This window comes from Balearica regulorum, chromosome 1, assembly GCF_011004875.1.
Source record: "Balearica regulorum gibbericeps isolate bBalReg1 chromosome 1, bBalReg1.pri, whole genome shotgun sequence".
Lineage (NCBI taxonomy): Eukaryota > Metazoa > Chordata > Aves > Gruiformes > Gruidae > Balearica > Balearica regulorum.
Window position 1 is genome coordinate 12,580,231 of NC_046184.1, and position 1,091,318 is coordinate 13,671,548.

Genomic DNA, 1,091,318 nt, shown 5'->3' on the forward strand with positions numbered 1-1,091,318 from the left:
TTATAAATTGGATTAATGTTTCATCACCTCTTAAGTTAAATACACAGATTTCCCTTTCTAAATCCTTCTTCAAATCCCCCCCAGCCCCTTGATTTGTTTTTGTGGTTCACCTTTGGCGATCTAGTATTTCATGCAAAGGTACCCTTTTTCCTACAGACAGCACAAACAAAATATCACCGAGGTAATTGATGGCCCTAAAAAATTGCTTCACAAAGAACTGAAATAGCAAAGCATTCTTATTTATCCCGAACATACCGTACTACAGAAAAGTAACATTGTTCCCCAGTGACAGACCATAAACCATTCTTCTACTAGTTTTAATACCTTTCTCAGAAGAACAGCTTCCGTGTTTAAAGTTTAAAATAAATGTTTGATATTTAAAGCCAAAGGATTCCATTTGCCCTTCAGATGCTTAGCCAGTCGTAAAGCACAACGGGAACTCCTTTGCCAGCACCGACATCCGGCTCTCGTGCTGCTGGTGCCACAACTGATTACACTTTACAGAAATATGAGACCTGCTAGCAGCAGGTCCAGGAAGGCTCAGCCTTCCCCCACCTTTTAAAGACTTTGATTCAAAATGTGATTCACAGCTCCTAAGTGTTTCTTCCCATGTGGATATGCATTTCAAACACTATGCCAAGCAAAAAAATGTTTGCTTTTCTTTTGGGGGGTATGAATACAGCACATATTTTTCAAATAAAATACCCCAGAACACTGCATTAAGTGATGGACTTTTTTTCACACAGAGATATTTTCTCAAGGTCAAATCCTGTTCCCAATGAAATCCAGAGGATAGTCACCACTGATTGCAGTGGGATCAGGATATTGCATTTAAGGCCAAGTTCTCTCCTCAGAGCTTAGCTTTTGTGTGTGCAACAAAATAAGTGGTCCACAGCAAGCATCGTATATGTGACCGTTTGCAAACTTTCTTATGGCTCCTAGTATTATTTTTATAACTCCAAGTTAGAGCTGGAAGAACAGGAACAAACTTTAGCAGAATCCATCTACCTAAAATATTTAGTGAACAACAATCATAACCTATTTGAAAAGCAAAATGAGAGGAAAAGCAGCTTCATTTTCCTGTAGAGTCATTTGAGTCATTTTTAGTCACTTTTGCTTCCATTCTGTTTTCCTTTTTTTCCTTCTTTCTCACTCCACCTCCTCCATTCTCTCTCTCTCTCTCCCCCTCCTCCCATTTCTTCCATCTTAATCCTTACATAAGAATATAAATATCCTTCTGCCCTTAAGAAGATACAAGGGTATCTCTTGTTTTCCAAAGCACATTTCTGGAATAATATGTCATATTCTGATATCATTCAATAATGGAATAATGGCTTTTCATAGATATTATCTCTGAGGTTTCTAGAGACTCCAGCTCTGAACAGTTTGACCTGGACAATTTCTATGCTCATGATAGTACTAGTTACCAGGAAGGTTATAAAAGCAGACCAACCACTGTCAGTGGTATTCAGCTGCCTAAAAAAAAGTGTCTAATGATGAGATACCCTGGGGTGTCTGAGACATCCACACAGTGGTGGCAGACATGATAGAGGAACCCAACACCCTTCTGCCTGTATTATTTGGACAACAGAAGCAAGCCGTAGGTACCACTGTCCATGTAAGGTGAACTGCTGTATGAGCTCTGTTCCCAGAATGGAGTAGGTCTCTAATGGTTATAACCATTATATAAGGGAGCTTAGATGCCGTAGCTGTCATACAGACACCTACATATATATGCTTAGATTTAAAAGTCTTGGTTTAGAGCTGAATTTCATTCGTATGATTTTGATTTGCACAAGTGGCAATGTAATCATTGTCATATGATACTGTTCCCTAAGGATTTCTTATTACTTGGTGACAATTTTGATGCCAAAGCAAAGCAGGCTTTTTAGAAGATTAAAAAAAAAAAGACAGAAAAATGGCCAAAACCCAACAATCTGCTACTTAACAACCACTTCTAAAGGAAAGGAGTGTCTAAGGTCAGTTTACAGACACACAACCAAAATCATGCCATTACCAGGCAAGGTATGGGAATCAGCTAATATCTTCAGTCCGCCATGCTGAAATCTATGAAGATGATGATCCTTACCCAGAACTACAATGAAGCCTCTCTGTTGTGGCATTGCAGGAACTGTCATTCAGAAGACTTCTGAGTATTAGCAGAGATAATCTGGTGCTAGAATCAAGTCATTACTATTAATCTTGTGCTCAATATGTGGAGACTGCAATGTATATGGGATTATTGCCCTACTGAGTTTGAGACAGGAGTGTAAATAGTCATTTAAAAAATAAACTTTCATTATTGCAGTTCAGAAAAAATTGACTGGCTTTAATGAACTCTAATTCAAAGATTTTGGTTCCATACACCAATTAGAGCATAGCAGAGCTTGTTTGGAAACATTCTGTTTTATCAATACTACAGTGCTAGATGAAAATCAATACTGTAACTGACGTATTTTTCAAGAAAAGAGGGATGGATTTCATTACACACCAGAGATCAGCTAAAAGTACAGACAATGACTAGACCAGAAGTCCTTGACATGCGACAAAACCAACTCATGATTCAATCTTACACTGCTATAAAGATTCAAATAACTGTAGATTCCAGAAGTGTCTTGAGGCAGAAAAACCTTCCACGGTGTCTTACGTTATGGCCATTTCTGACTCTTCATGCTAGAATCGGCTTTGATGCTCTGTGTTCTTGATCCTACAAAGTGCTGAGAAATATGAAATAATATTTAATCGAAGGCAGCTACAAGTGTTTAGAATTTAATCTGCTTTTGATTTACCTACAAGAAGTGTTGGAAGAAAGTCCATAATACAAAATGTTGGCCATGTTGATGTATGAGCAATGTCTTCTTCGGGGAAGTAGAAACACGTGACATTTATACGCAACACAAAAAGGACTCTTCTGTTGATATAAAACACTGCCTCTAATGTTTTACAAAAGCAGCTACTCTGCTTCAACCCACTAAATTCCTCAAGACTGAAATGATAAAAAAATACTCAATCTAGGGCACAGCAAGACAACTGAAACATTTAGAATTTAGACTTTGTAGAATAGCAATGGATTTCTACCTTCCTTCATGTCAGCAGTTTTCAGCGTCATTTATAACTTTACTTACACAGCTTAGGACCACATCAATAAATAAAACTAATACGCTTATTATTTGGGGCACAATCGGGGACTGTACATTTAGGAGGAAAACACTTCTGAGATTATGTGATCTTGATTGTCTTTTCAGTGTCTGAAGTGCAGCATTTCAAGGAGGCACCAAAAGGAAATGTATAATGAATGATGTCCTGAAAATTTCATGAAATGTGTTTTCTGATGGAGAAAACTGGTTTATTTGTGACTCAGTCTGATCTGACACTACATGTCTAAAGCCATTTTAATGCAATCAGTGAAACTTTCAGCTGTGTAAAGCTAACAGAGTCTTAAAATTGGACCCATCTTGAATAAATCATCTTTAAAATCAGCTTTAATTTATTGTATCTATCTCTACAATGCTTTCTGAGTTTTAATTTCATCAATAAATTAGCACTGATCACAAGTCTATTTTGATTAAAAACAAAACCACATTCAGACACCAAGACTATGGGAGTGGGAGCTGACACCAGGTACAGATTCTGTTAATGGAAGCCAGTGTTGATGAATCCTCAGCTAAGACAACAATTAAAGTATAATGTGTTCTTTTAGCCTTTCACACAATGGAGGCTGTTACCAGCACTCCTTCAGTTTTATCAGACAATTTACAGGAAAAAAAAAAGAGGAAACTGAGAAATAGTTAATAATATGGAAACAGAGATAATGAATACAAAAGCACTAAAGCTTTTTGAAACCACAGTTTCTATAAAAATTCTTAATTACAGCATCACTCTTGTTCTCAACAGGCTTGCAAATACACTGAGGTTTCATACAGTCATCTGACCAACCAAGGAGAAGTGAAGATAGCGCAACTCAGCTGCTCCTTTACTCATCATGGTTGTGGGACCATGCAGCAGGTCTAGGGTGCAGCATCTGCTATAATGTCTACGTTCAGTAAAATTGTATGTTCCATCCCATTTCATTGATGTGGTTCTGGCCTCAGCCAATGTCTGTGAAGAAATGGGCAAGAATTAGAGAACTGGCCAAAATTCACCTAAGTATATTGGGAGAAGAAGAGAAAGTGGTAATGCAATCTCAACCTCTCTGACTTAAAGCTTGTGGCCCTTCATAAATATAGGAGGACGCATACCAAGGAAGGTGTGGTGGGTTGACACTGTCCCTTGGAACATGCTGTTCATTGACCTGGATACAGAGTCCATTTTGCTATTTTGACACAGGTAACAAACAAATACTCATTTCTTTTAAATGTGACCTTGCTATCTTTATCTCAGCCATGGACACCTTCAAATTAGACTACCAAAACATGAAGCTCCACCATAATTCCACGGTGCTGGGAAAACTGTGTTGGAGCTTTCAAAGAGTCCAGTGTGCCTTTGCCTACAAAGCCCATGCTTGCTTCCTCATAGTCTTCCAACTGTTTTCAAGGTGTGGAGCTCTGAGCCAGGCATTTCTTGATAGTACAGAACACACCTGTTTGAGGAACACTTTATTTCCTTTGGATGTACTTCAAGGGGTGAGATTAGCTGAATGACTGATCAAAATGATCGCCTTTTATTTTAAGGGAAAGGGCATCATCGGAAGGGCATTTTCCATGAAGCGTGGAACCGATCTCACAGAGCTGCTACGAGATCTTCACATGCATGCAGAAGTTATTGATCTGACAGCTCTGGGGGAAAGCTTGCAGGCTTGGTCAGAATGAGAGGCAAAGTAGAGTTTCTTCTGTTGCTTTTCTTTACTGGCTGGATGACTGAAGCCCTTACTTATACCTGGGTTTTTTTGTTTGAGTCTGTGTAAACAATAACTGTAATTTCAGGTCTATTAAATTAAAATCCATAGAGGTTTTGTATTGATATTTTTATTGTAATTTAAATTTTAAAAAATGCAGATCTATGTAATTCTCTCAACTACACAGTTAGGTGTGAAATCCAGATAAGTTCCAATAATAACTTTTTTTCACTTTTCTAATGAAGTAGGATTACTGAGGTGAGAGTCAGAGGAAGAACAATGCAGATAACAACACTGAAGGTGTGAGGTTTTTTCTTTCAGAAAAATTTAGAGATTAATTAAAAGCCTTAAATATGGAATTCTTGATTAGTCTTAGATTTCAATACATACATAATAAACAGGAACATGAAAACCTATTTCTTCAAGGTCAAAGATGCACACCATAGTTGATGCCCTTGATAGAAAAGTACATCAGGTTGTTTATTAAATATAGTCTCAATCTTCCTGTCTCCTCTACTAGCCACCTAATTATCACAGATTTCAGGAAAAAATATTGATTTACTTGTCCTGATGTATATTCAGAAAGTTATCGTTAATTCTACAAGAGATTGCTGTGCTCTGATTTTTTAGCATCCAAAATATTTTTAGTGGAGGAGAAGGGGTGTTACATGTTAATTGAATATGAGTATCTATCTAGTCTTTCATCATAACATTGATCAGATAATGGTTTCTATAGCTCAAGTTTTCCTGTCTCTGTGTTTCACAGTTTCCTCTGTTGTGACAGGTGAGCTTTGACTTTCAAATGGAAGGTGATAATGTGCTAGTCACATCATCCTATTTGGTTAGTTAGTTCATAAAACTATTTTGATGACTAATCACTTTTACTATGTCAAAATGAATCCTACTCAGTTTGAAAGGTACCGTACAGGCATAGTAGTAATGGATAAAAATTACATGTGGATAATGACTTTAAAATTTTTAAAATGCAGAAAGAAACATTAGTGCTCTACGCAGTTTGTAAACCACACGTATGCCTACGCATAACAATAAGGGAACACAAGACTAGCTCCTGAAGTCTAGTCATTAATAACACATATTGTATTATTCTTTTCATAAACCAATATGGCTCTATCTTAAAGTCAATTAGGTTTTATACTCTTACTCTTCTAATTGGAAGTCTGTTCCAGAATTCTGTTTCACTTGTGGTTAAAAATCTCCTCGTATCCAGCCTAATTACGTTCATAGCTAGTTTATATGCATTTATTCTTGTGTCAGCACTGTCCTTTACCATAAATAGTTTTTCCCTTCCTGATGCTTACCCGTCAAGGATCTTTATAGAGAGTCATATCCTCTCTGAGACTTCATCTGACAGACTAAACAAGCAAAGCTTTTTAGTAACTTTTTATAAAAAGGCTCTCCATCCTATTGATCATCCAAGTAGCTGTTATGTTTCTGATCTGGATTTTGATTCAACTTTTTTAAAAATAACCAGAAAAATCTGTAATATTTTAGATGGGTTTTCTCCAGCATTTTGAACAATCACTAATACTTCTATGACCCATCTGTTACATCTCACCATTGCATTGGACTTTTTTTTATTGGTAGTTATGATGTTTTATGTATTGATTGGCACATGCCAGTCTCTAATGTTCTCAAGACTCTCTCCACCTATTAGTTTGTATGTGCACATCTGTGTATTTCCTAAAATCACTAGCACTTTTGCTGTGATTAAACACAAATATAAATGCAGAGTATCTGTTACTCTGCAGAGTATCTCTCTCTGTACCTGATTTATAGATAATTCAACTTTATGCTAACCTGAATAACAGCCCAAAGCCATATTATTTCATGTTTTTGTTCCAGAGATTCAAAGTTCAAAGTTCCTGAACTTCACCAAGACGACTTCACAGTCTGTTAGCAGTAATTAAACCCCCATCCAAGTTTTTGAAACAAGTCTTAAAGATCTTATCATTATCAGTACTGCAGTTAAAGATACGACTACTGACCCTGTAGATGAACTCTAGCAAACTCAGGTAGGTCACATATCATGGGAACACGGAGTTCAAACTGCAAAATCCACCTGGTACCTTGGGTAGAGCAGGCAGACATTGCTGAGTGACATAATGAGGCAACAACATTCCTCTCTGTCTTGGAGAAAGCAAATGAAAAATTTATTGTGTAGAGGGAAAGCAATGTAGGAAGTATTCTTGGTCATCAAACTTCCATTAAAATTCCCTGACATGCGCATGTGGCCACCATAGATACAGGTAAAAATTCCAGTATCAAAGCTTAGGCTGATGGACTGAGTATAAAGGATAGGTCAGAAAGATAAAATAATTTACAATTTGTATATATATTTTTTGTTTTCATTTTGGAATAATATTGCAACTGGAGAAAAAAATTTGCAAGAAAATGTTTTGGCTGAAAAACTGGGTTAGACCTGAAATACCTTTGCAGCCTAAACTGTAATGTGCCCTTGATTTAAGAAAATCTGACTCGGTGCAAAATGAAAACATGAGCCGCTAAAATTCTTACAATTAAAAGTGATTGCTTTTGCAGTGAATCTCTTTACCACTGTGTACTCAGGCAGTTACTTCAAGAGCTTTGTCAGTTTGAATGAGTTCGCAAGCAGCTGTCACACATCTTTAGCCAATTTTTCCTTGTCACATACAAAGAGCTCTGTCACCAGAACTGGAATGACTGTCATTAGCAGTTATACAAACTACATGGATTCCTTGTAATGTTTTTAAGTGAAATTTCTGTAATATTTCTTGAACTTATGCAGGATGGCAGCCTGGCACTATGGGATAGTCTGCTAATGCACAGGACAGGTACAGGGTTGATACGTTTTCCCACACAGCCTTGCAAAGCAGCACAGCTGTATTTTATCGCAGAGTGGGAACCTGCGGGAGGAAGGACGGGCTTGGGGCATACTGCTGCTGTATACTCCCTGTGTGATCATGATCAAAACCAGTCTGTCAAGCAGAGGTGAAGAGGTGATCATAGTTCAGCACTGGGTGTGGATACACTTTAATGAATGATGGTGGGATGTTTGCATGGGGCTCACACAGGGAAAGCTTTGCTCATGGCTAGATACAAATCAGCTCTGATATAGAAGGCATTTAGCCATGGTAAAAGGGGACGGTACCTTGGGATACTGACACAGTAATGTAGCTCTTTGGCTTCAAGAATGGAGGCCGCTCTTGTCCACACAACTTAGAACACAAGCAATGAAGTGGTCTGACTGTGCAAACCAGGCAGAAAGTCACACACCTAAGAAGACGTGTTCAGAGGTATTTCTGTCTTCACTTCAATTGTAAGTCTGATTAATAATATTTGGGGTTTTCGAACTCTTCTGATATGTTTAAAATGGTAAAACTGGCTTCTAGGATATATAAAACTATACCAAAACAAAGGTGTAGACTTTTCTCATTTGATGAAATGCTACTGCTAAAAGACACCTCATGGTGGCGTAAGAGTGTCTACACTAACTCGCTGGAATACTGATGCTTTGAAAATCATACCTTCTACTCTGTGGTCATAGCAGTAAGGCTTTATACACAGGTACATCAGACTATTCCCTTTCACGCTGATTTCCCATGGAAGTGTTCTGATGGGCAAAAGAAACGAACCACTAGAAAGTCAATTAGAACTGTTCTCCTACAGTTTACTGAAGTTCCATCAGACAGAAGTAACTTTCAGTGATAACTTTTCTCTAATACTGGCATTTTCAAAAACATACTAAGACACCCAACTACCATTGGCTGTAGAGAGGAAATGGGTCAGGAAAATCATAGTTTAACCCTCTGCCACATCACCACCTCTCTTGTTTCTCTGTTTCATAAAAGAGGATTCCCTGAAGGGGATACTATTCTCCACTTGCCTTTATTCCTAGTTAGGGGTACAACAACTGAAGAGGTAAATAGATATCAGCATTTCTAGTGGTCTTCTGTAATGGAGGGACTGCATCAGTTGACAAGGGAAGACCTATGGATGTCTTCTGCTTGGACTTCTCTAAGACCTTTGATATGGTCCCCCACAACATTCTTGCCACTGAATTAGAGAGGTATGAGTTTCAGGGATGGACGGTTAGATGGATAAGGAATTGGTTGGATGGCCACGTCCAAAGAGTTACAGTCAATGGCTCAATGTCCAAGTAGAAACAAATAACAAGTAGTGTCCCTCAGGGGTCCGTATTGGGACCAGTATTGTTTAATATCTTCATCAATGACATAGACAGTGGGGTTGAGTGCACCCTCAGCAAGTTTGCAGATGACACCAAGCTGAGTGGTGCAGTTGATTCGCATCAGGGAAGGGATGCCATCCAGAGGGACTTCGGAGGAGTGGGCCCATGAGAACCTCATGAGGTTCAGTAAGGCCAAATGCAAGGTCCTGCACCTGAGTTAGGGCAACCTCCAATGTCAGTACAGACTGGAGGGTGAATGGATTGAGAGCAGCCCTGCAGAGAAGGACTTGGGAATACTGGTGGATGAAAAATTTCATAGAAGCCAGCAATGCACACTTGCAGTCCAGAAAACCAATTGTATCCTGGGCTGCATCAAAAGAAGCGTGGCCAGCAGGTCAAGCAAGGTGATTCTGCCCCTCTGCTCTTGTGAGACCCCACCTGGAGTACTGCATCCAGTTCTGGAGTCCCCGGTACAAGAAAGGCATGTAGCTGTTAGAGCGGGTCCGGAGGAGGGCCACAAAAATGATCAGAGGGCTGGAGCACCTCTCTGAGAGAACTGGGGTTGTTCATCCTGGAGAAGGGAAGGCGCCAGGGAGACCTTATTGCAGTCTTTAAATATATAAAGGAGTCTTATAAGAAAGGTGAGGAGAGACTTTCACCAAGGCCTGTAGTGACAGGACAAGGGGCAATGGTTTTAAACTGAAAGAGGGCAGATTTTAACTGGACGTAAGGAAGACATTTCTATGATGAGGCTGGTGAGGCACTGGAACTGGATGCCCAGCCCCTGGAAATGTTCAAGGCCAGGTTGCATGGGGCTTTGAGCAACCTGGTCCAGTGAAAGATAAAATTATTTGTACTTTGAATCCTGATCACAGCAACACACCATTTACTGACGTTTTCATCTTTTCTTTCCCTATTATAAGCAACACTAACTACAATAGGCAGGAGATAAAATCTCCCCATCATACAAATGAAAAACTCAATGGGAGATCCCCACATGGATTATTGGAGGAGAGCAGTACAGTGATTGTAAAAAAAGGGAGAAAACAGGTTCTGCTTCTGGATTTCTCTCCAAGCTGTCTACACAGCCCCACTATAAAGAGCAGAAGGGAAATGCTGAAGCACTTGCTCCCCATTCATTCATGTGGCAGAAGCAAATCTGTGGCACAAGTTTTTAGTCCAGAAAAAGTACCTATTTCTTGCTTGTGCATAGCAACTTTGGTCTAGTCCCCAACATTTGCACAAAAGAATAAGAAAGAAGCTATGCTGATAAACTGGTGAGGTGGAGATAGCATCTTTACAGCTGTGGAGTAGCAGATGCAGACGACTGATCAAGCTAAGCTGCCTGGTTAATTCGGCCTGTTGCTATTATCAGACCATTATGGTAGAACAGTCGCTTCACCACTTGGTATCACTTAATCTTAAAGGTTATTAAGTCCCATGCTGTAATAATTCTAACCTTATAATGTGCTATCACTCAAGTACAGGAGATGCATCTGAACTGTATACTTCACTAAACTTTTATTTTTTAGAAATTGAAATGCACTTAGCCTCACCCTACCTTTTTTTTCAGATGCTTGGCTGAGGTGACTGAACAGGTTAAGCATGTGGATTCTTTTGATGTTCAGATGGGTTCTAACACCTATGAGCTGGTGAGACCTGTGAAAATATCAGCCATAATCATAGCTGTTGAACCATTACACTTTTTTGGGTTATATGTCAGACAGTCCACATGACTATATTGTAGTCAAGGAGTTATGAGCCAACAGAAGTTTGAGCTGAAGATCATGCTAAAACCCACCTTTTTTTCTGTGTGCTTTCTCCAGTGAGCTCCCACCATGTCAGCTTCTATGGACTGTAGAGCAACTGCAAGTTACAGTCCTGAGCTCAGTCCACAATGTGTCTATGCTCAGTTAATCATGAATCTGAGCCCAACCCAAGCATCATCATGACTATGCACCCCAAGGTTGACTGAGGCAGAGGACTCTGAGTCCTGTGCTCCAAATCTGCTCTGTGGACAGATAAGGCACAGGCAGTCCCATTCATGAGAAGCCACCTGAAACTGGTTATCAATAAGTACGTTATAGATCTTTTGTTCATAAGCTACAGAGATCATAAAACTTTTTTTTTTTTTTTTTTTTTTTTTTTTTTTTTGAGAAAGCCAGCTAGAATACAGAGAGAGGAGGTGGTTTGCAAGAGCTGCTTCCATAAAACTCTTTGCTCTTACTGATGTCCTAAGTGGAACTGAAATATGTGCCACTCATACCAAACCAAGAAATGACCAAAATAAAACCAGGGGAAGTGCCCCTCTCATTAAAGTATCAGGTCACATAGTGCAATTCAAGTGGTCGTATGTCTGTCTGTCTGTCTGTCTCCAGGGCCTAGAGGGGTAGATGGCTGAAGGGGTCTGCAACTGAACACCCTTTTGCTCAGACCCACAAAATCTTTCTCTCTACCTCATTGCTCACCTAATCATAAATTCATGACTGCTGTAAAAAACTCGGGCTGTGAGCTTTATTGACCCAAGCATGACACCCAGCAATTCAGGATGAAACAATCTAAACATCTTGTTTCATTTTCTTTCATGAAGCCAAGAGCCCATATCACTTTCAAGTTCATTTCAGCTTTCTTGTCTGCTTCAGCAGAAAATAACCCCCCCATGTACACTTTTGGTCCACTAAAATTATATGAAATTTATCTATGCTGAATTTCACAGAGTTTCTAAGGGCAGCATTATATAGTTTGACATACAGAGAAATGCATTGTGCTGAGGAAAAAGAGTGAAATTTATATATATAAATGTGTAATGCCTGAGTTATTGTACCCTTAAATAGGAATAGCTCTTGAAAAGAGTAAAGAACTGCACAGAGCTTCTCAGAGGCTACTGCATTTTAAATAGCAGGGATTCAGCGAGTGCCCTTTCTTCCTGTCTGCTTGTGTGACACTATAGGGAGTGAAACAAAATAAAAAGCTTAAGATATTCAAAATCAGGCTAAAAGAGAAGGAATGGAAGGACAGGGGTTGGAAGAGGAGTTTCTAAATATGTATATATATGATTTGAAATTTCCTTTTTTTTTTCTTTTTAACTACTTTTCAGTTTGTAAATCAATCTTACTGGAAATATATTCAGTTTCCAAGAAGAGCTAACTAGACATTTCTTTTGCGACTGAAGCATCAAAAATTCGACTAAGAACAATTTTTTCCATTGTGTATAGTAAATTCATCTTGTATCTATGAAAAATATTACCTGTAAGCCACAGTTTGTTGACTCACAGACACTCTAAAAGTTAACGTGAACTTAGGTTGAACATTTGTTCATTAAATGGCATTAAACCATGTGAGTAGTTTAGTTCACTTTCAAACCAAAATAAGTGAAGGCAAATTGTAGTCACTTGAATTCTAAATAAGGATGCCCAATCAAGGATTCAATAACGTTAATTTCTTTAAACTTGTATTTCTAATTTGGATTAATGGCCCGGATAGTCTTCACACAAAGAAATCCTGAGTTTGTTTGGCTCACTGAAAATTCAAGTTTTTCCGAAGTGGGGAAGCTGTGGTGAGTGGACAGAAATGTTTTTAAAAAGTGATATTCAAAACCTCTGAGTATTTGTCATATGCATATATTGAACATGCAGCTAGAGTAACAGATGAGGCTTATCTTAGTAGATAATAATAAAGTAGCAGTAGCTGAATTTAGCAGGAGCTTTGTCTGCCGAAGAATCATAAGATCAAGTCAATAAATTTTAATGCTTATGTTAGGAGAGTCACCTTCAGGTGAGCAATAGGGAAAACTGAGGGATGGCTTGATCGGGTAACAGAGGACCAATAGATTTTGGGAGTATGATTTTTTTTTCAATCAGATATAGAGGAGAAATAGCAATGTATTTATTTCCCACTGGTTTTGCTCCTACTCCAGAGATGTTCTTTCTCAGAACAAGCTTCTTATTTCAGGTCATGTAAGAACCTGAGAAACTTCTTTTGTGTTGTCATGTGGCTCTAGGATTTCCACAGAGAACGGGCAGCAGATACTGCCCCAAAATGGCTGCTATGTTTTCTGTCAGCACCAGAGTGCAGGCATTGCCCCTAACATCCCTGTCCACCCCAGGGCTCCCCCACCTGCCCACAGCCCAGAGCCCCATTCCAGCCCCCGAGGCCGTCAGTCCTCCCCAGCGAGGCCACAGGACACATCTCCATCCCCGCCACAGCCCTGCCTGGCCACGGGCCATGCTGGTCGGGCCCACCCGTGGGCGCATGTCCCATCCCAGGGAAGTGCCCAGTGCCTGGGGGCTGCCCTGGTGCCCCCCAGCCTGCTCTGCTCCTGTCTGGGAGCTTCTGCCCCTCAGACCCTGAACAAGGGTGTGCAGAGAGGATAGGTGGGGTCCAGGCAGCCATGAGTAATGAGCTAGCAACCACAGAAGAGTAAATCACACTCTTTCAGGAGATTCAATAACTTACCGAGCAAAGGGGTAACAGGGATTCTCCCAGACTGCTAATAGGGCAGACCAGTTACACGCTCTCCTTTATTCAGAGAACAGCAGCTGAAGTTGACTCATACAAAATGTTAAATCTTATACTGACCTACTATACTCTCTTACAATTATTGTGCCTCTACTAGGAGAGTCATGTTCTCCATACAACGTATTCAGCTTATCACAGCGATGCATGCGTACAAGCCTACATACTCATGCTGACTTTCAGGAAATTGATATATATAAAAATGGATTCTTGAAAGTATATAAATGTATATACATTTAGATAGGACAAAAATCTCCATGAAATATTTGCATATGAAGTCAGATTGTCTTTAAGCATACAGTTCAAGCTCAGTAATTGCTCACAAAAATGCTGCCTGGAATGTGGTAGGAGTTTTAGCAGACATGTGGCTGTCCAGAAAATTCAGACCTATGCATGCACAGTATATTTGTAACATGTAGAGGGAAATATTTCTTTGTGAAGATTAAAGTAATCCGTTGGAAAGGTCATCAATCAATTCAACCAATCTTTAGGCAAGGAAGCCAAAAGTGAAAACTCATTTTTATTTAATTCCAATCTATCTCTCTCTGAAAAAGAATAGTCAAAATAATGACGTTAAAAATAACATCAAATTATTGATAACATTTTTCAGATGTGAATTTTCAATTTTTTTTTTTAGGTAAAATTTTTGATGTTTTTAGATCCATAAACACTTCTAGGAAAAAAACATTGGCCACAAGTATATTTATTTGCAATTAATGAGTGAAGTACTTCTAAGTCTAAAACCAAACACCATGATTGTATATCAGGGATTTTAATCACCGTTACCCAGCCAGCTCTGGAGCAAAGCACTACCATTGTGTTTCACAGATCTCTCTGTGCTCCCCAGCCGAACATACTGCGAATATGCCCTTGATGACCTTTCATATGCAAGGGATCTGTATGTTTTTCTTTGTCTGGCCACTGTAAATATCTTGCTTTACCAATCAAAATCTGAACTAAAAGAACTCACCAACAAGTTGACAGATTGTCACATTTCTAACTTGTTTCTGCATGTTCACATTAAATTTCATCTGTCTCAGCAAAAGGATTGGGACCATTGTTTTATAGACAAACGTGTCTAACTGATCAATAATCTAGTCTCATCAGGCCATGAAAAGTATTTACTTGCTCTCAGTGAATGCCAAAATTCCCTGTCTAATTCAATACACTAGCAAATGAGGACACATTAAATTGCTTTCCTGGATGTATATGTCTATTGACAAGAGATTTCAAGCTAATCTGCTTTATTCTACAGAACTATTTTAATGGGTGAATGCTTCAGCCTTTGTCTCTGCTGGGTAGCAGACGTAATCATGCTTTCTCTTCCATAATTTTTCCCCTGCCTGCATGTGTATACAGAGCATTTCTCTGGAAATTTAGTAGAATAACTTTACATTTTTAAAGAAAATATATTTATTAATAATAAACACAAAGGGTCTATAAAGTTGATGTTCAGGTCTGGAATTCTGCATTTCATCCAGCACGATCACATACATTCTGTGGTGTCAGGAGATACTTGCAATACCTTGCCCATCTGCCAGGCCTAACCTAAGGTGGTGTTGAGTCAACGGTTGGACTTCATGATCTCAGAGGTCTTTTCCAACCTTAAAGATTCCATGATTCTATGATTCTACTTGATACAAGGTCTTGTTAGAGGTTCCCCAACATGAGGGTTAGAGGCACTATTCAGGCAACTATCTGATCTGGTCATGGTAGAGTCAGGTCATGCAGTAGTTCCTTACCACCCCAGCCCAAACAGATTATATATGAAGCAAATTATCCAAGACACACTTGATTTCACTAGCACAAACGCAGGTGGCAGTAAGTCTCATTCACTGTGCTAGTTCAGAGAGAACACCTTCATTACAGATTTGGTCAACATTTTGACAGGTTGATGCATAAGTTAAATTGGGCAGGACTATCTGTGAAGGATATACCTATAATATTATGAGCTATAATTATGGCATGGATTTCACAAACATATCATATATTTGATCTTTTGAATTCAGGGATGCATAACTAAATAAATAATAATAATAATTTTAAAAAAACCCAAACCCAAAAAACCAAACAAAACCAAAACACAAACTCATTGAATAAGTCATAAGGCAGAGTTAGCCATAGGTCCATTGTCATCAAAATACCACTCCAGTATCTAATTCATTATTATATTCTACCAGAAAATAGAACTTTTTTTTTTCTTTTTGCTACCCACAGATAATATATACTGCAGTATCACTGCAGGGTCAGATGAAGCATTTTCAGTGCCTTTAACTGTTAAGAATTTGGTTTATGTTTACTTTTTCATGTTAAGAGTGATAATGTACCCTTATGATCAGAAAGTATTACTAACTTCATGTTAACAGGCCTCGACAAGGTGGATATTCTTTTTTAAGAAAAGCAATACCTCATGGCATTTGAAAGACAGCCCTGCAATTCTTCAAGTAATATAATTCAGTATCTCTCTGTGCTACCATGGCTGTGTACAGGTTCCTATCCACATCATGTGTGCTGATAAGATAGTCAAATACTACAGGTCTGTGATTTGTAAACATCTGAATCAAGGGCACTGCTACATTCCTGACCATTCATGCAGTAGAGTGCAGCAAAACGGAACAAAAAAGCACTTTGGAGCTCTGACTGCAATGCCCAGAGTTTATTAAATTAGCTGAATCTGTGGGAAGGTTAAAAGAAGCAAGCTGGTTTGATTCAATTTATAATTATTTTGCTTGTATAATTTCTGGCATTCTCAAAGCTTGTTTATGCCCTGGAAAGGCATGTACTTCTTCCAGCTTGATGCAAATTATTACTCTGTGCATGACCTTGTCAGGCAGCCACATTGAGTATTTCATTGTCTTTGGGAAAGCTCTGTTTTAATTCATCCAAATAATTGTCACAAAAGTGGTGCAGTGAAAACATAAAGTAAAATCCCTGTGTCTGATGCTGCATTACCCCAAATTTTTTGGTGGTTTGCAAGACATACAAAGTGGATGCAAGATAATCTTAAATCAAAATAGTAGTGATTTCCACTCAAGCAATTGATAAAACTAAAGCTCAAGGCAACAGAGCCATACACATTTGTAATTTAATCATGAGACTATGTGCTGCATCTCAAAAGGGACATCTGAACTGCCACCAAAGATGTGACTGCAGTTCTTGTTACCATGTTATGCTGACATGGACTTTGCCACTGTCTTCCCACTTCTGAACATTTGCCTGAAACATAGAGAATCCTGTGTATCAAGAAGAGCTTTACCCTCTGTCTTCATTTGTCTGTTGACTTCCATTGCGATAGGAAGTGATACACAAGGATCCCCCAAAATCTCTCAGATTTTGGCACAAACTTTGGCAGTGATGTTCTGTTTGGATTCATTGCCCTCAGAGATGTAAAATCACTTCAGATTCAGTCTCTTTCCATGAGTTTACTTTAGACTATTAGGCAAACTTTAATGACAAAAAAAAAGTTTTTCTTAATAAAACCAAAAAGTTCAGCTCTTCATTATAAAATTAAAATTTAAAAGGAAGCATTGCTTTTTGGGGAGCAATTCAGTTGCCTGAACATTGGTACCTGACAATGAGGGAGTTCGTATGTGTTTTTCTTTTTCTTTTTCTTTTTCTTTTTTTTTTTTCCTTTTAAGAAAAGAAACCATAAATGATGCATTAATCTAACATGTATGAGATATGGAACAAATCCTTTCTTTTTCTGTACACATAAACACCCTTAATTTTCAGACCCAAGCTGTGTTTTGCTTAGTAAGTTGAGATGAATAATGCAGCTATGGAATAGGGTTCAGGACACCTGCCAGGTCGTGGACTCTGCGTCATTACTGACCAGACTTAGCTCTGTGCTGTTGGAGATATACTACTCCACCGAAGCTGACTGATTAAAGATAATTCCTGTAGGTCTACGTGACCTGCTGTGATACCTTTGAACTGCAGAGCAAACGTACTATTAGAACATGAAGCCACCATGAGAAGAGACAACAGTGGGACCTAATTCATTATACATTCCCTATACTAGTGCATCCCTGCTTTAAGGTGTGCAAAATGGTCTTTGGGGTCCTGTTTACCGTGCACAGGTCTTAGCACTTACCCTGCCTCCACTTTGCCCTCCAGAACCATGGCTTTCATACAACTTAAAAGTAGAACAGAAGAGGTAACTTTGCCCCTGAAATAACAGTCCTGGCTTAAGAACCCTAGGTTTAAAAGAGTAAACTAGGTGGGGTAGAAACAGTATTGTAATCAATGTTCATTTTTAGGTGAATTTCATTTTAATTTTTATTTCTGGCTTTCAAAATTGGATGAATAATCTTCTTTATGAACTTTTGTATTGCATTGTAAATCTGATAGCATGTATCTTTACAGAAGTGCTAAATGTATAATATCTAATTTTATTCTGCTGATTTAGGACAAAATTTATATTTTTACACACAGCTTGTCTAGCTTAGGTTTTGATATATATTTCACTCATTTACCATCTCTGGTTTTAGGAAAAAAAAAAAAAAAAAAAACCCTGTAATTTTCAATTGATCCTTAATCATTAGTGTTAAGCAGCAAAATTTTCTTTGATAATAAAGTAAAACCCGAAGTTACATTTCTCCCCTTCAGGTTTTAAGCCCTGATAAGAAAGATTAATCACATATGAGGAAGAACCTGTTAATTAAATATTTCTCACTACTGATTGCCTTTTTAGGTCCTGGGACACTTACTGATTGAAGTCTTCCAAAGCCAGACATTTCAAGGAAGCAAAAAAGTCAAATGGTACATTTTAAATTTTGCAGCCGTGTATCCCCGGTGTTTTCATGTGCTCACTCTGTTTTTCCTGTAAAACAACAAGGTCCATACTTTGGTTAAGTAAAAGTAAATAAATTAACAACTGTGTAATACCTGACTGTACTCACATGAGAGAACTTTGTGGGTTTTTAAACCATAAAATTAAGCCTCAAACAATGTTGTTACTGGCTGGAATTTCAAGACAGAAAATCTTTTGCATTACCATGTGCCTGAGGTTTTTCTCTCATTTAATACCCTCAATTTGAATGAGCCTCTTTCAAGGGCTGCATGCTGGTATTGCTGGTGGCATTACATGAGAAACTCCAGGAAAGCTCAATGTCTTCGGTCATGAAAAACCAAAGCAAAACATAGGCTTTATGCCCTCCCCCAAAGAGTATCCCATCTGAAAGAAAACATGCATATAAGAAATTATAAGTCCCTGTCTAAAACAAAAATATGCCATAAAAGGACCTGAGGGTTTTACTGGTAACACAATAAAATACAAGTTAACAGTTAGATCTGCTTGCAAAAGCACATCTCACACTTGCTAATAATTTATCAGGAATTATTATCAAGTTGTATTTTGCACTGATGAGTGTAGCTTGCATCCTGCATCTAGCTTGTCATCTACTTTTTTAAGGAAAATATTAATAACTTGGAGAAAGACTAGATAAAATGTTTATAGAATGTAAAAAAATATTGTATGCATATAACATGGTAGGGAAAATGCTCTGCATAAAGAGGTTGTTGATTTAGGTTCCAAGAAAGTTTGCTTCACAGTTTGTGGTCCTCAGATGTGCAAAGGTTTGTGGACACATTCTCAGAAGTCAAAAGGTAGCTAAGAAAAAATAGACCCTTGCAAAAGCAGTGTTCAAGGTATCATGCAAGGGTTAGTACATTCTCTGGAAAGTCTTTAAGAACCACAAACTGAAAAAGACTGAGACATGGTAACAGCTTTACAGTACACAGCAGTGTGTTAGAAGATGGAAGGTGGTCCATAATGTGTTCTCTTTGGCCACTGGGAAGATGCCAAGAACATGTCAGCTTAACTGGCAGCAAGTGATCTTTTTGATCACTTGACCAACAAATGGTCCCCCAAATGGGATATAAAAAAAATAAATAATCAAGCCACAAGAATAGTGAAGCAGATTCCTCAGCTCCTCCAGATAGGCACTGAAATCAGTTGCAGTGCATGGAGGTGGTACCTTTGTAGCATATCCCGTAGAAAACAAAAGTATTGAGGTACTTGTACATCACAGCACCCAGACTGCTATTCAGAGGCTCGATGCGGTTTGTTCCCTTCACTAAGAACTGGGATGAAGGCTGATCCTGTGGAAAATTTTCATTATGTTCTTTAGAGACAGAGTTTCAACTCTGAAATGAAATCACAACTTTTCCAGTTGTATTCTGCCTCCAAGACAACTTCAAGGTAAAATGATCTCAGAATGTCCTTCACAATTGACAGATGATAATGTTATAACCTGCTGAACTTCTTTTAGCTTCTCCCATTATTTTCTGCTTTCTTTTTTCCTTTTCTTCACTAAGTTAAAATACAGCTCCACATAGGAACAATGGGAACCACAAGAACAGATGCAGCAAGGCACCATTATAGGAGAATAATGATATGTTCTCCAGCACCTACCAGAAAATAAAAAAAGTAGTCATAGTGCCATTTTGAAGGACATCCAGTAGACCATTAAGACTTGTGTACTGTCTCGCTGCTTACTAAGCAGCATGGAAAACACCTGATATTGAAGCTCACTCTCAGGCTCAAAAGAAAACCCACATTTATTATTAGGGACACAGAAACACATAATATCTGAAAAAGATACTCAAAATGTTTGTGGACAGAGAACCAAGAATCAGGTTTGTGAGCTTGATATATTCTTGTAAACTAAGCCACAGACAGAGCGAGATGAAAATGGAAGTGCAGATCTCAGCAGTCCTGTGCTCTTTACAATCTCCAAGAATGCCAAATCTAATCTACTCCTTTATGAACAGCCCAACCTCTTTCAGAAGACAGGTTTCTCCTCATGGGTTTACAATGCAACTGTTCTCCAAGAAGCTCCTTTCTCCCAGTGAATCCCTGAGCTTCTATTTTCCACATGAATTACATCCCTTTCTCAACACACATTATTTATAAAATCATAACATAATCATCAATTTAACACCCAGGGAAAACCCGTCAGAAAAACGCAGTCTGAGCAGATTTCCAGACTGAAAGAATTAAAGAATTTATGTTTTTCCACATTAATTTATGCCTTTGAGAGCTTGGGTTGAAACTACTAAGTCATCTCTTGCCAATGTAGATTGTACTTTTAAAGTAAAAACAAGATGAAAAGTTCATTTACTATGATTGTAAGACCAGGTATTGAATTTTAAAAATGTATTTCTGCAAAGGAAAGGTCAGAGTTTTGAAGCACTGAGGAAAAGTAGAAATTGCAGGGAATGAGCAACGTGGTTGGAAGCATGAAATCAGAGGAAAGAATGCAGAATTGCTGCTTTCTGTAGTTAGACTTCTTCAACAAAGTCTTGACGGTGAACACTGGGCTAGGTGTGACTCCCAGCTGCATGAGGTTGGATCATGCTATCATTATGCTATTTGCTGCTCTGCTGTGGTTATTTCCTATACTACTGCAGTTATGGTCTTCCTGACTTCTTGACACTGTGCTAAATAACAATTTGTGCTGCAGTTTTCAGGCGAAATTTCTTGGTCCTCTAATTGTGCCATGGTTTTGAAGAAATCTTGGTAGGCACCAGAATTTGACATAGCACCTGTGCTGTAGGGGAAATCCTAGGGCTGTTGCCCGGTAGGTTGCCACATTAGATATTCTGGATGACCTAGCAGGAGGTCCTACACCATTGTGCATGTTCTCATACATGGTGGACGTGAGGTCCACCATTGTGCATGTTCTTATACCATGCTCAGTGTTGCTGTACCCCGTCAGGGCAAGGACCCATGAGAGTGCAAGTGCAGGATGACCACAGAGATCCTTGAGAACATGGGCACAGGGTGATACCAGAGACATCCAGGATATAAACACAAATGACAGGTGGTTGGCCTCTGGTCCCTAAAGACGTGTTTCCTGGGGAGTTGGATAGGATCAGTTTTAGAGCATAGCAAAGGGAATGGAGCACGTATTTCCAACAGGAAATACATCCCGTATTGGGTGAAGAAACAAAGGCGGTAATGAGATGATGCAAACCAGTCATGCCTCCTGCCAGAATGAGAGCAAGGTAAGAGCAGAAACAGAGGAAGTGCTCCAGCCCTGTCTTGCTTGGTTAAAGGTGCTGCACCTTATCAATGTTACTGCAAATCTGCAGCGGTTCATCTATTGCCTCCAGCAGAGGAAGAGCACTGTTGTTGGATTTGGAATTTGCCACATTCTCCTACTGCAACTCATCAGTCACATGTGAAGTGTTATCTATCTTGGACTGCATCATTGCGTTAAGGAAATAGGTATGTTAAAGAGCAATGACTGTGTGTTTTCTGGTCCGGCCTTCCCGCGTGACAAGATAATTGATACTAAAGCATGGAGGAAGGGTGAAGATGCCACAGTGTATCTTAAAACTCTCCACAAAACCAGTAGAGCTTTTAGCTTTCTCATTGACTAAGCTGTACGTAGTCTAGTCTGCATAAAGCAACTGATAGAAAGAACTGAAGACTAAGGAAAGACTACAGACACAGGCTTTTCCAAAAATAGAGTCCACCTCACCTTCTCAGTTATGAAGGCAGAGTTATAGAGGAAGCCTGGCACACAGCAGCCCCTATGCATCCCTTGTCTCTTTGCTTTCCAGCAGCAAAATGACACACCGTATTATCTAATAACACTAATGTTCTAGCTTTTGCTGAGCAGTGCTTACAAAATGTCAACATCTTTTCTGCTTCTCTTTTCTGCCAGGGGTGCACAATGGGTTGGGAGGGGACACAGCCAGGACAGCTGACTCTGACTGACCAAAGGGATATTCCATGCCATATGATGTTGTACTTAGCAATAAGAGCTGGGGAAAGAAGGAGAAAGCAGGGAGGCATTCAGAGTTATGGTGTTTGTCTTCCCAAGTCACCGTTACACGTGATGGAGCACTGCTGTCCTGGAGATGGCTGAACACCTGCCTGCCCATGGGAAGTGGGGCATGAATTCCTTGCTTCGCTTTGCTTGTGTGCGTGGCTTTTGCTTTACCTATTAACCTGTCTTTATCTCAGTTCATGAGTTTTCTCATTTTTGCGCTTTGATTCTCTCCCTCATCCCACTGTGGGGGGAGTGAGCAAGTGGCTGTGTGCGGCTGAGCTGCCTGCTGGGGTTAAACCATGACAAAGGATTAATCCTGTAATAATCCTATATTTAATCCCATTGCTTGGCCTGAATGTATAAAGCATTGTAACACTGAAAGGGAACACTGTTTCTTACAGGTCACATCCTTTAACACTTACTGGATTTCTGGACACATTTGCACCTCCTATAAGTGCTTGTGAATTGGACTCAAAGGTCAGAACCCTTCGAATTCTGTGACATTTGTGGAGCTCTCTGTATCAAGAGAATATCAACCAACTTTCACTCAAAAGTTTTTCATTTTATATGAATGAAAAGATGCACAGTTTTTCTTAGTGGATGTTAGAATAGAAACTCAGAACATTTGGTTATTCAGTTTCTGCCTAGGCATGCTTCATCACAGCCAACCATTTCTGAAACTCCACAGGGATTATAGAATGTAAGAGATAAGAGCCTGTTAAAATATCACGGTTCTTTATAATTCTTATCTTGTCAATTTGTCAATTTTTCAGCTGAAAGGGATGATACAAGCATGAAAAACATCCTAACTGAGGGTACAGAGACCATTCAGTGCCCTTAAAAGAGACATGAGCGTTGCAGTCACTCAGTATAGTTGTCTTTGAAGGATGGATAAGAAAGAGCTAGAGGTTGCAATGTGCAATGAAGATTAAAAGCACTTTTTCTTGTAGAGAGGAGCACATCTGACATCCATTTAAAGATAATGATAGCACTCTATTAAAGGCAGGTGAAACAAAGGAGCAAGGAAAAAATGTGTCTAAATAAAAGTAATGGTCATGAAGTTTAAAGGACTTAAAAATAAACCACACATCAGGTCACTAAGTGGTAAACAATAAAATCTTAAGTGCCATTTATCACAGAACTGAACAGATATACATAAAACAAACAAACAATGCTCTTCACCTCAAAATGGTAAATCAAAAGTATGCTTTTAACCAGGAACAGCCCAACAGAGGAAAACAGAGAAACTCTTTGATTCACTCTTGACATTGCAGAGATAATGGCATCACCTCTCAAGACAGTGAAGTATGAAGTCCCTTCTTAGGGCCTTTTGATTTAATTAAAAATAGAAGTAATTGAAGGAAGATAGGGAGTTTGAGAAGTAACTTGTGCTTTATGCTGGGGGCTGAGTGACAACTCCATCCAGCTGAACTGTATGTCTTAAATGATCTATAAAACTATAAAACCTATAAAACTCAAACAGTGTTCCCAACCAATCTGGTCACCACAAAGTGTAAGACTCGTTTCATGAATTTTTTTAATTTTCCCTCATTCAGGCTGTGCTAAGAAGATAAGAAGATACAAATACAGCTTTCTGCCAGACTGCAGTTCACAGAACAGATTCTCAGCTTTTATACATGGTTGCATCTTGTTAAACTCCACAGAGACGTGCAGATTCAGAGAATCTGAGTATCTTGTCCGTCAAGCAAGTAATGCTATTGTATTTGTGGAAAGGAGCAGTTTATTTTAGGACTAGAAGAGGAAACTATTTTATGCAAGATTGCGCTAGCCTTGCAGAGTTTGGTTTGCAACAAAATTTGCAACACAGAAACTGGATTTGGTTCACCTACTTCAAACTCGTAAATAAGATCTTGCTCAATAGATCTGACCATATTTCCTCAACAAATTGTAGGAGATGGCTCAAATATCTTCCAGAGTCTTTAAACCTGCTGGCACAGAAGTCACTTATACATGTTGAATAGATGCTTCATGCCAGGAGAATTTAGAACTTCAGCCTCTTTCTTTTTATGTTAAAGGAAAGTGATTATTTGATTGGTCTTTGATATAAATGCGGGCAGTTTGATGCCACCCAGCAGACAGCAATGGTATGCACACACAGCCACATGTACAAGCATGCACCCATGCATGACAGCCAATATATTACAGTGCTTTTGAATAACATCTTGCATGTGAACTTTCTAAAATCCCACATGTCTACTTTGGATATAACCCACTTGTCAAATTCAAACAAAAAGCAGAAAGATGAATGTTTGAGTTGGTACTCTAACATGCTTGGATTACCGAAACACACACTGCCAGTAAAACTGTTCAAGATCTCTCATGAGAACTTAATATACAATTCCAGTATCTTTACTTGTCGGTAATGTCTCTGGAAAGGTAGTCATAATCATCATCTTAATTAAAAGATGTCCAAAATTAGACTGACAGAACCATGAGCCTAAGTCTGTCTTCTGTCAGACTCACCATAATATGTTCTGAAGCTATCCTATATCCCACATACTATTGTGCTAGTTACTATGTAGCTGTATTAGAGGAAAATGTTTTTCTTTGCATTAGGAAGCACCAGAGAAGAATTTTTGCACATAAAAAAATGCTGCTTGCAAAGGGATATTTTTCAACCATCGGTGTTTAAAAAAACCCATCAATTCTATACAGGTAATATATGTAAACCACTTAATGGAACTAGTCACAGTAATGCTTGCTTTGTGTCAATTCCATTACTGTTATCAATGCCCCTTCAAGGTGGAAAATAGCTTGTGGAGAACAGTTTAAAATGCTTTATCCAGAGAAACAAATACTTAGTGAATTTGTGACTTTTGCTCCACAAAAATCACAGATGTATTTGACTGAAATGCTGACATGAATTAAGAATTAAGACTGGAGAATAAATGGCCAATGCCCACTTTTTCAAATTTTTATTCTGTAAATCAGAACAAAATCCACTGAAGCTGAAAATAATTCACTGTTAAAAAAATTGGTGCAAATAAGTTTTTGACTTAGTCCTCCCTATTACCTGTTTGCCTGACTTGAGATTCTGATGATTTAATGTTGTTGCTATTTCCATTGCATTCAAGCATTTCACATTAATGAGCACATAGGACAAATCATTATGTCAGTTCTTAGACACCTCTTGCAATTCTTCCTCCATCTGCCCAGGACAGACCAGTGCAATTCTAGGCGATGCTGCTGTTATGAGCATCTCTTCTGAAAAAAAGGTTTTACTGAAAGCTTTTACACTTGTCTGGAACACATATTGAACTCTAGAAATTTATTGCACAGGTGGTCCTGAGCAGAAAATATTCTATATTTCCCCTGTCAGTCTAGAAATAGCAAAGTGGAATGCACATGTCTTGGTGACTCATGGATTTGTGCTCAGAGATAAAAACTCTCCAGTTCACCAGGTTCTCAAAAGTGCAGGGTCCCCATCCTCCCTCCTTCTCTTTCCTCAGGGGAAGATGAAAAATATCATGAGGGAAAGGTTTGGGTGGGAACAGAGCAGAGGATTTGGCAGAAGGAGCAACCTTTTTTTGCATGCTTCCAGCAAATCTGCCACCACTATCCCTCCTTCTCTTCTCCTTCCCCACTGAAGGAGGTGTAGACTTTGAAGCTGCCTGTGGAAAAGCATGGAAGCAGAAGGGAGAGCACAGGAAAAAACTTTGTAAATCAGTGTACCTTGGGCCACGCTGCTCAAGGACTAAACCTGGTACCCTCGACCTCTTGAATTCTAGGTCAGATGTATTTCCTACTTGCAGACCACTGAATTGTGTCACAGCCTCAGTTTTGTTGAGGCTTACATGGTATTCCTTATAAGAATAAATTACTGTAGTCCAGCACAAATCAATTCTGTGTCTATATCTAAACTACTGTTCACAGAAGTAAGTGGTGGGTAGAACAAATATTAATACTCTGTAAAATAATAACAAACGTTTATTCCCAAGTTCATAATGCACCCATCCATGCTCTATAAAGATGACTCATGTGTCCTTTCAGCCAGTTCTTCCTCTGGGTATACAGAGGACCAAAGTCAGTCAGGCTCTAAAACCACTTTGGTAATTTTGAAAAGGTTTCCCATTATGAACTGAGTCAGACTTTTCCTGAACTTTGTGAGGTCCTCTGAAATGGATGAACATTGAAATGCCTTTGATATTATCATTGTCTCTCAGAGTAATAATTATAATTAGCTCTTTTCTAATATCCTCTTTTGGCTTTAGTACAGCTAAGGCTATAAAACAGACTTGAAATTTATCCCAGGCAGTGTTGGGAACTCTTTTGTATTTTAAGTCAATACCTAAATATAATCAGCTTTCTTAATGTGAATGAAAAGTCTGTACGAAGTCAAAGGACTTTTATGATGTTCTACAAAGATATTAGACTATAACTCCTGTGAAATAACCTTGACTAGATGCCTAGACACTATGGTGAGGGGCATAGTAAAATGTTTCCTGTTTTGCTTCCCTCCTCCCCCCATTTCATCCCTTTATCCCTCTCTTGCTCCTTTCCCTCTCTTACTCCTTTCCATCTACACAGTCTTCCTTTCCAAGTGACCTGAGGCTCTCCCACATGCTTACCTCTCTGAAAACTTATTCCCTTTTCTCCTTTTCATTTCTAAATATTTCATATGCATCATTTACAGCCACTGTGTTTCCTTCTGCAGTGAGAAACAATTTTCAAAGACTTTTGCCCATAGCTCCCTAATAAAACAAGCGCACAACAAATTGTCTGATAACTGCTTCCTAAAATCAAGTATTCCATCTCCACCACTCCTTGCTGAGGACTGTCCTGTCTTCTCATATTTTTGAACTATTAGTCTCTTTCAGCTTCTAGGATTTGGCCTTTTGTTGGTCATCCAGATGTCTATAGGTCTCCCACAGGGTTAAGTCATTGTCCACTGCTCTTTCCCTTCTGCATACTGTCACTGAGCAACAGCATTCAGAGCACCTTTATTCTGAGGAGTCTCCAGTTTACTTCTGTGTGGAGCTTTCACCTCTGATACACATGTAAACCTCATCTTGTGTTTCTGTCATATTCTTATCACAGGACCATATGAAAATCCAGATGGGAAGACATCAGGAGGTCTCTAGTACAACCTCTTGCTCAAAGTAGGGTCAGCCCTGAAGTCAGACCAGGCTGTTCAGGGCTTTATCCAGCTGCATCTTAAAAACCTTCATGGAAGAAGACTGTGCAACCTCTCTGGACAGCCTGATCTAGTGCTGGATTGTTCTTGTGAATCTCAGTTTCAACATCCAGAAGAGTACTCAGAGTGCTGCTTTTCTTTACTAGTCACTTACTGTGAAAAATCTATATTCTTTCTTGCCATCAAGTTCCATCACCTGGGTGCTGGTGTTGCACAGACACTAAGAGACAGAATTCTTTGTGTAGAAATTAATTTATTTGGATTGTGGCATAGGGTCATGCACAGGGCATAGGGGATTGTGGCTGTCTGGTGGCAAGAGGTGTCTCTGTTGCAAGGGTTCTCACAGCAGCATTTTCAGGCTCCTTGATTTGCTGTTCTGCTCATTTCGTATCATCTAGCTGGCCTGTGGTTGTACAGGACCACTTCAGCACATGTTTAATAAATTGTTATTGATTGTCTTAACTATATACAAAACATCTCCAAAATATCTTACCAAAGAGCTGTCCTACGTGACCATTTCTGCATCTGTAGGAACATTTTGTATTGACTATTTACACGTTTTATCCACGTACAATCTGATCGATCCTGCAGCAAGAATCTCTGTGACACTCCACCCATGACATTAATCAATAGATTTAAGCAAATAAATTGGACTTGACACAGTAGGAGCTGCCCAGTTGAATCTCTAGGGCTGTCTGAAATTCCCACCTGGAGACCCCTTGCAAGAATCAATAAAATACTTAATTTTCAAGGTGGCTGGGGGCTCAGACAATCATCTTTTTTTTTTTTTTTTTTTAATTCTCTGTTGGAAAGTAACGATGACAGTGAGCTTAATTCCTAACTTTCATGAGATGTGGGAGTAATAAAGTCCTAGGAGTCTTTTGCTGTCACTGGTATGTATCTCAGTCATTTCAATAAACCATGTATGCCTCCAGGCGCTAAGTGGAAGTCTCCAGCTGGGATTCAAATTAGCAAATTAGTTTACTATAGCACCATCATATTGACACAAGCATCGAAATGGATTTTTTGTTTGGCATTTTTTGGTTACTGTATTTAACTATGTATAAAGAAGAAGGATATTGTATTCATTCAGACAGGATGGACAGGTCTGGATTGTTGTCAGCTTGTACACATTTGTCACTAATGTATTTTTGTTTCTTGTTCCAGGTGTATTTGTTCTATTTTATTCAACTCTGCTAAGCCAGGGTCGGTGTCTGATACTGTTGTTATTTGGAATAAAAACAAAAAACAAAAACAAAACAAATAAAACCCTTTCTCCTTTTGTCTCTTACACTCTATCAACACTGTATTCTTGGAATGAAAGACTGAATGAAAATATTCTGATATTACCTTAATGTGGATTCAGGGCTGACACTTGATTGTCCAAGTCCTGCTTTGAGTTACCCTGGTACAACACAGCAAGGCTATTCATTTGATCATGTTCAGAATGCACTTAAAACTCAGAATTTATGAACTCAAGATTGTGAAGAGAGGGAGGGTATATGGCCCAAAGAATCTATTAGAAAACTTTCACAGAAAATAAAACTTTAAGTCCTCTGGAGCTTGGATATCTGAGGTGAAATGACAATGAGTGAAAGACGTTACAATGAACATAATTTGCTTTTACATGTTACTTTAATCTTTTACATGAAAACCACTGAAAAGTCTTGGTCATGGTACTTGCTTGAAAGCTGCATAGGAAATTAAATTTCCAAGTCATTCAATCACTGTTTGGTCAAACAGTTCAGAAAACTGTTCATAGTACTATAAATTATACTTTTTCAATTTTGTATGTATGTGTGATTTTTAATGAAGATGGCCCTTACATATTGGAAAACTGAAATATTGGTAAGTTCATTTGACCTGGCTGACTGGAAGCTTTACTTTAACTTCACTCTGAAGACCACAATCACGTTTGAGAACGAGTATACAATGCACACAGAAAAGCAGATGCTCCAACCCATAAAATATTTGCATTAATTATATTTTGACAACAAAAAGCAACTTCGAAATGCCTGTTGTTAGCTTTGCTGTATGCTTTAGGTAATGAAAATGTCCACCAGCAGAAAGCTTATAGAAGCACCTCAGCAAAAATATAATGGCAAGCGGATATGTCCTATATAAGGACATAAATATGTGGGATAAGATAAGAACAAAAGTACACCCAGCCTGGTATCCTGTGGCTGACAATAGCCAAAACAAATGCCCTGGGTGTATAGGAGAGGGCTAAGTCCACAATTATTTTCCCAGAATATTTTTCCACCTTCCAGCTATTTGCAATTCAGAAAGATCTTGGAGGAAACATGATATTTTTATATTTAAGAGACCTGAGGTAGATAGATCATCACCTGTACCAGCAATACCCCATTCCCAATAAAGAAAAAGGACAAGCAGGTAAGAAACAATCAGCTGATGGACAGTGCTGGTGGGTGGGGATATTTCTATTGCCTGAACAAGACTTAAGGAGATTTTCTTCCTCCTTCCCATTACTTTTGTTTAACTAATACAGTTAAGAAAATCTTATCTCTTTAACCAGTTGAATTAAATAAGTGTGATCTTTTTATGTAAGCATTATTGGTTTGGATTAATTGAATCTAGTTTAAATATTCTGAATCAATTTATCCCAAAAAGAAATAAAACCAGTATTGGACTGGAATACTTAGACACAGATTTCAGTGTTCCTCATTTAACTCTACAGCTTAGGTTAAGCTAGTGTGATTTTGGATCTTGGACAGTATATGATGCCATTCCACAAAACATCTAATTTTTGAGACAATGTTTTCTGGGATTGCATTTACTTCATCATCTATTTCTCCTTAAAAATTCATCACTGAACAGAAGCATTTGTAAAAAAAAAAAAAAAAAAAAAAAAAAAGGCTAGAAATCTATTTTCATTATTAGCAACAGCAACAACCATACTTGGAGATACTTGGAGTCTACAAATGTTCAGATCCAGAAGCTGGTGAAATCAGTGGGGAAATGCTTATTGACATTAAAATTTTGGATCACAGCAGACCAAATCTTCAGAACTGATAACAATTTTTTTGGTGACTAACACTTTCTGACATTAAGTTTTTCTCTTATTTGAAATAGTAAAAAGAGCAGTTCCTTTAGGCTATTTTACAGAGCTAAGCATCAAAAGGGTCTATAATAGCAAGATTTAAGATATTAAAAGGAAAATTTTTAAAGGCAATTAATGGGGTTTTTTGCAAGCCAGTGTCTTGTAATCTCCGATTTGGGATAGTTTCATGACACTCTATTCAAGAAGATTTTTATACACAGTCTGTCAAAGTAAACCTCTCTTCTTACAAATGTTGTGTGCTAAAGCTCAGTGAAATTCTTGTTAGATGGAAATTATTGGCATAATCTTTTTTTCTCCCCTTTGGGAAACTGCTTATCTTTAAATTAAGATATGTGTCAAAATATTGTCCACCCATACACTACTTTATGAAGGACTCTTAGAACCTTTATTGAGACAAAACACAGAGCTGGTAACAGCAAAGGATATTTGTAGCTAAATGTCAGGGGCACTCAGGTCCTTTGTATGTGCAGAACTGTATGAAGTGTCTTTGAGAGCAAATGAGATGTGTCTCTTCTGTCATTGGCTTTACAAGGAGCAGGGCTGGGTCCTCACAAAGTGAGAGCGAGATGGCAGCAGGCTCCTATTCCTTGGGTATTAACAGTGATGGAAACAAACAAAAGAGCTGTTTGGGCAGCCTGGTCCACACCAGAAAGGCCAGTGCCAAGAAAGTGATACACATCATAGCTCTCTACAGCTTCCTGAGAAGTGGAGAGGGAGGTGCTGAGCGCTTCTCCTTGGTATCCAGTGATAGGACGTGTGGGAATGGTTCAAAGCTGCACCAGGGGAGGTTTAGACTGGACATTAGGAAGCATTTATTTACTGAGAGGGTGGTCAAACACTGGAAGAGGCTTCCTAGAGAGGTGGTCGATGCCCCAAGCCCATCAGTGTTCAAGAGGCATTTGGATAATGCCCTTAATAACACGCTTTAACTTTCGGCCAGCCCTGAATTGGTCAGGCAGTTGGACCAGATGATGGCTGCAGGTCCCTTCCAACTGAAATAGTTCTATCCTACCCTACCCTACTCTACCCTACCCTACCCTATCTTATTCTCCTCATAGACCTTGTTCAGTTCCAATGTTTTTTTCTTTCCTCACAGCATGGAGAGTGATCCAGAAGATTCTAGGGAAAAAGCAAGGCAGGATATTCTTCTTCACCAAACTGATTACTTATCACCAAATTGTCAAATTCCATCTATTCCTCGGTGTGTAATAGATTTCTATTTACAGCGTGATTCCTTAGCATTTAATGAAAGAGATTATATTGTTAGAAACAAGCCAAATCTCCACCCTTAAAATCTGGGAAAGAGGGTAAAAAGTGTCATCTTGTATTCAGTCAGGAATTCAGCACGTTCACTTTTAAAAGTAAAATAAAAACTTCATTCTCATACTAAATTTTTCAGAATATGACTCTTTTTTGAGCTCTATCAGGAATAGGGATAACAGTAGTTCTGCAGATGAAAATAAATTATTCTCTGATTCTATGATTAGTCTTTAGCCGGGTAAGTCACTTGACTTTCCTGGTAGTCATGTTCTGAAGCCTCTTTACAAAGTTTTGCTAGCTCTCACCTTGTGTACATTAGACCCAGCTCCAAGTGGAACAGCAGAATGGGGAGAATATTGTGTGTATTCAGATCCCTCATGTTCTTGTTCCAAAAATTAGTTTCTCACAAGGCAAACCCATGAGAGCTCATTAATGCAAAGCCTGATTCTTGACTCTGTCTGTCAGCTTGATGCCACTGAGTCCGCGGAGTCACTACAGAGCAAAATTGATGTAACAGAGTGAAGAGAAAACCCCTTCTCATCATCCACATCTTGTCTCTTTTAATAAAAAAGTATACATTTCTTCTGCATTCCTGTAAGAAATTTATATTTGCTGGGAATGAGACTTGGGGTTTATAATATGACTGCATTATTATTCTTTCTCCTGCTTGGTTTTTTTTCCTAACAAAAGTTAAGCTGAAATTGAATACTGAACTGTTATGTTTCGATAGTAGAAGTCAGCTCTACTTTTCATCTTTGACGCTGGGCTGGGAAGGGGTCCCAGAATCACGACCCTCTCCCAGTGTTAGTGGAGACAATCCAGTCATTTTTGCAAACTCTGGCACTAGTATCCTTTTTTTGACATTTAGACCACTTTCTGTCAGCACCTGTAACAGTTCTGCTCCCACTAGGCAGTTGTCAAGGAGTGTAAACTGAGTTTAAGCAGAATCAAATTTTGTTCCTGGCACGGGCAAGTTCTGGAAGCAGGATGCGTTTCTTCTCAAGGGGATCTCAGAAATTTCCTTACCTCTTGTTCCACACTAGAGTCAGTTTGGTTGCATTTGTGTGCAGATACCAATGCAAACTTGGAGGAAGAGGTAGGCTATGGTCTCAGTGCTTGCCTTTTCTCAGTTCTCTGGAGTATCTACTGGCAAGAAATGGTAAAACATGGAGATCTCTTGGTTTTATTTATTGACAGTGTTTATGTTAACTCAGTTTTAGCAGATTGCAACAGCTGTGAAACCCCACCATAGAGATGTTCCTGGAATAATTATCTCCTGCTGCAGTTTAATCAGAGGGGAGAATGTGACTGGGTCAAAGTTTTGGGGTTTGTTAAGATGAGATCCATGCAATGATAAATAATGTATGTGTCTAATGTGTTGCAACAAGATGTAAAAGAAAATTAATTCCAGAGGCAGTTTTTATTATTCTCGAGTCTGTAACCTGTCATCTTTACTGTGAGTCAAATGCCAAATTACAGCTAAAATCCTGTTCTGCAAATGAAATCCTTTAGTCATGCTAATTTTAATTTTAAATTTAATTGTTTGCATTTTACAACTCTTACTATTAGCCTGGAAGCCAGTTCTATCTCCTAAATTTTAAAACACACAAAAAGCTATTCTCCTATTCTAGTACTGCAGATGCAAATGATGATGCCATAGCCTTATCTCAGCTGCTTCTCAGGAAGGCATCGGTAATGAACTGAGGAGGAAATTTGGACTATTGGGAAAGCCTGTAGGAAGTGGAGGACTTGGGGCAGGAAGGATCTAGAGACCTTTGTAGATATAGTATGTAGACTATACCATACAAAGCCATAGAAAATTGGGTTTCCTCAGTACTGCTAGAACAGTTTGTTTCTACAGGAGAATATATCCATGTAAATAAGCAATAAAGTCCAACTATTGCTCAGGTTCAACAAGCAATCAGTGGAGACTTATGCCACTTTGAACTGGGAGCATGCACAGTTACTGTCTCTGAGACCTGGGGACAGTAACTTCCTACCAGCTTTAAAACTGCCTCATTCAAGTGCCCCTCTTATACCTCAACTTTTGGATCGGGTCCTGAGCATCCTAATGCTTAAGCTTCAAAATGACTTCAAGGCACTTCATCAGCCAAAAACATTAAAAGATTCACTTTCCCCTTAATGAAATGACTTTGGAGTGAAATATGACTTTTTTCACAGCATGAATCAATTCTAAACAATATTTTATTAGAGGAAATGAAATATACCAGGTGGAGCTGCAACAGGAATTGGCAAAATTAATCAAACTCCAAATTTGACAGGTTAGTGGAGTTAATATAACTAGACTTTCAGAAAGTGCCCACTAGTGAATATTGTGCAAGTCTGTTACTTTCCAAATGGGAGAAAAAACCCACACCATTTGGATGTCATCTGCTATGTGCTATATCCCCTTGCACCCAAAGAGGTTACAGTAGTGAATCCATAACAAGCGACTGGACATGTACAAATGGCATAGGTTAATCTTTTGCTCTAAAAATTCACTAGCTCCAGGCAGACCTCTGTCTGGAGCAACTGCAAAAGTGGGTTTAGATGACCTTGATGTATATACCACCAAGTACAGAGATAATCATCTGAGAATATATATCTAATGCTAAACTACTAAAGCTAAGTGCTAGAACTCTATGTTCAGCTGAAATTTGTTGAACATATTTGCAAACCAGCTTGGCTAATATCTAATTTTAACAGCAGAAGTTCTGCTAATTAGTTCAGTATTCAGCAACTCAGCTTTCAGACACACTTTTCCCATTGACATAGACATAAGATGCATAGACCAACTTATGAGAAGGCAAGTTATCTGGAGAGGGAAAAATAACTGCTATCATAGCACATAGCACAACTGTTGATCTGACAGCTGATAGTTTTGAATCTCTAACAGGACATTTCTAATAACTTAAATAAGCAACAGCTGAAAATACTTATCAGAGAAATGAAAACAGAGGAAGAGAAGACAAGGACAATATTCACTGAATCATTCAGAACATGGAATGAATGAAAAGCTGAGAGCGCACATAAAGTTAAATGGGAGAGATGAGAGGAATCTTTTATTGAGGTGAATGTAAGTTTTTTTATGTATATCTACTGTACAGTACTTTTGGAGATAATCCTCAGCTTTCTATCTGACATTAGATTGTCCTGGGATTCAGTAGTTACTAAACTGATAAAATGAGCAGTAAAAAGTACTGCTTTAAAAAGCTCACTGCCTCAGTGAGGGACGTTCCTGTCACGGAACCAGCGAAAGAGATTATACCATCTGTTCATGCATGCCATTCTGAAAATACAGTATATTAATTTTCACTCAGGGCCAACTACAAATGTAAAAAAAAACAATGCAAGATCTTGAGTTCCTGGACTGGACAAATTGATCAAAACTGGGCAGGATGGAAATGTCTACATCAAAAATTCTTATTGAAGGAAATCTTTCATGTTGACCACCCACTATAGGAGCGCTTAAGTCAACATGTACATGTCCATGTTACTCTGAAGGTTCCCAGGCACCAGAATGTCTGTTTTTATGCATGTCCAGGGTCACATCAGTGCCAGAATCTGCATGTCAACCTCCCACCCAGCTGGGAGCAGGACTGGAGGCTCAATGGAGCATTACCCATGTTCCCCAAGGGACTCTGCAAAGATTTTGTTTCTCTAAAGTTGTAGCTCCAGCTTCTTCCCTTTAAATTAGACCTGGAGGAGGCATTTGCCTCTAGATCCTTGCTTTTGAAGCAGGGCACCAGGGTCTGCAGTCAGGGGTCAGAGTGTTCCACACTCTTCCTGATGATGCTGTTCAGCAAATATTTCAAAACATTTGGCTATAGTGGAGGTACAGGGAACATAACTCTATAGCACAGCAATTAGTACAGTCCCGTGGGATAACAGAAATCACAGGACTGATATAGTTACCTAGCAGGCTTTCCCTAGGTCCAAGTGGATTTAGAGGATCTGACATTTCCAGACACAGTCCTCCCTTATTCTTGGTAAACGGCCTAACGTTACTGAAGAAATGGCACCAGGGGCTGGCGGGCTCAGGGGCCAGGTATTTCATCAAGGACTACCACGTATCTGGAAGTCCACACATGTCCAGGGCTCATGTGTAGTGTTACTAGCAAAATGTGGGGGTTTTGGAAAACATCTGGCTCACTAATCCTCTGCCAGAAGTCGCAATGTACAACAGGTCTGGCACTTACTGTGCAGGGACTCTGCATTCACTGCATAGTAGCCCCAAGGGCTTATTGTTTAACGGGTTTGTGTATTTGCTTAGATGGGTGTCTTCATTTTGACAGTGTGAGTACTCCTCTGTCTCTCCAACTTTGCAGATGGAAAAGCTTTACAAAGCAAGAGCTATTTTTGGTATAACATGGACATCTCAAAAGAATTGAGATGCTAGTTGCTCTAATCACAAAATAATAATAAATTAATATAGCCTAAGAATGAAAACTTATTTGAAGGCAATATGCAGGTGTACATTTCTCTTATAGATTGGAATTACCTATATTTGTACTGCATGCATTTCCAGAATTGAGTGTAAGATCTCAAAAAAAAAAAAAACCCAATGTAGCCTACAGCCAGGGAGAAAAAACAAACAAACAAAAAAAACCCAACAAAACAAAACAAAACAAACCCCAACCAAAAACCCAACAACACCTGGTTTGCTGCTGTTTTCCATATCATGTAATATTATATCAATGAATTCCTTAAAAAAGAAATTGCAACAAAGCTCCCTTCTATTCTCATTGCAGCTTGCATATACAGTAAACTGTATACGAGTCATAAAATAGCTCTTGATTCAATGGTCTAATGTTTTGGTATTTAGAAGGAGACATTTTCTGGGATTAATGTTGCAGTACATTGCTACACTAAAATATGAACCACTTTTATGAGGTTACACTACAGATCATTGGATCTTTTTGTAAAACCTCTCCTGGCAAATGCTTCCTATCATATTGATTTTTGAAGAATACTTGAGATTCTCATGCTCTCATCATGGCTTATTAACATACAGTAATTCAAAAAATACATCTATTTTTGGACATTTTTTCTATCAATATTAATTAACTCCTGAGTATGCTAGAATGACTGAGAGAGAAGATAGATTTATTTGCCTTTTGCTGGGAATCTTGCTCACAAACTTTGAACTACATATGTGCATTTTCATGAAGAGAAAAAATAAAATGAAAATTCTCCTGAGTTTCTACGCTCAAAACTTCAGAAGAAAAAGAAATGTGTGGAATTCATATTTTTAAAAGCAGAGGTGGGAGAGGAAGGATGGCAGAAAAAGCATTTATATATGTAAATACTGTCAGTCATTCTTACGTGCATCAAAAAGAGTACAAATAGGAACGGTGAAAGGAAGAGTGAGAAATAGATTTTACTGATCACTTGTGAACCGGGAGCTCATTCCTCTCTGTGCCCTTAAATACTGTTCCTTGCAAGACACTGTAGTACTCGGTCCTCATTAGAAATCTGCTGTCAGCAACAGCCTGAAGGCTTTTGCCCTTCAAGTTGTTGAAATGGAAAGTACAGCCGACATAATATAGCTAGCCCCCTCATTTTTAGACCGTTTGGAGCATACTGGATGCATACAACTTTTAATAGCCAACACAGAAAACCAGTAAATTTCTTAAAGAATTCAGTTGTGTATGGTGTATCCACCAATCACAACTGATACATTCACAATGAAGGAAAGACTCTTCTAAGGAATAATCTTGAAATGAAGGTTTAGACAGAAAATATAAAAGGAGCCACTAGAGATGATCTAATCTAGTACCTTGTGGTGCTCATGAATGAGTCCTTGTTTGATATGTTTTTAAGAGCCTGAAAAGAGATTTTGAAGCCGCCTTCTATGACCTTAAATAGATCACTTTCACAATGATTAGAAAGTTTTTCCTAATATTTAATTTAAATTATTTTGTGGCAAAAGTTAATTCACTTTCCTACTTACTTTAGACATGTAGAAAAATAGCTTATTCTCCTCTATTATAACCTTTGACAAATCACAATACCGTTATTATGATTTCCCCTTTATATCTCTCTTTCTTAGACCAAACAAAACTAATCCCTTTATGAGTTTGGTTCTGATAGTTCTAATATTACTTTAATTACTGCTCTGGGTAATAATGAGTCTCCTTATCAAATGCTATCATTAGTAATGGTGAAACTATTATTTTTGTCTCACATTCCCTTTAATAATGCTTGGAAGATAAAAGTTTATTTTATGTCTAAATATTGAAAAAAAGTAGAGTGTTTCCAGATGGCAAGAATAAAACTATTCAACTACCAAAAAATCTTTCTAGTACAATTTTAGTAAGATTGCTGGTTGTTGTCATGGATTGGTAGGAAGTCTCTTGGCATCTCCATCACTGGTCTTACCATCTGAAAATGTTTTGGTTTACAGATGACCTGCAGCACAGGTGACATGTTGGAGTGCCACGCTGAGAAAAAGACTCTGTTTGTCTTATGGCATGGAAAGTAAAGCATCTGCCTATCAGTATCCTCAGAAATAATGTAGATTTCTCATCGCTTTTGTAACATCAATACAAACTAAATATTTAATAAAGGTCTTTAAAATGAGACATATCCAACATCAAGAAATTGTTCATTCTAGTGCAAAGCTCCCTTCCAGGAGACACATAGCTTGAACTATCTCATCCTTCATTAACACGTGGCATCACTCAAAAAAATACCTGGAAAAGCCTCTTGCACAATACTTCCTGCAACATAGTAATAAAAAAAAGAAAGAGGAAAAAAACCAAACCAAAACAGAACCAAAACAACAAAACAACCCCTTTGCCTATAACTGCTTATTTTGTCTTAACAAGCATGTCCACCTACCCTCTGTAGTGGGGACCAGACTTGACCATAGAGGACCAGATCACCTTGTTACCCATTGCTTACAAATATTGCACCTTACACCCTGCCAGCATGAATTTGTGCTAGTGCAAAGTTGTTTATTGCTATTGCTTCTGGTCTCATTAATGTCTTAAAAGTGATAAGATGGATTGAATTTCAGAGTGGGTTAGAAAAATCTGCTTGTTGGTCACCATTATAAACTGCTCATGTCTACTGAGCTTTAAAAATAAATACAGAAATTTGATGGAGGAAAGAAGCAGATCAAGTTGCAAAATTTCTTTGGACAATGTCACTCATGAGTTGAGAGTTTTGACAACAGTTGATTTGCAGATCACTGTTCCCTTGGATTTTTCACAGAGAATGAAAAGTTCTCAAATCACTCTGAGGATAGTGGCCCTTTGGACTTGAACGTACAGTACCTGATCCTAAAAGGAATATGATTTACTAACTGGAAAATTAAGGGTAAGAGGATGAGAACATTTGCATTCTTAGACTGAATTATCTCTGTCTAGAATAACCTCCAGAGAGAAATGATCTCCTGATAAGGGAAAGGACAGCTTATTGATTCAGTATTATTGTCATCCTTTGTGTTGAAGGAAGGCTTTCTCTCACTTTCCAATGGTTAGAGACGCCCAAGGAGAAATCATGTGTCATTATTTACTGCTTCTATTCATGAGATTCTCATCTTCTTAAACAAAATATGAGAGATTCAAGTTCAAAGTGGAGGAGAAACACCCTCATGTCCCCAGTGGATTAAATTGTTATAGTCAGTTCAGCATTAAAGAGATTCTCAGAGGTCGACTTAAATTGAACACAAAGCACTTTCCAGAGACATTTTCTTCCACAAAAGCAACATTCACAAGGCAGCCAGTTAGGGCAGAGAAAAGATGTCGTGGCTAGTATATTAAGCAATGGTGGGACTTGTGTTCAAGTATGCAAATGGTGAAACCTACCAACCCACCCACCCACCTCAGACAAATAAAGCCAATTCCATGGCCCAGAGAGGTTAGTTTCATCCTGCCAATACAGAATAGTTAGCAATAAAATTGCATATGCATGAAAAATGACATGATTCTATTGACTAATTTTAGGTTATTTTTTATTGTATTCTAAATTTAAAATGGGAGAAAAAAGTATTTTATATTAACTCAAACATATCAGTCAACAGTAGAAGAAACCTTATGATGGTGTGAAAAAGATATTTACAAATGTTTCCATTTTGCCATTTTAAATTAGGTTTGCAAACATCTGATGGATTTTTGTATTTAATAGATATCATAGAAGTTGCTTCTATTATAGTATAAAGAAAAAAAGACTTTTCCCTTCAGGTTTTATATCACCATTTGCTGTATATTCACTATTTTGAGCTAGCATTTTCTATCACTTTAATCAGACAATATAATTCAGTCTTTTCAATCTATATAATGGCATTAAAAATTCTAACAAACTTTAAGAACAAAACAATATACAACCTCCAGGGTAAACATGTTTACTTTATATGCCTTTAGTATATGCTTTTATATGCCAGCTTCTTTACTATGACTTAGTCTGAAGAATTTTTACTTGTCACTTCGTACACTGGGAGGGTGGAAGGATAATCTTTTCAAAGGCTTAGATGTGTATTAGGGACAAATTGCCTTTAAACATTTTCTCCAGAGTCCCAAAGAAAAACTAGTGTACTGATCAAATCAATTGGTTAACAGTGTATGTATAGCGCCTTTCAAGCACAAGTTACTGGGCTTCTGGTAAGAATTCCTACAAGAAATCTTATGCCTTGTGTGTTATGGAAGAAATCAGACTACATGATCATTATGGTGTAATCTGTACATAAAATTTATGAATCTGTGAGTGTACCCCAAAAGTATGTTTCAGACAAAATAAACATGTGAACTAAAGCAAGGCAATAATTCATAAAGTGAATATGGTTTCGTTTTGGTTTGTTTGGGGTTTTTTTCTTTTTCTTTTTCTTTCTTTTTTTTTTTCTTTTTTTTTTTTTTTTTCTGGAAAACACTACTTACTTTCTCCAGAAACAATTATTTGTGGTTTCCTTAAAATAAATAATGCCCCTATCCTTTGTTAGTTAAACATCAGGATTTGCAGCATTTGCTGGAAAGAAAGTGGAAAAATTGAAAATATATAATGGAGCAAAAGGAAAATGGTCCCTTGAAATTAATTGGCATTGTGAAGACTGTTAAAAATTTTTAAAAAATAATAATATTACAGTGTTTTAAAAGATAAGTGGGACAAGAAGCACTGATGTGGATTTTCACTTTAGCTTGAAAACTAACAATAAAATTATTCAAAAATTGACTTGAGAGAAATTTGAAAAAATAACGTGGAAAATGTATTAAATAGTAGAATTCAACAGACAAATCTGGTAAGTTTGAAACCATGAAGTGTTCAAATATCTGCCTGTGAATACATCTGAGCTGGAAAAGACTGAATTAATAATGGAGCAAAGATGAACCATTAAATCTAAAGGTCATAATTTTTGGTCATAAAAGAGATGTTGTAGAATCTATTCTAAATTTGAGTGCAAAAATATTTAATAGTAGGTGACATGTAAAAATACAATACAGAATTATTACAAATTAATTATTAATTGATTCAGAGCTAGTCATATGGCAAACCTTGACTGAACTGTACAAATCCAGCTGGTGTGATGCAGAAGAAGGGTTAGTTAAACCAAATCTTTACATTATCTGAATTAGCTGAAAATATGCTGCACTGTAGAAACAAAGGGACAAATTGGAAAAAGAAGTGAGTTGGACTTAAGAATCAAAATCACCTTCTATGGAGTGCAGTTGTTTACTGAAGCATAGCTATAAAGCTTATTCCATTTGGTTGGACCGCTGCAAACAGAAATTTCCTGTAATATATGAAAGGACTTGATTCAGGACGGTGCTTTAGAAACAAATGATCCTGAAAAGGCTAGATAAAACCCAGAATGCAGACCCTCAAAAGGGGTGCAAAGGTCCAGGGACGTAAGGACAATGCTTGTTGACTTCAGCATCAACAGACCCCTTGAGACCTTGACAGTTCTGTCACCATGCTGGGCTTTAAAGCCACACTGAATTTCCCTGTAAGAAAACTGCTATACAAATGAACCTATAGGTGAAAGGCAATCACTTCAAAAACATCAGGCAAAGCAAAAGGAAGGAGACTAGAAATAAATGCAGACAACCAAGATCTTTAAAAAAAATTGATAGTAAAAGAGATTATATTTTCCATTCATCACTACATTTTCTAGAAATCATCAGTGCTGTTAGTTAACATCAAATAAAATGCAAGAAATAATCTTCACACGATGCAGATGACAGCAAGTAATTTTTGCAAATATAGATTTGCAAAATCTGTAAGTAAAATAGAATAAGAATAATCAACTTAATTTAAGAAGTGTGTAAGGCATAGAATGGCCTATATGCTTTGCTTCTACTGCTGTGTGCTCTCACCTTTAAGCTGGTGTTTACCCTTTTTCTGGGATTCTCCCAGGTATGACTCTTCTCTTTGTTTTATTTGAATTAATGGATCCTGTAATGTTGTGAAAAAAGAGTCTTGGCTAATTCTGTAGTGGAACACAGAGAAGTGTACGCAATTGTATTTACATAAACACAGGGTTTGATGTCAATGTTAAATAAATGGGGGTGGGGGGAAACCAGCCCCAATACAACGCAACTAGTTAGAAAGAAGGAATTCAGATGATTCAGCCTGGAACTGCTCAAAGTCAAAAGTGCTAAGACTATCCAACAGAATAATTCAATAGGAAAGGATTCCGCATCTAACAGAGCCTACAAAAATAGAAAAATGCTTTATTGAAACAAATGATTGACAGAATAGTTATCAAAGGTTCATTGTGAAAATGAGAGGGTTTATTGCATGAGGTTTTGAAAAAGCCTATTGTGGATTGAAATTAATTGATATTTTCAAGAATTATTTTAATAATGGAATTAAGCATATTTCTTACATTCGCTAATGACACCAACTGCAAGTACATTTTCCTAAAATTCAAACAACCTTGAAAATTCAGGAGATTACCTGAAGAAGATAGTGTAAAGACAGCAAAAGGCTGTCCTACAAAACAGGAACAAGAGTAAGATACTGAATATAGGGCAGGAGTAATCAGCTACAAAAATATAGGAAGGGGACAGCTGATTAGGGAGTAGTTCTGCAGGGGTACATGGCTTAGAGAGAATTACAAACTGAAACTGCATTAATCAAGCATTGTTGTTGCTAAAAAGACAAATACCGTCTAGGACCTACAAGCAGGAATACAGTTTCCAAGGCACTTGAAGCAATACCCCAGAAGCCTCAGCTGATGGATATTCTTGGGCTCAAGCATGCTAAGAATCAGTTGGGCAGAGTCGAGAGAAAGGTAATGAGATGAACCTGTAGTTATGCACACAGATTTATCCTGGGAGGAAAAAAAAAAAAAAAATGGTACTGGCTGGCCAGAGGAAGAGACAGCTGAGCAGCACCTCAATAATTACTTGAAATTGCAAAAAGTTGCCACAAAGATGATGGAAACAATCTATTATTCATGTTATTGGTGAAAAATGCAATCAGTAATCAGCTGAAATTCAAACAGGAAACATTGAAATTAAACAGCAGAAAGTGTTTTGATAGAAATGATAGTGAAATACTGGATGTGAGGAAGTAGGATAACCTCTGTAACTGGAGATCTTTAAGAACAGGTTAGACAACGATGTCTCAGCGGTCTTGGTTTGGGACAGGAAGATGAACTCTCGAGGTCCCTTTCAGCACTGTGATTCTATATTTAATGTGTCAGAAATAAAGTGATACTCACTAAAGTGAAACTTGTCAAAGTTTCAGAGAAATCTTGAAAAGGATTATGGGAAATAAGAATTAATAAAAAAAAACAGAATGGGTTTTATCCATATAAATATAAAGACACAGAGGAAAAAAGAAATCAGGTGTAATATAAGAAAAAGAAATAACTTTTTTAAATAATATTGGATTAGAACAGATATGTCAAATAAATGCTGAAAAACTCATTGAAAATCAGAGTAAGAGCAGGATGGCAAATTTTTCCTCCAAGGTGGAAGTAAAAAGGTTTAGCATTTTAGGAGAACTGGGCAATCTCCACTGCACAATAAATAAATAAATAAAAAATCTGGACAAAATTCATGACAAAGTATAAAATATTTTTGAGAAAATGTAAATGCCAGAAGTGCATTTTTATGAATAATGAAAATAGAAACCATATGAGACAGGAAAAAGAGATATCAATAGCTACAAAATCACTTTTTCTGACCTTAATATTATGCAAGACTTTAGAACAAATTTTTGGAAGAAAAAATAATTGAAAACATGCAGATAATTAAAAAATGGGATAAAACATAGTCTGCATTAACCAAACAACAGATTGTCCGAGGCTTGCCTGATAACTTGGTAAGAAACTATTTTTATAGGAAAATTTATATATAGTAGGGTTTTTTTCTCAGTTCTTCAAATATAGTGCTTTATGGAAAACAGTTGGTAAAGCCTGACTGCGTGGGAATTAGTAAATGAATTCTGATGGGAAAAGGAAATGACTTATGGAAAATGACACCTGGTCATGCTTGAGGGGGAAATACCAATCTGGAAAGAGGTTACCATTCTCTACCATTGATCTTTTAAAATGTTTTTCAACAACATAAGCACTACAGACGGTGATGTGCTGCTGAAATGGGACACGGTCAGCACAGAGAAGGGCTGGGATATCATAGGGAAAGATCAAGACAGCCATGGCTCATGAATGAAATTGGAATGAAATTCATGGATGAAATGGATGAAATTCAACATACAACATACAGCACAATACATTTAGGGACAATAAACATAAATTTGCTATGTAAATTAGTAGAGAATGAGATATAAAATATTAGCCTTGTAGATGCTAAAAACTGGTTCTCTCACTCATCTTCCCTCTTTTTTTTCCCCATCAGACAAGGATTCTGTCCTCTAGTTCATAGGTTATGCTCAGAACCGCCACTTGGTTTTCCATTTTCAGGAAGTGTAGCAAAAAGCCACACATTGGCACATCGCTGGCCAAACATCTGGAGAAACTCAACTCAGAAGCTGCAGAAAGCCCTAGGACACAGAGTACTGGCTCCCATTGAATGCAAGACACCTGATATAGCACAGTGTTACACACCAGCTATGTATGTTGTGTTACAACTTGGCTACGCAGCTCTCCCATGCCCTTGCTGTGCCCTAAGATTTCTGACGTATCTGTTCTGATGACTACACACGTAGTTTAGAAAACCACAAGCCAAAGCTCCCCAGTTTAATTACTGGTAACCTGTTGCTCCTAATTCCCCTCGGCACCTACTCAGGTATGCTAATTTTATCACTGTTTGTAGAGCTTCCTTTTGTAGATCGACATAATCATCTGCACAGCCTCACCTCTCCATCTTTAAGTCAACATTTGACATGGGTACTGAGTTGTGCCTAATTAGGCCCATCTCTACAGTGAAGAGAAGGGTCTGGCCTGTCCAACCAATCTTGGGAACACTGTGCTATGTGACCACAAGAGTAGTCCCAGTCCTGGGACATACATGCTAGCTCTTGGGGAAAATAATAAATCCCTGATGCCATTGCAAGGGTAGACAGACATCAAGTGAAATTCTATATGTAGTTTCCATTGCCTGTATTGAAGAAAGACCAGGTGCAGATATAGGTCATTAAACTTATTTGTTGTTATGATGCTACAGTATCTGCATAGTTCAGATTGGGAGTGCACTTCTGTAGCTAATCTCATCACCCTCATTTACCATGCTTGGGTTTGCTTCCCAGAGGCTCTCAGAGCACACAAAGAAGAATATTTTCAAACAAAAGTGAGCAATACCTAACGAGTGGGGGTTCAGTCCATGGGAGCAGAGCAGAGGTTGCATGAAGTGAAGCCAGAGGAGCGGTCTGGCATGCGCTGGTACCCTAACAGGAGCGTTACGGCGTGGAAGTGCCCCACTGCACACGTGCTATTTTGCCTCTGAAGGGTCGTGTAGGTGCTGGCAATGGTAAGAAGTCACACTGCAGCCCAGCACACCCTGCACAGCTTAAACCCCTTGGACTCAGGCACCTGCCCCGATGTGTGCAGCCTGTGCTGAGGGTGCTGTGGGAGGCCTGCTTGGGCTCGGTGGCACAGAGATGGAGGGGGGCATCTCCTTGGGGCATGACCGGTGAGCAGGGGAGTGTTAGGGTCACAGGTGGATGACTGGGATGCTGACTAGGTGCTAGCCTGAGGTTAAGCTAACTGAACAGGATGTGAGAAACTGCTGGACAAGACACGAGAAAAACATTGGGTTTAACAAATAACAATGTGAGAAGCTGACAAAAGTAACAGCACCGTGAGGAACAGCTAGATTTTAGAAAAGGATAAGGAGAAGGTATGTGAGAAACAGACAGACTCCACAGATAATTGTTGGGGGAATAAGGGGAGCCTTTAGGAAGCAGAGACTCGCAAGACCACCAGTGCCCAAAAAAGATAGTAATATGATGTAAGGTTGTGACCTAGTTACCTGGGTAACTATCAGAAGTACTAAATATGGGTACAGATGCAGTAAAAGTGGGAGCAATGGAGAAAAAGTAACTAGGGGTAGGTTGTTTATGTTGGATGGGATATGGGTGGTAAATGGGAAGAACAGTGAGGCAAAAAAGGGACAAGGACAAGAATAGATAGAAAATGCTAGCAGAAAATAAAAAGAAAATTTCATTTTTCTTCTGAAGAAACAGAAGAAGGAGATTTATTGACTACTTTCTGACAGAAGAGGAGGCAAAATTTTGAATTTGCAAAACTTTGATGCTATTCTTTCAAGAGCCCAAATGAAATAATCTATCTGTGTAGTTCTGGTGCTACATCCTGACATAAACATTAGAAAAGGAAAAGGCTGACCCAGTGAGAATAAGTGGCAGAAGGAACTGTAGAACTGAGAGTAAATAAAAGAAAATTGCTTTCACTTCCCTAAGGATTCCCACAGCCCTGAAGCTATGCAAATCAGTGTCTTCCTAACCTCAAGTAATCTAAAGCAATCCTGCACCTGCCCTTGCTTAAACTGTAAAACCAATACAACCTTGCAAGAAACCACGGCATCCTATAATAAGCAAGATCATTCAACTGCAACCCAGCAACTGAAGTAATTAAAGACTTATATATTCAGAAAAGAACTGTGTGCCAACTTAATCAAATTTGGGAGAAGAGTATGATCTGGATGAGCCCCACCTTTATGCACATTATAGACAACTTGTCTCTCAGACTTAGGAACATGATGAGCTAGCTATCTCTGCAGTAATGGTGATTTGCAGTGGCTAATCAGAAGGAGGAAAAAGTGTTACTGATGCATCTCCTTGCTGTTTCAAAGAACTTGATAAGGAGAAAACTTGTATCAGGGCAGGATCCTAATACAAATTCATCCATTCCTTACCAAACTGATTCAATCAACTCAATCATTAAATTAAGAAATTAAATTGAATTCTGATATTCTTATATCAATAAAATTGATTAATACATGTTTTCCAGCATAGGAGAACCCCAAATTCCCAAGTGATCTGCAATAACATTTACATTTTAAATGACTAAATTGTGGCCTCTGAACAATTTCCAGTTATACTGGAGCCATCTGTTCAAGGCAAAACCATGCTCAACAGTTTAGCAGAGGAAATGGGGGGAAAAAATTTTTTGTTTCTTATTTTAGCATTTAATCATTTCCAGATTAAGGCATTCATGAATGACGATAGTGAGGATAGAGTATAGTAGAGTAGGGCAGGGTAGAGTAGAATAGAATAGAGCAGAACAGAATGGAAAGACCACATGCCCTTGTCAAAATATTCAGGTTGCACAAATAAAGCCAATTAGGAACTCAACTGAAAGGATCTCCTTTCCCAGGCGGGGGAATTCTTTTTACATATATAGTTTTACGTTTTCAACAGCTAGAGAAAACGAATACACATTTCTAAAGAAAGCAATAGCAATGATTGTAGCTAAGTATGAAAGGTCTCTTGTTTTGTGAATCATCTGTATTTTTAAGTGATCACAATTATATGTTGAAAAATCCCATTTTCTGAAATTGTGCCCTAACTTGCTCTCAACCCAAAGAGAAGTGTTTTTAGGCCCTTAAGCAAAATTGGTTGAGCTTACTATAAACATTTTGAATACGTAGGCACAGCTTGCTGATGTAATTTAGTGGAATGGTCTCCACAGCAAGAAAAAACTTAAACATAAAGTTTAAGTCTTGGCTTTTCTGTAGCTTTTACTGAGAGATATGAAAAAAAGGATAGCAACAACTTGAAAAGTTATGAATTTTTAAACATGCAATTTCATACAGGCTTCCTAGAATACTGAAAAGAACATACGGATGACGGACTTATTTTGCCCTTGTATATCTAAAAGTAGATACATACACATTAGGGGTTTGCAATCAGTTGTGAAGGCATCAACATTAGTAGTAACTCCCAGTTACCATATATGAAGCATACAGATTTTTGGAGCAACATTTATATACTATTTGTTTAAAACTAATTGTGCCATTTGAAGCACCACTGATACAGCTGCAATGCATAAAAGGAGAGAGATGAGTCAGTTCTGTTAAAAGATGCAAAAAAGAATCTCTGAGTGAATTTCTGTATCTACAGAAATCAATGGTAAACCCTGTATTCACTTTAGTGGCGCAGGCCTATGCACTTATTTTTGTTTACAGATCTCTTCTCAATCCGCCTCACCTGAAGTCATGCAGGTTGGGAAGAGAATTGTGATTCACTGATATTCTGCAAAAAGAAAGAAGTCTTACACCTTCTGCAGTAACACCTCTAGGTGGATTTGTTTTTAAGTAAGTGAGTACAACAGGAAGAAGAATGACAGTAAATCGATCTTCCATTGCTCATCTGAAAGGTGGGAATTGTTGTGAATGTGAGAACTCCGGTCAAATATTGAGAATAGCCATGTAACCGATGTTATGCAGCAAGCAACACTGAATAATGATGTTGCAGCTACCTTTATATAAAACCCTCTGTGTTTAGCAATGAGGAGAATAAATGCAGCCTCACTTACAGACAGCACTCTATTCTTTAGCAGCAGAGAGGATGACAGGCCACTTAACATGACATGGCATAGGAATGAGCTGTGTAAGTGCACCAATGTATGCCTGTAGCCTGTGCAACATGCAAATGTCTTGTGACAGTTTTTATAAGTAAATCTTTTTTCTTGCATAGTAGGCCCCTTATTTAACATAATTTTCAGAGGAGTATTTTCATTGACACAAAGAGGATCTCCAAAATGTTCTAGAGTGTGCACAATCAAGTTATAAATTCAAATAGAAAAGTCACACTGAAGTAGAATATTTGCAACAAAACGCTGAAATTAAAGAACAAGCAGATCTCTCTCATGTGGTAGTCATGCCACAGAGAAAGGGTCCTGCTCAAGAATTAGGGAAATGGGATCAGCCAGAAAAGATGGCTAACGATAGGAAAAAGGGTGAAGATAGTGAAGAAATAGAACTAGGAAGTGAGTCTGCCTTTAAAATCAAGAGCTGTGATTTTTGGTAGCTGCTGGACACTTTCGCTCCCTTTGAATTTGGTAAGAGTTTCAGATGGTTTGCTTTACTGATAACTAGAAGATAATGGCTAGAAGGTCTTTCAGTAATTTGCAGCAGATTCCTGAATTGCTTGTGAAGACACTGGTAACGACTAATGAGGTGGATGAGATAGCCTGTATTCCTAGTATAGCATGAGAGCAGCACGAACTGGTTTAAATCTGCTTGGGTCAGCAAAGTGAATCTCAACTAGACGGGTGCTGTGATGGATGAGCTCAGATGAAGGTTTCAGCAGAGGAGGTATCAGGAAACAGCACTCATGGACAACACCATGGTGTTCGTGATAGGATGATCAGCAGACTCAGGGAGGCAATAGGCTTCAACATATAGCTGACAACACTAGAATAAAATTTCCAGCAATCCTCCCCCATCGGAGAGATACGCCTGGCTCAGGTAAGGACATCAGAGTGCAGCTGCTTTCTCAGTGGCTGTTAATGCTGCTCAGTTGCTCAGTGACTCCAGACTAATACAATGGCCTCCAGCCACGCATTTGTCACCAAAGTTGTTCCATGAGTCTAAATGCCAAAACAGTCTCAACCAGAGTCCCTAAACACAGGCAGTATCATTTATCAGACAGAACAGAACCTCACCAGTTGCTCATGCAGGAAATTGAGGGTCTCTCTTTAGTCTCTGCAGCATAACAAATAGAGATGATGAGTTTCTGGTAGCTGTACATGGAGAACTCCTCTCGAGCTTTTGTGTCTCAGTGTGCATCCTAATTTGATAATTTAAATGGTCGAATTACAGGCTCTTTTAAACACAGAGGGCCTAATGTTATTACCACTGGGATTATTTTATCTCATAGGTATCTCAGTGGATTTCAACTCTGTTTTCATTTAATTGCAGGAAGAATTGGACTTCAGTACGTAGAAAGCAGGATAAAATCTCACTGCAGTGCTGCTTTCCCCTGCAGAATTACAGACTCAGAGTGAAAGACGTATCCCTGGCAGGGAAAAAAGCAGCCCACAATGAACATAGATTCATAAATTTGAAGGCCAGAAGAAGATTATTATGATCATTTATGCCTTCCTGCATAGTTCAGGTTACAGAATTTCCCACAAGTGATTCCAGTGTCAAATCCAATAATTTACAGCTGAACTAGAGTACATACCCTGAGAATGACGGGAGTTTTTCCATGATGATGCAGTGTAGCCCAGTGTGAACAGAAAAGCAGCAGCTCTCTTGCTAGAAAAGCACAGAGAAAATACAAATAACCTCACACTTTTAAAAACTTTGTTTTAAAACATTTTTGGCATTCTTCCATATCTTATTTTTAATACAGTTAGGCCGAACTTGGTTTTCAAAAGCAAATACATTGTTACAGTATTCACTGAGCTCTACTACATGAGCTATTGATTGACAATTTGTGCAAGTATCACCTCTGGCAAATAGGAGCCCTAACACATAGCCGGCACACCACAAATGTGCTTCTGAAGGGGTATATTTGTAATGAACAGTGTACGTGACCTGATCTCTTCTTTGGCTTCTGCTCCGTATTACCCTTCTGTCAGACGTAGTTTCTCTGTACTGGTGGTCGCTGTGCATCTAGGTACCGCAATGCCTGAACTCGTGAGGTGGATCTCAGGCAGTTTTCTGTGGGTGTTCAGAATAGCTGTCTTTAGCTGTGTCGGGGTTAGCACGGCATCCAAGAAACTATTTGTTTGGTGCAAGGAGCTTGCAGTTATTCAGCTAACACTCTTATTAACAGTTCTGCCAAAATGGAGGCTGTGAACGAGAATTTCATCTTAATGATATTTCAAGGCAATGGCTCAGTTCTCAGCTGATGCAGAATTGCTTTAATTTACTGAAGTCAAGGAAGCTGCAAGAAAATCCATTGTAACCAGATGGGGACAAAGTCATCATCATCAACTCCTGAAATTGCAATGCTACCTGGAAAGGGCTTATTGCCCAGCTTTTGTGGCAAGAGCATTTCTCATTGGAGCTCCAGCAAGCTGCTTCCCATCAGTGCACCCATCAGCATGCACCCACCATGGAAAACATGCAGAAGGCAGCAACCGGTGGACTCCACAGTGTCTCTTCTGCCCTAGAATATCCATGCAGCTATTAGAAGTCCACTCCTAGTTCAGTGCATAATTATTGTTATATTTCTCTTGGAAATGACTGACTTTTATCAGCCTTGATAGCTCCTCCCCTGGAAAAGGTCAGTGTCTCCCTAGGGAGGTACTCTCACAGCCTGTGAGAGATTGCCTGGGAGTCATACCCTTTTGTCAGCTGACCTTTAAATATAATAATGTCAGTTTGTTAACAAGAAAGTTTCATTTGTTGAAGTCCTTGGTGTTAGTCTGGCATGACTTGCCATTTAAAACATTTATCTGATTTTTTCCTACCCTGTGATCTCATGATAATGCTATAGTGTTAATCTTTGAGGTCACATACTGGGCAGATTCTCTCTCTAGCCCATATTTGCAAGCTTCATATAAATACTTTCCTCTGTCATTAAATTACTTTTAAGGAAGTTCAGACATAAGTTCAAAGAAATATCATACAATTTCCAAAAGCTTTTACACCAGGGGCTAGGAATGCTCCTTCTGTTTATCTCTATCCCAGATTGGCAATCTTGGGAAGTGTGGGGAAAGTTTTTGATTGATTTCATGGGTCTCGTTAAATCAGTGCTCTGTTCTGCAAAACAAATACCATACTCATCCTTTCTGTACTAAAGAAGCAAATACTGAACATTTAATTAAAGACAACGAGAGTTTTCCATTTGAGAGTTTAGCTAGAGTATAGCTGGGTGAATGTGAATCATCCAATATTGCAGCATAAAATCAGACACAGTTTCCTGAATTCCTAGGCTGCTTCTGGGGCTGCCTGTATTCAGAATTACAGGGATGATACTAGAGCTTTTGGTGAGCACGTATATTAGTGGCAGGAAGTAAAGAATTTTCTGTTGTTACTGCTGAGCAGTGCTGACACAGAGCCAAGGCCTTTTCTGCCTCTCACACCACCCCACCAGCGAGGAGGCTGGGGGTGCACAAAGAGTTGGGAGGGGACACAGCCGGGACAGCTGACCCCAACTGACCCAAGGGATATCCCATACCATATGATGTCATGCTCAGCATGTAAAGCTGGGGGAAGAAGAAGGAAGCAGGGAACGTTCAGAGCGATGGTGTTTGTCTTCCCAAGTCACCGTTAAGCGTGACCGAGCCCTGCTTTCCTGGAGATGGCTGAACACCTGCCTGCCCATGGGAAGGGGGAATGAATTCCTTGTTTTGCTTTGCTTGAGTGTGCAGCTTTTGCTTTACCTGTTAAACTGTCTTTATCTCAACCCAGGAGTTTTCTCACTTTTACTCTTCTGATTCTCTCCCCCATCCCACCGCAGGGGGAGCGGGTGACCGGCTGTGGGGCTTAGTTGCCAGCTGGGGTTAAACCATGACCGAAAGTCAGGCTCTGACAGATCCTCTCCTAGGAGTTACTCAAGTAGTTTATAGGCTACAGGTACCAGGCTAAATGTAAATTTTCCCTAGAAACTAGCTGAGTCCCTGCTGCACAGCCGTTCTTCCCAGGTTGCTTCTATAGACAATCTATCAAAATGCACAGTATGTCTTTCTGCCTACCCAGCGGGTTTGCTTCCAGAGAAAATGTGTAAGGTGGTAACCACCACGTGGGGACTAAGGCTATGGAACACGATGCAGAGCACACCTGCCTCCAGCATGGACACATCCTTGAAGAAGAGAAGATACGATGAGGCCATCTAGGCTGACTCCTTGATACCACTCGAAACTCAGCTTTATCCAGATACCTCATATGGATTGTAAGATCCCATCCCCTCAGTCCTGTGAGTGGGAAAAAGGGGAGAGGAAAAGAGCAATGGGAGAAGAAAAGAGTGAAGTACCATCAGACTCTGAGTGCCATTTAGAGTCAGGACATCTAGTAGACAAAATATGACTGAATATCCCTTACCTCACACTGCAAAAGCCAAATTTAAAATAAATAAATAAATAAAATAAATAAAATAAAAAATTCAAAGCCACAGTCCAAACTAATCTGTCCAATCCAAGGGAAGATGTTCTTCCAAACTCTGATAATCCCCTTGGTCATGAATGTATGATTGCTTTACACTCGCAGCACATCTAAGGACATTCCTTGCAACTCTCCAGAGCACTGACGGAGCTGTGCTGATAATCTGCCTCCCGTCGTGCCCCATAAGCAATGCTTCAGGCGAAGATGCAAACACACAAACCTCAGCTTATTTTCCTACCTCTGCTTGATATATCTTGCCCTTAATGGAATTCTGAAGTTCACATTATCCCTTTTAGTCACAGCACTGCAGACAGCTCATGTTAAGGTAATTATCTGTGATGACCCTGAAGTCCTTCTTGGAGTCTAATGTACCTATCATGCTCATTACCATAATATCTGAGTCTCCATAGTATCAAGGCATCTGAGTCAGTCATGTCAATCTGCAGAGCACAGCCTGGAGAACAGCAGAGAAGGAAAGCAGATGAAGATAAAGTCTCAAGAGCAAAAGCATAGGATTTTTAAATTTTAGAATATATTTAGGAGATGAAAAGGGGATTTCAAATTTCAGTAATAAAACAAAGAAATATTAGTGATAATGTTTCATTGGAAAAAATAATGCAGAAATCACTTTGCAAAATACAGCACAAAACTGCATTGCAGGAACTGACAGGAAATCTTTTTCACTAAGAACTGACAGATTGAACAGAAGCAAATTGCATTAGAAGACTAATGTCAGTCATGTACACTGCCTAAACCAGGAGAAATTTCATTGAAAACCATGGAGTTACATGTGTGTGAGAGTGCCATAAGAGCAGGATAAAGCTCAAAGTAAGGGAAATTCAGCTGTATTTGTATTGCTATCTTGCAGTAGACCGTCATGTAAAAATAATGCACATTACCCAGCATGGTTTCCATCAAATTATATATTCACTGTACTCTTACAGATCTTTCCTTAGTTATTTGTTTCTTGCTGGTTAGTCATTAACTGACCTCCTTTAACAAATGACACATGCTTCCTTATGTCTATACTTTGCAGGACTAACAGAGGAAGTATCAATCACACATTTTCTCTGTTGAATTACGCATCTCCTATTTGTGACTGTATTGTGGGAACAGTCATGCTGCAACAACAGTGCCTTAGGGTGGGAATCTTCCCATCTCACTTTACATGTCTACATCTAAGGCAGTCAAACTCAACTCTTCTTATAGCCAATTATAGGCATTTCTGTATTAGCGCATAAATGGCATCTACTTGAAGTGTAGATGAGTCATGATTTAAAAGTGCCTATTTCTCTTTATTGGCTGCAAAGGGAGCCAGGAGCGACTAGATCAAATATAGCCTGCTACAATAGACAGCTACACAGAGTCAGCTGAGTATCACCCCCGCAGTTTATAATTTTGACAAATCACACACACACGCATTTTAAACCCAATTTTTTCGGTGAAGCATTCTTTTAACAGAGCTTTTGGCAACTAACATGCACTCTAGAAAATAGGTCTTTCTATATAAACCTTCCCTGCCAACACACATGCAGGGAAGTCTGTGCCATTGTGTTGGACTATCTCTCACTTAGACAAGCACTCTGCCACTTACCAAAGGACAGAAGTCCAAAATTGTATAGCTGCCTCCTAATTGCATCTTAGTCCTCTGTGGCCTGCCCTATTATAAAGCATTTTAATGAAGAGATGTAAAGTAAAAAACTTTTCATGAATACTGTTTGGAAATCAGGCAATTCTTGCTACAGATGTCAGGTTATTCCAGAAAGCCCATGTGCTCTGTGGGACATGTTGTCATATATTGCCTAATACTCATGAAGTTAAGTGGTGTCCTCATTCACCTTGTGCTCTTTTCTTTCAAGTGCCACTGCAGGTACCAAACCATACGTGATGAGCTAAAGGCACAGCAGTGCAGATGCCCACAGTTGCATACCTGCTTCAAGTCAATCTAGTACAAGGTAGTTCTGCAAGCCATCTAATCAGTGTAGGACATGAAGGGCACTGGCTAGGACACCTTCTGTCTTTCACTTTCATTCCCATCCTAACAGTAACATGCTGACATCTCAAGGGATATGCTGTGCTTAAACACACAAAGAAAATAAATTTACATCCCAGATGATCAAGAAACAACTCTAGGTAGAAAACTCCAGGTAGAAACTCCATGTCACCTAGAGAAGTTGTGGAGTCTCCCTCCTTGGAGATATTCAAAAGCTGTCTGGCCAAGGTCCTGCGCAGCTGGCCCTACATGGTCCTGCTCAGCAGGGTTTTCAAGAAGATGACTCCCAGAGGCCCCTTCCAAACTCAGCCATTCTGTGATTCTGTAAAAACTCCCACAAACCAGCTGTTAGGAAGGTTGGTCAATGGGAAACGAAGTTGATGCATTTGTACTTGTGCCTGCAAAAGCAACTTGTGGCATGACCTTTAAATACGCGGTGAGGAAGGGTATCACTGCTGCTGCTATTAGAGATTCTTGTTCAGGTATCCAGGTAAAACCAGAGTTGTAGATTTAATCTCTACCACATGAAGTAATTGGAATGTCATATGTCCCTGTCTATTCATTCATTCAGTAGCTACTTCACAGCAAGGCACCAATTTCTACTGTACAGTTTCAAATACAACAGATCTATCCATGTTACCACATAATGGCAGCTTTCATTTTTATTGATTTTAAGATGATTCTTACATAGCAGATGTTGGAGTTACTCTTACTTCAGTCTGCTCATAAACAGTTGTAGGAAATCACATAGCTGTTTGCAAATTAACTGGTCTAGAGACAGATCATATGCAATAACAAAATTCATATGATGCCAGCACACGGCAGGGCAATATTTTCAAGGTGCTGAAACTGCATAAAAAACAGAGGACCTTATTTTTTCTTCACAAACACTATACATATAACCTAAATTGACTCTCTTCACATGAAACATTTGAAAAATACATGCCTCATCATGTTTTGGATATTTGTCCATATTTCAGATCAGCTTAGACTTCAAAAGCAAGATCTGCCAAATGAAAACCAAGATTTGAATGCCAAGCAAAGCATCTTGACAAACAACTATGTTTTTAAAATTTCAATTTTTTGCAAATAGAAGCACTGAGTCTCGCTCATGATTCACCAGCTCACATGAAACACTGAGTTTCCACAGAGAAAAGAACAGTTCTGGGGTTTAGTCTTCATCTCACATCTTTAGTCTACAGGCCTAGAATCCCATAGTTGGGCTGTTTATACCACCTTACACTGATTATGTTTTGTACCTTCTAGAGGAGTTGTAGTTTCAGTACTGAACAACTGTCCTGTACCTTTGGTAGTATTTTTTTAAATATTCCCATGCACTGCCTTAGGAAGGACAGTCTGCAGATGCAGAGTTATCAAGATAGTCTTATCTTCCTTTGGTATTTTTTAGTTGCTACAAGTTGAGAGAAACACTGAAGGAATTTGTCTTTAATGTCAATTCCAGAGAATGATGTACAAAACAGCCTCATTCTATTTTCCTCATACAGATTGCCTAGAATATTTTTTAAATCTTTCTTTTTGGGGGAACACACATGAAAAATTCTTATGTGACACTGAATTTTCTTGGAACTTTAAGGATTTAGAGATGAGAATTTGCCCTCTTAAAGCATTTTGCTTTTCCAGAAATTGACTTTAAGGACATCATTTAAAATTCAGATGATGGAAGATTGTAATTTTTTTCCCATCCCCAAAAGGGCTTAAATGTCATTCTGATCATTAAAGAAAAGCATATAAAGCCAAGGAAATTGTTTTCCCAATTGTTACTTTATAAACATAAACCTCATGTATTTACTACAGCAGTTACTGTTACAATACTTGTTCATGCTTTGTAGCTTTTGTATTAAGAAGCATGACCAGCAGGTTGAGAGGGGTAATCCTCCCCCTCTGCTCCTGAGACCCCACCTGGAGTACTGCGTCCAGCTCTGGGGTTCCTGGTACAAGAAGGACATGGAGCTGTTGGAGCAAGTCCGGAGGAGGGCCACAAAGCTGATCAGAGGGCTGGAGCAGCTCTCCTATGAGGACAGGCTGGGAGAGTTGGGGTTGTTCAGCCTGGAGAAGAGAAGGCTCCGGGGAGATCTAATTGCAGCCTTCCAGTACCTGAAGGGGCCTACAGGAAAGCTGGAGAGGGACTGTTTACAAGGGCATGGAGTGACAGGACAAGGGGCAATGGGTTCAAGCTGAAGGAGGGTCGATTTAGATTAGCTATTAGGAAGAAATTCTTGACTGTGAGGGTGGTGAGGCACTGGAACAGGTTGCCCAGAGAAGCTGTGGATGCCCCATCCCTGGAAGTGTTCAAGGCCAGGCTGGATGGGGCTTTGGGCAATATGTGGTCTAGTGGAGGGTGTCCCTGCCCATGGCAGGGGGGTTGGAACTAGATGATCTTTGAGGTCCCTTCCACCCCAAACCATTCTATGATTCTATGATTCTATGATTCTATGAATCTATGAAATACAATAGGAAGTGAGGTGAGTTAGATCACGTGGACATACAGAACAGCTTTAGAGGTCACCTTTGCATTCATGCGGAGAAGAAATGAAGGGGAAGCTCAGTCAAAAGGCAAACAATTTCCTGGTTTACTCTATGACATTTGAAATGGTGAGTATCTATATCTTCCCTGTGGGAAAGTAGCACAGAGCAATAGTTTCAGCAATGTGAAAGCTTCAGAGAGAGAATTTGAGCCCATGAGACCTGGAAGGTTGAATTAGTGGAACTGAGAGAGACAGGAAAATTAATCAAGAGAGCTTTCAGAGACATGTTGGAGTCATCTAATCCTCAAACAGGCATTATGTCCTACCTAAAAAGCAAAATGAGTGTTGGAGTTGTTCATTAAGAAGAGGTTTAGAAATACCATAGAAGCTGGAAAAGGTAAAAAAAAAAATATCCCAATGACAGCTTTTTCTTCATTACATAATATCAATGCAGCATCCAGCACTAAGTATGCTCCTCTGAAATCAGGAACCCAAACTGGAAGGAGGAGAAAGGATGGTAGGAGTAGAAGATGTAATCATCAGGAAAAAAGATAGATGTGTTTGCTACCTCAAAGATGATTATATAATGACTTTTTGCTCATCACAAATCTGCTAGATGTCATAAGGAACCTGAATCACCTACAACCCCAACAGGACAAGGCAAAGGGGAGGAAAATGTTTGGTGAGAAGATGGTGGAAAGAGGAAATGACCCCAGGTTCATTGTGAATAGAGGCAGTGTAAGCAGGAGAGATGAACCATAAGGGAACAAACTACCTGGCATTTTTAAAATCAAGAGAGTTGTGAAGGAGCTTTTAAAATATAATGGTGGGCGAGTTCCGTGTTTGGGATGATACTTCAAAGAAGAAACCTGTTTGAGCCCATATAAAGGAGAGCTCAGGAAAGATAAGTCCATTGAAGAAGGCAAATTAATTCTTTGCATCGGTATTCACTTTAGAAGAAACCGGGAGCATTCCTACATGACAGCCTTTACTTGGGGACAAGGACAAAAGGGGCAAAGATTTCCACAGAGAATCTGTTTGAAACCAGAATAACCGTAGAAAAGACTGTGGTATAACTACACATAAAAGATGTATTAGTGGCCCTGTGGATAAATACTGTCTGATTAAAAAGTCAACATTGCTTCTTTAAGGGGGAAACCTGCTTTACAAGTGTCAGAGGATTCTGATGGGGTCAACAACTATATGAATAATAATAATTTGATTGATTTAATCTATTATGATTTCAAAAGAGTTTTTAAGGGAAACTGAGAAGCAATGGGTTAAGAGAGAAATGTCCCAGCATGTATAAAATATTCGAGAAAATACAGAAAAATGAGAAAAGGAGTAAATAAGTAGTTCTTACAGATCAGGGATGTCAGCAATGGATTCTGTAAGGATCTGTTCTGGGACTTTTGCTGATTAATATATTCATAAATGACCTAGAAAAGAGAGTAATCGATGATAAGGTTTGCTGATGGTACAAAGTTATTAAAGGTAGTAAGATGAGAGCCAACTGTGAAGTGTTGCAGAAGAACTGACAAGACTGATTGGGCAATAAAATGTCAGATGAAATTTGGTGTAGAGAAATGTAGTGATACCCATGTGGAAAACCAGTTGTAGCTTCAGAGAAAGTAGTTTATTCTGAGCCAGCTTTTACTTCTTGGGAGTGAGAACTTAGTGTCTGATAGCTAGTTCTACAAGAATACCAGTTCTGGGCTCAGGAGGAGTTTAAAAAAAATAATAAAGAAAATTAAGCACATGTTAGGAAAATTTTGGACAAGCAATACAGAACAAAGAAGAAAGCATCTCTTTACTGCTGTATAAATTCATAACTCACCCATCAGTCTGAAAAAATATGTAAAAGGTGTGGTAGAGATCTACAAAATCATGATAATCACGGAGAAGCAGGAGAGGGATGGACTGCTCGACAATAATACAGTCAATAAAAAATAATCAGTCTTCATCAACGCTCAACATCAACAACAAAACTAGAGGCCATAAAGTGAAGCTAGTGGGAGCATTTCGAAAACAAGAGGATGTGGCTCTTTACACAATGGACAGCAGAGCTGTATTACTACTTGCCAAAGGCTGTTCTGCATGCAGATCATTGAGATGTCCAAGGGGAGACTGGATGAAATTCCATATACAGGCTTAGCAAACAGACCAACTTTAACAGACCCAGGAAGTCCACTGAGAGGAAAGCATTAGGAAGCACCTTGTCCTCATACAGCTGATTCTTTCCTTACTCTTCCCTAGAGGTCTGTTTATGGCCACTGTTACAATCAATGGTCTAGAAGGACCATTTGCCAGGACAGAAATTATGGGACCCATGTCCTTATCTGTTTATGGTTTGCAAAAGACAGTGCCTACTTTGTCATCAATGAGATCCCAACATTATTCATGACAGAATAAAGCTATTTGGTCCAATTGCAAGTATTTATCTAGAATATCTCATAAACTATACAAGAAATACATACATTTCCGCAAAAACCTGGTTGCATGTTGACATAGTTTGCACTCCTAGATTGCAAAACATTACACAAAGCTCTCTGCAATGTCTGGAGACAAGATTGCTTCATTTTTCAGTGAGTAAACTATTATTCCAACTAAACAAAGAAGTCAAGTTAAAGTGGAAAGATGGTTCTGTGCAAAGAATGTAATGGGATTCTACAATTGGAGAGCAACACACGGGGACCTGTGTTGTAGCAAGGGGGCAACAGTGAGACAGTGTTTTCAAACTTGAAAATTTGAAATTTCCTGAAATTAAGCACCTGAGAATTCAGCAGACATTGAAGATATCATTCAGTACAACAGTACTTCATATGTGCCACAGAGGTTTAAACAATGATATGAGGGATTGAACATTTTGGTCAAATGATTTTGGAATCAATCCCTATCCAGCTGGAAGTCTTATCAACAGGATATGAGATCCATTTTGTTTAACTTTAGATGTCTACAGTGTATTTATACTGGACTTAGTTCTCTGGACTTCTTTTGCAGCCAACAGAAAAATATTTTCAAAATGCTACATAGATGATCCTTTTAGACATGTACAAGATGGGTTGTAACCAAAATGTCTGGTTGCTTCTGGTCATCATAAAAGGAGTCTAGATAATTACTTCAGATACAGAAAGCTGCATTGTAGTCATCTCTAAATTTAGGTGAGATGTTTCCTACTTCAGATGCCCATGTTTTTCTTACCTGAACATGCCTATAAGTTTGCAAGACTGTCCCATACCTGACTGATTCTACAGGTGAAGCCCACTGCCTACTGCAGGATCTCCTTTCATTCTTTTAACCCCCCAACATACACATTCCCTTTCTACCCCTTCCCATTGCTGTTGCTTTTGGTCCTCTGTGCATTTAAATTTCTTTTCCTAACTACAGTTCTAACCCTTGTGACTGTCCACTCTTCCACAAATAAGTAGCTGTCTTGCCCTCCCCTTTACTACGACATGTCTCCTCCTTTGCTTTCTGTGCCTAGATTAGGTGCTACTCCTGTACCTTCAATGTCCTGTCAGTCACCTTAGATCTTCTCTACAGCAAGGTCCCACATTCCCTTTTCAATGGCTTCTGTGAGATAAGGTAGGCTATATAACATAAAATGAACATCACAGGTTTTCTTTGATCATAGCACAATTGAATCATAGAATATCAGGTTGGAAAGGACCTCAAGGATCATCTGGTCCAAACTTCCTTGGCAAAACCTCTGTCTATACAAAAATACCATCTGGACAAGATGGCCCAGCACCCTGTCCAGCTGAATCTTGAAAGTGTCCAAAGTTGGGGAATCCACCACTTCCCTGGGGAGATTATTCCAATGGCTGACTGGTCTCATTGTGACAAATTTTCCTCTTGTGTTCAATCAGAATCTCCCCAGGAGTAATTTGCACCTATTATCCCTCATCTTTTCCATGTGACTACTAGTAAAAAGGGAGTCTCCGTCTTCTTTGTAGCCACCCTTTAAGTACTGGAACATGGTGATGAGGTTTCCCCTAAGCCTTCTTTTCTCAGGGCTGAACAAACCCAATTCTCGCAGCCTTTCCTCATAGGGCAGGCTTCCCAGTCCTTTGATCATCCTGGTAGCCCTCCTCTGGACCCACTCCAGCCTGTCCACATCTTTTTTGCATAATGGGGACCAAAATGGAACACAGTATTCCAGGTGTGGCCTGACAAGCATTGAGTAGAGTGGGATAATGACTTCTTTATCTTGGCTGGTTGATGCAACCCAGCATCATGTTGGCTTTCTTTGCTGCTGCAGCACACTGTATACTCATGCTGAGCTGGTTGTCCCCCAGGACCCCCAGGTCCCTTTCCACAGAGCTGCACTCCAGCCAGGTGGATCCCAGTCTGTGCTGCACTCCTAGATTATGTTTTCCGACGTGCAAGACCTTACACTTGTCCTTGTTGAATTTCATAAGATTCTTGTTAGCCCACTTTTCCAGCCTATCCAGATCTTGCTGCAGGGTGCCTCTCTCTTCCAAAGTATCTACTTCTCCCCTCAGTTTGGCATCATTCGCAAACTTCATCAGGGTGCACTTGATCCCATCATTCATATCCCCTATGAAGATATTAAACAGCTTTGGGCCCAATATCGATCCCTGGGGGACTCCACTTGTCACAGGTTGCCAGTTCGAAAAAGACTTATTTACCACCACCCTCTGGGTGCAATCTGTCAGCCAGTTCCCCCCACCACCACCACCACACAGACCACTTGTCTAGACCATAACGCATCAATTTCTCTAGGAGGAGGCTGTGGGGAACTGTATCAAAAGCCTTGTAGAGGCTTACATCAACTGAGCACGTTACTTTGTCACAGAGGACATCAGGTTTGTCAAGCACAATTTGACCTTGGTGAACCTGTGCTGGCTTTTCCCAATCACGTGCTTCATTTGACTTGTGATAGCTCCCAGGAGGATTCATTCCATAACTGTCCCAGGGACTGAAGTAAGACTGATGGGCCTGTAATTTCCTGGATCCCCCTTTAAGCCCTTCTTGTAGATGGGGGTGAGATTAGCCTTCTTCCAGTCTTTTGAGATGTCCCCCAATCTCCACAACTTCTCAAAGATTATGGAGAGCAGCTTCACAATAACGTCAGACAGCTCTCTTAACACCCTTGGGTGGATATTGTCAGGGCCCATCGATTTGTAAGGGTCAAGTTCCTGCAATAGTTTGCATACCAACTCTTCTTTCAGTGACAGTGGGTCCGTGTTTGCATCAACCTGGATTTTGGCCTGGGGGCCAACAGTGCTGGTAAAGACAGAGGTGAAGAAAGTATTGAGAACATCTGCCTTTTCAGCATTGTTGGTGACCAATTCACCTCTCCTGTTTTACAGTGGGCCAGTATTATCCTTCTGCTTCTGCTTGTTGTTTATGTACCTGAAGAACCCTTTCTTGTAGTTCTTGACATCTCTGGCCAATTGCAATTCAAGCTGAGCTTTTGCTTTTCTAACTGCATCTCTGCATGCCCCAGCAGTGCCCTTATAGTTCTCAATGGGTATTCATCTGCTTTTCCATCTCTGGTATGCTTCCTTTTTGGTTTTGAGCAGACTTAGAAGCTCGCAGTTAAGCCAAGGGGGTCTCTTGCTCTGTCTGCTTCCCTTACCTTGAAAGAGGATGACCTGGTTTTGTGCTTCCAGGAGAGCATTCTTGAAAAACTCCCATCACTCGCTAAGTCCTTTATCCTTCATGGAAGCTTCTCACGGAATCCCTCCCAACTGAGCTCTGGGCATGCTGAATTTTGCTGTTCTAAAATCTAAAAACTTTGTCTTAGTACTAACCTTCAGCATGCTCAGCAGGATCCCAAACTCCACAATATTGTGATCACTGCACACTATCCGAGATATTACAAAGCAGGTTTCCTTGGTTTGTGAGCAGCAAGTCCAGCAGTGCCTCATTCCTGGCTGGCACATCTAAAATTTGTACAAGGAAGCAATCTTCTACATATTCCAGAAACTTGATGGATGACATGTGAGCTGCTGTATTGTTCTTCCAACAAATGTCTGGGTAGTTGAAGTCACCCACAAGAACGAAATTCTGTTAATCCAAAGCTTGTATAAGTGACCCAAATATTGCTTCATCAACCCTATCGTCTTGCTTTGGAGGTCGGTAGCAGATGCCTACTGTAAGATCCCTCTTGGAGACAACCTCTCTGATCTTGACCCAGAGGCATTCAACAGGGCTTCTGCAATCACTGTAGTTTACTTCTATACATTCAAGGTTCTCCTTAACATAGAGTGCAACTCTTCCACCTCTTCTTCCCTGCCTGTCTTTACAAAACAACCTATAGCCATCCATCATGATCCTCCAGTCATATGAGTTGTCCCACCATGTTTCAGTTATTCCTATGATATCATAATTTGCTGACTGATATTCTGGCAAAATTCCTAAAATATTGTCAGCTGATTATGCAAATCCAGTGAAAAGGCTGCTTTTCAAGGCATGTAGTTGAATAGAATAACTTTTAAATTGTACCATAAAAGCATAAATAGCCAGTGATTAGTTACATAAGGACACACATGCATAGTACTTACCCATGTTTGTATATTAGATGACTACAACTAAAGAGCCATTTTATAAGGTGCATATTCTCAAATGTAAATGAAATATTTTTTCCTTTAAAAGAAAATGTAATTTCCATTCTCACTCTTTAATGGCCCCTTAACATTATTTACATTCAGTTAAGCAGTGCAAGTTTTTCATCACAGTTTAAACAAAATCAGAGCATGAAGAGCTAGCATTTATTGGTTAAAAAACTAAAACCATAGTCTACTGAAGTTGCTAAACTAATTCTTGACAACAGTTGTGCTTCATGAAGATGCACAAGAATATTTTTCATCTCAGTTTATTTGACTGATTTAGTTTAATGCTGAGCTGAAGCCAAGCTGTGAGATCCAGAGCATGTTGGAAAAGGAGGAAAGCTCATTTTCCAGTTTCAGTTTGTAAGTAATGATGAGGTGTGAAATGATGAAGTTTATCCATTTTAAAAACTTGAAGAACATGGTAAGCAAAAATAATCAATTGACTAGTGATGGTTAACACCTTCTTCATTTAATACATTAGTAAATTCATTTTGCATTAAAGCTTGTTTTGAGGAATCTTTCTTTGAAATTTCTATAGTTTCATTTCCCCAATAAACAATATCAAAATACTGCTTTGGTTCATTTTTAAGTGAGTGTCAATTCAAATGAATTTCCATTTAAATGTAACTTCACACAAATAATAATTAAAAAGATAAATTATCCACTAAATAATGAATTCACTATTCATTTATTTCCAGTATAATAAAACTGTAAGTACTAAGAAGTACAATAAATGCTTGTAGTTTTATAACAGCTTAGCCAAATATGTAGCAGACATGCATCTTTCACTGAGCAAACAGCTTCATTAAGTTTATCAAATTATATCAGCTAATTAGAACATACTTTATTTTGCGGAGTATCTTAGGAAAAAGCCTAAACATTATTTAAATTAATGCTTTTAGATTTAAATGATACTTTAAATCACTATGATTTAAATCACCCATCTTGGTGCATGTATTGCATATACACTCTGTTTTTATATGCAGGAAATGACATCTCGTCTGGAAAAGGTTGAAATCTACTCCTGTTTCATTGTTAGCTGTTGAAGATTTACATTTGCAAGTCTCATATTATTCTATCATCTGTGTTTTGGAGATTTTTTTTCTAAATTAACATAAATTACAAGCATTACCTGCTTAATCTGGTGGGGAAAGATCTTTGTTGAGAAATCTGAGTACAAATAGTATTTCCACAGTTGTCATAGGCATCTACATAGGAGAGACACACAGGAGTGAGCACACCTGCGTTTTTGAACATTTGCAAGTGACAGTGTGATTTGCAAATAATGTGAAAATAAAAGTTTCATAGTACAGCTGCAGGATGTAAAATGGTGGAAAATGATGAACTACTGAACTACAACACTCAACTGCAGAAACTTAACACTTTACATGATTGTGCAGTGCCTCCAAACTCTTCATGATTGCCACCTAGGATAAATCAAGATCTATGATGCTGAATTTTAACACATGGGAGAAAGCCAAGGTTAATTTCTAAAAGGCATTATGCACAGAAATAGCGCACTTGAAAATTCACAAAACAAAGCAGGAAAGCTTACAATCCGGATCCCAGAAAAAATAGAATTGGCTTTGATTTATTAAAAGAATTGTATTTAGAAAACCTCTTTTGATCTAATTTACCTAAGCCTCAGTAATCAGTACTTGTGGAGCTGGCTACAACAGTGAAATGCAAATTTGTAGGGAGTAAGCAGCCAGTTCACACTGCATCAGAGGATGCTAGAGTGAGGGAGACTAATGTAGCAATCAAAAACGTTGCACTACCTGCCAAGCAAATCCAAATAAGATATGCCACTGACAAAGCAACAAACACAAGCCAAATAATTTCCCCCTGCCTGTTCATATTTGTCACAGGGAAAATATTTTTTTCTGAAATACTTCTTAAATTCAAATGCAAATACCTACATAATACTTGGAAGGTAGCAAAACCATAGAACAAACTGACTTATTCAAGGATATAAAAAATAATAGTTGCATACGAAGTTAGATTTTCAGAGGACGTGATTTATTTTAACAATTGAAACCTTTTGAGACCCACAGAAGAGCATAGCAGTTGCATTTAAGCTAGATCATGAATGATACGTATGGCAAATTGTATATGAAATTGCACATTACATTGGAATTATACATTAAATTGGAAGAATGCAGATGATTCAAAGAAGAGTAAAACTTCCATGCCTTCTCTCTGGCCCTTACAAAAAAACCCCTTAATTTTTAACGGACATAACTAAACTGTTTTTTCAAGGAAATCAGAATACAAGTCAGACTAAGAAAAACATCTTACACAATACTTAGCTGACATAGATGTATTCAAGTAGGCATGGCCGGATGTAATTCATTCTTGGATGATTAAGAAAATAGACAAAATAAGTCCTGATTACTATCTTTAAGAAGTCGTGACAGACAGCTAATAGCTTGAGGACTGGAAAAGGACTACCAAACTCTCTATCCCCAAACTAATGGGGAGAAAAGAGGACTCAGTGAAATACATATCTAATCAGCCTAAGTTCAAATCTTGAAATATACTGGAAAACTTATTAAAGGTTCAATTTGTGAGTGTCCAAAAGATAATTAGATGATAAACAACAACCAACATGATTTTGTCAAGAAAATTAATATGAAGCCACTCTAGTTTCATTAAATAGTTTATTAGATAAGAACAAAAGAAAAATATGTGATATAGCTTGATTTTAATAAGGTTTCTGACATTAGCATGATGTTCCTTAATGTAATGAAATAAGAGTAAGAAGTAGTAACACCAAGATGAGTGAATAATTGGTTAAAAATTGGATTTCAAATTAATTTTGGTCAACTCTTAAAACATTATGCACAGTCCTAAACAAGTCTGATGTGAGTTTCATTCTACTCAGAAATACATATTTAAATAGGAGACTGGGCATGTAATGTGCTGCTGAGCTGGCCTAGAAATTTCAAACAATCTACTGAAATCCCAGCAGATGAGATTCACTATATTTTCTCTTTCTAGAAAATTAGGCACTTTTTAGATGAAATATGGCAAATTAGTTTGGACTGATCAGATTTCATAAAACAATATTGCATTTAATCCCATTTTCCATTTATCTCCATGTCTTAATTATTCTTCTCTTCCAAATTTGTTCAAAAGTTTTTCATGATACTTAGGTCAAACTGGCAGATCTCTAGTTTTCAAGGCTACATTTTTCCTTCTCTCAGATATCATTACTGTAATGCTGTTCTCGCTGCTGTACCATCCCAGGTTTGACAGATTCAATAAAATTTCTTCCTGCCAACTTTGAAACATTATGTACTAGTTCTTTCCAGTATTATGCAACACACATCATTTTTTCCCTCCAGAGTGAGCATGGGAACTTTGCTTCCACCTAAAATGGACAGGAACATTCATCACTCATTTTTTAAAAACTGCAGAGGAGATGACGGATGCTGGTGCCAACCTTCCCTTCAAGGCCACGCTTCTCCTACCAGCCTGTTCTCTAAGTTCTCCAGACATGAACTCAGCCCCTACTGAGCAGTAACCAGGTTTCTTTTTATTCAAGGAATTAATCAAGAACCATGTCAATGGCTTCTTGCAGCCTGAACAACCACTGACATACAGCTCTTCAGAAAGTGGAAGTTCAGCCTCCAGCTCCACTTACAACTAAGCATCTATGAGTATGCTCAGATTGTTAACCCTCATTACTACCTGTTTCAGCCCAGTTTCCCATATCTGGTCTCTTTATCAGAAACGATCCTTCTCTGTCTTATAGGTTACGATAAGTTACTGCAGTGACAGTCACAGTTAGTTGGAGCCAAACCTCCACCTGGTATTTCTCTTCTACAGAAATTTTATCTTAATGGATCCTATCCTGGAGGTCTATTGCAGACTCTTAGTATTGCCATCCCCAAAGCAATCTGAACCACAGAAATTCTGGTTTACCAATGTTATCACTTATCCCTCCAGTTTGTTGCATGATTAAAACGCAAAACTACGTATCATGTTTGTCTTTAGTCTTACCTTTCCCAAATAGTTCTGTGGTGGGTTGACCCTGGCTGAGGGCCAGGTGCCCACCAGAGCCGCTTTATCACTCCCCTCTTTCATTAGACAGGGGAGAAAAGGTACAATGAAAGAAAACTTACGGGTCGAGATAAGGACAGGGAGAGGTCATTCTCTAATTATCATCATGAGCAAAACAGACGGAACTTAGAGAGGGAATTCATCTTATTTATTACTAAGCAAAACAGAATAGAGGAATGAGAAATAAAACCAAATCTTAAAAACACCTCCCCCCACCCCTCCCATCCTCCCGGGCACAACTTCACTCCCGGCTTCAACCTCCTCCCCCCTCAGCGGCACAGGGGGACGGGGAATGGGGGTTACGGTCAGTTCATCACGCGGTGTTTCTGCCGCTTCTTCATCCTCAGGGGGAGGACTCCTCTCATCGTTCCCCAGCTCCAGCGTGGGGTCCCTCTCACGGGAGACAGTCCTTCACGACCTTCTCCAACGTGAGTCTCCTCCACGGAGTGCAGACCTTCAGGAGCAAACTGTTCCACTGTGGGTCCCCCACGGGGTCACAAGTCCTGTCAGCAAACCTGCTCTGGCGTGGGCTCCTCTCTCCACGGATCCACAGCTCCTGCCAGGAGCTTGCTCCAGCGCGGGCTTCCCACGGGGTCACAGCCTCCTTCAGGTGTCTCCACCTGCTCCGGCGTGGGGTCCTCCACGGGCTGCAGGTGGAATCTCTACACCCCCTCATCCTCCCTCCATGGGCTGCAGGGGGACAGCCTGCTTCACCATGGTCTTCACCACAGGCTGCAGGGGAATCTCTGCTCCAGCGCCTGGAGCACCTCCTCCCCCTCCTTCTTCACTGACCTTGGTGTCGGCAGAGTTTCTTACATCTTCTCACTCCTCTCTCTGGCTGCAAAAAGCGCTCTCTAACTGTTGTTCTCTTTCTTAAATATGTTATCACAGAGGCGCTGATTGGCTTGGCCTTGGCCAGCGGCGGGTCCGTCTTGTAGCCGGCTGGCATTGGCTCTATCAGACACAGGGGAAGCTTCTAGCAGCTTCTCACAGAAGCCACCCCTGTAGCTCCCCCCGCTACCAAAACCTTGCCACGCAAAACCAACACAAGTTCTTACCCTGTGTCTTTGTCAAGCTTCTTTTCTGCCCTATTTCTGACTCCCCTGTAATAGCCCATTTCATGTCATTCACCCGTAATGCTTTGTTGCACTGCATTACTATGTGTCAGTGTCTTCTCTGTATATGTCCAGTCTGGTAGCTAGATAAATGATCTTTCACTGTTTATATTCCTCACAGCACTCAAGAACAGTGCTTTCATTTTTGCTTTCTCTTGTCCTGCTTTCCTTTCTTGTGGGACTACTCCCTTTCTTCCCTTCTTCAGCTCTGTCTGATCCCGATCTCTCCCTCATTTGTGAAAATTCTTCCCTTCTATTTTTTTCTTTCTTCATCTGTTCCATGATTCTGGGGTTTATTTGCACCCATCTTCCTCCTTGGGTTAGTCCTCACCCCAACATGTACCCAATTAGCACCTGTTCTAGGTGGTGCTCATCTGATCGGCACTCATGGATAATACAACCCGTGGGTTTTTTCATTCGCTCATCTTTGTTCTTTATTCTCTCTGCATCATCTTCATCTATAATATACATTAATGCACTCATCTCTTTTAACACTTACAAAATATTTTGACTTCACTCACTTAAAATATAACTTATTTAAGATTTCCTGCCAAAACACAGTTCACATATAATATTGAGAGTATTCTCCTTTCTAAAACCTCTGTTAACACCTTGGAACAAGTTCTCTTCAAGAAAAATCATGCTGATTATGCAGCACTTACTGTCCTCTGCTGCTTGAGCCCTGCAATCCTAGAATTCACTTTTTCTGTAATTCCCAGCTTCTTGATTAATCAAGCACAAATTGTATTCTACTGAATAAAGCAAGTTGAAATTTTCCCAGTTTCTGAGGTGCCTGATTTACTATTACTTCCCTCTCCCTGCATACTAGATCATGCATTGTATTAATTCTAATGCTTAACTGTAATACAGCATATCACTAGTAATTTTTGCATGTAATTCTACAGTACTGATAGCATGTTCTTTTCATTGTTGTCAGAGATAGACAGATTTTTATCCCCTTGCATATTTTAACAGGAATTTATTGAAAAATTGAAATAATATAGCTTTGTACATTCAGGTATAATAATTACTTTATTGTGTGTTTTCAAACCAGCAGTGACAGAAAAGAATAGATTCTGTTTTCAGAGATGATCTATGCTTTTAGGGCTGGGGACCAAAATCCCATCTGACTTATACAAAAGACCCAGTAATTTTCTGTGAGGCTTTAACAGCCAAGTTCTTGGCCCCACAATGGATGTAGATGCTGAACATGGATTTAGACTGGATTTAAGAGAACAGCTTCAAATCCATGATTTTGAGAATTCTGCACTTAAATGCTGCCTAACTCCCTGATTGCCAAAGCTCCATAATCCCTCACGTTTTAATTTTAAAGTTCCCAAGCACATGAAGCTCCGCCACTGCTAAATTTTCAGGATGACGTCTTTCTTGACTAATTTGACCTCTTTGCTGCCTAATATATGCCAATACACCAGATGGAGCACTAGATTGGCAATACTTACTGGTCTCTGCTTGTGACCTCCATACTAAAAAGGAGAAGATGACTTTCTCTAAGAACATACAGATAAAAAGGCCAGGTTATCACAGCACACTCCATTTCAGTTGACGGGTGCACACTCTTGGAATCTCTGTTACAGATGGCCATTTCCTATTTCAGAGCTTGTTACACCCCTGTCTAGAAGAATCCTATGCTGTACTTTATTTTGGAAGAGCAAAATAACTGAACGTCAAGTTAAAAACCTGCTGAAATAGGGCATGGTTCTGTCATAGTTTGTGCAAACCACCAAAATTTAACCATGCCACCTGGGCTAACATAAGCATTAAAAAATTATTCTAGTAGGTGAAATAAAATTTTACCAAATTTTAAGGCTCTATTTGCCTTACCAAGCTGCTTACACTGAGTTGGGATAAACTCTGTTCTGTCAAAATTAAGACATCATACAGTCTAGAGAAGGCAGGTTGATAGCTAGAGTTTTCACCTAGAGAGTCGGAAACCTATGAATCCACTCCACAGACTTTCTCTAATTTTTAATCCAGTGAATGTCTGATGTCAAGTATATGAACAGTACAAGGAACAGAGCCTAGATCAGGCCTGGAATAACTCGTATTGGGAAACCCAGAATGATTGCACTAAATAATATGTAACACAACACCACTAGACAAATGAAGAAAAACTGTCTTCAAATTGAAGCCTTCCATAGCCTCTTCAGTCATATCTATCTGTCACTTTTATTTCAAACCCAAGGCCAAGCTCATTAGCAATGGAAGGCACCAGAATGAGACAGCTGGTAGTTGATTGCAGGGGCTGAAGCAAGCTACTCCCAGGAGCTGGATAGTCATATGTCATGGCATTAAAAACTGACTTGTCCCCAAAGCAGAAGGGCGTATGTCCTGGTTTCAGCTGGGATAGAGTTAATTTTCTTACTAGTAGCTGGTATAGTGCTGTGTTTTGGATTTAGTATGAGAATAATGTCGATAACACACTGATGTTTTGGTTGTTGCTAAGTAATGTTTATACTAGGTCAAGGACTTTTCAGCTTCTTATGCACTGCCAGAGAGAAGGCTGGAGGTGCACAAGAAGCTGGGAGGAGGCACAGCAAGGACAGCTGACCCAGACTGGCCAGAGGGATATTCCACACCATATGACATCATGCTCAGTATATAACTGGGGAGAGTTGGCTGGGGACTGTGATTGCAGCTCAAGGACTGGCTGGGCATCGGTCAGCGGGTGGTGAGCAATTGTTTTGCATTTGCATCACTTATTTTTCTTAGGTTTTCTTTATTTCTCTTTTTGTTATTTTCCTTTTAATTTTATTATTTTTATTTTATTTTATTTTATTTCAATTATTAAACTGTTCTTGTCCATGAGTTTTCTTACTTTCACCTTACCGTTTCTCTTCCCTGTCCCACCAGGGCTGTGAGTGAGCAAGCAGCTGTGTGGTGCTCAGTTGCCAGCTGGGGTTAAACCCTAACAGCATACCAAAACAATCATCTGCCAGGATTTCAACACAGCAGTTTTAGGGCTAGAAAATGGAAATGTTAATGGATTTCACATAATTACAAAATATGTTACTCCTACTCTGTATTTGAGTGTTGAGGTCTATTTATTCCACGTTGGACTGGAAGAGTGGAAGGGCACATAAGCAAGTAATAACTCCTGTTCCTACTCTGTGCACGACATTTGAGAAGAGTTTGAGAAGATAAAGATTTATGTTCATCTCTGGTTTTTCAAATAGTCAAAAGAAGTGTATAAATGAAGTCCAGAGGTAGTCATGCTTACTGTTGCCTGGAATATATTAGGCAACCTGCAGTCTGCAGTGTGAAAAGAAATCAAAGGGAAGGTACAGGGAACGTATGTAATCTCTCTGTGTGGGTTTATGAAGTGGCACATATATAACTCTTGTTCAACTGCCTTGATTTCTTTCTTCCTTCTCTCCTCTTTTTTTTTCTTCAAGATATTATACTTTGAAACAAAGTTTAGGAGATAATAGCACATATATAGCTCAGGATGTCTTCAGGAGTTCTCCAGTTTGGACCTGGTTCATGCTGTTTTGCTCAAAGAGAAGGCAGAGAGCAAGTTACAGGGGCAGAAAATGTTGCATGTTCCTGGTCCTACAAATAACAGCAAATTAGGAGCAATCATTGTTAACCAACTATCTGATCACCTTCAAGGGTGCATTGGGTGAAAGGACTGATGTGATTCTCTGATATATAAGGAGAAAATACTGGAACTGTGTAGAGAGATTATATCAGTGGTTTAGCAGCGGTATCACTGTGTGTTGGTTTTGCGTGGCAAGGTTTTGGTAGCGGGGGGGCTACAGGGGTGGCTTCTGTGAGAAGCTGCTAGAAGCTTCCCCTGTGTCTGACAGAGCCAATGCCAGCCGGCTCCAAGACGGACCCGCCGCTGGCCAAGGCCAAGCCAATCAGCGCCTCTGTGATAACATATTTAAGAAAGAGAAAAACAGTTAGAGAGCGCTTTTGCAGCCAGAGAGAGGAGTGAGAAGATGTAAGAACATCTGCAGACACCAAGGTCAGTGAAGAAGGAGGGGCAGGAGGTGCTCCAGGCGCCGGAGCAAGATTCCCCTGCAGCCCGTGGTGAAGACCATGGTGAAGCAGGCTGTCCCCCTGCAGCCCATGGAGGGAGGATGAGGGGGTGTAGAGATTCCACCTGCAGCCCGTGGAGGACCCCACGCCGGAGCAGGTGGAGACACCTGAAGGAGGCTGTGGCCCCGTGGGAAGCCCGCGCTGGAGCAAGCTCCTGGCAGGACCTGTGGATCCGTGGAGAGAGGAGCCCACGCCAGAGCAGGTTTGCTGACAGGACTTGTGACCCCGTGGGGGACCCACGCTGGAGCAGTTTGCTCCTGAAGGTCTGCACTCCGTGGAGGAGACTCATGTTGGAGAAGGCCGTGAAGAACTGTCTCCCGTGAGAGGGACCCCACGCTGGAGCGGGGGAACAATGAGTCCTCCCCCTGAGGATGAAGAAGCGGCAGAAACACCGCGTGATGAACTGACCGTAACCCCCACTCCCCGTCCCCCTGTGCCGCTGAGGGGGGCGGAGGTTGAAGCCGGGAGTGAAGTTGAGCCCGGGAAGATGGGAGGGGTGGGGGGAGGTGTTTTTAAGATTTGGTTTTATTTCTCATTCCTCTACTCTGTTTTGCTTAGTAATAAATAAGATGAATTCCCTCTCTAAGTTCGGTCTGTTTAGCTCGTGATGATAATTAGAGAATGATCTCTCCCTGTCCTTATCTCGACCCGTAAGTTTTCTTTCATTGTACCTTTTCTCCCCTGTCTAATGAAAGAGGGGAGTGATAGAGCGGCTCTGGTGGGCACCTGGCCCTCAGCCAGGGTCAACCCACCACACACTGTTACTAGAATATTATGTCTATTCCTGCCATATATGTTTAAAGAAGAACTAAAGAATGGAGGGTTCAGGATGATTGAAGGATTGGAAAACATTGCCTGTGATGAAATCTTCAAAGGTCTGAATCCATTTAGTTTAAAAAAAAATGGTGATTTGATTATGGGCTGTAAATTCTAATTTGGGTAACAATCTGATTGTAGCTGGCTCATCAACCTTTTAGATAAAGATAAAAGAAGATCCAGAGACTGCAAATTGAAGCAAAGAAAGTTCAGAATCAGAAATAAAAGAAGGTGAGAATTTTAAGAAGAGGGATAATTAACTACTGAGATAACCTAACAAGATTATTGTCAGGTATATGGCTAGGTTGATGGGTTTTGTTTGCTCTTTCTTTCTTTCTTTCTTTCTTTCTTTCTTTCTTTCTTTCTTTCTTTTATAAAAGGAATATTTAATTCAAGAAAATTTATTCAGGAAAGCCTTATGACATGTATTATTCAAGAGTTCAGAATAGATGATGGTGATGAAGATAATAATAATATAGAGCTAACGTCTACTCTGAGTGGAAGCCCGAGCTTATTTAATCCACAAGTATTTTGCCACTGGCTTGATTTCATTGTTGCTTTTGATTATATTAAAAATTCTTTCACCACACCAAATTTACTGGTAAAATAAGCATACAGAAACCCTAGCTGAAGCGAACTATGTTGTTTCTGAAATAATTACACGGAAAGGAGGAAGCATTTGCTGAATATGATTGAAATCCTGCCACTGGTTACTCCATTGTCAGAGCAGTGTAGCACAACTGAGCCAGGGCAACCGCCCACGGCCCAAACTCATGAAAGGGATGCGGTCAAAGACAACACTCCAAGACTAAAAGTTTTGTTGGGTTTTTTTTAAGCTCAATTTCCATACACCTGTCTACAGTATACCACCACAAATAGTTAAACTGGCACAACTGAAATTACAGCTGATTGTGCCAGGACAGCATGATAAATAGTCAAATCTGGCTTTGACAGAGGGGAACGGGAACTTTCAAAGCCAGCTTCACCACCAAAAACTGCATGTCGTGTAACTGTCTCCCAAAGCAGGACACTGGACACCACAGGATAATACATTGACCCTTCATTGTCAGCTTTGTTAAGACAGTAGATATTTTAATATAGTATATTTGAAACGTGTTTCTTGTGTTTATGAAAGAGTGAGAACTGAAGTGCTTTCACCACAGAATGGTTTTGATGCAAACCACAACCCTGCATTACATTTGTTAATAGCTATATTTTATGTTTCCAGTCTCTAAAGGAAATTATATACAGTCTTAATGGCATTCTTCTGTTTGAAGTTCAGCTTCTCCCATAGACTGTACATTACACCCAGCAGTCATCACGGAGGGAGAGCAGGACTCTGTTTTTCTTAGTGTTTAAGACTCAGCGAGCTGCTGACTCAGAATCACCTTGCTTGGAGATGTGCCGTCCTCACACATTAGTCCTTTGCTTAGACCACTACAGCCATTTAAAGAATATATGATTCTCTACATGGCAGCACGAGTTTTGAGCAATATTCCCGTAACACTTACACTGTGGTTCAAAATAGCATCCATATACAGTTATATCTTAAAAAGACAATTTGTTTTTAGCATACAGCCCAGAGCTTTTTTTAATGCCCACATTTCATATTGCATTTGTCTTTGATTTGTGCTATGGAGACGCACTAGTTCATCCAACATTTTTTTTTTTTGAGCATTTTTAAACTGACATGCTATTTTTAGACCAGATTAGTTATTCCCTCATCTAGCTACTATATTTTGATCCGCTGCTAACAAGGCTCAAGCCAACTTTAATATGTCATGTCCTGGAAAAAAAAAAAAAAAAAAAAAAAAAAAAAGGAGAGAAGCAGTGGAAAGGAGACATAGCTGGGTATTCTTTATATCTGCACAACACATACAGGGTAAAGAAATGCAGCTAAAAATGCCTATAAGCTTCCAGGCAGATAGTGTGATAGCTAAAAAGCCATCCCCAATAGCTTCTTGATAAGCTTTAGGTGGAGTGCCACAGCAGTGTAAGAGCCTGCCAGAACAAGCAGTCCCATCATTGCCCCTGACCCTGGTGAATGACTCCAACTACCTCGTCTGTGATGACTCAAACTTTTGTAACGAAGCTGGAAGCAAGATCAGGGAATCAATTCCGTTGAGTCCCTCACCTTGGTGGGATCTGCTGAATTAAGTCCCTGCCTTTGTTGGCTGGGTCACTGCTGGTGCTGTCACAAGAGAAAGTGGGAATGTGCATCTCAGAGAGAGCTTTGAAAGAAGTGGCTCAAGCTGCCTGACCAATGAATTCACACAGCTTCCATGTGTATTTAATCCTTTTTTTGATAAGAAATTAGGACATATTCAGTCTGCATGAGCTGACGCAGAATCACTAGCACCTACATTATTAGAGAGCATCTACTAGGTTTTTAACAGAACAAGATTTAAGAACAAGCTCTTTTATAACAGATAGTCTTAGATTTCAAAACAAACTGCCACAGAAATTTTCTCTTGCACAGTGCTGGCTTCTGAAGCCCCTAACCCAGCAGCTTCTGCATTCACTCCCTCCTCAGCAGCGCAGCCCCGTAGCCCTGCAATTCAGTATTGCCATTGCTACGTTAGCGGCAGTAAGGACTGCGGCTTGCCAGGTCTGCTCTGCCTGAACTTTTCTTGACCTGCCTGCAGCTTTGTTTTACTTAGTTTAGCTGTGACAGCGATTTCTCCAATTGACTCTCTAAGGTGTCTATGGCTAATTTGTTCTACTTTTGCTTATCTTTGTGTGGTACAACTACAGTTTTATACAGATAGCTTTAACGAGCAGTTATTCTATGTAGAATGAGAAATTTACAACTCTAACACAAGGATGTCCTGTAGAGAAATACAAGCCTGCTACAACAGCAGAGACCTTGAGAAGTGGAGAGGCAGGATGCAGCATAGAAGAGTGCAAGTCTGGGATGATAAAAGATGGGGCACAAGATGGTACTGGGGTGCCCATGGCTATAAACCACTCACCAGCAGACAGTTAAAGCAATGCAGACCTGGACAAAGCTGGTTTTAGTGGTAACAAAGAGAAGAAAACAGTATCTAACATAAAGAGCACCATGGATAGTAAGCTTGGATGTAACATGGAGCTGCAGAACCATGAACAAAGGGAAAGGTGCAAATGTGTGTTAGTAAATGTCTAAAAATGGGTAAAGAGGAAGAAACCCTGGTGATGGAGTGGAGCCACAGTGAAAATAGCTCTGAAAGAAAACCCAGCAATCATCCAACCAACACCACTTATTCGTTCCTGGTTACCAGCTCCTGATCTGGTCTGCCACATGCTCCACAAAAGTTATGCTGCCATGACGAAGGGTGGTACAGGAACAGAGCAAGCAGAGATGGGCACTGCTGAAATTAACTCTGTTGCCAGTGGAACCGCAGCAGAAGGTGCTGCTCTGGCTTCATAAATGAGCTGAGAAGACTTTACTCCAGCTTTGCTCCAGCAAAAGGTCGAAGATAAGCTGTATGCAATTTAGTTATGTTATTTGTGAAATAATATCTTTGGATCTCTTTTTAAATGAGAAACTAACCATCATGTAAATCAAAATCATGCAGTTAGATTTTGCATGCATAAAACAACCACAAGTGACAAAGATCACACCTGGAGGCATAAATATTTGGGACACCTATAAACCTACATAATCAGCTTTTAAATCAACATAAAGCAATTAAACAGCTAACAATGACTAATTTGAAATTTCTATCCAGATTTGTTTGGTATCAAAGACAGCTCTCAGTTTGACAGTTTGACAGTGACCAAAGGGGCCATGGATAATTGTGGTCTCTCAGAACGAGGGGAGATCACTGCGCGATGAGAGAAATCGTTGCATACCTGAGATAGGGACATGATGTAGAGATATAAGGGTCATTAATGGTTTTACATATCTGGGAGGGGGAAGATGCTTAAATTGCTTTGATATTGAGTAATCTCTTGTTATAGGAGAAGCATTTTCAACAGGAAAACATCATCAGAAAAGAATTGTGGGTTTTAATGAACTTCAGATTTCCATCTTTTTACAAAATAAAGACTAATAAAATTAGAATATTTTTCCCTATCTCTTGTTGAATCAGAATTTTTCAATTATTTAGAGACATTGTTTTTGTAATTTTTAAGATAAAAAAATTGTGAAATTGTGTATCATATATTTTTATTATATGCCTACATGAAATATTTTTGACATTTTTTAATACCTTCTTTTTGACAAACATCCCAGAACCAGCTTTTTAAGAGAGAAAGTACAGAGCTTTATGAACTGCATGAGCTTGCTGAACAGCTTGATTGTCTATTATGACTGAGATGAGTAAATCATTATTTTACAAATTGATGTTTATTGGTTCTGAAATATCAATAAATTTGTCTCAATTAAGCATAAATAAATTTCTTTGTCAAGTTCATATAATTCCTTCCAGGCTGTAATTTTCACCATCTTTGTATTTCAGGACTTTACATTGGCTTCTGCATCTCTTGTTCAAGATCCTCCTTGACTAGTAGAAAATATTTCTTATGCTTCTCTTAAACTCTTCATTATGCTATTGATTGCAAAGTATTCTTGACTCCAGCTACACTAGGTAATTAAAAAATCTCAGTTAAAGCATGTGAAATGTCTCACTGAACACGATTTTTCAGTGTTGATCAGTACTTAAAAGCTTGGGTGAATTTGACCTTAGAGAATGTTTCTTCTCTCAGAGCAGCTCAAACAATACTTCTCTCTTAGTAAATTATGTCCTCGTCACTCATTAATCTACTTCTAGTCCCCTTCGAAGAGGTGTTACCTTTGATTCAGAGCAAGATCTCAGTACTAGGACTTCAAAACCTGCTCGTTTGAAGAAGTAATTAATGCCTATGTCACGAAAGGGGATATTTATTATCAGGTTTAAGATGTTTCATTAGGGGTACAACTTGTTCCAAGGAAAAATAAAATAAGATAGTCACTGTAGCACTGAGCACTGTAATGTCCTAATGTTTATGTTCTTTGGCTCCTTATCCTTGGAGAAATTCAAAGTAGTGCCAATAATAAGAATTGTGTCAGCAAAGAGCCACCTAAACCTAATAGGACCCACAGGAGATAGGGGTATCTCATTGTGGTGGGTTGACCCTGGCTAGAAACCAGGTGCACCCAAAGCCCCTCTGTCACTCCCCTCCTCAGCTGGGCAGGTGAGAGAAAATAGAACGAAAAGCTCATGGGTCGAGATAAGGACAGGGAGAGATCACTCACCAATTACCGTCATGGGCAAAACAGACTCAACTTAAAAATATTAATCCAATTTATTACCAAGCAAAACAGAGTAGAGTAATGACAAATAAAACCAAATCTTAAAAACACCTCCCCCCACCCCTCCCTTCTTCCCGGGCTCAACTTCACTCCCCATTTCTCTCCCTCCTCCCCCCTCAGCGGCACAGGGGGACGGGGAATGGGGGTTACGGTCAGTTCATCACACGGTGTTTCTGCCGCTTCTTCATCCTCAGGGGGAGGACTCCTCTCATCGTTCCCCTGCTCCAGCCTGGGGTCCCTCCCAGGGGAGACAGTCCTCCACCAACTTCTCCAACATGAGTCCTTCCCAAGCAGAGCTACTGTATACTTGGTACTAACAACAGGCACGTGCCAGCAATCCCCCTTCACTGTGGAGTCGATGAAGTAGTGAATCAAAAACTGCTAAATTAATAAAGCATATGCTGTCCTAGCTCTGATGCATGTCCAAGAAATTAAGAATTGTCCGCCGCTGCAAATACTGCACTGGGCCATGTGGCACTTAGATCTGAGCTGGTACAGCCTTTTCTACCTTCTCTTAAAGCACAAAGTGCTTCTCATGCTTTGCCCTCCTGAACGGGCCAGTCTCACTCTTCCCCCCCCCGCCTCCAGCCACATGTTCCTTCTGCAACCTTGTCCCTTGGAAAGCATTTATGTGTGTGCACTGAGCCCTGCAACTAGGTGATAACCCAGGAAAAATAAAGGTTATTCGGTAATGTTTTATAACTGGATAAGAGTCAGGTCCAATTCCACCCACACCATGAGAGGACTCACATCTGCAAGCTCTGTCTCTTACGAGAACAACCAGAATTCCAGACTGCAAATAGTCTGAGGTGGGGAATAAATTCTGCTCTACCTGTTAAAACTGTAACGGATCATATCTTTTCATTTGTGAGATTTACCAACTCTAACTTGATTTTCAGATACAAGGAAACAGAAGATTTCTACCAGGATCAAATCTATCACATCAATGAATTCCATTCAGGAGGAGCACATTAGTAAGGCTTAACAGGGGACCCACATGCCAGCTCAGGTGTCTCCTCTGCAGTACCCTTCTCTGCAGCTCTCACACGCCTGTTTGTCTTCAGCTCCACCTTCACTTTTTATGGTAATTCTTCTTTCAGGGTTTCAGACTGGAATAAATCTTAAATCTCCACATAATCTAGCTATGCATCTGCTCCAGGCATAACTTCTGTCTTTTCTTCTAGAAGGAATGGACATCATTAGTGGTTGGACTCAAAAGCAATTACTTTCCTGCATGAATCAATTTATCTATCTGAAACTGCAGCCTAGAGATGCTCTTATTCCTTTCCTTAACTCTTGACCCATCCTATCTTCAGCAGATGTTGTGACATTTGGTAGCATCCTTGTCATATAATATGGCACATAACCACTTCTTCATTTTAGATGAACATTTTCAGTGATCACACATGAACACTTATCTGTAGTTTGTCTTTCAGTTAAAGGATAACCTTACTTTTAAAAGTTTTAAGACAAGATTATGAGTAATGAGTAGCTATCTATGAATTAGCAGTTGAAGATCTACCTCCTTTAATAAGCTCAACATAATGAAAACATTTCCATTTCTACGGGAAACACTTTCAGCAACTTTTAAACCAGGCTCTGATAATGGTCATTTTATATCGACACTAAAATATGGGTTTAATATGGTACATTCTTCACAAGCCAAAACCTGCATTCAAGTATTTGCATCACTCCTGTAATTGCTATGGATGGTCATTCATACTTCAGACTATCATTAAAACCACTAATTTTAATGATACAGCTTACAGGCTATAAATTAGGCTCTTCCTCAATGTCTAATCAAATATAGAATCCTAAAAGAGTAGCTGGATCTGCATTTCCTGAATTCCTTTAATGTTATAATAAAGTAATTTGAAACAATTATGATATCAAATACTATTTTGCACTTCTATAACTCCTTGTGTACAAACACTGCAGTGCACTGCAGAACAAAAGTTGTTACACTTGAAAATGACCCATTACTGCCCATCATTAGTCATCATTATTGGAGAAACTCCAGTCATGTAGGTAGTAAGATCAAATGTATCTGTCTAAAATAAGATGCATGAAGTATAATTTTCAAATATGATTTCTAATTCCATGTAAAGGAGAGGTTTGATTCTCAAGGTTGCTTAACAAGTCTAGCTTAAGTTACACTTTTTTCAATACCTCAGAAAAATCAAGGTGAAAAGTGTGAACATTTTTACCTACGTGACATCCTGAAGATCACCATGGAATGCAATGGCATTGATAGTACAAACCAGATCTTCCCAATTCCATTTTGCCATCAAATATCATGAACTTTGACAGGTACTGCATTCATTTTTTCAATGTCACTTTTTCAGAATGTATTTTCTTGCTTTTTAAGGCCTCTCATCCAAGCATATTTCTGATCTGGAATCATAAGGTTGCTAACTTGTTTGTATGAATTTGGTTTTATCCCATATTTTAAAATAGATTTTTAGATCTTGAGAATACATCTCTCCTCAACCTCAGTGTATGCACAAAGCCAATTTATTTCCTTTGTATCTGCACTTTTTACATAGAAAAGATATTAGATATTAACATTGAATCACTCACCCTGTAGCACTAATTTTAAAAGCCCTGAGAGGCATATGGGTAACTTCATGTTCTGATCATTAACATCAATTACTGTTCAGTTGACCACAGAAAATAAGGATCTTGACACACCCTCATGCAGAAGATGAATAAAGCCTCTCTCAACCTATTATTCATAGGTATAGTGTCTATTTTTATTAGGATTCCTGGAACGTGATACAATTGCAGACAAAGAATGGACTATGGACTGCAATAGTAATATTTCCTGTATCATGATCCTCTTCACAAATTTGCCACCAAAGGTAAATACTCTAGACTGGGATAGGTTCATTTACAACAGTAGCAGATGCATTGTGCTCTGGCTTTTGAGCTGTTCACAAGCAATGTCATAAGAGCCACATTTTGCTGTTTTTAAGTAGCTCCTAGCTTGTATGGATGAATTGTTGCTATTTTTTCACCTGATGTTTCTTCTGTACACAGTGCAGAACAAAATAATAATTAAAAAAAAAAGCCCATGGGAATTATTTTTTTCTATAACTTCCCATTATCAGTAGTGAACATTAACAAATCTCTTGTCTGAGTTATTAAAAGAAGTTGGGAGCTACATAACCATGGAAACACAACTTCCAACCCCCTCAAGCACATGACTGCTCCAAGCCATGACAAGCAAAACCCTGGCAGCAGGAGGGCCTGATCCAATGGATCTGCTGACAATCCAGGCATTTAATTCTGTTCAAACTTACACTGAGTGGAGTTTTCATCACGGAGTTTGGCTTTTCAAAGGTAAAAACAAACACCTAAAAGGACAAAGCAGTTTTTCCATTAAGTTGAATGAGCTTTATATGGTTTTATCACTACTGTTAATTTGTGTGTTATAATAGCACCCTGGGACCTGACCATGGACTTATTTTGTTTTAGGCATTTGCACAAACACACAGTTAGAGGCAGTTCTGGTCCTGAGGAGCTTACAAAGCTTACAAATAAAATAGACAAAGTACATGGACGGAAAAAAGGTCCTCATTTGACCACATCTTTAAACACATACTATCAATCACACCATCAGAAAATCAAGTTGCTTTACTGAGTCAATGCCTAACTGATCCTAAGGATACACAGAAAATCTGTGCTGGAGTCAAAAGTTGAATCTACGTTGAATGACAGTTTCCCATGTACCACTGTTGCCTCAGCAACAAAACCCTACTGTCTTCCTAAAGGAGATGTGCATCTCCTGTTCTGCTGATCAGGTGCTTTTCACAAGAACAGATTTCACGATAAATTTAAGAACTGCCACTATCACACTCTTTTCACTCCTCCATAAGGGAAGACTACAACCAAAGATCTTCACAAATGTCTCGGAAACAGCTGTTATCTTCGCATGCCAGGTACTCAGGATGGTGACAGAAAAGGTGTTGAAACACTGTGTTATTTCAACACTTCCTCTGTTGTTAAACCTGCCATTTCAACATTTTGCTCCTTGGGAAGTTCAGCTTTCACCAGGCATTATTATTCCTAACAGACCACCCTGTGAAAGGCTGTTTCCAGAATGCAGGCATCTTCCATACATAAAACTAGAGAGAGAATCTTGCTTAGGAATAGCTTCAAAGTTTTTTGCTCCTGTTGAAGCTATTCCTAGTGTACTCAACACAGCAAAATTAGCCTTGCATTCAAAGAGCTCCCTAGTCCTAGCATGTCCCAGGCTTTGGGAGGGACTGCACCATCCAGCCCTGCTGCTGGGGACACCGACTGCAGCTCCCAGTGCACGCTCACCGCTGGGCAAGGCAGGACTTCCAGAGGCAAGCTCCGACCACAGCACAACCATTCAATGGCACTGTCAGAAACCCCACTCTTTTTTTTTTTCCTTCTAAACACACCTTCAGCACTGTTTCCAAGCACAGATTGTGCAGTATGCATATTATTTATTAACCTTCAAAGACACGTGCAAAGTTTCTCCTTGGGGAAAGAAAAGAACTGCACATGATGGTAGATAAACATGATGCTTACAGCACTTTCAAAAGGCTGTAGTAGTACAGTGGTGAGAGCTATATTCAAACCAGAGTTTTAAACACAGTTGTGTTTAAACAGAAACATCCCAGCAGTACCCAACCACTCCTGCATGAGTGCTCCCAGCAGGCTTCAGCAGAGAAGGTGATTTTGAGGATTGGGAGATACAATTCCCCGAGCCCTATCTGCTTTCTGTGCTGTCAGGAGAGAAATGCAGAGATCCAAGTTGGTGGCTGCATGACTGTCTCATCACCAGCGTCCTGTAAGGGGATGTCCTCCTTAAAATCTGGTTAAGGCTTTAGTTCATGGGATCTACACGTATGTATGAGCTTGCTGTTTACATCCCTTCCAAGCAGAATCCCACTCGCCCACAGAAGTTCCTATCATAAGTATTATCTCACCAAAATGGTAAACACTTGGCTCTGGGGGCAGCCCATGATGCCTAAAATATCTGCCTGAGATTTCTGTGATCTCACTAGTGCTGCTCAAAACCTGCAGAGGGAAAGTCAGTTGGCTTAAAGTGAAGTGCTCACGCAGAGTACCAGCAATTGGTGAGAAATAGCAAGATTATTCATCCACTTGTCATCCAGACTACTCAGCCCACTTCTAAGGACAAGAACCTAATGGATCAGGGCTGCTGCTCTGTGTCTTTTGCATTTTAGTCCAGTAATTCAAGCAGTGACCCAAGAAGTGAAAATCCTGAATCCACAGCACTGAATATTATCCCAGGAGCACAGGTAGCCTCTTGCATCAGCTTGCTTTGTCCCCCTCCTGTTAAAACCAAACCGCTGCCAGTCAAAAAAGCAGGACCTAAAAGTCTAGAAGGTGGCCAGCTCTACCTGTTTGAATAGATTTGCTGAAAACAGGAATTCTGTTTATATAACAAAATCTGAATTCAGCCCCATGAAAGTCTTGTATCATAGATGACAACTCTGTGGCAGACTTAACGCAGCGTGAGCTGCTCAGCCCCCAAGTAACCGTGAGGTTCCCCAGCGCTGCAGACAGGCTCCGGTGTCAGGGCTGGCAGAACATGCCCTTCACATCAGCCAGCTAAAGAAATGCCCTGGACACACCACGCTGCTAGCTGGAATGCAAGAACACTTTCCTCTCATAAAATTAAAACGCCAGATTTAAACAAATATAGTTGTAGCATTGTTAGGAATCCTGTCCAAAATGAGCAGATGTAATTACTTCCACCTGCAAGAATATTGTGCCAGACAGGTAGGGAAAGGTTTCTGCTCACCACCATTACTGAGCAGGTGAGTGTAATGAGAGGGAGGAGAGCAGGGGCATTGTGACCCCAGGTGTTATGCATCAGACACTGGAAACATGTCTCAGATGTGCAAAGGCAATTTCACTAAGTGCCATAACATCTGGTAACTATAACACATTCAGTGCCATTCTTTTTTTTTTAACCACATCAGCTGACTGATGACATTTTAGCCATCACTTATTGTTCCAGATCATCTTAAAATGTCTGCTGAATCCTCACATACTGCATTTGTTGAACTATTTAGAGATTGATGAAAGAAATTTGTCCTCCTCTTCTTCAAAGCAGCCACCTTTCTTTTTATCATGCTGCATAAGCCTTTTACTTCTGTTGACTGTTAATGATAAGCCAGGTAAATACCCATTCTTTAATTAAGTTCATCCCAGCAAACAGCCACAGAAAGCTGTCAGACTTATTATAATACCGTATTTTTTGCACAACAGAAATGAAACATGAAATATCCTGTACTGTAAGTTCAAGGCTCCATGAAGCATGGGCACAGAACCCAAGTTCTTGGTGGACAACTCTAATTATTAAACTGTTTTGCCAAAAAATTCAGAGGCTGGGGGAGGAGGGCACATTATTACTAGTTGCGGTACTGCCCATTTTAACTTTGGCATTTTCTCTGGGAATTTTGCCGGAGATGGGTGCCCATCTGGCTACAAAGCACCCTCAGGCAGGACATGGGAGCTCATCTCACTCCTACTACTGCTGCAACTGAACAACTACACCTAGGCATCCAGGGAATGCTTAGGCTAAACAGAAGGGCATGCTATGATTATAAGCAGCTACGGGGGCAATATTTTTGAAGAATAGACAGACTAGGTTGCTGTTGACTCTTTGAGGGATTTTACATGTCCTTAATCTAAATTCAGGCAAGATTTAAGTAGAGTAAATTTCATTAAAACTAAGGCTTAAAGGAGAAAAACCTCATTCTAAAGATTATTTCCTTTTTACTCAAAGCCCTATTGTCTGGATAGGAACAATAGATATCGGAGAATTTATCTTTGAAAATTTATCTTTGAAAAAAAAAAGAACTGCAGGAAAACCTGTTTCTCAGTCATTCTCCTTTATCTCCACAGCCATGTTATGTACATTTTCACTTCTGAACTGTAACTACCTGTGTATTTTAGCATGATACTTGAAATACCCTATTTTACTCGTTAGACCTTACATTTACATCACTTCAGCATCAACCACGTCATTAGGGTCACAGTGGTGTCAGAACTTGACTTGGCCAGTATCATTATACGTTTGGCATTGACACAGTCTGAATTCAGAAATGTCTTATCTCAAAAGTAAATTATTTATATGCATGCATACTCATATGTCCATCACACTAATTAATAAAGCCAAGCATCTCAGAAGACTAATTGATTTCTATTTATAAAAGCAATGTTTATGTGTCTCAATATATATATTAGCTTATCTATATATAACAAAATCTTTGTTTCTTCTCAAATCAGCCTGTTGCCACCTGTTTAACTGTTTGCATCTTCATCCTGAGTGCTGCTAACTTATGAAGTTGGTGCAAAATCCATACAAGGACTGATGTTTTTTCTTCTGTGTAGGAGTTACTAATATATATGGTAATATATCAGGTATCTGACCATAACATGGGCAGTTATTCTAGCTATTCATTTTTATTTCTCGTCCATCACAGGACTACACAAGACGTTAAAAGAAAGTATCAAACAGCAGGACACATATGAGTGCCCAAATGAAGACAGATGCAATTGTTGCCATCCCTCTGTTTCTGTGCAGGGCAAATGTCACTCCCAGTGGGAGTGCTGGGTTCTGTTGTTCATTAGAGATGAGTCTGTCACCACTGCACAGAGCGACCCTCCGGAAGAACCAAGCAGACCTTTCTGGGGTCTTGCTGGCCACATTGATGTACCCAAACCTCCACCAATCTCACAGTGGGCATGGCTAAAAGCAGCCTAACTGAAAGACATTTCCAAGAAGCAGATCTTCAATTTCTGTTGATGAGCAGAAATTGGAAAGTATATAATACATCCCTTTTATTCAAATCATTACTCATACAGGTGTCTATGCCATTCCCATGGAGAGCCTCAGCGTCAAAGAGGAGGAAGAAAATGCAATACGGGGTCTGAAGGAGAAAATGAAATGCTGGGTGTGAAGAATTATCTCTCTATCACAGCCCAGTGCTCCTCCACTTCCAAAGGTAGCAGGGCAGGTGACGTGCTATATCTATCTCCTATAAATTCAGCACAGCTGAAGTGCGCTTCATCAGCCAGGAGATCGTAGTTCCTGGTTACGAGTATGGGAATAGCAAGAGCTGGCAGCTCAGATCCCACTTCTTTCCCTGTGGCTAGGACCATGGCATCATGGTATGCCAGAAGGAGAAGAGGACATTGTTATTAGCAGATGCCTTACTGTGTTATCTACAGATGTGGATCAATGCCCTTAGTGTGCTTTGTATGTGATGAATACATAAAGATTAAAAACCAAACCAAAACACTTTCAGAACATGCTTATGCTTAAGAGATTTCCAGGCAGACAGACAAAAGAAGTACTTGTCCTCCTTTGAAATACTGGTTATGTGCTCATTTAATTACTATGTGATAATTTTTAATGGGAATTAGAAATCTAGTTTTGTTCCTATTTTACTGAAATTTTTTCTGCTACTACTGATTTAAACCAACAGAAGAAAAGAACCAACCCCCAAACACATACTGCCAATTGGTGATCCATTTTTAGCATTTTTTCTACTCAAGCACACCCCCTGGCTCCATATACAAAAATTTTATGACCGTGAGATAATTTTTGTCATCACTGCATCAGGTCTTTACTATGGTATTCTTCATAGTATTTAGTAACAAATACTCAATTATCAGCGTCCAAAGGTTTTTATGGTATGTTCTGCCAATAACAATTAAGTTGATAGTGACTTTTGAATAAGTGAATATCCAGATCTATTGACCCAAGAGTTAAAAATTAACTGAGGAGATGGCAAGGTCAATATTCGCCTAGAGCAACAATAAATCTTGATGTTCTTCACAATAAAAAAGATGCACCTAATAACATATGTATTGAAATCTGTTGCCCAGATCCCCAATCTCTCTGCTAGACAAATAAAGGATGTTCATGACAGAGGGAAATCTTTGTTATAGGTGAGAATAAAGCGGGAAAGGTACAGTCAGCCAGCCCAGAGCCCATTTTCCATTATGTTCTTTAAAGTAAACTCTCTGTTGTTCTAAAATATGCCAGGAAAGGTTTCAATCTGTAGCCAGCACAACCTGGAGAGAACAGCTGGGTGTTCGCCTCAGCTGTGCAGGTTACTCTCTCAGGTTCATGTGCTCTGACTATGACTCTTCATCCAAATTTCAGTGAAGCCATGGAGAGAATTAGATTTCTATCTCACACCAATGAGCTGGGTAACCCATCCCAGCCTCACTTGGGGATCATCTGAAATATTGGAAATTTCCTACTATGAACATTTATAAGAATATATGTATATGAGAATAGTTGAAAATGGAATTAGATAAGGGAGAAATTTCTGATGCAAAGATCTCCCACTTTTTTTCAATTACAAAAAACCCGAAGTAACCGTTTCAAGGAATTCGCTAACCAATAAAAATTCAATGTTCATACATGATCCATTATTGTATTTGCTTTGCAGATAGTCAGAAAATGTTGAAGTTGAGCTAAGTTAGCTACTAGCATTTATATTTCAATGATGTGAATTATCTGCGTGTGTAGTCTCAGTAGGGGTTTATTATTCCCTGGCTGCAGCTCTTTTGGACTCAATAGGATTTACTGTGTGGCAAAACAACATTCAAATCAGCAAAAAGAGATGCAATTTAGGGCCTGAGTGGCTCAGATAGATAGTCACTCAGCAGATCATAAGGCAGGGCAGGAACCAAATCAGCATGATTTCCAGTCACATAGATGGAATATTTGCACACCAAATTGTTTAAGGTAAAAGTTAAAAAAATAATTTCTGAAATTATAAGGTGTACAGTAAAAGACTTTACTATACATTGAGTTTAACTCAGGTCAGAATTAGAAGGTAACCCAAAATTTCATTTTAAGTCAAAACAGCACTAAAGTAGCTGCTTGCTTAGTTACTGTTGTGAGATCAAAGTGATCAACAAAATTTCCACCATGAGAAGCAAAGTCATTAACATATCTATATTCAATTGATTAAACATGGTAAATAGATACTTCCACAGATAAACTGATTGTACCATGTTAAGCATTAGGCTCTAAGAGAGTGACAAAATGATCCTATACATAACTTGTGTTTGAGAAGGAAACGACCTGTGGAGAATCCTGACCCAATTAACTTTCGTGCATAGACCGAAAGCTCTGTGTTCTGTATGGATGCAAGGATGAATAACATCAGGATGGAAGGATAAACAGTGCAAGTTAGAATGTCAAGGTGGGAAATCCTATTCCAAGAATTGGTAATGTACATTCAAAAAGCTGTGTGTACATACCTTGTCTAGTAATTTTATGAGATTTATATAGGCCCAATAAGACACAATGCAAATTCTTTTAAATTTTTACACACATACAGCTTGTACAATACATGGTAGGATCGCTGCCTTTTTTTTTGTGTGTATGTGTGTGTATGTGTTCATTAATCCATTATTTCTCCATACAATTTCTTTGGAATAAGGGCTATGGAATAAATTCATATAAATACAGTTTTTGACCGGAAGGGAGTTTACAATCTATATGTCAAAGTGTATGATCCAATATCAGTTAAAGGAATTTTCAAATACGTATTTGTACTGCTGCATTTTCTCCTGTGTATGTATGATGTTACGAATCCATCTCATCATTTATTTTCACACTGTTTGACACTAACCACGGGGAGAAAAAGTGAGGAAATTTCTTCTTATTTGCTCACTCTAGCTTCTGATATTTAAATGCAAATCACCTGCGGTTAGCAGGATTGTTATTCTTATCTCCCTGAACCTTGTCTGTCTTGTCTCTCTCATTTGTTCGGCTTTAATATATGTGAACTGTCTTTTTTAATTCCTACAGGGAAGTTCCCACAGGTCTGTTCTAAGAGGCACAGTGGTAAATGTTCTCTTCTTTCAGCTGGGAGAGCCACTCATTTACATTTCGATTCTCATGCTGCTGGAAATTGTGAAAAATAATCAGACAATTTGTTTATATATCACTGTTTCTCTAAAGTTCAAACCATTATAATAAGAAAATCCTATCCAGTATTCATAGAGAAAAGTGTCAAACAGAAAATACGGACACATCAGGTATTCACGTGACTGCATCTCAAACAGTATTGTACTAGGGGAAAGGGACAAAAGCAATTTTGTAGTTAAATATTTCAGATAATTTAGAAGATGAACAGCAGGCAAAGGTCTCTTATTCACAGCTCTTTTTTGTGTGTGTGTTAAAATCCAAAATTGTAAGACTGTGACTGAGCAGATAGTGCAGTGAAAATTGTTTGGTTCACTTTTTGACTTAGGAGTGTATTGCCATAACTGAATTCCAATTTCCAGCTAAGAAAATTTTATTGAAAACTGACATTTCTGAGCATTTGCAAGATGAAAAATAAACTAGCAATAACATGCACAAGGGAATGAGCCTGATGATAGATTCTTATGAGTTTGCCCAGATTGCTTTATAAAAAGTTTAAGAAAACTGTAGAGAAAACTGAAAGGATGATTCTTGTTATTTTAGACAACACAAATCTAGGGAATAAATACTGGCCTTTAATTATTTGTTGCTATTTTTATTCTTTTAATTGAATTTAGTGTTTGGGGAAAATGCTAAATCAGCAAACTTTTTCTATACCCAGAAAAATGAAAACAGCCATAAAGCAGCTTTTTGTGCACAGCCACGTAAATGCCTTTCTGCCGTGACCTAAGGGAACTTCCCCACCAGACCTTTCTGCTCAGGTTTTGGATAGCGTCATGTGGCTTTCCACAAGGTAGCCCTGCTTGAGCAGGGTGGTTAGACCAGGTGACCTCCAGAGGTTCCTTCCAACCTCAACCATTCTGATTCTCTCAAGGTGGCTAAATGTGTTGGTAACTTTCTGAGAAGGGTACATGTCCACTGTGAACTTCTCTGAGCCTATTAGGCTTTGTTCTTGCAGATCACAAAACTTTCAAGACACAAATTTCAAGTAACAGATTTCCCTCCCTCATGACCTGCCAGGTTCAGACCTCAGCACAGGGAAGTCATTTCAGCACATGAGTACCTTCAATATATAAGCAATGCCATTGAATCAAGCCTACAAGGGTTTTACTTATTTCTTTAATAGAGCTATTTATATGCTTAAAATGATGCACATGCATTTGTGTTTTGCCCCAGGCTTCAGCCTTGTCCTGAGTTTCCTTCAAGCTGACCGCCAACCCAGCAGAAGCTGCTGCAGCTCTGCACAGGCACTGGCTGTTTGGGGGGTAGTCAAGTACCAGGGCCGAGTGCCCCTCACTTCGTCCAATTATATTTTTAGGCTGTTTCCTTTCTTTTTATATTTATCATTGCTTAAACTGCAATGCCTTTCTAAGCAGGTATTCCTTTCATTGTGATGCTGCAAGTACCCTCCAGAGAGCTTCATTCTTGCATGTAAAGCCACTGAAATCCTTGCAACTAAGCACAGTGGTGACCTCTGGACTCTGAACTGGTTTTTTTATATCATCAGCTTGTACGAGGTTAGTCTTTGTAAGTCCAATATTTCTGCCTTTGGCCGGGATAAATCCTCAAATGCTATTTAAAATCCTTCCATCAGCTTCTTTCTCCTATAGGTTCAGGGATAAACATATCAGCCTAGTTCTTCTAACAAATATGACATTTTATTTAAATGTGAAAAAGGAAATTTGAGAGTGTATTACCACTTCATCTTTACGTAGGGATTAATAACTCAGTACTAGGATTAACTAGAGAGTGAAGGGAGATGTCACCTTCTCCCCAACGGGAGCAGCCTGTCCTCATTGAGCATTTCCCTGGGATACAGGGATGCCCCATCCGCTCACAGCTTGGCTTAGTTCAGCCTGGGAAAAACAGTCCAGGAACAGGCTGTGGTTCTTAGACCTTAATTCTGCCTCCTAGGTCATTAGTATGACCTGGAAGTTCCTTTGTAGTCTGGATATGTTGATATAAACCTGGTCCCCTGGGGCCAGATTTTTCTCCAGTTTTTTTCTGTTTTAAAACTAGAGTATCTTCACTGACTCCTCTAACATTGTATCTGTTTTGCAAATGAAATAACTTAGAAAAAACAGTCCTTACTTTCAGTCACACTGGAAGAATTGCCAGTTAATTCCTTTTTCACAGAATAAAGTTATACTTTAGACCTTAGTTTTGCTCTTGGTTAAACAAGTATGCTTTGAAAAAATAAATATGGAACAACCCAAAACCTAATACTTTCCCGTCATTGCCCAATTGCTAATTTAGTCTTTACATAATGAAGAGCCGGGTAGCAGACATACAACTATTTCACTATTTCTCTGAGGAAAAATGGCTTATGAAGCATGCTGGAGCATTCTTTAGCTAGGAAAGAAGTCCTCATCCAGGCTTGGATAAAACCAGAATCTGACAATCAAAAGACAATGCTTCGTAAAATTTCTACAATAATTTTTTTCCCCAGAAAAGTACTTAAAAGGAAGTTAAAACCTTCCCTTTCCTAAATTGCCCCAAATCCTACTGCATGAAAAAAAAATTTAACAATGTGGAGCAGGCAAAAATCCAGAAATGTAACACCTCCACCACAGGTTTTGTTTTAGTGCCAATCTTTTTTCCCAGGAATTTGTTCAGATGTTGTAGCAACTGGCAACAGTACAAAACACATAAATGGACGGGTCAGAGTGCTTATCGGCCATGTTCAGGTTCTAGATGACCTTTTCTCAGTGCCAATGATGTTGACTTTAATCCTATTAGATATTTCTGTTGTGCTGCAGTGGTAATAGGTCACTGCTGAACTGTACGGACAGATTGTGTGGGAGAAAGGTTTCCTGTCTGTTTTCATTATATTTATTACAGATAGATGGGCAGTGATTGTCTTTAGATCAGATTTAAGTTTCAGATGAGGCTTCAAAATTTAGACCTAAGTTATATAGGTTTGGGTTTGCTGATGGCAAATTCTGCAGGCTTACCTTGTAAGATCTCTGCCATCCCAAATCGGTAAAATTTTGCTCTTGTGTTCTTCCAATGTCTAAAGTAGAAACAGAAGAATCAGGATTTTAGTTTGGACTTGCCCTAAGTGTGACTTCCTAGGAACAGATGGAAATTTGAATATATATATATTTCATGCTTCTGGGAATTAAAATATCACTTTTTGGTTTTCAACCATCTTTAAATTCTAAACATTTGCTGTCCATTTCTAGTTTCTTCTTGGGCACTGTTAATGTATTTTTTGGAGCTCATTATCGTTCAAGCACTTCACATTTACTTGTTTTCTTCAGTGATTTAAAATATGGATTAGATTTCCATTCATATGTTAATATTGTGCCAGTTTCTTTGAAGATCAGCTCTAATTTTTCATCCATTTCTGTCCTTATGTGAGCTTTCCATGAGAAAATAAATGCCTGGCTAGTCAAGTACATATTAAAATACAAAGCTAATAAAAGTGAACTATTGAACCGAAATATGCAACTTTCAGATGTCGTCTTCTTTTAGTTTTTTTCTCTGCAGCACCCTTTCCTGGTCACACACCATCAATTTAGCTGGTAGTCTCAAGAATATTAGGGTTCACTGACTGTCTATTAGAAAAGAGCCATTTCTAAGAACACAGATGTATGAGGCAATTTGTTCAAAAAGCAAGGAAGATTAGTGCCTCCCTTCTAAAAACTGGCTTAAAAGCATAACATCATTTAAATAGGAAAAAATACAGTATATTGCTCTAAAGACAAATGTTTTTACACTATTTTAATACATGACAAGCATAAAGGTATTAACCTATCATGTCCTTTTTTATGGAAATTATGTTTTTTGAGATCTTCAAAGAGGAAGATGACTTAATATTTTGCAACCTCTACTCTTTCTGTGAATGAAAAGAGGAACTGTAGTGATAGTCTAAAGAAACACTGCTGGAGAGTTTATTGGGATAAAATCTCTTTATTGGGATCAAATCTCTTTATTGGGATCAATACTAGGTAAAGTTACCACTGCTCTTACCATTATGTCAGAATGATGCTGTATTCCCGTAGCAGCAGAGCACACATTTTATGGCCACTGGACTTTACAAGAACCTGTCAACAGTTTAAGAATAGAGGGCATAACAGCAGCTCATTTCTAAGAGCAAATTTTGTTGGGGAAGCGATGCCTACATAGGAAATACAGGTTTTAATGAACACAAGAAAGAGTGATCAAATTCCTACTTTGTTACGCTTTCAACTTTAACTAGAAGCCCAGACACCCAGAGACATTTTTACTGTATCTTAACTAATTCTTGTCAAGAATATTCACAAACTAGCTATTTCAAAATGAAGGTTTCATTGTTGCAGTGCCTCTCTCACTTTACTTCGGGTTAACTGCTTCACAGAATCTTGGCTATTATTTCGTGATATTCAGAAAATATTAAATGTAACCTTGAAATGAAATGCTCAGGTGAAAGGTGCCCACATCGGGCGCCAAAAAAGACTATGGAGGGTTGACCCTGGCTGGGGGCCAGGTGCCCACCAGAGCCGCTCTATCACTCCCCTCCTTCTCTAGACAGGGGAGAAAAGCTACAACGAAAAGCTTGTGGGTCGAGATAAGGACAGGGAGAGATCATTCACTAATTATCGTCACGAGCAAAACAGACTGAACTGAGAGAGGAAACTCATCTAATTTATTACTAGGCAAAACAGAGTAGAGGAATGAGAAATAAAACCAAATCTTAAAACACCTCCCCCCACCCCTCCCTTCTTCCCGGGCTCAACTTCACTCCCGGCTTCAACCTCCTCCCCCCTCAGCGGCACAGGGGGACGGGGAGTGGGGGTTACGGTCAGTTCATCACACGGTGTTTCTGCCGCTTCTTCATCCTCAGGGGGAGGACTCCTCTCATCGTTCCCCTGCTCCAGCGTGGGGTCCCTCTCACGGGAGACAGCCCTTCATGACCTTCTCCAACGTGAGTCTCCTCCACGGAGTGCAGTTCTTCATGAACTGCTCCAGCGTGGGTCTCTCCCACTGGGTGCAGACCTTCAGGAGCAAACTGCTCCAGCATGGGTCCCCCACGGGGTCACAAGTCCTGTCAGCAAACCTGCTCTGGCGTGGGCTCCTCTCTCCACGGATCCACAGCTCCTGCCAGGAGCTTGCTCCAGCGCGGGCTTCCCACGGGGTCACAGCCTCCTTCAGGTGCCTCCACCTGCTCCGGCGTGGGGTCCTCCACGGGCTGCAGGTGGAATCGCTACACCCCCTCATCCTTCCTCCATGGGCTGCAGGGGGACAGCCTGCTTCACCATGGTCTTCACCACAGGCTGCAGGTGGAATCTCTTAAGCCCCATTCCCCGTCCCGCTGTGCCGCTGAGGGGGGAGGAGGTTGAAGCCGGGAGTGAAGTTGAGCCCGGGAAGATGGGAGGGGTGGGGGGAGGTGTTTTAAGATTTGGTTTTATTTCTCATTCCTCTACTCTGTTTTGCTTAGTAATAAATAAGATGAATTCCCTCTCTCAGTTCAGTCTGTTTTGCTCGTGATGATAATTAGTGAGTGATCTCTCCCTGTCCTTATCTCGACCCATAAGTTTTTTTTTCGTTGTACTTTTTTTTTCTCCCCTGTCTAATGAAGGAGGGGAGTGATAGAGCGGCTCTGGTGGGCACCTGGCCCCCAGCCAGGGTCAACCCACCACAACTATAATTTTAAAAATCTAAAATAAAAGCAAAATAATCCATTGTGACAAATCTGGGTTTACTTGCGTTTGATATTTTTCATATTTTCTTCTAGTCTTCTTCCAAAAGGAAATAGAAATCAAAAAGAAATGAAGAATACTAGTATGTTGAAGTAGTAATCTTATTAAGTTTCGTCAGTCAGAGCTCATTTTTTCTTAACTTTCCATAATGCCATTCATCTGAATTAATCAATTCACATACAGAATGTGGTTTGTGTTTTAAAAAGGGCTTTTTCCCTCCCATGAGATACAGCTAAGAAATTGGCAACTGAAAACAGATACAGAATGTCTTAGTGGGATGAAGTCGGCTGCCTCAGCAAACAAGTCAGATTGACACAACAATTAGGCAAGACTCTCAAAGCAGTTGCTGTATCAGATACTTCCCTTATCAACCAAATTGCAACATTTGATTTACATAATTGAATGTAATTCTTCTTGCCACCTGCACAACATGACAAACAACTGACAATAATTTTTAAAAAGCTTTAAAAATATATTACCCTGAAGTGGTGGCTCTCCAGACTAACACAGGTCAAGATCCACTGAGCTGAGGTAAAATACTGAAGGATGTTCCAGGTAAGCAGAAATTGGCAGGTGATTCTGGTTGGCTTTATATGCATTCCACTATTCTTGAATAAAACATCACATGGATCATCCACAGTCCATAAAAGGGTTTGCCAGTAGTTTTCTATATTTTTTTTACAACTGTAGAGAAATACATTATTTTTTTTTGCCTGCCACAATACACATCTCTGCTGAGGAATTTAGCTGCAGAACCAAATTGCTATATTATGTTCTCCATCACTCCTATGATACTCCAGGGAAGCAAGAATGAGAAATTTATAACGAAAGGAATCTTTTCACCCCTTTGTGCAGCTATGTCTTGAAATACTTTTAAATGGAACTTCAAGCGTTATTACTTTAACAGAGAGTCATCTGTATTCTAACCACATCTGGTACTCACCCGTTGCTTGCCAGTCCACCCAAGAACAGTTGATCTTCTGCACTTTAAAACAATCCAAAATGAAACAGTTAACAGTGGTATCATTAGGTCTTTATTACATCTCAGAGTTAATGATTCAATATGATACTGAGCTAACTGGAAACATTTTAATTCTGTCAGACCCATGAGACCTGGGTTTGATCTCATACCAAAACGCATCAGAATTAATTTGGGAGAACTCAGCAAGTCCGTTGGCTCCAGTTGTGTTAGCAACTCAGGAACTCGGTGTTGTATTTCTGAAGACAGCTCCAAACTGAGTCTCATTTTCTGCGAACTTCCACCATGGCACAGCTCTTCCTGAACTGGCAGTACTTCGTGCAAATGATAGAGTCACTCTGGTTCTCAAGCTTTGCAGGTAGAGCAGTTAGAACAAACCGAAAAATCTTTCCTGTTCAGCACTTGTGAGACCATTAACATAGTGACTCAAAAAGAGAATGGGATAAATGCTAATGCGGAGAAGAATTCATGATTTCATGCTATTGTTATTCTGTTGTGTTCATTTGGTTCAAATCTTTGCCACAGGAAAATCACTTCCTAAATACAGAATATGCATTCTGTCCTTGAACTCACGATGACTTGCCTCCTATTCATTGGACTCCACAGACTCCCTGAGCACATCCACTCTCCAAGATATTGTCCAGCACTCTTCACCAAACCTCCCAAAAAGCCTACAGATCATCTCAGGCTGCAAAGAGACACTGACACTTATTTCTGCTAGTTCTGATCATTTTGCTACCTCATACTCCAGATTATTTGTCTGAGTTGCCCACTTGACTCTTCAGCTCAGATTCATCTCACCTATTTTTAGACACCTAATATAAGTGAGAGTACTTGTCCTCGGTTCCTGTAAAATCGATGGAGAAAGACAAGCAACTCTGTGAAGACAAGCCGTTCATTGCTTGGGTGGGTTGAATCTCCCCAGAGATGCCCACCCTTCTCCTCTGGCTGAAGAAAGATGCTACAACAACTGCACTTCTCATAGAGGCTTCCGAGCGAGGTGTGTAAAGTCAGCTGCAACTGCTCCAAACATAGCTGACTTCAGTTTGCATGGGGACAATAAAATAGGACCCTGGTCCTTGAGAGGGTTTCCATATCACTATAACACTACTTGTGCTTGCTTCTTTTGGCACACTTTTCCGCATGCCATTTTTCCATTACTTCCAGGTTGTGGATTAAAAGACAAGCGAGCCCGCTGTGTAATATTATATAATCAAAGCAGTGAGTAGTCCCAGGAAAGCAGATGGGATTCTTTATTTTGTTTTCCTTCACAAGCCTTTTGCTTCAATCAGTATTGTCACAAAGTTTTAAGATCTGTTTTCTAATGGCTTCTTAGCAGAACAAGAATTATATTCCAATAGAGCTCTTTCCTATTCAACCTACAAAGCAACCAAAATGGCCATAGTAAAATTTCTAACTTGAACTCTCTGTGAGGTGAGGAATAGCTTGAAGTAAAGGAGCCATGCATTATGCTGTGCCAGCAAAAATCTTTTTCTCTCATCCATTCCAGATGCACTAGAATTGACAAGGACTGACTGTATGTTGGTGGTAGCCAACCAAATTACACATAGAGAATTGTGCTAATACCTAACTGAGTCTGGGAAACAAGGATGAGAGAGTATAGGAGGAAACGCCTGCACTGTAGAGCAGTACTGGTGCAGTTTTGAAGCCTGAAGGAAAAGAATAACTTGCTCCATATTCCCCAGAACCACCCGCTCCTCCATCCCCCAGCTGAGCTCACGTGGGGATTGTAGGGCATGAATTCATACCAGAAATGGATGTTGCTGCAATCAGATAAAATGGAGACCAAGCTCCTGGAGCTGATGACAAACTCATGCATTCAAACCCTGGAAGTCCATCTATGAGAGTGACAGCACTGACCCCAGGTGAAACTTGATTCCTCTTTAATCCACACATTTTTAGTTTTCTGGAGTCTCTTTCTCCCCCTTCCCGTTCCTGTAGTGTCTGAGTGTACTTAGCTAAATTTATCTGTTCTTTCTGCCATTATCATTAAGAAAGATTCTTTTTTATTATCTTTCACTTGACATCATTGTATCCGCAATCAAGAATCCCACCTACATACATTCTGTGAAGCCTTGCGATGCCTTCAGACACCAACATTTACATGCACTGCATCTTTTCTCTCCTACTGATAAAGTGTTGTCACCCAACAGGTTTTTATATCCCATCTGGTATGAACGTAACACACAAAACTACTTAACCTGATGTCGATAACAGCTATTCTTCTGAATTATTTAGAACATAATTTAACATTGTGCTTTATACTAAAATTCAGTGGTAACACACTGCTGGCAATACCTCATGGGGTAATGTATACCTCGGGGGTTAGGACTGAGGGGCAAAACAAGAGGCCAAAGGACTGTGAATATTCTCAGAGTGCTCCTGGCACACTGGAAACACTGAGCATAGCATGTCGTACTGTGAGCAGGAAATGAAAGGCAAGTAACAAGATGAAAAGCCTCTGCGTTAAAAATGCCAGGGGTATAACCTTTCTGACAACAAAGCAAACAGATTCTTGCTTAACACTACACTCCCATAATAATAATTATTGTTAATATTAGCAAGTTAATTAACTCTCCACTGTACATATTAGGTTGCAGTCAGAATATGATTTAGAACTTGTAACCTGTCTGTGGAGGTTTCTCACAGTGGGAACCGCTTACCTGGTTTTGAATCAGTGGCATTTTGATGCTGTAAGGTAGTCTTGTGCCCTGCTAATGTTTATCATTTCCACAGGCCATCTTCAGGTAGTGCCCACAAGCTATTTTTTTTACAGTACCCTGAGGGAAGAGCTGCACAAAGGAATAGCTTTACAGAGCACCTTACAATGCTGAGAAGAACCTACTCATTGGGATTTACAGAAGCGTCTGAGCACAGTAGAGTTTATCTATACAGTAGTTTTTGCCAGCCAAACCCAATCACATTCCCAACATTTCTTTGCCATGTGACTGAAACTAGTTGAGTCCATACTGCTTGCAAGGGCAAAGTGGTAATTTGCACATGCCCCCCTCTGTTGCAGGAGGGTCCTCACTGAGCGTGCAGGTCCCACCCAGAGAAAGGTTGGGTGACAGCCTCGAATGACCACTCAGCGTTGTCCTAGATAGACAGTGTGGCTGTCACCTGGGGCACTTGACACCCAGTGATTTTACTCTGGCCTAAAGAGAGAAATTACACAAATGAGCATCATAGGTAAAAGTGGGATTACAATTCAGAAGTTTGGCACTCTGGAAGTGTCCTAGGAAGACCACTTTTCACTATGCAAAGATCTCAGATAAATACATACAAAGCTTCCATGGTTTGTGTTAAAAAGAATGAGGAGCAGTGATTTCAGAAGTAGTTTTGAAAATTAGAGACAGAGTTTCCATTGTTCACTTCTCTTTCATATACATGAACGTATATGTGAATATTAATCTATTCATTTTATGCTCCCATCCCAAATTTGTCTTTGACTCAGTATGTGCCTATAAGGAAATAATTTTCTCCCCTGGGCCTCAGCTTCCCTTTTCTATCTGTGGAAACCTCCAAACTAATAATTTTAAAATTCCCACACAGAAAAATGTTTTCAGGCTTAATATATTAAGATAAATAAATTATACAAAGATGTTTGAAAAAACAGTGCATAAATGCTGAAAGATTTATCATAAAGAACAATTACAGCAAACGCATTTTGAGTATTAAGTCTAAAATGTTTATAAGTCTATAAATCTTCAGAGGAAATCCTTTGAGCAAAGTTGTTCCTTTCATACGAAAGTGCTATGCAAGAAAAATAATAAGATTAAATATTGTTTATGTGTATACCACACCATAATAATGTAGCTGCATTGGCTAAAAGCACTAATAACATCACATTAATTACTTTAAAGAGCTAAATTATCTCCCACTACAAGTACCAAAGGTCTCTTAGCTCTAGCTGAGCTAAGGCGGTTCCTCCTCAGTTTAAAATTTGTTCTTCTATGATACCTTTTTTGCACTTTATATACATTGCATTCAACCAAGAAGAGGAGACATGATAACTATCTCTAAACAGTTGAGGTGCATAAATATCAAGGAGGGAGACATGTCACAAGGTAATAACAAAAAGATGCAAACAGAATAGTTCAGGCTGAATATGAGGGAAAAAAAGTCATATTAATAATGATAAGACCTATTGGACTGTGGAAAAGTCTTTAAAGGGAAATAATAGAAACTCCATCTCCAGGGATGAGTACAAGCACACCAGAAAAATTATGAAATAAAACATTGCAAGAAATAATCCTGATGTGACTTGAGACGAAGCAGATTATTGTAATTGGTTTTGTTCATCTTTAATACCTATGATTCATAGTGGACAAAGACAAAAAGAAAACACACTGCACAAGCGTTCCAGACTTGCAGTGACAGAATCAGTTTGACAGACTGACATTTGGAAGACAGTTTTGCAGACCTATCGGTCATTCCATGAAAGCATTTACTATTCAGAATATGTATTGATAATGATTGATTATTTGTATTTAAGTTTTCAAGCCTCTATTTCTTCCTTTCATTCCCTCTGGGCTTCATTTAACAAAAAACACAGTAAATGAAACAATGGAGTCTCTGATATTTATTTTTATAGATCTTGTCAGGGCATGATCACTATGGAAATTATGTTGTCAATGAAGTCTTATTTCTCTTGCACTTTTATCTTTATTGCCATGGATACTTTCATCCTTATAAGCACTAATAAATAGAATTAATAGAAGAATGTGTTTTGTGATATTATGACTTGTGGAAAAAAATACCGAAATTGTAGTCTTCCTCTAAGTTGAGGCCCTTGAGGTGAAGGAATACAGCAGTATTTTCCATTGGTAGAAGAGGACATTCAACTCTAGGACAATGAAAAAATTAGTGATTGGCCAGACTGAGGCCAGCAGCCATAAATTTAATCTCTAGAAATGTTAAGGTCACAGATGCTAGAAGGATTTTAGTTCAGGCTCTTCTAGTTTCTTTCCCAAATCTGTATTCTAGTTATAAGACAAACTCTTCAGAGAGGAACCTCTGAAGATTGCTCCACCTTCCAACTCTGCAGCCACTTCAGCAGACAGGGACTTAAAAGACCAAGTGACTGACCTTGAGAAATTTGAAAGCTTTTGTTCTAAGAAGAAGATGGCAGAGCACAACATAGTGTAGAGGTATCTTCAGGATGTCATCCATGCCAGAGATCCTCTGATACCCGGAACACCATAGTAACTCCTGAGAGTTTCCCATCAATGCCTGTGGCTCCAGCGTAGGACCAGATGAAATATTTTAGCTAATCGGACTACTGTCCAGCATAGGAACTGCACATATGATTGTGCATATCATTTTTGTCATATTGTTAAATAGCTATGTATGGTCTTATCCTCTCCAGGAATACAAAATCTGGTCCATATCTGAAGCTGGGGCAAATAAAAGGTGATGAGGTTATTTTGATACAAAAGGGATAACTAGTCAAACAAGAGATTTAAGATCTCCTAACCTGTCTTGCTATAAAACTAAAATACATGGCAGAGGCAAGTCGGTCTTGTCTGCTTTCTGCAGCTGAACTCTTGATCGTGCCTGTAGTGTAACGTTATCTGCTTTTATTTATACTCTGCTGCCATAGCAATTTAGTTCTACATTCTGATTCCCTTCAAAATGGTAAAGATAAACAGAATAGAGACTTCTTACATGAAAATTCTCACCTCACTTCTCTACTTAATATGATACATTGCCTTTTAGTATGTAATACATATTTTCACCTCTGATTCCTGGTTCTCAGGTGTATAACATTATGTGCTCACATACATTCTACATCACAACTTCAAGTACATAAGAACCAACAGTTCTGTTATTTCTGGCTGCTCTATTTCTCATCCCTCATTTTCACTAGCAAGCGAGCAACAATGTGAGCAGTAGAGGGCTAGTACTTGTAGGCAAGTATCTCACATGCTCCTTTTTCTCTGAACCAGTACATTATATTCCAAGCTGCCACTTTGCACTCCTAGCGACTTCTCAGGGTTGGTGGTAGCACATGTGTTGCCTGCTTCTGAGTTTGGGACACAGAGGTTGACAGCCATGCATGCTGATCAACAAACTGGAAGGTGTATTTGCCTTTCCCATAGCAGAGGACAGTAATTTAGTCCTTCTCTACTTGGCTGCAAATTTTAATGACCAGCTGGTTCATTATGGGGGTAGAGGGAGACAGGCAGATGGGAGAAGAAAGAGGCAGAAAATCCACTATCACTGTTGCAATTGTTACCAATTGTCTGTGGAGAACATAACTTCAGTCACTTAGTAAATTGAAAATGGGTCACAATGGTATCTAAAGATTTCTGAAACTACAAAATGACAAATTATTTCACTTTCTATAGTCAGCTACATTTTCTAAATATCAAATGCTATAAATACCCAGGATAATGGAGAAAGAAGTTTTTCATTTGCTGATACTTCCAATTATAATGTAGGATTTAGGGTTCTTACAACTTGCTCATACCTGGATGATAAAAGAATCGGTCAAGATTCTTTTTTTTTGGTAAGATCTTTTTTTTTTTTTCAGAGGAATGCTGGAAACCAGAATAACAAGCTGTTTAAATCCACTGCTTTGGCTAAAGCTTTAAAGAATCCAAATAATATTATAATTTGCAGACTTTAATCTTTATGTCAGCATGTAGCTAAAACCCTAAGCCAGAGCTACCTTTAGAGAAAAGTAAAAACATCTAGGAAAAATGGATAATCCTCAAGAAGTATCATTTTCTCTTGAGTTTGAAGAGAAGACACTCCTGAGCCATTAGAAATATTATCTTTAAGGGATACAATTCCCAAATACAGGTGATATTTATGTTACATTTAGCCATCTAAAGTTAGGTAGATGATAGCCTAAGTTGGTCATCTAAGATTCACTTTGCAGGTGGAGAGAGGTCAGAATTCACATCATCCTCCATTGTTCGTCTGAGAGGAATGAATTAGCCCTTCAAGGCACCTAACTGCTTTCTGCAGATAGTTTAGAACAAACAGCTAATTTTAAGCTTCTGAAGTTGGGCAGATGACTCCTAACCAGGTTGAGTGCATTGCTGTGCATAATGAAATATTTGCAGCCAGCTAGAATGAGACACATAATAGGTGAACTAGAGGCACTTTTGTTATTGAGGGGTCACCACGTGCTATTAGGAGGGAAGAGGAAACAAGGTGAAGAGACAGTGAATAGTGTGGTGGGTTGACCCTGGCTGGGGGCCAGGTGCCCACCAGAGCCGCTCTATCACTCCCCTCCTTCATTAGACAGGGGAGAAAAGGTACAACGAAAAGCTTGTGGGTCGAGATAAGGACAGGGAGAGATCACTCACTATTTATCGTCACGAGCAAAACAGACTGAACTTAGAGAGGAAACTCATCTAATTTATTACTAGGCAAAACAGAGTAAAGGAATGAGAAATAAAACCAATTCTTAAAACACCTCCCCCCACCCCTCCCATCTTCCCGGGCTCAACTTCACTCCCGGCTTCAACCTCCTCCTCCCTCAGCAGCACAGGGGGACGGGGAATGGGGGTTACGGTCAGTTCATCACACGGTGTTTCTGCTGCTTCTTCATCCTCAGGGGGAGGACTCCTCTCATCGTTCCCCTGCTCCAGCGTGGGGTCCCTCTCACGGGAGACAGTCCTTCATGACCTTCTCCAACGTCAGTCCTTCCCACGGGGTGCAGTTCTTCATGAACTGCTCCAGCGTGGGTCTCTCCCACTGGGTGCAGACCTTCAGGAGCAAACTGCTCCAGCGTGGGTCCCCCACGGGGTCACAAGTCCTGTCAGCAAACCTGCTCTGGCGTGGGCTCCTCTCTCCACGGGGCCACAGGTCCTGCCAGGAGCTTGCTCCAGCGCGGGCTTCCCATGGGGCCACAGCCTCCTTCAGGTGCCTCCACCTGCTCCAGCGTGGGGTCCTCCACGGGCTGCAGGTGGAATCTCTACACCCCCTCATCCTCCCTCCATGGGCTGCAGGGGACAGCCTGCTTCACCATGGTCTTCACCACGGGCTGCAGGGGGATCTCTGCTCCGGTGCCTGGAGCACCTCCTGCCCCTCCTTCTGCACTGACCTTGGTGTCTGCAGATGTTCTTACATCTTCTCACTGCTCTCTCTGGCTGCAAAAGCTCTCTCTAACTGGTTTTCTCCTTCTTAAATATGTTATCACAGAGGCGCTGATTGGCTTGGCCTTGGCCAGCGGCAGGTCCATCTTGGAGCCGGCTGGCATTGGCTCTGTCAGACACAGGGGAAGCTTCTAGCAGCTTCTCGCAGAAGCCACCCCTGTAGTTCCCCGCCGCTATCAAAACCTTGTCACGCAAGCCCAAAAGAAATAGCCAACTCAGCATGGCAAGGGCAAAACATAGGTATTGTAAATTTGAAAGCAACAGAAGAGCTGAATGCAGTCCAGGAAACATCTACACTTCAGGCTTGCCTCATTATTCTACCTTACATTTCTGCAGATGCTGGCTTACTTTGGGCCTATCTTAGACTACCACAAGTCTGCTGAGCACCTCAGCACCTGGGTTCCAGTGTGTCACACTGTGGTTGACAGATAGGAGCATCTTCGGTTTATTCCCTAGGAAATTTGAACACAACAATCTTCTCAGACCACACCAACACACAACAGCAGGTTGTCCTCTTCCAAAGAAAAAGAAAAATGCAGCAAAGTTGCCAATACCTTTTTACCTTTCTCCTCATCTCCATTTATTTATTAGTCTAATAGACAAACCACTCACCTATGAAAGCAGCAAATGAAAGTTAATTTTCTCCTTCTAGTTGAGAAAAGTCTTGAATGGCAAAACCTATGCTTTGCCAGTCATCTGTGCAGATACAGATTTTTATCAACAGATTTTAAACCGTCTATTATTTTAAAGTAGCTGTTAAACTTTTTCCATTTTAATAATCTTAATTGCATCCATACAGTCCTAATGAACTGTATATTCTCACTGGGTGTGTAACTTGTCCTTTGGTTCTATAACAGAAATTTCAAGGTTCTGATTCCCACGTTGCACTTGGATTTACCATGAAAGTTTCTAAAAATTCAGAATATTTGTGAAATGTTGCTGAATCTCAACATTAATGTTACACACCCACCGTATAAGATGACATTGATGCATACAAGGACAATGCAGAAGCTTAGGTCCTCAGACCTCAATGTTCCTTTTTAGTCTGTACATTAACATTTCCCCCATAATTTTTAAGTTTTCAGAAGCCAGTAGTATTTTAGATCTGCAGGAGGCTGTGAATAATAATGTGCATTAATAAGGTAGCAGAAGATACAAGTTCCTGCTGATTGCATATACAAGATTGTTGTTAATGACTACATTACTTGCTAAAAAAGTAAACAAATTCCTACTTGGAGAGATTCAAGATATGCCAGTTGCTTAGTTGCTAAAGAATATTAACATTTCAGCAAAGAAATGTTCAACTGTGCTGTCATTTTCAAGGGATGAATTTCACAAGTAATGTTTTTTTGGAAAGCATATCAAAAGCACTTGAAAGTAGGATATATTTTCAAAAGAAGTGTAAGGATTTTATTCCCTTCATTGTCCACACTATTATGGTCTCTAGCATCAAGTCCAACACTAAAATGGCCAAGTAATGAAAAAATCTTCAAATATAAAATACAAATTGTATTTATTAAACTAAATTTCACCTTTTAGTGCTACAATTGAAAACACTGACATTTCTTTAACCAACAGCTTAGTTTGATAATCTTATGTATCTGGTTAGAATTTTAATTCATCTCATATCCCTGAGATGAATCCTCATACCTCCAACTGATGCCAACAGGCTGAGCCTTTCCCATTGACTTCAGCTGAGCTTTTCCCCTGAGGCTGGATTGTAAAAGGATTAGGCTGCTTCCATGAAGATTCTTATTTAGGTATATGAGCCAAGTTCAACCCTGAAGGAGTTTATTTTTGGAATATGGGAAATGCAAGTGGACCGTTGCATTAATAGGTTTATAGAAAGTTCTGCAACATACAATACATTTCATGTTTAACTTTCTAGATAAATAAAAAGCTATAGAATTCTGTGAGCCACCTAACAGAGCCTGACTTATAATTTTGTCTAGGAAATGACTTATTGCTAGTTATACAATATACGTCTTCCTGAGCTGCATTGAAGAGAAAGTGGCAGGCTCCAACTGTACACACATAAATACAATACAACATTGTTCAGGGACTTCCACCACAGAAAGCCAAATAAGGGCATCCAAATGAAACTTAGGTTTCTCTTCCCAAAAGCTTTCATAAAAATAAGAAGCCACAAGTTGTAGGGTATTCCAATAAACAATTTCATAAGGGATGGGCAGAGGACTGTCTGGCTGGCTGCTATATGACTCACTACGAAATTTCAGGTAATAGTTGCTCACAGGGTGAGTCTTTTCTGACTGCTAACTGCCATAGCTACTACCATGAAATAAGCTGCCCTGTGAAAACTATTCCAGAGTAGCTTTTCTATGTGAACATCCATTTTCAGACCTTACTCTTCCAGATAATGTTTGCAATGCTAAATTGCATCAAAACAAATGAAACCATAGTTGTTCTTCCAGAATAATTGTACCTGTCAGTTTACTCTTTAGTGACAAGGCTGGAGAAGACAATGGAAAAGCCTTGAAGAACTGCACCATGTCCTGGGCATGGGTACAGGACCTTTTTCTGAAGGGTATTTTCTTTCTGGCTAATATATGTTGCTCTAGGACAAGGACCTACCTAGATGCGGACACCACATCGAAAGGAGATAGCTCATCCACACACAGGCACCAGATTTGTACTGATTAAAGTTCCAGCAGGGCTGGAACCAAGTACATGCTACTGGATTATGTGTCATATTTCCTCATGCATCAAACATTAGTAATGCCCATTTTAAGCATTAGTATTGTAAAATATAGATGGTAAAGCCTAGTTCGGGTGTAAGAAATCTTCAGCAGTGGTTCAGTTTCTCCGTCTGATTACTGGTACCTGAGAAACACACAGTACACAGTCATTATTTGCTTATTATATTTTGTCATGCCTGACAGTTTATAAAGTTCTAATGCGATTTCTACTTACATGTATAAGCATTTGTTTATACCATATATACCATACTTCGGACGTGGATAATTTTGCTTTGCACAATTGAAAGCAATGAGGTACAAAGCAAGCAGTGTGTAAAAACAGTGGGCACAATGCAAATTAGGAAATTTTAGAAATGTCAGTGCAGCATGTGAGCATAGTAAAGGGGGCCATTCCCAAAGATATATCACGTTGCTTTTGTCAGAACAGCAGTGTTTGCAATGCTTGCAGAAAGTTATTCTTGCTCCTGATGTTGCTAACACCCATGCCTTTATCACAACCTGAACAACAGTTGGCATTTTTCCTAAATCCTCAGGAAATGTTACTTTTTTTTTTCTTTCTTTTTTTAAATGGAAATTTCCTACTCCTTACAATGTTACTGTAAAGTCTGGAAATGTACAGGCCCAGAAATCCTCAAAACTATCATTAATACTCATATTTTTGATGTGTACCTTATTTGTAGATTTGTTGTACTGGCTTTTCTTGTAAACTATAGTGATTTATTATTTAGTTAGTATGTTTTCATATTTGGCTACCTTTATTTTGCACAATTTTAGTCCTACTTAAGGACCTTAAAAGCCTAAATTTTCAAAAAATACAGAACAAATCTGGATACAAAACAAGTTTCCAGTTTGCAGGCTTGTTTTTCCAGAAATGTGATTTTGGTTTGAATCAAATGAAGCAGCAAATCAGTACAAACTTTACACCAAATCAGCAGCTCCCTAGACATGGCAGCTGGTCAGTGAAACCGATTCCCTCATTAATTTTCCTGTGAAGAGAAAGAACAGCAATTTTGCTGCTGAGAAGCTGCTGGGGGGTCCCCACCTCCCTGGCACAAAGGCAGTTCACTGGACTCCCCTGGGGACAGCTTCCATAGTCCCCTAGACCTCTGGAAATTTTTTTGTAATTTGACAAAACACTCAGTAGCAAATAACATACAGGTTTTGACAATGGCTGGTCCAGATTGGACACAAAGCTCTGGGAAGCTGTAAGAATAACGACTTTTATTTTTTTTTATTAACAATATTGTTGTATTTATCTTCATGGGAATAATGGTAAAGTCAATGTATTTCCAGCATGGTGACAACCTGTAATCTCAAAGCGATCCTCTGGACAAAAACAGACAAAGCAAAGTTTTGGGGACATCATCTGCACACAGGTCTGAAAATAGAGGTTTATCTTCTCAACATTCTCTCTCAGCAGAGCAAATAAATATTACAGTTGGGTGAGCAGACTGAAAATCTGAGCCTTTCAAAAACCAGCACTTGTTTAATCTTCAATACCAGTATCAGACTCTCCATAAAGAGAAGGCACAACAACAGGACAACATCTTTAATTGGAAAGATGAGCCATGAGAGAGAAAGATCTACTCATTTTTCCCAATGATCATCTTACGCATTTCTTTCCTCATCTGACATTTCACACTGCTTTTCCTCTAAAATATTCTCCTTTCGAGAATCTCATCAGGAGTTGTTCTGGGTATAGTTTCCCAGAGCTGATTAATACATTGCTGGGTGTTGTGCTGCTCTACTGGGATATCGCCTTTGGTAGACTTCTCTGGAAACCTGCAGAGAGAAGGATGGAAGCAGGACCAGCTGAGAGGTCTGCCTCAGGCTCATAGAGCTGGATTTGTTTTATTGGGTGGGTAAAACCTGTATGTGACTGGCAGTTAGTAAATGGCATTGGAACAGATATAGTGGGCATGCAGAGCTAGATGGGGCTGTTTGGGAAGGGAAATAAAGCATGTAGGAACTGGAACATAGAAACAGTAATAAAAACTTGTCTGTGCTAAATGTTCAATGAACAGTGACATCATTAACAAAATAATAGTTTTAGATGCTTACAAAAAGCAGCTTCAAGCACTACAGCTTCCAGAGTGAGGGATCCCACTCTGCTCCTACTCCTTGAGCAGTCATTGAGTCTGACTAGCAGGACAGGACGGGTAATGGCAGAGAAACCCCTGCCCAATGCACAAAGCAAGCAAACTGAGAGCCTTTTCAATCCATCACACCTTTATTCATCTGTTCTGACTGTTCCTTATATCATAGGCATGGAAGAAACAACCCTGAAATTAAGGTTGGACTTGTTTTTTCTTGGTGGGCGCTGCAAAGAACTAGCACATGGCTCATGGAAGGCATAAACATTAAAATGAACAAATATCTGTGATGGGCTTGGCTGAAAAGTGAGATGCAGTGGTCCATTGGTTCCACAAGTATGGGGGAAGGCCACTGTTGAGAAACCAGGCAAACCCTGTGTTAAGACACCAGACTGCGAAATAGTAGATGTGGTTTCCATTCCCACCTCTGTCTTACTCCTGCCTGAAGTTAAACAAGTCTCTGTCTTTGCTTCAGTTCGAAATGGAGTAACAATATTTTCCTGACTCACTACGGGGCACTGTTATCCAGATATTGTGCTGATGGGTGCAATTGAACAGTCTACCATGTATTAAAAATAAAATATATTCAGATGGATGGTGACTTTATGACTGGAAAATGTCAAGTGAATGAGGTGCACTCATTTTTTTATAGGTTCCTTGTGTGCCCTTTGTTATAATAAGAAATAAACCACCACTGTGGAGATCTGAATTATCTTTGCCCTTACTCTAATTTTTTTGCCAGTGTTTTTCCTTGAATGCAATACAGATAAATCAGTATAAAAATGGAGTAACACCATGGTGAATCAGAGCTTTTGTTTTTCTCCCTGGAAGTTGCATTAGCCCTGCAGTCCAAAACAATTATTACCATGTAATTTATTTTCACTTTATTATGTTTCTCTGAAATCAGAATTGGAGTTTGCTGGTTATGCAACAGCTCCCCATATTCATTTCCCTACACAATGAAACTTCAGCTGGGAATACATACAAGTTAAGGATTCAAATCTTTCTAAGAAGTTTTGCGAAACTTCCTTTATAACCAGCTTCTATCAAATCCCATTTGGTTTTATAAGCTGCTGAAAACCCTAATCAGAAACGTCTGTACTTATGGGCTCAAAACAGAGTATCATCTATATCTTACCTTACTTCCCTGCAAGAATCCCTGAATAACGTCAAAATGGCATGCCTTTCCTAATTCAAACATTTGGCAAAACAGTGCTATAATAAATGATGTAACAAGGGAGATCCTAATAAGAAACATGTGTACAGATTGCTGAAGGCAAGCTCAAAATATGTCAGAGTCTAAGAATTTACCACAATGAAAAATTACTGACAAAAATATGTAAAAAATGTTTATGTTCAATGTTGCTTGAAATGCAACATGGACAAAATGCATAACAATGCCACACAAGTAGACCACAACCGTCTTTTCATATTTACAAAGCTATTGAAGGGTTGGCACAGGGAAGAAAAAATGCAGCCCTTGACTAGCAGCTGCTTAGAAATGCATTTACTGTCTGTACACACAGGTCTTTCCGTGGTGCTTCAAACTGAGTACAGCTGAGCCTCATTTCACACAAATGAGCACATTCAGCCTTAGACCACTTGTGCAGGATAGAGAAAGATGATTATCTCCCTCTTTTTGATTGGAAAACTCAGGTACAGAGAGGTCAAGTCAAAATCATTCCTCTCATCTGAACGTAATAAAACTTGGGCAATCAATTTCATTTACCTGTTACTTCATCGAAAAATGCTATGTGTCTGAATCTTCCATCACTTTCAGCTAAAGAAAACAACATTTGGCTTCCTTGGACACCATGTCCAAGATTTCTCAAGTCAGAGACCCCCAAAATGAGTATGTGAACTTGAAGGTCATTCATAGCATAAGGAATTTGCCTAAGGACCCTCCTACATTGACCATCCTAATAATCCGATTCCCTATGCTTCAGCACAATACTTTTTTTCCTTTCTTACAGGACTTTTTCTTCTGTACCAGTCTGAAATAAGTAAGAAAAACAAAGAAAAACATGCTGCTGAAACATGCTATGTTCTGAAAAGCCGTACCGGGTCCTCACCAGCTGGCAGGGAAGGTGGCCACCGAGACTGTAAGCAGGGATATAAAAAAAAAAAAAAAAAAAAAAAGTAAAAAAAAAAAGTGCTTTCTGAATGTCATGCCTTTAGGGTCCAGGAGGAACAAGCAATGAAAGAAAAATAACAAGGAGACTGGACGCATTCTGGAGAATGAATAATAAAGTTGGACAAGTGAGCAGCACCCTGTCAGCCTCCTGCTAACGAACGGCTGACTCTTCTAGGAATAGATGCCCTACACCTACAGCCCAAGAGGCAAAGGTGCTGAGAGTCTTCAAGACCTTGTAGTTTCTTAAGGGCTTGAAGGAAAATAAATACTTGAAGTATTACGTAGTATTGAGTGGGAATATCTCTGCTATTCCAGATACCTGATTATGAGAGCTCAGGGACTACTGACACAGTATGTCACTGATGTTCAAACTAAAATTTTTGCTCTATGCTTTGTTAGTAACTGGATTTTTTTTTTTCTTTCCTCAGAGCTTTTCAAAGAGCATTTTAAAACCTGGAAAGAAAGTGTTTCAAGGTTTTAGCTGATGTTAATTGTTTCTCCACGCATGAGGCTACATAGTTTGGAGGAGAGCTGAGGATGGCTTTTTAATAACAAACTCAGTTACTCATAAGGATGTAAAATATTTTTGTGTTCTATAAAAATAATGCTGATTCTGTTCAAATAAACTCACTGCCGAGATGCTGCAGTGAGCTTCAATATTTTTAGACCATTTTGGCCCCAGGCAATCTCAAGTAAATATATTTATTTTAGCTTACCCCTGGTGTAAACAGAGAAAACCTGAACATCAGGGTAACGGTCATAATCCCATGGGCAACAACTGCTCTCTTGAATTTGGAGGAATAGTTCTGACTGCATGTGCAATAAAACTTGACAACTCTGCTCTAGATCTCCATCTTCTCACACCCCCCCAAGTCACTCAGTCCCAAAATGTTGGAACCTTTAAATTTCACCTGGTGCATCAGATGAGGAGCAGGTCACCTACAAGTGCTGGACAAGCTTCAAACTGTGACTGAGTCTCAGAGTGAGATTTCCCAGCTTAAATGGAAATCTCCAACAAGCTTTCATTACCTCTTACGATCACTCTTTAAATCAGGAAGCAAGATACTCTACAGATGAAGCCATCTATTTTCATCTTATTTTTGTGCAATCTGTACTTACTTTTCTAAAGAAAAGTTGATACTCCTCATTTAGTTAAAACACTGCAGACAGAACAGATATGATCTTTATGCTACATTTTGCCAGATGGATATATGCATTTAAAAGCTTATACGGTCTTAATTTGTTTTCCTTTTATTGTGCTAGAAAGTGAGGAATGGCATTTATTAATTGTTTTACTCATCATTTCCTGTTATGGCAGGAATCGGGATCCACTTCAAAATGTCAGACACCTCAGTTATGCCTGGTTATTATTTATGTAAAATTATTTCATATGTTCTGGACAAAGAAAAAAAAAAACATGTATCAAACCCATTTATTATTGAAAGGTGGCTAAAAAGTGAAAAGTAGTTATTGTTTCATATCACACAGTCCTTGGAGATTTTAGATCTAAGCAGATCACAGTCTCTCAGATCTCTGGGATATTCAGATGTAACACATTGCTGCAGGTCCATCTCTCTTTTTCTCAGTGTTTGCACTGCTTATATCCAACGGAGTGCCTATCATCTTCCATGTGCCTGAAGTTGTATTTTATAAATAACAGTTCATAACAAACTGTCCCTGCATTCTTCTGCTCACAAGAACTGAAATATACATAAAATATAAGCTCTTCAGGGATATTATGCACTGGGCATATCTAGTGAGGCAATTCCAAATCTAACCTAATGGAACAGCTAGGTTAAAATCCCAGTATATTTAACTTTATTTATAGCAAAACAGCTGTACTAGTTCAAGGCATTTTATTTTTCCAAGTAAGCTTTTGCATGATGGTTTGTCTGTCTTGTTCAAATTATGAAGAGAAGGGGAAAAAAAAAAAATTGGCAATGTATGAAAGGAAGAACGCAGACATAAGAAACACATTCCTAACATGGATCCGCAGTGACACAATGAAGACCCTAGTCTGGGAATTCACCAAAATCTGGACATATTTGGAAGAAAAGGAGAAAGTCACTTGGAGAGATCTCTCTCTAAGTCAGATATTTTCAGATGAGCTCTAGATCTCCTTGAAATGTCATGCATCAAACCAACTGCTGACTGCAGATCCAGGCTCTGGTGCTTAGAGGGTGCAGGCTCCCCTGAGCTGTGGTGTTTTACCATTGTAACTGAGCTACATCCCCTTTTCTTATCTAAATGAGCTGAAGTCATGTCTTTGCTCCTACAAACCAGTGAAATCACAGAGGCACACTGAATGTTGTTCTATGCCAGCATGCATAAGAAGTTCTATTTTGCATTAAACTAGATATTAACTGATAGTAAGCAATTATTTATAATGCTATGCAGAAAAGCTCTATAGGAAGAACACATGCAATTGTATTTTCAAGCTTCACCCTGTCTCCTGACTGCTGATTGTTTGATTTCTGAAGCTGTGTGATGCATGATCACTAGGCAATTATTAGGTTATTTAAGATGTAGGCAGATTTAGACAAAAAATGGATGTATCTTCCATATATTTACACATTATTTATACAAATGACAAAAGGTCACATCCCAAGGATGTTGGCAATTTGTGAGATTTCAGGATCTGACCTAAAGAATCACATGCAGCTTTTGTATTTATCAGAGGGTTTCTGTCAATCAGCTGTGGAAGCTCAGACCACCTGAAGCAAAGGACCACCTCTACAGCCACAACCCTCCATATCACCCAGCATTTTCTTTGCCTTGTAGCAGTGGTTCACACACCATAGCGTGGTAATCACCGTATGTCCTGGTTTCAGCTGGGATAGAGTTAATTTTCTTACTAATAGCTGGTATAGTGCTGTGTTTTGGATTTAGTATGAGAATAATGTTGATAACACACTGATGTTTTGGTTGTTGCTAATGTTTATAATATTAGGTCAAGGACTTTTCAGCTTCCCATGCTTTGCCAGTGAGGAGATACACAAGAAGCTGTGAGGAAGCACAGCCAGGACAGCTGCCCTAAACTGGCCAAAGGGATATTCCATACCATGTGACGTCATGCTTAGTATAGAAGCGGGAGAGTTGGGAGAGGTGGCACCACAGCTCAGGAACTAGCTCAGCATTGGTCAGCAAGTGGTCAGCAATTGTGCTGTGCATCACTTGTTTTGTGTATTCTTTTAACACTATTATTATTATTATTATCATTATTATCTTCCTTTTCTTCCTATTAAACTGTCTTTATCTTAACCCACGAGTTTCACTTTTTTTCCAATTCTCCCCATCCCACGGGGGTGGGGGAAGTGAGCGAGTGGCTGCATGGTGCATAATTGCTGGCTGGGGTTAAACCATGACACCGTACTAAATTACCTTTCAGTTTCTGAAGTTATATGACAGCTTAACTAACACTGGAAGAGACAACGTAGGTCACTGAGTCCAGTCCTGCATCATCTCAGGCAAGCATGTAATTGTCACTGAGGCCAGAAGGGTGCACAAGGATGTCCCCTCTATCCTACGTACCACGACGCACAAAATATCCCACTGTGTTTGACTTAAGACCTTTCACTATAAAACCCCAAAACCTACAAAAATGATCGTGTGCAATGCCAGGAGAAATTGAGACTCATCTATGGGGTGGGCCCTTGCAATGGCCAGGTAACAGCTGGCACTAAACCTCATATGACCTATATTTATCCCACACTAAAAAGAAAGAGTTCTTCCTCATTTCTGCAAAGTAAAAATGAAGGACAGACATTTAAATAATACAGGCAGTCTTATACAGCTTAAAAACAGTAAGCGGCCAGTACAGTGAGATTTTACTGGTCCCTCCACATGCTGTTAACATCTTGGCACTAAGCCTGAACTGCAATTAAGAAACTGAGATAAAAGGGAAAAGATAGGCAGAAAGACTTGCAGACCTTAGAAATGGATTTCTAAATCTCTAAACACTTACAATTTTTCTGAATTGCAGTGATAACCTTTTATTGGAAGCTGTCTTGTGCCGCTGTTATATTTTATCATAATATGGTCATGGATTCAAGCTTGATGCGTGTTTGACCCAGCCTTTGCAAGAGGCACTCAGTGTCACTCAGCAGGTTGAGGGAGGTTACCCTCTCCCCCTACTGTGCCCCGGTGAGGCCACATCTGGAGTTCTGTGTCCAGTTCTGGGCTCCCCAGTTCAAGAAAGACAGGGAACTACTGGAGAGAGTCCAGCGGAGGGCTATGAAGATTAAGGGACTGGAACATCTGTCTTAGGAGGAAAGGCTGAGAGACCTGGGTGTGTTTAGCCTGGAGAAGACAAGACCGAGAGGGGATCTTAATAATGCTTGCAAAATATCTAAAGGGTGGGTGTCAAGAGGAAGGGGCCAGACTCTTCTCAGTGGTGCCCAGTGACAGGACAAGGAGCAGTGGGCACAAACTGGAACACAGGAAGTTCCATCTGAACATGAGAAAAAACTTCTTCACTCTGAGGGTGACCGAGCACTGGGACAGGCCGCCCAGAGAGGTTGTGGAGTCTCCTTCTCTGGAGATATTCAAAACCCGCCTGGATGCAATCCTGTGCAACCTGCTCTAGGTGATGCTGCTCTAGCAGGGGTGTTGGACTAGATGATCTCCAGAGGTCCCTTCCAACCCCCACCATGCTGTGACTCTGTGATTCTGTCACACAAGTGCCTGGATTTTCTTTTTTCCTACCAACAAGGAAAAGGTTGCCCACTTTCCAGAGCCCAAAGCTGCAGTGGCACTAGGGCACGTCCCTCTGACCTTGAAACAGTGATGAGATTAACTTAAAGAATAACCTAATTTACACCCGATCATTTCCATACTGTCCCTCACAGGACATCACCATGACGTATGCCTGACACTGGCACCACAACCTCCTGGCCAAGCCAGCATCTGACATTTGTGCCATATCGATAAGCACGGAGAGGTACAGCAGGACAGTCTGAAGCCCTGTGCGGTAGCGGGGACCGAGACACCCAGACCAGGGCCCCGCACTCAAAGAAGTCCTGCTGAATGTGATTTTCTACTAGGGTACATGCACAAGAACTCTTCCTCATCCTGTGACCTCAGAGGAGATGTATACATCGCAATATGTAAACTGTGCCCTTGCTACCTGGTCCATGGCATGAATCTCCCATGATGGTTTAAGCAGAAAAGCAGATGGTCTGAAAGCTCCTCTGCATATTTTCCCAGGCAAATCCCTGCTTAGAGAGTATCCCCCAGTTAGGAAGATGAGCTCATTCAGACCCAAAACCTCCATGTGAGTAACAACAGAGAGCATACCACCAGGTACATTTGTTTCATTAATAAGTGGTTTTATGCTGAGAGTTTCAAAGCTACCCAATGCAAATATCAACCTTGTCAGATCTCTCCACAAATATATTCACAAAGAGGAAGTGAATATGACAGTACTCTGGGGACAATATAAGAAATAAATAAATAAAAATTAAATAATAATAAATAAATAATCATAGAATCGTAAAATCACAGAATGGTTTGGGTGGGAAGGGACCTCAAAGATCATCTAGTTCCAAACCCCCTGCCATGGGCAGGGACACCCTCCACTAGACCAGGTTGCCCAAAGCCCCATCCAACCTGGCCTTGAACACTTCCAGGGATGGGGCATCCACAGCTTCTCTGGGCAACCTGTTCCAGTGCCTCGCCACTCTAACAGTAAAGAATGTCTTCCTTATATCTAATCTAAATCTACTCTCCTTCAGCTAAAATAAATAAATAAACAAACCAACCCCCCAAACAACAACAAAAATTAAACACCCCCCCTTCTCCAAGCTGGATAAGGCATTGATTGTCACCCACATTTTCCCCTTTGGTCATATTACCACAACCCCAACTTTTACTGTCTAGCAATGGATTTGTCATTATCTCTACAGTATAATTTAGCTGAAAATGTGAAATGATATACATTTCATATGCTTCAGTAGATGTTTAAATATTTCGTTCTTATTTTTCCCTTTGGTTTAGTTAGCATATAAACAGTCTTTTTAGTGTTATGTGTATTTTAGCTCTTCAGACAAAATATTATAAGCTACAGGTCAAGAACAGATTTTCCATAATAATGCTCTGTTTTTAAGCTACTGTGACTGGTAAATTAGCAAATATATTTACTACCATAAAATTGAAGTAGCACAGAGAAAAACTGGCCCACAGGTTGACTCAGTTCAGCAGAGCAAGAATCAACAAGAACCAAAGCATCTACTTAACCCATCAGGGAACCGTGCAAATATGGTTCAAAAATAATTTGCCCCATGTTGCCAGTCACAGTGAAGTACAAAGCCTGCCTCGTGCACACATTTTATCTCTTTCCACAGCCACAGCAAGACGAAGGGGAGTGTTCCCAAGAGCTAAATGCGTGCAGCCTTGCTAGCTGCTGTTGCCAGCACAGGAGAAGTGAGGACAAGTCCCTTGAACTGGGGAGAGCAGGAGATGATGAGCATGAGCTGCAAGAAGCTTATGGAAGTAGTGGTCACTCCCTTTCTGATTATTACACAGAGGTGTGGGATATCATTTTACTCAGTCTCTGAACGACCAAGTAATACAGAAAATCCATTTTAGAGAAGTACTCACCTTTTGCCTAACTTTTCATGTGGTTTCACTTGTTAGAAATATGACAAGTGTTATCATAATATGACCAGCCACCTCTCCGTGCATCATTCATGATTTCTCTGGGGGCCACAACCACCTGCTATGAGGATCAAACCCATTTGACATCAGCCTCACTGCAGCATCAAATGTAATAAAAAGATGGTAAGCCCCAAGAGAAAGTACTGCGGTTTTCTGAGGAAGGCACATAGTATTAAACCAAAGAACAACCTCTCCCACAGTCAGGTGTTCATACCAACGACCTCTCCTTCTGTTCCAGGCCAGCGCATAAGAGGATGAACAATCCTGAACATCTTATAATTTTGAAACACATAACATTGTGTTTTAATGCAAATGGGAAAAAAAAAAAACAGCCAAACAAGTGCAATTCTGATCCTGTATTCTGAAGCTTTTGGAGGAAAACCAAATCTAATTCCATATTCCTAATGAATACAAAAAAGCTGATTCTTCACAGTTGGCAGGTCGGTGTGAGCCATATAATGGAAATTTGTGGCTGTTCTAGCTCTGGAGATAGAACTAAGGCTAACAAAATAAAATGATGGATGGGAAGAGATGTTTTACAATATCTGCTCCAAACCTGCTTACATTTTGCATGTGAGTCCCTTTCATTGCAATGTGCTGGGAGAGCAGCAGATCTCAATTATAATTGTCAGCTTCAAGTAACTCAGGTGGGATCGACAGCGCGATACTGGCTTAAAAACAACCCACATGAGAAGGGAATCAGGCCCAGAAGTTACAAAACAGCTATATTAGAAGAGGGTTAGCTGTTTCCATAGAAATGGAAAGGAAATACAGATTCGATCCCTTCAAAGCCGGAGAAACCAAACTGTTTGTAAACGTGTCATGTCAAACAGAAATGTCTGGTAAAAGTACAGGCTTGCAATGCTTATAATGTTAATATAACTAATGTTTATAATATAAAGCTAGGCAAAATGCAGGCCCCAGTGTCTCCAGTCTGCATTGCTCACTCTTGCTGCAGTGGGAAGGAGGACTGGAAGGCAATTATGGATCACTGATTATCGGGATGGCTCAGTCCCTGCCCTTGGGTAGAGCAGTTTACAGTGTCCCAATAGTTCACACGTACTGGTACTTACCCCCTGTACATCTCTGGTCACAGGGGTATCACCCCTCATGTGGACAGCAAGAGGACACAGTGCCAGCAGATGGCACTCCAGAATACTCAGCATCATCCCAGCTCTTGCTGCTGGCAGGGAAGGAACCTCACTCCCAGGGAACCAGAGGTCAGGGCTCATAACTAAATTACTAGAAATACTCCCAAGCAGAAATGTGTGTAGGACACGGGCAATGACATCCCCTCTGCAAGCATGGAGCACTTCCAGTTACGCCTGCAGCCTAGAAAGTCCTCGCTGCGTGCACTGCAGCATTCGGCGTGCCAGCAGCAGCACTAGCGAGCGCAGCCAGGCTTCCCTCCGCTGGGTTTTAAATACCAAAGTAACCACGACTGGGCGTGCAAAGCTACAGCAAGCTGCCTGAGCAGAAACTGCAACAAAATCAAGGACTGAGTGGGGAGAAAAAGCAGCAAATTGTGAGCGCAGGAGATGCCAGAACAGCAATTATTGCAAGGAAGACTGAAGATGGTTCCCCGTAGCTGGGAAATGATAACAGTGCACCAAGAGCCTGAGCACCAGCAGCGTCCGGCCCGTGAAGAGGGATCCACAGCTCTAACTCTTCCTATCCCATACGTAACAAAAGTCAGTTAGTGGACACTTGTCTTTTAAATTAAATCCTGATCTCAGGTTTTTCATTAGCTTGGGAGAGTGTTGGCGACTCCCACATCAGCAAGAATTTCCCGTTTGCTTTCAGAAACGCTGCTTGCCGCATTCCTCTGAGAAATGCCTTACCATTTGCACAGTGTAAACAAGCACACGCATGGGCGACATTTCCTGAAAACCCTTTGCAGCAGTGAAAGGCAGACACTCCTCCACATGCCTTTATTTCTAAGCACGAACTTTGACTTCTCTGCTTCTATCGGTACTGTTTAAAGATTTTTTTTTTGTGACAAAAGGAAAAGAGGAAAGAGGATAAAAGCAGAAAGACAAAACATAGCTAAATCCTGGGAAAGACTGAAAAGAAAAAATTAATTTAATTAAATATTCTGCACTAGGCTTTATTCTTAATTTTCAGTATATTTTTTTTGTCTGCCGTGGTTTCATACGGTCTTTTAATTATCTTTGTTCTTAATGGCAGGTTCTGGACCCTAATTCCCTATTTCCAGCATCTTGTTCTCCTTGTCAGCCTACTGCACTTGCTACCGAGTAGCAGAAATTTGTGCTCTTGGTCAGGAATTTACCTTTGCTTTTGCTCTTTTGCTCTTTCTTAGGGATGGATGATTTTGCGAGGTTGAAACTATTGATGGCAATAACAAATAAATGGGAAAAATTCTGAAGTATTCCAAATATTAATTTCATTACTTTAAGAATGAAAATCTGCTCTTCCACAGTATTTCGTTTCAGATTAGGATTTTTGTACAAGTTCTAGTTTGGCGTTCAGACCCCTCGGAACAGCCCTGTATTTTCCTTTCAGCTCCGTCAGTCACTATATATAACAATGGCCTAAACCATCGTTAGACTTGGAGACATCAGTAATTTTAATAACTTTTGCTTAAATATTTCTATATCGAGGCAAATAGAGATAGAGAGCTAAAGCTCTCAAAATACTACTCAGATGAGTTCTGTGCAGAGTGCTCTAGGAAGTCATGAACAGCTGAACATTTTACACCCACATTTTCAACACTGTGTTTCGCAGTGCAGTAAGTTGGTTACTATGTCATAAACACCTTACGATTTCTACTGGCTTTGACAGATAAAAAACAAGGAAGAAAATCCTATTTCTGAACCATGAACGGAAAAATATGCAGCTACATCAATGCTTTAAAAAAAAGAATTACTTGAAAAGCCCAAAGCACTTTGGAAACTAAATGATTAATTCTTGAAAATTCTCACACATGTAGATACAGACATAAAAAGCTGAAAAAGTACAGAAAACCCTAATCTGCCTGATTATGTTTCCTTTAAGCAACTGCTCATTAAAGTGATTCCATGCATGTCCTCCTATCATGAGTGAAAATTAGACTGACTGTTCAGAAAAAAAATAAAATAAGATGGAGTGTTGTGTCTCGTTGCAAAACAAGGTTGAAAAATGAACATAATTTCCCCTCCTCTCTCACACCCACCCACCCAGTTTTTGTTCAGTGCGGATTTCCTTTTTCATTCCTGTGCCCTTAGCCCTCCTCCAGGTCTTCCTTCGAAGAGCGCCCTGATCTGTCTGTCCGTGTACGTGCCATACGAAACTAGCTGGAAAGGATTTGGAACTACTTCTAAACGTGATTAGATCTCAACTCCTAGTCTAACTACGACCAAGTTTAGGCAGGGTATACTCATTCCTTCTTGTGGTTCCCTTTCCAGCTCCATGTCTAGCCCTTGTCAAAAGTCCTACACTAGGTTTTCCACCACCTCTTTCCCACAATCAGCTCTAATAGCAAAGCACACCCACCATGTGGACCGCAGAATTAAGAAGCTGAGACAAACACCTGCCTCTTAGCTAGCAGCTAGCACAGTGTTTGTGTGGCGGACAAGAAAAAAGTCTTTTTTCTGTCCACACAACTTTGAACCTGCCACATGTTTTCCATGCCAATGCTTTTAAACACAAGGCTGTTGGAAGTTCAGTCCTTCAAACTGTTCCACTGCCCATGACATACAGAAATAGCTGCTTGATGAAACCAAAGAGAGATTATGTGTGATATGATATATACATTACAAACATAAAGGTTTGTAATTCCTGCTGGGAAGTTACATAAATTTCAGCCCTTGCACCAAGTACTATTTAATACAGGCAGTACAACACTGAATGTGTGCTCCTTACATGTCGTGCCTTCTCTCCCTTGAATATAAATAGTTCATTACTCTTTGTAAAATAAAAACGCTGCATCATGAGAAGTTGAGAAATGCACGTACAGTGTCATCAGGCTGCAAGGGGAGTTTTTTCACTTATTTAATGAAGACTAAACATTAAGCGTTGGAAAAATCTGATATAAAACACAGCTTGTGCAGATAAATGTTCTTTCTTACAATTTTAACAGGACACGGGGCCTAAGAATGTCATAACAATGCTTGTGCTTACATTGAAGACATCGGTGGATCTCTTTCTCGGGCATCTAATTCTTCCTATACACCACACAGACATCTAATTATCGCTGTATAATTTATACATATCCAGGCATATAGCTCCGTGGACGCCCTGACTGCTCAAAGTTGACTCTTGCAACACTGTAGTGCTGCAAGACCCAAGTCCTTATGGAGTCCTACATCTGAAATAAGTGTAAAGTATCTTGAGAGATGCTTAGCCAGCTCTAGGGCCAATCAGTCAATTATTCCTGTCTGCAGGAGTTTTTAGAAATCGAGGTGATTATTTATAATCCTGGGGGGAGACTTTGGACCCCACCTGTTTAGTCCTGTTTGAAAAGTTTCACCAAAGCCATTTTTTCCACTATCTGCAGGATCTGGATTTGTTACAATATTTTACAAAGTATAGGCATTTAAATATTTTTTTTTCCCAATTAAGTTTTCATATGTCCATGAAAACCTGGTTTCCAAATGATACTTTAAATGAAAAATAGCTGATTTTGGTAGCTGCTCTACAAAAATATAGCATTTGGAGTCTTGCCCATGGTACAGCAGAGTTTTATGGGTGTTAAGAAAAGCAGAATTCATATTTATAAAGAATTACATATATGCTTCTTGCAGCCACTAATGTCAATTTCTCTGAACATAACCTGTTATACACATTAATTTTAAGATTCAGAGTTCCCATACAAACAAGGAGAAAAATATATATCCATACTTCACCCACATATATCTATCTATGTAGGTTTGCAGCACAATAATACAGGAATAATATCTAGTAAGTTTAATTTTCAAAGCATTTTACAACTTTTAATGAAGCTTGCCTGGACTACTAGTAGGCAGGTTACCATGCTTGCTTTTGCAAAGGCAGAGGCTGTGTATGATTTTGGAGCTCTGTTTTCCCACCAGTTACCCCCAGGTGGGAACAGGGACTCGGAAACACTTGAAAAAAAGAGGTGAAAGCAATGCTTGACCTGCAAAACCCCAACATATTTTTATGAGTCTGTGAGTGTGAAGAAAGACGTTGTAGACCCAACATATACCTGTGAGTCCTACGTACGTGCTCTGACTGAGCCTCACGCCATCACTGCTCTTCCTGTATTGCTCCTGGGAGCTCTTGCAGTGCTGTGGTTGTTACCCAAGTGGACATCCTTTTCCCACTGCAGGTCTCCATCCAGCTCCTGGAGACCAGAGAGTTTCTGCTTCTCCCCTAGTGCTCCTGAGACAGCTTTGGCTAAGCTGTGAGATTGAGGGTGCTGGTAGGACCTCCGTATCTGAGATCTACTGAGCAGAGGAAGCTCTCACCTCTCTGAAGTAACATCAGATGTTGAGAAGGGATTAAAACCTCAGAGCCAGGTGGTTCCACCCACCTCTGGTGTTGGCAGCTCAACTATTTCTCTGAGCCTTGCCAAAGGTGCTTGAGAGCAGTCTGGATAAGGTGACCTTTGCTGGGCGGACCCAGATTTTTACCTGGTTATCAAAGAAAGCCTCAGACATCAAAACTAAATTTGACACCACCTATTCATTTGAGCAGGAAGAATGAACATCAGCACCTTACAGAAATGGTCCTGTGCCTTCTATCCAACACTTCAGAGAAGACAGAAGGCACACAGTAAGGAAAGCAAATCTGCTTCCTAATAATATTATCAAGTATCAATCTGCATCTCTTTCAGTCATCTAATTATCGTGTTCCATTGAAAACATTGCACCATATGTCATAGTACAGATTTGACCATGTTTGCAAGTACACATTTGTTAACGGATCTTGGAAATAATCATAAATTACTTGAGTATTATACTAACTTGCATTTGGACACAATACTAATATTTTTTTCTAAATAATAATTATGTTATTGCTTTCTTGCTTTTGTGTATATAGGTAATTAAAGTGCCCCCCTTAAGAGACAGGATGATTTCTAATTAACTATCAAAAGCTTTTTAGTATGACAGGTATATTAATATTTCTAAGAAGTCATGAAAAAGTCAAACATAACTGTCACTCAAAGCCAGTTTTAAGATAATTCCCTGCTCAAATCAGGGCTCAGCTACATTTACATTAATTTCTTCCAGCAAGGGATATCTAAAGATGCAAGAATCTTCAGGCTGATGGATCTGATTAAATACACCATGTAGAGAGAAGAAACAGAAAAGATTAGGATTAGGAGAAAAAGAGGGAAAATTATATTTTCCATGATTTTTCTCTTAGGTTTTTAACTAAATATTGTCTAACAGAAAGCAACGTGTTTTAATTTCCATCTCCTACTCCACAAATTATTTTTCTGTCCTGCTATATAAGTACATTTGTTTCAGTGCAATAATGCATTAAAAGGATAATAACAACATCATCATAGAGAATAATATTCTGCAAAGAGCATTGCATGGGGACAGCATTCTGTCCAGCTGATTCTTTCCCAGTGTGTGGCTCATAGATTCAGAAATATTTCATTTGTTTAAGTTTAAACATTTGAGCATCAGACTTTCATTACTGTGCTCATAAAATCGAATAATGGATGCATAATTCGTTGTACTAGCTGAAACTTCATCTGTACTTAAAATTTGTGAGGTAAGGCGAACTTAAGAATAATGTTAGGAAATGTAAATGTAGAATTATTTTAGAGCTCATCTGAAGAAAATGAGGGAAAGCCTGAAAAAAAGTTTGAGAGCTCTGTAGATAAAATATCTTTTAATACATTTTGTACACCTCAAACATAATTTCAAATTCTTTCCCCTTTTTCTTCCTAAAGGCCATATCAATGCCTTTTTCTATGTCAACGTAAGCATTTAGGTCATTGATCTGAGAAACAACTGTAGGAATTGTGTACTCCACTAATGAGTTATCCCCCTAAAGTAAAGAAACCGCTTATCTGTTTAAAGTTCAATACTTATTAAAAAATGTGTGCATTCAGAATCTAAATGCATTTGTATTGTTTTATGTTGCCATAAATCACAGTCTTACAACAGGCTACAGAAATTGTTAATACTTCTGGGAAAAATCGTCCAAAACCCAAACGTGAAACCATGAAACAAAGCTGAAAAAAATGCAGGTTATTTTAAAAAGTATTAAGTATACTTTCATTTTACCCAAAGATTAGTTCATTGATTAATTTAGAAGTGAAGTTTAAGGTAACAGTTAATAGTTGCAAAACTCTTATTTTCACTAAAAAAAGTTGATTAAATTCAGTTCACCAACACCAAGATATTGCAATGATAAATGGCTAAATTTCTTTGTTAATTTATCTGATGTATTAGATACAACAATTCTTTTTTTTATTATTATTTTTTTATTTATGTTAACCCAAATAAGGACACCTAAGGAGATTTATTACTATTAAAAGAAAAATGAGCTGCACCCTCAAGGATGCAGCCACAATGTGGTTCTAGAGTTCATTAAGTTTTGATGGTCAGGAGGCAAGACTGCAGAGTACAGTATTTGCCCTTCAGTCTTACAAGCACACATAATTATTGTGCTCTCTGTGTTAAATCATACAGAAGCACGGAATATATATATATAAAAAAAAAAAAAATAAATCCAAGCCCCCAAAAGAGTTTACAAATCTGGATTATAGCCAGACACAACAGTGAGTGAAGTAAGCAGATGGAAGAAGAAGGGCTAGGATAAGGAGCAAGTTTTTCCTGGTAAGTAGTAGTCACAGCGTAACACCTGCCTACTACCGTCCTCTGATCACTGCAGAAAGCCAAGTGTTAGTAGTAACAAATACTGTCAAGTGCCATGGTTTTGCAAAAAGGAGTGAGCTCACAAAGAGTAAGCACTCATAACAGTTAAAATCGCTGCTTGAATCATAATTTCTAGAATCTTTAAAAAAAAAAATCTGTGATTCAGAATAAAAAAATGTAAGCAGTTACATTCTTTGTCAGATGAAAGTAAAAAATTTATGTTGCCATCTACATCTCCAGCAATTATCCTAGAAAATGACCCACTTTTCAAATGACAAACTAATCTTGTAACTACTCAAACTTAACACATAAATGTCAAAGTAAAGGTAAACTGAGGGATGTATGCACATGTAGTAGCAAACTGAAGTTCAAAATAAATCATTAAGAACAGAAATTCAAGTTTATTTTTTAACTCTTTTTCCCACTAGGATTAAAGTGAGTCTGTTAATATTAACACAGACTTTGTTTTGATAATTAATTATAACATAAATGCTACACAAATCAATTCAATGGACTTAAATACTACCATATTTACACCAAGAAGATGGAGTGTAAATTACTTTACTTGCTCTTTTTGGCTGGAATAAACTTGCTATTTCTAAATCACAAAATTTACTTATTTTCCTTAAATGTATAAAACCCAAACCAACCTTGAAAAGGTTCAACTTTGACCTACTTCTTATCAGTTTAGTTACTGCTGTCTAAGAAACAAGGTGACTTCTTACTCTCGCAATGACTGAAAACGTGTCCTTCAGATAGACTTTCTATAATAAAACCACCATGAAAAATCTAGTCTAATTCTCTGTTTGCTGTGGATTTATTTTTTAAAAAAATAACCTGGCTAACTTCAGAAGACAGTTCAAAAATGAATGTCTCTTAGATTTTGCAACAGTACAATCCAAAAGCCGTAACTTTCAGTATTTTTTCATATACAAAAAGGATTTAAAAACCCCAGTCTGACTAACTTTCTTTCTTTTGAAGACAGCGCTAAGACTGATGGACTTTAGCAGGAGCCAAGGTAAAACAATGTTCAGATCTGCTTCAGAAAGATCAGTGCATACACAAAATCTGCAGGAGGAAACCTGTGCATTTTTTGAGAGAAGAGCATCCTGAGGTTACTAAATACCAAAACTGAAGGAAAACTTGACCAAACAATATTGTTAATTGAGAAGGTCACACGTTTTCTCATATCAGTAGCGCAGGGAAACAGCTGCCAGCACAGCACTCATTTTTTCAAGTGCAAGCAGTGAGGGCAGATTTTTTCCATTGGTATGTAAAAATGCATACACGACGTTTAAGTCAGACATTAAATGCAGCACTATGTAGGGCTCACTGAAATTTTGGTTTTACCTACTGAGACCTTTTGTAAAGAAGTAAAAACATAAGTCATTATTAGTTTATCTGCATAGGATGATGCAACATTTTAGTCTGTTTCCAGCACTCCTTTCTAAAGTGTATCACATAAGAGACAAAATCCTCTCAAATGAGTAATTTGCCATTTTTTCTCATCACTGGGAGAGATCAGTTCCAATCTGAGACCAGCTGAACGAATACCAGTTGCATCCATTTACTACTCTAGGAATGCCGATATGTTAACCTAGTTAATACATTATTAATTCATTCAGGGCACCTAGGTCTGGAAATTAAAAGGGATATTAATCTGGGTTTGGAAGAAGTGTCTTAATAGTGCCAATTAATTTTTTAAATTGAATTGCATATTAGCAGCTTAACCTTTAGGGCAAGAAGTGCTCAGAAGTCAATTTAATATATAAGTCAATAGGACAATTGGTATGAAGAAGTACCACTCAATCTAAAAATTGCAGAACTGGTCTCCATCCATAACAATATTGGTTTTGTACAATTTGTGCAAAGATGATGTCTTTCAATGAACAGTTACGTCGTCAGACTCCAGAGACTTATGTCCGGTTGACTCTGCTCCTAACACAGTCACACAGAATCACTGAATTGCTGAGGTTGGACAGGACCTCTGGAGGTCACCTACTCCAACCCCATTCTCAGAGCAAAGTAGAGCAGGTTGCTCAGGGCTGAGTCCCTTTGGGTTTTAAGTGCCTGCAAAGCCGGAGGCTCCACAGCCTCTGCACAACTTGTTCTAGTGTTCAAACACCCTCAACTTCTGTTACATGCTCAGAAAGTGATCTTGGAGCTATGGATCCTGCCTGCTTTTGCCCATATTACCTATGACATCTGGATTATAAACTGTCCAGAGCATGAACCATCTCTTCTGATGTAATTGCATAGCACAAAGCTCATGGTGACAGTAGGAGTCCTATAAGAAATGCAAGTAATACGATCTGCCTGGAAGATCATTTAATTTGAAGGCCAAAGTGAAAACAAGGCACATCCCAAATCAATACATATCACAGTGTCTTGGGGAAGTCATTTGATTCTTTTTAAAGTTCCTTCTCGTGACAGCAGTTCTTTCCTCCTTCTCCACCTTATTAAAAAACTTGGTTTAAAATTTAAACACATGCTGTTATACAATGCATGATTGTATGATCATGCTTATTCCTCATTATTAACTTTGGGGTGAAAAACAATGGAGTGAAGGACATCATGTGGCGGCAGCAGAACCGTGGATTGGAGGCACCAACTCATACCTCATTAGCTGAAAGGGACAGAAAAATATGTGTTACTGTCTTCAGATACAGCAACCCAGACCCTGGCTATGTAAAGAAAGAACAAGACTTGCAAATAAAGGAACCTTATGTGAACAAAATACCATCATGGCATGCAGGTTTTGAGAGCTCCAACATTATTTAGGTACAAGAAAACCAATATGCTTGTCCTTGAACGAAGTCTCTCAGACTAATTAATCTGCAGGAAATTTCCAAAATAATCTAATTGTTCATGCAGTGTTTCTTTTTCAGGTGTGTTTCTAACTACACAGTCAGTTAGTAAGAATCTTTTCCCCTTTGAATAGTGATAAAAAATTCAGCACCTATGCCAGTCTAGCAATCCCAGTATTTCTTTCATTCCCAGCTATCGTATAACAAGGCAATGATAAAGCACAGTATCTTTTCCTCCCAGCACAAGCAAATACATTTCCAAAGACAAAATCAGAATAATCTGACTTTTGAAACTTTTAAAATCTATTTTTATATTGTATGTGTTCAACACAAATCTCTCAGGTGAGCTCAGTAAGAAGTGAATTGTGCCTGTCTTGCTTCACGAGGTGGGGCACGCTTCCTCCTTCACATGCAGCGCGAGTGCCGCTCTGAGAGTTTTCCCTGGGATAAGCTGGGGTTCTGTGGTCGAGAGTCTCCAAATATTCCTGTAGATTGTTGACTCGACGTACAATTTACAGGAGCAAAAATCTCAAATTGGAACGCTGATTGAGTCTTCTGTCTTCAAATCACTCGATTTAGGTCATTATATCAGCTGAAGACTTCGCCTTTTTTCTGAAAAGTCACCCGAGAACAGACCTTCAGCACTAGTGACCTGGCAATACAGCGCAGACCTATTTTGTGAGCTACTATTGACGGAAGCACCTATGCAGAAATATTCTTCTTGAGTCTAATGTACAACCAGTAGCATGACTGAGCATGAAGCCATATTCTGAGAATAATGCCAAAACTGCGCAAGAATGTAATTCAGCCTCCTTGAATGCACTTTTGTTTATTGTCTCAATTCCAAAGCAAAGCCCATCATGTGCTTTTAAGCATGCGTGCACCGATTCCAGGACTATATAAACAAAACTGAATAAAACCTCAGCAGTGAGTTTTTATGAGAACGCTGTGCATATGTATGGTGGCACAAATGCCCTTATGCCACGTCATTCGGAGCACGCTCTGGGTGTGGGGCAGAGAGAAGGGCTTCTCAGCCTCTAAGTTTACCTTAGTATTCAAGTTTTTGGAGTATTTATATATCGCTCTGGAATGAAGTCCTGGTAATTCAAAAACATTTTCACCACTAACCTCAGTGTGATGGTACTTTTACCTAAACATGCATCCATCACTAGATAATCTTTCAACATAACCAGCTTTTGGAAGCAACCTGAATGTTTTTGCAATTGTGAAAAGCATCCCCAACAGGGAGTTGAGACTGGCTGGATCCTGGTCCTCAGCAGCCTCTGACCCGGCAAGGGATGCCCTGTCCCTCCAGCTGCCAAGGAGCAGCACAAGTTAGCAACTCTGTTGGATTTAAGCTCGGCAGAGCAATGAAAATAAGACATCATCCTCACCCAGCTAAATTCTCAAAAAGCTTCGGGCTTACCAAGGTAAAAAACTCGAGAGTTCGGCCAGTTCAGTGCTTCGGCACCACTTGCACAGAAGCACTAAATCGATCCAGGTGTAAATCTTTCCTACGCAGCTTCGCTCATGCTTGGCCTCTGAGCAGTGACCTCTGAGCATTGGGTGAGATTGTGCAGGTATCATTTTAGAGCTATTTTCTCTAAACTCCTCCCTGTACCATGCTTTAATATTTATGGAAACATATCTACAAAACATATAACCTTTTATAAATTTCCATGGTGATGCCTGTGTGAAAACATGCTACTTCTAACTTCAGAAGTATTTGTTAATTTTCATGACAAAAAGTCTTTGTAATCACATTAAGCGCAAGAATTTTGGCAAGGAAAGGTGCTTCCTCTCAAAGAGATGAGAGAGACGTGCAAATAAGATTCTGAATGGACATGCTGTCACAATTTCACATGGAATATGAACAATACATCCCTAGAATAATATGCTTTCATTTTATCTTTTATAAGTTCATAAAATATTCATCTTCTTTCCCAGCTACACTGTGAGATCAATCTCAGCAGCACTGTTAGTTCATACGAAACGTAAAATGAAACTGATTATAGATGTGAAAGACGAAAGCCTCATTTCAGTCTAATCCAAGGGAAATGAAAATGCAACAAGGAAAAAAGAATTCAGAGAATAGGTCTTTTGTAGTTTGTTAACCTAAGATATCATCATGTAAGAGTGATAACTAAATTTTTAGAGATATTTTAATTGTGAAATAAATCACTGAATACTAAATATTATAATGGGAAATGAAGATACTAGAAATTCAAATTCAGTGAAAGATACAGGCTAATCCACATCATTCAGTCGTAATACCCTAGTGCTAGCCAATGAGCCTTACCAGTGGGTACAGGGGAATTTTAGCTAGCGAGTGCACAAACTGGTGCCATGGTGGTGGAGAAGTCGTCATTCCAAACCCAGGCAGCTACCCGGCCACTTCATTCGATATTCTTCAGACACCCAGCCACCACAGCCCTGCGTGCTGCGAGGATCTCGGCAGCAGTAATTCACTGCGCGAGCCTCACACTTCTCTTTCCATTCGCAGTAACAGATATTTGTAGGTTTGCTATCTTTCCAGTGGCAGGCCAAATTTAAAGGATTATTTTCTGATAGGGTATTCTGTGCAGTTTTGTTTCTGTCTTCCTCTGTGTCCTATTGTGGGTATTTAACGGGATGCAATTTAAACTTGCCTTTCTGTGGAAACAGGCCATCATTTGTTTATTTTAACGGCTCTTACCGAATTTATTTTCACAGCCTGTCTCCCAGAACTTTGTCCCTGGGGAAGTTTTTGACCTCTAACAAGTTTTCTGTATCTCACCTTAATCACCTCATGAGCAGCTAGCAAGAGCAGCACAGGAAGTATATCATACTGAGGTCTGACAAGAAAAGAGAGAAAGGAAACTGGAAAAGACCACATTTAAAACAAACACCAATACAGAGATGATCAGGAGCAAACAAAATGTCTCCTACTATTTTATAAACTCATTGTAAGCTATACTATTTAGATGAACTCCTGTCTTTAATTTGCTCTTCATTCCCAAAAACTGCATTTATTTTTTCAGTACAGGCATGGAGACTATTTTCTTCACATCCAGAAGCAATCAGATTTGCCTTCTGCAAGAGCTATTGCCGTATCAGAAATTCTCTAATCGGTTGAGAAAGCTGAGTATTTCCCATTACTTTCCATTCTAACCAGACATATGTTTTACAAAGCTTTGGAGTCTGCAATTAAGAGTTTATTTTGAAGCACTGATGGCCAAAACTATGGAAGGTTTTGGTCTAAGGCTTAAAAAAAACCCCTCAAAAAATCCTTCTTTGGCTTTGTAGTAAAATAAAACATGTATTTTTTATCAAACCTTTCAGAATGTGGAGGACTTGGGAAAAGAGGTTTTAGATAAATGGCCTGAGGTTTCAGCTTTTCTGAAACAACAGTTCTCAAAATCTGAAGCCAGGAAATGGAAAAAGATTGTATTAGTAATAATACAAGGCTCATGCTAGTAAAACTAGGCTCATAAAAGATGTGAGTGAAAGTAGTAAATATCATAACAAACATTTAGTGACTTTTGGGTGAAATTTGCAACTGCAAAGGCTAGGAATTTACAAGTTTTATCCAAAGAAAGACAGGGCTTAGAATATTCTCAGAATCCCAAGAAGAACATTTAAAACTCCCAGCAGAAGACAGTGAAAGTGGCTGAGACATTCTGGAGCTCCACTGGTGGGAAGATTAGCTACTACAATCTTCTCAGGCAACTAAGGGCATAGGCAAAATTTTTGTGAATTCAGATTTAAACATCTGAATTCTGCCCAAGTCATAGATGAACATATGTCCTGTGGTGGAGTTAGTTTGTAGTATCAAGAAGCCTCACGTAAGAATAAGGCTATCGGTTAGCTGACATGCTAAATAGAAAACTGCAAGAGAAAAGAGAGATTATGGCCATACTAAAATGGAAAACATAAGAGATGGCAATGTCATGTAGTTAGCATCCAGTCACACGGAAAGCATATGCCAAAGATGGAAATTTAACGTCTTCTGAGTTCGAGTCCAATGTTATAAACACAATTACAAGGCAGAGAACTCCATTCCTGCATAAATAATAGTAGATAATGGATGTATTTTCCTTTTTTTTCCACTTTGGCACATGCAAGACATCATTTTCTAGTTGAGGAATTCACTTATCCAAAAACGTTGCATACTGAAAATACAGACAGAATTCAGTTACTTTTTTACTGATTCTGTAGTGTTACAGTAGGAAGGATTACTTTCCAGCTATAAAATACATTTATTTACTGGTGTCTCACACTCCAGCTTACTCATGTGCTCAGCTTCACTCCCAAAAGTACAGTGACTTACTGGTTCCTGTGTACCAGATTTAAAGGGATAATAAAAGGCATTTGTGTTGTATTTGTTGAACGTGTTTCATTATGTGCTGTTGTTACTTTTACCCATACAAAATTCCCAGTGTTAGATACCCTTACATCCACACTCAAGACCGGTTCATGCCCTCCTAGGATGAAACCCAACAGAAGGGACTAACAGCAAAATCTCGGCAAGTCACAAAGTCTTTTTCAGGCTCTTCAGGGGCCGGGCAGAAAATCTGCAAACTTGCCCCCTCAGCCACGCACTGGCACACTTGCTCTGTCAGTGACAAGGATAATCTTGTTTTACAGCAACCTATCACCATAAAAATGAAACAAAGTTATCCAAAAGAGTGTAGCTGCCGCAAAAGGCCTTTATATGAGGTTTAATTTCCTCACAATATATTTTCAATTAGAAGACCAAGGGAAACTATTCATTTCCATCAGTGTCCTTACAGCCCTAAAGCCCGAGAACATAAACCAGCGATGATATGATGGCAAGACTTTATCCATACACAGTCAACCCCCAATTCTAAAAACTTATCCCCGTGACAAGATAATGCTGCAGTGAAATATATCCCTCTGTCATCCTTCAATTGCAATATCCTTCACTCCATCCTCATCTTAACAGGTCTGACCTGCCATTCCGCTCACCAACATTGGTTTGTCTCTAAACCTGCAAATTGCCGTCCTTTCCTGGTATGGTCCACTCCGTTTTGGGAGAACTGCTAAGGCTTCTTCCATATGCCCCCCACCTCTCTGCCAAACTGCAGATGCCTGCACTGGGGTCTGGCTCACATTGCTGCCCACCTTCAGAAGGCAAAGTTCTTCCAGCTGTAATTGATCTCCCTCTGGACCACTACCTCCATCAGCTCTATGTGGTATTATTTTAGATGAGTACAACTATCTAAAGCAGTTAGAAATGAAGAGTTCATTCAGCTTGATTCATTCACAACACGTTTTAAATCAGAAATGCTTTGACTCGTAGGCCCTTTAAAACGGGAGTTTGTGCCACCTATTATTTAGCAAGGCATCCACCTACTACCTAGTGTTAGTGTCATCTGACTCAAAATGGTAACAGGCACTTAAAAAATTCTCATCAATAAATTATGGGAGACCTCTAAGAAATAGGAAAATAACACCCAGAGGATTCCCTTCCCCCATCTCCTAGGAATATTTCAAATATTAATGACATCTATTTCCTGATATATTTCTTAAAAGCTGTATTTTTGGCAGATGCCCTAGTGTTGTACATATATTGTGGTAAACAGGAAGTTATTTAGAAATTTACTTTTAATTATCAGAGAAATCAACAACTGCAGTGCTGTACTAGCAGAATGACTGAAAACTCTAAATTAAGAAATGGTGACCTCTTTACTAGAGTACGTTTCAGTAAAGCAGAGGACTCATCAAAGAAGTGACAGTAGAAACGTTTAGGAAACGGAAGGATAACAAGATGTCTTGCAATTCCTCTTTTTAGCCGTTCGCTTCCTACCCCACTTCTGAACTAAAAAGCATGACAAAATGCAAGGGCAGAGCTACAGAGAGAAACAAACCTACTGACTGTCTTGCTCTCTTTCCAAGTGTCTTAGCCCACCTCTGTCTGGACCAGAGACCCTGCTCCTGCTGGCAGAAGGCCACTCCTGATGGTCTTTGGAAAAGGAGACCATTACTGTAATCCCTGTCCCACCAGCGAAAAGCTCTTTGTACCTTCCAGTCAAAGTACCTTCCAGTTCCCCTCCCATCTTCAGCTGTCCGTGCTTACGGAACTCTTTTATTTCCAGTTTTGTGGGGTCTTGGTTTTGTTTTTTTAATTTATCCCACTTTTGTGAAGCCCCTCACATATAGAGCTTTGCACCACTGGCCAGGCCCACACAGCAAACCAGGTGAAATGACTTGCAGGATACAGACTTTAGTAATTTCTCATTGCTTTCTTCCCCCTGCACGTGCCTGTTCCACCTCTGAGTGCACAAGGACGTTGAACAAGTAATTCTGGGAGAACATGAACTGAAGAACCCTGGTTTCCCACAGACTTATAGTGAGGCTGATAATGAGCTGTAATTGAAACTTTTCTCATTACCAAGACATTTATATGGTCTCTCAACCATGTGAATCACTGTTTAATAAGAGGCAAGTTCATGTTACAGCCTTTGGGACATTTACAGGATCTCTCAGCCCTACCCAGCTGCCTATTTTCATGAAATAATTTAATTATATTTGAGATAGACTTGGGTGAAACTACCCAACAGCTTCAAAAGTTATTGGAGAAGGAGACACAGCCAAGCATGATCGCATAAAGGCCTGTTTCCATAGGAACCTAGAGGGAAAACAGCAATACAATTTGTGAAAAATTTCATTGCGGACTCACTTTAATTGAAATTTTAAAAATATCTGACCAGCTTTAAATCACGTGCAGTAACACACGCTACATTTCTCCCACCCTTCTGCATTCACTGCCCCGTCTGCAGACCCCTGCCTTCACGTATCCTGCTCTGCTATATGTTGCAGGCACAAAAACTACACTTCTTAAAGTCAGGAGGTTGCTCTGCCTGTATTTTGTCAATCTCCCCTTCAAATGGAAACTACTTTTTAGGCAAGGCAAGCTTCTCAGAAAGACATGCCAACTGTTATACTCTGCTGCTTGCACACGTGTTAGGCATATGACAGAACTAATTAAAGGAGAGCTGAAACCAGGACAGCGGGTTACAGTATCACCTGCTGAACAAAATGCATGGAGAACTTGGGCAGAGCCGAGCTCTGGAGGTTGGAAATACTGTCAGTCTTTGGCCGCCAAGGTCACTTGGGGTTTAAAGCCAAGGAGCATACGGCAACCTCAGTGAGGGTGGTGAACATCTGGCAAGTGATGGTAAGCAGATTTTATAGAAAAAACCTGCCCCTTCTCTCTTCATTACACCCTCTTCAGGACGCATCGCCCACCTAAGCTGTTAGCTCCTGTCTCTTGTGGCCACAGTAACCAGCATTAAAAAATACACGCACATACAACTCAGTAACTGAAGTGCGAGACCTCCAAATGGAGGTAAACAGCTCTGCGTACATTTGTAACGTCGCGATCTTCGAAGTACGCGGCAGTCTTTTGCTTTTCCGGCCACAACCCGAAGCCTGCCAGTCGCTGGACCCCTCCTGCCATGAGCAGCACAACTACTGGACCACAGCATCCCTCTTGCTCGCCACCTCGGCAGGCTTCCCCAGCTCCAGCAGAGTACACGCTCAGGACGCTGCCGGGTCACCCCGCCGCTGCGGTCCGGCGGGGACTCAGCCCGCCCCGGAGGGGGGAGGCCGGCCGGGGGGAAGGCAGCCCGGGAGGCGGCGAGGGGCGCCCGGGGCTCCCCGCACCATCTTGCCCCCGGCCGCCCCCTCTGGGCCGGCGAGGGGGCGGCGGGAGCGGGGCACGGACCCTGGGTCGCCGCTCTCCCCGCCGGCTACCTCCCCTTCCCCCGCCCGGGCCGCTCTCCGCCTTCTGCCGGCCGTGCCAGGCAGCCTCTCTCTCGGCCTTCACTACCGGGTCAGGCGAGGCGGGAGCGGCGAGGCAGCGCCCGCCTCGCTCCGGCACCGACACCGACACCCCTCCTCCTCCTCCTCCTCCTCCCCCCCCCCGCCGCGGCCGTCCCCTCCCTCCTCCCTCCCTCCCTCCCTCCCTCCCTCCTCCCCGCTGCCAGTTTCTCTACAACTAGTACATCCACGCACAGGCAGGGTCCCGGCCGCCGCGGCTGCCATGGATATCAGCTAAAGCCGGACGGAGAGGGCAGAGAGGCGCTCCCCGACCCAGCTCCCCAGCCCCGCGGGGCCGCCGCGCCCTCCCTCCCGCCGGCCGGCAACAGCGGCGGCAGCTCCCCGCCCGCCCCGAGCCTGCCCCGGAGGAGCCCGGCTGCCCCGGGGAGGGGGGGGGGAAGAGAGGGAGGGAGGGAAGGAAGCACGGAATACAGGGAGGGAGTCGGGCAGAGCATCCCCACGGCAATGTCCAAGGGCTTGAAGAAGAAAAGCCACTGGACGAGTCGAGTCCACGAGATCGTGATCGTGAGGAACCCGGAGGGGCAGCTGGGCTTCGAGCTGAAGGGGGGCGCCGAGAACGGGCAGTTCCCCTACCTGGGGGAGGTGAAGCCCGGCAAGGTGGCCTATGAGGGCGGCAGCAAGTTAGTGCCGGAGGAGCTCCTGCTGGAGGTGAACGAGACCCCCGTGGCCGGGCTCACCATCAGGGATGTGCTGGCCGTGATCAAGCACTGCAAGGACCCCATCCGGCTCAAGTGCGTCAAGCAAGGTAAGGCGGGGACGGGCCCCCCCTCCGCCGCCCCCTCGGGGGGAGGCCAGGGGCAGGTCTGGGGGGAGCAGGGGGGGAGCAACTTTGTTACTGCAGTTTGACTTTCCCCCTCCCCGCCGGAGCCGCCCCCTCCCCGCCGGCGGGGGGAGGATGCGAGCAGCGCTGCGCGGTGCCTGCAGCCGGGCGAATTAAATGTGCGTCAGTGACAGCGCTTCGCCATGCCGCGGGAGGGGACGGCGGGGGGGGGGGGGGCGGCAGCGCCGCCGGGCAGCAACCCCCTTCCATGCCCCATCCGCCGCCCGCCGCGCCCCGCCGGCACCGGCCGCCCCTCCGGCTGCTGCTGTGGGCGCTGCCGGTGGGGCCGGAGGAGCGGCCGGGTACGGCTGCGGAGCGGGGCTTGCCCTTGGCTTCGCTTCGCTCCGGGCGCCTTGGCTTGGAGGCAGGGGCTTGCCGCTGCGCGCCCGGTCCCGGGTGGCATTACGGGCGGCTTTAGCATCTCTTAAGTGTCATTAGCGGAAAAGTCATTCATTTGATCCCAGGCGAAAGCGATCGCCTAATCCTCGGGAACGGGGAGCTCACAAAAAGTGGGAGAGGCAAGAAGAAACTTTTGGGAGAGAACGGTCTACTTTTGCATCTCTTCTGTTTCTCTTATTTATTTTTGAAGCACTGTAATAGGTTAATGCGTTTCCAGGAAAGTCAATAGAGAAGAGACGCCACAGATGCTGTTTACTTGTTTGTTTCTGTCCTCGTTAAACTATGCTGAGTTGAGCTGTCTGCAGCTGAACGCTTGTAAGGAGGTTTCTGCTACCCCAGCAGCATTGCTGAAGCACAGGAGCTGCGAGCGGCTCTGGGAACCAAGTCTGTAGGTGCTCCTTGGACGTGGATGGTGCGGCGGCTGTACGTGTATTGCTCAAGTACGCATTTCAACCGGGCAGTACGCTCAGCCATTGAAAACTTGGGGATTTCTGAGGTGGGAAGATTTTGATGCCGTGCATCAGAGACGCTTGTGCTCTGTAACTATAGCCGGCAGCCTTTGCTCAGAGGACATACAGGAGAGTTCCTCTGACATTTGGTATAAATTTGTAATTTAACTTCTCCATTGTAATTGGTGGTTTATTGTTTAAAGTGTCATTTGTGATACTTCTGAATGCTTGAAGGATATGCCAATTATTAGTTTATCCAAGCACAACAGAATCAGTAGGAAGAATTTGACTTTCTTTCAGGCCTTCAGAATGTACTTTATGATATATTCAGTTATCTACATGAGGTCAAACCTCTAAATATAGATATGATCTGAGATTTTTCTATTTGTCCTTTTGGGTAAGTTGTGCAATATGTTGTAGATCATATTTTGAATAGTCAGGCAATGCAGGCAGACACAATAGTTTATGTGATAAGCGAAGATTAGGAAGGAGTATAATGGATGCTGTCTTGCAGTATAGTGTCATCTCTGGGCACCTAAACTCCAGGAAACCTGCTCTGTAGTTTCCTCTTTTTATTAATATTTTTAGTGTGAGTGGTCGTACTGTGATGGGATTCAAAAAGAAGCAGCAGTGGAAATGTCAAGATAAGGGTACATTGTTAAGTTATTTAAATTCTTACTTTTTTTTTCAGAAATCCTATAGATGCTTTACAGTAATGCCAATTTAAGGTTACGTTAATTTATTATGTGAAACAGTCTCTGTCCCACCTCTTCACTGTTTTTCTAATATTTCTCTTTAAGTCAAAGCAATCACCAGTGATTCATTAATGTGTGCACCCTTAATAAAGATATCTGTCATACATGAATTAGGGACATTAGTCAGGCTTTTAGTCTGTGGATTACTGCAAGTTTCTTGAATGAGACATGAATGAGGATGAATTCTAAATTCCGCCTGGTTTATATATATACACGTGTATCTCTGAGGAGTTTTGTTTCAGTGTGTTAACACACTACACTTCTGATGCGAGTACTCAAAGCACTGGCCAGATGACTGCGAGTTTGGAAGTAACAGTTCTGCATAGATTCTTGGAGTGAGAGAGACTTCCTGGCTGGAATAATCTTTCTTGTGGTCCAGCATCCTTTACTTCGCCAAAGGGAGAGGCCTTCAGGATCCAACTTCCTATTTTTTTTTTAAAAAAAGGTGAATGGTTTGTGTATTTTCCCACCTGACTCCTCCTTTGGTGCAACCCAGTCTAACCCCTGCACCCCCTTGGTTACAAAGCCGCATCTACGTTGCACTAACAATTTACTATTCCCTAACACTACTTTGCAGCAGTGTGTAAGAGAGAAAAGGCTGGGCAATAAAATCTTTATACATTTTTGTAACTTTTGTTCTCCTTTTAATTATAAAACACCTTTAGTGTGCTGGAACAAGGTTAATCACTCCATTATCATTGTTTCCGCATAATTTATCAATGATATCTCTGTAAATTAGAATAGCATGACCTTGAATGCACCATGTGACTCTAGCTGCTTCTTCAGTGCTGCCTAGGAATGCAGTCAGAGAGAGAAATGTGGAGGTAGGACATGACTATATATAATGTGATGCTTAAGAGACTGTGAGTATTTCTCTTGTTTGAAAGTTTTGATCATTCAGCAGTGAAAATTCACTTGTAGATCAAATCAGGGAATGGCTAATTCAGTTTACTGGAATTAGCTTAGCTGTTTTGAAGTACAGAAAATAAAGGTGTTTTCATGATTTTTCATTATGTTGTATTTGATTAAACACCCCCCTCTTCAAAATAAAGAAATACTTCATCTTTTATCACGTTATGAGGTGAAATACTTCTTTAAAACAAGTCAGATCGAATATTGCTGTTTTACGTGAGCTGAACATCTTGAGCTAAAAATATTAACTTAGAAATAACAATCATATAATGTAGGAGTTGCTGTATATCATCAGGAGGAGTAAACATCATGAGAAACTAATTAGCACTTTCACGATATGATCTGACATAGAAGTCTCCTAAGTATGACACCAAATAAATAAGGTTCGATGCAGGAAATTATTGTCTGTTTTTGCATGGGGAGAAAAGATTGTAAGAACCATTATTGTTATTATTTTTTAATCCTAATTGTAAGAGTTCACAGAGAAGTATTCCTTGGAGACTATTTCCTGTTTGGTTTTTTTTTGCAAGCCACTTATTGAGCTACAGTTGGCAGAGTCACAGAGATTCTCTTAAAACACATGGGGTCAAATCGGCCCAGATGAAGTCAATGGCAAAGCTGTCCTTGACATCAAAGAAAGAAGGCGGGATTTCCTCTGTAAAGTCCTGTGCTTTTTTGAATATATACCATTTCAAGGGGAGAATTTTGTACGGCAGTCAAATTAGTCAGGCATATTTGCAAATGTTATGCATTCTGACCTTCTGTCTCTTTGGTGAAGAGAAGAGCCTTACTGTTTCTGAAAGAAATACTTCTGAATTTCAAATGTGATTGTTTCTACATGCAGAACAGTTTAGATTAAGTACTATCTTCTTCCCACAGAGGCACAGATGCGTAGTTGTAAAAGTAGCAATGTGTGAAGGAAAGGCATCCTTAGTTGGATAAGTAATCGCACTGAGGAGAGTCATGTGAGGAGCAGTGTTGTCTCCAGTTCATCACTGCAGTCTCAGATCTCCAATAATTCCCATCAGTAGGCGACGCAGGTCCATGATGTGCATAGACTCCAATACAGCTTTGGTTTTACTTTGAAGAGTTGTAGGAACAGCCCACTCAGTTGTATTGCATAAACCATGATCTTTATTCTTTGCATGGAGTTATAAACTTCCACAGATGCGCTCAGCAGAATCCCAGTGTACGGTCTGAAAACATGGATTTCAGAACCCAGAAGCATTGCAGCAGACTTTGGCCCGGAGCCGCTGCCTGACGCATCTCTTCCTCAGGGAGGATGGTTTGGACATACTAAGTAACCAGGTGATCTGACTAACTGAGCAATTTAATTTAGTTTTAGAAATATTTAGTTGTATGACCATGTGAAACTAGTAGTTGAACTGAAGAACATTGATACTTTGTATTGACACTTTCTAATGTCTGATTTGACTCTAAATTGTCAGACTTTAAGCTTCAACTCATAATGCTTTAGCTCCTTATGCAAAAAGGCATTTAGTACACATAATGTAAGCAGGGACTTAAAACCAATTTTACTTTCTCAGTCTAATCATTGACTTAGGAGTAGTTATATGCTAAACTGTTTTGCTGACTATAGATGGACTTGGGCATATTTGCACATGCTTTCCCCATCAGGAGAAGATTTGGACCCTCTTTAGGATGGACACACGAGGGCCGTGTTTGGGCGGACTGCAGGACCGCATTCTCCACGTCCTATTCCTGGTAGTGGCGACAGCGGTTTCCCAGTGAAGAGTAAAAGGACAGGACAGTACTGTCCCAGCACCCAGTGAATTGTGGCTCAGGGATTTAGTAGCCTTATAGTGTTTTTTGTTTTGTTTTGTTTTTCCTTAATGAGTTCATCCATGAGTTTTGCAATTAAAACCTGGCTTGCAGTTAACTTTTTTTTTCTTTAAAAGTCTGTGACAAGCCTGTTGACAGAGAAGTACAGGAATGTTTTGGTTTTCTAAAGTTTATCCCTGCACATGTAAATACCATGTCAGCTGGTTAAAAAGGCACTATTTTTCTACGGACATTTTCAGACACATATTCCTATGTATAGTTATGTTTTTAAGAAATTTATTTGGTTATTTAAGTTCATCAATAATTATCTTCTACGTTCATTAAAATACTCTGTGCATATAGATTGTCTTTTTGTGTTTTTTCTTCCTGGGAATCAATATATACTATCTTCCAAGACGTGAATGTTGGATACAATTTTCTTCACTAATATAAAGAACAATATTTTACAATAGAAAGTTGCATGATTTTCCCAAATAAAAAAAAATTACAAGGGTTTTAGAAAAATCAAACCTGCATGGTTGCACTTCTCGTATATAATGCAAAGATAGTCTTTGAAAATAAACTGTACTTCAGACCTACTCTTTTTTCCTAACTTGCGCTCCTTAGGATTTTACTAACTCTAGAAATTAAATTCAGAGTTCTCTTTTTACCATTACTTTATGTCGTTCTTATGCTTGTCCATCTTAATTTAAAGACCATCGCAGCTACATGACTTCTGACTCATGTAGCCAGTGATTTATTCTTCAGCTCCTCCAGAGAGATTGTGATGTTTCATGTCAGGAACTCTGTGTGTTCACTGGCAGTAGAATTATATTCATCAGTCTTATTCCGTCTCTGAGAGTTACAAAATGTGCCATTAAAGGATGGGGCCGGGACTTTGTTAGTGCATCATTTCCTTGAAAAAATGAAATAATTGAGAGTGCTCTGCTTAGTTCTGTTGAGTCGCATATGGTAAAGTTCATCTCACACTAACACCTGCCCATCTGTTGAAACTGTTGACATCAAAGGAAGGTACTGGTATGAGGGGGTAAAATTACCTCTGACTTGTTTTATGCATCCTATAACCTTACCTGCATTAATTCAGTGCTGCATGAAAGGTATGGATTCTGAGCTTTTGCTTTCAGTGTTTGTGATCCTCTCCTTGCTCCTTATAGATGAGGAGCTCCTTTCATGACATGAAAGAGTTGATAAATTATTCATCTACATTTTTTGTATACAAGGAAGGGTATATACATGGAAAAAGTGCTCCTTCGGAAGGGATTTATGTGAGGAGGTGGTCATAACTGTGATTTAGAAAGGGTGATGGTGAGGAAAGTGCTGCAGTAGTTGTAGAAGCAGATGTTTCTTGTTCTTCTCTCCCTCTTAGTGGTACAAACAAATAAAAAAAAAGGGAAACTTTTTCTTTTTGCTGGAGAGCATCAAGACAAGGGTCGAAGAATATAATGCTGTTGCTTGACTCCTAACATTCTGGCATTAGTTTTTTTATCTTCCATACATATAATATATGTTTATAAATAGATGAGTTTACATATACATCTCTTTTTTTTTTTTTTTTTTTTGAGAGCTATGGGTAGGACTTTTTATCTGTAGGTTGAGAGTGTGTAAGACTGTGTAGTATTGTACACAATAATATAATACATGATGATATTTATGGGCTACAGTACTAATGTAGAATCTTTTTCATATGAGTTTTGATACATATATATAGATGATAGTTACAATGAACCCATTCACTCTGATGGCCATGCAATGTGCAATAAGGCACAGTATTCTGCAGTAGGAAATAAAATGATCATAAACTTTAGGATAAGAGTAACTAGATGCCTACCTAAGCAGGTGCAGTCTATAGCTCAGAGTTTGAAGGTATTGATTTCAGTAGCAAAATGCCTATCTTTGGTTTTTGTTGCTGAATGTCATTGAAATGTTGGCCTGAACTGAATTTTCTAAAATCACAGGGGCTCTGATCCCAGCAGTATCTCTTCAGCACATCTAATTTGTTAGAAATCAGCTTTCTTTCAACCTCATGGAAATCTACCCAGTAAGAAGGCGTAATAGTCTTGCTGGCCATTTGTCTAGCTTTCTCACTGTAGGCTGAAGCTACCACAGTGGAAAGTGGGATAGCAGACAGAAACAAGAGAAAAGGAAGAGAGCAAAGGGCTTTAACAAAAAGGAACTTTAGCATTCCTAAACGGGACAAAAATTCTCATTGGTAATTGATAAGCTCTAAACGAGTACTTATTTTTTTTATGGTTTAAGTGTTCTTTTAACATTAGCCTAAAAAATCTCATTTATTTAAACCTCCTATCCATTATTTGTACTTTTCACTAGAAGCTTAGTTGACAGAAGGCTGTTGTTTGTGTCTATCTGCCATGTATTTACCCTTTTACAGTGTGTAAATGAACCGCAAATGCATTATTTCTGAACTCTCAGTCAGCACATGCAGATTGCTAGGATCCAGACAGCTTAATCAAAAGGTATGTTGCTGTCAACATAGCACTTCCAGGTGTCTTCTCATTCATATATAGGTTATGATTAGGAATGTATGAATAATGCTGTTTCACTCTGCTTATCAGCTTCAGACGTTTCTCTTTTGATTATTTCCACAATGCAGGAACTCACAGCGAAGGAAAGTAAGAACAAGGAACAAAATGGAGAAAGTCCCAGGAAAAAAAAAATCAGAAACTGTTAAACTAAAATATTACAGCTTTTAGAAATCACGTGTTCTGTCATACTCAAGAGATCCCTGGGGAGATTCTCCAGCACAGGGAACATCAGCACAGGGAACGTGCATTTCATAGGTCTGTTTTAGTTTCTCAAAATATGTTGAAAACTTGTGCTGGGCTAATGCTGACCCTCTAAGATACCCATGACTGAATCATTCCAAAGGAAAAAATGTATTCTTTCTTCTTTAGCGGAAATCATGAGGTTTTCTTAATGCATCTGTGTTTCTGTCTCAAGTTTTCACCAAAGTGGGGTGAAACAAGGGTGGCCCCTGAGAAATGGGGGAGAAACACATACTTGAGTAGGATGACTTTTGTGTATGTGTGACAGTCATACAAAAATGGAGATTTACCAAGTGGTGTTTAGCTACCATCATGCCAGAACTGAGTCCCTTGCTGCTGAGGCGGCGCCTTGACCTTGGCTCACTTTCTGTATCCTCCTTCTTTGCTACTGAAATGGTCGTGGTGTCATTGACCTTCAGAAGAAGTGCTGGCCCACAAACACTAGGTAACTTCTACACCTTTCTTTTCAGACCTCCAAGCTTGGGAAGCAAGGGTTAGAGTTCAGGTGTTCAAGACCATGTGAAAATAGAAGAAAAAACCAAGCGTGCTTATGTTTCATGGTTTGCAGACAAGACAGAGTGGCTATGTCCACTAGCAGAAAAAATCCATAGATGAAATAATGCCTGCTTACATTTCTATATTGCATTTTTCTGACTCTTGAATCATCCTTGGCACAGATCAGTGTACTTCAAGGAGCTTCCTCCAATACTTTCTTACAAACCATGGAGCCCCACCTGCCACCAGTGTCCTTTCTTGCCTACTCTCCAGCTTTTCTGCTGCTGAAGCATCCTTGTTCAGGGCTTCTTGTGTACCTGGAATTAACCGACACTTTCAAGTAATGCATCTTTCAGGTCTGGCATTAGCACCAACTAGTTTATTCTGACCAGTAAGATATTTCTACCCTCTATGCTCAAATTTACTTCAGAAAGCATGCAGGAACTTGTTTTGACCCAGAGTTTTGGCATTCCATGATTCCAGATCATTCGTGTTCTGATGGGAGCAGGCCTGGTATAACAATTTCCTATTGTCCCTGGTCTGGGAGATACGTGACACAGCCTTGACAACATATGGTAGTCTCTATAGCCAGTCATGGCAGTCATTTCATTGAATTATCCAGAAATATTAAATTGTTCACAGAGTCCCCGGATTATCACACTGGGAGCCAGGGTTTTCCTTTGGAAGTCTGTTGCGTCAGACACTGAGAACAAAATTGAGATCACTCACTGTCTGCAGAGTCATAGTGAGTTTGTTTGTTTTTAAAAACTCAGAAGAAATACTGTGTCCTCACTATGCAGAAAAAAAATCCAACCAAAAAACTCCCCAAAACCATAAATAAATTTTATAGTTATGAGTAGTGCTGATAGATTTGCTATGAATAGCAGAACAACTAGCAAATTATAGTAGGAATATAATGAGCAAAATTTTCTACAGTGTATACTAGCAAGTAAATTGTATAGCTGTGTTAATGTAACATTAGTATTCCAGAGTGGAAGCCCTTCCTGGAAACAGATAAAACTCATCTTTTATTACTTATCTATTTAATCCTGGTATCTTCATATCTCACATTGTCCTTGCATTTGTCAAAATGAAATGTGGAATATGATTTGTTAGATTGCACATTTTCTGGTTTTTGGTTTTTTGTTTTTGGGGTTTTTTTAATTAAAAAAATTATTCCAGCTTTGTTTCCTTCATGGCAATCACAAATTAATCTGCATATTTCTGATAAAATATATCTATTTCATAAAGTCACACCTAACTCATGCTACAGAAGCTGAAAGGAAACAGAATTAGGGCATCAGTCTCATTCCAGGACATCTGTTTAACATGTAAGTTCTTACAAAACAGACATTTTTTGTTTGCTTGATTTTAAACTCATATTGAGAACCGAGGAACGGTCCTATTTGTACCCCATATGAGTGATACTGAATAGTTTCTAACGTGTTGCATTCACATGGCTGGTTCTTTAACTAATATGAAATGAAATGAAATGTCTGTGTTAGTTTCTGTTATTTCCTAAGTCCTTTGTGCTAAATCTGCATTAATAAATGTCACATAAGCCTCTCTCATGCTTCCAAACTGGTACGTTAGTATAAACAAGGATTAATCCCATTATATTTTAATTCTCTGTCCTTGTATTTTTATAGGAACAGCATTTTATTTTTCAAACTTTTGTTGCAAACTTAATAAGCTACTAGAGGACCTAGGTGCTCCCATCATGGAAGTGCGGTCCTCGTGGAGCAGGAAGGGCAGCAGCTGCTCAGCTCTTGTAGCAGATGGAGGCAGGAGGTGACACCTTCTCAGTTCAAACTATCAGGGGCTTTGGTTAGGTAAAGTGTAATTACCTAATTTCCTGCACAGCCACTACACTATTCTTTTGCAAAACTCTCCTTGAAGTTCAGTTCCGCTGAGATTCCTACTCTGCAGTTGGCAGTATTAGCTGGTGTGCTGTGACTCCTGCTCATTATATTGACAGTGATTGTTTTTGCTGGTATTTCTGATTTCTCTTTCTGTGTGGGTTTGTTATATCTGCCTGTTGTCTCATGCATAAAGTCTGAAACCTTTTGGTGAGAGGAACTGCCTTTTTGTTATAGCAACTAGTATGACAATTTCAAGTTGGGAGCCTCTAGTTTCTATGGCAATATAAGGAAGTATTCACATTAAATTCAGAGTTAGCCATAATGACGTTCTTGGTAATAGTTATTGGAAATATTCTGTATCATTTTAACATAGGATCTGTAAATCAAATTGACAATATTTTGGTCTTGGTGATAGAAGCTGTAAAGTGGATCAAAGTTGAGCGATACAATTTAAGAGCGGATACCTAGTTACGACTAATACAGAGCTTCTATTATTGGTAGCACTGGTCTGTTGTCTCATGGTCCTTCCATTACAGCTACTGCTAGTGAAACCTGTTCAAAAAAATCTTAGTTGTACTGTATATAGAGAATAAATTTCCTGAAGAATTTAGTTTTTCCTTTTATCTGCTCCATTTACTTGTGGAAGAACATCTTCCCGCTGTAAACTTCTAGAAGAATTACTGGAATTTCTGATAAGCCAGTAAAAAGAGCTTTTTCAACACTCTATTTGGTCATTTTCCAGTAAAAAGAGCATAAAAGATTTCAGGAAAAGAATGCATCACAGCACTGGAGGTTTTGTTGGAAAATAAAGTAAAATCAAGATGTTGGATTTTCTTAATTAAAATGAAAAGTCAGTAATTGAAATATTAATTAAAAGGTCTTTTGGATTCATATTTATGTTGAGTTTTTATATTATGCCTGTGGTACTTACGTACTGAAATACTCTTCAGAACAGATGAACCCATAAAATTCAAAAATGTCTCCTTTAAATATGTGTGAAATATTGTAGGGGGGTGTGTACAGTTAATCTGACTTGCAGAAGTATAACAGCTGCTTTGCCTTGGTAGGGATTCATGTCCATGTGCATGTTTTAAGGGCAATAAAATTAATGTTTCTGAATGTAAAAGTTGGAGAAACTGAAGTTTTTTGGGTTTGTTTTTTTTTTTTTTTTTGCATACCTGACAAAGCACCTCCTGCATGTGAACAGAGCAGTATCAGTTTCTCTTAGGAAATGTAGCAGATCTAATTGGGATCCAGTAGTGTTCTTTTGGGTCAATAGTAAATAGATTTCTAGTAAGTAGTAAGCAACTTTCTCACCAATTGCAGCAGGAACTGGTTGCAGTGAGCTGCAGAATTCCTCCCTCTGTATCTGCACGTTGTTGGCCAGCGAATGAGGAGGATGCTGCTGGGAAGGAGATTTGCAGCTGAGACATTAAAACAGAAGTCTTCACATGTGTCCCTCTAGACACTAATATTACTCTTGTTATTAAACTATCTGAATAGCTTCCAGATTCTAAAAATACTTTACAAAAAGAGCTTGTTCAGACAGCCCCGACAGAGAGCTACCCTTGGTGTCCTCACCAACCTCAGTGAATTGCAATGTGGGCAGGGAAGCTGGGACGGCATAAAACTTACTCGCATCTTTGGCCTCCTGATCTAGGCTATGAGATACTATTCTTAAAAACTCTTGGGAAATTGCTGCATTTCACAATTGTAGTGATTATATTTTAATCATGTGTGCTGTCTTTTTATGCTTTTTTTTAACGTTATTTAAAGCCTGTCTAGCTTTTTAGAAAGAAAGGATCTATGTAAATATGTATGGTTTACCCATAGAACTGGCACTGGGTTTTTCCAGTGCAATTACTTAGTTTTTGCTTTTTAATATATATTATTTCAAAAATTAATCTCTTAAAACATGAATTTTATTATTAGTGTATCAAGACAACTGAAATCAGATCCCGTGGAGACAGGTACTACAAGCTGGCAGTGAGAAACAGTCGCTGCCCCAAAGAGTTTCTAAAGGCTAATTAGACACAGCGGAGAGGTAGGAAGAGACAGAACCGCACGGTGGTGAAATGACTTGCCAAAAAATCTCAGATCAATCAATAACAGAGTGAAGAACCCTGCAATGTAATTTAAAAGTCTGTGCAAGCAGTATTGCATCCAAGTAAAGGCACACAAACTGCAAAAAACCCGTCTCCTGTTCAAGTGAGGATTTCTATTGATTGCTTGAGTAAAATATTTTTGTGGGTATTTATTTTAAATTCCATGACAAATCCCGTGTAAAGCAGAACGTTTGTCAATAACAAAGAAGCACAAGCGTGCAAAGGTCTGTACAGAGGAGAGAGTGTGATGGAATGTTGTCTCCTAAAATAAAATGCGTTTCAGAAATCATTGGAAGTGGTAAAGTGTAGGAAACCAAAGTAATATACATTTATATATTTTAATGAGATATTTATGTTTTTTTGCAGTGCTAATTGGACATGTAGGTACATCAACCACACTGTATAAGACATTTATTAAAATTTTTCTGGCCTGTTAAAGCCTCTGCCTGACAAGTGGCAAATTATGAATAATATGTGTGGGGGTTATTTTGGGGTGTTTATTTTTTTCCCACTTTATTTTAAAAAAACTCCTCATTTGTTTTGGAAACATGAGAAGTCCTAAAAAATGCTACCACAGGCAAAGTCTGGTTTGCCAAGTGATACGTACAAAATACTAATTAAAACCACCGTGGGATTGCCTCACTTTCCACAATGCTGGGGAGTTCAGATCGGCTTCGCTGGATGGTGGCTTCTTTCAGAGCCCTGATGTTGCCATCTTTAGACCCAAACTGACTGGCATTATTGGCAGAATCCTAGATTTAGCCCAACTTGCAAAAAGTTAGGGCTAGGGTTTAGAGTTGTCTGATGACATCCCTCCAAATTACTGAGAAGTGAGACGGTCCTGATGTTATGAGGGAGGGCTCCATTGAGGCATTTCTGTTGCAGTTACACCAAAGGTTATATGTCATGGCTCTCTACTCTTGTCCCTCTGTGGAGAGTTGTTGGTCCTCTTTGTGCTTTTACCTCCTTCTCTTTGGCATCCTTTTCTCATTTCTCCCAGGAAACTCTTCCCTCCCACTCCCCTTGGAGAGGCTGGCACGAAGGAAAGGTTGGGGTACTCCCTAGCACTGATGTGGTGTGAGGAATGTCTGCCTGAGCTGCTGGAGTATGTTTCACTGTGAGGATCCTCTAGAAGGTCTCCATGTCCTCCTCTTTCACTGCCTGGGGCCTGTGTAGAGTTCAAGAGACAATCAGTGAGATATCAGAGCAGGATTTTGCCTTGTACAAGCAACAAGACTTAGGTCTTACTGAATCCACCCTCCTTTTCAGGAGAACGGAGTTGCGTAACATGAAGGATGACATCCAGCTGAGGTTCTGCAATCTTTTTTTTAAGCCCCTTTTATGTACTGTCATACTTCTAGGTCCTTTAAATACAACTGGCACAAGCCAGTGCAGCACGTTATGGACACCTGAACTCATGAAAAAACTTCATGTCTCCTTTTAACAACCACGTAATACTGTTCAGCACCTGTAGTCAGTCTGATAGGACTTTGGTCCTGAAGTTGATCATGAGCATTTACATTATTAATCCATCAAGGCTTTTCACAGGTGCAGTCATTTGTAGGGCTAAGGACAAAGGAAGCCTTGAAAAGCTGATGTCTCTGGCCTGAAAAAGGGCAGCTCGTTCACGGTGCATGGCGATACTACGCAATAATTTGGTGCAGAAAATGTCTAATGTTCTGTGCAGCCAATATCACCAGGGGATAGGTGAGATGAAATGGACTTTGGCTCAGGCACCAGAGTTAACAGTCCATACTCATGTAGAGAAAAGGTCCAAGCTGTACTTGATGGAATAGCACTGGGATGGTTCCCCTCCCAAGACCAGGACCATCACCTTTGCTGTCCTGAATTCAGCCAGCCTTTGGGCTGTTCAGGCATGCCGGGTGTCCTTGTGGCAGGAGATGAAACTACCCATGTTTGAAGGGTGCTGGGGTCATCCTGCACTGGAGAATACTGTTTTTTCTTGTGCGTGTGTGTCTCCCACTGTCATCAGGATGGCATAGCTGAAGCTGCACAGAGTGCTGGGCCCAACCACATCCCAAAACGGACGAGTGAGTAGTGGATAGCTCTCTAGGTGGTGGGGAACCTGAGCTCTCCTTCAGGAAATGTCAGATGGGGCACCATAAAGCTGTCCACAAAGACACACCTGCAAGCAGGTAACCTGAACGGGCTCCTAATCTGACTGGGAGACCATACCGTGGAGGAAGTCTATTGAGTAATCTCCAGTGACCCTTCGTGCAGGACTACACTTGGGTAGGAATTCCTCAACTAGTATTTGAAAGATTTCCTTCTTTCTCTTCCTTTTTATTTTTTAAAAGCACAAAATGAAACCAAATGCCAAGCCTTCAACCTTTTTTTTAAGCAGAATCTTTGTTTTCTGACCAGTCTTTCTCAGTTTAGTTGTATCTCTGACTCAAGAGCAAGTGCTCCCTGCCACATTGCTTGGACACGGGTCACGCACAGCGAGAAGAGTGCCAACTACTCCATCACCCAACTAGTTGCAGCTTTCAAGTTTCTGTTCAGAAGCCTTCCTAGCAAGAGCCAACCATATCTCATCATGTTTATCTTCTAAGATCTGGTAGATCACAGAACTAGTGTGGCATTGCTCCAAGTCAAAAGTTTATGCGCATGTTTATTCATGTTTTGCCTGAAAACAGTGTTGTGTGTCAGTGCTGAGAGGCAATTTCTGATCAAATCCAGGAGCAGTCGAGCCTCTGGGTCTCTATAGCCTTTTTTATTTATTTTTTTTCCCCTTGTGCTGGCAGCTACGGATCCTGCTGTCTCCTGAAAACAGCCTGCAGTTCACGAAGGTGGACCTGCAATGCATGATTTACACAGGAGTTTTTCAGAGGGGCAGCAGAAAAGAGAGGGGAAAAAAACTCCAAGCAAGATGATTCACCCAGGTCTGCAAGTCAAGGATCTCTCTTTATATTTCAGGTTGATTTTTTAGTATTTTTCTGTTATGAAGAGCATATCTGTTGAATTTGCCGTAATTGTTTTCTAAATCAAAAGGTGAAATTTTATTTATAAAGTACAGATGACTTTACAAATACCAGATTTTTTTCTGACCCTTTTTCCCCCTCGTTGCTCTAACCTGCATGCTCCAAGGGCTGTTTGACTGCTCTGAATGCTTTGGATTTTATGTAATACATATTTTCAAAAGTGAAAGAGACTTGTAGCAGAGAGGCTCCATCTTTAAGTCCTAAAGGTATTTTACACATTAGGGGCTTTGTATAAGAAATGAAGAAACCCCTATATTTGGAAAATGAAATAATCCACTTGATCGACAATATTATAGGGCATATAACTTTAGAATTTGGCTTTGAGGGGCTAGAAACTGCAGATTTCTCAGAATAAATGGCAGGTGTTCTGTAGCTTTCAGGGTGAGATGCGAATTTCTTACAATGTCTGAGCCAAAAGGAGCTACCCATGCCAAGCAGCCCAGCAACGGGTGCAGCTGGAAGTGGCTGTCCTCCCCAGAAATTGCTGGAGCCTGCTCCTCGTTCCCCTCGGAGCAGCCTGTTTCCAGTGCCATGCTAACATAACACGCTAGCTGCTGAGTGCTCCAGCCCAGGGATGGTCCTAACTACTTCCACCTGGGGTTTTTTATTAGTCAGCTTGGAGATCTTCCTTCAGCTCATTTTCCTTTGAAAAAAAAGTTCATCTGTTAACAATCAGCTGGGCGTCACGTTTGCTTGCAAAGCACCTGCAACAACACGTAATTTCTGCTTTGCTTGTGTCAAACAAGACAGCCAAGAATTACATGCCCATGCTGATTTATGCCATACTGGTTGGAATTACATTGGAAATGCATGAATTTCATGTGTCTTGCTGAGCTTTGCTTTATTTTCGTGTGCCAATATCAACTACTCAGGGCAATTTCATACCAGTATTATCAAGTTCACAGTACAGTGTGGAATATTTTGTGTTTCTTTTGTAGGAGAATTGCCAGTCAAGTGTTTGTAGATCTTGCATTTCTGTGTCTAAGAGCTGTGTTTTAAAGGTTTATAATTGAGTTTTGCTTACTATAGCTGTCCGCAAGCAATGCCTGTAATTTGTTTCTGTCTTAGAACTGTTTATGAAACAAGGAAATTTTGGATTGTCTTGTTTTACAGAAAGGTTTTTGAATTATTTCTGTAATTGCTTATTATAAATACAAAGAATAATCTGGCCAGCAAAGAAAAGTGAGGAAAGAGGAGAAAAAAGAGGTAGGAGTGGAAGACAGTGCTGAGTAATTCCATCCAGTTGCCTAACAGGCTACAAAGATTTGTCAGTCTGCAGTGCTGGTGCTACTGCATGAGAATTTTCATCTTTTCAGATGACATACCCTAGCATAGGACTCTTCAGTTGTTTTTTGCAAAGGACAGCATCACACGTAAGAGCTGGGAAGTTTCACGGGGAACTGGAGATGTCCTGCGTTCAGAGCCCTGGTTCTGATGCACGGGAAAGGCTGCACTACAGCCCACCCTAGGAAATGGAAGGGGCCTGGAGCTGGTGCCCTAACCCTGACTACAGGAGGGGAGAAGGGAGGGAGGTTGCTCTCCCAAGGAGATAATTCCAGCCCCTTGTGCTTGTGGAAGCCATGGGGGATGGAGGGAAGTTGCGTGCTTAGCCCTGGGACCGCTGCCTCCCCGCCATTCTTGCTGCCCATCTCCAGAGAGGAACTTTGCTTCCCTCCCCTCTCCTCCCTCCTCCAACATCCTTTCCAGTCAGAATGGCACCTAAAGAGGGAGGATCCGCCAAGGACTTCACGCTGAGTGTTGCCAAGAAGTGCTGCCCTGACCTGGCTTTGTCGCATATGCCCACCTGGTGCTGAGCCCAGTGCTGAGGCTTTGGCTTAGCATGGAGCCCTCCGCCTTGGTGACCCAACGGGCCTACCCACTGGTGGGCTCTTCGCTGTGCCTCTTCCCCCCGCTGCCTGGCTGCGTGTCCCACGGGCCTTGCGAGTGGGGCGGGGGCCAGTGCTCTTGGCAGGCTCCTTCCCGGTGCCTTGCGAGCCAGAATCGACAGGCGGCTAGTAGTTGAAGAGTCTCAGCAACTCATTAATGCTGTTAGTTCTTCATCATACAATATAGTTCAGCTCAGCAGAGGAAATAAATGCTTTTTTGATTTTATTAGTGGAAGAGGTTCAGTTTTTTCTGTACTACATTGAAACAGATCCAGAGCAACTCCCTGATCCCGTGGGTTGGGCCCTTACGGGTACGTTGGATTATGTTCAGCATCGAACAGATAAACGCTCTCCTGTTATCCCACTCTTCAGTCTTGTGATTCGAAAGGGGTTATGTGCATAATCACCGTGTTTTAAAAATGTTGGAGCTCTTAGCTCTTTTCACACTTCTATCCTGTGTTTTAAGTATGTGTTTTATTCAATAGCTCAAATGCCAGAACAGTCAATATATGAAGTATTATGTTGTTGCTATCCATGGCATTTAATGGACAAAGAACAAAAAACCCTCCAGTTCTGAGGAGCTCAATATTGATAGAGGGAGTAAAGATACAACCCCAGAATAAAACAAACCTGAGAAAAAAGAACAAACAGAAGGGAATTAAAAATAAAATTTTAAAGCATTGCAAGGAGGGTGGAGAGATGCCCTAATTTAAACCCAGTATTAATCTATTACAGGCGATGTGATGCTTTAAAAACCTGACAGCAGCGTGTAGCTTGCAGCTGGTGGGGGCTGGAGATGTTTCTGCTGCAGCAGCAGCGGCTCATCACCAGGTGAAGGGAACCAGGGTGCTTCTGCGTGGGGGTCAGCGTGGGCTTGGCAGGGGTGGCCGCGGCCGGGCGGAGAGCAGCGCCGTGCCATCTGGGGCTTTGGTGGTGATGCCTGGTGGGTGGAGGAAAGGCTGGAGGTAGGCTGCATAGCCACTCCTTGCTGCACTCCGACAGACCAGTATATCACTTTTTGAAAGCTCCCTTTTACAGTTATTTATATGCAGCTGTATGTGTAAAGGCGTCTGTATATTACAGCTGTGACAAAAGAACAGCGGTTTATGATAAACCTCATTTGATACAGTGCTGAGATATGATAATGTCAGTAGTGGTTTTGCTACCTGTTTTAAAGTGACAAATCTACAGGTACGTTCAGTATTTTCAAGGAGGCGTTTGAAATGTGCGGTGATGTAGATTTTAAGATTTTAAGTAGATAAGGCAATGGGCAAGCAGTTGGGAGATCTGGGCTCTATATGGCTCTCTAGAAACCTTAAATAAATTTCTTAGTCTCTCTGCGTTAGTTCCCCAATGACAATAAAATCATATAGATTATTAAACCAATAATAGGTCTGTTCCTCAGAAAGATGTTCAGAGGGTAACTAACTCAATTAATAATTGTGGGGCATTTGTCTACAACAGTAGTAAGGGTCACATACTAATATGACTTAGAGACACGTAATTGCTAATGACTCGATATTGACCTGATCCTTGAAAACTAAACTCTGAAAGCTGAATCAGATCTTGTGTAAATAAGAGATAAGTTATAATATGATTTTTTTTTTTTTTTAGTTCAAAGGTGTATTCATCTGTTTGTTTGTTTTCTGTCTATATCATGAACTGGCGCAAGATGTTTCCCATACCAGTTTTTGAGACAATAATCAAGTCGGTGATCTTTTTTACCAAGTCTTTTTTTTTTTTTTTCTTCCTTTCTTTTTAAGCTGCATGGCAAATCTGGGCTTCTCTGTTAGCTGAGAAGTGTCTTTTCTGCGATTATTACTTTTCCAGAGGGGTAGTTTCTCTTTGCTAGGTGGGAGAGGTAAGGAGGGTGCTCACCGAGTGCATTACCCTCCTCCTCCCCTCCTTTCACCAGTGGGTGGGTAGAACATGTGCTGAAGGTTTTACTTAAGCATTTATTTAATACCTATGGGCAAGTGTTTGGACTCTGGGGTAGTTCCAGACAATTTAATTCCTTACTTTCAAACAGAACTGTAGTAGTAGAAGTTAATGTTGTTTGTGATTATTATCTTAGCACTAGATGTTTCTCCTGAGGGTATGTGAGCACTTTAGAAGATATCTGGCTGAAAAAACATCCCTGTGTTATTCTTCTACACTTCTCTCATTCTGCGATTTGTCTGCTTTATTTCTTTAAAAATCAGACAATATATTCTTTATATATTTCTTTTCCTTTCTGAGCACTTCATTTTCATCCAAATTCATACTTGTGGGCATTCTTCTGTTTGTTGTAGGGGCAGCAGCACTGAAAGTGAGGACAGTTATAAAAATCCTGGTCTCAGAGTCAATACTGAAGGTAACTAGATTTAACTCTGGATCTATGTTTGCTGGATTTTAATTGCCAAAATCCTACAGGCTGGTTGCAATATTTCAGTAAAATTTGGGAGCACTAAATTCATACAGGATACGGCAAGAAAAATATAAGGCCTCGCTTCACAACCAAGTTTTAAACTTGATTCTGAAGGAAGGCGGTTTTGAAAAGAAGAAAAGTGTAAAAGTTACTCCTTTGATCTTTCTGTTTAATATTAAAGATACTGAATTTCAGCATTTTTGTTTCTGAAAACATTGATTCTTTTATGCACTTTCAAACTGTTTGGGGTTTGTTAGGTAGCTTGTTAGGTATTCTAGATTCCAGGACGGGAGTTGTTTATTGTTCTCAGATGTCAGGTAAGGTAGGGTGTTGTCTTCTTTTCTTTTGCCTCAAACTGATTTTACAAAACTCTAGTTAGTTTATTTGGATTGTCTTGAAAGAACAATTATTTTAAAGGAAAAGAATTCACCTTCCTGAACAAATATAAAATGTGAACGGGCTGAAATAGATTATTTCTATTTGGAGATTGTTACCTACAGTTTGGGGACAGAAATCTGCTGTCAGTTAAGACATTGTAAACCCTTATTAAATCTGCTGTGGAATCGCTCTGGATTCATGGACAAAACTGAAAACACAATATGCTCCACTTTGTTCTTTGTATTTTAAGGTACCAGAGGCTCTCATTACTCCATTTACAGGAGCAATAGCTGAGTTTACTGAAAATAGGTATTTTCTGATTTATTTTTTTTTTAAAGTTACTTTCAACTCTCTATATTGAGTAAAAAGGACCAAAATGTTTGGTTTTGATGCAAAGCAAAATATTATCCACCAGAACGTTAATTTTCAAGCACTCCATATTTCTGTTTTATATTTCTCTTTTATTATTTATCATAATGTCCAGTATGAGGAGTTGTGGGGGAGAGATTTGTTGTTCAGTCTTCTGGAGCATCAAAGCTGAACTCTGACTCAAGGTGATCTTTGATTCCTTCTTTCTACACAACCCCAAATATCTTAACCCATGAAATATTCATGTCATTCAAACATAAACCAAGAACCAGTATTGTAAGTTTTTGTCACCTTTATTTTTGTGCAATCTGCTGCCCATAAAGCGATTGAGATGGATGATGCAATGAAGTCCAGTTGCACTTCCTCAGCTCAAGGTCTTAGGCAATACATAAATTATAGAATGTATTTTTATTTATTTAAACACTATATGGTAAATTACTGTTGCAAACCTGTATTCAGAAGGGATCAACACTGCACCACAGCTGATGTAAGAACTGGAAAAGAAACTCAAAGTTAGGTGGCTGCATCACAGTGGCTGAAAAAGCAGTTTGTAGGTGAAGCACTTGCTCAAGGTTGATACCATGATCACATCATCTGTGAACAGAGCTATAATGAGCAATTTTTTTCATTCTGAGCAAAATTTAAACTCTCTTGTCAGATTTGGGTTTTTAAAATCCCGTCAGTTTTGATGCAGCTAAATAGATTTTGCCAAGCAGCTGTATAAGCCTTGAGAACATTTTTATAATTTAAATATAAATTTCTCAGATGAGAGCTTTCTAATATGTTCTAATATAAACCCTTAAGTTTAGTTGTAATAGGCAGCCCTACTACATGTTAATTCATAGGATAGTTAAAATTAGTGTCAGGTTTACCTAGAATGAAAGACAATTAATTTTTCTATATATATAATAAATGAAAGAGTAAAGTATGTGATAATTAAGACTTTTATCTAATCAAATTTATCGAAGGCCATTTGAAACTGAAAATATATTTTAACAATCCTACCAGAGATTCAACTGAGAAATCAGGAATATTTTGGATTTTTTAAAATTGTTTTAATAATTTGTTTTTATTAAATGTTGAGCAATGTTCTAGCTTTTTTTGATGTTAGAATGCTTGATGTTTTTGGATAGTAAGCCTCAAATATCTAAATCCATTTCTAAAGCGGAGTGCTGAATTTGAGGTGAAATGGAGATGGTTTCATAGCTTCTCCGGATCATCATTAATCACACTAGGAAATATGGACATCTAATGTTTTTTTGAAAATCATAGTACAATTTTGGGCAGCCCAGACCATAGAATATTGAAAAAACATAAGGTTTGAGGTAGAATATTCAGTATTGGGATATTACAGTGTGTAGACCTACAGAAAATCATGTCAAGACTGGGATTTCAGAAGGACATAAGGGAGCAGGAAATCACTGAAATGCAATAGTCCTTTTGAAACTTCCTCTAAGAGAATAAGGTTTCAATAATTGGTTAGCACAGTGTTGGTCTCCTCAAGTGAGTTTATGATCTAGGGGACCCCGAGAGACCTGTGATGCTGTGAAGCGCCAATGATCACTTGGGATTGAGGCCAAAGCTTGTCATGCGTTGACAATAAATGCAACTTGACCTCAGTCAACATCACAACTGTCTTCTGTTCTCTGGGGTTCCAGTATATGAGCTAAAACTGGTAGGCTTATTAGTAATTCTGTTTTCTACTGTCCTGTAGTGCACAATTTAGCTCAGTAATTTATTTATTTAAAAGAGCCATTTGACTGTCTTACCAGTTCATTACATTTGATGCTGCCTAATTCCACTCAGGAGTACATGGTTCTTCATTTCTGCAATGTACCTTATTCAAGGAGAGGAAACATTGCACCTTATTTCTTTGTTGTATGGACATATAAAATAAGAATCGGTATTTACAGAAAGGGAAAAGGAAGTAGCCATACATCTCAAAGATGCTAATGGATTATTTTTTTATCTTTGTGGAGAGACAAATAACTGCATAATGTGAAGACGAAGTGAGGATTTGTTGTTTGGTTTGGTTTTGTTGGTTTTTTTTGAGTATAAGTGTCATACATCCCCCATATATAATTGAGTGACCGTGGTGTGTTCAAGTCTTTTTCCTTTTGGTAAAACACATTGATTTTCCCAGAGTAAATACACTTGAGAAGTGGTAAGTTGGAACGTACCTGTAATATTGCACTTAGAGAGCAGCAGTGTGAATTTCTTCATACCACAGACAGAGCAGTTCATCTCTGGCTGGGAAGGTCCACTGGTGGCTTTTGTGGTGTGGATGCTGTTCTGTGTGCATTTGGAATGAAACAGAAAAACATTTTTCACCGTGGTCACTACTTAGAGGTAGGCATGTCGGGTATGGACAGTGGCCAGGATGGCAGGTCTGGGGAGCCCTGGGCTGCATGTGCTGAGAATGCTGGGGAGAATGGTGTCACTGAGGTGTATCTGGTGTACCTTACAGGAGCTCTTAATAGGCTGTGTAACATATGTACAGTAGGGTGGTTCTGTCTGTGTCCTGTGGCCATTCATGAAAAATTTCTGCATGTCTTAGTTACCATAAGAATTCAAAAACTGTGTGGATCCCTTGTAAAAGAGCAGATTACTGATAAATATGATAGGGTTGGGAGGCATCAATGGCAGTGGTTACGTGAATTTACTACGGTTTCCAGTAACTTTTACTCACTACCACTCTAGGCTGCATTTGACCACCAGCACTGGTGAGGCTGCACCTTGAATAGTGTGTCCAGTTTTGGGCCCCTCACTGCAAGACATTGAGGTGCTGGCAAGTGTCCAGAGAAGCTGGTGAAGGGTCTGGAGCACAAGTCTTATGAGGAGCAGCTGAGGGAACTGGGGTTGTTTAGCCTGGAGAAAAGGAGGCTGAGAGGAGACCTGATCGCTCTCTACGACTACCTGAAAGGAGGCTGTAGCCAGGTGGGTGTTGGTCTCTCCTCCCGAATAACAAGTGATAGGACAAGAGGAAATGGCCTCAGGTTGCACCAGGGGAGGTTTAGATTGGGTATCAGGAAAAATTTCTTCACTGAAAGGGTTGTCAATCACTGGAACAGGCTGCCCAGGGAAGTGGTGGAGTCACCATCCCTGGAGGTATTTAAAAGACGTGTAGATGTGGTGCTTAGGGACATGGTTTAGTGGTGGACTTGGCAGTGCTAGGTTAATGGTTAGATGTGATGATCTTAAAGGTCTTTTACAACCTAAATGATTCTATGATTCTATATACAAGGATCAGTATTTTTTTAAAGAAATGAAAAGATATATATTGTATTTCAGGAATGACCAGGAATAGTCTGTGAAAATGAAATATGTAAAAGTTGTCATCACAGCCCAAGGAGCAGGTTTGTGTTTCAGTGCCTCCATCCTCTTCTGGTGGGGGGGGATGAGATGAAATTTAAATCAGCTGTTTTTAATAGGATATATTTGTGGGAGGAAGACTGAAATTTAGATCATTCAGTAGCACGTTAACATGACCCAATGAATTTTTGTCTCCCTGTAGTTAAGTATTAATTTCATTTTATTTTATTGGTCTGATCCAGGCTGTAAGATTATTTCTTTTGTTTGTTCATAGATGATTCCTCATAAGCTTTATATGCATTAGTATTCAAACAACATAAAAGCAACAGAAAAGTAAAATTACCTTGTTAACTGCAATAAATAAATAGCTAGATATTAATGCATAAGAATAAAATAGGGAAGTATTGCCACAGGCCTGTCAGAGTGTAAATTATTATCTGCATTTTAAACTCCATGATGGAATTTTGCAAAAGTTCAAACTTCATCTGCAGAACTGTTGCCCAGAAGAATGCTCTTTAACTTTGACAATCTTAAAATTACTTGAGTTAAAAAAAAAATCTAAATTGGTTTTAAAGGGCACTTTTTAGAGACTATATTTCAAGTCGGTTTTAATAATGAGAACACAGAACCAGAGACTGAATTTATGTCTTGGTTTTGCTGTTTTTTCACTGTACGGTAAGAGAATAAATTATTTTCCCTTTCTCTATCCTTCTTTTGACCACTGAGGGTAAAATTTACCTCATTTACGTGTCACATTGATTCACATGTTGTAAAGACGTTTTGTACAGAAGAAAAGCAGATTTGGTCTCTTATTTGTGTTGTACTCAGAATCATGTGATTTAATCACTTTGGGTAGTAACTGCAACAGATAATCCCTTTGGAGCTTAAGGAAGTGCTCCAAAATCAGGGTATGATCTTGCAGTCTTTGATTACTTGACTGAGGACCATCATCCCTATTTTTAAAGATTGGTGCTGAAAGGTATAGAGGCGGCTAGTGAGACTTTCAGGTGGTTTAGGCACTCTGGAAAACTTTACTTGCCAGCTGCATCTTTATACACTCGCACACTGTTCCGGATATTCCCCAGTATGTGTTAATATGGGATTACGAATGTGAAGCCTTTATTTTGTTCTAACCTAAATATGTTCATGATTAAATGTAAGAATGTGGAACAACTAGTTTTAATTCCTAACTGGACTAAAGGAAAGTGAAAAGCAGAGGGGATTTCTTCTTCAGTGGTTTGACTGGGTGTCCTCTGCTTTCTTCAACTTGTTCACTGAGGATGTATGGATGCAGGAGAGAGGAAAAAGTTAACCAGCTGGCTTCCACCTTTTTGATGAGTTGGTTGGAACAGCACCACCACCTAGTGATGATTAATGAGGGGGTTTTTTGTTTCTTTGTTTTTGTTTCTCTATCTGGAAATCCCTTGGTGAAGGAAGAATGCCTGTTTTCTGTTCTGCAAAGTTGTTGTAGTAGAGTTTGTAGAAGTTGTGATGTTCAGTAGTTCACCAACCCCAGAACTGTAGTGGCCCTCCACGGTGCCTTCCTCCCTCCAAACCCCTTTGAACAACAGGGCGGGTGCACAGGGGGTTGGTTTGGGCTAGGTGCTTTCTCTGCCTCCAGACACGTCCGGCAGACCATGAATCCGCCTCTGTTCTTTAGCTAGCTACGTGTTTCCTGTCCTGTTCTTCCCCATGCTATGTCCCACCCCCTTAGGAAGGGACTTCTCTTTAGTGCTGCATATAAGACTTTTATTTGCATTGTAAAACTTTTGATACATTTATGGAAATGAGGAAACTGGTGGAAATATATTCTTAAATGTGGGAACAGGTTATGGAAGATAGTTCTTGTGCTGAGATCAAAAGCACAGGCTACTGAAGAGAGTGGAGTTTTATGGATGTTGAGCCTTTGTGAGGAAGAAAAGTTTATGGTGGCAAATAGTTGGGGTTTTTTATAGCAACTGCAGGTAAACTGCATTTTAATTTTGTTTTCTTATCATTGCAGTAGGAGTATCTAGAACTGTTTGGAGATCTAATTATTGCAGAATCTAAATACCAGAACACAAAAAAGCTGTACAGGGTTTTTCTTTGCTTAGACTGCTTAACAGCTTATGTTTGAAGAATGACTTCAGCATCTTGGGTCTAGAATGGAATACCAATAACCAGTTCAGACTGAAGAATGATGCTTTCACTCTCTTTCAGTGGATCACAGCAGCCCGAAAAATCAAAGCATCTGTGCCATCTTCCCCATAGGAGCATGTGCAACTACTGTGCACTATTTTGCATGCTAAAATACACACTGCCCAAACTGGGTGAACAATTTTTTAAGTTGCCTTCATACATATTTATGTGAGTGAGTGAATTATTAGTGTCTCACTTGTCTTCTACACTTCGTAGTTGAAATTTATGCCTATATGATCAGGTATACATTACACTCTGACATTTCACTGCTCAGCCACTTTGCCGGAGGACAATTTATTTATTCTTTTTATCCGGTTGTTTATAAAATTAGTATAGAAAGAAGTTTTACATAAGGGAAGATGAGGTTTTGGCTGCAGGGAGGAAATATGGAGCGTAAGAGAATAGCTAGAAATGCTGCAGGCTAAGAGGATGCTCTGTTTCATGGTGTTACATCCTTCAGTGGTACATCAGTACTATATTATGTCGGAAGCAACCCCTGCAGTTTCCCAGCCAGAGTGTCTTGTGAAGTCTCTGAGTCAGCAGATAATAGAGACAAATTTGGGATTTGAGAGTGTCTTTAAAAGAGACTTTATTCTTTTTTTAAATTGACATAAAAAATCAACAGAGCTTCCTAAAAACACTTTCTTGGTCTTTCTATATTTAATTCCTTTTGTTCTTATTCAAGTGTTATTTTCGTAACACTTTGTTTCAGTCTGGTCTGTTTAGGTTTTTATACCATTCTCATCACTATTGTTTCTGAGCACATTTGAATACTGTATAAAATGACATGACAAACATCTGTCACATGTTGCTCTTTCATCCTCTCCCCAGGAAGAATCATGCCTGCAGTGCTGTATTTTTGCAAGACTTTTGTTGTTGGGTTTGTGTGGGGTTTTTTTTGTTTGGGTTTTTTTTTAAGCTTTATACATGTTGCTGTAAGTTTATGTTAGAGCAGAATGGCTCAAAAGAGAATCCTTTGTACCTGGAGGAGAAGGAGGTCAAGGTTTTGAGTTGTCATCTGAACGCCTCCCCCATACATCTGGGAAAGGGTGGCAGTACTCAGCCACTTGCTCTGTACTTTCTAGACCTGCTGATGTTTTTGTGGGGTTTTCCAAGGTGTAGTAAGAGGTTATTATGGGAAAGTTAAAACTAAGGACTTGGTTTTGCCTTTGATTCAGAAAGTGGTAAAGTCAGCGGATGTCCTGGTTTGCGTTTGTCATCTGCTTCCAGCTAATGCACGACTTCGTCTTTTCAACAAACCATCTCCCCTTCAAGTGACGGGGAGGGGAGGTCTGCAGGTACGGTCAGACATCCTGAGGATGGTGTGGAAGTACCAGCCTTTGCTGTGGTGGCAGTTTGTTTTATGGGAACATCTAGTCAAGGAAAGGGAGATAATCATGACCTTCTGCGTAATGTACAGAACAGAGTATGGCGTTATGTCAGGCAGTAGATTGAGACAAATGTTCTCACGATCAGAGTTGCTTGGACGTCTCTGCTACAGTGACCAATTTGGTAGGAGCCTAAGGCTGCAAAGTGACATGAGCTGGCAGAGAGAGATCATTGCAAGTGACTCCCCCTGCTTTTAAGGAAGCTGGCTGCAAAACCTGCTTGTTCTGTTCTAGCCAACTGCTCTTGATTGTCTTGGAAGAGATGAAAATGATTGCTTGAGTCTGGGATGAAGAAGCTACTGGAGTGGGCAATTCTCTCCTTCCTCCTCCCTCCCTTTGAAAAATGTCCGCTTTAACAGAAACAGCTTTTTTTTTTTTTTTTCCCCTAATCAATTACATGATTTTAGAGCTACATTTGAATTACTTTCTCACTTGTTTGCATGTTTTTTCCAGGACTGTATAGGATCTACTGTAACAATATTAATTTTTGTGTGAAGGTCACTTTTACTTAATAATGTGTTAGGTGATTGTGCAGTATCATGCCCAGAGTTGCAGAGGCACTGATTCTAGACTTGTAGATATATCAGTGAAAGTTCAGCTGAGTCTGGCCTTTCTTGGATTACATCTTGTGGTATGTCTCATCTTAGGATTCATAGCTTTTTAGACTAAGCAGAATACTCACGATGTAATTTTAATAGATGGGTTTTTTTTCATGAAGGCTGCAACTGTTGGTTTTTGGGGCTGGGTGGGGTTTTTTTGGTGGTGTTTTGTTTGTTTGGTTGGTTTTTTTCTAGCTTGAGCTTGTCTTTTAGAAATATGCACCTATCATGGTTTAGCCCAGCTGGCAGCTAAGCACCACACAGCCCCTTGCTCACTCCCCCCTGGGGGAATGGGGGAGAGAATCAGAAGAATAAAAGTCAGAAAACTCCTGGGTTGAGATAAAGGCAGTTTAACAGGTAAAGCAAAAGCTGCACACATAAGCAAAGCACAACAAGGAATTCATTCCCCACTTCCCATGGGCAGGCAGGTGTTCAGCCATCTCCAGGAAAGCAGGGTTCCATCACGTGTAACGGTGACTTGGGAAGACAAACGCCATCGCTCTGAACATTCTCTTCTTCCTTCTTCTTCCCCCAGCTTAACATGCTGAGCATGACATCATATGGTATGGGATATCCCTTGGGTCAGTTGGGGTCAGCTGTCCCGGCTGTGTCCCCTCCCAACTCCTTGTGCCCCCCCAGCCTCCTCGCTGGTGGGGTGGTGTGAGAGGCAGAAAAGGCCTTGGCTCTGTGTCAGCACTGCTCAGCAATAGCTAAAACATCCCCGTGTTACCAGCACTGTTTCCAGCACAAACCCAAACCACAGCCCCACACTAGCTACTGTGAAGAAAATGAACTCTATCCCAGCCAAAACCAGCACAGTACCATCTTGATTTAAGTTCCTTAAAGGATGAGAAATTCATGATGGGTAGAGTCTTCCACAGTTAAAGAAGTTTTTTTAAGATTTTGAATAATTATTTCTAGTATATGTTTCTACCTTCAGTTTCCAGTTGTTGAACTTTGTTAGGCATTTGAATGAAAATTAAAGTATGTTCTAGTATCAAAAATATCCTCATACATATATCTGGGGATGGTGACTAACTTGCTGCTTTACCTTCTATGTGCAAACTACACACCTGAACTTTATTCAATAATATCTGTTTTCCAGTTTTCCAGTTGTTTCTGTAGCTCCTTTTGAAGTCTTCAAAATTTTTCAACATCTGCTTAAAATACAGACACCAAAGTCGAGCCCAGTATTCTACTAATGATCTTATGAAGGCAGAATGTGATGCTAATAACACTTCTGAGCACTGTTTGAATATTCACCTTGTTATCCATGCAGTCATCCTCTTCACACCAGATCACTGTTCCTTATCCACCACTTAGTATAACTGTATAGCTTCTTATTTTAAGACACAGAGAAAATAGGATTTATGCCCAACTAGGTAATAAATCTGCATGAAAAGACCTGAGAATTGTGAAACTGGACCTTGTCTCCTTACTTACATGCTCCAGATTGTATATCATACTGAGTTACTTCTAAAGTTAAGTATGACGTGTAAAAGTAACCATTCTGACAATTGCAGTGGGAAAAAAGGCAGAGGTCAAATACCAAACATTTCTTTGCAGTGAAAAAAATAATCCCATATTAACAGGCATCTATCCCCATCCAGATTTAGAAAACAGAATTATGTAATTTCTAAGTGGTGCCCTTTATTAGTAACCTGGTCATTAGCAGTCATCTATACCGCTTTTGGGCAAAGGCAATTTTGTGAGGTGTGGTAGGAAGGGAAGACAAAATGATTTTAGGAGTTCAATCAATCAGTGTGTCAACAGGCTTAGGTGGGGCTCCTAGCCACAGTTTCCCTGTGACAATTTTGAGAGGGTAGCAAATCAGTTTGCCATATTCCACCCAAATTCCACAATTGGTAGAGAGAAAAAAACCTGGCAAGGTCTATCTTCTTCCCAAAAGGGCAACGTTGGTCTGGCCATAACCGCAAATCCAAGTGAAGGGAATACAGCTGTCTTACCACTCAGGAAATCCATTCTGTAGTTCCTGCAGTAGACTGGTGGGGTCTGAGACTTCAGCCTCAGCAGGTCAAGCTTGGTCTTAGCTGGATAATTCAGGATGCTTTGATCTGTCCTCTTCCCTAAAAGAAGTCAATAGCTTCTGTCTGATCATGTAGGGCAGCTTTACCCAACATACAAGCGTAAGGCAGGTTTTTTAGCCACCAGCACCTGGGAGACAGTGTGTGATTTGATCTGATAGCTCTCATAGATACTCCTCCTGGTTGGCCAGCTGGGTGGTCAACTGTGCAGAGAGTAGGTCTGGGTTACCCGTGGCCAAGCACATCAAGGTCACATAATACAGAAGGGGACACAAGGGAGGATAGAAGTTCAGGGAACAAGTAGGTCTGCCACTCACAAGGAGTAAGAATGCATGGGTAAGAGGCATTAAGGTGGGACTAATGGGACAAAGAAGGGAAAATGGGGTCAAATGATAGGAATACTGGGAAGAATAAATGTGGAAAACAGGTGGTAGTGGGGAGGGAGATGTGACAAATAGTGGGGATTTGCAGAGGGCAAAGAGGGTATGTGGCCAGAGAGGTATCTGGGGGGGCAGGTGGGAAGGGGTTGGTCAGACATGGGGTGTAGTGGCAGGAGATGGGACTGTGAACCTTGGTGTTGCGAAACTGGAATCTCTAATGAGCTGCTCCTTCATCTGATTTACACACCACTCCCCTTTGGCTTCCTTTGCACGGCTTACATATGGAAAGGATGTGATTTGCTGGAAAAAGTTATTTAATCTATAAAAAGCAATTTAAGAAGCAGACTGTCAAGAAGGTGCTTAGGGCATGAAGAATGATACGGCAGATAGGAGCACAGTGGCTTAGAAACATAAATAAGAGAAGTTTAGCAGCATTATTTCTATTTGTAAAGTTTTTACTAGAGTGCATGTCAGTATAACAAGTAACATTTTTGTCTTATCACAGTAGTACTCTGCACATTTATTCTACTGAGCAAAGAGTAAACATAAACTATAAATAACTAGAACTTTGGGTAGTGTGGGGTTTTTTCCCCTGGCTTTTCAGATAAAATGCAAAATTGCCTCAGCAGAGCCCTGCTAGAAAGTGGCTGATTGTTCTTATTTCCCTGCTTTCTCCTTTGGAAAGGAGTTCGGCAGTACTCTGTTTTATTGTCTTGGATCTATTGATCCTTGAGAATGAAGATACAGCCCTAAATTTACCGTCTGCATTGTGAAGGGAGAGTTAGGAACCTCGGAGGAGAATCCACAACACCCTGTGTGGTGCAGGGTGGGAGATGCCTCTGCTATCCCCAGCACATACTCCTGCTGCTGAAACCTTTCCCTCTCCTAAACGTGTGATGCGCGTAGACAGTCGAGAGGCAAGACCCCCTCTTTACATAGCTGTTTGGGATACAGGTGGTATGCTCTGCCTTTTAAAAAATACCTAAAGAAGGGTGGCATTTACATATATGTGTCTGTTTGTGTGTATTTTATATATATACACTAGCCTATGTTATTTATATGTAATAGCCTAGTGTATTCCTTGGCCAGGAAGTGGAAGGTCCAAGTTGCAAATTCTCTTCTCCCTGATGAAATCCAAAAACTCATTTGCTACCTTCAGGGTAGACACCCTCACCCGTGATGCCAGGCTCGCTTATACGGTGAGAAAAGACTCTACACAGTACTTTTGAAATTATATGACTGTGAAGAGCTGAATCCAGGCTGGTCCGCTTTCACTTTGTGTGCTTTTCTTTAATTTTGCCTTTAAAGGGTGAAGGCTTTGGAGTTAAAATTGTCTTCTACGGCTGTTTATCACGTAAAATGGAGGCGTCATCCCAGTTGAGACCTTTTAATTTTGAATCCTTTTTTTCAGGCAGTTAAATAATTTGGTATATGAACTTAACAAAAGCCTAAACTTAAATGTTTAAGACCATCCAGCCCACTGTTCTATATATAAATCAACATAAGAAGAGTGTTTTGCTAAATTGTGCATGGTAGGTGGTTGCTCTTTTGAGATTTGGGGATAGGTCAGAATTTGCTGAAACTAATTTGTCATAGATTAAAGTATCTGGCTGTGTTTAAAATGAAGGCTTTTTTAGTGTTAGCGAGGATTGCAAAATTTCATTCTGTTTAGTGAATGTTTTTTGCCTTATGCAATTGAAGTTAAAACATTCAACAATCTTTTTTCCTTTGAGGAATGTCATAATTACGGTCGGCTCCATTCCTCTCGTTCTGTGCCTTCCATGTGAACTGAGGTCACGCCACCGTTCGCTGTGGTGACTTGCTCTCTGATTTTTAAGGTCAGATGAAGAGTTACGCAGAACCTGGGCCATCGGTGGCCAAACGTATTAGTAATCTTTCACATTCCTCTGGTCTTACTCTTAATGGAGAGTCATTACTGAATGAAACTGTGATGAATCATAATCTGTTGACATTTGATGTGGTCTGGTGGGAACGCTGGGTGACTGGCCGGAGTGGTGAATTAGTCTTGATCTATGGCTGATATCTCCTGAATTTGGTAAATAATCAGCCTGGGGCCAGCACCTGACTCCTATTAACATTCCGTACCTGGATTAAGGCTTACAGTAAGTGTGTTGAGTGTGTTGTGCATTTGCCATAGTTGGTTCTTTATGTAAACAAAGCTCTAGAAATGGCACAAAAACACTCTCCATAGTGGGGCAGGCACTGGCACGGCTACTTGGTGAGCTTTTGGGGTGAAGAAATCACTGCCATGTTTCAACACACAGTTGCAGTTTACCAGGCGTGCCATGCTTATGTAAATTATAAGGTTATAGCAAGTAATTAAGTTCTTACTCCAAGTTGTAATTACTGTTTAAGCACCAAATTATTCCCATGTGGCACAAAGAATTATAGATATGAGCAGTTCTGAATTTTCTTCATTTTCAGCAACGGTGAGTTCTTTTGTAAGTCTGCACTGTACTGCTTAATGCACCGGCTTATATTAGGTCAGCTTTTTGGAATATAGTGCCTTTCACTGTGGGAAATAAGCAGCATAGGGGGAACTTACTATTTCAGGAAAATTGAGGCTTACAGGACAAAGTAATGTTTTATACTGCGTACCGCAAACTGAAAGACAGCACATGAATAATTGACCGGACGCTGAGATTCGGGTCCAGTTTCACACCCATGTCTTTTTTGTGGGTAACATCGCTTTAAAAAAAAAAAAAAAAAGAAATAGCTTAAATGCTGTGCAGACGGAGTTCACACCATACTGATAATAGTCTGTCTACTTAGACGATAAGCTCCTTAAGATACAGGCTTTTTCTTCACACAGCAACTACCATTGCGGGGCCTTGATCTCAGGGGGGTTTGTGCAAGCAGTGTGGTACAGTCCATATGATATCTGAATAGCAGGACTGCTTAGTAAAACTCCTTCCCTCCATGACACCATAAAATACTTTTCGCTGGAAGTCTTCTATATATAGAACTGTGAAGTGATAAAAATGAGCTCTGCAACTGGCCTGTGTGTGTGTGGAGTGTCCCCATTTATTTTCTTTTCAACTGGAATGCACCTGGTTGGTTTAGCCCTGGTTGATTTAGGCTTTTTTTCCTGTGACTGAATCTTTATTTTGTAACATATATTCATTTTGGAAATTTAATATAACTGTTTAATTACAGTTTGTAATTCAGTAGTTTATTCTTGACTATATATCAGGAGTTACATAGATGACAACAGTGGTAGGACGCTAAAAGGGATGGCTAATTATCTACGCTATTTCTAAAATGCGGTTTTCTAATGGCTGATTTATTAGCAGCACTTCAAAGCATTCTTTTTGAAAGAAAAAATAAATCTGCTCATGAAAGCTGTCTCCAGCCAAAAATGCCTATCAAATGTAAATTGAGTATGTCAGTGAATCAAAAGAATATTCTCCTAATCTGAACATCCAGCATTTTAGGAAATTAATGGGAGCTAAAGGTAAATATAATGTTTGAGAACTGGTCCTTAATTAGAAGTTTTTATACCTAAAGTTTCATTCTTAGATAGACTATTTCTGTGAAAGTTAGCTGATGTGGTCTGGTTTTTAACACATGGCAATTTATTCATATATTTCACATATTATTCATTTATCTCACTCTAATGATTTCAAAATCATTTAAAAATAAGAAGGGCTGTGTAGTGTGTTTTAAATCTATTAATGTTGGTTTAGATATAAAAATAATAAGGCAGATGAAATTAATTTATTTCTACTTAGACACCCTCTGTGGTTTCTCCTTCGATGGTTAAGTCTTACATTGTGCAATCCGTCTTTAAGCAATCACAGCCGCTTGGTTCAGCACCCATACAGAGTAAAAAGTTCTGTTAATGTGCTGCTGTACAGCAGGTATCTCTCCCCTGGGTGACTGGCAAGTGGTATCTAGTTTTGGGGCAACACATGGGAAATTTGATAGAGTTAAAACCTTGTTCTCACTTTTCTTGTCTGTAGGGACCTTTCCTGCTCCCATCAGAGGGAAGGAGAATCACTCACGTAACTTCAGGCAGAGTGTATTTGGCTGTTCCTAGCTTTTTGTTCCTCACCGTATTATTTTTTTTTTTTTTTTAGTTTATTTTGGAGAGTAGCAAACAAACTTTGGAAACAGTAATCACAAAAACTCCCACATTTTTTAATTCTTCTGAGAATTAGTTAGGTATTTCCATCTGTCAGGTTAAAAAAATTGAAAGACTCCATTAGATCCAATGGATAAATTTGATACGTCAAGAAAGAGTTCAAATTACCAAAAAATTAATGAGCAGCATCTGTGCCATTGTACTGGTGCCTCTGAGGGCACAGAGGCATGAATGGTGTGAGAATTGGCATACACTTTTTCTGTGAAAAAAAAAAAAAAAGCCTTTTGTAGTAGTAGAATTGTTGTAGTTTGTGATTATCTAAAGTTATACAAGAGGCAGGATTTTTAGGAAATGATTGTCAGACAATTATTATACCTACTAAAAAAAAAAAAGTGTTAGCCATGCTCTGGGCACACAGATTCTTCCTCAGGTCTGGTTTCTTTTTTAATTTTTCTTTTTTTTTTTTTTTTTAGTATGGAAAGAAAAATTTTCCTGTGTATATTGAACTTTTTGGTTTCTTCTTTTTTCTTCTTTTGAAATGAGAACAACCTCATACTCAGTAAAAGGAAAGCAACCCAGAGCGTGTAGAAAAATGCCACCCCTTCCGCTCTAAGATGCACATCCCAGAGGGTCCTGAGAATTCTCAGTTTCTTAGCGCTGTATGGGTTTGGCAGCTTTTAGTCCCATATAGTAAAATTCATTGCAGTATGAAGTCATCCAAAGAGACATTGTGTTTGCGCTTCAAGAGACAGGGGTTTATATTCTGTAAAATATGAAGAAAATATTTAGCAATTCAAAGTAATGAAAGAGTGACCAATTAGTTGCTGTGTAAGCTGACTACGTGGATGGTGTCTGGAGAGAATTCCCACTGCTCTCTCTGCACCTGCATTGCAGTAGTACCTACACATTTTTTTTTTTTTTAATTGCTTTCCTCTAAAAATCCTCTTTGGTCACTACCAAAAGCAGGATTCCAGGTGATGCAGGCATTTGATGTAATTTGGTGTTTTACTCTTAAGTAAATACAAATAGTGGAACAATATGACAAAATGAATTATACAAATAAATAAACAAAAAAAATTCCAAAAAATACACTAACTTAACGTAGCATGTGACCAGTCAAATCTAGGCAAGAAAGATTCCAGCTGTACAAAACAGAAGTGTCCCTTGTGATGACATTAGCAAAGCGTATTGGGTGTGCTACTGATTTTGAGAACAATAATTCTATTTTTGGACTGTTAGGACCAACTATGGCACAATACCTCTTAGGGAAGGCTATTACAGTACTACCCATTATTTCGGCTATACTTAACATTCTACCAGCATTTGCATGATAAATCTATTTCTAAAGGCTACAACGAGGCGTTAAATGTTCATTCAGCAACAAAGACAGCTGCAATTAGCCATTTAAAAAATTTAGAAATACGAGCAGAAGTTCACGAAAACAGTCTCGGATTCTGCCACTTGTATACAGGAACTCAAAAGGAATAGAAGCACTGCAGAGATGGGACATGCCTCTGGTGTGGGTTTGTACGGAACACACGGCAATGGCTCTGTCTACCGTGTTCCGCAAGAAAGCTGCGGAGTTGCCTTTAGGATCCAAACTCTCTGAGCTATTAGAAGTCCCAGCTGGAGGGGTATGAGTGACCTCGGACGACCAAGTAGGTGGTTTGAATGTCCAAAATTGCCTGGAAGAGCCTGGTTTCTATGAGACTGTGCAGAAAGACTGGTGCCATCACCCTCCCCACATTCTCTTGCTCATCGTCTTTTGGCACAGGCTACCCAATGTCAACTGGTCCCAGAGGACACCTGTGTCTCTTCTTCACATGGGAAGAGTACACCTGGCACCACAACTTTGCCAAAGCCTCACTTGTGTAGTGAACTCAGTGCCCGGGAATATTCCAGCGGGTTGGTCACCAGTGCTGCATTAAGGCAGAAAAGCTGGAAGAGGTTAGAGTGTCGTTAAGTACAGCTGCCCTTGCTCATGGATGGTAACTGCTTCTACTTTCTGTGTAAGGTTTTATAGCACTGACTGGTTTTGCCGTTCAGTTCATGCTTTTATGTCAGGCTGTCTGTGAGGTGAAGAGACACGCTCAGCTCTCTGGAGGATCTCTCTGGTGAGGACAGAAGTGAAATATCTGGTCTGTCTGCATAGGTTCATGCCTTCTCTCACCTCTAGTAAGTTTGCAGTGCACTGAGGCATGTGCTAGTCAAGATCATGCCACCAGTGTGAGGGACCAGCCCCTCTCCAGAAACAGTTAGCTCTTTCTTGGCATGATCCTCATCCTGAAACAGGCACCACTTATGCCTGAAACACTCCAGCTTGTAGTCTTTGCCCAGGGACAGCCAGTCCTCTTCCTCCTTCTGCCAGCAGGCCCCAGCTCACAGACAGGACTCAACTATTCATCCTGAGGCCATCACCACTTGACAGTTGGCCATGAGCACTCTGACTGAATTGTAGACATCTGCCAGCTGATGTGGAGGAGGGCTTGTTCCAGGCACCCAGCCCAGATCCTGCGGAAGAAAGTTCTTCCTTCCTCCTACTGGACAGCAAGCAGGATTTAGACATTGGTGAGTCTGTTTTGGGGTCTCGTGTTTGGGAGAAGGAGGGTAAGTTGAGGTACCTCTAGGTCATTTTTAAGGGAAAGCTCTGAGGCTTTAGTCAGATAAAGCAAGGCAGGGACAAAGACAAGCTGAGCTTGAAGAAGAACTGGGAAGAATTTCAAAAGAACTGGGTCTTTTGCATGATCTGGACCTACCACCTTACAAGTTTTTTGCTCAGAGGAAGAGCAGGTTGTTCAGACTGTCTAGAAGAAAGTGTCTGCTCAGCTACTGCCTGTGTGAGAATCTGACCCATCTCTGGTCAGAACAGTCAGTTAGGAGTGACAGCCTTGTCCCTTGCTTTCTTCACAGAGTCATCAGGCAAAGTGGCTCAGTGCGATGTTTTTTCCTGTGTCCCACTACCTCTCCAGCAGAAGTCCAGGCTGCAGAGGGCACACCAGCCACGTAACATCCCAGATCTTCTAGCTCCAGTAGGCCTTTATGATTGCCACCAGGCCATAAGAAAGGTCACCAAGAATGTGGATGAGCAGGAAGCAGAGCTGCAGCAGGACTGTGTAGAGCGGAGGTTTGATGCAGGTGGGAGCCCCTGAGGTATAACAACCTGGTGAGGCATGAGGAATTCCTGGCACTTCTCACTCCAGGCATGACAGCCAGACTGCCAGTTTCTGGGGAACTCTGTAACCGCCTATCATGTGTGCCAGCCAGGCATCACACACCACTTCCAAGCAGAGAAGGTGTTTACAGTGCTTGGTCTGCTGGCTGACTTTGTGAACTTTTGTATTCTCAAGTCTAGGAAGTGCACACACGTGGTTGCATTGATGGGTGATGCAGATTGGGAGGGGGCACCTACAAACTCATTGATACCTTTGACTTTGGTATTTGGAGGAGATACCAGTCTGTGACAGGGCAATTCTAATTAAGGTTGGACACGTTCTAGTGTAATGAGGAAGTGGACAGATACACAGACCATTGTAGGACAGAGAAAACTAGAAAGCTTGATATTTTGTCTAGCGCATTCCGACAGACATATGCTGGTACTATAGGTTCACTTTTTTATCAGGTTATCCTTGAGAACATGGGATATTTTTGTTCTCTTTCTCTCTGTCATCAGCCAGAGGGGCAGAGCCCAAAGCAAGCCCCTTGGTCAATGCAATTTGTCTGAACTTAAGGCCTCGCCCAGTAAGGATGTCCAGTTTCCCAGTCTAGTGTGGCAGGACTGTGCCTGATCTCATCTGGTCCTAGTGAACAAGGGTAGCCTGTATGAAAATATATGTATGGTGCAATTCTGCTTGTGGGCTCTGAGTGTGCTGGCTGCAACAAGAACAGCTGTCCCATGTTGAAATGTCGTCTCTTTTTGCTTATCAGTGTCCCATTGTGGTAGGTAATCCACAGAGTTAAATATTGGTTGGCTTTCGGGTCTACTCCTTGCCAGCGGCTTTTCTATATAAGGTTAATACAGTTGCCTTGCACTTGTCAAACAGGAAAACAAATGTGATAACAAATAAAGTTTTTTTTGTACTGTACAGTGTGTGACTGTTCTCTGTACTCTGTGTCCTTTGGGAAGACTCTTAGCTTAATGATTGCCTCAGCCATCCTATGGAATTTAAATGCCACTTGTCCCAGAGTTAGGGGACAGTTTTGGGATGAACTGTTAGTTTCTTACAGAGACAAATGGAGAATTTGGCATGGACTGGGGGGACCTGACTGCAGCAAAGCTGCTGTACCGAGGAAAGAGGCAAATGTTGGCAAAAGCATGACTGGTATTTTCTGGGCAAACCTGTGGACTTGGCAGGCTTCTGGGACATATGCTGCTGCTCCTTATGTTGAGTGCTGAGCAATTCTGTAGTTCCCCACAACCCTCGGGATGGATCAGGGTTGCCTAAGTTGTAGCTAAAGAGTTCATACAAGAGTAAGTTATTTTCCTACATTAAAAAAAATCCTTTGGATGAGCAGGCATAGGGAACTTTGATATTGGTTAAGTCTTAACAAAGCTGCTGTCCATTTTCATGGCAGTTAGAGGAAGAACAGTCTGTCTCCAAGTCTTCTCCAGACAGTCTGTATCTGGCTGTATCAGAAAGACAAATGTGAAAAAACGGGAAGAACTGTTCATAAGACCAAAACAGGAGTTTGAAAGGATTGGGAAAGAGGTGAGTCTTTGCATCTACTGGTGCAAAGTAAAGCTGATGCACCATGCTGGTGGCATAGGGGGAATCTTGGTGGTGGACAGGAGGCTTTGCAGGTCACCCTTGTTTTCAGGTGCTGTATTACTAGGGCTGTGTCCAGGGCTGCTGCTTGGCAAGGACTGGAGTACCTCATCCTCAGACAGCCCCAACGTGATTTCTAAGGGCTTTCCATTGTCTTTACATGTATTTGCATCAAGCCCATCTCACAGGCACTGTCATTCAGCAGAAACTGATGACTGTTTGAAACTCCTGGGCACTGTGGTCACTGGAGAGGAACATACATATGGCATGTGACATCAGAGAATAGATAGCTTTGCAAATGACAAAGACAAGTACTTCCACTCTCACGTAGTGGGAGTTTCTGTTCTGTGGCAGGAACAAGGTACCAGTGTGTCCCAGGAAGTACATGCTGGAGCTCTGAAAGTGTGTGAGAAATACATGTATTTACCTCTGGAGTTTGTACATCACCATGGAGATTTCTGAAGCCTGAGCACATGGTGGGATTATATTCCTTATCATCCTAATGATCATATATTTCCTCCAGTCGTGTTGAAGGGGAAAATATATCACGTTTGGACCCTTGCTTGTTACTGCATCTCTTGGCTTTGCTCATCTTCAGTGGGGAATTACAATCAGTACAGCAATGGCCTTGCAAGCCGGACAGACCTGCTGACAACGTAGGAGTTTGGAGCCCTTAAAATAAACCCAGTGCCTGTCACTGCAATGCTGATGATTGCACTTTTCCATTTGCTTGGCCCTCCTTGGAGCCTTTAGCTCCCTCCTGGTTTTACAGAACCTTGCAAGTATTCACCTGTCATTGCATGGTAATGCTGCAACATCAGTGTGAAGGCAGGAGGACAACAACAAACTGAGCCCTTCTTGGTGGATAATGTGAAACAGGCAGATGCGGAGAGAGCTGGATGGAACACAGTGAATTGTGGAGTTTCTGGGGATCCTTAAAGCCTTCCCCTCTTTGATGTACTACTGAGACGCAGAACACAAGGCCAGTAGTGTGGACGCAGGTGGGCAATTGTAACCTGCAGCTCTCCCCTAAGGTCCTTTGGAGGTTGTACCTACCAGCACAGTGCAGGTCCAGGCAATTCACTCCTGGTGTTTTACTGGACTCTTAATAATTCAGGTTTAGTAAGAGCAGTAGAAATGTTACAGAATTAGGTAGATAGTTGGTTTCATTACCTTTTCTGTGGCAGATTTCTTAAGGCGATGTGACTGAGACAACATCACACAAAGCATGGTATCGCCTCTGCTTTGAACGCTGAGCAAAACATTCACCCGTCCTGTTGCAGTTATGCATAGTTCGTATGTCTGGAGGGAATAAATGAACCTCTGGGCTGTCTCAGGAGGCAGATGGGAGTTGTGGATTCTCTCTGGGGATTCGGTGTGCAGTTTACAGTCATGAGTCTTTAAGTTTTGAGAATAATCATGAGATGCGTAGGGCCAAAATGGAGCCTAAAGAGCTTCAGCTGGGACGGGGGCGGAATGTTGACTTAATATTCTCAAGGGGTTCAGTTAGACTCAACTCTTCCAGTTTCTGGTTGAATGCCTTAAACATTACTTTATGTTAAATATTTTAATACTTGCCTATATATTAAAGATGGGTAGTTTCCTTTGAAAGGAAGTGGCTCTGTCTTTTCAACGGGACTGAACATGGTCCTTTTGGGCATAGCAGGTAACCTTACAGCAAGCTAACAAATTTAGACACCTATAGGGATGTAAGCATATGAGTCTGAATTATTGCCAGCATAGGCACTAACTAATTCTGCTGAGGCAGCATGGTGGCTACTTTAGATGTGTGCAGTCAACAGAGCTCTAGATGCTGTTTTGGTTTCCTGTGGTAAAGATGCCTGTGAGATCTCGGGAGGCTGTGCAGTTAAACAGGGTTTCCATGGCTTCTTCACTTGGATTTATTAAATTGCCTGTCTGTAGTGAGTGGGTAGTAGGACTCCTGTACTTGACAAAGGGAGTTTTGAGGACAGACTATTAATAACTGTTGAGCATTTATGTAGAGCCTCCCTTATTAATGTCTTCTTAAATGTAAGGGTGTCCAAATACTTACTTGTTTTTTATAGATGATTATACAAATGTGCTTACAGAAAACGTTGGTAGGGGGCCAACTCTGAGACCTTTGTGTAGTGTGGCTGTAGTATCAGATCAATAGTGGGTTTTTTTCAGAAGAGAAGGAAAAAATTATACCCAAATTTGTACAAGATAATTACTGTGAAAAATAGAAAAAATCTTGGGCCTAAGTATAGGGATAGTGATATTTTACAGAGCTAATGAGTGTTCTTTACAGCTAATTTTTCTAATCAAAATCCAGACTCAGAAGGGGAAAAAGGGACAAAACCCAGTCCTGGACACTGGTACATGCAAACCAAAAGCTAACTTGTAAGTTAAAATTCCTACAATCTTATTGTAGTCAGTAATAGAGTAGTCTGGATCTACTGTTTTTTTCCTGGGTTTGTAAGTGTCCTTTGGAAAGCACCTAAATATTGTTCAGATAATTTACTGCAACAGTTCTGATAATTTGCTGGGGAAATATTCTGTGTCTGGAAATAGTTTAGCTGCAACTGTGAGGAATTAGGGAGCAAGGAGTTTATATCTCTAGTTTGTAAGAAGTTGAACTATAATAGAACTTCTATTATGAACTATAATAGAATCTTAATCACACTCTATAAATCAGAATGCTTAAAAGCAAGAAAGATTTTCCCTTCTTTTAGATGCCCCAGCTAAACCCACCTTAGGCAACCTCAAGGCACAGCATGAAATGGGAGCTGCCTCAGGTACTGAGTTATATTTACTTTTAAAAACACATCCATAAAGAGCACTACAGAAGATCCTTCATTTGTGCTAAAAAGGAAAAGCTGTCCAAAGTTAAGGAGAAAATCTGTCCAAAGGCTCTGTGGGAGATCTTACCTAGGGTACGTTCAGAGACAAAACTTCCATCTCACTTCTCAGTGACCCTGATGCTATCGGGTGCTGAGTGCCTTCAAGGTGTTTTGCTGTCAGTGGGAGAAGACTTACACCTTTCAAGATCAGGTCTGTGGTCTTTGATATTTGCACGCTCATGCTGTCACTACGTGTGCAATGGGATGGATGCTTATGTTGGTGCCAAAAGACTGACGCTGCAGGTGTCCTGGAAATACTCATGATAGAGGCTGGAGGAGCTTTTGCTTTGCTTACAGGGTAGGAAAAGCTTTAGTGCTTCTCTGGTATTTCCTTTCGAGATATCATACTAATAATTATGGCTTTCTGTTTCTTTCTGTGCTTAGCATTTTCTAGCTTGCTGACGAGTCACTGGCGCTAGTTATCTCCTGGAGAATGGAGACACCTCCTCTCATGTCTTCCTCTCTTAAAGAAGAGAATTCGTAGCCTCCAGTCATCCCAAGTGTTGTGATCCACTAGCTCTTCCCGGTGCCCCCATTCCCCCAGAGCCTCGCGTGCTGCTGTGCAGGCCCCGTGGGTCTCAGCCTGCCCACGCCAGCCGCCCTGGCCAGCAGAGCCCCGAGGGCCTCTCCGTGGTGGCCCTGGCTCTCCGGCTTGCCCAGGGTACTGATGCCCAGAAAAGGGACTGGAGGAGTTGGTCACTGCATTGGGTCAATGTTCTCCACGCTAATCTGCTCAAAATTTCTGTTCTAATGTATTTTCCTCTTCGAAAGGCTGGTTAGTAAGTATGGCAATTCCTATTACTAATTCAGTGACTTTAAACAAATACTAGGCAACTACTGAGACTTTTCTCAAGGGAGAGTGTACCTCAACACTGAAAAAGATAAATGACATATTTTTTTCCCCTCTGGTATTTCTTTGTTGAGTATATTTGTGCCTTTATATAATCATAGAGCCAGCACAAAATATATTTTTTGTTAAATTTTGAGCTTTTTTTTTTTTTAACCCATTACAAATTCTGTTACTGGAAATAAGAAGTACATCTGGGCTGTAACTAGCATGATCATAGATTTATTGGTTGAGTGTGGATGTCAATATGCAGTGTTTCCATGTGCCTTGAACAAGAATGTTACTTGCATTGGTGCATGTATTTCATGGCCTTTCAGAATTAAGTGGAGAAGACAGCCTTTCAGGAAGCCTTAATGCCTTTTATACGGAGGCAGTGCCTTGTTGCGCACATGATGTTTGATTTCTTTTTAGTTATGAAATTTCTTACCTTCTGGTGTATGTTGCTTTATTCTTTTTCTGTTTTATAAAGAAGCAGATATAAGCTTATTATAGAAAGGGCACAGTTCTTTAACTCATAGTTGTGTAAACATCCCTGCACAGAGATTTTTTTTTTTTTTTTAATCTGAGCAATGGAACTTGATGTATTTATAATGCTGGAACTTTTCTTGTTCAGTGAGATAAGTTGTAAATACAATTATTTTGTAACAGGAGAACAGATTGCTATATGAAATTGGAAAGATTTGCTGGAAGGCCTATTTCTGGCCTTAGAATAATAACACAGAACTATAGACTGCAGAATATGAAACAGAATGATACTATCAGAAATACTTTTTTTGTGTGCTGGGTGTGATTAGCTAGACCTTTTCTGATCTAGAAATTAAATTAGAATTAATAGACATAAATGGTGTTGTCTGCACTATAAGGTTAAATAGAAAAATCTCATCTCAGGTTTCCTGAATCTTAATTTGATTGAGATCACCCCTTCTCTCTGTCAGGGAATTTGATTTCCTCAGTCTTAAAGAACTGGCTGGGGTTCAGATGCTTGGACGCAAAGAAAATCCAGTGCACTAAAATTCTTGGAGGCTAAAAACCCACCAACCCAGACAACGATCCAGCAGGTTTCCTTTCCAGGACTGCACAACCTGGTAAGCATCTCCTTTCCTAGCCTGAAAGCTTCCTGGATTCCTGTTATGAGGAGATAAGCATTACCTCCTACCTAGACTGTATTTGCAATTGGATTTAAGGAGGGAATCATTTATACCTCAGCTGAGTCCCTTTTGAGAAGCCCCAGACAGTCAGGAATTTAAATGACTATTTCAGGCTGAATGCCTGTCCATCTTTCTGTGCTCTCTAAGCAGCACCCAAAACACTCAGGTCCTATGACTTGTAAGGGTGAGGGCTATATCAGGGCTGATTGATACCCGACAGATAGATCAGCATTTCTTCTGGTACATCCTTAACTAGCTCTTGATGTAGTGACAGTAGCCATGAAATGAATCCCTCTCCATGCTGCTGTTCGTGGAGGAGGTTTCACCAGATGTGGAATCAGGACAGACAAGTGTTGCCAGAATCAGGATGAACATTCAGGTGAGGGTGTTGATCCTTTGGGTTTGAATTGTCCTCTTGGGAGAGGGGACAATGTGGACCAGAGCCATTTTTGCCATTCTCCTGTCATTCAGTAGTATCCTTTAGAATCTGTGCAAAATCAGAGTGTGAACCAACAGGTGGACTCACTATTGTATTTCATGTAGCTCTCAACCCATGATGCACCACACCCTTTGCCCATAGGAGTGGTTGTGTGATAAAGCTTCAAAAAGAGCTCTATGCCAAGCATCTTTTCCTCTTTGTTGTTGCTAATATTGTTATTGACGATTGATCCCTGTGTACGACATACCACAATCCCCTTGTAATTCAGCTGAATTCTGTGTTTTCCTAGTACTTCATCTCCTGCAGTATGAGTATTCAATTGTTGGCATGACTATAAGCATTGAACCAGTTCCTGAAGTTATGGAAATAGGCTACGGTGCCTTAGCAATTCAATACCAGTTGTGCTTCATCTGTAGTACCTATATTAATTCAAAATATCCCATCTATACATTAGCAACATAAAACCTTTTAATTTATATTTAACGTAAGTGTTGTCAGATACATCTCTCCTACAAGAGATGGAGAACAAGAGCTTGCTTTCGTCAGTCTGCTTCCAAATGTTCTTAATGAAACTCATTGACTCTGGCTTTGAGTCTGGTGGCACATGTATGCAACGTTAACAAAAGCAGCAGGGAACCAGACCGTTATTGTTACGTTAGTGGAAAATTAGAAAGGTTTGATCCAGCTGAGCAATGTTCTCAAGGTGCTGAGCACCCTTAGCTTCCAGGAACTTTAATGAAATTGAAAGCACTGAATTAACTAGATTGACCTGGCATGAATTAATCAAGACAAGCCATAAGCCATTTAGCAGAGTAAAACTGAGCAGTATTTGAATGGTCAGATATCACTGTCTAAGACAGTGCTCTAACTCTGAAAAGGAAAGTTATGTATCTGGGATAGGACATGATGGTTTCTTGCTTGATGGATGAGTAACCTGCAGGATGATGAAATAAGTGGTGAAAAAGGCTTTAATTTGAGTCGCTTTTAGAAAACTTATATTTTTTTGATGAGCATCATGCATTATTTAGTTAATTGCTACTTTAGTCCTTTTTAAGGATACTAATTATGGTAGTTTGAAAAGTGTGTTGGAAAGAAATATCTATCCTGTTCATCATTGCCATGTGCACTCTAGCATAGGAAGATGGGGACAAATACACCTTTCTAGGTCAGAAGCTACCGTGAGAATTCTGCAGCTGTTGAAAGAAGATGATTTCTTTCTGAGAAAACGATGATCTGTACTCAAGGAGTCAATGAGAGCTGACTCATGATTATGTAGCAAATAGCTGCTACACTTTAAGGTATGATCAGCCCTATAATAGAAATGTCAGATGAATTACATATGCCCACACCTTCAGTCATGCCAGTAAAACACTGCCATTGAAGCTCAAACCCACTTTTATCAATGTGCTGCGGGCACTTGGAAAGAAACTGTTATAGTGGGCTTGAATCAGTCCAGGTGGGGTAGGAGGAGGGCTACAACATCTTCTGAAATGGGTCTTGGGCTTTGGAACTCCATCCCAGAAGAGGTTACCAGGCCCATCTGAATTTAGGATTTTAACATTTTTAACAGAATTACACACCTGCATGTGTTTGACAGTACGTATGCATGCTAATGTACAGCCCAAAGGAATAGCAAAATGGTTTGGGTTTTTTGGTTTTTTGTTTTTTCTTTTGTGGAAGTCATATTGCTTTGTAATGTTGTTTGTCCTTTATATACCTGCTTCACCACTGAAAATGTGGGTTAGCATTTGGATGATGCAAGTTTTTCACTTGGCTGTAACACAGACATACGCAGGAACCTATGCAGGCTGTGTGTCAGAGCATCTCAGACTCCCGCCTGCTCCCCCCAGATTCCTGCAACTCTCGTGTGTTGTTGGGTTTAGGCAGCAGCTCTTGAAGAGGTATCCGTGGCTCTGGGTCTACTCAGGACTTCCTTCCAGCTGACCAACCTGCCAGGTAGATACAGAGCATGTGGCCAGATATGCTTGGAGCATAAAATCGCTAATGGTCCAAATACATCTGGGAGTTAACAGGCAGGAGCCACTCTTCGTGACTGCTCATTGGCGGCTGTATGGGCATAGTCAGGGACTTTGAGAGGAAGCACCTGGGTTTTGGATTGGTTCCCTTAATTTTCCATCAGTTCTTAAAGAGGTTAGAACTGTACCTGCAATGGACAAAGCAATTTCTTTCTTTGCTGAGCCACACAGTGGAATAATGTCTGACATATTTTTGTTGAGCTGTGGTTTTTATGGGTGAAGAGATTGTAGATTCTTATTACAAGAAGAATCATGTGAAAATGAAGATTACGTTGTAGATAGTATGTCCAAAATTCCACGTGCTTGACAATGATGAATTATACCATTTAACATATCAGAAACTCGGTGAATGTTTTAAGAGGATGCCTATGACTAGTAAGTTCTATAAATTAATGTAAGCATGTAGAAACTGGAGTGTAAAACTCAATTAAAAAAAATGTATTTTTAAAGAAAAGAGAATATAGGGTGGTTTATGTATTTCATAGAATCATGGAATGGTTTGGGTTGGAAGGAACCTCAAAGATCATCTAGTTCCAACCCCCCTGCCATGGGCAGGGACATCCTCCACTAGACCAGGTTGCCCAAAGCCCCATCCAACCTGGCCTTGAACACTTCCAGGGATGGGGCATTGTGTTGGTTTTGCGTGGCAAGGTTTTGGTAGCGGGGAGGCTACAGGGGTGGCTTCTGTGAGAAACTGCTAGAAGCTTCCCCTGTGTCTGATAGAGCCAATGCCAGCCGGCTCCAAGACGGACACGCCGCTGGCCAAGGCCAAGCCAATCAGCGCCTCTGTGATAATGTATTTAAGAAAGAGAAAAACAGTTAGAGAGCGCTTTTGCAGCCGGAGAGAGGAGTGAGAAGATGTAAGAACATCTGCAGACACCAAGGTCAGTGCAGAAGGAGGGGCAGGAAGTGCTCCAGGCGCCGGAGCAAGATTCCCCTGCAGCCTGTGGTGAAGACCATGGTGAAGCAGGCTGTCCCCCTGCAGCCCATGGAGGGAGGATGAGGGGGTGTAGAGATTCCACCTGCAGCCCGTGGAGGACCCCACGCCGGAGCAGGTGGAGGCACCTGAAGGAGGCTGTGGCCCCATGGGAAGCCCGCGCTGGAGCAAGCTCCTGGCAGGAGCTGTGGATCCGTGGAGAGAGGAGCCCACGCCAGAGCAGGTTTGCTGACAGGACTTGTGACCCTGTGGGGGACCCACGCTGGAGCAGTTTGCTCCTGAAGGTCTGCACCCCGTGGAGGAGACTCACGTTGGAGAAGGCCGTGAAGGACTGTCTCCCGTGAGAGGGACCCCACGCTGGAGCGGGGGAACAATGAGTCCTCCCCCTGAGGATGAAGAAGCGGCAGAAACACCGTGTGATGAACTGACTGTAACCCCCACTCCCCGTCCCCCTGTGCCGCTGGGGGGGGCGGAGGTTGAAGCCGGGAGTGAAGTTGAGCCCGGGAAGATGGGAGGGGTGGGGGGAGGTGTTTTTAAGATTTGGTTTTATTTCTCATTCCTCTATTCTGTTTTGCTTAGTAATAAATAAGATGAATTCCCTCTCTAAGTTCGGTCTGTTTTGCTCGTGATGATAATTAGAGAATGACCTCTCCCTGTCCTTATCTCGACCCGTAAGTTTTCTTTCATTGTACCTTTTCTCCCCTGTCTAATGAAGGAGGGGAGTGATAGAGCGGCTCTGGTGGGCACCTGGCCCCCAGCCAGGGTCAACCCACCACAGGCATCCACAGCTTCTCTGGGCAACCTGTGCCAGTACCTCACCACCCTCACAGGGAAGAATTTCTTTCTAACATCTAATCTAAATTGACCCTCCTTCAGCTTAAACCCATTACCCCTTGTCCTGTCACTACACTCCCTGATAAACAGTCCCTCTCCAGCTTTCCTGTAGGCCCCTTCAGGTACTGGTAAGCCGCAAGTAGATCACCCCGGAGCCTTCTCTTCTCCAGGCTGAACAATCCCAACTCTGTCAGCCTGTCCTCATAGAAGAGGTGCTCCAGCCCTCTGATCATCTTCGTGGCCTCCTCTGGACTCGCTCCAACAGCTCCATGTCTCTCCTGTACTGGGGCCCCCAGAGCTGGATGCAGTACTGCAGGTGGGGTCTCAGGAGAGCGGAGTAGAGAGGCTGGATCACCTCCCTCGACCTGCTGGTCATTTAGTCCATGCATTCCCCCGTGAGACAAGTATTTCTGTGAGTGAACAGGAAAATTACCTGATTATGGTCACTTCCATAATTCATTTGATTTTATTCATTATAAAATGTGTCAAGAGGAGATGCGTTGCACCCATTGCTTCTAATGTTGGCAGAACTAGAAAGGAGACTGTATTTCATATACTGAGGAATGCCACTTCTGAGACTAATAGAGTCTAATGCCTTTTCACACACTGGAAAAAAGAGCAGAAACTACTGGTAGTGTTTCCTCGCATACTTTCTGTTGTTAGAGAGCCTCTGGCAGAAATCATGCTAGCTATAAAAAATTGGTGACTTGGACTTGGCTCTTTGCATCACAAGCAGCAGAAGTTTTTGACATTTCTTGTCATCTGCACCAGACATGCCTTCACCAGATGATATTAAAAATTAACCTAATCCTTCAGCTGAGCGTCCTGGGAGTTTGTATGCCTTTGGGAGTTCTGTAGTGGCAAAGGAAAAAAAAATCAAGGAAAACCAACAAAACCAAAAAGCAATGAGCATTGACAAAGCAATCAGTTTCTCTTCCTCTAAGGCTATGGGAAACTTTTCAGTTTGCTTTATTACCAGGATTGGAAGTAAAGTCCTTGCAGTCACAACGCACAGTTCAGGCTGCTGCTCTGAAGACTGTGCTTTATCTTCATCAAAATTCTCTTGGGGAACATGAAGTCTGTTGTGTCCTCAAGACTCTGTAGGTAGGGGCTCCTTGCCTTTTACACCGTTCCTCAGAACTCTTCAGACTAGCAGGGACTCTTTATTCCTTTTCTAGTGTCTGGTCTGTATGATGTTCATGAATCTGGCTTCTTGCTTCTGAAGCCTTGTCTACAAGACAGAATTTCCCTGTCACCACTATGCCATTGTCAGTTCACAATGTGCCTTATAATACAAACCCATTATTACAAACCCAGCAGCTACAAAAATTCCAGAAATAGTTTCATGACTTTTCTTCTGACCAGGGGTAGCCATTCTGTCATCCACTGTTGCCGCAGCAGTTCCTGCAGTAGTCACGGTGTCACTGCAGCAGCAGAGCTGAACAAAAGTACCACACAGACACAAAGATGCTGTGGATCTTCTCAGTGCAGTCATCTGTCATTGATGGCTTATCTCCAAAGCAGCACGTGTGGTGCCTGAACAGTGTCTTAGCCCATTCTCACCATCATTTGCAGAACTCAGCTGTGGTGGTACGTGTCTAGTCTCAGCTACAATTCTTCATTCATCAGTCCTTCTTCCTAGGCTCAACAGAGGGGACACAGTCATAGTGGAAAATAGTACCAAAAAAGGCAGGGCTTAGTTGCATTTTTCTTTCCTCTTGGGAAAATTGTCTGGAAAATTCAAAAGGAGACAGCAGAACCCACAGTGAACACACATATGCAAAGTACAGTCTGTGTCCTGACTGTCTTTATGTCCAGCTGTTGCCAGTGAACATCTACACCACTTGTAAGATATGAAAACATATCTGAGATGCAATAAGATAGATGAGATAAAACTCAATATTAGTTTTTGGATACAAATAAAGGAAGCTTCTCAGAACTCCTCTGCTCTTTTCCCTATTTTCACCTTTTTTTCGGGCATAGTACGTACTCAAGGGAGTAATGGGTGAAGACAACCAGCCTGGATCAGGATAAGAAGGCATATAGAGTGATATTCTCCTTGGGATCTGGGCCTCAGCAGCCCCTTTCTGTAAATGCCAGGAGAAATTGAAGACATAAAGAAAATAGTTAAGATAGAAAACATGGTTAAATTCCTCAAGAAAATCAGATTATAAGACTACCAGTGGAAATGATAGGAATTAGGACAAAAAAGAAAGGAATTAACTTTTTTTCACTTTTTCCCTACATTTGTGATTTATTAAGCTCTGAGAAAAGCCCTCCAGGTAGCAGAGCAGTCAGTTCTTCACAAGTAGCCTGCAGGAATTGTTCCCTGTGTTGTACCATCAAACAGTTCAACAATAACAGCACTTGAGTTAGTTTGGCAGTGCACACAGAGCTCCTCCTGTCTTGGGATTAGGAACTGACTGTCTGGAATTGGCTTTACAGCCTTCACACGTCAGGTTTTTCAAGGATTTTTCTTGGCTTGTCTTTTTAATTTTATTGTTATTTTTTTTAAGACTGAGAGGCTTTTTTAAAAATCTTTTAAAATTTTTTTAATGGAAAGCTACCAGCAATATCTAATCATGTTTCAACCTTGAGTTTTCAGAGTATGAGGTGTACATAGCCAAGTATGAATTGTCACACATCCCTATGGAAGTTTTCTGCTTGTATGTAATGAAAGTACCTCAGTTTTATACAATTAGTCTAAAATCTATTAATTTCAAGTTAATAGTATTATTTTCATATAAGCTTATATATGTATTTCTGTCTTCCCCACCTGTAGCATAGTTTCTCTCCTATTTCTGTCCAATTTTCTTATTGGTTATTGATTCAATCTTGTCTACAGATTATAAGAACAGAACAGTTCAACAGATGGGTTGTAAGCCAGATCTGGACCCAGGCTGGTATCATAAATCCGATCGTCATTTCTTTTGTAGCCTCAGTACACTCCCAGATCCAAAGATCCTTGTCCTTCTTGCTTACCTTTATCTAACAGTAACTGCGTGAGGGAGACCTACTGGCCATAGGTAAATATTTACAGAGGTTGAACCCACTCAATATCTGGAAATTTTTCTTCTCTTTTCATCATTTTCCTTGTTCTTCTAAATACTCTTTCGATAGGAGAATTCAGGTTTATCTGAATGACGGCAGAAAAAACCACAAGAACAGTCTTTAAAAGAGTGAGAGAACTCTACCTGGTGTACCATGCAGTTTTCTCTTGTATTTCAATGATTGCATGTTTAATAATGTGGAAGTTTTAATCAAATTTTTTTTTTTTTGTTTAGGTGTTCATAGTGGCTTTCTCCCATTTATTTTTGTTGTTATCAGAGAAGGTAGTTGAGCAGCCTTTCAAACTTGGCATTAATATGGATTATGTTTTCTATCGTGTGTGACCGAGCCTTTCAGAAATACAGTATCTCAAAGACCTTCTCCCTCATTTGAATTTGATTAAAATTAACTGGTAGGCTGAAAGGTATTTGAAAAGGCTTGATGGATAGTTGGACAAGCAACATGGTTGCTTAGGCTTCATTTCATTAGTCAGGTATATGGCAGAGAAAAGAGTTCATTCCTGCAGTGCTCAGTAGAATCTACTCTAAATTTGGAGAAGATGCATTTTCAATTTTTTAATGGAAGTGAAGTATGAAGTTTCTTGGTCATCCTTGCTCCTTGGATACAAGCGCAGCAGGAAATGGAAGCTGATGGAGCCAGTTTTACAATGGATGGAGATAAACCAGTTCCACTACTTCACCTTACCACTCTGTGGAACTTGATAATAGTGAAAGGCTCAGGTCCATGGGCTTGTGGTTCTCCTGCTTTTGAGACTTTATGGAAAGGAAAGGGACCGTCCATTTATCTTTACTGTTTTGTGAAAAACCCCAGAGCAGGAAAGAGCAGGAAGAAGTTGTCTTACTATAACGCAGTCGGTGTGTTGAAAGCCTGCAATTTCCTATGCTCTGCATCCCCCAAATCCAGGGGCTTGTACAGGGTTTCCAAGGGAAGTGTTGGAGGAGTCCTCCAAGGTGTACAGGGACTCTAGTGCAAGAGGAAGAGTGCAAGTTTTGTCAATGACCCCTTTAGTTCAATATTGCAAATTGGCATCAGGTGACATCTAACAAATGAAAAAAAAAAAAATCTATCTTAACTGAACTCAATTTGGCTGTCATACTGTATTCATCTAGATAAAAGGAAGTACTCTAAGAACGTCCATCATTATAAGAATGATGAGTGTGTTAATATAATACGTGTCAGCTCAAAACACTTCACAAGCCACAGAGCTTTACATGCATAGAAATGTAGGCCTCACTAGGATAAAGAAAAATTAATGTTTATATTACAACACAGTGCACAGCAGTGGGCAGAATATACAATGCTCATAAATTTCTTACAATAGAAAAAACCATACAGATAGAATGTGTTCTTTATGGTTTTTTTGCCATTTAATATCATGCTTTCAATTTGCACCCATGTAAAAAAATCAAATTCCAAAAATGCCTCTTCCAGATTTGCCCTTATTTATGGCAAAATGTATCCCCTCATTGACTTCTTGTTTAATTTAGCTTCAACAGTGGTTTTCTTCAGCAATCTAGAAGATACTTTTCTTTTTTTTTTAAGTTATATGAGATTCTCAGTTGCTACACTGGTGGTATGAGTTTACCTTAAGGGAAATCTGGTCCTGTGTACTTAAGGTATATAAAATCCTTCTAGTAGTTATTTTTGACACTTTGATCTCTTAGATTCAAAGCTCCATGAAAAGTCTGACTGCAGTTCTGACACTTTCTACTGTAACACTGAAAAACCACGAGTGTGTTCTGAACTTGAGCTGTTTTCACTGTTCATACTTTGCTAGTCATGCTTGATGTACTTAAGAAATGAAGTGGTAAACTCCTGCTTTGATTTTGGGGGATTTGTGCAGAGAAATACAAATTTACTCTTAAATTTTGCTGGGAAAGACTGTTTTGAACACTTAGAAAATAGAGCACCTGGTACAGAATATAATTGCAAGCAGCCATAGGTGACATCATTCTTTTTGTGGTTTTGATGCTTATCTTACATTATTGGATTTAACCTGACCTGGTGTAGTATCTTGTTACAAGCATAATGTAACATATAAAATTAAAACCTGATCCATTTTGCATTTTGAACAACTGATAATAATTTATTTGGAAAATGAAATTTGAAAGCAAAGTAGCATGGCCTGTTTGTGAAAAAGATAGAAATTGTTTATGATTAAAACCCTTTAAATTCTGTTTGTTTTCATGTTACGAAACTCAAGAGTGAAAACAATTTGTGGTACTAAAAAGGATTTTTAAAGGCTGCTTCAATATGTACATTATTTTCTAATTTGATAATAGATATTTTGAATTGTAATCTAAAATACCTTCATTGGACACCTTATGAAATTGTTGCCATTAGAATTTTTGCACATCATTTAAGTCTATGTGAAGAAATACAGCATCATCAGTATGTAGCAATGGAATCAGGCCACCTAGATTGTGTCTGTCTCATCTTGTACTCTGTGTCTCAAACTTTTCAGCTTGGTGACCTCTATTCAAAGTAAAAAATTTTCACACTCTTCTTGTTTTGATAGTAAAGAAAGAACAAAAAGGCACAAATACTAACATTGATAAACCTGTGTAATTTGTGCGTCTGTGTTTTGAAAAGCTAATGTGTAATATTCAGCCTCATAGGGTAGAAGCTTTTTGGAATAAGCTTTCCTATTCTTTATATTGGATTTAAATATCTAGCACCTTGCAGTCTCTCTTAATTAGCTTTGTGAATCCATAGGGACCCCAGAAAACCTCCAAACTTCATGAATTGCAACTGTCCAGTATTTGTAAAAATAATACAACACATAGACGGAAAGAAATAAATGTTCAGGTGAGTTACATCTTTGCAGCAAAGTCTGTGTAAAGGGATGCAGAAACTGCCAGAGACCTAGGCCGGTATCCAAAAAGAAGTCAATAAATTGTTCCCAAGAACTGCATATTAATAAGGATAACTTGGTGGAAAGCAGAACTTTCTGTTTTAGGAGCACACTGTGAAAAAATCATCCTTTTAAATCAACACTCAAAAAATTGTAACCCAAGAGTTTACCCAATGGCTGGGAGAAATTATGAAACACTAGATGTTACACAAATTACAGCCCAAGACTTAAGATTGAGTGGATTCTGAAAGCAGAACATGGACTTCAGCTTTGATTTGATCCTCCCGGAGTGATCACCACCTTGTGTGACTGAGCAGTGCAATGTAATGGCAATAAACTGTTGAAGAATAATGACGTATAAAAGATGAATAATTAGTTGGAACAATGCAGTGCACCAGAAAGCATACTGTGGAGAATTTAAATAAAATAATGTAGTCTTAGTACAATGTAGCTTCAGTTGGCTTTCTGTGATTATCAGTGGAGAGACAAGAAAGATGAGAAAGAGTGGAAATGGTGATGGAACAAGGGAGAGGAAGGAGATGTTCTTGTCAGTAGGTTTTCTTCAAATTGTTCCTAAGAGGCTGGATTGCTTTTGCCTTTGCAGATGTGAAAGCTATTCAATATCCAGAGGTGTTTCACCACATATCATGTACCACACCTGCTTGTGCCACATGGTCACCATGGGGCTTTAGTTTATTTCCATACTCATGCTATTTAAAATATAGGAGCTGTTGCTCAAGACTGCAAAAGGTTTTGCACATATAACTGTTTGCAAATTTTTGATAGGGTTTTTAGGTTTGTTTTAGATAAGAAAAAAATTATCTTCAAGTCCATGTTTCCATCTTCTTTCACTTTTCTGTGACCTTGGTGTGGTCTCTCTGGGTGGTGTGGGAAAGGAGCACAGAACCACAGAGACAACTGCCTTTTCTCTGTGCAGTGACACTGTACATGAAGAATCCTTTAAATACAGATAGAAATTGTGTCTTCTCCCTTCTAAGCATGCTTACATCACCTGTATAGATTGTAAAATATGCAGATCATTGATAAGCACCCTAGTAAATTTACAGCACCAGATTTGAACTTTTGTTCAACAAAGGATAATCAGAATAGATAAATATTTCCTTACCTCACTGCAGCACAAGACAAAGATAGCTAGCATTACACAAAATGAGGACAAAGAGAAGGAACTTTGCCATTTTATGTGGCTGCTCAAATTACTAAGAGGAAAAACTCTTTAAAAGAAAGTTATTTTTTCTAGTTTAGGGTCAATAAATATGACCAAAAGAGCCACTTTTCAAGTGATAAATCTCTAGAGCTTAGCATAAAACCTCAGAAAAGGCAATTTATACTGTTGGCTTCAATGATAATTTTCTTTCTTTATGTGCAAATCAGTCTAAGAAGTTTAATACATAATTCATGTAGGTGAGTAAATTTATTTATTTTGATGGCACAGAAAATATTGTCTAAATAGAAAAGGATGTGAAAGCACAGCTACTCCGTAGGATCGTAAGACAGGATTCATTATCTTCAAATGCATTTTGTATGTTATCAATGGATGATTTAATACAAGGGAGCTCCATTGCCAGTGTTCTTTATGCCACACAACCTTTAAAAGGCATTATCTGGCTAAAAGACAGAGATGGCCTTATTTAGATCTCTAGAATCATGGAATGGCCTGGGTTGGAAGGGACTTCAAAGATCATCTAGTTCCAACCCCCCTGCCATGGGCAGGCACACCCTCCACTAGACCAGGTTGCTCAAAGCCCCATCCAACCTGGCCTTGAACACTTCCAGGGATGGGGCATCCACAGCTTCTCTGGGCAACCTGTTTCAGTGCCTCACCACCCTCACAGTCAAGAATTTCTTCCTAATATCTAGATCTACCCTCTGTCAGTTTAAAGCCATTACCTCTTGTCCTATCAATCCATACCCTTGTAAACGGTCCCTCTCTGGCTTTCTTGTAGTCTCCCTTTAGGTACTACTTTAAGGTCTCCCTGAAGCCTTCTTTTCTCCAGGCTGAACAACCCCAACTCTCTCAGTCTGTCTTCATAGGAGAGGTGCTCCAGCCCTCTGATCAGCTTTGTGGCCCTCCTCTGGACTCGCTTCAACAGCTCCATGTCTTTCTTATGTTGGGGATCCCAGAGCTGGACGCAGTACTCCAGGTGGGGTCTCAGAAGAGCAGAGTAGAGGGGCAGGATCACCTCCCTCGACCTGCTGGTCACACTACTGCTTGATGCAGCCCAGGACACAGTTGGCTTTCTGGGCTGCAGGTGCACATTGCTGGCTCGTGTTGCGTTTCTCATCAATCAATACCCCCAAGTCCTTCTCCTCAGGGCTGCTCTCAATCCATTCTCTGCCCAGCCTGTAGTTGTGCTTGGGATTGCGCTGACCCATGTAGAAGGACTTTGCACTGGGCCTTCTTAACTTCATGCAGTTCACACGGGCCCACCTCTCCAGCCTGTCAAGGTCCCTCTGGATGGCATCACTTCCCTCCAGCATGTCGACCACACCACACAGCTTGGTGTCATTGGCAAACTTGCCAAGGGTGCACTCGATCCCACTGTCTGTGTTGCCAACAAGGATGTTAGTGCCGGTCCCAGTACCGACCCCTGAAGAACGTCACTTGTCATTGTTCTCCACTTGGATACTGAGCTGTTGACTGCAACTCTTTCAGTGCGACCATTCAGCCAATTCCTTATGCACCGAGTGGTCCATTCATCAAATGCGTATCTCTCCAATTTAGAGACAAGGATGTCATGCTTGTGTCAAATGCTTTGCACAAGTCCGGGTAGATGGCATCAGTTGCTCTTGCCTTATCCACCAACACTGTAACCCCATCATAGAAGGCCACCAAATTTGTCAGGCACGATTTGCCCTTAGTGAAGCCATCTTGGCTGTCACCAATCACCTCCTTATTTTCCATGTGCCTGAGCATAGTTTACAGGATGATCTTCTGCTTGATCTTGCCAGGCACAGAGGTTAGGCTGACCAGCCTGTAGTTCCCCAGGCCTTTCTTTTTTCCCTTTTTAAAAATGGGGTTATATTTCCCCTTTTCCAGTCAGTGGAAACTTCACCAGACTGCCACAACTGGAGAGTGGCTTAGTAACTTCATCTGCTAGTTCCCTCAGGACCCACAGATGTATCTCAGCAGGTCCAATGGACCTGTACACCTTCAGGTTCTTTAGATGACCTCGAACCTGATCTTCTTGGATGAGGCTTTGGGCAACATGATCTAGTGGAGGGTGTCCCTGCCCGCAGCAGGGGGGTTGGAACTAGATGATCTTTAAGGTCCCTTCCAACCCAAACCATTCTATGATTCTATGATTCTATGATTCTCCTACAGTGGGCATTTCTTCATTCTCCCCCCATTCTCTCTCTCTCGCTTTGCCTTCTGCGACTTGGTCAGTGTGGCTCCAGCACTTGACTGTGAAGACTGAGGCAAAAACCTTGTTGAGTACCTCAGCCTTCCTGGGTAACTAGGTCTCTGGTTTCCTTCCAGAGAGGGCCCACGTTTTCCCTCATCCTCCTGTTATCACTAACATATGTATAGAAGCTTTTCTTGTTGCCCTTGATGTCCCTGCCGAGTTTGAATTCTGTCAGGGCTTTGGCTTTCCTAACCTGATCCCTGGCTGCTCAGACAGTTTCTCTGAATTCCTCCCAGGCTACCTGCCCTTGCTTCCACCCTCTGTAGGTTTCCTTTTTGTGTCTGAGTTTGACCAGGAGCTCCTTGTTCATCCATTCAGGCCTCCTGGCGTTTTTGCCTGTCTTCCTCTTTGTTGGGATGCATTGCTCCTGAGCTTGGAGGAGGTGACATTTGAATACTAACCAGCTTTCTTGGGCCCCTCTTCTCCTCTACTTATTATCTAACCTCTTAAAGTGAAGGGAGAAAAAGCCCACAGAGTTTAAAGGTTTTTATGTCAAAGGAAGATATTTAAGACCATTTTTTTAAAGCTGACAAAACTTCCATTGGTCATGGGATGTTATGATGATATATAAAGGGAACAACTTTGTAATTTAATTTCCTACCAACTGTTATTATTTTGCCAGCAACATTTTCAGTCTACTTCATATAAATTTCTGTCTTCCTTAGTTCACAGTAGACTAATACATGTGTCAGAAATACCAGCAAGTCAAAGACAGATATCTACCTAGAAAAAGGTGGTATTACATATCCTGAACAAAACCACTTTTTAAAAATAGCAGTCCAAGTAACTGTTTAGTGGATGTCACAGTAAGACCAATCAATCAGTCATTCAATCTTTATCCATTCCTATGGCTGCAACCCCAGCAGTCATCCTCCAGACTTTGAGAGCTCAGACCTTCCAGAACAGACTGGGCAATGTGCTGAAGAGGGTCTGAAAGGATCTTGTACAAAACACCTTGGTTTTGATAGACAGGGAATCCTGTTTCACAGGGCATTCCCAACTTCTCAAAGTGATGTACTGTTACTGATACTATCCACATTAGCTAGAACTCAACTGCTTATGTTTTTTCATAAAAAGGTATACTGATGGTTCAAGCCAGTTGACACGGGGCCAGAAACTCTTTGGATTCAGGTAAGGAAAAAGAGGATGGTAGGGAGATTTTGTTTACTGAAGCTTAGAAAAGGGGCAATTTTTTCAAGGATTCCCATGGAAGAATTATACAAGCAAGCAGATGGTCATGTCATGTTTTAAGACTTGGCATGATTGCATAAATTTTAATGCTCCCCTAAAATTGTCGCTAACCTCTCAGCTTTGCTTGTCCTGTATGAAACATCTTGTATGAGGTACATTCATTGCTACAACACAGACGATAAGAATAAGAGCTGTTTATTTGTAGGGTTATGATTTTTGTTATGATTTCATAGTTTTGAGATATATCATGCAGAATTTTTCTAAAGTGGTGTTACTTGAGGTTTTTTATTGAAGAATTTGTTTGCCCACAAAAGATCCGATATCCTGAAACAGGTCTGTTTCTTGCTCAGTGACAATTCATTGTATCCAGAAGCTGATGTCTGAGCTGAAAATACAGAAGTCAACATTATTTAAGGCTGTTTTGATCTCCATGACATTGTTGGCTGTAACTTCTTATCCCAGTAGTATTGTCATTGAGGGTACGGGAATGACCTGCTGGAGAATTGCCAAATAGACTTGTACCTGTGATTCATTATTCATTAAAGGAGACAATCTATACAGCATTTTTAGGGTAGTCTAGTATGATGTGCTGCTTTACTCCTCATCCCTTGTTCTCTTTTCTGCTGATTAAACACAGACTGAGTTTTCAGGGATAGAAGGGCAGCTCGTCTAAAGCAAAATGAAAGAATATGACTTAAAAAAATGAAAGGCCTTGGTTTAGAATGAGAAGTTAGCGTTACGTAGAATGAGCTTAAGTCACAGAACACAAGCCAAGAGTCATGTCCCCAGCAGGCAGATGCCTACTTGCTGGTACTCACTCCACCTCAGCACCGAGGCAATAGCCAGAGGTAGTCCTGGAATGGCATTTCTCATTGCCCTTGGGTGAAGGGCAGAGCCCCGGAAGGTCATGCTGGCTTCCCCAGGGGGAGAAAACCAGGTGACTCTGAGTTGGCAAGGACATAGGACATGCCTTTTGGACAAACCTCCTGATGAAATAAGCTGGATTATTTATGATGATAATTGTGATGTGAAAAGAATGAGTAGTGAAAAAATATTAATAAATTATTAAAGGCAGCTGAAATGATAAAGTGAGAGAGATAAAGATATATTTTCTGCAATTATTGATGTTATTCTGATGTCTCTGTTTTGTACTTGAATATCCCTATAATACACATTTTAGAAAATAGCTAAAGGACATTCCTTTTCTCATACTAAGCATCTCTCAGACAAACAAATGCACTGCGTGATGGGAGTCAGCACTTTATTCACTGTCGAAAATTTAAGAAAGCAAGATACTCAGTTTATTTTTGATTAATCATATACCCCAGTTGAGAGTGACAAAGATATCATTTTCCTAGAAATATTTAAGGCTTGTGCTCTATAAGTAATGAATGATGCTGCTGAATGTTGGATTTTGAATAATACAGATCTCCTTTTCTCAAGTACAGGGCATCTGTGACTTTTAGCAAAGGTCCTTATTTCTCCCTTGCAAAGACCGTAGTTCAGCAAGTCGCTTATGCATGTGCATAGTTTTATGTGTGTGGATTTTTATGTGTGTGATTTTAGCTTAAACTTTTAAGCTTTAAAGCTTTAATTTGTTTAATTACATTACTGAATTAAGGCCAGAGTTGTTAAAAAAAAAATGCCTTGAATTGAGTTCTCAGGGATGCTATAATGTTCAATTAAAATCTGTAAATCACTTATTATGGCATCAGTCAGTACCCATTGTTAATTTGTACTTAATTTACTGACAAGCACAGGATAAAAGCCTCTGTACCAGAAGTGGAACATGCTTTGCTTTGCAATGATTCCCCTACATACCAGCCGAGAAGGAAATTAAGATTTGGGGCATTTTTCTGTGGCAGTGTTCTCCACCATCACTAGGACACAGGGCTATCCTACAACCACAGTATTGAGGGAAGGAGATATAGGCTATAAAATGAGGGAGAAAGTATTCACAAACATATAGGGGAGGAAAAGACAGTTGTAGAAGTGGAACGTGACGAGATTTTCTTGAGTTTCTTGTAGGCAAAAAGCACTCTTTACATAGCTTTACTTGTAAGTAAACCATGTACGGGAGGGAAGTAAGTCTCTAGGGTCAGGTCTATAACTAGTCAGAGCTTATTTAAAGCAGAGGAATTACAACAGAGCTTTGGCACATCATAGAGTTTTAGTTATTCAGAAATGTCTCCTCTAATGGAAAGCAAAAATAAAATACTTGAAAGATATTGCGCCCTTTGAGGGTCAGTATAATCCTGTCAGTATTTAAAATGGATTTCAGTATTGGTAATGTGAGTGCAGTTGGTTCCGCACCAGATTCCTGGTTCAGTGAACAGAACTTAAGAGTCTGTGTCACTTTGAAGATAAAATAGTCTCTCTGAGGACATACTGTCAAAAGTCTGATGAGATGAAGTGCTGAAGCTTTGACTGGTTCTTTAGTTGTGCTTTGACTTCAGAGTCCTTTGGGTTATTCTTTATTAATCTAAAGAAATCACACCTTCTGGCTATTTCACACTGTTTGAATTGCTAAACAAGCCTGGCTGCTAGATTTCTAATTCCAGAGGAGTCCTCTAGATCATATGAATGACCTCAGGCAGTGTTGCTAATACCTGAAAACGTTCTCTGGATTTAGTTACTAGAGGTGTAGTCTATATTACACAGGCTTATTATGGGAATTTCTTTGGATGCAGAAAAATCACAAAAGCAGTACTTGACTTTTTTGCGCTCAATCCGCAGTTCCGGGCTTGATCCTAAATTCTGGGCTTAATCTTCAGTTCTCCATGCTCTTGATCCTATACTAGCAAGGTACTGAAATTAATGGATTAATTAATTAGCTATAGTTGTTAGGTTTCTTGGTGTTGAAGTATCATTGCGTAGCCTCTACATGGAGACTATGAAGGCTCCTCCTTCACACATGGAAACTCTAAAACCCTACCTACAGGTATGCTGGGTTGAAAAATCCTTCTTACAGAGAACGAGAGTGCAGGTGACTTTTTTATTAGTTTCTTACTCTGCATAGCACAAAGAGGCCTTGTTGTCAGCTGCTATCCCAAAATACCAAGCAAATAACAATAATAATAATTGCTAATGATTTCTGGGGTCTGGAGAATCATCATGGGATTATTAGGGAAGATTTGTGTTTACTGTATATCACTCTGTCGACTAAAAGCTGCAAGAGCCAAGCATGAAGACTTAGTCCTCTTCCTACTGAGTAATTGGTTGAGCTCTTTCATTTGTATTATTTTATTGAATGTTGAAGTTACTCAATGCTTTAGGAGGCAATGTATTTTGTCCAGATCTGTTCATCCCAGAAGGCAGAGGTTTCAATTTACTTCTTTTTAAGCTACTCAGTGCAGAGTAAAAGCAGACTGGGGAAGAATTTAAGAGATTGACAGTACGTATTGTCTTGAGATTAACTGTTGTCTCAGGTTGGAGACATTTGGCTCAGATTCCCTTATTTTAACGTCCTTTTCTGTTTTTTTGTTTTAACATTTAAATCATACTGAGTAATTCTACCCTGATAATAGCTTCTCTGAAAATAGACGTTATTTCTTCTCACTTTATTAGCGGTGATTCCTGATGTAAAACATTGTGGAGGATGAGAGATTTGCAACACGGTAGGTTATTCATTAGCTGTTCCAGTAGAGGAACTTGGCAGAAAACTGTTCCAATCTACTGATTATTTTATGTTTTGAGTAAAATGAGTTTAATACTTTTGATAAATCCCTTGTTAATCTGAATATTTCTTTATCCTTTTGTAAAGGATTTCTTAGGAATATCTTTAAAGGCAACATTTTCAAGATCTGGAAAGAGCCTTCCATTCCCTCCAGCCCTGCTCTGTAGGTTTGTTTCCCTAAAGCCACTGTCCCAGCCGTAGGTCCTCCTGGTCCTTGACTTCGCTCCAGTGGACACTTATCCACTGGCTTGTCCTTTTGCTTTCTTTGTATCTGCAAAATCTCATAGCTCAAACTTTTCTTTTTTCAGTAGCACCTCTTACTCAGTTGTCCTGCTGGTCCTAACAGCTCAAGTCCTCCTGATGAAGCCTGCTGAGAAGGACTTTAGATCAGTCAGCAGGATGCAAAGAAATGCTGCACCTTTTCAAGCTCTTAGAAATCTGGAGCAAATCACTCAAGTCAAACTGCAAACCAAAATGTAGTCATAGTGTAGAACCTGACCTGTCCTACACAAGTAAATCCTAAATTAGTATGGATATTTCTGGCAATGCAGACCTTTATGCGTGGAGCCGTGATGACACACAGTATTTCAGATGATTGGTTTGATAGTCTGCACTGAATCACACAGTCCCACAGCTGTTACTGTTGCCTAAGCTGACTTAAAGTTTATATGCGTACATCTTTGTGGGCAAGATAGTAGAATAGGTGTAACGTGAGGCCGGCAACAGTTTTCCATGAAGACCGTAAGAAAATTGTGAGGAAATGCTGTTTAAGAAAAGCTCTGTTTTCTGTGACAAAAAGTCAATGTTTTTAATTGAAAAAGCTAATGAAAATGAAACCTTGTATTCTGGGAAAAGATTTGCAGGGCAAAAAATTTCTAATAACTTTCTGAGTTTTATTAAAATATTTATTTGCTTCTCTTGCTTCTATTTCCACTCATTGCTTTCCCTTCTCTCCTCATGCCAGCTGTGCCACTTATGACCCTCACCATTCCTTTATCATATTCTTTCAGTTTGTTAGCTTCTCTGACTGTACCAAATGCTTCTTATCTCCCTCTGTTTTTACATGTTATGTCCTGCCACAAAATAAACTCCTCCATTCACAAAAGGATAACACCATCTCCTGTTATCTCAGTCGTTTCTCAATAATCACTTTTTACTTAAGATCTTCAGGCTTGTACCTTTGGTAATAAACATTATTTATTCCTTCATTTATTAGATTCTTATTGTCCCCCGGGTAATCCTGCTCTTTACCTTTCCTTTGCATTGTAAATTCCTTTTGTATTGGTTCTCCAAGAATTTATAGTGCATCTGTTGCTCTGACTCTGTGCCTGGCTTTCTGGTAATGATATTTGAGCTGATTTGTTTAAATCTATGGCAGTGAACAACTACATGACCTTCAGACATGTGTTGAAATTGTGGAGTAAACATTCTGGTTGATCAACAGTTTTCACTGGAATCATCAGAAAATTATATTATTTGTTGTGTAAGGGAGGAATATGTTTGTGGTATTGAACTACAAGTTTTGGACATGGAAAAAAAAAAGTTAATTCCACTTTAATGTCACATTTGTGACCATTTCCCTGCTAAATCAAAGGCTGTTGGTATTGTTCTCAAGAGGAAATATTGCTTATGTTGATTCATTTTTTTAAGGGCATGAAAGGCCACAAATATTTCCAGAATGCTAATGACATTTAACACTGTCTGGTTATTATGTTGCATCATACACTGTGCTGTAATTTTTCATCTTCTTCCATTCTCCACTTTTTTTTTCTTCAAAGCAATACAAAATAAAATTAATAAATTTTAATGCTTGCATGTTTGTCTTGTCAGAGTTGAACCAGAGCCTAGATGGAAGAGAACAATCCCCTGACTGAATGATATTCTGTAAAAGTGAGGTGTTGGGAGTAATTTTTTAAAATCATGCTAATACAAACACACAACCCCCCCGCTAAATTTCTTTTATGGTAATAACATTTCATGGAGCATGGAGCATAAGCTGCAGAGGCAAAAAAGGAATCATCTCTGAGGAAGATAGGTCTGTGGCTTATTTCATTTGTTTGATGGCACTTTGGTACCTTACATGCACAGTTTTGAGAGCTCCATTTCTTTTCCACTGTGGAAGATGTACTGTAAGTCCACAAAGATGGCTTGTATATTAAAATCACATATTGTCATTTACTAGTATCAGAATTTTCTACCTTCTATTACACACTCCTGATTTTTCAGAAGGTGATATGAAGTGAAAAAATTATTTCACCAGATTTCAGAAATGGTTATGATAAATCCTAAAATAATATTTTGGGCCAAATACTCTATTGCCCTTATTTTAAGGGAATTACACCACAAGCAGAGAACTGCTCCTGTTATTACTTGTGCTGTTTTGGATATCGCAGGAATTACAACTAAGCAAAATAATGCTATTTAGCTTAAACCGGTGGCAGCCTTATTAATACAGGCTGGTTCTGTGGAACTCACTGGCATGATCAATGACTCTCCAAATTCTGGGGCTTGCAGACTGTTGCCAACCCTCTTAACTTCTCCATCTGTACTCTTAGCATTACACAGAAAATATAGTTGCATGTCTCAGCCGCAACCTGATTATCACAAAACTGGGGGCTGTTGGGAGTTGGGAGACCACAGTTTAGAAATTGGAGGGCAGCATATACACTCTGAGGAGCCTGCTGCCATCATTGCGCTAATCAAAGCATTCTCTACCTCAGGCAACAGTTTAGATCCAGAAATCCTGCATTCAGTTTATGGAAAACAACTCATGGAACAAGACCTTAATCATAGCATAGAGCCTATTTACCAACCCTCCAGTGCAACATATGATTTCTTATAGACAAATAAGTTATTTCATAGCAAATTGGTGCATTACCAAAGCTGGAAAAATATGCTTCTGATGCTAACTTGTCTGATACCATCATTGTAGATATTTTTTTTCCCCACTCACATATTAGAAGTGGAACTTGAAAATTGGAGTCTTGAATACTTGAAACTTGAAAATGAAACTTATATCTTAATTTCTCTAGTAGTAAAAACACAGTGAATGATCCATATGCCTAGCTATAAGGGCCTAATGTTATTAGAGATGCTCTGGGATATCCACAACAGTTTCTCAGGGCTGGCAGATATCACCCAAGACCTTCATGAGTCTTTTTAGGCTGAAAGCTGAAGGTAGGAAGACTATCCAGGAAGATGACATGAAATACCTCTGTTTACCTTGCGGTGGGGTTCTGTCTGGCGGCTAAACCAGCTGACTCTAGGTGTCGTATGCACGTATGAACTACATGCGTAGCCTCCTGTTGTAGCAATTGGAGGTCTGGTCAGTAAGTCTTGATTCAGCTGCCTACATGCAAGTGCACAAGGCAGTTGGAAATGACATAGAATATAGTGTATGGCTTCCAGTTGCTATCCAGAAGCATGCAAGTACCCCATAGTCCCTCAGTCATATCTGCCAGACAGGATTTCTTTAAGAGCATTCAGAGCTAAAGCTTAAGCAACCAAGTCCCATCCAGCGAAGCCTATGGACTATTCAGCTCATTAAGAAGAGTCCATCTAATTCTCCATTGACTATTTTGATTAGATCACTTGACTGTAACAGGACTGTAAACACATAGAATTTGATTCAGTTGACCATATGTAGGTAGCTCAAGCCATTGAGTTGCCTTGGGATATCTGAGACATCTGAGATGATACCTGTGTGGGCTCACAGATATGACCCATGGCTTCCAGAGTGGTAGCTAAAGGCCAGGTGGGCTTACTGTAGCACATGTAAGTGACACCAGACACCTACCTGTAAACCGTGGCCTTAGTTCACATATAGATGTCTAAATTTAGATGTATTAATTTGTGAGCTGAATTCAGTATTTACTGTGCATCTCTCTGAAACAGAGAACTACTTTAAAAATACCATTTATTTTATGTTGCATTTTTCTTTAAAAGGCAATTGAATAACTGTGACTGATGTTAGTTGTGCTGCTAGAAATATTTTCTCTAACAGTAACTATTACTAAGAATATATATACATGCTCTTCTTCATCCAGGACAAGTGTCTTCTGTTCAGTGAATGAAAGGACATCTCTGTCTCAGGTGAGAAAGTCAGGATAAACTGCCTTGGTTGCAAACAGCAACAGATGGAGAAGCTGAATGCCCCACCTCCATAGTAAAACTCCAACTTACTTTTCCTCATATGGCATACAAAACTTTATCAAACATTTCCTCTGAACTCTATGCTGAAGTTTTTTTTTTCCCCAGAAGTGTTCAGACTATCCCCATATATTTTGGTAATAAACACCAAGGTTTTCATTTGACCTTTCGAATTTCTCTAGTTTGAATAGTATTTGTGATCACGAGAATACTATAAACCTTAACGATTTCACTGAGAACGTTTCAATGTTCTGTCAAGTGTTTGCATGAAGCTGTAGATGCAAATAAGAGAATGGAGTCCCTGTCTGAGGTGTGCAAACTCTCTTCACATGCAGTTTAACAACCACCAGTGAGGTTCTTCAGAGGACAATAACACATTTCAGTGACACTTTGATTTTGTATTTGTACATCTGAGCTATGGTTGGAAACTTATATCCAAAAGGAATTTTTTTGCAGACCTTGTTACTGTCTCTAATGTACAGAAAATAAAGAATGGTTTGTAATTCTAGTCTTCTAGACCTGCCTGTCCACAAAATCTTCTTTGAATCATTCTTCACCATTACTAGCTGCCACTTAGATTATATTTCTGTTTTTCAGTGCTGAAGCGAATGGAGTTAACGATCTCCCTCACAAAGGCATTGGGAGTATTAATTAGTTCATGCAGCTCTGGAGCCGCTATTGCAGGTCTTAATAGTTCCTTTGTAAATAGTAAACAGGATTGTTCTCAGTGACTTATTTAAGGATAAATGATACACTTCATCCACATGATTTTCTTAACTATAAGAACTTTATACATTGGGAGCCATTTAGACACCTTAGTTAAAATCATGCCTTCTGCTGAGTCAGTTGGAGTTCTTCACTAAATGCATTGATGCCAGGATCTCATCGATTCCCCTGCGAGCCAGGTGCAAAGCTAGTATCTGTCTGTACCAAAATATTGACGAGAACTGCAGCGTGACTGCAGCGGTGTTGATAACTCTGTGTTGGGTAACGGAAAGGTACTGGGAAATGAGAAAGTATCTGAAAAATACTCAAAAGACTCAAGGAGCACAGAAAGGTATGAGTGAGGAAATCCTCCTCCTTTGATGTGTAGAGGAGATGTACCCAGCATGAATAAAGATTTGCATTCATTTTGGCAGACGCAGTATGCCACGTGACGGTGCTCTTTTGACTCACGCGCAGCTGAAATAGAAATACGTGGCAATTTTAATTGCTCAACACTGCAAGTGATAATTTAAATATTGAGGTCTGTTGTAACAGTTTTTAAGGATGTGCTACTCTCTGAGTGCTTTGGATTTTAGCTGTGTGCAGTAGTAGACTAATTCTCTCTCAAGGAGAAAAAAGAGAACATCAGACTTCTGATACTTTTAAATATTCACAACTTCCCCGTAACTCTAATTGTGATCTTCATTTAAGCAACACCACCACCCTGATTTGAGGTTTTAATCATTTTAACGAAAGATATTATTTCAACCTAAACTCACAAATAAGGGTATATTTGGGAAGTACAATGTTTTCTTTGACACCAATGTTACTATTGAGTTTGCCTTCCTATACACCATTTATCACATGGGAAAAAAAAATTGCTGTTGATGGAGTTTTGTTTGTCTATGTTGTTTTTAAACCCGAGGAAGCTGTATTTTGGCTGGGTAAGATGTTCCCTGTGAGTGTGCTGGGTGGCAACATGAGCACTTTCTGTGTCTGCAAGGGCAAGCTGGGTTTGGTTAAGTGACGTTACTTACAGAGAGGCTGCAGTTTCCACTGACATAGTTTTCATTTGCTGAGAGACCGGGCCTTCGTAGTGCCTTTTCATAGCTCTTCCAATTTCTGAGCCTGAGTTTCCTCTGTCAGCTTTCACACAGGTTACTCCTTCTTCCCTGTTATCATTTCGGTTATTGTGCTGTTTGTGAAAACAGGCTGATTCTGTGTGACCATAGTAAACAGCCTGCTCCAGGAGTGAGGTCTTCATCTCCCATTCCAGGCTGGTGGCCTAATAGTCCATTGTGGTTTCTTCTACTTTTAGTGCATGCTACTTTTTGCTTCTGCCCAGCCTGTGTTTTGTTTGGTTGAGTGGACACCCACTGATCCATCTGTGCTGTTCTTACACGTACTCCTGACTCTCCTGGGTCAGACCTGCTGATTGATTCAGCTTATCTTACTTATTCCTGATCCTTTGACCCTATCCGACTGCACAGTCTGGTTGCCTGCCAATTCTTCTTGGTTATTTTCCATTCCTGCCCCAGGACCATTCAACACCTGGAACACTTTTTCTGACCGTGTTCCATCAAAGTTCAGACTGTTGACTTTGCTGTTTACTCTCTACTTACTTGGTGGTTGAATATGGATGGATACCTCTTGCTGTAAACAGTTTCCTGCTTCGCTTGTCATTCTCTCTGTCGTCTCATCTCTGTGTGGATCTACAGCAGTGTCCATTGTAAGAGGCAGTCTTGGTTCTTTAGCTTGTCCACCTTTCTGGTTACAGGAGGAAAGGTGTGGACAGGAGCAGATTTTGCTTAAAAAGGTATAGACACATTCACTAGGAGATTTAAGAGAAGACACGTTGCCCAAATGGATGCTTTACATCTTAGGAGAAATGCTTGAGACAAGTCAGGAATGATATTTATACTAACAGTGATAAGAAGTTTAGAGCTCATGCGGACCATGTGATTATGTTGTATGACCTGCGGTGGATCACAAGCCAAATGTATTTTTTCTAGCTTTTCTTGTCTTAATCCTAGTTTAAAAAGTAGACTTCCAAATATTATATGATTTCATATCTCTTTTTACTGCAATCTCCAGCTAGACTGATTTCCAGTAATAGAAACTGGAAAGGATATTAAAAAAAGTATTTTTCATAGTTCACCTTTGTACATTTATATGTTTTCTGGAGAACTGAGGTAAATCTTTTCAGTGTTGCCTACACACGCTTTCAAAAAAGATGCTTCGTGTTGAGCACTGAGCTGAAGAAGAATCTGTGCGACTGTTTCATAGCCTGCTGTAGCTGTCTTTCTGTAAATAGATATTGGTAATAACAGGAAGACTTTTAACGTAAACAAATTTAAACAGCCCAGCTCTAGGGTGCTCATAATTATTTTGAATTATCTGCCTTGATAGTGGTGCTGGGTGTCGGGTTGAGTTTGAAATCCAAATTCAAACAACTTTCTGTTGTTTATACATGCATCATTTGGTATCCTGAGATTTGGCAGGGTCTTTTTTACAGAAATTCTTACTGCGTGCTGCATCAATTCCCAAACCATATAAAAAATTCTGTTATGTTATATCTGATTTCTTTTTATTTTCAAGCTTAAAATTTTAATACTTTTATTTTCCTGCCCTGTCAGAACACTTTTATCATGAAATCTCATTATATCCTCAGTACCTGGTGACTACAGCATATTGCAAATATATTTGCTGTATGCCTGTTGCTTATTTATGAAACATATGGCCAGTGTTTGTCCAATACTCTGGCACACTTTACAGAAGGTAACACGCGGCACCTGTTCTTAGTTAAGGAAAATGTTGCTGATTCAATCAGAGACCTATTAGGGATCCCTTTGCTTCACACCCAAAACTCCACTGCCTGAGGGAAGAAAAGAAATAACCTGAGTAACTTTTACTGAAAGCTCCGTTTCATTGACAAATGTCTGCCTAGCTGCTGTGTCGTCCCCATTCAAATGCTCCCTCAGGATTTCCCAGCATGCTGCCGCGCGTTCGCAGAGTTAAGCAGCTGCTAGCATCTATTAGCTGCTTCTGAAGCTAATCATAACTTTCTCCTGCTGTACTCTTTTCACAAGTATTTGTGGTTTCCATTAATTATTTCCTATCATGTAGTTAAAGTGACTGTAAAATCACTGGTTTTAATCTTTTTTCCTATATGAGTCCACAGTACTTAATACATGTAGGTGCATCCATAATTGAAGGAAATAACTTTTAATAAATTTCCAGCTTGCTGCAAGAGGATTTAATCGGTTCTATCGGAGAGCTGCTGATTTCATTCACAGGAAATATTTACCTATCCATCCCGTCGGGCTGTGCAGGAGATATACTTTAGATAAGGGAGCAGCCTCTGTGCAAGTAAATGCAGGATTTTTCTCTGCCTCAAGATGAAACACAGATCATCATCTGCCTGAAGAATTCCCATGGACTTGTGGAATTGGGACTCGCTGTCTCTCTAGTTTTATTTAGGACCTTCTGCTAGTTTTATGTCCTCATTATCCCTTCTGTACCAGTCAGATATATAACAATCTGGCCTTTGATTTTCAGTTAGCAGTTGTTCGGAAGTATTTTTTTAAATGTGTATTTAAAAGATTCTTCAAAGAAATGTAAACTATTTGTAATATTGGTGTTTTCACCATTAATTGGTAGAGAAATGGAGCTTTATTTAGAAAGAAGAATGCTTGCATGTAAAAAAGTATTTACTAGTTAATTGTGGGACCAGCATGGTGTATGAGGAGCATAGAGCACAGTGGAAGTTAATGTGAGAACTGTTTAGTTCAAACTGATTGAAACTTGTGTTCCTTTCTCTACTGGGTTAACAATCATTGTTGAGAATGTGGTTAGGGATTTTTAGAGGGTCTTTTGTTGTTATCGTGCATTCTTTTTTTACAGTTTGAGTTAAATATTTTTCAGCTTGCAGTTTCTTTATCTAAAACCTTTCCTAGCAATATTTTCCATACCACAAGGTTAAATAGCCTGCTGTCAGTCTGATCCCACAATACTCACTGACTCCATCTGAATTTTCCATATAGAGCAATTTCATGATAACGTGTTAAATATTAAATCCACAATAATATTTTTCATTATTGCCTCAAAGTGTTGTTGAATTAGATACAATGAGCAAAGCTGAAGAGGCAGCAGAGAAAAAAAACTGTTCAAAAGTCAAAGAATATAATGTACAGATATGAAGGACAGCGAGTGTGCTTTAACCGAGCCTGCCAGGAAGAGATCCTAAGACTAAATGAGTAGCCAATTAGAGCAGTTTGTTCCTACATAAAGACTAAATGCCATATTATACCATTGATCCACACCTTAAACACTCATTGATTTTTACAAGGTGTTTCATCTGTAAAAGGCTGGTAAAAGATAAAGCTTTTAATGAAAACTCATTTGAAGAGGATGAATGAAGGTATAACCATACTATTTCAAGCCACTTAAGCTCATCTGCTTTTTGGGAACAAGTACATTAATTGGCATATGCTGTGTCCAGAGGTGGGCTGCCCAGTACTAGGAGCACACGGACTGACTACAGCAAGTCCAGAGAAGGGCCATGGAAACACAGAAGGGTTTGGAGAATCTCTTACATGAGGAGAGGCTGAGGGAGCTGTTCAGCCTGGAGAAGAGAAGGGTCAGGTGGATCTTAGCAATGCATGAAGGGAGGCTGCAGAGAAGACAGAACCAGACTCTTCCCAGTGGTGCCCAGTGACAGGACAGGAGGTAATGGGCACAGACGGAAACACAGGAAATTCCATTTAAACATCAGAAGAAACACTTTTACTATTAGATTGGACAAACGCCAGGACAGGTTGTGGAGTATCCATCCATGGAGATGATATGCAAAACCCACCTGGACACAGTGCTGAGCAACCTGCTCTGGCTAACTTTTCTCTGAGCAGGGGGCTTGACAAGATGGTCTCCAGAGGTGTGTGCCAACCTCATCCATGCTCTGATCATGCAATTCTATCATATTGGACAGTTTTCTTATTGTCATAACGTTTTCTGGGAGCTCAGATTTTCTCCAACTTCTGCAAGGCAAGATTAATTTTATAGATTTTTCAGATTTGCATATACTGCTAGAAGAAACACCTTTTTCATGGTCAGATCCATAGATTTTGTGCAAAGAAAAATGTTCTTGTTTTTCCCTAGGCTAAGTGGTTTTGAAGGACCATAAAATATTTGCAACAAAAAAAATACTTTTCAAAGGGAGGAAAACACCAAGAATTCATTTTGAAAAAGAGAGGTTTTCTTGAAAGAATGATAACGTGCATTATTCTGTCTGGGTGCTCAAAATTTTGTGCAAATATATCCAAAAACTTTGAAGAAAGTATTTTTTATAATTACATTTTTTATATTTATTTTACAATTGAGTAAGTTGAGCCTCAGAGAATATAAGGAAGCTGCAGCAAAGCAGTGGCATACACAGAAATAGAAATCTATCTAGGAGGTCTAATTTCTAGACTCTGACACAAGATTTCTTTGCATTAATTGCAAATTACATTGTGTTATACTGTAAGCTTTTTAATAAGGAAATTCTGATGATTATATTAAGTCCATTAGAAGTTAAAATTAAAAACTTGCAGATTAAGTGGCATTGTAGAGAATAACAAGTTTGCTCCTGTTCTGTAGAACAACTGGTTTTGAACGGACCTAAGAAGACAGGCTGAGAGAGTTGGGGTTGTTCTGCCTGGAGAAGACAAGGCGCTGGGGAGATCTAATTGCGGCCTTCCAGTACCTGAAGGGGCCTACAGGAAAGATGGTGAGGGACTGTTTGTGAGGGAGTGTAGTGACAGGACAAGGGGCAGTGGGTTTAAGCTGAAGGAGGGTCGATTTAGATTAGATGTTAGAAAGAAATTCTTGACTGTGAGGGTGGTGAGGCACTGGCACAGGTTGCCCAGAGAAGCTGTGGATGCCCCCTCCCTGGAAGTGTTTAAGACCAGGTTGGATGGGGCTTTGGACAACGTGGTCTAGTGGAGGGTGTCCCTGCCCATGGCAGGGGGGTTGGAACTGGATGATCTTTAAGGTCCCTTCCAACCCAAACCATTCTATGATTCTGAAGGTGAAATCACATCTGCAATTGAAATTCAGTGAAAACCAAGATCCTTACTCTCTCCAGTGCTTTTGAAAAGTGCACTTTCTAAATCTAACCACACAATTTCTGTAAACTAACGGAAGAGTAGCTGGAAAATAGTGTCAAGAAAATACTTGCTTAAATATGAAGTTGGGCACAGCTGTTCTGAGAAAGCGAAAATAGTATAGGAAATGGAAGCAAGGAATTCTTTTATGTTTAAAATATGAGCCTACATGAGAAGAGATTAATGAGAATAGTTGTGAAAATGAATTCATTTAAATATGAGCTATTTCCTTGTTTGGACCCGGTAAGTTATGGTTTCATGAATATTTGTCAAAGTTAATGTTGTGAAGCTGAGCTGTTGCTTTTTCTTGGAGAATAAAACTTGTTGTCTTCCTTTGTATTACATATTCTCTTTTAAAAAAATGAAGAGAATGCAATGATTAATACATATGCTGCTAAATTCTCAAAAGCCTGATTCAGCTTTGGAACAAGAACATTTTGCTTCTTGTGAAAAAGTAATGAGCTGTATAAATATAGGAATCAAAGCTTAAAGTTGGCTGAAAATGATGAATGGCTTTTCTCTTTGGAAACTTAATCTTTGTTCAGTTTCTTGACTCTCAGATAAGAAGAGCCATCAGGCTTTTCCACACTTGCTCATGCAGTATCACATCCATTATGGTGCTTATGGTCTTATGGGAAGAAGAATGCCTTGTCCAGTTATGAGTTGACACACTTGAAATAATACAGCTGCTACTGCAGATTTAAAACAAGGAAACAAACAAACAAACAAAACCTTCATGGTTTTCCACAGCGAAACAATAAAGCAAAACCTTTGCGAAAGACAGTTTACATATGTATAAAAAAATTATGATGCACAAAAAGCTTCAGATATATGCTTAATCTTAATTTTTAAGAAGCCAGTATAATCATGCATTAATTAAACTTGCAAATCTATTTTTTCTGAGATGTGTTTTCTTCTTGGCAGGTTATTATGTTAAATTAACATTTTGCTTTAGGACAAACTAATAGCAGATTTCCAGGAAAGGATAATTTGCCTTTCCCTAAAGAGTTTTCAAACATGGAAGAAAGTCTGTGTTCATTTTTAGAGTGTCCTCAACTTTCTTTGTTGTTTGTTACAGTAGAACACAAGGCACTGAAAGCACAATTCGTTAAAAAATGGTACAAGACTGAGGACTTGAGAGATGGATAAGTGTCTTTCCATAAGTTGCTTACAACTTATAACCACTTTGGCTATATTTGATTTGTACATTGTAGAGAATTTTGACCAGAAATTATATTGCAGTGGTATTATTTATTATGCAGTATTAATTTATTTGATTAAAGGACTTACTTACAAAAACATAGATGAATTAACCAGTGTTTTAATGAAGTAAGGAGGTTCCATGTAAAGCAGTATGAAACTTAAGTGAGTACGTACTCGTATTCTAGTAGAAATACATAGGTATTTGGGTGCATGATAAAGATACCTCTGAATACTTGAGATACACCCATGCCGTAGTTCGGTGAAATCACACGAGTTATAGGAATCGTGGCATCTTGAAACTGTATGTAGAAAGGCAAGAAATTGTTAATACGTGTTAGTCCAGTATTTTAAACAGTGCATAGCTCTGTTTACTTCTGTTGATGTATTAGCTCTTATAAACACGAGAAAGAAAATGTTTTAGATGATAACCACATATGCCAAAAAATGCCTATAATTGTTTCAGCATAACTTCTGTGGGGTCAGTGGAGTTATTTTGCCTGTAGTAATCAAAGGTAACGCTGGTCTAAAGCACAGCTGCTTTCCTGAGCATACTGCTGAATGGTCAGTCAAAGTTAGAATTGTATGCGCTAATGCCCTTCAACATTCAAAGACAAAGAACTGTGATATTTTCAGAGTGTTAGGACTTCAAAATGATGTCTTCTGGATGCTTATAATGTGGGACTTTAAACACTTTGACCAAAAAAACCTCTAGTATTGTTTAACTCAAAGGAAATTTTGCCATTGGTTTTAATGGATTTACTTTTTTTTTGCTGTACATTGGTTTCACCTTGAAAACTTGTTTTTAGTGTTATCACTAATATTTTTTTCTGAGACAGGAATGTTCCAGCCTATGGCGATGTTATTGAAACTTAAAATTAGTGCTTCTGCAGGTTCTAATCTTATTAAAGAGAAATTCTTCACATACTGAAATTCTATCTTCAGTACTCAAAAATTTGCCTACACATATACCCCTAGCGCTATGCGAGATGCAGTGTAGTCTGTGGCACAGCACATCCAGGAGAGGAGGATGGTAGAACACAGGGTGATGGAACTCAGGTGCTCCCGAGAGCACAGGAAGAATATCCAAAAACATCCCAAGTGTTGCTGGAAACCTTTTAGGCAGTGAGACTCAGGTCCAGGTTATATGTAGATACCTAAATCTAGATTCTTACTCTGTATCTGAATCTCTGCCTCATACCTTTATTCAGTTAGCATAAAGGAGCTGAGCAAAAGGACACAGTACTGTCGTCTAACCATATACCCCACTTAAAATGTGTGTGTGTGTATATATATTTAACTGTAAATGAATGATCCCACATGGTGCATTGGTCTTGGTATACACATGATCTTTTGAGACATTCTTTCAAAATATCTTTTGAGATATCTCTCTCATCCTTGGAAATATTAAAAAGCCATCTGGTCATTGTCCTGGGCAATCTGCTTTAAGGGACCCTGCTTGAGCAGAGGAGTTGCACAAGATACCTCCAGAGGTCCCTTCCAACCTCAACCCTTCTGTGATTCTATGTGATGTTTGCTTATAAGCAAATTATGAGCTAATAGGGAATATGCCAGTAGATGGTGCTCATGAATGTATAGCTTGATTCTCACAGCATTAACAATTTTTTGGTATTGAATATTACCAGGCTTCCAGTGTATTGTTTATGTGGCTTTTTTAACAGTTGAATAATTAAAGTTCAGCACATACATGATTATTTGCAAAGTAAGAGCCTAAATGATGTCTTAAGGTTGGAGATGAAACTGATCCTGCACTAAGCCCCTCAGTTGCCTTCATGTTATCATGAGTCCTCCAAAACCAAATTATTTCCACCCTATTTGAATTCCCGTCTACAGAATGACATTGCTCCTTGGCTCTGGAATTATCCAAAATCAAAGAATTTTGAGCACGTCAGGGAATTCTGAATGCAAACTGCTGGCCTCAGCGCTTTATCACTGCTAAATTAGGATAATAACATTTTCTGTTTTCTCAGGCTGCAGGAACTGACCTCAGAACTGTATTGGACTTGACTCTGTTGAACAGATGTTGTAATGAGATGATAAAAAATCTAATTTGTTCCATAGAGGAAAGGAACAGAAAAGTATTTTATTTACATGAAGGGCATAACCACATTAACACAGTTCGATGAAAACATTATATATTTCAGAAAGTTGTTATTGAATATAGTTAGGGCTAGGCCTTAAAAAAGACACATCTACAAGCTGACCCACTAAAAATGCTGCAGTGAGAACTGGGTGCCTAAGCTCCAGGAAACTGAATGGGGAAAACTGGAAGCTCAAAGAGGCAACTTGAAAACCTGAGGCTGAGTGAGAAGTCACCACAAATTAGCTATTAAGGAGTGCACAAGAAGGATAACTGAACTCCTACCCCATGGCAAGAGCTAATCTCTGTCATTTGACCCGGCAGTGGGACGCCTCCATCCATAGAGTGAGCAGAGTTTGGGGACTAACTTATTCCAGATTTTTTTGTAGAACAACTGAGCAGAGCCTGCTGCTGTCATTGTGAGGAAACAGGAGTAGCATGACAGTACCTGCCTTTTATAGGCTACCATAAGTGGGTGAACACCTCCCGGAAAGTAGGAGATGCCTTCTGCAGCCTCCACTCACATGTCTCCCAGGTGAGAACTTCAACCACCACATGCCAGGCTGCCGCGGGTAGACGCCCGCTCCTGTGCAGGAGCATTACCTGCATTACCACAGGAACAGGACTGAACTGAGGGAGCAAAAGAGAGCCGGACCCTGCCCTGGCATCCATGGGTGAGCTGTGCAGACATAGGCATTTCACATGAAATAGTCACTGGTTAAAATATAGAAACTATCTGGAGACCAGGAACCGTGAATCAAGACCACCTCTTATAGGTGGTTTCCCTAATTACTCAAGTAGAGCCTGTTCCTCCATGCCTTAGCTTCCTGTGTCCCCACAACGCTTGTATTCCTGCTCACACAATACCTCTGTTTCAAAAGCACAAGGATATTCCTCCACCTCGTCTGGCCTGCAGCCTGCCAGTTCACACACTTTCTTGGCAAACGTGGCTTTTGTTCGCCTCAGGCTAAGGAAAGAGTTCAGTCCAAAGTCATCTTTATCCCAGGAGAGGGTTGTCTTGTGTAGATCAGAGTCTAACAGTCTGCTTTTCTCAGCTGGTGAAATAATTTCCATGCGCATTTCCAGACTTGTGACCCCTAATGGAGATTGTGATGCTCTGTGATTTGGGAATTTTCTCATATTGCCTGAATCCAACACTGAAGACCATTCTTGCACAGGTCCTATAGAGAACTTCAGCATGCCTGTTCAGCTCAAGACCTAGTGCAGCCCAGGGAGAAGAGCCTCTGCCTGGCCAACTAGGCAGCTCTCGGCACGGGCAGGGTGCAGACCAGCAGGGACTTGCAGAAGGAGCACCTGCTAGGGATTGAGGAGACCAGCCTGCATTGCAGCTCTTGTCTTCAGCCCTCTCTGCATCTGGCCCATACTCAAATAAAATGCTATCTGGGAGCAAATTCGTACTACCAAACGATAGGGAAATGTTGCTTTTTTAGATTTTAGGCAGAACAACATACAGTACCCTTATTTTAGTGTAGCATATGGCAAAAGCTGACTGTTGTATGTTAATGGATTCATGTACTGTTTACATTTTATTCATATTATTTTGTTGGTCCTTAAATATAAAAAATATCATTATAAATATTTTAGATGTTTTCTACTTGTAAGTTCTTTTCCCACAGCTGGTGGTCTATTTTGCCAATTTGGGTTAAAGGAACGTCATCAGTTGGAAATCTAATCCACTTTAAAAACAGAGTTAGAGAATAAATTACCACACCTGCTAATAACCCCCCCGCCAGTTTTTCTATTTCTTAAGATTTTTTTGCCCTCTTCTGTCTCGCTGTGCCACGGTTTGATCATTCCCCCATTGTGAAAGGCAGCATTGCCATCGACTTTGCTAGGTGCAGCCTCTACAGCTGGCTGCAAGGCTCGGCGTGGTGTTGGGAGCTGCAGAGCTGCAACCGCATCGCATGATGGACTACCTGGAGCTGCTGTGGGGCCACCCCCCGTACATCTGCATTCACGTGTCAGCACTACAGAGACAGCTCGTGGTGGAGATTATCTTTAAATCAGCTAGCTCAGTCTCTCCGTGGCAGAGCAAAACTTAGGGCAGGCTGGTTTGACGTGCCTGTGCCCTCGAGAGCCTGGCGAACCACTGAAGGAACTGACTACGCTGGGAAACTGAGCGACTGTGCCCAAAGGACCAAAATATGCACAAAGCCTTAAATTAAGGGGAGACGAGGAACAGAAATACTCATAAATAAACTGATAGCATTTTCTGTGTTCTTATAAAATTCATTTTTTTAGTACACAGACTCCTGAGTCCATCATCTTCCACGAGGTACCTAGAAAATTTGTGAATGCAGAAGCACTACCAGCAGATGGGAATCTGCTACGTTCAGTTTACACAAAGCTCCCCATCAGTCTGACTCATCCACCCACCTGGTCCACGCTGCCAGCACAGTCAGATTTGACAGGCATTTTGCTTTCTCTACCTTGTACCTATTCCCATTTTCATACCGGCACATGGCATACCCTCCCCTGCAGACCTGCAGGACCACTGCACTGTTCTTCCTTGTTCAGATCCCTTCCCAACTGGATCTGTCCTAGGATGCCTGAAGTAACTGAGGCCATCAGTAATGGCAAACTATCTGGACAACTGGGCAGAATCCAGGTAGCTGATAAAAATCACCTTATTTCTTTATAGAACCATAGCATCATAGAATGGTTTGGGTTGGAAGATCATCTAGTTCCAACCCCCCTGCCATGGGCAGGGACACCCTCCACTAGACCACATTTCCCAAAGCCCCATCCAACCTAGCCTTGAACAATTCTAGGGAGGGGGCATCCACAGCTTCTCTGGGCAACCTGTTCCAGTGCCTCACCACCCTCACAGTCAAGAATTTCTTCCTAATAGCTAATCTAAATCGACCCTCCTTCAGCTTAAACCCATTACCCCTTGTCCTGTCACTCCATGGCCTTGTAAGCAGTCCCTCTCCATCTTTCCTGTAGGCCCCTTCAGGTACTGGAAGGCTGCAATTAGATCTCCCTGGAGCCTTCTCTTCTCCAGGCTGAACAATCCCAACTCTGTCAGCCTGTCCTCATAGGAGAGGTGCTCCAGCCCCTCTGATCATCTTCGTGGTCCTCCTCTGGACCGTCTCCAGCAGCTCAATGTCTCTCCTGTACTGAGGCCCCCAGAGCTGAACGCAGTACTCCAGGTGGGGTCTCACAAGAGCGGAGTAGAGGGGCAGGATCACCTCCCTTGACCTGCTGGTCATGACTTTTTTGATGCAGCCCAGGATATGGTTGGCTTTCTGGGCTGCAAGTGCACACTGCTGGCTCATGTTGAGCTTTTCATCAGCCAACACTCTCAAGTCCTTCTCCTCAGGGCTGCTCTCAATCCATTCCCTGCCCAGCCTGTAGTTGTGCTTGGGATTGCGCTGACCCATGTGCAGGACCTTGCACTTGGCCTTGTTGAACTTCATGTGGTTTGCACAGGCCCACCTCTCCAGCCTGTCCAGGTCCCTCTGGATGGCATCCCTTCCCTCCAGCATGTCAACCACACCACACAGCTTGGTGTCATTGGCAAACTTGCTGAGGGTGCACTGGATCCTGCTGTCCATGTTACCGACAACATTATCATTGGTAGAATGTTTTTCCACTGATTACCTATCAGAATACCTCCTCTTCATCTTCCCCTCTCTCTTCACACATACATACACATAACCTTTCAGTAGCCAGATCTCCCTCCTTTTTAGCATTTTGGAGGTGGGACAGTGGCTGAAACTGCCTGATGCTCATTCACAACTCCAAGATCGACAACCACTGCCACAGTGCATCAGCTCAACCATCCATCTCGGTCAACACCTTGCAACAACCACATCCAAATGCTTCACGAAAATGTGCTGTTCTCCCTCAGTATAGAAGATATACAACTACAGGTCTTAGAGGAGAAATTTGTCTTTAACCTCAGGCATCATAGCATCTAACTTTTCCTTTGAACATTTTTCCCCCTAGGCCAGAAGGATATTTTCATTTGTCACATGGATGCTTTTTCCTGTTTTAATAATATAAAGGTCTTGATAAAATGACTTTCAGATTTTTACAGATCGTCTCAGACGGGAAATGTTTTGTGTCTTCTCTGACAATTAATCGGTAAAACCCTGTTCCTGTGATGCATGAAAAAGAAAGCTGCCTTCAGCACTAAAGTAATGATTAATTTATGCAATGTTTGAATGATTTTCATCAGTTACCAGATACAATGATTTGATTTTCCTGTATAATGATTTCATCTTAGATATCTCACTTGCCAAAAGAGCCTGACAGATCTGATGTGAATACAATTTTTCATTACAGGAAATCACTTTGTATTCAGATTTTTTACATTTTGATACTTGCTTACCTGAAGAGATAATTCAAAATAATTATACTTTATTTTAATTTTAAAGTTTCATTCTTTGAAATGAGTCATCGATGAACCTGTTAATTCCCTAATGCAATTCAGAATCCAGTCTGCTATTTTAAATACCCAGCTGCTTCACAAGGAGCGTGGATGCCTGGTTGCACAGCGAGGAGTTCAGTCTGCCTACCATAATTTTGTTTTTTCCCCTGTGCATTCAACAGAGGCACTTCTGAGGATGTCCAGGATCCAGCCTGCCTCATTTAAATACTCATTGCTGTCCTTTGACTGCATGGGGTTTTTCAGCACCTTGAGAGGTTTACTCAGTCAGATTAGGTGCCAGCCACCTTCACTGAAAATAAAGGGAAGCAGCAGCAAATGTTAGAGAAATGCATTTGGCATCCAACCTGCCCAACCCTTTTTAGCAGTAGGTAGTAGTATGCTGCAACCACTTTATGCATTTTAATAAGGATGCTTTTCAAACCATAGGCATCTATGGGCTTTTAAGGAACCCATGAAAAGGAACAAGGAAAAGACAGTTAATTATCAGTAATCTCAAAATCACTATGGAGAGCCCTGCACATCTATATGAATTAAGGTTATAGTCATTGCTCCCTGGAACTTTTGTCTGTTTTACATTACATTATTGTTGTATAAAAACCTCGAGCTGGTCGAAGAAGCAAAGCCTAGCTCTCCCCCTTTTCACCGATGCTCTGTGCCCAAAGCAAGACGCTAAAGCCGTACGTCCTCCTGTGTGCTTTCCCTTACGGCTGCATCGCTCACCTCGGGCTGCTTGGGGCAGCTGCCCTGCTTCACGGCGTGCTCAGGAGAGCCCAGGAGCTGCTGTTCAGGGGATAGCTGGCAGCATAAAATGCACATATAGGAATGCCAATATCATCAAATCATCACATACTTGAGTGATTAAGCACACAAGGAATTTACAAACTAACTTCCCCTGGTTTTCTCTAATAGGAATAGATTTTTGCAAATGGCAGTGTAAGTTTTAAGCTGGTCTTCTGAACTGGACATATAGGAAGGTCAGAAGATGGTTGAAAGCAAACTTGGGATAATACATTGATAGAGTTTTCAGCCTACCTACCTTAATTAACACCTTAATCAGGTTGTAAAGCAAACACTCTGGCTGATGGTTGGCCTTTCTATTATCATACTTCCTGGGCGAGAGGCTGATCAGGATGTCAGCTGCTGTTCAGAAGTGGTTTCCTCTCTCAGTCCATATGCACAAAGGTGTAGGTAGCTAATTAATTACTCAGCCCTGTGTAGTGGAGTTGGCTGAACAGCTAATTCCTTTGTTGGCTTTATCACTGTCTAGTCCTTCTGACCCTCTATTTCTCCTGCCCTGTGTTGAGGTTGGGGGAGGTGAAGCAGTCTTGAAATCTGCTAGGTAAAGAGGGAGCATCCTGAGGTGGGTGGGGGAAGAGATGCGTGTGATGTCTGTGAAAGAGCAGGGGCTGCGGAGTGGGTTCTTGTGGGGTTGGTAGCGGTGGAGTTAATGTGTGAGCAGGGGAGCTCTAAGAAAAACTTAGGGCTGGAGGGTGTGGAGTCGATTAACTTGTATTTTGGGGAGAGGGGGGAGAGAGGAGATGCAAAACTTGTGCCAGGAGGCACAATGTTTTGGAAAGGTATGTAATTTCATGCAAATTGAAAGATCTTATATTTTGTTGCAGTCTACTGGCAGATGAGATTTCTGGCTCTCACTACAGTGCAATTATGTTCGTGTTGCTCCTGGGGTAGAATCAAATGCTCTGCAGTTACATCCATATATATTTGATGAAATGCGTGTAAAAGTTTGCCAAGAGTGTTTGAGCATTGTTCTGTTTAGGGAAGTATTAATTGGCATGGGTAGGGTAATAAAAGTTGTCTTTGCTGCTGAGTTAAAAATAGTATAAATATTGAAACAAACAAATCAGAAACATCTCGAAGCTTAGCCAAAAAGGGAATATCCTCTTCTATGTTACTGTTTTTCATGAAGAGAAAGTTTTGTTCTTTTTTCCATGGTAGTCAGAAAACGTGCTGTTTTGGAGATGTATGCGATCTACATCAAGAAGACACTGTCTTGAATAGTTCATAAATCAGTTATTCCTAGCTGAATTATGAATACATCCACGTTGTTAGATTATTTTAAGGACATGCTTGCAAGTAGATTCAACTTCTGTTTTTAACAAAGTGTACAAAATCAATATTGAAGCATAAGTGCAGTAATCATTACCTTTCTTTCTATTTTTTTATTTTTTTTTTTTAAATAGAGGCAGAAGATTTCTCCCCTAATGCTAAAAGTTTTGAGCTGTAGATGTGTGCTTTAATATTGCTGTCTCAACTGAAGTTGAGCCCTGTGTAGAGAGGCAGTACATCAAATTTTCCACTCAGTACCTCATTCTGGAAACTATGTTTATAAAGACTAGTCACAGAAATAAGTAAAGGTCTGATTGTAGTTGAAGGATCATAACTTTGATTTATAGGTTACACGGATATTAATTAGATCCAATTCAGGAATGGTACACTTACTTTATTCTGAGGGTTTTCTATTTCTCTTATCCCTACCTGCTACGAGCTGCTTTTTAATAATTTACCTGAGATCATAATGCACATCCTAGTGTATTGTAACTGTTTGGACTCTTCTTCACCAGATAACTCTGCAAGAGTGGTCACAATCCCCCTCATGATTCCCTTGATGCATCGCAGCCAGGGAAACACCTCTCTCTGCTGAGTTGCAGTAGCTGTTGTGGGACATGAAAGAGAAGCAGACAGGTCTCTGCCACTCTTCCAAAAAGTAAATGGGATTCTTAATCTTATAGAGTCTGCATATTTTGGAGGTGCTTTTGGTGTCAGAAGAAAATTCAAAGAGGACTTTGGTGTCTGATCTGGTCTGTGGTGGGGAAGCAGCAGAAGGTACCTTTCGGTACCTCACTTGGAACTGCTACCATCAACTTGGAGACAAATGTGATTATGAACCTGTAATATTCAAACATTGTGCATAACTCAGTTTCCAAGGAAAGGATTAGATAGTTGTCATTAGCTTAAGATTTTTTTTTTCCTGTGTTCAGCCTGTGCTTCAAGAACTGGAATATAATTAAAAGCATTTCAAAGAACTTAGTTTGATATGTTACACTTTTTTTTTTTTTTTTGAGATTACTTTTTCTCATTTTTTGTAATAGACTTTTTAATGTAAAGATTTGGTTGGTGAAAGTACTTTAAATTGTTACTTTTGTATGTTGAAGGATAGACTAGAAAACTGTCCAGCTAGTTAAAACTCAAGTTTTAACTTGAGGAGCTGAAATGTAGCGTGTGTTACATAATTCCGATCATGAAAAGCCCATGAATATGTACTTTGATACTGCCTGACAGATTGATTTACTCTACACAGACTCCTTCGCATGCATGCACCCATCTCTCCGTACTAGAGCTCTGAATGGAAAGGGATTCGTCTCGCTGAAGTCAACGCCAGAGGAATCAGGCTCCTGGCATGATTCTAGGCTGTAGTAATTCCCTTTTGCTGAGATCTGGTGTTAGTATCTGATTTTTCTTTTCTTTTCTTTTTCTTTCTCCTTTTTTTCTCCTGGGTTTGGTATGCAATCCTTGATAAGGTCTTTAAATTGCGAGTAGAGTTGAGAATCAATGATACAAACTACTTGAATAGATATTTAAAAATAGTGAAAGTTACCAAAATATTTTATAAGCAGTTTATTTTTAATTTTGATTCTTTATTGATGATGATTTTTCAATGTAAAGCAATACATACATTCAGTAACTTGAGAGTGTAATCAAGATAAAAGTCAACTACATTTGGACAAGCCCACTGAAAAAATGAAATTGTTTCATTAATTAAGTCTTTGTTGAATAAATGCTTATGGAAAGATAGAACTTGTTAAATATTAATAAAGCAAAAGTATTTCTGGCTGTCTGCATCATACCCAACTGTCCTTTAAATGTGTGCTAAATAGAGGATTTTTTGAAGCCTAAAGATGAACTGTTAACAATAGTTTGGAGTGCTTGTGTTGACTGCAGTTTTTCTTTCATAGCCCTTTTATCATCTTGCAGAAATGAATTGGTTTTACTTGCATCCATTGAAGATGATTGCCCAGTGCAGGTGGTTCTGTTTGTTTTGAAGACATAGATAGAGCTCCTTGAAAGCTGTCCAGTAGTATAATCTTGAAATTTTAAAGAGAAGAATGTTTTTTTTCAGCACTAGTCAAAGTGAAGAAAGTGGCTAGGGGCTGAAATTAAATGGAATGGCAGGATTCCTCAGTAGTCTTACTAGTTTTCTCACCAACACCAGGCTGCTGCTGTGGAAGCAGTGTATGGTATGTCTGGCTTTGAGAATTTAAGTATCTATATAACACACACATTCATACAGTTATCTGCAAATAGTTATTTTACCTTCCAATTGCAATGAGGTAAATCTATATGTTCTGCTTACCCAGTGTTTATCTACTAGAATTGGACTAAGAATTGGCAGTCAGACTTCTGCATATGAGTCATAGAATCATAGAATCTTAAGGTTGGAAAAGACCTCTAAGATCATCAAGTCCAACTGTCGACCCAACATCACCATGTCTACTAAACCATATCCCAAAGTGCCACATCTACATGTTTTTTGAACACCTCCAGGGATGGTGACTCCACCACCTCTCTGGGCAGCCTGTTCCAATGCCTGACCACTCTTTTGGTGAAGAAATTTTTCCTAATATCTAATCTAAATTTCCCCTGACGCAACTTGTGTTATTGCTTGTTACTTGGGAGAAGAGACCAACCCCCACTTGGCTACAACCTCCTTTCAGGGAGTTGTAGGGAGCAATAAGGTCTCTCCTGAGCTTCCTTTTCTCCAGGCTAAACAACCCCAGTTCGCTCAGCCGCTCCTCATAAGACTTGTGCTCCAGACCCTTCACCAGCCCTTCTCTGGACACGCTCCAGCACCTCAATGTCTTTCTTGTAGTGAGGGTCTCAAAACTGAACACAGCACTCAAGGTGCAGCCTCACCAGAGCCAAGTACAGGGGGACAATTGCTTCCCTAGTCCTGCTGGCCACGCTGTTTCTGATACAAGCCAGGATGATGGTGGCCTTCTTGGCCACCTGGGCACACTGCTGGCTCATATTCAGCCAGCTGTTGACCAACACCCCCAGGTCCTTTTCTGCCGGGCAGCTTTCCAGCCACTCTTCCCCAAGCCTGTAGTGTTGCCTGGGGTTGTTGTGACCCAAGTGCAGGACCTGGCACTTGGCCTTGTCGAACCTCATACAGTTGGCCTTGGCCCATCGATCCAGCCTGTCCAGATCCTCTGTAGACCCTTCCTACCCTCAAGCAGGTTGACACTCCCACCCAATTTGGTGTCATCATTTGGAGTTCTGGTGCTGCTACCAGTATCATGGAATCAGTGTCCCCATTACAAGAAATTATTTCAGTCATTTAGTTATTCAATCACCTTCTGATAGGTAGTATATATTTATCATACACAAAGCTAAGTTTTGGTAGGTGGCAGGAATGTTTTGGGGTTGAGTCGTTCCATACTGTGCATCCCATAATGCAGGATCTGAGGAGACTCCCTTTGAAACAGAATAATGAAAGAAGGAAGCAAAGATTAACTACTTCCCAATCTCCTTCCTTGAACCCATCTCCTTCCTGTGCTGTCTCTGCAGTCCTTGAATCAAATAAAACTCCAAGTCCTCTTTCTAAGCCAAAACTATCCCCTCCCAGGAATTAAATCACTTGTGGGAATTGCTGCTGTATGTAACATGAAGTAGCATATCCAGCTGACATACAGGAATTGAATGTTTGATCACTGAGCATTCAACTGGGTCATTTCTGTTGCGAATAGTTTATAAGCCAGAAAGTACCAATTTAAAATTTTCAAGGAAGTGTAAAACTTCTGTATGTCTCAGTGTTTATGTATGAGTGTGTAACATAGTCTAGTTGACTCTGAAATATTGATTTAAAATTAAGCTGTTCTATTCTAGAAACATATTTCCCCCAGAGACACAAGTAATGTTCATTCTATGAACTGGAATGATCTCATGAACTTTGTTTCCTTGGGTGTTTTAGGGATAACTGCAGAACTTTCCTGTGAATCTGAGAACTTTGGTAACCAGGTCAAACTAGCTATTTTAATTTATTTTTACTTTCATATAGAACATGCTGGTAAAGAGTTACAAATTTTAATTAAATTTCTCTTATCTCACTGTAATTCATCTTGTCAGTTGGTTTGGTAGGGTTTTTTATTCACTGAATATGTGTATCATATTTTATTATAATTATGAAAAGGTAAATAATGGTGTTCCTTAGCAGCAATACAACATCTTATTCTGTTTTAAGTTGTGCCAGATGACAGACACCACTATTGTGTAGTGCTCATAACGCTACAGCAAATAAAAGTTTAGGGATAAATAAAAGGCTTCTGTGGAATATGTCAAACTGAATTTACTACAGTCCTTTAGGAATAACAAACTTGCTCTTGATCCTTTAAATAAAGAACTGGAAAAGAGACATGCAAACAATAAGTGAAATAGGAATGGAATTTATGCCATGGAAGTAATTAGGTTATTCTGCTCACAAATCAGTTCAAATGAATTCTTTAAACTATTTTTCCCCACAACAGAAAGTTTATAAAAATGTGAAGAAAATAGACTGCATGTATGCGACAGAAAATGGCTGCTCGCTTTGTACGTTTTTGTACTGAAGCAGTGATCTAATAATGAGGGAAGACTGACTGAATCTTCTGCACAAACTTTACCACATATCTAACATAATTCAACTTTTTAAAAAGTCTTCTAAATGTATTTATCTCTTTCAGTACCATTAGAGTGGAACACATCACATGTTGTTTATAAAGTTCCATGTACATTTGCAGCACTAAGAGACTTTTATTAGTAATTAGGTCAATAAAATTCCCATTTAAAATCCCTTCATTACCTATATAAGTGACAGATTAACCCTCTGAAGAAACAAGAGAGACTCATCAGACCAGTAATGCACACTGAAAGAAAATCTCTAAAGCTGATCAGTAATAGACCCTAATAGATAGCATAGAAAGCGTGCACAGATTGTATTGTCAAATGACTCTCAATAGTATATCTTTACTCAAAATAATCTAGACATTCAGATTTATACTTGCCATACACTGCCTCTAGTCTGTCTTTAGTTGCTTTCCTTGGTTGGACTCGCTTTCACATATGGAGCTGCCCTATCCCATGTAAAATGGTTCCATTTAGATATACTTTAATAATACAAATGATACTTATCTCTCTATAATACTTTTTATCCATTATTGTCTAAAGAACTTACACTTTTTGAGTGGGTTAATGAAAAGCTTCTTTCTGTAGTGTGTTCTTTTAAAAGCCCAATGTGAAGCCTGTTGGTTCTCTTACATCTCCCAGAACTTTTCTTTATATCTAAAGAAAAGTTCTGTGTGTAGTGTGGCTAAGCATTGCCTTCCTCAGCGCTGTCATTGCCGCTCACAGGGTGTTAATTCAGTGCTGTACCCCATGTCAGTCTCGTTCCTTAATATTTCTCTTGCAAAGCTGTCCTTTCAAGTGTTCTTCCAATTTTAATGAAGTCTTCGCCATTATTGAAAGCATTTACCTTGCCAGACAGGATGAGAAAAGAGAACCAGCTTTTTTGCTTCTCTTTAAGCTAGCCACAGGCTTTCTGGTGAGGTCATGAGAGTCACAAGCAGATTGCACGTTCACAATGTTCAAGTAGACACTTTCTACAATAAAAATTTGGGCTGCATTCCCTTGTCAGCACTTCCGTGATCTCAGCTGTGATACTGCTATTAGTACGCTGTGTCCATTGAGAGGCAATTTGATTGTTGCTGGGTACGCTTTTTGTCTTCTGAGCTCATTTTGCTTGCCTTTTTTTTTTTCTTTTTACCCCTGAAATATGCATGTATAATCATGATTTTCCTCCTGAGGCATTACTGTTCCTTTTGAGGGTCTTAGTATTGGTGTCTAGAAAAGGATTCTCACCTAACTTCTGCTTTATCATCTTTGGCAATTGGTAGATAGCATTATCTATTTTTGCTTTTATTATATATCTCTCTGTAGTGGTATCATGTCTTAATTTGCTTTCCATGTTGCCTTTGTGTATTTGATAGAAGATGTTCTTTTATTTGAGAGGCCTCAAGAATGTATTCACTGAGCTTTAATTATTTGATTTCCCTGGGGGAGGAATATTGTAAAATGGTATTTGATTCTTCTGTGAAAACACTGTGGTCCTGCAACTTTAACTTGGAGGTAAATATGTCACAGATTAAGGTGAAGAGGAATGCATATATTTATGTGCATAAACTAGTATAATAAAATATATTCTTGCCACACACTTTGTGTATGAATTTAAGGGCTTGTGGGAATTTTCATTAATGTCAGTTTGTTTATGTGTTTGTCACTTTCTATCCACTGGATTTGTTTACTCCCTCTCTAAATTTGGCTTTACTCTCCATGTAGAAAATCAAAATATTCTAGGATAGTAACAAATTTGTCTTTCATTTCATCCTGGAAACAATCCCAAGTTGGCTGTAGAAATACATAAACGCTACAACGAGGTGACTCACACCAACTTTTACTTAATGTTTTTGGCATAAATGGAATAAATGCTGCTTAAAAAGGTTAATTTGTATCTGAATATGTGAATCTTCCAGACTGAAATGGGATGGAGGGAAACCTCTTCCAGGTGAAGAAGACACGTCACTTGGGCTGTGGGACTGGGCAGTTCTGCTGCCATTAGTTGTCTGAGCAGGGCGAAGACCAACACTTGAGGCTTGAAGAGCAAGCTGGGAGCAGACTTAGGAGCACAGACTATGGTTTTAGAGTCACTGAGATAAGACAGCCTATGGATCCTGAAGGCATCGTAGTTTGCACTGTCATAAAGCTTCATTTGGACCTATGGATTGCCTCAGTCTTCTTCCCATTCTATGTACTTACCATGGACGTACTTTAACGAATGAACGTGCTTTGAAACCATCGCGCTTACCTGATTCAAACTGCAATAACGTGACAGCCTGTGCACTCTGTCACAGCTGCTTTACATACGTGGGGTGATGAAGTGGACACAATGAATTTTTTACTTTTGTTGATTAACATGGCATTTAAATGAGGTCCTAACAAGTTAAGAGCATGTTATTAAGATGATATGTGCATGCTGCAACAGCTTAATTCTAGCTACTTTATTTTGTTGTCATGATTGGCTAAAATGTCAGGTGATCTTTCTAATTTTAAACACGCACTTTCGGTAATTAGAGGGAAAGAGAAAACACTGCTTATGAAATGGAATAGAGAGGGTGAAGTTCTTCACGACTGAAGAACTTTCAAATAAATTACTACTCTGCGAGACTGACACGTGGACAACCATGTTCTCATAGAGAAGTCCACCTTTCTGTGAGTATCTGGCGGAAGCTTTCTTTATGCTTGTAGAGGTAAAATAAATTATTTTTAGAGGATTGAGACTTCAAAATATATTGAACATATCCCTACCTTGCTACTTGACTCAACTACACCTTGAAACTTGTTAAAGTCTCTTTTAAAGTCACTTATCCTTGCTTTCAATATTTGCTGAGAGACTGTTGTATCATAATTGTCATTCCTGTCCTCTGTCAAGTCAAAACACAGTGCCGGCAATCTGCTTCGCAACCTGTCGGCTCTCCAAGGTTGTCGCTGCTCATGCTGGTTGAACAGATTTTTTGAGCCACTGTTTTTGAGTGGTTTGGTTTGGGTTTTTTTCTTTTTATTTTGGATTAGTATTCCCCTTGATTTCTGCTGTTGCTTTCACTTCTTGCTGTTTTAGCTACCCAATGGTAATGCACAAAACTGGAATCTGTGAGTCACAAATCATGTTATTCTGAAGTTCTGGAAAGTCAGGGAGGATTTGTAGTCAGTCTGAATATCATGCAGCATTGAGATGGATTTTTTTTGTCTTAAAAGTATCGTGGTACTTTTGTTATGAAGAGAATTTTCATGATCAAAAATGTGATTCTTTGAGAGATTGGGGGGAAGAAAATGTGTCACACTCAGACAAACACTTCCAATGCACTTGGAATGGATTCTCCTCAAAGCTGCCTTTCAACCAAGTCCTAAACTGACATGGTAGTAAAGCTGGGGCTGTCTCTGAGCCTTCCAAAAGCTTAGAATTTAATTGTTATGACTGAAGTAAACAGGAAAAGATGGAAACAAATTAGTTGATATTATTTACCTCTTTTTAGATAAGTCTTTGGTTTGCTTTGTTCTTTTAAAATTTATTTTCATAATATTCCAGAGACCTGATGTTTAGTTTCATGTCCTTTGGCATTAGTCTGTCATGGTACAGCCTTCTCAAAGGCTTGTGCCTCCCTGTTTAATCTGTTTTCTGAGGTGTCTTTTCTCCACCTCAGCCCCTGAACATGCTAATGTAAGAAGTTAAGGCAGATCTGAATAGATAACCATTTAGAAGGGCTTGATTCTCTCCACCAATGAGTAGGTGAACTTGGAGTGACCAGCTCTTATTTAGATACTTGAATTTTAGCTTTCTAGAGTTGAAAAAAGATGAATCTCATCTTTTGATGCTAAAGGAAGCCAAGTTGCTTAAATGTTCCACAGGAAGTGAATGGCCTTTTCTTCTTCACTTACCAATACAATTTATAGTATTTTTACCCTTGTGTGAACCTTACATTATGCTAGTTTAAAGAAAATTAGTTGTACTATTAACTTTTGCTTTTCCAGGGCACAGTTGGTCAGAATTATCAACTGCTGTGTAATGGTACTGTTAAATACCATAATTCGGAATGCACTTTAGGTCACATAACGTTTTTGTTTATGCTTTTTTTTTTTTCTTGCTGTTTATTATTACCTCATATGAGTAGCTATTGTACATCTTACTCTAAGTAGTTGAACTAGAGAATAGGGACAAGGAATTGGCCAGTCTCTTTCTGATGGAAGACCCTTTATTAGATAGCTAATAGTGACAAGTGGTTTTCTTGGAAAGGTTTGATCAATAAAATTCCCCTGGATTTATGATCCAATTGTCTTTGTCTCCTTACAAAGTAACAGTTGCTGTTTTTGTAGGCTTGACAGGCATTTGATATATCAGATGAAACTTTCTGCTTTACCCTGTTGAGACAGTCATTGGAATGCTCTGAGACTTTTAGGACACCAAACTGTGACATAAGAATCTGTTCATTGTTGATAATTGGTGTAATGAAGATTTTATTTTCACTTTTTTTTTCATCATGTTGTACTTCATGATCAGTTATCAAGGATTCATAGAAACTGAGTTGCAGAAAGGAGCAGGTTCTGCTTTGTAGCATTGGGGTAGACTAATTGTAGTGAAAAGGATGGGTTGCATGAGGCAAAATGCGTCAGGAAGTAGAAGTTTAGTGTAGTATTTCCAACCTCTTTAGAGTTAAACACGGCTGCTGTTGTAGTCTCCTCCACTACTTTCCCAGAATTTTGTTACAGAGGATGAAGATACAAGCTCTGATAAGAAGCAAGCTTACAGCAATGAGGCTTTTCTATAAAAGAAGGAATTTGCCTGGAGCAGCTGCTTTGAGTGTCCCAGTAGCCATCTCTGATGACCAAGGCAGGGTAGATGTGCACTCAAGGCAAGCCTCAAGAGAAAACAATTCTTGATGGAGGCCTTACAGTGCCTTGTAAGCTCCCAGAGACTGCGAAGTAGCTAAGGAAGAACCTCGCCATCAAATGCTTGCTAGTAGCGACTTTATTCATCTCACGCTCTTCTGTTCTGCCTCTGTTTCCACCATTGGAACAGAACGTTTAGTTATAAATTAATCATGTTATTTTATCATTGCTTTCACCATTAGCCCTGGGAATGATCAATCAATACACAGAATCACAAACTTGGACTGCCTTTTGCCCCATGTGAGCTCTGTCCAGCCTCTGCAAGATCCCACATGCTTTATCCCCTGGCTGGAAGTTATTGCTTGAGTATCAGCTGTCCTAAAAGCTACCGTTTTATAGAGTAGGTTTATTTTGAAGCTATTACCTTTGTTCCTTTGCCAAGCAAGCAGCAAGTGACTAAGATACGTTCCCTCTTCACAGTGACCTAGTCACTTGTGCCTATCTCCTAAGCAAATGGCACTTCATTCCTACTAAGATACTCTGATTTCAACTTCAACACTAGCTGGTGATTATTTTTTATTATTATTTTAAACTTTTTTTCTTATTTCAGGTCAGGCAAAGGATTTACTTCAAATCACAACTTGTGTAGAAGTGCTCTGAAGGAAATCTAACCTACCAAAAAAACCCAACCTGTTAGAGGGAGGAGAGGTCTTATTGTAGACAGATGAAGGTTAAGGTTTGCCTATTCTGTTATCTAACAGCATAGTTCTGTACCTAGAGATAATAAAATATATGTCAAAACAGTTAATGCCAGAAAACATACCAGCTCATCACAGTAAACTTGTAGCTCTTGACCAAAAAAAAATATGCCAAGAGTTCACTTTAAATTAAATTAACTGGTTGCTCTAACTGCCAGAGTGCTGCTTCATCATATTTTTTCTAGTCTGATATTAGGACTTTATAGAATAAAGCCTAATTTGTCATAAACACTAGTCATAAACACATTAACATATAAACAATTCATGTAGAGTTATTCTGTGGGAGTTAGAAGAGTTAATATTTATTGGTACAATGTACTAGGAATGCAGCCAGATATCCTCTGTTGCAGGCTGTGCTCAGTAGCGGTGCATATAAGATCAGCAGCACATGGAGTGAAAGACTGGCAAAGACAGGACTCCAATTCATAAACAGAGAAGTTGGATCTGTGCGTTGTACACCACTGCACAAAAGACAGCACTAGAGAGAGTATTTGCCCTGGGTTTACCTCTACTGAACTAATTGTTCCCTAGCTAGTTGCTAGTGTTATGGTTATAAACCTTGGCGTAAATGCCTCCAGTTTTCACTACAATTGCTAATAATAAAGCTCACCTGAACCTTTTCAGTGGTTTACTAACAATTATTCTCCTTGGTCTCTCTCCTAAGTTTGGTGTTAGTCTGCAGAGACCTGAGCTCGTCCAGATTATTTCCATAAATCTTGCACGTCTTTTTTCCAGAAATACTTTTACGATCTGTTGCTTTTACCTAGGCACTATTGAAGATCAGATAAATATATTCCATAAGCTTGAAATAAACTCTACTTTTTTAAGAAAAAAGAGAATTCAACTCAGAGGGGCTCTTGGAAGTACGATAATGATCAAGATAGAATTTATGCTATCAATAGCTAGAAAAAAATTGCAAGAAATGGCCTATGGGTTTGGCTAGCAGTAGTAGGAACTGCATATATGAGAAGTGGAGTGATTTGGATTTTGGTTGTTCCTTTCTATAGGAAGGAGCAGCTTCAGTAAGGAGCGATGCTCAGGAAGGATGCCTGTTGCTCGCAAAGTTACAGGCTTGCTTTACATCTGTGCAAGCAGTTTGTTCAGTAAAAATATATTTAAGTTAATAGGAAAGTATAAATCATTGGGATTATCTAATTAGAAAACATAAAACCAATAAGATAATCAATCAATCTGATTCACACATTGGTCCTGTTTGACATTTAACGTGGTCGGTGTGTCTGTAATATTGTTCAAATGGCAATTTGTTCTGTTAGCGTGCCTGGACTTGTTCTTTTGATCCAGGAATTGTGCTGCACAGCACTGCTTGTGCTAGAGAGATGGACTTCATATAAGGAGTCCTTTATGGTAGATGTTTCTTTTATTAATGGGACCACTAAGTAACGAAGACTTTGATCTGTCACTTGTACATCAACAAGTCTTGATGCTTTAAGAATTCCACTCCTCTTCTACAGAAATAGCAATAGTAGCAATAGCTTTTACAACAAGGATGACTTAGAGAAATACTAGCATGGTAGTCGTGTATGGAGTTACCCAGCCAAGGAGGGCACACAGCCTTTGTGACTGCTGTTGTCCAAAGGGGAGCTCAGAGGTCTTGTAGAAAACCTGGTTTTGCTCTCACTGTAGGACTTGTGGCTGCTTTTGAGTATGAAATGCTAAAATTATACCTCAGTGTGGCTGTATTGCCGGTCTCATCAAATGTCCATGACTCTTATTTCATTTCTCCTTTAGTTTTCAATTAGGTGCTGTATACTTTTGTGAAGTTATTTGATACCACAGTATCCATGCCACACTGTGGCTGCACAAACAAATTTCCTTTGTTCCTCTGAACTAACGTTCCCTACACGATCCATGGCACAGATAACTTTAAACACAAATCAATGTCTTCATGTCTAGCAAGGCATTCTAAAATGTCAAACTATTGTAGTCTGTCCTGAAGGTCTTATTATGATGTGTTCACTTTCCCTCTTGAACTTTATTTACTCTACAATTTTCATCCAGTCCACAAATTTTAGCATTCACTATATGATTGTAAATAAGTGCTTTCAAGTTATATACTTTTTGGTCCACCAGAGCATCCTGATAAGATAGTATGAACCCAACCACCTTTAAGTTTTGTTTCAGTTGTTATGAATGTTTGTTGCTTAATTAAAACCCCAGCTTTATGAAGCTATTATTTATGGGGAGAATTCCATGTGTAATGTGAAAGTGGTAAGATGCTAGTCCACATGATGGTGGGGAAAAAAAACTCGATAATGTGACAATAATGTGCAATAAGTGAAAAAGAGAAGATAAAATCCCAAGCCTTTCTTAAAGCCAGACATGTAATTTTCAGGGTACCAGATGGTGTGGTGGAGCTGGTGAGGTTTGTGTTTGGCATTAAAATATATTGTAATTTTGCTTCTTCAAGTAAAAAAATTGCAAAGCCTTTTTCAGTACCTTGAATAGAGAACACAACGTGGTATGAAACTAATTACCCTTGTTACACATGAAACATATCATTGTCTTGAAAACATACCCTGGGAAGCATCATACTCCCCCAATTTTTCGTCACACTTGCACAGTAACAATCAGTTGCTTTTGACTGGATTAGTGCTATACCACTCTGAGGGAAAATATTTTAACTGATGGAGAACCAGCATTTGCCAAGCATATAATATGATTAAAAAGCTTGATAAAAATTCTGGTAGTAGTATTTAGGAGCATATAATCTAAAATTTAGTTCTTATCTGTATAAACAATGAAACTTTTCAAATAATACTATCAAAATACTTTGATCTGCTGTATTTATAAGAACTGATACAAATTTTTTTTAATAAAGAATATCTGTGATGTGTCAAACTGATACAACACCCATATTAATTTAATTTGACTCTCAAAATGGGGTTTTTGTTTTAATTTTAACAACTTTTTTCAAGCACATAACTCTCCCCTGGAGCATTTAGAAATCTGTACTATTCATTGGATTAGTATCTAAAGTCTAGAAAAGTGCTTTGTGGCAATGTTGAAAGAAACCCTGTTCGAATACGTTTTGATTTTTTAACATAAACACAACTTTCAAGAAAACACTTAAAGGCTTCAGGTCATACTTAATACTAAGGTTATTTGCAAGTTTTTCTGTTTTCAAGTTTATGGCAAAGGATTGCAAAAGTTTCTTATTCTGTGATGTTGGGGGTTTTGGTATCAATACTTGAAATTCTTAGGTTGTCAATTTACTGTTTGGATGGAACTGGCAAACTTTCAGTGAATGTCTTTGCAATATTAGTTTGATTTGCTGACATTAAAAGTCTGGGTACATTTTCTTTCTGAACAGCTAGGTTTTCTCTGTGTAGTGGAGAGATTTGAAGTTTATAGCATGGATATGCGTTTTTTACTACGCCTGTAAAAATCCACCCACATTTGGCAAAGTTATAAACATTTGAAAAATTGCATTTCACACATTCTTGGTCAAGTCTTATTAGATTTTTTAGCAGCTACATTTCCAAAAGATTACGTATGTATTGGATGTTTGCCTCCCTCAAGCAAGATACAACTTTCCTTGAAATTGCTGCTCCGAGTTGGACGGGTCAAACCAGTACAACCAGGGGAACAGAGATCAAGGAATTTGCCTGTCATGTTTTCTAGTGAGCATCCTGTTAAGATCAGTTAGCACATCAATATGAATTAAACAGTGAGGATTAAACTTCAGAAGAGATAAGAACTGGGCAGGCGGGTGAGAGTGGTTGTTAAGTGGTAAGTTGTGGTTGTCTGCATGGCAAACCAAGACTGGGAGCAGGACTGAGATAAGATGAGGATCATAGAAGGCAGTTCTGGCTGAGCAAAGGACAGGGACTGAACTGGTGGCCTTGAAGGAAGGGCATGACAAAGAGGTGAGATCCAGTGAGTAGCTGGATTGCATGAAGAGAGTATACTGGTGCTGGAGAAAAACATGAGAGGGTAGAGAGACTGGATGGGATGGTGTTGATAATGGTAAAGGAGAGAGACTTCCCGCATGTTCTAGAGGCAGTCTCTTATGTGACTTCAGCCTGAGTTCTACCAGGAGATAAGGTACTTCAAGTGTGCTGGAGGTGTGCTTGAGTACAAACCGTGTGACACTGAGTATAGATGCAAGGCAAACTTTTTGCTGTAAAATGAATGCCTGCAGTGCATTACATTGCTAATACAGATGCATCCAGTGTCCCCCAGCAGTACTTGCACATGCTCATACAGAGCTTCTCAACCATTCAGTTATGTTGGCTACCCCTTAAAGCCAAGATTCTTGTGATAACTTTATCCCTGAAGTTTTTTGGCTAGACCACCTTCCCTTTTGTTTTACATTGTGGAAAATCCTTGCATTGATTAGACAAAGACCTATTAAAACTCTTTCCTGAAACTGTTTTTCTATAACTTCTAACTAAACTTACCAGCTGCAATTAGAGAGGAGCCAGCAGGTTGTTCTTGGTGTCTGTGGAGAATTTTGGAGCTTTTTTCAGGAGAATTTAGGAGTTTTTTAAAAGAAAAAAAAAAAAAAGTTGTGTATCTACTGATTTAGTTTTCTTAGGAGATCCTACATTATAAGTGGACACTACGTGTCTGCCTTCATTCTTTTGCCTGAAGCCCAAGGTATGGGAACCTCCACTATCTCCGGTTTTATTTGGAACTCTGCTGCAGTTGCTCAGTGCTTTCTTGGCCTGCTGGTGTCCTCTAGAAGACATGAATTACTTTCACATAAATTTAGCATTCTTTCTGTAGTCACTCAGCAAAGACAAACTGTCATCTCCTTTTTTTTTTTTTCTTTTCTTATTTTTTCTCTCTCTGTAAATACATTGGTTGTTCCTGTGATTCCTCCCTTCCACCAAGTGCTTTGTCCTTACTACCCTACATCTTCAAATTCATGCTTTACATCTTTTCCTGTATGTAAATATTTTGGTTTTCTGTAATGTAGAAGCACCTTCATAGACCTTGATAAGTTTATGACATTTTCTCTCTTTCTGTATAACCCAGAAAGGAGATAATGTGGCCTTTTATTTTTTCCCTTCTTGAAAATATTCTTTGCATAATGAAAAAACAATTGTCTGTCAAATGTGAAAATCAAATGCTGTGTCAGCAGAACCTGCTGAACCTGCTGAAATAACTTCTGCGCCCTGACCCACTTGGTTGAAGCTGATTGACATAGCTCAGCATGATTGTTTGAAGGGAAAACATAGGGAATCAAAGTGAGTGTATAACAAATAGCTCCTTTGTGACTGGCCTGTTAGCTTAGGAAAGAAAGCCATTTTGTGACTTTAGGAAGTATGCTTTTCCCTTTACACATCAACATCTTTGTACTTTTCACCCGTGCACAGCTGAGCAGGTCACCAGTCATAGGTAGCTTCTTTAACTCAAGGCAGAAGTTATCTTCCTTTCCCTGCCATTCAGTGCAGGTTTATCTACACATTGCGTAGGAGTTCAAGGTCTGAAGCAAGAATGTCTGTGTTTTGACTCATTATCTTCCTTCTGAGTGTCAGTTGAACAATACCATTCGGGAAGGCAGACTAGCAAAAGTATAGCAATGCCCAATTTTGCACTAAGCAATGACTTTTTAGCTTTTGACAAAAAAAATTCTGAAGAAAAATAGGATGACATTGCAGCCCTTTAGCAAAAATTTCGATATTGAATTGTGTATTTTTTTTCCTTTTCTAACAGCATTCTTTTGTTTGCTTCAAAGCAAAGGGGAAAGAAAGAGCCATAAATTGCTGAACTTGTGTACAGGTTTTGATTTACTTTATCCTGGCCAAGACAAGTAAATTGAGTAAAAATTCAAAACTATACAGCTTTCTATAGTTGCTTTTTTTTTTCTGATTATAATGTGTTATTTATTTTTCTTAAGAAAAGTGGTTTCTTATAACCATACAGCTGAATTCTTTGGAGATAAATAGAATGTAAAATCAGTTAATGCCCAACACAAAGGAGACCCAGGGTAGAATTACTAGGCTTCTCCCAGAGCACATGATGAAAGTTTGACCTCATGTTCAGGAGTAGCTTAGGCCCAATCAAAATTGCATTGAATTGTGTCGAAAGAGTTACTGTATTTTTAATGGAAAAAGAGTTGGGCCCTTTATTAGTAACTTTAATATAGTACTGTCTCAAGAGGTTGCATTCTACTGCATTTTGTGTTTGAATATGACTGCCTTGCTGCAAATGATCTGGTTATTGTGATTTCAGCAGCAGCGGGCTATTTCTTGAACAGATTACCACTGTGAGTAATGGCATGGAGGGAGAAAAGTTTATTGTCCGCTTGAATTTTTTTGTGGATGAAGAGCTAGAAATGCAAAAGGTCAAAGAGGAGCTGCATTCCTTAGTTTTAATGCACACTGCTGTGTTCCAGAAAAAGGAGGGGTAAGGGGAAAATATATGTGGGTATGGAAAACATGTCATGAAATAGTTGTTTTGCTTGGAGTTAGAGCTGAGGTGCTACAAAAGATCCCAAGAAGGTAGCTTTGAAAGTTTGATATCAAGCATTGTCTGGAGGAAGTGGAAGAAAACTTTCCTTTTCATCCTAGTAGGAGAAATGTGGAGCTGTGTCCTTGCTTTTCCCATGAGTGGTGTGTTTAAATGCTGCAGAACAGTGCAGCCCGGAGACAGTAGATCCAAAAATGCAGACAAGGTGATGGTTTCCACACTGGGCTGTGGCAGGACTAATTTACACTGGTGGCCCCATCGAAGCTCTGGACTAGGTTTGCTTTGCAGGACTTGTAATGCCACAGCTAATACGCTGCCTACAAACTCTTGGGTTTGTTGTTTGTGGGTTTTTTTAGATTTTTGTTCCAAAAACAAAGGGTACTTGTGAAACCTTTGTTTTGCCACTGATGTTTAAATCTCCTTCTGCATGTTCAAAGGAGAATATTGGAATATTAACTCTAAAAAGCTTCAGAATAAGAACTGGTATGTCAGAATTGGTTTTGGTTGCTTGGGATCAGAAAAGGTTTTTATCTGTTGGAGGAAGCAATTGTGGATAGATGCCCTAGGAAAATGGCCGTGTGTTGGGCATCCTGTGTACCCAGAAAGGAGCGCTGTAAGGACTTCACATCTCTGGTGCCTGCTCAGATGTGGTTTCAGGAAACAACTGTGGGTTCTTAGATGACAAAGGGCCGCTCTTCTGTGGGCTGCTACGAATAACATCATAGGTACCCTAATTTTGGTGTGAAAAGTCTTGATGTTTTGCAGCACGTATCTGGAACACCAAGACTGAGCAGTTACTGACCTGGTCCCTAAGAGCTGCTGGGTGAAGTGTACAAAGGGGGATGAAAGTCTAGTAATGCCCTCTTACCTTCTTGTTTGCACAGAGCTGGTAGGTGGCCTGTCATGGCTGCTGCTAGTGACAGGTCATCTTCTGCTTGTGAGGAAAATGAGCCCTTAGTGTTAAGTTAATTTAGGATAATTTTACCTGTGGCTCAAATATGGTCTTCCTCTGACATTTGGTGATCCCTGGTTGAGCTTGTTTTAGAATTTATGGAATTGTTTCTGGTTTGATTTTTTGAAGTGGAGATTGACTTTGGTCCTAATTATGTGACTTCTGGTTCATTGCGGTACTGTGATCTGGCATGGATTGGTGGTTGTTGGGTTTTTTGTTTGTGGGTTTTTTTGGGGGGTTGGGTTTTTAACCTTTAGCATATAAATGGATTTATCATCAAATCGAAAGTGTTGGGAAGGAATCTCTTAACAGGAAACCATCCTTTCTTCTCTGCAGCCTTTGCTGGGTCACACAGCAGCTTGCTTACTTGAACGCTCTTTTATATAGTCAAATATAAATGTGTATATAAAACCAAGAGAAAACCTTTAGCACAAAAGGGTTTAAATGTCTAAATTTATGTACTTTAATCTAGACCAATAAATTAATGAGCTAGTGATTTAAAAATATTATTAAAAAATATAAAATACTACAAAAATCTACTCATATTACCCAATGCTTGTATACTGTCTTAGGGCAAAGGAAATGTTTTCTCTGTTGGCACCTGTGATAATATCACTACATGACATTACGGACAGGTTTCTTGAAGAATGTGGTTTGTGTACACTGACTTCAAAGGAATTGACCTGTTTCCATTTACACAAAGCAAATTCCAGTTTCTGAAAGGAGGATAGTTTATAAATAAGGAGATGGAGGAGGAGGGCTGTGTTATAGCGTGGTAACTGCTTTCCTCTTACAATGTTTCTGGAATGCTTGTAGCTGGTTTTTTATTGTGACCATTTCCAGCTCTGTTGCTACTCTTCCGCCTGTATCAAGGTCTTACGCTGTTGGAGCTCAATCAATTCTGTCCAGATCCCAGTTGGTACCACATGAGGGTCTTGTTTGATACCTCAAGAAGAACTTGGACGTTGGGCACAGAAGGATAAGAGATGCAGATTGCAAAATGGCTAGTTTAACATCAGTCCAAACCAGCAGAGGATCTGCCAGGACATTGGTCATGAGAGGAGACAGCTGCTGCCTTTTTCGTGTTGAGCATTTACTGGTGCATTCACTGGCAGGGTGAAAGAGAGTATTTCTTGGCGCAGTCACCAAATGTTTTCTGTCCCTAATTTTCTTAGTTGTTTGCATGGACTTAAATACTTACATGTATATATATTTATAAATTAATCACTTGAGGGTTGTTTAACTCCAAATTTTCCTTCAGAGATGTGTAATCTCCAATTTCATTTGCTCAGTCTAACAATGTCTATTAGCTAAAACCACCCTTAAAGCTTATGCAGAACATGAGTTTCTTTACAGAGCAATGTCAATGGATCTCCTTATCAGCTATTCTAATGTTCTGTTTCTGATCAGTTTATAATTTCAAGCCAACATGTACATTACTCTAACTTCCAGATAATCGTAGACCAGAGTATATACTGAATTTCTGCCTTTGTTTCCTTTGCAAGGCTTTGTATCTGTGTTTCCAGGGTGGAGAATTGATGTTCAGCAGAAGTGACTTTCCTGCAGTATATGTAACAAAAGGTCTAAAATAGTTTAGTGTTGATGTTTCCATTAAATACAATATATGAAAACTCTCAGGAGAAAGCAACATTAAATTAGTACAATTACATATCACTCTAATCACAGCAAACATTGTTAGTAGTAGCATTTCTACTAACTGCTATGGGCATGAAGTAATTTAAAAAAAAAAAAAAAAAGTGGGGACACATACGTGGACACCTTTCTTTTTCCTGAAGTAAGCTAGGGGGTGGGGTGTCAGTAAGAGCTGAAGACTTCTAAGAAAGATATTTTTCTTAGGGCTTTTTTCCCTTCACATTTCTGGAGACCTGTTTTCTTCCAGGCCCTGGTGGTGTAGAAGGCACACTGGGAATTTTGGTTTTGTTCATTGGTTGGTTTTTGTTTTGTTATTAAATATAGTAACTGAACCAATAATCATTCTAACAGCCCTGCCACTTCGGTGACAAAACAAGCACAGAGGAGACCAGGGGGAGATAATCAGCCTTTTCTTTCATCATGTTATTAGCTTCATCTGTCCAGGTTGGCAGTTTTCGTGGTAATGTATGCCAAATTTTCAGGATTATTTGTTTGGTCACACAGCAACACCTCATGGTTTTGTAATGCCTTGGTCAGCCACCTTTAATGCACCTCCTTTGATTGTGTTTTCAATTAAAAATAACTCTTTTCCACTGCTGAAATATTTCACTTGCTACTCTGTTCCATGTAGCATTAAAAATTAGTCGCTCTTTTTAATATTTTTTCCTTTGGGATTGGATTTCAAAGCAACACATGAAAAGTTTTTTTTTCTTTCATACTGTTTCATTTGCAGTAGCCTGAATTCAAAAAGGAGGCATAAACAGAATAAATTACCCAGCATATTTAAAGTTGAGAATATGTGCTGTAGTAAAGGTATACATCTCTTGGGAGGTGGTACGCAAAAGCTTGTGTGAACGAGCAATTGGAATTCTTGCTTGGAAAGAAATTTACTTAAATTGTCTTTTTGTTAGGAAAATGGTCAGAGAGCGCACTGTTCTTAAGGAAAAATGTGATTTAAATAGTTTTATACTTACCAAAATTATTTTCATCCCTAGTTGCTCAAAAATAGTAATTATTCTTTTACAGCTCATTTTAAATTTGGATGATGGTTTTCATTTTTAAAAAAAAAAATTCTTTACAAATAGATCGGTAGTATAGCAAGTTCATGAATGACAGTTTTGTAGTTCATACTGCCCACAGTCATCTGTTCAGGTGCTGATTGTGGGGAGAAAGAAACACTGATTAGGCTAAGAGGAAAATACAGGAGAAAATCTGCGCTTGGATATATCACGCTTGGATATATTGAAGTTACATTAATTGTGCTTTCTGCATATTCTTCCATCAAAAGAGAAACTGTGATGTGCTAAAACACCTTGCTGAACTGGAATTTTTTTTCTTCTCTGCCTATTTCTTCTTGAAACAATGTGATGGAGGCAGTATTTATAGGATTTTTGAAGAATCTAATAATATTGATCTTTAGCAAATTCAGATGTTTTGAAATTTTAGGTTTAATTTTGACCTTTCTCAGGTCTCTACATACACATAGATTTATGTTATGTACACTACTGGGTAGATGCTTTCTTACGTTCCCTTAGAAATAGATTAAATCGAGGAAAGGAACTTTAGTAATGCATGGCTCAATCACTTGACTCTTCATTATTTTGAACTATGAATCTTAAATAGGCATCTTTTCATCATTGGACCAGATGGGGGTAGCTTTCTCACTTAACAAAATTCAATGTGGCTACAGCATATCTTTCTCTTATTTATTTTAATGTGTTTCATTTCATGTCTCCTAAACGTTTTCATTTCTACCCAGCTCTGTGGGTCAGTTCCAAAATTCACATGCTGTAACCCTTCCTCTCCCCACCTCTACCAGAATGAGCAATCATATTTTATTCCTTATTCTCCCAAGTGGGCTACTTCTGCCAGACTTGTGTTTGTTTTGTTCGTCTGCCAAACTCCAGCAAATGTCTTGTGTTTTAAGGACTATGGGCCAGTCTCCACATGAATTCAGATGGTTCTGCAGATTTTTTGAGGGGTTTTTTGTTGTTTTTTTTCCCCTTCTTTGGTTTTGGGCTTTTTTTTTTAATTTTTACTTGCAGATTTTTAACTCTTTAAGGCATAGCAGCTAAAATTATCTTCAGCTAAAGAGTGAATTTTGTTCTGTTCCTCTAGAATGCTAAATGTTAAAATTCACTTTAAAGCAATCAGGAATTCGGAGCACTGCATGGCAAGGTCTTTCACTCATTTGGAAAGAAAGATCAGCTGTCCAGGGATTTGTTATTTTAAATACGGTATTTACAGCTAGTACACTTTAACAGCTCTTCACTGTGTTTACGTGACCTGTTAAGGGCAAAACATATATTCACTCATATTCTTCTACAATCAGTGTAATCCTGAAACCTGCCATGAAAGTTCGATTTCAGTAGTTCACTGCTGACATTTTATGAAACTCCTCTGGGATGTGGATTTTTATTTTACCACTGTGGGTAGTTCCTATGTAAATCTGTCTGGGAAAATAAACTGAATTACATGCAAGGCTGACATGACTCTTCCCCCCCCCCCCCCCCCCCAAACTATTTATCAATTCTATTCCGTTCCACAAAATGGTAATGATGTGGCTGTCCAGGCTGTCATCGGAATATTACAATGCGAGTGGGATATTTTTCTTACTGTTGAGACCTCAGCCAAAATAAACAGTTATGAAAACTAGTTTGAAACATTTTTAGTTTTCTTTTTAAATTTTCTTTTTATTTTTTAATATGAATTCAGACCCTTATGTTCCATGGTGCTGGCTACTAACTGCCAGTATAGGAGGAATGGAGGGATTTTACTCATCATATTCCAATTGTCAACAGATAGGTTGCACTTTCTTCTAAAACTCTACTGTTGCACTTTGTAAGATTCTGTGGTAAATGCAAATGGTTGTGGGGATGGAAGCAAGGGGCGGGATGAAGGATAGCCTCTTAAACAAGTGTAGTGCAGATGGTCAGAAGCTATCATGGAGAACTCCCACATTTAGACATGATGCAAGTTTGAAGTGATGTAGAGACAAGGGTAAGAGGAAGATGAGGAGCAATTATAAAATAAGAAGAGTGCCTATTTTCAACTTTGTGAAAGACCTTAGTTTCAGAAGGGATTTCACTGTGAGAGAGTGGGAAGAAAGACAGGAGAAAGTAGAGTACATGAGAAAAAGGGCAATTCCAGATATAGAAAGATGCAAAAGGTATAGGCAGAAATAGTAATTGAGAGAAAATTATGCAAAAGAAACAATAAATGTGCATTTCTCTCTTGAAACCCTTAGTAAAACAAAGGGCATGACCAGAGGAAAGGAGCTGGATGTGACTGACTGTGGCTTGTGTGGTTACAGATTTGACAAGATGGCCAAAACAGGATGAGGGCAGCCAACAGGTCTTTACTAATGAATTGTCTCTTCCATATTACTGAACCCCATTTTGTGGGGAACCTTTACAGACATCAGGATGGTCTCTCCAGACCCAGTTCAAGTCAGCAACATTATCATCAAAAGAACAGTTCAGTTTATAGGTCTTCAAATTCGTCGTGTCCTGTATCCGTGCCAGGATTGAGCTCAGTGAAGATAACGCTGTTCATCTGATAGTGGAATGGATGAATGTGTCATAGTCCTGCGAAGGCTGTACGCTCACAAGTTCCTGGGGGTTCCATATGTGCCTGGACCAGTTACAAGTTTTGGGAAATGGTGAAGGTTGCGTGGCAGCCCCTCTCCTAAGACGCCGCCGTCACTTGTTCTGTTTTAGGCAATGGCTCTGAGTAGGTTCTGAAGAATAAGAGGGAATCCTGAGAATGTGTGCTGCTGTCAGTAGTGGTTTTCCTCGTTAAAAGCCTTGCTCAGTGTCTGGTGAGGCCAGCCGACTAGGTGAGAGGGAACTCTATGCACAGAATATGTTATAAACTGTGGCTTCTGTTCCTCTGGTAGAGGTGTCTGGGAAGGACTATGAAAGGTGTCATATCCAGTGTTGAGCCCAATTAATAACCCATATACTCTATTTTTCGATAATTAAGACATTCCAGGTGAGTCCCTTCTCCTGCCCCTGCCTTTCATCTTACATTTTACCTGCTTTCTCAATAGTAAATTCAAGGAGAAAGCCATTGCTGTTAATCCCAGGCAATAAACACACAGACAAATAGAAAAATGAGTAATTTCCACCAGTGTTCCTATTCCTGTCCTGTGAAGTCTTATGTCACAATCCAGTTATCAAAAATGGCAAAGGAGGGAGAAAGCAGGAAGACACATAAAATAATTTCTTTATTATCCAATTTGCGGCCTCAAAATAGTGAAATGAAAAGAGAGATTTGATGTTTGCGAATTACCTGTGGATTAAGCGCTTTCAGATCACCTTTATTTTGGAGTCATTTATGCTGATCGAGTCTGCTGTCATTCAAGTAAAATCATCCAGGAGAGGAAAAATTTTGTGAATGACCTTATAACATCTTGATTTCTGAATCTTTTGATCCCCAAATAAAAGTAACTGGCACTTTGCTATCTTGAACCTTGTGCAGTCATTTATAGCCATGAAATGAGACTAGATCATTGTGGTATCACTTTAGTCTCACTTCAAAAATGTATAAATCATCCCTAAGACAGTAAGTAGTGGAACACCTCACCCACTCTTCTTCTCTAGGGAGTAATGTTAATGTGCTAATTTAAGGTAAGCAGTATTAGAAATGGCTATTTAGCATACATTAGGAAGAAAATTCTTGATTGTGAGGGTGGTGAGGCACTGGAACAGGTTGCCCAGAGAAGCTGTGGCTGCCCCTGGCTCCCTGGAAGTGTTGAAGGCCAGGTTGGATGGGGCTTTGGGCAACCTGGTCTAGTGGAGGGTGTCCCTGCCCATGGCAGGGGGTTGGAACTAGATGAACTTTGAGGTCCTTTCCAACCCAAACCATACTATGATTCTATGATTAAGACATGATTTGAAGTTTACATGTGGTGCACTTCAAAGAATGGATTAAGACCCCTCTGCTCTTTCCTGGGTTGTTCATCCCCCCCCCCCCCCCCCCCCCCCCATTTTTTTATTTTTATTTTTTTGTTTCCTATAAAAGCAGGAACAACATAATGATATAAAAAGGATGTGCAACAAGTATGAACAAAGGAGGGATCAGTAAGATTTTTAGTTTCTTCTTGGCAAACACTAGGTAGCTTGACTTTTAGAATATTTTGGCCAAGTATCCAATTTTAGTGCTTTGGTAAGTATTTAATTTTTAAATAAGACTCCCTTTTGGGAGACCTTTTGTGACCACTTTTTTTTTTTTTTTTTTTTTTAACAGTCCTTATGAATCATTGCCTCTGAGGTGTCCTTTCCAGAGATTTAAATTTTGGACTATGAGAGTCAGTTTTGTTTATATACAAGTAGCAGTGTGTAGAGGCTGCTTTGTGGAAATTTTACTCTATGGTGAGTATTCCTTGAGTATTTGCACCATGGAAAAAGCCGAAAAGCTACAAATCTCCAGCTTTTCTGACACAAGAAATTGAGAGGCCAGCATTTTAAGGCCATTTAAGTAAGACTGCAATAGAGGGAGTAGTGATGTCTTGTGTTACCACTAGTAGACCTTTCAAGTTGAAGAGAGGAAAATGCAAGAGATAAAAAAGGAGGGGTGGGGAAGAAATCCTATGTCTGCATACAGTACCTTGACTAGGAGACATGTAAGGTCAGTGAGGAGAGGACAAGTCACCAAGTTTGAAGATGCAAAATACTGTCTTCACTGCCATTTTCTTTATGATGTAGGTAATTGGAGACTTGGAGGTGTTTTACCCTCCCCTGTTACCAAAGAGTGGATTAAAAAAGAAGTGCATCAGATAGAGCCCTGATCCTTCAGGGCTTTTTTGGGCTTTGCTGCATGCCGATTGCCCATGGCAATTTCCAATTAGTTGTTTGAAGATATTTTAAACTAAGGGTAACATTAGACCAAGAGCATCGAATAGTGTCTTTCCCTTACTAAGGCACACTGGCATGTGATGAAACTCTATGGATTTGGAGCACTCTTATAATAGCAGATGATGAGCAAAATTAGTTTAAAGACATCCCTTGAGCAGGACTAGGATTTTAGTGAACTATTCCAGAAACAGAAATAAGTCATCTGCAATTTCACTTGGCTGCATGATGTACAACAGAGATGCTGAAAATGGTGTTATTTAGGAAATATAGTAGTTAGGTACAAAGATAATAATCAAGGCTATTTTTAAGAGCATCTACTGAGCCTGCTACCCAAAATTTATAATGGATAGTACTCCTTAGTGACTGAAGTTTGTACGTACCCTACAGGAGGCTGTAAAATATGGCAGATTTTTAATCTAGAAGAAAAATTATTTTAGCAATGAAGAAAGAGAATGCGTGCCTCACATGTCCTCTCTTGCTACTTTTATTTTTACAAAGATGGGCTTTGCCAGGATGAAGAGATTAAGACTCGTCCACAGAATCAGTTTTGAACCCACCAGCAAATAAATCATTACCTGGGAACAGAGAGAGAGAGAGAGAGAGAGAGAGAGAGAGTGAGTGTGTGTGTGTGTGTGTTTGTTTGTTTGTTTGTTTGTTTTAATAAAAAGCCATCTTGCTTCCAAACTTGTAAACAGATGACACCATATTCACACAGACAGGTGTCAGGATGCAGAAAGGAAAATCTGAAGTCACTGAATTACGTGTTTGAGGCAGACTTTTGCAGATGTGCACGGCGTTTGGGTCTGCATGCCAACTCTCTCATCCTCACAGCAGAAGGCTGCTGCAGAACTTGGGCTGTAGCTCTCAAGATACGTTGTCCTGCTGCAGTGTCTGGAACAGGGCCTTTTCTAGGGCATTTGATGACGTATAGAAAATGCCTTATTTTGGCACACACATGTGTCCACACACATATAGGCACATATAGGCCGTATGGATACAATTGTAGTATACTTAGTTTAAAGATGTCCCATTTGACAATGCAAATGCAGGGAACATTAAGATATTAAATACAGAGCAGGAGAGAAGAGATTAAAAAAAACCCAACACAAAAACCAACAAAATACCCATCAAAAAACCAAAACAAAACGAAACCACCACCCCCCACAAACCCAACTCTATAGTAATGAATACTTTCTGGAGTGGTCCTGAAGGTAATGGATTTGATTTTTAAACTCTCTAATTCTTGCAAGTGCAGCTTTGTTGGTTAATATCTGACTTGCTTTTATGTTTTTCTAAAAGGAAAAGCAAATTTTTTATTTTTTTACTTGCTTACTAATACATCATAGTAGAGGACGTCAGAATCACCATAACTTCTATCTATTGATGGTGAGTGTAAGCCGACTACCCCAATAACAACAGGAAAATGTCAGATTTATGAGAAATTGTCCTTTCAGTGCATCCTTATCTGTAAAGGCTGGATTTATTGGGAGGCCTATTTCTGTACCATTCTATAGCTGGGTTGGAATAGTTGTCACTGCAGCTTTAATAGACTTGCATGTCAGACAAGCAGAAAGGGGAGTGGCAAAAACTTTTTAATACTTCATCAAAATTTTATTTCTTTGCTTTTAATAAAATCTAGTTAGGGAAATATATTTATAGGACTTCCGGTGTATTTCTGAATCTGTAATATAAGAGGAGAAATCCCCCACACCTGCATAGCTCTAAACCAAACTGTTGCTCTTCAGACATTATTTTTCCTTTCTCTGTTTTGGATAACATCTTACTGAATGAATAACAAATAGCACCAAACTTCTACGGGCTATCACTCTGTATCGCAGTCTCTTCCATGCCACGCTGGATCAAGCCTGTGCTTTTGGCTTTTCCGAAATGTACTTTGCAGCTGCGAGCGGGACGTTGGCTTTGCAGGGTGATTTCCCCTGACTCGTGCTGACTGAGCGCATCGGGGCGTGCGTATCAGGATACCTGCTGCTCTGTTTTGTCAGGTCTGTCTGAATTGTACTGCTTTGCCCTTGTCTCATCCTCTCTCTTGGCTGGCGACAGCGCAGGAGTACGGTGTGTTGACAGAAGGTCTCCATCTGACATTTCCAGGTGCCCTAGTCAGGCAAAGAGAGCTGCTGTTCCTTCTGCTTCCCACGCCTGTCTGCCTGCTGATCGCTAGCGCTGGCCCTGATGCGGTGGATGTGTGCTCAGCCGTTTCCAGCAAAACACACGTACGAGATGTTATGGGCACACGGGAAGCGCTGAGCATCTTTGATAGTGTTGTTCCAGTCCTTAATTTTCCGCAGCTCCTGGACTCCGCCCAGGGAGCGAGCTTGGCCCCACGCAGCAGATCCTTCTGGAGAAGGGCTGCACGTTTCTCCGGAGCCGAGGCATTAACATTCAGCAGGCTCGTTCCTCTTCTCAGCGGTGTTCCTGATTAACTGAAAGCTGCAACGGTGCTGCTGAGCTCTTCTCTTCCGATGAGTTAAGGTCTACCAATATATAACCTTAAGTTGTTTTGAAAAAGTCGGCACGTACATGTAGAATAAATTTCTTTTAAAAATACTTCTTCATGGAAAATTTGAAAGCACTCTATTCTGAATGAGGGATTGTTTTATACTTGCCACGTCTAACAAGAAATGATGAAGAGTGAAGCAATTCTATGGGGATGACTGTAAACAGTCATGATGTTAGTTAATAGTTTGTATTGTGCTCACTGGGAAAAGCATAAATAAGCAAGTTTATGGGCTTTTTTTCCTACTTTATCCTAACACTTTAAGTTAGTAAAACAGTTGATTGTTTGACTGCCCAGTACTTCAGAAAATGGTTTTCATTCAAAGTGTTTACTTTCTTCGAAATTTTGATTGTGAATAATGTATATTTGTTTATAATAAGTTTTAAAAGGCCCAAACTGCTTTCCAAAACTAAAACCTGCATGTGAGCTTTGTAATGAAATGAAGGTGTCAGTCTGACAGCGTTACCGTGATCTCTACAATTCTGATCTTGCCCTTTTTCAAGGAAGTTGGGTTGGGAGGCATGAAATATGAAACAAGGCAGGCTGGAGGAGCACAACTGCTTTCAGCACGAGTATGTGTGGTTTTGGGGTTTTTTTAATTATTTTTTAAGTGCTTCATAATGAAATATTCATGCTTTATTTTATTAGAATTGTAATTAGGTCACATGCTTCTGAGGGGTGAGACTGCCAGGCATGACTGAGCTATTGGATATTCCTCAGCGTTGATCCATTTTTGTTTTACAGATTTAATTGACTCCAGATTCCCTTTGCACACTGAATACAAATGTATTGTGAGGTTAAAATTCTGGAGTCCAAATCAGACATGGCTCCCACTGACTCAATGGGAAATCATTCCTGAGTAAGAGTTGTAGGACCTAACCAATTGAATCTGCTGTGGTTCAGGGAAGCAAAAGCAGTATTATCTGCTTTCATATCAGAAGGACTTAGAAAACCATTAACATTATCAATCTCTCAGGTAAGTAGCATCAGCTCTTCCAAGTTTTGGCTCCAGTTTTACTTCCTTTGTAGTTGCATAAAAATCCCCATGGGTAGGGTGGAGTAAAGCTCCATGAAAACTGAGCTTTTTTAGGTGTTTCTCTCTATTTCCCAAATCCTTCATATAGACATCCCGTATTTTCCTTTATCATTTTCCTTTGGGTTGCCTCATCCCAAGGAAGCCAGGCTGGAGCCAGGGAGGTATATCTGGCATGAAGGGCATTTCCGTGGCTGACAGGAAGCCACAGGAGTAGGCTGCAGGGAGCACCCATCCTCGCTGCGCGAGCGGCAGGGTGCTCTCAACCTGGTACGCGGTGGGAGGTTTGTCTGGCCGAGGTGGCAGGCATGGGTTAGTCAAAATGTGTAATACTCTGGAACGCAAAGTCACAACTGAGATGTCTCATGTCTTGATCTGGAAATTAAAAAGTGACTTATATGCAAGCAGAAAGTTCATATCCTGGCTTATTCCTTTTCACAAGCCTGCAGAAATGCAATAATTAAAAGAAAGGCTGTTGAATTCAATGGGAATTGCTGAGAACAATCAAATGAATGTCTTCACTGATGTCAAATACAGATACAACTTCTCACTGGGTAGACTTTCGCAAAATTTGGCAAAAATATGATTATATTTAGAATATACCAGGGTTTCATTAACTATATTGCGATAACAAAAACACTAAAGCCTAGTTGAAGTTCTTATGTACATCTGTTTAAGTGTTCGTAATTACTTGCTTAAATAAGAGCATAAGCTTGTCATTTAGATGATCACTCAAAGAAATTTCTTTTAAATGTAGTAAATAGCAAGGGCCTGACATGGATTCCTAAATCAGAGTAGCTTTGACTAAGGTATACTCTTGTGAGCAAAGGTGTTGCAGTGCATAAAGTAATTTGAGAATCTCAATTTTGGAGCTATGGTTATCAATAAGATGCATAATGGTTTTTATTATTTTAATTTTTATGGGCATTAAGATTTAGTAATTTCCCTGAAGAATTAATCCAGTGTCAGGACTAATGCTGCATATAATGTGTGTTACAAGAGCATGAGAAGAACCGCTGCTGCTGTTGTTGCCCTTGTAGTTTCAGATGGTTTCTCTAGGTTGTTTGTGTAAGACAGAAAAAGCTTCAGCCTGGCTGTAGGAATTCAATTGTGGCTCAGAGCAGGAAGGAGTTAGTTGGTGTCAGGTAGTCACAGTAAAACCTTTGCAGAAAGGGCTAGGTCTAGAAGGACAGTCCTTAGAAGGTCTTGGAGAGGATGAGGCTGGATGCAAAAGTGCCTTCTCTAGCTCTAGGCTAACTTGCTGCGACAAACCTTAAAAACTGAAGTTGGTGTGAGAGAACATATTTCACAAACTTATCAGCTTATGTCATATTAAAATGAAACAAGTAACTAATAATTCCTCCAAAATTTGGCACAGTTGTTGTGGCTTGCCTTCCCCTTTTTGGAGGAGGGGAAGGGAAATAAAGATTTTAATATTATCAAGAAAGGGTGTAAATATTTGCTTAAAAAAAAAAAAAAAAAAGGCTGCTTGAAATCCGTGAAATAAGAGGAGGGGAAAAAAAGAAAAAAAAAGGAACATTGGGAAGAGTCCAAATCCACAAACCCCACAGACGTTCCACATCAGCAAATGTTTTTTGTTCTTGGGTGACATTTTTGATGATGGTCTAAATTATATACTGGGAGCAGATATGGTGGATTTCCCCTATAAATGCAGACGGCAGCTGTGTGATAAAAACTGTAAATAAAGTGATGCTGTTCAGTCCTGCAGAGAGAGGGTGATAAAGGTCTACGATAGTGCCAGGTGATCAAAAAGAAATAGTCTAAATGTGTAAATAATTGAAGGAAGCCTTATATTTTTGCTACAGGCAGAAGTAAGGTACTGATACGCTCTCAAACCTACTTCATAGAGGTTGCAATCTACCAGGACTCGTGTGTATGCCTAACTTACGTAAATACAAGTAGCGTTTACTTCATGGGACTTTTCACATGCTTAAACTTATTAACAGGCTGTCATGTTAGAAAGCAGACGCTGTATTTCTACTCACGGTGGTGATAAGCTAATGTGTTGGTTTTGCATGGCCAGGTTTTGGTAGCGGGGGGGCTACAGGGGTGGCTTCTGTGAGAAGCTGCTAGAAGCTTCCCCTGTGTCTGATAGAGCCAATGCCAGCCGGCTCCAAGACGGACCCGCCACTGGCCAAGGCCAAGCCAATCAGCGCCTCTGGGACAACATATTTAAGAAAGAGAAAAACAGTTAGAGAGCGCTTTTGCGGCCGGAGAGAGGAGTGAGAAGATGTAAGAACATCTGCAGACACCAAGGTCAGTGCAGAAGGAGGGGCAGGAGGTGCTCCAGGCGCCGGAGCAGAGATCCCCCTGCAGCCCGTGGTGAAGACCATGGTGAAGCAGGCTGTCCCCCTGCAGCCCATGGAGGGAGGATGAGGGGGTGTAGCGATTCCACCTGCAGCCCGTGGAGGACCCCACGCCGGAGCAGGTGGAGGCACCTGAAGGAGGCTGTGGCCCATGGGAAGCCCGCGCTGGAGCAAGCTCCTGGCAGGACCTGTGGATCCGTGGAGAGAAGAGCCCACGCCAGAGCAGGTTTGCTGGCAGGACTTGTGACCCCATGGGGGACCCACGCTGGAGCAGTTTGCTCCTGAAGGTCTGCACCCCATGGGAGAGACCCACGCTGGAGCAGTTCCTGAAGGACTGTAGCCCGTGGGAAGGACTCACGTTGGAGAAGGTTGTGACGGACTGTCTCCCATGAGAGGGATCCCACGCTGGAGCAGGGGAACAATGAGAGGAGTCCTTCCCCGAGGATGAAGAAGCGGCAGAAACACCGCGTGATGAACTGACCGTAACCCCCACTCCCCGTCCCCCTGTGCCGCTGAGGGGGGAGGAGGTTGAAGCCGGGAGTGAAGTTGAGCCCAGGAAGATGGGAGGGGTGGGGGGAGGTGTTTTAAGAGTTGGTTTTATTTCTCATTCCTCTACTCTGTTTTGCCTAGTAATAAATTAGATGAGTTTCCTCTCTAAGTTCAGTCTGTTTTGCTCGTGACGATAATTAGTGAGTGATCTCTCCCTGTCCTTATCTCGACCCACAAGCTTTTCGTTGTACTTTTTCTCCCCTGTCTAGTGAAGGAGGGGAGTGATAGAGCAGCTCTGGTGGGCACCTGGCCCCCAACCAGGGTCAACCCACCACAGGTAAAGAGCACCTGGGAGAAACCAGCAATGTGTGTCCCCCCACAAAACTCAGGGCAGGGACTAACATCTACTAAATAGCAGCATCTCAGTTAGGAGACATAGTCTAACTCATGTAGTTGTATGCGTGCAAGTGCACATATATATGTTTAGCAAAGAAACAGGACAAACAGTTCTTTATTTTGATGAATATTAGATCATTCAAGTTACAAAGCTCTGGTCTGTTAGGTAAAATTAACTGTAAAATGAGATCTCTTGCTAGCTTTTTCCCATTGAAGACAACTGTTACGTTAACATCAAGGATGAAATCAATCACATTTTATCTTATCTACTTAATTTTGGCTTGTAGCATAGTAGTTATCTTCTAAAAATAGTATTTATGACTTAAAATGTTAACTGGCAAAAATTCTTGTAGAAAAATAATTATAAGAGTTTGTTGGGGTTTTGATATTTTTCGTTTGGAAGTGAGCAAAGGCAAACTTGGTGACTTTTGAATTCTTCAGTGAGAGCATACCAGCACTTTCTGCCAAAATAATTTAGAAATGAGAAATAGAGTTACATTATCATTGCAGTATTTAATAAAAACATAAAAATGGTATCTCTGTTACTTAGAAATAAAATAAGGAGAGTAATGGAGTACCAGCCTGGGAACTTGAGAGTTCATCTAGCTCCTTTCTTATCTGGAGACAGGATCGACTATAGACTATACCTGCGTACTTCCTGACAGATGTTTATCTGGCTCTTTCTTAAAGATTTTCAGTAATGGAAATTCCATAGTCTTTGTAGGCAGGCAGTCTGTTCTGGTGCCTCTCTTAGAGCAGAAGTGGTTTTTTCCAGCTCTCTGACTTGAGTCTGCCTTACTGCAGTTCAAGGTCATTTTGCAGAAGAGGAGAAGAGATTCTTTTATTTGTAACACAACTTCATTGTATTTATTTAAAGAGTTACTATGATCCACCCAAGTCTTCTGTTGGTTCAACGCTATTTGTTCTTCACTTAATATTTAACCCAGGATTATACTGAAATCTAGAAATTGTGATGTAGGGTATATATCTACACTTACGGTGAGATTGCTTTGGAGTACTTTAATTATAGCCCTTAATTACAGCTGCTTATTCTAGCAGATACTTGTGATGTCACCAGTGATTGTCATGCCAGAATGAGAAGAATAAAAAAGTGTAGAATATTAAGAGCATTTAACCGTGTGAAGGTAGTGAGTGTACTGTTGGAATAATGCAGCATTTCTGTACCGCTCCCAAGTATATACAATATTTTTGTTGCAAGTTTCATGTATGATAATAGTGAAACAAAGTAGAGATTGTAATGTTTAAATTTGTATTAATTTGGGCAATTTTGTTATAGAAACAGTGTGAGATATGGGAGATTTTATTTTTTTGTTTACATGTAGAATTATAAGGAACCTGTTAAGAGGTTGAAGGAGATTCGATTATAATATTGCAGCGAACATTACAATTCATTTGCAATGAATTGCAAGTATTAGGCAGAACTTCCTAGCTTTTACTGATCTTGATTTCATTTCTTTTTCTAATGTTGCAATTCCAAAAGCCAGAGAATTTCCTGTTCCCTTTTTTAAATTCAGAGGAAATTGCAGCTTTAAGTTAGATGTACTGAATTATATTGAATGCATCAAATTTGCATTTGTGCTTGGCTTCTTGATTAGTTTTGTTTTCTTTTTGTTTTCGTCTGGGAATAAAAGCAGAATGATCCTAAAACTTTATATTATTATAAATGAGGGACTACAAATAGAGTATAAGATGGAAGCAGAAAGATCTCCAACAATAGTTTTGTGGAGCATCCCGTCAGGGGTTGTAACAATGGAGACTTGATTAGCTTGAAAGTCCAATTATATTAAAACCAAAATCAAAACAACGTAAAAAGCCCAGCCTGTTCCAAATGGGAAATGTACAAATGCCAACACATTTGTGATCTGCCAAATGCAGAGCTAGGGGTAGCCGTGATCTGAACAGAAAAGAGGGGGTGAGGGGGAAGGGGGCTGCCCATGCCACCCGCCAGTGTGCCATGAAGTACGTGCTCAGCCTCTTCCTACAGCCCGGCTGCAGCAGGTCGCTGATGCCCAAAGCCATCCCTCCTGCCCAGTCAACACCTGAAACACCAATTGGATATAGACTATACATTAATACCTCTGATTATTTTTTAGATTCACTGGAAATCACTCAGTGTTTAAAGCAGTCTTTTTCTGGATGTAAGATGGATTTCTGTTAATGTAGTTCCAAGAGCAGTACAGCTACGAGTGACTTCAATGCGTTCAACTGACTTTAAGGTCAGCATGTTGAAGTGGGCTGAAATACAAGTTCAGAGATACTCATCAGTAAGATCTAATAACTTGTTGCACACTGTCCCTCTGCTCTCCTCATTCTTAATGTTTTAAAATAAAACATCAATTACTATTTTTTCTGCTTCCCTTCCCCAGAAGGCATAGGCCAATAACAAACAGAAAACGACTACTGTAACTTCTGGTCTGTGCAAGCTTTGAAAACCTCATGAGCTTCACAGCTGTAGCATTCCACTTCCTTTTATCTATTCCTCTGTCATACTTATTTTTGTGGTATCTCAGTGGCCATGACTGTTCGCAAACATATTTTTCTCTTCTCTGTGGGGGTGGCAGATTCTTCACATGAAGACCTCGACTTGGGTCATTCTCACACCAACAGGAACTTGGGGATCATTAGTTTAGGGTGGGAGGGGGGATGAACATTAACTTGGTATGCATATCGGATGTCGTGGCTCATAGAAAAAGGAAACCCATTGATCTGAGCGCTGGAAGTGCCTGCTGTACGTGTTCTCAAGACGCAGGAAGCCAATTGATCTCTGAACTCAATAGGTCAGCAATCCATGTGGAGTGTAGGTCATGAGTGACGGTCTTTCCTTTTAGATTAGTGATGCTTTTACCCAATGCACTGGAATGTTTTATCATGGTGAATTTTGAAATGGCAATTCCAAAGAATCATGTCCTTTCAGCCTTTTCTGTTTGTGGCCAGTATCTTGGGGTCATTTGTAATTTATGTTGGAATATATATATATGTATGTTTGTAGTAACCCAAATTATGATTTTGTTTCCAGTAAAATGAAAGTATTTGCAAAATTAATCATACATTTGATAAATTAATCATAAATTTATTTTAACAGTATGGAGTTAAAGGTGGAATTCATCTGACCAAATGAAGTCAACTAAAATACATCCTAAAAATGTTTGCATATTCCCCCAGAACATGAAAGGAACTTGTAGTGATCAGCTAAATGCATGTATCCACAATGGACATTTTAAGGTCGGTTTGGTTTGAAGTATTTTTGGGGGAGAACAAGTGGTGGGGGTTGAGTTTGAGAAATAAAAGAATGTATCCTACATCTGGCAATCAGAGCTGAATTCTTGGTGTAATTGTTTTCTTGTGTAGAATTGAGTCTGTATATATATGTATTTGCATGTGTGTGTACATATATATTTTAAAAAAATTTGATTCAGCTGGGTTTGTATAATTAAGCATAGACCCAAATAGCACAAAAAAGTATGGATCTGTAGATAAGTATAATGGTAAAATAAAGCATTGGCCTAAACACCAGCAGAGCTGCTGCCATAGACAAATGGGTCCCGCATTTTAGATGTATAGCCTGAGCTAACATGGTTGTGAAACATTTTAAATTGAGTTATGTGGTAAGCATAATTTCTTTGAAAACAAAAATATTGTTAGCAGAAATCCAAGTTGCAGTTATTGAATTAATGCAATTTCAGTGAAGTAATTAAAGTTAAAGCAGAAAATTACTGTTTTGGCATTGTATCAAGCTATAGTTTTAGAAGGTATTATCCCAAACAGTTGAATAATTAGCAGATACTTAAATGAAGCATATGCCAATAAATTAAATGACTTTCACAAGCAGAATTTTGCAATGGTGACTTATTAAAGAAAGCCATAGAATATGGTCAGGAAAATACAACCATGGATATTAAAAACAACAGCAAAATCCCTTGGTATTATAATGAATATAGAACTTACTGGTGCCATCTACTGTTGGGAAAATAGAGATGACAGAAAGATGCGAGCCAAGTGGTGGAAACAAGCATTAGAAAAGTTGAATAATTCCCTTCCTTAATATCAAACTGAAGAAAAATGTGATGGGAGGATCAGATTATTTTATTATGTTTCTGAGTTCTTACCAATTAAAAAAATTGGAAATAATTGAGACAGTATTTGGAAACTGTTTAGGCTCTTTTTAATCCCTCAAATTCTGTGATTGTTCAGAGAGGAAAGCCAGGACCGGATACGTGTAATTCAGCTATTTTGGGATTGGACTTTGTCTTGATAACTTTATCCTGTTTTTCTTTAGCTTTTAAATCTAATGGGATCGGTTCTTCAGCTTGTACAAACAGGTGTTGTTCAACGAATGTAAGTGTTGAAATCCCATACTAAAACACGACTGTGAGAAATGCTTTTTTGTATACTTGGCAGGAACAAATTTCTTTCTTTGGCTTCTAAGAAAGCAGATAAATGTTGGAGTAGTTTGGACAGTGTCAGCAACAATAACACAGAGATCAAAAGGATGACTGCAATAGAAATAATTCAAGTTTTTAAGGAAAAAACAACAATAAAACCCAAAATCTCTCAACATAAGAAAACATGTTAGGAATTTAAGACATTCAACTGCTTGCGTTGTTCAAGTGAGCTTGAAGCAGAGGGAGGCAAGCACAAAATGTTTCTGTCTGCATGCATGCAGAGAACTTTGAGGGCTCTCCCGCTGGAGATTTAATCTGTCATTATGGTTTGAGCTGGGTGGGTTTTTTCCTTTTAAGGTTACACCCTGGTTTCATTGAAATCAATGGCAAAGATCTTGATTACTTCAGCCGAGGTAAGGTTTCACCCACAGGTTACTCTGAAATATGAAACTTGCTTCCAGGTCCATCTCCTGGGCAGAACCGTGCTCCGGAGCATAAACTGTCATTCCCTTCTAGTATACTTCTCTGGCATTTTAGATGACTTTGTTAATGTGACTAGGATTTAATTTAAAGTTCAGGGTCAAGGAGGTGACCACTCTGGCAGCAGCCAGATTGAAATATAAATTCAAAGGTGCAGTTTTGTTTCTTCATGCCGCTGGGAGCTTGCCTATAAAACTCATCGGGAATTTAAACATCACTGGTGAAATTAATGTACCATACAGAAATACACAGGTAATGCATCGGGTTTATTTTAGGAGGACCTTAAAGACTTTACTAGATTTCAGGGGGAAAAAAAAAAAAAAACAAACAAAACTTGGGCTCCCACAGGTCATACATGGCTTAAATTCGGGACAGCTCTCCAACACGGCAGAATCCCAAACACGGGCTGTTCCCTGGGCTCCTTTGGCGATGCTGGAGGAGAATGAAGCAGCTCCAGTTGCTATTCTGGAAAGGTGCATCCAAAGCTAAGGAACTGCTTGGTGTTTTCACTATCTCGCAGGCCTGAGGGAGTGTTTGAAATCCCTGCCTGTCTCCAAAACGGACAGCAGGAGATCACTGTGGGCTGCAGAGCTCCAGACTGACTCCTCAAGGCAGACATGATGAATGTGGTTAGAAATGGTACAGGTGAGCATGAGGCGCCAGGGTCCTTCAGTGTTTACAGCAGTTGAGTGATCAGAACTTCCCACATGAAGGGATTCAAACCAGTGTTTCCAACTCCAAAGCTGTGGGTTACCTTGTCAGGGTGAGGAACATCGTTCTCCTGTTCCTCCAGCTGTCTCTTGAAGCTGGCTGCTATGCTCAGGGTGCGAGGTCAGGGCATTCGGGTGAGGAAGGGGACGCCTGTCCTGAACTCCTCAGACTTCTTAGGCATTTCATGTTATATAGCCAGTTGATTACCACCCCACCACCACCACTGCTTCAGAGCAGGAGTAAAGCCCCCCGCGGTGCTGCTGGCCATCAGGGGCTCTCATGTTGTCTCATGGGGGAGTGAATCTGGAGTTTCTGGCCCAGTGTCAAGGCGGTGGTGACATGGCAAGCTGTGCTTGTCTGCTGGCAGAAGCCTGGGTACATGTAGATGTTGGTACACTTGCAATAAAACCTTCATGATCGTGTTCCTACTTCTAACGTATGCAGTACAGAGTTAATCCTCTCCTTCTGCCTGAAATGCCAAGCAGATGGGTTTGACCACTTGCTTATTTGCTGTGATGCCACTAGATGCATCAGCGAACAGGATGGAGGGGATTTAGGCAGAAGGGATCCTGCATATTGGGAGAGAAGGAAATTGGGGAACTGATAACAGTTACAGCCAGAGAAGTCCTGAATTGCTAGAAAACCTTTTTCTGTGTAGAAAACAATGAAATTCAGGGCTGCTGTGATTCACCATGGATGATTTTTATAACCCTGCTTCATTTGAAGCAGAAACTGGAAGACATTGAGTGAATCAGGCAGGAAAGTAGGAAGAGGAGGACTGTCGTGTGTTTGAAGCTGTTCAGCACTGTTCTGAAGGACTGGATTATAGCAATGCCTGCACCACAGAACTCCTATATTATGTTAATCAACTTGTTTAAATCTGATTTTTCACAGAAAGGCAAAGCTGGGAGCTCAGTTTCAGGCATGCTGAGCACTCAGCACTGAAAGAGAAGTTGAATACTTTGGATATGTAAAGCCCAAGTAATGTGAAGAGTTCAAGAAAATACCAGATTGTTTTCCTTGCTAACTGGGCACCAAATGCTAAATAGGTGCTATTTTAGGCTCTTTCTGTCTTACATTTCTTCATCTTAAAAGTGCAGATAATATGATTCCTTTCCTAGAAGGAGTCTTGTGAAAATAAACTAGTATTTATGATGTTGTTAGATATACTATATCAAGGAACACTAGAAAAATTCCACAAGAAAATTAATCATTCTTTTTTGCAGAGCATGTTTGAATGGAGTGCGCTGAACTAAAGGACACGTTCACACACTGAACACTGAGGAGAAAGCCAGATTTAAAGTATCTACTCATTGAATGAGCATTGTCATCCACCTTTTGCATTAAAACGGGCAAAGGTCTTGCAAAAGAGTTTGTGTATGGTTGTACAGTTAAGAACAAGGTCATGGTGTATACACATGCAAGGCTATCACTTAATTATGGCATTCCATAGATTTTTGACTATGTGTATTAAGATACAGCCTAAGTTGCTGTAAACTACTGTGTTTTTCAATATATTATTCCCTCTTGCTTTTACAGCCCCATATCCCTTTGCTTTGTATATGTTCTATGGTGCAGCTAGCTCCATTCCAAGCACTGTTCTATGTTAAACTGGTGATTCAAGAGTGAATCAGTACATATCAATGTATATAGACTGTGAAATTGTGCCTTAAAATGACACAAGGCAAACCTAGGGAAAAAAGAAATAAATGCCTTACCTAGGTAATTGATGATCAGAAATAGTTTGAGCCTGTGCCAGGAGTACAAATCACTGCATAGATGGCTCTCAACTGTGAAATTGGTCAGCCCATCCAAGGTCTACACTGCTTAAAATACTGAATATTAAATATATTTTCATCTGTGTGCAAAATCTGAATAACAGCATTGTGCTATCTTCCTGCTGCTTTTCAAGGTTTTTCACAGACTGATTAATTCCCGCTTAGGTCTTTGGCAATGCAGATAAAACTACTGGCTTTCTCTTTCTGTTGTTTATGCTTTATTTTTAGTATACATTGCAACAAAAAAGCTTTTCTGTGCTGTACACATATGGGTTTTGTTTGAATGTTATTAGCACTAGCTGTCGTTCAATTTTTGTTAGTAATGCAGCAGCACTGTTGTAAAGCTGTGGTGGTGTAAAGTATAAGAAAACTGATCTGTGTGTGTGTGTAGGGAAGGACTTCTGCTTTGGTTGCTTTTTGGGTGGGGGGTTTGGGAGTTGGTTTTGGTTGTGATTTGCTTTTTTCTTTGTGTGTGTGTGTGTGTGTGTGTGTATACTTTAGGATTAGTCAATCTATTGTCTGCTGCAGAAGTATTTGTTTGTCCCTGGGGAGATGAGAGGAATTTTGGGAAGGGCATTGTACAGGCTCTGAACACTAGTGATTTGTGCCAGTATCTTCCCTTCAAAGTAGGTGGCTCCCAGCCTCGACTGAAGTGAGAAGTGATTTCTACTCTATGACTGGTTGATTTGATAGCATCTCTAAACCTGGATGGGTCAGGGGGGAGGAGAAGTCTCTGTGAAGGTTAAAACTTTGGCACAAATCCAGGTTAAAGTCTTCAATGAAGTATTGTTAACCCAGGGGTACGTCCGAAGGAGCAGCTCATCAGCTGTCCATCCAACAGCACGGCTTTGCCTCTCAGCAAAGTTCAGGTTTACCCTTTTTCTTTTTTTTTCCTTTTAAAAACATTTTGAATTGTTTAGTGGTTTAGGACTTAACCGCTCCTTGTTGGTAATGAAAAGCCTCATACATGCCATATTATCAGGCCTTCTTTTTGGTGTGTTTCCCTACAAACTTCTGCACTTCGATTTCATAATGACATATGAGCCAGATGGGTAGAATTGGAAACTTAAGTCATTTTAACCCTAATTATGTTGAAGGTACTTTGGCAACAGGTACATTAACCAAGTATATTGCAGCAATGTATGAGTTTGTATCAATTTGTGCATCTAAATTATGTCTTTATTACATTATAACACTGGTAGAAATATCTTCTAGATTTGGCTCGTCTAAATATCGATACTGTAAATTTACCTCCCGTCTCTCCCTGTCCTGAGAAGGTTTCTTAGCAGTCCTGGTGACTGCGTCTGGCTATGCGTTTAAATAGCAGGCATTTGTCTGAAGCGTGAGAAATTCCTGGAAACTGAATTTTAAGTTATTATAGTAGATAGGCATATTTAAAACTTTAGAATTGAGTTAGCAGCAGCTGAAGTCAATGCATGTGCTTTTTCAATGTAGCTTTCTCAGATGATTGCTATTCTGGTCTAACTTGGGTGAAATAATTTAAAATCAGAATGCCGAGGTTTGGTGATTCATTTTAGTATATTCAATATGTATTTTTAAGGCTCTGCATTTGAGTTTCAGATCCCACCAGGGGATAAAACTTGATAACATTTCTGGACTTCTGGTTTGGGGAGTCTTTTGTTGTAGAATGCTTCCTTGCTTTTTGTTAAGCAATTTTTCTTTCTCAGTCAATAGAAATCATTTGTGCTGGTGGGGAGGGAGAGGAAAAGATCAATCTGAGCTTTAAAATAATTTGTTGTTGTTTTTAGTTCAGAGCAAAGTGATTTTAGACTATATTGTGCCCAGAGCCCTGGTGAATGAGGTGTTCATTGCAGTGACCACTTTCCTGTGACTTGACTCTTAGTGTATTTTCTAACAGCAAGGTGACACTGCCGTGAGAAGATTTGTCATGTTTGGCGATAATTAGCATCACTGGAGAGGCTTAGCAGAAAGCTCAAGGTCAAACTGCTTCCTCGAGCTGATTTCTTTTTTCCTTTCCTAGAGGGGTGATCCCTACAAAGAGGGGTTGAGGCGTTCCTGAATGGGGGAGGATTGATTTTTGTGCTTTTCTAGATAATTAGAGGCCTTTAGTCTCCAAAGTTCCCGTCGTGTAGCTTTCATGAGCATTGATTTTCACTGGAAAAAAATCTGGGTGGAGAGAGAAATCAGAAGAGACTGCGTTACACTTCATTTACAAGAACTTGAGCTAAAATCCCAAACATATCAAAAGAGAAAATGTGCTCAGTGGACCTGCTATTTTTTAAGTGTTTGTTTTTCTCAGAAGACCAGCCTGCTACCGGGTAGTTTTAGCAATGTCCAGTCAGCAACGTCCTGGCCATGAAACAGCAGTGACCTTGCCGGTGCAGGAAAATTTCTTGAACAGGAGTTCTCAAATACTGCTCAGACCCTCCCCTCTCTGTGATCATGCTCAGGTTAGTGTGGGGTTTTTTTTTTTTCTTTGGAAACTTAATGCTGCCTTTTTAAAAGGGAAAATGTAAATGAAGAAAGTAGATAAAAGACATATCCTTTGGACATCTCATTTTAAAAATATTACTTCAAATGCGAAGGCTGAAATTAAGCCTGTAAATCTTTTCTTATACTCGGGATTTCCTCACTCTTCTCTGCCAGAATAATAGTGGAGCTATTCCCACCATAACTGTCTGCCTGGTTTGTAAAAGAAGGAGGTGACATTGCAGGTAATTGTTTTGATCTGGAAAATGTTTTATTCAAATTTAATTAAAATACTTTTAGGATTAAAGAGCTGAGTAAGACTTTCTATTCTATGATATTAGCTACCCTCTTCACTTAAAAACTTTCTTTTATGAGTAGCTGTTTCTGGAGTCAATTTGATGGTTTGGGCAGTTTTCTGCCTTGCTGGTGAGCTCTCATAAATACTCTTTTTTGTACATGTTGCAAGATTTATTTTTTAAAAGTATTGATGAAAAATAATCAGCTACTGAATTTATTTATTTATTTTACAAAGTAGAATACTATACTAGACCAGTAAAATAATAGACAGCATAGGGGTTGCTTATTGGTGAGGTCACCAGAGGAAAGGTCAAATAATCACTCACAGCATCCTACAACATATAACTCTTAAATTTAGCAGTTGGTTTGGAGCATTCTTGCTTGTTGGCAAACAAAAGTGTGTGAAAGGTGTCAGAAGGTGTCGTGGTTTAACCCGGCAGGCAGCTAAAACAGCCACAGAGCCATTTGCTCACTCCACGCAGTGCTTACTGCCAGGGGGTTCCCTGGGGTCAGGGGTCCTGGAGCTGGGGGGGGGTCAGGATCGGGACGCTGAGGGGAGCTGGGGTCAGACCCAGCCCCCAGGGTGGATGGGCAAGGTTGTGGGGACGGGGGTGCCTGGCTTGGCGGGGCTGGTGGTTGAGCAGGACAGGAGACGCGTCCTACGGCCTCGCTGGGACAGGGACTGATGGCCCTGGGGTTGGGGTGGGGTGCTGGGCAGGGCGGGGGGAGCCCCGGGGGCGGGCAGGGACATCAGGACCCATGTCTGCACTCAGGCGCTACATTTGCAAACTCACATGTTAATTTCTGCTAGTGCGAACAGAAACGTCACATAACGGGTGGTATTAACGCTGGAAAAACCAGAGCCATTAGCTGTCCCGACCCTTGCAAACCCTGCACCACAAAAGCTCAAGATGAGTTTTAGGAACTGAGGCCAACTCTGCACAACATCGTTTTACCCGTTATGGAAATTATTGACAGTAAATGTGCCCGCTGGCTTACAAATAAGCAGAGTCTTGTAACTGTCTCTTTTCTCTGGAGCGATTATAGACTCTCATAACGTTGTACGGTAAGGTTTCAGAGAAGAGCAGGCTTTAGAAGGCATCTAAACGAGCCGTCTCGTGTAGATATATGGCTTAGTCCCTTTGGTAGCTCTGGCAATGACTGTGCTGTAGGTGGGCTGGACATTTTCTTTTTGCTGCTCAAGTAACAGAGCGCACAGCTGGATTCCAGATGTGCTGAGTTTGGATAGAAATGGTTTATTTGCTCTTGCTCTCTCAGAAGAGCTGAGTGCTATGCCTACTCTCTTCAACTTATATTGCAAGTTGAAGCATGCGCTACGGTGCCTTTCCAGGTATGAATGTTTATGTGCAAAAGGTTTAATTGCAACCTTTAGATGATTTCTGCTATCTCTTTAAACTGTGTATTGTCTGAATAGCATCATTCTAGTCTGTATACATCACTAATTTCTAAATATAGAAACACCGACTAAAACAACAGAGGGAAAAAACCCTTAATCTATCCATTTCAAATTAGTACCTGTTCCTATTATGAGCTCCATAGTGTCTCCTAAAACCTAAGATATGGAATTATTGGAAGCGTTCTGTCTCACTTTATTGAGCTCTGTGATGCATCTCATAGCCTCAGAGAGCTAGTAATATGGCAAAGCCCTGCTTAGTCTCTTCCTTAGTATTGCTGTGCTTAAGTAGCATGGCATCTTGTTCAGCATGTATTGCACAGAACAGGCACAATATGCTTCTTCCTGAGCAGCAGGGAAACAAACCAACAGTGTCTGAAATCCTGGTTTAGGAAAGAGTTGACTGGCCTTGCTGGACTACAAGGCAGAAACTGGCTGGGGGAATTTGATCTGACAGATGAAAATCCGTGCTCTGAAGAGCAGGAGCATCCCGGGGCACTTAATGGAAGCCTACTTTATATGTTGTCAAAATAAAATCAAAAATCCATAAATTACATGATTGTGCAAAATCTAAAACAAGAGTAGTGCAAATAAATCAACTAGATTAAAAAATAATAAATTATGTAGTCTAATAGTTGTAATATAATAATGTCAACAGCTGGTTTAAAAAGATGTCAAAACTGACCTTTCCAGTTCTAAGTGTACTCCAAATATACTTTGTCACTAGTTTGAGTTGCAAAGATAATAACTTTGTTATTGTTATTCTCTTACTGAAATCTTTCTCATCACTGGAGAGACCTACATCTTCATTCTCCAAATTATTCTAGGTGTCACTGTATCATGTGTCCTTTTTCATCTATTTATTCCTTTATCCCATTTTACTCCACTGTACTGTGGCCCTAAACTGTGTGATAGTAAAGTTTGGCTGCTGCTTTATTCCTTGTTGCCTTCTTGCTGGCACACTGAACTGATGGGCATGATTTCCTTTTGAATCCCACGGGGAACAGAGGTTAAGAACTGAATCGTTTGGCCAAAATATTCTAGTTACGGAATGGCCATGGATCTGAGCCTTGGCTGCGTGCGGTCCTGCGTTGGTAGCTCTGACAGGGGGCTGTCCTGCTAGCTGTGAATTCCTCGGGTCTCGGGCTTGTTCAGAGATCGTTCAGTTGATTTCCCTGTCCTCAGAAGAAACCATGTCAGATTATGAAAGCTCGTGAAGAGATTAGATGGCGGGCTGAGGGGAAGGTAACATTTCATCTGCTTCCTCTGCCTCGTCTGCTTCTTGTTGAAGGGGTTTTTGTGCCTGCAGAATCCCTGTCAGCCCTCAGGACAGGGTTGGTTGTTGCACGAGACCGTGGTCGGCTTTATTGCCTAGAGGAGACCTATGCCAAAGCTGCCTGATGTGGCCAGCGTGGGAGCTACGGGCAGTGTTTCTTCCAGAGGAGTGCGTATCATGGGCAGGATGATCGACTCTTACACCGCCAGTCTTTGGTGCTGATATTAGGATGAGTATTTCCAGCATGGCAGTGGATGGATCTTAATTTCTGCACGCAACTCTCTTCTTGTTTTTCATCACTGTAGTTTGTCAGCCTACATTGTTGTAACAAATGGCAGTTCTTGGGAAAGAGAGAAGGTATTTTTTCCAAGCTTGGGTAATATAATTTGTTATTCTAATTTTCTTTTTACAAATTGGTAGATAAAGTGCATCACTCCTCTTACCTGTTTTTATTTTTGCTCTGGAAATGTGATACATACAAGATGTCTCTAAAAAAGTAACATGTTGAAATAATTGTGCTAGCTAGTAATGTGCTGTTCCTGTCTTTCACCTTACAGAGGAGGACCACTGAAGAACACAGTGACAAAGCATTTATGGTGCTCCAGAAAGCCTGATCTAAGTGTTCTCTGCATTGACTCCACATGTTAGCTGGTGGCAGGCTTAGTTTTTTGCGTTTTGCATTTTGTTTTGATATTTTTAAGTTGCAGTTCATAGTGCATATTTGCTGAGAGATAGCACTCATCACAGGTTATTGTGGGTATTAATTTACAAGGGTTAAAAGGGATATGAGCTGTGGGTCAGAAATTCCCTCAGCTGCAAACTGTTTTGAAATACAGAGTGTGCTAGACAAATACAGTGTTGCACTATTTTCACACCATTATTTTGATATCCAGATTTAGCGCCTGTTGGAGACAGGATCTTGGGCTAGACAGGTCTTTGTAAGAATGTCTGTACTGAGCCAGAGCATTTTTTATGTTATGTCCTTATGATACATAGGGTAGAGGTATATGATAGGCTAAATAATATTCCCACTTCTGAATAAGTTAACAAAGTTTTCTATAAAATCATTTAACAGTGAAGTGGGCATTCTTTCCTATGATATTTGAATCCATTAAAGGTGAATAGTATAGCTTTTGTGGAAGCTTAGAGAGTGTTCAAGTAGCGTAAAAGTAGGGGACTTTTTGGCCCCAGAGCCATTGGAGAGGTAATTCCTGTAATTGAAGTGCACTGGTTCCTTCCAGAATAGCTTGGTGCATATAGTGTATATTTTGCTTAATATTAATATAAAACCTCTAATTTTAAGTAACACATGCTGTTCTTTGGTGCACGATGGTTTACAGTCTGTTTAAAAGGAAGAATTTGACATACTTCTTGGTTGGAGTGGTACGGTGTGAGCAGTGACAGCAAAGAGAAAGATGGATCGGAACCATCAGTCACTGCAGTTAGGAAAGTGTTGATGAATGTCTTTCTGTGTTTTATAAACACCCAATGCATCAGCTCCAAAAGCTTCTCATTTAACACTTTTGACTAATAATTTAGATTAGTCATCCAAGCCTAGCTCTTGCTTTTTGCCGAGTCTTTCTCACTTGACGTTGGCAGCACAGGTTTCAAATGGAGGAGAAAGTCAGAATAAAAAGCAGAGAGATCTCCTTCAGTCATTCATACTTGTGTTGCTGAGTAGCTTTTCATACCACGCAAACTTGCTTTGCCCAGGAGAGGAAGCACACGGTATTGCAGCTGCTGGCCCAGGTGGGAAAGGTTCCCTGCTTCCTTTCCCTAAACAGGTTACTGCTGGGGGGAGTGGAGACACCTGTGTCCTTACAGCTCTCTTGGCAGTCACTTCTCTGGTTAAAAACCTCAACTTTCTGTACTCTAGCTTCAGCATGCAGACATAGAGTTTAGAGCTGCCTTCCTTCTTCACATCAGGCTTCTCAGGAGATCTGTCCTGGTATCTCAGTCCTTCAGGAGCAACACTGATCAGAGGGTTTGGGTCTTGATTTTGAACCGTTTCCTGACCTTCAGGTGCATCAAAGGCAGTTCAGAGGAAAATGAAGTCCTGTTTGTTGGAAAGCTCAGTCATCTGTAGGCACCTGGAAATGTCTGAGTTCAGTTTTGCTCATCTTTCCACAAAAGAATCATAAGTATAGATTCCCCAAAGTATATAAAGAGGGCATGTGGTCTAAAAGATAGTATCTTGGCACTGTTTTTTCTTACTTTTGCAATTCAGTAGGGAGGGATAATATTTTGGTCTTCAGTTCCCCTTCTGCCCTCCCAATGAATGATGGAGACTGAAGAAGAAAGAACAAGGCACGAATCTAAGCTGATTTCCCAAGAGGTATGTACTCAAACATGGGGTTTGGGTGGTTTTTGTGCATTGTTGGGGTTTTTTTGGTTGGTGGGGTTTTTTTGGTTTTTTTCTTCAGGGAGAAAAGCCACCTAGCTGAATTGGGAGATTAAATGACAACATTTATGTGAGTAGCTATTCCTCTGGGCAGAATTTAAAGTACTGTGACTACTTAAGAGGACTGTGAGTATAGGTGCCCCAGAAAAGCTGGAGCCGCTTCTATTTTTCATGTTGCTTGGGAAGCTGGAGCTAAAGGAAAAAGGCTTTCTTGCTACTCATGAAAAACTACAATAATATCTGGCTATTTCCACGAAGCAGCAGTACCACTGTGAGTTCCTGTGCCCTTATGTCACTATCAGCGGCACAGCTGCTGCTGCTGCAGATTACAGTTGTTTTAATTCCTGCTCCTCTCTCTCCATGACTAAAAGGAGAAGCCCCGATACAGAAAAAGTGGCCCCTTGCTTACAACACATTTACTAGCCTGCCCTCCTGTCTGCTCCATCTCCCGGACACACAGACTCTTCCCTATATTTTGCGAGTCTACGAAATTTGTCAGTCCTAGTATCTGTACTCCTGATACACATGATCATCTCAAAAGGGTTTCTTCTTTGTTTTTAACTTGGAAGTGTTTGTTCTTCTGTTTTGGTTTTTTTTTTTTTTTTTTAACCCCAAAGTGTCATATTAGCCCTTCCCAGACTGCAAGTCAAAGAAGTAACTTCATCTTCCATGTCTGTGGATTAGAAAAACCCCTCAACCCCAAACTTTTGGCATCAGCCTAGTATCAATAAAGATAAAAGCCTGAAGTGTCATGTAACATTCTGCCCTTGCTTTCACAAGTGATACAATTTATGATTTCTGGTGCTCAATTTATGATTTCTACTCTTAAAAAAAAAAAACCAACAAAAAAACCCAAAACAAAACCCAAAGAAACAACAAAGCAAACCCCAAACCAAAACATTTCTGGGGGAGTGAGATACGGCTGTGTTGGCATGGTGTGCATAGTCTTCCACGTCTCCTCTTCCATTGCAGAGATTTATCTTTGAAAGCGACATGTAGGCACTGAAATGAGATGCTCTGGCAAATCCCAGCTCTTTGTGCCAGCATAGAAACTTTTGCAGAAAGCTTGAGGCTAACCAGAATCAATCATAGTTGTTTGTGAGCCTTTTTTTTTTTTTTTTTTCCTGTCAGAATCCACAGAAGGGAATATGTGTTGAGTGGCAATTCTGAAGCAGTCCCCAAAGCAAACCAAGAGGGAGTATCACTTTGCAGGCGGTTTCTGGACTAACTCCAGACCTTAGAGCAAGCTGTATGGCTCCTAACCCGCCCTTCCTGGAGCTGGTCCTTGCAGTTAGCCAGGAGCTTTCAGTCTGGGAGCAGACAGCTGACTGTAGCTCCGGACAAAAGGAGGCGATCGGCATCGTCCAGAAGGGCAAACTTGTAGAGCTGTACAAGAATCTTGCTAGCAAAGATGCCAGTGGAGTAGAAGCCATGCAATGTGAATGTTGGATCATAACAATTTAGGATCTTTTGAGTGTTTTTGAATAAAGCCGTGAAAAGCAAACCAGGATTCCATCTATAAATACTTCCAAAGGAGATGCTGTTCTTAAATCCCCTTTCACCATCCACATTTTCTGCAATACGCAGGTGATTTTCCTAATTTAGGGTATTAGCTTTTCCTTGCCCAATATAAATAATTATTTGATCTGAAAAAATATTTCTAAACCAGCAAAAGTCTCTTCAGATTATTGAAATATTAAAATTGATGTTTTAAAAAATAGGAGATGGAAATGTGTTTTGCTGATCATCATTTCCTCCACCCAGAGATAGAAAAATAACTATATGGTCTTTTATGCAATATCATGATTTGTGATAAAAACCAGACCTGGCGTAGTAAGTGCTATACTGGGAAGCCTGGATGGGATATGCAGCCTGTTTTAGTACACGCTATCGTGGAGGGATGTTAACTGAAGATAGTAATTAAAGACATGTCTGTGTCAGAAACAAAACTATAGCTCTTGGGGAAACCATCTGGGAATCGTAATTTCATTTACAAGTATGCTTCAGTGAATTGGTGTTCACATTAATCCTCTCCAGTAATTCCTCCAGTCTGCATCGTATTGCCCTACTGGCAGAAGTCAGGATCCTAAATTTCATCCATTTTTAAGGGATTCACCTATTTAGCTGACAAATGATCCTTAGCCACGTGTTGTCAGGAATAGTGAAATGAAATAATTTGGAAACTGGATATCTAATAGAGAAGGTGTAATATCCCTTGAATCTCAAAAGACCGTTGTCATCTCTCATGAATAACTGCTTTGTTCCTGCTATGGTAGCCAGTGTGCCTGGCAGGCTTTCCATGAAGAAATTGGAAGATATATAATAGCCCATTGCAGCTGAAGAAAGTCAGCATCTTTCTTGGACTGGGTAGCAGTACCGAGGAGAAAACTCGCACCAAGGCTTACAGGGCCAATAGTGTAGAGAAAAACCTGCCCCAGGATATCCTCATGCATTGTAAGTCAACTTGATGTCCTTTTTGTTTTTCATACCTGGTACCAGTTATAAAACACCTTGTGGTCTCTTCAAGTGTCGGAACTCATCTGAACGGGTGATAAATGGTGTCTTGCAGATTGGAAAGGTTGCTGCTATATATCTTCACGTAGCTCTCTAGAGCCAGATAAAATACAGGAAGGAAGCAGCAGCAGTAATATTCATGGCTTTTTGCTGAGAAGGCTCTGGCTTGCAGTGCTGATTAGAGGAGAGCAGGATTTTCATCATACTTCTTTCTTTATTAGGGAGTTTTAAGTTATCAAATTCAGCTTTCAATTCTTAGCAACTCAAAATAGATACCTGTAAGAAACAGTGATTGCTTTCATGAACTTTATAGCAAAGCTAACAAACCTGGTTGGAGTCAAAGCAATAATGTGAATATATTGTGTCTGGTATCTTTGTACTTGGATATCTTGGTCCTATTGCTGCATTAAGTGCATTTTTTTCTTAAGTTCATTAAACTGGTCACTTTAATAGGCTAAACATAGGCCTATTTAAGGGTAGAGAATCTGCTTAAAAGGTTAGTGCGTCCCGTTGGAAACCCTTCTAGCAGTGTTACCTATGTGGATCTATAGCTGATGCATACATTCTGGTTGGTCCTAAAGTAAAGCATTGATTATGATGATCATTTATTGAGTTGGAAGCCTTCTTAGATGAGACTCAGAATGATACTTGTACTCTGGAAAAGTCCTCCAAATAGCCATAACCACAAATTTCCTCAGTAAATGTGATAAATATTTATTTTTCCTTTCAAGCATAAACATTAAGATCATCAGTATTCCTACAAAAAGAAAGTGGGGAAAACATATGTTCTGTAATGAGATCTGCTTGTTAAATTCCATAGAGTACTGAAAACATTAATATGTGCATTTCCTAAATTATTTATAATGGTCACTTGGTGACAAATTTCAGTAGGTGTTTTTTTCAATGGCCAGAGGTAAATAAAAATACATAATTCTTAATTCTGAGCTGTCCATTTTTAAAGAGTAATTATGTTTTGCATACTGGAGTTGATGATGCCACGAAAATCCTGTTTTGATAATTCTCCTTATATCATTGCAGCAAAGAATAGGCAAACTCTGTTTACTTGAAATTATCTTTTTATTTTATTTTTTTTTCTTTGATATGGCAAGATATATTTACTTGGTCAACATAGAGAATACTTCCAGGTTTATAAATGTAATCTTCTATCAGAAGTTGTCATTGTATTAAATTGGAGACCTGCCATGCCTGTAATCTGTGATGAGACACTAAGGAAAAGCACCAAGTAGGCATAACTCCTCCATAATTTAGGCAAACGGAGTGGGCTTACAGTTATAAAATTTTTATCAGTGGATTAATTTCCAGGTGTGCTTGATGTTAGCAGAAGAATGTGACAATTATTGTCATGATGGAAAGCTGTCATCCATTTTGATGGATCTGCACACATTATTAAAGGACATAGAAAGAAAAAAACCCAGAAAAATATATGTAGTTTACAGTTGTGGTAAGGTAGGATTCTTAGTCTGTGATTTTGTGAAGCTACAACTGCTCAGAAAAACTTCCAAGCAGAAAGTGTGTAGTACTGTGGATTTGGCAGTGCTATTTGCATGAGAAGAAACATGTTTTTCCCTCAGGGCGTCAGAGGTTTTCACAAAACTCAGCATTTTTTTGTGCTAAGATGTTAATGAGCATTAGTAGCTCATTTCCATTTGTCTCCCCTGGGGAAAGGAGACTTGTGCAGTCCCACCATCTCTGAAGGCAGGTAGTGGGTGCAGGTAATAACTTCAAAATCAGTTGTCCAAGGCCAGGCTTAACAGAAAGATGAGTTGCCAGTGACTGCGATACTGCAGGCTTTGGGAAGAGGGGGAGTCAAATACAAAGCTTCGTTTTGAAGGCAGTAATATTAGACATTGGAGAATTCACATGGGAAAGAGCTGGTGTAAATGCCCCATGCTGGAGTGGTCCATTTACCAGGGCTGTTCTTGTTCTGACTTTTGTAAATAGAAGGGTGGCAAATGTAGAGGAAAACAAAACAACCCCATCAACAACTTATGTTTTGTTTCTGTGTCTGATCTAAGAAAATTCACACTCGCACCGGGAACCAGTAATAGAACTGCAAGCAGCATAGTGAAAGGTCTTCTGCGTTGTTTCTTTTGGAACATATCTTTGTTTCTAACATTGCTACTGATGTTTGTAAACATCGCTCCTATTGTTTGTAGATTTTTCTAGGAAAAAGATAAAAGCATATTTTTAAAAATGCTTGTTTGACTTGCAGCTCAGTTAATACATGCAAGCCAAAAAGCACCTTTTACCTTTATATTGTCTTTAAAAGTTCTTTAAGAAGTGTGCCCACAGCATCGTGGCAGTCTTGTTCCACTTTGTGGGTGGGTTTGTTCCACAGTATGCACTGGTCCCTGCAGACCGCACCGCCCCAGGGAAGAAATTCACAGGCAAATGCCACCCCAGGAACGTTTCTGGATTTCACAACTCTGACATAGTCTATGAATGCTCTCCCTTGAGTTGACCTTCTTCATCATAAAAAGAAAGATGATCTCTCTACCAGTATTTGTCTCAATTCAAATGTCTTTTGCAGTGGCTTACAAATGTATGAAGCCATTTCTTCTTCTTCTTGCAGCTACTACCATATTCACATCTGTACCTCCCTTAATTGCATTGGATGCAGAAATATCTCTTAATAGAATGAGCACCACATTTTTCAGTGTCACTGCAGTCCCATCCATCAAGAACTTTATCCATCATCTAATTGTATTAACCTTGAGTGATTTCACTAGTTCAGCAGAACACAAAAGAAAAAAAACCTTTACCAGTTCTCTCTTGATTCTTTCGATGTGGAAACAGCTCAAATATATAGGCAAGTAATTACAGAGCCAGTCAGTCATATATTTCTACCTAGAGTAATTTTATTGGATTTCAATATTGATTTCTGTTTCATTAGGCTGAGACTTACAGTGGACAACAAAAACCCCATGCTCTTCTGGACTGCTCAACCTGGAACATATTTTCAGAATCCATCACAATGCTCTTGCTAATCTTATTAAAGATATTCAACAAGGGAACTTTTGCAGCATGTATTTCCTTGATAACATACAAGACTGGGAAGTCCATGCAGAAAGCAGTACGGTCTCCACTGGCTTCTCTTGCACTTTGAGTGCATTTCTCAAGATAGAATCAATGATACTTCCAGCTCCAGCATCATCTGGCCATTTAAAATTTATGAGAAATTTAGAAGAAAAGGTCACAAAACCTTCTGGATGTAAGATGAATCAGTAACTCTTCCTTGCATAAAAGACAGAAATGCATTATTTGGGGCACAGATTTGGAGGCGGCAATCAAAATATCATAAAGATTTTTTTATGGTGGTGTCTGTCTTATGATCCCAGAAGTATGTTGCCTTGTGATGTAGGTCATCTTAGCCTGGTTTTGAAACTTAATATTCATTTGAAAGAATTCTATTCTTTTGTAAAACACATCCTATCTTCAGATTTTCCTGAACACTTTGTATGTATCTTTTAAAGAGCTTGTTTAAAAAACCTAAGCAAACCATTAAAAGGACTTTTAGAGCCTTAGAAGGTCTATTTAAAGGCTTTGGTTATTATTATTACCCAGCTTTGATGTAATTATGTCTGCAAAAATGTTACATACTAAGTTCTTAGCTTCACTGAACATGAGTGACATCTTTTCTTCCACTGTTCCAATTAAAACAAGCAAACAGATCTAATTCAGCTGTGGCCTCCAAATCCATCAAGAATAGTGCAAGATGTGAGTATCACACAATATTGTAGCATAGCGAAAGCAGCAAAAGAAAAATTCCCTTCTCATATACATGGGCATACTGACACTTGTTTCACAGCTCAGGACCATTTAGCTCCTGGGGTTATAGCAGGAAAATGTTTTGCTATCTCTGACAATGCTATAATTGCTGTTGCTCTTTAGATACAATGAGCAAGGACAACAGTAAAAATTCAGGTCTGTTATAAGTGCTTGGATCTCGTACAAAGATGCTTTTAAGTAATCTGTAATAGTAGTTGTCTATTTTTATTGCAGACACTGTAAACAGAATGTTTTTCTTTGCAAGATACCCCTTCTGTATCTTCTGCCTTTGGCTTTGCTGGAGAAGATGGGTCTTAATCAAAACATTTTTTGTTTATTATTTGCAGCTAGTGTTAAGAGAGTAGAACCTGGTATTTGCCATTTAAATAAAGGCACTGAACTGAATAAATAATTGAATTTAAAATGGAGAGTTATCTAGGCATCAAATTTGTTTAGCAATTTGTCTTTGCAGTGCCACTGTGTATGTATTTCTTTTCCGTATGACAGTTGGTTAATCTGTTTCGACAGCTACTTAATTTTACCCGCTAAGATATAGGGCTGAGCATCTATTAGAAAGTATTTCTTGAGGCACTTGTCTGAGGCTAGTTTCTTATTTAAATGAAGAGCCCTCTGAAGCACAGCATCTAAGTAAATGTACTTGAAATACTAAACCTGGCTCTGTTACTAATCTGAGAATGGCATAGAAATGAGACTGTTAATGTGTTAATACGGGATTCGTGTTTTCCTTTGTTTTCTGTGGAAGAGGAACTAACTAGTTTTTGTTCTTTCCTCCTTTTTATTATATCTCTTCTCCTTTTAGGATGCTATTATTTTCTCTATCCCCATAGGCATTAGAAATATCAAGTATTTGTAATGTGCTGTAATTTTGTAAGTTGCACTGTTCAAGATGCCGTTCTGGTTGAACAGAGATGGGCAGCCCCTCCCCTCATCCTCAGTATCCTGAGCAGGGACACTAAATGAAAAGGTTAAAGTAGTGCTCAAGTGAGCAAAAGGTGCAGCAGCTGTAGGACACCATCGTGGCACTCAGTCCAACTCCCGGCTGCCTCTTGTGTCCAGCCAGGACCACCCGACCTTCTCTTGGCATCTCTCTGTGCAGCTACAACAAAAGCCATCGAAATAGGAAGAGTTGCTCCACGTACCAGGGAGAGATTAAATTATTTTGTATTCTGTCGATATTCTAATCTCCCTCTGTTGCAAGCATTTTTAGTATCATTTTAGTGCTCAAAAAGAGCCAGAAATATGTTGATCCCATTTTGAGAAAAAAAAACAAACAACAAAACCCTCCAAAAAAGTAGACTGGTTTTTTTGCTTGTATTAAATTCTCAGGCACCTACTTTACTGCAAGGCAACAAAAGATCTGGTGGGTTAAGAGACAATGTTGAACAACTGAGTAGGGGAGAAAAATGTGTTATACCTCTGAATTCTCTGTTTATGAAGGATTAATGACCAAAATGTTTAGAGAAAGAAACTGTTTTTTGAAGAAGCATAGATTTTTCTATCAATAAATCTCCAGTGAAGATAGAAATAAAAAATATATGTGGTGGAAAGATGGAATGGATGAGGGGAAATGTCTTCTGTTCATAACTTATCTGCTACAAGTAAAAAGGTAACTGTTTCTTAAAAAAAAAATCATTGGTAGCTGACCTCTAAGCCTATTTTTAGACTATTTTTATTCATTTTTATTTTCTGACAGGTGACAGTTAAAAAGCCATCTTATTTCCTACTGCAACGTTTTATTCCCTTTCAATTTGCTTTCTGGAGTCTCAAAATGACAAAGCTATTCCTAATCCCGTCCTTGTGGCATTTAAACAAAATTGAACAAAACTTGTATGACTATCTGAGCAGAAGCTACAGGAAAGGAACAGCCATAAGGAGAAGTTTGTGTAAAATTGAGCTATGATATTGCTTTGCATTGTATAACCAAATGCAAATATTGCACTTAAAGAAAAGTGCTAAAGGGAGCCACAAAGACTGGAGAATAACTAAAAAAAAGAAAGGGCAGATGCGGGGAAAAAAACAGCAGAGAATCTAAAACATGGATTCTGGTGGGGCCTGTGTGACAACTAAAGATAAAAAAAATACAAAATGGAGCAGCACGTGCAGGAGAGGACAAGAAAAGAGAAGGTTGTAGTCAGAGATTAAGGGAACAAGAGAAAATCTGGAGTAAAGGAGCAACAGAAAGATGAAGGAAAAGATGTAAGATTTGACATAAGATGAAATTGAACTTTAAGAGGCTAAATGAGGAATTAAAGCAATAAGAAAATAAAATCCAGAGTTGGTGTAAACCGGTGTCTTTGGCAGTTGATGCTTAAGAAATGTTGAACATTGCATGTAAGTTTTCTCAGATATAGTGTTAAGCTGGTGGCGTTAATATCACTTAACTTTGCAAAAGTTGTTGCTTTTAGGGAAGGCACCACAAAGAGTAACTTCCTGGACAACCCCAGCAAGTTTGAGTTTTAATAAATACAAGGCTAAAAGCTATTAATGGAAATGCTCTGTTCAGTACTTGGTGGTAAAAATTCCTCTTAAAATGATGTTTCTAGGATTACGTCCCCTGCAGTTTTTTAAATATCCCAGAAGTGGTAGAGTTCCCACAACTTCCCTCGAGCAATTATTTCACAATTTAAGCAAGCTGTGAAGATAGCTGCTTAGCTCAGCTTCAGTCTTTGTCTTTTACTCTGTTAATTGCACATCCATGGGCTAATATAGGGCAACTCTCTCAGTATTAGCTTTTGTCCCTTACAAAACTGTTCCCAAGTCCCTTCATGAGCTGTTGTTTAGCTGAATTGCGTATTTAAAATTATCATTTTAGCAATTTTTCACTTCCCAGGTCATCCTGTGGTTCATTTTCTGGCCTCTCTGCAGTTTTTCTTTCCTTCCTCTACACGATGCAAAACTGAGATGCTTGAGTTTATGTGGATGCCATGGTGTGTTACTGCAACAGAAACAATTACGGTTTTATCTTTAGCTGTGTTGTCTCTTACTTGTGGTATTTAAGGTCAGAATTAAGCACAGGTAATCAAGGTGTAATCTGATCTGGGGTTATTCTTGGTTTGTGAGGGGCTTTTTTGGGGGGAGGGGTGGGGTTTGTTTTGGTGTGGGGGTATTTTTTTCAGTCTCTGGCACAATGGAAGTGCTTCTTCCCCCCAAAAAATATGTGCTTGGACACTCCTTTATGGCAGCACTGCTGCAATGGAGGACACAGCCCCCAGATTTGTTCACGTAGGCCTCCAGTGCTTGCAGCCAGATGGACAAGCTGGCAGGCTTTCGTAGCAATCCCTGTGCTGCTCCAGTGCCTCCGCTAGCTTGGTCGTGAGCGATGGTTGTGTTGCAGCCTGCCAGTGGATGCTTTAAACATCTGCACGTGGAAGATGCTCAGGCAGCGGTGTCGGCAAGCCCTGGGGCTGGCTGTGCGCTGGGACCCCGGCAGGCTGCGGGGGCAGAGGGGACGTGTGGGTCCCAGAGCCCTGATCCCCAGGATCTGGCAGCTCCTCAGCTCTACTTCCACGCTAGAGCATATGGACAGGGAGAAACCAAAGAGGCAGGAATGAGGCAGAAAGCAAGGACAGATCAAGAGCTTAATTAGGTAAATGAGTATTTTTCTTTTTTTTTCTTTTTTTTAGAAACTGCAGCCTATATAGCTAAAGGTCTGAGATCTTCTCCATGCCCCAAGCTAGATGCAGCTTGTGATGCTGAACTGTTATGATTTAATTACAGGCATGTCCAGCATGTGTATCCAAGTAAGATGCTGTAATCCTCATCCATGGAAAAGAAGTTGGCAGGTAGTGGAAGCAATTCACTATAAATAAACAGGGATTGTGGGACAGCAAACCTCATTTGTGGAAAGCTATCCAATATTCTAGTGAGAGAACAGTGCAGTAATTAAACCTTTAGTTACTGCAGATTTACAATTAATTTTGTTCAGTGGGATTTTTGTATCTTGTCAGGAGTCCTGCACTGGACAGTGTTGCATGGCTTCCCGTGATGATTTCAGGTTTGGTTTATATGTCCGTGCAAGTCTCCCCAAATGCCACTTTCAGTTCTTTGGTATTCCAGTTGCAGAAACACTCCTTATTCTTTTCAGTGCACGTTCAGCTCCAGTCTTTCTGTGGTCTAAAAAGAGACTGAATTACCACATCTATTGACCAAAGAATACAAGTAGGTCATTCCTACCCGAGTAACCTGATTTTGGCTGTACTAAGCCCAGACGTACCATCCGTCCCTGTCCTCGGTGGTGGCTGCTGCAGGTGTTTAAGAAGGCGTCTGAAGATAGGATAGACAGGTTGCGATACTGCTCCAGAATACTTTGATGGCTTCTGGCACATCACAACTCACAGATTACTTACATCACAGGAGATGACTTGATATTCACTAGCTGTCAATGGGTGTTTCTTCCAAAAACTTGTCCCGTCATTTTGTGAACCGAGGTAAGCATTGCACATCCTGTGGGAAGGAGTAACACAGATTAACAGCAAGATGTGTAGAGAAATATCTTCTGTTCAAATCTGTTATGTGATACCATCTTTTGACGCCCCTTATTCCTTGTATAGGAAGGCAGTGAACAAGCATTATCTACACACCTGTTCCATATCATTCCAGATTTTTCTTATCCCACTCCAGTTTTATCTTTTCCAGGTTCAAGAATCCCAGTGTATACAATGTTTGTCCTTTTCTGCAATATTGCCTATTTTTCTTTATTTCAGTGAGTTACTGTACCTAATGGGCTCTGTATTCATTCCCCCAGTACTTCTTAAGAGTTGATGTGTGTGTTGGGTTTCTTTCTCTGAAATCCTAGCCTCAAGATCTCATTCCTCAGGGCTGATGACTATTTCAGAGCCAACCACAGTATACAGTTTTTTTCCTTGCATGTATCACTTCACTTTCATTTATATTTGATTATGTCTTTGTTAACATGCAGTGTCTTGAAGTTCTTCTGCAACATTTCAAATTTACTGCATGGAATAGCTTATATATCCCACTGTCATTGTGACTTCACTGTTCATTCCCGCATCCAGATAGAATTTGCCCCCTTCCTGATTGATTCCTTCTTCTTCTTTGCTGGTCCAGCTGTGAATATGCAAGACAAAGTAAAATCAAGATCTCCCTTCAATCTTGAGCAGGCTTCTTAAAGCCTCATGCAAATTTTACTTGAGCCTGTGGCTAAACCTTGACAGCTATAGAGGTATCAGTTCTACCTTCTGTCACTGACAGGCTGTTCCATCTGCCCGCCCAAGAGAAATTACCTGCCTAAACGAGGCACAGCAAAGACAAGAGGAGTAGCAGTTTTTAATATGTCTTTGCAAGGTTTTAAGAGCTCAGAGGCTGCAGGTGCCATGGCTTTTCCTGCTAATCTATGATGGTGATAGCTACGTTACAAGGAATAGCAAGTGTTTCTAACAAGTTACTTCAGATTAACTGATAGTTTACAGTTTACTGTCTGTAAATTTGATGCTCAGTCACTGGTGTTTTTAGAGGAAATTATTATGGGTGTATTAAATATCTTAAATTTGATCTTTTAAAAACACTTGAAAGAGATGTCTAACATTCAGTTAACATTTTATGTCATGATCTTTGCTCTAACTTTTTTCTCACTTTCAGACTCTAGGTACAGCTCATTAAACTCACCTGTGGCAATGCAACTCCTAAATATTTTGTCACTGAAGATTCATCTCCATGGTATTAAATTGGTGCTCATGCCCTACAGGGTTTGTTTTCTCTACTAATGAAATAGCCACAAATGTGCTTTTCAAAGAAATATTACAAGTTGCTGTGCTGGTTGCAGCTTGCTCACCAAATGGACGTTGTGTACTGGGAGGAATACTTTCAAAAAAAAAAACAAACCATAAAATGATCCATTTCACTGGAATCAGAAATTTTCATGTACCTGTTTCCCATTTGCAAAGAACAACAGAATACTTCTAGCCCAGATATTATTTATGTAGTTTACTTTTCTAAAGGACCATCAGGAAGATTATTTCTACTAAAGTAAAATGAGCGTTTAAAGCAATGCTCGGTTTAACAGTAAGCATACTGATTAATCACTGAACATTTGAGTGTTCACTTTCAGGGTCAAATGAAGTCCTGTTGCTTCCAAAAGTAGCCATTACTATGTAATCTGCTTTAGTAACTGTTATTAATTGTGTAGCCTGTGCTTATCTATCCAGTTTTGAATAACTTAGGTTGTGTTTGGCCAAATAAAAGAAAATATTTAGAAATCAGTACAGACCTCTATCACTATCCCAAAGGAAGCAAAACACTGTGCTAACTTGGAATATGCAAAGTGTACTGGATTGACTTAGCTGACAATTTAAGAAGGGTCTGTCATCAAGCATAGCAGCTGTACTTTACATCTAATTGAAGGTATTGTTATCATGGGAAAACAACATAGAATACATTACATCTCCACTCAAGGTCTATTTTTTCTGTAAGCTGAAATGTTTTGTGGGTTGGATTTTTTTTGTTTCTTGATTTTGTTTTTCCCTAAGCTACTCAAAACCAAATTAATTGGAAAAAGAATGCTTAATAAGTTTAAGTAAAAGAAAATTACCAGGGTTTCATTTCAGTGAAGACATCCCATACTTGTGTGTCACAAAGCCTTAGGGTCTAGCAGGGCAGGATCCCCTGTTGCTCAAACTGTTCTGATAATCTTTTTCTGTCAAACCCAGGTGGTACTGTTTAATGTTATTGCTTTCTTCTGTTAGCATCTGGGCATTCCTAATTCCCAAACTCTGCCAGTTACTTCTTACCATTAGCAATAATCCTAGAAATATGAAAAAACAGAATAACATGACAAGATTGATTGCACAGGTTAATAACCTAAGAAAACTTCAGTAAAGCTTTTAAAATTAAACTTGGTAATTAATCCTATGTGCCTGAATAGATGTAAGAGTATTTGAGCTCCTTAACCAGGGCAGTAGTTTAGCATCCACAGTGGAGTATTTAATAGCATTTGCTTGATGTTCTTGTAGATTTTCTGGTATTTAGTCATTCTCCAAAATGGATTGTACCTTATTCAACGATGCCTTTAAAATTAGTAAGTTCAACTGTACTAATTATATCTTCAGTTTTTAAGGGCCAAATTCCTGCCCTGGTTGCAGCTGTCTCTTCTAAAACCAGAAGAGAACAAATAGCCAGTTTTCCTAACAAAGACTCAACTTGTCTCTGCAAGTGTGTTACCAGAATATGCTGTTAAAACTTTGCACGAGGTGACGTACAGCAAAGGCACCAAATCCTACAGGTGGCATTTAGCTCCCACCAGCCAGTTCTCAGCTGTGCTGCTTCGTGTGTCAGCCATAAAATGTGTGTTGTCTTTCTGAAGCCTGATATTACAAAGGCTCCACTGAGTCTTTTAATTTGCATAGATTAGTCTTTCTCCTTTTTATTACACTGACTAATCAGGAGGAATTCTTAGCCCAGACATGTTTATAACCTTGTATGATCATATTTGGCTACACAGATAAAATATCCTCTCATTTGCCTGATTATTGCATGAAAACAGTACTCTTAGAAAGCTAAACCACTAATTTAACTATCCTTCCCTGCCTCTGTACTTTGTCTTCACCTGTTTTTTCCCAGAACCCACTTGTCCAAATCCTCACATCCTTTCTCCACTTTTTCATTTTGGTGAAATCTTTTGATTGGACTGACAGCAATACTTGGCTCAATTCTCAGGCTCAAAACCAAGTGGAAAAACTGAATGTGCATTTGGCAGGGACGATGTTTACTGTGGCTGGAGATGGGAGTGTTCAGCAATTGCCTCTTCCCCATGCCCTGCCTGGGGAATAGGGCAATCCTGGTGAGGAGAAGCAGATGAAGCCACTGGGGGAACAGAGAAAGGGAAAGACAGACCAGTAGTTTACAGTAGAGAGTGTCTTGGGAAGACTGAGGACAGTTTTTTGGCCATTCTAGAGTGGCTTTTATGGCTGACTGGTATCTGCAGATTCTTCCCAGGCCACATGCTAGCAGGCAGGAGGAAACACCCTGATGCTGAACTGCTTCTCCATGATTAACACATAGAATGATAGAATGGTTTGGGTTGGAAGGGACCTCAAAGATCATCTAGTTTCAACCCCTCCTGCCATGGGCAGGGACACCCTCCACTAGACCACGTTGCCCAAAGCCCCATCCAACCTGGTCTTGAACACTTCCAGGGATGGGGCATCCACAACTTCTCTGGGCAACCTGTTCCAGTGCCTCACCACCCTCATAGTCAAAAATGTCTTCCTAACATCTAATCTAAATCGACCCTCCTTCAGCTTAAACCCATTACCCCTTGTCCTGTCACTCCATGCCCTTGTAAACAGTCCCTCTCCAGATTTCCTGTAGGCCCCTTCAGGTACTGGAAGGCTGCAATTAGGTCTCCTTGGAGCCTTCTCTCCAGGCTGAACAATCCCAACTCTCTCAGCCTGTCTTCATAGGAGAGGTGCTCCAGCCCTCTGATCAGCTTCTTGGCCCTCCTCTGGACTCTCTCCAACAGCTCCATGTCTTTCTGGTACTGGGGTCCCCAGAGCTGGACGCAGTACTCCAGGTGGGGTCTCACAAGAACAGAGTAGAGGGGCAGGATCACCTCCCTTGACCTTCTTGTGATGCAGCCCAGGACATGGTTGGCTTTCTGGGCTGCAAGCACACATTGCCAGCTCGTGAGCTTCTCATCAACGAACACCCTCAACTCCTTCTCCTCAGAGCTACTCTCAATCCATTTTCCGCCCAGCCTGTAGTTGTGCTTGGGATTGCGCTGACCCACGTGCACCTTGCACTTGGCCTTGTTGAACTTCATGCATTTTGCATGAGCCCACCTCTCCAGCCTGTCCAGGTCCCTCTGGATGGGATCCCTTCCCTCCAGTGTGTTGACTGCACCACACAGCTTGGTGTCATCCACAAACTTGCTGAGGGTGCACTCGATCCCACTGTTTATATCGCTAGCAAAAATGTTAAACATAAACTACCCTAAGTAGAAAAATATATATTTGATTTCACATAAAATTGATAAAATAATAGGTTCCTGTCTTTTTTTATTTCAGAAAACATAGTTATGTCAAAGTGTTACCAAATCTGTAGAAATGCAGCTATGGTGGTTGACTCACTGAAGTATACGAATGCCTGGTAAAGTCTCAAAGAAACTCTTGGCCTCTCAATTTTTCCAACAGATGGAAAAAGAATGTATAGCACAAATTAATGCCTGAATACTCATCATGTTTTCACTGAAATCTATATTAGCAGATTTAGGCCTTGATATTTCATACCAAGTGTTTGATACCTCTGTAATGAAAACAGAAAATGTTGCATTTAGGCTCTCATTTTGAGTGAAGCTTAAAAATCAGTTATCAGTCAAAAGAGAGGCCAATTTTAGGATGACACATGTAAACCAATCTGGCATCTTAGTTTTGTAAGATTTCGTAAAGCATAATGGATAAACTTCCAATCAATGACTGCTAACACAGTTTTGAGAGATGAGGAAATGTCATTTGAAAATACATGATTTTTTTCATTTTGTTTGGAAAATGGGAATTTTTTCCTAAATTAATTTTTGTGGAGATAGAAATCATCTGTGCGTTTAACCTGAGCTCAACAAATAATTAAGATAAAATAGTTTGGAAAAGTGACAGCTTTCAAAATGAGGACATTCACATATCACTGTGAAGAGATATGAGAATCTTTCAAAATGGTGATTAAATTTAAAAGTATTTAACCTAAATGCAGCTTAAATGCAGCAATTCATTTGCAACTTCCTTTTTTTCTGTTATTTCACCAGAAAATGTAGACGACACTTACCTTCCCAGTGAGTGGTGTGCTTATAGCAACTGCCTGAGCAACTAGAAAGGGCAACAGTGACTCTCTTAAGTATGCGGGGGGACGTGTCTGTCACAGCCTGGGCTTATTAGATCTAACCCCATTGCAAACCAGCACTGGCTGCATGTTCCCAGTGCCATCATAAACAATTCACTTAGTTTCCTTATACAGTCATCTAAACATCGTTCCAAGCAAAGAGAACAGAGTGAACTGTCTTCACAGATGGATGAATGTGCACCCTGATTTATTCTGTTGCTTCTGCAAAGCCCGTTGTTTGAATTAAAGCAAGGGCCATGAACTGCAGGCCAAGTGGCCATCAGAGAGCAAGGGAGAATAGCTGATAATGTCACAAAGAGACAGGTGGAGTTGTCCTTGTACTTACTCTATCAGAGAACCAGCAGACAGTCAGCATGAAGTGTTTTCGTACTCATGTACATTCTCATTTTTCACGTGGGCTTGCTAGATTTATTTCTTTGCTCTATCAACCGATCTGTTACCAGTTCCTTTGCTGACCCATTCATGCCTTCTAAATTAATGTCTAGGATCATGGTGCCATGCTTTGTTTCAAATCATCATGTGTTTGGAATAACTACAGTGCACTGTAGAAGGGTTAACTGCAGAACTGTAGCATCATTTGTTGTTTTCTTCTGCTTTTCCCTCTCTCTTGTCTTTCAATATGCAGTTAAAGAGCTAATTTGGAACAAAATTCACATTTTATCAGCCTAACATCTTTCACTTTGTACGCTTAAACCCCACTGTGATAGGTAAGCAATTCTAGGTAGGGCATCTTTGCACTGCTGAAGTCGAAATGCTTCCTTACATATTCTAGATGAGTGGAAGCGTGTATCGCTGTACCATACCAGAACACCCCTTAACAGCACTGTTAAGAGTAGTTTCCTGAAAATGTTTCCTAATAGCTATAAAGACACATTCTTTACCCTTAGCTTCACCTACATTCAAAATCTTTTTGCGAGGACTCATATAGTATAGTGTCTGATATTATTATTAATACTTATTCAAAAATGGCATTATGAGAAGACAAATGGATAATTTTGTATTCATGGCTTTTAACAAAATCAGCCTATTTTTCTGATCTTACTTTCTCTGTCTAGTATTGTACAAATCATCTGAGCTTGTCTGGAAAACTAATTTTGTGTTACACCTTGGTCAGAATAGTAAGTTCTAATTTTGGCTTGGTATGCATGAACTGTATTTTTTATTAATTCTTGTTACCACATTTTTAGGGAGGTGAGGTAGTGGTTTGTGTCTAGATTTGCCCTGCTTTTTGGTTTTTAGTTTCCTTAGGGTATTGTGAATTGTGGAGAACTCTGTAATAGTTGGGAAATCATAAGGTTTTGTTGTTGTTTTTTTGTGTTTTGTTTTGTTTTAAATTAGATTTAAAAATATGATAAACACGATAAACACATGTACAGTTTTGCCATTGACCAATCTCTGTGTATCATCATAAAGTTGAGTATTTACAAAGATAGCTTACCCAGGCTTGGAAATCTTTTCCACATGCTGATTCTCGCAAGTCATTCCTTTTAAATCACATGAATAAGTTGCAGAATCAAGCTCTCAGTTTTCTGTTTCACTTTTATTGCTTTAAATTACAAGCGGTATACTGTGACAAGTAAATCAGAAAATCTAAGGCAAGACGTCTTAGGCTTGTCTTAAGCTGCTTGTATTTCAGTTATTTTGCATAAACCTGGCTTGCTTACTTCATATTCAGCATAAAATAATGTTTGTATTCCTAGAAGAAGACTTAGGGTTATGGGAGGTATTTAACAGTTGTTGAATAGCGAATGACTTTTCACAAGTTACTGGTTTTAAATTGAAGTAGTTTGAAATTTCATTGACCTCCACTCTTTAAGCGCTAGTGAAAATGTGATAGCCAAGGCTGCCATGACACAGCTATGCTCATCTTAGAAAACATGCCATCAACCGTTCGGTATGATAGCTTTCTTTACATTCATATTGAAAATGAATTTACAATTGTCAAAATAAATGATACAATCATCCAAATAAATGACACAATAAGTAAAATAGAGTTTGACTATGTTTTTCAGTGAGTGATTCGAAAAAGTAATTTACTTATGATTCACTCATGCAGTACGTGATGGCTAGTCAAACCACCTGGCTTTAAAAAATGACTCATTAAAATGTAGAGTTATGTTAAATGCATCTTGGTGAGCTGCATTCCCAAATGTTTTCATTTTAGTCTCTCAGTTTCCGCAATGACTGAGAGAGATATTTGCTACCTTCCACGTGGCTACAAGCAACATCCGATCAGTCTTGTTTCTTCAGTAGTGCCTTGAATACTTTCTGATCTACCGTTTAGTTCCTTCCTGCTTTTGGCTGACTTTATACAGAGGAAGTTGTGACTAAAGTCTTGCCGATGGTCTTTGGGTTTTGTCCCTTTACTGAGTGGAATTTTGCAAATCTGTATTGCACAAGTATTCTTTTTTTCTGTTTCATGATAAACTTTAGTCATGACTGTGAATAATAAGAGCAAGATATCAGACTAGATTTCCACTTAAAAGATGTGCTCAGTAATCACGCTGATCTCAGATGATAAAAAAGATTAATTACTGTACTCATCCTGGCTGCTGTTTGAGATTCTGCTAGAAGGAACAGCAAAAAAAAAAGTGCAGAGCAATTAATTAATTGCTCTGTACACATTCCACTGCTAACTCTCTTGCTCCTTTTAATATTTTGGAGTGTTGTTATCTTTTCTGAAGCTTTTATCAACTCTTGTGAGTATTTAAGCACTTTTGAAAAATTACTTAACAAATATAATCTTTTCTCCCCCCAGATTGTGTGAGACTAATAAATCACATAGGAAAGAAAATAAAATGGCTATCAGTCTTTTTCCTCCACAGCAGATGTGATATCTTATATGTGACAGTCGTTGGGTAGAATTTTACCTGGAGATATAAATCCATAAGCAAACATTAATATTGAAAACATATGCAGTGATTTATCTACCACTTTATGGAGAGTAAAACAGGTGCAAAACATGCCCAGGATTTTATACATGACTAATTTTATTTGACTAGTTTTTCCCCCTTTACATTAAAACCAAAACCACCTGCACCACACACTGATTCTACACAGAGCCTGTAGTCTACACCTACAAGTGATCAGTGCATTTGAAAATAACGTTTCATAGTCTTAAGTACACTTCTGAGGGATGAGGGTATCAGTTTTAGTAGAAGCCACTTAGAAATGGCGTGGGAAAGGGAGGAAACACCAAGCAATGCTAACGGCAGCGATACTGGGAAGGGATAGGGATGATCTCTTAGTGACCTGACCGAAATACTCTGTGTTTGCAGAAGGTAGTACTTGGCACTGCCTTCCCTCCTCCTTGGGCTTCTTGCATTTCTTGGTATTAACGTGACACTCTTTTAACTCAGTTTCTTAAATAATGCAGCGGAGCCCTTTGTTCTTTGTCCGGATATTTTTATTCATGAAGGCATAGATGACTATTATTTATTAATTATTATAGTGTGGCAGATAAGCCCTAACCAAAATTACGGCCCCATTATACTAGGCAGTGATTCAGCACAAAACCAGAATGTTGTTCTGCCAAATAGTTTTATAGTTCTTACTTTTCTGCTTTATAGAAGGGAGTTAAAGGCAGGGCATGAAGATATATCTTTTCCAATGACACATAGGAAGACTGTAACAGAATTTGGAATTTAAGACCTTATTAATCTTAGTCCACTGCCTTAACCAGAATAGCATTTTCTTTCCTTGCAGTAGTTAATATTATTTACTTAGTGTAGCTAAGCTTTCTACCTCGCTTGGTGAGAAACACTATTAAACTATGGTATAATAATGCCATAAATCTAAAACAATTAACAGCATATTCACCAGGGCAAAGACTTTGTGATTTTAATATTTCAAGGTTGTAAAGACCATTTATTTTTGCTTTACAGTAAAAATGTGTGTGCACGTTATGTGCAAATATTGTATTTACTTGTGTTTTGCTTTTCCCCTAAAGGAATGAACCAATTACTTCTCTCAAACAGAGCAGGCCATACTGGAGTAAATGTTAGGGGAAAAAAATAGCCAAAGTTAAAATAAGTAGTTATGGTAAAAACAAAAAAATTCCCTCTGTGAATTCAAGAAATTTGAAGTTAGACCGTAACTTGTCAATCAGAAAATTACAATAGAAATTTTCTGTGCTATAAATGATACTGCCCTGCAAGCAAGCATTAAGTAGATCTTTCTACTCCATTAGGATTAATTCACCTTTGAGATTATGGGATTCCCTAAAATACGAATGTGGATATATTGTCTTGTAGCTGTCTGAAAAACAATGATGTGGCAGTGCAGGGGAGAGGAAGAAATCTAAGCAAAATAATATTGATTTTTATTACTTATAATTTATTTGTAGAGGAGGAAGAGGAGATAAATGCTGTTTCTCAGGCCTTATATTTGCTCTGTGAGCATCTGTTTTGCAGAGGTGCAAGGTGTGTAAATGCATACGCTCTTAGCAATTCAAATCCAGCGCGCGTCTCTGTGAGGTGATAGTGGATCCGTGGGTCTGGTAATGCTCCATGGCCCAGCTCGTGACCTGGGCTCGAGTTGCAGGGCTTCCTACAAAAGGAGAGATCCTCTCCGCCAAGGCTGGAAGAGGGGTATAATCCTCTTCGGCAGATTGTGGGTTCAGAAGTGCCAAGCTGCAAAAGGTTCAGGTATATAAACAGGTTTAATTTCTGTAGTTTCATAGCTCTGCCCTGGAGGCTCTTGCCAGTGGCTGCCGGTATGATGGCTGGAGTTCAGGTGCTCCTCAACCTCCCTCAGCCAACTCTCATCTCTCCGCTACCACACATTTCTTCCAGAATTTGTGACATATTTGATGTCTTTAAGTCCTTATGCTTCCACAGAGGTGTTTGTAGCAGACTAAAAACATTCCATAGATGTTATGTTGAAAAGAGTCCTGTGTGCTGTGGACTGCATTATTAGAAGTGACCTTGGTTTAATACATCTGGGATTTTAGCTAGTATTAATGGTTGTTAAGGAGGAAGCTATGTCTTCCAAATTGCTACGTTAACTAAGCAGTTAACTGCTTAGTTGCAAATAGCAGCTAAATATTAGTGACATGTATACACAGAACAGTAGGGAGAAGGCCTGAACTTATCAGATTTGTAAGTATGTTTTGTGAACATCATTTATAGAATCACAGAATAGTTTGGGTTGGAAGGGACATTTAAAGGTAATCTAGTCCAACCCCCCTGTAATGAGGAGGGACATTTTCAACTAGATCAGGTTGCTCAGAGCCCCATCCAACCTGACCTTTAAACGTTTCCAGGAGTTTAGAGTCTTTGCAGTTAATTATACCCAAACTTTACTACCTTTATCAAGTTTTCATGTCAAAAATGTCTGGTATGTAAAGACTAGGACTGCTGGTTTAAGGGTAAGCCACATAAGCATTTAAACAAAGCTCTGTCAGAACTGTGACTGGAGACAAAAATATCACATCTCCAGGAAAATCTGTGCTGGAACATTTTTGATGTTCCTGCTACACTTTGCTTGGCTTGTATTTCCAGATTGGTTTTCGTACTTGTTCTTTACTGCTCGGTGTGCAATGCCACGCGAAGGGCCGTTAGTTACAGGGGATCTCCAGTAAGAACACCCTTCTGAGGAAACCCTGTAAATGGAGAAAATATATCAAAGGCTGCTTTGATATATTTGATACCACTGCTTGCTGCTGGAAAAGCAAAGGGTTTGTGGACAAGTGGAATCAGGCTAGAACAACTGGAGATGTGAACAGCCATGGCTGGAAAGAGCCTGGGGGGTGAGAAGGGAATACAAGTCACTGCCAGAAGATCCCTGTGGCTCTGAACATGTAGGAGGGACTTCCCAACACAGGGGAACACAGAGGGGTTTTGTGTTCACCTGGGAGCACTTTGTGAATCAAGACCAACTTACGTAGTTAATATAAATGCTTTTGGACACACACCATTTCCAATTGCAACTAGTAAAAGATATTACCTTTCCCTGAAAACTTTGCTTTTTCAGTCAAGATGGTCTGAAGATACTATAATGTGTGCAAAGACCTTCTGGCTCTTTAGTCCTCTATATATGTTCTTCCTCAAAAAACCTCATTTTATCTTTCTGTCTTTAGTGTTTTGGGCCTGTTTTCTATTCCACGTTTTTGCCCATCTCTTCTGCTTGCCACTGTGCTGGTAGCTGGATCCCTGTGCTGTAGACGAAGTCTGCACTTGCAGGGAGAAGGGACAAAGGTCTCAAAGTGCACCTTATCATAGTAAACCAAGGCATCAGGAATACATCTCTCTTCTTAGGGCAGAAGCGTGGAAAAGGGAAATCTGAAGCTTTAAGAAAGAAATTGTTTAATTCCTACTTCTTGGCATAAATTTGACATCTTTCGAGTGGGTATCAGCCAGAAGCCTGTAATTTTAAAGCAAAGCATAAGGAAAACTTTTTTCTCAATTTTGTTGACTTGAATGGACATGCATCAAAAGTGCATTACATGCAGAGGATTTTAGAGCCTCCTGTTTATTCCTTACTTTTAACGAGAATTAGTGGGAAGAGAGTGCTCCTAAGTGTCAGTGTAAATGAAGACAAACTACAGTTTTCACTCGTATTTGAAAGTGAAATTAAGCATTAACTGAAACTGTCTTTGGGAGATATGAAAACAGTTCATATATTGTAGGTAATGCAAATAAAACAAAATGTACATTCTAGAACAGGTTTTCCAGAGCAGTGGTACAGAGTATCTTCTTTGGGGAACTCATCCTGAATAATCTGAAACCATCCACTAATTCTGTGGTCTAAACTGAAGAGGAAAGGCAGTCAGTGATGATGGAGACTTATCTTGAAGGAAGCTCTAACAGCATCCCGAGCTAAAAATATTCTCAGGCAGAACAGAAAGATCTTTGAGATCCATACTGCTATTGTATCTCCTGATTTGTGGAGGAGGTTTTTTTGCCTTCAGTTCAACAAAGAGATGATTAAGGTAAGATACAGTAGAGGTTTACAAAAGAATGAATGGATAGAAAGGAAAATGACTCCCTCCTAAAAACTGGTACAGTCAGAATTTAAAATTATCAGGCATTTAGTAAAAGAAAATAAATTTAAGTACTTCATGCAGACCTTCAAAATTAAGTTCTGTAGAATTAAATTGTAGAATTTGCTGCCATGGGACGTCAGACATGTCAAGAGTAGAAATGAGCTGCAATGTGATTGGAAAGGTTCATTAAAAGAAACAAAACGAGACCTATTACCATGTCTCAAATGCAATTTCCAGTTTACAAAGTCCCTAAGCAGTGGGTTGCCAGACTCTGGAAGGTCCACCATGGCAGTTTTGTTTTATACTCACTGTGTTCTTAATTGCCACTGTCAGATAAAAGATGCTGACCCAACAAAGATGGTATTGTCTACATCTTCTGACTGCTTTTGTTGCACATATGTATTTTTTTAATTAATCCTAAAAAAATAAATCTCTGAAGTAGATAAATCTAGATCTTTGGGAGGTGTGTGTAATTTTAAGGATGTCTTTGGTGGTGTTTCAAACTCTTGATTCTGTGGTCTTTCCAGCTTAGGTTCTGTGCTGATTGCAGTTAAAGCCACAGAAACCCTTGGGCAGTACCAGCACATTTAATACACCTTTGTCTGATTTTGCAGGAAAAAAAGAGCATATATGAGGCAGTGAAAATAAGGAGCAGATCAGAAGAGATGGAAGTATCCAATTAGTGGGATATCTGTTCTCTTTTCATTGTGGGTTATTCATGAGACAAAGTTGAATCTTTCTGCAGGAAAGACATTCAAAGTGTTCCCTTGAAAGAGCTCATTTTCCTTTGGGAATTTCACAATGGGAAAACCAAGCTGTGGGGGCACACAGCTGTGCAGATACTGCTCCTTTCCGGCAGTAGTCTCTTCCACCAGATCAGACCTGTTGTTGTACTAGACAACGGTTGGACACAATCTTCCTTTTGCCCAGTCCAGGCAATCCCATCAACTGAATTTTCAGCAGCATCAAACAGAGCATCCTGCCCTGTACTTTCTGGCCACATCATCTTGTTGTGCCTTGATAGTGTGTTTCCTTAGAGTTCCAACTGGTTCTTCCTCAGACCAAGACTGAGAGTACACAGGTTAGTTTGTGATGCAGACCTCAGCTCTCTGGGATCCTCCTGATGAGCTTTTGAATTAGCTGAGCCTGTTGGGACATGGTGGGTAAGTGGGGAGGAATAAGGGATAACTGAAAGGAAGCAGCTGACCTATGTGCAAGAAATGAGAAGGTTTTGTAGCTACCGCTTGCAGATTATGATGATAGAATGAGGTAGAAACTGGGCCAAAAGTTTTCTGAATGTGTTTGCATGTAAAAATTTAGCGCAGGACAGGACAAACTTGTGCAGCCTGAGAGAAAGTTTGTAATGACACTCTTCTTACTGGGACTTCCTAAGGTTGTTTTCTCATTTGAACCTTTTTTTCACTTTAATGCTTTCTGTTTGTGCAGTATGTTTTTTCATTGTCTTTTTTTGTCTAAATCCAGTTTGTATACTCTCTTGGAAGAAATTTTAATGTAATTAAGGTGCTTAAATTAGGCTATTGAAAAACACAACAGAGTAAGACAGGTTCTAAATTATTTTTTTTTTTTATTTGGTTGCAAAGCATGAGGTCTTGGCAATTTGGAAAACGAAGTCCCTTATTTGGACAGTTTGGGTTGCTGTTCATATTGAAAAGCCTAGCTTTTTGATTCTTTTGGAAAGCACTGGCTCTCATTGAATGCATTGAAGTGGAAGGAGACCTGCATAGACTGTGGGAGATTTCTTCCATGAAATTGCCAAAATCAATATTTAAAGCACTTTAGAAGTAGGTCACAGCATGCCTAAGAAATATATTTTTTGGCAAAATTAAATCAGAGTTTCTTTCCTGTGATTAGTCAGTAAATATGAGAATTTATTACATAGACACTGTGATGTGTGGAGAGATATATATATACACACACACTGTACATGATTATTTGGCAGTAACTTCTAGTAAAATAATTATTTTTGTGAAGACCTGTGAGATCAGGAGCATACGCTATGATGTTTATGATATGTTTTAACTGTGAAACATTAAGGTTTAGGTTTGAATTTGAAAAATGCTTTTGATGCAAGCTTTAAGGACAGTTACAGAAAATTAATTGCAAATAAAACCAAGCTGTCTGTGTAGCTTCCCAACAGCTTTTATCAAGTTATAAAATTTGCCTCTCCCTAAATGTAACTTTTTAAAAAATCTCAATACCAAACTTACTTTTTTTTTTTTCCTCCTCCTTGTTGTGATTTTGCCCCAGTTGGCAGCACAGCCACACCGCACAGCCGCTTGCTCAGTTCCCCCCACAACAGGACAGGGGAGAGAATCAGAAGGGTAAAAGTCAGAAAACTGGTGGGTTGAGATAAAGACAGTTTAACAGGTAAAGCAAAAGCTGCACACACAAGCAAAGCAAAGCAAGGAATTCATTTCCCAGTTCCCATGGGCAGGCAGGTTGTTCAGCCATCTCCAGGAAAGCAGGGCTCCGTCACGCGTAACGGTGACTTGGGAAGACAAACGTTGAACGTCCCCTTCTTCTTCCCCCAGCTTTACATGCTGAGTATGACATCATATGGTATGGGATATCCCTTGGGTCAGTTGGGGTCAGCTGTCCCGGCTGTGTCCCCTCCCAACTCCTTGTGCCCCCCCAGCCTCCTCGCTGGTGGGGTGGTGTGAGAGGCAGAAAAGGCCTTGGCTCTGTGTCAGCACTGCTCAGCAATAGCTAAAACATCCCCGTGTTACCAGCACTGTTTCCAGCACAAATCCAAACCACAGCCCCATACTAGCTACTGTGAAGAAAATGAACTCTATCCCAGCCAGAACCAGCACATTCCTCAATATTGAATCACTTTCTTTGACTATATTACAGGGAGAAAATGCAGACAATGGGAAACAAAGTCTACATGATGTAATTTGTAACCAAATAATGACATGGGCTGTTCTGTTCTTTCTTTTTATTATGAAGTAAGGTGTTTGCAGTTCATTATAATAGTTTTTAATAAAATTATTTTATTAACAAAAAAAAATAGAGTTCCAGGTGTACTAACAATGTCATATAAAACTTGTTGATTTGTTGGTAACTAACTGACTATGTATGTTCTAACTGGCGATGCAAATATTTTTGAAGACCATTTCTTTATAAGGGTTATTTTGAACAATGCTGGTTGATGCTGAGTCTAGGCCTGGATGAGCTGTTTGGATAAAGATTCCACATGGAGAAATGTTGTACGGAAGCACTGTAATATCATTGAAAGTGTGTTTATTTGAGGAAACTTAAAACTTAGGTCTGAACTCTTACAAAACCAAAATATACTGCATTTCTGCTTGCAAATGTTTGGGTTGGTAGATATACCTTCATGATGCAAAATCATCTGCGAAGCTGAACAGAAATGCCTCAGTCAAAATTCAGTACACATTGCTGCATCTTTTATATAAATACTGATACAGATTCTTTTAATAATCACATACTCGACTTCAGCAGTGTAACTGTCTTAAACAGTTGCTTTTCTGCGAGAACAACTTCCATTTTTCAGTTGTCAGAAATTACTTTCATCTATAAACAGTTTAGACATGTAATAAAGTTTTCGAGAGGAGACTGTACCTCATAAATAAGAAGCCAGTACCTCAATAATGTTTTCATATTTATTAAAAAAATCAGGTAAATTAAACACGCTGAAAAAAATAGAATTTAAAATGTCACTTCCCTACTGATAAGCAGACAAAATTTAACAGCAGACAGTGAAAAATTTTCTGGAAAAAAACCCAAACCAACCAACCAACAAAACTCCAAAAACTTTACTCTGCTGGCTACCAGGGAAAGTTACAAACTTTTTTTTTTTTTTTAAATAAATTCCTCCCCAGGAAATGAAGCTTTTCCAAATGAGAAAGAAATGAGGAGTAATATACTTTAAATGCTAGACCTAGCGAATAGCCATCTAGTTCAAATTCAATGTTATAACTGAATGTAATGATTTTTAGCACCTATTGGAATTAATATAGCCTAGATTAAATGGCTATGGTGCTTACCACTGTACACACAGAGAACCAGGATTCCTACTAATAACCAAAGGATGGTTGTGTATGAAAAACTTTGGATATTTTTTATGTACAGCTGAATTCTTTTGCCTATATACAATTTTAAAAGGAAAACTTTTGTACTGTAGCACTTAAACTTGCAATCTTTGCTTAGGTAAAGCTACTAGTGAAATCAATCACTGATTTTCATCTGGATAAGGGCTGCAGGTTTCAGTTCATAATTATTAATGTATTCCAAAATGACTGTCATTATAGCTCCATTATGGAAATACTGTACTCTGTGGCTCTGATTCTAATCTAAAGATAGAGTAAATTAGGCATGAGGTCAATGAACTTACAGGTACATAAAATATGGGAGTAAAGCCTGTCCTACCTTCTCTAACCTGCATAGAATCAACCTAGAAATGATCCTTCTCATGACTCAGTTGTGGCGGTACATTTGATGTAAAATGGAAGGAAAGCATTGATGATCAAGGCCTAATACCACTTTGATCTCGATTCATAGTCCACTGTCAGGTCTGTAGTTTACCTTAGGCCACAAGCTGCAGAGTGGTTTCATTAGTGAATTAAATGTTGGAGATGAGAGGAATGCACACACAGCACGACAATAATCTTTCCAACTATGTTTTTGCACTCTGACAGTTAGAGAGAAGTGTTTGAATTTCATAGCCCCCTAGTGCACGACAATTAATGGAAAAATTTGATTAATTCCCTGGGCCACTTTGGAAACATCAGCCATTTTTTCTGTGGAAGCTGGTGTTTGTTCAGGAGGGTAATGCATGTAAGGGCATCTGCTGAAACCTGTAGGATTTCATTATTCTGAAGTTATGTATAAGCTGATATACAGAGCAAAGACTAACAAAATTAATTGTTTTAAAAGGAAAAAAAAAAAAAGCATTACAGTACCTATTTGATCCTGCTTTTTAAATACACATGCCCTGCTTTATTTCCAGAACATTAATAGGTACAAGGAACGTGTATTTAATAAATTAGGAAGCAGTAAGCTTACTTCTGCAGTTGCTTCATTGTGTAGTCTTATCCCTCATCAAGTTAAAATATGCTCTAACTTGTACAGTCAAATATCTGACTACTTCATTACTAAGATGACAAAGACTCGTTCTATGGCAGCAGGTGGCAAATTAGTTTTTAACAATCTTGCCTGCTGAAAAATGTAATTAGCTCTGTGCCTTTTTTTAAAGGTTTTGTTTTAAGCCGTTGCTTTTCATGCTGCCTTTGTTACTTTCCAGACTGAATACTCCTTTAGTTAACAGTAATCCGTGACTGCCAGACTGCAGGCAGCCACTTGTTTGGACAACTAGAATGCGATATTTCTCAAGTAGACATCCATTAAAAGGGACTTGTCTAGCCAAATTTTGTTCTTTAAAGAACATAAATAGAAATTACAGCTCAATTAAAGGACAATGCTTGTTGTTCATAACAATCTTTCATTATTTTAAAATCATAATTTTTCTCAAAGATATTGAAAATACAAAAAAAAAAATCTCTGAACCTGTGTAAGTCAGAGTTAAGGTGCGTACCCAAGATCTTATCCGCAAGAAGCAGTCATATCTGATGGAAATCAATATGAAGAATAAAGATGTGTTGAATTTTAATTAAAAAATAATATCTAATTTATGACACTGGTATAATTACAAATATAGATAAAGAAGTAAAAACCAATTTTCTCTGGTTGAAAAACGTGACTTGCTAAAGTAAAGGACATGGAAGTCTGGGGTGTCTGAGTTACTGTCTATTTACTCCAGTCTAAGCCCTCTTGCAGTGAAATTTTCAGATATGTAACTAGCAATTTAACCCTTACACTGCCAGCATCCAAGGAATGACACAGTACAAGAGCTTAGCAAAGTAGAGTTAGCAAAACTTTAAAGCTGTGCTATGTGTATTGTGAATGATGAAATACTGATGGTTTTCCAAATAGGAAAATACTTTTCATTATGAAAAAATGCTCCATTTTTGGCAGAAAAAAATTCCGCCAAATATCAGGTATAAATTTTTTATGACTGAAGGAAAGTGTAGTTGACATGGCTGCTGTTAAAAAGATCGTTCTGTTATGTACTGCTGACCTCTATTGGCTTATTTCCACTGTATGCTGATGTTCTGGCACTGCTGTTCTCTTGCCCTGAGAATTATGAGCACACGCTTGTTTTAACTTTAGGGAGTTTTGTAGCAGGGTGACAAAAACTTGAGCATATATGTCACTTGTCACACACGACTACACCCATTAAGTTACTGTCCAGTCTCTGGTAAGTCAAGGGAAAAGCCATTACGTTGAAATAGTGATTTGGTAGGGGCTTCTCGTGTCTATGAATTTATAAATATGGTTAAATGGTTTTACTGAGGTGGGTCCCTAGATATACTACACTATAAAAATGAAAATAAATGCCATAGTTGCAGTTTTACTTTGCCTCTGTTAGTCAAAAACTACTTTTGTTTTAGAAAGGATAATTTGGCAAATCATCAAACTCTAACGTAGCCTAATTGGTTTTGAAGCTGCAGCATAAAATTTAAATTGGAGAAGATATTTAACTGTGCAAAATATTGTATTGATTCCCTCATAGAAGTCAATGCCATAATGTTATTTTCTGAGCATTTGCTCTAATCAATTTGTAAGTCTATTCCTAATACCTTACACTGTCTTTCTGATATTTGTACACAGGTGCATAATTTTATTTGCATTTGTAATACCACTAATGTCTTGGAACAATTCTTAGCCTAAAGTCACCTGCACTGGCAAATGCAAGTATTAAGGGGTTCTAGCTCATACTGACCCCCCCAAACCATGATTTTTGAAAGGGTACTCTGCTGATGCCTTTTGGTCTTTGAAAGTAGAAACTGTAATGGAGATTTATTTTCCAAGTTTGCTTTATCAGAGAGAGGTCCTATGGTTAGCTCTGTAACAATTAACACAGCCCTATGGAGCACAGCCAATAGGTAAAGTGATGCTCAGTGTGCACTTTTTAGATGAAGCCTTGGTTTGGAGTCATTTTTAAAATGAATAGTTGCTTTAAAAATTAATTTTTAAAAGCATCTGTAGGATTTTGCTGATTAGAACACTGCACTGGAATTTCAGATCTTAATGACCTCACTGGCTTGCGAAGACAGTTCAAGGAAATAAATGCCTAAGAAATAGATTTTACATTATTGCAGCATGCGTACAAGGTATAGGGGCAGCCTGTAAGATCATGATTCTCCATGGAAAACTTCTATAATCACTCATGCTAGTGGGAGCAGATGTAAGAAGGAGGCTTCAATGGCTACATTAGGCTCAAAATTTCAGAGAATCAGGTCCCAAATAGTTTGCAATTTTATTCTTTAATTCTCTCCAGGGAAACATACAAAGTAACACTGAGAGGACGAATAATAAGGCTTAGGAAATGCTTAGGGAATGCTATGTCCCTCTGGGTGAATTATATGACATATGCACAAAAAGGAGATCATTTTTCTTATTCTGTCTTATAGCTGCCAGAGAAAGACCAGAAAGTTTCTAAACGATTGGGATTCCTTCAGATCTAAAACTACCCCGTTGTCATGTAGTCCTAAAACAAGCAGGGCCATCTTTTTGAAAAATGGAGAGGAAAGTGCTGTTCTGGTGGTTCTGTTGGGAAGTAACATTTCAAAGGTCAGTTTCTTTAAAGCCAGCACTTCTTAGACAAAGTCTATTTCTAGAGAAATGTTTCAGAGTTCTCAGCTGTCCTAGCAATCCTAACTTTGCTAGTGCTTACTAAGTCAAAAATATCCCATTGCGTCAAGCTGGATTTAACTTTATCAAAATTCTTTATAGACCACGATTATTAGTGATCTTGCTATGTACTGAAGATTTTCCCAGCCAAGTACTCTTAGCCAGGGAAACTCTAACGATTGGGCTATTTCGAGTCAAACCTGAGGTTTAGGCTTTGGGCACGTACTCAGGCTAATGAGGTAGCAGGGATCAGAAAGATTTGCTGAGGGTGAGGTAGAACCAAGCATCAGGCAAACGAAACGTCCGTGCAACAAGTGGAGTCAGGCAGGAAGAGTGGGAACAGCTTTGAACAAGGCAGAGAACAATGCTGAAAGAGACCCAGAACTTACATCCAGACTGACACGAGGATCACGAGTAAAAATTGAGCAGTACTGGCTCTGCGCTGGGCTGGCTGCCTCTGCTTTGGAAAACCTACCCCCACAGCGAACCTACATCTCCAGCAATTGCTGCGGGCACTGAGCAGTGTCTGCCTTTCCGGAGCTTCCAGGAAATAAATTTGGAATAGGAATGACGCCAGGCCAGGAGAGCTTGTAGTGTAACAGCCTCCACGAGCACAGCCTGGTGTGGCTCCATTAGAGTGAATGGAGAAGTGCCCCCGGAGAGGGAAGCCTGGCCCTCTGTTTTAACGGGCTGCATCCTCGACTAACCGAGGGTATCTGATGTTTGGAATTTCCAGGTATTTCAAGTGGTCCATTATACTTTGCATTAATGGCTAGTAATTTCTGTTCGCCCAATCGCTATGGATGCAGCTAACCATACTTTATCATTGTGATAAGGAGCTTCAAAGTGTCCTGTTTAATCTTACCTTGTAATGTATTCCATGGCTGTGCTAGATATATGCTAGTATTTTCCCCTGGAAACGTTATAAAATTAAAGCAAGAAAAAACACTTTTCCATTTCCTTTTCTTGTTTGAGTAATCAGCCTTGAAAAGCTTGAAATTAATAGAAAATGAAAGTCTGAAAGATTGTATTTTCAACTCAGACTGGTTTATCTGATTCCCACAAGAATTTTACAAATGAGATTTCTCTGTGTGTCTCTGCGAGTATACAGTTTCATAATGATGGTATAAGTACTCCTGTGTTGGTTTCAAAATAAGATCAAACCCAGTACTAAAAAGCGTACGATAGGCTGGTACAGCCCACTTAGCAGGTGGGGAGAAATCTTTTTTAAAAGGCTCTACCCATTTCTTACAGTGTTTTTCTGTGCAAAGGCAATGAGAATCAGGCATCATGGAGAAAAAGTATGATGTCATTAAGGCAGAGTTTCAGAAAGCTCTAATTGTAGTTTTCCTTCAAGTTTACATTCTTGTTCAGTGGTATTCCAGAAGTTTAGAAAAACTATTGTGCATTGAGTCTCTGTTACATCTTTGGCAGCACTATTTGATATTTTAATCTTGTAGACAGCAATGAGTGAATTGTGTTAATTAGCACTACGGCTCCTCTGCCACAGTGGTGGCAAGAATGTTTCCCAAGAAAAATGTCTTTTAGGAGCTATCTTTTATACATTGAATGCATAAATTTATCCTCTTAAATTATTTATAATAGAGGGATTGTGTAACTACTCTATTTGAGATAGGTTTGTAAAGAGGACCGAGCCCTGTGGTATGTGCAGTGAGTAATTAGCCCACTGGTGAGAGAGGGCAGAAAGCTCTTTGTGTTTTCCTGTACAACTGCCAGGAGCAGCGTGGTTCAAAGTAAAGGCAGTTTAAGGAAAGGTCCGCTGAGTTCTGCAGGATTCAGTCTCGTGCATCGGATTAAGTTTTAAGAGCACACATAATGATAGACTCGCATGATATTAAGAATTTAGAAATTCTGTCCCTCGGAAACCAAAGTAAAATCCAAGTGTCAAATAATGTCACACTTTCCTAAGATCATCCCCGTCGTTCAGTGTAGAACTAAACAACTCTAACACCTATGTGGCAAGAGATATGTAACTCCACTTTTTCTTGTAATTGAAGAGGTTTCCTGCCAGCATTGCCTATCGCGCTGAGGGTACACATGCCCTGTGAAAACTCAGTGCCCTGTGTTTGCAGTTTGTGGCTATAGGGACTGTTTCCCTGCTGCTATGCAGAAGGCTACAAGAATCTGATATTTTCTTTAAAAAGCTGTAGTGTTCCGGAAATAGATTTAATAGCCATTTGTTGTCACCACCTTCAGAGCATACATGCCCTACATTCAGACAATTTCTTCTCCTTTCTTCTTCATCTGGTCCTGGGTTATTAAGTGATGACTGGGGAACAGTTGGTGACACACACAAAAAGCAGTTAATTATCATTAAAAGCGCTGTTGTCAGAAGAACATCCAGCTGACTGGGTAAGAGCATGTCCAAATTCAGTTTATTTGTCAGTGCCAACAGACTGTATTTGTGCAAGTGAAATAGTGGATTGATAATATTTAGCCCTATGACCCGCTCTACGTTAGAAAAGCTTCAAGTTTCTTCTGACTGAAATTTTACTATTTTAGCAATATTTGGAGCCTTAAATAAGAGACACTGGAGCTGCAGGCAATTTCAATGTCACATGAATGAGACTCCCTGAGAATGCTTGCTTATGTCTATTGACCATAGGATTTGTTACCTTCATAATGCGTGTGGAATTAACCAGTATGGGTAGGAAAGTTTTAATGTCAAGGATACCAAAAAAAGGATGAAACTTTACCAATCATTGGCAAAATAATCCCTTGCTTGGAGATTTTATTTGGCTTGCCAGACCAGGAAATGTAGCCAGCTGTGTAGCCAAGGGTGAAGGAATGACTATCCTTGAGTCCCTACTGAATGGCAGCGGAGATGGGAGCAAGGCTGAGATTATTCTGTAGTAAAAATAGGAAGAGCTCTGATATTGAAAACAAACAGCTAATTTCTTATTTTTGTCTTGTTTACTTGTGTATTCCTACCACTGTTAATACCTTGACTGAGGAAGGGATTCACATGTCCCAAACTATACCATTGATTTTAGGTAGATAAATCAATTTACTTTAACTGTGATTTTTAAGATTCTGTGATTCACACTGTACATAACATAATCCAAAAGAGTCAGAATTTTGACTGTTGGTGATAAGACTTGGCAATGACTTATAAAGATGGAAATCCAGAAGATTTTCTTGTATGAAATTAAATGCAAAATCTGCAACTAAACAAAAAGCCCCTAGAAAATACCATATTTATGTATCATCTTCCCTGGCTAGGAGGGGAATACTGAATATAATACTGAGTTTTCTACTTTAACATTTCTTCTAGTCATGTTTTTCTCTTCCACATTCCCTTCTGTTAAAAAAATCTTTCTGCTTGAAGAACATATTCTTCTACAAACCTGGTAAAAAAGAAAAAAAATTAATTGTGACTGCAGGAGGCCCTATTTTGACAAAAGCAGATAAAGATAAGCCATACTGCTGATTCATGTAAGAGTGGTGAACATCTTGGATTAACTGCTCTTTAAAAGTCTTTGCTTGTTTTAACACAAATGAAGGTATTTATTAGCTACTTACTGCTTAAGTAGCTGTGATAAGGTAATAATGGTGGACAACTCTATTAGCAGCAGCTTTTACTCTGGGATTCTTGGTTGTGTTATTATGCCACATTTTCATTCTTGTTGTTGTTATATCTGACCAGAAGTTCTGTTGGAGATATTCTGTACTGTAAAATTCTATTCTGAGCAAATGAAATATTTTGTATGAATATGCTTGATATTTAAAGCAGAAATCATAGAATCATAGAATGGTTTGAGTTGGAAGGGACCTTAAAGGTCATCTAGTTCAAACCCGCCTGCCATGGGCAGGGACACCCTCCGCTAGACCACGTTGCCCAAAGCCCCGTCCACCCTGGCCTTAAAGACCTTGCTTGTTGAAGTTGAAATATTTTGGTTTGGAAGAAAAAATAAATGGGCTTTGAGTAAGGTTGAAGGGTTTTATTATGACAAAAAAAACCTTGCATCAGGCTATTTTATAAAAAAGATTCATCCACATTATAGAACATAGTCTTTTCAACCTTATTGAAAAATGCAGCTTCCGAAAGACCTTTTTTGTATTTTCAAATAAAATTTTTACTCCTATGACAATGTTGGAACATTCTATTAATGGAAAATTACCTTCCTACTTCCTCATATTCTCAGGGATTTTAGGTCCTCTACTGAATCAATGTTTGACCAAGTGTATGCTCTAATTTTTCCAAAATAGGGATGAAATTTTTGGGAACTTTTAGCATTTTATTGTGATAGTTGCTGCCTATTAACACTTAATAAATCTTATATAAATAGGAAATTCACTCTGTTGCAACACAATAGGGAGCTTAAGTAGAGCTTTTTCTGTATAGATGCTTATTCTTGTTAATTCACCCCTTAAAGATAAGAGCTTTGTGTGTCTTGATGCAGTACTTCATTATTTTTTTTTAATAACTGCAGTAGAATCACAAAGAAATAAAACTGGAGAAGTTCAATACTATAGTGAGCTCTTGATCACTTTTCCCAGTGAAGTTGTTTGCTGTAATACCCAGTTGCAGTGTTCAAGTTTCAGGTGTTACCCTGCTTAAGCAAAAGGCAAACAGAAAGGACTACTAAAGAAACTATTCATAGAAATGTTAAAACTCCTCTTTTTGCCTTACAGACATCAAGAAAATATTTGTTTGAGGACTTTGGTGCAGATAGCAGACATCGAGTATTTCTGGGATTTCTCACCTGGGAAACTCCAGTAGTGCTATAGGATATTTGTGTTTGCGTTGCGGAAGTGCTCCCATGCGTTAAGTCAAAACTGAGCATTGAGAAAAGTGTTATTCTTTTACAGTGCAAGCAGCTAAAGCTGTTTGCAACTTATCCAAAACTGGAGTAACCATTCAGCTAAAGAAGAAAGTAAGCTATGAATTATATCACAGAATCTACAAATAACCACAGTAGATTACTTTTAAGCACTGCAAAGTAGTGGATTTTTGCCTCATGGGGGTTGTCCTCGCCACCAGCTCTATCAGCTGATATAAAGAGGGTGCACTGTGCACTGTGTAGCATCTCTAGAAATATTCTACTATCACTGTCTCTCATTAGCAGTGGGAGGTGGAATTACAGATCCTGAGGTAACACGGTCAGGGCTGCCAAGGATGATTGCGCCCGACTTGGGAACAGGAATCAGGTCACATGCTGTTCCCCATATAATACCGGATCTCACCAGGCAGAAGATTTGGTCTAGCAAAGGGTCTGACAGAAAGCTGCCATAGTCCTTCTATGTCCACTTGGTTGGTATTTCTACATGTCAGTTAAGTTCTCTGTGATGCAGGTAAATATTCACTTGTACTTACTATGACAGTACCTGCTATGGCAGGTGTAATTAGAATTATGGGAGATGGTTTTTTCTGTCTAGGAACTGTGTGTGATTTAGGAAAAAGGAAGGAAAATGTGTTTTAAGTCACCATTTGATCCCTTCAGTTGTTATTTGCATCCAGTTTGAGTTGTAGAAAAGCGGCTGTTTCCTTGGCATATTTCACAAAGACTAGAACAGTTGCAGTGAAAGGCTGTCTATAAAGTGCTTATTCCTACAGGATTTTAGACTTTTATGTTAAGTTTTAAGATAAGAGTAGTTTTGCATATTTGCTTCAGCAGGCCTTTCATCTGTAATAATAATAATACTTAGCACTTTCCAGCTTCAAAGTGCCTTACAGATGATAATTCCACAACACCCCAATGATACAGTGAGTATTTTATTTGCCCAAGGCAATGGAGGGAGTCACTGTCAGCACTAGGTTTAAAGTATAAAGGAGTAGGGTATGTGTGGAGAGGATTTTTTTCATAGAATCATAGAATGGTTTGGGTTGGAAGGGACCTCAAAGATCATCTAGTTCCGACCCCCCTGCCATGGGCAGGGACACCCTCCACCAGACCACGTTGCCCAAAGCCCCATCCAACCTGGTCTTGAACACTTCCAGGGATGGGGCATCCACAGCCTCTCTGGGCAACCTGTTGCAGTGCCTCACCACCCTCATAGTCAAAAATGTCTTCCTAACATCTAATCTAAATCGACCCTCCTTCAGCTTAAACCCATTACCCCTTGTCCTATCACTCCATGCCCTTGTAAACAGTCCCTCTCCAGCTTTCCTGTAGGCCCCTTCAGGTACTGGAAGGCTGCTCTAAGGTCTCCCTGGAGCCTTCTCCTCTCCAGGCTGAACAGCCCCAACTCTCTCAGCCTGTCTTCATAGGAGAGGTGCTCCAGCCCTCTGATCAGCTTTGTGGTCCTCCTCTGGACTCTCTCCAACAGCTCAATGTCTTTCTTGTACCAGGGACCCAGATCTGGACACAGTATTCCTGCTGAGGTCTCACAAGTTGCCAAGGTCTTCCTTTTTTCTCTTTTTAAAAATGGGGGTTATGGGGGTTTTCCAGTCAGTGGGAACTTCACCAGACTGCCACAGCTTCTCAAATATGATGGATAGTGGCTTAGCAACCTCATCTGCCAGTTCCCTCAGGACCAACAGATTCATCTCATCAGGTCCCATGGACTTGTGCACCTTCAGGTTCCTTCGATGGTCTCGCACCTGATCTTCTCCTACAGTGGGTGGTTCTTGATTCTCCCAGTCCCTGCCTTTGCCTTCTGCGACTTGGGCAGTGTGGCTAAAGCAGTTGCCAGTGAAGACTGAGGCAAAAAAGTCATTAACTACCTCAGTCTTCTCCATATCCCAGGTAACCAGATCTCCAGTTTCCTTCCAGAGTGGGCCCACATGTTCCCTAGTCTTCCTTTTCTCACCGACACACCTATAGAAGCTTTTCTTGTTGACCTTGATGTCCCTGCCGAGTTTGAATTCTGTCAGGGCTTTGGCTTTCCTAACCTGATCCCTGGCTGCTCAGACAGTTTCTCTGAATTCCTCCCAGGCTACCTGCCCTTGCTTCCACCCTCTGTAGGTGTCCTTTTTGTGTCTGAGTTTGTCCAAGAGCTCCTTGTTCATCCATGCAGCCTTCCGGGTGTTTTTGCCTGACTTCCTCTTTGTTGGGATGCATCGCTCCTGAGCTTGGAGGAGGTGACCCTTGAATATTAGCCAGCTGTCTTGGGCCCCTCTTCCTTCCAGGGCTTTGTCCCATGGTATCCTACCAAGCAGATCCCTGAAGAGGCCACAGTCTGCTCTCCTTGCTGTGTGCCCTCCTCGCTGCCCTGAGGATGTTGAACTCACCCATTTCAGGGTCACTGCTGCCAACTCTGCCCTTGAGCTTCCCATTCTCCACCAGCCCCTCCTTTTTGGCGAGAGCAACATCCAGCATGGTACTTCTCCTCGTTGGCTCCTCAACTTGGAGAGGGAAGTTATCGTCAACTCCTGGATTGCTTATGCCCTGCTACGTTGTCCCTCCAATAGATTTTGAGGTGGTTGAAGTCCCTCATGAGGACCAGGACTTGTGAACTTGAGGGTGCTCCTATCTGTCTATAGAGGGGCTCATCCTGTCAGTCTTCCTGGTCAAGTGACCTGTAGCAGACCCCACTACGGTGTCACCTGTCCCTGCCCTCCCTTTAATCCTGACCCACAAGCTCTCAGTGGGGATCCTCATCCTTTTCCAGGTGGAGCTCCACGCACTCCAGCTGGTCATTAACATAGAGCCCTCCTCATCTCCCCTGCCCATCCTTCCTAAACAGCCTGTATCCTTCCATCCCAATACTCCAGTCATAGGAACGATCCCTCCACATCTCATAGCCCTGCAGGTGTGTGCACATCTTTATCTCCTCTAGTTTATTCCCCATGTCATGTGCGTTTGCATAGTGGCATTTGAGTTGGGCCCCCGATGAAGCTGACTGACTGGCTGGAGTGGCTGGAATTCTTTTGTGCTGCACTGCAGGTGTTGTCCTGCTGACCTGTGATCCTTGTCCTGGCTCTGGGCATCTATTGCTGGCACTGTCATCAAACTGGTAGGAGTGGGATGGATTGAGGTTCCCCTCCCCTGGAAACTTTAGTTTTCTGGAACACTTTACAACTGTCCTTTATTTCATGCAAACTCCTCTTTTTCCTTTGTCTTTTACAAAATGCACATTTTAATATTGAAATGCTGAGAGCATCAGAACAAAACTAAGAGAGAAGATCTCAATTTTGGATTTGTTCATGGACTTCCTACCTTTTACAGCTCATTGCACACAGAGATTTGATTCTCCTCCATCTGACCTCAGTATCAGTCTTAAACAACTCGACCTAGGTAAATGTGTCTTTTGGGTAGGGAGGAGTGAAATCTAGTGGGTGAGATTATTTAATGTACTGAAAACAATGTAATATTGTGTGCCCTTTAAGTCAGGGTGTAAAAGTTAGAAAGGAAATGCAATTTAATTGTCAGTGTCCTGAATTTTCAGTTTTTGCTTGTATCTACAGAGGGCAGCAAAGAGCTTCAGTTTAAAACCTCTGCAGCAGGTAACCTGCAACGTCTGGTTTGTCTTTGATAATAGCTTTAAAATAACATCATGAAAGTATTTTCAGAGCGTTTCTCAGTTTTCTGCCTCCAAGTATAATGACAGTTTTTTTGAGAGGTAGTTTTAAGTTATGAGGCAGGATGGTCAGAATTAACAACTTGACCATAGGCAAAAGATGTCAGCAAAGCAAGACAAAGTCTCATAATCACAACCTAAGCTCAGTTTATCAGTTTCAGTGCCTCCAGGTAATTTAGGATATTAGAAACAGGATTTTTATTAAACCTCTGGAAACCTATTCATTGTCAAATCCATTGCCCTGAAAGAGCAGGCTGGCTGCGTACCCCAGACAGACTTAGCAGACATTAAACTGAAATTCGCTGCTTTCATTACTCTTCAGAAAGAAATCCTGCTCCCTCATGTACAGATATTGCAGGAGGCTGGTATACTGCTGGCAGAGGTGAGGGGTCTTTGGCAAAGTGAAGGAAGGAAAGTGGGCTATAGGATATTTGGAGGGTGAATCCATAAACATCCCGTCATTAAAGCAACAGGGGAAAAACGATGGCTACCAGTCAGCTTTCAGTGAATTCAGCAGAGCTGACTCCTTTGGAGCAGAGACGTAAGAACGGTGGGACATTACTGTGAAGTCCAGACTCTTAGATCTGAACTTGCCCTTATACCGTTCATTATTCCCAGCTGTCTGGCTTAAGTCCAAATTTTGGTCCCAGTGATGTTAGTGGGAATTTTGCCACTAATTTCACTAAGGTTAGCATTTGAAATTAGCAGAAATTAGCAGAAATTACTGCATTCCCTGTGTTCCAGTGTGCTCATCTGCAGCACTGTTGCAATGTATCGTGTTCACAGCCACCTCCGGTTACCAGCTTGTACACTTTGTGATGTGTAAGTAAGCTTGCCAGCCTGAATGAACCACAGGTTTACACTAGTTGTATTTTTCTCATATTTGGGGACCTCAAAAGGGCTTTATTTTTGCTGTAGTGTGCCACTCATGTACTTTGATTCTTTGGTATAGGTGGAAGAGGCTAAGTGCTGGCCCTGACCTCATGCATTGACTAGAATTGATTTTTATAACAGCCCTCTTGCAAGCAGGAATTTATATACTTCTCTCAGTGGAAATTCACTGAAAGTGCGATCAGTGGGATCTTATCTGTGTATATGAATATCTGATGGGAAAGTAAAGATGACAGAGTTAGACTCTGCTCAGTGACAGAACAAGAGACAACAGGCACAAATTAACATGTAGGAAAGTCCATTTATACATAAGAAATAACTTTTTTTTTTTTTAAACTGTTGGTGTGGATGAACACTTGACACAGGTAGCTCAGAGAGGTTGTGGAATCACCATTCTTGGAGATACCCAAAAGCTGGACATGACCCAGCACAACCTGCTTTAGGTGACCCTGATCTGAATGGGAGGGTCTCTGGAGGTCCCAACTATTCTGTGATTCCCCACCCAGTTGTTCTTATTGTAACCTGCCTGAAAACAATCAACGGTTATATAAGTCCAGTAAAAGCTGCATGAAATGTTTATATGAATATAAAAAATAATATTTGTTTTAAATTCATTTGATTCGTTTCCCTAATAGTCTCAGCAAAATAATGTGGTATTTAATAAAAATATAGTACAGTATCTGTTTAAAAGATGATCTCCTTATCCTGCTATCTGATTTGCATAAAGAAGATTTTTTTTTCTAAGGTCTGCAATACTGTATAAATTCCCTTTAAATATTCCATTTGATAATCTTCCTTCCATCATAAATTTTTTGGACTTCAAATGTCATTTGAAAGTCCTGAGCACAAATAAAACGTGAGTCGTGGTAGAAATCTGCCAGAGATGTAAAAAAAAAAAAATGGACATGCTTTTTCTTACTTTCTTTGTTTTATAAATGTTGTGACATTTCAACTAAGAAATAAAATACAGCTTTTACTGAACTGTGGAAAAGTAATGGCTGAATTTTTGGTAGTCTTAACTTGACATTCCAGAAAGTCAAAGCATGAAGTTCTTACATCGCTCTTACAGCCTCTGTGCTGTTGTGTGAGAGCTTTCCTCATCATGAAACAATACCAAAAATAATAATTAAAAAAAAAAAAAACCCACCACACAAAAAAAACCCCAAACCCTGAAGCTGTGTTGAACATTCAAAGATATCTGGCAGAGAGGAACAAAACCAATTCAGAAACAGCTACACCATGCTGTTTGGCTTGCATCAGAGAAAATTTTCAAGTGAGCTCTTTAGTAATCTCATCTCATATTAATCATTCTTAGATGTTGTGTCTATCATTTGCTAATAATCTCTAGCTAACATTACTTCCTTACTCTTGGCAGCAGCCTTTTGAGTAATTGAAGCCTGTTTTCATGTTCTGTATCTTCAAAAGCCATCTTATTTTTAGACTACACTATCCTGATTGATTGTTAGTTTGGGGTTCCCCCCGCCATTCTTCTGTTTACTCTTACTGCTGCCATGTGGACTCTGTCCAGTGGTTAACATCTCTCTTGATGTATGGACATACACTAGTCATACTTTCTGCCAGCCAGCAAAGAGACTGCTACAACAATTTAGAGTTGCAGTTTTTAAATAGATGCACATTTTCCAAAACAGGGGTTTCCTAAGGGCTGCTCCCTATCCGAACTGCTCTTTTGAGTCCCCAAGGAGTTACTGTCCTGTATCAGATACTGACCAATGCTGCTCACAACAGTCCGGAATGGACTGACAGGACTTAGGTCTGATGCTGTCCTCCTAATAGGATGTTTGCCCTTTCTACAACAGCCTGGGACGGTTGACATATTTGGCCGGTGGGTGGTGGAATCATTGAAATCCATGGGTCCTCTTGTACTATCAATCCAGTTGTTTCTCATCCTTGAGAAAATATAAAAGGAACTCTGTTCCTCATTACAGTTCATTTTCCTGCTTAGAGTCCCCTGTCCCCATCCCTTGTGATCATCTTGGGTAGCAGCATTTTTTTTTAAAGTGTATTTCCAATTTGTCAAGATTTAATTATGTTCTTCAGGGTACTGGCAGTTCCTCCCAGCTTGGTCCCCTTCTGAAAATTTACTCTCTGTTCTATTACCCAGGTCCTTGCTGCTTCTGACGATTGCTATTTTTAGGTAAGGAGGAGGAGTAATGTTGAATGAAGAATATACACCCATCCATAATTTTCTATGTATGAAAAGCATAAATAGTGATGGAAACCATCTGCTATCTGTGTAGTTGTCCTTTCTTCTTCATCCATATTTCTAGCTTAAATACCTGAATAGTATCACTGTGAGCCTCTTATTTACAATAAAATCTACTACTGGAAGTGGACATTTCTGATTTGAAAGATGGTGAATTTTTTACACATCATCTTGATCTGTAGAGCCACAGAAGTGCTTCTGTTGTTGCTTGCTAGGAGAAGGCAGGAGAGAATTGCCAGCGAGTGACCCTCTGGGGTGCCTGCAATGGTGTGTCCTGTTTCTGCAGGGGAGGGGTGTAAGAGAGGGGGCAAATCTGCTGCCTCCCCGGGCAGCCGGGTCAGCCTGATCTCATTATTAGCTCCAGTCCTGAGATAGAAGAGTAGAGAAATTAGATACTAGAGAGAGGAGGTGGTGAAGGATAATATACCTTAAAAGGAAACCTTCTTTAAATACCAACCCAGGACCAAAATTCAAGCTATGCGTTGTTATGTTGTTCATTGAAAACAGAAGACAAGTCAGGAAATGAGTGGGTTAGGTTTGCGAATATCAGTGGTTTTGTTTGTGTTGAAAGTGGTGTTTAAATTTTAGCTAGTCACAGTTCCCTATGTTTGTTTTAGTTTGAAAATAGCTCCAATTTAATGAATTTGAACACCTGAAATATGCTTAAAGGAAATTATTACAGAGTGAAACACTGTATTAAGAAAACCGGCCCAAAATTTCCTGTGTGCTTATTCTTACCATGCAGAATAAAAATGAATTGAAGATAAAGGGTCCCAGAAGAAAGAAACTCAGAGGTCTTGGAGAAAGATAACTTGGTATGCTCTGTGTTTTGAATGAATGCTATTTTTCATGTGACCTCTAGACTCCCTCAAAAAATTGCTTTGACCCTTGTGATGAGCAGGAGGAAAAGAGTATGACCAAGAAACAGCTAAGGAACCACAGAGGAACAGACATTGATGAAATAAGTGTTGCTTCAATCTCAGATCAAACCTTTATTTTTTAATTTTATTTTTTTTTAACCACCTTGTTTAATGCTGCATAAAGTATCGTTAAATCTCCCTCTAGGCTTTAGGAGTCCTACTTTGTAGGTGATGGATCTCAGGCATTGGTAGGTAGTTGAGGACTGGTGAAAATGAATATTGTAGGAGAATTCAGATGTGAATATATGCCCTGAGTACGCAACAAGAAAAAGTGAATCCCTGTCTCGGCTTAATACCTACAGATTTGGAGCCAGCTGTGTTTTCTTGGCCTTCAAATATATCTCTAGTACCACTGGTTTGCCAGCACTGTATTCTGGATGGTTCTGCAGGTAGATGTTTCCTGCAATGTCTTAATTATGTTTTTTTTCCTTCTTGATGGAATCCCACAGAAGTCACAAGCAAGCATTTTAAAATGTAATATTAAAAGGAAAGAAGACAGCCACCAAAGCTTTTGCAGTGACTAATGTTGTGTAAATACTGTCATGGTACAGTTGGATTTATTTTTAATTATTAGAGCAGCCTGGGGAAGTGCTGTCAGAGAGCAGTGATAGCCCGTCCATTGCTCGTTTGAGCATAACAAAGGGCTCGACTTGGAGCGAGTTGCAGTGCAGATAAAGTATTGTCTGAGTTTATTCTGCCTTTCTTGTTCTCAAGCAGCAGAAACGTATTCTAGAGCTGCAATGGAATTTAATACTAGGGCAGATCCCTGTGGAGTAGTAACTCGACTATGCATTTCACAGATTTAACCATAGTTTTCCATTTTATTGTTTTGATATGGTTTTAACCAGTTAGGAAATCATAATACTGCTCTATCAAAGTTGTTGCTCTCATTGGTCTATTCCCTCCTTTATTTAATATTTTTCTTAAATCATACTTTGTTTTCATCTGAGAAGTGTCTCATTATATTCAAATCAGCATTGGACCCAATAAAATGTTAGGATTTTTTTCTGTACGGATTTGTTCACATTTGGGGGTTTTTTTAGATTTTCATGGGGTTTACACATATGAAAATACTGTTAAAACAGAATGGGAATAAGCTGAGTTGGAATAAATAATTTACACAAAGCATATCTTATTGTATTGTCTTGCATACAATATGTTGTCTTTTCTTACCCTCTACTACAATAGTTCTGTTTTATAAACCCACTGTTCAGTCTGACTCAGTGTTGCTGCTTTTCAGAAGTAGATGTGCACTAAGATGCTGGTTATTTTTTCTGTTGCATAGCTGAGGCAGATTGCTGCAATTACAGAAGTTTATTCTTTTTGATTGAAGGAAATGATGACACACAGGAGTAGCTTATGTTGAGACAGATTAATATTTGGGGAGAGGAGTCATAACAACCTGAATAATTCTGCAAACTAAGAGATCTAACAGCCAGAATGTGACATCTGGAGCAGGACTCTATTGCATGAATGTGGACACCTAATGTCATTTTAGATGTCCTGGGATATCTGAGGCAGCTGCAGAGGGTACACTGATATGACACAGGAGCTAATGGAGACCTGGGCTGTTCTGGATAGACAGCTTGGTGGCCAGGTGTCCCAAGAACCACCTAAAATAGCCCCAGATGCCTTCATTTTGGTGGGCAATAAAAAACTGCCCCTGTGCTCTTCATTAGCACAACAGTCTTGCAGTGAGAGGTGGATCTCAGATGCTTTGCTGTCTTTATTTCATTCTCCCTGTGTCATACTGCCCATTTTTGGGGTGGGTTTTGGTTTTTTTTCTTTGTTTGGTGAGGTTTTGTTTGGTGGTTTGGTTTTTTTTTGCACACAGAAGTACTGACCCTCCGGAAGCCGTTTGGAAGGAAATACTTTCAGAACATATGAAATGTAGGCTAGTTTTATGTATGTGTTTATATATAGATTATAATAAGTTTTAGAAGCCTAAATATGGGCTCTTAAACCCACAACTTGTATCTCGTGCCCACAACCTTCCTGCAGAGGTGCTGTGCCGTATTACGCAGGCGAGTTCGGCACAGCGAACGTAGCCGTGCACGGCAGCAGGTGCGGGTGCTGACATACCGGGAGACCCAAACTCATCTCGAGCTCATTGACTTCAGAGGATTACTGTGGCATAAGCTGTATTTAGTGTCTAAAGGAGCTATGCTGTATTTCATTCAAATCTCTGGCAGATGAAATCTTCTTCCCAACCAGGCTTAAGTACATACATTTCAAATGTTTTGGATCAACAACAAACAAACAAAAAAACCCAGAACTTATTCTCAGAGTCTAGATGAGGAAGGAAAGTCATGAAATCACACTACACAATGTCAATTTTCTGCCTTTTGCACTAGAAAGAAGTTGTGGAAATGCTTGTGACTAGTCTGGAAACAGGAAATAATGTGTAATATCTGGGTAGCAGAACCGTTTTGAGTGGATGGGGAAAGGTTGCAAACCCAGAGAATACTGATATGCAGAATTATTTTAACTGTACCTTTTGAACCAGTTTGGAAGGTCCTAGGGATTCTGGATGGGAACATAGCAAATATTGGCACTCACTCCTTCCAGAGCGCCAGGATATTCCCACAGTACAAAGGAGATCCCTGTGCAGCTGTTAAAACATTAGAATTTAAAATGTTAATGTGTTTAATTGCAGGAAGTTCAAAGAAGGTTGAAAATGTCATGTACGACTTATTTTTCATTATTCCTAGGCAGAACTATCCAGCCATTTTAGTGAGTGTCAGCTCTAATTCCCTTGAGAGAAGGCAGTTCTCATTTTATAAAGGTACAGAATGGCAGAAAGGCTAAAATATTGTTGTTCAGAGGATCAGGTGAGAAGAATCTGTTATTTGAGGATCTATATACATATAATAAGGGTATGTTCATAAAATGACAAATGATCAAGGTAGCTTCTCCCTCGTCTGAGAACCCCTTATCTGAGAAAGAGTTACGGCACGTACTCTTCTTGTCATCTGGAAACAAGACACATCATTAGCTAATCTGCTTCCACGGCTCAAGGAAGAGACAGTATGTTAGTTTAAACCTTAGTGAAACCTCCTGTTCCTGGGTGGCTGTAAACACACACATGATGGCTTGAGCTGACCGACAATATCTTGTTTAATCTCAGTAACTAGATGGTGGGCTTTCAGCTCGGAGAGAAGAATAGGGCTGCCGTCCTCCTCTTCTGTATGGGGAGCTGAAGAAGCCTGTGGGAGAGACCGACGTGCAACCCCTGCCTGTGCGTTTCCAGCCAAAGTCTCTATGCACAAAAGATCCCCTGTAGTCTTTGCAATCTGAAAAATCATTAAAAGCTTCGGTAAAGATTACAGTTTTCAACATTAGCAATGGAAATGCCAGGATGTGTTTTTGATGAAGTCTAGAACTCAAAAATCTTGCAGTAAGCTCAAAGAAATGTAATGAAAATCAAAATACATTCTCTAATAAAACTAGTAATGTGTTCTTAAAGTCTATTTTTATTATCCCTTATTTTTTTTTCCCTTTTAGTCTCATATACAAGATGATTAAATCTATTTGCATCAGCTACCTGATTCTGCTCAAGTAAATATTTTCAGTAAATATCTGTGAGTAAATATCTATGAGGGAGATTGAATTAGGCCATACATACTGGAGTTTGTTCCCATGATGCAGTTGTATTTTCTGTGAAGACATTGTCACAGTCTTTCTTCCCAGAAGTTGTAGAGGATTGTAACAGCTTTTCTAAACCTTTTTTTTTTTTTTCCGAGAAATTTTTGCCTAAGAGATTAGAAAGATAAAGACAGTTTAATGAGAAAGCATGTGTGTGCCCTAATGCTAACGGGTTTATCCTTTTTTCCCCACTTAGACTTCATTCGGTACTTCAGTCAAGCACCTTTTTACAAGTCTACCATTTCATGATTTTTATTTGGACGAGGAAGTAGTATTAAGCATTTGCAGAAGCTAGCTTTTTTTTTTCTTGCTGGCTGCAGTTGTAATAGAAAGTTGGCATCTATCCACAGGTTATCTACAGCTATCTACAAGTTTCCTTCTATTCATAAAAGTGCTGAGAAAAATGCAAAGGCAATATTCACAGACATTTTCTCAAATGAAAGTAGAGCATGTAATTTGACCTCAGCCATGCCTCTATTGTGATAATACCATATAAATGTTCTAGTGCAAAAGTTAAACATGGAGATGTGCCTACACTCAAGTTCTGGTCTTTAAAATTATTAATTCTCAGAGAAAATGACCTAGCCTGGACTCCCATTACTCATCCTATTACCTAATCTAATGCAGAAGATGTGAACCTCACTAGTTAACCTGCACTGAGTTGCATGCCAGGAGCAGCCTGTGATTCATCAAGTTAGAAGCGTGTGCCCAACATGTAACTTAAACAGGGACCTCTACACTTACTCTTGTTTGCATGTAAATTTTAAGGGACATGGAAATCATAGACAAAATCTGTATTTGGCATAGCTTGTGTAGGTTCAACGAGATGGATAATAAGGGTATTGTCTTATCTAGCTCCTGCTGAAGATTTTGCTGCTCATTCAATGTTTAGCAACATTCTTTAGGATTTTGCAAACATGTTAGTGGAGCTGATCGTTTGTTGACATGGTTAATCTGATATCTTTAAATATCAAGTAATTCAGCTGATATATTTTGAAAATTTAAAACAAATATTTGCTATTCCTCATAAAATAGTCAGATACCAGTGCTCCTGGCTGTGGACGAGGGCTGCAAAAAACCAGAGCAAAATTCTTGCCTACGTACCTTGAAATTAATTCCAAATTAATTACATGCGCAAATTAAGTGCACAAAGTCTCGGTTTCTCCCTTCTTTTGTCTTTCCCTGTCGTTATTTTTATTGTATTGCACCTCCCTTGGCTCTATAATCCCCTGAAACATTTCACAGTCCTGATTTTCACATTCCAGCTCTACATTTTTTCCTGTGCCCAGTCAGCTTTGTGTTCTTCATAATCTTTCCTGCTTTCATGAACACGTTTTTATCTCTCCACATCCCCTTATCTATTCCCCCGCAAATCTCCTTATCCTAGATCCAGAATATACCCTACCCTTACTCATGCTCTGGTCTCCTTCCCTTTGCTTTGATGATGCATCTGTCTTTCAGTTGCCCGGCCCTATGTGTATGGCAGATGTTTATCCCTTCCGATGGCTTTTCCTCTGCTATACTCTTTCTGCCCAGCTTCAGTGTAGTATGGTCAGGAAAGCTTGAACAACTAGGGAATATCTGTTAGTAATAATGTGTAAATCTCTTTTTTGCTACTTCCTACTCAGTGATCAAACTAATGTGCTGTAACTCATTGCGGGAAGCTGAAGACAGACTGGCTGTAATGTTTGCTGCAAGAAATCTGCATTAGTCTTAATTCAAACCTGGGTCCATAAAACCCCAGTTCCCAATATCTTTACAGTAGAAGTTGGATCAGGTCCATTATTATTGTTGCCTTCATTAGCTAGCTGTAGACTCTGAAAGTTCATAAAAACACTAAAAGAATGTAGATCTTCTGAGCCTAATCCCTTAAGTAGCCTGAAAATCTGTCAGAACTAGGAGTCATATTCTCTATTATGTACAACACACTGTAGTTACAGGTTTATGTGCGGTGGCCTTAGCAAGAGCTCCAACCAAGGATCTCCCAACCTGCTTCCACAGCTTCAAAATGTGACTTTACCTGGTACTGAAGTAGTCATTGCCTCTTACACTCCGTTACTTCATGGACATAAGTGACTATTTATCACTTTGATGTGTGTCCTAGGCTTTTTGCTCATTTCTTGCTTTACTGTACTAAGTATGCCGCGTCTAGTCTTCTCCAGTTGTGAAGAATTTTTTTCGGTGAGAGTGTGCTAAAACTATATACCTTGTTATCTATCTATCTGTCTGTCTATCTAGCTACCTATCCACTTTACAACACCTTATTGTGTTGAACTGAGATGGTCAGTTGATACAGAGACTACTCTGTCTGAGGTGAGGAAGCGTGCACTGAGTATGAAATTTGAACTTATTGTGAAATAACATAGGAAAGCTGCAGAGCTTTCAGGTGGGACTGGATCCTCTCCCATGTTCTGGCAGTCAGGAGCGGACTGAAGGGGAGCAGGTAGCTGAAATGTGCCAAGGCATTGCCTTTCCTACCTCGATCCTCTCCGATCATCCTTCTCAACAGAGAAGTGACACCAACTGGGTGAGTACAGCAACAAGGAAGGGGAATCTGATTCCTTCCGATGCTTGCAAAAATGTTTTTTTTTTAGCTTCTTAATAGGAATCTCTGTTCTTTTGGAGATGAACAATTTAACGCACATGCACACACTTGGCAATTCTGGTTAATATAGTATTGTTTGGATGCTGTCTAACATGCCCATTGAATTCAGAGGCTTTACTGATGTAGACATATAAATAACTTGTGTCCTGGGATGCCTTTGTAAATTAATTTTCCTTCCCTTTTTATTCATCCTATCCTCAGATGCTGCTTTGTGTTATTCAACATCTGTTGCCTTTTATCACAGTGAATTTCAGCAATAGGGAGAGTGATTCCCTCCAGTTTATATATAATTTTTAGTGCAGTTATGCAAGGAGCAGGACTGAAATGCTTTACAAATATTGAAGTAAAAACCCAAAAAATAACAAAACCCACAAAACGCTCCCCACCAAACCAACCAACCAACCAAACCACACTACTGCTTTGTGTAACAATAAGTGAAATATTTTGAGTTTGTGTTTCTTCTTTTGGCTGTTTTGATCTGAGGGGTGATTACTCTGAAAAATATTCTTATAAAATATATTCTTATAAATCCTAATATTTGTGGATTTCTAAATTATGAAAATGGGTAATTGAATTTATAAGACTATTTATGTTTTTTTCACAAAGAATCAAGACTGCATTGCACTTAATCAGCTTTAGAAAAAAAGGAAAAATTTGTAGAGAAAAGACCAAATATGATGTGAAGGTGTCACAACAAGTGAATGTTTTAGATCTCCTTCACTCTTTTGTCAAAAGCTGAAATTGACGAAATTTTTTTTGGATCACTGAGATTCTGTGGGTGATTCAGTGAAAGCTTTACCCAACATCTGAAAAGTTACCAACAGGAATATGATCAGATTTGGGGGAGCCAAAACTGAGTTAGAGTGCTACAGGACTTCATTCTAATTTCTTAAGAAAGAAAATTTCCTTTTTTTTTAACATTCAAGAGAACTCAAATTTTACATTAAGACTTAGAGGTCCCAAAAGGATCAAATAGTTACTTATTTAGAACAAGTCAGGTTATTTCATTAGTATAAAAAGGCTTATGACTCAGAGTATGCATGAGGAAGAAAAGTGCACAAGGAAGAGAAGTGAAGGCTATGCTTGTCTTGTGCAAGGGCAAATGGTATTTGGAATATGCGATAAGAATGAACTTCTGAGGTCCTCAGAAAAGATATGAATGGGGAAGGGGTACAGAATACAGCCTGTGTATTCTAGAGGCCTTATTCAGTACGAGTTAAAGGAGTATACAAGGGTAAAAAGACTAATGGGGTAATGAACTGATTTTTTTTTTTTTTTTTTTAAGCCACCTTCACTTGGACGGAGCCTAGGGAAGTTGTTATGCTGGAACTGTTCTTTACAGAAGTAGAGGCTCTGCCTCAAGTTGAAATAGGCAAGGTTAGAGAAGAATAAGATAAAAGAAGAATAAGATAAGAGAGAACATGCTTGTATTGGTTTAAAAACAGTCAGGAAACAGGATAGGAATAATGATATTCATGTTAGAGGGTATTCATTGGTAGAGTTTTAAAAGAATTTGTGTTTTTCATCCTGGTCATGAATCATCTGGAAAATGATGGTAAAACTTGCTGATGATAGTAAATTATTCTGTACAGCAAAGACAAAGGCCAACTTGAAGAGGTACACTGAATAACTGAGACATCAAATGGCAGAGAACAGGATGTTCAGTATTGAAAAATGCAAAATGATGCAGATGAGAGAGAAACATTCCCTACTTTTGGCTCAGCAGTGAGCACTGGGGTAGCATCATCCTGGTTTCTATGCCTTATAAAACGTCCGAGATGCTTTCTTTTTTTTTAATAATTTGGGAGCTGAAGTTACCAGCTGGTGGTTTTCCCTAAAATAGTTTTAGTGTGAGTATAGTATGTGCATTTCCTTTCACTGATTTTGTAACGGTACATTACTAGTGATACCAAATAGCCATAATTTACTCTTGGATACTAGAACTACACAAAAAGATGAATGGGGCATATATGTACTATATAGACAGCTTTCCTTTTGTTGCTTTGGGCAACCATATAGTTAAGTGATAATGTTCCTGGAGATTGAGTCTATGAAGCAATAAATAGCTTTTATAGTTGATTAAATGCTGAAGTGCAGCTGGAGCTACAAAAGCCATCTCAAGCAGTAAGTATGTTATTACCATTATGGAAAGATAAAAAGAGAATATCATGGGAATACAAATCTTTAAAATTTTGAGGCGGGGGAAGAACAGAAAGGATAATATTTTCATGAAAAGTATTTGCAAAGTAGATATGAACCAATACTGTTAATCTATAACCTTTGCATTTTTTACAAATCCAGATCCATAATATGTAACTGAAGACTGTTAACATAATCTGTAAAACTTTAAAGTAATGGATGTGATGACACCGAAATTCTGAGGTTGTTTGGATGTGAATTGGGCTGCTCATTTCTCAAAATAAGCATTGAGAATGAAGACCAGTGGATTTTGCAGCAAAAGCAGTTTTACACAATTTTCCTTGATCGATACTAGTTCCAAATTACATCGGGCTTGGAAGCTAGCCTGTTAATTTGTCTTGATAAGCTTTGGCCTCCTAAGACATCCCCCTCCTCCTGGCAAATGTCTTTTATCTCTACAGGAGGTTTGGAAGGGAAGGAACTGTGAAAAGAACAGGACCAAGGACTTTCTGACTCTGCCTCTAGTTAAGCAGAGAAAAAGTCCTGCAGCAGCTGAATGAATCCACTCCTGGTTCAAAGCCACAGTAGGAGTGAGGTTGTAGCTCCTTTTCCCAGGGAATGGACACCAAACTCGATCAGGCTGGGACTGAGGTGAACAGAGGCTTCTTGTGTTGGTGCTATAACTAGGACCCTGGTGATCAAGTGGTCATTCCTGCTGCGTAGTCTTGAGCTTCCAGGAAAAAAAATCATTTTTTTTTATTATGAAAAAATTGAAATTGAATTATGAAAAAATTATGAAAAAAATTGCATTTCATGAAGTGTGCTTTTCCCTAAATATCTGAAGTGATTCATTTTCTCACCCTTTCTGACCCAATCAGTGAAAGATAAAAGAATAGTTGTATGACACAAAACAATCCATAATTGTGTTGAAAATTATCAAAAGTGCTCAAAGCATATGAAATAAATCTTCCAAAATAATTACCTGAAAATCATATCCTCACTTTTGAACCAGCTCTTCAGGGCTGGGCAGGCAAATGCATCAGCACCTAAGTACACCAACTGAATGGTGAGCACACTTTCTCTGTCTCAGACCGTTTCAGTCATTGGCATTATTTTATCCAGAAAAGGACTTGGGTAAACATTGGAGTCCTAGGAATTTAAAACTGTGGGCATAGACTGGTAGCACCTGGAGGACTGATTTCATGTCACATTTAGCCAACTATGTTCTGATGTCAGACCTTGTAATCAGAGCCAAAGCTCCACCCAACTACTGGCTAACATAGTGTCTTTGAAGTCCAGACCTAAGGATGAGTCAACGAACAAATAATGTGCTGAGTAGAGCTGCTTCTTCATGGCTTCTGCATTGCCTGAGATGCTTGGAGATCACCAGGGCTATAGCTCCTGAATCATACATTTCGATTAACAGATGTGTCTCTTTTCCACTTATTTTAAGATTCATGAAAAATGGTTCAGTCATGAGGGATCAATCTGTTCCCACCAAGTCAAGGAAACTTTTGTCAGTGACTTAAATGGAAGCAGAGCTAAGTCCGGTATGTAAAGGAAACTGGTCACCAGTTTTTTTTCAAAGGAACCAGTCACCAGAAGAGAAAACTGAAAAAGCTCCATTTAACCAGGCTTGCCTTGGGTATTGTATCATTTAGATCGAGATCTCTATGAGCAAATGTTTCTTGTTGGTATCATAGCTTTAACCTTAACTATTCAATGAACTGGAAATATATTTCTCATAAATAACATTAGAAAACAGCTGTTTTCACTAGATCTTGTATATAGATCAGTATTGCATTATGTGACCATAAGAACACCGCCGTTCATGACAGCTATCTTTCTATAATGTGATCCCGATGAACAAAAACTCCCAGGGACTGAATACCAATCTTTACTCTGAACAGCACATTGCTGCATGTCTCTTTTTTTTTTTTTTTTTTTTTTTTAGCCATTTGTCTAAATTCTTGCCTTGTTTCTTTAAAGAATTTTGAATGTCTCTGGGGGAAAAAGTCTTTATACTGCATTACTTTTTTGTATATAAATGCCAGTAGTTATGCCCATGTTAATTTATTTTGCTTTTGTTAAAGGCACGAGAGAAAAACCATACCTGCACTTTTCTCATTTAAGTGTATTCTTTTGGTCAACCCTTGAACAGGTTACAGTTCTTGACTGGAAACTTCAAATTCATCAGGTAATTATAGCAGCATATATTCACCCAGGTGGGAAGGATCTCGGGAGGCCATCTGCTCAAAGCAGAAGCAACACTGGATTCAGAGCAGGTTGCTCAGGGCTTTGTCCTAATGGGTCTTGAAAACCTGCAAGGATGGAGATCCCATAGCCTCTGGGAAATCTATTCCAGTGCTTGATTATCCTCACAGTGATTTTATTTTTTTCTTGTACCCAGCAGGATCCCTCTCTTTCAACTTATGCCCATCATCTCTCTTTCTTCTCTTTCTTCTGCACTTCAGTAGAGAGTTTGTCTTCGTGGTGACCCTTTTGTTAGGTATTGGCAGGCTGCGGTAGTTACCCCTGAAGCCTTCTCTTCTTGGGCTAAAAAACCCCAGTCCCTCAGACTGTCTTCATAGACACGTGCTTATGGAATAATATATGTTCTGTTACACCTACAGTGTCTTGAGCTGCAAACCACATAATTAATTGTATATTCTGCTGTGTTTTTCCTGAGGTCAGATCATTTCTAGTATTATTCATTACAAATTTGAATATCTTTTCAAAGCGGTAACTAAGCAAATGGCTTATAGCTATTAAAGATTAGTCATAGACAATGTCTATCTGAAATTATTTGAACCCATAATTGCATTTTCAGTCAATAGACTCCATTACAATTGTGTGTTTATCTCAAAAAATGCTGATGCATACCTTTACACTTCATGTGCTTTAATCCTTAAACATCAAATCATACCTCTGTCTAGGGAACTGTTGTGTTGCTTCAGGCTGCTTTCACATAGACGTTATTAATGTAGGGTGCGTACAAATGCATGCTTTATGGAGCAAGATAAGAATTGAACATCCACCTTCTGATACACACACCAGGGATCTTTCCTTGCTTCAGCTGAATGTCATGCCAACGCTGTGGTCAGCTTCAGAGGCAGCAGATCACATGCAAAGGCAGCCCACACAAGACATCATGCTTTTATTACTAGATAATTACTTACTTCACCCAAATGAAGCACAAAAGTTCTTTCCCTACGACATCAGTAACAGAGTTCTCAAGAGAAAGTCCTGGAGATGTTAGTGTTCGAATAGACTGAGTACGGTGTCAAGTCAGTGCTCCAGCATGCATGAGTGAGACAGCCCGGAGATTTCACAGCAGGCCTCATTCCTGTAGCATCTCTATAAGCTGGCGGGGGCTGATGAAGCGGACAAGCTCATGCTATGGAACCCCTATTTGAGATTAAATTATATCCTTTTTTTCTCAGTTGCCAATATGTGGATGGGCATTCATAGCTGGTGTATAACTTTGGTACCTATCCACAAGATATTCATGTTCAGTTAAAGAAAGTGTAAATTCAGCCATTTACTTGTTTCCTATTTTTATGACTAGCAATTGAAGCAAGGTAATGTTTTTACTTTTCAGCAAATGACATTAGCATCCACTGCTGACATTTCAGCAAATGACATGAAATGCTCCTATTCTAACCCTTATTCCACTAGGGTTGCTATGGTTTGCAGGACTTCAAAACCAAAATATTACATAGTTTTAACTTTTTTTGAGTAGCTAAATTAAAAAAAAAAAAAAAAAAGAGGAAAAAACCAAACAAAACAAATGTTTATTTTCCACAAAGGCTGACATTTAAGTCCTAGTGAAATAGGAATTTTTTTTGTTTCGTGTTTCATCCGTGGAAGCAACTGTTAGGTAGGTGAGGCGGCTATAGATGAAAGAGAAGCTGTACAAGGTAAATTGTATTTCATAAACCACTGCATTTGAAGGAATAGGGTCTTTCAGGTTCCTGATTCATGGGAACTGAAGGAGATTGATAGGCATATGAACAAGATATTCCTAGTTGCACGAAATGTATATAGACATCATACTGTATGTGGGACATGTGATTGAAATGATGAAGGCCCTGTACAGTTCTAACATGGACATTAAATGTTTCTGGTGAAACATACAACTTGAGTTTCTGTAAGAAAGGGAAATGCCTGTGAAGTGTGGATTTGTAGCAGTTGATGACCGTTGGCAATGCAGTTTATACAGCAAATAATTTTCTGACTTGAGGCATTCATGAATCTTTTTTCTCCTTTATTTTATCCAATGGTCACACAGTAGGTCATTCCGTCATTAGATGGTGTATTTCTGTCTTGTAAACAGAGATGTGTTTGGTGGGGAGATTAGTGGCAGTGACAAATGAGCAATATCTCACCTACTCTTGCCAATATTATTATTATTTATTATTTTTACAGCCCCCAAAAGTATGCTAGGCACTTGGAGGAACCATTAAAGCAGTTTAATGCTTCTTGTAATGTTCCAATAACCAGGGGATTTTTTACACATATATTTACCTTTCTGTAGATAATTTTACAAGATACGCTGTAAGCAATCACCTAACAGCCCCTTCTGTCACCATCACATGTGATGCGTAGGGCCCTGCTGATTTTTCCTGCTTGCTTGCTCTTTCCATGTCACAAGGGAGGCTGTGATTCTGGCTTGTATTGTCACGGTGCTTTATATCCAAGTGTGATAGTGAGTTTGCATTAATTACAATGTAATTTTGTATTCTGCTTATCCTTAGTCACGCTTGTATGTATGACACCTATGGATGTACCTAGAGAGACCAGCTAATGTCCACAGATGTTCTTATGAGTCCATGCTTGCTTGCTTGAGTTGTAACTCGAGGGAGAGTTTGGTTTAAGGGAGAATGAAGGTGCCTGGTTCTTTTTGCTCTAAGTTAGCTTTGGTTCTTTTACAGCCAAATCTCTATATGCTCATTTACATTTGGAGCTATTGCCAGTTTACTGCAAGGGTTTGCAACCTGAAAGGGTCTGTTGCATCATGCCTTAGCACCTCTGGTTCATGAGCATGGCTGCTCAATGCTTTAGACGTGGTCTGGGTTAGTACTTGTGTCTAGCGCATCTTTGTATACATCCCTGATGGCATGAATGCAGAATTCTTCTTGCCTGCAACACAATTTAGAATTTAGTGCTCCTATATGATAAAATTCCATTGCATTTGGCCTTACCACCCAGATAAATTTGTTTTATTTTAATTTATATTTTTATATATAATATTTATGTTAAATTTAGCCTATATATTTCCTTTTCTTTGTAGTTTTTTATGCTTGGAACAATCTCATGCACATTTTTTCTACGTAATTTGTGATAAAGCTTCATCATCATGTTGTTAAATCAAATTAGGATGCTTTTGCATATAATATTGAATCATGCACGTTTAAGTCTGTAGCCATCAAGGATGTACAAAACAAATGGACTGTGATCATCTCTTGTCATTCTTAAGCACACCTAAATCACTTCATCTTAATTAAAATTTAACATTTTCTTTCATTTGCATCGACTATGAATGAACTGGAATGAAGAGCAAATGCTGCTAGGTTTAGTAAGTATAGAAGTTATATTGAACATCCAAGTGGAGTGCTGGAAGCACAGCTTGTTAATCAGATGGGGAGTATTATATTTGACATTGTTAATGGGTGCAGTAGCAAAAGACCATTAACTTTAAGTGCTATTTGGAATAGAAGTGTGCTATTTCTATTTGTATATGAGTTTTTGGAAGCATGCAAATACTAGGAGTAAACAAATTTAAACTGCAAAGAATGTGCTTCTGTACTTAAAGGGTAGATAGAATTCATAAGCTATTGAAAGCGGCCTATTAATTTGAGACAGTTCCATTATCTAAAAAAAAAAAAAAAAAAGGAGGAAGAAAAAAGGAACTCAGTGACATGTAACTGATTCCATTTATGTGCTGATATAAAATCACAGTGATAGAGATTTTTTCAAACAGCAGCTCAGGGCAGATGATTGAAAGTTGTTCTAGAAACAAGTGTGTGGGTTTTAGTGCAGGTTTTTAATGGTAGAGGTGCTGTATTAATATTTCTCATTTCAATTAGAGAAAGACAGTAGATGTTTATGAGTGCATACATCCTCTTGGCATTCAACAGCATTGCCGTGGAGTGCAAATTACAGCAGTTTGTTTAAAAGATGAGTAAGACAAAGACAGTATTTTGTGAATGCCCAGAGAGTAGAAAGAGTTTCAATATCTGTTTGTAGTAATAAAGATATCTTGTCATACCCTTCACTGTAACACATCCCAGACCGCTCTGCAGACGGAAGCACAGAGCTGCATACCTGCCGGTATTTGTTCCAACCACCTGCCAACTTGCAGGTGAAATAGAAAAAAACTTACTAGTGCTTTGCGACAGCATGCACCTGTATCAGAGAGGAAAAGGGAAATTTCTTTTAAGATTATCTGCCTGTCTTAAGGTTTGCTGAATTATTATTTTAATATCTAAGTTCTTCTCGGGTCTATCAGACTTGCATAAAAACTGTTGGGGGGTTGTTTTAATATCTACATGTCCTACATGGTATCACCTGCTCTTCCATCTTCCTGTTCATGGGAGATTCTGTGTGGACCACGTGTACATACATAAAAGCTCTTTCAGAGCCCTCAGTGATGTAGGTTCCTTCTTTTGAGCTCAGTTCCAACAGAGTTAAGTGGAGTGAGTGGAGTTAGAAAATGATGCAGGCATGACTGAATTAATGTAGTAAATTAAAAAACTTCTTCTTCCGGTAGTTAATTAATGGATTTGTCCGTAAAATCTTGCTGCGGGGAGTGGGAAGAGCTTTGACACTGGTGTAAAGGAGCTGTGTAGCAGTGGCAAGTGCCCAAGAGCTGCCGGCTCCGGCACTGCAGTGATCCAGCCGGACGCTGAGCCCCGGCCCTACGCCAGTAGCATCAAGCACCACCACTGCCCTCATGGTCAGGCAGGTTGTTGTTTCCCAGAATTAATAATGCCTATGGGAATGTTCTTCTGCCTTTGGAGGGCAAAGATCTTTCCATAAAATACATTATTAGCCTTCAGATGATATGTCTAATTTTTTTGCCATGTTTGTTTCTGTCAATAATAGACAAAAAACCCCTGTTGAAATCCATTAAATTAAATCCTGGAATTTAAAAGGTTTTGAGATTAATTTGGTTATTGAAGCTTAGAGAATATCTTTATTCAAGTTTTTTTTCTGCCCTATTCAAACTGCTGGGGCTTAGGAGCTGTTTGCACTTCAGGTGTAAAGATTGCCCTGAGTGATTTGAAGCTTCAGAAATAAATTGCTACAGATTTATTGCTATAATCTTCCAAACATGAATTGATGCTACTCTGACTTCCTGAGCATTCAGCACTTCTACTGCAGAAAACCTTCCCAATCAACAAAAGAGGGAAACTGCCAATACTTTGGTAAGATTTGTTATTGCTACCTGGAAGCCTGAAGGACAGTGAGGATGTGATCTGCAAGAAGTACTACTCAAATATTCATGGGGTGGGGAAAAAAAAAAAACCCAAAACATGGGAATAGTTGGTGGCTATGAAATGCTTCTGAGCATTCTGAGTAAAACTAGGTTTTAATTGTTTAATTAAACTATTAAACTATGCCTGGCATCTTGTTCAGTAAACCAGCTTCTGTACACCTTTGGTAGATCTAAGAGTTGGAATTCCTCAACTGAGATTATAGCTACACTCTTACATTTGTTTTAGTTAACTTCATGAAATATAAAAAATGGGATTGCTTAACTCAGGAATAGGTTTTTACTATGACTCTACCACTCCACTTATTTACAATTTTCTTTTTCCCCTGTTCCCTTGAAGATTCTTTATAAATAGGGACAGCACAAATGCTGAAAGATAATCCTTTCTCATAAAAATAATTCATCCCTTCCTGCTGTTCCAAGTGTCTGTGAGAGCAGCTTGGATAAAGCAACTATTATATGTTATATATTTTTTATCTTTTTTCTTTAAATAACAATGGCCATAAAGAGTTAAAAATATTAGGAATTTTAGACACTGTGGGTGCAAATTCAGAGATTGAATGCAAGTCAAAAATGTCTGCAAGATGAATGACTAAGGGAACAGAATCGAGATGTACTGGTCAAGATTGATAGTTCATTTCACCTTACCTTTTCTAGCTGCAACATGGGGCATGTGAAGGCAGAGACAGAGATAATGAATATGTTTGGAGGAAAATTTTGGGACAAGTGGATCAAAGCATTAAGTAGAAAAACTTGAAAAAAAAAAAAAACCCAGATCCATTTTACAAATTTCTTTTCACTTTTAAGTAGAAAAATATAGCAGCATTAGACTAGACTAAAACCCCTTAATGTTTTTTGTTGGATGAATACATTATCTTTGAATGAGAAAATCGATGCATTGTTGATGTGCTAGGCAAAGATTTATGCACATCAAGATTGTTCCTGATGGATTAATTTTCAGGATAAAGGTGCCACTGTTTGGAATAGTATGTGACATATTTTTGTAATGCTTTCAAATGACTGAAATCGCTGCATTTGAAAAAAGAAAAAAAAACAACCATATTTCCTGTGAATACAAATGTACAACATGTTCTTTCCCTTTTTAGGAGCTAACCTTTGCCTTCTGCTATAGGTCTGTTGTACGGGTGTGCTGAATTCCCTAACAGTGTGACATGACAGTCACATTTGTTACATGTGTGACAAAACTAAAGCTGTATTTAAAAAGGAGTTTTTGGGGGGGTTTTGAAGATGCAATCTAAGTGCTTTGAGAGAAATGCAAGATGCACATCTTTCAAACCTGTAATTACATGTTATTGTCTATTCAGTGTCTCTGTTACTCCTGAAAAAAACCTATTTTCGTTCTGGTAAGGATGTGATCCACTGCTACTGAAGTGAATGGTGAGAGTCCATTAGTTTTTTATGGGCTTGGGGTGCCATTGGCAGTGAGAAAGAGTATTCTGGAATTGATAGCCTTGTTGCCTCTTGGTCATTTCAATTTAAACTTTGGAATCAGAAAAGAATAATTGGGTAAAACCCATTCATAATCAGAGTGAAATGTATTTCACTGCAGTTACTCAGCACGACAGAAATACACACCATAGTTTCATCTCTCCCATTAAGACCTACAAGCTGTTCCAGTACTGAATAACTTACAGAAGTGGATAAACCATCAGAGTATTTTACTTTCTGAGTTCTGTAATCCACTCTCATCCATTTTAAAAATGTAAGTGATACTGGTGATCTGTGCACTCCGCAGAGATCCTTGGGATCAGTTATCTTTCCTGTTGCTAGAAGGTATCTTGTTATCTAATAAAATCAGGAATTTAACACTAACAATTCATACTTTTTGTCAGATCAGATAGCATCGTTGGGTCTAAATGACATATTTTCATGTTTCTTTACTGTGTCTTTGAATGTGTTGCACACATATTTTGTATTGTGCAAAACCATATTGGAAAAAAAACCTCAGCGTGGTGTCAGACCAGCTTACTGCCAACTTGAGACTGAAGTAACAGGAATGTCAGGTGATTTGATTGTACTGAGATGACACGTTTTCAACACTTGTACAGCTTTATAAAAAAAATCTGATACTACCCAGCTGTCAGGATAAAATAAGGAAAAAGCTGGTATTAAATATAATACATAGGACATCTACATACTCCCTAACTTCAGAGGAAATTATTGAGTTTGTCGGGCTTTTTGGGATGGTATCCACAATAATAAAATATAGGACTAAAGCTGTAGAAACCTTTCCTGCGGGTAATCAAGTTCTTTGGTATAGCCACTTGCCTAATAGCATTGAACCACGTTCTTCTCAGTAGAGTAGAAATAATTCTAATAATTCTAATTAATTGATTACAAGTTGAAGAAGTCCTATGTGACATTAAGAGAGTGAAGCGTAAAGGCTGTTTCTATTCTAGATACTAACATAAAGTTAAGCCTGTTCTCTGGCCGCCGGAGCGGGTGGCACGGTGTGGCTCACATCCCTCTTGCTACACTCTTTTCCAGTCAGAGACAGGGGCAGCGGCCGTACTTCTGGAAACTTGATTATCCTATCCCTTACACTTTATCCACTGAAAAATCTCTTCACTTTAGATATGTTTTTCATAAATTAAATCGTTACTTTGGGGCTTCAGAAGTTTTTCAAGTCAGTCATCTCCACCTTCTGAAGTATTATGTTTGCAGGCAGCTTAAAGAAGAGTTTATACAGTTCCCTGTGAGAATTTTCAGTTAGATTTCCATTCTGGCTTACTGTGTAATCCACTTTGTTCCCAAGATGTTAGCCTGCTATTTAAAGATCAGAGCTGTGCATGTTTTTCTAAATGTCACTATGAGCTGCATCTAATATTTTTTTTTATGAATAACCTGGTCATCTCTGACTGCCTTCTACTGTACGAGGCTCCCAAATAGTTAAACCAGATAAGCTTGGTGCAGGAGCTATTGTTGGGCGTGCTCTGGTTTTGTACTTATAAGTCAGTGGCATAAGAAGGCAACGCTGGGAACAAATATGTAAGGATCTGTAGCAGTCAGTGAGGTCTTCAAGGTGAGAATGACAAGCTGGAATTTCATATTGTGCTAGAGAAGGTGATGGGGTTTATGACTTTGGCTCCATTCCAGCAAAGTACTTAAAGCCAAAGCGTAGTCCCATTATGTAAATCTATTTATAGAGGTAGATATATTCCCTCTTTAATAAATGCATGCAACTCATTAGAATTAATAGAATTTATGAGTTAGCAGTAAGGAGAAAAGGTAGCTATTAGTTTGAACAACAATTTTTTCAAAATTTTTTTTTTTTGGTAATAAAATCTGACCTTTATGCACTGCAAAAAAAAAAAAACAAACTAGGTTAGGTTTGTTCACGGGATATCTCTGAGAGTCCAATAGTTTTAGCACAGAAAAGAACATCATGTCTGTCACATTCCTGACTTGAGCTGCACCTTTTGACATATAGCTTATATAAAAACCCCCAGAATTGTAAATGAAATGATAATCAATTAAAATTAAGAAATTTTAAAGTAACAGCCACAACTATGCCTGTTTTGCAAGAAAGGAAACCCAGTGATATTCTCCCTTCCACAGTGTATTTTAAGAAAGTATTGTAAGTCACTGATACGTCATTTGTTACGAGATCCTGCAATTATTGTTGAAAGTTCAGAAGATTAATGTCTAGAGGTTCCAATAAGCTCAATAGATAGTTATTCAGTGGGCTCTGGGGGGAGTAAAGGGATTATTTGACATAAAGAAGGGGCTACAGGCTGCTAAAGTATAGGAAATATATATTTTTGAATTAAATTAGAAATTAAGTAAGAAGCAGCGAAAAATAATTGCCTGTGCTTTGGATTCAGGTGCATATGGGTCAGGTTTGGCATAGTACTGCCTATTACAGAATTGGTTTTAGTTGCTGAAACTTTAATAATGTTTTCAGATGTCAATTATTTGGGAGTTCAGAGTCTGGGGGGAAATAGTGATTGGGATTTGGCGGACAGCAGTGAAGGCAGGAGGGGATGTGGCAGAAGACACAATGGAAATTGGGGGAATTTCTGCAAGACAGAATGAAAGGAAAGGTTCAGCAGAGGTGGAAAAGAAAAGCAAGAGCCAATACAGAGTAAGTGCTGAACAAGTGAAATTGGAGTAAAGGCTGGAAGGTTCATAAACCTGGGTTAAGGGATGCAGGGGACAAGGAAAGCCAGGGATGATGTGGCAAAATTGTGCGCCGCTGAAAGGGCAGGCTTACTGCCAGCCCCAAAGCCTGGGTCTGTTATTTCTCAGCTCTGCTTTGTAAGGAAAATCTTTCATCATCAGAACCAGCTCAATGCTGCTTGGCAATTTAGACAGAACTGCGTATTTTTGTCCTAAGTAGAAGAAAAAATAGTAACATTCTCTGATTGCTGCGGTATGGGGCGGGAGTGGGAACAGATCTCCATCTGTTTCCACTGTCCTCTCCCACGTGCTCACCCTGCTGCTGGTGGCTATAATAGTGGCAAGGCCATCGCCATTAAAGACATCTGGCAGCACGGACACCTCTTACTAGTACTGTCTGCCACCATGTGCATCTATTTATTTTGCCTCTGCCTGAAATTGGCCCTGTGCTCCTCTCTGGGAGATAAGCCCACATAGAAAGAATGTCCTCTTACTGCCAGCTGCTACTCTTTGTGCACGACCAAACTATCTTAGTCTGGGTCATATCCCAGAATAGGACCATAAGAATTTTCCTCTTCATTTTTAACTTTTTTTTTTTAAATATAGAAAATTGCTTACAATTTGCTACCTCTTTCTTTCTTCCTCAGTGTCCCCCAAACCCTGGTTTTCTCCACAAAATTCTTGCCTGAGTCAGAGCACAGGATAAGCGGTGATCACTGAACCAGTAACTACTCAATATTTCTTTTTAACATCAGCCATATGGTAACTCTGTGATCATTGCCTAACTCGGTCAGGAGCTTAGAGATGTAAAGCTTCTTATGCCTTTGTTAGGCCAGCTGTTTCTACTGGGAGGCTGAAGATCAAGCATCCATACTGCTGAATTTATCTCAAAAAATCTTACTATGTAAATCTCAAAAAGGAAGGATTTTTAAAAATCTGTCTCTAATACATGCTGAGAATTCTTATCTAAATAAACTATCCAAGGCTAGTCAGAAAGTGACATTCCTTCTTTCCTGTCCTTCTTGCTGGTTTTCTCCAGTTCTTAATCATAGTATCAACCATCCATTTCTTTAAGAGTTTACCCAATTTCAGCAATATGTCAGGAGGGAAAACAAGAATATTTCATTTCCAGTTTTATTTTAAGCACAATTCAAAAGTTTCCATAACAGCTGGTAGTAATGCGAGAAACATTTTCTGTCATACTGGTTTAAAATAAACTTTCCAGCACTATCACTAAAGCAGTAGCGGTACAATTGAAACAATTAATTGCATATGACACTGCAATTACATGACAGATTTCTAGTAGTTACTGACTTTGCTGCAGATTATAATCAGATGTGCTTTACATGCACCTTATCAAATAATACTGGCCTTAAAACTCTTCAGGACATGAATAAACTTCCTGGTGATGTAGTTGCTGGGAGTGGGGAGGGAAAGGGTTGTTACTTAGAAAAATAAGAAAAAAAGCTTGTGTTTTTTCCAATACACTGAGAAGAGAACTGGCTGTTGGTCTCTTCTCCCAAGTAACTAGTAAAAGGAAAAGAGGAAATGGCCTCAAGTTGCATCAGGGGAGGTTTAGATTAGATATTAGGAAAAAATTCTTCACCAAAAGAGTGGTCAGGCATTGGAATAGACTGCCCAGAGAGGTGGTGGAGTCACCATCTCTGGAGGTGTTCAAAAAACATGTAGACATGACACTTCGGGACTTGGTTTAGTAGACATGGTGGTGTTGGGTCAACGGTTGGACTTAATGATCTTAGAGGTCTTTTCCAACCTTGAGATTCTATGATTCTATGAAATGGCCATTGAGTCATCTCTGCATGTGCGCTGTGGTCCCAACCAGAGCCCACCCAGCTCTTGCCTTTGACTTGCCCCAAAGGTATCCCATCAGCCCAGACACAGGTACTGCTGATCCCATTCCCACAGGAGCATCTCCTACTGCTACAAGTTGAAACAATTGGATAGACAGAAATTGTACTTGGTTTTCTAAGTCTTAAGCTTGAAGGGAGAAGAGGAGTTGGTTGAGAGGATCTGAAAACATCTCCTGGAAATAACCTGTCATCAAAGGGGTTGCTTCTGCCTCTCCTCCCCAGCTTAGGAACTGTGGTAGGAACAGAAAAATTTGTCAATCGAAAAGTCCTGTTCTTGAATGCAAAACCACAATTAGGAGTTCTCAAATGGATTCTTCAAGATCAATGTTGCAGAAGCATCCCTGCTGCAGAGCCTGCACAGAGGGGTTTGTACCTCCTGGAGCAGAAGGTAGTTGCAATTCAATAATCAGAGCCGCAGTATCTGAATGCATGCAGCTACTCCTTATTCTAGCTTTCCACAGGTTCTCAACACATGCTTCAATAACTGCTGGCAAGTATTGACTTTGGGAACACTAATCTCACCGCTGACTTGTTCAGGGTACCAGAGAGTTGCTATTATATTGTGTCAACGATTGTAGTTACTGCCCTTTCCATTTCTGCCTCTAGGTTAAGAAGCATTTTCCCATGCTCTGTAATTACCAGCCAAACACCAAAGAATTAACACTGTCCATCTGACAGATTCTGTGATACTGTGTGATTGCTCCCGCTGAAGCAATAACCGTTCGCTGACATACCAGTTCTTGCAGGAGGCTTGTTTTATAGTTCCATTCAAACGCACTTAAGAAAACAAAAGTCTGAGGAGAGACTCTATGGGCTGATATAAGTAAAGCTAAGACATTGTAGCTTACACACCGACATTTTCAGAGCTTTAATTTCAGACAACAAATGCCACAGTCATTGGGACAATCAATTTAGAATGACAGAAAACATTTAGATAAACACAAAATCATCCACTGCATAAATACAAGTAGGGGGAGGGAAATAAGTTTGCTAATAGAAGGAAACTTAAATTAAAAACCTGCCTATAGAAGAAAAATAAAAATGGAGTAATGGAAAGGACCTCACTAAATGTGTGTTTATAATGCATAGTCATTTCAGTTTATTACCATGAAGACTGAAAAGTAGAAGCCAGGCCTTTTCAGCATTGAGGGCTTCAGGCCAGATTTAGTCTGCTGATTCTCAGAAAATGGTGAAAAGGCTGTCAATTGGCACAAATGTTCTCTGTCTTCTTGCACCAAAATGGTGATAATGTTCCTTTGGATTGCCTGGCAGCGTTAGCATGGGAGAAGGCAGTCCTACTGATTGGGGAAGGCCTAGGCAAATAAGAAAACCCTGTGTATGGCTTGGCGGGGCTCACGAGCGGAGCTGCAGCCATGGCTTGGCTGCGTGCGCACGGAGAAGTGGTGATGTCTGGTAGTCTCTGAGGGGAGCAGCATCAGCCTGGCGTCTGGAAAAGGAGGGAAAAACTTCATTTTCCTGCTTATATATATCGCTGGGTGATGCAGCTAAGTCATCCCTCTGTTGAAGGAATGAAGAGAAGGAGGCAGTGGATCCCAGGTGGAGATGAATGGGTTTTCGTTACGTTTAACGTTTCAGGCAGGTATGCGCAATATGTGTCTTGGTTCTGAGGCGCAAAGGAGAGTGAGACATTAAGAAAATCAGATCCAGTATCAAGATGTTGCCAAGAATTATTTAGGAACCATAGGTACAGAAGTACAATTACTATTTTTTTGAGCAAAATGGCTTCGTAGGCATTGAGGTAAAATCTGATCTTGATTATATCGCTGTAAACCGCTAACTTCAGCAGTAAGCATAGCTGAGAGCAGAAATTGATCTATAAAAGTCAGTCATAAAACTGAAAATAGAGAGAGGTATTAGGAGTTTGTTAAAGTGGGAAAGGATATGAACAGAGCATGTGAGAGCCAAAACCTGTATCTGGAGATTCAAATGTGGTTCAAACATCACGAAGTTGAGATCCTGCAGTGAACAAGATGCTTACAAGAAATTAGACTGTACAAGTGCAAAGATAAGCCGGCCCCTTGAAAACTCTGGTCACCTTTTGCTTTAAATTGTGGCAAATGGGAAGCAATTATTCATGATCTTGTTCTCTGAAGTTTTCAGTTTGTTGAGTTCAACAATAAAAACTGACATCAGCAGCATAAAGTTTAAAGTAGGGAATTGATTTTTAAGCTCGGACAGCCAAAGGCAAAGTTCTCAGTAACATAAACTGTTAAGCCACAGGGTTCTGAGTCTGAGCGCTACCATAGATCATTTCCACTTGTAGTGCAATGTGTATAGGACAAATGCAGATCTTGGTAAATGCCTTGCTTTAAATCCTTCTAGCACAAATACAGTAAAATCATTCATAGGTACTTAGAACAGCAGCATCTGAGTAAAAGGTCTGGATGGGAATGGATTTTCTGCTTCCCTAGAAGTCATCGTCAGTGAAAATTCCTTATGACTAAAAGTGAAGGCAGTTGCAAACGGACATTCAGTGGGGAACTGTGTTATTGAATAATGTAAGAAAAGAAGACCCAGCTGATTAGTCAGTGCACTGCCTGCAAATGGTAGTAGTACTGTCCCGTGGTCACATCTTTAGACAGATGCTTCTTTTAATCCCAAGGCTCTGTGTTGCTCATTTCACCTTCTTTGCTGTCCCTGTTGCAGAGAAGGTTGCAAGCTTTTCGTAGCTGAGCCTTTTTCTGACGCAGGCAGCCTATACCGCATAGCATACGCTGTACTCCTCTCACTTGCCACAATTGCTGGTACTGCAGAAGTAGAGAATAATAATGCAGGTTGCATCTGCCTATTTGGTGCATTGGAACCTAATAGAAAAATCAAAATATTTTGTTATTTGGAAATTGGAAAGACAATACTCCTTCTTAATTTAATTTGAGTTAACAGCAAAGCCTGAAATTGCGGGTATTAGGAACTGTGTAGTATATGTTTCCTTGCATTTTGCCTCTGTGATTCCAATGATAATTTCAGGCTGCTGAGCAATGTTTATTAAATTGTTCTTAATATTCCTGGGTGCCAACTTGTGTGTATGTGATTAGAATAGCAATCCTTCTGCACATTTGCAGACATTTGTATAATATAGAAGACTTCAAAGGAACAGATGTGGTCCTCGAACAGTAGCTGGTTTGTAGAACATGTATCATTGCACATCTCCTTGCTTTAACCCTGGGATGTGTTCTTCCTGACGCCGCCAATGAGCTTGGGGAGAGTTGGGGGTTTCCTGAGAGTGTTGACTGCTCCCCATTTGTACTGGATGGAGAACGTCTTGGACTACCCCACCTCAAAACCCAGAAGCTCTGAACCCTCCCTGCCATCAACCTTTCTTGTGTATGAACACACAAGGGCTGCAGGTTGTGGGGTGTAACAATTTACAGAGTTATTCTTAGTTTGGATTTAATGTTTCTTTGATATTGAAGAGTAAAACAGCAAAGGACGTGGTCTCACTTCTGTTGACGGTTTGGGGCAAAAGCTGTAGAATAATTTCCTTCCTCTATCTGATATTTTGTGAAATTTCAATGGGAGGTTTGGGTCAGTGTTTCTTTCAGCAATTGTCATTCCTGTAGTTACGAATTTTCATGAAACTGCCTGAGCTTTTCATAGGGATGGCAGAAGGGAATGTTCTCCTCATCTCTGTCCCTCACAGGCTATCCTATCCCAGACTTGCTTTTAACTTTGCAGTTTATTTCACTGTTGAGGCAAACCTACAAGGCCTCTCTTGAGATAATAAGGTGGGAGGAATCTAGTATAAAAATATTGTAATAAAGAAGCTGAAGAAATATTAAGCAGTGGGAGAAAAAACAGCATCAAAATTAAAACTAGTTCTAGCAGAGGATCAGTGAAATTAAGAGCTTTTTAAATTCATGCATTATTTCCCCATTTGAGCATGTGTAGAGAGCAGGTAAATAGTTACAAAGCCAAATGTTGCTATATTAACCTTTTCTCCCTAGATTTAATTCACACAATCTAAACACAGCCACTGCACAGGAACACAGATAGTTCCGTAAGACAGTTACTCAGCTGGAAGAAACATTAATCTTTAAATATAAGATTGTTCAGTTTGTATTCTCTCACGGATTATTTAGTGCTTTTCACGTACTATAGCTCAAAGTGTTTTACTAAGCAATGAATTATAGTGGAGGTGTGCCATGAATGCAGAACTCACCAGAGCTATGGATACAAATGCATTAGAGTTATTTTTTGTGTCTGAATGCTGTCACTTGCACCTATACAAATGATGGATAGGGATGAGTCCTGTGCAAAATAGATGTTTGCTTTTATGGACTAACCAGAAAATATGAATCCAAGAGTAATATTTGCAAGCAGGAAAGCTGTCTTCGAGATAAAGGGGTTTTGCTACCCCATGAAAACACAACAGACTGTGTGAAAAATATAGGCAGGAAAAATATTTGTAAATAAGAAGCACTGCTCTACTTTTTATTTATTTATTTTTTTATTTGACCAGCAGTTAGAATTCCACAAGGTAATCTGACACCACATTTTCCTGTGCATTGCAAAAGTACATGGTAGGAGAGATTTCTTCCCAGAAGACCTTGCAGTCTGAATAGGTAAGACAGGAGAAGGTTGGTGGTGGCATCTAAAAGACGAGGACTGATATTGGAAAGCAAATGAGTTACAGTTGTATAACAAATCAATGCTGAGTAGCTGCAGAAAAATGCACATATTTTTAGACCGTTCAGTCATGAGGTTATATTAATTTGCTTCATCATCCTTCACTGGAAAGGCAGGTGATACTTCCTTGGCTGCTGAGAGGTGACTTTATTCGCCACTGTGACTTTATCCTGTTCAGTACTTTGCCTCCATCCACAATCATGTAGACATCGAAGTAGTTTGCACAGTCTTTGACAGTTGAATCTTGATGTTTCCAGTCCTCTTTCCGGTATCTTAAAACCATCTTATCTTCCATGGAAGTGTCCTGTCTTTTGCTGTATTTAATGAGGCTTGTAAGAAGATAAAGAGTCAGGATGGAATTAAAAAAGATCAGAGAATATTACATCTACTGTGCTGGTTTTCAAAGGTGTTTGCTTTGAGTCTCATCCTTCTGTAGCACAACAGTGTGAAAGCAGCAGTCAATAACTCTGGGAATAAAAAAAGAAAGGTATCTTGAAAATGCGGGATTACAATAAAGTATCTTCAGTCACTTGGCATAGTTACAGCATTTCTTAATGGATCCCTTGGGCAAAGTGAGTATCTTCACCACTTACTGCTCTTACTGGTTATCACAGAAAGGAAATAAATCTGAAAATTGTTTCAAATAAGAGGAACAACATTACACTGAAGCAACTACATCAGCTTTTTTCTATCTCTTTCTGTTCTTCCTGTTACCTTTATTCAGAGGAGTTAGGTGGATCATCAAAATCAAGTTTTAATAACTTTCAGCACTAATATTTTTTCTTATTCTAGAAGAGCAGAACCCCCATTTTTCTCTGTATCTCATGCTGATGCTGATACAGTGTTGTGCAAAAAGTACAACTTGAAAAATAAAATAATTGACCTGATATGACGTCAGCAGCAGAAAAGCACGAGAGCATTGCCTTTTGGAAGAGATGGATTATGGTCTAGGCAGCCCACTTCCTGAGTATCAGTTCTTCATGTCCTGCTACAGGTAAAGACCTTATCCTTTGGACTGGAAAGCTCAAATTTCTGTTTTGAAGACAGTTTTATTTTGTTTTGTCTGGTTTTTACATCTATGCAGAAAGGTTGCCATCTTCAAGCCTTGCATAAAGTTTGATTTTCTGTGTTTATTAGACTGTAAGTCATAGTTTCTCTACCCATGACTCTTGAGTTTGAAGCCTGATGTAAACAAACATTAAACTCTTCATTTCAATTAATCTTTATATTCTTATTCTTTATATTCTATGTAATAGATAAGCTATTTGGGTGTGCTCTGAAACTTTAGAGTAAATGCTGCAAGCAGATCAAACAGACCAGACCCATTTCTTTCCACATCTTTCCTTGTTATTCTTTGCCACCAAGGGAGGTCAGCTCTGATGCCCTACATAATCGTCATGGAAAGTCATTAAAAACAAACACATTTTTCTCTGTGGTTATGTTCTTTTTGCTGCATGGGTTTAATAGTCTTTCTGTTCTGTCTGTTATGAATTGGTTAGTTCATGCTACAAGCACAACAGTACATTATTATTATTTAAAAAAAAAAATCAGTGGCCTGTTAACAGGAGGTCTTGGTTCAGTGTAACAGGATTATTTTTTATAACAGAAGATTGGCTACAGGTTAAAATAACAAGATCTGTGTTCTGCCCCTCATCTGTAATAGCTTCTTCACTGCCCCTGAGCAAGTCACTTTAACTTTCTTCTCTGAGAATTGTGGATAATCATGAATACTTTGGTATCGAACAGGGTGCTGGAAAACAAAATTTCTGCTGGATAATCCACAAAGAGAAGGTAGTATGGCAAAGGAAAGATACATTATTAGTCATATTTTAAAAGCAAATGCTATTAAAAATAGCATTAAAATCGCATCAAGCAAATGCACCTTCTGAATAGCTAATAATGAACAGCATCTATTATATGCTGTCAGGAGGCAGGGGAGAAGAAAAATGTCCAATGTGCCGTGCTTTGTCACAGTTCCCGATGCACCCATCGTGTGCTCCAGCTCGCAGATCACCTTGGTGTCCCCTGCTGGACTTGCCCCAGTATGTGGATGTCTGTCTCATACTGGGGAGCCCAAGCCAGGACGTATTCCAGGGCTCCAGCTGTAGCCTTGCCAGTGCCAAAGTGGAGTGGGAATCGTTTCCCATGGGAAAGTCACATGTAGTGCAGAAATAGCTACTCCCTCCTCCATTTAATCTCTTCCAGAGCTTTGCACATTATTTCTCTCTTTAAAACCACTGAAGAGATCTCAAACACTTTAGGTTTGGAGCTGTATTAATTTAACAGTCTTTTGCCTGAAGGATCCTGTAGTGCGGGGAGGAATCCTTGCAATTTTCTATGTAGAAAACCCAGGATAGGATTCTTCGCTGTTAACTGTTATGGACCAGTCTCTCCATGGAGCAATTTTATTCTTATTCTTGCAGTTGGTATTCAACGTGTCTGATATATTAGTTGCCACAGAAATAAAAATGTCTGACTCTTCTCTTGCATAACTTTTATTATTGTCAAGATTAAAAGCTTGCTAGCAGAGACAAGACCGCAGTCTGGCGTGGCGGGAGGGACAGTGTTATCCAGCTCCGCCTAGCACTTGTATGGGAAAAACACTTTGACAGAAGTCACCTATAAAACAAATGAAATTGCTTGGCAATGATAAATACCATGGCGATTATGTAGAACTTAGAAGTGATAGTAAATGGGAACATGTGAAAGTTCATTTACTGAAACGTGTAAGTATTCTAACCAAAAGAGTGATTAAAACCCTGTTTATCATTACTGTAAGACATCTCAGTTTGTGGTACAAAAAAGCAAGGCAATATTCCAGTATTTGATGTGGCGAGTACAGTGCAGTGAAATGAAGTCTATTACTTTGCAACTTGTCAAACAGCTGTGTAAAATGTGAAACTAATCTAACAGGTTGTGTTTCCTATTTGATCATCCAGCACAACTGATTGAAAAACCTGCACATTTATATAAATAAGGCTTTAGTCACCTTAGAAGAATAACAATACAGCTAAAATTCTTACTTCTCTGGTTATGCTGTGGTTTGGTGAAAAACTGTTTTCACGGAAGGGCCAGCAATGAGTTCTTAAAGTACATAAGCAATCTCTTATACTTGACTAACATTTAAAGCTGTCTTATGGAATCTGTTTCTTGCCTTGCTCTTAGCCATTTGAACTTTCCTGTTGTCAGTAAAATGTATAACAAATGACAAGGGGATTCTGGTTTAGACACAAGTGAACTTTGAGCTCTTCTAAGACAGTGGTCACAAGCAAAACCTGAACATCTCTGTGTTGTTGTTGTTGTTGTTGTTGTTGTTGTTATTATTATTATTATTATTTCAGAAAGCAGTGATGTCTGACTGTTAAGTGCACTTGATGTTCAGCTCATCCAGCAAGATTCCAAAAGCAAATAAGCATTCCTGCAGTACTGCCAAATTACCCTCAAATAGCTGCTGTCTACTATGGGAGACAGGGTGTTTCTGAAGTTTCGTACTAATTTACCCATCAGTATATTTTGGACAGCAAACTGAATAGATCAGTTGTAGCTGCTGTTTGACAGTGCCCTGTATGCAAACATGTTCAATGCTTCTGTGGTCTTCAGCCACAGAGATTGCTAAAATATTCCAGTAGGAAAAAAACATCATAAGTGAGTCATGGCTTCACCTTTGAACCACAGCAGGATGTTTTTCCTTAGTCAATAGAATACTGATGTCTGAATAAAATATTGCTTGTTTTGTGTTTATCTGCATTCATCTATAATGCATCAGCTGCATTTCTATATCATTTAAATTTTATGCACTTTTTGCAGATGACTTTTAGTATGATTTTTTTTTAATATTTCCATTGGATTTATTTTCTGTGGTAGGTATCGGCCAAGGTATCAATCTGGGAAACAGCTGTTCTATGAATGCCTAAATGAGCATTGCATTGAGGTTTTAGGTCAAATTCTAGATTTTATTATAAATTTATAAGAAATTACTTCCAAATTGCATATGACATATCCTTCAATTCTCCATAGTTTAGGAGGTGACGTCCAGTAGGAAATATATTCAGAGACCTCAGGTACTAGATTTGTAATGAAATTGCTTTCCTGGTTCCATAGCACGCTTTATAGAAGCTTTATGAAAAAGCAGATGTCAGGTTTCCTATTCTTTGAGGACTGTCTTTCAGTATTTGGATTTGTTTTTATCTAAATGATCATCTGTAGCAGTATTGCAACAATTAGCAGATGCCTTTCGGTTTAGAAACTATATACCAGTTTTACAATTGTGCAAATAATTTTTATTAGGTAGGCTGTAGCTTTCACTGTAGATGACTGAAGGTACTGTTTAAATGGGTGAAAATAAAAGTAGTTTCTTAGGCATACTGTGTTTTACTTATAATTTTCCAATATGTATAATACAGCACTGCTATGTTTAAGCCAAAATTTAATTTAAGACTAAAATCATATATTCACATAAAGTCTTCATATATTATATAATAAATAATATTTTTCTTTAAATATAAACAAGAATAACCAAAAAATGTAAGGTAAAAATCTCAGGTCCATTCTACTGGTGATAAAATCCCTGTTGAGTTCGGCGTGCCAGGATTTCACAATATCTGCCTTGCTGAGCCTCAGAAATATGTTGCTTTCTGGCAATGTCATCTGAGGATGCAGTTAGCCTGGTGTCACTTCGAGTGCTCCCGGAATGCCACTAACAGGCGCTGGCAGCGTACTCGCAGGATGCGGTGCCTTCTGCCTTCACACCTAGACAAGTGCCGCCAGTCTTTTGTGTAATATGCTGAACATACACGCTGAAAGAAAACTCTTCAAATAATAAATCTTTCAAAATCTTTCCCCGGTGTAATATTGTTTGTCCTTCAAAACAAACCTGCTACATGTTGTTAGTGCTTATTCGAGTCTAACATTACTCTGTTGTGCAAAGGGCTTTGAAGGAGTAAGAACCGATGGAAGTTTGACAGATAGGTTGGTATCTTTAATACAGGACATGTGCCAGCAGCAAGAAGGATGGAAGAATGCCTTAATGAAATTTGGGAAATCCAACTATATTTTATTGGAGGGAAAAATAGCTCTATTATAACTTGGTTGTAAGTCACCAGTCACTTATCAAAAAGCCGACCAGGACAAAATCAAGAAACGCCCTTCAAATAGGTAAAGGAATTCCTCTTTTAATTTGTTTTATATTATTAAATATACTTTTAAGATTTTGTGTTCATACTGAAGAAATAAAAATCAGTGAGCAGAATATTGCCACTTAGAGCTCCTATTTTTCAAAATCCCATCTAATTTTCTGGTTGGTCATGTTACCCACTATGACACTTGCAGTCCTTACAACTGTTAGGCATCTTTTTTCATCTTCTGTCCAAAAGAGAGTTTGTTTCTTGTTCCACAGCAAAATTAGGCAGTTACTTTTTGGAAAAAAAAAAACAAAAAACCCCACAACAAAATACCCAACCAAACAAAAAAACCCAACATAAACACTGCAATCAAAAAGAAAAAACTTTACTTCTTTCAAAGACCTGTGTTGGAACCCATGGAAAGTTGTGCAGCACAGATGACTATAAAGTAGTAAGGCTGGGAGAGATATAATACAAAAAGAAAGATTTGTTAAACCAGAGGTGCTGCAGGATAATGAAAAAGAAAGATTTAAGACTATTTAGAAAGAAAAATCCTTTAAATCTTAATCCCAGGAGAGACGTAAATAGGAAGGCAAACTGTTTGCTGAAGTATTGCTCTACCTCATTAATAATATATATAAAATCTTAAAAGACTCGATATTCTTGCTATTGCAAGGCACTGCATCTAATTTAAAATGCAGTACTTTATCAGGACAACCTACCACCCAGAATCCAAGGCGGCGGGTAGGTCAGGCTGTGCAGTCTCTGTTCAGGTGTGGATGCGCTGTGCTGTATGGGAAATTGTTGGGTCTGAACAATAACCGCAACAGTCTTGCTGTTTGAAGCTTGGCCTCTTTGAATTTGGAAATAGATGTGTAATTGTGCCGCTCTTTGTTGTAATGTTGCTTGGACAGCGCAGCCAGAGCCTTTGGACAAAAGCAGCGAGGTCTGGTTAGACTGCTACGCAACTGGAAAGCTTTTCAGCTTGAATAGGTGGCAGGCTTTAACAAAGGTCAGCGAGGATATCCGCAGGTTATAGATCCCCTTTGTTTACAGACGTTACCTGATAACCCTTGTTATCAGCACCAGCTCGAGAGGATGTGCAGGTTGTTAGTGACCAAATGACTAAAGCACCGAGAAAGGGCAACATACGCTTGCAATTATCCTGACAAAGCAGATCCAGTCCCGCAAACCTCAGGCTAAAGCCAGTTACTCTTATGGATGAAAATTCCACCATATAGTATCCACGTAGTTTGTTGTACAGCAACTTCTTCATAGATTTTGCAGTATTCTTTAATATCAGATATGTCACTTCGCTTTTTCACAGCTGTATGTCTGAGTACATACATAAACCTCAGTTTAAACATATGTGGTCAATATAAAATAGCAAAATAATGGAGCTGAACTGAGCTACAGGAACAGCCAAAGTCCTCTGTTAAAAAGCCAGATTGTGAATTTGTCTTTATTTCTGTAGTCACAGCAGTTCAAATAAAGCAGTTCAAAAGTTTTTATGACTGTGCTCAGACAATTTATACTGAATAAGACTGATGAAAAAAAATACTGAGCAAGACAAAACACTGTAACTATGATAAGCAATATTTCATGTCCTTGCTAATTAAGAAACACAGCAAGAAAATATATCACTTGTTTTTCTGTAGTAATGAGGATAAAATAATTATTTTAATAGAAAAAATACTTAAGTAAATGACAGCAAAACAGTCCACTTTCTTTACCCCTCAGAAATACTTTGTTATATAAAAAATATTAACTGTTTCTTTAAAAGTAAAACAAATTGTTAAACGAATTGCTAGATACATTGCCACAGTCACAGTATCAGAAATATGTTTGGAACATGTAATTTGATAATAAAACAATTATCATGCCTCTTTGCAAAGGTAAAAAGAGTTGGTAACAAAAAATATATTAAAAAGGTATACTTAGAAAAGCAATAGAAAAACTAAAAATAATACCATTTTTTGTTTTCTTAATTTTTTTTATGCAAAGAATGAATTACAGTATCTTTTACTAGGTCCACTTCTAAAATACTTATGCACTTAATACACTTGACTTAGTTTTAAATCAGCTACCCCAAATCCACCCCAAAATGGCATTGTTCATAGGCAGCTGAAGACCTTTGCATCACCTGCAACTGACAGCAAACCAAACAAAATTAGATCAAAGAAGAAAGAGAATGGTTAATACTCTGAAGAAAATTGACTCAGTACGGATCACCTCCTCTCAAAAAGAGTGTAATTAAAGAAGAAGGGTTTCACAGAAAACCAATGTAAATGGTCAAGGACTTTTAGGAAGAAAATCTCATGTAAAAGATGTGTGAGAAAGGCTGAGACAGTATTTTTTAGAAAGGGAATTAATAATAAATGTATGTTGGACTTGAAGACCTCATGTGAAAAATTATGTATTGATCTTCAGAATATTTAATCATAATTAATTTCAACATTTGTAAAAGGCTTTGAAGATGTACACCTCAAGGCTTATACTAATCTCTACTGTTAGAAATAGGTGTTGATCAGATGTAGAGAATAGATTACTGCACATATGTATGATATGGGATTCTTGCACCTTTTTCTGAAGCATCTGTTACTGTTAGGAAAAAGATACAGAGCCAACTAGAAATTTGTGTAGAAACAGCCTTGAATTTCCTTCTGGTTTTTATAAGCTCAGATCAATCAGTGGCTCACTGCTGTGTCCAAACCTAAACTATCAATCTGTGAGCAGTTTTCAGTATCTATGGTTTTGCATCCCCTGTTCATAAAAATAAATCTGTTCAGTTGGATAATTTTAGTTTCAGTCTTCCTGGTTCATCTCCAAGGAATTCATCTTGCTGTCCTGGAGCCTGACAATTCCAAAGGATCCTGTTAGAAATAAGCTGATTTTTTTGTTGTTGTTTTTGGTTTTGTTTTTCCTTTGGTAACTCAATACAATCCACTTGAAATGTAGCAATGCCCATGAGTATTTTGAAGACTTTATTGCTTTTGATGTTAAGTTCTTCAGCCATAGGATTAGTGGGTATTTTGGTTTTAACTTGCATTGTAAAATTCCTCATGTGCTTTGTATTATAGTGGAAAATAATATTAGTGTATTGTTCTCTAGAAAAGAAAAAAGGAAAAATTAAACTCTCAACTTTTTTTCATTTTGAAGTTGCCATTTCACCCTTGTTCACATGATGGGGACTACATTGGCATAGGAGGTAAACAGTTAAGGTCTGTCTATTGCCTACTTTACAGGTCTGGATAGAAAACTGATTTTTGAGGTTTCCTACCCTTGGCGTCTTACAGCTCGTTTGATCGCACCTACCGACAGTTGTTTCTGAAGTGCATTAGCTCCCCGCTATGTCAGGGGAAACAGAGTGGGGCAATTCCAGATGGAAATTCAGATCTTACTGATGTGCCCACTGATGTTGCCTATTTCTTTTGTTGACTGTAGAGGCAGTTTACAGTAATTACGGTGTGATTAGGTTCACCTAATTTTAGATATCTGCAGGCATTTGTAGAGTGCAGTTTGTGTGGCGTATACTAAACAGCTGCTTTAGGATGAGATGAATCATGTCTAAAAATGCTCATTTCTGCCCATTTACTGTAAGGGAAGTCTATAAAACTACCTCATAAGTAAATGTCTCCATTTTCTGTGTAGGAGAATAATTAGGCCTTCAGCAATTCTGTGATGAGGGATTTATTCTAAATTCCTTTTGTAAGGGCTGCTCCACTTGGCCTAAACAATTAAGATCCACTAGCTAAAAAGAAAGAACATTAATGAATGTTAACATAAAAAAGAAGAAGAAGGTTGTTGTCGTAGTTAATTAGCCATACCATTCAGGAACCCATGAGTTCTGGTTTCAGGAGGTGCTGAACGAAAAGGTACAACAAGGACTGGAAGGCAGAATTACCATCACAGATAAATGCCTTAAAACTAAGCCTTGTGCTGAATCTGTCTTTTACCCAGCAAATATTTATGAAAAGTGGAAAGCAGGGACGACTGAAAGTTGCCTGCAGTCCCTCCTAGAATACGCTATGGACTTGTGCTTGGCATACCATGGTAGCTGGGCTGAACCTGGATGTGTTTGAATCACCTTCTGCAGAAGAGGGGTTTGAACGCAGGTCTCCTAACACATTTCTGAGCACATTTCTTAAAAGCTTGAAAGGCAGAGAAGTGCCACTGGAACAACAGTCACCGTTTCCTTCAGGCGTATTTTGAAGGAGAGTAGTAATTTCTGCATGGCTTCTGAAAGACAGGGCTCATGCACATAACTGCAAAGGTTGGACCAGGTGCCTCCGTGCCTGGACAAGGTTCCTGTATGTTGCACAGCACAGGTTGGAGCTCGAGGTTGGAGGTTCCTATTTTCCCTACCTTGTGTAATTTCACATGCAACGTATCTGTTGCAAATCCATTTTTTTTGGTCGCATCCAACTCTTCTCAGCATTGTCCATAGCATCAGCCTGATTCAGTGCTATTGATTCTGAGTGGGAAAATGGAAAAATCTGTGTATTCTTTCATTCCTTTAGTGCTGAATCACACTGAACTTTTCCAGCCTTATTCCTCTATGACCAGACCTCTTGAACCACAGAGGACATACCTTCTGTCAGCTCAGGGAAGTATTTCTATCTCAGCTGAAAATCTGAAGGTTATTAAAATAAATGGAAATAAAATATACATATGTGCAAATTACTTTTTCAAGGAGCAAAAGACAGCTCAACATCTGTTCCTTCCTTATATTCTTTTCATAACTTAGTATGCTGCTGGTATAAGATCCGATTCATCTCTCAGGGACATAGTCTACCCTCAAACTAAATGAAAGAGGATGCTATAACCTATAGGATAGTGCTGATGCTATATCTTAAAGAAACCAAACAAAAATAAACCCATGCCTTTCCAAGGCACCTTGACCAAACAATAACATAATTTTACTGGGTTCAGTCTAGAATATGCTTGATAGTAAGACCTTACAATTATGTAGAACTTCTAATTTTGAACAATCCGTATGTGCTCTGTAAAGAAACGATGAGTTCATGTGCCACCTAAGAACAAGCAGCCGATGAGCAGTGATTGACACTACACTGTAGAATAGGGAATGAGTAGGAATCACCTAATCAAAAATAGAATTTGTCCAGATGCTAGAAACAATTCCTTACTTATTGCTTCTTGCTGTTTTTTGACCTCTAATTAATCTGGATGGACTAATGAAGTAGCACATCAGTTTTAAATGTTGTCACTGTGCTCCTTTTTTTATGAGCCCGTTTGCCATGTGAATGAGTGTGCTTTCATAAGCAGACATTACTGATGAATTTTTTAATGCTGATATTTATCATAATAAAAATGTGCATGCTATTGTCATGTAAGTGTTACATTAGATGCTATTATTTATCGGTGGAATGAAACAAACAGTAGTAAAGGAACCCAGGCAGGATCAAGGTTAACACTGAAGACAAAGCTAGAACATTCAGATTAAACAGAAATTTAATAATGTAAATTTTAAGCTGTATTTTTTTTAAATTAACAGGCTTCTTTTGGGTTAAAAATGCAGAATTATCCTACTGATTCTTTAATTTGTTTTCACAAGGAATTGCAACCTATCGTACTTCAATGTGTGAAGTATGCAATTACCAATTAGTGTGCAACTATGCAATTTAGGCAGAAATAAAGTCATGTAATCTCATAATATCTATGCTGTCTTTATTACACTTTTCTTTGAAGCATCTAGATTAGCTGAAGCCAGGGCTTCATTGGACTAAATGGACCCCAAAAGCAACCCCATTTTTTGATTTCTGAAATTAATTATTTTTTATTATTATTTTTGTTCAGTACAATTTGCAATAATATATAAACAATAAGAGAAAAATAAATTGTTCTTTAGAGTGCCTTGGTAGAGCTTCTATATAGTTTCTGTATAGCCTCTGTACAAAAAAATAAAAGAAAGTGATTCTGTCTAGAAGCATTTTTCTGTCTAGGAGCATTTGTAACTTGTTATCATTTTCTGTTTTTACCAGAAAGCATTGTAATTATGTGAATTAAAAAATAAAGAGAAGGATGTGGAGGTAGGGGGAAGATGATTGCCTCTCTTTCTTGAGATGCTCGTTATGGCTCATTTGTAACATCTGCACGTATAAACTTCTCTCATTCTTCTTAGATCGATCATGAGATGTGCTTTGTCCCTAGAGAGCATCTTTGCCAGTGTCCTGTTAAATGGCCAAGGGCCAAGCCAGACCCTTAGGTAGCTCCCAGCAGATGAGCTCAATGGTGTGTCTCAACGCTTCAAGCTGCTCATGTGGGAAAGGTGCATGTCCACCTCTGTGTGCCCTGGTGGGTCTGCAACAGCTTTTCTGCCCTCAGCATGAAGCTCCCCGACCTTGACATGCAACCTCGGCACACAGCACGTGCAGGGCATTATCCTCCAGAAGCTTAAGCGTCTCGCTTTGTGTGATGGAGCACGGTAAAATAGGTCTTCATTAGTTGGCACTAATTTCAGACTGCATGGATCTTTGTAACCATAGTTTACAACAAACCATCACTGAACCATCATATTTTGCTAGCGAGTGTTATGAAGCTGTGCAGAAAAATGGCAATTTTTCTTACTGCGTTGGGACCTATTAGGGCAAACATTTTAGCATTCATAACACAGACCATATAACTTACTGAGCCATACTGAAAAACACTATTGGCTGTCCAGTGGGTTTTAACTACGATAAGCTTTATTGCCTTCTGGAAAAGGACTTGGTAAGACTCCCTTTTCTGCACTGAAGAAAAATGACTCTTTTTCACACTAAACATATTTTATTCCAATGCAAATTTGGAAAATATGAAGCTGATTAAACTTAACTTGAAATAATGTATGTATAGTTAAGACCTGAACATTTGCTGTGTGCAACTATTTATTTTTTCTCTCTAAAGAACAATGACAAAATGTTGGCCTGTGACTCAGATTAGAGGACACATGAGTCAACAACATGCCACAAGAATATGCAGTTGTCAAATCAAATTTATCGTTTGTGTTAGCAGACTTGTTAAAGTAGAAATAATTATTTCACATTGGACTTTAGACAATTAGGTCAAAACTTCATTTACAAAACAGAGAAAAAAATAATCTGCCATTCTATTTTATTACAAGATTAGTTCCCACAGTAGTGTTTTGATCTTACCTGAACTTCTGTCTTGGTGAGAGACGCCACTGTTTTCTAAATGAATCTATGAATAAAGAAAACAATACCAGATTCTTAGGCAAGCAACTAGCTTAAGAATATTTATAATGTGGAAAGTATAAATATTCTTATCAAGAATCATGAGAGTTTATTCATATACATAAATACACAAACATCTGTCGGTTTGTGGACCCATTGCTAGGAGAAATCTATCTGTTCTGGTGTTTGAACATTTCAAAGTGAGCATTTTTTTATTATTTTTTTTTTTTCCCAGGGGAAGTATGCCACTCTAAAATGTCTCTTAGAACTTCAAAATAGCTCAGATAGATATGTTCATTCAAGATTTTGCTATTCTTCTGCTTCCTGAAACCAGGCCGATAGATCAAAAGAAAGAAACCAACCAACCAACCAACAAAACCCCAACAAACAGATAGAGAATTATTAAAATAGACTGAAGCCATCATTTTGCACTGCAACCGCAATTGATGGCGTGCGGAATAACTGTTTCCAGTATTGATATGGATGCAAATCCAGTGTGTTTCTAGGAAGACAGCAAATTTTCCTTTTCTGTTGTCGGCTTTGTGCCCAGGCGGGGCACATGGGGCAGCCAGTGTCCTACAGTGAGCGGCGGGGGCCTTGGCGGGGGCCGGTGAAGAAAGGGGAAATGAGTTGGTCTTTGCAACGTCCAAACTGATTCCAGTTTATTAGCTCTAATAAACAGTCTTTAGAATTGGCTGTAATAGTCACCTCAAAAGTCTTTTAACTCAGTTACACAGATAAAACTGAAACCATCTCTTGAGAAAAGCTAAAGGACTGCCGTCCAGAACTGTGAATAAACTGCTTAGCCAATATCAGCTTTTCTGAGCAGCTGCTTAGATCTTCAGTAATTACATACCTCTACAAAAGAATGCGGCTTCGATGTGTTGTAAGGGGGAGTTTAAATTCAGTTCATTTACCTTCAATGGCTATTCCACAGCTGAGATACTAAGCTGTCCCTTGTCTTTGTGTCTCTGTTTAATGTATAATTATAGTTTCTTAATTGCATTTTAATACCACCTGGTTTTTAAATCTACATGCTCCCTCTAGGTGCACTTTTATTTATGCACAAGAGGAATTAATATTTTTATTCTAACACGTTTGCAAATAGGTCATTTTGTTTGTGTTTTAGTTACAAAATTTACTTTAAATGATAAAATGCCTAGATCAATCTTTCATACGTGTTTCAGCATTGTCATTGAAAATATCTGATTCAGAAGAAAAAAATGTCAAATTCCTACTTTCAGATGGCAGCTCAGCTAATGATTAAAAATCATAATTAAAAATCTCAGCTTGAAAGTTATCTGCTTCTGCACAACTTACTGCTACCAAGAAAATTCACAAAAAGTTTCTTACATCTTAAAAAATTGCTAGAGTCAATCCTGACTTGATTTCTTGTGAAAATGTCTGGAGAAAAGTCCTCCTTTTGAGGGCTTCATGCTGTATTACCCAGTTGTGTTACCAATTTGGGAGTCACCCACAGTACCTGAGTTTTTCTTTTTGAAAGGTACAGACCCTTCAGCAATACCAATACTTGCCAATTCTTATTACCTATGTATGCAGCATTTGTGCAGTTCAGTTGACTTCAGTGGAATTATTTTTGTTAAAGAGTGGGCAATCCGGGGTGCAAACAGCCCATCATGTGAATTCATGGCTCTTTGTGCTGGAATTCAAATGAGACCCTTCCATCTCTGCATAAACTTTTGAAAATAAAAAATTGTCAGCAGGATATCTTCTGAGGAGGAGCGAGGAATGCTAATAAGTGGACCTTCCTTCCAGGAAGAATGATTGGTAGAAATTTAAACAAGCAACAGAACTAGAAACCTTGCTGCTTCTTACTGATGATAGGATGATGGTGAGGAATGTCTGTTGCTTTGTGTTGGGAGGCAATTAGTGGAACATTGGAGCAAAATTAGCCTGTTGGTACTTTGTTGGGGACAGAGGGAGGAAGCGGAGTCATTCATAAACAGGTGGCTGAAGTTGAAGGACTTACAGATGCAACATCAGAAGTTACTGAAAAATCTCGCTAGATCTGTCTTGTGCAAGAGCAATCTTGATTAGACTTGTTTAGAATCAGATTCATTAAAGGATTTAAGTAGTTAATGGTTAAGAACGGTAGTCTTCACATTTTAGGCCCCTGATACCAAGAGGGGAATCTGAAGACAGAGTTGAACGTGAAATTCTCTCCATGAAGTATAAGGAGGGAGAACTACTTCAAGCAGTCATTATTTTAATCTCTAAAATGTGAAAGGTGAAGGAGTGTATTAGGTACACCTGAGCAAGGCATTTTTGTTCTCATCTGATTTCTAGATCTGGATGCAGTTTGGGTAGGAGCTCCTTCTGCTCAGCCATAGCCACACTGCTCATGAACCAAATGCATGTGCCTGAGAAATTTTCAAACTGTGAAGCAAATGCTTCTGGGCTGAGGGTGCTTCTTTGGAAATCTCAGTTGGGTTGATTCGTACCTAAAGTACACCACACTGAAGTATGGTTGGGTTTTTTTTATTATTTTTTTTTTTAATTGATTGGGCTCAAAGCACATACTACGCAGTTACAAAGCAAATAAGGACCAGTACAAGGTTTACCGTAGTTCTTCAATAGTGTGAGATACAGTGATACATACGTATACAGACATACAGAGATATATATGTTCTCCTTGTGGTAGCACCAATTGGAAAAAGGGACACCAGGAGAAAGTTCAAGTGATGTTAGCATGGATCAGTCAGATGTGGAATTGGTATGTTTTAGCTTTGTTCACAGGAGCCTATGTTTCATGCATTAATGCAAAATCTCATATATTTCTGTCTGATTTGGAAATTCTTTGCAAGTAGTCACTCCTTTTTTGGCAATTTAAGGAAGGTCTTCCATTTACCAGTCTTTAGTGCTTGTGCTTCAGAAATTAAATTTTTTTTCAGAAGACATTTAGTGGAAGATGTTACACATGGTAACTACTTGCTGAAAGAAAGGATTATAATGTAGTTAAAGCACTGGACAGGTCATTCCATGTGGCCATGAATGGTTCAAATCCAAGGATATGGCTGTTGTGGGTGTTTGGCTATTCAGAAAGTAGAAAACAACAAATCAGTGAAGGATTTTAGTAAACCTTCACCAAATTATTTTCACTGTGCTGAAATGTACAGTTATCTTAATAGGTCTTCCTGGTGCAACAAACCATGAACTGAAGTTTATAATACTAACTTGTACTGTGTCATCTAAACCACCATACTCCTGCCCGAAGTACACTGCAAAAATAGCTTTGCAGTAAAAGACAAAGAACAGTGGTTGAGTCATACATGGGTCACTACAGAAACATTTTTAAAAAATGCTACTAGCTAATGGTTGCAGTGCAGAACACCTTGATTTGAAAGTCATTCTTTCTGCCAGAAACTTCCGTAGAAAAAGAACAGGGTTTAAGGTTTGCAGAAGAGGTTAGAAGGTAAGGAACTGGAAAGATGACTTACTAGAACTCATACATATTTTATTTCTTTTAATACCTCACTTTCTACCCCTCCAAAACAGCTTCTAATGGATTCTCAAGTGACCCTTGAGTCTTTACTCTAGAGACAATTTTTAACATTATTTTTTCATAGGATAAAGTGCATCCATATGTCTGCTTTATTGAATGTTCCTAATGCTCTCTGGAAAATAGCACTTCTATTGACAGCAATACTTTTTTTTACTTTCAGTTTCTTCAATTAAACTTTCTGGAAGTCTAGTCCATATAGATTTAGGATCAAATTCTGATTTTGGTCGCACTGCTATACAACGTGGTGTAAGCAGATTTAACATTTCAGTAGATGCCTGAAAAGAGTGAATTCAAAGATCCCAGTTTCTATGTCACTTCATCACTGTTGTGTCTTAAGTCAGGTTAGGAATCAAAGTGATATTCTCAGTACAACACAAGAAAAACTTTAACAGCTTATTCACTTCCCATATGGTATTCTAAAAAAGAAATTTAAAATAAAGCTTGATGGATACTTTGGCAAATTTTTGTTTGATAGTTTGGCTAGGAAACTAACCATCCCATCATGAAATCTAATTGGGAATTATGCCAAAATGTTCAGGTGGCAGGAGAAGGGGGGAAGGGAAGTGTGTTGAAAGGAGTGGTGAGGCTCTTGGTAGAAAGTTTGGAAGTGGGGAGAACAAAAATTTCACTGTGGACAGTCTTATGAGACACTTTGGTTTCTAATTGCTAACATCGCATTTTCACGTGTTAGCCTAGGGAAAAAAATCTTTTTTTCTCTTTCTCCTTACTGATTCCACCTCTCTTTTACTCTGCCTAAAGCCGTGTCTACAGCCAGGCCTTGCAAGTCGCCCTGCCTAGCTGCCGTGAGCCTAGCCCAGGCAGTCGCACGCCCCAGGCACAGCTCTGTGCGGGGCTCCAGCACGTCAGCCTTCCTGGGAAGCAGGACTGGCACCGTGAGCAGCTTTGTGCTGCTCTGAGCTTTGGTCTCCTTGCGCTCCACTGCACACCGCAGAGATGCTGGGCAGGACATCTCCTCGTGGTTTAAGCGTGTAAAAGTTAGACATATAAATTTCAGCCCTTCTGTTGGCATTGGAAAGAAACGGGCTGTCCAGCACAGTCATTCTCCCATCTCAAACATCTGTTTCAGTATTGGGTGATGGTGCCCAGCTCGCTGTAGTAAGTGCAGAGGGATACCTAATGACTACTTCAGACTGGATGTCTGACTGTTAGCTAGCTAAAAATGAATCATATGTGCTCTGTGTTACCATTTAATTTATCCCCAGTAAGTGAAGAATGGACGATGAGCGGGGCTGTGAAAGCCGTGAATCCCTCAGCTTCAGTGGTTTGGGTTGTTTTCAGTTTTAATATCTGTAGCATTAATTCCCTGACAATTCAAACCAGCATCAGGGAGGCATCTGGGAAATCAGAAGCTGAAAGAGAATGAAAGCAATAGTGTATGACAGTGAAAAAAGGATGAGGAATAAGGATCTCTGTAAGAACTGCGAATAGCCCAGGCGGTACCCTGCGGCGGCAGCGAGCAGCCAGGCGTCAGCCATCCCTCTGCCTCCGTGGCCTGTTTGGAGTTTGTAACTTCAGAAGATTAGACACAGGTATGTTCTTTTGCATCAAAAAATATGTGCCTTCAGTTTTGTAACTATCCTAAAGGGATTTTGAGACAAATCTGAAATTTATGCCCTCACAGATAATAAAGCCACATAGAGTTCTGGGGTTTTACTATTAATACAGAAATGAAAGATAGGAAGTGAGGACAAAACCAAATGGATAACAAGTAGAATAAAAAGAATTTGATTTAGTGACATAATGCCTTTTCTCTGTAACAGTCATTCCCCTGTTTTATAAATGTGGCATTTTTATTCAGGATTATGCAGTGTAAAAGCTACAATGCTGTCTTACGTTGGGAGAAAAGAGCATGGGGAGAAGCAAACCGATTGATGAGAATAAGTGCTAACAGCCTAATACCTCTACTTTTATACAGGTGAATCTATGAGATTGTAAAGTGATTGCCTAAAGAAAACCATAGATTGTATTTCTGTAGGTATGGTAAAAATCCTATTGGAAGGAATCCCCAAGACTTTTCTGAGACTCATCAAAACATTTTAAAAAGTCTTTCTGTAACAACGCAACAATTTTCTTTTTGTAAAAGTATAGCATGCTGCAGCTGCAAAACCCACTGATGTGAAAACACCATTGAGATATTTTGCTACAGAGATGTTCATGTGCAAATCACAGGTTATGAAACAGAGCAGCAGATTATCTGTGAAATTTGATCTCACCCATTTTTCTGTAGGTATGTGTAGAATTAGAATTTCCAAACACAGTAAATTTAGCAGTTGCACGGTCCAGAATGCAACTTCATAAACATGCTGGTTTTACAAATTGCTTTTAAATGGTGATTTCAAATGCAGAGGCTAGTGAATGATCTTCTCAGACAGCACCTCGGCAGGAACTTATTAGACAGCCCAGGAGGTGCGTACTTGAACTGATTTCATTCTATGGGCGGAAGGACAGCATTCTTCTAATTGACCTTCAGCACATAAAATACAAGTAGGTTTTTGACCACTTAATATACAAGGGAAAGAGAACAAGGTTTTATTTTAAAAGTGTGTATTCTTTACTGGGTATTTCAGCTTTCTGGTGCATCTAAGATTTTTAAGGTAGCCTTAATATAGAATAAAGAGCTATACTGGTCTTTTTCTAGGCTTATATCACTTGTTAGCTGTTCATTCTTGCAGAGAAAAGGCATTCGTACTACTGTGAGGTAAGGGAAGTTCCATTGATTTTCTGTACGTCTCTTCTACCTCTAATGCACTCACCAGCAGCGGACACGGTGCCTGTAACAAATCTGGCTCCGTTCCAGGAGCTCCTGTTAAAACAATTGTTTTAAAAGCCCAACACCAGCTACAGCACCACGATATGTGAAATCCTGTTTTTAAGAATCCTGTTACATATTCCACCAATGTTCTGTGTCTTTTAATGAAAATATGTTGTAAATGAATGTTTTGTTTCAAGAAATGCATCTTCCAAAGTAATTTTTGAAGGAATATATGACATTGTAAGAAATGGAAGACTGTTGCTGAATAAGAATACCATTTACAATCCAAACTTAGATTGCTTTTAAAATAAAGCCTGTAACATTTTCAAACAATTAAAGCAAGGAAGCCATATTTACTGCTCTCCTCCTTGAGATTTTTAAATAAAACAGCTGGAAATTAAATTTAGTACTTACTTTCGTAATCATACCAGCACTGGAAACAAACAAACAAACATTCCTGGCTGAGAAACAGACTCAAAAAGTCAGAAAGCCTCTCCTTCTTATAAGGGGAGTGATGGTTCACATTTCTTTCAGAAAAGACCAGCCCAAATGCCTTTCTTTAAAACGCAGAAAATCCTTTACGGCAAAGACCATTTTGTGTAGCGTCTGGTTTGGAATGTAAAAGTTAACATACCAGCCAGAAAGGATCGTACCTGTTTATGCAGGCCAACGATAAATCAATTCATTTTGAAAGCAGTGGAACTTCTGGATCAGGAAGGAAGGTATGTCAAGATCTTGAGCGATTGAAACTTTTAACTCCGGTGCTTACAAACAAGATAAAAAACATACTGTAGTAAAAACCTGCCCAGGGTAGAGTATCATTAATTTTACTTGTCCTGTTATGTCATAGGAGCAATTCAGAAAAGTGGCACTTTAATTGACCAGGTCAGCAGTCTTTCAGATGCAGGAAGAATTCAGAGTTCCCATTATTCCTAGAAGAGATGTCTTGGTTATATAAAAGGTGCGAGTGATGTACCATACCCATTGTTATAGGCATGTGCCATAATTTAGACAATGGTCTAGGAAAAGCTTATTGTTATTGTAGGCTGAGAGAATTGATTAAAAAATAAAAATAGCATGCTGGATAATCAATGATCTGCTTCTGTGGGCGTTGACTGCTATATCTTCTTTTTTGAGGGACTTAGATTTGCAGAAAAGCAGAGGTGAATGTTAATTATTTAGAATAATCACATGTTAAGTAGAATGTAATATAATCATACTATGCAGAGTGGTCTTCTGTCTTCTGTGGTGTGCCTAAAAGAGATTCAAAAAGTATCAAGAACTATGTTGCATTCGTGAGAATAATTTTGTGTCTTTTTTTTTTCTTTTTTGTACTTATCAGCAAGACATATTTTCCTTTATGGGCGTAGCAGCTATTGAACTATCTACAGAGTGCTTTAAGGGGGAGAAAAAAACCACCTAGCTACAATAACATTTGCCTTAGCAAAAAGAGTAGTATAAAGTACGTCCCCAGAGTGTAAGAAGAATGTTAATGTCAGGCAATTAAGCCTTCAGAAGCAGTGAAATGCCAGTTAAGGTTGAATGAATAGTGTTAACTCTGTCCCTTGTGCACATATATATTCTGATATTCCTTAATGATATGATTGCTTACAGTTTATCACTTAATGTTGTATAATGTCACATATTTGTCTTCGGCTTTAGATCTGTCTCTGTTATTATGCGTGGTTAATAATAGAACTGTTAAAAATTAAAAGGAATGGATTTTCTATTGGCCTTCCTATTATGTGTACAATTTAGAGTGAGTAAGATTTGAAATGCGTTTTTTTATGAGAATCATAGCTTTATACTCATTTTAAATTTCTGTAAATGTCTATTAGGAAAGAAACCAACAGGTGGGGAATTTCCATGATTAGCATGTCCCCAAAAACCTATTTTCCCATCAAATTGCAATGTTTTATTTTCCTAGATTTAAAAGATTTAAGAAGATGCTTTTTCAGCAATGACGAGAAACCATAGTATCTTTGTTCTGTAAAATATAGTTTGTTTTGCATCATAAACAACTTCACCATTTAGGGATATCAGTACCAATAAACTTTAGGCAAGCAGGTGAAAATTATGGCGATATATAAGTAAATGGAAAATAGATTTTTTTAGATGTATTTATGCAGAAAAGTGCAAGTCCAGTTTTCATAGAGGAAACAATGTTTAAGATTTTATTCTTACTTCTTGCAAACATTTTTCTGTTTGTTTTATCTTACTTCAATTTTTCTCCTTCATTTTTACCTTGTGGCGCTGAAGTTTTCTAGGCTCAGATCAGCAAAAATATATAGACATCCTATTTTAGTGCCTGACTTTGAAATCACAGTAAATACCTTTGTCTTTTCAAGCAGCTCCTTAGAGCATATTTTGTACTGGTCACCTGTGCCATTGAACAGTGTGATTCATGGTGTTAACAAAATATTTCCTACCTTGTTTTGTAATTGTTCAACATTTTCCCTTCCCTAAATAGTTGTCCTGTATCTTCTCTTTTTCTGAGTCCTGTGACTGCCAGTTGGCAGAGCATTACCATAAAGCTTTCTTGTTCTGATACTGAAATATGCTTAAATATACAGCATTCTATAGGCAGCGTGAAAAAATAGGGGGCTTTTTGGAAGAGCCAAGAGTTGATTCCAGTTAGGTCCTGTAAAGCGGCATTAAGCTCCCCCCAGTTTCAGTTGTGGTGCAGTCACGGGTGCTCTGATGAGCCAGTGGGGAGTCTGTGTGCAGCTCCGCTCTTTTCCTTAGATGTGATGTAGACAAATCAGAAATCCACTGCAGGGAAAAACATCCAAGAGATGTAAACCCAAAGAAATTCAGTCCCCCGGTTTGTTTAGCTCAACAATAATACGGCAAAAAAAGAAAAAAAAAGAAAGAAAGTGGTTTTATGTACAATGTACACATTTTTTTCATGGAGCTATTCCAAGTATTTCACTGTTGCAGGGAAAGAGAGATACTCTAGTCAAGGACTGGAAACTGAAGTCAGAGACATTCAAATTAAAATTAAGGCATGAATTTTTTAAGAGTAAGGCCAACTCAACTACCAAAGAAAGAGAGAGGTCTCCATCTGTTCTCATCTTCAAGCCAGTAGCCCTTTCTGGAAAGTGTTATAGCAAATATAAATTACTAGGCTTAATATAGGGGTCACTGGCTGAAATAGCATGTCCTGCAGCGTGTGGGACGTCAGACTAAATGATCTAATGTTTTTTTCCTACCTTCAACATCAAGCATTAATATATGTAATCTTACAATCTAACTGCGTGCTTTTGCCTGTCTTTGGAGTGGTTTTTGATCTTTCTAAATCTGCAGCCATCAAATGATAGATCTGACTACTCTGTGCAATGCTTTTAAATTCTCCAAATTCGTGATGCAGAAATTCAGAAAATGTAATTTGCCTTAAAACATAAAATTAAAAAAAAAGTAATACCAAGCCTGTCGCATGCTCAGTTCCATGTTTACAGACATACAAATTGCTCAGTGACATTTTTCTAACCCAATCATTGTTTCAGTAGCCTTTGGCAGCCTGGCTACTTTGAATCTAAAACTCTGAATAAATTATTTATAATATCCAGTATTTTTCAGTAATGTTTTTCTTCTTTGTGGTGTAGTAGTTGGCTGCTATCCCAAAATACATCCTTTTTCCCCTTGTGGTTTTCTATTTTGGGCACAAATTAACACATGGATGAAATAATAATAAATAATAATAAATAATAATAACAACAACAACAACCTGAAAGTAGCAATAGTACCAAGGATCTCTTCAGGTACTTTGTAGGGCAACAGATAACCTTTATGTGTTGCCTGTAGAACAGAAGCAAAAGCAAGGGGCATAGCATACATTACTGTAGTATGAAAAGAAAGAATTTATAACAAGAGAAACATACTTGCAATGAGAAATTAATTTTACATTTTTTCTAGGACAATTCTAATTTATTAATGGATAGTGATTTATTCCCAGTACAAATTAATCAAATTTGTATAATGGTCATAATCTAAATAATGTTATCATATATATATATATGTGTTACAAATATAATCAAAACCTGCTTTAGTCACTGCTTTCGTCAAAACACTCAGTGAAATATGTATACACACATTATACATTACATCTCCACATTTGATGGATGAACAGATGAAATCTATGGTCATTGCAAAGTTTTTTTTTCAGAGTTCAGTGTACCAATGGCAAAAAGCAAGAAAGAATCATAGAATCATAGAATGGTTTGGGTTGGAAGGGACCTCAAAGATCATCTAGTTCCAACCCCCCTGCCATGGGCAGGGACATCCTCCACTAGACCAGGTTGCCCAAAGCCCCATCCAACCTGGCCTTGAACACTTCCAGGGAGCCAGGGGCATCCACAGCTTCTCTGGGCAACCTGTTCCAGTGCCTCACCACCCTCACAGTCAAGAATTTCTTCCTAATATCTAATCTAAATCGACCCTCCTTCAGCTTAAACCCATTACCCCATGTCCTATCACTCCATGCCCTTGTAAACAGTCCCTCTCCAGCTTTCCTGTAGGCCCCTTCAGGTACTGGAAGGCTGCTCTAAGGTCTCCCCGGAGCCTTCTCTTCTCCAGGCTGAACAGCCTGTTTTCATACGAGAGCTGCTGGAGCCCTCTGATCATCTTCATGGCCCTAAAGAAAATACGGGTGTATATACCTTGGCATTTTGGTTCAGATCAGGAATGTTCTTCTGAAGTAAATATCCTGATGGTCCCTACTTTGTTGCATTTTAGTTCATCCTGCACATCAGTCTCACAGGATGCAGACTGGGTTCATTGTGGATGAAGATAAACCAGGAAGTGACCAGCTATGAATGGTCACTGAGTCCATGGTATTAGACTAGAACAAGTTCTAAGTAACACTGATAAAGCACGTACAGTCTGGATGTTAGGTCCTCAGCCAGTCGCTCTACCTACCAGTCTGCTGCCATTGAACCACACTATCTGCTAATATAGATATATCCTCTCTTTAACTATTCACAAAAGCATGCAATATTAGTTGATAAATTTTTGGAGATACTACTGTGCTGGCAGTATCCTCAGATGTTAGCTTTCCTCTTGGTTTTCCTTGATGTACGGCATTCCCTTTATTGTTGAAATACCTCCCACCAAAAAAGCTGTTAACTCCATACATTGCCCTTTTTGAATTATGGCACCTGCCAGCTCTTCCTTGACAACTGGTGAATTAGTATGTCTTTTATGTGTTCCTTAAGATCCTTTTTTTCCCTGGTGTCTTTAGTCTTTTGCTGATTACAAAGATGCCTGTAGACTGCAGTACAGGAGAGACTGCTCAATTTTCTTTGAAATGCCTCTCCTCCATTTGTTTAATTAAAACACCAAAAATCAGAGGCTTTTGTGGAATACCTCTGAATTCACCTCATGAATAAGATCATAGCTTCAACTGAAGTCTATCTTGAAACAGCCAGCCAGTCTTTCTGATTATTTGCTCCAAGCTTCAACCAACATTACAAATTTAGAAACTTCTTGAAATGTTTTGAGTTTTTTTGCTGAGGCAAATGTGATTTGCACTTCCCTCACCTTCTCGGCTAAAACAAGAGAGTTCCTTGACTCTAAATATTCTCTCTCAGGAGTTCACTATTTTGGTGTAGAAAGCTAGCACTGAATCTGGGTTTTGAGTTAAACTGGCATGCCAACACTATTGCAATTTGCTTTAGATATTTCTGAAAAAATATTTGATCTCTAGATGGTGTTTTGTTTATGATATTCTTTAATTGCAAGCAAAAACATTTTTTCCCCCTCAATATTATAGAACCTGAAAGTCTTTAGGTTGGTGGGCCTGTACTATACTGATGTAGACATACATAGATTTTTCCTCTTTTATAAGGCATTTCCTTAGCTCTGATATCTTTTGCCTGAAAGAAGTCTAAGGACAGATATGCCTTAGATTCATGCAGATATATGAAGACCTGTCTAATACTTGCTCATGCTTGCTTGTTTGGGACATCAAGAGCTTTGGACCTTCAGAGATTGCTGATTGGGATGGACTCAGTGTGACCAGCATGCCTGGTGCTCACTCCAGCACTCACCACCTTCAATGACCTTGGCAGACTTGAGCTATCATGCTAGAAAGTAAACTGATATTGAGAGCATCAAAAAAAGAGAGGGGAGGTGGGAAAGGCAAGCTGAGGGTGTAACAGGGGAAGAAATAGGCTAGAAGGAAAGGCTAGAAGGAAACTGGAATTCAAGGTAAAAGATACGGAGAAGTACAGAAAGGTAAAAGAGCAAAAGGAAGAAAAAGAAAGCGGTTTAGACAGGGTCTGTTTACACAGTTCATGCCCTTAAGCAGTGAATTGGATTTTTGTGAACTGAAGCCTCAGAGATGTAAATTTCTGAGGCTAGCTCACCGACCTAATTAATACTAGCGTCAATGTAAATTTTTTGTGCAGGATTCCTCAGGTATTAGCATGTCCAACATGTTTCAGGCCAAAGCATAACTAACTCCTTATCAGAACTGCTAATACATGAAAGGTCAATAGGTAGGACATGCTGTCTATTAATATTGATCCCCAAGCCACATCATCTTTTCAGATATCCATACAGTTTCTGAGAACTTTGAGTAAGTCAGATGCAGTCTCTCAGTTCTTCTGTCATGTAAACTAACTTAAGTTTTGGGGGATCACTTGGCAGCTCAAGGAGCCTTCAGGAAGCAACTTCAACATTCAAATTGAAAGTTTAACACGTTTTAGTCTGGAGGGACTCCAGAAACAAAGATGCTCCTTCCTGAAGTGCAGTGAATTACATGGTTTATTTATTGCATGAAATATGCATAGAAAAGTCATTGTTTCTTCCTGTGTTATCACTCTTCTTCATCTGTCCTCCTAAAGGAACAGAGAGACTTGCAGAGTCCCTAAATATATAACTCTGGGTGCACCTCTGTTTGCTCGGCTCTGACACCTTATACCCCAAAATCTGATTCAGACCCACTCTGACATAAGCGTTATTTATTAGTATAAGATGAGTAAACAGTCTGACTTGAACACTAGCATTGTTCTGCATATGAGGCCCAAGTCCACCACTATGTGTCCCAGAAGGCCTCACAGTAGTGTTTCAAAATGGATGTAGGTAAAATAAAGCTGACTGATGAAGTTCTGTTTCCTTTCAGTCTTTATGCGTGTAGAAGAGAATCCATGAGATGAACAGAAGTTTTTCTTTACCATAGCTGCATATGGACCCAAGAATCTAGCCATTTATTGCTTTAATTCCCTTTTTTTATTGCAGTCTTATAGAAACAGAAAAATTTTACTAGCTTCCTGATTGAAAAACATAAATCTCTCCATTATCTCTGCATGCTAGTTTAATACTGTCAAGATGTAAAAAAGAGAAAAAAAAGGCAAATCGCCAGCATTTCTTATGTGTAAGAAAACTTATTTATAGTGTATTGGGTCTGTAGCACTAGAAGAAGGAAATAGCATTGGGAAAGTACAGATCTAATATTTTATGAGCTGTGCATCAAAATCTCAACAGCGAAAGGCAGGTGAAATTACAGGCACATACACCTTGACACTATTCGTATCCAAGGCGCTTTTATGGCTTTGTACCATATGCACACTGATACTGACCTTAACACACACAGATAAAGCTGGAAATGTGTAGCTATTAATCCACACCTCAGTGGCTTGCCAAATTCTTTATTGTCCCATGATTTTAGCCCACTAGTTTTCTCTTTTAATTAAGTAACAACTGTGAAAATGTAATAAAATCTGTATGAAACAAGTAAGCATTCTTCTGAACTTCAGACTGTATTGATTTCAATCCAGTAGATCATAGCCATGGGGACAATGCACCTGAAGGGTAAAAAAGTGAACCTAGAACTCTGTCATCTCATTTTTGTCCCCTGTTGTGACACCTTCCTGCTTCTGGGGATGCAGAGGGAGCAGTTTTAGTACAGCTGTAATCCTGTGTTTTGCTCGGTGGATCAGTAAACTGGGGTATTACAGAAGTGCAGCAGCAATCTCTTCCCCAGAGGTTGAGGGCATCGCTTCTCTGCAGGCAAAGTGCATGATCTTGCTGGAGTACCCACCATCTGCCTGCCTAGAGCTCCTGGGAACAGAAGCATTTTATTTCTTTGTTGAAACATATTATGTAAGCACACATATTTTGCACAATGTAATTTTGCACAATGCACAGTGCCTCTTTCGGTCATTTACATTTTCCAGCAGTGCTAATTAAATCAACCCAAGGGGACTCAGCTAACCAACTGAGACTGTCCCAGAATATAACAGCTTCTTCGTGCACAGAGCAGCTGGTTCAGTGCTCCAAAACCAAGTGCTGTCTTTCATGCTAAAGTACCATACTACACAAAAGGTACCTCTGGTTGCCTAAAGGCATTGCTTTATTGGCTGGGCTTAGCAACATACTGTAATTTGAAAGTGCTTACTGAGTGGCATTACAAAGACTTTCATTTTTTGATTTAAAAAATCAAACGCATTTTTGTAGCTTTTTGCGAACAAGCTAATTTGAAACTACCTTGTTTTGCGTGCTGGGGATCCGCTGTTGCTGACTGATAGGAGACATGAGTTCGTGCAGTCTGTGTCCCTGCCTAGAAGTGAAGAACGGTATTGTCACTGCATAGAAAACACTGTGAGCAGTAAGTACGGGGAAATAATTTGCTTGGTCATCTACAAATCTCTGTTGTATTTGGTGTTTAGTTATTTGCTTGCTTGTATTTTATCCTGCCAGCTCCTTGCTGAAACAAGTATGAAGATTTTCCTTTTTGTATGGGGAGGATAGAGGGAGTGAAGGAACTGTATCCTAAGAGAGAATGATTCAGAGGCAGAACTGGAGAGGATGTCTGCCTGCCAGACGGCAGCAGCCAGAGCACCTAGGCTCTGATGGGCGCTTTGTTTTCTCCTTTGCCTTGGCAAAATTCTTGCCAGAGACAGACCACTAAGCCTAATTTCCCAGAGCTTGACCCAGAGCAGTTGTTCCTTTGATCCGAAATGTTCAGGTACCAGTAGCTGAGTGATTTTTATAACAAATATTGCTGGATTTAATTAACGCATAAGTAAGGCAAACTGTCAAAGTTGTTCTAGAGACTCTCTGTAGTAAACCTGATGCATGGTGGTGCACAGGGCCATTGAGGCATCAACAACTTCATTTTAATTTTTCATGTTGAAGTATGGCTCAATCTTTTACCAAAATTTACACTGCTTTGATTGTACTTTTACTGTATATCTTTGAAGCTTGCCTAGTGTGATGGATTGTGCCAGAAAATACTTTGAATGTGTTTTATATTAAGGTAACAGATACTATCTGTCATGCTGTTGTGCTACAATAGCTAATAAGTTTGTCACGATAAAAGATGCTTCACTGACAAATTAGTACTTTTTTCAACCTTACATCAAAACCAAGCAAATGCCTTGGTTTATTTGTACCTTCACTTGTCTTTCCCAAGCTAAAATTTATTCTTTATGTCAGTCTTTTAATTATTAGTATTAATTATTAATTATTCTTTAAAGATTATTAATCGTTTTATAAGACTGCACAAACAAAGAATGATGAGGTTTTAGATGTCTTCAAGAAAGAAAATAGGATTACTTATGCCTTGTTATGCAGTCATTTTAAACATTAAATGCTTATTTCATTATAGGTTTTTCTAGCTATATCTAGCCTTTTTAAAAATTGTTTTTATAGTGAAATTGTGTTCTATTTCCAACTTTTTATATACTTTATGCAGTGGGGTTTTTTTTCTGAAAGTCATGACCTATGTAATATTTAACCATCCTGGATAACTTAGAGAGAATGGACCCCCAGACAGGGAAAGAAAACCACTTTTGGGGGAAAGGCTTTGACTCCCAAGCCAGCACAAAATGAAAACCTGAATAATATATAGCCTTAGAAACGTGTCTGCCACACTTCTTAGGGGATTAACAGTGCAGTCTTTTTGTAGATCTCTAAAGATTATGTCCACTGCTAGTCTAGTTATTTCTTGATTCATTTTTTTTAAGCCCGATAATGACCTGTTCAATTAGTACCGCATCTTTTGTTCCAGAGAATCCCAAACACTCCACAGACTTCGCCTGTTCTTGTCTTGACTGAAATGCAGGTTCCTTAGCGTGTAGCATGTGTCACCTCTTCAACACTGTCCTCCAAGGACTAAACAGTGCAGCCACTGGTCCTGTGGCCTCAACGTGCTGAGGCACTCGCCCACTCGTGGCTTAGAAATTGACTTGCTCAATTTCCAACGTGACTTTCATTTTGGTTTCATGTGCTGGGAATTTTTCTGTTCAGTTACTGACTGGGCACAACCCTGTTTAGCTTGTGTGATAGCTGGAAGATGGTATCACTATGGACTTCAAGCTGAAAGGAGCATCACACAGAAATGAAACCAAGGGGACCATGTCAGTTAAGTGTCCCAAGCAGTGTATTGTGTTTAAAGCTGGAGGACACCTTCTCGACCTCAGGCTTACTTGCATGTTTTGTGTTGTCTTAGTTTCCCATTATTGAAAAATAGCTGTAAAGCACCTCCTGTTTTAATTTTTCTTAGTTCTTTTCTCTTACTTTGACTTGATATGAATGCCATGACACTTGATTCAGGAGAATAGTTTTTTTGGGTGAAGGATATGCATTTGATAACATATATGCAATTCAGTCTCAGAGATTAGCAATAAATTTGTGAACTCTGCTTTCAAAGTTCAGTTTCTCTATTGCAGCTTGAGTTTGCACTTGATAAGTTTCATGAGTATAAAGTCTGCAAAATTCTTCTGCCATTTATTCAACAAGCTATTAGAAAGCTGGGAAGTAATGCATGATGGCAGTGATCTTTCACAGTACGTTATGGGTTCAGACTGAGATGTTGCAAAGACTTTATAAAACTGGGTTCTCATGATTCAGATACCGATCTAAATCACATTTTGTAACTATTATTAGTACTCATACAATGGTAGCCTCTGAGCTTGCTTCCTTCATAAATTTTGTGTTACTGGGAATTTTTTACCCAGATTAATCTTTCTCTTTTTTCAAAATGTCAGCACACAATTCACAGTCTATTAATATGGCAATATTATTTCCGAGTAAGGAAAATAAGTCTCTATCTCAAGCAATTAAAATTGTGCAGCTATGATTTAAGTAGAATGCTTTTCAAATAATTCAAGTCTGGTAAAACTATGCCACTATTCCAATCCAATCTGTCATATTTTATTCAAATACATGTCAAACCTCAAAGTTCCATCACAGTTGTCTTCCACAAAGGAGATAAAACTAAAAGAGTATTAGAGAAAAAGAGCATTTGTGTCCCTAGTAGATGAAGAGTCGTATTGCTGTATCCATAGAAAAAGAGTATTAAACAGAACAGTAACTTTTCTATTAAAGGTGAGGAGCAATTGCTGTCTGCTTTGAAGAGGAGATGCTTTTACCCATTGCAAAGCAGGGACAGGAGAATATTTGTCCACAGTAAAATGATTTTGAACATATTCTTGTAAGTTCTACTTCTGCTTGAATAATAAAACTTGTAACAGATTCTTCTTGAAGACCAACAATCTGTGTAGCTCTCAGCACAGGCTTTTAGGAGCAGGTAGCCCGGAGGGGAGCGCAGAGAGGACTGTAGAGGCTCTGGATGTGGAGTGCAGAGGTGACTTTGGGTACAAGTAAGATGTGTGTGGTTGGTTCCAGAGGAATACTGTCTGAACATGCCCTTCTCGCAGGTGTTCTGGGCATTACAGTTGCTGCTCCACCCGATGACCCCAAGAGAGGTTGGAGAGTTTCAGTGCTAGGTGACTCACCCTTACAGCACAGAGAATTAAACTGATGCAGCAAGGCATAATTTGTACCCAGTCAGAATGAATGAGCCCCACATTATCACCATTACTGTCTATCAGAGTTTAATGCTGTATTTGAGCTTTTCCAGAGAAGTAAAATTGTGGGTTTTTTTCTAATGAGCATGTCAGTAAGCAGCACACAGAGAGAAGCATGGGGCTTTTTTTCCAAGTACACACACGAAAAAAAATTCCGCTATAGTTTGATTAAAAATAAATTTCTTACATCTTTACGACTTTTTTTCCCCCTTGGTTAACTTGTCTATTGGACATTGTGGCTAATGAATTCCTAGAATTCAAAACAGCTTCCTGGCAATATATCCAGCCCAACTAACAATATAAATGTTCTTCGGAAGCTAAAATCAGCCTTATTAGTTCTCTTCAAACGTTTTTAGTATGCTACAGTCAGTCTCTGGTTAAGCTTATTCTGTGAGTTTTCAGCTTTACGTGGCATCAATTTCCAAAGGGTTTTTGTCTTTAGAAGAATACCAATAAGTTGGTTTATTTCCCTTTTGTAACTGTTCTTGTTGAAGTCAGTTGGGACCTTTCTATCATTTTCTTTGGGAGCTGTGTCTGGGAGCTAGGGCACACAACAAACAGTGGCCTTAACAAGATTCAAGCTCTGTTGTGGTATCCTTTGTCCAAATAAAAAGGGATTTCTATGAGTGGGAGCATCTGAATGCCAGGTATTATTTGAAGTAAGACTTCTGTAAATATGTCCAGATTTCCAGAGAAGTCTATCCTTGCAGATATTGCTGGGCTCGATATGACTAGACAGGCTGCGTGTCATTTTTGACATTCTCGCTTTGTAAGTAAATGTATAATCCCTTACAATTTAGTGTTTGTCAAAAACATCTGTAAAGGTAATTATTTCCCTTGCAGTAAGTCTTGTAGGAACAATTAAAGTCTTTTAAATATCTCAGCAATCATTAATGTTTATGTGTAAGTTATCAGTCAAATCAATGATATACTGGAGGCACTTACAAACAGCTCTGTTTCATAATTAGCTTTAGCAAATTTCAAAACTAGAGAAAAAGGCAGTTCATTTCCAGACAGCCTTTGTAGAGAAGCAGCAGCAGTATTCGAACATAATTTTTACTTTATTTATGCACCTACTAACTAGAACACCAAATAAATCTTAAATATTCTGAAAGCCAAGTGCTCCAAACCGTCCTCTTTGATACATGAAGTACAGCTTGACTTTTTTTTAACCAACCAGTTAGATCATAGTTTCATTTCCCAGAAACTCCAGTCAAGAACTGTGCTGGGCAGTCAATTAACTGAAGAGAACAAAGCAAACTACCTTTAAATAGCAAAGCTACAAAATGGTCTTATTAGTTAAATGGCAGTTCTCTGAGGTTAATTTGGGAGTGCCTATCTCAAAGACAGCGTTGCATGCTGCCAGCAGACTCTGGAAGATGCCGCAACTGGCTTCACGATGGAAAGCTGTTTCTGTAGCCATGAGGACTGGAGATCTCCTATTTTAATAACAGCTGAAGTTCAGTAATCTGAGACAAGGTACAAAATGCAGATGCGTTTGGCTCAGCTGACTCTCCTGCTGACACAGTCTCCCTATATCATTACAAACCACATTTTTGCTTCCGGCACAGTGCACACCTGGGTCTCCTATTTCAAACAGAGGCTTAAGGTTAGCCACAAAACTAAGAAAATAAACCCAGGGCATGATACGATTTTGCGTTAGTCGAAGGATCAGTCTGCCCCCGGTGTCGCTGGTCTCCTCGTGCTGCTGCTGCAGGGTGTCCTGTTGATCCAGTCCTTAGTCCGACTGGCCCAAGGGCACCCAGGCTGGTGGAAGCCTGTTCAGCCAAGGCATTTGACTTTGTCAAATAGACGTCTTACGTTTACAGTCAGAAGTGGGAGCTTGTTGGAAACAAGGGGAGACACAAATTGATGAAAGTAGGGCAGTAGAAGAGGGGAGGTATTTTACACTAAAGGTTTGTGAGCTTGTCTGTTTTCACGGGTCCAGATCCTAAAATATTTCCTTTATTTTTCTCAGACACAGGTCATGTACAGATGCAAATTTAGATGTAAGATTCTTGCTTACTCATAGATTTTTCTAACCAGGAGTATTTATAGAGCCTAGGGAAACTGAAATCCTTTAAATTCTAATCCTAGCAAATAAAATATCTAAGGCAAATTATTCTTGGCTGAGATGCAATGGTACTGTTAAAAACCAAATAAGGTACCACACCAGGTTTTGGGAAGTCAATTCACTGAAAGGTTATGATACAAGATGAGAAAATACTAATGGTTGAATACTCAAAAACATTTGTTGAGACGTTATAACCATAAAAATTGTGTTAAGGGTGAGAAATAAATTATTTAGAGCTAACATTGGGGTAAAAACAAGAGGGATGTTTGTGTTTTGCAAGTAGTCCTTCACTGAAAAATAAAATAGAAGAGTAGACTCCAGCTGCAGCATCGGTGGGTTACCAAATAGGAAGTTGCAAAGAAACACTTACAATATTTAGGGCTAGAGAAAATTATAAAATGTTAACCCTGTCATTTTCTCAGAAATGGCAATTGTCTGCTTCAGTTTTGCATCTTTTAATGAGCTACAAACTATTCAGTACCCTTTTGTATGTGTTTTCCTTATTGCATTTCTTTTCTGATTGGGCTTTGCTACTAGATTTTGAGAAGGGAAGGAAACTTGACAGAAATATATTAAAACACTATAAAAAGATATACTTTGCTCATTAAATTCATAAGTAAAACAGGAAAACAGAGCATTTTTTAGTTCGTCCGAGTGTATCTAATTTTATAATCTCTGGAATCAAATTCAGTCATGGTTATGAGTTTGCCATCATGATTAGTAGCTGTACCTAAACCAGACATACATTATGTAAGAGATCATTACTGGAAGTATTTAATTCATGTCCTGTATTTCCCAGCTAGAAGAGCAATGGGATTCATTGGAGTGAAATGAAACTGAAACAGAGCATAGGCCTCAAGCCAGGAAAAAGAAAAAAAAAAAGCCCTGCATGGCTGCAAGCCAGTGCATGCTCCATCGCGTGGTTGTCAGCCTGCTCCTATGGCCGTGGCCAAAGAACATTTTTAATTATGGTCTCTGGGTTTGGTTCCTAAAGCTTGTGGTGTATAATACAGAAAAGGCAGGGGTTTGCCTTTCGCTGCCATGCACGGTGAGAAGGATGTGGCCTTCGCGAGCTCCTTCTCCCTGATCTCCTCCTCGTGCACGGCTGTGCAGCTGCAGCGGGGCTGGCAGCACGGTGCGACACGCACTGGTGGTTCCTGAGCATCCTTCCGAGGTCCTCCACTCTGGGCTGGCTGGGAATAATAGAAAACTAGGGGGTTATGTTTGTGTCAGGATTTTTTCAACATCTCAATATTTTTCACTGTACTGTGAAAAGAGAAAATAACGGAAAGTTGAATTTTTTAGAAACCAAGTCAGTCTTGGGTACCCAACACTTTTCTAACTGGGTTGGATGGGACCACTACATAGTGGAATATTGTTACTGCCTGTAAAAACAATTTCTGATTGCTTCTCTTTCTATGAATATAGTGACAATGTACTACGTTTCTTTTTTCCCTCCAAAGTAAATCAAATGATAATATTTTCTGTCTCTTATTTCAGCCTTTTGGAGGACATAGTCCAATTATTATTACTCGTGTTATTCCTGATTTATATAGTCTGTAACACAAGATCTAATTCTCTGCTGCTAAATCAAGGCTGTTTTACATTCTTGCGAATCACCATAGTTTCTTGCAAAAAGTCTTATAGCCCCGTACTAGCACACTCAAGATTTTATTCTGCTTGTACTTTAAAAGGATCAGGCTGCTCGAAAGCTCAAGTATTTTAAATACCTGGAAAGCACATCTGGAGTCAAATATACTTTTGACAAGCATCAGGTAAAACAACAAAGCTTTTTAGGGAGAAAAGCAGAAGGATGACAATTGGAAGGATGACAATTGGAAGGATGAGTTAAAAAGATTGCATCTGCTCTTCAGGACTCTCAAACTATTTTATTTTTTACACTTTCTAGGATGTAAAAATTCATTGTTATACCAGATTTTAAAAAAAAAAGGTAGCGTATGCCTAAAGAATTGAAAAATGTCAGGTCAGAAAACAGAATGACTTTTGAAGAGAGAACTTTGTCAATTGTACATGTGCTGTTTTTCATCTAACTGCTCTTTAAAATAGACTTTGCTGATGTTACAGTATATACTCAGATATTAAGAAAAAATTCATGTTTCTCTTGTGCTTGGAAGCTGCTAATTTTTTTTTCCTCTGCACCATCCACAGGTTTTATTTCTGTTACAAACTTTTGCTTTTGAATCTGTATCTATCAGATACAAGGCTGCAGGTATCTCCTCTTGTAAATATATATTTTTGTACTCCAGCTTGGAATATGCTGTTTGCCAAAAAAATCAGGTGACTCTCTTTATGAAGTGCTTAGGAGGTTTTAGTGCATTCATTAACACATGGTGAAGTAAATGGCTGTGCTTGAAGCAAAAGGCTGTAAATAAAAAATGCACTTTGAGGGTCAGAAATCTGAGTAGGTTCCTAAACTTACTTATGTCATAAGTTGAATGATTCAGGTTTATGTCAGTGGGCAGGCTACAGCTGTTGTTCTCGAGCTGGCATTTTCTCAGACTGCCAGAAAGCATCTGCATCACTGGGCATGTTCTGTATATTAGAGCGAGAAGAGCAAGAGCTGCAGGACCTTTACTCTCTGCAGCCGACCAGAAAGGACAGCTGATTCCAATCAGGAGCAGAGCATCTCTCTGCAACCTCCTCTAGCCCTCACCTCCTCTGAAATCTCGTGCAAAATTAGTAGGGGTAAGGATGGGCTGGTCTGCGGAGCCTGTTGCTAGATATAGAGTTAGTGGTATCAAAGTAGGCAACTGAGTGGCTCAGCTGGGATCCTGGAAGAGCAGGGATCTGTATGGAAGTTCTCAGCCTCTGGGAACTGGGCACACAGGTATTTCTTTGTGTCTGTTATGAGTTGGGGCTTTTTTTTCTTTTTTTTTTTTTTCTTTCTTTTGATTATGAAAGTCTGCTCATTTCTTGCCTTTAGCTAAAGATGAGAGAAATTATTTATAAGCTTTTTATAAACCTGGAACAAAAGGTTTTGAAGTTATTGACAAGAGCAGCAATAATAAGATTATGGACTGGTAATTGGCAGATAAATAGGAATATCTGTAAGGAGAAATATATTTTAATTTAGAGTCATTTGTGCTCTGCAGTGGCTTTCAAATAATTAGGTAGGAATGTTATTTGTTCCTTTTTACAGGCAAAATCTTTACATAGTCCAAGTCAATAAGAATTTTGGCAGAGGGTTCAATAGCAAATGCCTTTTGAAAAAATGTTTTAAGGTTGAATGTATGAAGCAACAAGTTAGGGATCTATCAGCTTGCAATTTTTCATCTCAGGAATATATGTCAGAACTCAGTGTAGTAATGATTTTCTATATTTTTCTTATGTCAGAATTTCAGAGAAGGAAGAAATGCAGTTATCTGTAGACTTTTTCCCATAATTATAAATGTGATCTATACTCCAGATTAAAAGAAATGGAGAGGAACTATATTGGGAAATGTTTATTTATCATGTTGGATTAGATTTATAGGTATGCTTTTAATAGTGGAATACGATACACCAGTTAGTGGCTAAACAATACTTTGAGTTGTTTTGTCCTCAAGTTTTAGTAAAAGTGGCAAATACATTTTTTTTAATTCAATTTTTTTCCATGTTTGCAGTGTTATGCTGAGATGTTTTATTACTAATGACTCTTTTTCATTGGTGGAAATAAAATATGTACGCTCATTTGCTATAGTATCTTTTTCAGATGTAAGTGCTATTAGAAATAAATAATGCAAAAGATTATATCATATTTATACGATCATTAAGTACAGCACCATTTTATTCTGGCTACCCTTGGACTGAAAGCACCAAACACTACAAAGACATTTTGAACAAAGATTTTTTTGGTTTAATAAGCAGGTGGGAAATTGATAGAAAGTCATGGGGAACATAATACCTGATAATATATTATTTAGATATGATGTAGGTAGTTATATAATAACAATATGTTCCAGTTTGTGCAGAAAAAAAATGACACCTTTGTCTATAATTCTATATGCATTTTCTGAACTGTACAGATTTAGCCAGTTAGTTGTCATTAACTGTTTCAACCTTTACAATTATCGATACTAAGTAATATTATACCAACTGCACGCATTTACCAGAAAGCTCTTTGTGCTTCTGTCATCCATCGTGACAGAAACACGAAGGAGAATGAACCACTGAGATTTTACAAGTGATTCATTGCTTCCGTCAAAGTAATATATTTTTAAATCATGCCTGCATTTGTCTTTTCCTTGACAGGAGGCATTGTTGATAAGGACCTTCGTCACTACCTCAATTTACGGTTCCAGAAAGGTTCGGTAGACCATGAGCTCCAGCAGATCATAAGAGACAACCTCTACCTCCGCACGGTGCCATGTGAGTAGGGTGGAGATGGACAAATCTGTTTTCTTAGTGACAGCAGACTATCTGAATTAATGCTGCTGAGGCCATGTGCAAGGTGTGAAGAGGTGGGCTGTGGATGAAGCAGTCTTCTCGTAAATAGATTTGTGGCTTGGTTCACGTCTTCCATGTTATTGCTGAGAAACTGAACTGTCTAATGCTGAATTAATTTCTGAAACTGCATGGTGTTTTCAAAGTTGTAGTTCTCATAAGCTGTGGCTCTATAATAATAATAATCTCTTTCTTATGCGGTTTTAAAAAGCACAAATTTAAAGGGGAAAAAAAGAAAAAAAGGCAGTTTTCTGGGCTGGTTAAATTGATGTCCAACAGAGACAGTTTGATCTGCCTTGTATTTCACAGTGTTATACTTTACATAATAATACCGTGGGGTGAGAATGCAATAGGGCAACAGAGGAAACATATACATCAGGAAATGTTGGAGTTTAGGTGCAGCAGGTGTGGCAATGAAAGTTTGTACTATCTGCATATGTGTTCTTTTGTTGTCACATAAGTCACTGATACCTATATCTGAAATACTCTGAAACCTTTAAAATCATTTTGGTAGCTGTTGACAGCATTCACCAATTTCTGCAGCAGACACAAAATTAAGCAGAGTAACAAAAGCCATGTCCGACTGAGACGGCCGTGCTTTTCAGAACAGATCTACTTGGCTGACAGACAATATATCATTTAAAATGGACTGAAGTTCCATTATTCTTCCCTTATAATTGCTTGGTAGACAAAAAATAGAGCTTTGGGTTGGGGCTAAAAAAGGGTGCACCTTTGAACTTTCAGGCTCGACACTGACATGATAGGCAGAGGAAGGTATACTGAGTAAGTGCCCGCTATTTATATGGTAATGAGCGGATGCTCTTTGAAAGCTGTGTTGTTGTGAATGCTACTGTACTTTTTTTTTTTTTGTCATTACATTAAAGAGTGGAGCTTTGAAAAGCTCCAGCAAAAAAAGAAGCTCAAGCACTTACCTTTTCTTTTGGAAGCTGAAGCTAAAGAAATATAAAGTCTTAATTTCAGTAGGTCTGTTTGTCCCTGATTAGAAAGGAAGGTGGAGAAAAACCTTAAAAACTTATTACCTGTAAGCAGAAAATCAAAACCACTGCATTTATGTGAGATTTATGATGAATTAAGTTTGTCTGAAGGTGCAGAGAAACATCACAGCTGAAGTGCAAATGCAAGTACAAAAATACTTTGAGATTAAATGCCACTTCTTAGGATGTCTGGGGGGGGCATTAGCATAGGAGTATACTTATTATAGCCCCAGCACATGCCCGTTAATGACAGAGATCCAGATTAAAAAGAAAGAAATCCCAACAATATTGCGACTACTGCACACGTGTAACAGATACTGTCTGTCAGCAGTCCGGGCGTGAGGAGTAGGTTTTGGTTTTAGTCAAGGCAATAATAAAGATTCTCATTTGTCAAGTGAAATTCAGTACTCGCAGAAGGAAATTTATCATCCAAAAAGTAGCACTACAACCACAAAGACCACAATTTGGAACATATAAACACTTAATATTACGTTTCCTTTTTGCTGTGACTTATCCATCTTCTGTGTCATTTTAGGTGATTATTATTCTGTTCCATACTGAACAGCTTTAACTAAATAAGAACCAGATTTTCAAAAATAGTATAGTGCTGCAGATGACAGGTGCTGAATTGCTAGGTAAGCACGCGTTTTCTTGGGTCGAGTGGAAGACTCTCTTCAATAGTGGTGGTAAAAAAAATAGAAAAAAAAATTGTGCCCGAGTGGCATATTTTCTTTGAAATTTTCTGGAAAATCTTGCGAAAGTATCCCTCCTGAAATGTGGGTATTTTAAAAATAAAGATATTAACAAATGCAGCCAGGGTGATATGTGGTTAGCTAAAGAGGTTTCCATAATCAGGTAAATGAAAAGGACACCTTCGCATAGATTGTGACCCAGATTTCCCCTCAATCATAATTGAAGCAAATCTTTTAAAATGCAATTTTATTCTATCTCCAGCATTCATATTTTGGAGGGAAAATGTTCTCAACTATTTCTTTTGTTTTTTTCATGTAACTTAACCAATTTTTGAATCATGAACTTACTGTTCAAGGGTGCTGCTTTGTGCAGGTTTGGTTTTTGGTTTTTTTGTTTGTTTTTTTTTTGGGGGGGCAGGCATGTTTAAGCTCTGTACATAGGCTAAGAGTAATGGTTAGCCATCCAAACAGTGTACTATACAACTGGTAGGGAGATCTCTTTAGTGTGCAGCAGTAATATTCAACTGAGTATACCATTGCCCACAAGCTCACTTAATGAGTACAGACTAACCATGTACTTATTACAAATCTTGCAATGGATGCCAACAAAGCAAAAGCAGAACTGAATTTGGTCAAATTCTTGTGCATAAAAATAGAGAGAGAAAGCCAACTGCATGCAATCCAGCCTTTATTTCCAATGACAAAGTTGTAACATAAAGAGGAAAAAAAAAATTGAAAAATAGGTGGTAACCTTTTCCCTTTAAAAATGCACCTACAATCTTTCCTCAGTTATAGAGGTATAATTGCCAGTGAAACCAGGAGAACCTTTACAAGAGAGTCCTTGACCTTGAGTTTTTACTCTCCTTTGCTTTTTGTTCAGACTGACAGCACTGGCCCCAGCAGTACACTGGGCATGACTGCCGGTTTCTCAGCCTTCCAGGTCAGATTAAAACATCTTTCACTTAGGTGAATTGAGTGAGTATTCTCTGTGAAAGTAGGAAGCAGAGAACTAAATCCATACTTGTTTTAAATCAGGGTAAGCCAAATGGAGTTAGAACAGGTAAGCCAGTATTTATTGGATAAGAATTTGACTTGTGCATTATACAAGTGTACATCCCCGTGTGCACCAAAGGATGGACGGGCCAGAAAAGCATGACATGAGGATAATGGATCAATTCTGCCTGCAGAAACTGTGACCCCTGTGGATGGGATGAATTGGTTGGTTTGTGATCCTTGCATTTCTCTATTTTTAATAATACAGTGCCACTTTCTACCAAATTAGAAATGACCGTGTAACCCTAAGAGTCAAATGCTGCCTTCCATAAGTGGTTGCAGTTCCCGGTGCCATATGAAATTGATTTTCACTGCATTGTCAACAGGAATTACACACATATATCCCAGGGCAGAACGTACGATTGTATTTGCAGCAGTCGAGGTGCAGCTGTTAACTAGCTCTGTCCCCAGAGCTGTGTGACAGCAGTAATGAAACTGATGCATAGACAAGAAAATGAAGCAAAAGTTCTGTTAATTTGAAGCTGAGTTAGAAAAGCAATAAAGCTTTCAACAGACAAGGTCAAGAAACTGAAACTTTTTTTAAAGATACAGTATTGCTAATAATAGAAAATATCCTTTAGAAGGGGAACCGGGCAGTGGTCGTCTGTCAGGGCATGGGTCCTGTTTTAATGCAAGCAGGAGGACTGGACTTCAGGTGTAAGGAAACCAAAGGTAATACAGATGAGAAATACACTGAGCATCTCAGAGGAAAACAAAACATGGAAAAAAAAAAAGGCTGTTCTGGAGGAAAGAAAGGTTCACAGGTCTCCAAGTTCAGAAGACCTGACTGAAGTTTGTCTCATGAATTTTCTTCCCCGTTTGTGTTGTATGAGTTCTTAGCATGGTTTTCATACCCTAAACTTATTCCTGAAGTTATCTAGGAACACTAACCATTGAGGTTGTCCTACAATACAGAAAAATAGTAATGGTAAGAAGTGGTAGCAGCAATGGTAAGCAGTATCTGACGCTCTCTGTCCAAGTCCAGGGATCTGGAGGAAGGCCATGAAAGGCATGTAAGACTCAGAATACTATAGGCAGACAACAATTTAGTCATGCTGAACCTCGTGCTTGGTATTGCTTTTGGCAAACTGCAGTTGCCATGTGGGCAAGCAGCTTTCCAGTCCTCACTAATGTGAGAAGAGATAGTTCTAACTTTGTGTCATCGCAAGAATAAAGCTTTGGGGAGAGTACGTGACAGGAAAGGAGTTTTGGTAGTGACAGTCGTGGTCAGACCTGTCTCCTTTGATATGTCCTTCCAAGCAATTGCAAATTCCATTTCTTTAAGAGCTGGCAAGGTAGTGGAGCTGTGGTTGAAAACAGTCTGTACGCTTCCTTCCCAAACATGGAATATGAAATGATAGTGGAAGACATTCTGATTAAACAGCACTGCAAAAAGTCAAACAATGACAAGCTGATTCATAGAAGTGAAAAATCATCTATTAATTTGAAGAAATTCCGTTGGTATCCTCTGGGATATAACCTCAGATCAACAGTAGCTCAGGTGAAATACTCTGTCGCACTGCACTGATTTACACCAGTGAAGGAGGCAGCTCAGAAATGCATCGTCCACTGGCCATGTCTCAGAAGTGATAAAGTGAACTAGTTTAAAACAATTAAAAAAAAAAAAAACACGTTCCCCCCCCACCCCCCCAAAAAAAAAACCCGCTCCAGCCCACAAGTGATGGGGGTGAGGAAGTTTCTTTTCTAGTGTTTGCATTTAGAAAAAAAAAAAGATGAAAGAATGGAAAGGACTGGGTGTGTGGCTCAGGCTTATTGCTTGGGATAATGCAGTGTTACTATTAACACAGAAGTCTTGGAGGAAGGATGGTTTATTTAAGGCATCTGTCAGCAGCATAGGAAAAAAATTCAGTTTGTGACTCAGCCACATGCTATATGTGAGTGACCACAGGCAAGAAATGCAGTTATTATGTGCTATAGTTCCCCGCGTATAAAATAGCGATAAAAATTCCTTCTTTTGCTTGGTTTGCCTATTGGCGATAAGATTGCTCTGTGTTAGGTCAATATAGGAAATGCTGAACTGCAAATATGAAACCTATGAACACTTAATAATATCCTTCCTTTCTGCTGTGATTTCTTATTTTTTTATCCATCTTCTGTGAATAATTAGATTCTTCAGTCATTTAAATAAGAGCCTCATTTTCAAACATGGTTTTGTTCCATTCTAGTATAATCTGGTCTATGTATAAATATATTTAACCTACGTGCTGCAATATTGTCTGGGTACTGCTGAAGTCTTATATATTACAAAGTGCTTCCGTTTATTGTCTAGTGCTCTTCCCAGAAGAGAAAGCATATGCGGCGATTTATTTTTATTTGTTTATTTTTCTGGACTTGCTTTTGTTTGTCATATGTGGCAAAGGTAAGTGCTATTAGCGTGCTATTTTTTTTTCTTTTGAGATACTGAGGTCAATAAAATATGTTTCTACTTGAAGCAGAAATTGCTGCAGGGTGGTGAGGACACTCAGCATCAATGGAATTCGCTCCACACTTTCAGCCGTGGAGAAACCTCTGTCTCCAAAACAATTGGGGTGTTTCTCTCTAACAAAGAGGTGTATTACATTAGGAGACCATAGTCATTCATGGTCTACTTCATGGATACCAGTCAGAAGAAGTAAGGCAGCTCTGTGTGTGTATATACTGAGTTATGATGAGGCTTTTCTCTCCTCCTCCTCCTCCCTGGGGTTGGAGCTACTAAGTGTTATCATAGAACAATAGTTTGTGTTAATTCTAGTACCTTTTATTTTAGTCACTATAACCAGGGAGTGACAATATTGGGTAAATACTGAAGGGCACACCAATTACATACCCAAGTTTTCATCTGAAGTTTCTGAATTTAAAGGTGAGTAAAGAATGGCAGAAGTCAATTGAGCAATAAATACATATTGGGTGAGGATGCAGAAGCTCTGTGTGTGTAGTTCTGCTGCTCTGAATAAAGACGTGAGATATATTTGACTAATCTATATTTGGACAAATATGAGGCCTTTCAAATTTTGTTTGTAAAATACTTTGTTCCTCTTCTAAAAAGTATACCTCCAAGAGCATTCAAAGGGGAGTGCATGAAACAGACTTGCCAGTGGCTTATTATATTTTTTCTTAAGTTTTCTCAGTGTCAAAAGTATCTTTCAAGAGCGGAAATTCAGTGAACAACTGTGTTCTTAAAATAAACAAATTAGAAAGTCCAGATATTGTCAGTTAAAAGAGCTGCCAGTTTGACGCCATATGGAACTATTCATAGGATAAAATAACCTGTGCTTAGCACACTGTACCACCAAGAAATGTCCGCATCGCTGGAAACAACAGTACCTAACTTTAATGACTACTTTATTCTTTCAGACAAGTGTTAGTTATTGCTTAGACTTGAGTTTGATGGCTCAGAATAGAGCAATGCAGAGATCTGGGGAAATGTCCTTGTTGTGTGTCTAATGGAACACACCTCCAAGCTGTGTTTGAAGCAGAATCATTGGCAAACATATTCAGCTTTTTTTTTTTTTTTTCAGTATCTCAAGCAAAATTAAACCAAATCAGGTAATTACATCAGACGAGGGCCCTGCTGTGCTATATGCAGCACAGCCACGTGCACCAGAAGCTGATGAGGAGGTCACTGCTTCAGATAACTGACAGCATAAATAGAAGACGCGAAGAATGGTTGACTAATCAACCCTAGCACAGACAGTGCCTGAGCTGACTTGCATGAGGAGGAGCGGTGGTTATACCGGTGCCCATGAACCTTGCTTTCTTTTCCACTGCTACCTGTAGTATTCCTAATTCCCTCCTTGAAATGCACACAGTACACTGACCTGTTTCTCTGAAGGCGCTGGGAACGTCTTCAGAGATTGGTTTATGCATCTTTGTATTGACTTTGCCACGTGATTTTTAGGGGGGGGTTGTCTGTTTCGGAGCAGGGTGGTAAAGGTTACCATCGGCACTGCGCTGCCCCTCAGTCCGTGGGCACGAAGCATTGCTCAGGCTCAGAGTGAGTTCAGGCTGTGGGCACTGCATTGCCATCGGGGGGAGGCAGGGGATGGAAAACCAGGCAAAAAACCTTTTTTTGTTTTTTTAATTATTTATCAAAGTGAATTACGATTTTTATCTTAATCAAGATCTAGGGTGAACAGATGCCCAGACTTTGTCTACAAATAGCAAGGCTCATGATAGAAAACACTGTTTGTTAGTCATGAGAGAGAGAAAACACACAACTTCTGTCACCTTTTCTCACAAATTTCTCAGCTCTACATATTGAGGACACCAATTCTCAGCTATTCAGTGACTAATACACCTGTTTTAAATGCTCACCTTAAAATAACAGGTATCCAGAGAAAACACATACTGTTCAGGAAGAGCAGAGGGAATGTGCCTGATGTGGTATGACTGTAGTATGAAGTGAGAACGGATGTAACAAAATAAAAAGCACTAGTTAGTTGTGTGTCACTTACAGTATTACAGCTTGAATGTCCCATGAAAGATAATATGAAGACATTAAGATGATTTGGCTGTACATTAACAACAGCTTGTGTCTTGGAGGTCCTTGCACCCAGACCACATCTGATGGGAGACCCAGATCGCATCTCTGAAGTGAGACTGCTAATTCTGACTCCCCACTCCCATTCTTGCCGCTCCTTCATTCCCTCCTTTCTGCTCCCTTAAACACCATGCTTTTCTTTCCCATTTTCAAAATCAAATAATCCAAAATCAGTAAATTTTTTTTCATACTGCAGTGCCAATATAAATTATTTCTGTAACAGGTAATCTGATGCACTGCCAACTGGAGAGATGATATAATACCACTAAAGTCACTACAGGATTTGGCAGTGAACTAAAAGCAGGAAAAATTTCTGAAATTGCGAACCGGACCTTTTTTAGGCAGTTTTCCTACCAAAGAATATCTCATATCTTCCTTAAGTGATAACTAGCATGTCATTTAAAAACTAATGTCTCTGGCAAGCAGCTTGGGTTGCTAATCATATCTGTCTGTAATTATTTATATGTGATAAAACGCATGTATAATGCCAGTTGAGAAGTTTAGTTACGATATTTGTGCTGATTGCTCCCAAGAATCAATCCTTTTTTTTTTTTTTCACTTTGAGGAGGCTTTCTAGTGTTGCAATATGAGTTCTCTAATTCACATGACACAAAAAGGATAAAGGATAGTGGCAGTTTTAAATGAATTTTGATGATAGCACTGATCTTATTGATTACTTGAGAACTAGCAGGAAACAAGAAGGGCAGTAGCATAAATCTGATAAAGTACCTTGTCTCTGCAGAACAAGAACAGCAAATGTAGAAGAGGCCATGATTAACTTATTTTACAAGTACAAGTCGTAGCTTTGACTCACCTAAAGCAGCTTGAAGTTGGGGTAGAGACTTATTTCCCTGTGACAGTAGACTTTTCCAGCCTGTAATTAGATATACCATTGACCTTTTACCTGAAATAACAAAACTATCTTTGAAATTATGAGAATTACAAATATGATTAACAAAAGTTGCAGCATTATTGAACATAAGAATTCCTATGATTTCTAAACCATTTTTATTTACTATGTGAGCTTCTTGAATTTCCTTCTTGATATTAAAAGATTTTTAAATTAATCCTCTAGATAAATTTAGCCTCCATCTACAGTTAAACAGGTCAAAAAATGGTTATTTTTCTTGAGGGAAGCTGAGGTACTTTACATAAAGGCAGAAGTGCATGCCAGATTGTACAAGTTTTGTGATAAAGCATGGGTAATGCAATTCACCTGGGAACATTAGAACTGCTTAGACTGGAGTTGCCTCAAAAAGCTTCTTTGTTTTGGAACTTTTCATTTCTTTGGATGAACTTTGGATTTTTTGTCTTTCTTAGTATCATTTAAAGCCCCCTTCCCCCCCCCCCCCCTTCTTTTTTTTTAATCCTCTCTTTATTCACTCAGTCTGTAGAAGATAAACTGTCAAAGACAGTGGATAATCTTAACTTGGTGATTTTGATCTGAAGAACAACTGAACAGTGAACATGGAGCACCAACAGCTGCTCTTAGAAATTCAATAGCAACAAAAGAAAAAGAGGAAGTGTTGTGTAGAAGAATTGATATTCAGAATTGGATGCCCAAATTAAGCTAATGAATCCATATTTGCATCATTGAATAAAAAGGTCCAATATAAATTTTGGCAGTATGTGCTTCTTTTGTTTTTCTCTTCTGGGGCTTTCATCTACAATCACAACAGAAGAGAATCTGTAGTTGTGAGGATGGACTTCCTTGTGACTAGATCATCTGGTGCACATCAAGCAATTTGTGAGAATTATTAATCAGTTGGCCAAGTTCAGGTTGCCCAGATAACCAGCTTGCTCACATCTATGTCTCTGAAGTGCACCTGCAGTTCCGTAGCCTCCTCGCACCAACTGGAGCCCAAGTCCTTGCTGATTTGTTTGGACACCATGTTCTGTGCCACTGCTCCCTTCCTGTAAAAAAGGTCATGCCTACATTGCATTAATGAACCTATACGACTGAGACTAAAGTTTTATTTCAAACCTTGAGATTTTTTGTCATGCCCCCACCTTTAGAGAACAAGGTACCCCTTATATTTTCTACGTTTTACGAAAAAGAAAGAATTTCAAACCTATTGTGAGCCGATGTCAATGGACTAGTGCCTCTAGTGGCACCATGTTTTAGATTCAGAAGTAGCCTGGCTAGAATGCGGTTTTTGAGGAGGAAAAAAAAAAAAAAAAGATAATGAAGATTAAAGATGTGCTTTTTAACATCTGAAGAGGGAATAAAGCTTTGGTTTCACCAGTGGGGGGTGAGATTAATTTGAAAATTACTGGAGAAAAACTGTTATGAGGTAAAACTCTTTTCTGCAAGTCCTTTCCTTTTTATTTCCCTTTATGCTGAGGGCACCACTGTCCTGTCTTTGTCCCATGACAGTTTGTCACAACTTTATATTTCTCCTGTATCTCCAGGTTTGGATTCCACCCAATGTACTTTTCTTTCTCCAATGTATTACTGTTATTAACACATCAACCTCTTGACTAGCTATCAATCTAATATGGGTTATTCAAATCATTCTGTCAAATTTATTTCAATGATTCTGAATAGGGAAATGTTCTTACTGTGGAGATGGCAGAAATATATTTTGGTTTAAAAAAATGATAATAGTGCAGAGGTTCCAGATTGTTTTTCAAATGAAAGCAGCAATCTAGATTTAAATGCAGAACAGTGTTATAATTTCAGCTTTAAAATTCTTGTCTTCAAATTTTAAAAGGTTCGTATGGACATATATAAAAGGCTGTAGAAAACAATATGTTTTCCAGTTAGAGATTAGATTTTTTTAGTATTAAATTTTATAATAATAAATTACATGCATCATTACCAATGTATTTCCTTTGTATTTTAGTGGAAAATAATCAGTCATACATGTGATATGTTGGTAAAATATTTTCATATTATTTACAAAAATACTGGATCACTTCATATGTAGGAAAGAATGAAATTCATTCTAGACTGCTGATGGTGCAGTCTCCACCGATGTTCTAGTGGCCTTTTGCTAATGACAAAATGCACACCACCACTAATTTCAGGTCAGCTGTATTTTCTGATTCATATTTTTGTTTTCGATTGACTGATAAGCTTTTTCTTTCAACTCATTGGTGCTGTTATGAGTCCTTCAACTCTTATTGGTGCTGACTTGACTAGATGCTTGACCTGTCATTTGGCATTTGTTAATCTTAGAGAAACACAGAAACTTTTTTTTTCCCCAAGCTTTAAATCAAAAACACTCTTACCCCTTTTTGCAAATATAGATTTTTTTTTTTTTTTTTCCTCTGCAGAATAAGTTGTGGATAACTTCCTGGAAAGTTTGATCACAAGTGTGTCAGGAATCATACAGTAGAGCTCTGCCCTGCTATGATTCACTCGTTTCACAGGAGATTCATTTAATTGCCAAATGCACATTGCACTGTACTCCTTGAAGACTGCCTCAAATTCAGAGAATAGTCTGTCATTTAATGACCTTTAATTCATTGAAAAAATTAAATTATAGTGGCATTCAAAATGGTGATTTGGCAAGATTGCCTTTCAGAAGCTGCTTTCATACAAGATTTCCTGGTAGTAGTAGCAGCATCTGTAAAAAAAACAAAACGGACAAAAAACCCCACACAAAACCCAGCTCTTGTTCCTTTCAAGATGTTCTGTATTGTCTTCTACTAAAATACATCAAATGCTGAGTGATTCTGAGCCTCTGACAGTGGAAGGTGTCAGTGCTGCCTCTGTTTCCTGACTGGGTTTCACTGGTGATTAGCAGCTCTCTTCCCTCCGCTGTTTCCGACACCACATGCAGTGAAGAGCTGGGCTGCTGCCGTTTCATTCTATCCATGCAAATCCTCTGTAAATCTCTGCGTAGCTGTTCTGGTCTGTGCAGTCCCGTATAATAAAAGGCTTTCTTCCTTTTGCCCTGTCAGAGGGAAAAAGTGGATATCAGGAACGCAGCCCTGTGCGGTGCTATTATACAGTTGTTGACATTCGCAGTTAACGGTTGCGGTATACAAAAGTTAGCACAACTTGGTGCAAAGCCCCTTAGTCTGCTGTCATTGTGCAGCTTCTCCTGGTTGCCCCATGCTTTGCTCAGCTGCAGCTGATGAGGCCCAGCTTGCTGCGTACTTTGTTCCTATTTTTCATCTCTGAATAAAAACAATTTATTTGCAAAAGATGGCAAAATCATTTCACGTGAATGAGTGCAGGTAATCTAAAGCATTATGGGCAGATTTTTATTTTACAGCTTTTGGCAAAGAATTAGTCTTGCACTAACTGGAATGTATTTGTTATACCAGGTCTGTGGAGTGCACATTTTATCATTCCACATTAAACCCAGGTACCTATATATTGTCAACATCAGTACCTATTCTTATTTTCTTATTATGAATGGCTTCGTATGATTTAAGAGTTGTAAAGCAGAAGATTATATTTTGTATGTTAATGTCATCTTTTAGTGTTATCTAATCAGAATAACTTAGAATAATAAGGCTTGCAATTACATTTTTCAGATGAAAATAAAAAAATATAAAAAAAATATTTTTGAACTAGAGGCAAAAAAGACAATCCTTGATTTAAGATGATGTTAGTACACTACTGAAATATGGGAGGTACCAGAGTAAATTAAAAATAGGTTAAAAGCATGCAAATTCTTCAGTGATGTCTGAGTTGGCACGTCAAATTCGCTTAGTGGCCATTACCAGAATACTGTTGTGAAGAAGCTACTATTGTTGCAGCTAAAACATCATCTTGGTAGTGTATACAGCTTACAGTGCCAAGTTTTCATGTGCCTGAGCAGAATGAAATAGGAGGTAGTTGCTTGTACGTTAAAAACTGCCATAGGTGCCTAAAGCCATCACTCTTACTCATACTCCAGTTACTTTGTATTTCCATAGCAATGTAAAGGACCTCAGGTTTAGAACCACAGAGGGACATAGGCAGGTTTAGGTAGACTTTTGGTTCTTGTCTAGATCTGTGGTCATTACGATCCACGTTCTTTTGCCATCTAACTTTACAGAGAGAAAAATTTCTTAGTTGCTTAAATTTTCATCAGTGCAAGTACTTAAGCACCTATAACACTGGTCTGGGCAGTCATGTGAATATCCTAGCTAATGGCCTAGGATTGATTCTATTAAGGCAAACATCCAGGTCCTCTGAGGAGTACGTTTTCTAGATGTTCACGTAAAAGGTAGAAGGCATTGCTATTGTTTGAAAACATTGTGGAGAGAAGAGAGACACACCCCATGTGTTGACTCCGTATTACTAAACCCTGGCTGAGTGCCCATCAGCAGGATGGTGGCTCGGTGTGTGACTCCAAGCATCCAGCAACCGGGCAGGTAAGGGAAGCTTATGACTTGAGCCTGTGGGTTTTACACAGGTTGGAGAAGGTGGCTTACACCAAATCTAATGCTTAGCTGATGGATCTTTGTAAGTCTAGTCCATACAATAAGCAAGGCTCTTTCCCAAATATACCTCAGGGTGAAATGTACAGCTGAGTAGTGAGTCATTCTACTATTCAGGGTTTCATTCAAGGAGTAGGTGAAATAATGTTGAGTTCCACATCAGTTACCAAAGGCTATGAGGCAGGGTTTTTTTCTTCTGTGCATCATGTAGAATGAGGTTAGCTATAATATATATTATCTAATCTTTAGTTTGTCTTTGCATGCTTCAAAAATAATGATAATTTCCTATGCTGCTTCAAAATTTGCCTGTGATCATCAGTCACTTTTGTCTACGAAGCAAATGCATCTGTACTTGTATCAAGATTTGGGCACAAACTCACCACTATTTAAATACACAGTTAAAATTGTACTGACTCGGAAACATAGCATTTAGAGCCAGAAACAATTTAGTAATCTGGATTTTAAAGCTGTCAGAGAATAGTTGTCATTCTGGTTTTGTACTTTATAATGCCATGTCCTGGAAGAGAGTGATGAATTTTGGAGAAAATCCTTCCTTTCATCATCTTCACAAAAAGAGAGCATTTAATTACTCCTGCTCTTTCCTGTCATTATCCTCAATTTGCATCTCCCAGCTCTGATATGTCTGGTGGGCTTTTGTAGACATTTTTGCTTTTCTGACTCTTCTGAGTAAGATGCAAGATTATTTCTGGCCTTGATCAGAGCTGTTCGTTCTGAACTGGAGAAAAGAAGTGGAAGAAAGTCCAAGTTATCTGAGGGATTCAGTGCTGACCATGCTTTCGCTGGTCCATGAGGCACTGTGTTTCTAAGAGATTTTTTTGCATACTAAGTTGAGGAAACTATCCAAGCTCTATGCTTTAAAGAATTTATTTCTGTTAAGTAGTTCCTATTTTATTGAAATTCTTTTAAAAATACTGAAAAAGCAGTAAAGTCTAAAAGAAAAGAGAAGGCTTCTGCAAGATGCAATTATACTGTCTCTCTTTGTCCCTCTTCTATTAAATGTGGAAGACTTGAGCAACAATAATAAACATAAGAAAATGTTAGTTCTTGTATAATCCTCCATTAGCATCATAAAAGAGAATTCTGAATAAAGATTAAAAGTGGGTTGTTTTTTTTAAAAAAAGGTTACAGATTTAAGTTCTCTCTTCTACAAAAGAGGGAACCTTAAAACAAAATGAGTGTAAAGGAAAATGGAAAAGATAAAGTAGAAAGGTTTATTTTAAAAACAAATGTTTTTCTTTGCTTCTTGTGCCTGTTATTTTTTGTCCATCAGGCAGTGGGGTGGCCTGAAATGCAGACGAATCATGGGGGAAACTGAAGTGCAGCTTTGTCCTTTAGCTCCATACAGGCCTTGGAAGTGATGTTGTCATTTTTCAATGAGGGTTTCATGCAGTGAGCAGTGTGCGCATATACCAACATTTCCATAACGCTGTGGCAATGATATATCTTCTTTTGGTATGTTTAGGTCAAGTGAACCTAATAATGACTTCAAAATTTAAAGATTCTAACTGAAATTCTAGAAATAAGGTTGCATTGTTTTGTACTGAAGGAACAACCCTTACAGAGGTGCCCTTCAAGGTCATGGGTAAAGCTCAGTAAAAAGACATTAAACGTTTATGTACCATGTATATCACTTTCATTTTTAAAAAGCATAACTCCCCTTATAAATTCCTTACAGCTCGTTAGTCACTGTAACCTTCTAATGGTATTTTTCACTCAGTTTGGAAACATGGAGGGGTTGCTGAGGACATGTGTTTAAGTGCATTATGGCCAGAGGCCAGATCGTGCTCTTGTAGAAAGGCAGAAGTCTTCCTGACTTGGGCGAGAGCTTCCTGAGGCTCACGGCGCTGCTGTCGTCCTTAGGGACATGTTATGGCATGGACTGCAATTCAAAGTACAGTAACTGGTCTTTTAGTCTACTTTGGAAATGTCTGTGCTCATAAACAGTTACAAAATACTAGACAAAAGCTGAATTTTAAGAGTATAATTATGGTTTTCAAGAGACAGTAAGCTCTGAGCAAAAAATACATCTCATCCTCCCATCATGTGACGCGAGTGACCTCCTAGGTCTCAGGGTACACGACACAGGATTAGACCACATGGCAGTTGCCTGTGAAGCCATTTGGGTGGTAGAGAGAACATGTAGGTAACTTCTGAAGAAAAATGTATACATGATTGTGTGATACATTGAACATTTTCTACAATTTCCTGTTTTGTTTTGGTTTTTTAATAATCTGAAAACAGACCATTGTTTTAGACCAAAGATCACCTGAAATCCAGGGTATGCTGTACATGCAGTTTAAAAAAAAAAAACAAAAAAAAACCCAGAATGCTTTATGATTCATTTCATGAAGCCTTTTCTGAAGTGATTAATATTTGCTTCCCCAATTCTGCTGTGATGATCTTAAAAGGAGGTAGACCACCACCACCTTAGCTTGGCTGAGGCATTGAAAAAAAAAAAAACCCCAACCATTGCTTGAGGGGTGATTTTATCTTACGAGGTATGAACATAAGTGAAGTTACACAGGAAATGGACAGAGGCACAGTCGTAACTTGGAGCGCAGTTTTTACTGCCCAAGTGAAATATCATCATGAACTTTCATTGAATTGAAGTGAGAATTAATTTAGTTCTCTGTGTCCCTGGTAGAATTTTGTTAAATTACTACAGGCCTTAGCCTTCTGCATCTTGTAAAATAACGCACCGCTTCCTCAGACAATACAGTGATGTTTATAGCAGCTTAATTTTCTTTCATTATGTGATTCCATGTAGCACCTATAAAGATGTGATCTGCACAACACTAACAATCCTTCAAAGTTAAAGCTTAAACAGATCGATGTCGTCAGGTCCATTAAACTCAAAGCACAAAGCACTTCATGCTGCTGGCCAGAAGGATTAATAAGTGTGTTAGAGTTATATAGAAATAAGACGACCATGAGTAATTATGGAAACTAAACTCTCAACCTGATTATTCCAGAAGTCATGCACCAGAGGCTCAGCAGTGCTCTGGCGCTGTGTTCTTCCAGTCCACTGCTGTTCTGGTGCAGGAGGTCGAAAATGTCTTTTTTCTTCTTGTTAAGTACTCCATCATAGGTGTTAAATGTATGCTTATGCAAACTGCTTCTAATGTAGTGCTGCAACACCACAGAAGGGAGAAGGAGGATTTGCTAGAGAGAGGAACATTTAAAATGGGTTGGTCTGTATTTTGGTTCATCCTGTGTACGTACCTCATTGTGCAGAGCTGCTCTGTTCCCTGTGAGTTATGTACTGACACCTTCAGACACTATTGTGCAGAACAGCAGCGTGTGGCAGACAGAAACGTGTGTCTCCATACAGTACTCCATATGGTGCTGTAGTTTCCCTTCATGCCCCAATTCTCCTTTCATACCCCAAAGAGAGACCACAGAAAATGTGGGAACATTTAAAGAGCAATTTCCTTGGCCAATATGGGGTGGCCAGCAGCAACAACACACAGTCCTACCCTTTTCAAGGTGATGGATGTGTCTGTGCTAGAAAAAGCACATAGAGATGAATAGAAAATACTGACCCTGTAGACTGATGGGAAGGGATTTCTTTTCCTTCATCTCCACTTATAAAAACATATGACATAGTTAAATGTTCCATTAGCTTTGTCTCCACGGCTCCATGAATCTCTCACAGAAGTGTACTTCCAAGTTTATTTTCCAATGACACGTGCTGCCAAGTTTGAGATGAGAAAACTGATTCTGAATGATATAGCCCAATTTTCACTTCTGGGAGCTGAAGAATATCACATCATCTTGGCAAATATTATTCTGCAGCTATTAAATCAAAGGAACCATAGTACTTTTAAAATATGTCCCTTAGCACACATGTAGGTTTTTTGGTTTTTTCTTGTTCTGTATAGGATTATTTAAAAGATTGGGAGGCCAAGTTTGGGTGATGTTCTCATTGTCCTTGGTTAGATTCATGATTCTGGCCAGCTGCGTTGTTAAATCTGGGCCATATCCTACTCGTCTTTGTGTGTCACTAAAAAGCTTGAGCAGAGGAAAACAGCCACGGTCCTATAGCACAGGAGGGACTAGCAGTAGAGAGAGTTCAGCCTCACCTTCCCATCACTCTCCAGCTCCACAAATGAATTCTGCAATACTGTATGGAAGAGATGAGTATCAATAATCGGAGTCTACTCTAACTACATGGGTTCCCTCATCTAGGCCAGAATTACATGAGCATAACTTGTGTCCTTGTTCTCTGCAGGCAGCACGGGCACCAATACCTCTCGGCTAAGAATTTGTGCTTGTTTGCTATCCACAGAGGCAAGGATTTGGTTCTCTGTATTTCACTCTATCCATAAATACAGTAGTGCTGCAATAATGCTGTTGATTGGATATAATGCTGCTATTGTGTATTGTTCACAGAGATCACTTGAATGATGGGTCAGGGTTCTGCAAGTTATTTCAGATGAGCAATGCCATAAAAGTAGAAAATAATTTTTATAAGAGTTGTTTAGTAATTTGAGGAAACAGTCTATTTTACATATATGCAAAGAAAAGGAGTTGGCAACTAAATAAATGACTTCTTAACTTCTTAATTTTCTTTTTACTTTTATGGGTTTTTTTCTCCTTATTGTGTTATTCAGATGAAAAGTCAATCCATGACAACTAAAGCATAATGCATCATAATTCTATTTCTTTATAAAAAGGCTGAATTTTCTATTTATATATTTTTCTATTTATATACCGGTGTTGGAATCTATGTAAATGTAATATTAATTACAATATATGTTATTGCCTATTCATGCTGCCTGCAATTATCATATTCATACATGTAGAGAGAACACAATGCCTACGTGGATTGCAGATGTAAAGGGATCCATATGTCCTTGGTGAGACACACACAGCATCCTGTGAGATCAAGGTCTAAAGTGTAATACACAAGGACTTTGGTGGAACAGAGGACTTAGAGGATGTCAAAAGCTGTACCTTACTAATAGCTGAATTAGGTCTGCAGCTAGAACTTTTCTCGTCCTCTTTTGGAACTTTTTCTGTACAATGAATTTTAAGTTAGGGCTCTTAAGAGTTTCCATTATTCTGAATATATATCAGCAACCAATTCTCAGCTGATGTAAATCAGTATAACTTCATTTCTGTTGAGGAGTTTTGGAGATTAACACTGTCTGAGGCTTTAACCATATTACGATAGCCAGGAAACATCAAGTTCCATTTCCAAATGGTTACTGAATGCTAATGGGTCTCTTCATTTTACTGATATAGATTGGCACAAATAGCTCTGATCATTGCCGAGCTAAATGTCTTCCTGAAATATCAAAATATTTAAATAGGTAGTTTTGCAGCATTTTTCTATAGAGACACATAAATTGCTTTGTTCTCCAGAATTACAAAAGAAATTAGGTAGAAGTTTAATTATAGAGCCATAAAAGGTTGCAAATTTGAAAAAGCAGGAGCTTTATTGTTTTCTTTAAATAATAGGTTGTTATTGTCAATTCCATAGTTTAAAAACCCCAAAACCACCAACAACAAAACCTCACCCTGAAGTTCAGATTAAGAAAACTGTATTCATTTATTTTATGTTTTTGACAGAATTCACTTTTGCAGGTTAATTTTGCAGCACAGTGAAGTGCTGATTGTCGTAATTGCTGCCTGGGAAGGGATACTTTTTCCAAGGTCATTTCTGTCACTTTCCCTCATTTTTTTTCTTTAATCTTACCTCTTAAAATAAGTGTCATATTGTAGCTTAAACACTATTATAGCCAATAGCATGCCTGAATGCAGCTGTAATTGAGGATCTACCTACTTTTCCTTTTACAAAATTGGTGCAGGCTTCACTGCTAAACCCAGGTGCACCAACCTCAGTTAAAGGCAAAGTGACAAGCTGAAATTCTGTGTGGTTTCATTTTCATAAATGTGATTTTGTTTGGGACTATTTTAGCCCACATGTGTGTCTGTGAACAGAGGCAGAGCGGTCTGAGACCATGAGACTGATGAGACTTAAAGGGTGACCTTACAGTTCTTGAAGCGTACCCACATGGCATGGCATAGAATAGAATAAACTATTTCAGTTGGAAGGAACCTGCAACCATCATCTAGTCCAACTGCCTGACCAATTCAGGGCTGACCAAAAATTAAAGCGTGTTATTAAGGACATTGTCCAAATGCCTCCTGAACACTGATGGGCTTGGGGCATCGACCACCTCTCTGGGAAGCCTCTTCCAGTGTTTGCCCAGCCTCTCAGTAAAGAAATGCTTCCTAATGTCCAGCCTAAACCTCCCCTGGTGCAGCTTTGAACCATTCCCATGCATCCTGTCACTGCATAACAGGAGAAGAGATCAGCATCTCCCTCTCCACAGGCTAGGACTGGTCATGCAGGCAAAAGGTATTCATTTCCTTGAAAGAAAGAAGAGAACAGTAGATTTTGGAGGGAGACAGCATATTTTTATGACAAGAAGAGGATAATCATGTTTTATCTTACCATTCTTCTGAAGAAATCAGTGAAAAACCAAGAAGTTATGGGGAGCAAATGCAAAGCATAGGATTGAATTACTTCTTTAGTCACGAATTTTGGACTAGGAGTGACTTTTGTAGAGAAGGAATTCAGGCTGTTCCAGGTATTTTCACCACAGCACAAGCAAGGTCAAAAGAAACAGATGCAAGTGAGCCAGGACCACAGTTTGGTAAAGAAGACCTAAACAGGGAGAGAGGCAGGGAAGAAGAGAATGAAAAAGAGTTGGCAGTGATGGATGATGAGATGATGGAGAGGAGATTCAACCATTGTGATCTGACCTCCTTCTAGAAAATCAGAAGGTGTGTAAACAGCCTTTTGGTCAGTGGAAAAGTTGAATTACACCTTTTAGATGAAAAAGGACGAGAGGTGCAAAATCTGTTGCAGCATGGGTATTGCGATCAGCAGGATGAATGTGACTGAGAAGCACAGCAGGGAGAAGCAGGAGGAGCAAGCCAGGACGATGGCTAATAGAGTTAGTCTACAGTTGGCTGTAGATGACAGCAATGAGCAAACACAGGGAGGAGGGAAGATGGTGTTGAACAATCAGAAGGACTAGGGGAGGTACAGGACAAAGAGAAAGTGACAGACATCCCCAGCCTGGACCAGTTCAGGGCAGGGATTCTGGGAAATTAGAAGCCCTGTTGAGAGAAGGAAGCTGCCCAAACAGTGCTGGACCTGTGCAGGTATGTTGATAAACATGAGCTTGCGCTGGAAGGACTGGCTGGACGTGACCTAACGGCGTGGTCTGGGAGGTTGCAGCACTAGCATAGCCCTCACCCAGAAGTAATAAATCCCTCCTCAGCTGGTGTATGAGGTATGGTGACATACTCATGTTGCTCTCCAGGTTCCCGCCCAGTCTGCAGACAGGTTAAATTTGTGTACACTTGTTGATTTTCTGCATAAGAGCTAAGAATCAGAGGAGGGTGAGCCGAGGCTGTGGGGGCTTGTGATCATGGGTTCAAAGACAGCAGGGGGGGTGGATGGAGGGAGGTGGGCATGAGGTTGTGTAAGACAAATGGAAAAAAAAAAAAGGGTGTAATTTTCACAAGATTGATTGAAGAGGCAAACCTGTGGGGAAAATACTGTGTGACAGGATCATTAAAGATTACATTGTAATAGAAATCCAAAAGGAGATGAATTAAAACATCTGCTAAACTATGACATCTTCTAATTTTTGAGTGTGATAGTTTACAAGTGTAATAATGTTCTTCTGTCATAACTTACAGAGTAGATATAGTCATAAAACATTTTTTTTTTCTTAGAGGAAACAAGAAGATGAAGAAAAATAAAAGAAGGAAGAAATTTAGATTTTTATTTTGCTTTGTTCCTGCTTATAGTGCTGGCAACATTAAACAATACTTTGGAAAAAAAAGATTTCAAGCCTGTTTTAATGTAAAGTAACTACAGCTCACAGTAAGTGTGAACATCGAAACAATTTCTTAATGTAAAAGACAGTATCACTTAAAATATTAAAATAAAGATTTTAGTTGGCCCAATCAGGGAGACTTTCTGCACATAGATTTACACTTTTTTCAAATCTCTAAGTAGTTTTATGCAATCATTCTGACATTGTTGGAAGAAAGAACGATAATAAAAATAATGTTGGCAGTTGCAGCTAATAGGCTGGAGTGATACAGAAAAAAAGATAAGGAAAGATTGTGAAAAAGTACAAGCTTGCTTAAAGCATGTCTAGCTGAGTGTTCATAAAACTGAGATTGTGTTGTTTATTTACAGTAGCTGCGTAAAGCTTATGTGAGCCATGAAATAATTAATAAAACATGAGAGAACTAGTTCATGATCTTTGTGCCAAGCAGGCATTCATATACCAGCTGGGGAAGCCAGTGGCATTCTTTAGAAAAATGCAGTGGAGCTATGGTAAAGGAAAAGAACAATAATTAATATTTTCTGCTGTCAGTTAATGTAGATTATGCTCTTTTAATCTCACACATTTCTCCAGGGTTTCTGGTAAAATCATAAGCCTTTGAAATGCGTTATGGGTGCTGGGGGAGCTCAGAAATACATTGCAATGATATACCGTTTAAAATTATAAATGTTTTTGTCTAAATGATAGTGTGAGCTGAGCTTTCAAGGAGTTTTCTCCACACAGCAGTACTACGCAGTGTTCCATACCAAGAAATGTCCATGAACTGTCTTACAGTCAGAGGTGCTCAGAGGTGTCCCAGTTCCATATGCCTCTTGTGAAGAATCAGGAATGACTCCAAAGTCTGCGGGAGGGAATGGAATGGGAGATAAGGAAATGTTCCTTATGAGAGATGAGATGTTTGTGACCAAACTGTTGAGTAAAGGAGAAACTTACACGCTGTTGCTACAGGGGAAAAGTCTGTATTTAGTTTATTTTATCTTCAGAGAGTTAAAGCTTTCTAGATTAGATGAATATCTAGATTAGATGAATAAAATCAGTATTGAATCTTATTTATTACTCGGCATTCACCTTTGGTCTTATAATGTGTCTGTCTATTTTTCCTGCCTCAATATATTAGCATCTGACCAGAACAAAAGAGTGTGCATGTGAATAGTTTCTTGGTTAATTATTGAGAATTTTTTTTCAATGAGTAATGTTTAATCTCGCCTTCACAAGTGATAGCCAAGAGCTGGAACAGTTTCCTGTTAGTGACGTGTCAGAAGACCCAATAGAAGAGTGGTTTTGAAAAGATATTTTTATGTGCATTTTAGACACAGAATAACCCTGCTGTACCAAGGGTGTGTAAATTAATGGATAGTGAAATTATTTAAACATATTTAATTTAATTTAAACATGTTTGAATAAGTGATCATCACTAAACTTGCTGCAAATTCATTTTATTCATAGACAAAACAAGAGAAATAATAGCCTTTGTAGGTTTCTTGTGAAGGCAGATTAATGAAGATTCGTAACATGATTTCATATCACAAAATGCAATGTGAAGCGGAACATACTATCAAGTTGAATATATTTAGTTAGTATTGTCGAAATCAAATTCTAAAAAATTACTCAGACCAGAAAAAAAATCCCCAGGTAGATTTCAAATAATGACATATTACTACATGCAGTCCTTTTAGGTTTTGTTTCCACCCTCTCTCTGTAATAATTCCTCTCTATGTGTTTTAGTGTAAGTCACAATACATATGCACTGGAGTCCTTGAGCAGGGTGTTTTGTTAAACCCTAAATTTGTAAGACTTCATAATATTGTGGGAGGACTGGCATTTTTATTCCTTTTGGTCTAAGAACATGGTTCTTACTTTCATGGTTATGGTTAACAAATAAATTATTTCATACCTTTCAAGAGAGAGAACATTTATTAAGAAAAATGCTAAAACATTCCTTATATGAGTAATTTCTTTAGCTTCATGGTACCCTTGTGTCATGAAGACTTAGTCTTGGAGGAGAAGGTATTTTAGGCCTGTACAAGTTAATTCATTTCATGCAAGGATGGTGAAAAAAGATAAAAAGAAAAGTAAATAAAATTTTTTAGACTTGTTCTCCAAATATAGGACTTAAATACGAATCTGGGTCCCTGAATAATCTATAGCTCAATGTTAGTTTCAGTTACTGGAAGTTCAGTTAAATGGAAATTCTGCAGTACCTTTAACTGAGGCAGAAGTCCAGTTCTTGTCTGTTACTCAATTCTGAGTTTGATTTGCCATTAAATTTGCTGATTATAAGTTTATTATAGACCTTAGCAGATTTCTACTGCAGCTGAGAGTATCTCTGATTATTATTCATTAAATTTCTTATTTATAATTTTAAATATGTAAACAGAGATTGATAAAATGGTTAGAAGTGGTATGGCATGCTGTGTTCATCACTCTGAGAACTGTTTTGTTAAGTATCTGGTTATTGTCACTTGTACATTCAAGCACAACTTCTGTAGACAATAAACAGTCCTATTTCTTTTGGTAATCCAAATAGAATAATGCTTAGTCTGTAGATAGAAACATTTCTAGTTGGGCTGTGGCACAAAAGGCATTAAAGCTAACGCAGTTAGTGACTCAGATATCAAGGCCCTCAATTTATACCATAGATGTTTTTATGAGAGAAAGTAACAGCTAAGAAAAATGTGAAGTATCATTTCAGTGGTGACTACATATATGTGAATTAAGCTCCAAACACCCCTTGTCAGGTAATGTCTCATAGCTTTCCAGTCAGTAAACACTGAGTAAACACTCAGTGTTTTGATCAATTGAGTAAGAAAAATGTCATTCACTTCAACAAAGAAAGTTTTCCTTTCATTTTTTCCAGTTTATTTTCTCCTTTGATAAGAAAAGATAAGTAGCGTATGACTCAGTCAAACATGAAGAAAGCAAAACCAAGTTTAAGGATACTTTGACAAATAAGCACAAAACCAAGTACATGTATGTTCACACATTACAGTGTATATTTCTATTATTTACAGATTTTATTCAAAGATGTTCTTTCTGGAAAAGTAAGAAGCTATACAAAGTCCATTAATTTGGGAAATTTCATAGCCAGGGGGTTGGAACTTCTGTAAGATGAAAATGTAAAACCATCCAGAATTTTCTTCCAGGCAAAAGCAAAAGAAAATCAGAGAAAGATTTAATCTTTAACACCCGCCCCACAAAAAAAAAAAAAAAAATATATTAGGAGTAAGTGAAGAGTCTACAAGGAACAGAGAAGACATTTATCAGCCAAGAAAGTAAGCCCTGTTCTAGAGGTTGGAAAGTAAGGTTGAGAAAAATAAAGATGAATTAGACCTTCCAGAGAACTAAACAAAATAGTAAATTTTTGGACCACATAAATAGAAATGAAATAAAGGAGGAAGACAAGGGTTTCATTAGGCAGGGGGAGGTAAGGATTACATATACTCTGGAATAAAAAAATGTTCAGTAAGGATCATTCAGAATCTAGATATGATTGAAGAATAACTAATGAGAGAGTGTGCAAATTTATGGATTTTGGGGGGATTGGGGGAGGGGGTTGTTGTTTTTTGTTTTTTGTTTTAAAAAGCAATTTATTGCATCAGAGGTGGAAATGAAACCAAGAACTTGATTTGGGATGTAGGGAAGCAGATTACCTCCATATCAGAATATCTGAAGAATTTAAATATGAAATTGCAAGTTTGACATCAAGGGTGTTTAGTGCATTAAACATCACAAGTAATACTATGAATAGTAAGTATAGCTCATTTTAGGAAAAAAACACCTTTCAGGAAACTGTATATTTATTTGTTCAACTCTATGGAAAGCAAAACTTCAAATAAATTTGAAGTGTTGACAAAGCAAAGTCATAGACATGAATGGAAAATGAGATAAAATACAACAAGACTTTTGTTAAGGGTTAAAAAAGACCATTCTGATGGTTCTTTGATAGAATTATTTATTTTATCAGCTGAAGAACTGCACTATAGAATTTGTCTGTAATTCATTGTCATGTTTGATATGGAGAGTTGGGAAGGAGTAAAGCTACTATAGAGGAGATTGGCGAGACCTCATCTGAAATTCTTTGTACTATTTTGCATGCACGTGTACAAGGAAAATTTAAATTGGAAGAAGTGTTCAGAAAACATATGAAGCTGCTCAGCAGAGCAAAGTGCCTGTCTTACTGAAATAATTTAGCTTAATTACTTTAGCAAAGTAAAGATCGATACATAAGAGGGATTTTATTCACCCTCTATAGATAGATTCAGCAATGAATACCGAATTAAAAAAAAAAAAAAATTAAGATAGAAGAGGTTAAAGAGATGGGTAAAAACTGAAAATGAATCCATTAAGGCTGGAAATTAATGGGACTTTTTAAAATCTGATGGGTTTTGGTTTTAAGGGAGCAAAAAGAAACTCATTTTAAATTTATGAAAGAGGCTACTTTGTATTTTCCCTGTGACTGTGGATTGAACTTGATGATAGAAAAAATTTCTTTCTACCTATTCATTCCTATACCATACTTGATACAGGCATTCATCTTCAATTATGTATTTGTATGCCACAGCCCCATTGACAGGACTGGGATTCTTCTTGATATGAGTTTAAGGTTTAATCCAGATTAGGAAAATATTTCAGCGTATGCTTACATCCTAGTGAAGTCATGGGTTATTGAACTTAATTACTAAAGTTACATCTTTGTTTAAGAAATACTTAAAGAAAGGAACTGTGTCATTATTTTGTTTAAACCTGGATATAGATCATTCCATTGACATTTTAACCTTATAAAGATAGAACTTTAACTATAAACTCAGGGACAGTGGAAGATATCTCAGCCTTTCTTAAAAAAAGCATTTCTTTGAATCTAATTCACACTTTTATGATTGTCATCAGTTTATACCAGACAACAAACCAGTTCTGATGTTAATCCATGATATAAAGCCATTATTATCATATCAGCAGTGCAAGTTGCTCTCTGAGTTGGCCATTTATGTGCTAAGATGATATGTATACAGAATTATGGTCAGTTACTCTAAATGTAGTCACTACTGTCATTTTGTGTGTGTGTGTGTGTTGTATAAATGAGAAGTAGAGGACACAACAGACACATGTATATACTTTTATGTTTTGGCAGCTTCTATTAAAAACAGGTACCTATTCAGGTTAGGATAATCAGTGAGATACTCGTTAGTGAGAAGTAAAAGGATAAATGTGACTGTTTTCACTAACGCTAGAGGAAAGCTAGAAGAAAAATGATAGTGAGTATCTTACAGGTGAAGAAACTTCTTAAAATTAAAAAATGTTACAATGGCAGTTTATTTCTTTCATTTCACTTTTTAACTCATTTCAGAGCATGGCAACTTTTTTATTTTTCTATCTGTTAGATTTTTATTACTTTGTTCATTTAATCACACAGTAAAGGATCTCCATGTACAAAGTGCCATGCAAGCAGTTATTTAAAGAGAGTTGTTGATTTAAAACTGTCTTAAGTAAAATAAAAATATAACAACTCTAGTGAATGGAGTGGAGGGCATGTTTCAGGATGAGGGAGTATTCATAAGCACGAACACCTTTTCTTCCCCATACCAACAGATTCTAGTGAAGATGCGCCTTTAGAGATGAAGATAAAAATGTGTCAGTCCAAAATTGAAGGGTAGTTTGTATACCACAGTTAGGTACCAAGAAAAAGTGAGTGGTAAGTTAAAGCTTCCCTGACACCACAGGAGAAATTTTGTTTATCCTATTCCCTTCCCACTCCCTCTAGTGTGTGTCTGTATAAATTAATTTAGAACATAACTGTACAAATTAGTTGTTAATTAAATAACTAGTTTTATGAGAAATGAGCTCTACAAAGCAGATAAAACACAACACTTCTACTATTTAATGTTATCTCATCGGTACAGAAGTGCAGATGGTCACCCACCCAAATGCACAAGTCTCCTGGAGGAAAGAGGCATTTTGCAAAATAGAAGCAGCTTCAAACGCAGATTCTGTTAAAACAAATCATGTACAGTAAAAGGAATAAGGCTGCAGTCATGAAGTGAATCACATAAATATGCTCAGACCTCCAAAAGGTTGTTTGCACAAAGATTGTCATTGCCAAAAAAAGGAAAATGTATCGATGTAATGATACGGAAAGAGATAAGGGGTTTGATAGTTAATAGCATTAGGCTTTTGTTGTTTGAATAGAAACTTTTTTAACTAGAACCCAAGAACCATAAAGAATTTTCATGGCTAATATTGAGTTAAATATTTACTCCTAGATTTTCAGATGCAAAAGTCTCAACATAGAATTTAAAGTAGTGATTTTCTTTAGGAGTTACTGATAGTGTGACATAGTATTTTAAGGCTGTTTATGTCATTGAGCAGCTATCATCCATGCAGTATATATAATCCAGCATAATTACTCTTCTTGGCTATAGGGAATGGTCACTAATAGAACTTTTCATTGTTGATTTGTTCTCTATAATTCTGTTTCTGGTTACCAAAAATTAAAAGCCTTGTTTATTATATTTATAAAACAATAATTTCTATATTGGTTTACATTTTTGACCATATTTATATATGCTTCTGTCATCAAAACCACTAATTTGTTATTAGTACTTTTGGGAAGACTTTATATTGGCACAAAGCAGTTGCTAACCTCCTCCCTAAGTGCAAAAAAGCAGACCCGTCAAGAAAGGGGCTTGATTGCAGAATCTATTCACAGGAAATTTGACATTGTCTCTTATGAGAGAGTGGCAGCATTGCTTGTGAATTTCAATTGTGGACATTAAACCATTATACTAAATTTATGTATCTTTGAATAGTAAGTTTTTAAAGTATTGTTACATCATGGATTTTTACTAAGAAAATCAGTCTAGAAAATCAGCAATGTCACAGCTATTTATGCTTTTATCCTCATTTTAACTTTCATATTGACTGACTTTTTATGTGTTTGTCTGACTTGAGACTTGAGAATTGCTCAATGATTACAGAACATTCTCAATAATAAAAATAATGTCTTGATTTATGAAAGTCTTTCAGAGGAAAACATTCAAAAATACTTAAAAAGCTATCCAGGGAGCTTTTTAATGGGCTTTAAACTGTATGTGTCTTTCATATAGATTCAGAAAGCTACTCAATGAGTTAGGGAGAAATTTCCAGACTAGTTGGCTCCGTTACCACCCATCAGTGGCAGTGACAGCTGCTATCATTGCAGATCTACATTTATGCATAGAAAGAGAAGCATAATTTCCCTTCCCACTTTCCAAGCTGGAACCTACATACTATTATCTTCTTATTTCCCTTATGCTCTTCTCCTTCTCCCTCACAGACCTTCCCTCATTCCTACAGGAGCCCAAAGTCACCCCTTGACTTCAAGGAGGATCCAGTCTAACCCGTAGCATAATCATCTTGATATAGCCAGAGGTAAATGTTGTTGTATTCTCCACCTGGTCCAAGTTTAGGCAGTGAAAATTTTATTCCAGATCACATAACTAAGATGATTGCAAATGTCTAATGAGCAGATTTCCTTACAAGAATCTCTCTTCTACATAAGTGCCAATATATATGGAATTTATTTATTACCAGCTTTGAACTTGGCATGGATACCATGTTCACAGCCTGTCATCTTAGTGTCATTAGCTTTAAATTTCAGAAACTACTGGACCTTTTTTCTTTATATTTTACTTACTACTACCATAATCCTTTCCCCAAAAACAATATTTTGGGTTTCCAAAATTGTCAGTAGACACTACTTCCTTCAGTACCAAAATAAGTCTCTGGTCATGTCCCACTAAGTACTGATGAGAACACTAATATTGCCTTGGTCTCACTTTCAGGCAACAAGGTTGCAAGGTTGGACTACTGAACAGTGGTGGGTTTAGTTTATTTCTGATTGTATTCCAAACAGAGGCATTTGATCTATTTTGACATCTGACTGGGAAAAAAAAAAAAGCTCATTTCTTTTCATCAACTATATACGTAGGTGAAATAAACATCTTAGACACAGATGTCTAGGTACCTAAAGCTGCAGGGGATGAATTCCGCCCCCGGTATTACAATTCTGTAATTCACCCCTTACCTTCACGGTGCTAATTTCACTTTTTTGTAGTACATTTTTCAACTTTTCCTTCAGCAGGTATTTTAAACTCTTTAGTTGTCATAAAGCCCTTTGACAAAGATTTTTTTCAAAAGTTAAAATCACCAAATTATCAAGAAAACTTAATTCACTTTGAAGTACATATGAAGGAAACTGCTTTACAATTGATTCTCCTTCAGGATTTTTTTCTCTAAGGGGAGCTTGAACAGGTAAAAGAAACCCTGCAGCAATAGGATCCCAGTGGTGCCTCACTAATAGTGATTTTTGCATCCAACATTTTATAGACAATCTTTTATATATATTATGAAAGTGATCTTTAACTGATTCTAACCTTTGGAAAATGAACAGAACTCATTTTAAAAAATGAACAAGTACTGAACTGCATTCAGCACTATCAAATGCAGCCAGAGAGCACATGGAGCCATTTTGTGGCTGACTCCTCAGCAGGTGAACATCTCACCACCACTACCGCGCCCCAAATGAGGAGGAAAAAAATGGAAAATGCTGTCATCAGTAGTGCTGCTGTCCATTGACTCTTATTCCATGGAAAGCGAAACTCTGCCTGTAGTAGGAATTAATGGAGTTTGTCTGTTCAGACTTCATAGATCATATTTATCCCCTTATCTTATTTTACATTTCTTCATAGTTCCCAAAATGTGATAAAGTTACAAAGCTATAAACCCCTGGATTTTTTGAGGTCAAGGGTCTATCAAGCTATTTCTGGCCAACTGAATCTTTTTTGTGTTCATACAATACCCATAACAAGACATTGACACTTATCAGTGCTTCTGAAATACCACTATATACAGCTGATTGTGAAGATAACACTGCTGAAAAATATAATGAATATTATCCTAATTTAGTTCATGTGCATTCTGTGATTTACTGCTGCCATTTTCTTTAAGTCAAATGAAAGGAGAATGCTTGATATAATTTAAATAATCTAAAGTCATGTACAGCTGCTTTTTATTAAGTGTTTGCCAGCCTGAATAATGACATGCTTTCTTTGGCATGTCATAATAATGCTGCGGTAGAACATATACATTATGATTACATGAGTTAGTAACCAAGGAAACAAAATTGGTATTGTACCAGTGTCCTCCAGGGCATGTATAATTAAGGGCCTGTCAGGTTTTCTGAAAAAGATCTCCAGTGTCTTGGGACTTGACAACATTGTTGTAAAATTCTGATGTACAGACTGAAATGTAAGAGGTGAGAGAGCAGGTACTGCATCAACTGTAATGTGCTTGTCTTTATCTATGAAGGTGTTCGTCAGCAAACTATACGTACAGGTTTTATATTTGTCAATGACGTTTTTGATTTCTTCTTAGTTGCTCACAGGAAGCAAACGCCTCAAAAAATAAAGCTTTCATTTACAATTCAAGCCATTTGTTGCACTGAAATCAGTAGCTGTTGAAGATATTGGGCACCTTCCAGCTGGATAAAATTGTAGGATTAGAGTTATTTTAGATGTTATAGTTTTCTACATTAAGACCTTCATTCATCTGACCTAACCTTAGGTAAAAACCTAGTCCACTTTCACATGTACATAACTTGAATCTCAGTCATACGGGCACCTAGTCAAGATGTAAGGCAAAGATAGCTCGTATAGACAAAAGTAAGTTGTACACGTCTTTGAAGACCCCCAGAGAAAGATCATACTCACTTGAGTACCTGCACCTAAATTAGTCAGGGAGACCTTTAAAGACATCTACCTCTTTCTTTTCCCTACTCAGGGAAGCTGGTTCACTGAGTGTTTAAAAATTAGGCAAAGTTGAGATGACCAAGATGGGCAGATGGGATCCCATTCACGCCTGTCACAGGGAAAACTCGGTCAGTTCACGTAGTTCAAACCAAGTCAGGGTCAAAGCAGTTTATTAATTTATTAGCAGCAAGCAATTTTCTGGCAATCAGTGAACTATATAGGATCAACCAGTGACCACCCCCCCGAGGTCCCAGGCACACGCAGGTGTGGGTCCCCAGGCGCTGTGCCCCACACTGTCACTTCTCTAGTGGGGTATGGGTTCACCACGGTGCTACTTGGGGAGGGAGTTCGTGATGCTGTGGGGCAACTGCTGGCAGTGACAAACCTGGTTTTGGCTGCTTCTGTGCCAACTCCCAGGTCTTTCCCCAGTGTTATGAATTTCCGTGTTTCTTTCACACTTCTTTAAAGCTGATGTTTTCTTTGTTTTGAAAGTTTTCTTATAACTCCCCATTACTGTTTCATCTAGCTAATGATCATCTTCCTCTCTAACATAGTTTTTTGAAAATGCCTGCTTAGATGTTCTTAACATCCCTGGTTGCCCTGACCATTTTGCCAAGGGTTGGCCATGCGAACACTCCACAGATGCCCCTTTGATCTATGTTAACTGGGGACAGGTGCTCCGTAGGGAATGGGTCAGATCCTAGGTGATCTGAACAAATTGGAAACTGAGCCTTGGTGGACAAGAGAACCTTTGGCATTTCAATATTTGGACTTTAATTTTGAAGAGGTGATTTCTACTTGGTTTTTCAACCCTTTGGATTTGATATATGTGGTTCATCTTTTTGATTTTGGATGCAAGCCAGAAATGTACATATAATTTGCCCATTTTTCATGGGAAGTCTTAAAAATTGTATATGTCTCAGCAGATGCTGCTATTTCTAAATATGCAGTTCTAAAGTTTTGATGTCTTAGTTTTATGGATTCTTGCAGTCTGATTAATTTTTTTTCTTTTTTTTTTTTTTTTGTGTCCCATACAACTAGAAGAACTCTAAGCTGACAGTACAGTTAAAATAATGACTTAACACTTCCCTCAAATCAAGCAGCTGAAGCTTGACAGCTTCATAGTATTTCTGATAATTTTAAAAGAGCGCATACTGTAACTCAGAATTAGTTTGCTGTGAGCCACAAATAAAATATTGATGAAATATGCTCATAATAAAAAATCTTAGAACATCATTTTTCCTTGACTGTCAAACATGGTGATATCCCGTTAATCTATATCACTAGGTAGAGTTGGTAGTAAAAAAAAAAAAAAAAAAAAAAAGTTTGGGTAGTGTGCAAAACTTCTCTTTGACTAGGGAGTAAATTATCTGACATCTCATCCATTTATCAAATGTACGGGTGCAGAAGAAGATTTCAGAGCACAGAAGAAGAAAACACAGCTTTATCTCAAGGTGCTTATTTGTTTAAACAACAACAAACATCTCTGCTTACTTTTCCGAATATTTTCAATGATTGAAAACCTCAGTTCAAGAAAGATAGGGAACTACTGGAGAGAGTCCAGCAGAGGGCTGCAAAGATGATTAGGGGACTGGAGCATCTCTCGTATGAGGAAAGGCTGAGAGAGCTGGGTCTGTTTAGCCTAGAGAAGAGAAGACTGAGAGGGGATCTTATTAATGCTTATAAATATCTAAAGGGGCTAGAGGAAGTGGCCAGAGTCTTCCCAGTGCTGCCCAGTGACAGGACAAGGGGCAACGGGCACAAACTGGAACACAGGAAGTTCCATCTGAACATGAGAAAAAACTTCTTTACTGTGAGGATGACCGTGCACTGGGACAGGCTGCCCAGAGAGGTTGTGGACTCTCCTTCTCTGCAGATATTCAAAACCCACCTGGATGTGATCCTGTGCAACCTGTTCTAGGTGATCCTGCTCTAGCAGGGGGGTTGGACTAGATGGTTTCCAGACGTCCCTTCCAACCCCTACCAGTCTGTGAATCTGTGTAAACTGGCATCCTGGTATGAACTGGGTCATGTAATTACTAAACACACAAAATGCCCAAAGACTAGGTCATCAAGTTATAGATCACTTCCTGATGTGTGTGGAACACCCCTTCCTCTTGCATGAGTGTCAGGCAGGATGCCCACAGAGTTTGCTGCAAGTAAGTTTATGTGATTTCTGCAAGAAATCTAAAGATGGGGAGTTGTAGAGGCATAGGACAATTATGTGTAATGTTTGTCCTCTCAAATACAGAAAACCAATGCAATGGTCCGATTGCTTCTATGTTTCCACATATGAAAATTGTTCATACTTTTCACAGTAAGAAGTTACATGATTTTGAGACTTTTTGTCAACTTGCATTTAAATACAGCATTGTTTTCTATAAAAGAACTCATTTGGTTTTGAGGGTGTTTAGACAATTGGGTCTGCTATGAACTTTTTACTGTTGGCTAACTGGCCACGATGTGAGTTAGACATCTGAAATCAAAGACTACAGAGCAGAATCAAGGTCACTTCTAGCATGCAGCAGAGACCAACACAAAAACAGGTGATTGTTATTGCCACACGCTATACCATAAAGATACGGACACTTTAATATTTTTCTTGCAGCACACTCTACAATTGCATGAAAATCATATGGCACAGCACAAAAATTGTGTCATAAAATTGTTCTGAAACCTCCTCCAAGCTGTTGCCGTGGCAAAGGAATCTATTGAGAATGCTTTTAATTCAACAATGTTTAAGTGGGCCTTAAAAAATGTGAGTTAGAGCCAGCTAAAAAATGTTCATGAGTGAATTACAACCTGGTGTCATATTGTCTCTGTCTTGTTTCTGTGTATTTCAGATTTTGTTTTTCATCGTAACCTCAGTACTAGGAGTATGGAAGGGTGTGATCTTTCTGCTTTGTGCATCTGTCAGAGGTAATTGCCTGACGAGTTGCAGTGTAATAACAGTGAGGAAGGAATCACTCCATTGTTACCCCCAGTCCTCATATAGTGTGTGGAAAATGTCACCACACTAGGAGGCCCATTCTTTAGATCTCTGAACCTGAAAGATGTAAAATTACCCCTATTTGGAATCTTTTCTAGCACAACTGAAGCAATCTCAAATTACTTCTGCTTATGATTTCAATTTAGGAGTAATTTCAAAATAATCTCTTTGGAAAAAACTTAACAACATTCACTTTTCTCAGTAATTTTCACCGTTTCCAAGGAAGAAAATAAAAAGATGATTGGTCATTCATCTGTTCAGTGTGGTGGCTGGCATCTGTGTGCCAGTGAACACAGTTAGAGAACAGATTTATTATATGAGCATTTCAGAGTCAGTAATAACACTAATTAGTTTTCTCTTTTCCTAGAGAGAAACCTAGGTAACCCATCTTTGTGTCTGTGGAATAAAATAGTTCAAGATCCAACTGCTGGAAATAGAAATTTAAAATATTCATATTGGAAATAAAATGCTAGCTCCTAACAATGAGGGCAGTTTGCCACTGAAAATTTGCTCATAGAACAACTGATCAGAGAAAATGAGAAATTGATCTTTACTTGCAATCAATAATCGTAGAATCACAGAATGGCTGAGGTTGGCAGGGACCTCCGGAGGTGATCTGGCCCAAACCCCCTGCTCAGGCAGGGTCACCTAGAAACAGTGGTACAGGACCATGCCCAGATATCTCCAAGGAGGGAGACTCCACAGCCTCTCTGGGCAACCAGTGCTCGGTCACTTTCACAATAGGAAAGTGTTTCCTGGTGTTCAGAGGGAACCTCCTGTGTTTCTGTTTGTGCTCGTTGCCTCTGATTCTGTCCCTGGGCACCACCAAAAAGAGCCTGGCTCCATCCTGTTTGCACCCTTCCTTCATGTATTTCTGTACATTGATGAGATCCCCTGAGTCTTCTCCAGACTGAACAGTCCCAGCTCTCTCAGCCTTTCATCACAGGAGAGATGTACCAGTCTCTTAATCATTTTCATGACCCTTCAACAGACTCTCTCCAGTATATCTGTGTCTCTCCTGTACTGAGGAACCCAGAATTAGACACAGCACTCCAGGTGTGGCCTCACCAGTGCTGAGCAGTGGGCAAGGATCACCTCCTTTGACCTGCTGGCAACACTTTGTCTAATGCAACCCAGGATACCATTCACTTTTGCTGCAAGAGCACATTGCACATGTGCATCATGTGGGTGTGCATCAGGACCTCCAGGTCCTTTTCTGCCAAGCCGCTTTCTGGCTGTGTGTCCCCCAGCATATATTGGTGCATGGGATTGTTCTTCTGCACTTCTCCTTGTTGAACTAGCCATCCACAGAAACTGGAAAGATTTTTAACTTTTGTAGTAATGAGATGATTTTTAGTTTCTTAACTGGAAAGAATAATTCTTTTTTCTTTAAATTAAATTATTTTCTATGGCTGCATTGTATAGGTTTGTCTGTATGTGGTGGGCTGATCTTGGCTGGAGGTCAGGTGCCCACCAAAGCTGCTCTATCACTCCCCTTCCTCAACTGGACAGAGGAGAGGAAATATAACAAAAGGCTCATGGGTCGAGATAAGGACAGGGAGAGATCACTCACCAGTTACCGTCATGGGCAAAACAGACTCAACTTGGGGAAAAATTAGTTTAATTTATTACCAAGCAAAACAGAGTAGAGTAATGAGAAATAAAACTAAATCTTAAAGACACCTTCCCCCCACCCCTCCCTTGTCCCCGGGCTCAACTTCACTCCCAGTTTCTCTCCCTCCTCCCCTGCAGCGGCACAGGGGGATGGGGAATGGGGGTTGTGGTCAGTTCATCACACCTTGTCTCTGACGCTTCTTCCTCCTCAGGGGGAGGACTCCTCACACTCTGCCCCTGCTCCAGCCTGGGGTCCCTCCCAGGGAAGACAGTCCTCCACCAACTTCTCCAACGTGAGTCCTTCCCAGGGGCTGCAGTTCTTCATGAACTCTTCCAGCGTGGGTCTCTCCCACGGGGTGCAGACTTTCAGGAGCAAACTGCTCCAGCGTGGGTCCCCCACGGGGTCACAAGTCCTGCCAGCAAACCTGCTCTGGCGTGGGCTCCTCTCTCCACGGGGCCACAGGTCCTGCCAGGAGCTTGCTCCAGCGCGGGCTTCCCATGGGGCCACAGCCTCCTTCAGGTGCCTCCACCTGCTCCGGCGTGGGGTCCTCCACGGGCTGCAGGTGGAATCGCTACACCCCCTCATCCTCCCTCCATGGGCTGCAGGGGGACAGCCTGCTTCACCATGGTCTTCTCCAGGGTCTGCAGGGGAATCTCTGCTCTGGCGCTTGAAGCACCTCCTGCCCCTCCTTCTGCACTGACCTTGGGGTCTGCAGAGTTGTTCCTCTCAAATCTTCTCACTCGTCTCTCTGGCTGCAGTTGCTCTTTGTGTCTTTTTCCCCTTCTTAGCTCTGTTACCCCAGAGGCGCTACCACCATCGCTGATGGGCTTGGCCTTGGCCATCAGCGGGTCCATCTTGGAGCTGGCTGGCATTGGCTTTGTTGGACATGGGGGAAGCTTCTAGCAGCTTCTCACAGAAGCCACCCCTGTAGCCCCTCGCTACCAAAACCTTGCCACGCAAACCCAAAACACAGTACAATAAGATTAATTGTTCTGGCCTAACATTAAAAAGTGCCAAAAATGTGAGATTGCTAATATGAATCAGCAAGAGTGGCTTAAGTCAGAAATATAACTACATTTTAATATTCTTTTGTTGTTTCTTTTTTTCATACATGTTAAAAAATTATATGAAGTAGATATTACTAGCTAACTAAATCTATAAATTTAGTTTAGCATTTCATATCATGAAGTTCAGAGCAGAACAATAATGACCAAATGGTTACATATTGCCATGGTTTAAGTGGTGCTTAAGTATTTATTGGTTTATAGCAAAAAAAGAATTCAAAAATTTAAAGTAGTTTGCATTTTTTTATTATTGGAACTAATTCTCACAAAAAAAAAAAAATACCCCCCTTATAGTCAACTCATTTTTTTCTTTTTTTAATTTCAACTTTAATTAAAATTTATCCATCAGGCAGAAATGAAAGATATGCTATCCTGTCATTTTCTTTTCAGGACACAGGAAGGGTGAAAGGCAGCAGCTCTCATTCTAAAACCAAAAGAAGTAGTGGGTGTTAGTCTCCTGATTTTTAATACGTAACAACATGTAACCCATGCCGAAGCAGAAGAATGTCAGATTTCCCTGTTTTAATAAAACCAGAAATGGTCAGAAATGTTCTAAATGTTAATTCCTGATGACCCCATTATTGACCTCAAAAGTAATTGCAAGAAAAATATTATTCTACTTTCTGCTCTGAGCCTTAGCTGATGTGGGACACAGCTTCTCACAGAGGAAACTAGTAAGGTTGTAGGGCTTACTTCATAGAATCATAGAATAGTTTCGGTTAGAAGGGACCTCAAAGATCACCTAGTTCCAACTCCCCCGCCATGGGCAGGGACACCCTCCACTAGACCAGGTTGCCCAAAGCCCCATCCAACCTGGCCTTGAACACTTCCAGGGAGGGGGCCTCCACAACCTCTCTGGGCAACCTGTTCCAGTGCCTCACCACCCTCACAGTCAAGAATTTCTTCCTAATATCTAGTCTAAATTGACCCTCCTTCAGCTTAAACCTAATACCCCTTGTCCTGTCACTGCATGCCCTTAAGTTGGGTGTAGTGAGCAACCTACGTGTGTGTTATAAACTTTGACTACAATGTGAACAGCAGGAACAGATTAAATTGTAAAAGAGCAGTACTAAGCTAAGAGGCTCTTTGTTGTAAAGAAATTAAATTCCTTAGTGCAGATGCCTGTGTAGCTGTGCCTATGTGTATCAAAGTCCGAAATCAGAAGGATTTGTACTCCTAGTGCCCCACTTGCGCACTAATTGGAGGAAGGATATCTAGGGTGCTGTGTTGTAAGATAGCAAAGAGGTGATTGAGTTGAATCATGAATGGTTTCAATTGTCTGTGTCAGAGCAGTCCCAAGGTAAAAAAGCAATTCTGTCGTGCCTTAAGTGGCTTAGAACCCATGATTTCTAGAGTACACCTGAAGAAAAATTAATATTGACTTAGTCCTAATAAAAATGCAGGACTTGGCATTAAATAACAATAATTCAGTGTGAGGAATAGTATCCATAAAATAATTAACTTTATGATGAATCACCAGGAAAACTTCCTTTCTGTCAGCTCATTTTTAAAAATAGGGATGTCAAGGAACTGGGGAAAAAATTGAAAATGATGCTAGAAATGAGAATTCAACATAGAATTTAGTTAATCTTAGTGATAGAAATGTCACAAGTGAGCAAACTCCTAAACAAATGGTCAGAAAGGCGAGAACAGAAACACACCTTTGTGGAAAGGAAGACACTACTTTGGGTGCGGGCACTATTTACTTTCTCTTAATTTAAGAGAACTTAAATAAGCTCTAAGAATAGCTACACTGAGTCGTTTATCATTTTGAGTTGCTGCCCTTAGAAAAATGTTGAACAAAATGGTTGACAATTTTGAGATTTTAAGATGTCCTGTTGTCTGACATACTGACATTTTTTGTTCTTTCATTTCAGCAAAGTTACAGCCTACTTGAACAAAAATGTATGGTGAAGTCTTTTATTTGTAATTTCCCACGTTTCCAGTAGTGGGGAATGGCATTCAATCATGTTTTCAATGCTTCCTGGTCCTTTTTGTCCTCCTCAACTCACAAGTATTACCAAGATGTCTACTAATTAGTAAAGTGAATCTTCCCCTTCATCAAAAATAGCGTGAAGCTGCATTTGAGGAAAATGGGGTCACAGAAGCAGTGATATTATCAGGGGAGAAGATAATCAGGAGCAGTGGATATGGGCACTCTGTGGTGTGCTGTAGGGATTCTTTCCAAAAATACAAGGATGCGTTCTTTGGTCTGCCCTCCGTGCTACCATGAAGGGAGGTTGCAGCGTCTGTGTCCTCTCCAGCTGTACTCGTGCAATTTTAGACGCTTTTTGCTCAGAGAAAGACATGGTACCCCTCAGAGAATGCTTTGCTTTTTCTTCTCTTTTTGTGTGCCTATGGCATTTCTAGAGAGCTTTTAACAGCTTGAATTCTGCTTTCAGCTATCTCTGAGAAAGCACCTATTCAGAGGTGCAATTACGTGTGGCAACTGTCCCTTTCCTCCATAATTCTTAAATAGCTCGCATAACAAAATTTAAAAGCAATGCATACAGACAGCATTTGTTCCAACATTATTTTTATGAAAACTGTGTTTACAGCCACTGTTTTCTACAAGTGTCTGGAGTACAGAATTGTGTAATGTAACACTTTTTATATTTTGCCTTTTAAATGTCTCTTAAGTTAAAGTGTTATAGTTGCGAAAGTGCTCCCTTGATTACCCTGGTAAGACTTAGTTAGAGTCATGTGAGATGAACGGTTCCTCCATAAATTGAATAGCAGTGCCTTGCCCTTTTCTCAATGAAACATGATGGAATATTGATGCCAGCAGACAGTTTGCACGTCTTGGGCTTTTTTTATCTAAATAGTAAAATAAGTTACGGAAGCTGGTACGGACCATCTTTAAGAAAATGCCAGATCCAATACTACCGTAATTACGGTGCAGAAAGTAAAGCGGAAAAAAGCAAGTGGTAAAGAGAAGAATAAAAGTTGTGAACAATTTGAAAAAAAAAAAAAATCAAGTTTGTACCAGCAAAACCTTCATTAAAGCCAATGGAATAGCTACAGAGCTTTTTTTAAAGAAAAATTAATGGAAAATCTTGATTCCTAAAGAGAAGCCTCAATGATATTGCTTTTATTTATTTTTGAACTGAATGTGTTTTTAACAGGCTCCACTAGAAGATGAAATTAACTGTTCCATTAAAAATGTTCTTTTATTAAATGTTTATTTTGGGGTTAGACTGCAATCTGTTAAAAAGAGCAACCCTTCCAAAACTGTCAGAGTAGATCATGTAGGAATTTGAAAGATGCAGAATATTTACTTAAGAGGAAATGGCCTAAGGAATTATTTCTAATTTTAATGAAGTTTTTTGCATACCCAATTGGTCTGCTGTATCTGGACATCCTTAGAACTACTAGTTTCCTGTACAAAACATTGCTTCATGACTACCACAGTACCTTCTGGTAATTCATTCACAAAGATTGCTTATCATTTGATCTTTATTAATACAAAAGCGTAAAGAACAATGTTATTTTTAGTATGGTTAGAAAAAAACTATTTGGTGAAAAAATAATTATGTGTGGTATTGTGTCTTCAGAGTATTTATTGCATTCATCACTGCCCTCCCTTTGCTTTTCACTCTATGTGTATTGAAAGAAATAATTTCTAAAAATTTCTCAGTGATGTCTACATGTTTTCTTTTTCCTATATGAGATGATACATTGGCCATTTGAGAGGCCAGCTGAGACTACTGAATCACAGAAATTTTAGTTCAAAGTGACCTCCATAGCCCAAGCTGCACTCAAAGCCAATTTGCTACCTGACCCATGAAGTTTATGGAGGACATGAACTTGCTTAACATGCCACTAATAACCACTAATGGTCTATTTGGGCTAGCTAAGGCTTTCTGTTCTTCTCCATCTCTTCTCTTGCATCCGGAACAACTTTGCATACTTGCGCTTTTTAGAAAATTGCTAAGACCTAAGGAAGAGTTCAGTATTCCTGTAAAAAAAAGTTTAAAAAGCCCCAATTCTAAAAAAAATAAAAACCAAACAAAACCCCACAAACCCAACCAACAACTAAAACCCCCCAACAACCCAACACTAAAAAAACCCTTCCAAAAAACAAACAAAAACAAATGAAAACTCCTCTGCGAAGGCTACATTTCAGTCAAAGTAATGATGCAATAGAACAACAGTCTAAACTGGGGTTTTGGTTTTGGTTTGGTTTTCTTTCTTCTGTACATGTGCATAGTCTGTACAGTAAAAATCCCTAATCCAAAGAGCTACAAAAACACAGGTGCAAGGAGATTATGAGAAGTCTCTGGGTAATTACCTGAGGCATTGTTTTTGTCTTTTCCTATTGTCTTTAGCCAATGGCTATAATTAGACTGCTTATTTTACAAGAAGCTTGTTAATGAGGTTCCCATTCCATCTTACGTGGCAGGTACCCAGTTTCTCTCAATAGATTTCTAATTACCTCCAGTGAGTTTAGGGGAACTGACTGAACTGAAATTGCCACCGTTCTCTGTCCAGGCAACATCTTTAATGCAATAAAAATAAGCATTTAGAGATAAAGTTTCTTAAAAGAGCCTTAAAATTCAGCAGCTACAAATGACTTCTGCTGGAGATGTGCCCTTCCTGGAAGCCAGGAAGTTGCTAGATCTTTTGTACTTCCTCACAGCTTCATTGCAATCACCAAGTCTTTTTCCCAAGTGAGATGCTGTTTTGCTATAGTCAGACACCAGCAGGCAGTGAAGATCATTTCAGAGAACAAAGTGGGGTTTCTTGCATAGTTCTTTGGATATAATGTCTTTGATATGATGTCTTTACTCAGATCTTTTCTCTTCCCTCTTCTTCACCACCTTAGGTGGGAAAACTTTGCTTCTTTCAAATAAATGGTTTTATCTCAGTGTCCAGAACTTTCACTGGATTATTTTTATTTAGAAGGAAAGTTTGATTGATAAGAGATAGCAATGCACACTGGGAGGCCTTTACATCAGAAGAAAAGCAATCAGCACAAGTTTTTTTGGGTTAGAAAGGACGATTCTGTGGATACGTGCAGTAAGTTAGCTTTCTCGATGTCAGTGACAGTATAGCTTTATGGTTTTCTGTGTTTATAGGGATCTGCCTGAAAGACTTTTGAAAAGGCCTATCTCCACTTGACTGAATAACTGGACCTGCAAATGCCAGTCTTCCACAGGAGGTTTTACTTAGGGTAAAACAACTGTGGATTTTGGCACACACAGACATGAGTTCACTCCAAATAAATCAGAATAACCACAGATGTCAGCTTCATCGAAGCTGATACACCAGCATTCCACCTCAGGAAAATTAAAATCCTCTAGTAATAACAACCCATTAAAAATGCCCTTCCATGGAAGGATTTTGCTGTTAAGTCTCACAGTCATCCTGAACCCTGCAGCAAGCTTGTTGTCGGCACTTATTTGTGATCAAACAACTCAGCACCATGAACGCAAGTTTGGCTGTTGATGCTTAGAAAGTGCCTTTGTGGATAGAGCAGCCTTTTCAGCAGCCTCTCTGCTCTGAAGGAAACTTGACACAGAAGGATACTTCTGCAGGGGGTATTTTCATTTGGAGAAACAATAGTTTCCTCAATGAACATTTTTTGTCCTGATGCAAAGCTAGGTGACATTGATAGTGATCTGATAACATTAAAATACAAGCTTTAAAGCAGAAATAAACGCAGAACCAACACAAAGAGAAGGTGGATCTGTCCATAGGAAATTTGTTTCCACTTGTCCCATGGATAACAGATTGGTTAAAAAATACACTAATGTATATAGTGCTTGCACACTGCAGTGGAAGGTATATGTCTTTAATGACTCCTTAACCACTTTAGACAGATTTTACACTTTCAAAGAGTTGAACTGTCTGGAAGCAAATAGCTTAAAGAACCAACTCTCCCCACTCCCTCTCATCCAACTCTTTCCCCACTGCTATCCTACCTAGCACATGCTGTGCATCCAAGCATAATTTCAATTGGCATGGCATGCAAAAATCATTAAAAATGAATAGGGCAATGTTGTCCACAGATCTTGTTTTCACTTAGAGCACGTGTTAGATACTTTCCTTAAGGATGAATCCTGATCCATTTTTCTATGGTAAGAAGAAATGATAGAACCAGTTACGAGGTAAATCCAAACGAGGCGTCCAAGAGCTAGGGACTCTTCGTCCCACCAGACCAAATGTCTATGGGAGGGTCACTTTGGATAATACCTTTTGTTTGCTCTTTCTCTCTGCTTACACACAGACACACACACACTCTCACACTCATTCTAGCATCCTGGCCACCACTGCCAAGAAGATGAAGGAGATTATTCCCTTTTAAAAACAAAAATAAGAATCTGAGTGGCACTCAGATTTTGTCTGGACCAGTGGCCCAGTGACAATTTTGGCATTTCTAAATCTAGGTATGAACCTAGTCTTGTCAAAATACCACAATAGGGTAAGGCCCAGGCAAGCACACATCCCTCCCCCAACTTGTTTTTTTGGGTTTGGTTTTGTTTTGGTTGGTTTGCTTTTTTTGGTTGGCTGGTTGGTTGGGTTTTTTTGTGTGTGGGTTGTTGGTTTTTGTTGGTTTGGGGTTTTTGGTTTTGGGTTTGTTTGTTTGTTTGTTTGTTTTCTGGAAAGGAGGCCCAAGAGCATAACCTAGAAGGGAATTGTTGATCTCCTGTCTGGATAGGCAAGACACGGGGGATGACCATGGGGACATCTGTCTTTTAGCCTTTGTGTAGGCAAACTGTGTGCTGCCCAGGCTGTCCTTTCCTCTGTAGGACGTGTTAGATGGCAAGCCTGCCTCCGGTGTACCCTCGCTTCTGTGAGGGCTTCTTTCATCTTCTGGTTCTTAGTAATAAGGGATTAAAAGTCTTTGAGAAAAAAATAAGGTCAGCTGAAAGTGCCTTTTTATAACTGTACTCCTCAGTTGTACAAAACCTTAAATCAAGCATCTGACATGGCATGAGAGCTCAGTGCCACTAAAATTAACATCTGAGAAATATATTCATGTTTCCTAAGCAGTTAAGGGTGCAGTTGTAATTTCTTTCCTTTTAGATCTGGGTCAAAAATGTCAGTACTTATCAAAGAGTTGCAGCCTGTAAAAGAGAAAAAAAAAAAAAAAAAGAAAGAAAAAACCCCACTACAGGTGTGTGAATAGTTCCAGAGAGACCATCACTGTCAGTCTTAAGCAGGAGAGAGGTTCTGCCATCCACCATATACAGGGTATGAGCATATGTCATGGAAAAGAGATTTTTTTAAAAAAATCAGTAGAGAGAAAATGCAGAGGTAAATTTTACTATCCAACCAGAATATGAATATAATTTAATATTTCATCCTTTTTTCTTTCCTGAGAGGAATGAGTTCAAGTTCTGCATTCCAGACAATGGAATAAAACCTGCTTTTAGCATAAGGTAATTACTCATTATCATAATCTTCACAAGAACCTCCTCAGACGGACACGAGTGTACCTGGGGATCTTTAATCAGATTGAATGGATATTTTCCTCTTGCTAATTAAAGCTGGGACGTTTGGTGTGAAACAAATTAGCAAAACCTGGTTGTTCTATGAAATGATAATACAGTACTTTATTAGCACATCTCTATCTAATTGAAACCCGGTATATCACGCATCGTAATGGTTCTCTAGAAATGCATACTGAAAAAAGAATAGCTTTTTGAGGACTGTGAAGTATTATATTTAATTTAGGAGGCGGAAAGTCATGCTGATACTACATAAAGCCATATATCTCCACCTGTTTTGAATGGATCTCAAAAATATTCATGTTTCATAAATGCTAAAATTTGATTATTTTTAATCTTTGTGGTTATATTCAACATAGATTTGCCAGGAGAGAGTGGAATTTCAAAGCAGCTATAATCTCTTCTCCCACAGCCATTGGCATCAAAGGCATTGCATGCACGAGATGCCAAGTGTTTTGGGACTCTCCACTGCAGGCCAGGAGCGACTGCAATGAAGTTGGGTGTTTGGTGCAGCTGCTCAGTTTAAATTTTTTTCAAATGTTCCACTACTTAAATATTTAGACTAACGTATCTGAATCCACATATATTAAAACTCAGCTTACATGTGCCTCTGCTTTTTCTCTAGTCCTTTTTTTGCTATTATCACGTACAGCAAACATTAGCTTTAGGCAATAGTTTCATTTGGGAAACCGAGGCATCAAGTGAATTAGGCATAAGACATTTTTGTTTTAATGTTAAAATGAGTGTTTCCTTAGAGGACTGCGTGAATTTAAATCCACCTGTAAGGATAGGCATGTCTGAACAAAATTAGTTCAGCAGAGAAGATTAATATTGGGTTGTTTAATTCATATCATGCTATACTAATGTTAAGGTCAACCAAAACCAGACTTCTCGTATTTTGTCCATACTGCTGTAAAACCTTTTCTGCCCTTCATTCTGCATGCTTTGGTATCATGAACTTCCTACCATTATCCTCATAACTACAAAGCCCTACAGCACCTTTTTGGTTTTACCACTGTCATGTTATTGGAGGCCCACCCAGGTCAGCAGTTTCAAAGCAAAGGCAGTTGTTTGATGCTGTCATCTGGCTGCCTCTCTTTTCACTTTTTCTGCTTGTTTTTGCTAAAGCTTGCATTTTTCACATTTACAATTGACAAGGAGCAGGAATCCAAGGGTGCAGAGCTCTGTTATGCAAGAAGGTACACTGACGTCCTAATTGACAAAAATGTTCTGTTACATTTAAACCTGTTTCAGGGACTTTCTGAAATACGGATGAGTATAAAAGGGGTAGGCAAGGTGATTCCATAGTTGGTTTTTTGTTGTTTGTTTGTTTTTTTTTTTTTTTAATTTATAGAAAATCTCAACGACTTCAATTTTCCAGATGAAAACAAAAAGTTTGACTAACATGTAGGTCATTCCATTCTTCTGGGCTATTCATCTTCTCTACGGATCAACTGGATCATTTGGTGTCATCATCACAATAGTAGATGGCTTGTATGCAGAATGAGCGCTTTATAGGTGGGTTTGCTAAACTGACCCCTGGCCTGGCTGCTATCCTTCCAACCTCATGTTTTCTTTTTGCTTTATCCTTTCTTACCTCTCTATTCTATAATATGTTTCAAACAGCCCAGTTATATCTATGTTCTGTCACCTCAGCTTGTGGAGGACTGCATACTCATAACACAGGCCAGTCAGCCTTATTTTAATGCATGTGATGACACTGAATAGACTGTTTGTCTTTGCACCTATTTAAACAAACAATAATACATGAAACTACCTGGTTACTTTTAAATGTAATTTAATCTTATGCAAGTTCACTGAATTGACAACACCAAAATACATCAATCTTAAAAAAAACAATGAAGGCCTTGATGTAGCAGAAGCAGTTGAAAGGATATTTAGCTTAAATCTGTGTGTTGTCCTATTGGCATTAGTGAAACCATATACAGGTACATGGAGAATATTCTTAAATGGTTTTTAAGGGTAAAATCTTTTGATAGCCACCATGCTATCAACAAGGACTGAATTTAAGATCTTAAAAATGCAAAGCCCTACATAATATCTTCATTAAATATCCTTAAGATATGGACTTTCACCTGTGACCTAACTAGTCAGGAGAGAATGACTCAGTTGCAGGTACCAGTGCAGTGTGTCACGTTGGCTTTGTTTGAACATACAACTCAAATGGATTTGGGAATCTGTTGCAGCATGTAATTTAACCCTGTAAAATACAGTTAATACTTTATCTCTGCTAAAACTTTAAAGATGACGCATTTCTTTTAAAAGCAAATTCAGTCTGGGGCACAATCTGAATATATGCAACTCTAATATTCTATCCTGTCTTCATTAAGACTGTAGGAAATACACAGCCTCATTGATGCTGTGCAACTGTTTCCTAACTGATCTGCAATTTGTATGCAGTTCCTTCTCACCTCTGCTCCTCCGCAGAGATACTTGACATTCAAACTGTGTGAATGTCCTCTTACGGAGGATTTGGACATGAAAGTACATAAAGCCCTAAATTTTTTAATAATTAAGCAATGATTCAAGCTCCCATTTTCAACTAGTATATGAAATAGAAGTTGAGCCTAGTTTAGACCTCATAGTGGATTTCAGTGCTGTATAATAAGTTAGCATCAGAATGAAATTAGAAAGGACCTTATCACTTTAAAATTTTCCAATAGTTAATAGTCAAAGCAGGATATTTCCTTTGTCACAGTTTAGTAAGTGGATTTTTCCTGCTGGTGTGGCAGTGGTCCCCATATGCCTTTGAAAATTATAAGCCTGTTCCTGTATTTGTGTGCTGTGAACATTCAGGTACCAGATGAAATTCCAAGAATTATAGTAATTCATCCACCATCTTCAGGCAAAATCATCTGTGACTGAGGAAGTGATGAATCCTGCAAAGCTTGTGAGTGGCATCTGGCTCACTCTGTTTTAAATTCCAGAAAACAATTGTCACAATATGTTCTGAATGTGTATTGCTACTAAAGAAGAGAGAGATGAGTGGTAGCAGAGGATCTGAAACTTGAAACAGCAGCTGCAAAGTACCATGGCCAAGAAATTACTCTTCTTCTTACAATGCAGTAAATGTCTTGACTAGTCCTAATGAAACTTATGGAACTCAGATTTTGAAACCCCCTTCACCTCAATGAATTCTTGTGCAATGACTAGAACCAATATAATTTTCTAAATTGTTGACTTAGCAATTATCTGTGCATATGCAACCTATATATCATTGACATTAAAATACTATTTCCATTTCAAATCCTCACATTTCCCTGAGGCTTTTGGATTATGGAATCATCCTAAGCTTCTGTTGTTGCATAAATATGTTCCCTGTTCAATATTTCTTGTATCAAACACTGCAATATTAGCGAACTGACCAATATATTATTTCTAAGACAATTGACCAGGGAAATCTGTTGTTGTGTATGTGTGGGTTGGTCTTCTGGTTCAATATGTCACCACAAGAAGGCTTTCATTTTTCAGTGTGAGAACTTCAAGCAGTAAACAAAGTGAGTAACAAGTAAAGTAAGGTTCACTTTTACTTCTCAGACTTAAGGAACAGCTTCAGTAACTCCGCCAGTAGAGGGAACTCTAATACTGTACATGGCAGATGACCTGGGATTGCAGAAAAGAGTAGCATCACAAATACAAGACAAGACAAAGTGTAAAATGTATTTATGTCAAATGTCATGTGTAAAGCAAAGTACCTACCTCATACATCCCATTTATTATTTAATACATTTATACCTGTTGCCTTATTTCCTTTCCTTTTCTTTTCCTTGTATCCTGTGATAACAATTCACATTACAAAGTCTGCCAAATTTAAGGGATGGATTGCCAATAATAATCTCACGGTTCTAATAGTTCGTAACTATTAAAGATAATGTACCATTGGCCATTTATTTGAAATGTGGCCAGAATAAAAATTAGAATTTTGTATTTATTTTGTGAATCTTGTAAGATGTCACAATTATGTGACTTAATGGCAGATAGTAGCCTCTCTTAGAACGGCTGGTACATGTCCTTTGGAGGAGAGCAGGACAGTTTACAACCCTAAGACATAGCAGTCACACATTAAAAAAAAGAAAAAGAAAAAAAAGAAAAAAGTTATATGAACCTGCCTTTCTATATAAGGCCCCAAACCAGAAGGAATTCACACTCTTATTTTTCTTTTTTTTGACCTTCAGTCACCTGAATATACTTTTAGTTGGTGTATCAATGTTGCATTGGTTTTAAGGCTTGATGCCTTCACTCGGTCATCATTCTGTCATTTACTGCTTTCCTTTTTTCTTGTTGTCCTGATGAATAAAATGTCACCATGTAGGTTGATCACTAAATAGGTTTCTTAGAGAAATCATTTCTTGTTTCTTCTGAACTGTTAAAAGTCAGCGAGTGCATGAAATAGATGTAACATTTCTCTGTTGCAACTTGAACTTACGATCCTTCCTGGGTCTGTTTTCATCAAATAGCCTTAGTTCTGCTCTTACACTGCATCGAGACATTTTGTTCTTTCTATACATTGAGGTATTCTGTGGGCTTCTATAAAAGATAAAGAAGCATTAAAAAAATGCAAAACCTGCTGACGACACTGAAGACTTTTTAAAGCTTTTTCAAAACGTGTATGCATAGGTTGGTGTATTCAGTATGAAGATCTCACATGAAAATGGATTGAATAATATGGTTTTAAGGAGTATTTATTTTCACAGAAAGGACAAACATCCATGCACATATGATGTGTTAGTATTTCCAGTGGCATTTCAGACTGCCTGCACAGCTGTGAAACAGAGCAAAAGTCTAACCAGCGTCCACCGTGGGCTTGGCAAGTGCCGCGGCCATGACTGCTCAAGCACAGTACAGTTGCCTCTGCTCTGTCTCTATGCATTTCTAGGATTAAAGTTGCAGAAGGACTGGCATATTACCTAGCTAATCTGCCTTCTTCATGAAGTGCCATACAGTACTGTCTTTTGCAGATGAAATTCAACTTTGTTTTCCATTATAATTAGGTAGTAGCTTTTTTTGAAAGGAAATCATTATGGGTCATCTAGAAATGATTGTTAATAAAGGAAGTTTCAGGGAACTGGTTTGGTTTTTTGGTTTTTGGGGTTTTTTTGTTACATACTTATGTAAAGCCTTAATGGTCTTAATGCCATTAAACTTAATGCAAAACTATTCTTTAGCATCTGCAGAACCAAGAGGCAAAAAGGTGCAAGTATTCATATATTTTTTACCAATAATATTTTGTAATTGCAGTGGAGTATAAATTTGAAGAACACTTTAACCAAATGAAGTATAGATGTGAAATGTAGTCGTCTTCTTTACTCAAATCTTTTGCTGAGTTTGGATGAAGCAGATCCTGCTTCCCTAGGAATTAGTCTAAAACGCTAACTCTAAGATGTAACTCAAAACCTAGGAATGAACTTCATGTTTACCCTTTACTTCATGGGCACTCACAATATATGTTGATTTCCAGATACAGAAGTAGGTGAGATTTGCAGCTATGGTTAGTAATAACCACAGTGTTAACCATTTCTGTTAAGTACCCAGCTATTCTGAATTGTAACCATGAGGAGATATCTCTGAGGCTTCAGGCTGTGTGCCTGTTCATAAATTCCCTGTGCTTAGTGTTTGTTTTAGCTACCTGTAGAGTACCCTCCTATTCAACGTATCCTGCATTAAATGTGTTAAATGCATTGAATCCTCCTTTAAATGTGTCTGCAATCAAGGGGGAGAAATAGATACCTCAGTGAGGTTGGAGTCCTTTGTCAGAGTTCTGTGGTGGTATCAGACTCAAGAACATCACTTAGGCCCCCTGAATGATTACACCAATGCCAGATATTTCATTTTATGTGTTACATGTCAAAATTAGGCATAAAGTGGACAGGCAGAATGTGACCCTTCTTCAGAAAACTTGTGCCATGACGTGTTAGGCTGAGGTTGGGTTTTCTATTCTCTCATCATTCAGGATGGCAAGGAAGGATAGCTTGCTTTGTTTAGAAAAATATTTTCAAAAATAGAAAACTGTAAATGCATATTTATCCACCTAAATAATTTGAAAGCACCAGCCTTGAGAGATACCTGTAGCTGCTGAAGTACAAATATTAAATAATAATAGTTGTGTAGCCTTGCACACCATGTCTTGTGTGTATTTACTTTTTGTTGTTTGTTTCAGGATACTTTTTGCTGGTTTTTTTTTTGTCTTTGTTTTCTGATCTATGTCTGGAGACAATTAACGAGCACCAAACATTTCCATTGCATCTTTTTGATCAAATAAGCAGGTTTGTTCTGCAAGAAAAAGACTTCATCTAGTATTGAATTCAGTGCCTCCTCCAAGATGCTATGCACTATCAATTCTAATTGGTATTGACAGAGATAAGAAAGCAGTATCTAGTGAGCAGAACAACCGGGAAAAAACAGACCAGAAAAGGTGTAATGACTTATTTTCGTGAGTTGTTATAAATGGATTGTACTTTGTGGGAGGAGTGCTGTAATGATGCAAGATTGCTTGTGTGGCCCTGGCATTTTCTAGAGAACATTTCCCTTTTGCCGGCATTTCCACCAGTTTCTTTTACCAAAGCTTTTACATTTTTTGCAGTAAACACTTCTCTGTACATACAATGCAAGGTGAGTCTGCACAAATAGATTGCCAGTTTACGTTCTGGTTTTGCTGCTACTGCTGGCATCTAAAATATTTCTCATTTAGCATGTTAGAAATTGATTTGGATTGGTACTGTGTTACTCTAAGTGATGGAATGGATAATAATTTCCTAAAGTAAATGCAGGGCACATCATACAATATTAAAGGAAATGTGTAGTGGGCCACATGTACAAGATGGGAAGGTAATTTGATCTCTGTTAAATTATTTAGAGCACATTTCCATTTAAGTAGGAACTAATGATAAGCAACCAGGTGAAGCTTTGTACACTGATTTATGGATTTCTATTAAAGATTTCACATGGTTGCTTACAGTTCAGCAAGCTCGCAGGGTCTCTCCTGTATACAGAGCATTTTATATTCTGCATGCTGAAATGAGAGTAGGTGTTTATGTTTCCAGTGCAAACATGTGTGACAGGAAAGATGTAAAAGGACAGACACTGAAATAATAGTTGTTTGGGTTTTTTTGTTATTACCTCTGAGATATACAGTGTTAGGATTGGATCTCAGGAATGATAGATTTCCTTAATTAATTTTGACAGTATGTCAATATGCTATATTTGAAGAAAACATCGAGGTGTTTTTAAAATTATTACTATCTTGAGTTGTTTGGAATGTTACTAATTAATAGATTATACTATATCTAATATGCAGTTGATGCCATTGATACGGACAGCGGGATGGCAGAATCTGATTTCTTGGAAAATATGCAATAGGCTTTTTTAAAGGTGCTGCTATTAGCAGGTGATTTGATTTGTCACTGAAGCAGAGACTAAATCCAAAGTATTAATCAACGTTACAGTTTTATATTAAATATATGAATACTAACTTGACGGGGTTTTGTTTTCTACATTTATATTGTAACATAATATTCATTGGATGTTCTGCATCCAAAGATAACTGATATGCTGAACAAAGAGTAGGTTCCGAATTCTTCTCTTTCTGAAGTCCAAAATGAGGCAGAAACCAAGCCCTTGCCTGGCATGGCATATGAACCCTTGTGATTGTGGTACATAAATGTGACTGAGCTCATTTCCTGATTAAGTAACAGTTTGGCCTGTGATCTGCTGACCTCACTTAGTGAGTTTAGACTGGATGTTCCAACCAGTAGCTCAGAAGCAGCTCTTGGCGTTTGGCATCAATTCCCAGCCGTGCTTAATCTTCACTTCCTTCTGTGAATACTCCCCTACACAATTCGAGCCAGCAAGATGCACTAAAACTGCAAGATAATTTTGTAATGCTTATGATGCCTTGAGCAACGTACCTGCTCAAGTAGAAAATCCGGAATGCATTTCTGCTCCCTACAAACCTTTAAATAAATAAAATTGGTAGAGTTACCATAGCCCCATGGAACGGTGGGTCTAGGACCCTTGCAAGTACCACTGCTGGGAAATGCATTAGCATGATATTCCAGAAGATCTAGCTGATGTTAAGTATATGTCTTTAACCATTCGTGTAATCTTTTTTTTTTTTTTTTCCATGTGAAATGGGATTACTCTTTTGAATAACAGATGAGAAAGAATTCAGTAATCCTTAACCTCTGCTAACTGGTTCAACCAAGCAGCATAAAGAGGTGTACAAATGTCCTATATACAAAATAGGAAGAAGAAAATCAGCACTTGATCAATGAATCATGAAGGTCAAAAAGACATTTGTGAAAATAACTATTATTCCATTCATTTTATCTGCTTTCCAATCTGCTTGTTCCAAGTGTTTGCTTGGTGAAAGATGATAAATACACAATGAATTATCTAGATATGCATATGCAAACTATATAGGGAACACTCACGCCTTGGCAGAAAGCAAAAATATGAATATAAAAGATTTAAAATTTTCATTTCTGACCTTAAATTTTTATTATGTTCAGACTCAGCATAATGATATAGCACAGGGGATTTATTTCTTTCAATTTTGAGGCCATCCAGCAGCTTTACAAGATCATATACAGGTAGTGCTGTACACAACACCTCTCCCAGGTACTTATATGATCCCATCATCATGTTATCTGGGTATTTCACAATTTTTATTGCGTAAATTTACAGAACCTTTGCAAGCAAGAAAATGTTGTTGGCCTCATTATCCAGTTAGGAACTTAGGCACACCATAAGGAAATGGTTAAGGAAATAATGGCTAGTGGGTCTACCATGTTTTAAAGTTGTTTTTTTCAGATTTTCTGGTATGTTTTGAAGTGACTTTTAAGTTTTGCTTTCAAATTCAAATGTGCTGGGTTTAGCTGGAGTAGAGTTCATTTTCTTCGCAGTAGCTAGTGCGGGGCTGTGGTTTGGATTTGTGCTGGAAACAGTGCTGGTACCACAGGGATTTTGCTATTGCTGAGCAGTGCTGACACAGAGCCAAGGCCTTTTCTGCCTCTCACACCACCCCACCAGCGAGGAGGCTGGGGGGGCACAAGGAGTTGGGAGGGGACACAGCCGGGACAGCTGACCCCAACTGACCCAAGGGATATCCCATACCATATGACGTCATGCTCAGCATGTAAAGCTGGGGGAAGAAGAAGGAAGGGGGAGGGATGTTCGGAGTGATGGTGTTTGTCTTCCCAAGTCACCGTTACACGTGATGGAACCCTGCTTTCCTGGAGATGGCTGAACACCTGCCTGCCCATGGGAAGTGGGGAATGAATTCCTTGGTTTAGTTTGCTTGCATGCATGACTTTTGCTTTACCTATTAAACTGTCTTTATCTCAACCCATGAGTTTTCTCACCTTCACTCTTCTGATTCTGTCCCCCATGCTGCCAGGGTGGGGAGTGAGCAAGTGGCTGTGTGGTGCCTAGCTGCCAGCTGGGGTTAAACTATGACATCAGATAAAATAGAAACTCTTTTATATCCAGTGTGTCTAGTCTTATCAGATCTGTAACACAGAGTAAGATTCCTCTCACCTACCTTTGTACATTTATAATGCAAATTTTACATTTGAACTAGTTGCTAGACTCCTGTTGTAGCCCTCAGTGAGAAATGGGTGTTGAGGGCATGAGTCATCTCGTACTATTAACCACACAGGGAGTCTGGATAACTAGCTGAGATATCTGCAGAGATGATTAAGCTAAATCTCACTGAAAGCAGTTAGATAACTTGATCAAGACCACAAAAGAGCAAAATGGTAAGTTGAAGTAATATCTCCCCATTCCTAGGTCTGTGGCCTAAACACTAAAGCATCCTGTCCATTCATGACCTCAATCACAGTTTTATCTCCTGATCTTAATACCTGTCACAGTACAGCCATAAATTACAGAGTGAAGTTCATCCCATTGAACGTCCAACACCTATGATGTAGCCACCAACACAAGCACTAGTCACTTTAGACTCCGCTTATTAAAAATGTGTTGTAGGGATACTTATTCCATTGACTATCAGTGGAGATTAGAGGATTATCTCAAAAGTGAACGTTGACACGGTCTCGTTGACAAATAGTGTGAGCTGTTGTAACCCTGAGGAGTTCATTTAAGACAGATCAGATGAAGATAACTGAGAAAATAGATATTTGGGAAAAAAACCCAACCAACCACTATTGAACATTTCCAAGATACAGAAAAAATTGAACAGGAACCTCTTGCTATGATTTTTTTCAGTATTTTATTGGTGATTCGTGATCACTGCTGTTTGTCATTTGATCACATTCTTTAATCCTGAGAAGAGTAGTTGCTATGAGGAGGCATTTGTGCATGGATGTTATACACATCATGATATACTTTCAAACTACATTCTCTTATAAATGTCTTAGATGTCACAAGCTCTATTCTTTATCTGTAATTGAAGCACTGTGATGAAGTAATTGACAACAGGACCTATATTCCTGATGTAATTTTGAAAGAAGTAGAGCTTTATATACTCTTGACAAGATTATCCTGATTTATCCAGTAACAGTAGTATAAAGAGTGTTTTCTGGAGTAGAAGTTTTTGTTTTATTTTGTGCTGTGTTGTTTGAAAGTAAAAGCTATGTAACTCTGATAGGCAGGTAGATTTTACATTTTTTTGTGCTCCTGACTGGTTAGCAAATCTGCTGAAGGTGATGCCAGCTTTTTTTTTGTGATTCTATAGATGATATGTGAAGTCTTGAGACAGAAGATTTTGTTGTATTTCATGAGGGCCGTTAAGTCAACCAAGGTGATGAATCGTGTGACCAGGAATATCTTTAAGCCTCTGGTGTGCCGAGATTTACAACTTAGTCAAGGCTAGTCTTGTACAGTGACTCAAAGAATATGTGAATCAACTAAGAGATTTTGATTTGAGTATCCTTTTCATTCATTTGAGCCCTAAAAAGAGCAGAATTCTTTCTCTGCATCCCATTTATATCCCTGAGTCCCAGTTCAAGTTCTGAGGCTTAGAATTGTTGAGATGTGACCTGCTTTTTTATTTCAGACTATCCTTTTTTTTTTTCCCCTCTGTAAGGACCATAACAAAGACAGCTCATAAAAGTTCAGGAAATTTTTTAAAAGTCGGACAGGGGACAAGGCAGAAAATAATGATAAGTGGAGTGATTTTCTGCACCTGGGGTTTGTGTTGAGTACTTATTAATCACCAGTATTCTCTTTGCCCTCTGAAGTCAATGAAACTACTCAGCTGAGTAATAGTGTAAACTTTCAGAAAAACAGATCTCAACAGGACAGACATCATAATGAATTCAGATAAGTTATAGTACCAGTGAGTAGAAATGAATGAGTATTGATTGCAAGGAAAACACATAAAAACTAAAGGGAGAATGATACTGAAAACAACAGAAGAGTTAAGATGGAAAGATATGGGATGGGGAATGATGCTCCATTAGCACGTTTTGAGAATAAGCTTAATGCTTGTTATCAAAATAGCTATTTTATAAAAATCAAAGACAAATATGAAATTTGCAAACTGTACTGTAATATTCCATATTCAAAGCCTTAAGGATGTCTCTTATTTTTCTTTGTACTTTTTCACAAGTCACTTGCTGATGAGACAGAGTACCTGTGTTCCTAATGAATACAACTGCCAGATTATTGTACAGTTGTACAAATAATTTTATGTGTGTGTTATGAAACAATGCACACGTATTGAGTGCATCTGGGAAAGGGCAGGGGAGGATCCAGTGGCTTGGGCATAGATAGAAGCTCCAAAATAAGGAGTCAGTAGTGCAAATACATGGTCATTTTTAAAAAAAAAGAAATTTTATGAGTTGCTAAATATCATATCTATGAGGGACTTGAATTAAGAACTTGATTCAGTCCTGTAGTCTTAGGAAATCACTGTGTGAAACAAGTGTTGAGTACTGAGGATTCAAAGGAGTTAAAGCATTCAGAGTTTCCTGTACTGCAATACTAGTGAAATTGCAGCAAACAGAAATTAATATTTCATATGTATAGTATAGGTAGAGAAAGGGAAAAGAAAATGAAAATTAAACTGTGATGTAAAAATGACTGTTCCTTCCATTTAGGTCAGCTTCTATCTAAGATGGTAACCTGGGTTTTTGACACTTTTTTTTTTTTTCTTTTTGTGATGAATTTTGGCATTATTGAATAATTTTATTGCTTGGCCAAAGAAATAATGTGAAAGGGTCTAGTTCTGAATAAAGTGCAATGACATTAAAAGGTTAGTTGGATCCAAAAGCTGTATTGTGGTGATGGGGTAATAACAGTGTAATTATGAAATATAAAATTTGTGGCTTACATCCTGGTAAACACAGGAGTAGCAAGATAAAGTTATGATTCAAATAAAAGTTAAGAGAATTAGACTTGATCTAGGCGGGTACTGGTCTTGCATCCCCTCCATGGAGGGCACGGTGTGGGATCCTTATGCTTTTCCGGAGGAAGCAAACTGGAGCCTCCCACTAGTGGAAACAGGAACAGCTCCAGGTTTTTTGTTGTTTCTATGGAAACAAACTCCCACTTTGTTTACGAGGCAGAGGAAATGCCTTATAATGCATGAATTAAGGGGACGAAGCATTGTGCAGAACAGGTGAGCTTCAAAAAAATCCTAGGAGTCAAGACCTGCAAACCCAGCCGTTGCAAAACCAGGGCTTAGCAAAAGCTCATCTGAGCACTTTGCTAGTTAAATGGAGGAGAAAAAGAAAACATCAGCTGCTGCTTTAGGGAGGATGGATCGCTGCTATTATGCCAACGAGTGTTTCAGGGGTTCCTAAATTGTCTTCTGTCTCACACTCAAAACTGCCACATTTGAACACTGAAAAATATTGTTTCACTTCCAGCTAAATGCACTTTAATGGCTTCTAGACAGCCGTAAAGCTGTGCAGCAGGCATAATTCTTCAAACAGGATATAACGTCGAGTGTGTTTCTTGATTATCCAACTCAATCTGATTCTCTACAGATTTCCAGTGCCTCACACTTCTGTATAAGATATATTTCTAATAGAATGCATTCATTTACCAGCTTGGATATCTTTGTATTATACTGTGAGGATTTATCAGTCCCCATCAGTCTGTATTTTATCAACTTACCCTCTAAATTTCCGTAACAAGAAATGATTTTATTTCATGATCTCCGTTAACTTGGAGGTCATATTTGGCTTTCTCCGACATTTTTTCAACCCAGCAACTTCAGGAAGTTTTGCTGCAGGTCAGTAATTTGGTCTGAAGTGTTAGGCCCAAGTAAAAGGCTGGATGATGAAAATTATGGGTTGTATCAACATTTTTTAGAAAGCATTTTCTTGCTTAGAATTATTAGAAAAAACTCAGCAGTCAAACCTATGCATCCACCAGAGTCACACAATCTTCACTGATACCCTGTGTATAGCTAATTTTATCTCCAGTGATCCTCAAAAATCTGTACTGATAAAGTAATTCCAGGTATTTATTATTTTACTTTACTAGTTACAACTCTGTAGTAAATGAATATTTTGGAATGATATTGGGATAAATGCTCTTAAATAGTATCTTCCTCAAACTCATTGCACAAAAACATTTGCATATTACTTACTAATATTAGAGATAATAATTCTGAGACTACTGTGCTATCTGCTGCCCCGCAAGCTTCAGTCACTCTGACTTTCTGGTTGCTTGGCTTTCTTTCATATTGTTTATTCCTGCATCATAAGCAAACTGATGAACTTCAGTGATTTTAGAGGCTTTCATGAATGAGGTTGGATGGGTTTATTTTCTGCAATAACTTGAAAGAACGCGTGGTTGTAATGTCTGGTGAGGCTCATGCATGTGACAGCGACTATGAAAGGCAGGAGATGGACAAGTATCCAAAAGAATGAGGTTAGGATTAACACTGAGGGTTTTTGTTCGATTCATTCAATCAAAAACATTTGTAAGAATCTCTCATGACAGTTCTTTTTCAAAGTTACCCAGTAATCCCAAAGGCAATGGCATTTTTGTTAGGTTCAAATACAGTTATATTGCTCTCCATTCTAGCTCTCTGACATTTTGATAGTTAAATAGAAGAAACCTGTAATCTTAGTCATCATCCCAGGGTCATGCAATTTTGAGAAAACAAGATTGGATAAAAAATTAGGTAGTACTTCTACACATTTTTGTTTCTCTCAGCCTTCCACTTCAACTGACAGGTCTTCCTGATGCGTGGTGAATACCCATTCAAAACCAAAATGAGGATTCATTTACTGTGGTGACAGAGAAATGTATTAATACTGACTGTGATACAAAAGGCAAAAGATTTTGTAATAAAAGATGAAAAAGGAGAAAAAAAGCTGGACAATGTGTACTATTGTCTGGTTGCCCTGAAATTTCATCATGTTATTTGGTGCTGCATATTATTCAGTGGCAATTAAATTTTATTAGTTTGCTTTTCTCATTATTTTTTGAACAGCGTTTAATGCCAGGAAAGCTGTTGAACATTACAAGTTGGAAAAATATTTTGGCTACGTTTTACTCTCATATATAGCTAGAAGACTATTAGTTTGAAGGGAGTCTTACAAGTGGAAGTAAAACCAGAGTTTATGCCTTCAGTTACTCTGTTAAATAACATGCACAACTACTCTTGGAGTTTTCTTCCCTGATGATGCTGTCTTCATTTTGAACTGGTGTTTTGACATTTGTAAAGTTTTAGCAAATGCTTCAGGAAAAGGTCAGTTTATAGTGACATTTTCCCTTTTCAAAAACCTGTGGAGAGGACACTGAATACAGGTTAACATGATAAGCCATTGTGGATTTAAAACAAGGTTTTTCTTACTGTGTTTTAAACCACTTGTTTTTCACAATCTTGTTTTGTTTTCAAACTGCTGCTCTAACCATTTACTAGAAAGTTCTTCTCGTATAACTCAGTTCTGAATGTCTTCTTTGCGCAGCGTTGACTACAAAAATATTTCACAGCTTGGGGTTATTTGATACAAGAATAGAATATTTAGAAACAGGGCTAAGGGTATTAATATTACTGACTTAGATCCAAATACACTGAAATAGCTCCTGCGACAGCCTCCCCGCGTACCTGTGTTGTTGTGCAGTATTCGCTCCTCATCAGCCACGCTGGGGCTATATGTGCAAACATATTTTTTTCCATCCTACCACTGGGTCATTTCCATCTGTCACTCTGTTCCGTAATGGTTTGAAACGCACCAATTTAATTAGAAATTGTCCAGTAACAGGCATCAATACGCATCTAGCACAGTCAGAGCTTCCGTCAATGACACCATACAGTAATTTACTGGTTGGGGGATGAAGGTCCGTTTATGAATGAAAATATGTCACCAACCTTTTTTTCATGTTTTCAAAATAAGAAAATTCCAGTGCTTACTCTCTGACATATTTTATGACAAAAATTATGGTTTTTCAAAGAAGTTCTCTAAATACTAAAGAAGAAATACTGTACTTTTTCAAAAGTATAGATTTCTAGAATGAGGAAATGTATTGGTATATATAATTTTGTCTGGATATCAGTATGTTCTCTGTCCCTGAGAATTCTGTGCCTTCAGCTCTCCAGGAATTATGCTGGTGCCCTAGTGAACACAAAATCTGTTTCTGTCAAAAGCAAGGCCTATTAACTTTAAATAATAAGTGCTTAGAGGAAAATTACAAGAAATTGTTTGATGTTTCCATTGACAAGGTGGTTCTTAGGAAATAGATACCATAGAAAAATGTCCATAAAGATATATATTTAAACTGTGGAATTTACAACACCAGAAGCGCTGTATGTTTAATGACTGAAGGAACTGGCCTTTAGTCATTATGTGCTATGCACTTCTTATACAGCAATATGACAGAATATGTAAACTGACCTTTTCTTCAAATGAATTAGAATAGAAATTCTACTGAATTTTCAGGACTGTGTGTATGTAACTCATTAGAGCTGTCAAATTGGCTGTGCCCGCTGATCTGATAGGATAATACGATAGCAATACTTTATGTGGCCAGATGATAGAAGTCCCATGAGCAAAATGGCTCACTTGAACTTAGACGAAAAGACTAGTCAGGACGTCTCAATGACATATATTTAGTCAAACATTATATAGCCACTCTACCATCAGAAAGCAGAGAGATCTGATTAGACATACTTGGTGAATTTGATGGATGAGGAGGATGAAAATGCCCACAGCAACATTCTTTATTTCTTGAGAGCCAGCAGACATTCATGTGAATGTTCAGTTTTTCTCAGCCTTCTAGTCTTCTATTTTCGTAGTTTTAGAGGGGATTTTTTTTTTCAGCATCAACATAGTGTGTCCTTATTGGTACACTATTGAACAATATCTTTAGTTCCATTAAGTAAGACCAACTATTTTACAAATTGTTTATCTTTGTTTTGGCTGACCTACTTTGTATCACAAGAGTCTCACCAAGTGAAATCTATGTTCATGTGTAGTTAATGAGAAACACATAGTTATTGAACAGGTGTGTTATAACTAGGCCAATGAGAATATATGCAGCATATAACTCTTCTGAACTGCTGCTGCACTGTCACTTTTGATGACTTCACTTACAAAATGATAATATTTATGGCAGAAACCTTCACCTAAGCAGAGATAGCATAGATATTTATGTAATTAATTGATACTTTGTTCTAAAAGAAATATGTATTTACAAGTTGCTTATAACTTTGTGCCTTTTAGCTTCCAATTGCAAAGTCTTGGACTAAAAATTGCAAGAAAACAGAAATGCAACTGATATACACTGTAGCATTTGAGCATGAACATCATTTCCAATCTTGAATTTTGCATTTCTCCATCTAACAAAAAATTTAATCAACCAACCACAAGAACTTTAAAGAGCTTTCCTTGAAATATAAACCACATTTACAAAAAGCATGATTTATAAGATTTGTGCTATTTTGACCTAACTTGATTTAATATTGTTTCATGGGTTTGTCTTGTTAACCTCTTCAACTATTATAATTTATTACCTTTAATGTTTTTGTGTTCAAGCCAAATGAACAGATTGCATGAATTATTTCTTTTCCATGCTAACTAACTAATTCCATTAGATATTTGGGAGTTTTTTTCATTCTTCAGCTCATAGCAGTGAAACTTTCTAAAATTTACAGCTTAAACTCTATCAATGAGAATCTCTTATAGCTCTCTTTCTTTCTTTCCTGCCTTATTTCTTCATGAAAATTCAGTAGCAGTGAGAAACCTGCCAGCAGAGCAATCGCCCATCTGACCTAGTTCACTCAATCTGAGCAATAGTCCACCTTGTTTGTAATTGATTGGTGGTAATTTGGGGAATTTAAAGCTCCTGTCTTTTATGGGAGGGACTAATTGAAAAAATTTAGCCTAAATTTTGAGTGCGAGAAGGTTTTAGTACAGACCCAACACTCCTAAATATATATGTAAGCAATGAAATACTAAATACTGAGAATGCAATTGAGTTTTGATTCGATTTTGCTGCAGTGGTTCAAAACTATGTTCTTACCTTAGGTTTGTGTACCTGCTGAGGTCAGGCCATGAGTGGCCTGTTTGAAATCTTTGAAATGAACTACCTGCAAAAATCTTAAATGTATACGTGTACATTTGCTGTCTCGGTCATGCCTTTAATATGAAAACAAAAACAGTTAAATGAGGTTTTTAAGCTACTGAAACAAGGTAGAAGGCTTAACTGTGCTGCTTTATGCCACCACACTTTTTTTAAAAGTCCTATGATAGCTGTCAGCTGGAGTTGCTTGGAAAGCACCGTTTTTAGTTTTCACTAGTCTAAGAGAAAAGAAGTTTCATGGCAGAAGATATATTCTGTGCATTAAAACCTCCATATTTGGAAAGTATTCAGAAAATAACAGTAAAACTGATTCAAATTCTAGAAAACCTGCCACAAAATCCAAATAATTTGAACGTATTTAGTGTAATATAAGAGAAATGAAGGGCTGACTTGATCATGTAAGTGGGTACTTAAGTTAGAGGCACTTATGGAAAGAGTAGTTTCTGAGAGCAGATACTTTTTTACTTTAAAGGCAAAAACATAAGAAAAGCTATGGCTGGAGACTGGACGTAGATAGATCCAAAGGAAAACTAAGGAGAGCAGATAGCTCTCCAGCGCACTCTGAAGAAGGACAATGGATTGTTCAGTTGATGGTTCACACTCTTTCTAGAGTCTTTTACTGTGTTGAATCGATCTCTATTAGACTGTAGTTAGTTAAAAGACCTAGCTCGAGTGTAGACACCTGTGTTCAGGTTTCTTAATCTCAAAGCAAATTGTTCCCTTCATGTCACTGAGAATGGACATGGTAACTTTCAGGACCAGCTGGAGCTCCTGTGTGCTGATGCATCAAGGGAGAAGATGGAAAAGCCGTATGCTGGTCTGATGTCCCATTTGCATTCCCTGATGATGGGGACCAAGTCAAACACAATAACAGAGTTTGTAAGCCAATTAGAAATGTTCAAGATTGCTTCCCCATTACAGGTTAGCATCTAGAATAGTTCTGAATTAAGAAAAATGAAGAGTTTGTAAAAGACTTTGGCATAAAATATATATCTCATAATTCATATCTTCTGTTTTAACTAGAAAAACACCCTTCTTTTAAAAGGTTAAAAAAGTAATAAAATATAAAACAATAAAGAAACGATTGCATTTGTATATTTTGCAGTATACAAATGTTAAAGTTCTATGTCAAAAATGCAATACATTGGTTGATTTTAATATGCCAAGTAATCACAGAATTACGTACCTAAACATTTCATTGTACTTTAGAAACAATTCTGCATATTCTTTCAAGTTAATGCAGTGATATGCCATTTTCACTATCACTGGATTAAGTGCAATATTATTTTCTTCTAGCTGATATGAAGTAAATTTCAAAATTTTTGCTCTTTTATTCCTGTTCGGTCATCCCAGTGTGCACTTATATTCTTTGTTGTATTAAAAAAATAAAATTTCATCCCTTTCAGTGACTGAAATAAAACTCATAATGTTCTGTAAAAAGTATTGTTTATTCTAAAAAGTCAAATTAGGGAAAAATATGTATTAAATGTTTTTTTCTGCAAGGCTTTTAAATATGTCAGAATGCTAAATTTTACAGTTTGTTAAGAAGTTCACCTGTCTTCTTTTTAAAGTTCTGAATCATCTCTGTCTCTGCGATATGTAATCACTTCCAATGGAGCACTAAAGGTTGGTAGTCCATTGGAACAGTGGTGGATTTTTTTCAAACTGCTTGCTTGATCAGCTTTTGATTTATTACGATGTAAAGTGCTTTGAAATACCTTAGGTGTGAAAGGAGCTTTAAAAAAAAAAAAAAAAAAAAATTATATTCTGTTCTGTGCAATTCTGTGCACACATTTCCTAGGATGGAAAATTTGTTGAAAAGATTATAGAGGAGGTCAGCCTAGCTGATCACAATGGTTCACTTGGGCCATACAAAAATCTATGACTAAATAACTAGTAGCAGTTTCTGTGAAGAAGTGAACAGACACGGACTATTTTAGTACTGGAAAAGTATTGCATGGGGTTTTTATTTCTAATAAAGTTAGAGAAATTGCAGCTCTCTTTTCACTTGTGACATATTGTATGTATTAATCTCTTTGAATTTTGTTTATCCTGTCTTAGGAGAGTAAGTGAATCATTTAATCAGTTTTGTGTTACTTCAATATGTTCCTTCTCATTTGTAAAGAAAATAGAACCATTGTAATGCTCTCTAATCATTTACATAACATGTTTTTGCAGCAGGAAGAAAAACATCCTCAAGCAATAACCTCTGTTGTCTACTGTGAAATTACTAGTATTTATTTAGGGTACCAAGTCTGGAAAATATAGACAAAATTCTCATCACAAGACATTATGGAGATTATCAGAGGACGATGAAAATTTAACTGGATTAAAAATTTAGAAGTGGCAGGCCTATTACTTAGCTGAAAAGATGTTCAACCCTTCTCTCTGATTAGATGTGGACGCTGAAGGAAGGACCTAGGCCAGGAGGAAGATGAGTATTTATATTTTACAGAAAGGAAGATGAGTATATATATTTTAAATGCTACTTCACACTGTTTGTTTTGTTGGTTGATTTTGTTATCTGGAAGCTTCTAGGAGAGTTGGTTTAAAACAGATGCCCTGATTAAAATCAAAGAATTCAACACTTCACCTCATTACGGCAATACTAAGTATAGGTACATTTTAAAAAAGGTTAAGGTACGTAACCTTTTTCAGCTATCTAAAATACATGGAAAACCTGCCTTTTCCTTGGCATTCTTTGTGTCTTATACAATAGATAACATGTGAAGCTGAACTGAAAGCTAAAAACTTATAATGACATTGGCAGTGCTACTACTGCCCTTCTGAAGAAAGGTAAAAGATATCTAGGACCCTGTAAATCATTTTACTGCAGTAAAAATGTACTGGTGAGTCTAGCCGTAATTCTAGTTTGTTGAGATTTCTTTAGGGTTGCTCTTGTCCCACCGGTCCTTCAATCCAGGCCCTTGCAAGCGCAGCACAGGTAAATCTTCCCTTTCAGGGGTCTCAGTCCAACCTGACTCTCAGACTGAGTTTCTTCCAAATAAACTCACTGGAGCTGGAAGGCAACAAGTGGTCAGCTTTGATGCTTGCAGCGGCTCCCTCCAGTGCAGTTTTCTGCACAGCATTGAAGACAGGGAACTTTGGGGAAAAAGTTGGACAGAACTACTGGGCCAGGAAGAATAACTAATCAGATTAAATGCAGTAACTTCTATGACTCGTGTGACAGAAGCATGTGGTGACATTCACAATGCAACGTGATTACAGTAATACATCTTTTAACCCACAGCACATCCAGGAATCATTTCATGCACTCTCTCAGCACGGCATAAGGCAGTTTAATAGGACATAGCAATACTATAAAGCCATTTGGAGCAGGAATAAAGATTACCCTAAGCATGTGAAATGCTAAACAGAATTTTCCTGTAGAGTAGAAACTTACGTAAAAATACCACCACTTCATCTTAGCCAGAGGAAAAAAAAAAAAAAAGAGAGGAAAATCCAGGTCATTCAAATAAATATTTAAGAATTTTATGTATCTGTCGAAGTCATGTTGCTTACTATCATTCTCATGTTTATCAGGCTATTCAGTCTCTGTTTCCTGTTTGGGACAGTCTCTCATAACCTGATGGGGACTAAAGAAAAAAAGATAACAGAAACGTTCTGTCAGCTTTGCTTACAGTTAGTAAACCTGTCTTTTACTGACAGAATTTCATCTCACAGAAGTGAGATCTGTCCATTTAACTCTGGGAAGATATGAATTAAAGAACCCTTTTTTTTTTTTTTTATAGAGTTTTTTGTGTATGAAAAACTACATTGCTAACAAAAGAGTTCTTTGTGCCTGTAGCTGCTCAGTTTGCAAAAGATATGTTTGTGATCTCTGACTCCAAAGCTACAAATGTCTGCAGAGAGGATCAGGCCTAAGCATATTATTTGAAAATACTTTTAACTAATTTCAAATGACCATATGCCAGATTTTGTTAGTATTAAGGAGTGAATAGAAGACACATTCATATCCACTGCACGTTTTGAATGTCTTACTCCAAATACAATCTTGTGTAGATACTGACACGACCTACTAAACCGTAGGAGAAGCTCATCTACAACGTAGATTTTTCCCATAGTCCTGGTTGTTCCTCAGGGTGGCTGTGAAGACTCATAAACCTATCCTCACTTAGGCAAACATAGAAAGATAACTTCATTTGAAAACAACTATCCTTCATGCTATTTACCTTTCTCATGTTGCACCCAGAGTAGTTTTGCAGGCTGGTTTTTACACGAATAAAACCCAGCAGAAGGCATGATTGGGGACCATCAACCTTTAGAACACAAAAAGCTTCAGCTCAAGGAATATTTCTGAGCTGCCTTGTAGTGCTTTGAAGCCACTGCCTCCATCCTTCATCTAAATTGCCTGAATTCATTTTCAGGGCTGATAAACTGTCAAATGAATTATGAGACATAGGCCTTGGGTTAATTTACAGAAATGCTCCTTCACCGATGCTGAGTAAATCCACCTTCCTTTGTTGAGTATACTTGCTTCAGCTTCCAGAACTATCTTATTTCGCACCATTATAAGCAAAAATTCTTCTTTCTTCATTTGCAAAAAACTAATTTACTAAACAGATTATTATGAGGGGCATTTTTCTATTGCATGTTTACAGTCCTTCAGATAGAGTAGTAATGATACAATACATTAAAGATGCTAAAGTTGACTTATTAATTATTTTTTTTAATAAGATGAGAAAGTCTGTCTCACAATACTGCCAGCACTTCACCTGTCAAAAATGAGTTCAAAGGAATAATTCATCTTTTATCTTTTTTTATTCAATGGCTAGACAGAATGCAATTTGTGCTTATCTGGCTAGCTGAGTTTAGAGAGAATGACAAGAAAATTCTGTACTAGCCAGTTACCTTTCACTGTTAGGTTCTGGGTCCTTATTTCCATATATATTTGATATATGTAATATGGAAATGGAAATAGCTTGGCTGTCCCTTTTTAATTAATTATTTCGCATATTTTATAAAGGAGGGAGACAAGTATCTCAAGCTGAGATATTTAGATTGTATTCCCATGAAAATTGCTAACAAAAACCCAATTAATCACTGCCATGTTATGTTTACCTTTGGGTAACTCTCAGATTGACATTAATGTTCATCTTTAAATATTTTTATGATCAGATATTCAAATGTATGATCACAACTACAGTATAAGTTGTCTTACTGAGAGAAAAGATGTGAACATACTTATTTGGAAAGACAGATGTAAGTAAACTTTTTACACTAGGTTTTTTATTTTGCATATATCATTGTAGTCTCTTAGCACTTCACCTTGGGTAAAATCTACTTACACTTCAATCTTTATAGTATATGCATGATTAGTTCTCAAATCCTGTATCAACAAGATCCTTTTCATGGTAATGGTTGTAAAGACCTCGCATGTATAGCAATTATAGCATAATGTGCCCCTAGAGAATGCTTACATTTCTTAGTACTATGTAAGCATCTGAAAATCTAAAAGTCCTTGGGGATGAGCAGAGTTTACCAGGCAGTCATGGACTGTAAAAGGGAGTGATAGAAACTATTTCTTGTTCAGAGAAGGGGTACTATGCCTATCACCACATAACTAATAGTTACAGGCTCCATTCTGGTCGCTTCTTGGGGCTTGTGGTCTAGTGAAGGGTGTCCCTGCCCATGGCAGGGGGGTTGGAACTAGATGATCTTTGAGGTCCCTTCCAACCCAAACCATTCTATGATTCTATGATTATCTGTGTGCCCATTACCATTGTTTTCAGAAATGAAATAAGGCTTAGTAATTATGCATCCTGTTTACTTCAGCATATCTTACTAAAGAAGGACCACATAGCTGTGACATGCTGCAGACATTTAATATTTGAAAGCAAAATACATAGAATGGTAATTTATACCCAACAGATACAGCTTCAGAGGTCTTTAAACTTTGGTATATATTTGGCACAAAAAACTGTGAAGTTGTGCAAGGAGAATGATTTTTTTTTTTTTTTTTTTTCAATTAGAATACTTTGAAGCACGTTACTTTTTTGCTCTCGGTTTTTTCCTGACCGGAATAATTAGAATGGTAATTTGTTCATACTTTAGAAGTGTATTCTGAAACTTAATTCATTTGACACCATAGACAATTAGTATTGAAATGGTAAGCATTATTCACTCAGGTCCTGATCTTACAAAGAGAACCATGTGAGAAAAACTTGCAAAGAGCAAACTCACTGCATGTAGAGGAGAGGTGTGGAAGGAGATGGAGGAGGTGAAAGAGGTTGTGGCACCACTTACATCCCTGCCATGGAAGTGGCTGTACTCTTAGGCAGTTCCCACTCCCTGCATTCTGTACACAGGGGTTGTTGGCAGTCCTGCATTTCTTCACTTTTCTCCCTAAACATCATCAGAATGTCATTCTGTCCGAATGCAAATGCCTTCAGACTTTATCGTAGGGCCTTGATAGCCACATGGTAGAGACATTATCCACAGTCATAACGCAAAGTTCTTACCCACAAAATTATCCAAGACACACAGTTGCACATGTGTGCAGCAACTCCATCTGGTGCAAGCCATTGTTGCTTTGCATGGTCATGGTCACAGCCTCAGTGAAAGGACTGTTTCTTCTCTAGGTTTTATGTTGCTCTCACTGTATTGTACAAGCTTAATAAGCAGAATATAATAAGAAGAGTGACCAAATATAAGGAAATTAGGGCTGATCAAACATGCTTATTGTAGCAATGCATTTCTTTTCTATTAGTTACCTGTGGAAGGTGTATTGGAGTTATAAAGACTAAATTGATTGTGTTTTCTAATTAAGAGGAAAATGAGGAAAGAAGCTGAATATTTATTCCAGAATTGCAGTGTACAGTATTTAAAATGCATGACAAGCTACAGTCTTGCTTCCTAATTACTTAGTCCCTGTCACTTCTCATTAACATGTAAATCATGTTATAAACATAGTAAAGGTGGAGTAAAATATGTCCTGAGGGGAGGGGGCACACTGGAAAATTGCTTTGGGCAGTGTGGTGATGAGAGTGTTTCATTTGCAGCTCATCTGTATTCCACTCCCATGGGAAACTGCATATATGAGATTTAAAGCAATCATATTTTCTTTGTCCTAGGCTGGAGTGGTTGTTGCACTTAAGCAAATCGATCTGCAGGTTTTGAATTATCTACAAGCAAATTAGCATACAAAATCTAAGTCTATCAAAAAGACTGAGAATTCATTTATGGAGTAATTATAGTCTTCTTTAAAAAGAAAGAAAATAATGTTTATGATCTTAAGTGATTGTCCTGGAAATAAGAACATTCTTAATAAGATGGTTTGATTCATAACAATCCACTAGCAAAAGCCTCTGGGCACCTTACTACATAAAAATGGATTATACAAAAATAAGACAACATTCAGAAGATGCAGAAATAATTATGTTAATTAGTGAAGTTATTTGAAAACTGGAGATATGACTTCCATAAGCTCAATTACCTTTTAGTATCTAATCTTTAACATTTGTAAGAATAATTGTTTCAAAACTAATTCATGCAATAGCATTAACACTTTTTACTTACTCCAAGGACTCACATGCTGAAAAGGCATCAAGGCCTATAATTTTATTGAGAAAATCAGTTTACGGATATGGCTTTGCTCTTAATTTACTTACCTGTCACTAACTGAATGATGAATAGAGTAGAACTGGAAGGTTTTCTTATCAAACACCACACTCAAAGCTGAGGAAAAATACATACTTTAAAAAAAAATAAAAATAGTTGTGGTGCTTTTTTCTCTTTTGACAACTACTTTGGAGTACTTTATCTGAACAAGAAAACTGAATTTGAAAATTTCACCCTTTTCTTGTAGCCAAAATTCATGATGCTTCATGAATAAAAATATTTGGATTGAATATTACATGGGAATGACTGGCTTATATGTAATTCATTTAGCATTTAGCATTGTTATTTATCTGATTTAGCTCAAATTTCAGTGAACTCGTAATATATAGGAAAAAAGGTAATAGAAAGAAATAAAAAAGAAAGGTGAGCACTTAATTTTTTCATTAAAATTAGGCTACAGCACATAATTAAATATATTATGTATATATCGTATTATATTGTACTTTTTAGCACTTTCCATATGAGTATGGCAGCATATTTAAAAAAGAGATACTGGCAAGTGATTAGTGGACAGCTGGGACTTTTGGCATGAAGGATGTGTATTTCACACATCTAGGGGTTACTGAAGCATTTAATATTGAGGAAAGGATGAATTTTCTATCCCATCTTGGGGAAGGGGAAACATTTCTTTTATTCTGGGGAGAAGGATTATCTCATTCCCCAGCTTCTGAGGATTTTGACAGCTGCTAGTTTTCCTAGGTCATGCCCCATTACCTGCCATTACATCCACTTACAAGGGATCAGTTGTATTGTTCCACTAAAATGATGTAAGCGCTAAAGTTAGCAATAGTGGAAGTGAAAGTATTGGTTTTGAGCTGAGTTTTCACTGAAATGATTAGTACAGTTTGCCTGGACCTGAGTCATCTTGTTTCAAGAAGTCAGTACTTCTAGGAAGACATTGTGCTCACATGTGTAGTGTTACCTTCACGGCCAAAAGATTTGGAGATAAAAATTTCAGCAAATTAAAGTTGTCATTTTAGACTCTGCTTATGCAGCATATTTTTAAATTAGATGGCAATTACACTACAATAACCACGCCCTCAGCTCACCGTGTGGTTTACTGGACATAAGGGGCTCTCAAACAAAAAGCAGCTAATGATCACAGTGAACATTAAGTGAACTTTAAACTTCCTGAGTAAACACAGATCGAAGAGATTTGAGCCGATGAGAATGACAAGAGTTTTGGCAAGTGGAGACAGCAAAAGGCACGGTTCTCAGAGCTGCTGTATGCAGGGGCATGTGCTTAAATTAAGTTAGTTTTCATTGCAGTTTTTTGGTAGAAGTCAGTGTTAAATAAATTCCATTGATGATTACAAGAATGAGTTAAATTGCATGTAAGAAAGGTAATTTATCTTGAGCTAAAAGTGCTCGCACACAGGCTTGCCAAGTCTGTGTCTGGAGGCGAGTTAAAGTGAGGTTAGTCATCGTGCTGCTGTGTTGTTCCCTAAAGAGAGGGAATTCAGTCCATACCTGAAAAAGGATTCTGGCTGAAGGGTCAAAGCCTGTAATTTAGCAACAAACTGACGATAGCGTGGATTTAAAGACACTGGTAAAAATGTGTGCTTGAGTCACATAGGAGGAAATGTCTTTGCTCGCAGTGGTAGGAGGAGGGAGGGGATGGGAAGTGACAAGTTCAGGTTTCTCAGTGGTTACCTAAGGCAGCGGCAAGGCAGGAGGAGCGATAAGGCTGCCGGGTCAGTGCCCTGGTTGACAGGCAGCTCAGCTGCACCCTCAGCCCAGGTGGATCAGCAAACCCCCCGAGAGGCTGACAGGAAAGGTGGCAATAGCTCTTCCCATCTGCAAGGGCAGCTGGGTGGCTAACGCTGAAGAAGCTGCGAGTCATCCCCTTTCTGAGCCTCCTGGGGGATCTGGGCACTGAGGGACAGTACCATGGGTAGGAAAAGATGCTTTTTAACAAGGGCAGGCTAGCAGAGAAAGGGACTCAGAGCAGCTCGTGGCTTGTCCTCTGGCGCTGCCATCCACAAGTCGCTCAACTGAACTCCAGCCCACAGGCATTTCCCAGCTAGTCAAGCTGAGAGGTTGTGTTGCTCACCCATTTCCTTATCCCAGGAGTTATTTACCTACCACCATTCCAGCAGTTCTCCCTGCCTTCTTCATTGGGTCATAAAAGAGCCAGACTCTAGGAACAGGTTATTCCCACTTTCCCCTTGACCCATCCCCACCCCAGCTGCCTGAGAGCACTTTTGCTCCCCACAGTATTATTCCCTGACCCCCAGCCTTGCCGAGCTAATCATCTGAAGCATTTGCTTAGTTGCATATTCCTTGCATATGTGCAAACGCACTCACAGGTTTTGCACAGAGCATCGTGCGCAGGGCCAGAAGGAATCTGGAACCTGTTGGGAAAATATCAGAAAGGCACTGAAAAGGTGAAAGTTTCCTTTGAAATAGTAAGGAGGATCTGGAGAAGTTAGCACAGAATTACAAGATCCTAAAATGCATCATGCACCGAGCAGGAAAATATAGAGGGGAAAAAAAAAAGATCGGCACCAAAAGAAACCTTTGGGGAACTGCAGTAAAGAAAGGGTGGGAGAAGACATGATTGCATGGTGTGGGTGGGCGTTACAGTGAATAGATATTCAGTGGTGTTCTACAAACACTAATTATTTCTGCCTCTGTACTTGTCTTCTGTTGTCTGTGGGGTTTTTTAGTGGGTTATTTTAAAAAAATAATCAAAAGACCAAGTTGTATAAGAAATGTCAACAAAAACTGTTAGTTTCAGTTAATGAGAACAAGAGACGATGAGTTAAGGAAACCAGAAAATGGGCAGCTAAGAATAGTCTCCTGGTAACCAAAAAATTACGTGAAGCACAAAGCAGAAAATGAAAATTAAAATAGAAGGTGGGGAGGAGCTATGCATTTTGGTTAAATTTTTGCATTTGAATTCTGACCTGTTATTAAAATTTTCTGAGCCAGACAGAAAATTGAATGCAGCCTGGGAACAGTGCTCAATGACAGTGACATTTCCTGACAGAGCAATTCTTTGCATATCAGTTGTACTAATTGTATTCAAACTGACAGCGACAGTTTAACCCATTCACCGGAGGAATCGTCTTGCTGCAAGACCAGTGATCTGTGTTTTCATTTAGATGTCAATCTAGCCGTGTGCTGTACATTTTAAAGGTGTAATTAGCCTTAAATGATTAATACCAATACAATAAACATCATCTCCCCTTGAAATGTTGCACAACAGAATCTTAAAAAAGCAGCTTGTTTTCTCCTGCGGGAAAACTTAGAAAACTAAGGGGATTTTGCCCTTTTCAAAGCCAGGTTGAATGAAATCACTTCTTGCCTACGGCAGTTTTCTTTATTTGACCATAAATGAAAATAATTTTGAGCATCAGAAAGTGTTTTGCCTCCACAAATACCCAGACTGCATCGTACAGTTGGAACAGCTGAAATCCAACTGCCTGTGCTATTTTCTTCCAGTCCAAGGGGGTTTATATTTTTTACAGGAGAGGCAGGAGACCCTATCAGCCTGGAAGACAGGAGTATCAGATGACAAACAGTTAAATACATCAATTCATTGTAGAAATTATTCTGCCCATAGAAAACTTAATCGTGGGTGGAAATGGAGAGAGATTAAAATCCTGTATGACTGGCCAAGCTTAGAGGGTTGGAAGCTGCTTTAGATGCGTATTCGGTCGTCCTTTGGAAACTGCCAGGCCTTATAAATGCCTCCCAGGCCTGTTTCTCTGCTCCCACAGCACTGCTGGCTGCTGCAGAAAATACCAGCAGAATAAATCTTCAGAAATTACGCTCTGCCTTTGGATTGTAGTTAAGATGATGGGTGCCTGAACAGACTTTTGAAATACAGCTTAAGTAGTCACTAAATACAGTCAAAGTGTGGAAAGCTAGGTATAGGATAGCTAGTGTACTAATGTAAGATATGAGCTTAATTGTAAAAAGAGGAGGGAAGGAGAGGTGGGGAGGGCATTGTAGGTAACCTCCAGGACCTGAAAACCTGTGGCTTTTAACATGTGGCAGGTTTCTGCCTGGCACTGTTGGCCTGGGTGGTGAATAAGTTATGTACTGTGTTAAGAATTATGGGAATGACCCACGCTTAGAAAAGACTGGGCAAAGAGAACAAGCAGAAAGTGTGAAGATAGTTCCAGAAAACAATATGATTACATGCAAGAGAAAAAAAAAAATAGATAAATTGCAGAAGGAAGGAAAAGATAGATGGAGAAAAATAATGAAGAGAGTTTGGGTTTTGGAGAAAATCAATATGGAATTGTTAGCTTAAAAGAAATATTGAATAAATTGTTTGACATAGCACAGAAGACTATGGTACCTGACATCTGTCAATGTATTTGGGGTTTATGACCACTTTTGCAGAGCCATGCTATGAAGACAATATTCAGCTGGTAGCCCAGACTCAATTAGTGTGTCATAGATTTGTCTTTAGAAGGAGTTTGATCTCTCTTCCCATGAGCTCTTGAGAAATAAAGGCTGTAGAGCACTCATAAAGCTTTTAGTGGACAGACTTCAAAATTTTCCTTGCTGAAAGATGAAGAAAAATTTAAGCTAGGTGAATAACCAACATGATGGCGAATGAATGTTTAACTGAAAGTAAGGGACTTTGATCCAATGAAAAGTTCTTTTAATACACCTTTTGTGCAGGCTCAACATTAACTTGGTCAATGTATTTAACCCAAGTAAGGAATCTGTGCTTTACTGTATCGAGTGCAATGAGGTATCACATTAATGTTTAACTACTGTCTAACAATCCTTACAGATAAAAAACCAAATACAATATTAAATGCACGTATGCCCATGCCAATCCTAAAATGAAAGAAAGATCATTTGAACAGGTTTAATTTTATGTAGCTTCAGTCCTCTTCAAGTGAGTTGTCTAATTTCATGCTAGTCACACAGGCTTCCTTTCCAGTAAATGGAATAAATAGGCATAGCTGAAAGATAAATAATCTGGCCTACTTTAGAAGCTATTTTAGGATGAAATGTATTATCTTTTGGAGGTGCTTGTTTCTCTTCAACAACAATGGAGAGAACCTACAGTGACTGGCTCAGAGTAATAGATTTAACTTTTAGACCCCTAAATTATGGCAAATCAGTTGTGTCTTTTGTTACATTAAGGAGGGTCAAAGTGTAAAATACTGTTCTGCCAACAAGTAAAGTTTTCATTTTTTTCAGAAAACATCAATTGTTGCCTGTTAGTAGTTCAGACATGGAGTAATTCAAATATCTGCTTTGTTCTGCCTTTGTTTTCTCACTGTTATCTACAGCTCTTGCTGATCTGTGTTTCAAAGGCTCATTAGCAGAAGTTTATGAAAAGCCTTAATATGATATATTATTTTTAAAGTACAGGAATATTTTGTGGAGGCTTTATATTTCCATATTTTATATGCTCCACTGAACAGCATAGTAAAGTTAAAAATATCTTCTGGCATGAATTTTTTAACAAAAAAAAGTCTTTAGATGTTTTTGAAAATTGTATAAAAACAGGGGGGGAAAAAGCAAATGTAGAACAGCACATAGGAATGCAGTTTGTTTTGATAGGTAACTACCAATTGCTTATTCTTTGCTTTCACTTGATGACTAGTTTTGAATATGTTAGAGTGCATCCTTCGCTAGCAGTTCCCCAAAAGCTGTCCTGAGCTTTTGTATCTGTATCCGAGTTGTGTATCACACTATAGATGATGTTGTGCTCATCTTCTGGACATTCTCCCAGTTTTATGTGGGAGAGTTCTTCTTCATGGATCAAAATACGGTATTTACATTAAATATACAGAATGATCTATTTTCCTTTGAATGTTTGGAGCTTGCTGTTGAGAAATGCTTATCGTCATCAGCCCAGTTGTTTTAAGTAAATATTTGGGGTTCCATCTGAGCAGATCTCTTCCTGTGTGACAAGTGGCCTTTTTACAAACTGCCAATAAGATGCAGTGTGGGGCATATACAGTTGTGGTTCAAATATGTGCAAGCGGATGTAATTCACTGTAGAAATTGAAGATCTCCTTTTGTCATTTGCATGTCATCAGTTTGTCCTATGATACTAATCCCACATTGTACTATTTTGAAATTACAAATTCCTGCTAAGTAGACTGTTTGATTTTTTATTCTTTTCTTCAGGATTTAGATTTACTGTTTACTATAAAGGCTTTAAAAACAGGAGCCATTCTTAGCAGAGCTACTGTAGTGTATCATTGTGATGTTAAAGCTGTCAAGGACACAAAATAGCATCACAACATTTTGACTGAGTACAAGTGACTGTGCTGTATTTTTGAGATTGCGGTTTGCAAGCCATGTGTCAGTAGAGGTAACTCATTAGCTCCATGGCTTTCAGTAAAAGACCGTATAGTGGATTGGCAGTCACGTAATGTTTAGCTATATCCTCACAAGTGGGTTTTTTTGCAGAATATAGCTTCTCAAAAGGTTTTCTTCTAGCTGAGCAACCATGTTTATTTTGGGTCCCCAGACTCTAATCTCTTCCTTATTAAAACAATGCCACCAAAGACACTTACCTTTTCCAAAGTAGGTTAAACTTTCTCAAAGTAGGCTAGGCCATGAGATGAGCCATCTTCTTGGAGGAGTCTTCACAGTGTTCAAGTATCCTGGGACTTGCTGGCTTCTTGTACGAGACCCAGTGTAAGGAGATTTTAATGAGATGTGTTGAGGACCAGACAGATGGGTACAATGCTGTGCCACGTACACTGGAATCTCCAAAGGTAACGGAGGAATCATGAGTGGCTGGTGTGGAGTGTGTTTATTGGGACAACCTAAATGACAAGTTGGTGCAGGGAAAGCACCGAATATCAAAGGCTGAGAGGCTGTTTTCAAAGGGTGGTATATGCCTGTGAATTTGTCCAAGCCAGATTCCCCATTTCTATTTTAGATGTGGATAGGAGATGAAGAACGACTATTTCTCTGTCCTGACAGTAAAAAACAAAACAAAACAAAAAACAAACACGCACACGCGCACAAAACCTCCTACATCAAAAACCCTTATTAATAAGAATTCAGTTACTCATCAGAGAACAGTACAACAGTATATTGACAATTTTACTCTGAAGGCAGTCACAGTTTGTGTAGAACACCTGATATTACAGCTGGTTTGAACCCATGTTTTAAACTTCATTTTCTTCTTAAGTTGAACCTGACTTGTATTTAAAATAGATAATTAAATGGAGCATCTCGCGCAAGAGATCTTTTAATAAAGAACACGTGAACGACTTCATTTTTCTGCAGTCCTTAAGAGTTCTAATTAAGAGTGTGTCTTCTCAGCCTCTCATTGGACTCTATGTGTCAGTCACCTAGGAAAAAGTCAGTAGTGTCAAAAAGGTAGCGTTCAGGAAGCCTCTTGAGAAGTTTTGATGGCTAGAAAGTGAATCTGTAAACCACCATCAATTATATGTAATATATCTTCTAGCTTCTATATTCAATTATGAAAGCAACTGTGATTTCTTTCTTTCTATGCAGTAAGTTTATATCAGGTATTTTGATGATATTTTAATGAAGAGAAATGAAAAAGTGATCCTTTTGTTCATGAAGTGAAAGAATCTTGTTCGAATTTGCAAAAGCTTCCTCCAGACTTGATGGGAGTTTGAATAATCTTAGAGACTTTTTTAAGTGAGTGAGGAAAAAAATGTCGATAGAAAAATCTCCAGTTCTGGGCAAAGTATTATGTATATTGCATGATACAGATATGTAAATATTACCAGAACTATCAGAAAATGGAGAAGCTAAGTCAATCATATATCAATCATATAGGAAGGAGAAGAGGATTGAGGATTCTTTTTCAGAAATGCATCTGTGTTTTTTGAGAAGATTCCAATAAGGCCACGAAAGCTTTACCCATTTAGACCAGTTCAAATCAAGTAACATTTTTTTTTTAATGCTCTTAAGAAATAAATCATTGTTTTAAAAATAAGATGCAAAAAGGATAATAATATTTTCCCCTATATTTTCAAACTATGATTTATTTTTCTTGATACCATTTAGAAAAAAAATACCCTGTGATTTCTAACTTATTTTGTGTAATGAAATGATAATTTTGGTCATGAATAGACACCATTGAAGATTTTAAGTCACATCTATGCTTTTTAAGAAAATCAAATGTGGCTCTGAAAGTCAAATAAGAAAACTATGACTCTTGAACACCAACAGCTACACCAAAGAAGTCTTACTAAATCTTGGCATGATATTACGTGTGATAGGTGTCATCTGTCTAAAATCTTAACACAAATCATGAAATGAGTGAAGGATTAGATACACCAAACATAAAAAGATGTGCCTCTGTGAACCACTTTTTATATTGGTCCACTAAGGGTGTGAGACTATGGGAGGCAGAACTCTTTCTAGCATTTTTTTCTCCATCAGCCCGAACAATAGCTTTGAACATGGATGTTAAAGAAATACTGCTTACTTGTGTGAGAAAATTTGTCATTCATAGTCAGGAAGAATCTAGTCATCTTTAAAGTGCAGACTGTCAGTTCAGTTTAGATGGTGTTGATTTTGTGATTGACTGTACTAAAGACATTGTTATTAAATGGCCATAAAAGAGTTATCCTTCCTATCAGTCTAAGATGATAAAATGCCTTTGCAGTGTTTTGATTAACATACTTAGTATTGCACCTAGGAAAAGAATTAAATATATTTCTCATATCTGATTTTGTACTGAGAAATTATTTTTCGACAATTTGACGTATTTATAGGACTCAACATAAAAGGTAGAATACCATTATCAAAAGGGCAAAGCGCTAGGAAGTTTAAGATGTTTGCAATATACTGTTTTAATCAGCACCTCTGAGTATTAATTCAAAGATAGTGCAAATTACACTCTAAGGAGATCAAGTGGCCAAATATAAGTTTTGGGTGATGTCTCTTATTGCTGGAATGGAATGACAATATATTGTCAATAGGTTAAAATATTCCATATGAGGAAGTAGCAATGATATGTCAACGGTATATCAAAAGTAATCACAACTCCAGCAAACTAGTTTGACAAATGCGATGGGTTGGGTTTGGTTTCGTTTGGTTTTGAATAGAAGCACTAGAAAGGTCTACTGCAAACCATTAACTCTGCTGGAAAAAGAGGAAAAAAACCTATTTCCAAGATGCTTTAAAGTACGATATATCCAAGTCAAATGAAATATTAATGGTCTATATGTCTACTGGTATAACACAGTCACACAAACATGCATCAAAGGGTTTCCTAAGTTATAAAAGAACTATCCTTGTGATTGTGGAAATTGAGATTACATCTGGAAGAAAAAGCATTCTGAATTGATTCAAAAAAAGATGAAATTCTTTGAGAATGCACTAATAGGAGAGCTCTAGACAAGTAACTGTGAAATCAGCAAGGATGTAAAATAGATTCTGTATTTAAAATAATTCACAAAATTACTGTGTGAGCTAATTAAAGAAGACTAGAGGGATTTTTATTGCTTGGAGTGTTAAAAATTAGAGTGGATGAGACACTAGGGGGCCTGTTCAAAAACCGTTGAAACCTTTTGAAGTCATCAGAAGCCTGTCCCTTGAATTTCAGCAATTTTTGAGTCAGCTGTAGATAGTTGTGCTAAAGGAATTACTCTCCATTGTTAGGATACGCAACTATATCGCCTGAAAGTGTTTTCCATGTTCTGACATATATTTTTAAGTGTAGAAGAGTATTAAAGCTTACATTTTTTTAGCTCCCAGAATGAAATTAGTTGCAATATGAATAGAAATGAAAATAGATTTCCCACTTATATCATATAAGGTTATATATTTCCTTATTTCTCAGTATTAATAAAGGATATGAACTCTGTTCCTTGCTAAAATTCAAGGTCTTTCAGTAGCCAAGGTACACAGAAAGCAGGAAATTTTCCAAGCAGAAAATTACTGCTGAAGAAGATTTAGTAACTGAATTGGGAGTCAATAAGAAATGTAATTTCTCATTATCATTACTAATTAATTAGGTTGTGAAGAAGTGTGGACTCTAATATGGAACCTAACAGGAAGGAACCATCTATTTCCCATAAGTTTTTCATTAGGTATTCCAACATTTAAGAATAAAAATTTTAAAACACTTTAAAATGGATGAGTACATTCCATTAGACTTGCATATTCATAACTCAGTTTTTCGTTCAATAAAGACCAGAAAAGTCCATGTGAAATACAACTTTTACTCCTGTAACTCTTGCAAAACTGTATTATATATAAGAGTAGCTGTATTCAAAATTCACAGTTTCCCACGAAGGACTAGACTCCGTCATGCTGTTTGTGCAGATACATACATATATTTATATTTGCATGTGCATGTGCAGCTGCATGCATGTGCTCCCTAAAAAGCCAGCTGGATGAAATTACTCTCCCACTCATTAATGTAACATCACAACTGCATGAAAGCGCTAACTGTGATTTATGGAGATGTCTCTGAATTCAGTGTAAATTCTGAGCCTTAGCTGTGGCGTACCGAGTAGCAAGACAAACCGGAGGAGAGCAAAACCACTGGCCAAACAGCGTCCGTACCTGTGCTAGTGTCCAAGGGGATCTGCCTGCAGGAGTTTGCTCTGAGGAACCATGCCCATGTGAAATGATAGCAAAATGAAAGTGGCTGATACCTGCTCACTCAAAATCTCTTCTCAAGTAAATCTGCTACAGACCACCTAACTATTCAACTTCTGTCTACATTGTCATTAATTTGTCTTTCTATGTAAAAAAATTTCATCCCTTCTAGCAGTCTAAGAAATGAGACTAGCATACCCGTTTTTAAGGTAATTATAAAGATGGCAATTTGGAATGCCTTATATATAACTTAAAGATCAGACCTAAATTTATAGCTTTTTTTTTTTTTTGGTCATAATTATCCACTCTGTATGCTTATAGCCTCATTCAACTAGTTTTGCTTAGGTGAAAATTCATTGAGCATCGTTCATCTGTATCTTCTTTAACTAAATCAGCTGTTCATGTTTAATAGAAACACAATGACCAAATATATATGTCAGTCACTTACTTAGAAAATCAGGTAAAATCCTCAGTAAGCATGGTATACTGGGTTCCATCACTTGGTATAGGAGCAACAACTTTTTAAAGTAGCTGTCCGATTAAAATGTACCTGTGAGAAGAAACAAATGGACCTTACAAAAGTCTAAGATCTGTGTTGTACAATGAAGATCTTTTTTTCCTCAGAGATAAAAGGAAAAGTACTTTTTAGTTACTGAAGCTTGAGTACACATTTTAAAATGCCTGTAAATTTGCACTTTAAAAAAAGTCCAAGTTGATCCATTGACATTTACAATTTCTATTCATCCCTGAAGTGATGAATTTGTGTCTCTAATACTTGAATAATCCATTCAGTGTCTTCCACTGAAGTAAAACCAGGTAAACAAAGAAGTGGAGCTGAAAAGCCAAGACAATGATGTTTTAAAAATATCTGTATGCATCATTAAATTGTAACAGCAGAGTTTTTACTGTTTGCATTTTATTATACCCATATTTCTCAGTGGGGAGTAAACAATAGCTTTTTTTCAAAGATTAATGACATTCTGCCCAGTAGTTTGATCTGTTTAATTAGCATCTTCCATGGACTAGGTATGCAGACAGAAAATACCCCCAAAAACCTCTCTCTTCAGTCTCTCTTACAATTTAATTATTCTAGAATGTATTCCTTGGCATAGGAGGCTGTTACAAATTAATAAAAATGATGTAAATTGATGCGACACCACTTCAGTACTATAAACTTGAATTTAGTCAGGAAAAAAATAAATATCTGGCTTTCTATCATGACTAAATACAGAATTAAAAATACTTGCAAGTGGATCATTTAAAATCAACTGAAATATGAAGCAACATAAATTCATTTTTAGTGATCCCATATTAAAGTATCTGTTTATGTTTGTAGTACAAAGAATGAAATTAAAATGCCAGTGCTGTTCATACTTTTTGGAATGAAAGTTCGACAGTAAATCTTTTGGAATGATAATAACATGAAAAAGTGGTAGTAAACCTAGTATAACTCTGTAAGGGAGGCCAGACACTCAGTCCTGACAAAACTGGTTGAAAGTCATTCTGATCTTTTGGCTATAAACAATCCCCAGTGAATAGAATTTGACATCAAATTTTGTCAGTGACTTGGTTTATGTGACAAAACCATTACAGCCTAGACAGAAATGGCATGCTTTACTCTGGAAAAGCTTAGGAAAAAAAGGTACTATAGGCATTGCATAATTCCTCTGCAGATAAGTTACAAGAAGGACGGGTTCATATAGAATGTGATTCTTGCAAAAACCTCAGGACTAACTGTCCATGGATTGGCAGCATCCAGGCAGAGTTTAGACAAGTGCATAATTGAGTGTCTACATCAAAGAGGGTATGGGAAATATCATCCTCTCTTTGACCATAATAGAAAAGATGACATGATGAACAAGCTGGGTTTGATAAAAGATTGTTATGACAAAAAAAACCTAGTAGCCAACAATTTTCACTAGAGTGCAAAGCATCAGTGCAATGTTTTCCAATAATGGGAAAGATACATCACATCACAGAATACTATTGTGTGTTTTCCCTGAATACTGTTTAATTAATTTTTCTTTTGCTATCTATTCATAAGAAGGCTACAATGAATCTTCAGATAATATGTTGTACATATTGATAATTTTTTCTGAGGTCATGTTTTCTTGCAGTATGTATTGGGGGAAAAAAAAAATACAAAAATTCTATGAGAAAAAAATAGCAAAAATAGTAAATTGGTAGACATTCTTAGTGTCAGAAAGTTTTTTACTTTTACCCAAGAGTTTCTTCATCTCTATAGATAAGGCTTAAATAATATATATTTTTTTTAATTTTATAGAATATTTTCTTCTGCAGAACTCAAAATACTGTGAAAAGATATAAATCAGGATGTCTTTGTGGAGGTGTGAACTTGATAATGTAATAAGTCGCATAAATTTCCTGAGGTCACACAGAAAAGTAGTGCAACACTTAGGAATAGACCAGCCATTTTGTTCACCATTTAAAAACTCTTGCCAGCCAAAATGTATTTTAAATTCATTAAATGTAGGACTTTCCCCAATGCTTCTGAGAGAAAGATTTTCTATGTATATAGAAAAACAATTTTGATGCAATTTACAGCTTTCCAGAAGTGTCATGCTTTTTTTATGACAAATGAACATGTTTGCCACATCATTGGAAGACTTATATCTTACAAAGTCAAGGTTAAAATAGTTTGCATGTGCCTCTACCAGCAGTTTAAAAGAATGTAAATATTAGCCAAGGCTTTCTACAGTTCATGGACTGACAAATTTTAGTTTTCATTTTTGATAGTGCAGTTGGTGTCAGCAGAAGTATTAATAACTGGACATTTGAAGACGGATAGTTATTTCAAAGTTCTAGCAAAATTTAAAGATCTATTTGCTATTTACTATCAAGAATAGAAATTTCCTAACCTGAAAAGCTAATTTCTGATAAGATATATAATAAAACAAGAGTAGTGACTTAGAATATGACATCCAAACAAATAAATGTAGAGCTGAATTGCATATCAGATTTCCTCCAGGGCCCACATCTGTACATGGAAACATGCTAATGCAACCTGAATGATTAGGTTGTGTAACTCTCTAAGTTATTTCAAAATTTATTTTCTATGAGGAAGTGCTATTTATATATGAAACAAGTTGGATGGCAAAATCCTTATGAACAGAGGTGGAAGCTTATTGACAATATGAAATTTATATTTAATTATATTATTCTTCATCCATTCTAAAATCTAAAAAACGGCAAACATAAAAATTTGTTTATTTCATCAAAAGTTTTGAATCAATTTTCTCAAAGACAGTAAACTTAGATTCCAATATAACTCTGCAGAAATGTCTGTGTGATGTAAGGAAGGAAGGAAATGGAAAATAGTGACATATGCAATGCACCTCAGCGATCTAACATTGCTTGATGATGCCACTAGTAGCTTTATGAATTGTTTTCATAAGAGATTTATGCATAGGTGTCGTGGTTTAACCTGGCTGGCAGCTAAAACCACCACACAGCCGTTTGCTCACTCCCCTCTCTGCAGTGGGATGGGGGAGAGAATCGAAAATGAAAAATAAAATAAAACTCATGGGTTGAGATAAAGATAGTTTAACGGGACAGAAAAAGAAGATGATGGTATGATTGATGATGATGATTAAAGAATATACAAAACAAGTGATGAACAGCACAGTTTCTCACTACCCAAAGCCAGTGCTCAGCTGGTTCCCAAGCTGCCCCACCTCCTGGCCAACTCCCTCAGTTATATATTGAGCATGGTGTCATATGGTATGGAATATCCCTTTGGCCAGTTGGGGTCAGCTGTCCTGACTCTCTCCCCTCCCAGCTTCTTGGGTGCCCCCCCACTTTCTCCTTGGCAGGGCAGTATGAGGAGCTGAAAAGTCCTTGAAAACATCAGTGTGGTATCAACATTATTCTCTAAACCCAAAACACAGCACTGTACCAGCTGCTAGGAAGAAAATTAACTCTATCCCTGCCAAAACCAGGAGAATAAATTAATAATAATTTTAGATTATATTAAACATCTCTTTTTGTAATCTTCATTTACAGTGGCCCGTTGCCATTCACACTTCAATATATAATTCCTTCATTGAAGGAATTTCTGTATTAACTGAGAGATAACTGAATATTTTGTGAGATTGCAAAAATCATTATTAGTTCCAGTTGACATTTAATAAACAGTCTTAATAAATAAAGCGAGTGAAATTTAGAAAATTAACTCCACCAAAAAAGACTGTCTTGGAGCTCATGTAATTGGTCAGATGCTTCTAACATTCTCCCTCAGCAATGTAATGTTATGTGCACAAAGATATTCCTCTAGCATTAAACATTATCTCTCTGAAAATTAGTAGCTGATAAATTAGGTGCTGATGGGGAGCCAACAGAGTGCAGTCAACTGTGAGAGTGAAGATAGCACTATTTGCATTCCTTATTATTCATAAAGAATTACAGGACGCCCACACATCTGACATGATTAGAACGCATGAAAAGTAGATTAAAAATCATAGTGTATTAAACATACAAAATGAAGTGGAAATGAAAATACATTTTGGCCATTATAAGAAAGTAATGTTTGTTCAGTATTTCCTAACTGCTCTCTGAATCTCTGCTCCAGCTGTCTTTTCAAGCAGAATAAAGCTTTACCTTTCTCCTGTAAGTTCTCTGCCTTTAGGTTGCAATAGACCTTATTACCTAGGAATTGCATCAGAGACTGTTTTGCAAACCCTAAGTCACACAGGAGCTGACAACTGAGAGGTGATACTTTTCCCTGATTTGTTTCTTCCTTTTTACAATTGTAACTTTAAGTAGTCTTAATGTGAATTTCTAATATTGAAAGGTTATTCTTGAAGTTAACGTGGTAGAATGTATCTGAATGCTTATATTCTGCTGAACAAATGTAAGCGTACCTGTCTTTAAATAATTACAGATAGTAATATATGTTCAATGTTGCAAAAATATGACAAAAGAAGAGAAATATAACATGCCTGGAAAGATAGATGCCTGGAAGTTGGTGAAAAAATTCACAGGAGTCAGAGAGACTGTTCACAACATCAGTGAATTTTGGATTAACCCCTTGCTCCTGAAATCACAATACGTATCCGGAAGTGTGTTACTGCTTTCATTTAATTTGCAATTTCCATGAGCCTTGAGTTTCTCTTTTCTGTGAGGACTTTCAAGCTGAAAGAAGTTCATTGACATTTTGTGACAGAAATCTGATTGACAAAAAAAAAAAAAAAAAAAAAATATATATATATATATAAATATTTAATGGAAGCTCTACAATCAGATGCTTAAATTCTACCAGACACTTACCCTGATACTTACATTGGTATATTGTAAATTAGGAATAATTCCACTAAAATGAGACTGATTTGTGTATATTTGCATGAGTAGACACAATCAATCATCTGTTCACTCTGCTTGTGATCCTGTCTACTGGTCAGCTGTGGTCCAGGTGGCAAGAAGCTGTGAGTGCTGAGCCTGAGGGTATATACCTATTTCAAAACCACACAGCTTCTGGATCAGGAGGTTATAGAAACAGTGATTTTGTTTGATTTGACAATTCATTTGTTTGATTTGGAAATGTCTGCCATGCTCTTTGAGCAGTATTTTTCAAAAACTCCAGGAAAGGAGAAGAGCGGCACCGTAGAGGTGTTTGCAAATTAAATCACAATAGTTAAGAGTTTGGCATACTTGGCTACTGAGAAACTTAATGAACCTTCATTACATATTTAGCATGATAGCAGAAGACATTTGAACATAGCAAATGCAAAATAAAGAATATTAAAATACATACGTGAATTATCCATATACCTCACTAGACCTGAAGATATTGGAATTGTTCCTGCTGAGGACCAAGGTACCATTTCAGGGAGGTTTTTTAATAATTCTGTTCAGTGCACAGGAGCTTAAATAGACAATGATGTTAAAGAGTTCAAAGACTAAGTAGAAAATAGTATGGAGAGTATTCAGTATCATCAGTTTAAATTTCATGTGTTAAATTTTAATCACCTCATTTAAGAAAAGAAATTGAAAGAATTTGGAGAGCAAAATAAATAGGAGCAAAAGAGACCTTGAAAGGCATGAAGAAAGCTTGAGAAGTCTGAAACTAAGTTATATACAGGGCAAGTAAAAGGTAATAGTAGGATGTAATACATTAGAAATACTGGTAACGTAATCATGGCCCCTATTTTATCTTTATAGCAAACAAAGGGAATAGGGACTAATATTGAATGACAATGTGCTTAACTATTTTCTATTGTCATTCCTTTCCATAATCTTGAATTTGTCTGTGAATAAATTGAGACTCAGAGTTTGAAATTATTAGAAAAAAACAACAAGAGATACGTGTGAAGAATAGCCATAGTCATATCAGATAAATCATGTTCTTTTTAGAAGGGATACAAACCCATAGATCTCTGAGTTTAGGGCAAACATTTAACTAATGGCATTTTTTTGCCTATGGGTTGATTGTTTCATAATTGTCAACTGAAGAGTTCCTTTCACCTTCATTTGAAGTGTGGGGTGGTGGCCTCTGTCAAAGATGTGGTAGTGGGTTAGATGGACAATTAGTTTGATTCCTTATGACAGCTCAAATAATTCTGTATAAAATCAAAGTAAAGGGGAAGAAAATCAAGCTCATACATTTTGCTGAAGATGAAAACAACTGTTTAGTGTGGTGGGTTTTTTTTCTTGCAAGCATTTCTGCTACACCTAAATAATCCTGAAGTCAGAATTTCTGGTGATTGTGCCAAAGTGCAATAGCTGTGCTAATTTAAGTGCTGGAAAAGGTCTAAAGTTGTATGAGCATGGCGTTTTGCCTGTACTAATACACTGTGCTATGCTGCAAGCCTTGTTCACCCAGTAGGTATGGTGATGTCTATTCTGATATCTGAGCCAGTTTATATTTGACCAGTTCAATGTATGTGTGTGATACCATATTCTGCTGTGTGCACTTACCCTTGTGGAACAAACATTCAATAGTGAATGTGCCAGCCACTCAGACTGGTTATAGACATTTTAGGCTTTTTTTGGTCCATTAGATTGACAAAGAAGATAAAAACAGATGTAGCTACCTTTCAACATCAACATGATTACCAGATCTGTATAATGAAGTCATCAGTTCATTAGAGAAATAGCAGGAGCAGTTCTTTTTATTCTGAAGGGTGCTTGAAAGAAAGAAGAGTCCTTTCCTTCCTTCTTGGTTTGCTTTTGGCTTTCAAGGAGAGTATGCACAAACAGCCCTGGGTTATATTTAATGAATGCAACAATAAACTTTTCTTCTGTGCAATCTCTACTGCTTAACAAGTACATCAGGACACAGAGAACATTCTGTTTTTCATCCATGTTCTGTTGCTTTTTTGTGTCTGTTTTTGCACTGTTTTGGACAGCTGTGATCACTGGAAGCACAAATTTCTGATCACAAGATGAAGGGAAGCAGAGACAGAAAAAGAGACAATGTTTCTGGGAGGAAAAAGAATATATGGATAAAAAAGGAAAATGCCAAGATTCATTATTCTCAGAACAATGTATCTCTCATATTTTCTCTAATGACTAATATCGTGTGGATCCAGCAACACTGAGTTCTGCACTCTTCTAGTGTTAGCTTTTCATAGCGATTGATTACCTATTTTAGACCACTTCTAAATATCCCAGTATAATTCAGTTAGTAAAATCCTGCTATGGAAAAAAACAACCAAACCAACCAACCAAAAAAAAACCCAGAAAGACAACATTTTCTTGATAGACTGCTTGTCAGACAGCAAAAGGAGAGGAGTGAGAGCCTAGAAATATGAGGTCAAATGGTCTTGACCATCGTGGATTTAAAGCAGTAGCATTTAGAGCAGCACTTAGCTCCTGATCTCTAATGCCAGACACGTAGTGAGATCTTGAGCAAGTCATAAATTTCTTGTGTGCATTTCTATAGATAGCTGTGCAATGGCCTATGCTTCTTGGGGCCATGGGGGCACCTGGGGCATCTTTTAACTTCATCTAAGCCATACAAGTCTTCTAGGCTGTCAGACAGGGTCCACTGAATGAGCTCTTCATTGGTCAGGTGACCAGTAGCAGGCCAGTGAAATCAGAAACACATTAGATCATTTCTGCTGTACTGGATGAATAGCCCAAGTCTGAGAACAGTACATGATGTGCATGAGTGATGGAGTAAATTTCATGCGTTGGGCTTTCCATTTTTAATGTAATATCTGCTAGTTTTTGTTATCCTGGCACTTCGGTTAGTTGTTTGTTATATCTTTAGCTAGATACTGTACCTACCAAGTATAAAATGGTAATGGGTCCTCTAAGAAAGAAGATGCTAGTGTTCTCCATCACCTGACTCAAGATGTACATTCTCTAGAATTATTTTCCCATACCCAAAATACAGCCAATTCCAAGGAGAAATATATGTGCTGATATATAGGGAATATACCTGGGATATTGGAGAGGACAGTGCTTCAGCCAGGAATCAAGATGACTTTTTTAGACTCACCATGGGATTGCTTAATGCATTCATTTGCCACTGCCTTTATTTGTAGTATTATCTGACATCAGAGGCCTAGTGATAGAAACAAATCCTTCCATTGACTTGCCCATATTCTTCCACGTAGTGCCAGGATTCTTCTGGGAAGCTCTGACCAGGAATTGCAATGGTATGGGAGGCTGCTCAGCTCATGCAGTTCAAAGTGGCATATTCAAATGTCAAGCACTGAGTGAACAACTCATTTCCACAGTTCCATAATTAAGTCCTTTCTCATGCATTTACAGTTCAGCACTGTAGCCTTTTTTTCATTTTGTGGTCCCAGGTGTGAGAAGCAGCTGGTTGGCTGATCTTGCGTGAGTGACCAGCTCTGTCAGACACATATTCACGAAAGAGAAAATTGCAATGCAAAGGTGCACTACTTAAGAGAACATACTGTGTCCACAGGTTAGTATCACAACCTGCCCCATACAGCAACCAGATGAGCCTCTACTTTTCACATGAATGAGTGCGTCAAATGTAGCAGTTCCACAGACTCCTCTACATGTCCTACTGCAGAGATGGTGCCAACATCAAAGACCCTTTGGGGAACTCAAGATTACATTGCATGCATAGACCGCATTACATACCTATTTTACATATAAGTATATACATACATTTTGTGTCTGAGTCATGCAAGTTGATAACCATATGTAAATGTTAAAAATCTGGTATTTGCAAATAGGAATTTTTTGGCATGTAACAGGATGCTGCCCCAGATGCACTGAGATAATAAAGTCTTAATGTGGCAAGATTTAGACGTCCTAAACAAATGAACTGTGTTTGATCTCACAAAAGTTAATATGATTGAAGAAAAAAAAAAGGCATTTGAGTCAATGTGGTTAATAGTTCATTTATTCAACTTCAGATAACACGGATTTCTTGCTTTTTAGGAAAAGGTACAATTTTGGTAAATGCCAGATTCTGTATTTTTCATTATCCTTGGTTACAAATGCTGATATTAAGGTTGACTGATTCCCATTGCACAAATAGGATGCTTTACACTATGGACCAAAACTTGAAGTAAAGAGTTTCATGTGGCAGACAGGAATGAGTAATCCTGGACAAGCGCAGGCTTACCAGTAATGCAACCTTCAGGCTATGCAGTTGTGTGTTCTCACTTTATTAGACGTTTTCTAAAAGAAAATATCCTTCTCAATGATTAAATGCCTCAGTTGGACAACAATTGCATAGACTGGATAAGGAAGCTGGAGAGAATACCTACTTCCAATATATCTCACCATAATCCAAGTTTTTAGGTTTACCTGCAATATGTGCGTCCATAGCATTCAAACATTCTTCAATCACCTGAAAAACAAACAACCTGAAATGTTATTTTTGCTTTGTTAGTTGTCTTGTTTCATGAAATTACAAGAGTTTTAGCAACATTCTAATTTTAGAAAGGTCAAGAGAGACATTTCGAACGTGGAAGACGGATCATAGTAGAGGTTAATGAAGTAAAGGTTGTTTTGTCATAGGTGGACAAAGAAACCTGAGCTGCTAAAAGAGAAAATGGGCAAAAATGAGGTGAGAAGTGGAAAAGAAGTAATGGATGCTGATAGATCATGGGCTTACAAGGTACTGAGCAGAAAGACATAGAGAAGATGAATGATTCTGAAGGAGACAAAATGTATCCAGTGAGACATAGAAAAAGAAACAAAGCAGGCTGATGACAAGGTTGAACAAGCGGTAAATGGATGAGTTGATCCATGACTGAAACTCAGTCTAGGAGGTGGTGCAAAGGAGTTGAAGGGGATGTCATTGCAGCTGCACCGATTACCCAGCAGGAAAAAAAGAGGCTTGAGTAGAAGAAGAGCTCAGTCAGGATTTTTTTTGTTTTTATTTTCCTCAGTCTGTGTAAGCTTTGTAATACTACATATTTTAGGGTGAGAACTTTGGCCATGTCCGTAATGTAATATATGGAGTTGAGGAATTGTTTGATTCATACCTCTTTCCCTTTCTTTGAGTCTTCACATATATGAATTTAGTTTTATTTATCTAGATATATATTTAAGGAGATTGAAGCCAGTAGGATAAGTTGGTAAACTGCCTGCAGTTTTCTCTGCTTAGATTAAACATGGACATATTGAGTGCTAAAGCCATCATTATTACACAATCAAAGTTGAGGCACAATTCTGGAGCTGTAAGCACAGGATCTAATCTTTTCAAGGACTTAAAGAAATTAGATTAATAAATCTCATCCTGGAAGAAAATACCTTTTTTATGTGGATGGATGGATGGATGGATGGATGGCTGGGATTTATTCGTTGTAGACAGCCTTCTTCCCATATGATGAATATAGAGGCAAGGTTGATTTGGCTTCTGATTTTAAAGAAAATGTCCCTGTCTGAGACATGGAGGAAAGCGTGTTAACAAGGTTTGTCCACGTGTCATCTGGCTACAGGAAAAGATAAACTGACTCAAAATGGCCTCTCTCCTGGGACTCTACTTCAGAGACTGTCTTTGGAGATGGCTGTAAAGGTGAATTGACATCTTTTGCAGAGTTTCCATAGTCCTTACTACTCTCCTGTCGTGTTTTTTCCATCTTTTCTCTTTTTCTATATCTCTAGATTATAGAGGGAGGATATAATTTGAACAATTTCATTTCCAGTGGGCAATTAGCTAACCAGGATAATTGGTCCTATGGTTTTCTCCCAGGCAGAGACAGAAAGGAGCACTGTACTTAATATTTCTTTATAAGCTCCATAGTTAGTATCCTAAAAATAGGCCTGAGGGAAACATCTCAGTCTTGCTAAAACCCACCACTCTGAGACTGCTTCTGCCCCCCACTCTCCTGCACCACAGCTGTGACTGACCTCCACAAAGTCTCGTCACACATTCATGTGAGCCCTAACTGCTTTTAATTTTATAAGTAGAAAAAAGAGATTTGATGGAGCAAGTTACTAAAGGCAAAATTTTAAAATACACAGCAGTTTATCCTGCAATGAAAGCCAGTGCCTGACAAATAAAATTACAGCAGCAATAAAAGAGAAGTGTCCCAGTCTACAAAGCTAATGATGTCTTTGGTAATTAAGATACAAAACTAGTGTAAGCACTGCAGTTTCTAATGTATAGCAGAGCTTGCGGAGTGGTTTTGTCTGTTCTATTTTCTTTCTGAGTGAACAGATAATAGGTTCATGGTTTAAGTTGAGAATAAACTGTATTACAACATTAAGTCCTTAATTATTTGTCCATGTGGAGTACAATTAAATATCTCTAAAAAGTGGTTGTTAGTTTAGTTAGCAGTCCGGAGTTTTAAATGAAAAACTGAATGATATTTTAAATCTAATTTACTTAAACAGCCAAAACAAATCTTGCTGTGAGCCCTTACCAAAGTTAATCTCCACTTGTGCTTTTTATAAATTGGGAAAAACAGCTGGTTTCAATCTCTCTTTTAAACCTGGATTTCTTTCAGTGGTAGTGAACAGACATCTTGTTGAATAGGTATTATCTTGAATGACAGTAATTTTTATTCAAAAGCATACTCGCTGTCATATGATTAAAAAAAAGTGTAAAAACCTACCTAAAGCTTTGAGATAATAGAAGATATGGCAGTAATCCTATATTTAGATTGCCTTTGCTGCAAATACTTGTGCAGACTTTTCAGCTGGAGGTTTGAATGATCAGTAGTCACTTTCAATTAATTAACTCTCATATTTAAACAGTGAGGCCATCTTTTTTCATCCAGTTTCTATTTATTCTGCATTGTCCATCTGGAGTCATAAAAGCAAGAGAAACAAAATGTTCTGAAATGGTTTCATGGGCATGTATTTGTGATTTTGTATATTTTTGGCATAACAGCCCATTTAGACGTTACCTGATTATAGGAGAGGTATCCATCAGCATCTATCTGTAATTTGATTTTATGCTGATCCTATTTCCTGCAGGGTTATATTTCAAACTGTGTATGCAGCAAAGCTGTCTGGCAGCAAAGTCCATGGAGCCAAGTAGGGATTTGCTACCAGATAATTTGATCCTTTACTTTCTGCAATTTTTTGAACTCTTCTTATCCTACTTTGCTATCATTTACACCCCACAAGCCAGTGTGAAAGTCATCAGTGACTGCATGAATGTTAGTAAAAAATAAAACTTGTCTGATGATTGAGGGATATACTGGAGCTATATAAATACATACTGTATTTTATTTTTAAAGAGCATTGCACTGAATACTTCCTGAAAGTTGAGGGGGCATCTTTTTATATGTATAATGCTGACCAGTTTTCTAGCTGATGGTTGGATTTATTTGAATTTAATCGAATACAGAAGCAAGACAATACAATAATAATGGATTTAATTTAGACTGACTTGACCATATCTGCAATATAATTGCAGCCAACATAATAGAAATATGCCAACAAAGAGTTTGACCCTACTACATACAAAATTCAACTTTTCAATAGCTTCTGAGTTTGAGTACAGAGACCTTAGTCATTTTAGTCCCATGCCAAAGCTATATACGATGAAAGGAAAAAAAAATAAATTGAAATTGAAATCACAATGCATAGGCAAAAGAAATTCATGCAAAAATCATTAAAGTATCTTTTTCAGGCTGAAGACACTGGTTAGAATTCCTAAGTCAGAATAGAATAGTCCTACCACTGAATTTTGAGTGGACAAGTGTGAATAATGGCTGTTTTTCCAAATGTGTCAAAGCAAACCATAGTAGAAAGAGCAGAACATATTCGCAGTATAAATGGCTATGACAATCACAAACAAGCACTCTAATGTGGTACCCACAGTTGTAGTCAACAACTACTGCAATCTGTCCTCCAGAACCACCTCTCTTTATTTTTGATTATATCACGGCTTGAGACACCATGCGGCAAGTTGCTTTCCTTCTCTGCAGGAGCTGCCGCAGCTTGTTTTGCCAGTGCTGTGAAGTGTAGTGAGGCTCAGGGTCACTGTGAAATTGAGAGAGAGATGGGTAAAGAGGGAAAAAATAAGAAGGTAGTCAGGAGGACAGAAGAGAAAACAGAGCACAACGTCATGCGTGTCAGATAGGATTTTGTTGGTGCCCTGGTACAAATCAGAAATCCTTGTGGCTGTGCTTGTCTAGATGTCCCAGTGATCAGAACTCACTAGCAAAGGGCAGAGTTTCTAGACCACAACAGACTCACTGGCCTTTGCCAAAGGATTACCCCAGGGATCCTTGGGTTTGTCTTTTGAAATAAAAAAAATTAAAAAAAAATTATTAAAAAAATTTTAAAAAAAAAAGGAAATGAGAGAGACTGGATTTTTTTTTATTCATCCTTAAGCTTAATTTCTGATACTCTTTTTTCAGTGCACAGATTTCTGATGTTGATTATTCTGGTTTGTTGGTGAAGAGCCTAACGGTCTTTGGATTTCATGGCCCGTCCTTTATGCCTGCATTCATCTGGGGGTTTGTTGCCTTCTCATGCCCTTTCTATCAGAATTCCATCTTACCCATTAGCATAACACATTATGAGCTTGCTGCAGCTGAGATTGCAATTGAGATAGATCTATAGGCCCAGGTTACGACAATATGATACAGACACAGTGGATACTGAGAAGCTTTCCCATGCAGCTTGGTGACTGTCCATCGTTTTCACATCAGTTACTATCACACAATTCTACTTTGGGGATTTTTCTGGCCAGGTATTACCTGTTATGTTTATTTGAAAAAGACACAGAATGATACCCCATGGATCACCAGTGATTGGTTTTAGTGCTCGACCTGAGAAATGCTGAGAAAAGCTTTGTTCATTTAAGACCTGCTGGTGCAAGATTTAGCATTTTCTTAAATGAGCGAAGGAGTAGCCTGCGTGATTACGATGCCAGGTACCTCAGAGGTAGCTTTAGTGCCTGAAAATGCCCTATTTAGGGAAGCTGGGTGAGGACACTTCTCATGTACTCTGTTACCCATGTGAGATACTCCCAGGAGAGTATTTTTGATAGAGGATTTAGACAGCCCTTGTATCAGCCAATTCTAAGTTAATTTGAACTTGACATCACCTTTCTTCAGTTTATATGGGCAAGCACAGTAATTCTGCAGATGTAAGAGGACAAATAAGAACTTGGTTATTTAAACTGTCTTTATACTTGGAAGAGTCTTTTTTGACTTTGTTTGTGAAAAGTCTGAAAATTTTTTTTCCCCAATAGGAGATAGATATATATAGAGAGATGTATAGATACAGATATATGTCCCATGTGTTTACATTTTGCTTTCTGGTGAATTTCTTCTTTTACTATTGGTTAAGTTGACATAACTGCTACGGACGGGGTAAATAATGCCATTATTTGTAGGAGTCCCAGAGCAGAACCCTTCGGCAGCTGTGGTCTTATTTTTGCTTTTGCTTTTGCATTTTCATTTGTATCCCCTGACATTTGCCTGGAGCTTTTCTGTTATAACCTTTACCGGTAGAGTGCAAAGGGAGGTGGAAAGACCTGTTTCAGATGTATTTACTGTGTGCTCATTGTTTTAGTTGTGATGACCAATTAGAGCTTTAGGTTGAACGGCTCAACGTTTCTGCAGGCATAGCAGAGCTTTTTCTTTGCAGCATCGTTTGCATGGGAGGCCAGGATCACAGATCCCCACTGCCTGAGCATGTCTTTGTGTTACCTCTAAAAACTTTTGAACTCAGTGTATTTTAACTGAAGGTGACAGAAGTAGAGGACTCTAATTAATTAAATAATTAGATTTCCACAGATTTATAAATGTTTCAGTTGGACATCAAGGTCAATCAGTCACAAGACACTTCTATAAGAAATCATGTTTTATTAGTTCCAGTGATGTCAGAACTTACTGTTGACTTTCATGAATCGTTCAATTACTTTGGTGCTAGAGGATATATAAACACACGTAACAGATTTAGATGGCTGTGCAACCCATGACTTTTGAACAGTTCAGACTTTCAATCAACTTTCAAAGCAATTGTGATGGTATTTGAGCACCCAGTGAAATGTAAATTCCTAACAGGGTTTCATGTCTGAAAACCTTGGGTGTTAAGTGGCTAAGCATTTTCAAAAGTCTGTGCATCTCTGTGTATCTTTGCAAGCACTTGTATAATTTGGAAGTAGCATAGGAGGACATTGTTGTGCTTTTGTAAGTATAAATATCAAAGATGTCTTTTCAGTCTCAGTGATGTACTCGTTCTGAGGACACACTGAAGCTCTGAGTACCAAATTCTTCTCTGATTCCCTGCAAATGAGCATATGGACAAATAAATTAAATAAACAAATAAATAAAGCTTTAGATTTCTCAGCCAACTATCTGGAGACATCCTTCTTTCCTGAGGTGCATTACAAATACTTCACAAATAAGGTGCAATAATCAGCTAAGCCTATAAGTCTGAGATAGTTGCCTAGGCTTTCCTAATGGTCAGCAGAGAGAGATAGGTGCTGCCAGAGGCTAACTCATCTCCCCTAAGATAAATATTAAAGGTAAGTGCAATGCATTGCCCTGTGGACATTCCTGTCTCTTTTTGAAAGGTAGTTGTCCTGGTGATTAGCTTAGATTTGACATCTAGCATTTCTGTCACTAAAATTAGACAAAATGAATCCCTCATCTATTCTGCAAATTGACATATCGATTTGTGTTGGATTCCATGTGAAGTAAAGTGTTCCTCAATTTAAAACAGGCAAGATCTACCCCTTAATATTCCTTTAAACTGCCTGTTCTTTTTCATATGAAATTTATCAATATAGTTTTGTCCTCATATTTAAAACTTTAAAAAAATGAGGGCCAGTAATCAAAAATGAATACATAAGTATAGGTTCTGAATCCTTATCTTTCCAGAGCCTAAAGCAACTTCAAATCTTCCTTAATCTGATTTGGAACGCAGAGATTGATCTTGATCTTGCAAGTATTTTCCCTAATGATTTCCCATTGTTTGCAGTGGACGTTTCATTAATTGAGAATTATTTGCCTTGACCAGTCTAATATCATATTCATCACATCTCAGAGTCTCTGAAGTATTTATCTTTGTCGTTGATAGATAAACAATGCCAGCTCTGTGTAAAAGTTGAGCTGAAAAATCTTTGCAATGTACTACTTAAGGAATGCTAAAGATTGACATTTATCTGTGTCCTCTGTAAATTTATTCTGAAATTCTGCTAGGATGAATTCAGTCCTGTATCTCATTAATCAGTTATATTGTTTGTGAAGAGTTGGTGTTGTTCCCCTCATCCACAACACAGCAATGTGCCCTCTGCTGGGAAGTGTGCAGTTCATTGTCTCCGTTCATAAAGTACTGTCAGGCTTGAGAATGCGGAAGAAAATTATTTATTTAAAAAAAAAAGAAAAGTATTAACTTTCCTTTTAAAATCTCTCAGTACAAAAGATCCCAGTAGCAATAAGCCTGCAAGCAGCGTACACGCTGCTTCTAAATAAAGCTTTACTTCCAGGCTCTCTTTTTTCTCACCTTACACACACAGGCACACAAGGGACTCACTCTTGGCAGTTTCTGCCACTTTGTCTCTAAAAACAGACAATAGTCTGTCATCTTCATTGTAGGCTCTTGATATCCTATTACACCAAGGACAATTCAGGCAAAGAGAGCTTCTCCAAACTTGGCAAAGGCTACAGTCTCCTCTCCTTCTTCCTATTCATTCTCCAGAAGTCTGTTGGAAGCATGAGAAAGGAGGGATGCAGCTCATCTAGAAATGTGAGCAGCATTCATAGCCACCACCATGCCATGGGGCAGCAGATCTGGCAACACCACGCTGGCCACACTTTAAGGGACAGAACTATTCCATCCCTTAAAGGGACCCTTTTCTCCCCTGTACCATTAATCTTTTGCTAATTATCAGGGAATTTCCAAGGGCTAACACCACCAGTTTCCTTCCAAGACGGATATTTCTGGATGACAGGGCAGGAAGGGCCACCTTCAGATTCTGAAAGACGACGTTTCTGCTAAACAGGTGGTAGTTTTGCTTTGGTCTTAGAGGTCACTGCAGTATCTTGCAAGCCATCAAAAATAGAAATGGGTCCCATATGTCACTGGAAATATACTTTTCTGGAAGAAATTAAAGATAAAAAGTCATTTATCCAATATCTTACTTATTTTGTACTGTAATGTGTAAGAACAGAAATAAATGCATTCTGTTCTTGAAGTGTAAATCTATTATGAAAGTATTTTTATAACTACTGCTAATTCACATTGGCTGAATTTAGCAAAGAAAACAACGTTCATTTTGGAGGATTGTTTCAGCTTTTCTAAAAACTGTTCCAAGACCTACAGAGACATTGCAGATTTGAGAAAGGGAGCTCCTATTCCCTTTTTGTGCAACAACTAGACCATAAGCCAGTGAAGCCTTGGTCAGTCCAGCAAAGGACTGAACGCAGATGGGAAAAAGCATGGGTGCAGGCACTGCCCACTGGGGTCCGTGGAAATCCTGAGCACGTTTGCTCTGAACACCATGGAGAACCACAGTAGAGGTCGGTGCCCAAAGCAAAGCACCAGAGGGAGATGTGCTGTGGTGCACAGCTCCCCACACACTTGCATCTCTCCTGCTCACATAGACCATTACTGCTTATCAGTTCCCGACAATTTACCTTCTCCTAATAGTGTACATCACATTTTAAAAGGCACTTAAAGAGGACTGTCAGTGGTGTCTAGAAATATAGCATGCAGGTATTTTAAGACCAGTTAAACAAGTTGCAAACACCAGTGCATATTCGGTCTACCAACTCTGCATTGAGAAATGTCGTTTCATTCCTTTGTAAGATGCAGTATTGTTGAGAAATCCGCTGCAAATAAACATTACTTTTGAAAAGATGGAGAAGGAGGACATAATCACATTCATTTAAATGAAAAGAAGTGAGCACAACTGGCAAGGGTTTGTGGTTTTTTTTTTCTTCACTGCTTGATGTGGTATAATAAATCATCCTTGAAGTTTCCCCCATTTTATTATCAGTATCTGTGAACAAGCTAGAAGTAAGTTGATTCTTTATGAGCTATGACATTCATCTGAAAAACAAGACTAAAAATTCAATCTCCAGAGGAAAAATTAAAATCATTAGGGAAATATGGAACAGAATGTCTAATCAAATGATTACATTGGATGAAGGAAAACCGTGATTTGGCAATGAGGCACTATGCTTTGTAGTTAGTATTAGCTTGGTAATTAAAATGAGTTATGAATTTTGCAGTTATTATTTTTTAGAAATATATAACTGTCCAAGAGAGTGGTTTTCAAAACAACAATGTTTTCAACATCAGAAAAAAATTGTATTAAATTCCAAATTACTAAATAGAATTAAAGTATACATACACACAAAACATAACTGTAACTCTGCGAGTAGGCTTAATGTGCATTGAAAGTATAGTGTTTACCGGTGAAAGCAGGGACATGTTACCTGGGAGGAATAGAGAGACACTATCCAAACATGCAGAAACAGGGTTAGAAATGTCAAAGCCCACCTGGAGTGGAATCTAGTGAGCAACATGAAGGGCAACAAGGCGGCTTTTACAGGTACATCAGTAGCAAAAACAAAACTAGGGAAAAACGTGTTTCTGCTGCTGAATGGTGCAGAGTACCTGGTGATGAACAATTTGGAAAAGGATGTGGTACTTGATGCCTTCTTTGACTTGGTCTTTACTAATAAGACTGGACTTCAGCAATTCCAGCTTCCTGAAACCAGTAGGAAAGTCTGGAGAAAGGACAATTTGCCCTCTGTGAAGGAGGATCAGGTAAGGGAACATTTAAACAGATAGGACACACACAAGTCCCTGGGACCCGATGGGATGCACCCACAAGTGCTGAGGGAGCTGGTCAGTCACTGCGAGGCCATTCCTGGTTATGTTTGAAAGGGCACAGCTGTCAGGAAAGGTTTCTGAGGACTGGAAGAAAGCAAATGTTACTCCTGTCTCTAAGAAGGGCAAGGAGGATCCAGGGAACTGTCAGTCTCACCTCAGCACCTTGGGAAGGTGATGGAGTGAATAATCTTGGAAGCCATTGCTAAACGTATTAAGGACAAGAAAGTGATTTGGAATAGTCAGCGTGGATTTATGAAGCTGAAATCATGCCTAATCGTGCCTTTGTACAATGAAATAACTAGCTTGGTGGACTAGAGGAAAGCAGGAGATGATGTTTATCTCGACTTCAGCAAGGCTTTCAACACTGTCTCCCGTAATATACTCACAGACTAGCTGATGAAGTATGGGCTGGATAAATGAACTGTGAGATGGACTGAGAACTGCTTAAACTGCTGGCTCAAAGGGTTGTGATAAGCTGCTCAAAGTCTAGCCTTTGAGTTAAATCTGTAATGTGCAGGGTAATAATGAAGCAACAAAAGCATCTTGCTTAGCAGGATGCTGTGAAATTTATACTGAGCTTGTAGAGACATGCTGGTACAATACAGAATAGACTTATTTTTTCGGTAGGTTAAGCAACTACGTTTAAGTTTAGGGCAGTCATATCTTAAGGAGCATCTTTGTGCTGGCCTGGGGATTGTGACTTACGAGCAAGTTTGGGAAGCAGATCTGGCCCAGAATTATTTCTGTAAAAGTACCGTGGTCAGTGTTGGATCAGATCAGCATCTTGAACTAACATAATTAATGAAGGAAGAGAGAGACGATGAAGCCATCGCAAATTTGCTCCGCATTGACATAAACTGCTGTATGTCTCTCAGTGTGAGGCTGAAGTTGACAAGGTTTAAGGAACAAGCCTGGTATGTGGGCACATCTGTACAGCTGCAAATTATAAGATTTTTTCCTGCTGCAAATATATCCTCAATTACTTTTAATTTATTTATCGAATGATTGCCTTTTACTGTATAAATCGCTTGACACCATACAATAATGTGGAAAGGAATAACAGTTCAGGAAAAGTCATACTTCTCACGTGGAAACAGGACTGCTTTGAAATGTTCCCATTAGATTGGCTTTATGCATCTCTGTTGTAAATTTTACTGAGAAGAGAAATATTCTCTTTGAAGTAGAGTAACTAGACCTATATTGTGTTACAAATGAAATATTTCATTATTGATTGTGTGATTAATTAGAACGGTAGCTGGAAGAAAAACATTTATTAATGTTCAAGTGAAGTTGTGCTGTTTTTCTTTTGTTGGATAAAGTCCTAAGTATATCAAGGGAAATTACTTTGGAATTAATCAGCTGACTAAAAGGGTTAACTGCAATTCTGGGAAAGCAAATCTATTTATTTCCTTATCTGTCTTGTACCAGAGAAAAATAAGTCGCATGGAAAATATTTTATGACTGTAGCTAAACTATTAATTAGAACACTTCTCAGAAACCATGGGTTTTGTGAACAAAGTGAAACAAATCTTTGATGGAGGAGAGCAGTTCAGAGCAGTTAAGTATTACTTTTGATTACAGTTCTTCAAATGTTATAATTTACAAGTTTCAGTTTTTTAAATTTGTGTATCTGTTAAAAATATGTATTTTTTTTCTTTTCCACTTAAACGTGTACCTACCTAGCACAAAGCAGGGTTGAGGCAGTGGTAGTAATAGGCTTAGTTATTGGTGACTTTTTTGTGAGGAACAGTATGTTTCCTGAAAAATGCACTCTAGGTGCCAAACCCCAAGAGAACTTTGCTTTATCCTTTTAGACGAATTATGGAGAGGGAAGGGAAATGTTTCCATTCAACTTTTTTTGAAACTAAATATTGCAGATTTTTGATTCCAAGTTAAGACGTTTAGAAACTTTTGTATAAAAGTGAGATTTTAAAGTGGTTAAATACACTGGAGAGAAAATAGTTTGTCTTGTAGGCGACCTTAGGCACAATGGGAATGTTACATGAATGAAAAGGAACATAGAACTGGATTCATTATCACCAAAAATAAGCATTATTCATGCCAATGCAGAAACAGACTTCCAGCACTGTAGTGTAGATCATTCTGTATGAAAGCTAAGATTGGAGTGCAGTCATTTCTACCTGAAATATTCCTCCCAAGTTTAAGAAGCAGGATAGTGTGGTTATACATTTATTTGTATTCTGGAAATTGGTCTTTCTTTGAGTTATGTGGCTGGAATTATTTCAATAAAGTGTGAGTCCCTTAAAAAATTGGAAGCCTAACATGAATAGAGTCATCATATTTTAATGTACTATTATTACTGTAATGCTTTTCCTCTCAAGAACGTTAATGTCTGTAAACCTTGTCCATTTATTTTTCTAGTAAAAGTTGCTTAAAGGGGCAAATTCTACAGTTGTTAACAAAGATATTAGAGTAAAAATTAAATCTCAATTCCTTAATCTCAGTTATTACTTTTAAAATAAACTCATGCAAGATGATTCACAGTCATTGTCATCCATTTGGACTGGTAATATGAGGAGAGTGTGAACTTTATAGAATTGGCATGGAAGCTGAGGTGCCCTTTCGCTTACATCAAGCGGTCGTCTCCTACCAGAGAGGAGCCAGTCTGGAGGAACTTTGTGAGGAACCATGCAACCCTGTTGGGTTTTACTCATTTTGTGGTGGTATGAACTACCTACTGGCAGTGAATGCTTCATTTTGGTTTTTGCAAAACAGTAAGTCTATATTTTCAAACTAAATTGAACGTCTAAAGTTCCAGCTGAGGTCAGTGGAAAGCGTCATAACTCAACACTTCAAAACCCAGCTAAAGAGACCCTGATCACCTAGTAGGTGAGAGCACCTTATTAGTAGATCTCCTGATTTAAAACAAACCAACCAAACAAAACTAAACAAACAAACAAACAAACAAAAACCAAACAAAAAAACCCCACTACTAAAACCAAAACAACCTGCCTCCTTCCCCCAATGAACCAGAAATCTGAGGTGACATAAACAGACTGGGAATTTATTACGAGCAGAGAGATTTTAAAGCACTTTATAAGAAAATACTGGAAATTATATGTAAAACCCTACAAAGAATTAGTGCAAAAAAACTTACACAAAAAAAGAAATAATTTTGTTGTGTGAAATATAATAATGGAGGCCTTAAAAATCAATAGCTTAGTTATCTCACTAATGTTTACATTTCTGTATTAGAGTGTATAATTATTTTAAACTTCTTACATTAACTATAAACAGAAGAAAAGGAATTTTCATTTTTTCATATTACAGAACATGGACTTATTGCAAATATAAACATAAATAGGGCAGCTGTTCCTGATGGATTTACCCAGTAACACCCACTAGCTGTTGCTGGCTGGCTACTTGCCATGAAAACTAGGGACTGCCAAATGAAAAAAAAAAAAAAAGTTTACTTTTGTGAAGAGGAAATGTTTTACAAATATCGAGACTAAATTCATGCCGTTTAGCACATGTATGCATCTAATATCTCTCACCTCTCTTTTGATGCAGAGACTGAAAATAACAAGCCTTTTATACACAGGGCGAGGAAGAAAGCAAGTACTGAATCTTTAGACTGAAAAAAAATAGCTGAAGAAAATGATGCAGAAAGAGGCAAGCACTGAGCATGAATGTTAATTTTATTATATATGTGACTTTGGTAGATTTTAGCTAGAGAAATAAACTGCCTCTGGAGATGCTTTAAGAGTAAGAAAATCAAGCATTTCTCCTTATTCAGAAATAACACTATATTGCATATTACACTAGTCCTGAAGCACCAAACCTTTCAGTGAATTGATTCTATTAAAGAAAAAGTGCATGTCCCTGATGTGCACATCTGTTTCCACACCACTATTGATGACATTATCAGATCATCATTAATTAAAATAGGTGCTAGGTTTTTGTTTGTGTATCCATGACTGTGCTCAACAAATTATGACTATAGACTATGGTAGTCTGAAGGGAATTTGCCTTAAATTGAGTTGATCCCAAAATCTGTAAAACCACTTTACATGGGGGAACTGCCTCTGGAACCACATTATGCTGCTTCCTAACCAATGTATTTTAGCCATCAAGTGAGAATCAGGCTTTTTTTGCCTGTGCTTCGACTGTCCTGCCAGCACAGTGACTCCTTTAGCAGGACGTGAAGAACATCTTCAAATCTACATGACCATCAAAAGTGCAATTTTGGTACTTCCAGCTGGTGATTGGAATGCCGTGATTTTTTTTATTTTCCTTACTTTTAGCATCTTCTCAAACTTAAGCTTCTAAATTAAATTTTTCACTATCATTTCCTTCTAATTTTAATGGACCCTGAAGGGTCCTGATTTAAAATGGTATCTCGTGTACTTAAGTACTTAAATAGATAGTTGATTGTTCACTGTTTGTTACAGTGGGTGGGTAACAGGGCACCTCAAAAGTTGGCTTCCTGTGGCATTTTCCTTCCCAGTTATGTAGGTACTTTTGAAAATCCTGTTCCCAGTGTTGATGGCATTGTCTTTTTGCTCTTCATGGATACTGCAAGTCCTCTGATGATATATTTGAAAATGTGACACATGATATTGATTTCACAATCTTCCTTTTTTTTTTTTTTTAGCTATACTGTTAAATGAAGTAATTTACTTTATGGTAACTTCGGCAACGTATTCATTCACCAAATTCTCATCAGTCAGTAATATCATACTGACATCATACCTGAACTGCTGGTTCGCCTTACCTCTCAAACTATGATCAGTTGACCATTCTTACCAGTACTTGTATTTGTTAACGTACCCTGCATCACCTAACCGGCTCTGGGTTTACAGAAAGAAACACAGTGATTTCTGCTTCTGCCTTAGTCTCCTGCCTTGGAACGAAAATGAAATGCAGCACTCCTGTGCTTTCTGACCTTTCCTCAGGTTTGGCATGTTCACTTTTGCTGAAGTAATTTTCTATGAATGAGCAAACTTTTTTTTCAAATAGCTAGTTTCTTCCTTCCAATCTAAATGTTTTGTTTTGCTCTTCAGGAAACTGATGTGTTTGCATCAAATTTTACAAGGTACTTTGTCAGCACTTAAAATAAGAAATACTGTACAACAAATTGTCCATACTGAAGTAATGCAGTTACACTATAATTAATGCAGCTTTCAGGGCTCTCCTGCCTTTGTTAGTGTGTAAGAATATTTTCCATTCATAATTCTCTCCATGACAACTCATAAAATGAACAGTTTGTGCTCATTTTGTGCTAGTACTCGTTTTGTTTCTCAGTCATCCAAGACCATCTGCACATTCGTTTTACTCTGAAGATACATATTTCCATTTCAAATCAACTTGTAGTTTGCTGAATGTAGTAACCCAAATAGTGTGCTTGAAGACCTCTTTAGATAAACTCAAATACTTTAATTTCCTCCTCTAAAATTCCTGTGGACTACATTTTTCTTCTAACAGTATACATATCTCTTGAGTATGTATAGACTGATCTAAATTTGTCTGTAATTCAGGAAGCCCACAATGATTTGCAGTTGTCCATCATGGGTTGAATGTGGTTTAAAGCCCAGATAGTGTGTTTCAATTTGCAGGATGTTATTTATTCTAAATAATCTTTCCCCAAAATTCAGCAGAAATCGGAAAAAAATGAACTTGGAGCTGACTTTCTGAGAGACTAACATTTGACAAGTTGTTATTATGACAAAACCAATTTTCAAAATTGTCTGCCTTTTTTCTTAGAAAAGCTATCTCCTTCTGAGTCTGCCACATGTCCTTTCATCTGACAGCAGAAAGCGACAATAGTGAGAATGCATCTTTTGCTCTGTTCCCCCAAAAAAAACACTTTTCTGTAGTTTTTATCTCCCCTTTCAAGACTACAGTACTTCTGTACTATCTGTCTTTACAAAAAACTTAGAGGATGAAGCATTTTTAGATACCTTTCATAAAAACAGGAATCATCTGCTACTTGAATACTATACGTTTTGCTAATTTATTTTTAATTTTGACCAGAACTTTCTCACTCAACCTTGGTTTATATTATATCTGATGATTTATTTTTTTTAAGATTTTTTTTTTTATATCTACAGTTAAGAAGGTAACTGCAATGATTTAGGGGTGGCCAGGAGCAGGCATGCAAAATCACGTAAAAAGCAGTTAAGCATTTCAGTCATAAACACAAGTGGAAAAAAAGTCAAGTAGCATTTCTATATTACACTGCTCCATAACACCCAGGTCAGATTACAACTGAACTAATAAGTGTTTCTCTCTTCCGTGTTCAAGGACTGGGCACATTCTTTCACAAAGAACCAGCAACTCAGCACACTCCTTCACCAGTCAGACCCTTTGCTCATCATTAAGAAACCCCTGGAAGGAGCCTGTGGCTGGGAAACGTTAGCCCTGTACAAATTCTTCCAAAAGTAGAGATCTGTAAAGCATCTGCCTTCTTCTTTGTACTTAGAAGTAGTGCAACCCACAGATACTAACACAATTTGATTTGAGAAAAACTAATAATCCATCTCTCTCAGTATCTTAGTAACTGCAGCGTCCAATGATGGTAGTGATGGGAATTATTACCCTTCCACTGTAGTAATGCGGTCAGGAGTGGAAACTCTTTGCCCAATTGCAGCATCATCTCGGCTTTCAACTTTTGCAGTAGCTACAGACACTTAAATCAACTTCAAGTCTTTTATAAAAATCTTTTTTGATCTTATATTTTAGCACCCACAAAACCTCACAAAAATGACATTACAGTCCATAGAAAGTAGTCCAACAAATTAATTGAAATTTATACAAGTTACCTACAGAGGTATAAATTTCCCTCTGTAGCCTGTTTCACAAGCTGACCACCAGTGTCTTGACCTGTCAAATTCAAACTGTGGGAAAAGAGGAAATATAAAATTAACCTTAGCTCTGCCCTTACTTATCAGTGGCCCGCCATATATATTTTGCATTCTGTTTTTGCAGAAATATAAAAGAATCATGGAAAAAGCACTTCACCTACTCCACAGAAACACTTTTTTTTTTTTTTTTTTCCCCTTTACTCACTATATCTTTTTACCACTCTGCCCTGTCTTGTGCTGCTTTTGGAGATGGGCTGTCACAGATATTCCCAGTGGCTTTTGCAAGCTTCAGAGGTAGAATTGGAGTGAGTTAGACTCAGCTGTCATGTACAGTAATTCTTTATTTTCTGCTCTTCAGAAGGTTTAATTTTTCTGAATTGATGCTCCGTAAGAGATACTAGTGAGAGCCTTAAATGTGCATCAACAAATTTTTTTGTCAGAGAATGTGATTTCTTAATGTAGGAGGATATAGATTTATATCTGATTTCTGCCATGCAGGGATATTATCTGAAAACCTAACTGAAACATAGGATCTCCCCTGCAACAACAACAAACAACAGAAAGAAACCCAACCAAAAACCTTACAAAATAACGCAAACTAAAACAAAACAAACATGATGAGGCTTTGGGCAACGTGGTCTAGTGGAGAGTGTCCCTGCCCGCAGCAGGGGGTTGGAACTAGATGATCTTTAAGGTCCCTTCCAACCCAAACCATTCTATGATTCTATGAAACAAACAAAAAAAAGTACAGGGGAAAAAAAAAAAAGGAAGAAACTGAATTGGGACTGTTGGGACTGTGGAAGGCACCACACATACAAATATCGCACTACGTGAAGAAGGCAAGAAGGACACTTTAGAAAGGTGCTGAGGATGCACCTACCTCTTCAGCGAGAATATACATAATGTCTTTTGAAATATATAAAAGGTTTCATGTTAAATGCTAAAATAATTTGCTGAACTATTTGGTCCTGATGATAAAGCAAATGTTATAATTAAAGCTATCATTTGGCATAGGAACAAGGAGCTGATCATGGTTTGTGTCTGTGCCACACAGTGATAAGCAATGTAATTTGTGACATTATGAACAATGGACTTGTAGATTTCGGTGCATAACCTTGACTATCTTCCAGACAAATATCAGAAAAATGTCCTGAGGCTACAGATTATTACATTTGGGATGATGAGTGTTGGATTCTCGGCACAATTGCGAAGTTGTCCCATTTTATCTCAGTTTTGCTTTTTCTAATTATGTGTAATTTACTCTACAATGACGGGAAAAAATGCCACCTTCTTTACACCTGCAATCCTGCAGATTTCATGTCTTTTCTTATTATTCGAAGAACTGTTGATACAGATGTTATGCTCATAAAAATTCACATGCATTTAATGTTTCCTACAAAGATCCCATATACTTTATGAGCATAATTAAGTCCTGCAGTACAATTAAATGGCATTCCAGTTTCATAAAAGGGTAAACTGAGGCATGGCAGTCATAACTTGCTTAAAATTAAACCAATTTAATGACAACATTAGCAGTGGAAGCCAGGGGATGTGACTACCAATTGTTTGATCCGAATCATACAACATCCATTAACTGAGACTGGCTTCACCTACAGCCGTGCTTCTTTATAACTTTGCATGACCAATGTTTCACTTGCATTAAGCTATAATGGTTGTTGACATTTATATTTCATCAGCTACCTCGGTTCCAAGTGCCTCTTTCAGAGGGTTCAGCTTTCCAAAGCCACATCATAAATCCATTTTTATACACCCACATTTTTTCCATTGAGTTTCTACCCTGCTCTACAAAACCTCATCGCTATGACCCTGCAGTGCACTAGCCACACTTTAAAATTCTCTTTCCTTTCCTGATGATTTGTTTCATTAGTGACATTCTTCAAATCAAATGTACCTAATCCATGGTTCAGTCTACTAACAGGAAATCGGTTCAGTGAACAGGGATTTATATAACAAAAGAAGTGCTCACTTAGGGAGTACTTTTAATACTTTGTTCATTGAAAAAAAAATGCTAACCTTCAGATTTTTCTGACTTTAATGCTTTGGTGTTTCAGTTTGGATTTAACTGTAAATGAAAGCCTTTGAAAGCCATATAATCCATCGATCTCATATTTGCTGAAGCACAGGTTTCATGGTACATGAATGGGTTTTATTTCTTTGATTTTTTTTTCCCCCTTCTGTAATTATGTCAGCTATACTACTTCCAGGCACGCTTAATTCTGTTGTCTGTTGTGCTATGCAATTCTTAAACAAGGTCCAAATATCTATTTTATTTTTTTTTATTTGTTTAATTTTTGGATAGTAATTTTAATCCCATCATCTGAATTTATTTTTTTTTGTGGAGGAATGTTCCCCTTTTTCATGCTATCAGTACTTCTAGCATTGGGCTCTTGAGGCTTAAGTGTTCTGCTTTGAGATAAGGGTATCTAAAGATACCGTCCTCTTACGTGATAGATTTATATTTATTTCTATGCACAGATTTTTTTGTGTGTGCACAGATTTTTAACTATTTCCTGAGACAGGAATTTCCTGTATTTCTGACGGGACAAAGTTTTTATTTCTCTTAGATTTCCAGAGGGCGTAGTGATATGAGAAACTATACTAGACTGCAGATGATTAGGTTGTCTTATGACCTCTCAAAGTAGTTTAACTAACAACACAGCACACAATTCAGTGTTCCAAGGAAAAAAACCCAAAATCTACTGTCACCACCACCAGTGTTAGCTTGGCTGGGTTTCAGAATTGTTAATCCATTGTTAAGACTCCGGAAAGAGAGAAAGTTGGACTTTAGGGTCAGGGAATGAAAACAAGAAAAAGCAATTATGCCAAGAGAACTGTGTCTGGAAATTGTGACAGAGCCTAAGGAATGATTGCACCCATTTAATATATTGTTTATTTTTTTTCTCAGGGAAGAATGATTCCACAATTTTATTGATTAGAACATATAGGTCCTAAAGTAGCAAGGCCTTTCTACTGAGTCATGTCATGCTGCTTCTATTTTTTCATTTTTAACTCTAGTAAAATAACCTCTACCCTCCAAACACAAATGACCTTGTGCAGCTCAGCTAAGGTTAAATTATTAATATCAATACATTTTACAACAGAAATATGCATGGTGGTCAGATTTGAAAGAAAACAGGGTTCTAAAGAAAGGAAGTTAAAAGAACCCATCCAGAATGTGAACAATAATTATATAACATGATTTTGTACTCCTAGTAGATAGTTGAAGAGCTTTTCTCTTATGATTTGTCCCATGGATTTTCCATTGCTGTTCAGTGGGATATAGGTATTCTTTGAAAACTGTAGCCACAGAACCACGAGACAGGCACATATATTCTATACACAGATCCATAGTTTTCAAGAGGGAGTCATTGCACTACTTTCAGTCACTATTCCTTGAAGCGATGGTCCAGCTCATCACTCATGTCTGACAATTCTCTTCCTTCCCTCTAGGATACTTATCTCATGAAATGAGCTGCATAGATGACAGTTTTAACTGTGCCCTAAACAGGAAAGAAGTCCTTCCCAATATATCCTGCTTGACCTTGTGAAAGAGAGGACAGAAGCAATCCAGCCATTCATTACCTGGTTTTCAATTCAGAATACACTTTATCTGACTGTAGCCTGGTTTGAAAGAAGTGAGTTCTCCACATTTCAATCACGTTTTTCCTGTTCCGATGAAATGCCAATAGTATTCAATAGGCTACTCTACCAACAATAAGATCATTGTATTGATTAAGTAACTTTTCCTTATCTAAGACTGTCTGTAAAATAGAATATTTTGCTATGACATGAAAAAGTTAACTAGCAGAAGAAGAATGCCAAAAACTCGATGTAGCATCTGCAGTACATCCCAGTACTGATGAATAACTATTGTTCTTTATTCACAGTTAAAAATACCCTTATATACGAAAACTGCTGCCTGTACTGTCACTGGAATCAGATGAGAGTTATTTGCAAGACAAAAATCCACAGCTCCCCTTACAAATCCTTTAGGGAACATGAAACCAGCAGTCAAGATCTATAATCTAGCCAAGGTTTCAGCTCTCATTTAGGGGTAACCATAGATAAGTTACTCATCATACTCTTTTGTTACAATGGAAAGTCCTTCTGTATCATATTTTAGTGGAGTAGCAAGCCAGAAAGATTTGCAATACAATATTATGTTTGTATTTTGTGCTTGCTAGGCTATAAAGAGTTTTCAGCAACAATGCTGAAAAGTTAGTTCTCAAAAATTATTTTATCAAATTTCATATCAGAAAGCCAGCATTCAATACTGGATGGGTTGAATGAATATGCACTGAATTTTGGTATATGTAACCTTTGTTCACAAGAATTTTTCTTTTCAGTGGAGAACAGGTGCAGTGAGGTAAACTGTGATATTAGAAGTCTTGACATGTATGTCAAAAATGGGTTTATCTTCATGTGTGAAGGTGGTCCACAGAAGAAAGAAAAATACAGTAGAAGAAAAAGCAAGATTAGGCTCTTGATGTTGAGTCTGACAACTGGATAAAGGCCTGACACTCTGTAAAATCAGCTGCTGCAGCTGCCTACATTCTGAGGAGACTAAGCTGTGTGCTTTGGATGCCAACTCATAATTGTAAATCAGAAAAAATTTCCACCTGAAGTATCATTAAAGATTGAGCATTTAGTATTATTTCTGAGTTTTACATATAGCAAATGCAACTGTTTATCTATATTTTAATTGTTTCTAATGTTCCCATTGCATAGGAAATAAGACCTATGAAATCTTAACTCTCTGTAGTTCTACATTGTGTCTCCTTATTGATACCATTCACTACCCATTACCAGTCATAGCTTTTACCTCAGATTAGCAGCAAAATAGATAAAAAACTATGGTTATTTTGTGGAAAAAAAAAAAAAAAAAAAAAAAAAAAAAGTAGTGGCTGTTATTTACAGAAGATCTTTGTATCTTGTATTGCAGCTAAACATGGTCACATTTGAATTCAGATTTCCTTTAAAATCTTTACTTGTCAAGTTTCTTCCACCAAATATGGGGCTGCTTAATTCTAGAATCCTTACAGAAAAAAACCCACTTCTGGTGGGTTATGGGTAAGTTGTGACCTCCATCATAGTCAGAAATGCTTATGGAGAAAACAGTATTTGTGCTAGGAAAAAACAAGAGCCATTAGAGATGAAATATTATTTATTAATAGCATACTGTATCAGATTTGGTTTCCACATGACATTCACTCTCAATGCTTATTGAGTGAGTGGCATTACTTGGTCTGCTTTTGAATTTTGAAGGCATGGGAGCTCAGTAATAATTATGGCACAATGAAGAGCTACTAGCCTTGTAATGAGGATGGCTTGCCGTCCTCTTTCATTGCATATGGAAGTAGGACCTATGATTTTGTGCCATTGTGCGATATCGCCAAGAAAGAGCTTTATCTCCAGCCCAATGTGCTTTGTAGAGTCTAACATCCACCTCAGACCTATGAAGTTTGTCTTCAGGGAGTGGCTGGAGACAAACTGTTCTGCATCCACAGTTGACAGGTTATGTAGTGACCTATATGATAGCCCAAACTGAGTTCTGAGTGATCCAGATTGAGGCTATAATTTGTTGATGGTGTTTGAATGTAACTACATTTGTATGGAACTTTGACTTCCTCCTTCTTGTCTACAGGACACATGTCCTTTTTAATTGAAAATATGTGGGCTTTACCCTTCAGACCTCCCACTTTACAATGCCTGATTTTCCTCCTGTGTATTGAGAAGTGCTATGACGAGAAGTGGATTTCTGGTAGAAGGTGCCTTGGAGCCAATATAAGCAGTCCTTCACAGCCTTTCAATATAAGCAGTTCTTCACAACATTTCAACAGTTAGACTGTTTTCATTTGAGGATTTTTTTTTTTTTTTTGTCTGAATCTCCTGAAGCACATTGCATGGGTGTTTTGTTTGTTGTGAAGAAAGAGACCCTACTTCTGATTCTTATTCTGATGGGGAGGCCATCGCTGAGGATGCACTCTGAATTCCATGTAGCAGAGTAAACCTACAAAAGCCACTGTATTAAAAAAGGGATCTGAAATATATTTTCACAACTCTCCAAGCTTTTAAAAAGAAAGAATGCTTCCATCCTGGCAAAGCCACAAAAATGGTCTTTTATGAATCTTGTGGTTGAGCTCAAGAATGAGCTCTTCATTCAGCCTTTCATTATTTCCCCTCCCCTTTGCATCTTCACAAAACTTGTAAAAGCTTGAATAGCTTGAAGATGTCAATTGCACTATGAAAATAATTTGAAATTGGCCATTGTATTCAACCTTATTAGGGGAGACGGAAGGAAACACAGACAAATGCATATATGTGTACGTACCATACCCACATCCTCCTCTCCTCCCTTCTTGCTTGCCTCTTACAATGCCAGCACAGAAACCTAATTTACCTTAAGAAACCAACATAAAATTTTTCACTGAGTTACACCAGTGAATCTGTACTGACTTTTGGGAATCATTCTTGATTTATATCTGCCTGAGAGTTAATTAATCTCTGAGCCTTAATGAGATCATTTAGGTACAGACCCTGCAAGGACGTAGCATGTGGCTTTGTACAGGTGAACGCTTCCAGTGAACTGACTGGATTATTCACCTCTGTAAGTTGTTCCAAAATCAGGTGGTTTAGTTATAATTTCAAACTTTAACTGGTTTTTCAAGCTTTGAAGAGAATCTTAATCATTCAAATGTGTTTAATACATGAAAGAAGATTAGGAACTACAACTGTATTGTTATGGCTGTAGTGAATTAATTAATGTGACTACAATCACAATAATTTCTGAGTCAGAGTTTTTATAAAGCCTTGTAACATTACACAGTGTAAAAGAAAGCAGCATATCTGACTCAGATATATAGAAGAACAACAAAACTGTGATGCTTGATACAATACTTCTACTGCATCTTCTATGGTGATATTGTCAGCATTAAATATCAGGCAGCCTTACAAAAAACAAAATGCAGTGAGTTTGAAGAACGAAAGAGAGAACATTTTGTTTCTGACAAATGGGAAAGTTGCTGCAACAGTAAATGTCACTATAAACGAAAAAGACAATTTGAGGATGAGGAAAGGAAAGATGGAGCAGTCGTAAGAGACATACAGAAGAAGAGGGGATGATAATGTACGTAGAATCAAAGCGCCAACGCGGTTTCTTTCCGCGGTCCAGGGCCGGCCGGCGGCGGGGGTGGGCTGCGCCGGGTGCTGTTGCTCTCCAGGGTCCTGAACGGAGAAGAACCGCGAGCTTCAAAGGGGGCGCGACAAATAGAGGGGTCGTTTACATAGGAAACCTGAAGTGAACGAGGCCAAAATTACTGAAGAAATTTAAGTATTAGATTAAATTGTTTACAGAAAGCAAGAACATACCGGTTGGTTTATTTATTTATTTATTGAATGAATTAATTAATTGGAGTTGGGATTGTGTTTTGTACATCTGGGGCTATTTCACTATGGTTCTTATAGGGAATACATATGTGTGTGGGTTTGCATGCTCACGCACAATATTTAGAAAAGAGTTTGATGTGTTCTGCTGAAAAAAGCTTCCCATTATTGCATTCCTTGTGCATTAGATCTAATCAGTGATACGCTTCCATTCTGCTTTTCATACTGAGTTAATTCCCTCTTCCAGTGGGCAAGCACACCACAGAGTGTTTCATTTACTTGTCATGGTGAGATCAGGAAATCTATTGTTAATTATTATGGTTTCAATTCCCAACTCAGCTGCCTATGTCAGATGTGCCATTGTGTGTGCGTTTGACTATTAATGACTAGATGGAATATTACTATGTACACTATGAGGTTCTTTTAGGTAAACTCTTCTAGAAAGAAAAAATCAAAATGGTACCAGAAAATTCTGACAGTCTCTTACCCAATTATCCAATAATTGATTTAAACACAAAATTTAAAGTATCAGTTTTATGTATTCGTATAGGAAATATGATATCTCATTCTTGAGAGCATTTTAAAAAGTATATAATATGCAAATGAATGTATTATAAAAGAGCATATGAATACAAAGATGCATTAAATACTATTAATAATAATAACACATCTGTATTAACTGGAAAATGTACCACACATAGCTAAAGTGCTAAAAATATAACAAGAAAGATGAAGTAAAATAATTTCAAAAGTACACAACCCACCAAGTGTCTATCATACCCCATACTTACAATTAGATATATATTTTAATATATATTTTGAGTAATTTCATTATGGATTTTGTTAGTAGGAACTACTGACTAAACAAATGAAAATACAGAATTTCAGTTTACACTCCTAGCCTGTAGAGGTCCCAATGAGTTCCCTACGTTGGGAGTTTTACAGTGGAAGAGCAATAGTATGGAAAATGCTTACCTCCTCCTCCCATATGACATGGAGGGGCAGGTAGGGGGATAAAAGAAAGAATGTGTAATAATTTCCAATTGATATGTTGCTCCAGAATAATCACATTTGAAATTTAAAATCACCCATTCCTCAGTAAGATTCTTGTTGGCTTCAGTGGAACATTATGGTCTTTGGTAAATAACCTTAAGAGTTACAATAGTGAATGTGCTACCATTCTGTAACTAACAAACTAGCAAACTGTGCAAATAGTATAGGATTTCCACTTTCTTTTGCAAATGTACTGTAGCATCCCCATATAAACACAATTCATTTAAACAAGGTACATTTTTAAAGTATGTGTAAAAATAATACCAAACTGGATTTTGTATTCTTTTGTAAGTCCCTTTACTATGACAGCAAATAAATATATTTTTTTTTAAAAAAGGTGCTTTTTTATAATAATGATGAATGAAAACTATAGTAAATTGACTCCATGCTTAGCAATTTGGGTTTTTTTAATTTGTTATTGGTATTATATAAATCCAAACTTTATAATAAAAATGTTGAGAAGTGTTTTAAAATAATTTTGTTTCATATATAGAGACTAGTGAGTGCTGAGAAAACACACAGATGAGCAAAGATTAAATAACTTGGAAGCACAGTGCAGTAATACTGGTGTAAGAAGGCTCAGTCAAGAGCCTTGTTATTTTATAGTATTACATGTATTCCTCCTGCAAATTTAAATTTTCTTATTCTTTCTGTTTCATTCCTACTAGTAGTAGAATCAGTATTGCTCACAGGATTAATGAATATTTGATAACATGTCATTTAGCTCTTTTCAAATCAGAATGAAATAATATTAGAGTAAAACCACAGTCAGGTCATTATTAATGCTGATACAACCACTGTGATGTTTCAGATTTACACCTTAGTTGTCCTTTGCTGGATAAATCAGTAAATTATTTTTCTCCATGAAAAAGTTTTACAAATCAAAACTTGTTATGCTTTCCTATTTAACAGAGGAAAGGACAAACACAAAATTATTATTTTTTACTGAAAATTATGTTTCATCAAAATATTATTTATTTTAAAGGAGACTTGACCAATTCTTTGGCCATTTTTAATGGATTTAGTTCATGTGTTTTGTAACATACTAAGTGCTTTTGACAAAAGCATTTGGTGTCTCTGTGGTTTCAGATCTCAAATCAGATAAAAGAGGACCAGGAAACAATCAGAATAATAGGTTAAGAGATTCTTTTTATTTGTTTCACATACCTTAAAGTGTTGAAATCTAGGGAGGTTCCTTCCAAACTATTATATCCATTTTCTCATATGAACAAACAAAAATAGATATATTTTCCCCTTGGATAGTTTTGCATAATTCATAAACCTATACCTTTTCTTAGTTCTGGGGAAAGACACTATCAGTACATCCCTGGAAGTGTTCAAGGCCAGATTGGATGGGGCTCTGGGCAACGTGGTCTAGTGGAGGGTGTCCCTGCCCATGTCAGGGGGGTTGGAACTAGATGATCTTTAAGGTCCCTTCCAACCCAAACCATTCTATATTTCTATGATTCTATGACTCTATGCTTTTATGAATGCATGGGCAAAGTCACAGATGCAGAAAGACACTCCAGAACTAGCTTTAAATAGAGTAGGCCACATGCATAAACTCCAAGCAGGTAGAGCTTTAATTTTTGTAGCAGTGCCACCAGAGTTGTGTGATTATGCTTCTGTTTAATAAAGAGTATGGCATCTTTGTACAATACTTATTCTCTGGGAAGAAGGGGAAGAGGTCCTGTAATAAGAGAAGTGTGCAGAGTGAGTCAGTCAAGTGCCATTGGAAGAAAAGGTCCACACTGTGCATATACCAGTAATTGACATCTTGTGGCTACCCCCATTGTAATCCAATTAAACTTTATTGAATTCCAACAGGGCAAGAGGGTAGGGGTGCAGAAACTCACTGCCCTACTACCATAGGCCATCCTCCTTACAGGCACTGGAAACCAATTAAAAATTTACTTATCCAAAATAGCACACTTAATGAACACACTGTCTGGAGAGGACTATAATTACCTTCTTCTCATCATGGGCCTGTACAGGCATTAGTACAATCTCCGGGAGAAACAATTGAACTATCCCAAGAAAGTTAAATTAATATTCTCCAAAAAAATAAACCAGACAATTTTATGTGGGTTTGGTTTGGGTGGGTTTTTTTTTTCCATCACTACCCACCTGTTGCTGCCAGTTATTAAGAGTACTGTGCTTAGCAATTAGATGAAGACATTTAGTCTTCTCTGAAACGCACACCTCAGAATTGGTTGGCAAATGAGCTGGTAAGAGTTTTTGTAAAGTTTGGCTGAAAATTACACATTCTATCCCTCAAACCTTGTATGAATTGAATTGTATTGAATTGAATTGAACCCTCTACAAATTTTGTACAAGGGAATGACTGCCATTTCGTGGATGGATGTGATGTGTATGTAGAGATTAACAGCAGCACTGAAGACAGCTTAGATATGAAAGTTAGTTATTTATATATCTTTTTTTATACTGTATTGTGTTACTCTGAGAGATATGTCCTGTTTTCCTTTTTTGAGACTGATACGAATTACCCAGAGCAATGGTCATGCCTATGCACACATACCTGTGTGTATATATGCCAAAGTAAAGAATAAAATCTTTCTCTCTTCAGACTGGGTCAGCAAAACATTTATCCTGGCTCTAGATTCTAGCCAGGGTATTGGTGCTGAATTCCTGCTTCGCAAAAAGAGCTATGGGATATTTCAGTGGCTACATGAAGTGCAACCTCTCATTTTTATATTGTTAAGAGGTTTCCCGTAGCAGAGTCTTCTGGAGCAGCAAATAAGGGTCTGCTGTTGACATCAGTGTTGAATGCTATCTATCCATTCAATTTCCATTTTGCTCAAGCAGTTTCTTTAGGAGTGTTCAAAAGCTGATGTCACTCCTGTATCACTCCCATAAGGAAAAAACCAGCATGGACATTCTGGCAAGCTGGATGGCAAATTTCCTCCTTATTCTCAAAGGAATTTCTTCTATTTTTATTTTTCATCTGGTTTTTGAAGAAGGGAAAGTTTCCCTAATCTCTTCCTGTGACTTCCTATAATTTGACAAGAAAATACCGGGAGCTCCAAAGGATATTTGTATTAACCTTGCTCATCATCTCTCAGTTCTTTATGTCTGTTTTAAAGTCAAAGATAATGACCAATTCATTCCACAGAGAGGCCTGAATTAAATGCTATCTCTAGCACAGGTCACAGCCCACACATGTCAAATGGCTTATTTATAATGTCACTGGAATAGGACCACAGCTCTACCTCAGCCTTCCTTCTTTCTCTTTCTTCCTGGCAATCTTTCTGCTGTGAGCACAAAAGACTGTAGGTACATCCAAAACCCAAACCCAATCTATCCCAAAGTTTTTAACCTTAGTGATTATAACTTACAGTATTTCTGAAGGTAAAAGATACTTAAAATATTGCCAGTGCTAATTTTGTAGTGGTTTTCTCCATTGTATAAATTACATGTGTAACTTGTATACAGTTGGATATTTTCAGTCATTGGTAATATTGATGTAAAGGATCTGAAGTTAATAGTGTTTCATCTCCTTGAGCATTACTTTTGAAACACAGACTTACAAATTCTACATCTGCAGAGTAATGGAAAAGGAAAGCATTCGTGCCTGTTTACTGCACAAATTCAAAAAGGCTTTATAAATACACTTACATGGCATATCCTTTTCCCTACTGATTGGACATAGTTTCATTTTTAAGCATGCACCTTTTTTTTGACTTGCATATAAATGAACTTTAAAAAAAATGCAACCTAATTCTATGGCTTCTTTTAGAAATAAATCCAGCCTTAAGGCTGATATGTATTACAAATAAAATAGGGGGGTTTATTGTTACTTTATGTTGATGCATGCATCTTTTTACTGTTTCAAATGAACATTGCAAATATTGAGACTGTTTCTATAACAAAATAGACCATTAATTTATTTTCATCATGCCTTGATAATTTGATTATGTATGTGTTCTTGTTCAAATTAAAGCTATAATTTTTAAAAGAGTATAGTTTAAAAATAGGGATTTTGCCAGGAAACTTTCAAATTCCTCTCAAAGGATTACATGTGATAAACTTAATGATTAAAAAATACTGTATTTACTTGAGTAAAGTATCAGTTTGTGCACATTTTTACAAAATGATACCACAATTTTTATTTTTATAAAATAAAAACACAATTTCCAAAACATAATTGTTACCTACATGGTTGAGACAGATTTTGATCCATATTTATTATAAGGGTTTGGTTAATTATGTATGCATGTCTGTATATTTATATGTATATACCTATATTTATATGTATATACCCTTTAAATAGAAGATAATCGTCCAGTTTCTTCCCATGGATTAGGCCTGTACTTATTACTGCATCAACACATAAATTCAGAATGTCTTGTTCCTGTCAATTTGTATGGCAGCCCCAGGCATTTTAAGAGGCTTTATGGGAAGTCTAAAATCATTGCTTTATTTCTTAGAAATTAAATGACTGTCTTTTGAGAGTCATAAACCATATTTAGCGCTAGATGGGTGACCACAGCATTTCATTGTTGAAAATCTGTAGTGTACTCTGCTTTGCTAAAGTGGACATTTTTGGTGGCTGTAATGAGTACCCATAAGATGTGATCCCCTTGCTCATCAAGAAACTCATCACATTCAATGGGAGTCCTGTGCACAGAGTGACACAAGTGCGTACTAGTAGTTGATTTTAGGTTGGAAATTCTGTCGAGCAGCCCCATGATTTACACAGTATTGTAACTACTATAAGTGGCTGGCAGGATAATGGTGTCTATTTTCCTTTTCAGCAACGATAGTTTAGGCCTATTTCTTTACTAAAAACAAGTTTTATGTGGACTTTATAGCAAGAAAAGACTGTTGCTGATATCCAAGTTAGAAAGCACCGATATGTATGCAATTCTGTGTTATGAGTTCTGAAGTAATTAGAGTAAGAAATATGTTTTGGCTCTCCCTGCTAGCCTCTCCTCCGCTGATTCTCTTCTATTTGACCCATTCTAGCCAATGTATGTTATCACTCTTCTTTCACTATTGTTGCTTCAGGAGGATGAATGGCAAAAGCTATTAATAGAGTAGCTACATGTGGATATATGGAGTCCCAAAAAACTGCAAAATTCCACTTCATCCAGAAACTTAGATGATCGAGGTCAAATTGTCTGGTTCCGTTTTCTGCTGGCTCCTATGGCCTTCAATGTTGGGATCATCATAAGGGTGTTCAAATGTTAAGTGTGTAAGGCATTAAATATTTTTCTATAAAATATGCTTACCTTGTGATGACAAGAGTCCACTTCTGAAATTTTTTCGACATATGATTCAATGAAATCTAGCAGAAGCAAAACTTCAGTGATTTTTTTTTTATTATTATTATTATTTTATTTCTAGGAAGACTGGTTTGAAAGAACTTCATATATTATAGTTATGGGAATTTCACCAGTCCCTTGGAGTCAGCGTTGGCTTCTGCCAGAAGCTCATGTATTATGGCAGAAACTTTGACTATGGTAGGAATGATGTGAAGCACTCCTAGTACAGCATCACTAACAAGGATGTGTCAGAGTTTAAAACCTTAAGTCTCTGAAAGTCAGAGCAAGATAAAGAGTTGATAGTACGGATCTTGTAGAGATCACATAGTAATACAGTGCAGATAATCCATGATATCTCGTATAGCTCTTTTTCCTCGGTATCCTAAAGCAAATTCAGATTGCTCCTTTGTGTGCTTATCAAAAGAATTACCTTACATCATAAGAGTGATAGCATGGAAAGCAAAAACTGAAAATCTGTGGTTTGTCCATAGAGCCAAAGGGACTGAAGTGTGGTCTGTGGGCAGATCTGCATTTAATATGAGATGGGTAAGTGATTATTTATGATATTGTTGGAAACACTGGAAAGCATTAGAAGTGCCTGTGCTGGATGATGGATGGATCAGTAGGATTTCTGGCTTTAACTTGAGTCTTTAAGAATATGGTCATAGGAGAGTGGGCTTACATTTGCTCTGGAATAGGTGATATATTACATCTATACATTTAAAGTTTCTCAGAAGGACTGATAAAATATGAATACCTACTTTACCCTTAGTGCCTAGTTCTGCAAAGGGTTCCTGTTTGCTGACATTTTATAATGAATGCAAAGGAGATATGTTGGGTAAAATTCTGGTCTCATTAAACCTGATGATAGAAAAATTTTAATGACAACCGGGGTTAAAAATTCAGTATTTGATCAAGACTTAAAGTCTTTGGGTTTTATAAGATTTGCTTGCAACATATTCTTTGCAAGTAAACCTAACTTTTGCAGAAATATTTGGGTATTTCTGAAAACTTGGCAATAACTAGGACTTTCACAGAATCTGGGGCTACAGTTTCATTCTTTCAGTCTTTTAGAGTGTAAACTCCAAAGCCCTGCACAGTATGGTAGCTTTAATCAGGGTAATCCCAGGGAAAGGGGCCATTGGATAAGCTACAATTCAGAAAGTCAGGTTTACACGTAATGGTCCTTTATGTCAAAGATATTTTCAATTACAATGTAATAATGTGAATAAAAAAACCTAATAATTGTTTTCACTTGGGTATGGTCCATTTACTGTTGAGATATTAAATGTGGCTTCAGCATAAATATTTAAAGACTGTATTATACAAAAATACAGTTGGGAAGAAGGTGTAAAGGGACTTTACAGAACCAGCATAGCATCTATGAAAATATGAAAAATAATTATGTTTCTGTAGGAATAAGCCTTTACTTTAAAATATTTAGGAGTGCCATGGCATACAAACTATGTGTGGTTATTACCACTGAAAAGTTTAATTACATATCTTTCCACTGTGCCTGCTTTTGTGGATTGCTAGAGGAGAACTGGAAAGCAGAAGAATGCCTAATGATCTCCTCAGAGCTATATTTTTCCCCCTGCTTTGTGATGTAAATGGCTAGTTTGAAAACCACCACGGATTCATGCGCTCCATCCCCGAGCATCCTTTCTGTTTTTAACAGAAAGATCACCTGACCGCCACCTAAAGCTGCCCCTTTTACTGAAGAAAAAAAAAAAAAAAAAAAAACCCACCAACCAAAAAAACCCAGCCTGGGAAGGTGCTGGGTAGGGCCGGGGTAGGTGGTGGCTGCCGGGGGCTGCGGGGGGGACCGCGGCGGAGCCGAGCGCTCCGGCGGCCGCCGGGGGTGGGGACGGGAGCGGGAGCGCCGGGAGTGCCGCTGCTTCAGCCCCGGCGAGGAGGGAAAACAAAAGAGCTCAGCTGCAGTTTTGTGTTGCTGTGTCTGGTTTAAGCAGAAGATTCTAGACATTCGTGCCGAAAAATCAAAGCACAGCTGAGACTACATCTACCGGGAAGATATTTTCTGCCCCAGAATGGGCTGGATCAGTACAGGTGGTTTGCAGATCATGCGAAGACAGACGGGCTGAGAGCCATGGAAAGGTGGGATAAGACTCTACCTCTCTTTCTTGTTTGTTTGCTTTTTGGGTTTGGGGTTTTTTCTCTCTCTATCTCGATTTGTAAAGCAGTATAGCTGGGACCTGAGACGGGGTCAGTTAAAGAGATTAGATGGGATTCAATCCCACAGAACCAAATCAAAATTAGAGGCACTAACATGTTCAGCCAGATGTTGAATCCAAACTTGGGCTGAGTCGGACTTGCTTTGCACGATTCTTGTGTTGCTTTTGATGTTGTCTTTGTTTAGAATAGTTCCTGTATGAAACACCATGCTTTAAGACAAACTGCATGCTTCTTTCACAAATTGTCAGATGACTGTTCTGATGCTGTTAGGATTTTGCCAGGGAAACTGCAAATGAAGGCTTTGATTATGATGTTTATGTAAATAAAAAGAGCTGTTGACTTTGAATTTCTTGTGATGCGGGCATGGTTAGAAGTTGAGCTGTGGTTGTTGTTGTACATTGTCTGAATCGTAACAATGGGCAGTACAAGTAGAGCAAGTTTGAATGGTGTTTCTTCAGCAATTCCAAATGCTTTTCACTGAAGGCAAGGAATGTGATTTTTTTTTTTTTTTTTTTTCCCAGGAAAAAGCCAACAGAATATTTAAAAAGGTTGAAAAACAGAAGCAAATTAACATTTCTATTTGAATGGTTGCTGTTACACCAGCATCCCTAAACATCTAAAACAAATCCTAGCAATTTCTCATTTCTCTTGCTGGGCAGATGCATTTCTTTTGTTCCTGAAAATTTTCCCCTGCCTTTTTAGAACAAAAGGCATTTGCTTTTTTTTCTTTGTTTTTAATGGCAGCAAGAGAGTTATATACAAATTAGCAATTTGTACAGGTTAATGCTCTGCTTCATTCTGAAGTAAACTGCCTTAAGGTATGAGGAGGAAAGGGGGTGGGCAAACAGGGGGGAGGCTTGACCGATGTCCAAGAAATATTGAATTCAGATGGATTTAAATAATATAGAGAAGCATACATTTATCTGTAGCTGGATTTCAGCTCCATGTCGTGCAAAATCTGCAGACCATAGCAGGGACATTCTTAGCAACCAATAAATCAGATTTGTAATGGGCCTTTAAAATTTGTCTGTGAGGGGTGACTGCCTGGGTCCCCTTTGGCCAAATTAAGATGCAATCTGACAGTACAGTAGCATCTGTGTGCTGACATTTTCTCGTGAACCTAGTGAAAAATGGCTCCATATCTCTTCTTCAGTCCCCAAAAGACGGTTTCTGAATAGCCATGCATTTTTCCCCTGTATTGTTGTTTGTTCTAATCACCATTCTCGCTGGTAACGTCTGACTGGCTTGTTTTGTTTTGCTTGCTTTAACTGTTTGACTAGCAGGGGGGCTGTAGTGGGCAGTGGTTTGTTTTACCTGAAATCAGAACCTCATGCCGATACTACTGCTCACCAAAAAAATAATTAAATGTTTGTTGCAAATGAATTGTATAAATGCTGCTAATAAAGCAGCTGCTGCCTGTACTGCTGGAATTAGGTAAGTGGGTTGGAAACATGAGTCTTAGATAATGTGCCACCCACGATACAGGTGAAAAAGAAATGCCAGCCAGTAGTGAGTGCAACTGACAGGTAAAACTGAAAATCCCTAAAAAAGCACAAGAAAAAATTCCTTCAAGGCCAAAAGTATACCTCTCGGTACGCGTGTTTGTTTATCCAAGAGAGAAGTTCGCGTTCAGATACTACAAGACCGAGTGGGGGAGGAGGAGGAGGGAGGAAGGCACTCCTTTAATTGTACTACAAGTATGCTTGGTGGAAAGATGCTCCTATGGAATGGCCATTCAGTCTGACACTGCAGCTCTACCTTAACGTTCCTCAGCAGAACTTGCAGCTCGGGGGTGGGAGAAGCCTCCGTCTGCGTATGTGTGGGGTGAAGGCAGGGGAGCGAGGAAGAGGCCCGTGTTTCTCCATCATGATTTGTGCCAGGTGATTCGTGGGGAGGCAGGGAAGTTCGCTCCGGTGGAAACCGCTTCTTTAAATGTTCACTGAGATAAGGTGGCTCCATAGCACAAAAGTAGGGCAAGTAGGAGGCAGAAGGATGGCTGTGAGAAGTTGTGAGTACTATGGATCCTCTCCAGAAAATGTGGCCAGTGTTATTTTTGGGACTGCTTAATAGTGCCTACGGATGCTTTTGAAAAATCACTGTACTTACTGAGCTCCTGTACTTTCTTTCCAATTTAAGGTAATAGTTTCTGTGTATTACAAATACAATTTTCAGCAAGAAAATAATAACTTTAAAAGCTTCCCTCATAGAAAACAAACTGTATAAATATTATGCCATTTACTCATTGCAAGAGGCATTACATTTTAGTCGGTGCTTAGAAAGCGTTTTGTGTGGAGTACTTATAAAAACCCCAAATTACTTGCCAGACTTGTTACAGTCTTTTAAAATTAATTTTCATAGACCTAAATACTTGGAGTTACAGTATAAATCCGGCTACCGCTGGAGAGAGGTGAAAATGGACCTTTAACACCACATGCAGATCCCATTACTGCTCTTGTACAGGTAGATAATTTGACAGTAGTAAACAGTTTGCTTCATGGAAAGTGACACAATTGCACTGTGGGAATGTGAAAAAGAAAACAAACATCTTGCAAACCATCAGATAAGCAGAAATGTCAATGAGAGATATTACAAATAAATAGAGTTAAAATAGTTGGAGTGACAGGAAGATTCCAGATGCTTAATTCACATTGACCATAGTTATAAAACAAGGGAATGCAGCTGCAATTTTAGAAGCTGAACCAAATCAGGCTGATTTCCAGATGTGTATGTACATAAGCAGAAAGCATGGGAGTCTAATACCGAAGAGGAACAAATTGGGGTTCAGAACTTAACTGGACATATTTATAGAAACTGGATTGAAGATTCACAGGCAGAAAAGTTTCTAGAAGAAATGAAATGAACAAACTTAACCCAAATGATACACGCACGTCCAACTGGTAGCATTGTCTATCAGTTATGTGATTATTAAGTACAACATTGTTCAAAGTGGTCTTTAATGGTGAAAATCTGATTTAGGAAATGAAGCAAGACTTCTGACATTTATTTTCATTACAAAATGAAAACTGCCCAGGGACTTTGCTTGCAAATACACATTTTCTCAGGGCACAGCACTGACACATTGGAGCTCTGTAAAGGGGGAAGGGAAGACAAAGATAGAAAGAAAATGGTGACGCTTTGAAAATTTCTCACCATCACTTTCTACAAGCTGAGTAAATGCATGCTGTGGGTAAACATTAAAGGACAGGATTGTCTTCTTGTTGTGATGTAAATAAAAAAATAACAAGAAATAAATAGATGAATGTATACTAACATTAAAGTAGAATCAGACCCAGAGTATTGAAGTCTGAGAAAATTATATTTACATTGAAGCAGTCCAAGTAGCGATTGTCAGTGTTCCAGCTGACAGACTCAGCAAACAGCCCACCTATTTCCCATCTCAGCAGCAAATGCCTGTGCAGAAACCATCATGCTCTCACTGCAAAATAAGCTTAAGAACATTAAAGGCCATATAGTATTCCTGGTTGCAGTAATGCAACCAGTTTAAATCAAGTTTGTTGTAAATGATATCACTATAACAGAGCTGATTGTAGTCCACAGAGTCAAGAAAAGAGTATGGTCAGCAGAATTTACTTTTTTTTTTTATTTTAAATAAGAACATCCCAACTGTTCCTCTATCATTGTTTCCACATTTATATAGCACATTCCAGACCCACGTATCTTCGTTTCTAGCACCAGATAAAAAATTCAGAGACAGATCTGTCTCTTGTCACTGTTGCGACAGTCTTTTCCTGACTATATTATACTGTACCAAAAGGAGGAAGCTGATTCTTGTGGTGGCCTTTGGTGTTTATTTAAAGAGCATACCCAAGTATTGGTGACTGTCCATTATTTTGTAGAGAATGAAACATCAGTGGTAGGGTTAGCTGAAAACTATACTGGCTGGGTTTTCTCTTTCTCTGAACATGGAAGATTAGGTTAACTTCTTCAGCTGAAGAAAGAAAACCACTCTTATTTGGAAAGATGCAAGATATTTCTAACCTGGCCTTACCATCTTTTACCTGCCGCCTTTCTAATTCCTTTATTTTTCTCGTCTCATACTTTTTTCCTGATCCTCCACAAACTTCTTTATTTATGTAAATCTTCTTTGATTTGACCTTGCCAACCATCTGTGTCTTTCTCCTCCTGCCCCAGCTCCATGTTCTGGGACAGTGAGATATACTTTCTGCCACCTGGCCTTTCTTTGGTCCAGGTGAAGTCAGAATTTGATGCTGGGGGAGTAGGTTGTACAGAGGTCCATAGCCAGATGCCTATGGAACAAGATACTCTCAATCTCATCAGTCTCCCTACTACAAAACGGAAATTATTTTTTATCCCAACATTAGTCAATCTACTGTAAAGAATTTAGTCAATATTCCCATGGTTAAAACTGCCAAAGGAAGCAATGAGAGCTTCTCAGGACACATTGTTCATCTGAATCTGGACCCTGAATACCTATATCATCATATGAACAGTTCTAAAGGAGAGTGGGGTTTAGGGCTTGCTCTTCCGCTGATGAAATTGGTGCCAAGTTTCACTCTAGAGATGAGACAAGAGAACATTTAGTAGAGAAAAGAAAGCTGATCTTGCAGAGGGGCTCGAGTTAGACATGTTTTAGCGCCTTCCTGGCAAAGGAAACAAGCAAATAGGATTGTCAGTGGGTGATCACTGAACCTCTAAACCCCCTAACTGTTATGCCTTATAAAATGTGAACCAAAAACAAAGTGCTTGGAAAAAATTCTTTAATCTGAAGGTATTAGGAGTTAATTCTTTACGGCCATGACAATCGCCATTGACAGAAATGCTCATAACCCAGAGGTGATGGAATACAAATGGGCATGGATGTGGGAAGCATTGCAATAGAGAGCACATCACAATAAAAACTCTCTTTCTCAGTTATCCTTTCCTTTCCAGTCAAATAAATAAATTGCAGTGATGTATAGTGTGAAAAATTATTGCAGCTAGAGTGCTTTTCTGATGACAGAGATGACATAAGTTATAAAAGCCTGTCCTAGATAATAGAAAGTAAAGATTGCTGGAAGTTAGTAAAGATTTAGGAACTCTTAGGGTCTGGATTGATTCAAGCATACTAATTGGATATGGATTGCTTCACTCCTGACTTGGTCATCTGCTGATGGGAGCACAGAGCCATGGCACTCCTGTGCTGCACGTGCTCTTTGTCTGACTCTGCTCCCAAGGTCCTAGCTTAAATCTTCAGGAATGTTCATGAGGTTGGCCTAAGTAGTTGTTGCAGTGATTGTACCCTTCTCTGCGAACCATGACAGCAGAAGCCATGATGAGTCCAGAAGGTGATGGTGATCATAGTGAAACGTTAGTGAGGAGAGCCTCTGCAGGCACAGGACCTTCAGGGAAGAGTTCCCTTTCACTCAAGGATTTTTTCACCAAAAGGTAACTTGGCATGACCCTGTAATGCTATGCAGTCAGATACAATCCAGCATTTTGTGTTTTAACAATGCTGTAATCGAGCACGTAACCTAAAGAGGAGTGAGGAACAATGCCTTTCTCACTAATTAAGGTTCCCCCTTACATGGTTGGGATCAAATGCATCTAAAAGCAAAGCTTAAAGATGACACCAACTTTGGAGTACTCTGCAAATCTAGAATGTCTGAGGAGGTTTGCAGAAGGCTGAATAAAGGAGCTTGGTCAGTATGTAACTGTTCACTATCTGTGACTGAGGCAACTTGAAGCGCATGTGCCTCTGTCTTCACAATTCTGCAGCTCCTGAATGACAGATGAAGACACTCTTGGTGTTTCTTATTCAGAAGATGCAATAGAAAGAGTTCTGGGAAACAGAAGTGAGGAGTCTGTGGAAGTTTGGGTATCTCTGCATCATCTGCTTTTATAGTCCTGCACCCCAGAAATGCAGAAATCTTTATGGGTGGGTGGTAGCTATCCCTTAGAGCACTGTGCTGCACAACAGGAAGGAATTTAACCCTGGCTGGCAACTAAGCACCACACAGCTGCTTGCTCACACCCCCTTGATGGAATGGGGAAAGAATAAGAAGAGCAAAAGTGAGAAAACTTGTGGGTTGAGATAAAGACAGTTTAACAGGTAAAGCAAAAGCTGCGCACACAAGCAAAGCAAGACAAGGAATTCATTCCCCACTTCCCATGGGCAGGCAGGTGTTCAGCCATCTCCAGGAAAGCAGGGTTCCATCATGCTTAACAGTTACTTGGGAAGACAAACACCATCACTCTGAACATCCCCTCCTTCCTTATTCTTCCCCCAGCTTTACATGCTGAGCATGACGTCATATGGTATGGGATATCCCTTGGGTCAGTTGGGGTCAGCTGTCCCAGCTGTGTCCCCTCCCAAGTCCTTGTGCACCCCCAGCCTCCTCGCTGGTGGGGTGGTGTGAGAGGCAGAAGAGGCCTTGGCTCTGTGTCAGCACTGCTCAGCAGTAACAAAACCATCCCTGTGTTACCAGCACTGTTTCCAGCACAAATCCAAACCACAGCCCCATACTAGCTACTGTGAAGAAAATGAACTCTATGTCCATCGAGTTCATTTAACCCATGACTTTGGGCTCTATCTGTTATGATGGTCACTCAGGACAGGAGAGGTGGTGTGTTGCATGGACTTATTGGGCACCAAAGGCAGCTCAGCTCAGGTCACTGCTACACTTGCACTGCTGCTTGTAAGGCTTGTCTTCCATTGGTTCAGGTGGTTCCTGCTACAGTAGTTCCTATAACATGCAACTCAAATCCTGGGTTACAACAATTTAAAGGTATTTTCATTACAGTTTCCACCCCTGGTCCCTTTGGACCAGACCATGGGGTTTGACATTGCAATGAACTCCTTCCCTTGCCCCTGCTCTGGCTTGGACTTATCCACAGACTGCAGTCCCTTACGGGTGTACCTGCTCCAAGTGGAGCCTTATCTATGAGCCACAGTATCTCCAGCAGCATACCTGCTGCAGCATAGGCTTATCCACAGCCACAGTCACTTTGAGGTGCACCTGTTCCAGCATGGCCTTCTCCATGGGCCACAATGCCTTCAGAGATACACCTGCTCCAACATGGCCTTACCATGGCTGCAGTCCTTCTAGGGCTGTACCTGCTCTGTCATGGGCTTATCCATGGCCACACGTTCTGAGGTGATCCAGCATGACTTCATGCACAACCACCGATGCTTCAAGGTGTACCTGCTGCAGCATGGACTTATGCACAGCCACAGATGCTTTGAGGTGTATCTTCTCCAGTGTGAGCTTATCCTTGGGCCACAGTCCCTTCAGCAGTATACCTGCTGTGGCACAGACATAACCACGGCCACAGACACTTTGAGATGTACCTGCTCTGGTGTGTACTTATTCATAAACACAGACGCTTTGAGGTGTCCTGCTCCCACATGGACTCATCCCCAGGTCACAGTCCCTTCAACTGGAGTTCACACAGGAGTTCCAGCCTGTCCAGGACAGCAGCACCGAAACAGCAGCGGTGCCCCGGCCATCTGCCAGCCCAGGCGCATCGCCATTGCTGTTATCAAAATGTTCCCAGGCACAGCAGAGTAAGATGATCAGCAGTACAGCAAGCAGCAAAAGCAAAAAGCAGCCACTAACGAGCACTAGACTAGTATACAGCACAAACAGGAAGAGGTAACTCAAAACTTTCCTAGCTTTTGCGTTGCTGGATTTTAAAACCTGAATAACTGAGGGGATAGTCTGTTCCCAGCACCTCCCAATCTGTCATCACAGCCATCAAATACCAGTGTCAAACTAGCTGCAGTGACATAACTGTCCTAAAACACTAAAACACCTTCCTGTACACCTATTGGAATGTCCTTCTGAAAAGGGAGGAGTGTGCTGATAGGGAGCTCTTTGTCGTGGTTTTTTGGTTTTTTTTTTTCTTCTGCAGATTCAGCAGGTGCTATATATTATCTTTTACAACCTTCAGCCATTGGGAGCTAGGACACTGTAATTATGTTCCCCTTCCGTGGAAGTTACTGCCTATTACTGTATGAAATATCTGCTCTGCTCAGGATTCAAAACTAAACTGAAGAAGCACACGTGCTGCTGCTTTCATACCAACAAAAATAATGGTAGTGTCAATGTACACTACTGAATGTTCTCTGCCCCTTATGTGGTGGAACCTGTATAAAAATACCTTGTTGCTCATATGTAAAAAACTCAGATTCTACGTGGTGAAAGTTCTCTTCTACCAAATAATATTTTACATTTGTGTGTTCCTTTTCCTAGAAAGTCACAGGGTTTTACACTCATTCATAAGTGTAAAAATAAACTGGGAGGCTGAGCCATAGAAAGTACATGACCATTTTTATACAGAGGTAACTTTATGTCATCTCTGTAGAGATAGTCAGGATCTCACAGCCCTTCCTACCAACTTGCCTTAATTGCTTCTTGCTCTTGAATTTGTATGTAGATTGATCTTTAATTACTTGGATCCAGTTCCCACAATGACTCAGTAGCACAGGAGAAAATAAAAGTTGGGTTTTCTAGCTCCTGCAGCTCCTATTTTTGTGGTCTCATCCGCATGAGTATTGCCTTCTGTGAGGTTTCACCACTTTCTGGCTAGAAAAATGTAGCCTGGTTTTATCTCACTCTGTTGTCTCCTGAAGTTATTCAGAGGAAGTGAGATATGGTGGGTACCTCGTGCACTATTCCGTTAGGATAAAGACTGTATGCTGTCTTATTGTGTTTAGAAGAATGTTCCAAAAAAAACCTCTCTATGGCATAGTTGTGATAACAAGCAGGAAATAAACAAATAAAAGGAGAGACGGTACAGGAAAAATTTAGCTACTTTGGTGTAATCTGCTAGTTCAGCATTACAGTACTTGATATTAGCGTGCTTCCTTTGCCAGGACTCTTGGCAATAGCCACAGCAGTCGATAGCACAAGACATTGTGTTGCCTATAGCTGCCCTAAAAGCAAAGAGAAACTTTTTGTTGCTGTGTACTTCCAGGAGATGATGTGCAGACCGTCCTCGGCAGGGGCAAGCTCTTGAACATTTACTTCTCCTGCTTCATTTCTTCTTCCCACTTTCATTTATGATAGGAAAGTCCCATGTGCCCCCACGCTCTCTCATGGGACTGACCACAGTTCTTAAGTACCAAGGTTCTCAGTTTGTCTCTGCTCACATCAACTGAGTGAGGCTGTGAGTGAGTATGGCTAGAAATGTTGGTGCACCAAACACACCAGCTCAGGTGTGGAAGTTCATGAAGGTGGAAGACACCTTCTTTCTCTCCTACCAGGTGTTATTTTTCATTGTACTGTGTGTCTGATAATCACTTCTGTGTATAAAGCTTAGTATATTTGAATTCTCCACTGTGATAAGAATATATGACCAGACAGCCCAGACTTCACCTGAACAGGAAATATGAGAATTATTGTCAAAATATCTTAAATGTTTGGTAGGAAATTTTCTTCCCCAGCTGGAGTAACAGCAGAGTATCTGGCCCAGCATCCTGCTTTTGATGCTGGCCAGCAGTGTATACTCTGGAAAAAGTAGATGCACCAGGGCAGGATAGGGTAATACCTAATACCTTTTATACCTTCCAGTTTCCAGTATAAGTTGCCAAGATACTGTGATGTTTGCCAAGTGATATGACATTCTTCTTTTAAAGCATGAATTAATTTTTATGCGGCCACACAACGCAGAAGAAATGTCATTTCCAGTGTTGGTCCTATGGATACATGCTCACTGGCATGTATGTAACCAGACCTCTGCACCTCAGTACAGGGTGACCCAGTCATGGAGGAAAGTGGTTTGCTATACCTTTACCTGAGCTTACTGCTGCCTCGGTGATGAGCCTCTTATCTTCAAACCTATCAGACCTTTCTGTCATCATTAGAAATACTTTAAAACTTTAAAAGTCAAAAGTGTTATGCTTTGGCTACCTCAGCATATAAATCTGAAGATGTGTTTCATTTGTGATAAACACATTTTTGGGCATGCAAGTCAAGCCTGGCAAAGGCAAAGTACTGTAACACACACACCCCCCTGACCCCCCCCCCCCCCCCCCAAAAAAAAACAAAAAAAAACCAAACCAAACCAAAACAAAAACAAAACCAAAGAATCAGAAGAAACCTTTTTTGGGGAAGTTATTATCAAAAAAGTCTATTAAAGTGTTTGACATAGAATGTGCCTCCTCTGCTGGTATCATAGTAGTGCTTCTAACAATCACCGTTTCTGTTACAAGAACATTTATTCCTCATTTTTGCAGGCATGCCTTTCAAATATCAGTGCATCTTATCAGTGTGCATATGATTTTACTTTGCCTGTTTCCTCATCCTTGTTAGGGTTCTCCCACCTTTCCCCAAAGGTGCAAGGGGAGATTGGATGGAAATAGATAGATGCTGATGAACAAATGCTTTTTTGTCTTTGGGCACAGTACAATTGTCTCTAAGAAACAGCTTCTGTTTTTCCTTCAAATTGCTGACCCTCTCTGAAAATGGCTATCCTTGAGTCTTGGCTTGAACCCTTCACACTGAAAGAGAGGATTGGCCATTGTCTACAAAGGGTTGTGACTGACTATTGCACCAGGGAGGTCAATGGGAGAGAGTGCATTTAACGAGCTGTGAGTGAGCGGCACAGAGGAACAAGTAGCACAAAGAGGAGCTGAGAGCAGAGAGCTTGGAATAAAGCTCCAAGAAGGAAAGGAAATCCAAGAATTTATAGAGAAAAAGGGAGGGCAACAAAACCACAAAATTCAGAGAACTGAGAAAGAAAAATTAAAAATGAGTGAAAGCAGAAACAGGAATCCTCATGTGCATCCTCAAGCTGTCATGGTAAGGAATATAAGCCCTACAGGTTTTCCTTCACTTCTCCATGGAAATAAAACAATTATCATCAAACCATTCTATTGTATTCTTTAGAGAAATGATTTAAAAGCAGTTCCCCATTGTGGGAAGGCTTGACATCAAGAACAGTTAGTGTCTCCCATAAGCCCTTCTTTATGGTTACTGTTTAACTCAGATGCCAGAAAGCTGACACCCAGATGCCACCGTGTTACCTTAATAGAAATGGATAGTTTTGCCTTACCGGAACTAAGGGCTAGGGAGAAAAATGCCTTCAAAAGGAAAAGAAAAATATTTGTGAGCTGGATTGTGTCCTTTGGTCTGCACATGAAGAGCTAAACCAGTGTTAAAATTTCCTTCCCCAGGAGGGAAATGCTTTCAGGGCAGTGGGACCCTTCCTTTCCACCCCAGGTACTGCTCCTTGCTTATGGTTCTCATGCCGTCCGCCTCCCGATTTCAAACATCCATGTCCCACATCCATGACTTCCCTTCTCCAGAAGGGACCCTGGAGGTGATGTGTTGTACCAGGCTCCTCTCCATCAGGGCTGTTTTGGGAGGGGTCAATGCCAGGGCACTTGCTGTGGCAAAAGGTCTTCTTCAGGTTTTCAGCATCCTGGTGAACCATGTGCTATCAAGGGAGGGAGGGTGAAGATGGGAAAACCCAATCTTTGTGGTCTCCACTTGGCATCCCTACTCATGAGAAAAGACAGAGAGGAGGAAACTGTGAGAGAAACGGTCCATAATCCCTGCTGCTTCACGGCATATTATTATAGGAGAGTAGGAGATAACAGTGTGCTCTTTGATAGAAAGTCACCTTCTAGCAGTTTGTCATTGAGGTTCTTTGAAACTCAGCCTGAATGAAACATGTCTGAATAAAGCTCTAAAATGTGTGCTTTATCTTAAAGTCCCTGAAGAAGAAGTGTCTTCACTCCTGAAACACGTTGAAGCTTTATTACAAGCCAGATTCTGATCTCAGGCACAGCAGCGTAAAATCTGCTATTCCTCAAAATCAATGGTATTATCCTAGTGGTGGAAGAAAGCAGGTTCACCCCTTCCTCCCAAGCAGAGGGATGAATTCGTTCCATGTTGTTGGCACTGTAAACTTCTCCTGACATAGTGCTTGGCACTTACTTTCATCTGGACAATTAGAATTAAGCATCGCCTTCCTTTTGCAATTATACTAAATTAAGTTAAATCATTATGCTCTCAACCTTCTGTTACACTATAGAAAACTTACTTTAGATAAAACTCGCCCTTTTATTTTACTTTAAAATTCCACACTCAGGAATGGCTCCCAAAACATGAAAATGCATATTAAAAACATGCGGAGTTAGTAGTCTTTGTAATGGTGCTACCAATTTTTCTCAGTTTTCACAGTTAAGAGATGTAGTAACATTCAGGACGGTGCAAGGTTTTTTGTCGGTTCGGAATAATGACTAAATTGCTGGGTTTATCAGAGGAGAGGTATAGATGGTGGTTAATGAAGAATGAGTGTTGGAGTTTATATTAAAGTGAATGTTTAGGATAGCAATGGGTAAGACTTTACGGCGAGAAGGGTGAGGAGGAGCCTGTGCGTCAGAAGACTGATAGTGCAGGTCTCAGACACTGTTTCAGCCAGCACGTTGCAGAGGTGCCGACCTGACCGTGTCTCACAGATGCAGGCGGCCTCGTGAGAGGCTAAGAGTGAATACGTGCACGAGAGGTGAATAATTTTATTTGCTTAGACAATATCCTTCTGCATCCCAGGTGGTGGTGTCAAACTGAGAGGATATTCCAGGAAATAGTCACAAGAGTTCTTTTCTAGAACCATTAGTCCTAATCCTCTCATCATCCTTATTTTTTTTACAGTAATATCATGTGCTATTTATAATGACAGTTGCTCTCTCTTTGCTAGTCCTTCCCAGATAATTCCTTTTCCCCCTCATTAAGATGACTATTAACTTATAATTTATTATCTGTAATGCAATATGTCCTACAGATCTTGATCAGTATCATTTGTACACATTTATAAAGAGAAATACAGTGTCCACCTTAAAAGGGTCGTGAACATGAAGTTCTGCTTTTGGCATATTCTATACAAATGGTTTCTACTCTTCCAGGAATTCAAGATTCTTAACATAAAACCAGAGTGTTCAAGGATTGTTTTTTAGAAGTATAAACCACGCAGTATTAAAGCATTTAAAAGAACATATCCATCCATAATGGAAAGAGAGTGTCTAAGAGGTTTATATACAAAATTCTAGTTTTCTGCCTATTTTTGCATAATAAGGACCAAACCTGAAGACTTGCTGCATACTAGGGACAAAAAATTAAATTGTTTGAGAATTTCCTGCTAATGAGAAGCAAAATAGTGACCACCCATTGAAATGGCCAGAGTCCTAACACTGTATCAGATTCCATCTCTTATCTTTAATTAAAATACTTATACCATCTTTCAGGAGTGTAGAACGGGAAGAGACCTCTGGGCCATTGAATTCAGTCCCCCTAAAATCACAAGCAACTGTATCATATAATCTCTTGCATCAGTATATCAGTTTTGCTACACTAAATACATGGAGCACCAACTATGTTCTCATCTGTTATCAATGTGTTTCATTGATCTCAGTGCTGTGCTCTATTCCCCAATTAACTAGACATATCACCTCCACTGACCTGAATACAGACACTTTGCAGAATAATCTCTCGTCCAGCAGCCAGATATGCTGCTTTATACTCTTCCACCTGTCTAGCTGCATTGTGATCATAATTTCTCTCTACTGAATTATTTTCCTTTTTATTTGTTGTTTTAAAGTCATAGTCATAATATATTAAGTAATGGGTAATTTTTAGATGGGTCAATCAATACAGGGGAAAATAATTTCTAATTTATGTTTAAAAAGTGAAATTAATTTAGCAATCATGTTCACAATACAGGTTGGTTTAACTTTGATTGCCCAAGTACACACCCAGTTTGTATCAAACAAATCTAATTTAGCAATACAAACAAGCATTGTCCTTGGCGCTTGAATCAAGGCATGTACGACAGAATAGGGTAGATTATTAAGTTGTTCAAAATGCTTGATAGTGAGACTGCTGCTATCATGGGATGGTTTGGGTTGGAAGGGACCTCAAAGATCATCTAGTTCCAACCCCCCTGCCATGGGCAAGGACACCCTCCACTAGACCACGTTGCCCAAAGCCCCATCCAACCTGGCCTTCAACACTTCCAGGGAGCCAGGGGCATCCACAGCTTCTCTGGGCAACCTGTTCCAGTGCCTCATCACCCTCACAGGAAAGAATTTCTTCCTAACATCTCATCTAAATCTCCCCTCCTTCAGTTTAAGGCCATTACCCCTTGTCCTGTCACTCCATGCCCTTGTAAACAGTCCCTCTCCAGCTTTCCTGTAGGCCCCTTCAGGTACTGGAAGGCTGCTCTAAGGTCTCCCCAGAGCCTTCTTTTCTCCAGGCTGAACAATCCCAACTCTCTCAGCCTGTCCTCATAAGAGAGGTGCTCCAGCCCTCTTACCATCTTTGTAGCTCTTCTCTGGACTCGGTCCAACAAATCCATGTCTGTGTTGTACTGGGGACCCCAGAGCTGGACACAGTACTCCAGGTGAGGGTCTCATGAGAGTGTGAGCATTATGCCAAATACTCTTCTGAACTCTTGGTCATACGTGTGGTGCTGATGGATCAGTAGCACAACCCTCATGTATAAACATGATTGCTGTATTTACTGCGCTCTTAGTAAATTCTGGATATATGACATTTCATTAGGTTTAGCCCCTTTAGCTGTGATGTTTGCTGTGTTCTTCATTAAGTCTCACATGATTTTAACTTAACAGGAGTTATGTCACAACCCTTTGATCACTTTACGTTTTTTTTCATTTTCCTGCTTCCACATTTCAACATTATCTTAAATTAATCTTCCTGTGACCTTGGTTGATTGAGACTTTCGTTAAAGAATTTTCTTATCAAATGAATACAGGCCATTCCTTCCACAACATTTTGTTGTAGGGATCTCAAAAAGTCTGTAGTCGACAACTAAAATGAATGTTTCATGAAACTATTAGAATAGTCTTTTGAGTATTGGAAAACAGCAATGAAGAAAGAATTTTTGTTTATAGAGCACCCAACTCTTCATATTAAGAATCATCCTTTGATCTCCTGCTGGAGCTGAAAAGATAGGAAGCAAATTGGTAATTTTCAGGGTTTTTTTCTTTAAAAAAAAAAAAAAAAAGGAGAGAGATTAATTGCAAAAGCATGTTTTACATCAGTGCAAGACTTGCCCAGTTAAAGATCCTGACAGGCAGAAAATAAAAGCTGGATTTCTAACAGCAGTTCAGGCAGTGTGCTAACCCAATCCTATGGGGAAAAAAAACTAAAAAAAAAAATCCTGTTCTTAAAATTGCTGTTTGTGTCATAAATTGTATAACATAAACAAACTATGCCGTGTAGGTGAGGTAGCTTTTGTTTCTTGAATATTCATTTTATCTGGTTCTTTAAAATAATGTTACTTTGGCTGTTAAGAGCTGTTGTGACTCTGGGCTGTTACATCTCTAGACCCTTCTGTCAAGGAGAATTCAAACTACTTGTCGGTTTACAGACAGCATCGCCTACAGAGAAATTAGAGACCGAACTCAGCAGTGAAGTGGTAACTTTTAGCTATATTCACAAGTGTCTCTCAACTCTGAGATGTCACTTCAGAAAAAGCCACATTCCCAAATGCTTTGAGATGTTGCTTTTGAAGTGACAAGGGGAGAGTGACAGGAGGGAGAGCGGGCTAAATTCAGGTACAAGAGAAGAGAGAAATGGCCACGTATGGATGACTGGGTGCTCTAGCCTTTGATGAAAGAGGTGAGTGATTTAGAATTTATACATAAAAGCTGCTGCCAGGCTTCTGTGGCCACAGGACTGAAGACAATCAAAGTGAAAATCTGTTTATTCCACATTTGGTTGGAGAAGATATTTAGCTTCCTGAGACCCTCTTTTTGTTTTGTTTTGTTTTGTTTTGTTTCCCTGCAAGAAATGTTGTATGACCTATGAAGAGGTGACTGAGGGATATAAGAAGTACCACAGTGACCAGTGAATTCTTAATGAGAAATACATTTTCACATAAGAATTTCAAAACAGAGTGTATCTGGATAAGCTCCACGAAACCTGCCATTTTGGTAAACACCTACAAGAAATTCCTGGGAGATTTCTGTATCTGACATTAGAGATGTAAATTAAAAAAGAAGTTTAAATACTCTTCACACATGTAACATGATGTAGGAGGAGTGTGTACCATGCTTTTCATCCCGTGTAGCTTACTGTCCGGCAGACGGGCATTTTGACATCTCAAAGAGACTTGTGCCTCTGCCCTGATCATGGAAAACAGGTTGTGCCCAGCCCTGCACAGTTGCTGTTCTCCCACGTTGCACCCCCCGGGTTCAGCTGAACTATCTTATACTGGCAAAGGTGGGTGTTAAGGGGACTCTGTGTGTGTTAATGTTCACAACACTGATGTCCCAGAAATAAACGACTTATTAATTTTGGTTCAGAACAAGTCACAGTAAAAAAAAAAAAAAAAGCAATGAAGTGACAAGAAACCAAAAGATAAGCATCCAAGGATTGTACACCTACATTTATGAGTGCTGATTCAAAATTAACAGAAATGAGAGATAGCAAATCGCTCCAAGAAAAGTGTTAGGACCTGTGACACAGCTTGTGGTAAATGGAGAAATAATGAAGAAAAGTGTTTTGCATTTGTTTAGAAAATAACAAAGGTATTGACATAGTAGGAAGGTGTGTAATTGCTAAAGGAAGGATATTATTATTTTTTCCCATTAACCTGATGATGGTGTTAGTACAGAAACCAAATCTGAAAAGAAAATGTTATTGTAAAAACAAAATCTGTAAAGGTCAATAAGCAACTGGAGGAAAAAAAAAACTGCTCTTGCTGTTGACAGGCATTTCTAAACCAGCTGACATCACAAAAATCCCTAAAGATTAACTCAATAATTTAGAAATTACAAGGGAGGGATGCAGTGCCTAGTACTTTACACTATGCTAACTTTACGTAATTGCCAAGCCCTTAATGGGGCAGTATATTTGGGTTGCTCAACTGTAAGACCATGTCAGCTGAAGCAAGGCTCAATCCAAAAAGTGGGTGGGAAGCAACGGGAGCCACTGGGATGGCTCAGCTCTTTCTTATTGTTGTTTCACATAGTGATTCTGCTCTCATTAAGATTTATACAGTTAATGAAAAAAGGCATACTTGGGAGTTTGAGAAAGACACTTTTATTTTAATTGTAATCTACATTAATGTAAAGCTTCTGTGTTTACACTGAAAGTGCTGACACAAGCTGAGAGCCACTCATAAAGCAAGTTTATTTTTCAAATATATCAAGTACAGAATGCACAAAAGAGCTTACAAAAGAGGGAAGCATATCTCAGACAGACAGAAAAAGATTTCAAAATACATTTTATTAGCCTAAAAAAGATGCTGGTTTTCATATAAATCTTTTTTTTTTTTTTTTCCTTAAAGACTTACCCACAGCCCATGACAGAAATTGTATAACTGTAGAGATACATCTTTTTCAGATTCATTGGGAAACGTCCAATATTCCTGCTCGAACCTTTCATATAACCTTAGCTAGAGGTTTTACTTAAGGCTAAAGCCTCTCATGAAGTATTAAGGCTGTCCCAGCTTTTCCCATTTCATTTCTTCAACCGTGCAGTTGAAGAAATGAAAGTACTAATCCTTCTCAGCATGGCTTTTAGTTCCAGGCAGAACAGGAGTTCACGGGGCAGTGGGGCTATCAGATTGCATCATGCCTGGAAGCCGCATCTCACGTTGCCATGACAATGACGTACAACAGTTTCTCCAAGCTGTACCACCTCCATGGAACAGCAGCTCCCAATAGGTGATGTGAACAGGTTGAGCAGCACATCTGATTTTTGAGTTTTTATAACCATGCTTGCTAGAGATGGGTTGTGGAGTCTGTGTGTGTCCTGTGTAGTTATATCAGTAAAAATCTGAGTTAGCATGTATTTACGTAGGCTCCGTACAGCAATAAAACTCACCAGCTTTCCATACAAAGAAGTTACACTATCCTAAATGCATCAACCTAAATCTGAGAATTATACTGATCCAAAATATACCAGTACAGACATGGAGTTTCATGTTTGTAGCAAAGTGAGGGGTTATTTTTGAGAGAAGTTCCCTGGTATTTTTTTCCCTCAGAGGTGTGACTTGGCTGTGCTCTGTTGGGCTGAGCAAGTTGTGACTTGGTTTTTGGAGGCAAAGACAGCACTGGAGATTAGGCTGGGATGAGCTGAGTCCTGGGTTTGAACAGGTTTCTTTTTGATAGTGGTCTAGTCTATAATCACACCTAAGTCTCTAATGCCTTTGATCTTTTGCCCATTAAATACATACATTGATAATGATGCCAGTCCTATATGCAACATGCTTAAAAATTAGAGGTGAAATATATGAATATGGATTTTTCCAAAATGACCAGATTTTTATTAGCAATAATAAGAATTACAGCTTCTCATAGGTAAGATTTATTGGTTATCTTACATAAATACTGATTAGCTCATTTTTAAGGGCTTGTTGCTGAATATTCTAGTCACATCTTAATTTTGTCTACAGTTTACATGAGAATGCTGCCACCTCTATCAGGCGCATAGCAAGTTCCATAAATATTCACTTTTGGGTGTGCAAGGGTATGGAGAAGAGAGCTTACTTATAACAAGATTGCACTCAGATTTCACATATGTTAACTTTTTCTGCATTATTGGAAAAGATGTGTAAGATGGAAGAAAAGGATTACACTTCTCAAATATGCTCATCTTACAAGATTTGCTCTCCATTCATTTTTATTCAGGGTCTCTTTGACTCACGCTAACTTGATGACAGAAAGCATTGCTTTATATGGAAGCAAAAACTTTGGTAGTATAACTCCAAAGCTGATGAAAGGTTTGTTTAAAACACTGGGAAAATAATCAACTCACCTTAAAATCATCTCTCTTGTTGAGATGAGTACAGTGTTATCTCAGTTTGGGAGAATGAATGGTGCTGATGTGTTTAGTACTTTATATAACTGCGGATACCATGTATTTAAAAAGCCACACATCAAAGTGATTTAATGCATTAATTGGATAAAAGAAAAAACAAGTAAGTCTCTAAATGAAGAAAACTTAATAAAGCTGGCAGATCTTTTTCAAAAGAGAAGTATTCTCTTTGTATTTTACAGTTTTTTTCTGAAAGGGAATTTTTTCTTTGATTTAGCCTTGATTAAGTGTTTCAGGGGCAAAAATCCAATTATGCCTAAACTCAATGTGTTGAAAATACCCAGAAGAGAACTTAAATCTAATTGATGTATCTGAATTCATATTCAAAGCAAGGAAATACCTAACATATGTTTGTAAAGCATTGTACCGAGGTGTTCATTTCCTTGCAGCATCTTTCTTCTTTCAAGATACTGCCCTCAAAAATGTTAATCAAAATAACCACATTCAGTATCTCAAATGTACTGATTGCTTTTCAAACTATCTGAAGAGTTCAAGCCATGTGCTGGATTAGTGGATCAGAATTCACTAGCATTCTTTCCTTGACTTCAATTAACTTGTTTTGTGACCTTGGGGAAAGTCATTGCATATTTTTGTCTATATATCAGTAACACTGCAGATAATGATGCTTATTTAGGGTTATTGTTTTAAAATGCATTTATGCTTATAGATAGAAATGTGAAGTAGTACTCTTATTAACTTTCCGATCTCTTTAAACCCAAAATCTCTAACTTAATGTTACTTTTTATGTTGCATATGATTGCTTTGTTTTCTCTGTGATTATTGGGATGTTGTCGTAGCTGCACCTTATCAAGGGCAATGGGATCATTTTATGTTTCAGTGGTCTGAGAGTACAGACACCAACAGTACGAAACCAGTGAGATGATAGTAATGAGTTTGCAATTTTTCACTCTAAGGGAAGGACAGACTTTGGGCCATTCATATGAGAAAAGTTATTTTTCCTTTTCCTTATGAGCTAGAAGATGAACTACTCTCAAGGCTGAGGAAGATTTAGGACTACACCAGATAAGCTGGCGTATTTTATTGGCAGTACTCATTTGCTTTCTTCATGCTGTGCAAGCTGACACGAATAGGTTGTAAAAAGAGGTGATAATACAATGAGAGATAGTTATGAAGAAAATTGGGGGAAACGTAACCATTTTATTTTCCCCTAAAATGTAATTTAGTTTTTCCAAACAGCAATAAAGCTTGGGTCTTTAGGATGGTGAGTGGAGGTATGTGTATGTCCCGGCTGGACATTTAACTGGACTGTATATTTACCAACTGGAGAGAAATCATAATGATACTGATATCTGTTGAAAAAATTTAGCAAAGTTCAATTATATGTCATGTGCTAAAATAGTTGGAAAATGATACTTCCCACCAGTTTTTTTACTTTGTACATATGGTCAAATTTCAGGCAGGGCTGAATTATGTGCCCTGTGGATTAATTACGCAACAGCAAAAGAGACACTGAAGTAGTTCTTTATAGAGCCAAGTCTTTCCTAGCAAGATTTACATTAGCTACAGTGCAGCATGAATCCAGCAAACCCCTTTCCAGGGCCAGTCCAGAGCTGGACCACTTCTGGAACAGCACCGGCTAACAACTGGGCTAATAACTCTGCAGGTCCCACCCTGCACCAGTGCAGTGCCTCTGCATCACCTTGGCACGGCCAAGAGTTTGGCGATTTCTGTGCGGTGGTACCCCGTGACTGGGTGCAGCAGCAGAGCAGGATCCTGCAGGGCTCGTCACGGCTGCGCACAGAAACGGACGTGTGCTGACGCCCGGTTCCAGCTAGGTCAGGCTCAGCGCCGCACTGGGAGATGGCTGATGCATTCGTGTCTCCACACTGGTAAATGAAAGCAGTTGTGGAAAGCCAGTGCGGATGGTTTTGCACCTCCCTCCCAGCCTCAGGTACAACATATATTCGCCAGACACAAATGTCATGTTACTCCTCAGCCTCAACTGATGCTACCAATACGCTGTATGTTTACAGTGGTCTTGTAAATATAGGCAGTTCAAAGGCAGCGTACAAAGGATACAGCAAAGGCTCTGGGCGCCTTTCCTTTGACGTTTTGAGTTGTGGATGAAGCCTTTTCTGCTAAAAGATTTTATTTTTTTTTTATGTGAGGTCTGTTCAGCTCTCAGTTTAGCACTGAAAAACTGAAAATATGCTATTTTTTGACTTGGTGTTGGTATCAGTTTTTACAGAAAGCTGTAAAGTAGATAAGCTTAAGAATAATTTGAACAGTTATTTCTAGTGTGCTTAATTAGAATTGGGTTAAGTAAGGACAAATCCAGACTGTTAGACTTTGGAGTGACTGCCCCCCTTAACCACAGATCACTAGTCTGTGATTCTTTTTTCTATTAATATAACTGTTTCTCTTGATCCTGAGGTCATACTGCTAGGATATGAAAGATGTACACTAGTGCTTATTCTGCTTACCTTTGGGTTTATCAATGCGTTTAAAAGTGCATAAAAGAAGATACATGTGTAGAGGCAATGCATAGCAACTCCCTATTTATCTCATCCCTTTATGGTCTGACAAATACTTCCTCAGTATCTCAAATAAACAAGCATAAGCAGACATAAATATGACATAATCAAATATATTTTGGAGGATTAGCTTTGTTTGCACCACTATTAACTTCAGCCATTCAGCTTTTGTTCTCAAATGATGTAAGTGAACTTTTCAGATGTTAGAGGCCCTTTCACCATCTCTGCCAGTGACATGCATGTGCTTCTCCAAGGAAAGGTGTTTTAGTCTGTGGCTTATTCAATACTATAGAGAATAAAAGGGAAGTGTAGAAATTGTGCAATGCATTATACAGAGTGACTTTTAATTCCCTAACTCATATAATCAGAATTTAGTCGATGGCAATGCTACATGGCTGATTAAAGTTTTTGAAGTATGTCTGTGATTAAAAGTAACTAAATATTGAAATGTTTTAAAAATATCTATGAACTCTGATTGAATGGAAACATATTTAAATATTTTTCTCAAATGAGGTACATATTTTCTTAGTACCTGATGACTTTACTAACTTGTACCGGTATTAAAATGACATCAGATCATTCAGTTACAGAGCAGGTTATGTCATCTTTGTGCGTAACAGTTTGTCTATGATGTAAACTGCATGAAAATGTGTTTCAGGTATTTTTAAGGAACAGCATCACATGAGTTAGAGCATCCCCCCTTCTGAAGGCCTTGGCCAATGCACTGTATGTGGGTGAACTGATGAACTGTTGCCTTAATTTCACTTTCCCTCTAACCTCTGGTAGCCATTGCATCATCTTAGACAGCAGGCGAATGAGATCGTTGTGTACTTTGGAAAACAGATCACAACTGAGAAAATGTAATTCTGTCCCCCTGGAAATCAGTGGTAAAACTCCAGCTGGTTTCTGTAGTGTCAGGATTTACATACTCCTACACGTGCAGAACAGGACCAGCAGAAGCTGGACCAGCAGAAGCTGGCCCATCAGTTAATTTTCTGCAATAGTCAGAAACAATCGGGCTTTGCACGTACCTAACATCTGTGGTCCAGAGAATCGCTTTTCTCATCAGGAACCAAGCACGGCTTAGCCTCTGTGAGATACCAAAGTGTTGGTGTTCGGCTACGTGCATGGGGATAAACTGAGGCGTAGAAGCATCCAGAAACAGCAAGCAGGCAGGTCAGGGACACAGCTGCACTACAGTCCCAGGCTTCTGTCCTCACCTGGAAACATAAACTCTTGTTTCAGTTTCTCCACAGCACAAGTACTCCAACAGAAACCAGGAAAAATACTGTCTGTTCCCACTGATTTTCAAGCCAGCTGCTAATTGAGACATAACACTAACTCTGTGATGTCAGTGTATGTGACAACTCACACCCATTTACTGTCTATTAGTGTTATTCTTCTTGCTTTGGAAACTAAATCTGGCATTGCATTTTACAGCTTGGGAAAAGATGCTATGAGGAACAAAGCACTAGGATGGAGTCAGAAGTGTCTAGTCATTAATACCAGCCACCATCTCAGTTCTCGAAAGTGAACTCGAAATCCAGTGTCTGGATTAGTGTTTGACAGGAGCCTGTTCGTTAAGGGAAGGAAAGGTCTGTTTTAAGAGAGAATGGCTTGGTAGGACACCTATTAAAATATCAATTACAGCCTATAGAAACAGCAGTTCTGGAGGAACCCTGGAAATGTTTTGTTTGTCTTCTACCCATTCTGTGCAAAAAACTTGTGTAGATACTGATGTCTTGACTTTATTAAGGCGACTCTTGCAAGGCTGACAGACCAGAAATTTTAACTTTCCTAAAGACAAACAAGCCAACCCTACAATTTTTTCCCCTATAAAAACACTACAGTAATAGCCAACATTTCAAAGACTAAGCATTCTAAAATTGCAGCAAGCAGGGGATTGCTCGAAGCATTGTTCATGAGCCAGAGTGCCCCTCCATTTCTGGGGATGCTGCTTCAAGTTGGGTAGTAATTTAGAATGCGTCCGTACTGCAGAGATAAGTCAGCGTATCGCTTCAGTGTTGCCACTAACCAAACATGCACAAAAATGTTCGAGTGTGCTGGCACGTGAAGCCTGCCCTTGCTGGCTCGTCAGCAGAGCAACGCTGCTGGGGTGAGATCAGCTCTTGCTGATCACCGTGCTGCACTGCACAGGGCTGCAGCGGGACAAGGAGCTGCTCAGTCTTCCCTCCTTGATGCTCCCAAAACCTCCCAGGCTGACTTTGGTGTCTCTAGTTGCTCATTCCTGGGTTCTGATACGGAAATTTCCTTCAACTTTCATAAATAGTCAATAATTTTTGGCCTAGCTCTGTTCTTGTAACATTGATATACTGCTTCTAGAAAACATTTCCATCCTGCAGCTAGCTATCGGCAAGGCAGCTCCAATCCGCCGCACCGGTCTGGTCTCGGTGATTAGGGAACTCTGTAAAGTCTGCTAAGTCAGATAGTCCCACGCCCAGGGATCCACATGAGGCCCTGCCACAGTTTGCTGCTATCTGAAATTAACATTTAAGCCTGACAACGTATTTGAGGACCTGTGGTGTAGGATTGGGAAGATTGAGGCTTCAGAGCCAAAACCAAAACCTCCCAGGCATTTTCTCTCCAGAGCTAGATGGAAAAAACAAACAAACAAACAAACAAACAAACAAAAACCCAACAAAATTTCTATATTAATCATCAACTTTGGAAGAGACAAAATCCACTATTCCTAATGCAGCACTTCTAGAATATACATTTTTTATAGGAAGCTGAACCTTTCCCTGAAGCTCCTGTGCCTGACTCAGAGAAGCTGGATCTGGAGTAGACAGTAGCATTCACCATCTCAACCCACCTGTCAAAAGCTGCTTAGGGAGGAAGAAACTACAAAGACTAGGAAAAAATAGGTAGAGAAGGGGGAAGATGCCTGTTTCTTAAAGGCAGGACAGTATGAGAGCAAGGAAGGGTCAGCACTGCCTGTGTAGGACCAGTCTCTTAATTTAATGTACTGAGGGATGCTTCATGCTGGAGGGGAGGCTTTTCATGCAGTGTCGGTTTACATTCAGCCGAGGGAGGAAGGATTACCATCTCCTTTCCAGCAATGTGGGAAGGAGGCCACCATCCCACTCATCTGCAGGCATGTGGAAACAGTGGGGGAAATTAAACTCGCAAACAGCTCACACTGTTTCATGTGTGCACGTCAGAGATTAAAATACAACCAAAGCCAACACTAGCTCCAACGCATTGGCTGCAGTGGCTCCAACAGACTGCAGTCAGTCCCAAATCAGCACTGAATGATAGAATTTTTACAGGTATTCAGACATTCGAAAGCGACAAATGGCAGAGGAAATAGGTGTGTAGCCCTTGCAAAATCTTTCAGCAATATTTTGGAAAAATCTTTGGGAGTTCAGCTTCTGCAGACCGGCCAGACATGGCTGCAAAAGCACACTGGGCCAGCAGCACTCTTTCTGCGCGTGTCTCTAATCTAGCCTACCTCTCTAGCAGCTCCAAGCTAGTTTCTGAACACAGCAAGCTCTCCACTGCCCGTCCTTGCTGCTTACTGGTACAGTCTGTCCACAGGATCGGTCCAAAGGGTTTCACACCAGTTTCAGCCCATGTTCCAATCTTCACACTCTGCTTCGTGGCCTCACGCACAGAGCGTTTCCACAGCTGAGGGAGATCTCTCGTGGCTGCACGAAAGACTTCACTCTCAAGATTGTCTATTGATCATCATTTGTGAGTCCTGCAGTTCCCACTGTTGCTCTCCCATGAACCGTTCCAAGCTACTCTGAGCAATTTGCTGTTTTTTCTTCTCTCCACATAAGTCACTACCTCCTTTTTATGAGTTGGCAGATGATTGAAACTGATATGAGATTTCCAAAGCATTGAAATAATATTTAGCACTCTAATTATATTTTTGTAGGTGCTAGTAATAATAATGTAATATTGATTCATCAGATCTCATGCTGGAAAACTCAGCAAGTCAGCAAGATCGGGAAATGCAAAATGATTTTTAAAGGCACCCTGTACTCCTAACCTGTAATAAAATACTTAAAAATTGTGTTTGTGGAGCAATAGTGAATATTTCCACACATTCTTCCCTAAATGAAAACTTTGAAAAGCAAGACATAGATTTGTATGTGGCAGAATTATGCTAGAGCAATGTTCCAGCAAGGAAGGGGAAAAAAAAAAAAAAAGAGAGAGTGAAAACAATTCATATTAAGTTAGAATAAAAGGAGAGCTGAAAGAAGTCCTGTCCCTTCCGGCCTTATGAGGTGCGTGTGGGATGGTGGGGTAAACTCAGGGGTGAGCATGCAGTGCTGGAGAACAGAAGAATGAGGTCTGAATTGCTGCCTTGTTGGCTGTATTTCTTTCTTTGGAGTCCTTGCTAGTGTTTAAATTAATTTATTTTCCTGTGGCTGCTCTCATGGAATACATTAGCTATTCATAGGCGTTGAGATCTATTGGGCAGGAAGGGCACTGGGCTAGCAGAAATTTGCATTAGGCAGTGTGGTTGAGGGTTCATGTAAGCTCTGCAGCTGAGAATATGACTCTATTTAGTGAGGGATACATTCCCGAGGCTGCAAAACCTCAGAAATTGGTTGGTATTCTTTCCATCGTGCACACGTCTATTCCCTCTCTGCTGGAGATGCTGAGGCAGTGCTCTCACTGAACATCAGCCGACAGCATAAGAGGTGCTTTGGAGATATCAGGGACAGCTTAGCTTTGGGTTTCAGACATAATCAAGGGGAAGAGGAGCTGGGGAACAAGATCCCCAAAAGGTCACAGAGAGAAAGGCCGTCACATCGCTGTTTTAACAGCTGCCAGCTGCACGGGCGTGACAAAGAGACGCTAAATGTCTGGAGGTCCGTGCGAAGCAGCACACGGGGCGCGGGGAGCCCAGTTAAATGAGCGCTCCTCACCTGAGGCAGCTCTGTAATTGCCATTGCCAGTGTCGTGGCTGAGCAGGTCTGGCTGCCTGCAGAGTTACTGTTCCCTGGGCTTGCGTGGTTCTCTTCCTCAGTGCTCTCGAACAGATAAATGCCAACACAATGCGGTAGATAAATATGTACTACCAGTACTGTTGACACTGAAGATCAGGCATTCATACTTAAGGCTTATTTTCCTCATTTGCTTACTTACTTAACTACAGGAAAAAAAGGAGGAAAGGTGCAAGAGGCAAAGTGCTCTTTTTGGAGGAATAGCAGCAGTAATAACAAATCAGCCTAGTTATCGAACTGTTCAAAGCTGTCAGGCAAATTGGGAGGGCAATCTATTCCCCCTTCTAGTCTCTTGTTCTTGAGAGAGCTGATCCTTTTGGCAGAGAATTTGAGTGATAAAACTCATATAGGCTTCAAAAAGATCAGATGTAGCTGTTGATGGCATCAGAGAGGTGACATCCTGAAGCTGGGGTGGGCATTGTGTCTATTTAACAGAAAATCACACAGCCATCTGACGAGCCATAAAAAGTCGCCTCAATTGCCTTTTCCTAGAAGAGCGGCCGCAGTACATAAAATCCAAAAGCTGTTCAGTGGCTTCATCAGGGATCTAACAAGCAGTTTGCAGAAAAAGCATGAGCTTGCAGAGCTGATTTTTAAACAGATTTATGGTTTATTTGTTTTTTCAAGTTCTAGTTACTGCAGGAAACCATTGCTCGACTTTTTTAATGACAGCAAGTGCATGCACATAAGCAGTTTTCCTCCCTCACTGCCCTGTGCTTTTGTTACTGCAGGCAGACAGCTAAGTGGGATATGCAAAAATCCTACTGCCTTGTTCTGTGAAGTACTCACAAAGGCAGAATGTTTATACATTTCACCTCACCGTTATAATAAGAAAACAGAGCAGACATATATGGCTGGGAAAAGCATGATGTGTACGTAAACCCCAGTCCAAAACATAACTGCTCGGTCAGATCTTTTAAGAGCAATGACTTCAGCTCAGCATCTCTGGTAACAGCATTCGTGTCTGCACACAACTTCTAGCCTGTCGATGAGAATGGGTTTGGATGAATAAATAACTGTTTCTCTCTTTTATACCAGGTACACAAGAACAAGTTTGAATCAAATAATTATAGAGCAAACTCTGCAGCCCAGTAGGCTAACATGAAAGAGCATTGCTTCAGAAATCCCTCATATTGTTGGTAAAAGTTTCAGAATTTGGCTTCTCTCATTAGACAAAATGCTGCAGATGTAAGCCTGGATGTGAGGCAGCACTAACAAAAGCTTGGAGGCCTTCAACTTTGGAGGGGTTTTTTTTGGTTTATACTGAACTAAGAAACTTGCTGAAATTGTGGTCTGAGTTTAACGGGGGGGAGGGACACAGATGGCTATCTGTAAAGTTGGTTGGTCTCCAGAAGTTTTCTTTCTATGCTAACTTTACAAACGTAGCTAGGATTTTATAAATAGGTATCATATGAAATGCAACATGGCCTGTGAAATTTAAGCAGCTCTTGGCCTAACCTCCAAAAGACTGATTTGGTTTAGCTAAACCTTGCCAAGTCAAGAGTTGATTTGAAGGCAATTACCGAGCCATATGTTGTCCTCATCTTAACATAAACAGAAACCTTTTTTTATAACACAGCTCCTGCTCTATCACGTGCTCCTTCCCAGGAGCACGGCCCAGTCTCACACCAGTGGCTGTTTCCCCTTTGGCTGTGGCCACCTCTGCCCGCAGACCCCTGCGTGCTGGCTGGCTCCCCCGCTCTCCTTTCAAACGTGTTTTGAGGCTTGGCAGGCACGGCAGCCTCCATCCACACGCGCCCAGCTCCCCGGGCAAGGTGCCATGTGAGCCATTGCCCGTAGCACAGGGAAAGGGGAAGCAGGAAAGGTGCGACCATCAAAGGCAGCGACCGCTGCGTGTGTCCATACAGCCTGAGGTCCCAGGGTGCAGTTCACATGCGAAGTATTAAAAAATTATGGTGATAGTTAAGGGGGAAGACAAACTGGCTTGTTATCTGGAATAACCCAACAGGTGAAAACGGCTTTGAATCTGCTGAGCACTGAGCATTAGGGACCATATATTGCTAGCATCAGCTAATAAGAGAAATATCATGATGATAGTTTTGTTAATACTTTGTGTGCAGGGAGTTCAGTAAACTGTGGTCAAGTCTCAGGAAACAGGCAGAGAGAGAGTGTGTGTCTCATGCAGAGAAAATTTTTTTACCTGGAAACTATTTTGACCAGCTTACCTGTAACCCAGGAATCTCAGATGGAGAATTACTATTCAGAAGTGCTTTTGACAACTGTTTTCTCCCCGGTGTAAAATAACATGCTGAAAATGGTGGCATATGTCATTTGTGCCTTTGGGGATTCATTACAACTCAGCTAACACTTTCTGCCACAGATTCCTTCAGTAGTAAGCCAGTTGCTGAGAAAGACAGTAGTAGGAACTCATGGGGCTTACAGGCATTTGCAAACCTATAGAAATTAGGGAAAGAAAGAAAGAAAGAAAGAAAGAAAAAACATGTAGTCCTTCCCTAGGGAGAAATGCAGTATTGTTCCTCTCCACTGCTTTGTACAGCTGAGATTTTATTGTTCATTCATTTGCAGAGACACATGTACTTTCCCATGAGGCCAGAAAGAATCCACAAAGTCCTTCAATACATACACCTTTCAAAAAAGCCCGTGCTAGTATGCTACCACAAGACCTCAGCAGAATCACTAAGATTTCTGAAGTCTCAGGGAAAATTCAAAATTATATTTAGCACAGAAGATTGTTCCACTACAAGGTACTTCTAGAAATCAACCTGTTGATGGTAAAGATGCAGGGGCAGAACTTGGAGGGCTAGGCTCAGTCTTCAGCATTGCCCAGATTTTCTGCCTGACCAGGAATAAATTCCAATCTTAAGCTTTTTAATTTTTAAATTCGGATGATGATACTGCTGAATATCCTGCAAGTGCTTTGCAACCACGTTACAGGAATGGGCACAAACTGAGAGCATCTCTTATTGGTTCCATTCGTATCCCATCGTATCATATCTTATCATATCGTATATTATCCAGTCGTGTCCCCCTCATCCTAATTGCAAGGCTGTCCCTCCTTTTCAGATGACTGAATATGTCACGGTTCCCTATCAGTAAGCATTACATGGTCTTTAGTGCTGCGGAAGGTACAATTGCTTTTAACCTTAGGGTACAAATCCCTTGGGAAGCCTGTGCCATGACTGCCAAAAAGGGATTTGTGGTGAAGGAGTCACTCGGCAGTCCCAGCGCAGCGCCTGGGGTGTGAGTTCAAGCTACCTGCACACCCTCAGTGTAAGTCCCCTTCTGCTGGCAAAGGGGGAGCAGATGAAGGCAGGATGTGATGGTAGGCATATCACTCCCCCAAAGTACTCCTACCTCCCTGCAAAATGCATTAAGTCTCATATTATAGAAAATATAAGAATAGACACTGATGTATGATAACATGTAAATAACTTCTAATGCCAGCTAAATTATTTATTCTAAATATTGTTCTATATATCTAGGGTGTGTTTTTAAATTTCTTCTCTTCTTTGAGAACTTTAAGCAAACACTCTTCAATATCCATTGTCCTACTGATTTTAAAACCGGATGCTTTCCAATAGATGTATTATTTTTCAAAGACTCTAAATAATTTCTCTTTGAAAAGTTTTATCAATTAATCATAAGTTAGGAAAATGCATTATTTGGTGTGTATACTCTGGACAGACGATGAGAGGTAGCTGCATAGATATTTAAAGATAGGAAGGTCCATTCTGATCAAGTAGTCCAACTTTATGCATATCTCTAAGTACAGAATTTCACCTGATAATCCCTAAAGCAGAGGGAATTTTTTTTTCCTTACTATATTAGCAAACATTACGAGGCCTAAGAACCTCTGGTAGAACGTGTGCATATCTTTGTGAAAGACTTTGCATCTCAATTTAGAGATGATTTAAAGGCAAGGCTTGCTTCCCTGGTGCCAGCCCATCACAGTGCTTCAGGCGAGCAGGCAGCAGCGCAGGGCACACGGTAGGATAATTAGCAGAAAACGCAATAGTGCTTTCTCTTATGCACCACAACTTTAAATGGAGGAGCCTCTTCTGGAAGCTCAAAGCTAGGCAGAAATACGCTCTCTTTTCTTTGTCTCTCTTGTCTGTTTCCTTTCTCTAAAATGCCACTGATATGAAAATGCAATTTTGCTTTGTTCACTGCACTTGAAATGCCCGTCGTATCGTAGCTCTCTTGCCACTCCACGCGCTTCGCTGAAAGCCCTCCATCGTTCCTCCAGCACGGCTTCCCGCAGTCCCTGTAAACCCACAGCAACAGGGGAAATACGGTCAGGTCACAACAAGGGCCTTCCTGCTGTGCAGGGGACCGGACAGAGAAACATTCTTCTGCGCTGCTGATGCTGCGGTAGGCCACATCTGGAGTGCCAGGGGAGCGTACGGCCCCCGGGGCCAGGCTGGGGGCACCTCGCATGCAAAGGTTTGCTTCGTGGCAGATGATGAGCTAACCAAGCTTCAATGATGCTAAATTAGACTTTGGGGCATTTAAAGAAAGGAAGTAAGGTGACATACAGTCATGCTTGGGGGAGGGGAGGAAAAAAAATCATTAAATTATTCCAGATTAGCAAAAAAAATTGGTGAAATAAAAGTGTGGCTTTAAAATGCTACTTTGTACACGGCGTGCAGGAAGCTGCGTCCTGCTCTCCCATCCGTTTTATAGTACAGTAATCCCATTGACTTCGCTGTAGTTTTTCCTGATTTACACTCATCTGAGATAAACACAAAGCCCAGTGTCTTTCCAAGTCATCCATCTTTGTTTGTGGAGAACTACTTGTGAGAGAAACAGCTCAGCCATGCGTAAGGGGAAGTCATAATCTGACTGTAAGATCTGCAATGGCACGTTGTATTATTAGCTCTTGAGCACAAATGAACTGAAACGTACCTTTTTTTTTTCTTTTTTTCTTTTTTTCCCAGCTTTGGATAAACTAGTTTTTAAGCAGACCAAGCTATGTCAATAACCTAGGATACTAGTTTCTCTATTTTGCTCAAATTTTTACTGTCTATTAAAACTTGTGCTGTCCTGGTATATTTTCAGCAGTGAATCTGAGCTGTGCCTGTTAAAATTGGAAAATGCATTCCAAAGATGTGAAAAACTGTGTTTCCAGAAACCTTGGTTTTATTCCCTTCCCAAGGTCCCGAGATAGGTTACAGCTTTTGCTGCCTGCAAGATCTGCTATACAAATTGTGAGCTCTTTAAGACAGGATCTGGTTTTAGTGAATCACATTTTCTCCCTTAGTGTCTGTCTTCTGCTTCCATTGCAAACACAGAAAGAATGTAAAATTATATCTCTTGTGTATGTGCTATTCTAAATTGATGCTGTCTTAGGATGCACTGAAGAATAATGCTTTTCCTGCTGTACACAGTGAGTGTACAAACTTGCACACACAGAAAAAAAAGGTATTACAACCACTTAGGTGTCTTTATTATGCTAGTGTACTTTGGGTAGTGATCGAGTAATGAGGTGAAAAAGATATTATGTATTATTTTATTTTAATTCAAATGAGTTTCATACATTCACCCTCAGAAAACATAGAAAAATATAGAAATCCTCCAGCATCACTTAAGTTGCCTGTAAAAAGCTTTAGATTTTCTTTTTTCTTCACTTGGAAATTTCTGGTTAAAGCGGATGATCTGCATACTGTACGCTGTAATTGCATAGCCTTTTGTAATTCCTGGGATCAGGAATTTCTCAGGTTGCTCCATTCTTCCTGCACAGAGCAAACTGGAAACAGTATTGACCACATATATTTGTTTTCTTTCTCCTGTGTAATGTACCCGTTCCAGCTTTCACTCCTTGCTGCTGCCATGGCCGTGCTTCCCCTTGCTGCAGACGCCAGTGCCAGGAGTTTCCACCTTGCATATTGAATGCCTGTGGCTTCCTATGAGCAGTAGTAACCTCCCAATTTCTTCCTCTACAAGGAAAAGGACTCTTCTTCATTCTGTACTCACTCAGAGTTCATAACTGACAGTACTCCAAGGTGGTGACTTCTTGGCTTGTCTTATCCATGCTTTGATACCTTTCTTCTAGGTTATCATCATCATATATGTGATGAAATATATAGAACTGTATAGAAATTTCACAAGAGAATAACTTTAGATTTTGTACAGTTAATTTATCCTTATACATTAATTTTGCACTTCAGTCTCTGAAGGTAGTTTCATGCCATTGTGTGTAGCAGTTTCATTGAACAGCTCTACTAATAGTAACGGTATCCACCTTTTGACCAATCGATGTGTGTTATGGATTTAATGATTGCAACACTACAATGTCAGCTCAGTTTTCACAGAGTTATTCTTTCACCAGGAACCTTTGGGAATATCTATAACTTTTGGATTTTGCTTTGTAATTCTTTTCTGTTAGAAAATATAAGTCAAGTTATACCCTAGAGAGACTGAGCAAAATTAAGCCTCAGATTGATATACAAAGTAGATAATACCGCTATGGGATACAGCAGTGGGGTACAGCTCACCTTCCATGGTTCTGGATTATTACAGATGTCAATTAATACTGTACCTCATTTTTCTTTTCAGAAATTTTCTTTCTTTAAAAATAAATCTAAAGTAAAACATAGTGAAGCATTCTGACTATTCAATAATAGATATTTCAAATTAAATATCAGTAGTCCTTCCTCAATAAATCCCTGATTTTTACATGTACTAAATTTCTTTAGATTCTGGATTTAGAAAATGTTCAGAATTTTAGAAAATGTAGAAACAGACTAAGATGCCTTCCTTTAAATGCTTACTCTTGAAAAATGCGACCATCAAACATAAATATTGGTCATAGATACAGTACAGAAAACATACCACTGTCACTGTTTCCTTTACTGGTTTTAAATCAGGCCCTACATTTTTCTTCATGTGCAGCCTGACAGTGAGTTGTAATGGTAAAACTGATTATAATAATAGATGCAATAGTGGCTTTTCAGCACTGGATGGATTTTTCACTAACTTATTGAGGTCACTAATTCCTTTCATGCAGGCTATGAATAGAAGTGATTTTCCAACACTAACCTAGAAGAAAAAGAGTCTGTGATCTGTTATCAATTCATAAATCTCTGTCTCCCAGTTCTTGCAAAGTGACTGATAGTCTATTTAAAAAAAAAAAAAAAAAAAAATTAAAAAGTGATGTACTGCATACAGAATCAAAGGTGTAGATTATATTTATACTTCATAATAGCACTTTCAGTACACTAAAAGTAGTACTAATGATTCCCCTGTTATAATTTCCAGCTACAAAACTTGCAAAGGTATGTGTTTTATTTTAAACATATTATGCACACGAGAAGACTCTAATCAGAGTGCATTAGCCTTTTAAAAATAAAAATTAGTGGTACTACAGTGTTCTGAAATATTTGATTCTCCTGACGGCTTCTCCAATGGTACCGTGTCAACCTGTAGTTTATTAGTATTTTGGTGCAGCTGGAGCTGACGGTGTCTATCAGAGCTGGGTGCTACCATTGGGCATGCTAGAGGACAGAAGTACGTATGCATGATTTTGGTATGTGTGTGACAGTCAGTGTGGGAGGTATTTGGTTGCCTAAAGGGACCAGAAGCAGTATGACATGAGGACTGCAACTCTATATTATCAGCGCTGCTTCCAGCACAAATCCAAAACATATCCCCATACTAGCTACTATGAAGAAAACCAACCCTCTCAGCTGAAACCAGGACAGGTAGGAATAAAGAGTATTATAGTAATATTACTACTTTTTATAGCAGTAAGGACTACATAAAGATTATGGAAGAAAATGTAGGCTATAAGCATGCGGGTAACAGCCAGTGTATCTAAACTGCTTTTTGAAGGGCATCTTCAGACTGTGGTGAAGACTAGTTGTGCTGTCCATCCAGAGAGCCAGGTAGGCCCTTGATGGAGGTACAGCCTATGTTTAGAAGAAAACGTGCTTGTCCATCACCAGCAGGAAAATGTGGCATCAAGACACTGTTTAGGTGGCTTAGTGTGCTGCCGGAGCACAGTGCCATATGCAGGCAGAGCAGTAAATGACATTACAATCCTCTTGTTTTTCTCTTCATCAAGTTCTTGAAAGCCCAGATACTGAATTTGCAACATATTTTCACTGAATACCACTTTAAGCACTAATTTAGGAAGGCAACTTGCAATTCTTTTTAATATAAAGAAATACTACTGCAATTTATTTTTAATAAGAAGTAAATCTAAAATTCATGCTTCATCTTTGAGATTCACAGATTATTGTACTGCCTGTGTTCTGAACACAGTCGTACTTCCTTTTTAGTGAGACACTAAAAATAGCCGTGGCTGTAATGTATGTCATGAGTCATAAATCAATAAGAATGTTCTGCAGGACAGCCTATTGATTTAGTGCAATTAAAGTAAAACATCTATGTTGGACTTCTTGAGTGTGTGAAAAGGGTAGCACTTTTGTCAATGGATTGTATTTTAGATGTAGAGTTTGTTCAGTGCTAGTCTGGTTATATTAAAGAAGGATAATATTCTTTATTTTGCATGTTTGCCTATCTTAGGAAATAAGGATATCTGGTTAAAAGGGAGAAGCTAGGCACTAAAGAGAAGTGTTTACTCAAATATGCTTTTTAAAGAGGATGACTAATAACAAATTCTTCATTTAAAGTGCAAACATAACAATTTTTAAGGTGCAAGGCATCAGTGATAAAAGTATTATCCGTGTTTACATACTCAATGTACAATTGAAATGTGGCAACACAGATGAGTTTGCAAATGTATTAATCTAACTTCTGGTTTTGAAAAAAGTGAGAGGATCCACTGACACCATGTGGAAAACTTGGAAAGTGCCTTGTTAAAAAATAGTTTCCTTTCCAACTTGATAGCTTGTTAGATCTCTTTCCTCCCGATTCATCCACTGTTAATAGGAGAGGGTGAAAAGGGAATGATACTCCATGAGGCTGCAGTCTTTTAAAGATGGAAATGCTATTCCTTGTGCCTAAGGTCACACCTACCACAAAAGACCATGGAGCAGGGTTGACTGTGTTGGATTGAAAGAACTCATGCCAACAAAGTCGTACTGTCTGGTCTGCAGACCCAAGAGTCATGGGAGGCCGTTAACTGCAGAATAGATAGTGCTTTGAGGAAAAAAGTGGTCAGAGAGGTCTTGAGTGTATCTGCATGTATTATTTGTCTGATCATAATAGTTAATGTGTCTCACTGTGGGACAGGTCCCCAGCTGTAGGGCCAAAACTCTGTAAACACAGACAAAATATGTTCCTTATCCTTTGGGGAGTGGGAAAAAACACCAGTATTATCTTCCTTTCTCAGTACCTCTTTTTGCGTCTGATGATAATGTTTCTGAGAATAAATCTTCCTCCCCACCTAATTTCATGGTGATGTTTCGACCATCACATTATATAGAACAGGATTTAGTGTTACCTACAGAAAGAGAATATTATCGGATGATGAGTGAACCACAGGCAAGCTACAGGAGAGGACACTCCTCCCGAATTACACCTGTTTTCACTCAATATCCCTAGAGATAAAAATGTCCCCAATAATGTACTAGATGAGACAAGAAACACAAATGCCCAGAGAAAATGACTCAGAAACATTGTTGTCTCTAAATAGAACGGTTTTAAAAGCATGGAAACACTAACAGCTTCCTAGTGTCTCAGGAAAAATGTTCACCATAGCTGCCATAAATAAAACTTTTGTTCCTTCTCTTTCTGAACGATATGTTTAACAGATTCATGATGTACCATTCCTTTTCATGACAAAAACATTTAAGTGGATTTTTGAAAGATTTGTTGAGACATTCAATTCAGCTGCGAAAGGAGAAGCTGCACTAAAAATTCTTTGACTTCAGTCAACTTTTTCCTCAGTGAAGTGTTTCAGTTTTGCTCCAGTGTATGTGATGTCTGCTTTAAAAATAGATTTTCTTTCATTTTCTATGTAATTATTTAAATTGTCTGCTTTCATTATTGAACTCATTCATAATTAAGTGTGACCCATTAGGGTCTTCTGTGGTGCTGTCATTAGCAAGTCTGAATTGTTTGATACATTTTATGCAATTTTTGCTTATTATATTCCTATGGTGTCCTATATTTTATTTAGTATAATTATTATTAAGTTCCTTGAAGAAAGTGTGTAATTAATAAAATGTATTATGAAGCACCAAACATACCCACAGATATCTTGACCCATTCTCATAATTTCCAGTTTATTTTTCCTTTAAGTTGCTTCTTAAAGGGAAATCTATGTTTTACACCACAGTATTATTTAAATGAAAATGCTGCTTAATGAAGGAACCTGATAACTTTTATGAAGACAAACTGAGAAATAATTTATCATTTAGGTCAATGTTTCACAAGTAGGCCAGCAGAAGCTAATGATGAAAAGTGGTTATACACTTATAATATGCAATCACACATTGAATAGTGCCACACAGATGTTCAGTATCTTATGCGAGTTGAGTGAACAATCTCTGTGTAGTCTTAAGGTCTAATCAATCCCAACTGATTTTGGTGCTTATTTCTATTCAATATATCTACTGCTTATTTCCTATGAATTCTATCAGTCTGTCAGTGCTCAGGTGCCCGTAGCATAAAATCATCTGTAGCAGTGTAATAAAATAGCATCTTGGGTTTTAAAGTGTATTTTTGTGTAACAGCAATGCGAGTTCTGATGGACTAATGTTACAACAATGTGATATTCACACTATTTTCAGTGATCCTGTTTTGATCCTGTTTGGGGTCCAGTCCTCCAAGTGATGGATATTTGGAAGGACACCTACACCTAATCAGATCCCTATTTAAAAACTGAAGAAGTCCTCACAGGTCCAGAAGCCTGTCCTTTTCTGGGCAACTGCAGAACCAGGGCCTTGAACAAACCAAGGACTTAAATGAACAGGGTCGTTCCACCAAGCACTTTTATAAAATATGGTATTCACTTTAAGAAACTGAGAATTTTAAAACTGCAGACCTTTGTGGCACTCAGAGTTGAAGACACTAAGGAGAGGATCATCTTTGGTTTGCTGCACACAATTCTTATTTATAATTGTTTTGGCATATCATTTACTCTACGTTCCCTGTTTTTAGTGAGCTTTTATTTTCTACAATATTACCTATTGTTGACCTGACCTTCAAAAGGTAATCAACTTTTCATTTTTCCAGTAGGTTTTGACTTACATATTGTATTTATAGCTCTGTTAATTACAAATTCAAGGTGAATTGGAAGATAGTGCAGCAGTTGTTGAGTGCTTGTGACATTAGAAGCAGTTCCTCCATGACTTGTAAGATGTGGAAATTCTAGTGACCTATATAAGCACTTCAGTAATGCCAGCATTAAAGGACTCAGAGTTTTGTTGGTTATTGTCTGCCCAAGTTTGCCAGACAAGATATACTTGGAGACCTACTACTTCTGTCTCCTTATCTCTGCTACATGTGGAGCTACTCATCATTCCTCATGGGTTATTTAGGGAACTCGGGCTTTTATTACAGAAGGCAACTAAAATGTGAGCAGGCAACCAAATCCTATGACTATACAGAGAATTCTGTGTGGTATTGTGGAAAAATGTGGGCTGGATTACACCATGGCCTTAACTCCTATACCGTAACTTAATACTTAAGATATTCTGACTTGTATATTGGAGAAAGTAATATAGCCTCAAATATTTTAAAAAAACCCTACTGCTTTTCCCTTTTCTTTCTTCAGTTGAAACAGCATGTTATGTCACATTAAGTGACTTTAAAAAGCCTCAGGCAAAGGGTATGAAAGAGGTTCCACTTACCGCAAATATTATTTCCATCTACAAATATCTGATTAAATGGTAGGCAGATAGGGTTTGGAGGACACTCTTTGTGTCAGTTGCGTGGGTTAGAATTAAAGGAAGATTCATAGAAGTTTGTGCGGAAGAGAGGGCGCTTCAAACCAAACAGTGACTTGAAGTTTCCCTGTGCCCTTTTAACAATTACCTTTCAACTTTCCAGCAGAAACCCTTTCCCACATCCCCATTGCATGCTCCAAACTCCACTGTCCTTTTTTTCAGGTGTCTACAAAGTAAGACTTTGGTGTTTTCTTTGTTGTGTTGGCTGCCTATGTTGGACTGAAAAGGAAGTTTAACTCCTTTAGTTCCTTTTAGCCCACAGCTGCTTTCTCTTCAGCACTAATGGTGACCTGTAGGAGTGTCTCCCCCTCCATTTCTTCTCAGAGTGAGCACACCAATTTTCCAGCCTCCTTTCCCCTACAGTGTGCTCTAAGACATACATGAAAAGAGCAGGTACCTCTCTGGAGGTATTGCTGGAACAGTTTATCAGTGTATTGAGGTAGCCCAAGGTAGCCCACCCTGCCTCCAAATCCATTGCAAACCTTGAATCTTCATCTGGAAACAACCAGATGGTTGTTTAGGCAAGACCGAGATTTGGTACTTAGAGTGGCCCTGGTCACCAAGTAGTAGGCTGTCGTGTCTTGGTGGCTGTGGAGCTTGTGTTACACAGATTCCAGCTGTCTAAATTCCTCCAAAGCTTTCTGCATCTGTGTTGATGTGCTCAGTTAAGAAGAATGACATCCTTATCCAGATTTTAGATACACTCCAACTTTAGGTGGTTCTGGGGTTTAATGCATTGTTCTGTGTCAGCCCTGATAGACCACTTTCAAAGATGAACAGATAGTTTCTGTAGCCCAAATAAGTTCCTGAAAGATTGGCATTAAATGTGAAAAACAGTGAGGAAGGAGATAACTCCTTGTCACGCTATTATTGGAGCTGGACATTGCTATCAGGTTGCTACTCTTCATATTGAATCTCAAAAGACATTTGCAAATAAAAGTAAGAAAATTGGAGTAGAAAAATATGCTGAAAAGGTTTCTGCACACTGCTTTTAATAGTGACTGGTTTCAATAATTAGTAGCAAACATACAGATCTATATTTGTGCCTTCAGATATCCGTGTTTAACCAAGTATTAATTAATTAAAAATTAATGTGATTATTCATATTGACTTTCAGCAATATTCTCCTTAATGTATTGGTACAAAATGAGTAAAATCTGAAATAAGAATGGAAACTCTAAGACTTATTTATTCTAATGAACCTCATTTTATTATTTTGAAACCACTGGTACCAAAATTTTGAGACATTGGAAAAGCTATGTTTGAGCAGTGATAAACACACCTGAAATGAGGACCCTAATTTAATATTCCTACATACAGTCTGAGGTGTCTGAAAATGTAGGTTTATGTTTATATATGACCAAATCTGTCGTAAACTGATAAAGCTTGCAACTCCCATGTTTTGCCAATCATGCAGAATTAGTAACAATTCTTGAAAATGATGGCTTAAAGTAATACTTGGAAAATACTTTATAAGATTCTTTTAAGGCTGACCACTGTTCATGCAGTAAGACCTAAGCCTGCTGGTACTTCATGTTAGTAGCTCAGTGGAGATGAGTGGGATGGCTCATGTGCACAGCTTAAGCTTGTCAAAGAGGGGTTTCAAGGAAGGGTTGTTTGCTCCCTCCTGTCAGATTTATGTATTCCCAGGTCATCCAGCAGCTGATGTTTGATCCAGAGCAGGTACACAACTGCATTTCTGCTGATCTAGCAAGAGCAAGCACTGCTGAGTTTATGCTGGTTTTAAGACAGGTTAGACTTTCAGGAAGATACCTGGGCAGCCAATGCTTGATCTGGGAAAAAAAACCTTCCATTAGAATTTAAGCCATCAAAACCATTTTGACACATTTGGAATGACAATGTGTGTTAATACAGGATCAGCGCTTTGTGTTTCATGGTTATGGCATTTTTGATCTGGTACTAGGAACCCTAAAGCTGGATTTACTTTATCACTGAACCTCATCTGAGAGTCAGCAGAACCATACACATGGGCCTTTTCTATTTGAAAGCCCAGACAAAGACACTGATATCATCTGTTTTCTCACTTCTTGTAATGCCGTGACCAACTTTTATTTTCTGATAGCTGATGTGAACACATTTACACAGTAAGTAACGAAATTTATAGAAGCTGTATTTATCTTATATTAAACTGAACTCCTATTTATCCAGTAGACTAGAATTGTTGCAAGTCATTCCAGTCCATCGGATAAGTACATAATTACATATTTAAGAGATAGAAATAAACATATAGTAGAGGTAACGGTGAGGAAGATCTTTAGCTGCTGTAAATTGTTACAGATTCCTTTGGAGTACATTTATAGTAGCTTAAGTTTTAATCAACATTATGCATGTGTTTATGGTCTACACTATTTACATTAAATGAACAATAATGCTGTTAAGGCATTAAAAGAGGAAATTATCTTTAATTTTATTGGGTGAAGAGCAGCTCTTTACCTGTGCTTAATACTATTGATTTTAGTGAGAATATATTTGAATTCGATTATTCTTTTCTTTAAATGTTTGTTAGAACTGTGTTTTAGATGCAACCTAAAGGAGAGCTTGTGTAGGCTGTATGAAAAGCAAGTTTTTTTATCTCAAATTTTGTTGTAATTCTAACAGTTTTGAGTTTCTACACTTAGACATTAGCCTTCTTTCCTCCTTGTATTTATTGTACAAAAATAATGGGATTCAACTAATTGTATTCATTCTCAACAGAGTTAAGAGAACTTACTGAGTCAAATTACTTATTCTTGAATATGATACTCATTAAACATGAAATCCAACAAAGTTAAAGTAGACATTGCTGACCACAGATGAGATATACCCATGAGCCATAGTCTTGCAAATTCTTGTTCTCCTTCTGGATTCTTCTGGGATGTTGAGGCAGCTTGTGTTACCTACCATGACATGCAGTTGCTAGAATCTGAAATGAGACGAGTTAATGGCATTGCATTATCTCCTGATGACAAAGCCATTAGCATATGTCACCACTTTCACTTATAATTCAAGTCTCTGCTTGTTTGGTGCTCATTGCAAGGGAAAATCTGCAAGGGTTTATATTTCCATTTCTTTACAAATGTTTTGTACAGCTTTATAAGGCTGAGCAATGCATTCAAATGAAGGACTAATTTGTGTGTTCTAATGGCTATACATAGATTTGTTGTCTTAAATTATTTAAAATCTTCTTTGTCAACTGGAATGACCTACAGTATATAATTCATATTTGTTATATTAATTATGAATTGTATGAGTTTTTTTACTCTACTAAAAAGAAAAATTTACATAACCGTTCTATACTCTTTTTGAATAATTTGCTTTACAGCAAGTATATGCAGTATATAGAGGCAAGTTTTCATTGTGTTTTACTCTGGGTGAAAGATTTGGGATTGCAAAAAGAAACCTTAGTGGTCCCCGATTTTACTCACCCTCCCAGGGAAGTGAGGGTGAGGCCAGGTAGCGCTGCAGAGCGTGTGAACAGCATTGCATTCCCTGCGACGGGATGAGTTGGATTAAGTTGGCCCTTCAGGGTCGTGTCACGTACAGAAATCGCTGCTCAAACACAGGGCAGCGCCGAGCGGGGAAGTAGCACAATGGTTGGCAGACACCTTAACCTGTCTAGCTGCTGGGGTTTAATTCTGTTCTCTACCTCCCAAAGTCAACGCAATAGACATGAAAGATTTGTACTGAGAATTAGGAAAGAGAGATTTGTCTGACTTTGGTGAGGCGAGGGGCCAGCAGTGAAGGAGGGCAGGAAACGTGCTCAATGCATAATAGTTGGAAAAAAGCAAAGGGAAGATAAAGTAGGAGAAATGAAGACAGAAATGGATGGATAATTGTCCTGGGTGGAGGCAATAATGAAACACTGATCTTTTGAAGTGAAGATCAGGAATTTGTAAGAAGCCATAGGAGGGGAAGAAGTTATTATGGTCAGAGAGAGAGTCAGTTAAAGAAGGGGACATAGCTGTAACAACTTGAAAGTAGGATATAATTGACTTGCCAGAATATCAGTCAGTGAAAATGACTATATAAAGCTGCATTTAATTTATAAAATAAACAGGTTGGATAGCAGACTTAACAAAGAATACCTTAAAATCAATGGTCTCTTCATAACAAGATACTTATTTTTTTAACTTAACCTACTTTGGAGTCTACAAGTGAAATAGTATGGCCTATATTCACTCTACCTAGCTTTAAGCATTTAACTGATGGATTAAGTTAGATCGAATACCAAATTTAGGTAATTAATTGGTATTTAGTAGAGCAGTCATCTTCCAGGAAGAGCCTAAATGCCTTAAAAGTATCCAAGAAATAAAAGCTTTAGCAGAAAGCATTCGCCCTCCCAGCATATGTGCTTCATTTTATTGTCTTCATAGGTATTCATATTGTCTAAACTTGTGTTTTAAACTTGTGTTTTCATTATATGAATTCTTACAGCCTTTCCTATTTTATAAGATTTATTGCTAAAGCTATGGCCCCATCTATGTTAAATGTCTACCAGCATAGAAGATATTCAGCCAATTTAGCCATCATCAGCTGCCAAATTCCAATTTAAACAACTTCAAAATTTAGCACATGCAGTTCAAGTTCTTTCCCTCCCCAGTAAAGACCTTCAGGCGGAGAGAATACAGCAGTGGTGACATTTTATTCATTATTATTCACTCATTGTTCCTTGTGTTATTCTTCTATGCTTTTCTTTTTTCCCTCCAGCTCTCTTTCTCTCGTTTTACAATAGGAACTGATGAGGACGCTCCGTTACAAGGAATCATGGCATAGTTCGTTCAGGGCTGACCATGCACTGTGTAAATTAATTGGCAGTTGTTAATAATCTGCCTTTTCTCAGTTGGGTTAAAGCAATCTGCACTGCTCAGGGTTATTATATAGGGCAAACACAGCATCATAATTGCAAGAGAAAATACAAAAAATGCAGGATGGTTTTGGACTGCAGACGTAAAGAAGGGCAGCTTTCTATGTCTCCACTCTGATATCTTCAAACATTTAAATCTCTCATTGGTTTATTTTGACCTTGGGATGATAGTTTGGGGGTTTTTAACCTGTTCATTGTAGGTTAAGTTTTCATTAAATTTACAATTGTGATTTTCTTCTTACAAATTCAAGATATTAGCTGCTTAGGAAATAATGTGTTATTTAATATTCCACAGATAGAAAATGAGTAATTAGGCTTCCCTGGAAGTACCTAACAAAGGAAGAAAACCCTCACTGCCACCATTTTATGTAAGCGGTGACCAAGGCAGAAAGGTGAATGATTTCCCACTGCATCTGTATTTCCAGGCTGGGGGCTCATACACAGGATCTACGTAACATTTAACTGCCTTAAACTTTTTAAATTTTCTGTAGAAATCTGTTTTTGTTCTAATTCCATGTAAAATAGGTTTATGTACCCTCGGCCTTGCATGGTGCTGAGCAAACTCCATTCACTGACTTTGGTAGCTGAGAGCACTCAGCATTTATTAGATGAAATCCTTTCTAATTATAAATGAGGAATGAGTCAGGTTGTTCCAGTCATGATAAATGAACCTGATTAAACATTTTGTGTCAAACATAGCACAGTGAAAAGGAAAGTTAAGAGTAAAAGTGGATTGAAAGGCTGCATAATTACCAGGAATGGTGCTCATTCACTTCAGGGACGTAGCGCTGTGCAGCAGCATCAGCCCTCTGAGGTTAGAAAGAGAATTAAAAACATGGTACTGGCTCTGTTCTCCACTGGAAATTAGCCTGACAGCATGTGTATTTAGCTTTCTGGCTTCCAGATATCCTCTGAGCTTTGTGTGGTTTTGCTGTACATGCCTCAAATTTTAAAGGTGAAGTGAATGACTCCTGGTGACCTGCTCAGCCCTCAGCTGAAGGGTTCATGAATCTTCTGCTAGAATTGCCAAGGAGGTGCTAACACAGGCTTCTGAGCAAAAAAACAGCCAAGGCAGATAAATAAAAAAGGACATTATTAATAACTGAAATAATTTAATCGGTTCTCTATAATGCCATATTTACACTATATTTTAATTTATTCCAAATCTTAAATATCTGATTTTATTATTGTGAATGGTTATTAAAGCATTTTTTTATCCGATGAATTTCTACCTACATTTCTATCTGTGAATGACTTTTTTATAGCATGTCTCTTGATTGAAAAAGCCACATTGTTTGCTTTTAAGCTTTCCAAGGAGTTCTCATATATACTGGCAAATAAGGGGATGAGGAAAAGAAAGAAAAGTATGTTTTACTGTTTTGTAGAGGATTAATAAATAGAAGATTTTTCTGTTGCATAGACTCAAATTTATAGAGCCATTGGAAAATGTTTGCTGTACAGGACTGGAATTTTTATTCCTTGCTGGGATTGTTTGCTGTAAGATTTTTTGCCATAGCTACATTGCGAGTTTCAATATGCAACATATTTTAGTATGGCCACCAGGGGAAAACTGCAAAGCTGGCAATTAGCATCTCCCATGTTTCAGATGAAATATCAATAGCGCAAAAATCTGCAATCCCACAAGGACGCATCCATGAGCTTGACTCTGCATACACCATTAAAATACTGGGGCTATGCAAGGGCTGCAGAATTAAGCATTTGTGTCAGGATCAGGCATGGGAGAATGCAATGAATATGTGAAAGCCTTTGACATTTAGCTAGTCTCTAGCATTTTCTTGGCCTGACTGCTTGAGAAACCAGTATAAATTGAGTTACATGATGAAGGACATAATGCAGTACATGCTGTGTTTCACGACAACATGCTTTTCAGCGGGATTTGTTTTGGAGAGCAGGTCATGCTGCAGGGCAGCCTCCACCGGCAGCGCCATCCTCTAGCCTTGTCTGCCTCCACGGCCTCACATCCCTGCACAGCTCATCAGCAGGCTGGTGGGATCTCGTAACAGGACAGGGGCCGTGCAACTGCACGGCAAGCCTGGGAGATGCCAGGTGATGAGATGTGTTATAAATACTGCCTCTGTTTTGACAGGACTGGAATATGAGTACAGGAATAATGCTTTTCTTCACTGATCACTTCTCACCTTCCATGGCACATCTGAATGCATTGAGCCATAAATATTATCTGTGGCCATTAAAACATTGAGTCTTACTTTTAAGGTAGCCACAGTGCTTGTCTCTTTTCTGTCATTGTCACTCCTCTTTTCCAAAGCACAGCTGCATTTCTCAGAACAAATACAAAATCCTCATCATAATTTTGTCATGAAAATTAGGATATGGCAACTCTCACTCTGGTTTTCAGTTTTAAAAAAATGTCTTATTGTTTAGTTCATTTGTTTTGCATGTGGAGTTCTGGGGGTATCCAGGAAAATAATTTCTCTTGTGGTTTATTAAAATCTCTCAAACTCTGTAAGCTGAGAACAAATAGGACTGAAAACATCAAGCATGGTTTGTACTGCAGAACTAATTCAGTCTTCATTTTGCTGAGGAGCAATATGATACAAAGATATGGAATCTTTGATTACTTTTAAAAATATTCCATTTCTACCTCCTGATCACATTTTAAGGACACATTTTTTTAATGATACCCATTCCACTAAAGAATTTCAAAGGCTTTGCGTACTCTGCAAAGTTATCATATAACAGAAGAATATGCTTTTAGAAGGATATAATATGTACCAGATCGATTACAGACTGTTCAGTTTATTATAGAATGTACCCAAAAAAAAAAAAAAAAAAGAAGCTTGTTTGTTTCTCTGTCTCCAAGGATTACACTTTAAGAGAAATTAAATAATCCTGTTCCATATCTCTTTGGACATGCATGAATATTTTGAGTTCAGAAAATATAAACAATAATCAATAGAGCAAATGTGATATTCTGTTTTCTTCAGAGCTTTATAATTTTAATAGTGATCTTTCTTTAAGTTCTATTCACAAAACATCTTGGATGAGAAGACTGTCAGTGTGTTGTAATGTAGACTTTTATACAAGAGGTATTGCCATCACACCCTATTTAACTACTGAATGTGTTATTAAAAACTAATTTCTTCTTCTTCATTATTTTTTGAGGATTTTTTATTTGATTTAATATGGATAAAGTCACCCAGAGGTTGAAAATTTAAAGATTATATTTCTTTGTAAATGTAACTGAATCAAGATCTTTTTAGTTCCCTTTGCTATTTTATCATTGTTTGTCTAAAACAATGAGAATGATCTTCTATCTGTTGCAGTCCACTGTAATTCAAGACCCTGATCACCTTCACCATGTGTTTCCCCCATGAATGTGGCTAGGCTATTCTGAGCTTTTCTTCCCCCACACCTCTTTGGCTTTGTCTCAGCTTAATGCCTTCCTGGATTTAGCTCCTAAATTCTCAAAAAAGTGAGGGTTCATTAATAATAGGTGTGCAGGGCATAATCTTCAGAATTGCCTGGATCATGTTGGTAAACTATGGTACCATCTGGAAAAAAACCAAACCAAAACAAAACAAAAAAACCCCATATCGTTATTAATGTCAAGTAACCATTGTTCAAAGACAAGTCAACCTTCAAGTTTATTGACAGGAGTATATTGATAAAATCATGCTTAAGATTAACAGCCTGTAAAAGAGAAGGTTGAGTGAGTTAGGGAAGACAGGTCTTATAAATGGCAGAGAATGGACCAGGAAGTTGGATGCATAGTATAAAACATTATTCTGTAATCAACTGTGGCACAGATTATCCCAAACTAAGAAGTATGTCCTTAAAGCAGAGGAAATACTTTAGCTTTGTTCTCATCAAGATTGGGTTTTTTTCTGGTAACTGTGTTGGAAGGCATCATGCTCCTTGATTTCTTGGCTCATCTAAGGACTGAGCAGGAGTTGCTGCAGACATTGATGAAAAATAAAATTTAGTCAGAGGATTAGAAGGATTAGAAGGATTTTTGTAAGTGTTCAAAGAATGAGGATCTGAAATGAACTTCCAATATAAGGATCGAGAACGTGCTAGTTTCCATCTGAAGGCTCGATCAGTTGATGGTCAGGGTTATTTGGCATGGAGAATTCCATCAGGAGGCAACTGGATTTGAGGACCTAAGCAGTTCCGCCTAGTCTTCTTTCTCTTCTGGTGGGAGTTGGTCTGCCTGAAAGCCTTTTTGTCTTGAACAAACTCTGGAGTCCTTGCACCAGGGAAGATCCAGTAAAACAATGCTGTCAGGATCCTTTTGCCTGTGGCTGCCTAAGAAAGCCTGCCTAGAGGTAGTTAAACTGGCAACATAAAGCCTCAGGCTATAGGCACGTTTAAGTATGAAAATCCTGCTTACCTCCTGGAGTGATATTTCTGTCACCAAATCAAGAAAATGACTTAATGACTGTGGTTTATCTCTCTCTCAAGCATGTACCGCGACTGACCTTGAACACCTCAAAATCATTCCTGGGTTTCACAATGCTCCTATGTGGTAGCAAAAAAATTGATGTTTTACAGTGGAGGAAATGAGGCAAGGAGATTTTTTTTGGTAGAATTTAATGCACGCCCTTTGTCCTGGTAACAAAGGATTTTTACATGTACAAATAAACTCTGTCTCCAAGAACAGACAGAGTGGCAGAGCTCTCTGCTCTGTGCTAGCTACTACCACAGCAGCTCGTTTCAGAGCTCAGGTAGCTTTGCAGAGCAGTGCTTTTTTTTGGTGGACATACCTGGGAAGTGTGCCTGACTTTCTTGCCACAGCAGGGAAGACAACTGGCACTGGCTTTTCTGAGTCCTCAAGCCGCTGCCTTGTTTCAGATTTGTACCTGTGCTTTGACTATATTGAGGCCACTTTGCAAACATACGCCCTGAAAGCAGTGGAGAAACTGCCAGTAATTACATGCCTGCCTCGGTTAGTGAAAAAATGGTGAAAAGTAACTGAGACTCCGATCAGCTGTGATTGTCAACACCTCCCTCAGTGTTGGCAATCTACTAGCAATGCTAAAACAGTCTATAATCTGGCACTGGCTCAAGAAAATATCACTCTAAACTAGTAGTCTTGCCAACAGCTATCCTATTTCTAATCTTTTCTACTTAAGTAAGGTAATCGCCTTACTTCTACCCCAAAAACCCAAGAACATTTGAATATATTTTAGTTAGACTGATGGGTGTTCTTATAACAACTAAGGACAAACATACACACTTCTGGTCTGTCAGCAGAATTCAACCTAATTCATTAAGAGCTGTTGTTAATATGCGTAAAGAATCTGGCAAACAAAGCTAAATTGAGCTGATTTTCAATTCTCTCTTCTCAAATGCATTCTGCAAAAGTTGGGGTGAGTGGTTGTTTCCTCTTACCAGACATTCTCGTTTCAGTCCTGATTGTTTGAAGTTTTTATGGTATTGTTATTATACATTTCCCCCTTGAAGTACAAAATGAGCCATTACTACTAGAGAAAGATCTTTCTTCATTAGCAGTGTTCACCAGAGACTTTGGAACCATGCTTGTTTACCCTTTTATATATGCATATCTGCATGAAAGTGTGTGTGTATCTGTTTGTGTATATTATGTGTATGTGTCTGAATAACGGGCTTTTCCTCTGTTTCTCTGTATCAGATGATGGTCATAACTTCTGATCGGTTTCTTCTTTTCTCTTTAGTTGGCATCCTCCTCCACCCTTGTATCCCGATTCCTAACAAATGTTTGCTTCCTCCTAAAAACATCAAATCCATTTCTGACATACTTTGTTTTTTTCTTCACTGATTGAAATATGATTATTTCTGCCTAGTCTATTGAAAATCTGTAATTTTCCTTCCCTCCTGGAATCTCTCCATGGGAAAGCATGGGGAAGGAGGGCTTCATTACCTCTTTTTCCCTGCCATGCACTGTCCTGCTGTTCTAATTTAAGTGTGAAGGCACCATAAAGATCTGTAAACATTCTTGATCATAGACAATTTAGGAACAATGAGATGTAAGCACATCCAAATGTGTTGGAATTTTATGGGAAATGTCAGCAAAGTCCAGAAACTTGCTATCTGCTGAAAAACGCTGAGGAAGTGAGGAAACTGAGCTCTGACAGGTTTTTTTAAAATTTAGCAGGCATAAATTAAGATGTTACCATCTTTGCTTTCTGCCCACAACTTCGTTAAAGGTTATTGTCCCAACAGCAATGGAAGCAAGAGCAATATTCCTCTGGTGATTCCTCAGCCACTGCTATTCAGTCCTATGCTTTGTCCTAAAGCACCTTAAACAGAGGTTTATGTTAATACCCCCCTGTGAATGGCAGCACCTGAGAAACTGGTATGTGTTTTATTTCTGATGTGTCTATTTTGCCTTGAAAGCACAAAGTGGACTGCAAGTATTGATATCGCCTTCACCCATGTATGCTGTATTCAAGATGATAAACTGTCAGTCTCCAACTGCACTTTTAAAAAGTGAAAAACAGGGTTAATGGGAAATTAGGAAGCCTTCAGCTCAGCTTGAATATTTAAACTATTTTTATTAGTCCTAGCAGGGACTAACGTGTTGCTCTCCATAAAGTAGCTTTCGGTATACGTGGCCATGCTGCCTCCATATCGTCAAAAAGATCATGTTCCATCCCCATGATGCACGGTATAAATGTCTCCAAGATTGTTCCCATGGCTTGCTTTATTATTATGACCACTAAGAGATTTTATACGTAGACTAAGCGGTTTAGATGCTGGGATTTTTCTTTTGTTCGTATTTGAATCGTACCAATTAATTTTACCAGCCTGGTGTGTCACTGGCACTGTTCTCCTTCATTACCTTGTCGGGTAAAGTTGAATCACGTGCAGAAGGTCTGGTGCCTTATTGTTGCATATGTGTGAACAGCTTTAAGTGAATACAAGTACTAAAAGATTTCACGTAGCTCCTGTTTCCAGAGAAACCAGTTTCCTGTTGTCTGGGCATGTTCAAAGAGGGTAGGTCAACTGTAAACTAAGCATAAACTTTGCTGTGGCTTCGCACTGAGAAAACAAACAAGAAAAAAAAAGCAGTTATGATGGAAAAGCTGATTGTGGTAACAAAGTATGAGAGCAAATTCTTTTAACACTTGGATTGGTGAATGGGTGAAAGGGCATCTCCAGGGATAAAAGCAGAAGCTGATGGGAATGTTCTCACTTTTCTCAGTTTGTTTGATTAATTCTCTCCCTTCTTTCTTTATCTGTTCTCCTCTACACAGCTGTTTGATTTGGACCAAGGGAAGGAAGGTGGGGCAGGGTAAGATATGTCTTGGGAACTCTAATATTTAGATATTGCTCCTTTTTCTGTCCTTTCAATATGGGAGACAGAGCATTTTAAAAACCTTTTCTGGCATGTAAATTCTCTGGGATTTAGATATTCATTTATCAGCTTTATCTTGCTTTATCCACCTATGAACATATCATAACCACCTAAAATCCTATGGTTTAGATCCTAGTTCCTGCTATTCTCCCTCAAAATAAGCTGGACGTTTCATCCTGTGTAATGATCCCATGATACCTCATGCTAACAAGGACAATAGTGACCAAGGCCGCATTTGAGTAGCTCATTAAAAGAGGAGGACTGGATTTGCTCGACCCTTTCCCATCACCCCAAATGTCTCAGCTCATCATAATGCTTAAATGTACCTGATCTGCAGCAAAGAGCTTTGGAGCTAAATGGCAGGATGTAAGCAAGGGGAAGCAAGTGTTAAGGAAATGAATGATCTCTAGAGCGTCCCTTTTTCTTCGGCTGGTTCAATACAGCAGTCTGTACTTCAGTGTTGGTTAACAGGGACTGTCATTAAGAGCTATCCATCATTTTAAGGCACAGCATTCAGAAAGCATTAGCTCCTTATGGGTAATAAGCATGGATCAGTACATGTCTGTGCTGCCTGGGAGATAAGAAGTAAACATATTGTTCCTCAGAAAAATAGAGTATAAAAAGTCTGATTTGCTCTGGATGTGTGTTGTGCATTCCCACTTGGTCTACCCCAGATGTAGACAGACACCCCTGTCTCCCTTATTCCATATTTACTCTTTCAGTGCCATTATTTCTTCCAGGTACTGGATATGACTCCCAGTACGCTCAGGTCAATGGATGAAAAATGCCTGGTACTGGGGCTGTTTGGGGATAGCTCTGCACAAGTCAGCAAATGGAGCTGACAGACCAGCAAGCAGGCCAAAGGGATGGCAAATGTTGAGCTCTCACTTTAGCCCTACCTGTTTGGTCTGGCTGCCCAGCTGCCAGTGTTCAAACACCTAACTATCTCCATTTAATATTGGTAAAATTAGAAATTACTTTAAAAGCTATTTGTTGGTTGAGAAGGGGATAGCAGGCAGATGGCAGAAGCCTCACTTCCTTAAGAAACCGGGCTAAACACCTTGTGTTCACCAGTGGCAGCCCCACAGCAGAAGGACACAGAAACAGAATATTTGCTGAGGGGTGTGGGGGGGTTGCCTTTTGAAGTGCAAAAGACTTGTTTTGACTGATGGGTCAACATCACCAGCTAGAATAGTGACTCAAGGAAAACTTGATGGGGGTTGTTGGGGTAGAGGTCTCTTTACTTTCCCAGTGACGGGAAAAGGTTTTCCCTTTGTAACATTTCCACAGTTAGTTGGGCTAAGAAGTATACTCTCTTTAGCTCTGTCTGTATGAGTCTGTCTATTCATGAGAAGAATCATAGAATCATAGAATCATACAATGGTTTGGATTGAAAGACACCTTAAAGATCATCAAGTTCCAACCCCTCTGCCATGGGCAGGGACACCCTCCACTAGACCAGGTTGCCCAAAGCCCCATCCAACCTGGCCTTCAACACTTCCAGGGAGCCAGGGGCAGCCACAGCTTCTCTGGGCAACCTGTGCCAGTGCCTCACTACCCTCACAGGGAAGAATTTCTTCCTAATATCTAATCTAAATCTACCCTCCTTCAGCTTAAGGCCATTACCCCTTGTCCGATCACTCCATGCCCTTGTAAACAGTCCCTCTCCAGATTTCCTGTAGGCCCCTTCAGGTACTGGAAGGTTGCTATAAGGTCTCTCTGGAGCCTTCTCTTCTCCAAGCTGAACAACCCTAACTCTCTCATCCTGTCTTCATTGGAGAGGTGCTCCAGCCCTCTGATCATCTTCATGGCCTCCTCTGGACTCTCTCCAACAGCTCCATGTCTTTCTGGTACTGGGGACCCCAGAGCTGGACCCAGTATTCCAGGTGGGGTGTCACATCAGCCCCCAGTAGACTAGGTTTCTCAAAGAAAGTCCCATGGTCTAAGTAGCCAAACCCCCAGCTGTGGCACCAGTCCTGCCTGTAACCTTTTGTTGACGTGCCAGTTTTGACTGGCCCTTTCAAGCCGTTCCCTTTGACTGGGAGGAGTGATGAATCTGGTGTCCTCGGTGACATTTACAAAGTACCAGGGAGTACACTGAACATAAGAGTAACATTTAGTACAAATATGAAGATTATTATATGTGAAGTAATACCAATTTTTTATTTCACTTAGTGTAAGTAGTATCTCAGACCTTGAAGCTTCAGGGTTTTAGTAAATTCTCAGAAATTTTTTGCAAGGTATTTGTTCTCTATCTGAATACTTTATCAATACTAGCTTGCAATTTCAATAAACCATCTTAAATAAAATACAGCATGAAAGTATACATGAAAGTTTATCTCATACCATCTTCCATGCTGTACTCTGTGCACTTCTGCTGTCTGCTACTCTGTTACTTCTATTACTCTTTTGCATATTATTTTCTCATTATTTTAGCACTCAGCTCTTTATCAAGATTTGCTTTTTATCAATATTCCAAATGATTGTTCCATGACAAGCTGTATTCAGAAGTAGGTATCTTCTGAAAAATCGTCTGGGCACTTCCATTTTATGTATCCAGATGAAAAGAAATTTATTTCTTTTTTGTAAGGTGTATTGTATTTTAATGCTTTTGTGTTTTTAATAATAGCAATATACTTTTCAAAGATATTTTAATAGATGCTAATAATTTGTTATCAGTTTTGTAAAACACTTAAATCAGTGATCCTAATGCCATACTTTTCAGCTATTTTTGGATTTGTTTCTTAAATGTTACCCAGTAAGGTTTTCTGAAGTCTGTTTAAAGTGGATATTATCCCCATTTTATAAACTTGGATCCTTGCCAAGTCCACACATTTAATCTGTCCTGTGCCTGGTAACAGATAACATACTATTTGCAATTCACATTGCAAAGTTTAATGATGTGAACCCATAGATTCATTTTTATCTCCCTGTGTTTACACTGTCTGAAACAATGCAAGACATTATGAATGTATTTGCTGTATGACGATCCCCAAAAGTAAAGCTTAGCTGCCCCAAGAAATGCTCCTGAAAACCTGCCGTTGCTCTGACTTCCTTATTGTCATTAAAAAAATAGATTCTTTACTTTGCTTATTTAGATTCAATAATTAAAACACTGCATGGTGAACTGGGGAACTGTACCCAAGTCTTTCTGGAAAAGCTGAAGCACTAAATACAGTGACAGACACTGGTGCAGGCGGCACAGGGCCTTTTTTTGAAAGTGGGAAACATGGAAACAGGAAGCTTTGTCTCTGATGGTCTTTCTAATGAGGTTGAGGACTGGAGTGAAAAGCCTATATGGGAGTGTTACTTCTTCCTAGAAAATTACAAAGTGGTAGACTAAACATTGTTAGGCACATTATTTTCCCAGATCCTTCCCTTCCTTGCAAGCTTCCCTTTGTCTGTCTGCGTTGTGGATCTGTAAAGCCATAGGATTTCCAAGGAGAGGTTTTAGAACAGAGTACTCTCCATGGCTCTGGAGTGGTGGGCAAGATGACAGGTCCTTTGGGGGTTACAGCACTGAGGACACTAGGCCCCTGGTCAGATTGCCCCAGGAGAAAGCCTGAAACTGAACCTGTTCCTAGGTGGGCTTTTGTGAAGCATTTTTCAGAAAGACATCCTGATTCCTGACACCAAGGTGCTGCAGTTCACCATTGCCTTTCTTCAGGAACTGCTCCTTGATCCTCTGTAGACGGAGCTGGAGGACACAGCTGGCAGCATACCTTCCTCGAGCTGTTGCTTTCAGTGCAGTGTGAGACAAACATCGCACCCCACTGCCCTTACAGAAGGCCATCATCACGGGGATGATGTTAAGGGCCCTTTCAGAGAGCAGAGGTGAAATACAATATTTCATGACTATTCTGGGGGAGACTAGCTGTTGCTGATAGACCCTGTAAACAACCCAGCTAGGAGGGAAGTACCAACACCAGCACCTTTCCCTCCTTCATAAACTCCTTTGTCAACTCATTTACCTGACAAAAATTCAATATAGTTTTATGATTCTGTATAGTTGTAAGGTTCAGCAGCACTATAAGAAAAATCTCGTGTTTGTTTTTCACTTTATAGTAAGTCCCATCCAATTCAGGAAAGTCTTTTTTTTGTTAACAAACAACTTGTAAATATCTTTGAAGGACATCTGCAGAGAGTCAGGATAGCTTTTTGTTGAAAGCAAGGACGTCTTGGAGTCATGTTGACTGGATGGCTCCCTTTCAGGCTGATATACTGTGGAATGCATCATGGGTCAGTGTGACTGCTGAAAATTTAGAGCACAGAAGGCTTTCTGAGCATAACAAAAGCAGCTTATTTGCAGTGACTATCTATTTTTGCAAAAATACGTTCGTTGAAAGTGAAGTGGTTCAGTAAGACTATGATTCAAAACAGTAATTTAGTATGCCCAGTTATAACAGTCCACATTTTAATGTATTTTGTATGAGAAGAATCTAGTGAAATGACACTACTCTATCAATAAAAATAAAATCAAAGTCTAAGTGTCACATGCTTACTCCTTCAGTTGAAATGAAGTTATCAGCAAGGAGAAGTTATACTTAACAAACAGCAACCTTCACTGACTTCAACAACAGTTTAATAAGAAATCGGGGTTTTTGAGAAAAGGAAGAAAAAAGTCAGGTTTCATGTGAAGCCCATGGTACTTTGTAGTCAAAGTCTGTACCACTAATTTCATATTTATTCCTTTATAACATTATTTGAAAAATAGAGTTATTTCAGAAATCGTCTGTTTCCTCCTATGTCAGTATTGCTTAGAGATGACCATGCATATCAGAATATTATTATATTGATAGTAATTGCCCTGAAACATACATATATTTGAAAATTCCCACCTTGTTTTAGGAGACAAAATTAGGATAGTCAGACAGACAAAAATCAAGAAAAAACAAAGCTAGCTCCATCTTATGTAGAGGATAATACACATAATATATGATGTAAACACCATGTATCATGCCATGTATTTGTGTATACTTTTGATGGAAGAGATCTGTTGTGGACACAAACTACAGTTCCTGTATACTAAGATTCTTCTTTGTGCCTAGGGAATAAGTTTTAAGTTAGACATTTTTCAGTGCCTGGTACTAACCATGCCTTATTTTAAAGAACACCTCATCTGTAGTTCTGCAAGAAATGAATATTTTTGATACAAAAGGGTACAAATTGATGATAAAACCATGACTGTTAAACAAGAAATGGATTTGTGACTCTAACAAACATACACTTTAGTTTTACCATGCTATTTTCTTTGGTACCTCATTTACCTCTATATTAATGATGTAACAATGCCATTGTGCTACAAGAAAATAGTATTTTACCATGCTGGGGTAAGAAAAACAGCAATGGAAGGCTAATTTTTTTTTTTTTTTTTCCAATCTGTTAAATCCCTCTAGTTCCCGAGGAAGAAGGTCAAAAGCATTATAAGCACATGAAAATAAACAGAGGACTCAGAATTTGTTGCTTCATACCAGGAATTAAGTTTGAAGAAAAAAATAATGTAGTTTTCAGGGCTGATTTTAATGTAATATATAATGAGTGGCATTCATGGATCAAGAAATACCAGAAGATGATGGAATGGGCATGGAAAAAAAATTACTAAAACTGAATGAGATAAGTAGACATAAAGGTACATGGGTTATGCAATAACATGACACATCAGAGAAATTATATATTATATTATATTTGACTCTTCTGTAGACTTTTCTGGTCATGCTGGGACATAGAGCAGAAGCTCTACCATATAACGAGGGGTATGAAAACTGCAGTAAGTTTGGTCACAATGGAATATTGTAAACATCCAACTATAGCCTGTCCTTACTAGTAGCAGCAAGTTCCAGTTATACTCCTTTTGTCACCAGATAGTCAACAGACCAAGAAGAGGTGATTGTCTTCTGAACTTATTTTCAGCAAAATATTATAGAAGTTGCTATAGAAAACAGACTGAATGTTCATGAGTTTATTCAGTTTAAATTGAATCGAAGAATAAACAAAAATAGGTCTGTAGTTAAAGACTTTAATTTTGAAAAGGGATGACTGAGAGATTAAGAAAACTAATTAGTGAAGTCAACTGGAATGAAGAGCTAGAGGATTTTAATATAGACAAGACTTGGAACGCACAGGAGGCTGACCTAGAGTGCATGCAAAACCTATGAACAAATTTTGAAAGGAAGAATAATTAGGGATATAGTGGTTAAATCATGGGTTTACTAAGGTTGATCATGCTAAGGTGGTCTCTCTCTTTATAAATGATTTTCTGGAAGGAAAAAACCAACCAAACAAAAAAACCCCACAAACCAACAAATAACTTTCTACAAACAAAGCTAAATTTAATCTGTCAGGATTTCAGAAAAGCATTTAATATGGTGTCACACAGGAAATTATTAGGTAAACCTTAGAAAATGAGGATTAATAAAAGAATTATGGGGTAGTGGACCATAAAAGAATCTAGCTAACAATAGCAGGCTTTGCTAAAAGGACACTATTGGTCTAAAAGGGATTTTATTAACAGAATTTACAAGGATTATTATTAGGACAAATTGTATTTAATGATTTCTTTAATGGTGTTAGTGTAAAATACAGGAGGTAGATGAATTTTCAGTATAAAAGATGAATGGAATATCATAAAAGAGTACAAAAAGATGACACCTAAGATTATCTGATAAAAATTACATAGTTTTGTACTAAATATTTCTGCTATAATTTGGAGACTCATCAATGTGAAATGTTGATGGAGATAAAACAGCATGGACTAATTAAACTGGTGTGACCATGTCTCGAATTTTATGCACAGTGATGGTAATGAATATTTAAGAACACAAATTGGAGTTGTGTTAGGAACAGAAAATGATATCGTTTTACCAGTTGTATTAAAAGACTTTTTTATGACAGAAAAGAGAAAGAGCTTGATACAAAGAAAAATGTGTGTTGATAAATGATTACTTTGTTCCAAGGTGCAAACACAAACGTGGTAAAAGAGATACTTTACTGAAAGAGCAATCTTGGCACAAGAGTAAATGGGAATAAATTGGCCATGAACAGATGTTGGCTGGAAATTGGAAGATGTGCCTTATTACTCAAAGGTGCTAGACCAGTTTTTCAGAGGAAAGTTTAAGGGTACAATTTTAGTTTTAGATAAAGCTGGTAGCCTTATGAAAGTGAAAATAGGACCTGTCTCTACAGGGAGAGTGGAGTGGATTTGGTAACTTTCAGTCATCTCTCTTGCATTGCATATGCAACCATAAATGCAGACAGACATTGTGTGTCTTGATTATATGCCTTGTCAAGGTTTTTATCCCAAATTCCTATGAACTTCACAAAGCAGCAGCATTAAATTATTCCTACCAATATTTATGCATATCAGTTATATAATCAGCTTAAGTGTTCAAAGTATTCTGTTGACACACCTGACATTCTGACATCCCTACAGGTGGGCATATATTGTTCTTAGTTTCCCTAAGTCACAAACACATTACATTTTTTGTTGTAAACCCTAAACTACAATTATTTGTTCAGGAATAGGGTATGAATGGTTAAGAAAAACATTGGCATGAACTCTGTTTTCCTAATTAGGTATTCTTCAAAACAAGATTATTTCACCTCTAGTCCTTTTGTTCATTCATTGGCAGCATTACTCAAGCATTGTTCATTGTTATGCTGAGAAGATAAGACTAAAGAGTTTATGGATAGGTAAGCAGGTAATGCTAATTCCAAATAGTAATAAAATTATATGTATGTAAACCCAAGATGATCTCATTAAAGTAATAAACTTAGAAGGATATTGAAGACCAGATGGAAATCCAAATAGGAAAATCTATAATAGGACATAAGGATGCAAATTACCCAGAGCGGAGTTTTTCCACGTTTGAATGTAGTTCCTTATGTCATAAAAAGATATATACATAAAATACAATCTGTTAACGTATTTGTATTGAAATCACAATTTCTAAATAGATGTACTTTGGATGCTTCCAAATTAATGAATATGTATGGAATTGTTACCTTTCGTGCAAAGATTCAGTGGAAAATGTCAAACCTTGTATAAAGTGTGGAATCAAAACTTCACATTTAACATGTCTGTAGCTTTTCAGAGGCATTGTACCTGTGTACATATATGCATGTGAAAATAGATTCACTGAACAGTCCATCTATAGAATATTAAAAGAACTTATGGGTACTTACAGATCAATAGGAGACTTCTTGTTTAGTCAGTATCCATTATTCTCCCTCTATCAGTTTCTATCAGGCTTTGGTAGTAGGAACCATGCCAGAAGGATTTGAGTTTGATCTAGGCAGAATTTGGGCAGTGAAGTGCAGAAAGAGCCATCATACTGGCTTTAGAGATACATCTGTTATCCTTATACAGATAATATTGCAGTTTTAGAAAAACAGGCTACTTTGAAGATCCCTTTATTACTGTCACAGGTCTTGCTTAACTAATATTTTAGGATCAGAATGTTTAATTGTTGGAAAATGTCCTGCATATCTCTCCCCAAAGACTGGTTGTGTCTTTTCTGTAAGATTTCAGACCTGTGCCCTACAGCCTTGTTCACAGTCCCTCTTCAACAGTCCGTTCAGGTTTGGTGGGGTTTTATTTGTCTTTTCTGTGGAAAACACACTTGGACTGGAAACAGTGGAGATGATTGATAAACCCTACTGGAGAACAGAATAAATGGATTAGGATGTCTGCTGTAGGAACAAATATTGCCTTTGAATCAGTTTCTATCATATATAGACCATATGTAATGGTAAGGAGCAACCAGGTGTTTGAATTTAACCCTTTGTATCAAAAGAAACAGTAAAAGGGTATATGCATCTCTACCCTTAAATGCAGAGAATCAGATGAAATAGGAAACAAACACTACAACGTGTTATTCACACAGCGGGTAGTGTGCATGGTGTCATTCTGAGGAGTGCTCCAGGGGAGAAAGCAGACATTGTTTCTGTTGTATTTTTCTTCAAGAAAAGATATTGACTTCTAAAAGTGTGGAGACAGAGCTTAGCACTCATTTTCAGTTATTAGTATTACTGAAAAATTGAGCATTTAGCAATGGCCCAAGTTCTTGCAATGTGGTAACACTTGCTCTGACTTTGTTTCCTAAGCACACTGGCTAGCCTTGGCCTGGAGATCACCCTCAATAGCACTTTTGCAGCAAAAAAGAATCTATCATGCCAGATAGAAATGTCAGGTGTAAATCTTTTTATGCTTCCTTCCCTTCTGCTACTTCTTTCCCTCACTTACCAATTTTAAAGAAGACTCCTGGGGGGTTTGGCACGAGGCAAAATAGAGTAGCTGTCAGTCCCTAACCAGCAGAACAATCCCTGTAGTCCTTTCAAATTAATTGATCTTAAGTCATTCTTTAAACTACATTGCTTTACACTAAGGTCAATTTGGTTTTCAGTCAGTCTGTAAATCGTGATAGTAAATAGATGTTTGGCAGCCAGCGTGCCCTATTGCTGTAATCTGATCATGTTCTAGTAATAGGCAGGTGAAAGCGGAGAACTGGTTCACACTAAAAAATAATGAGACATCACATATAGTGTAAAAAAAAAAAAAAAAAAAAAAAGGCCTGGCAACATATTTCTTAATTGAAATGAAGGTTGCAGTGCATATTTGGGATTACTCTTCCGGGTGGCAAATGTTCAAAAGCACCTTTAAGCCTCACTTCAAATTTTAAGTATGAAGTTAGAAACTGCCTCCATCACAAAGCTTACAGTAGACAGACAGTGTGTATTTTGGACTAAACACAGCTAACCTTCTTACAGTAGGATTACTTTTAGAAAGCAGTCAGCATGTGATGTGGACAGCATTCAATAACGAGTTGCCATACTCTGACCTCACCCTGGTTTCACTCCAGCAGGAGCTCCAGTGGAGTTAGCAGAAGTCAATGGGGCTACTCGAAATTTACACCAGAAGATATTAATTTGGAAGCTGGCCCATACCCAGGTAGCATCTCCTGAAGCAATGTTTCTATTCTAGCTGCTCTCTGAAGTTGATGTTCTTCTGGTTATGGAGGCTAGAAGACTACCCTACCTTTATTTCAACAAAACGTTGTTATCCAGTAAAAATGGAACATTAAGTAGTAATAACACTTTGGCTGTCTTCGAGTTTCACATCCTGGATTCTTTTGTTAAGCCCCAAGTGGTTTTGGATCCTGTTCCAGGATCTGAGCACAGAAATGGCTAATTTCAAAATGGGGAATTAGGTATAATCAGCAGCAAAACAATTAAAAGCAGTATAGAGTCTGGTTCCTCTGAAAGGATGGGCTGGACAAAATAGTATACAAGTTGATCATTCTAAAAATGTTGCAGCACTAATTTCCTAAACTGTGGATTTTACTCTGTTATTTCACATGAATCTTTCCACACTGAACCCATGCTCAAATATATATTTCCTCCAAATTTAGAAGCATAGAATCATAGAATCTTTAAGGTTGGAAAAGACATCTGGGATCATCAAGTCCAACCGTCAACCCAACACCACCATGTCGACTAGACCATGTCCTGAAGTGCCATGTCTATACGCTTTCTGAACACCTCCAGGGACAATGACTCCACCACTTCTCTGGGGAGCCTGTTCCAATAAAGTCAAAGAATATTGCAAATAACAGTTCTTTTCCCCAAAATCCTAGGTCCTGTGAGCAAGGGAAATATGAATGAAATGTATAGGTCATTACTATTCATAATTATAGATTATGAGTAAAGAATGCCGATTCTCCTCACATAACAAAAATGAAGATTTTGAAATTTCAAAGTAGAAAGACTGTGGATTTATTTTAAAATCTCATTTTTTAAAATCACTTTCAGAAATTATGAACTCTGTTTTGTTAGTTAGGATTGGTGGAGGCTGAGGAGAGGCAGACTAGTGTCTAATGGCATGAGGTTCCCAGGTAAGCAAAGTTCTTTGCTTCTTTGTGCAAACACCTCCCCTTACAGACTCCTTTGGGCATTGATTCTCCTGGGAGAGAGAACCGTGCCCAAGAATAAGTCATGAGAGTTAGTCACTCTGCAGAACTCATAACTGCATTTTAAATGCTTACAGGGTGGGAAGTTTTGCCTTTATACCTTTATATTTTGGTGTGGAATGCATGGGAGGAGTATTAATTCATATTTGCCATCAAGGATATAAGTGAATATTTTAGACCACGTGTCATGTATTTGCAGAATTAAACTTCTCTGAGAGCCACTGATGAGCAGTTCAGAACAGAAAATTGAAATCAATGGAGTTTTAAATTCTGATCTTAATCAGTTTCTTTACTCTTTATTTCTTTCTCTGTTTACCTTCAGATTCCATTTACAGCACATGTAGACAAAACTATTTTCTCTTTTTAAAAAAGAGAGAGAGCTGGGATAATTAATTGAAATAATTGTTCAGGTTGTTTGTAATAGCTCTTGAGAGAAAAGAGATTCATCTGAATATTGTATTAGGATTCTACTTTGCTTGCTCGCTTAGTCACATAGTGCTCTTTAATCACTGGTTATATGGAAAGATACTTCTAAACAAAGTCAAGATATTGAAATGTATATCTAATTTCACTCTTCTGTATCCAATTTCCCAATTTTATGTGGCTATTCTAACATCCGAAATGACGAACTCAGTTAAGGTCTGTAGAGTAGGTCTCTTCTTTCTTTCCACACCTCCCAATGTCATTATTGTGTATCTCCCCCGACTGAAGTGGACAGTGACAACACGCACGGAGCTTTCTCTGACACTTGCCAAGACTGACGTTCAAACTTAGTGTGTGAATGGATGTAGCAGAGGTTTAAGGTCCTAGTTTCCCAAAGGTTACATGAAATCAGCTTTTCTGGAAATACATGTACACATTTGGGGAAGCGGGGACATGTGTGGAGATTTCCTACAGCAGTTCAGAAAAGCTATCTCTTCTTTTAGTAAAACTTTTGATATTTCTTCCCTATGTAAGCTCTGTTTCTACTGTCTGAGGTCAGACTGAAGATGGGCATAAAAATGATGATTCTTAGAGTATATTCATTCAGTTTGCCTTTTGTAAATGATACCACATCTGGATCAGCAATTCTATCTCCCCCTTCTCCAAACCACAGTGAAGTCTAATAATTGTGCAGATTTTAAACTGCTTAGAATGGTTGACCTTTAAACAGAAAATTATTCTCAGTCCTAGCTAGAGAGGAGATTGTACTTTGCTGTGATAATTAAGGGAACTGGGATATTAAAGTTAGTTTAAAGCATATTCGTGGAAGTGAAATGCACTAATATTAGAATTTAATTATGATGCAAAAGTGTGATTGAGAATTCTAGTCTCATCTGCTAGGAAGAAATAGATGTCGCTCATCAGTACTGAGAACAACGACAGCTTAAGCTAACCCATTTTCTTTGATTGCAGCAGGCTGGGAACATATATGTGTTCAGCTATTGCATGTCCTCCAAGCCCCGGCAGTTTTCAGCTGAAAGCTGTTAATTTCTAAAGATGAGCTAACTCCTTTGCTTGAAATCACGAAAGCATAACCTGTCTGATAAATTGCACGCAAGTGTATATTTGTAATCTTGTTACTCAAGGAAAAATGTTTGTATTTCAGAAATAAGTAACAGAAGCCAGCATGTAACATCAACTCAATTTTAAAACTAAGTAGTTCAATCAGTTGATGAATCTTGTAATGGATCTGTCTCCTGCTTTTCCCTCAACATGGGCAGAAATAACAAAGTGTTTAACATTGCCATGGAATAGGAAAAAAAATAATTGAAGGCATAGGAAAATGGCAGGGATGGTTTTGGTTTGGTTTGGGGTTGGTTTTTTAATAGTCTTTTGGCATATTTGATACCTAAGACATTTCAGACAGACAATGGCATGGCTTGTCATGCATCATTGTTGGATCCTCTGCTGGATCTTTTCATGTGATCAAGTCCATTTGCTGCAAATGTTCATAGACCCACACTTCATTGATTTGCAGACTAGAAGCAGTGATTTTAATCATCTGTTGTGACTGGCCGCATTACACAAACCCCAGACTTTCACAAACGGTTCTTGCTTGAACCTTACAGCTTCTGTAAGTATTATGTCCTGCTTTCATTTCAAAGTCTTCATATGAGGGAATACTTCCAATATAAAACATGCTTTCTCTACCCGGGGTTCTTGACTCTTCACCCTTGAAGTACCCTTAAACCTATGCTGTGCATTTACTGATTTTTGCCAATTACAATTATAAAAAATATACTAAGCAAATTTGTCACCAATATGCCGCTAGTTGAAAGACTTCTTCCATGAAGGAAAATGTCTGCTAAGAGCCCACTGGAAAGACAGAAATCAGTTAGGTGAGGCCAGCTGACTCTCTTCCTGTAATACCAGACCATTTAAATTTTCATTCAAGTGTACTGACATCAATGCAAAGGTGATAAATCTTTGAATTAAATTCTGAATTTTTAGAGGAAGCCCTTCTGAGTTATTAGAAAAAAGACCTCATAAGCTTGCAGATTTGGAGGGACAAATATCCTGGTTCTGCACAGGCTGGACTGGTCCTGCCAAGGCAGTTGCCTCTTATTAGCACTAGGTTGAGCTTTCAGTGTCCCACGGTAGAACAGCATCCTGGCCCAGCTCATGGTCCCCGAGGCTGTTCGGTGATCATGGCAGGGACTGATGGAGTGGTACTGTTTCAGATGGCGGTAACACCCAACCGCATCTGTACTCAGATCTGCAGGTTGAGCAAAAGATTTTCCCAAAAAATGTGGTTACTTCCCTCCTTCAGCCCTGCTCCCACCCCGACCTCACCGAGCAAATTAATGAAAGAACCAACCCACAAAATAGTGAAATAAGAAACTGTAAGAAGGGAACAGGTCCAGCAGAGGTTCTCCCAGTCTTCTGTAATTTTCCTTTGCAAACTGTTTCACTGTTTTCAGCCTATCATTCTTGTGGTTTGAAGATTTCAGTTTATGGTTCCTGTGTATTTTCAGACAGTCTGAGTCAGGCTAAGACAGTGCTACAGCTAAGATAGATATCTCAGCTAAACCAATTAGTCTCAGTAATACTCGATGGTGATTTGTACATTGGCTTGTTGATTATGAAAGTATTTATCCCTGCAGTGCACATGGGACCTGTGTAACTTCTGATCAGTTTGTATTAAAAATTTCTTTCAAATGGGACTTTATAAAACATAAAAAATGTTTTTTTCAAGTAACTGGCTAGAAACAAATATAGCAAAAAAGAAAAATGTTTTTTTAAACGTGCTAGGAAAATTATATAACTTTAAAAGGAAGAGAATGCTGGCCTTGGACACGCTGTTAGCATAATTACAGAAAAATGGAAAAACACACAATAAATAACTTTTTAAATCTGTAGCCCTTCACTACATTTACTCATTGACAATTCTGCATGTAAAAAACCCAAACACATTCTGTAGTATCGCTTCTGAAGCTACCTTGGACTTTGCAGGTCTTTGACAGTTCTCACACATGCTAGCAAGCAGAGAGAACTTTGGAGGAGGTTGGAATGGATTTTTCTTACTTTTTCTCTTTTTCCCTTTCTTCCTGTCTTCCTGCCTTCCTGATTTCCCTTTTTTCTTCTTTTTCTTTAATGTCTTCTTTTTCTTTCCTTCTCTCTTTCCTTCTTTCTCTTTCTCTATGTTTGTTTGTTTGTTTGTTTGTTTGTAACTGTCCGATGGTTTAGTTATGGATAGAAACATTCATTTTGCTTTGAAACTATAACCATTTATAGAATCACATGGAATGCTTTTAGCCTAAAAGGAAGAAAAAATCAAAGATATTAACTGAAATATTGGAAGGACTCTATTTCAAAATTCCTCTTATATTTGGAAAAAAAAAAATCAGATTTTAATCAGGGTGGGGGTTTTTTAAACATGTTATAAGCCTGGAAAGCAAAATGACTTATTTTACTTTGATTAACAATAAGTACTTGATATACGCAATGTAAAAATTGATTTTTTACATATATTTTTCCAATTCATCCATAAAAACTCAATTCTTTGCACAGCTCTAATCAGAATTCTGACTCTGTGTGCTTCCTTTCTCTGCTTCCCATCCTTCCTTTCCTTCCTCTCAGAGAAAAATGCTACAGGTTTGTTATACATCAATTTATCTTTAAACATTTTTGTTGCTGGCTCTGTGTGCTCTGTTATGTTTCCAATTACAAAAAAAAATATCATTTTTCATCCAAAATCTGAAGGTCACTAATTAGCTCATTTTTGTTCCATAACAGAAGAAACAATGTTAACTTCCGTAGGATGTAAACTGAATATAAATGCCTCATTAATCTTAGACATATCAAAGCAAGTATCCAATGATGGATGACAGTGTAGAAAAATAGCCCTGGAGAGGAAGGCACAGAAAGATTAGACAGTGTTTATTATCATAAAGCAATTGTTATGTGCTCTGTAGGTAAAGTGATGCAAGGGCACAATGCAGTGTTGTGCATGAAGAACGATGTTTTGAAGAAGTAAGGAAGGTGTTCTACTGAGCAAAGTGTTGTATGTAAATAGTGAGATTTATTTCAGAAATCCTGACTAAGCTATGCCAAACGTTCTCCCAGAGCAATGCTCAGCACCTTATGAATTTTTAAAGAAAGAGGCCTTAGCTAATATATTCAGACAACAGAAAGCTTCCTTCTAGGACACAGTGTTTCCACTTTATTGCCATATATTTTGTTGCTCTTTTCTCAGAGTTTCTTCAACAACGCACTGGAAATGCTCTAGGAAGCCTGAGCAGGTCTCAAAGTCCAGTTGGACTCAAAGCAGTGACCTGGAACAAAATTTATGCAAACACCAAACGTACAGAAAGCATCATCCTGGCTGGTGGTTGCAATCTGCAGGTGATTTGGTGTTCATTTAAATGAACTAAACAAATCAATGGATCATGATTTTACATAATCATGTATAAGTTGGAGATGAAAACTTATTCATTAAAATTAAAGCTAAGTATTTGTTAGTGTTATCTACTACAGCAAGTCACAGAAGCTTTCATACGTAAACCTAAAGATTTTGATATTTTCATCCATTCCAGTTGGACTGAAAAGTCAAAGCTGATGTTTTTGTGGGTTTTATTTGGTAATGTTTCAATACTAAATATACAATAGTAAATACATAAAATAATATTATAATGCAAAAGTCAAAGTGAATAATAAGGATGAAACAGTAAACTCCTAATGCCTCATTTCCACACATTTGTTACAACTTTTTAAATTGACATGTTCTGACAATGCACTTTGATTTTAATGAAGCTGTCTTTCCAGTTGAAGAATCTTCCACTGTAGTAATTAAGATTCTCTTAGTTTCCAGTTAAAGTACTCTAGAGAATTGCTTATTTTTTCAAAGTGTTTCTTTTCAAAGAAAAAAAAAAAAAGCGAGCAGTTCTTTCAAAAAGGTTTGTCTTTGTTAAATCTAATTCGGGAAAAAAAACTCTCTGATGAAATCAGAACTATATCTTAATGTCCCTTAGTCAAGAAAAAAAAAACAAAAAAAACCAAAACAACAACAAAACCCAAACAAAAAAAACCAACCCCACAACACCACACCATGACAAACTATTCTTACCTTACCAACATCCTTCCATAAATATTATGGAAACATGAGTAACATGAGACAGTTTGTTTGTGGTTCTTTTCTTTAAAAAAAAAAAAAACTTTAAACATCATCTTAAATCCTTTTTTATACTTTATTTAATCATCTGGCTGTAAACCAAGTTGCCATTCACATGCTGGTTGCTTTAGCTGTGAAAATTTGTGAATCCTGACTTAGAATTGATCCATGTTCCTTATCCAATAATATGCCTTTAGATAGCAGAGAAATAGAAATATTGAAAATAGGTGAAACTCAGTACCACCTTTTAAACTGAAGAAATCAAGTCTTGTTATTTCCCTGTTTGAACTCATTTTGCACTCTGTTTGCAAAAAAAACTTCAAGAGACGGTACTAACCCTTTCTTTTCACTTTCTGATATTCTTGAAAAAAACTCACATCATAGGAGATTAAAATATTATTTTCTGCTAATATGAAGAGCCAGTGCTGTGTCCCAGTGCTAGCTTTATTCTTTGTGGGAAATTTGATGTAGGTCATTGAAGTTTCATTTGAAGGACCATCATCTGGCTTTTAAAAGACTAAGCTGTTTATTGGAGGGCGTACTAGAGAGATGCATGAGCTATCTTGCAAATTAAAAGATTCTTTTATTCCTGTTATATTTTTGCCTCCACAAAAGAAATATACTGTGTGAAAAGAGATTGCAGTGTGAAATACTCAGATTCTGTTTTATTAACAAAGCTATCAAAATGACAGTTGCCCAAATGAAATTGAGATTTTATATTTTTTTTTTAAAAAAAAGGAAACAAAAAAGGAAAAAGAGAGACTCTGGCCTCCTACATAAACAATGGCATTTGCCTATTACATCATCACATTGTAATTATATTTATTACAGCTGTGTGCTCATGGTTTGAGTAAGTGGAATATGTGATGTGATTTTAATTGGCTTACATGTCATGCTGAGCTCACTAATGCCTTAGAACCTGCCTTGTCCCGCTGCTCTAGGAAAGGTTTCCTGTAAAAAAATCAGCCAGTCTACCGCAATCTTTCGGAAATACTCTACTGCAACAAATGGCAACGTCTTCTAAATTAGATTGGAGACTTAACCCCTGAACAAAGTAACTATTACCTCCTGCCTTTCCCCTCCTTCTCATCAGATTTGAGAAATCTCTTGAAGTCTGTCCTTTCAGGTCTGGTGTGAAACCTGCTCATCAAGAAGCACAAATCCTCTTTTTATTTCTGCCACAGGCTTCAGACTATTTCTAGCTACTCAGATAATGAATAACACTGGGCAGCTCGTTTCAGCTGTCTGTGTCTTTGTTTAGCAGTTCTGTGAATAGAAGGAATAAATAGTTCTTAACCCATCTCGGAGATTTCTGAATGAGATAGGCAGTATGAGCCTAATTTGTACTGAATGTTATGAATACTCAGAAATAATCATATATAACGTAGTAATATATTTGCCCATATTATAGGTGTTCCTGGATGTACGTTACACCAACCGTATCAAGGTGTATTACAGTTAGGGAGTTGGAATCTCAAATTGAATGGTCTGAATTTGTTTCTCTCTTCCATCTACTTATAAAAATAATTGTAAGCTCTATTTTAACATTACTGTGAATAATGATCAAGTCTAAATAGGATTTAAACATAAACAGGTAAAAATAGGGGGAAATTAATTTAAATCTGATCCTAAGAAAATGTTCATACCAAGTGCAAGATCTTATGGAGACTAAAACCAGCTGACAAATGGTATGATTGTCTTTGAGGGATCTGTTATTATTAATACCAGGTGCTCTCTGCAGTCTGTAAAGACTTTTTACAAACTTCCCCTATTTATATTACGTTATCTGTGCAATTTTCCCCACAAGTGGTTGGTGAAGAGTAATTCGTAGAAGTGCAAGTGTAGACTCATATATTTAATGTCTTTAAATTATTAGTGTCAAACAAATTTTTGGCAAACATACCCTTACTCTTTGGAGAGAGAATTGATGGTAATTCTCCAGTTACAGCCTCAGTTAATACAGTATATGGATTTTATTGTCTTGTTGCCTTAGGAGCAGGGAGTGACCTTGTATTTCAATCATGCAAAAAATAATAAATAAATAAATAGATAAATAAATAAATAAAATTTAAAATTTTTGTCTGAATCTGTGAGTAATCTAGACTGAGCCATGGTCTGGCATCCTGTCTGGTCAGATGAGATAATTTGAGCTGTCTTTGTGCATCCTGAGTTTGAATGTCCCTTTTGTTTGAAATCAGTAGACTTGCATGGATAGTAAAGTCCTGTCTGCTCCCTTAGGACAACCATTATGTTACAGACTTTAAAAAGCAAACAAAAATTAAGTCTTTAGTTTCACCAGGTTACTTTATGATGATGCAACATATTTCTTTCTTTTTGCTTAATTTAGGAAGACAGTTCAGTTTTGGTGTTGATGAACTCTAGACAGCGCTCTGACTGTGCTGTTTGTTGCAGGTTTTAGAAAGTATATACATATGTGTGGAGCAGATAGCTTTGAAAATGCTATCCTAATAGATGATTTAGATAAGCCCATGAAATAACATGGAGAGGTATTTATTCTATAGGCTGCATATAAAATGCCCATAAATTGAGCACTGAAATGAAATGCAATAATGGGTATAACCTGTTTAAAATACTATAATATTTTGTGTAGAACTGTTTTCAAGACTATTTTGTCCAACTAATAGTATTTGGAATTTTTTTTTAAATCTACTTAAAATAAAAGTCTTTGATGGTAATTTTCCTTTGTCTGCTTTGCAGGTATGATATTGTTTGCTTCCAAAAATATAAAATTTAGTAATAGAAGTTTCCTACTGTTTCCTCTAGAAAGGGAATTGATTATGTACAAAAGCTGAATTGCTGTTACATGTTTTTGGACAAAAGGTAAATTATGTCTTAAATTAAAAAGAAATGTCTGCACAAACTGTGCACATTTGTGTTGCTGAGCCTTCTGATGTCAAGGACGTGTTAGAAATTGTCTATTAAAAACAAGTTACCTATGATGCCACCAGCAATGGCAAATTTTATTTTAAATCACTCTGCTGAGTATTGGGAACCATGTCTTCATCCTGAACTGCTGAAGTCATAGCAACTTTATCATTGACTTCAGTCTATAATGGATAAAGAAGAAAGAAAAGGGTGAAGCAGTAGAGAATAGATTAGAAAACAATTAGATAAAAGAAAATAAATTTGAAAAGTAGGAACTAACAAGGATGGTTATAGATCTAGCCATGTTCACTGGAGGAAAATACAGAGGAGAAGCATGAAAATTATCTACTAATATATAAAAAAGTCCATAAAGAGAAGAGTGACCAATTGTTTTTCTTAATTAATAAACACACAACTAGGAGTAATGGGCTTAGTCTTCCTTATAGAAACTTAAGGTTAAACAGTAGAAACAAACTTTATAGAATACAATTATGCAATAAACTATTCTGCGAATGGCAATTGCAGAATTACTGGTACAGAAGGTATTTAGAGCTGACTTGTAATACATATGTAAAAGAAGTTTCATTGTGACCACATAGAGCCAGCTTTGAGAATCGCCGGTACAGGAACACAGATCTGGCCAGAGGTAACAGCTGTAAAAGAGTCCGGTAAAGCCCAACGGTCGCAGAGTCTGCAGCCCTCGTCCACGGTGCAAATAGTGCCACTGAGCTGCTGCATGATCTTCTCCTTTTGCACAGGGGGGATGATGGTATTCTCTCTCTGCCTGCATTCCAGCTGTTACACCTAGACACTGTAAGGTGTCCTACTCAGGTAGGAGAAAGAGAAGTAGTACAGAAGAACAGGGAAGAAAGGTGGGTGTGTGTATTTGGGGTGTGTGTTTGCACCTACATTCATTTCCTTAAATGCTGTGCTCTTAACTTCTCCTGTGTGGAAGCAAGCATGCAAGCAAGTCCCAGCATTTGGGGCACAACTCTCTATGCTGAGGTCCAAGAGGGACGCTTGTTAAACCCTGGGAGTCCCCCTGCCTGCCTCTGTTTGTATGCTCACTGCTCTGCGCTTCAGGGAGCTGATCCACAGCGAACAATACCAAAAATACATTTCCCACAAAGGCAGCGGAGAAGGTGAAAGTACCCAGCTGAGAAAGTCACAGTGATACATGTCAACCTTGACTGTCACCCCACAGCTCAAAATTAAGTACTTAGTGGTTCAGAAACCTTTTCAAATATACTTTCACAAACCTACACATCAACAAGTTCCATAGACAAGTGCTTGTGGAAATTATTTCTCCCAACTTTTGAGGCCATATAACCACAGAGACCAGATTGGGTCACCACAGTGGCTAGGACAGGAGTTGTGCATGGGAGATGGAGGAGAAGTCAGGCCTTCCCTGCAGGCTTTCTGCCTTTCTTTAACACCCAGCTTTCACCCTGTACGTGGCCGGATCTGTGGTACTGGTCTCTCCCCATTCTGCAATGGTTTATACATGTTTTCTGCATGGAAGAATCCCAGGCTTCCTTGAAAATAAAACCTAAAGATGCACATGCACCTGTTTGAGAAGAAGAAGTGGTTTTGAAGGTTCTTGTTTTGTCTCCCTGTGTGGTCTATAAATGCAGTCTGTAATTAACGTAGCCTAATCTTGTCAGGTGTTTGCAACCATACATTTCCATCTGTGAAAATCAAGCGTGCTCCGAATCTCAGTGGAATGCAAATATTTTTGAAAACGCTGAGAGAACCCTCAGGAGAACTTTCTGCCATTGTTTGAAATATGAAATGTAATTTATTTTTAAGGAAAGCAGGATTCATGGGCTAAATAGTTTTTATTGGTTTGAACCCAGTGGATTTATATTAGGAGTGGATTTGGCCCTTTATATGTTATCATTTAGAAGCTGTCACAGCTCTTGGATTCTTCTTACAAAGCAATAGGTTCCCATAAACTATGTAATCTCTTCCATGCCAGACTGTAGATTTGATTTCCTGCCTTTCCAGGAAATAAAAACCTGATATCTGGTATATAGGATAAGGCCAACATATGAAAGCACGAGGCAGCACTTCGGTACATCTAGAAGAATGTCTGACTGTTGGCTTATGGTGGGGGAGTGGCATTATCATAATTTTCTTCTTTTTAGCAAATAGGTTAAATAGATTTGTGAATTCTTCAGAGTCGATAGTAAATAAATTAAATAGCATCAGAAGGCAGGAAAACAGATAAACATCTCAGCTTCTGCAAGTCTCCAAAATGACACTAAGACTGCCAACGTAACTGATGCTTACCAAGAAACCTGAACCAGTGGGAGGGATATTTGTACCTCTCAGACGCTCTGTCAAGGGAGAAGAGACAATGGTGGAAATGATGCAGCTGAATATGTGCCTGCTCACTTAATTTTGATGTTGTAAATGTTTGAAGTATTTCTCTTAGTCTTTACTGTGTGGTTATTCTACAGTAATCTGTCAATGTTTTGTAATTATTCATCCCCTGCGTATGAAGTGTTTGTGTACTGCTATGATTACAGAATGGGTGTTTCAAAATGTGTGCAATATTTATAAAAAGAACTGCACTCATGCAGGTGTAAAAAGAACCCCAATGTTGTTGATAATCTTTCTTGCACTCTATTTCCCAAGATGATCTACATATTAAAATAATAAAGCAATAAGAATGAAATTATAAAGAGGGAGTAGGGGGAATTAAGTAGAAATGAGGTAAGTAATGGTGAAGAGTATTTTCAGTTTTGATTTTAAATGCGACAGAGAGTTGCTGAAGCAGAGACATAACAGGAGTCTAATCCAGACAACATGATCTGCAGGGACCTAATTGTCCATCAGTATTTAGAGAGGAATTTTGTATTTTGCCATTTCTTTAGTGAGGTTTGCATAAGTATATTAGACATGCAACACCAATATTTAGATGCAAAGCAATTGTAATAGTCTATGGATACCTGCAGACTTCTCAAACTCTTAAATCTTATTTTATGTAAGCAAGCAGGATGACAGTAGTATCAGTCAGGCTTTTTCCAAAGTTGCACCTTTGGAGTAGTTTCCTAGGAAGAAGTCAGTCGATGATCTGAGTGATAATAGAAAATGAGAAACCTGTAAATACAAGCAGTCAGTCTTGCTATTGTTATTTTTACTATCCCATGATCTTCTACCATCTGTAGCTTGAAATGTTTCTGATTTTGGACTCAGCACAGTTTGAGCACAAGGAGAAAATGTCAATGTTTTAAATTTCTCATTTCTATGGGCTAGAGAATGTACGAGCACACAGATACATAATCCCTTCAGAAGAAGGGGGTCATGGACAGGAGGTGGAGCAGCACTGCCTTAAAAATTACAGCAATGTCAGTAAATGCTCGCAGAATTGCTCTACAGGAGAGAGAACTTTTTCCTCCTTACACTGTGCTCAAGACCTCCGTCCTTAAGTGTGTGTGTGTTTATTCGTGCCTATAAATTGGACCACACCAAAAGGCGTATTTATAGCTCCTCTAGCTGGCCATAGACATGGAATCTGAAATTAGTCCTCCTTCTCTTCCTGAGTAGGTGGAATTACTTTCAGAAATTATTTTTGGAGCAGTCAAAGTCTTTTAAAGTCTCAGGAGAAATATTTCTACATGGCCAATGCAGAGTCCTTAAATGGAATTGCCTTCCGGGGGATTCACGTATGTTCCAGTTGATTCCATATTTAAAATCCAACCTGATGAAAGCAGACAATCATGAACGCAGTGGAAAAAGTTCAGAAAAGGACAGCAGAATGTATATTTTCAACCAAATCAATAATAAGGAAAGATTATTATGTGTCACAGGCATAATTTTGTAATATACATACTTATGATATATTCGTGTGTGTGCATGCATACGCATCTATATTGCAGCGAAATCTGTCATGTAAAACTCAGCAATAGCTATTTCAACAGACCTTGTGTTCAGCCAGATGATAATGAATGAAAAAATCTGTATAGATCTTTGCAAAGAGTGATAAATGTGGCAACGTTCTTCCAGACTTTCACCTTAAATTATCCATAATGAATTAATATGCTACTGCAGAGTATGCACACAGTGCTGAGGTATCTTGGGGGTGAGATGTATAGTCCAAGTGTTGAGGTATACTAAAAGTGACCTGGAGCTTTCTTCTGGTTGCTCTGCAAAAGTCTGCCCAGCAAGAACAGTTACACACTTTCCACCTTTTGGCACTTTATTTAGGAAATTGTTAGCCTCTCTTGTGGACATTGCGTTTGTTTTCAATATACATCTTTTCCTTTGCTCTCAAACCTCATAGTTAACTAGATTCTGAGCTCATTTTCTCTCCCAATAGATATTCTTGGTGAAAATAATCTGGAAAAGAGTGTGTTGAGCACTGTCAGCCCCAACTTATTTGGAGTTAGACAGTAGGTGATACTTGCTTGATCTGTCACACGTAACATGACCAGAGTTGCTATAGGCACTTTAAAATGATGCGTTTCTTAAATGTTGGGTTGCAGGCTGGACGTCACAGTGTATATAATCATATGAAAAATGCTTCTGGAGTTGAAATGGTGTTTTAAATGATTTTCCTCATAGTGAAACACCAGTTCTTATATGCACTGCCACTTATTATTTCTCTAACAGTGCAGGATAACATGAATATATCAAGAATGGACTGCACTTTTCTGTTATTAAATTTCAGCCTGAATATTTTTTCTATCTATCGTAGCATTTTCATTCTGTGCAAATACGTACTGAGTTAATAATTTTGCCGCTGTTACCAACATTGTATAATGATGAACAAAACCAGAATAGAATAGAATAGAATGGAATAATAGACTTTCAGTGGATTTTTCAGATGTGAGACTGGTTATACCCTAAAACTTAACTGAAAACATAACTCTGAGTTTGGTGCATTCACAATGTGGGGCAAGATCCCAAGAAAATTTGAAGTTTTTCTATGGCATATTTACATATTAGGTCCCTGAATCAGCAACTGTTATGGCCTAGTGGCACAGAATAATTTATTTTGAAAATAAAACTTTTAAATACAAAAGTCAGAATTTCTGATAATTTTGGTTTAGACTTTTTATCCTGTTCCTCAAACACAGCTGAAATCTGCAGTGGTAGCTCTAGGTGGCACATTCATTGAAGCATCCCAAGTCTGAACGGAAATAGGGACTGAATCATACTTTTACTCACTAAAGGGGCTCCAAACCAGGTTTGGCAACAGAGCAAAAAGATGTCTCTGCTGTTATTTGCCATAACGTATAAGTGGTATGAATAAACAGAAAACACCTTCAGGTTCAATTGCCATTCTAACTGTTTTACTATTGCAAATGGCTTAAGAGGACGTCACCTACAGGTCAGCAGTTCAGGTTAATGAGTGAGAGTTATAGGGAACATACATCAGCTATATATGGGTGAGCTCATCCCAGTATCTGTTGGATGGACACAGAACATCGCATTTGGAGGGACAGACCGAGAAGTCAATGAGAAGAGACTGAACACTCCTTCTGTGTGAAGAGCTGGTCCTTTCAATAGTGCATGCGAGCACAAAGCACAAGACAGATTTTCTTTCTTCTCCAACCTTAGCATTGTTGTTCTCTTACATGTAAAGAAGTGTTGTGTTTGAAGCTTTCAGAACAGACCTATCCACAGGTATTAAACAGGAAGGGAGTTTTAGAAGAAAATGGAGTGAAAACAGACAATCATTTCATAACAAGTGTGGTATGTGCATCCCTCCCTGCCCTGCATTCATTTCAGGCCAAATTTTGTATGTCAAACTACACTGTAGCATGACTTGTTATGAACACTTTTATAAACACTTAACTGAAGGCATTTGTGCTAACCTATTGTTTTTGTATTGTAGTAAAGTATTGTAAACATAAAAATTTTTAAAAATTGCTAAATTACCTGAAGTGACATTTCAGATTTCATTTTTCCCTTTAATTATCTTAAAATAAACTAGATTAACAAGCCGGTTTTCATTTTCACCTCTTTTGGTACATTGCTAACCAGCCTGAAGTCTGGAACATTCCTGATGACAAAACATAAAATGGTGTAATAGTACATTTTATTGCATGAAGGTGAAATGATTTCCCTTCAAGCTGTGAGCCAAATATAGAAGATTGTATTGCAACTGGTGTAGAAAATTTATACAATGAATAGTGGTTACATTTCTGAAGGAATGGATGTTAGGGGAGAAAATACTCTTGGTAGGAGAAAGCCCAGTATATCAAGGAAAGACACTGGGAAATCAATTGTACCTCTAAAGACAGTACAGGAAATGTTTGTACTTCAGGCATAAGGTGATATTTTCTTGTTCACCTTTCAAGGCTAAAAAAACTTCTTATACTTTAACTAACTTCCTCTGAGCACTAGAGTTTAAATGTTTTAGGTAACAAAATAATAACTTAAGTCTTACATTAAATACTGCATTGCTGAGAACACAGTTACATTAGTTATATTTTATATTAACTATTGTCTGCACAGGAACCTCTGTTTTCAACTTTATGTCATTTTCTACTTTCCGTCATTTTTTGCAGTATGTTTTGCTTCTAGTTTTATGCTGTGCAGTTTGCCTTGTTTCTTTTCTGTGATTAATGTTTTCATTTAACTGCAAAAGTTACAAATAGGGCCTGTATGAAATAATTAAGAATCTTAATCTAAGCTTTGGTAAAACAGCAACCTATCTTATGATTTATTACATTTTTACGTGCTGTTTATATTTCATGTGATAAAACAATATGTGAAGAAAAATCATTCTAGAGCACCTTGGGAAATGCAGCTGAAAACTGTAGTAAGTAAAAAGGAAAGGAGGAGATTCTCCTTTTTCCAAGTAGGACCTAATTTCCAAGCAGGAGCGAAATAGTACTCTTTCTAGTAGCCAATCTGTAGAAATCATTCCATAAATAAATATGACATGATAGTAAGTTTTACAGTGACATGGTAGTATGTTTCACAGGAACAACCACATTTTATTTATTTTACTTCAATACAAAATTTCAGCAAAAATATTATCTCTTCCAAAAATAAAGTAGCCATGTATAAACATTTTATAAAAAAGCAAAGTAATTGAATATATTTTTACACCAAAACTGCTTCTTTTTAGAAATTTGTTACAACCAACATAATAATGGGTAGCTCATTCAAAAGCAGTAATGCAGAATTCTCAGTAATGATCTTTTACAAACCTTCTTAAGCTCATCATCAAAGTATCTTGTTAAATAAGCTGCAGAATCAAGAAATCCATGGAGAATGAAAAGTTAATTTCAAACCTGTTAATTAAAGAAAAGTAAAAAAAAGTGTGTTGCTGGTAGGAAAATGTATGTCTCCTTCACATCTGTACCATCGTGGCTTTACAACATGTAGCTTAAAGAAAATGGAGAAATTACATGTCTCCTCTAGGGCCTTTTCATGCTTGTAGAGCCATATGAGGTAAATGTGAATCCAGTCATTAGTTTCCTTTGACAGCATAAAATAATTTTATACAAAAGAAGAAATAATAGTATTCCAATAAACCTCTTTATGTTAGTTCTGTATTCCCTGATCAACAAAACTGAATCGTTATGTCCGAGCACAAGGGAGATGGCTTTACGGGACGAGATTTTAAGTTCATCTGTGTCCTGTTCCTAAATTTGAGCATCATGTAACATGTCCCTGCCTCAGAAAGCATCTATCTATACATTTGTGTACAACCCATTCTGCTAGTAATATCTCTTCTGTTAATAGCAATTAACAAGGATGAGTTCCTGCAGGGCTCCTGTGGGGCTTTAGAAAAATGAAGTGCTAAAGATCTTAGGTTTCTTTGTTCAATAAACATTGCTATGGTTACTTTTATGTAACATATTTCATTTTTTATTAGAGCACTCTATCTGTCAGCAGAAGGCAAATAGACACTGTTTTTCATAAAGTAACAGATCATTCTTTAAAATACAATAAATTTCATTTCCTATTTTTCATTCCCAGTGATTGGCTTACCATAACCAAAATATAATATATTCCTTGGCTCTATTTTTATGTCAGATATAACATTTTCTTGAATTTTTTCCTGTTTGCTTGCCAGCTGGGGAGAATAAAGCATAGGTGTAAATGAACGTTCAGGACAGACTTAAGTACACATGGCGTAGTTAGTGAAAAGTCTGATGCATGTTTTGAGAGTCGTGTTAGACACTCCCAAATATCTAGCTGGAAGGGAATAGGAATAGTCACTCCTAAATGCAAGTTTTGATTCTAGATTCAAAAGCATAAAACAAATCTCAAGCAAAGCTTGGTGCTGGTGATGCATTTAAACTTCACTTGCAGAAAGGTAGCACTCTGCTAGGCATTTGTAATTGACTAGCAGCAGCTACCTCTTGTACCGATAAACTTCATTATCACAGGATCATCAAATAATTAGCCCAGAAAGGACCTCTGGAAATCGTTTCGTCCAACGCTCCATTCACAGCAGGACCAACTTCAAAGTTATATCCATCTTGAATGGCAGAACATTTTGCTCAAGACTTTGTCAAGCTGACTTTGAGCATCTACAAGGTTATAGTCTCTCTGGGCAACCTGTTCCAATGTTTGATTACTCCTAATGTAACTTTTTTTCCTTCTTTATATCTTTATTGATACTGTTTTCTGCTGTTTCTTTCTGTATATTTGGCATGATTAGGGGAGAGTTTGGGCTGAGGAAATTAGTTCCCCTGTCATTCTTGGATGTCTCTGGCAAAACCACTGTATTGGCAGATCCAGTTTCAGTTGGAAGCAGTAGACATTTTTTCTAGGTGAAGAAAAAGACTGATCAGAGAGTGACAGTTAGCAGTCTGCTTGCATAAAATATTTGAAATTTGTCACTAATCCTTGAGCAGCATTGAGAAGGTTTCAATCTCCAGGTTCTGGCAAACTAGGGTTGTGGCTTTTTATTCAACATGATCCTTCACTGGACCAAGGGACCTGAAATCCCTGACCTATAAGCATGCAAGATAAGTGTCATACCTCTTCCATAGACTATAATTTATCCCTGGATGGATGGAGGTAAGCTATTCATATGATTGGAAGCTGCTGTTTCTGTGTTAGTCTCATCCATTTACCTGTCTTTGCTGAGAGGCAGCTTGAGGAAGAGTAGGGGTACACTACCCAAAAATGATCATGCTAATACTGTAGCTAAATACGTCACTAACTACATGCTGAATTCATAGAATCAGAAGTTATACAGCCAGAGGGGATCATTATGTTCACCTTGTCTGACCTCCTGTGTTATGTAAAGGATAGATTCCTTTAACCATTTTTAACAATTAAGACCAATTCCTAGGAAAAAAGGCCTTAAAGATAGAGAGAATCTACTACATGGTAATAATTCAAATAAATAGTTAATTAGCCTCTATATTAAAAACATGCACCTTTTTCTAGTCTCAGTGCATGAATGCTCAGCTTCTAGCTACCAGATAGATCATGGTACTAGATATTTTATGAGGCACATAATTATTCATTAAACTGAATGTTTGCTTTAAAAATATTTTATAATGAGAGACATCAGTCACTTTTCCAGAGTGTAAAATTTGAAATATTAATTAAATCCCTCCATTGTGAGATCTTAGAACATACATACACTGGACCTGCATCTGATTTCACTCATAGTCGTCTTTACTCTTCTGTCTCCTGTCTTCCTGTTATCTATTTATATACTACTTGCTATAGCAGAGTCAACATATCAACATATTATGAGTTGATTCACTTTGTGTGTCTTTAAATGTGTTCCTATAATAGCACAAAATCTTTAGGGACTCAGAGATTATTTGGATAAAGAATGTGTATATGATTCTTGTATTTTTCCTTCTGTCTTCTGACAACTAGTACATTTATTTCTAATATATAACTCTAAGCATCAATTTTTCCTATATTTGTGTTGTCATTACCATTGTGAAGAGAGTTAGTGAATATAAGACTGATGTTTCAGCTTTTTTAACATTTTGACTTTCAACTTTTTTGAAAAGACCAACAATAAGAGACCATTTATGGCACTGTTCAGTTTTTCTTTGTTAGAAGGGCAGTTATAATTACTGTTAAAATGTCAAACAGTATAAACTCAGGTGAGACTGTCATCAGCAGTTAACACATCTACATAGTCAGCAACATACAAGGTCAGAGAACCAAAGAAAGAAGACACATCCACTTTGCTATAAAACAAGGCCTTCTGAGGTAGTGCTGCTTGGGGTGATGGCAGATAATATGATGTTGTCTTGTACATTTGTTCTCCATTCTTGTTTCTTCTTACTTTTGGATAGGAATAGTTTTGAAAGTGTTTAGGATGCATTATGATTTACCTTAGGATATTTTCTTTTAGCTTTTTGTCTCTTGGGAGAAATCTGTTTTATTTCATTCAGCAAAATGTATTTCTTGTTGAGATGGCTCCTATACAAAAACAATTCCTTTTGCAAGACTAATTACTGTATCTTCCTAATGTTTTCTCTGTGACGTCTGCTGCTTCTGCCAAACACTTGGACATGTCTGCATTTTAGATAGAGGACACATTTATGGATCTCATACTGTTCACAGATTTTTTAAAAAAAGAAAGACAACCTCCCATAAAAAATTATACACAAAAATCCATGAAGGTTTAACAGGTGATATAGTTGTGCTTTGTGATATTAGTGAACTAATTCACCTGCAGTGAATTCCTTGATTTTATTGGATTATAAAATAGATAAAGTAGCACTAAGAGAATGTTATTTATTGTATAATTTTAGACTGAAATTAATATTAAAGTATGAGGAAATTGTGTGATTTATCAGCTTGATTTCAATTACTTGAAAATTTTTAAAGCCACGGATTGACTTCTTGGATGTTATAAATCAATAAAATTGCTTTAATTTATGCTAGTTGCAGGTATGATTACATATTTTTAGTTTCTTCAGAACTGTATTCTTTCCTTAACATATTTGAGAAGAAAAGCCCCACAGCCACACTTCAGAATGTCAGGAACTGTAGAACTGATTCCCATGGAAGATTTGCATCAGCTGAGCCCATTTAACTTGGTCATTTTTTACTTGTAGCTTATCAAAAATCCAGCAGGCATTGGATTGTGCCTTTACTTTCTTATGTAGTCTCCTTTAAAGAGATAAGAGATGGGTGTATATTTTTTAAAAAAATTGGATAAATCACAGAAAATACAGAATTAAGATTGTTAATAGATCATTTCGGATAGGAATATAACATACTCCATCTAGTGATGAACAGGTCATTTCCGAAATCTTCTTAAGATTATAAAATGACTTATTCAAAACGTTGGTGACTAGTAAAACTTGAAAGCAATCCTTTACGTTCCGGTAGTACATGATATGCAATATGCTTTCTTGCATACATATTTTGAATAATATCTCAACAAGAAGTTGAAATGTTTAAATAGATGTACTTCAATGCAAGATTTCTGGACATACATCACCATTATTAGTTCCATTTTCTGTGAAGATTCTGCAAATCACAGAACATATTGGGGAATTCATTTACTCAGATAGAAATAAATTCACAAAAAAAACAACTGCGAGTTAAATAATTAATAGGCCAATTTACACTCATAATTCTTACATCCTTAAATCTTCCTAAAGTGTCATTAAAATTCAATGTTCCTTATACAGAATGATGTGCAAGTAATACATATTGCAAAAATTAGATTCAATGGATATGTAAGAGGTGAGTTTATGCAGTGATTATAGCATTACTTCATTTATAATTATTATCTTTATTAGATGTAATTCAGCCAACCAGCACACATGCATCTACTACTTTAATAAAAATATGCTTGCTGCCCTTGACAGATTCATGCCTTGAACAAACCCAATGTATTAAAAACTCTACTTCTCTTTCTTCATGCTTTCTTCTTGTGGAGTTCAGCCAACACAACGCTTTCTTGTTGCTGCCATTGTTTTATTCTACTTTCAGGAAACCATTTTACTCTAGCTAAAATGAAAATCCTTGTTTCTAGTCATTTCTCTTCCCCAAGGTCAACTGATTCAGCAACTAGTGTTTTGACTAGGTTTTCAAAACCTATAATAGTGTTATTAGATTTAATGTTTCTTTATTCAGGGAGCTTTTTATACTGGAATTAAAATTAAATTCTTTGAAATACATTCTTTTAAACAAACAAACGAAAGAAACCCAGGCAAACTTCTTAAAAACAAGAAACACAGTTAATAAATAAATGGACTTAGTGTTAAACTATGCAGGTTAGAAGTTAAAGTCACAGCTTGATGTGAGTTCTAGTTACTTAGTCACTGAAGATATGCTATTTTTGTCAAACGATTGACAAAGACACTCCACCAGTGGTACACCTATGTTGTCAAAGGGTTGATAGTTTTGTCTGGAGGGTCTCTTGAGTTCCATCCTGTCTGTCGTAAACTAGTACTACAAAGTGGGAGTTAAAGCTGAAATTCAATCTGGTAACGTGGCAGAGAAGGTGCATGATTTGAATGTTACACCATGTGAGCTGGTTCAACAGCTGTATAAAAGAAGTCCTACTGTGTGGCAAACCAGAGGCTTGTTGGCAACTGAGGAGAGAAGTTACTTCCCAAGGTGTAGATGACTCCTACCATCTTCTGAGCATGGTGGACCAAGAGTTGGACCTTGTAGTGTTGATGTGTTGCAGTTCCTGCAGTGTTCACTGCAGCAGTGCCTCATCGTTCCAGAACTCATTGTTGTTCTCCCCTGGAGAAATAATTGTAACAGCAGTATTAGCTGAGGTTTGGCAAGTCTGTATACAGCAGTATATCCTGACTGGTATTGAGTGAGCACAGCAGTGTACGTGTTCAAACAGCTTAGTGACAAATGTTGCGTGCTGCAAAAACACAAGGAAGGAGCCTGAGCCAAAAGAAACTGCCTGTCTTCCTGTTATCCCTCAGAACAATACCAGTGGTAGCAAGTCAACCCTGCAGTGTAAGTGTAGGGACATCACCTTTTCCTAGAAAGGATCATTATGCTGAAAAGTTGTCCCAAAGGAGACAAGTCTCCTCTAGACATTCTTCAAGATAAAAACATTTCATTTAATTTTTATTTTATTTTTTGTTCTGCTGAATTTTTTGTAAGTGCAAATGTTTCTACTACATTCATGCTGTATGTCCAGACATTATTAATTGTTGGGTTAAAAGTGATCTGAAACATATTTCATTTCTCTGATTTCTCTAAAGTACATTTTGAAATGAGGTTTCTGCTTCAGTTTCACTGAAGAGAGGAAATGCTCAGTGGTTATGTAAATGGTACGCACATATGTGACATTTTTCATGACGCAGAGGGCTCATGATTTGGTAGATGCAGCACTCTGTGTGGATGCTTATGATGTAGTTCTCTTTTATTAATGTTTGGGACCAATCATACTTGCATTTCACTGACTTGCAGTTTTGCTATTGACTGCAAGAGTAGAAAGGAGAGGCCTATTATTATTTCAATTGTTGACTTTAGGGAAGTCACTTCCAAATTATAAGTTATCAGATTACCAATTGCAAAATACTGTCTCTAATGCATCCTGTGTTATCTAGAGGCAAACACACAGCTTGGTGGATAAAAATCAAGCAACAGAGGAGAGGCAGTAGGGAACAGCTTCTGAAATCACCTCTTAATTTTGTATAACCACATTTTTAGTGCAGTTTGAGATGCAGTTAATCTGATTAATCTAGTCTTCAGAATTGGTTTAAACTGAATTTTTGTCTTTCTGCTAAAAGAGTGGGATTATTTACTGGTCAGGTGCAGCTGATGTTCTCTTGGTCTTTAACACTTCTCAGATGCTCATTGTTAATTTAGCAGCCACTCCGTAACATTGACCATATATCAGTGTAGAGCTCTTGAGGTAAGCAATGGGCATCACTGAGAAAACGTGCTGTGTTCTACCCAAAGCAAAACACACAGTGTGCATCAGTTCTTGTGAGTAAATTTAAAACGAGATGTCTGCTGAGGACATTTTGGTTTAGTACATTAATTCTTACCCTGGTTAGAATTTGCTTTTGGATTGTAGAAGTTAAATTATATTTTTGTGGTTTATTGTTGGTATCCTATTCATATGCCTTGATTCAGATTCACAGTGTGTTCATAGGCAAAACTTCAAGTGAGCTATTATCTTCTGAATGTATTGATAACAAGGTCTACTTGTTGGATTGGGCACTGGCTGGAAATTTGACAAGTTTGTCAGTAATATGGTTTTCAGATGAGAGTAAGGAGGCTTTCTCACTTCTTGCAAATCCGGAGATCATTTGAAACAAGCACAATTGATTGAAGTTGTTTTTCATAAGCCAGTGGACTAGGTGTCACAATGAGGTATTTGAACCCAACTTATCCGCAGCTAAATTACTCAAAAGTATGAACTGTCCCCTCCTAATAGCTGGGGCCATATTCCAGAGAAGTGCTTTCCAGAAAAGTGGAGTTTGGTTAATTTGAGAAGTCTCTCGGTGGGCTTATTGATTATCTGTTGGGAGAAAACACCATGGACCTGAAGGGCCTTGTCTGGATATATCTAGTGAGAGACTCTTAGCTGGGGCCTAGTGCAAAACCGCTTTAATTTAGGTTCATCTCACCTAACTTTAAGCACATACTGGGGGCTGAGAAGCGTGAGGCTACTGATCCTAAATGACTTCTGAAATCAACAGAGAAGCTAGAAGTGTCAGTCTGACTGTAATCACCCTCTGCTGAATACACAGGAAGCTTTGGAAGTTCGGTTGTACGGACGGGCCTGCACTAATGGTATCAGCACACTTGTGAAACCGTCAGTGGATGTTAGCTGTTCCTATTTTCTTTTCAAGAGGATCTGTTCAGCTAGAGAGATTGACGACTGCTCAAATAAGGGGAAGCTAGGCTGGCATGAAGATTTCTAGATTTGTAGTGTCTGAGCATGAGCCATACTTCAGGACAAGCACATATTTGAGTTAACAGACTGAGCTATTTATCAGGCAATGTATGTATGTCATGTACACCGCTCCCAGGGAATTGACAATTTATAAATTCATCACAGATTTTACCACTATTTAATGCAGTGGCACTTCTACTTATTGGAGTGAAGGGACCACTGTATTAATGGTATGTGGTGCCGGAAAAAAACTCATCACATTAGGATTTGGATCAGAGAGATGATTAGTGTGAAAAAGCAATAGCAATACTGTACATAGCTATCCAGAGCTCATGAACAGAACTTTGAAGAAGCAGAAATGCTAAGATGCTTAAAAGGAAAGAAAGGGCATAAGTATAAAGTAAGCAATAGTCGTATTCTCTGATAGCTGGGGAGATAAAATCATTGACGTACCCTCTTCAGGCAATTCAGTTTTCTGATACTGATTATTAGAGCTACAATTTCTTAAATTGTAATTAATTACATCCATAAAAATAAAAGTAGTACAATTAGATATGTTTCAATTTGATATAGGTACTTTTAATTTGCTCTGTTATCATCAGTAGCAACAGATGCCAGTTCTTGCTATCCTTTTGGAGCTAAAATAAGTGGAATTAACTCATCTCTAGTGACTACTGAATTGAATGTTGCAAGGTTGATTATTACAACTCATCATATCAGAAAATGAAGCCTCACTGTACATGAAAAGCAGCAATTTTAATTAGCCAACCAGAGTAACACTTGCCACTCACCAACAACTTTTCTTTCAGCACTAATAAAGACAAGAAGAATATCAAGGTCACACCTGGGACTGAAATCTTTCAGGTTATTCCAAGCCCTTCTTTATTCAGACATAACCTTCCACATAACACTTACGTTCTTCCAGAATAAGGAAATTGTCCATCAGTTGGAGCATGTAGTCTTCATGAAATGACCTTCACCAGTGCTGTAGTTACACCTCAGAAATAACTCCTGTAGGAGATAAGAATCACAGTGGGCTTCCCCGCATTCAGAATTATGCGACATTTATTTCCTCACCTTCCCTGTATTTGACTCCTTTGAAGTGAAATCTAAGCTTATTTTTCTTCTATCTTCAGAAGAATGAACAAGTTTTTCTAAATTTCTTTTAAAAACTTGAAGATAGTCACAATATCTAAATCTGCAGCAGGCACTTCTAAGTTTGTGAGTATGCTACAAAATAACTCCTGTATAAATAATTTATTCAACTTGTTACTGAGGCATGATTTTTTTTTTTTTTAATATGAGTTAAGCTGAAAATATTTTTTTCTTTCCCTAAAAACAGATGGGAAGAAATCTGTTTCAAATAGTTGGGGGTTTTTTATGGGAAGTAATGTTTTTAGGGAAAATAATTTAATATAAAAAAACTAAGATGGTTTCAAAATAATGCATTTCTTTTCTGAATAAAATAGTAGAAGTGCATTCATTTATCTGAAAGAAGGAGAATACATTTTCTCTCCCACTGTTTTAAACAGTGGAGTGGACTTTTTGGAACAGAAAAATCAAACGTGTTTCCTTGGAATTTACTGCAGAAGTTCATAGTTCAACCGAAACTTTATTCCCTCTGAGAAACAGTGGATGAGGAAGAGCAACAGAAGTTTTTACCAAAGACACCACATCATTGTTGTGTATATCCTACTTTTGCTGTTTGTGGTGGAAAGTAAGAGGAGGAAAGAAGGAACGAAGTGCTTTCTCTTACTCTAGAAGCAGACAAGAAAACACGTGCTGGCTATGCCCATGTGCCCGAGAGGTGCAGCGTTCGATAGCCTGTAACCTTCACATGAAAAATGTGCTTCTACATGGACAGAGAAGCACTGCCGCAGGAAGGAGTCTCTCAGCATGACTTCTCCTTCTGCTCAAAGCCTTCCTGCAGCACGCGGTGGCATACCACAGTAAGAAATCCTGTCTAGCGCCGATGGGATCCCTACTGAGGGAATACGATTCCCTGCGACTCAGTTCAGCTTTTGCTCTGCTGTCTGGATAGCAGTTGGCCACCAGGGATTTCAGCTGTGAATCTGCTGGTGGTGTTGTGCACAGTATCACACAGACGCTCATTCAGTTCTTTGAACTCTGTTCATTAAAAATGAGTGCAACAGTATCTGCTGTTATAAATGCTAGATGAGCATTTTTTTGTCACTAAACCAAGGTCTAGTCGAGCTGTCTGGTGAATGTGGCAGAGGTTTGGCTGTGTATGTCAACTTTTGTGGTGAAAGCCAAGGAATAAAACCATCAAAACAAACTATGGGCTGGAAGATAGACAAAAACCAAGTAACTTGTAACACTCTTCTGCCATTCAGACAGCATCCACTGTTGTTTTCCAAAGCATTTTTTGATTCAGAAGATATGTGCTCTGGATTGGCTCTTGCTCCCATGCCTTGTTGCATAGATACTGTTCAGAGGTACAGCAGACCACAACTATGAAGACTACAGAGAGACAATTTTAGACTTGGGTCTGAAGACAGCCCCATTTTAAGCACAGATTTTTATTTTTTTTTTTCCATTTCAATATATTAGCTAGATTCCCTATTTTCAACATAAACTCCCCTCATATTTCTGTGTGTCATCTGCCCTAATCAGTAAAAAACCCTTAAAATCCCGTTATTGTTTCATACTATTGATTCATTAATTAACTGTTCTGTATTATTGACATAAACTTCCAAAACAGCTGAAGTGAGTTTGGCTTAAGAATACATCTGTGGTTGGTTTCTATGGTAGCCTATTCCACAGTCCCTCTTATGATGCCTCTCAAAGTAAGACTGTAGATTTAGAAAATCCGTTTATAAATATTTTCAGAGATTTAGTAGCAACAGCTAACAACTTTACAATCCTTTTAAAATATACTATTAAATAGACATTTTACAAGGTGGCTGGCTCCCTAAGTTTGAGTAGAATATGTAGAATGAATATTAGCATTTTTTCAGTTTAAAAGTTATTACTGCAGCCATTGCAGAATCTTTCAAGGTACACCGTGGTCTTGTATATGATTTAAGCAGGTTCTTCAGTTCTCTGTAGTAACATGTACAAGCTGCCTAACAAAAGTCACGCACTACAGTTTATTCACAATGTTAATAAAATCAGCTGCTATAAAAGCAGGTTCTGTTGCTGATAGCAGAAGTGCTGTCCCTTATTCCAGATGGGGTATGTTTCCAGGATTTCTGAAAGAATATTAATGTGCAGTATAAATAGATGTTTTGACATCACAGTTGAACAAACTATCCCAAATCTCACTTAAAAATATTTCCATTGATGATCCAATCAATTGGATTGCCAGTAGGAATAACAGAATTGCTAACACTGGGCAAAAATTTAGGTGTAATACCTGACTGTTTAGCAGACCTACACATGCCAGCAAACTACTGTGCAAGTAGTTCTTTAACTACATCATCTATCCTCTTGAAGAGCTGCAAAAAATCAGACATTTGCCAGAAAAGGTTTTGTTCTTCCAAAGACCTTAAGAAACCGTGCTCTAATTAAGCTTTTCTAGTAGTAGAAAGCATTTTACATGTAATTAGATGTACCTTTATTTTATTAGTAACATCAAAAGTCTCTGTCTAGATCTCATTAGCAGAAGACTTTTATAAATCTGGAGGAATATATGGAAACATAAATGCTCATGCATACGTGGCTCTCTCATCAAAATGCCCTAATGCATGGCTTGATTCTTCAGATAGTTCTCTTATGCACATATATTCTCTTTCATGTAAAAACCCGCTGTGTATAGTTGGAATAAAGGTTTAGGGGGGTATAAACAACTTTGTGCAATGGGAATCAAAGCCTAAACTTCCAAAAGGGGTAAAGATTTGTCACCATGTTTCAGTTTATATCTTTACCTGAAAGAATGGAAGTCCATAAAAGAGCAACATTAAATGTCTAAAGCATGTACAAAAAATAATCTTGGACTTTATTAACTATTTATTAGCTCTACAAGTTCCTAATTAATCAAAATAAAACCCCTGACTTCCTACCAGCACAACCTACCATCTATTTATCATTAGGTTTTCAAATTTCCTTTTTCACATGTTTCTTTAGAGCAGTTTGCTTCTTTCTTTGCTATCTGTTTGGAAAGCTGATACTGTGTTTTAGTTTCAATAAGCATGAAAGATATTGGGATATATTGCAGGGGTGTTTGCTAAGGCATTAACATGTTTTATGAAGAAAATCCCAGTGTCTTTTATTGCTTCATGGCTGGTACTAATTCTTGCCTTATAAAAAGAATTTTTGAGGCTATAATGTGGAATTCAGAATGATTCATAACTGGTTTTCCTTCTTTTCATCTTTTCACTTTTTGAGCACTGAAAATCAGATTCCTTCAGGCACTTTGCTAACCTCTGTATGGTCTGTACTTCCAAATGCCAGAACACCTATGATTTCCCAATTTGGTATTTTACAGGAATTATGTAGAATATATTTTAAGTGTTTGTGATATCCACATTAACAACGGCTTTTCTGACTGTTTTTACAAGTATCTTCTGCAATATTCCATGCCTAACTTGACACAAAGTATTCACACTTCTCTGTTATTAGCTTTTATCTCTGAAGTCTATTGTTAACAACTTAAAAGATACTCTTGGCAAAGTTAATGAAAAAAAGATGGTTTATTTGCTCAAATGCTGTGCTGGGAATGGAACTTGTATAGCTGCGCTTAATGTTGGGTCAGAGTTCTTAAAAGAAAGTACTCTGCAGACTTAATGAGGAATTCACCAACAGCAGCAAAGTGACCCAATTCGTGCCGCGACTACCAGGCAATCAGTAAGGTGCCTTGTAGAGGGAACACCCAGTGTATCAGCGCCTGTCGCAGGATGACAGCCTGAAAGTGCAATGATCAAACCCTCACATGGGGTAATGGGTAGCTCTGGATATGTCATGGTTATTTTAAAGAAAATTAAAAATACTTTTAAATAGATACTTTAAAACTATCTGTCTCAGCCTACAGCTCTTGTGCTGCTTTTCTTCTCTGGGTGTCTTACCGGTTCCAGTGGTCCTCTCATAATTAAACAAATCTATAAATAAATAAATAACCTTCCTACCAGCAGTCCTCAGCTAGAACTACTGTCATTCCCATCTCACAATTTTACTTTGCTGTTCAGCTCCAATATGACTTCATTTTAAAAATGCATAAATTAACTTTGGGCTGTTTTTATGCACTTTGTACAGTGTCTGTCACATTGCACGAAACCAAAAGAACAAGTAGAAAACCCAGGCTGTGTTTAATCGGAAACTACTGAATGCATATTGAATCTAAAAAAAAATGGTACTTGAAAGGATATATGCATCTGGAGTGTAATAATCCTGCTAACCACCAGGCAGGAGCTTATCTAGCTTACCTAATGCATATGTCTCAAGTTTAGAAAAAGTGAAAATCTGAAGAACCACAGGCTGAATGCATATTCTTTCCATAAAGGACATGCTTATTTGTTACTATGTGCATTGTAGATCTCAAATCCTAGACGTGTCTGCCTCTGTTTTACACAATAAAATATATTGTCCTAAGAATTATCACAGAATGATAGAATCATAGAATATCAGGTTGGAAGGGACCTCAAGGATCATCTGGTCCAAACTTTCTTGGCAAAAGCTCCATCTAGACAAAAGCACGGTCCAGACAAGATGGCCAGCACCCTGTCCAGCCGAATCTGAAAAGTGCCCAATGTTGGGGAATCCACCACTTCCCTGGGGAGATTATTCCAAAGGCTGATTGTTCTCATTGTGAAAATTTTTCCTCTTGTGTTCAATCAGAATCTCCCCAAGACTAACTTCATCCGTTACCCCTCATCTTTTCCCTGTGACTCCTTGTAAAAAGGGAGTCTCTGTCTTCTTTGTAGCCACCCTTTAAGTACTGGAACATGGTGATGAGGTCTCCCCTAAGCCTTCTTTTCTCAGGGCTGAACAAACCCAATTCTCGCAGCCTTTCCTCATATGGCAGGCTTCCCAGTCCTTTGACCATCCTGGTAGCCCTCCTCTGGACCCACTCCAGCCTGTCCACATCTTTTTTGTATAGTGGGGACCAAAACTGAACACAGTAATTGTGTGGTAATTACCACATAATTACCACAGAATTTTGTGGTATTATAGAACATGGGCACTACAACCTAGTACACACTCCCTTAAGACTGCTTTTCACAGTCTCACATTTTACTTCTTCAGGAAAAATCAAAATGTAACAAACAATGTCATTAATTTCAAAGTGTACTAGAAACTTAAAAATACAGGTCAGGCTCTTTTTGTTTGTTTGGTTGGTTTTTTTAAAGGGTTTCTTTTGATATGACCTGAATTCTTCACCTAATTGCAGTGGACACTGGATCGAGCCATGTAATTAATCTATTATTTCTGCTAATATCCGTGGATACTGATGATGCACAGGGACTGGAAAACTTCCTTTTAATTCACGTGAATTAAACACCCAGAAATGAAACTATCAGTTCTGTGACAAAGGATATCTAAGTGCTTTTCCCTTTCTACTAAAACTTGGTCAGGAAATCCTGGAGACAGTAAAAACACACTGTTTCTTCCAAATAGCGTCTGTTTTCTCTCTGTACAGGTAACATTGCAAACAATGCTGCAGGCTCTCAGCTCAGCAGCTGTTAAATGCCTGGCTTTGCCTCACTTTAGAGATTTAACACCTTTGCTAGTGGTGTTTGAATTCATTAACCTGGAGATCTTCTTCAGGATCACGTTTGCCAACAACCTGCTTACAAATGCAGTTTGAAACTATTACCTCTGAAAAGTATTTTCAGGAACCTGGAATTCATTCCTTTGCTTCTGCAGTTATTTTTATAGGGATGCATCAGAGAAATTGCTGGTATTGTACACTTAGAGAAAAAAACTTTTCGTCTTCATGACCCTTGGCAAGAAGGGGCTTATGCCATTGTGTTTTATGTTGTTGTTATGAGAAGTATCATAAACACTTGAAGCTTCCTGCTTTGCAGTACATCTAAAATCACTTTACTTGAAAATTATGTTTATTATTCTCTTCAGCTGGGAATGCAGTAGATCAAGACAAATGTGGTATTTCTCTGCTTAATGCAGTTAGTAATTTGACAAGATAGGTATAATTTCCCATACATTTCAGTTCCTCACAGTAATAGTGTCCCAGAGTAATTTGGCAAACAAACAAAAGAGCTAATTAAACATTGTTGAATTTTTCTAAGGCAAAGTGTATACAAGGTCATACCAAGGGCTCAGCTGAAGTTTATTAAAGATTAGCAGTCTGTTTCTGCAGGAGGGATCCCTCCAGCTACTGTAATGTATGACAGCCTGGCGTACTGCTTCCCGCAACAAGCTGTTGTACAGAGCAGAATTACAGAACAAATTTTCAGCAGAATGTAGAATAAAAGGCTTTATATTTTAAAGATTATTTTTTTCTTTATGTTTTATTATATTTGGAACAAATAAGCACATAAGGCCCTATTTGCTTCCGTACATTTGGAAAATGAACCTATGGGTAGATCATTATGCAAAAAGGGCTAGGTTATTACTATGCCTTTCATTTACAGTGTAAATCCTTGTGTCAAAGACACACCTTTGCTTTTGTATTTATCTCTGACAATAGGAACCAATCTGCGAATCCAAATGCAAATCAGCTAAATAACTGTGAAGGTGTTTGGATAGCGAAGAGGTGTGCCATGTTTGCACTTAACTTGCAAGTAAAAAAGTGTCATAATGTAAATATACCATGCCTATAAGCTCAGAGCACTGAAACCTGTGCACGAAGTCTGTCAGTAGGTACTCGACCATGCAGGGACTAAGGCCTTTACTTTACTCTCGTGACCATCATAAAGACCATACAGGAACACTACTCATGCGATATTATCCTTATAATGCTCCAAAGACTGTAAAATACACATTATTTACTGTGCAAGGATGAGATGTTCTTGAAAATGTGTCATAGAATCATAGAATCATAGAATGGGTTGGGTTGGAAGGGTCCTTAAAGATCATCTAGTTCAAACCTCCCTGCTGCGGGCAGGGACACCCTCCACTAGACCACATTGCCCAAAGCCTCATCCAATCTGGGCTTAAACACTTCCAGGGAGGGGGCCTCTACAACCTCTCTGGGCAACCTGTTCCAGTGCCTCACCACTCTAACAGTAAAGAATTTCTTTCTAACATCTAATCTAAATCGACCCTCCTTCAGCTTGAATCCATTACCCCTTGTCCTGTCACTACACTCCCTGATAAACAGTCCCTTCTTTCCTGTAGGCCCCTTCAGGTACTGGAAGGCCGCAAGTAGATCTCCCCGGAGCCTTCCTTTCTCCAGGCTGAACAAGCCCAATTCTCTCAGCCTGTCCTCACAGGAGAGGTGCTCCAGCCCTCTGATCAGCTTCGTGGCCTCCTCTGCACTCGCTCCAACAGGTCCATGTCTCTCCTGTACTGAGGCCCCCAGAGCTGGACTCAGTACTTCAGGTGGGGTCTCAGGAGAGTGGAGTAGAGGGGCAGGATCACCTCCTTTGACCTGCTGGTCGCACTTCTTTTGATGCAGCCCAGGACACGGTTGGCTTTCTGGGCTGCAAGCGCACACTGCCGACTCATGTTGAGCTTCTCATCAATCAATACCCCCAAGTCCTTCTCCTCGGGGCTGCTTTCAGTCCATTCCTCCCCCAGCCTATAGTCGTGCTTGGGATTGCACCAACCCACGTCCATGGTACTGAGCACAGAATACCTTTCTGAGTGTTTCCTGTCATCTAGAGGGACCTTGACTGGCTTGAAAGGTGGGCCTGTGTGAATCTTGTCAAGTTCAACAAAGTCCTGCACATGGGTCGGGGCAATACCGAGCACAACTACAAGCTGGGTGGAGAATGGACCTGGGAGTGTTGGTGGACAAGAAGTTCAACATGAGCCAGCAATGTGCTCTTGCAGCCCAGAGAGCCAACCATATCCTGGGCTGCATCACAAGAAGAGTGACCAGCAGGTCAAGGGAGGGGTTTTCCCTCCCTCTCATGAGACCCCACCTGGAGTATTGCATCCAGCTCTGGGGTCTTCAGCACAGGAAAGACATGGAGTTGTTGGAGCAAGTCCAGAGAATGGCCACAAAAATGATCAGAAGGCTGGAGCACCTCTCCTGTGAAGACAGGCTGAGAGACTCGGGGTTGCTCAGGTCTGGGGAGACCTTATAGCAGCCTTCCAGTAGCTGAAGGTGGCCTATAGGAAAGATGGAGAGGGACTGTTCATCAGGGACTGTAGTGATAGGACAAGAAGTAATAGATTTAAACCAAAAGAAGGTAGATTTAGATTAGATATTGGGAAGAAATTCTTTACTGTGAGGGTGGTGAGACACTGGAACAGATTGCCCAGAGAAGTTGTGGATGCCCCCTCCCTGGAAGTGTTGAAGGCCAGGTTGGATGGGGCTTTGGGCAACGTGGTCTAGTGGAGGGTGTCCCTGCCCATGGCAGGGGGGTTGGAACTAGATGATCTTTAAGGTCCCTTCCAACCCAAACCATTCTCTGATTCTATGATTCTATAGTTCTGGGATTTTTAACAAACATTCATATTCCTATGCTGACACATAAATAAATTTGCCTCTTTTCCTATCATGCATAACTACATGGAATCAGCAATAAAAGACATATTGAGAGAGCACCTGTCCTGCTTTTAAATGTAGCAAAGCTGGACAGAGACTGTGAAGACTTAGTGCCTCTAAGAAGTAGAAAGTCTAACTGAGCACATTGTTCCCAAATAAGCATTAATATGTTATAATTAGGTATTTGGATGCTGAGATTAAAAAAGAAACATATAAATTCCTAATTGTTCTACCTGTACAAACTGATGTGGAGCTTTCCAACCCTGGAGTTCTTCCAGAGTTAATAACTCTATAGTTTTTTACTAATAATGGGAATTCGGACTGAACACTACATGAACTGACCATTTTTCCAATCTGTACTAGCAGTCAACATAAAACTTCCATGTTAAATGTTATTTATTGTTCCCCAAGGTCATATAAGCAGTATTTCAAAAATAGTTTATTGCTATTAAATTAACACGTTCCTTTTCTTAGTCATTGTAAAGATTTCTTAGGTGTCTAAATTTATACCCTCAGGTGCCTTATACTCAGTTAAAAGAAAAGTGCTCTTTCAAAGGCTATTTATGTAAACAGCACCTAATTCCTCTCCAGAAACATAGCACCATCATATAACATAACATTGAGCATGGAAAGCCTGCACTGGAGTATGGTGAATCACCATATTTCCCCTGTAGAACAGAAGAAACAAGCTGCAAAGGCAAAGGGAACAGATCTGCCACATAGCTTAAATATCTCTAAACTCTACCAGCTATCCATCTTGAAGTTATAAATCCAGACATAGTTGCTCAGTGAATTACCTTAATACTGTTTTTGAGAGCAAATTGATGAATGATGCAAGCGGTGCTCATGAAATCAAAGAAAGTCAGTATTAGTCCAGATCTTGTAGACCAAGCTCCTGTAATTTCTAAGGTACTTATATGTTGTGTGACAGCACTCGCTTGTATGGACTGATCGTGGTTACTTGCAAGCTACTCCTTTTGTGTGTTCTGTTCAACAGCAACAATAGATTGCATTTGCTATAAATATGTGTAGTGCAAATATCCCTTGCTGGTTTTGATCCTGCAAGATCTAAAAGTATCATGTTCTTTCATTATGGAATTCAAAGATTATTTTTTCATGTTACCATGGTAACAAAATGGTAACTGGGTTCTTGTTTTCTTTTTACATTAATAAAAGACTAAATATTATAAGCAGTAGCAAGTGTGTCCTATTAAGCCTTGATGCTGTATAACAAGAGACGATGTGTTTCTGTGAAAATATGAAGTTTGGAATTAATCCTTTGTTGTAAGTCTGGAATCACCTTTTAGGCCTTTAGACCTGCTTATCTGTCTATATGAATGTAGCTAAAGACAAAATCTATTAAGAACAGTAACTCTACATTAGTTTAAAAGCAAGGAAAAAGAAAAAATTGCCTACGGTCTATAAGATTCCTATATATAGACCTTAATGTTCAGACCTTGATGGGTGTTTAAGATTCTCCAGTAACTGCCTCCAAGTCTGTACACCTGCACATTGCAAACCCTATGGTGCTTACAGAAAGGCATAAAGGACAGCAGAAGTATTAATAGCAGCAACTTGGTTCCTCCAGAGTGAAGGAGTAAAAGAGGCAATAACTATTGATTATTCCATTAGCCAGGGAACTGCTTTAACCATTTGCAAGATCTCAGGTCCTCTGGGCTGAGGGAATGAGAACAGATGCAGGAGGGAAATGGGACTCAGTAAGATTTTATCAAGAGCAATAAAGTTCTGGTGGAGATGGAAACTGCTGTACTTGGAGTAAGAGTCACCCTGAACACATGCAACTGGTGATCATGGTTTGCTCTTTTCTCCATTTTTTGAAGGAAGTGAGTGGTTGACATCTTATAGGAGTACAACCCTCAGTGTACAGCTATAATGCAGAGGTCTTGGAGCAAACTCCCTAAAGATTATAAGAAAAGAGGGTGGAACCTTCCATCTGAGTGATAGTATTATCTCCTGGCATTGTAGGACAGACATAGCAGGTATAGGTAGAACTGGCAAGAAATTTTCTAGAAAATCTGCTTTTCCTTAAAAATGTTCATTTTTGTAACTTACCCATTTAAATTAAACTTTCAGGTGACAGGATTCCTCATTTCCATGCTGGAATATCTAGTGAAATCATGGGGTGCAAGAGAAATGGAGGAAGGAAAGCGTACTGTAGAATTACTAGTAGCTATTTAGTCACCTAGGAAAATCAGTGGGAAATTGAGATTCAGGGAAACTAAATTTAGAAGCTGCTGTGTATAGTAGCACACTGGCGATTCTAAAGTGCAGTTCTGGGTCTTTTGGTTTTGCACAAAAATCCATTAGTTTCATCCTGAAGCAAAATAGGAACTATTTGAAATCTTGAAGTGTTATAGAACAAGATAGTGAAATGATTACATCTGCAGCTCTAAATACAGGGCGTCTCATGCCTACCTTACATGTGGGGTAGGTGATGAGCAATTCGACTGGAGGACAGGCTAGAGTTAAGCTGTGTGTTGAGGATACAGAATTAGGCTATAATTGGACCATGCATTTAATTTGAAATAGCAGAAGAAGGTTAGACAGAATATTCAGGGCATATGCAAACATTACCATGTATGTACCGTATCTGAAAGAACATGACTACGTCATATAAGGGCAGAAAGACCAGGTCTTTAGCTTCCAGTTTAAGAGAGGGATTCAGAATCTGAAATTTACTCCATTACACTTTTCTAGGCAAGTTGACTAAAAACCGTGACCAAAGTAGAGAAACATAGGGATAGCTGAGTCTGTTGTTGGACCTCCTGTGAGACTTTGCAGTCATCCCTGCTGATTGTGACTGCAGAATATCCATGTGTTTAAAACCAACTGCAGTGTATTAACACTTAATATCACAGAATCATTGAAAATTTAGATTGAGAGGGAGCTCAGCAGGTCATCTGGTCCAACTTTTCACTCAAAGCAGCTCTTACCTCCACATTTTATATAACTTGTATGGTAATCCTAGTTAGTCTACATTAAAAAATATTGAAGAAACGGTAAGCTAGGAGTACTCATCTAATATGCCAGCTTTTTCCCTGTGCCATGTCTAGGAATAACACAGCCTTGATTTGCCAAAGTGTTTTATGAGAAAGACACAGTTCCTGTCAATAGACTGGGAGTGAACAATTCCTCAGGAGAAAGCATGCGGATCAAACATCTGATGCCTGTGCTGTTAGCAGAGCTCCCAGGAGCTTGGGGGCTTGCAGAATCCCTGTGCTTCTGCACAGTTCTCACAAAGGGCTGGAGATCTTTGAGGATGCTGCTACATCCCCAGGAGTCAGATATTCCATATGGAGTAAATTCAACATATTTATGGACAATCCAAGTGTCTGAGTGCTTTAACCATACTATCCCTGAAACACAACAGTAGTAATCCTAATGAAACCATTTTGACCAATATGAAATTCCCAGAAATAAACAGCCAAATAAGATGAGGTTTAGTTTTAAATGTTGAGATGAAAAGGGAATTGGAATCAGACAAATGAGGGAAAGTGTTTTGTAGATTTATCAAAAATATTCCTGATGTTAGCTACTGAAATATTAGCTCCTCAGGCTCATTCAGTCTCTGCCATAGACATTCAGGCTACCTGTGAGGAGGCAAAGATGTCTATGACAAGCAGTCCAAATAACCTAACTGAGGCACATTATGTCTCTGTGTCTCCACTGACAGCAGGGAGTTTGGACAACTCTGAAGGCCATCCAGTGCTTGGGCAAAGCTGAGCACTGCCCGGTAGGAATCACTGAGAGCATGGGAGTCCTGTCATCGTCACTGAGAGAACCTTGCACTTCTAATGTGCTCTTCTTTGCACAGAAGTCTCCATTAGATCTCACTATAGAGTGGGATTCAGTATGAGATTAACAGCTGCATTTGGGGCAGTGCAAAGGATAATTTCATGCATTTGGGACAAATGCAAGGGATATTTTGTCCTTTGCATATCTGCTAGCTTCACATGGATATTTGAGGCGTCCCACAAGGACCTATGTATGGCCAAATGAAATGAGCGTTTAGCAGGTGTGCAGCTGAATAGCTCTCTTGTCCACCATTGATGAGATCTCTATTGACTATAATAGTTTATACACATGGCAGAAATGTAGACAATTACACTTAGTTTTCTTAATCTCACCGAGTCTCACACAAAATAATTCAAGAGGTTTAAATGCAGATGCCTGAATAATAGACATAAAAAAGTAGATGAAATAGATTTTATGTTAGCTGACCTGAAGAGATGTCTGAATCACTACTGCATAGTATGAGTCATGATACAGTGTTTAGGGTGGTGGATTAGTAACTGAGGAAGAGACAGCATCTTGTGCAGAATGTTAAACTTTTGTCCAGGAAGTGGAAGATCTGATTTCTAGCCACTTCCCAGTGTCAACAGTCTTGAAACCAAACCCTGTGAGTGTGATGTAATCACTACAGTATTGATAAAGAATTGATTAAGATGTTTCCAACACTCTGAGTCTGAGGAGGACCTAAAACTCTCCCATTTCTAAATGGAGTTTTGAGACTTATTTAGTGGTTTCAGTCAAAGTAGGGATAGCTTGATCACAACAAACTGGATCATTAGGAAATTAGGTCAAATTCAGATGCTTCCCTGCAAACATCTCAACTTCTGCTAGCTAAGCAGAGTCACTTCTCAGGATGTATGAAATAACGTCTGTCAGCATTTATGGAGTTCTGTCATCCAGACATAACTAAATATAAGCACCTTTGCAGTTTGACAGCGTGGTTAGCAGGTGATTTGAATCACTCAGTCCCTTAAGCCTAACCATTTATCAAGTCCACTTACGGCACTGAAACAAGCAATGTGAATATAACCCTTACAGATTTACTTACAGATTTATTATTTTGTGAACTAAATAAATGTTTAAAAGATCATGAAGCAGATTAATTGTTGACAAGACTTGGTTGAAGCCATAGAAAATACAAAGATTTGTGTTACCTCTGAATGCCTGGTATCACTGAGAGTCTTTGTAGTAACATAAAAAGAATAGCAATATGATACATTTTTCACAAACAAGAATAAATAATATGGATCCAAAGAACATGTGGCATGATCTTAAACGTGCATCTCATATACCTCTGTCAGCTTCAACAAACGTAGCTATATGGTTTTGAAAGACATCCTCACAAGGAGAATGTGCTATATAATGTGTTGTATAAACGGTTTACTTTTTGTAAATTTTCCAAAACTTTCAAAAAGATCATTCTACATTTAGGCCATGTGCTTAGCAGTGTGTTTTTCATCTTATTGATAGGCACCACAAGGCCACATAAGGAGGGGGAAGTCCCTGGTGTGGACTATATTTTCATCACTGTTGAAGATTTTATGGAATTGGAGAAAAGTGGTGCTCTCTTAGAAAGTGGAACGTATGAAGGTAAGCACACTTTTACTGCTAAATTTGTTTTCATGTTTCTATTACGCTTTTTTCTAATTTGATGGAATTGCACTGGGACATCCCATTACAAATGTGTAATTGCTAGTGTTATCAGAAATTTGTGAAGAGCCATATGGCAATTATGAAAATATTTTCATATATAAAATTTAAATGCAGATGGGTTCATTGTAATTTTAGTATATTTTACTGGTTGAGAGAAACAGGAAAGAAGAACTAGTTCTTTATGCCAAATACTTGAGGAGATTTCCACAAAATTTCAGCAAACAGCTGCTTTTCTAACATAGGACAAACTCTGCAACAGAAATTAGTTGTAAGGCTGACACTTTTCCTTTCCATGTGTGATTCTGCAAACACCAATCTGTGTCAGAGGTTGAAACCTCACTATTTCAGTCAAACAGGAAGGATTTGCTATGTCATGTCTTATGGGCTTTGTCAAGTTAGTGAAAAGAACTCATTCATTCTGTAATATGACAGAGGGATAGGAACTGTCCTACTGACTGTATTAGAAGATGTCTGTATATGGGGCAAAGGGCCAGCAGCTTATTGCAGAACAGCGCTTCCCAGGAGAACTGATGATTCATCTGATTTTAAACCTTTTCCAAACACAGCTATCCTGAAACTACTATAAATGGAAGGGCAGTTACTTAGCAGGGCATTTTAATAAAACCAGAATAGTGCTATACTACTTTAAACCAGATGCTTCTTAGAAATACACTAGTATTTAAGATCACTGAGTAATGCATAGGTCTTTTTTACTGTAATGTTCAAAATGACAGGGAACACCCTTTATATGAAAAACATGACCCATTCATATGAGAATACCTGGGTGAGTAGAACCATTTACAGGAAGCAGATCCATATTTTACCTTGTAGCAAAAGAAGTAATGAAGACCTTTTTGTCCTGACTTTGTCCCTGTCAAGGAAAGCATCTGAAGATAAATTAGAAGCTATTCACCCCAAAGAAAATCATTAGCTGTATTATAAATAGCAGGAAAGAAGGTAATCCTTTCTCATCTAATCAGCAGAAAGTACCAATTGGAAAGTAAATAAATTTTCATAAATAGTTATATCAATACAGAACTTGTAACAAAGATTTCCATTAAAGAAGGTCAAATAAAGGAAAATATATCATCTTTTCCTTTTCTACTTTTTTCCCCACTGTCAGACACCTAATGGTAGAAGTTACCTAAACATTAATATGACACTACAATTTTAAGTTTATCAGAGATTCATTAAATAACAAACCTTTCTTGTTACCTTAGGTGTTTGAAACTAACATTAAAGGAGCTTAAGTGTAGCACAAGTCTGCCATTGCTTGACCATGTAATTTCATTAGTTTGTAGCAAGTTTGTAGAGATTGAACTGCTAGGTTAAATTAATTCACGGTGTTCTTCTGTCCCTTGAGGGATACTGAGAGGTGTCTTATAATACCAGCTACCAGAGCTGAGTGGTCAGCCAGGTGAAATATTGGTTGGGGAAGTACGTGTAACTCCTTAAACTGGCTGAGGACCTAGCTGAAGAGAGGTCAAGTCATGACTATAGAATGCCTGTCACGTCATTCACTGATCACAGATGACAAGTTCCCTGAAGCCAAGAAGTCAGAAACTAAATGCAAACCAAAACAAAGTCAAGAGACCAATTTCTGCATAAATCCTGTCTTTGATGCCCAGGTTTCCAAATCACCAGATGTGCATTATGACAAATAGATAACTTATTACCAGTCTATGTATTATGGCAAATAATAGGTAACACTTTAGAAAATATACCTAGTTTACAGACGCTGTTTCTTCTGTTCCCATACAAAGACTTTTGGACATGTCCTTACAAAGTTACTCCCCCCCGTTTCCTGATTAATTCCTTATGACTGTAGTACCTTCCTTGGGGAAAGATTTTGCTAATTATTCCATCATAAGTTTTCCTGAGCACATTAGACCTGCAGTGATTAGGTTTACTCGTGACAATTACACCAACTAGAGCAAAGAAATTGTTCAATTCCCCCACTGAGAGATGATTTTTGAATCCTTCCATAGATCAAGCAATGCATTGTGAGCATCATGTGAGCATCCATGTTCTGGGAGATGAATTTTCTCTCCTTATCAACACTAGTTATCAGGCCTCTGAAACGAATCAGCCTTCTTTTTAATGATTCTCAATATTAATAGATTGGTTTGCAGATTTCCTTATTATTTCTTTTTTTTTTTTTTCTTGAAAAAATCATTCTGTATTTAGTTAAGTTTCTGTAGCTTAGCTGAGTCAGTCTATGCTGATTCTCTAACCACAACCACTATGTAACAGTTTGTCTCTACCAGAAAAATATTTTAAAGAAGGGATTTATCATTTAGTTGAAATAAAAAGTAAGACTCTGTATATATGTGTTGGTTTTCACCACTTCTTGACTAAAAGGGTTGATTCAATCAATTTACCTTCTCATGTAAGAATTCCAAAGAGAATCAGAAGCATCCAGGTAAACCAGAGGAGAAGGAGGCCAAGTGGAGACTTACCTGACACTGAGTCTTTGTATTGTTCATTATAATATTCAGTATTGTTGGAGGAGGGATATTTTCTCATAGTAATGAGAAAACCAGTGAAAACAATCAGAAACTTTTTGTTCTGGTACAAGCGAATAATAGTTGTGATTCCAACCTGGACAGGATATAATCTAACAGTGAAACGAGCATATATTCTTAGAAAAGTATAGTTCTATAGTGCTGGGGTTTTTTGAACCATTTATTTATTCATTTATTTATTAGTTTAAAAGTAGATTTTAAGTTATAAAAACTTCAGAATTAAAAAAGGATGCTCTGTGACCTCCTTACTATTTAGGCTTTGAATATGCCTTTCTTTGTCTACCACTTTTGTGACAACTGTGCATGAGTGTAGTATTTCAAAGTGCTGTAGAAAAGCAACAGTATGTTCATGATAAAAACTCTACAAATCTCTTGTTTTTTCAAGTTTTGAAAATATGAAAATATTTAACTTCAGTAGGACCAAATCCATTATTATTTACTTTTCTATTTATGCCTTTTTGAGCAACTACTGGAAAGACCAAGCCATCTTTATAGATACAAATTGTTTTAAACATACATAATGGTACTGTCGTGGTTTAACCCCAACCACTAACTGAGCACCACACAGCACTTCCTCACTCCTCCCCCTGCCACAGGGGGGAAGGAGAGGAGAATGAAAAAAACCCCAACAACTCATGGGATGAGATAAAGACAGTTAAATAAGATAACAAAGGAATAATAATAATAATAATAGTAATAATAATAATAATAAAAAATAATGTGATACACAAATGCAATTGCTCACCACATCCAAAAAGGAAAATAAAACAACCCAATGCCCAGTCTGTTTCTGAGCAGCGATCCCACCTCCCAGCTAGCTTCCCCAGTTATATCCAGAGCATGACGTTCTATGGTATGGAATATCCCTTTGGCCAGTCTGGGTCAGCTGTCCTGGCTGTGCTCTCCCAGCTTCTTGTGCACCTGGCAGGGTGTGAGGTGCTGAAAAGTCCCTGACTTGGTGTAGACACTACAACTACCTAGCAACAACTAAAACCATCAGTGTGTTATCAACATTATTCTCACATTAAATCTGAAACACAGCACTATACCAGCTACTAGAAAGAAAGATTAACTCTATCTATCTCAGCTGAAATCAGGACAGGTACAGAAAGAGTTGCTGCGTATTTTGCAGCTTACCTGTGGTAAATTCAATGGCAATCTAGGTGACACGATTCAATGCAGAATGAGAGAAAGAATACAAGGCTCACTTCCACTCTCACTCAGATTAACAGTCCAAGTCACATTAACTTCAGTGAGATTGTCATTGAGTTTTGAATTTGTAATAAAATTTCAGTTAATTCCACCAACGCATTGCTATTTGGGGCAGGGAGTGTTTGCCTGAAGCGCAGCAAACTCATTTATTTGGAGGTCTTTGTATAATTGCACAGCTAAATCCTAAAGGTTTCACTTTGTTTCTTTTTAGCAGAATTTCAATTTACTGTACTGATTAAATGAATTCTGATCTGGCCCAGAATGATAACTTCATTCAGCATAGAGCTTGTTTCCAACACAGATATTGGGGTAAGGTAAAATAGCCATAGTTCTGTACCAGAGGAGGAAGTGTTCCTGTGCAGAGTGAAAGTCACCTGCCTCTGTTACACAGACTCATGTAGCACAGGAGGACATGCCCCAGCAAAATAATCCACGTTCCTTTTCCAGTTTCTGTAATGAAGTTCATAGATGGTCTTTGGATTGGCACAATATGTGCAAATCTATAAAATGCAAAATAACAAAGCTGTGATGAACAGACAAAATGTGTGTATATGTGAGTGCTGTCTTTAGCGACCTCTTTAATAGGAGGGTTGGCTCCGTGTACTGTCATCTCTCTGATATGTCAAAACTTGTATGGTAACTTCATGGATCACTGACTTCAAAGGCTGTTCCCATCTCCTTATTAGATCAGCAAAATTTCTTAGCCAGTACAGCGTATCAGTAGACTGAAAATGTACTTGAGATGTATATTGGTTAAGAATGCCAATGCTCATAAAGAGAAATGTAACATCTTCAATCTTATTTCCAAAACTCAGATATGTTAAGGCACATGATTGAAGGTTATGGTGAGACATCATTATGAGGTATCAATAATGTGAGAGTGCAAGAGTAATGCATGCTATGGGTAGAATTGCCTTTTAAAAGTAACATGTGCAGTGGCAGTACCAGAAATAAAAAGAATTGTTCAGTATATAAATACTGTAAGAAAAAGAAATGTGTTGTTGATAATCCATAAGGATATAAATGCATTTCAAAAACACAAAAGAAAGAGGGATTTTAGCAGTGTGGAATGCTATAAGAAATGCAGACGTAGAAAAGCTTGTTCATAACTGTTAAACATGTGGCAAAATTATGAAAATAAGTGAATTCAACCAGTACATCTATGAATAATGTACGAAGTAGAACTCTCTTTTTTTCTATCAAATTTTTGTTTGCCTCAGAAGAGCTCCATAACAGTTGTTTTATAAAAGATATCTTATTTACTAATAATATGAGAATAGTCCTTAATTTATCTCATGAAAATCAATCATTTTAGTTATTGTGCCATTAATTTTGTCAAAAATCCAGTTTTTATCATTTGTTTGATTGTTTGGAATTATCTCAAATTCGTTCACTGGTTAAAATTCAAAGCTCACTGAAGCTATTTAACCACTTATATGATCATGGACTTACTTCCCTTGGCCTCGCTGAAGTCTGTGGTAAAATTCCAGCTGGCTTAAATGGAGACAGATTTTCATCCTTTTTTTTTTTTTTTTTTATTTTTTATTGATGGAGTATTTTTTGGCAGGAGACTGAATGTTAGCTGAAAGTTCCTTAATATTCCAGAACTCTGCAATTATTCAGTCTTTTAAAAAAAGTTTAAATACATCCCATTGGTAAAACCTTAGTGTTCTGTATTACTTGCTTATTTGAAGACACAAAACTTGGAGTTGTTTTAGGAACAGTTTTAAGGGGTCAGCTTACATGTTTTCAGTTGAGTCACCATTATGATAAGCTCCCATGGGTAGGTGAATGTGGATCGAAGCTGAGGTCTTGCCTGTGACTCTTCCGACACACTGGCACGTGAACAACACTGGGAGGTGCTCTGATTCCGTTCACCTGCAGAGAATCCTCGTACTGAAGAAGACATTAAGTTTTGCATAAGCTTTCATTCCATCTCTCAAACCAAATTTAGCCTAAAACCTTCTAAATGATCTAAACCCTTCTGTTCAGCTAATGCATTTTCAATTAACATTTCATTTTACTATCTGTAAGTTTAAAATATGAGTTAAGGACTGCTCCACGTAGGCAATGGAGTTATTAATTACTGCATTGTGGTGACAATGGTTTTATAAAGAGGTGGTGTTTGATTCCAGTAGTTTTGATTCACATCTTCCAGGAAAAAAATTCCAAGGAATTCAAAATTCTCTCAATTTACTGCATGCAGTGTTCCCTTATAAGCAGGACATCCTGAGCACTCTACAGCATAGGAATACAAGGGAAATTAGTCAAAATAAAGATAATAAAATACTACCCTCCTAAGACCTAAACACAGTAGTTAATGAAATATTCTGATTTAAAATGGGAAACAAAGGTATCATGAGGGTAGATGTATATAGATAAAAATAGAAGTAGTCCTTCAAAAGCCATGTCTTTTAACAGCAGAAAGTGTTTTCAAGGGCATAGATAAATGAAATGAGATACTTTATAGCAGAGATCACATTCGAGTTGAAAGTGCCTCTCAAAGTGGTAGATCCGATATCAATATGATGTTCACTTACCACCACCATATTTAGAGAACATGTAAATGTGGATATATCAACATTTAGGTCAAAAAAATAGAAGAAGAAATCTTAAATACAGTCAGTGACTTCATGATCTGATTGAGTTCTTGTACCTGTTCTATATTCGGAATATTTTATGGGCTTTGTTGTGTTTCCTCCCTTACCCTTGGGGCACAGGAGGGAGTTGAATTTCTTCATTAAATACGAAGTGCAAAGAACCAATTTTTTTTTCCTAAAAAATTGTGTGAAGCATAGCCCTCAAAAATGTAAATGCTCAGAAGCTCAGAAATGTAATGCCAGTGGATATATCAACATGTATAAGGAATCCTGTCTACATTTGTTAATGCGTTTTAAGGCATAAAACATCACATGTAATTTTTTAAAAGTTTATTTAAGTATTGTGTCATTTTCTCAGCGAAGTAATAAGGAAGGACTCAAAACTGAATAAATATTATTTCCTTTTTGTATGAAAAATAGCTGCTTTTTAAAATTATACCGTTGCAATATAAAGGGTGACTTTCATAACTTCTACCGTGCCTTTTTAAACTTTCTGAAATGTAGGATTAATGTAACAATGTATCCTTCCCCTCTGTTCTGAATTGGAGGCTATATAATTGCTCATTATTTTAATAAGTAGTATTCCTGGTATGTGGTTGCTTCTATCTTAGGAAATCAGGCCTGGCTCTTAGCTAGCATCCAGAGACAAGAACACTGGTGACATCAAACCACTGTTTTGTGAGTGATGCTGCTTGCCTCCTGCTGCTGGGGCTGTCAGGTGAGGGTAGTCATCCGTAATACTGCTGTGGTCCTCTCATCCATGCGGGTTGGACTTTTCTCCCTTTTCTGCAACAAAGGCTTATGGTTAGAGGGTTTCCTCCCTAACATGTGTCCCGCAGCAGGCCATCATCCTCCATAGCAGCTGGTGACACTGCAACCAAGCTGCTGGCTGGGGAAAGTTTATAGATACCCAAGGCTGTAGGCCATATCAATAGGCAAATACTATTCTTTCAGAAATATTGAAGACATGGTCAGTTTTGACCTGCTGCAAGAACGCAAGCAATAAGAAAAGGTGACATCCAGATGTCCATCATGACATCGCTCTCTACAACTACCTGAAAGGAAGTTGTACTGAGGTGGGTCTTGGTCTCTCTTCCCAATTAGCAAGTGATAGGATGAGAGGAAATGGCTTCAAGTTGTGCCAGGGGAAGTTTAGATTTGATATCAGGAAATATTTCTTCACTGAAATGGTTATCAAGCATTGGAACAGGCTGCCCAGGGAAGTGGTTGAGTCACCATCCCCGGAGGTATTTAAAAGACACATAGATGTGGTGCTTAGGGACATGGTTTAGTGGTGGACTTGGCAGTGCTAGGTTTATGGTTGGACTCAATGATCTTAAAGGTCTTTTCCAACCTATATGATTCTGTTATCCTATGAAAACGTGGCACCTGTGCCACATGTGTCCGTACAGGTCCAACCTATTCCAAGAGGCATCGAGGAAATAGAATCCTATGTGACTATAGTTTTATATGTGAAATTAGAAGAGTTGGGCCATTCTGCCTTTAAACAGACAGCATCCTGATGCAAAGATCTGATGGCTCCTTTGTCCTGTGCACTTCCAGACAAATCAAAGAGATCACTGGCTTCCCCACAGCTTCTAACATGGTTCAGCTGAAAGAAAACCAACAGTCATTGCAATTGTGTCTGCCTCCAGGAGCATCTTTCTGCTCACATCCCCCGCCCAGTAGATGGTTGTATGAGGAATGGCCATGGATAAACTTGATCTATGCATGGGTTGAGTAGGCTGTGATTGGGATACACTTGACTGAGCTGTGATGCAGTCAGCTGCTAGACTGAACTCCCTGCCTGGCCTGCCAGACAGCTCTGCTGCCTAAGAAGAGGGTGCTAGTTGGCCAGAGCAGTGTTTTTGACCACCCCAGGGTGCTGGCTGGTGCTCTCCCTGAGTCAGTGTGCAGTGCTTCTTCTAGCCAGTTGTGTCAGGCACGAGGTCAGAGACTAGCCACTGTCACATGGGGCTTGGTAGAACCCATAATTCTGCTGGCTAGTGCTGCGTAGCTCAGCAGAAGTGTGCATGGACATTTAATTAATCTAGTTTGTGTTCTGTTGAGATTCTGTGGCAACCACAAGCAGCAACTTATTGTCAGCTCAGGATTGCTTTAAATGACATCAGCTGGTATTTTTTACTAAGGAAATCAGATGTATATATGCTCCTCAGGCACACAACACTTTTCTTTGCTCATGTGTGTGCCCAGGATGTGGACCAGGACCAGGTGCCAGAGCCTCCAGAAACCCTTTCTGCTCAAACAGGCCCACTGAAACAACTGCTCATGTACTTTATTTTATATCAAAACTAGATCAGCACCAAGAGGATCTCAGCTGCAGAGAAATCAGGAAATTACCTTTGCCTTTATCCTTTTTTCTAAGCTGGACTGACCGTGTGTCAGCTCAGCCCAAGACCTGCCCTATTCTTTACAATTCTGTGCAGTCGCTACAGAAAGGTATTAAGAAACTGAAGTGTCCAGACAAAAGTAATGCAAATTAACAGGAGAGCAGTAGGGAATAAATTTAGAGAACTCATCAGATAGAGCTTTGTTGAGTAATGATTGAGAAGCTCAGAGAATTTAAAATGTGTGAACCCAGTGGATGAATAAAGATAATTCAAAGTTGGGCAAATAAGTAATGACAGCTAATGTGATGTATCTGGAAAATATGAACATTTGGATTTAATATTGGGAAAAAATTTTCTCATACTGATGTGATTTAAATGGTAGAATAACCTCCAGAGGTGAAGATCCAAGTTTCATCTCTTAGGAAGTTTAAAAGTAGTAATTAGTAGAAATATTCCTGCACTAGTAGAGGATTAATTAAAGGCTGTAGTATAGTATTGTCTACTTCAGTATAGTATTCATTAATGCTGTCTATGTGACACATTAGGTTTTGAGTGTGAGGGTTTTTTATAAAACAGATCACAACCAGTTAATGTGCACATGTCAGATATGTTTCTAACTGAACTTCGACTGCAGTATGTATTGTGCTGTTATAGTTTAAATGCAGACTGTTTTAGAAAAACACTGCCAAACTCTCTATAGCCTGAGCTATCAGGCTACCACACTGATAAGGCACATTTTTCTGTAGTTATTGCAAAAGATGTTATAGAATTTTGCATCTCAAATTACAAATCATAATGACATGTCACTGCTCTGGAGAAATGTTTAGCTACATTGCTCAGCTACAGATATCTCCATTTTTTAATACATTACTGGAAAAACACAATGTTTGTTATATCATATCCAGTTTACATGCAATTATCATGCTATGTCGTTATGAAGTTCCTCTGGATTTTATGTCCTCTTGGATGCTATAAATTTCTATTTGTGATTTTTCTCATTGTTTGGCTTCAGACGAGAAATTATCACCTTCCTGTAGCAAGTAGTATTCTGCTAAACACCATAAACTGCAGTCCAAAAACTGTTTGGGAGGTTATTCCTAAAAGACGTGGAGAAAATCCCCATTGCTACAAGTCTTCCCATTTTATCAACCTCAGAATTTTGGAAAAATATTGAAGCAGTTTTATTTTCTAAAGACAAGATATACTGAAGCTTCCATAATACTTTCCTATTAGCATCTTCCTATGAATCAAAGGATTATTTTTTTTCTGAGTATTTTCCCTAAATCCTTCTTGCCTTTTTTGAAGATAATTTTAACAATTGCCTTCTCTAGCCTTTGCTCCCTTAATCACCACAGCTTTTCAAACATGACGGAGAATGGTCCAAAATAACATCAAGCCAGCTTCCCAGCACCTTCAGATGCATCCTATCCAGTCCTATGAACTTGCATATGTTCAGCTGACATATAGTTAGTACCTGATTTGACCCTTCTGTACCATGGGTAGTACCTGTCTCTGCCAGCCTTTGCTACTAGGCAATGATCTGAAAGGCCTGAGAGTGAGCAGTAGGCCTTGCCAGTGAAGGCTGAGGGAGAGAAGACATTGAATCCTTCGCTGAGGTAGCCTTTGACATGCTCTCCATCGCTTGGTCACCTACCACATTGGGCAGCAGGCCCGTCTTCTCCCCAGTCTTCATTTTGTTGCTGCTGTGGCTGTAGAAACCTGTCCTGTTGCCCTGGATGTCCTTCAGCAATTTCAGCTCTAGCTCTTCTTTGGCCTTCCTAATTCTGCCCTGTGTACCCTGGACACATTTCTCTATTTCTCCTTGGTCGCCTGCCCGTGCTGCCTCCCTGACACACCTGTAGTGAGGAGTTCCCTGGGAGGAAAACTGACCCTTAGAGTCTTCCCTTGTTTGCACAATGTTCCATAAAACCAGGATAAGGCTTCTCTGTACCAGCAAGGATAAGACTGTAGTTTCTGTTCTTTCAGTAGAAATTGCTTTGCAGCAAGACATAAAAAATTCCTTTTTATGGCCTTGGGAGGAGTTGTGGATTTTTGAAATCTCACTTTGATTATTCTATTTCAATAATGAGATATTCTAGGACTTTGCAGTACTGCATGCAACCCTGGTCATGGCTGCTATGGTGGACTCCCAGACAGGTGAACCAAAGCATGTGTCTTGCTGCCTGCTGGCACAAAACAAAGGAATGGGCTGTTTCCTATCAAGATGACAAAATAATGAAGGACATCATTGAGAGAACTAGGTTGTGCCTAGTGTGGAATAATGCAGTACAAGTGTGGGAAGAGGGTCTGGATTTGTATGGTTAATTGAAAAGAAGGATTCAGCTACTGATACAGCTTTTTCTGCAATAGTGTTACGTTACTTCCCAAGTGAGCTAATTAAAATAAGATAAAAGACCAACAAAACCCAAACACTAAAAGAAGTGTTTGTGTTTCAAAGCCAGGCAGTTTCTGATTCAAAACAAAACAAAACAAAAAATCCTGAAGATATTAAAAACAAACAAACAAAATCTTTTGAATGTAGGGAAATCTGTATATCGGGTTTATGCTGTTTTCAAACATAATTCCTCTATGTTTTACCTTGTGTAAATGAAAGAATAAATAGTTCCACAGGGCTTTTTGGCCAATGGAAGGATCCCCTTGTATTTCTTGTAAAAGCAATGGAGAAACAATCAGAAATCAAGGTCAAATATGTTGATAGAGAATGAAATATAATAGCCTAGTTGATGACCTACATTTACAGTTATTTTATGTCATGCATACAGGGGGGAAAAAAAAAAAAAAGCCAGAACTACAGAATTAGCTTTAAAAGATCCTACTGATGCAGAAGAAACCTATGCCAGCATAAGGAAAATGCAATATTTTCAATGCACCAGCACTGAAACTGGTGCAGGAGATGTGCCATAGCATCTGAAAACTGAGGGGCTTTTCAGGATTTAGATTTATCTTTCCAGACTCATTTAACTGGAAGTCTAAGCTCCCTCAGTCATCACCAGGAAGAGATAGGATGAGACTTAGCCATGACCACTGCATGTTGATGTCTGACCTAGTTTAGAGCTTCCTCAAGGCTGCTGAAGATCAGAGGAATGCAAAGGCAAAAATCTTGCTTTGATCTTACTTCACCCCCCAAATTATGTTGCACACTCCATCACTGAATTGTGGACTCCAGGCCAAAAATCTACAATAAAAAACAAAAAATGTTTAAGTCCCTCTGAGTTGCATAGTGATGTGCTCGATAAGAATCATGAACTTTCAAATTGGTGATAGGGAATCAAATGCCCTTTCCATCCATGGATAGACACATTTGCAGGGTCTTCCATAGACATTGAGGTTGATTTTAGGGGAGTGATACAGTTCTTCTTTGTTTGTGTTCTGTACATATGAATGCTCTCCCCTAATAAGCATAGAAGTTATAGGAGCCTTAAAGGAAAGAACCAAGCTGACCTTATTTCTTGTTGCTATTTGTGTCTACATGGTGTCAGGGAGCCGCAGGCATAGACCAGGAACCAAAATATTGGCTAGGTGCTGCAGAAGAAGAAGAAAAAAAAAAGAAAGAAAAAAAAAAAAGAAAAAAAAAAAAAGAAAGAGAGCCCTTTCCCTCAGGAATTTACACTTGCAGCATGAGATGAAGGACAATAGATGAAAGCAGTCAGTAAGGGAAGCACAAGAAGAGAAAAAGAGACAACTGTACCAGAACGTCAAGCTGTGGGTTTCTATGGACCAGCGATTTGATTGCTGCCACAACTGTACATCGGAACACTTACAGAGAGGTGTGAAAGAGGTAGAAAGAGGTATTGAAGAGTCAATGGGCACAAACAGAAACACAGGTTCCATCTGAACATCAGAAAACACTTTTTTGCTGTGAGGGTGACCAAGCACTGGCACAGGTTGCCCAGAGAGGTTGTGGAGTCTCCATCCTTGGAGATATTCAAAAGCCGTCTGGACACGGGCCTGGGCAACCTGCTCTGAGTGACCCTGCTTGAGCAGTGGGGGTGGATGAGATGGTCTCTGGAGGTCCCTTACAACCTCAATTATTCTGTGATTCTGTGAAATGATAAAATCACACATTATAGTGTGGATGTAAACGGTTCTTCCCAAGGGCATATCAGGAGCAACAGGGAGATACAAAGAGATTTTGTAAGAGCTGGTGCTAGCAAGAACAAGAAAGATGAAGTCAAATTCTGAGTCGAGTGAGGAGTTATGCAGGTGGGAAGTTGGAGACAGTATAGAAAATAAGTGAGGAAGGGACAAGAGGTGGGTGCTGTGGTGAGTAAAAGGGTGCTGGTAAATTAGGCAAGAGTGGTAAACGGAGAAAAGTATTTAAAAGATAGGCAAATACAGTGATGACTGAATGGCTCTTATGATGGGAAGTGCAGTGTCCTCTCACTCTAAGGAGGTGGAAGGTCCCATCACTGGGAAGATCTGGGAACAGTTTAGCTCACAGCTGCCTTCTTGCCCAGCTTAACAAGAAATATGTTATATTAGTTTAACCATGTACAAATGGAGAAGCTGAATCATTTCACAGCTTAAAGCTTCACTGGGAGAGTTATTTCCCACCTGAAAAACTTTAAAGCACATCTTCTGGTATGGAACAATATTATCGTCAGCATTTTTAACACATTCTGTTAAAGAGAATTATATTCAGTCTAATTCATAATAACCCCAAAAGGGTTATTCTAAAGGAAGCTAGTTTACTTTTTATATATTACAGCAGGCTGAACAGGCTGCTTACTATCACAAAACATCCCATTAACAGTTTTCTATGATAAAGTTTTGAAATACTTTTATAGAGAGGCGAGGGAGAAGGTGCAAGTATTTCGTCCTCCCTTGCCCAGTACGTGCAAGCCCTGTCAGAGACACCATGGCAGAGGTCACAGGCTGTGGAGCAGATCCTGCACCACTACTGTTTCAAGGAGTTCTTCACTTGCCGCAGATGGACAGCGTGCCAAGGGAAGCAGTATCCTTCTCACCAAACTGACACTTGGGATATGTCAGACAGAAGTTTGATTTATGAGTTAGACCTAACCAAAAGCCACTGGCTGTTGTAACTTCATAATTGAGAGTCCTTTGAGAAAAATTCTGTCTAACCTCCCAGTGGAGATTTTGCTTGCAAGTAGTTGTGTTGGTAATCCCTAGCACACGTTTCATTGTCATATTTTCCCAGCTGTATTTGGATACTAGTCTGCTGAGCATAAAAACTTGGCAGCTAAAAGAAATAGAAATAAAATCTCCTGTAGGCTACTGAAATTGTTATTATCTTTGGAAAACCTCTGCTTCTCTGTCTGAGACAGGATAAAAATCTCTTGATCGACGAAAATTCAAATTAAAACTCTGACTGATTCAGCTATAAAAAATATGAAAGGGGACAGATGGTATGAAGATGTGCATGATTATATGCTCAGTGGTGAAATTTAGCTGGAAAGAGAAAGGAAGCAAATCAAATTAATTCCCCCTATAACACTATTTAACAAATTCCTTCATAACCTCACCTGGCAGTATCTGTCCCCAGCCTTTGCTACCTGATCACAACCCCCACGTTGAGGTGTTGCCAGCAGTGTCAGAGTGGGTTCTTTTAGCTAATGGAAGAGCCCAGAGATTAAGAGAGAACACTTAGCTGATTAGGGGGTAAAGCAAAGATACTGTTTTGCCATCCACAGGGGAGGATGGGACTCTTGCCTTTTCCTTACTGGGATTATACTTAAGGGTAAGGTAGAAACCTCTAAAAGGAACACAGTCAGCAGGAGGTGCTTGAGGAGGCTAAGCTGACTATGGCTTAGTAACCCTCTTGTCTCACTCCTTAGTGCAAGCTTAGAGAAGCAAAGAGAAAGAATCTTTTTTAAGGGCTGTGAGGTGAAAAGTTGGTGTTAACTTCTATGTTGAGGCTTAGGTTGAATCAGCTGGAGCAGAGCCTGCATCTGTGACCTTCTGGGCTTTAACAGTCTCTACCTAACTTCTTTATGCTTTTTTGTTTTTATCAGTTACAAGTAATTTACTGCATCCTAAACCATTTTTGACTCTTGGTACTACTGCTTTTGTCAGTGAAAGTCACATGAGAGAAAAAAGAAAGTCACTCCAGGCATAATTAAAGGATGATATCTTAGGAAAATCATTCTGGGTTTTGAATGTTTCATCAGCTCCTCATCTTATGTATATAGAGTGTGTGTTTGGAGTGTTTACCGTAATGGCACATGGCTTGTACAGAGCACAATTTTTATGTAGTGTCTTCCAATGGTGACAGCTAGTATGAACTCAGGAGACCCTTTTAATGAAATGTGGCAATCCGATTAGATAAGCGGCTTTCACGAAAAAACCTGCATTATATAGACAGCAAATTTTTCAAGACAGGTTTTTGCCCTTAGAAATGCATTGTTCTTACAGAATGCTATTAATGTATATAAAAACTAGGAGGAGGTGAGGGGGGTTAATTTTTTGTTTTAATTACAGGTTGCAGTTTCCACTGTTTTCAGCACTGCCATACCTTTTCAGCTTGTCAGTAAAATCTTTATTTGTAAAAAAGTATTGAGCAAACTGTAGTGATACGTTTTTATAGTGGTCTTCATGCAGCTGAACTGCAATCTACAGAATAATTAATTTCCTTTGCTGCTTTATCTCATTCTTTCCACTCCTCATTCTGAGGGCGCTCAGCAATACATTGGTTTGTGAGACAGGATTACTTTCAGAAGTGATATTCCACATAAGTTGTCAACGCGAAAGAAGATAAAACAAACCAGCTACTTTCGATGCTTTATTTGTGATTTTTGATTCGGGAATAAAAAAATTCTCCACAGCACCTCTACTTCATCAGCTGCAAAAGTTTACATGATATCTGTTATGAAGACACACAGCATCCAGATAAAAATAAATATTAAATACCCATCTTTCTCAATGAACTTTTTCATTCTGTACATTTTCATTGTGCGAATGAGTGAGGAATTCACCAGGAAAAACAGCATGTGATTGAGAGGTTATTCACACTATGTAATGTTAAGTATTTAACTTAATGCTCTTAATCACCCCCTAGAGGCATTCAGTTCTCTCTATTCTCTATATTGAGAACTTCAGTTCTTAACTTTGGGTGCACTAAATTACAGGGCACATGCTTAAGGAGTTAAGTACATGAGGTGAACACTCTTATACAGCTAAAGACCTGTTTAAGATCCCAGAAGAGGTCCTTAGCAGAACAGAGACTGTACTCCAGGGCTGGTGCCTCTTCAAACAGAGGATGGTGAAATGCATCAATGTTTTAGTCTGCTGGGTACAGATACAGAGACAAGCTACCATTTTCATTGGTAGCTGTGATGAGCATAAATTTAGACAAAGTCAGCTCTAAAATTCCCTAGGATTGCACAAGAAGTCTGGCAGGTAGGGGTCAGGTTCCAGGGTTACTCATATCAGTAAACCTGATATTACTCAGTGCCAATCACTTTGACATTACAGTGGCTGTCTGTTGTCTGACAGACTGCTGCAATCTATCTACTCTTCGTGTCTGGCACAGACTAGGAAACGGTCATCCTCAAGATCACAGACTCACAGGATCATTTAGGTTGGAAGGGACCAACTTCAAATCATCTAGTGACTAGCTTAGTGAATGGGGAGAAAGCAGTGGATGTTTTCTACCCAGGCTTTAGTAAGACTTTTGACACTGCTTCCAACAACGCCCTCATAGAAAAGCTGACAAAATATGGATTAGGTAAGTGAACAGTGGGGTGGATTGAAAACTGGCTGAACAGCCAGATTCAGAGGGTTGTGATCAGTAGTATAAAGTTGAGTGGTAGGCATGCCACTTGTGTTTCCCAGTGGTTGATACTGGGGCCAGTGCTGTTCCTCAAACATTTTCATTAATGATCTAGACAATGGGACAGTGCACCCTCAGCAAGTTTACAGATGATACAAAACTGGAAGTGGCTGATGGCTGTGCTGCCATTCAGATAGACCTAGACAGGCTGGAGATTTAGGCTGAGAGGAAACTCATGAAGTTCAGCAAAAGGGGGTGCAAAGTCTTGCACCTGGGGAAGAATAACCCAGTGCACCACTACATTGTCCCCAGGCAGAGCTCCAGGCATTGAAGCTGCAGTATCACAAAAAGTCTTATTCTCACATTGAGCTGCTCCCCTCACCTTCACAGATTGTCTTTTCAAAGGAGCCTATATCCAACCATTGCAGAAATCTAGTTGTATGACTTATCTCCTCATGTCTCCATTAGCTCAATAACTGTAACTGCACATAGACTTCTAATTCTTCCTGTTGGTTTCCCATGCTGCAGCCATTAGCATCAAAATATTTCACAGAGGCACCCAAGCATGATCATTCACCAGAGCAGTCTCAAGAGCTTTGCCCACAAGACTGTTCAATAGGTACTTCCTTCTTTATACACCTATGTTCAAAGGGATTCCACTTCAGCGTTATTTCATTAATTGCTATGTCCCTTCTGTTCCCATCTCCCATGGCTTTTAGCTTGCCTACCATATTACCTCTTCTGTAATCCCTAATTTAAAGCTCTCCATTTGGCCATCCTGTTGGCACACATTATATGCTTCTGGTAGCATGTTTTGGCCACAAGAGTCTCCTCCCTCATTCTGCATCATTAAGTTCTTGCTAAGAAACAGATTCCAGCCTGCTGCTGTTGTAAAGTTATCAAGATCTATCTCACAATCATAGAATATCTTGTCATTTCATACGGAAATACTCCTCTAGAACATCACTCCTTTTCTACATAGAAAATGATCTCTGATTTCTGGCCTTTGTTCCTTATAAGCCCATGCCATTCTCTTTTATGACCGTACTGGATTTTCTTTACATGACTCTTTGCTTTGGTAGCAAATTGAGGGCCTAAACGTAATTGTCCTTTGCATTTTTGAGATACCCTTGAGTATGAATGATATCCAACATAGTTCCCATGTGGGACTGGAAGATATTACATGACCTGTAAGATTTGCACTTCTCTGGAACAGTTTGGAAGCTACACAGGATAGCCTACAATGTCTGAAATAGCATTAAAAAATATTTTTAAGTACCAATTCATTCTTCATTTCACTCTTACATCACCCCTTACAAATGTAGAATCTTTGTCTTCCGCCTCATCCTTGTTCTGCTAAGCTGAACAAACCATGTTATTTTAGTCTTTTCTTATACAAGGCTCCAAGTAAAACTCTCAAAGTGAAGAGAGATCAGGTTACTGTGTGACTTCTTCAAAGTGTGTTTTAAAGCCCTGCATAGTTTTGAGGTCAGAATAAAGGGTCAGTGTGTTCTTGGATATTTTTCCCTCTTTCCTAAATATTGATATTTTATTGGCTATTCTTCAAACATATAATTTTATAAATGCATTAAATATCCTCACTGCTAGTCCAAGAGGTCATGTACTGGTTTTCTGCAATGGAGGTTACCTGTTATCCCTGTTTCAAGATCACTGAACTCTTCTTTGCCATTCTACTTTTTGCCCCCACATTCTGCAACATATAATTACAGACATGTTAATTCCTTTTGTCAGTTATGGAAAATAACTGTAAAGCATAGTAAAAAGGAGAGTGAATTTCAATAGCAGAAGTGGATTAAGAATCAATTATCAACTTGTTCCCTGTGTTCTTTTTCCTGTAAACTCCGCAAAACTTCACGCTAAATCTTCTCCTTTCTCTGTTGAGCCCATGATAGCTGGAATTGAAGGAAAAGCAAATGAGGTATTCAGTCCTCTGAAATATATGCTGAAAAACTCAGGAGAGCAAATTTAGGTTGTCTTGCTGCTCAGACGTGAATGGTTTCTACTGGCACTACCTTTCTGCTGCTACCATTTTTGCTTTGGCATTGCTCAAGGAGTGTCTGCAAAGTTAGGTATTTCAAGCAGCAGGAGCCCAAAAATAAATGCTTTAATGATAATCATTCCAGGTATAACTAAATCTTGTTTATTTATTTGATTACCCCTGGCTGGCTTACCTTCTGGCAAGGAAAATTCATCATTTCAGTAAGGGGAGAGGGGGAATGCTTTAAAACAGCTTCCAAAATAATATCGCAAACCAGAGAATAGTTCAGTTAATCATTATTTTTACCTATCAGATGTCTGAATATTTGTGTTAATTTACATAGTTTTCATTTGTAATCAGTCACTTGAGGAAATGAATGCATGAGTGCTTCACAGAATGCTATTTTTTTTCTCATTTTCTTTAATATGAACAGACTAAAATTAAATGGAATGATAGAAAGGAGATCTGGTTAAGACTTGTCAGGTCATTGAGGCTGTCTGCCTGCCAACGAAGCTATGTTGCCTGCGGTATATGCAGGAGCTTTGTTTCAGTCTAATTTTAAGTGACTCATATAGTGAAGCTCCTTGCACCACCTCCCTTGGGACACAGCTCTGTAATGTAACATCCTAAAAATGAGAAAATGCTTCCTGGTATTTGGCTGCAGATTTCATTTTCCACAGCATCAACCGCTGAGGACATCTTAAATAATTTTTCTCCATAGTCTGGGTTTGACCCTCCTAAAAGAGGTAATGATCATATTCTTTCCTGATTCCTCCCACCTTCCATTCTGACTTTTACTTAACTATTCCTAAATACTTTCTAAGTATTCCTAGAACCAGTGCGTATATTCTGATGTTATTCTTTCCTGATATGCTTTTTTTTTTAACTTGTTTTTGGCACTGAGATGCTCTGAATTCTGGAGCTGAGGTATAAATTATCAACATGTCACTTCACTGCAGCTCTTCCAATCAGTGCTCGCTGTCTTCTCTCCACCGGCTTCACTGCTTTAAACTCACCTTGCTAGCATGCAAACGAGTTTGCCGTATGTAACCTGGGACCTCATCACAAAGCATCACAGGAAGGGAGAAGAAGAACCATGCTGAAAAAGTAAATGGAAGGACTGAAAAAAAAGGAGTATTTGCAGATTAAATTAGAGGGAGTAAGGTGGTATTAAAATTAAATATCCTTTGGGAGTGATGGGAAATTGCAGGATGTTTAGTCTGGAAGAAACGAAAACTATCATTCTATGATTCTATGAAATTTTTGAGATGCCATAAATTTATGTAGGTTGACTGGAAATTAAGTAGATAATATAAGGTGGAAAAAAAGTGAATCTGGACAATTCTTATTACAGCAGCAAGTAATTATTTTTTAATTTCAGAAAACAAATGCAAAGAAAGCTATCCCATCTGTGCTTTATTCCACATTAGAATTCATTTAGAAAAGCCTCATGTTCTAGTAGCACAGAGGAAGATCAAGTAAATGGTGCCCTGGTCCCCCCGGCCTCTTCGCCGAGGGCTCCTGCTCAGAGGAATGGGGTCTGGCAGCAAGACCGCCCGTCTTCCCCTCCAAAAAGGCTGGAGAAGGGACTCCCTGCCCACAGAGGCAGGCTGGGAGCTTCTCACTCCGCACCAGGCCCTCCTTGCACTTCCAGCGGGGCTTGGATACTGGCTATCATTACTTATTAATAACTTTGCTTTATGCCAGTATTTTTCCCCTGATATATTGTATTTGCAAGTCGAATCAAGTACAGCATATGTCCTTTCTCTCTCTTGGCTAGAATTACTTCATTTTGTCCTTTGCTGACTCTTTTTCCTGCACAACTTCACTGACTTGTGGCTCCTTCTTTGACACATTCTTCTTGTTTTCATTGCAGTGAATATAAGTCATTCCTGGAGGAGCTTTCTTACCTGTTTATTTTAGTAGTTTGTCCTTTACAACTTTTAAGCTTCCCTAGCCTTCTTCCAACTAAAGACTTTCAATGGTGCTTTATGAAGAACCAGAAGGACTAAATATCTTAAATCCCCAGAGAACTTATTTCTCAAAAGTTAATGTTTTGCTTTCATGGAAACCATGAAATGCAATCAATAGGTCATTGTCATCTTCCCCAAATATTCCAGTTTTCACCAATTCATTGATTATTCCATAATTTTTAATAAGACATTTATTTTCTCTTGCTTTCATTATTATGTGTACTTTCTAGACTCTGCAATTTTCAATCTGTTCTGGTACTTGTGCAATGATATCTTTTCCTCTAGGTAACTTATGAGCTTTTTTGAAGATCTGTGTTTAAGCTATAGTTTTACACAGCAGATACATTCCTGAACGGTCCCACATGAACCGTGAGTAACTAACCGAAAATGGGTATCTTTCACATATAATTGGAGAGCAAGGATTGCAATTGCAATGAACTAAGATAGCAATAAGTTCAGTAAAATAGACATCAATGAGGCTGAGATAATATTGCTTCTGAAGCACAGCAATAAAAAGAGATTTCAAACATATGTGTGAAAAGGGAACTATATCTGAGCACTTTGTCTCCTGCTATCCAAAGCAATTCATTTAGCTTCCAGGCCCTAGTAGGAAAACATGCTTCTTTTTTTCCCGCAAGCAGCATAATTTTTTAAATAGCTAAAATGACAACAAGAGAATGAAAGGCAAACAGGAAAGGTGCAGAAGGGAGGTAGTATAGATATAAGCTGGAAAGTTCCAAAAAGGTCTAGAGAGGACTTTCGAAATTGGAAAAGCCTTCTTATAAAGGAGACGAGATAAAAAATAGCATATCTGAACAAACACAACTTTGGTTAAATATGAGGTAATATTTTACTATCATTAATCATAATTACTATGTAAGTTAATTATAATTAATTTGTACAGTAAAAGCATTAAGGTTTGAATTGTATTAATTGTTTACTGAATTAAAGCCTTCTTACACTAAAATGTATTTGCTGATATATTCAAATCAGCAAAACATTCTTGAGAAGATGTAGCTTATGTTAGCAAGAGAGGTTTTATAAGGACGGAACTCCCACTGGATCCTTGAATAAGATAAACTATCCCAACAAAAGGCATTCTTTGCTAGTATAAATATGTCCGGTCTGGGGCTTTTGCTAATGCAGTCGTGTTAATTGAGGGGGCTTTGAGGGATATTCTTTCAGACTCCCAATGAAGTTACTGCGACAAAAATCCTGATTAGTCCTCAGTCATTTCACAATTAAGGAAAAAACTAAAAATGTGGGTGACGTTCCTCTGCCTCTTCAGAGGAGAATATAGGAGCATCTGCTGTGTTTTGGATAATTAAGAGGAATAGTTCTTGAATATTTTATCATCTAGAGTACAACATCTAAAGCTAGAAAAAATTGTATATTCACTTTCATAATTTCATAGTCACTATTTCTTAATCCAATAAACTGGTTAAAATTCTGGCTAATTACCTAATTATATGTACACCATAGTTAAAGAACCAAAGGCCTGTTTTTAAAACAATACATTTTATGAGTCTGCAAAGAAAATTAATTTGTGTTAGCAAACACAGCTGGTCAACTGAGTGGGCAACTGGGATTTGGTTCTCAGGAGATTCACAGGAGCCTCATTCAAGAGATTCATATCCACAGTTGAACATTTGAATCATACCATGCAATTGCATCACCAGTATAATAAGGCTTCCCAAGTGTGTCTCATACTGGGCCAGCTACAGTCATTAATGGAAAGTGTCTTTTTCTAGTCATCTGATTAGTGGGGCAAAGTTGTTGCACATCATTTCGTCAATACATTCTATAAAAAACTTTAAAAGAATAATAAGAAAATTCAAATTTATTCTATATCTATTTAAAATATTCATTCCAAAATCAATAATTACTTTTTCACAGTGCCCTACACTTAAGGTGCCCATTACAACAAGGAATGGATTGAGTGTTTAGAAATCTTATCATGGAGTATATAATTGGTGAACATATAATGACACGATAAATGTAAAAATGTAAAATATTAGATAACTTATAGTTTTGAGAAGTAAACCTGAATGCAGCCTGTGTGAAATAATGTGAAAAATACATGACTAGAAGCATCTTATTGCTAGTAGAAAATGGCTATCATAAGGCTAAGAAAGTAATTAGATATGAAAATTGCCAATGAGATGGATTTAGATGTTTGGGGTTTGCATATTATAGCTTTTATTTTTCAATCATAAAGTCGCTTACAAATTCACCATGCTATCCAAATTTGAAGTTCTGATGTACTCATCCAGGTCAGTTAATGAACCTGGAAAAGCCTAAATCAGAAGGTGCTGATTTGTGTTCCGTTATCAGTTAAAATTATGCTTTCACCAATACTTATAAAAAATTATCTTAATGCATGCTATTTAGTCTGTGGGTTTGAAATAAATGATGTTAAGAAATGAAAATACAGTAAATAATATGGCATCTATTTCAGCGGTTGTTACTTTGGGAACTGAAATATCCCTTCACTCTAGTACACCACTTGTTTGTACTCTCATTTTACTGATTTTCGTATGGTTTATTCCGTGTTCTGGGTATTTGGACCTCAGCTGATACATCAACAATCATTGTGAATATTTGTTGCAGTATTTCCATAAACATGCTGTTTCATGGTTGTCCTCCATTTAGGATTTTGTATATTATTATTCCTGTTATAACCCAGAACACATGACCTCTCTGTTCAAATCAAATCACTAATCATAGCTCAGAATTTTAATAATCATTGAAATGAACTCATCCACAAACTAGTTACTCACACACAGTGCTCAGTGGTAAGAATGGGTAAATTTGAGAAACTGTAAAATGAAAAGAAAGACACATATTTATAATCATATTGTTGTTTGGTTTGGGTTTTTGTTTGGTTTTTTTTTTACTTCACATGAGTATGGACTATTAGTATAGTGGGGAAAAAAATCTTTCCACAAGTGCTTAGAACAACGTCTTTACTGTCTACAGCAAACACTTAATGGGTCTCATAAATTCCAGTGGAAATTTACTCATATACTTTCATATCCTCAGAGTTTCTTATTATTACAGGAGCCTGTCAAAACCCAGGATCCTGTATTAGGAGTCACATCTCTGGTGTTAATCAGTTTTGTCATCAATTATCTCAGCATTAACTAAAGTAATGATATAATTTCTGAAGATTTATCCTAACTTTTGAATCCAGTCACTTTAGGTTAAAAATGACCAGCACTTAAGATGATTGAAAATACTTGTGGCAAAAATCTTAGTAGTGCCAAGGTGAATTAGATTTTCTGTTGAACGCTGTTTTGAGTTTTCATTGAAATTAAGGCTTACAATATTATTTTGGAAACAAATCCAGAGAAATGAGTAAGCTGTAAGCAGTGTGGATTACTCAGAGTATTTATGTATTTATTCAATTTAATTTTTAATCGAGTCCAGAGAGATGAACATAATGAAAAGTTTAAATCATCTATATACCTATGATGAAAAAGTGATTGCAAAACACGCTCCCAAATATTTGAAATGTGTAAATGTCAGCAAGGAACAGGGGTTATTTAGCATGTTGTGAGCAGTATTAGTAGAGTAGCCAGATTAAATTTAAAAAGGAAGGATTTAATCTAGCTCTCCAGGTTAATTTCTGACAGCAAAACTCTTCAGACTATAGAATGTTTTTGAAAAGAAGCAGCAGATAATTTCTCAGTTAGGAAATTGAAGGTAAACTAAAGCACAGACTGAGAAAATCATTTTGGGGAATTATTATTCCAAGTGTCTCTGGATCTAGCTTTAAGAACAAAATTCATCTTCTCCATCTGTAATTTTGATAAAAAATGTTAATTTTTATTTGTTTATTTTACAAGACTCATCTTAGTATCACATGGTGAATAAGTATTGTTTACTTACATTTTATACAAGTTTTGAATAGCTTTCAATTAGTGTTATGAATTAAAATCCTTATTTTAAGCTAAAGTAAAAAATCCCAGCAGAAACTAAGATCTGGCTACAAATAACAGAAATGTGTTTTTCATAGGCACTAACCTGCCCCTATGTCTCTTGCTTGTATATTAGCTGCAATTTGTTCTCCTTTAATTAAACATTTCAGTAGTACTTGATGTTTTAAGTTTTCTTTCAATATTTAGTGTAGAGCTTCTGAAGGATATTGGATGTATAGACAAGAACATCAAAGGGGTCTGTTTACCTACCAGATATCCAAGACCACCCTCACCATTTCAACCATTGCCAACAGAGCACGTGGCTAGGAAGACTATAGTTTCTAGTTATCTTTGCTGGGGATGGTAATAAAACTACTGTCCCAAAAAGATTCTGTGATGCTGACACAAAGGGTGGGAGTCAGTTCAGTGCTAAGATGCTTGTCTAGACTAGAGTCTGATGTCCCGCTGCTGTCAGTTAATGAGACCCAGTTAATTAGCCAAGGGGAGCCTGGAGAGGGATTCAGCAGATCAGCCACTAGATGTCAACTTCAGGCTGAACCGAATCATTCCCTCATCACCGCAGACAGCATCAGGCCAGGGAAATTCAGTTGCTTAAGCAAAGGTGTTTAGTGTCATTTGGAAAAACATAGACTGTCTTTGCACAAGCAGGTAGTATGGTAATATAGGAGCAGACCTTAAAGAGAAATGCATGTATGCTCTGGTCCCAGTGCCTGCACTGCATACATCCTGCAGGTTGTACTCTACTCTAGTCCTTAAAATTCAACCCACTTTGGTGGGAAAAGGGCATCTTCTGTGCTAGTTTCATCAGAAAGGAGTACAGTTTGTGCTCCGAGATGGCTTCACATGCACAACGATGCACAGTAAATAGGAACAATGAGGGGCTGCATGAAATGTGCACTTCTGATCCAAACCAAAATGCTAATGTATATACAGACCCTGTGTATCTCATTGGACTTTCAGCTGCTGTTCCAGAAGGGCACGTGTCTCCTGTAGGTCATGTTTGAAATCTTCCAGCCCTGTGTGAATGTCCAAAGTATCTTACTGAGTCCGAAGCTGCAGAGGGAACTTGCACTTGGTCAACTGGATTGTAGTCCTGATCTCCACTGTATATTCTGGGAGTTTATACATTAAAGGTAGACACCTAAGTTCAGATGTTGTTATCAATTCCCCAATCCCACCCAGTGAAATGGATTGAAGTTATAATATTCAGTGTCAGCCTCTGTTATTGTTAACAATGAACTTTCTATTGCAGAAATGTAATCTTTTTTTTTTTTCTCCATTTCTGAATGCTCTAGTTTCACATACTTCATTTTTCATTTTTATTCATGTTTGAGTAATGTAATATTTATACATTTGGTCTTGGCATCCAGTGAATGCTAATGATAGTTCGATGTTCTCTCAGTCCCAGAAGAACCAGCAAAGACTTTTGTTAATTACACATTGCTTATCACATAAAATCTCAGACAAGTATTTGGCTGTGCATCAAATGTGTCTAGCTCACAATTGTAGAATTAAACTATGGAAGTTTGGGAGCGCTCTATTTTCTGCTTTATTGTAGACCAATGTTTCCAGTTTCTATAATTGGTAGCCTTGTGGTCTTTGTTTTATCCAGCACATAGTAGCCGGACTCTGGAGTGAACTTTGCTAGGTAGTCATGGCTGGAATTTGAGAGGGTTTCCTGTACTCAAATTACAGTATTATTTTGTTCTTTAGACAGGTGTTCTCACAAACAATGGCGGAAAACAGGTTGATGTAAAAGTAGCAGTGAAGACCACATCTACTGTTAGCATCCCCAGTATGGTGTGTTGTTCCCACAGCAATATGAGGAAGAAATGGTCCTCATCACCTATACTTACATCAATGATGCATATAGCTGTACAGGATGAAGCATCTTATAAAAGGTGGCACTAATTTGTAACTATAAATGCTGAAATGATAGTGTGAATGCTATATGACAAATAACACTCCATCCAATTACAACTGTCCCAGCCTTCTTCAGAGCATTGGATCCAAATGGTCACTCCATTCTACAGTCCATTAACTCACTGCTGCTCTTCCCCCCAACTCTTGGTGGTATTGAAGGTATAACCTGTGCTTCTCGTAATCTTGTTTGTAGTTATCAGATCAAACTGCTGGTAAAAATGAAGTTTAAAAATATTTTGCACACAGCCTGACACAATAAAGTATGTCCTTAAATGACTCACTGAAAATAATATGAATAATTCCAAATGCTGGTGAATCTGAGTCATCTGATCCCCTAGTTTATAAATAGTACAGATACCTTTGCTTGCTTTCATGCTGTCTCTAGCCATTACAGTTCATTAAGATCAGATGCATGTTGTTTTTCTCTGCTATTTGGATTATTCAAGCCATTAAGAAGACACAGGAGTGAGAGAGAAAATCATGAGAGTTTTTGTGTCAATATTGTTGCTAGGGAAACCACTTTCTTTTTATTTCAGTGCACGGGATGCTAGTGTCACTTTGAGTCTGACTTGCAGAAAGACAATCTCAGAGGAAGGTATCAGGGATGAAAAACAGAATTAATGAAATCCTAAACTTCCATTATAAATAGAAAAAGAGTTATATACAAAATGCCTTAAAAGCAGCCTGAATGACCTGTGATTTTAATACTTATTTTTTTAATTTTTTTAAATCTGACTAGAATTTTGAAGGGAATGTTGAAGACAACATATATGAGAGACTTGTGGGTGTCTCCAGACATGTCTTATATAATCTTTTTTCTGTACATGCATCATTGTGGTGCATCACTATTTAAGCAGAATGGAGAAGATCTGGACAGAATGACAAGGAATATTTCACTCTCTCCAGAAATGTCCTCCAGGGTCCTCCTCTGCTCACAGCTACCTGTACAACCTTACTTGTACCCTTGCATGCCTGGAAGGGTTTTCTGACTTAACGTAATCAGTCTTCAACCATTCTGTCTTTTAAAACCCTTTATAAACCACATTTCTTTTAAGAAAACCTTTGTATGTATTTTGTGAAGAGCAATAATAATTCATTTAGAAATGAAAACCAGAACAAATGCAAATCCAGTCTAAAGCTATGAGGTCTATATAATGCATGAGAGATTTCACCACTGGATTGAATTATGTCATTTAAAGCTCATTTGCCATTCTCATTTTGATCACATCTTCTTGAGAATTAAACTGTACATAAAAAGAAGCTGAAACAACATCAGTAAAGTCATTTTAAAAGTTAAGATTTTTCTTCATTCTTTAAGGGGAGGAAACATTGACAACAAAGAACCACTGCAGGAAAGCAACCTGGATGGTTTTATAACTTTCAGAGCAATACTTCCAAATTGCAACATCCCTCTACCTCTCACTATGAGGAATCAGAATATTCAGTCAGCGGCTGGATAAAGAATGTGTAAAGCGCTCTTTTCAAATTACAATACTTGTTAGATTATGATTTCTTCTTTCTCAGCACAATTTATCTTAAATATATACTTTTCTTTCTTTTGGGGGATTTGATTAGAAAAGGATGACTCAAGATTGATTTTATACCTTAATTATACTTAAAGTAGACTCAGGAAAGCACCAGAATTGCAGTGTAAAAAAAACCCCAACCCAACTCTCGACTGGTAGGGGCTGAACTAGATAATACTATGGGTTTTTTCTGTCTCTCATTTGTGATGCTCTAGTCATTAAAGCACCTGGAAGATGAATGGTACTAAATAAATAATAAGTTTTGAGCAATCCTTTGGAACACTAAAAAGCATAGAACTTTTTAGAATGAGTGAGGACTTCAATTATTCCTAAATAAAACCGAATAGCTTCCTAACATCAAAGCTTGCTGTCTTCACATGGGTTTTATCTCCTTCTTACATTTCGTCTTTCTGTTGCCCACTCAAAATAAACATGAGAAGTGGAAGCTAGTTTTTCATGAACAAGTATCAGAATCAGGTTGTGGTCTGTGACAAATTTTCATGCTAAGGCTTTTTCAGTCATTTTGTAAAAACTGATGGTTTTCAGCTACATTTATTAATGTATCACTGACACAGCATGTTCTCAGCATAATCTATGAAGATGTCTTCATTAACAGGTCACATTAAACAAATACAAACTGTACATCCACATAGCTTGCAGCAGGTCAAGAGAATTAAAAGTCTGATTCCAATTTTTCTTCCACTACACCACATACTATAGCTATAATCAAATGTGCAAGTATTTTATGGCCTGTATGGGTATAAAACTAGATGAGTGAAAATTGGTTGAATATAATTTATTATATCATTTAGAAATATATAAACATTTATATAACTATTGTTATATTTTATTAAAGTATTTATTTAAAGGAATCATAGATGATAAACAGCAAACTACTTTGGTAGCCTAACTAGGAGTCAAAATACTCAGGGAGTTTTGGTAATGTGGAATGTTAATGAAAGCCTTGATAAGAATACACTTTTTGCTTAAGTACTTGAAAAGAGATTATTAAAGTGAGTGTAAAGAATTATATTTACATCAGTTAAAAGTCAGATTCATTGGAATTTGACTTTGTGTTTGCTTAGTCAAGGTGACAGTGTTTCAGAGGTCTGTGATGCATTGGATATGTTGTGTATCATTTATTCTTCAATTACAAAACTGTAGATTGCCGTGGTTTAACCCCAGCCAGCAACTAAGCACCACACAGCCGCTCGCTCACTCCCCCTCTGGGGAATGGGAGAGAGAGTCAGAAAACTCCTGGGTTGAGATAAAGGCAGTTTAACAGGTAAAGCAAAAGCCACGCACACAAGCAAAGCACAACAAGGAATTCATTCCCCACTTCCCATGGGCAGGCAGGTGTTCAGCCATCTCCAGGACAGCAGGGCTCCATCACGTGTAACGGTGACTTGGGCAGGCAGGTGTTCAGCCATCTCCAGGACAGCAGGGCTCCATCACGTGTAACGGTGACTTGGGAAGACAAACACCATCAGTCCGAACGTCCCCTTCTTCCTCCTTCAGCTTAACATGCTGAGCATGACATCATATGGTATGGGATATCCCTTGGGTCAGTTGGGGTCAGCTGTCCCGGCTGTGTCCCCTCCCAACTCCTTGTGCCCCCCCAGCCTCCTCGCTGGTGGGGTGGTGTGAGAGGCAGAAAAGGCCTTGGCTCTGTGTCAGCACTGCTCAGCAATAGCTAAAACATCCCCGTGTTACCAGCACTGTTTCCAGCACAAATCCAAACCACAGCCCCATACTAGCTACTGTGAGGAAAATGAACTCTATCCCAGCCAAAACCAGCTCAAGAGGTAGCTAATATCATCTCATGTGTCATTTTTGCTCCAGTAGTTTGTCATGTAGTTGCTGTCAATAACAGGATGGAGTCAATGCTTTTATATATATATATATATACACACACACACACACACACATACACACAGTGTCATTGTTTTCTAAGGTTTTGACATAGGTCTTCCTGTTATGTAAACTTTTGTACATCCAATCCTCTGAAAGTTTCTCAGTAGTAATGACTTATTCAGAAGCAAAATATTTCAAAAAAGTATTTGTTTGTCTGTGTTAGCTTGTCACTGTTAAGCTTGCTTCGTTTTATTCTCACAGTTCCTTCTGTGCAACGCAGCCCCACTGACATCTTTCTTATGCATCAGTAGGTATAAAATAGTATATAAAAATTGTGTTTAACTGAATCATACACTACACAGTCTTAGAAACCAAAATCCAAACATCTGTAAATAGATGTGTTATTGAGCAGAGAAGTGGGTGCCAAATCACAGATGATTGTTTCAGAGACACTTGCATTGGATGATCTAAGTAAATGATAATAGGTTGTAAACATAAAGATTTTTTTTATGAAGGAACAATTAGTCTGGGGCACATTTATACAGAACATGATTTTTTTCTCATAATTGGTGGCAGTTAAAAGTTATAGGAGCATAACAAACCACATTAACTGAATGCGAGCTCCTGCTCTGGTGTTAGAACAAAGAGATAACATGATCTAGAGGGGAGGATTAGGCCAGTAGGTCCTCAGAGGTGACATCACCTTTGTGTATGAAGCTGCTTGAAGCTCTCCTGGCTGTCTCTGTCCAGTTGTGGTGCATGCAGTTCAAGCAAGAAGATGACAAGTTGGGGAAGATTTCATGAGAAATATTAAAGGAATGGAAAACATGATTTATGTGGGATACTCAGACGTGAATCTATCTGGCTTAGCAAAATAAAGCTGAAGGGGTGACTTTGTCACACTTTGCAAGTACTTCTCTGGTGTTTGTAGAAAGAAAGATCAGGTAATAGCTCTTCAGTCTCACAGCCAAAGTATAACATGACCCCCTGGCTGTAACTTAAACCTGTTCAGATTAGATATAAAGCACATGTTTTTAGCAATGGAGGCAATTACTGAGATAGCCAGGATTACCATGTATTAAATTTTTAAAACTAAGATTAGATTTTTTCCCTAAAAGGTAGGCAACAATTCAAATGGCAGTTAATTCAGTTAACAGGAAGTTCACAGAAGGATGTGTCCACAAAGGTACCATGCTATTTTACAGTCTGAGAACATGGATATGATCCCCTTTTACCAATTAATAAGATTCCTATAGGGAAGAAGAGAGGCGGCTTGTTTCAGGTTGCACTAGCTCCTGCAGAACCCTGCTGCGAGGAGTACTGCCTTGTGTTGGTACATCCCCAACAACCGTGCTAAATGCCAACAGCCTGGACTAGGTCAGAGCTGGAGCCATCCCGTGGCAGGACTCCTTTTGCTCTCCAAGTGCAGGTCAGAAGTAGTGACTTGCCAGGTGCAGTGCTGTTACGTAGCATCAGGAGTGAATCTATTTCTGGCATCCTCTGCATTCACAGCAGATGGGGACATCTAATAGTTTTGGCATTCCCAGTGTACTGCCACCAGTGTGACACTATAGGGCAGGCAGTTTTGCGCATGAGGAGCTACCATGAGTACGGTTAGGGGCTAGAATGGTTAATGGGCACTGCCAGAAGGCACTGTGGGAGGTGCAGGCATGGCCCATGCTGGCAGAGCCAGCTTTTGGGGGCACTGCTGTGTGCCAGGAGCCTGCGCAGGTGTGTTTACACCCAGGTCTGATGCAGGCACTCTGCTCGGCTATCGCACGGCACGTGGCCCATGTGCACGTGAGATTTTGGCTGCTTAGCAACTGCATAATAGGGCTGTCCCAGAAGGACACGCCGTCTGTTTAGCCTGTGAATGTAAAAAGTCCATTTAACGTCCACATAGTACATCCCAAAGAACATTGGAGCACTCTCTGCTTTTATAATGCCAGAGGTATTTGGCATCATCAGTGCAGCACCTTCCCAACACAGCAGCAGTGCCAGAGGTTTCTGATAGACTGGGGCTGTGCAACGCATTGACCTCGTCAGTGTAAAGCTCCCTCTGGTTTTCTTCCTGTCCTTCCTGCCCTGTTCCACTCTGCAGAGAACATCATCAGCCAGGAAACTGCTTCATTTTCAGCCAATTTAAGTAATACCACTCTTTTTAAAAATAAAGATTCGCAGTGTGTAGAAAAAACAACTGTAAGTGGGCAAAACAGTTCTTTAAATATGTGCTTCTTAATCTCAAATATCTTCTTTTATAATACATTTGCTAAGAAGCTGTAATCCAAGTTAGAAAAACAAAATATCAGGATGCAAGTATGTGAAATCTTAGGGATGGATTTACTAAACAAATTTGCATCTGACTATTTTTCTGTTCCTTGAAAAATGTTCTCAGTTCAACAATTTTTACTTAAATTACTTAAATTAAAATGTAATCAGCTGAATGACAAATACCTTCTAGCTTTCCTCACAGGAAATAGTTCTGCATGCTAACTTTTCAGTTTCATCTAATGAAATGTTACGTCTGGAAAGGTAAGAAAAAGGAAAATAACGTGGCTATTAGTGTGTTTAACCTGCTATTGGGTTGGTGACTGGCATCTGCATTGGTAGTAGATAAGTTAGACTTAGCTCAAAAGCTTCCATGAAGAAAGTTCTTAAGCAAAAATGTAAATGCAAGGAAAAATATTTTTAAAAGAATATCTTCATTTTTCCTAAAAAATACAGTCAAGTGATTAATCAATTTATAAAACATGTTGCTTGGGTGAGAAAAACATCTTCAAATAAAATCTCTGAATGGATTTTGTCCAAGTGTTTCTAACCGATGTTTCAGCAGTTAATTCTGTTTTAAAGCTTTCTTTCCCATAAATAGTCTCGCTGTTTAGTGGACAGATTGACACATGTCAAGTTACCTGTCCCAAACCTCATTCCAAGTTATGGGAGGTACTAGCAAAATCAAACAGTCCGGATTTTTTCTTTCACATTTACCCAGTACAACTTTTACATCCACTTCCTACCATTCAGGTTTCTGGATTTCCAGTTATTCATTTCTGCAATACAACCAGTGTATATCATTCTTTGGTTTATAGTCATCTGAAAGGCATTTAGTTCTGCATTTAGAAAGCTTTTTTGAGTACTAACCTGAAATGTCTGTATTTAATCCAGGCTTGAAAGAAACTGAAAGAGGTTTAGAGATAGAACATGAAAGAGTTGGGTGGTAAGGTAATGCTAGAGCCAAAAAAGAACTAATGGGTTAAAAGACATTTGCATCCTTTATTGTACAGTGTTTGAGTTGAATTAATTACGTCAGTATGACAGCTGGATTTCACTCCTCTGTTGGGGCACTGACAGACATCCTCCCCGGCACCAGCTGCCCTGGTGAAGAACTGGCCACCTTGGCTGCTCACTGTCGCTTTCTCCCATCCTTCTCTTTTCTGTAGTTCCCACTTATTTGCCAGCAGAGCAGTTTGTACTTGACAACCCTCTGGTCTGCTTCAGAAAAATCAGCTAGGAGCACTTGTGTGAATCATCAGTAAGGATGATGTTCCAGTAGCAGGGCGACAGTGAGGGATGGGGGTCAGGTACAACTTTCACTAGCCTTGGATTCTGTTCCAAACTTGCAATGCTGCTCCAGCCCAAGAGCTATTTTGGGAACTTTACACAAAAATAGGTCTTGCTCAGCAAGGTTAGTGAATATAGTGACAATGACATCTGTAAAAGCAGTAAATTTACTTCTTCTGGACAGAAACTGTGCATAGAAATTCAGCATTTCCAAAGAAAACACAAAAACTTTGTAGTAGGGAGGCACTCACGAAGTATATGCTAACACAGCACTTTAGTGCTAACACAGCAGCAACTTTTAGGATCATTCTGAATGCCACTTATAATGTGGGACATTCAGCTTAAAAATCAGAACTGACAGTAGCTCTGTAAGGCTTTCCTTGCAGCCTGCTCAGTAATCATTGATCTTGCTTTCTGTCTGAGGATCTCATTCTTGTGCATTCTCCATGCCTATGTCACCTTTGATCTTCCGACACTGGGAACCATTAATAGCAGGGCTTATGTCATTGACTGATTTCAGAGCAGTAACTACACATTCCTTTGATTTACTATAAATTTTAGTTAGAATATATGTAGTGCCCTAGCAAGGTCAATGTCTGCATCACATTGTCATTATACTGATGCTTGTAGTAGCTTCAACCTGACAAATCTCTAATTCTGTAAACTTTGCTGTTTAGACATACTGGTTCAAGTTCAGCTGTAACAACTGACCACAATACCATCAAAACTCTTTAGAGCTGAGCAGAATTTGGCACTCTTCATAATAAATAATTAATTTTGCAATTTTGAACTGCAATAATTGTGTTTTGTAAAAACAAGTTGGACCAAGTGTTAGCTGACCATAAGTATGAACGGGGAATATGCTGTTTTTAGAAATAAGGAACTCAGCTTTGTTGTCATTTATAGGATTAAAGACATTGATTTCAGCAGTACTGTTTTGGATCCACATCAAGGTAAAAGAGTTCCTCGTTGTGTTTTGTCTTAGGAAGAGATTGTTGGTAGTACCCAAATAAATTGTTCTTCAAGGACCTCTGCGTATTTCCACGTGGTGACCAAGTTAGGAAGCAGCTAAGAAGCAATTTCAAAACACTCTTTCATATGGGTGCATAAGAAATCTTGCTTAAGCATGACATTACTACCATATGTGTGCGTATAACATATGTATATATACATGTGCACACATCTGACTGCATGAGTTGCCATTCTTTCTGATATGGAGATTATATAGATTGCTCCACAACTTATTTCTATCTATCTTCTCTGTGAGTTATTATTGTCTGTAGGGGACTATACATCATGCTTTTGCGTTCATAATTTGCCCACAAATTGTCCTGTGTCCTGTGGGTCTCAGAACGTGCAGCAGCGTGGTACTTCAGAGCCTCTGAGAGTATAACGATCAGCCTTTGCACCCTGATGCTCTAATACATGAAGTGACTGGGTAACTGCAGCCTCATCACTGCCCTCTCATGAAATGTAGGCTCTTCTTTGCCTTTTATCCAGAATCATAGGTACGAATTAAAAGCAGTAACTTTATAGACAACTCCTACTATGCTTTGATGGGTACATCCTTTCTTGTCCCATCACTGTTTGTCTGACACCTTTATCTTAGTGATGACTCAAGACAATCTTCTGGCACTAATAGTTGTAACTGCACATGCCCAGCGCATACAGATGCCCAGCAGTTAAAAGGACAAAATTAAGAAATATTGCTAGGAATTGAACTGGTGAGAATCCAACCTCCTCTGTAATAATGCAACCCAACTTTTAAGAGGAAAAAGTGGCAGTGGCCTTTTGGAAGTTCATAAGATTTTTCCAGTCTAGGCAAGAATGATGAGGAAAAAAGTTTCCTGCCTTTCCAGTGCAGTCGTGTGTTCCTAGCTCTTTCTCCCCACCCCACACTTTTTTTGCTACTTCTGTTTGTTCCTGTTCTGATTTCTCCAGGTTCAAATCAGAACCCCTTTGCTTTGAAGCTCAGGTCAGCACTAGGCAAGGCACTGGGCATTACCGTTGCTAAGAGCAGCCCGTCCTCTCCCAGTTGCATGCTTGTGCATTGACAGGGTCAGAGCGTGATTGAAGGGTGAGAGATGCACAAAAGCAGAGAAGGCTTGAAATTAAATAGTCTTTGAAGCTTTTTCTTAACTAGTCTCACTCTGGCACAAACCCCTGCCTTAGGGGGATGATCTAGTGGAATAGCAATGACCTAAAGCTACTGCTCTGCCCACTCAAGCATACAAGAAGGAGAATTTATCTCAAAAATGACCATATGAGAATATCTGGACTGCAAATAAATGTCTGTAAAAGATGTACATTAACATTAAAAGAATAAGAATTTTTTTTTTTTTTTTTTTTTCTGAATAAAACTGTTTTTTTTCTGAAATACTGAACTCTACACAGAAACAAAAAAAAAATGGAAAAATGCTGGTGGGTGAGACCTTTATCTCTTCTCTCATTTATTACTAGTGCCAATGGAGTAGCTGTCCTAATTAAAAAGAACTTGCCCTTTCAAACAGAGAAGCTGGATTCTGATCCAAATGGCCTTGTAGAAAAGAAATTGCTGAATGAAGTCATTACTCTAATTAACATTTATGCTCCTAATGTTAACAATGTACTTTTAAAAGGAACCAGTACCATAGATATTCCTCCTTAAGTCATCTAATGGTCTGGTGTGGGTACTGATTTTAATTGCCCTTCGGTTATCAATTTAGACAGATCTACTAGGGACCATTGCATTGTAAATCAGATATCTCAAGAAAGTCATTAATGAGCTAATGAACGATAGATGTTTGCAGGCATGAAGGCACGGCTGATAATGCTTATTTAGCCAAGTGGTGTACTTAAGTGTTCTGTGTTGTGTATGGAAAGAAGTGACCATTCACCAGTAAGTAGGTAATAATGGTTCTATCTTCCACTTCCTAGGATTAGCCCAGTCCCTAAGCTGTTTCTGTGATTTGTAACTCACAGAACTGTAGTTTGGAGCCCTGCATCTCTGCTTGACTCTGTTTATATATGTCTTGTCTCCCTTAGCATAAATCATAACGACAGCTTAATTGGTTTATATTTCTGAAGCAGTTTGAAATGTGAAGTGTTGCATAAGTGTTCAAGGTTGTTATTACTTTGTGACTCTTCCCAACCATTTTCTTTCCACAATGAAAATTGAAGAGAAATTTTTTGCCATTTGCAAGAATAAATATCGTGAATCCTGTCATGAGTAATCATTCAAGGATCACAAATTCCCCTCCCCCCTTTTTTTCACAGAATTGCACTTTTTAAATACGTGAACTTTGTATCTTCTTCGTAACAGGTAAAAAATAGTAAATCCATTAACTTCAATGGAAGTATTTTATTTATGTTCATGCAAACGGACAATCAAATCGTTGATATCTGTGGCTATGAGCAGGTAGTTATGAGATGGAATAAAGGTCCTGGAAAATACAGGTCTTTTGTAAGGGTTTTGCGGTAATTAAAACATTGGGCCATTTGATACACTGAGATTTTAAGATTACGACTTCTTTATTTCAGAGGAGGAACATGTATAATCATACCAGTCTTTAAAGCACAGTATTATTACAGACTGGAAGATTCCTTTGTTCACAGATGCATGTTTTACCTAAAGAATTTACATATAGCATACTGATTTATTTTTTTTTTTCTAGAGCAGTGTTGACTAGAGACTAATCCTCTAGCTTTTATTTAGGACTTGACCAGCGCTTAGCACTACCAGAGAAATTTTCTCAGGTGCAGTGTTCAAAAAATAAAGTCACATGGAGATAGTTGTTTGTGCATTTAATTCCCTTAGTTGCTTTCACTGTCTCACAGGGCAGAGTCAAGAGGTATCCATGACAAAGTAGAAAAGTCTTTTACCCCTGAACAGGATTTTAGGATCAGAAATGAAGCAAGCAGGCAAAACAAGGACAGCCAACAAAAAGTAGCCTGGGGCAACACAGTGTGTCAATGAGAAAGAGAGAGATAAGAAACACTTGGACAGTTGTGCATGTTGGCTTCAATCTGTAATGACTGTGCAGACCACACATCAAAAACATTTGGCTGTCCTTGACAGAGAACAAAAAAAGCCCAGATATTTCAGCTATTGCTATTTTTTTTCAGTTGAAATTATTTAAACAGTCAACCTGGTGAATAACAATTCATTTGTTCTACCTCTGGTTTTAATTATTTGTCTAACTGCCTTCAGGCAATTATTAGATGTCACCTTAGAGAGACAAAGCGATAGCTCCCTTCATCTTTTAACAACCACTCTTTCTGCTGTTGATCAGCTGGTTCTACAGCTCTCACTGGTGTAAACTCCATTTGTGTTATATCTGTCTAGTCTAAATTAAGGGCAAAATTTTGACAATCAGCTCCAGTAACAATTCAGTCACCACTGACAGCTGCTGCATTTCTTCAGTTCCGTCCGTGCAGAGACCTCCATGGCCTTGGGCCCACAGTGTCAATTTGTGCCTAAATTCTGTCATAGTCGAGAAATGAGTGGGAAGCACCTAAATCCCACACACTTCCACAGCAGTCCTATCCATGCTCAGAGAATGTGTAATACGAGCTGGACGCATGGCAAAATGCCCAGGAGCTCATGGTGGTGTCCTGTCCCACTCGGTGGGTTAGGGTGAGGTTAACTTTTTAATCCTCTGTGCGCTAGTCAGGAGTAACGACAATTACTGTAGAGGTTCAAACAGCAAATTTACTTAAAACTCAGTGGAACTACAAAAGATAGAGGCTTGGCAAAAGTCATAACAATACTTAAAACTTAGCAAAACTATGAAAGGTAATGGTTTAGCAAAGCTTGTGATGATATTACCCTAATGTGCTGAAAATGAAGTTAGACACAGAGAGAGGAAAAGAAAGAGAGAAAGAGAGAGAGAGAGAGAAAGAGAAAAGATATCACCACCCTTGGATCCAGCGATGTTCTCTGCTTGTAGTTGTAGTCTTCAGGTGACAGGCACACGCCAAAAACTTAGGTTTTCCCTTTTTTATAACCCGATGTGCCCTGCCCGATGTGGCAGGGGTCTGTCATCACTGAGCAGGCGCAGTATGTGCTCAGGAATGTTCAGAAATGTTCTAGAAATGAGTCGGTAGGTTGTGGGGGTTTTGGGGGTCTCACTGTCTGCCCTCGGGGCTGACCAAGTGAGTGGTGATCTGTCACAGGCACATGGCACACAGGACACAGATGGTCTTTGTCCGCATGTTTCAGGAATAGAGGAGTGGGCTCACAAGATGTTATCCTGCCTCCGCAGGTTCCGTTCTTGGTCAACACTCCCTCATCATCACCCCATCCCTGCCCATGTCAAGACGGGTGTTTGCGACATTCACTTGTTATCAGGGCCTTACAGGTGGTGATGACACTTTCTTGATAGCCTCATGGCCACTTCCTTGGTGGCTGAAGAAAAGAGGCAGCAGAAGGTCAGAGTTTATTTAATGTCTCGCCTTGCACTCCCAGAGAGTGCCCTAGCTCCTGGATGAAGGTGACCCTCTGTTCCTTCTTTTGGAAGAATGACACTGAAGCTTATAATTTGTGGGGCCTGAAGAAGACCAAGCTGGAAGTGGCCTGATTATATAGTTTAGGAGCAAGTAGACTCATCAAGTGTGGCCAAGTTCATTCCTTAGAGACTCCAAGACTATCTCTTTCCCTACTCTGTTCTTCTACTAACATGTGATAAACTCATCTCAGGAAATATCAATTACATCATTTCCCAATATCTATTTGTTTTTTTCTAATCTGAATTTTTCTGAATGACTCAAAAATAATTAGTTTTTAAACCTTTTTTTTTTCCTCCTGGCAGAAAGTTGTGTTACAACACAGGTAGGTTGTGGCTTTTTAGGATAGGTTTTTAGAACTAGAGATTGCCTCATCATGCATCTTTATGTAGTAACTGAGCTCTGGAGGAGCTAAAATTCCTTGTTACAGCACGAGAACTCATTGGTAGTAAAGTTATGTATTAAAACTCCCATGAGAAAAGTAAAGCTCTATATCTCTGTCATATCAGGACCAAGGTGGTAGACAGCAAATTGAGTAAAAAAATACCATGTTCGAAAGAGACATCATACTGGCTTTAAGGGAAAATGGGAGCACAGAGTCTCCATTAAATGATTAGTTATTGCTTAGCATTTATAATACCATATATCTTTAAAAACCCTGATGATTTACATTAATGTGACAAAATAATAAACTTCTGTTGATGAAAACAGAATTTATATCGTTTTTTCTCTGGGGTTTTTTGGAAGCTTCTTTGTTTATTTTCTTTACCTGGAATTACTGGAAGTCTCTGAGAAGTATTTTTATTTATTCTGACAGCTCCTTAAGGGAAGAACCAATAGGGAACATCTGATTTATTCACATTGTGCAAGATGACTCTCCAGGACAATCTGCAGATGCCTTTTTAGGCACATAAAGCAAGGATTCCCTACATACCTCTCCAATTGGCAAGATAACTTTCTCTGGTAGCAGCTTGAATAAATGAATACAAATACTGATTGACTACAGGGATCTCTTTTATTCTCAAAAAACAAGTTTGAAGAAAATGTCAGACAAAATTAACAGTCTAGAGTGCCTTCTTGAGGTTGTCAAGGAAGTTGGAGACAACAGGTTTCCAACTATAACCCAGAGAATATGCCACTGTGAAATAGTATAAGGTGCATAGAAATGCAGCTTTTAAAATAAGCCTAAATTCTTACGAAAAAAAGGAAACACAGTACTGATCAAAACCACGAGTGGGGACATTAATCAAGTATTTTATCTCATGCAAAAAACAGATCAGGCAATTCTCAGGACTGCAAGACCTCTGCAATATACATTTTTGAGTAAACTTCACCTGGTCCCTGTTCCCCTACATGTAGCATTTTCAGATAGATCTGTAGCAACTATGGATTAATTTAACATGCTGGTAATGTCTCAAAAAATGCTGGTATAATAAGTGTATATTCTTCAAACTCATTCCCATTTTTGACTCAAAACTTGATCTGAAAAACTTCAGAAGTTCTACATTTTGAATGTAGGTGCTTCCTCTCACTGACCTTCAATTTCTCATCCTTAATTTTATGTAACTTTTTTATGCATTTACTTTCATCATATCTCTTCCTTTTACCACATTATTACATAAATACATTTGATTTTTAGAACTGCAATACATTTCATTTTTATTATAGGAAGTTTATAATTTTCTTTCCTTTTCTCAGAGCATCTTTTATGTCTGTAATTTTTTTCCTTAAAAAGTCTGGGCCAACACTGTGTGCAGTAAAGTTCTTAAACACATTACTGATGTGTTTAAGAATTTTCATTGCACATCATTCCATTCCTTCCATAAGCTGCCTTCCAGCTTACAGTTCTAGCTTTGCTTTTTATTTAACAAAAGGAAGCTGCCACTGTACAGTGAGCTGTCTGCAGTAATGCCAGTACCTCTCCAGAAAAGATAGTCATTTTATAACCTGATTGTTCCCTGATTTGCATTTATCAATAATAAATTTCATCTAACATGATGCCTTCCCATACAGGGTGGTTGGGTTGTTTTTTTTTTTATTTTAGTCCTTCTGAAGCTTCAGAGATGTCCACTTCTGTGACTCAAAGTAAACTAGATAAAATTTTGTCTAGAAAAACTCTTAGTCTTTTCTCATATTTCATTTCCAGATTATTTATAAGGGTGTAAAACCATGTAGACACTAGTGTCAAAAGGAAGCGACTCCACCGCAAGCTGTTCTCTAATATGGCAAAGGACTTTTACTTCTTCAAGAACCTTAGCAATAATGTATAAATTGTACAAAATCATAGTTCAAGGGAAGTAGACAATCTCATATTTTGTTAAGCCTAAATCTTTAAATGATAGCAGAAGGCCATAGAATGATTCAGTGTGTTGGGACCTTGATTATTAAAGGTCTGAATCATTTCACCTATCATTAGCCACCTAAAAGGTGTCTGGACCTTCTTGAAAGGTCAGCAACCAAAAACATGTACACTTCCAGAGGTCAATCCATCCCACCTAAGATCACTACCCAGAGCGGATGGGTAGAGAGAACTGGTTACTTTAAACCAGACACCTAACTTCTAAGCAGCAAAAGTGAAATGAGTTAAAAACCTGCTCTCTCTTATCATGTAGGGATCAGACACAATGACAAGTGACTACTCAAGGGCTGAATCCAGACAACAACAGCCAGCTCACAACAAAAAAGATATATGTGCTGTAGAAAGAAGTACCTCTGTATCTCTGCTCAGCTGCAGCAAAGAATATACTGTTTAGAAATTGAACCGAGTCTCTTTATGGGAAAGTAGAGGTTTCAGATTGTACTATTACTTTCTAGAAGATGAGGACAAATGATAGAATTGCTTTAAAATGTGCAAAATACTATAAAATAGTTACTAATGTATTTATCAAGCTGTATGGTTGCACAATCTTGTTCCAATATCCTGCATTCATACGTCTGTGATTCTTGCTTGTGAAGTCCAAATGCCCTTTTGTATTAATTATTAATTCCTATCCTTTTGTCCATGTTTTTCCTTAAATAATTAAGAGTAGCCTTTTAAAGAGGTCTATCTAGATTTTTCATTTCTGGTATGCTGTGCTCAGTATAAGATCAAAAGATGGAAGTTAAAGGTCACTTCATATTCGCTGGTGGTTGGGAGATCTGTGATGATGTGCAGTGCGTGCAGCACGCTGCTGCATCTGATAAGCAGTCATCTCTCTTCTAGGCCATTATCTAAAATTGATTTGTTCTGCTTCTCAGAGAGAAATACAAATTTGAGGAATATGGGGGAGAAATAGGGTCAGGACCTTAATCTTTGAGGAATCTTAAAGCAAGACAGTTCCCTCTCCATAGACACCTCCACCTGGACTTAATGCAGGATGGTTTATAGTTACTTTATCTGAAATGTATTTACACCTTCAACCCATGGAGTCCCCAAGTCTGATGGGAGAACTGTTATTTCCCAGCTGTGAGAGATTTGGTGCTCAGGAGGGTTGTATCTGTTCACATGGTTTGGTCTTGGTAGGAATTAACGGGATTCTGAAAACAATTCAGGCAGTATCTGATTCTATAAAGGTGAAATTGTTCTTTCTACTTGCTTCTTGTACTCTTACGCAGAATTTTTAGGGATTAGTCTTGCATATGTGCCTAAATTTGTAGATGGGCTACTGCAAATAGCTAAAAGATTAATTCACAAAATCTAAGGAATGCAGAATATTTATAGGATAAAACCACCCTAGTACTAAAATTAAAAGAAAGAAAGAAAGAAAAAGAATCATTAAGAGGAAAAGCAGCTATGTAGAATGAAACTATGGAAACAGAGATGAAGAAAACTTAGGAGTCTGAACTCTGAAATACACTAAAGCATGAAGTGGCATCTCTGAGGATTTTTTTTCTTCTTTTTTTAATGAGAATTAACTTTGTATGCCTTAATTTTGAGGTGTTCAAAATTTCTGAAAATCAGAATTGTTTTAGGTCATCCCCTATGCAGATCTGATATATTCTGTCAGTACCTTAAGGTTACAAAAATTGATTTGCTCCTGATATTTATCTTGAAAAATATCAATTAAGAAATCAAGACAAATTCATTTATCCTTAGGTTTACAGTCTTTCCCAGTCTGTCTGGAGAAGAGAGATTCTTATTGTGGGCAGTTGAGGTCCGATAGCGAGAGAAGAGCAGGTCTGTCGCGTTGGAAGGTTTGACAGCCCGTCTGTCTCCATTCCTGTACTTGTGAATTTAGAAACTTCCTCTGCTATTGCATTCACTGGGCGCCAGAACACTCTTGGGCAAAAATCCACAGCTGTAATTAGTGATTTAATTTTAATGTAGATGAATAGACAATCCTGAAGCCAGTTATTAAAATGTCATTAGTTGACACAGAAGTTAGCATATCTGCCTAATGTCTGTTAGCAGAAGCTGCAGAGACCAACCCAAATGAGAATTCTGCCTGGGGAAGAGTCGTGGCAACACGAGGCATCAAAAATCCCCCTGCCTCTGGGAAACAGCTGGACAGCCCCTGCCAGAAAATGCTCAAGTGTTTGTTGGGAATGCACGGGCAATAACTTTGACCCCTCCATTCCAGCAGAACCCTGAGATCTCTGGAAAATATTCCTTTTGAGTAGCTTTAGCCATAGTTAAAGCCCAATACAGTTAGAAAATAGCAAGGGTGAAAAACAGACTTTATAACAAGCAGCCCTGGGGATCTCTGTATCCAACAAGTATGGAATTAGTTCTGTATATTATGTGTAACTCATTCTGACAGCACTCCCAAAGTAAATAAATTTTAATTTGTATTTTTAATTCAGACGTTAATGTAACAGCGAGGCTCAGAGAACTAAGCAATCTGGATTCAGAGGCTTAGTTAGAAAAAGAAGGGCAAAGACTTCTCTGAGATCTTCAGTTTCTGGCTGAAAGTAGAGAAACTAAATGTAGCAGCAAAGATCTTAGTAAAATTATAATTTGCTTGTAAATATTTCAGAGAATACAATAGAAGTTAAGAACTGTCCCTGAAAAATGTAATCACAAATCTACATTTAATAATATTTTTTTTTTCCTAAATCCTGAGAGATCTGAACTATGACATTTCCTGGTGTCTTTGCCATCTTAGTGACACAAGATCATGAGTAAAAATAATACCAATGTAAATCTAAAATCTAAAGGCTTTAGAAGACTTCATTTTTAAATTCCATTTACTTTGGCACCACACTAAGAGTTCTGCAACTTTGATCCGTCAAGCAGTGTTGCAAAGCCATCATGAAAATGTATGAATCCAAGAAAAAAATCTATTCACCCAACCTTACAGCAATGATTAAAAAAGCTCTAATTATAATATAGTCACCCGTCAAAATAAATTAGTCAGGGTGAGTGGGTGAAAAGAAGTTTGCTAGGCTTCCTTAAGGAGGTGGTAATTGTCTTGAATTTTGTTAAAATACATCACTAATTATATTTTAACAACCTCTATGTACTGTTTTCCTCTTGGGGAATTTTATAAGATGTAAGAATTTTGAGAGAGGGCGTTTTCAGTTTTAAAATATTCTATACTTGTGTATTTATTTGTGCTGCAGAACATGTTTCATGACATACAAAAAAATGCTCTGACATGTACATGTGACCAGGAATATTAGAATAATTTCATAAGAAGACACCAATTGATTGGACGTACTTCCATGGCAAAGTGATGTGTGGAACTGACAGCACAGTGAAGTGAGAACATGGTGACGCCACATGGTTGGTTCCTGGAGGTCTACACAAGTTTAGGAGGTCCATGGAGCCTGCATTTAGGAATCATTCCTGTCTTCAACATCCATTGTACACAATACCAAATCCTTCAAAGAAGATGTCTGCGACCCATTCAGCTGGGCTATGTTTACCATGAAAATTTAATGCTGTTTGAGAGACCACCAACCATGTACGATCTTACCCTGCTGGTTATACTGCCAGTGTGTTGGGCCTGCCCTAGGCAATACCAGGCTTTCTTTCCTGCTGTCTTCTGGAGTTTGTCAGAAACCTACACTTAAATTTGCATCCAAAGAATGCTCAGTGCATGGATGCTAGACTGCAGCAGACTTGAGCCTGGTGTCCCAGGGCTTGCAGGCTGTGGGCTATTACAGTTGGAGATATTGGTTGTACATCTCTCATTGTTGCTTCCAAAATCTGGGGTTTTGTTGGTTTTTTACTGTCGTTTAGATGATGTTCAGACACCTTTGTTATAGAATAGAATCATAGAATAGTTTGAGTTGAAAGGGACATTTAAAGGTCATCTAATTCAACTCCTCTGCAATGAGCAGGGACATCTTCAGCTACATCAGGTTGCTCAGAGCCCTGTCCAACCTGACCTTGAATGTTTCCAGGGATGGGGCATCTACCACCTGTCTGGGCAACCTGTTCCAGTGTTTCACCACGCTCATTGTAAAAACTTTCTTCCTTATATCTAGTCTAAATCTACCGTCTTTTAGTTTAAAATCTTGTCCTATGGCAACAGGCCCTGCTAAAGAGTTTGTCCACATCTTTCTTATGGGCCCCGTTCCTGTACTGGAAGGCTGCAATAAGGTCTCCCCAAAGCCTTTTATTCTCCAGGCTGAAATACCCCAGCTCTCTCAGCTTTTTCTTCATAGCAGAGGTGCTCCAGCCTATTTTTGTGGCCATCCTCTGAACCTACTCTAACAGGTCCATGTCTTTCCTGTGCTGAGGACTCCAGAGCTGGACACATACTCCAGGTGTGGTCTCAAAAGAGCGGAGTAGAGAGGGAGAATCACCTCCCTTGACCTGCTGGTCATGCTTCTTTTGATGCAGCCCAAGATATGGTTGGCAATCTGGGCTGCAGAACACATTGCCAGGTCACGTCCAGCTTTTCATCCACTGGTATCCCCAAGTCCTTCTCCTCAGGGCTGCTCTCAATGCCTTCATCCCCCAGCCTGTATTGATATCGGGAGTTGCCCCAACCCATGTGCAGGACCTTGAACTTGGCCTTGTTTGAACCTCATGATGTTCACATGGGCCCACTCCTCGAACTTTTCCAGGTCCCTCTGGATAGCATCCCATCCTTCAGGCATGTCAACCACACCACTCAGCTTGATGTCATGGGCAAACTTGCTGAGGGTGCACTCGATTCCACTGTCTGTCATTGATGAAGATATTAAACAGTACTGGCCCAATACAGACCCCTGAGGGACACCACTTGTCACCAATCTCCATCTGGACATTGGTTATAAACAGACCTAGATTATAAACAGATGCTTCTTGATGTATGCAATAGGCTTCTAGTCATAAACAAATGCAGCTATCATCCTTAAATCAAATAATAAAATCTTTGAATCACATAATAAAATGTTGATATTTATTCACATTATTATTTTAATTAAAAATTAAGCTAATTTCTGCCTACCTAAAACTCTGTATACTGCTGCAATCCATTATTTTCTGTATGTATTCATTTGTGAGCTGTTAAAATATCAAATGTAACTCCTATATCCAGACAACAGTTAGACTTCAGAGTACTTTTCCCTTAATTTATTATCACTACTGAGTGACCACAAAAGCAATATGTAGAGATTTAACATTCATCATAACATTTGCAGTTATTGTTCTAATAACTGAAAAATAAGGTTTGTCTTTCATTTCCTAGAGTTGTGGCTGACTCACACAATTTTGACTGATACTTCAGCAATTCAAAGTTGTATAAACAGTACAGACAGATCAATCTAAATGAGGGTGCTGAATAAGCAGAAGCAGGGGTGTATTTGTAGCTGGGTATTGTTTCATCCTGCTCTAAAATTAAGTGTGAAAAGGAATGTGTATCTCATTCTCGGCTCAGAATCTGAGTCACGCCATAGTTAGAAGTACTCATACTAAAAGCTTTTGGCTCTGGCACACCTCTCGTTTTCTGTCTGATTGTTCATTCTTACTATAATTTCCTAATTCCTCAGCACCACTCTTAACTTTTCATAATACTTGCTGTTTTAAACTAGACTTTTTCATTTCATAGATGAGATCAGGGGAGCCTCAGGAGCCAAGGACTCTCCCAGCAATAACCCCCTTCCTCCGCAATCTGATGGTTCAGGCTGGCCGGTGCCAGGAGCGAAGGGAGTACGTCCTCCTCCACAGCCAGGGATGCAGACCTGGCAAAAAGCCCCAAGGATGGAAAGCGGAGATGTCTGCTCTGTGCTGCGTTTTGGGCTCCTTCCTTGCAGAAGGGGAGAGGGGTTGGGGGTGCTGGCAGTGAAGGTGCTCAGTGAGGCCAGCCCCTGCAATGTGCTGCAAAGTGGAGCACAATATTGTGGGAGAAACTTTTTTAACTGCTTCTGGTAATTGGGATCACTGGGTGTCAAGCACATCGTTATAGTGACCGTCATCAGATCTGAGTCTTGTTATCATGTCAGCATGATTCGTCTGCTTCTTTACTAACACTGAAATGCTTTGTCTTTTTTTCTTCCGTGAGGGCTTGCTTTTTCTCAGGAAGCAAGTTAGGATCTATTGCTTCATCATCAAACACTTCATCGATAAAATAAAAGTCTTACTACTTCCTGACATAAGTGAGCTCAGGTTAAGAAAAAAAAAATAGCCACTTTGTCCTCTTCATTTTCTCCTTTTTCTGCTTCTTCTGACTTTCTGACTTCCTGATCTGGTCTCTGTCATCAGGGCTAACCTCCCCAGTAATTTTCTCTGACTCTCTCTTTGCAGAATCAGTTAGACCTTTTCATACAGCTTAGCGGTGGCAAGGAGTGCTTGGTAATTGTAACTGTGCTGTGGCTTCCAAGCCATTTCGGTCGCAGAGTCAAACAGGTTGGGTTAGACCATCTTCAGTGTTCAGCTGCGCTCGGAAGCAGGCTGGGAGCACTGAGGCAATCAGGCACAGCAGCAAGATGGATTAAGCAGTGGTGGGTTTTCCACAGTTAAATACTTGGTCTGCACTGCCTGTCTGCATCAAGGCTTTTAGTCAGGTCCAGCGCAAAAAGCTTAGCTTAAGCTCTGCTGGCTTAAACTGACCTCTTGACTTTGTGCTGGGGTGGCAGAGGAGTCTGCACACGTTTTTTAAGTACAAGGAGGAGGCACCTGAGTAAGAGAGCAGCTGCACTGAGTCAAAGCAAGGCAAACTGTAGCCCTGTACTCTGTCTCTATTACTGCCCCTTGATAGATGTTAAGGCAAAAAATAGAGGAACAGGGAAGGCATGCAGAGATACATTCTGCGCTCCACCGATCTGTATTGTATGGAACTCTTGATTCAGAATTTGTACCTTTACATTTAATTGCCTTTCATTTTTTTTGTCTTCTGTGGTTTTGTATAACTGCTTTTTGACTGTATTTATGATACTGGCAGCATCTGACAGTGAATGGCGCTATTATGCTGTGTGGGGAAAAAAAAAAAAAAATAGAACACTTTTGCTTGTTTTAAACCTGCTGATTTCATTGGGCATCCTCTTGTTCTCATGTAGTGAGAAGCCAAGCATCCATTCATTTATTTTCTAGGCACTTTCCCAGGGTTCTCCTGATTTTATACATATCTGCCATATCCCTCTTCAGTTGTCCCATTTCCAAGCTGAAAACTCCAGATCAATTTAAGCAGTTCCAAGCTTTAATTGCCCTTCTTTAGTTCCCCCATGTAATTTTTGAGAGGCAAATACTAGAACAGCAGGCAGTATACAAAAGGGAGGGTACTATGTGGTTTTGTATAGTGCTATAAAGGTGTTTTCTGTTTTGTGCTCCATTCCTTTTTTTAAAGCTCCTAACTGCTGGGGTTTTTGACTGCCAATGAGCATGGGATTTATGTTTTCTTTTAGTAAGCTTTTTTTTTATTATTAATTCCTTTTTTAAAAAAATTAAAAACAATTGAAATTATTTATTTGGGGTGTGTGGTTTTTGTATCTACAGGAAGCTGAATTTCAGTACCTTATGATTCAACAGTAACATTTTGAACCAGCCCTGGCCTTTGCTAAGGCAAGATGAAAAAGAGCTTGTTTTATCAGAGATTTTCCAAACATCATTGCAACAAAAGTTATGGTGTTTAAGCATTGAGTCTCTGCATTATGCTTAGATGTGACAATTGCTGACGCTTTATGAGACTCTTAGCCTGGAGAAGACTGAGAGGGGATCTCATCAATACTTACCAATATCTAAAGCGTGGGTGTCAAGAGGAAGGGGCCAGACTCTTTTCAGTGGTGCCCAATGACAGGACAAGGGGCACAGGCACAAACTGGAGCACAGGAAGTTCCATCTGAACATGAGGAAAAACTTCTTCACTCTGAGGGTGACCGAGCACTGGGACAGGCTGCCCAGAGAGGTTGTGGAGTCTCCTTCTCTGGAGATACCCAAAACCCACCTGGATGTGATCCTGTGCAACCTGCTCTAGGTGATCCTGCTTTAGCAGGGGGGTTGGACTAGATGATCTCCTGAGGTGATTCCCTACCAGTCTGTGATTCCGTCATTCTGTCATTCTGTCATTCTGTGAGACAGTCTCCCATTAGCTCTAATGCTCTAAGGCTTAGGCAGGACTCTGAGAAACTCTTTTTGATGGAAGATACAGTTTACATTGATTCTAATTTTTCTTTAAAGGAGCATTGCTCCTTCATTGAAATGGCTGGGTCTCTCATCCTATATATTTTTTTTTCCTTTGGAACTGTATGATTCTTTTCATCATTTTTATGATGCACTGATTATGTCAATATCTGTGGACCAGTTTCTTATTTTTGTTTGCACTGCTTATGTATATATTTGAATTAAGGGTAGGTAGGTAGGAAGAAAAAAATTCACTTTGAAATCAATGGTTACTGGATCATAAAGCACATAACATGGACTGAAGTTGTAAATTATACTGCATTTTCAGTTTGAAACTGAAAGAGTGAAATCCTCTTTGGCTCCTAATCTCAAATGTGCATTTTTGTTTCTTATGTTTTTATATATGTGATATTCATAGAAGTTTTTGTTATGATTTTTGTCTCTGTCTCCCACTAATGCATACAGTCAGTCAAAGAGAAAAAATGTTTAACATCCAAAAATAGAATGAACATGTCCTTCATTTGAAACATCTCCTATTCAGGATATTAGCATTACTGCTAATTACTACTGCACTCAATTTTGTATGACAATGGCAAAACTAAGAACAAAGGGAAAAAAGCCAAGGTACTGCACTTTTAGTTTCATGGTTTGTATCCCATGGTTTGTATAACCCTGGGATTTGTGTGCTGATATTTATGACATCCGTGGAAATCAGTGCATACTTCACAGGTTTTGTGAAGCTTAAGGCATCTGTGGCACTGACTACCGTTCAGACTAATAAAATGACTTAGGTCAGGGAGAATTTTTTTTAATTGAGGAATCCTTTTGTTTCAGAGTAAGTAATATTTCAGACATGCAATCTCACCAATAAAGGTAACATGCTCTTAAGGAAACAGAAAAGTAGATTTCCAACTGACACTGCCTTCAAGACTGTTAGTTTTCAGTTACTCTCAAAATACCCTGCACTGTCAGAGCTTAGAAGTTTGACTGTGACCAGTTCTGATTTTGACATATTTTGAATCATAGAATCACAGAATCATAGAATGGTTTGGGTGGGAAGGGACCTTAAAGATCATCTAGTCCCACCCCCCCTGCCATGGGCAGGGACATCCTCCACTAGACCAGGTGGCCCAAAGCCCCATCCAACCTGGCCTTGAACACTTCCAGGGAGGGGGCATCCACAGCTTCTCTGGGCAACCTGTTCCAGTGCCTCACCATCCTCACAGTCAAGAATGTCTTTCTAACATCTAATCTAAATCGACCCTCCTTCAGCTTAAACCCATTGGCCCTTGTCCTGTCACTACACTCCCTGATAATCTTTCCTGTAGGCCCCTTCAGATACTGGTAAGCCGCAATTAGATCTCCCCAGAGCCTTCTCTTCTCCTGGCTGAACAACCCCAACTCTCTCAGCCTGTCCTCATAGGAGAGGTGCTCCAGCCCTCTGATCAGCTTCGTGGCCTCCTCTGGACTCTCTCCAACAGCTCAATGTCTCTTCTGTACTGAGGCCCCCAGAGCTGGACGCAGTACTCCAGGTGGGGTCTCAGGAGAGCGGAGTAGAGGGGCAGGATCACCTCCCTTGCCCTGCTGGTCACACTTCTTTTGATGCAGCCCAGGACACAGTTGGCTTTCTGGGCTGCAAGCGCACACTGCCGGCTCGTGTGGAGCTTCTCATCAATCAAAACCCCCAAGTCCTTCTCCTCAGGGCTGCTTTCAATCCATTCCTTACTCAGCCTGTAGTCGTGCTTGGGATTGCGCCGACCCACGTGCAGGACCTTGCACTTGGCCTTGTTGAAATTCATGCGGTTCGCATGGGCCCACCTTTCCAGCCTGTCAAGGTCCCTCTGGATGGCATCCCTTCCCTCCAATGTGTCAACCACATCACACAGCTTGGTGTTGTCGGCAAACTTGCTGAGGGTGCACGCGATCCCACTTTCCATGTCGCCGACAAAGATGTTGAACAGTGCCGGTGCCAGTACCGACCCCTGAGGAACGCCACTCGTCACTGTTCTCCACTTGGACATTGAGCCATTGACCACAACTCTTTGAGTGCGACTATCCAGCCAATTCCTTATCCACTGAGCAGTCCATCCATTGAATCCATGTCTCTCCAATTTAGAGACAAGGATGTCGTGCGGGACAGTGTCAAATGCCTTGCACAAGTCCAGGTAGATGACGTCAGCTGCCTTTCCCTTATCCACCGATGCTGTAACCCCATCATAGAAGGTCACCAAATTTGTCAGGCACGATTTGCCCTTAGTGAAGCCATGTTGGCTGTCACCAATCACCTCCTTATCTTCCATGTGCCTGAGCATAGTCTCCAGGAGGGTCTGCTCCATAATCTTGCCAGGCATGGAGGTGAGACTGACCGGCCTGTAGTTCCCTGGGTCTTCCTTTTTACCCTTCTTAAAATGGGGGTTATGTTCCCTCTCTTCCAGTCGGCAGAAACGTCGCTGGACTGCCAGGACTTCTCAAATATGATGGAGAGTGGCCTGGCCACTTCATGCGCCAGTTCCCTCAGGACCCACGGATGCATCTCATCAGGTCCCATGGACTTATGCACCTTCAGGTTCCTTAGATATTCTTCTCCTACAGTGGGCGGTTCTGCATTCTCCCAGTCCCTGCCTTCTGCGACCTGGGCAGTGTGGCTCAAGTATTTGCCAGTGAAGACTGAGGCAAAGAAGTCATTGAGTACCTCAGCCTTCTCCATATCCTGGGTAACCAGGTCACCTGTTTCATTCCGGAGGGGACCCACATTTTCACTCGTCCTCCTTTTATCACTGACATACCTACAGAAGCTGTTCTTGTTGTGCTTGACATCCCTGGCCAGACTAATTTCTATCAGGGCTTTGGCTTTCCTAACCTGATCCCTGGCTGCTCGGACAGTTTCTTTGTATTCCTCCCAGGCTACCTGCCCTTGCTTCCACCCTCTGTAGGCTTCCTTTTTTTGTTTGACTTTGCCCAGGAGCTCCTTGTTCATCCATGGGGGCCTCTTGGTGGTTTTGCTTGACTTCCTCTTTGTTGGGATGCATCGCTGCTGAGCTTGGAGGAGGTGACCCTTGAATATTAGCCAGCTGTCTTGGGCCCCTTGTCCCTCCAGGGCTTTGTCCCATGGTATTCTACCAAGCAGATCCCTGAAGAGGCCACAGTCTGCTCTCCTGAAGTCCAGGGTAGTGAGCTTGCTGTGCACCCTTCTCACAGCCCTGAGGATCATGCATTCCACCATTTCGTGGTCACTGCAGCCAAGGCTGCCCTTGAGCTTGACATCTCCTACCAGGCCCTCCTTATTGGTGAGAATAAGGTCCAGCATGGCACCTGTCCTCGTGGGCTCCTCTATCACTTGGGGGAGAAAGTTGTCATCGACACATTCCGGGAACTTCCTGGATTGCTTGCGCTCTGCTGCGTTGTTCCTCCAACAGATGTCGGGTTGGTTGAAGTCCCCCATAAGTACCAGGGCTTGTGAGCGTGAGGCTGCTCCTATCTGCCTATAGAGGGCTTCATCTGCTTGATCCCCCTGGTCAGGTGGCCTGTAGCAGACCCCCACTATGATGTCCCCTGCCCCAGCCCTCCCTTTAATCCTGACACATAGGCTCTCAGTCAGCTCCTCATCCTTCCTCAGGTGGAGCTCCATGCACTTCAGCTGGTCATTGACGTAGAGGATGACGCCCCCTCCTCACCTGCCCTGCCTGTCCTTCTTAAAGAGCCTGTACCCTTCCATCCCAACACTCCAGTCATAGGAGCTGTCCCAGCATGTCTCTGTAATGCCAGTAAGGTCATAGCCTTGCAGGCACACACACGTCTCCAGCTCCTCTTGTTTACTCCCCATGCTCCATGCGCTCACGCAGAGGCGCTTCAGTTGTGCCCCTGATGAGGCTGACATTGGCTGGGGTGGCTGGGAATCTTTTGATGTATCTTCCCAGTGTTACCCCATTGGTTCCTGTTGCATCCGGAGCCCCGGCTCATCTCCTCTAGGCTTTGAGCGTGCGGTAGTGCATCCAGCACATCTCTGAGCAGTAGGCTGAGGGCCCTCACCAGTGCCCCATCTATCCAACCTGGGCACATCATCCCACAACATGTCGCTGGCAAGCCTGATGTTATCCCCCTCCCCCTTCGAGCCTAGTTTAAAGCTCTATCGATGACCCCCGCTAGTTCCTGGGCAAAGATCCTCTTCCCCCTTTGAGAGAGATGAATCCCATCAGGGTTCATCAGGCCTGGTGCCGTGTAGGCCATCCCATTGTCAAAGAACCCAAAGTTGTGGTGTCGACACCAGTCACGGAGCAATGCATGTATGGACTGTGTCCGCCTGTTCCTCCCAACATTGCTGCCCTCAACTGGAAGGAGGGAGGAGACTATTACCTGCGCTCCCGAATCCTTCAGTGACTTGGAGGTAGAGTTTTGCGAGTGGACAAATGTAGATTTCCCTTCCCTCCTTAGACCCCAAATCCTGCTCCCCTGCCTTAACCCTGGGAGTCAGAGAGACATCCTGCAGACTGTGGGAGGGCAGGTCACAGACAGCCATCCAAAGGCACATCTCACTGCCCTACTGGCATCGGGGCTCTGCATTAAACCTACTGCCATGTCATAAAATCAAAAGAAAAACTTCAGCAAGTCAGCTTTTCATTGTGCCATCCCTAAGCCCAGAGTGAGTACGAGGGCTGTTTAAGACTGTAAATTTTTCTAGTGTATTACAATTACAGAAACATGTGTTAAACCACTGCAAAAAAATTCACAGAGTATTCAGTAGTTGCTAGACTGCTCAATTACTTACCTGTATTGAGGTGGTCGTGTGGCTGAACATTGTAATTCACTGGAAACACACAGGAATACTAGTACCAGAAATAATTTTTTTGCTCTGCTTGTAAAATGCATCTTATGATAGTTTACTGTGCAGATATAACATATTTCTTTATCTGTGTCACACTCATATGTGGCTAAAATATTTTTTGCCAGTTTGATTGCACAGAAGCCCTAAATTGTGGGATAAGAATTAAAAAAAATGGTCATACAGTCTACAAATACCTTAATATCCTTACATAGGTGATTTTTTCTTTGGAAAAGTTTCTCAGAGCTGGACAGTATTTTTAATTTCCCGTACTAACTGCTGAAAACCTACTTGTAAGGTTTCGTGTTCACTGCCCTTCAATGCAACTTGCAGATGGGAAAAGACAACTCTGCATAAATAACATGGTTTTGTCTTTATGTCTTACATTACCTTTTATGTTTGCTTCTAGAGAGGACTTACTATTTTTTTATGTTTATATTTTATTTAATTATTTTAATATTTTATTTTTAACCATATTTTTGAAGACAAATTTGAGGTATCTGTAAGAAACCAGTTTTGAGACCTGATGTGCTAGAAATGCAATACAGATATTGATAGATAAGATCAGACCAGGGTCCATCTAATCTAATAATCCTTCTGACAGAAAGTAGGTGATTCAGAGGAAGTTGCCAGAAATTTCATGAGAGACAAATAGAGGGTAAGCTGTCAGCCACCTTAAGTCTTCTCAGAATTTCTTAGCACTTTGAGATAATTTTAAGCCCTAAAGCATAAGGTTTCAGCTTTCTTTGAAAATATATTAGCATTAACTATTACAAATCTGGAGCTCATGAATAGCAAAAATTTGACAAATATGAAAAATGAGATAGTGCAAGCATTACTGAAAACTGCAAATCTCTGAATCATTGAATGATTATTTACTTTCTAAGCAGGTGAGAGAATTTGAGGGGCTGAAAATGACATAACATAGTGAATAGCCAATACTTTTATGGTCCTTTTGATGCTTCAGAAACTCTTGTATTATGGCAAAAATGTTAGAAAACTAATTTATCCTAATGTTGCCTATTTGTCAGGTATTTGGATGAGAGGAATGTTAACTAACTTACCCTGTTAAAATTTCAGGAATTGTTAATATGGTATATGCTTTTGAGCATGATTTGATCACTAGTGCTACAACCAAGAAAATTAATTAACATTTCATGAAAGGTGACTATTTAACTTCGCAGAAAACATTTTGAACTAATCTTTATATCAGCTGATGAACCAGATCCTGCATCACATAATCCCGTTAATCTAAGACAAAAGAAGCAGCAGCAGCATAGGTATTTCTGCAAATTTACGTGTTATTCCTTTTCTTTCCAGACAACTATTACGGGACTCCAAAGCCTCCAGCAGAACCAGCTCCGTTGCTGTTAAATGTAACAGATCAGATCCTCCCAGGTGCCACTCCCGGGGCCGAAGGCAAACGTAAAAGGAATAAGTCTGTGAGCAATATGGAGAAGACAGGTATTGAACCACCGGAGGAAGAAGAGGAAGAAAGACCTGTAGTCAATGGAAATGACGTGACAGTAACACCAGGTCTGTTCTTCCTTCTTACTTTGCAATGCGTTTCTGTTATTCAGAGTCCTCAGTTTCCTCCTTCTGCAGTGAGAATATGCATGTTCAGGTAAGGATGTTCTTCCAAGACTGAAAGCCAGGAATCCTGAATAATAGGATTTCTCTGAAGCCTAAAACAAATTAGTTAACCTCCATTTGGGGGAGTCATCTCACTTACCTCAGCTACCATAAAGATATCTGAACTAGTCCCTTTGAACCCTCTTTACAGACCAAAGACAAAACCCCCTACTTTCTGAATACAGTTCCTATGACCCATTTTAGATTTCTAGGTTGGGAAATCAATCAGAAGTGCCGATTTCTCTCCATTGACTATAGAGGGAGTCTAGAGAACTGTAATTTGGTCAAATGAATCTAGTCTCCTAGTTCTCAGATGGTGATATTCACAAGAGACTTCATTACATTATGAAGTGAACTTTTGTAAATTGCTATGAAATCTTAGCAATATTGTGGAAGAGTAAAGTTGTCATCATATTAACAAAGTTGTGGCAGTGCCAGTGAAACTTAGCTGACAGTACTATCAGGAGGGACTCTTTGCAGTCATGTTCCAGAGCCTGCATAAAGCTGATAAAGACTGCAGATGTCTAGTGCTAAAAGGCAGCTGGTTTTTTACTGCTTGCATCATAGTTATGCAGAAAAAAAGGGGCTCAAGATACTGACTGGTATCCTGAGTGAGAGCACTCCAGCCTTTTCCCAAGCATGTAATCAGCTTTCCCTTCAACATTTCAGCAAGTTATCATTTTACAGTATTTAATCATTTTTATTCTGAAATACCATTTAAGAAATGATTTTTTGTTGTTGTTGTTCAAGTAGTAAATTAAAGAGTTCAGACTTTTATATCTCTCTGAGAAATAACTCTGTGAATCCTTTTTGGTGACCTTAGAAATTCAGAAACAAATTATTGAAGCAGTCTGTAGTGACAATCACATGGATAAGAACATAAAATGGAATATTGCAAGTTCTCTAAGTGTATAGGTTAATGTGAAACAAAAAATCCATTACTTAATCTTCTAAGCACTAGAAAAAGGATTTTCATACTGCAGATTCTTTTTTGTTCCCCTATTGCATTAGAAAGTATATCGAATTGAATATGCCACGTGCTTTTCTGTAGTTGTTGCCTGACACTACATGTAAGGGCAAATCCCTCTGCAGAATCCATCCCCACGTACAAGGAGGGTGGCAGGGAGCGGTAGGGTGAGAGTCGATCTCGTTCTCCCCACCTGGCTTGCCAAAGGGCTACAGCATTACTCCCTGGCCACTGCCATCACATGCTGTACGTGCCTAGCTCACCCTTTCCACGCAGCGATGTGTCTGTCGGCAATGCTCTAACACTTAGTGCCTTTCCTACACAGCAACGCAGAAAAGGATGAAGCCCAGAAATCCTTACATAAAACATCAGCACTGGCTCTGTTGCCAGGATACTTCCACAGCGAAAGAGGCAAAGGCAGGATTTGGTCTCTGATGTGTATTGTAGAAATCATTAGAAAGATCATTCTTTGCAGTTACTCGAAATCTGCCACATAACGGACCACTGCTGAGGAGCAATTTCCAGGGCAATATGCTTCAGCTCAAACCGGATCAAGAGGCAATATTTACCTGCTTTTCTCCTTGCATAGTACACCTACAACTGGCTTCTCCCAGGCAAATTCTATGTGAATGATGACTAGGCAGCACCCAAGAAACAGGCACTGTCATGTGCTGTGTTACAAAATGAAATATATGAGCATCGGTGTGAGGCAGCCCCCCTCCTCCCCCTCCTCACCCCCCACAAAGTAATTCCTGTAGGTGTGGCCAGCAGAACAAGCAGTGCCTGTGTTGGCTCTCATGGTTTCATAAGCAGGGTTTTGTTGTTCAGTTACACTGATTGAGGACTTTGGGGATTGTAGCAAAGCAGCTCTGTACATACATGCTGTGTTGCCTTTGTTGGGCAGCGCAGCTCCCACGGACCCTGTTGCAGCAGTCATTTTCTCTGTGAGCTGACAGAGTCTTAGCTACCTCTAAAATGTATGTGCATTTGTAGTTTGTGTCTTTGAACAATCAGAAAAAAACAGAATGTGTTTGTCTGGTTTTTTGTGTGGTTTTTTTAAACTCTTGGTGGAGAGAGCGATCTAGTTTTTATAAAGAAGCAATGGAGGTAGGTTATTTGTTATTTCCAGTTCTTTTAGAAAGTGTATTCTGTTTTAAATGCTTCACTTCTATGGGGAGTCTTTTATTAAATATAGGACTCTTGGGACATTTGAAACATTGATACATTTTTTATAGATGCTCAGCAACTTAATGGATTCTTAACTGCCAAAAGTATCAGAGTCTGTCAACTCAAAGACTGCTGTAACACCTAGAACTGCTCGGTTGAAACAGTAACAGATCTAAGATGATTCTGAAGAAATAAACCCATCTTTATCACACAAGTAAATGGCATTTGTAGTTGCAGAGATCTTTGTGCTTTTGGTCTGATTTTTCAGACAAGTTTTCAGTGTCTGTTGAGATAATCTGCGCATCTGTAGAACTTTATTAGTCGGACTCAATTTTTCATTAATTCACTTTTACATACCTAGTTTCATTGGCTGTCAGATTTCCCTCAGACAATTGTATATGGACAGACTGGAGATCTTCAACCATGATCCCTAATTGTCTTCTTGTTAATTTTTCCTGCCCAATGTGTCTGTTTTCTGATTTTTGTTACCTGTCCTCAGCCCCGAACCCAACAGGGATCCTTCTCAGTTCTTCAGGATGGGGCTTTTGGCCATTTTAGAATGGAGGACTCTCAGTCCATCATCGTGGATCAAGTTTTCTTCGGGCAAAGTAGTATTAATTGGGAGATTGGAATTATCTCATGCAACTTTAGTAAATTGTATGCCTAAATGCCTTGCTTTTTGTTTGAGCTACTTGTCTCTGCTCTCTTTGTATAAAGTGAGGAGAAAGAGGCAATTCCAAAAAGTAAGACAGCATAGCAGTTTTAGATACCTATTTTAGGGGATCATCTCTACAATCTAGAATGCGTAATTCAGCCTACAGATACACAGGAGCCTAGACGGCTAAATTTAAATCACGAATCCTACTATTTGCCAAGCAGCATATGAGAGAGACAGAATCTATAGATGAGCTGTTCAGATGATCAAGTCTAGAATTAGCATTGGGTTTCTCACATCTAGCCCACTTTACTGGACTTCTGGCTGCTCTGGGTTGGAACTCTGCCATTCACTGGTTTGGGTGAGACATCTTGCACCTGAGAAGCCTTTCCTGATGGACACTGCATTGAAATGAATGACTTCTGCAAAACTGATGCTTTGACATCAGTAAAAAGAGTCTTGATCAGATTGCAACCTGCTTGTTAGACATTCAGTTTTCACTGCTGTTGCTGTTCGTGTCTGCAGAGAATTAAGTCAGTCTCCTTCACAACCAGCATCGTGATTTGACACTGTGTTGGTCATGTCACATTTGCTTCACACTTCTGACTGATAGTGTTTATCACCCAAACTCCAGAATAACCACTCTAACATTGAAGGAATGCTTATGTATGTGCATTATTCTGACATTAGTTGAGCAATGATAAGTTGCACCCAGAGAATGAAAGTTCTGGCAGGCTCAAATTAATTGAAGGATAAGATATGACATAAAGTTTCAAAATGATCATTCCATGCCTTAGGTTCATAACGAAGCAAAAGGCTGGAGTCCCAATGCCGTCAATCACCACGCAAGGTGCAGTAGTCCCAGGCAACAGGTTGAGCTTATTCTTTGATTATTACACAGCAAAGACAGCGAGAGGCATGAAAATAACACACACGACATCCAAGAGCCATGAGATTTTAAAAAATTCAGAAGTTGGTATCCATTGATATTTCTGTTGTTAGTGTGCTCTCTAAACTCAATTTATCACAGCTAGGTCACAACCTATGACATGCAGAATACCCTATGCTCACCCAGTCTCCATGCCTCCTGTTTTCCTTCCCCCACATCAGCTCCTAGTTCTTACTGTGTTCGCAGTCAGTGGGAACAGTGTCTCCGTGCAAAGCACCAAAACCCAAATACGGTTACAGCTCTGTGGGAAAGGGAGCAGCTCCAAGGCTACAGAGTGATATTTTCACAAGAAAATAGATACACATAGCTCGGCAAACATGAGTTAAACTACTGTTGTATCCAACAGTTTTTTTAAATGGATGGACTGTTTCCTGTGCAGAATTTAATGAATTAGTCACTTAGATACAATAAGGGTATAAAGAGCTGCAATATTTTCTTTAAGAGCTCCTAAACCACTCCATAAATCACTATTTAATAATATTTCCTTTAATTTGTTCTTTGCTGATATTGCTCAGGTCATCTGAGTTGGTTCTTCTGGAAGAAGAATAATTCGCAGCATTAAAATAAAGGAATAAAGTGACAAGGTCCTCTTACATGTTTACATGGCAAATTCCAAGAGTTAGACTGTAAATAATAGAAACAATTTAAAGTGCATGCAACAGTGTTGATGAAGGCTCAAATTCTGAGACTATCACAACATAACTTCCAGTTTGTTTTTTTTTAAATGGTCATCCTATTGCTTAAGAGCTGTATAGAGAATATGTCATATCATCCAGTAATATGTTAACTGCTGATCTTTGGAGTTGGAGTACTACAGAGATGAACTTACAGTATTTAATGATAAGTTTGTATTTTTAACATACTCATTTATCTTGTTCTCAAAGTTCTTTGTATTCCACATATGCAATAACTTGCTGGTGCTTTACTGGTGTCTATTCTGTCACTTCCCAGGACACTCACTCTTGAGATACCGTGCTAAACTGCTTTTGAAAACTGGACCATGTAATCTGTTTTGTAGAAAGACAGCAGCTCTAGTAGGCTATTTCACTTGACATAAAGTCAATTGGTTTTTTTAGTGACAAAAATACTTCTGGACTCATATTATGGTACAATTTTAGGATCTCTTTTTATATCATATATTGTCTGAAGATAAATATTTGTGCTTACGATGTGTTACAGTAGTATTTCAAACTTTATTTGTAGATTTAAGACACTGCTAGTTTTTAAACAGAACTCCTGGGTTTTGTCAGATCAAATATTACATATGAATATATATTATCAGAAAGAAACCCTGTAGGGTGAATATCTACCTTACCTGCCATATGTGAATGATAGATACATTTTAAAAAAGATAAGATGATACCACAGGACTGTGTTCCAGATAAGTGTGATTAGTATGTCCATTGTGTAAAACTTAATGTTATTAAATGGAACTAGGCAATTCTACCTTAATTACTTGGGGTTTAGTCATCATGATGCCTTCTCCATTATCAAAGTAAGCAATTAAAAGACAATGATCCAGAAATTAATAATTCACGAGACTGGCTTTAAAATAATTATATTTTTAAGTTGTTAAATAAGTATCAGGTTCCTTTTTCCCCTACTATATTTTGATAGCAATCTTTGTCTTAGACAAGCTCAGAATATTTCTTCTAATCCTCAAGGCTTAATTTTCACATTTTTTTCTGCCATCATCATGTTTGGGATTTGTTAATATGGTTATTGAAAGTCAAGAATCTGACCTCTTCGGACCTGTTGAAAATATGATCTTGAGGAAGAACACATATTACAGATATCATGGTAAAATCCCAAGACACAGCAATGGCACCACATCTGTGCGCTATCAGACCAATTGGCTGACCATTAGCCATTGTGTGTGATGCACCTGTGCTTCAAATGTATTTATTCTACTGTGATCATATGTACCATGTGGCCTTATGTCTTGAGTTTAATCCGTACAGCATCCTTCCTGTGGTAGAAATGTGGTCAAGACTGCAGGTAGCCTCAGGAATACAACTCATAGATCTGGCAATGATGCTTGAGACAAATGAGAACTTACTTTTGCTTTGCAGAGATAAGAACAAAAAAAACCCCAAATTGATCAGCAATTACATTGTCCTGTTCTCAGGGGAAGTGGAGACCATATACCCTCTCTGCTTTACAGGAAATTTCTACATATTTGAAAATGTTTGCCCTGTCCATCAGTCTTTTCTCCTCAAGACTAAAACCATCTGTTTTTCAATCTTTCCATACTTTCAATCTTTTCCTCTTTTTTCTTTGCTTTGCTTTGCTTTTTTTTCTTTTCATTTCCCCATCTTCCTTGACATGAAATTCCTGAAACTGGGCACAGTAGTCCTGATTAAACTTTACTGTGGCTGAAGGTGAAAAGACTTGTATTGCATATGCTTACTCTTCCTGCCTACTATGATGCTCGTTTTTCTTTTGCAATAGTATCATTATTGACTGAAGATAAGAGTTAGATATTCCTCACACATTCCCATAACTCCATTGTTCTTCACTAGGAATTCTGCCTAGACATTTGCTCCCCATCTTGTATTTTTACAGCTGATTGTGGCATGTTGCACCAGACAGATGCCACATATTTTGGAAAGCCAAGGCAATGTGGGGGAGCGATTTGGGAGTGGTAGATAAGGAGGAGGGAACTTCAGCTCCCCTGCATCCTACTGCTCTGCTGTGGGATGCAACTAAGCAAAACTTGTGTTTGTGTCTCTTCTTAATTCATTTCTGAATCACAGACAGATTCACATTTCCAAACAGCACAAAATGATTGTAATACCACGTAGTTCAAGTATGACTTACAGTTTAGCAGCATGAGCTGCATATGGCTGTAGAACTACAGACCATCACCCTGTTCAAGACCAGAGCTTTTTTTTTTTTTCACACTACTCTAAAAGGCTGTATGTGTCGGTGTCAAAAGTCTTTTTTTAAGATCATGAAAGCTATATCTACCATTTCTCCCCAAGAAGCAGCACCTGTTACTCTGTGGTGAAAAGAAATAAGATTAGTTTGGCACAATTTCTTCCTGAAAAATCTTGACTATTATTTATCATCTTTGAAGATCTTACATGTAGGTGGTTAGATTCCTGATCCTGACATCCTTCTAGGAATTAAAAATAGAAAGATGTGAAGTTACAGTTTCATGGGTCTTCCTCCTTTTTTACAAAAAAGATGTAATGGTCTAATTGAGCAAATTATTTCAAAGGGAATTTAGGTACTTGGATTAAGAATATAAAACTATCTAAAAACCTAAATAATAGATTCTTTGCTGAAACCATGACAATGTCCTTTCTAAGTTTCATTTCTCCATAAAGACTCAAATGTGTGGCGTTACTAGCCATGAATCTGTTTCATTGGTTCCCTCAGTAGCCTAGGTTTCCTTTCAATTAGGCTCTGCCAACTGAGAATGGCTGCTTCATCTAAGTTTTACTGGAGCTGTTTTCTGCCCACTCTACTCCACATTCTTTAGCCCTGTTGCTGATGTTAATTATGTTAGTCATTTAATCACAGGTAACCTTTTTGCAGTAGTGACTGAGGCAAAAAGAACATTAACTACCTTGAAGTTTTTATGCATCATATACTATTAGCTTCCTCCCTCCCTCCCTCCCTCCCTTCCTTCCTTCCTTACTTCCTTACTTCCTTCCTTCCTTCCTTCCTTCCCACCTAGTGGAATGAGTCTACTTATTATTAACACACTTACAGAAAGTTTTCTGGTCACCTTTCATGTCCCTAACTGTATCCCATTTTATAGACTAAATGTTCTGCTTTGCTGTTAGATGACCATGTTGTTTTTCTGTGTTCATCCTTAACAATTTAATCTAGTTTTCACCTTTTGTATAATTCTGTCTCAAGTAGCAGACATTGAAAAGTCATGGCTTAATCAAAATGATCTCTGATTATACTTGCTATTTTTCACTAGAACAATTTGTGCTTGCATTCTTAGTATTGTTTACTTAATCTTTACCAGTTGTCCTGAACTCCTTTTCCCTTACCATTGCTTGCCATAACATCAAATTTACTAATTCTGTGATTTTATTAAAATCTGGTGGTTTTAAGACCATTGTTGTTAATTTTTTGTTGCTCTTCCTTCTTGCTGTCCTAAGCATTACAAAATAGATCATTTTACCCAAGTAGTCTTCCACTTCCTGTGTGTTTCACACAAGTATCTGCATAGTTCCGTGCTCTGTTAGTGCATTTAAGAAATTGTCATCTTCTTGAACTTTATTGTAGACTACATTGTTGGCTTCTGTTAAAAACACATTTTCTCCTTTCTTTTTTTATAATTATCCACAGTCTTCAGTATAGTCCATATAGTATTACTCAGAGCAAGTCTATATACATTTTTGATGATACAAAACCATACATACTTCATTTCTTTATGAACAAGCTATAGTAGTCTCAGTCTTGTCTCTATTGTATCATTTTGATTAAAAACTGGTGTACAAGTTCACAGTTTGTTCTCCGTTCTCCTCTGATGTTCATTGTCTGTGTTCCTATGATTTATATCTGTTGGTGAGCTTATGTCATTAGCCTTCACAAAACTTAATGTAAAGACGTGCTCACTAGATCTCAGATTCATCTGCCCTCACTTAATTATCTTAAAACTGAGAAACTAGCCTAAGCAGGACTGAATTTGGTTTACCTAACTTAACATGTAAGGGTCATTTTAGCCATCTGACTAGGATCCCATCATAATTAGTGGAGATTCAGTCGATACATTAATATTGTGAATTTATTTTAGTTGCAGTTCATGCGGCCAAAAGTAGAAGTCTGACTACTTTTTCAAGATCAGGCTTCATTTAAGTGCAATAGAAAAAAAGGATCCAAGGAGAAGAGCTTCTGTTGTCCATTGATACAACAGGTTTCTGCCAATTTTTTTCAAGAAATAGGTCATAAATAGACCATGTGATAAAACACAGCTTACAAACACGTACCTAGTAGAAAAGTCAACCAAATTTATTCACTTCCAAAAATAAAGAAATCTCCTTCTTTAGTAGAACAAGTTCTCTCAATCATACTCTGTTTGATGTATTAGTAGTTAAGAAAAGAAAAGAAGTGTTTTCTCCACTGTCATTAATAGTTGTGTACATGGGAGCCCTGCTATGTGATATTCATGCAGATGTAGACTCTTAAGCATGGAGATAAGTGTTCAACAATGTGGATAAGGCACATATTGCACACCTGGACACTATTTAGCTGACATATTTTAGGTATCTTTGTGGTTTTGTCTTATGTTTGTGTTCAGTGAATGTTTTAACAAATTTCACTAAGTTCTACTGTACTTGCTTAGCTAAAAGTATATGGTCTGGACTGTGGGAACTGGTACTGGTAGAGATACTGTTGGACATTTTTTTTAGTTTCTGACTTTATGGAAATAAAATCAATAAAAAGTGAAAGATGAAGTACTGAAAAAGACAGAGGAAAGGAAGACTCCTTCCTGAATATGTTCAGTGATACACAACCACATTGGGTATAGGAAGCAGTTGGCATTGGCTACGGAAACGAAGTCTTCCATAGATTCTATTGGTAATGAAATCACAACCACTTTCTATATGATTAACATATTGCTATGACTTGATGGATGTCATATTAATATCTCCGATGTATGGATATAGGTAAAGCAATTAGTGCATATACTTTTTTAATAGAAATGGATGCGTTGTCTCTAGTAAAACAGTAGGATAGTTGCTTTATGTGTGTATAGTTTGAAAAGTTAAGGCATAAGACAGTAGCACTGCTGGATATGAGGCTGCCTTCTGCTCCATGCTAACTGCTGCTCTGGAAGGACTCCTGGGACAGAATGAGCCTGAACTCTTTGGCTTGTTTCTTAGGTCTTTATTAGTTTCTTGTTTCAGTTGGTTTTATTGCTTTATTTTCTTTTATTGTGTTCCAGATAAAATGCATTAACAGAGGGACCCTTGTGTAAACCCAACAGAATTTTTCTCTTTATTTCAAGACTTGCAGTTCATAGAGTATTCCTTGGAGACCTGCACCTGGTAAATTCTCCACCATTAACTTGGATCTCCAAAACTTGTACTTTTTCTTCTCTTGTAGAATCAAGTGAACATGAAGAGAAGAGTACAGGTGTCTCAGGTGAGGTATCTTCCACCCAACCTTGTCCTGCACCAGGATATACTCAGCCTGAAGAAGCAAAGGAGGATATGGATGTAACAAAACAGACTAAACCTGAAGAGAATGATGACTTGGGCCCGCTGCCCGATAACTGGGAAATGGCTTATACAGAAAAGGGAGAAGTCTACTTTATTGAGTGAGTCTTATTTCTTCTCTTTCTAATAGCTGTGTCGTATTTAACTGGGTGGGGAAATGGTTTGTATGGTGGAGTGGAGCATTGCACTCCTCATTAAAACAGCAGGAATGTTCTGGCTGTCAAGGCCCCTGAGACTTGGTGGCAATCCCTGCATTACTGACTTACATCGAAGCATGCTGGTTTTTAAGATAGGTAACTGTACTGCTTAGCACTTCAATGGCAGCAATTAAAGATGCTGTTTCTTCTGCTGACATCAAGGCTTTTCTGCCGTTCTGGTGCTTATGGGAAAGTAGCAAAATTGCTGGGTTCTTCCTTCCATAGAGGTGGAGAGGGCTGAGCTTTTTACCAATTTAAGGAAAGATACATAGGTGGGCTAAAAACTAGCTAGTGAACAGTAGAGGGATGCCATGCTATATTTAGAAATCATAAAATAAATGAGTGGACAATAGGGAGAATTAATTATGTGTAGAAACTTTTTCCTATTGGTAGGCTATACATACCTGTTACTATAGTTGCTAATTAGACAACTTGTTGAACATATGGATATGAAAGTTCTTTCTTCTCTAAATGCTATCATTAATACATGTTACCAGAATAAGAACACAGCAAATAAGTGAGTTCATATAACATCATGCTCCACAAAAAAAGAGAAAGGAAAAACCAACATCTTCATCAGCAGAACACTCTTACAGAGGTAGCAGTAGCATTTATGTTTGCTTTAAGGAACTGTCTCAAACAATTTGGAGTGTTAGCCATCATTCTGATTATTAGTAGGTAAAAATAACATTTGGTGGTGTCACTTCCACTTTAAGTCTCTTATTTCATTTAAAGTTTTATGACTAACAAACACACGAAATGTAAACAAATGATAAGAATAAAGTTTGTGCACGAGATTTTTCATGAACACTGGCATGACCAACTATAGCTTCTGGCATGTACAAGGCTGAAAAGAGCAGTAGCTATTAAAACATAAGTGTCTTTGCTGAAAAGGGTAAAAATATGCTTATTCTAGAAAAAGAGTAATTATAGTAACTTTGCCCAAGCAAGCAGAGAAGAACTAGGATGACCTCAGGGCTAGCTCAAACCCTTGTTTCCTTTTTACCTCACTCTCAAATTTAATTTTTCTGCACATATTGAATGCTCTGACAGAGACCAGACTGAATTATGTGACACTTGTATGTTAGTACTTGTAACAAAAACCTGTGACACGTTTGGGTGGTCAGGGGCAGCATGACACACACCAAACTGTGAGAATGGTAAATACTATGGCAGGCAATTTAATAGAAAATAAATGTATATTTTGTAACAAATACAGTGAATGCAAATAGCCCTGCTGCCCTACAGAGCAGCCATTCTGCTCCACAAATTCCTTTGATGTTACAGTTTACTTCCTTTCCTGGAAATGCTCTGGTTTACACTGCAGTTCTGACAATGCTCATCATTCACTTCCACTAAATGAATGTTATGTAAAGCAGAGAAATCAATCAGAGGTGCAGACTGGATAGAAAGGCTGTTGGAAGGACTCCTTGCCTTTGGGATTATATTCTTGAATAATGTAATTGCAAAAAAAAAAAAAGGGCAATTACACATCTGTAAAAATACCAGATTATTTACTAGAATCCTAGCAAAGGAACATCTCTTTGATAGTTTGAGTTTTCACATTGCACAGTCTTCACAGGGTTAAGTGGGAATGTAATGCTGTGGGGATGCTGTTAAATTGCCTCTTTGTTTACAAGTCACTTTGGTTAATGGCATGAAGAGACTCCATTTGCTTTCGCAAAAAAAACGGAAAGATAAAAAGACAACAAAAACCTATTTGTCTAACAACATCTCCCCGAACAGTAGTAAAGATTGTACTAGATTATTAAATAATAGATGAAAAACAAACATTTTTAAAGTGTACTTCACAATGGGTGGAAAAAAAGTCATACTAGGCAGCATCTTTTCTTCCTTTATTTGAGGCTCATGTGAATTGTGCCTTTAAATCCCAAGAACTTCAAGCAGTAAGCGATCTCAAGTCCCAGGTTGACACAGGTATACCCAAAGGTCTTAGATTTCGTGATAGCATTTTCACTCATTCACCTCATACTAACCTCTAAAATTTGTACGTGAGCTCATTTATCAAAACTGCCATCAGATGGAACGTGGCAGATTTACAGTGAGAGACAGAGTGACTTCATAAGAAAGATAACTGTCTGTAGACAGCATTATTTATTTGTTAATCATTAATGGCCCAGTTAGCATTTTGTAAAGCACACTGGAAGGAATTTCCTCTGCCTCAAGGACTAAAAAGGAAAAAAAAAAACAACCGACAAAAGATATATTAGATTTACTGGATGATTCAGAGGATGGTTGCATTTTAGAGCATGGCTTGCTCTGTTTCTTCCTTTCTTTCCATTTTTTGACATAGGTGCATGACCTTATGTTTACCTATATTAGCATTCACAGGCAGAACAGGAAGAGTATCCCTTCTTACTGCATAATACTTACCACTGTTTTTCAGGAAGAGCTACTTAAGTACATTCCTTTGGCTGTTTCCAGCCTCCCCTACATATGAATTCAAATTTTCAAATACGGGCACATACCACACAAATAGGAGTCCATCTCCTACATTTGCTTTCATTGAGACCATATGCTAATGAGACCATGCAATAATTAAAACACTGTATATAAATTGGAATACCACCAAAAAAGCCTCCAGTTCTGCTCCTTCTTTCCTACTGTAAATACGGCTGATGAGTGTGACCTGTTTCAGCATGTTTAAATAAATTGTTGCCATCGCTGATTTTTAGTTTTTCCCTCTCCCAGGGCTAAGGAAAAGTTGCAGTTCTCCATAGCCTTCACACCTCACCTTGCCAACTACTCTCAAACCACATACTAGAGACATGAGTGTTGTGTTATCCTCACAAAGTCAGCAGACGTTGGCTGTGTTGGATCCCAGGCAATCGATATTTGCTGTGTTGGTCCAGTGCAGTGTTGAAGGGAACATAAAAGGACCAAGATTCTCGGTGCATCTGCTATCATATGCAGTCAACCTTAAATGCGGCCCTCACCCAACTCCATCGCATACACCATTACGTTATAGACTGTACTGTAGAGTTGATTACACATTATGATACTTATTTATAAAAGGCAGAATTGATTTTGCCTTTCTGTCCGGCCCTCTATCCACCTATAGGCAGCAGAGCTCTCTGGAAGGCGTGCAGGCAGAGTAAGACATTAAACCAGGAAAAGCTGCAGTTCGTTAAGCTGAGCTACAACTAAGCCTTGATGAATTGTCTCAAGGCTATTACACAGCCCATAACAAAAGCTATTTAACTCTATACTGTTCAAAAGCACATATGGTTTCCTTTGCTTATACTACATGAATAATTGTTTTGTTAGTGGAGAAAAGTCTGAAATAAACTCAAACCTCTGTAGTACATCTTTAAAGGATCATCTTCTTTGACTTGTGGTGGTGATTTTTAGGAGAATTTGCCACATGAGGTATAACAAACCACTTTCCAGTACAACTCACAGACATTCAGTCTCTTCCTACTTCAACACCTACTTCTCGAGCAGCATAGTCAGCATTGCTTTTTGAACCTGTTGCAATACCTTTTCCAGACGTTAAAGCTGCTTTTTTTTACGAGAGCACCATAAAAGACTACAAAACAGCTATAAAATAGGCCTCTGCCAAGGACTCTCCTCTTCACAGTAAAAAACAACCATTAAGTTCTTGAATACAGCTGGTGCTATTTCAGGTATTACCTGAAAAGAAGTACAGCTACAAACTGGAAAAGTAAAATCCTGACCTAGTTTGTTTCTAAGAATATTGCTAGTGACTTCAATGGGACCAGTATTTCTTCTTAGTAGAAAAGAAAGTCTTTTGATTGCAGGAAGAACATGTTTATCCTAACATCTGCTTACCTGAAGAAACATGATATATTTAGCTGTTCCTGGTTGCTCCATCAGTTCACCATCGGAAAGCAGGATATACTAGTTAAGCCTGGCTACACCATTACATTTGGTAACTTTATCTTTTGTACTAGAAGACACTAAAAGTACTGAGGTAGAAGTACATCCTTCTACCTGCTCAAGATTACTTCCATATCCTGCAGTAATTACCCAATCTCTTATAAACTAGCTTGGCACTTCTGCGAATATGTTACATCATCAGTGTGTCAGTGCATAATATTGAAATTCACCATGTTTTGGTCGTATGGTTATCTCTGCTACTTTAATTAAGTAGCAATTATGATGAAGGATTTTTTTTTCTTCACATACTGTTTTAATATTCACTTCTGATGGGATTATTCTTTGGGAAACAAGCCATCTTGTATCAGTATGACTTTATTGTGTGGACAATTCTGAATCATCAGGGCTCTTGTGAATATGATCGTAGATGTCTGTAATTCTTTTTCCTTGTTTATATGTTGTATTGAATTCGTCAGTTTTGGTCAGCATGACAATGATCAGATCTCTAAGGCTCTTTGGACTTGAACATGACATACAGTGGGACAGGCAACAGAAAAGATCTCTCTTGGTTTCTTCCTCCTGAGGCCACTTCCTTGCCTCATGACAAATTAATTAGGAATGGGAGATAGTAGAACTAGAAAGAATTTGGGGAATGCTGAATTTTTGTCTGTTACAAAGACATTCTCAGTTTGTACTAGTGGTGTATTGTCCCTTGCTCTCACTTGCTATTTTTATCCATGCTGACATCCAGGTCAAACTGCCAGATAACTCCTGTTGTCTTTCCTCACTTTCTTATTTCTTGTCTTTCCCCCGAAGGTCTCTGCTGCTCTGCTCTACAGAATTCATCTTCCAATAGCTTTCCTCTGATGTTTGTAGTGGTACTATATTTTTTCTCCTTTGTATTTATTGAACTAGAAGATTCAGCTCATCTGGTTTGCCATGTAGCATTAGGTATCTAGTATAAACCAGTTGCCAAGGCTCCTTCTGTGGTCAACGGAGAGAGATAATTACCTCCAGAGGCTGATTCATCCTGTCCAAAGATAAAGCCAGAATTAACTTGCCTAAATGTAGGTGCTTCTACCAGTAAAGATGCCTTCAGATCTCCAAGGGTACATCTGCAGTAGTATGTAATTTGTGTCGGGAGTACACTTTTGAAGCAAATCTTCTGGTTGTCTATACGCGCTGTGATTTGGTTCACATTTCAGAGTACATGAACTGGATTCCTTTCAGATGAAACTAAAAAGAAACTTGATCTTTAAGAGTGCATTTAATTGCCTCCAACCCCTGAACCCCTCAACTCAGTTCATGAAACCAGATTTGAGTTAAAACCAGCCTGAATTCTTTCAGCCTGAACTAAACCATGTCCATATCTAAATTACCTATATCAGTAGACTGCAGAGTGAAACACTTGGTGCTGATGACCCAGCATCCACAGCTACTAGGTCTTTTCAGGTGCCATGGGCTGCATGACTGTGAATGGCTTGTAGTGCATTAGGTGAGCTCTTGCTCTGTGTCTTCTGGTTTAAATTCAAGTGAAAGAAGCTTTCAAGCTGGGAGAATGCTCAGCGTGTAAATGAAGGTAACTGAGAGATTCACCTGAAAAGTGACCTCCTGATCTGAGCCAAAGCACTACTGTACTAGTACTGGTAGCCCAAGACATCTCCATGAACACGGCAGATATGAAACAGAACCTGTCAAAACCAGTGCCCTTCTTGTCTGGCAGCCGGAAGCCATCTGGGAGATGCCATAGCACCTAGAATGTCACTAAGAGCATGTGGTTAGGTCCCCAGTCCCACCAGAAGATAGGTAAGATAAATTATTCTGTATTATACAGTGCCTCTCCCTTGAATAGAGAAGAATCCTACACAATTAGCTGTGTAATTTTTAGATGGCTGAAGTCACATGATATGAAGCCCATTCTTTGTCAGAAATTAATTGCCTGAGTCAAAGAGAGCAACTTAAATGACAGAAATTACCATAGGAGACTTTAGGCATTTATATATTCCCCCAAAAAATTCTTACATAAGTGTCTTCTGCTCCTGTGAATGCCCAGAGGCACCACCACTGTATCTGCGCTGAGTACATAAGTACTTATCTACTGCCCAAGGCCATCTAGGTTTCACAAGACAGGCACCCCAAACCTGTGTCTGTTAAGGACCACATACTCCGAGCACATCTAACAGACTGACAGCATGGTATGCAACACAAACTAGCAGCCATAGCTGCTGCCATTCAAACCATAGTCAGAGGATGACTCCCTTTTGTATCTGTCCCTACATGTGTACAAGAAGTTTGGGCAGCACCCCACAAAGGATGAATTGCAAAATTGCCGTTTTAATACTCTGTTTTCCTGTCACTGTCACCCTACACACAAATTACTTGAAAATCATGATTGTGCTGCCCGAAAAGCTCTGCAGATCTACAAATCTTAGGGATACAAAAAGGAGGGAGGAGTAAGCACTTTAGAAGTCAGGTGGCCTACAATGCACTTTGTTTGTCTCATATACTCCCCTTTGCTCAAGCTGTTATATTGAGGACCATCTTGAATGTAATGTATGCACAATAAAAACCCAAACAAACCCATATGTCCTGTCCCCAAACACAATGAAGCAGCACATTGGTAAATACCCATTTTGAAATGCCTTTCACAATAAGGTACAAACTACATACCTTGCAAGAGTTGCAATTCAGAATAGGTTTGCAGTGTTTCCAAAAGACATTAAGGCTATTACCGTCAGTAACTACTTTCTATATTCCCATAAAAAATGTTTCAGGAGATTTTTTGAGGGCTTTGTTAATACAAGAAACTTTATTCGTCAAAGTGCTTTAAACCGACAGATTGCTAACACAAATCCATTATATTCAAATCTTAAGTAAAATAATATACTGTCTAACAAATAATTACAATTAAAAGATAATACATTGTTAAATAAGAGAAGCCACATTACCAGGTTTTTACTTCCTAAAGACATGGAGGAGTATCCAGTGAGATTCCTGGAGAGGCTCTGATCCTGATATCTAGCTCCAGTGGTGATAACGGGGAACTGGGGCATTAACAGGCTCTGCGAAGTCTTAAATGCAGAGCTACAAAGAAAATCTGGAGAAGAACAGGAGGTTGAGTCAGGGTTTCTGGGAAGTATTCTGAACCTTCTTTCACTCTGAATAAACCATCTGAAGAATATTTTTTCCACATATGTTTAAAATTGTCTATAATTGATACCAGAGAACTCTGATTACAATAAACTATTTCTGTTGGGTGCAAATACTTGGCAAAGAGGGAGGATTTAAGTTAGCTCAGGAATCATTACTTTATTGACTTTTAGCTACAGTATTAAGCTCCACTGCTTTACTGAGTGACTTTTTTTTTAATTATTTTTCAAATTTGCAATACACTTCAGGCCTATAAGCTGTTTTTTGTTTTTTTTTTTTTATAGCAGGTAACAAATTAGAATGAATTTTAAAATGTTATACTATTTCCATGCTCCACCCACTTGAAGCAAAACCAAAGGGATCCTTCATTGACTGTCTGCAGAGTTTCCAAAATTAGGCACTTGCCCTTGATTTTAAGACAGATTCTAAGGCATGCATAGTTGATTTGCCAGTACTTAGCTCAATCGTCCTGGCTAGTGATCAAGATCATTGAAATTGTGTAAGGTTGTACTTTCTAAACCTGCCCTTTAATGATGAGGTGCGGTTATTGCTGAGTAATGAAGCAGTGGCCAGTGGAAAATGCTGGAGGAGCCACAACTGTATTTCTCACAGGAAGCTTTTGTTGCATCGCTTCACTCTCACTCAGTCAGTGAGAACTGCTCCAACTGCCTGTTTGTGCATTTATTCCACAACTGCCACTGTTATTCATCTGCAATTCATTCATAACTAATCTGTAAATCCCAAACCCCTTTTCCTTCTGGTCTGTCTATATGACTTCCCAAATGGACACGCATGATTAGACCTAGTGGTAAGGCAGGCAGGTTATACACTGTACATTTTACAAGGGTTTTAGTGCTTAAAAAGCATTAACATGCGCAGCTCACGCCGCAGATACGTGTTAATGTCACTTTTGCCATTGGTGTTAATTTGGCCATTTTACTGTTCCTTGTGTCTTCTTTCCCATAGTTAAAGCTTTCCTATCAAGGCTTCTTTTAAATTATATTAAAAACTGTTTAGGAGACAAATATTGTTTCCCTTTAGCTTTTACTGATTCTAGTCCATTGCAAAGCTGAAGAGGGAATAGGCAGAGCCCTGGGACACAGGGGAGGTGGCCTCTTTCCCAAGATGTCCCTGCAGCCTGCCCTGGGACATTCCACAAGCTGGCACCACCATGCTTTTAGTTCCTCCTCTCATTCCCAACATGTCCTAGCTGTGTGGGGAAGAAGTCACCTCTCTCTAGCTTCCATGGTTGGCTGACCCCAACTCTAGTCCTTGCTGGAAGACAGGTCACAGGCGGTTGCTCTGAACAGCACTGTGTAGTGCTACTGGCTATGGCAAGAGCAGCATCACTCCAATACCCACAACATAAAAGCTGACACAAGGGAGGATGCCAAATAAACCTCCTGTGTAGGACAGAAGTAAACATGTTTAAAAAACCACTACGCTGTAATCCAGGGCTACTTATTTGCCTCTTTTACTGAGAGCAGCACAACAGTAGTCATGTCTGTCCTCGTTGTACAAGTGTTTGTGTGTTGTGTACTTGGTTGCTAAGATGATCGAAGCAATCAGTGCCATGTAGCACTGAGGAGGACATCAATGGTACTGTAGAGGTGTTAGAAGACAGGTGGGGTTGATTCTGCCTTCTTTCAAATAGGGTCTGTCTTCAGAGCAGGACAGATTTTTTACCTGCTGGAGCACCTGTCTAGAAGCATTTAAAGTCCCATTGCAAGACGTAGCATGCGTGTTTAGTGCAGATAATAAAGAGGAGAGGAGGGGCAAGGGAGCAGACATAGAGATGGGTAAGGAGTACCTTTTCAAAAGGTACTTTACTCCTTCAGTTATATATGGATGAGTTTTGCTTTTACTAAGTAGCTGAATGGGTTTGAGAGAGTAACTAGAGGAGCAGATTGAATGCTGTAAGAGCTGATCTTGTTGGACACCGTCTTCATCCTCTGAAAGTTTGCTGCAGACTGAAGGAACACTCTTCTGGTGGAAAAGCTGTTGACTTTTTAATTTGTTTATGGTTTTGTTTAGACTGGCCACAGTACACAGAACTGGAAGACAACTTCTGGGTTTATGGAAGCCACATTTATGCTGATTGGAAGTGTAACTCTTTGCTTGTTGTTGTTCTTGGTTTCAGCAAAAGCCTTGGAGGCTGTAATTAGACTAATTCACATTTTTAAACAGTAATAGTGAATTGGGCTTATTTTCAGCTTGGCACCTGTCTTTACAGATGCCTGAAGACTCATTTCTCAGGTGTATTCTAGAAATGCCATCGGGGTATTTTCAGGGCTGGTGAATTGGTCTGTTCTGATGTTGTGTGGTATTGTGAGGAAAACAGCAACCGGCTAGCTTGCAACAGAGTTGGCTTTGAGTACTGGCTCTGCCACTGGCTTCTTTGGTGGCTGTGGAGAGTCACTTGATGACACTGTGACTCCATGTTCCCACATTTAAAACAGGGGTGATGTTTCCTTTGTAATATGCTTTGAGATCCACTTTAGACCACAGCAAAATTACTAATAGTAGTCATATATATATATTACTCTTTTAAAGCCATAGGAAACTATCTGTGAATCTGACATAGTCCCTGCAACCAGTGGAGGTCCCTAAAATCCTTCAGAATTAGTAGCTGGGGGAGAGTGGCTGTTGTGCAGACATGCCCACGCTCCAAAGATGTGACTGCAATTTCCATAGGTATGTCCACGGTGGCTCTGAGCTCTGGCCTTGCTAACAGGGACCCCACGGTAGCGTGGAGCTCAGCGTGTGCTGCGGGCTGCACCCAAGCAGCTCAGTAGACGCCGGGGTGATGAGCCCAGGCTGAGCTCCACGCTGTTGCAGTGACGCTGTTGCCAGTATCTCCCCTAGTTAATTTAAAGCTAGCTCAAGTACGTCTGCACGAGCTGCGGTTAGGCTGTGACTGCGGTATAAAAATACACCCTACAGGAGACCACAGGCAGCCGGAGCTTCAGAGAAAGCATCTTAGTTACATTTGCAATCAAGCACGGGCTGCTGGCATCGTTTCAAATTTACCTTACCTTTGGCTCATCATTCTTCATACTCTGTAAATATAGCCTTGCTCTCAAAGTAGGGGAAGGTTTTGTTTATCCTCTTCACCTGTCATGAATGGTGTTCTAGACTAGGGCGTGCTTAAAATAGGAATTTAAATGCCTCAATTTTCATTTTAGTTGCCACTTTATGCGTACATAACTCTCACCTACCTTTTTTCCCATCCAAAATGTGGAGGGAGCTTTAACATCGTGACAATAATGCTGAGAAGCAGGTAGTTATTGCTCTGGTTTTAGAGAGAGAGAGAAATCGAGGCAGAGGCAAAGTGATCCGCCATGGACTGAACAGGGAGTCAAGGTGGGAGAAAGAACTGTCTCTACGCGTTTATTTTTCCCTAGGGGAACCATTGGTGTTTGGACCACACGGACTCAATCAGTTACTCAATCAGTAACTCACCAACTACCAATTGCATACTAATCCATTTTTTGCCAGGTGCACTGTTTTTGTACACCTTGTACTAATGTTTATAAGAGAAGCCTTAAGTACACTTTAAAATGATGCAGCAAATTAATAATATACTAAATAATTCAGTACTATACAAATTGTATGGAACAAGTATCCTCCTAGGATGTATCAGATAAATAAAACATGGGTTAGAAGTGACTCTGAATGATGGTATTGTAGGAAAGGCATCTCAAAAAATAAAGGAGTAATGATCACATCCTTTTCTGATTTATAGTCTTCCTTTCTTAATATATTTAAAATATTTGGCTCCAAATTCTAATGCTTATGGGAAAGATATACATTGAAAAGATCTGGTTTAAAGTCTCATTAGCTATGCTAAGTGTCAATTCATTTGGCAAAATATTCTCCCAGAAAACAGCTTGTGCCAGTTCAACGCTATTTGATGGCTGATTCCTCAAAGATCTATTCTGAGTATAGAAAGGAGCCACATGATTCATTCAGCTTGTGCATATCTATTTTATCTCGATAGAAGGATTATATATGGAGAGATAAAGGTTTGTTAAACAAAGTATCATTAATCACTCTGTCCGGAAATGTAGACTTTGCAGGAGCTTGCTGTAATTTGCATCACTTTTGCTATGCCTTGCCAGTGCTGCTAGTCAGAAATAACAAACCTGTATTTATGAAAAGGACAGGTTTAAGATGAAAATAATTCTATCCAAAAACTGTGAGAATGGTACAGAATCCTGTCGCCTGCACTCGTTCGACGGGAGAACACTGTATTTGTAATAAATTCCTTTTGCTCTGGATGAGTTCTGCATTTTCAATGAGGTTAACTTGGCAACATTCTAGTTGATTTTAATAAAAATAGCTGCTTTGAGGACAGGGAGCTGAGGTTGCCAAATTTACAGCTGCCTTGCACAATTACTCTTACACCTCCTTCAGGGCTACTTAGAACCAGTAAGCAAATTAAGTGTATCGATTGCAATTTTGTTGGACTAACCCTTTTTTCTTAAGGAATAAACTTGATTCCTTTCAGTATGTGTCTGCTCAGAGTGATCTCTTTTCTTTTCAGCCATAACACAAAGACAACATCATGGCTGGATCCACGACTTGCGAAAAAGGCTAAACCTCCAGAAGAGTGCAAAGAAAATGGTAGGTTATTAAGTTTTCCTTGCTGCTCAGAGGGGATTTGCCTTTGTGTGTGTGTCTCTCTCTCAGTTCTTACAGAAATCAGGCATTTGGGGGAATGATGAAAGGTGTTTAATTGCTGCTTTGGTTAGAAGCCATAAGTGATACCAGTTCTCAGTGTGCCATGTGTTTCTGCTTTTTATTCCCCTTTCTGATGCTATCCAAAGCTGAGGATCACAAGTGTGTTTTCTGCCTGTTGTGTGTGTGACTCCGGGACTGACCCTCTCCCTCATCTCCTACAGAGAACTTTGGTCTGCAGAACAGAATCCCTTTTCAGATTCTGAGCTTTTAATCTACAGGCGATTCAATGCATAAGGGAAACTAGCAGCACCGTGGGAATATGAATATTGTTTGATTGGTATTTAAAGGTACAGTGCTATGCTATTTAGTAGCCAATTTAAACAAAATAGTGTCTGATAAAACAGGATGTGGGAGGGAGAAAAGAGATCAGTGTCTGTCAGAGTTCAAGACTGCATTTGGGGGGTACTGCATTGTTAATGGTTTAAAATTTAAAGCGTAAATGCTGTTGAGGATGCTTAAAGGAGCTGTGGCTGTTGTGCAGGAGAAATGACTATATTGACAGACTCAGAGATATGGAACAATACAGATTTTATCGAGCTACCTTATATGCATTCAGTATCATTTCCATTTTTTCTCTGGTAAAGTTTCAGTAATCAAAATCATTTAATAAAGCCAAAGTAAAAATGTATTGTAATAGATCTTTTTCTGTGGAGGGCTTCTTTCATTGTTTTATAGTTCAGTGTCAGTTCAATTAGCCAGTTAAGAAGTAATGATTTCTAAAGACTGCTACTTATTTTATTACTGTGAGATACAGAGGATTAAAGGCATGCATGCTATGTGCATTAATTCAAAGCATTTTAAAATATTTTAAATGTATTAATAGGTTTTCATGTGGCATCTGATTTATTTTAAATTTTCCAAAATACATTAATTTGGTTAATGTAAATACTATTAACAGAGAGAAAACTCAGTGCCGTTTTGGGCTGATAAAGAGGTCACTGAGGAGTTGCTGGCTGTATGAAATGCAGGGTCAGTGGTTTGGTAAAGAATGGTCCTGGGTTTTTTCTAAATGGCTTCATTTTGAAAGATTGCTATATTCCAAAAATCACGTCCTTATTTCAGCAGTAATTCTGACGTTTTCTTCTGACATCAGAAATTACATGTCTGAGTGATTTTGTGATGCTTATTCTAGCACTGACAACACTAGCTCCCAGAGTAAATTCTACAGTGAATATAACAGAAGTGGTACTGAAACAAAAAAAAGGGCACAGGAGTTTTGCATTATAAATCTGTCATGTTAATTATATGCAGCTATATCGTTGCCTGGTCCTTAAGGAATATTAGTGGAAAAAGCAGAAGAAAAATCCACCAATATCTGTGGAGTGACATATCACAGAGTTACTTGGAGTAAATGTGTGTTGCTTTTTATTTTTTTTTTCCTGTTAACTGTTGTATACTGAGATTACAACAAACATCAAAATATTAAAAAAAATGCGAAAGTGTCTGAAACAATTTAAAATGAAGATCAGTGCATTAAATAAACAGCATTATTTTGTAGTTATTTGACTACAGGATTATTGAATTACTATAGTATGCTCGGTCATGTTGTTCTTTTAAGAGTTGCTCTGCTCATTAATGCAAAGTACTTGAAGTGAGGCATAAAAGACTTTAGGGAGAGATCTTCTGTTCTTACAGAGATTGGTCTTGCAACATCGTCTCTCTACCTAAGCTTCTTCAGTTGTTCAGAAATGTTTTTTTGTTTTGGTTTGGTTTCTAATCCAATACCTGCAGAAGAAAAGATTCTTAAAAAATCACTAATACACCTTAAAATGACTGTACCTTACCATTGAGGTCCAACACCAGGGACTTTATTATAGCACATGGGGATTTGGAATTTTTCTTTAGATTTAATGTCAGATCAAGGATTAATTTCGCATCTTTTAGCTATGGCTTGGTAGATTTTTTTTTATGCCAAACATCTTTTCTGTTACACTTTATGATTTATTCTGGCACATTTTACTCAGAGATACAAAATTTTAGAAAGACATCAGTGTTTAGATAGGAAATGATACTTACCTTGCTTCTTTATCGCTATCTGCATAACTTGTGTTTTTCATTGACATTCATTTTGTCACATCTGAAACTTGTATTGATTCTCTGAGATACATTATGATGTCCTTATCACCTATCAGATTCTGCTATCAGGTTTTCATTCTGAACAACCCAACTTTTGTGTTCTCCTTTCAGTGCAAATCCTGCCAAATCCTCCTTCTTCATTCTGCCACCAGCATGCACTTTCCACACCAGACAACGTCCAAGCACCATACAATATTTGAGTCCTGATGTCCTGGGCTAGTGATATTGGGGGCCCCCTCAGCTCCAGGCATTTCCTCTCTTCCACTTTCAGCTCTTCAGTAGTCCTTTGCCAAATATGATTTCTTCATTTTCTGTGGCTTCTGTATCTGCAAATCCCAGTGCTTGCTCATTTCTCTTTGTAAAATCTCAACCAACCTTCCAGCACATCCCTCCTCTTGGAAAAATTTTCACATGCCTTTGCCAAGAGACTGACAAGCTCTACCAAGTCAAGATTTCTTTGCCTGCGTGCTGTGGACTCTTTCTGTTTTCCTTTAATGACACCCACTGCTCTAAACCCCTTTGTAGGTCAGGAGGTTTTAAGGGCTGATCTTTATTTCTGACTCTGTCATGGAACTTCTGTGCAAGTTTCAGCAAATTACTTCGACTTTTCCTCTGTCAGATCTACTTAGATGGCAGGTCTTTGAAGCAAGAAATGCCTCTTACTCTCTATTTGTGTGGTGCCTATCTGAGTTTCATAATAGCAACAGGCAGAAATAGCTAGTGAATCTTCAATAAGATTCACACATTTCTGATTTCCACCAGAAAATCTTGACTTTATTAAAAATAATTGTATATTCTTTCCTGAAAATATGATTTAAATATTTGGGTTTTCTGAATTGGAATACTTCTTTTAAATTATTCATTTGGGCTTTTTTTCCCATCAAAATTGGTTAACCATTTTTTATCTATAGAGTGCTACAGAAGTTATAGTTCTGCCCCCTTGGTTTCTGTGAGCTAGATTCCCTGGTTGCTACTTTTTCTGTAAAGTCATATTATATAGCAGACTCACAGGATTTGTATGATTACAGATGTATTATGTGAGTGGTCTACTAACAGGGTCTGTTCTTTAGGAGAAAATATGGAAAAGAATGACAAGTCCCATAAGGCAGTAAAAAATGTAGTTTAATATTAAAAGGCAGTTCAGCCTTAATGACATGAAATAGGGTTTAGAGAATTCATTTTTGGTTAAGAAATGTAGTAATTAATTTTTTCAAATTCTTTAATTCATTTTAGGAAACTTTCCATTCTGGAGAAAAGTGAACATTTATTTCTTTTTCCAATTTGGGTATTAAACAGCTGTTGAAATTTCCTGGGATTAGATATGTCAAATTTCACTTATTTCATTTCTACAGATTTCAGTTGTTTCATTTCTACAAATTTCACTTATTTCATTACTAATCCATCCCAATCAGTAGTCTCCATCACTCTTAACCCTTCCTTTCTTTTTATGTGAACCTCCTTTCTCCTATCTCTTAGTTTTCAAATACAAGTAGGCTTAAGACTATAAATAAAGCTCTGATTTCACCTAGCATTCATCTGTCATCTGTCTTTCCATCTCCTCTACACCCACCAACTTGACTGCAAAATATAGATGCTTATTTAGCTGAATTGCCTTTAAACTTCATTGACGGTGAATGTCAGCTCTATTTTGACAATTAGAGGGCACAGATATCTGATTCACATGTAAATACCTGTATGCAGGCAGACTAATACATTTAGGTGTCTTCATCTAGAACCGAACCCCACCCTCCTGTCGTGTTTTGTCGGGTTATCCTTTTCCCTGTTCCTGTAGTCACAGGCGACACTTTTCAGCGAGCTCACTGCCACTTCAGCACTCTTCTTCGTGCCAACGACATGCACATCTACCCTTGTCCTCTTCATCTTTCTCTCCTAGTTGAGCCCCCTATTTCATGCTACATATGACGTCTCCCATTGGACATCTCCCATCTTGAGTCCTCCAAGCAAATTCCCTTTTGCCAATGACAGGACTTTCCACCTCCACACATCCTTGCCCTGCCACTTCATGGCGTATAGGACTTCTGCCTTTTCCTTTTCACCCAGACAGCAGAGTTCCTTCTCAGGCTCTTGTGTGGCGCGTCCAGTGTGCACATGGTGTCACAAATTCAGGATTCGGCTCCCTTTCCTTCTTTGATCATCTTGATCAATCATCTCTAAGCATTTCAGAATTTCTCAAAAAAAAACCCAAAAAAACCCCAAAAAACTGTAGATTTGTTGCTAGAACTGAATTTTTAAACCTACATATATTTATGTATTTAATATGATTCATGCCAGAAAACAAACAAACAAACAAAACAGAAGGCAAATATTAAATTCAGAATCACAAGGGCAATCAGTGATTAGGCTATGTGTAATCTCAAGGGTATAACTATCCCAGGAAATCAATAATCTTTCACATGAGTAAATAGGCCCACTTTTCCGTACTGTTTTCTGAAACTTTATGCAGTGCATATTTATCTGGACATGTCTCTTGTGAGACACAGGAGTACCTTTGTTCACTGCATTTTCAGTTTGGAAACCTCTTTAAATGTTGCTGAGATATAAGGAAAAAAAAAAGTTTTCAAACCATTTTGTGTTTTTGTGTTGTATTTTGTGAGTGCTTTAATGCTGAAAAATGCATTTTTTTATTTATTTTTTTTTTTAAATCTCACCATTTAACATACGGTCCCTCTTCATGTTCAGTCTAAGCTGCTGCCTCACCATTTTTACATGCCCCTGTACTAACCCTAGAAATGACTGAAGCCCAGCAATTAGTCTGCAGTCTTGACTATTTTGCTTGTTTCCAGCAGATATTCCTCCTCCCTAAACCATCTAACTGGTAGAAATTAGATTCAGACTTCCAGTGACAGAGGAAAGTTTATATGGGTTCCTGTATTGCTTTATTTTCACAAGTGTAAACAGGAATCCAAATCAAATATTTTCTCAAATTTCACCAGACTTTGTTAAAATTAATAACTTTTCATAGTATCTTTAGTTTGTTTGATTGTTGGCATGAAAGAAATAAAATCTAGGACTGTCATTCTCATCTTGCTTACATTTAATACATTTTGAATTTCTGCTTAAGAGTTCAAACCATGTAATGAACCATTGCATATATCCATTTTAACTTCAGCTGCCAGCAAATAAATCCTATTCAAAGAGATCCTGTAGATTTATGAGGTTTATTATTATTATTATGCATAAAATTCAACCTACTCTACTGCATTAAAACCCAAGATTTTAAGTTAATTGTTCTTTTTTTGTATTTGCTATCTGACACTTCTTTTCTTCCTTGGAGAAGATTATTTATATGGAGTAAAAATAATGAAAAGAAAGAATGAGTAATTGGCATTATCATTAATGTCCATAATTCCTGTTTCATGATGAGCATCTTGAAAGTCTGCTTTTGTTTGAAATGGGGTTTTTATTATTATTTATAAATAATTTTTCTTTTCACTTGTAAAGATTTTGCAACAGAACATATAAAATGAGTAAAAAATGGTCTCAAAACTGGAGCGTTTGGTTTCTTGCTTTAATTCATACTGAATACCTATTGATATCTTTTTCACCCAAAAAATAGATATGACTCAAACTGCTTTATGACACAAGCATTTTTTTCAGTACTTTTAGCCACACTTTTTCTTATTTACACAGAATTTTTCAGCATTTCTGTCACGATCAAACTGTAGAATGTCTGTCTGTATACACCTCCTTCCTTTTAGTAAGTGCAAGCTGCTCTATAGTTAAGCATATGCATGACTCTATCCAACATTGCAACTTAAAGTAAATCACAAACATAATAAGAAATAATTTGTCATTGTTTACCTAATTCTCCACTATGCTGTAGTAAGACATATCAACCCTTCATACTTTTGTTTCCTAGATGCATTTGGGCACGGGCATGCTGGTTTTATGGGTAAAGCATCACTTCTTGATTCCCTTACACATATTTTCACTGGAAACCAAGTAGTGTACTTTTATCTTATATGGATATCATTTATGTGTGGCAATGCCCACTAGTGGCAACTTGTAGCAGACAAATACTTATCTACAAATGGGTTTTCATTTGATTGATGTAGTAGTAGCCTTGAGTTTGAAACCAAATCTTTCAGTGGTGGAGGATACAAAGGGGTGTGGGATTATTTTGGCTGATTGGGATGAATCCATATCAGAGATTTAGATGTGAAACGTGGACGGAGCAGTGCTGCAGCTGTACATGGATAGAGGAGAGCATGGAATGAGGAGGAAACACCCTACACTGTTGAGTGGACAAAGCATTAGCAGGACATCTTGCAACTCCAGATCAAGCCCTTTTTCTGTTGAACGATGGATGCCAGTATGAACTGGGAGAGAAGGCTAGCTTTTGGGTTTTGTCTAGTGCTGTGCGACCCTGTGTCTCTGAACATGGTATTCTGCTCATTGCTTCTGATGCATTTTTCTCTCAGTGGTTTGTAAAAGCCTTTTTTTTTTTTTCTTTTTAAGTTGTCTCTGCAAACCAGATCAGCTTATGCAGGCCAGACAAGTACCTGCTGAGCTCAGGGTATAACATTATCTGATGCAGGGGCAAAGTATGTCTCAAATAAATTTAGTTGAAAACTAACAATAGATTCATACTTTAACAGAAGGAAATGGTGAACAGACAATATGAACTCATAAAGTTCATTTCCCCAGGAAACCAAAGTAGAAAGAGACATCATCTTCAGAAAAGTAGTTTTTTTCTTGATCAAAACAAGAACTCCTAAAATTATATGTCATGATTGATATCTAATGCTAAGTGCTAGTTACATTGTGTGTTAAATGGTACCATTTGTTCCACTATAGTCAAGGGTCTACCAGCATTATTATTTTAAACCTTGTTTCCAGGGAATTATATTTGCTATTGGAAATATGTTGAGAAGAATCTCTTTTTTAGATTGTGTACCAGCATAGATAGTTCTTTTCTTCAAGTGCTGGAATGTTGTTAGTTATTAAATAGGTCATCATCTAAAATAATGCTTTTATATAGAATGAGACATGACTATATACAAAGAGACCTTTGCTTATTTTATTAGAAGTTCATATGTGCTTTTTTTCAGGCAAGCTGTCTTGGAGAATTTTAGCTTAATGTTAATTTATAACATATGACTAAGCCACAGATAAATAAAGGCCACAGAAGTGTCTGTCTGTAATACAGTTTTCAGTCCATGGTCCATAGTAGTCATGCAGTTCATAAAAAATTAGTTAGTCTATGTTAACTTTCGTTATTCCTGTTGGCCTCAGTTAATAAAAAATAGCTGCCAATCACATTGAAAAAAAATTCCGTCTATCCACCTGTCCATCTCACGTGAAATTTCAGAAGTATTTAAAGTGGGTTTAACTCTTCATGGAAGCAATTTAGAGGCTGGAGTCTAAATGCTAGTTAATATTTTCCATGAAAAATACAGAACCGTTATGTCTCAATATGGACAAGTTAAATGATTTCAAATGGGAGAGCGAGCGTTGTGCCCCATCACGATGGACAGGAGGTGACTGAGGAGGTGCTTGCTCTGTGAAGCAAAAAGCAAAGAATCTCCCATCATAGCTGACGTGGGCACCTACCAGCTACTTGCTGCAACATCTGGTATGTGGTGACCCAGTGCCTGAAAGGGAATCCAGATCCCCGTGTTAGGAATTTATTTGTGCGTAAGGAATCGAGTACAAAATGACAAGCCAGAAAGGCTGCACAGTAAAGAGGGAGATAGCTGAAGACAGAAAAGAGGAAAGGTTAATCACAAACTTACATCTCGAATCTTGATCCTATCCAGGGCTTAGCAAAATATTCAAGGCTCTGCAGTATCGCATCTATCTAAAAGCCAGAGTCTGGCCTCCTCTGCATCCTCTCTTGAGGATGCACCTTATACTTGTTTCTCAAAAAAATTTCTTTTATTTTAAAACACAACAACTTTCCCTATTACAGCCTGGAAAAGAAACTATCCTGCAAGTGAGAAAAACATGTTGAGTAAGGTCCTCTGCCAGGTGGGGTGCAGAATGTAATGTCGGATTAATCGATACAGAGAGAAAATATGAGAGCAACGTAGAGCACGGCATTGTCCCTAGACATTTTAAACCATCTCCTCTGGGACGATTTGAGTTGCTGTGCCAAGGACTGATGTTTTTTTTCCCAAGGGCAAGTAAGCAATGCTTACAGAGTTCAGCTGAGAGTGCCAGGCACACAAGTAATTTTGCTGCAAACTTTTGATACTGCTCTGCAAATGCTTTTCAGTTCAGACATCAAAACCCTTCCTGTTCCAGGCCTGAGTCACTTCTGAGCAGGGACTGCCCATCATGCACTCCTGCCTGGTGGCTTTGTGATAGGAACAAATGACTAGGAATTAGGAAATGGATTGACAGACTACCAAATTCATTTCCAGTTTTGACTTAAATCCAGGTGTTTCCAGATGATAAGAACACTGCACCTATAAACCACAGAGTTTTTACTTAGAACTCTCTTTTGCAGATTATTAACCCCATTTTTAAGTAGGATTTAATGCCATCAGTTTTGTAATGGAGCTGGCATTACTTGTAATAATATTGATCACAATGAATTTTTTCTGTCATTTAAGTATATATTGAACAAGCTTTTTTCAGCTTGCATTTTCAATTTTCAGTTAATTAAACAATAACAAAATCTCTTGAACTGTCATGACCTTTGGAAGGGCATTTTGTGCTGGCAACACCAGCTGGGCATTAATTGACAAAAAAACCTTTCAATGCCAAAGTCACAATAATGATAATAAAAATAAGAAAGGGGGTACCTCATTAGTGTTTCTTCCAGGTGATTCAGTTCTTCTCTGGACAACCTGGTTGCAATAACACAGCTTATAAGAGTAATTCTTCCTCATCCTTCGGTAAGATTCAGGACAAAATAGCTGTCCCAGTGTCCAAACCTTGGCTATCCATGCCTTGGCACCAGCCCTGGGCAACCTGCTGGTATCTTCCCCTGGGGGAACTCTTGAGTGCAGGGAGCTTCTTTGGAGCACACTTATCAGCGTGACAGAGAAGTCCTTTAAGCTATAATGTACTATTAAGTATTACTTTGCTTTCAGAACCGTTACAGTTTCTCACACTCACACATACAAATCCCTGTAGAGTGCTAACCTTAAATAGAGTTGGTAATTGCAAGGACGAGAATGAATAAAAGTATTAAAAAAATTTCTATTTTCTTTGATTGTTCAGCTAGCACTTGGCTGTCTTGCACTCGCTGCTCTCACTGCTCACCCAGATTGAGTGTTTAAATGGGGAGATGCCCGGGACCCCAAGGCATCCTGCGGCTGCCTGCTGACCCGCCGCACAGGCTGCAAGGATCCCTGCCTGGACAGGTATTGTCAGCCCGGTCATGACTCTTCCAGTGACTTGAGGATTTTAGAGGTTGCTAAATGCAGACTGAGGAAGCTACTAACTTGTCCCTTGGTCCTTGATGAGGAAAATCGCACATTTTCATTCTAATTAGTTCATGATGTTACAAAAAGAAATCACCTCAAGTTTCTGTGTTTTATGAAAGGGGGTCATGTAAACATACCTTTAATGTGGCTCTGAAACTTATTTGCTTGTAAAATGCTCTGAGATTCCCAGCTCAAAAAGTTTATAGAGATATGAAATATTATTTTTGATATATGGCCCTTTCCAGTTTGTCTGTATTATAACATGTATAAGAAATGCCCACTGTAAGGGATGCAGCATGTTCATCAGTAATGTGAGATATTATGAATAATACATTTTAAAATGGAAAAAAGGTTGTTATTTTGTAAAACTTCTTCAAATTAAAACTTAATTTCAGAATAAAATAAACGCATTCACCAGTGATGGACCCCAAAACTGAGCCAGCAAACTGGAACTAACAGGAGAGTACAGTTTAACCTACACTGCAACTGAAAGATGGTCCAAGGCTACATGACCACCACAAAATGGTGATGGTAACTTGAGTTTTGCCTGGCACTGCTGGAGCCCCTCACATCCAGTTTCTGATAGCACCCCTTTTTCATTTTACTACCAAGTTAACTGGCTAAACCTAAGCAGTTTTCAGCTGTAATGTGTAATGAAATTTAGAAAGGGAGGGAAAGAGGTTTTTTAAACCCATCAGGAGAAACAGGGCCAGAGTTTTACCAATGCACATCTTTAATGAGCTATAAATTGGATTCCACTCACCACTGAAGCGAGTAGCAAAATTCTCACTGACTGCGTGGGGCTGATTTTTGCCACTAAAGTGCAAGCATTGTGTGGTATGAGAATAGAGGTGGCCTGAAATATTCCTACAAGGACCATTGAAAGGAGTGATCCGATGTGGGAAATTCTGAAAGAAAATCTTTTCACATAGAAAAGAATTCACAACACCATGTTTAGCAAAGATCATACTCAAGGCCTTGATGCCAATAAAGAACAAAAGGTTGAAATTCCTTCTGAAATATTTAATCATAAGTAGAAATCAGAGTACACGATTTTTAATCCTATTCTCTCTTAGCTTTAATCCTTCAATCTTTGACTTCTAAATGGCAATGAAGCGTGATAGATTTAACAAAGAGAAGCTTGTGGAATTATATTCATTACAATATGTCCAGCTACCTTCATTTTTATTATTTCTCCTCCCTCTTGCTTTTTTATGAAAGCTCTTGTTTTTAACAGAGATAATTAATGAAAAAGGAATGGCAATCTTCTCCTTTTAGAAAATTAATTTTCATTATCGCCTCACTTTAAATTTCATTCAGAAGGTTAGCAATTTCATTTAATTTAGAAGTTAAAACCAATTTGGTGTTCTTTGATGGAAAGTTTACCTTGTTGTGCAGACTTGTTGGGTATTTTCTGGCAATCATTTCAGAGCACATTGCTACCAGAAATGTAACGACTTGCTAAAATCTCTAGTAACACTCATTATTTTTCAGATACTTTTAAAGGCAGTTTATTTGTCATTTTTTCAACATTGTTCTTTGCTATAATGCAATACATTTATAGACAAGTGAAGATGAAACTTTTCTGTACCTGAGCTTAACAAATACCGTTACCTCAGGGTTTCTTCTTAGTAAGGACTGAGTTCCTTGTACTCACTACTTGCTGGCTTTCATTTTCTTTTTATTTTTCTAATATGCTTTAAAAAAAGTCTCAGTAATTTTCCTTTTGTGAGACCTGAGCTTTGATTCTAGCCTAAACTCCTCAAAGTGAGTGTTGGAGTCCCTGTTAAATAGAGCTGGAAAATCCTGCCTGAGCACAGATGTCCTTTATTTAAGATTTGACAGATAACGCAGCACTTTAAAAAGCCACTGTCTTTCATGACTAATACCCTCACAGACCTAGTGGCAGATAAGCACTATATGTGGGAGAGAAAAAAAATATTGTGGTAACATTTCAAGCTTTTTGAGAAGTGTATCTGCCCAAGTAGGAGGATCACATAGGTATTTAGTATGTGGATGGTGGCTGCTGCAGAACAGTTGGGAAGGAAAGAACTGCATTTACAGAATTCATAGTGGAAAGTTTTGGAATAGAATAAGTGTCTGTAAAAGGTGGAAAGCATAAAAAGCAGAGATGTGGAGAATGTGTTGCAGGTATAGAAAGATATTTGGATTTGTGATGCCTTTAAAACATTAGAATTATTTCAGCACTGAAAGATAGAGAGGGAAAAAATATCTTTGGATATGAGATAACCCTGCACCTAGTAAAGACAGGAACACGGAACTGGTGAGGCAAATGGGCAGGATTCTGAAATCCAGATGGGAAATGTTAGAATTTATTTCTTTTAAGCATCAAATCTTTGTGTGTAATTAAATTCTACAGAATATAGTCTAATGTTTCATCAAAATAATAATTTCTGATTACACATTCTGGTGAAGTGTTGGATCTTTGTTGTCTATGCAACTGTAAAAATGAAAAGGCCATAGTAAAGCAGAGATATTCCAGATAAATGTAGTCACTTGCTATAAACAAACACAAATGAGCCTTACTATAGACTTACTATCAACATATGTGCATTTTTCTGTGGCCATGCAGGCCAGATTCTGGTAACTCCTGAGACTGGGAGGTTGCCCAGGGAGCTCCCCTCTACAAAGGAGTAACACCCAGTTCTTCCATTGGATCATCCTCTTTCTGATGCATGGAGGAGGGGAAAAAGGTCATATCTTACTGTCAAAACTATTAACAGTAGTGCAAACTAGCAATTTTTTCTGAGAAATTATTTAGTCTAGATAACATCTCACTGTTGATGGCCTACACCTTTCCTGTACTGACACTGCAGTGATAACATTGTTTGCTCTGCTTGACTCTGGAGATAACTCAGAAGCTACAGCTTCTTTTGTCTGCATAGTTAAATGTCCTGAATATTGGACTTTGTTTCAGTGGGCTTTTGCTCAAATGGACTTTGAAAAATGTGAGAATTGTTTTTGTTTTAGAAATTTTGATGTCATCTTCCAGCTCTGACACCGCCATGAAAGACATGAGTTGCTCTGTCCAAAAGTTTTGCTATTTTGGGGTGAGGGAGCAAAAGGGTAAGGGAGCACTGGATTTATTTTTTTTTTAAACTACCAGACATCTTTTTCCTCTTTCAATCCTAGCTGGATTTCTCTTACCTATTTTCTCTTAAGAAACCTGTGATTTTCCCTTTTTACAAGAAAAAAATTATGCTTATGGAATTTATAATTACAGTTTACCTTCTCTATAATAGAATACTTACATGTAGGAGCAAGGTTTTCCCCTACAGAAGAACACAATTCTGCATTTTTTTACTCCTTTAAGAAATTTTCAGTGATCCCAGTTTTCTTATTACAGAAATAGAAACACTCTATCCATATCTGAAAGTTCTGTTCTTTCTGTCCAAAAATTGTATATCACTTTCCTAATTAAACACTTTTAGACGTATTACAGCAGCCCCTGACAGACCCGTCATGGTCATGGGCACCTACTGAATCTGAAAGTGTCAGCCACTGCTCTCGCAAGATGGAGCTCATGCTTTTCATACTATGCCTTTCACTTGACCACCAATTTATCTTCAACTTATGTCAGTTTTTTAGAAATTTTCACCATTACAAACATTGTGAATGAAGTCAGCTTTAGCTATTTTGGGACTGATATATTTTGTATACTCAGACATTCATCTTTAAGGGTTTCCATCTGGAATTGATCCCCTAGTTTCCTCCATTGGACTAGAAGAATAATTTCATTTCTTTCTGGTTCAGCTGTGGAAATGGGAAAGCTCTACCATCATTGTTGGTTTAGGGGGCAGATGATTTTGTACACTTTTCAGTCTCATCATTGTTTTTTCAGTAGGTTTAATGGGGGTCATTGGGCTATTGCAGGTTGTAGCCTCCATTAGTATTCATTAAAGCTGCCATTTTTTTTCTGGTGGTCCACTTTGTTCAAAGAGACAGATATTTCCATGTACTTTTCTACCCTTCAGTTCTCTGTGGTCACTTTCTGTGACATGATATTTCTGCTCAGGTGTTCTGTCCCCACCACTATTTGACTTATTTTACCTCTTCACAACCCAAGAATATGCCTGTATTTGCAAGCTGTACATTAATATACAAGACTGTAGACTGTTGTTCTGATGAGTACTGAAAAGTGGTGTCGAAAGACCTTAAATTGCATGACTTCCCAACTATCAAAGACATGACATATAATACTTGTTCACGATATAGAAGACTTTCAAAGTTGTTTGAGCTTTCTGTTTTTTATCCCTTTCATATCTGTGTTTTTCAAATTCTTGAAGGATTTTATCACCTTTAGTTTCTTCTCTCCATTGTCCTGTTCTAATGCTTCCCTATGACATCTCGTCTCATAGTGCCATATCTGACATCTACCAGGTAGTTTAGATTATTCATTAAATGTAGGTATTAATTTTTGAGAAGTTAAATTGTGGTTTTGGGCTTTTGTTGTCCAAGTGAAATGATCCTGGTAAGTAAACAATATTGCCTACTTACTGCCTGCTACACTGATTGCTGGAATTTGCACATCAATTTTTTGTTTAAAAAATTCCTGATTGTAGCTAGAATATATCTATAAACATGTAAATTTCTATAAATAAACTAAACAGGTAATGCTGGGCAGAAATATATAGTCCCAGTTATCTGTTTCAGCAAATGGTATTGCATTAAAATTTTGTTACGCTCAGCTTGAATTCTCCATTGTTTTGCTGACTGAAATGGAATCTAACACATGGTTAAAAAGAGTAGAATTTGGTCTAGCAAGGAGTAAAAACAAATAATCTTTTCCCCCTAATCTTAATCCTGCAATAAATTAAGTTGTTGGTTTAAGGAACATTTGCATTAGTAAAGAGTCGAAGAATTTATTCTATCTGCACTATCACTAGATAGGCAAAAGCAGAATTAGAATTAATTGTTATGGATAAAGGAAGGTAATAAACATGCTTTCATCTCTTATTTAAATATCAGTAAGATTATAAGTGACAGTAGTACTAGAGAAGACAGCTTGCAAATCTTGTTGCTAATTTTTTTTAGGTTAATGTTGAAAGAACTCTACAGATTTATTATGTTTTTAAAGAAGCCCAAATAAACTCTCGATTAGTGAAAGGGGACAGGGGACTGCTTCAAAACCCGCTGAAAGGCTTCTGTTGACGTCCACTGAAGAGCACTGCATTAGGTGGAAAGAGACGTCATCTGTAAGCTGGAGGTTTTGCCTTTTTCTCAGTGTAGGCTCCCATTGTTGATTGACTTGAAGGGTTCCCTGTTCAGAGGAGGAGTGTGCTTTTTGAGTTTCTGTTTATGCAACACCAAATATTGTAATTATGTCTTCATGAATATTCTTTCCAGAGACAACAATGTGTATTCTGGTGGCAGTGCAATCCACATTTAAAATTTGTGTTCAAACAGTGTTTGTTATGGATTGTGTATGCCTTTGTGATAAGTTTTCCTTCTCTCACTTCTAATGGTTTTTGAATGACTATGGCAGCGGTCACTGGCAATTAATGGCTGATGAGCAAATTGCATGTGTGCTGGCTTTCTTCCCGTAATTACTGGGACACTTAAAAAACCAAAATCAACCCCCCCACATACATTTCTCTGCCAGCAATCATCTCTGAGTTACTGTTCTGCTCAAGTTTCCTTCATTCGTTGTTGAGATTCACAAAAATGTATTAACTTTTTCTCCCCTTGGAATATTTTTAGTAATGACTAGATTGATAGAAAGCCCGGCTAGAATATTTAGTGTGTTCAAGATATTTTTTGTTGCATACCTCTTAATCTGAGGGAGAGACATAATGGCAGATTCTTATTTCTTTCCTGGGATAGCACATGTGCCCCGTTATTGCAATAGTAATTAAGTTAGGCATTGTTATTACAAATACAGAAGGCTTTGAAAAATCAATAAGAAAACTTCTTAAATGTTTGTCTGGGGGAAGGGTGGAGCTGATATTTATATAATGTCCTGCTTTGCAAAACAAATAGTTGTGTTCCCAGAAAGAAGACTTGCATTAAAAAGTTAATTGTGTTTTACGTTCCTGTTGCATGTGCAATGTTATACAGAGATAATGAATTTGCACATAATTCAGAGCGCATTCGTAGTTATTAGTGTGGTCGATTTAATGCTTATTCTTCAGGCAACAGTGAGGGCATGCTCGTCTCATGTCCTATTGACCTAATCTAGCTGTTTCTACCACTCTAATCACTATAACTTCTGAGCCACTGGTTCTCTGTTTTGCTATTCTGCTCTCCTTATGTATGCAGATCTCCCACTGATGTTGCTGTAGGGAGCTATATAAGAAAAGCAGAATATCGAAATTCATTACTATCATGTGCAACTGAGAGGAGATGTTTGCACTGGGAATATTGCCCTTCAGCTTTTGCTGTTGTACATTGCCTTTCATATGACCCAGTGCCCATCAGCTGAGATTTTGTACAGACTAGTGCTGAATTTGAGGTTGAAATAGTGCCACCATGGATTTGATCCTTCTGAGAACTGAGTCCTAGCTCTTGTTTTTTAAACATTATGTGTGGCCAAATGCTAGTTCAGCTTTGCATATATTCATGCACACAGAATTTTGCAACACCAAGCAAAGCAAGATAAGCTTTAAAATGGTTGAAAGAATTGTGGATTTCTTCTTGGAGTTTCTCCTTCTATGTAATGTATTCCCATCACTGTAAATCTTTGAGTTTAATGCCAGAGATATATTTTCTCCACAAACTTAAAACTTGCCTTTGGGAATTGCTCATCAAAGGAGTTGAACTAAGAGGACAACTGTGATCAGGTGTTCCTAGGCTGCGTTGCTCATACAATGTGGATTATTGTCATGCTGTGATGACAGTCCCTGATGAGAGATGCAGAATTCCTGGCTACTGTTAAAATTAAAATCATGTATGGCTAACACTCAGTTGAAAAAAATATGGAATGATTACCTCAGCTTGGATTTTACAGAATGTTGCCTATGTTATGGGCTTTATCATAGTTTTAAGTTGTATTTTTCTTTCTAAAGTGCTTTGGCATAAATTATTTTTTCTTGGAAGGTATGGAAAGACGACTTGCTTGAACCTTCAGCATCAGAATAATGCACTATAAAAGTGCATAAAATTGTATAAAAGCAAGTCTATACACCGCAGTTCTTTCATGCACATTCAATGTTGGTAGTTTTCATGGACTTCAGTCAGAACTGGGAAAGTAGAGTCCTACAAAAAGTTCTATTACATATCTGGATGATGAGTTGTGAAGTCTTTTTGGCCTAAATTTATGTGTGATATTGACCAGAAACACTAGAGATATCCGTAGCTTGAAAGTTGCTGTTATTCCTGGACAAATGAAACATGGTTTTCTTTCTATTTTAGCAACTATCCAAGTTGTTTTAGAAAATAATACATTATCAAGTGAATTAGAGTTATTTGTTTATATTGGAATGTTGAAATTAGAATTAGAATTATGGAGTTTTTTATTGTGATTCCGTAGCTGAAAGAAAGTTGGATCTTGTGCTGAAAAAAGATAAATTCCTACTTTACACATAGTGAGGAAAACATAGTAAGAACATAAGGTCTGCTTTACTGGCTCAGAATAGCTCTCTGCCTAACCTGTATCCTGTCTCTAAGTATCGCTGGGAGCAGATGGTTGGGAAAAGACTACAAGAAACAAAGCAGACATAACCTTCTCCCTCTCACACCTTCCTACTTCCTATCTCTCAGTATCTTAAAGAATCTCTGAGCTGGAGGCTGCCTAAGGATCATTGTGCTTAACTGTCCTTTATAAATGTGTCTTTTTAGGGCCATTTAAACCTTCTTCTTTCCCAGCCTTGTGGGTCAATGAGATCTACACTTCAGTTATATGTTCTCAGGAAGGTAGCGGGGGAATGCAAAACAAAACCAAACCAAACCAAAAAAACTTTTCTTCGTTGGGTACTTGCTTGCTGATATTTTCACTAGGTAATCATATTTGGATATTTTTCATTATGAAAAGTGCTAAATAATAATTATCTTTGCACTTTATCCATATAAATGACTGATTTCATATACCATTATCGTATCCCTTCATCCCTGTGTGATATCTGTTCAGCAGTAGAATCCTACCCCACTACATCTCCCATTTGCAAATGACCTCTTCCAAGCCTCTGATGACAGCAGTTGTCCCCCCTCTGCACCTCTGCTAGTTCTGCTATGTGCTTTTTGGGTTGAATGACCAGAACTACACGCAATACTTGGGATGTGATTGCATCATTGATGGCTTAATGGTGTTTTCTTATTTAACCTCAATTCCTTTCCTGAGATTGCTAATGTTCTGTTTGCTTTTTGAATACTGCTGGGCTTAAGCTGGTGTCTAGAAGATCTTTTCCCTGAGAGGTAATAATTATGTATGTATGTGTCTGCACAGTTAGGGTTATTTTTCCCTATGCGCATTTCTTTGCATTTATGGAGATTAAAATTCATCTCCCATTTTATCACTCAGTATTATGGGATTGTTCTTCAGCTTCTCACAGGCAGCCTTAATTTGATTATCCAGAATAAGCTTTCAGAGTCTTTAATCAATATCTCAGAATCAGGAAGGTGACTTCAGAATCACAAGATCCTAAGAATGCAATTTTTATTTACCTTCATTTTGCTTGATCCTTTAAGATGACTATTTGCATACTTTTATCCACTAGTGAAATGGACTAAAACAATGGTAAAAAGAGCAAGAAAAAGAGTTAATCGAGTCATCTAGTTTCTGAAACAGAAGCGTTAGGAATGCATGGTAACAGCAGCTCACTTTAATTAGCTGAATTTAATTACTCCACAGTAATGAAACTAGGTGGGCCAACTTAGCAATGGAAAAGTGGGATGTTGAAATCCAGAGCTGGACACCATGGGCTCTTTGTAGCTGTAGGCACCTCCAAAGGGTATTTCATGCCACCCTTAGCTTTTATGCTAAATCAGATGGATTTTCCTTCTGACACCCCTGTCCTCCCACGCAGCTTTAAAGGGACTCAGTGAGGACTGACCCTGAGTCAGAACGACACGGGGGTCTTTGAAGTAAGTGACATGCTTCCCACTTCAGTCTTGGCAAGCTCCAGGGAAAGCCTTCCCATGTATAGGTTCTGAGGCATCTCACCAGGGCAGGGGATTGCCAGAGAAATTGGTTTAGTGTGGGGACTCCTGCAAAAGAGGCCTGACACAACAGCAACAGCAGCCCTTACCTTCCCGTTCTTTCACAAGACACAAGCCTTTTTCACTTGTCCTTCATGTCCACCCCCCTGCAACCTCCTGTTGATGCCATGCTACTGAAGAGCTCTGTAAGAGGTGGACAGCAGGCAGATTTGTTAGGGAATAGGCTTCTGGCTTCACTTTGTTGCTTTGAGAATATTTTCTAGAATCTCTTGGGTGTTTTGTTCCTAAAGGCAATACAGTTATGCTGGGATAGAGCTCTGGATTCAGTACTATGTTTGATGGTTTTAAGCACTGTGGGTAAAGGGGATATTTTGGTTTTTATATATATATATATATAAAAAAATATATAAATTAATTCTTACAATAATTTTCCCAGATATTATCTATTCATCTAAGAACCTTGAAGAACTTTTAATGAAAAGATAAAAGTTTGGGGCTAAATTTAAGCTAACTTCATCCTCTGGTATGTTTTGAAATGCAAAGCATGAAAACTGTAGTAATATTGAAAATGTTAAACTGTTCTCCAAGATTAAAAAAAATTAAGAATTACAGGAAATAGAACTTGTAGATTTAGAAATTTTTGCTACTGTGTTATATCTCATGACTAAACTTAAATAGCACTGAGAAAATTAAAAAAAAGAGAACTTTGTATTAAAGGAACTTTTCAATACGCTAATTTTTAATTGCAACCTGGTCACCCAGTACACGGGTTCTTTTGGCTTATTAGGACCATATACTATTCAAAAATTCAGATTTATTTCTAATAAAAAAGCATCATACTTTAGCAAAACTCTCCTATAGCTTAGTAAACTGCAGGACACTACATCTGGGAGTTTCTGAATAATTTATCTGAAGTAATGAGTATCATCACATGATGCTGTATCAAAGCAACTGCTCAAGTGAAAGCCAGCTGGGTACAGCCGTTGTATATCAAATAGTTGCTTGAGTTGTCTCTCTGGAAAAATTAGAGAACATAATGAGCAAAATTAGAAAACCTGGGGAGCAGCCTCCGTGGATACCTATTAGCAAGAAGTAATTTGATTAGTGTGAAATCTGTGAAAGTTCATTATTTACAAAATTTGCTAGCATTAAAAGAGAAATGCATGTCTACATACACACATCTATTTATACAACGTGGACATACAAATGTATAAAGTATGAGATGACTACTAGGTGTACTTATTTTTCTGTATCAGCTTTATGAAACACTAAAAGAGTATTTATTTGCTCAGAATCTAAAAGGAACTCATTTAATGCCCAACAGAAGTTTTTGGTTTGAGTTTCCCAAAAGGCTTTATATAGTCTCAATAAAAGTAGATGCTTCAAAAACAAGATGCAGGAGAGGCTGACAAAACACATTTGCTAAGGGAAAATGCACAGCTCTGTTACGTATTAGATTGATGCTTTTATGAGGCATGTATATTTAAAGTGCTGTTTGTGCCCAGTCTGCATGATGCTGACTAGGAATACAGAGCCATGACGTGCAGAACTGAGAGAGAAGGACAGACCTGCAGAATTTTCAGCGGAGTCAACGGATGCTGCAGCTGGTCTGCATCTCTCAGGATCAAGTCCTGCTCTGAACATTATAACAGCTTTTACCAGCCTGTCTCCTAGTAAATCTAATATCTGAATGGTTTAGCAATGAAGTCATTTATGACACCTTTTGGATCCACAGTGTAAGACCACAAAACCAATTTGATGATGTATTTGTGTCAATGGCTTTTGCAGCTATGGCTAATTGTTTTCCTTCTACAGACACTAGAGAAATACTGCTTCATAAGGTTGTCATTAGCCTGGGAAAAAAGAGGCCATTGATTAGACACATGAATAGAATGGCTTGTAAACTGAATTACCAGTTGGGGATTCCCAAATGGCCAAGGGCACAGCCTGTCTGATCCTAGCAAAACTCTGCATTGCAGTGGGGAACTCCCCAAAGGATGCATTACATTGTGATGTTGACCTTAAATCAAGACTCGTTGTTTGAAGGAAATAAAACAGAAGACTTTTATTTTCAATTAGATACTTGAAGTGTGATAATTTGAATAGGATCCCAAAGCAAAAAAGCCTATAGCAGTTTAGAGCAGCAGACATATTTCTTTGACATATTTAGGTACATTTCTGTAGTGTATGAAAGCAAGAAAAGTATTCTACTAAAGTACATGAAATGTGAATATTGCAGCATTATTCTATTACACGGAAATATGAAAGTGGAGGACTGCATAACAATTATTTAATATTATATACTTTTATTCAATATTAGATACTAACATTCGTAAATTTAAAAAATAACCAGAAAAGTATGAAGTGCATTTAGCCAATGCTTTTGTTTCTTTTATATGCAAGCATATTTTATAAAAACACGCTTTTCAAACTGATGGTGCCCTGTGACAGACATTTAGAATGACAAAGTGGAATCTTTAGTTATCCAAATTCAAAGACTTACTGTTATCCTATTTAAATTCACTCTGCTAAGAATGTAATATGTACATGAAATGTGTATTGGAATGTCCTTATCATCTATTGAATATCTGTAGCTTGGTAATATCTTTCTGAAGCAACAAATATTATTAAATTCCCTGGCCTTAAATGTGAAATGCTCCCTTGAAAATATATGTGCAGAGGTATGCATCATCAGTACATCAGCATGTTTACCAGTTAATGGAGAAAGGTAAAATAAAAAACTTAAATTCATAAAAACAATTTACAATATTTACAGGCTGAATGAAGCATTGTATTCTTTTCTATCTTTTTGCTTTGTATGTCATGAAGATTAACTGAGCCAAAATGAAAAGGACAAAATAATCTCTTTTACAAAATTTAATCTGACCTACAGATTTTGGACCATTACAGGAACACAGATACTTGTAGTGAGGCCCACAAATACGTAATTTCATAGAATGTCAGATTTTTAATGATTATAGTTAAATTGCCAAATCTGTGATGAGAAAACAGAGCTTTCATTTAGTATTGTGAATCTCATCCATTTAACCCTTTAAGAGAGCTTACACCTGCTAGCCATGAGTAGCACATGGTGGAACCAAAACTTTCACTGAAACCTTCAAGTTCATTTCTTGTGTTACTAGTCAGCACGTCTGGATGAGGCTTAATAAGGCCTTTTGAGAAAATACTTCAACAGTAGCTTCAAACATGTTGTCCTGGGGAACACAAAGTACTCTTCTAACTTCCCTTTTGCAGTACGTGAGACTGGTAAATTGTTCTGCAATGCCTTTCTTAGCGAACGCTATTTATTCTGCAGAGAACTGCTGCAGTGGTTGCTGTTTAAGGAGCCTTTGCCTGTTTTGTTTTCTCCTGGATCACACACGTATTGCCTGGTACCACTGCTTTTGCCCTTAAACTGGATTCTGAGGATGAGAAGTACTCGATGATTTCTAGTCCCTCACCTGGCAAGGCAAAGCAAAACAAAGATAGAATTTAGTCTCTGCTGAGTACTGGAATTAATAGTGTTAAATACTTTATCACCACTGGGCTGAAAATTGAGTTATTTACTATCAATTGGAACGCCATTCTGGAGTTCCACTACAGTTAGCTCTGCGCTACTTTCATTATAAAATCAATTTCCTGGAGATGCCTATCTCCGTTGGTTTAATATATACCAGATTGAAAGCTGGCATAGAGGTGCTGGTGCTCTTCCAAGGTAGAAGTACTGACTGCTGAAGAGGAGGTGTAGTTAAAATAGGAAAAAGCAATAGATTTTCCATGTTCCGGACTGGCTGATGTTCTCCAAGCCTAAAGGACACAGCCTAGCTATTTTTGTACTTCAAAGTAAGTCCCCTTCCTGCTTCAGCTGTATGGGGGACAGCTCCCATTCAATCCTGGCTGTCTTCTGAGAAGTACCTCCTGATTAATTCCAGCCATCCTTTTTCTCTCACCTCTCAATTGTCCTTTAATGGGTCTTTTCACAAGGATCTGCTCTAGACTCCAGCTTCGGTAAGCTTCACTACACCATTATTGAGGAGATGGAGGAGCAGAGCTCCTGCTGGGATCATAGATGTGGGCTGCCTGGCTCGAGAGGGGCCCAGGTTTCCCTGGCGTGATCCATCACTTCAGGCACTCACTGCAGTGCAGAAGGGAGATGTGGTGCCCAGCTCTAAACAGCCAGGTTCGCGTGCTGCCAACAAGGCCGTGCGGGCTCAGGGTCACAGCTCAGCGGGCTCAGGGTCACCTGTACCGCTCAGATTTCAGACCAGGAAATTCCCTTAGTAACTGGGAACATAAAACTGATTCAACATGGAGAAGTTTACGGCTGCCCTTGCTTACGCTCTGACAATGTCACTGCCGTCACAATGTTATAGGAGCAACGAGGGCACTACATCATGCTGTTAATACGTCTGAGTTTGGGCCGTTCTAAGAGGATTTTGCAGCTTTAACAGTTTTATGTGCTTACAGATACTCTTAGTCATGGATTTATTAGGATATTTTTTTCTCTTTAAGTCTTATTAGATATATCTTCAGAAATGGGGTTTAAACCTGTCTTTTTGAGGTAATTTAACATGTATAAAAAGCCCAACTTTCCTTCCTCTTGAGTAGAGGGCTATTTCAACTGTTAAACTGTTTATCAGTCTCATAACCTTCCTTTGCCTTATTTCTATTCATCCTATTTCCCTTTCCATCTCTCTTCCCCTCCCCACCCTTTAAGTGATCTTAGCAATGCTAAAGACGTCAGACTGATAGCTCTGCAGATACAGGCTCTCTATCGGACTTTAAAAACGTTGTTAATTCTGGAGTAAGCGATGTCAGGCCTAGATCACAGATTATCTGTCATGGACTTTACCCAGGCCCCTATTTAGAGAAGGAAAATCTATACAACATGTTCTTTATCTTCTTCAATGGTGGCTGCTGAAATATTTGCAGATCGACTACGGATGATGAATTAGTAGGTAACAGGTATATGCTAAACTGAATAATGTCATTGTGTCAGAGGCTCCATGTTTGCTGGCATTTGGGCTATTAACCACTTAAAATCATGCTTATTTAGTAAATGTACCACATAATACCCCAAATAAACCCACTATAAATGCATCACTAAAAATGCAGATCTGAAGGCCTCAAATGCTGAGCTAATTAGAGAAATCCTGGACACAGTAAGACAGGAAGGAAACAGTGCATTTTAAATTTTTTTTGCATGATTTATTGAATTCTGCCCTAATTCCCTCTTTTTATAGCAGTTTAATCTTTACATATTTTTCTTTTGCTGTGTATTGTAAACCCTGTCTATTTTCTCCTGCAGTTTTCCTTTTTAATAACTTCTGCCTATTTGCTTTCTTGTTTTTTCCTTTATTTATTAAACTTCCTTTTCCTGCCCATATATCTTTTCGTTAGGCATCTGCCCATCCTCACTCTTTCTTTGGAGTTTATCTGAACTCTAAGTCCCTAACTGCGTAGCCTGCCCTTGGGTCTCTGCAGGCGGGTGCCTGTGCCCAGGCGCAGACCCTCTGATGTACAAAGTACTGGGGATGTCATTGGTCTGCCTTTTGGACTTTTGTCTGTATGTAAATTGTTCTGTTCTCTCAGTAGATACTTTTTTCTCTCGATCCTGTCGGTTTTGCTATCAGGTTCTGCAGATGCAGGATGTGTTCACCAGGCAGCCAGCTACAAAGCCCTTCTGTAGGGGAGGAGGCTGCATGCTCACGGTGGCAGGCATATAGACCTGACTTCCCCTCAATGCACCAAAGAGAAACCTGAAGGATGCTCTTAGCTCTGCTGGGTCCCAATTCCATCGTTTCGAGAAAATTGTTTGGTTCTCAGTTGTCTAAAACTAAGAGAAAAACTACCATTGTTTATCCAGCTAACTGCTTTAATGTCAGTATTATCACCCTCCAAGAAAAGAAAACCTACAGTCTATTTTTGCTTTTGTTCTATCAAGAGATAAATTAATACATTAGTACATGAAGATAATCCTTGCCAGCTCCTTTTATTTGTTTAAAATGCCTATTTAAAATCATCACTATAAAAAAGGCACATATCAGTTTAGAGGTTTTAAATATCAGTTGAGGAATCCACCACCATTTTAGAACCTACTGAAGGCTAAAATAAAAGCTATGAACTGTAGAACAGGTATTATTATATAACAATAATATTATAAATTTAAATTTAGAGCTTGGCAATTGGCAAAGGAGAGTCACCGGTTTGGCTGTTATGTAATGACATGTCCAAAGCTATTAAGCTGTTCCTTTAGACATTTTCTGTTAGGATGTTGATAATGAATACAGTAATCTTCGTGAAAGTTTGCTGTGTGATCTAAAGGGAAAAAAAGTTATGCTTTTGTTATATTTCTGGTTTTAAATTCATGTTTTGCATCAATTTAATTCTGTGACCACTATAATCTTTTGCTGGACAGGTTTACTTTGCTGCCTAGTCCTAAACTCTGGCTAGTCCTAACCATCTCATCCTGCCCTGAGCTCATCTGTATCAGCAGTTTAAAGTCTCTGACATGAACATCCTTGCAGCTGGAGGAACAGCCAGAGTCCACACATTCTTCTGTGGCTGCAGTTGCCAAATACATCTTGTGGCTCTTGTCAGACATAGACTTTGGGGTGACTTCGCAGTAGAAAGCAGCTCCAAAATCTTTGTGGTACTACAAATACCGCTATTCAGCAATTTTAGTTTTGTAATCGTCACTTAGGCTTGGGTTATTCATTAAATGATCAGCTTTTAGTAACCTCCTCTCAGCTGAGAGGAGGAGAATAACTGCAAATTTGGCTGAAGACAAAAACAGGTTAGTTTTATATTTTTGCCATTGAAATTTGACTCTAAGTGCTTGCACAGCCATTTCGCATGTTTCTACCACATTACCTTACTTCAGTGGATGAACGGCAGAGATGAGCAGCTTTCTAAGCTGTTATTTACCTGTTCCTGCTGGTGCAATCACTCCTGCTCCCTGATAAAGATGATGATGGTTAACTTGGTAAACTTTGCACCTATATGGAGGAAACTGCCAACCAGCAGAATCACGTCTGAAGCTGATGCACAAGCAAACATCTGACTGTACCTTGAGTTTCTGCTTGTGCACCGGTGCTTTATTCTCTACAGAGTATCTGAAAAAATAGCTCAGACTGTCTCTGAGTTGGACAGAGTTTCACCTTCCCAAGGGAAAGGACTTCATTAGATAATTGAAAAAGGCATCCTGGCATAAGCGAAGGATTTTATTAAGTGTACAGATAGTGGATGTTTTGTCTGCTCTGCCCCAGTCTTGCAGTATAGACCTGTCCTTAAAACTTGTGACAGGGAGGTATGGAGAGTTTTGAAGACCAGGTCTTTTGTACCAGCTTCTTCTTTATTACAGTGAATGCTAATTCTGTAACTTAGCGTTCATCTGAATGCATATTACAATGCATAGTCAATCATTTTTCATTTAATAATTTAACATGTCATTTTTCCAGTTTGCCACTTGCAGCTGGCACTTTTGCAATACATTTTATTTTTCAGACATCTTTTAGTGAATCACCAGATAGAGCAGCTGTGACAGCTATCCATTAATTATCTCTCTGAATTCAAGTCTAATGAAAATATAACTTCCAAGAGAAAGTCTCCAATAGTGCCTAAGCAGTGATAGTTAAACTACCACTATCTGGTAGTTGAATTGTTAGTTGATTAAATATTTGTATAGATATTCACATAGTTGTATTAACCTCAAATATTATTTATGAACAATTTGCCTTTGGGATTAGAATGAAGGAAAGCAACAGAGATTTTAGGTCTCAATAGTAATTAGTATTGTCTTGATGCACGTTTACACTGTGCCAATCCCAGGCAATCCAAAATCAACGTGTGCCATGGCCTTTCACTTGATTTAATCTAAGCCAGGCAGGACTACGGCATTTCAAATACAGGAAAGTAGAAGCTGTGCTGCCTTATTCTATCAAATGCAATTTATAAAAAGTGAAGTGAAAATAACAAATGAGAGTCTAGAGGTCTTTTAAGATAGTAAAAAGTGAGTGACATGCAAGATGAAACCAGCTATTTCGCTTAATCTAGAACCAGAAATTGAAATCAGAATGCAATATATAAATGCATTCATAATTTTGTATCTCAGCTCTCTGTAGTCTCATGACTCTCATTTCCCAAATCCCTGATAAAAGCAGACTTGTGTAAAGGTCAGATGCGAGCAGTCTGGGGACACGTTATTAACCCAAAGGCCAGACTCTCCCAGTCAGCTGCGGCTGGAGAGACCCCACAAGCTGCAGCCACTAGAGGGGGGCATAAATGAGAGGAGGTTAATTACAGAGACACCTACTCAAGAGGTGGCTGGGTCTCTGGGGGAATTCCCAGGAAGATATATAAAGCCCAATTCAGTAGGTTTCTATTACAAGCTTATTCAAGAGTAGATAGACGAAGCTTATGCTGGGAAGGAAGACCTGTTTCATTGATTACTAGAACTTTCTCATCATCAGTTTATATGATTTTGACCTCTTCTTAGATGAAATGGAAGCTTTTCAATTTTCTCATTGAAAATAGAGGAAAGTGCTGTCTGCAGGAACACAGACATACCGTTTCTGTCAGCTTTGTGATTTCTCTGTCAGTTTTTTTCTTTTTGTTACTGCTATGCCATAATGCTGACAGCTTTTATTCTTTGAACAAAACCTAGCAAGGAAGTTTCAGTTGAAATGTGATTATTCCATCCACCGACAAAGATGGGGACTGTTCCCACTTACTTCTGATTCTGTAACTGTGCTCCTGAAACCATCACCCTTCACCTTGTTGTTTTTTTTCAGACACCAAATATTTTCTAGGGCCTGGCAGCATTCCAGAGAAAGAACTGCTCTGCTCCTGCTGAAATCATGGGCAGAAGTCCCGTGTAATTCAGCTGCAGTGCATTCAGGCGTAGATTTTTGCTTACCACAAATATTGAATATTCTTTTACCTTGTATCCTTTTTTTTCCCCTATGAGCTATAAAAATGAGCTTCACTACAGTTACATTTAGAACCCATTTCTCTTTAACTGCAGTATTTTCTTAGTGCTCAAAACTCCACATCTATGCATTTCCTAGTCTTTTGTTATTCCTACTAGAGGGAAAAGATGGGATTAGTATTGCAGATTTATTGCCACCAAATTTAATACTTCCCAAGAAAGAATATGTCTACTAGTTGTTTTCATGGAAACACAGATGCTCAGTGATGGTTTTCAGTATGCCTCAAATGGACTAAAACACTCCACATTCACTTCACCCATTATATGGCACTCACAGCATCTTTGGTAAAGCAATTTTAAGGCATCAACAAAAAGAGCAAATATGAACCTCACTCTTTACCCTAGCCCAACTGTTGCTCTGTTCTGTGAACTTGAATTTTTCATGGACTGATATGTTGCTTTGGCATGGGAAATAGAATCCATAGAGTTTTTGGCAATCTAAATGGGTACTGTCTGCATTTTATATGTGGACTGCAAAGAAAGTCCTAAGACCAAAAATATGGTGGGTTTCTCTCCTTGGCCATTACCTTTGTAAAGATAAGAAATCCTCATAGTAACACCAAAAAAAAAGATAATTAATAAAACTAAATTAGGATATAGTTCCTCGTACACATGGCACATAATTTCATCCCACTGTTAAGGATAATGGGATGGAGGAAGGACCTGTCCAAAGGAAGGAAGGGAATGCAGATAAGCAGAGCACAACAGTGGGAGCTGAGGCCTTGGTTTAGGAAATAGCCACATCTATAGACAAGGAGGCAGGACACTTTCCCATGAAGAGCTGGCTGCAGGGAACTTTTTCATTACTGTTTTTGCTAAGATGATTTTGAAAACACTGGATGTTTAGTGACAGCTGAAGGACAACCTGGAAGGCAAAGAGTGTTGAAAGTGGGTTGTTGCAAAATTGACTAGGCTGGACCTGGAAAAGAGGCAAGACCTATCAGTCGTCCTCTGAATGCTTACAGCTAGTGAAATCACTAGGTTAAGAAAGTAGGGGTTTGAGTATAGGTCAAATAAATAATTCCTTACTCCAAATCACCTAATCCTTTTACTGCTTACTACTGCTGTCTCAGTGAATGCAATGAGTGTGTTGCCACATAGTCCTGTTGACGGTTGCTGTTGCTGGATTACAAACTCTGAGCACAGACCCTGAGCACTGCAAAACCATGACCGTGATCCTCTTTGTGGAGGAAGGAGCAAAGAACAAGGGATAAAAGATTTACATTAATAGATTATCTTTGATGTCATCCCATCAGTGTCTCAAAAATAAACCTAGACAATAACTGTTGCTTAAAGAATTGGTATCTACTGCCATTAACATTTCTCCTTCTCTTCCAAAATGCTACTAAATTCAATGACGAAAGATGAGCTTGTCACTCAGCCAAAGCACCTTCATCCCGAATCTCCAAACAACTGGGAAAAGGAATCATGGTCGTATATTTTAATGACGTCCCTAAAAAGCAATGCCCCAATACACCCAAATGCTCCCTTTGTATATTGAATGTGTCACGAAGCTGTTTTATATGCATATGCAGTCTATGCCACAAAAAAATCATAACTGTTAAATTTACTACACCTATTTACCCCCGACACTACTGGGAGCTAACCTCCATTTTCTGCTACTGAACAGTATGAACAATTCAAAGTTGACTTTTCAAGGGAGATGTGTACATTTTTCCTTTGACCCTTGAATGTTATTCAAAGACACTTGATCCTGCAAGATCATGTCAACGTATGCCAACTTGTTCTAAATGACCTCTTGACCAGTTAATATTCTATACTGCATAGTCACCCAACACTTAGAATGGCTGTAAGTTGCTTCCTTTAACTATTGCCACTGTATGAAAAGCAAACTTCATTGAAACAAGCTCCTTTCACCTAGGAACATGGGCCTCAGAAGCATATAATTTGTCTCTCTTTCACCCCTGATATATAGCCAGCAATTCATACCAAAATTATAAGTAATAATAATCGAGATAATCATCATAATGATTGCATATGATAAATACAGTTTCTTGCTGCTAGATTTAGGACAAAATTATGCTTATGCATAATATATCTGTATTCTTTCTAGTTGATTTCCTAGAACTTTTAGTAATCCCTAGACTTCTTTAAAGATTTCTAATATTTAGAATCATAGCTCTTATATTCCTCCTCGAGATTGCATCTTCGTCAGAGAAGCCTTGATGAGTATAGGAGACCACTTCATAGTTTCCTCTGTATTCTTTCAGTTGAGTGAGACAAAATGCAGTTCATAATACAAGACAATAGTGAAAAATTACAAAAAGTATTTCCCAATGCTAGTAATGTCAATGCTTTTAAAACAAGGAAAGTAGCATTATTCTTCAAATTAGTTTTCTCTGATTTACCGCTCTTTCTGTTTCTTCTATCTAAAATATAAATCCACTCCTCTGTGTAGCTGCTGTTAAACATGGACACCAATTCCACATTCAGCTCTGTGACCATCTTACCTAGGCTGTCTGGAGGTGGTACATGTCCTTCTCCTCTGCAGTCCCAGAACCCCAAACCTAATCAAGTCACTAGAGTGCTAGGGGAAAGGCTGGGATCCAATACTGCTACAGAAGATGACAGACAGGAGCTGTAAAAGGACAGTTTATTAGTTAAAAAGCCCTATTGTCTTCTTTATATTAATAGTTAATACTTTCAAAAAGAAAATTTAGAGCAAAAACATTGAAGAACTTACTCCAAAAAAATTAAAGTAGATTTTCCACTATGATTCTTCTAGTGCACATTTTAGATATTGTGAAATTTGAAATCTGCACAGAGTCTGCAAAGTAAAAGAAACCACTTTACCTTTATAACTTTTCTGTAGATCAATTCAAGAGTGTAGTGATTCAGACAATTAAAGGACTATGAGCGTTGATGGCTGAACAATGAATGCTCAGAATTTTTTTAGCAGTTTGACATGCTCATCTTAAATTTTCTTCTACAGATTCGATTTGATTTAGAAAAAAAAAAAAAAAGACATCTATCTAATGAGAAGAAACTACTAATAATTCAAAACCTAACTTGATAAGTGTTTTTTAAACCATTGCGGTTTGTTTGTCTGTTTTTTAATTCAGCAATGCAAAGAACTTTAACACAGTAAAAGGAAAAAAATACTCCAAAATTATAAAGAAACAGATTAACTTTAATCCAGTTTATCTATATCAAAGAAAAGATAAACTTGATTGTCCATTTGTGCAAGAAAGGTATGGGGTTTGATAAAAGAGCAGAAAAAAGATTTTCGGGGGGTTTTTTTCAGGATAAAAAGGTTAAAAAATCTTACTTTAGCTTTGCAAAACCAAGGCAATACACTGATCAGCTGAATTTTTATTCCTGATTATATCATTAAAAATGCTGATTTTATTCAAAATGTATTATCATGTACCTTCTGCTGGGGGATTAAAAAGTGGGGGTTCTAACACTTTTATGTTTAACTGGAAGTGGCAGAATGAATTCTTTTTTTGGTTAGCTGATTTAATTCTGTATGGAAATTCGGTTTGTCAGATACTGTTATAGTTCCACTGTCCTCAGCTGTACAGAAAAAGCAGATAGCCTGTAGTTCTTGCTGTTTGGATTTTCTCTCTGGAGCAGAGCAGCTAGGAAGTTTCAGTGAACATCGATAAAGGAGATATTGATAATCCCAGGTGTTTAGATCACATTGTGCATTCTGTTCTAAGCCCTGTACACACAATATTAGTTACTGTAGTCCTGAACTACGTGTTTTCTTAAATTCTTCTTTGTTGCCCTAGCTCTCCATGCATCAACACATGGGACATTTAATAACCAATGCTTCAAAGTTAGCTACCCATCACCACAAAACAGAATTCATTTGGCATTTGTGTCCAGCATTAATAACAGCTCTGTTGTACGTGAATATCAAAAATGGAAAGTTTTCCATCTGAACTTTTCCTTTAGGTAGGCCTGAATTAATAGATTTTAAAGCAAACACAGTGGACTTCTTAGAGAAGAATTCAGCATATTTAAGAAAACGGTGTGTTTGTTAAAAACACTAGAGATATAATCTTCCTTGAGAAATAAATAACTGGAAATGAAAGACAAATCCTACTGAGGTCTTCATTGTGACTGTTTACAATAGGTGGTGTGCCATGCTGTCAATAATAGAGAACAAAAACATTTACATACATTACAAGCAACTTGCTTTTCTGCTTTGGTGAACTTGCTGTATGGTGTCCTGCAGTCTTTATTAATACACTCCACAAAGGATAATGGTAATGTGTTGTCTGAACTTGTCATTTAGGACACTAAAACCACAGATGAGAGAGCAAATAAAAGTTACAATTTACACTGAGTCATATATGCCAAAGTTTCTGCATTATTAGTTAGTCCAGTGGCTAAACACAGCAATAGAAACCATCTTTTCTCAAAAAACATCTTAAATCTAGGTGGACATCTATGCCCAAAGAAGCTTCATCTAACTCTCACCTTTGAGGAAATATTACCAATTTACTATTCCAAACAGTGAAAATTAAACAAACAACAACAACAACAAAAAATGCTCTGTGGCATTTGTGGTTAATTTTGAGTTAAAAATGGGGCAAAGAAAAATAAGTATGTTATGAAATAGATGCACCTTGAATCAAGGTGATGTAAAGCTGTTTGGCCGTGCAACCACAGGAATCTGTAGCATGTCAGTCTGAGGTCTCTGCACTTGCCATATAAATAAAGTCAGTGGGGGTTTCTAATCTTGGTGCAGAGAGTGGCCCTGATGATTTGTTAGAGGACACGTGTTTTTCATGTGCTCCTGACCCAATTGCTCAGCTTAATAATGGGAATAGTCTCTGCTGAAATTGTCAAATAGATGTGAGACTGGCCTTTGAGAGTCCCGCAGCAGTTATCGCAAGGGTAAAGGCACCCCAGTGTACTCAAATCCCAGCTGTTCCAGCGTACAGGCTGAAGTTTTAAGTGTGAAAGAACTCCATCTCTTGTAACATATTCAGTACTCCATTTGCCCACTGCAAACCAGAGTTTCCTCAGGACTGGCTCCAAAGAGAGCGGGATAACTGACTGAGGGATGTCACTAGCTCCTGGGCTGTGTTTGGTCCTCACTCCTCCAAATTCCGAGGAGTAAATTGGAAATACCTGAGAAAGCAGTGCTCTGCCATAAGGATCACATTTGCCTTCCTGGACCTCTTCCCATCCTCTCCTATAAGCCTTTCTCACCCCAGATTGAAATATTGTTGGCTCAACTACATGCCTATGAGAAAGCTACTTGTATGTCAGGGGACGACTGAATTCACTCAGCCAACTAGATAGGGTTTGGGGTAATGTTGTTTGGTGTTTTAAGAGTCTCTGCAACTTAGCCACAGCAGGAGACTCTGTCAATGTACAGTAAACAAGAGCTGATTGATTTTGTAATCTCATGAGGGAGGCCTGCCTTCACATTTGACTAAAGCTCTCATTTCTTTTGCTCTAGTAAACCTACAAGCTATAGAACAAACAGCACCCTAGTACTTCATATGTTTAAAAAAAGAAAATCCATTTCCATCTTCCAAAAGACAGAATTGCAGGTGCAGAAGGTCAGCACAAGTTCCCAGGCACTCTGTAGCACCGTGCTCTTGAAAAAGAGATTTTTTTTTTTTTCTTGGAAACATCTGAGACAATTTTAGCATCAGCTCACCTGTTGTATGAACTACATCTCTCCTTTCATACAATTGTATTTGTATGAACAATGAGAAATAATTTTTGTAAGTCAAAAACAGGAGGAAAACAGTCTATAGATATTAGAGAGTAATATAAAATTTGTACTTTTACAGGGAAGCCAAGATTTCCATAAACTAGTGTGTTTAGAGCCTTCTCATATGCCCCTTGAGGCCAGTAAAACTGCCTCCTATGGCATGTACCCAGGGTTTAGAAAGAGATCAGTTAAGCGCTGAAGTTTTTGGACATTCAATATTTTACCTTCCACTCATGTTTCAGCACTGTCCACCTTTTTAATGCCTTGGAATTATCAGATGTTTGGGGGCTTTTCACAGTGCTGTGTTTTCCTATAATCTATAAATGTATTTTTTTCCATTTTTTATGGTGAGTTTAAAGAAAAAGTCTTAAAAGTCTTTTAAAAAATCTACTAAGAATACCTTTTCAAAAACTGTCATTCTAGAAAAATGTTTCAGTTTCATTTTCACATTGAGGGAGTGTCCTGGTTTCGGCAGTGATAGAGTTAATTTTCTTTCTAGCAGCTGGTGTAGCGCTGTGTATTGGATTTAGGATGAGAATAATGTTGATAATACACTGATGTTTTCAGCTGCTGCCAAACAGTCAAGGACTTTTCAGCTTTTCATACTGCCCTGGCAAGGAGAAGACAGTGGGAACCCAAGAGGCTGGGAGGGGACACGGCCAGGACAGCTGACCCAAACTGGCCAAATGGATATTCCATACCATATGACGTCATGTTCCATTTATAACTGGAGGGTGGGCTGGGAGGCAGGGCATTTCGGGGTCTTGTGGAGCATCAGCTCCGGGTGGTGAGCAATTCTGCTCTTCATCACTTGTTTTGTATATTATTATTATTATTATTATCATCATCATAATCATCATCATAATCATCATCATAATCCTTTTTTTTTATTGTCCTATTGAATTGTCTTTATCTCAACCCACGAGGGTTTTTTTCCCTTTTCCATTTTCAATTCTCTCCCCCATCACACTGGGAGGGAGGAGTGAGTGAACAGCTGTGTGGTTGTTTTAGCTGCCAGCCAGGTTAAACCACAACAGGGAGCACCTTGTGTATTGCTAAGGAGCTGAGAGCAGTCCCAGGAGTCACAGTGTTGGAGCTGAGTCATCAGGAGCTCTTAGCCCAGTCCTGAGTCCACAGGCACCCAGGCAGCAGGGCAGCTGGGTGCGTGCTGTGACTCCACACGCTCCTTGGGAAGCTCTGCTGTCATGGGAAGCCAGTTTTCAGAAGCCTGTTTTCTTTAAATTCAAGGGACTCTACCACTTGGAAAAATCTAAAAATGTCTCTAAGCCTCATTTTGTTCTCCAGGCTGCACCCATAGAATCATAAACTCATAGAACGGTTTGGGTGGGAAGGGACCTCAAAGATCATCTAGTTCCAACCCCCCTGCCATGGGCAGGGACACCCTCCACTAGACCACGTTGCCCAAAGCCCCATCCAACCTGGCCTTCAACACTTCCAGGGAAGGGGCATCCACAGCTTCTCTGGGCAACCTGTTCCAGTGCCTCGCCACCCTCACAGTCAAGAATTTCTTCCTAACATCTAATCTAAATCGACCCTCCTTCAGCTTGAACCCATTACCCCTTGTCCTGTCACTCCATGCCCTTATAAACAGTCCCTCTCCAGCTTTCCTGTAGGCCCCTTCAGGTACTGGTAGGCCGCAAGTAGATCTCCCCGGAGCCGCCTTTTCTCCAGGCTGAACAACCCCAACTCTGTCAGCCTGTCTTCACAGAAGAGGTGCTCCAGCCCTCTGATCATCTTCGTGGCCTCCTCTGGACTTGCTCCAACAGCTCCATGTCTTTCTGGTACTGAGGCCCCCAGAGCTGGACGCAGTACTCCAGGTGGGGTCTCAGGAGAGCGGAGTAGAGAGGCAGGATCACCTCCCTCGAGCTGCTGGTCACACTTCTGTTTGATGCAGCCCAGGACACGGTTGGCTTTCTGGGCTGCATGTGCACACTGCCAGCTCATGTTGAGCCTTTCATTGATTTACAACCCCAAGTTCCAGTGCAGGTTCTGCACACCACCAATTCCAATATTAGTTTCAGTTCCCTGTAGAATTCAGGCAGAAGATGGATCTGTGAAATCTCTTACTAAACTTACACAGCTCTTAAATTTGCAATTGTGTCCAAGATAAATGCCCAAAACCAATAAAGTTATTTTTTTCAACATTAAACACCCAAGGGTGAGGAAACTGCAAAACTTAGGCTGTGTTACCAACTCTAGTCCAATCCTTTTTGTGTTGAGATATATGCTAATTGTGTGTTTTTTATTAAAAAGAATTCCTGGTCTCATTTAGTATGGCAGACACCCAGCACATAAAATTTTAGATTAACTGTTTAAAGATTTACAAAATCTTGAAGTAATTAAAGATAGTTTTAAAATGGAATGTGAGCCATCTTAAGCCATCAATAGCTGTGCTTTTCTTTGTGCTATCATCTGTTCATCCCACTTCTTTACCCATAGTCTTACTTCAAATTTAATTCCTGCTTGCTTAACCTGATCACTAAAGTTGAGATTTACTGTGTTAAATGACATTAAAATACAAAGATTATTTTATATCCTTACATATATATTTTAAGATGTCCAAGTTCTTTGAAAGAAAATGATGTTTCTAACAGCTTTAGCTGTAACAGCATTTTCTCTTAGGTGCTACCAAGTTTCACTCATTTTAATGAGAAGAAAAAATGCTCATTGTGAAGAGCAGCAGCTAAATGTTGCAAGGTATTTTGAAAAGAAGATCATAGACTTTGAGTTAATTGACAGCTGAGGTATGGTCAAAGGAAAGTATTTTTTCTTTAGCATTTAACAAAACTTTCACATCTGCACTTGTGTTGAACGCTATTAAATTCTTTAAACTTCTAGTCAGCCTGTCAGAGATTCAAAACATGGTGTTCCAGCAATTGAGGTGCAGTTTCTCAGGTACTGTGTGTCCCATTTCTTTCTGGTGCCATTGGGAGGCACGATATTTTTCAAAATTCTTTATTTTGTTTTGTCATAGAACTGAGGTACCTTTATTAGTATTTTCTCTTCATATGCCAATTGCTTCCATTTTCAGTCTTGCATACGAAGACATGGTAGTATAAGGAAGAAAATGAAATATCCTAGGTGACAATGTATTTTGCAAGTGAGTAAAACAAAAACTTAATATCTAAGTATGCAATTACAAAATAAAATCAATTCTGGTTGGGTTTCTTTGGAGTTGGGTTTTTTTTCCTTTTGGAGTCAGTTAGTTTCAAAACTGTAAGAAAATAAAAGAAAAAAAATCAGGCAGTGTTAGGTCCTTATTCTTCAGGTTTTACTCCTCCAGGCTGTCATTACTGATGTCTGACTGATGTGAGCTGGACAACTTGCATGATATTCTGAAGTACTAATTTTGATAAGGCAAAATTAGTAACATTTGCAAAGTGCTTAGCACAGCTCTGTTATATTGAAAGGCAACATTTATTTCTTCAGCCTAGAAGCCTTAGAATTGAGGATGCGAGATCCCAAGAGAGTATCATTCCCTTCAGAGAGAAGTTCATGTCAGCTTTCCCTTTGGAGAGGTGGATGAATTTTAATTAGGTTCACCTGGGACTTCCCCCAGCCCCGCAGTGAGTCTCGCTGCTGACTTCCAACTCTGGCAGGGTCAAGTGTCCCCAGGTATAGAGTTGCATTTGATCCTTTGAGAAGGTGTCAGTTGAGATTTCATAAATATAGCTTAAGAAAGAGTGTCTCCATCTCCATATTCACAGTTTTAACAAAGCCACATCAGAAGCACTAATGTAAAACACACCAGATATTGAAATGGAGGAAGGGAACAAGTTATGCAACCCTTTATCTACTGAGGTTAGATTGCCCCCAAAAATGTATGCAACTTCCAGAATGACAGAGAAACATAAAACTTATAGAGAAATTTATTTAATCCCTTTTTGTTTGTTTGGTTTGGTTTGGGTTTTTTTGTTCTATACATATCCAGAAAAAGTTAAAAGAGTCTTACGAGCATCAGGTTCCCCTGGGCATCCCTGTCCCGCACTATCCCACTATCCCGATCCGCTGGGTAACTATCCCATGCTTTCCAAGCTCATCAGTCAGATTCTTCCTGGTTAGAGATATTTGCACCTGTGTCAGTGAATCCAACATAACCAGAAGCTGTTTCTCTGTCACATATTTTGTGTTCCAGATCTGCAAACGTACTGATGAGCTGTGGTCCATAGTCCTGTGGACCTGTTAGATTTTAAGGGAAAGTTACTTTATTGCTCTAAAAATTGTAGATTTGCCATAGTTTATAACCAAAGCAAGGGACTGGTTTTCTTTGAAAGTAATGCTAGTGAATGTATGGTTCTGGTTACACCTGAAAAGGAAAAATTCTTCCAAAGTCTGTGATCCTTTATAGCAATAAAGCTTGATCTCATCTCTTTGTCCTTCAGACAGCCTCACATCACTCCTCTACTACATTAGTTAACTTCCCCACCCAGATCTCACTGAAACATCAATAATTATCTGCCATCTAGAAACCCAGTACCCTGCAGGAGGCTCGTGTCACTTCTGAGAGCGTGTCTGAGTGAGGGAGGAAAGCAGAATCATGTCTGACTGTTTGCCAAGAATGCAGAGGAAAGCGATATTGCCAGCAAGAGCAGGGCGTTCAGTGGACTGAGGCTGGAGAGCGGCAGGAGACGTTGGGTACCTTGCCTTGAACTCAAGGTCAAGCTGAAGGCAAGATCAAAATTAGTTCTTTTGCCATAGTTTTTTTTTATTATTATTCTTTCAGTTCATAATAATTTTTAAGAGAAAGATGTCATCAGATGGGAAATGCTGAGCCACAGAGCAAAGTCAGCTGCTACCTTACAATATATACCTTAAAATATATAACCCTAATTCTCTGTGTCTGATCTGATGTCGTGCTCACTGACTAGCTGGAAAGGACATTTGGGAAAAATCACCATGCTTGAAAGTTAAGGACGTCATCAAAAGAGTACCAGTGAAAGAGAAGATGATGCAAGGAATGCAATTTGACATGTACAGTATTGAAGTTCAACCTGTATAAAGCTGAAGAAATGCTGAAACTTCATCATGGATGTCTAATTAATATTTGTTGTTCTTGATGTTAATATCTATCTTGGCACTGGATGCTCCTGATATCTCTCTGTCTAGCTTCATCAGATCTGTCTCTGATCAGATCTCTATTGAGACAGCCTTTGATAGAAACCTACTAAAGTTATTCCATAACATGAAAGTGTGTGTTTCCATGATATACATTTTTAATTAGTCAGAGCTGTTCATGCTGCACCAGACGGTTCCTTTACAATCTTCTGTTTATCATTTAATAGACTATCAGGAAGTAATTATCGGGTTTGTTTCACTTTTGTCAGATTGGCTGCAATATACTTTCATTAAGGATTCAAATAAATTTTGAGTGTGGAATTGTGTATACTGTCTGGTTTTCAAATGGTAAAAATACCTACTAATATAACCTGCAGAACAGGACTATCTGCTTGCTAACGGTACCAAGTCACTTCATTCTTAGGTGATAACTTATTTCTTTTCTCTTTATAAATGAACATAAAATAACTCATATACTTAAGCATTGTGATATGTCATTAATTCTATGTAGAGGCTGTAACTACTGTTCCATTCAAATCTATAATTTAAGTGAGGCTTTGCACTCAGTCTATATGAACACAGGAGACGGATACCATAATAGCTTGCAATAATTGACCTGGTGGAGCCATTTTGGAATCATCTGAGAGTAATATACTTGATCCTGCAACCTTTCCTCCTACAGGCACTCTGATTTCAATCTTACAGTTGCAACAGAGGCCATTAGCACGACATCATCTCTGATTCATAGGGAAACTTCATATGAAGAATGAAAGCATTATATATGAGAAGTAACATTTTGATCTCTCAGCCATAGTAGGATGTTGGAATGCAGAGGGATCAAAACACATTTTCTGAATCTAATAGCTGAGACAGTGAGGAGTGATCAACATGTTCGCGTGGGGGGGATGGACGCCAACAGGTTTCCCTGTTGCAAGCTGGGAAATTTATATGTATTGCCATTGAGTTGGGCTGTCTGAACAGGAACATTTTGGGAAGGGGGAAATTCCTCACTAACAGATGAGTATAGTCCTTTCATCCCCTTTGCTCTCTCGGGAGGCACAGTTTAAGGTAAGGCCCCTGTTCTCAGAGGAAGCCAAGATGGTGACGTTGTTGCATTTTGTGTCCTGTTCAACAAGAATTTTAGGAGTAACAGGAGAAGCAAAACGGGTGTCGGAGATGGGAACAACCACGGGACGGATTTGGTGGGGGACCTAAAGAATATAGTGTATTCGGTGACAGAATAAACTGCTTGAGTGGGAAAAAGGGAAGATGTCAGTTAGTGATGTGCCACACCACTACCATCCCGGTCATAGCAGGGCTTTCCTGACCCTCTCACAGTTCTTAGCTGTGATGACGGGATGCGGGGTGTCTGTGTTTGTCACAAAGGAAGAAGTCACTTTGGGTAGACCATCCTTTGCCCTTGGGTTTCCTCATGCTGAGAACTAACTGAATTGGAAAGGCATAGCAATGCCCCTCTTAATAATTGCTTGGGCACTTTCTCAGTGGGGCCACCAACAGTTCCCAGGAAGGACAATAGTCAGGTGAAGACTGGAGGCTGTATAGAGCTCAAGATATATAGACTGAGAATTACTGAGGTAGTCTATAAGTCAGGATAGGAAAATCAAGCTGAGTGTGAGGACTGATGTTGCCATTGAAGTTCCAGAAACTGTGGGGTGCCAGCAACGATGTCGGGCCAGCCCCCCAGCAGACCCCACACCCAGGCAGCTGAGGTGGCTTTCCTCAGGTTTGGTAGGTGAAATAAAACTGACTCCCTGTGGATGACAAAGGCCGGCTTGGGTTGGATTTAGTGACTTCATGATTCTGCTCTTTGTCAACAAAATAACCCGAAGTGTCTCTAGAAAAGTAACTGGAAAGGTGGGGGGAATGAGCATAGATGCTTTAGATCTCTCTTTAGATTAAGTGATGCTTCCTTAACAACACTGGAGGGGGGGTGAGAGAAATTAGCCCCCTCAGATGATATCTGAAGCTTCAAATTGTCTTCCTTTTTCTTGTCAGAGGAAAAAAAATCCCTGCTCCTGCAAAGAAGATATTAGTGTCTCAGGCCTGTGGGGGCACGGCAGGGCAGGTACTTCTGTAAGGACTCTTGTGCTTTTAAGTGGCTCCAATTATTTCTGAACAACTAAGTAGAGTGCTCATTAAGCATTTCCCTTAAATGAAAGTGATGACCTACAAGGTCATGTTAATTAAGCAGCACAGTAAGTCAGCGTGAAGAGGTTCTGTTAGCACAAACAGTGAGCCCAATCCTGCATAACATCATGCTCGCAATTAGTCCGGGTTTGTGTTCATCCTCATACTCTTAAGAATTTGTAGGACAGAATCATTGCACAGATAAAAATTACTGCAGGTCAGTTCAATCTGACAGCAGCCACAGGCTCATTATGTGATCGTGAGCTGTATCTGCTTTTAGATAATACTGACCAGAGCGCGCTGGCTTACTGTGATCAGGAGCAGTGCCAATTTACCCTGTTGAGAAGAAAAGTTGACATATTCCAAGACTTTTACTCACTTTCCAGAGTTTGTCATTTGGACTGGTATGGTGCAAGATCATACGCAGTGATGAAATTTTACAGTTGAATCATCACATTTCAGACACAAGTCCCATTAGCTGCAGGAGGCTCTAGCTGTCAGACACCATCCAACTCCAATTAGTACAGCACAGCCTGGGCTGGGGCATGAATTTCTCCTCTGTGAACCAGTTTACACATGCCGAGTCTCACATGTTCTTGCAACACATTTACTAGCTCTCACCTCCCTTTGCCCCACAGCTTCTCTCTCAGACTTTTTCAGCACAGCCCCAACGAGTTCACGTGGGAAACCCATCTGGCTTCTGGACCTGAGATACACAAGATCCCAGCGCAGGGAAAGGCTGAGGAGATGCACTGCGCCCAGGGGGTCCTAGTCACCCTATGCTGCAGTGGGTCCTCCTGGGCAGCATCTTGTTGACCAGCTACAACTGCATCCCATTCCCTTTACACAACGTATCTCTGATGTGACCAGTACTTGTGTACCCATATTCCCTCCTATCTAATGACAGGAGCCTAGGCAATTTGCAGGATTTGAGACTCAGCATGTTTGGAATTTGGGAAGATGAAGCATGCATGCTGTTATCAGGATGACAAAAGCTTAAAATCAATAGCCCTCTCAAAGGGTGTATATGATCGTTATAGCCGACAGACATCTATGAAAATGGAGGAAAATCCTCTGAAATAAGGATTTGGCCCTAAAACTGCAGAAAACCATCTTTCAAAGTTGGTTCTTTCTTACTTTTGTAAGGGGTTTAAAAAGCTCATTTTGTAAATGCCTGTACACAACTGTACACCCCACTGAAAAATACCAGAGTCTGGACCATTCTTGCTCATCGTCGTTTAGAAAACACCACAGTTTTCTTCCTATTATTAGTAAAACATTGTTAATAGTGGTGGATTTATACAGTTTTCAACAAGTTTATTGCTAAAGTGTTTACTTTTTCCATTCAAACAACGAAATAGAATTATTAAGTAAAATCTACACATCAAAAAAGAAAAATGCAGAAATTGAAATCTGGAATTGGAATTAACAATTTTCCTCATGAAATATGAAGATTTTAAGGTGGAATTTTGTGCCTCATGTTACAGTATTGTACCTCTTACCATAAGTCACATACATGGCTAGCTGCTTTTTTGTGTTCAGTATTCAAGGGCATATCTCTGCTGATGTAAACTGTGACAGAACTGTTGAGGCTGGCAGAGCTCGGACAATATCCACCAGCTAAGATCTGCCCCTTAGTATTCACTCCCATCTGCTGTGCGACTCAGTCATACCAAAACTGCTGAGCACCTGCTCGCCTGATGTTTTTTTAATGAGTTGAACTCTTCGTGTTGGGTTTATGTCTCTGCCAGGTTCCAGTTTAATCACATATAATTTTTAGTCTGAAGTTTCACCTTGGGCTTTGAACGTGTAAGCACAGAACAAAAAGTCCTGTTTCTAGAAGAACTTGCATAGTAATAATAATAGCTAGAATACAAGGCAAGTATTTTAATTCATAGGTTATGACACTCAGCTTTCATGAACAGGAAGGAGGAATTATCCTCAGTAGACAGGAAATAATGAGGTTGACCCATATTCCATAATAGTGTATGAAAATTAACTAAAGGTTTGTGTAGCTAAGATAATGAGCACTTGTATTTAAATTTATAGCCTGGCCTGGTTGTGTAAAAGTTTGAGGGAGAAGATGTGTGTGTACACTAATAGATTAGTGGCTGTGTCTGGAATTTCCAGTTGAATCCTATGAAGCAGTTCAGTATGTAATAAATCAAACTCAGAGGGCTTGCTTGTACAACGTTTGGATAAAAGTATCCTAAGATGCATGAGACCTGCTTTCCCAAGAACCTGATGTTCTTTTTTAACTTTCACATTAGGGGCCATATGTGTTATGTGTTTTGCAGTGAACTGAAATACGCTTATTTAAGTAATAACAATTATATATTTATCAGGAAGTAAAATTGTCAGGTTAAAAAAAAAAAAAAAAAAAAAGCTGTGACATCCTGGAACCACTAATGTAAGATTCTGGTGAGCTGTTTTGAAAACATGAATACCAACTTACAGCACGATTTCTGAAATTCTTACTTTGTCCTTAGGATAAATAATTTTAATCTTTAAATTCTGGTTTCGGAAAAGCATTGTAAAGGAGAAAATAAATGGACAGAGGCAGACTTGTTTTCTTAATGTAAACGGTTTGTGAATTTGTTAGTTGTCATATCTATAAGGTGGCTTAGGAAGCATTTGACTGGTACTAATAATAGTATTTTTGTAGTTTTGTTCTACCATTTGTCCAGGAATCTGAGTGTTTTCTGTATTCTTCCACTGTTTAACAAACTACAATAGATTTTCAGTCTGGGATAATATTAAAAGGGAAAGTTCCCCGTTAGTATTTTAGTGAAATATAATGTTAATATAAAAAACATTTTAGAACAGGAAGTGAAAAGAATATTGCTAATCTGCTGATATGGCAGGAGAAACTTGAGGTGGCAGTTTGTCATCCCTTTACCAAGGTAGGAATTTCACTGAATAACCCTCATTCACATTGTCAGAAGAATACAAGTAGCCAAGCTCTGCTGGTTGAAATATTATATATAAGTTTGTTCGAAGAAAAAGATTCTGAAATATCATTTCTGTAACTCACAAAGGACAGCCATCAGGGAGCAACTTCAATATGATTATTTAAAAATTGAATACGCAACAAATGCTCAGATATAGAACCCTTTAAACTGCATGTCCTGTTTTATATGTAATTGATGCTAAAAATGAAAGGATGTTTTCCATTGCCCTGTTGCTGTTAAAGACAATCATTTGGGACAGCCTGACAAAAACTATCAAAGAAAATCAGGCCCACAATTCTGTCTATTTGTTTTTTTTAATCTGCATTCTGCATCCATTTTCTCTGTTTCACATTTTGCTATGACTGGTGGAGTATTACCAGTGAATATTCTTTCTGTAGCCTGGGAAAGGGAGAGTCCATCAGTGAAAGACTGACATAGACAATCCACAACACGCTGCCAAATCGCAGAGTTAACAAACACACACACTCACACAAAATTTTTCTTCTTGGTTATTTGTTACGATACAAATTGCAGTGGGTTTTATAGAAATCTGGGGGCAAGTAAGTTAGTGGTCTTGCTTTGCAGAATGTTATGCTGTGAGCGTAGCCACTCTTGTTGCTGATCAACACTAGCAATGTCAGATGCTTCAGAGAAAAGCACAGGAAACCCAGGAGTGGCAATTAAAGATTAATTTGAATTAGAGGAAGTTTCCTCTTAACCTTCATTAGCTTGTGATATGACCTCAATCTGAAGGACTTTTTCCTTCAGTTATTATCCCAAATATTCATTATACTTATAAATTGCTAAACCTGTTTTAAATCCTGTTAAGTCTCAGTGATATTCTGTGGTGGCAAGTTCCCCAGGTCTTATGAAAAAGAATTTATTTCTGTCACTTTTAAATTTACTGCCTTTAAATTTCCTATTTAAATGGGCAGAAGGAAGATAACCATGTTCAATTTATTTTCTGTATATCCATTTGTAAAAGTACCCCCATTTAAAACAATTCTGATCTTTTCAACCTCCCTTTCTATAGAATTAATTTGTCTCTACCTTTTTATTTAATACTAATTAAATTCCTTAGCGTGATGCTGAGGATCTATGGCCTTGTCTACATCTGGCCTGCATTACAGATAGCCCTGGCCACAGGCAGCCTTCCAAGCTATTTAGAATAAAATAGAATGGTTTGGGTTGGAAGGGACCTCAAAGATCATCTAGTTCCAACTCCCCTGCCATGGGCAGGGACACCCTCCACTAGACCACGTTGCCCAAAGCCCCATCCAACCTGGCCTTCAACACTTCCAGGGAGCCAGGGGCAGCCACAGCTTCTCTGGGCAACCTGTTCCAGTGCCTCACCACCCTCACAGTCAAGAATTTTTTCCTAATATCTAATCTAAATCGACCCTCCTTCAGCTTAAACCCATTGGCCCTTGTCCTGTCACTACACTCCCTGATAAACAGTCCCTCTCCAGCTTTCCTGTAGGCCCCTTCAGGTACTGGTAGGCCGCAATTAGATCTCCCCAGAGCCTTCTCTTCTCCAGGCAGAACAGCCCCAACTCTCTCAGCCTGTCCTCATAGGAGAGGTGCTCCAGCCCTCTGATCATCTTTGCACCCTCCTCTGGACCCTCTCCAACAGCTCAATGTCTCTCCTGTACTGAGGCCCCCAGAGCTGGATGCAGTTCTCCAGGTGGGGTCTCAGGAGAGTGGAGTAGAGGGGCAGGATCACCTCCCTTGACTTGCTTGTCACACCATTTCTACACCCATTGCATTGTGTAGGCAGAAATATTTGCCCTTTTAATCTCCTTCAGGACACAGAAGTCAGAAGAAAGCTTTTTTACACCTCTACCTGCCAGCTGGGTTTTGAGGTGGATCTAGCCCTCATTGATGAGCTTGGGTGTTTTAGGGGCAGAAGTCCAAGAGTAGCTCCCAGTCCAGCTTCTCAGGATATGTCCAGAAATATTTCCAAAGCTCATAGGAGGAGATAGGAGGCAATGGTGCTGACTGTCAGTGAGTGGTTCCCAGGAGAGCTTATTCTCAGATGAAATGTCATAGTGGATGACATCGTGCTGGGCTCCCAATTTCACATACGTGCAGAAGAAAAGCAGGAGTAATGGAATGAAAGGAGGAAGAGTTTAATACACGCATCCCTGTGACAGGTGATGCCAGGGTCTTCCTAGGATAGATGGTATGCAATGTAGCCTACCCAAATTGGCAAGTATCACTTCACGGGCCAATGGCTTGGTTGGAGCCTATTGAAACAGTTGCAGACCTCCTGGACTTAAGGCTTTTTCATGTGACAACATCAACAACACTCAAGCACAAGATGCATCCAAAGCTCCCGCTTAGAGCAGTAATACCTGAGCTGCCGCAGAGCAGTCATTTAGAGCTTTTCTGAAGGCAAAAGAGATGGGTGGCTGGTAAAATTGATCTCAAATCTTGCTTCACACGTGCTCTTACACTGCATTGTATGTACAACTGGTGTGGGTTTGGGAATATTATATTTTGCATAAGACAGAGATCTCATCATTTTTGTTACAGAAAAATCCTATGATGCTTTCACTGAAATTCTGACCAACTTCCAAAGCAAGTGAATATGCCAATGACCACAAGTTCTGTTGCACTGGGGGGTAGCTCACTTCCATGTGCCCAGATGAGATGGCAGGAAAAAGCATTTCATTGCCCAAAGCATTTGGTATAGGTTTTTCTTTGTAGTGATTTTTCCTAAACTTTACAAAGACAGAAACTAAAACTATTGCTATAAAGTTCTAAAACCAAATTAACCACTAATATTATTGCAGCAGCTCAAGGAAAACTGTCTCATTAGTGCTAGTGAAACTGCTGTAACAACTATGTACCTTTACAGTTATTCAGCTGAGAAGTAAATATCCAATATCACGAAGACAATTTTATTTGCTAACTGTACTGTGAAATCGCTATTTCAGTCTACACATATTTCTTCGGTATCAGAAAAGACGCTGGAATTGTACTAAACATTAAAATAATTAATGCCTGGGGCTACTTATGTAATAAATGTGCTAACTATATTTATATTGTTGGTTGCTTGATGCTACTTACCTGCTAAGCATGTTGCTGAATGAGATTAATTAACAGTATTTCTATTCAGAGGTCAGATCACCTTATGTGGATCTCAGGTAATAGAATTGGTAAAACCTTATTATTTAGCTGTCACATTTAATTATCAGATGGAATCTCTAAAGAGTTATAATCCACTATCTGCTTTTTACTTTTCAACTACTCTGTAGTAGTGTGGTGTTTTAAATTGGTTTAAACCTGTTTAAAACCCTATTGCTAATCTTAATATACATATACAAGTGATCTAGTTGTCCAGTTTCCTTTTCTGTCACTGTGTATATAAATATACAGCTATTTATTTCCTCTTCCAGCTTTCATGAGTCCATATTGTGGTTCCTTCAGAGATGTGTGCTCTGTCTTCTGGATACCTTAAAAGCTTGTGTTCTTGCTCAGAATAACATTATTTACATGTTGCTGTATATATGAATTCATTTACTGTAGTATCTTATGCCACCAAGTAATCAAAAACAGAAACCACAATGTTAATCTCACTCTCTGCATTCCATCTAAGCTTTTAGGAGAAACAGGATTTTTATAAGTAGATTGACTTTTCTGTAAGCATATCAGTGTGAAATATATATTGAAAGAAATTTCAGATATGAAGAAATTGCCATGTAATAATTGTCTTCCTGAAGCTTGTTATACACCTGAAGACAGAACAAAACTTTGTCCTAGATAATGTAATTCAACACACATAAAAAAAGAAACTTAAAATAATGCTGTTAAGATTGCAGAAACATACTCCTGAAAATCCGAACACATTAAAATTCGTGTTTCTTTTGCAATTTCAGTTTCGGTCTTTTGTTCATATAGACTGTGATACTATCTTTTTGTTACATTGGTATGAGTATTTTTCACCTAGACTCTTATTTCACTGAGTACATAGCACAGGCCTTCGTATACTCTGGCATGAGTCAAAGCTCTGTAGAAGATCAGACTTGTGGCTATGGGATGGGTTTGCTTCTTTTCAAAGAGCTTAATGCAAGGAACTGCAGGAAGAAAAGGCAAAGTGAGGCAGTTTGAGCCTTGATTTATCTTGCTGCAGTTGAATGTAGCCCTGAAAAACTGCATTCTTATGCTGCAGTTTGATGGTGTTCATTGTTTGGGTGGTAAGTTCAAGGCTCTGGAATCCATCTTAAATTTTCAATTTTAATAATAAAATTTTAATATAATTTTCTGTATGTTGTATTGAAAATTAAAAACAAAACAGCAAAAAAAGAAATGTTTCTATCCACAAGATAGAAAGATTCATCTGCTGCTTTGCAAACAGTAACTTCAATAACAGACTCTCCTCCTGTGAGCAAATAGCACAACGGCTTGGTTCTGGCTGTAGATCGTAGGCTACTCTACAGGGTTTTCTGTTAGTAAGGGTCTGGGTAGTCTATAGCACATGTGTGCTCCCAGCAGCCAAGGAGTGGTGAAATTCAAGTGTGGTGGATTCCATTATCTTGGAAACTACAAGTATTTAGAAAGTCTGATTTTGTCACTTGTCCCTCTGTTATCCCATGCCCAAGACACAGTGTGTGTGTGGTACAGTTACGCTATGTTGTGATAAGAAGATGCACGTGACTGTGTCATCAGATGTCAGGTTTATGTATGCTCAACAAGGACAGAATCTGCAGAAATTTTACCAGGCCAGAACAATAGCTATGTGCAAAGCGCAGGTTTTGAAAAGTTTAGTGATATTTTTTTGAGGCTACAAAAGGCTCTATTTGACTTAAAGAAATTCTCTTTGTAGGTTTAAGTTCTGTTCCAAAGCAGATATTTTCTTAGAGCATTTCAAAGTCAAGATATATTGATTTTTTTTATCATTGTCCCAAATATTTTTCTCTGACCTTATTCTGAGAAATAGCTGGGTCATTTTGACTTCAGTTTTCTATCAGAAGTTCCAGGCAAGTAGACGGATGGTTATCACAGGAGTTTTCTGGCAGGCAGGTGACAGGCAATAATTGTGACCAGCCCCACCGACAATGTAAGGGTACTGCTCCCAAACCACTACAAAGCAGCTCCGTGGACAACTCCTCATTCAGGCTGATGTCCCACCCAGGAATGTTCTCCTGTTTGCCTGCAACACTGCCAGGAGAACCGCCTAGATCTGGGCCCACATTTAATCATCACTATTGCCACAGAATCGTGGGCTAGTTGCTTTAAAATACAGTTGCCATCAGTTTGAGGGTGAATGTGGCCCTGGTAGGATGGACATATCTCTTTGTATGACAACTTTCCTGGACAGAGTTTCTCTTTTCCGTTCCTTCATCAGAGAGTGATGCCACGGGAATTGGCTGAATCTGTTCAGATCTACCTGACCCAGCTGTAAGCAGGAGGAACCATCCCTGCTTTCATTCATGTAGGACTTATTCTGCCTCCGCTCCAGAATATCATTGTCTGAAAATCCCATTTTATTACTGATGATTTTCTGCATTGCATTTTCTTTTTCCTATACTGATAATTTTCTTTGCAAGACCAAGTATTTCTTCTTTCTCTCAAGATCCTAAATTGAAGTGAGTCACACTTCAGGCCTTAAGTATATTTGAGGAAATCCTTCTGAATTTAATTTAAAGAGACAAACCAGGTAGATTTCTGTCTTCTAAGAAATTGTATTATGGAGATGTTAACATCAGATACCATGGCAGGAGATTGTTTATTTTCTGGCTTATTCTATGTTATTTCATCAAAGAAGTTTAAAACTACTGAGCTAAAAATATTTAAATGAGGTGGTTCTCCAGCATGGCTTTGCATAAAAAAATGACAGCAAAAACTGAAGTGCTGTTTCTCACTGAGGTTATTTAGGATTTTAAAGGTAATGATGCTATGTTGTAACTTTAAATTTAATATATTCTTCTGTAAAATAGTACAGACTCAGTCATTGCCTTACTAAGTTACTAGTTTTTTTCATTTGGGTTTGGCTTTTCATTTGCTTTAGTGCAGTTCTCTGCTAACTTGGTATTTCTGGAAGAAACAGGAAAGAATTATGTCAGTGTTAAAAAGATAATACTGTAAAAAAATCCACTGAATTGTGAAATCAGGCCTCGTATGTCTTAAGGTTCAAGAGTGAGACCTGCAAAGCATTGCATGCCTTTAGATCCCCAAAATGGGATGCAGATATTTATTTGGGTGCCTGCTCTCTTCAGACTCCAGTCTGGCTGCTCCTCAGTCAGCTCAGCGCCTGGAGCTGTGTAACTGCATTGCTGGGGCACGAGCCCACCATAACTTTGTTTTGAAAATGTTTATAATTTTCTTTGTATTTTACATGCTACACTAACAATTCAAGTGCCTGTACAGTTTCAGAAGCTCTTCAAGAGATAAAGTTGTTATAATACTGTTGTCACAGGTTCGTTGGTCACCTGCCATTCTCCAAAATCTCTGCTGTCTTTTGATTGTTGCTTCATTATATCAGTCTCATACTGAAAAGAAGTGAAATATCATATTTATACTATACTTGCAAAGCATCCACCAGGGATTGCTCGTTTTAAGCATTCTGTGAAACTGTGTGCTGATGCCTGTGCACCACGAATAAAACATTTCAGTAGTTAAGGAACCTGGTTGAACTAAGAAATTTGCCACAAAGGCATTGCTCTCTGTTGCATCATTCAATGTTTTCAGATATTGATGTGCAAGATTTTATTAAACATGCTGGATACCCTTGTTCAAATTTACAATTTTTATATCCACCACACGCAATATTTTTTATTTCCACCAAACATTCTACTATAGCTGCAGTAAATATGTAATAGTATCAATAAAAGATTTATATGCAAGTCAGTATTTCATTGTAAATGATAAAAAGTGAATCATATTATATTTTACAGGGATTTTATAATGCAACATAATTGCCATAATAGGCTAGGGAAAGGATGAAGAGAGAAAGTCAAAGAAATGTGAACAAGTTTAAAGCTTGGTTGAAACATTTCCACAGTAATGATTTTATCTACCATTTCCTGCTTCAAATTAGGAGAATGAAAAATCAGAATTTGTCTTTTTGAAGTGTCTGTTCATAAACATTGGAAGTTTTCAGCTATTTTAATGACAAAATCAGCATAATATATGTCTTGCTGTTTGGAAGATGTGTTACAGAGAATATCATTGTGGTCACTTCTTGTTTTATCAATTTCTTTTTCATTTGGACAAGCAGATTCCAGTGTAATAATTTGAAACAATATACAGTAACTAGGGCTGAGAAAATATTACCATATAGTCGGCAGATGTCTAATGATAGTAGAGAAAATAATTGAACACTTAATTTAGAATTTACAGCTTCCTGATTGCACAGTGGTTATAAGCAGTTCATAATTTTTCATGAAATTAAATATGTCCAAATATACTTTTTAAAACATTGTGGTTCAGCACTTAGAAACTCACACTTTCTATGAGAATGTTTGTTTCCAACATTGTATTTCAGAAGTCAATTCTGAAATTTTGATGTCGCATAAAATTTTACCCATTTTCCAAAATTTGACACAGCATAAAATTTCTGCTCTGTGATTAGAAAGAATAGCTTTCAAGAACAGTGCAACAAATCATTAAATTGTCATAATTATTTTTCCCCATATATTTTAACTCAACATTATCATTCATATGGATGTTCCTGACAACTAACTCCTATACTAGGAAAAGCAAAGAAAAAGCTGATGTGACCATACAAATGACACATATTTACGTATCCACTTGTTCCAATAAATCCTCAATGTTCTATTGTAAGACACTAAGCATAAAACATTTTGTTAATCGTGTCCATCATAATCATCAAAGTCTTGATGTGGGCAGAGGTTTCCCCAGTTAAAGGTTTAAACACCAGGCCCTTGTGCATCATTGCTTTCTTAATCCCTCCTGTGCTTAATCCCTGCCATTTTGTACACAGTCAACCAGTAAAAATGCAGCATATGTGTAAATTTTTAGCCGAGCAAGGATGCTCCCTTTATAGGAAAATATGGAAACTCCAGGTTCTACCCTATTAAACAAATATTGATCAAAGTGAAAGTGCAAAAGCAAATGTTTTGATGAAGAACACTGGTAAGGGTATACTTCTGGCACGTGGGAAATTTGCTTCAAATCTCCTCTGAACATGAGGGCTACAGCCTGATGGGGAGTACTTGCACTCTGCATTTAAAATAAACAAATATTATCCCTTATGAATCTCATCCAGAAAAAATATCAGCAGCCAAATCCATCCTGAATCTCATTCTCAATTTCTGAATAGTTATGAAGTGACCAAATTATGATCATTAGATAAATTTAGTTTTAATCCAGATCCATTCAGAACAAACTTTGTTAGGCTTAAATCCTGTTTTTTCCATATTTTATTCCCTGGTTATTTATTTTGTGTTCTTATAGCATCATTCCAACTTTCAATGACTAAATTAATTTCCTGGTAGTCCTCAATTTACAATATTAATGTCCACATTATTAACTGTAATTAGCATTATCTGATCCATAATCCATGTTTGGCTGAAACTCAAGGTTCTCAAGAGCTAATCCCAAAGCAGATTGCTAAATCAAAACCTGGGAAATAGGATGAATAGAAAAAATTAGAATTACAACTACTGCATCTGAAACCCTGCCGAGAATCTTTTGCAAAATTATATTTTACAAAGCTGTCTTCTGAGATTGAGGGTGGCTCTTTAAATCATGCTGAGAGATAGTGTAGTCTAGTGGTTCAAAGAGAGACAGGAGTCCTGGACTCTGTCCATTGCCAGTGATTTAATGTGTGACTATGAGAAATTCAATCTTTTTGTGATTCAATATCCCCATCTGCAAAAATAAGCATAATGATATTTGCCTGCCTTATTTGAGATTTAAAAACATTAGTGTATTCTGAAGAAAAGACATAAAGCTGCTGCTTTTCCCATTAAATAAAATGGGAAATTTTTCAATTTTTTTTTGGTTGACCATGGCTGCCCCCCTATATGAGCAAAATATGTTATTAATGGGAATATTTAAAGATAATTTTAATAGGAGCAAAGGATATGACTGCCATTTGTGCCTTTGAAAGTATCCTTATTTTTGCATTCCAGCAGTTCTTATGATAATCATTGCTTCTCTAGAAAACTAAGTAGCCAATACATACAATTTTGCCAGCTCTAAATGTCCTGAGTTCATTTCTGATGAATTTCAGTGCAAGCAAATCTCCTTTCCATTGACTTTAATGTGAGTTGGCCCAGGTCCAAGGGATTCAGTACAAGCTGTAGCTACCAATCTCAAAGCAACTTTAATGATGCCACCAGTAATAACAGCTTCACATTCAAAACCAGGTGCAGTTGGTTTTTCAGATTTAATCAGTTAATCTGTTGGTCTCAATACCTTGCATCAAAAGCACAGTTTAGGCTACCATATCTAAATTCCTCTTTAACATAATGTTATTGTATTTTGTAGATATTTTTGAGTAATATGTAAACACGTATCGGTAGCCATGTGGAAATGGGAAGTTGAACACAGTAACCAGATTTAGCACTTCATATGGAAAATATTCTGCAAAGCTGTTGGAGAAATTAGTTATTCAACTACACATTTGAAAAACAATTTTTGCTTTGAGCAAGTAATTTAAAGAACAAACATAAAATACCTCAGTAGTGAGGATGATAATGTAGAGAACTATGATTTACCTGAAGTCAGCACATAAACTCTTGAGTATAAGGATCCTTGCAATTCAATAACTGCTGAGTTGTAACTAGAGGCAAATTCAGCCTTAATTGAGTAGAAACATATCTGCATGTCCTGGAAATCTCAGAAAAGCAAAAATGTTCAAAAGTACAGCTCAGAAGCTAAAATGCCATCCGTCCCATTTTTTATCATTTTCTCCATCTGGTTCCATCCCAACCTGCTGATAAGAATATAGAATTGTTTTCTAGTTTGCTCTTTATAGTAGCTAAAGCTCTTTTCATTATATCTCTCAGATAAAAACCTTTACAACACCCTTCCTGTGTTTCTTTATTGTGTTTGCTTAGAAGTTTTCCAGAATAAATAATTTTCGATTACTGTGGGTTTTTAGCAAACAGCATATTTTGCCACTACTTGACCTGTTGCTACTATAGCTTTATGATTATTAATTTGTACCATCACAGAGCATAAAAGACAGCCTTTTTTTATAGTAACCGCACAAATGAGTTTTAGCTGGTCTCTGCCCAGAAGAACTTACAATCTAAAAAAAATCTTTTGACAACTCCAATGCAGTGAACAGAATAAAATCAGCTTTCAAAACATGTTGAGGGGATGCCTGACTAGCTCTTAAAGGTCTTATTCTGCATCAGCACTAGCAGGATAAATTTAGTTTGCATGCAGCTTTGTGCTGCCAAGTCTACAGCTAGACTGTTTCTGGGACCTGTTCTCTCCTTCACACCAATAGTGTAAATGTGTCTGCAATTCTTGGGGCTTACACACTACAGACTGGGGGCAATATTTAGTCCCTTTTGTTCAATGGAAGTTCTGCACGTACACCTCAGTTTAAGGTGAGAAAAATGAGAAGGTTTGGGTGGACATGACAAGATAATTTAGATGAGAGAACTTACATTGGCCATTTTGCTTGTCTTAATTTTACATTTTTACACTTATTTTTACATTTTACACTTCATTTGTTTTTTTACATTCTACTCTTTTCTTAAACATCAGAACAGCTGTGTTTAATGAGCTGAAACTGAAATAGATCAATAAAATGTTACCTGGATGATTAGAGAGAACGTACTGGGTATGTGAGTGTGATTAAGAATCATATAGCTTAGATTTGAATGAGATGGCATGTACAGTTAAGGATTAAGGGAATATTTTTCTGAAACAGAAAAGTAAATTTCTCTTTAATATGCAACAAATTTCAGTGAAAAATATTTAGATTGAAAAGATCTAGACAGTAAAAGCAGGCAGTTGACAATACATAAGTGTTTTCTGAAGGTGTGTGCTTCCTGGGAAGGCTGTGCGTTGAAACACATCTTGGAACCAGAATCAAAGGCTGTAGCTGAAGTGGACATAAGGAGGAATAAATACGGAGGCTAAATTTATTTCTCCCATTACATTTTTTTGTGAATTTTAAATTTTTTGTACACTTGCTTTGTCTTTCTTGTGTCTGTTTCTGTGCAGTTCTTTAAGCATATTTTTCTTTGTACTTTTGGCAAATCATAATCCAAATATCTAGATTGCTTAAGACCTTGTAGATGCTGCTGTTCTATTCTGCCCTAACAGAGTCACAGAATGGTTGAGGTTGGAAGGGACCTCTGAACTCCACCATCTCATGGTCACTGCAGCCAAGGCTGCCTTTTACCTTCACATCCCCAACAAGGCTTTCCTTGCTGGTGAGTATGACACCCAGCAGACCACCTGTCCTCTTTGGCTCCGCTATCACTTTGGTGAGAAAGTTGTTGATGCACTCCAGGAACCTCTGCTGTGTTGTCCCTCCAGCAGATATCAGAGTGGTTGAAGCACCCCATGAGGACCAGGGCCTGCAATTGTGAGGCTGCTCCTATCTTTCTGTAGAGAGTCTCATCTACTTGTTCTTCCTGGTCAGGCAGCCTATAGCAGACACTGACTAGAATGTCACCCTTACCTGTCTTCCCTTTAGTCCTCACCCGTAAGCTCTCAGTTGGTTCCTCATCCATCCCCAGGTGGAGCTCCATGCATTCCAACTGTCCTGCCATATAAAGGGCAACTCTACCTCCTTGTCTTCACAGCCTGTGCTTCCTAAGGAGCTCATAAAGAGCCCTTCTTCCTTGAGTAGAAAACTGGTTGTTGTCAGTCCAATCAGGTTTTACACACTGAACACTAGATCAGTTCAGAGACCTTTGGGATGCTCTAACATCATTACTTTGGTGGAAGAATACCATATAAGTGATTTTATTTGTCTTATGTCTGCTTCAAAAAAGTAGTGACAATCACAGCTTGCTGGGCTGAGAAGCCCACCTACACCATCATCAAGAAACAGCGGTCCTGAGAAAAGCCTCTTTTTGACAAATTTTGTGGAAATCAAAACACTTTTAAGGTTTCTGATTCATTTCCAATGGTAATTTAGGGTGAATCAACCCCAACTATTAGAGCATGTAAAGAATTTTTATTAAAAAAAGAGGGAGCACATTTGTGGGAAGATGTATGAGAATGGAACTGGGGATCTGCAACAAGTATCTCTTAAGAGCGACTAGTTGGAAACTGCAGAGAGAAAAGAGGGGGTGGGAGGAGCAATACAAGAAGAAGAGTAACTCACCTGTAGAGAAACTGGAATTCCCAGAGACAAGCTGTCTGCATTCCTACATTCCATAACCATTCATGTTACCAATTATCCTTAGAATCCTAGAATGGTTTGGGTTGGAAGGGACCTTTAAAGATCATCTAGTCCAACCCCTCTGCAATGAGCAGGGACATCATTCACTGCTTCAGGTTGCTCAAAGCTCTCCTTCATTTCTACTGAAGATTGCAATACCTTTGGAGTTTGTAATGTAATTATTAGCATATAGGTAATTATTTCTTCTTCTTCTGAAGATAAAAGGGAAACTGAAGAATCCAGTAGATCCAGTATATACTTCAGAAGCAGAACACTGAATACAGGGACTTTTCATCCTTTTCATATTTCTGGCTCATTTTTAACATTCCATCCTTGTGTATACATGAAGTGTTCAGTATTCAGCTGAAGGTTAACCTAGTAAAAGATAACTCTTATTCCAGAATAATACCCAGGCATAGCAAGAACTATAGAAAAGCAGAGCACAGCCTACCTTAATCCCAGATTTCTTTCAAGTGGAAATAAATTCTGATGGGAAAAAGAAATGGGGTTGAAATGAGAAAATCTAGACTTTTATTAAAACACTAAATTAGACAAGTTGCAGGATTCATATTGAAAAAAAAAAAAAGGGGGGGGGGGATTTTTCACAGACCAGCATATATAACACTACAATTGGAGGCTCTGAGGACCACTAATGTGTGGGCTGGGATTTTTTGATATATCAGACATGAGAAGCTTACATATTCTTGAACTATTCAAACTATAGCTCCTGGAAGATTTAATTGTAAGAAAAAATGAACTTGGAGCTACTGGTCAAAGATACATTCAAAATCTCCAACGACAGTAAAAGGAACTAATGAGAGAATCTGTAACAATACTAATAATGGGAAGAAAGTGAAAAAAGAAGAGGAACGTTGAAGGAAAAAAGGGGAAAAAATAATAATTTGTATTTTAATTTAAAACTATTACCCATGTTTTAATTCTTTAGTAGATTTTTTTTAGGGACCATTTATCTTTGCAGCATCTTTATATGATAGTGATGGGGTGTTAATATACTATAATTTGCTTCTGTACTGGAACATATGGCAACACTGTCTGGTTTTGTTATTTTGATCATTTTCATCTTGCATCAACTGCATACAAATGGAGCTAAAAGGTATTTTCTTTGGTAAATGTGAAAAATAATCTGTAGATATTGTCAGTCTACTGTATCATTTGGAATGGACAACAGAAAGGGGACTGTCCTAATTGAAAATTACACTTTGTTGTTTTCAAAGTCTACTTCTGCACATTTGTTTCATTTCTATTGTCATTTTATTAGGTTCTATCTCTTTGAAAGGGAACGTGAAGTGCTAGAAGTAGAACCTTCAGCAGAGATTTCCATATTTTGGCCTCTAGATAACTCAAAGGTTATCATAAATATCCATTAAGATTTAAAAAAAAAAAAAAAAAAGAAAAAGAAAAAAGATACAGAGGTAAAAACTGATCTAGGGAAAATATCAAGGAGCTTTGTGTGCTGTCCTTAATAGATCAAGGTCTTATTTTGGGGGAGAAGGTTATACATTTTATTCTGCTTTCTTTTCTTTCTTCCAAATGTTTGCTTCTACTTAATAAGATTTGCATTAGACATGAGTCTAAATCAAAGACTACAGACATACACTTCTAGATAGATTAAAAATTTAATTTCATATTCATATTTGGCATCTCCAGACCATTCATATTACAGTAATTGAATGAATTTTCCATTTCTTTAATCCAATATTTTATTCTCACAAGATCAAGTGCTGATGTCCTTGATTTTGTTTTTTATTATATTTTTTCCTTTTACTTTCACAGTCTATAATTGTCCTTAATAATAGAAATGTTTATCAATTAATCAAAACCTAAAAAGATCAGTGGGCAAGCCTACTCATGTGGCAATAACAATAGTTTCTCTTAAGGATTTATCTCCTTCTGACCATTAGATTAGCTAAAATAAGACAGAATAACTCCTCCTTCAAGAATTCTTGTTTTCTAAGATAAGACAGTGGATAATGGGCAATTACCATGGGCAAAAGCCCTGATAGAAATTAGTCTGGCCAGGGATGTCAAGGACAACAAGAACAGCTTCTATAGGTATGTTAGTGATAAAACGAGGACGAGGGAAAATGTGGGTCTCCTCCAGAATGAAACGGGTGACCTGGTTACCCAGGATATGGAGAAGGCTGAGGTACTCAATGACTTCTTTGCCTCAGTCTTTACTGGCAAATGCTTGAGCCACACTGCCCAGGTCACAGAAGGCAGGGACTGGGAGAATGCAGAACCGCCCACTGTAGGAGAAGATCAGGTTCGAGAATATCTAAGGAACCTGACGGTGCATAAGTCCATGGGACCTGATGAGATACATCCATGGGTCTTGAGGGAACTGGCGGATGAAGTGGCCAGGCCACTCTCCATCATATTTGAGAAGTCCTGGCACTCCGGTGACGTTCCCGCCGACTGGAAGAGAGAGAACATAACCCCCATTTTTAAGAAGGGTAAAAAGGAAGACCCAGGGAACTACAGGCCGGTCAGTCTCACCTCTGTGCCTGGCAAGATTATGGAGCAGACCCTCCTGGAGACTATGATCAGGCACATGGAAGATAAGGAGGTGATTGGTGACAGCCAACATGGCTTCACTAAGGGCAAATTGTGCCTGACAAATTTGGTGGCCTTCTATGATGGGGTTACAGCATCGGTGGATAAGGGAAGGGCAGCTGACGTCATCTACCTGGACTTGTGCAAGGCATTTGACACTGTCCCGCACGACATCCTTGTCTCTAAATTGGAGAGACATGGATTCAATGGATGGACTGCTCAATGTCCAAGTGGAGAACAGTGACGAGTGGCGTTCCTCAGGGGTCGGTACTGGGACCGGCACTGTTCAACATCTTTGTCGGCGGCATGGACAGTGGGATCGCGTGCACCCTCAGCAAGTTTGCCGACAACACCAAGCTGTGTGGTGTGGTTGACACATTGGAGGGAAGGGATGCCATCCAGAGGGACTTTGACAGGCTGGAGAGGTGGGCCCCTGCGAACCGCATGAATTTCAACAAGGCCAAGTGCAAGGTCCTGCACGTGTCTCGGGGCAATCCCAAGCACAGCTATAGGCTGGGTGAGGAATGGATTGAAAGCAGCCCTGAGGAGAAGGACTTGGGGGTATTGACTGATGAGAAGCTCCACACGAGCCGGCAGTGTGCGCTTGCAGCCCAGAAAGCCAACCGTGTCCTGGGCTGCATCAAATAGAAGTGTGACCAGCAGGTCGAGGGAGGTGATCCTGCCCCTCTACTCCGCTCTTGTGAGACCCCACCTGGAGAACTGCGTCCAGCTCTGGGGGGCCCCAGTACAGGAGAGACATTGAGCTGTTGGAGAGGATCCAGAGGAGGGTGCAAAGATGATCAGAGGGCTGGAGCACCTCTCCTATGAGGACAGGCTGAGAGAGTTGGGGTTGTTCAGCCTGGAGAAAAGAAGGCTCTGGGGAGATCTAATTGCAGCTTACCAGTACCTGAAGGGGCCTACAGGAAAGATGGTGAGGGACTGTTTATCAGGGGGTGTAGTGACAGGACAAGGGGCAATGGGTTTAAGCTCAAGGAGGGTCGATTTAGATTAGATGTTAGAAAGAAATTCTTGACTGTGAGGGTGGTGAGGCACTGGAACAGGCTGCCCAGAGAAGCTGTGGATGCCCCCTCCCTGGAAGTGTTCAAGGCCAGGTTGGATGGGGCTTTGGGCAACCTGGTCTAGTGGAAGGTGTCCCCGCCCGCAGCAGGGAGGTTGGAACTAGATGATCTTTAAGGTCCCTTCCCACCCAAACCATTCTATGATTCTATGATTCTATGACTGTGGGTTAAACTCTGCTGCTGTTGCAAGTGGAAGATGTAAATTCCTGTGTCCGTGCGCAGAAGTGTTTCTACTGTGGTGACTTCCACATGATGTGTGTCTGTATTTCCTCCATCCTTCTACCCTGCTAAATATTCCTTCTCTTTCATTCCTGTAGAACTACCCACATTATCATCTCAGGTTTGCATAGTGACATGAAAGAAAGGCTTTGGCTTATTAGTGTAACCTTGACTTGCAGAAAACCTAACAGTAACTGTACCAAAGTCGTATGCTGAGCATCACAATTTGAGCCCTTTATTGAGAGCTTCTCCTCATGAGGGACAAGTGTGATTACACAGACTAGCACAGACATCAATATAGCCACAACAAAACTCCCAGTCTTTTAAAGATTTTTTTAATGTTTTCTGTTGGAACAAAAATAAATAATCATTTTGCTATTAATGGCTAAAAGAAAGATCCCAAAAGAAGATGGCAAAGTTGTTACGATAGTTAACAGAGCAGCAACATGAGCAGGTCTGAATATGAGCTCCCATCATTCAAGGACAGTTAGAGCTGTGAAATGGTGTTAATTGTTGTCTCCTTGCAGTGAATTACTTTTGCTGCAGCAAAGAAAGTGCTGTTGCCTGTCATTTTTAGGTCAAAACAGCCTCCAGACTCCAGATTTTGTGGTGTGAAGAGACAGGATTGAGAACTGATGATTCCTGGGATTTGATACCGATACAGTATTCTTAATTACTTTCATTGGCTATTTCAGTATGTTTCTCCGCTCACTGTTGCAACTTAGTGTGGATGAGGATGCTGGTGATTGACTGCTATGAATAGCTGGCGTCTTGGTTTGTTTTATTAAATTATTTCAGAACCTTGGTAACATCTGAACGGCAGAAGTCTGACCTGCAAATCGAACAGTGGGCAGGGTTTAGCTCAGAGATACTATCAGACACCAATTGCTTTTAACAGCCCCGTTCTGAAGGAACATGAGAATGACCTTGATTGTAGGATTGCAGTTCTTCATGAGGTCCCCATTTTTTTGAGGTAAGCAGATACTGTCATACTTATCATAAGAAAGCAGGATACTGGAAATCTGAGTGAGTAATTATTGAGCATTTTGAACTTCAGACTCTTTAGGACAATGTAAAATTGACAGACCTGATACAGCCCATACTTATCCCGTTTACAGTTGTGGTCCTAAACCAACTGAGTTGCATCAATTACCTTTACTAAAGGAAGACAAGGAAATGCAAATATTCTCAGGAGAACCTTAGACTGACATCTAAATGGGTTTTCATTTTATAAAATCCTTGTCTCACTAGTGAGTTACATGTTCATATAACAGGGATTTTGTGTTTTAAAGGAGCAGCCAGCTCATGATCTTAAAACTTATTATACAATCCCCATTTTCTTTTAGACTTGTACAGATATCCAGACTCAGCTTCTGCAAACTCAGAAGTTATAAACACAAACATTCTGCCTTCTTTAAGTTGTATGGTCCAAATTACATGAGCATTTGTTCCAATTTTAACTTGCAGGAGATACCATTGTCTTCCATCATTTTTAGGAAACCAAAAGGTATCCTGTTTGCTACCGACTCAAAGAATTTTAAAAAAAAAGGGGGGGGGGGGAGGAAGGAAGCTAAAAATAAAATTAAAAAAAAAAGAGAGAGAAATGGAGGAAATAAAACTGGCAAAAGAGATTGACAAATAAAGGACGAGAGAAGTAAGATATGGAACAAATGAACAGTTTCAGGGCCAGTCCAAGCAAGACTTGCCTAGCCATTGTGCCAATCGCAGCAACGTATTTTCCTCCCCTCACTGTCACGCTGATGCTTTCTCTCACTTGTTTCCAGCCATCTTTTGTACTCTCCTTGTCCCTTTGCTCTTTCACATCACCTACTCATTTTAAAATGGTAGAAGGGAGAAAAGAGATTAAGGAGAAAAAAAGAGACAGTTGCAAAGCACACCATCTTCACTCCTTCCACTTAAATTCCTTCAGTTTTAAACAGCACAGATTTTCCTGCAGCACCAGCTGCATTGTGTAATTAGAACTGCAACTGCAAAGTGGAAAACTAATACATTTTTATCATTTCACTGTGTACTAAAAGGCTGGCAGAGGCTGCCTCTGCCACAGGTGTTGCAAGTGCTCAGAGCCAACCTTTTTACAAACATGACAGTTGCACAACTGACTTTGTCAGTGGAGCAGAGAAAAATGTGCACCTAAAATGCATGTAGCATTCAATACTCCGTATGTGTAAGACTTTTTAGAAAAGATTGGAGGCTTATTTGGTCCCATGATACAGAAATAATCTTTCTCTGTGAGAACAGACTAGTGAACCAGATGTGAAGCAAGCCTGTGAAATGCAAGCACCTAATTACATATCAAAGAAGAAAATAGACACTAGTTTAAATCTACAAATCCTGACTGAAGCTCAGCACAAAAGGCAAACTTAGGAATTAAGCATACATATTCTGTAGGCATGTAATATTTTCCTCAAAATAATTAAAGTTCACCAAGGAAAAACATAACTCGCTATTGATTAGTGCATGCAGTGAATGAATCATAAATTACAAACCAACTTAATTCAGCCCATTCTGCTGCATCTGTAAAGTTATGGATGATAATCCCAATATTACATTTTACAGCAGTACAAAGCAAACTTTACAGTTACAATATCAGGAGAGATACGTAAAATCAAGTCCCTTCCAGCTCTGCTTGACTTAAGATAATAATTATAGTCTCTACACTTGTCCAGTAAAGAAGTCCAAATAAAATTCTCATCCTCGAGTTCTGCCTGCAGATGGCCAGTAGAGTTTATTAAGTTCTATGAAGACTGCAAATGAATGAAATGAAATATAACTAGCCACTAAAAGTTGTTCTGTTCTGTGCTTATTTGCTCTTGCCTGGTTATATTACAACTGCATGTAGTTACAGACAATGACAACAAATTCAATTTTATAAAACATGTTGCAACAGCCTAATTTCTCCATTTCTTCTGCTTGCAATTTCTGCAGTTTATTCGTCTGATATCCTCAGACTTCTTTCTACTGATTTAGGGACAACTTTGGTCTAACAGTAGTTTTTATATTTTCTTTTAGGCCCTCATACTTGCATTTTTTGAAATAACTGAGACTCTAGTCAGCAAGGTCGTGCTGCTGCTCTTTTTACCGAGCCTTCTGAACAGTGTGTGCTGACATTGAGGTGACCCAGCCTAAGCACGCAGTCTGAATTGTTCCTATGGGCCAGAAGGAGAAATCCTCAACAAATTTTGATCAAGTATCACTAGGTCAGTCTGTAAAAGGTATGCTTTTGTATGCCTATATCTGATTACTTCTAAGCTGGCTTACAGAGGAATTAGAAAGGTAAGAGTCAGGCAAAGCTGGGCTGAAATGAGATATTGCAGTGAGAAATCCATTTGATTTTCATGTTGGGTGTTCCTGTAGGGTCTCTGCAGGGTCTATTCTGTACTAACTTTGTGGTAGACCATACATGTTTTGGGGTAAGTTGGAGGGGGAGCAGTTTGGAGGGTCTCTCTTTTTTTTTAAGAACTTGTAGTGACCTTGATACTTAAGGAGCTGAAGAGATTGGAGAACAATAAAGAGCGGAAATTAAAAGACTTCAGAAAAAAGAGGAGTTGAAATTGAAGATTTGTTTATTATGCCACTGAGTTGGTACTTCAATTTGGACACCTACCTTCAGCCATTAAGTACAAATGCTATTAAAAGTAATTCATTTAATTTAAATAATGAATTAAAATAATACCTGTGCAGAAATCAATACTGTACCAGATGGGACAAAGCAAGGGCATACACTGAGGAAAAGGTTACTTTCTGTTGGAATAACTCAAGTAGATCAGTTGCTGATTCCAAAATTATGTATAGCACAATCGTGAAAGTAAGATACCTCATTTCGCTAGGTTGATGCTTATGATAAAGGCAGTCATATGACTGAGTAACCTGAAAGTCCCCTGACTCACGCAAATAGCCTGTTGCTGCACGTGAATGAAAAAAGTGAGCAGACATTAAGTTCTTCCATTAACTGTTGTAGATATGCTTTTTCTGAGGTAGTCACAGCAGCCATTTTGTTGTCTTTATAATCTTATTCCCCTCAGAAGTTCTGGGAATGGGAAGGACTCTGGCTTAGACACGGCAGTGGAGGTGCTCCAGCCCAGCAGTATTCAGGGGGGGCTGCGTCACCGGTGGGGTTGGAAGGAAGGAGTTTCAAGAAGGAAAAATTCTTTTGGTAAAAAAAATTCTAGGTTTGGAGACAATTAGGAATAGATTGCAGCTTGTTTTTGAAGGAGATTTGGGGTTTCTTGGGAAAAGTAAGAGCCTCTTTTTTGGGAAAAGAACATGAAGGGTTTTGGAGATGCTTAGTGATAAACGAGGCACACGACGAACCACAGCCTGTTCTTTCTTTTTCTCCATCCCTTTGTCCCATCTCTGTCCTATCCCTCTAACACAGTACCCTCTCAGTTCGCCCTCTAGTGTTTGGGTTACTAGTCTATTCTCCCCTAGGAAGGTATTACACTGAGAAGAAAGACAGGAAGGGAAAAGGGAGTGGAAAATATTTGTCACTTTTCATGACATTGCAGAGCATAAAAATAAAAAATGGCAACGAACATGAAAGTACTGCTTTGCGTTCCTTTTTTTTCCTTCTTCCTATAACATGTTAGTTACATGTCAACAGTACTGAACATTAAAACATGAAGAAAACAAATGTAGATCTTAACTGCCCTATTATTATTATCCCATACAGTTAAAACTCCTGAAGAAAAAGTGACTTAGAAACCTGATTATTTTGTCATTGTCACAAATCCATGTATTAATTGGACACTACATTTGCAAAGTGCCCTTATGAATGCAAGCAAAATGTGTCTGGTAGATTAACAAAGGACCTCACACCTGTTTCTCATGCAAAGTTCCTTTCTGATGCTGTCACAGAACCATACTGAGAGAGAGTTTTGGCAGATGGCATTACAATTCAAATAAAGAAAAATAAGCTTCTGAATTCATACATATTTCCTTGTCATTCAAATGCCAAGGGATTTTTTTAACATAATGTTTAAAGTATGGAGTGACTCAATTTGAGTGTCCTCATAAATATAACTAATGCATAATGATGAATAAGTTATGACAAGAAGTTTCAGAAAGCAGTTACATGCAACTAAAGCAGATTTTTATCTATTATGCAACAAAGCAAAAAGTAATAAAAGATGGGACTTTTAAAGTTCTCACCCTAGACAAGGCAATGAAGCCACTAAGGAGACAAAACCAGATTCTAATCTTATTTCACTAGTATAAATCAAGAATTGCTGCCTCAGCAGCTGCAGTGTTAACCTGAATTTTCTAGTGCAATGTAATCTTCTTCATCAATTGTATTGATTTATCTGTTTCGTCAAATACTATTTAAACAACTAATGTATCTGCATTACATATATCCAGCTACTGTTCAGAGCTGTGAAAACACATTATTAAAAAGCATGGTAGTCATGGAAACAGATCATGTAGGAAGTACCTTGAGAAGGATTCTTCTGATTGCATACAACTGCATTGGCCACTTGGAAATAAAATATAGAAATGTAAGATGTCTTTTACTTGATCAGAGCACTAGTTTATTTAATCTGCTCTGAGATTTCCATGCAAGGCCGGTATCTGATGCCTCTGAGGCAGTTGCAATGCATCAGAAATAAGTAATGTACCTATGCAATTTTACAGCCTGGGCAGGGTAGCTTTTTATTTGTGGACCACCCACAGATAATCAGTTCATTATAAGCATACAAGGTAGCTCTTGGCTGGGTTTTTTTTTTCGTTATCGCTATAGATGTTACATTTTTCCGCTTCTGTTTGTAATATGTCTATCCATAATATGTCTATCCCTAAACTGAAGGAGGGTCGATTTAGATTAGATATTAGGAAGAAATTCTTTACTATGAGGGTGGTGAGGCACTGGATCAGGTTGCCCAGAGAAGCTGTGGATGCCCCATCCCTGGAAGTGTTCAAGGCCAGGTTGGATGGGGCTTTGGGCAATGTGGTCTAGTGGAAGGTGTCCCTGCCCATGGCAGGGGAGTTGGAACTAGATGATCTTTGAGGTCCTTTCCCACCCAAACCATTCTATGATTCCATGATTTGCCTCACTGGCCTGTCACATGAAATCAAGCAATTGCCATTTGGTTTAATAACAAGGGCAAAAAACAAAAAACCAGAAAGCATTATGCTGTATGCTTTATTTTGAAAACATTGACTTGAGACTCTCAAGGCCCAGTGAGACAAATGAAGTCATGAAACAAATGTTTTCTGATGTTGACTGAAATTTTAATTAAACTTTAGCGTTGTTATTTTAAAAATAATTCAGAAACAAGGTAAAATAATCTGACCATGAAAGATGGTTAGGGGAGATGAAGAAAAGGGGTTGTCTTCTGTGCAGAGGGACAGCATGGATGTACGGAGCTCTCCTATGGGATGGATGGATGGCTGATGGAGAGTCTGTGGATCAAGATCAGAGGACAGGCTGGTAGGGGAGACTTGGTGGTGGGTTGTTGTTACAGACCCCCTGATCAGGATGAGCAAGTGGATGGAGCCTTCTTTAAACAACTCAAGGTAGTCTCTAATCACAGATTCTGGTTTTGATGGGGGATTTTAACCTCCCTGACATCTTATACATGGATGGCAAGGCAGGACACAAGCACACAGCAAGATTTCTGGTGGTGTTCGGGTGTAATTTGTTGATATAAGTACCCGATGGGCCCACTATGAAGGGTGAAGCACTGCTGGATGTCCTAAGAACTAACAGCAAAAACTAGTGGGAGATGTGATAATTGACAGCGTCTTTGGCTATAGTGACCATGAAATGGTTCAAGTTCAAGATTCTGTGGCCAAGGAGCTCAGGACATGGGCAGGTTACAGGCCTTGACAATGTCCCTGAAAAAATCATGAAGCAAGTCCTCTGAGAACACATTTCTGGGCACCCGAAGGAAAGGGTGGTGACTGGGAACAGCCAATGTGGAATTATCCAGTGCAAATCATGCCTCACCAGCCTGATTGCTATGCTAAAATTACTGGATTTGTGGATGAAGCAAAAGTGGTAGATGTCATTTACCTTGACCTTCGCAGAAACCTTGCAAAGTTCACCAAGGACAAATGCAAAGAAGTCCTGCGCTCGGGCGGGAAGAAAATCTTGCAACAGTACAGGTTGGGTAGTGACTCATTAGACCACATCTGTAATACTGCATCCGGTTTTGGGAGCACCACTACAAGATAAACTGGATTGATACACAGGACCGAGTTCAGCAGAGGGCCACCAAGATGGTCAGGGGCAGGAGCACTTGCCCAGTGAAGAGAGGCTGAGGATAATCCTGTTTCCTCTTTAGTAAAGTTTGGCACTGAAAATAGCGTTAAAATGTGTCACTTGGTTTTGTTACAAAATAATAAGCTTTTTTTTCTTTGTTGTACCAGAGGATAAGAGGTGGACAGCTAGCTAAAGTATGTTGAAGCTTATATATGGACTTGAGGTACTAGTAACAGAATATCTAGCTGCCTCCCATGAGGTCTAGCCTGCACTATTAGTAGCTACATACTTTAATGGGGCTTTTTAGGTCAGTAACCAAACTGCAGGTTTAGGTTATATAATAACAGTAAATTCAATAAACTCCATAAATTCACAGGATATATTGTTAAACATTTAACAGCAAAGGAAATAATAAAAATAAATTAAGACATTGAAAAGCAAGTAGAAGAAGAAAAACCTAGCTTCATGAAATCAGGCAGTTATTAGGTAGAAAACACCAGTTTGCAACAAGGCTGAAATGATACAGTCAGTAATGAGGTACAAGCACTGAAAAATTCGAACATCGAAAAGATCAAAAAGAATGTTTCTTTTCAGTCTGTTTTCTTCAAAGTCTAAAGAATATAGCATAAAAAAAGCTGTGTTAATAAAATCAGTTTCAAAGGCAGAATCTTCCACATTGGAGCCGTACGTGGCGTGGAGCAAATCTGCTGTACTTCAGGAATACAAATTGATAATGCAGTGTGCCGTTGATGTAGTTGGGGCTCCTTTTCTGCTGGTAAAACGGGTGTGCCAGTGACAGTCCCTTCTGTGTGCACGTCCGAAGTTTGAACCAGCCGGCAATGCCGTCACAGCTCCTCGGCACGCGTCTAAGTGCTGAGGCACGTGCTGAGCTCCTCCGGCTGGTTCGCATTCTGCACCGAGATTCACCCCGAAGTGACTTTACTCCTAGCAGTGCCCACCTTAGCCAGTTTAAAGCTAGGAGCTGTGAGGATAAGAGTTTCAGTGACTCTGTTTAGATGTACCTTTTGTTATATTAAAAATGAGATAATGTGTAATTAACAGAGAATTCAGAAATTATCCTGAACTATTCTTGGAAGCTAAGGCACATAGCTGTTTAATTATTCTCTGGAAGCCTGGATGCACTCATCACCAGTCTCCTGGGCAAGAATTTGTAGCTAAAATATGAGATTTTTCAGCATTTCCTAATGGTCTCTATTTTCCCAACAAAACACTAGTCACTTCAGTGGGAACTGTGAGATCAACAAGGAGCTGGTTTAAACTTCTCTCTCCCAGACATTCTGTAACACAAACCAAGTACCCAGCACAAGTAACACGGGAGCAAGGACTGGGAACAAGACAAAAGGATAAGATGATTTGATGAAAAACAATTTAAAGTTTTAATAATAAATATTAGTGAGTATTTCTGCTTTCCTTACATCTATTATTTCTAAATACACAGAAAACAGCATTTTGTAGTTTATTTGGAATCTTTTAACAGAAACTCTTAAGTTTTCTTTTGAAAAGGCCCATGGAGAGAGCTCTGACCAGCTTCAGCTATTGCCCACTAAATGGTTGGGAACTGAGTTCTTTATTAAGGCCTTATTAAGGAAACCATCTCAGGCACTGCCTACAATAACCTAACTAAATTCTCAATATATAAGGTATTTTTTCCCCTAATTTATTTTTAATTGCTTTTTTTTTCATTTTATTTGAATTAATAGCTAACAAGCCCTTTATGAACTCTTTTTTGATAGTTAAAACTCAGAAATTCGGTTGGTACTTTTTCACTGTATCAATGCAGATCTTGATTAAACATTACGTCTTTCTGCATGTCAGATGGATCACAAACACCTAATGTTAAAAATATCCCTACTGGTGGCAATATTTCACTTGGTAACAATGCTGGGAGAAAATATTATTGAATTGATAGTAACATTTAGTAATCTATGGTCTGCACATTCAAGGATGTAGCAAGTCACAATAAGCTGCACAGAAGGAAGAAGATGCATTTATCAGATGTGAATGTCACTTAGACATTTGTTTCTATTGTGCAAGAAGAAATTATGCAGAATGTCATTTTATTCGTGAGAATAAATTGCACATGAATGGTTTGTGATTACAGACAGAACATAAACAGTCATGACTCTGTGGAATTTGTTGGTATGAGAATGGCAGTTAGAGAACATGAGTTTAATTGTTGAGCTTATGTGGCTTGGCTTGCAGTCGGTGCATTCCCAGTTTTCCAGGTCTTCCATGATGGGAAGAGTGAATTTGTTTTTTCTATGGAGGTGGGGTTGGCCATCCTGCCTTTGTTGTTATTTTCACTGAGACAGTGAACAATTCAACTTCCAATTTTATATCGGATTTATTTTCTCCCACAGCTTTTGATTTGTACACTAACATGGAGAAGTCCATGTTAGTAATTGCATTTTCCAGCTAAGTGGAGGAACCTGTTGAGGTAGTATAGAGGATTTTACCATAGCATATACCTGTTGATTTTTTGTTATTTTTTTGGAGCTCCCAGATGGTATGCAGATAGATGACCTAGCAGAATTCACAGAGGTATGTGGATAGTAGGTTAAATACTGATTTTCAGTGAGCAATGTTATCCTCTCTTTCCTTATGGCAACCTGTAACAGAAGATTTCAGGAGCAGCAGTGCAAATACTGTATCTGTTTCATGTATCAGCTGGGCAATGTGGACATGCACTAACGAAAATATTCCAACTGGACATCTCCAGCCCTCTGCTCCTAAGGGAGCAGCACAACATGCCATGAGCAGCATCCGCTCCCTTGGTAATCTGTGTGCCGTGCCTTAGGGTATTGCAGGCAACATTTTTTGTGTAAGCTGTGCAGTGAGGAACACTGGTTTAGACTTACAGATAAATATTTGCAGAGACTGTATGTCTTAAAGAAACTGGAAGAGTGTGCAATGGCATTGTACTGTGGAGCTGCACAGCATTTTATAACTTTTAACCCCACTCTTTTGATACCCTCTGTAGTAGGTAACTGACTTGAAAAGGCAAAACTGAATTCGAAACAGGGAGAAAGAAAAGAGAAGAGAGAAAGCAAGAGGTAAAACAAACACAGGCTGTTGAGTGGAAAGATACAGTATGTTTCTGAAAAGTCTTATATACAGGTTAGAAAAGGATTCCTGACCTGTGCCTGGGTGTTAGCAAGGCAGGCGAACCAAAATCATAGAATCGTTTAGTTTGGAAAAGACCTTCAAGATCATCATGTCCAACCATTAACCTAGCACTGCCAAGTCCACCTCTAAACCATGTCCCTAAGTGCCATATCTCCAGGTCTTTTAAATACCTCCAGGGACCATGACTCAACCACTTCCCTGGGCAGCCTGTTCCAATGATTGACAACCGTTTTGGTGAAGAAATTTTTCCTAACATCCAATCTAAACGTCCTCTGGCACAACTTGAGGCCATTTCCTCTTGTCCTATCGCTTGTTACTCAGGAGAAGAGACCAACACCCACCTGGCTACAACCTCCTTTCAGGTAGTTTTAGAGAACAATTAAGGTCTCCCCTCAGCCTCCTTTTCTCCAGGCTAAACAACCCCAGTTCCCTCAGCTGCTTTTCATAAGACTTGTACTCTAGACTCTTCACCATCTTTGTTGCCCTTCTCTGGACACACTCCAGCACCTCAATGTCTTTCCTGTAGTGAGGGTCTCAAAACTGAACACCGTACTCGAGGTGTGGCCTCACCAGTGCCAAGTACAGGGGGACGATCACTGCCCTAGTCCTGCTGGCCACACTATTTCTGATACAAGCCAGGACACTGTTGGCCTTCTTGGCCACCTGGGCACACTGCTGGCTCATATTCAGCCAGCTGTTGACCAACACCCCCAGGTCCTTTTCTGCTGGGCAGCTTTCCAGCCACTCTTCCCCAAGCCTGTAGTGTTGCTTGGGGTTGTTGTGACCCAAGTGCAGGACCCAGCACTTGGCCTTGTTGAATCTCATACAGTTCGCCTCAACCCATTGATCCAGCCTGTCCAGATCTCTCTGTAGAGCCTTCCTACCCTCAAGCAGATCAACACTCCTAGATAACCTGTTGTCATCTGCAAACTTACTGAGGGTACACTTCATCCATCATCTAGATCATTCATAAAGATATTAAAGAGAAATGGCCCCAGTACTGAGCCCTGGGGAACACCACTTGTGACCAGCCATCAACTGGATTTAACTCCATTCACCACAACTCTTTGGGCCCGGCCATCCAGGCAGGTTTTTACCCAGCAAACAGTATGCCCATCCAAGCCACAAGCAGCCAGTTTGTCCAGGTGAATGCTGTGGGAAACAGTGCCAAAGGCTTTACTAAAGTCCAGGTATAAAACATCTATAGCCTTTCCTTCATCTACTAGGTGGGTCACCTTGTCATAGAAGGACATCAGGTTCGTCAAGCAGGACCTGCCTTTCATGAACCCATGCTGACTGGGCCTGATCACCTGGTTGTCCTGTACATGCCATGTGATGGCACTCAAGATGATCTGCTCCATAACCTTCCCCGGCACTGAGGTCAGACTGACAGGCCTGTAGTTCTATGGATCCTCCTTCCTCCCCTTCTTGTAGATGGACGTTACATTGGCTAACCTCCAGTCAACTGGGACCTCCCCGATTAGCCAGGACTGCTGATAAATGATGGAAAGAGGCTTGGTGAGCATTTCCACCAGCTCCCTCAGTACCCTTGGGTGGATCCCATCTGGCCCCATAAGCTTGTGTTTATCTAGGTGGTGTAGTAGGTCGCTAACCATTTCCCCTTGGGTTATGATGGCTTCATTCTGCTCCACGTTCCTGCCTTCCAGCTCAAGGGGCTGGATACCCAGAGAATAACTTGTCTGACTATTAAATACAGAGGCAAAGAAGGCATTCAGTACCTCAGCTTTTTTCTCATCCTTTGTCACTATGTTTTCCTCTGCATCCAGTAAAGGATGGAGATTCTCCTTAGTCCTCCTTTTGTTGTTAACGCTACGCAATGGCTTCCAGCCCCTCCTGTTGGTTGCCCATGCTGTGTGCATTGGTGTAGATGCACTTCAGCTGGGCTATTGATTCTGCCACCTTTTTTGAGGGGGGAAGCCCTAATTCCTACATGACAATTCTCAGGGACTTCCGTGGTTTCTAACACATCAATAACCCTTGTCTCTGCTGTCACATGGCTCTCCATCTCCTACCTCCACTGAGACAGCAGATCAAAGTACCTCTCTGGAACACCATCCCTCAAACATCGGTGTGCTTACCTCTAGTGAGTCTGGTTTTACCCCTTTACCCCTTCAAATCTAGTTAAAGCTCTTTCAATGAGCCCTGCTAGCTCCTGTGCAAAGATCTTTTTCCCTCTTTGAGACAGATTTACCCCGTCTGTTGCCAGCAGGTCTGGTGTTGTGTAGACCGACCCATGGTCAAAAAACCCAAAATTTTGCTGGTGACACCAGGCTCAGAGCCAGGTATTGATCTGCTGGCTCTTCCTGTTTCTCCCCTCATCATTCCCTGCAACTGGAAGGGCAGAGGAGAACACTACTTGTGCTCCTGATCCCTTAACCGGTTGTCCCAAGGCCCTGGGGTCTATCTTGATTGTCCTTGGATTTCTTGCTGACTCATGCTGACTTCCACAGCTTCCGTACCCTTATTGACAGCATTTTCAATAACAGCAGGTGTTATATTTTCTTTTTCTCTCTCATACTATATTCTTTTGTACTATACAAATATTTTGATTGCAGCCAATTCAAGAAATATGCTCTCATCTTTCTTTCCAGCCTGTCAGTAGGGTACTGACACAATGCTGGCTGTTGTTCTGAAACCGTGAGAGGTTTTTATGACTCTCTTTAATACAGTTAGTACTCCATAAACTTCAGAAAAAATAATCCTTGGGTTTCGTGATATGTTTTTTCATGTTGGCACATTGAGATCCAAAATGTACTCTTTCCTCCATCCCCAGAAAAGGTTAAGTGGCCCCATCAAAAATCATTCTGAAACGCAACAGCTTGCAGAAGGCAGAAAAAGAGCATCTGGACTATTAGCATAAGCAGGCTGTGATGAGAAGGCACTACCATTGATTATTAAAGTGACCTGCTTGAATTCATATTAGTCTTTCCTTTCTTTTTTTCCTTCTTTCTTTCTTTCTTTGAAAATACAAGGGCTTTTGTTACCCTTGGGCATTTAAGTTTTAGAAATGCAGCTCCTTCTTCATTTAAAAGCTTACCCAGATGCATACTGAGCAAAGTGTCTTAGTATCAGCTGTACCTTTTTAATCTTTTTTTTTTTTTTTTTTTGAATGACTGCTGCAGTGTTAACTAGATGCTGCTTTTCTGGTAAGGAATAAAGCATGAAATGTGAAAACTGGAGCTTATATACATAATATACAGATTATCCAGCACCTCTCCCTCTACTAGTGGTATCAGCATTGCCAAATGCTGCACAATTACTTATTTTTAAGTGGTGATTTTACAAATGTTTGCAAACAGGCCCTCCACTGGATGATAGGAGATCTACGAGAATGTAGTATTAGATACTGAAGACTGAAAATTAAGGATAGAATTGGGTTTTTTCATTCTATACAGAGAAATCCTCCTGGAGTCAATAGAATTGAAAGACATGGATGACAGAAGTGTTGATCTCATGAAAATGAAGTCTTCATGTATAGCATAGTAACCATGAAACCGTTGGTTGCAGAAATTATACATGAACTAGCAGGCTAGTGCTACCAAATGAATATCAGAGATTGTTATAATTTATACCTCCTTTCCCAATTCAAGTCATGGTGGCCAACAGTAATCTCCTTCACAAGTGTTTTATAGTAATTCTCTTTTATAAATGTTTACTATTCACTTGCATCCCTAATGATCATCACTGGGCACAATGAAATGAAAAAGAAACTGTAATGCCCTTACCACTAATTTGGCAAATGCTTAGCTTCCTATTTTATGAAGCACTGAAGTATTTCTGTCTTGCAATCTTTCATTTCAATAGTGAAAAATGGCATAGATACCACTATTTAATGTAATGAAAAATAATCACAGTGCTCCTGAAAGCAAACATAGCAGAAGAGTCTTCTAACAGAAGCTCTGTAGTAAACTACACTCCATTAACCTTATCTGCCATACTTTGTGGGGGTGCAGGGAGCTTAGAGTTTGTGCTCTAGCAATTCCATTTTACTGGTCAACACAGAATTTCAATTAAACATAGCTTACAGGCTGCATCTCAAATGGAAAAATTAAATTAGAGCATAGCTTTACATGTAGTTTATATCTATTATGGTACACAAAAGTAATTTTTTTATTTCCTTTCTTGTGAACCCATGACCATTTCATGATGTTAGATAATCAGTGGTTCAATCTATGCATTTAAAAGTGGGTTCTCCATAATATGTCCAATTCATTAATTTTACAGACTTTTACACTAGAAAATGCAATTTGCCATTTACCTTCTCAATAGTTGTGCCAGTTCATACAGTTATGCATCATTACGTTAGGAAAAAAAACGCCAATAGGTTAACAGCAAATCCTCAGATTATTTCAGATTTTCATAAATATGTAAAATAAAATATGTCCTCTGCATCTATACACTTTCAAGTGTATATATTTACAGAAAGATACCTACTTTTAAATTTGGGCAAAACATCTACTTGTTTTTTCTAATTTCATAGATGGAAAAAAATCTGTCTACCAATATGCTTTGGGAAAGGGACCTATGCGCACGTGTGTATGTGTGTGTTGCTGTGTATTTTTAAGTACGTACAGATTTCACCAGTACCTGCCTCACTTTTCTCTGAGGGAATGTAATTTTAGATGGCCAGATATGAAAGCAACATTAAGTTAATTAGGGAAAGAAAACCTTGCAATGTTACATGAAAATTAAATGTACCTATAGTATTTAAACTAATACTTTATATTTATTCTGTGTCATAGGGTTAGGTAAAAGCATCATTTTTTCATAGCAAATTATTGCCTTATTTATCATGCATGCATTGGGAATGAAACTAACTGTAAGGGCAGTACAGGATTTGTGCATCAGCTGCTTTCTTTTTGAATATTTATGAATTACATTCCAGAGTCTTGTCTCAGGATATATAGGACTTTGTGGGAACCACTGTAGGGTCAATCTCCTACAGATTTTACTGAAGTTCTGGGCAGGTCTGGAAAGAGCTTTCTTTTGCTTGGTGACCTGACCATGAGCCGGTGGCATGCCCTAGCAACAAAGCAGGCTGGCAACCTCCTGGGCTGTAGTAAGCAGAGCATTTCCAGCAGATCAAGGGAGGTGATCCCTCCCCTCTGCTCAGCACTGGTGAGACACAGCTGGAGTTCTGGATCCAGTTCTGGGGTCCCCAGTACAAGAGAGACATGGACATACAGAAGAGAGTCCAGTGAAAGGCCACTAAGATAATTAAGGGACTGGAGTATCTCTCCTATAAAGAAAGGCTGAGAGAGCTGGGACTGTTTGACCTGGGGAAGAGAAGGGGGGGGGGGGGTGGTGGGGGTGTTATCAATCTAAAGAAATACCTGAAGGGAGGTGCAAGGAAGATGGAACCAGGCTTTTTTCAGTGGTGCCCAGTGACAGGACAGGAGGTAAAGGGTACAAACTGAAACACAGGAAATTTTTCTTAAACTTTGCCTTGTGAGTGATCAAACACTTGAAGAAGTTGTCCAGAGAGGTTGTGTAGTCTCCATCCCTGGAGATATTCAAAAGCCGATTGGAGATGGTCCTGAGCAGCCTGGTCTAGATGACCTTGCTTTGAGCAGAGAGGTTGGGCTAGCCAATCTCCAGAGGTCCCTTCCAACCTCAACCATTCTGTGATTCTGTGACCTCCCTGAATACCTTATGCTGCATTTATTCCTATGAAGTGACAGTAACAAAATAGCCCTGACAAAAGCAGTTCAGAGTGCCAACTTGTGAAGATTTCAAAGCTAACAATATTTTAAGAATAAGAGGAAAAATTGAGTATCTACATTAAGGAAGTCCTTGAGCTTTTCATTCCTCATCTGCTAGTCTTTGCAGAGGGTTGTATCCTTCATTGCAGTGTCGGAAAGGGCTGAGCAGGAACATCCTCTGAGGGCAATGTGACACGAAGACTACAGCAGTCTAAGCAGATTGACTCAAGAAAGGCTAAGAGATTACAGATGAGTTTAAAGGAGAAGTAACAAGAGGTGAAGCAATTTCTTAACATTGTTTTTTAACTCTTTAATCTCCCTATTGCCAGTCAGGCTTTACTTCCCTATTTGCCTTCTATAGCACACCAATAACTGTCTATTCACATTGTCACTGGAGAAAAAAAAAAGAAAAAAAATCTCAAATCTTCCAGGAGTACTTCTTTATGGCCAGTTTAATGACTGTGTTCAGTATGAGCTACATCAGTTCTGTTCTGTCTAGTTCAGTACTCACTGTCTCCAAAAAGTTATTTTAAAAGTGCAACTGAGTTTGAAAAGGAAAAAAAAAAATCTGAGATAAGGAATTCCAGAATCATATTTCCTTATAGAATCTCAGTACCACTCCCTGTATATTGTGCCATAGTCTTTAACTGCACAGAAATCAATGCCTGTGCGTGATGGGAATGTGCATCCTTTTCTGAGTCTCCTCCATCAAAGTCATCACATCTGGCACTATGGTTTTTACTCTGTTCATGTCAACTGAGATACTTGTCACATCCGTCTGGTGCCTTTTAAACACAAAATGAAGTTCTGTTGGCAGTATAATAATTTTTTAAGTGTTCAGTAGGAGTGATAATAAAGTAGGTATTTATGGATATACATAGATAAATATATGAGATTTTGTTTGTACATGAACACAGACTGATTTTCAAGATCATTAATTTATTTAACATTTTAATTGTTAATGTCTGAATGCTTTAGGTATCTAGAATTAAATGTCTTCTCTGTTTCTGCAAAATGTAGTTAGTTTTAAGGCCAGAAGATGCTATAATATTTTATTTCGGTTTGTACTTCTACGTACTACTATGTACTCTGATGTGCCTGATATATAACTAAGCTTTGAAACGGGATGTCTTTGGAGGCCATGGAATTGCCATTGCAGTAAGACAAATAGTACAAACTTCTCAGGAACACTTGGGTACACTTACTGTACTTAGGTGACAGAAGGCAAACTCTTTTTGTTCCTTCAAGGCCAACTTTTCCAGGATTCCTACAAAAGAAAAAAGCTTAAAAAGCAAAGTACTTTTTTTGTGTGTACCTATGTGGGATAACAGAATGCTCTCACTTCCTCAGGCGGTGATGTCATACAAGATGTGCTACAGTTGCTGGCTGGCACAGCTGTTGAAACAATAAAGTCGTTCAACTAAAATGTGTTGTTCTAGAGACTGAGACCTATGTTTGCATGCTAATTTTCAAGTTATTACTACTTGTGGCTGCTATGGTATCTGTTCAAGATTTTGGCATTTGCTTTGGTCACTGTATCTAATTTCACTATGAAGTTATTTCCCTTTTGCCCAGCAAAAAGATCCACAATTTTGTTACGAGAAATCTTAGCATTCTGTACTGCATTTACTGAGAGAGATAACTCTTTGTTTTTCAGAGCTTCCATATGGCTGGGAGAAAATTGATGATCCCATTTATGGCACTTATTATGTTGAGTAAGTTCCCAAGTTCAATATTAAGTTGCTGTTAATATGTCGTAACCTAATACTAGTATCCTCTGCAGTACTTAGCCTGGCAAGGCATTTTACAATTACTTGACATGTTAAACTGAAGGTATACCAGGAATTCTCAGTCATCATCAATACAGCTAATGTGTCCAAATATATTCAGTGTGTCCCAAATCAGTGACTCGGGCATTCAGTCATTCTCTTTCTCCAGGGTCTGATCTCATGGTATCATTCCAGATGATACTTGTACAAAGATCATATTCATTAAAGAAATATTGTATTATCTATGTAAGGTTTGGATATCCAGTGAGGTAAAGATCGTATTAATCAATGAATGGAGCAAAGGATAATCATTTTAGTTCAGTTAAGATCCTTTTCTGGGTAGTCTTTCCTTGCTGCAAATCAGATGTTTACACTGTTCGTACTGGAAGACAGGTTATTTATACACTGTGTATAAAATTTTAGGGATGTTGTGCTTTATTTTGCACTTTAAAAGTGCAGCTGAAAATAAGAGAATATAAATTTATATTTTCACAGCACAATCCTTGCTTTTTTTTATTTTAATTTAGTCATGAAACAAGAAAAAAATATTTTTACTCCTCTGTGCAAAGGGCAACAGAAAGCTTTTGTTTGAAGTACTAGGTAGAACCTGGTCTAGACAGTTCCTACATAAAATAAGTAAATCAGAGAGATTGTTTTCTCTGCTTTTTAGCTTAACACAGTGAATGAGACTTATGCAAAGTGAATCTAGATTCAAAATTGTGATACCTGTTCAGAGTGGTCAGTTCTCACTCTGCTCTCTGCACAGTCTGTGGCAGAGGAGGGAGAAAGCCACGCCGCCATCACCGTGCAGATAGCGCTTTGAAAGCCTCACAAATATCTATCCATTAGTGCCTTTTATTAAAGGAGAGAGATCTCTAGAGAAGATGGCCCCAACCTATAATCTCAATTTCATATCCTGCCACTCAAGCAGTAAATTTATTCCAGTTGTTTCATAAAAAATATAAAATTTTAGTTTGTGCATCACATTCGTCTCTCAAATCCATACCAGCACTTTGACTGCAGGATCACTCTGGACAGGTACCGGGGCTGCAGCTTTTCCAGACCTCAGGATATGCTGCTATTACCATGCACAGGGTAGAGCTGGACAGAGTGCTTAAAGAAAGATCTGATTTCTGGAGGGTCAGAAGGTTAAGATTCCCTTTTCCTCACTGCTGTAACAGCAGCAGCTTGCGGATGCCCATGCACCTTCCCTAGCCCTCCTACAAAGCAAACAAACAAATGAAAACGGTATTTGGCCACTGCCCTGCTGACTCCTCCTGTCCCATTCTCCAAATGCAGCAGCACCTGCTCTGTTTCTTTGTCCCCGGCTGGTTCCCTGCCCTCAGGAGGAGCAGCCCCATCTGCTTTGCTGCTCAACCCAAATTAGCTTGGTCAGTCCACATTCAAGCAAGAAGATAAGTAAGTTTTTGAAGTCCCTACGTAATGCCATTAAATTGCCCTCCCTTTTTACGCCTGAGTTCTTTTGTGATGTGCCCAAGTAGCTAGGGGCTGGAGTTCTCATATCTCTTTGTACTTAACCCCCCCCGAAGATTTCTGCACGTGCAATTATGCAGCCGCTGGGTGTACGTAAGTCTTCTGCCCCGGTGGTTTTTAGTGTATTTTGGTGAGTAACAGGTGGTGTGCAATTTCTGTGCGTTAATCTCTTACTGAGACGCCGCTTTGTTGTTAGCGCAGCCCAAGGCGTTCTGGCACCAGTAGGGCTCATACTTCACTGCGGAGTCGGAAAAGGAACAAGTATTTATCTCCATTTCATGTCCATCCACAGGTAAACAGACGCAAAGCACCAGGCCCAGATGTTATTATGCAATTACATACTTTAAGGCTGTTAGTGCCAAATTTATTAATCCTACCACAGATAAGATTTGTGGAAAGATATATCAAACCTACAGCGGGCTCAGAGGTTTTTAGAAGTGGAATGGATGTTCACAGGATGGCATTAAAACTGCAGCCGCGCTAAGTTCGTAAGGAGTTTTATAGTCAGTGAAATGTAGCTGTACTTTAATTTGCTGTCTGAGCTCAATAAGTTTGAAACAAAGATTGCTTTCCCTTTTTTCATGGTAAAAAGTGGCAGTCACACCTTTTTTATTACCAGTATGCAACAGATGAGTTCATTTTTAATTAGATAAGATCAGATTACAATAAACTCTCTTAATTATGTCATAAAAGTGGGTAAATCATTAAAAGTTAGGTTATGAACTTTCACACATTCAAGTCCAGTCCACCTTTACGTGAAGGCCTTTAAAACTGTCAGTGAAAGAAGGGCTTGTACTCTTCTCACTGAAATATTTGTATCCCATGGGAAGTTTGTAAGGATGAGCAATGAGGCAGACAGACTCAGGTTCACCTTACAAGGACCAGCCATGCTCAGCTCCAATATACTGAGACCAAAGGAAAAGCTAAAAAAAAAAAAAAAAAAAGGAAAAAACAAAACCAAAAACAAACAAAAAAACCACCCAAAGAAAAACCTCAAAGGTCTTGCTAGTAAAGTTAATAAAAACTAATCACAACATATTTGCAAATTCTGTTAAAAAATAAGGTCTCCAGTATAACTTCCTCTCTTAATCATGTATGAATGCAAGTGTGAGACATTATTAAAATTTTCATTTGCCTTGTTATACAGGTCCAAGCATCATTTGTAAGGTGTAGACATTTGACATAAATGAGAAGTGTTTGCTATACGTGGGTTAATTTTCATGCAATTTTCTCTTAATTTATAAACTAAGAACTAGCAGCACTTCGCTGTGCAGGGCTATGGAGAGAATGTGGTTATTAGAGTGCACTGGGTCTTTCAGCATTCTAATTGTCAAAAGATTATTTCCCCCTTTAAGGATGATTAACTACAACACAGAGTTCAATTTCCAGACATGGTCTCCATAATAGAACAGCTAAATTAGTCATACAGGTATTTATTCTGGAAAAATATACCTCCTTGACTTTCAATTTCTGTCAACACTCTGTTACTACTCAAATAGAAAAACTTATTTCAGGTCTTTTTGTCGTTCAAAAGTATTAGTAACTGAAAAGTGTGAATGTAAAGAGGAGTTAGGCACTAACAAGTTATGCAGCAGAATGTCCATCTTTTAGGCATCGTGACCCTCAGAATTACTTTGATGTGTTATAGGCAACAATTTCGAAAGTTGAGTCACAAACTACCAGGAAAAAAAATACATTAAAATAGCTAAGAAAAGAAGATAGGTTAAACTCCATCTGCTGATGCACTTGCTTAGATGTGCTACCATTTTGGCAGGGCTCAGGATCTTGGCCATCAACTAAAATCTGCATACTAGGCATTGCTGCCCATAAATTTCCTAAGAATGTGTTTCAGTTGTCTGAAGCACATCTAATGTGAAACTCCATCACAAAACCAACTTAGCCTGGCCGCGTTCACTCATGTGCAGAATGGTGCCTGTGTCTTACAGGCTGGCTGGTGGTGACAGTACCTACTCATAACACAAGAGACGGTATTTCAACTTCACGGTTAAATGCAGCCCAAAACCAAATCCTGCCTCTGAGGGGTTGTCCCCAGTTAGCATACAGCGAGGTAACAGAGGACAGCAGCACTGACTACCCCTTCTTTTCTGCAGAGGGAAATTCGGGGTTCCCAGGGCTAGAAAGCAAACAAAAGGCAGCATGATTCTTCTGCGCAGCCACAATGGCTAGGAGAAATTAACTGGATTCTCATCTTTAGAATAGGCTTTTATATTTAATATGCATCGTATAAAATAAAGGAAGAAAAGTGAAGATAGAAATGCTCACTGAATTTGATACTATGAGCAACGAGCAATACATTTTTGGATCACATCCAAAATCTATTCTAACCACAAAAGAACTTATTTGTAACCATCTCTAAAAATCACATTTGGCTTGTCCTATTAAGGCCTAGGTTAGTAATATCTATTTTGTATGCAGTTGAAGTAGCTAGATGAAAGGCTAGAATGTCCTTTCAAGGGAACTACTTAACTTAATAACTTCTTTCTCAGGTAAACTCATCAGTAGCAATTTTTCTGATTTAGTCATGAAGCTGTAAGGCATTTAAAATTGCATGAAAGGGAGGTGTTTCATATGTCATCAGTGTAGGAGCATAAATCCAGTGTTGCTGACTGATAAAAATGACTGATTATCAATATAATTTTCTTTTATTTGACTCATCTTGGACACAAGGTTTAATACAGTTGTTTGAATTTGTTGGAATTCTCACATTATGCTTTTGAGACTGCACACTACCATAAAACACTCAAAGTATGGGAATAAATTGGAGCTAAGAATTACTAAGCTTGAACCAACAACTTGAGGTGCTTCAAGTACTTCTGCTAGTCTTCCTGTCTGATGTGCCAGGACAAAAAGGTCATTTTCAAGACAGCTGTTACTAAAGACATTTCTGTGTAAATGGACTAAACCACAATTTAAACTCTACCTGGAAACTGTAGAGAGGCAGTGGAAAACAGATTCTAGCTGTAATGTCAGTACCACAGGAACTGATGGTCCTTAAGCCATGGACACACCCTATATTAGCTAAAATCCCATCTTTTTTATATCACAGAACCACATATAAGTTGTAACTTAGGTCTGCAAGAGGCTTCCTGTGACGCTGAGATGTGGCCTAAATGCAGATCTGTAGTGTGATCTTGGATATCCGTTACATCTGCATAATATGCCACAAAAGCTATGGGAAACTCATGATCTTCTGGAAGGGCAGCTGAAGACCAGGGCAGGATACCTTAGAGCCTCCAAAATAAGACATGATCCCTATGTTGAAGCAATTAATCAACTGTGTAGCACCCCTGTTTTCAACCTTATCAAATGCTAATATAAAACAAGCTAGATATTTTATTCTATATCTGCTATTGGAAGGTGTTTTGTAATGTCACACTTCTGCTTGTAAGAAGCCCACAGATTTTAAGTCTGAAATCCTGACATCTTTAATACATTATATAATACATTAATACATACTTCAAAATGTATTCACAGAATGCAGTTATATATCAGAATTAATTCGGCTTGAATAAAAAGGTAAAACTCCTTTGGTCTTCTATCATACAAGACTCTCTTTTTCACTGGTCTTCCTGTAAAATCTTTCCTATAGATTCATTTTATTTGGTCATGGATGATCAGAACGTTATGTAGTATTTCACGTGAAGTTTCATCACTGCCTCGTGTAATGGCAAAAGTAGCATTTCCTTTACAATATTGAAATACATCACATGACAGATGGTAACATGAAAATTACCTTTTTCATGCTTATGTTAGTAGTTCATAATTACCCTGTTTAATGCATGTAAGTATTGTCTTTCTCCATTTTTAACTGATGAAGTTTGTCTCCCTCCCATCATAGGTTTCTAGGTTTGCAGTAGACTAAGGTGCTGAAGACCTTGACAATTAAAGCATGGTCTAACTAGAAAGCAAAAGTCTAGGAAAGCCTACAATCTTAAACAGCCCATAAGAAGAAGGAAAGAAATGAAAGGGATTTTCTCTGTCTGCAGCATAGATTAAAATTTACAAGAAAACTATTAATCAAAATTTTAGAGTAAGTTAGCAATCACATGAATGAGTTATAGCCATGTTAACAAAGTAGCAACTTCAGGATTTATCACATTTACTTTCTCTCATTAAATCAAATATTCCTTTATATGACTGGAAATCTCTTCATTGCATTAGCTCTGGCCACTAAATCCTGATTTTCCAAGTACATTGCACTCCCATAGGACTTGCTGCCTTTCCTCTATTTCACTTCTTAACAGCAATTCCACTTACTTTCTTTGAAGCAGTGGTAGGATCTGAATCCCAAGGGACCTGAAAAGTGCTTAATATGGCATAAAGGTCATTTCAATATAAATTGAAGGTATTCAAACTTTTTTAGGATCTCAGAGTTTCAGAAGTTCCCAGGTCACCTCTACAAGTGCTTAAAGCCCATGATTGGGATTAGATTTTCAGAAGAACTCAATAAATAGTAGGTCAGTGAAAACAAATAAGGAGTGACATGTTTGGAAACCTGCCCTTCTGTACACATGTATTTGTTTCCCCAGAACAATGTTTGCAGTACAAGTCCCTCTTCTCAGTTGTGATCCAAACATGATCCTACCTTGTGGTGGTGTTCAATACAGCCCACTAAATTGCTCTTGCCTTCTTCAGAAAACATGTGAAACTTGTAACAGGACAGGATTGTAGGAATGCTCATTGATTGATAAAATGCATGCTTTAAATGAAAGAATTAAAATCAAGGATATGATGAGAGTATGTAGTTAAGATAGCAGTTCTCAACACAATACAGAAAATCAGTGGTGTAATGAGAGAGATGTACTTACTGACCTGTTGTAGAAATGTAAAACATCAAGGAAAAAAAGTGTACATTAACTTCTCTTATATTTCATATAATTATCTGTGTAGTTCTAATCTACCATCTGACTTAGTTTCTGCAACATCCGATTTTTTTGTACAGCTGAGCAGATTTATTTCTAAGCTGCAGTCATAAAAGTACTCTGTGTTCTAGGTTTTACCTTTTCTGTAAGTGATTAAGTAATTTCACTTACAGCTAATCAATAATAACGCACAAAACTGGTTCAGACCCTTTGAATCATGCACAGAACAATGCTTGTGCTAAAGGCATGAAAAACTGTCATTGTAGCATGCTTCACCAGTACTGCTATTTAATATGTAGTCCCATAGATCAAAACCATTTGTCTGTAGCAGAGTTCAACATATTGAAATGTTAGGACACTTCTCGGTGCTGTTCATTATGCAATGCGCTAGATTGTGCATTTCTCATCCCCAACAAAATTGTGCGGAGTATGAGGGCCCATTGGGGGTTCATAATGGTTTTGCTCTCTAACCACACACACCTAAGTCACATACAGCATCCTACTGTGAAAATGATCATTTTCCCCAACTGAACCCAGTTTTTAATCAAAACCAAATTTTTTCCAGCCACATAAATAGAAGAACACAATTTGAAAACCCTGTCCTAGAAGCAAAAAGGAAGCTACAGCAGCATAACATGCCCAACGCAGAACTTGGAACAAAGCCTATGCAGGCCCAAGGTTTCCGAGGTACAGTACCGTGTCAGCTATCTTAGTTAAGATGAAAGATCCTGCTCTCCTGTTTATGTGACAATGATTTTGTCATAGTCTGATTAAAACAGTAGTGTTGCCAATTCTCACAGTTATCACCTATCTCCCAGCATTTTTCTCCCCTAAATGTCCAAGCTTCCAGAGTTGTGGGACTCATGAGCCACCTAAAGTACTCTAACCTTCAGAGATGCAGAGAAAAGACATAAAAGTTGACCCTAGTGTTTCCTAAAGGCTGAGAAACAGAAAGCACAATAGGATCCCCGAAGTAGTTTCCTAAATAAAATAATAAATTCTATTCTTGGGAATGTACGACTGTCTTGTGAGCACCCGAGGTTGGCAACACTGAAATAATTAATTGTACTTTCTCTAAATTACCATTAATTGATGTTTGGTATGTTTCTAAGCTAGCTCATCTAGCAAGCATCAATTAAGTTAAAAGCCTCAAGCACTGTGTTATAGGAGTTTACAAGAATACAGCCTCTTGGTAACGTAAAAATTAATGTGCTTAAAATGAGCTGTATAAGCAGCAAACAGTATTGGTAGACGAATAAACTTTAACGTAAGGTTATAGCCAGAGAATGAGGTTTGTTCTCCTTTGTGACAGTAGAAAGCTCCTCATCAACCTTACCTAGACCCAAATTCGCCCACCTGCGCCCCGCTCCCAAGAGGTCCCGCAGTGTGAATGACCTGTCCCAGTGCCGGCGCGACCCCGCCGGGACGCGCGGGCTGCACGGTATGTCCTCCGCTGCCGGCCAGCCCAGCCCCACCGCTGCGGGAGAAAGGAGAGCAGTTGAAGTCACAACCTTTGCACCTTCCTCCCACCCTTCCTCACCAAGCGCAGCACGGGAGAGAGGCACGGGGACCCCCCGCCACCCACACTGCACACCGAGGCATGCGGAGAGGGGATGCGAAGGTTGCACAGCAGTTATGTGTGTCACTTGTTGGATGCCAAAACCCCACGTGTTTGGAGAGAAAAGCTCACCTAATATTTAGGACTGCTTGTTAACAAATGAATAAGATATTCAGAGGATGGATATTTTCCTTATTGCGGTTGGGAGGGAAATTATGGAGAATGTATGACTTTGTAGACAAAGCTGAATTTACAGGTTAGGAAAGAGGTTTTAAAATTACCTCAGAGATCATTTTTATTGTTGTAATTATTTTAGCCTCACAATATCCACTTCTAAATGTATTCCTAATATGAAAGAATATTTATAACTCCCTACTTATGGCTGATCTGCCATAGATAAGAAATACATTTTAAGCTTTGCATTAATGCAAGAACTCACAATTATTTTTTTTTTCCTGGAATGCCTGCTCTCTTTATTTCCATGGTTTTCATACAGTGTCACCTGCTGTCAGCCAGTATTGCTATCTGCTGTCCCCACTGTGTTGTGACTAGATCAGAACTTTTTTCTTTCTTGTTTGTGTTGACTGATGTAGAAAAACCACTCTTCACCCGTGATGCATCACAGCTGAAGGGGACTTTCCTCAGCACAACTCTTAAGAAAAGCAACATGGGTTTTGGATTTACCATCATTGGTGGGGATGAGCCAGATGAGTTTCTCCAGGTGAAGAGTGTAATTCCTGATGGGCCTGCAGCACAAGATGGGAAAATGGAAACAGGTAATTAAGATGGTTCCTCTGTTGTTTTATATGGGAAGTGGAATGAGACATAGATTTGAGTCTCACTCTCTCCATGAATGCATATGTTTTTCCACATGACTTTCTGTATTAATGTGTAAAACAGCTGCTCTATAAGAAAAGATAAGCTTCTCAGACAAAACTTTATTGTAATTTTTCTTTCTAATAATGCCAAGTAGCTTAATTTTCTCATTTCACAATATTTTAAGGGAGAAAATATCTCTGCGTTCTCCTACATAAAAATGGGATATGATGTTCTTTGGTGTATAGGCTGTTTACTCAAGGGGAGTCTGTGCATGGAAAGGGAGACAGGCAGAGAGAGTACAGACTACTAAGTACAAATTTATTTCTTTAGAAAGGATGATTTTGCAAAATAGTCAAAGTCGAGTCTGATCCAACATTGCTCTCATTAGAACCATCAAAACAAGAGTTTTCAGTATGGCATATGGGCACGTAGGCATCTGTGGCCTACTAGTAAAGAATCTGTGAAAACTAACTAAATGAAAGAAGCTTCCTCTGAAGAGATTTAAAGCTGCTTTTAAGATCTGGACCACTACTGGAAATATTTTCTTGTCCACAGATTGATAAAGATTGCAAACAACTGTCTTAAAGGTTTGCAGGGTCACATCAGGTCTATGTATGGATGAGACATTTTTGGAGGAAGATCTCCAAAACTCAGTTTCCAAGCCAGCTATCATCTCCTGTAGAAGACAATCAGAGAATAATAGAATCTTTTCACTTGGTAGGGACCTCCAGTCACCAACCTCCTGCTCAAATCAGGGCTAACTTCATGGTTGGTTCAGGGTGCTCAGGGCTTCATCCATGGGACTTTAAAAAATTTTATAGGACAGAGATTCCCCGTCTGTGGGCTCCTGTCCCAATACTTAACCACTCTCATGGTGAAGATTTTTGTTATTTAGATCCAATTGGAATTTTTGCTGGTGCAGCTGGTTACCAGTGACTGCAGCCCTCTGTGTGTTCGTGCAGCCCTGTCGCGGTGTACCGTCTTTCCCCAGCAGTACTTGTTCCTCAGATAATAGTCAGGCTGCATATTGGTACTGGGACATGCGCATAAATTTTCCTTCCATTTCTCACCAAGACTTTATAGAAGAAATGCTAGTTTGGGATTTATGTTTTCTCTGCAGAAAACCAAGTTCATGGTGGCCAGAGTCACTGTAAAGATAATTTCCTAGCCTGTGACAGATCACTGTGGACGGACCACAGCAGCAGAGCAAGATCCTTTTAGTGTGTGACAGTACAGGAGGCAGACACATAAACACACACAGGCAGAAATAACGTGGGTGGAATAGTCCCAAGTGATTCTTCTCGAAATTTCCTTTCATCCTTCTTTTATTGTAGCAAAGGAATGATCTGGACTATCGTAGGTTGGAATAAATCACCCTGTTTATTCTGTAGGACTCTCCAGGACTTTGCAAGTAGGAAGTGTGAAGGTTGTGAAAAGCATTATTTTAAAAAAACAAAAACAAAAACAAAAAAACCACAATTTGCCTCAAGTCTTATACTAGAGCAGGCATGATGTTTCTGATGCCAAATAGATAAACAGATAATTTATATAAAGAAGTAAAATGTAAGAAAAAAGTAGAAAATAGATTTTTGGCATTAGTGTTATAACAAAATTAGTCTAACAGCTTTTTAATTCTCAATTCTTGTTGCCATTTTAACTTAATGCAATTTGGTTCCCAAAGGCAAAATTAAATTAGCTGATTAAGTGAACAAAGGGTACAACAGACTTCCTGAAGTTCAGGAGATTTTAGTAACATGAACTTCATTTTTCCTAATATTTTCATATTACCTAATACACTGCATGAGAGATTTTCGTGGTTTGTCATGGTTTAGCATTCTCAGATCCAGCACTCAAACATAGTTACTTGCTAATCCTTCTGAAGTGTGGGCTGGTTATTGGTGAACTTGTTCGTATGGAGTTCTTTTCTATGGAAAAGAGAGTATCCTTGCAACTTACTTAAATTTTCATGTTGAAATCGAATAGAGATTCCATAATACAATCGATGGTGATTATTGTAGTCATGGATTGTGATGAGAATATATAGGAAAAATGGGCTTTAAAATGCATAGAAATAACATTGATTTTTTTTCTAAAGTAATTAGTTCAACTATATTAAGAATGCAAGACAGAAATGTACATTTAAATATATAATCACTCTATAATTACGTGAGCCAGATATGTACAAAATTACATCTCAGAATAAACTCTGGCCTCAGATGTCTTCATTTTTAAGAAGAGTGACAGAGTTCTGATGTAAAGTAATTGGAGGATCTCGGGCTAATGATTGTGACGTCTAACATGGTTTCTATGAATATTTGAAGTGATTTCTAAATATGATAATGGTAAGCTGAAAAAAAGATATTTAAGGTCAGAATATTTATAAAAGCACTGTTCAGCAAAGCGCTTTTATTTCCTAATAGCCAATCATTTTCACTTCTTGAAGTAGGATTTCTCTCCCTATTCAGCCATTTTACAGTCTAATCAACTGGAGATATGAAAGCCTCCCAGGTTCCATCAATAGCATTTTGTTCATAAAGCTGTTAAAATATTATATTTTGAAACTATTTGAAATTACATATGTGCCTTTTGTTTGTTAGGTAGGCATCCCTGATGATGAACAGAGCTTTTAAAATATTCTTTTGACAGGAACTGTGTATCGTTGTGCAATTTATGTGCACTCCAGCTATGATCACAGTCATAGGAGGCTTTGATAGATGATGAAAATATCATATTGTGGCAGTAAGGCATCATAGTAGAAAGCTTGAGGACAATGGCACTATGATCTGTGAAGCCACCTGAGTGTAAGGGATAACCACAGGTGCTGGAGCCTTTCCCTTGCAAGGCTGATACTCTTTTTTGGCCGTGCGGTAAACAAAATCTTAGTGTTTCAGACCTGCATCAGATTTGGAGAAAAAAAGAGAGGAAAATGCACCTTGTCCTTCATCTTAACTGATCTCGGCCACAGGCTGAAGACACCAATGCTGTACTTTATCCTAATTGTTAAAGAAATAAGCTCATAGAAAACTAATATTCTAACTTTGGTCTACTTCTCCACCTAAAATCTAATTTAGGGGTCAGATACAAATGCTATGGAAAGAGAAGAGTGAATCTATGTAAGATGTTATTGTCACCCTTTAACATGATCACAACACAGGTGATCAAATGGCGATTTCAAAAAGAAACAATTTTGGGTTTCATCCCTTGGAAAATGAAAGTAGCTGCCTGAGAGTGACTTGGCATTGCTGTGATGCTATGAAGCAATTAAAGCAGTGAGGCAAACTGAGTGCATTGAGATGCAACAAGAGATATCTGAGGTCCTGGTGATCTAACACGACCAATCGGTGCCCAGCACTGGGCACTAAGAGGTAGCAATAGTTGTCCCAGACCCACAACAAACCTCACAAGCAGACTCAGAGGAACCACATCTCAATGGATTAGTCAAAACCAGCCAAAATTACATTCCTGATCCCATTTGCCAGATGTTTCAGAATTCCTAAGGGTTATTATGCCCTCGTGTAAATCTAGCATGTGTGAGCTAATGGCTGTTAATACTGCAAATGCCTTTCTAGGACATGTTTTAGCATTTGGAGCTCAATCAAGCTGCTGGATATGAACATTACACTCCACAGCATCTCTGTCTACTGCAGGACAGCCTAGGAGCTGATACCACATTCTTTCCTGAGAGGTTACATTGCTTTGTCTTGTCTGAAGCCTCACGCTGCCAATAGAAAACTGTCTGCATTTAAGAGGCCCCTGTATCCCATTAAAATGCTGAGGGAACGTCACTGCTAAAAGACTGCATCTACATGAAAAGATTTTTATACAGTGAGTGATTTTGAATGACTGCTGTTCTAAGGCAAACAAAGATTTAGGCCTGCGGCTGACTCAGATAAAAGCTCAAGCTGCAAAGGCAAAAACTTTCCTACAATTCTCAAGGTTATTCAATGGACTACATTAACTGAAACACTCCCACATAATCAAGCTCGAGGAAGTTTCTCTGCACATTTCAGAAAGTTCCAGTTTCTTTAGAGAAAGTTTCCAGGAAACAGCTCAAAGACATGGTGCACAAGTGGTTGATTGAGTCTGCTGATGACCCTTCTAACTGATAAATAGCTATGGTCATTGCAGGTTGAACCTTCCAGAAATGTATATACATCTGTGATGAATTGTCATAGCTCAACAGTGTGAATCAAGAAATGGGAAACATGCTCTTTCATTTCATCAGCCAAGCATACGCTTGGCCAGCTCCGAGATGCTAAATCATCTGTAAACAATGCAGACTTGGGCTTTTTTAGATGCTATTCTCTCAGGAATGGGGGTTTCACTATATTGGTTAGCCTATTCTAGAGATAAAAATTCATAAATGTAAGATAAGGTTCAGCTAACAGATATAGATTTCTACAAGACAGATGTCTACACCTACCATATGAGTAGACATCTACCACTTCTACATGGCTGTATTAAGATGAAGGCTAGAGACTAGAAATCTAGAGTCTAGAGATCAGTCCCACATCTACCACCCAGAATTTCTACCGCACCTGAGAGATCTCTAAAGGGAATGAGTCAGCTGTTAGAAATACTGGAAGGAGTGACCCGTGGCCTTGCTGCTATCTGTGGGCCTACTGTCAAGACCCATAACAATCTTCTACACATAATGAATTTTTCAAGAATCTGAGGTTAGTCTAAATGCAGGCAAATTGGAGAGACTACACATTTGTTGATCCACAGAGTCATAAATGTTGCTATTCACTTGAATAAGTGCAAAACTAAAGCCATTATCAGGTCACAATGTCACTGAGCTTAGGGAATAATTATCTAGTCATCATTCATGCATATTTTTTGCGCAGTAAGACTAATATCTCACAACCTCTGCAAAATGGAGAGTACTCAAGACAGAATGACTTAAGAACATCTGCAAAAGGATGCATTTTTGCAATTTCAAACAGATCCTTAGTTCTGTTCCCTGTTTTTCCATTATCAGTTCAGTTGAACAAACCATTATCTCACCTAATGTCAGATCAGATGCAAGCTGTCCATTTTCAGCAACACCAGAAAAGATGATCTATATATATTGTAGCAAGGTGGAGGTTGGTCTCTTCTCCCAGGTAATAAGTGATAGGACAAGAGGAAATGGCCTCAAGTTGTGCCAGGGGAGGTTTAGATTGGATATTAGGAAAAATTTCATCACCAAAAGGGTTGTCAATCACTGGAACAGGCTCCCAGGGAAGTGGTTGGGTCACCATCCCTGGAGGTATTTAAAAGAGGCGTAGATGCGATGCTTAGGGACATGGTTTAGTGGTGGACTTGGCAGTGCCAGGTTAATGGTTGGACTTGATGATCTTAAAGGTCTTTTCCAGTCTAAATGATTCTCTGATTCTATATATGCACAAGGAATGCCTTCAATCCAAAGAAACAAATATGTTAAAATTAAAAAAATAAAAATTAAAAAAAATGTTTTGGCAGTCATCTGGGAATGTGAATGCTGTCAGAATATCACTAAAGGACTCAGCGTATCGTGACCACACACTGCTGTACCTATCTTCTTTTTCAAACAGGTCATGTCTTTCTCACTTGCTATCAGTCAAGATCCATCTGACGATATTCTCTTTTACAATATTCCCTCCCCCTGATAGCCAACTGTTTACCACAGTTGTCATCTCAAGAGGCTCACTGAGAAGGAGCTCAGTGTAGAACTCTTCACACACATATGTAGGACTCCATTTCCAGAAGCTGGCTGAAATTGAGTTAGCTCACCTGCCTGACACCACCTCATCCAGTGGACCAGGAAGACTGGCCTCCCAAAATTAAGACATGGCATTAGGAACGTGAGAAATTGTGCTACTCATTGGACTGCTGAGGAAGGAGTATCTTTTCATTATCCTTATGCACCTTCAGGCTAAAACACTCTTTTAATATATACCAAGGCCTCATCAAGTGTCAGTCTTGCAGCTGCAAACTCACGCCACGTGTCAGGTCTGTGAGAGTGGAGCAGCATGCTTAAAAACAGCTTGTGTTATCAGCCTTCCTTAACATCCTTGCTTTGTTTGGAAGCTAGGATGTTTCATCTGAACAGCCAGTGGTCTTTTGTCTCCCCATTTCAGTCTAGCTAAGACCAAAGATTTCTCTGTCTCTCTCTTCAGAAGTTATTAATCCCATGGAGTTAAGAGAAGGAAAATTAACTGTTTGTAAAGGAACTAACAGCAATAACAAACAGTTGTCAATTAAAGAGTAAAACCTCAACCTGGTTTTCTAAAACCAGTCTTCTTTCATTTCACAGTTTAATTTGGCTTTACAAGGAGAGGAGATGATTGAGAGGGCATTGAGACTGGAACTACAATGTGAATGCTGTGGTCTTTACACCCCACATGAGGATGCAGATAACAGATGCCCTGCTGGTTCATAGCTGAGATGAATGGACATCTACGAGCTGCACTTCACTTTTTTTTCCTTTGCACAGTGTACAGCATCTCACATTTAATCCACTTTTTACTTCTCACCATAAAAGCTTGCCTATGTCATTTAACTAATGCCAAAACTGTTCAAGAGGTATATAGGTAAAATCAACCCTGACTTTTGAGAATCTTCCCAAGGTAGACTGATGCAATGCTGCTAGTCCTCACAATTTTATCCTGAATCACTAGGTAGCCAGAATTCTTTAAAGATAATTAAATTCTCTTAATTATTTTTAAAGTGAATAAATGTGAATCTTAGCTTAAATTTTACAGGATAAAAGTTTCTATTCCCCTAGTTGCAGAGGAGATCTCTGAAGTATGACCACATTATATTTAAGAGGTTTCAAACAGAAAGTAAAAAAAAAAATGCCAGTTTTCCTATTTATTTGATATCATGTATTAAGACTGTCACTTTAACTGGGGGAAGGGATATGACTTGTAGTTTTGAATGCCTGATGTTGACACTAAAAATAATGCTTGCATTTGGGGAATATTAATAGCAATAAGAACTTAGTAGCAGATAGATATTCTTTTTCAATCCCCCTTTCTTTCATATTTTAAAGTAGGCAGAAGATAGCACTTAGATTGCTAGAAATTTTTAGTACTTGTGCTATTTTTTCTAATATTAATTTTCCATTCTGGTTTTTTTTTGTGTTTCTGTTGCTTTCATGTAAAATGAACTTGCTATAGTGGTCACAGTCATACCTGTAAATATCTTCTTACATTAACCAAAGACCTGGGAAGTGTCCACTTCTGTCACAAAATTACTGAATTCTAATCTCCATGAGGTTCCTATTTTAGTGTTGTCTTCATATTTTTATTCTTTTGGTACTCACTAGATTGTTAGGTACTCATTGAATGATAACCAGGACAGAGATGAGCCTAGACTAAAAAAATGTATCCATATTTTGTATACCGCACCCTGTTACTGTCTACATCTGAGGTCTTTGTGTGCATCTTGTCAAATTTCTTTGGTTGGCTGGTGTGGTATTCAATAGCCTTGTGTTCTCCCCGAGGTGCAGAAAATCCATATGTCACTATCTCTTCTGCCTGATACAGAGTTAGAGCTTGAGTCCATGTTGCCTATCTATCAAGCTACTGAGCATTCATTAAGCACTGCATACAAATTTCTCCTATTAAATTCATTCCACTTTGCATAAATATTCCTCGAGGTACAAATAGAGCTATTGATTCTTTTTAGCCCTGTCATTTGGCTATTCCCTTGAAGTCTTCAATTAAAATTATTTATACAAACTGGAAGAGCAATTACAGCACAACATCTAACTTGGATTTCAAAATACTTCTGAAAATGGACAGTATGTTCTTTAAGTCACAGGAATAATTAAAAAAAAAAAAATCTTAAGAGCTTCTTGTCTTCATTTCACATGCTGGCTAACTTCATGAGATTATTCTGGTTTTGCATTACTAGTACAGATGGCACTCAGTGGTCTTTGACTCCATATCTTGTTTTTTAGCCCTGAAGTTTGCCATAATTTAGTAATTTTGGGAATCTTCTATCTCAAGCTTTAGGCTTAGTACCTTAATTCGAGGTGATTCAAAGCATTACATAGATCCCCAAGTATGGTGTCAATAGGGAGGAAAAGGTTGTCTCCAGCAGACAAGTGAGACTACCAACATTTGGGGTGCAACTCAGTTGCATAAACATAGGTGTCCACTGCCCTTAAAAGTGCCAGACATCCCACCTAGCCGTCCCTTACCCTTCCAGGCAGCAGTATCCTCTATGTCCTGTGTCATACCTGCAAGTCCGGTATGAACACCTCAAATGCCCAAGGCTGTTCTAAATGACATTAGACGCCTACTTAAACAACCACATTCCTCCTTTAATGCCTGAAGAGGAGTGTGTTAATAGATTCCTTTGTTTTTCCTTATCATCTGTTACAGCAAGCAGTGATTGATTCATTAGTGTAATAAAAACCCTTTTCTGAGAATTTTAAGGATATTTGTTTCCCATAGCTTAATTCAAACCTTGCACTTGTGGTTTTATGAACACTTAAAGGAAATGGTAAAAACCTTTTTAAACTTAATAGGCTTAATTTTCTCTCATTTAACCATTCACACAACAACAGTATAAGAAGTCTGATGGTTGAGTTCAGCCATATACTGATGATTACAAATTCATTTTCGTCTCAAGCGCTTATAATATTTTGGTTCTGATATTATTGGTGCCCATAAAGTATATACCAATATTAGGATTGGATAATATATGTAACTTGTTTTCTTTCCTATAGTGACTCTTCTTCAAAAGACTGATTTTTTTCAAGTCCTGATAATACACAGAAATGCAGCAGGAATCTGAATAGAACAGCAATCCTTCATTTTGCTTTGATAAAATCCGTATTTATACACAGGAGACAACTCATACTATGCATGGTTTATGGCACTTATTTCATTTTGAAAGGAATTCACATTTCTTGACACTGTATTTTGACATATGTTTATCAGTCCTAAGAATGACACTATCTGCTTGCTACTTGAAACAGTAAAATATTGGCCATGTAAATTAGTGAAATTCTGGATTATGTAAGTGTGCCGCATAGTTTTCTGCAGGAGAAAGTGTATAAGCAGATCTGCTTATACGTGGTAAGATAATTCTAATGGCTAAGCCATTAGAGCAACTCTTCCAGCACTCACTACAGAAAGTTGAACATGTTTGGTTAGAGATGGCTGAGGTCTGAACGTGACCAGCCATGCCAGATTCCACGTGTACAGCACTTACTGTCTTTTTATCCAACTGTTTCACCTTTGACCAGATTTTCACTGTGGTTATGTTTTTATTTGACCCAAAGGTGAACCAATTTGATGGGAAGAGACGACATAATGCAGCTACGATCTATGATACTATAAACAAACCTGTCTCTTATGGACGACTGGAACACAAACCATACACACAAATCACACACACTCTGTTTAACCTAAGCTGCCAGTCTAGGTCTCCGTAACAAGAGTGAACGTGGATCTTCTGGTGCTCAAAGGTGCCGTGTCTTTAATAGAGAATGAGACCATACAGAAATCAAGAAACATGGTAAAGTAAAATATAAAAGAGTAAAGGTGAAAAAGCTGAGAGAGTATTTGGAACATGAACTATTCAAGTATGTGCGTCCTCACTTTCTATTAATTCAAGGTCTGACACCATGGAAAACGTGCCCACAAAGGCCAAAAGCATAGACAAGGATACTAAAACTACATATTGCAGTATGCAAAACACAAGGCAGAAGAAATGTTAAATGATTTTTTTCTGTCTACGATAACATACTCATACACTTTTACACCATTTTACAGTTCCTATTGTCATACACAAACCAAGTGTGTATGGCAAGTCTTGGAAGCGCATAAACACATTCTTTGATCTGATCTCCATCACACAAAATCTACAGATTCTGCTATTGGATGTTTAGCATAGGCCAGAAGATGATAAATATATTTTCGTAATCCTCACATTTATTAGGACATTTTTGTAAGTTTTGCAAGTTGCCAGATGAGTAAGCAGTGTGCAATGAACTCAGTGGCTGCCAAAAATGCTGTAGTTGCAGAAATAACTTTTCTCCTATCAAATGTAATTAACATCTATCTTGCATGATTTGGCTATTTGTATGAACAGACAAAAATATCATTGAAAATAATAGTCATCATCTTCTCATGTACTATTTCATTCAATAAATAATTGTATCTTATTTCTTAACATGAAGAATGATCTGAGAGGGGGGAAAGAGCTTCTTTCTATATAAAGAGATGACAAGGAAAGTGGGAACTTCATACTGGACTAAGGAAATTCAAATCTAGAACTGTACTTTTCAAGGTCAGCCATGCCATCTTTGAATTTCTTTTAATTTTGTTGGTTTGGCATATAGGGCATTGTTATACCATTCAATTAGCAAAACAAAAAGTAAACATTTAGCTGATTTTCAGGGTTTTTTTTCATTTTGTTTAAAAAATTAAATAGTTTAAGAATGCATAATCATCTCTGCCTCCACATTCACGCAACCAAATACAATCTATATCTATATTAAAATCTGAGAATTCAGAAATTCAGCTTTTCGTTTGCCTTTATTCTTTGAGAACAAATTTTAAAGCTAAAATTTAAAGAAAATTTTAAACCCTTTGAAAATTTAATAATAAATTAAGTAATGAATTTTAAGATACAATTTCTGCTGTATATTTAGAATGGGAATATCTTTCTTGACAGTTAGCAAATATTTTGCTTGAACATATTGGTTAACATCCCTATACCTGAATTGCCCATCCAAAAGGAGAAATAGTAATTTTAGAACTTTATAAAGTCCAATAATTATTGCAGTTAGCAACTCCCATCATAACTACTACAAATGTTAGTGAAGAGAAGCCTAATGGAGTTCAGCTTCAGATATTTAGGCCAAATACCATATATGTCCAATTGTGCAGTATACATTAAAACAGAAATCTGTGCTCAATCACACGTAGATCAATTTTTTGTCAGTGCTCTGAGTTTCTCCTATGATGCATGGTATAAAATAAAAATATCCAGAGTTGCATTAGAGATGAAGAAACATTTCCAGGCATATAAATCATATTCCAGGAGCTTTGTGAACCTTTAACTAATGGGGGTTACAGAGACATTTCAGGCAATTTTGTTATGACTTCACTTCTAAACCATCTTTCACTGCCTATTGCCAGAATCAGGATATTAGCACGGATGCACCTCTCATCTGACCCTCTTTAGCTTTCACATCACCTTTGTAAGAAGAGCAAAGTTTATTCCAGCACTTATGCAACTGCCTCTTTGTAATTGATGATTCTGACATTTTTTAAAATGGCTTGCTTGTTTAAAAACCTGTAATGAAAATGTCTCAATAACATAAGGAGCACTTTTCAAACCAGTAGGTGGGCATAAAGTTAATCCTGATGAAAAGTGAGAAGCCCCTGGAAAATTTCATCCAGCCTTTGCTCTCTCTGCCCCACAAAAGTCTTCTCCCCTCCAGCAGTCACATAAGTGCGATTATTGATTCTGAGTCAGTGAATGGAGGTGGAGATGGAGATGCAATGCTGCTACCGTATGCTCTGAGCATGCAGCAGCAGGGAGCTGCCCGGGCAGCACTCACTTCTGCCCATCTCCTCGTTCAGTAGAGACCACAGGAGAGCGGTGCCATGGTGGCAGAGCCAGGGTCCCCTAAACACCGCTCCTCCATTATGCCCAGATAAGCGAGGACCGCGTATAGGAGCCAGACAAAATCTTGGTGACTGGACCTCGGGAGTTTTGCCGGGTCTCAGGCATCGGTCTCAGGGTGTGACTAGGTGAGGGGGGAGAAGAGGGTCCCATCTCCAGAGGCTGGATGCAGGATGGGGAGAAAACTGACTGGACTAGGATTTGCTGGAGCTGAAGATATGAGATTTTTTTTTTCCTTCTGCAGGGAGGCAGGGAGAAAAGGCAGTAATTTTATGCTCAGAGAGGGCTGGAGAGTGGGTGTTTATATGCATGTGTGTGTGTGTGGAAGGAGGCAGGAGTGGGGAGGGCAAGGTACTAAAGAAAAGAAGAGAAGGAGCTCTGTGAGAAAGGTCTGAGAGCAGTGACGTGAGTATAGATCTTTTTAAAACTGGCACTTTCACTCCTTTTGATGTATTGCTTTCTTGTTCAGCTCCTAATGAAAGTAAATTAAAATTCTTTGTATTCAACTAATTTCTTCTGCATTAAAATCAGCATCATTGTACGCAGTATTTACTGAGACCTTCTTTGCCATACTGAGCATCACCTCTGGTACTCCTGAGGAGAAGTCAGATAATGTTGGTCACATCTTCTTTTCTTGATAGGTCTGTTCCTTGACAATTTATTCATAGGCTAATAGTGAGTCATGAAGCATGCTGGGTTATGCTGCTACTCTGTTATTCATGATCTTTTCTATTCCACCTGTATGTACACAAAATAAAAAGTCTCAATAAGCAAAGGCTATCAGCGGTTGATGATTATTGGCCTGAAATCATGCCTTTGAATCCTGCAAACCCATCAGCTCTGCGGAAGCTGACAGGGATGAGCTGGGAGTGTCTGTAACATGATGAAGGACTGAAAGAGCACAGGAAAAATTGGTGGCTTTGCACTGGAGCAATTCAGAGAAAGCAGGAAGCAGAAAGAGGTGGGAAACTGGAAAAAAGAGGAAATTAAGGTAGTAATGAGAACCTGACAGTGCTTTCATGTCTTGTAAGGGAGGGGTGCAGGTTATAATTTAATAGAAACATCACAGCAATTGTATGGGAATGAAAGACATGCTAGACGTGCAGGGCAGCATTAATCATACCACCCTCACTAGTGTGTTACTAGGATTATTCCCCTGATATTGGCTGGAGCATCAGCCAGGGTTCTTGGTACCCATCTTGTTCCATGGAGCCTGGTTGATTTTCTTCCACTGAAACCTCTAGAAAAGTCCATGCGCCACAACCTGCCTGGTGGGCTCAGACAGGTTGTCCTCAGGCAACTGGAGAGGAAGGCGTCCAGCCACGGCTCAGACACTGCCTCCCGCTAAACCTCACCACAGAGTCACAGGGCGGTAGGGGTTGGAAGGGACCTCTGGAGATCATCTAGTCCTGCTAGAGCAGGATCACCCAGAGCAGGTTACACAGGATCGCGTCCAGGCGGGTTTTGAATATCTCCAGAGAAGGATACTCCACAACCTCTCTGGGCAGCCTGTCCCAGTGCTGGGTCACCCTTACCACCAGCACCAGAAATCACCCTTGTATTTAACCTTGTTTGATTAATAGATGGGTTTGGGGATAGGTTCCTCTGTAAAATTCCACATGAAATTCATACATCGCTGCAGTGCTGCACATTGTACCAAAACATTTACCACATTTATGTGTTCATACTTTTTAGAATGTGGCCTTATTTTAAGGGGGTTTTGTTCTAACATAGACAAGAGAAGTTAAAAATACTATCGGTTTACCTCTCGTTGTTTTCCGGACAGGTTAGAATGACAGCATCATTACTCAGACTTCAAAAAATCTTTCTGTTTTCTTGGTAGATTGTTTTCAGCAATCTGTTTAGTCTGTCTTACTCCAATTATTTTCTGTACATCAGTATATTTTTTAGGCCAAACTTGATTGCATCAAAAGGAAATGCAGTGCAGTATTACATAAGAGATTCAAGTATTTCTAGTGCAGTTCCTACTCATTTAAAAAATGGTTGTGAATTGTTAGGAGAAATAAGGATAGTAATAAGAATTGCACTTGAATGATTGTTTATGTCAAAAATGCTAATCCATCCTAGGTGCCAAGCTGATGGATTTTTATTTTAAACTGTATAGTCTTGTAAATACTGTCTTTCGGTACTCTGTTCAGTTCTAAATGCAGGATTGTGAAATTTTAAACATTTCATTTGCTACAAGAATAATGAATTCTGCTTTGCTAGAGCATAATTTATGTAACTTCAAGTCAACTGGAAGTAATAGTTTTCCAAAAATGTTGGCAAATTTTTATTTTTTTTTAAGTTCAAACTGAAAATAATATTATCTTAAGAAAATTCAGTAAGAAAACAAAACTATGTTTCTAATTTTTAGAGTTTTTTAATTGAACTATTCCAGCAAAATTGCCACAAAATGGCAATTTTTTCTAGCTAACCCTAACCTAGAAAAAAATTCTCAAAAAACACATTCTTCGTATAACCTCATTTTACCAGCTGTTTCTTAACTTTCTATTTGCTAAAGCTCTTAATGATGAGAATTTTCTTAAAGTTTGTAAAACAATGTGCATGTTTGTAGTGTATGTATAGGCACAGATATAGTGATGCAGCTTTACCGATGCTCCAGCAGTGACACCTTTATCAGTGCTCCCTGAGGCCACACAGCACCCCAGGTCTTTTTATGGCAATGTCCTATGCAACCATTTTCAAAGGTCAGAGTTTCACATGAGTCATCCAATTCTATGTCAGATTTCCAAATATAGCATACTTTTTCTAATCACAGTCTGTTAGAGATAATACATTATAAAACAATGGTATGGATGTTACGTGTAGTACAGGTATCTGGATGCATCTAAAAGTGTTGAATAGTAATATAACATTGGTTATAATACTAATAGCAGATGTTGAATGTGTATGATGAAGTGCTTTTATATGTGTATGTCTGTGGTAGGTGTGCGGAAGGTGTATCTTTGTAAAAACATACATGTACGTGTGTGAATATGTATACATTTATATATATTAAAAAAAATAACATTTAGTCCACTTCAGAAAAAAAATGCAGTTGTTTCTAGGAACTAGGGAAGGTAGATTAACAATAATATTATTTCATCATATCAAATATTGTTACATATATATCACTGACGGGCTCCATACCATGGAGCAGTCACTTTTACAGTGATAAGCCTGGTCCCAGGGATGTGGATTTTGACTTTCGCCCATAGAAATATATCCACATGTAGCTGTTTTAGCCTCATTTTACATGTGCGTGTTAGAATTAGGAGCTAATTTTCTTCCAGTATGAATTTTGTGTTGAACGTGCTTTATCCTGGGTTGACAGAAAAAGGCAGGCTTTCCCTGATTTGGGTCTTCTACCTGTTAAGTGCAGGAGTGGCACTGGCCATAGCAATCAACAACACGTCCTCCCTCTCTCTCTTTTTCTTTCTCTCTTTCACACACAGCTGGAATGCAGCTGAGGGGAAGAGCCAGACCAAGTACAGGAAAAATGAGGGAATGGAACACAGACCCTAAACCAAAGGATAAAATATAAAGCATAGTCTCAATAAAGACTGTATCAACATGGTTTTGCACACTGCAAATGCATCAAATGCATGCAGATGGTCTTTAATCTATCATTTTCCAAATTTGAAAGTTTTCTTTTTGGACATATGTAATAGATATCATAAGAGAGACTTGAAACAATCCCTCTCTGGGATTGGAAGAGGAAATTCGGTGTGTTCAGTCAGTGCCCGAGAGCCTTCCCGTGGCTATGACAGCAGCCCTATCCAGCTGACAAGCAGAGTGGTGCATACAGCTTTGTACAGTACAATTGCATCCACTTCGACAGACTTCAGCAAGACTTTTACTCTTTCTTGCAGTGGCAGCAAGTTCTTCTCCCAAATCTTGGAAATGACATGGGCTACCATGATTTCTTTGCAACCTCTGTTTGGATCTTGCAATAGCAGTTTTTAGAGACAGGCTATATATTGAACCTACTCCTTCAGAGTAATTTAAATTTCTCATGCACTGTAGCCTTACTATTATATTGCTATCAGTGATGGAATTAGATGTTCTTTTAAATCCTGATTTAGCTGAAAAACAAAATCACATTAAGCTCATATATTTTTTATTCCTTTTTCTTTCACCTCTTTACATTTCAGTCGATTTGATGCAACAGTATTAATTTGCTATTAGATGAAGGCACACCTTGTATTTTTGTGTTTGAATTAGGCAGCATCTCTGCTTTTTAATTTGGGAGAGTGAGGGATTTGAGGAAATTGCAGAATGCTCACGTAACTATTTTCTCTTTTAATGGCAACAACTTTTAATCTCTTTCACGTCTTGTTGGTATCTGAGCACATCTGGGTCTCACTTAGGTATTCAAAATCTTTGTTATGCCTTGAGAGCATCCTTCCCTAATGGATTCTATTTGTGCAAGTGAAAAAGAAGAATATATTATCAGTCATCTTAAACAGTCCTGCTTTGCACATTCCCTTTAACGGCACGAAAATAACCATACAGACAAGTACTCATTCTACTTCTCTTCATAGCTGGGGGGGAGGGAGAGAATCCTTCGGTAAAAGAAATGTAGAGAGTGAGTAAGAACCATGTTGGGAAAACATTTAATTATAATCCAAGTAGAACCTGACTAGACTCCAGTGGAGAAGAAGCACATCTGTTATATGCAAACAGTTCTTCCATGTGCATGCAGAAGACTTGCAATGGGACCTAAACCTCATCTTTGACATTATTCATTTTAATGATGGTATCATTTTTTGAATGCCAGGACAGAGTCATTAATAGGTTTGGGGAATGTGCTCCTTGTAAGAGTACCTATTGGCAGGTAAGGACTGTGCAAATACAGAAATGCCTTTCAGCTTCCCTGAACAGCACGTGGCATGGTGGGCAAATACCAGAGGGATTTACCCTACATTTTCTCCACACCGTTATGTTTCTCCCTCCATTGCTGCTAGTATTTGCTTTTTTCTCTATTTCCATGTCACTTAAATGGCATTATCAGTTCCACTATTCCCAGCCCTCTTGTACTAGGCTGGCTTCGAGGGATCTCTGGTGCTACGGAGCTCTTTCTGATAGCAACACCCTAAAGCTGGACATAGAGGTAGATGGTGTAGGGTCTATCAGAGCAAAGGTTATCCTGTGTCTTCAAGCCCAAGTGAACGCAGCTGGAAGAAAATGTGCCACCTATGGTTATCAGCAACACGCCACCAGAGAAACATCTATGCTTGCTGTGACATAAATTCAGGATTCCCTCAGAATCCAAAACACGCTCTCCAGTTTTTATGCTAGATGGACCACTGATTCTCCTTCTAAATCACTACTGGTTTTGAAGCTGGGTGAAGCTGTATGAGTAAGTGTGAAAATATGCATACCTCTGTTTTCCAAAAGTACCTTTTAGATAAGTTCTACTAGGATCACATTATGGTATTCAGCGTTTAATCTGCAGGTCATTGCAATAAATCCTGGAGGACAGTGAAGTCTGAGAAAGAAAATGGATATGCTCACTGCAAATTCCAAAGTTAGCGTCCTCTCTTTTTATGGTCTTTATCATGTAACAACATAAAAGCACATTGAGAAGCATTTCACATTAGTTATCCCTAGCATATGAAGTAATTCATAGAAGTAGTGTTAGTAATTGTACTATAGTGACATTAACAGCATGGTGTCAGACTTTATCATTGCATAAACCTCCTCCACTGTCCCCAGTTAATCAGAATGCTCATTGCCATGAGAATGTTAGCAGTGCTTTTACCAGTTCTCTCATGTGGGATAATAATATACATATTTTTTGAATTATAGTGAAAAGACCGGATAGTTTCATTCTCAATGGAAATAAATTGATAGAACTCTTCAGAATTTGTTTTCTTCATAGTGTTTAACTATAATTCCAGTTATTTATTAACCTTGAAGATCCAATCTTGACAGTGTTTAAGTGGCAGTTTACAATATTCCAGGTTCACTAGACATTAAATACATTGATTGATTGGTTCATCTTTATGTATGTAAAATTTGTCAAGGCTAAACAATTTTGGGATTCCTTGCTGAGAAAAGCTAAAGGGCTGCCGGTTTGGAAATGTTGAGATTCATTTTTCTAAATATTAACTGGAAACATCATATATAAAATTTCACAAGTATAAAATAAGAAAAAATAATTACAAAATATAATTTTAATAACATTTAGTACATTGTTTTCAATTATTACAAAAGCAAAATACACTAAAAGTCAAACAAACAGTGAATTCATTCTCCCAGCCATGCTTAACTTTGCTGGTAGGACAATATTATTTATAGTGATGTCTCCCTTGTTAGTGTCAGCAGCCCCAGATTTGGTTTGAGTGATTCATAAAGACAATTTTGGGTTTCTTTTCAGGAACCTGTATCTTCTTGATTATATTAAATGCAGAAACAATTAAAACAGAAAAGGAGCCCTGCTTTCATTTTTGTACCTAGGGTTGCTTGGGTTTTTTTAGTTTAACCCTAGGTGAGTTTCTTCTGATTGTAATCCCCACTGGAATTAATTACTGTGTCATTTCACTGTATTTCTAAAAAACACTTATATATACAGTTGATACCTTACTGTGTGGTTTGTTTTTGTTTTTTTGTCTGGAAATTGCTTTCTGGCAGGGCATGTGTGTGAGCATTGTGTGCACGCAAGTTTGAAAAATTAATAATTTCATACTTGAACTGTTATAAGAAGCAAAAAGAACAAAAGCAGTTTTAATACAAATTGTCAGCCATTTTTAAAACATTATTTTTTGGAGCAGGATTCACCAATAGACTCTAGGCTTTTTGTGCCTCCCTGAAGCAGGACAGGGCTCTTAGACATGCAGCCAGTTAGGATATTTTTAAAGACAGGGAAGAGCAAAGCACCCAGTGCACATCAGTTTCCTTTCCACTTTCTGTGGCACTCTGCTGCTGGCATTCACATCCCAAATTCCTCCTGTTCCTTCTGTCCCTGTATCCCACAGCACACACTCATCCATTGCTCATCCATAGTTATCTCCTGTCTCTAACGTGCTGCATCCCTGCACACATCGTACTTTTGCCCTTCTTCATGCACTTCTCATGCAGCAGGTAGTTCTTAGAAGGAAGTTTCTGAAATGGCTGTCCCGTTTCCCACCATTTTCCCAGGCTTACCAAATAAGGGTAAGCTGTGCATAAAATACGCTTGAGAGAGATTTTCCATGAATTGTCTTCTGTCACTATGGTTACTATCTTCAATTGGATGGGAATCTACAACTTGCTCTCAATTTTTTATGGACATAGAATCACAGAATCATAGAATGGTTTGAGTTGGAAGGGACCTCTAAGATCATCTAGTTCCAACCCCACTGCTGCGAGCAGGGACACCCTCCACGAGACCAGGTTGCCCAAAGCCCCATCCAACCTGGCCTTGAACACTTCCAGGGAGGGGGCATCCACAGCTTCTCTGGGCAACCTGTTCCAGTGCCTCACCACCCTCACAGTCAAGAATTTCTTCCTAATAGCTAATCTCAATCTACCCCCTTTAAGCTTAAAGCCATCATCCCTTGTCCTATCACTCCATGCCCCTGTAAACAGTCCCTCCCCATCTTTCCTGTAGGCCCCTTCAGGTACTGGAAGGCTGCTATTAGGTCTCCCCAAAACCTTCTCCTCTCCAGGCTGAACAACCCCAACTCTCTCAGCCTGTCCTCATAGGAGAGGTGCTCCAGCCCTCTGGTCAGCTTCGTGGCCTCCTCTGGACTCGCTCCAACAGCTCCATGTCTTTCTTGTACTGGGGACCCCAGATCTGGGTGCAGTACTCCAGGTGGGGTCTCAGGAGAGTAGAGTAGAGAGGCATGATCACCTCCCTCGACCTGCTGGTCACACTTCTTGTGATGAACCCCAGGATACGGTTGGCTGAGAAGCAATACACTTTCAGGAGAGATGGTACCACCTATTTTGTCAGGAGGATAGAAAATATTGTATGGAAGCAAATGATAATAAATGGTAGCCTTTTGAGGAAAAATTAGATATAATGATCATTTTGGGAAGGGTTTTTAACTACAAGCCACCCATGGGATGATTCACAGTGAGAATTTTAGGAGATGGCAGGCATACTGTGAGACTGCTTTTTCGGTCCAAACAGTGTGATACAAGATCCCAGTCATTCATGATAACTCATTTTAATTTACTTTTATTCATTAGCTAATTAACAAACTAATAAATTTAAGCATCCATAAAATTAATTCTTTTCTAACGAGGAAGATATGGTGTGTTCTCATACCAGCAGAGGATTAATGCCCTTATATATATAAAATCTAAGATTTCACTATTGAGCAGTAATTGATGTATTGTATTCATAATGCAGCTTAGTTTGTTGCAAGTGTTCGGATCCAAGCACTAAGCTGAACCCCTACATTGCACTGGAAAACGATAGATAATTTACCCTGCAGCAGTGTTATTATTGTTCAAATATTTACTGCAGTGGAAATGAAGTCACAACGAAATTGTGACTCCTCAGTGCTATAAACCTTACAAGCACACAGCAAATTCTCGTCTTTCTTCTCAGAAAGCTACAAACCAAACCAGAAAATAGAGAAGGTGAATGAGACATGCAAGGAGGCAGAATAGCTAGTGGGAGATTGGATAATCATCATAAAAGGAGAATGTGATTCTTAGCCACGCAGCTGTAAGGGTGAAAAGTGACCTTTTCCCAACAGCTATAAGGCTGGAGTTTCCTGTGTGTTATAAAGCAGTCTTAAAGAAGGGCCTCAATGGGACCTTCATTAATGATTTTGCCTCCTTCATCTCACCAAAAAATTATTATGCAAGCTAAATTTTGTAGTTTAGACTCAGTGTAGTATTCAGGAAAGGGCTAGAAAAGAAAACATAAATTATTCAATGGTGAAGGTGTTAATTTGTTTTGCAAAGAATAAAAATATATTGTCCTTGAAAATGAGTGCTTGGCAGTGAAAGAGGCTCTAGAGATATTAAGATAACATTTGCTTGGAAGGAAGGTCAGTTTGATAATACATTACCCTCTATTAACCTGGAAAAATACAGTAAAACCTGAGAGAACCAAAAGGACCTCCACTATTTCTCTTTGCCGTACAATTTTAAAGCAAGTAATATATTTATACATGCCTGAAAAACTATTGAGTAGATCTTTTGGTATAGAAATTATGTGAGAAGCTCTCTGAAGTAGAGGTAACTTTTGTGTTGATGATTTTACTATCAAAAAATGATAAAATAGAGGTAATGCATAAGATAAGCATGTATCAACCCAAAGGTTCATCAGCCTTTATAAAACTTTCAGGTAGAAAATGACTCATATATTAGCCATATATTTGTATGAGATATTTGTTAATGAATTGGTAATCAAAGATGACTCTACTTTAAATGCACTGAGGCATTTATACGTAGTAGACTATTAGTAAAAATCCACTTATTTAATGAAATTATTTCACTGTTTTGATACATTTAAATTCTGCTTGATACAAATATGATGCTTCCTGTCTTTAATTTTGCATAAATGCATTAACCTGAAGTGATCCAGGCTTCTTTTGAAGTATCCATCTCTGTGTCTGAAAGGTGCTGATCTTGTAAATCCTGTTGACTGCTTTCAAGATACAGCAAGATTTCAGGATTTATATATATGTACAAATATGAATGCACATAGAGATATTCTGAGTTTCTGGTTTGGCAAGACAGTAGATGCTCTAATAACTAGGATGAGGCAGTGAATGAGCACACAGTTTGTTACAACTGGCAGAATTAAGGACACCAGGTGTTTAGCCAGAATCCGATTCTTCGGCATGAAGTTAGGGAGTGAAGTTAGGAAGTATTATAGTGTTAACAGCAGCATCTGGGATGACAGTAATTGTAAACATTTCTCATGGGCAACATTTGGATGTATATTATTATTGTAATAGATTGAACTTGCTAAACCACACATCATAGCAACACCTTCAGATTTGGTGCCGGGTGTTTGGCTCCACATCCATGGTTTGGCTCTGCAATAAGCACGCTCATTTTCAGAGGTGCTGAGTGCTGGCAGCTCCCATTGAGCTCAGTCTGCAGAACATGGACCTGAGCAATGAATACACAAAACTCTGCAAAGCAAAGCTTTTAATCTTAGCTTTAAATTAAGTTAGTGACCTGACTGATAGTGAAATCAGATTTGCACTGGTCTCAGAGTCAGCTGCGGAAGGTAGGCACCTGGATGAGCACTCTTTCTGAGTGTAGCAAGAAAAAAAGTATTAATCAAACAATGTTGAAATTCATGATCTCAGTAAATAGATAACACAATTATAAAACTGCCCCAGTTGTAGCAGTAATACCCACTTCAGTTACAGAAAATGTCCTCAGAAACCCTGAAACCTCTAAAATCAAAATAAACTTTCAAGTTGTACCTCTATAGATTTAAAATGGAGAGTAATCCTACTCATGTCTTTGCATATGTTTTTTAAGTGTCCAACTACCTGCTGTTACTTTCACTAAATACTACTTTAGTATGTGACTAGTTACTGCTTGTCCTCGTGGTGCTAGCATTACTCAAAGACAAAAACCTCTATTAACCATTTCAGTTCACAAGTAAAACATGACCACCTATTACTAAAAATTCCTAGTTCCTATTTCAACATATAACGACATTTGCCTTTCTGCTGCAGCCCTTTTGTAAATGCTCCATCTAGTTCCTCACCTCATTCATCTCCCTCGTTCCCTCCCAGCAGTTTACGTCAAGAATTAGCAGTTGTAATGGTGTGCGTTGACAATGGTGCTGAAAATGTCTTCCACCGGGGACAGGGGGCACATTGCCAGGCTTCCCAGGCGGGGACGGCAGCTGCTTGGTATTTACATCGTGCTTTGCCATACCCTTACGCCTTTAGGCTGGCGGGAGGCTGGCTGGGCTACTTTCCTCCTCCTGGGAGCCGTTACCTAGATAAATGCGATGCTCTGTGTACAGAAATAAAATGTTGTGCGTACAAAAGCAAACGTGTTGTAAATTTTGGCCTCCTTTTTCTAAAGAAAAAAAAAGGGTTTCATTTCTACATGAGCCTCTGCACGCAGTGACACCTTTCAAAGTGATCCCAAATAGCTATGCAAACATGGCATACATTTTTTATCTTGCTCTTCAGATCCACTGATGTTTTGTCATGCAGTTCATTCACACCAGTCATTTCGGGATGCAAAAGTAGTTCCTGCAAGCAAAACCTGGACAGAGCAGGCTTACATAATTTGTAAATAAAAGACTGCCTTGAAAACTGCACCTTTTTCTTTTTATGTGATCTTGCCTCCAAATTACTTATCCTCTTTTAAATAATGATTTTTTTCTAAAGTGGCAGTTTTAACATCCACGCTATGCTTTCAGATGCTTGAAGAAGTGAAAAACTGCCTAGCTAGGAAAAGAACTTGCCTGCTCTTTAGCAATTTATGAACAGCATTCATTTAAGTATACTTTTGCTATTGCTTTACTTACATTTTTATTCTGCAATGTTTCATGTTTACTGGATCAGCAAATAATCAAGGTCTTTAGATGTTTTTGGAATGTATTTTATTCCTCTTCCAAAAAAAGTTAAATGCCTCTATTTAAATAGCTTTTACCACTATATGCAAAATACAAATGAAATGTAAATAGTTTCTTCTACTAATCCACATCTGCCTGGGTGTAATTATATGATACATGCTGGTTAAGCACAAAAATTTTGAATAGACAGCTTTTTAATTAGGCATGTGCATTGGGTCACAGTAGAATTAAAATGGGTGCGGAAAAATTGATGGTATAAAAATGGCACCTGCTTACTCAGATCTGATTCTTGGGTAAAGTTGCAGAGACGTGTCTGTGTCCCATCCTGTGTCTCCAAAGCCAAGTTCGGAGCCAGAGTTCTCAGTCCTTCCAACGATGGGGACAGATTTTAACCCCAGCTAACCACTTGTTAATGATGCTTTGTAGAATTGCTGACTTTCAAATGTGACAAGAGCTGATTTACATCTGTTGCTCAGCTTTCATTAAGAGGACAAGTTAGGCCTGTTTAATGCAAGTTGAAGTGCTGGAATGCCTGGAAATAATACTTTTTTATTTCAATTTTTGTCAGATTTAGTAAATACTCATTTTTGTTACCCTGATTTTTTTCCCCTGAACCTCAGTTCCCAGAGTCCAGGGTGTGAAAGGAGGATCGATGGGTAGTGGTTACCTGTCAGCTTTGCAGAGTTTGTCAGCACGTGGGTAAAACTTTCTGTACAAGGTGAAGACTGAGAAACGGTTCTTCCCTGCCAGTCTGAACAGAGATATTTTAGTGGGCTGTTCCGTGTTCTCACATACCAGCAAGCGGTCCTGAAATTATTTCTGAGTGCAGAGGCAGCTTATGTCTCCCAGCAGTTCTCTTCATTCCACTGCGGCTGCCGCAGTACTATCTATCAGATAAAGCTGTTATAAAGCTAATAATAAAGTGGTCAATTTTAAATTTAGCTCTTCCGATCAGTAGCTGTGGTTATTATATGCATGTACTTCTCCCCAGATTACATTCTTGATATGTTTTAGTGGTTAATTTAATGTTCCTTTTTAAAAGAAATAAGTTAGAATTTTCTTGGCAGATGTTTTAAGTATTTCAGTACTAATATGCGATAGTCTTCTTACACTGCAAGCTCCTTTAAGAAGTTATTATAACTCAGTAATTTTTATTTTAAAAATAAGGACAATTATGTATAAGGTTAATTTTTGATAAATAAATAAATAAATAAATCAGTCTGCCATGAACTGCAGGATCCTAGGTTTTATCTTTTGTCTATAAAACTTATGCCCTGCAGATGTTAGCAGCTAGAGCCAATTTGGTTTTACAAGGTTGTCTGGCAGGTCAGAGTACAAGAAAACAGAGAATTTCTGTTTATGCAGAACCTTTTGAAATCTTTTACATCCAAAGAAATTACTCTACCTATTCATAACCAAAAAAAAAAATGTATTCACGCATTGGATTAACACCTACAGCAGGTGGAAGGAAGTTGAAATTCAAAGTTTCAGAATATAATTTGGCTGCTACTGTTTGACTAAACGATGCCTCACACACTAGTTCTCTGTGCTGCTACTAGTAACAGTATGTGCACATATAAAAATACCTCATTACTAAAGAATCTGCACCTCTTGCATGACCATCAATCACACGCCTTTGTTATTAAAATTACCCACATGTTTCATACCTCAGTTCTGGAAACATGCTAACACCTCTGAATTTATTATTAATAGGCTACAGTGCCAGCAATGTTGCAGGACTTTGCAGAAAAAGAAGACAAGGTCACTGCTGAGAAGTGACAGAAATAGCTAGTAATGACAGTAGATAGTGAGGGTGGGCAGGTGAAGGGAAAGCTTCAACAATAAAGTAACCATCCATTGCTAGTTCTGAAGCTCATGCAAAGTATGAATATGCAGAATTTAGAGTATAAGGTTGAGAAATGCAAATGGGAATAATGCTGGAGAATTTAGTAGAGTTTACCCGGGCTATAAATGCAAAAAAAAAAAAAAAAAAAAAATGCAGCCTGAGTCTTGCAGAGCTGGTGCTTCCTGTGCTGACTTGCCAAACCGTGGGCTGTTTTTAGCGCCATTGCTATTGGCCTGTGCTGGTTGCAGGGGGGTAGCAGAGCTGTCTCTGCCCCCCCACCAAATCACAGCATTCTGTCATATTTTAAGCACATGAAACAAATACTAAAAGCTTGATCCAAAACCCACCAGAAATAACGAGAAATTTCTACTAAACTTCAAATGTGATCATAAATTAACAACAAAGATCTAATCTGCATTTCTTCCTCTGCATTCAGACTTTGAAGTTTGAAGGATTCTAGATAATAAGAGCCGTCCAGTAGGCAATTCAGTTCACTGAGGTACTATTAAAAAATTCCAACCAGTAAACCGAGTGCACAAGAAACAATCATAATAAGAAATAAACAGTGTTTGTATACAAATGGTGGAAATATGGGTAAGAAAATGGAGGAACTTTACCTGCTTGTGCAAGACATGTATACAGACATTCTAGGGGTAATAAAAACACAGCAGAAACAGTAACTGGAGTCACTGAATAGTATAGGTTCTTCAGAAAGGAGGGAAATGGAGTGGTAGCATTACACAAAACATTAGGATAATTTGTAATGTGAAATGAGTTACATCAATATAACAGATTCTGTTTGGATCAAGCACTTCAAGCATGAAAAAAGTATTTTTTGCAGAATTAATGCTTGCAGAAAATCCCCAGGGTGTCAGATTTGACTCTGCAACATTATTGAATGTAAGAATCTGTCATTAGAGGATGTTGAAGCTCGCAAATTTCTTCATCAGTCACTAAACCAACAAAAGATAATGACAGTTTAGGTCTGGTTTTTGCTTTGAAATACGTAGATAACAAAACGTAACCTTTGACCAGCGTTCAGACATTGAGTCCATTTACATTCCATGACAAAATAAGTAATGATCAGCAAAATTTAATAAGCAAAACAATCTAGTTAAAGAAGTGAAATATTTTGGGGCTTCATGGATATCTCTGTGAAGAAGACATCAAATTTCATCAAGTGTAACATACTGTGTTGTATCTGACAACAGGGAGCTAGGTTCAGCCATCCAGGAAGTCCCCTCCAGACCTGTGTTCCTAAATTTGTCAGTTAAATGCAAGAGCCTTAAGTAAAGCAGAGGTAATTGTAAGACAGTTTGACAAATTTGGTCGCTGTCGGTGTTCCCTAACATTCTTTGACTCAATGCTGAATTTGGACATCGGCTGCTGGACAGCAGAATCTGTCCTTGTGATTGTGTAGATGTTTAAGATGCAGGGCAGGATATTTATTGTCTACTCTGCTGGGTGTCTATCAAACCTGCCACTTCATCCAGAAAGTCTCATTCAGATGCCTTCTCCGTAGACGAGCCCTCCTGGTCTCCCTCATCTCTGAACAGTCTCATGTAAGATAGGGTTGGTAAGGCATGTGTAGAGTTTGTACAGGCTAGTGAGGAAGATGAAATTGGAGAGAGCACCCTATAGTGAGGATGGTGAAGTACGGAGATGTTCAGCCTGGAGAAGAGAAGGCTCAGGGGGATCTTACTGATATATGTAAATACCTGAAGGGAGGGTGCAAAGAAGATGGAGCCGGGCTTTTTCCAGTGGTGCCCAGTGATAGGACCGGAGTCAAAGGGCATAAACTACAACACAGGAGGTGCCATCTGAGAATCAGGAAACACTTTCTTACTCTGAGGGTGACCAAACACTGGAACAGATTGCCCAGAAATATTGTGGAGTCTCCCTCCTTGGAGTCATTCAAAAGCCGTCTGGACACAGGCCTGGGCAACTGGTCCTAGGTGACCCTGCTTGAGCAGGGGGTTGGACAAGATAACCTCCAGAGGTCCCTTCCAAACTCAATTATTCTGTGATTCTGCAAGCAAGCTCCAGTCATTTTAGTAGGTTTAATTCTAAAAGTCAAGCAAAGTTTGATGCTTAATATAAATGTTCTGCATAACTTCAAAGATACCCACTCACTGTGAAACTGTGATTTCTGGAGGCAGGCTATGGCTTGCTCAGAAAATGAGGCAGGAATTATAAAGGGGATCGCTATTATGCTTGTCCATATGCACCCATTATTACTAAAAGCAGCAGGAGAGAACAGGCAGAAAAGATGCTACAGGAACCTCTCAGGGAGTTTTCCTAAAGTAGAGAGGTTTTGAACTTTGCATTAGCATGGCACTGGCTCTGTAATGCTCTTAACTTATCTCTCTCTTCCTACCAAATGCTGGGTACTTCTCTCTATGTCAGCAATGAGGAACTCAGCCTGGAAAATGAGTTAGGTTTGGAGAAATTCCTACAGTCCAGAGATTTATTTGAAGGATTTCTGAAATTAACCCCTTTTATTCCTCCTTCATGTCTCATGATCTGAAACTGTTTCTTCCCGGTTTAACACCATTGTAACTGTTTCTTTGAGTTGAACTTAGTAAGTCATGCCTTTTTCCCCATCCCTCTTAACCTTCAGCCATAAGTTCTCCATATGACAGTACAGCATTATGGGTCCTAAACGGTTCAACTGTGAGTGAGTTACAACTTCAGAGTGTGCCTAGACATACTATTCATGTTATACCTCAGAAACCACAAAGACCTTTGAAAATGTTGATTCAGGAAATGCTGAAGAATTTTCTGCTGTCTTGTGAGGGATAGTGCAGGGTCATTGTTTGAAGGAGTTCTTACCCAAGACCTTCTAATGCTTAGTTTTAGCTGTTTAGTGACTGGGAAATGGGGCTACTTGGCCTATATGTTTCCTGATTGCACTTCTGGTGCACAAGCTGATTTCTTTTCACTGGAGACCTATGTAATGTCAACTAGTTTATCTGATTTTCTGATTTTTGAAAACCATATTGGTTTAAGTTTTAGATCACAGCTAGTGCTGTACAAATGTCTAATGTGAAGGGGTGAAAACAGACAATGATTTACTTGCCCAACACAATATACGCATTATTCCTTTTGCACCCTGCTTAAGTATTGCAAGAGAGGATGAACAAACAGATTGGTCTCCTCCCACCACATATCTGCATAGCCAGCACTCAGGGAAATAAAGACTGCATGGATTAAAAAGTTGCAAGGGTACTATTAAGGCATAAGCTACTGAAACAGGAGCATGCATTGAAGAGGTCTCAGTTCAACAGTATCAGTCCTATTATGAGCAATGTCAGCCTCACTGCTAATGCGGAAGCCAGGAGTGAGAATGCAGGTAAGATCTTTCTATACCAGGGCATGAGCAAATCGCAATGAACTGCAGCCATTGCCACGATAATTTATTACAGTATATTCTTTTTCTCTTTTAAATCTTGACTTTTGAAAACTGTTGTACTCTCAGCTGCTTGAGACAGAAGCATTGGAGTTCTTTCAGCACTGCCTATAAAGTGACCTTACTGCTTTTGCTTATAGTTTGAAATCTATTTATGATGCACATTTAAGACAGTATTTGCAGCTTCTAAGAATTCTGTGAATAATATTCACAAACATTTAAACAAAGTCTCTTAGCATTTTTTCCCTAATGCCCTCTGAAGAAATTTTTCTCTGAATCGTTATTTGTGCATATGCAATTAATTACTGTCAGGCTGTTAGACAGGCATATCATGTGGGAACTGACCATTTCGTTTTCACATAGAAACAGCCCTTGCATTGGCATCTCGATGATGCTCTTTTTTCCTCAGTTTGCTTGATTAGATCTTTTGATTGAAGTACTTGAAAGACATGATTTCATAAACACACTTGAAGCAATTCCACACACACCACCTCATCCTCCCTAAATCATTCCCGTTTTATTGCTGAAATTTGAAATACCATTAAAAAGCATTATGTAATGATAGGTCAATTGTTGAACTGTGTACCTTGTAGACATCTAACAGTGTGGTCTGTATAAATTATTTCTTCTTCTTAAGTAATTGTAGGATAATAAGATGATCTTCACTTAGAAAAATACTTTAACTTGTGGACTTCTTTAACTAAACATCCTTCTCCTTTATTATAAAGATGCATTTTATTAAAGTGGAAACTGACTGTGGATCATCAAACTGTTCTGAATATCTTTTGTACTGATTACTCATTTTTATTTTAATATGCACCTTCACAGTACCATAAAAATTATTTATGGCTGTAAATATCTAGATCTATTCTAACAAAAAGAAGGAACTTGAACTTATTTCTGAACTTGTCAGTAACAGAAGCGTTTGATGTATGAGCAATATGGAGACCCATAAATAGCCTGGTGACTTAAAGTATTCTTCTTTCATATATGCTCTGACTGGTAGCTCTGTACTATACATGAGACAAGATTTGGAGATAAAGATATTATCTTTATTTTTGTTTGACCAACTGGCTTAGCTGGAAGTATTAAACTGATTTTCAGGCATTTGCCTAGATTTTTCTAATAAATCCTATTATACCTACCTACAAAATTTGTCCTGTCATGGTCCTTGAACCATCATGGCTACAACAAAATACCACTAAATATCTCTATGATATGCAAGATACAGTTTAGTTCATGCCTAGAATAGGAAATTACTGTAGTAGTCCTGGATGTCTGATGGCAAGTAATGACATTTAATAGGAAACTGTCAATATCATGATCAATGCAAAAAGTATTTCCTTATGCACATGCATGCACAGTCTTGCATCCCTATTCTTTGATTCTTAAGTCCACAAGTACTTACTATTTCCTTTTTTTTTCCTTTTACTCTTCACCAAACAATGATATTTCTTGATACCAAGCCTCCAATTAAACTTCCATTGTATCTTATAAAAAAGTAATCTGTGGACTACACTGAAAGGTAGTTGGGAAAAAGTGTATGTCTGGATCCAGCTTAATTCTCCAGCTATGAATTTCCACAGTAGTGCTATCATTGTCTATTGGTATTATATTTATTGGCAGACAAACTGTAATTTTTTGTCTCCACTATTTGAGTCAGCATGTTGATCTAATTTATTGTATTTTTTAGTAGAGTTCAATCTCATTAAAAAAAAAATTGCACTGCATATACAGTAACTGAAGTTGTCTCATGCTGTCATTTTTTTTTTTTCTCTTTCTAGGTGATGTCATTGTCTATATTAATGAAGTTTGTGTACTTGGACATACTCACGCAGATGTAGTCAAACTCTTCCAGTCTGTTCCTATTGGTCAGAGTGTCAACTTGGTGCTATGTCGTGGATACCCTTTGCCCTTTGATCCTGAAGATCCTGCCAACAGCATGGTGCCACCCCTTGCAGTAATGGAGAGGCCTCCGGTAGTGGTAAATGGAAGACATAACTATGAAACTTATTTGGAATACATTTCTAGGACTTCTCAGTCTGTTCCAGACGTAACAGATCGACCACCACACTCCTTGCACTCCATTCCAGCAGATAGTCAGCTTGATAGCACATTCCCACCACCTGCCCATGATGATAATGTATCAATGGCTTCTTCTGGGGCCACCCAAGCTGAACTCATGACCTTAACCATTGTGAAAGGGGCCCAGGGCTTTGGCTTCACTATAGCAGACAGTCCTACAGGACAGAGGGTGAAGCAAATTCTAGACATTCAGGGATGTCCTGGTTTGTGTGAAGGTGACCTCATTGTTGAGATCAACCAGCAGAATGTACAGAACCTGAGCCATGCAGAAGTAGTGGATATACTTAAAGAATGTCCTGTTGGAAGTGAAACTTCTTTGATTATCCATAGAGGAGGTAAGTTTGGAAAGTCTGTACCATTACAAAAATGTGTGTAAAAGGTTCTAAACCGTAAGACATACATATACTCACTACATTCTTGTGTGCTAGATCGGAAATTAATTTCCATGTTATGGGAGGTAACACCATTGGTTCTGGAAAAGTGTGTCTGCAATTAAGTATCCTAGGCAAAATCTAACAGTTTGTTGTACATTCCTTTTTGTGTTTTTAGTGTCAATGGTTCCACCTCTGTATAAGGGTAAAACTAGAACAGTTCCAGACTTTTCACCTCGTGATAGTTTGTATGGTGTCTGCAGCAAACTCTTATAGTCCCAAAGCACTGCTGCGAGCTTTAGATATAATTGTATATATTGACTCATTATGGTAGATCAAAATCAGAGCAATCTTTTAGCCCTTTACAAGGTTACTGGTTTTGATAAGCCATTTTACCTCCTTTTTCTTCATTGTAAAAGAAGTATTGTACAACAGTTGTTTTGTTTCTTTCTTGACAACAAAGATCCATACTATATTTTTCTCTCTTTAAAAAAAATAGCTCTAGCAACTTAGTTTTTCTGACCAGCCTGACACAGTAAGCTTGAATACACACCACTGGAAGGGGAGAGTCAAGACTTATCTGTAAGGAAGCAGTAACAACAGAATACCTTGACAGTGATAAGTAATTTGATAGCTTTTAATATTTTAGCCAAGCAAATTTTCTTTGATATTTTGAGATGAGCATCCATCACAATTTATTATTACCTGAAGTGAATAATGATTGAATTTCTTTAATTCAAGATCTTTGTTCCTCTAAAGGGATTCATGTGTCACTGAATATACGTGACTGTGTTTCAAAAGAAAAAAAAAAGAATTCTATACAAAAATACTAATTGCTTTCCTTCTGAAGAATAGAGGTTGGGAAGTGAATCATTAGTGTTTGCATATGCAAAATGTTTGTCATTAGAAAACCTACAAATCATTAGAACCAAGAATATAGTAACATTTTAATCAAATTGCAGAAATAATAAACATAAGATTATTTAAATATCTGTAGATTGACATTATAAAGCATTTTTCATATCTATATTTAAAAGAATGATTTTGTAGGAGGCAGAATCTGATATTTCTTTGGAATGAAATCTAATTAAGAGTGATAAGTAAAGGCCAATTGGTGTCACTATAGTATATGAACTTTGGGAAAGTTAACTGTTACAGAGGTGCTATATTAGTTGGTATTACATCTGGTTTTATTTAACACCCATTAAGAATCTGGAACAGTGAATTAAGCAACATTTTTTTCTGCAGATGCTGAGAAATTAGGGAAAATTGCATAGCAAAAAAAGACTGTAAAGGGGATTAGAAGGGTTAATGTAACCCCAAAAGATAGGATTTTATTTTGAAAAATGCAAGCTAATCCTCCTCTAGAGGAAAACAATTCAGAACACCAATCTTCAGAGAGAAGTGGAGTGTGAAATCCAGTATGCTGAACAAGCCTGAGTAACAATAGACAGCAAAATAGATATTTCAGCAATCAGTGCAGGACAGTGGCAAAAAAAACCCCTGAAGCAGCAACATACTCAAGCCCAGGAAGATAATTCCTCTCTCTCATGAGAATTTCTTCTTAGAGCATCGATTCATGATCAAAACAAGTTGATCAACATGATAGTTTAACAAGTTCTGGTACGTTAACTGAGTGGTTATTTTCTACAGATTGCTGTGGCAGATAGGAGATACTGCACTGAACTCAACCCTCAATAAATAAATTTACACCATCTTGTCTTTTGTCAGGCCAAGCATGGCGGTACAGATAGTTGCCCTAGCTCAGTCAACACTAAATACTAGGTCCAAATGCAGTAACGTGTTCCGGGGTCTTATCCCTCTGTTGCTGGGGCAGGGGGTGGCTGGTTGCTTTAGAGAATACAGAGAAGGGAACAAGAGCATGTTTTGTTCATGGTAAAACAATGACCAAGACTAAAGCAACTGTTTGAAAGTACTACAGAGTGATTAAACTTAATGGGATGATACAGAACAAATGCAAGTTTACTATCAGAAATTTCTGTACATCAGAAATGAGTATACCTTAATGCAAGGTTGTTAGACTCAGAAATTAAAGAAAAGGCTCATTTGATTCAAAGGAAGTGAAAAAATACAGTGTATGAGACAAACCTACTCTACCTGAGAGACAGCTAAATCATAGCTTAACAGAAATATGAGAACTGTTTTAAGGTGACAATCTGGGGTGTTTTTTTCATAAATTCATAAAAAAAAGGGAATCCATGTGATGAAATATACATCTGTAATGCAGGTGATTATATCTATGCTAGTTGTCATGTCTCCTTTTATAGTCCCTGGGCAGAAATAAGCCTTTCTAGGGTGCAATTCATGCCATTCCAATGTAGATGTTTCAAATAAGTCATGTGTACCCTAAAAGTATATATTCTGCTTGACTGACTATAAAGGGAATTGAGGATGACTGGTTCAGATGTATGTGTCTATCCCACGTGTTATGAATAAGAAACAGATGATAAGATTTGGTCATGTGAGATAATCTGAATACCAAACAAAATTCCAGTACTTAGAGGAACCTGCTATGATTCTAAAATATTTAGTCTGTGACACTGGTGAAGCAAGACATACTTTCTGGTTACTCATAGATCTGATTTTTATTTGATTATCTCTAATGTGTAATGTCACTTGAATAATACCATCCTTTTCCATCATTACCCTATGCATCCTGTATTTAGTGTCTCATTTTTAAGATTAAGACCAAAGAACTATTGCTGCCCATGGAAGATGAAGGCTGTGTTTTGCATAAGGTTGTGTGTTGCCTTGTAATGTATTCTGTCTCTGATACGAGTATGGCCTGACTGCATAGTTCACTGTGGCAAATCCATTTTTGTAAGAAGTGACTTAATTTCTCTCTCCCATCCAGCAACCTTATCTACATTGCAGACAAGAAACAGATCGATATTGGCTGAGATATATTCACACTATAGGAAAAAAGCATCTTATACAGGAAAAAATGCTCTCTCTCATGCATATAGTATGCATGCTACAGCATTTAAAAAGCCATTGTCCCTCAAGCCTAGAAGGTCAACAGCCAGAGAGTGCAGGGAAAGGAAAGGTCTGCGTGGTTCAAAAAGATGGAGGGAATAGCAGTACTCAGATTTAGAGAGGCCACTAAAGAAAACTGTCTGAACCAACACCAAACAGAAACTTGTCATGGGGTACAATCCAGCTGGAGGATGTCCCATTGAATCTGTAGTGTACTCATTTTAAAATTTCTAAAGCAGAAGTAGTAATTTACCTGCTTGTTAAAAAACAATAATGGAAATAAATATCATTGTATATCTAAGAAAAATACTAAGCAGCACTTGTTTAGAAGACAACGACAATACTCTGTGGCTAGAGATCTTACAATCTTCTTTCTTAGTCAGGTTCTTTGCTAAACAGAGATGCGCTGCTTGGTTTGGTTTCTTTGCATCTGTTTTTTGCTGACCAGCCATATAGTTTCCATTGATTACTATAAGCTGACAGAAGTGTTCATGCTGGGGAAAAAAAAAAAAAAAAGGAAAAGATGGTGGGAAAGTGTTGCCTAAAAAAAAAAAGTAAAAATTAATAGAAAAAAAGATATGAAAGTGTTTGTTCATTACCCAAACATATTTACCCCTTTCTAGCTTTGCTTCAGTTTAATTCAGCCTTCACACATCATCCTCAGTTTTTGCAGCAGTCTGCATTGAGTATAGGCTGCTGAAATAGTATGGAAGAGCTCTCAAAAATCAGTCCATCCAAATGTGGATAGAACAGAATTCTGCATTAGTTCAGAAGTACTGAAAAACAGCACTACGTGGTTGAAGCAGTACATACCAAATTTATGTAGAACAAAATATTCACTAATTAGGACATCAAAAATTGGTTTTGGCATGTTCTACTAAGTGAGCTATCCAAGTACCTGACATGTGCCATCTCTTTGGGAAAGTACCTTGAAATATATGAACCTATAGACAGCAGCCCAGCCCCAGAAGTGTTCCTGTCTGAAAAAGAACTGACACATTCAAATGTAGGTCCATCAAGACTATGTCTGAAATACTGTTGTTAAGGAAATCTGAAGATAATCCAGGACTGATTCATGAAGCTATGGCAACCCCCTAAACAAGTGCTGTGAGTGAAACATTAAAACTAAATGCAAAAAGTGGGAGCCTGACAAAGTTCCTACATCAGATGGCTGCTTTATAATGGTGGAATCCAAACAGGCTCTGAGAAACCAAGACTGTTAGTATGAAATGGAGACAGAGAACTGATGCACTGTCCATACTGGTTAATTGTTAGCCCAGTCCTGGCATGCGACTGGAAGAAGCCAGCAGCCACTTCCACCCTGACATGATATGGGAGATAGTGTGGACCACACGCAGTGCACAATCAGTCAAGATGAGGAGGGAGAATTTAACTATGTAGATGTAAAGTGTGAGAATAAAAGGATGGCCAAGTACCTTTCTCAGATTTTGTGTAAACCCCAGTAGAAGTTTATAACTCCTTAAGACTGCTAACAGATACCAGTATAGCACACAAAGCATCAGCAATTTCCAAAACAGCCAGAAACTTCACCAAAAAAAAAATCTCTGCATATTCATAGAATCATTTCATAGAATCATACAATGGTTTGGCTTGGAAGGGACTTCAAAGATCATCTAGTTCCACCCCCCCTGCCATGGGCAGGAACACCTTCCACTAGAATTCTAGTGAATAAGCCTAGCCCCTCAGGATGAGCAGACTTCAATGGAAGGAATACTACATCTTTGGTGCCCTTTCCGTGGACTGATCTCAGATTTACCTCTCTACCATAGAGACAAATTATTTTTCTATTTTTTTGTCCTGGCTTGCTATATGATGTCTTTCAGTTCCTCTGGTCAGGAAAGCGCATACTTCTTTTTTCTACAGGTTGTCCTCTCTCTTGAGAAAGCTGCACAAGATGAAGCTGCAGGCAGCACCATCAGTAGTCTAACACTAGTCTGGCCCAGGCCCTACTGATCTCCTGCTTCCACAACCTCAGCCCACTACTGAGGTCTCTAGAGCTTTGACTCTGCTTCTGCAGATCTTCATTCAAAATATTAAGACAGTACCTGGTGCAAACTGAAGACCTTGTATCTCATGGCTTGCTCATCCCCAGTTCAGGACTTTCTAGTCAACAGTACTGAGGGTTTGAAGAAATGGGTTGTTAGGAGGATAGTGTAGGTTTTTGATTTGGGACTTATGGAGGTTTTCTATCATCCTGCTGTCTCTACTCTTTTACATCCCTGAGTCATTGGTGATTTTTTTCCTTCTGGTCGCCTCCTAAAGGAACCCAGTCTTGGTTTAATTGCTTCTTATGTGTACTCTGAATTAATAGCAGCCTCTTTGTGCTTACTTTGTTCATGAAGGTACGCTTCTTTCTGTTGTCTCTGACAAGAGATATTGGGAGATACAAGGTCTGACAGTTCTCCTGCTTCCTGCCATACTTTCTCCTCTGCAGACAGTTACTCCAACTGTACATCTGCTCCTGATCCCTTTCCTCCTGTTTCTTGAGAGTATTCTAATGTTGAGAGGAACTTAGATCCATTTGGCAACATCGGCGGTTTTAGCCCTGCTGTATTCTCAAATGGCACACATATCCTTCATTTGTGAGTTTGAGGGACATTTGATCCCACAAAGGGAATATGCACGTGAACCTAGTAGTGAACCACTGACCCATTTGAAGTGAACCATGTGAACCATTGGTACCTAGAAGTCAATGACATAAACTTCTTCTGTCCAAGATGCTGCTAAAACATATTCTTTCAATTTTCTTTTTCTGATTTACCACACCATTTCAGGTCTATGAAGTGCTCTGTTGTTCCTGGGTCTGTCTGCTTTAAAACCGATGGGAAACTGACCTTTTTCCTTTCCATCTCAAAATTATGTTCTTTTATATGACATCATAAATTCAATAGTTTTCTCAGCATGAGTTCTCTGTAAACGTATCCTTCTCATGCTGGTTTTTGAAGTTGTTTCATTTTTTTGTTCTTTTTTTTTCTTTTTTTTTTTTTCTGTTCTTAGCTAGTAATGCCAGAAATATTTAATGGTCAAAAACATTGTGAGTCATGCTACATTGTCCACTTCGTTGACATTGTTGTTAGATGTGATCTTGCCCTTTTTCCCATCCCCCAGCTTCGGTCATTTGTCCCTTCCTACCTTCCCTGCATAAAAATCAATATTTTCTGCAAGGTAGTTTCATAACAGCCTTGTGAGAGGGGCAGTTTTCTTTCCTATGTTAATTCCAGAAATAAAATCTCTAAAAGATTTTTAGAAAATACTGTTACAGTGCAAGAAATACTGCTGTTATATTAACATAACTCCTGGAAGCACTGCTTTCCAGATTCATTTTTACAAGGCATGTCTCACCTTACAGAGTATCATATTTTTAGCTGCGAGATACATACTCTCCTAGTAACCTTCAAAATATTTACATCCTTTTAGTCCTACACATTGAGACTGTTTTATACTTTGGATTAACTTGAAATATTTTTAAGCATCTTGTTGTAGTCATCTGATATAAAATCTATTTTAATAAATATTTTACATGTTATAGTAGGTAAACTAGAAGTAAGTTACATATATAGCCTAGTTTATGAAGGGACTCGATCTAAATCTTGTTAGTAAGAGAAATGGTAACCTCTCAGTAGCACAGGGAATGACAAATTTGAACAGAGGGAGTCATGGCAGGAGACCAGTTATCCTAAAATTCACACTAATGAGACTTTCATATTTTTTCTTGTATAGCTGTGATTAGCAGTGAAACAGTGTGCAATTGCTTCCATATTTCTGAATAAAAGAAAAAGAAACCATAGACCTCCTTAATGAATATGGATTCCTGAAAAAATAGACATCAATAATAGTTAGTAGCTATTACACTGTATTAATGGAAGTAGTATTAATTGCATTGCATTTCAAAGTAGTAGTGTTATGGTTTTGCTGCTTCTTTCTTATTAATGTTTGTGCACTGTGTGGTACATTTGTGGATAATTTTGCAAAGCATTAGATAAATCTTTTTTACATATATTGCATAGAAGGTTTTTAATGACTATTAGCAAGCATTTTGTTTCAAAAGTACTTTTATTATCAGTGAAACTGTTTTCTAATGTAGGCTTATATGGTCTGTGTTAAATTTGAACAGTGCTTCTATTAAAACTTATGGGGACACTTCTCCTAGGGATGTGTGTGCCTAACTCTTGTTGACATTAAGAGGAGTTAGTCTGCACACGGGAGAAATAGGTCCCTTTAGAAGACCTTTTAGCATAAAAGAAACACAAGCGTGTAGAAATAGATTCTCATCATTGCACGTCATAAAGAGGTAACTACCATTGCTCCAATGGCTATATTACCATTAAATTCTTATGCCCAGGATGAGGCTACACACAGTAAGAAGTCAGACATTATCATTATTAGGTGTACACAGAGACTAGGCTTTGTGCAGAGCTGCGGAACTCTGCCTTCACGACAGTCATCTACTTGTCTCTGTTGAGGAGTGCAGGGCATGTTTGTGACTGATAGCTGCAGCCCACGTCACTGCTAGAAATCAAGAGCTCTACTGGCAGCACTGTAGACTGATTTCAGTCTTATTGATATTAGTGAATGAATTAATACTAATTGAAGAACAGTTTGTTTGAGAAAACAGAATTTTTGACTTGCCTACACTGGAATCTGGCCACACCAGAGAAGTTTCTCCTCTGTTCTTGCAAGGGTATTGTCAGAAAACTAACCAGGTTATCTTGGACTGTGCATCTCAGTGAAAAAACGGCATCTCTTGAAGCCAAATACCTCCCAAGCATGGTACATGGGAGAACCTGCCACAATACTGGGCTATGAAGAAACTTGTTTTTTTCCTACTTGCCCGTACTACAGGCTCTGAGTGAACCTAGCCTTCCTCAGAGGAGATCTAGGTGATCTCAGCCTAGGGAGGGAGAACTACAGAGCTGGATTCTAAAAAATACCATACAACCTGTGCTTGTGTACTGAGGCATGTCTAAAGTTTAGTCTAAATGTGTTGAACAATGTTTCTGTTGGTTCAGTATAATGTAATGTCCTATTAAACAACATTTGTTGAGTTTCCAAATCTGTTGTCAAAGTACATTGTGTAGACGTTGTGACGTGGTGATTTGTAATATAGTGCAATATTTTATAGTAATAAAGTAAGCTAATACACTATGAAACAAGTGAGTACATTATCTATTGTGCTACAGACACGAGACACAGCACTGGGGAGATGGGAAGGTGTGATTTTCAGGCACTTCCTAAAGCACTTACAAGAGCCACAAAACTCTCGTGGTTCCTACGGTTTGCCTATCTAGTAAAAACACAGAAACTAAATTAGTCTTCTAGATGAGGTATTTATCCCTGTACAATTCTTTAAGCAATTTTCTTTTACATTCTTAAGAAGGGAAGGAAGGCTTTAACAATGGCTACACTTGCTCTCTCTAAGTAATGCTCAACTTTTTTTATTTTTTTATAAACCAAGAGCATGCATTTATTAACTACAACAGTGCCCTTCTCAGGAAGCCTTTGGGTGAATCATAATTCAAACACAATCAAAGCCAACATACACCTTTGCTGTGTCACCTTCAGATTACTGTATAAAAAAGGACATGGAAGCTAAAGCTGTCAGGCACAAACTCTGAAAGTTGACTCCCAAGTGTGTCAAACAGATTTCTAAAAGAAATAAATTGCTTTCCAAAGCCGGATTTGTCGTAACTTGGAACAGTATTTCAGTGTATAAGAAACATACTGTGCAGTTTTCCTGTGTGGTAAATGAGAAAAATCTTGACTTTTATTTATTTTGTACCTTTTATTACCATGAGCTAAAAGAAGGCAAGCTTTTGGTGCACACATTCCTAGGGTCACCTTATTTTTAGTGTATATTTCAGTCAGGTGCAAATTATATTTAATGGAATTTTTAGATTTTTTTTTTCTCTAATGTAAGCATTTTTTATTGCATTTCATGTGTTCTAGATAGAGAACTTCCAAAGATCCTGTGATAATTAGAAAAAGACTATATGCATTAATAAAAGCACAGACTCAAAACCTTTGAATGAGAAAGTATTTTAATGCTCTTTAAATTCATTTTATCAATTAATTTCCATTTCCACAATGAGTTGTATTTTTCCCTAGCAAAAAGTTTGCTAATATTTTAAAAGGATAAATGATGATAATGATAGCAATAATAATAATAATAATAATAATAATAATACAGTTTTTCTTAAAGAATAAAAAAAATTCATTAAGAAATTCCTTGGGGATTAGTTAGCATCATAGAAAAGGTTTGCTGATTACAGGAAATACTGCAGTATTATTTGCATATATTTTAATAGCTTAACTAAATACATTTGTCAATACTAAGTCAACATATTTTCCTTACTTTACATGTGAAATAATTTATTTATTTTAAACTACTTACTCTCAATAAATGTGATTATTTTAGGCTTCTGGGGCCAAGCAGTGCCTCTCTACTGCAGTATAAACGCTATCATATCTCTGAAGTAGCGCTGACAACACCTTAATCTGTTCCTTAAGGAAAAAAAGGAATGACCAGTGGAGAAACATGTTCCTTTTTATGTTGTAAATATGATCCTAGTGGGATAATGCATCAGAAGACCCAGCTGCTCTTTTGCATAGCTCTTAAGCCTCATGCTATTTAACATGTAATGTTCTCAGGAATAAGTATAAGGAATTTCTAAAAGAAAATGGAAAGATTCTAGCAGAGTAATTCAACTTGCGTAACCAAAATGAAGGATGAGAACATCAATGGGAGATCCTAGAGCAATCCAGAGAGAAGTCTGGGAAAACAAAAAGTCCACAGGGCATTGGTCTGCAGCCAGTGAGAACCAACAAATGTGGTAGAGTCGAAGCTAGTCATCTCCATCCAATTTATGCCCTTCTTTGCTAGCTTTTTCCATGTCCTTCCTCAGTCTGTATGATTATTGCTTGTCATTCTGGCTCCATTTTCCTTCATTTGAGCCATTCAGAGAAGCTGTCATTCTTGACTGTCAGCCCAGTCTTTGAACTTACCCTTGCTTTGAGAAGGAGGTTGGACTAGATGAATTCCAACTGTCCATTCCAATATAAACACTTATATTACACTATGGTTGTCCATCTTTCTCATCTTTGGGAGCCCGAAGTGCTAAAAGAGAGGGTCTCTGACTGAATGTGATAAATCACTGTCTGGATAATTTTAAACTTCTTCCACAGTACATCTCAGAGAGAAAGAGAAGTTACTTAATCTTGTCTCCTTATTACACCATATTAAATATATATATTTTTATATTAAAACAATATCTATTTCTTTAGAAATCAATGCAAACAGAAAGAATGAAGACATGCTTTTTGATTTTAGCTTGCCATATGTGTTCATTAAATTATATACACAGCAAATTATTCTCACACTATAATTGAAAAATAATGCAGTGTTTATTTATTTATGATATAGCATACCTGAGTGATCTCAATGGCTCATGAGGTTGGCTCTAAAATAGGAACAGCTAACATTCACTACATGGACATCAAATACAACAATTATTTCTACTAAGGTTAATCTTAATTAAGCAAGATGTTTATCTAGTAACTTGTTCATTGCATACCAGACTTTCAACTGTATCAAGCTCTTTATCCTAATAGGAGCACATTAGGATGCATTGTATTAAAAGAAAAACCAGCTACATACAGTTTCAGTCAAAATGGCCCTTTTAAAACAGCCATCTCATGATAATTAACTATGAATGTACATTTTTATAGGTCTTTAAAGGCAAAGAAGCTGGGACTGGTTTACATGCTACATACTTCAGTCTATCTTCCCAGGCTTGCCTTGCCACGTTCACCTCAGCTGTTGTTATCAGGGATCCTGTGCAGAGAGCTGCAGGGCATCCTTCCTCATCTGAGCTGGGCAGCAAGCAGGGATCCCTGTATGATGAAGAAAGCAGGCACCTCTCTGGTGCCATTCAGCTGCTGTAAACATCTGAAGTAGCTGAAATGAATAGTGTTCTAAAAAAACCTATTCTTCCCTGTTGATTATTAAACTTTTTTAAAACTCACACACCGAAGTTTCATATTTACATTTCTACTCGCATTTGGTCAGATGAATCCCAACTTAACTGTAAAAGAATTTGGATTTCTACTCTACATTAGTCAAAATAGTCCCCCCTGCCATCAGTGGTGGAAAATAGGCACCTGAAGAGGATGACTTACCTCATTTTATTCAGCCATTGATTAAGCAGCTTGTTCTCTGAATTTCCCCATTATGCTCCACTGATTACAGAGGAGTCTGGCTGAGGAGTTTAGCTTAGCTGACCAGCCAGCCAGGCAAGGGGGTGTGAGAGGAATCCTGCCCACACACCAGAGGCAAGCACAGAACACTTGGGTGTATTTTAAAAAAAATTGTTAGAACCTATCTCGTGCCTGTAGCTAAATCTGGAATCCCAGTTATGCTACCATAGAAGATAATCTGGGTTTCTTTATAAGAGAGAAGTTATTAATGTGGGCTTGCAGAAAATAGTTTAAATATATATTAATATATTAATATTACAAGCTGGATTATAAAATTTAATTGTTTTTATATAATGGACTTTTGTAAGACTTTACATGCAACAGCCCCACTCCTTATTTAAAAGTGGAAAGATGTAAAATTACTGCTTATGTTGAATTGAAAAATTGGTTAACTGATTGATCTTTGAACATGATTAGGAGATCAGTGAGGGAATATATATTTAATGAGCTTCTTCTAAGATAAGTCCTTGGCTTTTTCCTATATTACACTTTTTGTGAAGATCCTGTAGAAAACATAAAATCAATACTGATAACATTTGCAGATGGCAGAGAGATTGGTCCATATCATTGGACAGGTGACACGTTACTGATAAAGACCAATGTGGAATACTTAATAAATTAAGCATCAGCAAACAGAAAATATTTTTGTGCAGTCAGTGTAAATTAATTCCTGAAACACAGAGCAAAGAATGCAGTCCAAACTTGCCAAAGTGCTTTTGAATCGTTATCGATTATCAGCAGAGCATAACATCACAATGAAAAAAGAAAATTCAGCACAATTTCTTAAAATAAAACTTATCGTTTATGTATTTTTCTCAGTAAGATGCCATTGGTAAGCTATTTCATTGCATTTATTATGAATGTTAACAAAATCAACGAAATCCTGTTCCAGATGGTTTTTCCCTGCTTCCTAAGTTCATATTTGGTTTTCCATCTTTTATCCCATTTTCTCCAAAGTTATTACATGACACTTCCATATACTATGCAAAGGTCAAGCCTCTTGCAAGAGCCTTGTCTTTAACTAAAGTTTCTATTATTGTTAATAATAACCTGAAATTTGGGATTTCTCTAAGATTTTCCATACAATTCTTTACTAGCAAAAGTAATAGCTGATTCCGTTGTCCATGTGAAAGGTAGATGGGAAGATGTTTCCTTAATACCCAGCTCCTAAAATATGTCTCATTTCTTGTACAGACAATTAAGCATATAATTTCAGAATTTATTTTCTGTGAACAATCTTGCAAGCAGCTATTGATTGAAAGCTTGTAGAAATGGCAGAAGAGGACCTGGCTTGGGAAAAGGGGTCTAAAACAGAGCTGATAGGATAGAAACCAAATAGTGAAGAATTAGGAATTCTGAAAAGATATTTTGGGTCATGTAAACAGTTATCTAAGGAGTCATGTTGTAGGGTGATCCTTTTTTTCAGCACAGAGGAAGCATGGTCCCTGACCTACAACACTTTGGGTTCCAGAGTCTACTAGCTATAAAACTATTTGAAAGACATTTATGGTTAGCATGAGAATCTATTCACTTAAATCAGCTACAACCACCCTCTGTGTCAAGTAGATAATAGCAGTCTGATGGAGAACATTTATTTGGTTTCTTCCAAGTGCGTATGCTACCTGTCTTCCTCTGAGAAGTACTTGGGTCAGGCAGGTCCTCCTGCAGTGAAGACAGATCACTCCTCCTCTCCTCATGGGGAGACATTTCCAATGGCTGTGGGATCTGAGCAAGTGGAAGAGGACTCAGGGCAAAGAGCTGGACATCTGCAGCCTAATCCAGGAACCTGCTGAGAGGAGCAAGGACCAGACCCATAGGCCCCAGAGGGAGTGGGATGAAAATCTTCTGGGGACTGGCAGGGGGTATACAGAGCTTGCTGTAACTCAAGAAGTTATTGATTTCACTGGAAACAAGGACTTGTAATGTAGGGACATAGTAAGCAGCTGTTCAGAAACCCCTTTTGCTTCTATATTCTCCATTCTTATATGTTATAATAAAGCCTCACGTTTTGGGGTTTGTTTGGGTTTATATATATATGCACACACATATATATAAGCCTTTGGAGCTGTCTATAAGAAGGATTCTAGGCAGATCTAGCTTAAATCTTTGGCTAACCTGGGATTCTGTCTCAGGTGGGAAGGAAATACCTAATCAAAACTAGTTACATTGATGCAAAATAAAAATTAATTTCTTCACCAACATCCCAGGTTGGCATATTCTCTACATTGCAGGTCAAAGGCTTGAATGCTGGAACTAAGGACTGATGATGCTTATCCTCCTGAGCTGTAACTCCAAAGTAATTTCTATGGCTATTTAAATGTGAATTAGTAATGAAGAAACATAATTACACAGAAATTCTAGGGATTTCAGAGATTTTTACAAAAAGTTTTACAATTTGGGGTGATAAAAAACAAAGATAATATGCATCATTGTAATAATGAAGTCAGAAAAAGAGCCCCAAATGGAAATATACTGCTACCACTTTCCCTTTTGCTATTTAAAACTATGAAGGTTATATTTGGAAATATATACAGATCTCAAAGGATAATAGGAATTAAAAATAAATAATAGTGGTTTAGGATGCAATATAAGTAAGAAAACATTCATTTTCTGTATTGGAAATAAGGTTGCAAGTTAAACCCAACAAATTTAGGAAAGAAAAATGAATGCCTCTGAAATTATGGGTGTGGAGGATCAAACCTAATCTCTAGAGAGTGAATACTAATTCTGAATTGTTCACAAGTTGTTTTTTGGGGTTTTTTTGATCCCCCGTATTGTCTGAGAGATGAAGAACTGCAGTGTAACAAGATACATATTTTTGTCATTAAATCAAAATGCATCTATTGCAGACTGCTGGTGTAGAAGTTGCAATTTAGTTGCATTTCTAACTCACTCATACTAGGAAAGGGATGAATAAAAATTCATGACTTGTGATTGAGCACAGAGGTACCCACTTTTATTCATTAATATGTGATAGCTACTTGCGCACTGTTTTTACTGGTTCTCATTAACGGTAAGCAATCTTTACCAGATTAAGGAGAATTATAGATGTTCATCATGTCTTCCATTTAAGGTCTTTCTTTGTATGGCAGAACACACAACTTTCAGAATATTCTTCATGGAAAAACTGTTCAGTGGAGGATCTGAAGATATTTTTGTTTGCTTTCTGTTGTATATTTGTTGATATTTTAAAATTGCAGCAATAATTGCTGAATTATTAAATTCTGAGTAGCTGGACATACAATTTTGTTGAAACTAGAGTGGGATTGTAATTGGTTTCCTATGAAATATTATGAAGTTTAAAATACCTCCTACCAAGACTGAGTCCTAGACCTTTTAAAAAAATTTTGCCAAACAGAACATCCACTGAGAAATAGAGGAACTTAGTCTAGAACTGTCAAATGCCTGATAGATCAAAAACTTACTTATGGTACAAGAAACAAAGGCTTCCTTACAATAGGATAAATTACTTCAGGATCTGTGTTATCAGGAGCATCTAATGTTTAGTCCCTGCTAAATATTGGATAGTTGCAAGGTATTTTGTCTAGAACTTAACTAGAAATTTCATTTGAGAGCTGATTTTTTTGTTTTGTTTTGTTTTCAATTAAATGTTCAGTACATTCTGGAACAGCAGCTGCTTTTCACAAAAATGGCTTTAGTGAATCACCTTTCACCAATGAAAACTCCCTTTGTCAGAAGAGCACTAACAATCTCCAATCTGAATCAACTTTTTCCTTCCTCTGCCCCTGAACTAGACCTTTTGTTAGCTCATAAGAGTTAAAAACAAACAAACAAATGAACAAACAAACAAACAAAAATAAGCCGGGGACATATTTCCCTACAAACTCTTTCCTGTCCTAGCTGGTTGGGTTTATACACCAGCAAAACTGTACGGTGACTGGGTAAAGAGCATGCAGATCTGCCTTTAGTGTCTTTTCATCTACCTGTTCTTTGGGGAACCCCAAGGAAAAAGTATATATCACATCCGATTTGATGACCATCACTGATTAATTGTACTGTTCATCCAGATTCCTTCAGCCAGCTATGGTGTTCAAGCATAATTTCATAGTTTCAATTCTGTCATCATAGTGGCATACTGAGGTATATGGGTATGCCGAGGAAGAAAAAGGTGTTCTACAGATCCAAAGGCTACATCCGAGTTTTCTTTCTTATGCAGTAAGTTCTGATTTAAAAAAAAAAAAAAAAAAAAAAAAAAAAGGGACACACATGCTAGCTACCCTACCTAGCAAGTCTTTCTAAAAATGCTAATTCTTACGCTTAGGCCAGCTGTGAGGTCCACAAGGTGCTTCACGGTTGTCAGCACCATAATCTTCTCTGTTTAACTTGTCATGTTTATGTACTGTTCCAATTTTCTCAGTATTGAGGGGTTATTTCCATTATGTTAGACATGTCGTCTAAATCTCAACAGTCTGAAATCAATTTATGTTCCTCTGAGAGAAAAAGCACTGTCACAGGGAAAAAAAATACCTATTCACAGTTTTTCTTGCTTTTCCTTGTAATACATTCATTTAATACTTATCATTTCCCAACTATCTTGTCAGGATCCTTTATCGGCATCATTTTTTAGTGTTCTGTTCATTAACTTTTTGAAGTACTGCGCAGGACTACATGTGACCAGCACACAATCTAAATATCATAAAATTCACATCAATACCGTTCCTCTCTGATTAGTTTTTAAGGACACAGTCCTTCTTTATGTTAATTGCTCATCTCTGAACCTTCAGGAATTCAGAAAAATGTGACATTTCTCAACCTTTTTTTTGCAAACCAGGTCATCTTGATCAATTTGTCATGCTTTATACTCTTTAGTGTTCTGTACTGCACTAGCATCTTGCCCATCAATCATTATTTCTCTCACATTTTTTTCTTTCAGGCTCCTGTGGTCTTATGCTAAAGCTTCTGAACTTCGTATCATTTCACCATTATAATTTAGTTCGCTGAAAAGCTTTTACTAATTCAGCTTTGTTCTTGATAAGTTAGTCAAATACTGAGAATTAACTCCTGAATGAGTGAACATGAAAGCAAAGAGGTTTATCTCTACTAGGTACATGTCAGTGTGGACAGTATCAAACCTTCAGCAGCTCAGAGCACAGTGAATTACCTAGATGTTCAACCAGGGAACTGGGAGTTTAGAAATTCACTGTTCTCTTCACGGTTTTGTTACTCCTTGGACATCAGTCTTCCACTAACATCCTTTGCCAAATACTCTGCTTTTCTGCAGTAAAAAATATGCATTCACAGCTAAGGGTCAACCATGTAAAAACTTGAATCTTGTAATGAGTTTTCATTCTACCATTAGCCTTTTCTTTCACTCTCTGCCACTGTTTGCCAACCTTTCTGTTCTACCTGAATCCCTATAACCAGGAATAAACTGTTTTGTCAAGCTGCTGTGAATGAGCAGGAAATTAGAAAGAAATTATTACTTTGAATAATATCTGGATCTGAAGAATCAAATAAACATAATATTGCTTATTCCAGCTTCTACCACTGTGGCCAAGTGGCATGATTACCTTTTCATTATGTTGCCATTGAGTGTTTATCATTCTGCCATGTGGTATGAAAATGAGCCAATTATAGTTAACACACCTGAGCTCCTGACACTTCCCATTGTCACAGAAGAGATTTCAAAGGCAAATCAATAAAATTCAGAACCATGCTGACAGCTTAATGCATATTAAACACAAAATTCTGAAGTTACTACAATGTAATTTAATAATGACAGAAAGGCAGTCAGGTGAAACCAGCAGGCTCTCTCAGTCTCTGTAATTTAACTTATTTTTTTTCTTTATGATGAACTTTTGTCCAGTTCTCACAAACCTCAAGAGAAATCAGGAGGATTGAAACTCTGAGCTCAGTTCTGAGCTCACTAACAGACATTCGAGACCATCTGAGATGCACTGGGGTATCAGGAAATCTCCACTGAAATGGCAGAGTCAGTAGGAGACTCAAGACTGTCCAGGATGACAAAGTTCTGAAGTCTCCCACAGATCGTCTGCATACCTGCCAATCCAGCAAAGATGTTTGACTAACATAAGTCATGGCACCCTTGATACTAGACCTATAGTTGTGCATCTGCATTAAATTCTTAATTCACAGACTGTGACGTCAAAATTTAGTTGTCTGCATATCAGTGTCTAAATGTAGCACAGATGTCTATGTGCCCATTATAATTGATGGAGTCTTCAATAGACCACATAAACATGGGCATTCTGTGCTACTCAAGATGCCCTTGGATATTCCACCTCACCTCCCACCAATAGGTCTTCTATCACAGCTGACAATGCCATATTCCAGCCCAAAAGACGCTAGATGGTGATGCAACTAAGCTGGTATCTGGAAATCTATTCTATATAAACAACAGTGTCTAGAAAGTTTTTCAGCTCACTGTAAGATTGCCATCTCTGTGTGGGTAGCTGAAATCATTCTAGACTCAGTTCTCGACTGTTCTACCTCAGCTGCATGGTTCACTACTTCCAATGTGCTGTTTTCTGTCTCCCATCAGAGTGGAGCATTGCATTGCAAGGTTCCCATTCAGAAATAGTCATGGACACCAAGGGCATTTCCCTACATTTGTCTATTTTTATTCTTTTATTAGGGATTTTTCTGATCGCTGTTTCAGGGATAGGATTAGCTGGTTTTCAAATCGGGATCAGGACACAGAGAGGGAAATCCTGGGAACAAGGAGGATAAGTCTGTGGGAGTTTGGGAACAAGCACCTGAAGAAAGGAGTAGCTGAGAGAAAACATGGATGCATTGAAGGAATTTAGAAAAGGAGGAACTGGCAGCACAGATGTTCAACACTAAATATCTGGTGACTCCTTTTCATCTATGCCTTAATATGAAGCTTACATACAAGCAAAGGAATGGATTTATTATTAAATATTTCTTCCCCCACACCTGCTGAAGACTTTTTTGTGAATGTATTTTCATGAAAAGGACTTTAGGACACAACACTGTGTACAAACAACTTATGCTCCATCTACATTTTAACAGAAAATACTGGGAACATGCCTTGATATTCATCAAAGTGACATGCCATAATGTAAACTGAGATATCTCTAATGTGCTTAGAAAGTGTAAAAGCTTAAATGGGAGCAGATTCTAAACACATGAAAGAGCAGAGACACTGGCATAGTCAGGCAGAGTTTCTGACTGTCAGAGCGCTCTGAAAATATGACGCAGTATTCCTGAAAAGTTAGGTTTGAAGCTTAAATTAGTTTTCAGTTAAGCCAGACTGAGTTGTCAGACGTTCTCAGCAAGCACACACAGTCTTTATGGGTATGGCAACAGTCGCAAGCCCTTCTAGGAACAACAGTCATGAGCTGTCAGGACTTTGAAGACTCAATTAATATTCTAAATTATGTTGCTGATTCAGTGTGTGTGACATATACCAGTCTTTTCACCTTGCTACATCTGCTCTGCTCAGGGAGATTTGTGTGCAACAACATGTTTGCCCAGGATGGTTCATTACTTACATTACTAGCTCTTGCACTATTAGAGCAGTACAGTAGAGAGCGCAATCCCAAGCCTGGACACGTGAACTAGCGACTGATTTTAGCAGCAGTCATTGGATAGCACACAGGAGCAAAACCGGAGCTTCTTCAGGGAAAATTTCCTTCTGCCAAACAAAAGGTTCTTTTTCTTGTATATACAGAAAAATAACCTTGACATTTTCAAGGTGTTGGTAGAGTTTACAACCTGTGAGCAAACTTCTGAGATGTCTTTCTCCACTCATCATGTGTTAGTACCTGGGCATGCAGACTTTTCTGCTTGGGTTAGTATTTACATAAAATACACGTTATAGACGTCTGTGAGAAAATGACAGTTCATCCAGTACTACTTGCAGCTGCAAATCATAAACCAGGGTATTGACCTAAGGATTTGAACTTTTAATAGGAACTTCTGTAATATAAGGCAAGAGATAATGGTCTTCCTCCATTCCATAAGATATCTTTTTCTACTTCAGATCAAGTGGCCCCAGTAAAATCTGTTCTGAATTGTACCGTAGCACCATTTTCTTTATTTCAAGACATGGCTGTCCTTCAGATAATACGGTTTGCTATCAACAAGGAAATAAATCTGTAGCAGTGTAACACTGTTCCCGTAATAGGTGCCAGGAGAGAGAAGAAAGTTTCTATAAAAGTGTCACCCAGTAAGACATCTATAAGTGCTCAGTATCAAACTTTGTTTGTGGAAAATAATCTGCTCTTGTTGACCACATAGAAAGCTGCTTGTTCCAAAAAGATATTTCTCATTTCCAGAAATGGTTGAAGATTTTTATTATTTTTCCCAACTCTTGTACATTTAAGCATCAAAACTGTCACTGACAATGTTGCATTTCCCTCTGCATTATTTTAGCTATAATCCAGAAATTCTCTGCTTCACATCCAGATTCATCAGAAAAAGATGGTATTTAGTTTGTTGTTTTTTTTCTAGTTTCATAAATTATTTTAAATTACTGACTGATAAGCAATTTGGAGAACTGTAGCAGCCAAGCAAAATAAATAGCTGTATGTCCATTAGAATGTAAATTAACTCATTACTATGCCAGCTTCTGACCTTTTCTGATGGCTGTATTCTTGCTAACAAAGACTCTTTGCTATTCATGAAAGTGAAAACTTAACGGCAGCTTGAGATTCTCTGGTGTATTTTAGAGAAATTCTCATAGACGCAGGTGACCGGTGAGGGTCCCGGCTTGAACAGCAAGTGCTTCTATCATTCATGACTTTGAATAGCTATCCTTTTCTAATTATTTGTGAAGATCTGAATATTATTGAAAAATTGTTGCTTAAGACGGCTAGGTCAGTGAAACTTCATGAACTGCACAGAAAGTGCTTCTATGTATAAAAAGCTGAATATTGATTTAGTACCTGATCTCACAGTCAATTAAGTTTTTGTACCAGTTCTATAGACTTCAGTGAGATGAGATCAGGTTTAATTTCCCAAGGCATTCCTCTACTTCAACATCATTTCTGACAAACTCTGTGTCACACTTTGTGCTACTCTTCAAGAAATCTGAAAGTTTGAAGGGAAGAAATATAGACTTGGACTCATGATGCCCCCAAGTCACCTGGAGAAGAGATGAGCCACAGAAGGTGCTACCTCAATGGGATCTAAAGATCCAGCTTATCTTCCTGTGAACTGTGCCTGCTCTTTGCCTTATCTGTGGGCAGGAATGTGTTCGTTCTTTGGAGTCACTTTTCACAGGTGCAGTAGGCCAAAGAGAGAGAAAAATAGTGCTGATTTGGACTGAAGCACTACTTCTGTAGCAGTCTCACTTGGGTGGACATCAGGCGCAATGGAGTAGTGGAGCATAAAGCAAAATGCCACCACAAGCAACTGTTGAGGATCAATTTGTACCGTTGCGAGTCTCTTTCAGGCAAAACTGTTTAATAATATCTGGGTATATGTATATAGCCCCAAAGAAGACAGACCTATTTCACAGTTTTATTAATCTGAACCTGCATTTGATATAACAACTGATGACTGTAACCAGCCTTCATCTCAGTGCTACATCAGTTAATTGCCATGCTGCCAGTGTGTAGCCTACTGCAAGGGAAAAGACACTGGGTCTAACTGTATGTAATGTTGTGGGCCTGATCAAACATGATGGGTCATTCATCTCACTCTCATGTGGGATGTGTTGATTTTTGACCCATTGCATCAGGTGCCAACCCAACCAAAGACCAAATGGATCCTCCACAGCATGGCACGTCACGTTGAAGGACAGTTGACAACAGGACTAGCTAACTATGCTTGAAGAGCTAGAGCTCCCAGTCTTCTTACATCTACTCTTTGTTTCAAGGTAAATCAACTTTTTGTTCTTGCTACAGTAAGAGCTCAATACTTAAAGCTATTTGAAAAAGATGGACCTTTGAAAAAATACTACATGGTAATGATTAATTTTATTAGAAACAGAACTGCTAGTTGCCATTCTCTATATATCATCTGATATTTTAAATATGACATGACCAATTCAAACTTTTTATCACCTGCTTGTTTTCATAAGTATTATTTCTGTCTGTTTTAATTCATTGTTTCCTTTTAGATTTTGTTTATTATAGTATATAAATTAATTGAATTTACTTGTTCTCATTTTCCTGAAAAGGGGAAAATATTTGAACTATAATTGAATTAATTAACCAGGACAATGCTATATATTTGTTCTATGTACACCAAAAAAAAAAAAAAATCTCTCTCCCACCAGTATTTTTGGAATTTTAGCTGGACAATATTTTGCATCTTACTGAGTGAGCCCAATTGTAGCTTGAGTTCTGTGCACCTAATCCAACCACACCTACCATATCTCAACAAAAGGTAAACATACAGAAGGAGAAGCCAGATGTAATGTGAATGGTAAGAAACAGTTCCCTGCATCCTGCTAACGGTGTACCCTGTGAGTCTGAACTGGCAGAGAAGTTCTCCACTGTCACATCAATTTGAAGTTAACGGGTACGTGACACCTCAGGAACTGAGGCCCCAGTGTAGGCAATTGATAGACATCTCAGGGATCCCAGTAAGAGAAAGAAAAAGCACAGAGAAAAAAAAATCTCCTATTACACTAAATTTACACAGTAACTTTTCTAGAAAGGAAAACTTTTGTTGAAGTGTTGTCACATGGACGTTGATAAGATGCCCATGGAGTCAGTTAATGCTCTGGGAGTGCTCATCAGCCATCTGTTCATTGACTTCCAAGCATCTACGTGAGACAGGTCTGTGCAGTGCTTGGGACAGCTTTGCTCAGGAAGCCATATGCAGCAAGGCTTTTATAGCACAAAAACCCCCACGAAGCCCAGCAAAAGCTAATGGGCAAAACACTTGCTGTGTCATCAGTGCGACAAGTGATGTGGAGGGAAGTTGACGTGCCCTGAACATTGCTTTGGATGAAAAGGCTTTATCTGTGATGCTGGTGAGTTCCTCCCTGCAGCACTACCACACATCGTCGCTGCAGAAATCAAACTGTTCCCAGGCTTCAGTTTAATTATACATACATGTCTACCACAGAGGTGAACATCACTGAAGGTTCTGTGGTTTGGTTAGTTACTTTTGATTTACGATGTCTTAAGAACTTTTCCAGAACTCAGTGAAAAATAGTGAGGAAATTGAAAACTGGTGAGGAAATTGGAAACTGGCTGGAAAAAAATAACGGAGATGGAAATTTAGCAAAAAACATGTACATGGCAGCAGACTAATAACCAAAGGTTGGTTTTGTATTACTGACAATATGGAATATGCAGACTTCAGGGGGTTTACTGCAAAAAAAAAAAAAAAAAAAAAAAAATCAGAACTGTATCTTGCAAATGCCCTATATCCTATCTGATAAGCTGCATTTAGTGAACTAAACTTTCCAACAATAAATATTGGCTGAAGTGTAAGACATTTGAAATCTGTAAGCAAATTTCCTGACAAAAACATACTTAAATTTGTATTTAAGAAATAGATAGGAGTGTGATGGGATTTGCTGGTTGTTATAGCATATCTTCATCAAAAAGGACAAGTACAGTAAACTGAAGCTGGAATTTGCCCTCATCTGAGGGCATCTGAAAAAAAAGAAAAAACAATTCTTTTTTTCCCCAAATACGTTTGAATTCAAAATCTGTTTTACTGTTACTGGTGGGTTTTAGTAAACTTACAACAACCATCACAGCTCTGATTTCCCGGGAAGCTCATTTTGGAAGGTGGTAAATATAATTTAAAAAGTAATATCAAAAATAATTTTTCTAACACTGCTTTATGAGAAAATGTAATTCTGATTTTTAAAAAGTGTATGGTTGTTACTGTACCTCAGCTTATTTATTTAAAAAGAAACAATTAAAATTTCAGTAAAGGTGTTGGCCACCAGCTGCTCTACCTTGTTACAGTTTAAATGGCTGACATTGAAAAATAAATCATTATATTCTCAAAACTAACTTTGGAGAAGTATATGAGGTTATATAATTTATACTCGCATGCTTATACATTACATTACATTATACTAGGTGGTGGCCATACTATTTTCCTGCTAGCATCTGGCTGAGTGGTGGTGGTTGCTCTTTGCAGAACCCAGTAACCCCACTCTCCTCTCCAAAACTAATTCAGATCTGTACTGCTGTCTTTATAAAAAGTGTTAATAAAGACTTATTTGAAACTAATAGAAAGATATGGGAGTCTTCAGAAAGTGAGCCACCACTTCTGTGGATCTAAGTTGGCTTTTATTATTTCAGATTTTAAAAGTGTATGTGAATATGGGGCTGAGGGGTGTTCATATGCATATGTATATAATATTCTCAGCTACTCAGGTTTGCACAGGAGACATCACAAGTTGGACAGTAAGAGGTTAGGAGTTTGAAGAGGAAGAAGAGGAAATATGGAAGTGGGATAAGAAGGCTATAAGAGCTTATCCAGTATGTGTGCCTAGTTAGATGTGAGTTGATTAGAAGGTTGAGCAGTGTTAGTACTCTATTAACACTCAAAGTTGAAAGCTGCACTCTTTGAAGAACAAATTCCAGCCTTGTCTGTGAATCAGTACTGGATTGATGCCAGTCTGCTGGTGGCTGTCGTTCAAGTGGGGTCCCACTGTCACTGGTGGGGAATACCCACAGTAGGTAATGAATCAGTGCTAGAAAGTCAAGGGAAAATGTGGTGGTGTGAAATGAGGTCAATCTAAGTGAAAGTCCGCTGTTTCTCCTTGCCAGCTGTAGACGTGGCTGCAGAAGGCCAACACTGTTGACTACGCACTAAATACACTTTGTTAAGATATATTCTTCAGGTGATCTTCTGAGTCTCGAATTTCTACATGTAGAGGATTTGGTCCCATACTTTTGCAGAACAGTATTTAAAGGTGAAAGTTAGAAGGAAGCATACAGAATACACAGGAAAGCACATTTTACTTTTATGCTTTTTCATGTGAAGTTTCTGTTACATTTAGAATGTACTACATATGTATTAAACTCTTGAATTCTTGAATTTGCAGCAATGGTTGCATGTATTCATAATACCGGTAATAATTCTGGACACGTTTGGTTCACAACAATTACCCATAATCAGTCTCATGTTGAATAACCGATAATGCCATATGTAGTCTAAAGGTCAGTTTTGTTTAGAATGGGAAAAAGAGTGTTTAGATCAGCTGAGAATAGAGATGTTATGTGAGGCAACATGAAAATTGCCATTAAATACATGAAAGATATAAGATAGGGTTTGCTTTATGGAACTAGGCCTTCATCTGCTTAGTCTAGCACCCAGTCTTTGACATAGGTGAGAGACCATGTCATCTTACATGAGGCCTTGGTCTAATAGCTGAATTTAAATCTGAAGAATGGATTTTAATATGAGTTCAGAGGTTTGTTACCTTTAGAGATTTTTGCTTCTAACACACTTTTGTATACATATTGATATCCGATACTTTTTTCAAATCTTGCTTTGGATCTTTTACTTCCGTGGCATCCTATATCCATTAGTTTTCTTAACATTAATTTCATGCCATTAGAATAAATATTGCCTTTTATTTGTTTTGAGTGTAGATGTTGTCATTTGTATGTTGCAGTCTGTGCCCATAGCCTCCAAGCGATATATAAGTCAGTGTTCTCCTTGTTTAGGCAAATAATTGAATTTTTTTTCATTGGGGGTTGGGGTTTTTTTTACTCTTCATTTGATGTATATGTCATTATTTATTTTATTTATAAATTTTATTTTTAATTGATAGTAAAATTCTCTGGTAATTCCAGCAAAACCTATTTTTAGGTGGACACAGTAAATAAATAGGAAAAAGTGACCTTTCAGTTTGACCTGGAGTAATTTTGCTGACAATAAGTTATGGGAGGTGCACCCAACGCACCAATGGGGAGGGAGTGTCATTTCCACTATTTTTTTCCAAACACCAAATCAGAGCAGTGAGTTGATTTGAGATACATTTCAGCAAACTTCCGTGCAATTTTCAAGTCTTATCTTTAGCTCCAAGGGGAAAAATGTTTTTTAACTTTCACTCTTATTAGCTGTACAGAACAATAGCAGGTAATAAAAAGGTAGCCATCTGCCATCCAAGAAGTTATTTAATAAGTTTCTACTACAGAATACTTAATACTGAAGGTAATGTACAAGCCAGATCTATACAGAATGCCTGTTATCTTAGCTTGAATTTGCAGATGGAAAGAAATTTTTCTTCTTGTCAATATAGCAGTTTTTATCCAGACACTATAGAGTCAGTAAACATCAACCTTTCCAGGATTACTTTTCCCAGTATACTTTTTGTTTAAAAGTACTATCAGCTTATACATCAGCATTACAAAACAGCCAGTATTTCTCTGGCTCAAGTGCTTTTTCACTCCAAGATTTTTTCAGTCTAAATGAATTAGATATCATGGCAGAAAAAATTACCTCATTATCACAGAATTCTAGGAACCTTAAATACAATGTACAAATATAATTCTTGTTGTGATTTGCCTGTAGAAAGATACTTTCCCTAGTGTTTTCATGATTTTAATTTTTTCTAGACTCACCTTAGAAAAAGAAATAATGAAGTCATTACTACTCTTACAGCTTAATTAATTTTTTGAATGAAAGAACAACATTCCTATTAGATGTCTCAGTTTAAGCCCCATTTCTGTTTCTGACAAAACAAATGAACTCTTTGTTATTAAGTCTTAATTAGGAAGGTCCACAGACTTTTTTTTTTACCTGCTATTAAACTGAGAATGAGTTTTTTAATGAAAGCTATGCTGAAAGCTGGTATTATTTTAAAAAATGTGAACCAATATCCTTTGAAATGCTTCTTTCTATTTAATGTTTTGTAAGTTTTTAATATTGTGCTGCATAAGAACAGTGTTTACAATGAGAGTTTCAAATTATCTCCTTTTATGAAAAGGACATATCTGGAGTTTGAAACGTTTGTAAGCTACAATAGTTGAAATTCATGAAAGTCCCTAAAGTAAGTTGTCAGTCAATAACCAAGGAAAAGGAGATAACTGGTTGTGTAGAAGAGGTAGTCATGTCTGACCACTTCCTAACTATGATGCCCCCCCCAAAAAAAGACAGTATCAAAACAACTTTCCCAATATTTGGCTACCTTCTCTGACAGGTGAAACAGATATTTTTCTCCAGGTTTTTCTTCTAAAAAAATCTCTTGTATTATTAGGTTTTGTTGATGGGATGTTCTGAATTGCTTCTTCTTAAAGGTGCAACTGCATTTGACACATCAATACCAGGTCATTTGGTGTCTTATCCAATGTCCACCAAGACATTTGGAAGTCCTTTTGTTTAGTTCTTTTAATTTCAACCTAATCCCATGCTGTTTGTAAAGTATGGCAATGATCTCAATAGCTCCACTTGCATATATATATATATATATATGCACATATATATATATTTGCATATATTTTTTTTCTTAGAAATTATCCCTTGTGGTTTGTGTTTTCACCCTTTGTGTGTAGAGAATTTTCATATATATCAATATTATCTGCAGACCTGAATGAGTATGGGAGCATAGATACCACTTAGCCTCCACTCTTTGTGCATCAGAAAAATCTGCTAACGTTATTTTTTGTTTATTTCAGGTTTCTTTTCTCCATGGAAAACTCCAAAGCCTGTAAGTGCCCTTTCAAAATTATACACATTGAGTTCATAAGATGACTATCATTCAAAGCAAATTCCTGTAAACTTTCATCTAACCCTCCTGTTCCCAGCTCATGAGACACCTCTCAGCAGTGCCCCAACTCTAGGTGAGACAGCATCAGGGGTGGCTTCACTAATAAGTTCTGCAGATCTGTTGACTTCGAGTCTGTCAGCAGTGGTCTGGAGAAAGGAACATCTCAATGTTAAGATGGGTGTCAAGAACCAGAAATGCAGTGGCTCAAAGATGAAAGGTCTGGAGGAGAAGGCAGAAGAAGGCCCCAGCAATGAGGCCAGTCTAGCTGGCTTTGTGGTTAGCAATCTCTTTGAAAGGGACACCATGCACTTTCTGGTTTACAAGTGGCTTGAGCTTGACATCCTTGAAGTGACTGTTGTTCTTTCTTGCATTAGTAGATCTAGTGCTGGAAATAGTCACACTTCAAATGAGAGCTTGGAATAGATAACTTACTGAGGTGCCTTCTAACAAACATTTCTGTGTTTCTAAGATTTTCACATTAAATCCAAGGTATGAAGACCTTTCCTACTGTCAGATTGTAAGAAATGACTGTATTTATTCTGTTGACACTACATTATATCATTTTTTGAAGTTGTGACAACATTCACAGTGTAGAAAGAAATCATAGGCTGCTATTTTTGGTTGACTGGTTTATTTTGTTTTGGTTTGTTCTGCTTTGTTTTAATTTGGCTTTTTTATTGAGATTGTAAAGACCTTAAAGTACCGCTTATCTCTCATTAGATGTGTGTAGAGGAAGAAAAGAGCCTTAACTCTGCCTGAAGGCTTCTAAGAGCAATAGGAATAACAGCAGCAACATTTTCTAAAGGATTTATAGCTTTCTTATTGGGAGGGGAGGGTGTTGAATCTGGACAATTTCACATCCTCTCATATTGGATCATGGCATGTTTAATGCATACCAAAATAATTTTTGTAGCCTGTCAAGTACAAATAGCAATTAATTAATCAGCTGATGCCATCAGACTGCTTCAGCTTGTGGTGGTTTTGATATAAAAGGCTAGAGGATGGATGCAATACATTGGAATAAGTATTGTATAGGTTTGTTTATTCATCTAAGTAGCAGCACATTTGTGAAAATAAATCTGACTATTAAGGGCTAGCTTGTTCTCATCAGTTTAAGGTCCCTGTCCAACTGGGACATTCAACTTTTAATCTCAGGTAAAAAGTGATGAAATAGAGAACTTGGAACTTACTTATTAAAGATCCACATTCGAAGACCTTTCACTGTCAGTACTCACTGACATGTATAAATATATAAATATCAGCATATTGTTGATGATTGTCTGTACAGTGTTGTTATACAGACAGTATAGTAGTTCATACTCAAGCGGCAGTGCCCAATAATCAGAATCTAGAGAAACAACCTGAGTCATGCAGTTATTCATGCAATAGTCTGAGGAAACCAGGGTTCACAGAATAATACAACACCATCGTGTGCAGAGACTGTACCTGCATGCAGGCTAACCATTCACAGCTAGCCTGTTTTGGGTAATCTCAGCAAGAGACTACAAATGATTAACCAGGTTAAGGTAGTGTGCATGCCTCTGTCTGTCACCACTTTAACTAGCAAAATAATCAGACATAAATTTCTGGTGCCCATGACATGAAGGTAAGATTGAAACCGAGTGCCCCATACTACTGTCTGCAGAGAGTCTGAAGCAGTAAGGGCAGCACCGGCAGGTTTAGAAACCCTTCCCAACACCACAGCACAGCCCTGTAGGTGTGTAACAGGATAGAAAAACTGTAGATGGCCCAAAACCGGGTTTCTTTTCTGCTTGAGTGACTACTGCTGCACCTTTGCCCCTCTGGCTGCACAGGGGAGAAGCAACCACCATTAAAGCAAAAAGTGGACCACGGGCCATTGGCTGGAAGAGGAGAGGAGACAAGTTCCTCTCCCTGAGGCAGAGGTTGAGGGATGGTGTGCGCTGCATCTCAGTGTGCTCCACATCCCAGACTAACCCAGGCTGACTGAAATTTCCTCTGATTTCTAAGTATGTAGTGCATATATTATATATATCATATGTAATACAATATGATTAGTGCAAAATGAACCTGAGCAATGTCACCAAACCATTACCAGACTTAGATGTGCTGCACTGCACTCAATACCATGTTTACTCATTTCCAAGAGTGCCTTTATCTGTGAGCTAGCATTATAATAACTCACATACTGCAAAATAGTATGTGCCTATTTAACTACTTGATATGGGTTTGGGAGATATAATTACCCTTGTGTTTATCTGTTCATGTATTTATTGTGGCAGTATTACCCCGAAGTAAGACTATTTTGTTTGATTTTTAACTTCACACTTAAAGATTTAGAGCTAACCAGCAAGCAAGAATTTGACATATGGGACTCAGTAGAGCTTCACCAATTAATATCCAGTTTCTTGTCCTTCCTCCAGGGAAAAGTTTGCTTATCAAAAACAATTGCATTTTCCTTTCTCTTTTTAAAACCTTCTTTAAATATTTTAAATTTTTTCAGTTTCACGTTTTGAAAGAGGTAAGTGTTCTATTTCTCTGGCACTGTCCAAGAAATTAGGAAACTTTCACTTCTATGATACAGACAGGGCCCCACATGTCTTTCTGCTTCATAGCAATAAGATAGACAGTTTGGTTTCACTGACTTGTATTCTCTTTTAGAGTCCTCACTGAGAGCAAAAACTAAACATAATTCTTCATTATTTTCCCTGATCATAAGGAACTTGTGTTGAGCCCAGTTCTCCCTTTCTATTTAGATGTAGGAGTCATAATGAGATTTGTTTCTGGAGACCTTTCAATTAACACTTCCATGATACAATGATATACTCTATATATGTTTATATATACCTGAGGTATTTCCTTTAGAGCCAGAACTATCAGATATATTATTGTGACGTTTGTGTGACTTGCCACATAGGCTAATTTACCCAACTCACAGGATAAACTTACCTTGGTATGAAGGTACCCTAGGTACTTTCCTGTACCTAAGCTATTTAGATGAAAACTCAGGTATCTCCATATGTCACTTTGCTGCACAGGTTCTGCATACCTATAGTGCACTCTTGTCTCACATCCCAGTCACCATCTTTTGTATCTGACCCAAAATAAATGTGTCTGTCTTGAACAATGTTGGCAAATATTGAATATAGTATTCCATATCTTCATTGGCATTTCATAGCACTGACACTTCCCTTTCTCAACTTAAATATCACACCCAATGCATACTAGAGCATGAAAGTCATCCCATGATTGACTGAGATACCTAATTCTTTCTTTTCTTCATTGTTTCTGATGAATCAGCCCTACTTACTACTGAAACTCTGACAGAAGCACAGCTTGAATTATAACACTACTCTGTATAAAAAATGAAGTCCTCAACAACTTAAAATGGCAAATAGCCATATTCTGTTTATTTTGAAGTGTGAAGTTGAGTGTCGGATCACCTGGGATGTGCAGAGTGATAGGTACTCAGCGTTCACCAGGAGGACTCTAAACCATCTGTAGTCCACATATACTTGATGTGGAAAAAGCCTGATGATGTTCATCATCAGAATAGAGAGCAAAGCTGACCTGCGGAGCCAAACAGCTCCTGGAACCAAGGAACTAGAGGCAAAGGATAACCACAAAATTTGTGGAGCAAACTGGCTGTAAACCTGCAGTCATCTTTGATAAGGCGTTGCTGATACAACACTAGAAGTTGGTGGTACTTAATTACAGTCCAGTTTGTTTCCAAGAGTCACCTTTTGTCTAATTGATTGTTGGATTATGTGCGAGAAGACGCTGTTCTGGAGGCTTTACCATCCTCCTTCAGGAGGGGTCACAGGAAAAGCCAAATATTAATTTCCTGGGATAAACTTTTGGTTTTGTTTGACTTTTAGCCTCTTCAAACATATTTGCTAATGAAATTTAATTAGTAGCCAATTCCTTCAAAAAGAAAAATGCAGATCCCCAAGTCTTCTTTTGCACAGTCAATCCTATTATCTCCTTTCTGACTTGGTGTACTTGTGAGACCACTGAGGGCAATCTTGGAGAAAATATGGATTGTGGTGGCTTTCATGCACAGACGATACACTGCTGTGTACTTCTCTACTCTAAGTGGTCTGGAAGAGCTGAAAAGCTTATCCTGTGCTTGAGAGTTTAGTTGGATGATGCCAATGTCATTTTTTATATAAGAAACAGTAAGAAATGAAAAAGACATCAGACTAATCCTCACTTTTCTCTCATCATGTTCTGTACTTTATCATTGAACATTCAGCTATCACTAGATGCTCAAATACCTGCTGTAATAATTTTCCCTTTGTGGGTTTGGGGGTTTTTTATTGTTGTTGTTCAATTTGATGCTGTAAATTCTGCTCACAGTTACAGTAATCTGCCTCTCCCTGAGCAGCTAGCTATTTTCATGCATCTTAAAAGATACAGCATTAAGATCATTCAGTTGCTACCCCATCTGGCCACTTCTTTGATAAGCACTACTTTCAGTTACGTATTTTGATGAATCTGTAAATTGTATCTTCACAGACCCACAGATTCTGCCTTTAGCGGAATAATTTCCAATAGCTCAGTGCATTCTGGGAGAGGCACTCGACATGCCTCAGGGGTAACACTCAACCCTAATCCATACGGGATCATACTATCTGAGAAAGATCACATCTTCCCATGAGCAACAAATTAACAAGCAAATTTAACCAAACCATTTTATAAACAGCACAACACACACCTTTCATCTCAAAAGGCAGCAAAGGGATTTGCTAATTTTACAAAATACATCTTCAACTGAAATCAGTGCCTTTGGTCTCATTGTGGAAGTCACAGTTTTTGCAAAACTTCATCTTTATTCTCTGTATGTTTTTATTCCAGATGATGGAACGATGGGAAAATCAAGGCAGCCCTCAAACAAGCCTATCTGCTCCAGCTATGCCACAGAATATTCCCTATCCACCCACTCTTCACAGGAGTTCATTTCCCGATTCAACAGAGGCCTTTGATCCGCGAAAACCTGACCCATATGAGCTGTATGAGAAATCAAGAGCTATTTATGAAAGTAGGCGTAAGTGAAAGCCCTGTTCACCCTGCTGACCATTTAATATTTTAAGCTTTTGCCTATGAATGTGTCACTGCTGACATAATTTTCCATAATTATCTTTTGTAATTTAAAGAAAGCAACTATAATCCCAGTTAATAGAGGCCATTATAAATTATTCAAAAATTCTACACTTGTACATTTTCCTAGATCTTGCTTAGCCTCTGAAGTTTTACTTTCATAGGTTTTTGCCCTTATGTTTTTGCTCTCCTCATTTTGTCTGTTAAATCCTTAGTGAAGAATAGTATATATGCCACCACGTTTTGCTGTGCTATTTTTCTTCATAGTTAACCAACAGCAGGATGTGAATTTATCAATACAAAATTGTTTCACTTTTACTTTCACTTTAAAGTGAAGTTTATTAAAGAAATTTCGGATTTATTTGTTTTTATAAAAATGACTTTGACAAGTTTTCACGTTGTCCTCAGTAGCTAGAAAGAAACCCATAGCAGTAGTAAGTACTATTTAAAGATCCATGCCAAACAATACTGAGTCATAAAGATTCCCATCTTGATTTTATTTTTCATGTTTTTGAGGGGTGTACCACATATTTTCTACAAGGGTAAAAGGAGTTAAACTTATTTACTCCTTTTTTAGCTAAAAATGTTATTCTAAATTGTCCAGAGCTTTTATGCTTATTAAGATCAAAGCTTCAAAATAGTTTGTTTTTTTAATGAAAGCTTTTTCATAGCAGTTATTACTTGCACATACCACCTTTCAATTAATTTTATAAATTACTTTAGCCTATAGACTAAATTACTTTATAAATTACACATAAAATATTGCACTGCCGCTGATCTGGATTAGCCCATTAAAATTAGTTGGGCCCTGAGACATAGAGATAAACCTAAACTATCATAATCATAATGGAATGTACAAATTTCTTTAGCATGTGTAGGGATAGTCGGATCTGGTGAAGGGTTTGGAGCACAAGTCTGATGAGGAGCAGCTCAGGGAACTGGGGTTGTTTAGCCTGGAGAAAAGGAGGCTCAGGGGAGACCTGATCGCTCTCTACAACTCCGTGAAAGGAGGTTGTAGCCAGGTGGGGGTTGGTCTCTTCTCCCAAGTAACAAGCGATAGGACAAGAAGAAATGGCCTCAAGTTGCACCAGGGGAGGTTTAGATTGGATATCAGGAAAAATATCTTCACTGAAAGGGTTATGAAGCATTGGAACAGGCTGCCCAGGGAAGTGGTTGAGTCACCATCTCTGGAGGTATTTAAAAGAGATGGCACTTAGGGACATGCTTTAGTGGGACTTGTATTAGGTTTATGGTTGGACTCAATGATCTTAAAGGTCCTTTCCAATCTAAATGACTCCGTGATACTATGATTCTATGTTATTGTCCCAGGCACTGGGTTGGTGCTGCTGTTGCTTGCCTTGAACATTTAATTACAGCATCAGCATTTCCATTTGGTTTTGATATTTCCAGTCCCTAGTAGGTTGAATATGCCAGAGAAACACCAAGGTTCATTTTACATCAACTCTAACTCAAACCTAGTTCCTAAATTGCATCTCAGATTCCTCAATTCTTTGCCACTGTGGCCAGTGCCACCATCTTCTGCCACTCTGGTCTATTAAGTGGAACTTCTTTCAGTAGAGATTGTCACCTTAAAACTCACTTTCCATACTCCATACCTTTTTTCATTTTGTTGTGGGTTTGTTTTGTTTTTTTTTCTTTAGTAGATGCCTGAAATTAAGATCTCAAGTTTATATCTAGGTACTTAAATAAATTGGTGGCTTTTTTCAGCAATATCAAAGACCTTATTCCCCCTAAATATGGATTTGAGAACTTATGTTAGACACCATATAAAAAGTATTTGATCTGCAATTATAAACTGTTAGGTAAACTGTAGGAACTGGGCTTGCCAGTGTATTTATAAACACCATGTAGCCCATGCTGGCTGCTATTATTTACTAATGTAGCATCTTCCTCTGCTCCAGATGTAATTCTTGATTGGACAGAGTATTCAAGACTACGTACAAACAGAGGCTATACTTTTTGAAACTTTAAAACTCTTTGAAATCTGGATCAGGATACAGTGTGGAGCAGGCCAAAAAGGTTTGAAAGAAGTAGGACTAGATTTGAGCAGAATTTGGAAATAATTTTCAAACATCTTTCTCTTTATCTCTGTCTCTATCTCTACCTCTGTCTTTTCTCTTTTACTTTGACTTTTCCTTGTGCATTAAGGGCTAGGGTGACAAATAAATTGAAAGATTTGCCAGAGCTGAAATGTTATTCCCCAAAGTGCTGGGATTTGGGACTATAAAAATAAATTAAAGGAGAAAGAAAAGATTACATAGTTAACAAGGGTTTTATCTAGCTCAGCACCTCTACTGAAAACACTCTTGACTTCATATACTGCTTTAAGCAACGGAAATCCCTTTGCAAGCAATTGCTTCCCATATAGGTACTTTCTAGAGGTGAAGTATTTTAGCAAAAATCTGCGCTTTCCATTCAGCAGAGTCAGAACCATCTTTTGTGGTTAAAGATATCAAGCCGAGTGGAAAAGCACAGATTACAGACTTCCTGCAGTGAAACAAATATCTTTGTAAGACAATTAATAAAAAGTAATACATGCCATATGCATATGTCATATTTATATGGTGTCTGCTTTTGTCTTGATCCCCAACGTGAAGAGTTCTATATTTACAGAATTACCCTAATTAATGAAAGCAAATAAGCTCAATGCATGTTTGCCCTTCATAAAACTGTGGGGATATAGATCTGATGTCAAATACAAAGACTACCTTACACCCCCAAAGATGATATATTACACCAAAAGATATATTACACCATTCAATAAAAGAATAAAAAGTGATTCATTACTATTCATGGATGCCTTCTACAAGTTTTCTGTGTACTTCCTTGACCAACAAGAACTCTTTTTTAATCTTTTACTGATGTTCAGGAGCGTATGCTACACCAGAGGAAGAGCTGATAACTCGTAGGTTGGAGTTATGCTAAAGCCTGCATTTAAATGGTTTAGTTACATTTGAGTTCTGTCCAAGAGGCAACTGGAAATTGTACACAACCCTTTTTCAGCCAGCTACCTAGACAAAATAAGAATTAAAAACCATAAGCTGTTAGGCCCAAAGCAAGAAAGAAAGGCATGAAAAGCAAGTGTGCAGTAACCACTCCTCCCAGTTTTCCAGCAGTGTCCTAATCTTCCAGCTAATCCTGAAAGCTTTACTTTGTTGTCTTCTGATGCTGGTATCCTTTGAACATTTTCTCTAAGTCTTGATTCCACAGTTCCCAACCAGATCTCTTCTGCACTCATTCATATCCCTTGGTCATAAATAACTGCCTCCAAACATTTCTGTTCTCCCTGACATTTCTGTTTCTTGAATGCCATAAGCACACATTTTAGCAAATTCAATTAGTCAAGACTTTGCTTTTTTTCTCTACATAGTGCTAGTGTTTCTGAAGTGAGAGAAACAACAGGCAGGAAATCCATTACTGAGTGAAGAAATTGTCATCTAAATTGAGTAGATGGGAGGGATAGTTTCAAGATAATACACTCTTAGTTTCCTACCCTATGGCTGTGTCAGGTTGGTTATCTTCGGTAAAGACATACCCTTAAAGTATACACGGAAAGATCAGCTAGTTTGGGGGTTTTTTTAAGCACTTCTTATCTCAAGGCAAGTTTGCCTTATCTCGTGGCAAGAATAAAAAAGAAGGAGGTTCATCTTCTAAAAATAATGCAAAGAAGTGAACAATCATGACCTGGAAAACTCAAAAAGAAAGACATAGGGTTAGGTTTTTATTTCTCTCACAGTGAGACTCTGTTACTAAATAGTTCATTTTCATACTGCTATAGTTCTGAATTTCTGCAGATCCTTTTATCAGAGGATCTCACCACAGTCAGCGCTCACCAGGACCTCATCAAAGCCTCCTACTTCCCTATCAGGGAGTCGAGCATCACAGCGTAGTTCTGTGAGGAACACAAGCGACATGATTTGAACAGAGCAAGAACGAGACCTAAGGAGCCCGATTCACAAGCTTTTCCTCTAGCTGCTAGGTACGCTCATCCCCACCTAATGATAGCAAGAAAGGGCCTTCAAGCAGGAAGTCTCCATGAAAAAGGATGATTTTCATTCCACAGGAATGTTTATCCACCTTAGGCAAATGACCCGCATGACCCTGTGCGATAGGGAGATTTCAATTTTTAATGATCACATATGAATTACAAAGGAATACTGCTTCCGCAATGGAAGCAGTTTCTACAGGCAGTTCTACCAATACAGCTTGGAGACAGATCAAATGATGCATCAGTACAAAAGCAGAGTGCAACTCTATTTTGTAAGTCATAGCTCCTTGGAAAATTGTTTGTCATGAGTTAGCTGTTACCTGTCAGCTCTTTGCCTGTTAGCTGTCACCTGCCTCTGCTGTCACCCATCAACTGTGCTCAATAGCTCCAAGTAGCCAAAAGGGAGCAGAAAGTGTTTCCAAAGACTGATGACGATTACCACATTATCCAAAACAGGTGCCTAAAAGCAAAAAAAAAGGAAATTGTTTTCTTCTTTCTTTGCCTTTCCTTTCTGCAGCTATGTCTCTCTGTTTCTCTGCTAATTTTTTCCCTTTTTTTTTTTATCCCTCTCCTCTTCTCCCCACCACCCACTCCAACCTATTTCTTCTCCCTGATGAAGAGAACCTACCTAGCTTTCTGCTGTTACATTATTTTGCAAAACTCAGAAATGGAGGAGAAGACCTGCTCAAAAAACTGGATACTTTTTTCCTTTTTCCATCCAATTATTAATTTTAGGCAAATCCTTTAATTCCTTCCTCCTTGTGAGAACTCTTAGAGTGTAAGTGACAGTGTGAGACTGCTAATAACCATGGAAGCTTGGTAGAGGAGCTAGAAAATGGAACATCAGATCAGGAATTTCCTATTAATGAAAAAAATTATAAGACTTGATATGCACCAGTTGTTACAGCTGTAACTGGAGCTCTGCAGTTTTCATCGAGAGAACTCGTTCTCCTGAATCTAATATTTTTGCCTTTATATATTCTCCTTATCCTCCCTTATATTTTATATTGAACTCTGTTTATTGTAAATACGGAGTTTATAACAAACTGTTCAGAGACCTGTATAGGTAGACATTAGTCAAACAGGAGACACAAAGCTGTTGGGAATCATGATGCTATAGTAGTTCTCTATTTATAAAATATATGATAGAAATTTGATTTTATATTCCTCTAAAGCAAGCAGTAAAATAAAACCTTTTTTTTGCAGCTATTAGGTTACATTTGTCCTTCAGTTAGTGCGGTAGTCCAAGACTGGTGATGTGACACAGAAATGCCAGTAGGAAGAATGAGATAAGACAGTGATAAGCTCTCATTAAAAGTGAAATCTGAACAATTGCAGTTCTACCTTTTACTGGAAGGACAAAGGTTTATTCCTTCAACATCTCCCAAATTATTTTCTCCTCTGATCATGGTATCATGAATTTCCCAAGTTCCTTTTAAATCTATCAGCTGCCTTAGGCACTGTAATTTTTTTTTTTTTTTTTCTGCCAAAGAAAGAACCAAAAAAGCAAAGTCCACCAGCAGCTGTGAAACATGTAAATAGCAAATATATTAGCATAATGCATTATTAGCCTTCATAAAATAAGGGTGTTTTCTTAAGCAGACTTAAGAGTACCTTTCTCTAAGGGTCACAGACGAGCATTTCAACACATATTCACAGGCTACCTTTCCTCTGGAATATCAGTGCAGGTATTGAGCACAGATATGCGATAAAGTATCAGCAACAGGAAAGATTTGTAGGATGGCATTATACTGAATCATAATGCGTAACTCTGAAAATACCATTCTTGCAGAAAAATACTAAGGCCATCAGAGTTTCCTAAATTTGATGCTTGTGGTACATAAAAAAAAATATTAGGTGTATAGAACTGAGTCACCTGAGGGGGTCTACAGCATAATCTACAACTAAGCAGTACTTGTTGGCTGAAGACCTACACAGTTACAGTCTAAAAAATTGAAGGAAATTTTTCACAAAATTGTTACTGCAATTTTTTTCAGATAGTATTTTCCTGACAAAAATTTTACCTCCTACAATTTTTCCAATTTTTGCTCATTTCTAGTCTAAAAAAAAAAATCACATTTTGGTTACAGTCCTTTATTAAGATATATATGTATGTGTGCACATGTATGTGTGCATATGTATATATACATAGCATTATGATAGCGTTAAATACTTAGTATTTTGAAGTATTATATAAATATAAAGGGTGTTTTGTCTGCATAAAGTGTTTAGGACTATAAATTCAGAAAATTAGGTTCTATTTCAAATCTTCCTTGAGCTCAGTTTGCCATATCTTTCAATATTTCTGTTCGTTACTGCCCTTTATATAAGTAAGCCATGCCTGCTTTCGCTTAGTAAATAAAAGAGTATTGGGAAATTGCTAATTATTATGTATTATCATCAAACTACTCCTTGACCTAGAGCACAATCAACTGAGTTATAGGAAAGTAATTTCTCCAAATAATTTCCAAACAGTACAGGTTATTGTTTTCCATGCATCTATTGCTACCCCAAGCAACAGCATAGAGAAGGTCTAAGAACTTGTATTGCTAAATGAATGTAAACCTTTTTGTTAACAAGAGGTGATACATAACAAAAGGAGAGGAAATTTAACAGACCAACATTAAATAATTTTCTATTGTTCATCACTGCAGAAAGAGTTACTCGCCATGACAAAACGGATTTGTTGGTTATAAAAACTGACAATGAAACCAAAAACATTTTCAAATGGAATTATGAGAATATCATCATCACAGTACTGTGGATATAAAGTGATTTTGATTGCTGGATTGCAAAGTAGGTCCCAAATGACCTATGCTAATATGAAGCGTCAGTTTTGCAACTGATGGCGGTATTAAAGATGCAATATTCTTTTCTCTTGAACAATTTACACTTTATTAAAAGGCATACAAATCGATTTTCATCTGCAAAGTGGTAGGGTGTACTGAAGAAGTCCAAGTAATAATTTAAGAAAACTGACTTGTAAGCATTGGGGAATTGGTCACAGGTGCATGAGACCAATGGGAACTGCATTGCTTATGGGCTGTTGCCTGCCCAGCTTTGGAAAGGACATTACAGCATGATCATATTCATTCTGCTCATTTGTAAAACTCCTATTCACCTAAAGCATGGCTAGGACTGAGATGCTGAAATATAAATATTTCCTAGTGCTAGTTTTGTTCCATGTATTTAGTGTTCAACAAAGTATGATCCAGAAAATAATGCCATATGGACAATAAATATTATCATCCCTATCTTTCATCAGCATAATAATTCCTCCAGAGAATACCAGTGACTCCATCAGTGCAAGTAAGAATACCCTTTTGTCATGTTGTAGGTGAACTGTGCTCCTAGGGCTGTATCTTGACAGCAAAGTCGTCTGGTGTTCTCACCATGGGTTTCAGTTAAGTCAAGTCGGGATTGTGTCCCAGGTCTTGTTTATCTGTTTATCTATTTTCACAAATATTTTACAGCTTTCAGTTTCAAAATTGTAAGTGTCATTTGTTTTAAATTAAATAGATGTGCAAGCTTTTTACTATTTTATCTTTTAATCTTTAAAGTTAATCTTGGCTTTGCATTCACCTAATATGGCGGAAATCTTGATGTATAGCAAGACCCTTTGAAATGCACAGCTGGACCCTTGTTCTCCAGGACACATAGAGTAGTCCCCATGGTGGAGATTTGTTTCAGTTACAGTTATCTACAAGTAGCAGTTCAGAAGAAGTCATCTTAGTTTTACTTTCCCAATTCTTGTTTCTAGCACAGATTAACTAAACTAAAAAAAATTAATGCAGCAAATTTACCAAGTATTTTGTTATTCATTCAAGATCTACTTTGTAATTATTTCATTCCTATTTCATATAAAATAGTACAACTACTTGTGGCAATGCAGCCACACCAGTACAACCAAAAAGGCTTTATATGGAGAATACATGTATATTATGTGAACATTTTAAAACTTTCTGCACTTTGAATGCCTGTTCATGGTGACAGTGTTGGGTAGTCTGGTCTCTTTGTCCTGGTCTCTCTAAACATGCTTTCTGCTGCCTCATTTCCTGAGGCATTTAATTTAGTAAAAGTTTAGAAAATGCCAGAATTAATTTAATAATAAGTAAATAGAAAGTTTTGAATTGCCTTGCATAAAGGTTAGTTTCCTATAAAAAACAATTGACAGTTTTCTTATAAAACAGAGCAGTTTGTCCTTAGCAGACACAAGGCACCAGGACGTGCACAAATGGTGTGCATTCTGCTTGGCTGAGGAGCAGTCCCAGTGGTCCTTCCTCTTCACTTGGAAGTTTCAGTTCTGCGGGGTTTATGCACGTTTTGTAAAGAACTAGCTAGTATTTTGCTAATAAAGTCCCTTCTCATATGTTAAATGTTCTTCACAGATCTTTCCTCTTTCAAAGCTTTCTACCAGTAGCTGACAGTTTGCCCATCACATGAGCACAGCTATTTAGAGGTTATATTCTATTTTTCAAAGTGCCAGTGACGTAATTACAAATATCCTGTACTGCACACAGACCCAGACTGCTGATGGCAGATTCTTCCTAAAATGAACATTACTTTTCTGTATTTACCAAAAATACAGGTCTGCATTTAGGTTTATCTTTCATATGTTTAAGAACTTTAAGGCTCAATTTAACACCTTCAGCATAGCAAAGTTCCAAGTTTCATATGTGTGAATTTCTAAACTACAACGAAAACAAATGCTAGATGTTGAATGGTTGTGTATGAGATGATAATTAACACCATGAGACACTATATGAAATTATACTAGGCAAAGACACTTATTCAGGAACAAAAGCCAAATCAGACTTAACGAGATTAGCTTTGAAGGAAACTACCTCATTGACACTTTTGCTTGACCACAAACAATACTTTACAAAAAAGGTATTGCTGACTTAAGATACGTGGCTATCTTAACATAGCAAGTTGTTCCCAAAGTTGTCACAGTTTGAGCATGGTTGTGCTTCTTTCACTTTGCTGGTTGAGGCCAGTTCTGAGGGATATTAGGATGACTACAAGCAGAAATAGAAACACAGAATGAACCAATCTTACAACAGCTCAAAAGGGTAATTCTAGGTGGATGACCAACAGAAAAGGCTTGGGTCCTTTCAAAACTAAAAGCTTGTTGAGACTATCAAGATGAAATTGCTTTCTGTACATTAAAATTATTCTGTCTCTTTTAAGAATTCCATTAAAATCTTGAAAGGATGTGAGTAAAAAAATCTTTTATCCAAATTTGCAGTGGAACAGCATCAGTTTCATAGGTTCTGGTTTTCATGAGTTGTGCTGGTGGAATAATTTACATTTAGATAGCACCTCTCATCTTGAAGGATTCCAAATCACTTTGCAAAATCTGAACTGCGTGAACGAATTACCTCCTTTAACTGTGAAAGTAAAGATGTACAGCTGTCTATAATCTGAAACACCACAACACAACTCCTAACACAGCAGGTGAACTCAAATACAACAGGAACATCAAATCCAAAGAGATGTTCCCATCCAGCGGAATCTCTAGACTGTATTTTAGGTAAGCAAGGTAGCAGTCATCTGAATTTGAGCAGGTCATGGTTGTTAGGTAAATGATCTTGCCAAAAAAAGTCATTCAGTGGCCTCCATCTCCATTTTGGGGAAAATGTCTTTGCCCTAGAGCATTAGTTCAGCATTAACTCAAGTGAACTCAGCTGCTACCATTACAGCCCATGCTGCCTTTAGGAAACCGTCCACCGGAAGGCAGGTAGCTTCAGTCCAAACTCTTCCAAAGTGGTTAAGAGCTGTCCATAGAGGAAATACTGTCTTCTCATTTCTTTCACCACATCCACTTATTTCCAGAAGGCTTAGCCAAAATTGCTGGCCTCCAATTCATTCTCTGGCTCTTTCTGCCTGGAACTGCCTACTTAAAAATTAAATGCACTCCTGTCTTCCTTCTGTCTCAGGAAGATAGTATATACTCGTACATTGTAACACTGTCCTCCAGATGCTGATGTGACAGACCTTACCCCACTTGTATCATGAAATATGTGTGGTATGATACTCTGGTAGAGAGTCACACGAATGCATTAATGGTTTATTTACCTTTTTGTTTTGGTAGGCCAGTGGAAATCACCTCTGTTTTCGGATGTTTTGCAATTCACTCTGGATGCTGCAGAGATAATAAAACAGAAAATCTTATTCAGAAAATTTCAAAATCAGCAAAGGAAGTGTGACAGTGTACTCAGCTATGGACTAGTTCCATATTCCTCTAATGCCAGTAAAGTAGTCGTATATGAAAACAAATCAGTTATTTGCTGCATTTCATCTAGTGAAATGCAAATACTTTGAAACTACCTGCATGAAAAGTAGGTTAAATGGGTTTACCTCCATTTGCCTTCATGAACAACCATTTGTGGTTATTGGCAACATACATCCTTCTAGCAAAATCTTGCTTTTCCTGATGATAAAAGACATTTTGCAATTGAGTTGAATAAAAACAGTGGTCAGGTCATCTAAACACAGCCATTAAACTTGCCCTTTTATTGCTGTACTAGAATAAGCATAAATATTGTCACTAACTTTCAAAATCTTAAACACATTAACAATTTTATCTTTGTCACAACCTATGTTGTGTTAAAGGAACATTATCATCCTACCACCTCTTTCACTTCGCATAGAAATGAACAGGGAAGTCTATATCTAGTAGGCATACGTACGTACATGTACCACCTAGGAAGTCAGGAAGGAGGGGAGGAGAAAAAAAAACTGCAATAAAAAGTAGAAATTGCACTTCAATAATTCAAAACACAGCAGAGAAATTGATGCTGCATCTTTAAATTGAGAAATGTATTTCATCTTTAATTCCCCATTTTCCTATTCAGAACAAGTGCTGCCCAGGACTGGTTTTCGAGTGGATTCCTCTGGCAAGTATTCTTCAGCCTTCATTGTTCCGTAAACTAATTGTCCTTCATTTTATGTTGTAGTTATTCTTCTTTCTTTAATCATTTCTCTAGATAATGGCCAATCATTACTGCCCAGTCACCTTTTTTTTTTTTTTTTTTTTTATGAGCTTTGTGGGGTTATAGAATGCTAACTCTAAATCTTTTTATAACAGATTTGCATTTTGAGCAAGGAAAAGTATTTCTTTTTCCTCAACCAGTCTTTGCATATGTTTTATGATGTTTTACGTGTGCTTTCATACATTGGTGTTCACTCTGTAACATAAAAATGTATCTCTGTAGCTCATGCCCAAACCTAAGCTTAAGGTATATTTTGTGTAAAACTGAAATTAATTCTATCTATCTTCATTTGTAAAAGAGCACAACTGATGTATTATACAGCCCCACCCATTCCTTGCTCCCATCCATACATCTTATTCTGTAAAAACCTAAAATCAAAACCTTTCAAAAATAGAAGCTTTTGCAGGTGTTTGAATGAACATTGGTCTTGTACAGTAGCAATGGACTTGTTTAAAAACCAGCAATACTTGATTTCCTGATGTGATCATGTAAAGTGAACAGTTAAAAAGGCATCTCCTACAAAAAAGACTATTTTAACAATCCCATTAAAGTCTTTCCCAGTCTTACACAGGGTGGACAGAGATCCTAAATTCAGTATGATATTGGGCTGGTTTAGCATACCCCAGTAAAGTTTATATATTGAATAACTCTGTTAGCACACCAATACTTCAATTCTTTTATTATTTTTTTTTCTGCTTTGCTGATTTTTATACTGAAGTCTTTATTTACCAGCTTTTCCTTTCTATAAATATCAAGAGGAAATATGTATGTTTTTTTAAAAGCTAGTCATGTTGGAGACCAGCAGACCCAGGACTGTTTTCAAGCTTTCCACATCTTTACAGAGCATCTGAAACTCTGATAAAAAGTTATTGTAGGTTTGTGTCAATCACAATTCACAATTCAGAGTAATGATTTATATGGAACAAAAATCTTCACCATCTTCAGCAAAAGTCCAAATTAATTTTTATTTTTAGCAGGAAAGTTGAGTACACTCAGAAAGATTATAAAAATATTACAACAAAGGTCTTCATCCTTGTTTTAATTGCAATATAGAAAAGATTTAATAAAAAAAAAATCCATCTCAAAATTTACAGCACCATCCAAAATACCAAGTTTATCACCATAAAAATCACATAGCACTTGTGCAACTTGACTCCTACAGAAAATGAATTAATTATCTTCAGGGATATATTTTTCTCTACGTACTTTTAAGAAACAATTGCATGTACACTTATCAATGTGTAATTCACCTAGGAATTCAAATGAATACAGTACGGAAACGTAGCTGAGAGTGGATAATCACATCTTCACCTATGAGATCTCACTATTGTTCAGTAACAATCTATGCCGGTGCATTTACATTTAAAGCAAATTCCCCATCGTCCAGGAACCAGAAAGCAGAATTTCCCAGTGCTCTTTACCACCCTCACTGTGCAGCAATGATCAGATCCCAGCTTGTCCAATACCGTTCTCAAATTCATGGGGGAGCCAGCCAGTTTTATAACCTAGCAAAGTGAATTGGGTTTTTTTCTCTTCTAGGCCAAATGATCAGTTAAGAAAGTTTTCCTTTACAGAAAAAGAAGAAACACAATGCTATAACTGTACAAAAGACAATGAAGTTACTAGCAGGCAAATCTGAAGTTCTTTTTCTGATACAAATGTGCAGAGAGGCAAGGGAGAACATGGAGCATTGTCATTCTTGCACAGGATACTCATATTATATGATCAGAAATATTGACTTTAAGCTGAAAGTCTCCTTTCCATGAAACTGGTAGGAGGGAGATGGGACATTCAGGTGTATTAAGTTGACTGGAAGGAAAAGCAAACTAATTCAGTCTTAGCTTGAGTCTTGTGTCTACAAACCTAGTCATTTCTTCTTATTTGGCATGAACCACAAGGTGCTAATCAAGCTTACAAAAAGAAAAAAAGATGTATTTTCCATAATGAAGTGATATTAACCACCATTTTGCAGTGTATATTTTAAGGCACAGGAGCATCATTTTTCTGCAAGTATAGGTAATTTTCTTTGTATGATTAACTGAAAATCTGCTCCAGCAAGAAAAGGCAAAATTTAGTTTATCTAAAAATCCTTGGTGAGGAAAAAAAAAAAGTACCGGAATCCAAGAGAAGCAAGCACTGAAGGAATATCAGATGAAATGTAGTCACTTATCTGGAGAAGAGTATTTGATCAATGTACATTCAGGAATATTGAACCTGCTTGTTTAAAATAGCGGCTTTTAGTAAATCTGCCAAACATGAGCTCCTGTTGTAAAAACACATAACAGTGAACAACTTACCCGTCTTTAAGAAACAGGAATAAAGGGATTTCAGCAGCAGCAAGACTTTAGAACGTATTTTTGATTAAAAACTAACTGCCAATATAGAGATAAACTGAGACCTAACGCAAAAGGCGTTTACCAAAAGTTGGGTGTGGCAGTACCCTGGTAACTGATTTTTTGCACCAAACCAGCGATGCATGTTTAATCAATCTAGACTTCAACTAGGCATTTTACAAAACACCAGCTATAATTAGAGCACTTCCATATTAGTCTGGAGAAGACAGTGTTTAGCACAAAATGTAAAGGGGAATGCTTAGAAAGTGGATAGGTGATTATACTAAAAGAACAGTTTCTGGACTGAAGGGATAATATCAATGGAGAGCCTTGCAATAAGCCTTCTGTGTTATTTTCGTTAATGACCCAAGCACAAAAACTAAGGGTGGAAATCAGGTTCACATTCGGACACGAAACTTCAGATGTCTATGCTGTAGTTGTCTCTAGACCGATGGAGACCTGGTCAGTGTGCAGCCAGCGGAGTCATATCATACCAAGCATGAAAGCTGAAACAACCAGCAACAACAGTGGAGGAAACGCTCTTACGTATACTAGTCAGTCACTGGAGAGAGTATGATATTACTGTGAAAAAGTAAGTAAAATCATAGGGTGCTGAAATGCTGAAAGAGGCAGGTGACCTAGTGACAAAGGCCACAAACAGGCTTGGGCACCCAGTGTCACCTACATCGGTAAGGTCTGCGTGCTGTTTGCTTGCAGAGGCTTGCAGTAACAGGGAACTGGACCAGATGACCCAGGGATTCTTTCCAGTTCAACGTTTCGTTTGCTTGGTGGGACAAAGAACATAATTTTTTAAAAGCAGTTTTCCGTGACCTGGTAAGAGTTGGCAGAGAATGGACTCTACCAGCTTTGAGCTCTTTGGGAGGAAGGCTCTCCTGAGCAAGCATGATGGAATAGTCAGTTGATGCAAGGGCTTCCAAACTGTGTTGGAGCTCATAGAAAAGTATGCCCATATATACCGGTTTTAGCCTAAATCTTTCCACGGTTGATCAGGCTTACCTATTCCATTCTAAGTGAGTAGAAAAACAGCTTCTTCTTAAAAAAATAATACCTCTTATTTTGGAGTCTGGTGCCAACATTGGTTCGGATCAGCTTTGTAACTGTATGTGTTTAAGTGAAACTTTCATCTCAGTGTGCCAGAGCATGTATTCTTCACACCCTGATATTCTTGTACTTTCTTAATGTGTTCCCCACTGTGCATATTCCTTCATGTGTGCACAAATAAAGGTAGCGCTTGGTTTGTGACAGACTGCTGGAAACAGCGCCTTTGACTGTTAGACCTGGGCTGTAAATGGTGATCCCACTGTGTCTATCCACAAAGCCCTCTCCCTAGGATTGAGCCCCATCCTTCTTACACTTAGGCACAGCAAATCAGGTACAGATAAGGTATCGCTTTTATCTTAAAATCCCTTTGCTTCTCACAACTTTAAAACAACATTTGCACTGAGTTAACATACTGTACATACACAAACTTCATTCGGTTTTTTTATTCACCGTTGAGACATTTATCAAATAAATTGAAAAAATCAGGATAATAAGCTGTTAGGATCTGTTTGTATTTGTGTTCTATATACATGAGAAACAAGTTGGTAGGGAGAGGTAATACTTTGATTTTTACCAAGTGAAACATCTGTGATTCGGTCTCAATCATACCTATATACATTGCTGAAACAATGCACTGTGCTGCTGTCTACGGAGGATTTTTATTACACAGTCATAGCATAGAGCCACTGCATCTAGTTCTGTGTTTCTGCCTTTACAAGACCTGACTAAAACTGAATTGGCTTTAATCCCAGACTAACCTCTGCAGTTTGTGAGGTGTCCACGGATGGCTCTGGGGAGGGAGCTGTAAATGAGAGCCTCTGAAGTACCGTGTTTCAGCCATCTGCAGTCCCTCCCCTCCTGAGAAAACAAGGCACAACTGGAGACACTATGATCAGTTTGCTGAAATAAACCTACTCATCCCTTTTTGTCTTTGGGGTTGGCAACAAGCTGACACTGGCCAAAAGCCGTCACGATTTATCGACCGGAGTGCAATTTGTACAAAAGACCATTCCTGTTAATCACTGTCCTGCTTTAGGTGATGAGCCTACAGCATCTCTGAACATGCAACAGTCAAAATAGACAACTTCTTAGTCCTCTAAGACTTAGGGTTTCACTTCATATTATTTGAAATTTTATTCAAAATTTCTCTTTTGTATTTTGAGGGCATCAAGACCCAAATCAATAGGCTCTTTCAAATGAAGCTAAAGACACTTTTATAAGAAATTGACTTTTAAAAAAACACTGTGTTCTTGAACTGATATATTCTGGGGCAGAATATATGTTTACTGACAAGTTACACAGGCATATGGAAGCACAATATTAGTGATTCATAAAGCTGTTGAGACTTTAATTGAGTAGCATTAAGGAGTTCAAGTTAATGATGTTAGCTTTCAATTTAAACCCTAAGACTCAGGCTTATAATGATAGCTTTCATCACAACTCTTTACTGAGGGTATTACCTGAAAGTGGAGTACTTAAAAACTACATTACATAAAAAGACATACTGCTTTATATCTGTATGTGGAACTAAAAGGGCCTGTAATGATTGTTCATCTATTGTAAGTTGGACTGCTAATTTCTCTATTTATCTTTATCTCCCATTTCAATTTATTCTCTTTAGGCTTTAATGAACTGCAAGGAAAACACAAATTAAATGCCAGATGTGGATGAACAGCAATATATAATGCAGTCACTTGTAGGAAGAAGGCACCTTTGTAACCTCTATTTTGGACAGACTTTTCCAGTACTGTTCTCCTGCAAATGTGTTCTAGCTTGGTTTACTGTATTCTACTGAACATAATCATCCTCCAAGATACCTACATTTTCAAGTCTCCTCCTTGTCTGTCTACAACACATTGTGTCCCATTTGTTTCCACCAGCACTAACCAGGATGCCATTAGTCATGTGCAATGAACACGAGGTGGGAGGGAAGATGGTGCAAATTCTCAAGACAAAGCCAAAATGCTTTGCTCAGTGCAATTTCCCTTTAAACCAGGTCCCGATTACAAGGAGCTGGATGTTCACCTTCGGAGAATGGAGTCTGGATTTGGCTTCAGGATCCTGGGAGGAGATGAGCCTGGACAGCCTGTGAGTTATTTCTTCCTGACTTTCCTTTTTATAACTCTAACATCTGTGTAAAGGTCAGAAAAATGCTACTACATAGCTCAACCCAAATGAACACCATGTTAAGGCTGTAAGTAAAATGGCTTTTTCTTTCATCCATAGAAAAAGTCAGGCCTCTCAGGCTGTCTGCATCTAAAGGATGTCATAATAAATTGTTAGAATCAGAAGGAATTAAGTTAGAATTGGTGCATCACTCAGCCCTTTACTGCAGAGTGTGTGCAGGCATCTTTTAATCCTGACTTTCCAAAACTGAGTTTAAGCAGAATATTTTTAAAAATCAGATTATGTAAGACCATGCATAACTGTTTTCACTGTAGACAGACTATATATATGCATAAGGTTAAAAGATACTGTTGACAACGCAGTTTATTTCCAGAAATACATAAGGCCCCACCAGGGATCAGTAGTCCATGTTCCAGGTTAAATGGCAACATCATGTGATGCATCAGGCATAAAAATGGTAGCTTGATACCATTAGAAGGGAGACATTCCTGTAACCAAAGAACACATAACAAAACCACCACAGATTCATTGCAGGTGAAATAAAATATAAGATAAAGCAAATATACACAATTTTTAAAAGAAATTTGTAGATGTTTTTGTACCTTAGTGATATACATAAATGCTATAATTTTGAGAGAACAGGCAGAATTAGTACTCCTTCAGAATAATTTTGCTGATGTAACTATGGTTTGTCAGCGAGGACTGATCCCAAGTTGATAACAATAACATTTATTATCACAATCTTATGCATAGTCTGAGTCCTATGTTACCACATTTCTGAGATAATATATAGCTAGTTGATAGATTTATATATTCCATACTCAAATTCATACAGAATAATATAGTTGTCATTCAAGTATTAACATTAACCAACACATGGCTCTGAGAAACAAAAAAGCTCCTCTATTTTAAAATTGTCAACATCTGTCGAAGTACTGATAAATATTAATAGTTTAGTGATGCCTCCTGTCAAAAGAAACAAAAAAAGGTGCTTCAAGTGCTGTTTGAAATGCAGAGACCCTATTTTAGAATAAGTGTTTTGGAATGGATTTTCAAAGCTAAATAAGGTGTAGATGTACAGAAGGACTTTAAAACAACACTGTTTCATCATCCACATTTGCAGTGTGGCTGAAGCCCCCCAAATTTCTTCCACAGAGCATGTGCCAGAGCACATAAAACAAGGCTACCGAGCCACCATCTTCACATTCTCCACCTAAGCATTTTTCTTGTATTTTCTGGATGGCCCAGCCAGTATGGGTTCTCAAAGCTCAGCTACCAGGTGAAGCCAAAAAGGAAATCTCTTAGGAGCTAGAGGAAATGTCCCGTTTTATCATTTTATCCTGCAAAGAATTGGCACTAATGGAAGATTTGAAATTTCCCTCTACCTGCTTCAGACAATAGTGTCTGGTGGCATTTCCCACTTCCGGGAAAGTGTCCCTGGCTACAAGTCTGCTCAGTGTTCTGGGAAAGTTTCTCTTGGTCTGTCCTTTAGTGCTTTTTTCATTAAAAATGGCTAATTAAGTAGTCACAGACTGAGTGCCTGACTGGCTCTGCAGTTTGGAAGTTTTACGACATTGTCATGGGAAAAAGTGCAGCTCAAATGCCTCTAAAAGATGATATTTTTATATAAAATGTAGTTTTTTCAACCTAAAGGACTGCAAGAAAACTGGTTTAGATTATCTAATATTCTGACGGTTAAGAATGTATGCTGAAGTGGTGGAAGACCTGAATTGATATCTCTGCTCAACAATCCAGTAGAGCAGGAGTTTGGAAACGAGACCTTTGCTTCCCAGCTTCATGCATTATGCACTGAACTGCTCCCGAGGAAGCAGCTCTTTCTAGGTTCTTTTCAGCAAAGGACTGACCTGGCTTTACTGCCCAAACTCAAAGAGTCATAGCTGGATACCAAGTGCAGAGATAAGCACCTTGCTATTTTTGGAGAGCAGGATGAAAAATGCTGCCTTCTGTGAACCACCTTCTAAGACGCTTCACTGTCCTACCAAACAATTGCTCTCAGCCTGCACTTAGCCTCGAGGTTGCTATCTCTATTTCAGGGCTTGCAAATACAAAAGCATTTTTCCCCCAGATGTATCAATCTAACAGGCTTTATGTCTCCCCACAAACCGTGTCTCAAAGTCCTCAGGAATTAATAAGATCCTCGCTTGCGGCTGAGGATCCTACGAGGCAAAAAGGCATCTCCTTAGAGATAGATGTTGCAGTGCTGAACTTCTTAGTTCTCACTCCTTCTTTGTTGGCCATCTACTTGTTTTCACTGCTTAAAAATCATCACTAATAAAGGCAACAGATGTACTCCACTTTTTTTAGTTTCCATCTATTTTGTATTCAAAATACAAGACTTCTTAGTTCTGTTTTCTCTCCTCCACTGCTCCCCTGCTCTCTCATGCACAGCCCACCTGCAGCCTCCCACTCCTTTCACCTCCAGAAAAGGAGAGGCAGCTTCTGCCTGTCCTCCAAACCCCTGCATTTCCTGTGAAACAAGAGCTGAGACGCTTTGAAATGTTTGTTTCAGCTCTCCTGCTGTGCAGTCAGGTAACAGAGAACAAAAGGAAGCTTTCATTGCCTTTTGTCTTTGTGGTTTGGTTTCTAAAAAGGAATATGGATTCTTCAGCATAAGGCAATAAGTTTTTCAAAGAAGCAGAATACACATAAAGTTTTTTTAGAAGGATAATACGAGCACCATAGAGCAACTGTAGCTTAGTTTCCTTCTGGTTATATTAGCTCCCTGGCACCTTAGAAGGAGAAAGTGCTGCTGGACTACTCCACTTTGCATACTTGTAAGCATAAAGATGCTTTCCAAAGGAAAGACTTAAGTTCATTGAGAAATTTCAGATATCAAGACTGTGGGTTGTGCCAGTTCCAATCACCTCTCAAATCTCATGAGGTCATACCACCACAGGTGTTTATCACAATTCCCAGTAACCTGAGGAGTGAGAGGTAATCTGACTTTATTACAGTGAACCATAATATTACAGAAAGGTTGCAAATATACATAAAATGGAACTTTACTGAAGTTGCAAATATCTGTCCCAAAGTAGAGAAGTATTATGGATACATTTGTGCAGCTCAAACTCAAAATCACAGGAACATATACATAATTATACTGAATTTCACCTTTTCAACACAGATTGACTGGAATTTTTCTCAAAAATGCCTGCAAGATGTATGTCTATATTCCTTTTATGATCAGTGCCAAGAAGCAGACATTTCTAAGACATAACAGATGTCCATATAGCAAAACATTAGGATAATGCAGACCAACACCTTAGGAGCTCCTATTTTTAGCAGTGATTAGACAGTTCATATAATTAGCTTGGATTTAGACATCATAGACACTTAAAATTAGGTGAGATGAATCACACCTTATATGTCTATTACTTAAATTTTACTGTGCCTGTGAAGCTACTGTGTTATATTCAGAGAAACTGAAACACAAAGTCAAATAATTACCAAGAATCACAAAGAAACTCAGTATCAAAACAGATTAACGTGTATGAGTTAATAGACCCAGGCTTCAATTTCAGATTATGCTCTGTCACAATTTTCCTAATTCCAGCATTTCTCATGTTTAATCTCAAGCAATAGGTGAAACTTTCCCTTTTCTCTGGTACAAACTCTTTATTGCTCACGTGTTGTCATCCTTTTCCTCACACATTCAAAGCAATCTCATGTCAGTATGAAACTGCATTACAAAGGCGATATAATCCTGATAAATATTTTTCCAATTCGTGTTTTGCTTGTAGAATTTATAACTATTATGGAAATTACTCAGCCATGAAATGAGAGCATATACTGGATAAGAAACAAGTTCAGACACAGAAAATGAAAAAGAAGGAAAATTAAGTTATTCTTGCTATTAACTATACCAAATAACAGATAGGGTGGCCATCATCTTGACGAACACACCTACCTGTAGTGTTTAAAGTAGGACTCTGCTAGGAGTCAGTTCCACCACTGAGATTAGTAACACAATCCCATTCCACTGTGGACATGTGAAGTATCAGCAATAATTATTTAATTAGTCAAAACTAGAAAGAGTTTTTGCACTTTTCTGTAGATAATGATCACCTGCTATGCTGTGAGCTGCATTTGTGTTTCTCCAAAGGTTAAAGATGAACAAATTGTTCAATACTTTGGCAGCCAATTATAAAGAAACTGCAAATGCTCAATAAAACCAAAGGAGGAAGACAGTCCCTAGAATCTTCCAAGGTGCAGAAAGTTATCACCCATCTCTTCCCAAGATAACTAGGAAAAAATTCTTACTCATATTAAATGCCCAAATGTAAAAGTTCTGAGAATACTTTGTGGAGATGTAGCTAAACGTAGCTTTGGACAGCTTTTTTCCTGTCCAGTAAAGGAGCATAAATACATATTTCATAGTTGGATTTTGCACAAAGTATTTTCCAAAGCTTTGAGGTATGTTCTTTCACTGTTTGAAGAACAGAATGGAGAACGTGAAAGAGTGTCTCTGGCAACTCAGCCTGGCACTGCTTAACAGGATCCCAGGAACACCAGGAAGCAGGAAAATGCCGCATCATGTTCTCTCTTTGCTAAGTTTTGAAAGGAAAAGTGAGCCAAAGGGAGGCTAGAAACTGGAGAAAATTCTCCAGGCTCCACATGGGGTTTCATTTAAACACTCTGCTGGGACACTTACAACGCTGCAGCTGAGACCACAAAAAAAAAAAAAAACGCAAGACCTCCTGCATGACTACCACATCCAGCCTTTGCAGTTCATCATGAAAAGAAATACTTGATAGCTTTCGTCTTTTATTATTTAGAGCGGATTGTCACACGGCATGTCATATTCATCATTCTGTGCTCACTCTCACACTGAACAAGAGAGAGGAAAATCTGGAACATGCTCTGTGAATGCTTTAATATTCTTTCAAAGAAAGCAGGTTTTGTTTGAATCAATCTCAACTGTTCTACCAGCTATTCCGCAGGGAAAATATACATGTCTTCTTCTAATAAATTATGTGAATTTATGTGCATAGAAGGTGGAGAAAGTCATTAAAAGGTTTTGAACAGATTTTTTACTAGTTTCTATGTCCCATACAAATTACATTTAAATGTCGATTTGGGAAAACAACATCTGCCCAGAGTAAGCTCACATTTTTCCTCTTTTTCCATTTTGTTAATCAACCACTACCTGAGCAATTATTCATTATGAGCAACAACACTTGATATAGCACTTCTTTTCCCCTAAAGAGTCCCAGAGCAAACTCCGTGTAGTGGGGTCACTTCCAGTACTGACATCAAATGTATTACTCCAGGTGCTTAAATCACACAACAGTGAGGAACCTTCAATAAGAAATACACAGACTGACTAATTCTAAGTCAAAAGGAGCCTTACATGGAATTAATCTGTTTAGATCTTCTGCATTATGTAGTCTATATAAACTCAACACTCCTTATAGGCAAATTGTCTTGATTTGAAGATATCAGGTAGATCATCCTTAAATCAAGATTCTCAGGTGTACCACTCCTACGCAGGTAGGAAGCATCTTACCTTCTTACCAAAGGCAAGGAAGCATCTTCAGTCGTATTCACAGAGGAGGAGCACAGCTTTCAGACACACACAGATCTCTTCACCTGCACTGAATCGCTACCTTAATTTCAACAGAAAGGGAAAATCACTACAACATTCATAGCACTAAACTGGAGAGTCAATGTATACATGACATGATTTTGTATCTTTGCTGCCTAGATTCTCATTGGAGCAGTAATTGCCATGGGGTCAGCAGACCGAGATGGTCGTCTCCATCCTGGTGATGAGCTCGTGTATGTAGATGGGATTCCAGTGGCCGGCAAAACCCACCGATACGTGATTGATCTTATGCATAACGCTGCCCGAAATGGGCAAGTGAATCTTACTGTGAGGAGAAAGGTGCTACCCACGGGTAAGTGAAGGCCAGGAAAGGTGAAAGGAAAAACAAAGCTCAATGCTGATAGCACAGGCAGGTGCTGGTTTAAAAAAAAATAGAGAAAATTAAAGTCACAGTGAATGTTTGTGTCATTTTGAAGACAGAATAATTGTAAATATGCGTCCCTCGTTTCTGTGACAAAAACATTACAGCTGAGTGTTGTTTCCTTCGGAAGTGGAAACAATATTGGCAACCCCGGTGTGGTGATCATGAGTGTTCTGGCTTTGTTCCATGCTGTCTTGGTCTGTGCTGTCTCCTCTTGTCCACTTTTGGGAAAAAACGTTCACCTAAGTTAAAGCTATTAAAGCTGACCCTGTCAATAAGCAATCAGAGAAAGGCTCAAAGACTGTTAACTGTTTAAGGCAAGAACTCATTTCACTCCTGTATGTGTTAAAAGCCCATTTCTGGTCTCACTGATGCCACTTGGACTTTTTTCCCCCAACTGCAACACAAGCTGTCTGAAAACCTTCTGTATGGCACAAGCAGCTCCTAGGAACAGGGCCGGATCCTCCCTTCACACAGACACGATCCGAAAATAAACCTAAAACAATATGAAGAATCTGAAGTAAACTAAACATTTAGACTAGTTCCATCTCAATTATTGAAAAACAGTAGAACCTGGAAAAACGTGTGGCAGCATCTATTAAAGCTTTAATGGGAGAATCTGCTGTGGTTCCATTGCAACCTTTGCTTACACAAGGAAAGAAGTTTATCTAAGAGCATTTAAAACATTTGTGGTGAGTACACTTCACTGAGGCACCAGAAATGAGCAAAACCACGTTCCCAGCCTGTCCTGTCTTCTGCCTCCCCGTGCCCTAGATCCGCTGTCGTTGCCTGCGCCGTTCCCCTTCGCTCCCCTGCCAAAAAGCCGCCCTCCCACTCACCTTCGTCTTCGCAGTCCCCCTCCCACTGCGGCACCGCAGCTCCCTGCCAGCCGCACTCTCGCGGGACTGACTTTCTTCTGTTACTGACTCCAGAGTCCTCCAGCCAGAAAGGTCCCCCTCCGCCCGGCGCGACGCCCCCTCGCAGCTCCCCCAGCGCTAGGAAAATGGCCAATAACCAAGGTAATCCGCCGAGCGCTTGCGATTAGCACCTTTCCTGGGTCAGACGGCTGTACAGACCGCAGGCAAAATTAGCGAGAGGGTTAGCACGGAGTGGATGACAGACTTTGCTGCTGCTTGTTAAATATCAAATAAAAGGGTCTATTAGACACTCTGGTCTCCTGGCACAGAAGATGAAGCAAGCTGGTAAAACACCTGGAGTTATTCTTGGGCCTTGAGAGTGCCACAGTGGGGAGTAGAGTGTGTAACTCATTAATGTTTAAGCATTTCAGGAACTGAGCAGGATTTTAATTTGATATGTGTCGTGGTTTAACATAAGCTTTGTGGAAAAAATTTAAAAGGACTGATGCTGGGCATGACTGAAAAACGCAACTCGAGCACATCGGGCCACTTGATTTTGTGTGAATTTCTCACTGGCATGAATGTATACAGTAGAGGGGCTTTCCTTACCTGCCTGATAGCTGATGTACAAACCTTAGCCCTCACCTGGAATCACCGCTTTGCGCAGATACTTACCTTGATCTGGAACAGAAAATCACCATTCACAAGCTCTGGAAAACAATTTGATCAGGAAAATGTGGTATTCAGAACAATGCGGATTAAAGTGCAATTTTTTCACAGGCAGAAGCAAAATGTGTTTTTTCTGATGAGTATCTACTGCACAGCTGACAATTGAACAGCCATTTAAACTTTTCCCCCTTTATCTTTCTTTTCCTATACTTAATGGCATTCAGTTGCATTCATTTATGGCCAAGCCAGTTCTTGGTCATTCTGCAGGGTAAGACAATTTCCTTTCTATTGCAGCCGTACTGACATAAAGAGTATTCAGTTTTCTGAAACGTGACAGCCAGAAAATGAGATCTCTCTTGTCACTGACTATGGCATTTAATTGCAGATTTGGTTCAATAACTCTTGGAGATTTTCAATTCTAATGCAGGAGTATAATAATTGTTTGTTTTTCTTCCTCTTTATTTTCTCTAATCACTTTATTTCGTAGTTTCAGAAGGACTGTAAAGGACACACCTGACTGAGAAAACAACAGCTTGTCCTTGGATGATGTTTATTTTATTAATACATACACACTGAAGGTCTAATTTGCAAGCTCTCTTCCTAGGATGTATGTGTGTGTGCATAAGCTCTTCACATGTTCGGTAGAATTACTCTGCCACTCTCCTCACTCCGAACAGGAAACATATTACTTACATTCATCTGAAAGTTCTGCATTAAAACTGTCAATAAATACTGATTTGTGTAAACAACTTAGATCTGCGAGGAATATAAATCTTTTTTCCCATCTGGAAGTGTAACTTTACTGTTTTCAATTGCCAAAATACTTGTACTAGAAAAGTGTGTAATCCCACAGGATTTAACTTGTTCCCTGTTCTTATTACTGTAAAGCAATAGTGAAGTGTGGATGGACTCCATTTGCACTTCAGCCCTTTCCAACTTGCCATGCAAGAGCATCTTCAAAACCTTTAAATGAGTACTGCTGCTGTCATGACACCCACAGAAAAACTATTATTTGTGATTATTTTTCAATTGTGTAACTAACTGCTCTGTTCCATGAACGTCTTTTGAGCATGCTAATCAACTTGTAAGAAGAACATTATGCAGCTAATCCTAATTACTCTGTGTTAGCTGCCTGCTTAAATTCTTTTAATCCAAACATAAATAATTTTATATTGGATTAGACGGTCACATTTTCCTCTTGATGACAGATCAACCAGCAGACAAGGGAATAGCGCTTGCTAATGTTTTTGCAATCCAGATAGCCACTGTTTCTTACTTTCCTTTCCTCTCTTGTAGATAGCTTAGCAGTGAGCGTTCATGCTTGCTTTATCTGATTGCCCTTGAATGTTTTGCATAATTGTGTAGATTCCTGTCTCTCTGCATCTATTACAGCCCTTAGTTTAATACTTGCGGTAGTCTGGGCTATAGACAGTCAACTGTATTCATGTTGCATTAGCAAATGTAGTGTAAGTCACAGAGCCACTGAGCAAGTCAGACTGTAATACTGGGGTGATTTATGTTGTAGGAGAACCGTGCCCAGAGAATGGCAGAAGCCCAGGCTCGGTGTCTACGCACCACAGTTCTCCAAGAAGTGACTACGCTACTTATGCTAACAGCAATCACGCTGTCTCGAGTAGCAATGCTACACCCCCCGAGGGTTTCACTTCTCACAGCCTGCAGACCAGTGACGTCGTGATCCACCGCAAGGAGAACGAAGGCTTTGGCTTTGTTATCATCAGTTCCCTGAACAGGCCCGAATCTGGGTCCACAATAAGTAAGTAAACCACATTTTTCAGCTTACATTTTTTCAAGTGCACCCCAAATTAAAAAAATAAACAAACAAACAAACCCCACCCCCTGACATCTGCTAATTAATCACTGCAGAGATTAAAACTGAAAGGACTCTCAAAGTTGCTTCCAGGGGCACCATTTGTTTTTCTGTTGTGTCTTGGACAAAACGAAAGGTTATTCTGGCCTCTGAGGCTCTGTGCTTCACACACTCATTTGGCTGTCAGAGTACGACAGGATTCACCCACAAAGTAGATTTTCTCTGTTCCTATATTCCAAAGAGACACTCTGCAGGTAAACGGGTTTATGTGAATAAATGATTCCCCACATTCAATTTAATTACACTTTTTTTTTTTTTTTTAATCAAGATGAAGTTCAGGAACTTGAATTAAAAGCTGAGATCACAGCAAACCCCATGACAGCAGCTGTCCAGTTAGAGCCCTGTAGAAGCAACTGGCAAACAGAAAAACTGGTTAGACAGAGGTGCAGGGAGGTTGAGTTTAGCTGTCTGGACTACACGTAGTATAAAAGTTACAACTGAGTAAAGGGAGATAGTGAGTATGGTGGCAGGATCTGCCCTTAATGATTATAGCTCACTTTATGTCCAGAAAACTGATGTTTATTTGGGCTCAACTTTATTGCTTTAATATAGGCATCTGAAGTCATTTGAGATGTCCTAGGTACATCTAGGGAGAGGTCAGGCAGATGTGACGTAGGACCTACAGGAGACTCAAACCCGTTGGAAGTGGCAGCTGCGGGCACAGGGGCACCCTTGGGTGTTTCAAATGGCATTTAACCGACTGAGAGCCGAGCCCCTGGGAAGGAGGAACTATAAAAGGCTTTGAGAGACATCTATACCTCCCACCAAATCCACCTGAAAACGTAAATGCTAACCACTGCTGAAAAACCAAGACAAGCGAGAACATTTGTCATTTTGCAAGTTGCAGCCAAATGCAGTCCTTTCCCTGACTTCAAAACACATTTTGAAGGAACTGTTCTTCTACCCAAAACTGCTTCCTGAGGAAATAAAATAACAACTTTAACTTTTAGGGTCAACCTTCACTCTTCTAAATTCATAACAGAACAGCAACTAAGAGAGTACTGGGAAAGCCATATCCCACAATAGCAAATGATCTCAGAAAACTTCTTTGCAGTATTTCATGATCATGCAGTTATTGAAAGAGTTGCTTTTCATATTACCTCAGCTGAATTTTAAAATTCCATGATTGCCAGAATTAATATTGTAACAAAACCATGGATAATTAGCCTCTTGGGACTCTGAATTTTCACTTTATTAAATATAATAGCCAAATGGAAGTCCTTTGCAGAAGATCAGACAGGGAAAAAATACTCCATAGAGGACATTGGGATACATACATATTAATCAGTTAAGTCAGTCATGAATTTTTCAAGAAAATTATTTCACAGATAGGGTTTGTGGTTGGGGGAGATGGAGAGGGAAAGAGGAAAGGGAGAGAAAGAGAAAATGCCCAAGCAACCAAAAGTTCTGTGACTGGAGTATTCTGCTGAGGACAACAGACCCAGGTTCAAGATCCTGCTTTGCCTCCTACCCTCCGACACGTTCTTGTAGTACTTTTCTTTCTCCCCAAGCAGCTACATAGGTAGCCACTGTTGAACCTCAGCTGAACACCTCCAATAGTAAAGGAAAATGACAGTCTGCTGTGGAAGTGACAAGCGAATTTATTCAAATAATAACTGCATTGAATTTCAGTGATCCCAAAGAGCACCCAAATCCTAAGTTTAGAAGAACAGCAATGAACCAAAAAATTACATTTGCTGTAGACAGTGACAGAACAGAGAAGACCCTTTCTATGTGAATTCCATTCCAAAAATGTAGTAGAGAAAATATGATGAAAATGACATAATCTGTCATCAGTAATAAAAGCAGCCTAAAAATCATTGGTTATTTGTAGTTTAAGGGAGGTTAATTTTCTTTACTTAATGTTTATTTGGGTGAATTAATGTGGGTTATATTAAGAGGAGTATAGCCAGTAGATTGAGGGAAAATTATTATCCCCTTTTACTCAGCACTCATTAGGACCCATCTAGAAAACAACATCCAAATTTTGGGCTCTTCAATACAAGAAAGACAAGAAGTAGTTCAGCAACAGCCACTGACACCTCCTAAGGTCCCTTCCAGCTTGAATTAACCTAAAATCCTTTGATTAAAATGCACAATTGGGGGGTAGAAAGTGTACTAACAGCAGGAAAGTATCCACTAACTGGATGTAGGAGGTGTAATGTCCATCATATAGCTTACATCAATATAGAAAGATGGATCTGCACGGTCCCATGTCAAGCACCTCGGTATTCCCTCACTTCTCATAGCAGTAGTATGTTAATTTGGTGAAATATTGTACTACAGTTCCAGCGTTTCTGATTTCAGACCCAGTGCACTTGTTGCCAGCTCGTGCATCCCCACGTGACACAGAATGGTGCTGTGCGGACATACCCTAAACATATGCAGTTAAATGTTAATGTAGTAATTGCGAGGCAATGCTGAAAGAATCAAAATGGGCAAAATAGGTCAGAGGAGGGAATATCTTGTAGTGCCAGACACTACTAGGAATAGTATAACCTTAGAAGTCATCTCACTGGGAGCATCCTTAGGGCACATGAAGAAGAATTCCTTTGATTTAAGAATGTTTATTTTGATAACTCTATTCCCCTCCCTACTTTCTTGTAAAAGCAAAAGACTTGAGGACTTGGAAGTGTATGTATCATCATTGCTTTTACTCAAGAAGGCAATTAATCGTGCACTGAAAGTATTGTCCTTGTTCTTGAAATCACACTTTTGAACTATGTTTTACAATCCAACAAATTACAACAGCTCTTGCTCAGTACAGGAGCATGAACCTTGTGTCACTGGGCACTTGTGCTTCAAGCACTGTTAAAATTGAGGTAGTCATTCAAGCAGAGCTGCTACTACCCTCCGAGCTGCAGGTCCATGGGTTTGCTGCTTTGCAGTTGGCCCAAAGCTCAAGGGGTTACACAAAAGCTCACGCTCTGGGTGTTTGCCAGGAGAGTTGAAACCGGTTCTGGCTGTGAAGCTGTAGGACCACCCCATGAAGTCAGAGCAGTGCTCCAGCTGAGTCTCACATCCCTTTCCCACCCTCTCTGATGGAGCGCACACTGCGCCGCTCCCACGTAGCCTATCAGGAGTGCTTCATGCTCCCTCTGACCTGGAAAAGAGCCACGAAAGGCTCAGGAGCTCCTAGAATTGAGGAGGATGTTCTTGTTCCGAGGCTTAAGGTCCTGGTCAACTTTTTGCTCAACATGCTTTGCAAGGGGTTCATCATCACTATTGACTTACAGACCTGCCTTTGCCCTGCAGAAATTTTTAAATGCCAAGTGTATTTTTTTACCCTTGGTACAGGCACAGAATGAGGGCAGACTACAGCCATAATTAGGGAATAGACTATTTTTTCACATTTTGTGATAGGCAGCACTGTAGTAGTTGTTATTTAAATAAATTACTCTTAAGTAGTTAGGAGCCAGCCTTTAGATCTGGATGTAATTTTGACTTACTGGTACTTGCTTAAGCATCCAATTCTTGTGGTACATTTCTTTTCCTGTGTTCTATAATGGTAGAAATTTTGTCTCCCCTTTGTCAAAGCATTGCTTGGGATGTTCTCTGATCCGGCACAGGGGATTATCTTGCACCAAACTACAGTTCTGATGTGGGACGGATCAGGAGTGGAAAACGAGTGACAAGGATTGAATGAAGAGATTTCACAGGGCAAAGCAGGGGCGTAGACAAGGTCAGCCGTACTTCAAAATTATATCAGTAAAAGAAGATAAAGTGTATAAATAAAGCAATGTGTTTGAGTGGTACATCCAGGAGCAAGTTGTTTTGGCTAGCGCAGAACACAGACGATCTTAGATTGCTAAGAGATTAAAAAGATAATTCACCTGGCCAGGCCGCTGACCTGTTCCTAATAAAAGATTAACTTCCACCACCCCTAAAACATATTAGCATGCTTTCCTCCAGACCCCGTCCCAACACTAAAGGGTGCTTTTTCTTCTCCACACAGGCCACCTAAATTCGACCTTACTCTGTGCTTTCTTTTGCTATGCGGGCTACACACAGGTTATCAAAATTTTGTTATCTCCAGTAGTACTTCTTTAAAGGACTGTGTTGCATTCCCAGCTGAGTGCTTGGAAGTTACAAACTCTAGTTTTTCACTTGTAGTTTGGGGTGGATCTGGACTGCTTTAACCTCATGGCTCTGTGGAGACCTTCCCAGGCAAATGCCTTTGCCCCTCAAATTACAACCATCTTTTAGATGACCTGGTTTGGTGGCAGAGTTAAGTGGCTAAACTGAGCAAACTACAGCCTGGTTCTGAAGTCCTGTCCTGAGGAACACCTTCGTGCTTCCCCAGTAAAAATACTTGCAGCGCATGTGGTTCTGCGAGGATGGGCTTCTCCTGTGGCTGTCCTCTCCGAGTCCCCAGCGTCCTGCAGCAACGTGTGAGGCTATGGAGCTGCAGCTGTGCCCGAGGTGGCATTGCCTCACACGACAGTGCTGAGAGTCACGTTACAGCTAGGATACTGAACGTGAATTAATTAATCTGCCCATTGCATTACGTTTAGGATAATACTCAATAGTGTGTGTCCTCTGTGGTAAAACTCCATTCTCGTGGAGCTTTTTAGGGTACCGAGGTAAACTCACTATCTGCATCCCATGGAAAAGCAGTTACAGCCAGCTGGAAACGGCCAGAAGGAGATTTCTGGGTGAATTTGTCCTAGAGCTTTATGGAGTACGCTTGTCCCTGCCTACTTCATATCTTCCTGCTGCTTTTACTGTGTGTTTGGGAGGCAGCTTTCTCTAGCAGAAGAATTTGTGATCCCCTGTAAATGTCTTAACACCCTAATTTCTGTAGAAAGAAACCATGTGCTGTAAACAGATCTCATTAACTGGCAACTTCCAGTGAAATTGAAAAATTGGCAACATTTCCATGAATTTTACTGTAGCAGCTACTGTCAATTAGCACAGGTATAAAGTGTAAACAAACTGAAAGTATGGGAATCATCAATAAACAGTTTTTAAAAAATTAAAGGCAGAAGGCTGTGCATACCTGTTACGATCTTCCTCCTATTTAGCAAAAGAGAAATTTTAGATTTAATTTACCCTTACACTGCCTATGCCAATGACTGCTGGATTTTCAAAACATGATAAAACAGAGTCTAATGAAAGAAGTTTCTCTCATTTCTCAAAATGTGCAGTCTTAACTAAAAACCATAAATCCAAGAGAAGCCTGTGCTGACTGCAGAAAACAGCGTCCTGAAATAAGTCCCATTCAGCCTTAGAGTTTCTTTGAACTCCTTGCAGTTGAGAGATAAAAAACAGCTTATTGATCAATGGTAACTGTGTGATCTGAGACAGTTATTTGTGCTGCAATTTCACCCATGCGTCTTCCTGGGTAAGAATGTGCCTGGGGGACACAATTTTCTGTGACCAATCTGCAAATGCCAAAGAAAAATGCGCTTTGGAAATCAGGATGTCCACCTTCCCCAGCTTGGAGGTCTTTGGAACGGAGAGTGAAAACCCACCTGCAGCGTGAGCCACCTGTGGAAGATACTTGTGACTTGTGGGCAAAGGATCTGGTGTCTCATTTCTGCTTGGCTTTGATATTCAAGTTTGAGCTGTTCTTCTGCCTCTTCAGCTACAAAAACACACATTCTAAGCTTGTTTAACTGATAGTATCATTTGGAGCTAAAAGAAGTTGTTATCTGAGTTAGTTTTCCAAATCAACATATGCAATTAATAATAATGAAATAACCTTAAGAGATGAAAGATATTTTTAATATCACTGAAAATACATTGCTGCAGTCTGTGGGCATGAACTGCTCAATTGGCTGTTTGATATTTTTTGGAGAATAAAGCATGGAGAGCCTTAACCACATCACTCCCCTCTCTAGGTGACTTTGTTCCTGAATAGGTCATTTGGAACTAGTGGGGCTGCTTTTGTGTTTTCAAAGAACAAACTCTGCGAGTTTTCTTAGCACAAACCTGGGAAGGGAGTCAAGGTTTTTCTAACGGTTCCACAGGGTCCATTTTACTTCCAGGAGAAGCCTGGATAAAGGTACCTAAGTTCCATTAATTTTTTGCTGCACAGTTTTTCTTAGATCTTCAGATTTCTAAATTGCATGCACTGCTTCCCACCTAGTTTCTTGTGCTGTGCCACTAAATACACTCCATATCGACACACAACGGGATGTTTCAATTCAAAGGTTCATTAACCTTATAAACAAAAGGGATTATTGTCATTTGCAACTATGCAGCATGCCACAGATTTCTATTTTCCAAATAAGTGTCACGTAAAATAGCGCACAAATTTCAGGAAAATATTTTATCTTGATTATCTATTAGCCCTGGTAGAAAGTCCACCTTACTCAAGCTTCCCAAATTTTAGATTATTCAGTAGCAATGAAATTACAGATGTTCACATTTAATATATTCTCTCAATTAAAATCTGATATGCTGGAGCCTGCTGGTTGAATGAAAAGTCTTGCACCTTTTGAGAATTGAGGATATAATAAATATTCATGTGATCAGCCATATAACATTGAAAAGGACAGCTGGCTCAGGAAGGTTCATTTGCTTGGTTTACTATCTATATCCGTTAACATTAGAAAAGATTGCAAGAATTTATCTGCCAGAGGGTTTAATAGATAAAGTAGAGGTTTGATTTTTTTCCCCTTAACTGATCATTTTTGACATTTAGCTACTATTAGGGAAAAAACAGTAGAGCTACTTTACAAAATGCAGTCTCAACAGTTATGACTAAAAGAACTGAATAGGTGTAAAAAAAATTCTTGATGTAAACCTGAAGAGCATTATTTGTTGGTAACATCTTCTTAGAATCAGCCATTTCTAGCATATGTGTCTCCCAAGTGAGGAGAAATCATTTTACTTTTCAAAAAGCAAGAGGCTGGCAGAAATATACAGCATTAGAAGCAGCATTTATATTCAGCAACTGCTCTGGCTTTGTGTACAGCTGACCCGAGCATATGGACCCTCAGGTGTACAGCCACAGAATTTACTCTTTCTTTTCTATGACATGAAGGTGTGGGAAGGATGTTAATTTGGATGATGGAGTGTAAATGTGGGTAATTTTATCAAGTAAAAATATTAATATGTAGAAAAATGTGAATTTGTAGTTACCAGTAAGTTACTGAAAGCATACCTTATCCATTTTCTAAATGCAAAATTTCTTTTAAATCATTTTGTCTCTTAATGTTTAATTTAAGTTCTCTTTTGATAATGAGCTTAGAGCTGATCATTGCACAATTAACTACCTTCTGGGAAAGCATCAGCTGCTAGGTGCTAGTGCTGGGTCAGTTTGTGTTCCTGACATAAATGCTGTAAATATCTGAGGGAGATTTAGGGGGACAGTTGATGACTTCAGATATCCTAGAACCTTTGGTGCACTCGGAAGTCAAAAATTCCTGCAGTCGCAAATTTTTTAACACACTGCAGAAAAATTAGATCCCATCATAAGATCCATTGTTAGAAAATGCTTTTGCGGCATTGCTGCTCTCTGCTAGATTTTTTTGGATCTAGCATTATGACTTCTGCCTTGGAATAACTTTTTATTTTTTTTCTTAAGGTAGATATCCATGTATATCACTCCTGAGTGTCACATTTTGGATGACTTAATAGTACCAGAGAAAAAAATCTTCTAATTCCATTTTGAAGGACTGTATGTTTTATATACATATAAAACATTTCTCACTAATTTCCCATATTTTCAACAGTTAAAAAAATCTGTACAAATCCATTTACCATAATATTTTTCCCTTGCAATGTCATCCATTGTGTAGTCTGAGAGAACTAAGAAATGAATTGTCCTGCAAAGGGGTAGCTTGTTTTCTGTGCTCACTCTCACCGTGAATAATGGGATTCTTGGCGGAGGGGCGGGGGGAAGAAGCCACAAATCCAAGTGTTTCTGTGTAGCCCGCTAATATTGAATGCTGCTCAGGTAAGTCAGTGGTTTGAGATAGGTGGATCAAATTCTCTGCAGAGTCTAATCCAGGCACGTGCTGCCACTGTGTGTGTGTGTGTGTTCAAAACGTACAGATGTTTGGAGAACAGCTTGTGGCAAATTCTTAAAAGAGGTGTGAATAGATTAGTAAAAATTTTTAAGGGTGAGTGGAATCATTTACCACCAGTCAAGTGATCTGGGACTTCCTTTAAAAGGTTACATTATTAAATGTTCTGCTTATGTAAAAATAAAGTACTGAAGATGCTATTTAAGAAACAAAATACGATGTGTTAACAAAGCCCTGATTAAATACCAAACATGGGAGATTTCTTCCCAAGGAGAGACCTGTGATGCTGGGAGACACCAAAGAGCTGCACAGCTCTGTGCTGTCCCTGGCCGTAACCAGTGGCAGAGAGGACAGCATCTACAGCAGGCAAGGACCTTGCCCAGGCATTTCCTCAGCTTTCACAACCACGACTTTCTGATTTAATCAGCAGTGGATCCACGCCTGTGAATTTGCCTAATCCCTTTTTGAATCCTTTCATTCTCCTGGCCCTCCAGAAGGTTGTCCCACCTTCCCTTCTCCAAGCTGCAGATAGCAAGTTCATGGACAACTCCTTTGAGCAGAGGCTGTTTTCTGCTCCTGACTGCCACCCTGTCTTTCTCTGAATCTCAGTGCTATGATTTTTGAGATGAGGATACTGAAACTATCAGCAACACTCAGACTTAGGCGCACAGTAGTAACTAGCAATAGATTGTTTCATTGGCTGTTCTTTTTCTAACTCTTAAAGTTCTATTTACTGTTCCACCAAGTTTATGTTTTTACAGAAGTAGGCACACTTGTTTCAAGATCTCTTGAGTGGTAATAACTAATGTAGGGCTCATCTCTGGTTAAGCTTAGGCAGGGTTATTTTTTCCCCATGTGCATCATCCTGCATTTCTTTTCATGAGATCTTGTCTGCCACTTCACTCAACCCACTCGGTACTGACAGCTTTACAGCTCTTCCACGCCTGGTTCAGATGTGACCGTTCTGAATGATAAAAATTCTCCATTATGGAAATTCACAGTTCATTTCTACCTTTGTTCCTCAGCTTTTACCTAATTAATCCCCTATGACAGTAGCTCCTTCTTATCCCTTCACAGTAAGTATTTTGCCACCAAAACCTCTTAAAAAGTTTTCTAACATATTCTAACGTGTTCATATTTTTGTGAACAACCTGCACATCAGATAAAATGCATCCCTTAGAAGCACTCATGCTTGTAAATAAATCCTTGAATAAATCCTCCCATCCCAAGGCAGCAGGGGGGACGATGGTGGCCAGGGTATTGTGGCTTAGGAGGAGACTCAGGCAGAGCTCCACTGGGCGGAGCAAGCAGAGACCAGAAACTCCTCGGGATATTACTGGGAGAGAAGGAGCCAGGACATAAACTTCTCCTCATATTATCTAGAAATGGACAGAAACCAGCTTCTGCTGACTGGCTGTGAGTTTCATTAGTAATTCACTGGATTTGCCCGTGAAACCCTCATATAGCATACCAGTGGTCTCCTTTGCAGAACCTGATAGAATCAGGTACCTTCTGCAAAAGCTTTCCACACCCCGCTCTGCAGCAAGATCATATGACAACACATTGCACCAATACAACCTCAGAAGAGGAGCATTAAACCATCAAAAACTAAAGTGCAGTAGAAAAGGAACCTTGACAAACACGAGCTGTGTTCTGAAGGTCACCTCCTGCTGATCCTCTCATAGCATGGCAGAACTAAGGGAGTGCAGCGATACCAAACCATTTAGAGTAGATACCTTTATCGGGAAGGTAAAGGCCATTAGGCTTAAGAGGAAGAAAAAAGGAATACAATTTTTCTCCTTTTTCTCCCTCCCTTCCCTTTTCTCAGGATTTGGAGCAGAATCAGACTCTCATGGCTCTCCCACCTCCAGCTTTGATTTTAGTAGACATCTCAAACATGCAGACATCTGCTCTATTCATTTGTCAGGTGCAAGAAGTCCAACAAAAATTGTTCTGGAAAATTAATAGGATTTCCCAGCCACCACCCACCCCCCTCTGTACTGAAATGATGCCTTTACTTAATTGTTTAGGCTAGCACAAACCCCTTCTTTGTGGTTAGAAAGGGCAAGCGTGGGAATTTTGACTATGGCATCTCGGCCATCATACTTCCCCTTTTTTTTCCCCCCTACTAAATTTCTTGTTCTTTCATATGAGACAGTCTCATTTGCAGATCTCCACTGCTGTGTACTGCAGATATGGTAGTTTCAGACAGATCTTATATTACATACACGAGAAACAGGCACATTTTAGTCTTAGCTTAAATGATTCTTGGTGATGCTTTAAGAATTGATGTGAAAGGCTCTGTGTGAAGGTAAAATGTTTCACTGTGAAGTTACTCTTTTACTTGTTTACTTACTGATATCCCTGCATGGCAGTTATACATCTGCATTGCGGGCAAAATAAACACAAGTTTTGTACAAAGTGTGGCTATTCATATTTACTATATTTAAAAACATAGAAAGGTTTAGGTAATGTGGCGTAAATTAGGTGCTCATTTCCTAAGCAGCAAGACATTTCTGCAGTACACTAGTTGTGTTCGTATTACCAAAGCCATGATTTAATTTATATTCTTGCCTGAACTATAGTGGTAAAGAAGCATGCAGTTTGATTATGGCTTGCACTTCAGAGTACTCACTTATATTTTCAGTTCTCAGAAAATTATTTTTTAACACTTTCAACAACACTTGTGTCTATCCTAGAAACAAAAGTCACTTTGAGGTATGCGTATTGTGACTTTGCATGAGATGTGCAATCTGTGTTTGTCACCATCACCTTCAGGGAATGTTTATCAGAGGGCTGAGAAATTTGTTCTGCAGTGATGGAGTATTCTGAACACATGTCCTGTTAGAGCACTGGCTTATATGACCATTGATAGCCTAGATATTTAAAAAAAAATACTTGATTAATCTTTCCTTTCACCTTTTCCAAGTTGTCTTTAGATATTAGAATTAAGGATATATTATTTAAAAGAAAAAAAATTAAAAAAAAAAGAAACACAACTGTTATTAAACACCAGTTGCGGGTGGATAATGAGGCTGAGCAGCTTTGTGCTAAGTTTGCCAAGACTGAAATGCGGGATCGGTGAGGGATATTCAGACACCATTATGATATTAATAGAATATATAGTCAAATGTAACTGTGATAAGTGTATTTATGAGTAGCAGAGAGAGAAAAACATTCTTTGGAGAGTCTAGATAGAGAGAAAAGAAGAGTCAGCTATAGAGTACACATGTAGCAAATTCATGTAAAAACTGGAGGAGAATAGGGAAGAAATACTAGGAGAACAATCAAGAGTAATTTTTAGAAAATTCATCAGGAAATGAGGGAAAAGGCAAAACAAGAGAATGGGTGGAGTACAGAGAAAGATGGGGAACCACAGAGAAGAGCAAAAGGAGAAGCAATGTTGATCTGTAATGTTTTGAGACTCTGTGTGTGCATGTCTATTTGATGTAGTAAACGTGTCTGTGCACTCATAATTAGCTGTAAATTCAGGCTGGCATGTATCTAATTAAAAGCTGCACATCTCAATAAATCTTCAGTATGATTTTTATTTATCAATTAACATATTTGAATGGAGGAGGAGAACAGTTTAGTGAACCCTGGGCATTTTCAGTAATAACATCTATTTGTATATAAAATAAATCATGTTTGTAGTGCCTCTGTTGCAAGATACAAATAAAGAAATTCTCCAAACTAGGAGGTGGGAGGCAATTTATGACTACTACTTATTGGGCAAATTTATCCCCTTCACTGTTTTAATGCCTTATTGTTCTCCTGATCTGTTTATTATCTCGTTACGTGCCAGGTTTGCAAACTAGCTGAACCATAAGCTGATTTTGGACTTCATATGTCTATGCCATATATATATGCACATCTGGATTCTGAAATTTTAGTGAAATCTGTATTGTGTTAATGGAAATGCCATTGTATAAGAATTTATATTCTTAAATGTTTATACATGAGCCATTTTTTTAATTCCTGTAGAACTTTCTTCCAAATGAACTAATTTTCTTCTGCTTGTGAACATCACCATTTGTTGCAGCGCATGTTAACTGTGGCTATTTTTCCTTGTCTAGCTGTACCCCATAAAATCGGGCGGATAATTGATGGAAGTCCTGCGGATCGCTGCGCAAAACTTAAAGTTGGAGACCGGATCTTAGCTGTGAATGGCCAGTCTATTATTAACATGCCTCATGCAGATATTGTGAAGCTAATTAAAGATGCAGGTCTCAGCGTAACTCTTCGCATCATTCCTCAGGAGGGTAAGTCAATGGCCCTTAAAAACAGGAAGAAAATTTTAAGTAGCCTCCAATTAGCTTGAATTATGTCACCACTTGAAGGAACACCTTTTGTTTCACTTCCTCAGCTGTATTGTACAGCAGACCACAATTACAGCCTTAGAACTAGCTGGAATAATATCTAAATTCTTGAAAAGGTTTCTAGTTATGAAAAGGGTATCTAAAGCAAATCTGGAGAAACCTGAGAGCGAGCTGAGTACCAGAGAGTCAGTGTTAATGTCTTTTGGAATAATTATCTTGTACATGGAAAAGCAGCCTACAAGAGAGCCAGGTTTTGAGTTTGTTCTTTTATATTCTGCTATAAACCAAACCAAAGTTTGACTCAGAAGAGACTGCCTGGTTGTCACCAGGCATCTTCACCTACCAGCCACCTGTGACAAAGTGATGTGAAGGAGGAGTTCAAATTTGGTAGTTTCCTCCACGTATAGCACTATAAATGCACAAGGCAGGAAAGAACTGAACCCTAAATTATCTCTCTCATTTGTAAGGTGAGGGTAAGGGGACAGACTCGTTATTCCGGTCATTACTCCACAGCTAATCAGCAGAGATCTTTTGATGTTTGCTTCATGGGTTTTGGGGTTGATTTCAGGGGGTTTTTTAGCTTAGTGATGTGTTTTAGTTTAGTGATGTGCTGTACTGGTATATGAATTATACTATATTAATGAGACTGTGACTTTATATCTCAGCAACAAATACTATTAGAGCTAGGAATGTCACACAGCAAGTAATGTAATTACTTAATGATCCATGCTCCAGTTAGACGACCTTCACCTTCTGCTGCTGCATCCAGCAACAGGACAAGGAAATAGTCTGACACGGGCCATGGACTGCAGCTGGGGGAAGTTACCTACTTTGTTAAATGAATTCAGTGAAGGGAAAACCACAAACGCACACAAGTTCAGAATTCTCACCAAAGAGCTGGTAATATAATCACTGGAGGTCAGTTTTGCAAACATCTACAAACAAGTGTGATGCTGCATGCAGTCCGTGCAGCTTATTTAGGCCTCCTGCTACCCAGATTAATTCATACTAGCAAATTGCTAATGATTCGGTGTTAGAGAGGGATACCTTAAATTAGAAAGAAAGCAGAGGCGCATCTGAGATGCAGTGCTACAAGATGTTCTTGGGTGGAGAGAAATTATATGTGTCCAAGTCATGGCTTCCCTGTGTGACTGTGTGACACTGGACACCTCATTTGCCTGCCGATATTAGCTTCCCAGCTTATAAAATTAGGAAAAAAATCTAATACCTCTATAATGTACTTTCAGGTGAAAAATACTATTTAAATGCAAAGCAGTTTTAGAAGCAGCTTATGATTTGACTAGTTCATCCATAGTTATGAGAGTAATGTAGAAATGAGGGACAATATTCCCAATCTTCGTCTCTGAAACGTTGTGATACAAAAGAGACTCACAGATGCAAAATGGGCAATTAAAGCTTTAAGCATAGTAATTACACAGACAAGTATTGCTTATGCCTGCATGAGGAGTGTTTTAAGTGCAAATATACAAGCTTTTTTGACAATTAAGCCTAAATTGAAAAGATTTTTAATAAAGTAGCCAAAATTTTAAAATCATTATGAGCATAAATTATGTAAGTACAGAGCTATTAGAAATGTGCTGTCATAGGGGACAAACCCACATGTTAAAAAATAAAATCATTCAAAAATCAAACTAAATTCAAATATAAAACTAGGCAAGACCTGGGTCATGCATAGTTATCTCTGTCAGGGATGCTCAGGCATATGCATGTCCATTCTGGACACTTTGAACCATGCCACACTGGCCTCACTCATGCTGTTGCAAGCAGAAATAAAAAAATATTATGCATACCTTTGCTGTTGATAATGCATGAACAATTACTTCTGCAGTGCTCTGTCCTCTTGTGGGTGGAGTCTCTCTCATTTACACTTCTTAACAGGTAAATGATGAGCAACATAACCATGCCAGTGTGTCAGGAGCAATATATTCGATATGAGGTCAGTGCCAAATGTATCTTCCCCCAAGTGCAGCAGGAAGCCTGAAAGAAGATTGGTATCTCTTGTTTGTAATAAGGCCACGAGGTCACATTTCCTACCCCAGCTTCTCTGTCTTTTTAAATTTTATATTGTTTGGAAAGAAAGATTCTGGTTTTCTGCAATGTTCCTATGTGAAACCCTGGTTATTTGGCACAATACAGTGAAATAAAACATCAGTTTAGCTGGTTAGTCAGAATTTATTGAGATTGGTTTTGCTGTTCACAGTCCAAAAAATTTTAAAAAGATAGGAAACTCTTGTTGAGCTCAAAGACAGCAGGAGCTAACACAAGCACATCAGTGTTTTACCTTTTGTTACAACAGTCTGTCATCCCATAACAGTGGTGAAAGCAATAAAATTGTTCATTCTCTCAAAATGAAAAGTTTTCAAATATCACTATTTCCAGGCTTTAAAAGAAAACATGAAGCACAGAGTCATTTGCCTTGTTCAGTTGGGTTTTAAATAATGGAGGTGTCAACCAGAGTTATAGAAGTGACCAAGGTTTCAGATCCCACAGACTATCAAAAGGAGCCCATTAGGTTCAGATGTCTTAAAATCTAATTATAACCCAAGAGAGTAAAAGCGACAAAGCATAAATTTTCAGAGGTAGCGTGTGACCAAAAATGATTATTGTCTACCTTTGCCCTTTATTAAATGTCACGCTGTGGCAGGTCTTTAATCTCCAGCTTCCCATTACGCAGAGCTGAACAGCCCGGCCTCGGCCCCCAGCTCGGAGAAGCAGAGCCCCATGGCCCAGCAGCACAGCCCCATGGCCCAGCAGAGTCCCCTGGCGCAGCAGAGCCCCGTCGCCCAGCACAGCCCCGTCGCCCAGCCACCGCCTCCACAGCCCCTCCAGCTGCAGGGACACGAAAACAGGTAAGAGCGGCTCCTCCAGCCTCTGCCTCCCGTGAGGACCACGGGACACCCTGGTGCTGGGTCTTCGTGCTGTTTCTAGCGGCTGTGAGCCGTCACTTGTGGGTGATTGCCCTCGCAGAGCATCAATTGTGCATGCCAGGATGATCTCTAAGTCTTCTTCAGGTATGAAACACATTATTATGAGCAAAGGTCTAGCCAAACTTCCTCAAGCATCCATCAGGATCAGATGTTTGCCGAGGAACTAAACACTGAGTATTCAGTGCTAATAATTTCATTGCTAACATACTTTCTTATAACACCACAACTTACAAAATATGGGTATATCAGTATCTGATCATGAGGTGAACTTCTTTTTTTCTTTTTTTTTTTTCATTATCTTACATGTCTTTTTTTTTTTCATCTATTGCAGTTCTGGAGTCAGGAAGATATTTTTACAACAGGTTTTATCTAGGGTGTATCATTTTCCAGCCAATTTCTCATGTGTAATTTATGTATATGCATTGATCAGTTTATCTGTGACGGAAATTAAATGGTCAAAATTAAATTTTGTGACCAGCTGTATTAAAAGCTGTATATATAAAAAGCATGCTCAGGCTGTGGGATGGTACAACTTTCTATGATCTCCAATCAACACTATTTAGTCTTTGGATTAATTGTTGGCATGCTAAATGAGGCTGATTACACTGACTGTCTTTATGCTAATCTTCAGTAACCAACATACCTCATCAAGACCCTCTTCCCCAAATAGTAGGTGCTGGTTAGAGAACTGTAACTTTTTGCCTTTGGAGGTATTTGAGTTCAGTCGTGATTTAGGCACTCCGCCCTCTAATTCTCCTTGCTTCACAGATGTAGCATTTTCACTTGCCCAAAATTATTTTCTCTCAACTAATCACACTTGGCAAATTTCTTTGCCTTATATTTCATTGAATACTTTTTCCAAAAGTGATTACCTCCTAGAAGACATATGTTTCTGACAAAATCCAATGCAAAGCTTTCACAAAAGTATCTCTGTGCCATTGTAAGCCAGTATTAAATGTCTGCTGAATTGGAAATTTTCAGAGGGGACCAGTAAACTATATTAATTAAAGTTCTAAAAAAAAATTCTGAAATAGTTTTACCGAAAAGCATAAGCTATAATTGGTCGTGTCACAATTTACATATTCAGCAAAAACCACAGTGCCTCCAACTGTAAATAAAAGCATCATCTTCTGGGATACAGCTGTGGTTGTGTATTGGGAACCTGCCCAAGGATGACTCTTATTCCCGAAAAAGGTCCATTATTGCTAGTTCATATAGTATCATTTTTCACTAGATTTTAAAAGGCAGATTACAACTTGTTTATATAGCCACATGCATTGTTTCTGTTTCAAAATCAAAATACTATAAGATATATAAAACCCTTAGGAATGCTGACTAGTATTTTTACTTCCACTACTACTAAGGCTCAGCATCACAGTTAGCCTGTTTGTTCTCCATCTTCTTTTTACAGGATCGTGATACTGAGTAAAGAAAGAAAGAAGATTGTATGTATACATACAGGTCTTATTATAGATGCCAAGTGCAGGTTTTAAAAGAGCATATGGCAGTAGGCTATTTTCATCTTCTTAGAAAAGTCAAAGGGAAATAATTCTGATATTTTTGTGTCTGGATAGACATTTAGCTAATTAAAGCTAGTGTGTAGGGAGATTTGCCAGAATGTTACTGTAACTGTACTAATAAAGTGATGAAGTTTTGAAACATATCTTGAAACATTTTGAAATGTTCAGATTATTTAGATTAACTTTTCAGAGATAAATTAACATAGGTTAAAACATGCTCTCATTCATTCAACATGTGGATTATTTTCTAGTGAGTATTGTGGGTGTTTTCACACGCAGTTTCATCTTCCAGGTAGGCAAGATAAGCGGGAATCAGAATGCTTTTCCTGCTCCTGTCCCTCTGAGCCTAACCCTGATCTCACTGATATGAGCTGGAAAATTGCACAGTATGACCTGAGGGGAAAATCCCTTACGTCCGTGTTTCAAAAGCGCTCACTGCTTTTGGATACCTTGACTATTTACAGTCGCAAGTTTTGCTTCTCTGTGAAAAATCATTTTATGCAATTTTGCAGTCAAGCAGTTTGCTTTCTCTCCTCAATACTGCACGTAACGCATAGCTTTAATGTTTTGCCACTTTCTGAAACAAAGTCATTTTGCTTTTCTCAGCTATAGGTCAGAAGTAAAAGCCAGGCAGGATGTGAAACCTGATATCCGGCAACCTCCATTTACAGACTACAGGCAGTCCTCCACAGACTATCGACAGCCTCCGCTGGACTACAGGCATCCTCCGGTGATGGATTACCAGCAGCCACCCCCTCTCGACTACAGGCAGCCGCCCTTGATAGATTACAGGCAGCATTCGCCTGACACCAGGCAGTACCCTCTGTCGGAGTACAGGCAGCCCCAGGTACAAACTGAAATACGTAAAGCACTCCTAAACAGAAAGCATTGGGGTTTGTAGGGAGAGATCATGCATACTGGTAAAAAAGCTGACATTATAGAAGAGAAAGGCACCTTTCTTGTTGTTACTCCGAGTTACCTTTTCTCTGTAGAGAAAATTACTTCAGAACCATTAATATTAATGAAGAACTATGTGCTCTGTCAAATAACATTGCATTAATAATCGTGTGACTCTAACGTTAAAGAAGTGCTATTTTTAAGGTACTGGAAACTTAATATAAGAGGTCTGAAGTAAGCTGCACTTGCATCAGCAGAGAAGTTTTTTTATTCCTAGGGACATAATACAGTCATCAAACTTAGGTCAGATTTGCATTTCTACGGCACTGTTGAAAATGAAGATTTTATGTAATATGAATGAATAAATAAATAAATAATAATCCTGACTGATAACATTACATTTCTGTTGGTAATAGTCTGGATGAGGAGAAAGGAGAAACTAGTTTGTGCAACTAGTTTCTTTGACATCAGGCATGACCTTACAAATTCCAAGAAACAAACCTTAGATGAACAGTTACTTTGGACAAGAGTCTGCTGATGACAACTATTTACTGACAGCTATGAAAATTCTAGGATTTACCCCAAAGTTCAGACTTTCAAAAAAGATCCGCCTTTCACCTTACATAAAGGCAGAAAAAAAACAGAGCTCAGAAAAATATTAAATAAGAGAATGTAAATTTCTGGACACTGTGTGCTGGAACCATATATTGATGGTTTCTATGTCCATATTTTCAAAGAAGTCAGACACAAAACACATATCAATGGAAATATCCAAATTCTTAAACAGGGTCCAGAGAACCCTCTGAAAATTGTATGCGTGTCAGTATCTACATAGCAAATCGCTATCCCCGTGCACATATCCTACAAGCCACTTCTTAGCATCTAGACTGCCTGTTTCACACCACCTCCAGTTTAATTCTCTAGCCACTGGTCTGCACAACCCAAACTTGCTCTTGTTTTTCTCCTACTCCCATGGCTTTTGCACTCCTGGCTGCCAATGGATCAGAAGCAACAGAGCAAGTTCCCACCCAGACCCCTCTATGGTGCTGGTAGTTAGGGTCCACCAAGGAAAAACTGGAAAGATGAATCTCAGTCTCCGCAGGACATGGAAAGGGTGAAACTCAAATCTACTTCCCACCTTCTCCTCAAGCACGTTTTAAACAAAGTGGTGAGAGTTGCTGTACTTCATAACTCCATGCAGTCCAGCCATGTCAAGTTCTGCTGGAAATTTAGGAGGCGTCTCTCCCACTCATTTTCAGTTCTGATGGTGCTTACACAGGAACTGCCTGCTACCTCACTTGCCAAACCAGCATTTCTTGCACAGATGCGAACGCTTACACTTTGATACCATGAAAGTATGGAAACCATCTAGAGAGCTTTTGGTACCAGGCAACTGCTGGATGATGCCCTTTCAGGGTGGTTTAGACTTAGGCGTTTACGTTTGGCTAATGTCTCTTTTCAGAAATGGCAAAAATCTGTCAGTGCAGAAGACCTTTGAAGGTCACTTTGCTTGTATCAATTGGATAGGTGCACGTTTGAAGAGGTGTATTTTAGTTTTCTTGAGTGTATACCATGACATTCATATGGTTAATTGTCTTTCATTTTATATTTATCTATACAGGACTTTGATTATTTCACTGTTGATTTGGAGAAAGGAGCCAAAGGTTTTGGGTTTAGCATTCGAGGAGGAAGGGAGTACAAAATGGATTTGTATGTGTTGCGGTTAGCAGAAGATGGACCAGCAATAAGAAATGGAAGGATGAGGGTAAGTAAAATGCATTGTAACATTTTTTTTTCAGCCTTTACAAATATGTTTGCTGATGGGATCAAAGAGAAAGTGTTTTTTTCATCTCTGATCAGATTTTAAAGAACCAATGCCAAACACCTCTAATATTATAAACTTGTCCTGGAAGAGTTGAAGAAATTACTTGAAACTTATATTAGGTCTGTGTAGTTTCTTTGTGGAATAAATGTATTACTTCTTGTTGATAGTAGCTGTTACTGTTTTGTACATTTTTCTCCTTATTCTTTTACTCATGTTTAAGCAACTCAAAAATCTCTGACAAAGAGTTTGGTATTACTTTGATAATAATATCAGGAAAATTAACAGTTACGTCTCTGATCACAAAAGCAAAGCGATAGCTATATGACACTTTTTGGAAAGCTATAAAACCTAAGACCTGGTCTGTGTTATTTTACTAATTTAATCAAGTTGTCTACATAGTGTTTGTTAAGTTTGTTTATTGACATTATTCAATCTTGTTTATAGGGATTGGTTTTCACTATTTGTCTGCATAGGCCTTAGTGTATTTGATTCCTGTATTGGTAGAAATCACAATAACACTACATCCAAATACTAAATCTAAAAGCATTCACTTAAGAAATTCCATGATTAAAAAAACTACTACGTGTATTGTGTAGGAATAATAACCTAATCAAAAATATATGTTTTTAATCTGTCTAGTTGTAGTAAAATCAACATAAAAAATTTGTTTATACATCTAATTAGTGCAGTCTTGTTGAACCAATATTTAATTATAAAGATGGGCAATGGAAATTGTGTTCTGTATGGTAGTAATGGCAGGTTTTGCAAATGTCATGGTTGTTACACAGATTCTGTTTCGCGATACTAACAATCTCTTCAAGTTTGACATCATGCTGAAAGAGTATTGTCATTGGTCTACATATACAATCAGAGACTTTCCGTATGTAACTCGGGAGTTTTAGTATGCTTCAAATCACTCTTAATTTGCCCACTTTGTAGAATTTTAGAAGTCAGTTAGTCCTCAGTCACACCATGGGGTGCAAACCCCCGGCACTGGGAGGTTGCATAAGGGAGCAGCGGCACAAGCAGTCCCTGTGACAAGGAAGCCAGGCAGGCAGCTGGTAACTGAGAACTACTCCCACAATATTTGTTGTGTGAAATATAGGTGAATTACTTCTGCAGCTAGAACTGTAACTCAAGAATATCTTCTCTGGTGAGTATTTTCATTCTTTCCTTCACTTGTAGCACTACCACAGCAAGATGTACATTATCAGCCATAACGTGATTAAAGATGAGGAAAAAGTTGCGCTTTTAATAAGCTCTGGAGTCATATATTTGGAAACATATGGCTAAGATTATAGAACAACAGAAGAACAATGCCTTTAGAGAGGGTTCATTTCAAATAATAACCTATATTAGGCAAAAAACCAACCTATTAAAATGTGTGCATCATTTGAATGGTCTGACTATCCACTCTGTTAATAGCCTAAGTATACCAAGTGTGTAACACAAGTACACCGCGTTTTTCAATTTCATTAGGAAAAAAGTCCTGTATCTTATAATGAAAAATGTTAATATATTTTCTAAAATAACTTATCTTAAAGCTGTTTTGTTGATATGGCCACAATACACAGCCAAGTGTTATTCTGGCAGATAGTTGTAACTGGGTTTTTTCTCCCCTTTAAAAGTGTCGTTCTTTGGAATCAGTTTTGCCCTCCAGTCTTGTCAGAGTCTTGTGTTGTAGTCTCCTGTTTAACAGCCGTTTTAACCTGACAGTCACAAATGGGTTTGGAACTTGCAATACTTTTATCTCCAGTGACCTGTAACTGATGGACAGCAGAAGCTCCAGAAACAGCTTTTTCAAAACAAAAATAGAAAAACAAAACAAACAAAAAAATTGCTGAAAGGAATAGAGTATATAGGAAGATGAGCAAAGAAAGCAGATTCTGCACCTGTATCTCCTTTCCTAAGTTTACATCTGCTGTCAATAATGCAGGATCATTCCCATTTCTTGCCTGGGACCACCAGCCTGCTTGCTGCAGTTGTGTATCTCTCTGTTTCACAGATGCACCTCTATAGCAAAATATGCAAAAATCTGTTTAGTAGCGCTTCTCGCTTCACATACCATGGTCTTTAAAGATCAGATTCTGTGATCCTAGGCTTTCAGAACTGGGCATAGTAAACCATGCTTATGTGGTAGGATCTTTATCGGGAGCATTTTCCAGCTAATAGTTCTTCTCATGATCTACTTATCCATGATTGTTTTGCTTCCTATTTCCTCCTCCTTGAATAGCCTTCTTTGATTTAACTGAAGCCTTACAGAACATGAAGCAGCTAACACAAGGCACAGATCATACTTATAGAAAGAAATAATGCATGTAACTAGCCTATTCCTACTCACCAAACCAAGAAAAGAAAAATTAAATCAGCTAAGCTGTTGAAAAAATGGGTGTAATAAATAAATGTATTCCACAGATAACATCTTGTTGTCAGTCTAGTTATAGCTAGCAAAAGCTCTGATAAAAGCCCCACATTCATATTGATATAAACCTCCCTCTTTTACAGAAATAAATAAAAGAATATAAAGTACTTTAAAGTAACAGAACTACATCTATACTAGTGGGTTTATAATTTTGTATAACTGAAGGAATGCAACCTCTAACCGAAGACAGCTCCAGACAGGCAAGTCAAAGTCTGCATGTTGTACGCTATTAGTGGGCACTGCAAAACCTTAGTGATGGGACAAGCCCAGCAGCTGTATTCCACCTGGACACATGCTAAAAACTGTGACAGTCTATCAGCACACATTCAAAAGATTCTGAGGTCTAAATAGATGCAAAAGTTAATTCTGAAAAGCCTACCACAGCAAAGGTTTACAGAACTTGAAACATGTGACTCGAAATACTTACAGTAAACTAAATGAGATTTCATGAAGAGCAAGATATCATACAAATTAGAAGTAATGATGAAGCACATTCATTTTATAGTCTAAGAAATAGACTATTAGAGAAAAAGTGGCTATCCAAAACTTTAAATGGCAGGTAGACTTGCTGAGACCTCTGAGTTCTAAAAATATATCTCCATTCTCCTTTCTTCTTCAGGATGAGGGAATACTAGGAATATAAGACTCTGTCACTCATGCCACACCATGGCAAAAAAGAAGTGAATAGGACCATGTCTGTGCTCTGCAACACAAGGATGTATTAAAAAAATCCAGAAAAAAAATGGAGAATTATTAATGCCTTTGATATCTTATATCCAGAACTAGCAGAGGTCTGAGCACATCAGGACTCCATTTCTCATGTAATCCTAACATAAGGAAAAAAATTTGAAACTAGTTGGTGTTGGCAATATTGGAAAATAAAACCACAAGGCCTGGTCTCAGAGTAGGGCCAGAGTATTGCACACACGCTGTCGGTGATAGTAGTATTGAGTTGAATCAGTCACCAGAGATGAGGGTCACAACACAACCAATGTGGAGCACAGTCCCCACAGCCTCTGAAGATTCAAATGCTACTGGAGACAATTTTACAGGTCTATTTAGATAAGGCTCACGATAACTCATATTTCTCTTCTTGTCTTGCATTGAGGACAATGATCGGCAGAGCTCTGCTTGCAGATCTCTATCCCTTCCTGCCTTAGAGACAGGCAACTACAGACTGCTCTCAGGAGAATTGTTAAGGATGGTCGTAGTGGTTTCTAGACGTGTGAGATATGATCAACAGATCTCTTATTGCCTTGAATGATATCTCCTGCAGCCAGCATGCTTATTGAAACCAGCATCAAACAAAGAGCCTGTGGCTGAGGGCTGCAAAGATACAGAGTATCTTGCACAAATGGGCTTAGTGAATGCAAAATTCATGAAGAACAAGGCCGAAATGTGCTTTTTTATACACAATGTGCACCTGTGTCATTTTGTCACTTTGTGAGTTACATCCTTTTTCATATCTTCCATGAAAGTCATACTTCTCAGCTCTGACATTTCTAGTTTCATTGTCTTGTCAACTCATTTTTCTCAGTCCATGTACACCAGTTAGCCCTATCTCTAGCTTCCTATATCTCCTAATACTACATTATTTTTCTCATTCTTTTGTAGATTTTTCTTCTATATTTGCAGAACAGACATCTGATATACAGGCACGGCAGAATTTTATACTTTCATGGCTTGCAGTCCTCCTTTGACTCTTCAATATTTTTTCCTGTTTGTTGTTTTTCCTGCGGTCTGTGCCCCTCTGTTTCAGTTGTGCACAGTTGGAGATAAAAATAGGCACAAGGGTCAGGAAGCTCCGACAGCGTCAATTATGAGCTTCTGTGTTGTTGCATAGAATTCTGCGTGGCCTTGCTTGGTCTGTTCTAGCTTGCTGTGAACCTTTCCCATGATAACAGAGATCACACCAACCTTATTTGTGGTTATTTGGGAAACTTCCTCCACCTACACCAAGAATTATTCCTAGCAAAAAGGAATAATTTAGTATTCAAGAGCCAAGGGTCAAAAAAGGCAGGTAGACGAGGGAGCCTGTCCCTTATTTGGAAGGAAACAGAACTAAAGTTTCAAATCATGGAAGGCATAAGCATTATATTTGAAACTGCTGTCAAAACCCATGTATGAGCGTTCGACAGCATTCAAAACTGACATTTCCCTCTTTGTAAGTGTCCTAAATACAAGGTCAGGCAACTTCTGTTTTTTTCCTTCTGACAACATGACTTGTGCAAAAAAAAATTGTGTTTGCAATAAGAGGGACAGAGCACCTATGAAAATCATAACCTGATTCTAAAGCCCTCTCTTGAGCCGAAGGAGACATAATTTTAGGTCCCCTTTGAAAAGCCTAGAGGTCAGGCTTCTAAGCAGTAGGGTGTCATGTAATAGTTGACTACCGCTAACTATGTCTCCGAGAAGCAATGAATTAGGATCAAGGTACTCTTCAGTCTTCTCCAAGGAGTAGGCAGTATGTAGGCAGCTATCCATCTGGGCTCTGTAAACACTGTATAACAGTGGAGTTTAACAAGGGAATATAAACCTATCTCCCTGGAGCAGGACTCTCCTGAACGTCTCCAGTCAGGCACCCAGAAATCACTTGAGCTATTCTGGATTTAATGAATAGATAGGTAAAGCTGAAAAAGCAGGCAAAGTTTAGAGAAGCTTTAGTTAATTATGTCCCTGCAGTGTTTGGAAAGGCTTTTATACCATGCAAAGCAGAAGTCTTTCTCTGTTGTGTTCATCATGTTGGGTTTTTTCCATTTCAACTTTCTTGATTGCTTGTTGTTGCATACATTTAGCTTGGTGTTCATCTAGTCACTTTATCACTGTATCTGTTTTTAGCAGACCTTGATTTCTAGGTTTTTAAAAGATCAAAGTCATATGTTTCCACCAATTAAGGAATCATTTCCTGTCTGAGGCTTGAACATAATACAGCTTCCACAGACGCTTCTTTTAAGTCCATGTCATCATGTGCAAAATGTCATCATTCTTTTTAAAATGTATTTTTAGTAGCTGTTTTCTTGCATCTCAGAGAAGATATAAAATCCAAGTAGAAATGGCTGGGCTGCCACATGTATTGTTTTGTGAGATTCCCATTCCACAGCCAAATTTTGTACCAGAAATCATACACAGTTCCTGTAGCTTCACACACAGGCACCTTCCCTTAATCTTTGTGATTCTGCTTTCCACGCATTACCACTACATCACTTCAATCTCTCCAGAACTGAGTCTCTGCAGGGTTGTCTCAGCTTTTTGTAGTCCTATTGCCAAAGGAAAGGGGTAAATATGAAAAAGCACTGATCGTCAGCAGGACTAATTTTTTCCTGTCAGAGACCATCCAATAAAAGCTCAAAAGGAAGAATGAACGATTTTTTACTCTACAGTAAATGCAAATCTTTAAGAGCATGTTGCCATGCAGACCCCACAATTTGCACTGGCTCCTCACTGGTATAGAGCCTCTCTTAGATTTCTTGTTAATGAAGAACAGAGCATCTGTTTGGGATGCTCCACCATTGATTAGCCCCACATTAAAGGATTATTTCCTACAGTCTGCAGTGGAATACAACTGAGGTTGCAGCCAGTAAGTACAGCAAGCAAGAAGTGGCTTAGCTCAGCTTGACAGTGATTAGGGGAAAAAGAACTAAAAATAGGAGGCAAGCAGTTGTCACACAGTAGAGAGAGAAGATTACAGATACAGACATTTATCTATCTGATCAAGAAAGCTGCAGCAAGAAAATGGGAAAAAGGCAAGAATGTCTTGATCAGTCATGACCTTCTTACAAACATATAGGGCAATCACTGTATCAAAAAATAAACCAAGGATTGACCAGTGTAATCCTTAACTTTTGCCATAGCAAACTTTGGACTCCTATTTTGGATCAGAAAGCAAGCTGAAGACTTTGAGATATACTGCTGAGTTACTCATGCAAATCTCCAAGTCTTAAAAGGCAGTGAAGTCCTATGTTCAGAATATTGGAGAAAAGTGGATATTGCTGTTGGAAAGCCCCTTGCAAGTTTATGCTAGTCACAGCAAGCATAAAGGTGGAAGGAGCAGTGGTAGGTCCTAAGAGCCACAAAGGTCTTCCCCAGGTGGTGTGCTGGAAGCAGTAGGGAGTCAGCTGCTGAGCACTTGGCATGAGTGAGGGCTTGAGAAGGCTGTCAGAAGCCCCACTGAAAAGTCACTAGTATTTTGATAGAAAATATTGATGTTCTGTCTGCACCTAAGGGACACAAGAATGCTCCAGGAGCATACAGTGTTCCACCAGCCTCTGTTTGACTAAGGTCTTGTGCAGACATCTGAAAGACAAATGCCTACAGAGTGATTCATGTCAGTTAAGTAGCCAATCTTTTCTACATAAGTAGCACTTACTCTTAAAACCTCTGGCATACCTGGCTTACTTTATGCTGTAATATAAATCTTACCTTTATACTAAGTGTTCAGTGAATGCCAACACTGTCATTACAATGGAGCACAAAGACAAAGATATTCTTAGTCCCATCCATTTATTCTGTGATTTGTGATCCCTCTGAACAGTACAGGAAGATGTTAGCCATGCTTTCCGACCGAACTGCATGTCCCTTTGGGGTAATCTCATTCACACACCAATTCCCTACTACATACATCACTGTCCAATCTCACTTGTAGTGAGACTGGGTGTGATTGATCTGAACTCAGGGAATTCAACTGGGATACTTGAGCGTAAGAGCTGTGTGCCAGCCTGTGGCAAGAGGAGCTCAATGCTGGGTTAGTGCAATTGGCAGAACTCAAGGAAGAATATATTGACACGCAGACATAAAGCTGATCAACATTCACGTGTCTACACAACAAAGAAATGCAAACTGAGGTCCTTGGGGATCCTGAATACATTTTGACAGTGTAAAAGCTTAATAAATCAAGAGTGAATTAACTGTAGGTGAACTATTATTCAGCATTTCTCCAAAAGGTTCTGTGTGTGTGTGTGTGTGTGGTTTTTTTAGAATTTGTTTGCAGAAAGGTAAGGAGAAAGAACATTCCTCTCGCATGGGTAATTAACATAATTATTGTGAAAATGTACTCAATTTGACACATTCAAACCATCCTTGTAGCTCTATGCCTAATAGCAAAATCCTGCAAGCCAGCTATGAAAAAGAACGAGTTAATAATCTTGCTAAAAATGGTTTAGCATGAAATTTTACGAATAAAGTACTTAGTTGGCAGGCAGGCACCATATTTATATCTGTATTTCATGGAAGATTTATAAAGGTTTTCAGGTCTAAAAAATTAATTAGCCCTTAAGAAATTAAGAATCAAGAATGTTAGCAAAAAATGAACACCCCAAATGATGCTGCTCTGATAACTGAAACACTTCGTCCAGCAACAGGAATGACAGAGGCAGCTGCATTTCTCTGTTTTCTGAAACCATAACAAGTAGATAATTGGGATAGATCTCCTATGAAGCTAAAAGGATACAGATGTTTGACCATCCCTATGGCCCACCCAGCCCAGTATCCTCACTCCAACAAAGTAGAAGATGCTTAGGAAAGGAATAGAGGGCAAGTTTGAAATGATTCTTCACTGGGTAGAACAACGTCCAAGCCCCTAGCAATCAGCAGTTTATGGATTTTTTTTTGTTATGCTGGAATTTTCATATTTAGTATCTAGGACTATTTTTTAACTATTTATTTGAATTCACTCTGCTTTTGACATTCCTGATCCACTGTATCAATGGATTCCAAAGATAAATGCTTGCATTGTTTGAAAAAAAAAAATCCTTATTTTGTTTGTAGCTACAACATGATAATCTTTTGATTGCTTCCTCATTCTCCATATCATTCCTTATTCTATTCACCTACATCATATCCACATTTTTCCCACTGAAGCTGACCAGTCAGTTCCGTCTTGCCTACGAAGGGAGCTGTTCTTTACCCTCAACCAGCCTCATTGGCCTCCTCCAAACCATTTCTCAGTCTACCACATTCATTTGAGGTGGAAGCACTGGAACAATCTGCAGTTTTCAAGATATCGGTGCTCCTAAATAACATAATGATGGCTTCTCCTATATTGTCTATCCTTTCTCTAACAGTTAATATTCTGTTTGCTTTTTTGACTGGGCTGACATTTTCAGCAAGCTAACCACAAGGACTATGAGATCTGCCTCTTCAGGGGTAATGGTTGATTTAGAGCGATTGTCTATGTAATTTTCCACATGTACTGTACTTAGCACTTAGCACTTAGCACTTAGCACCACTGAATTTCACCTGCTGCTTTAACACACAGTATTGGGATATCTTTTTACAGCTTTTAACTTTAAATTTAGATTTGACAATCCTGCATGGTATTGTGTTGCCAGCAAATCTTATGACCCCAATCTTCAACCTCTTCACAATGCCATTTACAAATATGCTGAACAGAACAATCACTATGGTAAGGTCTTCTGATTATGAAAATTGACCACTTATTTAAAGCTCTTTTTCCCTAGAATTTAATCTCTTACCTAGAAGACCCTATTCTTTCTCATCCCACAGCAGAGCCTTTACTGAAAGCTTTACTGTTAAAAGTGTTCTGAAAATGTCAGTATACTAACCAGATCACATTTATCTATATAGTCATTGACAGCTCCAGTGACCTGCAATAGATCTGTGAGGAATGGCTTCCCTCTACAATAGTCACACTGACCCTTCCCCACTATATCATCATTACCCATGTGCCAACTAACCCTCACCATCCTTATTGCTTCCTTCCGTCTGCTCAATTGAACATGAGACTCACTTGGTTACTTTCCAGGACCATCCTTAAAGACTGGTGTCACACTTGCCACTTCCCATTCCTCTGCTACTCAGCCATTTACTGATTTAGGCAGTAGATTATGTCCCATAGCTACTAGTTCAGCAGCTTCATATCCAAATTCCTTCAGAGTCAAGGATGAATGCCGTCTAATTCTGGTGGTTTCTTACTATCCATTTCAGCAGATTGTTCTAAAATCTTTGCCACTGACCCTGCAGTTGGAGCCAGCTCCTCAGACTCACCCCCGTGGCGAGCAGACCCTCTGTAGGAGTTTTGCTGTCCTCCTCTTAGTGAACATTGATGCAAAGAATTTGTCTAACTTTTTTCTGCGGGCTTTTCTACCTTGTGCCCAAACTATCTTTTGAGGTCTTGGTTCTCCAGCTCTGCTCCTCTGGTATGTTTGAAAACATATTCTTAACTCTTACATTTTAGCATTTTTCCTCCTCAAAAGCCTTTTTGTGGTTTTGTGTTTAACTTGGCAGAGTTTAGCTTCTTTTCTGTTTTGCCGTTTGGATGCAACTTTGGATGAAGCAGTCACCACGAATATTTATGCCCAGGCTTCTATGTAAGATCTATAAAATTGGCTTGTCAAGTCTTGAATTTGCTTTGCTTTTGCCTAATGGCAATTTCCTGAGAGCATCAAGAAGATACCAGAAAATTTTCTTCTTCCTTTTTAACAGTCTCTACTGGTTCCCATCCATGATTACAGTGGTGAATACACGCTATTACTATTACACTATACTACACTGAGTCATCCTAGCTGGATTTAAAAAAGGTAATGGTATATCAATTAACTCCAGTAGGATAATGAATTTTCCTTTTATATTTGACACTTTTAATTCACATATACATGAATTATCTTGCAGCAATGCTGCAGAAGACATCAAGTCAACTGTAGTGCCACAAGTCCACTTTGTTTTCTTGTTAGCCACCCACCACTGCAAACTCCTTTTCTCTCTCCTGCAGTGCCCATTCTCCGCAGGCGCTCGGCCATGCACGCTTTCTGTTTTCCAAGCTCTCTTTCTGTAATAGCACTTCTCATGTTTCTCCCTCTCTCAGGAAAAGGTGAAAAAGTGAAAAGTGAAAAAAGCTAGAGCACCTGCTGAGGAGTGGTGTGAAAGCCATTTCGTGCTCAGCCCACGTCCTGTGGCCCCTCTCTTCCCCGCACTGTGTCCTCCCCTTTTGGGCAGGAGGCAAGAGCCGCTCTCTGCAGGAACAAGGAGCCCTGCATTTCCAGCGGTAAGAAGCTGCAGCTGCTTACACAACTGGTTGGCCACAGAAGAAGAGAGTTTGTGACTCTCAATCTTCATGGGTGGTTGCTTCAAAAGTCGCATGGGACGCGTTAGCGTAATTCCTCCAAAGAGAAATGCCACGTCTCTTCCTGAGACACCCGGTCTCACACACCTAAAATGCACTGGCAGGGGTCCAAGACTAGAAGTACCCCATAGCTTTGCTCAGGCTACACATTACCCGCGGGATTTCCAGGCACTGCACATTCTCTGCTGTGAGGAAATGTGCACAGCAGAGAGCCAGCCGGTGCCTAACTCCAGGCAGTGATATTAGGGCTTGACAGTACTTGGAAATTCACCAAAACAGATATTGTGGAGTTGCTAGTCAGTCTCAAAGTACAGACAATCTCTCAGCCTTTTGGACTCATTAACAATAACAACAGCAACAAATAATATGCAAAAAATGTTTCAGTTATAAAAGCAGAATGCCTATATAAAAGGAATTAAGTGTAATTAGTCTCTTTCCTGAGGTTTAATTATAAAATGCATTAATAAAATGACAGATAGCAATGCCCTCTGCACAAATCATTTGAGGCTGCTTTTATCATTAAATTTCCTTATTTAACATAGAGTGAAAATGTGCATACGCAATTAATTTCATTTTGTGCAACCGGGAACTATACACCTGCTTAGAGATCATTCCTTACGCACTGACGGCAGCAAACGTACGCGAGGCTATTGTCGGTAGTTTAAAAGTACATTTGAGCAAGGGAAAGACTCTTTGCTACATTAAAGCTGTATGTATTTCCTTCTGATTTAGCCTGCTTCTGAAATTCTTTTTATAAGTATGGTTGGCTTTTTTTAACAAGACAGGTAATAATTACTATAAAATATGGTCAGAACAAAGACTCCACAGCTAAACTCACATGTACTAGAGGCACTTTATTCTAATGATTTGGAGAAGCTTTACAATTTTCTTTCTAATTAACCTATCAATAGTGATGTCACTTAAACTCTCCTTAGGAATATTATCTTCTCATTATTGCCAGAAAACATGCTGCCCAATTTTATAGCTCAGTTGTTCTTACGCATGGATGAAGGATCTGAATTAACTTGAACCGAAACGGATTTTTTTAAGAGACATTTCCCATACACACAAACTACTTTCGTAATTACATTTAGATCACTAATATTCAACTTTAAAAACATTAAGGCAGGGGGGAGAAGTATTCGGTGTTTACTTTGTGCTTGCACATTGTACGAACATAATAGAGGAACATTCTCCTTATCAAATGCCATTGGGTCAGGAGGAGAACCGGTGGGCTGGGTAGGCATTTATCCCAAACAGCATGGAAATTCAGCCAGGTCCACATTCTGTAGGAAGAAAGACACACAATGTAAAATCAATGTGTGTAAAATTGCCAGATTCATAGCTGCAAAGAGTGCGTTTCTTCAGAATACATGCAGCTCAGGCAGCAGCTGTGCAAGCTTCCCAGGCTGGCTTGCCAACGCACTTCAACCTTAAGCTGGTGGGAACGTCTGGAGGGTGAGGAGGCCGATCACTCCGGCTTTGTAGTCTTTACTGAAGACTGCCAGGAAGGTTACAAATCAGAGCTGATGCCAGTTAAGGGGGATGTCCCGCGATTCAGGGCCTGCCTGTTGGGAGCGGGAACGGGTCCATGGCTTTGTTTCGCACGACTGGCCACCAAACTGCTGCCAGCCTTGCAAAGGGATGCGTTCATTGCAGCTCCGTGCACGCATCCCGTGTAATGACACCTCTGAATTAAAGTTTATTCCAAAGAGCCGAAGGCGGTCTGTGGCTTTGTGAGATTAAAATATTGGATTTCAAGGGCTGTGCTCTCAAACCTTTTCCCTGCTATTTGTGGATTTAAAACTTGGTGATTAGGATGCATGCCTCCTCTCAGGCCATCAGGCAAAAATTGTACCTGACCGGCACGGAAGCTGAAGGCATTATTTTAGGGGTGGCTAACTCTCCATATGTGGGGAATTGTTTTTCCCATTAATTTCTTCAGAAAAATGAAGTCCATAAAATGTAAAATGACAGAGGAACTAAATGTCATGCAAAATAATAATGTTGCTACATTGAAGTGTATCTTTTAAAATATTCTGGTGTTTCCTCTGAAAAGCTTTTTATCTCCACAGAAGGCAGCTTGCTGAAATGACTCTTAAAAATAATGGTCTGATATTCAAATGTGTCACTTTCCATGAAAGGAGCTAATGGCACAGGTCATACCCAATAAAAGATTTAGACACTCGAAGCTTGATGCTGCAACACCTGCTAGATGGCTGGTGTCCCGCTAGATGCAGAGGGAAGATTAAATGTGTCAGAATGATATCCAAGCAGGCTGCAAGGAAAGTATAAAAGGTAACAAGAAAAGGCAACACAAATATATTAAAAGAAATATGAAGAACAGAAGAGGCCCATAGCTTACTGAGACTGTGGAGAAGGCTGAAATATTCAGTGCTTTGTTTGTATCAGTCTTCAATGAGATGTTCAGAAGGACCATAAATTTGCCATATCAACTTCAACAAAGACTAATTAGTATAAATCAGAATAAGGAGAAAACTGCGTAAAGGATACTTAGATTCAAGTGAACTGAACCTGCTGATGTTCATGTATGCTCCATGGCTAAGAAAAAGTAACTTCTAGACTATTAGTAATTACACCCAAGAATTCATGGAGGACAAGAAAGTTAGCAGCAGACTAAAGAAAGAAAAACATATTCCCTTTTTTTAAGGCCAAATAATAGAGAAAAGTTCCTTTAACTTTCATTCTCAGAAATAATCTGTGATTAATTATCAAAAAGTTGAAAAAATCCATGAACATGTAAATTGTTGATCTTGTCATATCAGTAATTTTCATTTCGAATTTCTGATTTTCTTTTTTATTTAGATTTCAAAATTAAAATTTCATACTAAAGCAGTCAATCTGATAAAATTCATTGAGTTGCACTGTGCTCGTTTCAGGGCAGAGACATCAGATGCACAACGTAGAATGGGGATAGCTGTTTAGACACTGGGAGTGTCTAGATAACTGTCTATCTTGTGGGGGATAATCTCGGAATCCAAGCTAACCACGAATCACAAAACAAATGTGTTACAAAAAGGCAAAGGTCTCATTCTGGGGACGTTATTAATAAGTGTTTTTCCCACATGTGAAGAATGTTATCATTTTGATCTGTTCTGCCTACCCCAGCTTGGTAATATCTCCAGTGTGGAGATGGCAGACAAACTTGAAAGGGTCCAGAAATCCAGAAGACAAGTGTAGAGAAATGTCATGTGTGACATAAAACTGCAGGAATCAACTTTTGATCCTGAAAAGAGAGTAAGGAGGATCCCATATAACAGGCACTGGTTCTTTCCAGACCTGTTTATGTCCTTACCCTTACCTCTGCCCTCACCTTGGTGCATCTTCAATAGGTGGTTCCTCTTAATCACTGGATTTAAAAAAGACAGAAATAGTCCCACAATATCTAAAAATCTATTCCACAATAGAAAAGAGGAGAGAGAAAGCAAAGTTGAATGTCTGGACAGAGAGAGAGCATACAGCATGGTTTCTTCCCATATCAAACATCAGAGAATCCACATTGGCAAGGGGAAGGAGGACGAGGTTATGAATGTTTAACTGCAGAAAAAGAAGAGTAGGAATTTGTACCTTATTAAACACATGGGGAAACACTCCTCAGTCAAGGTTTTCTCTTTTGTATGAATTCCCCAGATATGAGTGTAAAGTCTAATTGAAGCTTCTCTCAGGGTAAGAGTGTTGGCAACATTTCTCTTCCGTGTTGTTTTTCTTATCTAATCATCAGAGCTGTGCTTGTGCTGCAAAGGCAGTATAATTCAGTTATACATCAGTCAGCTACAATTAACCCGCTGCTCCTGCAACTATTCATTTTACCTCTGGTCTCACACTTTTTGAAGTAAATTTCAGAGCACCTAATTTTTGCAGACTTCTTTCTCTCCCCTCCTTTGGTCCCGTAACCAAGATGTTGGCCTTTTTTAAGCTTTGCCAGATTATTTGCACATAATATTTTATAATAAAAGAGGGAACTATCAAATCAGCTACATGCTGCCAACAGAGAAAAAAATATTTTAATCCACTGAAATACAGAAAGGTTACATTAATACAAGATAGTTCCTGCATATTGACCAATGAGAACAGAAGGCAGGCAAACAGCAAGGGAAAAATGTGACATTAACTTAACCTTTTTACATATTAAACTGTATTAAAATCTTTCTCTCTTTCTGCTCCAGAGTGCAGAGGATTTTATTTGAAGGACTGTATGTGCTCTAAACAGCTTTCATCAGTACTCATTTTAATGGTTATTTATCAAGGAGTCTTAAGAACTCCTCCTTCATTTGATCTAATCTAGCACTTCTTCTCTCAAAACATGCTAACAAGATCGTTTCAAATACCTTCTGCAAAACACGGTCTATCCAGGCAACATGACACAAAAAAGAGCTGTCTTTAAGCCTCTGGAAAATCTGAGTTTATTTTTATAGGATTTCCACCAGAGTTTAATTGTTTCATGACATTTAGAAAAAGGTTTTCCCAAACTGGTTGAATTTTGTTTGTATTTGCCCTGACTAGTATCCTTGTGGGGATGCTACAAATCTATCTTCTGTCTTTGTGCTACACAATTGGTAAGAGAGATTTTTCCATTTCTGCTCTGAGTGTGTGCAGCAACTACATCCTACCAGCTGCTCCAAAGGTCAGGGTGATGTGAACAGCCCTGCATGGCCAAACCCAGGGGACATCTCTCCACAGTCCAGAGAGCACCTGCACTGTGTGTCACTGTGACCTGGATGTCATCAGAAGTGTCTAAAAATGCATACTGCATGGTGAAACCAAATTCATTCTTCCTAACAGAGAAAATCCGCTGAGGAAGAAATTTGCACTGCAAAAACAAGGCCTTTTTGCACAAAATAATCCTGATTTTTTTCCCCCACTGCTAAGCCTGCAGCATTTACAAAATGTGATAGCAAGGCTGAGAGGTTTTATTCGGATCAATGGCTTTTTAGTTAAGTGAAGTACTGGCACAGATTGCGTACAGGATCCTGGGAGAGTTCTTAAAATAGGCTGCAACATCTATTGACAAGGTATGAATTCCAATTGAGAAACACTACCATAGTGCTTTTAGTGGCATTCTTTCTTTCTCTGAACAAAAGTAGGGACTAGATAACTTCTTGACATCCCTTCCACTTTTCTTTGATGCTAGGAGTCTTGTTGACATTTCATATTATGCACAATTATTTGGTAAATACTATATTTCAAACTCAGGAAGAAAGGAAAGCCTCTGAAGGATTATGCTTTTAGTTGACAGAAATACAATAGTAGCAAAGAAAACATGCAAACCAGAAAACATTTCAATGTCCAAGGCCAGCAAAGAGCTGATTTTGTCAAGACAGGCTTGTAAGAGGAAAAGGAAGTGCCCGTCATCTTCAAATCTGTATCGTCTCCCTGAAACCCTCTCCAGGATGTGTGCAGCATTGTTATTTTAGTGTAGTGGATGCACACGGTGCGGAAGCCATAAATGCAGACCAAGGCGGCTGTGATCCCGCTGAGCAGATGTGCCCCTCTGGCACTGGTGAAGGAGTTTGCTGAACTCACTCAACTGAGACCCTCACACACCCCTCTTGGCTGCCCATCACCTGGACCAGCACCTCTGCCAGCCCCAGGAGATCAGCCGTCCTTCTGGGCTTCACCTGGGTCACCCCTGCGATGGGGCTGGGAGGCTTCTGCAGCACAGCTGCAAAACATGGGCTCCAAAGGCTGTGGGCTGCTAATACAAGGCTCACACCTCGCCTCACCGTGTTGCTCGTTTAACTCTCTCACAAAAAAAGTGGGTGGCTGTGGTACTGCAGCACCAAACCAGCTGTACGGCTGCCGGCTAGTACACGTGCCATCTGCCATGCCGACCAGGCACAGTGGAAAGCAATCGCTCCCCTATTCACGGAGAAGGTTTCCAGCATCGAAAGCTGGCTCTTCGCACAGACAGAAGAGAACTGAAACATCCCAGTGGGACGCAAAGCTGGGAGGGAGATGGGAGACGCAGACAGCAGTGCCCCATTTTATAGCTGTAGAAACAGAGGTGGAAAAATAATAACGAAGCTAACTCTGACTGGAAAGCCAGCCAGGAGATGAGTGGCAGAAATCTGTAATCAGAGCCCCGCAGTCGGCTGCTCTAACTAGGCAGCTCAGCCAGGGGCTGTGCTTACTCCGAGCAAAAACTTTCTATGGGTAAATAGTTCAAAGCGTGCTCCTGTAAGAACTCCAGCAAATCTGCGTGATCTGTGCCATAGCACTAACCTTTCTTTGTTTAACAGTTTGCTTCATAACAACTCTTAATTTTGTGTGAAACTTTGCTACCAAGATTTGGATATTCAAATGATGGATCTTTGTATCTGTGCTTTGAACCTCTCTTTTCTGTATGAAAACAGCAAGTTAAATGCAGCAACAGTCTTTCTGGGCCCAAACAACACTGCAAATTAAAGGGTAACACAGATAACATTTCCAGTGATTCCAACATATCAAGCAATTCAAAAAAGCCTCTTACATGTAGAAGACATGAGGCAAGTTACAAATGTATTACACTGATTTCAGCAGAAGACGAGCAGCATTTGATATACCACATTCAGAATCCACTTTGGAGGTTATTTAATCTGCCAGTAATATCCCTCAGACAGACAGGAACAAATTTGCCTTGATGTGTCTGTCTGTCATTCAAGTAACCTGTGATCCATCGAATATGTCTCTTTCTGAAACGTTCATTTTCCTGCAATTCTGTCTGACTCAATATTCTTCTTTACCTGACAGGTAGGAGATCAAATAATTGAAATCAATGGAGAAAGCACAAGGGACATGACACATGCCAGAGCAATAGAGCTAATCAAGTCTGGTGGCAGGAGAGTGCGACTCTTGTTGAAACGTGGAACAGGCCAGGTCCCAGAATATGGTGGGTTTTCATCTTTACATTTTTCTATGTGCATGAACCTATATAAATAAATTATATTGCTTTTGGTTAAGTAGCAATTGCAGATATTTATATTGTAATGTCCTGGGGCACATTAATTATGGGCTTAAGTGCTTACCTGAGTAGAGGTGGACTTATTCACATGTTTAAGTGCTTCCTTAGCTCAAAACCATATATGTGTGTACATCACTGTCTGCTGCCTTCCCAACACAGGCAACAGCTTATAAGATGTGCATAGGAGGAAGCACTTTGAACTCTTTGGGAGACATCTCTGAGTGTGCTGGGAGTTGCTGATTTGTCCATAAACTGTCCTTTTCTTCCTCTATTGGTACTTCTCTGCACATTTTGAATCACAGCAGGTGATCTTTTTGCCATGCAATTCAGTGGCTCAGGTTTAAACTCAAAGCATTAACAAGAATGTACTTCTGTCTTTGCAACCTCGCCCACTGTGTTACCTCTGACAACATACGCAGATGATTGAGTAGAAGCAAGCTCTGAATAAAAGAGGAGACTTTGCTCATTGTGGTGAGAAAGCAGGATCCATTCTTCTCATGTTTTGTTTCAGGGGGACTTCTAGGACTTTTTTGAGTATTTAAAAAAGTATGAGTCATTTAGACAATATAGAAACCTTATTTTGGTACTGAAAGGACAAGAAGTAAAAATAAATTATCCAAAGATAATTAAAAGACAAAAAGTTCTTTTTAAAAAGTGAAATCAGGGCTTACTCTAAAGTGTAACAATATCATATATTTACCTAAGTTCTAAGGCCTGAATTCTCACAGGAAAAGAGTTTTTTAATGAAAATTCCTTGACTTCGTTATGCTAAACTCTATGAAGCTTTTCTAATGTTACTTTTGAAGTTCTAGCATCATTTCCCATTAAAACCAGAAATTGCAGTAGCATATGAAAAATTCAAAGCAATACTTAAGCTTAACTGTAGGTTCAGGTCAGTCCTTGTTACCAACATAAACTCATTACCTCTGTTGGAGACATTAAAGTCAGCTCCACTGAAAGTCAATGCTTTGCCGGCTGTCAGTATACACGGTAATTGCACCATTTTCTTCTCTAAACTAGTGTCAGTTCTGTTGCTGGGGCAATACTTAGGATTGTGCTTGTTTTGTTTTTTCCCAGCTTTCAAGAGTTTCGAATAAGAACAGCAAAGATGGGCCATAGCCCACCCATCTGGTGATAAAGTTAGTGACTTATACTTTTGGTCAGTAGGAACGAAGCCAAAATGGCTTTCAGGATTATGATAAATTGGTACTAAGACATTTAATAACAATTTCAACCAATGTATAATCCTTTCAGGGAGACCTCCAACAGAGATTCGGACCACCTCCAAACCTCTTTTGTAGGGAGAGGTACATTTTCATGAAAAAACAAACAAATATCCAGGACTGCTATAGCAGTAGCAATCCTTCTCAAATAGCAGAACCATATACCGGCAGGTCTCTGCTTCCTCAGAAAACAATTTAATCTAAGGAGGGTCACAAGAGACTGCTATGAGCAAAGAATCGATTGCAGTCCAGAACCATTTCAAATCTGACTTTCTTAAGATCCCAGTTCTGAATGGCCCTTAAATCTAGGCTTACAGAGATCCAAAATAAAATTCTATATCTTTATGATATTATAAATCTGTACCTTATTCCAGAATCATAAGAAAATATAAATGGATTTTTTAAAAATTCAGTGTAAATAGCATTGTTTTGGGAAGTCTCCCAAAAGCTGTCAATGTGCACAAGCCCTCCCTTCCCCAGAAGAACATGAGTAGGACGTACAGATAAACCACTACAAATCCAGGCACGGTTTATAGCGCTACCAGAAAGAAACAACACAACTTCAGAGGACTGTTTAAAGCCATGCTCACCACTAGGAAAGGCATTTGGAGTGCTAAGCATCAGTTGTGTAAAAATGCAGATTACTGTGATATACATGTTGCTGCAAAGAAGTGCTGTTTAATCAGATCGTTTTCCTAGCCATATCCCCAGCCTGCAGCTCCATACAGGAGGAGAACTAAGTAGCTGTGCTTGAAATCTGTGTTGTCCCACTGTACTGAAAAAGCAGTAAAAGTGTTCAGGAATTAATTTCTAATGTATACACATTGCATCACAGCAAAGGAAAACAGTCACATCCTGCAGTTCTTAATATGTGCACTGCACAGGCAGAGAAATGTTGGTGCTGTATCCAGTCTGCAGGCAAAATGGAAGCAAAATGAGAAGATGCCTCTTGAAATTAACTGAGATATTAAAAAGTCCTCCCTAGGTCATTACCCAAAGCAATGAGAAATACTCTAAGAACAAACAGAAGGTGCACATAAAAATCAACAACAGCCTGCTTAGGAAGTTTAAAACAGAACTTAACAAACAGAAATTATTAAAACCAGAGGGCACGTCTCGAGAAGGCCAGAATCTCAAGGGTAAGTCATAGTTTTGCAAAGAACATCTGTCGGAGTATTAATGACAGAGACCCCCAGAAAAGACTGTCCTTTCCAAGTAATGGAAAACCGAATGCAGAGAAGATTGTGACAATAAGCTCAAGAACAAAATGGTCCTGAGGGTAGTAGACAAGCTAGTCAACATTTAGTAATTCCCTCTTCTTCCCAGCAGAATTGCATGGTTGAGATGTAACAAGACTAATTGGAGCTTTTTTTACTGAAATAATCAGCCTTTTTTTTTTTTTTTTCCAGCAAGTACATGTCAGAAATATTTCTTATTCTCATCAGGGTCCAGCTCTGGAGACCATCAATGAGAAATAAGACTTAGTTGAATATAAAAATGTAAGGCTGGAGGACTGAGCTGGTATGTGGGTTGCAACGGTGATGTGCAGCAGAAGTCTAGGGAGGAATATAAAAGCAGAGCAAGTGTACCAGGGTCCTTTCCTGGATATTCTCTCTTGGTCTCTGACAAGCAAAATGGTCAAGGACTTCCCAAGTCAGCTGTAGTAACTCTGTGTTTAAACACCTTTCCAACAGCAGTGCCATTCAGACTCAGCACTAAAAGAAGGAAGCTTGTTGTCTCTCAGTCTTCAACTTTTTTATTTTCCTTGTGCAATATAATCAATGCTTTTTAAATTCCAGAGCCACATTTCTGTTAGTACAAAATATGACGGTATATATTTAAGTGCAAGAAATATCAGTGTTTGAATGATGACGTGATTGGCATCAGTAAAAGCAGTGTTAAGGAAAAAACATCAATGGCAGGAAAGTGATCTGTGAAAGAAAAGAATATGTATTGAAAAGAAGAAAGCACTCAGTGAAGAAACTAAGAACAAGCTCCTGGGAGGACGTAAATCTCCTGAATGAGTTATGTCAGTTTATGCTGCCTGGAAATCTGTCCCTACAAGTACATCTCAGAAAATTCTGGCTGAGCTAAAGCACTATTCAAACCTAGGGGAAGAAATAAAGTGTGTTGCAAATGCATCATTTACCTCAACTCCAGCTGCTGATTTTGCTTGAAAACAAATGCCAAAGATCCCAGAGCACTTCAGAGGGAGAGATCCCCATGTAGCATGCACGGTAGCATCAGAAGATATGGGAAGGAGCAGGGGTATGATTAATGCTCCAAAACGATAGCTGATTTCACAGCAGGGTGCAACAAAGGAAGCTTAGAAAACAGATGTTTTATCACGCAGCATCTCAGAACATGTTTGCTGAGGATAAGGATAGCCAGAGGAACTGTGCTTCCACTGAAGGTGAATTATCACAGCTCATCCAAACCCAAAGAACGTCAGCATCATGTTTCATAGGAAATATTCTGCCAGCCATGTTCTCCAAAGAAGATAAATCATATTACTGTGCAAGAGACTGCTGGGAAACCTCATCCCAAAAATTACTTAATGCCCTGGGAGTCTGGCTGGAAGAGGTGTGACGTTTCGTACCTGTCACAGGACACAAAATTCATGGTCATCACTGTAGCACTGAGCACTTCTCATCCTGGCATTAAATGCAATTTAAATAAAATGACAGACCAAGATTTTTCTTGCAATGGCTGCCTAATTCCCTGTGTATGTATCTACCTAAGAGGTTATTGACTTCAGCAGGAGCTACTGGGTGTGAAGCACTTCTAAAAATCTGTCTGCTGACACTGTGGGAGCCTAATTACAGATGCTCCTATTTTTCAGGCCTTAGCCATAGCTGTATAAACACCATCAGAAGGACACAAACATTGCACAGCCAAGCATTGGCATGAAGCAGCATCCCCAAAGGCAAAACGTGGGAAAACTGTTCACAAAATCCCAAAAATAGCAACATTAAAGATTAAGTAAAACTAACAAATCACAGCCTCTACATCCAGCAATGAGCTCTGCAAGAGGCAAGTTAATTCTAATGACGGATCGGCCCCAGGAAGCTAGAGTTTTCTCTGAGAACCACCACTATTTTCTCTAAATATCTATGGAAGACGGTCCCGTGGAAAGCCTGGGATGTTTCATTCTCAGTCCCAGCAGTCCTGGCAGCTTGCTTCTTCTGGCTTACTGCTCTTAGCATTTCCTCACGGGAGCTTTCATGACTCAAAGCTACATTAAAATATGTAAGTTCCTAGAAGTATCTGAAAGCAATGAGTCTTACGAGCAAATAATTGCAAACAGAGTGTAAAGGTGGAGGAGGCTGAGGTTAACACTTGTAGGTGGAACCCATTCCCCTGGCAAGGCACAACCTCCTTCCCCAGCTGCTTTCTGTCTGGCACTGCAGAGGGAGCAGAAACACTGAATGTCACCCGTAAGGAACATCTGGAAGAAAGTTAATTCATTTCCCTTCCCACTTTCACAGCAGGACTTCAAAATCATACTTTCTATCAAGTTTAGTAGTCTTTCACTTAGTTTTAATTTCCATAGGAGCTCCTGCAGAAAGTTGTAAGTTTTAGAGACTCCAGCCCATTCACATCGAGATTTTGGAAAACTTTTCCATTGCCCTCTCTCGGAAGTCTTGATCTGGCTCTGAGTTTGCTGGGTCATGCTGTGATGCTAATACACACAGAGCCAAGAGAACCAGAATCAGTGAGGTTTGGTGAACAAGGAATCTGTGTCTCGGGGGTGGTTGGTGCTTTATGGATCTACACAACGGTGATTCTTTCCCGCTGTCCCCTGCCCTTGTTGAACTTTGTTAAAAGAGATGTCCTGGGGTTGCAGTGTGCATTTTTGGAATCTCTGTTGCTTCACACAATGCTAAATTATGTACAAAACTCACTCCATGGATTCATGACATTCAGGCGATTTTACAGAACTGGAGTTTAGATTCAGTTTTGGCTATTTAAGGGAGGAAAAGTGCTGTATGCAAAAAAGTAGTTTCAGCACGCACAAAATCATTGCTGGTTAACAGATAAAAGCTACAAGTTATTTAGCAGTAAGTCATTTTTGAAGGACCTTGAAGAAACTCTCGACTCATGTTTCAGCACTACCCCACCAACAAAAACCAAAAAATGTCAGAGTTGATACCAATACAAGGATTTTTCATACAAATAATTTGGCACAGTCCTTAATTGCATTAAACCCTTTGCTTTTGATTTGCTATGACTCCTTCAGAAAGCACCTCAAGATGTACTCTACATTCATAGCCCAGGTGAATCGACATCTTGAATATATATGCACAGTAGTTTCAGTCATCCACTAATATTTAGACTTACAGCATGCTTATTTGTCTTAGCTTTACAGAATTACTTCTTTCCTGTTACATATAAGCTTTTTACTCAGTTGTTCTAAACTTACTAAGAATTCTCTGCTCTAACAATAGTAAAATATCTGTATGTCACTGGTTCCGTTAATTCTAATGATTGGTCCTAGGCTGTTCCTCCCCTTCCTTTAGGAATGGTACCTTCCAGTCTCTCCATGTGCATGAAAAGTGACAAGCATGGGTCCCCATATTTCTACTTATTGGGCCACCCTAAAGACACGGTTTGTAAACTCTGCATGTATATTATCTTTCTCTAATACACTTTTGTATCTCACAACTGTTAATAGTCCTTTCCAATTTTTTCTTACACGCTAGCTCGCTTAATAGTTTCTACAGTATTTGACTTTTCTTTCATAACTGATTATCTTAGATATCAAAACAGCTATGCATTTTACAAATGTCTTTTAATATCCTAGATAACTGGTTTTTCATGTTACATTGCTGCTAGTGCAAGAAACGCAGCCATAGGTCTGCTATATATCTGCTTTTTCTCATGACAAAAAATTATCCTTTGAATATGACTTTTCAGGTAGAAAATCTTAAACTTTTGGGAACCAAAGCCATAACTTTCCCCTTCCTTACGGTACTTGGCTTGTGAAAATATTAGCAATATGAAGGTGGAAGTTAGATGCTGATCTCAAACAATATTTACATGCAGCCTCTCGAAGAAATAAGTAATGTAAAATTGAAGACTTTTTGGAACATGCTGTAAGGAAATACTCATTTTTTAAACCCAGTGGCTATGCTGAATTTACACATAGCATTTTGCACTTGATTTCAAGCTATTTTCTTCATAAATCAGATCCAACCGCACAGATTGTTCAGATGGATCAAATTTGTAATAGAGTCATGGCCCATAAATGATATTTGGAAAGCAAAGGAAAAGGAAAACTTATTTTTCCTAATTTTTTTATTGATTGCTGTCATCACAGAAAACACAGAAGTGTTCACATGCATTCAGTCTGTCTGCTGCTGACTTTGCACAATGTAGTATATTTGCTGAAACTATAAGGCCACTCTCACACTATTGAAGTAGACAGATTGGAAATAGAAAGGGCGTTATACCCAAAGGTATCTCCCTAGCCTTTGCGCAGCTCCTCCAGTGTGATGCCCAGAGAATTCCTGCCCCCAGCACCCAGGCACTAAGCTGTGCTTAAGGTATCAGCATTGGGCATGCAAATCCGGGTGATCTAATCGATTGCTTGTGTATGTTTCAAATTACAGTTTATTTCCAATTTGTGTCTATAAATAAGAATTTTCTGAACACAGACGTGTCCCTATGCTTTGCTAGGGCAGGGCTGGACATGTCTAGAGGCCATTTGAATATTGCACCCATGTCGTTCCAGCTTGTATGTCACCATCGGAGAGCTCCTAACAACAAAGAAGTTCCTGCATCCTGTAGAAAACTGAATTGCACCATTCTTTGCAGTCATTCTCACCTTACTTCTGCTTTGTTCTTCACTGAAAGCAATTCAGAGAGATCAGGAGGTTAAAAATCCAGGCTGACATTAGGGACATTGTGCAAGTCCCAGCTGTCAGGCATAGGAAGTTCAGTGAACTGCAGTTCCATCACAAGTGTTAGATATTTATAACCACAACTTTCTATGCATTATCTTTATTTTTCCTGCTGTAGCATAACAGACACAGGAAAAAAGTCTTTTTTCCTGAAATAAGTAGAAACATAAATCCTCTATAAATACAGCTAAAGTTAGTTTTGCACAGCCACTCAGTTGTGAATGGTTCTGATTATTTATTTGGCAGGAAGTGTTAGGATAGAAAGTTTTTTCCCAGTAAAATATATCCAGAAAATCAAAAGCAATTTAGTTCAGGTCAGCACCAAAACCGAAATACTTGATTGACAAAAAAGTAATAACAAGTCAAATGAAAATATGTGTGTTATAAAATGTTTCCATTTCAGGTGGTTTTAATGAAACAGTTTTGAGGGTAAGGATTTTCCTAAAGAGCCAGTTTTGCAACGGAGCTTTTTCTGACCAAAATTGAGGCTGTGATGCCATTTATTAGAGCACTGACCAAGGATGTAAGTCAAATCTCCTGATGTAGAGCAGATATATTGACCGTTCTAGTATGCCTCAGGAGAGGCCACTACCATAACATCATAGTGCAGTCTGTTATGAGTCCGCATGTCTCCCACAGGAATTGTTCTATTTTGTATAAATAATCACTTATGGAAGATGATCAGCAGGCTTACCTGAAGTTATGGTACAGGAGAGATGCAGGTGCTAGAAGGTGGTCTAGAAAGTACATCCAGATCAAGTGCCTGTGCTTTCTTGCACCATGGGTTTGGTAGACCTTACTAGTGACCACTGCATTTGTATTTGCAAAGGTAGATGAAAAATTGGGAGCTTATACTGTGTTTTTATTGTTTTAATACAGTTAAATCCTTCAGAAACCTCCAGTCAGCTGCAAACTGCATTTTTCTAGATCTTTAATTCTCTTAGTATGTCGGATGCTTTTATATTTGTCTAATAAATTACTAAAGCATCTTGGCCTGTACCTTCAAGCCAGATACTCCTACCTGTTCAGAGTACTGATCAGATAATCCAATTCATCCTTTTTTTAATGCTCATTTTATAAATCTCTAGAGCTGAGGTTGGGTGTTATTCGAAACTTGAACTACCCCATATATCATTCATCTGATGTGAGTGCAAAAATCAATAGTCATTTTGGAAAAGTGCCCTTTCCTTCTGTGACCACCTTGGTGGAACTGCAAACATTCATTCATATTCCTGCTGCATTTCCAATACCACCTTCTTCTTTCTAGCAATACCAACTTAATTTCAGGAACCTGTGGTGTGTGGGGAAAAAAAAAAAAAAAAAAAGGACTAACTAAATGAATCAATATACTGGTTAATAAAATTGGTCTAAAAACATCAGGCAATTTAAATATGGGCTCCCAAAGGTTCTAGTTGTTTTGTCGCTATGGGTAAAAACTATTCAAGGACAAAATCGAATATTAAAATTTGCTTTACAAACATGTCTTTAGTATTTAATAAATATGTAGTATCTAGCAGGAAAGTAGAACATCCTTCTGTTAAATAACAGTGTATGTGTATATCGGTGTGGGTGTTATAGTTATTTCTGTCTTACAGCAAATTTCTATTTTAAAAGATCTGTAGACCTTTTACATAGGTATCCCTTGATATAGAAATAGAAAATACAGTTTTGAAAGAAAGAGGCACACATGGGAAGACATTTTCAGTTTTGTGGCAATGTTTTTGAGCTTCCAGGGAAGTGATACTTATTCCTTACTTTCTAAATGCAAAAATACTGAGTCCTTTCCATAGTCCTAAACATTGCTTTGGCAATTACGATCCCAGTGGCTTTGGCCAGCCCAGCTGAATTCTCTAACCCATGCTTCCCCCATCTGTATAACGGGGATAGTAATATTTACTTACCTATCTCATGGGAGTGTTATGGGGATTAATTATTTAATGCTTGAAAAGCACTTTAAAGATTAAAATTCCTAGTCGACTACTCAGTATTATTATTAAAGCAGAACCTCACTAATCCACACGCATTATAATCTGCACCAAAATTGGCAGAGTCCCCCCATATCTGAGCAAAGATTTAATAATAAGGCTGTTGAGCAAGTTCTCTTATTACTAAGGCTTAATTATTATAATATAATATTCTGGAGTAGATTTACTAATATGGTGTAAAGTGTAGATAATTACAGCTAAACTACAGTGAATAAAACAGATGAACAAACATTATCCCTGGTTTTGTTCACAGAAACTGGCAAGCAGACTTACCAAAGAAGGGAAAAGTCCCACCCACAAAAGTTTTTCTAACTTTTTTTTGGTGACTTCCTGTATTTCCATCCAGTTGACGATATTAGAAGATAAGCACCCAAAATACAGGGCCTGAAAGAACACAGCCGTCCCCCCGTCACCACAGCATCCATTTTTCCTTTCTTCATGTAATCCAGAGCAATAGGAAAAACAGGAATTCGGTAATACTTACTGTATCTTTGCAGTTTGCCATAGGATAAAGTCCAGGCTTCTGCTATTGCAGCATAACGTGCCATAAAATCCGTCTCCTGCTGCTCATTTCACAGTCCCTCCCATTTGCAAACTCACAACGGGCCCCCACTTCATAGCTAGACTGCATCACTCCGACTCGTTCTTGATCGGAGTTAGCTTCCCTGCGTGTCTGTGATGGTTACCTTACTACATAGAGCTCCGTGTTGAAGGGGACAGTATGAAAGCACAAGCCTTTGTTCCTGTGGCCTTGACCAATAATTCTCATCACGAAGGCTGTGCAATAACGGCTTTAGTGGCCACACTTCAGGGCATCTAAAACTGGTTCCACATCTCTTCAGCGCAGTCAGTTTTCTGCAATAGCATGCATTTCCCCCAAGGAGAGCGGAGCCACTCATCTACATTTTTAAGTAAACAGTGATTTGGAGGGGTCAAACTTCATACTCTTTAGAAGGACCCAGAAACTATTGTGTGTCCTCCTCTGGCTTGACAGGAACAAGCACATTTTATCTTTGTATCTCCCAACAAAGACTCCCTCTCTTAGAATATCAGCTGAACTTCAGATACAATGGCTTTGAACCGATTTACATGACTTTTTTAATTGATCTGCAGGTATAAAAAGTTTGGCTTTTTAACTTGCTTAAAAGAATCCGTAAGCAGCCATCAGCTCTTTTAGGAACAAAAGCACAGCCATGAAAGTACGAAAAGTTATATAAAAGTACAACAAGAGGCAATCAAGCTGTATCAGAAAAGCTTTGCCGGTGGCCTGGTGCTATGATACCAAGGACTAAATTAAACTAACAGAGCCTCTTACGGCTCTAGTCGTTGGCATCTGAAATTTGATGAGTCTAAATAGTCACACAGAGAGTAACGTAAAAAAATGTTATTCCAGCCATTAGAGAGGAGAAGGCAAGCTTTGCCCATACAGGGACTTGCAGCTGGTCCTGCCTTTGCCCTTCTCACTGTGCCATCCCGTGGTGCAATTCCCGGCTGATGCTTTGTGGTCAACCGCAGGGAGAGGTCAGCAGAGCTCACGGCCTCTGTCAGATTGGTTACAGCTTGTTACTCCGAGCTTGGGAAAAAACCCTCAGAAAATGAACTGCTTTTTTTTTTTTTTTTTTTTACTTTGACAATATGAGGTAACTATCACTCTCCAACCGACGCTTAACGAACATGACCATAGAGCATGTTATATTTTGTTGAGCTACAGCAACACATATGCAACCCAGAATTTTAAACATCTGGGTTTTCTAACAACATGTAGTTTGTGTTTACTCATTAGGAGCTGAATATTACAATGTGACATTCATTTATTCGTGCACTTCCATCTCATTATACTGTTGTCAGAGAAAATTGTCTCAGCATCCAAAAGATATCAGATACCACAACAGCCCCAACAGCAAGCATGGTCCCAGGGTCAGTGCTGCACCTTCAGTGCCCAGCGGCCGCCGGTCTGAAAAGAGTTTTCTAGAGAAAGACTAAATTAATTCTGCAGCTTCTGCCCTAAGCAGGATGGGAATACTTATTCATGAGCATTGTAAATAAGGATGCATTCGAACCAAGTTATATGTTTTGCTTAAGATCCTGCTGAGATCTTAAGTGAGAACCGCCAACACTCAGCGCCTACCAGAAACAACTTTTCTAGGGGTGCTTCATATACAGTCAAAATGCTCTGAGTTCCTCACTTATTAAATAAATTTTATATATTATCTACAAAGCTTTAATAATGACAGCTATTTATTGACTGGACAGGATGTGATGCCTACCATTAATGCCCATTTTAGCTGTGATAATTAATAATTTTAATATTTAAGTTTAATTAAGTGTGTAATATCCAACTCTTAAATTATTCAGTCTCTGCAGAATGTTTTTCATTAATAACACACATTCTATTAACATATTTATGAACACCTTTTATGACTTAATGTGGCTTAATTCTATTAATAAAAACTAATTTTAAAGTCATTATCTTTTTTAATTATACGGTGACTTACAATGTAGATTTTCCTGCTCCAGCATGGTTCTGGAAGAGAACTGCTGAGGTTTCTGCAGCTTCTACCCTACTGCCTGACCACACAGGAAAAAATAAAACCTTCTTTACTGAGGGGACGAGGTTCTTTTACCTGAGTAGCTCTGATCAGATAGATATGTGAGATGCTCAGCTCTTCAAAAAGGGTATCAAACCACCTGAAGGACCCAGTGAATGATAATGGGTGGTTAGAGCAACATCACTCAAGACTAGCACTTAGGCTGTCCATAGACTTGACACTGACGCAGCGGTGAGGAGCTTGCAGTGGAGGATAAAAGCACTGTACAGGCTGCAACTTTTCATTTCAGCTGTTCGCAGTATTAGTGAGTAATCCTGTAACATTTATGCAGGTACATTAACTTGATTCAAGGAAAAATCAAATTTACCAAGTTCACTCAGATTAGTGATCATGATAATTGGTTTAAATATTTAATGGATAGGACTGTTTACTAGATCCATATCTATTGAAGAAGCTAAAATAGGTCTTGAAATGAGTGATAAACTACTCATAATCATCTGTCCTTAAGATTCACAGCCAGAACAGTATTACAGTAAATTAGAAAATTGATTTACTCAATTAATTTACCTGTTTCAGGTCTGAAATATAACCTGTTTGTAAGTGTGGCTCTTGATTATTTTTCCCTCACCAATTCTGCACTTTAGGTAGTTTTTTTCTGCATAGAAAAATTGCCTTTTTTTAGTCTTGCTATTGTAAGAGCAGTGTTAAAATTATCTTGTCCTGTTGTAAGATGTGACTGATGTTGGAAAGTGTCAAATGATGCAGTGCTTAGGCATTATTACAAAATCATAGTGAATTGCTTCCCAGAAGGAGCTCCCCAACATTGGTTGCACACACGTTCAACAGAAGAGCAGACATTTGTTTCCAGAGGTCTTCTGAGACACCTCTTTCTCTCTGACTCTGTAAGGCAATTAAATTATTATCTCAAGTGATTAGGACAGTAAAATACTGGTGAAGCAGTGCCATAATTAAACAACTAACTCAGGGAAAGGGATTTACTGAAGATGCTCTGAGTATAGCGTAGGATCAGAAACAGTGCAGAATAAGAACAGGAGCTCTCCAAGTCAGATCAATCATTTCCCATGTTTCTTTGTTAACCATCTTTAAAGAATACGTTACATAAAAAATTGAAAAGTGCTTTCATCCCTAGCATTTTCTGCAGATTAAAGCCAACACAAATCAATGTGTGTGACTTTCTTGTTTCAAGGAAACATTCAGCATTTTTCTGAAGGGTTGTTTTAATTTTTTTTTTCTCACAATATGCAGTTTTGCCCTTTTTGCACCAAGTTTAAATTTTCCCTTTCTCTCCATTCCCTTAGTTCCCTTAGGTCCAAAAACAAGCAATATAATCTCTTGAGCTTCTGCAGATTTGGTCTTCCAAGCGTAACTAACAATCTGCTCTTTCTGAGGTGTGTTTCAATAATTCTGAAATTAGATCTCTGAACATGAAAGCACTTTTTCTAACAAACTTCCATGCAGAGTACAGAAATTGTGATGAAAGTCAATTTCACCTGAGTTGAGATCATTCAAAGTCTCATCAGATGGCCCTTGCAAAGACTCTATGAACACCATCTCTGCTGTAAAAATATTTGGGGCATCTTCCATTTACTATCTAGGTAAAGTATACAATGCAAGATGGACATAATGAACCCATGCAAGATGGACATAATGAACCCAAAGAACTAAATTGTTGCTCATCAGTACTGATTAGTAACATGAAAAGAAGAAGGGCATCTGAGTATAAATGGCACTGGGAGCTGAATAAAGCAGGAGGTAAAGCTATGCTTCCCGGCATTGGAATAGGTCAATGACTGGATTTTCTGCATGTAAAATTAAATGTTTTAAGTTTACAGAGGAGATAAAAGTATTCCTTGCTTACCCTAAATTTACATTCACATCTCTACAGTTCTAGTGGACAGCTGCAGAAGCCATGTCACCAATAGCTCCCAGTAATAGTAGCGCCCCCCTCTTCCAGTATGAGACCAGTGAGGAAAATAAAAATGCACAGTGACTCTGGTCACAGAGAGACTAGGCCTGGCATTGTTTCATGCTCCAAACACCAGTCTTTCACAATGAGTCATTCTACTTTTCTGAAAACACCGAGCACAAAATTCAGAAGTAAAAGAAGCAGGGACTCAGATGCATGATTGTTTTCCTGTAATCTTTCATGACGCACTCCAGTTACCCTGACCAACCATTCTCAACCTTTGCAAAAACAAATGTACAAACTCAAATAAACAAATTACTAAAAAGCATCAAAATTCCATTCTTAAGCAAAGTTAGACTTACAAGCTACTATAAACATTCAGAGTTACCATGACATTGCTGAGCATAAAGAGGCAAGCAGTATAATGAATGTGGTTACATTAAGACAGTAAGAAATTAGATTAGGTTTTCATTGCACCAGAACCAAGACTTCACAATACCAAACAGGTCACTTAACTGCATGTGTAGGAAAGGGACAGTAGTTTATATGACAAAAAACTGAGTATAACCTAGATTTATTTTTGTAAATGTATATGGCATGTATGTCATTTTCATGCATAGAATCAACATTTTGCATCCATAACACACTGCCATCGTAGCTTTTTTTTTTTAAAAAAAAAAAAGAGTATAAGGACAATGATAATAATGAAAAGGCTATCCCACCTGGATGTGCCCATGGTGACTGACCAAACAAAGGACCATATCACAGCACAAGGTGCCTAAATCCATTGATGCTTATTTCCAGAGCAATTCGTCAGGAAGGTTTTGAACGTGGATAAGAGCAGTGGAAGGGGAGCCAAGCAAAGTGTAATTTTAAGCCAAGCAAACGGTAATTTGTGAGAAAACATTTGCATAGAACTATTGAATAATTAACAAGAAGTGCAAGTTTATAGCCAGAAGTATGGGGAGCCTGTAAGGTGGGGGCAGAGCCCATTGTCATTCACTTTCCAGGAGAGACTAGGGGAAAGGGTGGCATGGCATGTCATGTTTTCTCGAGGCTGACAGCTGGGCAGAAGGTACCAAAAGCTTTTCTAACCATCAAAACCTCAGAGAATCATTTGTTTCAGGAGACAAAGGGTGCTGTATGTCTGGGTTGTGGAAGCTCCAGGATGAAAGATTAAAGATTCTTCAAATATTCTGAAATATCCCTCCTTAAAGAGCATTAAAGACGAGCTGCAGGAGACCAATGAAATCAGGAACATCACAGACATGTCAAGCTGTAATGAGAAAGAGCCAAACGCATTCCTGGTGTAACACTGCCAACATTAGTGGATACTCACCAGGGGACAATTTGTCCCATTTTCATTATTAGCAGCATCTGTAAGAACTGTTTGCCACCTTCTGGCAATACATAATTTCAGACAAAAAGTAGGGGGTGAAAAAAAGCACCATATTTTTTATTTAATCAAAAACTCTTTGATTCCCTAGGAAAATAGTTCTGGGAAGATACGAAAACAGCTGCTTAAACATTTCAGGAAATGTTTCATTCAGACTACTGAAAGCATTCAAAGCTTTAATATATTGTTCATTATTGACATAATTTGGAAATTAAAAAGGCATTAAGGTTTTATTGTACTTAAGTAATAAAATGCGATGTCATTTTTACTTTTCACATTACTCTGAAATAAATTAATATTAGTACTTTATGGTTAACTTTATGATGAAAAATCACACATTGTTGATGAACTACCAAGCAATTATTTAAAATATTAGTAGTAACTGGTAGTAGTAACTAGTAAGAAATCCAAGCTCTAATCTCTCTTGACCTGAGATCTTGACAGAGCAGATAAGCACACCAAGACTAGATCTGACAGAATCTTAGAAGGACAACCTGTAAAAAAATGTAAGTATTGCAGGAAATTAAATAAACTTATCAGTAGGCCGAGCTCTTTCCTCTGACTTTTAGTACCTAGGCAATGGTCAGAAGGTGAGACAGGCACACCTCTCTTCTCCGTGAGCAGCGAGGCCAGTGGCTCAGACATAAGCCATCAGCAAGAACTGGGTAGAGGACTAGGCTTTAGCTGAGAAAGGAGCAGGTAGGTACATGAGAGTAGTGCTTTCATTTCCACACCATTAAACGTGTGCAAGCCAACAAGTCATGTATGTGGCAGTTCTACCTCAAACAAAAAAGCCTTTAGACAGAAAACTTCTGCTCCTGATGTTTTCCCCTTGTCACTCTTCCTCCAAAACGGCTGTGTTCATGTCCTACTTGTCCTCCTACACACTCAAGATCTTGTGTCTGTGGTGTCTCTTACTCAGTTAGCAACTTACTCCTTGCCTGGGAGTTATGCAAAACAGGTCGCAGGTGAGTCATTCTTACACATCCCATGAAGAAGTGCCACCAACCTGCATACCAGTAGCTTATGGAAACTAAAAGCCACCCAGAAAACACCTACTAAATTATACCAAATCAAATGCCATCACAGTGACAGATTATAGTGCTGCTCCCAGCTCAGTTATCTTGTCTAAATTAGTAGGTCAAGGGAGATTTTCTCCCTTCAAAGAAGGGAGAAAGGCATCTATTAGCCTTCAGTAAGATGTATACCTTTGAAAAACAATTCCTCCCCCGGTAAGGATGATATCCATAGTGACAAAGTCAAAAACAAATTTAAAACTACATCATCCCTAAATCTCTCCTGTAGTTTCAACTGAATGTGATATCCGTCACTGCTGCTTGTAAGTTGTTTGGGCATTAGTAGTTCATGCTCTATTAAGCAAATACTGTCTTCAGTTGCTCCCAGAGGTGAAGGAAGAAAAAAGTAAAATAGTTGTTCTGTCTCTGATTTAATATGTTTGCAAAATGTTTTGAGATACTTTGGAATAGCAGACAGTAAAAGTAGGTTATGTTCACACTTAGCACACAGGTTTTATATAAAGCTTAAAAATTGCAGAAAAAAAATATTTATTCAGAAATATTAATAAATGTCTCCAAAATGCAGCTATAACCTCAGAATAAGCATAAAGAGAAATCATTAGTTTAGATGCTCTACAGAATAAAACTTTACTTTTTTTTCTCCTGTTTATATTTGTTATGGAAAAGCAATCATTTTAGTGCTGGTTGAACAAGTCCAAATGAACCCTTATGGCTTGAACACATCTCTTTAAAAGGTTTTTCTTTTGAGCAACAAATTACTTACATTACTGCACTTTGCTCTACCCTAGTAATTTTGATATTTTCCCATAATATTCAAACATTAGAGGAAAGCTGGTGACAATACCTTCACATCAGTATTCTCCTCACTAGCCAGTGATGTATTGCAACAATGACTTGTTGACATTAACATCTACCAAGGCCAAGGATGACTTTCTACATAATTTCATTTCATTTGAAAGAAAAAAAACAAGTTAGTCTGGGTTTGGGCTGTCTCAGAGCGATGGTACTTAAATCTTATGGAAAGTCATTTTGTTGAGTTCCTACTTGCAAGTACTATATTGCCATGCATTATGACTGGTAGTTTCAGTTCATGGCAGCTTTTTCCTCCAGCCACTGGAAATACAGCCTATACAGGTGCCTCCCCAGCAAGAAGGCACAGTGTTTTAAACAAACTGCAGCCAGTGGCCCATCTGGGGCTCTCCCACAGCCAAACTTCCCTTGAAGATGTGGCTAGGAGTCTTCTTGCTTAGTTGGTCAAGTTTTATTTTTCTTAGGGTTTTCTGGAGGAGAGGCAGAAATCCAGTAATGCCTATAATATTGCATGATCTAGCTCATAGATATCTATATTTACATATTATTATAAATCATTATATTAGTTTGGGGAAAGATGGTTTACAAGGGCATGGAGTTACAGGACAAGGGGTGATGAATTTAAACTAAAAGAGGGTAGATTTAGATTAGATATTAGGAAGAAATTCTTCACTATGAGGGTGGTGAGGCGCTGGAACAGGTTGCCCAGAGAAGTTGTGGAGGCCCCATCCCTGGAAGTGTTCAAGGCCAGGTTGGATGGGGCTTTGGGCAACCTGGTCTAGTGGAGGGTGTCCCTGCCCATGGCAGGGGGGTTGGAACTAGATGGTCTTTGAGGTCCCTTCCAACCCAAACCATTCTATGATTCTATGATTATATGTAATAAATATGTTAATTCACTTTTGCTGAAGTCGGTTATAACCCACTACAATTTCTCACTGCAACATTTGGTGGTTTTTCCCTCCCCTTCAAAAAGAAAATAGAAAAAAAAAAAAAAAAGAAAATTGTCTAGGGGGACAGTCAGGGAATAAAACAGCAGGCCACTCATCCCCAGGTCTCCTTGTCTGAGTGTCTCACAAATAACTGGTACAATATTGCCCTTCATATCTCAGAGGAGCCGTGAGAGGTGTTTGCCACTCTGGTTTTGAATGGTGGTCACCTGGCTTGTCCTCCTGGATGAGGAACAGCTGATTTGAGCAGAGTCACACATTTTGTACAGAGGTAACCTTGCTACCTGAAAGCATCTTGCTGCTTCAGGCCATTTGGTGTTTTTACTGGTGTGCAGCTGATACTTCCCAAAGTAACAAGCTATTTCTGTAACTTCAGATGCTCTCAGAGCCTTGCACGAGGTCTGGTAATGGCCCACTGCTCTTCACTGCCACTCAGTGAAAAACATCATCTCATGGACAACTGGGAAAGGAGACTCTAGTTAAGTCAAATACGTTGGTCAGGCCAATGCCTGGCACCACCTCTGTCCTTGGGAGGTGTGACAATGCCATAAAAAGCACAAACTTGATTTTCTAAGGCCCAAGGTGGCTTGTTTAGTGCTCAGGTACCTCACTGGTGCACACAGGCAGGTTCATGCTGCTTGGAGGAGTCCAGGCATCATTTTAAAAAAACAGGCAAGGTGACTTGGACCCCATGCATGGTCCCTGATTCAAGTGTTAACCAAAATGGGATCCCCTGGATTTCAGATCTAAAAAGAGCCAGGGTGGGGTCTGCGCCTCCCCCTGTCAGGCACAGCCTGCCATCCTGCACCAGCGGGGCGACGCTGAAGAAAAGCAGCATCCCATCAAAGCAGATGCTTTTTGTAGGCAAGCTCCTAAGAGCTGATCACTCTACATGCATGAGCCTTCCTTTTAATTTTTTTTTTTTGCTCAAGTGCCAAGCAGGGAGCAGATGGTACATTACTCAGCCTTAACTGGAGGGTAAGAAAGTGTGGGGTTTTTTTTAAAAAATTCAGTTGAGACCCTCAGCCCATTTAGATTCCCAGCTCAAAGTTTATTCGTCTTACACAGAACTTGTACTTTCTCCCCTCTCAAATGCTAATCCTCTCCACACATATGCTCATTATGCAAAAGCATATGACAAACACCATCTGGGAAAATAAATAGCTCCTCAGCTAACTGCGCTGCTTCCTCCCTTTACGTCACCCACCTCACTATTGTCTCTCCTATTTTTATCTGCAAGACAGCTATCACTCAATCAAGCTATTAACTTAAAAGTGCCGTCTCAGTCAAGCAAGCTGCAGATCCCAGGCTGGGCAGTAAAACCCATTCTATTTTTTGAGATGATGTGCATCTTCGTGATAATTTGAAGGCAGCCATAGCACTGAGAAAAATAAGTGTATCTTTTAAAGGACAGTTGATATCACCGAGAGATACTAGTCCTGACCCACAGAAGTCCATGCTTGTTTTTCAGCCAGAAGGTTACATTTTCTCCCCCCGTGAAATATGCAGCTTTTGCCACGAGTTCCGCCTCGTTTCCATGGATCCCTGAGATAGTCCTTCATCTCTGACAGATTATTGCTCATACTGTTCAGAGCCAGGCAATGGTGCTAAATAGGGAATGACATTAGCCAAGTTCAGTGATTTCTCTAACCTCCATGTAGACGGGTAAGAATAGGAGTCGTGCTGTCATTAGTCATGATGGGTTCATTGTCTGCCGGAACGTTAATCAAAAGAAATGAGGCTCGTGTATGCAAGAGAAAGGCATCTCAGAATATTATGGTTTGTACCAATGGATTAGGAAAATCATCATGATTCAGCAAAGGAGACGTCTATTTAGCTAAATTAAACGGGATCTGCACAATCCAACCATATTGTGTTGAGACTAAGTAACCAGGAGAAATTCAAAACGCACAGCCAAGACACTCAGCGGCTGACGCTGTGATATAAAGGCAGAGCTTTGTAAGTACCCTGTAAGAATTGTGGGGCCATAAACACTGCAATATTATATCTGTTTAGAAAAAATATGGGACAGAATTAAATTATGACCTTATCTGAGCTACAAATTCTTGTCAATTATTATATGCTTGTAGGGACATGTTTAATAGATGGCAGAAAGTCCTTCTCATTTGTCCTCAGAGACAGCGCTGATATTGCCCAGCTAAGAAATCCATTATACGGCTACAAAAGAGGCAATTTGATTTCATGAACACGTGCCTTTATTATTTTAAGAATAATTTAATGTAGGCAGAGGAAAGCAGAATCTGTATGAAAAAAAGACTGAGGATTTCAGCATTTGCAGTTACCAGCCCTGTGGTTCTTGCTTCTTCTGGACTTTTTTTTGGGGGGGAGGGAGATTATTTTTGTTTTCCTCCCCATTGACTACCCTGGGAGTTTCACCTCATATGAGACAGAGGAGTTTAAGTCTCGTATTCCTAGAACAGAGGATTTTAAGTCTGGTATGTGGTTTGGGCGTTGATGTTGCTCAGAATACATATATGCCTATGCAATACACGCTCTGTGCTGCTGAACATGCTCTTACCTCCCTTCTCTTTGTTGTTACAACAGACGAACCAAACTCCTGGAGTGCTCCCTCTGCCACCTCCCCAGGTCTGCCGGAAGTAGCTCTTTCCCTCGATGACATAATCTCACCATTATCTTCATCACACATAGCCCCACCCTCTGACCCTTCTCACCAGATAAGCCCAGAGGCAACATGGGATATCAAGAGGGAACACGATGTAAGGAAACCAAAGGAGCTTTCGGTGAACGGTCACAAAAAGAAAAGGTTAGGAGAACAAAGAGAAAGGTCAGCAAGTCCTAAAAAGGTAGACAGGTCAAAGCATGAAGAGGCTTCTTGGAAAGGATATTCAGAAGGCAAAAATAAGACCACTGATGGTGGCAGGCCCACCTCAGAAGGCAAAGTGGTGGGACACAGCGTTATGATCGAGGCTGGCGCAAGAGAGCACATGTGTGCTGGAACCAGTGATGAACAGTTTGGGAGGCTGAGGAAGCCGGAAAGCAAGAGAGGAGGATCTCTTAGCAAAAAAGAAGATCACAAATCCACAAATACCAGTGAGAAGAAGTCAGCTGCAGCATCCGACCATGTCAAGCTTGATACAGGTGCTACCAAGACGTACAGTAGCAACCGCTGCAGCTCGCCTGGAAGCGATATGGACCACAGCCAGAGGGACCCTGACGGGAAACCCAGCGAGTTCCCCAGGAAGGGACATCTCCACGCCATTAGCACTCGCAGCACCAACACCACAGTTCGAAAGGCAACAGTCTCCCCAGGGCCGTGGAAAATCCCTGGCTCAGATAAGCTACCTAGCGTTCTGAAGTCTGGTACTTCTGCCATGAGCAGATAAGCAAGGGACTGTTGCCCTCTAACTGTCTCAAACTGACGCAGAACATTCTTCTTAGTTTTTGTCTCACCTTGGTTTGTTTTAATTTATTTTAACTATCAATCACACACATACACAAAGCATTGAGGAATGAAAACGTGTGTAATTCCATGACAAAGTGCACAGTATCTAATAAGTTCAAGAGCATATAGTCAACATGGAGATTTAAAATCGACCCTAAAGTCCCAGTTCCATTTTAGGGACTTTGGCAGCTATGGAAGAAACCAAAACAATATGAAGGACAGTACATCAGAGAAGGATAGTGCAGTGTAGCTTTAGCATTTTTTTCCCACTGCATGAAGGACTTGGATTTCATTCAAACTTTATATCAAGAAACTGGAACAAGTTAGAGCAATCACAAACTGGAACATCGCCTTAAATAAAACTGCACGGAGCAAGCTGAAACCGAGAGAGGATCTTTTCATGGAGCTAAAATGTTGTAAATAAATTGTTCTCGACATATCTAGACAGGGGTTAAAGGGTTTCTTTGAAGCATCGTTTGGAACTGTACACCCATGACACATCTCCACTGTTAACGCTTTGGGATAGTCCACGCAATACCCTGTAGCATAGTTCACTGGGCGCTACGGGAGGAGTGGGGAATCTGGTGGATTAGTTTCTGTGATACCATTTCTACTGCCATTTTTGTGAACAAACCATGTTTCTGTACATTGGAAAGGAGTTAGGGTGGAGTTGTATTTGCAAATTATTCTCAAAAGCGATTTACTACAGGTTCCCCAAATCCTGCGAGGTAGCACACAAACCAATTGGTCAGGCTCAAAACCCAGACATCTGCAAGGCCCTTGCAATGAAAGGAAGAGTGCTACAGAGAAAAAGCTGCAGTTTCCTTAAGGAAAGGCCTTTCCCTCCTGCAGAAAACAAGAGCTTCACTTATCAACAGTGCTATGTTTCACACCCATCTACATTTAGTCAGGACACTCGCACCTTTCGTCCCCTCAGTTTGGCAGAGCAGGTGCCTTTCAGGCACACGTTAACAATAATTAGACTGGTTTCTGAAATGCAGTTGTCAGTGTCCTCATTCAGTAAATTCAACATACTTCCATTTTTTAAATGGTTTCCATTTTATCATTTCTTCCCTACCTCCATTTTTTTTGTTTTGTTTTGGTCTTTTTTGTTTTATCTTTCTTGCTTGTCTGTTTTGAATTTCAAGCCTTAAGTGCCAGGTAAACATTCCAGTCTGCCTTCACAGGAAATAACTCCGAGTTCAGTCAATCAGTCATTAACTTGTTTCAAAAAGATGCGTATGTGTCTGTGTAAGTGTGCATATGCTTATTTGTCTGTCAAAATTAAAACAAAATCCTGGGCAATAATACATTGGTAATTAAAAAAAAAAAATCATAAAGCTAAGTACTGTCAAAAATTCGTATTTAAAAATTATTGTTCTCTAGCAATCTTAGTTCCTCACATGCTCTGCTGAAAAATTAGATTGAGATTGGCTTTGTTCCAAGAAATTAGCACATTACTGTATGTCTCAAACATTGCACTGGACTGAGAAATTTGTAGGCATGTTTCTTCCTGTCCAATTATTTGAAAAGCCTCAAGTCAAGGATTTTGCAGCTTTCAAACAATTTTTTTTGAAAGAAAAATCCATTTATAATTTCTAAAAAAGCACAAGTCCATGTAGCTGTTTATAAAACTCTTATTTAATGGAAAAAAAAAAAATCTTTATCCCCTGAACTAGAATCCAATATAATTTGCCATTAATTTATTGAATCTGATTTTGGACAATGCTTCTGTAGTGTAGATGCACGTCCCAGTATCTTATTTTTATGTATAAATAAAGCAAACAATGAAATCTGAAAAACAGTTGAGATTATGCTTGCATAAACTCTAATTTGCACAGTTCACAGCTACTCCTTGTGCAGTAATTGCTTTATGCGGCTGTAATCGATAACCTGTGAAGACAGCACATCATCTAAACCCCATTCCAAATAATATTTCTGTGTAGTGTTAGCTGTGAATTTACCCTGTACAGCTCTATCTCTATAAATATAATTCCATGTATTAATAGTCACAGAAAGGCTGTAAGTGAGCAACTATTTTTATGAAACGCACCACTATGGATAAATTAACTTTTACAGAAATCTTGTTTACTGTATGATATTCTAAACCACTGTCAAATAAAATATATATCCAAAAATCTTTTTTTTTTTTTTCAGTTGTACATAGTCTGTGTTAATTTTGAGTAACAGGCTGCAGTGTTACGCTGAGAAACAATCATTTACATGCATATGAGTAGAATTATTTAAAACTACTGCATTATAAAAAAGGGAATGCTCCACTTTTTGATTATTTACTCCAAAGAGGCATACAATTTATGAACATACACGTAGGTGACCAAACAAATTCCGCATAGGCAAGTTAAGATGTACAAGGCTACACAGATGCAGAGAAATCTCTCTTTTGGGGGAGAAGCCTGAACTCTTATTCTCCTTCCAGTCCCAGGAGACACAGGACTGGGGCGGCCAGAGTCCCAGCACTGAGAGACAACTTCTGAGCATGCACGATATATACTAAAGGAATCTGGATGCTCTAACTAGCCCTAGAAAGGTTTGTTTACAAGCTGAGTGAAGGGGGCATCATCTGATTTCCAGTTTAATTTACAGAAATAATGTCTCAGAAAAACATCATAAGGGTGTAAAAATAATGATAACCAGACAGCCTCTTCTGGGGCCTAATCCATCCCTCATTGAAGAGAACAGAAAAATACTCCATACCTTCAGTTAGGCAGAATAAATCACCAGTTTACAGACTGTAGGCACCGTAAGATTTGCTGGCTTGGAAAACTACTAATATTTTTCACACAAATGTGACATTTTTTAAAATAAATATTTCCTCTTTCCTTAATATAAAATTTTCTTTAAAAAATAATAATTTGCCATCATACACCCTGAGTCAGTTTCTGCAGAGCCTCATTTTTCAGAAGATTAATGTTCCACGTAAAACATTTCAACCAGCTGAACTAATAACATCATTTTTCATTACAATAAACACATAACAAATTTGAAGGATCTTTAATACTCCAAAAATAGTTACTGCTCTTTAAATAGCCACCATTTTCAAGGTCAGAAATCTGAGTATGGGCCTGATTCAGACCCAGAGGTATCACGGGGAGGAGTGCTGAAGCCATGTAGCCTCACTGGTGTGTTACTCTGCCCAGACTAGCTTTTTCTGTTAATAGCATGTCCTTTCTCTTTTAAACATAGTAGTACAGCATTTGCATTGCCATTCTTATAACCCCTTTTTATCTATTTCTTCATACCTATGCAATGACACAGGAAATTGGATGTTTATTTTGATGCAGATTCTCTGCTCCAAACTCCAATGCATCGGTTTGAGTAAGCTTGCCTGCATGTGATCAGCAATGCACGTTTGGGGGAGGAGTTTTGGTAAACCTCATGGGCAGATGTTGGTCCAGTCCTTTCCTTCAGTGGCAAATGTTGCCTCTGGGGTTCGTTCTCTCTCCAGGTATTTCTCTGCTCAGTAGCTTTAGGAAGTGCACACAAACTTCAGGGCCTGGAAGAGTAGATCTTCAAACAAATTTAATAAAAAAGCCAGAAAACATAACAACTCCCACAAGATCTTGCCAAAGATGCCATCTTTTCTTCCAGAAAGCTGCTGGACTGACTGCACTTTTCATTCAGGTACCACAGAGCAGAGCCTGCACTGGCTTCACTGCACTACCCTTCCCTAAACAGGAGGGACATTTGTAGCCCAGATATCTACCTACTCCACGGCTTTGGTGATAAGACTGTCAACAATTTAGCACCACTGTGGATAGCTGTCTGCCAGGAATTGCTGAAGAATTTCAAGCATGGCACCATTTCTTGCCTGATATCTTTCATCTCCCATCTGAACGTGCAGCCCACCACCATTGCCAAGAATTTCTCATCTGCAACAAAGATCAACTTCATCCTGATTTGGGCCATCTTTGCTGAATAAGAACATCTCATGCTTAACCTCCTCTACATCCCAGGTGCCATCAGCATCACCGTATCTATCCTGAATCTGTCCTCCTGTTTCACAGCTCCCCACTGCTTTTGTTCTTAATCCCAACTCTGAGATAAGTCCTGCTGACTTTCAGTGGATTGATTTTTCCATTCTCCATTTTCCCCCTCTACCCCTCAGAACTTTGTCTTCCTCTTTTTTCCTCTTTCCTTCTGGCCATCTCTCCAGCTGACATCATTTCCCACTCTGAACCTCTACCTTACCTCAATGTCTCAGCAGCTCCACATTAGACACCTCTGCTGAGACATGTCATGACCAGTTACTGACACTGGCCAAGTCATTAACATACTCCTGGGTGTCATGTAAATATATAGATATACCCAACACCTTGTACTGAAGTCCAACCCAAATCATCTGCCTTGGTCTCCAGAAACCAGCAGTGGTTACTGATTAGACATGCTAACTCTACGTGCAGCCAGTAATTCACTTTTCAAGTACAAACAATGGTTTTTCTTCAATGCTATTATAGTTAAATGTCTGTACTGATAATGATCCAAGCATTCAGGCCAGGTTTTGTGGCTGCAATGTGCTAAGATCTCTACTGGAAGTCTCCAAATTCATTTCACAAAGGCAAGGACAGGCAAAGCTGCAGGCACATTTCTGTCTCAGCCACTACACTCTTTTTGTACACCACTGCTGCAGCAGAAACACAGGGCCAGAACTGCAGAGGCGTAAGTAGAAGAGCGCACCTCAGCTAATGAGGATGTTGCTCTCCATGTTTCTCCTTGCTTGGAGGGAAGCTTTCGTGCGAAGGGGAGAAGTTTTGTGGTACGCTGCTATGGAGCTCAAAGTTAGAGAAGGCTTTGGACTTGCCCAGGGATGACTGATCTCATTGGGGATTTACTTCACAGTTCACTTCTGTAAGTCTCCAAAAGAGTCCTTTCCCTCTTTAGTCCCCTTGACACCTAGGATATTTTCCATAATTGTTGCTTAAAAGGCCACACAGGCAAGGCAGGCTGCCTACTCTCATGACTAATAGAGGCCTTGGAGAAAATTTCCGTAGCTGTGTCACACAGGGCTCCCACCCCCATGTCTATTAGACTCAAGGACTCCCGAGGCTGTTTCTCCATCTATCACGTCAGAGCCAACCACCACTTTACCTTCCCAGCTGTCACTGAAGTAGTGAGCCTTTTTAATTAGCCATTACTCCCAAAGGAAAATACAGGGCACCATCTGGACAGAGACATCTGTGCTCCGGGAGAGGCCAGGACTCAAACATCAGCTATGCCCCGAGCCCCTCACTGGCCAACCTGCAGGTCCCCAGCTCAGCACCCAGGGCTGGCCTCTCCCCTGGAGTAACGGCCTCTTCCTGTTGCCCAAATAAGTACCATAGGCTCTGCATCACAATCACCCTCCCGCAGCCAGCGCAGGCATGTACAGTCCAGTCTTCCCGGTCCCCCTAGTATTTTTCTCAGTATTTCTAACAGCAATGACATGACCGCACATTTATCTCCATAGCTGGTACCTAAACTTAGAGCAATTTATTTTTTTTTTTAAATATATTGTCAAGACACAGTAACATAGGCAATATCTCTGAATTATAGCCAATCTAAAAATGATGTTCTGTCCTTTCCTGCCTTTAGTGCCTGTATGGCAGTAAGTCACTCTGCCAGTTCAATTAATCGATAAGGAGAGTTTTGCTTACAAGGTACAAATATATCTCTTTTAAACAGCTGGGGGAACACCAGTGCACAAATACCCACACAGAGGCCTGGAGCACTACCTTCCACTCTCACTCAGGAACTTCCCAAATATCTGTGTCTGAGATGGGTGGTTGTCCCTCACAGGGGAAAAAAACAAAAACAAAAACAAAAACAAAAAAACCCCCACCAAACCAACCAAACCCAAGCATAAGGATGCAGACTGATACAGAAAGGTATTGTTCTTCCACAAATGAACTGCTGTAAGTGTTTTAAAGGTAGGAGATATTTAAGCTGATAAAATAAGCAAGAAAGAGTGTGGTGAGAAAGAGAAGGAGTGGCAGGGCTTTCTGTGATGTGGCTGCTTGCTGACCTGTTCTATGCTCAACTTCTTCAAGCTTAACCATGAAAAAGATGACCTGTCAAACATGACAAATGCTGCAACAAAGCACTGCAAATTTGGGGGACCACAAAAAGGGGCATTCAGTGATTACACTTCTGAAAAAAAAATAATTTATTTAAGTAAAAATTGTGGTTAAACATGAGGAGAGGATGGTGCCAAGGAGAGGAGAGCACGCTGTCCTCTGCCCTCCGGGGCAACTCCAGGGTGCTGATGGGCTCTTTCACACAGGCTAATCCCTCAGTTTCTCCAGAGGTCGCAGCCGTGTTGAGCAGCCTCAGCAGCGTGCTGGCACTGCAGGGACAGCCCGGCAGCAACAATTACTCCCCTGCAATGTAGGAAGGTCAAGAATCCAACCCCTGCAATGCTTCCCTTTACCTCTGTGCCTTCCGTACCACGGAGGAGCAGCATTGTTGCCCACCCAAAGATACTGTAGATGTGGAAGCAGTGGGAGGAGTAACTAAAACATGAAAGCCAAATCCAGACCTATGGTGAGAGCCCCGGTGCAGATGCAAGTTGGAAGAAAGGATCTGAGCAACCGCAGAGCCACAGCTACAGCAGGAGACCCAGCAGGAGTGAGGCCAGGGCACTGGGGTCCTTCCATCCCTCCCAGTAAATTGAGGCCATTGCTGTCACTGAAGCCACCTGAATTTTTACACTGCTTCTCTAACACTCTAAAAAAAAAATGTAGGTTTTGCTTCCTGGATTACCCTTTGCTCAAAAGTAGTGAAAAAAACCAGGCAACCAAACCAGGGCAAAACACCCTCCCCTGCCATCACCAGGCGGCAGGGCTGCCCATGGCTCTGAAGTTTCTATTCATACATATGTATGAAATTAATGAATGTTGGTGTTTGTACTTTCCTAAAGTGATTAAAAACTATGCCAAGAGCTTTAACTAAAGTATTTAAAGAATTGCAGTTCATAAACCAGAAAATTGTTCACCTTGTCTCTAAACAAGCAAGTACAAAGAGCTACATTTAGGTACCTATTTAATTCAAGAAGAAAATCAGACCTTTTCCTGCATAGTCCACAAAGCTCACCATGTACAAAACACCTATTCCAATTAGCACTTCACTCTACTCCAGAAGTTTTTAAAAAATAAGCCCAGCAGGCAATAAAGAGCACTATAATGTGTTAGTACAGAATATTTCAGAGTACCTCTCAAACCTCCGACATCTTGAACAATAGCAATTGATTACTCTCTTATATCACCCCAGGAAAGATGAATGTGAGCATGTGCCTTCTCCTGAATGACTCCTGTCTCCCGTGTCCCTGGTACTGCACAGCTTTTTGGGGTGGTTGCTGGTAGAGACATGCCCCGAGTGCCACCATGCCATGGTGGCTGCAGCAGGTCAAAGGGTTTTTGGAGGCACCTTCCCATCCAACTTGCACACCAGCACTGCAGCATTCCCCCCTGCACCCAGGAGCATGGAGAGCCATCCTGTATGGCATCCAGCTGAGAGGGGATCACAAGCCTGGGCTGTGGGGCTGCACAAAAAAGCTCTGTGTCCCTGGGCGCACGGCACTAAGTCCTACATTGTGACACCTCCCAACAACTAGCACCCAGCAATACAAGCCCCCAAACTAGCCTTGTGCCAAGGAGCAAAGGCTTCTTCCTAACCACAACAGTTTATCCCGTGATCCTGTTTTGGGTCATACAGTCCTCTCAACCTGGCTGCTAATTCATTCGCCATATTGCTCTGTAGCGAGGCACTCTTCCTGAGAGGGGGCAGCTTCAGCAGTGCTTCTGCCCTGACTTCAAGATAGGCTTCACATTTTACAAAACTGAGAGAGCCCAGCCCCAGGCTCTGCTTATAGAGCATCTCTGGAGGATCAGCAGCCTCACTCCCTGTGGGCAGACTCCTCGAGCAGCCTCTGCCCGATTCCCCTCTCTTGTCCCTCATCTTGTTCTTTTTATATTGAACATTTTTCATGCTGGCATACAAATGCAAAGGCAGCCTGAATTGACCCCCTCCATAACTTTGGTCCCCTGAAGTTAACAAGTAGGTGTCTACTTCACAGTTTTATAGGTCCATTACGTTCTTTGATTAGAAGCTCCTTCCCAGACTAAATGGCTTTGAAATAAATTCAGAAGGTTTGATAGCTAGTGTTTTTAAGACTGATCATTAAAGTGTTTTGCAAATTACATAGAAATTATTCATATTTCAGCCCCACTTAACAAGCACTAGCATCCCTGAGTTTCATTAGCTACAGCAAAATGCCAGCAAGCACCTCAGCAGTGGGGCTGGAGGTGACAAGGTGCCAAGTGCGTTGGGCCTGGATGCCATCAGAGCTCTCCACCCTTAGTCAGACTTTCCCACTTAGGTGTCCATGCTTTGCAATCCCCATTGCTCGTGCGGCTGCCGAAGTCCAAAGGGAGTAAATAGTGACAAATCCCCCCTGATTTCCCCATTCATTTCAAGCATTTTTCTCACACCAGGAGGACCCAGTAAATAACATGCACAGCAGCATACAGCTCTGCCACCATCAGCTCAAGAGCAGGTTTGCCTGGGGCAAACTACCCTGGAAAATAAGATGCTGATTTTCACCATCCAGGTCTGGATTGCCTCCTGGTGACCTGGCCAACATAGAAAAGTGGTTGGGGACCTCTCATCCAGGACTGGTCATGTAAACATTGCAGGCTCAGATAGAATAAATGGGCCCCACGTGTCAAAGTGGGGTAGTATGGGTTGTTACTGTACAACAGTAGCAATTACTCTCACATCAAGCTACCAAGTACAGGAATCTCAGCCAGCATAGCCTGCGGGACAGTAAGGAACTATTACTTTTTTTTTTTTTGTAAAATACTGTGTTGAAGTAATAGATAAAAACCCAAACAGGCAGTTGTAGCATGTGAAATATGAAGTATGAATTGACCCGATCATTTTAATGGCAACTCTTACTACCTTTTTCTTGCAGTTAGAGACAGCCTTTACATGTCCAAAAGCCGTCTATGGCCAGCTTCTATAGGACACAGGAATGGTGGAAGATGCTCTATGGGGAAAAGGAGTAAAGTTAGATGAAGTGGGCTGCTGCTGATGTTGCTTTGTTTGCCTTGAACAGAGCACAGGCGCCCATGCACACACCCGACACAGGGAGAAGCAGGCAGCTCTGTTGCTGGTGCCGACTCTTTCTCTCAGCCTCACCGCTGGAAAAGGACGACTCGGACGTGTGATCTTCATGATCACTCCAGCCCACGGCAGGCTGCTTGGGACTGTGCCACTGGCACTCAGGGAATGCCAGCCATGCTGGCACGACCCTGATAAAGCTCTTCTGCTCCGTATTCTGAAGTATTTATAGGCAAGAGAAAATAGACTCTATAATGCGGTGTTGATCTTCTGAGCTTTAGCAGTAAGCATTAGTAGAAAATGCAAACATCATTACTTTCTACTAAAGTCTTTCAGTAGAAAAGCGATTCACCAGCATAATATAAAACTTTAAGAGGAAACAATTTTGTCTTTTAAGTCATAAATAATATACATAGTCATAGAATTCTTATAATTAGCTAATATTGCACCATTTTAAGAAATTATTGTAAATTACCCTGCAAGTATGTAACCTGAGGGAACTACCAAATATTTTATGGTGTCTAATGGAACCAAGGCATGAAAACGCAGAATAAAACTGACACAGAAGAAACTACCTAGTCATAAGAACTCAAATAACAGCAACACAGTTACATCGACTGACCTACAGCCTAGGAAACCCAATGGATATAATCCATAAACACTAAAGAAAACTACAACTACATAAATCTATAAAAATAGGATTAGAAAATCAAGTTTTAAAAGAAACACTCAAACTTTGAGTCTTTGGCAGAGAAGAAATGTCCTCCCCCAGGCTGGTATCTGTCTGGTATCTGGTCAACCTAACACCAGCTGGGGACAGCCACACAAGAGTAAGACTTTTCAGCCAAGTTCTGTAATTTTTCTGTGTGTTTGTTATGCAATGACTTTTTAATGAGTTTTCCAGTTTGAAACAGACTTTTTTGAGTTTTCCTATTTCTTCCAGCATGACAGTTAACTATTTTGTAGTGGGGCACAGTCAAGAACTTGAAGGACACATAGCCTTAATCAATATCAGGAATTGATAATCAATGGCTAAGTCTGCACAGTATAACAAGGAGCTCTGAAAGCAAAAATGTAGGATGGCAGCAGAGGAATTCCCCAAAGGATGCATTACAGGAACAGAATGACACTGGGGTCCCAAGGTCACAACCACGAAGCACAAATTACCAATTAGTGGGCCCAAAAGAATTGCAAACTCAAAAGCTGGGAGGAACTTGGTTTTAGGGCTGGTGCGTAAAAGGGTACAAGTCTGATGTGTGGCTGAGGGAGGCCCTCCCGTTGAGTCACGAGGTTCAGAAAGGACCCCCTTGCTTTCTAAACTCCTTCTCAGAGAGAAGCCTAGGTGCGGCTAGGTCCAGTCTTAGTCCCAGACTTGGTCAACGGTTTATGTCTGAAGGATTATGTGTGTAGCCACTTATCAGAGTCAACATTTGCCTGTCAGAGCCCCACTAAGGACTTTCACTGAAACAGTTTCGCAAAGTTGAAAAGAAAAATAGGTAATTTATTGAAGTGGCAGATATAAAAGTTTGGAATTGCCATTGATAAATGCACTAACTGCAACAATTTTGAGCTCAAGTTAATAGTTCAGCGCTTTTGTTAATGATAGTTTTCCCGGGGTAACATCCGACATAATCGGAGGCGCAAGTCTTACCAAAGAGGCGTCCCTGCTTGGGGAGGAGAGAGGTCCAGGCCCGTCGACCACTCCGGATAGTTGGAGTTCTCATCCTCAAAAAAGAGGATTCTAAATGCCAGATTTATACTTTTGGCGAGGTGGGACTAAGTCAGGTATTGTGTGCCCATTGGCCCTTAACAAGGCTTGTGCAGGTGATCGGGGCTGGGAGGGGAAGTGGCGGAGAACAAAGGCATTCAGTACAGAGGTGCGGTGGTCTGTTTAGTTTTACCAAAGTAATGTCAAGCTGTGAAGGCTCCCCCTCACCCCAGGCGTCACTTAGTTGATTAAGGAGCAGACCCGTCAGGCGCTGCATCTTGTTAAGATGAACGAATTGCTCATCTCCTGCCCCTGTTCAGGTCCAGTGCTTATCAGTGCAAGATAAGCAAGTTGCTCAATCCCTGCTCTCACCCAAGCTGGACTCCCCCAGGGCCCCTTCTGCTGGCTCATAATGGCCCTGTATTCGGCACCAGCAAACCTGGACAAGTCCAGCATCCCACAAGGGCACGGCAAAAAACATAACATGAAATATCCCACATAGGGTGACAGCACAAACAAGCAAGAGGGTACAAAAGGCAGTTATGGAACCTAGAAGAACAGGATCAAAGAAAGAAGAGAGAAAGGAATTGCTTCAGCACTGTGTCCCTTGGTTAAAAGGACTCTACACATGATCAGCATTGCTACATATCTGCAGTGGTTCCTCCATCACCTCTGGCAGAAAAAGAGGTCTGCCTTTGGATTTCCTGTTTGCCACATTCTGCTGCTGTATCTCAGTGGTCTTCTCTATGAGGTTGTCTTTTACTATATCACTGGGTAACAGAAATCAGGATTTTAAGAGCAATGCATGTGTGTGCATGTGCTTTCTGCTCCACCTTTCCTCCATGACACAGTGATGCTGCAATGCTTAGAAGCACGAGTAGTCACTATGGATCCAAGGCAAGTCCTCACCCCCTGTAAACATTTATACAATATAAATCAAGTGAGACTGAGAATACTCAGTGGCCCAATGGTTAGGAAGATGCATGTTAGTGTCCCAAGTTCAGTCCCTGCTCCAGAGACTAACGGCGTACGAATGCAGAGCAGGATTCATCTCATCCAGGTTTAGATAGCTACATTACTGTTACTCATTCTAGGCTTTTCACAAAGGTGACCAATGAGCACCTTTAGAAAGAGATTTGTCCGACACCTTTGGGATTATATTAATTGTCCTGCAGAAGCATCTAAATCTTTCCATTGACTGAAAAGAGCATACAGGGTTACTAGCTCCAAATCACACCTGACATCTCAATTTCTGAAGTCAGGACAGATAAATCCCTACTAAAATGTTCCCAGATGCCTTCAATTTCAGACACATCCTGAGCATATCTATAGGATCAGGCTGCATGAAGGAGACAGATAAGCAGGGAAACCCTGAGGGTTCAGCTGGAGCTATTAGTTATATTATCTGTGTGCAACATCTCCACTCAGGCGCCCACAGTCGATCATGCAGGGACTCAGCCCCACAAGCAGCTAGGAGGTAACTGAGTGTGCTGGGTTGACCCAGGCTGGAGGCCAGGTGCCCACCAGAGCCGCTCCATCACTGCCCTCCTCAGCTGGACAGGGGAAGAGAAAATATAAGGAAAGGCTCCTGGGTCGAGATGACAGGGAGACATCACTCACCAATTACTGTCACGGGCAAAACAGACTTGGCTTGGGGAAATTAATTTATTTTATTGCCAATCAAATCAGAGTAGAGTAATGAGAAATAAAACCAAATCTTAAGGACACCTTCCCCCCACCCCTCCCTTGTCCCCGGGCTCAACTTCACTCCCCATTTCTCTGCCTCCTCCCCTGCAGCAGCACAGGGGGACGGGGAATGGGGGTTACGGTCAGTTCATCACACCTTGTCTCTGACGCTCCTTCCTCCTCAGGGGGAGGACTCCTCACACTCTGCCCCTGCTCCAGCCTGGGGTCCCTCCCACAGGAGACAGGCCTCCACCAACCTCTCCAGTGTGGGTCCTTCCCACGGGCTGCAATTCTTCATGAACTGCTCCAGCGTGGGGTCCCCCACGGGGTCACAAGTCCTGTCAGCAAACCTGCTCTGGAGTGGGCTTCTCTCTCCATGGGGCCACAGGTCCTGCCAGGAGCCTGTTCCAGCGCGGGCTTCCCACAGGGTCACAGCCTCCTTCAGGTGCCTCCACCTGCTCTGGTGTGGGGTCCTCCACAGGATGCAGGTAGAATCTCAGCTCCACCATCATCCTCCATGGGCTGCAGGGGGGCAGCCTGCCTCCCTGTGGTCTTCTCCACAGGCTGCAGGGAAATTCCTGCTCTGGCACCTGGAGCACCTCCTGCCCCTCCTTCTTCACTGACCTTGATGTCTGCAGAGTTGTTCCTCTCACATCTTCTCACTCCTCTGTCTGGCTGCAATTGCTCTTTGTGTCTTTTTCCCCTTCTTAACTCTGTTATCCCAGAGGTGCTACCACCATCATTGATTGGCTTGGTCTTGGCCAGCGGTGGGTCCATCTTGGAGCTGGCTGGCATTGGCTCTATTGGACATGGAGGAAGCTTCTAGCACCTTCTCACAGAAGCCACCCCTGTAGCCCCACCACTGCCAAAACCTTGCCACACAAACCCAATACACTGAGCTCCAGTTCTGAAGATCTGGGGCAACCAAGAGGATTGCCACCACCACTGACAAGGCAGGAAGGTGGCCAGGGTCTTCTGAGCATCCACACCTTCCTACCCAGGGAGTCCTGCTGAAACCAAGAGTCCCAGTGTCTGTTATTGTCCCCCCGCACTGCCTGCGCAGCCACTGCCTGCTCCTGCCCCTGAATCCTTTGAAGCAGAACACACATGCAATGCTCAGAAAACAGTACATAAGTGAATAACTGTGGATGTCACAGGTTTATAAGAATGAATATTTTTCAGTGCATCTAACTAGCAGGTAATTACTAATGTGCTTGCAAAGGTATCATGTTGGTAACTCAAAGTCTCTCTCTGAAGTTCACATTTGCATTGCAGAACCTATGTCCTCTTCCCAACGAGATGACGTTGCTTTTCACCGTGATGTGCATTCAGGTGTCTAGAGACAGCAGTTCAGGGTTTGGTGTACAGCTGTTACAGAAAAATATATGTTTCTAACAGACCATGCACATGGTTTCCCTCAGAGTGCAATTCCTGCGTGGGTCACCACAGGTCCACCCTTTCAGGTGCTTTTGCCTAGAACCCATCAATGTGTCTGTCCCTGACACACAGTCCACCATCCCAGCTCTAACTGCCTCAGACTTGTTAACCTTTCCTCCTGAATGATTTGATTTGTTTCGTCTGCTTTTTTCCCCCGTAAATTATCCTCATGATTTTTTTTTTTTTCTGTTTTAAAAGAATACCAGATATTTTACAAACCTAAGCCCAGGTTTCTCAAAGAAATAGGAGCAGGTCCTTACAGAATACAGAGGAAATAATACCTGGGTACTCCCTTCTTCTTTTGGGGACACAGAAGCAGAATTTTTTTCTACCTCATTGCACATGCAATATGATTGCTGAGGAACGGAAAATGAAGCAGAACTTTAATGCCCAAAAGGGGCACAGCAAGGAGGATCTGTACATGTACACGCACACACGCACATTCCCACTCACAAAAACGCATCCCAACAGTCGCACAAGCAACCCTGCTCAGTCAGTTTTGCCAGTGAAGTCTGTGTAGGGATGTTCGAGCCTGAAGCTCTCTCGTACTGGGATCATTTTGGCTTTCTATCATGAAACCTGAATTTTGCATTTGACATTATTTTTCTTAGGTAAACTATGCACTTGTATTTGTGTATATCAAATTATTATTCTGTTCTCAAGGAAATAACAGGTGTCCCATATAAAGACAATGAAGTGAGAGTGCTTAGGAAACACGATCTGTACCGTGCCTGAATCCCAAGATACTCTTTAACTTCCTCAGTTTTCTGAAGGACAGTTAGGGGATGATTAACAGACAGTGATTAAAGCTACTATCTCCCCTGCACCATGGAGTGGTATTGGTAGAACAGTAGGACATTACAGTCATGATATGCTGAGCAGCTCAGCTGAACAGTGCTTGTCTATTCTAGAATCAGCCCATCCAGGACTGGATGTAAAAGGAGATTGTAGCACTACCAAGCAAAGTCCATAGTTACAGTATATTTGCAGCATTCGCAGCTCAGTTTGACACTCCGTTGCTACTGAGTAGGTGACATAAAGGGTACTGCATGAGTTGGGACACACCAGAGGTAATTTTTTGTTTCTTACCTAGGTGATATCTTAATCAGTTGTGTTTGTAGCCTAGGGATTTTGAGACTGGGAATTGAAAAGGACTTTTTTTCTTAATCCCTTTTACCAGCTACAGAATTTTTATTTGCTTCTAATAGTTCCTCCAAGGAAGCAAAACCCCTTTGAATTAAAGTAACGTTAGTTGTCTATTACTGGATAGCACAAAGAGAGACAGAAATTAAGGACTAACAATATTCTGAAACTAGCATGACCTTAAATTATGGCAGGTTAATAAATCACTTCAAATGTAAATCTCTGTCTGCTCTCACCTTGAGTTCTGAATACCTTTAATCAAGTACCATAATAGAAATTTTGATGATCAAAGACTGTAACTGCTGGCGGAGTGAGACTACAAGTTGAAGAGACAGCTGGGACTTAAAGTTTGGGCTGTTCAAGAAAAAAATGCTTTGGAAATTCAGTCTCTCAGGAACCTGTAAAACCTAACAAAGAGATGGAAACAGTTTCAATATTTAACAAAAGATATTGTATATCTTGTAAAGCCTAGCATGGGTGATGCAGGTGGGAACTGAGAGACACCAAGGAGATAGGAAGGGAAGGAAGAGACTTTGCGGTGAGTCACAAGGTCGACGTTCATGATGCGGTGGGGCAGCCTGTGTCCCAGCAGGGCTCTTCTCTAACACCGATCACCCAGGAGGAGAACGGTTGACACCACCAGAGTTCAGAGATCTGCATCCTGCAATGCAAGCACATACGGTGTAGTGCAAAGACCAGACTCACAAATCTTAGAGAACCGATGATAAACATGAGGTTTCTGTCCTGCTAAGGAACCTGAGGGCAGCTGCAGCACCAGCATCCTAATGCCGCTGTCCTGCAGCAGCTCTTTGTGGAAGCTGAGGCAAAGGTCCAGCGTCATTCACCCTGTGCTCTTCTTTAACATGAACACAAAACAGACTTGTATGCATCTGATTTTTTTAAGAACTATCTGTACACCAAAGATCTGAAAATGTAAACAAGCAGAGTTTATAAGTCTTCAGTGTGAAAATATGAAAGAAATAAGGGCCAATTCAAGACAGAGAAGAAAATTCAGAGTAACATCACCTGCTCCACACACCTCCATCCCCACATGGAAGTTGCATTCGGCTGCTAAATTTGAGGTGTTAATGTTTTTCTGACCATGTCTTTATTTATGCATTTAAACTCTAGGCTCTTCCCGGTGGGGTGCAAGGCAGCATAAGGCTGTCATGGTTTTCTCCCTATATATCAATATTACTGCTTACAGTCACAAAAACACCCTCATCTCAGAGACATAATCTATGGGTATACCTGTCCCTCCATGCTGAGGAAGCTTCTAAAGGGGAAAAAAAAATGTATCCTTACAAGAATAGTAAGTTTTATAAAACTCTTAATCATATAAATCAAACTCCCTATGAAATAAAAATGAAAGCTTGGCTCCACTGAAATCAAACATAAACCTCTGATTTCAGGGTGGACAGAATTTCATATAACACCTGGAAATCAGCTGTTATGCCCGGTTTATTACAGCACAGGAGGAAGCACCCCCAGCTGAGTACTGGGCTACTTGAGCACTTCAAGCCTTTTATGAGGAACATAAAAGCCAGAGACCTGGTGCTAAGTCCCCTGCTTTGGCTCTCTCCAAAATGACAAGTAACTCATATATCATGGAAGATTTCAGCACATTCTGGAATGTAAATATCTAGATTTGCTCCATCCAAAGCGAAACACCCACTGCAGGGGTGCTGAGCGCTGCAGCACAGCTCTGGCCTGCCACGGTGAAACCTGGACACCTCCAGACAGAGCCACCGAGGTGGCTTGGTCACACATTGCCGTGTTATCTCCAAGGCTGAGCTGGCCTGGGAATATGCATAACCACAGTCACACGGCACCTGACTTCAGCTAAGAAGCGTGATGCACAGCAGCCATCTCTGATTATCAGTGTAACAAATGCAAGCTGGATCACCTGCAGTCCAAATAACCCATTCTCAGAGAATCAAAAGCTGGCTTGCAAAGCTGCCTTTCCCTGCTGCTTCACATCACAGCACAGGTAACATGAAAGACACTTTGGCCATGTTTTTTTTATCATAGAATCATAGAATGGTTTGGGTTGGAAGGGACCTCAAAGATCATCTAGTTCCGACCCCCCCCTCCCCCGCTATGGGGAGGGACACCCTCCACTAGACCACGTTGCCCAAAGCCCCATCCAACCTGGCCTTCAACACTTCCAGGGAGGGGGCATCCACAGCTTCTCTGGGCAACCTGTGCCAGTGCCTCACCACTCTCACAGGGAAGCATTTCTTCCTAATATCTAATCTAAATCGACCATCCTTCAGCTTAAACCCATTACCCCTTGTCCTATCACTCCATGGCCTTGTAAACAGTCCCTCTCCAGCTTTCCTGTAGGCCCCTTCAGGCACTGGAAGGCTGCTCTAAGGTCTCCCTGGAGCCTTCTTTTCTCCAGGCTGAACAACCCCAACTCTCTCAGCCTGTCCTCACAGGAGAGGTGCTCCAGCCCTCTGATCAGCTTTGTGGCCTCCTCTGGACTCTCTTCAACAGCTCCATGTCTTTCTGGTACTGGGGCCCCCAGAGCTGGACGCAGTACTCCAGGTGGGGTCTCACCAGAGCGGAGTAGAGGGGCAGGATCACCTCCCTCGACCTGCTGGTCACACTTCTATTTGAGGCAGCCCAGGACACGGTTGGCTTTCCAGCCTGCAAGCGCACACTGCCGGCTCATGTTGAGCTTCTCATCAATCAATACCCCCAATTCCTTCTCCTCGGGGCTGCTTTCAATCCACTCTCCACCCAGCCTGTAGTCGTGCTTGGGATTGCACTGACCCATGTGCAGACCTTGTACTTGGCCTTGTTGAACTTCATGCGGTTCTCACAGGCCCACCTCTCCAGCCTGTCAAGGTCCCTCTGGATGGCATCCCTTCCCTCCAGCGTGTCGACCACACCACACAGCTTGGTGTCGTCAGCAAACTTGCTGAAGGTGCACTCGATATCTAGCATTTTCTATTTGATATATAAAACAGAGCATACTAAACGCATACGTGTGTGTGTGTGTTTGTATGCAGTTACACACGTTTGAGCCAATTTCTTACAGCGGTCTGCACCAATGAATTATATTTCTTGCTGATCCTTCAGGTTCCGTCTGTTTTTCAGCAGATGACCTGGGAAGTCAGCTCAAGGGGAAGGACTGCTGCTCTTTAAACACTGCGCTCCCCTCTTCAAGAAATGCAGGTCTCAGGAGGAGGCAGAGCCTGGCTTGCAGGGGATGAGTAATTGCCTTCTGGAAGCGAGCTGCAGCACTCGACGTAGCTATGCCTTCAAAATGTAGTTTTCAGTCCCCATCTGCAGGCAGGATGGAGCAGAGCAGCTCAGCACCCCAGCTGGGCTGGGGGGCACTGGGCTGAGCTGGGGTAGAGAGCGGCACTGCAGTGCAGGATGAAGGACAGCCCTGCTGTGCAAACCATGGCAGTGATCTGCAGATAAAATTTCATCTACCAGTCATCGCTTAATCACCTGCCAGGCCACGCTTTAAGGGTCAGGTCTCCTTACGTGGCTGTAAACGGGCAGTTGTTCTGCAGCTCTGCCAGAGTCAGGCAGCAGATAAGTACAGGTTTGCAATATGCTTACACACCTATTTTGGTAAAATGGCAGAAAGTAATGATTTTAAAATTAAGGAAGAAAAAGCTATCCGCAGACACATACCATATCTGTACACATGGGGCAGAGCAGGCGCAGGGGTGGCAGCGTGTGACACTTTGGGGCAGCACCAGGGATGCACAGAAGAGCAGCGCAAAGCCCTGCAGAAACTGGGAGACTGCATCGAGTGCTCAGGCTGGCACCTTGCTCCGGTGACCCAAAGCACCCCCGAAACCACAGCAGCTTCCCAAATCTCACGTCAGACTGGAATTTCATGACAGCTGAAAGAAGGCGGCAAACTACAAAACCAGATTGATTCCCAGATTTGCAGCTCAAGGAAAGTGCTATACACGCAGAGAATTTGGGGAGAGGGGTGCGGCGCAGTTGAGCTGCGAGCTCCATAGCACCTATACGGTGGTTCACTGCTCCCTCAAACACAAATAACCACCAAGCTCCTGCCTATACCAAAAATTTTGTCTGCTTGATAAATTGGTGCCCGAACCCTAAGTCGGTAAAATCTTAAAGGCAAATTGTCCTTGCTCCCTACTTTGGAAAGCAATGATTGAGAGCAAGGTTTTAGCTTCAGCCCAAGGTGAAAGGAAAGTACAACTCAATCAGTACTTTCAGGTAAGAGAATATTCCCTTTAGCTGAGGAAGCACGAGGAATCCGGAGGTCTTGACTAAAGCCCACCTTCCAGTAGTCCTCATGTTAGGAGGTTTCACCATTATCTAAGCGCTCTCCTTCACCTGCTGACGGACAGCTTGCTAATGCATGCAGTATTATTCGAGCTTGTCAAAAGTCATTTAAAATCCCATCAACATCAGCAAAGTGAGAAGGGGAATATCAACCCCTAATTCCAGCTAGTCGAGAACTGCACTTTCACTAGTTTCTAATGAAAAATACTCTGTAATAAGTTTGTCTTCATTTTTTGTTGTGACACAGTCCTTTAATTACTATGTTTTTAGAGCCAAAGTAATGATTTTTCTCTATCATATCTGTCTGATAATATATCTTCTAAGAAAAAGGAGATTAATAATTATTTTAAAACATTGGCTTCATGATTTTTTTCATTTCATTTATATCTGCATAGATAAATATATATATATACATAAAAAAAACCCCAACAGTTTCCATCACCCTCTCAGAATGGGATTAATTTACTATAACGAAAATGGATGGGAGCATCAGAAGTGCTCACTCCAAATATGCTCACAGTGACTAATACCATGAATATGAAAAGCTCTCTTAACCAATTCTAAGTTGCAGATGGATCTTGGCAGAAAGGAAGCCAGAGAAAATGAATGTAATTGCTGCAAAATATGTAAAAATGACAGAGAGAGGAAAGTCTAGACAATGCGAGATGATTGCCATGCTTCCAGCTTGGAATGCAAAGCTTGTCTTCTGATTGTTCTGGGGTTTAATCTGCCGAACACACATCGCTCTTCGAACCCATATGGGCAAGTAATTTGCCATATGTTTTAGTACATGGCACGAGTACCCGGAGATGTACTACTGCTAACGCTGCAAATAGAAAAAAGCAAGAAATGCCGCCCATGTCTCTCTGACACACTAACGAGAGGGTGGAGTGTTCCAAGGTTGTTTCTAAAACACATGCCAGCCCTCTACATCGTATCTTCTCCTCCTCCATGCTCATAGCCACGTGAGCTCTCCCTGACTCCCAGAGCCCTGGGACCATGGAAAGCAATCTGGGGTTGGGTTGATGGCAAGTTGAGTATGAGACACCACCTTGCCCTGGCAGCCAAAAGGGCCACCCAAGTCCTGGGTGCATCTAGCACAGCATCGCTAGGGAGTTGAGGGAGGTGACTGTCCCACTCTACCCTGCACTGGTGTGACCCCACCTCAAGTACTGTGTGCAGTTTTGGGGGCCTCAATACAAGAGGGACATCAAACTACTACAGTGTGTCCAGGGAAGGGCGACCAGGATGGTGAAAGGCCTCGAGGGCAAGATTTATGAGGAGTGGCTGAGGTCACTTGGTTTGTTCAGCCTGGAGAAGAGAAGGCTGAGGGGTGACCTCATCACAGTCTGCAACTTCCTCAAGGGGGGCAGCGGGGGGGAGGGTGCTGATCTCTTCTCTCTGGTGACCAGCTGTCGTGGTTTAACCCCAGCTGGCAGCTAAGCACCACACAGCCACTCGCCCACTGCCCCCACGACAGGATAGGAGAGAGATTCAGAAGGGCAAAAGTGAGAAAACTCGTGGGTTGAGATAAAGACAGTTTAATAGGTAAAGCAAAACCCACACACACAAGCAAAGCAAGACAAGGAATTCATTCCCCACTTCCCATGGGCAGGCAGGTGTTCAGCCATCTCCAGGAAAGCAGGGCTCCATCACGTGTAACGGTGACTTGGGAAGACAAACACCATCACTCTGAACGTTCCCTGCTTCCTTCTTCTTCCCCCAGCTTAACATGCTGAGCATGACATCATATGGTATGGGATATCCCTTGGGTCAGTTGGGGTCAGCTGTCCCGGCTGTGTCCCCTCCCAACTCCTTGTGCCCCCCCCAGCCTCCTTGCTGGTGGGGTGGTGTGAGAGGCAGAAAAGGCCTTGGCTCTGTGTCAGCACTGCTCAGCAATAGCTAAAACATCCCCGTGTTACCAGCACTGTTTCCAGCACAAATCCAAACCACAGCCCCATACTAGCTACTGTGAAGAAAATGAACTCTATCCCAGCCAAAACCAGCACACCAGCAATAGGACATGAGAAAATGGAATGAAGCTGTCAGGGGAAGTTCAGATTGGACATTAGGAAAAGGTTCTTCACTAAGAGGGTGGTCAGTCACTGGAACAGGCCCCCCCGGGGAAGTGGTGATGTCACCAAGCCTGTCAGAGTTCAAGGAGGATCTGGATGATGCTCTTAGTCATATGGTTCATTTTTAGGTTGTCCTGTGAGGAGCAGGGAGTTGAACTCAATGATCCTTACAGGTCCCTTCCGACTTGACATATTCTATGGTTTCGTACTGTCCAGGAGTGCACTGCAGCCAGCTCAACCTTGCATGGAGAAAAGACCCAGGGACAGATGTCCTCCTCTCCTCCCACCCCCTGTGAAACACAGGAAGACATGCTGGGCACCAGGACTTGAAGGAAACCACCTGTGCTCCATTCAGCTTGACATCTTTCCTCTCCTACCTCTCTGCCTCCCTACACCACACAGACGTTAGATGCAGTATGGGCAAAATTCTGCTTTTGTGCAACATTACTCCCAGTTTCTATCATTATTCTAAACAAACATCAACTTCCCATATACTCGGCCTTGAACTAATGAGGCAATGCCATCTTTCTGTAAGGAAAACATGTTCTCCTCAAGATCCTAGATGGTAATTCCTGGTCTTGTTCTATGTCTGTCTTCCCCCCTGTGCACGCAGCACATGCTGCTCTCCTTGCCCACATCTCAGTGACCCATTTGTCTGCCCTTCCCAACCACATCACGTTTCCTCTCTCTTTTCTCCCAAGTTCATTCACACAGGAACTAGACATCGCTCCATCATAAAACCAACCTCTACTGTAAATCTTAAAAGAAACTGTCAACTGATGATGGCTAAATCAAAGGAGGATGTGGAATATCAAAGTTTCTAAATATATTGGAAAAAATTCTCATATTATTGAGTGGAGCATCTAAATAGCCTGTACAACCTTGTGTATTATGTTTGTCTGATACACCGTTTACCTGAACAGTTGTCAAACCTCAGAGCATCCTGGTTTAAATCAGGCTGTGGACATTCGCACACAGGATATCTCTGGTCTTTTGAGTTTGATTATACTGATACTGGTTAAAACTATTTGCAAAATCATAGCCACTAAAGTTTTGGAACACTCACAGTGTTTGCCTGTAGTCAAACGTTGAGTAATTTACTGCTGCTTAAATCTAACTGACATCTTAAGCCAAAAGGCAGGACTTTCAAGTGAAAATTTCCTGTAAACACTCCAACCTGGTTGTAATACTGAGAATTTTCCCTCTGCCATGTCAACTGAAAACAGTAGCATCACAGGTATGTTAACCGGATAATCCTGCTGCTGATTTAGGACAATCCTAAAGAATAAGAAGAAATGGTGCTCCCAGATGATAATTCTGTAGAGTCTGCACAACCTTGGAACACCCTGCGCACAGCGGCACCCCCAGTCAGAGGAGCACGCTGTCTGGGCTTACACTCACAGCTATATCCCAAAGGCTCTGGAAATGTCTTCTCAAATAATAATTGTATTTGATAAGGACCATTGCAGGGAATTAGCAGTCATCCAGTCTTGCTTGTTGATCTTTATCTCTTGGTCTACCTTGTATTCTGATACAATGAAAGTCTTTGCATTTTTAGAACATAGATCTGTGTATGCAAGGAAATCTGTGGCTGAAATAGGCAATTTGTACCCAGTTCCCCTTGTCTTCTCCATACATCTTCTTGTGAAGAATACTATGATGAGGTCCTCCTGAGCCTTCTCTTCTCCAGGGAGAAGAGACCTAACTCCTTCAGTCTTTCCTCACAGCGCAGGTTCGGATAGTGGTTTGATCATCTTTCCGGCTCTCCTTTGGATCCCCTCTAGTCTGTCTGCATCTAAGGTCAAGGTCAGTAGAAATCTTTCAATGTTCAGTACCACTATCCAAGCTATCTAATCTACATTATTTTCTTGTACTGCAATGACAGCCATTAGTTTTGGAGAGCCAGGCTGGTATCTTGAGGAGTAGAAGTCACAGCTGTTGTTAGGAGTTGGTTCAAAAGATCAGATCTGGAGAAAAGAGCATGGTGGTTCTCAGTGTATTCCCCACCTGTGAGCTCCAGGTGTTAAATCTGCATTAACAGTAGTAACTTCAACCAGGCATCAACCTTATCTTCAGTGAAACTAGATTTTTTAAAAAAATTTTTCTTACAACCAGGCCTTGGGGGGGTTTTAATGTTATTTTCAAGAATTAAAAATCTATTTTGCCTGTTATTTCAAGAAAGGTTCCTGGCCTAGGTAAGAGAATTTGAAAGAAACAAAATACAAAGGTAGTGACAAAACCTGCTACGCTAGTCCCTGTAGGACATGCTTTGGCTGTGCATTATTAAGCCAACACAAAAAACATTTTGAGGAATACCATTATGCGGCTGCATAGAGAAAAATGTTTCTGATTAGCATGTACTCAATATGCTTGGAAAATTAGTCCTCCTTCAGAGGGTTCCAGCAACAAGTGAAACATCTGTTGCTTCCTCCAAGTTATTACAATTATTTTGCAATTATTCTTTTGCATATTTTGAATTTCTAATTTTTTATTTTTATCTAAAAAGCCAGGATTTGTGGTGCAATTGAAATGCACAATGTGCCCATGTGTGTGGGAAAGAAGAATAGGAAATAATGGCAGTCTCTAACTGTGGCATTATGTCACCTCAAGGCCAAAATTGTTGGCCGTCTATATTATTTGCATTCACTATATTAATTCCACTCTATACACAATGGGAACTAATCCCATTTCAATAGCTTCAATGGCTCCTATTTATTCCAAGGTTGATGCCAGTGATCGCTATTGTGTGTAGCTACACAATACGCGTTCTGCAGCCAAAAAGCCAGCTTCAAGTTTCTACCCCCTTACCGCAGTGCATTGCTTGTGCAGCACTGTCGGTACCAATGCTCATGGTAGAAACACCACCAAAATAAATCGTGTTAAAAGAAAACCACAACCGGGTTGAAGTAGCAAACAGCATGGCAGCAAAAGCGTGCAGCTGCACCCAGGAGAGGAAGGAAGTGCTTAAGCTTCACGAGCGGTGAAAACAAGTTGCAGCACGAACTAGCAGGAGCCACCACCAGCCAGAGCCCTCACAGCACAGATGTCGAAAGACCAACCAGAGACCTTGTCCCATGGAAACACGCACATTCAAAAGACTAGGGATGGGTTTGCCTCGTTGTGTTCAGTGCTGGTTATCTGCTACCAAGAGCTATGACTTTAAGAGGCAATGAACAAAGGAGAGGTGAGAAACACGGGTTAAATATTGTGCTTCGCTCCTCCTGCCATGTTTGCCTGCGCAGTAATGGCACAAGTGCCTGTTACGGAAACAGGGCTCCCGCATCAGCCTCCGGTTGTTATCGTAGAGTTATTTCTGCCATCCACGTAGGCCAGACGAATAACTAACTTACCAAATACACCTAGAAGCAGCCTAACTTCATAGCACGGGTTTACAAAAGACCGGAACCAGGACGCCTTGCTGGAGGAAGGGGTAAAATGTCAGTGGTTCCCTCTCTGCAAGCTGGAGACTTTTTGTGCTATTTTTATCTGCCCTGCAAATAGTGAAGGCCTGCTAGGAGTACCTTTGACTCAGCCGCAAAACTACAGCCCGAAGATAACGCAGGAGACCTATGGAAAGCCTCGTCTCTGTCACCTCTGCTCCTTTTGAGCGCTGGGTACCCCCGATTCCCGCTGCCGGGAGGACGCGCATCGCAGCAGGAGCCTGCTTTGCCAAGCAGGGAGGGCTCTCTGTTTCTGGATGGGTTTTAGAGCTCGATGGCATCACGTCCTTACATCTGGCAGCAGCACTGCCACAAGGGACTTTCAACATAATGGGCAAAGACAAAAGCAGGGTTACCCCTGCAACCCCCTGCAAACAACAGGAGCATTTCCCCATGAGAGGGTCAAGTTTAGAACTGATCTTATCCAGCCTTCAAGTTACTCATTTTAACAATAAAGAAACAGCTCTCTTCAGGTACACCTGCGTGCTATTCCGGTGCTGGCTGTGGCTATTTTTGGTGCTGTTGCTATGCGGGCGCTGCGCTGTCTCCAGGCTGCGGAGCAGAAGCTGTACCGGGGTGGGCAGTTCACCAGCTGGAGAACCGCAGCTCACGGGGAGGCTTTCTGAGCGCTGGCGCAGGATTATGGGATTCGCGATTGGAAATCATTTTTTCTAAGAGCAAACCAATAAAATAAAATAAAAAGAACAAAATGTCTTCCTTTCCAGTGACAGCTGAACTAATTACACAGCTGAAGGCTTCAGCGAGGAACAAAACAGCAAAGTAGGATTAATCTGCCCTAATTTAGGTTGCTAAAAGTTTCACATCTGATTCTAAATTATCCATACTATTTTCCTTTTAGACTCAAGAGATAAATACCCCAGATGATCACTAAAATTAGTGTCAAAGATCAACTGAATGAATCCTCCTCTGAAGGTAAATGTGTGTTTCTAGTGACTGCAAAGGCAGCCTTGGGTCAGTTCAGCATCTCACTTCCAGACATCTGAAGCCTGGGTCAATGAGCCCTGTGCAAAGTGTACGACCACAGCCATAGGTACGGTGAGCAGGGTGTGCAGAGCTGTTGGAGAGTGACCTTTCTTCAGGGTCAAACCCTTATCCCTAGGTTAGTTTAGTTGTCTTTGATCCCAGTCAGCATTATTGTAGTGATGATTTCATGAAATATTAAAAATATAAAATAAATAAATTTTTAAAATTCATTTTATATTATTTCATAATACTCTGGGAGAGTTATTTTTAACATGTTACTTATTGACTGTTCAACATTTAATCTAAACTAACTCTATGCACATATTTTATCCTTGCATAATTAAGATATTCCATGAGGACGCGTACCAAAGGTAACAGTGGGAAGTTCTCAAATGACGAGGTCTTACTGGCAACCTGACGGTTAATGCAGTCAGCATCAGCCAAATGGCTTTCTTTGCCCATTCCTACTTACTGCTATTGCCACACTGCAAACTTTCCCTGATGAACCCAAGATGGGACCTAGATTCTGGCCCGAGCTTTTACATTAATATATAACAATTAAAATCCATGGTCTTACGTACTTGCTTAGATAAAATTCCATTGCGTCTTTGGTATGACAGCACTAAAGCAAGACCTTCTGACAGGAAGCCCTATGTGCGTTACACCTGATATAATCAGCTGAAGTGCAGAACAGCTGGCAAAGCATCCAGGCTGCTGTGGTGGTAGCGGTGTGCTCCACCACCAGCCCCAAGAGGAGCTCTCTGCAAGGGGCTGGCCTGGGGCTCGAGAAGCAGATCCAACTACTGACACAGCCAGAAGATAGTTGACAATTTTCCCTTCACATGGAACACCCCCTATACCAAACATCCATTAAGCAATAGTCTGTAGTTTCCCATACCTATTAAAGTCTGTGGGGTACATATTTGTGAGGATCAAAATGACTGAAGAGGACAAACACCTGGTGGCAGCAGCTGACGAGCTTTGAGACTGGTTGCACAACATGGGGATCTTCTGCATTTAAGAACCAATATCTCCACATGATTTAGCCTCCCCATAGTGACTTGGGTAAGCCACAGTAACTACAGCCACAGGTCAACAAGAGTCTTCAGCCTGCAAGATGACCATCGTGCATCCACAGCAAGACCAAGTGATGAGGGATCAGACTCACAGCTGCAGCCTCTTTGGTGATTTCTGTAGTTTTCTGTTATCATCACTGAACTGTCCACTGCCAGTTCTGTCTCAATCCTAATCAAGGGAACTAGAAGCACACTGTGGGGAAGATCTTGGAGTCCCTACTGAGAAGGCTTCACAAGAAGGCCTTTCTCAAGGCTGCTTGTATATCTAGAGAACATGAACCACACGCCAGATTCAAGGTTAGCAGTGACCGACTGCTTGAGGCAGTAAGGAGGAAATCGCTCTTCACCAAGCCGCAGGCAATGCTGGGCTCACGGTTTATATTTAATGAAGAAGACATCCAACTCTGACAGTAGAATTGTCACCAGAAGTGGGTCAGGGTGCAGTAGGGTCCAGATATCAGAGGAATCACACTCCCTTCCTTTCCCGAGTTATCCTTATCAAACTGCCCACGGCAGCCTTAGACGTTTCTCCCTTCCAGAACTGTTTGGTTGCTGCCACCAGTGGGGTCTATCTGCTCAATTAGCAAGGCAATGGGCAAAATGAGCAGAGAAAACGAACGGAGGTGACAGGTATTACCACAAACACCTCTATCAGTCAAGTCATGAACATTGGCAGTACAGATATCTTCCAGATGTCTTGCAGCACTCTCCGACTCCCGGGCTAGACGCTCCCCCAGGCCCAGCAGAATTGCCTAAATCGCCCCCTGGCTGAACACAGCTCCTACAGGAACTTCAAGGGCCATCTCCTGGCTCCATCCATCACAGATGACAAGATGATGGTGATTTTCAGGAAAAGAAAGTGTCAGCAAACAGTCCAGAAAGGACCGATTATTTTCCCCAAGACTGACAAGGTAAAAAGGCAGCATTTGAGAGGAAAGCCACAGTACAAGTAAAGACTATTGTAGTTTTGTTTAAAAAAAAAACCAAACAAACCAAACATGAGCACCTTCTCAAGATTATTTCCTCCGCTACCTTGCAAGTAATGACATTGGAAGAAAGACGACTACTTTCCCCATACAGTTTGTTGGTTGCTATTTATGACTAAAAGGTTTGCTTCCCCATCTCCTGTACCAATACAGATACATTTTGTGCAGTCATGCAATAAACCCGAGATTGCTCTATGGACTAAGAAAAAAGAAATCATGCATTCCTTCTCCTCCAAAGCTCTCTCTTATGTTGCAGCAAATTCATTACTGAGAAACTGGTAACTAAACTCTACCTAAGGAGACAGCAGTGGGTATACCAGCAGCCTTTTTCCTCCAACAGACACATTTGGGTTTGAAGTATCCAGTAAAGGCAGCAGCAACCACCCACTATCACCATCTGTAGAAACCAAGTCTCTCTACTGTATACTGCTGGATGCCACAGATGGATCTTTGAAATTTGAACCAGTAATATTCTTAAGCATTACCTGGAGTGAAACATGCTTGCAATCCAGAGAAGCTTTTGGAAGTTACTAAATATGGTATCTACCAAAGGGTTTTAAAGGTCCCATCCATGGAAGATAACATGAAGGGCTAGTCAAACTATTAAAGTATCTTTCTGCATTTCAGCTGTACTTTGTTTCAACTTATGCTGTTCTATTCTAGCATGTGCCAGGCTGAGGTAACATTGTAGCTTTGCAAGAAAAGGGCTGTAAAACTATTTTTTTCTTCTTACATGTCATCTACACACTGGATGGCTCACTGGAGCCTACCAGAGACAGGTTTACAAATAGGTTGGCAATCATATATGAAGCAAGCAGAACAGAGATAAAACCTCTTAAAACTCACTTCTGTGGTTTCCTGAAAGGTCTTGCACCCCTTCAGATTCCAAATGTGGCACTCAAGAGATACATGTAAGTTTAGCTCCATGCTATGAGCTGTAGAAATACAACTCTCTCTTTAGGAGGTACCAGGATTTCCCAGTCATAAGAACCGGTGTAAGACAGAGGACATGTTCAGCATATGCTGAATCTGCGCCTCAACACCAACAGCTGCTTAGATTCCATGTTGGATTTTCTATCGGATGGGACGGTTTTAAGAAGGTCAGGATTGATAAAAATGGGACACGATCTGAAGCCAGTAAGCAACAAGGCAATGGTCATCTTCAGCTCCATAACTATTTTGGAAGGTACGTGGACACAGGTGAGGTCTGGACTAAGGAAACTTGCACTATGCATAACATTTCCTGGCAATATCTGAGAATTCTGGCACACTAAGGTCCCACCTAAAGACGGATGTTAAAAAGAATGGCTCTCAGAAGACGTTAATTTCTCAATGCGTGTAGTGTCTTTCTTGACCATCAAAAGACATTTTAAATTGTAAAGAGCCCACCTTTGGAGTAAGTTTAGAAAGTGAGCAAATGAATACAAGTGTGGAGCATAGCCTACTGCCCAGTCATCCGTGGTCATGGGGATACCACCAGCAGAACATGTCTGAAGTCCAAAGACTAAGCTGTGGAAAAGGCAAAATTCAGCTAATAAAAATGAGTGTTTGAGAGGTATTAATAGAGCAGTTTTCTGTTAAAAAAGTATCTCACTAGTCAGTAAACAAATAGATAAAATACATGTTATTACACATTAATTCTGTCCAAATATTCCACAACATGTTATTGAAACATACAACTTTGATTTCAACAAGTACTTTAGTTTGCTTGTATTTTGATTTTTACATGGAAGTATATCTTGTGACATAACGGAACGGTCAAAATGGTGGTTGAAATGAATCCCTTCAAATCCTCGTGAAATGGGACTGAATTCTGTTTCAATATTTTTCTAATAGAAACAGTTATTTGGAAGTTGCAAGTACAGTAGTCTTAATAAAATTTAACTACTTTGCAGAACTGTCTGAAAGTTTGTGTTCTTGCAATAAAGTCAAATTTTGACAACCATCATTTGCATTCCATGTGCAGGACTTCTTTCCCAAATATGCTTTAAGTAGAATATATGGACTTAAATCAAAACAGGCAGACTCAGAAATATGCTGGATATTACTAAAAGATATAGCTCACCGCAATTTTTTTTTCTTTTTTACCATCAACCATAGAAAGCTTTATTCCAAGCCTGATCACACTTGCAGTTACAAAACATGTGGCAAAAAATAACAGTTAACATGCAAGATCTGCCATATTTCTACTTGCCTCTATTCTCATACTGGATTTTCCATATTGAGGGATGGAGAGTAAACCTCTCCCACTTTTAACATAATGAATATACTTAATGGTAGCAAACAAAGGTTTTTATTAATTTTAATTTCATTTCACAAATCTTTTACTCTCTCCAAGCCACCATTTGTTAGTGCAACAACCCAGCTCAGTGCTAGTTGCTGAGGTATACATGGTTCAACTAATTTCACCTTCAACCGAAACCGTATTGTTTTCTCTCCCTCCGCTTGTTTTTTTTTAAAGGTAATGAAAGTTGTATAGTCACCATTTTACATTTCTAAAAATATTTCCATTCTAGAGTAAAGAATGGTTTTGTAATAGTGACAGGCTGTAAAAAGCAATAGCCTTATCTTTTATCACCCATAGAACTCCTGCTGTACTTTTTTTTCTTAAAATATATTTTGTGCAAAATTAAGTTCTGTGTAGGTCTGTACCATAATTTGGAAAAAACTGTGTATAAAATGTACTTAATTTTTAAAAACAATCCCAACATCAAACAACAGAGAAAGAAGAAACAGATCATATGCAGCTGAAGTTTTCACATGAGAAACTAAATATAGTATGTTCTTAAAGCTCCAGTAATACATTCTTTCAAAAACCAGAATGCACTTTGGTCATTATTAAACATTAGTACAGAGGCAAATAAAATACAAAATGCTTGTTTGTGTTGCTTTATATATAAAAATATTTCTATACCACATAAGTTTAAGATACATTACTTCAAATCTTTCAAGATTCTGAAGTTTAGCAAACATAGTGCAATGTCCAGACTCTCGTCACCTAATTACTTGTCATTTTTCAATATGAAGCCACTACTTTAGAAACACAAAATGTACGAATACTTGCACTCGGTGATATTAATCCTCCCAATATAATTTGTAGATGGAAATGTTGTTCCAAGTAACTTAATTCTACAGAGGTGGACATCTGTTTCCACCACACTGAAGAACCAGGGTCCAATGTGACTGGTCCACATGGGAGCGGGGATACACAGCAGAGGGAGAGGTGGGAAGCCAAGGCTGGGAAAGCCAAGGCTGGGAAAGCCAAGGCTGGGAAAGCCAAGGCTGGGAAAGCCAAGGCTGGGAAAGCCAAGGCTGGGAAAGCCAAGGCTGGGAAAGCCAAGGCTGGGAAAGCCAAGGCTGGGAAAGCCAAGGCTGGGAAAGCCAAGGCTGGGAAAGCCAAGGCTGGGAAAGCCAAGGCTGGGAAAGCCAAGGCTGGGAAAGCCAAGGCTGGGAAAGCCAAGGCTGGGAAAGCCAAGGCTGGGAAAGCCAAGGCTGGGAAAGCCAAGGCTGGGAAAGCGCTAGGGAATGACCTCTGCTGGGGAGGAACAGGAGGAAAGGAGCTTCTCTGAAGACAGAAACGCGCAGAACATCAGGCTTCAGGAGCTCTGCTGCTCACCGGACAAACTTGTTTTCTGTGTTTAACTGCTCTTAAACTTCAATGTGGTACGAATGGCATATACTATAGTGTACAAGAGGAGAGCATCTATCTTATGCTCATTCATAGCACTTCTTTCACCAGTAAATCTTTCGCTTGCTTAAATATTCAATTTCAACATATAATATATACTGCTCCGTAGTTCACCATAATATATTCCAATTGATATACATTTATATGTATATATATAAAGTTTCTCATTAAAAGTAACAATAAAAAGTGCACATATTGAGCATGCACAGTCAGAGCCGCGCAGAACAGCCCAGTATTTCAAATAAATACACTATTTAATTTTATCAAAATATCATACAGCATGGTAACCATTTACAATTATTGCTCTAATAAAAGTGTTATCAAAGAGCACTTGTTGACTTGTTATATAATACCTTATTAATATCCCAGGATATTTAAACTGCAGCCTACATGAGTTTAGATCCTGGAATTGCTCAAAATATTAAAAATTCCCACTTGCTTCTAACACGAATATAAAATATTTCTGCTACCTGTCATACTGTATTGTCAGTACTTTATTTTTTGTAGGTGTCTCATTTTTCTATTGCAACCAAACATCTACTGATGTTATATTGTCCTCCTAAATGATTGGTGCAAATGAAATATTCTCAGCAATTTTACCACGCTATCAAAAATCAAATGACTTCCGTATAGCGTTACTGTAACTAAAAAAGTTCAGCTTTAACAACAGATATAGTAATTTAGTGTAATCAATTTCCAGGATTTCAAGTTCTCAAACACACAGCTTTTGACCCTTCCCAAATCTGACCCTTTCCAAAACTAAACAAATAAGTTTGAAAATAAAATATAAATGTCAACTGAAATGAACATAAAACAGTGAGAAGATGAAATAAATACAAAGATTGCACAAGACAGTCAGATGTAAACACTTCAATTTTCCAAACAACATCCTTGAAGAGGTTGTAGCATCTGAAATACAGATTCAGTGGCTGCTTTGAGGCAGTTTTGTCAATCAATGAGCTTTTCTGTAACACTGTGTTATCTCATCTTCTTTATATATTGTCAAGATTTGATCTTCCAGAGCTGGAAAAGTTAGAGCAGTAAATCAACGTTATTTCCCATCTCAGTTTTCCATTTTCCAAAATTGCAATACCATCACATTTTTTTCTTATTGCATTTGCTGCATATTCTATGATACACAAAATCAATTTTACATTCCTTTACTTCTAATAGGAAGAAAATAGATAGATGTAAGCAAACTCAATGGCCAGTTAATGGCTTTGTGCTACAAGCTTGTGGAAACTAAGGTGCCTCATAACTTCAATCTTGAAATGGTTTCCCGAGTTTGAGTAGGACCTAACAAGACAGTCTTTCAGCCATGATGAAATGATACTGTGTAAGAGTGGTCATGGTAATACTGTATCTAATGTAATAATTTACTGCAGTGTAAGACAAGGATCACTTGCATCTTTCTGCATCCCTTAAAGAGTCACAAAGTCAACAGTGAGGAATTCATGAGAGAAATCAGATCTGGGGTACAAAGAACAGTTAAATAAGGTCCTGTAGTCATGTGTACGCATGTCTCTGTATTTATGTCTGTGAATTCTTAGTTATTATGTGTCCTAAATGAAGTTAGAGAACCATAAAAATACAGAAAATATTAAAGGGGCTCCTTTGAAAAATACATCACTATTCTTCTGATATAGCTTAAATTTCATAACCATTTTCAAACAATAAATCTTCTAGTGAATGCAGTTAAGAATTCATTAGGCTACAATGTCTGATCCATCTATCGTAACATTCTGAACGGCATGGTGAAAAAAAAAAAAAAAAAAGGATGCTTATCAAGTAGTTACCTTTAGATTAAACCCCAGCAAGTCACTGATGACACCAGAAACTGCTGACAGGATCACAACTTGGGTGATATTATAAAGTAGTGGATTCATTGTAAGCCCATATAATCTAAAGGGACTGTCCAGTTCCTAGTAATGCAAAACAATGACATCATTAAAAAGCATAAATTACACAAAGGAGGTTTTGTTCACATATGAATTGAGTGATATTAGATAGTTTAGGAAGTCTTCAAGTCACAATGGAGTAAAACATTTTCCTATTCGTCCACATATAAAAAACAACACAGGAAAATACCCATCACGTTAACTGACTGTTGACTGATGGTGTCTAAATAACCCTTCAAAAAATTGGAGGCTACCCATCTAGAGCATCTACCAGTTGGCTCATGGAGTCAGGAAAATAGAAAGCCAGTTTTCCTGGCACCAAGGTGCCATCATTTTAGAATTCCTTCTGATTTTCCAGAAATCACCTTCAGTAGTAAAAGAGCTGACAGTGGAACCACAAAAAATGAAAGATTTTCCACAGTGACAGAAGGCTACCTCGCTACTATGAAAAATTAACAAAAATGTCTTTTCTAATGCAATTCCCTTCCTTTTCCATTAATATTGGGAACCATTACTGATGATCATAGCCAGAAAAGGAAGATAAAGGAAAAAAAAATACTAATAACCATTTAACTGCCAATATTGTACTACTTTTTTTTTATTGGAAAGATCAAAAAACTAGCCAAAATTAGTCTGCAACAAAACTTGAGGAGGCTATTTCACCAGTTTTCACTTCTTGGTGTGTAAAGTCCAAACTTTTCTGGCCTAGAAATACGTTAAATAAAGGAAGAAAAAAAAAAATTTTAAAATACAAGGATGGATTATATAATTAGTTATATTATAACAACTATCACTGCTTTGGTCAATTATATTTTCTAGCTTTAAATCCATCTTCATCCCTCTCCCACATTACATCCTGGGCCTTGAACAAGGCCTTATAAACCCCCTTTTTAATAAAGAAGAATTTCAAAGCTCTGATTCTTCTTTCAAAAGAACTGAAATAAGAATGAGTAACTTTTTCGCTTAGATGTAATGTGGTAAAAAATCTGCTGCAAATACAAAAGATATAAAAGACATGATTCTGGAAGAACCACACAGAAATTCTTTAAGGAAAAAGTTTTTTGATTTTGGGTTCAGATTACCAATTTTAGGAGTAACAAAATAGTAAGAATATTCAACGTAATTTAGTCTTCAATAAAAGCTTAAGGATCAAAAATATCCAAAATCAAATAATAAAAAACCCACAAAAAAAAACCCACAAAAAGCCAACTCTATTTAGCTACTGGACATGAAATATATAATTGTGTTGATCACTAACTACCAAGAATTCATTTAAAGCTCATCCTAGGCAGCCTGGAAATCCCATCTCACTTTGGGCACATTCTCACAGTAGCTAAGTGATGGCCTGGGTCTGGGATTTGTGCTGCAAAAGCCAAGTCCCCTGTTGGGAAGGCATTTCTGGAAAGAGCAAAACATGAACTTTTTTTTTTTTTTTAAACTGAGAAAAGCATGACAAAGACTGAAGTGAATCAGATCAAGTGTTGATCAGTATCCTGCCACCAACAGCAGCTACTTCTCACCCTACCTACGTGCTCACAGTACACAAACATTTCAACTCATGAGATACCATGAATCTATTGTACAGTTGCACAAGTCTGCTACCTGATGCACAGAGAATACTTCCTTTCATCTGTTCCAAAACCAGGTCCTGAAAGCTTTGCAGTCCCTTATTCTCGTACCAAGAGATACAGTCAATACCTGACTTAGCCAGGCTCTCCGTATCGCTGAAGCGTAACTCTCAAGCTGTTGCTTTGTCAGCTTTGAGTCCTTGCTGACTCTGTCAGTCCTATCATGGAAAGTGCTGCGTACTTTTTTAGAGATGTGGGGACCGCATATGCCGTTAAAGGTGTGCTGGTGGGGAGAATTACTCAGCTGACTAGAACAAATACTCCACCATCTTAGCTACTAGCTAGCTGGATTAAACAGAGTTTGAGCTCCATTTTAAGAACTGCGCTCCGTGGCACACAGGGATCAAAGGGGTAAGTGACCAGAATTCAAGGTGTGGTAGAATGAGGCAGCAAGGTCTCAAAGCACCGCTATATGCAAAAAAAACCAAAAACCAAAACCCAAAGAAACCCAAATCCCCAGTTGTTTCTCTTAATAGGCATGAATTTTCCTGACTGCAGAGGAAAGGTGTAGAGGCATTAAAAGATATGGTTCAGGTTTACTGTATGATAATCCAGCCATTCCCTCTACTGCTGGGGATCTGTGCACACAGAATCAGTATCAGTTGGGTTCAAGCATGGTGGGAGGGGTGTGTGGAATTGAAGGAAATTTATCAGGGGGGTGGGGGGCAGAAAATACTTTTACATTTGCCAGCCATTCCTGGAGAACTGTTCTACATGACCACTCTATCTTGGACTAAATAAAGAAGTTGATTCCTTGAAGTAGAAACCAAAATACTGTTGTTACCTTACTTATGAACCCAAGAATAACAAATCAGCAGCATCTCTTTAAGAGCTTTACCATAACAGCAGAGGGTACAACAAGATCCAAATAGTGAAAACTGAAGCTACACGTATTTAATTTAAAAATAGTTTATACAACTGCAGAAGTGATTAAGCACTGAAACACCATGCCAAGAGGCAGAGAGGTAAGTCACAAATTTGGGTTTTTGTAGCTTCAGGACTGGCTTCCTCTTTGAAAGTCCACTTTATGCAATTCTAAGTTATATACTGTTAATTTTAGTGTAAAAGCACATAGGGAATATTAGATGGAATTTATTTTATGTGTTCATAAAAGCGAAACCTAAAATAAAAAAAAAATGTTCAAGTGTTGAATTTATCACTCCTATTTGGCATTCAGGTAACCCTTGAGTAAGTTTTGGATTAGAGAAATGTTTAGTCTGAAGGAGAATGAGACATTTCTGGAGCAAGAATTAAAGCTCCCAGACAAGTGAAAGAACAAAACAGCTTGCTTCCCAAGTTATGACAGATCTGTGAGTTTGAAAGAAGAGAAGAACTCAGCAGAGGCAATTCAGGATCAAACATGTCTTCCTGAGAATCTCAGCCACTGCTTTGTTTATAACAACAACAACAAGAAGTTTCAAAAAGCCCCAAGCATATCCGTGCCCTAGCTCCAGACGAGTGAAAGTAAGATGATTTCTCTTCTGCAGAATTCTAGAAATGGGAAGTAATAAAAAAATTCATGTTCTCTCACATGAAGAAATATCTTCTACCCACCAAATATAGTTAGTTGGCAAACAGGATAATATTGCATAAGCAAAACACTTTTCTACTAATCAGCAAAATTCCATGCAAAAGGAAACTGCCAAATAGTTCAAGGGTACAGCTGACAAATATTTCAAATTATGTTAAATAAATCCATATCTTTAATTCACTTATAACTCATAACTTATTCACTATGTAACAATTTCTCTCTGTCTTCCAAAAGGATTCTTCTATGACAGTAAGTAAAGAAGACATCAAGTATAATCCAGTTTTAATTTGAAACACTAACCACTGACAGTTTTTAAGAGGAATTACTTTTGTGGAAGAATACAAATCGTCCAGTAGCTTATTACTACAAACAGATATAGAGACTCCAAACAGACAAAACTGCATCATTTATTTCCCATCCATCCCAAAGTACCTTCTCTCATGCTGCTCATATACTCTTAATGAATAAAACTTATTGCATGTAATAATAATTTGCAATCCATAATGATAGCAACATAACAGACTGTCGTGTATGAACAAGTAGCATCGCTGTGACAGTTATAGAGCAGATTTAAACCAAAGCATTAAGCAATCTATTCTGCTTCTTAGTTATATATAATAAGGTAATACTAACTTAATTCTTACCTTCAATAACTTAGTAGCAAGTTTTAAAACATTGTTCACTAGTGTCAGCTCCTCCTTCTTGTTAGGCTTTTTCTCCATTTTCAAGTACAAGTTTATCTGATTTAAGTAAAATATGAGTATTACCACTTATTTGAAACTTAAAGGAATTCATTTGGAAATACTTAATAGTAACATGAAGTGATTACTCAGCAGCCATATGATAGAATAGCAATGACATTTCTGCAAGCAAACACATTTTTTTTGCTTCCTTTTTAATATTTAAGAAATAATACTGGCTCGGTACCATAGGAAAATACAATGGTTTATAATCAACCAAAATACATTTGACACTATTACAGCAACAACTTTAAAGTTTAGTATAATCTACAAATTAGGCAAGAAGAAACACCACATATGTAAGGTTTGCATTGTTTCTTTTTCCTCATTCAGTAATTGCCTGAGGTTTATCAATTCATTTCCAAAAGGTTTTACATTAGTATGCAGACCTTAAATTTCCCCAAGTTCCCAAAAGTTATGGAATAGACTGAAATGCTAAAACATAATTCTGCTAAAGTTTAATTTCTTTTAAAAGATTTTAGTATAATTGAGTACTTCATGAGCACCTTGAGTGCAGAAAAATCAATCCTTCCAGTGCATTGAAATATTTGAAAATTTATTTAACGCTATTGCTGTAGAAGAACAGTATATCCTCAGTACAAGAAAGTACTTGTGAGCACAAGAAAGACATGGAGCTGTTGGAGAGAGTCCAGAGGAGGCCATGAAGATGATCAGAGGGCTGGAGCACCTCTCCCATGAAGACAGGCTGAGGAAGTTGGGGTTGTTCAGCCTGGAGAAGTGAAGGATCCGGGGAGACCTTAGAGCAGCCTTCCAGTACCTGAAGAGGCCTACAGGAAATCTGGAGAGGGACTGTTTACAAGGGCATGGAGTGATAGGACAAGGGATGATGGGTTTAAACTAAAAGAGGGTAGATTTAGATTAGATGTTAGGAAGAAATTCTTGACTGTGAGGGTGGTGAGGCACTGGAACAGGTTGCCCAGAGAAGCTGTGGATGCCCCCTCCCTGGAAGTGTTCAAGGCCAGGTTGGATGGGGCTTTGGGCAACGTGGTCTAGTGGAGGGTGTCCCTGCCCATGGCAGGGGGGTTGGAACTAGATGATCTTTGAGGTCCCTTCCCACCCAAACCATTCTATGATTTTATGATCCTGTCAAGACTTCTGTGATCCAGACTTTTTTAGGTCATTGTTTCTGAGAAAGTTTAGTTAAGAATACAAATTAGCCCTCTTTTGGCCTTCTGGCAATTCTGAACATCAGCTTTCATTCTCAAAAGGCCTATCTTTGATATCTTAGACCAGCCAAAAGTTAGGGGGTTTATTGCATAGCAAAAGTAAATCGAAGGAAAAATATCTTGATAAGCCATGAACTTTTTATGTTCTTTCTTCTGAACTTTTTAGGATGACAACCTTCAACAAGATAAAAAATGAACAATTTAGCAATATGCTGAAGTAGTCCTTCAGGTAACAGAGACTCCTACCAAGCTACAGAAGTGAAGTTGCTGAAAGAAAGTGATGCTATATGATGCTATGATACATTTAACCACCTTCTTGTAAGGTGGTTATTGAAATAATGACCACAGACATCTAAACAAAGTAACTGAATGTTATCAAATCTCCCTAAAAATGTCACTGTAAGTTTCTGTACTGGTTTCGGCTGGGATAGAGTTAATGTTCTTAGCAGCTGGTACAGTGCTGTGTTTCAGATTTAGGATGAGAATAATGTTGATAACACACTGATGTTTTCAGTTGTGGCCAAACAGTCAGGGACTTTTCAGCTTCTCATACTGCCCTGCCAACGAGAAGGCTGGAGGCACCCAAGAAGCTGGGAGGGGACACGGCCAGGACAACTGACCCAAACTAGCCAAAAGGATATTCCACACCATATGATGTCATATTCCATATGTAAACTGCAGCGTAGGCCAGGGCTGCTCGGGAACTATCTAAGCATTGGCTTCAGCTCGTAAGCAATTGTGCTGGTTATCATTTGTTTTGTATATTCTTTTATCATTATTATACTCTTCTGTCCTAGTTTTTATCTCACCTCCTGAGTTTTACCTTTTTCTTTTCAATTCTCTCCCCCATACCACTGTGGTGGGGTGAGGGGGGCAGGAGCACATGAATGGCTCTATGGTTGTTTTTTGCTGCTGGCTGGGTTAAACCATGACAGTTTCTTATACATGTTAAAAATAAAAAGTTATGCCTAATATATTCCAAGCCATGTTAAGCTCCCAAACTATCAATTTCATCTTAAAGTAAATTATTCTTTTAGTGGCGAAGAGATTCCAGTCCTTAAATATAATATTATTGATTTCAACAATTCAAGAGTTTGTAAAAAGGAATAAACTAAGAATAAAAATGGTAGGTAATATACCCCAGGAAGGTTCAAATCTGTTTTAACAGTTGCTAAGATTTTACTAATTTATGAAAAAAAAAAAAAAAAACATTCAGTAACAAATTTTGAATCAGGAGGGGTGTTTGAATGTGTATATGCCCAACCACCTACCATATCTATTCTCAGACTTGAAACTAGCAAGATGACAACTTTGATCAGACCATACATTGTATTTTACTCAACAAGGAACCACTGAGGCACTTAATTTACAAGACCAATTAAAAATACTTTCAGAAGGACTTGAAAAAAAAATTACAGGCAAACAGCATACAGTCAAAAAATCCCTTGATGTAAAAGGATGGATCTTTTAGTTTCCCATCATGACTCCTAATCATGAAATTCATAGGTTGAATATAAAGCACACAGAAGTGGCTCAAACTTTGCTGACAGAAAGTAGAATTTCCAATTTCATCTTATCCATGAAGCATTTAAATTGAATCTGGGGGTTGAAGCTTGTTTGTCCTTTCATTTTTTTTGGTGGTGTTTTTTGTTTCTTTTAAAGCTTCATTCTCCTCTCAGTAAGCCTAATAACACTAGTGTGTGATTTTCGAGGACACCAGTTCAAATGTGCTTTTTTAGATCAACTGAGCGTCAGTCGATTGTTTGGGCTTGGCCTCTCATGAAAGGCCAAAATGTCAGACTTTCATGAGGTCTCTCTCAAGAACACTGTAAACAGGCTGTGGTATCCAGCTAATATGTGAAACCAGTCCAAAATGAGCTCTATCCAGGGGGACATGTAACTTCTTTATTTTCTGAGAAACAATTGTGAATTCTATTTTGGTTTTCATTTCATAAAGCTCTCAGGCCTTTTTGAGGGAAACGACTTATAACAAGACAAGCTGGATTCAATACAAAGCTAGATGTCTGATGACACAGCACTCTGGGGACATACAGAGAGTGTTCCTTTCAATGTCCACACTGGCTCAAAATGTTCAAATGTTGACTCTCATGAAGAGCATAGTATAAAAACCCATGAAAGCAAAACAAAGGCTTGACATTCTCTCTCTCTGGCCTTGCTCCATGCGGTTTTTTTCCAATCCTCATACCCAACATTTCCCTCCATTTTCATTCCAGAAACAGAGGACAAACTTCACTGGGACATTAGCCTATTCATACTCTGAGGATCAATAGAATAAATGCAAAGCTCTCCAAACTCAGGAACTCTGAGAGTTTTCCCACTGGTGCAAAACACAGCATTCAGAACGAGGTCAATAGGCAGTCTGTCTTCTCACTGTCTAGCCTCAGCATCTTTAGTAAAGACAACATTAATTCTCTTTGAGCAAAATATGTACGCAGTCATTTATACCACCTGTCGTAAGCTTCACATGCTGACTTTGGGAGTCTCAGTTTGGAAGATTTTATTCTCGAACTTGAACACATTTCCTGCAGTAAACCTGTGAAGATTTCTTGAACTGCCTATTTACCTTATCCTGAATGCTGTCTTTTGCACCAGTGTGAAACCTCTCCGGGCAGAAGAAAGATTGCTTCTTACCTAACACTAACTGAACATGCTCAGCTCAGAAAACTATCAGCAGTGCCAGGCAGAGCAGAGAGGGAAGTTTGTAGTACAAATGCCGACTAGAACATTCCTGAGAAGAAAAGTACGTAGACCCAAAGTCAAGCTCGACAGATGACTGAAAGAGAAAGTTTCCAAGGAGTCTAGAGGAGACTATATGTAATCCAAGCACCCTAGCAGTCAAAATTACTGGACTGGAAACAGTAACTTTGTAAAGGGTGAGGTTGTTTTCAAATCTTTTACTCTCCCATCCAACACTTTGAGAGTTCAAGTTTCTTTTTCCTATTTAAAAGCTACTTTTTATGTTTGTGTTCTGTTAGATCTTTATTTCTATCAAATGACACATACTGATATCTCTAAGCACGCTCACTTAAAAAGAAACTGGGATACAGCCATCTCAATGTTCCGTACAACTTTTAAACAGTCACACACTTCTCTCAGAAATTGAACTTCAGGCTCAAAAGTGTTGTTTCACTACACCATAATTAAGTCCCTAATCCAGATGATTTTAATACATCTAAAATGCATGCCAGAGTCCTACCAGATGACTTGTTTAGATACAAACATACAAGTCTACACAAATTCTCACCTGTTCAGTAAGTAATATTGAGGTATTGCTGTACTTTTTACTGGTTTCAGATCCAAGAGTAATAAATCTTAAGAGAAAAAGAGTTAGTGAAATGCACCAAATTATGAGTTCCCAATTGTAGTGACAATCAAGGAAGATCTCATGCATGTGAAGCAGCTGAAAACAAAAGAGGGGGAAAAACATCAAAATTTAATTCAAAGTAATAATTATATTACAACATAAGAAAATAATTACTTGTCTCCCAAACTCCAAGAAAAAATTCCCAGTATATAGATTGGTTATAGACATAAAAGATTTTTGAATCATAATTTAAAGTCAACATTGTGTCAAAGATATGAGGTTTGAGAAAACATATGCTCTGAAAGGCTCAATCAGCATTTAGACACATCTCTTTTTTGTATCCCTAAAGGAATACAAAAAAAATACACACTCCAAGACAATTTTAAACTCATGTTCAAACTTGCACAGACACTACGTGGGATGAAAAACAAAATATATTCTCAAATGTACTGAATTACATAGAAAATTGAAATCAGAGTTACTGCTAAATTATATTTTTATTAAAATATTTATAATTAGCTACCAGGAAAACACATTAGCATTAACTAGGGAAGAAAGTGGGGGAAAAAATACAACCAGAAGCCATTCAGAAGCTTCCCTGTATTCTGAAACTGAAGCTCCAGGAAAAATCTTAAGCAGTAAGTCATCCTTAAAACAATTTGCTTACTAAAAGATACTCCACTAGAGGGCAGGCTAATACAGCCAAAAATTTTGTTTCTCACTAAGATCCTCAATCAAGGTCAATCTCAAATGTCTTTGCAAAAGTATGTTTTGATGCAAATGTTAGAAAAAACACTGTGCTACAAAATCCATGATGGAAAATGAAAGAGGATTTAAAAAAATAGTATGTTAGGAATTATGCTATCTATTAGTTTCTTTAGCTCCTACAGAATAATATTCTAAAAATGAACAATATAAATGAAGCTTAATCTTCTGAAAAGCTGTAACAGCTGTTACTCATTTTTCATTGTGGTCTTTTTACTTAATAGGAATCACCGTGCAAAAGGCACTCTAATTTGGAAACTATTTAAGTCATGGCTGTTTCTAGACAAGTAAGATTTCCTCACCTGTGCACAACAGATAAACACAACTGAGATAGTCAGTAGGAAGGCAGATGAAACTATGACATCAACCGAGCGTTGAGGACCTCGACGCTGAAAATAAGGGAGAGATGTATATGTGAGAGAAAACCTACCCAATCACCATTGATATTAGTACATCCAGTTAGATTCACACCTTGTTTCTTTATTTCATCATGGCTCACAATTTGGCAATCTAAGTTCCAAACACCATATTAGAACCTAATGATATCACTATATTTGAATACCCCTAAAGCCATGTGAGATTAATTCAGATGCAAGCATTTAAAGGTAACAACAAGAAAAGAAAATATTCACCGCTTGCTCAGTCAGCTCCTTCATGACGCAAACTAACTTTCATGTAGGCAGCATTCCCTGGCATAACAAATTCAATACTGCACTGGGCTTTAACACCCATTATCAAACCAGTGCTAACAAAAGATTTTTGGACACCAGATCGCAATGGGATATCAAGATATGATTTCACATGGTTGGTATTTTCCATTACCTGCATCTTTCTGACACACAAGAATTGTAGCTGTAAATCACTGTCCCGTTGTGGTGTGCAATAATAAGTCTCTTACGTGTCATAATTCCCACAGAACAGCAAGGAAGATTGGGGAACAAACACACTTGTCTTGAAAGGTGTAACCTCACTGTTACCAACCATTTTTTTCATGCTTACTGGTACAATGAAATGTTTCTACCCACTGATCTTTTTCTTTTTTTTTTTAATTAAAGAATTAAACATTCTGTGCTGCACTGAAACATGTACAAGTTATAGTAGACATGTTTTGACTTTGTTCTCCAGACATGCTACTAATTGTATAAACATGAGAAGAATGGGAGGTGTCCATATGTAAGATATAACCTTGGAACTTGGAGAAAGAGACAGGAAGCTTAACTAATGGGGGGAAAAAAAAAAAAAGCAAATTGGTACTGCAGTATGCATGCACTACTTCTGTACTGAGAGAGGGTGTTTTGCCTGTGGAAGACCTGAGATGTGTATACACCGCAGCTCACGTCTTCACAGGTGGACACGTATACAGCCAAGTAACGTGCAAGTGTAGTTTGGACAGATGCTATGCCAGTGCTTGCCAGCAGCACTGCTGCACACAGGCAGGCCTGCTCCTTAGCTGCTTGTCTCCATTCCTTCCCTCATGCTAGCACAGGTATTGTGGAGCTGCCCAGTGAACCAAGTCAAGCAACAGATGGAGGTGAAAATTACTGTTCTTGACTGGTTATTTTTCAGTTGGGTCAGTTCCCTATGCACCTGCCTCTGACAACTGTCTGATTGCTTTCTTCTTTGCCACATAATTATACAAATGTTTCCGGTGGCATAAGGAGGAATACACAGATGTGGTTGTGAGGAAAGAAGGCATGACACTCACTCCACAACACCGCTATCATATGTAGTCTTTAAAGCATCAGAACTACCTTCTATTGTCCGAATGATGTTATCTTCCTTTCCTCCCATCCAGCGACACATTACATATGATAAGGAGAAAGAGACAAATCTCTCAAGTGTGAAGTTTAAAGGGTAACTCTCTTTTACAACCTCCCCACAGATGCTTCCATAACACAAGGGGTACTGTACTTGAATCATCTCAATTCCTCTTAAAATGATGCATCTTTCAACTTTAAGATTGTGCTTTACACTAAAAACTGTGTCTGCTTTTAGTTTCTGCTTTCCACACTCCCCAGTCTCCACCCCATAACTTGTGTTTTCATAATCCTTTATCTACTTCTAAAAGCTATTGATAGCAGAGTTCATCTAACATTTCTTAATTGCTGTTGGAAAGAAGCATAAATGCAAATAAAGGGATTACCACCACTGAAGAGATTATCAGTTACTGTTCACCAAAAAAACCTGGTTCTGTAGAAACCAAGCAGGAAAAAAAATCTAGCTTCATCTGAGCTGAATTACTTAATGCAGAGAGAAAAATGGAAAAAACTTGGGGTGGAAAAAACCCAAAGCAAAACAAAAAAAAAAAAACCCAACCCTGAGTTAGATAATATGATCCTTTTCACAAACGATCATCAAAATGCTCTGGCTTGAAAAGATTGTGAGAGATATATAAGGAGGTTACTCAAATATGACTTGAACATAGAGTAGAGAGATCAGAATGCCTTACAGATAATGCTTGGGGATAATTTCTAGCTTCACCTGGCACATATGTACTCCCAGCACAAATACATATGTAAACTGTCTTGCTTCATAAATTCCTTCTGCATTCATGACACTAACCGGTGGGGCTCTTACAATAAGGTATTGTCTGTATTATACTACAAGTGGTCATTTTTCCCCAACATATTCACCTGAGAGACTTTTCTGCTAGCATGAGTAACACCAGACTCCAACTCTGAACACACTCATACTTTACTCCAAGGTAAAAACTAGACATTTACTTTCTCACAGCCTGGCTACCTGCACACACTGCTGGCCCAGAGACAGCAACATGAAGCGTGTAGGATATGCACCAATAGGGATAAGTGCACAGGAGGAAAAATTCAGACTACAATACCAACCTTCCATCAACAGCACATGGGATATTTTATACTAAAGTAGTAACAAAAATATATTTTACCTTTAGATAGGACCTGAGAGAAAGCCACATTTTTATATTCTGTACTTTCTTCAAACGGAAATGAGGAACCTCTGATTTTCTTGCCCTTCTGGCAGACGTTAGATGACCAAAAAGTTTGGCAAACAGTAACCTCTGCAGAGAAGAAAAAAAAACACCTTTAACTGTCAATTGATTTTTAAGAGCACTAAAAAGAAAATGGAGACAAGACTTCACTTACTATGTCAAAGTAATGTACAATGTATCAATGTAAAATAAAATATGTTAACAATGCAGAAATAAGAGTAGCAAGTTACTAAACAGAGGAGACACTAAAATGTTTTCAAAGTCGGCTTACTCTAATGAAAAACAAAATTTAGCTATACTTTGACTTCCTTTCTTGAAATTTCAGACAACAGATCTGCTATGCTATTAAAATCTGCGAGAATCAAACCTGCCAATCATTTTCATCAGAAAGTGCCTGTATCACAGAAGTTCCTTCCAACAGAAATTATTATTAGGAGCGGGTTGATTCTATTCCGCTCTATTAAATCACATTCTCGGCTATAATTTGAAAAAAGAAAGTACAAAACCTTTTCTTTTGCAGACCATTATCTATATACTCTGCAGCTAGTAAGGGATATCGATACTCTTTTAAAATTTTACTTGCAGTAACAAGCAATAAATTAACAGGTGTATTACTTCAGAAAGCAGCTCTCACTGTCTCCGGCTGTGGGACCAATCTACCAGCAAATCAGGCAAGGCTCTTGACTAAGGTCTGGGCTGAACTGTTTTGAATTTAACTGGAGATTTTGAATGAAACACACTAGTAGAACAAATTGGAAATTTATAGAGTTCTTTTATTGAAACTCCTTCTCCTTGGGGAAAACTGAGACAAACTGGGACATAACTATGAGCTGAGTTAATGTACTCAGCCAGAAATCTGAAATAAAAGATTAAAAAGTTTTCCCTCAGAAATGGTCTCCAGGAAGAAAGCTTTAGCTACAGAGATGGTACCGAGACTTCAGACCATTGCAACTGAGTCATCTCCTGAACTGTAAGCCCACTGAAGTATTTGTCATCATTGATCTATGAATCATAGTGCACTGAAGAAAACAAGTTGAAAATATCCACAAAGTCAAAAAATGAAAACATAAACTATGTTTTGCTTTGGATGAAGCCTCTTGGTTTGCTGTTCGTACCTGTTTGTACGTCCTCTCTGCTACACATAGCAGAAAAAAGAAAATCCACACTAGAGACACACGGACGACAAAACTTATAATAACCATTGAGAGAACCAGAATGTCTCCATTTGATCCCAATGCAGTCATACAAAGTTCAGTGGCAGAATGTGTAGCTAGTTGTTCCAAATCTTTAGCTTGGGAAAGTCGAAAGACAAATGGCATTAAACCCAAGATTAAAGATATGACATTTCCAAAAATCTGGTAACCAATTCCTGGTATATAGCTGTTCACCTAAAACCAAAAGAAAATAAGGTGTATTTTTAATTTTGGAATTAATTTGGAATTAAATCAATAAATCATTAATGTTACTGTCTTTGTAAGACAGTCTGATAAGTTATATGAAATCTTATAATCTGGTAAATTATATGAAACCTTCAACCAAGCATATTCACAATTTACTATTAAGAAAAAGGAAGCCCTCGAAGAGCATTTAATGGACAGTAACCAAATACGACAAATCATTTCAAAACCCAACAACATAACATTGCAGTTAAAAGACTCCAGTGCATATTCTTCTATTAAAAATTCATCCAACGATGAATTAGCAAAGTGCACCAATCAGACTGTGTTGCTTACATCTGTATGCTGCTCCTATTTGTTTTTTGCTTTTACATTGTATGTTTATTTAAAGGAATCAAAGTGTTCACAGTGCTGACAGGACTGGAGTTCTACCGTGCTGGCTATGGCTTTAAGTTTACTTCTACTGTGGATTGTCCCACAGACTGTATCTTCTCTGAGTCAGGTACAGAGACCTGAACTAAGTTTGTAAATAAGTTGCTTTTTAACAAGTTGGAGATGGTAAGTATCAACTTGTCAGAACTAGTGATAGTTTTCTTAAGCAATACTAGGATTTTACATTCAACTCTACAAAATGCCTACATTGTCTATATTGAAAAAGAGTACATCATCAATTAAATGCTTTTCCAAGTGTTTCCTGAAGAGGAGTACTAGGAAAAGGAAGGGAGGAGTATGAGACATCCCTCTCTTAGATGTTCGTTCCCTAAAAAGGAAAGCTTTCTTTTCCAATCTTTACCATCTAAATATTCAGATCTGTATCAGAATCAAGGAGATAAATAAGAATATTCACAATAAATATCACTTTGGAACAATAAAAATAGAGGTTGGCTATGTTAATAAGCACCTAGTAATGGAAACGCATTTTATTGTACCAACACTTAACATCTGGTAGTTCTTTTATCTGTTAGTGATCACTCTGTCAGAGTGATGTAAGCCATGGAACAATGTCAGTAACAGATACTCAAAAAAAAAAGAAAAAAAACAACGTAAAACAAGCTTATTTTTGGTATTGCTTAGACTCCTAAATACAATAATTGGATAAAGTAAAATGAATACTCACTCTGTTCATTATCATACCACTGATTTCAAGCACGGACATATCTGCTTTCTTGCAGTCATTACCCTCCCATACAATTGCACTTATTTTTTCTAGTCCTGGATTCAAACTGTGGATCCAAGGCAAATGACTCTGGGAAAGACAAGGAATATATTCCATCAGAGATAAATATCTTTTGTCACGTCAATATGCATTTGTCAGCAACATGCTGACAAAAAGACATTTTAGACTGACACAACTATTGTTAAATAGCATTTACTTCTACTATATGCTACTATGTGTTTAACCACCTTCCTCAAAATCATCCACTTCTTTTCCAAGAAATACCTGTGAGTACAGAGATCTCTCCCTCCCCATGCTTCATTTTTCTAATAGTGTTGAGTTATTGTGGTCAAGGGCTAATTGGCTTGGTTTTTTCTCAGACATATCAAACAAGAGAGGTATGAAAACAAAGGTCTACTTATAAGCCATCTCTAATTTTGCCACATGTTTAATGGAGTATTTTATTCTTCTGATTATTATTTTTTTCCCCTAACATTCTGCAAACCACTCTTCTCGGGTTGAGCCTAAGGCCAACAATTTTTTTTTATTTGCTTTTAATGATATTTGTGTACTTCACAATCCTTCTTAAGGGTAAAGGTCCCCCTATGCTAACTGTATCTGGCAAGACTCGGAGCATGCAGTAGGAGTCTAATCAATACACGCTGCTCCAACAGCCAAGCAATCCCAGCCTCATCTACTGAATGCATTTATGGCTGAGGCACCTTTAAACAGACAGCCAACTGAGAAATGAAGGATCTGGAAAAATGTTGAGGCAACAAGTTCTGCTGTGGCCATTTCTTGAACTCCCTCAGCCCTGTCTGAGTCCTCTCCTGTTCAAGTGATTAAAACCGCTCTCAACTCTGCCTGGTCACCTAGCACTATGCGCATCAAACTACTGGAAGTGGTGGTGGTGCTGCAGGAGGGGGGTGATATTATTTTTAGAAGTTTAATTTATCATTGATTAAAAGTAAAGATTTTTATTTTATTACTTGCTTTTTCAGTATTTATCTGAAAACTTTGTATTCTGCTAAGTACGCAATGATCTCCCTTTTTTTTCTCCATTGGATGAAACAAATTGATTTATATTATTAAAGCAACACAAATATTAGTTGCAGGACTTTCTTTATCACAGATTTCCAAAGTCTTCCTCTAGAGGGAGTATCAACACCAGGAGCTGAAACTCAAAAATTCACAAGCTACAATCAAACAGAAAAACACTCAACTGCAAAAAAAAAAAAAACCAAAGTCAATGCATATGCTGCAATTCAACTCCTTATTGCAAGGCTTCTGTTTTAGTGTTTATATTGAATGTAAGCAAGAAGTAGTAAAAACAAACCATAAAAACAAAGACTGCATGAAATCCAAATTGCTATCTCTTTTTGGTGGTGGTTTTTTTTTTTCTCGGGGTGGGGAGGAAGGGGGTTGTTGTTTTTTAAAATAAACAAAATACATCATTTTCTGTTCTGGTTATGAGTGAAATGCCTGTCTTTTGAAATTCTTTTCCTTAGCTAGCATTAACACCGTCTCTTGCATGGCATTCCTCAGTACTGATGTATGCACTACCAACACATATGACTTGTTTACCGAGAAGAATGTTTCCCATTCTTTCCATGTCTTTACTTAAATAGGTCAAATTAGCAATGCAATTAAAATGCAATTTAAAGATAAGACTTGTACTACAAATGTAGCTGGCACTGTGACATTTGAACGGATTTTATCAAATGAAGACGAATACTTGATTGTTAATGATCAAGTATTAACAACAGATTCTGACCAACAGGCTGCAACTGAAGTGTTGCCCAAAAAACATGAAAATTTTCAGAAATTACTGCCTATATGTTGCTACAGAATAGCATTAAAGAAGGAAAATAAAATTATTAGTTTTAAGGTAAAAATAAAAATACTATATCTAAATAGAATTTAGACATACATAATGCACATCCAACAGCATATATATTCATTATATATAACATCAGATACTATGTATGTTGTCTTTCTGTTTGCTTTTTTATACATACATTTATATATAAACAAACAGAAAGATGTCTGGTATGTGCTCACAAAAGTACTTCCACTGGGGGGGGTAGAAAAAAAACCCAAAATACCCAGAACCATCTACCACAGAGGAAATTTAAATCAATCACTTGTCCTGAACTAGAACTAAGATTCAAATATTCTACAGGCTATTTCAGTATATTCTCATATCCTCTGCATTTGACAAATTAATGACCAAGTAGCAGAAATCAAACTTTCCTTGTTTTAATGCTATGAAATCAGTTTGGCTTTGTTACTTTCATTTAATACAGAGCTCTTTCTCCCAGGCCTCCTGACATAAAGCTGATAATACTGAACTTCTGTGTAGTGTAAAAATCAAAATTGGTGGATACCAACCTGATGAAATGGGTCATCTCTGTACTCTTTCTTCACACATGGGTTCACTTGAGGGCTTTCTACATCTGTCTCACTGGAACAGGAAGAGTGGCACTCTGCACAGTGTAAGAGGTCCTCCCACAGCACATCTTCAGTTTCTGATTCCGGCCTCGCGCTCTCAGAATCTTGTCTGGAGCTTGAACACCGAGAACTGCAGCTAGTACCTGATTTAGGTGTATCCTGAAATTAAAATATGCATTGGAATTAATGCAGCTTTTGTATTCTACATTGTTTCCTGACAACAGTTATAAAGTTCAAATTACTGACTCCATGTTTATCTGGTTTTTATGTTCCACTCCATTATCTTTGTAATCAGAAAGTACATCTTCACTGAAGGAGTGTCTAAGAGGTTGTGCATTTTTAGACACTGTACAAACAGGTAACAGCCCATGGTTCCTGCTTCATTGGGGAGGGGGTTACATAATGAAGAATCAAATCATATTAACTATTACAAGGAAATAACTATTGTACAGATTTTTAGATCTCATTCAGTTAAGACTTTAATAGCAATTATCAAGCCACAGACTCCAACTCTCTCAAATTGCTGATTTTATAAGGTATAACTTAAGTCTCTTTTAAAACACTTTAAAGGTTCATTATTTTAGTGAAAATGTGAAAGACACAAATTAGGCTTAAAGCCATATACACCAGACTGAAATTGTAATACAGAAATGTGACTGAAAGTGAGAAAAACATCATCCACAAAGTATTTTAAATTAATTTGACATTTTTATTTTCTGTCTCTAGTTGTTTCAGCTGAAGTACTTTAGCTACTTATTAACTTCTCCATAGAGTAAGGAATTATTTCTCTAGAAAGGGCAAGGCTCTGGAGGAAGAAGGGACAGATAATTTTAGTCATTCAAGACCTGAGGCACTCACATAGCCTTCCAAGGAAGCAGAGCGGACACAATTTAACTAGTTTTAAAAGAAAGCTTGATGTGTTCCAGAAATGCATTTTTAAATGTAAGAGCCCATAATTAAAGAGGAGTTGACTCTCAAAGTCCTCTACAAGTCACATTCCCCCATTGTTACTACTAATATACCTTCTCAAAGACCGAGTGAGCTTGTTTAAAAGACAGTTATGCATCAGGTGTAGAGAGAAAAAATAAGTAAGAGCATACACAGCTAATGCTAGGTATACATGTTATCTACATAGACATACATACAATTTTAATTCTTTTAAACAAACCGTACTTGAGAAACAAGCATGCCTTATTATATTCCAATTTTACCTATATCTTAGATAGAGAGAAAAAAAATTAAGTTTGGGACACAGAAATCTCCCCATGCATACATGTGAAAAAATAAAATGCCTTCAAAACAAGAATGCAGAGGTTTAAACTACTTCCTACAGTATGTAGGATCCATTTCCTGCAAGACAGGTAGGTAATCATAAAAGCAGTACCATCCTACTCATCACCATCCTCTGGAAATTTCTGTTCCCTCTTAACACAAAATTTCTGTCTACTACTTTCTGTCAAGAATATATACAATTTTTACACTGAAAAAAATAAGCAAGGAATATTTCAGCCGACCTACTAATTTAATATTATTTGTAATGCATTACTATCTGAAGAAATGTTCTTTGTTCCTCCTGAAAATCATGTTTAATGCGCTTTATGTAAGCAATTTTTTAAAGAACTATTTAGAAAACAATCGGTCTAAACTCTTTCCCTTTCTTTTACAAAGTGAGAGATAACTTCAATGCAGAAAGAGTCTGAAATGGTTTTTTAAAAAAAAAAGATAATATTATTTATAGAAGGCAGTCTCTACTGGGTACCACTGAGAGTACCCAGTAGAGACTGCCACTTTTATTAACTGAAGTTAATAAAGCTATTAGTTAAAAGTGGTAAAAGTTAATAAAGCTAGTTAAAAGTGGTAAAAGTTTTTACCACTTTTATTAACTGAAGTTAATAAAGTAAGAGCATTAAAAAGCTTGCTCAAACAACAATTAGGTTGACAAGTATAACATGAAGATAAAAGAAAATGGAGGACAGAAGTTGAGAGTATATCCACTGACTTCACTAATCTATTTTTTTTTAAATACAAAGAAAGCTTTCACAGATTTGAAAACTATTGTTTCATCTTCTTTGTAATCATGTGGGGGAGGCGAGTTGGTAACAACTAAGAACAAAGAAAGGCTTCCTCTTTCATGGCATCAGTCAGCAAAGTAAATGGGGAATAAGCATAAAATATTACTGCCAAAGCTACACATCAAGTAAATTTAATCTCTTCGGTTTCTGAAGATATCTACACGGTCTTCCCTAGCTCTGAAGCACTCTACATGAGAAAAAATATATTGAAGCCAAAAAAAAAAAAATTGACTGTAATCATGTCTTTCTGCTTCCTCTTGTCAAGCACTACCAGCTGCACAAGTACACAGTCAAGAAGCATCTTCTGTAATACAAAACAAACGGTTCTAAGTATTGACCTGTTCAGTTATCCTAAACCAAATATGCACAAGGCATTAAACAGTCAAATCGATTAGCCTTCTGGATCGTTCTAACCAAAGTCTGTAAGAAATAATCGAAAGAATAGAAGGGAAGATTATCTAATAATGTTTTTATGCAAAGCATCAACTTTAAGGCTTTGCAATTGTTATCAGAGAAAGCAACATTTGAACCCTTCTAAGGAGGCGTTTCTCATATCAAGTAGAACGCTTACTCATGAGGCTCTGTCTATTAAACTCATCTGTAAATGAACTTCTGTCAGAGCTGAAATTGCTCTTTACACTCTTTTCTGACACTCCTAGGGAAAAAATGGCAATACCGCCTTTAAAAAAAAAAAAGTTCCAGATGTCTGTTAAGTTTCATACCATTAACAAAAAAGAGCATAATTTCTTTAAAAATAAATAAATAAAAACACAATAACATATCCCTTTCTCTTTCAATGTCTGAGTCCTTATGATTAAGGACTTTGCTAATACAGAATCTGTGAATTCTCCTCTTCTAAGCTACAAAGTCACCAAGTCTCTTAAAATTTCTGGGGTTTTATGCATTAACAACTTTTTTGAGATTTCAGAACAATATTTTAAATGACTGTTTCAACAAACATGAGGGAACAAAAACTGAGAGCTAGTTAATCAGACTTGTCTGACAAGAAGGCTAGAGGATCCAAAATACTGAATGGAAAGAAGCAGCAGCACCAGCATGATGAAAATTTGCATATTGCCAATTACTACTGTTTCTGTAACAAATGAGGTTTCCAGAGGAGATAACTGGTGTCAAAAGACAGCAACAGAGTTGGCCACAATCTGATGCAAGATCTATAGAATATATTTTAGGATCCTTACAAAAAATAGAAAAATAGGATGAAGCTCAAGCCAACTAAAAAAACCCTCTTAATTTCAAAAAACTCTGTCATTTAATTAACAAAACAAAATGAATAAAAAAAAAATCATCCCTGTCCCCTACCACCATGACTTCCATTTAACAGACTCGTAAAATCCAATATAGGAGAGAAAAGGTTTGAGGAAAATATATCATTTGATAAGAAACAAAGAGGTTTTATCAATTTACAGAAAAGAAGCAGTGGAAAAGAACATACCTCCAGAGGACAGTGTTTCTTATAATGGTGAGATTTCCTGTTTCGAAGTGTACAATCACTAGAAGTGCGCTCTACACTGCGACGTAAAGAATATCCAGTTTCAGGCCCTTCCTCACTAGAAACTTCATCTGATAAATTTGTCACAGTCCTGTGCGTATCCTAGTGCAAGAAACACAGTATTAGTAAGACATACACTCATACTTACTAGGTCTTGTTCTCAACTACTGAAATTAAATTTCTTTCTGCAACATTATTATCTATGCTCAGTTAAATTTGATACTAATGCATTGTCAAAATTTTAATTAATTGTCAAAATTAAGTGGTACAGCAGAAATTATAAAACAAAAATTGTAATACCAAAATAAACATTTCTCAGATGATGAGATCGTATTATATTACGGAACATATCTGACATTCTTATTTTAAAAGTGATTTTGTCCAAACCGAACCTACCAAGAAAGGCTTAGAGGCAATACATCCAGAAGAATTGGGGAAAGAACAAACAAAAACCCCAACCACCAAAATTATGATAGCAGACACTGTAATACTGAATTATCAACACCTACAGTACAAAATTAGCATTTACCTCTTCTTCCAATGATAAAGTGCTACAGATTGCATGTTGAATGTTCAGATCATTAATTTATTCCATTTTCCATCTCCCTGATTTTAAGCTAAATTTAAAATAGCACTTACAGTAACAGAAAAAAAAAAGAAGAAAAAAAAAAAGGCAGCAAAGGATCACTCAGTTGTCAAAAAAACCTCTTTCGTGTTCTCTCATTTATTATGAGATCACCAGATAGGACCCTGCAGAGCTTCCTTTGGAGTCTTCCTGTCATCAATGAAATGCTAAAAGGACAAAAATAGTGAAGCTATTCTCTAAGAATACAATAAATCCTTCCCCCCCTGCAAGTCAGACATCATTCTCTCTTCCATGATGAACTCTGTTTTCTGAGACGCTTCAAGGTCAGGTTATTTCACTTCTTTTAACAGCTGAGTTGCACAGAAAAAGAGGGACAGGCAGAACAGTCTGGAATGTCTGATCTACTACCTTTTGCAGTGGCACCGAAATGTATTGATTGACTTTGGAAGAAGAGATAAGAAGAGAGGAGCCCATCCTAGCTACTGCCAACTTCTCTTTAATGGGGGTGCAAGTTAAACACAGAGGACATCTCATCCATTCTATCAAAGAAACTTGAAATTCTTTAAAATTACTTCTTCTTAAAAATCCTTGATTTGTTGAATTTCACCAAGAATGCAAAATGCTTGGAATTGATAAAGACAACTGAACCTCAGTTACTATCACTGCTGAGAAAGCACCTCCTGCAGAGCAACAGAGTGAAGTTTTCGCCCTTAGATGAACCTTTATCACCATCATTTTGACTTAATCATATGGATCTTTAAGGGGGTGTTAAATAACTTGGCTATGAAATCCACAAAGAATGTCTTTCCTTTATAAAAATGTGTACTTGTAGGCTTCCAGTAGAATAACCTTTTCCTTTAATATTATCATGGAAAAACCCTTGCAATGATTGATGAGGGGTGGTAAATACTATTGAGACAGAGTCAAGTACAATAGCTGTGATGGCAGCTAATATATGTCTAAATGCCAATGATAAGAAAGCTGGTAAAAATGTTTTCAAAAAGTTACTCCGTAGAACAGTAAAATGAAAATAGGATATCCAAGAGATAATCAGACCCAGTCAAATTAAAAGTTCTGCTTTCTTTCATGATCACTTCCTATGCTTTCATCTCATCCCTATTCCTCACTACAGAGAGTCCTGCCTGTTTCACTGAGAGGGAAATCATGCTTTCCTCATCTTCCACAGAAATCAACCCAAGAAAGTCCAAAGAAAGGAAAAGGAAGATGATTCACAGGCAAACGCTCATAATGACCTCAAAAATACAAATTGACAGTAATCCAAAATTTGTTCCATTTTAGCATAGAGACAGACCTGTGCCCAGAGTATCAAAGAGGCAGGAAAAGGTATAGCGTTTAGCTGGTCTGGAAAAAACCACAGATAAAAGACAGCACACATATTTGTGCATTGAATTACAGAATGGCAAAGAATGTCTGGATGTCAGTAAGGATCCTCCTACAAGAAAAAGAAAAGGCTAGGAATATAAGGATGAAATAAGAAGACTTAACAATTTTTGGTCTCAAGGCCCTAAGCCTAATTTCATTTTTAAAATATTTTTAAGGATAAAGTAGGTAAGAATGCATCAAAAGCATCATAAAAATACACCTGGTGTATCATTTGACAAATAAGTAATCCTGCTTTGAAAGCACCAAAGCACACTTACTTTGTGATGACTGTGGTTGTTGAAGGCATCTCTCACTGTTACAGTGCTCCACCCTGACTCTTCTGGCTTAATCACTTCACATCGACGCTCATGGGCCTGCATACATTCTTCACTGCTTCTACCTGTCTTTTTCCCATCAAGGGACACGTAGCCATTATCAGTCTCAGTGGATTTATCTATTGAGTTTTTTGCTTTCTTAGATCTATATTTGAAACAAATACATGTATTAAATTAATGATTCTCTCATTTTTTTCCCAGTCTAAATCCTACTTATCGCTCTCAACCCATGTTTTAGTTTTACTACTAAGATGACCACAAACCAATAATATGAACATTAGATCCAATATGTGTAACTATTTCATCTTCTAAATACCCATTATCCTTGCCTAAAATGGTTACAAAAGAAACTGTATCTAAAATATAACTCTATCATTAGCTACTGAAAGAAAAGGAAACCTATGTTTTTAAAACTAAAACTTCCCAGCAACTTTGGCAACAGAAGAACCACAAAAACCTCAAATGTAAATGAGAAACTTCTCTATCTTAAGAATAAGAGAGTTATGTTAAAAGTTGCTTTGAATTAATAACACTTAAAGTATGCCATTTCCTGAAGCTGCAAACATGCTGTTTAGTACTCTGCACAAAGATATTTTTTGCTGTTGTTTTAAATACACTCCGCTTATTAACAACTCTACTAAACAGAAGGTGATTTACCTCTTTTCTGTTTCCATTAACCCTAGCAACGTATTTTGATATATCTTACAACACACTAATTAAGTCTGTTTTCAAATCATAAAATAACTTTATGAATTATGCCTCAGTATTATTATTCTTAAGACTACTAATATTGATAAGTCTTCCATATCATCCTCTAGACGTAAAGGCCCTTATCTAGTCAAAAGACATTGCAGCAAGAATATCTAATGCAATAAAAAGGCTTTCTCAAAGCAAACATTCAGATGATTACACTTCCAAATTAGAAAGTGCAGTCGAAGAAGGAATGAAAAGGAAGAGCAGCTTGCTACCTTATCGCTAGAGACTATTTTAAGTCTTCGCTTAAGCTTTGTATTCTCAAAGTAAATGACATTAAAAAAAATCAGAACAGTAATTAATATCTTGTATTCATTAGTTTTTGTTTGTTAGATTGCCAGAACACTTGTGAAAGAGAAAAAAGTGTTACAAAACAAGTTGCCAGCTTTTTGTTTGTTTTTAATAAAGAAGAACACTGGACATAGGTCATAAAACTATGAAGAATCTGTTCAATTGATCTTGTGCTCCTATCAGGGAATACGCATTGCCTTCCTCTTTAAGGAGTGAGGCATTCTGCGAGAGCTTGAATTACACAGCAGAAGATTAAATTCCCCTTTAATATGTACAACAAACGAACCAGGAGAATTGGGATAGTCACCTCACATTCCTCCCAAGATAAGGTATTCCACATAGATAGGGGAGACCTGAACACAAAAAATGGCTAGGGAGAGTTAGATAAAACAGAAAAATCCAAAAAGGAACAATTCATCTGTTGGAATGCAGACAAAATATTGAAGACAAGAGACAATGTTACTAAGGTGTTTCATCCTCCTTTCCCATCTTTAATCTCATTCCACCTTGCCTCACCCCCTCCTGGAAAAAAAGCTAACAGCATTTTTTATTCTTTTTTTTTTTTTTTTTAAGCCAAAAAGTAACTGCTGCTCCACTTCTTGTGGGAAGCTACAGAACTCACCTACTATTCCCTGGCCTACTCCTAAAATTCTTAATCAATTTTATTTCTAAATGAGCAAGAAACCCAGCAGAAACACTTTCTGTAGTTATTATATATTTGCATGGATTAATTTTTATTATAAGCTTACAAAGGTAAAGAGACAGCAAGATGCTTTAGCATGTGTTTTATGGTGGAGCAGCACTTAGTAAGCCTCCTCCTGTTTGCAAATTACCAATGTGCTAGCTCACACAGAATTTTTATTTTCTAGGTTCATTAAGATCATTTAAAACATTATTGAGGTTTTAGACAAAAAGGTTAAACTATCAACAGTAAACATGTTAGAACTTTAGTTCTGTGCCGTACCATAATGTCATTGTCTTATCTTCATTAACAGTTAAACAACTGAAGAAAGAGAAAGCTTAGCTTATTATTTAATGGAACGGCAAGTATCAGCCTTTCAGTGCCAACTCATTGCAAAATAATGTTTCAGTAAGCTCAGTTGTGAGCACTAAGGAAGTAGCACTAATATTAAATTATCTGCAATAAGCAAGAACCTAGAGAGGCCAATTTTTAATGCATTAAATATACTTTTGGCACTTTTAAAAAATTTCTTTTTAAGAGTGCGAATGGGAATGCAGTTCTCATCATATGCGCACACACATCCAGTCAGACTTACTCCACAATAACAGGACAACTCTTACAAGTTTGATTTGAGAAGTTTTTATACATTTCACATGAAACTTGAAAGCTACTAGGGAGATGTAACCTTAAACAGTTGAGTAGGAATAGATAAGAGACAAAGAAAACATATGTATGTACGTATGTATAATTTGTTCAGATAGGACTTCACTACTCAAGCACTTGAAGTGCTTTTAAGATAAAACTGCAAGACAAATACTAGTCTGATATCAACTAAGGCTCATTTTGAAAAACAAGTAACTTGACTGAAGTCTTTCATTTGTTTCTAACATAGAAGCCAAAGTCATTTTTTGTAAGAATCCCTAATTTTAAGTGCAAGCCTCAAACCAGAAAAGTATAACTTTGGACTTAAAGTTAGGCTTTTGTGCACTATACTATGTTAAAAGAAAAAACAACAAAAATTAACAATACTTCCCTAGCTGATAGAAATGTATAGTTTCCTAGAATTAATACACATATATCATTAATCAACTTTTTAAATTTCATGCTAGAATTAGAAGTATTTAAAACAGGATAACACCATGAAAAAATCCAAGGTCTTAAAAAGCTTGAGCATATGCAAAATCTAAGTCAAGAATGACTTTCAGTCTTATTCATGCATTAGCTAGAAAAAAGTATTAAGGAAGATTTAAATCAAGTTTCTGGAAGACTGTAGATTTTCACTGTCAAGTATTCCATTCCAATGTATTTTCAATGGGGCTGGTCAAAAAACTCTCCTCTGTGTTCACACTGCAAAACTTAGAAAGAAGTTACAATTGTAAGATTTCCATAATTGGAGTAAGGACACACACAAAGCGCAAAGTCCCAAATCAGTAGTACATTCTGAATAAATTACCTATTTGGATGCTGCCCTCCTTTCCAGTAAAACTAATAATGAGTATTTTCTAAATTGCCCCATGATGGATTAAAGTTTAGAATTATATTTTATTAGTCAGACTGAGTTCTGCCATTCAAAAGGATATTTATTGAATACACAGATCCAAATTGCCAATGACCCAAGTGTAGGCAAATGATCTAGGTACACAGGGTCCTGCCCTAAAGCAAAGAACCTAATTTCTGAGGTTAATTTTGAAACCATGTTTTTAAGACCTGTATTTAAAACTCCAGCAAATGGTATCTCAAAGATTAATATATGTGAAAAACTGCTGTAACTAAACACTAATGAGACACTCTAATACGCTTACGTAAAGAGCTTCAAAATATGTCTTAAGAAACAGATGTCACTGTACAGCTTTCTTGCATTGACGAAGGTGCAAGGAATCATAAGATTTTCTTCAGCAACATCACCAAGTAGTCGATGTCGTCCATGCTGCACTCCTGCTTACTCATTCCCAGCCTCACTCTGCCACCCCACCACGCTGACAAAACTGTTTGCATTACCACACAAAAAACTACATGAAGAAACTGGTCTGCATTATCTCCTGGGAAAAAAGGTTATTTTTCAGCTGGACGGGTTGTCAATATGGTTTGTATGGCTCCAGACAAACAAACAACTGTGTGTCTGCAACCAAACAGGTAACAAATGACTAAGGGCTACTTACAGCCTTCTCAGTCACTCTGTGGTCTTTGTCCTTTGAAGATACTCTGTATACTAAGTAGTCATCATTGAGGCTTAACATCTATATATATACATGCACACTACCTCTCATTAAATGGTTTAAGCAAGTCCTTAGAGCAAGTCCCACACAGCCCTTTCTCAACTGAAAACACTGAGCCCAATATCAGGGAGGGAAGGAAAAAATGAATCTTCCAACACTCCTCTTCTTATTGCAGATCACTATCTTCAATGAATGGAAAACATTCAAAAGTTTACAAGATTACATTCCAAATGTACCAGAAAGTAACGCATACAGACCCAAAGAACAGCAGTGGTGTCTATTACTATAACTCACAGCTTGTCAAAGCTAGCTTAATCTACACAGGAAAAAGTCAAACAAACTCTTCTCTCACAATATTTTTAAAACTCCTCCAGAGTTTCAACTAGATATTCCCAGAATGTAACACAAGATAAGCTTTACCAGTGGTTAAGAGCACATATCACAAGTATGACAGACACATTAGTGTTGCCATATGTAAGATGCAGCATGCACAACAAAACATCAATGTAATAACTTGCAGTATCCCTTTTCTCAATTTCATACTATTTTATGAGCATATTTTCTCTTGTTAATAAATGCTGATATATACCACTCACAGTGCTGTGTGTATAGCATAACACAGAATTCTTGAACATCGTATGTTTTTTTTAAAAACTTTTTAATTGCCCAGAGCACTGCATCAGCAGATTGATCATTTGCAAAACAGCTCTGGATGTTTCTTCCAATCATTAAAAAAATGTCTCTTCAATGTTTATTTATAAAATAAATGCTGTGCCTATTTGAATCCTAAAGGCTTTTCCTTCAGCAAGTGTGTGATTTGATGACAGTGACAGAGTTCAGTAAGCATTCTCTCAGAGTAATAAGCAGCTAATATAATAAAGTAAAATTAAAGAGTCAAATTTTCTCATTGGATTAGAATTGAGAAACTGAGTTGGTTCACTCCTGATAGCCCATACAGAGTACTCCTACATCAAAATATAATTTAACTAAAAGTTAATTCAATCTCTTTTCAAAATTATTGCATCAGCATTTTCAAGAGTCAAGAAACAACACATTAGTACATGTTCAAATACTGAGATGAGTTTACTAATAAGAATAAAAACTAAATCAACAAAAGTTTAATCATTACATCAATGTTTACTTATTAGAAAAGGGATAGTGCATCTCTAACACATACGTAGCCTTGAATAAATACAAACCCTGATAAAAAGAAAGCAGCATGCCAGATATCTCTGAAGACAGCGCCAATACTGCAAGAGGTGCTTGTACCGTAGCTCTGCACTGTTCCCTCCTGTGTGTTATCTGTGGTACTAGAGCCATCTCCTTCCCTATGTACTTCCAAATGTGCTGCTTTCCTTAATTTCCTTCATCAGAAGAGATTAAAATTGGAAGGTAGCTTTGTAAGTGTAATCTACTAGTTCTATAATGTGTTCAGCAGTTAAAGCATGCAAAAATAAGCAAGATTTCAAAATACTTTGCTAAAGCTTTATCACATCAATTTAATAAACTCCATTTAATAAAACTCAGCATAACAATCATTCATTATCATAACACTTAATCCAAAATACATTTCAAGTCAGAGGCACAGACCTGCTAAATTTACTACTGCAGGTTTCCCCATTTTAATGGGACAATTCACTGTAGTAATCCATACTCAGTGAAGCGCTTGGAAGACTTAAGTTTACACTTCCAATAGCATCTCCTTCACTGTATGTTTGCCACACAGAGCATTAGTCAGCACTGCAGAGTTCTAAAACTAAATTTGCAGTAATATAAATACTGTGACTCCACTACTATTCAGATACAAACTGTTTTGAGGCAGAATGTCAGATTCAATGCATTAAAATTCAAATAAAACAATGCATAAATTAGTCAATGCGTAAAAATTGAAGACCACCAATGAAGCACCCATTTCAAAGTTTCAGATTAAAACAGAGCACCAATCTCTCATCCCTTGCAATGCAGAGACTGTAAGCATTTTTTTTTCAAGCATGTTCTTTAGAATAGTTTAACAATCCTAAATGATAAGTACTTTAACATGAACTATACCTTCTTCTTTTACCCCCTGTGCTGGGAGGTGGCTTAGGAGTTCTTGTTGAAACAATCTGACAATGCACAGTTCCAAGTAGCAACATTAGCCATATTGGCCCAATTACTTCAGTCAGAGGTATATTATGTGGGCTTTGGGCTGTATAGAATAACACTACAGCAGCAACTGGAAAAGAAGGGAAATGAAGTTGAGTTCAATATTTGAAATGTCTAAAATGGCCAACTTGTTATATGGCTTTTGTTTAAAAGAGAAACAGTCCGATGTAGTCCTTCAGTGCATTTTAAACGAAACCACGTAATTTTGAGAGGAAGGAATTATAACTGCAATGAAACAGGCAGTGAAAGATTTAAACAGTTGCTTACTGTCTTAATATCCATCTCTTCTTTTACACTTGTCATATTATAGCTATTCATTAAAAAAAGGTGCAGAATGAAGCAGAGGGGAAGTATTTGGAAAGCTAGATCTGTCATGAAACAACCTTAAAATAAGGTGAATCTTCAGTAGGAGACAAAAACAAAAAGCAAATGTCATCCTTAAAGCAGCCCAAATAAATCTAATTCTGTATCACCTATAATGATGCAGCACATTCCAGCAAGTTAGGTGAGCGTAGACCTCATCAAACCAGGAGCAGGTTGTCCAGGGAGGCTGAAGTCTCTCCATCCTTGGAGATTTTCAAGCCCTGACCGGACACAGCCCTGAGCATCCTGCTCTAGCCGACCCTGCTTTCAGCAGGAGTTCGGATTAGATGATCTCCAGAGATCCCTGCAAACTTCAACCAGCCTGTGATTCTGTGGAACCATACATCTATTTCAACACTGTAAGCACCAACAGACTTGAGACTAAAAACTATATTCTCTAGTAGAAAGCATTTTAAACTCCAAAGTTGCCCATATGGATAGACAGACAGACAGACATAAGTGCAACCTTGTATACGTTTCATATATCCTTGGGTGTATATTTTCTAGTAATGAGGAAAGATCAAAGATAAACCATGTAAATTATGAGGTAGTTCCGGACTACCAACTAGCACTTGTGGTTGGAAAAGGGGCAGCTTCCAATTGCATAGTTAACCATTAATTTTGTAACCCTATAACCAGCTTTCCATACATAGACAACACCCACACAGCTCTTCTTGCTCCTGTACCCAGAGCCCAACCACTTCTACAACTCAGAAACGTCTTTCCAGGCTTCAGGTCAATCTAAACACATTCAACAGGCATGGAGCAGACAGAAGAGGTAGTCCCTCTCTTTTCTCTGCTTATTGTATCTTCTTGTTGCTCTGCCTCTGTGGCTTGAAGTGCTGTGTCCTGGAACTTAGCTGAGAGAAGCTATCCAAAAAAAAAAAAAAAAAAAAAAAAACCAAACAAACCACAAAACCAGAAACTCCAAGAAACAATTCAGAAACAAAACAGAGGAATAAATCTCTGTGCCTAACATCCACACAGCCCTCAAGAACTTGGTTTTGTTCTTGTGCCACTAAGAAGTGAAAGTCCCATAACTTAGACCTACTCTTAGCACAAGAAATACACAGTACAAGTTCAACAGCTTTCACCAGCTCTCTACTAAAATTAATTGAAAAAAAATACAGCCACATGCAAATTTATGTGCCATATTCAAACACTTAAAGTATATCGCATGAAGCCATGCCTAAGACAGCAGATACCTGGATGGGATGTTTTCCACTAGAAAGAGATTAGACGTGTTTTTCATGAAATAACCTTTAGCAAGGTAACCAGTATTAGAAACACAATCAATGTACAAAACAATGGAATTATTTTTGATTGTGGTAATCTATTTCTAATTTCCCATCAGCCTTTTTCCTAAATTAAAGCACAGAAATCTTACATACAACACACAGGGTATCTTTTATTACTATATGTGGACTAAGTTTGTGCCGTACGAGGTTTCTCAGAAAGACAGTATGCATCAACCAGAAATCCAACTTATTATAAAATAAACAAAAAAAATACAGATAGTCAGAGGTAGAGACAATATTTACCTCTTTCTAAATGAGCTTATCTGAGTTTCTCACACATTCAATTAGCTTCATAAGGTATAAAGTCTAAATAAGTAGCCAATTTTGATTCCTACCATACAATTTAGATAAACAAACTTCTGAGCTCCACAGATTCATGTGAAATGATTTCAGGAGTAGGCCTCCACAAAATAATTTCAAATTTCACTACAAGATTTCTTCTGCTATTTAAAAAACATTTGCCAAAGCAGAGTGATCTAGAAAAAAACTGTCATCTTCCAGAAGATACAAATCTGTAGATTGCAGCTTTTTACCATGAAGTTTCACACAGATTTAAGAAAATGTTACCAATCTCCTGATCCTTTCAGTAGGATGGGAGGGAAATCCAAGAACTTCTTTCTGCACAGTGTGTCAATACGGTGTAATTCAGAGTATCCTAGAATTGCTCCTACCAACATCTAGGTCTTTGAACAGAATTTCTCACACCACTGTTAATTATTTCTTTACTTATTTATAGTTTGGGACTTGTACTTTTCTAAATTACAATGGTTTATTTTGTGAAATGAAATTGTATCACGTAGAGCAAAAAGCTATATCAAAGAAAGCAGCCGTACATTTCAAAGACCAACAAATATTTATTTTTTATAGCATTTAAAACTTTCAAATATGAAAAAATATTACCAAGTTTAAAACTGCATGCAAACATACATATATATGTATCTCACCACAATAAACAATCATTATATCACTACTAAAGTTTCTTGTTTCATACTTAAGAAACACACAATAGAGATACACACTATAATTTCACACTTCATTTTCCTATTAGAATATAGAAACATTTTTAAAGTAAAAATGAGGTAATGCTATAAACTAAATGGATAAGGACTCAGAAGGAAAAGGTTTTACTTCGACCTTAATTCATCAGCCTGTTCCGTGACCTTGGACAAAAGACATTTCTCCATAGTTCTCTTATCACACATTTTGCTAATCATACTTTATACTAAAGGAAACCAATGTAAATAAAAACTGGAGTTCAAATCTACAGCCAAGGAAAGAATTCTTTTCTGTAGACTTACATAAATGCTAGCAAGTATCCTGCTAAAGCTAATCAATTTCAAAGCAATAATTCCAAGTAATGTAGTTCATTTATAAATCTACAGAAAATACTTTAGAATTAAATAAAATCATTTAACTAAACATATATAAACAAAATAAAGTGAGACCATTTTACAACAGTGTCACTGAGAATCTGTCATGATGACAGAAAGTCTGAGCTACAATACAAAATTCAGAGTCAGGGCAGAAATACAGCCACTGGAATTTGAAGTGTTTTATGGTTAAGTTTTCATAACAGATTCTTGATGTTTTGGTGCTGCCTTACTGATTTTGTATGAAATGACTAACTGAGCACACCTTCTGAGTAACATACAAGCAAAACTTATGTAGAAGTACTAGAAGAAGAGGCTTGAGGGGGTTTGTTTTGAATTTAAAAAAAATTGTCAATTTAATTTCACTTACGTCTACAAGTCTTCCAATTTACTTGAAGAACCATCAAAAACTCTGCAGTTAATTCAGCACAATTTAAATGGCAAGTGTTTCAAATAGTTGGATTATAGTGTAATATGGAATGCTAATAATTCTTTTTGAGTATTTGTTGATTCACAGCCTCAGAAATATCAGAAATATTTTGTCACATTACAGACTACATGGATTACGGAAATGATGCATTCCAACCATAACTTTAGTAAATCACAGATCCCCAGAAATCTGAGGGGAAAAAAAAGTTAATAATATAACTTTGTAATTAATGTCCTAAAAAACTTGCTTGTACTCAGAATCTGCATTGTCTCATATTTTGCTGCTTTTAGTCTTATGAAGGCTCCATAAATTAAGCATAGGTATATTTTTTAAATAAATTCAAGAACATAAAAAATTACTATAATGGTGTTTCTCAGAATAAGCTACCTATGAACACAGTCACAAATGAACTACACCTTATGTATTTTACTATCTATATTACTACAAATGAGATTAAAAATATTAACTCTATGGGATCGCTTACCATAGTATACACAAATGCTAACAATATTTCTTAAGCACCTATCTCAGAAATGGGGATGAGGAGAAGTTTTGATAGGAGACCACCCAAATATTTGTCAAAATTTCGAGTTTTGGGGCACTGGCACTGTGGCATTCATTTTATAGCTGCGAACATCACCACACAAGAGGCACTGTCCTTTTTTTTTTTTTTAAACTCCATTTCTTGTTTTAAATACAATTTCCAAATGATACAGTGATTCACAACTGTAAGGACAGATGGCAAAATTAAAAAAAGAAACATTTAATTGGATCTCAGTGGAAAACTTATCAGTCATTTAACTTCTCTGGGTACTTAAACTGCTCCCAACTTTCATTAACCTTCTGTTCCAATTCTGTTGTACACGCTTCTGATACACTTATTCTTTTGGTGACTTTCACGCTGTTAGATACTGACTCACTACATTACATTCTTCCCCTTCTAATTTGCCTCTTCTACATCACATATAATTAAGAGAAGCACAAAGTCAGATTAGTAGAACTTGAGATTGAGCATCCCGAAAGCTGTGAATTACCTTCTGTTTGTTATCAGTTACCCACAAATCCTTCTATAATCTAGGAAATATAAAATTAGAACGTATAGCCTCCTCAATGCAATGGAAAAAATAGCAGAAGCACATAGGACAATAAGCCCCCCATTTGCCAGTCATTGAGGAGCACGGCTGAGGTATGACTGAAGTGTAAGCTAGAAGTTCACTGCCTCTGATATGACAAAATACCACACAAAAGGACAACTGGAAACCGGTCAAACTGATCATCCTACCAGGCTGCACAAGCTGCACACACCTTGGCAGGTTTGGCCTTGCTCGCTTCTTGATCAGGGCTCTTGATCTGCACAAGTACCAGAGAGACCAAAAGCCGAAGACAAATACACTGCCTAAGCCAAAGGTTTTTTTATATTGCTCAGTCCTGAACGAAAGTAGATAGTCCTGGAAACCTAAATTATATACAGAGATAGCAAACTAACATGTATGCTAAGTGCTGAAGAAAGCACTTAGGATATCCTGTGAGGATATCCTTACATTTTCAGTATGCTCCCTTTACATACGTAAAAGAAATGTTAACGAAAAGTCACACGCTTGAGACTGTGTCGTTACAGTATTTCAGAAAATATTGGCAAGAACCTTAACAGCTTAAAGTGACTCAAGTAACATACAGCAGATTCCATATGGTTAAAATAAGGCATTCAGTTGAAGCTGATACTGTAATCCAACTCTACCTTGAAGAAGGTAAAGAACAAGCAGCCAGAAGAAGATGACCCTCGATGTCACTTGTAGCCACCACCTGTAGAAGAACGGAAAGAAAACAACTCTCACGATTCCTTTGCGGGTCAGAGATGTCCAAGGACTTTCAGGTTTTGCTTTAGCAAAAGCAGATCCTTTAAAAAAAGAAAAGAAATTTCAATATATTTGTTACTGCTAATAATAACTTTAGCTGTTCAATCACAGAGTAGTTAATTAAAGGAGCAACTATTAAATATATTTATTTGAATAAATCTCGTACTTCCACCATTTCACTATGTCCTCAATTCAAGATTTTCGTAAATTGTTGGTGCTTTCTTGACTGCCACTATCAGGAGCTTCTACAAATACCTAGATTTTGAAATGTGTGAATAACAAAACATTGACATTTCTTACTATGTCAAAATTATTTTAAAATAAATTATTAAAAATTATTCTGTTTCACTGAGGTATCAGAAACTTCATATAAAGCAACAGGAAGTCATATGAAAATTCCACATGCCTGTGTAGTCACAGCAGAACCCTTTTCCTGACACAACAAAGGGATCTAAATCATCAACATCTGTAAATTGCTCCAGCCATGTCATTCAGGAAAATGAAATAAGGTTGAAAAGTATGGAGCAGTATCTGTCCAACTGAGGACTAGCCCAGGAGCAGGGAAGCCACCCAAAGAATAATTTGTCTTTGTCTCCTTCTACTGGACCTGTTGGAGCAAGTCCAGAGAAGGCCACGAAGCTGATCAGAGGGCTGGAGCACCTCTCCTATGAGGACAGGCTGAGAGAGTTGGGGCTGTTCTGCCTGGAGAAGTGAAGGATCCGGTGAGACCTTAGAGCAGCCTTCCAGTACCTGAAGAGGCCTACAGGAAAGCTGGAGAGGGACTGTTTACAAGGGCATGGAGTGACAGGACAAAGGGTAATGGGTTCAAGCTGAAGGAGGGTCGATTTAGATTAGATATTAGGAAGAAATGCTTCCCTGTGAGGGTGGTGAGGCACTGGAACAGGTTGCCCAGAGAAGCTGCGGATGCCCCCTCCCTGGAAGTGTTCAAGGCCAGGTTGGATGGGGCTTTGGGCAACCTGGTCTAGCAGAGAGTGTCCCTGCCCATGGCAGAGAGGGGTCAGAACTAGATGATCTTTGAGGTCCCTTCCCACCCAAACCGTTCTATGATTCTACACCATTTTTCATAGAATCATCTCACTCATTCAAGTGTCCTTACTCTCTCATATCCATCCATTTCTCTTTTTTCCTGCAAATTCCCACTTCTCTGGCAGCTAGAAAACTGTGTAACACTTTCTTAATGAGGGTGTGACTTAAATTATGCCAAGGTTACCGCTTGGAAAGGGCAACTGCTGCATGCTTGCTATGCCATTTCCACCTCATTTACAAGCAGAACTTGAATTAGTGAGCTCTGTATGTGCACAGGTAAAATACTGCCAGTACTAGAACTACTTTAATGCCAGCTTAGATATCTGTGCAGAGCAGTCATTTAAATGCTATTCATGTATATCACTATATTGAAGTGGTCTACTGCTGTTCCTTAATTCCTACAAACACTTAATTTTCAATTCTGTTTCTTTAAAGTTCAAATCTTATTTGATTTTGTTTCTTTCTCTGACATTCCCATTTTTAAAAAGTTATATTGTTAGGTGACGTGATAAAAGCTCATCTGCACACCCACAGAGGAGCTCAAAGACAATGGCAGGAGCGGGAGCCCAAACAATACCCTGCTGGGGTGGGTCTAGACCCATCACTGGAGCCATCAGCCAAGGGTGGAAGAAAGGAGGGGTTTAGGTGATTTGGGGAGGAATAAGCGTGGGGAAATTGAGGGGTAATGGGATAAAAAGGACTGGTCGTGAGTAAAGGGGTGAAGCAGCCTGGGAGCAAGGGGGTGAGGGGGTCTCTAAGGGCCCCTCTGGATGTGAGGGTGCCTGTGTATCTCTAAGGGCAAGAGCGCAGCAAAGTGTTTTGGTTCATTCGAGACCAAATTCAAAGAGCACTACCTGGAATGGATTCAGGAAGACCATGCTGGCTGCTGGGCTCACGGAAAAAAATGCTAAATAATATTTTTTCTAGCCTTCATGAGGCATGAGGGAAATTAAGATAAACATAAATTAAGACTAAATAAAGACTTTTTGAAAAGTCTCCTATCATCTGACTTTCTGTTGCTGTTTTGTTATCTAAAACAGGCAAGAGACATTCAAGGCCTATACATTCTTTGCTTTCCAGAAATTTCAACATAACCTTTCTTCCAGATGTCAGAAGATTTGGAAGAAGTCTGAATGCATGGCAATAGGAGATTTCTGAACTAATAACTCCAAAACTTTGATCCATGACAATCCACTTTTTTGTTTGTTTTTCAAAAAATCTAAATCTATATAACAAAATTTAAATCAAGTTTTTAAGTCATCAGTTTAAACTAGAGGTCATCTTTTAACAACATTTTCTATCAGTCTTCTTTAGAGACACCTTATGTAGGATTGGCTGGCTTTGTTTTGGTGTGGTTTTTTTAATGCTTGTTAATACACTCTTGTTACAAGACCCAGGATGGCAGTTATTTTTATACTGAGAAATTCGGCTTTTTCTAGCTCAGGACCTACCTCTCACAAGATCAACATCTATGAGGTCTGGTTTCACGTGTCCTGTTTTCTTTGGTTTGTTTCTCAAACCCTGCAATAGGCAAGTACTGTCAACATACATTCATGTAGATGACAGACATTACAAAAGCAAAAATACTGATGTGGTCAGTAATTGTATTTAACCCATACTCTATTGAAAATTTAGACAAATATGTCAACTTCATAGATTTAAAGTGCTATAAAATAAACATCGCAAGGAACAAGGCGCAATAAATGCCTTTTACACACTTTACAATCTAAAACTCCAACCAATTACTGACCCATTAGGTAATTTTTCAAACATAGTTTTAAGTACCGAGCACTCATCTCCCATGGCTTGGGATTATGCAGACAACATATGCACACACTTGCAAGAATTAGTAATAAATTTATATTAGGTTTTCAGAACTTTTGCAACAAATTACTTTCTTGAACCTTCTTTCTCCTTAGATGTCTAATTATACTTCACAAAATGCTTACATTGCAACTCCTTAATTCCAAACCTAGATAGCAAATCACGTTGTAATGCAAGAGCCACTCATGAGCAAGTTCCACTGTGAGAAATCCAAATTCTAGAAAAGTATTAAATTTTTCTTAATAGTGAATATTAGCCTATTAGAGAGAAAAAAAGCCCACACACAACAGGAAAGCAGCACGAAAAAAGCAAGCTTATTTTTTCTTTTAGAAACAGCATCTTCTTTCAGTGAAGAGCCAAACTATCTTGCAAAACTTTCAAGTTTGTTTTTAATGCTAAAATGTCATCCAGTACTCTCAAGTCTCAGAGACAGCTGTGAGTTTATTCTCATCCCTTTAGATTAGGCTCTTGGTCACATTAGCTAATAATGATTCCACAGAGTACAATTGGTATATAGAGTAAAATACAATATTTCAAAAAATATTTTGGGTTCAAATGGAATTATGATGGAAGTGGCTTAACTCTTCATTCAGAAAGCAGTTAAATTCCCTAGTGAACTGCAGATTTCCACCATTGTCATATTTCATCCACATGCGAAAACATTTATTACTTAAATGTAAACATTAAATTCAGATTAAAGGATAAAAATGAAATTATTATCAATGAGAGAAAGATCAGTGAAATCTGGTAATCTCAATCTTCATAAGAACAGTATCAAGCAAGTTGTTCAAATAGGTAGAGCGTAGATAATTCTCATATATATATTCACCTGGATTTATTTTTCATGCTGAAATAAAAATTTAAAAGAAATCAAACTGTTCACAATGAACTAGACAGAGTCATCATCTGATGCATCTATCCAAAAAATCAGAGTTTGCTTGCAACAAAACAAAATTAATACATATAACTGAAACACAGACAGGACAAACTGTGCTCTCAGGATGACAAATACAGAAAAACAGTTGTACTGTAGACTTAAGCACTGCAAAGAGCTTAAAGTGTAAGATTTTTACAGAACAGCAGTCTTAAAACTGCAGTAATTTTATGTGGAATGAGAAAACTGGAAATTGGAAGTTATTATAATTCTAGTACCAGCTACAGATTCTTGTGAAATCTTGCATAAGTGAGCCACTGTATTTCATAAAAATATCTAAAGCTTAAAAATAAAAGGCTGAATGATATAATAATTTTCAATTGTATTACTGCTTATGGGCCACAAGATTTTTCTTGAAAGTCTAAATAAAGATGTATGTGCCTCTTAGAAGAAACAACCTCCTGGGAACACATGCACAATCCAAGGAAAAATTTACCACTGTGGCTAAAATTGTTTTCATTTTAAAGAAAAAATTCTGCAAAAAATGAGTCAACACTATAACTCGATGCATCTTTCATAGGAAAAGAAGTGGTAACACATTCTTTAAAAATTCCATTGGTCAAATCTCAAATGCTTTCAGTGTCCATGGACCGCACTGAATTGGTAGTTCTATTTTTTGCCATGCACAGTGAAAGAATTCCATTTATTAAGATGCAATTTCTCTGCTCTCTTATTGTATCACAAATATCTGTAACATATGTGGAGAACAGCAGTGCTTCAAACTAAGGTTAATTTAAAAAAACAAACATAGTGTTTCACAGTGTTCAGGCCTATCCAGTTAGTTCATATCATTTCTATTGAGCAACAAACACACTTCAGCTAACTAATAGCAAAAATAAAGTTCCAATAAAAATCCTTAAAAATAGTTGCTATTACTGTAAAAATTCTTTTCAACAAATTTTGAAATTAATCTTAACAGATTTTATTATAGTTCTAAGTTATAAATGTACAGTATCAGAAACAGATTTTCTACTAAGAAATCTTTTTTTAGATTTTTAGTAAAGTTCATTTAGAAACAGTACTGTAGTAGCTTTGAGATTAAAGCACTACAATACTTGAACTAAGTAGTCTGTTTTCAGTGTTACGGTTATTACACTAAACTCAGTCAACATAAACTCATTAATTTGTTAGTTATTGGACTCCTGAGCCAAACGAGATGCATTTCAAATAAGCACAAGGCATTATTTGCAATAAATTCTGAATAATGTCCTATCACACAGTAATTACAAGAACTTCTGTCATAAGGGCGATTGGTTTTCACGGTCGTGGAAAGGACCCTGAAAACAAGTAGCACGCTAGGCTCTCAGTTTGAAATGGGTTGTACTGCTTGTCAGGCACATTTCTGACACACGCTTCTCTCTGCAGACTTCAGACAAACGCACCACAAGACACAATTTTCCCGCAACAGACTCCTGCTCGTACCAACATCCCTTATCCCGGCTGCGGCCGGTGCTGCGCTCAGGAGCAAGCTCCCTTTAAGATCCAGCAGGCATCTCCCAGTAACCCGAGCTGCCCGGCACATCCCCGGCCCCCGGGTCTCCTCCGAGCAGCCGTGGGCCGGGCCGGGCCGGGCCGGGCCGGGCGGGCGGCGGGGGGAGGCGGCTCCGCTCCGGCGGGGACGGGGGACCCACTGCGGGCTGGAGCCTCCCGGCCCGGCGCCGGGCCCGCTGCTGCAGCGAGACGGGGCTTTACAGCATCGCATCAGCTTCGAGAGCACTTGTAAACACAGTGTCAGCTCCGACTTAACAGTGAATTTGTGGATTTGTGTACAGAAATGGGGGAGCTCTGTAGTTCGGGTCAGGAACAGTTTCCACGTAATGCAAACAATTCGGTTAGCTGCTGAAGTACTGGGGAGGGGAAAAACAAACACCACAGGGGAACTGAAGCAATGTACACTTTCTAATGTTAAGAATTAGCAACACCTTGAAACTCGTGCAGTAATAGCATATTTCTTGTGTCCAGCATTTGAAAGAAAAAGGTTAATTGCAAGAAAATGTTAATTAAATTAACATGATAGCTTATGACATAATATACAATCCATAAAACTCTTACGTATAGGATTGATTTCTTTTTCTCCCAAACAATTTAGCAATGTGGCAGACATTGATGGCACTGTTAGTTAAACCAAAATGCAAAGAATGCTGTTAAACTGCTTGTTCAGGGAAACAAAGCCTGAAGTACTTACCAGTCTAATAAACTGTACAAAACAATGACAGCATCATAAAGGAGGAAAAGTAAACTGCAGGTATAAGGTAACTAACTGAAAGTAAAGAGAGCTCAGATAGCTGATATTAGAATTCATCACAAAGAAAAGTGAAAGACAGAGGTACTAAGCAACTAAGCCCTGGCTTAAGATAACTGAAAAAAAAAAAAAAAAAAAAAAAAAAGTGCTGAGATACAGAGAGATGCAGCACTTTAAATGCTGCAGAGTTATTAATTATGTAAAATAAACAGAGCAGAATATGCTGGTTACATTTGGTTACACTCCAGAAGTCTGGTTTTACTTTACCAGTATTAAATACCACCACATACATTGTAAATTACATCAGTGTACACAATCATAGCACGGCTGGTAACTGGCAAAAAATAAAAGTTGAAATGCTGTAACATTATTACCTTTATTTCTCTTTGCTCTACTGATTTTTCCCATATTTGTTGATCATATGCCCCAATCTAAAAAGAACACACACAAAAATCTGCATTAGGTTCTAAAAGACAAAAGCAAAATTAATCAATCTTCAACAAGACAAGCAGGAACACAGCAGGTTATTTCCTTGGGGAGACTTATTTACAAAGCAATCCTTATCTTCTCTGTTCCATCTTGGCTGGACTGGATCTAGCTAACCTGTAAACGAGTTGTGATAATGGGAGAGGCAAGCGGATGGCCTCAGCCTCATCCCAAGTCAGAGGACAGGGAACACCATGCTCTCTCCCACCTCGGGTCAGGATTCCAGTCCCCATACTGCCGGAGAGCAGACCTACAGCAGCAACACTGACAGTCTTTCAGTTAACTTCAGAGAAAACACCATGCACGTCTAGTTGAACCCATACCTTCAATTAATTCATTAATTTTTAAACCATCTCCCCTCTATATTTCCCATTCCATTCCACCCCCACTTTTACAGCTACATTGCCTTTAGCTTTATCTCTTAAGATTGCACAGCAACAAAATATATGGTCAGGCTGGTAATCAACCAGATTACAGGCCAGGGAAAACTCAAAGAGTATCAGGAAACTGCACTTTTCTCACTGAAGTACTGGTGAAATAATGTTCCTACTAGACCGATTCCCACATTTGTTCGCTGTCATTAAGTTGCTAGTCTATTTATTGATGAAACTCTTCTAAAGATCTTAGCTTTGTCTAAATGTGAGCAAGTTTTTAGTTAAAAAATTGGAATAAAAAGGAATTGTTTTCTCCCAGGCTCTACCCTCACCACAGCATTGTAGAAAGCTTTGTGTATTTACAAGAGCGGAACCATAGAAAGCCTAAAGGTTGATCCTGCCAGCACTTATTCAAATCCTAGCACTTATACCAGTTTTGATGAGTTCCATTGTTTTAAATAGCCATCAACGTAGTATCTATAGTTAATTTAAGAAATTACTGTGCACTTGTTCATACAAGAAAGCCACTCTATGACTGTCAGATATTTTGAAGAAGGGCAGCCTTAAAGTTCAGAAAATTCATGTGTAAGATAGTGACAAGAACAAGTCAATATGAGACCATATATCCAAGTTTTGTAAGAAGTTATCATAGATCACCAGATTGCTTTGAATGCTGCACAAATAGTATTTCTAGATAATATTCAGTAATGATCTCTTTTACTATGTCAATTTTAAAACCTTTCTGTCCCAGCAGTCCTACCTAGACATATACACGTGCGTGCACACACACTGCTAGATATCTGGAGTTTGATTCACATCACAAACTCTGAGCAGTTAAGCGTAAGATCACTTTTAGGTCACAAGGGAAAGACGGACGCACTTCCCAAGACTCAAAGTCCCCATACTGACTGTGCTCCAAGCAGCTTAGCCCCGACACCTGAGAGAGGCAAGGGGAACCCCCAGCATTTCAGCCAAACTGCTTAAATTCAATCTTACTTCAAGAGTACGGCTTCTCGTTCTAGCTCGCAAACTACAACAGACGTAAAAGGCCCAAGCACGAGTGCATACACCTTAAATCAGAAAACACTGTTCTGATTTGTCTTTTACTATTGCAGTCTTCAGTGTTAAATTAGAAGACATTACGTAAAAAAAAACAAACAAACCAACCAACCAGTCATTCTTGGTTAAAAAGGATCTTTTAACCAAGGATCTAACATAAATGTAAAAAGATATCCAGGTAAGCCAACAGGCAAACAGGCCCATAGACAAAAAAAAATCTGGCGTCATCTTCTGTGCCTCTAAACCTGACTCATCAGGGATAAAAAAGAAAAAAAAAATTAACTTATAGCTGTAAAGTCCAAAGCACATAAAAAGTGAGAACAGTGAATTGAATTACTGAATTAACCATTCTCAGATTTAAACAAAATTTCCCATTCACAAGAGCTAAGCACCCAAAAAAATTCTGTAGTTTGCTACTTTAAAACTGAGGAAAAAAAACCATACTGGCTTTTGGGTAATAATAATAAATACTTTGCACCTCTTATTTGGAAAAAAATGTAGACTGTGGAAAATAATTCGGGAGTCAGGCACTGCACTGGGCAGAATTAAGCCCTTGCTACAATTAAAGTAATTAAACCAAAGGAAGTTTAAGAGCTAACTCCACCTGGATAACAGCCAGCAATTAAAAAGTCAGTATCTTTAATAACCACTCCACCCAGACATTTACATCTAATTATTCTGGCTTTTTCTCTAAATATATTTTAAATGAAATGTCAGGCCTTCCTGGTTTTCCTGGAATTTACTTAGAAGAGCCCCGAGTGCGGTTTTTATGCTGCATAATATTGCGTCCTCCCCTCCTGACTTCCAAAAAAGATTTCTTTCTACAGAGACAGAAAAGGGGATGCAAGTCTGTCTCCCTCTCGATTATGCAAGAAACAAATGCGGAAGGAAGCCTTTGTGCCAATAAAGCTGTAAAGCAAACTGTATTCCTAATTCCATTCATAGCTGAAACTGGTGTAGAGTTGAAAGAGACTTTAAAAGAATGTTGTTCTTTTAGACAAATAACGGACCATTTGTTAAAGGAATTCTGGGAAACACAGATCCCAGAAGACATCTGAGGCAAGGAAGTCGACCAATTTAAAATCTGACTTTGTTATATTTTCCAACAAACATTTCTTCTCCCTCAAGGCTAGGTAGCGGCTTCTATCTCCACAAAAAGACAAGTAGTAGGGATTTTGCAGTTCACTTTTTTCTTTTAACATTGCCCCATAAAGCAATTCCTCCAGCAGAAGGTAAAATGGGAGAGCCAAAACAACTTTAAGGGAGACACTCTTTTACAACTGTTTTATTTGACTAGTGGATCTGGCCAATCACCTCTGATCAACTTTAATTATTAAAATCTGAGCACAGGGCTATTAAGTAAAGGCATACTGTTGCAAACTGAAAAGAGTTAAAGGCAGAATTACAGACAGCAAATATCACTACAATCTCTCACAATTTTTTCTATTTTTTTAATCTACCTAATTTCACCTCTTTGTGTTTTAAGAAAGTTTTAGAAGCACTTTAGGGAGCAGGCATACATGCTCAGCACATCAAATTCAGACTTGATACTCAACTTCCCTTCTCCCCATCTGCATAAGCATCCCTCTATACTTCTCTTGCAAGTGTATCAGAAGGAAATGCATGCAAACAAAGGCATGGTTATAAACTAGTGTACTGGCACGCTTCATTTCCCACATTAAACAAAAATAGGTAGAACTACTGTTACTGAAACAAGGCAAGTAAAAAAAACCAACCATTAATTATTTTTCCTCTCTACCTTATGTCAGTAAAACACATTTACAGTTTGTGAAACATATCTTGCGGAATTCACTGAAAAGTGTTTCTCATTGACAACAAGCTAAATTATAACACATAATGATTACCAGAGATGCTAGACACCTGCATGAATTGAATTTCAAGAATGTAATTCCTGAATGAATTCAGGAATGTAAGTTAATACTAGCAAACCTTCCTAGGTTTAAATTATTGAGATCACCAGTCAATTCCATCTTCAAAGAGTTTTGATTTACAAGCATTTGCATCTAAATTATGTTTCATGTTAAATCTAAATATTAAGTTGTCAAAAGTTTGCATGTAGGCTCTAGCTCTTAGCAATTCATGCAACTCTTTAAAATTGTACATACCTGCAGGGCACTGAAAAGAAGTCTAGCATCCAGCAATGCCAAAGAAATTAAGCTCTAAAGGCAAATAAAAGGAGGGAATAACCTTCTAGAGATAAGATCATTCACGCTTCCAACCTGAAGAATTTAAATATACACAACACTTGATCAAAGCAAGCTTTCCCTCAATACGCAGCTGCCCCAGGGCTCCTCCGCAGCTGTTCAAGCTTCCTGTGCCTGGAACAGTTAGGCCAACCCAAAGGCCCAGATCAACTCAAGTACCTAGATATGCCTGAACCCACCAACTCTACCTGGAGTCTCATCCATTAGAGCTGCAAGTTCTGCAGTATCCTTCACAGCAAATATAAAGTACAAAATACAAGGGTCCAAAAATTGTCCAATTTTTAAGTATACAACAAGAAGTAATGCTTTTAAAATCTGTTCAAGTCTTGGCGCAAGACTGTGTAATAGCTTGTCAATGATATTTTCAATCCATCAGCCCAGTCTACAACTGGCAATAGACTTTTTTGTAGCAAACTATACAACAGAACATCCCAATTTTAATCTGATTTATCACAGAAATTTATTCTAATTTTATTTATAAAATATCTAATCAAGGATCTGAAATTTGTACTTTATAGCATTCATTTATTTCTTAAGATTTGGCAGAAAAATTTAAAAAAAATCGCTCTTGATCTTTTTTAAATTATTTGTTAACTCAAGTCAGGTAACAAGTCCATCTCACCATTTTAAAATGTAACTTTCATCACCAACCAGCAACAGCAACACAAGCCTGTTGTAGGAGACTTGTCAGTAATATGTTACAGATATAAAAAATTGTGATATAATGTATGTGTAGTAGAACTAGATAAACTAGCAGATGTTATTTTATACATATTTATCTGAAGTCATGCATCCCAGGCTTCCTCAATCCCAAGATTCCGTCCAGTCTACCCAAATCGGTTACCTCTCAAATGTTCAGTTCTCAAGACACTGTGCCTCAAACATCGAGTAAAGAAGGTAAAAAGAATTGTGTTCCTTCATGTATTTGCAGAATTAAAAACTATTCTTTAAGCAGCTATTAAAATTTTCAGAAAATAAGGGATTACGTGCAAAGACTAAAAACTCTGCCCATCTTCCTTCACAAAGGAAAAGCAAGGGTTTAGCATGCTAACTAAGCATAATAAACTTTCAAACAGGTTTTCTAGAAAAAAAAAGTTTCCTCACAGGTAATTAATTGTCAAAAAATATATTAACTTGTATGTGACTTGGCATGGGATAGTAAGATAAACAATTACACATTTGAGAAAACTAAACTAAACTCACCTGATAAAGCTAGTTTTTACTGAAAGATGAAGTAAATTTGAGATCCTTTTGAAGCACAGACTCCTCATAACATTTTCTGGTTTAGAGAGATATGTGTATCTCCTGAAATAACCTAAAATAACTGCACTTATTCCTTCCCAACCAAATACCTCAGAAAGCATTTGATCACATTTCTTTATATATCTAAAATTTGTTTGGCACCTGTACAGTTTGGGTTTATAACATTAACAGCAATTAGCCTAAGTAAAAACTTAAGTTATTGAAAACACAGCTATTACTTCAAATAAAGCCCAGCGCAAAGGGTTTCTGCACTGCATAATATTTCTTTCCAGCGTCTTTCTCATAACAAGCCATATGTGCATCAAGATTGAATTTGAGCTTTGTGAATGACACTGATATTCCCTTTAAGCTAATGTAGTGATGCTATCAACCTGTAGCCCAATACTCACAAGGCCTTCTGATTCTAATGGAATTGATCAATATTTCAGGAGACATTTATAATGTATGACTGAGCAGACTAGCAAAGATTATAATCCTGAGAATACATAGTATTTCCTGCTGGATCTTAAAACTTTAATGTTTATCAATAATGAAACCTGTATGCTAAACTTTGCTCTTTAAAACCTCTGAACACTTTTACAAGCAACATCACAATAGTATTACAAATCCAAAAGATATAAGATACAGAGCTTGGTGAATAAAACAGAGTTGCTTCCTTGGACTGTCTACCAAGGAAATTAAGAGTTTAACACCTTATTACAATATTTAGTGTTAAAATTAGCTAATATGCTTTATTAACTTTTCCAGTCCAACAATCTTCAAAAACCTGTATGATTTAATGTATCCATTTTAATATTAAGATATCAATATATAAATAATTTCTACACATGAAATATTATTCATTTTAAAATATCTTGTAAAATGCTTCATATTTGGTTATTTTTTAAGTATACAGTTTCAGATATTAGACAAATTATTTCTCATTTTCTCAAAACTTGAACAGGATTACTAAAAGTTATTTTAAACCTCATTTTATTTCTTACATGAACAGATCCCCATTGCAGCAAAGGCAATAATCTAATAGCTATAATCTAACAGCATAATTATGTCTGCTGTTAGGATGATTATTTTTTTTCCAGGATATTTTTCATTTTCAAAGGTGGTGGGGTTTTTTCAAATTTTTTTTGTGGTGGATATGTGGACCAGACAAGCTAAGCTAAGACAAACTTAGCTAATAAACCATAGATAGAAATCACTATATAATAGTTGTACACTGTCTGCTAATAGCACAGAGTTTAGTAAGTTTTAGTCAAATGAAGAAGGGCAGTGAAGGGATTAAAGCTGTACATCCTAAGGTGCAGAGCTTTGAATTTAGGACTGCTGAATTGTTACCTCTGGTTACTAAAAGATTCTCGGATTCCCCTTCCATATCCCTGTTTGGCCCCAGAGGCGGAGCTGAAACCAACTATTTACAGTAAATTGAAGCCGTTCAAAACTTTACGAGTTATTTATTCATAATAGTTTGAATTGCCAGCTAATGAACTGCTAAATTCTGGCAACAACTGCAACAACACTGGACTTACAGCCATTTCACTGAACAATAATTTTACCAAAGATTACTTCAAAGACACTGTCCCTTTCAGAGTACAATAATACATAATTAAACTTTTATCAGCTATGTATTAATAGTTTTTCTGTATCGTTCTTTTTTGCCCTGAGTAATGGTTTACAGACTTTAGCATAGCTACTAAAGACACAAAACATCTTTTTTCATCGCACAATTAAACATAAAGGAAAATTATATACGTAAGAATAGTTAGAAATGGTTTGCAGGTTAAACTAAATGAGAGCACAGGAATAACAAACACCTACTCTAAGCCATTTCCTAGTGACATGACCTGGACACTAGATCTAACTGCAGGTACCATTTCTTTGGCTTAAGTAGAGTATAGAGCAAAACCTAATAAAAAAAAGCACAAGCTAAATGAGATTCCATTATCTGTCATGAATCACAAAATCACAATTAAACACAATCCCTTATGATAGCATTTGCTCATCTTCAAATTTCAAACTAAAGTCATCACAGAATCGCACAGGTGGAGGTCACCTAGCCCAGTCTCCTGCACAGGAGGACCTCCAAAGCAGGTCCAGTTACAGCAGGTTGCTCAAGGACTTACCCAGTAGAGATCCAAACATCTCCGAAGATCAGACGTTTCACAGCCTCTCTGGGGTCCTGTCTCAATGCTTGGCAAACCTTGCGCTAAACATTTTTATCCTTACATCTGATCAGAATTTCCCACATTTCAACTTGTTTTTATTGCCTCTCATGCAATCCCTGCACACCTCTATTGCTAATACAGACCAGTTACTCTCCAAGTGTTAAGGATTTAAGACCTCTGCAACTTTTTTTTTTTTTTTTTTTTTTTTTACAATTATGAACTTGCACAAAACAAAGCAGCCTCAAGTTGTAACTGGGAAAAGAAAATAACTCTGACAGCCTCATTACTCAGTACAATTCACTGAAGACCACTGAAAGTACTGCAATTTTACAAGCATTGCAACTAGGATTTTAAAACAGCACCGCCCTTACACCCCGACCATTTTCACTTCCCACAGCACACATTCCTTGTGCCAGCGCATTCATCTGGGTGGCTGAAAGACCAATCAGATCACTCAGGAAGAGAAAAGAAAATGTTATAGTTTCACAAGGGGTAATGAAACAATTCAAGAATCAGCATTACAGACAGAGAGATTTCAGCTTTTCGCTCTCTCTCCCCCAACAATTAGATAGGTTCAGCTCCTTGCGAGTCATAGTCTTAGTTTTAACTGGATTAGTTCCCTGACCAAATTCACCAGATAAGTGCATGACAGTCTGTGGGATAGCAAAGCAGGCATGGGAGACAACAGCGAGGCAAAACGGAAGCCTGCTTCATTCGGCCACAGCGCCAGGTTTTGAGTGATCTTTTGCACAAGATTCAGAAACTTGAATTTTGTCTTACCAAAACAAGGTGCTGAAGGCAATCTCCACTATTTGGTCAGATGACAACTTGAGTGCCCACAATTCCAGCACTACGTGGAAGGAAACTCTTCTAAAGATACTTTTTTTTTTTTTCCTCAGTGCTTTCAAAAATAGCCAGGTCAAACACTTGTCAAGTTTTGGCACTTGAAGGCAGACCTTTCTGAACCGATGCAGTTTCAGCATCCAAAGTTTTGGGTAATTTAGCCATATAGCCTGACCTTTGGGCAAAAACTGGCTCTGGTGCCAGGGCCACCAATGCATTCCAAGAAGGAAATCAGGTGGTTTCAGGGAATGATATAATTTCTGGTTTATTTCTTCCTTTATCAACTCAGCAATAATAATCTTGGACTCATGAGCTGTAAAACACTGAATATCACAGATCTTAAAGCGATGCAATTAGAACTCTAGTTTTGCCCTTTAAAGCTGTGAGAGAGCAAACACCTCATTTATTTTACTGCGCTCTTTAACAGCCGTACCCAAGGGACACCCAAAACAGCGGAAAGCTGCATTGGCAAAGTTAACTGATATGCAGCCAGGTGCAGGATTCAGGTTCAATTAATTAAGCTCTACTCTGCCTTCCCCTACAACCATCCCCAAGAGAAGGAACAACACAATTCTCTCCTGCAATATTATTACCAAATTGGTATAAAGTTCCCCATTTTGGCAACAAGGCTTCTGTGAGGATTGAAAATCAGAAAATTTTTCAGGCAAACTGGAAACCAGACCAAAATTTGGTCTGTAAAACTTGAAAGTATTATAAGATTAATGCAAAAAGCTTAAGTTACAAGCAATACAAGCAATATTTTAGATTACCAATTTTATTATTTTTAACATCAGTTACTGTTACTGAGGAAATAGTTCAAGTATGTATAAAGTATCAGTACCAGAAAGGTACACCATCAGATACTGAAATTGTTTAAAATAATTGTGGGGGTGTTGGATTTTTTCAGAGGAAACATTATGATGATTTTCTACATAAAATTAATCAATTAAAAATCTGAAGCAAGTTCCGTATTCTGGTAAATACACGTAATCGTAAGGATATTAACTAACAAAGTGCATAGCCGCCTGGGCCCAAAGCAAGGAACCATTCCTGAGAGCAATGCAGACACCCGTGCCACACCCTCCTATTGCAAGATCGAGTGCTGCAGAAAGTGTGGAAAACAAGCTAGACAAAGCCTGTCTGACACACAAATATCTCAGCATTGCACTCCCCAGTGCATCCAGGAACACAGCAGAGGTTTAATTTATTTTGCTTTCTACAGAGCCAACCTGTATCTAGCAGGATTTATCTGTTCAGATTTCATGCCTTGCAAAAGTATTCGCACCAGCTGGGAAACGCAAGCGACTACTGGAAGCAGTAAAGCTATGTCCATGCAATCTTGTTTCTCTACAACAAGCTGGTATAATACACGATCTGAAATCTTACAATCCCACTTAAAATAACTAAGAATTGATTGTTGTATTTTTACAAGACTCCGATGCACTAGAAGCAGAGTAAATCTATTGCAACAACAAAAACAAGTTTACATAATAAAAGGTCTGACCTTTTAAACGATTAAGCACATTACTAAATCATCCTCGTGTGAGGAGCTCAATTTCAGACAATAGTATGAGTCATATGAGTAAACTTGGTCTTTGGAAAACTTGCCTAAAGTAGGGTTGGAAGGGCTCAATTGCTTAACTCTTTCCATTAAAGAAATATAAAAACACTTTACTTTGGAGAAAGCAACAGACCTTTGAAATTCAGGACAGAGACAAAATACATACATTAAAAAATACATTAAAATTAAAAACAAACACAAGGAGCAAGGTATCTGTTCGATATTTCTTATGTGGCCTCCATCTACTTATATATACTTTTCTTCTGATATTTATAGTCACACATAAAGAAGTTCTTCATGTTCTTTTTTAGGGCATTCATACATCAATTCATTAATCTGAAAACACCTCCCCAAAAATAACACTTTATTCTCCTCATTTTATCATATAGGCAAGTCACATCAATTTGATCAATATTGACTGCAACCCTGGTTGTCTCTTGCCCCAGCAACAACATTTTACTGCCAGAATATGCTATGCTTTGATCCCTCCCCACCTTCAATTTCAGTTACTGCTGTGAGGAATCAGCAGATCTAAAAAGCAAGGTAAGTAGGACAACTTTGACAATTCTGAAATAAAAATTTCAAACTGAAAGCAACCACCAGTTCACAGAGTTCAGCATTTTCCCATCATAAGCAATCACATAATAGAAATCTATCAGAAAGGACAAAAAAAAGTATCTGGTACCCACTGACCACTAGCATAGCTCCTTCTGTTCCTCAATTTGAAATCTTTGGTGCAAACAACAAATCCATGGGAAAAAAAAAATACTGTGTCATGTAAAAGATTTAATAGCTAACTAACTAAAGTCAAGGACATGGGTGAAAGAGCCTAGATGCTCCCAGGAAAAGACGACATCCCGCACTACAAAGTTAAAAAAACCTCTTGGGGTTATCAGCCTGATCCAGAACCTTCAATAAATGGGACCTAATCTAATTAGCATGAACATTTGCATGAGATGCAATGTTTCTGCAGTGCAACCACCTGTCCCAAAATAAGACTCCACTTCCTCATACCAAAAGAGGCAAAGCCTGTTCATTTGGCAGACCCCAGACCAACACGTGGACGGCAATTAAATTTTGTTCACGCCATGGAAAACATTGACATCTGGGTTATGCAACATTTTACCCCTCCTGAAGATAGCCCAGTCTTTCATGAGGTAACAGGAGTCACCTCATCACAACTCCTTGCCATAAAAGCAGCACGCAATTTCTGGCCAAGCAGACCCCTGTAAAAGCCTATAGTCTTGTAGCAGAAATACTGTTGTTGCTATGAATGAAATGAATGGAAACGTGTGTGAAATTACTGGAAAAAATGACTGAGCAAGGGTTAAAAGAATGATCTATATTGATAACAGATAATCCTGTTAGGAGCAGTGTTCTGGGAAAAGTGAAATTGAGGAATGAGTTGTTTATATCAAGACCAGAAGGCCTGCCCTCTGTAAGATCACAGCACAGTGACTCATCAGCAGAAGATCTGCCTTCCTTACATCAGGAGGATGGAAAGTTGGAGCACATCACATATGGCATTCCTTTTCCCCTATGACCGTCAGGAAAACAGACAGGTATTTAAAAAAAAAAAAAAAAAGAAAGAAAGAAAAAAAAGATAAGCATGAACTTCACTTCAGATTTACGGAAACTTGAGACTCTTTCTTGCATCAAAGGATCATTTCTATATAAAGCTGAATACCATAAAAGATCTCCAAGACTAGTTCATCATGAACCAATGAAAAAACCTCAGAGACATGATGAGGATCTGATAGCCAGCATCTCTTGCATTACACAAGAGGTCCTGGTCAGACCAAATATGCGCAAAACTTGGTGCTTGTACGTGTTATCAGTATGACAGTGAGAGTGAATGAAATTTATGAGAGAATGAGTGAAAGCAGGTAAAATCAGCATCACTTTCCCCTTCCATAAGATCCTGCACTGAATTTTGTTACACTAAGTCTTCTACATGTCATCCTCCAAATCTTTAAGAAATGGGATTGGACCTGCAATCAAGAAACGGTTCAAAACCACAGTGTAATTTCACTGATACTTTTCAGAAAATACTTTTTGTAAAGCTTGAATAAGAGAAGGGAGATAGTACACAGTACAAAACCAAAAAATCCTCATTACATTCGGAATTATTTTCAATTTTAATAGGTAACAATGTTCAGTATAAATTAAGTCAGCAAAATTCATTTTTCTGCTTTTCCAATTGGACCTTTAATTCACAGTTGTAAAGATCTCAGCAAAGCATACCAGTATTGTCTTTTTTCTAGGAAAAAAAAAGTTAACTGTTGCTTAGCTAGAAGTTAACCAGAATTTCTGTTTTGAAGACCCTTGCCATCATTCTCCTAAGGACAAGATGTATCCTCATAAAAAGACAGCCATAGGCCCAAGGAAAACTCGTAGAAACTTACTAAACCATAGAAAGCCAAGAAAAAAAATAATGATCACACCTTATTTATATCTCAGTAAAGAAGCACATCTCAAAATTTAGAAAATTTTTCAGCTTTTTAAAAGCAATTTAACTGAATAAGTCAACTGGCACACTAATGTCAAGAGGATACGATTATTTTAAATTGTCAAAATAATAAATTAGAAAGAGATATCACCATTTCTATATGCAAAAGTGAATCAAAAGATATGGGCAATACTGTAACTATGTATCTCCAAATTAGCTCTTTTTTCTCTCTCCCCCCAATTTTTATTTTTTTTTTCTAATTAACTTCTAAAAAGCCCTAGCTATCTCTTTTGGGTATGGACTACACAGTTACTTGTAACTGACAGACCATGCATTTCAATTCTTACTTTCTACTTAAATATTTGAATAAAAATTCATTTATGTGCTATAGAAACAACATTCTCCTGCATATTAATTAACATTCTACTGAGAACAAAAATTTTCTTTCCTTTTTTCTCCATAGCACAAGTAGCCAAAGGAGCGAGGAGTTTTCAACACAGACCAAAAGCTATTCCATTTCATTAGAGTCACTAGTAGTTATTTATTTGTGGAAGAAAAGTTTCAAGCTACTCACTCTCATACAACACTAACCAATAATGCAGTTACTTTACACACAAAAACACAGTAAGCCAACTTTTTTTTTTTAAAGCCACCATAAAAACAAATAGAAAGCTTACCTTCTTCTGGTACCAAACTATAGCATCAGTTACTTTGGACGCCATTTATTCCACTGAATTCACACAGTCATTTTAGGCTGTTAACAGAAAAAGACAGAACTTTACTTCCACCTTCCCTACAAAGGCCAAAATAAGGAATGTAGCAACACTCCCATTACCTGCAAAGCACTGAACAGCTATATTTACTTTACACTTTGCCTCATTACTATTTTAATAAGAGTTTGGGGTTTCTCCTCTAAGTACACAAAAAACTACAAATAGCTGCTACAGAGCATCAGAAGCCTCAGTTTTGTCTACCCTTCCCAGTAAAACACAGGTGGCACAGAGATGATCTGTATTCTCATGAGAACCTCATGAGAGTTATATTACATGCGGCATTTCTTTTTTCTGATAAATTAAGCAACTTATACAGTTATTACCACAGAACAGTATTCTGAAGTTCAGCAATAATTTTGTTATAAAATGCAAGAAATTTTCATACAGATTATTAGAAATCTTTGGAGGAAAAGATAAAAATAAAAAATCAGTGTTAGCACTCTGGTAATTATAAAATTAATATGCTCATGAAAACACTAGACTAAAACTAAGTCAAAAGGAGAAAACAAGGAAGAGTGGTATGTTTGTTTTAATGGTAGCAAACAGCAGTCGTATTATTAATCTTTGATGTCACTGTCATTAGTTTAAATGTGGAAAAAAAAAAACCAACAGAACTTTTAGCCTACATAAAATATTCATAACTTGAAAATTAATTTTAAAAGTTTTCTTTCCTGTAATCAGTCAGACAGAGTTAGTTCAGAAAAAAAGTAAGAATAAAGAAAATAAACATAAAAAGCCTTCAGATTTAGAATTATTATCTTTCTACAAAATGACCTATATTCTCTTGTACTGGACATTCTGTAAAATCAGAGGAAAGTTTAGATGAGAATTACAGAATCCTTTCTAGATATTTTATTATAATATGCAAGTTCTTTCAGATATGAATGTATTATCATTAAAACCAAGATCAAATATTTCAAAAATAGATTACTTCAGATATTAACAGATTAATAACAGTGAGATTAGTTTAGTATCTACATTTCAAACTGTCAATTGAGGTAGGAAGTGGCCAGTGGAAGAAAAGAAGGAAGGAGGAACTATAAAAAGCTGTTAAAATATTTGCCAAAAATCTGAATACTTTTGTGTTTAATAATCTTTCATCTCACTGATTCCATTTAAAAATATATGTATGTAAATAAATATGCCATACTCAAGCCCTGTTTAAAAAAAGTCAATGGGGCACACTATACTACATGTGACCTTTTAACACTAGTTGGTAAAAGCTTGTTTTCAGCTCCACCAATATTCAGCATGCTTCCTATCTTTGAAAATGTTAAGAATGTTATTTTTATATAACTGCACCAACTATTTAACATGCAAGGAAATTCCTATTTTATTCTGTAAAGCTATAAATTCCTAACAAATTATGCAAAAGGCTTTGAAAAAGTTAGTATAAGCAACTTAAAAATACTAAACAAGTTTTCCAAACGTACTATCTGAACAATTCCAGGATCAAGCATAATTGGTAAAAAATCAACACAAGAAGATCTCTTTAAAAAAATCTTCATGAACACAGTTTCACAGAATCACAGAATGGAACACCTGAAGTTGGCAAGGACCTCCGGAGGTCATCTCGTCCAACCCCCCTGCTCAAGCAGGGTCACCCAGAGCAGGTCGCCCAGGCCTGTGTCCAGATGGCTTCTGAATATCTCCAATGAGGGAGACCCCACAGCCTCCCTGGGCAACCTGTGCTCAGTCACCCTCACGCTAGGAAAGTGTTTCCTGATGTTCAGAGGGGACCTCCTGTGTTTGCATTTGTGCCCATTGCCTCCAGTCCTGTCACTGGGCACCACTAGAAGAGCCTGGCTCTGTCCTCGTTGCACCCTCCCTGCAGGTATTTCTGTACATTGATGAGATCCCCGGAGCCTTCTCCTCTCCAGGCTGGACAGTCCCAGCTCTCTCAGCCTTCCCTCACAGGAGTGGTGCTCCAGTCCCTTCCCCATCTTTGTTGCCCTTCATCAGGCTCCCTCCGGTATGTCTGTATCTCTCTCATACTGGGGAGCCCAGAACCGGACCCAGCACTCCAGATGTGGCCTCACCAGCGGTGAGGAGGAGGAGGAGGAGTGGTAGTTTAGCCCCCAAACACTGAACTATGCATCAAGCAGTCTTCCAAGATCCATCTCTCTCAGCAAAAAAATGTGATTAAGTGGTATATTTCTGATAAAAATACCACACTTATCATAACATTGTCAATATCAACAATAATATTGCACCTTATATTTCTTCATTAAAAGTAAACAAGAATTATTCATCTGTAGGCAGTTTTTATAGTGAAAGATTAAAGGTGATCTTTGTCTTTAAAACAAAGAGAAAGAGAAGACATTTGTTTACAACATTTGCACAGATAAGAAAGGCAAAGAAAAATACAATGTCCAACAGATGGGATGGAAACTGAAACTGTGCAAGAGATTAAAATCAAAGTGTCTTTATGAAATGCCTAAGCATTAGAATAATTCTTGAAACTTCATAATGTATTGCTCATCACTAGAAGTTTCCATTTAAAAAACCAAAACAAAAGAACAGAGATTAGACTACTTGATCATAACAGCTGTTTGTATGAAAATCACAAATACTCCCTCCACAAAAGCCCTATAAAGACTGCCATCTTCTGAGATGTTTCTTGAAAAGATGATCCTCCAAAAGACTCAGTTCTGCACTGACACCTATTTGTTCAGTCTTCCCTGACTTGTGTATGGATGTACTCTTACTTTACACAGTGCTTTATTTTATAGACGCTGTATTTAGTAAGTTTGGATATGTATCATGTACACTACAGTACAAACCTTCAACAAATAGATTGATTTTATACCAGCTCCTCAGGATTTCTAAGAAACATAATGCCATACATTTTCATGTTTTACAAAACTTTTTCAAAAAAGAGAATTCAAATACCCAAAAGGAACTATCTTTAAGACTAACAGTGTAACTCTAATATCCTTCCTACAACCTTAGATAAAATTACAACACAATAGAAACAAACGTCTCAGAGAGCTTAGACAGTCATTAACAACTTCCAGAAATATCAGGACACTGACTTTTGGTGAACTGAGCAAATGAACAGTGCCACTTTTCCACTGTTGATAATACCATTGTTTAAGGCACATCAGGTGAGTTAAAGCTGGCAGTCATGACTGTGTCAACATCTGTAACTGTTTCTGACCTACTTGTTTCTGATAATAGTAGCAGTTTTTCTAAGAGCAACTGTCAGTTATTAAGAGTTCACTGGCACAATAGATATAAAAATATTTCTATCACATAAAGCATGGAGCCCAATAGAGACTGTGACATAACTTGGCATATTACACAGACTGGTTACCCTTCTTTCTCACCATACAAAGCTTAAAATAGGATGCTTCCTTGTTTGAAAACCTGTTCAAGTAAACTTAAATTTAAGATTATTTGCTACACTGGACTACAGGCTCGAAGTGACATAAATCCCTTAACTATACATAGCCTCCACATGTAATATGACTTACATTGCAGAGACACAGCAAAAGCAGTTCCAATGCTCACAGAGGTGCCGATGTAGGAAGGATGTCATACAGATTTCGGTCACACTTGCACCCCTCGCCTTCCCCTCCTTTGTGAATTCATCTTGGAGGATCTTTAATTCCTTCTCACTGCTCTTAAACCAACATCCCCTCTCGCATACAACATATCCAGCTTCCTACCGCCATAATTACAGGATGAGAAAAAGGTTAGAGAAACTCATTGTCAGCAGTAAAGAACTGTTACACCTGCACAGAAACCTTTCCCGCAACAGTTACGTTAACTTGATCTCTCTCTCTCCAAGGTCAATGATTTTTCAGGAAACCTGGAAACCTAACTTATGAATCCAAGACTTCCAACTGTGTCAAATATGGCTAAAATTGGACAAGCCATTTTAAAGGCAGCAACCTTTTTTTTGCAGTAGTTCTCCAATTCACTCAAAACCCCTTTGCTTCGAGAAACAATTACATCACAAACCTGTAAACCAAGTGTACTAAGTAGTTTCATTATTAATTTATGTGACTTCTATCAACAAATCTGTTATTTAGATTACCCATGGCTTTCGTATTTTTAAGAAACTCTCTACATTAAATCCTCCATAGAATCTGTTTTGGTAGTATTTCAAGCATATCTGCCTACACATTTGCATATACAAATGCAAATATGATGCTCGCAAAAGTAAATATGACAAAATCATGGGATGGATGTCTGAAAAGTCTTTAAGACTTTGGTGTGCTAAGTAAAAAAAACTCTACAAGGAAATATCTCATGCTTTCTTCAAGAGATATATGACAAATTCTGAGACAGGACTGAAACAAAAGATGAAAAGGTTTGTTTAATTATTTCTGGACAATGTTTCTGCTTGCAGGGGCTGGGATTTGTCTGTGGTTTGGTTTTTTGTTTGGGTTTTTTTTGATAGAGTACAATGAGTTTGATACACTTGGCCTCAAGCTAACTTATCTGGATGTGAAACAGTCGGTAACAATTCAAGGCACTTAAGCTGGAGCCCCATCTCTGACTGCATCTGCTCACAGCTCACTGAATACCTAGACAGGAGACCAAGAACTGCAACAATTTCAGAACTCTGCATATTCCTTACAAGTTAATACGTCATTCAGCTGACAGTTTGTATTGATACTGATCCTGAAGACAGGCTATACAAGCTGGGCTCTAAGGCACATCAGTACCAAACGGGTAAAGTGAACAAATCAAAGCAGCTGATAAACATCCATAAGCATAACAGAGCGCTGCCTACTCTTCTGCCCTGTTCTCCTCCCATCCCCTCCAGATGCGTTTCATGTTCTGTGTTTAATACCTGCGTCTGGGACAGGGACCAGCTTTTGCACTCAGTTGTACAGTGTCCTGTGCAGAGTAACAACAGCAACGTTAACTTAATCTTAACTAGTTGGAGACTTAAGAGCAACACAAAAAATACTCCCAACTTCAGAGATGAGACAGAACATCCAAATATAAAAGCTTGATCGCAACATCTCTGTGACATTTAGGAGAGGCATTCATTACATTTCCATCAAACTCTCAGTTAATACTAGGAATAACAAGCAATATTTTACGATCAAATCTTCATTACTTCCTTAAAACTAAAACTAGATGACTACCTCGTTTTGGTGATCCCTATTCAGAAATGGGCTTTCCTAGCTATTTCTCTTTCATTTCAGAGCATAACCAAATTCCATTTTAAGTAAGTACACATTACACTTTGCAATCAAATGAGCAGTTTTTCAAGAGACATAGAAATCTATATTTAGATGTCTTCAGGTAGTTCAATGCTCATTCAAGTAGTGCAGTGCTTATTGTGTAAGACAGGATTAGATACTACACTATAGATTTAAATAAATTCAAATTAAGTATATTTAAAAATTTTACTCATTTCCACAGGGTTTTGGCAACCCAAGTCAGAGAGAAATGCATACATTTCTAAATGACTGTCTACAGAAAATAAAATCTATTGTGATCTCTGACAGAAGTTCAGAATAAAACTGTGCTCCTCACAGTAACAAAGACAAAAAATGAAAATTTTTTGAGGAATATGCATGTCTAAGCAGTATCAACTACCAAAGGACATAATTAAAAATACAACACAAATAAAGAAGCATAGGCAAATAGTTGCTTTCCTTGCCTGTAAACACTGTGAATCACTATTTCAAGGAACCTGTTTCCTTTATAACAATCCTAACCTGAATGGTCAGGATACCATCCAGCTGTTGAGTCAAGACTTGAACGTCCCTCTCAACTCATTATGATCATGGAATGATGAAGTCAGTATGTTCACTAGACATCATTAGGAGTAAAATTGCAGAGCTGTGACATTTGTCTCAAATGTTTTTTAAAACGCCATTGATTTTTAGTACCTTCAGAGGAAGAACTTCTCTTAGCAGCAAATTAAAGGCAATTTTTAAAAAGTTACTGTATAAAGCCATGAGAGTACTAGAACTTGGTGCCAACTGCTTTCCACAATAGAACTGTTTTACCATTATGTTAGATCCTCCATATTACAGTTTCACACTCACAGGTATAAATTCACCAAGATTTCCTGGTATGAAAAGTAAGAAGAGACAATGAATCAGAATAGTAAAGCTTATGGCCTAAACTACTAATTTTGTAGCAACATCTGTATCACACAACTCACTTAAAAGTAAAACATTATACCTGCTGATGCACAACTAGAAAATAATTTTAATGAGGAATGAAACCTCGCTTTTCAGATTCAACACCAAAATAGAAGTTAACATTATCAGCAAATTGTTGACATTATTTGGTATTTTGAGTTAATTTTAAGTCAGCCCAGTGAACAGGTTAGTCATATTAGGCATCCGCTGTTGACTGAAAAGCTGCTTCTGCCATGACGAAACAAACCAAGACAGGTATCAATACAATGCAGATATACCACTACAACTTACCAGGAGTCATCCTTCCTATACTCACATCCATAGGAGTTCTGCCATTGCCACCAAGAACAGGATTAACCCTTGAAGCAGTGTTTCGAAAGACACATGCTTTTCATGTGCACCACAAATAAACCACTAAACATACAACTCCTCTTTTAAAAAGAACATCAAATACTATGTAATGCAATCTGTGTTCTGTTGAAGGACTTCATCTATGTATCGCTGCTCTTGAAACAGCATTTCAGAATTGCAAATTGTACACAAGGAAATGAGAAACTTGTCACTCCTAGGTTCACACCTTTCAGTGAAAGTTTCATCACGTTCCTTTCAGCTAGCCTTAAGGAAATCTGAAGCAAAAGGAAGGAAAAAAATAAAATAAAATTGAAAAATCAGACACTGCTAACCTAAGGACCATATCCAGCAGCCAGCATGAAAAGTACTCTTGCTGCCATGCCAATCAAAGCCCCCCCCACCAAGTTGTTGCCTTGCAATCTGAGGTCATGATAGTTTGTAAATAAAACAGAATTAACATATTTGCTTTCCCAAAGGAACAGCGTGATAGTTTGTAAATACAGAGGAATTAACATACTTGCTTTCCCCAAAGAACATCAACAAGTCTGCTAAATTTGGATCCCAGCATTCCTAAGACACTGCTCATGAAAGAGAATGAATTTTCAAACCTTGTTCTTCACTCTATCTAAAAAAAACCCAAACCAAAATACACAAAAAACCCCAAAACAAAACAACAAACCCATCCCCAAACAACTGGTGAAAAAAAACATTGAACATCCCTAGATACCTGTTAAAGGAGTTTTGGTGTTTGTTAGAGGGGTTTATTAGGCCAAGAACAGCAACAATAAAATATGAATCAGACCCTATGCTGGCTGCTGTGTATCAAGCCCTGTTCTTTATGAACACAGACGTACCAAACGTGATATATCATGACACACACAGACATTTGGCAGCATGTCCACACCTGCCTGTGCCTCCAGTAAGACGTCAGTTACTGAAAAACAGATACTTTCTCAGGCCTCTGTATTTTGCCTACAAACCATGGTATCTGATCCCATTTCTGCCACTGCATATTTATGCTTCCTTATAAGCTCATACCCTTTATCTCTTACCATCCCAGGCAGGAAGCTCTCACAGTTGCAGCTGCAGCATTCAGCACGCAGCGAGAATCAGTTTTCAAATTCTGATAGGAAGTAAGCTCGACATAACCATCTTCACTTCCACAGCAAAAACGCCAATATCTGAAGGACAAACTAGCGAGGAAGTCCCACAGAAAACGTCTCCCAAAGAATACTTGTTTTGCCAGTGAATTACACAACTGTCTGAAATAGTAGCAAAATGTTGAGTATCAGGATTTCTGAGATTTATTTCAGGTTCTGGGAAAAGAACATTGTGTGCAGTTGTTGCAACTGCTGTAGCCATTTCTGGAATCTATGCCCTCACCATGGCTCCATTTGAAGTGACATGGCACAATTTCATAGTTACCTTACTTGTAAAAACACGGGAGAAGGACTCTGTACAGAAAAGTCCAGGATTCTACACAACTCATCATTTACTCCTGAGCCTGCTGCAGTGTTTATTAATTAGCAGCATGCTTCTAATATTTAAACATATTCTACTGTTTAATGAAGTGGAAAAAATTCAAGCCCTTAAAGGGGACTATAATCAAGTTAATTTTATCTCTTATCTTCCATAAGAGATGCTACTTTCAAAATTTCCATCAATCCAAATGCAGTAATTGCTACCAGCGTGCTAGATCTACAAGCCAAGACATTTCTGAAAATGCTGCATCTTTAAAAAAAACAAAACAAAACAAAACACACTATACAGTCCATCACAAGTTCTGCTTTTTTTAATTCTTGGGTTTTGTACTGAATACTGCACACATACATATCCCATAAAACATATTTACAATCTTATAATAAGAAATCCCTGAAATACTGCATGTATACATCTGCTTTTAGAACAACTTTATTAAGGAATAGAATTTCTATAAATAACTATGTTTTCCATTTATATATACATTCTTCTTAACAAACACTCAAAAAAACCCCATCAACCAAATATAGTGGTGACCTTGAAATAAAATGCTATGCTTCCTTTCTCCTCATGATTCTAAACACAACAGTAATTTCCTGCAACAACAAATCTTGCTCACTGAAAATACTGACTTGGTGTTTAGGAAGACGTGTTTATCTGTCACCAGGCAATGCACAGCACAGTTGTGGCTTCTCGATGAGTACAGTCAGGAAGTTGAAAACCACTCCTAAATGACCAAGTTTGCATCATGTTCTACAAATAGCTATCCAGCAAGTTTTTGAAGCAGCTGAGGCATGAAGTGGCTGAGCTGTCAGAAAAAACTGCAGTCTCTTCTAACAGCCACTCTTCTGTAGGAACAGAGCAGCAAATGCTGAGCCTGTTTTTTTTAAAAAGTCTCTGGAGTGATCCAAGCAAGGAATTGCAGGGTAACAAGCCTTACATGTGTATCTGGCAAGCTCGTCAAAACAATCATTAAAAATAGAATACCATTATACCTGAAAGACTATCTGATAGGGTCTAATCAGCAGTTTCTCCAAAGGAAGATCATGTCTTAGTCTATCAGTCTTTCTGAACATGTCAAATTAACTGATAAACAAGAGCAAGTGATAAAACATACGTGGACTTTCAAAGAGCCTCTGCAAGGATCTCAAAGACTTCTAAATAGACTGCTGTTTGTGAAAAACAAACACCGCCACGGATCAAAAGCCAGCCAGAAAACTGAATAAATTTTTGAGGTCAGCATTCTCCATTGCAATAGGCTAATTGCATAATAAAGATTAATAGCAGCATCCAGCCTGAATAAAATGGCCTATTTATTGCCTGCTCAGGTGCCTAGAAGCTCCTTGGATCACACACAGCTGGTCTGCTAGCTCTTCCATTCAGTGTCAGCCCAAGGCAAAGTGCACACAAATCCTAGGGAGCTCATCTGGGAACGCCCATTCTCCTTCACATAGGAACGTCCTAATTCCAAAACAAAACCCAGACTAAATCATCCTAGTCTGCCTTCTTTATGTTCCTCCAGCTTTCACATACTTAAATACCCTGCAGTGACAGAGGTAGACATTCCCCCCTCCTGCCGCCCCTACTCCACTCTTGTGAGACCCCACCTGCAGTACTGCGTCCAGCTCTGGGGGCCCCAGTACAAGACAGACATGGAGCTGCTGGAGTGAGTTCAGAGGAGGCCACAAAGCTGATCAGAGGGCTGGAGCAGCTCTCCTATGAGGACAGGCTGAGAGAGTTGGGGCTGTTCTGCCTGGAGAAGAGAAGGCTCCGGGGAGATCTAATTGCGGCCTTCCAGTACCTGAAGGGGCTACAGGAAAGATGGTGAGGGACTGTTTATCATGGAGTGTAGTGACAGGACAAGGGGTAACAGCTTTAAGCTGAAGGAGGGTCGATTTAGATTAGATGTTAGAAAGAAATTCTTGACTGTGAGGGTGGCGAGGCACTGGAAGAGGTTGCCCAGAGAGGCTGTGGAGGCCCCCTCCCTGGAAGTGTTGAAGGCCAGGTTGGATGGGGCTTTGGGCAATGTGGTCTAGTGGAGGGTGTCCCTGAACACAGAAGGGGGATTGGAACTAGATGATCTTTGAGGTCCCTTCCAACCCAAACCATTCTATGATTCTATGATAAAAAAAAAAACCCATGTCCAAAGTGTCTTTCATGTTACCTGTACTGTGACATGAAGCAGCAGGGAAAAGCAGCTTGGCAAGCCAGCTTTTGATTCTCTGTGAATGGGTTATTTGGAACTAGATGATCTCTGAGGTCCCTTCCAACCCAAACCATTCTATGATTCAGGATCTCATTCAGTATACACATGCCCTGGTGACTAGCTCTTTCCAGAGGTCTGACGTTAAAGCCATTCAGGATGAGCATGCCCAGAAATTGCGACTTCCAACTTTGCTAACCGTTAGACTTTTACGGGAAAGATGAACACAGACACTCATCATGCCACTGCTTCGTCAGATGCTAACAGCTCATGTTAGCTTACAAATAAATAGAGATGCCCCACATTCCTGCTGGTTCACGGAGCCCTTAGGACGGAACTTTCAGCAGAAGAAATCACTAAAGACACAGAAGGTCCACACAGAGCTGATGGAGAAGGTCAGGGTGGCCTAGCAAGCTTCACAACTAACCACTCTTAACCAGCACTATCACAGTCCACTCTCCTCCTCAGTCACCAGCTTCCATCCCTCTTTTTACCAGCATTGGAGCCATCACACAGGAGACAGCTTCAAGGATGTGACTACCATTACTAATTAAATGAGGAGTTTTCGCCTGAATTAGCTCCACAGATCTATGGACCACAGAATAAGATGAGCACTAATGCCATTGCCAGTAGTGATGCAGCTCTGACCAAACCCAGCTTGAACACTCTGGATCTCCACCTGCAAGCCTTCAGAAGTACCATTAACACAGTTAACCTGGACTAATTAAGACTGTTTCCCCTCTCCTGGTCCCCCTATTTACACCAGTAGCCTAGAATTTTTATGAAGTACTGGCTAAGTTAGGTCCTTCAATGGTGTGAACTGAGCCCTGCCCTATTATTCCAAACCTCAAGCTTCTGTAAATAGGTCCAGCAATGATCAGTATATTTATTTTTTATACATCAGAGAAGATAAGAGAAGAAAAGAAAACCTGAACTGGTAACATTTCCAGATGACAATCTTACATTAGCAAAGCTTAACTAGATAGATCAACTTTAACAATGAATGGGCAACATAAACAAAATTTAGTAACAATAATGCAAATGATATCTAGAAGAGGGTGGGGGAATTGAACTACATACACTAGACAAAGCTTTAAAATCAGGTATCTCAGATCTGGAAAGGAAATTTAGCAGCTCAGTGAGCTGTTCCATTCAATACCCTATAGTCAGAAGAGCACGGAGACACCTGAATAAAAGAGGAATGACAAGGAAAACATTGCAGTACAGCTCCGTTGATAAGTTGTGCAATCTGACTTGAAATGCATGTATTTTATTTGAAGAAGAATATTAAAAAATTAAATGACATTCTAAGAAATATACAGAAAATATAGTCAAGAAAACAACAGCTTCCAATAATACAGGGAACTTCATTCATTAACCGAGCCTAGAGGATAGCAAAGCCAAACTTTTAACAGAGAAATATTATATTACAACACATAATTAGACCGTTAAACTCAGTACCACAGGAAGTCACCGAAGCCAAGATTTTACTCAGATTCAAAAAGAAAGCAGCTATTTAAACACACAAGAATAATAAGAAAAAAAAAAAAAACCCAACCCACACAGCTGAGGGAATCTCAAGCTTCATGACACAGGATGAAATAAAACATCCAAAGAGATCACCAAGCTGTATTTGGTCATACAAACCTTCTACCTAACCTGGCCCCACAATGGCCAGTAGCAAATACCAAGGAGCATGGAGGAGCAACATGGGAAGCATAGAGCAAACTGTCCCTTAAGACAGCCGAACATGAGCATTTAGCTGCCAGGCTGGTATCTGCCAACCACCTAACCCCCAAAAGCATCTGGCGCTGGCCAACTTCCAAAACGCAAGGCTTGCATGACTTCATATGCAATGCTATATTGGTTTAATTTCTTCTCCCACTTTGCAAGTGTATTTTATTTTTTAAGAACAAGAACCACAAATGTATTTGCAAACAGGAGTTCAATCCAATGCTTGGACTCATTCCAGGAAGACATCTAGTCTCTCTGGAGTACGTCTACCAAGACCACCTCAAATGAACAAAGAATTAAATACTGAACAATACATGTCTCAAAGAGTATTCCCAGTAGAAGTGAATTTGGAAGAAAATCCCTTAACATATTTAAATTAAGAAACAAGAGAATAGCTCTATGAACTCTCTGATATCTTCCCTTCAAATAAAATAAAAAAACCCCCAAACCATAAGCTAAATTTCCAAATTTCTTGACAACATAATGGGTATCTCTATATATGTATAGATATTTGCTCTACCTTTGAAGCTGGCCCTGCTTTGAGATGGGGTTAGACCAGATAGATGACTTCCAGCCACCCCTTTCAACCTAAATCATTCTATGATTACATGTAAGGCATACCCAAACATTACACAGTAATACATTATAGCCCTAATTACTATTAACTCTTTTTTCCCCCATAGGCAATTTATTAAGCTTTTTGTATTCTCCTTACAAATTTGAATATAATTTCTTCAAGTAGTTAACTGTTTCCTCTGTACCCAGCAAGAAGGACCTTTATGAGTAACAGCACAGTAAACTCGAGGGAGAAAACACGGTAGTAAAAGCTTTCAAAGTCTTTTCTTTTTCATGCCGCCACATATCTTAGAGTAAGTAGCGGTCAACTGTCCTTGAACAGTCAGAAGGAGCAGTATCTCTGACAGAGGTATCCTAAAAGACTTTTGTTTTGTTTCCTTCATAAAACAAACAAAAAAAATATACAGAAAAAACAGGCCTACCTTGTTCTGTAGGCAGAAGCAATTAAGTCTGTTTTCACCAGTGTACCATGGCTCCCAAATGTCCTTCTCCACCTCACCCATATTACCCAGTGCCCCAACTATTTGGTTGGGCCAGTAGCACTAGACACCACGACGGCTCAGAGCTTAGCGTGCAGACTGGCCAGCAGTTGCTCTCTTTCTACAGAAAGAAAGGATTCAATAATAACTGCCTTTCTTCAGGTGGGAATATTAATTTGGCTCACTACCTGCCAAAAGTTTTTATAAAAATTTGTCACTGTGTAGATGCTTAATGTCTTTCAGTTGCCATTACATTTGTTTTTGTCATCTGACTGACTAAAGTTACTCAAACGGGAAAAGACAGACAAAGAAAGTAATTGTACAAGCTTTTGTCCTTAGTAAGCCTAGCTAAAAATTTATATAAACTGTTTGGTGATGATTCCTTAGAGCATGCCGTTTATTACGAAAAGAACTTCCTCACAAACAAAAAAACCCCACCAAACCCGGGACTGTCATCACCCACTCACAGAGATACTGAGAAAAGGAAAAGAACTGATGTTTTTATTTCTTTAACAAAACTTTATAGTATAAACAAGTAGAAAATCTGATATTTAGAGAATGCCTGGGAAGACAGTATATGTAACTTTGGAGAACTGGGAAAGAAATAATGTCCACTGCTTTCCAGTGACCCCTGCCAGCTGTGACAGGAACAGCATTGTTCAACTCCAAGAGTCACTCCACCCTTCGCTGCCTAGTGAATTGCCTCAAACAAAGTTAACTGCAAGGTTTTTTAATGCACCTATGCCTCCCTTCTAGTACAACATCCATACTCTCTTTCCTCTTTCAAAGCCTACAGGATCCTGAGTTCTCTCAGAATTCACACCAATATTAGGCAGTTATGGATACAGCTGGCACCAACTTTGTGAGACAAGCTAAGATAACTCCGTTTTGGGAGAAATCCAGTACTACTGGAATACTTGAAATGCTCCATGGAATTCCCAACGATTCCTGACATTTATTTGTATGTCACATTCCACACAATACGAGAGAAAAAAAAAAATCTACTACAAGCGTTAATTTAAACTAACTAGGTTTCTGAATTCTTTTTCGGATGACTCAGTCTCGTGTTTTATCCTTTATAATATTTATATCCAGAATAAAAACATGCATTGGCAGCAAAACATAGCAACAGAAAATTCAACTGCACAAACATTCCACTTCAAACGGGGATCAGGATTTTAAACACACCAGTTCCAAGTATCACTCTCAACTTTCACCTTCAGAAATGAAAACTGTTTGCAAATATTGTCAAGTAGAGCTCTGGGGGAAAAAAAAAGTCAAAACCGACAGAAGCATGATATGCGTACATACATTAGTTCATAAACACCTTACTGGAACAAAAATAAGACTTCTGAGAAAAGGATTATCCTTTCCAGGGAGTCACAAATAGAGAGGCAAATCAAAGAAGATCAACAAAGCCTTCAGAGCCACAGAAATAGCCAAATACATACAGCTATTTATAACCCAGAGATTTATTCACAGAACACTTTTAGCCTCCAACCCCATGAAAACAAAAATGTCTACATCTCATGCCAAGCGCTAATGTGTATAACAGAAATATATCCTTCTGCCACTTAGTGACCACTCTAAGCGCAGCTAAAGATACTAGGATTAACAGGTTATTTCAAGTGATGTACTTCTCCCTGATAAAAAAATACCACCATCTGTTTAACAGCATCAACAGGAAGACATAAACCCGCAAATTACTGATGACACACTGTATTCAGTCTCATTCCTATTAGAGAACTTGCATATCAAAACTGTAAAACCAGATGTATTTTCTGCAGGAATGTTTCATCACAAAGAATTTCATAAATTAATTAAAGTACTTTCAACAAGTCAAGTTTTCCAATTAATTACTTTTTCCAGTTAATTATATGACAGATGGATAAGACACTGTCAAATGTGGAACAAAACGCAAGACTCGGCAGCGTTACTTTTCAAGTGACCAATAACACGTAAAAGCAGTAAAAGACAAAATACCAATCATAGAGCTTGAGGTTATGGACTAAAACTGTCATTGAATCTGATGCACCTGAGTCACATGCACCCAGGGAGTACGTATGAAAAACAAAAGGAAAAGAAGTAGGTGCCTGGATAGTTCTACTACTGCATAATCGTTTTCTCCCACTGCTCCCTCCTTTCTTTCTCATGGAAAAGACAGCAAATAAAACACTTACCAGGGAAATGAATGTGACAGAAGAAATTTTAACTCACAGGAAGCAGCCTAACATTTAGATTCCCAAACTGAAAGCCAAGGACAACAGAAGCTGTAGACAGGTTGTCATTGGGTTAGGGCAGAAAGGGGAAAAAACGTGATAAGGAATAAGAAAGCAAGCACCAAAAGGCAAGGAAGGTGCGTAAAATAGAAGAATATAGAAAGACATGAGGTTCGAGAAGAAGGTGAAGATGCCGAAATTTAGGACCTTTAAAGGAAAGGAGGAAAAAAGTCCTATCGCCTGACACAGGCATTAAAGCAGCCCAAAATGCATTAAAGCAACTTACTAAGGAAAAGGTGTGCTACAGCAGAAGGCAGACTTAGCAAGTGGGAGTAACGCGTACGGAAACGGTCAGCAGCGCAAGCCCTGAACGCATAACTGAACGTCTACCGCCCACAATAAACTTAGCAATCGGAGGCCGACGAGCCCCATTACCGAAGGCTCATCCGGACGGCGCGGCCCCCCTCCGCCGGCTGGCGCAGCCCGCACCTGATGCGGTTACACGGCGTGGCGGGAAGGGCCCGCTCGGCAGCCGCCCTCGGACCCCCACCGCCCCGGCGGGAAGGGCCCGGGGGGGAGCGCCGCGGCGCGGACACCCGCGCTAGCTGCCGTCTGCGGGGGACCTCGGCGCCGCGGAGGACGCGGGCCTCTCCCGCCCTTCCCCCGGCCAGGCTTCGCCCCCGAGGGGGGCGGGAGGCCCCCGGCGCGGCGGCGGACCGGCAGCGGACTCGTTCTCGCCGCCCCGGCCAGGGGCGAGCGGAGCCGCAGCAGACAGCTCCGCCGCGCCCCGCCGGGGATGCGCGTACCGCTCCGCCGCCCCCCGCCCCGTCACCCCTCACCGAGCGGGCACCCCCCCGGCCGAAACCGCTTCGGCCGCCTCCCCCCGCCCCCGCCGAGCCGGTCGGCCCCTTCCCCAGCTGCGCGGGGAACTTGGCGCCCCGTTTCTCCCCCTCCCGCCGGGGCGTGCCTCCGCGCTGCCCCCCCTACCCCCGGCTCTCCCCCCGCCGCTGACTGAGGGGAGTCCCGACCTTACCGGTCGCCCGGTGCCGCGGCGAGGCGGCGGAGCGGGCCAGCACGCGCCGCAGACAACAGCAGCGAGCAGGGCGCGAGACAGCGAGGAGGCGGCGGGCGCGCGCGAGGCAACAGCTGGGGAGGGGGGAGGAGGATGAGGAGGCGCGCGCCCGCGCAGCAACAGCGCGCCACACGAGAGGGCGCGCGCCATCGAGCCGGGGGGCGGGGCCGCGCGCCGGTCGGTAGCCAACAGCGCCCCCTCCGCCTGCGAGGCCAGGGCCGAGACGTGACTGGCGGCGGCGCTCTCCAACGAGAGCGGGAGGGAGGCGGGGCTGTGCTTGACGGACATCTCCCCAGCGCGGAGGCGGGGCCGGCGTGACAGACAGTCTCCTGCACGAATTGGCGGCAAAGAGAATGGAGAGGGGTGGGCTCGAGGCTGAACAGCTGCCGGCCGCGAGGGGGCTGGCTAACCTTGATGGGCGTCGCCACGACCGAGTAACTGAGGGGGGAGGCGGGGAATAAGTTGAGCGACTTCGCTACTACCCAGTGACAGCGGGGCGCGGTTGGACGTACGTCCCCGCTGCCCAATAGCCAGGCCCGGGGCGGGGAGTTGAGGAAGGCGGTCGGTTTCCTGTGGTGGAGCGGGCGGGGAAAGCTCGGCCACCCCCTCACCTGCGCGTCTGGCCCTGCATAGCCGGTGGGAGGGGGATGCGGCGGGACCCTGCGAGGGGCGGCAGCGGCGCGGGACGGCCCGGGCCCGTGCGGTAGGTGGTCGAGGGAGAGAGACGGCTTCCACCTCCGGTTCCCGCGTCGGGCCCGTCCTCGTTCAGGCGGACACGGCCTCTGCCACGGCTGGGGAAGCGGGTCTGTCAGGAGTAGCCGCAGGGGAAGGCCGGCTCGGCCGAGGGAGGGATTGAGGAAGGCGGCGGGCCGGTAAGGAAGGCTGGAGCGGGGATACCGAGGAGGCCGGGTGGCCTTGGGTCAGGCGGTCCGCACCTCCCCTTAGCAAACCGGGGAGAGGCGGGCGGCCTGCCCTGCCTGCGGGGCTCTGGGCTTGGCCTTGCCCTGCTCGTCCGGCAGCTGCTTGAGCCACAGACCCGCGGGGGTCGGCCCGGGGCAGTGAGCGCCGGGCGATCCCCGGCACCTCCGGGGTGCGTCGGGCGGAGGGGGTCGAGGATAGCGACCGTGCCTGCCAAGGCTGGATTGGGCCTGTGCTGGAAACAGCCAGTCCCCTTCAGGGGACCGCAGAGGCTGTTAAACTGCTGCCGCAGGCTTTGCTTAGCCCGGCGGTCCTGGTTGTGTGCCGGTTTCTTTGTTATGTTCCTCTGAATAGTTTCCGAAATTATTTTTTTTCCAGCCAAATTCAGCACTCGAGGAGTCTCAAGGACTCTTAAATTACTGTTTTGCGGAAAAACAGTAAATCAAACACTCCAGTTAAGAGGAAGTTGTAGTATGACTTTATTTATGTTTTTAAGTGTACGTAGTCTAAGGTGGCACCAATTGCAAGGGGAACTTGTGAGTATCTAACTTGTATTCATATCAGACTAGATTAAATGTGGTTTTTAAATGGAGCTACTAGAATATTGTTTTCTAGGTGTTAAAGTACTCATCGGCTTTAAAATGTCATTTACTCAAGCTGGAGTTCTAATTAGTATGGTTCCAGTATAATATCATTTTCTGACCGTTGTTAGGAAGTGTTTGAGGTTTAAATTTATAGGTCTATGTTACCGTTAATATTGAGCTGAATGTCATGCATAAGTTTCCCTGCTCTTGATTTTTTCCTTCTAAACTGGATATAATTAGCTATCATAATATGCTAATTATGTAGATCATTCCACCAAGGTCAGTGATGCTACTTAAATAGTGTTTCTCATTACTGAAAATTTTCACTTCCTGCTAATTACATGAGTCCTATAAGGAGTCAAGAGCTCTTTTATTTTTACACTCTGCCTTTGTTCCTTCAGTATTTTCACAGAAGAGCTGGTTCAGACTTGTACAACATTCTTTTTTCCAGTGTTAACCATCTTCTGATAGCTGGCCTCTAGCTGAGAGTCTGCTGATAATCTTTCTTGACCAGAGGTGGTCAAGTGGTCCATGTCATCAAACCCTTCATTGTTGTCAGCTGTATCCCTAGCTGTCAGTCTTTAAAATGTGGTAGCTCCCTTTACTTGGACTATAGGACTATAAGATCTCAAAAGTATACTTGGATTTTCTTGAGTTTTCATCAAAAAAAGCCTCTAAAATTGAATGGAGCCTTGCAGTCCTGCCCAATCTTGCAGTTACATCTCTTAATTAGGTTGCAGAAAGTCATCATAATGTCCCATGCTGCGTTTTCTGCCTGTGCTTCTTAAAATTGTTACAAAGTGGTTCTGAACACTTAAGAAAACTGAAAATCGTTTCGATGAGCAACCTTCAAATTGAGTAGCTCCATCGAATACATCTTTTTTAGCTTCCATTTCCTCCAGAGACATCTGATACACAAAGAAGGTGCTATCTGATAACCTGACACTTCTAGGAGCGTTGAATTCCTTTTTTCCTTTCAGGCCCAAGTTTCCAGTCCATTTCTTCGGTTTCTGCTTTCTGCAGTTTACTAATAAGAGATTCTTCTTCTTGTAGTATCTGTAGCATTGATTTCTAGAACTAGTTTTCAAAACCTTTCCCATGAAAGGCATGGCAAAACTTCATTTCAGATCACTACTCTGTGTTAGCTGCAGACTTGCACTTGAGAATATTGAGAATGTTTTCAAAATACTGGAAATACTTCAGGCTGGTCATAGTAATTGTTCTGTAATACTCTGCACCTGCCAGCTGGTTTAGGTATTTTTCTGTAACAAGAAAAGAGCAATGCTATCTAAACCTCCTCCAATTTCTTGTCTACTTGGCAATTAACTCTTACATTGTCACTGCTAAGCTTCCCCTCCTTCCCCAAGGAGGGGCTCTGGGTACCACCCTGCCAGTAACTGGCTTTCACCAGACCCTTTGGTGATCTCAGCAGAACTGAGAAGGCAAAAAGCAAACTACAAAAATCACATTTAAAACTTTTTTTTTTTCCTAGTTCACTTCAAGGATCTGGTCTGCTCTGGGTCACACAAGAGTCAGCCCTAACTCAAGGGAGGGGATGCACTGACAGTAACTCCAGTTTAGGTTATTTTAGGCTAAACTGGATCTTTTCCTTAAAAGAAATCCCACGACTGTCCACTAAATCAAATCCATTGAAACTTCAAACCCAGAGTAAATGAAAAAGTAGGTCTGTTGATCTGTATGTCAGAAGACAGATTTAAATTGTAGGATAATTTTGCTTGTCACAGGTCATCTCCTAACCTGTTATGCCAGCAGTTTTACTTCCCTCCCCGATTCCAATGCTTATCTGAGCACAAAGTTGGTTCAACTTGCTGGCAAAAAATCTGGCGAAAAACCTAACCCAGTTAAAAAGAAAAAGGTGCAAATGGATTTCTGTGTACTCAGTGAGCATCAATTAATAACACAGCGGAAGTGGCAGCAGCAGCTTGTGGGCAGGGGCACTGAGGAGACGGAGGGAGGACAGCTCTTGTCTTCCCTTGTGGCTACTGGTGGTGAGGATTAGAACACATCATCTCAGTTTCAGTTTTTTTTTTTTTAATCTGGAATAAATCAAAGCTCAATTTCTTATTTCAAGTGAAAGACTATCAGTGTTCTAAAGGGAATTATCAAATTTCTGAAAATCCCAGATTTTTTAAAAAACAACACATTTCAGCACTGTTTCACTGGTAGTTATCCATCTTTGTAGCATGAAATCCTCAGGAAGATTGTAGTTCTTACCCCTGCTTTTTATACTTGCAGTGAAAACCTTCTGGCAGATGCAGTGATAAAAGCCTTTCAGTTAGGAATATAAAAACTAACTTTTATGATTGTAGGGGCAGAGGCACTTGTCCTTGTTTTTCTTTTCTCATGACTAAATAGAAATTAAAATATACTACCAAGCCAATAAACCTAAACAGTGTTCCTGTCAGCCAGTGTCTGCATACTTTAGATACCTGCCAGAAAGCAAACATTATCTGTAGCTTTTAGTAGTTTTAAGATTCCTGCTTGACAGAAAGCAGTAGTAGTGCCTCCTGGCTCAGCTGCAGCTCTGCAGACTATGGGATCTTTCAGATGGTTTGTTACTTGTGCTTGCTGGTTGTTTTACATTTTACTATGATTATTTTGTTAGAGAATTGTTAGACTAACTTTCAAGTGTTAACTATGAGTGCCTTGGTACTGGAGAAAAATGGATCTAAACATATTCTTAGCATACAAAACTCCTGAAATGAGCTTGACAGCTAGTTTAAGATTAAAGCATAATTTGTTTCACAGAACAAATTTAGATTAAGGCAGTTTACACACCTGACTTAAGGCACTTTAATGGTGGACAGGACCAAAACAGAGTGCTTCCCTGAGAATGGTAGTTACAACAGAAATGCTAGGAAGCAGTATGTAGGGGTGGGAAAGCAAGAACAAGAAATTAGTCTCCTTTAAGGAATATGCCTAAGGGTGGTGTAGTGACATCTTTTAATGCCTCCCCCCTTTGTTTTGTTAGGTTGTTGCTGACAGCGAAAGGCTTCCTCTCAAAGCTGTTTAAATGAGAATGTCCCTGGCGCAAAGAGTACTACTGACATGGCTTTTTACGTTACTCTTCCTGATCATGCTGGTGCTAAAGTTGGATGAGAAAGCACCATGGAACTGGTTCCTCATTTTTATTCCAGTCTGGATATTTGATACTATTCTTCTAGTTATGTTAATTGTAAAAATGGCTGGACGGTGCAAGTCTGGCTTTGACCCTCGCAATGGCTCCCAAAACATCAAGAAAAAAGCCTGGTATCTCATTGCAATGCTACTTAAATTAGCCTTCTGCCTTGCCCTCTGTGCTAAACTGCAACAATTTACTACGATGAAGCTAGCCTATGTGTTTATCCCGTTGTGGGCCTTGCTTATTGGGGGTATGGTTGAACTCGGATATAATATCTTCTACGTACGAAGAGACTGAGCTACGCTATGTGGTTTTCAACACTGAGGTTGGTACCAAGTTCCTGGATTCTTATAGGTTTGCCACAAACTTGATCTCCAAATTAGAACACCAAATAAGAATCAAGCTGGAGACTTTATCTAAACCAGACTGAAGACTGAAAAAGTAAACTTGTTCCATTTTTTTATTTTAAAACTGTCACATATGCTCTTGTAAATAAAAGTATTTGTTCAACATAAGCTGTTCCAAGATGATGCTTATTGTTATTTGTTACATGGAATAAGATACAGGTTCTTCACATGCAGGTAGAAAATCTTCTCAGAACAACCCCAGCTGTTCTACCCCAGTTGCACTGGGTAATCATTGGAAAGAGGACTTAAGTTTTCTACTACTGATGCTGTCACTCAAGGTTAACAGTAACTTCTATAATGTGCTTAGTTTGCTTTAAGAATCAGTAACAAGCAATAGCCACCAAATAGGAGCAAAAAAGGAATAAAGTGACTCAGCATTTTCTTTTTGACAGTTAGAATCCACTTCCAGTGGATTCCAGAGTTCTGCACTGCCTTTGTACCTGCAGGAAGTTGTACTTTACCAAGGGAGATATTTTTAATGCCCTAGTACGTGAAATCTCTGGGGGTTAAAGCCTTGGCTTCATGAAGTACTGGCAACCTCAGCTGTAAGCAAATACACTTTTTCAAGTAACATGCAATGAATGGGACTGCTGGGAAGAGCTGGAACCATGAGCACGTCTTACGGACTGAAAGTGCTTTTGCAGAAGCTATGGTAACACCACAGTCACATGTGAAAGGTGTCTAGGGCATTATTAACATGCACACAGAAGATACTGATCCATTTACAGTTCCTAGGTACCAAAGCATATCTAGTGAATGAAAAGACCCTAGGAAAACCAGTCTAATGTAACAGGAGATGACTATATCAGAGTGCCTCACAAATAAAATTTAATTGTACATTCAACAGTACTTGTCCATAAAAAAAGCTTCCTGAAGTGTTTGGATTTATTCTTGCTGTTCAGTCACAGAGCCATGGGCATAAATACATGGGAACCATATTGTCAGAGACTGCTGAAAGGGCTTTAAGAAAACCAGTTCCATTCTGGGGCAAAGGATCTCAATGCAGAACATCAGGTAACAAATGATCTTTAGAAAACATTTTAGTCACATTTGCTTCAGAGTGGCTGACTGTCCTATTTTACTACAGGAGAAACCAAGGAATGACACAAATCTTTCTAACCAGTAGCTGTTGTTAAAAAAAATATATATTTATAACCCCTTTATTATAATAACACATCAGCATTTACTCAGCAAATCCCTGTACTCAGCTTTATAAGCATCACATTATTTATGTGGAGCTGAAATTACCATTTAGAAATCTCTTTTCCCTTCAGTTCTTTTTGGGAGGTGTAGCTATGCCCTACGCAGTTCTGAGAAATACTTCATGTAAGGGCCTCACTCTGTGTGAGAGACTTTTTGCCCACTTGTATGGGGTTCCTGTGAAGAACTGCCTGCCTTCACCATCTGATTTTTTCAAGTTAAAGTGGTGCTTGTCATGAGGATTAGCTGTGGGGAGCAAGGAAGAAGATTTGTCTCAGCACATACTCTTGGGGCTGCTGAATGCAGGAAATGCAAGAGCAAGCATGCACATATACATGCTGCATGTAAATACAGGTGTGGGTATATATATGTGGTATAGAGAATATGCTTAATTTGTACATCCAAGTTAGGTCTCTTAAGCAGTTCTGTCAAATGGAAACTGGGGTCACTGACTTTCCTAGGATGCAATATTCCAAGTGTGGCCCATGGCAGGCAAGCTAGACCTTGTGGAATTTTTATTGGATGCTTTAAAAATTTATGGAGAAGAAAGAGCATCTAAAGACCTACCTCCAATTAAGGTAAACTTTTATAAACCACTTAAACATTGATGCAAATACATAACAAGCATTTAAGCACTTTAGACAGGACAAATACATATATACATATACACACAGACACACACACACACTCATTTCTGTTTGGTATGTTACAGCACCAAGCACAGTCTCTCCCCATCTGATGATTACAACAGAATAAAAAGCAAGGAAGCCTTGTTCACTTCGTGCCCACACCCCCCCCCCCCCCGTACTGCTCAGAAGAGCAGCTTTCCTCAGTCACACTGATGATGTTAACAGATCATTACAACTTAACACAACAAATGATGGAAGCACAAGAACTGGCCTCATTAGAACTTGGTATATTATTAGCACAATGGGCCATAAATGGTGACTCTGCCCCCTTAATAAACCCCTTCTGGTCCACAGATGTAATAATTATCTGAAAGTTTGGCATCTCTAATTAACTAGAATCTAACACAGTTGTTCCAAATCTCCCTTTAATTGCTGCCTCTAATTCAATGGAACAAGATCAACAATTTCAGTGTTTTGGTTGTGAGCTTGGCACTTTTTTTTTTTTTTTTTTTAAGTTTAAAAACCTTGAAATAAATGACAGTGATTTTGAAAGCTGAAGCAGACATTCCTTTCTGGTGTCCTACAGAAGTCACACACAAATTGATGTCCTTTAGCAGAAGATGTTTTTAGGACACAGCCAGTTGGAAGTGCTCGACTTTATTTGCAAGTTCCCAGTCCTTACAAAGATCCTTTGGTAAGAGGAATATCCCTTTTGACTTAGTATTTAGTATTGGATTTAACTGACCTGACCTGTGCTGACACCTTTGCACACACAGTCCTGCTTTTTGGTGATACCAGAACTTCATTCAGAAGGATTTATGATACAGACTATACTGTACCCACTGTGACCTTTCTAGAAGCTGTGGCAGGAATATACCTCTGCACGTAACTGCGGTGTTCTCAAAGGCACTATTCACAGCTTTGGAATGGAATGAGTTCTCCTCGTGCTTTTCCTAAATTTACAGACCGATCAACTGACCTTCATTAAACAGAAGAGTGAAAAGTAGATTTGGTGCAGCTGGCAGGTAAAGGGAAAGGTGATGCTGAGATAGCTCACGATTTGCAAGAAACAAGTAGAAGGAAACGAGGATGTGAGTCCCCAGCACACTAGAGAACACCTTGTCTCAGTTACCTACAGCAGCTGACGCGGGGCATGGAAGAGAGGACTCTGCCTTCAGCAGCTTTAAAATGTAATTCAAAAGCCCGCTGTTCTGAAATGAAACTGGAAGTATTTATGGTATATTGATGATATAGATATTGATGCTATCTACTGTATATGGAGATGTATATTCCAGTTTATTTCTCTTCAAACCATTTATACAAGCTTGAACACTTCAGCATGCATCGTAGGTGAGTATCTACTTTTGTCTGATTAAGGAAAATACTCAATGCAAATGTGTGAAAGGTCACAAAACTAAAATTTTCAATTCCCAATTCATACTGCTTTTCTTAATTTGTCACCATTTTAGACTAGTATCCAGTTTTCTGTTTTTATACTTGAAAAATACAATTGTGTGACATACACATTCCCACCTTCAACAAACTTTGACCTGAATGCTGTAAGAACACGCGTACATGCACACAAAATGCATTGCTAGAGAGGGGTGACAATATTAAAATATAAGCTAGCACAGGACTAAGTTACACAGCGATTTAACAGATGAAAGCAGTAGTATTTTCTGACATATACGTGTACGTAGTACAGAAACAAAACCTTAGAGCAACCTCATGGAAGTTTTCACATTTGCCCAGTTTAAAAGTTGGGCAAAGGTATAGATGAAAGTGAAATTTATGAGACTCCCAGAAACTCAGAATTGTAACATCATTAGGTGTTACCTGTTTTAACACCACCGTATTTTGGGAACACATACCATTGCTTTTCAGTACTAAAGCTCCCTGAATAAACTGCATCCTCAGAAGTAAGTTCTTTGAATTTATTAGCATGGAAAGCATAGCACTATCATGTACCATATCACATTTATTTTTTGTAATTAAGACTGAGGTAAAAATAACTATGCTGAGTTGGAAAAAGAGTGTTTGTACCTTTTTGTTGTACCCTTATTGTTTTAAGGTTCGGATGGAGTTAGTCTCCCATACGAGCCCGTTACACCTGACCAGGCCTGGGTAGTGACCTGCTGCTGAACAGCATCAGGCTTTGTAGACCAAGGCAACTTCAGGAATTCCTGCAGTTGGACCACTGGAGTACTGCTGCATACCAATTCAACATTTTCTCCTTGTAATTGTACTGAAGTTGGATAAAGAGTAGAAAAATCCACAAGTCAGTAACGCGATTTCCTTCAGTCTGCCTTTACTAACAAAACCAACATCACTTAGGGAACGGCTTTCTCAGCTAACTGCCCTATTTCATCCCAATACAACCAGATAAAAGAACTGCCATGAAAAGCACAGCCCTTAAAACACAGGCCTCAGGTCTACCAAACATTGCACTTTCCTTCAGGTGGACTGGAAATTACTTGGTGAAAGAAAACATTATCAAAGGACTTCTTGAAAAATCAAACTTGATAAAAATAGAAGTTTAAACTGCTGTTTTAATCAATGTTTGTATCAGATTATCGTAACTGTACACCAAATATTAAAGGACTATTTAGGACTAATGCCCTCATCAGTAGGCTCATCTATCAGCACGACCAGAACATGAAAAGATCAATGTTTAGCTGGCACTCAAGTACAGCACGGCTCCAAAGCAGAGGAAATATATTAGCATCATAGCACAGAGAAAAAACAGTGGTTAGAATATAATACACTAATAGATTTGCAAAGTCAGTATCCCTGATGACTCTAATAGAATTAGCAACCTAGATATTGTGAAGTTAATCACTGCTTCTGAACAGAACACAAAACAATTTGCACTTCTAAGAAAAACAAAATCAGTGACTGATGGGAATCAAAGTATCCCAGATTTTCCCATGTACACTGCAAATTCACTGGGATCTGCACAAAGTATCAGTATCACCTATTACACAGTTTTTAAAGTGCATTTCATCCGTTGGAGAAAGTAATGAAATATCAGTTGAACTCACAATCAAAGAAAACATTCTCAGCAGCGACATTCACAGCAAAGCATCAATCAGTGAAAGTTTGCCCTTTCCATTTCCAACTTGTATACATTCACAGTGCAGTAACAGGCACTGGTCTGCCTAAAGACACAGCTCTCTACATATCTGACCACTGGAAAGAACAAATAAAACTACACTTGAGAAGCCCACAACACTCTTTTACCTCTTGACCAGAATCAGTACAGTTTTCATCCTAGTAAGGTCAGGTGGTAGTCTACTATCTTACAACACTTTATTTTGCCAATGAACATGGAGAAAACATGAATTTATTTCAATTGATTCAGCATCCTTATTCACATGCAGATATTAGAAAACAGTCCTTTTGATCAATGAATACCAGTCCTGTGTTTCTTGGAAGACTTCTTCAATTTTTCCAAATCTGTAACATTCAGATCTGTTTCACAGCATTCTACTCTTTTATGTTTCTGTTCCCTATGTCATTTGCAATACCAACTTACTTACTGTGCACATGTGTATCTGCTTAAAAATCAATTTTATTTATCACCAAGGAATTCTTTCACAGATAAATACTTAAATCATCACCCTCTGAAATAATACTTTATTTCTAATACTAGATAGAATTAATATTTCAGTTAAAGAAGTATTGAAATATTCACTAGAGTAACAAGGAAGGGAAAATCTGCATGCCAGCAGTACCTGTAATGAAAATGCTGTTTCAGAGTCAATTTGCAGGCATTTGGAGGGCTGGGGGATGACACAACACTGAGTAACACTTGTATGTAACACATGAAGTCAGTTGCCAGTGAAATGCAAAAAAAATCCAGTAATTTTTTTAAAAAAAGTAGCTACCATCTTGAAAGCTATTGGTAGCACCAGTAACAATGCTATTCTTTGCTACTCACAAATATGGTACCAATATCTAGGAAAACATGTCTAAATTTCTGCACATCATGTCATTAACTGGAACACCACTGCAAACGCACAGATGTCAATACCATTGCAGTACAGGCAACAGGCCTTAAGCCGATTTTTCCAATCTGCACAAGAACAAGGGCCAAGAGAAACAACTAAAACACTGGAGATTTCAGCCAAAATAACAGAAAGATTTATATGTAACTGAAATCCAGGGAGGGGGCAGAAAGCATTAAGCAAAGACTAGTTTTAGTACACCAGAAGGCATGAAAGATTTATTGCTGAAGCAAAAGTCTGAATGTGAAGTTGTATGCAGCAGGAATGAAGGACATAGCACAAGACTACTTGAAACCAAAGCAAGACTTCTGTCAGACTAATGAACAATTTGGGAGCTTAAATTCTCAGAAGAGGTTCTCCCCTCTTAAAGAACTGCATCAAAATAAATATGCCACAGGTAGAGGACAAAATTTTTTTTTTTTTTGAAAAGCAAACTAAGTTGTTACACTAATATAGCCAGTCAGCCCAGACTGATTACACTTTTGAATACAAAGGCAGTTCTGACAGCCGTTGCTAATCCCAGTATTGTTCATATTCTGTCTGCAAGGGATTCTAAAAATGAGAAACTAGTCTGTCTCAAAAATAGATGCATAAAAATTGCAAAAACTGCCACTTTTTAAAAATTTCTTAGAATTCTGGGAGTGATTAAAAAAAAATGGGCTGAAGATGTAGGCAGTTTAGAAGCAAAATTTCTGAACCAAGACATACCTGAGCAGAAGTCTGAGGCCAAGACCACTGAGCAGGTCTTCAAAAGGAAACGAAGTTCTACTCTTAAGTGTAAAGTTGTGTTTGCTAAACCATTTTTCAAAGACTATTTCCACCACCACCACCCCAGTCTGGACAGGGCCTATGATGTAGAAAGTTGTTAGCTGTCATGGGGGATGTATACACTTTACTAAAATCTGACATTTAAAAAAAAATATTTGAACCAGAATGAATGATCAGCATACAAATCAACAGCATGCAAATAAGATTTTTTTTTTTGTTTTTTAGTAAATTAAATTTAAAAAGTAATATCTGGCAAGGCTGGTTTTGATAAAGCTTCCAGATAATCCAGAAAACACAAAGGGAGCTGAGACCACATTTCTATCAGGAAAGCTCAAATTCTTATGTGAACCAGTTAGTTTTTCAAATCAGAATCTGCTAGAGTAATAACTTACCATGTCACACATAAATCATTTGCTCATGGCGTGAGGGGAAATCAAGATCCCTGAGGCTGCAAAACTGGTAGTAATCTCTTAGCCAGCATTAAAGAAAACAGCAGTAAGTTTAAGGACATATTAGTCACATCCAAGAGATTCATGTTTCTATTGCTTCTATATTATTTAATTATGGCTATGTAGGAGTAATGTTTAGCAATTCAAATACTGATTTAATTAATAATTCTTTGACAGGCCTATTTTAGATTTAAACAAATCAGGGCACTCATCCATTAAATGGCTGATTTTATTGCCAAGCGCAAATATGCAGCAACATTGTGAGTTTTAACAACCTATAAGCAAAAAAATGTTTGCAACAAAAGGGCCTCAGGTAGTTGAATTAGGTATCACCTGGAAATCACATTGTTCTATTGCTACAAATGAAGCCAAAGTGATTGCTATGCATCAAAGGTTATAAACTGGGTATGTAAGGATGTACAACTTTCAGAAAGTTACAGGGAAAAAATATCAAAAAAAAAATCAGAGATATAGAGGGCTTTGGAAATAACAGGCCTAGGATCTTAAGTTTCAAATACTTAGTTGAAGGACAGGCTGTAGGGCAGTTTACTCCTATTTGTAGCTACCTGAAAAAGAAACATCATTCAGATGTGTTTGAACTATACAGTAATATGTTACACAAAGAATTAAATAAGTTAAATGACAGAGTTTTTGCCATTACCACATCAGATGCTAGCTAGCCTCAAAATCCTCTTCCCTCTGAACACAGCTTAAGAGAATTCAAGCATTCCATAGGTGGGGAGAGAGGAGAACAGTTAACTTGGACAACACTTACTTTCTTAATGAAACAATTCTTGCTTCCAAACTGGGACTCCTGAGGAATCTTCCTACTAGACACATTGGCAAGTATCTTTATTGCCTGGCACTATCAGCATAGGGAGCAATTCAAATCCAAATGCATCTCCATGAATTACAGGTCACTGCTAAAGTTGAGGCCTTTATAGCTTGATAAGTAACCATTTAAATAGTTTTTGTTTTAATTTTAGTCAGAAAACTGATTAAGTTGAGGGGGGTGGTTGCTTGGTTTGGTTTTTTAATGTGAAATGGAACTGTCTTAACTGTGGCTTGAGCAGAGGGAAGAGAGAAGGAAAGGAGTTTGCTCCCTTGCACCAGCTCGTCTAGAGAGATGCACAGTTACTGGTAGTGCTCCTGGAGCCCACGGGGTGTCCGGCTGTCCTCCACAACAGGGGAAGGTTTGCCTCTCTGCTCCACATTAGCATCTGACAGCAGAATTTGGGGAGTGCCTTTAATGAGCAAGGGACAACTGATTTTGCATTCTGACTAATCTCAAATTTACAAAGAATGCCTCCGCTCTACCTTGGTTTGCTACAGCTCCTCACCCCACAACGGCGTAAGGGCATCCTATGCATTAGTGCAGGTAGAAACATAACCATTTAGAGAGGCAGTTTAACTGAATTATTTTTTGCAGACCCAAAAATAAAACCAATCTGTTATTATGAACCTTTATTAAGCGGCTCACATTTCAGTATAAATCACACTAAAAAGATTTTTTAAAAAAGATATTTACACTACAGTGCTGACACATTTAAAATGAAAAAATTGGTATAAATAAGCTCTATGGAAAAGCCTGGAATTGTCAAAAAGAATTCTGGCTCATCTTACAAAAAATATATATGTTAAATGTCAGCTCTACTCTAAAACCTACAACTCAAAATTATTTAAAGACTTCTTTATGTTAAACCTGCAGTGTTTACAGTGCATCTGGCCCTAAGTGCTTTGATACTTCACAGTTATGGACAGGCACTGAGGAATGTTACAAAGCTACATAACTATTTTCTGTAACAGATGCGACGGCAAGTCACAAACTTGCCTCACAGAATTTATGAATCTTTACATTATTACATCATTAAGTTTAAAAAGGAATTTAAAACCATATATACAAACTTAGCACAAAAAATCATCCTCTCTTTGTCCATGCAGTTTTGGATATGATGAACCATGTTGTCTTGTATCATCTAGATGTACGTGACCTCCAGGACATAACTTGCCTTGTAAGTCCTTGTTGCCAGGTTCAAATTTAGAATCCATTTCCACCTTAAATGCCGTCAATTCAACGTGATCCAATCTAGTCTGAACGTTCTGGCCCCCGACATCATTAGGTGCCACTGTCTTTTCAGCCAGATCAACATTCATAGGTTCTTCTTTTATTCGGTGAGATGCAATAAGTTCATGTTTTACCGGCATAAATTCCTGCTGGAGATACTTCGTCTGCAGAGCATCCGAAAATTTGGTGTCTTCGGAGGTATTTTTGCTCGTCATACAAATTCTGCTGTCAGCCTGAAGTCCAACAACCGAAGACTTGGGGTCTGCAGAGGTCCCTGCTTCAACAGTACTTGTATTTTGAGAAAGTTCTTCCTCTGAATGATATAGCTTGAGCCGGATGTGCCAAGCTAAACTGCACACAGCTGAAACGGTTTTAAACTGGTGCACAACATTCCTTGGGATAAAATAAATGTCATTATCGAATAACTGAATTCTGGCATATCGAATGCCTTCCCTTCGCAGTTGATTAAGTTTTGCGTCATCAACCCACTGGACACACTGGAGAAAAAAAAAGGGGGGGAAAGGATGAAACCCCTGATTTAGGACTCAGAGGACACTTGACCAACAGTTCATAGCAGGCTTACCTGTGAGAGTGGAGGCTCATGCAAATCTAATTGCATTCGCTGAACTACCTCTAAGAAGTCTTCAGCATGAAAACAAATTACATCTTTGGTTATACGAGGCTGCTCAGACCTACAGAAGAATAAGAACTGCACAGTCAAAGGCTGAAACTAACATGCTACAGAGAATAATAAAGAAAATCTGCAAGCAAGAATAAAGCTAATGATAAACAAAAAATTCTAACGTAATCTGTATTTTGAAGAAAAAAAGGTTGACTAAAATGGATAATTCTCAAAAACAACCTCATTAAACTGGTTAAACGAATTTACCACAATTTCTTTACAAGTGGCAGTAAGAGCAGCAATGAAAGGTCAACAAAACTCACTATTTTTGCTTTTATTGACCTCTGCCTTGATGCTGACAGATGCCCCAGATACACTGGGCTTACTTTGTCAACACTCTAACATGATACACCCATCACACACCTCAAAGTATGCAGCAGTCTGACTAGTATTATGGCAAAACATTGCTTACTATCTTAGCCTCCAAACACCTTGTTCAGTTAGTAGTAAAGCTGAATCTACATTAAGCTGCCACAATGCTAGTAAGCAGCAAACATTGGCATCCTCCACAAAACATCCCTTAAAAATACATTCCTTTTTGTGCTTACTAGAGCGCTACAGAAAAGCAAAATCTGAATTAGGGTTTGTCTCCATATTCAAACTGTTAGAATTCAACTCTTGTTCCACAAGATCTCCCCCAAAGAAAAGCATAGCATTTATATAACTCCTCTAGAGACATTACCTAGAGTTAGCTAACAAAAGGCAAAGCCAGCAACAATCCTTACCACTGTCTGATCTAAAAGCCAAATTCTGTTCTTCAACATATATATATACACACAACTAAGCTCCATGTGTTTGGTTTTAAGGGATGTTCGGTTTCTAAAAGATTTTTTAAAAAAATGTGGTGATACAAAGATTTCATTTATCTAGGATAAAGCTCACGCTGGAATGGTTTTGCAAGAAAAAAATTATCAGCCGGAAAGAGCCTAATTGATGACTTTCCTCCTTCACCCTCTGCCGAGTCCTCCCAGGGCTGACAGGAGTGCAACACCTTCCCCGCAGATGGCTTGAGTAAGACTGGACCCAGTACTGAGCCCTGGGGCACACACCTAGCTACAGGCCTCCAACTAGACTCTGCGCTGTTTATCACATATATATAACTATATATATCGTGTTATTAACATTGTAAGAAGCAGGCAGTGATGTACAGTTTATTGGGCTTTTTAAACTGATGAGTCATGTTTATTTTATTTAGGTTATGACCTCAATAAAGCAAAAAATAACCAGTTTGAGGCTATTTGGGGTGGGAGGGTCCCAAATCAACCACTGAAAGTATGCTAGGGTGAATTTTCAGACCACATATTTTACTTTCAATTTTACAAAGTTTAAAATATGTGTCTCTATTTTGGTCTATGTTCTCCTGAAGTGAATTTAAGCACTGAAAGCAAAAAAGCTTACAGAAACATCTCTAATCGGTGGCATAAAAAAATTATTAGCTACATTAATCTACTTTTTATAATGCAGTTATGTTTTTTTTATGTTTTTAAAATACAGAGTTAAGCATCTGGAGTTAACAATATTTGTAAATGTAGATAATAATTAAAATAAATACAAAGAATATTTGCATACTAAAATAACTTCAATCCAAAGCAGTATTTTCACAGCAGTGTCTACTCTATGTTTTACTTATTATACAGGACAAAGTACAGTTGATGATTTTTTTTTTTTTTTAAGTCATTCCTTTTCTCAGCCCCTATATACATGTGCAACAGTAAGCATTATCAAATCTGTGCTACAATTCTATCACAAAACATGACATTCCTTTTGCAAACACAATAGAGAAAAATTATTGCCAGATTATTTTTAATTCTGCACTTGCAGATTTGACATTTAGCAAGCTTGGACATGATATTTTGTAAAACCTACAGTTTAGGGGGGTGTCCCTCCCTTCCCAAGCAAAATAGTAACAAGATAGTTCAGTTAGATGTCCAAAACCACATTAAATCCAAACAGAACTATAAGATGACTTCAGAAAAATCCATTTAAGTCCCTATTAGAGCACTGCTAGAATTGGTTTTGGCCATAATTTTCTTCCTTAACCTCATTCTTCAGAAGGGCTGGACTCTTTTTGCTGTAACATTTCAAAACAGATTCAAGACAACAGGTTTTACCATGAATATTTCTGACCTAATGCACGAAGTCTGGCAATATATAACAAATTCCTATGATCATATAGAAAAGCACCAACAACTTCATGCTCTGTAACACAAATTTGAAAGCTGCTTGCTGAAGCACGGGTCAGAGGGGTTTAATTTCGCCAACACCACCACCAGGAAGTGTCTTTTGCTGTCCCTGTAAAAACCAACTCAAATTTCCCACATAAAAATCTTCAAAGTTTACATAATTTAAAATTTCACTGGCATTTTTGAAGTTCTAAAGGACACTTGGTATCATCTACAAAAATGGCATTAAGTAATCAATGTGATCACGCCATCAGCATTTACCAGACTTCAATGCAGTGCAGTCTCTAAAATGTTTCTTAGCAATAGCCAGAGCTCTTCTACAATTTGTAAATATTCACAGAAATAAAAAAGATCACAATCCACTAGTTTTTACAAAACATCTCAAGTCAAGAGCCTATTATATTTGGGAAAGCAAAATTACTTTTTGTTCTTCTAAATACTGTGTTTTGTTTGCTCCTCTATCCCCAAAAGCTGCTTTTTGCCTTTCAACGGTGCTGTTCCTCTCTGTTCTGAAAGACACCAGTTATCGCACCTAACATGAACACTCATGCCAATCAACTACTAAATAAATTCCCGTATTTTTACTGCTATAGTGCCCTAATCAACCCTGGAATATCTCCAACTTTCAGTTTTGTTCAACTACTCAAATAGATTAAAAAACCCCCAAAAAACCACCAAAAACTCCACAGATTTTTCAACGTTTCCATGTATGTTGTTTCCTTTAAAATAAATCTACCCACAGCTTACAAATTATGGTAAAGCTAATATCTGAAAATATTTTAATGTGTTACATTAATGATGCTTCATTATCATAAGCCCTGATTAGTTCTCTTCATGTAAGTATAGTGAAGTGGCTTTTCAGTATTATACAAAAAAGCGGAAGGGGAAAGGAGAAAATCATTGAGGTCAAAAGAAGCTTTAAATACATCATTTTTATTGTGTTACGTATTTTCTTCCTCTACGTATGTTAGTCCCAAATTCCTTATTCTGCATTAGAAGTTACATTTCCAGTCCTCACACTGAAGTGAAACGCTGATAAGTTACTTTTTCCCCTCCCTCAAACTGAAGTAATTTCAAGTCTGTTGGGCAGTTTTGCCTTGTTCTGCCTATTTTCAAATCACTTTTTATCTATACAGTTTTTATTTTGACCAATTCCATTCATGTTTCCAAGTTCAAAAGGAGTTTTAATGGAGGTTGAATAGACACCCTTTTCCACAAGTTCCAACATATGGGAGATGATGGTTTAGATCTGAAAAGCAAGAAAGCTTATTTTTAGAATGTAAAAGAAAACATAATGATTTCCAAGGGAGGAGGATCTTGTTATGAAGGTATAGGGTGAGAATGGGAAGTTCCCATAGACATTTTGATTACTATCAATTTAAATTCCTATTAATTTCCACAGGCATGCAAGTTTGGAGGGTAGAGGGTTGTTTTTGTTTGGGGTTTTTGTTTGTTTGTTTGAGGTTGTTGGGTTGGGGTTGGGTTTTTTTTTTTTTTAACTTTCTTTGATAAAGCTTTGAGTCTGTCTCTCTCATATGTGCAAAGCGTAATTTAAAATAATCAGATCTACACAGTATCTCAGCTCTTGCCCTGCTACCACTGCTCACTCTTAACTCACTCCAGCTTCTCACAGAGCAAGTAGGAAGTTTAAGGCTCCAGCTATCATCAACCTGAAGAGGAAGTAAACTGCAAAACCTCAGAGCCCAAAATAAAAACACATTAACATCTGAACAATCCAGTTCTTCCCCAATGGCAATTATTCAATTTTCTATCTCAACGAACTCATGCACTGTAACACAAGTTACATAATTTCATCCAAAAGGGAATTCACTCTTCTGAATTTTAGACAAAGAGCAAAAGGTGTTTTTAGTGCTTACATATGCAAAGGTAACCTCCAAAACTAAGGTCATACTCCCAAACCAAGGTAAGAAGATCCTGAAAAATGCTTCTTCGATCTGGGCCAGGAAGCCCACATGATTAGAGGCTATTTTATTTGGCTAAAATATAAACAGCTTCAAACAAGATAAGTTTGTTTCCTGAATCTTGTATGGGAATTCGAAAGAGACACCAAAAGTAAATCACACAGCCTCCTCTGATCTACCATAAATAAATCAGTGTTGTAACAGCCATTATTTTCAAGTAGAAGCATAAAAATTCTGCTCTTCTCCAGACAACACAAAGAATTGCCAGAAGGTCTTCACGTGCACCTCTGAGGCAGAAACTCAGGTCAGTCCATATGCACTATTTAAAGCAAAACAAAGTGTAAAGCGTTTTTACATCTAACAATAAGCAACTCACTTGTACCTGTTAAACTGTCATTGCAAGGTACCTTTCTGGTTTCAACCACACAGCAAAACTGTACTCAATCTAGCAGAGGGCAGACAACACATCTACTGCACAGAGACAGGGAAAAAATTCCAGCATCTACTCAGTCTTCATTAAATCTCTAATACTAGATTAACCTATTCTGTGCTCCTTCTACCAATTATAAATAGAAATTCAGGCAAATATTTTTCAGACGCATAGGTGAATAAGGCAATCGGCACATACCACTCTCCACAGTGCACAGCCTTCAATACTCCCACAGCAGCTGTAGTCTGTCGTTCAAAACCTTGTCCTATGTGATCTGCATGGGCTCGTGTCCGGTCTTCAAATAGCATTTCACGGGGTTCACTGGTTCGAGGTAGGTACTGCAAGTTTTTTATTTCATTGGTTGTTCTGTAGAAGATAAACAATATTAGTGGTATAGAAATGTCTCTTAATTACCTAATTTCTACCCATAGCCAATAGGATTGCTTCTCTCTCTTCAGTGAGAACATATAGTCGAATGAGAAAAACAGTAACTTCGGACAAATTAAAAATGTAATCAGCTATGCAAGTTTTCTATGCTGTTTTATTGCAATAAAAAATAAAACAAAAAATAATTAAAAAATCACCACAACAGAGTCAGGGTCCTGAGTGCATTAAAAGGCCCTAAGGGCTGAGCAGCCTGACCTGCAGTCTCCACCCACAAACCCAGACAAAGAGCCCAGAGCTCTATTGAAGCTCAGGCCTAGGCCTTCAGTCCTGACTGTTTTCCAGCTGGCCTTTGTGCTGCTGATCACAACCCTTTGAGCATAGCAGTTAAGCCAGTTCTTGAACCACTTCACCGTCCATCAGTCTAGTTTGTCCTTCATTAATTTGTCTGTTAGGATGTTATGGGAGACAGGTGTCCAGTGTGGAAAGCCTTGCTAAATTCAAGATAAACACCACTCCAGCACTCCTCTCATCCTGTAAGTCAGTCATTTTGTTGTAGAATGCTATGAGGTGGATAAGGCATGACTTCCCCTTTTTAAGTCAATATTAGCTACTCCCAACGATCATCTTATCCCTCTTGTTTGAAATGGCATCCTTCCCAGGATGAAGGTGAGGCTGAGTCGCCTGCAGTTCCCCAGGTAATGCTTCTTATCCTTCTAAATGACTGGAGTGACATTTGCTTTCCTCCGGTCCTCAGGAACCTTTGCCAATTGCCATGACCTTTCAAAGGCAATCAAGAGTGGCCTTGCAATGATACTGGCCAGCTCCCACAGCACTTGTGGGTAGATCTTACCAGGTCCCATGGGCTTGCGTCTGTCTAATCTGTATGTCTAATATGTTCCTTAACCCAATTCTCCTCCATTGAAGGCAGGTAGTCCTTGCTCTAGACATTTCTACTGTCTCCAGGATCTGGCATTCCTGAAGAAAAATCTCACCAGTAAAGACTAAGGGCAAAGAAAGCACCGAGTATCTTGCCCTCTTCTGCGTCCTTTGTCTCCAGGATCTTTGCCCAATTCAGCAGACACCTTGCATTTTCCCTAGTCTTTCTTCTGCTGTCCATATGCCTGTAGAAGTCCTTCTTGTTGCCCTTCACAACACCTGCCAAATTCATCTCCAGATGGTCTTTGGCTTTAACTGTATCCCCTTCATGGTTGGATGGTGTCTCTATATTCCTTTTAAGGCACCTGACCCCACTTCCACTTCTTGTGTGCTCCCTTTTAATGTTTGAATTTCCATGGAATCACAGAATGGTTTGGAAGGGACCTCAAAGACCATCTAATTCTAACCCCCCTGCCATGGGCAGGGACACCCTCCACTAGACCAGGTTTTGAACAAGAAAACTCCAAAGACATCATTTGTCATGACGCATAATATTCAAGTTCTGCAGAGGACATCCCTAATTTTAAGCTGGTACTTACACACAGTACCACACCAAAGCGCAAAGATGTCATTTAATGTTGGAGGTGTGACCTTTCAGATGAGAGAGAAGCCCTTTTTCCTTGAGGTCTTTAAACATCCACTCACATTTAGGAACAGGGGTATTAATTCCAGTCTCCTGCCATACATCAGTAGTTGTATGCTTGTTCACATTTCCCTGCAGTTTTCACCTTAAATTCCTACTACAGCTCCAAAAAGGACCAGCACCTTACTTGGTCAGATAGTAAACAATTTAAAAAAAAAAATCACATCCTTACAAAACAAAACAACTTAAAATTGTATTTTCAGATGACGATTTACATAAATTTATACTAAAATATAGTATCAACCAGTAAAAGGTTTGGGATAAAATGAATTTGTAGAGAAAGAATACTAACCAGACATTTATCAAGCAAAATAATTGAACATACCTCTTCCTTTTGAAAGGTGACTTTGGCATGTCAGCCACAGGGATCATCTGTTCTCCTGGACGTACCCACATAATGGGACCATCATCACTGTCTTTACGACTCTCTAATTTTAAGCTAGAAAGTGTTCCCCATGGCAGTGTACACTAATGGGAAATACAAGCCACAATTTTGAAGGGAGTTACTTTAAAAACTTCTTGAAAGCAGCCTTTTTCTGTCATGATGAAAACATTTATTAGACCATTCAATTATCTAAGCAAGTATCACATACTCTCACTTTATTGTAACAGTACTAGACAGTATATTGTCCCCCTTCTCCCAACCCATTCCCTTCTGTCCTTACTTTTAAGAAGGGTGATTCTTCCAACATATCAAGGAATTCAGGGAAGTAATCCCCCACTTCCTCATCAACTGCTCCAACCAGGCTGATCTGTCTCATTGGGCCAGCTCTATACGTACCATGAGAGTATGTTCTTTTTACCTACAAGCAGAATACGACAGCAAAAGTTACACCGAGTCCACTACCGCTCAAAGTCTACATTCAATTTAATCTCTATGCTTATGTTTTCTGATTGATATTATAGTCTTCACTATACTTAAGAATATTATGAAGTCAATTACTATGAACTCAACACCAAAGACAGAAGTTAAAGATACATGACAAGTTGTATTTTATTTATTTTAAAGTCTGAAGATAAGACTGAGTAACTATTTATTGCCCTTCAGAAAGTAACATTCCAAAGTAGTACCTGTGAAAAACTATTAACATACGTTCTGCTCAATAACTAGTAAATAAGGATTCTTACCTGGATTACTCAAGTCTAGCTGAGTTTTTACCTTATTCCTGTAACAGGCAGAACCCTGAGTGACATCTAATTAAACTCTAAACATTTCCTCTGCTAATCATCCTCTCTAGTATGGCCTCTGTGCGAGCACATTAACTGGAGCTACTTATCGCAGTGACGACAAGGCTCATAAAGTTAGTACAGGAAGAGAGAGAATTCCTTAATTTTTGCTGTGCTGTACTAACACATCTTGTGATCTCTTAAAACTTTAAGGGCTGTAACATACACCTCATGAAAAATCTTTTATTTTGAACTGAACAGAAACACATACTGTTGTAAGGTGGTTTTTCTCCAATAATCTGATCTGTCATGTTACATCAACAAAATACTTAGGCATGAGATTGATGAGGATCACTTCCCCTTAAGCTTCCATCTCCTATTTAACAGGCTGAAAGACACAGTGGTATTACATGAAATATGACGAGATCAGAACAGAGGGAAGAACAGATGGATTACTGCACAAATCAAGTAAGGCTCTTGCACTGCATCCAGAGCAAGAAAAGGAAAAAAGGTGCAAGGAAAACAGTTAATGAACTACTGCTTAGCTATGGTCCTCACCCAAACAGACCATTAAAATTCCTAGTAATTATGGCAGTGCAGAGGAGAATTAGCAGCAGTTCCTGAAAACAGAACTAAATCATGGAATAACACCATGCCCTTCTGAGAAGCCAGACTGATGTAACCAGATGCATTCCAGAAGTGCAGAACCCAATACTCTTCTTCAGATCATCTCAGTCGTCATACACACCCAGGAAATGGAGGACTGACTAAAAGGAGGATTTTGCAAAATGTCTGAGCTAATGTAATGGCAAACCACCACAGCCTTACTGAAAAGAGCAGTACTGCTAGACAGCAGTATTCCCCTATTCCCCAAATCCTTAGTCATACATTCCTGTAGCTTTTCTGCACAGACAGCTGGTGATTTTGTGATATAACATCAGAAAACATTCATTTCTGCTGAATCTGCATCGGCTCAGTCCTCAGCTGTATCGACACTGGCACAAAGCATCAGGAGCGCACACAACTAAAGCATGGGGATGAGGAAGGGACATTCGCTTGTCATTATTAGCTTACTGGATAGACCAATTCCGAAGTACCATAAAACCACTTTCTGAAGCTACAGATAGTCATAAATCTGTTACTCACAGTTTATTGACAAACCTAACATGCAAAAGGATGTTTCTTCCACTGGCATAAGTAGCTTAGTATTCCACCGCTCCAGGCCAGTATATTAGGCTGCTCTTTTCATCCATACCCGATTAAATGGAATAATTTTTCTGCCTTTTCCCTTGCGTCCTTCTGCTACCACTGCAATTCTCCCAAGTAACAAGCAATAGGACAAGAAGAAATGGCCTCAAGATGTGCCAGGGGAGGTTTAGATTGGATATGAGGAAAAATTTCTTCATCAAAAGAAACTGGAACAGCAATTCCCATTAGAACAGGCTGCCTAGGGAAGTGGCTGAGTCACCATCCCTGGAGATACTTAAAAGACGTGTAGATGTGGTGCTTAGGGACATGGTTTAGTGGTGGCCTTGGCAGTGCCAGGTTATGGTTGGACTCAATGATCTTAAAGGTCTTTTTCAACCTAAATGACTCTATAATTCTATGATTCATATAGCATATGATAAACTAGCTACAGAACTACTTTAAGTGAAAACTGCAACTTCCCAAAAAATAACTGACTGAAGTTAGGAGAGGCTGTGAAGCTTTCAGCTGATCAAATCACCTGTCTGGCTTATGTACCACTAAGTATTGGCAGCGAAGCATAAAGTCAGCAAAGTGTTTAAGTGCAACATAATCCTTGCTTAAGGTAGACCAAGTAAGAAGTTTCTTATATTTGAAAGTTAAAGCTGATCAATGCAACTTTTTAGAGCGTTATTTGTCCACTCCAATTCACTCCTAGCTCTCCTGATAAATTATGTTCCCCTCATTCACCAGGTAGAAAAGATCCCTTTTCAAGATCCAGCCTAGGAGAGGTAAAATACCAAAAATAACGCTAAGATCATGTCAAAGTTACAAACATTTGAGCAGTTTCTTCTGGGACCATACTCAGAGTTGAATCATTGCAAATATACAGAACGAAATGTTTGAGCGTTTAAGAACTCTGTGGTGGGTTAACCCCAGGCAGAAGCTAAGTACCTCACAGCCCCTTGCTCACTCACACACCCCGCAATGGCAAGAGACATGGGAGAGAAAAGGAGAAACAAGGAAACACATGGGTCCAGATGAAGACAGCTTACTTAGTGAAGAAAAGAGGAAAAAACGCCAAGAGATGTTTTTCACCACTCACTACCTCCCACAAGCAGATCGATGCCCAGTCAGTCTCCGAGCAATAGCTACCTTCCAGACCACCACACACACTCTTCTGCCCTACTCAGTTGTTCATTGCTTTTTTTTTTTTTTATTATTATTATTTTATGTTATATGGCATGGAATACCCCTGCAGCCAATCTAGGCCAGCTGTCCCAGTCATGTCCCCTCCCAACTTCTTGCCCACCCCAGCCTACTCACAGGGGGTCCAGAATGGAGAAAAACAGAAAGCCTTGACACTGTGCAAGTGCTACTGAGCAACAGCCAACACACCAGTGTGTTATCAACAGCATTAGTCAAAAATCCAAAACACAGCCCCGTAACAGGCTATTAAGAAGAAAGTTCACTCTAACCCATCCAGACTCAGTATAAACAGAAAATAAATCCATGCTGGTGATGAAGGGGGAAGATCTGCTCTCTCTTTCCCCCTTCTCTCCTGCTAGCATTAGGTATTCCGAAGGTGGACAGGGAGCCACCTTAGGGAACTCATCTGATTTTAATCCACAAGTTACCTGAAGAATTTAGTTACTTATTTTAGAAAATTCTATAAATAAGAATTAAATAAAGTCATAGGCCATAACACCTGGCCAGAAAGAACAAGAGGGAATCTGGAAGAGGAGGCAGCTGTTGGCAATGAAAAGTGACTCCTATCTCATCTCTTCCATGGACTGGGTTATAGCATCCTAAACATCAGACTCAGGTCAGGGGTCGCTATTTAAATGACACTATCTTAGATTATGCTAAAGAATTAGAAAAACATGTATAAAAAGGTGAGGTCATTCTCAGAGGGAAGAACTAGCTAGCAAACAAAATTAATTTACACTCACTCCAAAACTTGACTGCTACTAAGTAATAGTGTGAAAACACCAAAAACCTTCCATTGATGTTTGACCACTGACAAAAGCAGTTAATTCTCTTGAAGACAAGAACAAAAATGAATACAATCTATGGCATAGATACAGATAGATAACAGCAACATTTTCCTTTCCTTTTACTGTCAGTAAACTTTGGCTAATGTGTTCATAGGAAGATAAAAAGATTCCTCTATATATTTCTAAATTCATAAAAACAATGCTGATGTGCTAAAACAACTATTTCTTCCATCAAATTCTATACATTAAATTATGCATTGACTACAAACCAATTATCGTACACCTTTATAATGTAATCTTCCTGAATGTAATATTACAGGTTACAGTGTGACTGTGTTTTTAGAATGCTACAAATTTGCTCAAATAAATAGCTGGAACTATATATAAAAGAAGGAATCAATAACATACAGTTCTTCTAGCACACAGTCAACATGATCAGAATCAATATACATACACCTAAAAAAATCACCAATTAAATGCAGTATAATACAATGGACAGGTAAAATAGACAGAAACATGCAACTGAATAAATACGACATAGCCTAACTTCTTTCTTCTCATGTATCTTAAATTTGAAGTATGCCATCTAAAAACACACAAAAGGAGACTGTGTCATTCTCTTGCATCAAGGTAATGGAAAATTATGACAGTAAACCCACCACTGAATTCAGAATTAGTAAAACTTGAGAATTATCTGCTTCTGTGACTAGTATGGCATCTACTGATTTTTTAGTGTAACTTAACTTACCAAGTTTTAAGTAAGGAGTTCTAAATAACAAATATTTTGGCATAAACACCTTGGTGTTTAAAAGAATCTGAAGACTAAATCCGAAAAAAATATATATAATACTGACAACAACATATTTGAGCATTATCATCCTACAAATAGGAAACACTTCAGACACTGTATGTTAAAGATGTTTCTGCTTTCTCTTTGAAAAAGACAGACGCTGGAAGGAACAGCCCAGAGAAACCAAGCATTTCAAGAGATTATTTTTAAAAATGTAAACTGGGGCAAGTCACAACTGAATTCCTATTTTTAATATAGCAGGGTGGGGTTTTTTCAGTTGAAGTTCTCACATTTTCCTGCAATAATTTTAAAGGTTTAAATTTCTTTCAGATTTTCAGCTTTAAAATCAGGAAATCTGGAAAAGCTGTCCTCAGAGCAAAAAAATAATCCAACCCACTGAACCCAAAATAATTTCAAGAAACTCACAAAGAAATCCCCAAAGACCAACAAAAAACAACAAAAACATTGTAATCACCATCAAAATATGCTGGGAGATCAGAGAGAATAGTGAGTTTCCATTTCACTACAGAAGCACACAAGCAATGCACATACCCATTGGTATCTTAGAACTGAAAACATCCAGCTTCGCATTCACTGTTATTCCTCTATCATCTCAAATGCGATAGTCATGAAGAGGCAATGTAGCATTCTTTCTTATTCAGTACATTTTGAAAAAGTGCCCAAAAGGGTTTCTGTTCCTTGCCAACTCTTTTCAAATCCTTAAGTGCTTATGTATATTTTCAGTTCCAAATGGGAACCGATACTGAAGCCTAAAAAATTTCACTGAACAAATATTCATCAGAATTGCACTGAGTTTAAAAATACTTGCAAATCTACTTGGCTGCTTTTTACTTTTAAGTCACCTGTGCTTCATACTACTTTTTCTTTTCTCTCTTTTTTTTTTTTTAAGTCACAGTTCTGATATCAGAATAAGATACCCTTGACAGTTCTAGCATTACTCAAAGGTAATCCATTATCATTAAAACTTTACTTTCAACAAATGTATTTCCAAATTGGAAGTTTCTGGAAAGGCAATTCCAAGATTTTTACTGTAGTGTAGTTCCACCAGTGTCCTTTTACCACTGCAGTTTGTTTATCACTTCGCATGTTTCACCTTACAGCTGAAATCCTCAAACAATAGGATGGATGGACAGACATTTTTAAAAGCAAGATGACATATTATTCAGAGTTTTGGTGACAAAAAAAAAAAAAACAGTGAAGCAGCCAATAAAGAATTGCAAAAAATAATTTAAGAATAGCATCAATTAGATACCTTCATGGCAAATGATCTTGTGAAAGCAAAATAGCTATTATGCTCTTTTAACTCAGTAAGATCTATGACAAGGTTCAGTCTCAGATCCTGTTCAAGCTGCCAGTACAAACCTCTAGGGTTTAGGTTTGGGTTTTGTTAATACAGAATATGTGATCAAAAAGAACAACATACAACTGTTGTTTCATATTTATTGGTGGAAGCAATCTGGAAAGGTAACTATTTTCTAAGTGGAAAACAAATAAGCATGTGTTGCAGATTTCTAAATGTCATTCCATGTGAACTGATTCTTTGTTCAATGGTATTCAATAAGTGAAAACTTTTTTTTTGCTTAGAAGACAATAGGCTGCCATTGTCTATCAAAATGTCTCTTACAGTCTTATGGATTATTTGATAAAAAAGGATGGGCCAATATATATGCTTTAACAGAGCTACAATTCATTTTACATCATCCAGAATTTAAAAAAAGAAAGAGAAAAGAGGGTATACTTTGGGGAACTTGCATAACAGCAAGCAGTTGCTAAAAGCTGTTAGAACTTTTTTAATAACTAACCATTCAAAAAGCTTAAGAGGAAGGAGCAAATTCTATTGAAAGCAAAATTCTACTGAAAGCTACTGAAACACAACTGAAGAGACCTATAGTTCCCATAGAAACTTTTTTTCCTGAACACAGCAAAATAACACTGTACAAATCTTTAGTAATAAGAAAATGAAACACTAACCAATTATTTCAGATTTTCTTTAATGAAAAATATTTTCAGCGATTCCCCACAAATACTATAAGTATTTTCAAGCAGGATTTCACAAATGAGAAAAGGAGTAAACAGCAAAAACCCTCCTGCAAAAGATAAACTTTTTAGAGCTGAACGAGGAGGACAGCAACAAGAAAACATGAAAATGGTCTAAAAGAAAACTGGAATAAAGAACTCTGTGTCCAGAACTTTAAGAAGTGAGGACAACCACTCATTTGAAAAGTCACAACACAAACACAAACTATCATTACTATTGCATTTCCTCCTCTAAAATATTTATGCTATTCTTTATACTATCTGGATATCCAGTGTCCACATCAGTTAACACAGGCAACATGGAATAAGTTACTTCAGACTGGGAAAAAACTCAACAACAATTATTTCTCTGAAGGTGTAGATTGCCTGCTGTTATGGAATGGGGCTGATTGCATAGTCCCACACTCATCCTTGAGCTACCTCTGGCATAGTAAACTAATATAATTTGCTAACTCAGTAATAAAACCAATCACTCAGGAGTAGGTTTAAGTTTTCTGTTGGATTAACAAAAAATTACCTCACCAGCTTGAGAAGCACCACAGCTTGGCGCAAGAACACGTAACTGGGAGGAAAGAAGCAAGGAGGATGTTCCCTTTTAGCAGCAAGAAGTGGCTCTGATTATTTGTCTACTTGCACACTAAGCAGTGTAAAATAAGAGTGACTTTTCCTAAACTGAACAGGCTGAATAATGAGTATCCTAACATACCCTACAATACAAAGGCAGTAAGCTAAAAGAAATAAAGCTTTAATAAATCAATGAGAACTCAAAAATACAAAACTGACTCTTCAAAGCTGGAAGAGGATAAGCATACCATCTTAAAGAAAGAGGTGTCAAGAGAAGCAAGACACAGAGTTAAGAGACCATTTAGCCTAGTTTCAACTTCCAGAAAAGACAGCTAGCTAGATACTCCCATCTTAACTACCTAGAAAATACAATGGTAAAAAGCTAATAAACATGGACATGTCAAAAAAACTGAAACAAGCAAGTCTAACTTCTCTATGATATGATAATCTTTTTCAGAGGACCAGTACACACCTTGACATTTGACATTTGCATTATGTTCTCAAATCTACTACAGAAACATCGTCTAGTAAAAGCAAACTGGGCAGTTTTGTCTGTGTTCCCAGAACTATCAATATAAAAGGACTAATTTTGTGGCATGCAGCAAGGATCTTTCTTTTGAACACAACATATGCTTATGAAACACAAAGCAGTAAGCCTACTACAGGAAAGGATCAAAACTAACAAGACCTTTGATAAACTGGAGATCTGAATACACACAATATAATTCAATTTGAATAAAAGCAAAGAACTGCACTCATATATATATAATTAACTGCATAAACATGAAAAGAGGAGTGACTCACTTAGCAGGAGCTGCTGCTACAGCAAATCAAACTGCTGTGAAAAAGCCAGGAATAGATAACAAAGAACAATAATTTGCAAGACACTTGAAGCAATCTTCTCATACTCCTGACAACAATACAGACGCTGTCTGTTTTCAGTACTGTATTTTATGAAAAATAAGGATAACTGAAGAGAGAATAAGGGGAGAGCAATAAGACCAATAGTGATATAACATGTAGTGGTAGACCGAAATAACTCCTATTACTTAATCGGGGAGGCGGCCAGGCAGGATAAAAGGAGCTGTTAAGCAACCTTCAAATACAGAAAACACTGAAAGGCATAAACTGTTTGCCTTGTCCACTAAAGACCAAAATAAAAGGACTGGCAGAAGGATTAAGATAAGAGGACAAATAAGAAAAAATATTTTTCCAACAGACTTCTTTGGGAAGCATGGAATCACCTAGAGATCTCCAGCAAACACATCAGACAAGCACTTGTCAGATATGGCTAAAAAATAGTCACTCGTCTTGAAGCACAGAAATTGTTGGGTATTGCTGAACATTTTACTTCACCTGTACTAAGAAGCTGCCTCTGAAACAAGATTGAAGCACAGTAAAAATCAATCCGCTAAGCATTGTTATGGTTAAACATGAAGTGTGTGCTTTGGGGTTTCAGGAAGGCAATAAAAATTTACACTTGCCCAGCATGAGAACACAGCAATGGGTTCAAAATACTAGAGGCTTCAATAGCACTAAATAGCTTAACTGAAGTGATGTAAGCTGCAACTAGGTGGCAAAAACTGATTATTTACATTCTCTGAAATCCTCCTAAGAGCCTGACAAGTAAGAATCACAGCTATCCGGTAACTGATGCAGCTGTTGCCATCTACACTAAGGATGGAGCCCAGGTATGTACCTACAACAGACAGTTTTCTACCACCTGAAAGAATGACTTACGGGTGACAAGGATATCCAGACTAACTCCATTTTGCCCAATTACAGAAACAGTCTAAGCCTTACAGACAGTTCACAGAAACAGAGCTGTTCCACTAACCTAAAAAATTTGAAGAATTAAGGAGTACTTAAATGTAGGTCAAAGCTAGGTGATTAAAAACTCCCCAGTTCCTCTCTGCCCAAAATTTAAAAGCTAATTCTGAGGAGACAGAACCAGTTCCAAAACAAACTCCTGTCTCCTGTGTCTGCTCTAACTATTCCTACAAACTTCTAATATCCTAACAAATGAAATTATTACTTCTCACACAGGTATACTGGGAAGCTGAGAGGAGTTCATTTTCAACCCTACAATTGTGAAAACTAAGTAGATTACTCAAGAGATGCGGACTTTCCAGACAGACTAAGGAGGACTTCAACAGTTTTGACGTCATCAACAAAATTTACTGTGGAATCTGCCTCTTACCACAGAATTCAGTGACTTGAAAATATGCATTGCTTAAAACCAAAAAAACCTAATCTGTCACAAAACAGAAGGTGGAAGTTTATGGAGTAGTACTGAAAGAATCAACTTGAGAAATAAAAATTCTGATAAAATACGCCACAACACTTTCCATTTCATGTTTAGCTCATGCCTCCTTTTTATTTTTTTTTTTATGCTTTTTTAGATCTTGTTGGAGTGAGCCCAGAGGAGGCCACAAAGATGATCAGAAGGCTGGAGCACCTCTCCTGTGAGGACAGGCTGAGAGAGTTAGGCTTGTTCAGCCTGGAGAAGAGAAGGCTGCTTAGAGCAGGGGCCTACAGGAAAGCTGGAGAGGGACTTTATACAAGGGCATGGAGTGACAGGACAAGGGGTAATGGCTTTAAGCTGAAGGAGGGTCGATTTAGATTAGATATTAGGAAGAAATTCTTGACTGTGAGGGTGGTGAGGCACTGGAACAGGTTGCCCAGAGAAGCTGTGGATGCCCCCTCCCTGGAAGTGTTCAAGCCCAGGTTGGATGGGGCTTTGGGCAACCTGGTCTAGTGGAGGGTGTCCCTGCCCATGGCAGGGGGGTTGGAACTAGATGATCTTTGAGGTCCCTTCCAACCCAAACCATTCTATGATTCTATGATCTTTATAAATACTTATGTTTGTCAGACTGATAACGTGTGCCACAATGGGTTCTCAGAAACAACCAAAGAACTTCATGTACTAAAGTAAGCCTCATTTCAGTGTTTTAGGTAAAATTAGCAAAACAATACCCAAGTTTCTTAAGGCTAAAGGTTGAGATAGTTTTATCAAGTCTGCTTTGAGTATCTAAGTTCCTCCTTAAACATCAGAAAACCGACTCACCTCTCAACTGAAGTTACACAAAAACTGCTAGACATTGCTCAGGCAGCTCAGGACATCAGGGAACAGAGCAGCACAGAGCTTTTGCAATGTAGGAACAGAAAACTAAATTTAAAATCTCATTGAAATGTACTGCAATTGCACACTGGAATCCCTTTAAGATTCACAGAGAACTCAATGAGACAGGAGAATATTATCAATCTGCATAAAATGTTTAGTACCTTTTATAAAGGTAGGTAGAGGCAGAAAACTGAAATAGGTAACTATTGAATTGGAAATTTACACACACAGAGGGAAAAAAATTACAGCTGAAAGTTAAAACCCACAAAATTCACAACTCTGATTCAAGAAGGTCCTATCATATCCCTGGAGAATGAGCACTCTGACACAGTATCACTATGACTACTGGACTCTCATACTCCTTCCTAGACATCTTTGATACTGGTCCCAGTCAGAAAGGAGAATACTAAGCTAACAAAACCTTTCAAATGTAGCAGATGACCTGAGTAAGACAAAATAAGCAGCCAGAAAAAGACCAAAAATAATTAAATAAGGGAAAATACAATAAATAGCTAGGCAATCAAGATACTGACTTAAATATTCCAGGAAACAGCAATGCTGCACAGAGGACAACTAAGTTTGGTGTATGCCTTTATACATTATTTATATACAGTATATCCTTTACATTAGCAAAAATACAAGGAGCCAAGCAACTAAACTCTGACAAGTGATAAAATGCTACAAAAAACAACTGAAAAACTGAGAGAAAACAAAGCAAAAGAAGATACCAGAACTAAACCTCCAGCCAAGTAAAATATGGATGAGAAGACAGACTGTGAAGTTGACTAGCTGAATGCTGTAATAGTTTGGCTTCTTTCATCTACTACATTCTCTCTCTGTTCCTCCTTTACTTACAGAAAAATGGGAAATTATGATCTCAAAACAAATGACCACAGAACTGATTTAACCATGGATATGAATGATATCATTGTAATACCAAGTTAATCCATCCTTTCAGTAAAATAATTCCATTATAATTCACAAAAATAACATTTTGGCTTTTCTTAACTATTTATTTAGGGCAGATACTAGCACACAGCTATGCTTGCATTAACGCTCCCCAAAACAAACTAGACTTAAAGAACATACTTAGGACAGATCCAGCTTGCTTTTTTTTTTTTTAAACACAAAATGACCTAAGAGCAGCTCTAGGTAGCTGCCCATAATATATTCTGTGATTTTTACTCTTAAAGTTATGACTCAGTTTACAAACTGAAAAAATTAGTGAATATATTTCATAGACTATTCATATTCCATGGCAGTGAATATTTTCTTAATGAGCACTGCAAATGTTCTCTTGCAGCAACATTTCAGTTCCCCATATCCTTGTGGATAAGAGACACCTGAAATTTGTGAATAAATGCAATAGTGTTCCATGCAAACATTTATGTAGTCAAAGAAAACAAAAGCGTGTTTTTCATCAAAAAGATGACAACATAACTTACACTTGAACTCATCATAATTGTCTAAAAAGAGAAGACTAAAATAGCTTAGAGGTGTTCCATACAACATCTGAATTCACAAATAGGGAGTTAAACAGGCAATTGGGAGCTGAAGTTGATATTATGAAAAACAGCATTGAGTTTCTTCAGAAATTGTTTCAGAGTATCTGTATGGGCTTTACATAACACCTTCATCACCAAGGTCAGAAGATTTTTTCCATGAACTTACAAGACCTGAAATATTAATAATTTATATGCAACAATAATGAATCTTCTACAGCAAGTTAATAGATATCAGAGGCAATGTTTAATCATTAGCAGTTGTTAAGAGAGCGTACAGTCATTTCTCTCAGAAAATTTTAAAACAAGATTCAAAAGCCATCTGCCGTTTTGCTACGCAACTTAACAGCTTTCAAGAGAATACAACTAACTGGGGGGAAATGTGATGGGGTAAGTATCAAATTAGTAGCTACATTAACCGCAATTAAGTTCTCCTTTAATAATGGATTTAGAAGCCTGAAACTACAAATGAAACTGATTAACTGTGCCCTATGCAGGTTTTATGTATAAGATTGTTCTACTGTATTAAAGCATTTCAGTTTTATGAAGACATTCATACCGATAAACTACAGTTCAGACACCCAGGTAGTCGCAGCTAAATCATTTTAACCCTCCAAGACTCAAGCTTAAGCTTCAGCCACAGAAACAAATCCAAAAGAAATCTACACACACATGCATGCAAACAGTTCCCCGCTCCCATAAAATCCAACTTTGTCTCAGTTAACAGGCTCCTTACTTTAATATTGCAGAACTAACTTAAAGAATTCCCTTATTTCTTGTCTTCTGTCATCCACAGAGCCCAGCTAATAGTAACTGTAGTTTAAAAAAAAAAAAAACCATTCACAGTTGTTTTGAAACCATTATATGACTTTAGAAAGTAAAATGTATAACCTCTTACCTGAGCATGAAAATTTGACATAGTCGTTGTCTCTATATCTTTCTTTCCCAAAATCTCCATTTTCACTGGTGAATTGGGAAAATTAAATGAAAAGTAGTCTAAAAAGTCAGGTAAATAAGTAGCTGCCCCATGAACAATACCCATTACATAGTAAGCTGCACAGTTTTCATTTTCACTAAAAACCAGACCCACAAACTCTTCTGCAAATCTCTCCATCTCCACAGGAGATAAGTGGGAGAGTTCATTACTGTAGGCATGGATAACTGATGCACCTCCGTTAGGCTGGTGCTCAATATGAATCAGCTGTTTGAACTCCAATGTGTCCAACCTTTTGAGTTTATTTTGAACCCGTGGCTCCTTTAACGAGACAAATGGAAACTCACTGTTCTCTGGTATCTTGGACTCACAGTCCTTCTTGGGATCCAAATTTTTCCCATTGAAATCCTTAAGATGATCATCTATGATGCCTTTGGCTTCCTGATCCTCAATATCAGAAACCAATCCTGAGCAGATGGTCTGAATGGATTTGCTGTACATTTTTGGACGCTTCCTCTTCTCATTCTCTTTATGTTTCTTTTTCTTTTTCTTCTTAACTTTTTTAATCTGTAGCTCTTCTGCATTCATTTTTGGTTTCTCTTTCCCACCTGTTGAGAGGAAAAAAGATCTCTTAAGTATCTTCATACACAAAATATGTATTTAAAGATCAGGATTCAAAGTTACCAAAACCCTCATCATGGCACACAAAGATCAGAGACCAATACCAAGGATCACAATGTGTATCTTACTGAAAATGAGTAGAGACACTTGCCATGTTCACACTTTGACTGACAAATAAGCTGGAGGGGGAGGAGGAAATCACAGAAAAACCCCAAACAAACAAGTTTCCCAAGGCTGCATTCATGATGAATCACAATCCTTGATTATATCTTCTAACAGGTCATCAGTAATTACTATGCCAGAAAGTTCAGAGACATTATATGACAGCTGTCAAGCATTGCCAAACAAGGGGTTTACAAATGGTCAATGAATATCAACCATCATCAGCAAGCTGTTCACAAGATCCCACTGCCAGAACCTACCTTGTCAGATGACTTTACATTGCCTTTCTTCCAGAACCAAATACACTTTGTTGAAATACATACAGATACATCTAAAAACTGATCCCATACTTCTTAACATAATAACAATTTAAACCAAACAAAAGAAAAAAACCACCAACCACCAAAACCCAAACCCTCACAAAATAGAAACTAGCTCAAGTTTATATAATATGCAAGCTGAACTGAAAACAGACTGTTAAGGCCTAAAGCCAAAAGTACTCATTTGGGGATACCATGTTCAAGTGATTCGCAAGGTAAACATTCTCCCTTGTTTTAAAGTGCTTTTCTTCAAGTACTTTTGGTTGGGTTTTCTTCCAAGTAATAAACACAGTAGCCAAAAGATCTATCACTACAGTGCCCTAAAGTCTAGCAGTTGAAATCATTTCACGATTTGATAAATCAAATTACTGGGCATGTTACAGCGCAAAATTACATTCACAACAAGTAATTCAAAATTAGCAGGTTCAGACACAGAAGTTTAGTTTAGTCTTGCAATGAAATATACAATTTCTAAGTAATCTCAAATTTAGAAGAGTTAGCCAGTCTCTACTACTATGCTGTTGTAGACTTTTCAGCTTCCAATCCTCAGCCTAAGTAATTCAGAAGAGTCCTCAAAAAAAAAAAATCAAAACTGTTGGTGCGTGGAATCACACATTCTTGCTGATAATTAAGAGGTTTGGATATTGAAGGTGCAGAGGTACTGGAAAGGAGAACAAGCAATTAAGACACTTGCCTCTGAGCCTCCTGAGGTTTGTGACAGCGACTACAATCATCAGATTTCTGAAGCCAATGCAGGCAAGCTAGTTGTCTCTCTAGCTTCTATTTTCTCATCTTGTGGGGGAAAGAAGTGCCCTGAGGTCACTCTTTTCTTACTTAGCCCAAACAAGGAAGTGGGCTCTATGATTTCTTAAACCAATCCACACAGTTAAGAGCTACAAAGACTCCCTTCACTTGAAATCAGATTTAACATACCATACACCATGAGCACAATTTCATTTTTAGCTAACCAAGTTCAACTGCCAAAAGGTAAAGTATAGTCATGAAAAACTGTCCTTTCATTAAGCTAAATTTAATGTAAAACCAGCATGGGCCTCTACAACAGGACTACTTCATCTGATAGATGCTATAGTCACCACTACTTTGTTAACATCTTCTTTCTGCCACAAGAGCCTTTATATCTAGCAGGCACAGAAAGACCAGAATGAGCAGCAACACATATACAAACAACTACCTCAACCTTAGATGAGTTCTGAAAATAGTTCACTGAGGGTGCTAAGGTACTTCAGTGAAATGTCATCACCTGAGAAAAATCACCTACTGCTCACATTATGGAATATTGTAATAATGGTGTCATTACAGCATCAGTTCCATTCAGGGGGAAATAAAAACAAAGAAATGGTTTGTGACAGTGGGAAGTTCCGTATTATAGGCTTAGAAATCTCAGAATGGACTACAGGTTTCCCCACACACACACCACCTCCTGCCTGCAGGACTACACAACGAGAGCATCCAAGAGTCTACAGGTTATTTCAAACTCTTAAAAATGCTTTAACTTACCATTTTAAAATTGTTTCACTCTAAACATGGAAATTCGTTACTATACTGATGGATATCAAAGTTGTCAAACATTTCCAGATATTATATTAGTTTGAACATAGAAAATATGGAATTATAGCAGTGAATGCTGCAGCAAGGTGGCAAGCAGGGATTATTACCTGTCAACCCACTTCACTTGTCCTCAAATAGAGCTCAGATTTTTATAGGGACCAGTTGCTCAGATCTGGGACTTCATGTATGGCAGGGAAAGGATGGAAATTTATATTTGCTGGGGTACAATCAGCAGTAATATAACTGGCAACATAATACAACAACTTCTAAGTTTAAAATAAGAAGCATTTGCTATGGCAAGAGCCATACTGCGTGCTCATACTTTGGCTTGCCTATAATCACTAAACAAAACCTTAAAAAGACTGAAGATCCGTACCTATTACTAGTTGAAAAGTAAAGTACTTACATAGGAGATAGGCATGACTATCTGCAAAACTACCTCAAAATTGTTGACTTCTGTTTCTACAGCACAAGAAGATTATCTGATTTCCTCTTTCAATCTGTCCCATTCCCCAACTTTGATTACATCTTCCGAGAAGTTTTACTGACTAACCATCAGTTTCATTTGACAACTCCTATAGTATGTGGTGGCTGGTATTTAATTCATCACTTAATGTATTTCACAGATGCAGTTATATAAAAAAAAAAGTTTAAAAAAATCCACTTTTAAGGTTACAAAACTACTAAACTACAAAACAGGCTTCCTAGAGACATGGTTGATGCCTCAAGCCCATTGGTGTTCAAGAGGCATTTGGACAAGGGCCTTAACTTTTGGCCAGCCCTGAATTGGTCAAGCAGTTGGACTAGATAATGGTTGTAGCTCCCTTCCAACTGAAATAGTCTAATCATCAGTAAACAGCACTCAAAAGAGCAGATCCACGGTCTCAAAAGCAGTTAAGACAGAACCAACAAAAAACCCCAATGTAAACCAACAAAAAACCCCAATGTAACATACACAATTACAATCAGATAGACAGAATGTACATCAGTGTCAACTTATGTGAAATCCACATAAAAGTATCCAAAAAGGTTTGCATTCAAAACCATTTGTAAGAAAATGTTTTAGTTAACTTCGTATACACCTCCATAAGTACTCAAAACCTCAACAGGTATTACACTAAGACATTTTTAAAGTGAAGAACAATTAGCATTCTCTATGTTTGTCTTCACACCATCTCCACGAAACCTTCAGAAGAGGGGAAAAAAAACAGTCTTAACCACAGGATAAAAATAATTCTTTTTCTGGTATCTAACACAGTCCTTCTTCTAGCTTGAAAAGACATTTTCTCTTCAGCTCTAAATACAAATATTTTAATAATATAGACTTTTTACTTTTGATTACAGACTACAAGGATGATGCTATTTACATATGTATCAAGTATTAAAGTTCATCAGTACACACTTTCATAGATCATGAGAAGTTGCAAAAATGGTGCACACAATTTGATACCAACTAAATAGTTGCTATCTCATCTCTGAACACAACTCTCTTCTCTTCCACAGAGCTTTTTGGATCTCTCTATACCAAAAAGGATAGAACTAAGGCCATTTTTAGTTCTGAAACACCTGGAAACCAGGAGAGCAATAACCACTGAAGGAACAAAAGGCTGTATAACAAAAAAAACCTACCAGAAGATCTATGATGGGAAGTAGCAGAGACCCCTGAACTCCTACTTGCAACTGGGAAGAAAGAAAAATCAAAGTGGGGAGTCTCTGTCCCTGGGAGACAAAATATGAATCCCTTCAAAGGTCTGAAGCTACTGATGCCACTGGAGAGGAAAAAAGCCTTAAAACATGGAAGTCAGAGAAGAAAGGGGATTCCAAGTGGGATTTTTTTCAAAACTTTACTAGAATTAAAGGGGTTTTTATTTTTTTTTTAAAGTTCCATACTAACAAGAGTAAGACTTAATTCTCTAAAAGCACTTCAAGCAGAAATTGAAAGATAATATGGCTTCAAAAAATGATTTGTTGTTTTGAGCCTTTTTCAAATTCACAAAAGCTTATGTTACTGCATACACAAGACAAATTCTGTCAAGAACACTACTTCATTTTCACACTGGCAGCAAGTGACATACTTAAGAAAAATTATTTTTAGATACTTTAGACATTATTTTGTAGAGAAAATTATATTTACATTATAACATTAAACTGAATACTGAAAGACTGGAAAAACGTCAAATTCATAATTTGTTCGGCCTTCAAATGCGGATATCAGCTGAGCAATCTAAGATCTCATTGCCACAGATGGATAGAGTCCAACTGCCTGCTCTCCTCCACCACTGCTCTCGGCACACAGTCCTACACCATTTCTGGTACTGACTGATGCTCATCTGATTGCACAGTAAATTGATTTAACTTAATGGCTCAGCAGAAAACTACTCACTTGGCTGCTAGATTTGTGAACAGAATTGGTTCACAGCATTGTCACGCAGAAACTAGAGCATTCAGACCACCAACAGCAGCACCAAACCACTTGATCTGCTTAGCTACTCTGCCCACCACACCTTCATCTGTCCACCCTGAACACTGAACAAGGCTGTATTTTTTTTTGGGGGGGGGGATTTCCCCTCTCCCCCCACCCCAACACTACCTTAACACAATTCTATAATTCTACAATTCTATGACACAGGAACAAGTTCCTAGCAAACCTAAATAGAAAGTTTCCTAGCCCAAAATTGTGAACTTTTAAACTTAACATTAAAGTTACACAATTTCTCAGCTTGTTTTTTTTTTAAGGGTAACATTCCAGTACATTTAACTGTAATACGGATCAGATCGCAATTTCTTCTCTCTGTCCTTTATTACAGCACCACCCACACACTCGCTGTACAGTCCCTGTTTCCAATACTGCTTTGACATCAACATATGCCCAACTTTAGAATATTTGTGATCAATTATTTTAGCATACAGCCAAAGTTTTCCTGAGGAATACAAACACAAAATGGAAAACTGATTTCTGGAAATAGTATTTCTCAACAAAGCTTGAACAGAATTTCACAGAACGAGGAAGCGGCACATTTCTAGCCTAAGGCTTCTGCTCTGCTGAATTTCAAAGATCCACTCTGAAGTAGGTGTTTAAAGCTGCACAGAAGTTGCAAAGACTTCAAGAGCAAAAGGAATTAATTTGCTGAAATACTGGGACTGCTATCAGCAATGCCCAATAAAGTATTTTTTAATCTTATTCTTCTTCTGCATGAGCTGTAAAGAGGAGCAGACATGCTCATTCAGTCACTCCTCTGCTGCATATACCAAAATACTTTAAAGCAAAATGTGCTGCTTCTTCCAAAACCAATACTGCTATCACATTTGGCTAACAGACACCAAAAAAGAACAGCTGCCTTCAATGTCTCCCTAGGGCAATAATCAAGTTGCCTCAGAGCAGATATACAGTATTTGGTGAAAACATAAGCAAGCAGTCCAAAAGGCTAAAGAGCCAAACGCTGTAATACCAAGATAGCCAAACTAACTTTGTTTTAAGCAAGATTTGGCAGCAGCATTGCAGTGCTTGATGCAAGCTAACTTATTTCACCCCTCAAGTAGTTACAATTGAGGCACGCACTCACAACCCAAAACCTTGAAGACCTTTCAGAGTCTTCACCAACAATCACAATAAAGGTGTGTACATGCATATACGTACAACTGCTGGAATCTAATTTCAGCCAAGACAGTAGCCATTTTGAAATGCATGGCATCTTCTGTCTCCAAGTGTTCTGAGATGCATTTAGACAAGCACAGCTACTGAAACACCTACAAACAAAACAAATACTTCTGCCACTGCATACGTCTGTATGACAGGTAGATCTTTCAAGGTAACCCAGTAAATTTCTTTCTTATGGTACCACAATATCCCTGTCGCTCGCAGACAGGACTTATTACCAAGGCCAGAGATTCAGAACTAATCAGAGATCAGCCTGGCTATTCCTGTCATCAGCTACAAAACATTATTTAAGTCCTGTACCAACTATCTCCTACTACAGTATTACAAGATGTTCTGCCTAGTACTCTCCAGGTAAGAAGTAACCTGCAATTAATGATACTCCCTTTCTTCCCATAGTCCCACATGGCCAGACACATGATTTGAGCATTTTCTAGCATTCTCACTGCAATCCAGACTAAAGTTACTGACATATTAGAAATTTATGACGACTCAGCTCTGCTACAGCTCTTCAGGCTGGGTCTTTAAATAATCAACACAGAAATCTCAGTTCAAACCACAGAAGTGTACCCCTGGATGTTCCAATGAGTTCAAAGTTCATAACCACAAACAACTAAAAAAATAGCTTAAAGCAGGAGCAGCCAAGATGCCATTCACCAACCAGTAAATAAAACATGCGGTTGTAGAGAGTACAAGTGTTCTTGGAGGCATTGACACTTACAGTGGGGGGGGGGAAACCAAACAAAAAATAATTTTAAAAAAAGCCATCCAGCACAAGAAAACACATAGGAAACCTTTTCAATCCTAGAAAACTCTCAAGTTTGTACCAGGCAGATAGTTAACTGACAGAATTGTGTATTTTGACTGTAAAATAATATCAGCATGTATTATAATTTTTCCTCTATTTTTTCAATAAATATAATTGTATCTAATAATTTGATGAGTCAATGAAAAACATATTACAAAATAGTTCAAAAGGATTAGAACAAGGGACTTCCTAATAGAGTTAAAACATGCACACAGAATTCTGAACAGAGGTGAAATGCATGTAGTCACTCAGCAAATAAGGAGAACCAGCAAGATGAACTGCTGACAGGTTGAAAAGCTAATAGACCATGTGCTGAGAACAAACTTAACTTCAAGGTGTCTGAGTACACAGCCAGGAAACAAACCAAACAGCAGGAATACAACTGAGAACTGACAGCTGTCTTGTTCTATTTATAGGCTTGAAGCTTGACTATTAAACATCAGATGAGTTAAGCCTAAAATACATCAAATAATCCTATTTTATGTTGTTTCAGCCCTCCTGGAAGTTGAATAGTCACAACCACCTTGAGAATAGCTATTTAAGGTTTTCAGAAAGTCACACCTATAGGCATACAAACACAGGATGTGATAAAAGTTGCTACAAGGATGTAAGTTGACTTCTATCATGTTTAGTTCACTCAGATAACTGTCTCTTACCCATCAGTGTCATATGGGAAGATTCTAACACGCTTCCTCCTATACCCTTTCCAACAACTGCACTTATCATGAAAGCTTCAATGGGATGTTGTAAGATAAGCAGAGATTTCTAAAATGATGAATAAAAAAATATAAAGCTCTCAAATATTTTCAGTTAATACTTCTACAACAAACAGTCTGAAAATACAAAGTCTGCAAACAGTCTCTGGAGTCTGGTCACCTGAGTTACCACATTAAACATATATACATAAAATTAGAGATTAACTATTTTATGTACTTTATAAAAGTATTTTAAAAAGCAGTAATTTATTATTCCTTCCATATTTCTAAGTCTCTACTCTCCAAATAAGTCAACATCCAAAATAAAAACCGTAACAGAAATCCCACCTAGACTGAAAGCAAAAATAGAAACTTGGTGGAGGGGGAAGGTGTAACAGGACATTTCTGTTCAAAATTGGAGGTCTGCATATGCGAACAAGAGGACTCAGGCAGGACACAAAATTTTTGTGCAGTTCCATATGTCTGGATCTTAAAACACACTATAGGGTGAAAAAGTGATGATTTAGTCATCTTAAGTCAATGAAGCCTTCCAGTTCAAGCAGCAAAGGCAGCAAACACACTCCTCGATCAGCATTTTTCACCCTGCTATGGAAGAACTTTAAAGACAGAGTAACCCACATAGAAGCAGATCGCTTTTCTGAACTGACCATCACAGGATTTTAACTAATCTGTGGCATTGAAATTAGAACTGAAACCCACTTCAAACACACAATACAATCACAGGGCAAAAGAAAAATATTTTGTGTGCACCCAGCCAACCACAGAGACATTTACTAGCAGTAAGCCAGAGGTAGAAACATTGTACTCAAAGGAAGAGCTCCTATAAATGTGACAGCATTGCAATTCTCTCTGAAGTCTTATTTTTTATTTCCTTGTCTTTGAAATAAAGTAATTAAAAAACTACCATTATTTCCACAGTCTTCACCATAAATAGAAGTCCCAAAGAATACATGTGCATATGCTACATACAGCCTATTATAATTTGTACCCACAGCCTTCACATCAGTATTTCAGATCTCCTCCCCAAAGAAAAAAAAATCATATGGAGACCTTTAAACCTGCATAGATGTTGCAGGCAATGGTAGAAGAAAACCTTGACTTTCACTTTGCATTGATCTACTGAAAGTCTTTGCTTCAAACTTCAGCCCCCCACCTCCAGCAAGACACATTTCCAAGCTATTACAGCACAGCTCTCCCTCCAGCCATCTGCTACATCCCAAAGCAGCATGTGCTGACAGTGTCTCACCCTGCCTGGACAACAGTAGAGACTGCTCCAGGTCAGCACTGTTGGTTCCTTTTAGGTTCTCAAAGATTTGTGTAGCGAACTGAATGCACTAGCTGAACAGAAGGAGTAATGGAGGCAGTGGCAACTTTAGGGGTATAAATGAATCAGTCATGTAAAGGGATGGGAAGGAATCAAGAGCAAGCAGCAGCGAAGACATCTCCAGAAAACTTGAAGAGCGATCCACCGGCTACGCAAAAAGGTAAGCAACTGATTTAATGCATTCTTGCTGAAAAACATCTGAGGCCCACTGGAACTTAGAAGAGCTCTGCTCAGTGATCTCATTGCACATATCCTACCCGTATTTTACATCTGTGTTCCGCCCCATACTCATATTTTATTGGTAAAAGTTGATAACTTGGTGCATAAGGACTGCAAAGCAAAATCAACATTACAGGCAAATCAGTGTGGTAGGTTGTGTGCCCTGCACTCTTAACTCAGTCTTTCCCATCCCCTCAATGTCCCATCAACTAAAGTGCATTGCATACAAATCCTTTGACATTTTCCCGAAAGACACACAAAGACAAAATATAGTGGATAGGAAAAAGCGTGCAGTATGACTCAGAGGTAGGTCACATCTTAAATACACCAATTTTATAATTACTTCTGTGCAAAATCCATCTATAAAAAATGTAAAAGGTTCATAAGAATGTACAATTAAAATAATGTCATTTCTCCCAGAATAAAAAAAAAAAGCTTTAGGAAGCAATTGGTACTTACAGACATTCATACCAGCATGACAAAGATGTTCATTCTCCCTTCTTCCCTGCATTTGGCATTCCATAACCCAAGGCATTTAATCTTGCAGACTACACGCTAAGAATTTCTCCTAATACATTTTTAGAAATCACCGTGCTCTTACATAAATAATGAGGAAAATAGAACTTTTCTTTTTTTAAAGGGAAAACACAAATGGCACTGTTTACAAATAAGCCTATTAATCCTTTTTCTTTTTGCAGGACCTGCACTAACACTCAGTCATGTCACATTGGTGTCAGGTTTTTTGTATGAAACTTTCACTTTCTAAACAGTAACTTTTTCATTATGCAGATTTTTTGAAAAGCAAGTTTAAATCACTTATATTTCCTGAATTTTTAACAATATGCACCTGCCAAGAAGCTTTTTTCCAAGAACCGAGCTCTTCCTTCCACATAACAGTTGAAAGAAAAAGGTGCAATTATACAGTCATTCTACAGAGAATACATCTGCAAGTGCAACAGGATGACAAAAAACATTTCATTCTAGATGCATAAGAAAAGCGATCAGGCTCTCTGAAAGAGCCAAACACGTTTCCTTTAGCAGCCTCAGGAACTACAAAAATACCCTTTTTAAGAGTTGCCCTTCGCCAACGTGGGCAAGTTTTATCATTGCTTTCAACAGAACGGCAACCCAAGTTTAGGCAGGTGAACAGCTTACATCCCTATCCTTCCTAATATAAGTAAACTCTTCCACATTCAGTTCAAAGCACCAAAATCAAGTTAATGCACCAACTTTCCCTCAAAAGGCACCAGTCCCTCAGTACTGTCCTCTTTTTCTACAACTAGCCACCTTTTATCTTGGACAGCTTAAACAAGAGACAAAACAACACTAACAACTTTCTCAACATAAGAACAGCATTCAGCAGATGGTCAGAGTAACATTTTACAACAAGATACAGACCAAATGCCTAGAAGGAAGTAAGCTGTCTTAAGAGACTGTAGTGCTGGTCTCTAAAACACACACACAAAAAAACAACCACAAAACCAGAAACTCAAAAGAAAAGTAGACTAGTTCCAAATCTTTGTTCCTAAGCTCACACAGTAAATTCTGAGCTCCAAATAAAAGGGCTTGGAGCTTAACTTTTGTTCCACAAGAAGACAACAGCCTTAGATGAAGAGGTAATGTTTGAGATCACAGAGGCACTGACCACCAATACACATAAGAAGTTGCATCTTAAAGCGCTTTTGCCTTTGCTCTCTTGCCCTGAGCTCCCAGGATGTAAAGCTAGATAAGCAGAAGGAATCAGGAAACGTTACACAAACTTCACAGCACATGCAAGCACATCCAGTCAGATTCTGGAGGTCCACAGAAGACATCCAGAGATGCTGTTCTGAACAGGATACAAACCCAGTGGAGAGAATCTGCCTGCTCTAAATAATTGTTCTGCTGACACACTCCATTCTTTCCCTGAAATAGGAGTCAATTTTGCAGCATACTGCAAAACCAAAATTGACTTGCCGAACCAAACAAACTACAAAACACTTCCCACCAACATCTTAACAAAAAACGTAAAACACAACACTTGACTGATAATGTATCAGATCTATGAAATAGGGATAAAGCACTTAATGAACTTGTAGCACTGTTCTCTGTGAGAATAACCTATCTTGCTACTCAACTAGCTCAGAATAGGAGAGGTGTTCTAAAACAGCCCCAGTGCATATGCTTTTTTATATTAACTTGAAAATAAAGTACCATTTGAGGCCAAATATCCCCATTAGGTAACACTTATTAGATACATATAACAAGACTTGCTGTCTTTGCAGCTTCTACCTCATCTGCTGAATGGCAACAGAAATAGGATACAGAGTAAAAAACGGCTGGTACGCAAACAAAATGAAGAACCTTACTGTTGAGGCAGTTAAGTGTTGCCCAGTATCTCAACCACCAACTTCCTTTCATGCTCAAAGACAAGCTACATCTGTTCTTTTCACAGGAAATCACCAGCTTACATGTTCCCTATGGTCTAAGCTGATACCTTGAGATCTGATCAACACAGGTTTTAAGCTGTCATAGTTGCTAATACAGTTACTTGGAGCTGTGCAAAGAGTATAACAGGTGATGTAGTAATTATAGGGTTCCATGCCTCCGACCTCGTATGAACATTTTGAAGATAATGTTTCATTTTCGGGGTTTCAGGTTTTTGTTTGTAAGTGAAATCCTACAGCAGACAAGATAATAGAAAAATATATCAGGAATCTGTTCCTAACTTCACAAGTAGAGTCTGAAAATAACAAAAAAAATATTTGGTCTACTTAAATAAGCAACATCCTCACAGAAAAAGTGATTCAGCATGACCTAGAGAAGAAGTGGAGAATGACACGGATCAAGAACTGGCTTAACTGCTATGCTCAAAGGGTTGTGATCAGCAGCACAAAGGCCAGCTGGAAAACAGTCGCTACTGGAGTAACCCAGATATTAATACCTTGTGCCAGTACTGTTCAACATCTTCGTTAGTGGCCAGCATCATGGCACAGAGCACACCCTCAGCAAGCTTGTAGGTGATACAGAACTGGAAGGAGCGGTTGACGCACCACAGGGTTACGCTGCCAGTGAGAGGGACCTTGAGAGGCTGTAGAAACGGGTCAACTCGGTGGACTCATGAAGTTAACGCGGGGATGGGCAAAGCCCTGCGCCCAAGAGGAATAACCCCGTGCGCCAGTACAGGCTGGGGCCCAGCGGGCTGGACAGCAGCCCAACAGAGAAAGACTTAGGGGTCCTGGTGGATGGATGACGGGTTGACCATAAAAGTCATCAGTGTGCCTTTGTGGCAAAGCAGGCCAGCAGCTTCCTGGAGAGGATTAGCAAGAGCACTGCCAGCAGGTTGAGGGAGATGATTCTTCCCCTCTGCTCATCACCGGTGAGACACATCTGGAGTATCGTGTCCAGTTCTGGGCTTGCCAGTCCAAGACAGACATGCGCATACTGCAGCAAGTCCAGCAAAGGGCCCCAAAAATGATTAAGGGAGCAGAGCATCACACACACAAGGAAAGCCTGAGAGCAGTGAATTGTTCAGCATGAAGAAAAGAAAGCGGGGTGGGGGAAGGCGGAAAAATAATTTTATCAGTGTGTACAAGTACCCGATCAGAGGGTGTAAAGAGGTAGCCAAACTCAGAAACACTGAGGTTGGAAAGGACTTCTTGATTATCATTTAAGTCCTAACCCCCTGCTCAAGCACAGTCACCTAGAGCAGGTTGCCCAGGACTGTGTCCAGTCAGGTTTTACGCCTTCTGTAGGCAACCTGTGCCAGTATTCAACAACCGTCAAAAGTAAAGGTTTTTTCCTTACATTCAGACAGAATTCCCTGTGTTTTAATTCGTGTCCACTGTCTCCCATTTTATCACTGATCACAGCTGAGTCTGGCTCCATCTTCTTCGTTCCCTTCCACTGGGTGTTTATACACATTGATGAGAAACCCCTTGAGCTTCCTCTTCTCCAGGCTGATCAGTCCCAGCTGTCTCAGCCTCTCCTCATAGGAACGAGCATACAATAATTTGGTTGGAAGGGACCTTTAGAGGTCACCTAGTCCAACCCCCCTGCAATAAGCTGGGACATCTTCAACTTGATTGGGTTGCTCAGAGCCCCATCCAACCAGACCTTGAATGCTTCCAGGGATGAGGTATCTACCACCTCTCTGGGCAACCTGTTCCAGTGCCTCACCACTCTCATCATTAAAAAAATAATAATAAAAAAATCTTCCTTATATCTAGTCTGAATCTACCATCTTTTAGTTTAAAACCGTTACCCCTTTGTCCTATCACAACAGGCCCTACTACATATGCCAGGCCTTTCACCATCTTTGGCCATGTGATGAACTCACTCCACTAAGTCCATCTTTCTGGTACTGGGGAGCCCAGAACTGGACACAGCACTCCAGATGCAGAGTTCAGTAGAGGTGAAGGATGACCTCCCTCGACCTGCTGGCAACACTCTTCCTCGTGCAGCCCAGGATACTGCTGGCCTTTTGCCATGAAGAGCGCTGCTGGCTCATGGTCGCTGCTTATCTGCCAGAGCCTCAAGGTCCTTCTCAGCAAAGCTGCTTTTCAGCTGGTCAGCCCCCACCATGTACCTGTGCTTGGGGTTATTCTTCCCCAGATGTAGGGCTATTCTCAGAAGTACTGGGTACAAATTGAAATAAAAGAAATTCCCTTTAAACAAAAGGCAACAATTTTTTTACTGCAGGAGTGCACAAATATTCATACTGGTTGTCCAGAGAGATTGCAGAGCCTCAACCCTTGGAGATATACAGAGTCTGATAGTCCTGGGCAGCCTGCTCTAGTTGACCCTACTTGAGCAGCAGCATTGGACTAGGTCCCCTCCAACCTCAACTGTCATACAATTCTAAGACTCAGTAGATGTACAAAGCAAGTGTGAGAACATGATCTTAATTACATTTCATTACAGCAAATGAAGTTGAAGAAATAAGCCAATATTAAGCCTACTTATTACACATCAATTTTTAGTATTTGACAAAGTTCCTGAATTATAACTCCTTATTCAGTTTTGTGCATTTATGTTAGATATTAAATGTGACATGGATTCAGTTTTCTTTTCCACAATATAATAACCTTTTTCAGCCACTGCAGAAAAGATATAGGTATCACCAATATTATTCCCTGAAGTACTAGTCTTTACTACTACTGTATAAGGAACATTGTTGTAAGAGTTATATTTTTAACCACCAGTACCTAGCGCAGCTGACAACAAAATTAACATTCATAGTTAACTTTTAATTTGCAACCCTCATACCATCTAATCAGGTAAAACGCCATTCAAGTTAAAGGAAAACGCAGTATTAAAACTCAGTATCCAATCCAATTACAAAGATTTTAAAGCACTAGAATGAAATACCACTACATAGGTTGAACCTACCTTTCTGCAGTAATTTGATCTCTCCATTTTCTTTCTTGATTTCATTCATTATTTTGTGTTTCTTCTTCTCTTTTTGCTTCTTTTCCCTTTCTTTAATTTTGTCTTTGATTTGAGCTGAAATGCAAATATTTTACAATTAAGTAGGAACAGAAAACTAGTTGCTGCACGCATGTTTCATATTACTCTTATGTAAGCTCTATTAAGAAGATAAAAGGAGGAGTTACAAATCCCAGTACTTATAATATGAAAAGCTAATATTTATCTGTTGCATAATCCAACATAAGCTTATTTAACTCAGACAAGTTTTATTTCTATTATGTTAGAACTGTATGCAACAAGTCAGCATGTTAACTGTATAGAGTTAACAATTTTTGCTTAGCCCTACTACCCTCTGCTCGTATTTTGCATCTGTAGTCGGCTCTTATTTCTTGAAATTCAACTTACACCCATTAGGTAAGAAATGGAGGAAAAAAGAGTACGGTTTGAATTTTCCTGGGTGCGCATATACACTAGAAACCTCACACAACCATTTTCACATAGTCTAAACTTAAAGGCTTTTTGCAAGTAGCTTGGAATGAAGACTTAATTTGTCAGCTGCAAAATCTTTTACATTAAGTTCTCAGGCTACACTAATGCATTAATAGCATTAAGATATAATTAATAGACACACACGAAATGTGCTGTATTTGTACATGATATAACGCACTGGTCCTTCCCTTGTTTGCCTACAATCAGCAACAGCTTACTTGAGCAGTCTCATTATTCATTAACTTTCCTGTCAAGTCACTCCAGGTTTTTTAATCATTGTCATACAAAAGCAGAGCCTTTAGGCATGCTTGCTACATGAAAAATACTAGACTCAGAGGAATTAATAATTTCAAGGAGTAGTCTTTTCAAGCCGAGTTTAGATTGACTTTTGAGTCCAAGCATTTAGAGAAGTCAGATTTAACTAGGCTTAGATGCACTGCAGCCAGCACTTCATGCCTAGTTTCTTGACCTGAAGCCAAGTACCTGCTCCAAGAGTTTACTGGGCTTTTTAACCTCCGCAGGGAAAGAGGAAATCAGATTTCAAGCTTCTACATAATACTATGCTTCAGAATGCTTTCTCAATAATACACCTGAGAGACAATCCTTATGTTTTATTTATGGGACTTGCATTATAAACCCCACATGGAAGCAAAGAGAAATCCAATTACTTTGCCTGAAGCATTCACATAAAATAGAAGCAGCAGTTATCTTCATTACTAACAAATCAGAAATATTCCTCTGAACCAAACTAAACAAAGCCTTCAATTCTAGAAGGCAATATAGAGTGTCCCATAACAAAACTATTTATGAAGCATGTTAATAGTTAAACAAAAAAGTGCATAAGGTTGACAGTAATCCACATAAATGAATACTGTAACAATGACTCCACAGCATTCATATCTTTCCTTTTACGACTCTCCTAGCAAGGCTACAGAACTTGAACCCTAGCAGTTGTTAGGATGAAGAACGTATCTTGGGAAGACCCTAAGAAAATAAAATCCAAAGAGATGGCAATTGATATATGTCTGGTTTCTATCCACGGATCAATATAAGCAGTGGGGAGAGAATAGAAACTATGCTGGCACAAAAATAATAAGGAATAAGGTAGCTGTGCTTAAAACTGTCCAGAAATCTTTGTTCTAAGCAACGGAAACAGTCACGTCCAAGAACTTTCTAACTGTTCAATGAGAAGGGATGACAAAGCAGATTCATCTGTATAGCAGACCATGGAATCCAAACAAGTTTCCCTAAACAACACAAACCTGTACCCTCTAGGAATAGGTTAAGCAGACATGAATCTTCCTCTCCAGCCTGCTTATCCCCCAAAAGAAATCCCCAAATTGTAAATCCTCTACAATTTAAGAGTATCAAGTAGGAAACAAATTATGCAACAGGAATTTAAGTAATGCTCAAAGCAGGCACTCACTCAGCAAGCAGCAGTAACACCAGGCTTGATTTGTAACCTGCACTGAATGTTTAACTCAGCCAGGATTGTAATTATCATGGGAAGATCTAGATTTTATCTCAATATTTGCATACTGTTAAGAGGCACACTTGACTTCTGCTATCACTTACGAATCAAAGAAAGACTGAAGAGCATATACAAATGCTGAGCCTTGTTGAAAGAAGACAAGGCTGAAAGAATCCTTTATTACAGGCTCATGAATAGCATCACAGGCCAATGAATCTTCCAGTTTTGTCAAAAGCAACACATAAGTAAGGACAGAGACAAGCTGAAACCTTTTAAAGAGCCTCTAGTTTATTTTCACATCTAGAAAGCAATTAGCAGAGTCAATGGTGAAACGTTCCAGACAAAAGAAACAATGGAAGTGTGGTGTGACCTCCCCTAGCAACAGCCACAAGCAAATCATACCTGAAGTGATTGGAAACTGAAGAAGGTTCGAAATAAATTAAACTTAACTATATCCCTTTTAGAAATCGCAGTACTCTAACAAAACCAGTATACAGCCCGAGGCAAGTAAAGAACAGTTGAGAATCCCAATTTAAACAAACAAATTCTCAGGTTTCCTCCCTCAAAGCCCACAGAACAGCTAAGCAATAGATGGTAGAGTTCTCCTTAAAAAATCATAAACATTGAAATAAAGACAAAACATAATATAATAAAAAAAAATCTATGTCAAAATGAGAGTCATTGCAGGGATTAACACTTGGTCTTCATTCTCAGTTCAATTGTCTTCAGTTTATGAGTAAAAATAAGTAATTTTTAGTCTGGCTGGCAAAACTCCGAGACAATTCTCAAACAAAATTCTGTTGATTATTCTCCTCAGTGATAGATATTCCATTTCACAGCTTTCAATGGGATGCAGAAATAAAAATCAAGCAAATTATTTTAAGGTTGAGTTTACCACAAAATCTACTGCAACTTAGCTATGCTGGCTCTGCAAAGTCAGTAAATTTAGAAGCATCCAATAGTCATCATAGTCAGTAAACGGGATTAAAATATGCCTATAGCACAGATATCTAACAAGGAAGGGCAAGTGCAGTTCTCCACGTAGTCTCCATACTAACTGCTGCCACCATATGATGCTGCCCAATAAAGTTAATACTGTTCAGGACTTTCCAAAATGCCAGAAACCAGTATCTCTGAGCATGTTCTCTAAAATAAAGTATCAATCCCCTCCAGCCATATGTAATTTCAGTGCAAATCTCACTTTCTCAACCAAGAAACATGAAAATTCTTCACAAAAATCCTGCTCTAAAATGAATGTCTCCAACATTATGCAATTTACAATCTACATGTCATAGAATAAACAACCAGTAAGTGAGGTTGGCAAGGGAAAACAAGACAAAACCTGTTCTGTTGAAAAAGTTAAAAAAACTTGGGACACTTGTACAGCTTTTTTGAGGTTTACCAGCAGCAACTACTACTGATCAAAAACCTTAGGTCTTCACTTCATTTGTGGGGAAACAGCATTTCATAGTAGAAGTCAGAGATGTTTATACTAATCTTTCCATGTACACAGAATATTCTACAATTAGCTTTCACCAATACTACTCCTAACAAACAAAACAAACAAACAAAAAAAAAAGGCTTGAGCTGCAGAGGGAAGGGGATGAAATGAGTCCCCAGGGAAATAATGCAACCCAAATGGTCACTGATAAGGACAAGAGAATATCAAGCACCAACAGCTATTACCTCTGTAGTCACAGCATTGCAATTGCCACTGGAATAGTTTCAATTTTCACAATGATGAAAAACTGATGCTTCAGAAAAGCAATTAACAAATTTAAGTTTCATATGCTAATGAGAAGATAATTTGAGTTCAAAATAGGGGCAATTTGACTCAAACAGTGAAAACAAGTTTCAATAAAAAGGTCTAAATTCTAAAAAAGCAACATATATAGATGTACCAGTGACTAGAAGCTTAAGTCTGACATCCCTAGTCCATAAATGATAGTATTACAGTACTTTTTTTGTAAACAAAGGCACAAGTTAGTCACAGGAACAACTTACCAAATAGTTGTGGTCCATTATTGGAACTCTTTCCACAAGGATGTGGGTATTTTGTTTTGGGGTGTGTGTGTTTGGTGGTTGCCTTGGGATGGTTTTTTGGTGAGTGGAAGGGGGTGGATTTTAAAACAAGTCCTAGTCTAAATAAAAGGTTAATTAAAAAAAAGTAATAGGCACAGCATATGTTCTACAGGAAATCACAATAACATTTATAATAACCCTTTCAAAATTCATCAACATCATACAATATTTTTATGTGAAGCCACCCAAGCATATTTACATTTCAATAAATATTTTTCCATTTCAGTAGATATTAAAAATAGCATTCCAGCAATATAAACTCCGGGTTTATTTAAGCTGAGCTATTTGCTCTCTCCCTTTTAACAAAGCTGTTCTGGTAAGGAATACTCAAAAGGTTAGTCAGGTACTGACTATGAGGGTTTGTCTAACATTTCATCTGTTTGTTAGGGATTTTTTTGCAGGTGATTTTTTTTATTATTGGATCAAAACAGAAACAAAAAAATCCTGTTATGTCTGCTCTACTTTGAAAAGGGAGAAAATAACAAGTGTTTAAAGTTGGTATCGCAATTCTTCCAATGGGAGAGAAAGTCAATCATGATGCCATAAATCACATCTGAAGTGACAGAAAAGAATACTTAATAGCCATATCAGATACCAACAAAAAACTGCAATGAAATAAGCCTCTCTGGGAAAACACCAGTTCCTCTATTACAGATTTAAATTAACACTCTGTTTTATCAGCACATCACTCATATCAAAATCCTTAATCTTAAAATCATCCAAAACCTTAAGCAATGCACTGGCCCTCAACTTGGTTTGAGCACAACTGGATGGCTGATGTCTGTTTCTACTCACTATATTGTATTGATACAGCCAATAGCTGTTTCTCCTTAGCCCAATACTTAGTACTGCTGCAATAGCTTCCTTGGGACATCCAACACCCAAAGTAGTTAGTGGTCCTCAGAACATTATCTTATTGTTCATTTGATGAATTTTAGGGACTAGCTCCAAAGAGCAAATGATATTCTCAAGTCTCTCCCCATTAATCCATATTTTCTACTGTTTTGTTAACAACTACATTAGGGGTAATTATGACAAAACCACAGTAATTACATCCAAACTTTTCATACATACAAACATTATTGTAGTATAGTAACTCTTAAGAGTCTTCTCACATCATTGCTCATTGTACCATGTGCTCTTTCTGCACACAGATTTCTTATTCCTTTATATACCTCTAACCACACTAAAAGTCAAAGTTTGAAGTAATTTGTATCCCAGGGTAAAGATGGAAGAACCTTCTATATTTTCATGAAGTTTTTCCCCTATCAAAATGCACTTCTTTATTTGCTTCTGAAAGAAAAATACACTGCTCAGGAAAATAACTGGTCACAGAGTTTGTAAATACTCCCTACTAGGGTTAAAAATAAAAAAATTCTAAGCACAGTAGGAATCAAGCTATGGAAGTAAGAGTTAGGCTCGCTCCTTAGCTTTCAAGCTCTACTGCCTGAAGAACAAAAAGTGTTTATTACTATAGTTATTTTTTACTCTTGTGGTGGGTCGACCCTGGCTAGATGCCAGGTGCCCACCAAAGCCGCTCCATCACCGCCCTCCTCAGCTGGGCAGGGGATAGAAAAATACAATTAAAGGCTCATGAGTCAAGCTAAGGACAGGGAGAGATCACTCACCAGTTACCTTCATGGGCAAGACAGACTCAACTCGTGGAAAAACTAGTTTAATTTATTATCAATCAAAATGAGAGCAGGGTAATGGGAAAGAAAAACTGAATCTTAAAAACACTTTCCCCCCACCTGGGGAGTTGCTTCTTCCCAGGCTTAACCTTATTCTCAATTTGTCTACCTCCTCCCCTGCAGCAGCACAGGAGGACAAGGAATAGGGGTTGTGGTCAGTTCATCACACCTTATCTCTGCCGCTCCTTCCTCCTCAGGGGGAGGACTCCTCACACTCTGCCCCTGCTCCAGCCTGGGGTCCCTCCCACGGGAGACAGTCCTCCACCAACTTCTCCAATGCGAGTCCTTCCCACAGGCTGCAGTTCTTCACCAACTGCTCCAGTGTGGGTCAGGAACAGACTGCTCCAGTATGGGGCCCTTCCATGGGGTCACAAGTCCTGCCAGCAAACCTGCTCCAGCATGGGCTCCTCTCTCCATGGGGCCACAGGTCCTGCCAGGAGCCTGCTCCAGTGCGCACTTCCCACAGGGTCACAGCCTCCTTCAGGCATCCACTTGCTCTGGCATGGGATCCTCTACAGGCTGCACATCGGTATCTGCTCCACCATCATCCTCCACGTGCTGCAGGGGGACAGCCTGCCTCACCATGGTCTTCTCCAGGGGCTGCTGGAGAATCTCTGCTCTGGTGCCTGGAACGCCTCCTCCCCCTCCTTCTTCACTGACCTTGGTGACAGCAAAGTTGTTCCTCTCACATCTTCTCACTCCTCTCTTCGGCTGCAGTTGCGCAGCAGTTTCCCCCCACCCCCTAACTCTGTTATCCCAGAGGCACTACCACCATCGCTGATGGGCTCGGCCTTGGCGGGTCTGTCTTAAAGCCAGCTGGCATTGGCTCTGTTGGACATGGGGGAAGCTTCCAACAGCTTCTCAAAGCAGCCACCCCTGTAGCCCTCCACTACCAAAACCTTGCCACGCTAATCCAGTATAACTCTACTAAATAAGCCAAGGCCATGCGTATACTTTTTAAAATACAGAGTTCTATAGGAATAAGTACCCCTGAATGGAGGAATGAAGAGATTTCTAGACGTGTCATACAAGTTCACAATATAAGTGTCCTGCTTTCAGCTGGGATAGAGTTAACTTCCTAATAACTGGCATAGTGCTGTGTTTTGGATTTAGCATGACAATAGTGTTGATAACACACTGATGTTTTAGTTGTTGCTGAGCAGTGCTCACACTATATAAAGGACTTTTCAGCTTCCTTTACTGCCCTGCCAGCAAGAAGGCTGGGGGTGCACAAGAAGCTGGGAGGGGACACAGCCAGGACAGCTGACCCCAACTGGCCAAAGGGATATTCCATACCATAGGACATCACGCTGAACAAAAAAAAAAAAAAAATCTGGGAGGAGTTGGCCGGGGGGGCACCAGCTGCTGCTTGGGAACTGGCTAGGTGTCAGTCAGTGGATGGTGAGCAACTGTACTGTGCATCATTTATTTCTATATTTTTTTTTATTATTATTTTCCTTCCTTTTCTGTCCTATTAAACTGCCTTTATCTCAACTCACAAGTTTTACCTTTTGTTTTCAATTCTCTCCCCTGTCCCACTGGGAGGGGTGTGGGGCAGTGTAATGAACTAACAGCTGGGTGGTGTTTAGCTGCCTGCCGGATTAAACCACAAGTGTCACCACAAAGTCCACATTATTTGGTTTTAATGTCACAGAAACAGTAAACTGATGAGTGAAATGCAGCAACAGTATATTTTTTAAAAAGTGCTATATACAGACAGGAAGAAGTCCGTTATTAAGAAGTGTTCCACCTCACCTTCCTAAATGGCATCTGAAGAATGTTTTCAGTGAACCCACATGATTAACTGAACTCAGTGATACGCATACTTTCTCTTCAAATCCAAAAAAGCTTCTATTTTTCTGGATGTTGGGTTAAATACATAAAGAAAAAACACCATACGTACTGTATTTATAAGGTAAACAGCCATTTAAAACTAAAGGTAGAAGTTTTCTGTCTCCTAACTAAACAGACACTTTCTCACAATGATCACAGTGATTTCCCAAGTAGTAAATAAAAACACAAATTCATAGACCACACCACTCAAATTTCAGAAACTTAACCAAATCTTTGCCTCTACTGCAAGCTTTCTACAGACAAAAAGGTAAATTGAGTGCATAGAAAACAAATGAAGTGGGAAATGCTCTGTAGTGGTCATGGTCACTATCACACTGTGAAATTTGCACCTTGAAGTGGATGCAGGAGCTCAAGCAAGTCCCTTGCAGCACTGAAAGAGGCAAGCTGCACAACCTTGTCAGATGCCAAAAGTTGCAGCTGCTTTGCATCAGTTTTCCAGATGGTAACCCACATTAGTAGTCAGTCACAGATTATGTTCAAAGTATTCTGCCTCTCTCGCCTCCCTTTGATTTAAGGGCTGCCACTGCACATCAGGGAAAATATTTACAAACTACTGCTAACGGACACCATCAATATGGTTAACACCAACAGTATTGTAACTGAAGGGAAGGGGAAGGAGGCGGGGAGTACAAGAACATCAGGCACCATTCCTTCCATTGGCACTCTCCTCCCTTTATACAAATACCCATAAAAATAAAACATCAAGAAGACATGTTTATCTGGTTATGCAGATACATGAAGTACGTTTAACACCACTATGTTAACAGTTTTGACACCTGCACTTTATTAAGTCATACAAGGTACACTGGAGAGCAGGCTTCCTGAATTAATGAACATGAAAAACAGTATTATACATACATCACAAAACATACATTATACAGTATTTCTGAGACCAGAAAAAAAAGTCATGATAGCTTTCTCACTCCAATAACCTGGAATATTTGGCTGATGTCCCTTGCAGTAATTAAAGCTTAAAATCCAATATATGACTAAAGAAATCCCCTTACTAGGCAAGACATTTCCCCAAATCCTCCAGTGAACAGGAAGGTGGACATACCCCCTTTGAGAATCAAAACACTTCCAAAAAATTTAAATCTAATCTTTACAATTCCTCTAACCTTTGAACTTCTAAAGGAGACCTTCTACATGCTGAACTGAATGAGTCAAGTTTAAGCTCAAGCACTGAGGAGTTGCATCAGAAATCAGTAGTGGAGACCACGACAGCTGCAAACAAGACCTCTACAAGAGGTTTCAGATCTGATGTTTCAGCTTACTGATCTCGTTTCAACTAAGAAAAAATATTTATTATTCTACAATCAGAGTTAAGTTTCTGCTGTGTAAATTGGACAGAGCTGGACTCTGGAGTTCAGGAGCAGCTTTGTTTGTTGTCTAGCTTAGAAAGTGAAAGTTTTTGTTCTGCCTAGCAAAGCTTCATGGTTATTTCACAGAAACAAAAAAGGGGACAGGGTCCCTCAGGAGAAAGATACCTGCTCCAAATTCATCTCAACATTGTCACTATCAGCTCTCGAAACTAAGCTGCATATAAACATCAAACATCTAAAGAAATTTGAGAAGTCCCTCTTCCTCTTGTATACCACACAGAAATATATTAAAGAATTCAGAAGAGAATGATTAAGAGGCCTCACAAGCATGAAAATGACTGCTGAATTTAAGGAGTCTGGCAGGGGGGAGGGGGAAGTGAGTCAAGCCACCCAGTCCAAAAAAAAAAAGCAAAGGAAATAGAAGTAAACAGAATAAGGAAATGTTTAGCAGAAGAAAAAAAGATAACCTGACTATCGAGATGCATGGTCCCAGCTCTAAAGAAGGGGACAAGAAGAGGATCCAAAACTTTCTCCAACCTACTTTGGTAAGTCAGACTATGAAATGCGCATCCCACCAGATGGAAACCAAGCTTAACAAGCCTGAAGAGTGCAATTTCTTGAAAGCTTAAAACCCAGAAGTGTCATGCAACCCAGAGCAACAAAGTTATCAGAAGAATCACTGGTAAATGCCCACCTGAAGTCTAATCTAATCTATCCTTCAAAGACAGCAGGAGAAAGAAAGGAAGAGCTAAAAAAAGACTAGAAGTAAAAACAAGAGCTACAGTACCATTTTCAGCTTTCTTATTCATAGGTGCGAACCCCCATCTGCAAGTCAAAAATATCAGTCTCATTTTGTAATTGCTTGCACACTAAGGTAATCTTACTAGGAAATGGAACACTGAAAAAAAAATGGAGAGAGAGGGAAATTGTACACAAAAATGGCAACAAAACCAGAATAGATGGTTCACGCATCTGGATCACACCATACAGCAAGTCTATGGACCAAACCAAAACAACTTTAGGCAAGCACCATCTGATGAAGTGGGGAGTGGCTGAGCTGAGCTTTGCACTGTTAAGAAAACAATCTTAGCTATCTCTGCTAGAGCAGAGTATCAGTTAAATGACTCACCAAATCAGTATAGTCAAACTGGAACAGCAATCATTTCTGTCAGATTCACACCATGTTGTAAAACAAAAATAGTTGCACAACTTCTAACTCCACTATCAGAATCTACTTGACAAGTGAAATTTAAGCTTATTTCAAATAGCCTTAACCTTGTATCTGCAGGATAAATCATGCATATGACAAAATGTTTTTCCAGGTTCTCTGCATGCTAGATCATCATCTCGGAAGAGTTCACTCAAGTCCATTCATTTAATTGAATCACAAGCTGTAACCAGACTTTACAGCTCTACAAGTTAAAGGTCTTTCCAATGAATTAGAAGACCAGAGAAATCTGTAAATGAAGACTTGATCAAGGTACAAAATACAAAAAATTTTAAGAGCTTTAAACACATCATCCACCTTGGCTATAACCAAGCTTAACATCTTCCTATCACTTAGGAAAGAAAGATGCCTCAAAACTAGGCTCTCTTACCTAGTAATCACTACTGCAAGCAAAGGACAAACATCAGCTCCTATAATCAGCTCTTTTGAATGGCTGGTGAAAAAAACCTTCTCACAATTTCCTCCTCGGTGTCAATATCCTTTATCACCATCACAGTAATCAAACTAGAATTAGGAAAATGCTATTGGTACTATCAAAGTCCTATGACAACAGTTTACCAAGTTCAGATCTCACATTAATTCACTCTGCATCACTGTGTGCCCCGATTCCCTGTATTACCTTGTCTACACCACAAGTCTCAGCAATCCCATGAGACAAATTTTGCCACTCTTCCCCTTAATCCCCCTAGCTTCATTCCTCATTTTCTCCAGTACTAAGAAGTGCACAGGCTCTCCCTCTGTCTCACCAGGTTAAAGATTTTTCTCCAAGCTTCGTAACTACTATATGCAGCAGAGTACGCACACGGCTCACTGATTGGAAATGCAACTCCTCCCAGTTCATAGACACTGGCACCCTTATTAGCACAAAGCTCAACTGGGAATTCCACTCTATCCTGTGCACCCAGATGTGATACATCCCCACTTCAGCTGCAAAGAGGAGGACAGAGTTTTTCCATCTTCAGAGCCTCAAAACAATGAGGGAAATCTCACCCATTCTACCTGCTTATCTTTTGATAATTTTGCCTCTGAGACACTTCTGTACCTCTAGTCTCCTCATCTACGCAATTTTCTTTCTGGCAGGTGCAATACTGATATGTATATCCGTTCTGAAAGCTATGAGAGAAAAAACAATGAAAATGTCAATTCCATGTTGCTGCTGATTTTCCATAGCACCAAAAGCAAAACAGTTGTCAAACTGCAGACTCCAGGAAAAGGAGACTGCACTTGCCTGCATTCGGTTGCATTTTAGAAAATATTATCAGCTGCACATATGACAGCTTCTATGAACTCATCTCACTACACCTAAAGAGGCATTTTTTTATTCCAACTTTCCCCCTACGTATTCTGTGTTTGCAAGCCTCTTTTTCTATTACACAAAATGCTCTAAATTCACCCTGATATCATATCAGTAGGCTGCCTAAATCTTTCATTCTCATTCTATCCTACCCTTCCTCTGACCTTCTTGCCTTTCCTGCAGCACCTACACGTGTGTCTTTTGCCCTCAACCACGATCAGAATCACCTCCCACTTACACAGCTTTTGCATGCTTTTCCCTCCCTCTTCCATGTCAGTATCTCATATTTACTCATTCCACGTTCACTGCTGCAACCCGAGTCCCTACAGTATTTTCTAGTCTATGTCGTAGTCCCAGCAATCCCAATGCCCAAGTTCTACCTATTCCATTTTCCCGCTCTACTATATCATTTTTAGTTTCCCTCTGTACATAGGATTCTGCAGGTCCCCCTCGCCAGTCATTCCTTTCTTGCTGCATCATAACCACATTTCTCTTTTCCGCTCTGAAAAGTAAATTATTCACAGGATTAACAGCACAAACCTGTTCTTTAATCTACAGTCAAATGCAGAAACACTTTAAAAAGGCTGGCTGCTCTCAGCAGAGGACTCAGCGCATCCCTCACTTTCTTAAAGCCTCCTCTGCAAAAATATAGAGTTTAATGAATATAAGATTTTTCATTTGTACAGAAAAACATGCCACAAAAATTTAGCTATAGAAACTACTTCCCCTAAACAGAAATCTGGAGGCCCTGACACCACTCAGGAATCATTTGCTTTGGAAAATGTTATTTGTTGCTTGTATTTAGGTTTTCAAGAAATAAATGAAAGGTTAAAAGATCTGTTCTGAGCAAACAGCAATAAAAATTCAAGTACTTGTGTCTGTCAGCATACATGTTCTGAGAAAATATCCTTTCCAGATACAAGGTGCAGAATCTCCTCTTTAAAGACAAATCACTGCTTCCAAGAGGGTTCAATTAACAACTACTCAGTTGACACCATCAGTGTCATTATTTCTTTTACCAACGTGCAGAAAAAAAAAACATTTCATCCTGTTATTGTAATACTGTTCTCAGATTTATTAACATGATTGTTTAATACTGGTAGGACGCTATGACAAGCTGGGTGAATATGGTTATTATTTCCATAGCTTTGCTAGAAAGATACTAGGTGAATTTCTTAGCAGCTATCCTTGAAGACAAGAAGGTTTCACCAACATCAAACGTGTACTATCATTTCTGAAGACTTCTCCTAAGTCACCTTTTGGACAGGAAAAAGAAAAAACCCTAAAATTAAATACTTGGAAGACTGAAATAACATACTTAAAGCCAACTTGTACACCAGCACTCGAGATCCCAAGAACAAAAATGATACTTGCAATATGTTTACCAAAAACAACAAGTAATTAAAAAAATACCTAAAGGTAAGTAAATCAGAAACTAAGATATTAGTGGAAAACGCAGTAAGGCAGTCAGACAGTGTAATCAGTACACAAAAAACCACATTGATATTAACAATTGTTCTCTACAAGCTTGGCTCATCCTGCGAGTACAGCTATAGACCACAATTAAAGTAACCTAAGCCTACGTAACAGCTATAATTTATCTTTCCTTGGGAAAAAAGGAAATTTGCTTCAACTAGGTAGTGGAGTAAATGTTTCAAGTTCTTTATATTTCATCATAAATACAAAAGCATCAACATCTAGTTTAAGGTCACTGGAGAGTTGGAAAGCGTACACTGGAAATAAAAGTATACATTCTTGCATTGTCTTCATATATTTATGCATCATCTTTCACTTCCTAAACATCTACTGATGATCACAGTCAGCAAGAATCCAGCCTAATATCTGGTCTTACCTGGTACGGCCATTTTTGTCGAGCCCCATTAATAAACTAACCCAGCACTCCTCCCTTTCTCCTCAAGGTCTCGAGCATTTCTTGGAAGATTATAACCCAGTGATCTTCAGGAAATAAAGCAAACCTGAAGCAGCAGCTAAATCAGGTTTCAAAAAACTAAGTACCTAAATTTTAACTGCATGCTCTGTAGTACTCAATGACTTAGCCTGTAAAAATTAATAGCCTAATATATGAAATCATTCAGGATTTAATTTGGGTGTTTTGTAACACGTGGTCTTCTCTGTTTTTCCCCCCACAGCGATGTGAGAAATTCAGTTTTGTTCACAAATCTCTAGTAAATTACTAGGCACCCTTATTTCCCTAATAGGTAAGAAAACCTAAGGCCTCTGGCAGCTTCTAGCTGACGCCATCGCTAATTCCACACCCCCTTTTTTGACAGGATTGACGGCAGACTAAGCCGCCACTGCCTTCTCCACAAACTTACACAACGCCAGTGGTCTCCTACCAGGCTCTATCTAGCACGCAGCCCACCAGCCTGGCTATCCCCGGCTCCGCTGAGGGCAGGGCGGGGGGGCAGACAGGTAAGGGCCCAGTGAAGCGGCACTGCCCCGGGGCCAGCGTGCTGAGGTGGGGCGGGGGCAGGCAGCCATTCTAACGGCTCGACCCGAGCATCACAACCATTTCCTGCTCCCTCACGGCAGCTCTAGGCACCTTCACGTACAGCACCATCCCCACCCTGCCCAGCCCGGGCTTGCTGCCCCTTCCAGACCTCCTCCAGACCTCACCACCCCTCCTCCCAGCCCTCCCTTCCTGCCACTCAGCCTGCGGGCGGCCAACGATCCCCCCCCCCCCCGCCCCGGGCCGAGCACAGCCACAGCGCCTGCCCCTCACCTTTCGGCAACAGCAGCTTCACCTCTCCGTTCTCCTCCCGGCCTGCCGCACTCAGGCCCCCGCCGCCATCACCCACCGCCGCGACGACGGGCAGGGCCCCGTGCTTCCTCCTCTCCTTGTCCCGCTTTTCCTTGGGCCTCTTCGGTTTGGTGCTCCCGCCGCCAGCGCTGGACGCCCCGCCGCTACCGCAGCCTCCCGCCTCGACGGCCAGAGCCAGGCGGTGCCGGTGGTGGCGGTGCTGGTGCTGTTGGTAGGCAGACGAGGAAGAGGCGGACGACGGCAGCAAAACGGCGGGCGACAGCAGCTTCCGGGGCAGCTGAGAAGGGAAAGCGAAGCCTCCCGCACTCCCGGAGGAGCCAGAAGGGAGAGCCGGGAAACCCCACGCCGCGGGGTTGCTGTAGCTCGGCACAACCGCTGGCAGTGTCAGCTTGCCGCTCCCGCCGTTGCCGCCGCCGCCACCACCGCCCCCCTCACCGTTGACGCGCTTAGTGCCCTTCAGGCTCCTCTCATCAGTTCCCTTCATCTTCTTGGCGGCTGGCTGGGATCCACGGGAAACCTTCGTGTCCGGAGCCGACCTGGCGCCTAACAGTTCCTGCTCGGGCGACGCCGCGCCACGAACAGGACTCAACGACTCCGCCATTTTGAGCTCCTGCTTCTATTTACTCTCGGCTCGGCTCAACCGACAGAACCGGGAGGGGCGGGGGGCGCCCCGCCTTGCCCAATGGGCAGGGGAGAGGCCGGAGAGACAGCGGGATTGACCAGTCGCAGAGCGAGAAGGGGGCGGGCTCTCAGATGATTGGGGGCGGTGGACTCGGCTGAGTGCGCAGTCGGAGAGCGGGTGTGAGGGGAGGGGGTGGTGCTGTCGGGGCGGGTGCAAGCTGCTTGGCGACGGGGGGCGGGGGCGCTCGGCTCAGCGCGGTCCCGGTCGCCGTCCCGGTCCCGAGGGCCGGCGGGTGTGGGGGTGCGCGCCCCTCGTGCTCCGCCAGGCGGGGGCAGGGCAGGCAGCCGCCCCGAGCGATGGCGGGCGGGGCCGGGCCGGGCCGGGCTGCGGCATCCGGAGGGGAGGCCTGGGCCTGAGGGGCAGCGTCCCGGGGAGCCGCTTCTTCGGGATCGGGGTGGTCGGGCTGTGGCGCATTACGGCGGGTCCTGGAGGCGCTAGCGAGCCGGGAGCTGGTGGTCTTTGACTCTTTGGGTTTCGGGGTTCCCCGCAGCGCCCTGGCACCACTCACTGCGGGGACGGCTGAGGGGATCCCTGCGGCCCCGCGGCCGCCGCCCACCCCGCGGGCTGTTTCCTGAGAAGGGCTGTTCAGAAATAAGGAAAGTTTGGAACAGCGCCTTTCGCAGGAGGTGACGCTGGCAGCAGCCCGTGAGGTGATGGAGCCAATCTCTGGAGCAAAGGCTGCCGCAGCACTGGGGATAAACCTTCTGTCCTGCGGCTGCGACGGTCTGTGCAGGTGGGCGCTCTGTGTACAAGGCTGAGGTCGCAGCAGTGGCGTTCCTGGCTGAACCCAAGTTCCCCGCACTGTCCCCAACCATCGGAGGAAGTCAGGTCAAGGACTGGAAGCTCTTGTGGGCCTGGTGGGAGGAAGGCAAACACTGCAATGGTTTGCTGCCGTCTGAGGTGTCGTCCCACTGGAACAGTCGGATGCCAGGCTCACCAGCACCCGACTGCTGTGCTTCAGTAAGGAGATTGCACTGCTGCTTCCACTGAAGCAAACAGCAGCGTGGCCTATAAGGGGGAGTTCGTTGTTGCAAGCAGAAGCCCCCCAGCCGTGCCTTTGGCATCTACAGCTACCGTAGCTGCTGTTCAGGTGCAGACTGAAAGTCTCCTAAGACCTAGTTTGAAGGGGAAGCAGCTCCCTCAGAAATGTGTTACTTGATCAGTAGGTGAGAAAAACCTCTGGATTTTAATATCTCTAGAATGAGAAATTTTAGGCACTTCATAGCACTATCTCAACCTCCCAGGCTTTACAATCCATCTTCTGTGCAGGTATTGATACCAAACCAACGGTATATTAAGTTCATTCAATAAAATTCAGATAAGCCACAAGTGTATTTTCACACTTTCATTTTTGGGGGCTTTGAAAAACAGAAGAACAGCATTTCCCAAGGGCTTTGATCTTTAACCAGAGTAAATGCTAGGGCATGCTTTCAGTCCAAAAAACTTGACCACAACCTCTGCAAAATGCTGAAGTGGCCAAGGAGCACAACATCACTTTTCTCCACGGAGCAGGTGTAGCAAGATTTATTAGGCTCATCAGGCTAGATAGCTCTGTAAATAGTGGAATATCTTCAAATGTACACTTAACGTAGTTAATAATTAAAAAAAAAATCATATTTCTGAACTTACTGGATATGCTGGATGTCTAAAAAAATGCATTGAATCATAATGCAACATATTAATGTGAAAATAGATACGAAGATAAAACCAGGGTGGGGGAATTTGTAGCCCAAAACTAGATGTAAAAACTGACGTCTAATCTAATAAATGTGCAGCAAACTTTAAGATAGTTGACAATATGCTACTAAAGTTCAGTCAAGCTATTGTTTGCTTTGCTGTTTGAAGTATATCATGTTTGTAAGCATAAGCCAAGTGTTTATTAGTGAATTCTTTAGAAAAATCAACTGGAGCAAGATGACAGAATACCTATTAGGTGTAATTGTTGCTTGTTGGAAAGCAGCATGATTAATGTTTGGAGGTTTTCTGCTGCTATATCATACCTATTTGTCAGCAAGGAAAATTATAGGGCACTTGAAATTCAGAAACCAGTTCTGTGTTTGAGATTCCACGATCCTGGTGCCATGTGGTGGCCAGCCTGGCGGGCATGCTGGAGGAATAGGTATCCCTGTCATTTCTTTTGTCACTGATCACACAGATGCATTAAGGTGCTACACTGTACTTACGGTGAGCACACGTTCCAAAATATTTAACCCAAATTTCAGTGCGTGTTCCTTTCTACTACTTTTTACTATAATTAAACCTCTGGATGCTGGAGCATACACCACAGAGAGATGCTTGTGAGCGAGACACAGACAAAATGAGAAACACCAAAAATGCTTCAGAATAAAAAGTGTCTTTGGAAAAACAAAAAGGGGGGGTAAATACAGGCAATGCACCCTACATAAAATACAGGTTAGAATCACAAATTTGTTCTGATGTTAATTGGAAATGGTGAAATATATATGCTTATAATAAAACTATGCACTCTCCAGAAACGCCATCAAAAACATTGCCCCGCAAGCCCAAACTATTGTAAAAAAAATACAGTAGCGTCTTATGTTGTAACTGCAGAGACTGCAGAGATTTATGAATGCGGAGAGCCTCTGTGGGCTCAGTACCTGGGGGAGTGACTGCAGCACGGTACAGAATCCATAAACACAGAGCCAAGAGAAGCTTATCTGTTCTAGCAGAAGACTTTAAGCTGATTATGGAAACTATATCAATGTAATTTTCTCTATCATTTTATATGCACTTAGGGAAATCTGTGAAGATTTTCTAGAGTATGAAAATCCAAAAGAGGTGAAACCGTACCAGTAAAAAAGCCAGGCACATATCAGGCCAGTATCTAACAGCATCAAGGATACCAGAATATCAGCCTGCTTACTACAAAGGTGGTGTCATTTTCATTAGAATACTTATGAAATGCTGATATAATTGGTTCTTAATCAAAACATTTCTTTAAATACCTATCTTGTTTCAGTAACTAAGCTAAACAAGCTAGTATATATGCTCACCTAAGCGTTGTCACATTCCAGACATCCCCTATAAAATAAAAAGCTCTGTGTAAGCGTCGTACACAGATTCATTTACATTGTTTTGGCTTTATGCTCTTAGCCGCCTACCACAGTGATGCTCCGGAACCTTACTCAGGTCCCCAAACAGAAATACAACTTTCAGAAATGTTATTTAATCTCTTTATAGTTTCAACAGTTTGCTTTCGATGTGCTTACTTCCTTGGCTTGGCATCTGTTCAGTTTCTAATTCAAGCATGGAAATAATTGTGCTAGGAGTAAATTGAAAACATTTGACAACGCTTAGACATCTTTATGCTGGTTTTTGTCTGCAAAATTAGCTAAATATGATTTTTACTGCTATTCTTTTTTTCTTAGAATTCATTCAAAGTAACGTTATTCATCTTTGGAAACCTAGGTGAAAACTAGCTGGCTTATGTTCACAGAATGTACTTACAAAGGCAGCTTCATCAGGTAAAAGTGTGATTTATTTTGGAAAAGCCTCATTTTCCATAGTCAAAGTTTTCAGAAAAACCAGTGGCCTATCGAAATTCTTCTGTAATTACCATCCAAACAACTGAACTAAATGAGACAGTCAGGACTAACTTGTTCATAACCGGGAGCTGCTGACAGCGTGACAAGCCTTGCTGCAGGGGGGTAAGAATTCCCACCCTGCGTTGTCTCTTGCAAGGGGCAGCGTCCCCACGCCAAAGCAATGTGAACACAGCCCAGTGTCTTCGATTAAACAAATTAAACAGGTGACAAAGCCAGGTTTATGCTAAAAAGACTTCCCCCCTCCCCGCAGAGGCAGCTGATGTCTCTTTTCTGACCGCTCAGGTTAGTGGATTAAACATTTGAAGAGGGGCAGAGCAGACAGCTAGGGGCAGTAATGGTTTTTATTACACTGTTCATCTGCCAACACTTTGTACAATCCATAAAAACCACAAAAGTGAGTTTATACTTCAGAGAGGATCTACAATAATTGTTTCTTGTTTAATGTTGTTTTCAAGTAACTACATCTCACTGCTGTAACAGCTCTTCAATCTTTATAACTTTTTTTCATCAGTTGTGTTTAATGTGAAATGCCTTAGCTCCTGTATTTTTTTTTTAAGTGTAATAACCAATGCAATGGAGAAAACTTGGGAAGTATTGATAAACATAATTTCAAATTATATCTTCTTGCAGTTGAAAAGATAATTTGCTTTGCTGTTGTCTTCAGAGAATCCAAACAAATGAGACTATTTGAAAGGTCCTTAGGATTTTTCAATACAAAAGGAAGACAGGCCAGGAAGGTCATGGACCTGTTAGCGCGAGTCCAGAGGAGGGCCACAGAAATGATCAGAGGGCTGGAGCACCTCTCCTGTGAGGGAAGGCTGAGAGAGCTGGGACTGTCCAGCCTGGAGAGGAGAAGGCTCCGGGGATCTCATCAATGTACAGAAATACCTGCAGGGAGGGTGCAACGAGGACAGAGCCAGGCTCTTCTAGTGGTGCCCAGTGACAGGACCAGAGGCAATGGGCACAAACGGAAACACAGGAGGTCCCCTCTGAACATCAGGAAACACTTTCCTACTGTGACGGTGATTGAGCACAGGTTGCTGTGGAGTCTCTCTCCTTGGAGACATTGGAGATATTGGAGATATTCAAAAGCCATTTGGACAAGGACCTGGGCAACCTGCTCTGGGTGACCCTGCTTGAGCAGGGGGGTTGGGCTGGGCAACCTCCAGAGGTCCCTGGCAACTTCAGCTGTCTGTGATTCTGTGATATAAACATAGGTAGAGCTTGATGGGAAAAAAGGATAATTATGTCTCTGAAAGATGAGAGGTACAGTGATTTGAATTTTTCCAAAATGCATTGTCCATTCTGAGGAAGTATTTGGATGATACTTCATGCCAAACTCAACATTAGAACCTCTGCAGCAGCTGAGGTCACGGGGTTACACATAACCTCAAGCACTTTGATGCACAGGGTCATGAACAGAGAGGTAGGAGCAGGTCCAACTGGTCTCCAGTTATAAACAATTCACAACAAACCTGTTTAAATGACAGCATGATCAAGGCAAACTGCATCTTCATCTTATTTGGCTTCTGATGGTGTGAAGTAAAAGTGAGTGACATCTGAAAGGCTTTATCATGAAGCTTGGGAACATCTTTTCTTTTCATATGTTCAGTATAGGCCAAGGAGAACAAAGCACAATCCAGCAGCTGTCAACAAGTAAAAGGAAACTGAAGGTTCATACTAAAGATGTCTAGACCATAAGAAATTTTATCTTGTTTAGTTACAAAGATTTTACAGAGAAACCCAGAATTTCTGGCATCAAGATACCGTCTTTATCATCCACATCCAGAACTCTCTGGAGAGAATGTCTTGCTGTTAGCTTCCTCTCTCATAAAACCTTTGAACTCTTTTTTTCTAGGGCTGAATTGAAATGATCAGGCTTTCCCAGTTCAGAATGTTAATGCTTTATCTCGGCTTTTGCTGTTGTTGCTCTTCTTGAGAAAAGAGCTACAGGCAGTTTTATCTAAATAAATCAAGGATCTGTGTGTTTGGGTTTTTTTTTTTTCATTCCAGCTGTTATAATTTTTCCCATATGCAAAAGCACTGCCCAGCAGGTCCAGCATCAGATGTGCACTAAAATATACTAACAGACATGGTGAATATTTTGTCTAATAGAGACTGTAGCGCACACTTGCTTGTGTATATCTTTGAAAGTGACAAAAGTAGGGCTTTATGTAGTCTGGCAGCATAAAAATCCACTTGCAATGTCAAATCTATACAGTGATATCTGGACATCCCTGACCTAAATTTGAGAAAATCCATTGCTCTCCACTGCAGATTTTAGAAAAGTTCAAGTCACTTGAACAAAGTACTGTTTCAGGGGATGATAAGAGGTGACTAATTGTCAGGTTATATGGACAACTCGGAGTGACCCAGCTGACCAAACAGGAAAGGAAAGGAAAAAGACAGCTGCTATCCAGGACAGGTAGCACTGAGGGGTACAACGGCAATAAGGCAAGTTTCACAACTGTAATCTGAAGGCCACAAAGTGAGCAACCAGAGTACAAATATTCTGAGAGGTCTGTCTTTGTCCAAGTTAAATCCCAGATTCTTTTCACCCATGCAATCCAAGGGAAGAATCCATTGAGGAGTATCTGCAATCCCTAGTCCACGATGCTATGACTTTGGGAACAAGAGAAGCTAAAACTCTAGTGGAAGTACTGTCAAAGCCCCCTCTAAATGCAGGTTGAGAAGACAATCGGCAGCTATCAGTGCTGTTGAGGTAACATTTAGAGCTGTGCATAAGTTTTGTTGGAAGACCAAATAAGACAGTTTCAAATCTGTTGGATCAGAAGCAATAAAAGCCATTGATGTTAACGGGGCTAATGCAGCAGGGACAAAGAAACTACCGGCAAACTCACTGTACTGTCTTCCAGAGCTGGAACGTGGTATTCATGACAGGTAGGCATGCAACTCCTAACAGCCCAACATTTTCATCACTTTTCAGTTTCAGAGAGTCTCTAACCTTCTTCCTGCATCCCCAACATGAACAGAAATGTAGCAGGAGCCCGAGCCGGACCAAGAGAAGATGTTGATTTGGAGGCAGGGGTTCTCCAGCTCAGAAGACTCCTCCAGGGCTGGAGTGCGTGAGGGTATTTTCCTTAGAGAAAAGACAGTGACTAATCACACAAGAATTGTGTCTAAACAGGCATCACAACCAAAACTCTGCTTTTTAACATCTTTTCAGAAAAAAAAAAAAAAGTATATTAGTTGCAGATTTGTTGCTGTTAAGAAAGCTTTAAAACAGCCTACACCTCCAAAGCAACGATCGCCACCAGGGAATGCTGCCTTGCAGAGGGAAAAACTTAAAAATAACTGTTTCAAATTATTCATCTCTAATGGCAATACAAAGGAAAAAACCCATTATGGAAAGAAAAGCTATAGACTTTCCCAGGCTAAACTTTAAAAGAATACTGATTCCTTAACAAGCAATTCCTGCGAGTTATGCACAGCGCTTATTGTTACCAGAGTTCAAGTCAATGGCAAAAGAGAAGGACAGAATCACAGACCGTGGGGTTCTACTCCAGCCGCCGGGACACAGAGGCCCCATGGTGGCCACTCGTTCTGCCCTTCGAGGGGTGTGCAGGTAGGGAAGGAGTAGGCACGGCTGGCCGGATAAATTCACTCGCATCAAGAAGGGAATAAAGGCATCTCCCTGAAACAACTGATTTAAAGACTGCTTGCTTCTCTCTGTTTCTAGCACTTTTTGCAATGGAAGCGGTGAGGTATTTCTCAATATGCTAGTGTAGTTTCTTTTAAAGACTGAAATCAGATGGATGTCCTGATGGATTTTGTCCCCCTATCCCTAGATACTTAAAACCTGCGCTATTTCAGAGACAGTTCTGTGGAGTACATTTAGTTCTAGGAAACTCAGGTCTTGTGTCTTAGAGACTGGCACTTACTTGTAGAGTAGCAGTTTATATATATATAAATCATATAAAAATAAACAAACAGCTACTTATAAGTAGCAGCTAATCTTTCACTGCTCACCTCAGCTTCTCACTCATATAAACAACAAACATCTACATGGAAAAATCCACAATAAAGAGCCTTCTGTCTGTTCACAAATTTTATTCCACATCAGAGGCAGCAGCTCTACAGAGCAGCAGCCTCGACGATTCTGGGAAACAGTTAATTCAAGACAGACTGCTGCAAGTAAAAACACATCTGCCATAATGTCCTTGGATTTTCTCAGATGTATCAACATAACTGGAAGATAATTGTACCTGAAGTTTCTAGACCATGGAATTAGGAAAGCATCTCGCAGAGACTGCGGGCTAGGTTTAAGTTGGAGATACCGTACTTACTTCTCATTAGAACATATTTATGTTAAATAAGGTCACCCCAAAATCTTAAAATACATGTACTGGATGGCAGTTAAGGGCTTTGGGATCCATTCGTGATGGAATGGATAACGTTAATGTAAGTCTAGCACATCACTATCAGCCTTGGATCGCTGTCTTGAACACGGCAGATAACCTGTCTCTTCTCAGCCTGCTTACGTAAAATCACAGTTGTACGGTATGTTGTTACTTGTATGGTCTTGCCCTGGCTTAGAGGCAGGAATGCTGAGCGTACATGAAGGATAGCCTCAAATTCCAGTAAACGTGTAGGTAGAAAGGATTTGTCATCTCACCACAGACTTTGGCCCAGAGGCTGCCCCAGGTGAGCTCCCTCGTGCTGGGCACTTCTGACACTTGGCCATAATGGGGAGGGGGAGAGAGGAACAGACGGAAGAACCCTTCACGCGTAAAATGACTCTTAGTCGCTGAAAGAAGAGACATGGAAAAGTGCTTGCCTGATACATCTACACAATACCATTGAGATAAAAATTTTCTCCAGCCAGCCTTCTGAATTGTGTAACGAGTTTACAAGAAGTCACGTACCCTGGTGTCCTCTCTCTGGGTCTTACTGTCACGCATACTTTGGTCTCTAGCAAAGCAGGGGTTTGTTTCATTGTTTTAAATATAAATTTAGGTAGGCACATGGTGTGGTCTGCAAAAGCACCTGAGGAAGTCCCTAGAGCATGTCACGTGCTGCAGAAGTGGTGAGGAGAGGAGCCCTGAATTGCCAAAACACAAAGCATTCGGTTTAGTGGCAAACGCCGGTCCCTTCCAAAATACCTTCCATGTGATCTTGGGGCTGCGGACAGGCGCAAGAGAAGAGCTGCCCCTCCGGGAGGCCGGGAGAGCTGCATCTTGTACACTGATCTGGAAGATCTGCGAGAGAGACCCTTTTGGCTCCTGTAGCCATTCCGACTCCATCGCCCAGAGAAGGCTGGCAGGTGCCTGGGGTCCAGAAGAGGCCTGACTTCTTTCATTTTCTTATAATTTGCTAATTATAAGAATAGAAACTCCCTGTCTTATGAATCAAGGAGTCCAAGACCACTCTTCCTGTTGTGGAATAGCTGCCTGCAAGGGAGTTCTGTTTTCCTAAATGGAAAATATGAAAGGCAGAAATGATGGAGAGGTAAATTCAGGGCAACTTTGACGACCACACAGTATCCAAACTGTAAGAACTAATTTATCTGTCACAATATTTTTGTAGGGTCTGAAAATTTATTTCCAAAAAGGGTGGATTATAAAAAAAATAATAAATCCACTTGAGTGTTCTTTCCAGGACCACTGACCTCATATTGATTTGCTGCCCGAGGACACGGGAGGGGAAAGAGCTGCTCCGCAACACTTTTTGGAACTGTTAGTTGTCCCACTAGTCGTAAAGTATAACAAAGGTTGATTTACATTATCAAAATAATTACTTGCATTGCTTCCCTGTTATCATGGATTGCAAATCAGCAGACATTTAGGTAAGCATATATTCATTACATGGCAATGGTATCATAAAGTGCCACTGTTCAGGTGCCACTTTGAGGTCTCAAAATCTGCACGTGACAACAGATAGCTTTCTATTCCTGTTGTTCTTCATTTCTCTACGTCTCCCACCCACCTCAGGACATTTCAAGGATCAGTTTATCCTTACTGGGTCCCACCACCAATTTTTCTCCCACCATGAGGGGTAATTTTTCCCAGGGCTTAATCAGGCAACACCAAAAAGGCTGGTACACAATTGCACATTTTGTAGAAACTCGAACCCCACCAATTTGTTTAACAGAAGCGTCTTCCTTGTGCCGCATTCCTGTTACCCAACCACACCTCTTCTGCCCTTCTGAGGATCTTACAAAACCGGGAACCTGCTGAACAAGTTCAACAAGCCTTTTATTACCCACAGGCAAAGACAGTTTCCTCCTTGTACTGGCCACAGTTCAGCTTTCCCCACCTCTCTCCTCCTGAGCTACGTGCTCCTCCTCGTTCTTCCCAATTCTGCTGCACTTGCTTCTTACCAAGCAGAGACCACGAGATTGTATGAACATGTTCCAGATCACGTTCTCTTTCTAGGCAACTTGCTTTACTTCTGAAGTGCTCAAAAATTACTCCCCACAGATCTCGTGACCTGAGTTACGAGTAATTTTTTAATTAACTTTTATAAAAACCGACGCACAAGTGCTTTTTCAAAAGAGCCTGATGGTACATACTGTTCACCTCAATGGGAAATGGAACCCTAGATTCCTTACTAGAGTTCACAGTGATGGCTATTTTACTTTTTAATTGTGTCTGATGAAATACAGATCAGAAGCTACATTACTTTTTTTTAACAAAATTGCCAGTCTTTCACCACTGGGTTCCACTGTGTTCAAATATCAGAGTAACACATGGAATTAGACTGTACCAGACCCAACTTTCCTTCTCTTGCAACAAAATAATTGTGTTCAGTGCGTGTAAGAGTAAAATCCTAAAGAGAGGAGCGTACTGGGCCGTGCTGATGAAATGTATAAGTGATACTACAAAGTTAAATATTCACCATAAAGCAGATGCAGTGAATGGTGAAACTATTTTGGAGAGGCAGCAAGGAAAAGGAGAGCAGCTACAGCCAGTGGACACCAGAGAGCTTGCATGTTTCCTCAGAAGATTTGTGTCTTCTTCCTGCCAACTTCTCTAGGCTTACTTGAACAACAAGTACATCACTTAAAAGAAGTGAAAACAGCACGAGAGCTAATAAACATTTAAACAAATGTAGCAAAAGATGTAAAAATACTCAGATTTATAAACCGGGGGGGGGGTGGGGTGGGGGGGGTGGGTGGGGTGTCCTTTTGACATTAGGCCAGAGTTGTCAGGTGGAGGATATACTGGGATGGAACCACACACCAGATATCTGCTGGTGACGAGCGAGCAGAAGCAGTAAGCAGAAAGCTCAGCACATGGTTTGGTACTCCATGTTTTAACAATGGGATCCTCTTTGCACCAGCTCCAGCTCTCCTTTGGGCAGTCAAACTCGCCATGGGATTTTGGCCCTACCTACCCAAAAGATCAACTTTCTTACGTGCTTGTGATCTTCTATGCTAAGGACTGTAACTGTGGATCAAAGTGGGAACTGTAGATGTGGAAGACGACTTCCACGGAGCTCAGTTGAGCTGCCGAAGACAGAGCTACCCACTCCTGAGGAGAGCCCCAGAACTGCAAACATTTACACGCATGCTTAACTCTGCAGATGAATAGCCTCATTGAGCTCACTAAGGCTCTTTAGTCACCTAAGTTACTCACATAACTGTTTGCAGGATTTAAGCCAAAATGCAAAACTAATTTCTTGCCTTGGCTTCACCACAGTAAGTTCTTCATACAGACACACTACATTTTCAGAGGCAAGAGTCAAGTGGTTAAAGAAATCAACTGTTACAGCAGCAATGACTTAATAGATCAAAACAGAAGATGTTTTCAGCTAGGTCACTTCAAGGAAAGACCGTTTACCTCTGAAGTTCAGACCGTGAGATTTGAGCACACAGGCAAACAAGATTTTATTTACTCACTGTTGTAAGGCTGTGAATACTAAGCTTTTGCCACATAAAGTCTTAGAGGTGATGAAGTTCAGCATTTGGTACAGACCTCGAGAGTGATTGGGGATACCACAGTATTGCAGCAAAGAAACCAGTATTTTCTAGCTCTAGTTGATAGCCCAGGACTCAACAAAGCCATGTTTTGATTAAGCGCATGCATTGAAACGGTCAGGAAAAGTCACGTCAGAGAGAGCCTGGCTATTACTGGATGTTACTAAGACTGTTAGTAACCTCTTTGCAGACTTTCTAACTATCTTAGCAGGCTTAAAACGTGCTGAGGGTTCCAGGAGGCCAGTCGGTGCATTGCACTGGCTTGCCCCAGCCGCACTGTGTCCTGGTTTAATGCGTTCTTTGCATTTAGCCCTGCTTTTTAGCCCACACAGCATAACCTCCTGTGGAAGCTGGTTCAACTCCTCAGGTAACATTTGAAGAGCATTTTGAGATCACGCGAAAGGCCCTTTTTTGGTGAAGGTCTGCAGTGACTGCAACTTGTTTATACTGCCGAGATGTTACTTCTCCCCCAAGCATTGAGAAAACTGAGTGGTAGTTGCGTGCAATTCACAGAATCACAGAATGGTTTGGGTTGGAAGGGACCTTAAAGATCATCCAGTTCCAATCCCCAATTGTCTATGCTTGCCTATTTGCTCAGTTACATGAAGCCTGCATTGTCCAAAGTCCTTAACTCCTTGTCCCTCCTCAAACACCCCTTTTCAAGGTTTTTTCATTTCTAGTCTTTCTCCAGTCCAGCCCTCTCCTGCCTGGTTTTCTCTCTCTGGCTGCAACGTGCCAGGGTTATGCTGCAGGCAAGAGCGATATAGTTAGGAGCTCCCCAATGCTGCAGGCAACTCCCAGTTGAGTGGGAAGGCACCTGGGATGGCGGCACAGCGCCTAAAGCCGTACTGACCTGCCTGGCTACTGAGACTCAGCCTGCACCCCAAGCACACTCACGTACTTTCGTATCATCCAACTGTATTTGAGTTTTCACTACCAAATCACGCCTGCAGCAGCAGCAGCAGCAGCAATAAAACCCCCAACAGCAGAGTTTGGGCATGGCCTCTTTGGTGCTGTTTTTCATGCTTGGAGGTAAAAAGATACTCGGAAAGCAAGAAAAGGCTCCAAATCAAAAGCAGGAGCGTACCCTAGAACCTGCAGCTGAGTGAGGCTACTTTGGCAGTTTGGCACAAGGGACACGGCAGCAGCAGTCTATTAAAACACAGCTGCAGTTGCATCAGGAGCAGTAGTGATTTCACGGTACATATAGACGTGTACTGATCTCACATTCAATGTCAAGTGCAGATTTTAAGACTTTCAGACTGAATGACAACTCAGCTAACAAAGTGGAACCCTGACAATGTTTAACAGCTGATTTTGAAAAAAGCTATGTCCTTATTTACAGCCTGGACCTACAGAGAGAACCCTGTGATGTAGGGAATTTACTTCTATACAGCTTATTAGAAAGTTTCAGTTTACGCTCTATCAAGTTAGAGAATTTTAAAGAGATTTGCACTTACGTTGCTACAAAAAGCCCTCAGATAGTAAATCTTGTCTTTGAGCCTGTCTACATCAACAACCTGTCATCTTTATCCACTCTGAGATGACCCTTCATTTCAGTCCAAGCCAACTGGGTTAATGTTCTCCAGTTCTATACGCATCAGAGATCTAACGGCTGCAATGAGTATGTATAAAAAATTGCACAGTTTGTATGTTGTTGACAGCAAAGATTATGATAAACCTTTGAGAAAGAGTGAGCCAGAGCTTCCCTACACATATCTTAATGGTATCTTAATGGTATCATTCCAGACAAGGCTCAGAGGTCAGAATCAGTGGGTTTGTAGTTCAGCTAGGAGCCAGGGTAAAGTGGCTTTGAGCTGGAGAGTTTGTCTTTATGTTTGAGAGATTTTCACTGCAGCTCTATACACATGCCACATAGTTCATCCTCAAAGAAAGGGAAGTAGAGTGTTTCAAGAAGTGCCTTAAACCTCCACGTGCACAGCTGTAAGGGATAATGTGGAAGTGAGCTTTACACAGAAATGATGATGACAGGAGTCCCCTTGTGGAAGCTGTACTACCTCTGGAGTCAGCTCCTCAAATTCTCCTCTGCTTAGAATCATACAATCATAGAGTCATTTTGGTTGGAACTTTCAGATTATCAAGTCCAACCGTTAACCTAGCACCGCCAAGTCCACCACTAAACCAAGTCCCTAAGCACCACACCTACACATCTTTTAAATACCTCCAGGGATGGTGACTCAGCCACTTCCCTGGGCAGCCTGTTCCAATGACTGACAACCCTTTCAGTGAAGAAATTTTTCCTGATACCCAATCTAAACCTCCCCTGGCACAACTGGAGGCCATCTCTTCTTTACTTCTGCTCTCCCTTAACTGTAGGGAACCTCTAACAGCTCCATTTTCTCCCACTGATTTACCTCTTTCACATCTCTGCTTTCTACCATCAAATGCATGTATTTTTTGTCTTTTCTCCTCAAGTTTTTCTGCTTGCCCTCAATTCCATCCTAACCTTGATCTCCATCTTGGCTGTTGGCTTTTGCTCTTCCCCTTAAAGCTCTTCTTTTCCCTCATAGTGCACTCTCTAGTCTCTGTGTGGGTGTGTGCACGTGGGTGAATGTAATGCTTGAGCTTTTTGCCTCCCAAAACATTTAACATTGGTTTTCATTTTCACCTCCATGGTCGCTTCTGGTGTTTATCTCCTGAATTCTTTTTTTTGGACTATTTCCAATCTGGCTTCTCTCTCAAACCAGTTTCCAAAGGCTTTTTGACTGCAGACACATCAAATGTAGGATCCTTTTCCTCCTCACACTATCCTGAAAATTCTTCTTCCCGCGGTTCATGCTTTTTCTGACTTCTTTCTCATCTTTTTAACCCTTTCAGTGTCCTTCAGGAGACCCCTTCCCCAAGCCTTCTAGCAGCGCAGGCACTCTTGAGTAGTCCCTGACAAGCCCTAAGATCACATAGGTGTGCTCTTACAACCTGGATTTGTTTCCTCCTGCACAAAGGTGTTACAGTATTTATTTCCTCTCTCTTTATAGATACCTAACCATCAGCTGAAGCTCCTTTTTACCAGACATACTTGATGTCATATGAGAGATGAGAAACAGCAGACTATCACCTAATGGAACTTGAATCAGCCCACATTTACACTCCAGCCAAAAGAGAAGTGTGTCCAAACCACAAACCAGTTGCTTTATGGAAGCATGCAGCTTTTGATCAGCTGCCTTCCTGCCTAGGATTCATATGCAATTTCTCGGTCCACAAGCTCCTCCAAGACTAAAGAAATTAATTTTTAGGTAACCCAATGCCCTGGAAAAACATGAAGATAAGAAAAAAAGTCACTGCACAATCATTTTAGGTATTTACACTTTGTACTTACGATTTTTTTTAGGAGTAGGCTATCTCTGCTCTCTCCAATTTAGAGCTGCATGAGTGAGAAAAAATTAATAAAATAAATGCTGTTAGGATACAGAATGTCAATCTTCTATTTAGCTTGTTTCATAGTATTTCTCTGATGTCTTGACGTTATATTATGCACAAAATCAGCTGTACTCTCACCACGACCTAAACATCAATCCCCCAAAAGTCTGAGTCGTGTTCCTACACCAATGATAACCTAGTGATCTAGCCTGTGAGGTCAACGGAAGGAAGTACCCCACGTGGGACTGTTTATGGCAAAGTCTGCAAATTAAGATTTGAGCAGAAAAAAACCCACTTGCACGTTTGAATTTGCTCTATTCTCACCCATCCTATCGGGTATTACATCTGCCTAAATAAGAGTTACTAACCTGGCCACAAAGACGCAGTACCAAGGTAGCTAAAAGGAAGAGAACACACAAATGCAGCAGCAAGATTTAGTCAAAATAAAATTTGACACAGCAAAAAACCAGACAACTATTAGAAAAAAGGTACTGCTCTCATGGCAGTTGGAAAACAAGTGAATTAGAAGAAAACACTGAGTCAAGAGAGAAGTGGGAGGAACAGAGGTGGGAGCATCCACGGAAGAACCAGCACGGGGGCAGCTCTTGGAGGAGCCCTGTGAGCAGCCAGCCAGCAGCGGCACAAACTCAGTCTCTGACTCTCCACCACTCATGAAGCCACTTTGCTTCGTAAGCTCCTGTTAACAGGGTAAGTAAATCAGGTTGGGAGTAAGGTACTGTATGAGTGTTACTAGTTCAGTCTACTGACCTGCCAATATTCCTATCATGGGAGAGGAGGAAGAAAATACTTTCAGTTAAATATATCAGCATAAATATGTAGTTACTCAACTAGTCAGGCAAATTCAGTCTGACTGCCAAAAATCCAGTTACAGCTGTGCATTTATTACTGTCTAAAAGATGGTGGTTTGCCTCTGGGTAATATTCACCATGGAAGTATTGTGTTAAAATTTGAGTTCATCAATTTCAAGTAATTTGCTGTAGTACAGAGTCTGTTTGTATTCGTAACTTCTTACCGTGACTTGTTCAAATTATTTATTTTGTTTAAGGTTAAACCTGATCTTTAGTACCCACTGTGTTTCCCCCTGAAGACACCTCCTAGGCAGCGGTCCTGGCTTTCTGTGCTTCCCACTCAGAAGGGTCATCCAACTACTCCGATGAGATCGCAGAGAGACTCTTTTCCACCCTTACTACTGGCTCTCACAGCCTTTGCAGCACATAAGCCCTTTCATGCCAGTGCTCTGAAAGTCAGCAAGGCTGTTACTAAACTCACATTACATTTTCAAAGTTCTTTATTCTTTTATTCCCCTGCTGCAGGTACAAATCAGCACAGACAAAAATAACAAAAAGGCCTTTATGCTCGGGTCGTTATACCTTAGGATATCCTCGCCAGTGTTTGCAAGCTTTTCTTAACCCTGCTGAACCGCCAAATCAGACTGGGAGAAACACGGTCTTGTTTGCAGTGTGCTCTGCATGGTCCAAGGTTTATCACCTGACTTAACACCGACAATCCATTCCCTTCCTTCAGCCAGGAAGCCTGAGGCTGAGCTCTCGTTTCTTCTGTGATCTAGCAGTGGAAAGAGTATTTTCAGACTGCTAATAATAATAAGCAATTTTTATATTGTTTTTTCCTTGAATGCCATTTGTGATCTTCACTTTTTACTAGGTTATTCCCTTGCTTCAACAATCATAATTGTTCTGACCGATTGTCATGAGAACACCTTAATCATCTTACATTAAGCAGATACATTAATCAGGAGTTGAATAAATGATGAATGGCTACAGCTGGATTGGGGCTGGTCTGTGTGGCACCGCAGAGTCCCACAAGTATCCAGGCCACACGGAGCTTCCCTCATCCCCACTCCTGACAACCCCCCTCCTTACCACCATCTTCTCAGTCCTCAGCTACACTGAGGAGCAGAGGCTCTTCCATACACAGAGCAGTCATTGCCCAGCTCTCCCTTTGCAACCCAAAGCCTCTGCTCAACTTTGATGCAAGTGGCTTTAATTGCTGTACAATTGAACACTTAAATATTTGCATTTGAGGATTAAACTGTGTGTTCCAGGTTGTAACTCTCCTTCCGCGTCCTCCAGAGGAGCCACTTGTCACCCACCGCACAGTGTTACCAAGCATGTGAAAAGCGCAGCGAAATAGATGAGATCCATTATTGTCTTAACTGACCTGGAAATAAACCAGCAGTGGTAACGTTACTCCATTAGAAACATGGAATTTGTACTTATTATGTATTGAAGCATAACTCACCACTTTCATACTAAGTGCCATGTGGCACAGTGGGAAATTACAACCTGGAATACACAGTTTAATCCTCAAATGCAAACATTTAAGTGTTCAATTGTCAAAAGACTCTGTTTAACGACAGTCTGATCTACAGCTAAAAGCAACTCCTCCAGCAGCATGGGGTTATCACGCTGCCCTGTCACTGCATCACAATTGATCTGCATTCATTCTTTTAGAAATTTGTCTCCAAAGAAACCCAATCCAAGGTTTCAGTATACAAAACCCCAGAGGTGATGCTTTGAGATTTTTCATTGATCTGCACAGTTCCCAAGTTAGAAACTTCTTTAAGG

The 1,091,318-nt window shown here is 39.0% G+C and overlaps 4 protein-coding genes and 2 long non-coding RNA genes across 15 annotated transcripts; 2 read left to right on the plus strand and 4 right to left on the minus strand.

The window, feature by feature from the left end:
- The first annotated feature begins 137,564 nt into the window (after nt 1–137,564).
- On the plus strand, nt 137,565–908,174 carry MAGI2 (membrane associated guanylate kinase, WW and PDZ domain containing 2). Of its 7 annotated transcripts, XM_075774880.1 has the most exons (24): nt 137,565–138,182; nt 374,506–374,622; nt 595,208–595,327; nt 650,697–650,912; nt 660,819–661,032; nt 672,686–672,765; nt 750,278–750,335; nt 757,332–757,453; nt 758,918–759,100; nt 789,299–789,934; nt 816,793–816,824; nt 821,721–821,904; nt 832,830–832,871; nt 838,359–838,450; nt 844,215–844,407; nt 845,409–845,495; nt 847,528–847,776; nt 859,943–860,128; nt 862,881–863,055; nt 865,260–865,500; nt 867,172–867,315; nt 884,625–884,763; nt 890,579–890,667; nt 905,178–905,396. In XM_075774880.1, exons 1-24 carry the CDS (start codon nt 137,882–137,884, stop codon nt 905,232–905,234), a joined length of 3,957 nt encoding a protein of 1,318 aa, XP_075630995.1. In that variant the 5' UTR covers nt 137,565–137,881; the 3' UTR covers nt 905,235–905,396. The 7 variants fall into 7 exon arrangements, with proteins under 7 accessions (XP_075630995.1, XP_075630539.1, XP_075630771.1 ...); XM_075774424.1 differs by lacking the exon at nt 890,579–890,667 and having other exon boundaries at nt 821,721–821,910; nt 905,178–908,174; XM_075774656.1 differs by lacking the exons at nt 845,409–845,495; nt 890,579–890,667 and having other exon boundaries at nt 821,721–821,910; nt 905,178–908,174.
- LOC142604982 (uncharacterized) lies at nt 801,437–845,406 on the minus strand. The gene is made up of 4 exons (XR_012838811.1): nt 845,316–845,406; nt 832,051–832,117; nt 830,874–830,990; nt 801,437–801,744 (listed from the first exon to the last, which is right to left on the minus strand). It is a non-coding gene; the product is annotated as an uncharacterized LOC142604982 (long non-coding RNA).
- Nucleotides 908,175–938,316: 30,142 nt separating the features above from the next.
- PHTF2 (putative homeodomain transcription factor 2) lies at nt 938,317–1,009,599 on the minus strand. 2 transcript variants are annotated; one of them, XM_075775056.1, is made up of 18 exons: nt 1,009,420–1,009,599; nt 993,134–993,210; nt 980,412–980,468; nt 976,489–976,558; nt 973,873–974,031; nt 968,578–968,743; nt 967,728–967,892; nt 962,530–962,731; nt 960,226–960,384; nt 956,641–956,859; nt 954,211–954,339; nt 952,812–953,084; nt 951,634–951,765; nt 949,034–949,120; nt 947,907–948,062; nt 943,359–943,454; nt 939,454–939,579; nt 938,317–938,680 (listed from the first exon to the last, which is right to left on the minus strand). In XM_075775056.1, the coding sequence occupies exons 2-18, from the start codon at nt 993,176–993,178 to the stop codon at nt 938,660–938,662; spliced, it is 2,262 nt and encodes a 753-aa protein (XP_075631171.1). In that variant the 5' UTR covers nt 993,179–993,210; nt 1,009,420–1,009,599; the 3' UTR covers nt 938,317–938,659. The 2 variants fall into 2 exon arrangements, with proteins under 2 accessions (XP_075631171.1, XP_075631249.1); XM_075775134.1 differs by lacking the exon at nt 967,728–967,892 and having other exon boundaries at nt 1,009,420–1,009,556.
- Nucleotides 1,009,600–1,010,023: 424 nt separating this feature from the next.
- On the plus strand, nt 1,010,024–1,014,617 carry TMEM60 (transmembrane protein 60). Of its 2 annotated transcripts, none has more exons than XM_075776176.1 (2): nt 1,010,024–1,010,161; nt 1,013,953–1,014,617. In XM_075776176.1, the coding sequence occupies exon 2, from the start codon at nt 1,013,995–1,013,997 to the stop codon at nt 1,014,397–1,014,399; it is 405 nt and encodes a 134-aa protein (XP_075632291.1). In that variant the 5' UTR covers nt 1,010,024–1,010,161; nt 1,013,953–1,013,994; the 3' UTR covers nt 1,014,400–1,014,617. The 2 variants fall into 2 exon arrangements, with proteins under 2 accessions (XP_075632291.1, XP_075632372.1); XM_075776257.1 differs by lacking the exon at nt 1,010,024–1,010,161 and adding an exon at nt 1,010,185–1,010,330.
- A 7,156-nt stretch (nt 1,014,618–1,021,773) lies between these two features.
- RSBN1L (round spermatid basic protein 1 like) lies at nt 1,021,774–1,073,802 on the minus strand. 2 transcript variants are annotated; one of them, XM_075775849.1, is made up of 9 exons: nt 1,073,109–1,073,802; nt 1,058,896–1,059,009; nt 1,044,479–1,044,739; nt 1,044,096–1,044,160; nt 1,031,476–1,031,613; nt 1,031,136–1,031,278; nt 1,029,043–1,029,210; nt 1,024,211–1,024,319; nt 1,021,774–1,024,124 (listed from the first exon to the last, which is right to left on the minus strand). In XM_075775849.1, exons 1-9 carry the CDS (start codon nt 1,073,746–1,073,748, stop codon nt 1,023,468–1,023,470), a joined length of 2,295 nt encoding a protein of 764 aa, XP_075631964.1. In that variant the 5' UTR covers nt 1,073,749–1,073,802; the 3' UTR covers nt 1,021,774–1,023,467. The 2 variants fall into 2 exon arrangements, with proteins under 2 accessions (XP_075631964.1, XP_075631877.1); XM_075775762.1 differs by having other exon boundaries at nt 1,044,096–1,044,739.
- Nucleotides 1,067,282–1,070,381, minus strand: LOC142605253 (uncharacterized). Its single transcript, XR_012838979.1, has 2 exons — nt 1,069,442–1,070,381; nt 1,067,282–1,069,300 (listed from the first exon to the last, which is right to left on the minus strand). It is a non-coding gene; the product is annotated as an uncharacterized LOC142605253 (long non-coding RNA).
- Nucleotides 1,073,803–1,091,318: the final 17,516 nt, after the last annotated feature.

Bases quoted from the DNA above. Each gene is read 5' to 3' on its own strand.
- TMEM60 (XM_075776176.1), top strand. From the start codon at position 1,013,995: ATGAGAATGTCCCTGGCGCAAAGAGTACTACTGACATGGCTTTTTACG.
- RSBN1L (XM_075775762.1), bottom strand. From the start codon at position 1,073,748: ATGGCGGAGTCGTTGAGTCCTGTTCGTGGCGCGGCGTCGCCCGAGCAG. The intron at 1,059,010-1,073,108 runs GTGAGGGGCAGG...TTTGCATTTCAG, and splicing joins GAAGCTGCTGTTGCCGAAAG to CTCAAATCAAAGACAAAATT. The intron at 1,044,740-1,058,895 runs GTAGGTTCAACC...TCCTCTCAACAG, and splicing joins GATCAAATTACTGCAGAAAG to GTGGGAAAGAGAAACCAAAA.
- PHTF2 (XM_075775056.1), bottom strand. From the start codon at position 993,178: ATGGCGTCCAAAGTAACTGATGCTATAGTTTGGTACCAGAAGAAG. The intron at 980,469-993,133 runs GTAAGCTTTCTA...TGTTCTTTTTAG, and splicing joins TAGTTTGGTACCAGAAGAAG to ATTGGGGCATATGATCAACA. The intron at 968,744-973,872 runs GTAGAGTTGGAT...CTTCTTTTCCAG, and splicing joins TGTTCTTTACCTTCTTCAAG to TTGCTGCTGTAGTGTTATTC.
- MAGI2 (XM_075774424.1), top strand. From the start codon at position 137,882: ATGTCCAAGGGCTTGAAGAAGAAAAGCCACTGGACGAGTCGAGTCCAC. The intron at 374,623-595,207 runs GTGAGTAGGGTG...TCTTATTGATAG, and splicing joins CTACCTCCGCACGGTGCCAT to GCACCACAAGGCCACATAAG. The intron at 650,913-660,818 runs GTCTGTTCTTCC...CTTCTCTTGTAG, and splicing joins TGACGTGACAGTAACACCAG to AATCAAGTGAACATGAAGAG.